At 42.0% G+C, this 1,153,433-nt stretch overlaps 4 protein-coding genes across 8 annotated transcripts; 3 read left to right on the top strand and 1 right to left on the bottom strand.

The window, feature by feature from the left end:
* Window positions 1–297,369: 297,369 nt before the first annotated feature.
* On the top strand, window positions 297,370–859,036 carry DPP6 (dipeptidyl peptidase like 6). 4 transcript variants are annotated; one of them, XM_066551025.1, is made up of 26 exons: window positions 297,370–297,528; window positions 684,585–684,699; window positions 691,597–691,695; window positions 716,310–716,404; window positions 719,388–719,462; window positions 739,672–739,724; window positions 756,687–756,768; window positions 774,021–774,141; window positions 803,731–803,885; window positions 805,264–805,361; window positions 809,222–809,345; window positions 810,195–810,233; window positions 817,115–817,222; window positions 817,775–817,866; window positions 819,496–819,543; window positions 821,482–821,600; window positions 843,426–843,473; window positions 846,600–846,698; window positions 849,659–849,728; window positions 852,542–852,736; window positions 854,143–854,197; window positions 854,951–855,056; window positions 855,873–855,931; window positions 857,212–857,284; window positions 857,384–857,457; window positions 858,765–859,036. In XM_066551025.1, the coding sequence occupies exons 1-26, from the start codon at window positions 297,472–297,474 to the stop codon at window positions 858,909–858,911; spliced, it is 2,406 nt and encodes an 801-aa protein (XP_066407122.1). In that variant the 5' UTR covers window positions 297,370–297,471; the 3' UTR covers window positions 858,912–859,036. The 4 variants fall into 4 exon arrangements, with proteins under 4 accessions (XP_066407122.1, XP_066407131.1, XP_066407101.1 ...); XM_066551034.1 differs by lacking the exon at window positions 297,370–297,528 and adding an exon at window positions 358,054–360,594; XM_066551004.1 differs by lacking the exon at window positions 297,370–297,528 and adding an exon at window positions 443,779–444,432.
* Window positions 859,037–904,535: 45,499 nt separating this feature from the next.
* Window positions 904,536–935,651, bottom strand: PAXIP1 (PAX interacting protein 1). Its single transcript, XM_066551046.1, has 21 exons — window positions 935,561–935,651; window positions 930,525–930,659; window positions 928,535–928,578; window positions 925,895–925,958; window positions 925,445–925,558; window positions 922,938–923,582; window positions 919,463–920,183; window positions 918,547–918,641; window positions 917,500–917,595; window positions 917,039–917,176; window positions 915,601–915,722; window positions 914,464–914,648; window positions 914,294–914,337; window positions 911,849–911,916; window positions 911,373–911,475; window positions 909,058–909,226; window positions 907,810–907,910; window positions 906,527–906,661; window positions 906,372–906,447; window positions 905,792–905,856; window positions 904,536–905,310 (listed from the first exon to the last, which is right to left on the bottom strand). Exons 1-21 carry the CDS (start codon window positions 935,648–935,650, stop codon window positions 905,299–905,301), a joined length of 3,222 nt encoding a protein of 1,073 aa, XP_066407143.1. The 5' UTR covers window position 935,651; the 3' UTR covers window positions 904,536–905,298.
* Window positions 935,652–955,669: 20,018 nt separating this feature from the next.
* HTR5A (5-hydroxytryptamine receptor 5A) lies at window positions 955,670–959,748 on the top strand. Its single transcript, XM_066557610.1, has 2 exons — window positions 955,670–956,418; window positions 957,358–959,748. The coding sequence occupies exons 1-2, from the start codon at window positions 955,681–955,683 to the stop codon at window positions 957,685–957,687; spliced, it is 1,068 nt and encodes a 355-aa protein (XP_066413707.1). The 5' UTR covers window positions 955,670–955,680; the 3' UTR covers window positions 957,688–959,748.
* Window positions 959,749–1,095,826: 136,078 nt separating this feature from the next.
* INSIG1 (insulin induced gene 1) lies at window positions 1,095,827–1,106,278 on the top strand. 2 transcript variants are annotated; one of them, XM_066557783.1, is made up of 6 exons: window positions 1,095,827–1,095,890; window positions 1,096,278–1,096,690; window positions 1,099,322–1,099,446; window positions 1,100,547–1,100,713; window positions 1,101,178–1,101,277; window positions 1,104,018–1,106,278. In XM_066557783.1, the coding sequence occupies exons 2-6, from the start codon at window positions 1,096,294–1,096,296 to the stop codon at window positions 1,104,045–1,104,047; spliced, it is 819 nt and encodes a 272-aa protein (XP_066413880.1). In that variant the 5' UTR covers window positions 1,095,827–1,095,890; window positions 1,096,278–1,096,293; the 3' UTR covers window positions 1,104,048–1,106,278. The 2 variants fall into 2 exon arrangements, with proteins under 2 accessions (XP_066413880.1, XP_066413814.1); XM_066557717.1 differs by having other exon boundaries at window positions 1,095,855–1,096,018.
* The last annotated feature ends 47,155 nt before the right edge of the window (window positions 1,106,279–1,153,433 follow it).

A 1,153,433-nucleotide genomic window follows, 5' to 3' on the forward strand; every position in this document is an offset into this window, starting at 1 on the left:
AAATCACTGAAGGTTGATCTCCAGAAGTCACTGAAGGTTGCTGGGCTAAGAACCAGCTGGGGTGAATGGACCCAGCAATTGAGGACTGGGACAGATCTCTTTACACCTCCTTATTCTCAGTCATTGCACCCATAAGACCCAAGTTTCATCCCCCTAAAAGTTACCTACTTCCTTCTAGAAGGTGCTTTGACAAAGTGCAGAACTTCAGTTTTTGATGGGGAAGATTGAGGCAGAGGCCTCTCTAAGCCTGACACCTCACACAGCACTGGAGATCCTGGCCAGGCTTGTGTTGGGGCTCAAGCCATGCTGTCCAGCACTGATTCCACCCTCAATCTCCCCAGCACCAACCTAAGAGCCTCCCTGGCACCAAGTGGTGGAGGATTGGCACCTTGTATCTTTTTCTTGAGAACACCATGTGCCTGCAAAGGCTGGGAAATGGACTGGTGCAGCCAAAGTTCTGACCACAAGCCAGATCTTCCCCAGTAGCATTGAGCAGAGAAGAGGGAAGCCATGAAAATTATTAGTGGTGCTTTCCTGTTATAATTTCCATGCTTTAGCAGGAAGATTACTCTGTCTTTCCTTATGGTTTCACATGAAGGGAAGAGAAAAGCAGGTGAAATCCTGTGTTGAATGAAGTGCTGCTCATCAGCAGGGCATTAGCCACCAATAAGGGGAGAGTGTTTGGTGAGGGCTGTGACTGCCCAGCACTCCAGTCTGACTACAAGACAATAACACAGATGTTCCTCATTCCTCCTGCTTCTGATAGTGCTCTTCTCTCCTTCCCACTCTTCATTTTGCCCCCTCTTTGATACTCTTCTCAAACTTTAATTCTCTCAGCATTTTCCTCCCTGCACTGCCAGCACTCTCTCCTAATTTCTCCTTTCATGGTATTTCCCTCTTATCTACTTTTGAGCCCAAATTAATTTTGTTTTGTACCACCCCATTTTCTTTCACCAGCTCTATTCTTCCTCTTCACAACCCTAACTCTGTTTTCCCAGGAGGTCTGGCTTATCCCAGCTCTTTGAATTCAATTAATTGATCTTCATCAGCCAGATTGCCATTGGCAAAGAAAACCAGCACGCTGACTGTCTTTGTGCTTTAACTTCTGTTTTATCCTCATTTAATTTGTGCCCTTTGCAGCTTATTGAGCCCTAATTACCTCTGCTGCCACCTCACTGTATTCAATTATAGCCTCCATCTCACTGACCTGATGTCTCTGTCCTCATCAAATCTCACCTTTCTGACTTTGCCCATTATTTTTGTACAAAGTCAGTACCCTCAATGGGGAGCTCAGTTCTTCCAATCTTGCTTCATTTTCTTGACTCCTTCCAAGCACTTTTCCTGTATTTCCCTGCCTTCACTTCTCCAAGATATCATGGGATTCACCAGAGCACAGACAGACCAGGCACTCAGGCAGTGGTTTCAACCAGGGCATCTTGACCTGGCTTGAGGAAAATTGATCTATACACCAGCATCTCATAGTAAGTGTAAAAAAAATCTCCTACACCCACAGCACAAGCCCTCAGATGCCCATACAGGGCTATTTAATACATTTTGCTAACATTTTCTGGTGAAAATAATCCCTTTTGTGCCTGGCTACCTCCTCTCCTGCTCCTTTCATTCCTGTTCCTATTATCTCTTCTCCCATCATCCCATCCTATCTCTGTCAGGTTATGATCCTCAGATATGCCTCTTTCCAACAGTCTGAATTTCCCATATCCTTCACTCTCTGACCTACTTTTGTGCTTCTCCTGCTCTTTTCCTTTCTACAAATCTGGCCATAGTGTGGTGCTGACCACAGCAGTCACACCTTCACTCTCCCTCCACTCTCTTAATTCTTCTTTGTTTCTTTATGCCTGATTTTGTTAACTTCTCTGGAAAGGCTGATGCTTTCCTTGTAACTAACATCCTCTCCCTTTGCCTCATTCTAATTTTTACCTTTATTTTCATATTTGCTCTCTCCCATGATGGTGATTTCTGAGAGATTTATGGGCTGTTGTTTGGAAGTGGGGATGGTTCACCACTTGAAAAACTCTTAGCCACGACACAGAAATGCCCCTGAAAGTGCATTTCTCACTGAGTTGCTCCTTCAAAGTGCTGGGGTTTGACCTGTCCAGCCTTTTTTGCCTCTTGCTGTGAAGCCCCTTCACATGACTAAGTTGGGCTCTGGGTGATGTCTGTGATTCTGTCCTTGTCCACCAGCAGGTGTCTGGTGTGTGCTTGTATCCCTGGGGGTCACCTGCATCAAACTTCATCTACTGGTGGCAATATACCACGGTCCATGGTGCCTCTGATATCTCCTAATTGATTAACCTCACTAGTGCTTCTTTAAAACAAGAAATTCTGGCAACTGCTGCCATAGTGCCCATGTCAGGGGTGTCATGCAAAAAAATCCTGGGCATGCGGTCTTAAAAAAATGCTCATTCAGGTGATTTGTTTCTGGTTTTGTAATCCATCTCATAGGTGAGGGGGATCTGGACAATTGCCCTTTCCAGGCTGTGTGAGTCCCAAACTCATCAGTCAGAGCTCTGATTCCTCCCAGTGTTCTGATTCCCATTGCAGCTCTTTTCTCAGCTGGATGTTTGACCTCATCAATGATCCCAGAAGCTGCACTGCTCTGCTTTGGCTGAAATTTTCCCTGTTTCTCACAGTGCTGGTGCTGAGATGTGGCCTTGAGGAAACTTGCAGACCATGGACATTGAGTTGTACATTAAATACACCTGCCCCAATCCTTTGCTGTTCACAGGGAGCCAGGGTCCCCCATCCTGCAGCTGAGCCTCCAAAAATGTCTCCAAAAATGACCTTGATCTTTTCTCTCCCACAGTGATATCTATTGCTCTGGGTTGGGAGGGTGGCTCCTGAAATTATATGCAAATTCTCCAGTCATTTGTGCAGCCTCAGATGAATATTTCCCTGTGAGGAACAGGCTGGGAGACTTTCCCTGAGTTATTTTCTCACCTGGGGGCTTGCTCCAGAGGCCATGAGCAGAGTTACTGCTGGATCTCTCACTCACAAAGGAGTGAAGCATGACATGCCAGGTTCCTCCTCTGACCTTATGTTAGAAGAGAAAGTGATTTTTAGTACTTTTTCTTTTTGACATGACTGTACCCCTTTGTATTCTTCCTATTCTTCCTGAACATTAAAGTCCCTTCACAATCCCCTTGCTAACCACAAAATTCCTTTTTTTCCTTCCTCCCTGTTTTATTCTGCTGTGTTACTAGAGAGATAAATGAGAATAAAACAAAAGAAAGTGTAAATTTGGGAAACACAGGGCTATTTTGATTATCTGGTTGCATTTGTGCCATCATTGAAAATTCTATTTCTGTGTAAGAAATTCTTTTAAATCAGAGGAGAACTTTCTGCCTTCACTGCTCATTGAGATGTTTTGTGGCACACACTGGTACAATAATATGACAGCAGAGCTTCAGGTACGCTGAATGATTCCCATTTATCCCAAAGCTTTGCATGAAAGCAAATTATTATGAAATCATTGAACAAGTCTCTTTCTAAGGCTCCCAGAGCAGGCAGTCTGAACCCAATCCCTTCCCAGAGTACAATGAAATGAGATCTTCATCCCTATTGCAATATTTATCCCAAGGCATCACATGGAACTACAGAGCTTAATACTGCAAGGAATTTCAGTAGCATTTTTTATCATGTCCAGCTTACATCTCAGCCTTGCTTTCATTTACTTACCTTTAAATTCAGTCTATTTACTCTTCAAATGTACACTCTGGCTATTTCTACCTGGTAAAAAAATAGATAATGTGTGTGCCTACAGCTTGTTGTAAATGTGTACAGAAGCACATTATGGGGTCAGATTTCCAGGAAATACAAACCAACACTATTTCTTTAATGTGTTTGTAATATCAGCCAACTTTCACTGCTTAGAACTATTTACAGCTATTTTCCCCTTTACACAATACACAGGTTTCAAGGTCACAGTTACCAATAAAATAGAAGAATTGGGTCAGACCGGAGTTGTCTGCACCTACTGTAGGATGAATGAACTACTTAAAATTGGTGGTGGTGCCACAGGCCCCAGCTGACACATAAATTGGTGAGTGTTAAGTGTGTGGGCTTGGGAAGTTTGTATCTGGAAGGAGGAATTCAGAGTTTTACTGCCTTATGGGTGTGCTGTAAGTGAAGCAGAATGATGTGATGATGATGGCACTGGGTAGGTTACCCGAAGTGTTGTGTGATTTGGGCCACATCCTTCACCTGGACACATTCTCTCTGCTCACTGGGGTGAAATAAAGGTGCTGTTCCTCTCCTCTGTACTGAGAACCTTAGAGCAGAGCAGCTTTTATTCTCTAATATAAAGCCCTCATTGAGAAAGACAGGTTGGATCTGTAGGGATGCATTGCCCGTGGAGCTGGGCACTAGAGCTCCTCTGATTTGATGATGGATCATAAACAGTCCCATCATTTTTTGGGTTCCCAGGGCAAACAGGCAGAGGCAAATCTCTATGACTTCCAGGAATACTGGGCTTTTTGTGAAATCTGCTCCTTCCCTAGCCTGGCTAAGGGAGGCTCTTTTATGTGAAAGTGCCTTTTCCCTCCAAACTCCTGTCAGTTTTCTTTCAAAGCTATCTCAAAGTGGTAATTTGGGAAATCAAGCTTAAAGTTTCCAATTCCTCTGTTGACAGACCTCTTTCAGAGTGCAGGTCACTTCTTCAGTGGTGATTCACTTTTTGCACTCTGAGTAATAGGTTTCCTATTTCATTAACTCAAAAGTTGTCTCAGAATGAGACCTTGTGTCCTGATGTGGTGGTGGAGCTACAGCAGTGAACACAGCAGCAAACCCCAGCCTATCTCCTCTCATTTAGGGTCCCTGCCATCCTTTGGAGCAGGTGAAGGGATGTTCCTTAGTTTTTTGGGCACATCTTCTGCATTTTAGGCATCTGCCATGCCTTTGGACAGTTGCTGCATTTGCTGTCCTGTTTCCTTTTAGGGTGGATGCATGGCAGGCAGTGCAGGTGTGCTGAGCATGGGGTTTTACTGCTGGGATTGAGCTGGGAGCAGCAGCTGCTTATTTCTCTAGAGCTCAGGCTGGAGTGGAGACAAGATGGGGAAAGTGGATGTTTGGAGATGCTAAGGATAAAATGGTGAGGAAGGGAAGTGGTTGTTAATCAAGGAATGTGGTCCTCATGTAGAGATTCTCATGAAGAGCATTGTGCAGGGAAAGGGACTGTAAGAAATGTGAGAAAAATAGCTTTATTTTTGAATAGGAGACTAAAGGAGGGTATGAAAGCCACTGATGAGTGAGAAGAAAACACTTCAATCAATTTTTTGTTATTTGTATTCATTATCTGTGTCTGACTATGTCTTGGGATCAGGCAGGGATTCTGCCTTGCTTTTGTGCTTGGAGGGCTGCAAGGACCTGAGAGCCAAGACCTCATTACTCACGATCTCCTGTGGCTGGAGGACAGCTTCATCCAAGCAGGCAAGACCTGGACATTTTGGGTATCTCATGTTCTATGTCCAGCCGAGAGGAGTTTGGATGGCATCACCACATACAGGTGAGATCCAGGTGCCTGCTCTGGTGTCCCTCCCTGGCTTCTCCTTGCAGGTGGCTCAGAACAACGGGGTGAGTGAGTCAGTTTAGAGCTTGTTCATGCTTTTCCAGTGCTGTTACCAATAAGGATTGTAAAAATTTAAAGGCTAACATGCAATGGAAGAAGCTCTTCCTCAGAGCTTTGTTCCAGGACCAGAGGTAATTTCTCCGAGGCTGATAATGCTGAAAATTAATAATTCCCCATTTGAATTAATTAATGTATTTTGATTGTCTTAGTATTAGGAATGTAATGAAGAAAAAGTGGATGTGGGGGAGGTGAACCCAATTAAAATGTAATTGTTCAATTCACAATCTGTGAAAATAAGATTTTATAATTAAAAAGAAAAGTAGATTTGATGATCTCCACTACCACATTTGGAGTCCATCTATAGAACAACAAAAAAAAATTCAAAATGTTTGTGTCTGGAAAGAGCATCTGGTATGTACCCCTCCTTTCTGACTAGCTAAGAGTTTATTAATCACTTACATGAGAATAGAAAAAGCAATTCAAAAGAAGAAAATATGTAATGATCCTTTACTGCCACTTCTAAGACTGGAAATTTGTAATGTATCATAGTGGGGACCCTCCTCCAGCATGGTAAGGTTTATAAGCTTGATGAAATGACTACCTACTTACTAAATCCCATCTGTTCCAAGTACTCCAGGAAGCTCTGTGTTGCACTAGATTTTGGCAAACAGTTATATGAGGTTCAGCCCCATATTAGCATTTTAATTGCTGCCTGATTGCTTTTATGTTGCAAAACTCAGCTCGAAACAGTGTGTAAGTTGCAATTAGTTTTTACTGTGTGATTCATTAGCTCCTCTAAAGCATGTCGTGCTGCAACATTTGGAAGGTAATTTGCTAGAAACATTAGCCCTGGCATTCAGGGGTGGGGAGTGGCACTGGAAATGTGGCAGTCCTGCCTTTCACAAACAGAGCCCACGCTGGCTGGCAGGATGTCTTCTCTCCAATGAGACTGAGCTAACAGCTGTGGGTGGAATTGTCTCACAGTGGCAGGTTTGCCATATAAAGAAGCATCTTGGTCGTGCAGCCTGTTCTGTGTGGGTTTACATCTGCCTGGGATCTGGGGGGAGTTGGTAGAATGGACATAGGTGGGAGAATTCCCTTCCTGGGGGTTTGGCTGCCTGGTTGGTGATGTTCCTCTGGGGGATTTTCTGATGTCTTCTTCATGCCTCAAAATGTCACACTTCTTTTGGAGATGCTGTCATGCTCCCATTGCTTGTGATGGGGAGGGTGTGTGTGTTCAAGTGACATGAATCAGTTTTGCCTTGGGAAAGGGGAGGAAATTGAGCACCATTTTACAGCTCTGCTACCTCTATCATCCTATATTCCTCAGGCAAAAGCAGGTATTTTAACTGGGTTTAAAACCAGCCAAGACTTCTTATGCCCATTCTGTTAAGAACAGTGGTTCATTTTGCCTTCTTCCATCTCTTTTGGAAATTATTGTCTCTGACAGAAAAAAAATCTGCATGAGGACATGATCAGTGAATTTTCTACTGTTACATGGTGTGACAGGTTTTTTGAGTTTCCATGTCAGTCATGTTATTTTGTTTTCCATGACTGGATGAAACTACCCTGGAAAGGGTTGTTCTGCATGTGGCTGCTGGCAGTCCAGATTCTAAATCCTGGCTGTGAATGGCCTGTCTGGGATGCACCACACCACACCTCACACTTCAGCACTCACTGCTAGCACCTCTCTGAAGGTGTAAAGCTCAAGATGTGGCCTATGATTTTATGGAGGAATCTGAATTTTTCTTGACTGAATAAAAAATTTTCTTGACATGAATAAAAACTGGATGCAGAAAACAATAGCTAAAACATCTCCCCTCTGAGCAGTTTCCCACAGGATGTTCTATGTTTCCTTTCTTCTATTTTCACAAACTCTCTGAAGGTTTGAAGTCAAACTTTTGTGCATCTTGGCTGTCAGAAGTTTTGCATTGGGAGCATTTGCCAAGTGAAGAGAAACAATTCTCATTCCTGCAGAAATACACTTAAGTCAAATTAAACTGCCACATTTGTAATTATACAACAAACTAGGTGAAATAGAAAGTTTCAACACTTCATCTCAGACTGTAACAACTCACTCAATTTTCTAGCATATGCTTTACACCTGTAGGAGTCAAAAGAACCTGCAGCTGTTTAGTCTCCCCTGTTGGTTTGGTGTTAAGTGGCAGCTTCCTCCCAGCCTTGATTTTCATCTCTCATTTTCAGCATCTTGCTGCTCACACCAAATTGTAATGCAGAGCGTGGTCTGTGCTGGGAGATTTGAGATGTGTGCTCTAGTTGTCTGAATTATTCCATAATTCTGATTATGGAATAAGGGTTTTTTCACTTCTTTCAGCTCAAGCTGTACAGTGTGTTCTGTGTTGTGTTAGGATAGATTGGCTGCTGAGAGCATCAGTGCAGAGGTCAGCTGCCAGGTAAAGGTGTGGGACTCCAAAGATTTGATGTTGGGGGTGAGTCAGAAGTGCAGGATTTATGCCTCATTTTGTGTTTCTGCTGCCTGGAAAGTGAAAGCCATGGGAGGTGAACTGACAGCAGCAGAGGTAATGCCAAAGTGGGAAAGATGGAAATCTTTCTCCTGCTGCCTTTTCCTATTTCTATAGTTTCTAGTGCATGGAGCCCAACCAGCCAAAATCCCTCCTGAAGGTTTACTTGGTAGTCACTGTTGGGCTGCTGTACCAGCACTGCCTCTGAATAATTTCTCTGAATTTCTATGGAGTGGGAGCAGGTGGAATTTCCCAAACAGGAGTTTGCCTTGCTCAGGTTTGAGGGCTAAGTCCCACTGACAGGTGTAAAACAGCTGCTCTGACTGCAGTGAAATGTGACTTTGCTGTGTGTGTTTGAAGTCTTGCTCCAAATATAACAGTCCATGAAGAAAGGGCCAGGGAAATCAGAAGCACAAATTGCTCTGCTCACCCACTGCTGGCCCACACAGCTGGGCAGGCAGGGCATGCGGGGAAGAGCAAATGAGATTTAAATGGTGCAATTGCTTCTTTGGGGTCTGACAAGCAGGAAAGTGGGCACTGAGTCTGTTGAACTCTACTGGTCCTGTCTAATTGCCCTGGATTTAGTCCTGTAGTGTTACCCAGGCTCTCTTGGGGATGGGGATTATTCAGTTCCCAGCAGAGTTGGTCTCCAGGAGTGTGGCTGAGACTTGGGTATCATGATAATGTAACCATGAAAATATAACTCCTCTGTTGCAGTGGAAATATTTTTCTTCAGCCCAACTTAAACTGGTTAAAATGATAAACTAAGCTGGGAAAAAGTCCAAAAGTCTGTGTTACACTTGAGTAGGACTGTCTGTGTGGTGTGTCTGTGTGTAAGTAACTGAGAATTACATGGGGCATTGTAGTGATCAAAATTTACTGTAGAGGCAAATCCTTAAACCAGAGTCAATAACATCTTTTTTGGACAGCATGGCTGGAAAGAGTTTTTTTCCCACTTTTTTTTTTTTTTCTGTATAAGCTTTAAAAGAAAGTGGTGACTAGTATACATTTATATTCAAGAAATAAGCAAATAAATTAAGACTTTTCTCTAAATGCAAAATTACTGATTTCTTTTTTTTCCACCTTCCCCAAACATTTTTTAGTGATGAAGGGCAGGATGGGAGTGTTGTCAAAATTTTTTCATCCCAGCACTTTCAGTGGATGGTATTTAATTTCAGAGGTTTCTTCCTTCTCTGTCTGCTCTTAGAGCTGACCTCAGAGATTTCCTTTGCTCCTGCAAAAAAAAAAAAAGACTAAGACTTTTGGAGATAAGGCATTTGCTTTGTGCCACCAATGGGTAAAAAGGGGAATAAAAGCTGATGACAATACAGGTCTTGGTACATACTTAAAAAAAATATATGGCAGCCTAGTGCTGCTCAGATTTCCAGCTTTCTTCCTCTATTCATTTTTCTTTTACAAGTACAAGGTGCAGGTGGGGGAAGTTTGAATAAGTTGGCAGAGGAATATTGTGTGAGACTGTGCTGCTTTTAACACACCCCATGTACCACTGGCAGTGTTAGCCAGCACTGCTGCTTCTGTGAGACTTTTGATGGTGACATTGTGGTTTGCTGAAAAGGCTCTGAAAACCTGTGGAGAGACAGATTTTCTATTTCACTGTGTTTTATAGATTGTCTTTTGCAAATGTGTTTTACTCTGGTAGAGGAATGAAAAACTTCTTTGTGACTCAATATTTCAATCACATGGCATTGTGAGGGGTGAGGGCAAGAGTTCCTAGTCCAACTTTTCAAAAGGAAAATGGGTGCAATATGTACATGGGAGAAGAAGATTTCATCCTTGTTTGGATGGCTGTGGGCTGGAGGAGAGGAGATTAAGGCAAGCCTGGAGTCAGGCTGGCATGGGTGCAAGAGAGTGCCTGATGTCTGCTTTCCTCTGCCAGCTGCAAGGAGTGGAGATGTCTTCACTACTGCAGCATAATGGAAAAATTCAGTGTGACAGCCAGCCTGATGTTCACAGGGACCAGCAGGAATGTCCTGCTCTCCCAGAGGAAATGGGAGCAAAGGAAATTGTACCTTAAAGGAGAATTTTTCTGCAGGAGTGACAGATCAGAGATGGCACAAAGCAAATGTGTAAGAAACCCCCCACATGCATCTGGCTTTGGAGTGAGACCAGCCCTTTTCTCTGAGATGCCACACAAGTGCCTAGTGATGGCAAAAGCTGGTGGTAAGACAAAAATAAAAATATGGCAGTCACTTTCAAACTATCAAGCCAGCTGACATCAGTGGTGCAGAAGATCAATCAATGGTTGATTTATTTATCCCTGTATTTCTCTGGCACACCCAGCCCCTGTTTCTGGAAAAGGAAAACATTTGTGTGTTTGCATATTGTAGGAGCTGATTTGTCAGTGGAGCAGCTCAGGATGTTGGTTAAGTGAAAAATAATTTTGTGTGTTTTAGTAAATGCAATTCATCAGAAGCTGTGCAGATTAACTGGGTAGAGCTGCACTGAACACCATGGCATCTGCAGATAAAAAAAATGATAAATTATGATATTACTCTTGCTCTATGATTCATTGGGAAGAACTCAGAAGCCAAGCATTTTCTTCCAAGAAATTATTCAATGAAGACTGAGCAGTGACTATAAAACAACAAAACACCTCCTTTGCAATGGTTTTAAATATTGTTGTACATAAAATCTAATTTATATGGTATTAAAGGCTTTTCTTTGGACTACAAATCATCTTTGAAAAATGCATCCTGTAAACGGTTCATCAGATGCATCTCAAATACTTTTATGATTATTAGTAAATGGAATTAGAGCACCTTGTAGTAGTTTTATTACATTTTGCACAGCTGTAATGGATTACAGAGAGGCTCTCACTGCTGTAGCTCTGGCTGCATAGCAACTTCTGAGTCAATACACGTTTTTCATAGGTTCTTTGTTTTTTGGGTAGATACACCACTTTGCTCTGAAATGATCCATGCCTGATGCCAGCTGAGAGTGGGAACAGTCAAATGGAGCTGCCTCTGCTGGTTAAGAGAGCCCATGATGTGTGTAAATGAGTGGCCTTTGCCACCTGGTTTTGTTAATTGCTTTGTCTGGCAGGGGGAAGGAGACCTGCTGCACCCCAAGGAGGTGTGGGAGAGTGAGGGGATCACCTTAGGTCATGTTGGTGTTAATTGGGGTGTTGAGGGTGCCACCAAGCTCCCATGACACACAGTGGTGCTAAAGGAGCCACTCCAAACCTGTGTCATTCTGGGATGGCATTTGGGGGCCATCTGTGACAACACACAGTGCCCAAAGCAGTGCTTGGTCCTGACATTTATGGGGCTGGATGTTCATGGGGCTGCCCCCTCTCTGCAGCTGGGCTAGAGAGAAACGAGTGTGTTTAGGGCATGAATTATTTCAGCCAAGCTTGTGTCTAGTTAGTGTGCAACATCAATATCTTCATTGGTACCCAGAGGTAGCTTGGGCGGACATGAATTCGGTCAGATGAAACTCAGGTGTTTAATCTAAACTGATTGTGTGAGGCTTTCCAACAAAAACAACAGAGAAACAGAGCATGGTTCATCCTACCCTTATTGAAACCTCCAGATGGGATGGATTTATAGAACCAGTAAGGCTGGAAAAGACCCCTGCTAACCCAGCACCACCATATTCACCACTAAACCATCTCCAGGCGTCACATTGATGTGTTTTATGAACACTTCCAGTGATGATGATTCCAGCACGTCCCTGGGCAGCCTGGTCCAATGCTTGGCAACCCTTACAGTGCAGACATTTTTCCTAATATCCAATCCAAACCTCCTCTGGTTCGACTTGAGGCCATTTCCCCTCATCCCTGGCATCTATATGTGCTCTCCACTGACTGCAGAGAAATCCTGGGTGAGTTGTTTAGGCAGCAGAGCTTATCTGGGGTCAGCTCAGGTCACACAGGATAAATCTGAGCTTTACAGGCCTGTAAGAAGATTTCTGCTGCCTAAACTCTGCAAGTTTCATCCAACTGCATACCATGTAGTAAAGAATACTAATTCCTCCAGAACTTGTGTATTTTTGTCCTTAACTTGTCCTAGTTACAGCTCTGTGCCAAGGTCCATCCAGAAACTGGTCTTGGCTTCTGATTTATAGAGATACTTTGAAAATACAAGCCATTATCCAAAAAATAAAGTATCTTATCTCAGTAGTGCCTGGACCAATAGCACTGGTGAAGTTCTCACTGATTCCCATGATTTCTCACATTTCCCATGATTCCCATGATTCCCATTCTCACTGATTCTCACTGAAATCCCATGATTTCCTTGTTCACAAAAGGACCCCTGTGCTTGCTGGATGAGTGTTGAAGTAAAGCACCAGCACATAAGTGCTTTGCTGAACAGGGATTGATTAAAATACATACTTTGGGGCCTTACTTAATTATGTGTTGGGGACTGCATAATTGGCACAGTACTGAAGACATTTAATAGCTTTCTTCTGATAAATCTGTACATGCACAGCAGTCCTGAACTGTAATTTAGCATGATAATGCCAGCTTCATCAAGGCCTGTGGAAAAAAGCAGAAAGACGTTGGGCTCTCTGTGTCCTTGTGAGAGGACTGAATTAGTGATTGCAGCCTCTGATCTGATAAAAAGCATCTTCAGTGTATTTTTCCACTGAAATAGTTTCTTGGGCAGAATGAAGGAGGCCCTGCACAGCTGGCAGAGACTGAGCTCCCCAAGGTAGTCAGGTAGATTTTGACCCACTGGTCAGAGTCAGGCTAGCAAACAGTGACACAAGATAAATTCACTACAGGACTTGAACAGATTGTAATGCCCTCAGTAAGTTTTAAATAGTAGTTCAGTGTCTGATGGGAGACACTAAAGCTTGGTGTAGTAAGAGTCTGAGCCCTCTGGTCTGTATTTTCAGGGTTAATAGAAAGCTACATCAAGGGAAATAGAGGTTGGATATTAGGAATAAGTTTTTTACAGAAAGGGTGATAAAGTACTGGAATGGCTGCCTGGGGAGGTGGTGGAGTCACCATCCCTGGATATATTTGAGAAAAGCCTGGCTGTGGCACTGGGTGCCAGAGTTGAGTTGAGGTGTTGGGGCTGGGCTGGACTCAATGATCTTTAAGATCTTTTCCAACCCAGTCATGTGAATGCTACACTACCAGAAGCTCCACAAAATGTGCATATTTAACAAGTATCCTTCCTTGAGAACAAGTTGTGACTGTTTGCTTCTTCTCTTTGTTGCAATACAGAGGGAAAAAGACAAACTTGTGCTTTCAGACCCAAGCAGGAAGAGGCAGGAGAGACCCCTGATGAGGATGCAAGATGTGATCTAAAGGCTGCACAGGTCACTCTGGCTGCTGGCTTGTCTCTCCCAGCCACGGACAGGCTTTACAACTTCTCCTCCCTGCTGCTGCCTTTCTCCTCAGTCATCCTCCAGGGCAGCTCCCCTGTGTCTGTGCTGGTGGGATCAATGCTGAATAAAGCTTGTCAGATGTGTTGAGTTGGGAAGAAATGTGTTCTTCTTTGCAACTGAGAAGGCATTGACTTCTATGTTTGAGTTTTCCTGTGTGTTTCTGGAGCTCAGAGTGTGCTGTGCTGTGTCGTGCAGGGAAATAAGGCTGTGGAATACTGATACCCCTGTGTCCAGGGCATCTAAGGTGGGTGCAAGGTCCTCTCTACCTCAAAGAGTCTCCAAAAAGGAGACAGTTGAAGAAAAAGTCATGAGATGTTTAAATTTGTTAATGAAATTGGCAATTTGGCAAGCAAATCCAAACAAAGCCTTTGAACATGCATCATAAAACATGAAACATTTGCTCTGAAGGGTGAGTTTCTACCAGCCAGTGCTTCACAGCTCATGGGATGGAGGGTGTATGCTTGCCCTGAGGTCCAGCTGTGGATATTTGCCATGGGGTTCATCCCACCAGCCCATATCCAAGGCTTTTTTAAGAGTGATTTTTCCACAGGGGAGAGCTGATATCTTCAGCAGATATTTCTTTACTGTTCATTTACCAGAAATGTTAAAAAAGCCATGTTTCTGCCCCCCTAAAGATTACAGAAGTATGCAGTGGAGGTTTTTACTACAGGCATTTTATTATTCTGCAGCAGTCTTCCCACAAAATGGTCTCTTTCCTCACTCAAGCTTAAAGTGAAAATATTTGATTTATTTTCAATAAATCTGAAGGCCATCAAGCAGTGAGGCATTTGGTTTATTTTTTCTGGTGGCTTCTCCAGTGCTATTCTTGCATTGGGTTTGTACATTGGTAGGACCAATGCATTAGAAGAGGTTAAATAGCTTTTGTTTATAAACATGCTGCTGACATAAATATCTGGATATCATTAAGTGGCTGCTCCTCTTCACCAGAGTGCTAAATATCATGCAAAACTGAAATAAATGTCACACCAGGGGACTCTAGGGAGCAGTAAGAAAAATAGGAGAACTGTAATTTATGTTTTATATAATTCTGTTTCCCATGAAATTACCTGGTTTTATAGTCTAAAAAGAGTGATCTTGTCCAAAGGGGAGGCATATTTTACTAAATTTTGACTTACCTTAAATCAGGCCTTATTGTTCCTTGAGCAAGGTGGAACAGATGTTAGAACAGCCTAAAAGAAAAAAATCTCTGACAATCCCCTGAAGTTAAGCAAATGACAAGCTATTGTTCAATGGAATGTAAGAAATGGGAAATAATTTTCAAGGGTGGCTTCTTCAGGGGTAAACCCCCCCTAACAACAACCAAAAAAACCTGAAGAAATAATTTTCAAGGGTGGCTTCTTCAGGGGTAAACCCCCCCTAACAACAACCAAAAAAACCTGAAGAAGAATTTCAGAAGGTTTGGGAAGGGTGAAAGCTACAATCCAAAGAGCTGTAGTTGTTCTGTGACTCCTTCATAGCCAAGAGAAGCTCAGCAGTACAGACTCAATCACCATCAGAGTATCTACAACAAGAGAGACAGATTGTGTTTGTAAGGTCCTTCCATGGGGAGGAAAGGGATTTTGGGCTGATGGCTCAGCTCCAGCAAGTTCCATCTGTGGATAGAAGGGAAGTGTTTGGGCTCTTGAGAGAGTTCTTGGGTTCTTGAGTGAGTTCTTTGGCTCTTGAGACAACAGGAGTTGCATGAAGGTGTGTAGGGAGGGCACAGGGATGTCTCCATGTCCTTCTCATCCCACAAATTCCCTGGGTCCCAGCATTCCCCATCATTGCATCTCTCAGCAGGAGCACACAAGATGAATGGCAGGCATCTAAATTTAATGAAGGGTGTACTGCAAACAAAGTATGAGGCATATAAAGTTGTTGGGAGCTAAGGAGCTAATAAAGAATGACAAAACTTCTGGGAATAGACAGAGATGAGGATTAAAGAATTATGAATTATTAACTTATTGCCATGAGATGAGAGAGGCAGGATGCAATTGATCCTCTCCACTACTCCTTCCCTGCCACATGTGACTTACCCCCACCTCAGATTATAGAATCTGCCATAAAAATTAAATTGCACTGCTAGGAGCATCCCAAGGACAAAGAAAAAACATCAAAGGATGCTCCCACTCCTGCAGATGCTGGTGCTCTGCATATTGACTCAGCAGTTCAGATTTGCACCTGCTGCAGGTGGTTACAATCCCATTGTTCCTTTGGTCCCTGCATCTCCTTTGCAGAGTGCCCTTTTTGATACTTTTTCCAGGACAAAAAGTCTGTGTAAATGAGCACAGCTCCACCAGTCTGATGCATTCAGCTGCAGCCAGCCCATGTGTGATATTCACAGCTCTCACACAACCCTCTGGCTCTGTGCCCCCAGTTGTTCCCCACTGAAATTGTCCCTCTTCAAGTACCTGGATGATGCTTCCCTCTTGCCAGCCACATGGGATGGTTTTGCCCAGCTTGTCCATGAGAAGGGATCAGCTGCTGTTGAACAGATTCATCCCCTGCCTTAGCTGAAAGCATTTTAGGGTACAAGAGAGCAACCAGCCAGAGCTGTCTCTTCCCTGCATCCCACAGCACCTGCTGTGCTTGTCAGAAGGTGAATTGAATCCTTGAATGACATAGGACCCTTTCATTGCCAGCTGAATTTTCAGCTGTCTGTACATCCTGCTGTAGCCTGAACTGCTGCTCCCAGCCTGGCACTGACAGGTGCCCAGACAGGTGGTGCAACCCAGGGCTCATTTATGGGACATGAGTTTGAGCTTGCATGGCTTTGATTTTCCCCTGCCTCCTGTGCTATTCCTTCTCCATGCTGCTGTTACCAAAAAAGCAGAGCCAGGGGTTGGTCCTGCAGCAGATTTCAGGCTGAGAACAGCCCATTAACAAATGGTGCTAAGTCTCACAGAGCCGTTCTGAGTTCTGCTTTGCTCTATCAGCTACCAGTTGTTTCTGGTTTTGAAGAGGTGTACCCAATCATTCATTGCCTTTCTCACTTCTAATTTGGCATTGAGAGAATATCACTTCCTGATACAACATTTGGTGCCTGGCCAAACACTAAATTTATGTTTTTGTTGTCCCCTGTTTACCATTTGCATGAGGAGATAAATATTGCTCATTGAGTCATTGTTATTACCTTAGAAATAGCTCAGCTGCCCTAAAAGCTTGCCCCTTAATTGAAATGGGTAAAAGGTGTGTCAAGTACAGAAAGCAAAGCAGCTACCAGAGGGGCTGCCATGCCCTTTCCTTGCACACAACTTGGTTAATTGTTATTGTTTAATGCCTGCAGGAAACTGTTGCAGCTCACATCTAGGTAAATATTGTAGGGCATGACTTAATTTTTGATACTGGGGGCTATGACACTGCATTTCTTAGCTATTGCAATTTGTTTTTCCTGGCAGGCACAGATCCCAGGGTAGTTTATCTCACAAGAACATTGGCAATGGGGAAGTGCCTTCCTTGGAATAGGAACTTTGTGGGAAGATGAACAAAAGAGCTTCTCCTTAGCACTGTTCCCTTCCCTCACTGACTCTGATAAGCCAAAAGCAGGGACGGATCACAGCTTGTGCACAAGATTGTCTGCAAGGTTCCAGGGAATTGTGGGGCCAGTGGGAGCCTGTGGCTATGGGTACACCACAGTCAGTGCCTGGGGGTTGGACAGGAGAGACAGGAATATTTGTGTCTGGTGCTTCATTCTGCACTGATACAGATGTCCCCAGCTGGTGCTTTGTGACTGACCCTGCAGTATTTAAGCAATGAGTAAATCATGGATTGGCCCAAGTGTTGGTTTCTCGGGGTCTGGATTGAAGGCCCTTGAGATAGCAGTTCATGTTTGGACTCAGGTGTTTATCATTTCTTATCAGTAAAACAGTCTCACTACTGTGAGTTCATTAGAAGGCACAAAATGGCCAACAATCTCTTGTTCCAAGGTCTTTTAAGACTAAACTATCCAATGAAGAACTGACACCTGGATTATTTTCCCTTTTTACCCAATCACTGATCCCAGAGAGCTGCAATGTGGACTTTCCTGCCCAATTACAAAATGCCACCCAAACCCATGAAGAAGAAGCATGAGGAAGAAACCCAGGAGAACACCCTGTGCCCTCCATCTTGCTTCCATCCACAACGTACTAAAAATCCCAAAACCTCAATTTCTCACCAAGTGATACACCTACACTACTCTCTATAATCTATTTCACACTTTTGTGGATTCTGGTCTATATTGAAGTCTAGGAAACTTTCTCCATGAATGAGGGTCAAAGTCAGTGCTCCCCTGGGGGTCAGGGCACTCCAGAGGAGACAAGGAAATATTCCCAGTGCCCTGGGTTTCCACACCCAAGGAGTCAACCCAGCTGTGAGTGAGGCTCATGATGGGCAACCAGTGCCTGTCCTGCTGAATCACTTGGGCTCACTTCTGCCTCCTACTCCTGCATCCTTTTGTACCATTCCAGCTCCCCTTCCACACAATGCACCCTCCCCTTGGAATAGGCTCCTGTACCCCATCACAAGGGCTGTGGTTTGGTTCTCTCCTTGGTTTTCCTTCAACATTTTTGCCTCCTTCTGTGCCTCAGGCCAGCTGCTAGGCACACATTCCTCCAGCAAACAACATGTCACTTCTCACAGCACCTTTATTCACAATATGTACCTCCTGCTCAAAGTTTGGATTTGGTTTTTTTCCCTTTCTATTCCTCCCGTTATTCCTTGCTGTAAGGATGTCTTGGTTTGGAAAGCCAGGTGTCTGCTAAGGAAGGCAGGAGCCTCCTCTGAAATGTAAAATGTAAACCCTCCCCACCCCCTGAGTTGCTATAAATTTTAAATTAAGGGGCTCTCAGGCAAAAAACATGGGAGCAGGAAATAACAGTTCTTTATTAGGGAAGAAAAATAAAAGGATAAAATAAACAATGCAGTAAACTAAAACAACACTGACAGAGTCAGAACACAACCTGACACCCTGTGGGTCAGGGTGTTGGCAGCAGTCCCATTGGAATTGTGGCTCAGCCCTCCTGCAGTGTCAGGGGTGGTTCTGCTGGAGCAGGGATCCTGTAGAAAGGTGCAGTCTCTTCCTCTGAAGATCCAGTGGAAGAAGAGGCAGCTGCTGTTCCTCTGGGGAATCCAGTGGAGAAGCTGTGCTGGTGTTCCAGAATCTCCAGATTATATCCAGGTAGGAATGCTTGGCTCCTCCCTCTGGGCTCACATCTCCCAATGGGATGCTGTAGTTCTTATCAGTCATGCTGTGACATTCTATAGCTGTTATCAGCAGATGACCCCCAGAGGGAGGAGTGATTGTGGAAGAGATAAGGAAAACTGCAACTGCCCACTTGACAAAAGGCTACTGCCACACAGAGATGGGATAGAATGCATCTTGCCTTGCAGCCTGGAACAAAGGATTATCTTTGCTCTGTGTTTTTGCAGAGCCACGGACAAGGCAGGTTGGTTTGACAGTGGCTCTGGGTACTTCTGCATGTGGCTGAGCCACAAGTGGTCCCCCCTGGAGCAACAGGAGGTGTCAAAGCCATGAGCTGGTGTAAATGCACAGCTGAGGCTGTGGCTATATCCCTGCCATTTCTTTCCCTCGCTAATGTGCAGGAACTCTGCTAGGAAGATTATACAGCTTAGGGGGGGGTCAGTTTTTCAGTAGTTTGTACTACTCAGAGCTGCAAAGTGAATTTTGTTTGCAAACTGTGTGAACCTCTTGCTTGTTTTTCTGGCCGGTGCAGGGAAGACACGGGCCACTTGTTTGCTCCCTCGTTTCTATGCAAGAGCATGGTGACATCTGCTCTGCTTGACATTGTCTGTGCTGTGTGCAGGATGCTGAAACATGGATTTTATGACTGCTGCCTCTCTGGGAACTCCAAGAAAATTAGATATTTTTCTCATGAGGCTGATCTGGTGGGGAAAAAACATTTAAATAACTGCAGGAGGCTGCAGTGATGCTGTTCTTTAAAGTGTGAAAGCAGCTTGCTTTGCTTTTGTGCCTGGATTTTGTCTCATACCCAGGCTGATTCTTAGCACTGACTAAAAGAGGAGGGGTTGATTTCCACAGAGCTCTGGGCAGCATTTATTCCAGTGCATATGTACCAGTCTGAACACCCAATAAAAGCACTAGATGGAGATACTTATTTATATGAGCACCAGGGAGCTTTGGCTATGGCTCTTTCTGCACACACCTGTGCTGCTGCACATAGGCCTGGAAATTATTTGCCTGAATTTGACAGAATTGGCTGTGTTTGTGTCAGGAAAGACCCTTCAGAGGAACTGATGCTGAGTACCCCCTTTAGCTTCGTACTATGATAGATTTTATTTCAAACCAAACTTCACCTGTTGCTCTGGAGTGAGTTTTCTACTTTATAAGTAGCTTGAAGGTGTTCAAAGGAGCAGCCCTTGGTTTGTAATCCTACACCCTCTTTGGGAGGGGATTTGTACTGCTTTTGGTGAACACCTGTGGAAGAGCTTCTGTTGTAGTTTCCTCCAGAGGAGATTTATTTCACACATGCCAACATTATTTTTCTCTATGCTGCAGAGAAAAAAAATAATGGAGATAATAATAATAATAGTGGAGAACCTTCTTGTGGCTTTGAACCAAGCAGAATACCCTGATGTAAACCCAACCAGCATGAGTTAGACACCACTGTGAGTTTTTCCACATGTGCCCTGTCCATGCTAACCCGAACAAATCCACCTGCTCACACCTTCCCTGTTCTTGGCTGCCAATGGGAAAAAGCAAATTAAGAAAGTTGTGGCATTTAGGAGTTGTGCTGGAGGTGAGTTGTAAACATTTTCTTTGTGACTGGGCTGGGTGAGCTGTGTTTTTTGGGTGAGTCACCTCAAAGATGTAGGAGATGGGCAGCCAAGTCTGGGATCTGGCTCAAGTACCAGGACAGAAAAAAAAGCACCAAAATCTGCACTGGGAACTGCTGAACCACATTAGAAATGTATTTCTGGGCAGATTTTATAATATTTCTCTCTCTTTCTTTCTTCCCATCCCCCTTTTAATTCATAGTGGTTTAGGCTTTTCATTTAAAGTTTGAAATTATCCTAAGAGAATGCTTTGAATGAACACCATTTTCCAGCAGAAGGCCTTTATTAAACCTTTTTGATTAGCCTTTTTGATTGTTGAATTTTAAAAGATTTCCTCTTGGCATGGTAATTCAGGCCTTAAATAGGAAATTTCTTATGAAAGGACTCAGTGGTTGGTTATAAAAAAATGCAAACAGATGTGGTTAGCAATAAAATCACACCATGATGTTTTTTAATTCCATATTAATATGTAATTGAGTAATAAAATAGTGGCCTAATGTTTTGCATGCTGTAGTTTTACATACCCATAATTTATCCTGTAATGTTACCTGGCTTTCTTAATCTCATCACAGTATAAAATTGGAATTTCATTATTGGAATTAAATTCTATTTCTGCTGCACTTTATATCTGAGTCTGCCAGGCAGCACTGAAAATCTTCAGGACAATTTACTAGAAGCTAAAATTGCTGTTTTTCTTTCAGCATAAGACACAAATAAGACAAAACTACATCTTCCAGTAATGTGGATAATATACAGAAGCTGAGCTCTGTTAAAATAAAAAGGTTTTATTTATAATTAGAGTAGGATAACCACTAAGCCTATAAAGCCATCATCCAGAGTTGATAGTGGGATTAATATGTCACAGATATTCTGTGTTTTTTAGGAATCTGTAATCATTCAAAAGCTGTACAAAGCCCTGGAAGCTGTCTAGGAGAATTGCTTACCAACCTATTTTGAATGCTTTTGAAATGATTTAATTTACAGTGATCTTTCAGCAAAGCTTTTCTATAAATTCAGTTCCCTCTGGCTCGCTCTTATATCTAAATCTATCTTATAGAACAATCTTCCTGGTTTTAATGATACCCAAGATGAATATATAATTATGCTTCTTCCTGTAAGTCATGACTTTTTCCATAGGATGAAAAAATACACGTGGGATTTGTTTGAATTTGATGATAGCACAGTCACTGTTGCAGCTCCAATTGCTCTGCAGACAGAATGCTTTTGAGTTCAGCAAAAAAAATTAAATTAAGCCCACAAAATAGAGACCATCAGATGATTCCAAGGCTCTTTTGTTATCTCCAAGCAGGGCTTTTTTAGAGATGCCTCAGCAAGGCACAGGGTTTCTGAACTGTAGATTTTACTCATTTTCAACAGCACATTAAGAAAAAAACACAGAGCAAATGTAATATGGATACTTAATTTGTGGATCTAGCAAACCATAAATGTTGCATTTAAGAGCAGAGGTAGATTAGCATTTTAGCAGGAGCTGGTGTTATCTGAAATGTTTTACTGGAAAATGAGGTTTTCTTTTGAAAATGCTCCTTCAGCAGAGCTGTGTTGGCAGAGGCAAAGGCCTTGGGAAGCATTGTGGGCTCTCTGTGTAGCTCCAGGGGATGGATCCTGGTCTGATGTGTCCTCCAAAATGTAACCTGTGACCTTTGGGTCCTCACTGGCTTTTTGCCAACAGAGCATAATGAACAGGATCATGAGAAAAAGCCATATTTTAGACATTCTCCCAGGAAAACAGCATTTCCCTTGGTAAATCACATGTATTTTATCTCAAATATGTATTTCTGCTGCTTTGAAATGTACTGTCAGTCACCACAAGTCTCAATTTATTGGTGAAAATGCTGCATGTTATCAGTTCTTATATATTTTCAGTACATTTTGTTTTCGTAAACCTAGTCATAAAAATCCATACCTCTCCCACTGACAATTTTAATAGAAGTTCAGCTTTAGCAGAATCCCTATTCAGCAAGATGCTGCATCTGCCCAAATCCTATCACAGAGAAAAATATTCTTTCTGTAGCTGCATTAGAGATAGGAAAGGATGTAATAAATTCCACATGTTTTAAAAAAGTTGGGGGAAACTGATGTTGAAGGTTCTGGAAGATTGTGTGTGCTCACTGCACTGAGCCAGTAGGTACAATGCATTTCTAAAAAAATCCATGTTCAGATCCAACCTTGTATTATGGTTTGGTCTCTCTCAGTGTTGAGGACCTTAAAAGTTAACTTTTTTTTCTTCCCAGAGAAAAAGACTGATTCAGGATAAGTTTATCTAATTTGCTATGAAATTTGGTGTTCAGGAGCCAGCTCATGCCACAGAATAAAATAATTTTTGAGATTTTTTTTTTTTGGCCTGAGATGTTCTTAAATAAGTTGCACATTTGACTAAAGAATTTATTCTTTTTTTTTTTGTTATAATTTGCTCTCTACTGAATCTTTTGTGTCACAGACTTGAGCACATCCCGTATGAGACTATTCCACTCCTAAGGCAGCACTGAGAAATTTTTAGCATGCAATTTAGCACATAATTACTATTCAGTCAAAAGTGTCTTTCCACTATCTTCATCTTTGCCACTGTGAAGAAAATGTAACCCTCACCTTAACTCTATAGAAAGAGGTAACTTTTGGAAAATATTTGAGATCCTTTCTATATACATGTAATTATCTGTGTGGATGTGCCTGAACATTTTGCTGTGCTGAAGGCTGACAAATGGATTTCCTGTAATTTTGAAATTCCCCTGGCACATGACAAGTGACTGAAAAGTGAAGTTACATAAACTTCCAGATCAAAGGATGCTTGTCTCAGGGAGCTGTGCCATGTGGTGTTGTGTGAGAATGAAGCACATGACTGCAAGCAAATATTTATTCTTGTTTTCCTTTGAACATCAGACATATTAAAAATAGCAGCTCCAAATGAGGTTGAATTCTTGAAGTCTCAGCCATTTATTTGACCTCAGTAACCTTTTTGCACCTGCAATTATCCTAAATGAAGTTTCAGTGCTGCCTGGCAGATCACCAGACAATGGATTGTTCCTTTTTGAAGCCCAAAGAAACAAGCAGTTTTGGGAGTCATGTTTTGTATATCCATGATCTCAAGCATTAGTGGCAGCAGAGAAAGAAAAAGCTCTTTTCAGCCATTTCATGTTGTCTTGGTTTGGAAAGACAGGTGTCTGCTAAGGAAGGCAGGAGCCTCTCCTGAAATGGAGAATGTTAACCCTCCCCACCCCCTGAATTGCTATAAATTTTAAATTAAGGCGCTCTCAGGCAAAAAAATATGGGAGCAGGAATAACAGTTCTTTAATAGGGAAGAAAATAAAAATATGAAATAAACAATGCAGTAAATCAAAACAACACTGACAGAGTCAGAACCCAACCTGACACCCTGTGGGTCAGGGTGTTGGCAGCAGTCCCATTGGAATTGTGGCTCAGCCCTCCTGCAGTGTCAGGGGTGGCTCTGCTGGAGCAGGGATCCTGTAGAAAGCTGCAGTCTCTTCCTCTGAAAATCCAGTGGAAGAAGAGGCAGCTGCTGTTCCTCTGGGGAATCCAGTGGAGAAGCTGTGCTGGTGTTCCAGAATCTCCAGATTATATCCAGGTAGGAATGCTTGGCTCCTCCCTCTGGGCTCACATCTCCCAATGGGATGCTGTAGTTCTTATCAGTCATACAGTGATATTCAGTAGCTGTTATCAGCAGATGTCTCCCTGGAGGGAGGATTGGTTGTGATCACTCAGAGAGAGAGAGATAAGGCAAACTGCCCACCTGACAAAAGACAACTGCCATACAGATGGTGATAGAATGCATCTTGCCTTGCATTCTGGAACACATGTATTGGTTTTCTTTGGTTGGAAATGGTTTATATATGTGTGAGGTATATGGAGGTAGAGCTGACAGATTTTGGCACAAAACTGTGAAGATGCATCCTTTAGGTTGTGCTCTCCAAGGTTCACACTCCACCTTGGCTGCTGTTCTTGGGGTATCCATATGAGAGACTGTGGGTAATCTAAAGGACACTTCTATCCCTTCTGTAGCCTTTTCTATCTCCTGTAGTCATTTTCTGTAGTCATTTTCTATCTCCTCCAAGGACCCTGGCAACAAAGTGTTTCAACTGTTTTGCTGTCAAAAACTGCAGAAATTTTTAACATCTGCCCCATTTGCATGCTGCCTTTTGATGATCCTCCATGAGCAGCTGAGAAACTCTGCCTGCCTAAACTGCAATAAGCCTTAAGGCAATTATTGCTTCCCTCAGTGATCCATGGAAAATCATATCTCTGCTCATTTAAGAAAATGCAAAGCTTTTCCTTCTTTCAGGGCTTATGTCTTGCCTTGCTGATGGGATGGTAACACCTCTGGTGTTGGTCATAAGCCTTTTAAGGCTCTAATACAGCCAAGTGTAAATACATAAATAATCCATTCATCTGCCTGTGCTCTCTCTGTGTCAGCTTAGAGCTTCCCAGGCACTCTGGGATTGGTGCTCATGACCAGGCAGCCCATGGATGAAATAATTTTTGTAAAGTAAAAGAGTGTGTGCATATGGTAATATTTATGCACTAATCTTCTTTTCTGGCTAGGCTGAGGCTACTCTAAGAAATTGTCTCACAGTTGATTCTTTTATTTTTAACATGTCAGTAGTGGCTGAAATTTCATCAGTTTGAAGTTTCTAGTGAAGTTTATGATCCATTGTTCTTTAAAGTGTTGCATGAATAAATGATTTTGCCTGGAATCTAAAATGGTGAACTTGATGTTAAGCACTAAACTGTCTTAGGGGTATATTTCAGTCCAACTTTCTATATGTGATAAAATTGTCAGATGAGTAACTCCATCCTGATAGTCACCTATGCTGTAACCTTTGTTGTTTATGTGTCTTATATTTTTAGTTTTATTTGAAAAGTATCAGTAAGCTTGTTTTGCTGCCTACAATGTATTTAATAATTTTAGGTGAAATTCAGGTGTCATCTGAAGAGGTGGACACTGAAGAAGGAATCAACAGTGTTCCTTTCCTGGCAAGGCACAGTTTTTACTCCAGGAATATTAACTACAAATTGAATATCAGCAATGGATGCAATCTGATGGGATATTCTCCTGAGCTTCCCTGATCCACGGATGCTTCCATCTCCTGCTGCCACCATAGATTTGTTAAGAAGGAAAGGCCACAAGTGAAAAATTCTCTGAACTACTTAAGTTGTTTCTTGCTAAAAATACTTTTGAATGTAATAAAAAAACTGGGCATTAGGATTCTAATGAGGGAAACTTCATGGAAAAGGAGATGAACTGCAAGTTGGTCACCAGCAGGTAAGCAGCAGTACTTCTCTCAGAAATAAAATGTATACTCATAAAAATAAGCACTAATGGACTGTTGGGTAAGTGCAATAGATTAGATGGGGATGGAAAAACAGAGAATTACTTGGTGAAGTTGATGGGTGGAAGGATTGCTACTGTTGCCCGTATAAATACTGCAGAAATTTTCTGTCCCAGCAGTTATTAAAATTATATATCAAACCAAGAAAAATAAAACCAGAATGCTGTTAACATCAGCAATATATACTGCAATATATACTGCAACAGAAGATGTTGCATTCACCAGAAATGAGCCTTTTGCTGACATCTTCCTAACTCCAGATTTCCCAGAAGAGCGAGTTGAGAAAGGTGAGTAATGACATCTAAGTGCAAGAGATGATCTTGCTTTGGAACATATCACAATTATACCTTCTTTTGCTAAATTATCAAGAGAGACAAAAAAAAGTAGTTCATAATCATACCAGAAGTACTAATAAATTATTTGACTGATACCATAAGTAAGTGCAGGTGAAAATAAAAATCTACTGAAAGAACATTCTGCTTTTATTTGCTCTGGTCACTAGCATGGTTTTTCTAAATCCAGTGGTGCCATCATTCTCTTGGTAAATTAATGAATTAACTGCAGTGTTCCACAGGATTTAGCAACTGAAACTCAGGATTTGTTTCGTAACAAGATGTTGTGTTTACAAGAGATGTTAATCTTGTGTGTTTGCTACTCCAGCTCTGAGTAACTTCAGTAGAACAGAGAGGTGGGAGAGTGTGGATGTTTATTTTACACTGAGCTGGATACTCTGTTGGTTGACTTCTTTACCTGGCTGTTAATGCTGGAAAGAGTAAACAGAGAAAAGTCAACATCCCAGCACTGTATCTGCTGAACAGCATTCAGAGAAATATTTTTGCATTTCTGCTTTACAGATACCAGAAAAGATTGTAAAAGCTCAGAGGGAGAAAAGGATGTGCATGCTCACATATATTATTTGAAGTCATGTGTGTGTTTTGAGCATTTCTGGAGTACAGAGCAAACTCCAAGACTCTGGGGGTTTATTCCTGTCTCACTGGGGTCAGTGGGTGTTGTGCTATTGATCCCTCAGAGGGAAGGCTGAATTGTCCAGAACACAGCTCTGCTCTGCCTCCTTGCTCTTCTCCCAGTGCTGGCAGAGGGATGATGTGCATGAGAGCAGAGAGGGTGATTTGAAAGCACCAACTGAGACACTGATTTTAGTTTTAGGTCAAAAATTACTCCTCTCTAGGTACCTAATGAGAAATCCTTATATGATGGCAGGTACTTAGCTGGGGTTTAGCAGACCATCCTCACTGAGGAAAAAATACAGTGCACTTCATAAAGTGTATTTCCTGGGTGACTCCTGCTGAGCTAAATGGGACTAAAGCAAATAATTAAATTTTCTCTTTGTAGCATTTTGTGGTATTTTCAGGGTTCTCAGGATGAAGGAGGAATTGAGAATATGACTTCATGTTCTTACAAGGCTAATTTATTATGATATGATATGAGATTATAGAATGCTATATTAAACTATCCTAAAGAATAGAGAAAGGATACTTACAGAAGGCTTAACAAGATAATAATTAAAAACTCATGACTGACTCCTCAGAGTCTGACACAGCTGGATGGTGATTGGTCATTAAGTAAAAACAATTCACATGTTGGATAAACAATTCCCAACCACATTCTAAAGCAGCAAAACAGGAGAAGCAAATGAGATAATATCATTTTCATTTTTCTCTGAGGCTTTTCAGCTTCCCAGGAGAAAAAATTCTGGCCAAAGGGATTTTTCAAAAATATGACAGTAACAGAATTTTTTTCAACTTGACCAATGTATTTGGTGGCTACTGAAAGGATTCTTTTAGCATGGGATCCTAGCAGGTACAAACAAGCTTTCACCTCCTTGTACTTCTGATAGCAGCTTTTCCCCACTGTAATTCAGATGTGTCTGAGGAAAGCCTCTTTAATTTGGCAAGAGTAAATATCTGCAAAAGTATTTTAATTATTTGAAGATGAGTTGTCATAAAGGCTTTCTTCCACTCTCTTTAGGGTTTCTGTTTCGTTCTTATCACTGAGAGAACATTATTCTTTTACCTTGAGATGGAGAACAGACAGTTTAGGACAGAAATAATTAATTTTTATTTCTTTATAGTTTATTTTTTAAGTTTTAATATTACTGTAGTGGATGGTTTCCATGGCATTGATAATAACAATGTAAGATCAACCACAGATCATAGAATATTGTGATGTAATGGATAATGTATTGAATACATTCAATACTGCACTCTCTTTTATTCTGAGTCAAGTTTAAATTACATGTGACATTCAGATCAATGAGAGGATTTTGAATTAAATGTCTCTTTATCTCCTAATAGAACAATAAATACTAATGCAGGTGTTCCTAGGTAGTAACTCTCTTTGGAATATGGTTTGACTGCAGAATGCTTTAGTTCATAATAACATTTAATGTATTTCTATATTAACACCAGCAGAAACAAAGGTGGGGCAATCCACAGCTAATCCTGAGGTCTGTGTTAATCCTGGGTTTAGTCTAGTCTTAACTCTCTTAACTCAGTCTTAACTGGCTGAATGAGATGGAAGGAGTTGAGCTCTTGTCAATGCAGTTCAACCCCTTGGGTATGAAGGGTTTTGTCTGTGAGCATTGCATCATGACAACTTCAGTCAACTAAAAAGGAACATATTTTAAAAGGAACATCTAACAAACAAACCTTGTTTGTTACAGCAAGCCCAAGGCTGTCGTGTGAGTGTGTGCAGCCTCTGCTGGTGCCTGTTAAACCCCACTGAGCCAGTGGCCAATGTCACACCTCCTGCTCAAACTTTGCTCAGTTCATGTGCTCAGACCTTTGCTTCCCTTGCATATTAAACATGCCTGGACTGCTTTAAGCTCTTGCCACAGTTTGATTAATAACTGTATAAAACTCAGATCTTGTGAGACAGAAAGAACGTGTCACTGTCATATTTTCTGGAAAAATCCCTTCACCAGGATTTCTTCTCCTGGGAAGCTGAGAAGCCTCAGAGAAAAAGAAAAACAATAGTATTTTATTTGCTTCTCCTGTGTTTTGCTGCTTTGGAATGTGGTTGGAGATTGTTTATCCAACATGTGAATTGTTTTGACTTAATGACCAATCATGGTCAGGCTATGTCAGACTCTGAGGAGTCAGTCACAGGTTTTTCATTAGTATCTTGTTAAGCCTTCTGACTGTATCCTTTCTCTATTCTTTAGTTTAGTTTTAGTATAGCATTTTTTTGTATAATATAAGATCATAAAATAATAAATTAGCCTTCTAAGAACATGGAGTCAGATTCATAATTTCCTTCCAACGACGGGGACCCCAAAAATACCACAAGAACGAGTGAGTTTCTATCAAAATGTTTAAAGCAGAGCTAAAGAAAGTTTGTATCTGCCTTAAAGGTTTAAAAAATGTATGCACAACATCTGTTAAGAATCAGTGGGAAAAGCCTCAATTTCAGCTGCATGCATGGATCCAAAATTATTTCTCTTAATAAATTAAGGGCTTGGCTTTGCTAAATTGGTTCCAAATATAACAGGGTGAAGAACAGCATCTTGCCTAATTAAGATTTGTAAATGGCTGAAGAAAATTGTCACTGGGACTTTATTTAAAGAAGTGGAAGAAGAGTTTGACTGAAAAGCTAAGTACACACCAAGATATATAATTAGGAGAAGATGAGTTAATAGTGTTTATCTCTTCTTGCTTTAATTAGGATTTCTTGTAGCTGGGGAAAGAAGGGAAATGTGGTTTTTGAGAAAACTGCAATGTACCAACTGAAGCTTTTGATTCCACAGAAACAATTATTTTCCACTGGAGCTGGCATTTTGACTGTTTGCTCTGGCTGTCAGTTTGTGCTGCAACTCTGTATGTTTCCCTCAGTGCAAGATTGGTGTTTTGGTGGTCCTGTCTCATCACTCAGTAGCTGTGAGTGTGTCTGCACTGACTTTAATCCACTGTTGCTGAATCGATGGCCATCTTAATCCCCTTTGTGCTCAAATTGAGGCCAATGGATTTTGAAATGAAGAAATCAATGGGCAATTGATGTCTTGGAGGAGATGGAAAATGAAACTCGACTTGTGAAATAGTGTTACAAGATATACATAAATATGATGGTGAAAATGGCCTTAGGCAAAGCAGCTTCAATTTGCTGCACCTTTACCAGAAAACTGCTTGCATGTTTGCTAGAACAAGCAGAATTTGCTGATGGTTTTGCACCATTTCTTAGACAGGTTACAGTCTTTGCCAGTTTTTCTGTCCTCCTTTTCTTAGTTTGATGTGTTTTAGTAGGTTTTTCTATTTTTATAATTTGCCTGTTATTCTGAGACTGCACATTGTTCTGAGCCTGCCAACATCTCGTCCCATCTCACACCTTTCTCTTTTTATCTTTCTCTTGCTTCTGGCATCCTTCTGCCTTTTGTGCAGTACTCCACACTTTTTGAATCATTCTCTTGCGTGTTAATCCTTCTTAAAATCCTTATCCTTCTTAAAATCTCATATGTTTTTTAAGGCTCTAATAAAAATCCCTTAGGCATTAAGCAAACCTTTTAAGATTGGTTGATGCCTCTTGTATTGACAACAGCAGCTGCTGGATGAGTCTCAGCTGATTTCCCTGAATATTATAATTAATTACACTTGAAGATTTTGCTGGTGAATACCCTTCTTGTGCAACCCTAAATATTAGTAACCCCACTTAGGGTTTGCCTGCAAACTCTAAATATTAGTAAAATTGGCTTATGGGTTGGTGTGAGTTCATTGAGTGGTGCTGAGCCCACAAGCCTTGAGAAGAGCTGCAGAGGTGAGATCCAAGCAGGTATAAAAATACAGCAGTGTGCTCTGTGACTGAGGAAACTGAAATCTTGGTTTCCTGTGGCTTTATATTGTGTGGTTGGATTATCTTCCAGCAAATTATGTGCAGGCTCTGACTGAAACTTTCCCTGAATTTCTAACAGTGTTTGTAGCGCTGCACTCAGGGGGATTCTCTGATGTCTAACTCCATAATTAAAGTAGTGCTGATCTAATTTCTTTCCTCTGCATTGGAACCTCTTTTCACAAAACTTTCAGGATCTAAATGTGTCTAAACCTTCAGTTCCTCTCCTCAAATTTTCACTGAAATGCTTCTGATTCAATTATCACTGAGTGGTTCTGATGTTAAGGGAATGCACAAAGGCAGTGGGATTGCCCAAGCCCTTTTTGTCTCAAATCAACCTTACAAAAATGGTTGGAGCATGACCCATGGTTCAAATATTTGGAAAATTGATGGCTGTTTCTTATTTATGGGAGTGGATGGAGGACTGTCATAAAAAAATCTCTGCTTGTCTTTTGGTGTGAAGAGTCAGTAACTCTTGAGAGAACTTTCTGGTGGGCATTTGAAACCACCTTGGTGTGTCAGAAGGTGCAGAGAACAAGGCTTATTCTTGTTTCACATATTACATGTTAAGACAGTTTCATTCTAAGCAAAAAATGGGAAATAAAATTTTATAGCAAAATTAAAATATACCTACCCTTTCCACAGAGACTTATTTTGTAATTCCTATAGAATTATTCCTTACTGAATTAGAAAATCAAATTCATTTATAAATTATGTAAAAAAGCAAGAACATAATTTTGGAATTTATTGGAGAGAAATCCAGATTTTTAAGCAGCCAGAGGGCACTTGTACATTTGATTTGAAAGAGATTCTGCTTATGTGGGTAGAGTTCATATCTGGCTTTCACAGTTACTGGACAGCTCAAAGGAGCCTTCTCACTTTGGTTTAGGAACTTGCTCTGAATGGGGAAATCACAAAAGGGGTTTGGCAGAGTTTGGGTACCAGCAGAGAGTGGGAAGGAAAGGGTTGCTCTTGTGTGTAGGTAGGAAATAAAATACTCATGTCTGTCCATCTAAGAATGACAACTGTGGAAATATTTTTATACTCTCTGATGAACCCAGGTAAAGGTGCAAAGTTAAATTTTTCCCATTCCTGTGTATTGGGCTTGAATGGGCTTTGAAGCAAATCTTCCAGTGCTGATACCCCAGCTGATGGTTAATGCCACAGTGGCTGCTGTGAGGAACCACTTGGAAACCAATTTCTGAGGTATTTTCTGAACACAGCATTATTTTCCTCTGCAGAAACACAGAGAAAAGAGTGCCTGTAAATGTACATTGGGATGTGGGCAAACCTGTGTTGCATTGTCTCCCTGCATTAATGTTATTTTTCCCAGACACTGAATTTTAGGAAAATTTTTTTAATTGAAAGGGGTGGCTGAAGGCTTTTAGTCATTTGTAGGCATCCTATAGTGATTTGTTATTCTCTCCTAAAAATTTGCTTTCATTTCCTGCTGGAATTTGCTTCACTTTAACATTGGACCTTGTTATGTCTTTGTCTGCTGACCTTAAGATCCTGTTAAGTCAGAAAAATCTCTTTCTTAGAGTAGGTATTTATAGACTAATTCATCATTTAAGCCAAACTGAGCATTTTTAAAACTCTTGGTGGAAAGTTGATTTTACAGACCTTGAATCATTTTTTCCTTATCCTTTGTGAACCCTTGTGTGACCTCTGCACTCTGAGAATGATGACAGAAATGGAATGGATTGATGTCCAGTCAGAAAGTCTCCATGGTCTCAAAAGCCAGCAGTTGTACATTCCCATGGGATATTTCTATTTTTAGATTTCACAGTTCTACAACCATCCTAGATGTTGTTAACCTGAGTTATAGAGAGATGTATATTTATTTTCTTGGGCTTAATAATTCAATGCTTTGCTTCTTAAATTTCACTGGTACTTTAAGGTAAACGATAACATTTTCCTTTTCATCCTCTCCTCTTGTTTGTTTATCTGAAAATGTCACAGAAATTAACTTTTAAAGTGAGCAGTACATGCTTAGAGATAGAAAAACATCCCAAAAGGATTTGCTTTCCACTCTTTGTTGTACCCCAGCCATGTCCTAAAAAACCAGTGAAGGAGCAGTCTCAGACTCAGAAGAAGTCAGCAGACAACTATTCATTATTCCTCATTATTTTATTGTGTGTTCCTTATTCTGGTATTATCAGGCAGCAGAGTTAAAACAGTTTTTTAGTCTTCCTATTTTTTCAAAGCACTCCAGCCCAACACACTCCAAGGAAAGGATCTCAGTAACAGAGTTCAGGGAGCTATCCAGTTTTTCCTCTCTCAGGGCAATAAGGAAATGTATTTTCTCTTTTTTTTTTTTGTTTTTTTGTTTTTTTGTTGTTAGCACATTAATCTGAAACCAGAAAGAAAAGACCAACAAGTACTAAGGGTGATAAGGGATTTGCTGATGTTTCATGAAGGCAGCTAAATTGCAGCAATACAGCTGGGAAATAGGAATACTAAAGTCTACTCTAAACTCTATTTCACAATAATGACTCATAAAATATCAGTTCTTTGCTTTAAGACATTGTGGCTGTATAGTAACTATGCATTTCTGCAGAAAGCATCTGTAAGATGAGTACTAAGACTAACTTATCAAATTGAGAGGAAATGAGGGAAAGAGATTATTTTTGTAAGCTCAAATGTGATTTTTCTGGCCCCAGATTTTTTGAGTACAAATTGAAGATAAATCTTAAGGAAAGAAAAAAAAGTGGACTATAAATGTAATAACTTGCCAGAGCCTTTTACGAACCCTCAGTACAAACAATATTTCTTGTGATAGCTTTGAAGATGGAATTTGGGTCATATTTTATGTGCTGATGAACAGTGGCTGTAGTACATGACAAATATTTTTTTCTTTTTTTCTTAAAAAAAACCCACCTACATCCCATCAGTACAAAAACCTACAACCTAGAACTCCTATTGCACTTTTTCTTGTTCACTATAAATCTGCAAGTGTTTTGCTGAGGGGAAACAAAGAACAGCGGAAAAAAAAGGATTATAATCTTTCATTTTAATTGAGATCTTTGTTGTACTCATTGCACTCCAAATGGACTCTAGCAATGCTCTTTGTAATGAGTCCATGTCAAAGAGCCTGGTCTTCAATTCATAGGGGTAGTGATGCTCTGCAGTGCAGCTCCACAGAAGTCAGCAGAGCTGCTTCAGACAGCCCCAGAGGAGGGTCTGCTTTATCTGCTGGTGTCAGAACAACCCAGCACAGTTGGTATCATTCTCCCCAGGTTCAGTTTGCTGTGCAGTCATTAAGGTACTTATCTCTGGATGTCTGTGATCAAGCCATTTGCTGTGGGAATCTATAAAATCAGAGGGTTTTGGGAAAGCTGCAAAAGGCAGGCCTCAGAGACAGCAGAACTGTGATTGGAGCTAAGCAGCAGCCATGAGATTGGTCAGCAGAAAAATTATGTAAAATGTAGAAAAGTAAGGACAAATAGAACAATGTGTATTAACACTTGTCTAGAATAACTCCCTAACCTACAGAAAAGTTTATCTAGTGAGATATCAGGAAGTTCTAAGCTTGATAATGGAGCTCTGTGCATTGTGTTTGAAGGCTTACAAGCAGGTATTGTATTTGAAATAAGCAAGCATTGTTTTAACCAAAGGTACATGTGCCTATAGTGGTTGGACAGAACTACTGTCAATGTGCTTTTTCTTTGTGTGATTGGACAAAAAACTTTTAAAGTGAGTTGTAACATTAAGTTCTGGGTCTGCTGCCTGGGATGTGAGCTGCTGGCATCTTCCCATTGTCATAACCATGTAATGAGGCTGATGCTGGAAAATAAAACAGCTCAAGGCACGTTCCTCAGCAATCCTGTCCTGTTTGTGATTTGTACACAGCCCCTGGCTGGTGATATTTGCAGCCAAACCCAGACAACCCATGCTCCTTTTGGTCAATGGATCAGGTGAGTTGGACCCTAAAATGTTTGTTACATGGAGCTGGATGAAATAGGGCTCTAACCTTTGAAAAGTGGGCAGAATACAGATATGTCTAGTCTTTTCTAGATGGTTACCAGCTTGTTTTGATCTTGATCCTCATCTGAAAGAAGTGGACCCATGTTAGTGTGAATATATCCTGCTTTTGATCTGGGATATATCACCTGGTGCAATGTATGGACTGGTGTAATACATTGGCTATCACCAACCCCACCCCTGCATGGACCCACCATGAACCCATGGTGAACACAGTGGTGTTGGGGTCATTTTGGACTTTTTCAAAGAGGTCTTTTTCAATGATTCTATATTTTTTTCTTTATGTGATTGACATGTGCTGATAGAGCCAGCTGGGTGTGTGGCTGAGCCTGCACTGCCCCTGAGCTGTGCAAATCCCCAGTTAGGTGCTGTAGGCTATGAGAAAAGCTGCTGCAAAAGGGCATTCTGGCTATTTTGACCCTGCAGAGTGCTTCTGTGTTTTGACAAATGGCATTGGAGCCATTTGAAGCAGGTACCCAAAAGGGGGAAGGAGGATGCTCCACGCAGAACTTCCAGTCCCCAGGAAAATGACTGGGAGACAGCACACACACTTTTTTCATTTTTATTTACCCCCCCATCTTTTCCTTTCCCTTCTTTTGCTGCTATGGAAGTCCAGGTTAGGGAAGCTGCCTGTGCCTTATGTTGATGTTGAGCCTCCACCATCCAGACAGCAAAACTGGCTTGGGTCAGAAAAACAAGTTTTGGCCTCTTGTGATTTCTGCAGCCCAGTGAAAGTTAAACAAGCCTGGAATTTGTTGTAAATGTGAGGGGAATATGAGGGAGGCCTGCCAGCTATCTTATCACATCTCCTTGTCATTTGTGCTGTTTTATTTTGCTGCTCCTCCTAATCCACCTCACAGTGGCTGCCCAGTGAACACGTGAAAATACTGCACAGAGCTCTTGAGGAAGGGAAATAACACCAAGAGTGACCTTGCATGGCAACAAGGAAAACACTTCTGTGGGCCTTCCAGTTTGTGGTGGTGGGCAGCATCAATGTCATAAAATTTGATTTCTTTTTCAGGAGGAGATCCTGGGCAGAGGTGACTGCAGCAGGCTTTGAAGGGAATGGTCAGAGTGGCAAATACTTGGCTGGACAGTGATTTCTGCACAGAACACCCTGATCCTTTCTCTGTCTTTCCCAACACAGCTCAGGAAGGGTATGAAGGAGAAGAAACATCTGCATCATGGGAATCTGTGTCCTTGCCAGGGCTGTGACCTGGGACAGTGGTTCCATGGCTGAAGGAGCAAGCTGAGGATGCTTTTGTAGGGACAGCTTTCAACAAATTGTTGCTGGTCCTGCCTGTGCCCTGAGTCCCTTTGAAACTTGAAATCGGAAGTGCAGAGGTACCACAAACACAACCTATCCCCTCCTGACAGCTTCCACCCTATACAGATTATTTTTCCAAAATATGTCATTTGGAGAAGAAAACAATTCACTTAAAAAGTCCTTATGTATGTATCCAGAGATAGACTAACTAGAATTTCTTTTGCAATAGAATTTCTGCCTTAGGAACTGGGCAATAATCTAAATTGATCCAACATACAGCAGCAAAATAAGGAGGGGGAAAAATGTACATTTTTTTTCCTCAGCAAAGACTCCAGGACTCTGATAACATTTAACCTTCTCTCCTCTCCTGTAAATATCTGTCCCTGAGGACCCTGACAATGGCTAAAACCCAATTGTTCAGTCCAGCAGAGCTCTAGAGACATCCTGCTGTTCTAAAATTGTAACTGTGAAATAGGATGGCAGTGTCTCATTATGAAAATTCCCTGTGATACCATTCCTAAATCAAGTTAGTATGCAAGAAGAGTCTTGGAGCAGAAGAGAGGCTTTCCTGTTTTTCATTCCCCTCTGATATTTTCTGTGTGGGAGGCAGCTGTTGGAAGGCTTGCAGGAACTTGAGAATTTGACTGAAAGCCATAAAATTGTACAAATACATTCAAAAGCTTTGTACAGTTTCTGTTGGAATCTGGGTTGCAAGTTTATGGTGAAAACCGAAAGCTTCATCTGCCTATTATCTTTTTTGATATGAAAGTTTTTCTGTGAATATTTTGGAACATCGAATTTGAAATATTAAAATATATCTATAAGAAAGAGGTGTAAACACTTTCTTGGAATCAACTCCCATGCAAGAAATTAATTACAGTAAAGAATTCTCTTCAACATCTATGTCTGCATATGTCTGTTTCCATCTAGGGCTGCTGTTCATTGCTATTCAGAGGTGCTTTCCAACTGTTTTATCATATAGTGTTAATTAAGATGATGTTTTCATTAGTTTCAGTTCACATATTGTTGGAATCTAGATTTTTGAAGAGAGATTTCAGCAGATAATGGGAATGTGGGTAGCATAGTGGAGGCCACAGGGAGCTCATTACCCTTTCCTCAATTCATTATGGTTTCATCAGTCATTAATTCCACTCTAAGTTCCCTGTTGTTAGAATGTACATTGTGAGTGACTTTACTTTTCATATTCAACAATGTGCCACTTTCCATCCATAACACAAAGGTAGACAGTAATTATTGGCAGCATTAGAATACTTCAAAAGATTCAGAGACTTGGAAGAAGGCTCCCTGAGGAGGGTGTGTTTGAGAGCGTTTGAGACAACAACACAACCTTGTAAGGCTAGAGACAAAGGCAGTGAAGAAAAGGGCTGATGTTGAACTTGCTCTTCTATCACAAAGTGAGAATAAATTAGGCTGAAGACTCTCTGGTCTAAGGCCCTGCTTAAAGCAGCGCTGACTTCAGTGTTGGGTGCTATTGCTCAGGGCCTTTTCCAAGTGGGCTGTAAACGTTTTTGAGGGCGCTGATTTCAGGCTTGACTACCCTCAAGATGTTGAGCTTTTACTTCTATTCAATGGGATTTTTTTCTTGTAACTACCACTTCTTACCCCTTGTCCTGTTTCACTTCATCTCCCTGAACATTTTGTGTGTGTTCTGTCTATACCACTCCACTAAGTAGTTAAAGAGAGTAACAAAATCCTCCCTTGGACCCTCTTTCTTTTCCAGGCAGAACCAAACCAGCTTTTTCAGTCTCTTTTGGTACTCCATGTGCTCCAGGCTCTGAAACATCTGCTGTAGTCTCTCTTGTATGTCTGTCTCCCTCCTGTGTACAGGAGCCCCAACTGAGACACAGTACTCCATATGCTGTCTTGTGAGTGCCAAACAATGATGAAAAATTACTTCTCTTGACTAGTTCTCTATGCTTTTACCCAGTAATTGGTTGTTTATATCTGCTGCAGTGGTGCCCTCAATTTTCCCACCAGCACCCATGGATCCTTACCTGTGGAGCTGCTTTCCAGCTGCTTGGCCTCTAGCCTGTGCCAGCATGCAGATTATTCCTCCCTAGGTAGAAGAAATTTCCTGATCTCTGAGAAACTTCTGCCAGCTCATTTCTCCAGTCTGTTAATCCCCTGCTCCAGCTCCTTATTGCCATCCTTGAAGATGCATCTGATGTTTGTCTTGCTCAAGTCATCACAGGCCTCCCCAGCCACCATGACCTTTCCAAGACATCGAGAACACATCCTTAATGCATCAGCCATCACCCTTGGGTGCATCTTGCCTGCTCTCAGAGGCTTGTGCAGTCTTTACTTAGATCTTCTACCACAATCTTTCAGAACTCAGTGCATCCCTCCGAGTGTCCAGAGTTGCCAAGGACCTCGCCGGGGAGCTCGGAGACCTTGGCAGGCTGCTCAGAACACCTGGGGATTCGATTTTGACCCTTGGAGCAAGTTTCTAACTTTGTATGATGACCTGAAAGCCACACAGGTTTGAATAGTGTAATAACAAAATGATTACAGGGTGAAAATGTAGATTTTAGGATTTTTGGTATGGGGGTTATGGGGACAAGATGGAGGAAACTGGGCGTGTCTAACCTTTCTTCTTCTTGTTCTCCATTTTCTGCAGTGATGTTGGCACTTTGGGATTGGTTTAGAGTAGAAGCTCACTGTCTAACATAGGTGATAGGTATTGGGAATTAAGTGTAAATACGTTATATGTAGTTTGTAGTATAAAAGGACAACACCGCCTCGGGGGTGGTCAGAGTGCCTGTGACTGCCCTGCTGAGCAGACCTCCACTAGGCAGAAAGAAAATTTTATAGATAAGAATTAATAAACAACCTCAAGACCGAAAAGTGAAGAGTCCAGACTCGTTCTTCAGTTGCGTGGGCCAAAGCAGAGACATCCTGCACATCTCAGGGCAGCAAATATCAACAGCAGCCCCAGAACAATCAGTGCTTCACTGCCCTTGGCTTTGCCCTCAGCACAGGGGTGTGGGAAGAGACCTTTCAGTAAACACAAAGGCAATGAAATAAAATACCAAATACCAAAACAAACATGAAATACCTTGTGTATTTCTGTGTGGAAGCTCAATGGCCATACCCATTTCAATTTAGACACTCCTGTAGTTTATATCCATCACCCATCTGATTCAGACACACACAAAACCTTGTGCCTGACATCCCCTCTCCTTGTAAAACTGCAAATGGACCATGTGCATACTAAGGCTCACGCCTGGGAGCTGGAAGCAACCTCCCCAAAATGGATTGAGGAATCAGACTTGTGGCCGGGCTATTGTTCAATTAACAGATTTACCATCCTCTTTTGGTTGTTTGCTAGGTGCCAGAGCTTGGGCAGATCCAGAAGTGAAGGCTCTCCCTAGAAAAGGGAAGTGATGGCTGGCTATAAGTCAGCTCTCAAGCAGATGCATGCAGAGAAAGGTAGGACTGAGAACTACCAACTATCAGAAAAGCTGAGTATAATCCTGGCACAGTCCTATAACTCACAGAACATATTAGGTGCTGAAATTCTTATTCCTCATTTTCTTGACAAATGATGCAACAAGAGCAGAAAATGGCTAATATGAATCTTGTCTCAGGCCTGTGATTACAGTGGTAATAAGGAATGATGTAAACTTAACTTGTTCCTGTTAGAGACTGCTAAGGAGAGTGAATTGGACTTCAGGAGCAGTGTGCAGCCAGGACAGAAGCTGGCTATGAAATAGGAGTTTAATAATCCTTTTTCATGATTTTTGAATTCTGTTTAGCATGCAGGGTTCTTGTGTGATACTCAAAGCAACAGAAAACAAATGCTTCTTAGCTGTACCTCTTGACCATCAAAGACAATTTTATTTAAAGGAAGGGCATTTTGTAAGGATTTCAGGCCCACAGAATGGTTTGGGTTGGAAGAAACCTCTAAAGGTAATGTGGTTCAACCCCTCTGAAATGAGCAGGGACACCTTGAACTACATTAGATTGCTCAGAGCCCCTTTCAGTGTGGCCTCAAATGTTTCTAGGTATCATTCACCACGTCTCAGGACAGCCTGTTCCTGTGTTTCACTGAACAGTATTGTAAGAAATCAAATTAAAAAAAACTTCTTCCTTATATCTAGTCTGAATCTACCCCTGCAGGACATGAAATGCTTCTTCACAAATACCATCTTCTAACCAGATTCTGTGTGGGTTTGCTTTACTTGAACATGAAATCTTGCAGAAAACACAATATGATACAGAAATCATGGCAAAATGAGGCTTCAGTTCCTGGAAATCTCTATTTACTCTATTTTAATCCATTTCTATCCTTTCTAAATAAATGATCATTAAATTAGTAAGCTCTGATAGATCCAGTAACTGGTGTAGGCCTTTATTTTGCTTTCAGGCAAACTTTCAGTGTCTTAGGAGGGGGCACAATCTTTCCAAGCCACTGTTTTGCAGCCCTCTGGGGCAGCACTCTGCTGAGCTGTCAATACATGGATTATCAGGTGCCTGCCCCTTTCACTTCCTTCTGTCTAAAGGCTTCTCTCAAAAGCTTGATTTCTTTAAAAGTCTTCATCTCTTCTTAGTGACTGTGATTGAAATGATTCTTTCTGGAAACATAATAGCTTGGCTTAGAACTGTCCATTTTACCAAATTCTTGCTATTTTGAACTATGAAAACAATTTTCTTCATTTATCTTGTTTTTGACATCTCTGTTCTTTTGGTACTTTAGCGTTTCTTTAATGCTTCCATTTATCTGTGGCCAAATGAGAACTATCTCATTTTATTGGGATTTTCTGATTCTGGTATTCACTCTGACATTTTTCTTTCCACCGGTGTAGAAGTTGGTTTGTTCAGCCCTGAGAAGCATCCCAGACAACAGTGCTAGAATTTTGATATTAGAAACATGCACACAGACTGATTCTCTTCTATTTGCAGTATTTCTTCTTCAGTGATCTGCTTCTGGTTCATCTGCAGACTTGCAGATTCAATGCAAAGAGTTTTATCATGCTTGCATGCAGGTTTACTGCTGGTTTCAGATCATTAGCTGCTCTTGAAAGTGTTTGTGATATTACTAATGGGACCCAAGCTGAACCTTAGTTGTGATTAAGTACTTCCACATTTGCAAAATCCTCTTTGGTGGTATCTGTTAGTTTCTCTTTTGGGTCTTGCAGCCAGTGCTCATTGATTAGTTTCTGCTTTGAAACTGCAACTCCAGGGGAAGCTTGAAAATGTTATTCATAGGTACTTGCTTGGGTCAATATATCAAGTGCACCATCTATTTCACTTTGTGTACACATCTTCAAGTAGCTCCCAAACCTGTGGGTGTGTAAGGGGCTAATAAACATCCTGCTCTGTGATTCTGCAGCAGTTCTGCTCCCAGCTCTCCCTGTTGCTTCTGTAAAGATAGTTTGATTTATTCCAACAGGTCAAAAGTTGGTGTTTTCTGCTGATGCCAAAAGGTTTTTCTCTTTTGGGCTCCTCTTGTGCTGTAGCCCCCATGGCAGTTTGCTAATCTAGCACAGGTTCAGTGGGCTTTGCAGGGGGCTTACATTTTTTCTTCTGATTTTTGAACCATTTTATATTGGGGTCTTTGCACATGCAGTATGAGTTGAAAATGAGGTCATGGGGCAAGGCTTTTTTTCACTTTAATATAATATAGCTCTTATTTGACACTAAGGTCTGGTCTTTTATGGTTTAAGACCCTTTGCTTCAGTCATTCTTAGTGTTTGCTGCAGCTCATATCCCCAGGCCATCATCAAGCCCTTTCACTTTTTCAGATGAGTTGTCTGGCTTGCTGTCCAGTGAAATTTTTATACATATTCCTGTATAACATTTATATTCTACTTTACCATGGTGAGGTGGAAACAGATGTAAGGGTTTCAGCTCTGCTCATGAATTTAGCACCCTGCTTTACCAGTTTCCTCTGTCATGGCACAGAAGGTACAAATATGTCATTTTGGATCCTTTGCTACCTCCCATGGCATTGTCATAAGGAAGGTGAATGCTCAACTTCTCATGTCATTAAATTTGACACTTCTGTTTAATTTTGTCCTGCTGCATCTCAGAACCAAAAATTGTGCAATCCAAGAGAATGGCCCATTTTCTTCCAAGGTGAAGACAATGGTTCCTACTGCAATAGAAAATGCAGGGAAAATGTACAGAAGGCCTCCTCCCTCTGCTGGTATCATGCAGGTACACCCAGGCTATCCACATGTGACTGTTCTCCAGCCTACCTCCAAAAACTCCTGCTTGAGGAAGGTTCAGGACGTTCTCTAGGAGGTATGAAAAAGAATTTTGTAATTCTGATATAACATTACCTTTTCCCTGCTTTACTGGTAACCAAGGAGAAGTCAGATCCATTCATTGGGTTTTAATCTGAATGTTATTTCTTGATTTTGGATGGCAGATACCGCGCACTCTGTCTTTTCTGAACTCCTGTGGTTTTACTGGCACATGTTGTTTGGTCATATTTTTATTGTGGACTCTGTATAGGATACTCTTTTGGTGAAATTTAGGGGTTCCCACCCTGTTAATTTGGTCATTTTTTTAGCTACACTTGCTCCTCTGTGTCTATCTTGTGTTGTGTGTTTTACTAGAATGCTATTTAATGAACAAGATCTCTTAGGAACAATGATTAAAAATTCTTTACTGTGTTTAAAACACATCTCACTGACTTATTGGTACACTGGAACATAAGTTTTACACATCAACACAGCTTTGTTTTCCATTGCCTGTGCAGTTGCCTGAATGTTTTTTTCTCTGTAGTAATATTTTGGCCTGAACTTTTTTTCTGTAGTATTTTTCCCCTGTAGTTGTGTTGATTGCTGTGTTGTGGCATTGCTTCCTGCTTTCCACCATTTGCAAAATTAATCTCTGTTGCAGTTGCTTCCCAATTTTGCTTACAGATTATTTTAATGTATCGTGGCCTTTCTCTAGGATTCTGTGCTATTTCTTTTACTGTTTGATATATGCACGTCTGTATCTATCTTGACAACAGTCATGTGAAATCCACCCCTAGAGCTCACAGACTTGCTTTTTAATAGTTATAACCTGTCTGGTTTTTAATAAAAAAGCCTTTTATGACCCCATCTTCAGATGAAAGGGTCTTTAAATTTGCATCTTCATTTTGTCTTTTCAAGTTTTTTAATAAGTAATGGACAGTGCTCTAGACTTGCTGTGAATTTGTAAATGCATTTCCATCTTTGCTGAGTTTTTGTATTAATGTTCACATAATACACAGCATTTAGGATGAAAAAAAAATAATATGTGAGACTATCTTCAAACAACAGGCAGAAACCTCATGTTCACCTCAAAAACCCCTGAACCTCATGGTGAACTGAAGCCACCATGACATGTGCTGGAAAGGCCCAGCAGGACAGGCAATGCAGCAAGTTTCTGATGACAGAGCTGAGCAGAGCTCCTTGACACAGGTAACTGAGGAGCTGATGAGTGGGGAGACCCTGCTGAACCTCATGCTTGCAGTGCTGGGCTGTGTGAAGTTTGGCAGAACCTTGATGACACTGACTGCATGAGGCTAAAAGCCAGGATTGTGAAAGGAGGCCAAAAAGCAGGATCACAGCCCCAGACTTCAGTAGAACAGACTTTGAGTCTTCAGGGACCTGGGCCTTGTTCTGTCCAGCTTGAAAATCTCCAAAGCCAGTGATTCTCTTAGCATCATTTTCTCTGTGAATGTCTTTTCCCCTCTTCCATTGTCCTGACTTCTGCCTTTTTATGGTGCAACTGCTGGATCATCCTGTCTCTGTCCAGCTGCTAAACTCCTTTTGGTGAACTGTTGGGGTAGATTTATCTGCTATGGTCAGCCATGAACACACACCTTTCTGTTTCACTGGTTTCTGTCTTGTGGGGTCTTAATCTTTTCAGTGAACATTTCAGTGCTGCAGGTCAAAGGGATCATAAGGGGCTGAGAAGGGGCAAGGGTGAGAGAAACAAGGGCACAGCTGATGCTATTTTTCAGCCCTTTCACTCTAAGATCAGTACAAGGAGTGACAACACACATCTTGGAAGTAAATGCATGGCTATGTATAGTAGAGGTGGTCTTTGAGTCCTAGCAAAATGCATGTATTGTATTTAAATATCTGTATAGAGGCTTTGCCCCAGAGGTCCCGGTTGCCCTTGATGGGCTGCAGCTGCAATGTCCTTAATTGGTCTGCAGCCCTAACCAATGGAGATAACTGGGATAAAAGGGGGTGGGTTAGCCAGTGAGGGAGAGCTTTGAAGGAGCCCTGACCCGAGAGAGGACAGCATGAGAAGAAGGAGTCTGTGCTGTGAAGCTCTGCAGCCATGAGAACACACCAAGGACGTATGGACTTTAGAAATCTGATAACAGTATGGGACTATAAAACAGAACAACAACAATTGGTGATCCCGACATGATAGTTAGCAGAAGATAAGACAGCCAAGAGCTGTGAAAGAACATAGCCTTTGGGTCAAGGAGCTGTGAAAGAGTATGGCCTTTGAGCAAGGAGCTGTGTGTGTTGTACATGGCCTGTGAGTCATGGGGAAATATGTGTGTATTGTACTTGAATATCTGTATAACTGTTAACCCAAGTAAAAGAAAAGGGGGAAATCTAGTAGAGGTGGCCTTTGAGTCCTAGCAAAATGCATGTATTGTATTTGAATATCTGTATAGAGGCTTTGCCCCAGAGGTCCCAGTTGTCCTTGATGGGCTGCAGCTGTGATGCCCTTAATTGGGCTGCAGCTGTGACCAATGGAGATAACTGGGACAAAAGGGGGCGGGTTAGCCAATCAGGGAGAACCTTGGAGGAGCCCTGATCTGAGAGAGAACAACATGCAGAAGAAGGAGTCTGTGCTGTGAAGATCTGCAGCCATGAGAACACAGCAAGGAGGTATGGACTTTAGAAATCTGATAACAACAGTATGGGACTCTAAAATAGAACAACAGCTACATACCTAGAGGTCTTTGTTTTCCTCACCTAAGAATGACATTTGAGCAGAAATGGAGACCAATAAAGATCTGTGACTTGGAACTGATCTGTCCAGAAGTAGCATAAAAGATGGTGACTTGGGTGGACATAAAAACCAAGCTGGGTTGTTCCTCACAAAGTAGGAGTGGAGAGAACTCACTGTAATGAAGGAAGGATGATGAACAAGCAAAGGGAGCTGTAAATCTTAATGCAGGTTCTTAGTTACCCACATATCTGTTGCAAATTAAATCTATTTTAGAGAGAGCCTGTTCAGCAAGTGCTTTGAATGTGTTTCTCATGGACTTTGGTAAAATTAATTAAGATAAGAGCAATAGGGTGAACTTTGATTAAATACTGACCGATGAAAAAAACTGTTTGACAATATTTAGACAAAGATCATGTTAGTTGAGAATGATCATGAAATGATACATTTATGATTTACAGGATTTGAAGGAACATAAGCAACAAACAGTAACAATGGATTTCAAGTAAGAAGGCTTCAATACTCACAAAATTGGTAGGTGTTGCCTGGGAGGCAAGACTGATGGAACAGGGAATTTTAGAAAGCTGTCAGGTCCTTAAGAAGAATATCAATAAGGCTCTCTCCTTGTGGAGGAGAGATAAGAAGTCAGTAAAAGATCAACTTGGCTAAATTATGAGCCTTTCATTGACTTCAAACACAGGAGAAAAGGATACAGAAAGTAGAAACTAGGTCAGGTTACTAAGAAGGAGAATAAAGGCATTGTGAGAGATCTCAGTGACTTAATCAGAAAGGATAAGACTTGAAGTGAGATGAAATAGCAAGGCACATTACTTAGGAGAGGTCCAAATGTTGACACTTAATAGACAGAAGATTTGGAGAAGCCTAAACTGATGAGTGCTTTATTCTGTGCTGATCTTCACTTGCCAGCAGGTAGACAGTACTGTTAATACCTGTAGCAAAGGAGTGAAATGACAGCCAGAGTAGGAGAGCAAAACAGCAGAGGGAATTCTCAAACTGATAATGGGAACTTTTTCTGTCAAAGGAATTTTAGCAGCCCTTAGCGACTTTTATTTCCCATGGGAATGCCTGGAGATAAGTGAGGTACCCGGGGGTGTAAAAGGTGGATGGACAGTGGGGAAGTGTGATCTAGAGGAAATGACAGTAGACTGATGAGTTCTCTCAGAAAAACATAACACACAAGCATTTCACCTTGAAATGGAGGATTTAGTCAGTGAAGTCCTTCAAGGTTTCCTCAGGGTTTGGCTGTGACCAGAGTTTTTTTTTTTTTAGTGACCTGTACAATAGAGATGAGAATCCCCATCAGAGCAACACAGACCATAATTCAAAATGATTTTGACAGAATGGAGGTATGACCTGAAAAATGAGAACATTATTTAATAGGGAATGATTGCACTTATGTAGGAATAATCAAGTAGATGAGTATAGGATGAGAAGAAAACTCTCAGGACATTCTGAGATGGGTGAAGAGGCTATAGAGAACTGCAAAATAGACAGAGATGATTGATGGCAAGATTTGCAAAGTACTTAGTGTCACAGGGAATGTGTGAACAGGAGCACAGGCTGCCCAGTGATGTAATTACTTCTGTGTAGCAAAAGGGAGGCCTTAGACAGAGAATTGTGCCATTTTTAGTGCTGTCCTTCAACACAGAGATGATCTATTCTCTATCTGAGAACAGCTTGAAACATGACCTACACAAAAATATTGAAAGAATTTGGCTTATTCAAACTAAACAAAAGAATGCTGATAAAAACATACTATCTTCTTTATTTAATTTTCATATTACTTTTTACTTATTTTCCCCTATTTTCTCTAATTAAGAAAAAAAGAAGAGTATTTTCTCTGAATGCATTTTTAAAGTGGAAAAAGGAGAAGGCTTGACCTTCAGTAAGGAAGTTTCAATTTGAGCTGCAGAGACTCTCTTTGGGGCTGACTTCATTGACAAATTTTCGTAGGAATGCCTTGGACAGGGAGATGAGTGGACCAGGTGATACCATGGACTGGACTGGATTTCTTCCAGCCAGTGAGTGAATGAGGTTTTTATTTGCATTACTACTTGGAGGCAGGGACCCTTGTCCCTGCTGATGCCACCCTGGCTTGTGAATGACACGAGGATGAGGAATATGGCTGGCAGTAACCACTTGTTGTTTCCTTATCTTTACTTTCAGACTTCTAGTCACCAAAAAGAGGGATATTATCCCATGGCACAGCTGATTTTTCCTTTTCACAGGCAGAGAGTGAAATTCATATAAAGGCCTTTGATTGAAAACTGTTTCTGTGTGATGTGTAAATACCACATTATCACTTCACAATTGATGAGTGAGCAGAAAAGTAAACATCTTTGTGATCACTTGTTTGTAATACAGGCAAATCTGTTCACATTATGAAATGAAATAAATTTGCCAGCCTTTAAATATCTTTTTTTTGTCTTCATTGTTTGTCATGCTTCAGAATGGAATAAATCTGCAAGAAAGTTGTAGTAAGGCAAAATGTAATTGCTGAAGAGAGAAATTGGCAAGGAGTTAGGACTTGTCTATCATTTGTCATCTATCAGTTGCAGAGGAGGCATAAATGACTCTTGTTAGACTCTGAGATGTTTTGTATTAGGACAGAGTTTGTTGTGTATAATGGCATTTAAACCTTCCATAAGACAATATGTTTCAGCCTTGTGTATTCTCAGTTTTAGAAAACAGTTGTAGACAGAATTTCCTAGAAATAAATGATGCTGTGGGTTGATTGATACATATGAACCCAAAGCCCCCAAAGACTGTTTGGCAGCTAAAAAAACCACTGAGGAACCAAGGGCAAGAATTATAATTTTCTTCTTAATAAATCTGTTCTCATGGACCATAAATAATTCTGATATCTAGGACGATTTTTTCAGGACAGAGAGCATCATGTTTTGGTGTTTGATATGGTTCCACTTACATGTCATTTTTGCCTGTACATAAGAAATAGTTGTACTGTGTTGAGGTATTTGGTTTTTATACTGTCAGAAATCATAATCAATGGAGTTTTAAATATTCTTTTTTTTTTCTTTACTTGTGGGAAGTTATGCATAATGCAGCATGTGAGAATACCTTTAGCACCGCTGCTAATGAAAATTCATTTTTTAAAAATCTCAGGCTTTAATGACTGCAGGAATGTGTTATTCCTTGCAGACATTATTTTGAAGATTATCCCAGGTTATTAGATTTGATTAAAGGATTTTATGCTTGGCTTGCTTGAGAGCAGAGGATTAAGCAATAAGGAGCTTTCTCCTATGCTGTATCTTTGGGCTTATCATTTCAGTACCGCAGGGCTTTGATTACTTACTCAATTTTGTAAAACATACAGATTTTGTTAATTTACAGCTTTTCAGATCAGTCAGAGCTATTAAGCCTGCTGGGTGATATCCTGCCTGACAAGCCCTATTACAGGCTCAGTTTGCTTCTTCTGGCTTGACCAATATGTGCCCTTTGTCAATACAGAGCACTCAGCACTTGTGGGGTCCCAGTCCCTTCATACAGGGACTTCAGTACCCTTGGGGATTGAATTTGCCCACCTGTTAGCAAAGTTTTGGGCATCAGAAACTTGTGTGGAGGATGTGAGGTCCTTCAGCTTCCTTCAGAGACAAGGGCAGATGGTTCAGGGGGTGCCTGTCTGGATTGTTTGTCTACTTTACTGTAGAACTGTCCCTGATCTGCCTTTGCAGCACACCAGGCTTCATCTGGTGCTTTCTTCCAGAGTCTTTGGAGGGAAAAGTCAGGAATCCAGATGCTCACTTCACTGTCATAGTGGTTTACAGACAAGAGGACAAATGACTTTTCACTCCATGGATGCTGCAGACAGATGATGTAAGTGTCTGTGTCTGTATGTCCTCTTCTGAAGGCAGTGCAGAGGTGGTCAGAGGTCCATGAGCAGGCTCAGAGTATCACTGTCAATAACTCTCCCATTTTGCTCATGGTTCTGCCTCCCAGGTACCAGGAGTTAGGGCTATAAGAATTCTCCTCCTCCCCAATGGGTGTGCCTGGCTGTTGTGTTATGCCTGTGCTCACTGGGGATGTCCTGGTGGGAATGCTGTCACCCATCCTCCAGCCAAACTTGCAGCAGTTTCAGCAGATGATCTGCTGCAGGTGCCTGTGTAGCCCAGCCTTCCCATATACACTGGCAAAGAGCAGGTCAAATTCAAGGATGTGGGTTTGTGTTTTGGGTTGGTCCTTAATACCAGTAGATGCACTTCACATAAATATGGTCTTTGTTCATGGCAAAAGACTTTCCTTGTCCCTAAACAGCTGCCTGAAGGATACAGCTTGTGTTTCTAAAACACTCTGTTTTGCTGGTTCTTCAGCTCATTTCCAGTGTGGGATGAAGGATTGGAATTTAGAACAAACAAGACCTCTGCTTCTTCAGCCCAACTTCCTACAGACAGATTGCCAACAGAACGAGCCCAGCAGGCTCCCCAGGCTAATTCTTGATATTTCAAGATCCTACATGTGTATTGATTCCTCAGATGTTCTTTGAAATATGTGGGCTTGTGGTCACTTTAATGTTAAGCTTCAGTGTACAGCAGCAGATAAATACAGTAGCTGAGCTTTCACAACCTCTAATGCATTTAAGTGTTACTGCCCCATCTGACTTGATGTTCCCACTTTGGTCTATTATTTTGACATTCTTTTCCAGCCTTGACCTCTTTTCTATTATCAAAGAGCTGAAAAATAGAAACCATTCTTTTACTTTTTATTCCCTGGGGTCAGTTCATAACTTATTCAGTGTATTAATTGTGTGTTTCACCATGCTTGGCTTATCTTTCTTCAACTCATTTGCAGAGCTGCAGTTCCATCTGGTTCCAGTTCTCATTTGAAAGAAATTAAACTTGGATTGAGCAGAAATCAGTCTGTAGCTGTTAACCCTTGGGAGTCCAGGGAAAGCTCTGGACTGCACAGCTTTTGTCAACTTTTATATGTAAGGTGGTCTGGGTGGTGATGGGACATAGAATTCAGTTACAGCAATGCCAGAGGAGAGGTATGAAAGGGAGCCAAGACGTTTCTAATGCTGTTGATGATGTATATTCCTTTGCTTTCCTTACTTGCTGTTTCTTGGCAGGACCCTCCTCCTTTTTCACATACTGTCCTTGATGGAAGCATTTTGGCAGGTGGGCTGGTACAAGGGTGAATGTCTCAGAAAAGTTTGCTCAACTCATTTCCCTTTGCAAGTTTGGGAGGTGTGGACCTGGGCAAACTTAGGGAACAGTAAAAAAAAATTTCCAGTGACTTCCATTCAGAAACCCTTCCTGAATGAAATGCACCATTTTTGTTTCTGTTTTGGTGTTGTTTTAATCAATCAATTGAACTTACTAAAATGTGATCCATATTCAGACATTAAAAATCTTTCACCTAAATTAACTTTTGATAGAACCATTTTATTAGTGTTCTTAGACCTCCAATGAGGAGTAATGATGGTAAATCATTAATATATATTCTGCCATTTTAAAAATTAAATCTGTGCCCTGATGTGTTTTACTGTTTTATAGCTATTATATGAAGCCCCTTGGGATATTCTCATAAAAGGTGCCCCATAAATTTTATATAGCCTTGTATGGCATTATATTTTATTGCAATATTCCAGCTTTTCATAAAACCCCCAAGGAATCATTTTTTTTTCCTGAAGGCCTCCATGAGAGAAAGACATCAAAATTTGTGTTGGCAATTTCTAGAAAACACCTACAATTTGCAGTTGTCATCTCTGTTCTCAGTGACATATTGCCTTCTGTCATTTTCAATGGAAAAAGCTTAGGTGTAAAAGATACAAATGGAGATGGATCTGTAGGAATAAGAGGGATCTATTTTGTATGTACTTCTCCTGTCTCTGATTACACACCACTTGGTTTCTCTCTGCTTGTTTTACCCTCCTGCTGAGCTTTCACAGGCTCTCCTGCAGTTTAGCTGCTTCTGTAAAAAGAGCCATGGCCACATCCTGCAGGGGATGGCAGAGGCAGGTGCTGGGTGGGGTCCATATGCTCCCAACTCCTAATAATGGTCCCTGGGGATAAGTAAATGAACCCTGGGGCAGCATCCCAGCCTGGGGACATTGCTCTGTGATCCCCATTGGTAGGAACCAAGAGAGAAATGCTGATTTCTGGAGACTTGTAGCCCCTACAAAGGAGAAAACGAATAGTCCTGGATGGTAGCCTGAAATTTAGTACATGAGCTCAAATCCCATATATGCCACAACGCACTGTCAAAGCATTGGCACGTTATTAGAAGAGAGCTTGTTTTTAATGTTATTTTGAAGGCCTAAAGATGCAAATCCTCTTTGTGTGTGGGGATCTGAAATGTTCTGGGGTGCTTAAATTATTAAAAACTCAAGATGGGCTCCTTCTCAAGAGGAGAAGACTCTGGGACAGACAGATGTCATCTCACTCTCAGTGTGCAGTGCCCAAGGCTGTGGTGCCTGAAGGGAAGGAGTCCTTCAGGAAAGCCATACTGCTGTTCCAAAACCAGCAGCTGCTCCATCTCCAAACTCCAGTGAGGAGGGACTGCAGAAACCCAGCAGCTCAAAATAGACTGCTACAGACATTGGGGAATACAGAGGAACTTCCTCCATGCTGTGAATGTTCTTCAAAATCACATCAATTGTCTCTTAATGTAGAAATGACTTTGCTGCTACTGTTTTGCTCAAGGATTGAATTTAGTCCTTGCTTGAATTGCTTTGGGGCATGCAGAAAGGAGGTACTTTCCATGTCTTTCAATTTCTTCAAGGGCCATCAATGCTTTTTCTTCAAGCCTTACTTGCAATGTTTCTCAGTTATCAAATAAAGTGCTCTCCTAGATTCCAAGTTAAGATAAGAAATACTTAAATCAGAATGCTTAAAGCAAAAGATAATTTCAGAAAGGTCCCATGAGTTTTCAGGCTTGTGATGTTTCTGAGCATTTGTCATCCCCTTCAGTTATTTTGTGATGGGACCACTGATGTGCCAACAAATTCTGTCCATCAACATATCTGACAGTACAGGACATATCAGAGTCGCTGCCTCTGAGCAAATTACTTGAGATTTAATACCTCCTAACTTGTGCCTTTTGAATGATGCATATATTTTCTACCCCCTTTGACCCCGACTTCATCTGTGATCTAATTCAAAGAGTGAACTTGAGTGAGAAAAGGAAAGTCCAATGTAAATTCATCTATGTATCTGGGTTCTTGCCTTATCTAATGTATTTTTCCCTCTTCCTAACACTGAGCAACTTATTAAAAGTGTGAAATTTATAGTTAAGTTTGTCTGCCCTTTGACAGATTAAAAAAAAACCATGGTCACTTGTAATTTTGCCTTCTGAGTTTTCCTCTTGGGATCTGGTTTTGTTCTTGTATTAGATGTGCTGCTGGTCCTAATGCCTCTATAAACCCATTTACTTTCTCACTCCTTGCTGTTTGATTCTGTTCATCATTATTATCCAACCTTGTCAGCAATTTTAATCACAGTGATGAAACCAGATTAGAACTATTTAAATATGCTAATATGGTGACAGGCAATTGAAGGGCTTCTTATAAATGACTGAAAATCAAACACAACTTCCTGTGCTTTCCTGCACCTTATTAGCTGTGGTGTTTCTGCTTGTCAAATGTGTTACACTGCCACTTACTTTCTTTGTGGTCTGACCTACCCTTTTGATTGCTCTCAGTTTATTTCAAATCCTTCCCAAATTGCCTTTGTGCATTTCTCTCTTCACCAAGGTGGGTTTGTAAAACTGCAGTACAGATTGCTCCCAATTGCAACCAACCATAATCTACCAGAAAAGCAGGTGATCAGCCAGGAAGAGTTAAACAATCACTGGAGAACTTCAAAGACTGAATCAGGAATTCTTGTCATCTAGTTTGCAGCTGTGAAGGCAGGAGGTTTAAATGTAGGCTTTAGAAACCACTGACCAGCACAACATGGGAATACAAAGCTATCACAGAGCTGTCAAATCTCCTGGTGAGAGGCTTTCAGCACTATATCAAGACACTTTCTGCACGTCAGACAGTGATAGGACAAGGGGAAATAGTTTTAAACCAAAAAGAAGATATTTAGATTAGATGCTAGGAAGAAGTTCTTTATTCAGAAGGTCATGAGACATGGGCACAGGTTGCCCAGGGAAGCTGTGGACACCCTTACATGGAAAAGTTCAAGGCCAGGTTGGGCAGGGTTTTGAGGTACCTCCTCTAGTGGAAGGTGTTCCTGCCCATGCCAGGGGAGTTGGAATTAGATGATCTTTTGGGTTCCTTCCAGCTTATACCCTTCTGTGATTCTGTGGTTGTTACAGGACTGAGTTTATTGCCAAGCCTAATTTGGTCAGCTAGAAGTATAACTTCATTTCATGCTTCTGACTAATCTAATTATGGTAGCAAAACATTGAGATTAGCAGTCTCCAGTGTAACCCTAAATGAAAAAGACAGCCCAGATCCCAGCAGAGATCCTGGCCTGTGTTATAATTCTGGCAGAGTGGGAGGCAGTGGGAATAGAAAAGCAGTGTGTCTGTTTTGTGGTGGCAGCAGAAGTGCTTGTCCTACACAGACTTACATGGGAGATAAAGACTTTGCCAGAGGATGGTGTCTCTAGACAGCTTTCCTCAGGAACACGTGGGTTTTGTCCATGTTTACAAAATTAGTAAAGAAACTGTTTGCAAATTTGTAACAGAAAAATTGAATATATTGATTTTTTTTTGGACAGGTGTCTAAATTGTGTGTTAATGAAAGCTAATTTATGACATTCTGGAGGGAAAGTTTTTGCTGATATTAGCATTTCAGAAAAAGAAAGAAAACCTAATTTTATGCATTGTCTTTTTCTCAGATTTTCATGACCATTGATGTACATGATATAGTACACTTATATGTAGGGCTGGGATATGCATGTACAGGTGATTATTTGGGAGAGACTGGAGGTCCATGTACAGTGTAGCCAGCAGTGCTGAGATCTCAGCTGAGTGTTACAGACATGCATTAGTGAGACATTCAAAGCAAATCCAGAGCAGTTGTAGAGACCCTGAAAAATGAACTCCAGAAGGAGAGGACTAGAGAATGTGACCTACGTCTTCAATTTACTAAAAACAGAGAATATGAATGCCTTAGGACTTGGACAAGAAGTAGTGAGCTCAACCCCTAGAAAGGGAGGTTCAGGTAAGAATGATATTGAAGTTAGGAAAAGTCTTTTTTGGAAGATCTGTGGAGCTGTATGGGAGATGTACAATTTCCACCACTGGAGGTCTTTCAGGAGCTGTCAACTCAGCATTGCTTGGGATGATTAAGGCATGGCAAATCCTCAGCTAGGACACAGCTTACAGATCTGCTGGTGTCACTTTCTTTTTATTTACTGCATCAAAAAGAGTAATAAGGAAGTATAAACCCACAAAATGCCATGATAATTTATAATTTCAAATAAAATAATAAAAAGATAGAGTATCTAAAAGGCTAGAAACTCTTTTACCAAATGAATTCTCAGTTCTAGACTCTGGATAAATTAATGCTAGATGTATCCCAAGATAAATTTGGAAAGTGCTAGAGAGATTAAATCGCATACATGTCATTCTTTTCAAAGCAGGATGTCATTTGCATGTTTTACATCAAAACAAATTCTATAAAACTGCAGTGGTTTGCAAAGCCTGCCTTCACACAGACAAGAAAGTCTCTTTCTGTCATGTCTTCCCAAGTAAACTCCTTGAGAGTGAGCTGGGAGAGTGAGTGACCTTCAGCAGAAGGAGGAGGTCACATGCTGAGGATGCCTTGGGATGCCTTGTCCTGTTCCATCACCATTGCAGGGAACAAGGAAAGCTTTTCAAGAGGTAACAAAATCCAGTTCTTACAGGGATTTACAGTCTAACATGATAAATCACGTTTGCTACCCAGGCATGAGAATAGTCTTGATGCTATTTCTACTACTCATAAAATCAGAAGCTTGCTTTATGTGGGAGCAGGCATTAAAACTGGGCTAATAATTCTGCCCTGTTATGCATAAATATGGCAAAAATATCTATATGTCCAAGAATGCCAGATTTCCTTCTGAGTTTAAAAAGCTAATGGAAATAAATCAGTGTATAAAACCAAGAGAGAAATGTAATTACAGCCTCTCAGTGCAGTCTTCTCCACATAAGAATCCCCTGGCAAAAACTACACCTGTGATCATCTGGGTAATGTAAAGTGTCACTTACAGCCATCACTAATGGAGCTCTCAGTATGTGAAATGATGAGCTCCCAGCCACAGGGTTTATTGAAGATATTAAATAGTTCAGAGCACATAAACACTCAACTCTCAGCTCAGCTTTGCCAAGAGATCTGCAAAGGAAAGGTTGAAATGGGAGATGGCAGACATCTGCTGCCCTGGATCCTCTCACCCTCCCCAGCCAGGGCAAGGATCTTCTTTAGAGTCTGTTTTCTTGTGGTTGTCTATAATCTGTGATTGAGAGGGACAGATCTAAGTTAGTTACATGTTGTTGAGTGCTGAAATGTTGTTTTTCCTTTGTTGAATTATTGTTGTCATGCTGAGTTGGGGCAGCCAGAGGTTTATTTCTTTTTGTCACATAGATTTATTCTGCAGTTTTCTGTGATTAGAACATTTCAAAATCTGCCAGAAATTTTTATGTAAATGGACTTTAAAAACATCATCACCTTCTATCATCATTTTACTGAACTCCCCTGAAATTATCTTCAGCTTTGAATTCTTCTACTTCATTTTCACCTATTGATGTTCTAACTTGTAGCCTGAATAAAACAAACCAGTGATATTCTTTTTATTTTTTGTTCTCATTTTGTGTGTCCCAAAAATGTATTGCCAGGGCCCAGCTAGGAAATGTAGCCACTGATTTAAGTTCAGCTCCCTGAAAGACAGAAGGTGGTTGTGGTTTTAGAAGATCTGCTTCCCTGAGGTTTGGTTTCATATGTTGGAGGAAGCTCTTACATCTCTAGGACTGAACAGCAATAGCCACAACAGTCTTCAGGCTTTTAGTAAAAGTAAATAGTAATTAAAAATGCTAAGAAGAGTATAATTACAGAGCTAGTAATCAGCATCCACAATCAAGTACTTTCCCTGCCATCATTGTTAACAGTGTTCAGCTAATCCTTTGGAAGACTTTTTGCTTATACCCAATACAATTTATTTTCCATTTTCACTTCTATTTATCTGTTTTTATGATAATTAATGCTTAATCCACCATTCATCACTAGTCTTACTATGATCCATTTGTGAACATTTAAATCTGATTATACCAGTGATGTATCTCAGGGAATTAGCACAGCAAAGTGTGAACAGCAGGACATTATCTGGCTTTTTATTTTTGTGAGGGTAACATTTTTCAAGTGGTGTTTCTAAATTTTTGCAACAAAAATAAATGAAATGGCTGCTGAAGGGGAATGTAGGAGAAGGGAGGATTAGGCTTAAGGTTAAAATGGGTTAATAACAGCCAGGAAGAGTAGTTTTGTGAGAGCTTATCAGCATCACTCTCTCCATGGATGCAAGAAGAAGCCTGGAAGGAGACTGGATACTGCAAGAATTCAGCTGGGGATGGCTCCCCAGTGCTCTGGTGATTCATTTCTACTGGTTTATTCTGTTTAAAAACACAGAATTCAGAGAAACTTAAGAAAAGAAGATATGAGTAATTCTGTCAAAAGTGATAAGCAACAGAAGAGGCCAGACCTGGTTTTGATGCTACACCAACATTCCAAAGGCAATATCTTGTTGATTTCCAAGAGGAGTAAGACCTGAAGGTTGGTGGTTGTTGGCCAAGGTAGTGATGGGTATTTGCTGATATTGGGGAGGAGAGGTCTTTGCTGCCACAGCTTATTGCTGCCCCATAAACAGCACAGCAGAAGTGTCACATATGCAACACAACCACCCTGAAAAGCTTTTGTCAACACATTTGTTGGTCACAAATCACAGCTTACCTGCCTGCAACAAGAATTGTAGCAACAGCTGGTGACAAAGGTCTCTGCTCCAGGCCCCATCCCACAAAAAACCCTCCAGCTTTAGCAATTCTGGCAAGACAAGAAACCCAGACGTTTGCTTACACCAGTGTTGCTGCTCTTAAAAGTTTAATTGCAGAGCTATTTCATTGCAAAGTTACTTCATGAAGTTATACTGGGAACAAGTTTGCGAAGTTCTTTTGGACATAGTTGGGTCAGTTCCCACCAGAAGTTTTTAAACCTTGCCCAAGCCTTTCTTTGCTGTTCATTCTTGATAGTGATATGCTACTGAGGTGTCAAGCAATGCAGGTTTATGAGAACAGTATTGCAAAATACAAGAACAACACAGGTTATTTATTACCATGACAATACTAATGAGGTGAGAATAATTACTTGTTACACATGGAAATTAAAACAATGGCTATTTCCCTGTAAAGCACCGTAGTTTCCTGCTGCACAACCCAGTTCAAACACCTCAGGCCTTAAGGAGAAATCTGGGACAGGTTCAAGTTGTGTGGAGTGTAGGAGCATGAGAGAAATAGTAGGGAAAGAGATCACCTTGTAGGCAGATTTATGTAGGACATTTAAAGAAAAGGTGGAAGGTCTGGACTTGATCTATTAGAGAAGAATATCTGGATTCTACTCTTGGACAAACAGTAGGAGAGGAGATTTACAGACCTCTCTGGGCAATGTTCAAGACCGTGGCTTGTTGTATGTCACTCAACCACCCTGTTTCCCCTGCCCATTCCATACTGAAATATGGCCCTGCTGAGAAGGTAATGGAGAGTGGCCAGAGAGCCTACAGAGAAGGTGGAGGGCAGCTTGGGTAAGGCTGATGTGAGTGTGGGTAATGGAAGAGGCAATAAAAGAGGTGCTGAGATCTTGAGCCAGCTAATCAACACCTTTTTGTAAAGCTAAAAAATCTTAAAGAACAGTCTTCATTTTATAGGCAAAAGGAAAGAATCCTGCAAACTGATTAATCTTTCCAAAAGAGGACTAACAGCTCATACTAAGGCAGAATTATGTCCCTGCTCTTGTGCCACGAGCCATTGAACTTCTATTGAAATATGAAGGGGCCATTTTTTGGCCAGATTGGATTAGTAAAACAACCACATCTATTAGCAGAACTTAAGGCACTGTGAGATATAGTTATCCTATGGAAAAAAATGTGCTGCAATATAAAAGGTAGGTTCATTTGGCATTCTTGAGACGTAAAGTCATTGAAACTGCTTTTGTTAGAACAGCACAGGGGGAGGGAGCTTATGAATAGGAACAAAAATGCTTTTGTGCTTGTATTAAGTGTGAAGTGACTTAGGTATCATACAGAACACAGTTTTTCCTTCCTTTCCTTCCTGTTCTTTCTCTTCATTTTTTCCATCCTTCTGAACGAGCTTCTTCCTTCATTGTTATGTTGAGATAAATAGAATGAAAAATAAATGCTATATGAATGGACAACTTGTATTCCAGCTCTGTCTCATTTAGTTTTACAGTGACCATATACCCACCTGGGACAGAGGACACAAATACCTCAACTCAAATTTTCAGAGTAATTTGGTTAAAAATGAAAAAAGTTTTTTAAAAATAACACTATTACAATCTCATGTTTTTACATTAACAGGCAAAAAATCATTTTCATTCATACATTAGAGGTGGGTACCCAACTCTGACTGAGTTTACTACAGCAGGTGGCTTGCTGGGGTAGGGCAGGGAGAGCTGCCTTGGGCAGGAGGAGAGGCTGGGTCTGCCTGGAGAACTCCATGGGGAGCCCCAGTAACAGCATTCCATGTCAAGGCATCACAATGGATCCTCAGATCAATACTCCTTTGGTTTGCATACTTGTAAGGCTGAATGATTAATTGAGCAAACATATGTAACAGAATGACAATTCCCTACTGGAGACTGTTAGAGGAGCAGCATGATTCCCTTCCTCATAAATCTGGAGGCTTGTGTGTGTGGCAGCATCATTTTCACAGAATGCTGCTTAGGTCTCTGCTGAGCAAGAGCTGATAGGAGAGGCACTCATGGTGCTCACATGTGAGGGATTGTGTGACCTCTCCAGTCTTGTATTTCCAATGGATAAGAAAATGGGACAGGGCTTAGCTCTGCCTGCTGAACCCTCCTCTGAAAATGGCCCTGCTTAGAAATTCCTGAGCCATATTCTACTTTGGGCTGATTTTCTTTTTTTGCACAACTTTGGGCACATTAGTCATTGGTCAGCTGTCCCTTGAGATGGAGAGTCCAGAATTTTGTGAGTATTTTGCACTCCCCATTCTAAATGTGCTCCATATTTATAGTCTGAAATTCTCAGAATCATAGAACATTTTGGGTTGGAAGGGGCTTTTAAAGCTCATCTAGTTCAACCTCCTTGCAATGAGCAGGGTTGCTCTGAAAGAGGTGGGGACCTCCTCCAACCTGACCTTGAATGTTCCCAGGGATGGGGCATCCAGCACCTCTCTGGGCAACCTGTGCCAGTGTTTCACCATCCTCACTGTAAAAAAATCTCTTCCTTATTTCTAGCCCGAATCTACCTTCTTTTAATTTAAAACCATTATCCCTTGTCCCATCACAACAGGCCCTGCTAAAAAGTTTGTCTCTGTTTTTCATGTAGCCCCTTTAGGTACTGGAAGGTGCTCTAAGGTCTCCCCAGAGCCTTTTCTTCCCCAGGTAGATCAAACCCAACTCTCTCAGCTTTTCCTCACAGCAGAGGTGCCCCATTCCTCTGTTTGTCTTCATGGCCTCCTCCAGACTCACTCCAGCCTGTCCATGTCCTGCTTCCTTCTGCCTTAAACATCTCATTCTACTCTCAGAAGTCCCTTTTCTCTGTGGCACACCAGGTTGATACAGACATTCTCTATGAACCAAACCAAACCCACACCAGGATCCCTGAACAAAGTAATTTCAGCTGAACTCCTCACAAGCAGCCTTGTGCCTGCAGTTGACTTTGTGAACCTTGGGTCTCAGAGTTGGCAGCTTTGACTTCCTGTAGATTTCAGTGGGTGACAAGGTTGAGCCTTCCTGTAGAAACCAGTTTAGAGTCATTTTCCCTTTTCAGTCTTTTCCATGGGGAGTTGTCTCCCAGAACATCCCCTTTCTGGAGATGCTGTCCATCTGTCAGAAGCTGCTATCACTCCTTCCCACCACACCTTCCCCTGGGCTGCTCCTCAGAGTCTCTGCTGTCAAACCCAGCTGCCCTCAACCCTGCTGTGGATTTTGGAAGTACAGACTCAATACTATCACACAAGGGCTGTCTGACACTGAGTTGAATAATGAAGTGATGGCAGGGGATTTGCATTTGTTGTTGGTTTCATCCTCTGCTCAGGGTGATTGCAGCCCTTAGGAAATGTAATTCTTGGTGTAGAAATTGCAAATACTTCAGTGGCATTCAGTTTTCAAGAGGAGAAGGGAAGATGGTGGTATTGGAGGCACTTCTTATGCTAAGTTCTGCACGCTGCACAGAAATGAGGACACTGCAATGTGCATGTGTATTTATTATCTCTGGAGGCTGGGTGGAGCTTGTCAGCTTGTACTTTGGCAGAAATAGGTTCAAACCCCAGCTTTGCCTAGCTGATAACAGTGCTTCCCTGTCCTTGTCATCCTGGATCTGGGAGAATGAGAGCTGAATTTATCTCTTCAGGCATCCAACTCTACTAACATCTGTGTTTTCCACTCTCAGCCTCTGGTGTGAGCTGCAGGAAAGGCAGAACCTGTGGCAAAATTTCCTTCTGATCACTTCTGTACAGAGGAAATATTACAGAGAGTAATATTTCCAAGGCACTTGGAAAAGTGGAAATAGTACTTTCCAATTAAATATTAAATTGCCACTTAGGTAGTCAGACAGGCATTAAGCCACCTTCTGAGCTCAAGGAAATGGCTCCATGTCAGAAAGAAGGCATAAATCATCTGAGAACATGAACTTTAAGTGACTTGGTGGATTGATATATATAGACAACAGCTCTTCTAGCTCTATTTAGTTAAAAATCAACATGAATTACCGAAGGGATATAATTAAGACAAACACTATTCAGCTTGATGCAGGAGTATCTTCAATAAAGGCAGGAAAATCTGGTGACACAGGAGGTAATAAGAGCTGATGTTGTAACTGGTCTTGAGATGTCACTGCCAGGGAGTGGGAGAAGAATCTGAAATGAAATTTGTTTTGGGAGACACCAACCCGTGAATGTCAAAACTTAAGGCAAACTATCAAGAGTTAAATTCAAAACAGGAAAATATTTGCATTTGAAATATTGTTCCTTTCCATACTTCTTGTTCTCCAGTTAAATTCCATAACTTTATTGAAAGATTCAGAAATACTTACCACAGGTGGCTTCTCTCTCACTTTTCTAATAAAAAGACTATTTATTCCAGAAATGCTGCTATCATGAGTGACTGCCCCAGTGATCTGCTCTGTGGATAAGTTCCAGAGAAATCACAACACACCAATGGAAGAAAGTAGGAAGAGAAATGTTAATAAAATTGGTCTCAAATATCTGAGGATTGAAGTAGACTTCTAATCAGAGGGATTATATCACTCATGACCTTAACTCCCTCACCTTATCCTTGGTGGGTAGTGCCTCCTGTATGTGTCTCCCCAATGAAACCAAAGGTGGTTTGGTTTCTCTTTGTGTGTGTAGGCTGTGTGGAGGCCAATGGCATCTGGGGGTTGAAACAGCTCCTGGGCTCTCCCATGATCAGGCTGAGACAATAAGAGCCTATCTGTATTTTTTTTATGCCCTGTGGTAGAAAATACCTTCTTGCAAGCTGTCTAGAGCCATTAGTGTGTCAGTTGTATTAGTGTTTCCTTCATGCATGTAATCACAGCCATTGCCTCTGCTCCTCTTAGACTTGTGAGAGGAAATAATTATCAAAGGGAGAAAGGAGACCCCAAGGTCAGGATTATACCTGAGTGCTTTGTATTTCAGGCACCAGCAGTGTCACAAGCCCTGTGAGAGCCTCCCCTACCTAAAAATAAATGTTTATTGTTGGAGCATGACTACATGTGTCCTCCATATAAGCAGAGGAGGTTAAGACATCTGCCTTGTTCTTGTGATTTCCAGATAGTTCCATTGGGGTGGAACAAACCTTTGCTTCATTGAGTAAAAGGAATTTTCTCTGCTTTTCAAACAAACGTGTCTTTCAAGGAATTAGTGGGTTTTCTGCCAGTAGAGTTTCACTATGCCCAATACAGGTCAGCCAGACTAAAACCTTACTGTTTTACATGTATTTCTGTAATTTAAAAGAAATGATCAGGTATGACATTTGTCTTGATTTTCCTGTTTGGGGCTTTGCCCACTTTTTTGAATCTCTGGAAAGTGGAAAGAAACTTTGTTATTCTAAGAAGCACTTGGCTCTCGCTTGTCAAATGTAGAAAAATGAAGTATAGAGGAGGGGAAAATTTATACCCTTAAAATTAATATATGGTCATGAAATAGTCACCCTTCCTTATATGACTGCTGCACAAAAGGGTGTGACAGCCTGTTTTTCTATCACCATTAAAACCTCCTGCTTTTTCTATAATGCTTCAAGCTGGACCTTCCCTGGGTAGTTGCCTGTCAGCTGCTGTGCCCATTGCCTTTTAGTACATATTTTTCTTTTTTTATGTCAGTCAGAGGGGTGGGAATTTTCAGAAGAAGCAAATGCTGGAGGAATTTTTTGGTAACTTTTTGTGGACTTTTCCAAGCCAAAGTCATTCTTCTTTCCCTTCATCTGAGAATCAGTGAAGGTTGCCTTGAAGATCTGTTGTTGTTTGTGGTAACCCTGTGGAATAGCAAGGCTTGAAACTTGACTGGTTTTGCTATCACTGTGCTCCAGGAGACGTGCTGTGAGGATAGGGACTTGACATAACATTTCTTCTCCTGTCATCTCTGATGATGCAGATGCACAAACGAGGTTCTAGTTGTTTACTCAAATGTTAATTTTAGGCTTAATTAGTAACACAAGGGGTGCAGGGAATTAGTGTTTGACAAATAGAAGGAGACACATTTGGAAGGAGAACGAAGCAATGTTTGTTTTTAAGCTCCTAAGGGGCTGTTGGAAACTATGAAGAGAAAAGGAAAACAAAGTTGAACTACAGGAAAAGTACTTAAGAGTGTGTCCTTTCAAGTGTCCTTTCCTTCCTCTAATTTAAAAGGGCAATGACTGCAAATATAAAGAGCAGAGCAAAATTTGTCCTGTACTTAATTTTTTAGAGGAATAAGAGCCAGTATGAACCTGGCTGCTCATTCCCCAGGGAATTTAAGGAAGATTAAGTTACAAAGGAAACATCAGTTATAACCCATATAGTTTTTTCCACTGGCCCCTCTGTGATTTCTGCAGTCCTTTAATGGCTTTATTCTAGCCTTGTGTTGGTTAAACAACCAACAGAAGAGATTGTTTCCTCATCACTGTCTAGCCATTGCTGAGGGACAGGGAGAATGGCTTTAAGGACCCCTGCCAATTTGCTTTACCCCTAATATTTCCCATTCCCAGGTGAAAAGCAGCCTTTGTGGAAGATCTCACCTTCTGTATTTCTAAACCCTTTCTTCGACTGAAAAATGGCACAAAGGGTCACGTAAAAACTGATAGAGAGTCAAGACCAGGTTTGAGGGCTATGACCTGTGATACGAGCAGCAGCACCAGTTGTTCAGGAGGTAAGATTTACCCCTGGCTCATGGTGTGCTGTTTTTCCCAGAGTGTTTAGAGGCTGCATCTCCTCCTTTCCTGCTGTGCATGCCATCACTCACCTGGAAACACAGAGCAGCAAGATCAAAGCCCAGAAACAGCTACACTGCACTTGCAAAGTACTTTAAAGTCTTGTGCCTCTGTTCTTGGTGTCAGCTGAACAACCTCAGCAGAGCACAGGGGCCTGGCTCCACAGCTTTTGATTCTGAGAGTCTCTGGAGGGCAAGCACTCTATTTAGAATTGGAGGAAAATCAGTAAGAGCAGGTGAAGGGTGGGAATTACTGTGTAGCTCCTGAATGAGAGCTAAGAGGTCACGGTTCCTGCAGCCTATCAGCTTTGAATGGTTATCTCTCTGGAACAGTGCTTTGCACAAGCAGCTTGTCTCAGGTCCTCTGAGCAGCTGGAAACCCTTCTGGTTTTGTTTAGTTTAAAATGTCATTTCAGCAGTGCTGATGAGTAAGGGCATATGGAGAGGGCACAACGCTGTCACCCATGCTGCAGGTCACTGTTGGAACCCTGGATGCTGAGAATTTTAGACTTTCTGTGTTGAAAGGCACAGACCCTCAAGAGAACACTGCATTTGACCTGAGGCTGTGGAGAAGGCTTCCAAAATTGAATTATAGCACTGAGATTAAGAGTGTGTAGTTTGAATAGAAGTGTGTAATATCACATGGTGGAATACTTTAGAGTTTAAGGTTTTAGAATATAGTAATAGATATAAATCTAAAATGGAGGTTTTAGGGCAGTGGCTGGTCCTTCTTCTTCGCATTGTTCTTCATGAGTTTGGGTGGTATTTTGTAATTGGACAGAAAAGTCCATATTGTGTGACATGGGTGATTAGTTATTGGGTTAAAAGCAAAAGTAATTTAGGTGTCATTTCTTAATTGGATAGTTTTTCCTTAAAAGACCTTTTTGAGATAGATATGGGGCCATTTTGCAGCTTGTTAGTGAAATGCTGCAGAACTCATGCCTTGTAGGACTGTGATATAGATAAGAACTAACAAACATCTGACTCTGAACATGAAATCCCATCTCGAATACATTCAATCCTGACCTTGACCAAGGCAGAAAAAGAAGATAAAACTCAAAAGGTCATGAGAAACAGATCTGCACTTCTCATCCCCAGAAAGGGTCCATCCAGCCCTGTCCTCCAAGAGGTTCTCTCAGTGCATCTGTGCTGTGGTAGGGGCACCCCACAGAGTTGGTCTGATTTTCCTGTTTTGCTGTTTTACACTTGGTTTTCCCCTGTAACTGTGCCAGCTGTGCAGGGACAGGGATGTGCAGCACCTCCTGGTTTTGATAGTCCCATGGAGAATTCTTGTAGAGACATTGGGTCCTGCTTCCATTTCTCCGATTCCACATATCTGTCATCAAAATTTCAGTGACTGTTTATTTCCAATGTTGCCTAAAAATTTTGGCATTTGTCATGTTTCTGCTTGCATGTACAAAGAGTTGAAGGGTAAATTGAGTCTCTGCCAGGTATGTTTGGGTCTTGTAGTTGGTTTTTGTTGTTTTTGTTTTGCTTAATTTAGTTTGGTTTTGGGTTTTCCCCTAGAAAATTACAGCTCTGGCACTGGGATCTCTTCTGTTCCCTGCTAAACTGGTGAGCGTTTAGAGAAATTTCAGTGTGACTGGTAGTAAAGTGAATTTACTCTGGGGTTTCTGAGCAGAGCAGCTGGCCCTGCATAGATCTGTCTTCAATGCCCTGTGTGAGCTGGTCTATACAATTTAGATTGTGCTTTTTTACACCTCCTCTGAGAAACCATTTGCTTTTCCTTGAAATAATGAGTGCAATAGAAATTGGATTGGTTCCCAAATGCCATAAATCTTTTTCCTGGTTTTGGCCTGATTTTTCCAAAATCATTGACTAAACTACAAGCAGAATTAAATACCTATTACAGACTTACAAGAAATATACCTTTAATATTTACACTATGTCAGCTATCTTTATTTCTTTTTTTTTAAACAAAAAATCTATTACAAAATTTCTCAGAGTTTTGAGTTGTAAGTGCATTCTGTAGTTATTTATGGCTAAAGGTATTATATGGCAGATGTAGGGAAACAGCAACCTTCAACAGCCCTGTGCTCAGTTGCTTAAAAGGAAAAAGACCATTTCACATTTTAAATTTACCAGCTTTGATAAAAGTAAAAGGCATAGAGAGACTTCTTACTCCTTCAGACTGAGTTGAAGGCATATATTTTCTGTCTTCCACCAGGGACTAAGTGAAGGATGTTCAGATCTTCCTCAGCAAGGTTTCCTGAAATCACAGGAGAGGCTCTTCTTGTCAGGAATTCAATTCAAGGCATCAGCAAAAAACCCTGCTTCTTAAATCAGCCACAGTAATACTTTCCTTTTTGTAAAAAGTCAGCTTTCTCTAGATCAAAGAGGGGTTTTTCTAGAACTAAGAGGCATGTAAGGATACAGGTTCTGGTTATATTTTCTATGCACAGATTATCTGAAGTTTTTCCAAAATATTTCTGGACAACTGTTGCAATACTTTTATTGCAGTGTTTTTCTTTTTCTTAGCATTATCAATCAACCTGGTTTGTTCAACAAAATGTCAAGAAGAAAATTATAAACCATTTTTCTTCTTCCACCAAAAAAAAAAAAAGTGGGCTTTTATATTTAGTTCATTTATTATAAAAAAAATAGTATCAGGATATAGCTTCTATTTTGCTGCCAAAGTTTTGGTTTGTACTCGTGTTTTGAGTCCATGGCTATCAAAACTGAGTTGAACCTGACAACTTTTTGGCAGCCTTCTGCAGCTGAATGATAATTCCTTTGAGGTTCATGTAATAATTCAATCCTGCTTCACCTGTGTTTGCCAGTCACTCATGCTCAAATAAATCTTATTAATAGGCCATAATGCTCCAGACATGTGCTGACTTTGATCCTGTTCTTCCTTAAGGAAAGCTCCTGCCCCTTTCCTTGTGATAACAGTTTCCTGTTCTTTGTGCTGCTACAAATAATATACTTCATATTTTAAGTTTAGTCTTTTTGCTGTACTTTATGTGTTGTTTTTGTAAAATTGTTCTGCCCACATGATTGAAATTATTCTTGCAGAATTTCTCTGCTTGAGCCTCCTTGCATTTTTATGAGAGTTTGCATTGCTCCCCTCAAAGAGACTGTCTCCAATTTACACAATAATTTTCTTATGCACTTAAATTTTTCTCCTAGAAAAGGAATTAGTATCCTCTCTTGGCCTATATGTTAAGATTTTTGATTTTTTAAAATCTGTTTTAAATTGGAGAATGAAAAACCATCATTTAACTAGACCCAGATGGAAAAATACCAAGTATTTGAAATCCAGAAGACATTTCTGTGGAGTTGTTACCAAAACTCATCTTTATTAAAGATGTTCTAGTACTTGGGTACTCATTTAGGGACTGTTCTATGTACCCTTATTTTATAGCATATGTGGAAACAACTATTAATTCCCTCATTGGTGAATGCAGTGCTATATTCAATTTTGTGCATTCATGCCTATTCTTTAGCATATTTTAAAGTTATTTATGGAACAGGATTTCTACCTACTTATACAAAAGCAAAAGTGATATTTTCTTCTTTCTTTGACAGACTGCTTTGCTTCTTGATGGAAACCTAGCTGTTTGCACTACTTCTCATGAAGGAATTGTTTCCTTTCTCGGTTCTTATTTTAAGGGAGATTTGCTGGCTCTGTTGTCTAACCCAATAGTTCAGGTGCCTCTTGTTAGGCTGGTTGGCTGCACTCCTCTCTCCATATGTGATGCCATAGCAGGGCTTATCAAGATGAGAGATGAAAATCTTGGCCACGTGGGATTTAATCAAAAATAGTAATACATGGAAGGGAGGATGAATGAACTAAATTCAATCAAAGAAATAACTTCTAGAATAGTGATGTTTCCTGGTCTGCATTCTGTATGATATTCCCCTAATAGAGTAGGCATTATCCTCCCATATTTCATTTTTCTCTCCTGATATCCCTCCTTTTCCTCTTCTTACTGAGGTGCTCTGTGTCTTTTTTCCTGTGTGGCTCCAGACATCAAGGACCTGGGGCAGTGGATGTTTCAGACTATACAGAGTTTTGCCTTGCAGAAGGCTGTGGGTGGGCTGGATTTCTCTGACTTGTTGGAGAGGCTGTGTGTGTGTGAGAAAGGGCTGGCACCAGGGTGGGATAGCAGAGCCTTCCTTTGGGGGAGGCCTTGTGGGAGGCAATGACCAAAGAGAACAAAGCCATGGAGCTGGAATTTTAATTCCCTCAGGGTAGAAGATGATCAGAAAGAAGCAAGAGTGTGGTGTTAAACAGTCTATAGAACATAGAGCAGGTTGGTCTTTCTATTTACCCCAGCCCTGAGCCACTAGAACACACTCACCATCTTCTGGAGCTGCACATACTATAGGAAGTGATCCTGCTTTGTCCTTTGGCATCATGCCTTCCCTGGGGCAAAGTTAATTTGCATTCATTTTTGCTTTCCTGCACTGCTGTCTTTCCTGATCATGGAGGAGCTGTGGTACTTTTCCAGTGTCTCTCATCTGGGTGTGTTGAGGAGACCTAAACAACATCACCTCTGCCTAAATCTTCTGCTGTCACAGGTAGCGCTCCAGAGGCAGGCATAAATCAGGCCTGATGACTTTTCCTTCTCTGCTGTAATACACCTAGCTCCATTAACCTCAGAACATGAGGCCCCATCTTTCAGAAAACATTACGACTTTGATGTGTTCAGGGCCTGAAGTGAAGAGACTGATGCTGAGGAGGGAGGGGAGCCACATCCCACCCAACCTCCACCCTCTGTTTCCTTCCCTGAAAACACTTGTGTTTACTGATGTTGGTCATGAGCCCAGCAAGAGCTGGAAGAGAAGCAATTTCAAAAAAGAGACAATTTAGAGCAATCAGCCCTAACTTGTAACTCATGGAATAATCTCCTTTCCCATGCCATTGGCACCAGGGACAGCCATGATGACACAATGTCACTTTGCTTTCCAATCTCCCTCTGTGCATGAGGGCTCTTTCTTGCTTTTCCCCCTTTCATAGCCATGACCAGTCCCAAAAAGGCTGGGAAATGAACATAGACCTCCTGGTTCAAAAGTTGCTGCTGAAAAGGCTGCTACTGAAAGGACTGCTGTTCTTTGAGTGTCTTCCTCCAAACACTGGGTTTGATTTCTTTCTAGGAAATGCTGACTAACCATTAAAGAGTGAAAAATGCATAAATGTCTGGCTTTGTGGCATTAAAAAGAAATACCTTAGCACAGTGGTTCTTTCCCCTGCTGTCCCACCTCTGTTATCTGAGGATGTTGTCATAGGGCAGTTCAGAGACTGACACACACTTTGCAGATAAGGATTGTCTTTCCCTGCAGTGCTGCAGTAAAATGTGGTTTTGGGAGGAATCTCCTGGCTTCCCCTGTGATCTCTCATTTTAATCTTCTCACTCTTCAGCTCTTGTTAGCAACACCTCTGAGCTTCAGGGAGGACTGAATGGCCACCAGAGTCACCTGCTCACATACCCTAAAGTCTTTAGACAGATTTCAGAACTCATATTGAGCATTCCAACATAGAAACTCTTTGCATTTCTGTGCTTTCTCTCAATATTCTTTTGGTATTGGGACATGAAAAAAAGTTTTTAATCCATCTGAGGACTTCCAACTACCATAGCAGGCTAGCTCAGTCAGTAGGGCATGGGACTCTGTCACAGACATCTTTTATGAAAAAGCCTTTCCTTAGGATTTTTCCTCCTGAGAAGCTGAGAGGCCTCAGGAGCAAAATGTAAACAATGATTATCTGCTGCTGTGGAATGCAACAGGTGGATCTGTGATTGGCCCATGTTGGTTGTTTCTAATTAATGACCAATCACAGTCCAGCTGGCTCAGACAGAGAGCCCGAGCCACAAGCCTTTGTTATCATTCTTCCTTTTTCTATTCTTAGCTAGCCTTCTGATGAAATCCTTTCTTCTATTATTTTATTATAGTTTTAATGTAATATATATCATAAAATAATAAATCAAGCCTTCTGAAATGTGGAGTCAAATCCTTGTCTCTTCCCTCATCCTAAGACCCCTATGAACACTGTCACAGAACCCTTAATCCCAAGGTTGTGGGTTTGAGCCCTACGTTGGGTGCCAATTAAGAATGTGAGTGTTAGAATGGTAGGTGCTGCTGCCTAATTCTTGTCCCCAGCAAATCTCCCCTGTTGAAAGGCAAGATGTGTTAACATTCAGGCAACATGGTCAAACCTCCACTCAACACTCAGCGCAACTGGCTCAACAATAGAGGCAAGAAAGGCTCTTTTGCAAGGTTTTATTCCAGCAGAGTAACACAGTTCCTGAAAGGAAACCCAGCTAGAGAGAGGAGGAACCAGGTGGAGCAGGCAGCTTATAAAGGGTAAGGGGTGAGAGGCAGAGCTACAGAGCCAAGGGCTGGGCAGAGGGGACTGGGGGTGGCCACCAGGGATGCCAAGCCAGTGACAGGAGAAGGAGAAAACAGAGGAAGTTGTGACACCAAGTCCATGGGGGAGGCTGTTTTTCCCTTTGGGAGGACTAACTCTATGATAAATGGTTATTAATGTTTCCAGGGCTGAGGGCTTGGGATCAAGGGAGGAGAGTTCATGGGATGCTACACCAGGGCGCTTGTATCTGCACCATTTTCACTGTATTTCTGTGCTAGAGTTACAGCAGCTGAAATGAAAAGTGACACAGCATAGATGGAGCAGTGTGATCAGGAAGCACAGCTGTCCCATGGGGCTGATGTGATGTGATGCTGTGCAAGGACAAGAAACTGCCTGATAAACCCTCAAATACCTCTTGTGTACTGAAATGCCTCCAGTTTTTCAGCATCTCCAAGTCTTTCCAGACTCACTGATGACTGAATCACCTCATTAAAGGAGACTACTACAAGCACATCTCCAGAAGTACTCTCAGCACTTATGTCAGCAAAAGAGCAGCAGTTTTACAGTCTGAACAATTTGCTAACTGAAAAAAATTTACTACTAAAATGAGTGGTTAAAAATGACAGGTTAAAAAAGGGGATCTCATAAAAGTAAATTGAGTTTAGACAGATGAAATAGGATAGTCTTTTAGTTTTTGGCTTCCCCAAATCCTGTTAATTTTGGGTCCTGGTCAGTTAAATGTTTTACTTCATGAGATCACTAAAAATAATGAAGTACATGTTGCTGATGTAAAGGAAATTCCAGCAGTGGTTGTATAGAAACTGATAAGGATTTGCTGCAGGTGGAGTTCTTGGAAACAGGAGTTGAAAAGAGGATAATTATTGTGGAAATTTTATTGACTTTAGTCGGTGGTTACATAAAACTGTCCTGATCTGTTAAAGGCAAAGCTTTTTCCTCAGAAATAAGGCAATATTTTCCCAACAAGGGTATTGTTTGGCATTGCTGATGCCATCCATCTAAGAAAAAACACATTCCCTTCACAGAAGGAGAAATGTAACAGGCTTCCTCTGTAGATGTGGAGCTATAATTTGAATAGGACTCTGTGTCAGATAAGACAAAAGACACCTAAATAATCAAAATTGGGCTCATGGTTTTGTGCAAATTCTTCTATTTTCCTGCAGTTATCAATAATATGAAAAGTGCATCTCAATTCATGTCATTTGCAGTATTGTGAGGGGCTGGTGGTTTGTAGCTACCACTGAGGATTTGGGGATCTGGGGGCAGAGGCTGTGGATACAGGTGTCATTACAGAGGACTGTAGGGCCATGGTGTGTCTCTGGGACCAGACATCATCAGCACAGGACTTGGAGGACAAGGCAGATCCATGGGGAGCTGTAGGGTGTGACCCTGCATAGGCAGAAGTCCAATTCTCCATGGTGCTCAACTTGGGGGCACCAAGTCCAAAAAAACCCCAGAAGAAGATAGACTGGATTTCCCCTGCTAATGTTCTTTCAGACAGCTGTCCCAGAGGGTGATTTGCCACTAACCTGGACTTTTCTGGGGCCAAGGATGACCCAGGATCACCCTGCACAAAGGTTGGTGTCTGTCAGCTGAGCCCCTCCATTCCTCCTTGTGCTGATGTGTCAGGAGGGCAGCAGCCTCAGGTGTGTCCTGCCTGGATGCACAGGGAGCTGAGCAGTTTTCCCTGGATTTTGGGTGGATTTTCCAAGTAAAGCATTGCTGTTCTACCTCTGCTGAAGCTCTGGGCAGTAACAGCCCTGTGAGGGGGACACCTGGAGACTCCATGGGGCAGGAAAATCTTCCTGGCAGGTGTTGTCTCCATGGGAGAGTTCTTCCACTGCCCCTCTGCTCTTGGCTGCTGCCAACTGCTGATCTTGGTGTGACCCAGGGGGTTCTCAGCCCCCAGAGCTGGACAAAGGGCTTTCAGTCCTGCAGTCTGCTGCACAATAACAGTTTTCTTGTGCTGTCAGCTTTCACACAGACTGATAACTTCTTGCTGGTTTGAAAGATGGAATGCTTGATACTTTAGGAGGCTTAGGTTCACCTTGCAGCAGATAATTGAGTCTCAGTGTCATTGAACTCCAGATTCTCAGAATGATCCAGTTTGATTCAGTGTTCTTCCATGCATTCAGTACTATGCTTTTGTTTGTTTCACCTTTCCCCCAAAAGCTTGTACTCCTTCAGAAGCAAATTCCAGGTAAAATGCTCTAGTTGGAGTGGCAAAATGTTCTGTTCAGTGCAGGTGAACAAAAAAAAAAGATATTGCAAGCAATTTCACTAGCACTAATAAGGGTAATTGGAGTTTTTTACTTAGAAGAAGCATGGTGGGTTTAAAAGCCTAAAAGCTACAGAATTCTGTGAATAGAGAGATCCTCCTCAAAAGGGAATGATTTAATTTATTATAAAGATATAAACTCCTACTCTGGACAATAAGTGCTGAGAACAGCAGGGTTAGGAATGTTATGGCTTTTAGAATAACTGGCCCAATGATTTGAGTCATAGAAGAGACTGGACTTTTTGAATCCTGGTCTTCAGAAAAGATTTGTGCAAATCTTTGGAACAATTTCTGTTAAGTGTCCAGTTACACTAAGGTCATACTTAAAAGGAAAAGAGGAGCACGAATTGAAATCCCGATTTCAGCTAGTAATACTGTTATTTGCTTAAGTGAGAGAAATTGCTTCTAAGACTTGTCTTGGGAGAAGGGTGATGTGGTTTACAATTATTCTTGTATAAAATTAATACAAACTGTCAAAAATGTCTTCCTAAAAACAGGGAAAAGGCTGCTGGAAACTGGTCTAAATGTTAGTTCATAACTGTATCATAAAATATTCCTCTGTTTATCTGAAAAGATAAGAGAAGAATAGCAGAAATCACTGTATTGGGAGCACTCTAAGTCCTGGTAAATGTGAGATAATGAGCTCTTAAGCTTCTTCCACTGAGATTAAAATAAAGTGTGTTACACTGTACTTGCTGTGGGCAGCAGAGCCTGTGGATGGTTATCAAGGCTCAGTTAGCCCATGGTAGCTGTTTCTCAATCACCTGAATGTACAGGTTGAAAGAAAAAGGAAAAAAATCCAAAAAACCCCACAGGTCTGAACAGTTCATAAAGCACCAGAAGTAGTGGGACTGGGATTTTACTTTACCATTATCTGGAAGATCAAAGCTGCTGACTGTCGAGTTTGTCTTCCCCTCTCACACCATGGCAAGCAGCCCATTTACCCCATAGGTACCTAACAGCTGATGAAAAGATTTTTATGCTTTTTCCAACTACATCAGCTAGTCTAATAAAAAGAAAGCCATCTTTCCCCATATTTCTTTGGCTCCTTAAAAGCCTACAGCATCACCACCACCATATCCTTAACACATTCAGACTGGGGGGGGAACAGATGAGGAATGGGGAGTTAACCCTGTATTTTGTGTGTCTGATGATAACCCTGTACCATTCCTGCCCAAGCAGTTAGAACAGTCATCCAATAATAGTGTATTTAGGTGTCAATTGGGTGAAGTATTGCCTTTTTGATATCACTTCCTTTGCTCTGGTCTGATCCATGGAGGTCTGAAGCTGACTTTATCGAGCCCCAGCTGCTCAGAATTGTCTGCAGTTCAGGTAGGAGACACACGTCTGTAAATGTTGACTTTCTCCTTCAAACCCTGCTGTGGCTGACATATGCTGTTCTCTGTTCCCTCTTTAAGGCCTGATTAATAATACTGAGGAGCTCAACATAATCCTGACTCCTTTTGTATTACTGAGCCAGTCACTCCTTTTCTAATATTGAGCCAGTTAACCTCTGATCTATTAACATTAAACTATAAAATTCAATAAGTAAGGGCTGGGCTTTAAATAATTGAGAACAGGCTACAGGGTAATTAGATATTATGAACTGGGGTTGAAGATGATCTAATAATCTGAGGAGAGATGCAAATCCATAGTGAAAACTTCTCTGGAGGATTACTCCCTTTTCATTTAGGGGCTGGTAGGGAGGCTGGGCAATACATATGCCTGCAAAATAATCTGTCAATACTGAGTAGGTTCAGGAAGAAAATCAGTATAATGCTGACATGACCAATATGGAATAGGTGACAGAGTCTAAGTAAGTTGGATGAATATTTCTTAATTATGTAGGAAACATGTTGTAATTGAGATATATGAACACTCTTAAGCATCTTCATGGTTTATTCATGGCTATTCCTAGCTGCTATGGAAGCAAACCATGACGTACTGCAGACTTCTTCTGTTGATAATAAAACCAAATCCTCTATTAAATAACTCTGTAGAAAGTCCTGATGTGCCATAGGATTTTTTTCAGGCAGCACCATGGAAAAAGGTAACAAGGTTCAGATCCCAATGGATCTGATAGAGTTAGAAGACTTACTCAGATCTTATAGGATCACTGGAGACCCTAAAATTTAGGGCAGGGACATAAGGTCCCTTGATAGCCACCAAAGGGCTCCTTTGGACACAACTGTGTTTAAAACCAAGCTTTTGTGTTCATGAAAGCTACTGGTGTTTGAATCTGAACATTTTCATGGAAATCTTAAGAAATTTGGGAAGGAAATGCTTCTTGTTATTCTCTCCTGATGTTTGCAAGCCTTGCAAGAGCTGAGTCAGTTTGCCTGTGCTGTGGAAATTGCCTGTGATTATCCAGGACTAACTCAAAATGGGACAGAACAATATTTCAGTATGACTAAGTCAAAACAGATACTTAATGGGCTGAGCCATTTTGAACTCAAAATGACTGCTCACATGGTTAGAATTAAGTTACTGTTCCAAAATGAGTCTAGATTTCTATCTAAACTATGAGTTTATTCACCTCCATCTTAAGGGCAGGTGTACAAATTGCACATCTCAATAAGGGGCAATGAAGGGCACCCTCAAATAGTAGCTTTGAATCTTTGTCAGCACTTTATTAAAAAAAAAATTGATTGGAAAATGGGCTGTTTACTGCTCCTGAAAAGAGCAGTTCATCTTCCTGAATACACACTGTTCATAAAGTGTAGAGAAAATCCTCCAGACAGCTGAATTATTGACATCTATCACTAAACCAGTCATCCTGTGCTCCTACCACAGTGTCTGAGCTGAGGTGCACTGAATATCCCCATGATTCAGTCTACTTGATGTGTTTGAGGTGCTCCCAATACCCATTCCTGTAGCCAGCAGCATCCTGTGGAGTTGTGCTTGAGCTGTTTGCAAGGGAAAGCAAAGAATAATTCAAGCTGATGTAATTTCCTGCTTTCCTACAAACCTCTTTCTGTCCAGGGTTCCACAAAACAAATGGGCAACTCTTAATTTTCAGCAGGGAAAGCACAGCTTTAATGCCAATGTAGCAGCTGGTCTGGTTCAGCTGGGCCGTTTGGACAATGTTTGTTCACATTCAGAGTGTATTCATGGCTGCCTTGTGATCTCAACAGCAATCCTGAATCCCCTGGGCAGCAGACAGGGCAGAATCTCTTGTCTTAAATTAATTCTGTTCAAGGCTTCCTCTGGAGTCCCAAGTAAAATCAGAATGATGTCAATGTCCCTGGAAAGCATGAAGAGGCAGCTTTGGAGGTCAGCTCAGGATCTCAGCTCAGCTTTGGCATTTATTCATTATGTGGCAATTCCCAGTGAGGGTCCTCAAATGTTCTGCCGGAAATACTCACAAATGGAAATTCTCTGAAAGAGGGAACAGAGATGCTGTTTATAGATTAAAAGTAGGTTATCAGGAAATTAAATTATTTTAGTGAAAATTTGGCTGAAAATCATCAAAGTCTCTTGGGCTGAGATAAAAATTGAAAAAAAATTGCTCCAAGTTATTTCTCTCAGTAGTTTCTGATGACTTCAGTGGTCTGTAGAATTTTGTCCTCTCTGTCAGCAACATCATTATAGAGATCCAAATGAAAACATAGTCCTCACTTTTTGAAAAGCAGAAATAAATTCTATAAAAAAAGAAAGAGCACAAAACTAAAAAGAACATAAAAGAAATCACCCTCTTTAATCCACTTTATATCTATGCTGCAAGACTCTTCATTGTGATGAGTCTATACCCTCCTTTCACAGCTAAAACAGAAAAATGAATAAATGATTGCGATTTTAATTCCCCTTCAAATACAAAGCTCATCTGCTTGTTTGTGAATCCTTTTTTTGCTACCTCTTAATTGCATCCATGTGTATCAGCAATCACTAATGTCTCTAATAATGAGGGAAAACTTGCAAAGGCTGAATGCTGAGAGTGGCAATTCTGCAGTCTGAGTCTGCTTGTGCACTGTGTTCTTGGTTTTTGTTATGTGGGGGTAGGATTTTGTTTTTGCAATGTGCTGCAGAAGTAGTGTCCCTCAGGGATGAAGAAATTGCTTCTTGGAACCCTAGCCAAAAGAAGAATGAGGAATAAAAAGAGGTTTTTTCCTTTTTTTCTTTCTGTTAAAAAAAAATAAATTTCAAAGGTTGAATTTGTATTAAATAAGAAAACTTGCAGTATGTGTTTAATGTCATATTTAAATAGATAAATTTGACATTATTGTATTGCCAGGCCTTGCAGTTTGGGGTGATAATAGATGGCAATTTACTTACTTATTCATTCCAAATTTCTACATGCACATTAATGGAGCATCTCTTCCTGGATATAGGCAGCTTATCAGACACATAAAAATCCAACAAAATTAAGACAAGAAAGAGCACTGACAAACCAGGAGAAGCCTTTTTGGACACAAAAAAATAGCTGTCTGCAGAACTGACATCCTTCTGATCCATTCTTCTGTTTGATTCCTTCTTCCAGCATTTCCTTCAGATCATCTCAATCCTGATGTGCAAACACATCCCCTGAATCTCTGAAACCCTGCAAGGGCCATCCCCAGTGGGATTTTCATGTGCCCTCAAGAGCAGACCTGGGGTCCTCTGAAAGTCAAGATAATGAGGATTATGAGCTGCAGCATTCTCAGAAAGGATATTCCAGCAGTATTTTCCTTTCTTATGTTCAAAGCAGGGTTCAGCACTTTTGTTGTTCTTATTTGTAGGTACATGGGAAGAGAGAGTGCATTGGATCAGAAAAAGTTGTGAAGGAAAAGTACACTGCTACAGACATGTAGAAGTGGTGCCAAATCCTGAAAAAAAATACTTCAGACTATGTAGAATTATAAAAATGCACCCAGGCATCTTAAAAGGCTTACTGGACATGCTTCTTTTTTGTTTTTTTTTTTTTTTTAAATATGAAACCATGCAGAGCTCCCTCTTTACCTGTATGCACACACTTTTAAAGCTGCTCAATTTGCAAAATCCATGTCTCAAAAAATTAAGATATGCCAGTATAAAAGAATGACATTTAGTCTTCTTTTTATCACTTTGGGCATATGATGCTATGGTATGTACTTTATAATTTGTAGGCATAGTTGATATTCTAATTTCCACAGGAATTTTACTTCTGTGTTTCAAGACTAACAGCTTTCTCATTACCTTTTTTTGTGGTGGTGTTCACAGGGGTCCCAGAACAAGGGAAGAGATGAGAATCTTGACTCCATCTTTCAGAAGGCCGATTTATTATTTTATGATATATATTATATTAAAAGTAAATGATATATTAAAACTATACTAAAAGAATAGAAGAAAGGATTTCATCAGAAGGCTTGAAAAGAGAGGAAAGGAATGATAATAAAATCTTGTGACTGACTGCACAGTCTGAGACAGCAGGACTGTGATTGGCCATTAATTAGAAACAACCAACATGGGCCAATCCCAGATGCACCTGTTGCATTCCACAGCAGCAGATAACCATTGTTTACATTTTGTTCCTGAGGCCTCTCAGCTTCTCAGGAGAAAAAGATCCTAAGGAAAGGATTTTTCATAAAATGTGTCTGTGACATTTTTTCCCCATTAGGTGTCACCTGGCTGAAGAAAAAGTAATGAGAGGGAAAGTTTTGCTCAACTTGTGCAATCTTTAGGTCCTTCTCAGTAAAAGCAGTATATTCAGAAGTTAGATGCATGTGTATGGTTGCACACCAGCTTTTGTTTTAATCTTTAACCAGATTCAACCTCTAAATTCCCATGACCATCTGAGTTGGAGTGAAGTGAAAAGTGAGTTTTTCACTGACCATGAGGGGAGATTAGAGAAATACATGCCATAGCTGGATACCCTTGGCTGATGCCTGAATTTTTTCATGAGCCACGTGGTGTCCTGCATGGCTGCTTTCTGAAGCACAGAGCCACTTCCAGTTCAGGTGTTATTTACAGCCTGCTCTTGTTTTCTTCCTGGCCAATTGCATGAACTCTACAATAATTTGGGCTGGTGTGTTCTTCTATGGTGAAATAATCCCCTGTATTCTTCATTTCCCTTAAAGCAGGTGCATTTTCTGTGCAGCTCTTTAGTCACAGAGTGAGTGAGAAATAGGAAAGGGATGTGCAGACACATCTGGTGGCACCATCAGGGGCTGTGCTGGGTGTGGCTAGAGAGGGGTGTCCAGGTGTCAGGTGTACAAAGTGCAGCCCAAGTTTGCAGTCCTCTAATTAATGACAGCAGAGCCCTGTGATAAGAAAAGCCTAAAGTGGTCCATGAGGTACAAACCTGCAGCTCTCAGCTGATGGGTGGGCTGCTCCTGGTGCTATGTACAAAATTCCAGCACCCTGCAGGGGTTAAAACTGAATGTTTTTTGTTATGGACCTTTGATCCCTCTTTGATACCTGGTCACTGAAGATGATGATCTTTGTACAGGAATTAACAAGGAACGAGGGATTTAAGGAGAGCAAACCTACGTGAAGGTGTGGCAGATGGAAGTGGATATCAAGCAGAAGGTCTTACTGGTATTGTAAAAGTAGCTGGAAAATATGCTGTGGTGGTAGCAATGTCAATATGAAGAATGCAATGAGAAAATCATAAAAAGAAGAAGCAGAAATATGAATTCACAAATTATCTAATCTGAAATACTCTGAGGTATATGAATAGTGACTGTGAGAGTTACCGCTCCACACAAAAAAAAATCTTAAAGGACTACCTCTCCTTCAGCTGGACCAGAAACAATATGAAGTACAACATCCTAATCCAGTTAGGATTCACCTTGAACCTCTTGTTAAAAAGGTAATTTTATTTCTAATTCTCTGCCCTGCTACAACTCAACAATGTTCTTCCCTCTATGATCAACAATTGGATCATGCAGACTGTGACATCCAAGAGACAGAGACACCTCATGGGGAGGCTGCTGCTTCCTTTGTCCTGTAAGGACTTGGATTGGACAGAGCAGCTGGATGCTCATCATGCAAATGACATCCTTAACAAGTCTGTGCAACAGAAGAGATGATTTGTTTCTGTTAATTTCCCCTATTTAGCACCCCACAAAACTGCCCTGGATTTCCAGCACAACTCACAGGAGCAGAACCCAACCTACTATTTGGCTTTGTTCTCTTTTGCTTTTCTCTCTGTTCTGTCTGCTTTCCTCCATGCTCCAAGCCCACCTTCATATTTTAGAGCATCTTGAAGCATTTCCCAAATGCAGGTTAATTAGCAGTTTCAGACCAAACGACACAAATAGGCAGGAGCCTTTATCTAGCACAAGGCTGGGTTGGTTTGCTCTGTCTGCTTTGGCTCTGTGAGATGATGGACAAAATGGGCATGTGCTTATTGAAGCTGACACAAGGAATGATGGTTTTTCTCTGGTGCAGGGTGAAGTTTAGCTACCATTTTCTTAGAAATCTCTAATGGTGACAGCCCAAACCCCTCCTTACCATCTATTACAGCTTTTGAATATCTATCTCCTAGCTACAGCAGGCATGAAAAACACCTTATTACTGTCTTTCTTTTTGTGTATATCTTTTATGTTGTTGATGTTTGTGTTCTTGGTCTCCTTTTTCCAACTGAACTGAGCCCCAAGCCTTTCCCATGGGTCACATTTTCTAGAGCTGTTGTTGTTGTTTTTCTCTATTCTCTGATCCATGCATTCCTTGAACTTGATGCTCAAAGCAGAAGAGTGTTTTCTTAGTGATTCGGTCAACTTTGAGTTGCAAAGAAGAAATTCTGTTTGTATTTCAAGAGTTGTTTTATGTTTTGGGTTTTTTTTTTCTTTTTTCCCCCCTTTTTATCTTTTTAAAGCAGTATGACATTGGCTTCTCTTTACTTTGTGATCGTCTAAAAATCCCAAATCCCTTTTGTAGAAGAGCTGCATAATCAGTTGCTTCTTCTCTTTTATGCAGTTGATTATTCTCTGGAGTTTGTACTTGTGCTCTGCACCACATCCCTTACAGGCTGCTTCTGCAAGGGGACAGTCTTATCAATTCTTCCCACTGAAAGGCAGAACTTATTTAGTTTATAGATAGGTTAACCTGTAATTCTGGCTGGTTTATGTCCAGGGAGAGTGTGACTGTATCTGTAACAAAATTTGGAAAATACCATATAATTTTTCTTTTCCTTGAGCATCTTTTATCCCATTAATGGATAGGACATGTACCTGCTTCTGAGTACCATCACAGAACAACTTTGGAACAGAGCAAAGTTCAAATCTAAAAGGATAAGGGAGAATGTAGTTCATTGGAGAACTTTTTTCCTAGGAGAGTTTTATAAAAACATTCAGAATTTGATGTCCTGTTATTTCCTGAGGTTGAAGTCACAGACTGTAGTATTTCCCACCAGCTCTAAATCAGAGCTGAGTTCCAGCAGGGCTCCTTTCACATGCCAAGTTGTATAGGAGATTTAGGAACTTCATGCTGCCTCTTTGCATGAGCTCAAAGATGCTAAATACTGGTAATTAGTAACTAATGTAAATTAATATATGACTACTGTGAGGGAATAATTTAGGTCTTATGTTCATCTGTACTGAGCAGCACTTGCACTTTCATGGTTGCTATTATCACAGTGTGAGCTCTGACAGAATAAGAGAGCTGGGAGTATAGATCAATTTGCAATAATAATAAAAAAATTCAGTCTGGAGGAGAGCAGTTCAGTGATTGAATTAATGGAAATGCAGTGCTGTTCAGTCAGTGACTAAGCCAAGCTGATGCTGTAGAGTCAAATGTCACAGCTATCATTGCAACTTCTAGTAGGACAAAAAAACCTTCAAATAAATTGTCTTCTGCCATCTGTATGATCTCTTTCTGTCTGAATTTTGTTGTGGCCCCTTTCTTGGCTGTGGTTTTGTGCTCTGATGTACAGCCCTGCCCTGAGCTGGTGCTTTCAGCCAGTGCAAATCTCTTCTCTGAGCTCCCAGGGTGCTCTGTGCTGTCTGCTGGCAAAGAGCAGCACAAAATCCAGTTACTGCAGCTCTCACTCAGGCACCAATTAAGAGTGATCCTGGAATGGGCTGTGGTACACAGCCTGAGAAGCCTGACAGCTGTGTTATGGAAGGCAGGAAGATTAGCTTTTCCCTCCAAATCACTGAGAAACCCCCAGTGACACAGTGTTTGTGGACAAGGAATATAAATAATATATGCATTTTTTACACAAATGTTTTAAAATATACAAACAGTTTAGGAGCTGGAATTCCATCTCTAAAATCCCTGTGAACTTCGTTTTACTTCTTCCCTTCTCAGTAGAATAAATTTTGCCTTGGGGAAATATTTGCAAGCCCAAGCAGGGGATTTCAAGCCTGTGTGAGCACCCCCTGCCCATATCACAGTGGATCAATCAATACCACAGCAGTGTGATAATGCTCTGCATCAAAAATTCTGCAGAAGCCTTATCAAGACCTACCAGGGAATGAAAGCAGAGAGTGTTATTTTGCCTGCAAAGGCTGACCACACGTTTTGAGAGAGAGGTTGTTAATCTCAGCACTGTCAAAATGTGTGACACCTGGGGAAGAAATTAAAAAATAAACAATATTTACAGCTGAGCAATGCAGTATTTTCTTTTCTTATTCCTGCTTCTGCCTTCCTCAACAGAATTCCCACCACTGTGATGTAATTGGTCAAGTTAATAACCAATAATGCCACTTGGTTTGACAAGAAGTCGTAAATTTTTTTTTCCTTTATTTCTGTACACTTTTTCATGTCTGTCCATTTGTGGTATTTATCCTGCAGGACCTGGCTCCTGAGGCAGAAGAAGGACAACATTATTATGGAAAATTCATACCACCTATGCATGTTTGAAGCTGTCTCTCCAGAACCTTGTTGAAATGCAGCCACTTCTCCCCTGAAAACCAGCTGTGAAGTGCCTACTACAAATGCAAATAGCTATAAGAGCATGCAAGGCAATACATTATCTGGCACTGTAGCACTAAAATTTTGAGGGGGAGGAAGAAAAATTGTAATTTAACCCACAAAGCATGGCTTGCTCTTGCTTCTATTTGAGAAGATTTCATCATAATCTCTTCCAAAACCACTTGTATTAATCTCACAGCATTTATGTTAATCACAGCCATTCATGCAATTCATGTAGAAATCAAGAACCTACAATGTCTCTTATCACAGCATCAGTGTGATGGGTAATTAAAAGCTAATTAAGTGGTCTCCAGGAGTTCTGGGCCATCATTTACCACTGTAGCCAGCATGATGGATTAAAGCAGTAACTCAGCCTGAAAAGATAGAATCCATGTTATTTTTCCTCATTTTAATTCAAATGGTCTACCATTTGGTAAGATAGATGATGCCATTTCAAAATATTGTATGTTTGTGGGTGGATTTAGGAGGGGAGGATTTAATAATAAGGAAAAAGGAGGATAGAATAACAGGAAAAAAATACAGACAGCACAGCAAGGAGGACAAAATAACAATCCTGGAGCTCAATCCCTTTTGAACCCAAGCTTCAGATTGGTGCAGTTCAGGCTGTGGATCCTCATGGATGCTCTGAGAGCTTTGCTGAGCTTTTTCTGACAGAAGGATTCCAATATGCTTTCTTTCTCTTCACCTCCTAAATTCCTACTTCCTCTTTCCTGCTTTCTTTCCTCTGGGAAAATCTTGCTCATTTGAAAAGCAAAAGGCCAAAGCTCAGAAACTACAGGCTAGCTGGTGTAAATCATTAAAGCACCTCTGGAGACACTGTTAGCCATTAATGTGCTCTGGGATGTGTCTGTGAATTGTAAAACTCTCTGGGTTGATGGGGACACACATGAAGATTTGCACTAATTATTCTCTTGACTCAGTATTAATTTGGTACCCTGGGCTGTTCTCTATTAACACAATTGGAAAAATAGAGCTAAACCCTTGAGGCTCTCACGTTCAAGAATCTTCTGCATAAGGTAAAAACCCCACAGTGTAGATCAATCACAGGAAAAACAATTTTTTTAGAATTTTAGGCTCTTGAAGACTTTGTGAGGTGCAGTCTCTTGTGGGAACCCAGGAAATTCCTCTGGCTGCCCTGGAAGACTTGAGCCCCTGCCCAGGGGGCTCAGAGACCTTGGCACAGAGCCCAAGACCCCTCTACCTTGGATTTAGCCCTCAGAAAAAACAATTACTAACCTTATATGAAGAATTACAAGCCACAAAAGTTTAAGTAGAATGATAGTGAATTTATCACAAGGTGAAAAATAGATTTTTAGGGTTTTTAGAATGGGGGTTCAGAAAGCAAGATGGAAGAATCTAAATGTGTCCTGCCTTTCTCCTCCTTCTTCTTGGCCTCCATCTTCTGCTGTGATGTTGGCACTTTTAGATTGGTTTAGAATAGAAGCTCACTGTCTAACATAGGTGATAGGTATTGGAAAATTACTGTAAATATTGTTTTTAGTATAAGAAGATAACACCACCCCGGGGGCGGCCAAAGTGCCTCTGACTGTCCTGCTGAGCGGACCTCGGCAGGGCAGGAGAAAGAATTTTATAGATAAGATACAATAAACAACCTTGAGACCGAGAACTGAAGAGCTCTGACTCCTTGTTCGGTCGCTGGGCTGGGAAAAGAGACTTTCTAACTTATCTCAAGGTCACTCTGGCCAGCGAGAGATCCCAAAAGTCTCTGACAAGAACCTGTCTTTGCTGTCTCTCTTCAAAGCCCTGTCCTTGGGCTGGTTGTGTCAGTGAAGGAAAAACCATTCTCTTCTCCTCAGCGAACTGTCAGACTGTGCCAATAAAAATGATGCACAGCACTGACAAGTTCATGGTGGTATCAGTGCTTGTTTTCAGTAACTGGTGTGCCTTTACACTTGCTTCTATGACATTTGTCGTTAGTAATAATTAGGTGTGTTCTGCATCCTATAGCTTCCAACTTTCCTTTACCCAACTTTTTCTTCTTCATTCTTCTTCACTGCTTGATTTTCTGGAGCTCTTCTTGGAGCACCAGACACATTGCACCAGACACACCTGGTTATTTATACTCAAGCTTCTCCTTGTATTTGATGAAAAATATGAAGGGCATTTTTAGCTTAGGTTAGACTGAGAATGATCACCTATGAAACAGCTGTAGGCCAGAGCAGAGGTTCATCTTACTCTCTCTGAGAGTGGGCAATAGTAGAGGCAAGAAACACAGAGTGATATTTCCCAGCTCATTCTTCCAGCCTCTGATTTGTGACTCAGCAAATTCCTCAGCCAGAGGTGATAGATCTTTGCACTTAGCACCCCTTTCTTCATGAATTTGCATATTTGCTTTGAAATATGTTTGTCATGTACAATGATTTATAAAATTTCCAAAGGCTAAACAGCTCCAGGTAGTGTTGGGGGCTGACCCCTTGCCCTGCATTACTCCAGGAGGAAAGGCTGTCTCCCATGGACACTGACTATATTGGATTTTATGTTTGCAGTGAGGGATTTGAGGGTAGACTTCTCTCTTCTGCAGTGCTGCGCCAGCTCTGGGCAGCCTTGCACGGTGCTCCCCAAGGGATTGACTATTCTCAGGCTTTCACCTGTGTGAGAAAGAAGTTTTTATGGTAAAGCTCTGTGTGGCTTCAACAAACTGTGCACTGGTTTCCCAAATAATTTATTTTCATTTGGTTCAGTGCTGTACTGATTCTGCAGGATAGCTGATTTTATGCCCTTCTACAGCAGTGACCAGTCTCTTAACAGGAAACAATAAAACTTCACCTATAGCCCATTTTTCCCCCCAAATACTGATTATATTTTAATGTGGAAGGAAATATTCTCATGGAATACATTTCTCAAAAGGAGCAGTAATAAAAAAAATAAAACCAAAAAGGAGACAAGAAGGAATGGAAAGAAAATGAGGCTAACTCTGCTTATTTTCTCCCTGTGACCTGACAATAATTTATGTGCAGTATTATGTAAAAGAGAAGTTACCATAAAGTTTCATATTGCCTCTCTCTTGAGGGAATAATAATTGTAAAATGGCAAAATCCAGACCCTGTTTGGTGTTATAAATTGATTGTAAGTATCAATAGCTTGTGGAGGTAAGTGGTGAAACTGTAGCTTATGAAGGTGTTTATTTTACATTGCTTTTGTGTGCAGGGCAATCAGTCTCCACTTGTTTATGATTTTTATTAAATATGATTCCCTCTCATATTTTATGAGAAATGTTTATGCAAAGTAACCTATTTGATTTGTCATCTGAAATTTACCTAAGGAATATATATTGCATATGATTAATCTTATATTTCACTGTTCCAAGCATTTAAAAAAAGCAAATGTAACCAGAATGGGCAGCTCCATGCTATCCAATAAATTGCAAATGAATAGACATCTTTTAGCAAAGGTGTTTGAACTTGCAGCTCATGGCTGGCTGGCAGTGTTTTGCTTTCAGACAAAATGAGTTTTCTCAAAGAATCTTTTTCTTCTCCTTGTTCTCAACTAAATAGAACTGAAATGCTTGACTTGCAGTTTATAGGATTTAAGAATTTGAACTGTGTAATTGGATGGGGTCTGCAATTTGTTTCCATCCTTTGGTTGTATTTGTCTCTTCTTCTTTCATCAGATGCTGCAGAGGGAAAGAGGATCCCTCTTCACAGTGAAACAGAAAACACTGAAAATGTTTATGAATTTGGGCCTTTTTGTTCTCTAATATATTCTTATAAATTAAAACATCCCAGAAGCTGTTTTTTTCTGTCTGTTTTGCTAGGGAGAATGGTGGACTTCCTTTAACACACACTGGGATTGTCTCTTAATGACTCTGTCCCTGGAGGTTGAATTTTCATAAGCTCTACAGATAAAGAATGTGGCTTTCACATTCTCTGGAAAAATCCCTTTGCCCAGGATTTTTCTCCTGGGAAGCTGAGAAGCCTCAGAGAAAAAGGAAAACAAATATTATCTCACTTGGTTCTCCTCTGTTTTGCTCATGTGGAATGTGTTTGCAGATTGTTTATCCACAGGTGATTGTTTCGTGCATTCTGGTGTGAGTTGTTTTGACTCTTTGGCCAATCAGTGCCAAGTTGTGTCAAGACTCTGGAGAGAGTCACAAGTTTTTCTTTATTATCTTTTTAGCATTCTGTAAGTATCCTTTCTGTATTCTTTAGTATAGTTTAGTTTAGTATTCTTTAATATAATATAGTATCATAAAATAATAGATTAGCCTTCTGAGAACATGGAGTCAGATTCATCATTCCTTCCTTCATCGGGGCACCACGCAAATACAATAAAAGGATGATATGTGACACTTTTTTTGACCCTTGTGTCTTGGAAACAAAGTTGTGTAATGGAGCTTTTGGTCTGTTTGTTCTCCTTCTACAGCTTTTGGTGCAGGTGGCCATTTCCACTCAGTGATGGAGTGCCTCTGTCCCTGCCAGCACTGATGAAATCACACCTTGGCTCTTGTGGTCAGTTTTGTCCCCTCACTACCAGAATGACATTGAGGTGCTGGACAGTGTCCATAGAAGGTCAACAAAATGGTGAAGGAGATGGAGAACAAGTCCTGTGAAGAACAGATGAGGGAGCTGGGAGTGTCAGCCTGGAGAAAAAGAGCCTTAGATGGACCTTCTCACTCTTCTCTCTCACCTGAAAGGAGGCTGTAGCCAGGTGAGGGTCAGGCTCTTCTCCCAAGGAACAAATGACAGGACAAGAGGAAATGGCCTCTAGTTGTGCCAGGGGAGGATTAGGTTGGATATGAGGAAAACTCTTCATCAAAAGGGTTGTCAAGCACTGGACCAGGCTGCCCAGGGAAATGGTGGAGTCACCATCCCTGCAAGTATTTAAAAGATGTGTAAATTTGACTTTTAAGAACTTGGTTTAGTGGGGACTTGGCAGTGCTGAGTTAACATTTGGACTTGATCTTCAAGGTCTCACACAACCTAAATGGTTCTATGAGAATTAAAGACCTTAATGATTTCTTTAAAACTTAGGGAAGTAGAAGACAAAAGAAGGAACCAAAGGGGACACCAAAGAAGAAGGAGACCAAAGGGACAGCAAGGAAGGAGCAAGGGGACAACCACTTAACGGGGCATTTATGGGCTCATTCATCCTGGGCATAAGAGCCCAGCCACTGCCCACCAGCCATGGCACATGAAACCCAAATTGCTTTACTGGGAGGAACTGGAAATACTGATTTTGGTGGATGGGAAAGAAGGCAGAAAACTTGGCTTGTGAGAGAACTTCAAGAAAACTGTCTGGTTTTAGTTTTACCATTCAGCTTTTGTATTTTGGAGCTGGATGGGGTTTCTGAGATGGTTAAGGCCATGCTGTGAATCATTACTGACAAACAGGACATTTTTTGTTCATGACCTACAGTCCCTGTATTACCAGGCAAGCTGTCAGCTTGGAGCAATTGAGTCTGTGGCAAAGTCAGGGTGAGGGGGAAGCAGAGATGCTGATTAAGATATGGATATTATCCCAATGCATAGGAAAGTGAGGGAGATAATCCCTTTTTCCATAGGCTGGAAATTTGGAGCAGTATATCCCATTATTTCTGCACCTTCTCTAGTTTACATAGAAATGTATGGCAGTATGGTCTTGTAGTTTGTTTTTTTTTTCCCCAGAGTAGGTAAGAATATTGTTATTAAAAAAATAAGAATCCTGGGCTAGATTAAAAGCAGGTAGAGTCCAATCCTTTCTCTGTTTGTACTCAGTGACTCCCCCAGGTGAGGATTAACAGGTTGTAAGGGAAGCTATTTTTATCTGGTATATCCTACCAGCTCCTGGCAAGCAGCAGTTCTAGGAATTTCTGAGCCACCATTAATCTGCAATGACATATTCTCTATCAGTGAGATTAAGCTTTTTTATAAACCAGATTTTTTTCCTACAATTTCCTGTGGCAATGAGTTACGCAATTTAATTGTGAAGTGCATACAAAATAAGTTCTGTTGGTTTTGGGTTTTTTCATCTTCCCTCTGATCCTTGCATTTCACACTGGCTATTTCTTGGGCATAATGAATAATTCTTGGCAGTCTTTCTTGTCGGCACAGTTCCTATACAGACCTCTCTTTATTTTTTTCTTCCCTCTCTCTAATTCCTATAACCTATAATTTTGTATGTGCGGTTATGGTTTTTTTCTCCCCAAATGCATTACTTTATATTCATTACTATTGAAATTTAACTGCAATCTTATCACACTGTCATTCAGCATTGTGAGCTCCTTTTGTGAGTCTTTGAAATCAGCACAGAATTGACTGTTCTGAATAGGTTTTTATTATTTATTCCTTTCCTTAAACCATTTATGAATATGCCGAGCTGCACAAACGCTGGGACAGATCCTAGAGGGACTTCCCTGGTAATTTTACCTTTCTCTCTTTCTCTCTCTCTCCAGGTTTTTGTTATTCCTTTTGTTTGTTGTATTTTAATGTGTGCATTAATCTGCAGGGACATATTTGTTTTGTTGGTCTGTCCATGCTTGCGTTTCACTACATTATTTCCCATCTGCATTCGTAGTTCTCCTCCAGATGAGGTTTTTTCCCACAAAGGCAGACCTTCCCCATTGATTACACAGCACTGAGCTGGGAGCAAGGCCAGTGGAGTCAGGAGTAATGCAGCAAACCTAGAAATCCCACTGATAAGGGAGGCTGTGATGCCTTTTCCTTTCCTTTCCTTTCCTTCATCACCACTGGAAGAGAAGAACAACTCCAGGTACCACAGTAAATGCAGCCTGGGCTCAGTGCTGCATCAGGAGAAGGCAAAGGGAGAGCAGCAGACCTGGCTGGCCATTAATTGAACCTGACAAGTGTTTACATGAGGAATCAGACTGGCAGTGCCCTAAATGCTCTGATTTATAAGGCTATTGATTAGCACTGACCAGTCAGGAAAAGCAGTGGCAAACTGCTGCTTTAGCATTGCCCTTAAGAGCCAAGATGAGTGCCAAGAGCCCAACACCTGTGTATTTATAGCAATGTCCATGCACTCATTGCCATCCCAGGCTTCCATTTACATATTCATATATCACAACATCTGTGCATTCACCACACCCAGCCCATGCTCTGTTAGCCTTCATATTGATTGGGTTTTTACACACATATTGAGATAGATGTACTAGATGTGCTTGTTTTTAGCTGATACATATTTATAAAGGAAAACAGCTAAATATGTGCCTGTGGTCACCATTTATCTTTTGCTGCCTTGCTTTCTGAGGGATACAACACAGCCTTCTTCAAGATTACTTCCCTTTTTATTGGTATCTCATCTTCCATACTGAAACAGTCTCTTAAGTCCTTCAAATTATAAATATATCTTAATGCTCCCTGATGTAATGCATCATATTTATGCATCTCATAACCCAAGTATGAAATAGCCTCTTAGTCTACTTGGGTTGCTGTACATGGAATATTTTAACATAGTAAAAATCAGCCTTTCTCAGGCAAATATTTTTTCATTGCTTTAATATTGGGGTACTCTTTTCAGATGTGTGAATAAAATTTGGTGCCTTAAAATCCTCATTTACAGCAATGCTTTTGAACTTTAGATGCAAATACAATGCAAAATTAGGTTTATCATTTGACCTTTCTCTGATAGTACAGAGAAATATTATATATCAAGCCCAGTTTCAAGTCCAGTGAGCTTTCTCACTCAAATGTCTTCTGTTTTGCATCTCCTGAGAGGACAGAAGCCTCTAACCAGAAAATTCCCTACTTGTTCTCCTGACATGCTCTGTGACTGAAGCCCTGCAATTTCTTTTCTCCATCTGAGCTGCCTCTATCTATCTACCCACAAAATAATGAGAAATATCATGGTTGGAGGACCCAAATGCATTGGAGCCCCAGGGAGCTTTCTCAGTAATATCAACCCTCCTCATTTACACAGTTCATTCATATCACTTGTTATTAATATTTATTATTTTCATCCCTCTCTTTGCACAGCTTGGCAATGCTCCACAGCTCTGGGGCTGGTGGCTGTGGAACCTGGAGTAGCCAAGGGGAGGAGCAAGAGGTGTAATGCACTTCTGCACTTCCAGGTTACCCCTGACCATGCATCATGCAGGAACTGCTGCTTCCCATCACTAGGTGAAGGAGTTTTTTCTTTCTACTCTTCAGGTGAATCAGAGCTGACTTCAAGAGACCAGATTTTTATTGCCATTTTTTTTCTCAGTCTCTCTTGGAGAGATTTAGCTGCTGGTGGGTGTTTCTGGAGAGCTGGTGGCTGGAAGATGTCTGAAATCTCAGGATCTTCCTTTGAGCAGCAGCATTGTGGATCCTGCAGTCATGCAGAGGCAATACCCAGTGCAGCATGGGCGCACTTTGTTTCCTGGGCAGCTTTGGGAGTATCTGTAACTGCAAGCAACTCACCTGTCACCACACTGTCCTTTCAGGTTAGCTGCATCATCACAAAACTTTGCTTGAGACACTCAGAGGGAGCTGCTGGTTCAGTTTTTTATGACACCAGGGAACTTTTGGGATGGGTGCTGTGATATTGTATTTGGGTTGCCCCCAGATGAAGGAAGGAATGATGAATCTGACTCCATGTTCCCAGAAGGTTAATTTATTATTTTATGATACTATATTATATTAAAGAATACTAAACTAAACTATACTAAAGAATACAGAAAGGATACTTACAGAATGCTAAAAAGATAATAATGAAAACTTGTGACTCTCTCCAGAGCCCCGACACAGCTTGGCCAATAAGTCAAAACAATTCACATGAAACTAATGAAACAATCACCTGTGGGTAAACAATCTCCAAAGACATTCCAAATGTGAGCAAAACAGAGAAGAAGAAAATGAGATAAGAATTTGTTTTCCTTTTTCTCTGAGGCTTCTCAGCTTGCCAGAAAAAGATCCTGGGTGAAGGGATTTTTCAGAAAAATGAATGTGACACTGTGAAGTGCAAAATGAGCAATGTCCTTCAGCTAAGAGCTGAGAGTGCAAAGGAGGGCAGCCATGAATGCCATCTAGAAAAACCAGCCAAAGTTTAGGTCTCTCTGCTAAATAAATAAATAAATAAGTTAGAGCTTTTGGCTACCAAAGGTTTCATAAAGAAATTGTTTCTGGCCCTTAGCATGATGTTTGCCTCAGATGTTGCAAAAAGAGAACATTTAAAAGACTGAACTGTGCAAATGGGCTTTAGAAGCAATATTATCTGTATTTGTAGAGATCAATATTACAGCAATACTTGTAGCTATACTCTCACTGGGCTGGTCAGAGGCCCTGAAACAAACCCACTGCTGTCTTTGCCCTGTTTTGGTCTTTGTGGCAGCTCTCACGGCTCCAGATAAAAACATCCATTGGCTGGGTTAGTCCCCACTGTGACCAAGGTAAGACTGATCTGTGAGCTGTTCCTGGCTCCACATCCCTAATTCCCTTCCTCTGCAGAACTAAATGAGCTTTCTGGAGGTCTGGTAGGAGCCAGAGCTGCTCATCCATGATCACAAGGACCCTTTCTGCATTTCACGCTTCTACTACTTCTACAAGAATCTTCGTAGGAAGTTGTGAGTTCTGCAACTCTATAAATTGTCCTGGCAAGAAATCAATAAAGACTAAACCCTAATGAACTGGGTTTCCATGAATGATTTCATTAACAGACCCAAATCAGCCAGGTGCTTAGACTTGCCTTTAAGCATCTGATTGGTCTTATTTTAGTCAGCTCTCCTCTGTCTTAGCTGCAGGCATGCAAGCAGCTCAAGTAAAGACGTCTTGATGGAATAAATTCATGTGCATGATAAATCTCATTAATGAAATATGTGCTTTCTGCTTTCCTGAGCATAAAAAACCCAGAGAATGGCAATTTCTGGTTTGTTTTTGCTTTGAAAATCCTATGTATAATGATGTCTGTTATCAGCTTTAGGTGGTAGAATTCCCTGGGCTGTATGAATAGTAACTAGATGAATTTTCTAATCCAAATTATCTTTACTGCTGGGTGAGTTTTAGGGATTATGGCAGGGCTCTTCAAGCATCTGTTGTGAATGCTGTTTTGAAGAGTTATGAACAAGGCTTGGGTTTCACCTCTCTACCCCTCTGCTACCCCTCCAGCTTGAGAGGATGATGGACATAACTTCTGATCTTGGAGGTCATTTTACACTTACAATCCTTTCAACCTCCAGTAATCTCTAGGAACCAAAAATTATATTTCTTATTAATGCCCTCAGAGAGCCTCAGTTTCCTTGACTGAGACGGTGTTGCAAGGAGACAGGATTTAAATGAACAAGATGAACAGAGCTAGAATCCAGAAGCTTTCCTAGTTTGCAAAGTACATTCAGCTGTGACTGTTGTTTTGCATATGCCATTCTTGGTTTGCAGATAAACAGCAGCATGAAGGGATTCACATGTAAATTTGTCCCATGATGATGCTGTGTAGCAGAAAAGAACATGGTTCTCCAGGGCTTATCTGCTTCAGTTCAAAGGGTAGCCAGCTCCTCTGTAAAGCTGGCTGATATGCTCAGGAGTGAGACCAGGGGAAGGAGTGAGAAATCCTTTTTTGCTATCAACTTTGTGCAATTGCCAGCAGCAGACACAGCACACATGACTTTAAAATACACAGTTAAATGTGTAAAGGGGCATATTTCCGTTAAGGATTTCCATCAGAGCATCCTCACTTCAGAAGCAGCAGGTCCCCAGCACTGTTTAATTGCTGGGGCTCATCCACCAGGGTGCAGAGGGCAGGCACTGCATGACTAATGGGAGCAAAAAGCAACCCAGTGATTTCAAAACCACACTCAGCTCTCCTGGGCTGAGTGATGACACACTTCTGTCTGCAGGATCATTTAGTCAACTCCCCCTGAAACCCAACTGTTTGTAATGGAAATGTTGATATCTTATCTTCAGTGGCAATAATGGAGGAGCCATGAAATATGCCCAGGGAGCCCCTTTATTGGCTTTAAAGTGACAACAGAGGCACATTCACAACTGTAATCTGCTCAGGACAGAAATTTGCTCCTTGTTATCTGTGGGTCCAAATTTAATGTGTTTTTAATTGCCTATTCACTGCACCTACCAATTAAGGCAAAATGATATCTCTTCATTTGAAAAATGTATGAGCTTTACAATTAGAAGTAATTGTCCTCGTTAATTGAAAGTGCAGCTTTATTTTCTGTTGATTGTATTTTTTTTTTTATTAAAGGATTGTAAAGGCTCATGAAATCCAATTAAAGGGCAAATGTGCTTCCACTGCAGTCACAAAGGACAAACTTGGGGGTCAGCTCAGCACTTGGGGGCTCTTTAAGCTCTGTGAATATTCAACATAAAGTTAGTGATGTTTAAATATGCTAAACTGTGCCAGAGGGTAACTTTCACACTGGACATCTTTTTCTCACTGCTTTCAGTAGCACTCAGATTCTTGCCTCTTGGGACAATGGCCATCCCTATATCATGTATAATTGCTATTCCAAGGAAAATAGTGCCAAGCTCTGGTGTGCTGCTGTTTGATGAAGGAATGTTAAATATATCTGCACTGCATGCAGAAGAAGACTCTTGGGGAGCACCAAGAATTTGGAAAGTCTAGAATATTGGACACAGGGTCAGCAAATCCATGGGTGGATCAGGGAACCAGGGAAAACAGAGCACAGCACATGAACCGTAGCTGGTGTTCACATCAAAGTTGCAGAAGGTCTGATCAATCTGTGTTTCAAATTACTGTCTCATTCAGGAGACAAGGGAAATCTCCTATTCCCAATAGCTCTCATATCTCATGCTGAGAATGTTCAGAGTAAAGGAAAACAGTAAAATTGTGAGCTCACAGGAAAATGCTGAAGAAAATTTTGGAAATGGAAACACCAGGGCAGTCCTTTTACACTCTGAACATCTCATTCCATATGAAAAGTTATTTGGCTGCATCATGATTTTGATAATGGCATCACACCTTCAGTAGTGGAATTGGGACATCTTCAACATCCAGGCTGCCCTGCCTGTCAGTGGATGCCAGAATTAAACTTCAGTGCATGAAATCAAGCCTCACTGCTGTGCAAAGATCCTGCCCAGGAGCCTCAGAGTCCCTATTTCCCCTTCAGCAGAGAGCTGGAGCCTGCAGAGATGCACTGACTGACATGCAAAAGCATCTTTCATCTTTTCCTGTCCATGCTTTTGCAAATGGAAGCAAATGGACACAGCCAGCCTTTTTTTTTTTTTTTTTTTCTGAAAACTCTCTGCCTTATTCTTCACATGACCTTTAAATTATTGGATCCTGTGTTCCACAGAGCAGCTCAGAAGAAAGACACAAGGCAACTGCTTCATTTAACACTGCTTGACAAAATGATCTCTCCTGACCTCCCAGCAGCAACCTTCTCACTCAATTTAAGTACAGTGTAATTGCTGGGTGTCTGATTCACCTCACTGTTTTTCAAGTGCACATCTGTGGCTACATTTTTAGGCATGACTTTAAAATACACAGTTAAATGCTCTCTGTTCATGTTTCTGTATTGCTCTGGTGTTCTGGCTGGGATGTGTGTCAGTCACATGGATGTTTAACCTTCTCTTCAGAGAGAAGAAAATACTGTGGGATAATATTGATTGGTTTGTGTGAAATGAGCCCTTGAAAGCTGCATGGCTCTGTGTATTTGTTTGGGTGTAATCAGATTTAATGGGACAATGCTTGGATTGCTTCTCCCCAGACCTGGCACACAGCTCAACACATTGATTTGTGGGTTTTTCAGTCAGGGACCAGTTCACTTAGAGTGGTTCACTGCCTCAGCAAAGTACTGGAGATTCAGACCCACTGGCAAAAAGAAAGCTTGAACCCTGGTTGTATTCCACATTAAAGCACAAATATATTGGTTGGGCTGCATTCATGTTCAGAAGCTCTCAAAATGGTGGTCCTGCCTCCTGCTGGAGCTGGCAGGGAGTGAGAAGCATCCAGAGGCATCCAGAGGTTCCATCCTCTCTTGACAGCAGTGTCTGAGCAAGGGACACTCTCAAGGCCTGCCTCTCTTTGCTTTAACTGTTGTGGAAAGTCAGAACACCAGCAAAGCAAAATAGCTGGTATTAGCCAAAACCAACTCCCATCACACTGTCCATACATTCACTGTGTGATTAATATGTTGGAAATACCCCATGTAGAAGCCCACATTCGTTCTACAAAGGAAATTCATGCTGATTCTTCTGACATTTATCTTAAGATGGGCTAAAGAGCTCTGCAGAAGTGCCCCTGTCCCCATCCAATTCACGGAGCCCAAGAGTAGAATTCTGGATACCCAGAGTAATAAGAGCAATGCCAATGCAGCCTGGTGAGCCATACTTGGCCTTAGTTGTAGTCTTAGTTGTAGTCTGTTCCTTAGTTGTAGTCTTCATGTATATTTTATTTTTCAAGTTCTTATAAGAATACATCTAGAATATAGATATATTAGTGGAAAACTAGAATTTAACAAAATTTAAAAACACATGGATAATATTACTTTAAACTTACTTCAGGGCATTACAGCTTCTATTACAGCTAAATTGTATTTAAAATCCATTGTTACTTCTGGATTATGTTGAGGAAACTGTGGAATTAATTTGGACCTAAGGAACAAATTCTTGATAGGTGCAAATGGGTGCCTGATCCTGTTATCCAGTGTCTGTTGTTTTGTCTTAATCCTGAAATTAAAATGCTTTTCAACCCCTAGAACAAGTAGTTCAATGCACAGGGCATCCAGGAGAAGCCTTTTCTTCTTGTTTTCACTGGTCTGCTGAGGTTACTTGGGTGCTGTACTTTTCTCTTAAAGCTTTTCCAGGCAAAATATATCCATCAAAGGCTTTACCCCTTGGGGTCCAGAGGCTTGTGGGAGAAATTGAAACTAGACCCAGCTTCAGTGGTCCCCCACAAGCACTGGGAGTGCTGGGTGCCCTCCAGCAGGGAGCTTTTAAAGAGGGCTTGTCTCCTTCCACAAGTCCTTGTTGATCTTGATTTCCCCAGTGTTGCCTCCTCATATAAATAAGACCTGATCCTTAAAACCAGAAGAAAGTTTTGCAAGACAGTGATTATTACCCAAGGTCTTGTTTGCCTTCAAAATTGTTAAAGTATGATGAGAATTTGGAGTGAAACAGTTGTGCTACCTGCTAAGTCTTGAATGATGTCTTGGGTAAATTTATATCAGCTCATTCCTATATTCTATCATTCATGTGGATTTTAATTTAACCTTCAAGAAACATGCAGTGATGTGTGTTTTTATCTTATTTGTGTCTCCTGCCTTTCCCAAGCTGGGAAGTGGGGAGAAGGCATCTTTGATCCATTGGCTGGCAATTGCCATGTCCCTCTGGAATCCAGCCATGAGCAGTAGGATGTGTCTGACTCAGTGCACACACTCCAGCACAGAGGAACCACTTGACTGAAGCTGCCCAGGGTAATGGTATGTACTGGTTTAATTTTCTTCACAGTAGCAACATGGGGCTGTGCTTTGGCTTTTAGAGATTGGGATGGAAACATCCCTGTTCTTGAGCCTTTTCTGGTAGTGCTGTGAGGACTAGGGCCAGGTTCATTACTTTTTAAACTATTTTTAGAGAAAATTTTTTCTTGTCTCATTCTCATTATCTTTTACATGCTGAACTTCTCCTCTTACATTTCCTTTTTCTGCACTGCTTTTCCCTGTGCTACACATCTGTTACTCTGCCTCTTCCTATTTATTTCCTCTTCATACTTTCTAAAATCACTAAAATCCCCCCTCTTCCATCTTTTTTCTTTTCCAGAAACCCTCAGGCTTTCTGTCTATTGATCTGTTATCCTGAACTTTGTCTTGTTTTCTTGACTTAAGAGGGAAGCTTAGCTGTGCAGGGGACTTGTCATCCAGGAAAGCATTCCCAGTGCTTGGCACTGCAAAGCACAGGGCAGCTAAAATGGTATGAACATGTTTTGCAGTAATAATCACTTATAATGTTTATGTTTACATGGCAAAATATTAACTAGAGTCAAGTTAGAGGCATAAATCCTGAAAATTGCAGAGATCTCTAATTATGTGGCTACAGCAAAGACTTAAAAATATTGATGACAGTTCTGTTCCTCTTGTGTATGATGTAAGAAAAGAGGTAGCAGAGACCTGTTACAAGTTTTGCCTTTTACATTACTCTACCCTTAGAAGCAGAAGCATCACTGCTAGTTGTTTTTTTCACTAATTTCTGAGAACAGAGCTGTGCAGCATCATACAAAGCAGAAGCAGCTTTGTAGTCATAGTATCATGCAGCAGAATATCAATAAAAAGGGTGGAGGCAAGAATTCTTTTTGTATATTCACCATGTAGAAAACCTGAGCTCTAAAGGTTTGAAACCAGTATTTTCTTTTATAGCAGGTGCAGGTTGAGCAGCAATGGGCAGATCCCATTTTGTCACTGTGTAAATGGTGACACACATCACTAGTGAGGTTTTCAAATGTGCCTCAGGAATAAATCTTCATGAAAAGCAGACTCATGAACATTCAGGTTCTGCTAACATCAAGTCCAAATGAAGTTTGTGCTGGCACACATGAAAGGAAAAATCTTCATATTATAATAATGCGGTGTTTTTTTCTTGACACTTGAGTATCTAAACAAATCACTGAGGTATTTTTTCTTAACTGTCTCAGCTTAGAAAAAATAAGCACGAAAAATTCTGCTTGCATCCATGCATGAGTGATGCACGTGTGTCTGCCTGCCCTGCCATGAATACACACAGGAGGGAGGAAGAGGAGGGAGGGGATGGAGAGGGAGAGGATTCTTTTTGCACCATTACTCTCAAAGATGTTTTGGAGCAAATTCAGGCAGAAGTTAAGTTTTGTCTGCCACATTAAGTCAATGTGTATTAAAGGCACAATAAAGATGCAAAGATGTCAGTGAACACAAGAGCCATGCAGTCAGAACTGTCAGGCTGAGGGCTCTGGAATGTGTGATTTCTTCCCTTTAAAGGTGTTTTGGAAAGTAGCAGGGAGCATAATTAACTGTCCTAGCAAGATATAAATTGTTTTCTGAGAAAAACACTGAGCTTTTGCCAACATATTTCATACAGCTGTGGTTATAGAACAGGAGGTTTTAGGAGACTGGCCTCCTCTGATTGCGTCCTTATTATAGAAGTGTTGATTTCCATTTCTTTGTTTTGTTCCATTTGCAGAGGCATTTTGTGATTTAAAAAAAAATTAATTAATAATAATTTTTTAATCAAAACAAATATGTCATAAGAAAGTGATTTCTTTTAAAGAAGTTTCCTTACCCAAGTTTTAGTCTTTCAATTGTTAATTTTCTCTCTCACCAATGAATCTTGTCCTGATGCTCATGATGAGGGCAGACATGTCTGCAACATAGACCAAGTAGTAAGGGCCCTGAAATATGTTCAGATATGGCCACATAAGTCTGTCTGAAACCTTTGAGGTCTGCATGTACCTTTCTGAGGGTAAAATTAGGCCTTTGCTATGTTCTGCATGGAGCCAAGGCTGGAAGGGGTGTGAGTGGCAAGATGCACAGAGCTTCAGCAAATGAAACATATTTTCAGGTCACAGTGTCAAGGATCCCAAGTTTGCAGCTTACAGCCTGGATACACTAATTTTCTTCTATGGGCCATAAAACCATAAAACAGCAGCCATTACTACAAGAGAAGCAGCACTGTGAAAAATCCTGGCCACTCTTACATCTCTGGGTCAATAGGCATGTGAAGTTTTGCAATCCTGTGCATCCACAGCTGCTTCTTAGGCATGGCTAAAATCCTGCTCAAACCTTCTTTTTTAACGGATAGATGTGATGTTACTGTTTTCCTATATTCTTTATAATTATTGATATATTTTTTAGGATGTGATATGCAGTTTGTTGCTGATTCTGAAGTTGAAATGAAGACGCATGTTCTACTCAGTAACATTTTTATAACAGTGTCCTTAGATAAGTAATTTAGAGCTGAAAATATGCATAACTTTTCTGTCTTTTCCTAATGGGTTGGGTATTTAGTGACAGTAGAGATTCAGGAGTCTTTTATTTTGAGACAGCCAATGGGAAAGTCAAGGATATACTTTTCATTATCCCCAAACAATGGCAAATCTTGAAGCCTTGGAAATAAATTCTTGCTAAAAAAAAATCTGTGGCATAGAATCTAGATGCTTACTTAACGTGCATTCTTAGTAAAGTTAGTATAATGCCTCTATTGTGCAGGGAGATATTCAGAAAAAGCAAATCAAACTTTCACTCCAGACAATCAAAAAACAAGTCACAATTCACACTCTCTGGACAAATTGAGTCATAAAATAAATTCCCTGCTTGCAAGAGCTTCCCCAGAGGCAAGACATCATCTCAATAACAACGTGGCCAATATGGTCTTTCTTCAACACTTTTGCATTCAGAGAATTTATAAAAGCAGGTGTGACAGAAGGTTTTAGAGCCTCTCACAGTAAGAGCAAAACTAAGCTGTGTCCATGTCAGGTAGGTAGGCAAATAATTTACCATTGTTTGATACTAGGAAAATTAGAACAGACTCAACTTGGGGTTTTGGGGATGTTCTTAGCTACTTCTGGCTCTTTTCACTTGAGAAACAGATGTCTTTCAGCTCCTTGATGGGAAAAGACAACAAGTACTTTCTGGAAATGCTCCACATTCTGAAGAGATTTTTCTGGTTTTTCCTACATAATGAATGGCAGTGGGGAGATCTGTGCTGAGAAAAGAATGTCTGCTGAACTGTAGTAATTAAAGATGTTGTTCCCTTTTAAACTTTCTTTTAATCTGAAAATTTCATTCATCACAAATACAAAGAAAATGTTGTTAGAGGGTGTAAGCCTCTGTCACATATTTTAGTACACAGCCATACCATGGGGAAATATTGTAAAGAAGGTCCATTTATGCTCCACTTACTGGCTTTTACTCCTTGGAAAGATTCTTTAATGATAAATGTGTTTAAAAATCCATTACAACTGGTACATTGGGTTGTTTTCAGTTGGAAAGGGGGGAAAAGCAGCATAAACAATTTTATATTTCAAATGCATTTCGTGCTGAAACATTCTGCTGTGGCAGAATTTAAACTGCAGACAGATTGGAACAAATAATGCAGAACTGCTTTGTTTTAAAATATTGGTACAGACAAAAAATGTATTATTCAAGGGAGCTCTTTGGACTAGTTCTGAAATAGCAAAAAGTGAATGCAGATGGTCTTAAATACATATGTAAGAGAAATTTGAGGGAGACGTAGCACATGGGACCCAGCTGTGATCCCATCAGATGCTCTGCAGGGATGCTCTCTGGCTTGTAAAGTTTATTTTTTCCTTTTTCCTCCTTCAAAGGCTGTGGTAAATATTTTCTATCTTGTATCTTTTATTCTGCCCACCTTATTTAATCTTCCCTTGCCTCTTCCTTAGACATCCTTCATGAGGATATGGTAACTGGTCAGCTTGCTTATACTTTTATTTCTTCTCTTCAGTGTCACTTCTTTTGAGGTCTTCATCTGAAACCTGCCTTGAGTGGCCACATGGAAGATGTCTTCTCTGTACCCTGCTCTGGCCATCTCTGTGCTTCATTAGAGTGTTTTATAATTGCTTGGAAGGTACTTGAGACTGAGTCTGCTCTGAGGCCTCTGCAACACCCTCGTGCTGTTGGCTGATGAGAAAGGAGCCAGTCTCCCTCATAATTCCACATAATTCCTATAGTAGAGGAAATGTATTTAAATATCTGTATAGAGGCTTTGCCCCAGAGGTCCCCGTTATCCTTGATGGGCTGCAGCTGTGATGTCCTTAATTGGGCTGCAGCTGTGACCAATGGACATAACTGGGATAAAAGGGGGTGGGTTAGCCAGTCAGAGAGAGCCTTGGGGGAGCCCTGATCTGAGAGGGAAGAGCATACAGAATAAAGACTACAAAGATCTGCAGCCATGAGACTACAACAAAGAGGTATGGACTTGAGAAATCTAATAACAACAATATGGGACTCTAGAAATAATAGAAGAACAACAAATTCCAAGGTCTCCCTTTTAATACCATGGACATTGTTTCTATTTCTTGATAACCAGACTTCACAGAGAGGTGGCAGGAAGAGCTTTTGTTTAAGAAACAGCTTCAAGCATCTTGTCTTTGCTGCCAGTGGAAAGTCCATCAAGCAGGTGGAGTGTCTCCACTCACATTTTCAGAATGTGAGGATCACTCCTCCTGCTCTCTCACACTTCACAAGCAGTAGTGACATGTTGTAATTCTGCCATACAAGCAGCTGGACCTGTTACACCCTGTGATTTTTAAAGCAGGGATCAATAGTGTTTTATTTTGCAGCACAAACACTTCAGGGGGAAAGCAGCAGAGTGCAGGTCATACCTTGTGCCCACTTCCAATAAATATTTAGCCTAGGGCTCATGGAGGACAAGTGCAAGTTGTTGATGAGGAATGTGCTGGGGTCGATGCTGTGTGGTCAGAAAACAGAGACAGAGTGTCTGAAGGGCTCACGTCCCACTTCGGCCCCATCTGCTGCCCAAGAGGCTTCCTGGCATTGCTGGCTGCCAGGGGGAAGGGCAGTATTGGGGTCCAGACTGGTGAAATGTGGTGGTGACTGCAGCCTCCCTGCATGGCTCTGTGCCCTCCCTGCATGGCTCCATGCATTCCCTGCCTGGAGCCAGCTGCAGCTGAGCCCCTCCTCTGATGTCCCAGCACCTTCCCCTTCCCACTCCCAGGACAGACCCTGCACTGGGCGGGCAGCTGGGGTTTGATCTCCATCACAGGCATCAGAACCAGTGCTAACAAACTGGCAGGGCTGCCCTGCCTGTAAAGAAGCTGTGAGGGGCACCCAGGCTGGCAGGACAGATGAAGGGGAGTTGGAGACAACCTTGTGTGTCCATGGAGCAGGATGAGGTCAATGCTTCCACAAAAAGTGCTGTGGTTTTGCCTTCAGACTCCCTCTGGGAGAGATGGAAGGCATCTGCCATGTGGCTGGCAGATATCTTTTCAACTCTTTTCATGTCCAGCAGCTGTAGTTGGGCAAAAATAATCTCAAAACCTACAGGTTTCTCTGCCCCCAGCCAACACATTGATCTGTTTGTGAGTAAATCAGCAGGGGGATACCCTTCAGCAAGTGCCATAAATGCCCTCAGGCAAAAAATTATAGTGATCCTCCAAGGGAAGCATCAGTCATTGCCCTCTGTGGTAGTCTGAGTTTTAACTTTTCTATCTCCTGTCAGTCAAGGTTTTCTGACCACTTGAGATGCTCAGGACTGAATTAATCCACCTGCCATTACAAGCAATCCTGAGGCCAAAAATATAAGGCCAGTGCTTTAGCCAGAATAGGTGTGGAACACACTGCAGTTGTGACTCACCTGTTGCCACGTACTGACATGGGATGAGGCTTAATTTATTCTGGGTTTGTGAGAATGAGGGGCTTGGCATTTTCAAATGTGCCTAAAGGGAGCTGGAGCAAGGACCTGCCAACCTTGCAGGGGGGTGTCTCTGTCTCCACAGTCAATATTGTCATATTTGTAGCTGAGGATCTCTTGATTGTATTGGTGTGTGAAAAAGAGATGATGTGGCCTGAAGTACTGGTGATAAAAAAATCAGCAGGCAACAACACCACAGAAGGAAAAGAGTATAGTTAACTTCTGTGCTTGAGACAGCTGGGGATGGGAGGAACACTTCAAAGCAAAGGTTGAAAAAGGTGTTAAACTATTTTATCTCCCTGATGAGTTTTGCTGTACAATTTTCTTCCACCCTTTTAGCCAAGGAAGCTGTATGTCAGATAATATACATTTAATATAAAAACAGCTCTCAGTAAATAAGCAGATAAGATTGAGGGGTATCTTTAATATCAGCAATGTGCATAAGTACCTTTAATAAGCATGGCACTAGCTGTAGAAGTGAGTGCTCCTTATGAACACCTCAAATTGGCATATTCTCTGGGATCCTTTTGATGTGCAGATCTAATCTGTCTTTGAGCAGTAAGTGTGCAGCTCACACAAAGGTATTAGCATGTAGCCCATGCAGCTCCACTCTGTAAATGTGTTCTGCTGCAGCAGATGGAGTAGCAGCTTGTTTTTGAAATTGAGATAAAATATGAAAAAACTTGAAGCAATTTTTAAATTATTTTTTTCAAAGGGAGGGGTGTGTGTGCGCTGTAATTTTGGAAGATGCCAAGATAGCAAGATCAAACACCTGGACCCTCTTTAGCTCAAACTTTTATCACCATGAGTTACAAATGTTGATTTATTCTTTATAAATAAACATCAGCATTTTCATTTTCAAAAACAACCAGTTATTTCTGGTGTCCCAGTTTCTAGTTTCCTTTTTTTCCCCACTATACAGAGACCTATTTTTGCAAAGTGACACTTCAGAAATCAAGCCTCTTCAATGAGATTCAAATTGGACATGCAATCTCCTTAGTTATTTGGAAATAATTTGAACCCATATAGTTCTAGTGGAAATATCCACAATTTATCCATATGAGAATCAGTTACTATCAGCTGAAACTGATATAAATTCATTAATGTTTTCTGTGCATGTGAAAGGAAGGATTCTGTTCACACTGGGCAGAAAGTGATGGGATTAAAAACAAAGGTTTGCCTTAAATCAGAAGAGCAGCTGCCTACTAGCAAGACAGCCAGCACTTGAATAGTTTATTTGGGAGGTTGAGCAATCTCTGTTGTTTGAAGATTTTGTGAAAAGCTTAGGTACCTATCAAGAATGATCTGTTAGATATGGTCCAGCTTTGCAGAAAAATATTCACTAGGTGAGCTCACAAGGTCTTTTCCAGCCTCATTTTTGACAATGTATATAAAATTATATATATATATACATATATATATAAATGTATGTATTCAGAATTCACATATATGATTTAATAGATATAACTGATTCTGTCCCTACATATACAACACACTAGACCAAATATATATTGATAGTTTACAGACATGGCCTGATGATTTCTAGTCAGATTTCTAATTTTTCACACTGGAATGAAAAGCTAATCAGTCTAATGATAATGAAAGCTGGCAAGTGCAGAACAGATGCAGAGGTTTAGCTAAGGAGCTCATTCTTCCTTTTCAGCTCCAAGAAAACTCTGCCGATGGGCCACAAGGTGGCAGATGAGCTGCAAAGATTACAGATTATTAGCTACAAAATTAAAAATAAGATTGCAAATGACACGTTAAAAAAAAAAGGCAACAATTAGGGAGGGAGTCTTTGCTGTGCTTTTGGGTGCTTTCCTTGAAATTCAGCAATGCTTCTCATTTTCATCATATAACAAAGTAAAGGAAATATTCCCATCCCCACTGCAACAGGTTTGGGTTCTGATTATACTTGATGGTAACAAAATCAACCACAGTAGTTTTTTTGGGCAGGCTCCTTGCCTTGGGCAACGTTCCAGAAAAAATACTGATTTTGGCCTTTCATCAGTGTTTGGGCTGAAACAGCTCGAGCATGGATTATTTTGCATCTGATGGTTTGGAACCGTAGTGAATGCATTTCCTTGAGACTGGAGTGTACCAAATGCTCTGTGTGTTTGTGCTGGAGCCTCACCCTCTTGTTTAAATGCCTTGGTGCATCTGCTGAGTGTAGCAGGAGAGAGAGGAGTGATAAAACCTGGCAGCACCTGTTTGCTGCAGTTCAGAGCTGCTGAACAGGGGATCCTGGCTCAGATCTGTGGCTCAGCCACTGTCTGGAAGATCATTCTCTTTCTGCTGGCTCACCAGCTTATTGTTTTTTTCTGAACTACAGACAGTCTGCTCTACACAGTTACAACCAATGTTAAAAAAAAATCCTCCTGAACTGCTATAATTTTCCTTCTGGGATGGACTAAATTATAGTTGTCTGAATCACTGCCCACCTCAACCGACATGCAGCAGACAGGAAACAAGCTCTAATTAATTTCATTCTTCATTTCAAGAAGACTGAGTTCCCTTTCAGCTTTGTCTCTGAGGCTGATCTGAACCTGTTCTTGTAAGAGCCATTTGAAGCACAGATTTGCCCTCAGAGAGTGACAGCCTCTCACTAACAGTAAAAAACCTAATTGGAGCAAAGACATGCTGCTTCTTAATGGAAACATTAATAACAGTTCCATTGCTTTTGTAGTTTTAAATAATTTTACTGAATAATTAAACAGAAGTTTATTCATTTTGTTTTGAAAGCAGTCCTCTCATTTTTCAGCTTGTGTTTGTTATGTTGTTGTTGATTTTCCTGTGTTTGATCTTATGTTTGCTATAAGGATATATACTGGAGCACTTTTAAAAAGTAATAAATGAATTTGATGGCTGTGGCCTTACATAAGGCTTTGCAATTATATGAGTGAATGTTTTGTTATAAATAATTCAGCCAGCATTAATCAAAAATTCTTGTATAATAATCACTTGTTTCTATCTGTTTATTAGTTTTCTTCTTATTAAAATACTCTCTCATAAGTTATAGGAACTCTCTGAGTATTTCCCAGAGAGACCCAGTGACAATCAGAGTAAGGGGCTGAAAAAAGATTCCTGTCAATGTTTTTTCAAAAGCTTATTGTTGTTTCTGTTACTTTTCTTATCTCATTGTCCCGAGAGCAAGAATGGCCAGATTTTCAGAGTGCAGAAGAGAAATGCTTGCAATGTTTTTTTGCGTTATGGTTGGTTATGGTGGCATAATCAATCAATACTATTTAATGATTTAATTAAATGATAATTCTGCAAAATCAAGACTTTAAATTCTCTCTGTTTCAAAGAAAAAGTGTGAATTATCTTCTACTACAAATTCAGCTTCTAGTCAGAGAAGGAAAGAAAAAAGGTTTTATGAGATTGTCTTGGTTTTGGGTGGGATAGAGTTAATTTTCTTCCTAATGGCTGGTACAGTTCTGCACTTTGAATTTAGAATGAGAATAATGCTGATAGCACACTGATATTTTAGTGGCTGCTGAACAGTGCCTACTTTAAATCAAGGCCTTTTCAGCTTCTCACACCAGAGAGGAGCCTCAAGGGGCACAAGAGGCTGGGAGGGGACACTGCCAGGACAGCTGACTCCAACTCAAGGGGTCATCTCAAGCTGCACCAAGGGAAAAATAGGTTGGATATTAGGAAGAAGTTTTTACAGAAAGGGTGATAAAGATCTGGAATGGTCTGCCCGGGGAGGGGGTGGAGTCCCCATCCCTGGGTGTGTTTAACAAAGCCTGGATGTGGCACTGGGTGCCAGGGTTTAGTTGGGGTGTTGGGGCTGGGTTGGACTCGATGATCTTTAAGGTCTCTTCCAACCCATTCACAGTCATTCTGTGATTCTGTGAACTGGGCAAATACTGGCATCACAGTATTTAAAGTGTGGGGAAAGCTGCCAGAAGCTGCTGCCTGGGAGCTGGCTGGGCATGGGTTTGTGGGTGGAGAGCAGTTGCATTGTGCATTGCTTATGTATCATAATTATTATTGATCATTATTGTTCTTTATCCTTCATTTTCTGTCCTATAAAACTGTCTTCATCTCAACTCAAGAATTTTACTTTTTTTCCCCAATTCTGTCTCCCATCCCACTGTGTGAGGGAAGGAGGCAGTGCCTGTGTGGTGTTTAACCATGAGAGATAGATTTTCTGGAATCTCTAAGCTGAACCACATGATTGGTAAACAGCCAATCTCATGGTGATGTGAGCATCCATCAGTTTGGCTGGCTTTGGGGGAGCCAAAGGCATTCAGAGCCTCTCAGGTGTGGGCACAAGCCCTAGAAGAATTAGCAGAAGGGTGTAATGGCTCCTTGCTGGAACTGGCACAGCAGATTTTCTGATTTGGAAGCACTGATTTGCTCTCAGCTGTAGCACTTACACTTAATGAGAGTAAATAATTTGATTCAGGTAATATTGTTCACTCTTCTCCTTTGCATTTCCTGATTTGTCTTTATTAGTTATTTCTGTCCCTAAACAGTGGTTCCAAGAAAACCTCATTACTGCAAAGAAGTTGTTTTTTACAGTTATCACAAATCATATACAAACAAAGTGCTCTTTTTTAATCAGGTCTTCTGGTATTTCTCATCAAAAAACGAACCCTCTAGGGTTTGCCATTTAATAAACTCTTCTCTTAGGGGAGAAGCACATCTGTTTTTAGCTGTACTGAAAAAATTGAGTATTTAAAAGTTTAAGCAGGAGGAAATGGCAGTTAAGAAGTTATGAGGAAGGCATAGTTTGTTAAGCCAGCTGGACATTTTCAGTTTTTTAAATCATGTTTCAAGTTTTGTCTGATATCTTGAACAAAGTCAATATTCTTTTGGAAAAACTCAAGCAGCAAGATTTTTTTTCACAAGAGTTACTTGCATAGATGACTTCAGCTGAATTAATCTTCCTTGGCTTCCTTTACAGGCACCAGAGTCAAAACTTGGGACTCATGGGATGCTATTCTATTCATCCTAAAATAGTTTAAGTTAATCACATGCTTGAATCATTTAATTCTTCCTGATGACCATAAAGAGACACTCAGGCATTTGTTTAGCAGCTGACATCATTTCTGTGGATGTTTTAAGTGAGGTGAAATCCCACCCACAGAGACTTTGTGAGGTAAGGCAGGAAGATTTTGTATAACATGGCACTGAAAGAACTGAAATGGTGTAAAGCTGAATTCACTGCATGAGTCAGTGATGCTGTTGTTGAGATGTGTGGAACAGCTAAATCAATACAGTGATAACAGAATTGGACATTTTGCATATTTTTAGTTACAATACCATGATAATCTACACTATTATGCCATAGTTACAATAGTAATAATATCATTGGAAGTTTTTATGCTGCAATGTATTTCCTAGGCCAGGAAGAGGAGGAGAAGCTGTCTCTGGAAAACTGAACTGAAGTCATTATTAACTTAAAAGTCCGTGTCCTTTCTTTATGGATTAGGTTTAAACATAATGTTTTTAATTTCAAAGGGGCACTTTTGATTTTTTTGCTGAGTCCTATCTGTGGGATGTCAGTTATTTCATAGACTTTTTCTAAAGTGCTAATATGAGAACTTGAGAACTAAAGTAGAGAAGCTCTGGCTTTGTGATATCTGTGACTGAACATTATCCCCATTTTATAACCTACTTTATGTTAGTTCCACACCTGAGTAAATGGATATTGTACTTTGAAGGGAAGTTTTTTTTCTGCCATTATAGGCCTGAATGTATATGAAAACCTGTTTTGCTGATGGACAGTGGGATGGGGTGGAGAAAATACAGAAGATGGGATTGGAAATCATGGCTCTTGACAATCTTGGCAGAAGATATCTTGAAAATGAGGTTATTGCTAAATCAAGGTAGCATCTGTATTCCTACATCTGGTTACTTAGAAATGAAAGAGTGTAGGAATCTGTGAGAGGAGTGGAAAATGTTACAAGAGACACAGTAAAAGGCAAGGTGGAGGTGATGATGGGCTGGGAATATGCTCCCACTGATCCTGGCAACCTTTACCAGTCAGAATCTCTCATTAGAGAGAATTTCTTGCCTCAAACACCCATTTATCTTTCCTGTAAGGAGCCTGCAGGAAAATACTCATGGCATATTTCAGCAACTGCCAAAGTTGATTAGCTGGAGTTGGCCTTCTCCATATGCTTTTATTGGAGTTCTGAGATTAATTTTATGTCCTTTGGTATTGTTATTTCTGTCTCTTCCAGTGACAAAGAATACAAGGAAGGGTGTTTTCAGAGATGTAGGGTATGTATGCTTTTTTCTTTGCTATCTTCTTTCTGTGTAGTTCCTCCTTGCAGTCAATAATTTTTCACCCAGGTATGAGCTGGAAAAGCTCTACATGACTCATTGTTGTACCGTGCTGATAAGATGCTATCAAGAGCTGAAGCAGCAGCATATTGGTTTTTCTTCTCACATCCTACACTACAGATAGAAGATACATGTCAGTTGAAAACATGCCCATTTGGAAAAAATGTTCTTATAGAAATCTTTATTATCTGTTCTGGTTTTTTTTTTTTTAATTGTCATTGCAGCCAATCCTTTCACGAAAACCTCCTCTCTTTAGACTACTGTTTATAATGCAGGGAATATAGACCAGCAGTTGCAATATTCTCCACTCTAGTGCACCTGACCACTCTTCAAAATGCAGCAATGTTACTTGGAACTGACTTTAATAACCAGTTTACCTCTGGAAGGGATGAAGATGTGCTGGGAGACAGATTCAGATCCTTTGCCTCCAACTGTTTGGCACTGGCAGGATGTCCATGTGACACAAACCAGTCCATGTGCATATTGCCAGGTTCTCTTATGTTCCAAAGTAATCTACTGGGAATGATCAAATCTGCCCAGGAATCTTGTGGGATTCCAGAAGATATTGGTCAAATCTGCCCTTGGAAGCCCTCTGTCAGTGTACCAGGATGAAGAGCATTTCAGAGACTGGGGATATTGCCTGGCATCTTTCAGTTTAGTAGCAGAAATATGGCTTCTGCAATCATCAGAGTTACATATATTTTAATACCACAAATGCCAGTATTCAAAAAGCTGTCTCTATCATCAAACATAGAGTTATGTGCCATTTATATGTGCTGTCAATAAAAACCTGGGTTTATAGTCTCTGAAGTGGAGGTTTAGAGGAAGAATTAATGATTCAAGAATTCAGAAACTAAATTTTTCTATTAGATATTATTCCTTTTTGACAAATCCCTCTAAAAGCCAGAGTTCACATTGTTCATGTCTGTCTCCATGCACAGATACAGCTGCCTCCCATCCAAACATTCTGGCTATTGGTAGGAAGTGAATCCATGACTTTGTGACTATTTGTGGGAAGTGAATCCTTGACCCTGGGTACCAAAAGAGTAAGATGTGAGCCAAAAGAATAAACCTTTCAGCTGTAAGAAATCAGTGGATTATTGCAGACACTGAGGCTTGCTCTTAGGTGAAGACATGATTATACACTAAGCCAGGGTATTATTACACTTTCATTTTCTCTACTGAAAGGTCTATTACCCTTTCTGTAGCATGATCTAATATCTGTTGAATAGTGTGAGTTTTCCTTTGAGTTTAATCTGCTCTGATTCATGATCCAAATGTGTGAGCTTGTTCATACCAGCTAGAATTAAGCAGGATCTAAGAAGTGTGAAGAGGTAATCTTTAAAATCTATGTATTTATTTCTAGATCTGCCTCTGCATATACATCTGCTTTCCATGTAAACACCTAGACATAACAGAATATCTACCTTAAGATAACAAAATGTGTGAAGGAATCCAGTCTAAATTTAATCAAGTGGTTTTAAAGGTAAAGCTGATAGGAAGAAAAAGGAGATTTGTGGGTGAAAGAAAAAAAAAAAGAGGAGTTCTCAGGTTACTCTCTGAGTAACCTTCCCAAAGAAGGGAAACTGATATGCAGTTTCATGGTGGATGGTTTTTTCCTTCTACTGCTGTGAAAAACTCAGCTATCCTAGATCTGATAAACACATTACCTTAGAAAAGATTATTTATAATCAGGGTTTTTTATCATCAATGTACAGCTGTTTTGTTTGAAGCTCATTTCCTACTTTTTCTTACTCTGTGACTGCAATGAATATATTTTAGAGGTTTTTCTTATCTGAGAATTTTTCACAGATATTTTGGTCATTGTCACTGAAGGCTGGTTCTCTGAAGGCAGCATGAACCCAAATCCATCAGCAAGGAATCAGCCCTCTGAGACTGTGCAAATAATATGGAAAATATTCCCATATTTTTAATCTTGAACCACATGAAATATGCCCTAAAGTCTGAATTTTTAATTATTTGAAATATTTACCAGAGGGAAATGTCTGATAAGGATAAGACTGGGGCTTTAGGCCCAGGAAAGGCCTCTCAGTCATCTTCAAGTACATGACCTGGATCTGTTAATTTTCCTTTTTACTTCTGTGTACATGAGACACTGGTCAAACCAAAAGGTTGTTTAGAGTTCATTCTGTGGCTGATATTCAGTAGGTGCTGATATCCTGGAAACATTTAGGAGACCAACACAGGTTGTACACAGAGCTGTCCTGCAGCATGCAGCCCTCAGCTTTTCTGAGTCAGCACTCCCTGAGCTCCAAAGTATTGGTATGTTTTACAGCCAGTCTCAGTCCTCCCCTCTGGTGTTCCAGTAAATTTTCCAGCAGAATAGGGGATATAGGGGATTCTGTAATATATTTCTTTCTTGACAACCCCAGCTCATTTGCATATATTTTAATGGCAATTAATTCACCAGCAACTAAGTTAGACTCCAAAAGGGACTGTATGTGCTACAGTTCTGCCCACAGCTCACATCTCCCCACTTTCACTAACTGGTACAACTGCACAATGACAAATCTTCATTGTGACAACCAAAATTTCCACCAGTGGGAATAACCTCTGTTGGAAAGCAGGCAAGGGTATTGTCCTGCAAATTGTGCTTGATTGCCATAAGGAGTCCATCCAAATGGAGCTCCAGTTGTTCAGCTACAGGAGTAGATGGATCACTTTAAATCTATAGTATAGACAAGGGTAGACTATAAATCAACAAAAATTCTCAGTGGACAAGCTATTTCAGCCACATTTGTTGTGGTGGAAATTAACATACATTAGGTGTGTGCATATAGAAGGTGACAGGATACAACAACTGGGAGAGGATTACATGGGATATGGCTGTGGGCTGCAGACTGATGGGAGAAAATTCTTCTTTGCATCAAACTCAGGAAGAGACTAGCACCACTCAAATCTTCCACAGTTTGTCACTGCCAATAGAGAAATCACCTGGTATTATACTCTCTATAAGCAAAGGAAAACTTTGCTTATAGAGAAAACTTCATAAATCAGCCACTAACTTTCAAAATACAAAAAAATATATATTAGCAATAACACAGTGCTGACAACTTCAAGCCCTCTGAAGAGCTCACAGACACTTGCATAATCACTGCAGAGAGTAGAAATAACCCAAGGATTTGGGGCCAGGCTTACTGAATTTCCCTATCTCCCCCTTTATCTTCCAGTCAACAGGCATCAACATCAATTACTGTGCATTCTGTTGGAAGTGAGATTACTTTTCATATTGTATCATTGGTCTATAATTCATATTTTGGTTCACTGAACCTAGAAACTCAAAACAGAGGCTGAATCTTGTGTTAGGTAGCAAGAAGGCAGGTGTAGAATGGGGAACACTGTGGCTTGTGTCTCTATTTCCTCCTGCCAGAGGAAGGGAGTGGCCATGGCACAAACCCAGAAATCTTTCCCCTTGAGGGTCCCTGCCACTGCATGCCCTCAGCTGGGTAATAATTAGCAATGCTTCTCAGAAGGCTGATCAATAACTTTATAATCTTATACTTATTAAGAAACCCCTCACCCTTACAGACAGTCACAATACAAGCGGACCCAAATTGGTCCTTGGATCCAAACACCATCACCACTGGCTAATTAGGAAACCACCCTTTGGCAAACAAATCTCCATAACACATTCCACATGTTCACAACAACAGGTGCAGCAAGTGAAGATAAGAATTGTTAATCATTCTTTTCTCTGATCTTCTCACAGCCTTCCCCAGGACAATGCCAGGGAAAGTTATGCATTGCTCTCTGTGGCCTGAGGGCTGCCGCCACAGGTCTCCATGTTTGCACAGACCTGCCAGAAAACACTTTTGAGGATGTGACTCCATCCACAAATTCCCTCTTTGCCATCCTTCTTCTATCTCATGCCTCTTCACCACTTGGTGCAAAGAGGCAGAAGAACAGAAAGCAGTGGGAGGAAGCTGGCATACACATTGTCTGGAGGTCCAGGACATGTTTGTGTGACACAAACTTTGTGCCTTTTGGGCACTCTGAGCTGTTGGATGTGTTCATGCTCTGGACTTGTTGATCTTAGATGTCTTTTCCAACCTAAATGATTCTATGATTCTCTCTAGCATGTTCTGCTTGCCCCACAAACAGCCAGAATGACTTGGATTGTGACATGGCTAATGCCAAACCTGTGGATGAACATTGCCCTTTTGAGAGTAACAGGAAGTTTCTACTGTGGAGAACCAACTTATTAGTTAAACTTTCTCCCCTAACAACATGACATCCCTAGGGAGCTGGTTCAGACAGGAAATGAGGAGAAAAAGGAAGAAGATATAATTTAGGGCAACAGTAATTTTTTTTGACATTCCCATTTTGATGCACTTAGCAGGGGTGGGCAGGTTTTCTGATCAAATTTACATTTGACCTAATGACCTCAGTCTGCCTTAATATCAGTGGAGACAAGAAGGCCCTGCAAAGGTATGACTCACCTCCTGAAAACACACATCTGAGTCAAGAGAAGCCCCCAGAAGTGCCTATTTCTTTCCATTGATTACATAGGTCAGAAATAAGTGCTCACAGTACAGATGTATAAAGATGGGGGTTGTGAAGACACTGCAGAAAAGCGCTTTCTACCTGTCCATCCACCAAGTATAAAATAAGCCAATCAATAATATGATAAAATCTTTTGGGCAGGAAACATCTTACTGACATGCCAGTGCAGGTAAAAGTCTGGGAATAGCAGTAAAGGCTCACAGAAATATCAGAAGAGAAAAAAAATCATTTATGTGTCTAATTTCACAGGGTGGAAACTCAAGCACTGCACTGAGATCTGTCATGGGATCTATGAAATATGACTGACATTAAAAGAAAGTTTAAAAAAAAGGGTAATTTGGTAACCTCATAACTATTCTGGGTTAAATTAGTTTTTATCATTTTAGAGGAGTAGGTTTCCACATAAACTTTTATGGGCTACAACATCTTTATTGCTTGACTCAAACAGGGTCTAGTTTTCTGGATCTTATTTTGGTCTTGCAGAGATACTTAATTTTATTAGATTATTTGATCTTGTCTAAGTGCAGCTGTTAATCAATCCCTTTCTACATCCTCCTTTCTTCCTCTGCCTTTTCTGGTAAATTATTTTTGCTGTTAAGACCAAAATCTGCTTGTCTTAGTAAAATTCATTTTGCCCATTGCTATAGTAGGAAAACTTAACATCATTTCCAGATGCTTTTGAAAGGGCATCTATTGGGTATCTCAAGGAGGACCTTGGTTGTTTTGGGCAGCCTTTTTTCACTTGCCTCTGTGTATTTTTTAATATTCACTGGTCAATAGTCCCATATGTAATTTGCACATTTCTGAGGATTTAGATCTTCTAGCTTTGATTACAGATATAAAAATATCAAGCTATCACAAGTCTTTTAATACATTGTACTAAAATATATATATAAGTGCTATCAACAGGGAAAGTTGTGAGATATTTTGTATTTTGTGTTTTTTCTCATATACAGATTTTTTCTGAGTTAACCTATTCTCAATCTTGTTGAATCTCAAAGATTTTCTAAATGCTTTTTTTCTGTCTTTTTAATGCAAAAATAAAAATAAAAAAAAAAAGAAAATGAACAGGTATTTTTTCTCTATAAATAGAAAGAAATAGAAAGTTGTTTTTTGCTTTCCAGATTGCTAGCTATCCAACGCTATACAGCATAGAAAGATATTGCCAATTTATGCAGAAAATCAAGGAACAAAAATTAACAAGGAGAATGAAAAGAAAAAAATTGGTGTTGGACTGATCTTTTCTTTCGGTATCTACAGTCCAATCTTAGCAAAGTCCTAATTTATTTTTACACCACCCAGGGTATAAAAAGCTTAAAATGGAGTTAAATTAGCTATTCTATATTCTACAACCCACTATATGCATGTATAGTTTCTAAGAAAACCCCAATGTTCAGCATATGCACAAAGATTGAAAGGTACAGTTGAGAGTCTGCCTTCCCAAACTGGATTAGATTCAAAGGAGATAATGAGGTGATAGGAAGGATGCTCTAAAGCTGTTTATTTTATATTTATTGTGGACCTCTAAGGACCCCCACAGGGCATAGTTAGCGGATAGGAAGTCAAACCACATCATCATCTGGTTATAATTTTGTTCTTTGTATAAGTGAGCCCAAAAAGTGACTGAAAACATGTAATGGGTTCAAGAGCTGCTGGAGTTTGTGGTGGGGTTGTGTAGTGTTTGTTGTGGGAATCCACAAAATTAGAGGGCTTTGGAAAAGCTGCAAAAGGCAGGCCTCAGAGACAGCAGAATTGTGATTAGAGCTAAGCAGCAGCCATGAGCTTGGTCAGCAGAAAAATTATTTAAAAAGTAGAAAAGCAAGGACAAATAGAACAATGGTCTGTATATTAATGCTTGTCTAGAATAACTCTCTAAGCTACAGAAAAGTTTATCTAATGAGATATTAGGAAGTTTGAAGCTTAATAATGGAGCTCTGTGCATTGTGTTTGAAGGCTTACATGCAGGTATTGTATTTGAAATAAGCAAGCATTGTTTAACTAAAGGCACGTGTGCTTATAGTGGTTGGACAGAACTACTGTCAATGTGCTTTTGCTTTGTGTGATTGGTCAAAAAACTTATAAAGTAAGCTGTAACATTAAGTTCTTGGTCTGCTGCCTGGGATGTGAGCTGCTGGCATCTTCCCATTGTCATAACCATGTAATGAGGCTGATGCTGAAAAATAAAACAGCTCAAGGCACGTTCCTCAGCAGTCCTGTCCCATTTGTGATTTGTACACAGCCCCTGGCTGGTGATATTTGTTTTGTTTTTTCTTTTCCATTCACTTTTGTTTTTTTTTTTTGTTTATCTCATATGATGCAGTTTCAGCAGACAGGATGGAAATAGGCAGATTTTCTAGCTTACCCCTCAAATAAATCAGAGCTTTTCCCTATCACCTCTGTGTTGGCCTATATGGGATACTGAAATCCTCTTTGTATTCCTGGCCATTTCCATGCCTTGTTTGTGGAAGGTTGTGTTAAGCCAAGAAACATTAACTGGATTCACCAGCAGCACCCATCCTCTTAATGTGGTCCACTCACAGCTGTGCACACTTGGGCCCTCTGTGTGCCTGGGACAGCAGCTTTCCCCTCATCTTGGTTGTTTGCAGCATGTTGACTTCTAGGATGGAAGAAGCGATGCTCAGCAGCAGTGACCAGCAGTGTGTGCTCCTCTCTCAGCAAGTAAATCAACAGAGAGTGTTTCTCTCTTCCAGACTGTTCATCAGCCCCTGGGCTCTTGCAGCCCCTGTGTCATATGGCTTGTGCACATAAAACACTCTTTGCAGCTAAGAATTGGGCCTGAAAGGAGAAATTGCTGCAGCAGCTCAGTGACATTTCTTCAGTAGCTATATTTTTCTTGTCCTTACCAGTTCATTACCCTCCAGAAGTTTAACAGGCTGAGCAGGACTTTGAGTTAGAAAATCTCAGTTTTGCAAAATGCGGTTTAACAAACTCCCCACAGTACAGAAACAATATTAACAGTAGATGATAATTAGAGCTATTGGAGCCTGATTGTTAATTGGGTTGTTACAAATGGAACACATGGATCATTAAAAGGACATCAAACATGGTGGCTTGCAGTAGGGACATGAAGCTTTGGCAAAGACAAATTGTTCATTAAGGCCATATGATGACTGTAAGTAGCAGTTGTTAACACCAAATTTCACTCTGATGGGAAGCTCTTTGGTGCCTGGCTAATTTCCTTTCTTATCTTCTTGTGCTTCTTTAATGGGCTTTTTTATTGCTGTGTGTTGTCTTTGGCTTTGTCACTGTCAGCTGTGCTCACTGGCCCTGGCAGTCTCCTGGCAGGCTTTTTGTTTGCCTGTTTGTTTGTGCAGCCATTTCTTAGCTAAGTCACTGATGTACACCAGACACATCAGTCCTTTTTAGCTTGGTGGGAGCACTCCAGTGCACATGAGAGTCTCCTAATTTCTCTTTATTATCCTGGTTGTATCTCTTTTCTGTTCCACTGTGGTTACCAGCACAGCCAAAGAGCCAGATTTAGAAATACCTGTTGCTCTACACCCAAACTAAGTGAACAGAAGCAATCCCACCAAAAGGACAGATTATAATATCAGCATAAGCAAAATCAGGAGCAAGGCCTCAGTAAAAATATCCTCCACATGTACTGAGGTGATATCTTAGATATCTTAGTGCTCTAAGAGAAAGCTGGTTCTGGGAAAACCTTTCAGCTAGGATAACTTAGGTGTGTTTTACTATTATCAGTATAGACCTTTATTTTTCTAGTATTTAATTTCCAGGGGAGTTCTGCACTCAGCAGCATTTGGCATTAGTCCTCTAATGGACAACAGGCAGCCTGCTCATTAGTCCTGTATTTAATTGGTTTTTAGTCACACTCTCAAGCTTTCCATCCCTTTAGTTGTACAGATACCTTTATTGAATTCCACTTTTTTTTTTTTTTTTCAGACCTTTCCAGAATTTTTTAGCCCTTGCTTGGAGAGAGGAAGCCTAAATAAAATTTCTTAGGGCATGGGGCTGGCCAAGAAAAGGGTTAAGAGGTGAGGGATGCTCTGTTCCAGGTTTGTCCCAGATGAGTGAGAGTGTACCTGAAAGTGCCTACAAGAAAGTTGGAGAGTGACCTTTTGCAAGGACAGATAAAGATAGAATGATGAGGAATGTCTTTAAACAGACAGAGGGCAGGTTTAGATTGGATATTAAGAAGAAATTCTTTACTGTCAGGCATTGGAATAGGCTTTCCTGAGAAGTTTTGGATGTCCCATCCCTGGAAGTGTCCAAGGCCAGGCTGGATGGGGCTCTGAGCAGCCTGGGATAGTGGAAGGTGTCCCTGCATAGACAGGGAGGTTGAAGCTAGATGATCTTTAAGGTCTCTTCCAACCCAGATTGCTTTAGGATTCTATTCCATGACTTCTGGGGCTGATGGCAATGTGCTTTCAGTTGGATTCACCCTTGATCAGTATCTTATGCTGTATTTTCACATCCAGAGAGATCTGGCTGGGTGCAGCCCTGCCAGGTGATCACCTGCAGACCCAGTGCAGGTTGCTTTATGAACTGACCAAATGCTTATGTGCTTGTGCAATCCATATGAAGCAAAATAACCAGGTACTGCTCTGGGGAACGGGACTGCCAGTTTGGCATGCAATCTCTGCTTGAGAAATTAGGCTGAATAAATTCATGCAGATAGCCTGTCAATCAGCTGCTGTAGCTGCGGTTCTGAGCGGTCTGAGGGTCATTTGTGTCCTTCAGAGACAAGCCTGTAGCAGACACATGGTGTGATAATAGCATCCATCTCCACACAAGAGGCCTTGATTCTGCTGCTGATTTCATCAGCAGAAGGCTTTTCCTGTGAGGAAACCCTCTGGCATAAGGATTCCCCAGGCTGGGCAGGGCCATCTGCAGACAGGTATTTGTACCACAGTGACCTGTGCTCTATGGGGATAGAAATCACTTTGATAACAGACTTTCAATAAAGACAAAGTGACACTTCTCTCTTATTGGCAAGATTAATGCATCATATTCTAAACACTGTCTCCTAAACTGTGTGGCTTGAATTTTGGGTAATGCAAATGTTTTGTTTTTTTTTTTTTTCTTCCTGCTGCTTACAGTACCCTTTCAGTTGAAGAAATAGCTTTTCAAAGGAGAGATCACACTTTGCAATGCTTTAATCTTTGTAAATGTGGAAATCTGATCTTAATAATCACTTCCAATTATTTCTTATAGCAGACCTTTCTAACCCTAAGAAGTTATTGATGTAATTGTGTTTCCTTCTTGTTAGGCAAATGATATCCTATAAAGTGTCTTGAGCAAAATTAATGGCTCCATTTTTTATTGATCTGTTTGGCTCATGCAATTGATTTACCTTTCAGTACTGATTGGCTGATGATACTCACAGTCAGAGCTGATAAATAAATCCTTTTCTAGTGCAAAGCATCATGAAAGAAATTGCCCACTGAAATCTTTCTCTTTTCAGTAGGTCTTTAATTGATGCAGAAAGGAGATTTGTCACAATGAATAAAAACTAGGGGTTTTATTTTAATAATGAGAGAAGATAATTCCTGACAATAGAATCTGCTTTTTCTTGTCACAGGCAGACTATTCCCTATGGAAAATATCCTTCCTTTGTAATTTTAACTGATCATCAAGTTCACTAAACCAGTCAAAGATGAGAGATGGGCAATGCATGTGTAATGATACAGGATGTGAAGCTTCTCTTTTCTGTGGTGTTAGCAGCAATACCTTGGTGTCATCCAGCCAGGAGTCCAGTATTTCAGGGGACATTTCTAAATCAATCCTTATCCCCACTGAAAGGGATCTACCATCCTGGAAATGCAAAGGGAAAACTTCTTTAAGACACTGGAGAACCAATTGCTCTTTCTTTTTCCTCTCTAATCATCTTCAGGACTATCTTTCAAATGCTGAATATATCAAATGCATACAGATAAATACAAAGTTTTTCCAAAAGTGTCAAAGACTTAAAAACACAAAGGCAAGCCCAGGGTGTCTTTTTGCAGCATGGGTTCAGTTGTGAAATGTGCTTGGATCCCTGTCCTGTTTTGGGGGACAGAAAGGATCTGGAGAACATTGCCTTATGAATATTTTAACTCTCTGGTCTCAAGTAGCAGGCTTGGATAAGGTTTTGAAAATTTCTACCACCTCTGAACATGAACAAAAGGTGTTTGTGCTCAGTACTCAAGCTGTTGACAGTTTTCAACCTGTACACCATCACAGGGGGTCAGAATTACAGAGCTAAAAGAATTAGGTTCCATTCACATGTGATTTTTAGGGGTGTTATTGTAAATTGAGAGGGAGTTATGCTGTTCTTAGAAACATACCAGGACAATCAGCACCCCAAACCACCTTCCTCATGCTGAAGTTTTTAGAATGACACGTTTTTTGCAGGAGCAGGACATGAGAAATCTGCTTCCACAAGAGTTGCTGAAGGTCGGCAATGATGAGATAATCAGAACGAGGCCTTTTGACTTTTTCTGCTGTTCTGTTCTAACCTCCTAACCTGCTGCTTCTTTCCATCAGAAAATGCAGAGCAATATTAATTTCTCTCACAGAAACCACATGCTCTTGTTGAACAGACCCCTGCACCTCGCTCATGGCTCCTTTGCATATCCCACTCTCTAATTGCCAGCCAACACTGACCTTCAAGTACTTTGTGTAAAATGCTGGAGAATGACCAAGAGCAACGTTTTAATAACTTCACTAGCATGTTAAAATGTACGGGGGGAAAAAATCTACTTTATTGTGTGGAACAGCTGGTACTCATTTCAATAGGATTTACAGAAAAACTTTTTTGCTTCTGGGTTTAGGATGACTCATAATTGATCCCAAGAGGAGAGCTCAACTAATCTCTGAACAAAACATAATTATGATAAGTATTTTGGAAAATTTAATTATTCTGCCCTTGGGAACTTACAGCCTTTAGAAGACATCCGCTTCTTACCACATTTTCTTGGACTAGTGATTTGTTAAGGGACAAATAACATTTAACTCCCATCATAAAACAACCTTAATTTCGGCCTCATTAAAAAATTAATCAAGGCACGTATACTTTACTCCAAATGGCATTGGTGTGGCCAAGACCCAGGTCCTCAAAGGTATACAACTGTCCAGATAGGAATTAGCCATCTAATATTCAGTGATTTTGATGGAATTATTTACTTAACAGCCGTTGTGGGTCTGGGACTAAATCCTAGTGGGGAGCTGTGTACCAGCTGGCATATGTGATGCTGCATAAATGCTGATGCTGCACAGCAGTGACTGAGATACTGAGAGAGCAGCTCTGACACTGTTGGCTGATAAATAGGAGATTATGGTTTGGGCTGCAGAGGGGGAAAGTAATGTCAATGCCATCAGGCAGAGAAAGGAAGATTCAAAGAAGGGGAGCAAAGACCCCACTGTCTCAAGCAATGGAAGATATTTTCCATAATTCTCTATTGTTCTAATGCTCAATAGTATTTACAAACATCCTCTGATTGCTGCCATATTTTGTGAGTTCAGACATTCTCTGGAGCACCTGGCAAAAATATATTGAGGCAAAGATCAGAGCCAAGGAGTTACACAGTAAAGTAATAGCAAATTTTTCACAGTCAGGTCACATTTAGATTTTGGTTTCCACAACTCCTGTTAAAATTTCATTTTTCTAGCAAATGGTGGCTAGAACAGTATATTCCTGGTCGTTTTTAAGAGGGAGTTCTCAGAGTTAAATATGGTTTCTGCTCCTAGACTCCAGGAAAGAAATATGTTTTAAGTGAAATGTTATATGTTTTAATGTTTATATGTTTTAAGTGAAAAAAAAAAGATTACTTGATATAAGAAAAACCTTTAAAATGAAAAAAAACCAACGAACCAAAACCCAAAACTCAAATCCCACAACCAACCAAACCACAAAACAAAACAGAACAACAGCAAGGGGAAAATAAAGATATTTCCTTCTGACTTCAAATGAGCATTCATTCTTTCTGTCTGTGATAAACCAGTCAGAATAATTGAAATAATCTATCTTGGTGCCCCACAAAAACAATGTCTCCTGTATTTAAACAGTGTAAATACATTTTTTCTGGCAGGGAAAAATATATTACAAGTCTAGACTATTTTCTCAATTCCCTGAGATAGCCTTAACAGGACCCTGAAGCTAAACAAGTACTTACACATATCAAATTCATTTTCACTCCATACCTGGCACAATGATGCTTGAGAATGGAGACAGGCTGATGGGTATCAGTTTATGCAGTCTACTGAAAAGTGTGGATTTAAATGTTGTATCACAAATTTCTACCATACAAAGCTTCAGGGGCTTATATAAGTGATAACATTGCCATCAAAAAAGTTTAGAGTGGAACTTGGATCCTTGTGCATCACTGGTGCTGTAGGGATGGTGTGTGGGAGGCATCAGCTGCGCACTAAGGTCAGATCCAGCTTGGGGCTGCAGGTGTGGGAAGGGACAATGAGGAGCCAGATGTAGGAATCTGTCCTCACTCACAGACACAAACTGCACTGGTGCTCCTAGGACAGACTTGGACAGATCTGGAGGGGGGTGGTGGAAACACTCCAGAAAAAGAGGCAGAACTCCTGATTCCATAAAACATGGAGCCAACCCTCCTGGCTTCACTCGGCCCCAGGTTTGGGCAAAGCAAAGTCTGCATGTGAAAGGCCCTGCAGTACCCATCAGCTGTGGTGCTATTTGGGCAGCAGGTGTCCCAAGGAGTTTTCTCCATCAGTGCCACTGCTCAGAGCCTTTTAGAGATGGTTCACTAGAAAAGTGTGATGTATAATCTGCTTGTGTGACTTTTATTTTGTTTTGGTATGACTGTGCTTTACTGAGGAGGGCTAAACCTTCACTGCTTGCTGTGTTGTGGGCAATATTTGCATTATCAGCACTCTAGAGAACTGGAGAAATTGTCCTGAAAAATAGAAATCTATGGGTTGGTGTTCACAGGTCTCTCAGTCAATTTATTTGTCATGCAAGTAAAAGATTAATTTTATAATTTCTGCCAAATATCAAATGCAAAGTCAAACTCAAAACTGGAAGTCGTGTTGGAGAGACCTTCATCTTCATCATCATCAGTAATAGGAGTTTTTGGGTCAAGATGCTCCTCTACAAATCCATTGGCTTTTAGCTGGACTCTAGGATTTGTCAATGCTTTGTATGCAGACCATAGAGTTCTACAATAGTAAATGTACATTCATGTCTGTGACTTCTACTTTTGATCTGCAAGATGATCTTTATTGATGAGCTTTTTTCCTAATACTTATTTTATTCTTCATTGTTTATAAGCATCTTTTTCTTTTTCTTTTTCTTTTTCTTTTTCTTTTTCTTTTTCTTTTTCTTTTTCTTTTTCTTTTTCTTTTTCTTTTTCTTTTTCTTTTTCTTTTTCTTTTTCTTTTTCTTTCTTCCTTTCCCTTTTTCCCTTTCCCTTTTTCCCTTTCCCTTTTTCCCTTTCCCTTTTTCCCTTTCCCTTTTTCCCTTTCCCTTTTTCCCTTTTTTTTCTCCATCTTTTCTGGAGCTTTTTATTGACACTAATGCATGGCAATTGTTTAAATGAATAATTGAGTGGATTCAGGTTTAAATATTGATAAATTGTTAAGGAGTCCAGGTTCAAAGTGTGTAGCTGCACAAAGGGCTGGCACACATAAGAAGGGAAATACACGAGGAAGGAAAAGACCATATTTATTGTGTGGCTTTGTCATAAATGACTAAAAAGCTTTAAAAAATTACACTATAAGTTTTTCTGCTCCAGATATGATCTTGCTGTAAGAAGAGACTATAATTTTCCACATTATACTGCTATAAAGAAGGAATGTGTGACATGCCCACACCTACTGGCAGAGAGGCAAAGAAAATCCACCACACCAGACATTCCTGTAACACCATTGTAGTGCCTGATTGTACTTGAATGCTGGTTGCTGTTTGAAATCCAATCCATTTTGCAAACTGTACATTCCTCACCAGCCAGATTACAGTGCTCCCAAATGATCAAACCATGAATGATTCCTAATATCCACCCATATGAGAGTTTGGGGCATTTGAATTTATGGTGCAGTTATGTGGTCCTAATGGCAAATCCTCAGCTGGAACAAACTGTTCTGTTAAAATCAGGAGAGTCACAGTGGTTTAGAACAAAATTAAGGTAAATTTTCTTATCAGAAGCAGTTAATAGAAGACAGAAATATCCTGTAGGAGGCTGCATCCCAATGGATCACTTTTTTTTAGGAATCAGCAGAAACTCTCAATTGCAGATCTTCCCTGTTATCTCCTGTATCTCCATTTCTTGTATCAGCAGCTGACAAGGGCAGTTACACTTCTGAAATCAGGAAATTTGGGTTAGATTTACTATAGCAAAAGTGGGATCAGAATTTGGTTTCTCCTTTTTACACCTTAAACATATGTCAGTATTTGTTAGAGCTCTGCCTAGATGGAGACTGGCCAGGGAGAGCTGGCTTTAAGAAAGAGATAAAACCAATTCTATCAGTAAGCAGGAAGAAAAAGAATCTCTTCTACTTGCTGATCCACACAAAACCCCCCATTTTTCTTTCACAGAAAACCCCAAGGAAGTGATTTTTCATTCTGGGCAAAGCTGCACAAATGATGTGAAAAGTGCTTTTTCCAAGGATTTTTCTCAGAGGCAGATGCACCTTGCATCCCAATGATGGCAGAGGGCTGGTGAGCTGTGCAGTCCCCGTGCTCCACAGGAGGGTGGGGTGTATCAGTCCTGAATTGCAAGTGAACAAACCATATCCTCCTGCTACATTCAGATCAGGGTGATGTGTCTGTCCATCAGTCTCAGCAGTGCTGCTGCTGCCCATGGTCAGGATATGTCAGCACTTACATGCAAAATTCACTGGCAAAAGCAGTTTTTGACTGTTCCATTATAATTCACTATCAGGCTGCAAAACCCATGTGGCTGAGAGACTCAGAGAGAGAATTAAAGGAGCCTTTCTGTGTGAAATAAGCAGAAAATCTCTTAAGTAGTAATAGTAATCTGTTTTGGTGTATCTGGTGTGCAAGCCTGGACTTTCAGTTTCTGGTGGCATTAATTTATTATATCAAGAGCTATGGTGTTACTGTCAGAAGGTCCAGATGCTTCTGTGCCTGCATGAGGAAAGTCAAAGCAAGGAGGGGATTCTGGCTTTGATTATTTTTTGTTGCACATTTTTGTTGGAAATGGTGATCTGAGGCAAACATAAATTTTAAGAGGAAAAGTTTTAAGATTTTAAAAATTTAAGACTTTAAAATTTTTAAAATTTTAAGAGTCTCAAGTTGCAGAGACCTGTGCTGTAGAGAATTCTGCCTCTCAGCATTGGGTAATACATTTCCACAAGCCAGCACATTGGCTTCTAAGAGATGGGAACAAACAGGACTGTAAGGATTGTTTTTTCTTCCAGAGAGCAGTGTTTGCTGCTTTGTAGGCAGGTTTGTAACTCTGCACAAGAGTCTTTATTCCTCACTTGGCCAGTCCATGGCTGGTATCAATGCCTCCTTGCTGGAGCTCTGTGCTCTGTGCATTGGAGGATTGGCACTGCTGGGGTGAGGCACAGGCAGCAGGCTGGAGGAGACACAGCTCTGAGGAGGACAGCCACAAGGAGCATTTGGTCTTTTCAGCAACCAGAAAAAAGCCCTTTGTGTTTGTGCTTTCAGATGCTGACCCCATGTCCTGTGATTTGATAAATCAATATCTCCAGAAAGAATCTGGCCAGGCCTGGATTTCAAACACCCCCAAACAGTAAACTACTTCAGAGCTGGGCTGCATAACAGGGGTGAGTGGAGAGGTCATTTGTTTATGTTTCTGTGATCAAGAAGTTGTGCCCTAGAGCCCTACTGAAAGTCTTAGCACAAATAAGCTCTCTAATACCCAGCTGAGAACTAAAAAGCTGCAGTGAAACTTGACTAGTTTTAAAAGAAGCAAAATCAGACCAGCATTAACTGCTTCCTGAAACTTTGGCTTCCCTTGAGCTTTTTTGACAATTCAGATTCATTCTTTGATGTGCTACCAGCAGATATACTTATATCCAGTATTAATTTGAAGAAACAGCAATTTTGCTCTCATGAAAGAAGCACCAACATGATAGCTTGGACCTTTGCACCTTTGCAGCAGCCAGTGCAAGATATCACAGGAGTGTTAACAACATAAGAGTGACCATTCCAATTGGAATAAAAAAATCTATTAATCCTAGCAGTACATCCTGCTGCTGCTTATCAAGACTCAGTGCTCAGCTCCTGCAAATCCCTGGGGTGGAGGGAATGGCTCTGGAAAAGCTGTATTGGGAGCACTGAGTTTGAGGGGCTTAGCCAATTATGTCGTGTTATCCAACTCTTCCCTGCCACATGAACAGCACCACCTACAACTACTGACAACTCCATTATGATGGGAATAAAATCTGAAACAAATCACACAATCTAAGATTGATTTGTTTTTCTTGTACCTTTTACTAACTTGACTGGTGAAACAATCAGGCTTTCAGGCTTTTCCTATCCCAGGTTCCCCTGTGCTTCTTTCATTTTCCATCTGCTACATCCTTCTGATCCCTAGAGAGCTTTAAGGCAAAGGTTAAATGTTGCCATTGGTATTTTGGCTATTTCATCACTGGGCTCTGTTAGGAGTGTATGCCCTGGTCAGTGGCTGGCATTGGCTTTTACTGTTTGTTCCAGCACCTCTCCTGTGATTATTCAGTCTCAGACAGACCTACAGGCTATACAAGGCACTTTTTAGCTTCTTTTACAGTTAACACCTGTACAAAGAATTTATTATCTGCTTGGCAATGGCCTTGTCTTTCCTGAGTGATCCTTGTCCACTGGGATTATTAGTTGACCCTGCAGGCTCCCCAGGCTGGCAGTTTGCTCCTGGTGTACTGAAAGAAGAAATTACTATTTGTTTTAATCTTTTAGTAATTTGCTTCTCAAAAAGTTTTTTTTCTGTAAGCCTGATTTTATTTTGTGTTTATATAGTGGTTTTTGTTTGCCAATTTGAGATTTTCCCAATTTTAAGATTTCCCAGCCCAACACACCTCCATTGTCTATAAAGAATTTATAATACTTCACTAGTATTTTTATTACTATTAATTTGTTTTGGGTACAGTTTCAGTCTGTGGAATGAGGCCTTCTTAATTCTAATAACCTCTTTTTCTTTGCTGTGTCATCATGCTGTTTTCCTGTTATCCTTCCTCAAGATTTCCTTATTGGGTGATATTCACTGTGCTTCCAGTTTCACATCCTTCAGGGGTCTTCATACTGAAGCCTAAAAGGTTTTAATTCCCTCAGCTGGTTAACTTTTTAACAAGCTCCCTCATTTTTACCAAAGTTGTCTATTGGAGTTTAGCTCTACTACACTGGACTTTTGTTGTGGTGATAAGGATATTGAATCTCAGTTCATTTTAGTCTCTGTTAAAAGTAGGGCTTCCACTGTGCAGGTCTGAATCAGACCTAGAGTATTGCTCAGTGTGATGACAAGAGTTGCTTTTCATCTCACCATCTGCTCCAATGAACTATTGCAGATAACTGAAATCACTGGATGTATTAAAAAGATAATTCCTATTTCACTTAGGTCATGAAAAAAAACACTTTAGAGGATCCACTCAGGGAATTTGCCAGCATACAAAGCTGAAACCTGTGCTCCTGAAATGATCCAATCACAGCCAGCCCGTGTGGAGAACAACAGGGTAGAGAACAAATTGAAGAATGAATGGAAACTACCCTCAAAATTTGAACTATAATTTCCCCTTGAACACATTTCAGTTCATCAACAGCCAGTGCTTGGTCTTTGCTGGGAGTGGGAATGCTGATCCTTAATTCACTAATTCACCACTAATTTGCCAATCCTTTCCAGACAGACTGGACCTGCAGGTGGCTGCAAGGCAGGAGGGGAGGGGATCTTATCAGAGGCACAGAAGGAAAATCCCCTCCAAGTGCAAGCCAAGCCCGGTCTTTGGAGGTGTGTTTGTGCCATATGGCACCACACAGCTCTGAAAAACAAACCTGACAGAGCAGGCTCTGAACACACAACCTAATGCTGCATCTTGCTGTTATTTTACACTTCTTAGGTACAACTCTGGGAGGTCTTCAGCATATGCCAGCATAACCCAGATAGGTACTCCACTTTGTCTTTTTATACATATACATATGTGTGTATATATATATATTTGTATATATATATTTTTTTTTTTTTTTTGCTGGGGTTGATAGTATTAGGAAGAAGCTTTAGAGTGAAAAACTAGCTGCCAACAAATATACCTCATTCTGCCCTGAGATAATGTGATATCCTAAGAAGTCTTTTCCCTATTTTGTATGCATTGTATTCTCTATATTGTATGCATTTATGTCTGTAATGAATTTGCAGGGGTTTTTTGGAGGATTACTGAACAGGGCTGGTATAGTTTTCACAGGAGAGAAAATCATGTTTCTAAATCATGAATGCAGGGAGTTACCATCACAGATGGTGGCTTTTACTCTGTGCTATTAAACCCTGTTACAAAACTGGATTCAGATACAGCTGAGGTGGAAGTAGACTGGTGCCTGCTCAACTTCTGACTTTTTTGTTCTTGCACTATGAATATCCTTAGATGAGATGAAAACTTATCAGGAGCTAAAGACATGGTGATGCCATGCTGGCAAAATCCAGAGCAAGAGGAAAGTATGCTGATGAAAGAGGATAGCTGAGGGCAGACATTATTCTTCTCCTGAAAATTATTAGTTTTTTTGGGAACAAAAAAAAGGAAAAAGCTCCAAACTCCTGGTACAACACTAACAATGATGTATCACAAATGCTTACCTCTTCCTAAGATTGATTAAAGACAATTCCTATCACTGAGTTGTGCTCCTGGTGGTTTTGGACAGTTTGGCAATGCTGTCACACTACTGGCAAGAGCTCAAATGAACAGAAACCCATGAAGATACCTAATGACAACTGCAATTTCTGAATGTGTTTGTCTAGTATCTTGTGCATTCCTAATTATTTATCCTGCTGTCCAGCTCTCAGCACCAACAGCCTTTGTAGTCTTGCCTCTCAATGGAGCTTAAAGGAGTTCAGAGATCTCTGAAACACAGCTAAAACACAGATTGGAATTCCCACTGCATTTCCCTGGGCTGTCATATGACAAATATTTAATTGGCTGTAGATCAGTAAAGCACATATCCCACCTGCCAACATTATTTGGAAAGAAATCATTGAGAAGTTTGGCCACTGCAATGCAACTCTTGCACAGAGCAGGTAGGACTGGGACAACATTTTATGGCAGTCTTATTTGCAGGCTCTTGTAATTTCGTTAGGATTTGATTGTTTCTCCTGGACAATTTTATAGGGATTTTTTTTTTCTTTAAGTTGCTATAGATTGTTAGAGAAGATGCCACTGCTCCAGCAGGTCTTACAGCAAGCGCTCTTATGAACTCTGGATGCCACAGACACTACTGGGAGCTTTTCCCTTTTATGGTGAATTACAAAGCTGAAATGTGAAAAAACAAGTTTGCTCCCTTTATTGCTTCTTTATGATGCATAAGGGCAGTTTCAGCATCTATTCTGCCACTGGCCTTTCAACACAAATATCAGACTGAATACCTGGATTTTTCAGGAGCTCTGGGGAGAACAGGTTCAACAGGACAGAAATATCACAACAGACAAAGCAGAACCTGCATTTTATTCCGTATTCAGTGCCTAAACTGCTATGTGACTCCAAACTCTACTTTACTTTTTCTGTGTTGGGGTCTACCTCTTTGCCAAGATTGTTTTCACCCAAATTTAGGTGTCACCCTTCTAGTTAAAGGGAAAGAAATATATATTTAGGGAGTGACTCATCTGACCCATCTTAGATGTCATCTTTAGCTTGAGAAGAATCCCACCATTGATCAAGACATGCTTCACCTTGTCATACATAAGAGCCATGATGGGTCACATGAATCACTTAAACTTGGAAGAAAAATCACTGGAAGGAGAACCTGGAGAACCCCTTATCCTTGTTTGTACATAAACACTTCAACTACACAACAGAGAGAGTCACCAAGGCCACAGGGACCTTCATCTGTTTCCTGTGATCACACACTGAGCAGCACTATCTGATTCTGAGGGCACAGTTCTGCTTTATTTAAGAGTCTAGTTATTTTAAGGCAGAAAAGAAATCAGAGCTTCTGAAGAAATCCCCTAGCTTTTCATCCTAGAGTAGGATGCTGCTTGTAGGCAAAGAAAAAACATCTTGGGAGATGGGGTATGACAGTGCTTTCTGACTGTATTTAAGCATCAGAAAAGCAGTTCTGGGTGACATGTGGATGGAACTGGCTGACAGCACAAGTCATGGTGAGCTTTTAAGCCCTTACTTGAGTAGAGATCGTGAAAACATTCTAGAAATAAATGATGGTTCTCATATACCACTTGTGTTTCCGTCTATTTTGATTTCCACCAAATAGGCCCAAGGCTAAAAAAGAAGCAAACTTACTTATTCTTGGGACATAACAGGGAAAAACCCCATCCCCATTGTGATTAAAGGACTTGAAGGGACATGGTGACAGGCATGTGAAGAGACTGACCTAACACTTGATCAAACATTTCTAATATGTTAGAAAACATATTCCTTCTGAACACTGATGCTCATATGCCCTTGGGACACCTAGAGGGATCAGACTTGAATATAAATGTGTGCTGGAAAGTTTGATCACTGAACAGGGGGAACTTGTGCATTGTGAGTGCCTCCCATGCAGATCACAGCAGCTGCTGGGGGCAATCTGCTGAAGATAACATTAATATATCTCCATACCACCTCTTATACAGACCTGTATCTCCACCAGTATTTTACATTCCTCCACTTACACAGAGAAGAGGAAGAATTGTTGGAGGGTTGGGTCATCTTTGTCCAGCTTCCAGTGGCTGGTTATGCTCCCAGTGGGTATCTCTTGGGGATAATTGAGTCCACCCACAGATAGGTTATGTCTGAGTATGAAGAAAGCCATGAACAGTGTTTAAATTATACAGGTAGAGTGGGATCAGTCTGAGCACTTGAGCTCTTCCTCCCAGAGAGAGGAACCATTTTATCTTACTTTGTTTCCTTTTCCAGTCAATTAACAGAAAGGAGCAATTTAGAGGATGATGTATGTGATTACTTAGCCATCAGCTTTAGGGTGAGATAATTCATAATAAAAGATTCTCTTGACTGGGCATGGAGACAAAGGTTGAGTCATGTTTAAGTGAATGTAAGCCAGAACTTACTTAATAATTTCTGCCCCAACTCTTCCTGCTATGCATTTCTTCCTGCCATCCCAAGGGCAGTAGTTAATGCAGTACAGAACAGTGTCAGACTGGGAAAGCAAGCAGCAAACCCAGCAGTACTAAGGCATCACCTTCTAATATAAAATTGGCAGGCAAGTCAGAGGAACAGGGCTGTGTGAAAGATACCCATCATACTGAATTTTGGAGGCAGCACTGGAGCATAGCTACCTTGGAAAAATAAAATATATGTACTTCAGATTTTAGATTTGGGTTGAAAAGTCAACATATGTATCTGCCTGGAACTAGTGGCTTCAGTTTGCTATGTTCACCTCTGGAAAATTGTTGCTCATCCAACTGTGAATATGACAGAGAGCCAGGCTCCCCTGAGGGAGTTTCAGTGGATAAAGTATATCATTGGCACACACACACACTGTGCTGGGGAGACCCTGAGTGATGGCAAGTAAATCAGAAACAATACCCTAGGCCAAGGGACTGCAGCTCTGGAGGTTGTTGTGATATGGTTACATGGACAGAAGGTGAGAGTGGATGGCCTCCAGATGCAAGGACATTTAGGGTGGTCTCTGGGGTAAATGAGGTGACTCCTGAAATGGAGAGGCAGCACTCCAAAGACCCAAAGGGATACAAATAGCAGGTAGCACTAACAGGCACCATGGAAATGGGATAAATGTGGTTGGAGGGGGCTTAGACTAGAGTTTGTGGTTATTTGATGCTTTTGTGGCTGTTTCATGAGAAAAGTGTCTCTGGACATGGAAGAAGCCAGAAGTGAATGGCCTTCACCCAGGTGAGACAGCAAACAGATCAAGTGGAGGGTAACAGAACTAAAGACACACTTGCAGCATGAACCCTGACTGGCTGCAGCAGCTGACAATGGACCTGGCAGTGAGGTGTTACTGATGCAGAGGTGCCTGTGCCAGTCCAGGGAGAACCACCCATGTGCTTGCATAGAGAGGAGAAGAGCACAGCTGGGAGGGGACTGAGTCTCAGGCTGACCCAGCTGCCTGGATGGCCCATCCCTGGGGAGTGACAGCTCAGTCCAGTGAGGCATTTCCTTTTGTTCATGCTCATCTACCCCTTCAAAGGATGAAGGCTTGTCCCAGCAGGGAAGTCTGGAAAAGCCAGAGTATAAACACAAGATCTAGAACTTGCTTTCCCACAGTGATGAAATATTAGGTAAATGTTACTTGACCCAGCCCAGCTAGTGTGGCTGTTAGAGAGCCACAGGTGTGATACACTGCCCAGGGACCCTCACAGGACCAAGGAGAAATTGAATTAACCCTTTTGATATCCAGCTCAGACCACAGTTCCAGCCAGCACATCCCAGCATGGACATTATGTCCCATTCCAGTGGAGCCCATAAACAAGCCCCTCATCCCTCTCTGGTGCTGTTGGCTGCATGTTGGACACCTCAGGCTTCCCCAGTCTCCTTCACAGCAGAAGTCCAAGGATCCACAACTGATACCCCGTGTTGCTATAGGACATGAAATAAAATGATGCAAATGCTGGAACTTCCAAGGTAAAAAAGAAGGGAAGTTTATTTTCTGAATCTAACATTTATAGACTTTCAAAAGTGACAGTGGATTGGAGGATGAAAGTGCCCCCTCTCCAATGACGCTGGGCAAACCAACAGTCTATAAAGTTTCTCCTCCTCCATTAAAGAATGTAAAACAATAATTATTTACATAAAAATGAGTGAGAAACTTCATTACAAGAATGTAAACATCAGGAGGCTTAGAAGAACTTAGAAGAACTGGGCAACAGCCCTGCTTTTGTCACTCTTTGCAATACCTGAACAAACTAGAGAAAAAAACAACAAAAACAACCTGCATGTGAGGTGAATTCCAAAGATCACTGTGTGTTGGGAAGCACCATAGAAGGGCCTGAAATTGGAGGGGAGCAGGATACCTTCATACAGGACCCTCATCAGGTCCACAGCAGCCCTTTGTGCCCGCAAAGAGTTGTGTTCAGCACGCAAAACCAGATATCAAATTCATGTGAATCCAGTAGGCTAAGCTATAAAATTCTTAATATGATATTGAGGTGTTACTCTGATGTAATAGGCCATTTAGAAAAAAATGGATATAGATTTTCTGTCTTTTACTTGATCCATTTCCTTTCTCACAAAGGAGCAGCTAAGGAGGAAAGTGCTGTGCTCTTGTTTCATAACCATTCCTCTGATGCTTATGGTGGTGCTTTAATGGAGATGCTTTGAATCATTTGCTTTATATTGCTGTTACCTGTTATTTTCATATCCGCTTTCCATTACAGTTAAGCCAAGCACCCATTTAGTAATTCTTACCCAAGGCCACGAGCAAACAATAGCAAGATATTTAGTGTTACTAAAAAGCCTTGGGAACTTTGTGTGTCCATAAACTATACAAATATTTTTGTGAACAAAATGAATTTGCACACATGGCTGGGATTTGTGCTCAGAGCTGTAGATGTTGCAGTTGTGCAGGGTTCTTGGCATCTGTGCTCTGGGAGTGGGAAATTTCAGCAATTTGTCATAAAATGCTGCATTGCAAAAAGCTTGAGGGCTTTTTTTTTTATTCAAAAGATTGAGTGCATGTTGTATATCCTTTCCCACATCTTGTCTGCTTGGAGGTTGGGCTCACAACAACAACAACAAGAGGCAAATCCCTTGATGAAACAGTAAAACTCCTGGATTTGACTGTCAATCCTTAATATCAGTGTCAGAGGAGAAGAGTGATGGGGCTACTTAGAGAGTCAATTGCAATTTCCTATATTTTGATAGTCTGTAAAAAAATTGTGGGTTTGCCCAAATCTATACATATTAGAAGCAAGAACAACAGATATTTTTAATCTTCAAAAACATTTTGCTCAAAGCAAATAAAATTCTCTAAACCTCTCTGTCTCTCCCTATCACACATGGTCCCTCTCTGCCAACCTAAGGAAAGAGTTTGAAGGCAACCAAACATTCTACTTTTGACATTTTCTGAATAGATAATTTTTCATTGTGAAGTCATCTGATACCTTAGAATTTGCTAAACCTTTGACATATTATAAAAACCACAAACAACAGCAAACAAGAACAGCAGTAAAACAACATATACTTCCCTGAAACCTTTAAATAAAATTGTTTTTTTCCATTTTGTCTTACAGGTCCATTGAGTTGATTTGTTGTGCTTTGGTTGCTGTGTAATGCAGGGGGATTGGGAGAAGAAAGGGTTCTATTGGAGGTATTTAATTCAATCCTTCATTTTTTAGCTTCTGGCAGTGGTGCCATTAATAATTTAATTCTTCACACATGCCATTGTGGGTATATGTGTAACACATTGTCACTTACCTGCCTCTTGTAACCCAGGGGTGTCAGAAGTGGGAGCCTGAACAACAATGGGAAGCTATATTGTATTATTTTGTCCAGAACATTGTACAAAGCAAGGGACAAGTTCACTGTCAGCCACTCTGAGGGCAGAATCTATCACTTGGGTGCTGTGGATTAACAGGTCACATTCCAGGGTTTCTCTGAATGTACATGTTCTCTTACACTAAATTGGGTGTTGAATGCAGACCTCTTCCCAAAGTTAGAGAAGAGTAAGTTGGACCCAGCCAAATGCAACTTGAGCAAGGCAAGGGAACTAATGATTTCTAAAGTCTGTGTTTGTGGTATTTTCTGGGTCCCCTGTTGAAGGAAGGAAATTATGAATCTGACTCCATGTTCTTAGAAGGCTAATTTATTATTTTATGATCTATATTATATTAAAGAATGTTATGCTAAAACTATACTAATGAATAGAGAAACGATACAGACAGAAGGCAAAAAGATAATACTAAAAACTCATGATTCCTTCCAGAGTCCTGACACAGCCTGACTGTGAATGGTCATTAAGTGAAAAACAACTAACATGTTGGATAAACAATGTCCAACCACATTCCAAAGCAGCAAAACACAGGAGAAGCAAATCAGATAATTATTGTTTTCATTTTTTTTTTCCTTGGAGGCTTCTCAGCTTCCCAGGAGAAGAATCCTGGGCAAAGAGATTTTTCAGAAAATATGACAGTGACATGTGTTTAGTAAATAACAAAGCAAATATTAAGGAATCATCAAAAAGATTTGGTTCTAAAGATAAGTAAAAAGATTTGGTCCTAAAATCAAACCCTTTATGTTCTGCTAATCAATACTTAATCATGCTTAGTATTCATTGAGTATCCTGTGGTTTTGCCACTGCCCTCACTAACATAACTCTTAATTTAGTGAGACAAACCTAGTAGGTGACTGATTTGGTAGTGATGTCATTTAAACACCATAAATTATATTGACCCAGTGTTAAACAGCTTTTTGGTTTCAGTCCTTTTTGAAAACCTGAAGCAGTGGGACATGACACAGTGGAGATGAGGGATTAATCTTTCTTTAGTGCTCTTTCTTTAACAAGATTGTGTAAAAAGATAAATGAAAAAACCATTTGAATCACGTTAAAGTGCTAACACACACTCCACCCTCTTCCCAAATGTAAAAAAAAAAACCTCAAACAAGAAAAACACAAAACAAATTATTCTCATCATAATGGTTGGTGAAATTCTAGTGCCTGTAGCCACCCTGTTTCTTGTATAGTAGGAAAACTGTACTGGAGTCATGAGACACAAAATCCTAGCTCCCTTAGCTGTGCACAGTGAGGATCACAATGTACTTGCTCCCTAATCATTCCTAAAAAGAGTTTTTAGGTCTGATCCTTTAGATACTCCTGAATGGCACAGCCTGGATTTCAGAGTGTCCTCCAACAGTTCTGCTTCCACCAAAATTTCTCCCTGAATGGTGAAATGTGCCATTCTCCTGAGCAGGGTAAGGATTGTTCCATACCTCACTGATTCATGCCATGTTGAGAAAAGTTCTTTTCCTGAAAGAGTTTGGTGCCAGTGGCAGCTCTGGATTCCCCTGGGACACCCTTGCTCCTGTGGCCTGTGATGGAGAGGGTGCTTGGATGGGTGCCACTCCCTCAGCCTGAATGTTTCCCTTGTTGCAACTCCTAAGGAGTTAAAGGACTGTAAAAGAACAATGGGGGATAACTTACATTCAAGAACTTTAGGGGCAACAGCCAAAGTACCCTTAAGTTATTTAAAACTGGTGTTAGCAAGACCATGAAACTGCAGGAAAGTAAACACTGATGTTTTTAAAGGATAAATAGTATGACCAGAATTACAGTTCTTTCAGCATGACATTGATTCCAGAGAAAATAATGGAACAGTCAATCTGGGATTTGACTGATACAAGATTAAAAGACAGTAAAGTAATTAATGCTAATCTACCTAAGATTATTAGCAGTAGATCTTGTCAAACTAAAGTGCATAACTTTACTTGATAGCTTTACAAACTATGCTGATAAGGAGAATGATATCCCTTTGATGGACTTAGGCTTCGCTAAAAAATTACATTAGTCCCACACAAAAAAGTAGAAAATCAACATGGATGCATTGAATTGATTAAAAGCTGCTAATGGGAAGAACTTAAAACATTCCTGTAAATTAGAGATCATTACTGGACAGGTGACCTGCTAGTAAAGATTGCTATTTAACAGTTTTGTCAATGCTTTGAATAAAATCCTATCTGATAAAACAAGGTGATGACAATAATATTGGGGGAGTGATAAATAATGAGGGGAGGTGTGATGGAGATGGAATGATCTGCATTGATTGCCCAGCTGAGCTTGGCCAAGCAATGTGTCTTTTGCAACAGCAAATACAAAGTCATAAATTGAACAAAGAACAAAGGAATGGGCGCTGGACAGAGTCTGCTGCTCAAGAAACTGCTTGGCCAGAAACTGGCCAAGATGGATGAAACTGACCCACTGCAGACTCCTTCTTTGGGGGTCTCACCAGTGGAATTTTCTTGGAGGTTTCTTGGATTGTCAACTAAGAGACAAGTCAGTCAATTTTGTGAGGTTTGAACATCCTAAATTCAGTTGGTGGTTGATGTAGGCTGTTTTTGTTTTATCATATGTCTATACATAACCAAAGACTTAATCCAGCAAGTTACCCAGGACCATTTCTTCCATTAAGCATATGCTTAAATAGTTTGCTGAGCTGGGGACCTTTGCCACACGATACTCTTCCATTATCTTGTGGTTGTTTTTTTTCCTTGGTTTCATAAACTCATTTGGATGCAGTGGTTTTCTGTGGTTTAATTTACTTTCTCTGTGTTATTATTGTCTCCAAACTGTGTATATTTACAAAAGGAATTAAATGAGTACTATTTATTTTACAGCCTGTAATGGCCCTTTTGGAGGGAAGCCATTATGTAGCTACTTAGAACATACATCTTTTCACATTAGAGAGCTCTCATGACATAAATATAAGAAAACAAATATCAGGCTCAGTCCTGGGAACAGTTTATTGCAAAACAGGCTTTATTTCCAAGAACAGCTCTGTAAAAAAGCTGAACTATTCATTCAGCTGGCAGTGTCTCCTGATTTTTCCCCATTAAAGCAGGAGTTTTGTTATAGATGTCTGGGTAAAATTGTCGTTAGAAAATGAATGTACTTGTTTGCGAGTAATTGCATGTGCAGAAATCACAACCTGTTTCAGCAGGACTGAACTTAAATGAAGGAGATTTAAAAACCCTTTTGTGTTGCATAGTCAGTACAGAAAACTGAAGTAGAAGCTGAATCTGGACCAGTGTAATGAATGTTGGATTAGAAAGGGGAGAGGAGAGGAGAGGAGAGGAGAGGAGAGGAGAGGAGAGGAGAGGAGAGGAGAGGAGAGGAGAGGAGAGGAGAGGAGAGGAGAGGAGAGGAGAGGAGAGGAGAGGAGAGGAGAGGAGAGGAGAGAAAAGGGAAGGGAAAAAGGAAAAGGAAACCATAGGAAACAATTTAACAGAGGGAGAGAAATGCATGAACTTGCTGGTAGTGGGTGACTTTCTTCATTGCCTTGTGTCAGGGACATTGGTGATAGTTCCTTCAAATTTTCTTTTGTCCAACATTTGCCTGCTTCAGCCTGGATGAAATTGTTATTCAAAAAATGACTGTACTAGAGAAGTTTTGTGGGGTGAGTATTGTATCTTCTGCCTACAGTAAGTTTTGAAAACAAATGGTGTGTGTTTAAATGCAATTGGTCTACCATAGCTGAAGCCAAAGGGTCTTGTATTAAAGATAAAAATTGTCTGGATGTATTGACCTTAGCAGGGCAGCAGTGATTTATTCCAGCTGAGAATCTCTCTCTGCATGTTTATTTATTTCCTTTTTTTTTCCTTTTCTTCCTGACTGCTCCTATACTTTGATTCTCTCATCTCTTCCTGCTCCTTCTGCATACAGACAAATATATACATCTAGACTTGATCCTCATTCACTTTTTAAATTTTGCTATGAAGTTTAAAGCTGATTTCTGAACGGAGCCAGAAGCACTTTAGTTTTTAAGCTCAAGAAATTTTTTTCTCTCTTCATGCTAATCAAATCCAGCAATTTGTAAGGGATAAAGGAAAGCTGTGCCTAGCCAGGCTCAAAGATTATTTCTTGACAACATATTAATGCCAAAAATCTCAGTTGTTTTATTCTGGTCATTGCTGTTCTATGAACACAGGAAAATGGTTTTATTCTTTTTGTTTGTCCTAGACAATCAGCCCAATTTTCTTTGAAAGCATCTCTTGCCGGAATGTATCTCTCTGATGCAAAGCCTGATATGTTGATACTATGCCAAATCACAGTTTGGTATGAAAGACCTTGAATAAAAGACTTCAGAATTTATATTAAACATATTTATCACCTATTGAACTGATACTTCTTGGAGAGCAATTTAAAAAATAATTTTTTTTTCCTTTTCCAAGTCCAAATGAAAATAACCAGAGAATGAACCCATGAACCAGTGGATAAAAATGTCATGTTAGTCATGGAAATATTTCTTTGCAGTCATAGTGTTGGGAAGATGTAGCCTTCTGTATTTTGAGCTAAAGACTGAAGTCTACAGCTAAATGTTTGTGGGTCAGATCTGTGCTTTTGCCCTTCCTCTGAAAAAAACCTGTCAGCACAAAACAAAGTAATAATATTTGAAAAACTGAACTTTGTACCTGTTTCTCATTAGATTCAGAGACCCAAGGCCATGAGCAGCAGAGAGAGGAGTGGAACAAAGACCAAGGGTGATGAAGGAAAATGGGACAGGAGACACAAGGGGTCTGGGTTAAGAGGGATCCAGTGACGCATAACTGAGATGATTCTTTGTCAGGAAAAGCAGAAGGCAGAGCCATAATCAGTGCAGTGCATTTGTCATCTTGCAATCCACCTTGCAGAGAATCAATAATCTCAACAAACAATTGCCAAATCTAGTAGTGAAGTGGGACCCTAACTGCATTTGATGCTGATTCCACATCATAACTGTTCATAACTGTTCATTTGGGTAGTGCAAAGCTTGTCATCTGACCGGGTTCACTCACAGGGGAAGGTTTCAGGGGAGATTTTACCTGAGGTCCAAACACACTGTCCTTAGCAAGCAGAAAGGTAAAAAGGTAGCCAGGAGACTGATGATTTCAGAAAGCACAGCTCAGGGAAACTGTTCACTAAAACTGAAATAGAGGAAAAGATGTCATAGCAGGAGGCAGTAGAAAAAGAGTGAGTGAAAGGGAAGAGCCTTTCTGTCACAGTGACAGAAAGCCAGAAGTGAGACAGAAGCAATAATATTTTAATCACTGCTCTCTATTCCAAGGCTAGCAAGTATTTGATGATTGTTGACAGACCTGTAAAGTTTCCACATGTTATGTTGACCCAGATTATCCCTAAATTTTTCTTTTAATGGTGCTATTAATTCAAGACTTCTTTGCTTCCTGTCCTTCCAGAATGGGGACAGCAAGGAGATCCAAACTTTCCAAGCCAGGCAAGTCATAGGCAAGCTGTCATCTTGGAGACAGGAAACAGACCAGAAAATCTAAAGTCTTAAGGGTTTTGTCTTCTTCTACCTGTTTCAATTTCACTTAAATCCTTGTAGAAAATATATATAGTCCTCCATGCTTTTAGATTCATCTTCTGGGCTTCATCTTTCTGCCAGCAGCACTGATACCTCCATTTCTTTTGTGGCCAGAGATCTGGGTGATCAAGAAAATAACAAATGTAACAAACATTTGCTGTCACCCACAGCAAAGACTGGATGCTATTGTGTATCTCTCTCACAAACACTTAATTCCAGTAGCTGTTGATCATCTGCCTGGGAAAGGGTTTCAAGGCTCCCAAATTTGTCTCCTGCATACCTTTCACTCAGCTTTGAAGGGAAAGAAGGGGTGTTTGAGATGCAGGGATTGGGCTGTGGATTTAACAGGCAACCACAAGGAATGGCCAAATCTAAAGAGAAGGCTTAGCAAGAGCTTTGTGAAATTATCACCCCTTTTGTTTTGTTTGTGAAGTCCAAACTCAGCTTATGGCTGCTCTATTGTGCTTTATAGGTTAAAAAGGTACCTGACATTTATAAATGCCTGATGGAAAATCAATAGTTACTGTTTATGTTCAAGGTCATGGGCCTGGGATGCTGGAACCAACCTGCAGCCAGAAGAGTGGCCTCAGCTGAGGAATTATGGAAAGCTCTGAGAGAAAGGGTGGGGTGCCTTTTATAACAATTTCTGGGGGAGCACCTGATCTCTGAGCAATAGTGAGAAATGCTTCTCTTTTTGTTTTCTTTAATGCATGCACTGCAAATTAGCACAGCCTTCAGAATTTTAGGGAAAACAGTCATTAAGAGGTAACCATCCCACATTTGTAGGATGGCTCCCTGGCAGCATTTGCTCTAATTGATCCATTCAGGAGAGTTATGTTGGTGGTGTGAACATAATCGACCCAGAGCAGATTATTATTTCTGTCACAGTGCTTCTCTGCAGATGTGAGAGAAAGTAACTTGGGCAGGGGCTACAGGCTTCAGAGAATCTCATCAGCCTTCAGCAGTACAAATACTTGTATGCTACTGAGATAAACATGAAATACAACATTCATAAATACCAGGCCCTTGGGCTCAGAACACCCAATGAATGTGGAATGTGTTTCTTATATTATAGTAGATGTGAGGGAATGCTACATAGTAACTGAAAATAGAACACTCTTCGTGAAATATCCGTTGTAAAAATGTCTATTTATGTTTGTCTTTAATTAATAGATTGCAATAACATCTGTTCATATAAAATTAGGAAAATTATTGACTCAAATACAAGTTATTTGAGCAATTATAATTCTCTGACTGACAGCTTGCTGGAAACATTTGCATTTTATATCAATATCATGACAAGTCTGGCAAATTGTATCTTACTAGCCCATTAATATTTAGCAAAATGTCAAATAATGTCCTTGTTGGAAGAGTTTTTTTTTATTTTTGTTGTCTATTATACAGAAACCAAACCGAAAATTAAGTAAGGCTTCACACAGTTTGCCATGAAAACAGTCTACCTATAAAAAATGAACTGTAAATGAAATGTACTGGGGAGATTAATTAAATAATATCTCTTAGTCTTGGACTTAAGTCCTTTCTCAAATCATGGCATGCATATAATCCTGCATTTATGGTGATGGTGGGGAAATACCTTCAGTGTTCCACTGCTAACAGATTTTATAGAAGCTGTGTTTGGGCAACAGTTCCTCAAATCCTGATTGTATTCTTTTCCTATCCACCATTAATACATTGCCAGGAGTTTTTTGTATTTAAATTAAAAATTAAAATGCATCATAGGCAAACTGTAAAGTAAGCTGGCATATGAATCATTTAAACTGCAATATATACCACTGCAGAAACTGGCTTTGGATTAATTTCTGCAAAGAAAATAATTTAAAAAAATTACACCCTCTTATCCATAGAGTTGTGGCTTCCTATGTTTATTTCAAGAAGGTTGCCTGGTTTGGTGACTAATACACTTTTTTACTGTTGTAGCCAGGATAACTGTGCAGCAAGAAGAAATAAACTGTGCATTTGACTCTCTGTGTGCTAGCATCAAAGTCTTTTTACTCCAAGTATTTGTTCCCATGCAAAGATATTGAAACCAATGTTTGTTTTTTTAAATGCTCCTGAGAGCAGTTAAGGCTGAAAAACTTCTGTCATTTCTAGGAATTAGTTAAAATTCCCAGCTTTTACCTCAGACCTTGCACACACCAAATAATCTACAAAGTGGAATTTCATGGAAAATCCTGTCTTTATGGAGGTGCCATGGACACATCTGAAATTTTGTCATTGACAAAACCTTTAGGCACTGAGTTTTGATGTGAGATGTGAGCTATGACAACATCCAAGGAGGAGAGGATGAGGAAGAACAGGAAGGGAAAAAGGGAAGGGAGATAGAATGAAGGCAAGGCACATAATTTCGAGCAGCTGTACCTTTAGGCCTGGAAGGAAGAAACTGGAAGCCTTTGTTTTTGCCTGCATATGAGATAAACATGACACTGCACAGCCAGGCCTCCTGTCTCACCTCTTCTCAACCCTCCTCAGGCTCCAAGCAATCAATTAAAGCCATCCTGGGCCATGTATGTTGAGGCTGTTTTGGGATGAGGGATGTTTAGCGATGAGAAGTGAGCTCTTGGCAGAAGTACAGGGTATGATGAAGAGCCTGGTGAGTGCCAGACTTGCCCAGATGTAGCCCCTGGCACCTCTTGACCTGTGAGGGTCACCCAGGCTGTGATAAGCACCATCACCTTCAGCCCCAAACTGCATCCTAAGATAGAATGTGTGCTCCTGCTTGGGTGGCACTCTGCACACAAACAGCTGGCCTAGCCAAATCTGTGATGAGCAGGCATGCAACATGGAAAGGCAAGCAGAAACTCTGGGATGTTGGCCTTGGGGACTTCAAAAGCTCCAGCGTAATTTTTGAAGGATTCAGTTTCTTGGATTTTATTTGAATCTCCCATCAGACTGATACTTAAATTTTTCTGGACTCCAGAACATTGTACTTGCTCTTGGGAGGACTTTTTAAGCTCTGTGGAGTTTGAGACTCCTGCAGAAGGATCTATTGAGGTGTAAAGACTTCATTTAAGTCTGCAGAATGGCATGTGACTGCATCAGCAGTGACATGTGACACACGTTATTTTGCTTTGCTTTTGTCTCCTTCAGGAGAATGTGTTTAACTGGAGTAGTCCCATGTGAAAATTACTCAGTTCCTGAGTCCATTTCATTTACAAACCACTGAGAAGTGTTAAACACAGAATCTCTCATTGGCATTAATGCAAACCCACTTCTTAGGGCAGAAGTTGACATTACCAGGTGCCAACTGATGCCTTGTAAGAGCCACTGATAAATGCTATTTGTGGAGACAATTCAGCATATTAAAACTGTAGAGAGCAAGAAACAGGGTTTACTTGGTTTTATCAAGTTTTTTAGCATAAGTACATCACTTTTGCTTCTCAAATATTGACTTATTCCTCTTGTTACTGCTTAACGTGAACAGATTAGGGCAAATTTGTCTACGGTGCCATTTTGACTTGAATTAAGATAAAAGCCACTTTTAATCAAGTACCTCATGCTCTGTGGCTTCTCAGCCATTCCTCATCTCTTATTGAGCACATAATACACTCTGTCGTTTTGATTTTGTATCAGCAATTGTCAAGATTGGTTGTCACTCTCTTCCCTGACCAGCAGATACTTGATCAGAATAGATTTAGGATGGTCAGACTCTTTCAAAAGAAGAAAGCAAAGATTTAGAATGTTTTTCTTAGTGCTTAAACTGGTCCCTAAAGGGTTTTTTTTTGCATGTGAAGAGTTCTGGTTTTGTTACAAAAACTTCTAGTTTTCCAGTTCATTTTCTATTTCCATGTGAGTTCAACGTATTGGCTCATAAAGTGACAGAACTCTGGAAATGTTTCTCTAGACACAGTTTAGAACATTCACAGTCCATCTTTCAGAGGACACAACTGAAGACCCATTTTTTCAGAGTGAAACTGAGAAAGAATCAGTCCAGCACACAGCTTGAAAAAAAACCAAGAAAACCTAAAATCAAAACCAACAAAAAAAAAAAAATTCCAAATCAACAACAACAAAAGAAAAAAAAAAAAACACAAGAAAAGGAAGAAAAAGCATCTTAGCAGCTTCAAGCTATTAGATTCAACCAGTTCTTAATAAATGGAACATTTCTGTTATATTTCTGTTATTTCTTAAATACATACAGTATTTAAGCTCTATGATTCCAAAGATGTTACTTTAGGAGCCTGTTTTGTTCTTGACAGGTTTTAAATGCATTTGGACCAGGCTCTGAAAGTTGGAGGGCTTCATTTAGATAGAGAACTATGAAGAGTCTGGGCTGGAGATGTACAGAAATATGGGCAAAGTCTGATTTTCTGTCTTTGGTCACCTGGAGGGAAGATGAGGGCAGGAAGTTAAGAGGGAATGTGTTTACTTCTTAGGGATCTTGAAGGAGAAATAAGGAAAAAATGCCTAGCCTAACTTACTGTCCAGGGGTTCCTGCCTCTGTGGAAATGCCTGAAGGTCTGCCAATTAGATGGAAAAAAATAAAGAGCTGAAAGCTATTCAAATACACAAATGCTGGAACAGCACAGCATTTCCAGACCTTGCTATGAATTTGCTTGCTTCCAAGGGATGCTGAGTGAGCAATGTGTAACAAATAATTTATTTGACCTGTTTGTTTGGGTTTTTCTCTTCTTTTAATCCATCTGTAATCACAGTTTTCAAACTGCCTCTGGGTGTGTTTGTAAAATGGGGGCCCCAGTGCTCACCTACTACAGAAGGATCTTCTGAATGTGGCTGGGTGAATCTACTGTGTCTGATTGAGCAGCCCCAATGCTGCAGGCTCTTGGAAAATTGAGTGAACTTTGGTGTGGAAGAGGCCAGGTGGGATTTGCTTCACAGCCTCACTCCGGGTCTGAAGGGCTTTTGAGAATGTTGCAGTGGCTCTGTGAGTTTAGATCCAGCTTGTACAGACTCAAGGCTCTATGAAAATATTTAGAGCAGCCCTATTTGCTAGGCTTTGTTCATTCACTCTGTGAAGTCCTTTTGAAGGATTAAAGGTGTTACCAGAATGTGTGATGAATTCATAACAAATGTACCTAATTTCAAATACTTTTAATACTTTGTACATCAACCTCTTTATATAGCACCTCTTTATAAAAACAAACAAACAAACAAACAAACAAATCCAAAACAAAGACTCATGCTTTGTAGACAAGCACATGCACAATGACTGCATATTATTATCAAGTCATGTAGAAAGTGCCCCAAGATTTTATTTTGGATCTCATATAAATAGAACTCCTGGGCTTCTTTCATGGGGTAACAATTATCATGGACCATGTATTGTCTGCTTCCTTATAGACAGCTTGAGCATAAGTTTATTTGAATAAGCAGAGCTCTTCTTGATGGGAAACCTGTGGCAGGAGGTTTCAATTCTAGACCCTAGTGGTGGGTTAATCAGGATAGTCCCAGAGGTCTTTGTTCTGTGAGAGTTCATCAACCAATTAGGATGTTCTCTGTGGTATTTTTGGGGTCCCCCGTGGCAGGAAGGAAATTATGAATCTGACTCCATGTTCTTAGAAGGCTAATTTATTATTATATTATATTATGTTAAAGAATGCTATACTAAAACTATACTAAAGAATAGAGAAAGGATACAGACAGAAGGCTTAACAAGATACTAATGAAAAACTCCTTACTCTCCAGAGCCTTGACACAGCTGGACCATGATTGGTCATTAAGTAAAAACAATTCACATGCTGGATAAACAATGTCCAACCACATTCCAAAGCAGCAAAACACATGAGAAGCAAATCAGATAATTATTGTTTTCATTTTTCTTGGAGGCTTCTCAGCCTCTCAGGAGAAGAAATCCTGGTGAAGGGATTTTTCAGAAAATATGATAATGACAGTCCTCCACTGTGCATATGAGTGTAGTGGTGAAGAATCACAGAATCATAGAACTGTTTGGGTTTGAAGGAACCTCTGGAGACCATCCAGTCCAACCCCACTCCAAGACAGGGTAACGTGGAACAGGTGACTCAGGAACTCTTCCAGGTGGGTTTGGAGTGTCTCCAGAGGAACTTCATGACCTCCCTGGGTCACGTTCCAGTGCTCAGCCACCCTCAACATGAGGAAGTTTTTCACATTGAGGTGGATTTATTGTGTTTTAGTTTAGTGGCCATTGCTCCTCATCCTGTTGCTGGGCACCACTGAAAGGGGTCTTACACCGTCCTCTGACACCACCTTTGTGATTTTATTTGTATTGATGAGATCCTCTCTCAGCCTTCTCTTCTCTGCACCAACCAGGCCCAGCTCCCACAATGTTTCCTCATAGCAGAGATGCTCCAGACCCTTTATCATCTTTGTGACTCTCTGCTGGACCCTCTCCAAGCACCTCCTTGTCTCTCTTGTACTGAGGAACCCAGAACTGGACAGAGCACTGCAGATGTGGCCTCACCAGGACAGGGTAGAGGGGCAGGATCACCTCCCTTGACCTGCTGACCACACTCTTCCTGAAGTGTAGGAGCACTGGGAGGTAGGACGGTGGGGACAGACGGAGATGAGAGATCTCTGAAACCAGGTTGTGGAATTTGGGGTTTATTGTAAAGTGTGTGGATGTAGGGGCCCTGCTTGGAGCTGCCAGCCACAGCTCAGAGCAGGCTTGAGAGAAGAGAGTGGTAAAGAGGATGAGAGAGAGAGGGAGTAAAAGAGGGTAAGAGTGTAAGAGAGCGAGGTTCTCTTTACAATACAATAAATCTTCTTCTGTGTTGAATATTCTGATTCTCACTAACCAATCTAGTACAATATACAAATCCTATAGCATTTCCATACAGCCTATAAGAATCATTACATTACCACACTGTGTTACATTTTAAACCCTAAAAACTCCTCTTTGGACCCCTTCTGCCAAGCTGATAGGGTCTGCTCTGACTCTTGGACCTCCCTGCAAGCAGAGGGTATTGTTTCATCAAAAGGGGATTACCTTCAGCTGGCCACACCATTGTTTTCCAGTTGTTCAGTAACTGAGGGATCTCAAAGCTTGCTTTCATGTCAATCTCACTTATAGTTCCTACATTCTCAAAATCTTTTGCCAGGCAATCATATTTATAAGATTTTCCTGTTTCATCTTCCCCAACACTGAAGCACCCCAGGACACCATTGGCCCTCTGACCAGGGCACTGCTGGCAAACTTGTCACTCAACAGGACTCCCAGGTCCTTCTCAGCAGAGCTGCTCTCTGGCAGGTAGGAAGACACAGTCTCATAGATAATTTTAGTTACCTTTCAAAGGCTTCCTTCTGGAATAAAACCCTGAGCAAGAAATGTAAACTTTTCCACTTGTAACTAGTTTTATGCAAAAGAGACTTTTCTAAGATCAGCCCTCAAGAAACTTCACCAGAAATTTCAGAGAGTTTTGATAAACCTTGGGTCTGACTAAGCCGGCTACATCATGATAACAATCTCTCTGAGAGTACTTTTTATTCTAACCATAGACAAATCAAGGGCTATAATCTAAAAAATCATGCAAATCCCCATTATTTTTAAGTCTGGCTTTATTCCTCCTGCTGGATATAAGCTGTGTGCTTCTTGGCTCTTATCTGAGCTATTGACAGTTACCAGGCAAAGACTGCACTCAGCTGTTGGATTGATTTATTAACAGAAATGACAAGAGGTCTGCATTTTATCTTATATGTCTCAAGTTTAACTTCTCTTGACAATCACTCAACTTTGACCTTAAACAATTTGAAGCAATTTGCCCACAATTCCTCTCTGTGAGTCAGCTCTAGCCAATATGTCTATCTCTTTGAGGGAAAATGTTGCAGTTTGGTCTCTGTGGAGGAAATCCTGCCACTATTTTCACTGGGGGAAAGAAAGTCCTGCATAATATAACATGATTTATCTGGGAGAGATATGATGAGGATGCTATTTTTAATGATAGCTCAGCTAAAATATAATGTGCAATGACTCTAGGAGGTTATCATTTGAGAATCAGAATCTCACAAAGACAGAAAAAGGGCAGCATGAAAAATTGATCATAGGAATGCCTAATCTCCACAGAAGGCACTTTCAAAGGGGAGCACCTTTCATGCTTTCAAAGGGAGCCTTACCTCCTGAAAAGGCATTTATCAGAGACAGGAAACAAGGCTCCTGTGAAACTTGCAGTCCAGAACTGGGAACTGCAGTAACAGGTTCCATGTTTTGTTGCAAACTTGTTGTGGTTTTGGCAATATTGACTGAAAGCTCTGGGTAAATTTGTGCTATGAGTGGATCTGGGTGTGTTTACAGGTGTCACTGAAGGTTAGACAGTGGCAGTAAGAGAATATTTTTGTTTTCTGGATCTTGAAACATCCTCCCCAATTCACAAATCTTCTGAGAATTCCTGGTCTTAGCACTGATGCTTGAAAGAGTCCTTAAAAGATATTGGAAGTACTGCCCTTTCTCTTTTGGAGAATGTTGGAAGTACTAAAGTGGAATAATTTTTACACGAAAAGTATGCCCACCAAAATCCATACAAGCAGAAAGCACTTAAGAATCTCAGAAAAGAAATATTCTGTTATTCACATGTTATAAGTCTACTTTAATTTTTATGCAATAAACAAGTGAAGATAAAACATGGACCTCAGATTTCATCCAAAAGTCAGAGACACCCAAGTCTGTGTGTCTCAAATATTGTTCTGTTCCATTGACCCAAGTTGTCCAAGTCTTTTGGTTCAAGCTTGAATTTTTAATCTTTAAAACCCATTTAAACTCTCCTCTCTGAGCGCATTAGCAGTTGTGCCAGTCTGGGCCATAAAACTTCCCGGATTTTATAGCACTGCTGCTACATGTGCTGCAAGGTCTCCTGGAGATTCTCCCAGAGAGAGCACGTGGCTGTGTGGGATTTTAAAGGCTGTTATAAATAATGTTCTGGAGCTTGCTGTGAGCACAGTTGGCTTCTTATGCTTGTACACTCATTTTATTTTTTTCTGTTTATTTGGTTTGGACTGGTAGAACAATGTTTGCTTTTTTTGATTTTTTTTTTGTGGCAGGTGGAAGATGCTGGAATTTGGGTGTATTTCGTGAATATCTGAGCCTCTTTGGATTACAGACAGATCAAAACTACCCCAGCAAACACCCCAAGGATTCACATCTCTATGCAGAGGACAAGAGCTCTCTTGATCCAAGCTCACATTCTGACAAATAATAGAATTAATGTTTTTGCTTTGGAGCATAATTGATGCAGCACACAAGAGTGACCTATAACTTGTCCATTCATCAAAACCTGAACTGCACAATTTTGTGGTGTTTTCTATATGGCTGGATAAATGCCTTGATCCAAACACCACGGGAATCAGTGAGAAGATTGTCTTAATGTTGCTGGGATTTAGGCTGAACTCACAAAGGTTAGGGATTTTTGCAGGGAAGATTCTGGATGGCCTTTTGAAATCCATCCTTTTAGAGAGATATCCTAGAGTAAGTGCTAAAGGATTAGCAGTACAAATCATCACAACTCATTAGGACCATCATATAGACATTCATAAACTTCTGTAGGGTTTGCTCAGCAGACCTACTTATTTTATAGTTTCTACCACCTGTACTGGACACTTAAAAATCCTGTGAAGCTAAAAATCCACTCAGCTCCTGGCAGTCTGCACCCTGCTGAGAATACAAATGGTTTGCAGTTGTGCCTGTGCCTCCTGCTCGCTGCCATGTCAGGAAGTGAATGCAGATGGACTCATTTGTTGACAACCTACAACATGGGTTTGATATAAATTGCAGCTATGACATCAATTTCCTTTTGTATAGAACTCCAAAATCATTGAATATTTACAAAAGGCCAAATTCACCTCAAGGACAGTGCTGAATTAAATTTAGCAAAGGCACAGAGAAAACATGAGCAAGGATACACGACTCCTATTTCTCTATTTTTTTGTGTGAAGCCTGCAAACCAATTCAGATCTTCATACAAGATACAGAACCTTTGAGATCCCAGAAGTTCTCATTATAAAAGTTGGTGTCTTTTATTTCTGTGGTCCCATCCCATTACTAGAGTTGTTTAGAGGGAAAACATTCCCTCATTCTGAGTGACTGACTCATTCTGAGTCTGAGGGTGACTGCTTCTCTAGTCAGCAGTAGCACCCAAAAAGCCATGGAAACATGGAATGCTGAGAACCAGAGTCAGGAAAATCACTGAAGTTTCTCAAAATCAACCAGGCAGATGACCAAGGGGCTGAGGCAAAGTGACAGCATACTAGGAGTCCAAAGCTACAGAGCAGGCAGCAGTCAACCTTCAGGCTGTTGGAGCATCTGCAAAACTAATACATCCAGGAAGAACTTCTTCATTCCCACAAACTCATAAGGTCAAATATTTATTTATACATATGGCATTGATCTCTGACTGATCAGACATCAGTTTTCTTCTTCACCTGACTGTGTCTCAGAGTAAGGTTAATTTTGCATCTCAGTTTAGAGTCAGACTCATCCTTCTGGGAGCAAAGCTTCAGACTGAAGGAAATTTGTCTTGTTTCATAGATTCTCAAAGGATTATATTTTTATTCCACCATTGTTTAACTATTTATTCTTCCAGCCTCCTTTACTGCATCTAATTTTTCAACTTTATGTGCTTCATTCTAATCTATAGTGACTTCCTCATGTGCATCACTTGCAACAAGACTGATGTTTTATTATTTTAAACTGTAGGGAAATGTAAAGAGAAACATAGTGAGAAGAAGACAGAAGTGTCTGGCTCATCTCAGAAGCCTCTAAAAAATCTGAGATAATCCTGGTTCATTTTTGAAAGTGAGTGATGTAAACACTGGATAGCGATGCCAGCAAACAGGAGCCACCTCTCCAGGCTCCCATCAGATGTAAATCCCTGTGATACCAACTTGGAGAAAAGAAGGACCAGTCTTAATTCTTTCTAACAAGGTAGAGAAGAAAAATGTTTTGCACTTTTAATTTGTTGCTTTCAGGCTGTTTACTGAACAGAGACATATAGGGTTATTTAAGCAGCATTTTCATTTTACAAATGACTAGACTATGTGTTCATTTCCCCAGAAAGAAAAATGAGATGCTTTCTTCTCCCTTTTTTATTCTTTGGAGAAAAGATGCATGTGTATGTTGTGGGAAGCTTGCTGCCTGTGAGTGTAACCGAGGAGAAAGTAGAAGTGAGGAGAAAGGGCAGTTTCAGCCAAAGGTCAGAATTGGAACAACACAAAATTGCTATAAATTTTTCATGAATTAGTTTAGACTGGATTGCTCCAATCCACAAATCTACCTTTCAGGTAGTTGAGCAAGGGCAAAGCAACCTGTGAGCTCTGGAAGCAGATCTCAGTAAGCTGGCAGGATAAACATCACGACTTGGTGGCTGCAATGGGAGCTCTGCAGCAGGGCCTGCAGCTTGTGGCATCTGCAGAGATCCTGCTGGGAAGGACTTTCTGCCTGGCAGGGGACAGTCTGCAGCACGACCTGACTGCTGGGCACAGATGGCTCAACTCCTTTCCCTGGACACCTGTGGCACCAAGCTGCTGCTGCTGTCATTGCCACTGTGAAAGGTGGTGTGGAGCCATGGCTTGTCTGAAAATGTCATTAATTTCCTTTTCCTGAACATGGTATGGGTCAAACACACCTGAGGCCAGCTGAGTTGTCCAAGCATCTCCCACCCAAACAGTGTCACTGCAGGAGGCAAATTTCTGTAAGTCTTGTGTCTTATCTGCCAGATTCATGTCCCTGATGCTTAAAGGGCATTTTGCATAGGAAGTACACTTACATTTAGAAAACTGATTATGGCCCCACACAGAGGTTTGTCTGAATAGATCTGGATAGCTACAACACAGATATCTCTATGAGTTATTCAATATATCCATTGACAACACCCTGATTAAATCTATTAAGTCAGTGTAAGTCACTAGTATCTATGGTGCACTTTATTTCATTTTGAAGCAGACACCTAAAATTAGTCAAGTGGCTCTCACCCTAGATGTGCCAATTTCTCTCAATTGTCTGTAATGTGAGCCTGATGTGATATATTCTGATTTAAACCTTCATATTTTTTTAGCTGTTAAAGGTTAAGGGACCGCAATTTTTTTCTAGTTACACTGGTCATTTGTGAACCCTGATGAAGGCTCCCCAAATCCAAGAGTTTCTGGTTGGAAGGAGGAGAGGTACAGCTTTAGCAACTTATGATCGAGAGTTTTGTCTGAATTATAGAGTCAGCTCAATCAACCACAGGGATGGTTGGCAGTTCAGTGACCCAGTGCCTAGCTTAGCTCAACTGCAAATATGAACCCCAAAAATCTCCTGTCACTACCCACTTAAACCCCCATGGCTCAGGTGGCATTGTCCAGCTTGGAAACCAGAGTGAAAACAATTGTTTACTGAATTGTGCAGGTGCATTATTTTGTCTGTTATTAACATTGGTGGGATTTCCAGTATTTAAACACTCTGAAATTTTTTCCCCTTAGGCTGCCAGTACTTGCTTGCAGCCCAGAGAACAGCTCTGTGAACAGTGCTGTTGAAAGTTTTCACCAATATATCTGAAGACAGAATTAACTGATATAAGCAATTATGAGACTTACAAGATGCATAATTGACCTCCTTTGACTATATGAGATAAATGGATATGATCTCACTGAACTGCCCTCTGATTATCCTTTAAATCACAAACACTCTTGCAGGTAACACTTGGGATGTTATGTAGGAATATAAATATAGAATTCATTGATGGCAAATTGATTTCATACAGTGACTCAAAGCATTTATCTCAGCTATTCTTAATACTTAACTCCAAGAATGGCAGCAGATTCAGCTTCTCACTAATGGAAAACATTGTTTAGGTTTCTCTGAAGAGAGATACAAATTGTTTGGTAATTGTGTTTTGCATAATCACCTGTTTAAAAAATTACCAACATCCTCCTCCTGCTGATGTTCTATAATAAACCTAATGATTTCTGAAAACACTGTGTAGCCTTCTCTAACTGGTGCAATCATGTCAAGGTTTTCTGGTCTAGCAGTCAGCAAAAAGAAGGAGAAATTGTGCTGAGCATGTGTAGGACTTTTCCTCCAGTGCCAAAGCCAAATGTTCTGCCAAGCATCTTGCTCATGTGCAGTGTTTTCTGCACATACCCAGCTGTCACTGCCCTGTGTCACAGAGCATGTGCATTGCTGCTTAAATGAGGAAGACAGCAAAACATTTTGTCTTTGGGATAAGTTTAGTCATTAATCTCCTGAATTTTCTTTTTCTTTTTTTTTTTCCTAAGATAGAGTAAATATGGTTATTGATGCTGCTGTTTGAATTGATGATATTTATATAGTCTTTTCCTGTTGGGGAATTGGGAAATTGACTCCTCAATAGGGTTGAAAGTATGCTTAAGTAAACAGCTATGTGAAATGCAAAGCATCTTGTGATTTTATTTTGCCATTCCTTTCAAAATGAAAGAAATTTTGCAAAATACAAATCAGTGGAACACTTTTTTTTGCTTTATGGTAACATTTTACCCTGATGCAAGCCAGTAAATTTCTACAATGACACATTGAATGTTTATGGTAGACAAGGATGGTGGCAATGCCACCCCTTGGACTTCAACAGCATCAAGCCATGGCTCCAGATCTGACATCTTGTGGTGGCAGTGGCATTTCCCTTATTGGTTCTGCTTGCTTGTGCTCCACTTTACTGGTACTTGCACTTTAAATTGAACAAAGATAAGATGATTTAATTATCTGTCTCAGTTTAGTGGAAGTGAGGTCATTATTTAACTGTTTAATATTTCCCTGTGTCAGCATCATTATTTTTTCCAATAATTTCCTTGTCTTCTCTTGTGCATTCAAATTCCTGTGGAGATCATGGGTCCTTTGTGGAACAAACCTTTAAATATATTGACATTAAAGCCTACAGATAGGGATGAGCCAGGATTAATGCTTAAATCTCAAGGGCTTCCAAATGTCAATGACAACATGGGAGTTGTGCACAGAACTGAGATATACCTGTCGAAAAACACTGATTTTCACGTAGTCCAGACAGTTCACTTGAAATTCTCATTCTCCGAAATTAATATTTAAAAAGTTAGACATTACTTCAGTTTCTGGGAGGATTTGTTACACCACTGAGTGCAATTATCATTCCCAGCCTGTTGTGAAACAAAGTACTTAATGCTAAAAGCAGCAGGGATGCTGGGCATCAGGGGCTCCCCGTTAAAAGCACCTCGGTCTGCTCACACTGGAGTTAATGCAGCCTGCTTTCCTCCAGGTTATGTCTTGTGGTTGGCTGCCTGGTGTCTAATGAAGTATGTGTTCATGTTGCATCTTTTAGTACTTTACAAGCTCTCTTTGTCAGCCAGTTTTCATTAAACATCTCTGAGATTTCTGCTCATCTTGAATTCGGTTTTGTTATGGCAGGACTGTCCCACAGTTTCTCTGGCGTGCACACACACAAATAGAAAAGAGCTGCTTAACCTCTATAACCTTAGAAAAAGAGTTTAAGTTGTCTTGGCTAAAAATAATTAAGCTAATTCTGAATTTGCTAGTGGGTTTTGCTTGTGGGGAATGTTGTAATGGTCAGGTTCTGCTTTCACTGGTTGCTGCACAAGTCCATGCCTCAACCTTCCAGTGACCTTCCTGCAGAAGAAGGTTGCCCTGGGATTGTTTGCATCAGCAACCTGTTATGGCCATGAATGCTATTGAACAAAATGTACTGGTTTGGAGGCTTTTCTTTTGCCAAATGAATGCCAGTGGATAACACTTCATGGTTTGTAACCTAACCTGGTGCTTGCTGTGAAATTACAGCTCGTGGCAGAAACAGATGATGGCTGTGTCAGAACATTTGAGGTTTTAATGAGGCAGAATTTTGTTACCCAATCCCACATCCAGTAGCTTGTCATCTAGTTGTGAGCAGAATAATTACCAGTGATAAGGGCTCATTAAAAAGGTAATTCTCTTTTAGCAGGAGCTGCTGTCTGAAGCCCAGCCTTTGGGCTATCAAACCTCGGAGTGGCATATGGGGGATGGCAAGGAGATGGCAGTCAGTGTGCAGCTCAGGGGGCTGGGATGGAGCAGAATGCTTTGTAATGTTACCCTCCAGTTACAGAAAAAGCACATTGGATAGAAGTTAAAGGAATGCCCTTTTGTAAGAACTGCAATAGGACTTACGACTCCCAACCCTTTTAACAATAGAAAGTATGAGAAGATCAGCAATATCTGACTCCATAGATGAGCACAGACCTCATAGCAGGGACAAAGGCAGCAAATTGGATCTAAAATGAATCAGAGAAGAAAAACCTTTAAAACAACGACTCCAGGAATATCAGGGCTGAAGAAGATTTTGAGGAGATAGGAAGAAAAAGGAAATATTTTGTGCCTTTTAGGGACAGTGTCTTCACAGCTTTTGTGCCTTTGGGCTTGTGAAGGAGTGATTTGGCTGACTAGCAGAAGAGACAAGGCTGTGGAAATCTGCTGGCTTCAATGTGCCCAGGAGGAGCATGCACATCACTTTTTGCCCTCCCATTGAGCTACTTTGTGAGAGACTCCCAGCTAAATGCCCTGAGATGCAGTCAGATCAAGTATGGGAGTTTTTGAGGCTGGGAATTTACCTTCCTCCTTGGCTGGATGGGACTGATGGGAGGGAGAAGACTCATTTCAAGAGAGGGCAGCAAGTGGGTAACTCAGGACAGTGCTGACAGTCTCACAGTGTGGCTGGTTACTGCAATCGGACTGTTCATTTTGTGATGTATTTGCATGCACTAGTCAAAGCAGCAAGAGGAGAGGGTGTCAGTAGTGCTTTGATGCCTGGAACACGTGTAATCAAGTTTCTTCACCCCAGTATGGATGAAAGTTGGTGAAAAGACAGCAGTTTCTTATCCTTGGTATTCAGTTCAATGCTCCAGCACAGCTGCTCTCCTGACTTTGCAGCATCCAGACCTCAGAACATTGCAGGGGACATTACACTGACATTCTCCCAGCTCAGGTTTTGGGCATGGTTCCCCAACCTTGCTCAACCAAGAATCCTGTTGGTTCAGAGACCATTAGAAACTATCTGCTGTGGGACTTTTCTTGTTCTCATAATTCTTTCCCTTTGTAAATCTCAATTAAGGACTTGTTTTTACTCTGCCTGCCAGGATGTCTGTGGAAAGCATGGACGTTATATTGAGAAGATGAAGGAGGAAAAGCTTTGGGGTTTTTAGACACTTTTCTACAAAAATATCAAGTTTCTCAAGCCCACATTCACAATAGGCATGGAGAAAGAGCCAAAAATGTAATAGTATTATTATATTCTATGTATTTTTTGTATAATTTTACTATATTAGCAGTTTAAGTAAATGGCTTTTTAGTAATTCTATAGGAAAAATTCTCTTCTGAGCTCAGCACAGTTATGTTATTTCCTTCTCTCTTTATCTGGGAAGACTTTTGATGTAGCTCATTCAGGGAGGAAAAGGATGGAGCACCCCTGCACTCCCTTCTCTGGGGGCTTTCCTGCGCCTTGGAGTCACAGGGTCTCTTCTGCTCTGTTTACTGCTTTTACATCCCTTTTTGTACCCTTTCAGGGCTTGTGCAGCAAACTGGAGGTGCCCAGAAACAAGGATGACAGAACTTAATTTAAATTTCCTTCTGTGCTGGATTGTCCTACCTGAGACTGCTCAATGCATTTTATTTCTGTTATTGTAAGTATTTTGCAGTTAAGGTTGAGCAGTAAAGATGAAATCCCCCTCTTCCTCTCTCTCTCTATTTTTGTGGCACTGCAAAGAATATTTCAAGGCACTTTTTTTGTGCTCTGCCTTAAGAATACAGCACTGACCAGGGGCGAATGGTCCCTGTAGCTCTATTAATGTTAAATGAGGCTTTTCATAAATCATGACTGGATTTCCTGTGTTACATTATGCCAGAAATTCTTTTCTAAATGCTCAGTGAAATCAAAGTAGCATGCAAGGATTGACATTTAAGTTGCATATCTACCTAAAAGTATTTTACACACTCCATTAAAAAGTTGAAGATAATTTAACACAGTCATTCATATTGATGTCATTAAGTAGAAAGGAAGTATATTTTCAATGCCGAAATATGTTTATCTGGCAGCTTCATCAAGTATTAGAACAAATAGAAAAGTCTGAGGTCTAATTTCCAAATGTTGCACAGTCATATTTGGACAAGAGTAAATAACCCTGCATCTGTCTGCCTTTCCAAACAAAAAGGTTGCTAGCTACCAGGGATCAGCAGAAGATTTTATATCTCTTTTTGTCTTTCATCTGCCTAAAACAAATAAAATTCATGCTGCACCTATAATGATGGAAGTAATAAGGGAAATGGTAATCAAGCAGATTTAAACACTCTGAAATTGTCTAGCAATGAATTACTTTAAGTGAATGTTTAAACTGCATAATCATTTTACTGGAAGATTGGAAAATCTCATCAGGCACTGCAGATGGAGAGCTAAGGATTGTCTTTTCCCATGAGTTCAGTCCTTGCTGATGAAAATGCTCCTCCACTTGTTGCTGACTTGTAGCCCTCATTCTGCAAGGCTCAATCCTTGTTTAAATCTTTACACTTGAAGGCTCATCATGTTCATCCACTTTGGGACTGATTCCTGCACAGCTTTTCCTCTCACTTCAGTCACTGGGTTTAGAAAAATTTGTGCAACTCTCCTGGTGCTCTTGTCCTTCCCTGTCCCATGCCATGTGTAAATCCTGGTTCCCCTGAGAAGGGAAGGCAGCACAGAGGTGAGTGCTGGAGAGTTTACAGGTTTTATTTTCTTGGTCTCAGTTGAAAACATCTCCAAGGGGCAAGGCTGGAGGGTATCTGTAAGAGTGAGTGAGCCAGACCCATTGGACTGAACAGGAGAAAGCTGTGCCTTGACTTTCCTTAGTTCTTTACAGACCCATTGGATTGAACAGGAGAAAGCTGTGCCTAGACTTTCCTTAGCTCTTTACAGACCCATTGGACTGAACAGGAGAAAGCTGTGTCTTGACTTTCCTTAGCTCTTTACAGCCCCATTGGATTGAACAGGAGAAAGCTGTGCCTTGACTTTCCTTAGTTCTTTGCAGGCATTGGCACAATTATCAGTGAGTATGGGAGGACTCCACAACTGCTCAGCACGAGGTGCTGGAGAATCCCAGCTTGAGGCCCTTTTGTGTCTTCAGACTGCAAATAGGGCAGGAGAGTGTCTTACTCAAACCTCCCTGGGTCATTTTGCCTTCTGCCAGTTTGGTGCAGGACAAAGATTAGCACTGAGGTGTGAGATGAACAGAGAATTTCTGGTTGTCTCTGTCCTCCCTGCTGTGACTGCCACTGGAGGAAGTCATTTTACTGAAGGAGAGCAATGTGACCTCAGAAGAAAACCAATTATTAGTATGGCTGTCAGCAGAAGTGTTTTCAGTACTGAGTGCTGGTAATGTTCTCATCCAGTCCCAGCTGCCACCTGGCTGAAGCTTTTCTCCTCCCCGTTCTTTGTGCTGCCCTTTTCTGAGAGCACTGAAGAGCCTTTCCTGATAGAAAATTGCCCAGGAACACACAGCTGATTTTGACTGCCCTTCCTTCATGGTAGCCAAACATCTCTGAGGGAAAGACATGTCACGGACATATTTTATGAAAAATCCTTTTGTCAGTATCTTTTCTCCTGAGAAGCTGAGAGGCATCAGAAATGAAATGTAAACAATAATTATCTGCTTCTGTGGCATGCAACAGGTGCATCTTTGATTGATCTCATATGGTTGTTTTTAATTAATGGCCAATCACAGTCCAGCTGTCTCAGACTCTCTGGTCAGTCTAGATTTTATTCTCATTCCATTCTTTCCTTGCTAGCCTTCTGATGAAATCCTTTCTTCTATTCTTTTAGTATAATTTTAGTATATAATTTTCTTTTAATATAATATATATCATAAAATAATAAATCAGCCTTCTGAAACATGGAGTCAAGATTCTCATCTCTTCCCTCATCCTGGGACCCCTGCAAACACCACCACAAAGATGCTGATTGGAAATATCCAATTCCTGTTGTATCCATGTGGATCCACAAGACAAAACTTGCAGCAGAGGCAGGGCTGCTCTGAGTTGTGGCTGACCCTAAATTATGGCTGACCCAGAATTATGGCTGACCTGTTGTCATCTGAGACATCTTTGCTCATTTCAGCCGTTCACCTGAGGCTGCCAGACACCGAGTATGGCAGGAGCAGGACCTCGTTGTGCCAGACAACAGCATCCACATATGAACAGCCTCTAAAAAAACATGTGGCAATATTTTTTGCAGAGCATTGGCTCCAAAAGGGAGGTTCATACGTGTTGCAGAGTTTGCAGGCTGTGACAGTGCACCTGCTCCCATGGCAGCATCCCTGGCTGTGCACGGGGGGGTTTGTTTCTCTTTTCCAAGCAGTAGATTACTGTTTGAAAAAGCTCCATGGCCTTATAAAGAAATATTTCAATTGGATGAAATCTTTCTGACCCTCTATTATTTTTGTACTTGCCAGCTTCCCCTGTGTGGGTGAGTCTTTTCTCCCCTCATTCAGAAGCCTAACAAAAGTCATTAAATTTCTACAATGTTGTCTGTGAACAATTCCTGTGTGTGAAAGAAAAAAGACAAGAGAGTGTTGGAAGGATTGTTTAGTTTTTAAAAACACTTTTCATTTTTCTGATCTCCTCGTCCTATTCAATCATGTGAAGCAGAAGTAAGCATTTAAATAATATGACATTTGTGTAAAATTACTTTTTCCTTGCCCTTGTTTTATATTACATGAATCTATCCATTTTCCCCTGCATAAACAAACAAGATTAATTATTCTTGGATGTTTGAGAATATTTCTGCCTCTTATCATCAAGCCCACTCAAATGATTAAAAGGAATAATAAAACCAGCGTTTCATGTTGAATAAAACGTCTTTTATTTGGTCATTAATGCACTGTGGTCCTTATGTACTAACACCCTAAGCAATTAAATTCTCATGAGGTAGATTAGCCTTTGAAGGCTAATCAGAAACCAAACAGAGGCGCTTTTGAAGGGGTGCATATTTCAGGAGCTGGCTGAAGGATGGATGTTCAGAGGTAGTTTTGAACGCTGGCTGTTCATAGCAGAAAATGGTTTGTGTCATCAGAAGTGAGTGTGAATCCATTTTCCTGTCTTGTGAAAAATGTTGAAGCTTCAAGGAGTTCTTTGTGCCAAACCCATGTGCATTGAAGACCTATCAAAACAACTGTGTTTGCTTATTTATTTTTCCTGAGAAATGAGGAAGGGGAGGTCGAGGAACAGAGCAGTCTTGGGAGAACAAAGAGTTTGGTAGTCAAGTCCCTCTCCTGAACTCCCTGTGGGTGCTCTGCTCATTAGGAGGGAAAGGGCTCTTTCCATCTCCATTTTTCCATCTTTCCATCTCCCCTCACTGTCTGCTACCACTCTGAGTAGCAACTGCACATGAGCACAAGAGGGAAAAGAGTGGCTTGTGTCTCTCCCTCTACTCAGATCCTGATTGGAGATTTTGATTTTTCATCTACTCCAAGAAAAATGAAATGGTATTGAGGAAAAAAAATAAAAGACCAAAAGGTCTTGTTGATTGATCAGTCCTTTACAAGGAATATCTTGCCCAATACTTTCCAATCAATTAGTTCTCTTGTTTTATGTGTCCAGCTCAGCCCCTAACTTTTCTTCTCTGTGCCAGTAGTGAAGGGCCTGCTGCGGAACAAAGATAAAATTATTGCTTTGCTTTTTGAGATAAAGTGAGGAGAGACTGAGGCATGAGCAGCAGCACTTTGCTAAACTGGGATGAATCTTGAGGATCCCCTTGTCTTGAGACAGTGACCACACAGGAAGGCAGAGGACAGACCCTTCAAGTCTCCTGGGGCTGGGCCCAGTGAGCTTAGTCTGTATCAGCACCATTCCTGCCTATGTGAAATATTTTGCTGTACAAACAGGAGGACAACCAAGCTGCCAGTAACCTGAGGAAATCAAGACAAGGTGGAGTCTTCTCTCCCTCTCCAGACCACCCCCTGGCTCCACAGCTTGGAGGGTGGACCTTCTTGGCAGTGAAGCATCCTTTTGAGTTGGATTAGCTGTGAGAGAAGGTACAGGCAAGTTGATACATGGTTGAGCAATGACCTGCACTGAAGAGGACCACAGTGACCATTTGGAAAGTGTACCAGTAAATAGAGAAATTTCTACTATTGTGAGAACACTCATCCCAGTCAGGATGACATGAAAACATAATGTTGTTTTTTTTTTATTTCTACATTTTTTTTCTTCTGTCTTACCCTCCATGTTCAGTATTTTAATGCTCCTGGAAACCTGAACTGAACAACTCAACAGTGGGTGCTGCTGACTGCAGTGTCCCAATGGTATTCTACAGCTCACTTTGACACATTCAGAGCTCAAAACATCTTTGGCCTTTGTCATACTCCTACTGGACTTGGTCTAAGTAACAAAGTTGATGTCTTTATCTTCTTTTAATTTATTTCTGTCTCTCTCTTGTGGCTTATGGTTATGGGAAATATTTTATTTGAGTTAATCTTCAATCTTCATTGATAAACGCTACATGTGTCATAAATGTACCAGAGAAAACAGCAGAGGCATTCACTCAAGTCAGACCTGCTTGGACAGGTGGATGAGGGGAGTGCCATGTGACTGACTTCAGAAGGGTCATTCTGGCAAGTGCCACGGAATTGAATTTAAAATGTCAGACACTTGTTCCTGTTATAGCCCCTGCTGGGCACCAAAGCCTGTTGAAAAACCCTAAAAGACAGCTGGAAAAGGGAGTATTGTAGCAAATGTCACTGTGGTTTAATTGAGTGGTCTGAGCAAGGAAATCCACAAAATGCTGAGAGGCCAAGTCCTTGCCCTGGGGTAGTTGGCTTCAGGAGAACTTGCAGGTGCCTTCAAAGTGTATGTCATGCATCCCTGTTGTCTAAGAAGATAAGAGTCTAATGCAGCTGGTGAAGTTCAGCTTTGAGTTTGAGAGGTGCAGATCTGCGTTCAGTTCCACAGGTCAGGGGTTCAAACCTTGCTAACGACTTTTGAAGAGGCAAATCTCACACGTCTATGTCAGAAAGCAGCCCCAGAAGTTTAACACCGCCGAGTTCTCAGTAATCTATTGAAAAGCAATGATATGAAGGAGGGAAGCTTTTTTGCCTTTGAAAATGCAATCTCCACACCCTGCTGTACCTGAAAATGTGCTTTAGCAGTGGGAAAAATGTCACCGTGCCACCAATGTGCATTGGATAGATCTGCTCACAGCAGATAAGGCTCATTTGGCAAAATGTAGTAATGGTAGATATTCTGAGCATTCAAAAGACGTCAGCTGAGCTAGAGTTGAGCCAACCCATCAGGGAAGGCTGCTCTTATTTTCCTTAGTCATTGCTCTCCTCACACTTGTTCATGATTTTCTCCTAAGAAAAGTAGAGAGTGTGGGGAGGTGACTTTCTCTGCAGGAAGAAGACGGGGAATACATATCTCAGGAGTGAAAATGTGTTGTTAGGGAGTTAAAGCCGTAGGCATGGGCATGTGGAACAGGTCAAAACATCTTGACTTGCCTTTCAATCAGAGAACAGTGAAAGCTACTGGAAAAAAAATCCCTCAGGTATCACCTGAGCTAGTGTTACAATGCCTTTTATATATAGCTCAATAAAAACAAGGCCAGTGTGCAGTGATTACTTGTTGCTCTCATGCTGAGTGTTTGATCAATTCCACACATTGAAAAATGAAAAGTGCATTTGAGATTTAGTTCTAGTAATGATTTCAGGGACAACTTTCTAATATCTTACAGGGCACCAATAGCTGCAAGAGGAGGAGAATAATTAGCATAGATGCACCTTCCCAGGGCCTGGGCCATGTGTGGCGTGTTATGATGTTCATTTGTCACTGTGGAATAAGAAATGACACAGACTCACCAGAAGGCTGGTTAGTACAGTAGTGTTGCTTTACTTTGGATTCTCTCTTTTTTATGCATTGTTCTGATACAGATAGACTAGATTGGTCAATTAATTAATACATTTCACCTGATTGGTTGATTAACAAAAGGCCTTTCTTATAAACAATCTGAGAAAAACAGGAAAACAGAGAGTATGAAAACAACACCTGCAGGTTGTAGGTTGTTTATAATAATAAGTTATCATTTTTTATCTTCAACTCCCTAAAGTCTCACAAGCTGATTCTGGGAAAACTTATCTAGTTTTCTTGCTCTCTGACCAAGCTGTCAAATCCACATTCATTGGGAAAGACAGACAAAATGGGAAAGAGCAGCATTGGCCAAGGGATTTTGGTAGCATTTTAGAAAGAAGATATGAATACCTCTTTCTTGTGAGAGTGAGGAAAACCTACTCTACTGTAAATCCTCTGGCATGATGCTGAAAGAAGCAAGTGCTGTACCTCAAGGCATAGTCCTTGAAAGAATGAAAAACATGCTCCTGCTCTGCTGAGGTTTAGTTCAAATAAAGTTCCAGTTTGGGCTTGGGAAGGATCAGCCAGTTTGTTTCTTTGCCCTGCTCCCACCTGTGTCATACAGTCCCAGGTGTGCATCTGCTTGTGACAACACTCAGGACAGGAAGAGAACAGCTCAGGTTTCACGTGGTGGTGAAGGAGGATTAAGACAGAAACAGAACCTGAGGGGGTTGGTGTCACTATAGGACATAGCACGATGTGGACACACTGCTCTTTTCAAGGTAAAAAAGAGACTTTTTGATTTCTGACTCTAACATTTATAGATTTCCAAAAGTGACAGTGGATTGGAGGGTGACAGTGCCACCTCTCCAACGACACTGGACAAACCAACAGTCCATCAAATTTCTCCTCCTCCATAAAAGAATGCAAAACAATGAGTTATTTACAGAAAGTGCGTGAGGAAGTTCGTTGCAAGAATGTAAACATCAGAAGGCTTAGAAAAACTTAAAAAATCAGAGCGACAGGTTGGTATATTTTTTGTGTTCTGAGAAGCATCAGCCAACAAAAAGAAATGAAAGAAAAATCCACTTCTGTCCCTAGAGAAGACTAAAGAGACAAGGTATGTGAGGAAAGGGATGCCTGGAGAGGTAAAAGATTTGCTCAAGGCCACAGAGCCAGGGCGGGGTTTGCTGAGGAGTCAAAACTTTCCCAGATGCAGCCTATGGTTTGTCTATTTGTTGGATGTTCTTGACTTAAAATGTCATTTTCAAAGCTGAGTTAGCAGCTGTAATTGCACTCCAGTTATCTTTATTACATTCTGATGGTTTATTCAGGCAGCCTCTTAGGCACAGCACTTTATGGACCAGTGGAATGGCAGGTGTGTGCTGTGAGGAGCTCAGTTTAGGCTGCACTTAGCACTGCAAGGTAACGGCAGACAATAAAGTAAAGCAGACAGGGGGGAGGGCTGTAACACTGAATGTGCTGATATATCAAAGGAAAGGTAATGAAATCCTACGTGGGTAGATCATCCTTCATCTGCAAAACACAACAGTTCTCAGCAAAAGGGAATTACATTTAAATGTAACTTTGCCTTCTTAATGTTTTTTTGGACATTGTCCCTTCTCTCTGTGTTGTGATGACCACTAGACTTTCCCCTCAATCTCAAGTTTAGTCTGGACAAGAAAAGAAGAAGATTTCAGTAATATTTAAGGATAAAAAAAATACATAGATTAAAACCTAATTGTTTGCCTAGCATCAACTTTCAAAATGTGGATAAGGCTGGACCTGGAAGTAAAGGTGTGAGGATGCTTGGATGAAAATACAGCGCTAGTGAGAATGCATGGATGAAAATACAGTGCTAAATGTGAGGTAATAGTGAACATAAGGAGATTAATATGCTTGGACATTCTGGAGTATCACTGTCCTGCAATACCAAAAGTCAGAAGGGTGAAATTGCATTCACAGCACTAACTATATAAATGTGTGTTATTACTGTTGGAGAAAGTGCTGTCCTTGAGAGAAAAATAAAAAAAAAAAGGCCTGAAAAGTGATAGAGAAAATTAAACATTAATAATCTGATTGTAATTGTACCAAAAATCTTTGAATCACTATGAAAGCAAAGAAAAATCAAAGACATTGAGGTAAGCAAAAAGCAGACTAAAAAACAACACAGGTTTATCAAAGGGACAGCATGTTGTGCTGCTTGATACCTTTCTCTGATAAAGAGATTTTATCCATGGGATTTACCTTGTATATAAAAAACATTTGAGAAAGTGCTGTGTGGGAAACTGAAGTAAAAGCAGAAAACATGAGGACCAGTGCAAGAACTGTACAATGAAATGACAGAAAGGAAGCTCTAGTAGTTGACAGGAGCTATGTCACTCTCAGGGAAGTTACTGACAATCTTTTTCAATACTTCTTGAAAGATCACTTAATAGACAAATAAAGGGGAAATGGTGAGGAAAAATAAGTACCTTCCTTCACAAAGTGACTCAGAGACACTATGGCTATGAAAAGATAAATCCCTGGTAAGCTGCACTGGCACCAGCACAGTCAGTAGAGGTAGGTAAGAAATGCCATCAATGTAGGGCATTGGTCAGGTATCAGGAATTGTGAAATTTTTTCTATATAAGATGTAAATGTAAAATTCTGGCCATCTACATTCAAGTGAACTGAATAACAAGGAATCAGAAAAGTAGAGTGGGTAGAAGGAAAAAAATGTCCTTTATGAAAAGAGAAATGAAGACTAAAACTTCTACAGCATAGTAAAAGAAAAGATAAGCAGGTGTGTGTCAACCATCAATAAATCTGTGATTGATGAGAAAATGCACAGGATGGAGACTCAGCAGGAGAGGAGAGGAGAGGAGAGGAGAGGAGAGGAGAGGAGAGGAGAGGAGAGGAGAGGAGAGGAGAGGAGAGGAGAGGAGAGGAGAGGAGAGGAGAGAGAAGATTAATACGGGTGAAGGAACAGACATACACAGAGTAGCTGGGGAGTACTCTTTAGTTAGAGATTTCTAACCATCAGAGGAGCAAGGCTCTGGAGCAGTCAGGATACAAAACCAGACTATTTTGAAGATGGCACATACTTTGCCTGCAGCAGGAAGGGTGAAAACGCAATGACCTAGGAAATCCCTTCTTGCCCTGCACTCCTCTACATTAACGAGGAATGGATGAAGCCATGAGTGTATGTAGGGAGCTAACCTCCACACGAATTCTTATTTACTGTCCTCAGCTGAGGATTTTTTGGCTCTCTGTTCAAATGGCAGTTTGAACACTGTCTGACTGAGTTTTGGTTGTGATATCTTTTGAAGTAATCTGCAAACTTTCTCCCCAGCCCTGACAGCATGTCATCCATCAGGGAGTACATCCCTGAGCACCCTACCCTCCAAGGATGTGTCCCCAAGAGCTGAGTGTCAATGGGAGAAGACAATGAATCACTGAGGCATGAATGCAGGTATGCAGCTGTAAGAGATGCTCTGGTTTATGCGCCTGCTGTGGAGAGGAGGAGGTGTGCAAAGCAGAGAAAATAAACTGTGGCTCAAACACTGCTGTTATGGTTACTAAAAACCTTCACACTCCATCAATTCTAAGACCTCTGGTCTTTAATCCAATACCTGAGGCTTACAAACAACTTGCTACCATAACTCACTAAACCTTCATGACTCTCTGGGTCAGAAATGCAGCTCTGGCGATTAGGATTCAATAGATCTCCACCTCTTTACACCACACTTGGGTCTGGCCATGCAGCCATCCTGGTGGCCTTTGGCTTGCACTGTGTATTAATTTAGGTACAGCATTTATGTCTGCAGTTCAGCAAAGTTATCTGTGATCTGAATAATGTCATATGAAAAGGAAATACAATTTCATTTAGAGATCTACAGGGATAATTCAGTGTTCCAAATAGCCCCTTGGCAGATCTGTAAATTAAAGGTTACTTTCTTCCTCAGCTTAATAACAGAGCTCTCCTTGATTCATCTATCTTAGTAAGAAAATAAAAAATTTCAAAATCTAATTTAGCAACTGTCCACATAGTACTGGGATATTTATAAGCAAATGATATCTGAATTATTTTAGCCTTTAGTAAATCTATAACTGTCACTTACAGAAGGAGACACTGAGGGTTTTCTTCTGTGAGCTGGAATCAGAGGCCCATTCAAATGCTCCCCAAACACCCCTTCAGAGCTGGGCTTCAGAGATCTCACTGAACCCACTGCTAGAGTTGGAACAGAAGGCAACAGAGATTTCCATCTCAAATAAAAGTTTGTTCTTCTTGTAAGTTAACCATTGTGCTTAAAAAATAATTTGTGATTTTAATTCACAAGGGCTGTGGTCCGCCATAAAAATAAAAAAAAAAATATTCTGTGTTACTCAATTTCTTCAATTTTCATATTAGTTGTTGTGATACAGTTGCTTTTGTATGATTTAACACACCATTGATAGAAAAAGGAATCATTTGCTCTTAGTTCAGGAGAGAACAATGTGGTACTACAGAACAAACCCCTAAAGCTTCATTAGATGTTGCCTTTTTTTTCCTTTAAAACATGTTTCTGTGTGTCAGGCATAGTGTATATTTCTAACCACTTTGCCTAAAAGTTGGGATCAGTTAGACTGTCTCAAAACACCCTTATTTAAAGACATTTTCATTCTACTAAATTAATATCATGCTAATTTATTATGGGACACAGCTCTCTGCACTCAGGAAAATGAGGATGGAAACACAGTGCTGCTTCCTGCCTGTGGCTCTTCCTTTCCTCCCTGGGATGTGAACTCCTCTGGGCCACTATCAAACTACATTTCTGCAGTCTTTTGCTTCTCTGCTTAAAGCTGAGTTTCAAACCAGATCCCAGGAAACACTGAACATTTAAATTCCTCTTGAAAAGGACATGCTCAGTGAGAGTCTTAACACCTACTCAGGTCAGGTACTTTGATTCTGCTACAAAAGAGGGAAGCTGTGAGCTTCAGTTCCCACAGAGTGGTTCAGTGTTTATCTCCAAAGGGGTATGAGATTTGAAGTGCAGTAACAAGCATCTATCCTCCTAAGCAGACAAAGCTAAATGCAAATTTCACGGCAATGAAAACACAGAATTTCCATTTCATGCTTGGAAGAAGGGGCAGGCTTTGTATGACCTGATCCAATTTCAGAGACTTCCTGAACTGATAGATCTGATCTGATCCAAACTAGCTGCTGCTGCCCTTGAGCGCCTGCAGTCCTTGCTGTGTTTCTGTATTTCTTTCCTGAAATTTGATCCTCTGCCCTTCCCTGTCTGCCAGCACTGACTCCATTTTAGTGCTTTGCAAAGTTCTTGCTTTTGTCCCACGTGGATGCATTTAGAAGCCCACATTACTAGTTTAAAGTCCTATCTTTGACCACTCCAACCTCTCCAAATTCTCATGTCTTCCTATCTACAGCATCAACACCTCTATTGACTGTCCCATATCAAAGTACTTCCAAAGGGGAATAGTCCTGCTGGCTGGTAGGAATAATCTGGATAGTAGGCAGTAGGAAAGACAGCAGCCATTTAAACTGATTGATTTTTTGTTTTTTTTAATTGTGGGACCATTTCACTGTGCTCAGCACAAGCTGCTCCCCCCACTGATGCTGTTCTGTGACACCATCACAGGGCTGATATGTGCAGGGCCAGGGGGAGGTTGTGGGTTTGCCCCTTTGGTTTTGGTGGCTATTTTTTTTTTCCCCAGATAAAGTCTTATCTTCCCTTTCCCTTTCTCACATACAGGATCTGTTGGCTGGGGCAGGTCCCAGATGGAACAGGGCAGCTACCCAAGGGCACACAGGAATTCTATGGTAGACCAGGAAATCAACCCTCCACCAAAATAGCAAGATTTTTTTTCTTATTCTTTATACTGAGAGCCCAGGCAAAATGCCAGACCCTATGACTGCTGCTGAGGGGAAAAGAAGGGACTCTTTGCTGACTTTATATTGGTAGCTGTCCTTAGAGCAGAGAGAAAGGCTGGGGCTGTCACACAGGGATACAAGTGACCCTCCAAACCAGCACCTGTAAAACCTTGGGGCCCCTCCATCCTCCAGCAAGGACACAGAGCTGCTGTGTGGAGCAGTGGGGAGTCTGCTATCAGGGATGTGCACCAAAGTGTGGATTGAAGCTTTCCCAGCCCCCAGTTACCAGTCATGAAAATATGGCAGCTCCAATCTCAGTTTTCCCACATTTTCAGGAAAGGCTGTGGTGTGGAAACCTCCTCCAAGGCTGCACCAGATTCTCCAAACCATGGGTGTGGCATAAAGGAGTGGTGTGTTGTTGTGAGGGTCCCCAGGATGAGGTGAGAGATGAGAATCTGACTCCAAGTTCTCAGAAGGCTGATTTATTATTATACTGTAATATTATATTATATTATATTATATTATATTATATTATATTATATTATATTATATTATATTATATTATATTATATTATATTATATTATATTATATTATATTATATTATATTATATTATATTATATTATATTATAATTATATTATCTTTTTATAAGAAATTATATACTAAAACTCTACTAAAGAATGAGAAAGGATACACCAGAAGGCTAGACAAGAATGAATAATAAAAACTCGTGATATAGAATCAGAGAGTCTGACACAGCTGGCTGCGATTGGTCATTAATTAAAAACAATTCACATGTTTGGATAAACAATCTCCAGGCCACATTCCAGAGGAGCAACAAATGGAGAAGCTGAGGCTTCTCATCTTCTCAGGAGAAAAATCCTGGTGAAGGGATTTTTCATAAAATATCATTGTGACAAAGGAGAGTAGAGGAAGGGTCTGTCCTGCCCAGAGTGGCTCATGCAGAGCAGTGTGAAACTCTTCCCCCAGTGTTCTGAACCTCTGCCTTCCCTTCAGGCAGGACAATGCCACAGCCTTCAATCAAACACAAGCAGCCCTGAGTGCAGCTGGGTCCTCTCACTGCAGTGCATCTGTTCCCACTAAGTGTGAGGCGCTGTCTTGCAAAATACTCCTCTCTTAATAAATTATTGATGAAGCTTCTCCCTGACAGATTGCAAACCAGGGAGCCTTGGGCAATTCTGCTCCTCCCCCAAAATGTTCTAACACTTGTATTTATCTGAAGAACATATGCTTGTTGTTCCTGATGACTTTGCAGCTTTTTGAGTTGTTGTCTTCTTCAGGAATACAAATGCTTTGGCTTCCTGCAGACAGGAGAATCATTTTCTCCTCCTCTACACTCAACTTTTCATAGTGTTTTTGGAATTTAATAGGAAAATTCTCTACTGGGGATGTGACTGGACTGCTTGCTGATGGATTATGGAGTTTTAACTTTGGACTGACTGTTGATATTGGTATAAATGCTCAACAAAGCAAGTTAACACAAAACTCTGTTTTGTATTTTGTGAGTTTCTGTACAGCTTCACATCTGAGGAGCTTTGGATTGTTCAGGTTTTATAAACACAAGAGGTTCTCAGAACAGTAGGAAAACATGATTTCCATAGATTTTTTTTTTTTCAAAAATACAGACTCAAATTGACCACCTTAGAGTCAGCACGGCAGATATGAGCTTCTTGTCAGTGTGCCTAGGGGTTCTTGTCTGCCCTGAGTGATCCTTGTGTATCTTAGACCACTAAAAACATGAGGCAGAGCTATATCTCTGCTGGAAACTCATGCCTGAGTTCCCCAGGCATGCTCTGACTACAGCAAGTTGCCTTGGGGGTATGTTAGCAGCCAAAACCTGGCTTATCTCTACAAGCAGAGTAGCCCTCAAATGGCAACAGAAAATATTTTTTACTGTTGGTAAAGCCACATGGAGCCATTGCTGAGCCAACCACAACCAAGGCTGAGGGTACTCTTTGCAGTTCTTGAGCCACACAGGTGGGCTTGGGGCAGGCAGGTCTGCTGGGGTCATGCCCATGCACAGGTCAGGTCATGTTTGCAGGGCTGCACTGAGTGCTGCAAGTTGGGTTGCAGCTTTTACAAAGTGGGTTAACCATCAAACTTCACATTCTTCCCAGTTTCCCTCCAGTCATCTTTCTAAAACTTGGCACCCTTTTACTGTGCCAAAAATATTTAAAAAGATTCCCTTTTAAGTCAGCAGAATCTCCTGCTATTTCCATATTTAACTTCACCATTATTTTTATCTGCTCTATTTTGTGCTTCTAGAATCAAGTAGAACTTTTTTTTGTTCTCTTGGAAAGCTGCAAATGCTCACCTACCAGTCTGCTTTTGTGTTGGCTCCACTGGCTCAATGGAGAGGGCTCCTTTAAATTCCCCAAGGAAAGGAAAGGAATAGAAAGGAGGAGGGATGGTAAAAAGCAGGTGGGGTTTGGAGGCTGGTCAACAGTTTTCAGCACTATTTGTGAGTGGTTACATATGTTCTCCTTGGAAGCATTCAGATCTGTCTCTGTCAGTCCTTGCATGGTAAGAGCTTGAACCTTTAGGGTTTTCATTTTTTAAATTTGACATTATTTTACTTTCCTAAGCCATCAGTTATCATACCCCAATGGCCATTGTTTCCTTGCACTGGAGAAAAATACAAGCTAGTTCTCCTTTAGTACCTTTGTCCCAGTGTGCCAATCTTTGGTTTAGAACATGAAGTATCATAAAGTTTATGTAAGGCTGTTGTTTCCATTCTATTTTACACTATTATTAATACAGACTGTCAGGCAAAGGACATAAATGCTAAAAAAAATTTTCTGCTTCTTCTATCTGACCTGGTAGTCTGGCTAATTCTTGCTTTGTGAGTAAAATTTAGGGGTACACTCTATTAAACTAATTTTATTTTTGCATATCTCCTTTGCTGCCTGAGACCTGCATTTAAAACATTCATCCATTGTGAAAAGCAGATAGGAAAAACATTGAATGCTGGCTAAAATGGAAATTTCTAACCATTAGATAAAATGGATCTCTCTTTCTATGAGATTTCTACATCTTCATCAAAGCTAAACCCAGTTCACCCTCCTTAATCCTAAAGTGCAACCACTTTCTAAAAACTTGGGAAAAATGGATAATACTGTAAAGTAACTACCTGGAGTGTCCCAGGGCAACATCTGTGGCAGCAATTACCTGCCTGGTGAAATAATCCCACCTCTCATCTCTCAGAGGTTACAGTTTTTAGTGACAGGATTCTTTTAAACCCTTCTGTCAAGGTTAGGAGTTTCTAGAGGACTTTCACTCTACTTAGGATCTCTTTATGCAAGTTTCTTTTTACATTACCAGCAAATGCATTTTAACTCACTACTGAAATGATCATGTGAGGGGCAATGAGAGAGATGGGATCACAGATTCACCTGTTAGAGGTCTGGCAAAACACTGTAACTGTGAACATGGTTTCTGGGTCCTGATCTTGGGAACAAGAGGGTTCTTTCTGAAACTAATATTGTAAGATTAATCTGAAGTAAATTCACCAGCCCAAGCACCTCAAAAGAAATATTTTCTCATTTATTGGACAGAGTTTGGAAAAACGTTTCCAAACTTTCTGCACCACAGGAATGTCTCAGCCCCAGGTGTACCTCACTCATTCATGCCCCTGGTGAAAGGTTTGCAGGGATGTGGTGACCAGCTGTGTCCAGGACCTGTGGTACCCTACAAGCCATAACTGTGGGGTCACTGTGCCTGGGTCTCATGGACATGAGCTGCACAAACTGAGTACAAGCAAACCTTGAATGACAGTCATGGTCAAGTTTTTGCAGCCTGGAACACAGGTGCTTCATTCCAGGAACTTTTTCAAGACTGGAAGAGTGATTCACTGTTGGTTTTGTGTCTCAATATCCCCAAATTTGGCATGTTAAACTGTGAAATAGGATGGAAGACAAGGGCCAGCAGTGACCCATGCTGGCAGCACACACAGCACAGGGCAGCACTATGGGGAGATGCCAGCTGTGGTCTGGCAGCAGTAAAGCTGCTCAGTCTGAGGTCCAGCTGACCTACCTTGCATTCCCACAGGATTTATTATCTCAGGTCATAACAGAACTGCACCATTCCTTATTTCTGGTACTACCTTGGTTAAGCTCAGGGCTTGAGGGGCCACTTGGTGGGCAGCACTTTAGGAACTTTTGAGGATGATGCCCTTGAAGCTCATGCTCCTGTCTGGTAGGTAAGGAGTTCTATTTAGTAAAGATAACAAAAAAGACTTTTAGAAATTTCCTAATTCACACCAAAACAGTGCCACTCTGTGTTTCATTTCCAAACTGAGCTCTGGAGCAGCTAGTTACAAAAAAACCCATTTGGTTGGTTCTGGGTCATGAAGTCCAGACAGCTTTCACCTTTGTGAAGACTGTAAATCCTATTCATAATCTGGCAAACTCTATTTTGAGATCACCTAGATTGCCTTTCCTCCATTTCAGCAAGGCATTCAAAATCCTCACTCTTCTAACAGAAACTGCAATATGATTCTTAGCCCAAATTTACTGAGTCCTTGTTCCAGCATTTCTTTCAATAGTCCTCCCTCTAGGGTTGATACTCAATCCCTCATCTCACATTTTACAGAATGATCATCTCTCTTTCATTTTTTAAACCAAATGAGTTAAACAGAAGATAAATTACTTTAGAGTAAGAGGAGATCAAACATTGTCTCATAGAATTGAACAGAAGTCTTAAGCATCTCTTTCAAATCATCTTTTTTGTTCTGGAGTGCAGTGGTCCGAAGTTATGTAGTGAAGTATTAAAGGCAGGGATTTGTTTATTCCTGTGGGAAAATACCTGCCATTACTGGAAATATCACATCTGAAAAGTCCTGGCTCACAGTGATTATTTTCATGCTGAATTCCCTCTTCCCCCCCAGCCATGCTATTTTTTTTATGGGAGTATTCCCAATCCAGCAAGCTTTTTACAGTTCCTGCTGTCAGGGTTGGATTTGATGTGCTGGGATTTTTTTCCCAGCATTCTGGGCTAGGGATTTTTCCATACTTTGGGTATACTGAGATCCCTGGACTTGGCTTTTACCTGGAATGTGACTTTAATCTTTTACCTGTGCTCCATTACTCTGATTGTCTGGGCTTTACAAACAATCCTGCCTCTTTCTTCTTGTTAAAACAAGAAATGTAATGCTTATTTCATATTTTATCTAGAACTTTAATCCCTTCATAATCCATACTGGTTTTGTCCATTTTTTTTCTTCTTCCTTCTAGTAGGTAGACACCTTTCACCAGAAATAACTCAATTTGACTGCTGGAGTTTCTCATCCTGCTGACAGCATTAACAGATGTTTTCCTGATGGTTCTGAGGTGATGGTCTCAATATTTTTTTCTTGTACAGGTTGGGTTACAGGAGTCATTTGCTAAAAGTGAATAAACAAGAACTCTTTACCTATAAACAGAACTTAATTGGGAATGGAATAATTTAGAGATATCACAGTGCCCTTCTGGCATGGGATGCACCATCACTTTTATGCTCATTGATCAATGAGGCTGGAGAGGGGCTGGGAACACAAACCCTGTGAGGAAGCCCTGAGGGAGCTGGGGGTGCTCAGCCTGGAGAAAAGGAGGCTCAGGGCTGCCCCCATCACTCTCTGCAGCTCCTGAAAGGTGCCTGTGCTCAGCTGGGGCTGGGCTCTTTCTCCAGCAGCACTGACACAACCAGAGCACACAGCCTCAAGCTGCACCAAGAGAAATACAGGTTGGATATTAGAAAAAAGTTTTTTACAGGAAGAGTGATAAAGTTCTGGAATGGCTGCCTGGGGAGGAGGTGGAGTCCCCATCCCTGGGTGTGTTTAACAAAGCCTGGATGTGGCACTGGGGACCAGGGTTTAGTTGAGGTGCTGGGGCTGGGTTGGGCTCAATGATCTTTAAGGTCTCTTCCGACCCAGTGATTCTGTGAATTCTGTGAATCCTGTTTAATTCCCATGGCATGCACACTGCAGCTTCTATCAGACCTCTGGAGCCCACCATGGTCACTTTATCTGACACCTGCATCTCATTTAACATTTCTCACAAGTGGCTGTCCCTTGGTTTCTCATTTCCCTGACTCTCACCTTGTGTAACATGCAGGCAGAATTCAGTGGGTGGGCAGCATCCTGCCTAGGTGAGCACCTTCCACAGGGCTCTTCCATATCACCAGAGCAAAATTAAATGGTGCCACTTTGATCCAGTTTAATCAGGTGTCTCAATTTTGTGAGCATTCAAAGTATTTTCATGTAACTCTGACACCTTTTCCTTTTTTTTTTGGTGATTAATGAAAAGAAGTAGGGTGAAATTAAATACTTCTAAAATGTTTTGCCAGTTTTCCCCCAGTGTTCCAACTCTGCTTTGCTCTGACTGACAAATAAGACGCATATGAAGTTAAAATCACCAATGAATAACACATTTCTCCAAGAGAGCGTGTAAAGCCAGGAAGATTGTCTTTCCCATTTATGAATTTAAAGCATGAATAATTTAGCAATGTACTGGCACACTAAATATTTATTTGTGGTGCTGCTCTGAACAGAAAAGATTTAAAAAGGCACAGAAAACAAACTTGACTTTGACCATGAAGATATAAATAGGAGATTTACATGCTGACTTAAGAGGTTTAGGAACATGTACCTCAGTTGCAATAGGATTTATGCTACTAAATCCACATATTTCTTCCAGAAATGTTCTCTAACATCCTCTGTGGTTCCTAGATATTGCCTTGGTTTGTCTGGATGTGCCTTCTACTTCTGGCCCTTTTTGAACACAATATGTGGTAATACTCTAGAATCAGCACTTCAGCTGCACTGGTTTTAATTATAAATACACTTCATGCAATTAAAGATTAAATCCCCCATCCTTGACTAGCTTTTCTGAAACTGGGCTAACAATCAGAACACTTGTTTTGCTGTGCACGAGGCAAATCATGATTGGCCCTCCCTGGAATCAGCCTCTGGAGAGAATATGGGGGTGGAAAGAGAGGATAACTGAGTCTGTTTGCTGTAACCTGGGGATGTGTTTTCCACTGTCCAGTGTCCAAAGATGAAAAGCAAACAACACCTAAAACCCCTCAGGCAACTCAACGTCTCTGTTTTCTCTCTCTGTTCTCAGCTGTCACCATTTGAAATGGTTCTTAGGGTCCTACATCTCTGAGTTACTGAGGATGGAGTGGACAAAATGTGCAGACACAGACCCACTTTCAAGTACTTGGCTTTGTAGTTCATACACCATGGTTTTAAGAAGGAAGATGACTTCATGTATTTTTAGCTAGAGATAAACAGCACAGGTGAAGCTGGAAAGAGAGATGATATTTTAAATAGGGAAGCACAAGATGACTGAGCATCCCATTGTTTGCATTTTGAATTATATTAGAAGTATCTTTTCAAAATACTTTCTTCATATTTTTCATTTTTGCAGTTCCCTTTTTTTTAACAAGCTATTCATATTGCTTTCCTCTGCAGAGTGGTAAGATGAACACTGCATTTTCAAGCTGGGAAATGAGCTGAAATGCTGCATTTAAAACCACTTACTGCCAAGTCTCCCACACAGGAGAAGTACCTTGTGAGCTTAATAGTCTGCCCAGAGCAGAGTCTGGGCAACTCAGGCTTCAAATGCAGCTCCTTCCTAGGAGAGGCACAAAAAATGTGAAGTGTCAATGAGATGGCTTTCTGAAAGAAGACTCCCAGCTAAACTTGGGTTGTGCATGCAGAAGGCATTGTCTTGAATCCTCTGGTCTGTGGAACAGCAGATGGTTGGAGTTAGACTAGATAATAGCATTGGCCTGTTGAGGTTGCATAAGCCATAAGTGACATGAAGATAGGAATGTATGTTTGGGCTAACCCTGTAAAAACTCTTTGAAAACACCAGTAGCATTAGAAAATCAGGCAAACAGAGTCTAAGTAAGGCCAGAATTTGGGGAAGACTACCAATTTAAGCACAGCCACTGTGATTGCCTTTTCATGTGGTAATTAACGATGCACATTTCTTCGTGATGTGAGGGTTCAGGGGAAAAAAAAAAGAACTCTCTTCTGACCTGTCCTGACAGAGCCAGTGGGACACCTGTGTCATAGGAATGCTTGGAACCCCTGTCTTTGGGTTTGGGAACTCTGGGAGCATGGATTTGGATACAGGGCTTCCCTCTCACAGTGAGGTACAGAGCAGAACCTGCGCACCATCAGAGAAAACAGATTTAGGCTTTGTTCTTGAATTACTGTTCCAGCTGGTAATAAATAGTCAGAGCTCTACCCCTGCAGACAGGCTTGTGGTAACACTCAGCCCTGCAGTGCCCCAGCCCATCAGCAGACTAGACCTCAATCCTCAGGTCTCAGCTGGAAAACAGAGGCAGGAGCATTTCCTTGTTGTACAGGAATGCTGTGAGCCAGGCAAGGCCATTTCTGACAGATTGCAACTTGTTCAGACTGCAACAGTTAAATAAATGGAAAATGTCTCATATGAACCCATCAGCTCCTCCACTGATCTTCTCCAGAGCAGAGACTGGTAATTATAGCACTGTAGATTAAATTAAATGGTGAGTTTGTCCAGTAAAGCTTAAGTTAATTAATTTTTACTTATTCTCTATAAGATTTGCACTGAACTTGTGTTCAAAGGCCTAAGCCTTAAGTGTTTTCTAGACTCATTGTTTTGCTTTAGCTACAGCTAAACCCACCTCACTCTGAAGCTTGTATCATCCACTGGCTAAATGGGTAAAAGATGGGTTCTTTCCCCCACTTTTCCTAATGGTAGGTGGCCACATATCTGAAATAAGAATCATCGCCTTAGTTTACTATTCTGAGTATAATCTTTTTTCCTGCTTGAATTCCTGCTTTATTCTTGACAGGACTTCAAGCTCATTAATTATTTGACACAATGACTAATTTCATCTTCACTCCATAACTCTGTATATTTTAATTTCTTTCTCCCTTTTTAAAAAAAACCCAAATGATAATTTGTTTTGCCCATTTGGAACAAGAAGTTTCCTGGGAGCTTGAGACAATGCTCATCCTTCAGCTTCCACCTGTAGCTGGAAACAGGAGTCTGCCATGACCCCCTCCACAGCACAGGTTTTCCACCCCCTCCTCTGAAGCCTGGTTACTTCCTGCACAGTCATCTCTTCAGCTGGGTGAGCTAGAGGCACTTTCCTCAGCATAACATTGCAGTAGCTGGATGTTGGTCACATTTCACATTCTCTGAAAAATCCTTTTGCCCAGGATTTTCTCCTGGGAAGCTGAGAAACCTCAGAGAAAAGGGAAACAATTCTTATCTCATTTGCTTCTTCTGTGTAGTGCTCACATGTGGAATGTGTTTGGAGATTGTTTACCCACAGGTGATTGTTTCATTGGTTTTCTGTGAATTGTTTTGACTTATTGGCCAATCAGGATCAAGCTGTGTCAAGACTCTGGAGAGAGTAATGAGTTTTCATTATTATCTTTTTCGCATTCTGCGAGTATCTTTTCTGTATTCTTTAGTATAGTATAATTTAGTATTCTTTAATATAATATAGTGTCATAAAATAATAAATTAGCCTTCTGAGAACATGGAGTCAGATTCATCATTCCTTCCTGCCACAGGGATCCCTGCAAATACGATAGATGTTGTTTCTGGATCTCCTTGGCAGGGATGCTGTGGCACACGTCACTGTGGGAAGGTGGTCATGGTCACACACACCAGGGGTTTGGGCAGCCAGCTCCTGGAGGGGTGGGGTTATGCAGGGTCACAGTGACCTTTTGGGGGAAGAAATGTTGTCCACACCAGTCTCCCTAGGACCCACCTCCTCCCACTTCCAGCTGTGACCTTTCTGTGTCCCCTCCCCATGGCCAGCAGCAGCCTGGCCCAAGTGATCTCTGTAGGATTAGGGTAGAAAATGCGTCCAACTTTGTGCTCGTCCTCTGTGTTCTCAGCCTGGCACTGTTTCCTGTGGTATACACCGTGCTGAAATTTCCAGCCCCTAGCTGCTGCTGGTTTATTTACTTATCTGTGTTTTCCAAATTCCAGGTCTCACAGGTAGGCTCAGGAATGACCCCCTTGAGGTAGGAAATTCTATTTTTTCAGACTCTGGATCTGGGTCTCCAATACATGCCCAGTAACAAAGGAAAATTGGGATATTAATACCTAAATAAACATCTAGAATTCAGACTTTACAATGGTAAAGTCAGACTTTACAATGGCTCCTGGTAAAAATAATTTCCTTTGAGAAAAAAAGAGTCACCTTTCTCCATTTTGGATATATCAATCTTTCTTAAGATTGATACAACCTGGATTTTGTAGAATGGACGACTATAAACATATGGAAAATTAATATATGCAGTGTCGGGTGAATGTCCAGTCAAAGTGAATTCAAATGTGAACTTAAACAACAGAAAGTCAATTCCTGAGCCACAGCTCATACCTACTTAAACAAAATACAGAGTTACTCCTGCCTATATAGATAAATGTACTTTTCCCTTATTTTACACTGATAAAATTTTTATTGCAATGGTTTATCTACATCAGAGAGATTTTTTTTTTCCTGTGGAGGAAGAGAAGTGGTTTATATGCAGCTTTATATGGCTTTCTGGGATTAAAAGATGAGGAGAATGCTTTAAACTTTTTAGTGAAAGATGAACCAATGACAAAGATGTAACACAAACCCACAGCCCACAAATGCCTTTCATCAAATACTGCCCAATCAATAAAATGCTAAACAAAATTAGACAGCTGGGGTAAAAATAACCATAAAAGATCACTTTGGAAATTGAACTAAAAATAAAGATTAGGATTTGTTTTGGGATTAAATGGTTTAATCCTTCTTTGTGTTGGATTTAAAAAAATTGCAGGTGGTTTGTTTTTAATTGAATATTGTTTGTGGTCCTCTGTGGGAGTGACATGTTATAAAAAGCAGTGTCAATAGCAGGGGGACACAGAGGGACAAAGAGTTCCCAGCATTGCAACTTGCCCTAAACTTCCTTCTGCAAACCTTGCTTAAAGCAGGTTTAATTAAACAATAGTGTCATGATTTTGGAAAGAGCTGGAGACCTGAATCTCCCAGATGTAATATGATTTACATGTGTTGTAGAAGCTGAAACTTTTCAGAAGTGTCCAAAAAGCTAGAATTAATTTGGTGATTTAGTCACAAGCTAAAGCAGAAGCTGGGGAAGGCAGGTGGGAACAAGGGAGGGGATGAACTCAGCTCACCAATTCCTTGTCCATGAACGTGGAGGTTGTATCCTGCTGGGTTAGCTCATCTGAAGGATTTAGAGCAGTAAAAGTGCACTTTTCTGGCACTTTCTGGTTCTGGCACTTTCCAGTCACCCCTCTTTTGTTGCATCCCAAAATGGATGCATTAGCTAAATTTGATATTCTTGCAGTCCTGAGAGTTACTTTGTTTGGCTGTTTTAAAGAGAGAAGAATTTGATCCTCTGTTGTGGCTCACAACCCTTCTGTGGGTAAATGCTAAAGAAAGTCAACTCTTTTCCAAAAGATTCATGTCTTTCCAACCCACATCCACTAATTGATTGCTCTCTATAAATTGTAGTGGTGTTTGAGATAGTTTTACTACCTGCTGAGGTTTCTGATTCACTGCTTTATTTGAAGTGGCACTTTCTATTTCAGGGTACTCTGATTCAAGCACTTCTGAGCTTATATTTAAAAGGTTATTTTGATCATCATTGCCTTCATGCAAGTCACAACGCTGAGAAGATGCTGCACAGGTTGGGTTTGTGCTGCTGCTTTCATCACCTGAACCATTTTCAAGCATTCCTGCTTGACAAATGCCTCAGCAGTTCAGAGCATCCAGATGGCTTCTTGTTCTCTGCAGCTTCTGGAAGCAAATTATCTGGAGATGGAGAGAGGCTCTCAGCAGCTTCGGGTTTCTGCCTTTAGAATGGGGTGAAGGGCCTTGTGTAGAAATACAGACAAGTGTTCTGTGTGGGCAGTGCAGGATAATGGGCCAGCTGGGGGCTGAAATGACATTGCTCTGGTGAAAAGTAGGCATTGGTTAACCAAGGTGAGAATAGACACTGAAAGAGATAAGAAAGACAGTGAGAAGGTTTCTATCTGACGGGGAGAAAAATGCATAGAATGAAGAGAAAAACAAATGGTGGGCAAAACATATTGTTGAGATCTTGTGGGCATTATGACTGGGCAAAATTACATTTGCCAAGACCAGAGGAAAGGGTGTTGGGAGGACCATGTGGTGAGAAGCAGATATCTGTCACTCTCCTCTAAGAGCTCCTTGGTTCTGATTATTTTTTTAGTAACCTTCCAACCAAATGTTTCTTATGGTTGAAGTCCTCCTCTCTTCTGACAGAACTGAAGAGTTGTGGCCTAGATACAAAATGTGTTATTACTGAGGAGAAAAAGAGGAGGTTTATTGTTATTAGAATGGCATTAGGGTGGTGCTAAGGTTTCTCAGCAGTGGTGGTGTTTACTTGCACTGTGTGAGTTGTGTGCTGCAGTTTTACTGTGTCCACAGAGTGAAAGGAAGACAGATGAGTTACAATTTTCTGCAAGGAAATTGAGTGGTAAGCTCTGTCCTAAACTCCCAGGAGGAATCACTGGGAGAAGTCATTTGATTTCTCAGATTCATAGCATTGTGGTATTGGAAAAGACCTCCAAAGTCAGCCAGTACATTCACTGCCCAGGGCAGGACTACCTTTATCAATATTATTCCTGTCAAACTTGCTCTTGAAGATGTCCAATGCTAAACACTCATTTCCTCCCCAGACATCCCATTCTCTTGCTTATAAAGCATCTAGAAATATTTTTTTTTCCTGGTTTACACTTTGTTGGCTATTAGTAAAATATTTCAATTGCCTGTTTTGAAAGTCACTTTGTAGACTTGATGAGATGAATTCTTGTCAGGACTGCAAGGCACAGCTCTAACTCCTGTTGCAACACATTTACATCATGTGCTCTACTAATTTAGGGGCCAAGGTATAGCAGATGTGCCCATGGTGGAGTCCAACACCTGCATGTGGCATCATGCTGTTGTTTTACTGCAATCTGGGACCTCAGCAACAATATCTGTCCCCCAGCTCTCATACAAAGACCTGGAATTTTGATTTTTTTTTTTTGGAGGAAAACTGGAGGCTCTGCTCCTGCTTTTTTAATGCAGAAAATGGGGATTCAAATGTGATTTTACTTACTGCTGTTGGGTTCCCTGAACACACTGCACTCCTTAAATAGTCATTGAGAAAAAAACCCTGGAAGAAAGCTCTGTAACTTGAGTCACCTGAGCTGTGAGAATTGTTGTTTCAAATTTTTGCAGTATGTACTTGTGGGAGTAGAGCTGATCCAGTCTTCATGCTTCTCTCTTTTTATTTTATAAAACATTACTGTGAAATTTCTTAAATATTTCTTTATTTTGTTATTCATGCAGAAACAAGACATTAAGTTCAATAGATTCAATAGATCCTCTTGCCCCAAAACAGCATCCTCAGCATAGAAAGAAATTGGAGAAATAATCCTTTTAGATTTGTGCAGTTATAGGAAGAAATTACTTGTGTGCTTCAGGAAAAAGGGAAAACAACCCAGAGGACAGATATTGATCTTAAGTTTTCATGTGAGATGTGAGCTCCTTGCATCAAGAGCTCTGATTAACTGCTTGTCTCCACAGCACCTCATGCAGAGCAGCGCTGCTGAAAATGGATTCTCCTGACCATCATGTTAATAATGTCTAATAGGAACCATAAAATTACTTTTGTATCTCTCCTCCGTGATCCAGTACAGACACATGAAAGGCAAAATGCCAGCTCTAAATACATATTGCTCTAAATCCATAGACAGCCACTGCTTGTAACCACTGAAAAGTCCTTCTAAACCATGAAGAACTTAAGGGATGTTTCAAACACAACTAGTCCCCACATATTTATCTTGAAAATTTGACATCAGTGGGAAAGCTGGAATAGTAAGAACTCCAGGACTGCACTTTGGGTGAATTTTGAATAAAGAAATGGTACAAGGACCCAAGGGAACAGGTTAAGTATTGCCTATATGATGTCCATGGTTGGACATGCCTCATTTAACCCAAAAATAAGCAGAAATATCAATGCTTCACTTTCTTTTGGCAAATTGTGTTGTTTGCTGGTGAAAGAAGTAAAGAATATTAGTCCTTGTGATCATTATCAATGCTATTACTAAAAATTTCACGTGCATCTTAGGGAGCAGGAAAATAAATGTACACCCCCCAAAAATCCCAAAGCCTATCTTTAGGAGCTGGATTGCTGTGAACAGGAGGATGGGGAGTTATCTGAATTGGGTTGAATGGAGCTGTGTGTCTTGTGCTGTCCTCAGGCAGAAGACTTCTGTCTGCTGCCTGTGGCTGGGACAGAATCCTTCTTTCAAATGGACACTGAGCACTACCAGGATATTTCAGAAGTGTATTGAGACAGTTCATCCTGGAAAATGTGATTTCACAGCCAGTAAAACATTAGACATGGTAATAAAAAGGCTTAATATGCGTTGTTTGTCTTCCTGGCAACAGTGATTGTTTTTGGTTTTTTTTGAAGCTGAGCAGAATGAAGCCTCTACAGGATTTTTGGAGTAATTTGGTTCGGATTTTCATCTGTAAAACAATGAGAAAAAAAATCCCACAAACATAACTGCTTCTCTGTTTTTTTGACAACTACAAGCACAAACCCCAAACACCCCAGCCCTGGAGCTTGTCTAAAATACACCCCCCAGGGTAACATCCTTTTCAGGCAAAAAGTGCTGCCTTGGTGCTGGCCTGTAAAACTATCAGATAAAGACTGCAGTTTAATTGCTGGTTTAAGACAGCCTAAACCTGCCCTGCTCTCTGCCCCAGCTGCCTGCCCTGCCCCAGCAGCAGACCCAGAGGATGCAGCCAGATAAATGAGGCTCCTTGCAGAGTGGCTCCCATGGATTGCACAGCCCAGGGCAGTGGGAGGGATGGAACCAGCCCTTTCCACAGTGATATCAAACTGCATAACCATGATTTCAGGCTTGCAGGCAATTAAGTCACTGCTGAAGCCCAGGATGTTAATATAAACTGTAGCTGGTGGTGATTTACATTAATCTGGGGGCTGTGATTGTGGCAGTTCAGGGGTAGCTCTAAGCTCAGTTTGGAGATCTCTGTGAGAGCCTAAACATCAGCTACCCTTAAATGGACTGTGAAATGTGAGTCAGAACCTTGATTTAATTCTTTATTATGGTGGAGAGGTTCAAAGTGAAGCATTACATTTTACCTTGGAGCTCTCAGCAGTGAAGGCAACAGGCTGGCTACAGCAAAGGCCAAGCAAGGGGCAGTGGCATGAGAATGTGTGCCTCAAGTTTAAAATTAATCAGTTTTTCTCACCTGCAGAGTGCCAGTTATCTTCCATGATGTTTCTTATGTTTTCCAGTGTCTTGTTATTTTCCCTGAAAATAAGAGTCCAAAGCTAAGGAGAGTTTTATGCACTGAAACTGGGGCAGGGGAAGTGACTGCAGGCACAAGGGGCTCTCAGGAGCTGCAAATCCCCTTTGTTTTAATGTGTAACATTTGGGATCCAATCAATGCCATCTGAAACAGGATGGGCCAAAAATAAAAGCAGCAGGTGAGGAATGAGGTGGCCAGAGAAGTAAAACTGGGCTCACAACCTGCTTCTTTAAAAGCATCCCTGAACAGGTGGACAGCCTTCATGCAGCTCTAGTAAATGAGGAGGGAGCAAATTTCCTCAGACTCAGTGGGAACCAAAAATATCAGAGAAAAAACCTCAAAGATCCCTGGATCAAGGGCATCAAAGACAGAAGGAATGTCTGAAGGAATGGGAGCAGATGTGTGGCTGCAATCCATCACCAAGGAGATGCTGTGAGCTGTGGCTCTTGGAAATGCCATCATCTGGGAGCAAACCAAAGTCTCACCTGTCCAGCAAATTTTAGGAAAAAAGCAAGAGGCTCTGGAATCAAAAATGATTTAATCTTTTAATTTTAAACATATTTTAACCTTTGTATTTAATAGCTGCCAGTAGACCTGCCACCCATTAATACAGCTTATGACTAATCTGTTTTTTAATCCATTTATTCTCCTGGCTTCTATGATATATCACAGAAATGAGTTACAAAATTGAAGTGTGGTAAGGTGTTTGGCAGGCTGCTTATTCTTGTGGCCTATTTGTCATACTGTGAGAAATAGTCAACAGCTCACTCTTCTAAGTGCAATAAGCCTTCCTAGCTCTTCTTTTACTTGTCACCTCAGGGCTAAGAGAGCTTCTGTAGAGTAGGAATTGTGGGGCAGCTGGGACCTTTCACTTGTATTTCTATTCCTTTGAGTTCTTTTCTGTCCTTCACTGCACTATCATTTCTTTTGCTGCTATGCACAGCCTTCAGAATACAATAAATCACATTTCATTTATGTTTCTAGTGGGCTTAAACACATTTTAGTACTTCTGACTCTCCTATAGAGTTTTGGTTTTGTTCTCTTGTTGTTCATCAGCATTTCCAGCCACAGAGGCTCACAAAATGAATTTGGGTTGATCATTTTTTAACATGCTCTGTGTAAGCAGTTTCAGCTGGCTCAGCACACAGTCCTGAAAAGTCCTGAAGCCAGACACAGTTTTACATAGACATAAAAAAATGTGAATGATTTCACTATTTACCTGTTTGTAAGTTAGTTTCAGGTGACTTGCCAGTATATAACTTTGCTGCTTCATTTATCTTTCCCAGCTACTGCATATAGAGATTTCTCTTTGTGCCACCTGCAGAAGATCTTTATCTGCGCCTTTGCAGAAAATGTCTTTCTCTGGCATCTCCTTCTTCAAACCAAAGCAAACCAGTAAATTATTGATGCTCATGGGAAACAGGCCAACAACATACATTAGGTGGGTGTGGATGTATTGGAGTGAGCCCAGAGGAGGCCATGAAGATGCTCAGAGGGCTGGAACACCTCTGAGCATCTTCATCTTATCCTGAGACAGGATGAGAGAGCTGGGTTTGTTCATCTTGGAGAAGAGAAGGCTCTGGGGAGACCTCGGGTTTCTGTGGTTGAGATGACCCCCAAGGTGTTAGAAAGTCTTTTTTTTCCCAGCCCCGCGACCGAAGAAGAAGTCGAGGTTCCTCAGTTCTGCTTTTCAAGGTTGTTTATTTTCTCTTATCTATGACATTCTTTCTCTGACCTGCTGAGGTCTGTCTGGCAGGTCAGTTTGTGGCACACTGACCGCCCTTAAGGTGGTGTTAACTTTTAATACTAAGAATTATGTATACTTTATTTACAATAATTTTCCAATACCTATCACCTATGTTAGACAGTCTGTCTCTACTTTAAACCAATCCAGAAGTGCCACCATCACAGCAGAAGATGGAGGACAAGAAGAAGGAAAAGAAGTGCGGGACACGCCCAGATTCCTCCATCTTACCTCTTGAACCCCCATTCTAAAACCCCAAAATTCTACTTTTTCCCCCTGTGACAAATTCACTATCATTCTACTCAAACCCTTGTGGCTTGTAACTCTTCCCACAAAGTTGGTAATTGTTTCCATGGGCTAAAATCAAAGGCACAGGTGTTTTTGACTCTGTGCCAGGGTCTCTGACCCCCTTTGCCAGGGTCTCAAATGACCCAGGGCAGCCAGAGGAATGTCCTGGGTCCCGAGAGGGAGACTTTATAGTACCTTGTAGTACATAAAGGGGATACAAGAGAGCTGGAGAGGAACCTTTGACAAATGCATGTAGAGATGGGACAAGGGGAAATGGCTTTAAACTGAAATTCCAGCACTACCCAGATGAAGGTATCAGCTGTGGATGCAATAGACTGTCCCTCTTCTCTGAGTGATGGAAAACTCCCTCATTAGGGATTGATAGAAGAATTGAGAGATTATTTAGAAAGTGTACAATGAAAGAGTAGGTGGCTGTATGCTGAGCAAGGCTCAGGGGCATTTGTTTATGACAGTTGTAAAAATTGAAATGTTACTTACTCTTCACAATAATGCCTCTGAACAAGCAGCACTGTAAATTCTAAGAAATTGCACATCTCCTAATCAGATATACTTCTCATGTTTGCACTTCTTATGTAGCTTATGATTCTTATATGGCTCACTTACACTCCCTCTAGCCATCAAACAAAATGCATTAACTTTGAGCTGAAAAGAGCTATTATTTCTTCTGTCCTAGCTTGGGAAGGGATAGAAGGCAAATCAGAACTATGTAGTTCCTTGCATTTGTGTCCTCATTGTATGCATAGATGGCTAATCTGTTCATTGTATGCACAGAGGCAGATCTCTGACAGTGCTGCTGTGTGAACCATCATGGTGTCTGGCAGTACAACCTAGAGCTGCAGATCTGAATATATATTCCTTTAACTGACAGGTCTATCCTAAACAAGCCCTCTCTTAGCAGGGAAGTGGGGAAAATGAACCATAACATATTTATGAAGAAATCTTGGCTCAGTATCCATTGAAATAAATAGAAGTTTGATGCCTTAAGTTATTTTTTTAGTTGTTAGTGTGTAACTATGGAAACCTGAGATCAGTTGTTCAATCAGTGTTCTGTAGTCTTGCAGTCTTTTCAGTCCTAGTATCAAACAGGAGTTAAAAAATACCTCCCAACAGAAATTTGGTCCTTGTGAAAATGGTGATGATGACATTGCAGGCTTAGAATACCAGCTTAGAAAAGTGCTTTAAGTTATTACAGGGAAAAATAGTTGAGAGTGGCCCACTGGTGCATTATTTACAATGTGATAGCTCTGGTGTTCCTGTCCTTCCAAATGAGTGGCCATGGAAATGTTTGGACATGTGAATGCTTTACTGGGGAGCATGAAGTCACTCTGTGGCAGCTGCTTCATGACCATTTCCCAGGTACAGGCACTCCCCTTAAGGGATCTGACAGTAAATGAGGGACCTGGGGCTAACACACTTTTAAATTTCTGTTCATGGAGGCCTAAAAGCAAAAACACAAGTCAGTTGCTGAAAAGTAACAGTAAAGTGTTGATTTGTTAAACTAAGGAAATTACTCATATTTCTATATCAGTGTTTGCAAAACTATTTTCTAAAAATAGAGAGATGTGCTGTCTTTCTGAGAACAACAGTACTCTGCAGCATATAGTTATGCATATCTCAATTTTATGAAATTGATTTTTTTTTCCTTAATGACCAAAAGATGCATAATTTTGTCCCTGCTGAACTTTCAGAAGAAGAATTTTTACTCTTTGCCTCAAAGTGTTGATGGGTCTGCTCTGTGGCTGGTTTTATGGCTGCCATGACAAAGGTATTTGGTGATTGCTATTTTGATGCCCAACTGTAAAAGCTTCACAGGCTCCTCATCTGCATAGTTTCTTGAAAACCAGGCCAGTGAAAAATTTGGGGCAGTTTGCCAAAGCTGTTAGAAAATGGCAGTCTCTGTTTGTAGTGGACATAATTTTACAAAGTTGGTAATAAAAGAGTGGAAATGTCAGGGAACATTGTGACTAAATTAGACACTGAGCTGCCAGGTGTTTAAATGTCAATTTCTTGCCAGAATCAAGGGGATATCAGAGCAGAAGTTTTATATCCAGAGTGGAACTGTGGTGTGCATCTACCTCATGTCAGTCCTCTAGTTCCTGGGGAATTGGCATTGGTGGGGAAAAGGAGAAGGCAGCACTGTTGGCATAGCTCCTGCTGTCCAAACCCTGGTAGAAGGAGGTGTCTCAGGGGAAATGGCTGCAGTAAATTCGGTTTGTTCTGGGAATGGCAGGCAGTTAGTCATGTCTCCATTCACTAAATGTGTTCACTAGGATTTCCAAGAGAGAGGAGAAGGCTTTTAGTTCACTCTGTGCAAAATGCTCATCTCTGCCGCAGGATAAGGGAGGCACCAATTGGAGAAGCTGGTTCCTCTTTCTTCCCTCCATGTTACATCTGCACTCTCTTTCCTCAAAACTCCTTTTCTACCACTGGGCCTTTTGCTGCTTTTCACCATGCCCAGCCTGGTAGCTCTTTGGTTTACTTTAAATGTGAAAATCTCTAAGTACTAAAAAGTCACAAGCTGGATGCTAGATATGACTGCTCTGCCTATGTGTTGCTTTTTTTCTCCGTACCTTGAGGCTGAAATGTTCACATTAAGGCCATATTATCTGTTCTGTTTTGATGGGATAGGGATAGTACAAGGAGTAATGGATACAAATTAAAAGAGGGGAAATGTAGCTTAAATATCAGGAAGAAATTATTTCAAATTAATTAGCAACAACTGCAGTTTCAAGACTTAAATCACAAAGTCTTGATCCAAAGATCACACGGAAAATCTACCTCTTCTCTCTTTTTCTCTCTCAGTTATACTGCAAAAGGAACAAGGAAAATGCAAGGCAGATATGCTCAAATGGGATGACACTAAGAATGTGTTGAAACTTTTCCCCTTGGAGGCATGAATTCAGAGCATGGAAAGGCTTGAGCCCCTCTGAGCTGCTCAAAGGCCTCAGACACCCAGAAACATTTCTTTGGCTGCTTGTAATAGCTGTATTTTGAAAATATTGCCCCATTTAGAGTTTCTGAGCATTGAGCTCAGAGGAAATGAAGACAAAACATCCCACAGCTCAGTGCCTACCAGCAGACAAACTTCCAAGCAGATCCCATTGCCAGATGCTGCCTACTTTGCTTCTTTTATCTGCCATTACCTGCTCTCATACTCTCAGTGATTAATGTAGGCCATCCCCATTCCTCAGGCAGAAGTTGTTGCAACTAGATTAATATTAAATACTTTTGGCTTATTAAAATAATAATTTTGCTTTTGCATAATTAAGATCTTTAAAGATCTTTACTCTCTATGTGGCAGCCCTAAGAGCTCAGTAGTTATTGATCGCCACGAATCCTAATGGAACCACCAGAGTTTCTGATACAGCTCTGATCTGTCTCTGCATTGCTAATGAAGGCACTTTAAGCAAATGAGATTAGCTTCAGCTTTATGTAGCTCATATAGAAGCTTTGAAAATATATGAAATAAAAGTCATCCTGATAATTTTGACATTACTAGAGATGAAAGTCTTATCATGACCTGAGGTAGCATCCTAATTTTTTTTTTGAAAGCTGCAAGCGTAAACCTCTGTCTGTCACCCCAGTCAGCACTCAGGTTTGTTGTGTTCTGCAGCAAGGAGAGGTCAGCATGAGATAAGGACCATGATACCACCACAGGCTGTGGGGCAGTGGAAATAACAGCTAACGATGATCACAGAATCATAGAGTACTAAGGGGTTGAAATGGACCTTAAATATCATTTAGTCCCAACTCCCCCACTGTGGGCAGGGACACCTTCCACTAGATCAGGCTGCTCAGAACCTCAGCCAGCCTGGCTTGGATCACTGCCAGGGTTGGGGAATCCACCACCTTCCTGCTCCAATGTCTTACCATCTTCACAGTAAAAAAATTCTTTCCAATATCCAGCCTAAATTTCCCCTCTTTCAATTTGTATCCATCACTGTTTGTCCCATCCCTGTCCTATCAAAACACCCATGTCAAGCTCAGCCCTAGAACAGTCTGCATTGTGTGTTCCATTTCTTCCTCTGGGAAATAAAGCACTGTTCACTTCAAAAGTGGATTTTTACTTGGAAAAGTGATACACTTTGTTCTGTTCTGTGTGGAAGGGAAGATTAGAAATAGTGGCTGGACTTCTACTAACAGAAAAGAAAAGAGGGAAAGGGGGGGTTTTGCAACTTGTCTTTCTAAGTCACTTCAGGAGGCTCCCAGGAGTGCTAGGTACTCAAAAGGAGCCTTTAATTGCATTTCCTGTTTGGCTGTGGTGAGATCAAGCCCAACTGCTCTGCAGACAGGATCTGGGTGGCCCAACAAGCAAAGTTTGTCATTAGAAGGTACAACAAGACCTCTTGGGATTGACTTCTCTGAGAACTGAACCAAACTCCTCAGGCCCCAGATTGGAAATTGAAGTTGGATAAACATTTCTGACAATGAGGGCTGTGTGATGACCTCTAGTGTGGTGGCAGTTCAGAATCCTCTTGATACTGCCCATGATCTCAGAGCCTGTGCCAAGAGCTTGCAGAGTCCATGCACATTTTCTTCAACCATCACTGACTCAAATCTTTATATTTTTCACTACTACATCTCTAGGGTGATAAAAGGCCAAAAAATCCTTAATGATTATCAGGCCTTTGGATATTGTGGTAATAAAGCCATGTTAGTCACCAGAGAATCTGTCAGTAGTTGACTGAGGTGATGCAGCAGGAACTGGGCAATTATTTATTTTTAGGTAAGAAGTTTTTGTCCATTTTAGCAACATTTCACACTAGTTCTCTGAACCCTGAAACTCTAACAAGGACCATTTCAGAAATTAAAAATGTATGGCATGAGGCTATTTGATGCTACCATTAAGGCACTTCACTGCTGTATTCCTGGATCATCAGGGGAGGAGGAGGAGGGGTGCCCTTCAAATTAGCAGAAGCTGCACATTGCACTGCTCTTGGAGGGAGCCTGAGTGTGTTTTACTCAGGGAAAAGAGGCAGTGGTGGCCAGCAAGAATTGCCTTATGTAATGAAAATGGCAAACAGCCTTTGGGTGTGCAGTCAAAAGGGAGAGAAGCCTCTGAACATGACATGTCAAAGCACTTTGGAGATTTTGCCACTGGATCCAAGTCACTCAGAGAGCCCAGTGGCAGCAAAGATATCCCACCACATAAATTTAATTTTCTTTACATGTTTATCCATTCTTTGACTTTGTCTTTTCCTTCAAATCAGTTTGGCTGTGTCCTGGTACTGAGATAGCTTTTCCCTGACTTTTGTGTCGTACATGGAAAAGGCAAGGGTTGGGCTGAGAATACACTGCTGTGGTGTAGATGTGCTCAGCACTTCCTTTCAATTCCTGCTGGCTAAAGGGTTCAAAGCCAGCTGGCTGGAGCAAGGCTTACTAACTTTGCCTTTAAACACCTAAATGCAAATGGCCTGACTTCTGAGAAATGATGGGGACCCAAAGAAATTTCCTGTCTTTCTCTGGTCACATTTGGGGAGTTCTCATTAAAAAGCTACAGCACTAATCCCCACATCTTCCAGCTGGCCAACCCTGAGGGCTTGGCTAATTCCAAAGGACTGAGCTCTGTGACCTTTCTGTTGAGTACAATGTTTATCATGTGTGAGCTGGAACAGAGAGCAAGAGGGCATCAGGACAAAATTCATGCCCTGAATCTCAAACAGAACTGGAAAGACAGCACAGTTATAATAATTATTTTTTTGCTCTAACTCTCCTTGTGGCAAGGCATGGTTGATTATGGGTTTTTGGTGCTCCTTATTGCCATCATTTTACTCTACTTCTGCAAAAACTGCCACATTCATTCTTAGCATGGCTGTCTAAAGGAAGAGAGGTCAGAGAGCCAGTGTAAGACAAGGTAAAAAACTTTTATTTGTCTGCAGGTGCTGGAGCACCTTTTGCAGGAATGTGCAGCTCTGAGCCAATGTTCCACCTGATGGCAGTGGACTGGCTTCTCTCAGGGTTTTGTAAATGTTCCTGAAGACTGCACTCATGAAAATAAATCTTCTGCAAGTACTTCTTGCTGTTAAAATCACATTCTGTTATCAGGGGCATTCCCAAATTAGAGTTTTGACTGAAATGTTCTGAATGGCCATCCAAATCTATTCTTCGTTTCCAATAATAGATTTAGATGAAAGAAGATGAAGTTTGTTATGTTGAAGACAGACAAGAAAAGTATCTCTGCTGTAGACTTGAGTAGGAATATTCTGATTTCTAGAAGAGAAACAAAATATTTCACATATTAAGAACTGACTTAAATGCATGTTTAAGCTCACTGTGATATCACCCAAAGATCATCTCTTCCTCGTTCAGAGTTGGCCTGTGGTGCTTCATACAAAGCTCCTTAAAGATTCGTAATGATATCACCTGGTGTGCACATTTGCACCCTGGGCTTGGGCTGGCTTAAGCCCACAAGAAACTCTTCTGATGCTTTAATTTCTCCCTGAAATTTGAAGCTGAAACAGCTTTAGTTCTTTCTGCAATGAGCAAGACGCAGAAGCTGCATTTACCATGAAACTTGTGATTTGGTGCTTCTTGGTCCAGAGTATCCTAGAATGGTTTGGGTTGGAAGGGGCCTTAAAGATCATCTTCCTTCCAACCCACTTCAATGGGCAGGAACACCTCCCACTAGATCAGGGTGCTCAGAGCCCCATTCCAGCCTGGCCTTGAACATTTCCAAGGATGGGGCATCCACACCTCTGGGCAACCTCTGCCAGTGCCTCACCACCCTCACAGGAAAAGATTTCCTCTAATACCTAATTTAAGCCTGGCCTCTTTCAGTTTAAAACCATTGCCCCTTGTTCTAGCACCAGGTACCCTTGCAAAAAAGTGCCATGAAGGCCTGGAGGGTGGGAAGGCAGCAAGGGCTGTGCTGTGACTGCAGAGCTGTTAGCACTGCTGTGACAAGCAGGTCATACTTAGTTAAGCGACCTGTTCATTTCCACTCTGCCTGAACAAGAGGTCAAGAGCAGTTCAGTGTAATTAACAGAAGAGAGATACAGGGGATGCAAAAGTATGAGGTGGTGTTTATTTAAACAGCTATAAACTTGGTGAAAAAAAAAATTCCTACCAGAGAGGGAGCTATTAGAATCAGCTTTTGTCAGGAATATTTCTATAATAAAGAGTTGTGACTCCATAAAAGGGTGTAAAACTGTATGAATGAAACCCAAGGAACAGATTTCTAAAGCCCAGGAGCCACAAGGGGTAGGAGCATCAAGCTTTGTTCATAGCTCCCTTACCTGGAGCTCATGCATGTGAGGGAAGCTGCATTCCCACAGATGCCCCATTCATAATGATCCACTATTATCCAGTGGCTGAACTGGAAATTTAGGAGTCCCAGTGAGGAACTGCTGCTCCACAACTGCAGGGGTTGTGTTAGAAATGCTGGAGAGCTTTTACAGCTCAGGGAACACCTGAGCACACTGCCCTTCATCACTGTTCTGGCTGCAGCTGTACCCTGTGGTAATAATGTTAATAACTGTAATGCCATGGCTGATGATGGTCTTTGATGTGGGGTTGACTGACAATGGTCCTTGACATGGGCTTCCCAGGATTCAAATGATTTGTGTACAGTGAGGCTGTCCTGGGCTGTTCCTCCCCTCCTCTCCTGGGAGCAATCTGGCAGGAGGGGAATGAGAAGGGTCAGAGCCACAGAGCTCAGAGCAGCAGGGCTGGGCCAACACTGGAACCAAAATGGGCCAAAGTGGGGATGCACAGAGACTCAGGGATTGTGGGGGTATGGTCAGTGCTTCCCCCTGGATCTGTCAAATAGAGGAGCAAGCATGCAAGATAGGACAGCACCTAAAATATCTTTCCTGCTTTAAAGCACCAGAAACTAAAAACAGTAATTTAAAAAATGCTGAATTGAAATTATGATTGGAGTAATGTGATAAGTTTGTATGACAATGTTTTGGTAGCAGGGGACAACAGAGGTGGCTTGTGAGAGAAGCTGCCAGAAGCTCTCCTTTTGTCTGATAGAGCCAATGTCAACTGTCTCAAGTAGTGAAGAACTGCAGCCTGTGGAAAAGACCCACACTGGAGAAGTTTAGGGATGACTGTCTACCATGAGAGGGATCCCATGCTGGAACAGGTAAAGAGGTGAGAGCTTGCCCACAGGGAGGAAGGAGCAGAAGAGACAGAGTGTGATGAACAATCTCCCTTCCCTGTCCCCCTGTGTTGCTGTGGGGAGAAGGCAGAGAAAATTGGGAGTGAAGTAGAGGCCAGGAAGAAGGAGGTAATTATTTGTAAAAAGCTATTTGTATTAACTTATTACCAATCAGATGAGAGTAGGATAATAAGAAATAAAAATTAAAGCCACTCCTGTGGTTCTTTCACAACCAAAACCTTGCCATGCAAGCATAACACAAGTAATCCTATTTCAAATATAACACGAGTTTAAAAACGATCCACCATCATGTAAAGGTGGACATCAAATCCTACCCATGGATCAAAGGTTCTTTCTAGTTAAATAATTTGTTCTGCCTTTGCTCCTTTGAAAGTGCTTAGCACAAATTTTGTTTCTGTAAAAATAATAATTATAACCATTCCAATCAAAGGTCACCCAAATGTAGGAAGTAAAAGTTTTATCTGAAAAAGGACTTTTAAAGCTGTAGGTTTTGGCTCACTGTCAAGGAACATTTTCTATTTCACATCATTATAGGAGCTTTTGGATTTGCAGGGAAAGTACAGATTCTGAAATAAAACCCCTTCTCTCTAAATGCTTAGATTTCACACTCTGTTCTTTATCATTATTGCTCAGTGAGATAAATTTCTAGTTAAAGTTTACACAGCATTTTATAAACCTCATAAGATATTTTCTATGTCCCAAAGTTCCCTGATCTAAGGGAAAAAAGCAAATCATGCAGTTTGGGGAATATAGGGACCTTGTCACCTGAAAACAGACCTGAAACCCACCTTGCTTAGAATCCTGCCTCTGACACCAACACAGAAACAGTGTCAGAGGGAAGCCACAGAACCTGGCAGGATACAGGTGGATTTCCTTCCCCACTCTGGCTTCTAATCACAGGTAGCTGCCTTAAGTCATGATGGGTGAGGTTCTAAAATCCCTGAAGCTCCCTCAGGATGTTGGAGGTAGATGAAGGAGTAGGCTTGAAGATCACAGGAATCCTGTGTAGGGGAAGAGGAGTCCCCCACCTGAGCAAGCTGGTGGGGAGGTGGATGAGGTGCAGACACCAAGATTTTCTACTGGTTACACACAGACACTGCAGCAAAGACATGAATTTATCAGCTCAGGTAACACAGGGATTCTTTTGTAAACCTTGATCAGACCTTGTGTTGTCCACTGCATGGTACGTCCTCCATACAAGAATTCCAGTAATTCCTGGAAGTTTCGAATTTCCAGGGCAACAATTTCCCCCCAGACATGAAACCAAATGGAAGCCTTGCACTTGGTGCTGCTCTCAGAAACACTTCAGCCTGAGCCTCAGCTGTGGAATATAATTGCTGACATGTTTGAAGTAATGAGAATGCTCATGTACTTTGGCAGATGAGACTGACAGTGCTCAGCACAGCCAAAATTAAGTGCTTGCATGAGCTTACCCTTGTGACAGGGATTGCTTAAGCTTAAAACCCAAATTTCTCTCAGAGACAGATAATTACATATTTTTACCTTGTGAAAATACACAGGTTTGCCATGGCGAGCCAGTGTCCTGGGGTTTGCATGTTTTGTACCCTCTTAAAAAGAAAGAGAGTTTGATTTTGAAAACAACATTTCAGAATATTCACATCAAATTCTCATTGCTTTGAGGTGCTGCATGAATGGTTGCCAGGTAGGAGTGCAAAGGCTTTAATACAGGTATGTAAAGAGGAAATGTCAAGTAAACTTTTTTTTTGGAGAAAAATGTTTTCTTCTATTTTCTTCTTCTGATGGGTTTTAGCCTGGAAAGCAATGACAAGAAAAGAAAGCTTTCCATATCTGAGTTCACATTTCCATTTGTAGCTGCATGATCAGAGGAAGATGGAGCAGAAAAGTTTTAAACCAGAACCATATGGAGAATAGAATTTCTATACTAATGGATGTGTTAATTCCTCAATATTTGCTGGAACATCAGAATGAAACAAGCTTGTGTTTTAAAATTTCAGAAGCCCTGCAAAAAGCTGATTCAAAAATTTTGGAAAGGATTTTTTTTGTCATGATTTCTGTGAAAACAAACCTACTCTTTGGAAGTGTCAATATTGCAAAATATTGATTAATGTGGAAGTACCTGATTTTCAAAGTCTCCACCAGAAAATATAAATTATTGTATTCCCTAGCAAGAACTGTCCTCTTCTGTTGATTCCTCTGCCAGCCTCCTTTCTTCACAGTGTAATTGAAGGAATAAAGTTAATTGAAAATGAGTGGTCAGCTCCACTTATTACTGATCAGACACCAAATCACTGCAGCCCCAGAGGGCCTGGGGGATGTGTCCTTCTCCGGTGGTTCTGGACTCCACAGACAGCTTCCATCCCAGTGCTGATAGGACATCCTGGGTGATAAGTGTTTTAAACTTGGGCTCTTCTTTACCTTTTATTTTGCCTCCAATGAGTCAGTGGGAGTTTTACAATGATGTAAATGTGAGGAACCTCCTGCTTAACCAGGATTATATTACAGTAGCTCATTATTTTTTTCATTCTAAAATATATCAAAGGACATTTCCCCCACAATTAGGATATTGTTGTGTGATCCTCCAAACAGGCAGTAGCTTCTATGACTGTGTTTATGAACAGAATAATTGATTTTTATGTCGTTCTCGACAGACTGCGCAGTTGCTCCTCTGTGGCATAAAGGACTTTATATTGGTCATTATAAAGCACACTGGATTTGTGCTTTCTCTAGGAATCATAACTGTTGTAGAACATCTGAATCACTGTTGCAGAGGGTGTATCACTGGTGACAACTGGATGATTGATCCAAAACTAGTTCATTAAAAATTAATTTGATGTCTTTCGTAATGTTGGCTCCAGTGCTGCTTTCTCTGAAGTCCTGCTTCCTTTGAAGTTTTGTCACTGTCTTCTTCAATATCAAGATCAAAAACTTCTTCTGCATAAGTGTTACCATTCAGGGCAGCTCTGTGTGTGACCTGTTTCCTTGATCAAGATTTTCTGGTGACCTATGCAATCAATTTGTGTCTGTTGTGCTACTGAACATCCAGAGCTCAGCTGCACATCCTGGAAAACTTTCATGGGTTTTGGTATGGTTTTTAGTTTATTTTTTTCTTTCCATTTTCAGATTTTTGCATTTTTTATTCTTTTTTCACATCCTGAAATGGTTAGAGAAGTTGGAGTTGATAATCTGAATCCAGCTAGAATGGATTTTATGCTTTATTCTTATACTGTGCCATCATGACCTCCCAAGAAAATCCTCAAGTGTCTTGATTACAGTTGACAAAATATACATCACTTTTATTTCTCCTTGGACTCCAAAAGCAATAAGAATTAGCAGTCTGATTCTTTTCATAGCCTTTTCTCCTTGTCACAGAGATCAAGTTCACATTTATCAGACTCCCTCCAAGTCATCAGTGTTGCTCTGCTGTTTTGCAATTTCATCAATTTATGACAGAACACTTACATTAGTGTGATTGTTTCTTCAATTTTTCCTTTCTCTGAAATTATTCCTCTTTTGGATACTTCTTATTATTACTGCTATTATTCTGGAAGTCTCTGTTCAATCACCTTCTATGATGAAGGGAGCTCATCACCAGTAGATATGAAAAATACAGGAGATAGAGCTGTAGGTGGTAGTAGGAACAAGGAGAATAAATGTGCAACTCTGCAAGTTATGCAAGTCTAGCAACTTACATTCTCTAATTTTTGTTGGTGCATTTTTGAAAATAAAATCACAGATTTAAGGACTTTGAGGATCTGGATGTTGGAAAATTTCATCCCAGGCGCTTTGTCCAGGGTCTCGTGTAAAGAGCTTGTGAAGGAGCTGGAACCAAATATCTTGAGACCTGATTAGCTGCAGGATGATGAGCCTTTTGTTTATTCCCTCTCCTGTGGTCATTGCAGCATCACACACTCCCCTCAGTCACATTCAGCTAATGCAAAGGTTGTCATCTAATATGCTGAGGATATTGCTTTGTCTCTCATATTTCAAACATCCCAAACTACAAAGCTAAAGAAAAAAGATGTCCTCAGCTCCTCATTTATCATTTCTACTCTCACAGGAGCTGCTGCTGCAGAATTTGTTTCCAAAGTGAGTTGAGGGAAAAATCCCTCCTAATTGCTAAACTTTTCTGGTTTATCTCTTATTAGTTGCAATTAAACACATGAATTGCTTAGATGTCTGTTATTCATGAATAATTGTAATGAAGTGTCTTTTTAAAACACTTCAAATTTATTGATATTTTTCCCCTTTCAGGAATATTATAATGAAAACATAGGAGGAACTTGCCAAAAATGCTTTCTGGGTGGGGTAATAAATTGATGTAGCAAACATCACCTCAAATGATATTGAAGGCAAAAAGCTCTGTGGAGATTTGCCATAGGTAGGTGTGTTCTCCTCCTTGTGGGTGCTTTGTTTCCACAGCTTTCATATTTCACTGCCAGCATATTATACCCTGAATCATTTTGAGATAATAAACCCAACAGTCATACTCCAAATACTTCACAAATTACTTAATCCATTTTGCCATTTCCTTAGAAAATCAATTCCATGTCTCTATTTTAGCTCTGGTGAGCACAAAGACCACTGTTTGGAAAAGTGTTGCTGTGCCAGGATAATCTGTGGCCAAGTGGGATCAGCACCTGTCAAAACCAGAGTGTCTTTCCTGCCTTAAGTTTTATTTATGAGCACACCTGGCAAGGAAATGCGAGTATTTCTTGATCTTTGAGGCAAAAGATGTGAGGAAAACAAAATTTGGTAACTAGTTTGCAGATCTATGGTTAAAACAGACACTGAGAAATACACCTTCAAGGTGTGGGGGTTTTTGGTATTATTTTTGTTGTTGTTGCTGTTTATAATTTTGTTTTGCTCGGGTTTTTTAATAGCAAGAAGTAATTTCCTCTGGGTTAGCACATGGTGACTCATGCCAGTTCCTGCAGCAATGGCACACAATAAATTACACAACTAGCACTTGACATTTCTTGTCATCTGAAGAACCAGGTTACAGATTGCAAGATTTGCCAAGATAGTCTTGGCACAATTCTTTACAAATATGCATAGTCATAATTTTTTATCTTCCACCAGGCACTGAAATGATTTGTCATAGTTTTAAGACAAATAGAGAAGCTAAAAGGAGTTTTTGAGAAATGCTTTTTGCATCCTTGGGGTCCTCTAAAATGTTAGGCAGGTGTAAAGCTGTACATAACACCTCAAGTATGAATTCATTCTCATTAGGCTTGGGCAGCTCCTGTGCTTTTACACTGAAAACCTTCTCTGTCCAAGTGCAGATTCTGCCAGGAATTTCAGCTGAAGGAAGTTATTTTCTTTCCAACCAAATAAACTCTCATCAGTTCCCTTTTTATTTAATCTCTACAAAGCAAGGAGTATAAACCCCATACACCAGAGTGAAAATTCCAGCAAATAGCAACCAGTGACCCTCCTCTCCTTACCCTGAGGTGCAGCCAGAACTCAATACAGTAAACTATGACCCCCAGTTACATTCCAGCCACAACAGTAACAATATTTGCATTGTGGATTTAGGGCTGAAAAAGTGAACTATTTGGGCAGAGGACCTAGAGTTTTCCACCAGGCTGTCTACACTTGTGTCCAGGAGAGGACAGCAGCTCCCAATGCTGCATTACAAGGCTGTGTTGAGCAGCATGTAACAAGATCATGGGCACAGGCAGAGATTTAACAGAGCAAAAAGCAGAGATGGGCAAGAAAAATAGAAATAGAAGATGAACCATCTTCAGGTGCACCCTCATGGCTCCATTGTCCTGGCCATCCCCTCTAAAACACACAGTGAAGGCTGTCAGGCTTGGCAGAGCTCTTTCTCCAGCCCTTTCTTTGGTTGTGATGGAGCCTGTTTTTGTGGGGCATCTATTTACTCTGTAATCAAAACACTTTTATTTTGAAATGTTTGGTTTCATTTGGGTGGGCTGTAAAAGCCTCCTGTTTTTCCTCTGCTTCTGAATGGAAATTGAGGCTTCAAAGTGACAAATTCAAGAGCTTCATTTTGGAAGCTGTTAAACGAAATGTTCCATCATGTTAGAAAGTATTTATTTGTGAAACTTGAAAACAAAACTCCACTATTTCTAAAATCCTTCCATTTTTTTCAGCAGAAACAAAAAATCCCCAATCTGAAAGTAAACCCCAAATTAACAACAGTCCTGTTCTGGAAATTAGATATCAATCTACTGGAAGTTTCACTTGCATAAAGCTGCATGTTTCATTCCCACTGAAACTACTTTCTTCATTCAATTTGGTGGTTAAAAGGAAAAATAAAATATTCCTTTCCCTGTTTAAGGAGACAAGCAGAAGGGAATGACAGCAGTGTCACTTGCAGGCTGGGCCAGGGACTTAGGAAGTGCCAACACTACCAGTCTTTTTTCCATTTCTCATGGGGCTTTGCTAATGGGATTTTAGCCAGTGGGTTGAGGGTGCCAGAGATGTCTTTGAAATAAAAGCAGCCTGATTTTCAAAAATACCCAGTGCCTGTCTTTTACTGACTGCAGAGGAACTTCACTAAACTGGAAGAATGGAATGTTAGTGTAGGTGTTTAGCCTGCTGACACTCAGGTTACTTTGTTAATGAGACACAATTTCTGGTGCTAATATACAGTATTTCCCCTATAAACAGTGATGCAAGTGTGTTTTGGAAAAGTGGGTAGTCTCTCAGAAAATAATATATTTTCACATACATATGCAAAAAAAGAGTATTATTTACTGTGTCTGTACAGATCCTGTTGGACTCAGTACTACCCAAGCAAATTCTTCTAGAAACTTGTCACAGAGGCAGTTGTGTTATAATGTTCTTTTTACAGCCAGATTTAACAGTTATCTCTTGTTTTCCTTAATTTGTATTAGTTAATTGCTTTTCAAATCAAAATGAATAGAGGCAGAGCTCCTGTGAGACTCTGGGAGTGTGCTGGGAGCATGTTGTGCTACATCTGCTCACTTCACTTTGAATTGCATCAGATTTTGGAGTGTAACAGACTGTTAATGGGTGCTGCCACACACACTTTGATGCAACCATATCTCTACATTCTGAATTTTCAGCCCTAAACTTGACCCCACTAGACCCAGGGGAAGAGTTTTAGTTCCTTGTGAGGGGCCTCTTTTAAACCTACACCAATGCATTTTAAGTTCTCTCAGACCACACTGTTTCATCGATGTCACTGGACAAGAATTTATTGTCAGCATCATAGGCTTGTCCCAAAGATGCCAAAGTCAATGATATATGAATCCATTTATTTGCAACTGCAGATCCCTGAGTGCTAGTGAAAGTCCCAGTTTGCATCCCTGAATTCAAAGACAGTATCACTAATAAACAGCATAATCATGTGTGTGATCACAGGATGTAGGAACAGCCCAAAGACTTAATGAGACACAAGAGGCTTTAAAAGAAATCTCGGTGAAGGGAAAGGGTTAGAACAGTGAGTGTGGGATAAAACAGAGGGAGAAACAGGAAAAAAAATGGGCACATAGGGCTGGAGTGAAGATACAAGTGACATGAGGTGAAGTTCAGTCTGTTCCACAGGAAAAGAGAGAAAGCAGATGGTTCACAGCTACTGCAACTGTTCCTGCAAGCTGGAATCATGTCGGCAAATTTGCCTCCAAGATCTGGGGTGAGGAGTGATGACATGAGGAGGAAAGGAATGGATCACAGGAATTTTTAGTTCCCCAGGTAGGGAAAGGTCTACTGTGCCTTTAAGGCTGTTGGTCCTAGTAGGGCTGCAATGATACTGCACCCCTTTGCAGTGCCCTGAGAAATCTCTGCTCTCTGAAGATGTGCATGGATACAAGAGAATACAAGCTGAAAACTGAAACCCTAAATTGCATTTAAAAAGTGAATTATGTACTTTAGGGAAATGAAAACTATCCCTGGTCAATTCTGGAGAATTGACCTAGATGTGTAGATCTCCAGGGTGAGATATTTGGTTTTAGCAGAGACATGTTCATTCACTCTGAGTCCTGCTAGAGATTTGCAAAGTATTAAACTTGCCTCTGATACTTATGCAGTGAATCAAATTCTTGCCTTCAGCAACATTAATTTCATATTGGAGTTAGCCAGTGGAGTTGCTCAGAACTCCAGCTAATGGAAATGAGAGGCACATCTAATCTAGAATCTCATGTGGAAACCACCCATATAAATTGAGACATTATTTAAAAATATTTCACAGTCAATACTGTGACTTCAAAGCTCAATGTGATCTGAAGTCTCCTGGCATGGATACATGACATTTATTAGTAGAGGTGCTGAAGGACTGGCATCCAGTTGATGTCATCAGACAAATTACTTCTCCATTACCTATTGATTACTGTTCTGCCCAGCAAAAAGTACATGCTTACTTCTCATACCAGTGGGGAAGAGAAAAATTCAATAGCTGACCGCTTTAGGTAATTATCCCGTTCTTGAAATGCTTTACTATGGACAAATGGAAGCTGTGGCTTTTCCAGCACCCAGGAATCTGTTTTCTCAGCAGAATAATCCAAGAGAACGTATTGCTTTTGGTTTCCTCGCATTTCTCTGATTCTTTTCCACTAGATGATAGGTTTAATTCATGCTACAGTCCTTATTTTCCATAAGTGGGATACAGTTAGTAAAAGATGACTTTACTGTATTTGATTCCCAAGATAAGAGAGAATCATTAGAAGGTTTTATGAAAAAGTTTGGATCCAACAGGTTTCCACACAAAAGAAATCCCAGTTATTTAAATAGAAATGTGCATAAGAATGTGTCAGTTTTCACAAAACAGGATGAGAGAAAATCCAATTTTTTTTTCTCATTTTATTTTGATAGGAAAAAAATGCTTTCTTTTGACTCCATTGTCCAGACTCATTTTGTCTAGACTGCTCCATCCCATGCCAATACGTATTTTTACAGCATTGCAAAGGCATCACATAAATTCATATATTATTTCCTTATCTTTGCAAAACATTTTGGCACTGCTGAAATGAACTACTTCTGTAGTCTCAAAATCAAACAATAGATTCCTGTGTATGAAAAGACTTCTGGTTTAATTTTTTCCCCCCTCTTTTCATGAAACTACGTAATCCAACCACAGATTTTAAGATGTGTTCTGGTGACAGAATAGTAAGATCTATTTCCCAGTCACAGTTGAGATTATGGTTAGAAGATCCAGATTGGTTTGTGTTCTCAAAGTGCTGATTCTTTCACGTGGAGAAAACAACCCCACAACTCTCCTTCCTGTGAAATAAACCTGGTGTTGCTGCATCTCTGCAGAGGTGTTGTGGAGGTGACTCTTTATAGACTTTCTAATAGCATTTGAGATGGGATAGACATAGCACTGAGATTGGAGAGCTAAAGGGGAATTCATCAAGATGGGAATGTGATGGATAAGTTTTAAGAGTGAAGCCCATGGAAGAAAGGATGGAAAACAGCCAAGTGCCCTTAGAATGGTGATGAGGGAAAAGTTTCTCTCCTAGCACCAAGTAAAAAAGGGATTTGTCTCTTTCAGGTCTCCTCTCACTGCTAAAGAATCAAGAAAACTCTCCAGGCAATTGTGACTAAACTCAGACATTCCAATCCTGCTGTGAACCACAAGGAGGGTTATTTGGGATGAGCACTTGCACGGTGGTGGGAAAACTGAAATTCATGAGAAATGTGAGCACAGATAGCCTTTTGGTGGCAGATTTCATCTCAGGAGACCATTATTATTCACATTTTAGTCCTTCCAAATATCTCTTTAAGAGTAAGGATGTGAAGAGTCGTTGCTTTTGGAGCCAAGGAACAGCTCCCAAAGAGAAGACAGAAACTCCCCCATATCTCAGCAGTGCTGCCACCACCCCGGGAGTGCTCTACAGCTCTGTGCAAGAGCAGGCAGCTATTAAGATCTCTAAAAATTGCATGGAAAAGACTTTGACAAACCCTGTTCTGATTTACATCCCTCACAACTTCAAAGTCTCAGCCAGCTTGCACAGAGAGTAAATCAGAAGAGGGTTTGTCTCACTGGCTGTTTGATCTGTCTGTAGTTGTTTAGCAGCTCTCTAGATTGGCCAGGGAACTTCAGGAGCCACTGTGACTTCTTGCAGAACATGAGGTAATTAATAAAAAGTCTTTCTTTAATCTACATTCTCAAGGGCAAAATGGTCACCTACTGGAAAAATGGTGAATGAGATGGATTTCATCAGTAAACAAAAAAAAAAAAAAAAGAAGAGGTTCTGTTTTTTAGATTTCTGGTAACTACAGCTAGGAGAAGGTTGAAACCTTGCACTATGACATATCAAATAAATAAATAAATAAATAAACAAATAAATAAAATTATTAAAAACCCAACTACTCAAATCTATTGTTAAAATTTACTCCACAGAGAGGATCTCAGTGTCTCTGTTTGTCCTAGAGCATTCCCCTTTCTCAGACAACAGTGAATCCATGTCCAGCTCCTGTTTTGGTGTTTCCCAAAGCAAAGAGAAGAAACACCTCATCAGCCTGCAGGGAACATCTTGGTTATTTTGTAGTCTCTATGAAATCTTCACATGAATGTCTGAATGCTGTCATTATTTGTCAGGACTATGAATGGGAAAACAGGACCAACCATAAAAATCTGAATGAACCTTGAATAGGAGCCAATATGGAGAGCTGGAATTCATTACTAGTGGACAGCAGTGGTTTCTGTGGGGGGAGAGGGTGAAGGGGCAATTGCAGAGCTACAAAAGGTGTGTGTTTGACAGGGTTGTGCTTTCTCCATTTGTGAGTAGGATCAGGATGTTCTTGCCTCCAACCCTTTTGAATAGGGTGACTTTCCTCAGCTAAAAGGACTCAAGTCCTGGCTCTTTCTCATTGGCCCAGTGAGCCCTAAATGCCCCTTCTGCATTCATGTACAATGGTCAGTAATAAGGAATAATAGATGTATTTATTATCTGGCTTAGGAGTTACTCATACCTTCCAGTGCTGAGTGAGGCAGCACTCAGGCCATCTTTCAGAAGATAAATAAATGAACAGACATTAGCTTTTTATTACTTCTGTGATATATGTAAGTGCTTTGTGTAAGTGTCTGCTTCAGTTTTAACAGCTGAAAGTTAAGCAACCTTAAAAGAGAGTGCAGTTTTGTGTTCACTGAGGTAAAAAGGATAACTTTTCTGGCATGATGGAGGTTTTTGAATGTTATTACATGCCCTGTGAGCAAGTGAGGTTTTAAGATTACAGTTCCAGAACTGAAAGCTATTGAGTGATACATCAGGGACTTGAGAATGAAACATAAGCCATGGGTAGGTCTGTTATCAAGGATGAGGCATGTATGGCATATAATCAGTGTCCAAAACTGGGAGGGACATAGCTAGGGTACTGAACAGTATTCCACACCGTGTCCGGGATATGAACTAGGGAAATTACCTGGAAGCAGGGACTGGTGTGGGTTCAGGAAGGGGGATCTGGCATCAGTCATTTAATGGTGAGCAACTCTATAGTTGCATCACTTTTTTTTTAATGGGTTGTTTTCCCTTTTTGTTATCATCATTACTATTATTATTATTATTTACCATTGTTTTTGTACTTTGTTTTCAATTATTAAACTGTTCTTAATTCAACCCACAAGTTGTACTTTTGATTCTCCTCTGTATTCCATAGAGGGAGGGAGGGTGGAGAGGAGGGTTGAGTGAGTGACTTAATTTCTCTAATGGTGCTTAATTTCTCTAATTCCTGCTGGGTTTAAGCCATGGTGCTCGTCCATGACTTCCCAGTGCTGTTGGCTTTGTCAGTGTGATGACATCCACAGGCTGATGGTTCCCAGTTTTTGCTGTTCCTCTTTGGATAGGGTACATTGCACAGACATTCCTGCTCTTGTTAAACAGCACTTTCTGCAGATGGCTTCCTTGGATTAACATCATGCCTTTGTTCAGCTGTCAAAAATAATTCATGCAACAGTGCAAAACATATTTGAGGCAAATAATAGCACAATAAAGAATATCAACCATGTCGCAGAGCGATGCAGATGAAACAAATAGAGAAGGAGATGAAAGAATTAATAACTACAACTGCTGGAAACAGATTCTCTTTTTAAAGGTAAACACGGAGTGATAAATATCAGCCTAAAAAGTAAAAGTGTGTGCAGCCTGGAAACAAGGTGCAGACAAGCAGAACACAGTCTCCCCTTAAAGCAGCAGAAAAATAATCAGAAAATTTCTGGCAAGAGAAACTAAGTCATCTCTAAAGACTGCCAAAAAATAATGCATAATGCATTTGACTGCCTGCTTTGCTCTTTGCATACCCAAAGCTTTTGGTTTTTTTAGAGGGAGATCTGGCAAAGCCAATGAGGTGAAGCCCTGAACAGGAATCCAACACATATTTTGCTTCTCTTACATCCTTCCCTGCCCTACATAGGCTTATGTGATTTCATCCCCTTGTAAATGATCCCATTATCATCACTGTAACACCTGAAAGTTGATCTCAAATGAACTGATTTGCATAATGTTACATCTGAGCTTATTTATTTACAGCAGCACTTCAAGCTTGGTTGACTCTTTTGGGGATATTTTCTAGTTTGTTTGCTTTATTTTTTTACATAAATATAAAATATATATAGTGTTCACTTTGCAAAAAGAGCAAAGCTGAAGATTTGTGAAACTCCATGAAAAAGAATTTCACAAGATGAGGACCTGACTTAAGCACATTTATGCAAGTCCTTAAATCCCTCATTGTTTAAATCATCACTTAAGTTTGTGCACAATGCAAAGGATGTTTTTCCAGCCCATTGACCACAAGGTCTAGTAAATGTGTTTACCCAGGAATTTTTCCAGCTGGTACAAGAGTACATTTATTGTGCAAGGTTTCTACTTAAAATAATATTCATTATTTTTCTGAACAAGAAGTTAATACAAGTCAGAAGGAGGAGGAAATGTGGGAACATCAGAATTCATACAAAGGGGGGATCTCCCAGCCCTTGTGCCCATCCATCAGGGAAAGAGGGGAGATAGCTCAGACCCTGTTTCATTACTTTCTGGAAATTAGTAGGTTCCCTGGCCTCTGCAGTCACATTGGTGGTGGTGGTGAGGGCAAGCATGAGAAAAGCCAATCCCAACAGGCTGGTGAAAAACAAACACTTTTTCCCATAAAAGTTTAAGTAGCACAAAAGATTCTCCAAAGGAGGTGGTCCATTTTGCTTACAGAGGATTTTTAAATCATTGTATGTTAAATGAGTGGAAGTGGTTTTGATCCAAGAAATCATTTAGAAAAACAAAACAAAGCAAAATCTCTTTTTTCTTTTTTGTCCATGTCCATGGACATCATGTTTATGCCATATTAACCCCTTGATTTGGGACTCCTCCTGGCTATCTCAGGGAACAGGAAAGATTCATTTTTCCTATATTTAAGCCAAAATTGGGCTGCTAGGAGGCAAGAACAATGGTGAATTGTTAATTTTAGAGCTGTCATAAGGAAGATGTACTGGGTGTTCCTAGTAACATCAGGCTTTTTAGCCCCTATTATTGTGATTTTTCTGCATCGAGGTTCCAGAAGGGGTTTTCTTTTAGGTATGTTTGTGTAAGAGTAGGAAACTGGATCAGTTTTCTCTGTAGCATGAGCCGTATTTCCTTTTCTATGGAACACAGGATAAAGTGTATAGCAAAGGAGAAAAGGCACTTCACAAATCCTCTGCTAGGGGAGGTATCTAAAGCAGGGATGCAGCAGCCACACTCCTCTGCACATTTCTGATGTGGGACATTACTTGTGTGGGTTTGGGTTTCCCCTCTATGTCTTTGGTCAGCATAAGAGGGGAGGAAGGTCTGCAGGGTGAGGACAGATGTTCTCTGAGCCAGCCCAACAAAAAAATCAGAGTATGTAACATAGAAAAAGTGGTTTACCTCTTTTTGTCCCCCACATGTTGTCTTTTGTAAAATTGGACCTGAATCCACAGATTTGGGTGGGGAAAGGGAAGTGTTGTCCAGTAGTTCATTTGTATCCTCCTGACTCACAGAGCTGTTCAGGAACAAGAAGTTCTGGTTCTTTTTAGAAGCAGGTGAAAATAATTTTCCACTAAACCATGGGTTTCCCATTTAAAATACTTACATATATTTTGTCTCTGTCTAAGACAATATGCAGGCTTGGTATTAAAAAGCATTTTTGCATGTTGGTATTGAATAGGTTTTGTAAAGTACCTTCATGGCTATTTATCTTTCATTTCAATGCATGTCAGGTGATTTAGAAAATTGTGATAACTGCCTCTCTTATCTTTCTATAAATATCTTAAAAATCTCTGACCTGCATGACCCAGATAAAAGCAGATAACGCAGTTGCAATCTGTATCCTTCGTGGATGGTAAATGATCCACATGGATTGTCGGGCTCCTCTCCACACCAGAGCGTCTCCTTCCATTGTGGCCCTGAGAAGGACACGACTTTCTGAAGTTAATTCAAGTTATAAGCATGAGTAAGGAAGTGGAACTGCTCAAAGGGAGAGGACAGACTTGTCTGACAAGCAGGAGGAGCCTCCCAACATTGTAGAGGTAACTTTGGGAACAGTTCTTGACATCTTCTGGGTCACTTTTCTGGAAGAGAGAACACTGGGAGTGGCTACATTTATCCACATGTCCTGTTCTTGTCTCAGACACACTGCTAAAATTCAGGCCAGATTTATTTGCATGTGGATTTGCCAAGGTGTCAAACAGTCCCTAACACATCATTTGAGGATGCTCAGATAATCTAGAGGTTGTCACTGCAATGGGATTATATCCTGCTGCAGAGGGAAAGACTTTGCATGCTTCTTCCATGTCCAATTCCATTCTACTTTTTGAGACTATCTTGGAAAATAAAAGTTTGGGAGTTCTTGGACTTTGAGGAATTGTAGAATTTGAGAACTCAGATTACAAAATACTCCTTGAATTCTTTATGCCTGCTTTCCTTTGCTAGTAGATGTTTTTGTCAAGAGTGATAGAAAATATCCTTTGCTCTATCAAAAAATAGGAAATATCCTGGGGAGAACTGAAAGGGAAGTTACATTAAGAACACTTTTTTGAGAGGCATATCCAGTGAAGACGCTTTATTTAGTGTTGTTTGAAAAAAAAATCCATTTCTCTCAAACTCTTGTTCCTTTTTTCCAAAAAATCACACTTGGACACTGCCATCTAAGTCAGAAGGTTGCTGTCAGGGGTTATTAACATTCACATGCCCTTGAATGTTTCAGGGAGTGTTTCCTTGATATTATGGTGGTTTTTTCTTTTTTGATGTCCTACCTTGTAAAATTGGTGAAGCTTCCTAGAAGACGGTAAGTGCTTTTCTTTCTTTTTAATTTCTGTCTTCTGTTGGCATCAGAAGCCATATTGTTGCAAGCTGAATGCCTCAGTACAGCAGTGGAGATATTTTGCTTCTTCACACTCTTTTTATTCTTCTACACTGCCAGCTCATGAGTTGGTCTTTGATGATAGTTCCCTTCAGCACAACTTTTTACAGATCCTCTTGAGGCTAAAACTTTCCAAAGAATCTCACTGAACTTTCACTCAACATGCACCAAACTGTACACCAATATAAAAGTGTTCCTACCATTCTAGCTGGTTTGGAGAGAAAAACTGAAAAAGAGAATGAGGAAAACAGAAAATGGAAAATGAAAGAAAAAAAAAAGGAGGAAGAAAAAGACTGTTTATAACTCCTGAAAAGTCTTTCAGAGATCTGACTTTCTCTCCTTGGACATTCTTAAGTCCAAATAATGAGTCCTAATTGTGACTTTTACATATCAGTAAGGGAACAGTGGAGCAAAACAGAGGTAAATGAGGGAATTAAAGAGGCTGAGTAGAAAAATGTACAATAGGCATGTCTCAGGATGTCAGAAGTGTTCTATAAATCTTTATGAGATGGATAATAGGGAAATAGGATGGATTCAACAGGTACAGATGTGCTCCACAAGCCAGTTACAACCCCAGCTGTTAGACACCTGGCCCTCCCCACCAGATTATCCCCACAGGGATCTGTTTGCCCTAATAACCCTCAGTAGATTCTCTGCTGGGATACAGTGGCTGGAGCAGATATTGGGTAACACTTCTGCTTTGGGCCCAGAGTAATTCAAGCAGGTTTGTATCATTCTCCTGGAGCAGAAGGAAATGGGTCCAAGAGACTGTAGGGCATTAGGAACCCCTCTCAGCAAATTAATTCCTACTTGGAATTCTGCATACAGCCCTACAAAGTAGAGATTTTTATGGGTTTGAAGGGTGGGTACAAATGCCATCAGAGGAGCATCTTCCAGTTTCACAGAGGGGAAAATCAGTTCTGCATGCAACTTCATGGATGAGTCTGCACTGGCTGTGGTAGAGTGGGAGGGTGCAGCAGGGATTTTGTTTTGGTTCCATAATAAAATATCTACAATGAACTTTTATGTAATAATCCCTGTTTCCATCAGAAATGTTCAACATACCTGACTTCAAAAGACAAGATTCTTTACCAGGTAGACTAGGTCCGTTATGTCTTGCCAGTAAATATTGAATCTAATATCAAATCTATTTTTACTCAAGTTAAAACGATTATTTTAATGTATTATCAGTTGTTAATTTTCACCTGAATGTGTCACCTTAAAATAAAACATTTAGCAACCAAACAAAGATGTGAAGAAACACAATTTCACCTGCAAAAATGGGAACAACAGAACAGGGCCAGGCAGTTGCTGATGGGCTCACAGGCAATGACACAGCAAAGGGCCACATCCTGCCCTTGGTGCCACATCCCTGTTCTTGGTGCCACATCCCTGTCCTTGGTGCCAACACTGTAACTGCAACCTGAGCACTGTCTCTGAGCATTTCCATTATGTTCTGGTTATGAAGTAGGACAATGAATATGATAATCTGAAAAGAATTGCCATGTGCCCGAGTACAGGAAACCAGTTTATGGAAGTGAATGAATTGATGACAAATGTGGATGGCAAAGATAAATGTCATTTCTCAGATGGCTTAAAAAAAGGCTGCCATGGAGAGGGAGTATCCCTTCCCTTTCTGCTGCCCTTACTTGCATGGTTCTTTGTCACCATGATATTTTCTGAAAAATTCCTTCACCAGGATTTCTTCTCCTAAAAAGCTTCAGCTTGTCCCTGTTTTGTTGCTTTGGAATGTGATTTTGAGAATTGTTTACCCAGCATGTGAATTGTTTTAACTTAATGACCAATCCCAGTCCAGCTGTGTCGGGACTCTGGTCAGTCACGGGTTTTTACTATTCATTCTTTTCTAGCCTTCTGTCTGTATGCTTTCTATGTAGTTTCGTATAGTAATATAATATAATATAATATAATATAATATAATATAATATAATATAATATAATATAATATAATATAATATAATATAATATAATATAATATAATATAATATAATATAATATCAGCCTTCTGAGAACTTGGAGTCAAATTCTTATCTCTCACCTCGTCCTGGGGACCTCACAACACCACAGTTCTTCTCCTCCTCTTCACAGTTCAATAATTTCACTGAGTGAGTGAAATTTTCAACCAGCTCAGAGGAGATGGCTCGTGACACTAAATTTGACATTACCAACACAGCAGAACCAAGGCACATCTTCCAGGTCCACAACATGCCATCATTACATCATGGTGAAGGACCAGGAGAAGAGGCAGATACTCACTGGTCTCTTCTGCCTCACAGACACTGTGTGCCAGAAGGGGTTACAACACACTGTGGTAGATCCCTGTGGTGTTTGTGAGGGTCCCCAGGATGAGGTGAGAGATGAGAATTTGACTCCAAGTTCTCAGAAAGCTGATATGATATGATATGATATAATATGATATGATAGAATGGTATACTAAAACTATACTAAAGAAAGAGAAAGGATACATCAGAAGGTTTAATTTTATTATTCATGAGAATGAATAATAAAAACTGACTCAGAGAGTCCAACACAGCTGGCCATGATTGGCCATTAAGCTAAAACAATTCACATGGAACCAATCAAACATTCACCTCTTGGTAAACAATGTCCAAGCCACATTCCAAAGCAGCAAACACAGGAGCAGCAATCAGATAATTATTGTTTTCATTTCTCTCTGAGGCTTCTCAGCTTCCCAGGAGAAAAATCCTCTGGGCAAAGAGGATTTTTCAGAAAATATCAGGGTGACAGGTCCCCATCTGGATATCAGGGCTGCAGAACCCTGGTGGGATGGGTGGTCAGGGCCTTGACCTCTCAGCAGATGGAGAGGAAAAGAATGCCTGGGTTTGTAAAATCTGATACACAAACTCTGTGGCAGAGCTGGAGATAATTCTCTTCAATACCAGTCAAGAGGATAAATGACAGGGCCTCAAGATGTCTTTAGCTATTACCACTGAACTGAACTCTGTCTGAAGGGTTGATGGGGCTGTGATGACTTCTATGCCAGTGAGGCAGCTTGGCCAGAGATCAAGCTAGCCAACATAAAATCACTGTTGGTAAGTGATGGTTTCCAGAAGCCAATGTCTTTTAATATTCCTACCACAAGAGTGATACTAGGATGTGCTTTCTATTTTCTAATTGGGTGAAGCCCATCCTTATTTTACATTATTTTGAAGTTTTATATAGTTTGTCTTCTTTTTTAGCTCACAGGGCCCACAAATCAATATGTATTGAGTTGAAGAACCACAGTGAGATAGTTAATTCTCATCCACCATGCTTTGAGCACCACCTGCATCGACCAGAGAAGGCAGAACTGCCTCCTTACCCTGAAAAGCAAGGAAAAAACCCACTAATGACATTGCCAAGTACTAACCCTAAGGTTTTTAAGTTGGAATTTTTGCTGAATTAAACCAGCAGTTCTTCCACACTGAATAATGACTTTGCCAAGCAAGCTCATAGGCATGCATTTGAAGGCTCTATCTGCACTGTACGTTTTATACTCTATGGCCAATTTCAAACACATTAAAGGTAAAAATGCCAGAATATGACTTAAACTGACACCCAGGTTCTTTCTCTGATGTATAAACCACATTTTTTTTTTTTGCATTTCAGTAAGAAGCCTCCATATAAAACCTGGTACCACTGGTGAAATTAAATTTACTGCAGGGTATTTGGCAAATAGACAACACCATTATCCCATCTTTGGAGCTTATTTTTACACATGGACTTTAGCAGCTGGTGGCAAGTGGTTATCCTACTTGTAACAGTGTGAAAGGGTTTAGCTTTGTAGGTATGAAGCACGAGCTGTCAATGCCATTTTTTTTCCACAAAGCTCAAAATACTTAGAATATTTCTTCAGACCCTCTCTGTGATCACGCACAGCTCCTCTCTACCTCTGATTGAGTGTAAACACATTAATGGCTTTATGATTAATGAGAAAAGCCTGGAAATGTCATTATTCACAACTTAGAGCTCAGAAGATAAACAGTAATAATCCCGAAGCAATTGGCTTAAAATGAGTAGAGTTATATGTAAATAATTATAAGTTGAAAAAAAAAAAACAAACCACAAACAAAAGCAAATTTCATACTGGCAGTTATGAATTGCCTGGAAAGGCAATTTTATGGTTCACTAAGAGAGTGGGGGAATGTGTTTTTCTCAGGCCCACCATGGCAGGATCCTGAACCCAGGTGATGATTTCTTAACATTGCTACAACACACATGGATAATAAATTATTCTAAGAGCAGTGTTCAGAGCCTCAGCATTGTTTAGTAATGCTGAATAGCAGATGATACCTCAGGGAGCTTTCAGCCTCTTGGGGATTAAATGGAATATTGCCCAAAGCCCTGTGAAATTATTTATTTGAGGATACCTACCAGGCAATGAGAGAGTAGAAATAAATCATGTCCAGCCCTGGTGTGACATCCTGTGACATCCCAGGCAGAGCGGTGCCTGGTGTGACTTGTTTAGCAGTGAAGACACCCAAACCATGGCATGGTCAATCCTGACCTGGGACAGGTCCAGGGTTTGCTTTTCCTGCTTTTGGAACCTGCTCCCATGACCAGCACTGATGGAGACACCTGACAAAAAAGTGTGTGGGTTTTGTTTCAGCTATCTTAAAGCTCCATTCCTTCATTAATTCTCTACAATCCTTTTGATCCAAATTTTCTGTGTTCAGTTTTGCATTAAGTAATTCTGCTCTTTCAGAAAACAGAGATGAGGAATTAGCTCAGCCAGCTTCTGTGAGAGATCTCAATATTTTAAAGTAATGTCCTTTGCAATCTGATTTTTTTACTGTCTTTTTTTTTGCTTGTTTTGTTTTGTTTTTCTTTTGAAAGTTTACAACCAGACAAAGGCCATTTGCAAAAGTAAATGAACATTTGCCATTTTTCCAGATTTGATAAGTACATGTAGTGGGGTATTTCCCACCTCTCTTTTAGGTTTATAAACACAAAAGCAGTGAAAATCATGTTCATGTGACATGAGAGATCATAATATTCCTGGGAAACAGCATTTTTGATGGAATCAAACCAAAACTATTTCTAATTCTTTTTTTCCTCATAAGAGTGCTTGGTCAGGGAAGAATGTAATCTTGGTGCTAATTTTTCCAATATACCCATATGCCATTATGTTTCTGGCTTTCTCCATTATTATAGTAATTCCAAATAAATTTTCTGTGTCTCACATATGACTATAAACAGTTTTCTGGAAAAAAAATCTTTTCTCCGTCCTATCAAACTCTCTGAAGAAGAAGATGCTACACTCACATCTATTCCACCACCTCCCTAGACAGAGAAGCAGCAAATAAAGTCTGTCTAACTCTCTAAATAAATGCCTGTAGGCAGGAAATTATAAACAACCTGTTGATATTGGTAGTTGAGTTACAGTGACAGCATTAGCACCATGTGGCTATTGCAGTGTACTCTATTTTAGTTACTGTTTGTGCAGTAAAGGCTGTGCAAAGGCCTCTAACAGCCTTACCTCTCATTAAATATTCTTAATACACTACTTTATGTGGACTGTCAATATCTACAGAGACATCTTTTCAAACAGAAGTTTCTGAGTTGGTCAAAGCTGTTCTAGATGGTTGCTCCCTTCCCTTGGATCTGGTACGTCACTTAATACCCAGGTGTTACGGGTTTATTTTTTTGTTTGCCAATTTGCAAGGTTTTTTTTTGTTTGTTTCTGGTTTTTTCTGGTTTTTTTTTTTTTTAAGCTACAGTTAAATAAAATTTAAAAGAGCCAATGAAATCAAATATTTAATGTTTCATACATATGTCTTTTCCTCAATGTATTTTCCTCCCTCTCATAATCTTTGTATAATTTTGTAATTAAATCCACAAAGTCTGAAGGTCTGTCTAGCATTTCTCCTACTTTCAACAGAAAGGTGTTCTCTTTAATGCATCTGTTTCTTGTTTTGGTTGCAGAGAAGTTTGTGCATTTTCCTTAAAAAGTGTTGAAGACCCTTGCAGTGATTTTTATCACTCTGCATCTCCAATTTTTTGATGGGAATGAAGTCTTTGCTAATGGCTCTCTTTTATTATGCACTGTTCTCTTTGGTGTCAAATATGACTACACTCTTTAGGGACACTTAAAAAGGGATGGCCCACTCATTGTCCTAGTTCATAAAGAGCAACTGAAGTGGAAGAAAAATTATCACTAAAGAATTTTCCTGGAGATCTTCCAGGGAAATATTCAAGACTGAGCAAATGAGAAAGGCAATCTTCATCAGTTACACCTGATTGTTCAGAGAATTAAGCTTGTTATAGAAATCATAACAAATGCATTTTCTGTCATTGGGAGGTTTGCTGGCAAGGCTAGAGATGGAGGAAGAACCTTGGGCTGTGCCAAAATTATTCTACTTAGTGATGTTACAGTTCATACCTGCTGCAGCTTATTTTGAGCTGCCATTCCTGTTTCCTTTCTGCTGGCACCCACAGAAACAGGGAATGCTGTTTCCAAGGTCCAGGCTGATCCAAGCCCAGCCAGCAGTTCAGGTTATATCACTGATTAACTAAATAATGCAAACCAAGACCTGTCTAAAGGGGACAAAAGCCATTTAGAGACAGCCTTGTCACATCATGGAGAAGAGAGGGGCAGGTTGTGCAAGGGGCTAGAAAGAGAGGCAGAAAAGCAGATTTGTACCTGAATAGCACACAATGATTGCAACCTCTAGTGCTGCTGTAATACAGCTGAACCACAAAAGGATCTGAGCATAGCTAATCTTAACCTTCATGGCTGTTATATCTGGTTTGATAAACAGCCATAGCCAAAGACAGAGAGCAGCTTTTTATTCCTGTGTCCTGAGTCTGGATAAATCCTGCTGCATTTTGCATCCAAATCAGTTCAACTACTGCAGCTGCATTCTGGGATCAGCTGGCAGAGCTATGGTGCACCACAAGGTCCCCCTGCCCCAGGACTGGAGAGAGGCAGGGACAGGTTCACACTGTGGCCTGAGAGAATCAGAGTTTCCTCTGATAAAGCCCTAACTCTGGATGTTAGGGATGGCAGAGGAAGCCAAAAGACGGGAGGTTGACACTTGCTAGAACTTCTGATCTCACTACCTCTTCTACAGGGAAATCATCCAAACTCCAAATGGATGAAATCAGAACCAAGAGCACCAGAGATGGAATATTTTTTATCTCTCTCTCCCTTTTTTTTTTTTTAATTTTTTTTGGTGTTTTCCACCAGTCTCTGCAATACTGTTTATGTCTGCCTGCTATGTGGGTCACAGACAGACTTGTCTGCTCCTAAAAAGTTATCATGTTCTTTTATCTGCCATTGGGACCAGTCAGGCTGCTGCAGATCTACCTGCCCCAGATCATTCCTTGCTGTGGCTCACAACTGTGAATTCTTCCAGCTCCTAAGATGTGACAGAAATCCCATTTTCCTACAAAGCAGCATTGTTATAAAGGTATAAAATAACTAGAGGGTAGGCACTGGAAGCTGCACGTGGATGGGCAGAAGGAGGCTGGATCTCATTTTTCTGCCTCAGTAATTGCTCTGTTTCCTCTAAGGGCAGCTCTCCTAAGGCTGGAGCAGGGCTGGGCTCACCACTCCTGGGCAGCACCAGCCCAGGTCTGGTCCTCTGCTTTGCTCCCACTGAGAATATTGGTTAGGGTTTTTTTTTCCTAATCATCTGCTAGAATGGGAGAGAAAGTGTGGGAGCTGCATTTTTTAGGGGATGGACACAGGAAAGTGGTGCTTCCAAAGGGTGTGCAGACTACTGTAAGGACCAAGGCTACTAGAAATGCCTTTAATTCTGCTTATTCAATTATTAAATCAGTGCTTTCCACTTTTTAAAATACTTTTATGTGCTTGGAGGAGAAAGGTACTTAATTTGCAAATTAGCTAGAACAAAAGCTTTTGTTCTGAGTTGATGAAATCCCACATCTTTCTCCAGGCAAGCACCCAGAATTTATCTACTGAAAAAACATCAGCACTGGTGGTGACTGTGCACAAGAGGATGAGGATAGAGAGGATTTTGCTGCCTGTGTTCTTCTGCAAAAGCTCATTCCTGTCTTCAGTTTGCTTTCCTCCAAGCAGTGGAGAGCCCTGGTTGAAGACTTGGATGCCAGATTGACCTCCAGCTGCTCCAGGCCAGAACCCAGAGGAGTTTGCTGAGGAAGAGAGGAAATGATATTTCAGCCTTTCAAAAGTCATTTGTGCCCCTAGGGATGATCCAAATGTCTGAGAGGTCATTCTGGTGTGTCACTAACAAGCAGGCATCCAGTCAATCATGTTGCATTTGGGGTGCTTTGCCTGGACAGGGAGAAAGAGCTGAGGGAAAATGAGGAGGGAGCAGAACCCATCCCTGTGTGCCAGCTCAGCCATTCCTTGGGTCTGTCCTGTCTGCTGCAGGACAGAGCTGCAAATATTTACACTTGGCATGATCTGTTACATCAGGCAGCTGAAACCCTCATCACCAGTAACCGTTAGAAGCTGACATCTACAGGAACCATGGATTTGGCACTGATAGTCAAGGTGAGAGAAGAAAAGTCTTGGCTGATCCCTTCTGTGTCCAAAAATCTCCAAGCCAATGTGGGTTTAAGAGCATTTTCAGTGGCAACAGCGCATTTTACAAAATTCTCCTTGCTCCTCTTTTTACTCCAGCCATCTTTTGAACTAAGCTTGTCAACAGCCTCTGGAGCTGTTCAGAACCTTTTCTGTTGGATATCAAACTTCTTTTTATAGTGCTGCTCACTTCTTTCTTCCAGTTTGCACAGAGGCAGTAGACACATCTAAACCCGCAGGATATTTTTGGAAAATTAAAAAGAAAAATATTGTGTTTATCTCAAGAAAACAAAGAAGGCAGCCCACTTTTTGAACAGGGCCAAGGTGGCTGTTTAAAATATTGATGCTGTTATAAAAGGCCTGGTGACAGAATGGTATTTCATCTTTGTTGGTGTTTGTCTTTCCCTTTGTTCTCTCATGAGACAAGCCTGTTTATTTCTGCTGGGGGCAGCTTGCATGGTGCAGATGAGACAGTGAGAATGAGCAATGAACTCTCTGGACAGGAGAGGAGCTGTCATAGCCCTCCTCAGCCCAGGACTGCTGAATTTAATTCAGAAGAGTGCACAGGGAACACAACTGCTCAGGGTGGGAGGGAAGAGCTGGCTCTTGAGGCCTGCTGGCTTAATAAATCAGCTGGATTTATTCTCACATAGCTTTAGACATCTCTGGTACCATTCTGGGCTTCCTTTACACTCAGTGAGAGGAATGGGCACCTACAGCAGTGTTACAGATGTTGTTTCCAGAGGAGCTGCACCCCCAAGACTCTGCTCACTCTCCTGCTGAATATCCACTCACTCTGATGGGATCCTTGTGGGATCAGTGTGGGTTAGAATATTTAAGTGCAGGGAGCTACATTTAGCCATCTGAATGCATCTTTAGTGGGAAAAAAAAGCTTTTTGCTGCTATCTCCTAGAAGCTTTTTGTACTTTAAATGTATGTATTCCTACTTTTTATCTGCAACCACTCCCTGGTGGGAGGATGCATGTGTAGCAAATTTAAACCTACTGAAAATAAGCTTGTTTTTCTTATTTACCTTTCTCTGACTCTGTAGGAATAGTCCTCTCACTTGCCAGGCTCCATGGGTGACAGAGTAGAAACCACCAAGTTTTAGAAAGTGTTTTGTGAATAAAACTGTGAGAATAATCTGAGTGAAACTGCTGGTGGCTTATGGTTTATAAACAAATGAGGCACCTCCAGAGAAAGAAATAGCAAATAATGGAGGAATAATGAATAAAATTCTGCTCTCCTTACCCTGATAGAAATGTGGAAAGTATTTACCTGGCAACTCCCATGGTGAGTTTTGTCAAAGCAGTTGCTGCTGGCCTAATTCTGCTGAGTAAGCCAGGTTTTAACCTTTGTGACAGCAGAGTTCAGGCAGCCTAAGTGTGTACTGCTGTTCCCCAGCACCCAGATGAGGGCCTCTGGCACCAGAAGGGTTGCAGGAGTCCCAGTCCTCATGAGCAGTTTTGCTGCCCTTAGACCCAGTTCCACTCTGTATTTGGGAATTTTGTTGTCTCCAGGTGCAGCCTCTCATAGTGGAAAAGAGACAGCACAGGTGGTTTTCCCCAAATTTTATACCTGAAATATAAAAAAAATACTGCCTTGACTGAAAAGTTCACATTTTTTCTGGGATACTCTGAAATCCCTCCATGGCCTGCTGGAGGTGAGGAGCAGCTGCCCACCTGTTTTGCAGAGACAGAAGCATTCTGGTTTTGCCCTGTTGAAATAATGACTCACATAAAGGAAAGGTTTTGAAAAATCAAGCAGGAGGAGTGAGAGTGCATGTGACTGTGTGTGCATGATGCAAAAAAGTCTGAGTGAGGATTAATATTATATTAGAAATTTAACAACTCTGAATCACTGCAGTTTTCATTTAATGTTTTACCAAATGCCTGTAACCTTACAAGTCTAATACATGACAGATACACTTAATTACCTCACTGCAAGGAAAATAATGATCAGGACTGTTAAGCAGGAGAAATGAAACATGACTAAGCTGGCATTTGTTACAGTGCCTAGTTTTAGACTTTTCCAAGCCATTTGATGGCAAGGCAAGTCTGTAAGCAGTGAGTGGTTACTAATGACTTTTCATGGTGAAAGTAACACTTTCTGTGCCACTCTCCAAGCTGGGCTTGGGGTGGGCTGGGTCCTCCCCAGGATGTTCTGACAGAAGAAAGAGAGGACTGGGATGAATAGAGAGAAGTAGAGTCTGAGAGTTTCAATCTGTTTTCACTACTGACACCATTGGGACTGGGGGAATCATCTTCTCCAAACAAATTTCAATTATTTTAAATTTTAAAATTTTTTTATTATAGCAAAATGCAATAGCCAGTGCCTGGTTCAACATTCAATTTTCATAAATAAACATAACATGTAGTTTCAGAGAAGCAGACTTAGGTGTGGGCTTATTATGGAGTGCACCACCAGAAGGGATTTAATTAAAAAAAAAACAAAACAAACAAACAAAACAAACTTTATATTAATGGTAAATCCAGCTATAGTCTTCAAAATATACCTTGTGAACATGTTTGGGCATTAGTACACAGAGCCTCTGGAGCATCTTTTAATGTAGTATTTGTATTTCTCCTTCTTCTTCTTCTTTTCTCAGTTTTTGTCTCATTACAAAGTCAAAAACTGTTGAGCTGAAAAATGATCATGTTTAAATTTCTTTTATGTTAAACATGTCAGTGAATCAGCAAAGTGCTTTTTGTATTTCTCCATTGCTCGTTGCATTTCTTAAAGCCTTTTCTCATGATCTACTTCTACCCAAATGCCTGGGAAAAGAAAAAATTCTTCTGAATGAATTGATTTATGAACAAAGCTATTGGGTTTTAACACACTTTTTGGGTTTTTTTGTCTTTCTCTCCTGGAAGAAAGATGTTTAGTCTATGAATATTATTGGTTCTAAAAATTCTTTCTCATATTTCTCCTACAATCACAGAGATTAGAGAGAGACAGAGACGCCTTTCACATCCTTTAGTGCTTATTGCAGTAATCAATTAAGGAGACTATGGTGAGCATTTTTTTAACTCAAACTCCTAAACACATATCCAGGAACCAAAGAATGCACCTGGATTTATATGTGCCAATGCCCAGGAGATCACATGCACACAGGGCCTTGGTAAAAAAGGAAAAGAAAGCAAAAAGGAGAAAGAAAAGAAAATGATTAAGGAAAAACAGTGAAAAGAGGAGAAGGAGAAGGAGAAGGAGAGGGGGAAGGGGAAGGAAAAGGAAAAGGAAAAGGAAAAGGAAAAGGAAAAGGAAAAGGAAAAGGAAAAGGAAAAGGAAAAGGAAAAGGAAAAGGAAACTTCTACTTTATAAAGTTGATTCATTTAATGTAGGTAATTTCAGAAAAATTATGGCCTAGGGACATCAAAATTTACTTATACCCACTCAGGCAGACTTTTAAACTAGAGACACCTATAGCACTGAGCTGTATTGGGTATGTTCCATTCATTGTGGGGACAGCCAGGTCCCAGAAAATTTTCTCCTCAAAGGCAGATCCATGTGAAAGTGATGCTTCTTCACATCTGTCTTTCACCAAGGCATCACTGAACCTTGACCCAAACTCTTCATGACCATGTAGCAACAACTCCAATTTTTATTAATGTCATTAACAGCTCCTCACTGCCCTTGCTGCTCCCTCCATTGAAATTTTAGGGATATGTTCACACCACTTATTTAATTTTAGGCCTAGGAGACAGTGGGGGAGGGTAGGTCCCAGCACAAGCATTCAGTGGCTGACTGTGTTTTTGCCAAGCATTTTTAAAGTGACAACTGCCAGACCTTGCTGGATAAAGATATAGTTTGCTTTCATTTTTAAAGAACAGCCTGCAAGGTGCAACACCCACTCATCCTCCTCCCGCATATCATGCCTGCTTAGAGATAAGCAAATGTTTTAAATGATCAAATCGGTAGCCAAATTTATAAAAAAAAATTAACAAAGATTTATTAGATCGATAACCAAAAATAGAATTTTGAAAGACCACCACAGCCAAGACAGCCTCGGCCCTGGGTGAACCAGGATCCGACTGACAAAGCGACAGTGCTTCCCCAGTGGTTCACCCCAAATGCTTCAAGCAGCCAGCTTATATACAGTCTATTCTCCCTGAGGCAGGGGTGACCAAACGTTTCTTTGTGTCTCTTCACATGTAGAACTGGATCCATACATGTGCAGGAACAGACAAAGGTAGGATGGTCAGAATGTCTGAGCATCTAGGCAGTCTGCATTCATATGTAGCAGAGTGACGCCAGTTCTTGAGCACGGTAGATGCAATCTTCCCAGGTGCAGGTCTCATGAGTAGCTTAGACATTCCAGCAATCATGGCCCAGGAAGGTTTCATTAGATGCAATCTTCCCAGGTGCAGATGCATTCCAGGGAAGTCAGCAATCATGGCCCGGGAAGGTTCCATTGTACGTTAACAGACCCGACATTATCTTAACGCTGTTGGGGAACTGGATGAATAGAAATAGGACTCTGCTCCCAGCCAGAGTGGTCAAAGACATAACTTTGGACTTTTACAATATTTTATACATATATAGCATGAATTACCTCTACCATATACTACAGCAAATATCTGGAAAAAAGTTAATTGAAATCTACATTTCTTTCTGGCTTAACACCTGCACTGCTCTGCTACCTGGTAGCTGAAGTCATAAATCCAGTCTCCCCATGTGCTGAATGCTATGGGAGGAGAAGGAATTTTGGGGAATTGTTAATGTTTGCTCAGGTTTGCAGAGTCCCACATCCCTGTTCACCCACCTTTTAGATAATTGTAACACTTTCCCAAGCAATTGCTGCTATTTCTTTGGAGGATAGCCTTGGCTGCAATTCACTCTGGCTGTTTTAGCTATTAAATCAAAATATCATTATTAGTCTATCCAGGTCTATCAGTGAGTAGAGGCAGGGGATCCTTGGTATTTGCCCCAAAAATACTTTGTTCTTTGGCCAGCCCTCTCTAAATGAGGTTGGAACAGGAGGTCACCAAGTAAGAAATCCAAGGCTAAATCAGAAGTAAGCGAGATTAACTAAAAGGATGAACTGAATAACAGCTAAACAGCATAAAGCTGATCTGTTAAGGAGGATATTCAATACAGGTTTTTCTAGTAATCCTCATTTTTTCCTATGAATTTCCAAAGAGGCTGAGGGAGGAAGAAATATTGGTAAAAGCAGTGTTTTCAATTCTGTTTGAGGGACAACTTAAAATTCTACCCCCTCATGCAGCTGGTTGTCAGTAGGGCACAGAATTGCAAAACTATTTTTGTAATTCAGCCTTTTCAACTTGATTCCAAGCAGGGCTCTGACAATTGCAGACTACTTGGAGATATTCCCCTGTTCCCAGTTTAAGGTCTCTCTCAAAAACAGAAGCAACAATAAAATTGCATAGATTGTTACTTCAGACACAGTCAGAAGTCACTGGTCTGCTTTCCATTATGTTCCCTTGAAGCTCATTACCCTTTTTTGGGGAAGCACAGTGAAAGCCATCAGTAAGTGTTGTGGCACACATCTGTAGTGGCAAAGTTTTGAAGGGGGCTATGGGATGTGGATAGCAAAAAGAGACAGAGAATAGTGCTTTCTGTAGCTCTTTGTTGCTGTTGTGAATAGCATCACAATATCTCTTAATGAAGCAGATGTTCAGATAAATAATTTCAGGCTGCATGCACCAAAAAATAGAAGTTTCCACACAGCTTGAGTTCCAGCTCAGTTATCCTTGTTAACCAGTTGTCATGCTCTGCCTGGCAAACCATAATCTCCAAGGCACCTCTTTGATGGAAAGTAGATCAGAAATATTTCCATTCTTAAGCACATCTTGCTGTGCACTCTTTCATCATGTTGGATGGAACCTTTTCAGACTTGTAATCCCAATTCCTATTTCTCATCTCACTCTTGTGTGGGGCACCATGGCCCTAATGCACTGCTATTGAAAAATGGGAAATAAGTTTACATAAAACAGATGAGTTTTGATTTAATTGCTTTTTACCCTAATTATGTGTTAGAGCTTGCTAAGTGGAACTGTGTCAAACAATCTCCAAAGTCTCACAAGAGAATTGTAATGTTAACATTCACATTTGGTAATACTCTAATACCTTTGGGACTCTAGCTCATTTTTGGATATATAAATGAGAAAATTGTGAGGGGAAGGGGAGAAGATATTTTGGAGGAAAGGTCTGGTTTGCATGTTAAGTATGGGGTAAGAAAGTCACACCTCACTTTGGAGAAACCTGGATCACTTGAGGGTATCACCATTCCTAGAGTGAAAGAGATTTGGAGACCACTTTCAAGCACAAAGTAGCTGCTAAAATGGCTTGGTGAACCTAGAATTAGGTGCAGAGCAAAGACAATTAGACCACTGGGTGAAAATCAGCATTTGCACTGGGAACATCTGCTCTGTGTTTGTGTCCAGGCTCTCCCAACCTCCTGCAAACCAGAGGCTGGTGAGTATCTGCTAGAGAATGTCAGCCAGAGGCATGGACAAAGGAACAAACCCACCCATAACAGGATGTGCTTGTTTTTTAGCTGCCATGGTTGATGTTGAAGTGGCCTGCTTGGCTTGTTGACAAGGAGAGATTTGGCAAGTGGAAGCATAAAGCTGGCTAATGGGAAAGGTGCAGAAATCTCTGCAGAAACAATAGCTGGCTCTGTGCAATCTGGAGGCACAGCCAAAACCATCATGTGCACTGAGGTATAAAATGAACAAAATAAAAAGAAAAATAGGACCATAAAGGGCAACAGCAGTGACTACAGTGTAGTTGTGCTGCTTATGGCCTCCCACAGGCTGTGTTAGACAACACAGATGCTGTAATCACTCCTCTCATGCTTCTGACTGGGAGACAAGAATTCTCCTTGTGCTGTGGAAGAGCTTATGTGGTGGTGAAAACCATCTGCCAGGACCTGTGCTACTGCCTCCATCCAGCACACAGAGGAAGAGTGCCTGTCCTTGCTGAGACAGGGATTCAGAGGGACACAAGGCCCCTGGCCACCAAAACTCAACTCAGATTATGAAGTTATGAGGTCTTGAGCTACAAGAGCGCTGCAGTGAAACCTCTGTGGAGGCAGCTGGAAGCAGAGTAAGCTACAACAACAACAACAACAACAACAATGGGTGGGAGTTAAAGCTCCTGACCACACCTGTGCTCAACCCACCCTGAGCCCAGCTCTGCCTCTGATCGTGGGTTTGTGTCCATGGTGTGAGTCCTGAGGTGTGGGAATGGCATCTGCCCTACAGGACCTGGAGGAGGAAATGATGAGGGAAACAAAGCTCAATTTGTCACCCTGCAAAGGAGAAAGGAACCTGAATGCACAAGGTGGTACAGAGGGTGAAAATCATGTAGGTGATCCCAAAGTTTGAAGAGCTGGTGTGAGGTTTTCAGGTTTGCTAACACATATGGATACTTGGTGGTCCTGTGAAGACAGACTGATGCTGCTCTTGTGTTATGGACAGGATTCTTTCCTCAGCCTCAAGGGCAGAGTTGTCTGGAATTCCCAGATTCAGGAAAGGGAATTATCTGACCTGAAAGTAAATTTTTTTCCCTATGGCTTCTGCATCTTCAGACCTTTGGTTCTAAAGATCACATTCCAATCCTGGGCTATGCTAAGATGCCTTGGGAAGATGGCTTTCCTATGGGAGTCTCTATCAAGGACTGCAGCACCATATTCCCTTTGTTTATTTTAGTTAATGGCTTGAAATCACTCCAGAAAAAAGAGGGTATGTGAGTAAGAAGGAATTTGTCAGACCTAAGTATGATTACAGAGGAATCAAAATAGCTTTAACCCCTCAGATTTATCATGAAGATTCTGCCTCAATGGGACTCTTTGTTATCAGTGGAGATAAAAAGGTGGTTTGAGAGCAGCTCATCTGGCCTGTTTCAGATGTCTCTGTCAGTACAATGGTTTTCCCCCTCCTCTGCCCCTGTTCACTGGACCTCCCCTGACTTTAAAGGCAGCCTGCAGTGACTGGCTCAGCTACAGCCACCTCCATTTAGTCAGCTAAATCCACAAGCTGATGCACAGAATCTGGGTCAGAGATGTCAAGTGCAAAACCAGGAAAGCAATGAAGAGACACATTCATCAAACTCTCCTATTGGATGAAAAGCTGGTGCAGGAGCAGCAGTACACAGCTATTTCTTTTTCATTAAAATGTGCTTAACTTGGATTGCTATTCACTTAAAGATTCTCCTTCACATTTCACCTTTCCCCTTAGAATTAGCCTTGGAACTCAGAGCATTTTCTTTGAATATCACAGCCCCAGCCTCCAGGGTTAGATACTTTTTTAGCAAAATTGTTCTTGCCTAAGCAATGCTGTATACTAACCAGAGCTATGTCAAAACATTAATTCACTTTCCTAATTATTTGGTGAGGGGAAGGCATTTGGGATATTTAAATAATGTTGTAAATCTAATTAAGGAAATCTAAAAGACTCTGAGTTTTCCCAATTGACATTATTTTTTGAGTTTCTTCCACTGATGCTGATGTTTCTCCCTGTCACCTCTGGATTCATCAGGAGATGTCAGGCTTTGCAGAACAAGCTGTTTACCCAGGAAAATTAAAATTGCTCAGTGCCATGAAAGTCTTCTGATTGATAATATGCCCAAAGCAGAGATCTGGGCTTCTTTCTCTTCCTAGGCTGGGTTCTGTGTGCCAAGCACTGTCTGAAGTCTGCAGTGATTTATCTGTGCACCTCTCTGCAGCTGGGGGGGATGGAAGGATGTTGCCACAGTCTGAGTTGGAAGTGCAAGTGCGTTGCTTGGGCACTAATAGCAGACTGCTGTATTTCTGTCAGCCCAGGCTCTGTCTGGAAGTGCAAGTTAAGACCTCTTCCAGTAATTTATGAGATGAGTGAGGAGCCAGCAATGTGAAGGAAGCTGCCAGGGAAAATCCTTGATAGCATGAAATGAAGTGCTAAGACAACATGCAGCCCTGGAACAATATGACATGACTTCTGTTCTTCATTTTTCTCAAAGAACTGCAATTTCCTGAAGGTCATGAACAGCTTGAGCAGCCACAGTCCCAGTCCCAGCTAACTGTCCAGATTATAGTAGGCCACAATGGGACATTTTTTTTCTCTCCAGTGACACTTCCAAGAAAGTCAGCACTGACAGACCCCCAGATTTACCAAACTGTTTCTTCTCCTGCTTATCAGCTCTGGTTCCTCCTGATGGGTCATGAATCATAAAGTTGCCCTGAATATTTGTGCAGTGCATAGGACAGAGGGAGCTGTGACCCATGGCTGAGGTCATTGAGCTCCTATAAAGCCAGCAGTAATTACAATAATAACAAGAAACTTGAAGAAGCCTGTGCCTTCCTAGAGGTTCTGGGAAAGACATCTGCTGTAAGCAGTTCTTTCATACAAGACGCACAGAAGCACTGTGGAAACCATTCTTGTGATTTGTCACTGATTTCTGTGCCGTCACTACGCTTTCTCTAACCCAAATATTTGCATCTTCAGTTGTTCCCATATTGTTAATCCTTTTATTGTCATTGTTGTTTTCATGGATACAATTTCTCCTCATAAGTGACTTTTCATTGGTGCAAACATTGTTTCATTGCTGTATTGTGCTGTACAGCTGCTATTTCCCCTAGAATTGCATTCTTTGCCTGTAATTTCCTGCTTAGTACTTAGCACAAAAACCTGTTGTCCTTTCCTGTAATTTTTGCTTTTTTCCCTCCCTAGTTCAGTTTTGCTATTGTCTGTGATTCAGCCTCCACAGACTTCTTTACGGATTGTACTTTTCCCTCTCTATAATTTGCATATTTTGAAATATTGTGTATTCTTTTCTTGTTTCAAAGGAAAGTTGCAACACTGTTAATCAGATTCTCTTTTCCTATGTGCTGTTCTGCTTCAGGTCCAGCAATCCTTTCTTTTCCCCCTCATTTTCCACTATCACACTAATACAGAATTTCCACCACCTTCCAGAGCAGCCTGTTCCAATGTTTGAGCACGCTTTCAGTGATTAAATATTCCCCAGTATACAATCTAAACCTCCCTTTCCTTTCTCACAAGAATCTGATGACTGAGAAAGCATTGCCTCTCCACTACCCTCTTATTCCCCCCTCAACCTTTCTCTTTCTGTCTTTTCCTTCCCCACCTTTCCTGTTTTTTTTTTCTCTCTCACTGACCTACAATGTGTCTACCTAAGCACTCTGAATATTGGGATATAAATTATTATTTTGCTATCAAATAATTAATTATAATTACAATTAATTAATTATTATAATGATAAAGAATAATAGAAGAATATAATTATAATTATTATTAATTATAATAATTATAAATAATTATTTTGCTGTCAAATAATTACTGTTTCATTTTTGTTCCCTTCTCTGGACTATAATTCTTTATTGAGTGGTCACTGCATAGTTAATCTCAATTCATTACATGGCTGTCAGAAATCCAAGCCATAGCTTGATATATTCAATCAGTGCCCTTGGCTTCTGTGCAATAACGTGCAGTGGGCTTTAGATTAAATTGCTATTGTTTGTTAACAGCTTATGCTCCTTCCAGGGCAGTCCTTGCAGGGCCTTGGGTTGTTTGGATGGAGAAACAGCTGCTCCCAAGTGGGATTGGAGATGGAAGAGCAGCAGTGGCTGAACCAGGACTGCTGGCAGCACTCCACTGCCTGGGATTTGTCTCCTATATTGTGTGGACAGGCAAGGCTCAGGGATCTTGGTCCAGGCTGCAGCCAAAGCAGATGGCACTGCTTTGGAAAGTCATGGAAATACTTAGTAAGCTTTGAAGCTTGTTGAATTGAGGCTGTAAGTGAAGCAGGTTTTCTGGAGAGAGATGAAATAGATTTCTGGATTGATTTTCATCCCTGGCTAAAATATGGAAACTGTCGGGTAAACAATCCCATCTTCCAGGCCAAAGTAAAATCTCTCACCTTCAAAGTTAAATTAACTTGATGGTGCAACTCAAACTACCTTGCTGCTACCGCCTTAGTGATGAAGGATGTACACTGGTATTCCACCCTTGGTGGCAGCCCAGCATGTGCTGGTGCCTACAGCCTGCACTGAGGACCTGTCAGAATAAAACCTACCTGTGGGCCAGCCCAAATATCCTGCCAGCCCAAACACACTGCCAAGTTCATCTTTTAACAACCCTTGCCAACACAGTTCCTCCTGACTCTTTGAACAGAAGTGGGCATCAAGGTGTCTCCACACTACAAGAGTTTCATCAAGCATTGCTGAAGAGGATTAAAAACCCCCAATTTGAAGTCAGCTTCAGTCAGCCTTTTACCTGAGAAACACAGATGGTATCTATATTGTCTGGGCTGAAATTTTTGACTCCGTCATTTGTTTCTAAGACAAATTTAAGACACTTCAGTCTACCATCAAACTATCTCTTGAATTCTCTTCTAGCAGTATCAAAGTCTAGCAAACCATGGTCAGCATAAAAATGATATCCAAAAAACTGTGCTATATAAAAATGTGCAAGTCACAGCCCAGTGAACACAAACCCAGCAGTCATCCAAAACCTACTGAAAAAGGGACAATAGGCTGTCAGGTTTTCACCACCATCACATCTGTTCTAAGGGCACCCATACCCACCTCGACAGTCTGAAGAAGCTGCTTGGAAAGTAAATATTTTCCACACAAACAGTTCTTTTATATTTTCTCAGAAGCTTGCTTCAAACCCCTTAAGCTGCACCATATACCACCAAGCTCATAATTAAAAGGAAAATCCCAAAGAAGAATATGTACCAAATGGAATCATATAGTTCCTTGAATAAAATGTAGGAAAATTGCCAATATGTGCCCAGTCTTAAAAATATTCCTGAATCCTATGCCTAGGACTCCTCCCAAAGCATAATATATTTCACCTACATCCTCACAACATCCTCATGGAAATGTTATGGTTATAACAACCTCCATGAGACAGGAAAAATAACAGGCAAAGCTGAATGGCAAACCCACCCAGTTATTAGTAGACTAAAAACTTTTTCAACACAGACACTCAATTTCCTCTCTCTCAGTCTCTGTCCTCCAGGGGAAGCTCCAAAACACTTTCCAAGGGTGACAATCAAAAGACATTACTCACGATAAGAAAAAGTCACAGCCTCAACAGAGACAAACATTCATGGCATGTTATAATTCTCCCCTTTCAGCACCACTCCAAATTGCTTCCCAATGAAACTGCCCATGTGCAGTAAATTCTTACTCTCTCCTTTCTCTCTCTCTGTGTATCTCTTTCCAGTGGTAGTTACTCTCATGGCACCTTTTCCTTTGCAATACCTTTATCTCTAGTTTGATAGAGATATCTATCTACTACAGATATCAAACTTTTTCTCTTACGTTCCCCCCGCAACTGATTAAGAGAACATAATTAAATTCCATCCTTTGCTCTCAGCTCATGCTCACCTTTGAATTTTGGCCCATCTATTCCTGGCTCAGCAAAGAGCTTTTAAGCCTGACATCTGTCTGTTGTTTCAAAGTAAATCAGTTAATGTAACAAAAGGTGCTTTTTCCTCCATACAACTTGGCCAAGCTTAATACATAACTTAGATCAATGCTTAGAAAAACCACACCTCCAAATCTATTTTGTTGCATAAATATTATTCAGACTTGATTTCCATGGCTCAAAATGAATTTTTAAGGGATTTTTTTCCTTTTTTATTTTTAATAGAGTGTGTGGGAGTTCTAGTGGCCTGCTACTTTCTGACTTAACAGGAATTATATGAACTGAGTTAAACTTTAAAAAGTGTATCTAGATCTATGTGAATAAATTTGTCTCTCCATCAGCCAGGAGAGCTTGCTGCAGGAACACAGCTCTTCTGGTTCCTCTTGTAATGCATGTTTAACTGCCTCAGTACCTCCATGTGAAATATCCGGCTTTTAGAGCCATATGTCTGTGTTGAGCTGTAAGATGTGTGCTCGTGCATCACCTGCTGCAGTGAGACTCTGATGCATGGCTTGGTCCCTGAGCTTTTACTGCCCAGGCAGCTCCATGCAAGGCTTAATTCTGCCATTCCTGTGGAGTGGAGCCTGGAACTTAAAATTGAAGTGGTGCTAGGCACAATGCATGGTGTGGGGAGTGCAGGCAGAGCTGGGTTAAAGATCCTTCTGGAGCACAAGTCCATGGATCAGAGCAGCTCTGGACTCCCCACTGCAGCTGATCACAGAGGGAAAGCCCCCAGGTGATTTACATATCAAGTCTGGTACTGCATGGTGAGCAGCATCTTTGAAATTGGGAAGGTTTTGCCCTTTCTCCCACTGAGCCCAGCACGTGACGTGAGTGCAGAAACGCTCCTGCTGCTCTTTAGGGAAGTGGTTTGGCAGTAAAATAGCCAACAGACAGGAACACTTGAATTCAGGTACCTCATTTCTGTTGCCTTTGAAATTTAAACAGGCTAAGCGAGTCCTCTTGAATTACTCTTATCACTCCATATGAATCTATGATTGAATTTTACCTCTTTATTTTTTTTAAACTTGTCTTCTTTCTGTCAGTAAAAGCCCATCAGACTATTCTGTGCTCATTGTGCCCCTAATAATGACATATTATCTCCTAAACTCTGTGCACAGGAATGTACTAGGGAAACTCTCAGGGACTGAAATTCCAGGGAAATATTTCTCTAGGTGAAGTGAAAAAGGTGGGATGGCAGATTTTACTGAAATATTCACCATGAGTGACTTATAAGTTTGGGAAAATGCGTTCCCAGGCCTCTCTCTGGGTTGTGTGAAAGCAACCTGTATTGCAAACCTCCTAGTAACACATTCAGTACTGCTTCCTTCAATATTAAATTAATCCACCAAAGCCTTTATATGTATGACCCTGTGGCAGGGTGAATGACTATTCACCTGCTCCCAAACTGCTGGAAACACACGGGAAATTTAAATTCTCAAAAATTCACGGTGCTTTGATGTTGGTAAATTTTTTAATGTCATTTTAGCATGAAATGGCAACAAATAGAGAAAAATCCTTAAAGCTGTGAATGTCTTTGTCAGTTGTTTATGGCAGGATTTGTTCCTGTAAAAGCTAAAAAAGGGATGCTGTTGGGGATTATATATTTATAAAAATAGACCACATTCAGTAGCTCATTAAGGGCAAGTACCTGCTTCCAGTTTGGTGGAGGTGGTCACCTGCACACAACCACTGGCCAGGGAGTGCTGGGGTGGGTTGTGGTGCTGCATAAAAGACTTTGGATACATTTGCAGGAGCTATGGTAAATGGGTCAGTGGGGTCATGGAATTAGGCATGGGATGCTTAGAAATGGAGTCTTCCATTCCCTGCAGGAAAAATACAGGTTGAGCTCAACCACAGCATTCAGTCCAGAGCACAGCAGTAATAATGCAGACCACCTATGGGAGTTTGGAGGAGTTAATTGGAATTGTTCAGTAAAAGATGAGGGACATTAACAGCCTTCAGAGATGCAAAAAATGTTATAAACATCAAGGAATAAACTGCTCAGCCTGTTCCTTTGGGTAGGAGTAAAGAACCAGCATTAGTCAGCAACAATGCAGAGTTTTGTAAGGCATTAGGAAAAACCTTTTAAGGTTGCTGAAGCTCTAGGAGGGCCCAGCATTTCCACCTTTGAGGGTTGTTATGAAGAAGCTGTGCAGGCACCTGTCAGCAATATGTTAATGATTCTGAGCAGAGCTGACCTCTGAAGGTCTCATTCCTATGAATGGGAAGCCAGTGGATTGTGTATATCCCATACATAATTTAGGAAGCCCACAGCTGCTGCCTATAGGCTTCCAAACCCATTAATGCTCCAAAGTCCTTGGCAGAAGATGCTGTCTTTCTCAGTGGTACCCAGGGGTGTTTGTGGAGGTAATTTCTTTTTTCTGCCTGAGCATCAGAGTCCTCCATTTACTTATCCTTGGCAAACTCTATGCTATCATTAGTGAGGTAAAAGGCAATAGGTACATTTTAGGAAGCTACATCACTTGCTTTGCTTCAAACTCTGGCTTGGCTAAACTGAATTTTTTCTTCAAACATGACCAAATTTTATTTTTCAACAGGACCTTTTTTTTTTTATCCTGGTCATCCTAGCCATCCTGGCATTCCTTTTTTTTACCCCAAGTTCTGTATTTCAAAGTAAAATGCTTGAAGGACAAAAAAGAATTGTACAAAGTAATTTTTCCTATTGATCCACATCAGCTTTAGAAGTTGGCTGGATAGAGACAAGTCTAAGTATTCCACTTCAGCTACTTTAAGGTGCAAGCAAACATCTGAAAATCCCATTCAGAACCTTTTCTGAGAGCTAAAGTTTATGGCTGTCTTACAATGCTCATTTCTCATTGATTTTCCTATGCAGAATGTAACTAGGGAAGCAGGGTGCTCAGGCCAGGTCCTGCATCACTCTCCCTATGAGGAAATGATTAGATTTAGATTTGATTAGAGAAATGCTTTACTCTGCTTTACTACTGATTCGAGCACACTCATAACATCATAATCCATCTTTAAACTGATGCCACCAGAGACAGCTTGACCATACTTAGCAGAAAACAGCACTACAGAACAAGAGATGTGTCAGTTTTCTGTCTGGTGGAGGGCTCTGAAATAAACTGCTAAAAGACACCTCTAACAAAACTTATTCCTAGACCCAGCAGTGCTACCTGAAAAGCAAAGTGCCCTTGAAAAATTATATATTCCTTCCTTAGCCTAGTATCTGCAACATTTGCAAGCTCATTGAGTAGTTGCTAAATAATGTATTCAGCTCCTAATTATTCTTGCAGATGAGAACAGCTATAGCACAGCCATCACGTAGCCCAGCTCTGCTTTTTTTGTGAGCATTGATGTTTGCTTAGCAGGTTTGCCAGCTGTGGGTGCTACATTTTTCTTGTTTTACTTGCAATGAGCATGAACATGGAAGATCTTATGATACTTTTGCAAACCATGAGTTTCTGTGCATTCTGACTCATTTCTGGAGCAAGCAGGAGGATGGAGCACCTCACAGGGTCAGACTTGTGCACAAACAGAATAATTTAGCATTAAAAACCAGAAAAAATGCTGTTCTATTCAGCAAAATATTTCCCTCAAGGATTAGTGAATCTAAGAGGAAAGCAGAAGAAGTTAATGTTTGCCAGAAGGGAAATAAGGTCTCTCTTCCATTATGGGGCTCAACTGAGCAATCAATCTTGAACATGCAGCCCAGCATGCCCAGAGACAAACACCCAACTCCTTATCCCCTGCAGGAATGTATTAGTTTGAGAAGATTTCCACAGCTTGCTCTCTGTACTCTATTTTCATAGCTCACAAGTGCTCCTGGAGGGCAGGAAACCCAAAAGTGTGTTTTGAGTAATTGTTGCATTGCTCCTTGAGAGCAGGAAGGGAGAAGCCACAGACATCCCATTCTCCAGCCAGGGTGGCTGATGTTCAGTTCTGTGTTTTTTCAGCTGAAAAGGAATGCAGCACACATTTGGTGGGGGTGCCACCTTAGCTCTCAGCCTGCTGTCCCCTCAGTTTGGAGCTTTCCCCAGGGGCACTGCTGAGTGTGGTGAAGGGTTTGTGAGCTACAGGCAAGGAGAGCCTGAACCAGAACTGCTGTTTTAGACTCACTCCCCTCATCCCACTGGGCCTATTGCAGACCAGTCAGTAAATGTCTTAATCTTCCAGTACAGCACAGCAGAGATAAGAGATAGGAATTGTTGATAACTGTATTCACTACTTTCTTTTCACTTGTGAGCAAGGGAAATGGTGAACAGGAGACTGAGGGAAGGCCTCATTACAGATACAACTTCCTCATGAGCTGGAGAGGAGGGGAGGCACTGACCTCTGCTCTTCAATGGCCAGTGAATGGAACCTGAGGGAATGGCCTGAAGTTGTGCCAGAAGAGGCTTAGGTTGGATGTTAGGAAAAGGTTCTTCACCCAGAGGGTGGTTGGGCACTGAACAGGCTCTTCAGGTAAGTGGTCACAGCACCAGCCTGGCAGAGTTCAAGAAGTGTTTGGACAATGCTCTCAGGCACATGGTGGGATTCTTGGGCTTTTCCTATGCACAGCCCAGAGCTGGATTTTGGTGATCCTTGTGGGTCCTGGGATCCTTGTGCCACCTTGGGATGCCTGCAGTGAAATTCTGAACCTGTCACTCTCGTGGCCAGCATGGGTTGGTGGGCACATGGAAGGTGTAACTCACCTAGTCCACATTAGACCTTTTGTTTAGGTGACTCACTTGAAAAACCAATGTCTGCAATGGATGTCAGGGTCTCTCTGTGACTCCAGGCACCCGTGTTCAGTCAGAAGCAGCCCCACCTGTCTACTTGTACCATATGTGGGATATCTCTGGGGACAGGACACTGTTTCTCCCTGTTATGCAATGCTTAGCCCTGTGAGGAACCGTATTCCTTACCAAGACCACCGGTTCTGACATAAAAGCTCAATAATTAACATACTGTTTCTATAAACTTTTGGTCAATAATAAAGATGCTATTTCTATCATCTTGTTTTCCATTTGTTTTCCAAAGAACTATTCCCAAGGCAGTAGCAAACTGACTAGAAGTCAGATCAGAGACATTGTTGACCTCCATTTGCAGATGCCACCACTAAATCTTAAATTACAGATGAGACCATGAAATTGTTTCTAACAGCTACTGCTTGGTTTGAATGATGCTGTCATTTTTAAGTCTCACTTGCAATGAGTGTTCTCATCCTGACATATCTTTATTTTGTAGAGTTGGTTAAAGATTTTGGAGAACATTTTTCCGGAAGGGATTGTTTTGATGATATACTTAGCACATAATACTTGAACAATCCCCATCTGAGAGCTGTGTTAAGATATCATTTTACTCCTGGTGGAAGCAGGGAAGTGCTGATGGATTGTCTATAATGTGCATGAGCAGGAGAGGCAGATTAAACAACAGAGTCTGAAGGAATAATTATTCTGTGTGCTTATCAGAGGAAATTGATTATCAGACATTCCTGATCAATTCATTTTCCCTACATCTGCTTTTTCACAAGAATGAATACATTTCACTTTATTAAAATTTCATGGTCTAAGGGAGCTTTTATTTCTATAAACCAATCTACCAATAAGCTGCTAGTATGAACAGTTCAGCCTAGCAGTGATCTGCAAAAACTTCAAATATGGAAGCAAAACAGTTGGGAAAAAGAGCAAAACTAGGACCAGCTATATGAAATGAAAGAAATGTGTAGTGAGTGGTAAAATTATCTTCTGCCTCTTCCTCATTGTGTTATCTGTCATTAGAGTTTTCTGTCTGTATCCTGTCTGGAATGATCTCTTTTGTCTAAAATATAATGCTCATAAGGTAAGGAAATTATTTGGAATGTCACAATGTTATTTTTGAGACTGGTTTGCAAAATTAATGAAATCTCCCAGTGCTCTTACCAAAACTCTGGGCTTTGAAATTTCTTCCTCAGTGTTTGGAGCCCATGGAAAGCAGCCCATGGAAACACAAGCCAAGAATTCTCTGGGGAGGGCAGGGGACACACACCTTGGGCTGTTAAGTGCAGCCAGGAGCCATGAGTTCCTCCATCTTCACATGTGCTGTGGTTTGCTCCATCTGGAGTGCTGACACAACTCTGCATGAACCTGCAGGATTGACTTACCCTCGTATTTTCTTCCTGACCCTTCTTGCTTGCTTGTCAAGACCTAAAAATTCCTCACTTGGTCAGGAGCTCCCCAACTCCCCAGGAACGGAGCAGTGGTTGAAGTTCAAGCAGGGGACCAAGAAAACTGAAGCAAAGGGATTGACTTCACTTCTTGCCACATTTTCATACAAAATATTTAATTATTCAGGGTAACTGAATAGTAATTTCTAGGTAGGAAATTTGAACTGTCCTGAAGACTTCTCATGTGCTGTGCCTAGAAAAATATTTATGCTTCAGAGCAGTTTTTTCCATTTTGATGTGTTGATTATTGCCCTGGATGGAGAATCTGAAGTATCTTGGGTAGTTCTCACTGCAAAACCAATCCAATTGTATACAGATAACAAACATTAAAGAATTCTCTTGCAGATACAGAAAGGCTCAAAAAGGACATTTTTTTGTTATTTTGTTTTGTTGTACTCTTTTACTAAGATGGTAAATGTTTATCTATGGTTTAAGACAACCAAGAACAACCAGAATTGTGCATTTCCAATAGTGGTCATGTAAGAGCTGGATGTCAGAACTGCACTTTGGGGATTATCATGCAACCCATATGGGTCTCCAGATCGAGATGCTCTTGCACAGCTGCTTGCAAGTCAGGCTCTGGGCACCATCCAGGCAGCAACCAGACACTGCTCACAAATTTTGTTTTCTCATGGAAGCATTACCTTTTGCAAAAATGTCAAGTTTTTGTCAAATATTCTGTTGGTGCAATAGTTAAGTGATGGAAGGTAAGTGAAACTTTCCTATCTGAACAGAGAAAACCAGTTTCTACTGGAGTAAATCACCGAATCAAGAAGAGAGATATGCCATATAATATTTAGGAAAATTTATCAGGAGATTGCAAGACACAGTGCTCTGCTGCTGACAAACCCCTCCACCAGCTCAGAGTTCTGCTTGTAATATTATTTCCTCCTCTAGGAACACTTTCTGCATCAATCTCAAAAGTAGGAATGTTTTCTTCATGAGCTGTAGACCAGCTGGTCAAGAGGGAATAGCAGCAAGGACGAAAGTGATGTCCTTGAATCCTTCATACAAATAATTTAGATTCAATCTGCTAACAGAGGTTAGATGCCAGTACTTAATTCAGATCCCATTAGACTAGAACATCAGGGGTGAGATGATGTTTAGATGGATCCTACAAACACAAATCTCCTTTTCCTTAATGCAGTTAACCTAACACAAATCACCTTACAATGCAAAATAAGCACTCTGAAGAATCAGAAAGATGTGTAATTTAAAGAAAAATCCCAGTTTCTTTATTAATTTGAGAAACTGCATTGCTTTTTGCATTGTTACAACTGTATTGCATGATTACAACAGTCAGCACTCTGAATTTCCAGGTTAAAAAATCACAACAATAAAATGAAAGGAAATTCTTTCCATTACAGACTATGAAGGACAAAAGGGCAATCAAAACACTTAATTTGAAAATCCTTGTTGACTAGAATATTGACTCACTGTGATCATTACTGAGGAATTCATCTAACAGAACTTAGACACATAAAATGCAGGCTTCTGTGTAGGGGCTGCTAGTTATCCTGGGCTCCCTGTGTGGCCATTGGAAACTCAGCCAGGGAATTTTCAGAGAAGTTAAGATGCATTTCATCTCATCCTAAAGATGCCTACAGTCCTGACATGAAGGTGTTCCTCTCCACAGACTGAAGAAAACACCCTGGCAGGCTCATAGGCTGGAGGAGTGCAGTGTCAGCTTAGGTGGAACAAACACTGCCCATTTGTAAAGAAGCCACAGAAGCACTTGACACTCCTGGCTGTGAATACTAAACTGGCTGCTGTCTTGTTGGCCTGGTTCTGAACAGAGGGGTCACAGCACCATGAGCCCATGAAATTCCCAAAGAAACCCCTAGGAATGAGAGCAAGAACACATCCCTGTCTCAGGGAAGTCTTAGGAAACCTTGGTCCTGCCTCACAGTGTAGGGCTGTGGGGAGAGGAAATGTTGTGCTCATTTTCAGGATGCTAGAAACAGCAGAGCTGTAAAATGTTGTAGGAGGAATGGGAAAACATCTGAACCTCTGTTAACCAGTGGGAGCCAGGGGCCAGCCTGACCTTCTGGAAATGGCTCCTTTTGAGAACTGATGAGCTGTACCCATTTTTATGACAGACCTTGTTCAGCAAGTCCCTTTTGCTCAGTTCTAATTTCTGCTGGAGTCAGTAGCTAGATTACAATGTTATAGTGTACATATGGTCCTTACAGCCGGTGAATTAAAACTTCCCTGATTCCCCTCAGTCGCTGCTGCTGCCAAAATAAAGGTATTTTGCATTAAACATGAAATCTGTGACTTTAAATCTGCCTTGCTCCAGCAGACAGGCTCACTTAAAAAATGATGGTTCAGCCAATGACCAGCCTGTTAATTTGCTGAAGAGATTATTGAATCTTGCCAAAATGCAAAAAGGAGAAGAAGAGCTGGGCTTTTCCATCATCGCTGATAAAAAAAAAAAAGTGAAAATGATGAGACAAACGTGTGTGTACAGGAAATTAAATCTCTGGGACAAAACAACCTGGTAAGCTGGAAAGAGAGCCAAGCACCCAGGAGACAGTAACACTGCAATCATAAAATATCCACATTTTTGGCTGCCAGGTTCCTAATAAATGCCCCCTTTGCTTCAGTGTTTTGCTCTCTGCCTTCTGTCTATTCATCTTCTTCCCCTGGAATCGTCAGTTCTGCTTTTCAATTCTGAATTCGATCTTTCTCAGAATTAATCTGTATTGTTAAGTTCTGTCAGTAGGTGCCAAAGTCTCCAACTAAACTACTGCACAAATTTAGGAATTGCAACAACTTCCTCTACCAAGTGTTTTCAGCACAAAGGTCCATGTTAGAGTTCCCAGGTCCTGCAGCAGACAGGTCCTGTGTCTTCTCACAGCCAGCCTAATTTGCTACGAGATCTTGACTCTAACAGGGTAAGAACTTCCAAAGTTGATAGCTAAGATTAAAAGTGTAGGAACAAACTACCACTAATGAGAAAAAGCCATCTTAATCAGGAGGACAGAGCTCAATTTAGATTTTTTGGCTCAATGCTTGCTCTCCCTCCTTGAAGATCACCTTAGGAAAGAAGAAGAGCCCTTGAAGCTTAATTTCATGGAGTTTGGCTTAACACTGGCAAGCAGAGTTATGAGAAACTCTTCCAAAGTAGGATGGTGCAGGAATCCTTCAGTGGACGTGATTTCTGGGAAATCCTGTAGTACACAACACGCATGTATGTAAAAATGGACCAAAACCATCCAGGATCACTGCACAATGACCAGCATCATCTTCTGAGCATCCAGCTAGCACAGCAAGGCCTGTGACTCTCACAAGATGTGGTTTCTAAAACCCAAATATTCACAAATAGTTTGAAGACTGGTCGCTGCTGAATGCTCATTGTCATAGTTATTTTTAATTATAGAGCTTGTCATGGTGAAATGTTTATGAGGGTCCCAGCTTTCACTGGGTGTCAAAGGGAACTTAGTCCCTTCACACCACTGGAGAAACTGGCACATTATAAACCCATCAAGTGGAAACAAAGAATTAAATGTCAGTGGTTTGCCAGAGCTTTGGTGACAGCCTTCTCCTCCCCTCTTTTCAGTGCCGAGCCAACAGCTGAGAGATGCACAAGAAAAGGAAAAAGAAAAGAAGCCTTTCAACAGGAGACAAAAATGAATCACTTTAGAATAAACATAATTCCTCAGCCATGAAGGGCAATTAAACTTATTTTACTAGTGAAAAGGAGAGCTTAATAAAGTTATGAGTGTTTTAAAACTCATAAAAGCCATTTTTACGCTCCCCCTTCACGGATGAGCTCTCACAAGTCACAAGTTTGTGAGCTCATTATCAGCTGCCATTCAGGGAGCTGCAGGTTGTTAAAGTGCTTTGTCAACTCTCTCCATCTCCAAGCTTCACCATTAATTCAAGACTGGGGTTTTTTCATTCCATCCAAGAAATTAGAACCCAATAACAATTTTGATTAGAACAAGATAAACAATACATTCAATTGCCCATCTCTTCCCTTTGTGCCAGCTCTGTAAAATGATCAGCCAAATAATTGGTAAATTTTCTGGTTTTGTTTCTCCCCAGGTAGCTGTTGAAAACAGGTGGAAATATGAAAACATGATGGGAGGAGCAAAGCAAGGCACTGTGGTGGAGCAAAACCTGAAACACAGGAGTGATAAGCAAATAACCAAGTTTAAGGAAGGTATTTGAAAGCCTGGACAATTTAATTTAACCCTGGTTCATCTGTAAGCATAATTGTCACCTTCTGAGCAGATCCATATCACTTTGAATGTTTACATCCTCTCTGGGGTTTTCTGCATTATTTGGATTTTTCCTCCCCTACTCTGGATGAACTTGACTTGCCGTAGATTGACTTGTTTTAGTGATTCTGGCTTAAAATTGATTTGGATCTACAGACTGAAATTGCCTTCTCTTTCAGTGCTTATACAATGACACATACAACAGGGGAGAGGATGAGCTGGGAGGATTCTTGATTTGTTTCAGGTTCCTAAGAGCTGACATACAATAGACAGAAACCTTGGTTGTGATCTGCTGCTTTGAAAATTCCTGTATCTGCAAATGCTTCAAGAAGTTAAAGCAATTCCTAAAACAATGGTGACTGAAAGCTGTATGTAAAACTCTTGTTTTTTAACAGCAGCTACCTTGTGCCAAGAAAAATAAAATAAGTAGTTAGCTGAGATGTGGAGCTTCATTTACATTCTCCCCTTCTGTTGTAAACCAAACAAAATGTACCATCTCAGATGAAATTTCAGACACTTAAAATAATAGCACAAAGCAGTCACAACCCAGGTGGTGTTTTCAGAGGGGTCACCATATGAGCAGCTACAAGGAGTCTGCCCAAAAATCATCTTTCACTCAGGCACCTCTGTAAGTGGCTACCTCTTAAAAGTCAGCTGCTTTGTTCCTGTCCATAAAACATTAAAAATGTTGAAAAATTCAGATGTTATTTATCAAGGCAACAGCAGAGCAGGAAAATCACACTCCCTACAAAGCTCTTGACCTTTTGTTCAATCCCACTCTCCTGCACATTTTAATGCATGATTTTAAATGCTCTGCAATGAAAGGGAAATCAGACTGCTGTGATAGTAGTGGTGCAGTTATTTACAGTTGTTCCTGGAGGCTGATTCAGAAAGGCTTTTGCTGGACCATGCACCCTCAGGTTTCTTTGAATATCCTCATCATAACTCTCCAGGATCTGGGCATTGTTCAAGCACAAGAGTGATGCATGCACATGTATATTTTAGGAAGCTGCTCCTCTTTGAGCCCTCGGGTGTCAGGATTATGAGTAACATATTTGTTCTCTGGGACAACCACACCATGTACTTCCTAACACAGAAAACAATTTTTGAAGAAAGGTGAATAAAAAAGGAAAAATCTATCAATTATAAATTTTAACAACCTTAGCTGTAAGATCTAGACCTACCCACAACAATATTCTCTGTAACTGTTGGCAAGAGCATGTAGTGATAGGATAACGGGGAATGGCTGTAAACTGACAGAGGGCAGGTTTAGATTACATATCATGAAGAAATTCTTTACTATGATGGTGGCAAGGTGCTGAAACAGGTTACCCAGAGAAGCTGTGGATCCATCCCTGAAAGTGTTCAAACCCAGGTTGGATGGGGCTTTGAGCAACCTGCTATGGTGGAAGGTGTCCCCAGCCATGGCAGGGGTAGAAACTGGAAGATCTTTAAGGTCCCTCCAATACAAATAATTCCAGGTTTGTGAATATTCAGCCCTCTGACATGGTCATTGGTGAGTAATTTATGGAGCAGGATCACTTATAACACCAAAGTCAGAGAAGTTACTCTTGCACCAGCTGTGCGTTAGCAGAACAAACTTCTGAAAATGATACACACTTTTGCCACTTGCAGTGCTCAGGTTTTTAACCAATTTCCCATTCAGACACAAATTTAATAAGATCTTGGTATTCTATGTGGTGCCCAAATATAATATCATTATGTGATACAAACCATTTTACTGATTTCAAATGTAACAACTCTCCAGAGTGCAATACTGTTAATGACCAGCATAAAACAGTGATCATTTTAGTACAGGTGGTAAATCAAAATTTATCTTGTACCTTGCCTGCCATGAGGGTATGATTAACTTTTATAAAATGGGCAGGATTTGGGGAGCCATTTGATTGGTCAATATTAGTTCTAAGCCACAGGTATAAATCTTTATGACTAAACAGGTCGAAATTCATTAGGTCCCGTGCCCCTCCTTCAGTTCACATTGCTGTAAAGTGGCAAGGAAAAAACTACCAGTGAAAAGAAGTGTTTTTCTTTCATTTCCTGATCTATTTTCTGCCAGCAGAATGAAAGCATACTGTGGGCTTTAGGTGCAGCCTTACTGAATGATGATTTCTCCCAGTTACAGCCATAGGCTGGCATCTGTGGAGAGCTCTGTGGAGGCTGCACAGCTTGGAGGGGCTTGTGAGAGCCAAAATCCTGCAAAAGGTGCTCACCCCTCTCAGCCAAGTCCTGGAGCCATCCCTTACCCCTTCCTGTGTCCAAGGCCAGGGCTGAGAAGCACAAAGCCACCTGGTGCTGCTTGGAGAGCCAAAATGAGGAGGAAAATGTGGCATGGATTAAACAGAAGTCCCTGAAGTTATCACCTCTCAGCTAAGCCATTGCCTCCTCCATGGCCTGGAGCAACCCTCTGTGCCAATTCTATTCAAATGGAGACACTTAATTTCACACTGCTTATTCATTCTCTGTTTCCCTTCCTCTCCAGGACACAGACATCAAACTCCACAGGAAACAGGATTTCAGGACTGCAGCTTCTCGTGCAGGTGCTGCTTCCTGGAGCCAGCACCCCAGCAGGCTGTGCTGGAAGGGAAAAAGAGCCTGCTTCTTGATTACTGTGCTGTTTTCCACCTCTGTGCCCAGGCAGGTGTGGATGCTGAGCCACCTGGTGCATGGGGAGGAAAGAGCCCTGTGAACAGCTCAGCCCATCACTGGGATGGTGAGGCACATCCCGGTGCCAGCACTGCATTTCTCAGAGGTTCTCATGGAGCTGGAAAATAATTCACTTCTAAACCTCTTTCTGGGCAGGCAGAGGGAAAAATCTCCATGCCTTGACTGAGATATCTGATTTCCTCCATTAAAAAAATAAGGGAGAATCCAGAAGCCTTGCTATCAGGTGTGGGCACCTGAAGAGGTTTATTTCTGCTGGAGACCTGCTTTGCAGATGAGGAGGTCAGGAGGGGGCCACAGGAGGAGCTGTAGCACAGGAATATGTCCCCAGGAAGCAAATGGCCACACCTGCAGTGGTGTGCACTGCTTCAGAGCTGGGGGCACCTGGGGCCTCAGCACCCCCATAGAGCTCGTGGCCAAGTGGGGGTGACAAGGACACACAGACAGGCTGTGTGCCACAGCAGGAGCCCAGCCAGGACCTTTGTCACTCCTCTGCAGCACCTCTCTGGCAATAAATCTATGAAAACTCTCTCCAGACAGTTAATGAGGTGTTTATGTACCAGAGTTTCTAACACTTTATAAGCGATTCTTATCATCCCTTTAATCATCTTCCTTCAGCCATTCTAAACTGCTGTTCCCATGAGATCTATAAATGAATATTATTCATCAGTGAACAATGTTAGTGAAGGAATCCAAATAGAATCTGGTGCTTTATATGTGGGAATTAGGAGGCTTTATTATGAAAACTCTTCTGCAATTTTAATTACAGTGGCTGTAACTTTTGACTGTGCATATTAAAAAAAATTAGTTATCTCTGATAAATGCTAAAATAACAGCGCCAAAAATGACACCAAGAAAACAACAGAAAATACGTGGTGAAATATTTGTTATTTTGTGTCCTTAAAACAGTCAGGGCATGACTAGTGCAAAGCAAGATTTGGAAAATAGTAAAATTGCTATTAGATGGGAAAGGGCTTTCTTTGCATAAAGGAAACCTAAACAGATTTCCTCACTCTTAACAACAAATTGAAAAGAAATCTTGATCAAAACTGGAAGGACTGTGCAATACTTATTAAGCAAATTATTGTTCATTTCCCATCTGAATAGTCAGAGATTTATTGAGTCTGTGAAGCAAACATCCTCTGCAGCAGATTTTAGCACCTTCCTGACCTGATGGCCAAAAAGCACAGCCAAGCAGGCAAAAACTGGCTCTGCTCTTTCCAAATGCTCACTGCTTCTTGTCTAGATAAGAAATGAGTCATCTGCAAACTTAGCAGGCAGCACTGCTGGCCTCATTGCACAGACTTTTTTTACTTCAGAGGGTGCTTCCCTGTCTCAGGCTGTTCCTCCCAAGGCAGGATGCACTGCCCTGTGTCTGGAACAGCATCAAGCATGGCACAGCACTTGCCATGGTGCATGCAGGGCTCTTCAGAGCAATTGAGCCTGGTTTGGTTTAGTTGCTGTTGAAAGAAAACAAACAGATGAACATCTATGCTGAAATAAAAAGAGTTCCCCTAACAGAGGAATATTCTGGGGACAGAAGAGGCTCTTCTTTCTGAGGATGGGACACTTTTAGCTTCTGAGATCCAAGGAGCAGCCACTTAACTGGGACTCATAGAACCACACCAGTAAGAATTACTTAATCCCCAGTACGCCTTCCAAATGCTGTGTCTTCTCCTTTATAACTGGTGGCTGACTGCAAGCTAGGCAGACCTTTAAATGTTTTTATTTGACTTGTGCCCCCCACATCCAGGGTTGATTCACAGTCTTTAGTGCCTTGGTGCAGCCATCTGCTCCCCTGGCCAGCTGCCCAGGGACAAACCTGCTCCTGCCCTTCCCTGGACATATGGTGCCAGCACTGAGTTGGGGGCAGCCTGCCCTGCAGGGAAACTCGGGGAAATTCTCCTCTCTGCCTCTGCTCTGACAGGGAAAAATAGAAGCAAAAGGGTGAAAAAATACAGATAAGGAGCCTGAGGGTCTCCTGAGTTTCTCTGGTTGCTTGTGCTGCTCCCAGAAGAACCCACAGCCAGGCTGAGGGGAGGCAAGGTGGGCAACCACCCTGGAGCAGTTTACCCTGAGGTCTCTTGATAATCTGCAGAGCTTTTTGCATTGCCAGCCATCTGACTTGCTCCAGGCTGTGCTCAGATGAGCACACCAGCTCCAAGGGGAGCTGGGGAGGGCTGGCTCCCCTTAGACACCCTGCCTGCAGACATCTACCCGCCGGTGAGTCAAGTCCCTGCTTCCTCCAGGCTTCACAGCTCCCACAGGATGCTGCAGGGAAAGACATTCTTGGGAGGAGCAGAGTCCCAGGGCAGCCACCCTTTGAGGCTGGATTTGCATTTGGCACAGATGGGTGAATGTCATTTTAAGGTCTGGATGCCACAGCATCAAAAACACAACTACAGCTCTCCTGGGTGCAACTTGTGGAAAGCTGCAAACCTCAACAACAACAAACACCAACAAAACAAAACAAAAAGACAAAAACCAAACCAAAGCAAAAAACCACCAAATAAACAAAAAACCAAACAAAAAACAAAAAAAAAAAACCCAACCCAACAAAACAAAAACCCAAAAAACCCCAAATCCAGCCTGCCCTTAACAGCAATTGGCAAAAAACCATCTCACTGAGAGTTTCACAAGTTGTGTGCAGGCTGGCAGAAAGTGGCAGGTCACTCTCAGCACAGGACACACACTGGGATAATGAGCTCCAGGCGGAGCAGTTATCCATAGGGGGGTAGGAGGCAGCAGGTCTAAAGTGACAGGACATTAAGTCAGCACTCCTACAGAAGAAACTCAATTTGCCATGGTTTGTCATGTATGTAGAATTCAAAAATTAATGTGCAGTTCTGCTCCTTCAGTTGTGCCATCTAATGGGTTTTGGAAGGATTTATTTACTACTGCTTGTTGTGATATTTTATAAATTTTATTTCAACATTTTATTACCGACAACAAAAGCTGAGAAAATACTTTGAAATATTGCAACCTCTTATTATATTCATAAAGTACCTTTGCTGGAGAGGGAAGTACTTGCTATTTTATATAGGAGTGTAATGATATTCTTACTTCATGGTTCACTACAGGTTTAGAAGACTCCTACACCCAAACTCAGCTTTGCTGCTGCAGAGTTGAAAAAGGTGGCCTGAAATGAAGAGCTAATTGTAAAGCTGGATGTATTAACTCAAGCATTCAAATGGTTCTGAAATATGAAATTGAGGAATCACTAAGTACTGTTAAACTGAGGCTTCCTGTGTGAGCAATGCAGGGCAATAAGCACAATCTCAGTGGGAAATATATTATTACCCTTTAAAAAAGCTTTAGGAGTGGTGTGAGAATCCAGAGATTAGTGATTCTGTCTTTCACACCAGACCAAAAAAGTGTAAAATACAATTAAAAAAAAATTAGAAAATACAGATATGAAACCCTGACATATTATAAAGAAGTAAGAGGATTTTTGTTTAAAAAAAAAGGGAACAAATTATGCTTTTTGCATATCTCAGGATTTTTTGCAAGGTGCCAAAGAGCATGAAGATAATGGTTTTGTCATTGCAAAGGAGCTGAAGTTTAAAAAACTTGAATATCTCACCAAAGACTGTTAAGGAAACTAAGTTCTTCAGGGATAAGAAGGAAATTCTTACTCCAGATTAATCACTGAAAGCAATTAACCAGGAAGTGCTTAATTAATTAGATAAGAACAGTTTGTTCTCACACTGGAGAGCAAGGTCCTACAGAAAGGATCTCTGGTAAGGTTGGTGTTGTCTGTGTTCAGAAATGACCCAGGAATAGGGGAAGACACAACCAAATCAACCCCTGGCTGATGAGCTGTGCCAGAGTCTTGTGCTGTTCTGGAGCTTCAAGATAAAAAGATGTGTTTAAATAATTTCAGACCTCTGTCCCACCTCTCACCATGTGGAAAACTCAGATGTTTTCTCTCAGTGGTACCAGGGAGGTCTGATGTCTGTCCTGAAGGAGTGTTACATGGCACGTGGGTGTCTCCTGAAGCCATAGGAGACACGCCTTTGGAAAATCCTGAGCTTTGACCCTGGTCTCTGGCCAGTGTGTGATGTGTCTGCAAATGATGTAGAGCAATTTTCTTTCATGGCCAGTGCCAGAGTGATGCCAGAGGCAGTGGGAAAGAGGAGTAGAGGAAAACATTTGGGCTTATGACTGAGCCTCCCACATGCATCCCACATCAGCCGTAAAATAAGTCCAACGAGATGGAAAAGGTAAAGCAATGTCACTGTGGCAAAAGTGAAGCTCAATAAACCAAGAGAGAAGTGATATGCATATATCAGAAAGAATATTTGTCAAAGTTGATGCTGTAAGTCCTCTTAAATCTATCCCAGGTCTTTGTAAAATGGAAACCTGCCCTTTTTGTGGCTCACTGTCCTAGTGCCACAGATAAATGCTCCTGGGAAAGAATTGATTCTGAATTTTTCTTGGCTCTTTTTTTTTCCCTTTACTGTGTAACAAAAATAAGTGACTTCCTGTGCTCAATTTTTAAATGGTCAGTGTTGAGATTATGAGCTGAAAATTAGAGCACGTGACAGCACACACCATGAAAAGCCCAAACAGAGGAACTTTTACCCCAGAGGAAGGGGAGGAGGAGGCACCTTCAGTCCTTCATTGCCTCATGTTCAATCAATTCTCCCTCAATGCTGAACCAGTTCCTTTTACTGTTTCCTGTCTTTCCCTTATGCTGGGCAAATCAGTCCCATCCAGTATTTATAGCAGCCCTTATTTCATATTGATTATTTTTAGCTCTTGGTATTCAGCAGCAGCAGAATCCTCTATTGAAGTTCAATGTAAAGTCTAACTACAGCAGCACTCTTGCAATAATTATTTTATGAATTAATTACAGGTAAGTGGCTGTACATAAGGGCAATTGTAATTATCTGTATCACACAGTGAGCTGCAGTCACACTTTTGGGCTTGAACACTTTTCCTCGGCCTTTTAAGAATAAGTCCATGGAGTCTAAAAGAGCTCCTTGCACCAGAATTTGGCTGACAGGCTGTGTTGATTGAATGCAATATTTCTGTCTTAGGTTCGTGGGTTTTTCCCCTGAAGAATCTATTAACAACTTTTCTTTTCTATATCCTTGCTCAGTTGCTGTGTGATGTGAGTTCCAAGGTCAGGCAACGTCACCATGGGCCTTCATTCCACCACCCCTTATTTGGGCGGAAATCCCATAAAAAGGAATCAGGAAAAAGTGTGGAAGCACCTTTGTAATATTGCTCACTTTTCTGGGGGAATCTAGCTGAGCCCTGATTAGTTATGTGGAGTTATGTGGTATCTCATGCCTGCTGCTTCACTCCATCCGCTGAATCTTTCTAAGTATATTAAGACTGAAGCCAAACAATCATGAAATAATACAGATAATAAATTCAGGGCTTACACGTATCTCTCCTCACACATGCTCACTCACAGCAGCATGTCTCAGAAACCTTTATTGTTTGCAAAGGTCAGGAGCAGATGAGCTGGGTGTTGCTGGTCCATGCCAGCAGGAAGAGGTTCCTTCCCCAGATCTCCTTAGGGCCAGTGTTGGAACTCAACTGGGATAATCTGCAGGAAGCTTCCCTGGCAGGGCCTGAGCTGAAGGTGCCCCAGTCCAACCTCCTCCTCCTGTGGTCTCACACCAAGCTTAGACATTGTTTACAACTTGTGGAAACCCAGGGCACTGGGAATATTTCCCTGTCTGCTCTGGGGTGCCCTGACCCCCAGGGGAGCACTGACTTTGACCCTCATTCATGGAGAAAGTTTCCTATACTCCAGAATAGACCAGAATCACTAGGGTGTGAAGTAGATTGTAGAGAGTAGTGTAGGTGTATCACTTAGGTGGGAAATTTGGTTTTTGGGATTTTTAGTATGTTGTGGATGGAAGCAAGATGGAGGGCACAGGGTGTCATCCTGGGCTTCTTCTTCATGCTTCTTCTTCCTCCTTCTTCATGGGTTTGGGTGGCATTTTGTAATTGGGTGGAAAAGTCCCCATTGCAGCTCTGTGGGATCAGTGATTGGGTTAAAAGGGAAAATAATCCAGGTGTCAGTTCTTAATTGGATAGTTTAGCTTTAAAAGACCTTGGAACAAGAGATTGTTGGCCATTTTTGTGGTGCTTTTCCAGTGTGCTGAGTCTGGTGTGGACAGCGTGCAAAACTCTAGATAAGATCACAATAAACAAAGATCCAGTGTGTCTCTCTTTCCTGACACAAGACCACTCCAGGAGGTTCTCCCCCGACAGGGGAGCCCCCTGGGAGGGCCCCCAGCCAGAGTCCCAGAAGTCGGGGAATCAGCAACAGGTACCCCAACAATTATTTCTCATTCCCCCAGGTGCTCAGCACCCCTGGCCATCCCTCTTTGCTCTCCACATCCCTGGTCCTTTATCCATTATTCTTCTGGGCAGGACTCCAGATGCACAGGGGCATTTAAGCACTTAATTCCAGTGTGGAGCACAGGGATGCAGCCACCATTGCAGATTTTGGGTGAAGGAAACTCTTTCCCCTCACTGTGGAGATCTGTAGGAAAGACATCAGGGTTCAGTGAGTCACCTGTGGGTGTTCAGCAAACATCACTATCTTGCACACCTTGTCTGGAGTGTGTGCAGCTGATCAGAGGGGTTCTACCACAACCCTTGGGAGGTGGCCAAGAACATTACTCTGAGGGCTAAAGGGTCCTTTGCTCTCTCCTTTTCTCATGGGGATGTCTGCACACATTCTGTGTAGCCCACTAAGATCAGCACTGGTAGGAAAACGTGTTTGAAATCACAGAAGGTTCTTTCTGTGGGAAGAAGAGAAGATCAAAGACTAATTAACATCTTGAACCATGGCTCAAGCAAGAAAGAAACTAGGGAGATAGACAAGGGAGATCTCTTATCTATCAGAATTCAGATCTGGAGAGCTGCAGTACCCTGCACAGGCTGCAGTGAGACCAACAGGTCTGGAAGCATTTCAATATCAAAGGAAAGACACGGTTAAAATAGAAACACTTTTCTACAAAACTGCTTACAAAACAGTCAAGGAAAGCTAGCAAAAGCATACCTCTGCTAAGTTAACCTCTCTCAAATGTGATTTTTTTTCCAAAGTCAAAATATGAAATATGAGGAATCTAAACCATTGCCTCAAAAAGTAACTTTGAGAACATTTTGGTTACCACACTGGGAGGCACCACATATTAATTGCTCTTCAGCCCTTACTCAAGAAGTTCTGAACACCTTCAGAAGTTAGTAGATCTGTAGTTTCTAAACAACTCCAAATTTTCCATGTTTCCTTTTCCTGTCCACTGTAAATCATTTCCATAAAAATTTTGAACTTCCACAGGGGAAGTAGCTAGTGCACTTATCTTTATCAAGCAAAACCAGTTTGTTAGACTTTCTTTCTCCCCAGATTCTCTGAGCCGAGCTAAATAAGAGAATCTCAATTAGTGAAATGCACAAAAAAGGGTTAAAACTGAGAATGGTCTGAAACTTGTCCCTGGTGAATCACATTAAAAATTCCATTGACTTCCATCAGGCAGAAAAACACATCTGCTTTGGAGAGGATGGGTTTAATTTTATGGTAGGATTAATACAGCTGCTTTGGAGGAGGCTCACTCAGCCCTAAATGTTTCCAACTTTTTGACAGCTTTGCAGCCCTAATCTTTGATGTTGAAATGGCTCAGGGGGTCAGAAGTCCAGCTGTAGTTCAGATTCCAGCCTTGCTGAGATGAACCTTCTATAAGAGAACTATAAGAGATCTATAAGAGTAAAATTAGGAGCTGGATTTGATAGTGGGGCCCTGGAAAATGTTAAAGATAGACTCTGAAAATGTGTTTTGCCAGATCATGTGAAATTGCACCTGGGTAAGCAGTATGATAAATGATATAATTGTTAGCTGTGATGATTGTTTAGTAATTAAATATAATTATTGTATAATCGTAAGAAGAATCATGAGAAACTGTTAGAAGTTTGAGGGGGAGCCACGAGGAGCCCATGCTTGGCTGAAATCTATGTATACAATAGAACAATATAAGTTTAATAATTAATATGGAAGTGATATAACAATAGAATATAAAAACATGTTCATCCTGAACCCATGTTGAAGTCAGATTTGGGTTGGTACCCCTGACACCCAGAGCTCTTCAATAAAAGCACCTACATACATTCATTCTCGTGATTATGTGTTTCTGAATGCTAACAGATTTGCCAGGATGAGCAGACTCTGAGCAAAGAGCCTTTCCCATCCATTTTGCAAGAAGTCTTTCAACAGATGTCCCTGCCTGGATGTACCTACTGAGGAAGAAGTGTCCTGGAAGTGTCAAGGTGACATTTTGCATGAGCTCTCACAATCTCATGGTCTTGACAAGTCAAAGGGTTTGAGAAAGTTATGCCACAAACAGGCTAAACAGCAGCAATTTCCAAACACTTCAACAGGCCTCTGACATTTAAAAAAATTGGGTGTTCAGCTTCTCTGAAAATCAGGCAGAGAGGCTAAAATTCATCTGCAGTGTAGACATTCATATCTGAGCAAGGTGATGGGGGCTACACAGGGTAGGGAACAGCTCAGCAGTCTGAGACTGTGAAAACAGGCGATAAATTATGTCCCCAAAGTGCCTCTGTGTCCCAGTGACCACTTTGGCTCTTAAGGTGGGTGAGATGAATCACAGCACTAGTTAGCTAGAAAATGGTGCAATGGCTTTGCTGAGTTGGTCCTTACTAAAAATATAAATTTCACAGTTTGCCACCTGTGATTGGTGTAGATTCAGATTACTGAGTCCAGTATGGAGGTAGTTCTGCCCTCACCCTCTAAAGACCTGAACTACTCTAAAAGCACCAATGAATGGTGGTTTCCTGAAGAAGCTGAGACAGAAAATAAGAGGACATATCACTTGCCAGTGCCATCAGGAAATGTTGCAAGAGTCAGGGACTGAACTGTAGTTGCCCTTGCTCTTTATTTCTGTCTCATGTTTGCTCATGAAGCCATTCTTTCTACTGTCCAGAAGAAGTGGCAAGATGCAGACTCCAAAAATGTATTTCAGTCTGCTTGCTGATGATAAATCACCTTTTATTGTGAAGGGTGGAGGACTGGCAATCTGGTGTGCAGCCTTCTTAGTCATGTCCTTATAGAAGAAAATTGCCTCCATCTATTTTGAAATGTTTGTTTAAATAAGTTTAAAACAAGTGTCTGTGTCCTGGTTTAAGGCTGACATGGACACTCATACATCTCCTCCCAGTGGGATGGGAGAGACAATTGGAAGGGCAAAAATGAGAAAACTTGTGGGTTGGGACAAAAACAGTTTAAAGGGCAAAGCAAAAGCCACACACAAAAGCAGAGCAAAACAAGGAATTCATTCCTCACCTCCCATGGACAGGCAGGTGCTCAGCCATCCCCAGGAAAGCAGGGCTCCCTCAGGCATGAAGGTGACTTGAGAATTCAAAAATCATCACTCTGAACATCTTCCTTCTCCTTCCCCCAGCTTTATGTACTGGGCATGATGCCATAGAGTGTGGAAAATCTCTGTGGTCAGGCAGGGTCAGCCGTCCTGGCTGTGTCCCCTCACAATCCCTTGTCAGGTGAAGAGAAATGGCCTTGGCTCTGTGTAAGCCCTGCCCAGCAATAACTAAAACATCCCAAGCATAGCTCCTGTGAAGGAAATTAACTCTATCCTAGCTAAAACCAGCACAATAACAAAGATTTCTTTACAGGGAAATAAATTTCACTTTTGTCCCTAGACAAACCCATAATCTTGTCTTGTACTGTGGTTGAAGCAAAGTTCAAGAGTGATGTGTGGCCAAAGACAGGTTTATGATTATTTCCTTAGAATCAACTATTTTTTTATAAGCTACTTTAGCCTGTTTTAAGCAATATATCTGACAGCCTTAGTTCTTTTGTCAGGAATAAAAAATACCATGACTGTTTGAGAAGTTGATTCCTATTAATTCCCAACCCTTCCAAAAGTCAGTTTTACTGTGAGGAGACCTTTCAGGTCTTCCTCTCTAAGACCGGGTGCTGACTACATCTGGTGAATTTTCTACATCAAGAGTGTTGTTCTGTGAGTCACCCTGGGAGAAGGCACAATTAATAGTCAGACTGTCTCAGATGCTTGGAGATAGACAAACATCTCCCCCATTTCTTTATACTCTTGGGTTTGAGTGGCTCTCGTATCTCAGCTGAGGCCACCTCTTTACTCAGGAGAGGACAAGCAGCTCTGGCTGGTGTCCCCACATGATCTTGGGGAAGCATCTAGCCATTTATATCTGTAAAACACACTGCAAAACTGAATTCTGCAGGGACTAAGCAGTATGAGCTGGGCTATCAGCAGGATACATCTCAAATGTGAGTTTTTTATTTTCCCTTTTCCAGATTTTACACCCCCCTGTTAAGTAAATCACTTAACACTCCAGAGGTTCTTTACAGAGTTGTAAACTGAGATGTTGTTCCAAGTTGCCAATTTCCACTCTGTTATTTCACCCTTCCCTCTACACAGGTGAGCTCTAAAGAATCAATTCTCATCTTCAAAGATACTAAAGCAGTTGATTAGATTGATTGGGTTACCTTCCTCTCCAGATAAAACTGTCCAGCTTTTACTCATTGTTCTCTTTGTCAAAGATTATTACTCTTCCTTTGGAAAAAGAATGTCTAAATTTCATTCTTGACCCATATCATATAAACATTTTCAATCACAAAGGAAAGGACTGCTGACAGAACTAACTTTTCATTATTTTAATGTTTTTATGAAAAGGGCACCCAGAGTGATAACTTTTGAGGGATTTAAGGCTTCCATGTCTCTCACTTACAAGATGTGTTTATAGCAGCTAGAGATCTCTGCTGTCAATCTGTATTTCATATTTGACTTTCCAGTAATGGTCTTTTAATGACAGTTTTGTTTAATATTAAGGCTCCTTCATTCTGCTTTGGTTAAAAACCCAAACAGAACATTGTTACCACCAGGGTAAAATATTTTGTGTCCCACAACCAGCAGAGTGAAGGTGTGGCCTTTGGTGGTGGTCACTGGGATCAGTAAATTAGAGCAGGAGTTGGTTGCTGTTCCCAGTGCAGACTGGCACTGAAGAGCAGGGCAGTGGCTGGCCAGAGGGTTTCATGCTTTTGCATCAGTGGCAGGAGAGTCCAATGAGAATCTGAACCTCTTCCATTTACCATACTCAGAGGTTTTTCTGCCAGTGCACCAAGTGTCTCTCCCTTCCCTCCTTGACTGTTTGGTCCCAGCTTTATTTCCCTTTCCTTGGTCTCTCTTCTACCTCCCAGTGCTAATCTCTTTGTCCAAGCATTTTTTCTGACTTCCTTCCCTTATCTCTAATTTATTTACATTTTTAACTCTGTCTAGCCCTGAAATTCTCCTTTTCACCATCACATTAGCAGCAAAGAAGAAAAAGCTGTGGGAAGCACAGGACAGAAACTGGCCACTCTGATATTGAGAAGCTGAAATGTGTTACAAGAACATCTGGGTCTGCCTTGGAGCTGTAAAAAGCAAATTCAGTCACTGTCTCCATGCAAGCAGAGTTCAGGAGAAGCAAGAGCTGAAAGGCAGGAGAAACCTCAGTGAAAACCAAGCCTGGAAGATGTTGCTGTCAAGCTTTCAGAAGTCTCTACTGATCCAGGGGAAAACAAACTGACTTCCAAAAACAACAGCTTAGTAGGGTTTCTAGGCACTGGCACAGTCATCCTTGGCATAAAGGCAACTTTTCTGCCATGGTTTCACCTAGGGAAAGGGGTACTAAAGCTGCTCAGAAAAGTCTCAGGTGTTGCCTGGCACAAGCAGTGCAGTGATTGAAATGCCCTGGCAGAGTCCCTCTATCAAAAAGTCATGGAAAACTCAGAGCACACAAAGCCCACCTTGCTCTACAGGTCTCAAAGCTGGCTGAATAGGAATTGCTTCAAGGATTAATTCAGGTAGGCATTCTCCCTCAGCCAGGATACATGAGCCCTAGCTGATGGGATTCAGAAGACAGAGAGTAGAAAAGTGGTGGAAACAGGCTCATCTTGCAAATATTTGTTAGAAAAGCAGTGCCAGTGACCAGCCATGATTAAAAACACACAAAAAAAGAGGCAGCAGCAGCAGCCATTGTTAGGATTTTCATGCTCTGCTCAGGCAGCACATTTGATCTGTCACAAAACCCCCAAAGCCACCTGAATATGTCCTAGCTCCTGTGAAGGGTTCTGGTTTAAAGGAGGAATCTGTTTTTAAAGGACTCACAATGTGATATAGGCTCTACTTTGGAAAGCCCATGTGATTTGACAAACAAAGTGTTGTGCTTCACTGGCTTGTTAGAGCATGAGTTTTACTGTCAGTGTAAAGGCTTCTGTGATGAAACCAATCACTGCATTGGGTAGGAAATTCATAAAGCTTTTAACCCAATTCTTTGGTTCCTAATTAAAATAACGTCTAAGAAGCAGAGTTATACAGGCATGAGATATTAGCATTGTGCTTAAAATTGGGTTAATTCTAGAAATCATCTCTTTTAAAAGAAAATTTAACATCCATGAGAGACTCTGCAAAAGCCATCTGTGGGATGTGAGATTTGTTATTGTTTATATTAACACTGGATATAATGGCACTGAAATAAAGGTTTTCTGTTTTTTAGATAATGCTAAAGACCCACAAATGATAATGGGCTTTGAAATTGGACTCTGAAGTAATATCAAATAGTGAATGTGATTAAATATAGATAAACAGAGCACAATCAGTCACAGAACAAGAAACCAAAAAAGCAGTTGTGAAAATGGAAATACAGGGCTGCAAACTGCCAAGAAAAGATTTGTCAAAGAAACAGAAAATGGTTCAGAAAATGTCCTGAGTTTAGGCAGCAATTTTGGTAATGAATGCAAACAGGACTTTGGACTTCTGGGGAATATAACAATTTGTAAATCAAAAGGAGAGGTAGTACAGTGTTTCTGCACAAAGTACATAGTTAAAGACCACCTAGAGTAACTGACATTGTGCTTCTGAAAGAACCTAATTTCTCTTTATTGGGAAAAATAGAGATGAAGTCTAACATTATGCATCTCAAAGATTTGAGGGCTGCAGGGATTTAATAAAAAATTAGACTTTTCCTTCAGTGCCTGAGGAAAAGGCTGCTTTTGTAAACATTCTCATATCAGATTGGTAACATTGCCCAGAAGAAAAAAATGCACGTGGAGAGGTGCAAGAGAGAAGAAATATTTCCACTTCCAGCAATATTTATCCAAATCCCCTCCACCCCATGCTGTGCTGTTGTGGGTCGTTTTGGTATGTTCTGATCCCCCCATGTTATTATGTTAATGGTTCTGCTGGTAGTTCCCTCCTTTTCCTCGTTATTTGTCAATCTCCTGACTCCTCCCCGGTTTCCACAGTTACTATATGTATGCTTTTAATTCCCCGCCCCTAGCTGCCTGCCAGTCACTCGGCACTCCTGCCTCTTTTTCTAGAAGCTTCTAGCCAGGGTGTCGGGTGGTTGGTTCAGGGGCCGGGGCCCCTCCCTTACTTTTGTGTGATTGGTTTTCCCATTATGTCAGTTATCAATGTATCACCCCTTCCCTGTTTCTGATTTGTTCCTAAGTTGTTACCACCCCTACCTCTCACCTTCCTTAAAACCCGAGGTTTCCCCTTCTTCAGGGCTCTCCAGTTCTTGGCCTCCTTGGGTGTACTTGGTCCCTCTGGGGGCACAGTAAGACCCGATTGTGCCACCAACTAGAGTCGTCTCTTTATCCTGCAGATCGAAGTCCTGCTCGGCCACGTCCTTGAAGGCGGTTTATCACCTTAGGCACTGTACCCAGCGATGAAGTTGGGGGAGTGCCCACACTAGCTGAAGGCGGGCTGGCCAGCTAGCCAGGGTGTGTCTCCATTGGCCGGGTCACTTCACTGTGCCCCTGCCATACAAGGGGGGTCACTGCAATGGTGCACTCAGAAGGCCCCTCCTGAGGAAGGTTCAGCTCTCTGAGGGCTCCTTGGCGCAGCTGTGGAGGTGCCAGAGATGTCCTGGAGAACAACCCCTGTTTCACTCCAGTTACAAGGGGACATGCCCTGCTCTAGGGAGCTTTCAATGCCCACTGAGGAAACACAATCAAGGAAAAAGAGAGGTTTGCAATAATTTAAGTGGTAGGAGTAGAAACAGCATCTCCAGACCCCAGAATTTTATGGTTTAGCAATACACCACTGTCACAGACATCTTTTATGAAAAATCCTTTCCTTAGGATTTTTTCTCCTGAGAAGCTGAGAGGCCTCAGGAACAAAATGTAAACAATGTGGAATGCAACAGGTGCATCTGGGATTGGTCTCATGTGGTTGTTTCTCATTAATGGCCAATCACAGTCAGCTGGCTCAGAGTCTGTCCGAGCCACAAGCCTTTGTTATTCATTCTTCCTTTTTTTTTTCTATTCTTAGCTAGCCTTCAGATGAAATCCTTTTTTCTATTCTTTTAGTATATTTTTAATGTAGCATATATCATAAAATAATAAATCAATCCTTCTGAAACATGGAGTCAGATCCTCATCTCTTCCCTCATCCTCGGACCCCTGTGAACACAGTCACACACCACTGTGTGTCTGAGCTGTAAAACAGATTTGCAGTGAAGATTAATTCTGTCCAAAGTTTTGGGTTTTTTTTTGTTTCTGACCCTCAGTTCCCAGATCTGCCATGTGCCCCTTTCCTCTGTTGGTGCTGCTGTAAATCTGAGCTCTCTAATGCAGCTCCTACATCCACCCTGTACAGCACAAGCTGCTGTCAGAAACAGAAACAGTTCATGCCTCAACATCTGCTCAGCAGGAATGCATTGCTCCTTGCTTGCCTCTCTCCTGTTCCCATGACGCTGCTGTTGACAGGTTCTGAACACGTCACAGACACAAGGGAGGGGAACAATATAAGAATCAAGCTAAAATCCCCAGCAATAAGATTTCTTGCTTCTAAGACCTTGTTTTCCCCTGTGTTTGATAAGAAAGTTCATTTATTACCCTGGTTTTAAGTGAGTTGTATATTTTACCTTCAGGATCCTAATTGCTTTTCAGATTGTGAATATCATTAATACTGTATATCTTCATTTTCTAGCCTAGGTAATAATTGAGCATTCAGTCATTGTTATACTCACCATTCTGCCAAAATTTATTAAAATGAAGCAATTAACTATTGTCTTAAATGGAGTTTAGAGGTAAGGCTCATTAATTTTACACCCAATACAATTAACTGGGATGATAAATGTAAACTTTTTTATCACGGTTTTGTACAAAAACCTTTTTTTTATTATGCAGTGTCAGTGTTCCCTTTGTGCTGCACATTTCTTAGTTTGTTTGGCCTCCTTTTATGAAGACAGCAGTCATTACCGTGTTTGACATTGGAATTGTTGTGAATCACACCCGGAGCAATATTTGCACCCCCGTGGTAGGCAGAAGGCAGCACCCTCCTGGACAAGACTTTCAGATGCAGAAATTCACAGCTAAGGGCTGTCACACAGAGTGGCTTGATTTCAAAAGCTGATTTCTCCCCTGCCCTCAGCTCAGCTATGAACCTTTCAGATGAAGCCCTTTTCTAATTAAGGTCCTTAATGCAGATGAACCTAATGATGTAGCTACATGTTCATGAACAATGTCAGAGAGATGAGGACTCCTGATGAAGTCCAGAAGGAGCACTCAGGAGCATAATGTCAAGGCACATGATTAAGTGCCTTGCTGAATGAAAGCCTCAAGATCTAAATATACCCAACCGGGCTCCCCAGAGGCCCCACAGCACATCAACTCAGACCCAAAGATGATGCAAAAGTTTCATTCCATTAAATTTTCTTCTTTAACACACAACTTCCAGGGCAGTATTATCCATATTCCTCAGTTTGGTTTATTCCTTCTCTACTGAAACAAGGGGAAGAAATAAGAATAATAGCTAAGAGAGGAGAGTCTGAGGAAAAAAACTAAAATAATAGTTTTAAACTCTGTCATTTGGTCACAGCTCTGAACAGTACAGCTTTTCTGCACCTTTGTCTAGCAGCTGGACAGAGCACTTTGAAAGTGTTTTCAGTTCTTAGAGACTGGGTATTTTTGTCCAGATATCCAATTATAGTCACCTTGCAGGACATGTCTTCTGCTGTAGCTTTTGTGTCATTTGAGATGTAAATTACATCACCACTTTGCTTATGTTTATTTAAGAAGAGTGAGGAAAGCCATCAGGGTAGGGAAGGATCTGGATCTGGCTGTCTCCACACATTCCTACCTTCCTCCCCTACCTCCACAAGGAGATAAAAGGGGGACAGTTGGTAAATGGCTCTTTGAAACCTGCCAGACTTTCCTTTTGACTCATGACAGCTTTGAGAATCCCTGGGCTGGCTGCAAAAATGCTGCTTTTGTAACCTTCACTCTGATCTGCTCCTAGGGGTAAAGGTACACAGCTAAAATCAAGAGGAGTTTGGCTTCTACCTGCAGGTAGGTTTTCATCAAACACCCAAGAAATGCCTGACATCATCTATTCCAAACCCCTGGCAATGAGCAGCAGCATCTTCAACTGGGTTGGGTTTCTCAGAGCTCCATTCAATTCAAGATAAAAATGAAATCCAACAATTTCTGAGTAAACAGAACAACTTGATCTTCTCAAGAGAAAAATATTTCGGTAAGGACAAGTACCTTATATGAAACTATTTTGTGCTAAGGGAAGACAAAAATAACCACAAATAAACAACACTTTGTCTGAGTTTGTGTTTTCATTGTGGTACCAGATTAAATCTCAAATCTGAGAATGCTTCTTGGGTCACAAACTTTGGTTTTCAACTTATTCTCATTCCCTGGGAGAGTTGGTGAGGTAGCAAAGGAGACTCCAGAGAAGCCACAGATATGTCAAGACCTGTAAGTAATATTTCAGGAGAGGTCCTTTGTGATTTTGTCTGGGTGATAGCACTTCAATGCAATCAGCAAGAGGGTTTGTGCCTTGCTGGGGATCTTTCACAGAATCAGTTGTGGCCATTCTTCATTGTCAGATCCTCAGGAGCCAACAGATTCATACATTCAGCAAACAAATAAGATCAACAGTGAATTATTTGCTCTAGCAGTAACTTCCAGGTAGAAAGTCTCATTTCTCTGGTTTGGAAAGGGAATTTGAATTAATAAAATTCAAAACATCCAACTTAAAGTATTGCCCCACAAAAGGCCCATAACTGCTTAAAATCATCCTCGATTCCCACCTCATCAGAGAGTTTCTGCTCATGGTACACCCAGTCTGGTTTCATAAAGCTGCTGGCTGCAGAGCAGGAAGCCCAGGTCACCCCCAGGTCACACATGCCAGTGTTTACCCAGAGAACAATGGCACAGGGGCACTGATTTACCAGATTAGACGTGACCCCACTTCCTGAGCTGCGCAGAAGAGCCTGCCTGTGATTAGTAGCTATCTGTGAAATGTTCAAAGTGAATTGAGACTTAGCAGCCTCATCTGACTCCCTAAAGGTCTGTAATCCCTCTGCAGGGGGGTTCAGATGAGTTGATGTGACGTTATTTGTAATGAGGCAGCTTGAATAACAGAGAGCCTTTGGGGGGCTGGGTAAAGTCTGCTTTCTCCAGGGAGTGTGTTCTACACAGTGAAAGGGGGAAAAAAGCAGCAAAACAAACACACAGCTTCCTGTAAAGCCAAGAAGCAGCCACTCATGCTGCCCATGGCTTCTTTGCTTTCTCCTCCAAACAAGCTCTCTCCTAGGAGGTTCCCTGTGCTGGTTTGTTTCCAGAAACAGTGGCTGCTTTCCCTGTTGGTGATGTGAATATCCCAGTTGTGGCCCTAAAGAAAAGGAAAGCAACACTATAATCATTCAGAACCTCATTTCATGCCTATTTAGATCACCACTGACTCCAGTAACCCTGAAAGAATTCTATTCCTGTCTGTGGCAGATTTAATGGTTGGTTGTCACTTTATTTTAAACATTAATACCATGTTTTATTTCTATAAATAGAAGACCCAGGTGTTTTCTCAGGATTAAAAGGGCTGTTTTCTTCTCTTCTTTCCCTTTAATTTCCTGCTTCAGTTCAGAGAGAGATGGATTCTACAACTCCTGCCTCTAAATCCTTGCTAGGGTAAAAGGAGTCTGTGCCAGGCGTCCTGGCAAGGACAGTTTCATATTGCAAGTTCATCTTAAGTCACTTTATTGCATTTTCACTGTTCAGCCTCCAATCCAAGATTATCTTTGCCCATCTGTTATTTATCCTACTGGTTACATGACCTGTGGATTACCCAGCTTTTCTTTTAAAATCTCATTCTGCTTATGTCCATTCATTACTTGCTGCTTATTTGTCAATAAAGTTGCCAGCCTGCAATTTTACTTGAGGCAGTGGTGGGATGCACAATGTCCAGCTGAAGGGTTTGTGCACACATCTGCAGCTGTCTCTAACAGGGACAGCAGAATTTGGGAGAAGCACACAAGTATCCACTGCACCCCCTGAGGAAGTCCAGATGGCCACGAGGGGAGATTTTGCCTGAGTGATGCTTCTTGAGAAAACATGTACCCATCAGTGGGAGCTGAATGTTGTCATTTGATACTTCCACTGATTGTTTTTTCACTGACCTCTGTAATTTTCACTCACAATCACCCAGTGCTGCCTGTGCATGAGCACCAGCCTTGCAGAAGCAGCACCACTTGACTTTGGGAGCAGTTTTGCTGTTGTTCCTGAATTGCTGTACTTCTGCATTTTTGGGTTCCAGAAGGGTTTTGACTATGTCTGTTCTTGCTGAGACATAGTATGGGTGTTCTAGCACTAAGGATGCAACCTTTGACCAAAAAGAAATCCTTCTTTCCCCCAAAATAGTTCTAATCCAACTACAGCTACTGCACCTCAATCATGACTTAATACAAGTACCCTGTAAAAATGCAGAAAAAAAAAGCCCATGGACACAAGAATTGTTAGAAGAGAGTTGTTACTTTAGGGGACTGTAAGCCATAAATTAGCTACAAAGAGGTTTAACAAGTTGTGTGCATTAAGCCCCTTCTGATTTTAAAGGCATTCTTCCTATCTTTTTCATAATAAATAATTTTTCAAGAGGGAGACTGAAAATGTGATATTGCTGCTACTGCTGTATGTACTTTGCATCATCCTGCTTCTTTAAAGCTTCACTCAGGGCTGAGTTCTGTTATGCTGGGAGGTGGAAAAGCAGAGGGAAAGTCACTGCTCACCTTAGGGAAATCAGCTTTGAATTAATAGCATAAAACAAATAGCTGTGAAAACTTGGAGCTGGCAAGGCCTGGGAGCATGTTGTACAAACAGAGAGGAGAGACTAATGGGAATAGTTCAGACAGGAGGGGAATATGTAGGGAGTTAAACCTCGATTTTTTTCCCCCATCCTAACACCTCTCCATTGCAATCCCTTGGTGTGAAAGCAGAATTAGTCTCAGCTGCTTTGTTGCCATTTTCATGTGAAATATGATAAAATTATAGGTATAAAATGCTTGGAATTCTTTAAATTGTCTCTGTTTGTAGTTGTTGATATTACCTGGTGCAACCATCATCTTCTTGATCACAGTGTGGATGTACAAACCAGTGACACTGCTTGCAGTGGACTGTGTGAGCCAGGAGTTGGAACAAAGTCTCCTGAACCCAAACTCAGCATGGTTTACACCAGTTCTATTTCCTGTTGCTCCCTTTTATGTTTGTGTGCAAGTTTTTGTTACCTAAAAACAAGTAATAATAGCCCTAAGGAAGACACAGAGGTGCCTGGCAGCATCCTTGCCTTTGAGTGATTGTCCTGGTTTAGGGCAAATTTGGGAGGAAACTTCCAAATGTGTCCCTTTAGAAAGCAAATTCAAGCAGCCCAACTGGTTCGGGAAAAGATTTCCTTGGAGAAAAGTGGAAAAACTAAAAAATAAAGCTCTTTATTTAATAAGCAAAGTATTCACAAGCATAAAAAAATAATTATATTAAACAGTAAAACCTCTGTCTGTTCTGAAGAGATGACAAATTCAGAAAGCCCTTGTTGTGGGTGGTAGCTCTGCTCACTCAGTCCTTGGCTCCGGTGTGAGCTCCTGGTGTTTTATTGGGTTTTCTGTCCAGAGCAGGTTTGAACAGTTGTAAGAAAAAGAAAAACCATCATTCAGGGAACTTCACTGCCTCAGCTAGCTAAAAAAAAAAAAAGGAAAGGAGAGCTCTCTCTCTCTCCCGCTGTCCATCCGTGCTACAGACAACGCAGTCCAGGAGAGAAAAATGCTGAAGCTCTTTATCTCTGTGTTCTGAAAACAACCACCTCAGACATTCCACTACTTCTCTTTCTCCCCTCTCTTTACTCTCAGATCTAGTTTTAAAGGTGCAAAACTTATTTCTGGGCTAAACAGACAAATGGGGATACAATTCAGCCTCATAAAGTCACCCTGGGAGAGTGATAAAGGATAGATGGATAGGGAAAAAAAAGCTGGGAAATGGTGCTGTGAGCTGTTACTGATGTTACAAGTGGGTTCTGACTGCTGAGCTCATGGGCACATCTTTTTCTATTGCACATGAGGCCAGTTATCCTCTTTCAGGCTTGGGAGGGAAGCAGGAGGACAGGACAGGCTGCTGTATTTTCTCCAGGCATGGTTTCCTCCACACAATGAAAAATACTGTCTGAAATGGCTGAAAACTCTTAGTCTGTATAGGCTTTATTGGGCCACCATGGAAAAGGAAGTTGTGCTGGCTCTGCTTGTTACGTGGTGCAAAGAGAACGGAGATGTTTTTTATTCTGACAAAACTTAGGATACTACTGACAGAAAAGGAGGAGCTGTGATTTCAGTCTCACAGCCAGAGGAGGATCCAGAAAAAGTGACTGTCCTCATGTTCTCCAAAGCCTTATTTTCAAGGATGTGTCTTAAAACGCTGATTATTGCTTGTGGAAAGCAAAGGGAGCTCCCACATTCCCTTGCCCCAGTATTGCCCATGTCTGGGTTCTGGAAGCCAGGTGCAAAAGCATCTGAATGGAAGAAAAATAGATTTTCCATAATGCCAAACTAAAGGCAATTTCTATATTTTTCCTAAACAGAATTTACAAGCCATTACCTATCACATTCAAAATATTACCAGAGCTGTCAAGAGAAAGAAATCAGTGTGGAAACAGCATTCCACTGGGAAATGTGAAATGGCAACAAGTTGGTCCCTCTACAATATGTCCAACACTTAATATAAAATGATGTACAACTAACCTGCAATGAGTTCTGCACAGGAACTCTCTTCTGGGATGCTGGCTTGTGATTTACTTGCTTGCTCATAAAAATAACTCCTTATAAAAAAATATAATTCTTTGTTTCTCTTCTTTTTTTTCAGCACAGACTAATGAAGAAGCTAAGTGATTCAGCTGCTAAAGTGTTCATGAGGGGGATATGTTTCAGCATTTATGATGATTCTGTAGTGATTACAGCTCTCTCTCAGTAGCTTTCCTTGCCATGCTCTCTTCAATATGAGTAACAAGTGGTTTCAGGAACTTTTGTGGAGGAGTAAGTATTATGTCAGTGATGAAGTCTTCTCCTCTCTCATCTCCTCTCTGTTCTTAGTGCTTTGTGTAGATCTCTTCCATTTGCTTTCCCCTCACATGCTCAAGCTCTCCCCCAAAAGTTAATTTTGCATTTCAGCTTTGGTTAACCTGTGCCAGTGTATGGTTAACAGCCAAGTGAGGGCTCAGGGACACTGGAGGAATTTCCTGCAAGCCTGTGCTCCTTCAGTTATGATTTCAGCTCCCAGATAGAATCCCTAGACTGTCAAACTGTGACAAAGTGGCTCAAAGCTGCAGCCCCCTCCATCTTTCTTTCTTTCTTCATGATCTTGTCTTTTCTTCCTTTATTCTTCCTTGTTTTTCTCCCTCTCATGTCTCTGCTTGCTCTCTATTCCTAATTCTTTCCTCCATTGATCAATCCTGCATCCCCAGCTACTAGCTGCCTTTATTTCCTTCATAGCTTCCTTTCCTGAAGTGGTCCAGGCCTTCAATTGAACATTTCTGAGAGAAAAAGCACTAGCTAAGCTGATTTTACAAGTCATTACCCATCACACCCAGCACCTTGCCAGAGCTGTACTCACCTGCTTCCTGTTAATCTTATCACCTCCCTAATTTCCTTCTTCTCTCAACTAACTGGAAATGCTGATGAAAACCATTAATTCCATTTTATATTCCCCCAGCCATTTTTCTGGCTTGCTTTTCACCCAATTTTAGCTTCTCCCTGAACTCTCACTGACAACTCTTGTTTTGGCCATGGCTCCAGATCTCAGCTCTCTCCCCATCCTCCTCAATGCTTCTTCTAATGTTATTACTCACTCCTCTTCAACAGTTTATGGCTTGCAGTCCCCTTAAGAAACAACTCTCTTCTAACTATTCTTGTGTCCGTGGGGTTTTTTCTGCTTCTTTTTTACAGACCTTCTTCTTATTTCTTCTGTTCTGTAAGTGGTGCCAACCCCACTTCTCTCTTCCCAGTCCCAGCACTCACCCACATTTAGCCCTGCAATCAGCTTTCTCTGTTGCCACTCCATCATGTTTCTTGTCATTCTGGATGAATCATGGTCACCCTTGGTCTCCATATCAAAAAATCAAACAGGATAATGGCTGGAGAGCATCTTTCCATGGGAAGGCCTTGGTGTTGAGCAGCTTTCTGTGCATTTCACATTTCCATGTAAATTCAGATGAGTTATGTGTAAATAAATATTGCCCAAAAGGCATTTTATGGGTTATCCAAGCATTTGTAAAAGCTAGGTCATAAGAAAGTACACTTTTACACTGTGGGAGAAGGTTTACATCAGGAATATTCCAGGGCCTCCTAGACACTGTGTCCTATTAAGATGATCTGTTGTAACTGCTGTGCCTCCCTTAGGACACAGCAAAGAATCATTCCTTATACATTATTTACACACAGCTCCAGCCTAGGTAAATACACATGGTAATGCTGACTGTGTCATTTTGCACCTCACTGTACTCAAGCTCTTTTTCTTGCTGTGGTAAAATACACTTGTTTGCAGCAGCTGTTTCATCAGAATATCCTTCAGCAGGGTTAGTAGTGCCTCTCAGGCTGTGGTGCATACATTTGCTGGGGGATACAGAGAAAATTGAAATAGAGGAGATTATTTTTTAAACCCCAAGATGTTTGTCACTTAGGCTGTAAGTCAGCTGTGCATTATACAGATATGTTACTGCTTTTTAAAGTGTTTGTATTTAAAAATCCACTATGGTGGAAGCTGCAAATTCCCTCTGGACTGTCTGCCATTAGATTATTTTAATTATGCAGCAACTTCATCCTCATTTGAATACAAAGGGCCTGATTTTCATTGTGTGCACTTTCTAACTAGAGCAAAGGAATGTCAGCAGGAGCAGCTCAGACCTCTTCAGACTTGCTCCCACCAAGCTGCCAGCTTCCATATGGCTGGGGAGAAGGGGACATTTCTGGTGACCAGACATCCCCAGTGACAGATGCTGCACTTCAGGGAGGGTGCAGATCAAAGGAGTGGCTGGAAGCTCCTGGGAGCTCAGCCCTGAGGAGGGGCTCACACTCCCCAAGGGTGGAAGCATCCCATGGTGCCAGCCCTGCTGTGGGCACCTGCCAGGGCTCAGAGAGGGAGCTGGGCTGGGATGAGGGTTTGTCCCTGCAGGAGAAGGTGTCAGGGGCTGAGCCTCTGCTCTGGTTTTGCTAAGAGGTGCAATTTGTCTTTTCTACTGAGCTTTCTTAGCAAAACTGTCTCCCTGGACAGTAACTGTACAACCTTCCTCCATTTTGGGGTGATATGAAGAAAGGATTGTGCCTCAGCCAACGCCTTTTTTAGTCTCCAAGACTTGCAGAAAAATGTATTTAATGCATTTTTGAGTGCTGCACTCACACAGTAGAGAGGAGGGTGTGGACAGGCAGCTGCACTCACCCAGCCCTCCCTCTGCCTCGTCCGGGGAAGCCCAGGGAGTTGGCTGATCCCTCTGTCCACCAACCCTTTTTCTCCCCTGAACTTCTACAGTAATTTCTTTTAGTCTATGCAAACTTTTAGCATCTACAACATCTCCAAGTCTGACAAAACTATCACAGCTTAAATATTCATTGTGCAAAAAATTACCCACTCTTTTGGTTTTGATTTAAACTTGCCACCTCACATCATTTCTAATTATGACCTCTAATTCTTGTACAATGAGGGTGAAGTGCAATCACCACCTTGCCTCCTCCACTGTGACACTCACAACTTGTATCTTTGATGCTGGTTCTGTTCAGTCTAGTGGCTTATATGGAAATAATTTTGTACCTCTGATCACCTCTGCAACTTCCTCTGTGTATTAATCCAATTGTCTGTATCCTTTTCAAGAGGAAGGATAAAAATTGCATGCATTACTTCAAACGTGGGATTATTTAATGGGTTCATATAATGGCATAATGATGTTTTCTGTTCTATTCTCTATTCTTCTCCTTTTTATTTTATCATTTTTTGTCAGTGAGCATCCAGCTAATAGATGCACGAAAGTGACTTTTCTAACCTCAAGATGTTTTTCTTGAGTAGTAATAACTAGCTCACAGCCCATAATCATGTATGCAAAGTTAAGATTGTGCTTGGATTTTTTTGGCATTTTTAAAATGAAGTTCGTTACTTCACACTTTGGTGTTAAATTTCATCTGCTGTTTAATCATGAAGTCACATGGTACTGTAATTCTTCCACAATTCTTTTCAGTTCACTTTTACTAATCTGAATAATAAAAAATCAGCAAGTCTCCTCACTGACAAGGCTGTTCTCCACATCCTTTGTGTATAATTTGTGAAGTGCACATGCTGGAACCCTCTGTAGGGTGGCACTGGAACAACCCCTACACTTTCCTACCCTTTTATTCCCACCTCCCAGCCGTCTGCTTGTCCTTGCAAAGACTGTTCACAATCATATTCCAAAACAGCTAAATTTTTAAGAATAGCTGGTAAAACCATTTTTCAAAAGCCTTTAGGAAATGTGAGGACCTCATCAGACTACAGTCTTGTGCACAGACAAGTTTCCTTCAAAGTACTCCAATAGAATTGAGCAACATTATCTTTTTTTTCTCTGCAAAAGTCCCAGCTGTGGTATTTTTGGGGTCCCCCATTAAGGAGAGGAAAAGATGAATCTGACTCCATGTTCCTACAAGGCTAATTTATTATTTTATTATATTGTATTATAATAAAGAATACTATACTAAACTTTACTAAAGGATAAAGGATACAGACAGAAGGCTAAAAGATAATGAAAAACCTGTGACTCTCTCTAGAGCCTTGACACAGCTGGCTGTGGTTGGTCATTAAGTTAAAAAAATTCACATAAAACCAATGAACAATGACCAGATGGTAAACAATGTCCAAACCACATTCCAAAGCAGCAAAACACAGGAGAAGCAAATCAGATAATTATTGTTTTCATTTTTATATGGGGCTTCTCAGCTTCCCAGGAGAATAAATCCTGGGGAAGGGATTTTTCAGAAAATATGATGGTGACACTCAGCTTTTCCTAATATATCCCAGATTTGGTCAAGGTGCCTGTTAGTTTTTGATGTACTACAGCTTCTACCAATTTACCCAGTGTGACAACCATTTCCTACCCTGAAGCTTCACTTCCCTGATTCTTCTTCCACAATCCTTTAAACCAGCATCATAAGGCCATTTACTCCTTGATATTAAGACAGTTTTAAACAAAAGACCAGGTACTACCAGCAGCTCACCTATTTTATACCTCAGTACCTACATAAATGCATTCACCTAGCTTTTGGTGAGTACCATCTAGTCTATGCCTTTTGTTATTCTTCAATTTTTCAGCTGTCTCATCTGGACTTACTCTTTCTCTGAGCTCTTTTTACGCCTTGATCATCTTCTGGCACCAAAGCTTTTTGCAGATGGAGCACCTGGAAAGGATATTCAAAGATTTGAACAATAAAGGCCTTGGTTTGCATTCTGCTTGTGCATTTAGTCTGATAGGAAAAGTGCAATTTTTTTTTTTCTTTGATGGATAACATCAGCCAACCAAGAAGTGATTTTTTTCCCTTAACTGCTTCCTCTACGTTCTTTTAACCACAATTCTTAAAAAAAAAAAATAAAAAACCCACAAACCCATGCATTTTATCTGTATTTAAGCATGTTATTTTTTATCAATTTAAGCATTCTCTGATCTGCATGCCAGCTTTTTACCTTTTCAGATGAAACTAAAAGCTAAGGGAATAAAATGCTGTAGATAGATTAAGGATTGAGTATGCAGACAAGGGATTGATTTTCAAAGCATTAATTTTCTAGGTGACTTTATAAGGACTCTATGATCTGGACAGGTTATGTATACAGTATAACAGAATGTTCCAATTTTTCAACTAATTTTAAAGATCTCTGAGAGAAACTTTTAATCAGTGTGAAATTGCTGAGTAATCCACCTCTCTGCCTTTGAAGCCTGTGCTCAAATCTCTGTTCCATCCCAGCTGTTTTGTACAGAAGGTGAGCAATTGCAGCATATAAAAACTCTGCTCAGGTGAAATAGCAAAAAGATCCCTTCTCTCCCATATGTGGCCAGAAAAACAGGTTTTACTCCATGAAAAATAAAATTGATGAAAGATTTACATATGTGACAGATCCACGTATATGGGATCTACAGCTTGATTAGAGAGCACAAGAAAGGAACAGATGAACAGGTAAAGCCAAATGATGGTTCAGATAAAAAGTAATTTATCCTTCAGATGGATCCAGCTGAAACCTCTAAAACACTTGGAAGACAATTCTACAGCTTGAGTGCCAGAGGGCTTTAAAATAGGGGAACGGAGAACAGAAACAAAGGTGAGCAAGCTGAGGGTTTACCTGTCTTCTGTGGAGCAGATGCTCTCTCTTCAGGACTTGAGGCAGCAATGGATGCCCTAACACCTTGTGATTCCTCACAATGCCATTCAGCTGATTAAACCAATAATTAAACTTCTTAAATTGAATAGAGATCAGAGAGATGAAGGTGTGTATGAAATAATTATGCTGGTTTTACATTTGTAGCTTTCCTTATCTGCAAACCTTGTTTGCAATCTTACCTCTAAATTCACAGACTGTATGCTTCTTTTCTCTAAAAGTTAATGAAACAAGTGATGCAGTTTGACAGAGACTGCTCTAGCAGCTGAATTCTCTCTGCCCCACAAACATTTCACAACTAAGTCATTCTCTTGCCTTTTTTTTTTTTCTTTGTAGAAAGTCAAGGCTTGATATCTGTAGGAGTGATGATTTTTGATGATTTTGGGAGAACTAGGCAAATAATATTCTGTGACTCAGAACTTTCACCAGTTTGCTGGTCCATTTAGTAATTTTCCTTTGCATTGCTAAATCCATGCATTGGAAATGAGTAGAGCTAAACACTGTTGAACCACAAAATTCCTGAATGTCTCCTAAAGTAGTCATGCTCCACTAACATTAAAAGTTAAGTGCTTCACAACAAGTAAATTATCATCTGAAAAATATAGCCTTTGCTTAGTTAGCCTTTGGGAGGTGTGGAAGCTCTGTAGGTAATAGCTCAGAAAAATTAAGGAAAAACTGGAAAACTTTGCTGCCTGGTCTCATTGTATCAACATTGGGTGCTTAGCAGGACTTGGGAAATGAACTTTGGTAATGGAGCATAAGGATTACATCTAAAAGTCTCCACTGGTGCAGGGTCACACTGTGCTGAGAACTCTGAATATAAAACCTGTGTAACAATGGAGCAGCAGGAATTAATAAGATTATAAACTCAGTTATGAAGTACTTAACTTAAGGTACTTATTCTTTGAAGTCAGAAGGATTTTAAATACAACACTCCCTTGACTTGAAATTCAATCCTTTCAACCCTTATTATTTGCCTAAAGTTGCTACAGACTATTGGGTCAGGTGGTCTTCTTACATATTGGAGACAAAAGGCTTTGATTTAGCTGTTCACAGAGTCTATACAGGAGCCTAAATTGTAGATAATCCTTAAGGACCTATGCAGGAGCACTGTGTTTCTCCTCTGATGCCGTTGCTGAAGTTCTTACGAATAAAGCACTTGGAGGCAATAAACTTGCAGCATCAAGTTTCATTCTCTTCCTTCTCATTCAGCTCAGTAAAAGTCTTTCCACAGTGAAGAAACTGAGGGAATAAACTTCAAATTCCCAGAAATTTAGGACTGAAAATGGTGATTTTGACTTCTTTATAGTAACAAGAATGACTTTGATAACCTGACCTGCAGAGGGATGAGCCACGTTGACGTACAGGCATGACCATATAGCTTGCAGACCCCTCTACATCTGCTGAATTGCAGAGGGCTGAGCTGGCCCTAGCCAAAATGCAGAAGCAGGGATTCAGCTGCAGTTGGGGGCCCATATTTCCATCCAGGTGATGCTGAGCAAATTCACAGCTTGTTTCTGGTGCAGTAGATGCAACAATATCCCAAACACCCACCAGGGCCTCTGTACCTGTGCTACAGCACAGCTGATCTCTTAGAAAAGAGACATGTCAGAAAATACCCAAATGTTTTGAACAAATGTCTTTTGTCTTCCACTAAAGCAATATTTCCTGAAGAGGAAAAGAAAGTAAAAATATGATCATAGATACCAAATCAGAAAGCCAATTCCCCATCTACTGAATTTGTTCCTCATAGCTCCTAGTCCATATTTCACACTGCATTAATTTTAAAAGGTTTGCAAGTGAAAGGTGCATTTTTTTTTTAGTATTAAAGAAAGATGTCCCAAACCAGGACACTTTGGTTCACCCATCCAGCTAATGGAAGAGATTAGAATCCACTTGGACTGCTGCTGTGGGAGTAGTGAAGTACAGGAAATGTCCTACTTCTGAAAGGGCTTTTTAGCCTAAAAAAGGATAACAAGAACCAGTGTCTGGAAGTGAAGACAAAGCTAAATTTGAATGAAGGATGTGTTTTGTATTAGCATGACGATGTAACTGCTGGAAAAATTCCCAAAGGAAATGATAGGTTTTTCTACTTGTTTGTCCTTAAAGCCAGCACAGCTTTCTGAAATAAATGTTATGATCAAATACAAGTTTCTGGGCTAAACAACAATATCTGTTTGTGAATTGGAATAATGAAGGACACCTAAGAGGACAAAATAGGTGCTCAAATGTTCATTTAGCAGTTAAAGTCCTCCAGGTTTCTGAAGCTGCTCATATATCTGGTCTGAGTAGGGCTGTAGGGATGCAGGATTCACTCCAATATATTATTTATTATTTCTATATGTTTGCAATTCATTATTATTTATTTGCAATTAGAAAGATGATCATTTTCACTTTAATATTCAGCAGCATATTGCATTTTTAGGGAACAGGGCATTACCTTGGAGGGACAATTTATTCTCAGTGCAGTCATGTTTGACCTGGTAATGACAAGATCCCAAACAGGGACTTCAGCTTAAGCTTCCTAAAGAAAAAGGTATCAGAGAAGAATTTCATTCCACTTTGAACTGAGATTATTTGGGTGACTTTCAATATGATTCCTTTCTGTTTCAAAGGACATAAATCCTCTAACATTAGGACTGTCTTCTGCATTAAGAGTCAGGGTTAGTGTCAACACAACTTTGCCAAGACTTTGTTTTATCTTCATCTCCATTTACTTTAACAAGATGCCATGCTGAAATAAGATGAATGCTGGTAATGTAGGATTTTACTATCTACCCTTTGAATATTCTCCCTTCCTCAAAAAGCATCCTCTGATTTTCTGAAAGCAAAAGATATTTCTCCTAGAAATCAATAAACTTTAGAGGACATAAAAAGCACCATTGCCTTTTTCTTTTCTCAATTTAAATCCTACGAGAAAATCAAAGCTGAATTATTATGATCTGTTCTAAAGTTTATTAACAAAGATGTTGCCTAGCTTCTTTCCACTAGATTGTAGTAGAAAAAAAAATCACAACCTAGTATCAAGAGAGAAACTTGGCCCTAATTCAGCACTGTATAAACAACTGCTTATGATACATTTGCTGAAAAATTATATATACTTAAATGTGTAGCTGAATCAGGACTTTTCCATGTCCCATTATAGATTACATTCAGCTGCTTTTCTCAAGCACAACCAGAGTTTGAATCAAGGAGATGTTTCAGCTCATATTTAACCCTTCCCTACATTCAAGATAATTAACTAAGATGCCTAACAGTAATGAAAACACCTCTCTCCTCTTGGCTTGGGCAGAACAGGGACACAAATGTCCCCAGACTGCCCCCATCCCACTGTCCCCAGGTCCCTGGGAGTGTCACCCTCCTCTGTGTGCCAGCACTGCCAGGAAGGCATGAACCCCACTGGGATCAGCTTCCCAAGCCCCAGTGATCCACAAACACCAGCAAACATCCAGGGAGGATGAGAGGAGCTGCTGCTCTTCCTGGCACTCCCTGTGCCAGCCAGCACTGCAAACCCTGCCTCTTGCCAAAGTAGGAGTCCTTGGAAACCATTTATCCCAGTCCCATTCTGGGGGTACCAGTCTTTGGTTTTCCTGGGTCTGGATTGAAGGCACTTGAGACAGTAGTTCATGCTTGGACTGAGGTGTTTATTATTTCTTATCAGTAAAACAGTCTCATTGCTGTGAGTTTGGCAGCTTTTCATTAGAAGGCACAAAATGGCCAACAATCCCTTGTTACAAGGCCTTTTAAGACTAAACTATCCAATTAAGAACTGACACCTGGATTATTTTCCCTTTTAACCCAATAACTTATCCCACAGAGCTGCAATGGGGACTTTTCTGCCCAATTACAAAATGCCACCCAAACCCATGACGAAGAAGCATGAAGAAGAAACCCAGTACGACACTCTGTGCCCTCCATCTTGTTTCCATCCACAACATACTAAAAATCCCAAAACATAAATTTCTCACCATGTGATACACCTACACTACTCTCTATAATCTATTTCCCACTATTGTGGATTCTGGTCTATCTTGAAGTTTAGGAAACTTTCTCCATGAATGAGGGTCAAAGTCAGTGCTCCCCTGGGGGTCAGGGCACGCCAGAGCAGACAGAGAAATATTCCTGGTGCCCTGGGTTTCCACACCCCTTTCCACTTATCCCAGTCCCTTCCATCATCATCATCCCGTCTTGTTAAGGAATTTGCTATTTTGCCTGTCTTTTGTAAGGATATGTGGTGATAAAACGAAGGTTTCTGTGTTCTTATCTCTCCATCTATCTCTACTAGAATAACAAAGATTCAAAAGCTTAGTGCTGGGAGATGAAACTTATGAAAATGAATGACAACCAAACCCTCTCCAACTGATTTTATCTCATGTTCTCCTCCTTTTTTCCCTGCTTACTCTTGGAGTGGAGCTCTGCCAATTATCAGGCATCAACTAAATCAGAAAATAATCACTGAGATATGTCTATCTGCAGATTTCCTTGTATTGTTTTCTCTCTCTGTTCTCCGTGCAAACCATTGGCAATTATTTTTTGCTTCTCTTTTATGTCACTGTCTATTTCTTTTTCACCAGTTTCACAATTAGTGCACCTGAAAGTCATGCAGGACACTTCAGGTACCACACAGAGAGCACTGAGCTCTCAAAAGTCAGAGTAGCAAGCACACAGTGCAGGAAAAAAAAATGACAAAATATTTATTCTTCAGTGACAAGCTTTGCTCACACTGTGAAATGATTGAATTCCTTTCTTCATTTTAGATAAAGTATTTTATGCTTAGAACTTCCCCACAGCACTTCTCTTCCTGGTTCAGAATTTAGCTTATGGACATTTAATTTCTGTGACTTGTAGTCCCATTTAGAGCACAGAACTTCCCTTCTTTGATTGTATTTTGAGTTGGCCATAGTGGAGCTGTGCTGCTCCAACTCCATGAGACCAAGTGAGGGGATGAGCCACATACGAGGGGACATATTGCCAAGCTCTCCCTAATTTCATGGACTAAGAATAAACTTCCCATGGGAATTAAATGAAATCATTAATTTACTTCCCCTTACATCATAATCAAATTCACAGGAGTGAGGAGAAGTGATGGCATCATTTCCCCTTATTTCAGTTATCCTCCCATGAAGGTGTTTTTTGGTCCTGAAGAAAAGAAAATTTTTTTTCCTTGAAAGGCAGTCTCACTATTACTTTAAGATCTATGTGAGGGACAGTGCCCAAGAAACATTCCTTTAACTTCCTCCTCTAACCTTTACATGATAAGGGGAATAAAGTGTGAATAAAGACCAAGCTCCATGTAAGAGTATGGAGTAAATACATTTCCTCTGAGTAAGAAAGTCTGAGAGTAGATGTGTTCTGAAGAAGCTTGGCTAATATTGCTGCTATAACATGTAGATGTGTCATAAATCAAATTCATCACAGCTGTAGGAAAACTCCCAGGAAAAAATCGAATGCAACCTCACTGGCAAAATTGCATGAGAAACCTCAGGCAGCCCAGCTGTAACTTCATAAGAAAATAAAATGTCTGTGTTCCCTAGACCTGGCCTTTTGTCCAAATTAAAAGTTACTACTTAAATTGTTCCTTCAATATGACTTGCAAGCGTAAAAGCGGATGCACACATTTTGATAGTTCCTCAAGGAAAATTTACTTCTGTGCTGCTTGTAGGCAGATGAAGATTTGATATTGAAGGTGGTTTTAGTAGAAAATTAATTGATACAATGTATTTGCAATGAACTTGGCTTTGTGAGGTACTTTACTAACATGGCACTAGCAAAGTTTATTTAGAAAAATGCAGTAGGCAAAAATTCCACTGCAAATTTATGTTTTGAGACTCTTAAATGTATTATTAATTTCCCTTAAAAAATTAATCTAGAAGTTAGAAAGAGTAAAATGGGTGGTAGTTTTAACTGAAAAAGCACATTTGTAATCCACCAGCAGATTTTCATGTACTCTACTATGGTAGTACCTATCATGTGAATTGCTGAGTGGGAGGCCAAAGCAGAGTCTATCCATTATTCAGCTTATATTATAATTATCAGTGAAGATTTGTGTGGTTACAGCCATCACACCTCATTCACTGGAGTGTCACTATGGCACCACAGTCACCACTCCATCACCCAGGGTGTTGGCACATTGGAATGTGGAAAAGAGCAAATCCCTGGTAGCACCCTGGCATGGATGGTATCATTCCAGCTTATGTGTTCTGTAAATGCATGGCCACTGATGAAGGAAGGAATGATGAATCTGACTCCATCTTATCAGAAGGCTAATTTATTACTTTATAATACGACATTATATTAAAGAATATTATACTATACAGAAGAATACAGAAAAGACTATAAAGACTGTACTATAAAGAATACAGAAAAGATACTTGCTGAATGCTAAAAAGATAATACTGAAAACTTGTGACTCTTTCCAGAGTCTTGACACAGCTTGGCCCCAATTGGCCAATGAGTCAAAACAACTCACCCCAGAGTCCAATCAAGCAATTGTTTACCTTGGGTAAACAATCTCCAAACACATTCTACATGAGCACAACACAGGAGAAGCAAATGAGATAAGGATTGTTTTTCTTTTCTCTGAGGCCTCTCGCTGCCTTTCAGTTTCCCAGGAGAAAAACTCCGGGCAAAGGAATCATGTTCAGAGAATGTGAATGCCACATATGTGATGTTCCCTGCTGACCCCAGGCCATGGCAGGCTGCTGTGTAGGCACTGGCACTGTGCTCTCCATGCTTTGTGTTCCTGTGTTGCTGGCCGGGGGCTGCGTACAAATCACGAATGGGACGGGGTTGCTGTGGAACATGCTTTGAGCTGTTTTATTTTTCAGCATTACGTGATTATGGCAATGGGAAGATGCCAGCAGCTCACATCTCAGGCAGCAGACCAAGAACTTAATGTTACAACTTACTTTATAAGTTTTTTGACTAATCACACAAAGCAAAAGCACATTGACAGTAGTTCCATCCAATCACTATAAGCACACGTGCCTTTGGTTAAACAATGCTTGCTTATTTAGAATACAATACTTACTTGTAAGCTTTAAAACACAATGCACAGAGCTCCACTATTAAGCTTCAACCTTCTTAATATTTTGCGACATAAACTTTTCTGTAGCTTAGAGAGTTATTCTAGACAAGCATTAATATACAGACCATTGTTCTATTTGTCTTGGTTTTCTACTTTTTAAATAAATTTTCTGCTGACCAATCTCATGGCTGCTGCTTAGCTCTAATCACAGTTCTACTGTATCTGAGGCTTGCCTTTTCCAGCTTTCCCAAAACTCTCTGATTTTGTAGATTCCAACATTCCTGGACGAATCAATTCCAAGCCAAAGCACAGTGTAAATGTGCGGGACTCGTTCAAATCTGGCTTCCTAACCAAGCTAACAAGCCACAGCCTGTTTGGATTCAGGAGGACTTTTCTGATTCCAACCCAGAGGTTTGGGACCCAGGATCACTGCAGTAAAGATGCTCAGGTTATGCCTGTACCAAGGGACTCAGGAATACTTTCCCAGTCTTGGTCCCACATCCTGATTGCATGGCACTGCCTCAAAATAAACATCCTTCTCTCCTCTCCCTCAACCCCCATGGTCGTAGGAGTCAATGCAGTCCAACCACCTCCAGATGAGAGCTCAGATGTCTTGAGGCCACTCATAGCCTCAGTGTCCTGCACAGTTATCTTGGAGGTGATCCTGGCAGAGAACTTTGTTATCTTGATTGTGATCCTTAGCAGGAACCAGGTAGATGTGCCTTGATCTGTCGTGTCTGGAAATAATGATCCCAGCTCAACCAGAGCTGGATGAATGTGGAACTGTACAGGTTGTGGTTCAGATCTCAGCCCAACCAGTTCTCAGGAGGAGCACCTGTGTCAGCTCTAGATGTATAGATTGGCTTTTATTCTGAAGAGGTTTTTAATTCAAGTTGGCACAGCCCGAAAATGAATAGCCTTATTTCTGTCCCTGGAAACAATGGAGCTGTGTCTCCATGTGCTTCCTCAAAGAGCTCACTTAGAGCTGAGTCAGCTCTGAAGTTCTGGCATGGAAAACCCACAGCCCAGGTAGCCAAGAGCCAACTGCCCTCAGCAGTGCTTTATCTTACACATGCATTTTTCAGGAGGGCAGGAATTCTGTCAAGTGTTGGCACTGTGAACCTCAGGAGAAGAGCACCTTTGATGTCAGCTGAGTAAGTAACCAAATTATACCCTCTGGGAGAGCAGGCCAAGTAGTTGAAACACAGTTTGTAGTAGTTGAAACACAAGTTGAAACCCAGAACAGCAATTATTGCACTAGCAAGAGAGATGTTTTACAGGTACAAGTGTTCAGCTCTGCACACCTACAGCTCCCACCAACATCATGGTGAAAATATTTGCATAAGGGTGGTGGGATTATCTTTGTGATCATCTGAGATTCTGTAAGGGGGAGCTGACTGCTTTTTTTCAGAGGAAACAGAATAGTGCACACGTCAGCTGCTGTAATGAAAGTGTTCATCCTCACATCATACCAGGAAAAAAAAATCACTAGAAAATGGTTAGTCAAACCCATGTTCCCAGTACAGAAATGCTGACTCTTAAACAGAAGGTATAAAATATTTATCTGTTTGGAGAAGCCCATATCCCAATGGTCCAAGCTTCTTTGTACTCAGAGAAGAAACCAAGGGAGAATGGTACATTGACCCAAGTGGGAAAGTGGGTCACCAGCATCCCAGGTTTTGAACTATTCTGAGGTTTCTCTGTTGAATTTTCCTATGTAAGATCATTTTATTTTTTTTTAAATTCTGATACTGAATAGAACCTTCAAGTCCTCTTTTTGTGAGCATAAAATACACTGTTTTGTTTCTTTTCCAGCAAGGCTGTCAGCTCCTTTGAGGAGCAGAAATAGGGAACCCACACAGCATATGGTGATAGTTGTCTGCATTGCTGTTCCTAAAGAAAGCTGTCTGGCTATCCTAAAAAAAGAGAGACAAAACATGTGAGGAGAAATGCTGCAGATTAGCACCAAGGATTACCTCAGACACCACATATTTTTCTCAGAATATGTTATAAAGACTCAGCAGGAAAAGATATTTAAACATATACCTAAAATAGTGAATATTCCTGTGTGAATCACTGAAATTACTCAATCTGGTAACCTCTCAGATTCTATATGCTGAATAATGCAGTTATAGTAGGTATGCTGGTACATTCATATTCCCAAGATACCTGGGAACTTGTACCAGAGCCCTCAGTCTGAGTCCTGACCTGGTTAATGCTCATGACACCACCTTAAGCAGTGCCTCAACTACCCCTAACACTTTTTGCCTCTTTAGGATCATCATCAGATTTATGTGCAGTGTAAATGTACCTGAACAGGATTGCCCCAAGCAATCTCCTTCAAAGGCTGTGCTGTGCTGGGCTGTGTTGGTTCTGAATGCTCCCTGCCAAGAGTATTTGCCAGCAGAACTTGTTTCCAGCCTTGCTGGTGATCAAATTCCTGACAGGACACCAAGAAACAAGAGCTTTGCAGCTTTAAATCAAATGCTAGTGCAAATTGTCAGCAGCCTCCTTACCCCTGGTTATCAAAAGGCCTTGGGAATGAATAGTTTAGTGACAGCAGGAGCTGTCAGAAGAGCCTTGGTCCCTGCCCTTTCTCTTTGCAGTGGCTCACCTGGTGACCAGTGGCCCTCTGCTTTAAGTGTGGGAGTTGTTAATGTAGCAATTAGTGCAAGAGCTTAGAGCAGGGCAAGATCTCTGCCTAACAGCATGGATAGGGTACTTGATAATTCTGCTTATCATTTAAGTGGATTTCCTCTGTGCCTGGTTTTCGTGGTTCTCAGGAAACCTTAGCTACAAGTGCAGATTTAGATAAATTGTGGGGAACTACACATTTTCAGAGATGATTCATCTGATATACTTTAGATATCTATTCTACAGTGAGATTATCATGTCTTAGAGTCCATTGGGTGACAGATGAGCTCTGCATTGACAATAAAGTGAGGCTTTAGTGGTAACTCACAGGGAGAGAACTCCACTGTAGCTACCTCCTGCTAGGCAGACGAGTCCCATGCTAAATACCTGTCCCAGCAAAACAACTCAGTCTGAGTCCCAGGATTTTTGACTTAAACCACATGTGAAAGGTGAATGTGTCTTAAACAAACATTATGGGGTTCCTCTGCTTACATTTAAGTAATATTGCTGTCAATAGAAGGAGGGTTGTTTCATTTCATTAAGCAATCGAGTACCTGTTCTGCAGATCTTATATGGGGGGAGAAAAGCAGTTAGGTGTCCAAGAACTATAAATCAGTATAATCACTCCACTTATCTTGGCATATGGAGTGGCTACAACAAAAAATTTGGCTGATCATCTTTCTTCAGCTGTCAGCTGCTTTGGGGCAGTGGAAGATTTCTATCCTTTACAAAGAGCTCTGCAGCTGCCAAATGTCTCAAGCAATTCAGGAACCTGTCACGGGCTTTCCTGTGGCACCCATGAGTGAAGCCTCACTGCAGAGGAGAAGGAAATGAACTTGCTTTGCTCTTTTAGTATGGATGTAATCAGCATCATTACCCAAGAGAATTGAGCTGTAAATCTGATGTCAGCTTCAAGGTTAGGATCATCCAGAGGGCTTCCTAGGGAGGGATGGCTTTGCTGTGACGAGGTGTTTTGACTTACTACTGTTGTGTTACTTTTGACTGTGCAGCCCTGCAGCTACACAAGCTGTTACCTCAGTGGACATTTCCTGCCTGTGGTCCCTTAGGAAGGTGATTTGGAAGACCAGGACTGTGTGCACTGAAAATCCATATGCCAGAGGAGGGGCTGAAGTGCAGGGTTGGGGGTAAAGTGTTCAACTGCAGTTCTCCCTGGCCTTCATGGTCCCAAATCTGAATAAGAATGAGTGAGCCTGCTTTCCACATGCCCTTCTAATGAGATTTAACCTGCAGGGTCCAGAATGGTGACCAATGCCAGGTGACTGAGCCAGTGAATTCCTTCATTCTGTCTCCTTTGCTCTGCCAGTTCTTTTGAAGAATAATCTTCTTCACCTGGGGCTCCTTCAAGTTTCTCCAGGAAGTCTGAAGTCAGATGTGCCTTCCTCCCATCTCTAGATGCCTGTCTGGGAGTGGGTGTGTTTTCCTTGTGGTTTTGTTTCTGGTTTTCCTTTTCTGTTCCTGCAGTTCTTCAGGGAGAGCTGTGATCCCTTAGCAAGCCCAGGGCCACAACAGTCTGTCAGCATCACCACAGCCAAGCAGGGTTCACCAAAAAAGACCTCACCCCTACTGGGTACAATCTTCCCCACTTTAGAGAGTCTCCAGCACTCCCCTCCCTTCTCTGCTGCCTGCCAGCATGGTGGCCTGATGACAGATGCCTTGAGCTGACTCTTCCTCAAACAATCCTCAGGATGGGCTCAGGCACAGCTCCAAAGAAGGACCTGGGAGCTGTCATAACCTTTCAATACCAGCTTCATGGTTCAAAGACCTGTTAAAACTAAGTGCACCTTGCTGCTCCTTGTCATATGATGGCTGGCCATGGATTCTCCTGGAATGCTGGTGTTGCTGAAAGAAGCCAGAGAGGTTTCTCCAGAACTGCTACTCCCAAAAGCTGCATTACTTTTCTTATTCCCTTTCCTATGAGCCTGAAGCCACACCTTTTAAAATGCCTTTCTGGTGAAGGTAGGAATTTCAGCACTCAGAGATGTTATGGGCAGTGACCTCATATTTATCTCAGCAAACACTGAGGCACTCCACTGAGCACAGGCTGTGAGTGGCTGCAAACACAGAGAACACAGGACATGGTGACACTCTCCATGGAACATGGTTTTACATCACAGATCAAAACACAAGGCTGAACAATTTAATCACGGCATAACCAAAGGTGCTCTTAAGCAGCAAAGGCTCATGAAAGAGACATGAGGGGGTTTTGTTTCCTCTCCCAAGACTGCTGAGTGTGTTTCATCTTGAAGTATGAAATCTGGTTTATTTTACTAACAAATCTCAATCCCAAATTGGCAAAAAGGCTTCAAATTTTCTTTCCCCTTTTCCATGCACATTCCCTTCTCTTTGTTTTCTTTCCTCTCTGAATAACTTGAAAGTGAATACTCATGTTTAAACACCTGTGATTGAATATTTTTTGTCTAACTCAAACAAATCTATTCCCAGTGCATTATTTTGTAGTCTGCCTTCAAATCTGTATACTTGCTGATGTTGAGTGGACATTACAGAATCCTCTGTTGGAATTTCAGCACATTTTCAGCACATTTCTAAATTCTCAGAATAAATTATCACAGTAATTCCTTGTAATAATAATTATAATGATGATATTAATAATAAATTCCAAGAGGACAGATTTTGCTCTTGTTTTATTCCCATGTAAACCCATGGGCAAAATTTCAGTCACAATACTTCAAAGCAAGATGTGGATAACAAATTTTCAATTTTGCAGAGCTTGCAGGACCAGATTTCTCTAATCTGAAGCTGGGCCCTAAGGCATATTTATGCACATGGAGGTTCATCCTTGTGCAGTCAAATCATGTAAACTTCCATTTATAAATGACAGGATTTACACATGCAAGGGCTATAGTTGTCCTTGTAAATAAAATCTTGTGAAGGCACTTGCAATTATCTGCAGGAATAGCAGTCTCTTTTCTGGCCTGATGGTTTTTTTTACCATATTTAGGTGAGAAATAGATTTCAGCATGACTTTTGTATAACCCTTTTTATCATAACTGCATGACTCCTTCCACTGTCTTCAGCTGAGATGCTGACTGTGCACCTCAAGATCTTGGCCTATTAGCTCTGTTCTCTCTCTAAAGGAAGTTTAACATCCTACAGTTAGGCTGAAAAATGGGTAGCATGCATGTTTCACTGTACCTTCCTAAGTTCAATTTCTGCAATATAAATTCCATTTCTACTACATAATGCAAGCCAATAAGACTAGAAACTGCTTTTGTAGAAAACCAGATAATAGCTTCTCCCTAGATTGCTTCTTGGCATAATAACCTTATTTGGTGGCATCTCATCACAAGACTGATGGGGCCATGCCTCTTTGTGGAGAATGGGTAATGGAGCACTGCAACAAGGCCCTGACATAGTTTAATTGGGAATAAAATGCATTTTATGCTAAGTCATAACATACACGATTGGAAAGTGATTTTCAATGTAACTCAGTTCCCTCTTTCTTTCCTGTTACTGTTTTTAGCAGGCAAATTAATAATCTGTAACATAGAATTATAATAATTGAAATTCTAGTATAGAACAGGCATGAACATAATTCAAATGAAGCAGAGCTGCATGGTGACAGCAAGAAGTCTCAACTTTCATGGCCAAGTATAGCTATAACAGTCATCATGAACATGTTTGTGTGAGCTTCTGGAGTCAGCACTATCCTGATACGGTTCTGTATATCTGTATTAATTATTTATGGTATTGAGCTAAACAAATATTGATGTGTCTCTTATCAATATAATTGCCTTTGGAAAGTTTGTATTGCCTCTTGCACTGATTCCTTGAATGTCGCAGACATCTTTCATGAAAAAACTTTTCTTAAGATTTTTCCTTGTGAGAAGCTGCAGTTTCAGCAACCAAAAGTAAACAATGGTTATCTGCTGCTGTGGAATGCAACAGGTAGACCCGTGATTGGTCTCCTGTGGATGTTTGGATTTACTGACCACTCATGGCAGAGCTGGCTCTTGCTCTCTGTCTGAGACACAGATCTTTGTTATTCATTCTTTTCTATTCTTAGCTTAGCTAGCTTCTGAAGAAACCTTTTCCTTTCTATTGCTTTTTAGTATAGTCTTAATGTAACATATATCATAAAATAATAAATCAAGCCTTCTGATCATAGAGTCAACATTCTCATCTCTTCTTCATCCTGAAAACCCTTGTGACCACGGTCACACTTGAATAGTGAGGTTGAATAGTGACAGTGCTGGCCATGTCCAGTTTTTCCTTTGGAGAGGTTGTCTGGGGAGGTTGGAGCAGTCTAACAGCCTCCCAGGCCCACCTGGCCCATGGAGGATCTGAATACTTGGCCCTTGCACCGCTAAATGGCCTGGCATCATCTCAGTGTCCTTTGCAGTGCCTCAGAAGGGATTTCACAGCCCAAGGAGGAAGGTGTTTGCACCAGCTGGTAAGAGATCAGCAGATGTGTTCTGTAAATCTGTTCTGTAAATCCCACTCTCCCTATGCTCCAGTGATGCACTTAATGCATCCCTTTCCTCCATTCAGAATTAATCCCTAAGCTCTGTTCTTTCCATGGGAAATACAGCAGAGATCTGTACTGCCTTCCTAAGGAGACTGCAGTAGGGCCAGGCTTATGTATCACATGGATATTACATTTTTATCTACATGTGGATGATTCAGTACCCTGTGTTGGATAATTCAGTAACCATAAAGGACCCAAATCACTTTTGAGTGTTCACTGCAGATAGTGGGAACAGCTATCAGCAGCATCCTCCTGCCTCTCCTCAACCACTGCCAGAGTGCCTAAGCCAGCAGCTGCTTGAGCCTTGCTGTTGGATCTAGAGGATCTTTATCCAAATGCTCAGGAAAGCTGCACCAAGAGCAAATGAGAGTAACTCTCTTGGTTCCCAGCTCTCCCTCCCCTAAAGGAGCCCCATACACATCCCAGGTTCACCTTTGGCCTCAGGGTAGGAGAGGGACCCAGAACACCCACAGTAAAATAAAGCTGGACCAGGAGCAGCAGGTCCTGGTGGGGTGGGTTAAGGAGCAGGTTATTTCTGAAAGATGGAGATCATGTTCAGGCCAGGTTTCAAAGGAATGCCACAACCAAAGGTGGTTTTCTGCAGGACAGCCTCAGCTGTCCATCAGCCCAGGGTGTGAGGGGCAGATGGACAAACAGAACCTTCCCATGTTCCCCAGACACTTCTAACTCTCCCTCCACTGAGAACTGGGGTATCTGTGCACTTTAAGCATTCAAATTAAACATATTAATTTTTTACCTCCCTGATAAGTGAGAGGGCATCAGTGAGAGCAGAGGCATTTTTTGGATCTAGCCTTGTATGTCCCCCTCTGGAACTAGGGGAAAGAGCCTTTTTGAGAGTAAACACATTGAAAATTGCAAGAAACATAGCTAGATGTCATGGTAATTGGAACAATGACTCAGTTGGGCAGAATCAGATTCCAGGGAAATCTCCTTCCCAGAGAAAATCAATCTGAAGCAAAAATCAAATCAAAATCCTGAAGAAAACAGAATTACAGTGGAGAAAATTCTAGTCCTCCACTTCCCAGAACCTATAAAAAGAACATACCTATTTGACACTTCACTGAAATAGTATTACCTTCTTATCAAAAAAACTGAAAGAGAATGAAAAGCCAGTGGTTTTATTTATACAATATACATTTGTTCCTGCTTCATTTTTCTAGGTTTTTGTTTGGTTTTGTTTTTTTATAAAGAGTGCAAACCCAGCAAGAAAAATCTCTTGAATTTCAATTTTTCTGACTGAAATAAAAGACTGAATCCTTGTAATCTCTACCATTTTACTTTTATACTGTTTATAAATACTGTTTATTTTTCTATTCAGAGACACTTCTAAATCATAATTTCTGACTTCCTGAGTTGACCTAAATCAGGTTGCTACGTATGTTTTTTTCCTGTATCCTAAAAACCTTTGCAGCATAAAAAACTTCCTGTTTAGTCAACAGATTCTTCCCTATTCCATCAAGCTTACTGAGTTCACAGAAATGCTGGACATTGCACTCAAGCTGTCACAGATGACAGCTAAAAACTGCTTAGGTCTAAAACCTAAATTAAAAATAGTTTCAGTATGAAACTTGAAAAGTAGCCAAAGACAGATGGCAATTCACATTTTTTAACCCACCCCACAATTACAAAGGTATAACTCAGTAAGAATAAAAGCTTTGATTAGTCTCTGGAGATCAAAATGGGTTGGACTTTGTCATGCAGAGAACAAGTACCTCAGTAACAACTTAATAGGCTGAAATTAGGATCATCAAACTTGTAGAATCACAATAAATCTATATCATCATCATCATCCATCTGGAATTAGAGAAAATTAAATAGGTACTGGCAGACATGTGGTTGATCCTTCAACTCAATTTGCTAAATATGTAGACAAAAATATAAATATAGATATAGATAGACATGACTGTGCTGTGAATGTCTCTGTTGATGAGTATACATTGATCTGTTTGTCTCAAAAACTTTCTGCAGAAACTGGCATTGTTAAGGCATTTTTAAGCAGACTGGATGGAGAATTAAGAGTCTCAGAGTTATTGTGGGATTCCTGTAAATAGCTGGCCTGGGAGAACAAGGATCAGGACTGTAGCAATTCCGTATTGAGGAAAGGAATGCAGCATGAAGCCAAACTGCACTGGAGAATCTAAGTCAAGGACAACTGTTGCAAACATACCAGCAGCAGAAAATGCTTCAGCTGAGCCTGGTCCTATTCTGGAGACCAGAAAACTCCCTTCCTAAAAGTCCAGTTCCAAATTCCTTCATATTTGTGGTGTCTCTCACCTGAATTCCCCCATATTCTTTTTCCACTAATGAGTTTCTATCTTGGTTGTGCTGCATGGTATGAGGGAAATAAAAAAAAATAATTATAAACAAGGGAAAGAAAAAAGCATAATCTGCATGTACATACAACTTTGGGGAGCTTTTGTTTGGGTTTGGTTTTTTTTTGTTTATTTTTTTTTTCAGTGAGCATCCCTTTTTTTTTGTGTTTCAGCATTTTTATTTTGCATTGTGGCTTTTTTTTTTTTTTTTTTTGCCAATTTCTAATGCTTAGTTCAGGAAATCTGTTTCCCAGAACCTGGTGAGGCCCTCAGTGTCAAATGGGTGTTTCCATTAATTGCAGTCAACACCTTAGAACAAAAAGTAAGAGCAACAAAAACTTGTGTTGCTGATTGTAACACTAAAGGAATTTATGGTTGAGTCACTCTTAATAGTTTTTGTCCCTATAACTCAGATGAGCCGAGCATTCTGCTGATTCAGCTGAGCACTTTCAGCACCTGGATATTGTGAGATCCCATCTGCTCTGGACAAGGCATAGAAATCCTGACCCCTTCTCTGCCTTTTACCATCCCATAGACCCATCCTGAGATGGCCTTACCAGAACCTTTCCTGAGAGGAACCTGAAACCAGACCCAATTTAAAACAGCAACTGGAATCTAGTTCTTCTGCAATGAACAAATCTGTATTTGCAAAGATTGCCAGTGCTGGGTGTTGTTTCTGTCTAACTTTTAAGGAATAAAATAGGAGCTTTATATTTGTAATATCTTAATAACATACCCCCTAATCAGTCCTGCACTGATTAATTCTAAATGTAGCAGGTCAGCAAGAGCACTCCAGTGGCTTAATTTATTTGTCAGATGAAGGCTGTATGTGTGTTGTTATGGAAGCTCCCATGTGCAGTGCCAGGTCAATGTGTTGGCCTTGACTGTAATGCTTCAGTAGATTTTTTTGTGGTTTTTTTTTTATTTTATTTTGAATAACTCATCACTAAAAGGATCAACTTAACTTCCCCCTCCCCTCCCTAGACAGACTGTAATTAACACAGACCACAGCCCCTAAGAGGTTTTACAGCTTTAAGTACAAAAGCCACAATGTTTTTTTGGTTTAAAAATTTGGTTGGTATTCCTTCAATATTAGTTAGAATTAGGTAGTGCCTGATAGTATTGCAAGCTTTTTCATCTTAATGATGAATTCTTTAGGATGGGGTACCTATAAAGCATCAGTCCTGATTTCAACTAGGAAAGAGTTAAATTTTCTTTCTTCTAGCAGGTATAGTGTTGTGTTTGGATTGACTGACTGCTATATCAACATCATTGCAGTAAAATCACCCAAAAAATCACCAATGAATTCTGGTAATAGAACCAGACAAACACAGTGGTGATGGAACTATAACTGACTTCAACCCCCAACAATCCAACACTCTGTGTGTATATCAAAAGACAGGAAAGGTGATTGTGATTAATTGGGATGAACTAGAAAATGTTGGATCCAAGCAAGACATCACAGCATAGAATATGGGGTGGACACTGCTCTGGTTTTGGCTGGGATGGAGTTAATTTTCCTCCTAATGGCTGGCACACTGCTGTGTTTTGGATTCAGTGTGAGAATAATGCTGGGAACTGCACTGGGTTTGCATGGCAAGGGTTTGGTAGAGGGGACCAGAGACATTGTGTGCTGAACTGATCATAACCCACATTCCCACAGAGCCCCTTTGTGACACTGTGTGGGAGGAGGTAGAGAATTTGGGACTAAAGTTAAACCCAGGAAAAAGGGAGGGGTGGAGGGCAGGTGTTTAAAGATTTAATTTTTATTTCTCATTATCCTATTCTCTTTGATTGGTAACCAGTGAATTTCCCCAAGTGAAGTCTGTTCTGCCCATGATGGCAACTGGTGAGTGGTGATCTCACTTGTTTTGTATACTCTAACACTATTTTACTTTTATTATTATTATTACCCTTTCTTTTTCTGTTCTATTAAACTGTATTTTTCTCATCTCACAAATTTGCTCACTCTTCCAATTCTTTCTCCCATTATGCTGCTGGGGGACTGAAAAAGTGGCTGTGTGGTGTTGAGTTGCTGGCTGGGATTTGACTGTGTCATCACCATAGTGCAAATTATTCCTCATTGATCTCTTACATGGAGGTGGAGGGAGAGTCTAGACCCATTCTGTGTTTCAAAGTAACTGCTTGTTAAATATTGATTCATTTAAGTTAACAAGCACCTTCTTGCCAAGTTTTCTCTAAGCTCCTAAGTGATTTTCACTTTTATTTAGAAGTCCATATAGAAAAACTTATTTCTGTAAATGGTTTGATAAAGACATCAGAAACAGCATGCAGGAGGAAAAAAATAAGAAGAAAAGGCACTTACACCTGCACAGTAATGCATGACTAGTTTTTCTGGGAACTGCTATAGCAATGATTGCTTCATTTGCTGCCCTTGATGCAGGGAGAATCTGTCATCTCAAAGGTTTTCTCCTGCTGTCTATTAATTCTCCTGAATGTGTTTGCTGTGGGATATGCCATTTTGTCTTTCCTGGCAACTAAAATTTGTTCCCATGCAGCTCCACAATGAATGCCCCTAGAGAGATAATATTGCCTGCCTTAAAAACAAAAAAAAACCCAAAAAACCAAAACCCCAAAACCTAAAACAAGCAAAAAGTAAGCCATAGCTAAACCATAACAAATGTAGAGGCTGGAATGCCCTTTTAAATAGAATATGTTCTGATGTGTATTTTCAGGATTTGTACTACCAGGGTACTTTCAGATATAATAGGTTTTGTACAGGTCTGATATCCCTTGGCAGGAGGCTTTACAGGCACTATTAACCCAGGCTTAATTTGGGGGGCCTGAAAATGTCACCAGATTGTACTGATGGAAGGGCTGACCTAAGGCACCACCTAAGGTTCAATTGCAGCCACAGTTTTTAGGGGGCTCATAGACCTGACCCAACCATCAGGCCTTTACCTGAAGCTGGTTGGGTTGGATAACCAGGTGTAACCTTCTAACCAGTAGTAACCTTCTAACCTGTTGTAACCTTCTGACCTGTTGTAACTCTCTGCTGACAGGTGGGAAGCACTAGGGTGAGATGGGATTGCAGCTGAAGAGCAGAGGTGGGGAGGATCCAGGAAAACAGACTTAGGGGAGTCTGAACAAAGAGCTCTGAGGATGAGATGAGGGAGAGCATGTACAGAGCCCCATTTAATCTAAATTCAGGCTGTCACTAATATGCTGCTAAATCAGGCTTTAGTAGGAAACTGTGATCTAGAAGATACACAAAGTTGTTTTGTTCAGTGTATAAAAAGCTGTCTTGGTGCCAAAACCTGGGCTTGAACTCTTCTGTTGCCAGCCCTTCTGGAGCTGCAGAAGGTTTTGTGAGAAATGAACCTGAGAGTGCAAAAAAATTTTGTGGCTGATGTGAAATTGTTGTCTTCAGCTGCCTTTCAGAGTCAACCTTTGTGATGAAATTTGGCCTCACAATGCAGAGCAGGAGCTCTGGTCCTGTGTTAGAGGATTCCTGATCCCATCTTGTGCTGCAGAGCCATCAATCCTGCTCTGCTGGCTTCTTTGTCCAGGTGATAAACAAAACTTGCCCCAAACTGAGCATTCAAGGCTAAACCCTGCCCTCTGGTGCTCTGCTGCTGAAGGGGTAAAGAAAACTTGAAAAATCTTTGTGTACAAAATTAATGTACCCCATTTACTCCTTGTTTTTTGACATGTATCTCTGAGTACTTCCTGTGTTTGGGTTGCTTTTTGAAAGCAAGTTAAAATGCTTTCAAAGCATTTTAAGTTAAAATGCTTCAAATTCAAAGTATGAATTTGAAGAACTCAAATGCTTGAGAAGTGATAAATGCTTGAGAAGTGGTAGGATGGAAGTGAGGTGGATTCCTGGGCCATCATTCCAAACCTTGTGTGACAGTTTAGGAATTTCAGTGCTTTGTTACTTCATGTGTCTGCCACAGAGTTCTCCAGAAATGTGATTTTAGGCTCTTTGACCTCTTCAGAGCTGGTGGTGGCCATGATGGGAACAGGACTCCAATGTGGGGTCCCAGCCCAAGGCTTCAGCCAATGATTTAGGTTGTTCCTGAGTGTTGAAATGAGGGATAATGGATATTCCACCCCAGCTTGCCTCTCACCACCCACATGTGTATCAAACCTCCCCGATCAACCCACTAGAGATACCACAAAAAGGGAACACAGACTGATTGCTTCTGTGCAGCTCTTGCTATTTAATGTCACCTTCATTAGCTTATTTATGTATCTGTACACCTGACCGTGGTTTTCAAACACTGGAGTTTATTTCAACATCAAATTACTTTTTATTTTTTTGGCTTGTAAAAGATGGAGGTTTGAGCAGTGGGTCTTGGAAGACAACAGGGGGTTTGTGGTTGTCCCTGACAAATGAGCAGACAGCCAGCCATTAAATACATTGTACTGATGTAGTTAAAAGAAAATATTTTGTAGAAAATTGAATAGTCTTAAATTTTGGTGTTGAAAAGGTTTTTGAATCACTTAGGTTTTTTTTAACTTTCTCTTCCTTGTTGAGAACAGGAGGGTAAAGGGAGAGCAAAGACCCTTCAAGCCAGGAGGAGCTGCCCAGTCAGAGGTGTGGGGGACTGTGGCATAGGGCACTACATACTGGAGGGACACAGGTTCCTCATCCTGTACCTTGATTTCCACTCCAAACTGACCAAACAAACAGCTAGAAACACAATTCAGAGCTCAGAAGCTGCTACATGAGCTCTTCAGGAGCCTAATGCAAGTCTTAAAAGCACCTGATTTTAGAGAGTGAAAGCTTACAGCTCAGCACTTTGTGAAAATGAGGAATATCTTTTGGGCTTGTTGTCCAGTAACTGAAGCATTCAGAAGAACTGATCTGGTTTCAAGAATCTTGCCTTAAAACATCTTTTTACTGTTCCTTTTCCATCTAAGAAAATGCTTTAGTGGCCTTGGGGATACTGCGTGTCTGTGTTGCGCATCCTTCACGCTAAGAAGTAGTTCACACAGAACAAAAATGAGAACTAAGCCTGCCTGGGAATTTTCCATCAAAATTGACCATTGAGAAATCCTGTGCTTTCATCCCAGGAAGGGCAATGTGGATTCCATCACCTCCTCAAAGAAAAAAACCCAATGATTTTTCTAACTACTGGGGGAAGAGTTTAATGTTTCTGCTGAACAGTTTTAATGTTTTTTGCTGAACAGTTTTAATGTTTTGATTTCAAAATATTGTTATTCTTTATAAAAATTCTTATTTGGTGGATCCAAGTCTCCTTATCCTTCTCTGATGTCCATGATCCACTGAGGAACTGCAGACCCCATAAAAACCCCACTGGGTTTTTAGTTCTTCTCCAAGAGACAACTGTTCTGCAGCATGACAGGTGAAGAGCAACTGAGAAGTCCAGGGAAATGAACTTGGATTACTGCTCCTATGAGCAACTCTGAGACAACCATTCCACCTAAACCTCATTTTTTTTAATGAGATACTGTGGATCTTAAAATTTTAATTTTTTTAAATTTAATATTCTTCAATTTTTATTTTTGTTTTTCAAAGATATTCCAAAATAAAAGATTTCCCTTCAGTCTTCTCTAAAGAGAAACTTAAGTATTATCTAGTAAACTTTTTTCTTTGTAATTAGTATAGACTTTGTACTTTGTTGGGCAGCTGTCAGAGGTGACCTTAACTTTCAAAACATGTAAGTGGTAACCAGTGCAAGGGACAGAGATGCTCTTTGTGTCACCCAAGTCAGGCATGGTCAAAATGTGTCACTGCCTCATGGTCAGCAGGATTCTGGCATCACTGCCAAAACCCCTCTCATTCACCTGCAGGTGAGCTTCAGCTAGATAGATGCCTTTCATTTTCAGTGCAGATATAACAATCTTTCATCTGCTTCACACAGCTTGCTTCTTCTGCAAAGGTGAGATTTGAATGAAATTATTTCTCTTTTATTTATTATATTAAAAGGGCTCATGTAGCCTTAATCTAGCCTGAAGAACATTTGATGGCAGGGTTTATTGGATGATTTTTCTTATGTTTATAATCTATATAAATTATGCAATATTTTTGTAACATGTCATGTATCATGATGTGATTTAATATCCCATATATATTCTGGTGCCTGAAAGTAATGTGGAGAGATGTCTTTGAAAGGCCATTAAGTATAAATAAATTAGAGTGAGAGCTAGAGTGGTGCTGATGAATAACATTCCTCGATAAAGAGACCTCGTAGACTAAATGGAATGAGTAAATTATTACTTAATAATGCCATGCTTAAAACATTCCTAATAGTTACAGCATTCACCTGGGAGTGTTCATGCATCTGGCCAAAGAACTGCTTATCCAGCAGCTGCATAGCATAAAATAAAATGCAGTTCCAGAAGCAGGAAAAAACCCAGAAATACTAAAACCAAAAAATCCCAAAGAACCCAAACTGTAGATGTTCACCCTGGACATATGCTCTTTGGCCCTGTAAGCCTCAATTTCTGCACTGGGCAAGTTCAAAACTTTCAGGGGATGCAGGTTTAGTACCTCAGCTGGGGCTTTCTGGTGCTCAGTGAATTTAGAGCCTGTGTGACCTACAAAATATAAAGGTGAGGTTGGCTGTTTTCTAACTAACTTGGGTGTTTTGCTTCCACTAAATTCCTCTACCAAATCTAGCAGGTTGTCGGTGACCCAAGGTGTTAGAGAAGCTGCTTGGCTGACCTGCAGCTGGAAGAAAATGTGGATTTCAGCTCCAGGGAGCTGAAAGGACTCAGTGGATCAGCAGCTGAGCCAAAAGCAAAGCTTGGAACCCACATTCCAGGCTTGTGCTCAAGTGTTTGAGAAACCACTTGCTCATGAATTATGACAGTGGGTTGAGATAGGCAGGCAGGGAAAGGCAAGAGGAATATTGTGGGAGAGCAGAGGAGTCCAGCATTGTAGAATTAATTGGTTTTTGCTTTTTAAGCTCTCTTTTGCCATCACATCTTGGGGGAATAACAGGCCAGGTAAAAAAAAAACATTTGGAAAGTGTAACTGAGGAGACAGGATGAACTTGGTTGAGGTGAGAGCTGATGCGAGTACACTGAGAGAAACAAGACTAGAAAAGTGTGGAGTTTTTTGGTGCTCACACCTGTCTGAGATCCTCACTGGGTCAACTTGTTTCAGGGACAGTTTTGCCACCAGTCAGGACTGCAGGCTGCAGGGGCCTGTGGAGATGCCATGATCTGGTTTTGAATGCACAGAACTGAAATGGATCCTTCTTGAGGAGTGGATATTGGACCAAGCTGGGCTCTGAGCTGGCAGCAGCAGCCTGGGTATTCTCTCTCAAAGATATGCCATGATAGGGTCTGCTGAACAAAGATTTCTCTTCATGGTCAAGGTTTTGGGGCACTCAAAACACCTCTTATTCCATGCCTGTTGACAGATCTGGAAGTCTACAGAGATGTCTTTGTTCTGGGGAGGTTTAATGCTCCTATCAGTGTTACTCTACACTGGCATTTTCCCCATCATTACCTCATCTTTGATTAACCCCCACCATGGTAGCAATGAAAGGAAAGTGAGTGGAGCTGCCTCTTTGCAGTTCCACAGCAGAGCCACAGAGCACAGTGTGGGCAGAATATATCGAAGTGTTTCAGAGTTTTGCTGAGTCCACACCACTCCCAGAAGCAAGCTGCAGTAGGAGATGCTCTTGTCTGCAGGTATCACTTTGTCATTGTTAGAAGAAAATTTGAGAGAGCCCTGTGGGGCTTTTACCCATATTGCTGTAGGGAGACTGAAAGCTCCTGTGAGTTTGCTCGGTGTTGCTGTCATGAGAAGAACTGCAACAATCAAACCAAACCCTGCACTAACTCTGTCCACTTGAGTGGATTCAAAAAGCTCAGTCAGGCTCCTGGCTATGACTAAACCATCTAATTATAGCCTTCCTGTGCTGTGCTTTTTGCATTCATTCCTGATCCATCACTGCATTGATTTTTGGAATTGTGTTCTTTAGCACTCCATGGTCTCAATTTTCACATCCTCCTTGTCTCCCATGCTCTCCATTTCTCTGCCCTCAGTGCATGTTGACTGCTCATCTTTCTGTTTTCCTTAAACCAGCCTTGCAACCACATTTCTCTGCTGAGGAGGAGAGCAAGGTGAACCTTGGTGGTTTCTGCTGTACTTTGAACTCTGTACAAGTGCCAGTTCACATTTCAGTTTCTGTGTCCCTGTGCTGTGGCTTTGACCTGTTCAAAATGGATGTGCTTTTCTGGTTACATCACAAGTGATGTCCAAAATTACTGAGTGGTGAGGTGTTGGGCTAAACTCAGGCAGCTTTCTACTGAAAATATTGGAGAAGGAAATCAGCAGGGTTGTGTCCTTGCCATGTTATTGAGAAACCTCAAAACCCCTGGAGTTCAGAGAGCAGCGTTACCATGCCCCAGACAGCTCAAATTTAGATCAAAATAGGCTCCTGGGAAGAACTTAAAACATTAAGAAATATTTCAAAGGTCTTCATCTAAATCTAACCTGGAACTTGAAACTAGTTGCATGTAACAGTCTTGGCAGTCCTGTGTTTTTTCTTTGAGTTTTGTGACACTGGATATTTCTTCAAAAGACTCAGCTGTTGGAGTCAGGATAAATATGTAAAATTCTGGATTTCAGTTTTGATTTTCACTCAACTTTACAGAGTTCATCTGCAAAGTATGAATTTGAAGAACTCAAAAAGTCTTCCACACATTATTAAATTTTGTGGCATAACTCTGGCTTTAAAATTTTGTTTTAAGTCTTATGTCATGATCGCATGGATTTCCTTGCATTCATTTTGCATAGCTTTAGCTCAGCTCCAAAGACAGATTACTAAATGTTCCCAAAAAGTATGACTGAGATTCCTTTTTAATACTCTTTTCAGCCCAGCTTATGCATAATCCTTTTCAAAGTGTAAAATGCCAAGGGATGTTTATATGCCACAGCTTATATGACAGTATATTGTTGTTCCTTCACACTTCACTAAGCGGTCTACGAATACTAATCTATAAATCACTTACTTTTCTCACAGGCACTGGAAAACTGTGCTGTTTGTGGCATTGTCTGTTCTTTTCTAGATATATAAACCACTCCAGTTTAAAAAACTATAGGCTGTAATGATTTCACTGCCGGTTTTCTGCAGAAGTTAGGGGCCTTCACTGAAACAAGGGCCAAATGAGGGTGGACACTGTAGGCTTGCACAGGTATTTCCTGCCTTAAGGAAGTTGGAAGTAGGATAGGCAGAGGTGGGATGGGCAAAAAAGGATGGTGGTGATTTTTTTTCTCCCAGGATCATATAGAGAGACCTTTGCAGAGTTAGAAATTGAATCAATTTCTCCCAAATTTCAAAGGCTGCACTTCCACCACGCATTCAGTAGCTTCCTTTCAAGAGTTGGTAAACATCAACATGCTTGCTCACATATTTGAAAGCAAAACCCCTTTTCTGTGAACATTCCCTGATATCTCAGTTGGAAATTGCTCTTTCCTATAAAGAAGGCAGGTTCAGAGCCATAAGGTTTGTTTTGGTTTTAGGTGAGAATGGAGATGCCCATGATGGGACAGGCATTAAGTGGAAAAGTGAGAGAGACCGGGGGACTTTCCTTGTGTCTCTCTTGCCAGGGAATGAGACAAAATGTGCCCTATGGTGAAAATAGATTCCCTGCCTGCTCTGACTGGTTACAGAATGGAGAGAGGCCTTCTGCTCAGAAATGAGGAGTGGAGTGGTATCTTCTGCTTTGCTTCAAAAAAAACCTGATAAACCCAGTGGGACAACACTCCCGTGATCTATCTGTATAATGCAAAATATTTTTTGTGCAAGAAAGAGAGAGAAAAAAGTACATATTTTTCACCTGTTCCATATAGTGGCCAGAAGGGTTTGCTATGGATTTGAAATCTCTTTGGGCAGTTTTTCTTACCCATCTCTTTTTTTTTTTTTTCCCAAATTTCTTTTGCTCACTTGTACAATTGCAAATAATCCAGGGACTTCTGCATGTCTCTGTGCAACAAATCATGCTGAGAGAGTATAATCATGCCAGGCCCCATCAAATATACAACTCTAAGTGTTTAATTGGATTTATTAGCAGGCATTTTCCTTGGGAAGGTATGAAAAGCAAAGCACTTGAATGGAGCAGTCAGAGTAGGAAACTTCAAATCTCAATTAGAGTAAAAAAGTGAAAGCCATCATAGAGCTGTAGCAGGGAATGGTTATAATGTGGGGTTTGGGGCTGAGCATGCTTGATAGAGCAGCCAGGGTGCCAGCACTCACTGAGATTGGTGGGACACTTGTCCCTGAGGGAGACTCATTGGCAGCACTCTGAGCTAAGGAGGAGCTGACACTGCAGGATTCAGGAGCAGAGTGTGGCCATCACAACAGGGCAGCTGCCTGAGGAGGAAAGACTGACCCTGACAAGGTGGTTTGTGCCCAGAGGGACTTGTTTCTCTGATAAAGCCAGTCCTTAGATGGCCCCTCTCATCTCAAAAGCAATGTGCTCTCTGACAGGGAGGGATGTTTGACCACACAGGGTGGCACTGGGTCCTCTCTCCTGCCTCTGAGCTGAAACCAAGTGCCTCTAAATTTATTTACCTTTTAACTACACTATATTCTGCTGTCAACCTCCGTGATGGGCTCCTTACATCTCTTTTAGCCACATGGGCAGAATATGCAGCCAGTTAAAGGTGGGCTATTTGCCCTTCAGTAAAGAGGGAGCTGAGCTTCTCTAAAGCAGCATGGGCTCTGGGGCAGGACAAGCAAATGTTTCTGTTCTTTCTGCAGCATCCAGAAAGGGTTTTATTTATTTAAAGGTTTTAAAGTATGCTGTAGGAACTTAAAAATACTTGAAACAATTTATTTGGATAGATCGATTCCAAGACAAAAGAAACCCTGATTTGATAAGATGAAGTGTGGATCCTTTTAGCCTTGGCTATCCTGATCTTGTTACTCAAACATACACTATGTTGAGTTTTTTGTTTATTTGTTTGTTTCTTTTGCTAGTCTGAGAACTGAGTTTTGCCATATTTTTGTTGCAATAAAAGAGGAGGTGGTGTCTGACCTCATGGGCTGAAGTGGAGAGGTGGACCAGGGATAGGAAGAATATCCCAATAATTATATCCCATACATGGATATGTTATGTTTGGTTTTGGTTTTTTTTTTAAATCACACAAACTTAAAGCAGCAAAGCAGAGCTGCTTGTGCAGCTCTTATCTCACCAAAAAGAAAAACAACAAAAAAGCCAAACCCTAAACCCTGAACTCTAGCACACCTGGAAAAAGAATTGCTCAAAAAAAGTAAGACCCAAATCCTTCAGTTTGGTCGTAAGGAAACATCTGCCCAGCATTTCTTTCACTGTAAAGAGCCGGACTCACTACCCTGAACACCAGCGGGTCAAACCCCAGCTCTGCAGGAACCCGCGGCATCTTTAACACGATTTCCCGCTGCCCACGCCGGGGGTGGGGGATTAAATAAAACGATGCCGTAGGAGTGAGCGGTGCCGGGGGCGATGCCGGGACCCCAGGGCGCGGAGCGGAGCATCCCTCGGAGCGGAGCATCCCGCGGAGCGGAGCGGAGCCGAGCGCAGCCGGGCTCGCCCTCCCCGCTGCCGCGGCGGCCCCGGAGCGCGGGGGGCGGGCGGAGCCGGGCTCGCCTCGCCTCTGCTTTGGAGGGCGGGGGAGGGAAGCGGTGCCGGGGCCGGGGGGTGCTTCGGGTTTTGTATCGGAGCCGGCGAGCCGGGAGCGCCGCCAGCGCGCAGATCCCGCGGACGGGGCCAGAGTCGCGGTGCGGGGCGACAATCCCGGCACGGGGTGACAATCCCGCCACGGGGTGACAATCCCGGCACAGGGTGACAATCCCGGCGCGGGGTGACAATCCCGGCACGGCGTGACAATCCCGGCGCGGGGTGACAATCCCGGCACAGGGTGACAATCCCGGCACGGGGTGACAGTCCCGCTCCGGGCACAGCCCCTGCTGCCGTCCCCCTTCTGAAGCTCCTCGGAGAGTCGTGCCCGAAGCCCAACTTTGCAGCCCGCCCGCCGTTCCCAGCATGAATCAGACGGCCGGGGTGAGCAACCACGTCCGCTGCTCCGGCAAGGGCTCCAAGGTAAGAGCGGCCGGGGCTCGGCATCGCGGGCAGCGGGGCTCGCTGGGGCGGCGGGGATGCCCCGTTTTCGGCTCACGGTCCCCAAATCGACTGCTGAGAGCGTGTTCCCCTCCCCGGGAAGCATCCCTGCGCTCCCTGCTAGCCCCCCATCACTTGGCGAAGTTCAGCAGCTCTGCCCGGCTCCCGCCGCCTCCCTGCGGGGTGCTGGGGCAGGGATGGCTCCGGATGGCTCCGTCCCTCCGGACAGGGGTGACCCCTTCGGGCTGAGACCTGGGTGGGTGCTGGACCGGGCATTCAGGGTGCTGCGGCCTCTCAGCATCAAGTGCTGGAACGGTCGGAACTCGTGCACCTGCTCCAAACGGGATAAAATGCTTTGGAGGTAAGGGTTTGTGGAGTGAAACCAGGGGGGACCTGGTACTGCTTTAGCCACTGCTTTAACTTCTTGCCATGGTGTGTTTGCATAGCCAGCTTGAAAAATAAATAACTGAGATAAAATATGTCATTGGGCACTCTGCTGAATTCAGCAGAAATTCTGGGTGCTCGTACCTGACCCAGGTCAAATTTGTATTAATATTTTTTAGGTAGTGATGGACATGGTCCTTACATCTACACAACTACTTTATGTTGCAGAGTGAACATAAAGTACTGCTGTGAAGTCAGATGCATGTGCCCTCTTACAGACAATTCTGTTGATGTTGTTCTTCTGCAACTCTTTGAAGTGTTTCTCTGTGTTTATGTTTCTCTGTTAGGGTGGACACACCACCATCCCCAAGATTTCATGTTCTTTTTGGGGCTGGTATTTGGTAGAGAGATATGATTCTATAATACCTAATGGGATGCACCTTAAAGAAATTCAAAATTTACTTTTCACCACATATAGTGCTGTGCTAACTTTTTTTTTTTTTCATTTTATCTCTTAATACTGGTGTCCTGTTCCATCCTCTAGACTTGGTGTTGTGGTGTTGTTTGAGATGCTGGTGCTGCTGCTCACCTGGTTGTACACTTCATGTGTAGTTAGAGTAGACCTGACCCTACAAACTCTTAGGCACACAGGTTTACTTCATACCTCCCCTACTGTGAAGTGAATACAGTTGTTCCTCCTTTTTTCATATTGTACTTTAGGATTAAACTCACTAATCATAAAGGCTATGTGCATATTAAAAGATGCTACATGATGAGGGCTGTGGAAGTAAACAAACAGATTAGATGAGTCTGCTGAAATTATTTACTTAGCTCCATGACTAATCATATATTTGAAGTTGAACCCATACCTAAGCTCTTTGGATAATTCAAAGGCCCTAAATTAAATGTCCTCTGAATATTGCCTGAATTTTGAATGTTGGGCCTCCTTCCTTTGCACTTTCTGGTTTTCTTTGAGTTTTGGGTCGAACAGCTAAGGTTATTGCATATCAGTAATGATTTATTGTATCAAGCTGCTGACCTAATACTTTAATGCAGAAGAAAGAGATGGGGCTCAAATGAGTATATTCTTAGCACATGAAAATTGATACATTTTTATTTGCCTTGAAGGCATTTTCATCTCATTTTCAAATTCCAGATATTTTTTCCATTGGAAATAAATACTTTTTTTTTTCAAGTCAGAAGATTGAAATGATTGATGATTTCAGGATTTAATTAAAACACAGAAAGCTTCATGCATGACTGATTTAGTTTCAAGGAAACCTTGCAGAGTTCTGAAATGAGAGTTTATCAAATGGGGCTGAAAAATCAAGTAACTGATCATTAAGAGGTTTCTGATGGAGTAGACAGGAGGCAGAACAGCCAAGTTTTTTGTGACTCTGACTTCTAAAGCATAGAAATTAGAAATGCTGGTGAGAAGTTTCATATCTGTGCTTCATTTGTTTGAGTTTTTTTTCTGAACAAGTAACAAACAAACAAAACCTCAATGAAAAATAAAACAACAGAACCCCAAAGAGGATTTATCTGACTTTCCTGGTCTCCTAACTTTTGAACCTGCAGCCAGTTTTAACCAATATTGACAAAATAAGAGTAATCTTGTGTCAGTTTGCCACAAGTATCATGGAAATCAATTTTTAATACAGAAGGATTATTTAACAGCTGAATAAAGGAAGAAGCAGGGAGAAAATCTGTCCCAGCCTGTCCCACATGGCTTTTGCTACAAGAGCATCTGTCCTTTGCCCATCACAGGCTGTGCAAAGATTGGGAGGGAATGGGAGGAAGGAAGGAGGAGCACAGAAGGAACTTCCAGAAGAACTGGAAGTTTATGAAGGCAAAGCGGGAGCCGTGGGTGAGGGCTGAGGTCTTCCCAAGGGAGAGTGTGTTGAGCAAATAATTTGTCATAAATCACTTTGTTGTCACAGCTGATGAAACAACATGTTAGGGGTTTTTTCCTCCCCCCAAAAAATGGTTAATGTTGTGTTAGCTCTAATGCCAGCTCAATGAGGTAAGGTCACTCTTCTTCCTGGCTTCTCCTGAGCTTCCCTCTTGCTGGGCAATGGGCACTTAGACTTCACATTTCTTCTGCAAGATTTACAGCTGTGCTCAGTTGTGGTGAGCAAGAGAGGCAGCTTTTCAAAGGAGGGATACAATTAAAGCCCTTAAGTAGATGGGCTTGATTGTCATTCCAAACTCTAGTATGCATGCCCACTAAAAGGTGTATATATTTTTAACATTTCTATGTAATGTTTTTCAGCTGTTTCTAACCAAGAGCTAGAAGCTCTAAGCCACTTGTGAGTGCTATTGAAAGACTGATTTATTGTCTAGAGAGAACTATTTTTGAGAAATAGTTTGTGTACATACAGCTTCTAATGCTCTTTTTTCCTGCCTGTGACTAATCCCTTTGCCTTCCCTAAGATAATTTGTGGGAGGAAAGCAAGAGGATTCACCCCAATGCTGTAATGGAAAGCTGTGTCACAGGAAGATTTCTGATGTGTTGGGGAGGTTGGGGTGGTGAACAGCCCCAGTGTGTACAAAACCCACCCACCTCTCTTGTGTGGGCTGGGAGCAGCTTTTAACTCTGGTAAAGGAAGTGCACTTCACTGCAAAGTCACTCACATCCTGCCAGAGGAACTTGGGGGTCAGTTCCAAGCTGCCACATTTCGACAGATTTCTTGAAGCAATTAATGAGGGCTAAGTCCATATGGGGATTCAGGCTTTTTCAACACTACATGTTGCAGCTCCTGGCTTTTGGCTTTTATTCAGCAGTCCAAAGCCCCACACCAGCCAATACAGGACACAGAAATTGTGAATTTAGCTTCATTTCTTAATACCAAGGAAGGCACTATGAGAAGGCACTTGGTTTCCTGTTGGGGCTCCCAAATTCTTCAGGGAGGAAAATCTATAGAAATAATTTGGATACTTTCTTTAGAAACAACTATACTTGGGGTCCTTCATCTAAGGACCATCCCCATCCTCACCCAGTGAGAAAGGAGGTCTCCTGTGGAGCAGGATTTGTGGATCTGGTGTCCTTTTCAGTATTGAGGATTCAGAGATCCACCAGTTTCCATCCTTCTGGGGGCTGTTGTACCCATCAGGGGACAGCAGGAGCCCCATCCTGCTCCACAGCAGGAGCCCTCCCATCTCTCCTTTTGGGGAAGGGGCAGAGCAGAGTTCAGGGCTGTTCTTTGGAGTAGGTAAGATGGAAAATCACGGTGTCTCCTGGGGACAGGGGGATGCACTGTCTCTTTATTTTGGATGAAAATGCCTTTAGCCAAACCATTGGCTGACATGCACAATTTGGAGGGCACGGTCTAAACCCCCAGCTCTGTACAGCAACCTCAGTAGTACCTTAGGACATGTTTGGCACAACTCTGCTGCTATTCAGTCTCTTCTGACTTCCCCCTGCGTGTAGTTTTGAACAATTGCAGCTGTTTTAGCTGTTTTATGTGGAGCTCAGTGCATGTGTTCTGGATCAGGTCACCCAAACCCGATTCCTCTTGTCATATGAGATGTCAGTCCAGCTCCTTTGCCATCCTCATATGCAGCTTATGACACCATTGATGAATACCCAAACTGGTTATGTGCTTGGAGGGTTGATTATGTGTTTATTAGGCATTTATATCTTTATTTTGTGCAGCCAGGCTTTAACCTCTCTCTCATTCCAATCCTGATGTGTGGGTGGGAGTCAAGTGTTTTTTGCTGCCTCAACAGCAGTGATGAGAGTCCCTGTATGGTAAGAGGAAACAAATCTGCATTAAACCTGAGCAAATGGGGCTTGTTTCCATCATGGATTTTGTTGGTGTCAACACATGTCACATTTTGGAATGTAGCAAATACTAAAAGCCACCTTTCCTCTCTCAGCTTTAATTATGTAAGCATTAAAAAAAGCTTGGTGAAACAAAGTTAGAATATTCACCTGAATAACTGTAACCTCACTTTTAATCAGCAGTAACGAATGCTCAAGAATAGCAGCAAATCATTTGAGCAAATTATTTTTTTTCTTTCCTTTTAAAGGAGAAACAATTGTCCTAATTAGTAGTATTGGTATGTAAGAATGCAGTTATGAAAACAACTCAATGCAGTAATGTAAAGTGTTTGTTAAAGGAAAGCACACTCAATTAAGCTGAACTGAAAATGCAGTTATCATTGTACTCCTGGCTGCTCTCTCTCATTGTTTTGAAAGGAACAAATTTAACCTCTGAGAGAAACAAATTACAGATGTAGGGTGCTCTGGCTGCCCTGGTTTAAAGGGACAGGGCAACAATTGTACAGCTGTGGGCAAGAGGTCCATGATGTCCTTTTAACAGATTATGAGGGAATTTGATTTTATAGTTTATTCCTTAAACAATTAATAAGAGATTATTGCATCTACACTGGGTAAATCTAATTACCTTCTCTTTTACATGAACTATTCCCCTCACATGAATTCCACTGATTTCAATTGAATTACTGCTTATTTATGCTGGTTTAATTGCAGAGAGATTCAATACCTCCAAAGTTATGGAAGCAATAGAGGCACAGCATTTCTAGGACTCTTGGATGCAGAAAATTAAGATAAGGAAGCTGTGCTGGCTCCTCTGTATTATTGCTGAAGCAGAAACAGGTTCAGCTTTCCTTGCACATTGTGTTTTACTGTGAGTGGTAAGTTACCCTGCATGGGCACCGCTAAGCAGTGTATTTTTGAGTTTCCTAATTTTAATGCTCTAGTGGGAATTCAAGGCTGACTTCCACAACTAATAAGTATTAAAGTAGGACTGGATGTAGCTGCCAGGGCTTTAAAACATGATTGGTCAGCTATTTCCAAAATCCAGCCTTACTCAGAGGGCAGTCCCTTGGAAATTAACTTCCATCTCAAAACATCAACCCTTCAGAGTGGTCTAATACAGCATTGCATGAAAGAAACAGGCAAGATCAATGCCCCATCCTGCTGGATGCTGTGACCCCACACAGACAGAAATGCCTTGGCCTTCAGTGTATTTATGGTTTAAGTTAACAATAAGAAAGAAAAATCTGGGAGAATGAGAGAATTACTCTGGTTTTGCAGGCAGTGAAGTACCAGGAGTAAACCACCAAAAAATTTCAGACTAGATAGAGATGATAGACTAAAGTTGGGCTTTTCTGCCACAGAAAATAAGAAAATACTAATCATTGTCCATTTAAGAGCCAGCAGCTCATCAGCATGTGCTCCCCAGATCCCACCAGCATATCCCTCTCTGTGAAGCATGAAATCCCTTGCCCAGGACAGGTGTCAGCAGGAAAAGCCTGTGGGCAAAGAAGGGAGAGAAAACTGTACACTTGGGTCCTCTGTCCATTAGGGATCCAGATATTAGTTTGGCTCCTTAAGGAACAAGGTTTCATTTTGCACAAGCTGTGGAGCTTGTGTTGATTTAGCTCTTTCCCCTGTACCAATTTGTGAAAATCCTCTATCTTCTACATCCTTTGGGAGGAACTTTCACAATGCTGCAGAGGCAAAACCCATCAAAACTTCAAGTGGTGAACTCTAAATCAAGAAGACATGCCAAGGAACTTAAGGCAAAGTGTTTGAAACTGGTTTTTTATTACAGTCACTGACTTTCTTGGAAACTGTAATTTTCAGTGGACAGTGTCTGGTACAGGTACTGAATTTAGTGACAGAAGTTCTGCTTCTGCTGATGTAAATGGAAAGATGATTTTAGAAATTTTACTGCCTTAACCCATGCAGCCCTAAGGATTTTAGGAGTAACAGCTGTGGGAACTTCTTGAATTGATCTTCCTATTATTTCAGAGAGTGAAATCTGCTTTCTCTATAATTCCACCTGTAAACCTGATGGCTTTTGGCAGTTAATTCCAGCCATGTTCCCTAGAGCTCTTCCTGCAACTGTCTGAGTGTCAGCTGTCTCATAAAGGTTTCCTTAACAGGAAATTTGGCAAGAAGAATGATGCTGGGTCAGGACCAGAAGTTTCTGTGGAGGGCTCAAACACCCCTTTGAAGGATGGGAAGACAAAGGGAGATGGCCAGGCTGACACTGTAAATGTCCTGAATGATCAGAAAACCTCCTGCCAGGGCCTGTGCTTTCCCTGACTGGAGGGAATCAGGAATCAGGAATCAGGATGCACCCTGAGGAACAGCAGGCTCCTCTAGCCCTGGTGTTGATGGAGCATCCTGTCTGGGGTATTTTGGGTGATGGGGAGCAAAAGGAGCAGTGGTTTTTGTAGCCTTGAGCAAATATGAACCAGCAAGGGTGTACTTTGCTTACAACAGCTATTATTTTAGGGGTTGGAGAAAGAGTGTTCCTCCCCCATGAAATATTTGCCTGGAGCCTTATGGAAGAGCTGTGTGGAGCTCCAGGGGTTTCCAGCAGTGTGTGGGATGTTGTGCTCTGCATCCCTGCAGTGTCCTCAGGCACAGGAAGCCCTGAGACCTGAATCTGGATGAGTTCTGGGCATCAGCAGCGACAGAACCATCCCGGTTTGTTTGTGGGTGCTGCTCTGCTGCTGTTTTTCATCTTTAATGAGAGTTGAACACGCCATAAAGTTTTATTGGGTGTTTATGCTAACAAAATTAACTAACAGTTGGTGCTTTAAAAATGCAGCCAGAGCTCTGTGCACTATAACTGGGAATCTGCAATGGCTTTTTAACTGGTGTAGGACAGAGCAAATATGTGAGTGCCAATGTCATTTAACAGCAAACCACTTTATATTAACTTTTTATAGACCAGAACTGATTAATTGAAATTTCCAAAATAAATCTTAGCACGATATGTGCTTAAACAAAATCAGATTTTCAGACATTAGGTAGCTGGAAGCTCTGTCAAAATTGTGGGATGAATTTATAATACCAAGACTAAGGTGCTGATAATCAAAATAAATTAGCTTAGCCACTTCAATACTTCAATGCTTAAATCAAATAATAGGAAGAAGATTTATTTTAGCATTTTGATTATTGTGTTTCCCAATAAAATAGATATAATATCATGCTGTGAATGCTGTGTATGGATTACTTGGGGCCAGGATTTCAATGGGAGTACAAAGGACCTCTAGGCTACAGGAAAAAAAAGGGATTATCTTCAAACTCAATTTTTTGCTCAGTAGAATGTATTTGGCTTATTTCTATGTCAGCACTGTTAAGTAAACCTAGGAAAGTGATTTGGTTTCATTCATTTATTTATTTAGTGCTTTTCTTTATTTTCATGCTGTTTGTCTGTGTCTAGTCTGGAGAGTTTGATGTTTATGATCTTTGCATTATACTGGGGAGTTTTATGCTGGTTTTAAAATAAGCAGATTGACATGCTGGGATTTTGTTTTATTTTATTTTTTTATCAGTGAAATAGTTTGATAATCAGGTAGCACTGATTTATGAAGTATTAATCTAGGTACAGTCAAGGATGATTTGCATTTCATGGCATTTACATTAATAAAGTTTGGTTAAAACACTTGAGGGGAATGTTCTGATTCCTGCATTAAGCCCTGAGTTACATTGGGGTAATATCTGAGTCTTTTAGGGTTTGCATTTTCACACTGCTACGTTATCATAAGTGATAGCTGATTCTCAAGGTCAGACACTGCTGCCATCAAGAAAAACTTCTCTAACCTGTTTTTAACCTGCCAGTGTAGGATGGACTTGGCGATCTGATGTGAACTCACAAAAGTCAGCAGTAGTATTGTATTTGCAGGGAATGCCCCCCGAAGGCAGGAATGATGAATCTGACTCCATGTTCTCAGAAGGCTATTTTATTATTTTATAATACTATATTATATTAAAGAATGCTATACTAAACTATAATAAAGAATACAGATAGGATACTTACAGAATGCTAAAAAGATAATAATGAAAACTCGTGACTCTTTCCAGAGTCTCAACACAGCTTGGCCCTGATTGGCCAATGAGTGAAAACAACTCACAGCAGAATGAGAATGAAATTTCCAATGAAACAATCACCTGTGGGTAAACAATCTCCAAACACATTCCATATGTGAGCACAACACAGGAGAAGCAAATGAGATAAGAATTGTTTTTCCTTTTCTTTGAGGCTTCTCAGCTTCCCAGGAGAAAATTCCTGGGAAAAGGGATTTTTTTTCAGAGAATGTGAATGCCACACAGTAGTTCCACCTCACTGAGACTGGGACAAAGGTTCTGCCCATGCTTTAGTTCTTTAGTGAAAGTAAGGATGAGCACTTCCTTTGCATGGTCTGTGAGCTCTTTGGTGGAGGAGGATAACTTGGTATTCACTAAGTGGGGTTCCCATCTTTATTTTTGGCCTTGTCACTCTGCTTAACATCTGAGAATCTAACAAATTTTGGTGCCAATCATTCCTTGGAATGAAGGAAAAAAGGGAGAGGAGTGACAGAGATATGGTTGTTTTCACAGGCTGTGTTCCATGTCATCCAAGCCTTGCTCCAAAAGGCAACCTTGGAGGGAAGAGCACCCAAAAAACTTGATTTCTGTTGCAGGTGTGGAGTGCATGGAGGATAAGCAGGCACCACATCAATTTTTCAGCTCACTTGAAAGGAAGGCTGTTAAAATTATAAAACCTTGGGTAATTTAAAAAGAGAGCATGTACAGCTCTCCTTGGTATCATGTCTTCAACTAAGCAGAATAAAATACACTGCAGCAAAGTCAAGGCTTGTCCTTTGTCAGAGCTCTAGGGAGAAGCTTGGGGTCTGGCAAAGATGGTGGGCACTGGGCTCCTCTCAGCTCTGCTGGCAAATTAAAAAAGGGCAGGACATCAACATTTTGAAAGATGCAAATTTTCTTATTTGCAGATGGCATCCAAAATTGGAATGCTAGGAAGAAGCTGAAATTATGGCAGACAGATGTGTGCTGCTGGTAATTTACTGCTACTCAGGACAGCAAAGACACAATACAATTTCCTTTTTTATGTATCAATTTATGCTTCTAGGCTTTTGACTTTTCTTGGACCTTCCCTTCTCATCCAAGCCATCCTAGTGTTTGCAGATTTTTAGTGCAGTTTTATATTCAAGTCTGACTTTGCTAGATAATGACCTCACACAGAGCCTTTGCCACTGCTTTAACTGCTTCTCCTGAGTGGAGGATCAGAGAGTTTTTCATAGGTACAAGCCCAGAAAAGGGCCAGCAACAGGGACTAACATCAGTGTTATTTCTATTGCAGCACTCTATAGGAATGCTGGTTGCATATTGGGATTCAATTGAACAGCAAGAATACTGCAGAATACTGCTTCCTGCATCAAAGAACTTAGATTTGAAATTTGTTCACTGCTTTATGGTCATCCCTCAAGCTTAGAACTTTATTCTTCTCTTTATATTCTTGGTGCTCAGCTGTGATATCACACAGTGATATCTGTGTGAGCTCACTGAGGGTCATGGGGCTTCTTTTATCCTGGGAAACACCAGAGTTACACCTGCAACCCTCTGGGAGCAGCAGTGGAACACATTTCCCTTGCCACACTGTGCTGCCTCACTGCCACTCCTCTTGTCTGACCACCCACTGCACAGTTAATCTGCCAGCAGAGACTACTGAGGTTTTTCAGTCATTTACTCCAGTTTTAGCCACTTTTTACTGTTACAGATCTCTCCTCCAGCAGCTCAGGGCTATCCTTCAATTTCCCAGGTCCTGATCTCTGCATGCTCTGTACCATCACATTTTCTGACTTGTTCCAAATTTAATCACCTGAGTTATCTCAATATTGTTAGAATTCCCTAAGGCTGAAGCAATATGACAGAACATATCTGTGTCGTGTCTGTATCTTTCACTCTCTCATTTAGGGTTCATTCCTGCTTTCCTCCTATTCCTGCTCTGCTCCTACTGTTTTGGGTGGATTTTTTATGGCAGGGAAGGGCACTGAATAGTCTGTTTTACAAAGAAATTAATTTACTTTTGGTGAATAAAACCAGCTGGTTTTCCTTTACATTAATTGATAAGGGAAATTTCCCTGTATTTTTTTTTGTTGTTGTTTTTGCTGTTGTTGTTAATCTGTGTATATTTTGCCTGTACAGGGCATTGTAGCATAAAAAATAAACAGCCTTGCTGGTTTTTCCAGCTCAGGGGCACTGAAAGGCTGATGTGGACTGAAACACAGACATCTTTAATGGGCCACTGAAAAGGCAGTGGTGGCTCTTAGGAAGGTACTTCAAGCTGCCATTCAGAAGCTGCATTGAGAATTTCTACCCATGCATGATCACAGTGGATGTGACAAAGGTATTAGCCAAGGAAGAAGGGAGGAAAGAAGTTGTTTATGAACCCTTAAACTCTTTAGTTATGGCAGGAATTTGGTGGTGGGTTTTTTTCTCTTTTATCCTTTTTTATTCTTAGAAAACTTCAGTGATTTTTATGATTTTAATGGAAAGTGATCAATGCTGTGCACCATCACAGCATTATGATCAAAATGCTTCAACTCTCTTTGACAGCAGGGACCTCCAACAGTTAACCTTGCCCACACTCTTTCCTGCTGTAGCTTCATTATTTTACAACATATATTTTTCACCAGAGAAATTCTGATTGGCAGCTGATACGGACTAACTGCAAGAGAGGGACATTGTCCTGGTTTTCTTCAAGAACAAGAAATATATCCATGTCTAACTTCCAGTAATGCCAGCAAAAGTAACATCCCTAAATCTCTAGTGTGCTGATGGAAGAATTGCCCCTAAAGATTTTCCAGTGTAAAACATAAGGTTTATTGAAGATCAGTAATGAAGAATGACAGTTCCTGGTGCTTAAAGTTTTAGTGATTTTTACAAAAATGAGGACTATAGCACTTTAAATTTTCATTTGTAGAGACATTACCATAAATTATTCTTTCTTGAAAGATCATTTCGTATTTCTTTGTTAGCATTTGCTAGATTTGGATTTTCATATGGACATCATTCAGGAAAAAAAAATCAATATTTTATTCAATGGAAGTTGTCATTTTTGTACTCTCATGCTTTGGAAATAGAAATTAAAAAGAGTTAGGGAAAGGGAGCAAATGTCACTGTGGTCCTACCATTGTCGTTTCTAGACTTAGCAATTTAACCAAGACTGTAGAAACATTCATCTGAACACTGACTTTATTTATCTGAGAAGCAGCTGTACTTTGCTGAGGCTGAAGTGCACAGATGCACCCAAATACTGCAATAAAGTAATAAAATGTATGTGTTACCAGAGCAAAGGTATATGTTTACATTCTGTGGTAGAAAAGGTATCTTCTGTCCCATGAATCATTTGAAAGCCAGCATGCCTGATCTTCTTCAACAGCACCATGGGGTCCAGCTGATGGTTTTTGCCAAAAAAGAGGTATTTTTTGATGAGTCAGAAGGGTATTCTGGAACATCACTGGAGGGAAATTGCCTTTTTGATGTGTAAATATCAACAAATCTTCACATTTTGGCTCCGTGTCTCTGTGTGGTGTAACAGCACTCCTATGCACCCCTACAGCATTATAAATGAAATTTATTAATTTCATTTAATAAAACCAACAAACAAAAAAAAAAAAGGAAAAGAAAATAAAATGTTTAGAGCTAGTGTTGCTGCAGAGATGAAAAAATGCCAAAGTGCTGCAAGGGACTTGAATGAGTCTTCAGAAAGACTAAAATTCCCTCTCTGCACTAATTGGAAAACCAATGTAAGGTGATCCTTAAAGGATAGGACTCAGTTTAGGATTAAAGCACCAATATTTAGGCATTTATTTCTGCTCACATGTAACTCAGGAGCAGGATTTTCTGCACTAGTGATGTGTGACGCATGCCATGTATTCTTCCAGCTGCTGTTGCACGGGGACATGAACATCCCACAGCTCCTGAGTTGTGTCTGCTGGCACCAACAGAATGTCTTGGAGGTGCTGGGATGTCTCAAATGATGCTAGATATCTTCATTTAGTCAGTGGGATTGGACAGGCAGTACCTAAGCTCCCATTATAGTCAGTGGGACACGGTGGTGTCTAGGGAGTGATGAAACTCACTGCAAGGCTGCTGTGGGCTGGCTGCTCCCTGACTTGCTGCTTGTATTCCATTGATTTCCTTTGACTAGACCCCTGTTGGCTCTAATAGGAGTTTAGACACCTGGTACTCACATAAACACCCCAATGCAGACATCCTAATCTCAGATTGCATCCCTCTTGTAGCATCAGCCTGGTCTACTGTGTTACCAGTTTTCAGTGTGGGTAGAATCATGATATTAAATCCTTGCCTGCCATTTCCCAAGAGCCAGGACATTTCTTGTGTATCCAGATGGATGGCTGAATACCAGAGTGTAATCAACAAAGCTGAGAGTGATTTATCTATAAAAATACAAGGCACAGCAGTCAGAGCTTGGGAAATAAAGACTGGGTCTATATTCCTAAATTTCAGGTTTTAGCAAAGCTTTGTTTATTCTGAGCTGACTGAGATTGATGTCTGCATTTCAATCTTGATGAATCCTTGGAGAGGCAGCCTGTTGTCTGGACCAACAGAAAAAGGATGCTCACATGAATTTGAAGATACCAGTTCTCTTGAAATAGGCAAATAAGATTTCAAGAATGCTGATGTCAGTGCACAGAAGATTTATGAATCTCTGTGTAGAGCAGAAGGCAGATGTAGATAAAGCAGGCAAGGTTAAATCATGCTTTGCCAGAAATTGTGAGCATGATATCAATGTCAGTGTCTCTGGCTGCTGGTTCCTTTGGGAACCCTGATAAACATTAGCTCGTCACTTGTTGCTCAGGCCATGCCTTATTTTGTAGATTTTGCTCTAAATAAAATTAATTAATGATGAGATCTTGGGTTGAAAATACACTGCTTTCTCTGCCCTCTCCTTACTGCTCCAAGAACTAAAGATGGGGTATTTTCTTCAGTGCCCAAAGGCAAGGCTCATTCTCCACTCCCTTAAGGTGGGTTAAATACCAGCATGGTGACATTTCCCTCAGTCCTCTTGTCATAACCTCAGTGGGCTTAATTCAGCATGTGGCTGATGGTAAAGAAAATTCAGGCTGTCTCAGCACTGCCAACAGCTCTTGTTATACCCACTGTTAAATCTTAGCATTTGGTTCTACCCTGGTTCTTCAATATTTAGGAAAGAAGATATAAAATATTTAGACCTCCGAGAGAGGCAAATGTCAGAATGGTTATTTCAGGGGAAATAGAGTTGATTTAATCTTTTTTTTTTTTTTGGTGGGTAGCTCTGACTTGTTGTATTTAGAGGGTTATTTAATTTAGTTGTGCTTTTTAAAGAAGGTATATATTTCCATTAAAAAATAACTTTATGGCCAAGTGACAGAAAAAATTGTAAAATCTGTGGGGAAAACATCAATTCCTAAGGGGACACATGCACACATTAAAAAGTAATTTTCAAAACTCTACCAGAACTTAGTGAACTGTGGTTTAGGTGCATTATCCTCAAAAGGGAGGAGATAAGGACTATAAAAGAGACAGTAATCAGCTAGGATATGTCTGTGGGCTCCATTGCTGCAATGTTTTAGCTCCTCAAAGCCTCTATGGAGATTTGCTACAGATAATTACTGTTGCTGTAGATTGGATTGAATGAATTACATTAGATTAATATTACTGTTTTAGAGTGGATCTGAGAAACAGAGATAGCAGGGACTGGATTTTGAAAGATATTCTTCACTTTTGTGTTTAAACATGACATTCGGTAGTCCCTAGCAGTGTCTTCCACTACATGGGAGGTGGGAGCCCTTTGCAGGGTTTTTTATTTCCATCTTCCACCTCTCTGGGCAACCTGTTCCAGTGCCTCACCATGCTCACAGTAAAGAATTTCTTTCAAATATCTAACCTGAAGCTGCCCTCTTTCAGTTTAAAGACATTACCACTTATCCTATCACTGCATGCTCTTGTAAAAAGTTCCTCTACAATTTTTCTGTAGCCTCCCTTTAGGCACTGGGAGGTGCACAGAACTCCTGAGGGATAAATACAGAATATTCCTACTTGTTTATTATTTGTAAGGTCACAAGCCTGCAGAGGGGATTTTCCTGTTTCATCTGGTCAGTTCTGATGGCTTTCTGCATGACATGCCCATGATATGTATAAACACACAAATCCTTCACTTGGCTAGGAACAAAACTCCTCTATGATATTTAATTAGCCCTAATTTGCAAAGCCCTGAAGAGAAATCCCTGAGAATCTCCCTTCTTTGCTTTAATCAAGCCATGATTTTTGCTGAATGCTGCTTGGTACTTTTGCACACAAGGATCTGCATTCCCCAGCACAATTTGTGGGGAGGAAGCAGAAATGCCTCTCTAAAATGGAGCTCTGAGGTCTCCTCACTCAAACTCTGGTTTTTGTTCATTTGGACTCATACATGCTCTGCTAATCACTCAAAGGCTCTGCTGCTCTTTAAAATGCTTTGATCATGAGGTTTTGGCATTTTTTTTTCTCTTTGTGACATCCCTGCTTTCCCAATTCTTTCATTACATGAAGGAAAAAGGGCAGTGGAAGTTTTTTGAATACATTCATGCTTAATTTTCTCTAAGCTGACTTGTATCCTCCTTCTTTGCTGTGGCCTGAGGTGAATTTTAGATTTTTAGAGCAGTGATAGAAACCATTAAAAACTTTTGCTGTCTAACCAGGCACAGTGCTTCTACAAAGCTGCCTCTTCCATCAAATAAAGATGAGAAAAAGATCAGACTGAGAAAATCGCACTCTTTAGGAACGAGGAGCATGTTTTATTGATCCAGAACAAGGAGGCTGCGGTGCTGGGCTCTTGGTGTGCATCATCTTCACTTGAGCACAGGTTTGGCTCAAGGATTGATAGCCAGCAATAACTGGAAGCAATGGCTGCCAGTTTAAGGTCATAGTCATGGCCTGTGCTTGACAGCAAAGTTTCAGAAGAAAATTTGAGTGTTATATGAGCAATTAAAGCATATTTTGACATTGAATTTTGGGTACAGCCAAATTGTGGAAAGCACAGGAGGCACCCACAGAGGCGGCTGTAAGGCTGTTCAAGTAGGCAGGAGCTTCCAGCATCCCAAGAAAGTTCTGCAACAGGCAAAGAGCAGTGATGGGCCAGCTGGCCAACACTGTCACCATGCTGAAATGTCTGAGCTGCGCTGGAACACAGGGAACTGAACTCTGACATGCTCCTCCCAGCAGAAAGCAACTCCTTTTTATCCCCTCACATTTGAGTCAAACCTCGAGGCCAAAGAGGAGTTGCAGGGCTGTATTTTTGTGGCAGTACAGCTGCTTTCAGCAGGGCTCTTTTACTCTCTGGGTGGCTGCTGAACATTGCAAAGCCCTCATGGCACAGGGCACCATCCAGGGCACATCCACACCTTTCCAGCTGAATAAAATCCCTCAGCTCTTTCACTTTCACAGCATCCCAGTGATGGAGACCCCATTGTGGTGGTGTTCGCCGGGGTCCCAGGACGAGGGGAGAGATGAGAATCTTGACTCCATGTTTCAGAAGGCTGATTTATTTTATGACATATATTATATTAAAAGAAAATGATATACTAAAACTATACTAAAGAATAGAAGAAAGGATTTCATCAGAAGGCTTGAAAGGAAAGAAATGGAATGATAATAAAGTCTTGTGACTGACCAGAGAGTGTGAGACAGCTGGGCTGTGATTGGCCATTAGTTAAAAACAACCACATGAGACCAATCAAAGATGCACCTGTTGCATTCCACAGCAGCAGATAATCATTGTTTTTCTTTTCGTCTGAGTCTTCTCAGCTTCTCAGGAGAAAAAAAATCCTAGCAAATGATTTTTCAGAAAATGTGTCTGTGACACCCCATTTTCCAGGGAATCAAGCTAAGAGATCCTCACGTGCCAGTGGCAAGTAGAGGCTGCTTTCTGCCATGAATTATTTATCACTCTGTCCACCTTTGTGCTGCTTTAAAGGCTCCTTCTCTCTGCTCTGAACAGGTCTTAAGCCTGGCTAAGAATCAGGACTGTTCTGTGCAATTTGGTTTATCTTTTGGCAGCAGCATATTAATTATTTTGTAATGAACCTCAGATGTAATAATAGGCTGCATACTGAAATCTGTGCCATTCTCTTCTTTAAATTCTATAATAGTTGTTGTGTTATGGGGGAGTTACATAGTTTTTTTTCCTCTAGGGAAAATAAACATTGTTGGTCCTGACTGTTCCATTTTTGCCTGTCCCTTGATTTTTGGGCTGTGCTGTAGTTTAATTTCAGTTTGTGCTGATCTGTTTAGCACTTGTGGTGGGTTTCCAGGTTTTTAAGATGGGAACCAATGTCAAGCTATCATTTTTTTTATACTCTTCAGCTTTCAACTCAGATCTTGGCCTCTCTTTGGCTGGTTGAACAGCTAATATTTGCACCATTGGCTGCTGTCTTGGCATCTGAGGGGGTTTTTGTTTCAAACCTGAGATTCTTTGTGAGAGGACTGCTTTTAGAAAGCTTTAGCACCCAACAGAAGCATAATGAGGCCACTTATTTAGCAAAGTTAGATATCTACAAATTGCTTCTTAAAAATCCTAACCAAAAGATATATAATGATTTTTTTTAAGAGTAGAATTATCTAATTAGACTTTTTTTTAAATTTACTATGGCATCCATTTAATCTGCTCTTTCCCATCTGAAAATGCTCAAGTTGCAATCTCCTTGGTTTTCAGTTACTTCTGTAATTCTATTTAAAAGTTCCTTTCACAGTGCACTGCAGAAAGAAAAAGAAAAAAGATATGGAGAAACTTTATATGCTAAGGAGGCTACTTCAGACAGAGGCAATTAACTGGTGCTGTACAGTTCAGACAAGAAAATCAGGAGATGTGAACTGAAGATCAGTCTTTGAAAATGTGGCTAACAGGCAGAGCCTAAAGTCTCCCACTGCAGCAGACTGGGCTGAGGGCACCAGGGTCTGATCCTGGGTCCTAAGCAGCTTCCTGGCTGCAACCCAAGATGAGGAACTTGGTTCCTTCTACTCTCAGATCTGTAATTATTCTTAATTTCCTTTTTTTTTTCAGACCTCATATAAGGAATAATGTACTTCCCTCACAAGAGAGAAGCAGCAATATGTTTATTGCTATAAACTGAAAATTTAATGAAGTTTAATTGTATAAATTCAGTGGCAAGGTACACTTGATTATTTCCTGCAAGAGGGTAGAGTTAAACAAAACTGTCAGGGAGACCCTCCTGTGAAGCCATGAGATTCAGAAGAGAACCTCTTGAATTCTAAACTCCTCCTCAGAGTTGGGTTTAGGTGCAGCTAGATCCAGACTTAGTCTCAGGCTTGGTCAATGGTTTATGTCTAAGGGATTATTTGTGCACAGTCAAACCTTCACCTCACTTAGATCTAAGATTTCACAGATTCAGGGATCTGATTCCCAGTTCACTTCCAAGAGTAACCCTGACTGTGGTCCCAGTACGGATGGATGGATGGATGGATGGATGGATGGATGGATGGATGGATGGATGGATGGATGGATGGATGGATGGATGGATAATCAGAGGACAAGGCCCTCCTTGCATCATCTTAAAGAAATTTTGATCTCTGCTATTTGTCCTTTGTTATTTGTATTTTCTCCCTTGAAAATGTCTGATATTACAAAAACTCTGTCTTCTACTCACTTTACTAATTAGAATGTCTTTGTAGGTCAGTTACAGAGATTTGTGGTGGTTAATTATGAAGGTTACTTGCTCAGGAACTGTGGACCTGGAGACATTATTTCTTTGGCAAAATCTGAGCTCCTTCCTTCCTTCCTTCCTTCCTTCCTTCCTTCCTTCCTTCCTTCCTTCCTTCCTTCCTTCCTTCCTTCCTTCCTTCCTTCCTTCCTTCCTTCCTTCCTTCCTTCCTTCCTTCCTTCCTTCCTTCCTTCCTTCCTTCCTTCCTTCCTTCCTTCCTTCCTTCCTTCCCCTTCTCTTTTTTCTCTGAACCAAACCTGTTCTCTTTGTTTCCACAGATGGAATTTTTGGACCAAAGGCTGGGTATTCAGTCACCTTTTGCAGGAACTAGTTTCAAGCATGTTTTATTCATGGATTTAGGTAGATGTCATTCACAATAGAAACATTTCAGTACCTGCTTGAAAGCTGCAGGAAGAATCAGGAACTGCATCATTTGCACTTGTACCAGAGGCTGCCCATGCATGAATATGCCCAATGAAAGAACAGGACTCTGTGTCTCTGTAACAGTGCAGTGCCTCAGCCTGTGACTCAGGACTGGCTGAGCTGGCACAGTTTTGCTTCAAGTATTTGCAGGCAGAGCACTGACCATTCTCAAAGTTTTTCTTGCAGCATTTCCCTTGCTCTAAGCACGCTGGCACGTATAGAAGCCACCCATGCCCCACCATGCTCAGGAATTTAATGTAGTAGTAACACAGAGAGGGTTTTTTATTCTCACAACATTGAGAGAGAAGTCTCATACCACAGAATGCAGAAATCATTAATGGGGTCATTGGATACAGCTCTTATTTTGCTCATTCAAATTTTTACGTGAGGAGCCAGGATATGTGAAAATCTATAAAGAATGAGGTTTCAGTTCTGCATGGGTTTTGTGCCTGAATCAACTGCTGAGAGTGGAGCTGATAAAAAGTCAGAATTTATCTTTCCTCCAAAATTTTGTCAAAATTGGTATGATTGCATAAACAGAGCTGGTTTTCTCAATCAGACTTTTCCTGGTGGAAATCTATTTCAGTGGAAAACCTCTGCCAGATCTTGTGAGAGAACACAAGGATCCTAAAACTACTTTGACTGAGGAATGAGGCAATTGTCTGCTTTTGCATTGAAAGGAAAAAAAAAATCCACATCAACAACAGGAACTGCTGTTTTGAGACTTAACATTTATCCATCCATCCATCCATCCATCTATCCATCCATCCTTCCATCCTTCTTTCCATCCATCCTCAATCTCAGCTCTTGGTCTGAGCAGAATTCTTCTACATTCCTGATCTTCATTTCTGGCAATAGATTTTTAGCACAAATGTAGCCACATCTGTCTGGAGAAAACAAAATTGCACAAAACAAAATTCAAGACAAAAATGAGATAAATACATTTATTGCCTGTGATGGAAAGCTGTAGGAGTGTGGCAGAGGCATATTCAAACTCAAAATGCAAAGCCTGCTATCAGGGAGCTGAATGAGCTGTCAGATAAAACAAAAACACTGTAGAAGGCAGCACATTCATAGTAACATTCAGAAAGATAATATACTACAGATAAAAGTCAAGCATCCTAATACAGAGAGAATTATACTTCCTTACAATGAATATGTCTTTTCTAGCAGCAGTGCTGAATTTTTTTTCTAGGCTCAATTCCACTTTTTTCACTTGTTCATGTGAATACTACTTCTATCACAGTTAATTAAGCAGATTAGGGTTTGTGGGGTTTTGCCAGGCTCTTTATTGTTTCTCTCAGCAGAAGTGGTCACTGGCTACAAATTCTCCAGAGGGTGTCAAGAGTTGGCAGGAAAAAGTCACTGGGGCCTCAAGTTAAAATGGAAATGTCACTGATTTGCTACAGCAAAGAAGCAAAGATGCTTCTTCCCCAATACTGCCATCCCAGATGTGCTCCCACATTATTTGAAATTCATGGAAATTAGATATTTATAGCAGTGTGCTCATTAATTCAGATAGAAATGGGTCCCAAATAGTAAGCAAATGTTTTCAACTTTCATGTGTTAAGCAGCAAGAACGTATTCTTAGCTGATTCATTTCAGGTTGTGATCAAACTGGATTAAGATGTGTATTTATACATAGTTTGACACAGTGTTTGAAAGGTGGAAGGAGAGTTAAGTGATTTCCACAGTTATCAAAGTATTTGCTTGTAATTAGCAACCGGAAGCATGAAAGGATTTGTTGCAGCAGGGCTAAATCTTTAAATAATGCCAGAACATTTCCCAAACTTTATCTCATTCTGGCCTCTGTGGTTAAAGCAAATGAACAGGAATAGAGATAAACCAAAGGGAAAAAGATACTGGAGAGAAAGAGGCAAAAATTCAGCATCTTTTGAGGAGATGCCTCAGAGAATTGGTTTGTGTTTGAATCACAGTAGCCTTGTATTTGAGATGTGTGCTGGACATTCCTAGTGTTCATCATGCCCCAAAATAAACAACAGATAATGTGTGAAAAGTGGAATCAGAGATGCAAAGTGCAGATTAGTGGCAGAAGGTGGAGGAAAGGCTTATAGATCCTCAATTCCCAGTGCCTGGACAGCACTGGCTCTGCTCAGCAGCTCCTCCCTGGAGGGTGCAGGCACAGCCCCACCTGCCTTTCCCTGGGGGATTTTTATAGTGAGAGCTCTTGCCAGTGGATGGCTGGGAAGACCCAAGTCCCTCTAGCTGCTGCTGTTGGACTAAGAAATGGCAGGGAGATGCAGCTTGGAATATTCAGGAACATTTAGGAGATGTGCTTATGCTTGGTACCCTGAAATAGCTTGTTAGGGGAGGTCTTACACACCTGGCTGCTTCTTGTGGTGGGAGGTGTTCCTGTGCCAGGAGGGGATTCTTTCCAGCTGATCATAAACTGCAGAGGAAAAAGTCCCTCTGAGTGAGAAGAACAGATTTCTTCTGTGCTCTGGAGAGAAGCAGAAGCAATTGTGCACTCACACACACATTGTGGTCACATAACACCTCATTTTCCCTGAAAACCAGACTGGAGATCTTCCTCTCTGTACAGGCCATTGAGAAACAAACCACTTCCAAGAGAATGGAATTGTTCAACTGTAGCACAGAGGAAAGTTCTCAGCATGTACTCTTGAGGGGAGGTCTTATACACCTGAACTGCTTCTTGTGGTGGGAGGTTTTTCTGTGCCAGGAGGGAATTCTTTCCAGCTGATCATAAACTGCAGAGGAAAAAGTCCCTCTGAGTGTGCAGAACAGATTTCATCTGTGCTCCGGAGAAACATGGATGCTGCTACCTGGTCCAGCTGAGGGTTCTGGCATGAACCAGGGTGGCATGGCCCTGCCTCAAGACTCCAGTGTGCTAGACAAGATGGCCATCACCTTAAATGAGTTCTGATCCCTTCTGGCCCAAGCCTGTTAGCCCTGTGTCAACAGGAGACTGAATTATCTGCTGTGGCCCAAAGTCTGGGTGCCAGCAGCTGGCTGGAGTCCTGTGCCGCTGCAGCACAACTTGTTCCTCTCCTGGCTGCACTCCTCATGGGAGAGCCCTCTTCCAATACCCTCTAAACTTCCACAAAGCACCTTTGGAGCGAGTGTTAGAGGCTGACTTGAGTGTCCCTGGTACCCCCAGCACGGAGCTCCCTCAGTGGGGTCTCTCCTGCAGTGCCTGGGGCTCACAGGGAGGCAGCAGGAGGAGGGTATGTGATGTCCCCATGGTGTCCCCATGCAGAACAGGCTGCACACTGCTGCTCACTGAGACTGATGGGCTGCCCTGGCTCCAGCAGCTTCTGTGTGGCTGGGACAGCTCTGAGGCACTGAAGCCATCTGGAATATGCTGCCTGCATCTCCACTGCTGAGCTTTGGAGCCTCCTCAGAAAGGATGAAATCTGCTTTTTGGCAATGGCCAGCACCTGTGTTAATTCCCAATGCACCCAGCAGTTGCTTGGAGGAGCAGTGGCTGTCAAGGGTCAAAATCATGCAGGTGATTTTGTTAACAACATAAATCTGTAAAGGCCTCAGGGCCAGAGCCCAAAAGTGGCTCTTGACTCTGGTTAGTTTATTAACAGAGACATGTGGCCCTTTCCTTTTTTATCTCTCAGGGGACCAGTCTCAGCCATGCCCAGTGCTTCTGGCTGCACAGGGGGCAGGTAATGCCAGCATTTGAGAGGCCTTAGGAAAGAGAAGTATCTTTCTTAAAATCACACAGTTTCCAGATTTCTCTGTATAGCTCCAAGCTGGGACTAAAATCCAGAGGAAAACTTCTTCTGAAGTGTTTTAGTGACTCTCACAAGTCAGTAAGTAATTTCATGGGCTCTTTAGAGCATGGCAAAATGAAAAGACTGAAAATGAGTGCTCTCATCCCAAAGGCACCTTGGCTTATTCTCAGAGTCTTTTCAAGGTAACCATTCTGTTACTTAGATGTTGCAGGCAGTTGGGCAAAGCTTCTTCTTTAAAGACCCATGAATGGATAGACTGTGTGTCAAAATGCAATTTAAAAAGGCACATAATAAAAACAATATCATTCCATAACTCTCAGTACCATTAAGCCAGTCAGCAGGGGATGCAGAAGTCACCCAGGAAAGAAAAAGCATGATAATTTTTTCAGAAGAACATAGGCTGCTAAATTACTTTGCAGCTTCCAACCATCTGGGGAGAAAAATAAAGTACATTCATCCCTGCTTGAACTGATGAATAGAAACTGCAGAAAAGACTGGGTTTTTGTATTGCTGGTCTGCATGTTAATTCAGAGCCTGGAGCTGGTGGATTCTGCATCAACTGAGCATAGTTAGCAGAGAGTAAGTGCTGAGAACTTTCCTCTGTGGTACAGTGTGAACAATTCCATTCTCTTGGAAGTGGTTTCTCAATGGTCTGCACAGAGAGGAAGATCTCCAGTCTGGTTTTCAGGGAAAATGAGGTGTTATGTGACCACAATACGTGTGTGAGTGCACAATTGCTTCTGCTTCTCTCCAGCAGCTTTTTTGATTCAACCAACCAGTATCAGCCAGATGTGATGAAAGGTCTGACAAGCTTCATGAAAATCAATGGCTTCATAAAGGAGAGAGACTCTTTTTGTGTCTCCACCATATTAAAGCCTGCAGAATGGATTTACTCACTGAGGTACTGGAGGCACTGTACAAAGGAGACAATGGAATGCTCTAGCCAAGGAAGAAGCATCAGCAGGAGCTGATATCTTGTTAGACATCAGAGAATCTCTCCATGAGCCACAGAAGACAAGACTTCAGTAGTTTCATTTCCCAGGGAACCAATATTTTCCCCTCTTTCAGTTTCTCTCTGTTTTTCCAGAGAGCAATATAATGTTATTTTAAGGGCTATGAGTAACTAACAAATAAAGAAGTTATGGCATCCTGCTTAAGACTTCTGGAAAACAGCCCAGCAGGGAAATTTCTAGCAAAGAAACTGCCACCTAGACCGTGCTGCCTTCCTGAGGTAACAAAATTGTGGTGGAGCATCAGGGGTCTGCTTCTTTCTTTGAACTTGTGGGCATCCTTTCTGCAAGGAGAGGTTGGTTCCTTTTGGGGGTGAGGAGCAGATATTACTGTGAACATTGGCTGTGCCATGGCAGGGTTATGGACCCTTTGGAATACAGCCTGTCACTCATGCCCTTAAGACCAGAAAATTAAAGGGAAGTGTGTCGTTTTTAGCAGGTTTTGCTCATTTTAGGGTGAGCAGGTAATTAGTAATGCTTCATGAGTTGCTGTGAAGGGTAGGATTCCTTGGGGGAATGATCCCAGATGTGTGAGGATTGGGGTGACCCACAGGAGGCTGAGCTAATACCCATCCAGTGACAGCACAAGTGACAGTGGAATGAAAGCAATTTCAGTAGAAGAAGTTGGGCAGACCTGTATCTAGGTCCAGACTTAGCATCCTTCAGTGCCTTTCAGTATTATTGTTGTGTGTGCAAGAATTAAAAGAAAAAGGGCAATAAAAACAGCTAATGAGCAGTTTGAGCCATCATCACAAGATGTGATTGTACATGTGGGAGCCATTTACCCACATACATCTTCAAACAAGGACTCACTTTCTTCCTTTGCATGAGAAGAGCCCCATGTACACATTTATGAAACTATTTCACTATCATCCTTTATCATCCTTCAAATTATTTTTCTTTTTCCTCCTTATCATCCTTCATTCCTTCCCCTGTTCATCTCCTGTCTGTCTGTTCATGTCTGTGAGCTGTCTCCTCTCTGAAATATGGGATTTCTGGTGCACAGGCTCTTTCTGTTTTTTTACACAGCACATTGCACGATGTGAACCCATTCTTGATGAAAATATTGTATTACTTTTATAATAATCATACTTTACACACACAACACAGAGGTTTACTCCTTATTTATTTTTTAAATTCAAAAAGAAATATGAACTCTCTGACATTTTGATAAAGAATATCCTAGGTAGAATTGCATGTTTTTGTTTTATTTTGTAGTAATTTTGTTTTATTTTGTGGTAATTTTTTTCCCTAACTACAAGGCACTTTATCCAGAATTTTACAACTTTTTCATTTTCCTTGGGCCTGGTTCGTGTTTGGCTAGCACTTTATCAGGTCCTGAGTCCTGTTTCTGCCCTATTTCTTGAATATTTTCTAGCATTTGCATGATTTTTGGCAGTAACCCTTTCAATCCTATCCATGTGATAGAATCCTCTCCCACTTCCAACAGGCAGCTTGGTTAACAGCAGCAGCATTTTACTCTTGATGCAAAACCCTGGTTCTCTTTGCTACAGGGAGTTGTGTGCTTGGGTTCATCCAACCTTGCTGACAAATTTAAGTGAGAAGTCTGGTCCCCTCCAGGCTCTCTTTATAGTTGGTGGAGTTTGATGGACTTGCCCAAAAGCAATTCTCCCCACCCAATATATGAAACATTCTTCACAAGCCTGTCTCAGAGCTTCCAGCCTTGGCCTGAACAGTGTCAGTGTTTGGGGATTGATTTTTTTGTGCTGGAAAGTGTTGCAGAACACTCATGTCATTCCTAATGGAGGATGGACTGGTGACTTCACTGCAGTTTCAATTTCCAATACAATAAGAAACAAGGTAATGCATTTTTGGGATTTATAGCTTGTGGTTTATGACTGCATTGCTGCAGTTTAAATGGATAGCTGTATATTTAACAAATTTAAACATGAGGTTGATGGGTCAATAAATAGGTGGGCAATGGGGGTACAGGAGTTACAAATGAAGACACACAACCCATGGTCTTTGGAGTCACCTGAAGTGTGGAGGAAAAGGAAGTTGGAGAGAATTGAGAATCCGAGGCAGAGTCTGGCCAGCTGGAAGGAGGCACTGAGGATGGAGTGGAGTGGTTGCACTGTTGGACAGGAACTCTGCCTTGGCAGGAGGGCTGCAGTTTGATCTCTTTTGGAAAGGCCATAGCTGAACTGCTCAAGGCAGACCGTTCTGGGACATAGACTGTAGTCAGAGGCACCTGCATTCTCAACTTCGTGCCCTGAGTCAAGAGCCAAAATTCAGCTGGGATAACTCTGGAACTCTGGATAATTCTTTATCTTTTTGTACACACGAGAAAACTAAGAGCTGTGTCCCACGACTTTTGTATGAAGCATCCCTTCCACATTTTGCATCCAGTATTTCTAAAACCTGTCAGAGTATGTCTGGGGTGCAGGAGAGAGAGAATCTGCCAACATGTCTAGAGAACTAATATTTTATTGAAGTTATTCCATTGCTGTTTAATGCATTCTTTGTCATCTTACTCCTGGAAGGCAGGAAAGTCCTTTCACCTTTCTGTAACTGGAAACTGTGCCATGAAATTCTTTGTCCAAGGTATTTCAGGAATATCTTTCATTCTGCTGGAAGGATCAAGGTCCAACACTGACTTCTGAATCTGTGTAAGATGAGATCTCACTTGGGATCTTTGCTGATGGGTTGGGACTAGCTACAAAGGTAGGTTACTTTTGACCAGAACATGTTCAGGACTTTGAAAGGGCTTCTGTTCTACCCTCAGGGAAGTGGTGGACACAGGGATGGTTAGGAGGTGTTTGTACAGTTCACTGATTTCAGGAAGGGACAGGAATTTAATATCCAAACTTTGGGGCTGACAGACACAAGCAGAATTTTTTTTTGGTCAATAATATTCAATGTTCAGACTCAAATCTGTCAGGCTCTGTATTTTGCTGTTTGTCAGTTTCTCTTCCAAACTCTATCTGTAGTTAATAATTTAAATTTTGCAGGCTGGCTGCTCACTTTGTTTTGCTCTGCACTGCATTCTTTGAAAAGGCATGGGAGCTTTCCTTGGGATGATAACAAAGACTAGGTATAATATACCCAGAGAGGTCTTATCACTTTCTTACAGTGTATAGCAATTACAGTAGAGCTTTTGATGGATGTTATATCCTCCTAGCAACCACATATTTTGTTTGCTGCCTTCATTTCAGCTGCACATTGAACTAACTGATTTGGGATTCTTTTACTCACAGTGAAAGTCCTTAATCTCTTAAACAGCTCCAAACCATTTTCCTGATCTCTGTGCTAAAACTTCTCATTTTTATAATTTTTTAAATTATTATTACTTTTTTTTCCTTTTCTTTAGACCTATTATTTTCTTCACTTTTTGCATGAACTTTAAGCTTGACCACTTCATAGATTTAATACCCAACTGTACATTTTTTAGATTTGAGGCATTGATATAGGTACTCCGTGCCTACTCCAAGTTGGGATTTGCAAAATTACCCACCAAGTCTTCTGTGCAGGGTAAATGCTGGCACATGGAAAGTGTTTACTCCATCCACAACACTTCCACTCTTTGTGCTGCTATTGCATTTCTGCTCTGAATGTCTTCAAGGGAAAAGCATTTTCCCCTCCCATTATCCACTGGAAAGAGAAGGACCATTCAGAAGAGCTCATTTCTGTTGAGTGGGTGCTAATTTATTATGGTGTTCTAAATTTATATATAAACAAGTGTTAATTTGAGAGCAGGTGGCTTTTATAGTGACAGAGCCATCTGTAGGGGACTGATTCTAATTTCATTTCTTTATTTCAGTTTCTATTTCTAGAGCACGGCTATCACTCAGTCCATTGCCAGTGTGGAGGCAGGTGGGGACAGCCACAGGGAGGACACAGTGGCTGTTGAGATGCAGCTTGGCTGGGGGCTGATGTGGGAGGAGTTTCCTCACATGAATTGTTCCAAAGGGATTTCTCCCAGTCCTGTCCTTTCTGTGCCATAGTTAATTCCCATAGACTCAAACTTTAGGACTCCATCCCGACAAAGTGTGTCAGGGAAGGGCAACAAAGCTGGTGAAGGGTCTGGAGAACAAGTCTGATGGGGGAGTGACTGGTGCTGTGGGTGTTTAATCTGGAGAAAAGGAGACTCAGGGGGGACCTTATCAATCTTTACAACTCCCTGAGAGTGTAGCCAGGCATGGGTCAGACTCTCGTCCCAGGAAACAGGGAACAGGGCAAGGAGAAATGACCTCAAGTTGTACTAGATAGGTTTAGATTGTAGAGCTGGAAAAACTTCACTGAAAGGGCTGTCCAACATTGGAACAGGATCCCCAGGGAGGAGGTGGAGTCACCATCCCTGGTGGTATTTCAGAGATGTGTAGATGTGGCACTGAGGGATGTGGTTTAGTGGTGGACATGGCAGTGCTCAGTTGAACTCAATCATCTTCAAGGTCTTTTCAAACCTAAAAGTTTCTGTAGTTCTTAAATCAAGCAAACAAAAAATAAATGAAAGGTTGCAAGCAAATAGGAGATCAAGTCCTCTTGAAAATGCTTATTTAATTTGAAAAGTAGTGGAGAATTAAGCATTTGGGTACAACTGAGTGTTTTAACACATTTTACAATCCAGGAGTCTGCATCCCTCCCATGGCAGACTTTGAAAAGCTTTTTTTCTTATAGGTGTCTCTCATGGAGTAGGATTTATCCCTTTACAAGGCTATTTGTAGGGCATGCCCCTTGCCTTTTGTTTTTGAAAAACAGTAAAAAAATTCCTTGGTAAATTTAACACAGGACTTTGGAATATGTTCTCTTATTCTGCACATTTCAGAATGTATTTCCTTTTGCAAATGTTTTGGGTGGATTCTAATCCATGATGCAAGAAAATAATGAAGTCAACAGGTAAAATGTAGTGTTAAAACTGTAGTAGGAAAACACTGAAAAATGTCTGTGCTGAAAGAGAAAACAAATAGTTTCTGAACTGCAGCACCACATGTGCATGTGACATGAGGGCTATGAAAGGTCTATGCAGACTGATCCCCTGCCTTTGGGAATGAATAATTTCCTTTTCATACTGCTCATCTGAGTTTATAATTTTTTGCATTTACACTATCAGGAAGAAGAGAAGTTTTGAAGTAATTTTTCTGAATTTCAATTAAAATTGAACTTATGTTACACTAAATTCAAAAGAACAACCATTATCTTTATTGTTCATGGGGATGTATTTTCTCCTGTGACCTTGACACCTTGGATAGTGCCCCAGGACATTTTCTCTCATCATCTTGGTTTAAGCAAGATGATTATGAGGATAATTCTTTGATTTATATAAAAAGAAAGGAAAAAGAAACCTGTATAAAAGCTTTGAGCTTTTTCTGACCTAATGATTATTACTGCTAATATAAAATGTACTAACAGAGAAGATATTTCTGAGAGATGGGTATGTGAAAGATTCTACCAATTCCACCCCAGCCTTGATGCTCTGCATCCCAGCTCAAAAACTTACAGAAGGAATCTCAGACACATTGGAAATGTTTCCTCTGTTTCTGAACAGAATAAGCTATGAAACTGTGTTATAGGAAGATCAGATGCTGTGAATTTGAAGTAAACAGCAGTAGCACAGCCTTTAAAAGACTGAGCAAGAGGCTGGCAGAGTGAATGCTGCTGCAGAACTCCCAGCTTTAATTTGTGGATCATTTCCCTGGAGAGATACCCTTTCCAGTGGCATTTCTGTGTATTGTGGGAGCTCAAGCTTGACTTCTTCCTGCTGGCTGATGCTGGATTCATTCAGCCCTCACAGTTTCAGCATCATTGCAGACTAAGACCTAGCATTGCTTCAGTACCAGTGAACTCCTGAAGGAATATTTATCCCACTCTCTTTGTTGTTTCCTACTAACTACTGACCCTAAAATTCATAGCTCAGATTAGAGAGATTAAAGACCAGGATGAAGAGGAACATCAGGTGTACAGGTGAAAAGATTCTTTTCCATCTTTCACCCACCCAGCCATTTTTGCTGTCCTTTTTCTTCTATCAGCAGGAAAAAAAAGTACAGATTTGTAAAGCATTTAGTTGTATTCATCTTCAGGGAAATTTCATGTGTCTGAGGGCCCAGGAGCCCTCAGGGCTTTTTAACTCATGCTGTTTCTTGGTACAGTGGAAGGATGATAACTCAAGATGACATATTTGCAGGGCAGTGATTATTAATTAACTGAAATAAGTTTGCCTTTGGGAAAAGCCAGGTCACATCAATGGTACATTTGAAAATCCCACCCTCTGTGTGTACCAGCCAGAGCCTTCAGGTGTAACTGTCATAGGCAGATAAAAGTCCTGAAAGTTTTAAACCACTATGGTAGCATAACCTTTTCATTTTCATATTTATAATTTTGATGGTTTCATTACAGGTGGAGTGCTTGAGTTGTGACTGAAAATGCAGAGGTTCAAGCATATAATGATAAAAACTTGGATTTGGCCACAGTGGCTTCATAAATTTGCCAGTCTGACCTCCAGCTGGGAGGGGCACTGGAAGGAGCAGTGATGGAAGCTGCCCTGTTACCCCTCTGGAAAGGAACGGGCTCCTTCTGCTCAGCAGAGCTGCCGGTGCTGTTCTGCATCCTGCCAAAGGATGGTGGCAGCACTCCAGGAAAGCCTTTGTGCCCATCAATGCTTGGCTCTGAGCCCCCCAGCCCTCTCTGGGTTTCCACAGTGCTGTGGTCTCACCCTTCCCCTGTGAAGCTCAGCTCAGTTGTCCCATGGGGAAGCTGCCCTGCCCCAGTGACAGTGAAGATGTGACCTCTAATCTCTGTCCCTGCAGCTGGGGAGTGAGCTGAACCCAAATACCAGCTTGGTAAAAGTTTAATCTGGAGGAAACTTTCTCTTTTCCCAGAGGACTCTTCTATATTTCACTACTGATGAATTAACTGTCTTCCTCTCCATTTGCCATAGGAGAAACAACCTTTGTCACCCTGATCTCTGAAAAACATCCCCTTCTGCTTCATAGGTGCACTCTGCCTTTTCTCTAAGACAGTCTGATTCAGATAAATAGTAAATTCTGAAGAGCTGTTCTTAGCTTGCACCTTCTTTTGAAGATGGGTGTTAGTGCCAGATCTGGAGAAGTTCATTGTACATCCTCTCTCCACAAACAGAGAGGTGGACAGGTAAAATCTGCAGAAGGCTCTTTGATAGAATGTAGTGTTCTGCTCAGGGAATACTTCAACAGCCTGCAATTTTGAATTTTCCTTCCTAAACATTTCACTAACTCTGAATGACACATAGCAATCTCTGACACACACCAAAAAAAAGTAAAAAAATACACACTTTCCCACCTCTGGGGAGCTATGTGCCATCTTTTCCAGAAACAGTGCAGGCTTGATGGTTTAGTATACCAAATGTTTTCAGTACTTTCCACTTCTTCTATTGCAAAATACTTTATCTGACCTTGAAAAGAATTATACTTTTATGCTCCGACAAAAACAAAATCATCTAGTACAGAATGGAGCTGTAAGCCTCCTCAGCTGCATGGATTACTGAAATCACATCACCTCTGTGCTCTGTTCATTGCACCAACTGCCTACATAGAGCAACAAAAGGATTATGCAACTCTCTAATAGATTGGCTGTCATAACAAGACCCAAAATCAGGTGAGTTTGGTCTAAATTTGGGTTGTTATGAATGCTTTTCAGATAGCTCTGTGTATGACTCCAGGTGTCTCAGTCTGAGAAAAATAGGGATTCATTAAAACTCAACATCAAGCTTGCTGATCTGTCTTTAATAGTTATATTACACATAATTACATTTAGACTCAAAATCCCTAGAAGTCTCTTTTATAGTTTGTCTTAATTAGCATTGATCTGGACATGTTGAGCAAAAGCAAAAATTTTCGCTTTGCCTTATTCCATTCTTTCCTTTACTAGAGCAGTTTAAAAGATCCACTTGTCAAAAAGAATAAAAGACTCTCTCATATTGAGAGTTCTCATAAAAGGCCCTAAGAGCTTCTACAGCGCCATTACTGTCTATTGTGCACAGCAGATCTGTAAAATACTGGCATGGGGTTATATTTAATGCACTGAACGTGGTTAAAATCAGTGGGAATCAGCATGTTTTCCTGTGGAACTGGGCATCTTTTGCCCCTGTCTCCAAAGAAGCCCAGTGGTTTAGCACTTTCTATTAATTCCTTTATTTCTTTGAAACAGGGTGCTTTGTAGGGGAAGAAAAAGGAAAAAGGGAAAAATACAGGGGAAGGCAGAAATCACTGGCATTATAGGTATGAGTAAGCTGTGTGACTTGACAGTTTATGTATTAAAATGACAGCTGGAGGAAAATTCATTCCTATTAAGACTGAAAGAACTGAATGTGAATACACGTGAATGAGATGCACAGAATTGCTAGAGACAGAGTAAATAGTGGGTGTCACAAAGCTGCATCAGCCTGAAAAAAAAATGCAGAGAAGGCAGCACTGAAACTTTGAAGAAAGATTGATGTGGCAACAGCTGCAGGTAAATGCTGGGGGGGGGGAAGTAATTTCCACACAAAGTATGGCAACACTTCCCTTTTAAATCTGTTTATGATGGCAGCAATGCATCAGTATGCACAGGAGGAAAAGAAGAACACAGAGGATTTGTGTAAAGGTAATTAAGGTAATTAATCATGATCTTTTGGTAGCCTTATCACTGAAAACTTTGACATTATAGGAGAAATTATGCTTTGGTATTACTTTTGCAGTATTGTACGTACAGTCCGTGGGACCCTGACTAATTCAAGGAGGACATAATGAGGCCATCTCCTACAGTCTGAAACCTTGGCAGTTTTTGCAAACAGCTCCCCCAGAAATCTACCCCATAACTGCAAAAAAAAAAAAAAAAAAAGGAAATTGATGCCATTAAAAAAAAAAAAGAGAGAGAGAGAATTCCTGTATCAAAAAGACTTTTTGTCAGCAACAAGAAAAGTGGGTAAAAAGGCCACAGAGTCCATTAAGAATTTTGCTATTAATGCCAATACTTTAAGTCATGCTCCAACACTGTGAAACTAAGAAACACTAAAATATCTTAGTAGAACTAGAGGAGCTCAAAACAAAGATTAACTTTTCATGAGGCTAGTGGAAATACCCACTGTTAATATATGAAACACTACATGCTCCATCTTTCTTCAGTTTCTTTGCTTGCTTGGAGTGTAATTAATTTCTCCTAACTGAGAACTATGAGAGTTAATTTCTGTGGGTGACATACTCACTAAAGGGACAATATTCAGGAAGAAAGAGACACCTCCCAAGGACTGCTTTTCACTAGATGAGACATTTAGATGAAAACTGCTGAGAATGCACATTTCTCTCCATTGAAAACATCAAAAACACTGATGCCTGAGTGAGGTTGGGGTGTCAGAAGAAATGAGAGAAACACTAACATTGATGTTCATATTTAATCTTAATCATCACAATGTTACACTTGTGGAATTTATTGCAGGCTGTAGTTTGTGCTGCTTTCTGTGGATTTTATTGCAGCCAGGTTCATTTCTGTAAGGACGCTGGCTAAACTTGAGAAACTTGTCTAGAGCACAACGTTGGTGACAATCAGCTTCAGTGTTTGTTGGCAAAAACCAGGGCAAAGAGCAGGATTATGGTGGGAGTCTGTTATGAACCAGGATGAGAAGGCAGATGAAATATTCTATAGGATAAATCTGGGATAAGTCTTGCTATGGCTGGCTCTTGTTCTTTTGGTGGACATCAACTTACCAGATGTCAGCTGGAAATGCAGTGCAGCAGAGAGGAAAAATTCCAAGCCTAGCTGAGAGTCCTTTGGGAGACACTCCTGAAGAGCAAAGGGGTCCAGGAAGGTTGGACATTCTTCAAGAAGGAAATTCCCATGTGCTGTAGGACAAGCCAGCAGGGAAGAGAGCCTGACTGAACACAGGGCTTTGACAGGCACTCTGAGAAAAAAAGTAGTTTATGACCTTTGGAAGAAGGCTGAGGGAGTTAGGGATGTTGCACCTGTGGTGATTGAGTGGTTGAGGCACCAACCCTGGAGAAATTTAAAAGCTGTAGAGATGTGGCACTGAGGATCTGGTGTGGTGGTGGGCTTGGCAGTGTTGGGTTAACAGTTTGACTTGATCATACAGGTCTCTTCCTACCTAAACAATTTTATGATTCTAACTTAGTGAACCTTGCCATTCACCACTAAAACTTTTCTCACACCTTTCTGATTCTCTTGTCATTGCTTTGGATTCCTCTGTGCTGCTGGTGGAGGACCTCCCTTGGAACAGGAGTTTGCACTGTGGCAGTGACACAACACATTGCAGGTGATGTAAAAGATTCCTGCCTTGCAGCCAAGCTGGCCAAAAGGGGATCCTGATTTAGCAAGAGATGAAAAGGTGGAAGCAGTCAGGCAAAAAGACTAAATGAGATGCAGGAATCTGGGCCTAGCTGCTGGTTCAGTGCCTTCCCAGTGTCCAGAAGCAGGTGCAGAATAGGGGAAGAGACTACAGCATGGTCCTAATGAAAACAAAAGATTATTTCACATAGGTTTTTGCCAAAAACGGGAGATTCAGTATTGTTAGCAGAAACTCTTCCTTTGAATTCTATTTCAGGACATTGCCTTCAGATGATGTTCCAGGAAAAAAAAAAAAAAAAAGAAAAAGAAAAAAAGGATTGTGTGAAGTTGTTTTCAGTGAATAAGCAGAATAATATCAGGGAAATATCTGACTGTCAGCCACCAAAACAAAACATCAAAGGCTGAATCAGCACTTGGATCAAAAAGAACTTTTAATTTCTTTGAGTTTGACCTTAAAACTTCTATAATTGGTTTCTGATGCTTTTGCCTGCTCTTATCTAAATTTCCATCTCCATTTTTGTTGTCTTCATCTCCCAGCATTGTTGAACTTGTAAATCAGGTGTTGGCTCCTGTAACAGCTCAGCTTCACTCATTTCATGCACCAGTCACTGTGTTACTGGAAAGTACCTGGAAAAACAGCTTATGCTTTGCATTATCTAAACATAGCTGCTTCAGAATGCATGCACCTACAGCATGAAGAATTTGTTCCTTATACTTTTTTTTACTATTTCATCAATTTATATGCATACACTTGAGAGAGCTGGCTTCTCTGTTCAGAAAACTTGGTCTTTTTAGTTCACTTATCCACCTCAAAAGCTGTGCCCTCAGTTTGACTTGTCTTTACCTTGCACTGAGGAAAACTATCAGTATTTTTATATTCCAATAGCATATAGTCCATATCCATGAAGATTCATGAACTTCATCTATTTGCAGAACCTTTTACACACAGTGCTACCTCACTAATTTTTCCGAAGGTTAAACATAAAAATATTGGTCTGTTTTCATAGATAGTCTATTGGTAACCCTTGTCCCTGTGGAGCAATCCTATTTTATGAGTGCCCTTTCATGCTACAGGAATTCAAAATCATCCATGATTACTTTCAGATTTTTTGGCAGTGCTGCTGTCACAATGCTGTAGCCAAAGTAACCTAAATTAATTTAGGTCTACGGGCTTTAGGACCAATTTACAGTAATTGATGATCTGTCCTTTATGGTTAATGCTTTTTATATGTGCTTATCTTTACTTGCTGCAGTAGCTTGGCACCCAAATCAAAATAGACAAAGTTGCATAATTATGTCAAACTTGGCCTCCCTACATACTGGTCATGTAATAAACCACTAGATTTGATCTAATCAGCCTATCATTTGCCTTGTTTATATATAAATGCATTTTTTCAGTGCTTCCTAGCCTGACTACTGCTATTTCTCTTGCTTGAAAGTGTTGCCCCCAAAATCTACAAACTGAAATCTTGGTAAAAAACCTCTTCCTATCCTCAATATGTTGAAAAGTTCTATGTATTCTTTATGTTTTCCTTTTACCTAGGTCCTAATCTGTGGTGTTACTTTCTCTCCCAGCCTAGCAGAAGCCACTGAAGCTCTTGTGAATGTCTTTCTGTTGCGGTTAGAGGGCTTTGGATCAAACAGATTTTCCCCATAGTGTCTTCTGAGGGATTTTCTAAAAAAAAAAAGAAATTAAATTGTTATGATATCATTGCTAGTCTCCTTTGCTGTGGCACAAAAGCAAACTTCTGTATGACTACAGAGGTCTCCCTTCTCTCTGAAATGCCTGATGTACCGAACATTTCCATGCAATGAACTGCCCAGGGCCAGGGCAGCACCTGCCAGCTGCCTGTGTCCATGGTGCCAGTGTGTTTACAGAGCTACTGGCACAGTTTGCCTCAGCTGGTGCCCTCAGAAGTGTTTGGGCACAGCTCCAGCCACAGCAGAGGTTAAAGAACATTCCCAGTGGGCTGCCAACATATGCTCCCTGTTTTGGAGGAGCAAGGGACTGCAGCTGGATGGCTGGAGTTCTACTGCTTGGCCTCTGGACAGAAGATGCTCAGTGGGTTGTTTTGTCTTTTTACATAGACATGACTGCAAACTGGTAGCAAAACCAGCTGTTCTGAGCCATGGTTTTTGTGCATCACAATGGGTTGGTGCAGAAGACAACGCTGTGGTGGATGCACAAACTGGATGCTGGGAAATTGAGTGCCCCAGGAAAGGCTGGCAGGATTGCCACTGATTGTAAAGTGTGAGGAGGTGCAGAAGGAAATGAGAATGAATTTTGATGTCCTGTTTTTCAGTCTTTGTCCCTAGGCTGGCCTCCTACTTATAGGTCAGTAAGCACAAAGTGTCCTGGGCTGAGATCATGATGGGGTCGTTCCCCAAATGATCTGTGCAGGATGTTCAGTGATGTTTTAAAAACTGGGGGTCACCTGTTTGGTTAGTTGGACATTATGTGTAGGCAACTGGCTGCAAGAAGGTTATATCCTTTAATGTATCCTTTAATGATATACCTATTCCACCTCCTTCACAATTTAACTGGAAATATTGAAGTTCACTCATGAGTGGTTCACATGAATAAAAACCCCACAACCCCAAAAAATCCCATTATGTAAAAACTTCAAACTGAAAGCACAACATTGCAGCCAGTGTTCAATTGTACAATTTCACTTTGCAAAACCCAAAGTACCAGGATGACATTTAGACAATTGACTATCCTTGCCCCAGAATAACACTGTTTATGAAGTTCAATTCTCTTCTGCCCTTAAACACCGCATCTGTTGATTTTTTTGGTAGTACTGTAACTCACAAAGATGAATTTTCAACTCTCTCTGAAAGGGAATTACTTAAAAAAAAAAAAGCCAAACTAAGAAATGCCTAATAAAACAAAAGCCAACTAAAAAATAAACCCAAACAAAACAAAAAACCAAAACAACAACAACAACAAAACCAAAACCAAAACCCAACCCCCCAAAAAACCCCCAACCTCCTCCTCTCAAACCCTGAAAACAGTGAGAGGCTGCAACCCTAGGGGAAGGAATGTGCTGGGCAAAGATCACACAAAAGAGCATTATCCTCCTCTTCAAGGTTTCCCACCAAACCTGCCCACATCATAAAGTTTTTTTCTTTGGAAAGTGGTTTGGGAAATGGGAAATTTCAGTTGACCAGAATCATGTTTTGGTGAAGTAATCATTCAAGTAAACAAAGTGGGTGTCCATTCCTTATAATGAAAATTAAAAAACCTCAAATACCAAACACCTAAAAACAAACTAAACCCCCCAAATAATTAAAAGAAACTTTATTATTGTGTAGGATGAGAAATTCATGAAATCGGTGTAGCTGTACTCTTTTCTGTACATCTTCACAAAGACATGAACACTCATCAAGGCAAGGGCTGGTACAGCCAGGGAGTTTGACAGGGTACCAAGTCAAAAATGTCACCAAATGAGAGGCAGGAGGAAACCTGACTTCTCAGGTAGCTGGAAATGATTAACAGCCAGAAATGAGTAATCAGGAACTGCCCCTGTCCTCCAGAGGGCCACTTATCTCCATCTCCATCACTCAGAAATTTATAAACCACCTTAGTTCACAACTTTGCTTAAATCTGATCGAAACACTCAGCGCTTGGTGTATAAAGGATGAAACAAGATGGAAATGTTAAGATTAAGAATTGTAGGTCAGGTTTGTTTCCCTCAAAAGCATTTTTACAAGGATGCTGCTCTTGCCTTGGCTTACCTTTGTCTACCACCCCACCCCTTGTGCCCTAAACATCTGAACACCACTTTGCTTGTGCTTAATCTGGGGCATGTCTGAGAAAAAAAAAAACAAACAAAAACAAAACCTAAACCAGAATTCCTGCAAGCAGGGTCATTTTTTTGGTGTTTGGAAGGTAATGGGCATGTCAGTGGCGTTGCATAATGGAATCACTCAGGAAAAACAATAAATTTGGATTTAGAAACCATTATGAGATGCCATTCAATAAGGAACTGGATTAATACCTTAAATTACTTAGAAATGTGGGTCTGTAAAGGGCATATGGGGCTCAGGCCAGCCCCTTGCCATAGTCAGCCTCTGTCAGATAAACCCTTTCATAAACTAATTAGCTGATCCATCTTAGAACAAATTGGGTCATTTACCACCACTACTCCCACGGGGAAATTGTTCAAGAGCCTCACTTCCCTGTTGCTTTGAAACATTCTTCTAATTTTCAGCCTCAATTTATTCATGGCCAGCTTATATCCATTTGTTCTTGTGCCAATGTTGTCCTTTAGCTTAAATAGCTCTGTTTCCTCTCTTATTGTATTCCTTGATGTATTTATAGACAACATTCACATCCCCTCTGGGCTTCTGTTTCACTAGGCTGAACAAGACAAGCTTCTCTTTTCTCCTAGCACAGGCTCAGTGTTGGTGTCATCATTGTCCTCAGAACCTGATCTTGGATTTGTTTCACCTCTGTTTGTATGGTGACAAATACAAATAATTGAAAATAACAGCTGTCACCGTTATTCAAGGTCCAATAGTGAAGAAATAATCTGCATTAAAAACAGGAAATTTTACCTCCAGTAGAAGAAGTAACATCATTCCCTATTTTTGGTAGCATTTATATAATTCTGAGTTTATTTCAAATGCAAAAGAAAACCCATTTCATGCTCTAGAAAGTGTATGTGTTGCTTTCCTCCACATATCTAAAAGTATAGGGTTATTTGACACTTGTGTTTGATATTTTCTCCTCCCAAGCAGAGTTTTAGGCCATGTTCACTTTTTAGGGTCTGAGTTAAATTCAGATGGAATTTAATGGATGGAAATTTATCGGTGATATTTTGCCCGATGTCTGGGAGGAGGGATGAGGAGGACTCCATCTTATTAGAAGGCTAATTAATTACTTTATTATACTGTATTATTCTATACTATATTACACTATATTACCTTACATCTAAACTGAATCTGCCAAGCACTCAACTCACTCACCAAATCTCGTGACTGTCAGCCGACAGTCCTGACTCACACATGTGGATTCAATTGGCCAATGAATCAAAACACTCACACCAGAATCCAATCACCAATTCCCTTCAGGTAAACAATCTTCCACAATGCATTCCACTTTGGCACAACACAGGCACAGCAAATGAGATAAGAATTGTTTCGATCATTCTTTTCTCTGCTTCTCTCCCTGCTTCTCTCAGGTTCAGAGAATGTGAATCCCACAGGAAGTAGGGGAACTTTTGCATTGACGTGGCCACATTACTTCAGCAGAATTTGAAAGGATGTTTCCCCTTTCTGCCCCTACTCCACATGCAGTTGTGTGCCAGGGAAGGAGCTGTTCCACAGTTCTGCGCTGCACTGGGTCCCTGCAGCTGAGGCTCCCCCTGTCCCTGTGCAGAGGTTGGTGGCCAGAGCACTGCCCTTGCTCAGAAAGGCTTGGGCAGCTGTGAAAAGGATGTGCCACGTGCCTTGGGACATGTGGCACGCCAGGGCATGGAGGTCACTTTGGAGCCCTGAGTGAATCCAAGCTTGGGGAGGAAGGTTTGAAGGAGCTGGGGCTGTTGAGCCTGGAGAAGAGGAGGCTTAGAGGTGACCTTATTGCTCTCTACGCCTTCCTGAAGGGAGGCTGCAGACAGGTGGGGTTGGTCTCTTCCACCGGGCAGCACAGAGGACACAGTCTCCAGCTATGTCAGGGAAGGTATAGGTTGGATATTAGGAAGAAATTTTTCACCAAAAGAATAATAAAGTACTGGAATGCTCTTCCCAGGGAGGTGGTAGAATCACCATCTGTGGATGTGTTTAAAAAAAACTGGACATGGCACTTGGTGCTATAGTCTAGCTGGGGTGTTAGGGCATAGGTTGGACTTGATGACCTTGGAGGTCTCTTCCAACCTCATTATGCTGTGATTCTGTGATTGTGTGTGACTGGATTCATCTGTTGTCAAACAAAAGATACAGTTCTCTTTCATGCTTTCACACACTCCCAAAAGCACGTCCTGAAAACTTCATTATTTATTATTTTAGCTCTCACATTGTGTTTGATTTAGAGCAAGAACCAAAGATGCTGACAGCAGTGTGTGAGATACATATGAAGATTGTTTCAAGGAGTTTGTATTCTGGTGCTTCGGTGCTGCAGAGATTTGAGTATCTATTTCACTTCAAAAAAAAACAACCATATTTTAAAAATGAATGTATATTTCTATTATTTAGAAATACACATTCATCTGCTTCAGGTTAAGCAACCATGAAAGCCTTTGAAAAATCAGAGCCGAAAAGAAGCACATAGCTGAGGTTTTTTGAGAGATACAGAAAAGGTGTTAACACAGATTTATTGATTCGGTTACAAAACTCTCCACATCTCTTTATACTAAGAAATGGGACATTTATGGGCCTCACTGGTAAAGTAAGACTCAAGCAGAGCCCTAAAACCTGATGCTTCAGGTGTGGGAAATCATTCAAGTGAAGGAGTTAATGAGAAGGAATAAAAAATATTTCACAAACATTTCTGTAAATGTGTGTTATTCCTTTCTTTCTTCATATTCCTGGCACAGACTGTCATCAAATGGCCATTTGACATACCTATGGACATCTACTCACATCTTTCTTTCTCGTCTTTCTCTCTGCTTTGGGCAGTTTCTAGAGTTTTAGAGGTCTCTCAATTAGAGATGATCAAAAACATTTCAAATTTAACAACCATCAGGAAATACAGCTAAATCAAAGTAGGCACATTTTTCAGGAGCAAATTGGTTTCAGTTTTGATACAGGTTTAAATGGAGAATGAATGTAAATTAATTGTGTCAGGTTTCTTTTGTTTAAATATAGAAAATATTTTTGTTTTACTTTACCATTTTGATTAATATTTCAGCTGTCATAGTAAAAAATATATTTCTGTTAATCATGCATCTATTTATAATTCATATTTAATTAAAATGCTTTAGACTTGAAACTTTCTGTAACTTGATGGACTTTTTATTTCCCTTTAGAATTTTGTGTTAGTGAGGAATTAAATGGTGATTTTTTTTTTTTAAATGAAGAATTCCTTTCTTCCATCAGCAAAATTGGAGTGAACCTCTTCTCTGTATTTCATAGGTTGTGGGGAAAATTATCTTCTCCATATTTTGATTTTTTTTTTACCAAATGATCCACATCAGTTCTGCTCAGACAGCCTTTGGCACCAGAGGGTCCATCCAGATGTCACTGAGTACCAAAAACTGGCTTGGCAGTCAGAGATGTGCCTTTCTTGAGATGATTCCCTGTGTGAAGAACTGCAGAGGGTTTCGGACAGGGTGGTTCAAAAGCTGTCTCTAGGAAGTGAGGGTACAAAGCCTGGGGGAAGACAGGCTGGCAGAGCCCAGATGAGTCACAGACTATCAGACAGTTCATTTCATGATAAAAAGTGAATTATCGTGGTACACAAGTTTTGTAGTTGAGAACACAGCACAGAAGGCTGAAACCAGCATTACCCAGGTCTGGCTGCTTATAATATGGATTTAACTGTCTTTGACATTCAGTGCCCTGTGAGCAGTTTATTATCTGGAAAGTTTTAGAGCCCCGTGTTTCACTGATGGTTATTCATCAAGTGTTGTCTTCCTTCCCAGGCTGTGCTCAGACGTCTTTCAAAATTATGGTAAATATTGATTTAGTGCCCTGCTTAAACATGCATCTCTGGCACAGACTGTTCAGCAAGTGTGCCTGTGTCAAACAGGAGAATTAAATTCACAGCCAGAGTTCACTATAATAGCTGTCTTATTCATCTAGTGCTTGCCTTCTTGGAAAGCATCATGCTGTCATGTGTGTCTCTGAAGTACATAAATGAAATAAATCTATTAAAATGTTAAGATCTTTGACAGTGAAATACGCTCAGACCCTTAACGCTGGAAAAGTCAATTTTGAAAAGGCACTGCAAAAAATGGTGTGTTTGGGCTGAGTGTCTCAGCTCCTGCAGGAGAAACTCCCATCATTCCCTCTTCCGTTCTCAAGTTGTATTTAGTTTCTAGTGTTAGCATTTCCTCCTTGAGAAGTTGTGCTGTGGTGACCGGTTCACCTCACCCAGTGCCAGAATTGAAACAGACAGACATCCTTTGTAGAAACTGGTTTGTGGTTTGTGAGCCAGGTGAGCAGAGGAGATGAGAATGGGCAGATGGATGTTCTTTTGTGTGTGGTGCCTGGTGGAGCATCCTCACCAATGGCGGGCCAAATTTATTTCTGTGGGTAGAGGTTGACAGAGAACTCTGCAGGGATTCAATTGTCTGGTGATCCTTGTGGAGAACTTCCATGTGACCCACTGAGAATGCTCAAAATTGGGATCTTTGCCAACTCAGTCTAATATTACAATGATTCTCTTATTCCTCAGTATCAGCTTCCTTGACCACAGTGTTTGCAACAACAGAAATTGCTAATGGATGTAAAATTAATAGAGCAAAATAGAAGAGGGTTGAGATGTTTGTCAGATGCACAGGAAAGATTAAGTACACTCAAATTTAAAAAAAGAAATAGTGAATTTTTGCTTTATAAGAAACTATGTTAAGTTGTGCAAACCCCATCTAAGTTGGTTTTTTTCTCTTTAGTGAATGCATGAAACCACAAATATTATTCTTTTTGATGTTGCATAAAGCCACTAGCAGTATTTAATCATTGGCCTCTCTAGGAATTCAAGTTATGAGAGAAATTCAATTTTCTTCATCAGAAATGTACTGTTAGCTCTACTGGATGTGGTCCAGTTTCTGGCTATGAGGACTTTTGCTGGTGACCAATGTTGCCTCTGTTATTAACTGATCCAGTTCAGCCCCAAGCTGCAGGAATGGCACAGCTCTCAGCAGAGCCTGAGGATTTTTACCTGAAGTTTTCTGATGCTCTGCTTGCACAGGACCTTTCCTTGGTACTCTCCTTTTTCCATGCCACCTGTAATCTGCATTTACCTGTACCTTATTGCTCTTTCCTAGAACCACATCTTTTATAATCTACCTACTCACACTCAAATAAGTCAAGCCCTACTTTTTATTTTTCCTTCATTCTGCAGAAAACTCACCCATGAGGAAGGGATTGTGTAGCTCCTGCTCTGGTGCAGCGTTTTTCTGGGATAAAGAGTTTTGATTTCATTATACGCATTTTCCTGGAGAGCAGATGGGTAGATATTGGTCCATTTCTGTGTCTAGGAGGTTAACCTTGTCATTAGTCATTTCTTCTCATTTAGGTTTCAAAACTGAAAGGGCAGAAAAGAAAATTGGGCTGATACTGAGCGCTGCAACAGGCTTTATCTCCTATGGAAAAAGATTTAGATATTTGTGCTGATTACACTTCTTTGTCTTTTTTTTTTTCCCTTTGTGTTCCCTTTCTTATTTTTGATGTCTTTGTTAGGCATCTTCAGAGGAAATCATCTGTTTTGTGGGAGGCATGAGGCAAGGCAGCTGCTGCTAACTCTGGGGAAGGGAGAGGATGTAACTCTTAGTGGTGTCAGTTTAAGGTGCTGATGGATGGGATGGCAGATTCACACAGGCAGGTTGGTGTCCCTCAGAAGATTAATGATGTGAAAGGTTAATTAATGACACATGGCTCATTTAGATTCGGAAGGGCAGCATCTGGGCAGACCACGAGATGGATTTGCTGAAAGCATCACAACTGAAATGGGTTGTGTTGGGTTTGCTCTTGAGGGAATGAGCTGATTTCAGGTGGACATTCCTGGATTTGCTTGAGCATAAATGGTGTTTGTGCATGTTTGTATGGGTGCTTTACCATGTGTGCATCCCCTAAAGGTCCCAGAGAAGATAAGAGACTCCCAAGAGAGGACATCATTGATGGTTTCTGAAGAGCCAACAGAAATCTGGGTCCTACTGAGCATGCTGGCACCAGGCCAGGGGGGTGTTTAATAATATGCTGAAATTTTAGTGTGGGGATGGTCACTGAAGCTCAAAGTAAAAGCATAAATGGTTGGCTGGTCTGAGCCAGGCTGCTCAGCTTTCTGCAAGAGTGAGACTCCTCATAGAAATAGTGGCATTTCCCAAAATTCAGGCATGAATTCAGTGCTTTTCATCTCAGCACTTTATACAGACTGCCAGTTTACCTTATTGCAGTAACATAGTAAACCCTTTACTCAAAGGTTACCCATAAAGGCCAGTGGCAGCTTTGCAAGTAAAACTCAAGTGTCTTGAGCTGTGAGGCTGTTGGGGACTAAGTTCACCTGAGCCTCCCCAAAGAGTCCCTCTCACTATGGATGGCACTCACAGTACTGCAGTTCTGGTTCCTTTGGCTCTTCCACAAAAAAAGTCACCACTAGCAAGAAAAGTCACTTGGCCCCTAAATGTCACCTGTGTGAGCAGAACCCCTCCTTCCCTCAGTCCCTGTGAGTGATGATGTCCCCACACCTTTGCTCTGAGGTTAAATTTGTCGTGGCAGTCTCTGAGGGCTCCCAACAAGAACAGGCACCAGCTTTGCTGTTCATCCCTGGTGCTGAGGAGCTGAGCTTGAGCTCCTTGCACCTCCAGCTGCTGGCTGTGAGCCATGATTTCTGTGAGAGGAACAGGAGACAGACACACATGTGAAAAAGACTTTGAGAAACAAAAATGGACCATGCAGCTCATCTGGCCAGGGTGAGGTACTGCTGGGAAGGCTGTGGGCAAAGCCCATGGCCAATAACAGCAGCAGGATTTTGTATTAGGTGAAAGAAGTTCTTCAAGAAAATGTTCTCCAAACATGCTTGTGTTGCTTCATATAGCCCACAACCCCAGGTTTAAAGCAGATGTTACTCTTTTAGACAGCAGCTAACTCAAAACAAATCTGCTTGAAGCAGGTGTTCTGATATGTGTTATTAAGAGCAGGGAGGTGAATTCCTCATTTATCTGTTATGTATGTGGGCAAACTCCAGAAAATAGCTGTGTAAGTGCTGATTAATCAAATATTGGAATTAATGGGATGAAAAAGCATGTTAATGGAAAATATTCAGTGTATGTTGTTCCTTATCAGTTTGTTGATTTTGTAATAAACATTGATTTGTCTGAACAGTCACTGAATTATAGGTATGATTGAAGCAGCTTCATCTTATAAATTCTGGTGCTGCAGGTTGCTAAATATCTTTGTAGGTTATCAAATGAAAGATAAACATGTCTGAACATCAGCCATGCACTGTCTTAGGAGCACTTTGAGAATATATAGGCTAAGTTTGCCCTCTACTGGATTGCAAAATTACATCACTGGTTTTATTACTGGCCAGATATGTTCTGGTTATTCCCAAGGAAGTTCCCCATTGCATGATATAACACGTACACACCTCATGCTCAAGGCTTGTGTCATCTTTCCAATCAGTCATCTTTGCTGTGTGAACTGCTCCCTGAATTATTTTGTTAAGAACTGTTCTTTTTACAAATGTCTCCACCCAGGGCTACTTTCAAACAGGGTTATTTTGGTGCTCTTTTCTTTGGATGAAAAGTTTGTGCAGCAGGAGCAATTCTGAACATCAGGAATAAACTAAAAACTGATTGACAGGAGCCAGCTGCACAAACAGATCTGCTCTTTTCCCTCTGACAGCTTGTTTCTAGCACGGCCTGGGGTCTCCAGCAAGCTGCATTCACAGCCAGAAAACAGCCCCTGAGGGGCTGCAGCTCCTGCTCTTTCCCTGCCAGTCAGGCTCCTTGCCACACATTTACTGAGCACTTTTAGTGGGGATGCAGCTACTTGCAGTCAAGGCATGAAGCAATGCTGCATCTTAATTCTAAGTATGTACAGGGATTTCAAGCCTCATTTGGTGTGTGCTTGAAATAATAGCTACAAACATACACATCTGTGACAGACTGCATTTGACACCAGCTCTACATGAGAGATCCCAGAGTTAGGAGGTCATACCCATGAAAGTTAAATCTGCTGTGATGAATCATAAAGTATATGGGGCCAGGTGCTCATCTAATGTAAATCAGGATAAGTTCTCTGACCTGAACAGAATTGTGTTGACTTGTGCTGGCTGAAGCACAAATCAATGTAATATTTTTTTTGTTTTAATGTAATTTCTCATTTGTTGTTTTCCCCTGTTGGGTGTGCTGGTAAAGAAGATTTCTTGGCCTCATCAAGCCACTTCAAATTTCTGTCCTTGCTCATAATTTTTAGGTTTGCCAGGCTCTGTTTATAACCAGAAATGCTGTGTCAAAAATATGTTAGTTCCAAAAAGTAAATCAACATATGACTGGACACTGCTCAGCTGTTCTTTGTTCTGTCTCTGTGTTCAGATTTTATCTGTACTGAAAAAAGACCAGACAGCACAGTGGGGCACTATTGTCTGTCCCTCTGGCAGTGCCAAAAGCACATCAGGATCAGCTTATGGCATTTGTAAGGCTCCTGTTACAGGTCTCCTTTAGTCCCTGGATCCCCTGGCAGCAGTGTGAACCAGAAAGCTGCTGAGAGCTGTTGTACTGACAAGGTTCAGGGGTTTTTTTTGCTATGAAGTTGTATATCTGCACCCTGGTGTGCTAGAAGGTTGTGGTGAAAACCCCTGAAACTCAGGAAGCTCTTTCCAATAGCACTGTAGTTTTCCAGAGCCAGCAGGTTGCTGTTTTCATGCTGGTTTTATATACAGATAACCTGAAAGAGGAATGGAGACTGAATATTATCTGAGCTGCTCCACAGTCAAAACTAAATTTGGAGGTGAGGAGGAAACCAGCATATCTTAGAGCATTAGGTAATAGAGGGGGAGATATTTCTGTCTGGCTGATTTATTTGTCTATTTATTTCACCATCAATTTTGGAGTTAAAGTAAGTCCCTGGGAAAAATAGGGTAGGCAACAAATGATCAGTGGTGAAAAGTGTGTGATGAATTACTGTGCCCATGGCTCTACAGTTCATTTCAGGGGCAGCACCTCCAAAAGAGCCAGAGGAAAGTCAGATGCTTCAGACTGGGAAGAAATTATTAAAAATAAATGGATATTTGAATGGTGTGTAGGCAGAAAAGGAGGACTGCTGTAGCAGTGGAGAACCCACTGACTGCTCTGACCATGGAGATTCCTCTTGAAGTCTAGGGAAGTCTCCCTCATCAGCCTTTGATTTCAGAATGTCCTTAGGAAAAGTCAAATCCTGGCATTTGTCCTGGTGATTGATGTCTTGTAGTGTCCCAGGCACCCTCTCAATCTCTGTGGGAACTTTGTGCTGTGGTGTCAGGCTGGGCACAATCTGCTTGCTCTGGGAAATGTGTTTGAAGGCAGAGACTAGTGCACACTCCTTGAGTCAGGAGATACAATTGCACAGAGAACAGCTGTGGTGGTTTGACAGGAAATGTGTTTTTTGGGATGCTGTGTTTGGGCCAATGGATATTCAGGCTTTAATATTGGCATTTAACCTGGCCATTGGGACATGGACACGCCTCTGAGAACACGGGGTTAAAAGCAGAGCTCTCCCCTGGGAGGGTTCTCTTGGGTTTCCGGCGGGAAAGAGTTCGGGTCTCTGCCCCGGCCCAGCTGCTGGCTGGGCGGGCAGAGGGGAAAAGCCATGTGGCCGGGAGAGGTAGGCCTGAGCCCGGGGGTGGAAGGGTGGAAGAGAGAGAGAGAGAGACCGGGAGCCATCGGGCAGCCCCCCTGAGAGACACAGAGAGAGAGAGAGGGAGAGAGAGCCACTGCCTGGGACTGTAACCTTGAAGCTTGATAAACATGGGCCTGTGCCGGCAGCACGGCTGGGACGGAGATGGGGGGGGGGGGGGTGCAGCCGGCCGCTTGTAGGAGCTTTTAATCCCTTTTTGGAGAATGAGAACTTTACAGATCATTGACCTCTCCTAGAAGATAGAGTGGAAGATGAGGAAGGAAATGGGCAAGTGTGAGAGAGGTCTGGGCGAGTGAGAGATAGTAGAAGAATAGAGAAGAATCCTAGTGGGAAGAGATGATGGAGTGGCTTTAGCTGGACTCTTTTTGTATAGCCATGGACAGAACCATGTTCCTTGTGACACAGAGACTGCATTCTAGGGGAAGGCAATGGCCACAGAACCAAGAGGGTTCAGTGTTGGTGCCCCTCGGCCCCAGGGGGTGAAATATGGGGGGGACAGGTGTCCCAAAGGAGAGATTGTGGGGACAGGTGTCCCAAAGGAGAGACTGTGCCTTTTTTGGATCGGGACAGAGCATCCTTAAAAAAGACAACCCTAGAAGCAGCTCTGGTCCGTGTTCAGTGGTGAGAGCACTGGACATGAAAAGGAAGAGGTCACAACGGCAGATGTACTCCGGGCGGTGCCACGAGTGACACGGAAACACACGAGGCTTCAATGGTGTTTCCAGGGGAAGCCCATGGTACAAGGACTCCTCTCCTCTTGATGAACTGAGGATTGATAATCTGAAGGGTGGTTCTGGACCAAGAGTTGGTGATTTGGGGAATAGATGTGTTGTATTGGAAATTTGGTGGGGGGAGGAGGAAATTGTAAGGTTTTCATTTTCCCTGTGTGTGTTTCTTTTTATCTATAGTTGTAGTGTAGTTAATAAAGTTTTGTTTTCTTTCTTCCCTAAGTAGGAGCCTACTTTGCTTATTCCTGGTCACATCTCACAGCAGAAACCAGGGAGAAGGTATCCTCATGGGGGCACTGGCATTGTACCAGTGTCAAACCATGACAACAGCTCTGCTCTGTAAGGAGCTCCTGTGACTGCAGGGTTCAGGGTTCTTTAATCATTCCCAACCAGCCCCTCTGTGCTGAAGTAGAACTGCATGGAGGTCCCATCCTGAATCTTATGTATCCTGAAATCTCAGATTTCAGGATTTTTTGGATGGCACAGAACTCCTTCACAGAGAAGATGCTACAGCTGAGCTTTGAAAGGGTGAACAAGCCTGGGTGTGGGAGGCAGCTCACTGGACCCCACCCAATGCCTAGAGGAGCTGGGTGGGGGCTGCTGGGTGCAAGCAGACCAACAAATTCTCTTATTTGAGTGACAATTTTTTTCCTCATTTCGATAGTGAATATTCAAGAGCAGAGTGTGCAGGTTAAGACCTGAACAGTTGTAACATTGCTGGCAAAGCTCTTTCCCTGACTGTAATGACTTTTGGCTTCTAAGTGATATTCTTAGGACAAATCCTGAACATCACAACCTGTTTCCTAACAAGAAGCCTGGATAGAGCTAGAAGTGTCCTCATTTTTCCATGGACTGGTGCAGAGAGAAGCAAAGATCTGGGTCCTCATAAGTTATGAATACTTTACTTCAGTGTTGTGAGTGCATGAATTGCCTGACCAGCCTCATCTTGCTCCTGTGTCCACATCTCTGGCCATGTCCAGGAGCTCTGTTTAAGCTTGTGCTCAGGTGTCCAAGTCTGCAGGTGTCCCTGAGCCCAGCCCAGCCTCCTGCTGTCCTGGCACTGGCTGGACAGGCACTGCCCTCCCTGGATTCACCCTGTGGAAACCCTTGGGGGCATTCCCTGGTTTAGGGAGACACAAGAATCTTCCCTCAAAATGCTTTTAAGACACTACTGGCTCCTTACCTTGTTCCTATGTCCCTGAGCCACTCCCTCCCTATTCCCTGATTGACTTCATCTTTGTACTGCCCCAAGACCAGGGTCACCCCCTGGGAGAGAGACCTGGACCCTCCATGTGTGTGTGCCTTGCACCTGAACATCTTATTGGGCAGCTGAATTAAGCATCTGTGGACACCATGCAAAGGCCCTTTTTGCTTCCTTACCCTGGACTTTACTAGCATCAATTCCTAAACTTTCCTCAAGGGTAGCTTGTCCCAGGCTGCTCTCATGGTGGATCTTGCTGGATAGACCTGCATCTGACACCCCATTCATTTCACCTGGATGGATGCTCAGGCTCTTATCAGCACAGCCCTGCCCAGGTCTGTGGGGTGCTGCCCTGTGTCTCCCAGCTCCTTTTCCCTTGAGGAGCAGCCCTGCTTTTGCTGCTCCCTGGTACTCAGCCCTGTGGAAGACAGTAAGACCTTTATAGACATTTCAGGAACTGTGCCTGAGGTCACAGAAGAATATCAGCAGACATGACAAATCTTCACTGAACAATCTTTCCTTTGTGCTGCATCAATCCTCCGTAATTAATACGATTTACAAACTTACTTCCATCACTTAAGTGCTTCTGTATTCATAAAAATGTCACAGCATTTTAGTTCCTTTTACATTTATGGGCTAGAGCTGTGTGGGCTGTGGGGCAGTACACAGATTTCCACTTCATCATTACACAAATGGTAAATAAGTGCACAAATGGCTTTCTTGTTACCCCAGGCCTTAGAATTGAGCTCTAGACCACTGCAGAGCACAGGCTATTTTAAAGAAAAGATACATGGAATGTATCATGGAGGATGATAGAAAACATGGAGATAAGCCATGGAAAACAGTTTGGGAAAATGAAAGCAAATGTGAAGGGTAGGTTGATTGTCTTTGAAGACAAGCCATTTGAAAGGGTTTGGAAGTAGATGGGGAGAGAAAGAAGAAGGGGGGGCCTGAATTTTAAGCACATTGCACAAGACTGGCCAGGAGGTTGTGCAGCATCTCTCACAGAGCAGTAAGGCCAAGCCATTTTTCTGTAATGCACATGAAAGAAGAAGAAACACCCACATCCATTTTACCTGTGCAGGAGCCAGCCTGGATTCCGTTCTGTAAGTATTACAGAGATATTTTGTTAACTCAACTGGTAGTCTGCCATTTTTAATTTTAAAAACAATAGCTATGGCACTAGAACTAATCTGTGGGAGTTGTAAAGGAAAGAAAATAATTTCTCTTACATGCCTTCATCTCAGCTCACATCTAATTTATTCACTTCATAGACGCATAAATTCACACAGAGTTCAGACTCAGCTGAAACCAGAATAGATGGAGTATTTATTGCACAGGCAAGAGCAGCCTGAGGAACATCAGGAAAAAAAGAGAGCACCAGAAGACATATTCCTAGCTCTCGTCTCATGAGCACCCTTCATTTCAAATTCTCTTACAAAGGGGTAAATAGTACCAGAGCAACTGCTTTAACAGACTGCATGTTACAGCTGCTTAGGGACAAGTTGTATCTCTTGTACCAAAAACTGCCTACTTTTTATTTTTTTTTTAAATCAATTATTTCAAGAGGAAGTAAGGCATAAAAACTGTAATGGCCAAACTCATGCAGCATTTGGAGTTACATCAAATTGCTCCACTATGACTTTGGCCCAGACCTGTTTTGAGTTCATTTTCTTTGTATTCTACAAAAACACAGAACACTTGAATTTCAAGAAGGTAGCAAGGATTTGTGTGGAACTGAATGGGAGACAAAAGAAAATGAGTGGCTGCCTGGGGTTAGGATCTCAATCCACTTCTATCTACAGCAGCAGACACAGGAATATAAACTTTGTCTCTCAGTAAATTTTTGAGAAAATAATGTCATTTTTCTCCATAAAAACTGCTTCCAAGCTCTCCTCCTCAACTTCTAAGAGTGTCTGCATGTGTGTTGTAGCTCTTGGCCCTAGAGGTCTTGGGGATCCACCTTGGTCCTTATGGAAAGGGCTGAGGAGAGGACTCCTTGCCCCAAAGCTGTGGGGTGGGTGCTGGAGGTTGGTTTTCAGGCAGCCCAGGCACACAAATGAGCTGTGGAGCACTGTGGTTATTCAAGCTCAGGGCACTTGTTTGGGGCACCCAGGTAGGTCTGTGTGAACCCAGGACAACTGTGCGAGTCACAAACCTCAATGCCAGTGGAGCTGAAAAGGTACCAGAGTGAGGTGTGGGCTGAGCTGAAATTCTTATGATTTCATCTGTAGACCCAAATGTCAGAATTCCACTCACATCTTGCTTTAGTGCTCCAAGTCTTCCACTGGCTTTAATTCCTTTTGTTCCTCATATTTCCATTTCAGAGCCACTGTGGCAAAGTTATTCTAACATTTGGCTCTGTGCTTGATCTCTGTGTCCTTTTACAGTATGGATTGGTCAAAATGTGTTGTTTACATTTTGACTTTGCCACTATTTCATCCTTGGAATCAGTGATTCCTCTTGCTTGTTTTTTTCTTTTTAACTATATAAATGACAGTTGAGATGGGTTCAATTTGTAAAACATCTTGCATATAGATATTACAGAATTCAATAACTTTTCTTATAAATATGCAAGTTTTGGTTACAAAAAGTATATTTTAAAAGTATATTTTAGCTTAGTTTATGAGAAACAGTAGCCTGATTTTTTTTATTTTCAGCAGCCTGTAAAACTTCATTTGGTGGGGGACTTACAGGACTTAGCTTCAATGGAAATGAGTGACTTAGTAAATTCTTAATCATCTATTTTAAAACTAAACAGCTTTAGACACAATTAGCAGGTTTTGATAAACAAAAGTTTTCATTTTTTATTTTTGATAAATAAAAGGTTTTCAATTTCACCACAATTCCCACAGAAACTTCCACATTTTCTCCTTGCTTGTGTAGGGAGAAGGTTTTGCTGTCTTGTAACTAGGATTTGCCTTTTTATGCCCTTGTTGTTTCTGGTTAACTTTCCTTGTGTAGGGCACATTGTCCATATTCATGATGTGCATAAGACACCTGGTAAAAAATCCAGTAGTTGAAAGCCAAGATCAGTTAAACAAGGATCTATCCTGTAGAAAGAGTTAATGTCTTATGAACCCCCATGATGTAAAACAGCTGAATTTCAAAACGAAATCACTCATGAAGAATAGTTTTGCATTTTAAAATGTCAGCATAAAAATATATTCTTATCTGTAAGAGAAGATTGTAATCCTCAAAATGTTTCCTCATGTTGTATTCCAAACACTGAACTTTGTTGTTTCATTTGTATTGGTGTTTAATAAATTGGTTTTGTTTTTCAGCTGCAACAAGGCAAGATGAATTTTGTGGGAAAGGGCAGTCTAATGGAGATGTGGTGTGTAATTTGGATGATGAATTATCAGAGCAACACAGCAGTCTGTGTTGTGGTCATTTTATTGTTCAGTGCAGTAATAGAGTTAAGTTATATTTACATTTTCTAATTATATTTTGTTATGCAAAAGATTATACGCATGTAACCTCTTGCCAAACCAACCACTGAACTCTACTTCTCTCTCAGAGAAAAAAAGAAAGAGAATAACTGAGACTGAAATAGAAAACAAAATAGATAATGAAAGCCCACAGAAATTACAGAGAGGCTCCACACTGAATTCCAGACAAGCCTCCTGCATTTCATCATGGCCATGGCCTTCTCCTGTCCGCCAAGCCTGCAGCTCAAAGTCTCCTCCTGCCAGCAGCCTTGGCCAGGATCCCTTGCTCACTTCTGCTCTGAGAAACGCATCTTTAAAATCCTTGGGTTTGGGATCAGCTGGGGAATGTGCCTGCTGGAGGTGGTGGCACCCAAAACGCTGAAATTGTTCTCCCTGGAAAGGTGGCTCCCCATCAGAGGAGCTGCAATGGCAACCCAGTGATCAGCACGAGCAGATGCCATCTTCCCCAGACTCCAGGCACAAAGAGTATTTGTTCTAAGGGATGGCTCAAATTTTGGTTCCCCTTCCATGCAGGATGGTCACGCAGGAGCCACGTGAGTTGCCTGGGCAGTCACTTCACTGACAGAGAGAGAGGGAGGGGCCCCAAAGCTTTGGACCAGTTTTTTTTTCTCATACCTTCCTGTGCAGTATCTGTCTTGGTTTGGAAAGACATCTCTGATAAGGAAGGCAGGAGCCTCCCCTAAAATGGAGAATGTAAACCCTCCCCACCCCTCTGAATTGCTATGAATTTTAAATTAAGGGGCTCTCAGGCAAAAAAATATGGGAACAGGAAATAGCAGTTCTTTAATAGGGAAGAAAAATAAAAGGATAAAATAAACAATACACTAAACTAAAACAACATTGGCAGAGTCAGAACACAACCTGACACCCTGTGGGTCAGGGTGTTGGTAGCAGTCCCATTGGAATTGTGGCTGCAGCCCTCCTGCAGTGTCAGGGGTGGCTCTGCTGGAGCAGGGATCCTGGAGAAAGATGCAGTCTCTTCCTCTGAAGATCCAGTGGAAGAGGCAGCTGCTGTTCCTCTGGGGAATCCAGTGGAGAAGCTGTGCTGGTGTTCCAGAATCTCCAGATTATATCCAGGTAGGAATGCTTGGCTCCTCCCTCTGGGCTCACATCTCCCAGTGGGATGCTGTAGTTCTTATCAGCCATGCAGTAACATTCAATGGCTGTTATCAGCAGATGTCCCCTCCCGAGGGAGGATTGGTTGTGATCACTCAGAGAGAGATAAGGCAAACTGCCCACTTGACAAAAGACAACTGCCATAGAGATGGTAATAGAATGCATCTTGCCTTGCAATCTGGAACAGTATCCCAGTAAGCTGCCCTCTGCATCCCTGTACTGAAAAAAACCAAAGTGTTTATTAATCTACTCAGACACACTGGGTCTGCCTAAGTCAACTGAGAGTCTGCAGAGGTTCCTCTCACCTCCCCATCATGAGGCTCAATAGCTGAATTTCCTGAAACCTCATTTATGTGTTTTCATAAGTGAAGGATGGTAAAATCCTTTTTTTTTTTCTGATAGGATTTCTAAAGATTTTTGTTTGTTGCTTCCCATGTATTTGTTGCAATGAACACCATTTTTCTTACTTAACTGTTTCCTCACCTTTAAATAACTGTATCCAAATTAGACACAATAGGGTGCATTAGAAAGATATTGAGAGGATATATTAATTTATGATTCCAGGTAAAAGAGAACTTCCCCAAAATAAAGTCCAAAGTTTAAACTCTGGTTCTGCTACCCCAAGGCTGGCAATCTGAACTAATACCTAGGAAAATAACAACTTTTCCAAAGTTCCTTTTGATTCTGTTGGGAAAAGTTCTACCTCCACATTAGGCAGCACTATCTTTAACTGAGGGCAAAATGTTGATGTAAATTATCATTTGCATTCTATAGACCTTGATTTGGAGCTGAAAATGACAGAAGTAATTAGATACTTGACTATTCTTCCTAAATATTTTAGACATTCAGAGATAAACTCTTGGTCTCTACCCATCTTACTAACACTGGAAAAACAACAATTCTATGGTAAGATTTCATATTATTGGATAGATGTCAGGTCCCTGTTTGCTCCAATATTTTATAAATGTGATAAAGCGAAGGCCCTAATCTAGAGAGTTCACACTTTCATAAACTTAAATAATTAAAATTGAGTGATTGTCACAAGAGATTAACTAAATCCTTGACTTGGGAGAACTCCAGAACACCATCCTAGCAATTGATTCACACCAATAAACAGCAAGATTGCTTGTAAGCATGATATCAAGCTCTTCAAAAGGAAGGAAACTTAGGTACCTGGCCTCAAAATAATTAAGAAATTAGCTTACAAAACACATCTAAGAAGAGTAAACTCTTTGTTAAAATGCGTATACAGCAATATTTGGTCACCTAATTTGGTCACTAAAATTCCACTGAAATTCCACTACAAAGTGGAGAAAAAAAAAATTTTAATAATTTTCTCTACTTTCTGGTGTTGTAGGAACATAATCCAAGAGCAAGAAATGTTATCTTTGCCCTCATGGTGGAGAAGAACTCAAAGTGAATTGACAGGCTTATATCAACCTCTCATCATTAAGAAAAGGAGTAATGCAATTAAATGTAGTCTTATTTTGTTGAAATATTTTATGTCAGGCACAGGGTGTTCTGAGGCGATACAGATAATTAGCAGAGAAATTTAATCATCCATATAACAATGAAAGAAAAAAAATTGGTTCTTTAATCAAAAGATAGACCCACCTGATCTGAAATGAGAATGTTTCAGTATGTCTTCCAGGCTAGAAAGCCTAGTTAAAAATTAATGGAAGTTGGCAAGCATTAAATTATCTACCTAAAAGATCCTATACAGCTTCACAAATTAAATAGAAGTCCATTGATATTCACAAAATAAGTTATCTGCAGGACTAATGCATTGGGATAGTGAAATAACATATACCAAAGGCAGAATGCCTTCTGAGCAATGTGCCATCACTGGGGCTTGTGCTAAATACAAAGTTCATTTATGGCTCCAGGTTTTCTGCTTGGTTTAAGTGGGAACTGTGCTGTTTTATACCAGTAGAGCTTGACTTATGGTGGTGTTGAAGGTAAATTTATGGCTAGAGCTGGCTGCAGCTGTGGCTTCAGTGGCAGGACTTGTGTTGATTTCAGTGGGATGAGCCTCCTTGGCTCTGAGTGCTTGGCATTTTCTTGGCAATATATGAGATCCTTCTTGGTTCTGGGACTTGTGGTTTTGATATCTTTCCAACTTGGCTGGAATCACTGTCAGGAGTGAACATTTCAGTGAAGGAGATTTTGATGCTTTTTTGCATTCTCAACATAATAGTGATTAAAAAATGTAGACTGTCAGAACTGTATTGAAATAAAATTAAACTTGTTTCAGAGGATAAAATCTGTTGCATAACAAACTTTCAAATGTTTACCACAAGTCTGTCTGTATTTTCATTTCAGTGGTAATGAGAAAACCTTAGCACATATGCTGCTTTCAGCATACTTTATTCTAGTTAGGCTTTTGTGTGGATTTATGCATTTGTTTTTAAAGATCTCCTGAGTCTCCACTTGCACTGGGAGAAGCTTGGTGGCACAGGATACTCTTAATTTAGCAAACACATTTGCTAGGCACTGGAATTGGTGAAGTCCAGATGGAAATCCAAAGTACATGTAAGGATGAGGATACTTGCTAGAAGAGATTAATGAGGAGTTTATCATTCTACAGCAGGACATGTAGTTTTGGAAGTACAAAAAAACTTTAGCTCTGATTAACCAGAAGTAGTACTTGCCTGAAAAACAGGTCCCATAATGCTTCTTATTAGCATTTTCCTGTTACTGCTAGTAATCCTAATGATGTTGCTCAGATTTTCTAGCATCCCCATGCATTTAAATTTCATACGCCCAGACATGATGCAGAAATCATATTCTGAATGCTTTTCCTCCTACTCTGAATCCCTTAGCAACTTCAATTTCATTCATGGAGAAGTAATTATTTGAACTCTGTGTATTTTTAGCTTTTTTTAATGGAGTTTAAAAGTTGGAAATGTGAAAAAACAAAAAGCCTTAAGGCAGAATCTATACTTCTAGTAGAAATCCTCCAGATTTTGCCCTCCTACAGCTGTCCTACATCACTTCATGCTTGGGCTGTACTACAGAGTTTATCTGGTGCTTGTCTTAGGAGGAAACCTTGTGCACAATGTGGACAGGGACTCATGTATGAAATACTTCTACCTAAGCAAGTGAAAATACAGCACATTCATTATTGTTGTGGACGAGTCTGAGATCTCCCCATCCAATCTGCTTTTGGGAGAGCACAGAAGGTTCTGCCTGGGCCAGGTGAGGTATCAGCACAACAAAATAAAAGGCACTGCCCCACATGAGCCTGTGAGCTTTTGGGTTTATCATGGGCTACATGAAAGCAAGCTGGGGATCTCTGTACTGACCCCATGCTCTGTTTGCAGGCAATAATTCACTCAGGGCTGGTGGGGAGTTGACTGAGTTCCAAGTGATGTGTCTCAAGCCAAATCCTGGTGAATCTTAACAAATTACTGAGTTTTCTGAGAACTAAATGTCAGAGCACATATGTGAGTATTTAGTGTCTCAGTAGTGTCAGGAGACACCTGATGTGTTGAGCTCCCCACTGTTTCCCCTGGGAAATTGGTACAGGAAGAATAAACTCTCCAATTACACCCTTGGGAAAATACACTCCTGTTGGTGTAACAGGAACATATCTGTCTTCTCTCAAAGACAGCAGTGTTCAGCTGTTCCACTGCAAACTCCCTGAACATGTGAAGGTTTAAAGTCCAACATTAAACTGGAAGGGATATGAAGTGAATTAACATGCTGTCAGAAAAAATGAGGTGAAGAACAGGTTGGTAGTAACCCAAAAAAATGGAAGAATTAAAAAGAAATCAAAATATATATAATTCTAAAGTTCAGAGGTTTCTATCATATTCACTTTTCAGGAAAAAGAGGATGCTGTCTGAGATAATATAATCTCCTTTTTTTCAGACTCTTCCATTCATGTTAACAAAGATGGCTTAAGCACCCTCATGCAGTAAGAGCTAGCAAATATTAACTTTTCAACAGCAGCTGCTCTGTCATTATTCTAATCTCTTGAAGAATTAGTGATCCTCAGAAGTAAATTTTAAGTTTATTTAACTGTCTATTTACTTTATCTTTCCCTCCAGCTTCTTCTCTGGAAGACAAGCCAAGACTTCCTTAGAAGTCAAGACTAGAAGCTGTAAATACTTGGGCAAAGTTTTAGGATATTACGAGTGAAGACTTTTCAGAAAAGACATGTAGCTTGGCTTGAGCAATGAAATTCTCAAAATTGATCCACTTAGAAAGAAAAACTTATTCCTTGCTGTAATTCTCTGAGGATTTTTTGCAGTGTTGCATTACTAAATACTCTTATGGAATATGTTTACTATTACTAAAGCTGTTTCTGACTTATTTAGGATTGCACAGTGTAGCACTCAACCATTTCATTTGGGATCCCACCAATTCTGTTCCTCTTGAATATTATAATTTAATAACAAAGCAAATACTAGAGATAATCTTTGCCTCAGCTGTTGTCTCCTTTACTTGGCACTCATTTGACCACATCTGTGGTTCTGTTCTGAGGCCTCACTGCAAGACTGATATAAATTGGAGCAAGTTCAGCAGAAAGCCCCCAGGATGGTCAGGAACTGGAACATTTAACTCTTTCAGAGGAGCTGAAGGAGGTGGACTGATTCAGTCTGGAGTAGAGATGGGTTTGGGGAGACCTGGCAGCATCTTTCCAATTTTTTGGGGAGGTTTATGAGAAAAGGGAACCAAACTCTTCACAGTGAGGTGTGTCAGGAGGATGAGAAGCAACAGACACAAGCTGAAACAAGAAGAGTTCAGACTGAATATAGGGAAAATCTTTATCCCTGTGAGAGCAGTCAGCCTTTGGAACAGGTTGCCTGGTGAGACTCTGCAGTCCCAGTTCCTGCAGGATTTCAGGATATGGCAAAGCTCTGAGCAACCTGGTCTGACCTCAGAGCTGACTCTGCTTCAGCAGGAGGTTGGGGTGGAGACTTCCTGAGCTCCTTCCACTCAGAGTGATGTTTGATCTCAAGCCTTTGGGATGGGTTCCCCTCAGCCTTTCTACTGGAAGTCACCAGCTTTCAATGACACTTTACAGAAACTGCAGATCAGCCTCCCTCCCTGCTCAGCTCAGACTGTGGACTCAGTGAGGGTAATTAGATGTGAATCACGTGACAAAACAATGTGCTGGAGACCTGGGTCTGCTGGGATGCAGAGGATGGGGAGAACTCAGAGCAAAAAAGTAATATGGCTTAGCCCAATCTTAGAGAACACAGTCTTGAAATTGAGTTTGGACAGAAGCCTGGGCATAGGCTTGTGGCATCAAGCTGAGAGGTTGAAGACAGGATCCTCACAAAAGGATCTGACAGAAGAAAAAAAAATTTGTTGCATTTTGAAAACACAAATACTTTTATTGGAGACAGTAAAAAGTAACCTTAAATTAAGGAGAGGAAGTGAAATCCTGATGCTCTTAAAACTGCCTCTTAGTACAACAGCTGTTGCATTTTTCTGTGGTCTTACATCCTCAAAAGATTTTTCTTTCAAAATATTGAAAAAATGAATGTCTGTGCTCTGCAGCCAGCTAATACTTTGTGAAATTAATTATTTCCTTCTATTCAGAAGGACTGTTCCTAGGCTTGTTTGGAGAGTCAGGAGAGCCAGCATCAAATGCATTGAATGGGTTTTATTTGATAAAATAAATTCTCCCAGTCTCTTATCAATGTGGCTTTAAATAAAGTATTGTGAGTAGGATGTAAGCATTGTAGCCTGTGTTCCTTCTCAGATAAAGAAAGTCAGCCTCAGAGTACTGAAACCCACAAAGAATAGAATATCTATGAGGCTTTTTTTTTTTCCTAGATCTCATTCTGTGAGAGATGTAAGAAAAGCACATTTTCTCAAAATGGCCTATAAAAATGTTGGGGGATGAAGATGCCATGTTGGTGTTGTCATAGTACCTGAGGTACAGAGGCTATCTCTAGATCAGATTTAAAATGGAAACTTCCTCATTTCCCAGGGTTTTCCTCCTGTTATACACCTTAGATTCAAATGGACAGATTGCAAAAAAAGCCCCTTTTTGTAAAGGGGTTTCACTCCAGACCTTGCTGTTAAGATGCAGCTGAGTCTGGGCCAAACCTTCCCACATTCATATCAAACGTAAATGTACTGGCAAAGGAGGTGCACTGAGACTAAACCAAGGAATGCAAAAGTAATGAATTTTCACATTTTCCCTCTGAGAAAAAGCCTGATATGATGAAGGAATTTTTTCATGTTTTATTGAGGTTTCGTGGGCTAGATCTCTGGTCTTAAATACGGAGGCTTTTTAGCTACTTAAATCATACTACTTTATTGGGTCCCAGGGTGATTTTCTGTCCTTCCACATCATTCAAAGGAAGCAAAAAAATATGTTCCCTACAAAAATACAGAAGAAATATCAGATCATCTTTCTGCATTCACCATGTCACTTCCTAATCATAAAAAACTTGATTCCTTGTTGAGTGAGAGTATTTGTTGCAGCTCCAGCGAATTTCCATTAAAATGACATGGAGAATATCCATCAAGAAGAAAAGCTCAAAAGATGTCTGAATGGTGGATGATAAGGAGTCCAGTCAGATTAATGCACTTGAGGGAGTTATGTGGTGCTATCACTTGTAGCTGCCCTAAAAGTCCCAAATCTGAAGGAAAATGTCATTTACTGTTTGCCACAGAATCACCTGGCCACAGCCTGAGGTAGAAATCTGCAGCACAGCTTAGTCTCACACTTCTAGATCTGAGGCCAAGTCTTGGATGTTCCATCAGCCAAGCAAAAGTGGTTTAGGAGTGAAAATTACCAGCCAAGGTCGTGATCAGTATAACCTGAACTCTCTGGGAACACGAGGGATGCAGTTTTGGAATCATAGAGAGCAACAGGCAAGTTATTTGTTAAAGAGATATTTTGATCTGTAACTAAAAGGATTATTCTGTCTGGGGTGCTGTGGTCCTTCAGGCTGGAAGAGGCCTCAGAAAGTCTCCAGCCCAACCCCCTGCTCAGAACAAGGTGACCTCTCAGATCACACCAGGCTGATCAGGGCTTTACCCACTCAGCTTTGGAAACTTCCAAGGGTGGACTCTGGTCATAAAACTTATCAGAGTTTTCACTATGTATTTTCTCAAAGTGTCAAACGAGTCAGAAAATGAGAATTAAAAGCTGTAAAAAAGAATTCTCTCTCGTAAGGTGTTCGGTGTTTTTCTACGACATCATTAGTGTCATTTTGCACAACACCTAAAAACATTTTTGTTTCCTGCTTCTGGAAATCTCTGGATTATAGGGTCAGCCTTCAATGGCAGAAATGGGAACATAGTAATTTATAAATTCCAGACAAATGGACCCTGCTTGATGTTTAATAAAAGAAAAAGCCCTAGATATTGTCAGTGGTAAACTAAGCATTTTGCCAGTAATCTCAACCTTAAACAAAGCTGTCCTAATCAAGATAATTGCTACTTTTATGCCAATAGTGCATAAAATAAATATGAAATGAAAATAAGAGACAAACACTGCAACTGCATTATGACAAATCTGAGGTAAAAATATGCAAAACCCCACTACTGCCAGAGCTCAAAGTATAGTGAGTATTTCTATTGGTGTATGAAGTCATGCAGGAGGGAAATGAGACTATTAACAGTCAAGCACAGATATATTTTGCATTTCTTTGTAATTAAAACACCTAAGGGTAAAAACCGAGATGGAAGAGGATCTGCCTGATAAAACACCAAAATTAAAGAAATCAAGACCAGAGTTTGAGGAACAAAATGAAGAACTTCCTGCTCAAAATGCATCTTGTGTAAGGTATAAGCCATTCCCAATAAAGACAAGGGAGAGAGTAGTCAAGATCTTCAGGTGAGGAGTGGGATTTTTGTAAAACAAAAGCTCTCACAGGTAACCCTCAAAGGTATCAGCATCACCTGCCATTGGCACTTGCGACAAGTGTCCTGGAGTCTCACTTCTCCCATTACCACCAATTCTGAGATACTTGCTTAATGTCTTGGGTGAGATTTTGTATTTAAAAATCTTTCAACAGCTGGGTGGCTTGAAGAAAACTAGAGTGTGAACAACACTCTGAGATTGCACAGGTTGTGTCCTATTTCTAGTGAACACCCATTGCCTATGAAAATGCTGCAAACTGAGAAGGAGCAGAGTTCAAAGTGCTACAGATGGGCATAAAATAAGGATGCATGGACATGTCTGCAGTTCCCTCACAGGAAAAGAGAAAGAAAGAAAGAGCTTTTGGTTTAGCCATTGGCTTGGTTAAACCTTGAATTATAAGAAGAGTTCCTGCTTTTTCCTCTCAGATATTAAGCAAATCACTTCTCAGTTTCTTCTCTCCTTTTGAGTGATCAACACGCAAAGCATCCCCTTTCCTGTGAAATCATTGGGCACCTAATTCTCCTGAAATATAATTACTTCTGGTGCATCAATCAGGGAGAGACAAGAGACACCACACTTCACAAGCATTATTTTTCTGTGTGCAAGATGAGGTGTGAACCTCTGGGATGTGTGGCAAGGCTCTGTCCCTGGAAAGCTGCACCAAGGCGAGCAGGGACCACGTTCTCACAAGGGCAGCAGGATCACAGCAGGATCAGAGTCTTCCAGCGGCTGCTCCAGCCACCTGTGGGGCAGCAGGACTGCAGTGACAGCCAAGGGAAACCTCTCACAAGTGTGGGCACCTCTGGAAAGGCACAGAGGCCACGGCCGGGTCCATCTGCAGCCCGGCGCGGGCAATGCCCTTGGCTTTGCATTTTCCCGTGAGGGAACCGAGCTCCGGCATCCCCCTGCCCGCTCCTGCGGCGTGCGGAGGGTTCGCCTCGGATCCCAAACCCTGGCGTTGGGACAAGTGCCTGGCAGCTCCCCATGCCCCGAGAGCGCCCCGCGCTGTGTCCTGCGGGCTGGCAGCCGAGGGTCCGGGGGCTGCGGGGCCGGGATACGGGCGGGCCGGGGCGCAGCCATGGAAACGCGCCGAGCATCCCCCGTTCCCCGCGGCAGCGCCGTGCGATTCCCCACCCTCCCTGCACCAGCCGTGGCCTGGCCGGGGCCGCGGCGGCTCAGCCGGTGAACAGTTAACGCCGGAGAGGCGGCTCCTCTTCCCACACCCTCCCCGGTTCCTGTTGTAAAAAGCGTGTGTAACCCCCCCCGGGAGAGCGGCGAGCCGGGCACGGCCAGCGGAGGGGGCGACCGCCCCTCCGCCTACTCCAGCTCCCCTCTTTTTTATTTATTGCCTCCAAACCCTCCCTTTTTCTGCAACTGCTCTGCGGGGTGGGCTCGGCTCGGCGGGACCGCCCGGGCCCGGGGCGGCGGCCGGGCATGGCCGGGGCGGGGGGCGTGTGTGCGGCTCCCTCCTGCCCACCCCGCCCCGCCGGCTCCCGCAGGGCAAAGCCTGGATCCGGGTGGTGACAGAGCTGGGTGCCCCCGCTGCTCCCCGCCTCGCCTCTCCTCTGACAGGGGTGCTTTATTTTTATTGCCTTTTTTTTTTTTCCCTCGCCTTTCGGTCAAAAGGAAAAATATATATTGAAAAGGGTGGGGAAGGAAAATATAGCAAGCAGGCACCCTCCCCCCTCCGCTGCTCGTAGTCCCCTCCACTCCACACCAAAAAGAGCCATCGCAAGTGCACGCCAGTTCTTCACCAAAGTGATCCAGCCGCTGGATTAAGTAACTCTCGGGGAACAGCACACGCACGCACACACACGGCAACAATGAAGGAAAAGGCAATGTTTCAAACGGCTAAAATGCAAGGAAACATGCTGGTAAGTGGCTGCTGCTGGCGCCGCCAGTGACTGTGAGTGAGTGTCGGGGCTCCGCGCTCGGCTCGGCGCTGCCGGAGCCGCGGTCGGTGCGGAGCCCCCGCTGCTGGGGCTGGGCTGCCCGGGGACACAGGAGAGGGGGCTTTGCTCGCTGTCCCTGCCCCGCGTGGTGTCTGTGCCCCCGCTGAAGGGGTCGCGGGGGATTTGGGGCTGCTGGGGTGTCCCCCTTTGCCGGGGGAGTGGGGCGCAGCACGGCTCGCTGGGGCTCCGCGCCCCGGCACGGCCAACTTCGCCAAGTTGATGACCACGGTGTGTGTGCGTGAGCTGGGGGCTGTGCGGGCTGCATCGCCTTTTCCCCCGGTATTACTACTGGAAACATTTGTCTTCATGCCATTTAAAAAAAAAAAAAAAAAAAAAAAAAAAAAAAAAAAAAAAAGGGAAAAAAAATCCTACTCAGGATGCTTTTTCAATAATCCCCCTCCTCCCTTAAGGAAAAAAAAAAAAAAAGCATCCAGCTGCTCTGCCGGAAGAAGTGCTGGTTGCCATCTTGTGCTGATGGAAATATATTGGTGTGTTTTGCCTGCTGGCTTGACCCGCTGGGGGCGGCGGGGCCGGGGGTGCGCGGGCCCCGCATGCGGCGGCTCCGCAGCCGGGAGGAGCTCGCTGCGGTGGGGCGGGGGAGCACCGCAAGCTGGGAGAGGCTTCAGGGAGCTTCGCCTTCAAACCAACTCCTTTGAAATAACCTGAAGCTCGTAAAGGGTACCTGTTGGTCTCCTGTCCCCTCTCTGCTCAGGCAGAGCACTCCTGTCTGTGTTTTGCCTCCCCTGTGAGGGGAAATGCTAATATTTAATACAAAGGTGGTATCTGTTTCTCTCATGCCTTCTGCTGATGTGTTCAAGAAGCAGCCAAAGTATTCACCATCCTTTAATCAAGTTCTGTAGTAAAATGCTTTGCTGGCTTTTTAAGGAAGTGCCTCCTTTTTCAACTCCAGTAATATTGCTTTTTCCAGCAGTAGTGTTTAAGAGGAAGGTGCAATGCTATGTGACCTGTGAATTCAAGTAAGGGAACTGAACAGGAACTTCTACAAACATTTTTTTTTCCAAGAGAATTGCACAGCCTGTGTGATTGCAGTGTGTTCCTTTTATTGTGCTTTTTAAAAGCCTGGGGAATATCTAGTGCTGGAACTTGAAAAAATTTAGATTTTTATCTGCTTAAGCTACTCATCCTCGTGGTCATTATAGCCTTTGGTTAGGATGTTCTCTATCAGTGAGAAAAAATAATTAACCAGCTGAGATGACATTGTTTGATTCAAGTACAGGGTGAGCCTAATTCACATACACAGAACGTGTAAAATCACAGAATCAATAAAAACCTCTTGAACATTTTCCTTGCTGGTCTCTGAAGTCAGGGAATGAGGAGCAGGCAGGGATTCCCCCACTGCCACTCAGCACAGGGCTGGAGCTTCTGCTGGGATTTCTGCCTGGTGCTTCAGAGCATGGCAAAATGGATCCACACATCCACAGCTCTGCAGGATGAGCAAAGGCTGGGAGATGGATCTGCACTCAGGGCTGGGTAGCAGAGGCTGCCCACAACTCCAGCCTTCAGCCACAGACAACAGTTTTTGCTTCTGACTCAGACAGGAGCAGGATCTGGCCCCTCAGGCTGCTAAGTCACAGTTACTTCTGTCACTTGGGGCAGCCTCCCTGGATTTGAATGCAAGGTTTTTCTTTGGAGACCTCATTTTTGAGACACTGGGCATCAAATTTAAAAACAGACAAACTGCTACATTTGATTTTTGTGGGGGAGACAGGTGGTTTATTTAGATAATGTCTGTTTTTATGGGCCACCACAACCAAACACACAGCTGGTTTCTGAGTTAGTCTGTGGTTGCAGATGGATCTGTTGTTTATTTAAGCAAGAATTAAGTTTAGGTGAATATTTGAGCTCTAAAATACTTGAATAGATTTTATATTCCTTCAAGATCATATTTAGCAGACCTCATTCTGAAAACTGAGGTATGCTTTGGATGGAAGTTCCAACAAGTTAAGCCAAGTACTTTCTCCTTTTCCTTAAGCTGTTGTTTAAAAAAACAATATTTTTTCTTTTATATCACTTTTTTTACAATTAAAATGAGAATTCCTGAACTACACATGTCAAATCCTATGCTGTGGATGTCCTCCCTCACATATAGGCAGTGATGGAGGATACAGGGTTAGAGTGTGTGGAATCCCAGAAGGTGCACTACAGTGTGCCCTGCAGTAAGTGCCTCAGCAGAATTCAAAGAGTCATTGAAAATTCAAAGCCCACCATGACTTTTTTTTGTTTGTTTGTGTCCTGGCAGTTTTGCTGTTGCTTAGAATCCTGACAAGCTTCTAACTACGTATATATTTCTCTTCTCTTTAAAAATCTTTGTTAAATTGAGCTATTTCATTCCTAAAAGGATGTGACAGCAGGTGATAATACTGACACACTGGTCCCTGGCCATGCAGTGGACCCTTTTTAAGTGTGGTAATAGCTCATGGAGTCACTACACCTGTGATTTCTTTATTACCTAATTAGACCAGCAAAAAACAAAGCCATTCTTGTGACACTGAGATATATGTTTTTATCCCTGTGGCAGTATTTTGCCAGGGCTTTGTTTGGTTTTTTGGTTGTTTTTTTTTCCAAACAACAGCATTTACCTGGAAAGGTGCCTATTTTTATTTTACTGCTGTATTTCCCATTCATCATTTGAGCCAGGGGAATGCAACTTACAGAAATAGCTCAAGCTCTTACAATGGGATTTCTCTTAATTCTACATAAAAGCTGTAGGGAGTGATTAATACACAGTGGTTTCTCCTAGTAAGAACTGACATACCCTTGAGTTTTCCACAGTGTATTTGAAGTTAATGTGCAACAATATGGTATGGAGATAAATGTTTATCACTTTTGGAAGTAAATTTAATGCACTTGCATTTTATCCTAACTTTAGGTATGGCTATATAAATTACTTCATTAAAATATTCCAGATTTCTTCCTTACATGTCCAGTTGTCAGGTGAAGGACAATAATGCCAGCTACATGTTTTATTCTACACTTCCCTGTGCCTCCCCAGGGTCTGATCTATCATGTACACAGGCTTTTTGTTTGGTTTTATTTGATTGATTTGCAAAGAAATGTATCCAAAAGAGCTGTTTGGAAGAGGGCCTTGTCTGTAGTGCCAGATTGTTCTCTCACACGCACCCATGAAAATCCCAATTTGTTAGAGGTACAATTGCAACAAGGGTAAAAAGGAGCTACCACCTTTGGTTGTAGACAATTAGGTGAGAGAAAAATGGGCTTGGAGGGGTACAGAGGGGTTTTGAAGGCAAATTAATGTGGTGTGTGTGAGCAGGCTGTTACTTTGGCACACTTAGTGGTCCATGGAAGCAGTGAGCACCTTGCTCTATCTATGTGTGTTAGAAGGTTATTGCTGGGAAACTCATGTTCTGAATTTCAGTCCAACCTGCAGTTGCTCAATTGTTTGGAAACTGCCAAGAGGAGCCATGGTGGATGTGTCATGTTTCTGCTTGACTCTGATGAAAAAAAATCTATGAATAGTGCAAAAGAGACAGTGTGGGTTCAATGAGAGGAGTTGAAGGAGAGTCTGGAGATTTAGATTTTCAGTTTGACCATTTAAATTCCAACTCTGATAGCTGCAGTTTTGATGCACATATAAAAACCCAGCTAAAATAAGCCCAGTGGCAGCTGTTATCTCCTCAGAAGTCTGCTAGCACCTCTGAGGCCTCAGAGACCACAAGGGTACAATTGACATGAAGACTAAGCTACTCTGTCATCCCAGGAGTGCTCCTGCTCTTCCTTGAGAAACACGACTCTGGTGCCTCTCAGGAGCAATAAATTCTTACTGAAATAAATAAGACTTTGGTGTTCCACAGTGATTTCCCTTATTTGCCATAATTTAGGTACAGGTGTGTTTCTTGCAGTGTTCAATCACATGGCACTGAAACAGGGTGAAATTCTTCTCAGCCAAAAACACAGTTTTCCTAACAAGGGCTAAAAATCTGGGAAAAGATTAATTTGTTTTGAAACTCTCACACTGAAGTGGTGGAGTTTGTGATCCAGTGCAGCTCCCTGCTACTTTGGCCTTCCCTATGTCTTATATTCAGCTTGACTTAGGAGCCAGATGCAATCCAGATTTTGTGTACTATTCCTTAGTTGTCTGCTACCTCAGCTGAAACACAGGGAGCTCCTGAGCTGAAGGCAAGGGAGCTGTGGTAGCAGTTCCCAGCTGAGCTATCATGAGTTCAGCTGAAGTTTAAAGCCAGGCAGGAATTCAATTGCTGACACTACAGCAAGAATTGCAGCAAAAAAAAAAAAAAATCTTTGGGGCTGCAGCTGCTTAGTGAAGGCAAGTTATGTTTTGAGGACTGTGGCATTCTGGTATCATTTCTGGGTCAGGCACAAAGGGAAACAAGGGTTCCCCTTTGTTATGTGCATCAGGTGTACAATCCATAGGAGGTGCTGGAATTGCTGCATTGTGGGGAAGCTGTAAGATATGCTGAAACTGTTCTAATATCAGGCTGCTAGTTGGTGGAAATCAGGAGTCCTTTTATATTAAAGGTGGGATAGCAGAGAGCTCCACAAGATTTGTAGGGTCCTAATATTGTCCGTATAATGTAGTGTCCTTTTAGATATATCCTTATTTAGGGCATAGAGAAGTTCAAAGCCTGGAATTATAAGGGATCCACTAAAGTTGCTGGACCTATGAGAATTACAAGGTGCCAGACTGTCTCAGAATAACTTTGGGAGCTGTGGGAAGCACTACACATTGCTGGCTCTTTATTTAGCACCATGAGATTGAAGGAGGGCATGTGGTCCAACTAATTTTCACTGTCAGAAGGGTTCAAAATCTTGAATTTGATGGTGTTCCCCACCCCTGCATCTTTTTCTTCAGTGTTCCTCAGCAGCTTCTCTGGCTCCTCTTATGCAAGGAAGAAGGTGCACTTTGTGTTAATTTCTCCCTTCCTCCTCTGAGTTGTCTGACTTTTCACAGGATAGTCTATCTCCTCCCTCTCTTTATGAATCCTTTCACTGTTTTCCCAAATAGTAAAGGAGGAGAAGTTGAAGGGACTGTTATGATTTTAGTGAATGACAGCTGAGTAGGTGGCTGTAGAGCCCTGAGCAGCAACAGTCACAGAGCTGTCTGTGCAGCTGGGAAGGCAGCATTTGTATTTCAGAGGTTACATTTATTCATTAATGAAGTCTTCATTTGCTTGTTAAGATAAATACCTAAAATGTAAGTTTTGTAGATGTTGATGGCCTGAGGCTTTATTTGATGAGGAGAGCTTCCCTTTCTGCACTGTGGAATGAGTCTTTCAACTGCCAGCAGATACTACACAGCACGTTTCAAGTGTCACTCTTGCATATCTCAGAGGTCTCATTTCTTGGCAGAGCTTTGCACTCTCTGTATTGGCCTCACTGATTATGTAAAGGGGAAGGCTATAGAGCATCATACCCCAAGAACACCTCTGGTTTGTACACAGCTCTTAGTGCTAACAGGGTGTTTAATGCAGCTGACAAAGACAAAACAAGATTCAAAGCTGGAAGTTGGAGTTAAGAGTATTCCAAACTGGAAGATGAAGTGCCTGGTTTTTACAGTGAAGGTGATGAACTGCTGGAACAATCTCCATGGAAATCTGGTAATTCTTCATTAGAACAAGATGGGCATAGGATTCCTCTGACTAAACACTGGCTTCTACAGTATAGACATTTATATCTAAGTTAGTCAGCCTGGACTCTCTCTACAAATTAGTCAGTAGAGTCTGGGCCATGATTCATCCCATCTTCATGTAGATTGTGAAATGGGCCAGAGTACCTGCCCTCTGAAATGCCAACTTTTCTCCATTGACTCGAGGAATTATGGGGTACAAGCTGAACCATAAATATCTACCCTGCAGATATCTAAGTGATGAGTCTGTCTGTTGCTTAAACATAGTCATAGATATTCCAGAGCATCCTCAGTGAAACTAAGAACCCTTTCCAGCCTCCTCTGTTAAATCAGACAAAAACTACTCTGCATGTCTGCCCAGGGTTTGTCAACTACATCTGCAGTAGCATGTGAAGATAGATGAGCTCCACAATTGGAGCTTTTCTCTTCTGCAAGCTTGTGCAGAAGCAGATCCAGTCTCCCAGCAGCACAGCCCAGCTGCAGCAGGAGAGGAGCTCCATCACGACAAGATGCCATCCTGCAGCAGGAATCTCTTGGTCCGTAGTTTGTGTAAACTGAGCTGTACTAGAACATTATAATTCACCTTTGGCTTTAAAATGATATAATCCAAATGGTTTAATGCCATCACAAGTGCAATATGAGGATTTATTCTTCTAGGTCTGTGTTTGCATGTGTGCTGTCTGTACAGTATTGTACTACACAGTGACTCACGTGAGATTAACAAGCAAAGCCCATTTATTAAATTGTTTTATGTACTCTAAATCTCATGTAATCCACTAATGCATAATGCTGTCACTTAGTAAGCTTGGCATTCCTTCCCAATGGAGCATTGCATTTAGCAAGTTCCTATAGTACTCAGTCCTTTTGAAAAGGCTGCAGTTGAGAATGCAATTTTAAAAATAAATCTATTAGAGCCTGAATGCTTACAATACACAGAGAACTGGGACCCCGCTGTAGCGTGCATTCACCTGTAGATTGCATAGATTTTCTATCCTCTTAAGGAGGCTGTACAGACAGACCTTGCATTGTAGCATGCAAAGTTTGCTTTTGCAGTGTCCTCTTGCCCTTGGAGCAGGTTATCAAGATTATACCTAAACTCTGCTTTTGCAAAAACTGGCTTTGTGCATCTGTGGAGATATTGGTGAGGTCTTGGGAATTCCTGGAGCACCTGTGTTGTAATGCTTATGCTGTGCTCTGGGAAGGAGTGTGTGATTTCTGAGCACAACATTTTCCCTGTGGCTTCAGTATGCCCAGCAATATCCTCTTCATCACTACAGAGGTGAAGAGTGGGAGCAGAAGCAGTGGAATTGCCTGTCATATCTTGATCAGAGGGATAATTATTATCAGTGTAACTGGATCTGAGTCCAACCCTCAGTTGTAAATTGGTGGTTCCCAAGTTGCACACTTGCAAGGCACAGTAGAAGAGCTGCAAAGTCTCTGCATCTCCAGCAACTGGTTCAGGATTTTGTTTGTGAGAAGGCCTTTTTCACAGTGTGTCTATTTCTATGAAATATTCCCACCATCTCATCCCCAATTACTATGGAATGATGATTTAAGGGGTTATACTGAGATGCAAAGCAAGTCAGTAGAAAAGAACTCCAGTCAAAGCAAGTGTGAGGAAAGAAACAATTCAAGACAGTGGGATGAGCTGCAGTGGTGAACATTGCAAGCCCAGGTCAAGCACTGGATGGCAAACAGGCTGGTCAATGCTGGGGAAAATCCCTCTCAAATCACAGGGAATACTGGCCAGGAGTTTTTGTCAACTCAGGCATGTGTAGGCAGACTTGGCATGAATTCCAGTCACATATTGCATAGCCTCATTCTGTAGTCATTATTCAGCACTTACTCAAGCAAAACTTTTGCCAAACTTAATGGGTTTACTACTCCTGCTGAAATGAGTAAGACTTTTGTCTGAGGCTCAGGTGCTTTCAGATCTGAGTCTCAACACATAACCCAGCCATGTCCTGCATCACCAGAGATTTTCAGTAATTTTTAAAAGGTAACAACAGTGAAATAGATTCAGTCGACAAGAAAAAAATTAAATGGGTGAACTGCATGGTAAGAAAGCAAGCAGAAGAAAAGCAGGGTGAGATGCTCAAGACAGGCACTCTGTGCATTTTACTTCATCTCATTTTGTAAGTTGTCCCCCATGGAGGGCCCCATGAGCTGCTCCATCAGCTGCTCCCCAGAGCATGCTGTGTGCCTGCACTTCTGCTTATGTTTGTTTTCAGTGATGATGTTAAACTAGAAAACATGCTGAAAATGAAACATTTTTATTTGTTTATCATTTGGGACCGATGTTATTAAAAACATGGAGAAAAATTGAAAATATAGCTTGGCATGTTTTCTGTAAGTACTGAGTAGTCCTTCTGCAGCCCATGATATAACCAAAGTAACCTAGAAATAAGCTTGTATTGCTTTTTTCTAGTGCCTAATTATAAGGATATAAAAAATATGCTCATAATAATGCCTTCTCATCTGGCTGTGAGGGGGCTGAAAGTACCACTTAGGAAGATCTAGTCTGTAAAGCAAGTGATTGTAATGCAGGAGTATGACTATTCATGAGCTCTGAGTTTATTGACTCTGTTAAAAACTGGATCTGTGGTCTACATGAAGGATGTAAAAAATGCTGTGTGTATCAGAAATTAATTGTAGTTCATATCAGTATGACTGAGCTTTTCCTGATCTCACTATTTAGAGTTTTTCTCAGGGAAGAGAAGTTTATTTTATATATTCTATATTGATTTTGAGTTATTCTCTGTGCATTTTATTTCATTTGCATTAACCATGTACATCTACATTTTTAATAAGTTAAAAACATCATTAAGGATGGTCCATTTTGGTTGGATTTGGCCATTAGGAATCAAAATCTTTAAAAGGTTCTAGAAAGTTTAAAATTAAAGTTTTCTCCTATCTGTTCTAGTATCTTGGGTTTTATAGATATGCCTTGATTTGTTTTTTGGGTTTTTTGCATTTTTTATTTATAAAGAGAGTATTTCTCACTATTTTTCTACTCAAATTTTAACAGAATTGCAGTGTTGGTAGGGAAAGGAGACCGTTGTAAATATCTAAGGGTAGCAAATAAATCATATGCAACAGCAATTAAAGGAAAACTCATGTCCTCCAGAGGCGTGCTCCTTGTTATGTTCCCTGTTCAGAACGTACTTAAGCACCTGTTTAACATTAATGGTAAGCATATGCTTAAATGTTTCTGGTGACTTGGGAGTTATGAGAAGCCTGCCTTGCACACACAATAGTTGAACAGCCCATTTTCCATCTGTGTGCAAGCCCAGAGCGTGGTGCTAGCTGAGCATTTTCCAGGTTAATTAGATTGGCATAACAAGATCCCTGGTGGACTCCGTGCAGTCATCAGCTCTTCTGTGCTCTCTGGCTATTGGGAGCTCTGCTTTGAGTTGTGCATCTTGTGCTGGTAACTGAAACAGAATATTGCACTCTATTTCACCAGTGTGCTCAAATGGAAACAGAATTGAATGGATTGCAAGTACACCATAAATACAAATTTGGCTTTATATTGTTAGCATGAATATGGCGCATCCTTCAAATGCACAGTGTCTACCAAGGACTATTTATTCTACAGAGCTTCCAATAATGGTTATGCTTTCATGAATTATGCATGTGTTTGTCCTTAAGACTCACCTGGATGTGATATGGAGTGTTTAAGATTTGAAGCTGGCTGTATGTATAAATTACAGATATTTTTCATAAAATATAAAGTCCTTAAAGGTTTCTTTGTGATATTAGAATCTGTCGTGCATGTGTCTACAATAAAAAAAAAAATGGAATCAAAAGAATTCTAATTCAGTACCGGAGAAAAAAAAGAGAGCTTGATGCTCAACAGTCTCTCAAGAAAAGGCAAAATTATGTGAAGTCAAAGGTGATCTATTCATCTGTTCAATAAAGCAAGTAAGATGAGATGGAGGCAGAGAAATCCATCTATGGAAAAATAAGGGGTTATTGTAGGAATAAGGGAGTTATTATTTACCAAATGTGGGGGCATTCTGACCCCATAGAATGCCTAGAAGCAACTTGCCAAAGTGTAAAAATGTAGCACTGAACATCACATTATCTATTCTGGTCTTCTGATGGATTGAAATGAGGAAAAAAAGCACATGCTTTCAGGGAGATATTAAATAGATGTGGAGGAGTATGATCATTTCACCTCAACTCAGTGGCACAAAATTTAGCTTTTCAGTATTTTCAGAGAGAGGCTGCCTTGGTTTCCTCTAAAGTTTCTCCTGTTCTCACCATTTTTACTGTTCTATTGTGTTTGAATTTCTGGTTTCTAGAGAGTTCCCTAGTATTTAATTTTCACATTCAAGTTCATTGTTTGGTTGGTTTTAGCCTAATCCCTTATGTTTTTTAAGAGTTATATGCTAGTGAAACATTGCATATTAACAGTGTCATCACCAAAAACATGGAGACAAAGTGGACTAATCTGCAGAACGGTGACAAATGGCTGTAGTGCACTCCTGAGCTCTCTGCTTCCTGCTGTGCTGAAGAGAACACATTATGAATAGATGTGACTGCAGAAAGGCAGAACAATGGAAAGACTGGGAGGCTTTGGGCATTTTGCATTTGTGTAAGGGGAAGCTTTCAATCTTTGAATCCATCCTAAATGGATAGTTATTGATGGCTGCTAACATTCATTGCCTGCTTACTCATTTTTGGGTACTGTGGGAGGAACAGAGCCCCAGCTGAATGAGGAATTGCCTTGAACCACCTTGTGACCACTCAGGCATTCTCTGGAGGTGACTGATGCATCCACATTGCACATAACTTGGCAGGAACCTCCTTGTTCCCAAATGGCTTTGTTGTTACTGGAATTGAAATAAATTCCATGGGTTTTCTTCTGCTTGAAGAACAGGATTCAGTCCTGAAAGGTTATTTTGTTCTGTGAATGTGTGTTTGTTTCTTGCAGGGGTTGAGGCTACAAGGCAACCTGAGACAAGGCTAGATCAGAGGAGGAAAGAGATGAGATGTGTCCTAAGTGTGCACCATCTCTGTGGGGAAGGCTCTGGAATGGGCTGTCTTTGTGAACCGTGCCTTTTGCAGGGACCTAGCAGCATTTCTTGGAGGTGGAATTGCCACTTGGGAAACACAGATGCCCAAATCCTGGTTCCTGGAGTGAAATAAAGAGCAAGTTAAATTTGTAGTCAGGACACGTGCAGTCTCCACTTGTGGGCAGAGCCCCTATGCCAAGGAGTGTTGCAGTTGAAGCACATCAAGAACTTGTAGCTCATAGGGTTGGAGGATACAAAGTCTAGTTCCAAGCTATCTAAAGTAACTGTAGCACAACATCTTTTTTATTGGTGTATGCTGGAGAAAATCTGCTTGAGGCTAGGAGAGTCCATAGGATCACACAAGGTAAGCCCAGTAAACACATTTGCTATTTGAAAAGTGAATTCATTTATTTCTCTTGTGCCTTGTAAATGTGTCAGAACGGCACATCCATTCTGCTGGATTCTGTATGTTGTGCTTTCTCCTTTTGGAGATTCTCATAGTAAGCTGGTTTTCCTCCTACGTAAGTAAACATGTGGAGACTTGTAGCAGAAATACTAACATTGAATGAAATACAGATGCAAATATGTCTCTGTAAACATTGGAAAAAACCGTGAAATAAGTGTGAGAAGAATGACATATGCTGATAATAGAGAATATTGTTCCCAGCAATAAAGCTGAGCAATGTGCTGTACTGTCAAGCTCAAAAAAGTCACAGTACAGACATCTCTCCAGCACAAGACCTCACTTTCTAAGGACACTAAAAGGCCACAAGATACTAGCACATTGTGTGTGTGATTACAGTTCTTTCCCTGTTATGCCAATAAATGCTACACCTGCCAAACAAATGTTTATTTTTCAGAAAAACTCCATATAAACAAAATCAGTTACTGACCTGCAACCTCACTAAGACTTAGGAACGCCTAAATAGGCAAAATTTGGAAGGAAAGGATCAGCTGTTCTCAACTGCTGACTCATAAAAATGATAAAAGATATGCCAAAACCTAACTTGTCATTACCAGTCAAGAAAAAACTGAGTGTTGTGATGAGAACTTAATAGTTGATAACCTTGTCTTCCATGACATGTGCAAATCATCTCAGCCAGACTACCTGAACACACATCTCAGTGCACTTGACAGTGTGATGAATGAACTCTGAGAGAGACAGCGAATGAGTGAGTGGATAAAACCAGCATATTCAAATTTTGCTAATAAATACCACTTTCTTCCATATGGTATTGCACTGGAGCTTGTTACACTAATTTCACACATGCTCAGAAATAGATGTCAGTCATTTGCTAAATGCTAACAAGAAGGACCTGGGCTTTGTGGTGGGTCACATACAATATATGGGAATGGGGGAAGGTCACATCTCCTGATGTCCCCAGCCATATGATGGCACTCATGCCACTGAAAGATGTGACTGGAAAACATGAGAGCAGGCAGCTGGGGGGCTGTGAAAATCCAGTGATGGAATGTGTTCAAATAATGAAGCCAAGTGCATTTCCTAATGTCTGAGTCTGTCATGCCTACATCATTACCTTTATCAATCAAATCTGTAATTTCATCAAGAAATGAAATTGGATTTTTTGACAGGACCTATTTTGCAGAAATCTGTATGGAGTAACATTAATTATAATGCTATCCTTTAATTCTTTTTTAATTGACTTCCATTTCAGGTTTACTATTCTCCATTCTTAGGCAGAGTCCTTCTAAAGGGAGACTAACCAAGCCGTATCATTTCTGTGAGTAAATAGGGCATTAATTTTGGAAAGGCTGGTCGTAAATGCTGTAAATCATGAGAGTAAAACCAGCAAGGGTGAAGAGGAGATGCAGGGAAACATTTTATGATACGAGGTGAGACGACGCACCATCAGCAAGAAAGTCCATTTGAGAATCTGTGGCATCAGAAACGGAGTGCACGCATCTGTGAGAGGACAGGGGAGTGTGAGGCAGAGAGAATTGTTATCAGGGAAAGTCCTAAAGAATGGTATTGTTTGTTACACACTGTTTGCAAGCAGTCGAATGTGTGCTGAAGGTGTGAGGAGAGGCAAAAATGGTATTGGTGATTCCATAGAGAAACAAGTTCATGAAAAGAAAGGCATTAACAATTAACCACAGCAAAGACAGACTGGGGTGAGAAGCAAAAGAATATTGATGGAGTTCTGTGTGTGCTGTGCTGGAGTGGAAGTGTAAGTCATGCAATCTGACTGAAAAGCCTGTGCCACAGGCTCCATATCAAAACAACTCCTCAAGTTGTTTTGATGTGGAGTAACTTAAGGAGTTGTTAATGCAAATGTGTCCTGCCGTGGGGAGAAAAGTAAACCTAGAGATTTGACTGTAAACAAGAGTAAGGACTAACCTGTGGTAATGAAATGTAAAGTGTCTGATCAAAATTCAGCATGTTCATCTGAACAGTAAATCTTTTATGTGAATGGGTCACTTGAGCCCCATAGTCTATGTAGTTTTCTTCTCACAGTGTATGTTGACCTTGATGTCCATTGTGACTACAGAGTGTGGTAACAGTTCACTGTTCCCACTTTGTTTGCCTGACAAAGCTGCATGGGGTTTAATGGCTTTAAAAGTATCCTGACTACTGGAGGCTCCAGGATGTGCAAGACAACTGTGATTTGTTGAACTGTAGGGCCTTTGCATGGGGTTGAGGGGGTGAGATATTTAACTAGTGATTAGTACATATAAACCAGGCATAAAAAATGAAATTTAATGGAAACCTCGTGTTTAAACGCCAGCAGGTGCAATGCTCTGTGCTGAGCAGGGGCCACTGTGGTATCCTCCAGCTTATCTCCTTCATGTAGGCTCTGGGACTTCTCATGGTCTCTGAGGAGAAGCAGTATCCTGCAATGAATACACTTGGATTGGCACACAACAAATTTGAATTTAGAGGGAATATGATAGTGGTTTCCTGTGTGACCTTGGACAAATGTCATGCTGCTGCTATGCACAGGAGAGCTGTGTCCCTGCAGGGCAGCTCTACCACCTCCTTCTGTGGGAACCACATCCTGCCTAGAGCTTTTCACTGGGCTTTACCTTCCTTTCCATTTGTTGAGTAAGGTTGATAATTCCTTCCATTCCCTTTCTTTCCAAGTTTTGACTGTGGAATTTAAACTCCCATAATATCCATCTGTATTTGTTTAGTACATAAACTGTGTCTTATTGTGCTAAATATAAGTCGTTATCTATAATTAGAATTACATTAAAGGATTCAAATATCACTGATCTATTGAATATACAGTGTTCAATAAGGGATGATAGGAATCTGTAAATCCATGCAATACTGGTCAGGGTACACTTGTAAACCAGGTTTATACCCAATTACAAAGAAAATGGAGGATAATGTCTTCTATTCATGTCCATGCTTGGGGCTGTCAGGGTGTTAGTATGAACCAAAGCAGAATTTGTCACAGATAGTGCACAGAAGCTAACTTTTTTTACTGAATTAGACAATATCCTATGTATTAGTAATAAAAAAAATTGATGATATTTCAGTTGATAAGAGAATTCTGGCAGATAGTGGAGTCTAGTATAAAATTTCCAAATCAAATATTTTTTTCTGTATTTTTGCCATTAACCTCATTTAGGAACATTATGGTTTTGATAATGCGGTGCTTAGAAAAAGATAAATTAGAGTACTCTGTTGAAATCTGATATCTGAAAAAACCACTTTGAAATGTAATCCTTGATGGTTGTTTGCTTTTATGTTATATAAATAATATGTGGAAAATTAATTATTTCAGTTTTAATAAAATGAGAGTTTGATTGATGGGAACTGGTTTTGTTTATTGGGAAATTTCTTGTTTTCATCTTGCTTTGGAAGGAAAACAAATATTGAAATAATTTTTCTGCTAAATGGAGATTTAATTTCCTCTTCTCACCTCGGTTTTGCTTTTTAGCACATAATTTTCCCATCCATCTACAGCCTGCCAATACCATTAAAAATTTATTGTAAATTGAGCTGACTGAAAAAAACACTTTTAAACATAGGCTATTATTTTTTTCCTAATTCATCCTTTGCTTATGCAAGACCACAATCTGCATTTGCAACCACTTTAATATTCAACATGGTGTTTCTAGCCTGATTTGACTCCTTTCACATTGTTAGTAGGGATAAAGTGAGAAGAATTTAGACTAGAACTCCCTACAGGATGGAAAGTTTTTGAGAGGTGCCTGGTTTCTGTCTTCATCAGAAAGAGAGCTGCTGTTTGAGATCTGTAATGGGTGTGTGTAGCTTTCTTTGTGTTGAGGCCCCAGAGAGTCATTACAGCTTTTACAATAAGAATGTGATAGCTCCTTTGCAGTCATGAATATTCCTTTAAAAACTTGCTTTCAAAGTCACTCATTACCAAGAGTGCACTGCTGAGTGAGTACTGCAGGCATCCCTAAAGTCCTTGGTGTGCACCATGGATTGGTTTCAAGCAGAGCATTCTAAGACCTCCAAATGGACAAAACTTTCTAACATGCCTGGATGGATCCAAATCCCATCCAGGGTAATCATTCTGGTGCTGGTACCACCCATTTAGATCTTGGTTCTCCATGCATGTCATGTAGAGTTGTGCATTTTAAGATGAGCACAGAGAGGGAAATGATGCTCAAGGTGAAACCACAGTACATAAAGGCACTCTTTATCCTTTTTTCAAGTAATCACTGGCAGAGAATCTGGGTCAGGCAGCTGCTCTGAGCACCATGTTTGTATGACTAATCTAATATCATCCCAGACCTGCTTGGATAGATCTACCAGAGCTGCTGTCATGCCCTGACCACATTTAAACTTGACCTTCATCACAGTCCCTACTCTGTTCACTCTTTCTAAATGCAGTTTATTCTGTCCTTGTTTGCCTTGTTAAATCTGCTGAGATGTGTGTTTGGCTTTAGACAAACAGCTCCTAGAGAAATACTATCTCTTAGGGTAATCCTTATTCCATAGCAGATTTGCCGGGGTGGTGGGGTGTGGTGTGTGTTTGTGGTGAGAGATCCCAGTGTCCCAGGGCAGCCATCAGCAATCTACAAGAATGGGACCAACTGACCCAAAAATGACTTGAGCATGAAAGCTGGCCTGGAGATTTGCTGTCTTTTTATAAAGGACACCCTTCAAAGTTTATGCGAGCTTCCTCAGAAGGAAGTAAAAGAAAAAAGAAGAAAAACATAACTCTATGAAAGCATCAGTAACAAAGTTTTTAGCTGTAGTCCTAACCTTGTTTTTCTCCCCAGCATGGAAGATCTAGCTTCCAGACTCTCCTTTCTTCAGGCCTTTTCTGTGAAAATGTACTGTGGGATGAAAGTCATGCCTTCCTCATGGTTTATCTCTCTGTACCATTACAGTGCTATGGTATATGTAGGTCATAGGTTTATTTTGCTGGGAGAGGCAGACAGTCTTTTGAACTTCAACAGGACAGAATTTGGATGACTGTGGTGTTCCTATTTTTTGCCGTTTTTTGTTTTGTTTTCCACTCAGCAATGTGACCAGGAGCACTTCAGTACATATTTTTACAAAATGCAATTGATAAACATTGAATCCAAAGCAAAGCACTGGATTTAGCTGGTGGCAGTGTAGGTGCATATTTCTGTACACTCTATCATGAAATTTGGATGCCAACTGCTATTGAGACTGAGGTGATGGGGCTTTTTTAAAAATCAGAACTGATACTTCATTGCAAAGCTGCAATGCATAAGGACCTTGTATTTCTAGACATGCTGTCTGCAGTCTTCTCTATTGTAATGACAAGAACTCCTGGCTATTAGTGGACTGACCCAAATAGACTAAAGGATGGTTTTGTTGCAGAAAAGGTTTTTGTTTCTTTTAGATTTTTTTGTTTCTGCCTCAGCACTGCACAGCAGAGACTCATGGGGCTGTGAGTATGCTGGTGTGATCTATAAATGACCCCGATTATCACTTTCATAAATGACTCTGAATTTTCCAACCAAATTACCAATGAAGTGAAAGGCATTGAACAAGATTTTTAATTATAACAGATGAAATCTGTGCTCTCTAATCAGATTGTTTTACTGGTGGCTATTATTCATTGCTAAAAGTTAGAGCAATTAAACTTCAGACAGTCATTGGGCAGATTATATAAAAGAATCACTTCATTTGAAGGTTTGGGTATTGGTTTGTTGGGGGTTTTTTTGTTGGTTTTTTTTTGGTTTTTTTTTTTAAATTACCGTCTCTAGTGGAAGCTCACAGTATATTGATTTTTCAAACCTGCCTAAAGGTGAAGTATTAAAACTTGTGCCAAAACAGCTGCTACAGGCGTTACTGTTATAGACTTGCAAACTTGGACAAAATTAATGTTGTATCTTGATTTTGTGAGACAGTAAAAGTAGTAGCAGGCAATATGGGGGTTTCTATTATTTTTTCATCTTAGTGTGTCTTTCAGGATCTCAATTTTCTATCTACCTCTGAGATGACAATACCACGTCCTTTTTCCTTTTCATATATGTCAAGGCTGACTACTTGCTTGCCAGACAAGTATGGAGGGGGTATCTATTCTACCTCTTTTGGAGATGAGGGTATTCTGGACCAACACTGAGGGTAGATGTGCTCTCTTTGTTCAGTCTGCAGCTGGCTGTTGATGCAGTTTGATCCTGCTTTGAAGAGTAAGGTATATGGCTCCTTTGTAACATATTTGTGGCAGGGCTTTACAGCGACGTTGGCAGGAAAAAAAAATTTCTATTTCTGCAAATATTCTCTAATGGGCCTCATTGTATCTTTGTTCAGCCATTTGTAAAGTGGGCAAGTTAACATTTGTCTGTCACATGGGAGTATTGTTCAGCTTGCTGAGGGGTAATTTAAAAAGCATGTAGAGATCCTTGGATGACAGACCCTATAAAAATACTGATTCTTTGCACTCTTTCACTGCTCTTATTGTCCATTTTAAGTCCAGCTCAGCACTTAACACAAGATTTCAGCACTCTGCTCCCATAAAAAAGCAAGTTCCCTGCCTGTTTTTGTGGAGACATAGTATTTGTATTCACCATACATGCACAAACAATGCCTTTAGAAATTAAGAATAAAGCCACCAAATCCTGAGTATATCTAACTGACAGTAGCATGTACCAAGAAGGTGCTTCTACATCCAGGTTGATGAATATTACAATAATTCCTCTTCAGCTTTACATACAGAAACAAAGATGAAACCCAAGACTGTAGTGTAATTGTGGTTCCCTTCAGGCCTTGGATATTTGGAATCACAGAATCAACTCATTACTTAAGTGAGATTTGAGTGATGAGCTTTAAAGGCTGAGCATCCTTTTTAAAGGATAACAGTTGCTGCTTAGTCGAACGTTTTCCAAAAGCCTTGATGAGATTTGAATGCCTGGTTCTCTGGAAATAGAATAATCCTCCAAGTGGCCTGGAAAAGCCCAGCCTGAACACTGTGCTTTCAGAACAACCTGTTCTGTGCTACCTTCCCCGCTGAATCTGAATTCAAAGGCATTTCTTTGGACAGGCTTTTGGCAAGGCTTAAAATCCTGTAGGAGGGAGTGGATGGTGTGGGCACTGTCCTCAGTGCTGGGGCGCTGTCCTCAGTGCCGGGGCACTGTCCGTGGAGCTGAGCACTGCCCATGGAGCTGAGCACTGTCCGTGGTGCCGCGTGCTGTCCGTGGTGCTGGGTACTGTCCATGGTGCTGAGTGCTGTGTGTGGTACCAGGGTGCTGTCTGCAGTGCCGGGTGCTGCTCACAGCACTGAGGCACTGAGTGTGTCTGCGGTGCTGAGTGCTGTCCATGGTGCTGGGCCCTGTACTCGGTGCTCGGCTCTGTCTGCAGCGCCGGTACTGTCTGTGGTGCTGGGGCACTCTCTGTGGTGCTTGGGCATGGTTTGCAGTGCTAGGGACTGTCCCGGGTGCTGAGCGCTGTCCATGGTGTTGAGAGCTGTCCGCGGTGCTGGGCTCTGTCCGCGGTGCTGGGCACTGTCTGTGCTGCTGGGGCACTGTCCTCGGTGCTGGGCACTGTCCTCGGTGCTGGGCACTGTCCGCAGTGCTGGGTGCTGTCTGTGGTGCCAGACGCTGTCCGCTGTGCTGGAGCTCTGTCCTTGGTCCTGGGGTGCTGTCCGCAGTGCTGAACAATGTCCGCAGTGATAAGTGCTGTCCTCGGTGCTGGGGCACTGTCCATGGTGCCAGGTGCTGTCCTCGGTGCTGGGGCACTGTCCATGGTGCCAGGTGCTGTCCGTGGTGCTGTGTACTGTCCCTGGTCCTGGGGTACTGTCCTCGGTCCTGAGCACTGCCCGCCACCGGCAGCGAGGAAGGTTGAGCCTGTCCTCAGCACATCACTGGGCCAGTGCCTGCCCCACTCCCTGTTTTTTATCCCACAGACCTCTTCTTGAGAGTCAGCACACGGTGATTCATTTGGCACTGATTAATTTGTTTGTAGTGGCATCCTGTGTGCACAAAACTGTACAGAGGCTTGCTCTGAAAGTACCATGAGAATGGTGTCTTCTTAAAATGGGGCCACAATTAGGCATGCAGGAGCCAGGATGAAAACACAATACTACTATTCTCTGCCTTGTTCTTTATTAGTGTGTTGTAAAGAAGAAGGAACATCTATACAGGATCACCTGCCTCTTCTTATTTCTGTTTGGCCACTGTCAGAGACCATCTATATGGGGATCTTCAGCAAATTTCATCTGAGAAGTTGTGGATTCTCCATCCCTGGAACTGTTCAAGGGAAGATTGCATGGATGTCTGAGCAATCTGGTCTAGTGCAAAGTGTCCCTGCACATAGCAGGAAGGTTGGAATGAGATAATCTTTAAGGTCCCTTCCACCCCAAGACATTCTCTGAATTAACTAAAATGTTTCCAGTTGTCAATTCAAGCCACACAGAACTCTCATTCAGAATTAACGTAGCCTTCATTTCATTTTGTTTATTTTACTCATGAAGTGGATTAAGCTAAATTAAATTAAAAGCATTTAATTCCGTAGGGGCCATCTTTGCATATTCTTAATGTGGCATAACTTGTCCATCTACAAAGTAAATTTACACGTAGCATTCCAAGAATCTTAGGATAAACAGCTCTTTAGCCTTTATCAAGAAAACCTTTATTTGCTGTTTGATAATGTACTTTGAAAGTGTTTAAACTTACAGTGAACAAGGGCAGCAACTGTTCACCTGGGGAATTGACATGGAACAGCAAATGGACTGTGAATTTCTAGCTTAGTATGTTGTAGCTTTCCCTCCATATAGACAGAGCAGGTTCTGTTGAGGTCTATAAGTATTTTCTGTGGAATTTAAGACCTAAGTTCTCCTTAGCAGCATGATAGTCATGGATTCATAAAGTGAAGTGGGAATCTGAGGCCTGATTTAGCAGGAAATACTGCTCACATGCTTAGCTTTAAATACAGAGGTACTTTGATTGACTGGTTAAGAATTGCTCTGAATCAGAGCCAAAGTGCTGTGGCTTTTTGTGACATTTATATGGCTTCAGGATATGGATGTTCAATGAAAACTTCAATGACATTGTTCCTCAATAATTCAGAACTCCCAATTTTTCTTTAGAATTAATATCATTCTGGATGATACAATCATTCTGCAAATTTGAGTCCTGGCTCTATAAGGATTTGTTTGAAGGAAGTAGCTTAAAGATAGCAGTTTTATTACAGGCAGAAGAAGCAGGCTGTAAACTCTTTTTAATTTTTTTTTAATTGAAGTTGCTTGTCTTTCATTAAAGTCATTATAAAGCTATTTTTTTTAGTTTCCTGGGAAACAGTGGTGTGCTTTCCAGCAATCTGTATTTTGTAAGGCCTCACCTGGAGTACTGTGGTTTGATCAGATCTTCAGCACAAGAGAGATGTGCAGCTGCTGGAGTGAGTTCAGAGGAAGCCACAGATGCTCAGAGGGCTGGAACACCACTCCTGAGAAGACAGGCTGGGAGAGTTGGAATTGTTTGAATTGGAGAAGGGAAGGCCCTGGGCAGCCTTAGAGATCCTTCCAGTGCCAGGGCTGTGTGACATCTGGAGAGAGACTTTTGACAAAGGCATGTGGTGATGAGAAAAGGAGTCATGGATTTAAACTGGAAAAACTGGAAAAACACAGGTTTAGATTGGATATGGAAAGAGATTCTTTACTGTGAGGGTGGTGAGGCCCTGGAACTGGTTTCCCAGAGAATCTGTGGATGCCCCATCCCTGGGAGTGCTCAAGGACAGGTTGAATGGAGCTCTGAGCAACTTGGTCTAGTGAAAGGTGTCCCTGCCCATGGCAGGGGGGTTGGAATAAGATGATTTTTAGGGTCCTTCCAACACTTTGCCACTGTAAAGAAATCCTCCACTACTAATCCTCTTATTAGTTTAAAAATGTAAAATAACATTTTTGTACATTTAAAATAATGTTTTGAAACATGAAAAATAACTTAAGAACTGTAAGAACTTACCTAGACATTTGAAAATGTCTACGATGAATGACCATTTCTCTTGAGTGTCATTGAAATAGCACAGAAAAAAAATCTGGTTTTTTGTCCCAGAATTCCTGCAGAATAATGGAAAGCAGATGCAAAGACCACAGTTACCTGAGAAATGAGGGTTCTGCCAGCTTGGCCTTAGGAAACATGAAGTATACCGCAAGAAGGAAGAATTTTATTTAATGCATATATATTATTCACCACTGTTATATGCATTCATTTTGCCCAAGTGTGTGGACTGAGGCTACAGACATATTTGAATATGCTGAAAGAATCCAACAACGTGAAGTTAAAAACCTTCAATAAATTTACATCATTATCTCAATAAGCGGGGTGGGAGGAAAAGACAAAAACCTGTGTCTTCTTAAGTGCTTGAGAAGAATGAAATTCTCTCCATGTAAAAGGTTATCTCTTGGCTTTAATTGCCAGCTACACTGTGTGTTTCTACATAGATGTTTAAAGAAAAATTTAGAAATGAAAAAGGCATTATGTGCATATATTAAAAAAAATGGTCTATTCTGTAAGGAAAACTATGCTTGCTGGAAAGTCAAATGTGCAATTGAAACAGTTTGGCCTTGAGCAGTCATAATTTCCCTCATCTGAGGCCTAGGTGGAAGTCAAGGCCTGTAAAAGTTTAAGTGCATGAGCAACTTGCACCTGTGTTTTGTACTTGGAAGTCCCTGGGGACTCTGTCATGTGCAGGGATGCTCATGTGGGTGAGTGTTTTCTGGCCAGGTCTTACACAGCAGTGATGCAGTAAGTGCTGGGAGCTGCACTGGTCCAACCCTGCCCTTTCCCAGCTTCAGGGATTGTGGATCTTCCACAGCTTCTTGTATATGCCACAAAGATGTATCAAATAATTTTGGATTGCTTTTAGCCCTGTAAAAAATGAGCTATGGGCTTCACTTTTGTGTGTCTGGAATCCAGTCAATAGAGATCTGGTGAAACAGGACCTCAAGGTGAGGCTGAGACAAATTTGGGATAAATGCCAAGCTGTGCCTCCAGATCTTGCTTAAGGCCCTTTATTGTATAAGATAAACCTTACTCTACAACCTGTTCCAAACTTTCATTGTTAAGCAAATTGATGTAACATTCATGTTCTTTCTATAAAGAAAATTCTACCATGGGAACTATTAAAGCTTTTTCTTTTAACTGCTCTATTCTGTGTTTTAGTACAGGACTATTTTAAATTAATTATCCTCTAATTTGTAGTTGAGGCACTGAGTGGCTGTAAGTGATAACATCTCCACTGTGCAGTTAATGTTATGCTTCTTTGTGTATATAAATACTTCACAAATGCATTTTTCTGTGATGTAAATTGAAATATAATAGTCTAAACAGCATCATGCCTGTACAGTGCTTAGCAATGCATTCCAGGTACTTGAAAGCAATTTCAGAGAGAGTGAAAAGATTTCCACAAATTCTTCATATCTTAAAATTTCTGTCACTCTCTGCAGTAAACCTTATATCCTGTTAATTGGAAACATTGAAATATTTTTGAGCATGGGTTTAGCATGGGTGCAAAGATGGTGAAAAAATTTAGATTTTCTGGGTTTTTGTTTGAGCTTTTTAATGCAGGTTCAGTTGAGAAATTATAATGAAAAGTTCATTAAAGTGTTAAAAAAATGAGGCATAATTATTTTATATGTTCTAATATACAATCTTTTAAAATCTGATGGTGTGAAAGCAAGAATTACAAGAATGATTTCTCTAGGAAGTTTTCATTTTTTCAGTATTTGAGAAGACAAATTAAAGATTCTTGCTGAAGGATCTCTGCATTTTTGGGCAGTAAGGCCCTGTAAGGGGCAGGTTGCACTGGAGAAAAAATTGTGACCTGTCTTGAATGTCTTGGGTTTTGGAATTAGTCTTCCATTTAATAAATGGCAAAAGGTGTAGCATTTACTGGGATTCAAAAGCCTTGTCAGATCGATGAATAACACAGAATAAATGTCATCTCAGCGCTGTTAATACATTGCTTTTCCATCCACCAGTCAAAAAGAAAAAAAGACATGGTAACTAGAGGTGTTTTTGCTCTTTTAGATAAAGCCTTAAACTTTTAAAGTGCTCTCTGATACACTATTATGCATGTCTTGATTGTTATCTCTCCATCATTTATTTTATAATGCATTACTGGACGATCTGGAGTAAATTTAATTTCCTTACCAGCTGCAGTCTTTTTCTTTTGGCACAGAGTGATTGTGTTTGGCTGTGTTTAGGATGAGAATAGAAAGAACTTTCCACAGGACTTCTTAGACCTGTGGTGATGTAGAGAGAGCTGAAGTAGGAACTTGGTGCAGTAGAGACCCTGGAAGATGGGAAAAGAGCTTTTCAGCCACAGCAGCACAGTTCTTATTCACTCTGCAAGAACTCTGAAGGAAATCAATTCCTTTTGCCAATACTCCGAACATAAACCATATCAATACTGCAGGCAAGATCTCTGAAACTCCAACAGTGAGAGAACAATCTGGGATGTTTTTTTATCAATTCTTCATCCAGGGTGATGTAGTTAAAAGAGAGCAAAAAGCTTGATCAGCAGTTCAGCAACACAGATGTGATTACCAAAAGTGTCAAGCTTAGCAGAGCTCTTGTTGAAGTCAGCAGGCATTTCCTCAATGACATTATGGGTATGGGGAACTCATATGTTTTAAATAAGCAGTTTGCAAATGTATGTCCCATGGGCACATTTCAGAGCCTTAATGGATCATCTTGCTCTTCTCATAATTTCTTTTGATTATACCAAGCTGCTGATGGCTGTTCTGATGTGTGAGATAGGTACACCCCAGTGCTGCTCCTGAATCTGTTCCCTTACCAGTAAGCATTTATCCAAGTCCCCAGTGAGACTGCCTCTTCAGGAGTGGCTTTGCACTGAGAATGTCTGTCCCTCTGACCTTTATGCACTGTAAAAAAAACCCTTAGAAAACAGAGTAAAAGATAAACACAGCATGATAGCAGCAACAACTCAGCAAGCTTCAGTTTTTCCTAAATGCAAATCAGTGTAATTAAATTCTGCAGTTAATGACAGACTATACAAGCCTGATTTAGCAGATCCTCTAATGAAACCCTGGGGACTTGAAAAACAGAAGAGTGCTGCCCTCTGAGGTTATTAAGGCACAGCAGCATCCTCACCTAAGGTTCTGGAGCTGCTACTGTGAGTGGGAGGCCAGGGCCCTTGAGACAGCCAGGCCAGGTTCCCCAGAGCAAGTAAGAACTGAGAGAATGAGCAGAAGGGAAGCACAACACTCTGTCATTTCTCCCATAGTTATTGCCTGTTTACTCAAGGAACAACAGGCAAAGTGTTTTAGCCTCTTCCAGTGGGTTATGTAGCAAAAGATTCCTGGTTTTTTGCCTGTAATCAGAAGGCTCTCAATAAATGTGATTTCATGTGCATTTCTGAGCTTTGAACATTATTTGTGTCCTGTCCATAGAAAAATACTTTTGATTTATTTTATTTCACCAAGAAAATTTGGTGTGATTTGTCAGAGATCTGCAACCAGTGCCCAGTTTTGGCACTGTTTCAAAATGTGTAGCCAAAGAACTTAACTGTGGGGAAAGAACCAGTGCAATTCACTAAGGTACAGTCCCCTGCACTCTTAAGAAAAGGCCTTGAACTTTCACTTTGAAGTCAGGGTAGACACTAATATCTTCCAGACGTGAAATAGCAGTGACATGGAAAAGCATTGAAGGGATTAACATGCAAATAAAGGCACAAGTCTTGTGGTTTGTTTCCAAATTCCCACATTCAGTACTTTCACAATAGACTTCTGAAAGTAGAGCAGTTTTTGCCCACAGGACAGGTTTATAAGATCACTGCAGCTTATTCACTGGTGTTAGGTCTTATAACTGATGCACTGATTTGATTTCCACTCTAGGATGTAAATTCTCTTTCAGCCCACCTCCAGTTTTACAGGAAAGCAATGACAGAACTCTGTGGAGTGTGGGGTTTGGGGCAAAAAGGTGGCTGGTTTTGTTAGCTGTGTGTACTTAGAAAAAACAAAAACAAAAACCCCTCCTCCCCAGCTTAATAACTTGTTAATTTTCTTCTAAGCAAAGACCATCTGAACACACAGTAGGCCATGGTCTCATGTAATCCCTTCATGAATCAACACTGACAGCCTAAGAAGTTTGTTTTCTGCCAAGTTTCCATAGTCTGTATCTGTGAGGAGGTGAAATAGGTATGTGCTGTGATATTCCATTGCTTGACTAGTGCTAAGCATCCCCAAAGGGCCAAGGTAAGTGTTTGTTCATGTTGGCAATTTTTAGGAATTTGACAATAGTTTGTGGAACATCCAGCGTAGTAAAACACAGAACAAAGTGAGGTCCTCATGTGTCCCATCACAAGAGGTGCTGCCATCACCTTCTTCCTGTGACCTGCTGTCACATCTTCTGAGAGAGAAAGAAAGTCCCAGATGAATTTCACATTCATATATTCACAGTGTTTTAAAAATTATTATTTTTCAAAGAGTAACAAGTAAAAGAAAAAAACATTAATAAAGCAGATATTTCAAGGCTACTCAACATTATAAATTTTCACCAAGATTTTTACATTCAGAACTCTTCTTGATGAAAAGGATGTGAAGCTGGTTTAAATTTACATGTTGGAAGTTTCTCTTTGACTGAAGGCTTTTCCAGGGAGAGGAGTGAGAATAAGGAGAGCCACTCAACAGTGTTTAAGAATGAAGACTGGGAAAGGGTTCTTTGGGGGTGGAGAATTAATCTTGTCTTGTCTGACCCATCCCAAAAACCACATCCTACTTTTGTTAAAGCAAAAGCAAGCCTGGATCTAATTGTTTTGTGGGAAAATTGGATTGAGTGTTACAAAGTACTTTCTCATCTTCCCCAAGTCCAGTTCTTTGATGGCTACACACAAGAATTACTTCTATTTCCTCCAACCTGTCTCCAGTATTATGGATAAAGGTCTGGAGTCCATCTAATTCCCCACTTGCCCCTTTTGTGTTTTGATTGTGGGATTTGTTCCATTCTTTGACCTTACTCATTTCCACTGCTTTCTCTGTAGGGATTGATATGTTTTCCTGCATGATGGTAGAAGATATTCTTCACCACAAAGCACAAAGTGCCAGAGCTGCAAAATTTTAGGATCTGCCCATTGTGTTGCAACCTGCTGGGAGAGCTCTTGTTTGAGTGCAGGAAAATTCTTTTAACTGGTGAGCCTGACTGAACAGCTAAGGAAAAGATATTGTGAGATTTGGGACATGATATAATCCTTACCCTTAATTATGAATGACTGAGTCTGACTTTAATGCCTATGAGGCCTAAATTACAGAGCAGTCCCATGCTGCTCAGAGCAAAATGAAACTAACAGTAATTGCCAAAAAAAAAAACCCCATAAGTTAAGATTTCCAATCCAACTGATAGAAAAAATTGGTCTCCAAAATGTCAAGGGTGTGAGATAAAGAATTTAAAAGGACATGAGAAATCATCAGTATGATGGCAGATGAAGTGAGCAAATTTGTGTCTAAGAAGGTATGTACCAGCCTGAAGGTAGTCATCAGGATGTAAATTATTATTTTGAAGTGTGTTTCGTTAATACAGTGGTTGATTAAGTACTCCTCATGTCTGGTCCTAATTTGCTGAAATCATCCCTTCCCTTCCCTTCCCTTCCCTTCCCTTCCCTTCCCTTCCCTTCCCTTCCCTTCCCTTCCCTTCCCTTCCCTTCCCTTCCCTTCCCTTCCCTTATCAGGAAATCTTGAAAGCTCAAAAAATAATCATGTCATTCTGCCTATTACCAGACTGAGTAATAATTACTTGCATTTGGTGTGTTAGTACCAAGATCTGCTTTCATAAATGGAAAATATTGAGAATTACTTTCTTTTCTCTCAAAAAGTTTAAATATTGATTTCTAGGGCTGTGTGTACATGGATTCTTTTTTCTCCATTAAATTCATGCCCAAATAAAGCCATTTCAATGTTTCAAAACTAGTTTTTCATTTCTCAGCGAACTGACTGATGAGATTAACTTGTTTGATGTACAAACAATGCTAAAGAAATACATAATTTCTCTAACACAGCATTAATGTCTAATTTTTTCAGCATTTTCAAGTGACAGTTGAATTTTTTTTACAGTGCAATCTGTTTCACAAGGTTGAGCCTCCTGCTGAGGAGTAAAGTGCTATATCACTGAAGGTAGATGTCAAAGCAAAGTGCTTTCAGGTTTTTGGTTTTTTTGTTCCCCATCCTTCCTGATAAGGCACAAAGCAGCCTTAAGGGCCTATCCTCCACTGGGAAATCTAAAAGTGTCCCACTTGTTCATCTGCAAGTGATGAACTCTCAGCTGACACCAGTGTTTTAGTCCTCCATCCTGAGTAACCCTGCTGAGAGCAGGTCTAATAGGCACAGCTGTAATGGCCCTGAGGTGATGGAATTTCCCAGGTGCAGTCAAAACTAAAGGTTAAGTGGTGTTCTCTTATTGTGTTTTTTAGGACTAGCAGAAGTTTAGTTTTTCTTTCTTTGGGCTCAAGGGCTTTGTTTATAGTTCAGGTATTAAGTTATTCAGTGCTGCAGTCCTCTAAAGCTGAAAAAAGAAAGGAGTGAATGAGGATCTGATTTTTCCAGAAAAATAAATTCCAGTAAGCCAGCACTAGCTTTGAAGATGTCTCTTCTAACTGGGAAATGTCACTACTCTTGTTTCATAACTTCCTGAAAGTGTAAATTGAGGTAGGGCAACTTGTGAGGGAGGCTGGAATAGGGGAGACACCTGGAGCAAAGTCACCAATTCCAAAGTTCAGGATGGATTTCTTGGGCCCTGGGTTGCCACAGCTGCACAGGCAGTGCTGAGAACTGCCAGGGAAGGAGAAAACACAGAACTTGTTTGCAGAGAGGTCACTGCAGAGTTTCCACAGGGGCAAATGTAAACCTTACTCAATATTATGTAGTGATTTTCTGTGTGGCCAGACCTGTTCCATAATTGAAGTGAAATTGTGTGAATTTTTAGGAATTAGTGTCAAGGTCCTCTTGACCTAGGAGACACTGGGATGGATTTGAGTTAAAAATAACAAGCAAATTGCTAAGAATGTCGGAGAGAGGGTGTTTTGGAAGCAGGACACTCTGCTATTTCAACCTGAAATTATTTACTTAAACTGAGGGGAACTTAAAAAATGACTAAACAAGGTAAATAAACACAGAAATTTTTTTTACTACTGTCCTCTTTTGCTTTATATGTTTTTTTCCTTTTGGGCTGATTAAATAATGCTTTGTACTGAAGGTCTAGAGCCACTTTAATCAACTGGCTTTTCAGATATTCCTTGGAAGAGCTCAAAGATGTCAAATGCAGTTACTTTTGTTGAGTTAAGAATGCTGGAAGATGGAGGAGCACAGAGAGGCAGAGACTGATCCCAGTGCGGGTAAAGCAGGTGGTTCTGCTCAGGGTGGTGCAGAAATACCAGCCTGTCATCTCAAATATAAATTGAAGGAATATTCCTGGGGCTCTCTGGCAGAGGTCTCCTGGGGGTGTGACACTGTCTTTGTCTAATAAAAGCCTGTCCCCAGCAGGGTGAGTGACAACTTATTTCTGTTATCTTTATGAACTAGACTTCTCAAACCTGGTACCTTTTCATTACAAGCCTTTTTCATTACAAGCTGCAGAGTTTAGGGCAGAAGCATAAACCTGGATTTTCTTTTTACATTAGAAATGACTAAAAGGCTGTCAAACTTCCATTTGTGATTTCAGTAATTCAGACATGGCTTTGAACTTTGTTCCATTTCAACAGGAGTACTCATTTCTTACGCTATGGTGATTACATGTGAAAAACAACTTAAATGTGCTTAAATGGGCAAAGGGTCACCAGACTAACAATTTATGAACATAATTTAAAGCATTCCTGTGAGGAATTCAGTTTAGATTTCAATAAATTTATTTATTTTAACTAGATACAATAAATTTTAGCCCATTTGGTAAAACAGAAATGATAATTTCTTAAACGAATTTAACTTCTGTGGTATTTCTTGTCCACGGAGATAAAAATTGCTTTTCAAATGAGAATAAATAACTTCATTTCAGCTATTCAGGAGTGAAACTAAGCCACCAAAGAGGTGATACAACAAGACACATGCGAACAAGTCCTCTACAGTGTGGATTTCTGCTGCTTATTCTGCTGCTTATTCTGGACTTCCGTGATAGTGAGTTGAGAGCAAGTTGCTTGTTTAGGGTACAATTCCTGTGATCTATTCTAGATATATATATTAGGAGGAGAGGAATCCAGCCTTGCATGAGGGCTGTTGGCTATCAAACAAGATGAAGATGGTCAGTTCAGATGTCAGATAGTCAGAAGCATCTACATTTGATCAAATAATTCCCATCCTTAATAAACATTTCATTTTATGGAGTGATGCAGTGTCCTAGTTTTCCTTTGTGGACAGTGACCATGTAACCAAGGCCCTTAAGACTGAAATCTTATATGGAGGGAGGCTGAAAATAAAATGTGGTAAAAAGGAGAAGCTGCCAAACAAATGAGCAGTGTGGCTACCTTGGCACCAGCCAGGGTGAATGCTGACACACTCATCAATGGTTAATCAATCACTGTAGCAATGCAGAGTAATAATCAATGCTGCAAGAATTTTCATTTTCCACTATGAAAAGCAATATGACTAGAAAAAAATTAATTGTACTTCCATTGCTATGTAGGTCTTCATTTCATAGCAAATTTTATTCTTTCAGAATAAAAACTATTTTATTTAAGATTAGAGTGCATGTAATAGAATGCTATCAATTAATCCATAGCCATGTATTTTTTTCTGCTTTGTAGCCACAGCAGTTAATTTTCCTGTGCAGCTGAGTACTGAAATAGGTTGGCTTTGAAGCCCAAATGCAGCTGTAAGTGAGATGGGATACATTGTGAAAATTGATCAGAATGTCACAGCTTGTAATATAGAGGACAGCAGTTCCTGTTAGAACCTGTAATATCCTACTCCTCAGCCTCTGGCACGAACATTATCCAGAGGAGAGGGCCATCTCAGACAATTTGCTGAAAATCAGTTCCTGTGTAGGTGTCCCTGCTAAGCAAGTACCTCATTTAAGCTTCACACTGATTAAGGAGGTCTTTCTATTTACAAGGTTATTAAAATGAGGTTGTTCATTTTTTTCCCCTTGTAGATTTAACAGATATTTTTTCTCTGGGGAAGAACTTCATTATTATCTGTTTCATTTGTTAGTAAGTAATAAAGTTGTTTTTTATTGCCAAGTAACCAAGGAGAGCTCCCTGGTACCTCAGACACTGCAGAGACCCAGAATAGGCAGCTCTTACCCTAAAAGTGTGTGGTCTGTGTGAGGTAGCTTAGTGGGAAAAAGGTTGTGAATCCTCATTTCAGACTTCACACAAACACAGAGGCAGTCTTTGTGCACAGAGCAGGGCAGTGCCCTTTCGTAAGATCTTCTGGGACATTTTACAGTGCTTCTGCTTGTTCAGCTGGGACTCAGCTAAAAGCAAAGCAATGAAGCAGGTGTGAAGTGAAGCTTGGGGGCAGAAGATGAGAAGCAGAGGTGGAGAGAGCTGGAGTTCACAGACTATTAGTGTACAGTGGTGGAAATCCAGGCAGCACTGCAAGTGTTTCTGTGAATGGTCAAAGGCTCCTCATGTATTTGGTTCCACAATTGCTTTTATTTTCTGACGTGTCTGAAAGACTCTGCAGCTTTTCCTGGAGTGGAGACACTGGGAGGGCAGAGTTTATCAGCACAGCAGATAAACATTCCTCTGACCAGTTTATAGATCAGAGGGGAGAGAAGCTATCCTCATTGAATGTGTCATTACTTTCCCCATCTCTGTCTGATCCACCTCCCCATTTGGTAATGTGAATAAAATCTCAAGTAAAATTGCTACTGGTTTTCTGGTAATACAGGGGTTTTCTCTTTGTTCACTGTAGCAGTATTTATTTTATTTTATCTTTCACTATGTGTTGCTGGGGTTTCATGTTAAGATGCAAATATGTTGCTAATGTTGACAATAATATTAATGGCCTTTAATTTCATGGGGAGCATTCTCTCTATAGGGATAGCAGACAAAAGAAGGAAGCTGGAAAATAGACCTGTATGTGTTAAGTGAAATGAAGACAATCACTGAGGTGTCCCAATCAAAAATGACAGCATTCTGTTTTGATTCAGACTGTCATGACACTTTCTGCAGCCCTGCTGGCAGCACATGCTGTGAAATGTGCAGCAGGATCAGGGCTGATTCTAGGATGTGACTGCAAAGCAAGAACTGCTAAGCCTGATTCCCAGTCCTGACAGCTATTCCCAGTGACCTGGAGGGTAATTCCTGACCTGCCACACTTGCTCCTTCTAGGGCAGCTCGTGGCTCCCAATGGCTACACACTGCCCCATACCCCTGAGGGTATCACAGCACTTATTGCTGGCAGCTCTAAATAAGAATTTTTTTTACTGAAAGGGAGGGTGTGTTAGGTGTGGCATTTAGTCACCAGCCCAGAAAACATTGGTTCCTTCACTGCAGTTTAAATCATCACTACAGGAAAAAACCCAAGGCATTGTCATTAACCTCTATATCCCTGTTGCCACACAGTGGCAGAGAAATAAAAGTGGAGTTTTTTTAGACAGGTGTATTGCAGTGGTATTTATTGCCTCAGGACTCCACTTCAATGCAGACAATAAAATGCATATTGATATTGGCCCACGTACAGCTGTGCATAGGAAAACTCTGCTGTGGGAGAAGGGACAATTCCTCTTTCTTTTCTATAAAATATCAATGGAATCTTGAGGTTAGTGAGACCTCGTATGTATGGCTGCAGTAAAAATTATAAATGTTAACAATTAGGGCTGTATTTAATTGAGCAGGGTTCCTTTGGTATCTTAAGTGCAAAGCTGTTCCATGCCAGTGACTGTCACCACAAAGGATCCATCTCGTTTGGTGGTACTATTTCCAAATAATAGATCCCTGAGCAATAAAGAAAACTGCAAATATCACTTTAAATCTTTGAAATGGGAGGCAAACTTTAACTGATGGGAGCTTTAATTCTCCCTCCCTATTGCAACCCAGGGAACCAATAGATAATGCCACAACTTATGTGTCAGCTCTGTTAAAAGCAGCTTCTGACAGAAATCTAGCACAAGGGGTTTTTATTTTTTCTGGAGAATGGAAGAGATGTTCAGTGTTCCTCTGTACAGATGCCTTTCTAAAGTGCATTGTTCTGGGGTTGGATTTCAGCATTTTTATATGAGAAGGAGCATCTGAAAAAAAAGCATCACATATTCAATTTTTACTGCTTGGATCTCTCAGTGATAAACCTTATTTCTATTTTCAAGTCTCTCTTTTAGGAGAGTAGGTTGAGAAAGAAGCAAATATTTGATTAACACAGTTGAAACACTACCTTAAAATCTCTTACTGAAATATCTTATTTCTCTAGACAAACTCAGGGACAATTAGCACAGTATCTTATTTCTCTAGACAAACTCAGGGACAATGAACATATAAATTTATTGTTAATAATGGAGTTTTGGGTTTGGATAAACATTAATTGGTAATTTTAAGGGATTGTAACTGAGTATGTCACTTACTTTTACTTCTATCTTTTACTCCAAGAACATGCTTAGAAAGAGTCTGTGCTGAGGAGTCTGCTCAAAAAGTGATTTTTTATCTTTAATGGTGATTTTGTTTTTAATCAGTACATATTGTCTAAATTAGGATTGCATTTCTTTTACCACTACAACTATAAAATAATTGTGCCATGAAAAATTAGGGCAAACCCTGACTCCATGTATTTTCTTAAGCAAGTTGGGAAATGAAGCTATCTACACCCCCTACAATTAGAACTTTTTATAAAGAAATACTAATTTATCTCCTTCCTGATACAAGCAGATCATCAGAGTAAAATTGTGCAAATCTTCCTGTAGCAGAGTGCAAATATTATTAACACACAGACTCCTTGGTCTGGCACCCCTGTGATATTACAACAGAAATGATTTGAACTTGTAAAATTCAGCAATTCTACAACATTACCCTGTCCCCCAGAGTTACATGTGCTGAATGGAATAATTAGGTCAGTAATCCAGAGCTGAAACTTTGCTGCTGGATAATAATCCACTTTCTGGTAATGGTTGACTCCTGTGAAGAGTCAGCATGAGTTGCATTGATTAACAAGATGAGAGACTGCAGCTTGACAGGAACTTACACTGGTGACTGTAGAACAACAGACATATTGTAAATTGCACAGACTAACAAATTAGACAGCAGGAATAAATTGGTACCTGGGCATTTTGAGATCTCTTGACCAAAATCTCTCTAGCATGAGCAATAAGCTACTCCACTTCTGTCTCTAAGGGAAAAGGAAACAAACTAGTGTGGCAGAGAAAAAACAGGGCATGTTCAATAAAATGTTGATAGCACATTGGTACCTAAATTATGAGTCTACATAGAGAATTTATGGAGTGGTGACACAAGTCATAAAGAAAGGGCTTGGTAAAAAACTGACCTCCTAGAACAGATAAGAAATTCAATAACCTGTATCTGGTAAGATCATATATACATTTAATTTATTAAAAGTATATCCAGGAACTGCTTTGAGTAAGGCCTGAGAAGCTTCATGACAGACTCCATGCTTCCACTGTTCTCAGAGGAATTCGACATCTCTGATACTGTATATTGTAATATTGGAAATGAAGCTGTCAGGAAGTCTAGAACAGACTTAGAAAGTTGTGAGGTTGCTTCCTTGAAGCCTGGGTACCACTCAGCTTTTCTAGGCAGGACTGGGGTGACATCCCTGCATGGATTAAAGGTCATAGGGGATGAGATCACAATGCCTTGATAGCCTGTTCCAGCTTTTAGTTGATTGTAGGGTGGGTGCCTCATAGTTGTAATGATTTTGAGAAAAGAAAAAAAAAAGGTATAGTTGATGGAGTTTTTACAGGCTTCATTTCTAGTCTCTCAACATAAAGTAAATATCTGAGGCAAAAATAATTAAATATTGATTATGGAAAAAAAAATAAGAATCACCCGACTTTGAGCTGTTTTGTAACTGGGACAAACTAATTCGAGGAAGAAAAATTATAATATGAAAGCAAAACAAAATCAGCAATTACAGATGAAAGCAAATAGAAATAGGGAAAAAAAAGTCACCAAAAAATACTTAGCAAAGCAAAATGTTGGCATTCATGATAGGAATTTCCTGCTGACTTCATGGAAACAGGGTTAGGAGCAAAGGTGCAAAGTTTGACAGAAGACGTTACTTAAACTGTCAAGACAATTCTGATGAGCCTGTCAACACTGTGTGGATGCCTAATCTCACATGTGATGCCAGGACCATAAATCTGAGCTAATTTATTCATGGAGAATTAATCTACCAGCATCAAATGTTTATTCTAAGAGCTCCCTTACTGATATATGGCCTTACTACAAAACGAAATCTACTCAGTGAAAATATTTTTAACACATTTTGGCAGTAAATGCCTACATTCAATCATAACCATAAAGGTGTCCTCTTGGTGCTGTTGTGAATGTTTGTTATTGATCAGCAGTGCTTCTTCAAAGGTAAGAAATCCAAGTTCAGTAGGGGTGAACATTCTTGATGCTTTCCATGTCCTCTGTAAATCTGAAAGATTTACAAGAAAGGTTCTTGTAACTCTTGAACCTGAAAGGTTCTTGTAACTCTGTGATCCCCTGCACAGCAAGCTGCCACGGGCCCTTGGTGAGCATGAAGGACTTTGAAATTCCAAATCATGCTGTGTGTTATGCTGTGCTTTAGGTGGGAGGGCTGATTAATGAGGAGCTTGACATGGCCTGGCAACGTGCACTGGCAGCCCAGAAACTCATCTGTGTCCTGGGCTGCACCACAAGGGCTGCAGATCAAGGGAAGTGATTCTGCCTCTCTTTTCTACTCCTGTGGGACCCCACCTGCAGTGCTGCATCCAGCTCTGGGGCCTCCAATGTGGGAAGGACATGGAGCTGTTGGAGGAGTCCAGAAGGGGGGTCATGAAGATGATCCAGGCACTGGAGCACCTCTGCTGGGAAGCCAGGCTGGGAGAGCTGGGGTTATTCATCTTGGAGAGGAGAAGGCTCTGGGGAGGCCTTAGAGCACCTTGCAGTACCTGAAGGTGATGCCTTGTGAAGGCTGACGTAGAACAGAGGCTAGATGGAGCTAAAGAATAAAGTAGGTATTTATTGAGAGGCCTCAAATAGATCCACCTTGGGCAGCACAACCCAAAATGGACTACAGGTCTGGGGTCTCACACTTTTGTAAGTTTTGGTCCATTTGCATATTGGAGCTAACTGTCCAATTACAGCTTTAGCCCATGAAGTCCCATCCTTCTTATTTTCTCTCTTTGGTCCACATTGTTTATGCTCTTGGTCCTGAGATCTCAATTGGGTGTCCTTAGATTCCCAGCTAGAGAAGGAGTTTTGTCTCCCTGTCACCCCATTCTTCTAAGTTCTTCTAAGCCTTCTGATATTTACATTTTTGTAATGGAGTTTCTCATGTACTTTTCATGTAAATAATGATTGTTTTGCATTCCTTTCTAAAGGAAGAGAGAACTGATGGACTGTTGGTTTGACCAGTATGGCTGGAGAGGTGGCAATTTCATCCTCCAATTCATGGTCACTTTTGAAAGTCTATAAATATTAGAGTATTTGAAAATAAGCTACTCTCTTTTTACCTTGGACGTCTCAGCTTGTGTGTGTTCATTTCCTGTCCTATTGTGACATCTCCCTACTCTGTGAAGAGAGCTCACCATCCCCTAATCCGAAACCCAGACTTACACACTAAAGCAGAACAGAATCTGAAAAATATAAAAGCTAAAACCTGAGGCATCAAAAGGGCTACAAAAGAGCTGGAAAGGGACTTTGGGCAAGGACTTGCAGTGATAAAACAGCTTCAAATGGAAAAGGACAGGGTTGGATTGGATATTGGAGAGAAATATTTTACTGGGAGGGTGGTGAGGCACTGCAACAGGTTTGCCAGAGAAGCTGTGGATGTCTTACCCCTGGAAGTGTTCAAGGCCAGGCTGGATGGGGATTCAAGTAACCTGGTCTAGTGAAAGGTGTCCCTGCCCATGGCAGGGGGTTGGAGCTGGATGGTCTTTAATGTTGCTTCCAATCCAAATTCTTCTATGATAATTCTTTGAAAACTGGGAAATATCTTGTCCATTACTCCAAAGAAAGAGTGAAATTTGATCTGATACATCATAGCTCTCTTTTAAACTCTTCTACATCTCTTGGGTATATGGAGAAACAAGTTCCATTATCCAAACCATTGGCAATCAATAACTATCAATTTACTGCAAATTCTAGTAAATAATGTTAGATTTTGAAAATGGAGCAACTTAAATCAAGCTTTTATTCCCAAATCAAACAAGTAAATTCAAATTTGATCAAAAGTCATCTATGCCATCATTCTCTCCTACTCAATTAATTTTAACACACAGCAAAGATTAATTGAATCTGTAATAGTAATTGTTTCCCAGAGATAAGGATTATGGTGAATGTGTTCAGTTGAGTTTTACTCAGTCTCATGGGCATCTTTTCCTCCTGCTTCTCCAAATTTATGTTTTGGGAGCAAAGCTAGAGATATTTTTGGTTTCCCCTCCTCACACACATTCCCTATTGAGTATTGATTTGTTGTCCCATTAAAATAGAGCATTCAGCATTCAGGTGTTTAAGTGGGACATAAATAAAATGGCTTACTTGGCTAAGCCAAAGGAACTATTTTCCAGGGAGCTGCTGTAGATTATGGTAGGCTTGGCACCAGCATAAATTTCATAAATTCATTACCATAACCAAATGGTGAACCATTTTGGGCTCATGGCAGAAGGGTTGTCCCAAAGAATGGAGAGGAGAAGTAGGAATTGAGTGCTGCACTGGTAGGGATGAGGGTTTGAGGCAGCCGTGCCTTAACATGGCTGTGACTGGATCAGCTCTGCTCACTGCCACACACAGCAGGAGAAAGGAGGATGGTTTCCTAGAATGGGGATAATCACAGAATGTTCTGAGTTGAAAGGGACCCACAGAGATCATCAAAGTCCAGATCCTGGCCCTGCACAGGGCAGCCCCAAGAATAATGGTGGTTTTCATTTTGGTGATTGATTTGAGCCCTGAGGAAGGCAATGGGAGGCTGATGAGAAAACTGATGGGGGGACTCCAGGCTGCAGGGACAAGAGCCATCAGCACCTTCAGCTGTAGAGGGGGCCTGGAGCAGAGTGAGCCTTGACCTGACTGAGGAGGGGGATTTTACTTCCCTTTTTCACTGGCTTTGTGATGATTTCAGCTCAGTGGGTGACCACCACATCCTCCTCTATGGCCTCCACACCTCTCAGGGAGCTGGCAGATGCCCTGCCCTCACACCCCAGCCATGAACCTCCCTGGCTGCTCACCCTGGCTCTCTGCAGCTCTCCTGGGGCTGGGCATGCCCAACCTCCCACTGGTTTTACCTCTCATGAGAAAAACCTCCCAGGGCTTTGCCTATGGAACAGCTTTTTCCCCTTCAGATCCATCTCAGTGCCAGGGCAGCTGAGGCCACTCACTGTGAGGAGCCTCCTCGGGGAGCTGGGGAGGGGGTGAGTTATGTCAACCTTTTAAACACAGCAGCAAGAGTGCATGTTGTAAAGCAGAAGGATAAATTCATCTCCACGATGCAGTTTCAGTGTTTCAGCAGCCTACAAATTACTATGGAAATTGTATTTCTCAGTGGTGTCCCATCCCCCAGCTCCTGGCTCCCCTCAGGCAGGAAAGCAGAGCTGAGAAATCAGTGAGAAAAGAGTGGGAAGAGGAGAAGGGGGTGGGAAGAGGGAGGGAAAACCCCACTGATGAGGGAAAATCCCTTCTGGTGGTCGACAGAGCCTCCCTGTGTTTCCCACGCAGAGGGAGAGGGGCCAGTGCCTCTCATGGGCACAGCAGGGTGGGAAGCAGTGGTTCAGCTGAGACCTCCTGAGCCCCTCATCTTGCCCAGAAGGGCACCTCCTGTGCTTTTCACTGAGAGAAAAAAGGCTGAAATCTCATCCAGCACGCTCCTCTAAATCCCAGGGAGGAGGGGTAGTCAGTTTTATTTACAGAGAGTGATCTGGAGCTGTGCACAATGCCAAACACTCAGGGATGATGGGAGGTTGGCTGGTTATTTATTTGCTTTATGGATCCTTCTTGTGGATGCCACTCCCCTTCATCTTTCTGATGCTGCTGCCAGATTTTGTAATTTTTGTAATTACTGTATGTGAATGGTTTTTTATTATTAAACTATTACACTCCATCCCCCACATTTCTTGCTGATGCTTGTCCATGAGACATGTGAAGACAGTGGAACCCAGTCCTAAGATTTAATTTCTCACCTGCATACCTATATGACCAATCACCTGAATGTCTTTAAAGGAAAGGCAAATCTTTCTTAAGGATAAACCTAAAAGTAGCCTAAAAACCATTCCCCAGGAGAATGTCTCTGTACTGCTTCACTTGGGTTAAAATGCTGATGTTTTTCATCCCTTAAGCCCTTGGCTAATAGAAGGTAATAATTGGGTTGATTATAATGTTTAGTTTATTTTGTTTGTTTATTCTGTTTCCTACTGTGAGAAGCATATTTAAAATGGCTTTGAACTGTTTCATTTTGTGGCTGGAAATCAAAGTTAATCATAAGCCTCTTTTTTCTTCTTAATATAATGAAGTGTTTCAAGTTGTAAGATCCAGCCTGCATTTTGCGCTATCTCATATAAGCTTCATGCTTCATGGAGTTAAATAACAGAGTCCAGGCTTTTAATCATAAGTAACAGCAAAGACAGAAGCAAATTAAGAGCTGCAGGCAAAAGCAGAATGGTGTGTCCTGGTGAGTTTTGAGAATTGATGGATTATATGCTTATTTATTCTCCAGGAGCACCTGTGGTCTTTGCTCATGGAAGAAGGGCCAGGTGTGGTAGGCACAGGTTCTGCAGGATGTTCCTGATGGACAACAAGAAGCAAAAAAAGTGGCTTAAATAGAGATGGAGAAGGGGATGATGCAACAGAAATATGCCCAGTTATGTTTTTAGGAGAGTAAGAGAGAGTAAGTTATGTTTTTAGGTGTAAGAATAATGTAGCTCTGTGGAGGTTACAGGCATTTGGCAGCAGTCAGGAGTGCAAGAGGTCCAGTGATGGCTCCTGAGGGAGTTTGGATGGTGTGTGGAAACGTGAGGATATAGCAGTGTGTAAAAAGCAGTTCCAGAGCACAAGACCTGCAGAGGAAAAGGTTTAAACTCACAGTTTAAACTCACAGTGTCCAGGTGATATGAAGAGATGGGGAGTGATTTCATTCTAGGCAAGAAAAACTCATTTTGGATGTGACATCATACTCAAAGTCGAATTTTAAAATAATAAATAATACATAAATACATAAATAAGATTTCTGGCCATATTGTTGAAGATATCAGCTCTTACCCATGAGATGAGCACACAGTTACAAAGCCCTGAGAAGGGACTTGCCAGCTGAACCTTGCTGATAAAGCAGACCAGATTTTTTGTTTCCAATGGCTTTGTGCTCTTGGCTTCTTTGCTGCAGTAGGATGCCTCCCTGGTCTGAGCATCTTTCAGCTGTTTTCTTGGCTTGATGATCATTTTTCTCCTAGGCTGCAGTTGCCTGTTCTGAAGAGACCAAGCAGGATCCTGACTTTCTGTCTGCTGGAAGGAGAAAACTGCAGTGTTTCCATGTTTTGGAGCAAGGAACCCATGTTTTCCCCTCTTGCCTGTGCTGTTTAGTTTCTTGGTCACTTATTCACTTCTGGCTTCCTCCATGGATAAAAGGAGGGAACTGGCACCACAACACTTCTATGTTTCACCACATTCTGATTGTGTCTACTTTCTTTGTGTGTCTGAGCTCAACAGAGAAGATGTGCTGCTCATGATAAATTTTGCTCTTGTGTCAACAGTCCATGCTTGAACAACTCCAGACCTCTCAGCTCAGAGAAACGGAGCAGTACCTTTGAGCAGACACTTCCCCATGCAGTGCTGTAGAAAGTGGATTTAAGTGAATTTTTATAAGTTTCTTGTTTACCACTGATAGTCTTAATTCCATTATAGCTTTAAATGCCTCCCATGAATTCTGAATTTCACTCTCTTCCTGGGACATATGACATGTTATTTTCAATCCATTGCCTGAAAATACATTTTTTTTTAAATTTTAATGCAATGCAGCATAAACCCTATTGTGACACTTTTTATGCCTGCATCACTTTAAGTTTTCCTAATGTTTTACTGTGATTAAATCCACAGCCTGTGCTTCTCAGACCTGTTCAGTTCTGCATGCCAGCCAGTGTGAACTTTATGCAGTACTTGCTCTTGGTTTTTTGTGCCTCTCCTATTGACACCTCGCATTTGGCCTCAATGTGGCTTTATTGTCTGTGGGCAGATCTTGCTCACCAGTGTTATGGTCTGCTGTTAGTGCCTTGTCAGAGCTGCAGGGATAACATTGCAGCTGGCTGTTCAATCCTGCTGGAACAGAATTGGTCATTGACCTAACAGCATAACTGCCAACGTGGTGATTGAATTGTTGGCAGTTCTTTCCTGTAGTGTCTACACACTGATGGCCCTTGGATTTGCTGAAGTCACTTTGTGTAGCTCTGTTTAATTGGAAATCCCTGTCTTCAATAACTGCATACATTGCCTTTCTACCTTAGATGGTTGTGTTTTTCAAAATTACAAGACAGTGATTTTCAGCACATGACCTGCCTGTCTTTCTTTAGCCTCCTGCACCCCCACTCCCTCTGTGTATCCTGGACCCAAGTGCCTCTGTATTGGTTCTGTTTCTTGTTCTCCTTTGACCTTGGGCTTCAGTACTTGGTCTGACTCTTTCTGTTTCAGAATTTTTCCTGTCAGATCACTTACCTTTGCTGCTTGCAACCACTTGTCTAAGAGCAGGTGCAATTCAAGCCTGGTTCCTACATGATAAAATCAAATCTTCCAAACATTTCTCTGACTAGGAATCTCTGATGGCAGTAGAGTCACATGTTAATTGCAGAAAGGTCTCACTTACTGCAAGACCTGCCAGCCCCTCATTGCTCAGCAATAACCAACCACTGTGCTCCATTTCTTGGTTCTTGCTATAAGAGGAAAGGTATTTCTCTCTGGTTTTTTTTTCCATTCTTCTTTTTTTTCTCTTCCTTTTGAATGTTGGTACTTACTAAACACTCTCATTAGCTGTTACTGGATTTGAGGCATCATTCCTGGCAAGTCTGTCTCATATGCCTTTCATTTTTTTCTGCAAATGAATTGTAAAAGTTCTCATAATATTCCTGAGCACTGTTAATACAAATTGTTCTTCCTTTCATTGTCTCCAAGTTTTTGCAAAGGTTTTTTTTTTTTTTTGTAGATAATCACTTTCTTCCAGTTGCCAGCCAGAATCCCCATCTGGCTGCTTTAGTAGATGATATTCTATCCTATTACTCTCACTGCTCTTTGCTACATTTCTGTGTTATTTTTATCAATTGTTAGGTCATAAGAATTCCCATTTTTAAAACTGTACTTACTTTCTTTTCCAGGGAAATGCTTGCAAAAATGTATGTTATATGATAGCCATGTGAAAATGAATTATCTTACATCTTCACCAAACTCTTTTCAAGATCTGCTTTCTTCTCTTCTGCTTTCATGGTGTTTGGCTAATGTGCTAAACAAATGATTCAGTGATATATGAGGCAATGAAGAGCCTTATTCAATTTCTGGAGTGAAAATTAATTCATTAAGATTGTCATCCACCATTAAATATCTGTGTTTTCTGGCTACTCATCTTTCTAGTGTTTTGCAATTGATCATGTCATAATTTTTCACTTCTTTAATGGTTTGGTGTTTTTCCATACATGGATTGAGTAATAATTTTGTAGTATGTACCTCTGGTTCTCTTCAGTCCATACCAGTCTTAATTTTTATACAGACTAGGGGTAAAGTGATGTTACAGACACGTTTATTTTAGGGAATGAGACCTTAATCAAAAACCAGGATTCAGCTGATTAAAGCTGAAGCTGTCAAGAATTTAGCTGTATAAACTAAGAATTACAGTTCTGGAACTTTTGGATCAGCTCTAGCCTAAAACTCAGGATATATATGTGGGTTTAATATCTTCCTTTTTAATCTTAGTCTGCCAAGTGCCTGCACAGCCTGTTTTTGTGTGCTAAGATTTGTCTCTTTTTCACAATGGAACAACTTTCTGCCTGTGCCAGGTCAGGAGAAATTGTCCAGATCCCTGCAAGACTGTTCCAGTAGGTGCTGCTACCCTTAACAGGTATTCATCACCTCTTACTGAAAAAACCACAGCTGCTGCTTCAGAAAGAATGGTGGAGGTGCATAGAGCAGGGATAGTTTATATTTTTTTATGTCCCTTCCTGGATGTAAAAGAGCCTTTTCCCATTAGCTATTAAAATTTTAACTTGAATGCAATTTGGGATTTCATGGGGCACAGGATATCACAAGACCCACTGGGCAGCTGATTAAATTACTTATCTTTGACTGGGGAGCCTTGGGTTCTCCTTCTTGATCCTAGGGCCTATTTATGCATTTTGAATCAACCAGTTATTGTAATTCAGACTGTCACTGCTTGTTTCATTGTATTTTTAAATAGCATATCTCTCCTAGAGAGCTGGGTTATAAACTGTATCTGCCAGATCAAAAACTAAATAAATGTAAATATCCCTTAGGCCAGAGAAATTATCAGTTTACCTTGCTATTTTTGAAGTAATAAAAACACTTAGAAAAATCAGCACCTCTGTTTCAAGAGGAGTTTTATCCAGGAGAAAAATGAGCACTGGAGAAATGTGTACAGGAGACATTGTCTTGTCAGCGGCTCTCTAAAATTCCCCTTTATTTAACTTTTATCCACAATACACCTTTAAAAAGTATTCTCTTCACACCTGATTTAAGAATCCTTAATCAGATCTCTGTCACTTGAGTGTGTAGCAAACAGAAATTGGAGAGAAATCACAAATGCAGCGTTGTATGAACACAGCAAATAACCTCCAGTGAGGTGCTTTGATTTGACTGTGCTGGCACTGACCTCAGTGACCTTGGGCTGCTCCTGGACACTTTGTGTGTCTCTTGCCACCTGTAAAATAGAAAGAATAGATCTTGTAAAAGGTGTTGAGAGGTTGGAGCAACATAATGAGATACTTCACCCTCTGCAATTACTTGCTCTGTTACTAATGCTGGGGTAGGGTTTATACATAGATGTGCACATTCTGGATTAGGAAGTAATTAACATTTATTTCAATAAAAATGCATTTTCTGTTTATGCCATGGTCTTGTTATTACTTGTTATTATGTTCCTCTCCTATCTTGTTATATCTGGCTATTATAATCTCATGCACATCAAGGCAATAATAGCCTTTGTATTATCAGTTTTTATGTCTTTGAGAGTATGTCAGTATAGAGTGAACTGCCTCCCATCTTACAGACTTGCAGTCATGTGTTTAATGGAAAATCTAATATTCAATTACAGTATTTATAAAGGCAGTTGTTGTCCATGATGCTTATGAAGGAACTTGCAAATGGAAATCTCAGTCATTTGAAAAGCAAATGGCAAATAAAAGCACTAGGAGTAAATAATTATTGGATTTCATGATTTTTAGACTTGCATTATTTAAGGAAGTTCAGCACTGTAATTGATTCATTAAGTTCTCAAAACTTTCAGTCCTGACATTCTGATTTGTGGTTTTATCATGTATTCTGTGACACCTCTGGGTACTACTTGGAAATATAATCATAGAATGATTAAGGTTGGAAAAGACCTCCAAGATCAAGTCTAACCTTTGACTGAACACCAACACATCAACTAAACCAAAACACCTAGTGCCACATCCAGTCATTTCTTGGATATTTCCAGGGATGATGCCTCCACCAACTTACTGGACAGCCTGTTCCAAAGCTTGAGAACCATTTCAGTGAAGAAATTCTTCCTGATGTCCAATGTGAACCTTCTCTGGTGCAGCTTGAAGCCATTTCTTTTTGTCCTACCACTTGTTGCTGGTGAGAAGGGACCAACACTCTCCTTGCTACATCCTCTTCTGCAGACTAAACCACCCCAGCTCCCTCAGCTGCTCCTCACAGGACTCTCCAGACCCTTCACCACCTTCTCTACCCTTCTCTGGGCTTGCTCCAGCACCTCAAAGTCTTTTTTGTAGTGAGAGGCCCAGACCTGGACACAGCACTCCAGGTATGGCCTGACCAGTGTTGAGTACACAGGGACAGCCCTTTCCCTGCTGGTTGCACTATTTTTGGTGTAAGCCAGGATTCCATTGGCAGATCCCCTGTCCAGAGCCTTCCTGCCCTCCAGGATGGAGGGAAACACTCCCACACAACTTAGTGTCATCTGTAAAGTGACTGAGGGTCTACTTGATCCTCTCATCCAGATCATTGGTGAAGATATTAAGCAGAACTGGCCCAAATCCTGAGCCCTGGTGGACACCATTAGTGACCAGCTGCTCTCCCAGGAGCCCTTCTCTGTTTGTAAACATCAGATCTTAAAATATTATCTTGTATTTAGAAGGTAATTACTTAAATATTTATTTTGATGATTTAATGAACAATAATAGCTTGATAAATTGGGTGAACTATAAAAATATACAAGCATCCAAATGATAGGACAAGGAGTAATGAGTACAAATTGAAAGAGGGGAATTTAGACTCTAGGGAGGAGTTCTTTGCTGTGTGGGTGGTGAGACACTGGAACAGGCTGTCCAGGGAGATTCTGGATGCCCCATCCTTAGCAGTGTTCAAGGTCAGGTTGGACAAGGCCTTGAACAACCTGGTCAAATGAGAGTTGCTCCTTCCCTTGCCAGGGGAAGTTGGGATAAAAGAATTACAACTCCTTAACATCCTATGGTTGTATGATTCTATGCACACATAGATGGGAAAAAATACCGATATGTGATTTTTGGGTTTTTCTCCAGTCTCAAAATCCCTGTATGAAAACACACTTTGTGAAAACATAATAAATCTTCAGTGGAGTTCTGAAATTTGACTGCAGCAGGTGCTACCAAAAAGATAATAGATCCTCAAATATCTTCTCATTAATTTCAGGTTATTGCATACTGCACTAGACATATGGCACAGCATTAGCAGAATTTTAAAAAGTGCAGTTGGGCAGAGAGTGAAAGTTTATCTACTTTTTACCCATATTTACAAGGAAATGTTCGCCCAGCATAAAAAGATACTAATTCAGGTTGAGTAGTACCTATGAGCCCAATCCACAAACCAGAGCTGTGACTTTGGTGCTATCCAAAACCTCACAAAGTTCTAATCCAGGTGCTCTAGAATAGAAGCACATACAGTGTTGTCCTTCTCTGCTAGAATAACCACATGTCTGGGAAAATCCATGCATTGAAAGAGGCTCTTTTGTCCAGGAATGAGCCTTGATGGAGTTGCTGAAAATACTGAGGGATCTTCTTGTACATCAGGATCATTTTAAACAGGTGTTATTTTTCTCCCACATCTCCCTGCTTGTCAGATGCAAATTGATGTTTTATTTTAGCCTCTTAAAATACACTCTCAGTTGCAACTCATTTTAAGAGCTACCACTGTCATATGGAATAGTATTTCAAAAGTTCTTCATAATGGATGGAGTGCCTGGATGTCTGCTTGTGTTAGTGAGATGAGGTTTTGCACATAGGGCTGAGGATCAATTTTAGTTAACTGCCAAAGTTCAGATAGTGCAGACTGTCATTTCAGATATCTAAACCCTTTAAAACAGAGTAAAAAGCTACAAATGTTCCCTAGTCTCCTGCTTGTGAAAATACTGTAAGAAAAAAACACCATCCTGATAACAAATCATGTCAGGTTAAGGACATTTTTATTGCCACACAATGATGTAAATGTGACTGTTTTATAGGTTCTGTCTTTGTGACTTCTGCTGATGACTGAGTTATTAAATAGTTTATTATGCTTTTGTTTTAAATATTTTATTTCCCCTCAAAAAATGAGTGCAGCCAACCAACATTTAAGGCCATGCATCATTGACGAGGTTGAAATATTTGAACATTCTGATTTGCTTCAGACTGTGGAGAGCTCAGTTTCAGTCTGTATTGAACCCCAGTAGTTGTTTTTTTTTTAACTCTCTGTATTTCATGCATTCTCAGAGCACCTTGTAGGTGTAAACAGAAGTGGTGCAGCTGAGTGTCATTGCTGTCCTGGTAATGGAGAAATTCTGCTGGGCCTGCCCTCCAGGAGACACCTGATTTCAGACTGCATGCAGCCATACCCATCTTGCACCAGTATTTTCCCTATGTACTGCCAAGAAACAGTATGATTTTTTTCAATTGCATCATTCTCAAAAAGTTTGCATGTACAGAGAGAGAACAGGTTTTTTTACCTCACTGGAAAATGAAACTTTTTCACAGCTATTACCCTCACCAGAAACAGTTGGTTTTTGTCTGAACTTTTTAAACACTCAGGAACTCTGAAAACTAACCAAAATCTCAGTCACTCAAAAGCCTCTGAAGCAGGAGGATGGGTACTATTTCTACCTCTCCTCTTTTGGGTTGTATTTCTGAGTTTCTGTTAGAATTGAACTGCCCAGAATTGCTGAAGCCCTGTAAACAAAGCCATTTTTGCTATTCTGTGCTGTGGTCCAGACTTCCTCTTGCCCTGTACTGCTGTTGTTTGAGCTTTTCAAACCCAATTAAAGTTTGAGGCCAGTGGAGATCTGTGAGAATAGAGAGGTCTGTCTGTGTTCTCTGGAGAGACAGAAGCTGTGACTTCAGAATCATCTGTATTCATCTGCAGTGGACTACTGGACCATGCAGCAAGATGGGCTGGATCTAATCTGGGGTTTGGCATGTGCCCACATTTCTGTCAGCTCCTTTGGCTTCCAAGGAAGGCAAAACTATACCTGATTTCACAAAAAATCTGCTTTTTTACAACCCTAACTTGTCCATACTCTTGTAATGGATTTAGATCAGCAGAATGAGCTTCTATTGGACAGCCTGGTGTGTCATGTAGCTAGAACATTTTTGGTCTGGTGCTGTGAGCCTTACAGACAGGTTTTCTGCATTACTGAACTGTGGTCTGAGTGTAGAAATGGGAGATTTAGAATTTCTTTACTACTTAGCTCTGCTTGTAAATAGAGGGCAAGGACATATTTGTGCAGTTTTTTGTTGCAACAGGAATTCTAATAAAACAAGTTCTACTAAAGTTTCTGTCTAGAAAAACAATTTCTAAGTTTCTGTCTAGAAAACTTCAGATTTACATTAATAAGTCTGTCTTACAATTTTCATAAAATTAGTTACATAGAAGGTAAAAATGAGAAAAAAATAAAACAAATGTGTTTCCTAAAATAAAGAAGCAAGAGAAACAATACCAAAACATGTCCCTAACATTGTGCTTATCCATAGGGATTTTCCTTATCTTTTCCAAGTAAATCAGCTGATAACTTCTACCTGACTTGCTCTGGAGACTTCTCAGAGCTACGTCTTCTCCTTTTCTTTTGGTTTTAAAAATCAACCTGCTTTGTTTTGGACAGAAAATAGAATGGTTTGGCCTGGATTAGCCAGACTTTTAGAAGATCACATTTTTTTGCTACTTGTGATTTGACACTGGGACATCACACATACTATGACAGTGTAAAATTATATCTTTTCCCTGTCCTTCCTATAGTTGCTGAATTAAGATCTTTATGGCATATCTGGATTGGATTATATTCCTAGTTTTAGGCTTGAAGCAGTCTACCCCATACTATACCATTTTTAAGAGATGCTGATATGGCTTTAGAAAGTGCATTATGGGACATTTTAGCAGTGTGCAGTAATCTCAAATACTGTAGTATATAGGTCACCACAGGCTTTTCTCACGTATATATGTGTCTATGTATATATGCACAGGTAAAAATCTAATTTTCTAGCCTTATACACTCACTATATATTCAGTGAGTATATAAGGCTAGAAAACCAAAACTGAGTAATGCTTGACTTTCACTTTTACTTTGTTGGGTTTGAAGGGGTTTGGCAGAATTTCCTTTGCAGGAGTTTAGTGCTATGCTGTGTGTTCTGAGGCCTATTTTAGGAGCTACTGGGCTATTTTCTGACACAATACCTGACTTTAAATGCAGCAGCTGTGTGTCTGTTGCCTTCTGCTAGCTGTATCTCTCATACCAATTGCTATTGCTCAGCAGAGATGCAATTTTAAGCAGATATTCCTGGTTTGACTTCCAAGTCACCTTAAAACTGATGCCTGCATCAGATTGCTTCATAAACCTGTGTTCTGTAGCCAATCAATGAGAAAAATACAGGAAACCTAAATACATAATTCCTTAAAGAACACCATAAATTTTGGTCACTTTGCCTAGGAACAAAAGAAGTTTCATCTCTTTGGATACAATTGCACAATTCCAGATACTGGAAGGTTGTGATGATGTCTCAATGCAACTTTCCCTTCTCCGGGCTGAATAGCCCCAATTTTATGGTCTTGTTCTTTTCTATGGTAAAATCTCAAAAAAACCCCACCTCTTTGATGTTTTGGGTTGGAAAATTGGTGCGTATTCAAACATTTTAAATGCTGTAATTGTTTTGCAGAGTATTTTCCTCCAATATGCCCATCAGTGAGAGAGTTAATCACCTCTGCTGAGAAGAATCAGCCTAACAGTGAGGTGTTTACTGTGGTTGAGGAGCTGAAGATACCAGTTCAGAATTAAGAACTCATTTTGCACTAATCTTACATGTTTCAGGTAATTATGGGCAAGACAATCAGGAGAATTTCTGGATTTTTTTTAATCTTCCCCAGATAATTCAATTAGCCAGGAGTATCCAGAGCAACATGGGTTATTTTGGAAACTGACACTGGTTTAATGGCTTGTTTTAAAGCAGTTCTTTACTGCTCCTGTGTACTGATGAGAAGCAGCAAGGAGCTTAAGCTTATCCTTTTCCACTAGTATATGTTTTCTAGAAGGTGGCTCTTCTTTCCTGACTCTTTGATTGATGGATGCTGTGGCCAAAAAGCCAGAGCTGTGCAGGATGTGCCTCACCCCCACTTCACTTCCAAGCCTGATGTGATGGAGTGAGTCAAAAGAGATTATCTAAACTTGTTATCCATGGGAAGGGTCCTTCTAGATGAATGTGTACATTTAGGATCTCTAAGGATAAAACCCAGAGGAAGATTGAATTGCATCATTAAATTAGCTGATAACAGGAATGCATCAGGGAAAGCTGGTGTCTTGCCAGCTGGGAAGTTTACTGATTTGTTTCCAAAGCAGGCTTTCTGGTTCTTTGAAAAGCTGTCAGAAAATCTACTCCTGCACAGGAGGTGGTTAGGGAAGGTTAGTGCTGTCAATACATTCTGGAGTTTTTCCTTGGATTTATTACTAAAAGCAATAGGATTTTTAAGAGCAACTGTTAGCTAATGTCAGTTAGGCAAGAGAAACTTCACAGAAATTCAGGGAACTCCTGTTTGATCTAAACAAATAGACTTGATACTTGCCCTGAGTTCTGCAAATACTACAGTCTGTTACTGATGCACTGGATACACATAAGGACTCCAAGGAATTTATTTCAATGTTCCAAGCATTGATCGAATAGTAATCTGAGTTTCTCTAATGTTGACATCAGTTTACAAAATTATCTCTGATAATGTGCTGGTTCAGAATAATAGATTTTGTGGCCTAAATCAGATCATTATGATAATCTAATCAGAGCTTCTATGCAACACAAGTCCACAGGGGACCTGGTGGAGTTTCTGTGCTACTTTGGCTGGCAAATTTTACTTGCAGAGTGTATTGCCTCCTACCTTACATAAGACTGGAATGTTTCCTGAACATTTTTATGCTCTATGATTGTACTGGGCCCCAGCATACGACAGTGGCTCAAATAGTCTGCTGAGGAAGGAGAAATCTTGAGGGTTTTTTTCCTTTATTTTTGCAAAAGCTTGTTCCTGTTTGTTCATTATGCCAGAGAGTTATTTTGACCTTCTACAGGAAGTCAAGTCAATAATCCTAGAGAAACCTAGGATAGATAAACAATACAGATAAAGATCTTGAAATCATATCAAAGTGCTGATTGGATAAAACAAGGGCTTGAGGTTTGGACTGAGGTTCCTTGTTTAAGAAACTTTGATAAGTAATTTGGGAATGGTAGAAAGAACAATCTTGACAGAGAGAGGAAACAAAAACTAAATGGGAAACCTTGGGTTTTGTAATTGGGGAACTTTAGAAGAAGACATTGGGCTCTCTTAAAAACTCTTGGGAAGAGAGGGTACATGTGATCCATCTTGTGTGATAGCCCATAGTTCCCTTGCAGAAGCAGTTTGCTTTTACTTCAGAGAAGCTGTCTAGGGTCATTGTGTCTTTTTTGTGCCTCTCAAAGGAAAATTGCCCAGAACTGAATGCAATCAGGCCTGCTTGGGAAGCACAGGAAGTGCATAGAGTCATGGAATGGTTTGGGTTGGCAGGAACCTATGAAGATCATGTAGCCCAAACCCCATTCCACAGGCAGGGCCACCTTTCACAGGTTCAGGTTGCTCAAAGACCCATCCAACCAGCCAACCATCCAAGCATCCAACTTCTAGGCATGGGACATCCACAGCTTCTCTGGGCAATCTGTTTCAATGTCTCAACAATCACTGTAAAAATTTTCTTCCCAATGCCCAATCTAAACCTACCCTCTCTGAGTTTGAAACCACTGCCCATTGTTTTGTCACTACAGACTTTGGTGAAAACTCTCCCTTCTTAAGTCCCTTCTCTCTAAGTATTGAAAGGCTCCAGGAAAGTCTCCCTGGAGCTTTTTCCTCTCCAGGGTGAATAACTCCTTCAGCCTTTCTTTAGAGGAGAGTTGTTTCAGCCCTTTGACCTCTCCTCTGAACCTGCTTTAACCGCTCTGACCCCAGACTTTAACAGCTCTGACTCCACAGTGCTCCAGATGGGTCTCACCAGAGCAGAATAGAGGGGGAGAATCCCCTCCCTCAACCTCCTGACTCTGTTTCTTGTCATGCAGCCCAGGATATGGTTCTGGGCCATGAGCACACATTACTGGGTCATGTCCAACTTTTCATGTCACTCTCAATCCAGTCACAATTTATGTGCAGGACCTTGCACTTGCCCTTGTCAAACTTCATGAGGTCTGTACAGGCCTGCTCCTCAATCCTGTCAAGGTCCTTCTGGATGGCATCAGAGTTTCTAAAGGTTATGTCAGAGCAAGATCCAGATAAAAAGCTATGTGAATTGTGACCTTTCATCTTAAAGTAGAAGCAAACTCTAGGTGTGCTGTTTGGAAAATTTTGAGCATATGCTAGTTGCTGCACTCAGGACACAATTTCATTAGTGCTAATAGGTAGTGAATGCCCACCAAGGCAAAGAATGCAGTTGTGAAAAATGCATGTTTTACGATTGGCTTTTGGCAAATATTAAAATCAATATTATATGTGTTATGTTAGAAACTTATGCTGTATTAAATTTTTTAAGTAGTGTGTTAAATATAGTTTTAGGTTATAACATAAAGTTAAAATAGAAACTATTTATGTGGGATTTTTTTTTTTTAGAAAGGAATGAGGTACTTGCACCAGATAGCAGCCACAAGACACCTAAATCTTTCAGAAAAAAAGAATTTATTGCTCCATTATCAGAAGAAATGAACTTCTTCCTGTCTTGCTCAGTCCTGAAGATGTCCTCAGGATTAAGAGGAAGAAGTTGACACTGGCCAGACAGAATCCTGTGTTTGAATGGAATTTATGCATCATGAATGAGGTGTATGAATATGCAACAGGCTGTTGTTTTTAAGGGTTAATCGTCTGTTAACATGTGTCCTTTTTCAGACTTATTTTGCCCAGAAAATGGTACCCAGACGTCCATAACTCTTTGTTCTTATTGTCTCATATTGTCCTAATCCAAATTGTCCAAATTTTTATTACTCTAATTATATTGCTATTTTTATAACAATTTTATTACTATTAAATTTTGAAAATTTTGAAAACAAGTGATTGGCATTTTTCACACAGTGATACTGAGGGGAGCTCGAGTTGCCAGGTGTAGCCAGTGAGCAATTTTATTTTGTCCGTTGATTTCTCCATGGTTTTGCTCTCATAGTTTCAGTTCTGTGCAGGTTTTTTTCTGATTTCCCATGCAGTGCAAGGGTTATGAATTTCTGATTGATGTCACCAGACCTGCTTTTCACATTATTTCCTGAATAGCTTCTTGCAACTCTCAACTTTGAAATAGTTTCAGAGATGCAGTTTTGCCATACTCACAGATTCCCTTAAACTGCTTAAGGCAACACATCGTTCCTGCATTCCCAAACAGCTTCACTCAGCTCCCATTTGTCAACAGCACTTCTCTTCCTCCAGGCTATTTTGGGTAGGAAATGTCATTCAAAACCAGGACATTCTAGCAATGTGATTATGTGAATAGCTTTAGTCACCTATCACAGCACCTCCCTATTGATTAGGTACTTGTTCCTCCAGGGTGATTAACAAACTAATTTATTCTGCTAATTGCCAAAGGACTTGACCCTTGACCTGGAGAATTACCACAGATTTGAGACAGGACAATGCTCAGGATTTCTTCTGTGAGTGGCTTGCTAGAGATCCTGTGAGCTGTTGGCAGCCTGCACAATCAAGGAACAGTTCTCTGCTGAAATGTCTTCCAGCAATGGTGCTCTGCAGGAGCTCTTTCACAGGGAGCACAGGTGGAGCATTTCCTTTGGAGTGCTTGTCTTGATTGATGATCCACACAATGTTCAAGGCATCCTCAGCTAACCCCAGCTCTGGATTCAACACTGGTTTCCAGGTGCTGAGTTTTATGGGCTTACCTCCATCTTAGGCACTTTCTTTTTACTTCTTATTCAGGATTCTAGGGCCTTCTGCTTATAATATATGCAGAAATCAGAAACTGTCCTTTACAAAAGCCACCATAATTACTTCTCTTATGAGAAAGGTGTTAGTAGTGGGGTTAGGTAGGCAGAATTTCTTTGCTGTGAAAGTAATGAAATTTTTTTCCACCTGAAAAACCCTTCTACCTTACCTATTTTTACTTGCAAGGGAAGAAAATTTTGGTGATTATCAGCTCTGTGGATTTCCTCAGGTTCAACTTTCATGGAAGAGTTTAGCAAACAAAAAAGGGGTCATGACATAACTTTTTGTCACCTGCCTCCCTGAAATTGTCCTTTACAAAAGCCACCATAATGACTTATGAGAAAGGGGTGGTAGTGTGGTTAGGTAGGCAGAATTTCTTTGCTGTGAAAATAATTAAACTCTTTTCCACCTGAAAAACTCTTCTAACTTACCTTTTTTTACTGGTAAGGGAAGATAATTTTGGTGATTATCAGTTCTGTGGATTTCCTCAGCTTCAACTTTCATGTTTAGCAAACAAAAAATGGTCATGACATAACTTTATGCCTCCTGGCTCCCTAAAAACCTCCAGCTTGCCAGTTATCTTCCTGGGTAAGACAGAGTTTGGAAGGGGACTTAAGCTAGATTCTACTTGAATGAGAAAAGGACACTTCAGCCTTTTGATTCTGTAAAAGACAGGTGAATTTTGAGAATACAAAAATACAAACTAAGAGTTACCTGCTGTGACTTTCCCAGAGCCTTTAGAGGTTAAATATCTTCTTGGGTGTAAGCACTATTTACTCTTGGCATATCCTTTATCCATGAAGGACAGTCTCTCAAACTACCTTTGCCAGCCCAGTGTTCTTGATATTAAATAGGTATGCCCCTATTTTGGGTATATCCTCCTTCAGGGAGTCCTCCAAGATAAAAAGAGGCAAGTTCTCATTTATTAGATTGTTGTTCAGATCTCAAAAGTTCCAGTTTAACATTGTGAAGCCGCAGAAACTTTATGTCTGAAAAAAATGAAATTTGTGTTTGGAAGATGCCCAATGCTCCTGATATATTCAGGAGCAATGATGTGGCACTGCTGGAGATCAGCACAGCTTTGATATTGAATGCAATTTTAAAACACTTACTAAAATGGACTTTCAGAGTATTTCCAGTTAAGTTTAACTTGCAGGTCATTATAGTTATTGTTGTGGTAATAATGTGTTTCCTCAACTCCAGCCAATGTGTAAAATGTTGAACATTATTAGGGCTTTTCTCTACAGGTGGACTGAGATCTGAAAAGAGCACCAGATTCTCAATGTCCCTTACTTCATGCTGCTGAATTCATGAATTCAGGAGTGCAGCTTACCAGGGGCTGAAGTCACAGAAAGTGAGTGGAAAGCCCAGCCTTTTGAGGAAGCTTGTCTTATTCAGTGAGAATTTTGTTACAATGAGATGAATCTGCTCAGTCACTTCTTGAATTGTTTTTAAACAGACTGCTGCATTCAGCAGCTTGCTGGAGAGCTTTTCATGTTACCTGTATTTAAAAACTGCTGGACTGAGTTACAGATCAATCTCACCCCAGCTGCAGGGTTCTGCAGGGGTTCATCTGTCTTCCTGGGCTTATGGAAGCAAACACTGTCTTACACAAATACATCCCTGCCACTGCCATCAAAGAGACAATTTATAGGTATAAAGGAAACCTGGAGGACAGTAGTAAATGGCAAAAAATACCCAGAAGTTTGAAATTGTGTAATGATAAATCCATTTTACTCATTTAGGGCTGGGTCTACCCTCATTTAGAGTAGTGTGTGTGAAAACAGGAGGAATAATGCTGTTGAAGTCAGTAAAAGTGCTGCCTATTAAAGTGAGAATAGAACCAGACTATAATCAAGTGAGAAATATGGAGTATAATGAAAATCATCTTTAAAATACCTACTCTGAAGGCTCTGAAACTTTTTTGTGGAATTTTATCGTTTCAAGTGTGCAGTTTCCTCAGAATATAAATATTTTTTTCTTTGTGTTTACACCCTGCAATCTCATGTCAGGATCTGAAAGCCAGGCTGTGGAAATTCTGCCTTGCTCATCCACAGGATAAACAAAACAAGAAAGAAACAAAGCTCACCAACAAGAAAGAGGGAAATACAGAGCTAAAGGGAAAAATAAGGTTTTACTCAGTTCATTGCTCAGGTGCAATCCAGGATCATTCTGCCTTAGTCACCCTCGGGTTGTGCCTGTTTAGTGTTTCAAAAATTCTACTGGGGTAGGTTTCTCACTCTTCCTGGGCGATACTGCAGCATCCTTAGAAATCTTTTCCCTCTCTTATCTTCTTGTACTCTCTGTTGTCTGCTCTGTCCACCACAGACACAGCAATTTTTGCCTCTTCCCTTAGAACCAGCTGTTAAAAGCTGTTGGGGTTTTACTTTACCCCCTCAGTTACTTTTTCTTTTGCCTGTTCCTCCTTGTTTTTCTCCATACTTTCTCCAAACTGATCAGCATTTTGTGTCTCAAAATGGGCAGAGAACTCTAAATGCTAAATTTAGTAAAAATCTTACTGAAAGTGTATTTAAATCTGTTCTATCTTTCACTGACTCCATCATAGTTTTTGCACTTCCCATAAGTGTTGTGCTATTGTCTCATATCAAGTTTAAGAACTGTTTCATTAGAAAGTTCTTTTCCTCAGAACTTCCATCTATCTGTAAATTCCCTAACACTTATTTTTGTACCTTATTATTGTTGAAATGCAATTTCTTGTCCTTATTGTATTATTTTTTTTTAATTTCTCCACCTTAAAATCTGTCGGAATTGTGATATCCTGATGTTGACTAATGTGTTGGTCAGCTTTTTCCAAAATCAGACCCACCTGCTCACTGTAATGATCTGGAGGCATTTACAGGTGGTGCACCCACATTTGTTGACTTGGCAGCAGGTGGGGGGACTGCAGTTGTGCCCTTGACATGCCAAGAGTAGATGGTGATTGCATAATATGCGATATTATGATCCCCTTTCCAAGCCAAACCTTAGTGGTCCATTAATGTAAACTGCAGAGTTAAGGCAAGCAATCTGCTCAGCTCCTGATACAGAGGAATTCATCACTTTGCAGAATTATACCCAGTTATATTTTATAAATAAAGAGATACTACAGCATTTTCCAAACATCTATTAATATCCAGGAGATACAAGTGCTAGTGATAAAAACCACTGCAGCATTACCAGTTCCTTCACAGGGAGAATGCTGCTGTCATTCTCTGGCTGAAGGCAAAGCAGAAGAAATTTATTTTTTTCTGTAATGCTTTTACCCTCCAAAGAAATCAAGGTGAAATTAAACCCATCATAGCTGTGCTGAAAAGTAAAATTTACACGAGGAGAATACGAATGCAATTTGTGGGCAGACTCTGTTTTCTGCCCCTAGGAAATACAATGAAAATACAAACCAGCTGGCTGAAATTGGTTTGTGAGTGTTTTTCTAAGGCTGTAGGCAGGCCTGATGAGTCTCATGCATGAAGTATAAGAGCACACATTTGGCTTCTACCTCACACTCTCGAGTCCCTTGGTTTGAGCATCTCACATTTGAAACACACGTGGCTTCCCCCTGTGCTGTGACCCCACAGGATTGTGCTCTCCAGCTGCAGCCTGTCTGCATGGCCCTTCTCTTTCTCTGACCTCTGATGCATGGAGATACATCCACATCTGTCAGAAGAGAGACTCCACATCTGAGTATCTCTATAGATTTAATCTTGGCTTCTCCTTACACTCGATTCTGAGTATAGCAGACACTGCCAAACTGGTTTTTCAGTGGTCTGCCAGTGGGATTTTAAGTACTCTGATGCTTGTCTACAGATGGTGCAATTTTGGAATTGTTATGCAGACACTGTTCTTCTTTTTTTATTTTTTTTTTCATAGTAGCTTAATCCTCTGTGAAAGAGGATTTAACTAGAAAACAGTTCTCTTCCTGTGAAAGGAGTTGATCGTGGTATAACCCTGTCCTCTCCATCACCTTTGTGGCTGGGGCTGGCTCTGTTTGGTTTTCCTTTTGCATTCACTAATGAGTGACTTCACACACAAGTAAAGTCAGACTATTCTTTAGGGATCTTTGCAGTTTTCACCATCCTCAAGTTAATTGGCCTGCACATCCCAGTGTCACAAAAGAGTTAATGGTCGAAAATCAAAGGCATTTGTGCTCTCAAGTCAGATAAGGAATTGAGGCCAGGTATTCTAGGTAGCTTGAGGTTTTACAGACATTTAAAATGTGTATTTGTTCTTATTCTTATATGTTTTCAGTATCTTTATTTATGGAATTTACATAAATACTACAGAAGTGATCACACATGTAATTAAGAAACCATACTTGGTTTATTTTGATTTTGGCGCACTTGAAAATGATTTAATAAACATAGAAATGTTTCACAGAGAGTACTGGATAGATTTAATTTGGATCAGACCCCGGGCATATCCCTTGTGTAGTAGCTGTAGGGGTTTCTTTTGCTGTGTCTTAAGGCTGGAAATCTCCTTTTACTGAGGTAAATTCTCCCCAGGAAGGTGTCAGAACATGTGGTCATTGAGGGCCACTCAGTCTCAGCTCTGCCTCATCCTTCTCTGGCCTCTGCCTCAGTAGCCACATGGAACAGCCTCTAAAGGCTTTTTCTTTATGGTACTTTTCTGTGAGATCAGTGTTCCAGCCCACTCAGGAGACTGACACACACAGGGAAGGGCTGATTGAGGATTTCTGATGGAATGTAGACATGTGTAGGGTGGATATTCTGCATCTTAACTGGTTATCCCAGTTTCCTGCTGAAGTTTGTGGAGATCCAGTGAGTGCTCTTAGCAAGGCTTGCACAGAACTCATCTCTGGGAAATAGGTGCTGAAATAGATCGAATGACTCCTGACCTACAGTGGTTATTACTTATAAATGGAGCCTATGTAATGAGCTTAGCTATAAATATTTAAATTGTAGGAGGTTAAAGGTGTGAAATAATTCTCAGTTGGTACAGTGAGGGTACAGCATGGCCCAGAGCTTGATGATTAAGAAGCAATGAGTTAACTGTGGACTCCATGCTTTTTTTCTAAAGAAAGTCAGACAAAGTGTTGGCTTGAGATCCTTTTCTGTCACTGCTGGGTTCTATTTGTGTTGAGATCCTTTTCTGTCACTGCTGGGTTCTATTTGTGTGACCTTGCAGACATAATTGAGGATGCAGGTTGAAAATGGGCAATGCACTGGAGGTAATAGTGGTGTTCATCTAAATATCACAAAGGAGAACTTCCACTGTGCAGGAGCAAATCCAGAGAAGAGAATTCATGTCCAGGTAGCACACTTTACACTGGCCTATCTGTCCTGTTGCCACAGCAGAGGACAATCTAGAAGGGGGAAATTGATGCTGTTGTGTTGAAATGCAGGATTTTTTCCTTGCCTGCTGAATGGTTTACTGCATGCTGTTAGTGAAGTTATATGAAGAAGGAAGACTTACAGTGTTGCTATCTGGAAACTCTGAGGCTGGTGCTCAGTATTGATTTAGCCATTGTCCACAAGAACACTAAGAATTATGCCTGCTGTGCTTGTTATGCTTTCATCGTAAAGCCTTTATTGAGCAGCCTTGGCCAGTAATGCTAATGGATGGAGAGCTACCAAACCCACTGCTCCTGCAGGTCAAATGAAGTCTCAGAATTTAGTAGTTGCTTGGTGTTTCCTTTCTTAGTGATTCTGCTCACAGTTTTCCTGGAGCAAGTTGTAAAATCTAAGTGGTGTGAAAACTCTGCTTTTTCAAACATCGTGGCTGCAAAGGCTCTGCACACACGAGGGACCTGGACTGACGGTCACCAGAGGCATTAGGAGCTCTCATATACACTTTTCTCCTAATCCTCAGAAGAGATCTCTATTCCAGCCCTGGATACAGCTGGAAAAGGGATTGAGAAGATTTTCTGGTATCAGCACTGCGTTATCAGCTATTATGTATGTTATCAGCTATTTTATTGTAAATAGTGTTTTTCATCAAAGTTTTTAGAGTGTGGGAAAACTGCTTGTGAGTGATTGTAAACTGTAAAACAAGTGGACCAGAAAATTGCATAACTGTGTCATCTGGCATTATTAACAAGTTTTTTGAAGAGCTTAAATTTCCCTGTGAATACAATGAAAGCTCTAGGTCAGCAGACACTACATTAGTATAGTTGCCTTTGATTCCATTGGAATCAGATATCAGCATAGCTGGATACCTAATTCCTCTTGTGAACTTCATTGATTTATTTGCACACAGCAGCTTTCTTGCTTTGAACATTGTGTTCTCTGCTTTGTCAAAAGTAAGGAAGAACCATTGATAAAGGATGCCCAGAAAGAAGGGCTGCTTTTAGTTAAAAAATGTATCCACACGAAGGGAGTGGGTAGATGCAGAGGAATGTAGAGATGGTGTTTCAGGTAATGGCAAGGTCCACAGACTCGTGGTTAGCTCCTAAGAAAGGTATTGGATCTTAACAGGTGTTGGCCCTGAGGGAAGCTAGCAGGCTTTAAATATAAGTGAAAAATTGAGATTTTTTAGGAACTCCTTAAAAATTAGAGTTTCTTAGTGCACCCTTTTCTGTTTTAATCTTCTAAAGAGATTTTCCTATTCCACATAATTTTACTGCTTACATTACAAAAAGTATCTGCCTGTTACAGAGAAGCTTGGAATATGGGGTTATATCATTAATTTTTTAAGGACATATGTTATTAATCTATTGTCAGAAGCATCTTCCATAAGAGTGGAATGTCAGCATTTCCATGAGATTGGAAAGTGAGCATTTCAGTGTTTCTGTTTAAATGTCCACTGGTGAATCAAGGTCCTTCATGACTCTGTGTTAATGTGCACATGGGAGCTTGTGTGTGCTGTCTGCTACATTCATAAATATCTCTGGAATCATAGCATTGGCATCCACCTCTTAATAAAATAGCCACAAGCTTTTCCTTCACTACAGACAGCCTGAATGCAGGCTCTGCTCCACTCTGTGGGTTTCTTCAATCTTGCCTTATTTCATGTGGAGGTGTTTCCCAAGAACAAGCATCTGTTGTTGATGATTTTTTTGGTGGTGTGAACTGAGACCTCTAGAATCAGTGTAAACAGAAATCAGTTTAAAAAGATGCAAAATAAGAATACTGAGGGAAATAAAGAGGTGCTTGGTTTTATTCTATGAAAGCCTCACGTATTAGACAGGTCCAGGGTTTAAGTTGTTGGGGATTTTATTTTCTCAAGATCAACTTATTAAAATGTAATTAAGGATCATATGTGAAGAATCATTGTGACTGAGAGCCCTACAAGAGACTAGCAAAGGGCAGTCTATCATGATGCTTGTAAATCATAAATTTAATATAAATGTGTATCTAGGAACAGAGAGGTCTTGCACAGGGAGGTAAAAAAAAAACCCACATTAATTGCCTTATGTTAAGTCTAACAAATTAAAATTCTCAAATGAAATTATTCTCTGACCTTTTATCACCCTTGGACTGTGCTCAAATGTTTTAGAGAACAACTTAATGGCAAGAGTGCTTCTGCCTTCACTGAGGGTTTCATGCTGCCTGCGTTTGAGACATGCCACAGAAGCCTGACAAAGGCATTTGTCTATTCTTGGAGGTCGATGATGAACCTTGTAGTCATTCCCATACTTCTTTCAGCCGAGAAGATCATGCACACAAAGAGAAATAAATCTCCTTTATGTTTTCATAGTCTTACGGCTTCATACTTCAGGAGATGAGGTGACCTACTTAGGAAAAAAAAAGATGGTAAAAGAGAAATAAAGGACAAAGGAGCCATAACCTAGTGTAGATTCACAAAGATTTATAGCAGAATAAACTGATCATTTTTGTTTCTGGGGATGTGATTCAACCTGCTTTCTGCTTGGAGCTCCCCACAGCTTGGCTCACAGAGATGTTGTGGAAAGCAAACATATTAAAGATGTCAAACTTGTGTTAGCAGGCAGCATGACAGACTGGACAGAGGGGAGGCTTCAGAGCCTGTAAAGAGACACTTTTATTCCTAGCTCTGTGACTGGTTTTGATGTGTTTATATTAATTCTCTCTGTTTCTTTTCTCACCCCCCACCTCTCTTGCTTCTGAAGACTGTAATCTCTTTAGAGCTGGAATTGGCTTCCACTGTGTATTTATATGTTGCCTGGCACACTGAGAGTCAGATCCCACTTGTGGTTCCTGTGTGCTGCTGGAATATAAGTAATAAAACTCTATTTTCTTTCACTAATTCTAACTCTGCATCTCTTGATACTTCTTTAGTTATTTTATAAGATTGCTGAGACATTTCAGGGAGTACATACAGTCCTTGCCTACCAGTTATCCTACAGATGTCAGAACAGAACCCCAGTACCTGCAGCTGAGCTTGGGATGGAGCTCTACCAGAAATAAAATAGAAGTGATCCCAGATGGCTTTTCAGTAGCAACAGGTGCTGTAGTGGTGAAGGTTTTCTGTAAATGTTATGCAGTTTTTCAAGCTGAGCTGATAGGTGAAGGAGGCTCTTTAGCCAAATGCAGCATCTTTCTCTTGCTGAAACAGTGCTCACCTCACAACACATCTCAATATTCACAAATATCCCAGAGGATGTGCCACATTTATATCAAAAAGATCTGAATCTTTGCAGTTTTACCACTCTTTGCTTTTGTGCCAGCTGTGTTTCAGTATAAACAATGTGGTTGCTTCTCTTCCTAGAAATCCTTAGGAATGAGCTTCAACTCATGGAGGGGCTGCTCACAGACTGTCTCACATCCAGGGGTTATTCTGATTTGCCAAAGGAAACTCCCTGGCTTCACCAAGGGAATGTTTTTGGGGGATCCACAGAGCTTTTGGTCCTCAAAATTGACAAGTTGAGAGATTCATTTTCAGCATTCAGTTCAGATGTCTTAGAAAGGAAGTTTGTTCTCTAGAGCCAATGGAGAGTGAGGTGCCCTCTCAGAGAGGGATTTTAGAACTTGTAAGTTTTAAGTGTGCCTAATTTCATTGTCTGAAGACCCCAACTGGAGATGGTAATACTTTTCTAATGCTCCCTTGTGGAGGGATAGAGTATAAGAAAATAAAGATAGTGCAGAAGGTAATCTCACACCTGAGGAGCTGCAGCTGCACTGATCACCAAAGATTAGGAACAGGCCTGCCCTTAATAAGCCACAGCTGTGTCCAATAAGGAGAAGATTGCTAAAAAGAGTGGGTTAGCTGGTTGAGAGAGAGATGGAATTAGTTTGTTGGCTGTGATGATAAAGAGTCAGTACTACAAGGAACTGCCCATGAGAAATCACTGAGAAGGTATGGGATTTTGCAATAAGATGACAATACTCTCTCTTGTTTGCTTCTTTTCCAAAGAAGCTTCCAAAGGCGTTGAGGCACCCAGAGCTGTGTTTGGTGTGTTGCTATCTGATTTTGCCTCTTATAGAACTTTTGTAACCAGCTCTGGAAAAATGCTACAATTTTCTTTAAAATAGGTAGTTTAGTAAGAAAATACACAATTGAGAGGCCTTTAAAGGGAGAATGCTGTGTAATTTTTTTCTTATCAAGTACTTGAGGCCTTCTAAAGAAGAGCTGTTATAAAATGCATGCCTGCAGGATAAATTCTAGCTGGAGCTGATACCTCATTAGACACTAAAGGATTTAACCATTACCTTTGCCTAGCTAGAAAAGTTTGCTTCACTACTTCTGCTCCACAAAAATATGTGTTGGGGTTTTTTTATTGTCCTGGTTTTAGGCCAGTTTTGGTTTTGTTGTTTTATGGTTTTTTTATGAGTGGCAAATCCCAGTACTGCCATCTGCAAGCAGCAGCACAAAATACCATCTGCTGTGAATGACTCTCATTGCTCTGTACCCACTAGAACCCCACCAAAGATATTTGTTAAGATGCAGGGGAAGGCTTCAGGAGACAGAAATGCAACTGGAGCACTGGTTTGTGCTATACATGATCCCACTGATGCCAGGAGGATTATCTGAAGTTTAAATTAGCATATAACCTGACCTCAGCTGTTTAACATTAAGCAGTGGGGATAAATCTATTTCCATTAATCATGGCCATGGTGGATGTAAAATGCCTGCATTAAGTCATTGTGATGATTTAAGAAAGCAAAGATTGCTGGTCTGATTTGAGATGGAAAGAAATAGGAGGAAATCTGCAGTAGGGAAATTGCAAAAGTGAGTGGTATCAAAAATTGCTTTCATGCAATGCTTTTTGTTCTGCATTAGATTTTTGCATTGCTTTTCTAAATGGAAACCAGTGTTATTCCAGCTTGAAAAGAACATTGCCCACTTATATTAAATTTCTGGCCTGCATTGCAGAGCCTTTTGGCAATTATACAAATAGACCACTCAATTTAAGGATTCCTCTGCCTTTTTGACATGTATAGAAGGTTATTGCATTTCCTGTGCATATTTGCTGTTCAAATAGTAGAAAGAAATTTGGTTATTGCCGGTGGTCAGTTCATTCAGACTCATAACATTTCTCATCTTGTAATGTCAAAGTCTAGGCAGGGAAGATAAGCAGAGAAATAGTGTTTTGAACTTCTCCCTTTTATGGGTCATCAACAGAAACAGGTTTTGGAGAGATTAAATGTATTTTGTAGTTGCAATATGCCGTGTATTCTACCACATTGTGAAATGACTGGTGGTGCTTTGAAATGTCTGTGGTAGTCATTTCAGCCAGAGTCATGAAAGATGTGTATAGACAAAGGCATCACAGGTAAAATTCAGAGTGCAGGAGGAGAGTGAAATATTGCCCAATTGTATAAATAGAAAAGCTTACTTAGAGATCAAAATACTGCTCATTTAGACAGCCTGCTGTGGCTGTACTGTCTTTACAGATAAACAAGAAGCCTGGTTCTCTAGATATAAATAATCCCAGGGATGAACATAATATCTCATCGATGTTCTACTCCCCTAGCCATTTGCTACTCTTGGGAGAATTCAGTTCTTCTTTCAGTACATAGAGGGCTAACACCTGGAGCCTGTGAAAAGACTCTTAGTGGACTTTGGATCAGGCCAGAGTTCCAGCTTTAGACTGCTGAGAGTTTGGTAGTCCTGCGTGTTTCCAGTCTGGACCGAGGCTCCAAAATTTGCCAGTGCTTTGAGTCTGTATGTTTGTGTGCCCCACCATGTGTCTATACAAGCACTGAGGTACTTGTGGGAGCATTTTCAGAGTGAATCTGGAATGCTGGAAGTCAGCGTCTCTCTCCAGTCATGTCTTGGTGTGGATTAAAGCAAACTGCCTGAACTTCATCTACAGCAATATGGAGGTTTTGAGGCTAGGATGAGGAGGCAAGTCTTTTATGTGCCTTAGAAAGAAAGAATTGCATCTGATTTCATTTGGACAATGCCTGTTGACCTTCCTTTTCGGTTGACTTGTCCATGCCTGGTCATGAATTAACAGGCTACTGTTACACTGTCACAGACCAGACATGGAAATGCACATTTTCAGATGCAAGGCTCCTCCTTCTGAGGAAAACATTTTGCTTGGCATGGCCAGCCCAGGATCTCCACTGGTCATTTTAAAGTTATGAATTGTGCACAAGATGCCAGCTATGATTTGTTATGCTGGGAGCTTGTCCAGCACAAGGCTCAAACTTGCATCGTCAAGCTGAGATCAGAAAGGTGCCTGACTGTGGGGGGATAGAATGTAAGAAAATAAGGGTAGTGCAGAAGGTAATCTCACCCCTGGGGAGATGCAGCTGTACTAATTATCAAAGATTAGGAACAGGCCTGCCCTTAACAGGCCACAGCTGTGTCCAATAAGGATGAGTGCTATAAAAGAGTGGGTTAGCTGGGTGAGGGGGGGCTTGGAGTTTGTTACCTGTTCTGTGAGGAAAGAGTCAGTGCTGCAAGGAGATGCCCATGAGAAATCACCAAGAAGGTATGAAATTTTTGCAATAAGATGACAATACCTGACCTGTGTGTCCATTAATAGCTAAGGCAATTAGAAGAATGTTCTCCAGGACTCTGGAATGAGTTTCTGTTCAAAGAACTGAAATAATCCATATTTAAAGAATTGGAGTACACTGTAAAAGGCAGAGTGGGCTTCTTCAACCTGCACTGAAGCAAGTGATATCTTGAAGTGGTTTGCTGCCTGGGTTTCTGTGAACCTGATGACTTTAAAGCTGTTGAAATTCTATTGGGTAGTTAATGATGTTAGGGCACTGAGACCCATGGAGAGGCAGATCTGTGAATTCTTTTAAGTCTAGATAAACAAATGTTGTCATAACACATGAAGTATTTCCATTCTGGTTTTTACCAATCCTTCTTTTGCTCCAGAACTGCCTCTCCTCAGTGCTGCAGACAGAAAACATCTCAGTGATTTAGTCTCATGATTTTAAGAAATGGATGTAATTCTTTAGTCACTTCCTCAGCCCATCAGTAATCCCAGAAACAGAGGAAATGGGGGGGGGGAAACAGTGGACATGGAAACAGTGCTTCTATATTCCTGCCTTCCCAAGGTGTGCTGCCCTGCCCTGCACACACACCCTCTGTGTGTGCACACAGCCTGGGAGCAAGAGCAGCTCTGGTTCTTGTTCTGTGGTTCTCCTGGTACAAGGGAAGTGACAGAGGGGTGTTGCCTGCTGCCAGCTACAGAACTTGCTCACCTGCTGCCTAAAGAGGCAGAGGCCCAAGAGAGAGAAGGGGACTTTGACTGATACACAGCAAGTGAGAATTGCTGTAAGGGGTGGGTACAAGTGTCTTCCTCTGCTATGCCCTGAGGCTTGGCAGAGCTCTGGAAGGGATGCATAAATGGCAGACTGTGATGGGCACCATCAGTACATCATGGGAATCAGGCAACCACATATGCCAAACACCTGCAAAGCTCGACCTTGAAATTGTTTTTTGAAATGGATATTCTAGTGTAGACCATCTCCTTTCAAGAGCAAAGCTGTTTAGTGGTGGCTTGTCCCAGTACAGTGGGTGGTTTTCTCTCTCTGTGTTTCAGCTTGGAGGGAACAGGAGTGACACAATCTTAGGAACTGACAGTCTGGCAGAGTGTCTGGCCAGGGCTGTGCTTAGGAGAAGGGTATGTTTGTGCCATAAAGGAGTACAAGTGGTGTTGAGGCCTAGGAAGCAAAAATGTGGTGTGGTGATAAGCTTGGGGAAGAGCTGCCTGTGGCCTGGGAAGAGGATTATGTGGAAAATCCCTCTGAAGAGAAAAGTCTTCTAGAGGAAAATGTGGTGGGGGACTACCTGAGGTAGCATAAAATGTGGGATGAGTTAGTTACAGCTATTTTTTCTAGGATTCCTGAATTAAAACACAGAGTTGTTAAGTCTTAATTCTGCTTTGTATGTTATTTTCCCCAAGGAGCAAAAGAACTTATGAAATACTGAGAAGTGGCGAAGCTTTTTTCTTAAGAGGAAAGAGAATGATAGAGCTGGAGAAAGCAAGGAGTGCAAGAAGGATTATAACTCTTCATAGGCTATAGGTGAGGACAGTGGGTTATGAGATGACCATACCAGAAAGCTGTAGCCCTGATCCTGCAAAGACTTCCATGCAGACTTGTCACTGTGATATTTTATGAAAAATCCATTTGCCAGGATTTCTTCTTCTGGGAGGATGAGAAGCCTCAGTTTCTCCCTGTTTTGCTGCCTTGGAATGTGATTTGGAGAATTGTTTACCCAGCATGTGAATTGTTTTAACTTCATGACCAATCCCAGTCCAGCTGCACTGGGACTCTGGTCAGTCACAGGTTTTTATTATTCATTCTTGTCTAGCCTTCTGATGTCTCCTTTCTCTTTCTTTAGTACAGTTTAGTATATCATTTTAATAACAAAAAAAAAAAAAACCACCAAAAACCCCCCAAAAAAACCAAAAAATAACAACCAAAAAAACCCCCAAAAAATTTTAAAAGCTAAAAAAAGTAAAATAAAATGAAAGTAAAATACATAAAAATTTTTAAAATTAAAAATAATAAAATAAAAATTAAAAAATTTAAAAATAATAACATAAAAATAATATAATATATTTTAATAATCAGCCTTCTAAGAACTTGGAGTCAATTCTCATCTCTCACCTCATCCTGGGGGCCCTCACAACACTGCAACAATTGGTGACCACACAGACTGAACAACATTTCTTACAGAAGTTGATCAAATTATCACTTTATTAGGAACTGCCATTTCAAAGGATAAGTGTTTTCAACTTCAGGTGAAATTCTGCTATCACTGAACTCAGTGGGGAGTTGTGCAGGTGATTTGCTGGTGTGGGATAGATGTTTGAAGAAATGATAAAATGCACAAACATTCATGTTTTCCTGCAAAAATTGGGTAGCAGATGGGAATTCTGGAGTGTGTTCTAGCTTCTTGCTTTCCCTCCCCTCCAGCTGTTAATTATTCTTTCTGGTTTGGATCTTAAGGGAGGAATTATTTATCTTTTGCTATTTGTGTTTCAGTGAAACATTAACAATCTCTTATTAACTGCCTGTGCTAATTATCTCAACAGTAGCAGTGCTCCTGCTCATCAGTGAATCCTTGAAGGAAGAATCTGGAGCAGGAATAATGAAATCACTTTGTTGTCCCCTTTCTCTGCAAGCTGCACACAAAGGAGTGAAAGGATGGTAGATCCTAACCCTGCTAAGCACAAAATGCAGTGCTCATGATCTTCTTGTAGGAGGACAGAAGTTTTGAAATGGTTCTGTGGAGAAGTTTGGGGAGTTTTGCACTGTGCCATAATTCAGTGTTTGCACAGCTGGCTGTACCTCCTGTGTGTGTTGACACAAAACAGCCACATGCTCCTTTGAATGAAATATTTCAGCCCAAAGATTTCAATGTTTTAAAAACATTTGTGTGTAGGAAACTGAAGTGGTCTGATGTGAGTGTCAGCGCTCCTCATCTGTGATGAGTGCTCACAGGAGTCTGCTGTGACACCAGTTATTAACAGGAGGAAAATTGGAAATGTTACCCAGCATGTTACTGGTGTAATTAAACTGAACAAAACATAAAGTAGGAGTGTTTATTGTGCAATAAATAATAAAATTGTTTGTTGAAAAAGCTGAGGGCTCCTAACACTTAGGAAAGATTTTGCAATGGCAGACTCAATAAATATGCCTTTTCCACAGTGCTGTTTGCCACAAAACATAAATCCTTTTAGTTAAATGAGATGACTGAAAGAAAGCAGTTATGGAAATCCATGACTGATGAAGAGAAGGTGATATGAGTTATTCTAATGTGAAAGGCTGTCTCCTATCTAATGCTGACCTTTTCCCAGCAAAATACATTTACAGTGTTGCATGTTACTTGTTAATAGTTTCAACTATTCTGGTGTTTGAGTTCATAACTCACAGCTTGAATATGTGTTTTAAAGTAACCATGACAGTTTTCTGAGAAACAAGGAAGTTCTGATCATTTTTCATAGACAGACATAACTAGGATAAATGTCTGTCCTTGGGATGCAGGTGCTTTCCTGCCATTAATCTTCACAGCCCCCTCTGGGGTAGGTGGAGGTTGTTCTGCACACATTTTATTCCTGGGGAAGTGAAACAATCAGAGAGGCTTGCCCAAAATTTAATCCTGCTCTGAGTGAAGGGGATAGGAGAGAAATGCTTTGGTAAAAGTTGTTGGAGGCACAATTTCCTATGCAGTAAAGATGCAATTCAATAATCACAATTTTGTGTCTGTGCATCCAACAGCCAAATCACTCTGGCCTGTCTGCTGACACTTCCTGCAGGAAAAGGCCAAGCTGGAGCTCTCACCTGTGTGAGATGGAATTGCATTTTAAATGAGGCCAAGATGGTTTTCTACCTTCCTTTCTTATTTCTGTCTTTCAAAAAAAGTCCTCACTGCAGTCCTTTAACTTGTCAAAATTGTACATATCTTTTATTTTTTTCATTGGGAATATTTATCTGGTATTTGTGACCTTGGCATAGGGAAGCAGGTAGGTCTTGGGCTAATGTTAATCATGTGTAAAGGCATTTATAAAGGTATTTAAAAGGATGCCATTCTCAATGGAATAATCAGGGCACTTTGTGCAAAGTAATGAAAATTTAAAAATAACTGGTTGAACAATGCAATGTAGAAATGAATAGGCTGTAGGAAAACCCACATAGTGTCAAGATTGTCTGCCTATTTCTGACACACTTTTTATAAAGAGAGCGAATATTGGCATGCTGACTCTAACTTCAGATGCTTTATTAAAATAATGTCTTGCTACATAGCCTCAAAGATTCCTCCTGTCTCTGTAAAGTGCCTACAGTAGATTATTCTCTCTTTTTCTGTTGCTGAGTATTGCAATCTAGGGGCCAAATGGCTCTAGGCTATTAGAGTGCTAAGGCCAGGGAAGAAGCACAGTTTGCAGAATGAATTTCTGGCCCTTCACACCTTCCCACAGTCACCCTCATCTCATTGCTTTCCCTCTGTCATCTTTAGCTGGGAAGGAGAGGCTCAAGCATTCACTGGGCAGTGCACACACTCTGCAGAAAGATGTTCATCATGTTGAAATCAATCTTCTTCAAAAATTGGACCAGTTCCTTATTTCTGAGAGCAGAGCCCTGGGCAATGCAAGCTGTGGTTCAGGGGTGGCATCCACCTCAGCAGCAGCTGCTGTGGAGCAGTGCTCTGAGGGAAAGGATGTGGAAACGGGGGGAGATTCTTTCCCTGTCACTGTAAAGAATTATTCCTGGTGCTTTCTCAGGTTCTGAGTTGTTGAAATGGCTCCCAAGGTATTAAAAGTCTCTTTCCCAGCCCTGCGCTCTCGGAGAAGAAGTCGAGATTCTTCAGATCTGCTTTTCAAGGTTGTTTATTTTCTCTTACCTGTTCCATTCTTTCTCTGACCTGCTGAGATCTGTCCAGCAGGTTGGGTTGTGGCACAGTGACCACCCTTGGGGTGGTGTTAGCTTTTTATACTAAGAACTATGTGTACTTTATTTACAATAATTTTCCAATACCCATCACCTATGTTAGACAGTCTGTCTCTGCCCTAAACCAATCCAAAAGTGTCACCATCACAGCAGAAGATGGAGGATAAGAAGAAGAAAGACAGGACACGCCCAGATTCCTCCATCTTGCCTCTTGAACCCCCATTCTAAATCCCAAAATTCTACTTTTTCACCCTGTGATAAATTCACTATCATTCTACTCAAACCCTTGTGGCTTGTAACTCTTCACACAAAGTTGGTAATTGTTTCCATGGGCTAAAATCAAAGGCACAGGTGTCTTTGACCCTGTGCCAGGGTCTCTGAGCCCCCTGCCAGGGTCTGGAGTCCTCCAGGGAAGTCAGAGGAAGGTCCTGGGTTCTGACAGTGCTTACCAGTTTGCAGGTTGTGCTCAGCCCTGCACCAGGGCACTCTTACTCTTCCAGCTGATTTTTGCAGCACTTTGACTTCAAGGTCAAGGTCCAGGTAATCATCATCATTTCCAATAGTTTCAGAAAGAAAATTTCAGAACATCTAGTGGGTGAGGTCAGAGCTGAGAGAAACTAAGGCTTCAAGGCTTCAAAAACTTTTCTGCTGAGCTGGGATGGGTGATAAGTCTTGCAATTGTCTGCTCTGTGCCAAGCCAAGGAGTCAAATTAGTTTGGTTCAACTTAAGTGATTTCATTTTTTTTTTCCATTCTTCATTCAAATTTCAAAATCACTTTACTTAGGGATATAAATTGCTGTTATATTCAGGCTGAAAGTGGCTGATTTATATCTTCTTACCTTAAGTAATAAATCCCCCTCCACCAATGTCTTTGATCAGGGAATTTTCTTCTAAACTAGCTGTTTTACCACCGTCAGTTTAACTTGGATGGGTCAGCATTTCCCAAGAGTATCACGAAATAGCTCCTGACCAGCTCTCTTGAGTACCTGAGAAGAGTCAGATGAAAAAACTGAAATTGGACAAACTTTACAAATGAGATCTCATTTCAGTCACTCTGCTTTTACATACAAAATGATTTCATACATTTCAAAAGATACATCATTATCATTTTTTTCATGTTTTTATATCCTCACAAGCAAATAATGTTGTGGTTTTTTTTTTTTTGTTATTATAGAAAGGCATTTCTACATAATAGGAGAATCCTAGATTATGTTTGACACAGGCTCTTCATTTAGGTTGCTGTGGCTTTTTTGGAACATTTTCTACTGTATTTTGATATTGCTTTGTGTTTTACTGACTATTCAATATATTTCCCACAGAGACCAGTTCTGTGTGTTTCCTGTAGTGGAGACTATTCAAAGAGGCTATAATCCTGCAATAGTTTATAGCAAAATCAATTTGATATGCCTTGAAAAATACTCACTTGTATTACAGTCAAAGGAAATGTGTGTGCAGAGCTGAAAATTTATACTTGTAATGAATTTCTTGAAGCTGGAAATGCATGTGCTTGTGTAATTGAGAGTCCTCTTATGTTTGACATAATTTTTCCTTTTCCCAGCTCTTTTGAAGGAGAATCCTATTTTATCACTGCAGTTGGTTAGGAAGATTTTTAGGATTTTAAACCTCTATTTCAGAAGAGGCTCTCCTGTTCAGCAGTATTTTGTGCTAATTTAGCTCCAAATGCTCTGAGTGCCTCCAAGGAGGTAATTAGGTGAATTATTGTGGCGTAGCTCTGTGTACAGTACCTGCTTGGCAGCACATCTTTGAGTTGATACTTAAGAACTACTGCAGCACCCTCAAGTGGTGATGCTGATCTGTGTTTACAGTTGGTTTTTTTTCCCCAAATATTTATTTCTAGGCTTATGGATAATTTCAATGCTCAGGTATTGTCAGACCCTGCAGTCCTTACTCAGGTGAAGTACCCACTAAATACAATTAATCACACTGGGATCTGCACAACAGTCTCAGGGAAGTTTTCCTTGGATTGTCAAATGATTTTATGGAGGATATAAAGTGTTCTCTGTGCCTGCAGTAACTCTGGCTTTTGGCTAGAATAAATAACCTGAGAACCCTATAGAAAGAGAAACCAGCACTTAGGGTTTTCCTCAGACTGTGGTACAACATGGAACAACTGTGGCATAAGAAACACAATTTCTTGAGCACACACACCAACCCCAGTGACATCTATAGCAATGACTTAAGAAGAATGAATGCCAGTTCTTAAGGAATTTTTGCTATCCATGTGGTTTAGTTCTTTTTCCATTAGCTGCCTATTTTAAACAAGCAGCTGGGCACCAGATCAGATGAATAGCCCTGGTTTGGGGCCTTGTTGCTTCCAAAATTAGCAAATAGCACCTCTCCTGATGTTTCATCTCCTTCAAATTCTGCTGAGCCTTCCCAGTAACAAGAGTCATTACCCTGTAAAACAAAAGGCCAAAGGACAAAAAGCCTGTGCACCCTCCTGCCCCCAGGACAGACCTACATGAACAAATCCCTCAGCTCCACTGGCCTCTAAAACACTGACGAGAAATTTCATCTCAAAAATTTACTGTAAGTCTTAATGGGTGTTGTCTCTGCTTTAAGGGCTTTAAGTGAAAACAGGTATCACAGATACTCTCTTGCTGCTTAATTTGTACTGGACACAGTGCACAGGTGGGGGAGTGGAAGTGCTCCCTCACCCCCAAAGCTGCTTTGTGCCCTGTGTGCTAACGCTGTGGGTTAGCAGAATGGCACAGCTGCTGGTTTATCATCCCTTTCTTCCATGTCTGGTGTCTTTTCTGGATCAAACTCAGAGAACAGGCTTGAAAAACATGATAAAAAATTCAGTTTTATTTCTGGAGGGTAGAAGGCAGTCCAGACTCTTATTTATAAAATTGTATTGATCCAAATGAATTTTCTTCAGATTATTATTAATATTTAATTTAAATTTATTTTTTCTTTTTTGCCCTCTCTCAGCTATTTGAGAATTGATGTCTATAGAAAATAGACATCACTAGAATTGTAAACTTTGTCCTCCTGTCTTTTTTTTTAACCTCTCTTTTGAAAAAAAAGACTCATTTTAAATGTGCCATCTAGGTTGCCATCTCTATAAGAGACTGCATTGTGTTCAGAAGAGAAGCATGTCAGTAGAGGGCAGAGTCCAACAGCAGTGTGATTCCAAAGGGATCTGATAAAGAAATGACAACTATTTTCTAATATGAGCTATATAATAGACAAAAACTTTGTGTGATGGAATATATTTAATTTAACGTCTGTGCTCTGATCTTAAAGGCCTGCTGTCAGCTTAGAAATCACAGTGTGATCTTTTTTATTGTATTTTTTTCCTATAGAAAAGCACTACTGGTAGCAAAAGAGAGAGATTGCTTTGTAAACTTGCCTTAGGCTGCTCCTAAAATAAGCAGAAAGGTGCAGTCGGGCCTCTCCCACCATGGCTGCAGTACTAAGCTGGGATGTGCAGGCAGCCCACACTGCAGCTGACCCACAAACCTATTTTGTGACATTTTGGGGCACGTGTGGGGCTTGCAAGGTGGCAGGGCAGGCAGCTTCTGCTGCCTCTTAAACTAGGTGGCCTGGCTAGAGAATTGCCTGTGGTGGAGGGGGGAGCTAAGCTCAGCGTGAGAATCCCTGTCAAGGTTCAGTCATGGTCACAGGGAGTCCCTCATGCCTGGATCAGGAGCTCAGGAGCATTCCAGATAAAGCAGGGCTCCTCTGCAGCTCCCTGGCAAAAGCAGACCAAAGATTAAATGATTACCACTGTACTTATTTAGAAATAGGCCTCCACGAGTGTTCTGAAAAGCCACACTATTTCAGGTTTAAGAGTCTGGGAAATTCCAAAGATTTGAGCCCCTTTCAGGTGTTTTCTTTCCTTTTCCATAGGATCATGTAATCATAGAATTTATGATTAGTTTAGTTTGGAAAAGATCATTGATCCCGACTGCTGACCCACCTTTAAACCATGTCGCAAGTGCCACATCTACACTTATTAAATTCCTTCAGAGAATGACTCCATCACTGCTCTGGACAGCCTGGTCCAGTGCTAGATAGACATCCCTTTTCATGAGGAAATATTTTGTAATATCCAGTCTAAATCTCCCCTGCTCAACTTAAGACTGTTCCCTGTCATCCTGTTTCTTGGAAAAGAGACCAATCTCCACCTGGCTACAACTTGCTCCAAGGGAGCTGTAGAAAGCAATAAGATCTCCCCTGGGCCTCCTTTCCTCCAGAAGAACACCCTCAGCTCCCTCAAATATTCCTTATTGGACTTGAGCCCCGATACAAGCCAGTTTCCAAAACTTTCTTGCAAATTCTTTAACACGAAAGTGCTCTGCGTTTCAAGATACGACAGATGGTTTTTGTAGGAAAATCCCAGGTCATTTAAATTCCTGCATGTCCTATTCCAGCCAAAACATAGTTTTGCCCCATTTTGGGGTGGCTGTCCTACTTTCTGCTTATGTCATCTCTGTTTTCCAGCAAACATTTCCACCTCTGACAAGTTGTTGCCTCCATTTGTCATAATGCGCCGCAAGTGCCGGTACCACGTGTGCTCCATCTTCAAGGACCCGTATGTTTCTGGGTGACACAACTGGGCCATGCTCGTTGCTTTTGAAGCATCATCCACTTCCAAAAATACCAAGCAGTACCAATAGAAGGACAGACACCTTTGAATGGGGGTGCTCTTTTCTCAGTAAAGGAAATTTTCACTATAATTATCACCCCCAGAATCAGCAGCGCATTCTGTTTTGCCAAGTTACTGGATAGGCAAGGATATATTTAAATTGGTGAATAATGGCTAGAATAAACAATTTCCACAGAAAAATGGTAAAATTCTCTCAGCCTCATGAAGCTGACGAAGGTTACATTGTGGTTGTTTATATAAAATCATTGAAGACGTAGCATTGAGAAACAATTCAGTGATTTAAGAACCATAAATTCCTGATAAATGGTGATGCTGGTTCCCTCTGCCCATTGCTGATAAGGTTCCTGGAGGGCTGGCATCAACCAGTGTATCAAGTGATGTTTCATTAGAAGTTACTTCTTTAAGTCATGTGGCCTCAATTTTCAACAATCGGATTAAGGTGTTGGTGTTTTTACAAAATGCTGCTCTGGTTGTGCTGCTGAAGTTGTGTTGCAGAAACTATGATGGACTCAACAGCTGCATTTTGGACCCTCTTGTGGCATTTTTTAGCTCCCTGGTTGCTGTTTGCCTGCTTTTGTGGAGAGGAACAGGAGGATTTGAATGCTGCTGTGCTCTTGTATAATTTGGAGGGAATTAAATAATTCTTCTCTGGAAGAGCAAACCTTTTCTAGAGGTTTGAAATGATCAGTTGCATTCAGAATTTTCCAGGATTGCCTTTGTCACGCTCTTATTCAGATCATGATGAAGCAGTTTGTATTTTCTCAGTTAGTGGAGTCCTGAATTGCTTTTATCTGTGTGGTGAAATTATTGAACATCTCTAAATACTTTCTTCAGTTCACTTGACATGCTTTTGTGATTCCTTGGCATATGAAAATAATATAGATCTATCTATAGATCTATCTCTAAATCAGGAGTGACTAGGTGTGTGCCTGCCTTGTTTCACAAAGCATTGTGTTTATTTGTTTTTTAAAGATATTACTTAACAAGCCAATAAGATCTCTGTCAGTTTAACTAGAAACTAGAAATATAATGCCCCTAAATTTAGGTTCATGCAGTGAATACATCAAGGTTCATGTGAATATCCCCTGGAATTTTCCAAAGCAGCAGCAGCTCATATTGATTATATCATCACTGATCTGATTTTGATAATTCCAGTGTGTATTCCAGTACCTCACATTGCTGACTACCCTTGCAAAGTTTAGTGCCTCTGGCATATGTTGAAAGAGTGAAGTAAAATTAAAAAAAAAGCACATATGTTGGTGAGTTTAATCCAGGTACATCCTAAGAGATGTTTAAAATGAAAACCTCTCATTGGTTGGCTTGTTTATTGACCCTAAACATCTTTGGTCATAAAATTTTTTTAAACAGGTAAAGATGTAATCTATTAGTCTCCAATTCAGTATTCTTGTCCTTGTGTCTCCCACGTTTTAAAAAAATGAATGCACTGTTTGACAGCCATATATAATTCTGTATATTTGTTGTTACATAATGGCACTTGACCAGAAACATTTACAAACCTTTAAAATAACTTCCTCAGCCATTTTTGACTTTATGTTACTGAGACAGGTGAATTGGACAAACTGTGTAATTTGTGCTTTAAAAACAATGAGCAAGCCTGTAAGCTTTTTTCCTCAATCAATTTATGAAGGCGAAGAGGCAGGCAGGAAAGAACATGCACCAGCACTGAGAGTGAAGAAGCACCAATATCAACCAATTTAAATTAGTCCCAAATCCAAAATGACATTATTTACTTTAAGGTGATTTCAGGGGACTTCAGACAGTTAATCTAGAGCTGCGATCTATAAAACTGCTGTTCGCAGCCTACTTAGCTCCAGATGACTGGAACTCATCAGGTGCTTTCTGTTCAGCCTGAAAACCTCCTCAAGTAGCCCCAGTGTCAATTCTGCATATTCAGAACTGCCCATGAAGACATCCCACAACAGCTCCTCACCTGCCTGTAATCCTGCTGGGAGGCAGAAACTGGGATGAATTGTACCTACAGCCTTTAAATTTGCCTGATCTGGTATTTATTCCTAGAAAATATCCAACATGCTCCTCACAGGGAAGGGTTTTACAAACCTCCATTATTGCTCCTTTCTCTCTAAATGCTGCAAGAGAAGAACATTTGAATATGCTGAATCTGTGCCAAACTGGAGGAAGAAACATATGTCTGGCAGGGCCAGAAGGAGAACAAAGGAGTGGGAGGATATTTGGTTAGCCTAAGGTAGCCTTTTTGAGATGTCCATTTCTCCAAATATACTTTTTTCCTTGCATGTACATATTTCTCTCTAGGGTCTCCTTTCATCTGGGGGGTTCCAAAACCTAAAATTGTGTCATCACATCCCCTGAGTCTTTTAGTAAATCTAGGTTTTAGTTCTCTTCCAAGCAACAAAAAAAAAAAAAAAACCCTGTGAATTTAGTGACAGCTCGTCTAAGGAGTCAGTTCTGTTTAAAGAAATCTTTGTATTAGAAAAAAATAAAAAGTCTTCAAGTTAAATTATTTTGTCTTGTCTGCTCCCTTTGAATCTTGTGGCATGCATTTGAAATGCTAACTCATTAAATTCCTTCTGCTTCTCCAAGATTCTTCATGCACAAGTGCTTTTTGGGAAGTGGAAATTCAGAATTTCTCCAAGGTATTTTGCTTCTGTGTGCTGCCAATTTTACAGTGGTGAATTAGGCAGGAATTGCATCAGCTTCTCCCACCTTGGGCAATTAAGGATGTGCAGATGTGGCTCACGCACACAAATGGAGCAGGAACCTTTCACATCTAGGGCTGAGTGTATCTCTTGCCTTGGGTCAGTCTGTCTGAGGTGACAGAGGGATGCTTTTGCAAGATGGTTGCATTTCTGATAGACCTCCAACAGCCTGCTTTGCCTTTCTGAAGACAAATATGTTCCCTTTTCTTTCTGAAAACCCCCTTGAGAGGTCAGATTAATCAGGCAACCTGGTTGCTGTCATGGCATATCTGACTTGAGTACCAAACCCTGGCAGGTTACACAGCAGAGAGGAATGTGCCTGTTGGAGATCAGCTCAGGAATGTTGGCCAAGTCTCACATGGATGCCAGCAGCTCATGGCATCCAAAGAAAGACGTATTTATCTGTAATGCTCCACTTCCTGGCTTCTCTTGGAGACACAGAATTGGGATCTCATCCTAACTTCTCTCAGATAAAGCTCCCAAAGACAGAATGTTAATGTTAGACAAGAAAGACAGTCTGCAGTACAAATTCTATTGGTATGGATGTCAGTACCAGCTATGGGGCTAAGCCAGGACCCTGATGTGGTGTGCAGCTGTACAAACACAGGTACATCAGTAGTTTCTTTTCCTTAGGCTTGGCATAACCTTTTCTAGCACCTTTTTTAGCACTTGCACAACCATTGTTTCCAACTCCTCTCTTCTGTGTTGGTTTCTTTTTTTCCTGCCTTTCATCACCTCTGCACCAACTGCAAAATCATAAAAAAAAACATATGGGAAAGACCTTCTTGGTCATGTGATCTATACTTTTGCCAGTTGGCAGGATTATGCCTTACAGCACATTTTCTAATGCCTCATACTCAGGCTATTTATAAGTGCCCTCAGCATTAGGACTTTCACCCATTTCCTTTGGACACAGTCCTGCTCACACTACAGGGAAGAACCTGCTGATATTCAGCTACCTGCTTTTGATTTCATTTAATTAGGCCTTGGTGGGCACCAGGACTCTTACTTGTTAAAATCACCTGTCTTGCTGACCCCTGAGAGAATATTCATCCACCAGGTGTTGGAATTGCCCTCTGCAGCAGCTGATCTCCCTGGTTTGGACAAGGCACCGTTGTGTGGCTCAATTAACCCTGTACCAGCCCAGCCTGGCTCCCTGCTCCCCAGGCACATTGGTGCTTTCCATCTCTGACAGTTTTGGTCCATTTCTTCTCTGCCTCTTTGACCTCACTCATCTTCATCTCCTTTTTCTCTCAGCCCTCCTGGTACTTCACTGTGTCCCTGCCTCTTCTATATGCTTCTGATTTTTTTTTTTTCTTCTTGGCTCCCTCTGGCCCATTTCTTCTCCTGAAGAGCCTTTTCTTCCAGCCTACTTTCTTTTTCCCCCAAAATCTTGTATCTTGTGAAGCCACCATTGTCTATTATTCCCAGTACTTGAGTATCAGTGTTTTCTATTCCCCACAAGAGCCTTCATTCCACCACTTGTGGAAGACTGCATTATTCTTGTGGTGCCCAGAAAACTAATTTTACCAATGTTTCTCTTAGTCCAGCCTGCAGAGCTTCCTTGTTCATTTAGGAGCCTTAATTTGTTTTAATTATTTTTAATCATTATAAGGCCTGCATAGTTATTTTTCTGAATAGTGTGTGATTCCAGAGAGAAATATGCATCTCTATGTCCTCACTTGCTGTCCAATGCTGCATTTCTCTATCACTTGCTCTGAGATGCTGCTGGCACAAATGATGAGCTAAGAAAGTGAGCACTCAGCCTACCAACTCTACAATGTCCAGTGCCCCTCTGCAGCTCTACTGTCACATCTTGCCACAGTGCAGTGCTCCCCCCAGCACACTCATTAAATCAAAATGAATGATCAAGTGTGTCCTCAGGGACTGACACTGGAAAGGGAATTCTTGTTCTGGTTTGGTTGGGTTTCCAGTTGACACCAGGCAGCAGATGTATAGGAGGCATAAGCCTGGGGCCATTAGAGATTCATGAGCTGGATGATTTTATCTTGGCTGATCATGGTAATAGGAGTTAAAATATTGTATCTTTGTCTCTCTAGTGCCTAGACAGTTGCTATTATAAAAACCCCAGGTGTTTTATATTAATAAATACAGTCATTTAAAGAGAAAATATTAACTTGGCCTTTTTGGGAGTGATATTAAAAAAAATAATCAGGAAATTGTAAAATTCCTTTACAAGCTTGTTGGAAAATGAAACTATAATAGTTCAAATAATAAAAAGTGTACTTGAACTATTGAAAAAATCTTTTGTTGAAAAAATACACTAATCAGCTGCTTAATAGCTATCACCACTTGAAAACGAGAAACATGTTTAGCTCTGTCTGCAACAAACTATATTATTTAGATGGCAAGCTCATAAATTGCTTTGTCAGAAAGAGGAATGGAACATGAATAACAATGCATGAATTCTCTGACAGATAGAAGTTATATCTAAATAAAAAATGTCCAGGAGTAATATTGCAGGATTGTTTCTTTGCCAATGTTATTCTGAGCTGATTTGTCTGAAAACAAATATTTAATGTAAAGTTTTAAAGGCAGAAGGGCTTGGGTTTGACTTGCTTTTGATTGTGTTACATTAATAGTGCTGAAATATGGGCACACTGTTTATTTATACAAGATGGGGAGAAAAAGGTGTCATTTTTTTCTGAATGCTTTAAAAATGTCAGTAAAACATACTTTGGTGCTGCAGGGAAAATGTCTTAACTAACACACTTTATTTTGATGGAAATGTCACTAGTTAGGAATCAAACCTCCCTTCAAAACTTTGGATACTGAATTAAATATACAACTAAAAGACGCTTGAGGACACTGTTTGTTTTGAAATGCCTTGATTTTTATCTTGGGATCTATTGCAGGGTTTAGGGGAAGGATTTTCCTTACATGCAGGATGTGTGTTTAAAGACAAGAACCTTATGTTCGTACTTTTGAAATATTTTGCCTCTTTACACATGTTTCATAACACAAATTGCTCACTTCTCAAGTCTTGCCATGGGCGGGGAAGGTCTTTAGCTGTGATACATCCCCAGTTCCTGAAGTGGTGTTTGTTTAGTGCCATTTTGCTGCCATGTCTCCATGTTTCCTGCGTTTCTTGGTTTTGGCTCCATGTTTTCCATGCCCTGTCTTTGTGCAGCTTGTGTGCCACTCTCTGGTCACATAACCAGGACATTGTAGAGGACTTTGTGCTCCCAGTCATGCACAGATGAGCAGCACATTACCCAGGGCTTGCAGGTGGAGGGGAGACGTGCTTCCAGCCCTGAGCAGAGCCTCAGGAGCCCTGGGCTCCCTCCCTAGAGGCAGCCAGGGCTACCATAACGCATTTGCAGGGACATCCTGAGCTAACTTGTGCCCTGGCAGGCTGGAGTGCTCTCCAGAGTCTCTAATGCAATCATCTGGGTCCCTATGACTCAGAAAAATCCTCCTGCTTTCAGCAATGGCATTGACAGACTGATCCTGGTGCATCTTGTTGCAGGGGCTTATTTAAGATATTTCTGCCTCCAGCTGCCTGCAAAGCCCTTCCACACAAGGTCACTCTGGCTGGAACAGGGTGACAGAAATGTGTCTTGCAGTTCCCAACTGGTGCAAACATCCTTCACTCACCATGATAACAGAAAACAGCATTAAATTGTTTCTTCTGTCCCTGGTTTGTCATGGAGGGGAGAGCTGGAATCAGAAGTGCCTTTAAATAGCTGTAATTATGTATTTTTGGGTGAATGAATCACAGCCCAAAGCTACATGATCAGGATCTCTTGGTGGATGAGAACCATTTGGCTGTTTGTTTTTTACTGAGCTTTTCAAGTATTTGACATTGCAATTCTGTGTTCCCCTAATATAATTTTTCCAGGAATTGTGTACACACATACATGTCCAATATATGTGTGCATGACTAAGCAAACTCAATTATGTGAAATCTTGGTTCTTAACAATTAAGCTCACAATGTATTTAGATCTGAATTGGTCCTTAGAGGTTCTTTTGGTTTTGAACTGGGCTGTGATGCTGAATGTTTTCTTTTTTCTGTACTTTCTTTGAAACTTTTTAATTCAGGCATTTAGTCTTTGTTGTTCTTTCCTGCCTAGTGGTTTTGTCTTGCCTTTTTGTGGCTTTCTTTGATTATTCCTTTGTGTCCTAGTTTTTCCTTAGAAGTTAAAAATGTATTATTTCTTTTAATTTTATTCTCTTGTTCCTTTTTTTTTTCCAGTGCTATTTGTCACCAATTACAAATATCATATGGCCATAACTATTCCAAATATCATTAATGCAGTTTGAGGTGGAATTTATCTGAGCTATGTGTCCAGATTTTTGGTAATCAATTTGTGCCTGAAACAGAAGTTACAAGGGGCCCAAGTGGCTTTTGGAAAGTTACCTTTGTTATGATGGATGTCACTATGACTTAGAAGCCAGACCTTTGCTTCAGAGCATTGTGTGCTCATCTTGTTTTTTAATTAAATGTCAGCATCTCAGTTGTGAAGATCAAAATGATTCCTTCTTTGAAGTTCCATCAGGAAGGAGATAGAGCGCTTGTTTTTGTTTTCTCTCCTGATGAGATAAGGTTCCCTTTTCATCTAAATGTTAAGACATTTCATGCCTGACTTTGAAGGCACAAATAAAAAGGAGTGGATGAAACTATTCAGACACAAAGTGATTTTTGATCAGGCAGTTACTGAAATCATGGAGGGGGGAATCGTTGCACTCTAGAATATCGTATACATGATCTACTGAAGTGGGTTTTTTAAGACTGATGAAATGACATATATTAGAGATGGTATTATCCTAACAACTAAAACTTTAAGCAAGAATAGTGTTTAGAAACAGAATTTTAGCCCATAAAATCCACTAGTTAAATTATAATGAAGTTTGTGTGCTCTAAAGCAGCAAGTTTCTCAATGGGAATGAGCAAACACCGGTTTGTGCTTTGTGTGTTGTGATCCCAATAACTCTGGCAAATTTAGAGGTCAAAGGGGAGGATTCTGCAGAGCAGAAGAGGGGACACCACCTCTGCCACTTTCCTTTTAACCTAAGCATCTGTTGCTATGGAAACCCCTGTGCCTGGTGCTGGAGCAACAGGAACTGTCACCCTCTGTCCGGAGCAGCCGCGCTGGGCTGGCGGGGCAGGACCCCACTGGCAGCTCCGGTGTTCCCGCCCGGGCCGTGCCCCGCTGGCAGCTCCGGTGTCCGCGCCCGGGCCGTGCCCCGCTGGCAGCTCCGGTGTCCCCGCCCGGGCCGTGCGCGGTGTCACCGCTGGCAGCTCCGGTGTCCCCGCCCGGGCCGTGCCTCGCTGGCAGCTCCGGTGTCACCGCCCGGGCCGTGCGCGGTGTCACCGCCCGGAGCTCGGAGCGGCGCCCGCGGCTCCCGGGCTGGGCGAGCGGGACCCGGCGGCCCCGAGCAAAGGCCGTGCCGGGGGCTCCCGGCGTGTCCCGACCCCAACCCCGATCCCAGCCCCGGCCCCAGCCCAGCCCCGCTCCATCCCCGCCGCCGCGATCGCGGTTGTTTATCCCCGGCCGGAGCCGCCGGGAGCAGCTTTGGGCGGATTTCCACTGAGGGGCGCTGAAGCACGTTTTAATGCAGCAAAAATGAATTAATACAAAAATAGTAAGAGACGCGATTTACCGGATTATTTTAAAAAGCGACGACAACGACCACCTCCAAAAAAGCCGCAACCATCGCCTGCTCTCCCTCCTCTCCCCGGCCGTGGGGGGAAGGAGGACGGGCGGAGGGACGGGCCCCGGGCAGTGCCCGCTTGCCGGGCTGAGCCCGCTGGGGCAGGGCAGGGCAGGGGGAAGGCTTCGCCCTCCCTCCCCTCGCCCCTTCCTCGGGGCCGAGCCACTCCGCGCCCAGCGGCCTCCCAGAGCCCCTCCAGCCGCCGGTCCCGCCTCCCAGCCTCGCCTTCCCCCTCCCCACCTCTTTTTTCTCTTTCTCGGCTGGCGATCAGGTGTCTGTTGCCTTTTTTTTTTTTTTTTCCTCTTTTTTCTTTTTTGAGTTGTTTCCCCGGGAAAAAAAAAAATAGGCAGGAAAAAATCCCAGCCCCAGAAGGTACCGAAAAGGAGATGATCGTAGAAGAGCCCTCCTTCCCAAGAAGAGCAACGTGCTTTGAATGAGGCTTCCCAGCCTCTTCCACTCCGTCTCACACACTCTGTCACTCTGCCTCTCGCTTGTGCACACTGTTGGTATGCGACCTCGGAGGCGACTGCTCCGCCACCTCTGCCTGGGGAGCCGCTGACAGCCAGCGATTGAGCCAGCCCCCCTTCCTTTTTTTTTTTTTTTCCTCCCTCCTTTTGCAAACACACACGCACACCCCCAAAGCACATTTAATGCTGATCCACTCAGGCGCCATTATCGGGGGTACGTCTTCGTGGAGTGTTTTGGTTATTTTTTTTCTCTTCTATTTTTTTTTCCCTTCCCAACACTGGATGGTGCAGCATTCCCGGGGCCTGTGGTGTTACGGCTCGATTGCGTTTTATTATTTATTTATCTATCTTCTCTCTTCCTCCACTCATCACTCCCCCGTCTCTGCTCTCTTGAACCCCCCGGCTTCTCTCCGGGTGCCGGTGCAGAGGACCGGGGAGCAGCATCCCTCTCTCTCCCTCCCACTGATGTGGGACTGATCCTCACCCGCGTGTAGCATGCTGTAGCCAAAAAAGAAGAGAGGAGGGGAAGAAAAAAAAGAAGCGGCTCTCTTGCCCTCCCTCTCCCTCGCTTCCCGCGGATTGACTTCATGGCTTCACTGTACCAGCGGTTCAGCGGGAAGATCAACACCTCCCGCTCGTTCCCCGTTCCCCCCGAAGCGAGTCACCTCCTGGGCGCCCAGAGCAGCGAGGAGGACGGCGCTGCCGGCAAGACCCCGCGTCCATTGCAACAGGAAGGCAGCCGGCCCCGCTTCCAGTACCAGTCGCGAAGTGACTGCGAGGAGGAGGATGTAAGCGCCGCTGTGGTTCGCGTGGGGCTGGGTTGGGTTTTGGGTTGGGTTTTGGGTGCCCCCCCCTCCCCGCCCCCTGTCCTGCGGGATGGCTGTGTGCCCCTCTAAGCTGGCAGCGATTTCTTGCGGTTTGTCCGCTCGTCTTTCCAGGCGGGTGTTTGCGCTGCTCCTCTTGCCCTGGAGTGCCGGGGATGGTCCGGGACGGAGCCCGCTGGGAGCCGAGCGGAGCCGGGACCCGCCCGCCCCCGCGCTGGCCCCGCAGCTCTCCCCGGTACCGAGCACCTTGCGCGGCTCTGCGCTCCCGTGGAGCGGGGCTGGGGGGCGCGGGGTCAGCACCTTAGGAAACGCCAGGTGCCAGCTCCGTCCTGCTGCCTCCAAGCTACGCGACAAGGCTCCCCATCCCCTTTTTTTTTTTTTTTTTTTTTTTAAATTTTTATTCCGTGTTTTACCCTTTAACAGTCTCCCGGGGCAGAAGTCTTCACCTTGTCCCTCCCTCCTCGCCTTCCTGTCAGCCTCCTCCTAACCTGGCAGCAGGGAAACTTTTTAACCCCTGAGCAGCCGTTTCGGGGTCTCTCTGTCCCCCCTACCCGCTTCCCCCGGGCGGGCCCCCGTGGGGAAGCCGAAAACTTCGGCCGCGCACCTTCCGCTCCTTCAAAGGGTGCATCTACATATCGCCTTAGTAACGAGTGACTAATCCAGGCCGCTGGCTGCCTGCTGTGTCCGATGGAGTTAAACTAGTCTGGGTCGATTGCCCCTAGTTCCTCCGGGGTGTCGAGGAAGGGGACAGACGCAGAACAAGGGCCAGTGATAGATCAAAACGTGTGGCTCCACATGGCTGGCTGGTGTTAGGTTTGCAGAGGGATTTGAGTGTGTTTTTCCACTGTGGAAGCACACACAAGGGGAAGCAAATGGCTGCAGCTGGGAATAATGTTTGTGTCTGTTAAAAATACTTCTTGCCCGAGTGGGACGCGTTAGCTTTGCAGCAGGGTTTAGCTTTGGCTGTGGGAGCCTTCCCAAGCAAGGCACAGCTTCAAGCCACAACAGCAGGGCTGCTTCACTCCGAGGAGAGAGTTGTGTATGCAGGGAAATGCCCTCCGTTTATCTTTTTAAATCCCTGTCCATTCTCCCGTCCCTTTGTAAAGACTTTTATGGTCCACAGAGCAAGTGCACTTCTGTCAGTGATGGGGCCAATCGATTTAAACCTCTCCCCGAGGTGACTGAATGCTGACAGCCCCGGGGGACAGCAGTGACAGGGACCTGAACTGACTCTTCCTGTGACTCGCTCACCGGCAACGATCCTGGCACTGCTGTCCCTTGGCCCTGGCCAGGTGCAGGAGGACACGGGCCCATCCCCGGGTGCCCGCACCCCCTGGTGACTCTCTCTCGGTGTGGCTGGGGACACGGAGCCCTTCCCGGCCGTGTGCTGGGCTCTAGGTGTCGCTGCGAGCCAGCGGAGTGCCACCTCCAGGGCTGGGCTCAGGCACATTTTCCTCATTGTTTTAATTTCGCTTTCCTGCACTTGCAGACAGCAGATGTCTGGAGCCGCTTCTCTGGTCACCAGAAGCGCTGAGTCCGGAGGCAGAGGAAAGCCTGCAGTCTAGCATGTGCGAGGGATTTCTGCTGATAGGCTCCAGAATAGTAATAATAAGAATATCCTTAAACTTCTATAAGGAAAGTTTTTCTCTCTTTCTTTCTTTTATTTTTTTTTCCTTTCTTTTCTTCCCCACCTCCGATTCTCCCCCATCCCCTCAGAGTTGTGTGGGTGCCCAGTGACTGCTGGGCACTGTTGAGGGACGCTGCTATCTGTGCCTGCCTGGTGTCTTCTGCAACGAAGTGCAAAAAAATTGTGCCCAGAAGCAGGGATTTGGGGTGACTCTTTAAAGCACGTGGACAATTAGTGTGAATTGTTTCTAAAGGGGGCAACCTGTCCGAGAAAGTGGCTCGGCAGTTCACAGGGGTGTCCTTCAGCAGACACTGGGAAACCCGAGCTGGTGGTCTCTGGCAGAGGGTCCTTCAGGTCGGGAGGATGAAGTCGTGCCAAACCAGTGGAAATGGTCTTTAAATCGCGTGTTTCAGGGAGCGGGGTCCGGCCCGCGGGGCCAGGCGCCGGCAGGAGGGGACGGGAGGCTGGAGGTGTCCGCGGTGCTGAACCGGAGCGGGGCTGGGGCGGCCGTCCGGGGTGCCTGACCCGGGTCAGAAGGAGCTATCCGAGGTGCCGAACCCCTCTGTCCCTGGGTCAGAAGGAGCTGTCGGGGGTGCCGAATCGCTCCTGACCCGATCAGGACGAGCTGTCCAAGGTCCTGAACCCCTCCTGTCCCGGCTCAGAAGGATCTGTCCGAGGTGTCGAACCCCTCTTGTCCCGGGTCAGAAGGATCTGTCCGAGGTTCCAAACCCCTCCTGTCCCGGGTTAGGATGAGCAGTCCGGGGTGCCGAACCCCTCTGTCCCGGCTCAGAAGGAGCTGTCTGGGGTGCCGAACCCCTCCTGTCTCGGGTCAGAAGGAGCTGTCTGGGGTACTGAACCCTCCTGTCAGGAGGAGCTGTCCACGGTGCCGAACCCCTCTGTCCCGGGTCAGAAGGAACTGTGTGAGGCGCCAAACCCTCCTGTCCCGGGTCAGAAGGAGCTGTCTGGGGTGCCGAACCCCTCCTGTCCCGGGTCAGGAGGAGCTGTCCAGGGTACCAAACCCCTCCTGTCCCGGGTCAGGAGGAGCTGTTTGCTCTCCAAACACTCCCAGGACCATGCTGGGGCGAGCTGACAGTGACCTCCTGCCCTTGTCTGTGGCGACAGCAGCAGAGGCAGAGTGGCAGCCGTCAGGCTCGCTCAGGATGAGCAAATGCATCCCTGGGCCTGAGAGCCTTGAGGGAAGGGGGAAAGTAAGGCAGAGAGCTGGCAAAGACCATGGGACAGGTCCAAGGAGAGTGGTCTGATTGTGCAGGGTGCCAGGAGTACGTGCTATTGCTCATCATGGGGAAAGGCTTAAGGAGACAGCACTGGAAACTCTTTTCTAAGATTAGACTTCTGTTTTCTGTCTTGCACAACTGGGACATTCACCTTGTCTTTCATCTTTTCTTTCATCTTTTGACACCAATGTATTAGGAGAATCTAGAACTTAATCATATAGAAACAAAGGGTTTTCTCCCTTCCCACACTTGGAAATATCAAAACCAACCTGAGAATGAAACTGTTCTGTTCCTAACTTTGTCATGTGATTAATAAAGGGGAGAGAACTGAGTGTATTTTATGGGTTACTGATGATGACTTTTCCTGCTGAAATATGTGTGCTGTATTTTTAAGCACCAGCACAGACCTCAGTGCAGAACAAAATAGAGGGAAAGACAGGATGTTGCCTTTGAAGGTCACAGTATTGAAAGTAAGCATTCTGTCCACTGCAAGAACTACTGATGGAAAAATACTGCTTGAAATCTATAAAGAGTTAAAAGGAGGTAGTAACTCTCTAAGAAAATTCAAATCAAAACCAGTAATGATTTTATATGACAACTGCTGACCTACAGGCACCATTGAGACACACTTGAGAACATTATTTTAGTAACAGAAAAATACAGCAAAGTAGAGGTCACAGCATTCTTTTGAATGTTAATTTTTTACTATGATTTTTAGAATTTTAAAGTTTTTACTATGATTCAACTTGTGGCAGGTATATGAGAAAATATATATAGTAGACCTAACTACTGAACAAAACCTGGATTAAGTCTTGCAAAATGTTCATGTTAATTGTTCATCTAATTAGGTTCTATATAAATGACCCCTGAAAAACACTTCCTAGTTTGCTCAGTGGCATCATTGATATTAAAGTTATTGCAACGGCTTTAAACAAAATTCGGAATACAAATTTACCTTGTTATAAAATTAGTTTTTTACTGCATTTATTTAGATGAGGAAACGTCTCTGAGAACTCTTCATTAAGTTTAGTGTGGTGGTATAGCAGGTTATACAATTTTGTTAGCATAATTCTCTCTTTTAGATTGATGAGGTTACCTTTTAAATGGTAATTTTGATTGGTTTACCTTTTAGACTGATGAGAGAAATGGTTTGCATATTGTACAGTGGAAGGGATTTTCTCCTACATGTTGACTTGAGAACTGTTTTCCCATAAAGTAGAGCTTCTTCATCTTTTCCAGGCTTCTTTCTTGGCATCACAGTGATTAATGAGTTTAATTTTTGCAAGCAACTGCCAGGAGGTGCTGAGTAAGATGTATCATGCTGATTGTGTGTAATGCCGCTCCTTTTAATTACTGGGATGATAACAATGCATTAATCAGGTGCATAAAAAATTCAACACTTTCCTGTAATGTGGAATATTGATCCATTTTATAAGTCACTCACAGAAGTACTTTTTAAAGTTAATTGTTAAGTTATCTGTTAAAAATATTGAATCCTCCAGTGAAATATCATAACATTTTTTTATATGAAAAGACATATGCTGCATTCTTACAGGTTCATTACTCAGCCAAAACTCTTATTGGCTTTAATAGGAGACCTAAGCGTATAAAAAAAGCCAGTCCCAAAGTACAATCATTCCTCTGATATTCTTTCAATAACTGAATTCTGAATTTTTCTTTCTTTTCTACATTTGTCTAAAACTACATTTGGCCATATATTATACTTTATTAGTTCTGCAATTGATTATTCAGACTTATTTACCTTTTGAGAAGGTTTTCATTCAGATATAAATACAGATCATTTTGAGATGCCTCAGTAAAACTGTGTTTTGTGCTTAGATAAATTAAGGACTTAGTAAATTAAATATCCTTTGCTAACAGAGTGAGTGTGAGAAAGTGAGAATCAAAGCCATCAGTATAAAAAAGAAAAAAAGTAATTTGGTACAGCAGACTTGCTGTTGCATGTAATTGAAAGTGTTAATTTTCAGTTCATTATTGGTCTAACAGGAGGAGATATTGCCTCCTAGAAATGTGTGTCAGAACCCTCAGAAATGTTGAGGCCTGAGCTTCAGGCAACAGGCATTTCAAAAGTGGGCTGTTTTTCTCCTTAAGAGATGAATGGATTGATTGTATAGAGGAGTTTGTAGGACTGCAGAAACCCTGAATTTGTTGTAAGTTATAACAACTTGAATTGTACCAGAAGTCTATCTATAGATCTGTACTGCTGTGTGTATGGACAAAACCAACTGTTTAACTCTGTAGGAATCTCCTATTCTCAAGTCGGTAAGATTCTCCTAGAATCTTCTTGGTGAGTTCTTGGAGCTGAACTCAGTTATCCTCCAGCCATTAAGATGCAGAGAGTGGGAATGGATATTTCCATGGAAATATGTAGGCCCTGCTGACATTCTGTAAGCTCACCTTTTGAATGGAGCAAAAACTGCAGCTAACTTCCTTCAAAAGGAATAGCTACAAACCTCATAAAATCATGGGTTATATTTGCACAGAATCTCATCATGTATTTTGTGATTACTGAATACTGGACACTGATCTGCAAGTGATACAGTTTTTGCACTTTGCTTTATGGCTATATCTTAATTAAACAAACTTACGATATTTGCTGCCAGTTTAAAATCAGCCTCTGTTTCTGCAGTCTTCCCTAGCCTTGGTGATGATGCACACACTAAAAAGTCTACCAGAGCAAATGTATTTTTAAGTATTCAGAAATAACTGTGTGAAGAGGCTGAATCATCTCTCTAATAGTAGTGAACTGTGCCATAGGTTGGGGTGCTTCAGGTAGAGTACTCGGCTCATGTTATTTCTCTTTCTGAGCTGGGAGCTCCAGTGCAGAAAGCAGAGACTGAGCCCAGGGCTGGAGCAGCTCAAGGTGGTTTCCAAGGGGTTTTAAAGACATAGGAGGTGGGGAAAAAAATATAAATCTGTGAGTATGTGCTGTTCTCTGGCCATTTGTGTGTATTTTTGTTTTAGGAAAGGCCAGACTGAAGGCAGTCCTTAGGGTGGTATCCCAGCTTGGAAAATTCTCTTTGAGAGTCAGCAGATTTTGTCCTGTGAAATAAAAACCTATATATTATTTTGGGCTAATATATTTATGCTTGTGCTGGTGCAGCAAACCCTCCCATTACAGTTAATGAACTGCAGGTTGATTTTTGGGGGAGTTCTGCCTGGTGAGCAGGATGATTCCCAGCAGGGTGCCGTGAGGTGTGGACATTTTCATCCCGTGACCAAGGGGTGGCAGCGTGTGGTGATCACATCGTTCCTATGGAGCACTTGGCTTTTCCTGGATTTTGCAGGGAAACATCAACCACCCCCTTGTTTACACACTCACACCTACACGTGGGGGTTCTTCAATTCCTTCCTGCCTTCTCTAGGTCTGCTGGAACTGGTGGCAGTTTTGTAACTCTCCTTTTCACCTTCTGGTGGAAATATTTTCATAAGAAAGGGTTCAGCAATAGTTTAAGTACATGGAGGAAGAAATAAACCTTCCTTCTAAGGGAATGTTTTTTTCTTTTCTCTCAAAGGAAAGCAAAAAAAAAAGCCAATTTTTTTTTTCCAAAAGCCTCTTTCACGCACTGATTTTCACTCATTGGTTGTGATACAGTGTGTCTTTTCAAAAGTACACACAGAACATTTAGGTTTATCATTTCAAAGTGTTTCAAAAGATTTGTGGTCAAAGCAAAAACAGATACTGAAATATATTTCCTAGTTAGATGCACAAATACTCATTTTGGATTCGTTTTTTCTACTGATATATGCACTTTTGAAAATATTGTATGTATCCATTAAGTTGTGGGTGTTTGGTACTGGTAAGATTCAGTGTGGGTGAGTTAACTGAGTTAAAGCATATTTTGAGTGTGTGCATTCATCTATAGAAATAGATCACTGCATTCATCTATAGGAATAGATCACTGTGCCATAATCTTTACTGCCAGTATAGAACTATAAAAGAGAGTGGGAATGAGCAGTGGGCTCATGGATGTTTTGCAGCACAGAGCTGTGCAGGAGGGAACAGAGGGAGAGTGTGGTGGGACAATCCAGGAAAATGTTCTGAAGGGGGAATGGGCAGTGGTTTCTCTGTGCTGGAAAGAAAAGTCCTTCACAACATTTCCACCTGTAGAGTGTTTGGGAACTTAAATTTTCCACATGGAACCAGAGATTTAATTGCATTTTTTTTTTAAGCACTTTAATTTAGAGATATTTCGTTGTTTATTTTGTCAAAATAGCACTTGAAAGTCTTCCCGAAGATTACAGCAAAGATTAATACAGCTTTTAAGCCTCAGAGAACTTGCAATACGGAGGCAGGGAGTGAGACAGAGAGGGGTCTGGTCCTCATTCACTCTGAAAACATTTAAGTTTACACAGAGGTACTGAAGTGTATGAAGTAATTAGAAAAAGATCAATTTTGTGACTCTCTGCTCAGGAAAACTGAATATGTTTTAAATTGTTTATCACTTACGAGGTGTAAATTATTTTACTTTAAACAAGGTGCTTGTTAGTAGAGCTCAGCTATTACAGAGATTCTCCCAGGAATTGCAGTCTCTGGGCCTTTAAAAACTGCTATTATTATTATTATTGTTATTACTATTATTATGTTCATTTTGCAGATGGAAAATTGGGGGCTGAGGTGGCACATGGACAATTCATCTCAGCTCTATGGCAGCAATGGTCTGCTGTGGCACAGCCTTGTGAGCTATTGCAGTTTCGGGTTTTGGGCCCCAGGGGCTTTAAAACTAAAAATTGTTCGAGTTATCACCATGGATATTATTACAGATGTAAAGCTAATTGTGAAGTCTGGCACATTTAAGTCTTTGTTGTATCTAGCACTCATTTCTGACAGTTTTCCAGCTCTTCAAGGCTTTGGAGTTTGCTTTGAGCAAAAGGAGATTTAAAGTATCCAAAAGGAAGGGCAGGAGTATCTTAATGCTTTCATTATAGTATTTCAGGGAGGGGGTGGTTTGGGGCTTTTTATATTTCTTTTCTGTATTTGTCAATAGCATCTGCTCCAGCATTTCAAGCAGATTTCAGTCTAGGCAGAACTCAAAAGCAAATGCAAATTTCTCCCCAGGCTTTCTCTTTTGGATATACAGAGCTACATGAAATGGAAATGCAGCAGTGGGAAATGCTTGGTAACCTCAGCTCCAATTATACCACAGTCATTGATTTTAAAGTGTTTATGACAAAAGCATGTTTGTGTTCCTCATTTTCCATTAAAATAAGCTCAAACTCTCTATAAAAAAACGTAGCTGTGGCATTTTGGTCAGAGGAGAAATGAAACCCATGCAGACTGAGCAATTACAGATGTTGCTGCAGTCTCCCAGCCCTAGATCTGAAGGCACTTGGTGAGCAGACCCTGCAGGAGATTTGCACAGGGTTCCTGTGCCTGCTGCTTTCCTCCTGTTCTGGCAGGGCCAGAGGGAGAAGTCCAGCAGCAGGAGGCTTGGTTCTGGCTGCTGTCCCTTCTCAAGGGTATGAGCAGAGGTTTGCAGAGCCCTGTCTGTACAGTTTGTGTCTGCAAAGAAGAATTCAAGTGTCCTGCAGTGCCTCTGGCTAAGGGGGATTTAAAAAGACTTTTATTTATAAGGCCATCTTTTGGCAAAAGAAAAAGTATGACCTGCTAACAGTAGCAAAACAGACACTTATGCTTGTAGCAGTGTCACAGAAAAGGAATCTTGTGGCAGCTGCTGCTGCTGGCTGGTAGGGTGCTGTTGGAGGTGGCTCTGGGGTGGAGGGCTCTTCCAATTTGCTCCCAAAACTTCTGAATCCCTTATAAGCCATAGGGGCAGCAAGCACAGCTCATCCCTTCCTCTCTCCCATCCCTAGGCTCTGCCTCATGGAGAAGAATTCTGGGTTTTTTTGCACTGCTGGGAAGCCATGGCTCAATTCTTCCTCCCTGTGTAACAGGGGGCTGCTGGCAGCCTTATCTCCCTGCCCTGGCTCCTAGGGATGGTGCCCAGCAACACCCAGATGGCTCCACTGCAGCCACTTCCCAGGGATGCTCCCTCTGGCACTGCAAAGTTCAGCTCCTGACTGTGTCCCTGCCCTCCTCTCAGGACAGGCAGGTTGGGCTGTCTTGTGTTTCAGGGGAAAGCAGGAGCAGACTCGAGCAGAGAGCAAGGGGATGTTGGGATCTGCTTTAAATAGAGTTTGACCTCTTGCATAAGAGACTGATTGTCCCAAGATAAGTTTATTGCATACACAGCTCTGAGATTTGCACAGATTGCTTGTGGGATTATGTTTCATGTGACTGTAGAATCCTATCTTTGTTTGTAATTTATTGCTTAATCTTTCCTCATGTTTCTGTATAACCTGTATTAAATATGATTTGGTTTTGGTTTTGTTTTTCTATTTCATCTGGGTGCTAGAAAAGAAAAGCAATATTTAAAAGACTGAACTTCTATTACTTTGTTCTCAGGGAAGCTGTAGAAATCAACAACCTTGTTGCCATAGACACATAAATACTTTATAGTGAACCAAAGATTTTCACTTCTACTACTCTTACTGCTAGGCATATTGAATCTCTGCACTTTATTGATACTGTTCCTCTGCCTGCTCTATATTAACTTCTTTTTCATTTTTTTTTCTTTTCTTTTTCTTTTTAAATATTTTTTGGTGTAATGCCAGATACAAGAGGAGACACATGGAGAAAACACTGAAGGTATTATAGTGCTTCACAATGGTGTCTATGATAAAGTGGTGCAGCTTCTTTGTTCTGTTATGAACTGCAGCACAAACATTTGTCAGAACACATACAGTGAGTCATTGCAAACAAGAGTAATTAATTAAAACTGACAAACTGACAGAGCCAAGGTTTAGGATCACAGTAACCCCTTCTATTGTACTTGCCTTGTTTATACTCTCTGTGTTTGAGGATGGTGAGATTGAAACAGGCTTCTTCAAAGAGTGGGCAATTCTCAGTGATTTCTGGGCACATTTGGATGCCTTCTGTTTGAGGGGACATGGATCAGTGGTGGAGCACTGGAATAACCCTCAGGGAAGTCTTGCAGCTCCTGGGTGTGCCATGGACATGCTGCATGACCTTCAGCCAGTTATTTGCCTTTGTGAGGCAGGACCTGCATCTCTTGGGCACCAAAAAGGAACCAGGGCCTTCACTTCATTTGTGGCTTCCTTGTGAAGGGTGCAGAATTAAATAATTTTTGCTTTGGGCCTAAAGCTTCGGGCTAGAAAGAACCCATGGACAGAAACATGAGATTATTAATAATTAGTAGTGCTGTCATTAATTCTGACAGCAGCAACATTTGTAGGAGCATTGCTAATAACCAAAACAGGCCCTGATTGTGCTTGTTTATGGTGGGCTAAAGGTCTCTCTCATTACAATGTTTCACAGGCACTGCCAGGAACTGATAATCACTATAATGCACATTTTTTCTTTTAGCTAAGGAAAGCTAATAAGCATCTGTAGTTTTGAAAATGTCAGATTGAGCCAAAGTGCATGCAATTAGATAAGGATAATATAGCAGATAATAAGGAGATACATGATACTGGGTGAGCAGTTATCAGACTGTTGTGCTTTGGCTGCTAAAGTGGAAAAGGGAGCAGTGGTTGGTAGGGGGGAAACATGCCAAGAGCTGTCACAAAGGGAAACCTGGCTAATCTGGTAAAGTGACAAGGTTGGTCCTGGGGAAGCAGGAACATGGGTGTCAAGCTTTTGATAGATGGAAGGGGTGTCTGGGTTAAAAGTCAGGTACTTGGGAGGTGGGAAAGGCCACTGAGGAGAAAAATGGGAAGCAAATATGGAAAGGGAGATGGGCAGAATGGAGTAATTTGTGGTTGCTGTCCCCAAGGTTTCTTTTTTTCTTTTTTCAAAGACTCTCTGCCTTCTGTGTGTGCGAGGTGTCTGGGCTGTTCTGGCAGCTTTAGTGGACTAAAACCTTTCTGAGATTTCCTTTGCCCAAAAGGAGACACAGACACGATGCACTCATTAAGAGCCTGGGTGGGAATTTTCAATCAATGTCTTCAGTTTAATTTGCCTCTGGGGGAAAGAATGAGGCAGACTCTGGGAGCAAGATTAAAAACAAGAGGATGAGAAACAGACAAAGGACAAGAAAAAAGAAAGAAGAAAGAGGAAAGCCATGAGGCACAGCACTGGAAGCCAGCTCTGATATTGGAAGATAAGGAATTTTGCTTCTAAATTATTTTTTTCCCCTATGGGGCAAAATATTTTTTGTGGCTGAGACAGAATATTCCATATTTTCCTTTTCCTTCTACTTAGCCTAATCTAGCAGCTTATTCTTGACAGGAAGGCAGGCTATTTGTAATCTGGAAGACTGGACATTTTTGTCTGATGTTTTTTCCTGAAATGTCTCTTCTACTCTTATTCCACCTCTCATGAAATGTTCTGGTGCCTCCAGAGGGAAGAGATTGGAAACCATTTCTGCTGTATTTTGGTTCTATGATAACTTTTTCCATTTTCTTTCTCTTTAGAATTCAGCAAATAGTTGATATCTTTATAAAATACATGACAGAAAAGCTGTATAGTTCTCATTCTCTCCTCTTCTCTAAGAAGATGTTTTATAAATACTTAGCTTGTGACTAGCTATGTAGTGTCACACCTGAAGTCCTTAAGAAAAAGAAAATATCCTTATGATATGTTGAAAATGTGAATAACAAATTCAAGGTGTATTTTTGTCACTTAGAAAACACTTTACTTTTCACTTTACACCAGAATATACTCTTTTTTTTGGTATATTTCCAGCCTAGATTAACTGTTTGTATTACAGGGTTGTAAAGAAGTGTGTGTTTGATGTTTGGAGAAGTCTCTAGGAGAATCATGGAAATCACAGAATTGTTTGGATTGGAAGGTATCTTAAAAATCTTCTTTCCCTTGGGCAGGAGCACCTTCACTGTCTGCGACCATTTAAACTCAGGGGGGCTTGAAATTTTCTTCCCACAAATTTTCAGAGAAGATAACAGTACATTCACAGGATGTAAATTCAGACCACATATAAACATGGCCAAAATGGGTGTTTTTGTTATTGTTTTGTTCTATTTTACATTTCAGTCATTAGCAAGTTATTGGTTCCTCAGTAAGTTGCTCTCCAGGCAATGGGCAAACTTGATCTTAGAGGAGAGGCAGAAGAGAGGAAATCCTTTCTCTTCTCTCATGTTGGGTCAGAGGGAATATTTCCTTTCTCCCAGGGGTGCTCATAACAACTGCACAGCTCTGTAGTGGCTCTCATTTTTGGGTGAGCTGCAGAAAGTGCCTCATGGCACTGGGCAGAGAAGGTGAAGGTTAAGAGCAAGGTTAAAACCAGTTTAATCCCACTCAGTAAATCTGCATGTGAAATCCCTCAAATTATAACCATGTTCCTTCCCTGTCCCTCCCTATGTGTGCTAAGCTGGAGCTCTCCTGGAAATAGGAGATTTCCTATTTGGAAATAGCACAGATATTTCCAAATATGAAATGGCAGATGGCACCTGGTCCTTGGGCTGGAAGGATGCCTGAGAGTGCCACAGTCACCTCTGTAACTGTGCAACTCAGTGCAAAATGCAGGGAGCAGCAGTGTGAATCAGAGGGTTGAATTTGCTCTAAAAGTTCCACACAAGGCCCCTCTTTTGCTGAAGACAGATTGTGCCAGTCCAAGCTGAAAAACTGTAATTTAATTTGAAAGCACCGTTCTGCTTTCCTTTCAGCTGATCTCGATTGGTGACAAGCCATAAAATTTCTCTGTGGTCCGCTGCAGTTTAATAGATGAGGATTTCCTAACTTCATAAAATGATTAAAAGCACTCCAAAGGTATACCAGTAGCAAGGCTTCTGTGAGACAGCTCAATCAGCAGGCTCCAGGGCCCTTTGAGAAAGGTTTGGTGAGCCTAACTTCAAAGGCAGATTGCTGAGATAGGCCATAATTGAAGGAAAGACTCATAAACTGCAAGACTTAAAGTAACTTAAAGAAAAAATTATAAAGGATCTGTGTACCAGAGGTTTTTCCTATTTGCCACAATGCTGTGAAGATGAATTGCACGAGGATCAATGTCTCTAGCAGGGATAAGTGATAACTGTGGGGCTCATCTTGGCAGCAGCCCACTCCTGGGTTTTCTTTAACCCAGCACCTTGGACAGCACTGGCAAGCAGAAAGGAGCAGTTTGCTTTGTGTGTTCAGCCTGAGCCTCATCTAGAAAACTCATCTTCCTCCAGCATGTTGGATCATAAACCAAAAGCTGAATCCACTTTCATCAAATGTTTGTAAGTAATGAACCATTTCAGGACTGCTCTGTTCTTCTCAGGGCATTTCTACAAAGAGAAGGATGATTTAGGGACTGATTGTAAAATGCATGTTGGGCATTAGGGATTGCCTTTCCTCTCTCCTTTTCCCTCCTTTTGTATGGGCTGGCTGTGACTTTCCAAACAATCAAGAAAAATGTGACTGTTTTACTTTTCTATCCCATTTCTTTTCATGAATGTGAAGCAGAGGCTGGTTAAGGGGTAAATGGGCAACCAGGTATTTGGAAACTGAGCCTCTTAAACTCAGTTTAGATACCTCAAATTTCTAAGATTGGGTGAAGAAATCTGGTGGTGGCTTTTAATCAAATGAGTTATTTGAGAGTTTGTCTGCTGACATTGCTGAACTTTCTGATGAAAACTTAGAAAATATCTCATAGTTAGTGCTTACTTCTCTTTTCTACCTCTGGAGCTCAGGGAATTCCAGCCAGGTACAGCACCAAAATATTTTCTTTACATCACAGTGACATAATCTTCAGAGTTTCCAAATGTAAATTTGTGTGCTGACTAAAAGGCAAAGAGCTTTTTATACTTAATAAGTCTTATCTCTTATCAAAGCAGGAGATAAGAATTTTCCATCACTTAGGCTCTCCCTTCTGTTGATAATGGTGGAAATGAAGAATCTGTCCATCCTCAGGATATCTATCTAGGAGAAAGTTTCATTGTCAGACTGAGACATTTGCAGCATTTTTCTTGGTCAGCTTGAACAATCACTGATTCTCATTTATTCAGGTCAATGGGCCCTTCTCTGGAGACAGTAAAAAGTTTTTTTAAATGAAGGATATTGTTGGAATAAGAATTGATGGCTCTGATCTGGTCATAAATTGTTTCAGGCAGGAAATAACAAGATTTTCATGATCTTGAGCATTGAAGTATTGGAAGAGTCTTCTAGAAAGGCTGGGCAAAGATAAAAGATATATCTAGCTTTGGGCTAGATCTCAGAAATCCTACTTTTTGATATTGTATACCTGCCCTTGGTAGCAGAGAAAACATAAGGGCTACTTTTTAAACTAAACATATTGAAATTTTGCATGAGCCAGTAAAGAGGTCTCTGCCTCCAGCTAGGTAACAGGAACCCAGTTTTGATTATGCAGGCTAAACATCTTTTCAAAGAATCTCCAGATGAGGTAAAGGTTATTAGACTCTGTATTTTTAAAAAAAAATAATCACAGTCAAATGGGTTATACAAGGCTGAATCTGTCCTTTAAAGGTATTTTAAGATAGTTCAGTCAGGTTTACTTGAGAGTCCTTTGATTGCTGCATTTCAAACAACTTGTGTCAGATGTCTATGATATTTCTCTAAACATTTCCAGCTCCCTCCCCTGTAGGCCAAACACTTTTTCATTTCCAGAGGGAAAATGTCAAGAGGTCTGTAACTAGGAGGGCAGCAGCATCTACAGACATTTATGCAGCCAATACTCTGTGGGGGAAAATCTAATTCAGTGCAGTTCTTTTTCCCTTACTGCTGTAGAATTGTACATTCTTTTTTTTTTTTTTTGCTTCTACCCAAAATCCCAGAGTCCTTCATAAGCAGTAGCTTTGCCTATCTCCATAACAAAGGCAGTTTGCAAAGAAAAGCCTATGGATGAGAAACTCAGAATATCAGACAGCTTGTTTTCTGCTATAGAAAACACTATAGTGTATGAACATTGTCTCCAGACTACCTGAGTTGTAGATTTTAGTATCTGAAGAGAATTCGGTAGCTGAATACATTCAGATTGAGAAAACTGAGCTGAGTTTGAATGGCCTCACTGAGTATTTTCCTTTTTTAATAAAAATCTCCTCCAGGCTATAGGAGCAGTGCTGCTCATTGCTCATGTGACAGAATTTCCCAGCTCTAAGCACATAAGTTCATAAAGTTTCTCTGTGTTTCCTCTCACAAACAGGCAGAGCAAAAGTTCACTTCATGTAGGAACACACCTGGTGCCTTTCAAGGGCTCATTGCACTCATTTTATGGGTTCAGAGTGGGTTTAATGTGTGTTGGAATGTTTGAGTAATGAAGCACAAATTGTTTTAGAGGTCTCACCTGGAGGTGCAAAACTGCCCATTGCTGTGTGGTGAGAAGTCTGGAATTCATTCTCAGCCTTGTTCCAAACCCCATCTCCCAGGCTGAGCTCTTGGCGGCTGCTGCTGCAGAACCAGGAGGGGTCTCCTCTCTCCTGTCCTTTCTGAACACAGGAAACACAGGAGAATTGGAAAGAAAACTGAGGAAAAGTGAACATGGCTGGGTGTGGGGGTGGTGGTCAGAGTGCCAGGAGGAAGGGCTGTGCTCCTCAGCAGATGGTGAGTGCAAAAAGGACCCAAGAAGGGGTACCACAGGCAATGCCAGGCAATTCCTGTTAGCTTCTTCCCCTCAGTATCCCTAGTGCTGATTTTTCAAGCTCACAGTGGGCTCTAAATGTTGCCAGTGAGAGAATGGCTTGTGAGCAGCTGTGTCCTTTGCTGTGTGTGGCCCTGAGCACTTGTGAGAACTTGACCCCACAGCCCAGGCTGGTTTCATGCAGCCACTTCTCCAAATCAAATGATGACACGTGAGAAGAGGTTTAATGTAGCAGGATTGCTCTGAGGCAGCAAATTTCTTACCAATTATTCCAGCACTGAGAGAGGAGAAGGGAATTCTCTCTCCTTTTCTGAGCAGTGCAGGAGGGGAACAGCAGAAGTGGAGCTTTCAGGAATGGGTGCTGAGGGGAAGCAGTGACACTGGTGCTCTGGCAGTGTGGTTAGAGGCACAGGAGGCAGGTGACAGCTTTGCACAAGTGCACAGGAGTGGATTGGGTGCTCAGGACAGCAGTGCTGATGATGGGAAATTGCAAAAGTAACCTCCAGGTATCTCATCCCAGCAGCAGAGGGAAGGCAAGCTGCACGTGAGCAGTAAATCAGCCAGACCCATGGCTGTGGCACATGACTGGGAGTTAGAAAGCTGGCTTCTCTTCCTGTGTGGCATTTAATTTTTCAGGAACATTTAAATCCCTAGGTTGTATTGGGTAGATTTTTCAGAAGATTTTGGTTATGCAATAAAAGCCATCTGATATTGTTTCCACACTGCTGTTAAGATGAAGTGTTCTTGTTATATCCTATAATCTTACTTGAGCTTTCTGTTCCTGATGGTTTTTCTAAGCCCTGGGCTAAAAGGCATTGTGCTAGAAATTATTCAACCAACAAAATGTCCAAACTGTGTGGCACTAAAACTCTTTTTTTTTCTACTTCTCAAGACAGCAAAGATCAAGCAGCAGAGCTCATACTGCTTCAACGTGCTAATATGTGTTGAAGACTCAGGATTTTTATGGTTATTTGAGCTGGAATTTCACATGTCACCAAACACACAGTCAATCTAAATCAGTGCCTCCCCAGGGCTGTGTGTGCCCCAGGGATGAGGGTCCCTCTTGCCAGAGCTGGGCAAGGCTCAGTGCAAGGCTCTTGTGGGAGAGCTGAGGGTACCACAGGCTCTTTGTTGCACGGATGCAGTGCAAGCTTTCCGCTGCTGATCGTTCACATTAGTCAGAACTAATTGATCCACTGATTACTCACCCTGCTGTAAACTTTCAGTTTGCTGATAGAGGTTTTTCAGGGCTCCTGTAGATGCATCAGAGGAATCACCACTCAAAAAAAATATCAACAGTGCTGGACTTTTTGTTGCTCTAGTGAATCTCTTCATTATTTTTTTCTTGTATTTGTTACTCTAATTTCCTTGAGCGTTTTGTGCATCTTTATTAAATGATTTTATGTCACTGTGGTCGTGTTTGGGGTTTTTTGCACAGGACTTCTCTTCCTGTGCTCACAGTCCTTTAATGAAAACCTCTTCAATGTTTGATTTCCTGCCCATTGTTTAATGTATGGCCTTGGGCCTTAGTCTGTACTCCTTTCAGACACTGTTTAATTTTCTCTTGCACTCTTTTCTAGCGTTTTCTGCCACAATTTTTGAATGCTTCTCAAAACCTAGTGAATTTGTTTTCATGGGACAGCTGCTGAACATGAGGAGGGGTTTATTTCCCAGAGTAAGGAACAATTCCTAATGTATCCTAAATACTGAGAGGTAAAGGCTATTTTTGTGAGAGTCTAAAACACAGATCTGTGACCTCAGTGGCAGTGCTGACCCTCAGCATTTCTCAAATAGTACCAGAAGTCCCAGAGGTGAACATCTGTGAAGCAAGTAACACTGTAATGCTCACTTAGCAAAATTCAGCTTCAATGTTTTGCCCAGCATCACAGAATGTGGCTGCATGAGCAACAGGGAAATCATCTGTGTCTTCAGCACGTCCTGCTGAGTCATGGAATTGTTCCTCCTCCACCTTTCCAGCTCAGCACTTCATTTACTGCACGCTGCTGCTTTCCAGTCATGCATGTCACCATGACCCCAATGACTCCCTCAGGAGGGCTTTCATCAGAAATCCCTGAGTGCTTGAGGATGAGGCTCAATTTTAAGGTTTGCATTGCACTGTATCAGTTCCAGAGAGACCCCAAAAATGTGCTGTGCTTAGAGTTAAAGCAAGACTTGTAGGGAGAAGTAATTTCTTTTATTAGGGTAACTGGTCTTGTGGGTAGAAAAACTTTCAAGTGCATGAGCCCTTCAGTTTCCTCTCTCATGAGCTGACTCTTCCTAAAACAGAACCTTTTTTAGACCCCATCTGAGTCTACAGAAACAATCTCCTCTTGCAAAAGCCAGCAGGAAAACAAGAGGTGGCATTACATGTCAGCAAATGGAGTCCCCAGAGGTTCATTAGAGGATTAAATGCAGGAGAGTGACCACAGACCTTTGAGTTAATGGAGTAACTGAAAATTATTTTGTTCTCATCCTCTTTAAGGATCAGCTGTTGTGGGGAAAGAGGTTCCTTTTCTCTCCAGTGTCATAGCTGTCAGAATGCAGGAAATATGTAAGGAATTTGGAATGCTGCACTCTTTTCTGATAGCAAAGGGTGTGTTTTTAGTAAATTCTACCTGACTCGTTAGGAAATTAGATCAACAGCTCTGGCCCCTTTCCACCATCTATCTGTTCCTCTTTTGTGTGCATCTGAATATCTTCTGTAATAAGCATTAACAATAAATTATTTTGGTAGAACTTACCTTTCTGTTGGTATTGATATAGTTTCTGGCACAGAGGGGATGTGGTTTGTGCTGGGGTAATTAGGTAAACTTAGCTGAGCAGTTCTCCAAATAAACTGATTTCTTTCTAAACTCTCTAATTTCAGTTTACATTAAACTGACAAGGTTGTCCTGGCTTTAGGGACAGTTTTGGCAATGACAATTTAATTTAGACTAAATTAAAATAGAATAAGGAAGTTGTAGCAATCTGTCCAGATGGGTGAAATCATCTTTCAGAAACCTTCCTAGTCACAAATATATAGGATTTTATGAGTATGCCTTGTAGAAGTCCTACCACCTTGTATAGATAATTAAACCATCCTAGGAGCAGTTTTAAACCCAGGTATGTGAGTTTACTTCCAAGAGTGTGTTAGAACCCCATGGTTGGGAATTCTGTGACCTACATAATCATTTAAGCTGATCCATGGAAAGTAGATCAGTTCACATGGAAAAGAATTACAGTATCCCCTCCAAACATATTTCCAAAATCTTTAGCCTGGGACACACAAGAATAAAATTCCAGGAGGTCAACAGTGGAACAAAAAGAATTAAGTGAAAAGAAAAACTTTCCACAAAACCAAAATTATTCTAGTTCTATAATTCTAGTTGTTACCTCACCCAGTTTTCTTCTACCGAAGCTATTCAAAAGATGTTTATCTTTTTTGTAGTTTCAGTGTTTTTATTCCTGAGAAAGAATAATTGAAATATTGTCTCCCATTCAGCTTTCTGCTCTGTGTGTATCTGCACTGAGTTTAGGCAGAACTTCACAGCTGATGTAACATACCTCGAAATTTTTCCTACTTTTAATAAGACAGAGCATCCTCAGGGTTTTAGAAGGGTTCCTAGAGGAGGAACAGGAAGAAATGTTCATCATTGCTTAATGGAAAGCAGGAGTTCTCCTGCTAGGAGAGAAATAGAGCACCACAGGATGCTTTATTTTATTGCTCTATATTACAGAAGATCTGCTTCCAAATTCTGAGCCTGGAGAAACTTCAGGTACCTGGATGATAGAAATTTTCCTTGTCTTGAGTGGCTCAAAGGACTAAATTTGAGGAAGAAAATTAAAAGAAACAAATTTATGAATGAATGCAGAATAAATTATTCATGCATGTGCTCTGAGGACACAAATGTATTTTGGCAACAAAATTTGCATAGAATTGGCCACAAAGAGGAAAACAAAGTGTGGTCTGTTTGGAAGTAAGGTTAGTAAGGGTGAGATTCCTCAGACTGTTGAAAGTTCTTTCTCTAAAGAAAGGTAAATTTCAGGTTTTTGGTCTGCAAATATTTTAGTAGTTAGCATTCAGGAATAATAAATTATTTAATCTAAAATATATCAGTCTTTGGTGCTAAAAGGAGTAGTTCTAAACTACTTGGAGACATAGGGTAAATGTGTTCACTGTTTCCCATGATTATGTTCAGTTCATCTGATCCCCGGGCACAGGAATCTGCTGGATTAGAGCTGTGATTTCAGGTTTGGATAATAAACCAGTAAAGAGCTTGTAACTCTGAAAGCACCAGGAAATATTAAATATTCCCCAGTCACCCTGAGCTCCTGTGTTAGAAAGGAGTTTGCTGCATTGCTGGAAAAGTGCTGGCATATTTATTGCAACAAGGGCAGCTTGCACACCTGATGTTTGCAATGAGCCTGCATCTACCTGGTAAAGCAGAAATCACAAACTTTAGGCACAAGTGGCAGCTCTGAGGCAGTAAACCCTGTAAAGGCTAAGCTAATCCAAATTACCTCACATTTCCATGGGCTAAGAGTGTGCACAAAGTTGGTTGTTGCACATCAGCCGTCAAGTGATGATTTTATTGCTTGCTGCAGCTTGTCTGTTTGCACCTGAGCCCCAAGGAGCAATCCATCCTTTAGAGATCCTGAGCCCCAAGGAACAATCCATCCTTTAGCCTGTTTGTGCCTCTCCCAGTGCAGTCTTGATCTGTGAGTGGCACTATGAGGACACAGTGACAGACTGGTCACTGTGGGTGAGAGCAATCTGCTCTGCTGCCTCAAATCTCAGACTAAACTTGTGATTTTCACTTGCATTTTTAGTGCATAAGGCTTCAGCATCCCTGTCCTAGTCACCTTATTCTATATTTCCTGACTAATGATGACCTGTTGCTTTAACATTCCACTAAAAATAATGTAAATTTCTCTTCTTCCCTGAGACTGGTGGGAGGCTCTCATCTCCACTGCAGATGGACAGCTCATATGTCTAACCCATTCCCAGAACAAATGTCTGGGTATCCATGTGTTGATTGCATCTGCAAGACCCCCCCTTCATTCAGAATTTATAAGGACACATTCCTGGCATGGCATTTTCATCATGTCAGCCTAAACTGGACTGTAATAAACTAAGAAATGGTGACTTACTAGAGATGGTAAATTTAATTGCAATCATTCAATTGCTTCTGGTTGTTCTGGTATCTCACAGGTCAGATGTGATCCATGGAACACATCCATCCATCCATCCATCCATCCATCCATCCATCCATCCATCCATCCATCCATCCATCCATCCATCCATCCATCCATCCATCCTTTTAGCTTTAGTGGATAGGAACAGGAAAGTTCTTGCTCAGGATACGTTGCACTTCCTTTGCCTGTGGGATAAGGGGGGATCTGCTGCTGCTGCCAGGGTTGTGTGCAGATGCTGGGAGCCAGAGCTTTGCCTCATCCCACCCAGGCATGGCCCAGCAGTGCAGGGAGCATGACTGGAAGCATCTCCAAAACTGCAAAGTGCTCCTGAGGTGGAATGGTTCTGAAGCTGTGGGCCTGACACCTTCCTTCCACAGGTCATGACTTCCAGGAGTTGTGCTAGCTTTGAGCTGAGGAACTTTTTTGAGTCTAATTGTGACCTGACCATGCCCCACTGACACAGAGTACATCAAAGTGTTTAAGTCATGCAGCCATTAATGACTTTGCTCTCAACTCTGTGCCTCAATTTTCACCTGGCTTTTTCTGAATTTGTCTGGCTTCATATTTCAAGCATTGAACTCTTCTGGGAGGCTGAAAACATTGCTGTCACTCAATACATTTGTTAGGGGAAGAAACTAATGCTCTCTAAATGTGGGCCTGTGATAATGTCACTTTTTCTAACTTCTTTTTCTACATACAACATTTAATGCCATTAATAATACCTCTTCTATTGCTGCTGCAAATATTTGGAAAGGAACTGAGGAGGTAGAGCTGCAACTCCTGTAGGTGTAGCCATGTCTGATAAAAGATTATTTTGACTGGGTGCCATTAGGAAATTATTTCTGGCACCACAAATCTCACTGTGGACTCCTCATGGCTGCCAGAGACAGGAAGTTTGTGCTTGCATGGCCAACCTTGCTGAACTTGCTGCTGGGGCTTCACTGCTCCAGGGACCCGAACCTGCTAAAATAAGGAGTGTGGACTGCAGTCTCCTGCCACTGGGTATGGGGATATACAGTGTTTCTTAATTTATTTCTCCCCGATCCCTATCTCTTGTCATGAAATTCAAATTAGTTCTTAGCACTTAGGAGTCAGAAAACTTTCTGTTTATTGTCTATATGAGACTGATCAAAATGGAAATTCTGTGGAAGGATATTGCTGAATTTTGAGTGAACAAGTTCACTTCTAGTAGTGTTTGCCTGTTATACTTTTAACAGAAAATGAAAATTTAGAATGTACCACTTTTTAATTAAAAAAAAACATAATACAAATAATAATAATTAACTTGAATATTAGAATCTGGTCTGGGAAAGAACTGAACTTTGCTGGGCTTTGGCATTTAAGTATCTCTGTGGAGGTGGCCTAGAGTCTTCCACCAGTATGTCCCCTTGGACACATAAATGATGGATTTGTGGCTTCTGTATGCAACCCCAAATGAAATTCAAGGATAAAAAAAGAAAATGGAGGAGAAAAGCAAGTAAGGAGGGGAACAGCCAGTTGTCTTACAGAAAATCTACTATAGGTGTGTGATCAAACACAACAGCCTATTGAGAGAAAAAGCAGAAATAAAAAATAGTATAATGGTCACAAAAGGACCAAGAGAATAGTCTGGAAATATGTGCAGAAAAACATTTTGACAGAAGCCACTACTGATGCAGAGAGAAAGATTAATTTCTCTTTCCTGTTAAGAGGGCAAGGGGGTAGATGGTAAACTGACCCTGATAACTTTGGGTATTTTGAAATTGAAATTGAGGCTGCTGGAGAAGCTGATTTTCAGAGATCTGATGATTCACCAGGTACATTTCCAAGTCCTCAGCACTGCAGCTAAGGATGGTTTTCCTGATGTGCTTAGGTCTGATTTTTAAACAGGCACTTCACAGGATGGCCCTAATGTTACTCTACTGGGAAAAACAGTTTCCAGCTAAAGTTCTTAACACAGTTAAGAAGTGATGAGGAGAGAGATGAGACTAAGAAGGTTATCTCCTATCCTTCCAAAATGGGCTTTTCTGCATAATGCATTCTTGTGTTTGTCCAGTTTGACGTTAAATTATTCAAACTGTGGGCATCCCTGAAGTAACCTGTTTTGTAACTAGAATCTCAATGAGCCCCTCAGTTCACAGAGCAAACCCCTCTGCATACCTCTGGAGAGCTGCATGTGCTGATTTGGGGTGGGATATGGGCCATGGAATATAAATTGTTCATGGCCAGCCCCAGGGCTTGAGAATGACCCTGTGATCTGAGCTGGGGATCTCAGCTTAGAGCAAACCAGCTGACCATGTGTGCATTAACCTCTCTGTAGGAATTTTGAAGTGCTGTGAGGGCCATGAGGGCTGTGGGCTCCAGTGGAGCCTGGGTTATAGCTGCTCTGTTGGGACAGCATTAATGGTTTGAATTTGGGTTTATTCTGCCATTCTTCTTGACTGCCAGTCTCCAGATCAATGCACAGAACAGTGAACTCCTTATTTTTCAGAAGCAAAGTCAATGGAAATCCCCAGGGAAGCATTGGACTCCACATTGATCAGTTGGGCTAGCTTTTCATCTTCAGCTGAGCATGTCTGTTTTGCCACCTGGAACAGTCCTGGGTAGCTTTCTTTCCCTCCTGGGAGGGAACGTTATACTTTTCATAGAATTCACAGAATTCACAGAATCACTGGGTTGGAAGAGACCTTCAAGATCATCAAGCCCAGCCCAGGCCCAACACCACAACTAAACCCTGGCACCCAGTGCCACATCCAGGCTTTGTTAAACACACCCAGGGATGGTGACTCCACCTCCTCCCCAGGCAGACCATTCCAGATCTTTGTGACTCTTTCTGTGAAAACTTTTTTCTAATACCCAACCTGTATTTCCCCTGGTGCAGCTCGAGGCTGTGTGCTCTGGTTGTGTCAGTGCTGCCTGGAGAAAGAGCCCAGCCCCAGCTGAGCACAGGCACCTTTCAGGAGCTGCAGAGAGTGATGAGGGCAGCCCTGAGTCTCCTTTTCTCCAGGCTGAGCACCCCCAGCTCCCTCAGTGGTTCCTCACAGGGTTTGTGTTCCCAGCCCCTCTCCAGCCTTGTTGCCTTCTCTGGATGTGCTCCAGGCCCTCCATGTCCTTCCCAAACTGAGGGGCCAGAACTGGACACAGCTCTTGAGGTGTGGCCTCACCAGTGCCAAGTCCAGGGGCAGAATGACCTCCCTGCTCCTGCTGGCCACACCATTCCTGATAGAGGAATTTCCTGCTCCCTTGTTGCTTCTGAGATGGTGCAGAGGATGTGGAGGCTCTCCAAGGGTTCCCATCATGGCCCCTTTTCCATCACAGGACCAGGAGTGCTGCCTGTGGGTCTTGTGTGCCCCTGGCAGGGAATGCATGTGCTGTTCTCTTACACGTATCAGACAGGGACAGGAGCACCCAGAGCAATGCACAGCCTAACTCCTGCTGCCTCCCAGCTCCTTCCTGCCACAGGACACCAGGAGAAAATGATCTTTATTTGTTGATCAGTGCACTATCGAGGAGAAATAGAGGAGGCAAACATTGAAATGAAAGGTGTGTAGCATTAATATTGCAAATTCCCAGCAACTGTAAACTCAAATGTACACAATCTAAAAATTGATTAATTTAATCAGGAGATTAAACAATTCTAAGTCCCTTAAGGTCTTTTGTGATTTGCTTCTATAATTTCAGGTGTTGAGCTTCTAAAAGAGAGCTGAAGTCACCAAGTAAATTCCAGTACTGCAGCATAGCAGAGTGTAGACTGGATCACTACAAAGGTCAAAATAGTTTCTCTTTTCATCTCCTTGACAGTTGTCAGTAGCCTGAAGAAAGAATATTAGACAAGTGTAAACAGACTCTGTAGCTCCCCCAGCACATCCTCCCTGCAGCCTGTGGCTGAGGATGCTTCTGTGCCCAAGGCCATGTCACTGGATTTTTCATACAAACACATATAAACTTGTGACATACACAGAATCCTGGGGCACTGAGCTTCAAAGATTAACTCTCTGCTCTTGGAAAGGGAAAGGAAGGAAAGAAAGGTCTTCTGTAAGAAGAGGATAAATTGAAAGAAACATTGCTGTTCCTGTGCACCTGAACCCTCCTGTACCCTTCACTTCTTGCTCTGTCCCTGCAGTGAAGCCATCAGTTCTGTGTCTCCACACAGGACCTGGCCAGCCCCTATCCCCTTTTATTTCTAAGAATCAGTAAGGTAAACTATTTTTTTGGGACACAGTGGAATTGTTCCCCTTATGTCCTAGCTCAGTATATCAAGGAACAGGGCTCCCCTCTGCAGTCTAAATTACTGCCTAGAAAAGAGAGAAACTGGGACAGAGGCTGACCTTGTGTCTAGTCAGAGCAATCCCTGGATGCAATGCAATAAATTTGCCAAACCACTTTAAGCAAGAAATGTATTATTATTTACCAGTGAGGTGAAAAACCCCTTTGGTTTCCCTAAGTGAGGGTGACCAGTGAAGGTCTGGGTGTTCTGGAGGTCTCTGCATTACATCAGCAGTATGTTTGGAATACATGGTGTGGGGAGCAGAGATGGGGAGGGCACAAGAGATTCCTGTGAAGTTAACATGCTGAAGAAAACGTGTGGGAGCCCAGCCTTGCTGTGCTTTTGCCCTCGTGCTGTGAGTCTGAGCCAGAGTGGGGACAGAAGGCCCCAGTCTCTCCTAAGAGGTGTGACTCAGACTTCACTTTGATTTTCAGCGTCCAGGTGAGACTTGCGTAAAACTCACGAGCTTCAAACTGCTCTACAAGTTCTCCACATTTCCAGGGAAAGAGATGAAGATAAAAGGAAGGGAAGACAAACTGAGAAAGAGAGTAAGGGACAATGAACACAAAAAGGAGGAAAGAAGAGATTGCTTTTCATCTTAGGGGCTTTGCCGCCAGGCTGGCACACTCGTGCATTGTAATGCACTTTTCAAGTTACAGGGTGGTTTGAAGCTGTGACTGGTATCAGAGATGGGAGTGAAAGTATAAAGCTGTCTGCCTTCTGCCCTGAAATTCACTCCTTGCCTTGGCTGGAAGCCACTAAACCACAATTAAAATAGCATGAACAGGACGTGTCACTGAAATGAAGATCACAGTGTTCCCTCAAACCCTCTGGTGGTGCCCTCCCAAGGCCCTGTGACAGAAGGTGAGCTCAGTGTATGGCTTGCATCCCTTGGGCACTGAGGTACAGGAAAAAGGCTTTACAAGCACAGCCAGGAATTTATGGCAGGAGCAGATGAGGAGACAAAAACAAGAATATAAAGCAAGCGACAGAACTGGAGACAAGACAATTGCAAGTAAATTGCCTCTTCTCTCTCTCCTTTTCCAGCTATTTAGTACTAAGAACAGGCTCAACATTGTCAGCAATGAAGAAATGTTCTCTGTCTCCAAGCCATTCAGCATGTCTTGAGTAAATCAGCAATTTGACAACCATTGCAACAGCAGAAACCCTCCTTTGCATTGGCACTGCTGTGTGGGCTACATGAGCTGATGGAGCCACACAGTGCTGCAAATCCAGGGCCTGAGCCGCTGGCCCTTGCCCTGTGCAATTTCAGTCCTAGCTGGAACTGGTGCCACACATAAAAGATTTTGGAAGATGCTTGGCTTTTTTGAAACAATCCTTGAAACCTCATGATGTTTCATCAGCCTCAAGCCACCTGGGATTGGCAGAGCCCATCTTCCTGGCCATCCTGTTATGCAGTCTTTCTGTAGAAAACTGTGTTGAACTCAGTTGCCCAAGCTTGCAGTTAGATGGCTGGGTGCTCTGGCTTCTCCCACTGCTCCAAGTTCTAGTTGTGCCCCAGATTTTCTGGTTCTTTAGCACCTGTTGGCTCTTGACACCTCTTGAGCTCCACAGCAGTTCTGAGCTGCTTTAGTGTCACATTGGCTTGAGGTTGTGCCCATGTGTCCCTCAACCATGAGTCAGTGCCCTGAGCCCAGAGCCATACCTGAGCCTCCTGCTCTGTTTCAGCTGCTGAGGACAGCTTGCACAGCTGCCTCCCTGCCTTGATATCAGGAAATCAGGAACTCCTGTGGGGCTCCTGGCTCAGCACAAAACCCATACTGGGTTTTCTCACTCCATACATGGTGTTTTCACTCCATACTGGTTTAAGCATGAACTTAAACCCACTCACATGTAAAACCTTTGCTGAGTCAGGGTAAGTGACAGCAAACTCCTGTGCCATTAATAACAATGAAAGCCAGGAAAAAAAATTTAAGGGCACCATTAACTTGAAAATCCCACTCTGCCTGAAAATTGTATCTGTTCTAATTAGCGGTGGGGCTGTGACTGAGAGAAAGTAGCAAAGCATAAAATGTCTCTCCTCTTAGGCTGATAATTGTTCTCTTGATTGTGCTTTGAGCTCTGTTGTTCTTACTGCTTTATTTGTTTTCTTCATGCCTGCTTTGCCTTTGCCTCATGCATTAGCAAAAATCGTAGGACCCAAGAATCATTAAAGTTGGAAAAGACCTCCAAGATCATTGAATCCAGCTATTAATCCTGTTCACCACAAAACCAAGTCCTCAGGTGCCATTTCCTCCTTTCAGACATGGTGATTCTACCACTTCCCTGAGCAGCCTGTTGCAATGCTTAAAAACCCTTTCAGAGAAGAAATCTTTTCCTAGTATCCAATCTAAACCTCCCCTGGTGCAGCTTCAGGGCATTGGGTGGCTTTGCTCTTGCCAGGGGCACTCTCCTTGCCCTAGGTTGTGCAGAAGGACACTTTCCTGGAGCAGCAGCAGGAGCACCCACACTGCTTTTGCTGGGTTTGGTCTCTGCAGGTCTCCTGTTTTCCCAGTGGATCCTCTGGGCCAGGGGAGCAGCTTTGCTGACTTGCATGATAGGCTGGGGGAGCCAGCAGGCATCATCCACTGCTGCTCAGCAGCACCTTTCTCTCCCTTGCCTCTCCACTGCATGAGGGTTAGAAGAATTTCTCAATTTTTGGAACAAAATGACAGGAAATGGAAATTATTTAACTGCCTGCTCCAGTGCTGGGAGCCAAGGGTGAGGTCTGGGTAAAACTTGTCTTTCTTCCCTTTGCTGGGATGATTTCTGGCTTCCCCATGTGTGTCATCATGTGGTCCCACAGATGTTTGTGTTCCTGGCAGAGGATGGAGAGGGCAGGAAGTTTCTGGCTGTGGTGTCTGTTTAATACCTTCTCAAGCCTCCTTTGCAGGAGCTGTGGTGTTTAACACCACGGAGTGAGTGGGTCCTGCTGTAATGAGAGCAATAGAAATGCTCTCTCTTAACCAGTTTTCCCAGCTGTTTCCAGTCTTTCAGCTGTCCTCCAGTCCCAGCTAAGTGCTCTGGGGTCACTTGGAGCCTGTTTTCAAGGCTTCTCTGCAACTTGGCACCCAACCCTACCTCCACTGTGCAGCTCTCAGCCTGGGACCGGCAAAAAATGTAATATTTTGTGGTGTGCAGCCATTGGACAGGGAAGAAATTGTGATTTATGGGCCTCTCCTCTCCCTTTCTACCTGCCTGTCCAGGTGTGTCACAGCATGACAAGCTTTGTGCCAGACCTTGATGATGCCTAACAATTAGCAGGAGAGAAAAAAATCCACTGAAAATTCTGGTAACTCCTCAGTTTTGGAAGAGGAACACAATGTGTGCACCTGGCAGCTCTCAGCAGAGTTGCCAATGAATATATAAACTCTGGCAACTGCTCTAAAAATCCAGTGACCTGCTGATCTCTGCCCCTCAGCTGCTATTTTGGTTTTGATGCCTGCCTGGATTCTGGTTTAGAGCAATTGAAAAGGTGTCTATGCTATAACCACACCAGTTTTTGCATGATGGGAGGGGGGCAGACGCTGTTTATAATGCTCAGAAAGAAGCACAGTTGTGTGCTGAGCTGATAAATGTTTAGGAAAATAGTTTAGCAAATAACTTTAAATAAAACAGTTGAATAGGAATTCTGAAAAAAAGGTTTTTGTCAAAGATATGTACATACCTGCATTTTACAATTTTCTTATTGTCTGTGGAAGGCTTTGATTTCTGATTGCACAAATATGATGTTTTTCCATCCAAAGATGTTTATTATTTATGGAAAATAAATCTGTAACAATGTGTGATCAGACTGCTTGTTTCCAGAGAAGAGGGGTGAATATAATATGAAATATCTATATACATAATGAACAGGATAAGTAGCATGAAGTTTTCTCTGAAACAGAAGAAAAAGCACAGAATTTTTCATTAATATCTGAAGAAGGAAGTAAAATCCAAATAATGCAACTGAATGGATGTTTGCTTGCATTTTTTGTGGCAATGTGTGTGCAAAGAGGCAACCCCCCCAAATATTTATATATGCATGGCACTAATGGCATTTAGTCACCAGAGGGCAGGGTTTGCTGAGCAGAAATTCTTTCTGCTGAGAGAAATAAGGCTCAGGAAAGAGCTGCTGAGTCCCACTCTCAGTGCTTTAGTGCCCTTCCAGCACTCTGCTGCCTTCCCTCCAGTTAAATTCGTCTCAGTTTCAGCTTTCTTATTGAAACCTCTTTGAATAAAATTTATAAATCTCTGTGTGTCCACCCACAATGTACCCTTAACTCTTTGGTTCAGTTAAGCTGTTTAGGATATATTTATGAGCTTTGTAGGTTCAGGGACTATATAACTTTGAAAATCATTGTGGGTCATATTCTGTCTTTTGGGAAATGTTAAAAAATTGACAGAGTTCAACGAAGTAAAATTGCAATGCAAAAAGAGTCACGGGGAAATTTTTTCTGAGCTGAGGTCAGGAAAAAGCCAAAATCTCCTGCAGGAAGGAGTTTCAATTACAGTGAACAAGAATGAATTCTGGAGTTTCTTGTTCTAGGATGGTAATAACCAGGCAAAAAGGCTGGGGAGAATATTAAGTATGTTGGAAGTATTTTACCTGAATCAGTGGCAAAGGCATTTGAGGCTTTAAACCTTTCAGACTGTGAGTGGCAAATTATTGATCTATTTATTTTATCTGATATTGATATGGAGTACCTGTAAGCAGCCTGCTAGAGGGGAAGTTTCTTGAACTACATAAAAGCCCCAATGTGTTCATTCCTTTGTTAAAAATGAGATTAAATGGCACAGTGCAAGGACTGATAGGCAGTGAATGATGAGAAAGTTGATTCCTCTTAGAAATCCCATGAGGAAAAGCTGATTATGTGTAGGAAGACTTAAATCTAGACCTGTTAGCTTGAAAAGTTTCCTTTAGCTGCTCTCATCTGTGGCTGAATTTTAATCAGGTTTACTTGTTATTGCCCATATGAAATGTGTGCAAGGTTGTCTGAAGGAAAATGTAGAGGAAAAAAGAAGAGTCACAGCAACAAGCATGAAACTGATGTTTGTAATCTCTGAAATGCTTGAGACAGTTTAATTTTCTGTTAGCTTAATTCTGCTTTCAATAAATTTTGGAGTTCCTGTTGCTTGTTTAGTGTGTATTATTGGAGAAGTTTTGTCATTTGGTGGAGCAGTTAAATTCTGCAGTAATCTGAGGAACCTGCCTGATACAAGGGGGGTGAGAGAAATAGCTGCTGCAGCTTCTTTGGTTTTCTTTCTTGTTCTGATAAGAACTGTTCCACTGAACCACCACTGATCTACTTCAAATAAATCATAAGAAATGTGGGAATAGTCAGATCCTTGGCGATGAATAAATGTTTCAGAATAGTTACATCCTCAAGGGGGAATAAATATTTGGTCTAAGAGAGGAGTCTCTTTTAAACACTAGCAGAGGTTCTGAAATTAGGACCATTAACCAACAACATTCTCTTAACCCAGTGTAGAATATTAAAACCAATATAAAAGGATTTAGGTAGGAAAGAGTTAATTGATTAATCATTAATAGTTACTTGATTTGCTTCTTTGGAAAAAAGGTAAATGAATTGGAGGGGCAGTCTGATGTCTAAGCAGAGAAGTGGAAAGTTTGACCCAAGGTGAGAGCGTGGAGTCCCCACAGCTCCCACCCTCTGGCTGTCCTGGTGTGGTTTGTGGCCCCAGTGCCTGGTACAATCCCTGGTGAATTTGGCCTGTCAAACAGGGAGGGCTCTGATTTCCAAGCAGGAAATTTCCTTTTGGAAATTGGCTCCCATTTACTAAATAGACACCACCTATTTTACAGGTGGTGAATTGAGGAAAGGAGAGACCAAGAATGCTGCCTGTGCTGGCCAGGGAAGGCTGTGGCACCGAAAGGAATTAACTCCAATTCCAGACTATGGATCATGGTCCATCCCCCTTCCTGCACCTTTTACCATTTATTATAGAGAAAGGAATTTTATTTTGTTTTCTTCCATGTCTGACTCTTACACAAGGCCACTCTTGGCTTTGCTGTTCATACCTACAATCTTTCAGAAATATAAGCAGGTAAAAGACAAGCTAAAAAAAAAATTTTCAGAAAACCCAAACTTTTCTGGAAAGTTGGTTTCAGAAGTAAGTTGTGGATTTGTTGGACATGTTCAGATTAATGTGCACTGCAGTGCAGTGAATATTAAAGGAACTGTCAAGAAGGAAAGTCTGTGTATGGGATAAATTAGGACTCTCTAGGGATTAAAAAGATGTAGGATTTTTATTAAGTAGCTAGCCTACTATTGAAAAATAATGAGTAGTTTCCATAGCAACCTCACTTTCACATGGAGCAGACATACTGTAGCAACATAAAAAAGAACAGTATCAAAGAAGGAATAAAACTGAGCTACACTATTTGGATTTTTAAAAATATCCCTCTGTCCTGAACTCTCTGTTTACAATGCAAAGATCAGTATATCAGAGGATTTTTTTTTTCAGAGATTGTAATTGTTATAACTTTCATCCAAACACTCGGTAAAAGGAAGTGAAGTGATAAATATTGCTGAAAGGACAACAGGAAAGGATTATGGTTGTACTGTTGATTGAACAAAGGCAAGAGCAGTTCAGGTTATCAGCACCTTGTCTCAGCCCCACATCTCTGGGTGAGCTGGGTTTGGTTGGGAGGCTGCTGCTGGTATTTCCCTCGTGCAGGAAAGGTCTGTGACAGTTTGTGCTACACTCATGTTACTCAACATCTGACCGTGCAGAATATTTGTGAGAAAAGGCCAGAGAAATTCAAACTCTCACGGCTTTAAATTCAGGTTCCAGTTCCTCTGATGGTTGACTAAGGGTTCAGATTTCTTCAAGCAAGGCTGGGTTCCTTAGTAGTTTAATGGAGAAATCAAGTAGAAATGACACAATCTCAAAAGAGAAAGGCCAATCGACAGCTGACAACTTTGACAGAGGTTTGCTGTGGTTTTTTCATGTCAGTGTGAGTCCAGAATTCACAACAAGTACTGAAGGCCATGAACTTCCAGGAACTAAATATCAGGAAAATTTCTGATACACTAATTTTGGCAAGAGGGCCTCTCTCTGTGTTCTGCTCAGAAATAGTCCTCTAAGTGACCTGATCACTCAGAAAGAAAAATAACTATTTTTGTTTTCCAGCCTATCTTTTTGAGAAAAGCTGCAAAGGGATTTTTAAATACAGCTAGAGAGGGATTATAAATATAAAAATACTAAATCAGGATGCAAGTAAAGAAAAAGTCATTAGTAGTAAGAGGAAGAAGAGATAAAGATGCTGCAATCCCAAAGATGTCAACATCCTCAACATGTGTAGACAGGTTGGGCTGTTATCTGGCCAATAACTTTAGAACAGTGCAATTGTACATCAAGAACCATCACAGAGTAAATGTGCTCAGTCTTTCATGAGCTGGTTCTTGGTCCACCCTCCCAAAACTTGTGTAATTCACCCATAAGAATGCAAGAGGCAATGGCAGACCAACTTTTCTGATTATGTTACATTGACATTTATGTCAATGCTAAGGATAATGTGACAAATACACAATGGGTTGGATCTGTTGAAGGAACACAAACCCCATCTGTTTCAAGTCAGTCACATATGACACCAAAAAATATGGGTCATATTTGAAGGGTGAGGGAATATCTGTGAAAAAAAAAAAAAAGATTTGGTGTCATTGAGGGATATCAAGTGAAGAACAAGCTCCCTGTATATTGGTGTGTTCAAAAATGCTCACATGTATTTGACCCTTCAATAAGAAGGAAATTAGAAGGAAGTAGATGTTGGCTGATCCTGATAGGATTTTTAAATAAAAATACACATGTGACAAGTGCCCATGTTTCAGAAAGTGTTGAGCACAATGAAGAGGATCAAGAGTTTTCTGCTGTTGCATAAGAGAAGGAGAAACATGTCTCACTAAGTTGAGTGAGTTTGAAATATTTGTTTGTTGAAGTGAAAGTTCAGGTCTCTATTGCATTGTATCTCTCTCTGATCTGCTTGAAAGAGAGGTAAATAGAGCAGAGTAAAGAAAACTGAAGGTAGGGAAAAATTTCCAGAGGAGGCAGGAAGGTTTAGTCTGCTAGCTGAAAAAATTGCCAAGGATTTTGTAATGAACTCCAGTTTGGGATTTTCTTTAGTCAGGATTAATGGATTGTCTAATTCAAACAGATCTCAAATGCAGAGAAGACCTGCAACCATCAGCATTTCTGGATAAATGACTTTAAACATCCTTCACAGTTGATGAATGTATGAACTTTCCTGTTTTTGAAGCTTTGCCATGTGAACCTGTTGCTGCACTACGGGATTTGCCTCGGGGCAGCTGACTCAGAGTTGTTGATATGAGCCTGTCTTGCTCCACCATCAGCTCTGGGAGGCAGCTTGTTTCTTCCCTTTTGCTCCAGGTATCATTCAATCAGCCCAGGCTTGATTAACTCAGCTTACCTCACATTTACCTCTGAGTGCCAGGTCATAAAAGTGAAATTGTGCATATTTACCGCAGGGAAATTGATATCTAACAATTTCCTGTGCTTAGTCCTTTAGAAATGCCAACGGGTTTATGCTATAAACTGTATTCTTTTTTCTGGCCCCAGCTCACAGAAATAAAAAGAAACTGTTAAGTGCAAACAGGTGAAAATGCCATAAAGGTCATGAAATTTTTCTTTTGCAGCAAAAGTTTTTACATAGAGTAAAATGTTGTGAAGTCTGTCCTTTAAAATGTAGAGAGCAGATTAAATTTTGAAGCATCAAGTGTGGTTCCAAAAAGCTTGTATCCTTAAAATTAAGAATGTGCTTTATTAACTGGGCTATTTGTTAACACAGGAAAGGGCCATTTTCAAGTCAGAATGTTGCAAATAGTTGTTTTTTCTTGATGGTATTTTCCATCTTTCTTCTTCCTTGTACAGAACTTTTCATATGGCTTTAGTTTCATTAATATTAAAACAAAATTTTACTATAATGAAAAGGTTTTGATTTTAACTCTACAAAGGCAAATTAATAGATACAACCAACAGTCAACTTTTCATTAATACTCTCCAACATTTCTGCTTGGGTTACTTAGAACCACGGCAGCTTTCTTGATAAAATACTTCTTAATGCCAAATGCTAATTATTCATGGGAATATGGTTTTCTGTAGCCCCAGGCTGTTGCAGAAAATGACAGCTTTTGATATTACTAAATAAAATAATGTCTCCCCTGTGGCATTTATTGCGTACCACGTTTAATGAAATGTAGATTTTTAAGGTCATTTCATTAGCAATGAACCCAATAGTGTTTGCTTTTGGTGTCTGATTGCACTGCAGTAGTTTTTTTAAAAAAAATCTGAGTAATTTTATTTTTCTACACAGTTCCTTGGGGTTTCTTGAACTTTCAAAGTCTATTTTCTTGACTTGCATAAGAAAAAAAAAATGATTGCTAGGAAGAAAGCTGTAATGTGAAAAGCTGAGAGATTCCAACTCATTTTGTTTTTGTGAGGATCTGAAGTGCATTTACCCTTCATCAGTTAGATGACTCTCCATCCTATATCACTTACTTTTCAATTAATAACTTTCTTTCCAAATCCATGCCCTTTGGGGAACAGATTTTTATTATGTCAGGAATCCTCTGCTGCTTTTTACAACTGTTCAGACTATTTTAAATACTTTCCTTGTGAATTATGGAAACCTCTAGCTACTATGACAAGACTGGATGCTCACCTGAGAGTTGTTCTCTTCTCTGCCTGCAGGCCTGATCCTGACCCTTAGGAATCAGTAGGGAATTTTGCCAGTAATGCCATGGAGATGTTTCCCAGGCCCAGGGGTACAGCCTGCAGTGTTTCTGCAGGGGAAAAGGCAGTGCCTGAGCTGTTGTCCTTGCAGGAATTTCTTCCCTTTGGAGTCACCCTAATGACTTGACCCACGTGAAGCCATAACTGGTGGCCCTTCATCAGCCTTTGCAAAGCCTGTCCACCTTCAGGGTGCCTTGCAGGATGCTTCTGCCTCACTTTCCCCACCTGCCATTTGCTCCAGAGGGACATTTGCATTCCCAGTATCCCTTCTAAACCTCACTGTAGCACTGGCATGGTTAAATCACTGCCCCTTTTTAGATAGCACTAATGATAAAAAGCTCCTTCTGGTCTTGTTTCAGCTTCATGCCAAGGCATGCTGCTGGCTGCTGGTGGCGTGTCTTCTACAAAGGATGGCTGCCATCCTTGCTTATCTCTCTGCAGAGAGCAAAGAGACTTTGAAAGTACCTTCTGACTCGCTGGAAATTTTAAAAAACCCTCACCAACCCCAGAGCCAGCTCAGTTGTTCAAAGTTTCGCTGGGTTCTGTGTAATTAATTACGATTTTTTTAAGCCTTGGTGGCTCTGCCAGCCTGTGTATCTAGGTTGTGCCAGTTTCCAGGGTTCCCCTCCACCCCTGTCCCCGCCCCTCGCCCCGGTTCCTGCACAGCCCTGAGCAGCTGCAGCCATGGAAGAATTCTTTGTGGAGGAGGCAGCTCCAGTGAAACAGGTAGGAGGGCTGGGGTGGGCCCCCAGTGCCCTGAGTGTGCTGTGCTGGCTGGAAATATTTAAACCCAACAGGCTCCAGCCAGCTCACAAGCCCCTGCCACCTGCAAGGATGATAGGATGTCTCAGAGACACATCAGGTGTGGCCAAGAGCAGCCTTTAATTCTGGATGAAGGAGTCCTGGTGTGCATTGGGAGAAAGCTAAAAAGTTTCTTGTGCAACTGGAAATCTCTGTGTTTTGCTCATGGGGGTGGGTGTTGCTGTAATCAAACCTCTGTGTCCCAGGGAAGGGGGAATTCAGCAGGAATGATGTTGAGCAGAGAAGTTCTGAAGTTTTGTAGGAGCAAGGAAGGGGAGGAGAAGTCTGGAGGTTTCCTGTGCAGGCCTGGGTGTGACGAGGGTGTCACTGATCTGTCCTCAGATGGAACTGTTGGCACTGTTATTGCTTCTCTGGCTTTTCCATTGCAGGATGTATTGGATGCAGATAACTGAGGACACTCTTGCAGCACAGGTTACATCAGGGCTGGATTTGTCCTGTCTGCCTTGCATTGACATAGAATGTTTTCTTCCCATGTGATTCCTTTTATTTTGTTGTTGTTTTTATTCATTTGGTTGGTTGCTTCTGGTTTTGTGAGCTGGCTACTCTTTAACTTATTTTTTCCACCTCCGCCAACCCTCTTGTTGCTTCAGCCCTGCCCTAGACAGACAAATCTGTGCAAGCAGCACTCTCGGACAAAATTATTTACAGCAATAATGTGTGGGGCAGAAATGTGAAGCTGGTTAATGCTGTGGAGTTTGATCAAAAAGGATGCAGGACAGCAGGTGACTTGTTATTGTTGCAGGTTCTTTAGGCCAACCCTGATGTGGGGAGTGCTTTCTTCATTAGGAAAAATGACAGCTGCAGAATTGTCTGTACACTTCTCTCATTCCACCAGACTGATGCTGCAGTGTTTGAGGAGTTGTGCATTAGCATTGAGCTGGGATTTCTATGATGTAACTGTACAAACTGAGCTATTCAGGGTGGAAAATAATGTTAAATAAAAGCTAATGATTTGAACTGGCTTTTTAACCCGTGGGCATCTTTTGAAACGAGCTATTCTCTTTGGTCACACCAGGGATGTTTCTGCTGCTGAGTTTTGCTGCCCTTAGAGTAACTCCTGAAGACATCTGCAGCATTAGCAGCATCAGATCCTGCCACACTTTTCCAGTGACCCTAACCCAGATAACAGCTGAGAACACACAGTGCACTCACTGTGCTGACAGGTAAAGCTGTGAATACAGGAGAAATCCACAACCTGTGGGAGCCATGGATCCAATGTTGCTGGTGGCCACCACAGTGGTACAAAATCTGCTTGCCAAAGCAGAACTTTATGTTTGCATGATGGTTCACCCAAAAATACATTTCTCAGGGGATTCATAAGCAGACTCAGCTTGTACCAACTTTGGGAATCATTATGCTGAGCTCTACTATATGGATGGACAGCTATTCATCTATTGGGCTTGCAGTCCTTCACTGTTACAGTGGGATAATAGCATTCCTCACCTCCTGGGAATGTGGTGAAGATAAATACTGCATCAGCCTGCCAGATGCTGTGGGATTGTAGCTTCATAAGAGGGCCCTAAGTGGGTAGGCTCTGTTCACTTCATGCCTGAAATGTGTTTTGGACCTGTTAGGGAAGTAGAAGAAGCTTTCTAGCTTAGTGAATCTAAAGTGCTCAGGACATTCATCTTACAATAATTCTTGGAAATGAAGATTAACATGTGCAAATTCATGTAATGTTTCACAACTTTTTATAAATTGAAACCCCATTGTTTCCAAACCAATTTGGCAAATAGGTGTACATTGAACTTCAGAATTTTTTTTAGTGGATAGCTGACAGTACTTGTGAGAAGAGTGAGGAGTTATATTCCTGTGTTAAATAATGAAGTAGGCACTTCAGTAACAGGCTACAACTTCTTTAAGCAGATTTGAGTAATTTGGACATAAGCTTATAGTTCAGTCTGTATGGGCAATTTGCTTGTGCTGGATAACTTGTTTTTTTTGTGCAGTGATGCAGGTAGAACAGGACTCCAACTTAATGTTAGTGTCTATTTGGAATGTATGACTTTGCTCTGTTTAAATCCCAGTTTCCCTTGGGAGTGGTGTGTCAGCCTGTAAAAATCACTGTAGGATCCCTACAAAAGGTTGTGTTCAGCTGTTTCCTTTACAAGTACCCCTGGAAGCAGGAACTGGGGAAAAGTGGCTTTGAATTTCTGAAATTCTGAACTGAGGATTTTTTTTTTTTGGGTGTGTGTTTTTCTTTTAATACAATGATTATATCTTTCTACGGATTTCCACATGCTTGCAGTCATTTTTCAAAGGCCGATGCTTTAATATGAGTAGAAGAGTTTGTGCACAATATCTGCATATTTGTTCTGTAAGCATTTTGGATAATGGAAGAAGGAGTACAATTAAAGTTTTCAAAATTGTAATTGCAAGCACTCTCAAAGAGTACAGGCATAGAATTTCAGATGATCATGATAAATGTGAGTGACAGTGTGAAATCAATAAGATAAAAGACAAGAAAAACAAATGCTGAGTATTGTAGTTAGGAAGGAAACTCATTTGACACCAGGACAAAATGGGGAATAACTGCCTGAGCAGCTCCCTGCAGGAAATGGGGTTTGTGGCTTTCATAGGTGCTGACAAGTCAAATATAAATCCAAAATGTGTGCAACTGCAGAAATGGTGGTGCTCATTCCAGGGTATATTGATGGTTGTATTTAAGTTTTGGGAAGTAATTATTCAGTTCTATTTGGTACCAGAGAAGTCTGAAATTGAATGCTGGGCATAACGCTTGGAGGGAAATTAGGGAAGCTGGAAGGACTCCAGATGAACTCAGAAGGGTTGAGGGACATGAAAGAAATATGAAGAACTGTATTCATTTAATTGAATAAAAGAGAACCCTGAAGAGAAAAAAAATAAGTGTCTTAGCTATGAAAAGGCTTTTTTTGTAATAAAGTTTTCTACTGGGAAATTTTAATTTGCAACAATAATATATTGTTCAGATTTTAGAAGAAACTTTATAATTATACATGGCTTTAAGAAAGAATACAGAGTACTTTTTGTGAAGAGAACAATTCAGAATGGAGAATACAAACATCTCTCAGTTGTAGTTGGGAAACTTTGCTGTAAGGGACTGGAAATTCCCCTGGGCTGTCTTCAGCAGAGTCTTTCTGTACATTTCATTGCTATGGAAAGTGCAAGCTATGTGCTATGCTCAGAAATGATTTTTTTCCCATCAGAGAAATGTTGTGGTGGCTTAGAAGAGAGATGCAGAACCAAGAGCTATGTAGGTGCAATCAATAATGCCCAAGCAGTCAGGGAAAGGGTGTGGATGTCAGGGCTGCTTCTCACAAAGAAAGGAGTGCTGCTCTTGCTGTCCTTTGGGTTAAGTGCCGAGGAGGCATTCCTAAACACCTGGAGATGAATGGCTATCAACAAAACATCAAAATACCCATTTTTGGAAGAATTCTGCTTCTTTAAATGAAATGAGTGACCCTTCATTGCTCAACACCATGCTCTAACATCAGGTAACCACCTGTCCCTACCACAGAATTAGCTACCAACATATTTGGGATCTTTATTTAAGAGCTATTCTACCTTTTAACTAAAAAGATGATATTTCACTATATTATGTGTTGAGCTGGTGCACATGTAAATAAGAGAGAACTCTTATTTAAGTCAGACTTATTGAAGTCAGAGAGAACTTCAAGGGTTACTCCTATGATTACTTTCCTAAAAAAGGTCCCATTTTACTGCTTGGCTAGGAGGGAAAGAACTAAACTAAAAAATGTTTTCCCCCTGGGTTTCATTAAACAAAATCAGAGATCAAGACTTGTCATGTGCCCAGTTTTATAAAAAGAACTATAGCTCTTATGTAGCAGGCAAAGAGTTTTTGTTGTGAGTCACTATGTAGCAAACTCCTTAGGTGAAAACAAGCACAAACACAGGCCGGGTGGGGAATGTGTTAAAAGCAGCCCTGAGTGGAGGCACTTGGGGGTGTGGGTTGATGAGAGGCTCAATGTGACCAGGCAATGGGTGCCTGCAGCCCAGAAACCCAATTGTGCCCTGGGCCACATCAAAAGCAGAATGGTCAAGAGAGGAGATTGCAGGGGGATAGAATATAAGAAAATAAAGATAATGTACAAAGTAATCTTACCCCTAAGGAGCTGCAGCTGGGCCAATTGTCAAAGATTAGGAACAGGCCTGACTTTAACAGGCCACAGCTGTAACCAGTAAGAAGAAGAGTGCAATAACAGAGTGGGGTGGCTGGGTGAGAAGGGAACTGGAGCCAGCTGGTTGCTTTATGAAGAAGAAAGAGTCGGTGTTTGGAGGAGATACCCACGAGAAACATCAAGAAGGTATGAAACTTTTGTGATAAGGGGACAACAATATGGAACCCTTGTAATAAGATGGCAACAGGGGATTCTGCCCCTCTCTGCCTCTTCTACTCTGCTCTTAAGAGATCCCACCTGGGGCCCCCAACATGGGAAGGACAAGGACTTGTTACACCAAGCCCAGAGGAGGCCATAAAAATGCTCAGAGGGCTGGAGCACATCTGCTGTGAAAATAGGCTGAGAGAGTTGGGTTGTTCATCTTGGAGAGGAGAAGGCTCTGGGTGCCTAAAGGGGCTAAAAGAGAGCTGGAAAGGGACTTTTTGTAAGAGCATGGAGTGATTGTGCAAGGAGTAAAGGATTTAAAGTGAAAGATGTTATATTTAGATTAGATATTAGGAAGAAATTCTTTACTCAGAAGGTGGTGAGGCACAGGTTTCCCAGAGAAACTGTGGCTGCCTCATCCCTGGAAGTGTTCAAGGCTGGGTTGGATGGGGCTTGGAGCAGCCTGGGATGGTGTAAGGTGACCCTGCACGTGGCAGGAGGGGTTATGCTGAATGGTCTTTAAGGTCCCTTCCAACCAAGCCATTCTGTTTCTATGACATATAAATGAGGGTGCTGCTGGTAGCTTGATATTCTTGGATTTCTAAGCCTGGTGATATTTAGCAAGATCATAATGCAAAACATGAACGACTTTTAGAGTTTTCTGCTGAGAAGAGAAGTTGTCAGAGCTTAAAGATGATTTAGCAGAGCAAACTGACATTTTAAGAAGCACACTGCTATGTCATACATTTTGATCACTTTGATGGAGTTCTGGATTATTTGTTGGTGTGAAAATCCAGAACTCCAGTATAAAGCATGACAGGGGTTAAAGCCATTAGAATACAGCTAGCTAACTTCTTTTTCCTGAAGGAATAAAACAGCCCAACCAACAACTTATTCCCTTGATGATCATGACTCTACATCAGACTGCTAGAGTTTTCACAATACAGTAAGAGGAAATAAGAGAATGCTGTACTATGTTATCGCTAGAGTTGGATCAATGAGCAATTAAAATAAATTTATCCAATTAACTTGGCCTTCTCTTCTATTCTCAAGCTTTTTTCAGATCAGCCTTGTCTCCTGTGTATTTATCTTTGCCATTTAGTACAAAACACATTTCTGTATCTAGATCCTCTGTAAATTATAATTGCAGTGTTTTTCCTGTTTGGTGGCTGATTAATAAATTCTTAAAAGAATACTCTAAAAACAATAGTCTTTTCTGGTTTGGTTGTTTAGATATTAACCAAGTATCTTGAAATCCACAGATATTCAGATTTCCTGAAAGCGCTCTTAGTTATTTTCAAGTACATCTTTGTAGCCTCCAGAAATTTCATAAGCCAGACCTCTCCATCTTTTTAGCAGTCCTAAACTAGTTTTTCTTTTATGAATTTGTCCATTAGCTTTTGAATCCATGCCCCCTTTTTAGTGCAATAGATACAATGTTGCATAATTATCATATTGGATAGAATAAATAAGCATTCCCTGCTCACCTTTTGCATTCCACACTTGCTTGTTTAGACCCTTGTCCTGTATATTTTTTCTGGTCTGTTCCCTGTTTCTTGTCTAATGACTTGCATCCTTGACAGATCCTGATCACTAGCTGACATTTTCATAGATCTGTTTGTTTTAACTCTCTCCTCTGAGTGCTAATTACTCAAAACCCATCACTCTCTATGTAAACTTTAGGGTCATTTCTTCTTTGTGTACCACTTTGCCTGTGTTTAAACTGGGCTCTTGTGGGACATTTCATCATTCCCTCATCCTTGAGGGTTTAGTCTCAAGACACTTGAGAGCCACTTGAGCAAATCCCAGCTTCATTCTTTTTCTGTCCCCCAAACTCTCTGTGACATCTTGGCTCTTCTCTCTCCACTTGTTAGAGCTGGTTTCTGCCTTTAGTTTTAGCTCCACTGAAGTTGGTGACACATTCACTGGGATGGATGGATGTCCCTCACATGCCATGTTAAATTCCCTTTCCGGGTGGTCTCTAACCTGTTGGTTTGATTTAGTAATTGATGATGTTCATTTTCTACCTGCTGGCATGACCAAAGATGCAGTCCTTTAGTTCAGTAAGATAATAATTTTGCTACAAGTTAAATAATAAATCATAAAATAAACTGTCATTTTGGGGTCCTTTTTATGATTCCTACAGTTTTGCCACTAGACCTTGGGAAATTATGCCATCTGAAAAATTTAGTCCATCCATGGAGATACTTTGTCAGTGGTTTAAAAGTTGGAAATGTGAGATTTATGGCTCTGAAAAACTAATGATCTCTTTTTCTCAATGCTTTGTCAAACCCTGCTTGGCTTATGCTGCCCATAAACCAATCTAAGCCTTGGTCTCTATGAGGGACACCAAGGCTTAGACTGGTTTATGGGCAGCATAAGCCCATTTTGGTGATTAACAAGGGGTTGTTTTCATCATATATTTATTACACTGAAACTTGTCAGAACAATTCTGATCCAGGACACTTAGACTGTATCTCTTCATGCCACTGTGATAGTTTCTTCTGCCTGGTTGCAACCAAATTAAAAAAAAAAAAAAAAACTCAAGGAGCAATGTATATATTTGCATAGATTGCTGGAAAAGATGCTCAATAAAATACTGCTGTGTTTTTATGTTCTGAGAATGTCTTGAATTGCAGCCCTAAGCCAGATGATAAATTCCCTCAGTCAGGTATGGCTGAATAAGTTCTTCCCTTGATAAGTCAAAATAAAGATGTGTGAGTGAGAGAATTTGTAAGGTGAAAGAAATGCCAAAGTTAGTGGCTTTAGAGAATGCAGTGAAGGTGGGAGAGTGGGTACGCTTTCAAACCCTGGGACTGCCCTCACTCATTTAGTTTGCATTTGTGACGTGATTAGAATGTAGATTCATTCTGTGGTAAGAAGAAATCAAAAAACTCCCTTTCTTCCAACAATAAGCCAGTAACTTTGGGGAAAATCTGTGTCCCTTTTTCTATGTGTTTGATGGAAATTTCACCAACACTATCACTCACTTCATCTTGCAATTAATGAATAAAGTATCCCTGCAGAACCATAGAATCAGTGAAGTTGGAAAAGATCTCTACAATCACTAAGTCCAACCCAGCACTGCCAAGTCCACCCTAAACCATGTGGAGAGCCTGCACATCTGCACACCTCCAGGACATGTGCCCAGCACTTCCCTTGAGCCCATTCCAATGCCTGACAACCCTTTTGGTGAAGAAATGTTTCCTAAAATCCAACCTAAACCTCCCCTGGCACAACTTGAGGCCATTTCTCCATGCCCACTTGAATTTTATGTGGGAGAAGAGCCTCAACCTGACTTCCCCACTTCTTCCTTTCAGAGAGTTGTAGAGAGTGATAAGGCCCCCCTGAGTCTCCCTTTCTCCAGGTTAGACACCCCAGATCCCTCAGCTGCTCCTCATAGGAATGCCTTGCTATTCCTTAGAAATCCTTGAAGGAAGGGTTTTTCAGAAGCACAGCAGGCAGGTGTGCTGATGCTCTTTGAAACTCAGCAGAAACACTCATCTTTTTTGTCCCATGGAATTAAAAACTGACGGTGCAGTGCCTGTTTCTGGGTTTGCACCCCTGAACTTTGGGAGTTCAGCATCACTCTGCAATGAAACATGAAAAAAAGATTCATTTAAGATCCAAATGAAAGGCTCATTTCCTCCTTTGAGCTTTAGTGCCCCATAATGTGTTTTATCTGCCAGGATGTTGATGTGTAAGCATGTGAGCCTGCATCTTTCTACATTAGTAGGATAGAATTGCAGTTGGTATAAACCACAATTAAATAAAGCTATGGAAAGGGAAGGGAGAAAGCTAGTCATGGCCAGGATATGTTTGTTTTGTTTTATTTTATTTTGTTTTATTTTAGTTATTTTTGCTGTAGACCGGAGTTGGAGCTGCTAAAATTACTGGTAATTTTCTCCCCAAATTTAGTGCTTTGCAATTTATGTTTTAAATACTTTCCAAAGAACCTTTCCTCACATACATTCCACTGCATCTATAAATGTCAGTGAAACCAGTTTAAAAATCTAGCTAATGTCTGCATTTTGTATCATATCCTGATCAGGCTTTTCGCTAGGCATATTTTCTTGCCATTTTTCAGTGCATCTGATAAAAATGTTGCACATTTTTTTTTGTCCTTCCCTGTCTCCAGCTACTTTCAGAGTGCAGGTTTATTTAATAATTAAACAGTGTCGCAGCATCCACTTGTTAATAAGGGTATGAGAAACCTGGCAGTGATTTCCCGAGTCCTTATTAACAAAGAAGAACAGAGAAACATGGAGTGCATGAAAAGCATCTCTGAGAACACAAGGGCTGGAAGGACTCTGTAACAAAGGTCTCCTGGAAGAGCCCTCCAGAATAAGATGCAGCTTAAAATTCACCCAGAGCTTTTTGCCAGTGCAGTTATCTGACCCTCCTTTATCAGAGGACACAGAGAGCCCTTGCAGAAAGCACATCTGTTGTATTTGCAGGGAATGTCCCAACAAAGGCAGGAATGATGCATCTGACTCCATGTTCTCAGAAGGCTAATTTATTACTTTATAAATAATTTATTATAAATTATTTATATAATAATTTATTGGTTTATAATTTATTACTATATTATATTAAAGAATACTATACTAACTAAGCTAAAGAATACAGAAAAGATACTTAATGCTAAAAAGATAATAATGAGAACTCATGAGTCTTTCCAGAGTCCCAACACAGCTTGGCCCTGATTGGCCAATGAGTGAAAACAACTCACATGAAATCAATGAAACAATCATCTGTGGATAAACAATCTCCAAATACATTCCCCATGAGCAAAACAGAGGAGAAGCAAATGAGATAAAAATTGTTATCCTTTTCTCTGAGGCTTCTCAGCTTCCCAGGAGGAAAATCCTGGATGAAGGGATTTTTTTCAGAGAATGTGAATGCTACAGCCCATGGACCTGTTGGTGCAGGAATGTCAGCAGGAGGGGTGAGGGACTCGGTGTGGGGACAAAGATGCTGCTTCCCTCACCTCAGCTGGTTGTGCAAACAACCCTTTTCAGGGTGTGTCTTTGCCTTAGCGAGGGGTTGTGGTGTCCCCTCTGATGCACAGGGCACAAATGTGACTGTGCAGTCTGTTTAAAGCTTTCTTCCATGCTCATGGGTGCTGGTGGGAATGTTGGAAGCTCAGGGCAGACTCCTGCACTGTGGGAAGCTGCTGGAGGATGTCTCAACGAGGGCAGATGCACCTGCTGCAATCAAACTCAGGCACCAAATGCCAGCTGCTTTGTGCTGTCCCTGCTGTGACACCTCTTCCCTGTCAAGTGTCTGTGTAATCCTGAGAATGGGTCCTTATTACTATTTCTCAAGCCAAAAGCTTCTTTTAGAAAGACTTCTTCTTAAAGAATTGTGACAGCTAATGCAATCTTCAAGTCATTTTCCTGCAATCAGCTCCTCACCCATGACCTCTCCTGCCTGTTCTGTGGAGAGGTTTGTGTCCTCCATCAGCTTGCACAGACTCTGTGACATGTGGCCCAGCTGTGTCCCACATCCACTGAGTGCTGGGCTCCAGCTGGCTGTTGGGTGCCTGGAACTGAAACCAGGGAAAAGAACAGCAATGGCTTGGGAGGCATTTCAGGAGACAGCTCAGGGCAGCTTGAGGAGATGTGATCCAAGAGATCCAGCCCAGTATGTTTCTGCCATACTGGCTGTAGCAGCAGCATCCTCTCCAACCTCAGGTACAGAGTCACTCCTCAGCAGCCCTTCAGATTAATAAGAAGCATTAAAAGTCAGATTATCACAAGTCTGCCAAACAGCAGCTAATGTTAGCACACTGCTCTTCTGTCCCGGTGCACAAGAGCAACTGATGAGAGGACACCAAAGTCATGCTCACCAACTACAGGAAGGAAACCAAAGGCATTTTATATTTCATCCTGTCAAGCTGTATTAAAGCTCAATATAATGGCATTTGGGAATGAAGTAAACAGGGACTTTAGTGTTTGTACTCATGGTGTAGCATTCCAGGTAATGACTGCTCCCGATTAAACACCAGAGACCAAGCAAGACCTTGAGTTGAGTAGGTGTCAGTGTTTCTGCAGGATTCACTCCTGCTGCACGTTGAAGAGGCTCTGTGTTAGAGTAAGGACACATCTGGTGTCTGGGTTTGAAAGTGCAGCTACATCCATTCACTCAGACTTGCAAAACTGTAATGGAAATTTATCAGCTCAGCCACAAAGGCTAATCTTCCAGCTTTAGCAGAAAGGAAATACTAATGGCAATTTACTTGCCCATCAAAAATAATTACTCATCCCAGCTGAGCAGGCAAGTAAAATTTGCAAGACTCAATTAATTACCTGCACTGAGGAGAGTTTATATGATATTCTTGTTGCCAAGCACTTTGATTCTTACTGGAGCTGTATAAATTAACCACTTCAGTGCTTTCCAGGAAACCCCATGGGTCAGAACTCAGATTCCTTGACACCTTTTACACTGTTAAGAGTGGCTTACACTGAGGAGAAGTTAATAGAAAATGTCTACATTAGGTAATAGGAAATGTCTACAGTAGCAAAGTAATTGCTACCAGATGCACTGGTGGCAAATATATAATGCTAAATGATACATAGTAATAAATGAACTGACACAGTATAAAAATTAGCAGCATTTTTTTTTGCAAATCTTTTGAAGTTTTAGTCCTCACTTAGCCAGTTGGGAGCCACATGTGGAGCTGAGACCTGCTGAAGCAAAGCCCAGCTGTGAGGACTGGTGTGGAGCCAGTCCAGAGGTCCTTGTGATGAGGTTAATTCCGTGGAGAAACTATTCTCACATTTGCTACTGTGCCTCCAGAGTGCATGTCCTGCTTAATTCCATGGAGAATTCATTCTCACATTTGCTACTGTGCCTCCAGAGTGCATGTCCTGGTCCTCCCTGCTGCCCACCACAGGCCAGCCTTGGGGGACATGGTGACATTCCCTGTGATTTTGTTCTCCCTAGGAGAGCTGATGAGGAGATGCAATGCTGTCCTGAGTGCTGTGGGGAGGAGATGATGCAGATGGATTTCAGAATTTTAACAGTGTGGCCTTCTCATCATCAGGGTTGTGATGAGGAAAGTCACTGGATGACAAAAGGGAAAAGTTTCTGATAAATAAAGCACAAATGTGTCCACATGCCAAGGGCCTTCCTTATGGTTTCTGAGAGCCAGCTAGAGATGTTCCTGGGAAATGTGGGACCAGTGCTCATCACCTGTGGGAACACTGCATCAGATGCATTTGTGCCTGCCTTTGAGAGGGAGAAAGATTCCTTGAGCTGTTTTCTAGACCCTTCCAAATACCTCAGTAGGTTAAAATTTTGTTCCAAGTTGTTGCTTCCCACTGCTGTGAAGGTAAATATTCTCCAGATAGGCAGCTCAGGGCCTAATTTCTGACAAAGAGGAGTTTAGTTCAGGATTTATGTAATGAAGCCTTGGATGCAGGGTAGATTGAACAACTCCATTTGTTCAGACATAAATCACAAATCACCTGCAGCCTGAGTGGCTGTCCCCTAAATATCATGGGGACATGGGTCATTGTGGAAATATTGCAGGTCTGAGTCACACACTTAAATAGAAACATGAAAATCAGGAGACAAAGCAGGCTGTCAACTCATCAAGCTCATCACCTGGCTTGTACTGAACATGCCCTGAGACCCAGAGCAGTGTCTGCTCCACCATCAAATCAGCTCAGTGCAAATCTTGAAAGATACCAACTAAATATAAATGTGAAAGGCTCTGATGACATAAATGCATTCAAAAATCTTTTTTTTTTTTTTTTTTAAACCATGCCTGGAGAGGGATTTAGAGAGGATATTTCTGAGTAGTCTAAGAACAAAAAATGGCTATTACTGAAAAAGGCCAGGACAGGAAGACTTTGGTATGTTCTGACATTTTTTATAGTTAATACTGAGACAGTATGCAAAAAAAAGGACAAGTTAATAAAGCATTTGCTTCTTAAAACAAGAAAACTCCTTCAATCTATATTAAAACCAAAACCCATAGTCTACCCACCAGTTAATTAAGCCTACAGCAACATAATGACCATTCAGCATTGAGCACTCTGAATTAGGTAACAAATTTGCTAAGCCAGCCACAGGCATTAAATAACCATACATACATAACTTCCACTAGTCAATAAATCAAAGCTACACAAAGTCATGACTCACTTTTCTGCACATCTTTTCTTCTCTGAGATTTCTGCTTCCTTTCCAATAATTGTGCACATTAAAGGCTTTTCCAGAGTGTGTGTTGAAAGGGCATCGTTGAGATGAGCAAGGAGAGGGAGCAAGTGCCAAGACTCAAAGGAATGGTCTGCTCAGGTCCTGCAAGAAGGGGTGTAAAACCCCCATGCCTCTCTTTCTTGCAAATGGACAGAGGTGCTCCTGCAGGCCAGGCTAGTTGTGAGTAAACTAGTCCTTGTGCTCCATTTCAGTGTTTTTACATTGTAGATCAGTGTACTTATTTCTCAGTTCCTTATTTTTCACCCTTCAAAGAGTACATACCAGCTCCTGTAATTTTGGAGAGAATAAATATGTTACAGATGGTGGGGCAGTCAAACACCAGAGAACTGAAGCCAAAAAAAACCCTAAATTGTAGGACATATCAGACCATGGCCTGTGTGTTACAATCAACCCCAAGGGCTGTTCTCAGGGACCCTCAGCTCATCAGTCACCTTCTCCATGGAACACTTGATGCTCATTGCATCACCCATGAGCAGGTACAAGGTGAGGCTTCCTGGAGAATATTGAGTTTGCTGGGGTCTCCAGGATGAGGTGAGAGATGAGTGAATCTGACCCAATGTTCTCTAAAGGCTGATTTATTATTTTATATTATATTATATTAAAGAATGCTATACTAAAACTATACTAAAGAAAGAGAAAGGATACATCAGAAGGCTAAACAAGAATGATAATAAAAACTCGTGACTGACTCCTCAGAGCCCAACACAGCTGATGGTGATTGGTCATTAATTAAAAAGAATTCACATGTTTGGATAAACAATCTCCAGAGCAGAAAACACAGGAGAAGCTGAGGCTTCTCAGCTTCCCAGGAGAATAAATCCTGGCGAAGGGATTTTTCAGAAAATGTGACAGTGACAGGAGAGTGCCTCACACTGAGCTCACCTTACAGGTGCTTGGTCTTCTGTCTCGTGTCATACAATATCAGGCTCTCCTGTTTGATCATGGCTGGGTCCTCCCTTCAGACTGGCCAATGGAGTTTTACCACAGAAAAGTAGCTACTGGGAGGCAAGTTATGAGCTGGAGAATTGTCCTTGCCCCCAGGTTTTTCATTTTTCTTAAACCAGTCATGTATTCCTAAGATTCCCTTGAGCAGATGTTGCTGGATGTTGATTGTCAATATGTGAAGTGCAGGCAAAAATGTGTTAGAATTTGTAAATTGTAAAAAAAAAAAGTTTGAAAATTTCCAGATAGTTCTGTTGAAACTCCAAAATAAACTTCTGCTGCTTCTGCTGCTTTCTATGTCACTCTAGGAAGTTAAGAAATACAAAAATCTCAGTTTTAAAGATTAAATTTAAAGAGTTAAAGCAACAAAGAAATATAGGCAGGGTAGACATGCAGGTAGCAACCAACTCAGTGGCAAGAAGAAGGATGAAAGAGCTGTACAAAACAGGTAACAAAAATATCTATCTGTAGTAGGCAGAGAAATAAAATGAAATGTAGAAATATTTAGTGATAAACTCTTTATGAATATTTATCCATATTATTCATGCTTTCTAAAAATGTGCTGGGAAAAAGAAGAGTCCTGTCTTTGTGAAACCCAGTGTTCACAAGGGGAAATGCAGGATGGAAGAAAAATGTTTGTTGTACACGTGGTTCTGTTTCCTGTATTCTGTTATGGAATGTAGTATCAAATGATTTCTAGCCCTTAGTTTGTAATCACAGTGTCTTTTGGATTAGGGAAACAAGAGATTTCACCAAGAAGAATCCAAATGCAAAATCAGGTACCTGTAGAAACAGACTCCAGAAAGGCAGAATTTATGTTTCCAATAAGCTCTGTGTAGCAGCTCTTGCAAATTAGACAGAATGCAGCCATCCAAGACTGCCAGTTTATCAGGTCAATTGGAAAGTGCATCATTGCCCAAGCCCCATCCAGCACCAGCTGGATCTAAGGCTCTGCCAAATCTCTTCAGACAGTCGTGGTATGTGAGCAAAACCTCGGCTGATGGGGTTTGCAGCACAAACCCAAAATGAGTTTGTCACTCTTTTAAATTCCCACATACACTGGTGGAAAATTGCTGGAAAATGAAATAAAGAAATGACAGAAGTAGTTTAGTTTCCTGTCAGCTACGAGGTACAGGCAGCCTTACACAAATATGATTCACAGGCAAGCTCTTGTCAGTGTCCTGGTTTCAGCTGTGATGGAGTTCATTTTTTCTCAGTAGCTGGTGCAGAGCTTGTGCTTTGGATTCAGAATAATGTTGATAACACACTGATGTTCTGGGTTGCCAAGTAGTGCTTACCCTAAGCCAAGGAATTTTCAGTGTCTCATGCTTTGCCATGGAGGAAGTGCAAAAAAAGCTGGGAGGGAGCACGGCCAGAGGGATATTCCATACCAGAGAACCCCATGCCCAATGTATAAACTGAGTGAGTTACCCAGGAGAGGGGCTGATCATGGTTCAGGATGGGTTTAACATTGGCCAGCAGGTGGTGAGCAATTATATAATGCAACATTTGTTTCTTGTAGGTTTTACTTCTCTCTCTTCTTCTTCATATTAATACTATGACTACTACTATTATTATTACTATATATTAATATTATATTTTACTGAATTTCAGTTATTAAACTGATATAGTCTTATCTGAACCCATGGGTTTTATATTTTTCTGATTTGCCTTCCTCATCCCTCCACGTTGGGGCTAAATCACAGCATGGCACAATCAGGGATCAAAGAGAAGGTGCTCAGATAGGAACGGCCCAAGGCTGGTTCTGCTCCTGGGTCTCAGTAGTCTCCTCACTGCAGAGGTTTTCTCTACTGATTCACCTCCCTCTTGGCTTCTCAGGTAGGCTGATCTCAAGCTGCTCATCCTACAGCTGCTTATCCCCATATGGGAAGAGAGGGAATCTGCAGGCTCCTGGCAAGCCTTACAGTGCTGCAGCTCCAGGCTTCTTCTGCTATGTCTAATACTGTTTAAATGTGGGCCCAGCACATTGTGGCACTGGCTTCTTCTGGACTTCAGGGCATGGTCCAAGTTCTGTTTATGCACTAAAAATTAAAAAAAAAAAAGTCATCAGCAAAGTCTTTTTTCTGCTGGTTGTAGGGTTAGGTCTTGCTCACTTTTAATGTGGGTGGAAGAACACACAAGTGTGTCCTTGGTACAGGATACACAAATGCATTCTGTGTTGTCACACAAGTATGACCCACACAGGTGGGTCCTTGGAACACACTTTGTATATTTATATGTATAAGAATGTGCACATAGTGAGTTATTTGGAATTGCTTCTCTTGAACAGCCCTTTCTGGAGTAATTTCTGTTTTGAACAAGCCCTTGTTACTGGATAATTTTCATTCTGCCATGTTCATACCTGACTTTCTTTTAGCTTCTTTCCAGAAGCCACTTACAATTGGAGAGGGTGCAAAAAATGCAGAATCCAATGGATTAGCATTGCAAATACTCAATTTTAGTACTAAGCTGGGCTCCAGCAGCTCTCTCAGATCTCTGTCCAGGTTTTAGGCACAGAAGAGAAACAGGGGAGCAGAAGGTGTACTGTACCTGTTTTCACATCAGAGCATTACTACTGAGAAGTGCTGAGCATTTCATTATTTATTTCCAGGGGATATATTGAGAGGCAAAGATGCAAAGGTTCTCAGATGATGGGGGCCCAGTTTGTGGCACAAATGGAGCAGGGTGTGGGGTCACACCTCTCATACAGCAGCCAGTGACTTACTTAAGGAAACCAGGCTGATTACAAACAGGTGTCACATCACTTTTCCTATTAAAGTGATCAAATGGGTTGAAATCTCCAAAGATGAAGTTATTGAGGTTTGTGCTTGAGGCTACATAGCCCAATTGCCTACAATCTCAGGGGAGGGGGAGCTTTGCACAGGAAATGAACTCTGGCCATCTGAATTTTCTTTAATAATTGCCATAAAGTCTATTATGTGTGCACCACATCAAATAATTAAAGGTCTCCTTATTTTAGTTTAAACTTGTTACCTAGGACTATTTGCTTGGAAAATCAAGTTTAATTTCTTAGTCCTTGAACTGCTTCTTCCTCTACATCTACTGCATTTAGGGATTTATCACTGGTCAGAGTAAAACCCCATGAAGCAGTAGTAGTCTTAAAAGTACCATGATACGTGAATTGGATGAACAAAAGCATGAAGTCAGGCTGTTTCCTGTAGTGTGGATTAGTGGAATAAGCCAATTTTTGGTGGTCACAGGTTTTGAAAAATGTTTCTTTCAGCTGTTTTCAGGATCATCTTTCATTTTGTATAGAGTAAATGAACATAGGATGTTTATTGGAAGCAAAGCATTTTATTTCCCAGTGATGAATTATCAGTCAGTGAGTTATTCCTGTGAACCCAGTGGATTTTTTTGTAATCTCTTGGAACCCTTTTTCACTTCTTCTTGCTGCTCTCACTACTTCTCAATGAGCAGGCTTCCATCTCTCTGCACGTCAATGAAGGTTCAGGTTATGTGGTTAATTTCCCTTATTATTTTTCAAAACTGATGGAACCCAGGGGAAATTTTAAAGGCAGGAGATACCCTTCCCTCTGCCAGTGCCCTTGTCTGACCACCCTGGGTTGTTTGAGAGCCCAGTTTAAAAGCAAATACCTACCCTTGAAAGCAATCCCAGGCAAGAGCTCACATTAAGCAGCGGGTGGTAAATGAGGCTCTGATTCAGAGCCCTGCTGGGTGCTGCTGCTCTGATACCAAAGTGGGGGAAATAACACACAAGCACAGGATTTTCCCTTGCAATCAAACCCTTTCTGACTGGCTCTAATGGATCTGTGCAGGTGCACTGGAGCACGTGGATGCTTGGAGAGAGCTTTGGATTTCAGTGCCTGTTTCAGGCTGGGGTTTTTGGGTGCAGTGTTACAGTAAAATCCACCATCACATTAAGCATTCAGAGTGATTGCTTTGCATGCCAAGTAGCAGCACTCACCTTTTTGCACCAGGTAAAATCCCAGCTATCCAGGAATGCCCAATCCCAGTTCCCTTGAAATGAAGCTGTCCCTTTCAGCCATAAATCTGCTCTAATTGTGGTGTTTTGTAGCACTGCAGCCATCGGACTGCAGTCCTTCTGCAGGTGTGCTGCAGGAAGCCATGGAAATGCAGCTGCCACCAGAGTGTCTGGGAGAGCAGGGCCCAAATTACTCAGGCTGCATAGCAATCAGCTGAAATTGCTGCTGCTTTGATGGGAAGGACAAATAGGTTGACAATAACACACGGCTGTATTGACAGACAGCCCTTCCCCACAGCTGGAAAAGCTGAATAGGAAAAGGTACCACAGGACTCCAGTGCAGAGCCCAGCAGTCAGATTGCCAGCTTCTGTTTTATTTCACCACCAAATGCTATTACACTTGACATTTCTGCATGTTCACCACTATAATTTTACATTGAATTATCGAGATAAAGAATGGTATATGAAAGCCACAAATGATAGCTCATTTAGTTCTTTCCTTGTGGCTTTGGCTCATCATGTGTTTTTGACTTATGAAAGACTTGGCAATTACACAACTGGGCACAGTGAGGGGAAAAAAAACAAAAAACAAAACCACAATACATTTCTGGATCAGATTTTTAAATTAGTTGAATTTTCTTTGCGGAGGAATTGTTTGGTTTGGGAGGGTAGGTTCCCAGGTGAGATATTTCTGTAATCATAAAAATTTGTGCATCTGAACAGATAGCTTAGAACATGCTATGGGGGAAACTCTGTGGCATGATGGTTTTCTGGTATTTTCTACTATGGGCAAAAATCTACATAAGGTTCAGCTCTCAGAGATCAGATTGTTTCAAAAGGTAATGTGAAGGAATACAAAATAATTTGGAAAGCGAGGAGGTTGAGCTGAGGCACAGAATAACTTGCAGCAAGCAAGTCACCTAAAGCCACAACAAAAAAAATCCAGTATAAATACATTAGGAACATATGAAAGGACAAACAAAGAAGCTAATTACATAATGTGGATAGAAAAAACAAAATGGCTGAGAAAAGGCTAAAATTTTTATTCTTAATTTCAGTCTTCTATGAGAAATTTGTGACCTTTTAACTAAAGTGATTAAATTTAACAAGGAGACAGATGACCTGGAGAAAAGAGGGGAGGAGAAAGCACTATAAAATATGTAGATAAGTCAAACATATTTAGTTTAGGAGTGTCTGAGTAAAATTACCTGTGAGAATGAACCACCCTTGGGGAATGAACACGAGGAAGGAAGGAGAAACCTGAGAGAATGGTGCACCAGTCAAGCTGACTCCAATAGCCCAAAGGAGAATGGATCTATTAATTAATAACCCTGTGGAGCATAATAAGGAGATAAAAATAGATCCTGTGGGTTTGTCAGGTATAAATGGTGTCATCCCTGTAAAAGAATAGGATCTGCCAAGTGGATAAAAAGTGATAGGTGTGACATGTCTTGAATTTTAGCAAGGCTTTCGACACCATTCCAAATATGTTTTCCCAAAAGATGTAGAGGTACAATGGTCTCAAAATGGGTGTAGAGATGCCTGAAAAGCTGTAGTGTAACCTATTCATGGTTTTGTGTAAAGGTAGGAGAGCATTTCACTGGAATGTACCCAGGCATCAAACCTGGGCCTTGGTGTGCATATTTTCACTGGTTTTTATGATGGAGCAAAATCTTCCCTGCTGACATTTCCTGTTGATGCCAGCCTGGGATGGGTTACAGACACTGCAGAGTACAGGATAAGGATACAGTTTGATATGGAGCTCCTCATCAAATAGCCCTAAATCACTAAAATTAAGGTAAATATACAAAATACTGTCCACAGGGCTGAAGGGAATCAAATGCAGAGATATAAAATGGGGAATAATTCACTGGGCAGCACAGAAAGAACTGGTGTTAGATCATAAATTAAGTAGACATTATTAGTGCTGTTGTAAAGATGCAAGGAATTTCTTGAGGGAAGTTTTAAAAAGAGTAGCATTAATAGAATGTGGGAAATAGTTATTTTGCTATAAATATTTTTTTTTGAGTCCCAATTTCAGAATTAGAAGTACAAATCAATAGGAATCCAGAGAAAAGCAAGTGGCAAGGTTTAAAAACTAAACTAAGCTTATTTAAAGGCTGAGTTTGTTTGATTTAAAGTGAGAAGATTTCAAAGCATCTCCAGTGCACAAGAGCTTCTTAGAAAATGGGGAGTAGTGAGTCAGGAGCAGAACAAGAGTGAATGGACTTGATTTTGAGTAAGAAACAGGTAAGTTTATTAGCAGGAAAAAAAACTCCATAATTCTAAGAATAATTAAGCTTTTTGACAATCTTGAAAAAGATTGAAGTTGTTGATGCATGATGCTCAATGATTGCTTAGTGAGAGATAACTAACAAAATCAAAACACAATGCAAATACATATGTAATTTTGTAGTACTATTGCATAATAAAAATATTAAACCTAACATGCAACTTGAATAGAAATAATTTAACAAGGGCAATTTGCACCAAAATTGGTTTGAATCTAAAATATTTCAGTTGATCAGAAAATGCAAAAAACTCCAATAATTTCTGTCATTCTTTAAGTCCTAACTTCAGGCTGCAATATTGGCTAGACTTTGAGAAAGTGGTAGGGTTTATGACATTTTAAAGAAAGAAAACTAATTCCATTTGTAGACTGTCCCTTTCTTAACAAACCTGTTTATGAGTAAACATATGCATAACACAGCATAGATCTTTATATGGTGGAAATTCAGTTTGAAATTTAAATGTGTACCATTTCAGAAATGGTATGATATCCTAAAGTTTAAATGTGAGCTTGGAAATGTGGAAATAAATAAGGCCTTTCATTCTCTTACTAGTAAACTTTAAAAAAATAAAATTTAATAGCCTTGAAGGACAAATGATTCAGAGCACTGGAAGCAGAAAGTCTCTAAGGATTTGGGTCATGCCCTCAATCATTTCTTCTAAACTTAAGCATAGATTTGAGAAACACTCCTGGTTCTTTATACATTAAATCCTGGATCTAAACTCCATACTTTTGTCACAACTTGATATTGAGATATAAATCACCAAACAGAAATCTCTGTAAAGCCTCATTATAAGAAGGGACTTGTGTTGGTAGCATAGAGTGAGTTGCTGATTTACTGCATCCTCATCATTGAAGTTCTCAGTCTACTAAATGTATTCCACATGCATCAAGAGAAGCTGGTATTTATGAAATCAAATACACTGAAAGGCACACAGTTGCCTTTCCCAAAGGTTGTTTGAGCTTGATAAATCATGGAATTGTAACATGCATTTGTCATGAGTGAAGGGACTTGTGGCTGAAGATGGGCTCTTGTCCCTTTGAAATCCACAGTATTTAAGCTCATGCCTAATTCTGTTAATTTGTGCTTTAATTTACCTGTGTGGGAGCCATGGTTGAATAGCTGTGTTTTAGTATACAAAAAAAAGATGCTTGGTCCTGTTTTTTTTTGTTTATTATTATTATTATTATTATTATTATTATTATTATTATTATTATTATTATTATTATTATTATTATTATTATTATTATTATTATTATTGTTATTATTATTATTATTATTATTATTATTATTATTATTATTATTATTATTATTATTATTATTATTATGGGTTTTGTTGTTATTATGATTATTCTTTGGAGCCTGACAGATATTTAAACACACATGTGGTCTGAAATATCCAAAACAGGCTCTAAAATACAGAGGTTGCAATCTCCTTTGGTAGAATAAGCAATAAAGTGTGTTATTTCATAGCTTTGTCATAGAAGGAAATTGATTCCTCTTTTATTATATTTCCTTCATTCAAGGGCATGTTCAGATGAAAAAGGGATTTTATATGGTTTTTCAATGCTGTTGATCAAAATAAATGCAGGCGTGGGCATTTTTTTCCCTAGTTGCAAATAGTCAGAAAAACAAACACACATAAAATTGGAAGCACTTTGGCCATAGTGACGTTGGTGATATATAGATTTATTTCTATTCAGGTCTGACTGTTGTACCTCATACTTTCCATAGAAACAAAGTGGAGAAAGCTTAAGAAAAGGAAAATGAGTAAGAGTATTTTCTTGGTTCAGACTTGCAAGTCCTTACTTCCAACATGAAATTTTAATTATGGTCTATACAAGATGAGTACTTTGTGTCTTCTGTAAAATAGGAAGGAATTTCTATATTTCTATTTGCAATCTCTTTTATCACTTGAGGTCTGTCACTCTTACTGTGGAGAGCATTCTTAGACCCCTCTTGTATGACAGTGGTCAGGGTACAGAAATTCTTGCAGCACCATTAGAAACTCATGGATCTCACTTTTGATGTTTGCATTCAGAACATAAGCACAGTAAAAAATCAAAAGTAACTAAAGCACAGATTATGGCAGATACTTAATTTGGAGAGCCATACTTCATGCCTCATAGTTTGATGGTAAGGAAATATTTTTTTCTAAAAATTTCAGTGCAGTCTTATTCAATCAAGAATAAAGAATTCCTTCTGAAAGAAGGAAAACCACAAGGAAAACCACAACAAACCACAGCAGCTTCCACTTCAGTGAAACAGACATCTGAAAAGCTTCTGAAATTCATATAGCAGGCACTTATAGGGTAAAATGTGAGCAAGACACTGTGTCACAGGCTCATATTCATGCACTGCACACCTGTCAGTTCAGTTAACCTCTCTCTGATGAAATAATTACATCGAGAGCCTGATGATGTGCTGTTTTAAGTCTGCCATTGCTGTTGGCTTATTATTTTGTCTACTTCAACTTAAAAAGGTGCAAAGAATGTACAACCAAGTATGCACAAAGCTCTGGTCCCTCTGGAAGGAAGTCTGATGTACCAGATTTTCTCCAACAGCCTGACTGGAATATCTGAGGAGGAAGAACAAATGTATCTTGGAAGTAAAAATGCAGCCCAGATTTTGCCCTGTGCAGACTCCTCATTTGAGCTGTGAAATGCTTTTTTCTGTGTTTGCCAAAGGACAGCTGCTCAGAGGAGGATCTCACCCCTCTTGCTCCCCACCTGTTCTTGTGACAGATTTGCTGAATTTGGGACTTTTAAACATTTGTATCTGCTTCACCCAGGCAGCTCCTCTGCCTGTTGACCTAAGCTGGCTTTTTTACCCAATAGGATTTACTCCATTTGGATTAGCTGGCCCTATCTGTTCTACTTGTTTGCCCTAAAAAGCTATAAAGCATTTTAAAAAGTAACTTTCATGAGAGCACTTTGTATCTTTCAGCATAATTACTATGTCTAAAACAAGAATTGTGGTGAAACAAATTCACCCTTTTGTGTTCTATTAAAGATGTTTGTGACCCATGGTTTGTATTGGTAGTCAACACATTTTCCACTTTGTGACTTCCAAAGCCTTGAAGTTACTTGATCATCTTTAAAAAAAATATCAAAGATGCCAATTTACAACAGAAGGTGGAACTCTCCCTTGTTTGAGGATTTTAATTATTTTCCAACTCTACTTTAGTGCCCATTGTTTTTAATATCTTTGACTGGGTTAAGTGATGGTCAGCATCTGTCTTAATGGGAAGAGATTGAGATAAACCCTACAGCATTTCTGACAGCTGCCTGCTTCAGAAGAGCAAAATGGCTCATAAATCCAGACTGGGACAGTGGAAGGACTTTTCATTCCTTCCATCTCCCTCTGGTAATGAGCAGGGCCCTAGTGGGGACTGCACTCAGACAGTCTGCCTTGAGTGGAGGGGATGTTTGAGAAACAAAACCTTCAGCCCCAGTTCAGTGTAAATGCTCTGAGTAAACTCATCAAAGAAGCTGGCAGCTAGATAAAGGCATCTCACACTCTACAACACTTGAGTTTTTCTTCTCCGGTTTATAGATGTCAGATCTTGCTTCTTTGATATTTTTTCTTCTAGTTCTCTCCCTCTCTGGTAGTAACAGCTGAGAAGGGTGAAATCTGCAACTTTTTCATGGTCAAGCAAGACAGTGGTATTTAATTAGCATTAGACAAGACAATAACACCATTGGGCTTTGGCTTGTGTTCTTACAGAGCATTTTAATGCTAGTAAATGGCATGGCCTTGGTTAAATGCAAATGTTTCCAGAACAGGAAAATCTTGGCTGCCAGAACCTTGAGTCCATGGCCATGGTATCTTAATAGAGCAGTCAAGGTCATAGTTTACCCATCAGTGTTCCCAAAATGCAGCCTCTAAATTACATTCAGCTAAAAGCCAATAGAATTTTTAAACTTTTAACAAAGACCCCACTGGGCTTGGTTCTGTATGAGCACAGAGCAGACAGATGGTCCCTGCCCTGCAGAGCTGGACTCTGAGAGCTTGCATTTCTCCTGGTGACTTTCTGTGTTTTCTCTGATTAGGACATAAGCACTGGCAGGCCAGGAGACCTTGTCAGATCCTCTTCCCCCAGCTTCTTCCATATGTATGGAACATTCAGCAGAGGTTTGGACTTTTAATTTTTTTTGTCCTGTTCTTTCACAGCCCAGGACAACTTTTATAAACTCAGACTCTGAATGGGGCCAAGTCAATGCAATCCTTCCTTCTTATTGCATCCCATAAAAGCTCTATCCATTTTCTGGTGTGTTATTCTTCATCCTTGAACAAATGAACATTTTGGATGGAGGTAGAAACATTCAATACATAATTCACTATACAAAATTACTCTTTGATGTTCAGTAAATTGGAAGATCTGCAAGTGTACTGCTTCATGTTGATAAAACACATATTATATTAGCAGACTTGCTATCATTTATTAATAAATTAGGCCTTATTTTTGTCTCCAAATGAACTGGAGACAAAAATAAGGCCTAATTGTTTGTGTGGACTGGAAACACGTAAAAGAAATTACCTGCACTTTGTTGTGGAGAAGAAATTCCCTGTCATTCCCTCCCTTTCCCACACTTTTTACTTGAGTTTGCCATAAAGTTTTATACTTTTTCCAAATTGAACACAGTACTTTTGTTCCACTGTTCTGGTCTTCTTTCCTTTCTCTCTGCTCTCACCTCTCTGAAGCTGAGAAAAGGTTGGTTTGTGCCTTTTCCCCTTTTCTTGGAAAAGAGGGAAAGAGAGGAAGAAAGGCAGACAGAATAAAGGGGAAGATTAGGAAGAGGGTAGAAAAAAGAGAAACTTTCTGATTCACTATGATTTTTTCTAAAATTTTAACATAGAAACTATATTTTTAAAAAATCCCCACTACTTATATTGGAAATGTTTTATTGGATTATTTTTTAAGCTCTCTTGTGGATTTTCTTTCTGTGATTTTACTTTTTATTTTCTACCTTTTGAGGTGTTTCAAGTTCAGTATGTTATGCATCTTTCCAGCAGACACCACTCTGAATCCTAGTTCCTACTCACTCTTGGGTTGTAGAGCACCAAAGTGCAGAAGGTGCTTCCCATTTTATTGGGTCAGAGTCTGCATAATTTGCCTTCTGTTTCTACCATGCATAGTAGGATTTATTAAGGCTAGGATTGTGCCTCTCAGGCTTTTTAAAAATCTGTTTATTATTCATAATTTCTACATCTTCTCCAGCTTACCCTCTTTTCTGCCTGTTTCTCCAAAACTGTGCAGTTTTCTGAGTGCTTATTCTTCCTTGGTGGCTGCCATGATTTTTTGCTCTCCTGATATCCACTGCCTCCTCCCCAAAAGTGAGGTTCCTTCCCTTCTTCACCTTCCCATCTTCCCCTTCAGCCTCTCCAAGCCAGGACCCCCCTGCACTGTGGAGGTTTCCCCAGGGAGTTGTTGATGCCTGGCCATGGTGTGCAAGCCATCAGCAGTGGTGCACACTGATAATTAAAGGGTTGGTAAAATAATGCACTGCTGAGTGTAAAGGATGTCAGATTAAAGGTTATGCAATGAACTCAATTAAACTGACAGTGGAGAGCTGTGGAGGCAGGAGTTCAACTTCTTATCCCAACAGGCAGTTCTTTTACCTCCCTAGCTATTATTAAAGAGGAAAAAAAAAGCTAAACCCTGGAGATATCCCTAACTGCCAGTGCAAATATTCTCATGCAAGTACAATAAAATCCTTAGCACGTAGATAGGACTAAGCAGTGCACTTGACAGTCCTTAATCCTGTTGACTTAAGGCATTCTCTGAATATTCCTTTCACATTTCTGTAAGATAGTCTGAGAAGTGGGACAGGAGATTTTCTATCAAAAATGGTACATCAGCATCAAATCCATTTTGCAGCTTGCAGATGTAGATTGTACTGAAAGTAAACAGAGGGATTTGAAAAGATAAGAGGAAACACCTTAGATCCAATTACATATAAAAGAAGCAACCTCAAAGTCAAGAGATTTTGTAGGTCACAAACAGTATGCCAACTTTTGTCCTCTCCATGTTGTGGCTGACCATATGATTCACCATGAATATAATCACATTTACAGATGTTAGAGGTAGAAAGGATTTTACTATCTGAATTCCTGCATGCAAAGGTCATTAAACTTTCACTTGACATCCTTGTATTCACCCAGTGGCTTCCAATCCAGATTTTGAAACATATTGGGGAAAGCAAAACTAAAAGATGAAAATACAGATGCAGCATAGCTTCTTTGCAGCAGCTAAAGTGCTAGATTCTTGAAGAAGAAATGCTGATAGTAGATAATTCTGATTTTTAGTTGTAAATATAATAATGTATCCTTCCAATGTGGTGTCATGGATGGACAAAAAAATCTACTGTCCTTTTAAACACAAATGATTTTTTTCTATTTTCTGACAGAATTTTAAGAGGAGTTGGGAAATAGGGTCATTCTCTGGTCATTGCAGTCTTCCTGGATGGCTGCTCTGAAAGCCACTCCATGCCATATGTATCAGCTCATTTGGTAATAGCATTAGGTACTAGAGGGGGATTTAAATTCACAGATCAAGACACCTGAATATCAGTGTCCTCAGGAGTGTCTAAACTCCCATTACATCCTGTGCATATCTAGACAATACAGCCAATTGTTCCTAGAGAAATAAAGATGATTTTCAGGTTAATATAGGTCCTTAATTTTAAGTATTTGAATTTGCAAGTTGAATTCCGCCCTTGGTGTTCCACGACCTTCTGATGACAATCCCTAAAAACCAGGCACAGAATTCCTGGAGATGCTGTGGGATTTGTAGCCTTGTGGAAACCTGGTGGAAACCCCACATGTGGGTCTGGGCATTTGCCCTGTCTGTATCAGGTGCCACATTTAGGGAGCTGCAGGGAAGCTGTGACTCTGGGAACAGCAAACCAATCTCATCAGGGATGAGGAGGTGCAGAGCTCAAGTTTTCCCCTTTTGAAGCTCTGCCTTCATCAGCCATAGAGCTGTTTCTACCTCTGATATTCCAGATTATTAATTACCTCTGCCCTCACCAGTGAGTCTGGCCACCTCCTCCAGCCTGTTCCCTTTATGAGTGAACTGTGATCAACTCTGCTCCCCACCCCAGGAGAGGTGCAGCAGCACAAGTGGCATTGCCAGGACACCAAAGACAGCACCATATTAATAACACAACAACCTCCTCTTCACAGAGCAGATGAAAGAAAATGAAGAATCAAACTTTCCTTGCAGCAAATTCAATATTATTTCCTGGTTTCCCAGATCATGCCAGGAATTTCCTAGCTGTGGAATACTCAGTCTTCAGTTCCAGTGTCTTCCCATGCAGACCTAACTGAACACTGCCCACACAGTTTGTCAGATCAGAGAACATTTCCCTGGGGTTGGGGGCAGTAGCTGTTACTTCAGTTGCTTTCTCTAAAGAGTTACCACCTCAACTGAGAAAAAATAAGAAAAAATAATCCCTGATTAAGCTTTTTTTATTTGTATTTACTATATAGGATTGAGTTGGGTTTTTTTAGACTGACAGACCTTTTACTTTATTCTTTTCTCATGTGAATTGGATTTTCTTTAAAGAAAAGTGCCAACATTGTAGCAATACTATTTTAAAAGTGTCTTACATATCTGTAGGGTTCATTAAAATCAGTATTTTTAGCAATCACTCTTTCCAATATAAAAGCCAGCACATCTCACAAACCATCTGGAACTAAGCAGTGAATTCTTTCAATTTTTTAGGCATTTAATTAGACTGAATGGATATAATGGTTTTCCAAAATATTTTTCTGACAGTTATACTTTACTAAGCATAAAAATTTTATGAGAAAGTCAAAGTTATTTATCATACTTTCAACTGCTTTCAAGTGATGCCTCTTTTCTTGATGGGCTCTTGATGGGATTGTTTGTTAGGACATAGAAAATGCTGCTCTCAAAGAGATTTGCTCCTGTAGCACCTTCTTCTTGTTCCTTTTTCAAAATTATAGCTCTAACAAACCTAAAAGTGGGTTATACTCTTTGCACTGCTAGAATTAGAGTATATTTTGGTGGCATTTCTTTACAGTTTTTCTTTGGTGGCGTTTCTTTACACAGATACTGATTTATGAGTTCCCAATACTTTCCGTATTCCTAATGCAGTAGAATAATGTAGTACACACTGAAGCTATCCTGGCTCCTACCACCTACAAACAGTGTGAATTTGCAGCCTGCTTCCACTTAGATGGTAACTTCTGATCCTGGAAATCCCACAGAAGGAATTAGACACTGCTCAGGACAAAAAATAATGTACAGGCAGCAGCCCTCAACAGTAGATCTGTAAATAAAAGTCAACACAATAGTTGGGAAATTTGAATTTTATTCCTTTTTTTTTCCCCAGAAGTTTAATTTTTCTCCATGTGTTTTGTTAGAAAAAAAAAGTCTTTCCATTCCTTGTGTATTTGACCTCCACACATTAATTAAGCAAACAAATGAAAGCACAGGATTACTTGTTCTATGGTGAGACAACAACAAGTGGCTTTTAAAATGACCTCTAATTGTGAGGCCCAAGTAAAAAGTTCAAATAAAACCATGGGATACCAAGTAGAAAGTCCTTATTTTTCAGAATCATAGGCACTGACTCTGCTGTTTCTTTCAGGAGTCCTTAAAGTCTGCCTGTGCAGTTGTAAAGGATAAGCTTCATGACACTGGAGTTTATGTGACCATGCATCACTGCAAATGATGTAGTGACATTCCTCTGGCACAGCTCCAGACAAAGCAGAGAGATAAAGAACAACCATGTCATTGCAGGCAGATAAATGTGTTCTATCTGCAGATGCTTCAAGGAAAAGCAGACCAGATAATGGAAGAGCACTACCTAGATAATGCAGTTAAACCAGCAAAACTCAGAAAAACTCACCATTCTGTGGGTGTGTACAATTCCTGACAGTCATTCAACAGGTCTTTTGATGAACCTGTCTTTTATGGCATTCATAAACAGTGAGCTTTTATCCATGCATTTTCCTGGAACATTTGGGTTTACCATATCACCTAGGTCTTTCTTGATGTAAAGCAGTATTTGTAGAAATACAGATCTTTTAAAAAGCCCAATCATCTTCTTCAGTTGCTGGACAAATATAGCAAGAAGATTTTTTTTCTACGTTCTTTATTTTTGATTAGAATTAAGAAAGAGCAGCAGTTTCCAAACTTAGTGATCCCTGGCAAACCATACTTCTGTGACAGAAATCTATCAACAACCTTAAACCTGTCAGATTCAGAAATGTTATGGAAGCATGTAACAATACCTGTTGGAACATTTGCATGGTCCAGATGATAATTTAAGAGTCACTTACATAGATCTTCACACAATAAATTGCATTTCTGCTCATTGACCTGCCCTGGCATTGGCTTGTGCTTCAGAGATAAAAAAGACTGAATATTTGAGAGCAGAAATGTTGGGTTTATTCCACCAAATGGAGAACATTTGACTAGAGCTCCAAGAGTGATGAAAAAGGTTTTGTTTTTTTGGTTTTTTTAATTAAATAGCAGAGAGATGAGTTTGATAATAATGCACTAGGAAGGTCATAAGATATTTAAACAGTGCAATTGAATAGCAAAGTCCATCCTCCATAAAACAAGCCCTTCAGGAGCCAGCTGGAGCTCTGCCCTCCTTACAGTTTTTTGGATGGTGCCTTTACTTGCATTTAGGCAACTGAAGCAAACCCTGAGGAAGAAATCAGAGCTGTAGGCATCTCAATGTGGTCCAGCCCACTAAGTTCCCATGACAGTGGAGGTTGTTGATTAAATTAGTGGAATCAGAAGAATTCAGATCACCCTAACACAGAAATCTGTGCCTCATCAATTGAACTGTGCCTGGAACTTCATTACCTGCATTGTCTGGATCTGCACAGTCTGTAGTGGGAACTTGGAGATGGTTTGTGTGCTCGCACTCAGGTATCCCTCAGCAAGGCCCATCCCACCCCAAAAGCTGCTTAATCTTCTCTCCTTTTTTTGATTTTAGCATTGCATGAGACTCTGCAGATGGAGTTCATTACAGTCTTGTGGAGGTTTTCACAGTGGAAGTGGCAATAAATAGGGTATTTGGCCTGAAAAATGCCTGTAAGGGATCTGGGTACTGTATGATAATTATACTTGCCATGATTGTCAGGGTTTAAATTTCACAGCTGAGAATCTTTTGAGGAGACCAGAACAGATATTGATCTTCCTTTGACTCTGTTGTCTCACAGACATCTACACAGTGAGGATGAATTCAGTGGTTTTGCTCAGATGACATATTTTAGGGTTTTTTACGGCCCTTGCAGTTGCAAACAGCACCTCCAAACTAGAGCTGCAATTCTATTTCATGCTAATGAAATAAATGTGACAGCAACCTGAAAATGTCACTAATCACAGCTCTGCCTAGGGACGTGAACCAGGAAAGCATTATTTCTGCCTTGCTTGGTGGAGTATTAAATACTGCTTAGACTCCAGTGAAAGTAACAGGTACAACAGGGAAAAGGAGCCATCCCTGCTTCGAGCAGCGCCTGCTTTTGTTGCAGTGGGTGGTTTAACCTGTTTAAGGTGTATTTTTCTAGCTGTTAAAACTTGTGCAGATGATTGAGAGTTGCTGACCCCCAGCATGACTCCACACTTTTGGATCTCTTAGCCTCCATCAGTCACAGTTCTGCTTCTCCTCAGAAATCCTCTTTCTTTGCCCTTTTTTGCCCACTGCTGCAAGAGAGCGGGCAGTGCCATCCTGCTGCTCCCTGCCTGCATCACCGGGACTGCCTCTCAGGCTTGGTATTGAGAGATTTGGAAGGCTTTTGGAGAGAGTGGAAACTCCTGCTCATCCTTAAATTGCCCCGCTAAGTGGCCACTGGCTTTCTATTGTGTTCTCTGCCTCTCTTGCAAGCTCAGTTCAGCCTGAAGAGCGAGTGAATGAGGAACTAAGAGGTGGTGCAAGATGCTTTTCAAGTCATGTTTAATGAAAAAGTGTAAAACCAGGAAAGAATGAACCTTTCTGTCTTTCTCAGATCCTTTATAAAGGCCCTGATTTTAATTTAAGTTTAACCTCATTGAACCACGGTCCTTTCTCTCATTTTTACTGACACTTCCAGGCAATCCATTAAGACTACATCTAGTGATAATTAAGGAAAGTTCAGCAGGAACAGATTCTGCTCTGGGCTTCTCAACTGTTACCAATAATGATGTTAGAATGAAACAACTGCTCAAAATGCAGAGTCTGTATTTACATATGGTGAGAGGGATGGAACAGGGAAGATGAAGGTTTATGGTGCAGGCAGTGTGTGTTCTGCAGCTATCCTTGGGAAGTCACTTTTTTCCATGTCCCTTTGCTCTTCTTTAGTCTTCTGTCTGATTTTTTAATTTTATTTTAATGGTAGGACTTAATAGCAAGTAGTGCCTCCTGGTAGATATTTACATGACAACTAGTCCACAGGCTCCAATTTCAGAAAGGGCTGTGGGCAAGATTATAACCATCATTAATTATCCCTTCTGTAAGTAATTGCATTTTTTTGGATGAGTTGCTTGTTTGCAGAATTATCAGTCTACTATATAATAGCACATTTACATATTAAAAAATGTAAAGAACAAAAAAATTATCTGCCCTAGAGCATCAGAAGGATACAGTAGTTAATGCAGGACCCTACCAGCTCTGTATTGCTTTCTTTACTTTTCTTAGGCACTGTTGATTCAAGGGAAACTATTTCCTGATGTCAGTTCAGTATAAAACCAGCTATTTTTCTGATGCTGGATTTCTGGTGGACTGAAGCCCCTCATCCCATACTCATTGCAGCTCTGCAATGAAGTGGACAATGAGTCTTGTGAGATGTAAGGATTCAGGGACACTGAGGTGATGTTGAACACTTTTTTAGTATTTCTCTCTTATGGAACCTGAAGTTTGATCTCTACAATGCTTAAATGAATTTAAACACCACCATGAGTATCAAAGGCTTTTGATTTGCATGTGGCCATTATGAAAAAGAGTTTGATTTTATACTTTCGAGGTTCTTTGTTGTTCAGCTGTTTGGTCTGCTTTGAGGGCTGTGGTTGTTCTTTTCAGACTGTGAGTATTGAGGTCATTGAAGGGACCAAGCTGTTTCTGGTTGTCCTTGAAATGCAGGCAGGAGGAGGTTTTGTGATGTGACACTCACATGCTCCTTCCTCTGGCATCTGTAGTTTCCATTCAAAGGGGAAATAAAACTGAATGCTCAGTTTAAATACAATGTTTAAACCAGTGAGATTATTTTCTTTGAATGTGAGGTAGGCAGGTGAATTTCTAAAACCTCTGAGGTAGTTTTGAATGCAGGAAAAAAATTGTGAGTGGTTTTATGTCTCACTACCCCATGGTACTTAACATAAATGGCCATTTGAATTGGTAGGTGATTGGGAATTCTAGAAATGCACTTTGGAGATACAGAAGCTATTTTTATGCATTATTAGATAATTTCTGAATCCATCCTGAAGTGACTCATCCCTCATTTTAACCAGGAGGTGGCTGTTGGTCCTGTTAGAGGGGGTATGCTGGGGAGAAGCCAAAATGGGTTTGCTCAGCAAGGGAAAGTCGTCCAGGACTGCGGAGGCAGGGCAGAGCAAGGCAGGCAGAGCTGGCCCAGCCATGGCAGCCAGGCTCTGCCAACAGGGGAGGACTCCAGACATATCTGTAGGATAAACAAGTCCACAGTCAAGCCAGAATTCAGATCAGCACATTGGGACCAACAGGACCCATGGCCAGGCTCAGGCATGGGGTCAGCATCACTCAAGGCAAGGGCAAGGAAGGGCACAGGCGTCTCCCAAGTGAAGGGGTCAGCCCCTGATGGAGCCTCTCCCAGATGCTCTCACAGAGCCCCTTTCCCACAGCCTGGTCCCAGATTGAGCCAGGCCACATCTGAGCAGACCTGGCCCAGCCAAACCTCTAGACTACCAAACCTCCAGAGTGGGGATGAGGTTTTGCAGGGTCTGTTGGTGCACCCAGGCCTGGGACCACTGACATCTGAGGAGGGAAACCTGCATTTTCTTGCTGCATTCCCTCTGCATGAGCCAGTTATCTACAGGACTGCCTGTGCCTGGCAGCCCCACAGCACAGTTCTGGATTTTCTCCTGGGGCACTTGCAGTGAATGCCCCTTGCAGTGTCCTTTCTCAGCTGTGGTTTTTGGGTGCAGCTTAAAACTGATGTCTTGGTTTCTGACATCATCTCCAGCCTGTTAAATAAAAGTGGAGATGATCCCTACTCCCTCCTCAGTGTGCTTCAGTGTAAAGGACTTGGTTAGAGATACACGAGTCACCCCTGTACTTCCTATGCAGAAGGAAAACTTATTGGTGTCTGTTGCTGTAATGCACGAATCAGAGATGATAAGATGTCACCATTGTATTTTCTGAAAAGTCCTCTTTGCCCAGGATTTCTCTCTTGAGAAGCTGAGAAGCCTCAGAGAAAAAGGAAAACAGTACTATCTCATTTGCTTCTCCTGTGTTTTGCTGCTTTGGAATGTGGTGGGAGATTGTTTATCCAACATGTGAATTGTTTTGACTCAATGATCAATCATGGTCAGGCTGTGTCAGACTCTGAGGAGAGAGTCATGAGTTTTCATTAGTATCTTGTTAAACTTTCTGGCTATATCCTTTCTCTATTCTTTAGCATTCTATAATATAATAATATAATCTAATAACTATAATATAATAACTAATATAATATAATATAATATAATATAATATAATATAATATAATATAATAATATAGTATCACATAATATCATATCATCATATCATATCATATCATAATAAATTAGCCTCCTAAGAACATGGAGTCAGGTTCATAATTTCCTTCCTGCCACGGGGGACCTTGAAAATACCACAGATAAGGTGTCCTTCTCTGTGCTCCAGGAACACATATGAGTGTGTTGAAGGAAGCTTTCTTATGTGGAGGTCATGCATCAACTCCAGGGAAGGTTGAAATCTTAGCCTGGTGTTTGTGCTGTGCTTCTCTGGATACAGAACCTTCTGCTTCAAATGCAAACACTTGCTAAGAGAAGAAAGAAACCAACTATAAAATACAACTATAAGATAGAAAATATCCAATTTATTTGTATGAGACACTATACAATGCTGTTTTTATATGAGTCAAAAATACCCAGGAGAAGTCATTTTTACTCGCAGCTTCTGCAAAGTCACTGTGCAGTTTTGGAGGAAAGGTGACTGCTTTGCTGTGTCTTCATGAGACATGCAGAGAACAACCTAGGAGAGCAGATGGCTCAGAATGCCACATAGCATCCTCCTTCTGCAGAGTTACAGATCCTGGGTCTCCCTCCAGGCCACTCTGGTATCTCCTGAGAATGGATGGGCTCAGACTGAGACATGATGTGCTGTGATTTAGAGATATTCTGCAGTCTCTGTCAACACAGTCTGAGATTACTTCATGTTTCCTGATCTTTGGCACATCTGAAGAATCAGTTTCCTGCTTAGAATACAGAAAGCTCAAAAACTCCATCTCTCTTTGTTTTATCTGTTGAGAGCAATGTGTTGAAAGTATTTCTGTGGTATAGAGGACTCCAGAGTGTAAAGCTACTGGGGGCTCAGATATTTGGGGGTGAAAATGAGGGTGAAGATTTCTGTTGGTATGTTAAAGAGTGATGTCCCAGTGCATTTGCACCTCTGAGTGCAGAATGAATGCTCACAGCCATGGTGTGCATGGTGCAGACAATCAGTGCAATATCATGGCTGCAGCCAGCTCAGAAGGTTTGGCACATCAGATTTTCTCTATTTTCCAAGTAAAAAAACTTTAAGAAATAAAGGATATGCAGAACAAACCTATTCTAGAAGAGCAGACTCATTTTCTAATGAGCTTATCATAAAAACATAATCTGTTCACTGAAAAATGAAAATGTTTTCTTCTTTGCTTTGATAGAGAGAAATGGGAGGCAACATTAGATGAAAGTTATTCTTAAGAACATAAATAGGTACTTCTTCCTTGAAGTTTCCAGTGTTGCCTTTGGCTAAAGTGACTGAAGTTAAAATATAAGGCTCTTTTTTGAAAGACTTTTGAATTAATGAAGACTCTCTGCTGGGCTTTCTTGTTCAAAACAAAACACTGTGTCTGTGCAGGGAAGAAAGGGAAATGGAAGTGGTTAAACACTCAAGGAAAGCAATGACAAGGAATAGCAGCAGAAAGTATCTTCCTTGTAACACTGATAAGAAAGAGGAGAAACCTGGTGTGGCATTGTGTGTGGGACTGGTAAAACTCCCTTCTTCAGTCTGGAAAGAGCTTTAAAGAAGTTAAAAATGAACTTGAACGAGATATTAAACTTCTAGGAAGATGATACCTGCAAGAAGAAGCAGAGATTGTACAGGGAAAGGCCAAGAAAGCAGTGCACAAACTCTGCAGCAAATTCTAAATGGCAGGAAAGTCAAAATCATTGAGCTGTTTTTAATACATGAAGAGATCGTGCTGTGCTGAAGTTACAAAACAATCCAAATCCATAACTTTGCCCAATAATGTTAAGAATTTAAATTTGGGTTCAGACAGTGGGGTAGTGAGTAGCTTAATGAGCCAGCTACCAGACAAGATAAGCTGTCTGGCCAGGAGGTGTCACATTTGTGATCAAAGCCTGGGAGCCTTGTCACTGCATTTTCCACATCTCACTCTGGAATAAGCTTAGTAAACCTAATTAAAAAACACTGTCTTCCCTTGCAGGTTATTTGTGGTTCCTGTTTTTCACGTGGTTTGAACTGTAGTGCTTTACAAGTTCCTATTTTTTATAAGAGTAACATTGAGAAAAGACCACAGGATCATGCAAGTTTTTTCATCTTTTATTTCACCTGTCTCTGGGTCAAACCCTTCAATTCTTTCAATTTGTCATCCAAGAAAACATCCTGTCTTATCTGGAGGTATAAACACCAGAGAATCTTCCCCTTCCCTCAGCAGTGCTGTACACCTGGCTGGAAAATCAGAATCTCTGATATTTCTGATTTGACCTACCAGGCATTGTTTGGCTGAAGGGAAATATCTCAGTGCCCTTAAACAAGAATTTTTTATATGCTGGAGTGAAAGATGATGGGTGCATTCAAACATGTAATTGTACAGGCTCTGTGTGCTCCATCCCACACCCAGACACATCCCTGGGGCATCCAGGACACACATGGAGGTGCCAGCTGGGTGTTCTGTCACATCCACCTCAGACAAGGCTGAGACACCTGGGAACCAGGTCTGAAATGAACATGGGGACACCAGGCATCTGACCTGTGGCAGCTACACCCTGCTCTGTCCTCATCCTGATGGTTTAACTCATTTTTAACTAATTTAACTCATTTTGACAAACAAAAACATTCTCTTTCAATAGGGCTGTTATCAAAAACTGAAATATGTGAGTTGAAAGGCACAAGGAAAATGTTGATTTTCCTTGAAATTGTGTTTCCTACTGCAAAGAAAAAGTTATCTGAGTGGTGGTTTATTCCCAATTGACTCTAGCACAGATTCTGTCTGAATCTTAGTATTGCCATCTGGCACCCAGTTGGAGAACCACAACAGCATATGCTTCTTTTATGTTACTATTTGATATTTATGAGTAAGACAACTTAGTAATATATTTGGATAATTACTTTTTAAAATTCCATGTCCAGAAAATTCATTGGAAACGTGGTGCAAAACTTTGTCGAACACAAGTGAGCAGGAAACTGTTTTCAACCTGCAATAAAGAGGAAACATAAAGCAAAGACACAGCACACAATCACATTGTAATCTGCAGTGGTGATCATGCCAGGCTTCATTGCCCAGGTGGGAAGTGATGAGCAGTCAAATAAAATCTTGAGCTTCCAAATCTGAAACATTGACAATAATGATCTAGTTAAAAATCATTGATTTTAAATGTAATGGTGCTGTGTGTTGGCCCCCTCTCCTCCATGCCCCTGAAAAATAAGTGTGTTTTCTAGAGAAAATACAAAATATGGATTGAGGGGAAGACATATGAGGAGTGGCTGAGGGCACTTGGTCTGTTCAGCCTGGAGGAGACTGAGGGGAGACCCCACTGCAGTTACAACTTCCTTGTGAGGGGAAGAGGAGGGGCAGGCACTGATCTCTGCTCTGTGTGACAGCGGCAGAACCTGAGGGAATGGCCTGAAGTTGTGGTTTAGGTTGGATATTAGAAAGAGGTTTTGCACCCCCAGGGTGCAAAGACCACAGGATCATGCAAGTCTTTTCATCTTGGGCACTGAACAGGCTCCCCAGGGCAGTGGTCACAGCACCAAACCTGACAGAGCTCAAGAAGTGTTTGGACAATGCTCTCAGACACTTTTGTGACTCTTGGAGTGTCCTCTGCAGGGCAAGGAGTTGGACTGGATGAGCCTTGTGGGTTTCTTGTCTTCGTGTTGGAGAACAGCAATTTGGAACAGGGATGGACACTTTGGGCCTTTATGTTGTGCAAGGAGCTCTTCTGGGTGTTGAATGAGCTCCTCATGGTTTGAGAGCCAATGGTGTGGTTTGGGAAGTGAGTGCTCAGTGCATTTTGGAGGACTACACAGTCCACAGGTTTGAACCTGAGACTAGAATCCTGTTATCACAGCAGAACTAAGAGCTGTGGAGTGTGTCACAGTACCACGTGGAAACCCCCTGCTACTTTTACACGGAGGCACCAGCTGTGGGGTACTAGTTGTCAGTTTTTCTGGGTCTGGATTGAAGGCACTTGAGATGGTAGTTCGTGTTTGGACTCAGGTGTTTATTATTTCATATCAGTAAAACAGTCTCACAGCCATGAGTTTGGCGGCTCTTCATTAGCAAGGCACAAAATGGCCAACAATCTCTTGTCACAAGGTCTTTTGAGACTAAACTATCCAATTCAGAACTGACATCTGGATTATTTTCCTGTTTAACCCAATAACTGATCCCAAAGATCCTGAAATGTGGGCTTTTCTGCCCAATTACAAAATGCCACCCAAACCCATGAAGAAGAAGGAAGAAGAAGCATGAGGAAGAAACCCAGGACAGCACCCTGTGCCCTCCATCTTGCCTCCATCCACAACATACTAAAAATCCCAAAACCTCAATTTCTCACCAAGTGATGCACCAACACTGCTCTCTATAATCTATTTCACACTTTTGTAGATTCCAGTCTATCTTGAAGTCTAAATAACTTTCTCCATGAATTGGGCTGTAACAGGAATACTGCTCTAAGTTGTTATTAATTAATAAATGGAATAATTTTAAAACAATTATTATTGGTAGCAGTCTTGGATGCAAAAATATAAAACTCTGACTCTTTAGACCTTAAGCTGATTTAATATGTATTAACAAAAGGACAGCCACCAAATTTGCTGGAAGGTTGCTCAGATACTGAGAGACTGCATGAATCCATATATTACTTTAATAGAGCCACATTTCACAATGCAACACCATTTAACAGATTTAAATTGCAAAACAATGAGTGCACTATTTTCTAAGAGCAGTATAAAAAACTAAAGCTACCTTTGCTAGAGTCTGTGCAGAGGAAATGAGAAAGGAACAGATGGGAAAGCATTTACATAGGAGATGGCAGGCAATTTCATTTTTTTTCTATTGGCATGCTAATTAATGATCTTTCCAAAGCAGGAATGCTGTATAAATCTCCTAAAGGAAGGATAATAGCAAGGTCAGATGTATCTGCTAAACTATGCAGGAATTTGAATGCACAAGTATTGAAAAATCATGTGTCAGATTAATAACCTGTTATAAAGAAAAATTTGAAGCACTTGGTAAATACAATTTGAAATGCAGATAGGAGGTAGAAGGACAATGCACTGGAATTTCAAGTTGCAAAACTTGAACTCTTGAGCTGTCCTGGATCGTCCAACTTGTTTAAATCTATTGCACAGGGTGAATGCTGAAAAGCAGACATGGGGCTCAGATCTGTCATTTTCTTCTCTTTCCTGAGTGCACAGGTGCCTTTGAAAGCCTGCATGGTTTAGCTGAGAAATAGGGATTCAAAGACTTCAAAGCATTCTGTTTAGCTGAGATAAACATTTGAAATAGGGGAGGCTTTTCTATAGCTTAGAATAATAGTCATCATCTTTGCAGTTCTTGATGTAACTAAAAGCTGTGTAATGCTACTATTTCTGCTGTGCTGGGAATTGAACAATTCTCCTGGCTGGCCCAGAAGGAGCCCAGCTCACAGCTACCAGGAATTCCCAATTCCATGTCTGGAGTGCTGTTCAGCTGATGGCACAGTGCCTCACACACACCAAACCTGTGACAGAGTAGGATTTTTTCCTTTTTCATAAAATAAATAGAAAAATTGTCCAAGGTCACCCTGATAGCAGAACTGTAACCTGGGGCTCCATCCCAGCTTTGTCTGCCTGAGGCTGCACTGCCTGAGTGTGCTTGTGCCACCTCTCCAGCCTCATCTCTCTCCTCATCACCTTTGACATTTTTGGATCTCCTCCTCTATGATGACTTTCTGCCCCTGCAACCAAGCCCCTGAGGACCCAGTGTTTCAGTGTGCTCAATTGTGGTTTTTTAGATTATAAACCTAAAATCCACTGTGGCTGGAGACCACTTAGAAAACATTTTGAATAGGATGACTATAAGGAGAGTTAAAATATGTATTTTGTGGAAAAGACCACAGGGCCATGCTGTGCTGTAGAGAAGCCTGAAGACACTTTGGTTTTGGTTACAATGCATTATATACTTTTCTTTGCTGAGCATCTTAATACAGTAGAACCAATCTATACCTTAACTTTTACCTATAGCCTATCAAAACTACTGTAATTACCATATTCCTGTTACTATTCTCCAATCACTAAAAGTTAGTACATTACAGTTTAAGCTAGAAGTTGTTTTTCAGTTTTCTTGCAGTGGAAAATTCTGAGACCTTTTTTCTACTTGCAATATTGGCAGGCTTGTTTGCCTGTGCTGTCTTTCTGCTTGGTAAAAACATCTTCTTGTTTGAGGTGGGTTTATCCTTTGCTCTAAGTCACAAAAACCCCTTCTAACTAACACACCCTTTGCCTCCTTGGTTGTCCAGTAAAACTGGCTCAGCAATTCTTTTCTTCTATATCAAAACTTGCTTTCATTTCTATTCCTTCTTCATATTCTACATTTAAAAATCTTTCTGCCAAGCATACATATCTGTGAGACTTTCTTGTCAAACTTTCATCCTTCCCAACACTGTGCCTCACAGGTTGGCTCAGGACTGCAGTTCTGCGAAGAATTTGATCTGTAAGGCCTGTGGGAAATCCCTGTGCTCACTCAGCATCCAAACTGCTGGATATTGAACTGGGTGAGGAGCTGCTTGGTGATCCTCACTTTGGATCAGCTCTGCTTGCAGATAAGTCTGGGCTAAACTCACAAGGAAGGCTGAGCAAGCTCCCAGGTCCAATTGCAGGGCAGGAATAGCCCCATGAAAGCCTCCTTGGAGCCCTGCCTGAGCAGAGCCATGGGTGCCTTGGCAATGTGGAGCTCTGTGGTTTGTGTGTCTCACACTGTAGGACTCATGGCCTCCAGCCATTCCACTCCTTTCCTTCTTATTTTCCATGCTAGCTCAGCCTTTTCTACATAGGAAGCTTTTAATGTCTTTTCTCTCCATCAGCCTTTAATGGGAAGCTGAGGATGTGAATTTCATACCCAGAAATTACCTTTGGAGCAGTAGGGCAAAACTCCAGGTACACCTGCAAGTAAACCTTATGGAAACAAAGGATAAAGAAACCAATGTGGAGGTGGAAATCAAAATGCTGAAGAATAGTAGCACAAATGTGATTATCAGAAGTAGTATTTGACAAAATAATAAAGTCTGCTAGTGAGTATTCACACATCATCAGGTGGAAAATTGTCCCCATCCCAATTTTTAAAATGAAGGAATTTAAACAGGAGGAAATAGCATCATGATATTGTTCTGTACTTTCAGTAGTAGATGAGATGCATTAACAAAATGTGACTTAGAGAACTTGGCAAGCAAGTAGGATTCAGATGAGTAAGCCTACACTGAAAAAATGAATGAATACAGCTAAAAATACAACAAGGCAAGCATTAAAAATTAATTTTAACCTTGACATTGAAGAAAATGTTAAGTATTGCTACACTTGTATGAAAAGATGCCAATTCTAACCATTGCATGAACAAACGAGACTCAACTCTCCAGCAATAAATTTTCTCAAAGATTTTTAAAAAATATTTAGAAGTAAGTGTGGCTGTTAGCTTAACTGGGTTAGCATCTAACTTAATAGAAAATGAGGAACTGGCAATAAAATAAATAATGCTGTTTAATTACAGTCATGACCTTTAGTAATTGCTGCTTTATTGCTTGATATTGTAAGAGATTTATTGTATTTGCTGTAACAATTGGTTTTTTTTTTTCTTTTCCAAAACCATCAGGCATTGGAATTGGAAAATATCTATGAAATTACCCAGTTTGTGTATCCCCTGCTGTGCAATGTCTTGTCCAGTTCTGTTGCAAATATCTTGAAATATTGTATTGTGTGAAATGCACTGGAAGGTTATTTTACAGACTGAAATACAGATTATTCTTACCATGGAAATGTTTTCCCCTCTGGTGAGTTGAGGTCCAGGGTTACTTCCATCCCATTCTGCTGGTTGCTCCTTTTCTTGTGCTTCTCTTCATTTAAAATGGTTTTATTAACCCATTCTTCCTCAATTCACTCTTTTCCAAGACTGAAACCCATATTAAGAATGATTAGTTTTTAACAATTCACATGATTGCTTCTCTGATATTGATAAAAATAGGAGAATTTGCATTTTTTCATTGAATCTGTAGAACTCTTGTGCACATATTAGTGAAAAAAAGGCAAAAAATAAGCATAGTAGAGCCTTTGGAAAGTAAAACTCAAAGAGATTCCCTAGTCTCCCTAATTTAAGAGCATCCTGATGACAAGGGAATTCCTAGGGCAAAATTTAGTAAAAATTTAAAAGCAAAAAATCAAATGAAAAACCAGAATCCCCCTAGCCTCTTTTTTTTTTTTGTCCAGGCCTAGTGAATAATATTGGAAAGACTTTTAAAACACTTCTCTTCAAGAGATAAATATTATCACAAGGAACTTCAGCTAATATAAAAGAAGTGTCACCAACAGATTATAGCCTGGCACATGTAATGAGCTCTCATATTTTTCCCTCACATCAAACTTGAAAGAATCTTTCAAAATCTACAATGATCTGCATTGTGCCAACCAATTTATAGCATTTGGCTTTTGGGTGGCCAGGTGAACTATATAAGTAATTGGCAAAAAGGGACTCCTGGGCATAAATTAAAGGTTGACATGTGTGTATGTACCTCCAAAAGTAGATGACAAAAAAATTGCTTGCTAAATGTATTTAACTCATACATCAAGTATACACAGGAAATTAATACCTGGACATCAGGGGGGAAAAAAGGAAAATGTAAATCTAAAATTTGCAAAAAAACCCAAACCTATTTTTAGAAGAAATAAGAGTTCTTAAAGATTCAGCATTGAAAGTACATCAAATGGTTACTCTGCACTCTCTGCTGTCACCCTGTCTGCAGGCCCCTCTGCCTCAGTTTCCCTTCAGAGCTGCTTCTCACTGGCTTCTTCCTGAGGCTCATGTGGCTGAGTGAAGACAGGGGTCACCTGTATGGCAGAAAGGCAATCCCAGCCTTGCTGGGAGCTGAACACCATGAAGGGACTTGAAATTAGGTAATTTACCCCTATGAATAAAACACTGAGCACTATTTTTAGAAGCTTGACTGACTTCTGACAGACTCAGTGCTTTATTTCAGCTCATCTCACCACTCCTGAGCCCAGGGCTATCCTCTGCACTCCAGAATCCAGAAAGTAACATCATTAATGATTTTGATGGAATTTGCCACCTTTTAGCCAAGCACATTCCACTGGGGCCTGCAGCCTCATTTCAGAGGCAGTCTCCCATAGATAAGCTGCCTTGGCCAAACCTCCAAAAACTCACTCAGATTATTTAATTGAACCTCTCACTCTCAAAAGGAGGCATTGCTTACTCTCAAAGACTTAATAGGTCTCCTGGTCTAGACAGTTCCCTCTGATCATTACAAGAAGTAAAGTCATTAATATCAGCTCTTCAAGTTTTGCTGCTCTCTCATATTTCCCCTTTTAATTTTACTGAAAGTGTTACATTAATACGGTTCTTCTGAAGAAACATGAATATTTTTGGTCTGATTTTCCTCTTGACTGACCATATTTACAAAACAGGTAATTTTCTTCATCAGCCTGTTTTAGTTTTAAAAACTTTAATTTCCTTCTCAAAGGATGGGATGAACACTTCAGATCTGATGGCTGCACCAGGATCCAAATTGGATTCTGAGGGATGCAGACAGATTGAAAAAGCACATATTTGCCAATAGTTTGCACACATTATAAATTAGGGCCTTAAACACAGCACAGATATCCCACTTTTTTGAGCTATTCCAAAACTCATCACCTGTGGGAAGAGAGCAGTGTGGGAGAGAGTTTCCAATGACAAAACTCATCTCTCTTAGGATCTTTTTTCTCACTGGATTGTTGAGACCACTTCAATGTTCTCTCTGATAGACGCACAAGAGGCTCCCAAAATCTTGTACTAGTTCACCCAATTCCAGTATAACAAAAGAGAGGCATCTTCAAAGAAACAAACAGGCTTAGAAATCCAGCAGGGAATCTCTTTTTAATCATCCTACTTATTTATTGAATAAATTGCAAATTTAGACACCTGTAAAAATCAACAGAAGGGGAAAAATTGCGCAGCAATTCTTCTGATAGTAATTTTAAAGAAAAATGAAATGTATATCTTCTCAGAGAACTCAGCAGGATGCTGCCATTTCTTTCTTCCTCTCATTGTTTATTGTATTCAAGATGGAACGAATGATTTTCTCAAAGGCTTATTCCTTTCAGAAATCTGTTCAGAAAAATCTATCTTGACAAAAGAGCCAGAACTCTTCCAAAGCAGGCCTTGCTAACTAATATATTGCTCCTTGAACTCTGATGATCTTCACAAGCACTTCAGCTCAGAGGATAAATCTCATCTCACACCAGCCTCTCACAGCATTGTGCAGGTGAAGGCAATGTTACAAATGTGCTTTACCCCCCACACAAATGATGAATCTTCCATGTGAATATTAGAACTTGCTTAATGTGACTTCAGACACTTGTAGGTTTTGATGGAGGCAATGGGGGAAATAAAGGAAAAAAATGTGGAAGCTTTTCAAACATGTCTATAGATAGGAATTGTCATTTCCTACTCCGAAGAGGGGAGAAGATCATATTCTATTCTGGGAGCTCCTCTGCCCCAGATAACATTTCTTCTGTCTGTTCCCACTTTGTCAGGACCAGGTATCTTTCCTCTTGGCATCTTTCTTTTCCTTTCAGCAACCTCCTGCTCCTGTAACCTTCTCTTATTCACATCCTTTTCACCAGGCTGCATTATCACTGTTTCCTTGAGATTCTCTGTTTCTTTCTTCCCTGGCCTTCAATCTTTTCAGGTGTGCTCTAAGAGGATCTTCCTTATCCCATAGCTCTTAGCTCCAGGCTTGCCTTCCTATCCCTACTTATAAATTCCTTCTCTCTCAGCCTCCTCATCCTCCCAGCTATGTGGGGTGGCTCAGGTGGAGGCAGAAGGAGCCCAGCAGATCCCAGCCTGGACTTTGATGTCCCTGGAGCAGCACTCCTGGCAGGTTGGCTGCTGCCATCAGGCACTGCAGCCTTGTGCTGCTGCTCTGATTCTACTCCCCTGTGCTACACTGGCAGTGTTGGTGCTTCAGGGGTGGTTTTGGGGAGATACTGGGTGACATGCTGAGGCAACAAGCAAATTTGGGCCATATTTTAAAGGAAGTCCTCTTGTATTTGTGGGGTGCCCCGTGGCAGGAAGGAATGATGAATCTGACTCCATGTTCTCAGAAGGCTAATTTATTATTTTATGATACTATAGTATATTAAAGAATACTGAACTATACTAAAGAATACAGAAAGGATACTTACAGAAGGCTAAAAGATAATAATGAAAACTCCTGACTCTTTCCAGAGTCCCAACACAGCCTGACTGTGATTGATCACTGAGTCAAAACAATTCACATGAAACCAATGGAACAATCACCTGTGGGTAAACAATCTCCAAACACATTCCAAAGCAGCAAAACACAGGAGAAGCAAATGAGATAATTCTTGTTTTCCTTTTTCTCTGAGGCTTCTCAGCTTCCCAGGAGAAAAATCCTGGGCAAGGGGATTTTTCCAGAAAATATGACGGTGACAAAGTCCTAGAACTGCATTTCCCATGCCCCTTGATATGCAAAGAGCCCATTGGGGCAGGCTGCCCAGGGAAGCGGTGGAGTCACCATTCCTGGAAGTGTTCAGAACACAAAAAGATGTGGCACTTTGGCTCTGGTTTGGTCATCATGGTGGTATTTGGTTAAAGGTTGGACTTGATGGTACTGCAGATTTTTTCCCAGCCTTAACAATTCTATGATCCTGTGATTGTATGAAATACACGCTCTGAGTGCATTTGCATCCTCTGACCCTTCTGCATCCTCAGGTGCTTCCACTGCTGATGTGGGGGCTTGCTGTGGACTCTGTGATCGTACTGTAGGAGACTGTATTCATTCATTGATGTATTCACCCCTTTATCTCAAGCTGCTTTAATTCTTTATGTGAAAAAATGCAGTCAAATTATTTAATTTAGTGCAAATCAGACACTTGGCTGCTCAGGTAACAGGATAAAATTCTCCAAGTGACATTTTTGAGATGCACAGTCTCTCCCTGGCCATTCTCCCTCTCAAGACTGCTTGTGCAGATGCACTCTCACAGGACTGGGTTTAGCCCAACTGGTTTCTATTGTGAAGCAGAAGAACAATCCTGGCAAAGGCTCGTTATGGAAAGGAGGTCACACAGATGTGAAGGGTGAGCTGAAAAAGGGGCGTTTCAGCAGGAAATTTTGTTCTGTCTGAGCTCTCTGAGCTACAAGTCCCTCTTTCATAGGGTGATAGGAAATGGCAGGACCCTATTGTCCCTAAATCTTGGTTTTCTGAGCTCTGATGTAATGAACAAAGGGAGCATTTGCCTCAGCATCAGTTTCTCTGGTTCTGGACATAAGGCACTTGAGATGTTAGTTTCATATTCGGACTCAAGTGTTTATTATTTCATATCAGTAAAACAGTCTCACAACCATGAGTTTGGCAGCTTTTCATTAGAAGGCACAAAATGGCCAACAATCTCTTGTCACAAGGGCTTTTGAGACTAAACTATCCAATTCAGAACTGACACCTGGATTATTTTCCCTTTTATCCCAATAACTGATCCCACAGAGCTGCGGGATGTGGACTTTTCTGCCCAATTACAAAATGTGGACTTTTCTGCCCAATTACAAAATGCCACCCAAACCCATGAAGAAGAAGGAAGAAGAAGCATGAGGAAGAAACCCAGGACAACACCCTGTGCCCTCCATCTTGCTTCCATCCACAACATACTAAAAATCCCAAAACCCAAATTTCTCACCAAGTGATACACCTACACTACTCTCTATAATCTATTTCACACTTTTGTGGATTCTGGTCTATTCTGGAGTTTAGGAAACTTTCTCCATGAATGAGGGTCAAAGTCAGTGCTCCCCTGGGGGTCAGGGCACCCCAGAGCAGACAGAGAAATATTCCCAGTGCCCTGGGTTTCCACACCTCAGGTTGCCCAGGGTGCTCTGCTGTACCTCAGGCTGATGGCACCAGTGATGGTGCAGCTTTGTGTCCTCTCTAGTCCATGGAATGTCTTACTGGTACAAACCCACCCCAGAATAAGTTTATGCAGAAAACTCCATTTAAGCAGTGATGAGTGTGTGATTGCTCAGGGTGCAGCCCTGAGAAACTCATTGGATAAGTCACCACTTTGCCATTTTATCACTGTAACTTAAGGGAACAAAACCCTGACAAAAATGACATGAAAATTCCCATTAACTTTTAAGTGCAATCACAGTGTATATTTTAAATGGCCATACAGAGACAAGAAATCCTTCATGAACACAACTGCAAAACAACAGATCTGTTTTTACTGGATGTTTCCAGGCCTTATTCAGTACATGAAAATTAATGGGCAAAATTTTTCTGCATTCCTGTGCTATTAAAAAAGAAAAAATATCCAAACCACCTCATTCAATTTCTCATCTTGTTCTCAGCCTGTTCTAACAGGAACTGAGGCAGTTTGCCAAAGGCTAATGATTCCATTTTATATGATTAGTTTCTTTAGCCAGAACCAGATATTTAGAGGAACTAATAATTTGTTGCACTGCTAATCTCTAAAATGCCTGCAAGGACTCCCATCTACCCACACTGAAGTGTAGTCATGAATCTTTTTGTTCATATTTTTGCTCTATTTTTTTGGAATTAATACATTAATGTAAGAAAAGAACAGTGAAAAGATTATATGACCCATATAATTTTTCACAGCTTGGCATCACAAGGATGTATAAGCACAAACAACATAAGGGAGAAGTATCTAGATAGAAGCTGGAGGTTTAATTAGAGAAAATTATGTGGCTATAAAATTGTCAGTATTATTCATAGCTGACATTGATCAATCAAACTGTCTTCAAGTGGAGGCACAGCATAACCTGACTGTGTTTGTGCAGTTTAGGACAAACTTCTGTATCTCAGAGTGGCATTTTGATGGTGCCTGATAGCTTGGAATGCTTTATTCTTGAGTGTAGCATGGAAAGAACTCTGATATTCAGAAATGTGATGAAAATCAGTTCTCTTTAAGATCACTTGTGCTGAGTCTTTTGGACTCTGATATGCTCGGGGTTATTGATCATTTCTGAAAATGTAGCATGTTGTAATCACAGACTTTTTTCTGTATCCTTCTGAGCCAACATAACTGGGGTTCATAAGGGAACCTTCAGGCCTCTTTATGATGCTGACTCTAATACCACTAAATGCTGCATTTACTGGTGCATATCTCACCGTACTTAAGCTCCTAAATAGTTGAAAAGACATCTGCCAAATCTGCAGATAACAACTGCAAAAAATGTTCCCCTTTTCATTCTGTATCTGAGGCAGCAGTGGGAGCCCACCTCTTAACTCCTGGAATCTGCAATGCCTCTTTTTTTCTCCACTGTGAAAATTAACATTAAATAAAAAAAAAGGTTTTTCAATAGAAAAAGAAAAGGGGGAAAAAAGAATTTTCCTATAATAAATTGACTCAGATTTGTCCCTGTGGCCAATGCCCATCAAAATTGTCATAAAAATTAGCATAGGAATTACCAGATCAGAATGTCACAGAATAATGCTCCATCTGGTCCAACGTTCTGTTTCCAGAAGTGACTTACACCAGATGCTTCAAGGGAGGAATAAAATATTAAACATTTAGAGAATGCTATAAGTGCCCTAACCAGCCACTAACGTGGTCATTGGGCAGCTGCTTGCAAATCCAGTGGCAGAAGGAGCCTGCCAGCATTTCTGCTTTCCCAGTAAACAGAGCAAAGAAATGCACTTCCCTGTGGGACATTGGTATCTGCTGGTACCCAGCCCTGGGCACATTTATCATCCCTCCTGTCCTGGTGTGCTCACCTGCATCCAGATGCACACACCAATCCTGCTTGCTTGAGTGCAAAAAATGGGCAAGGGTTGAAGCATGAAGGATTTTATCAGAGGTAGGGGAAAGTTGCTCAGGAGGCTCACAGGGCAGGATTTGTTTTAATGAAGCAAAGTCATTTCCATCTGATCCAGTCACCTTAAAATCCCTTTATAATCCAAAGAGCAATAATGGCACTTCCAGGTGCTGCCTCTTCTCTCTGGATTTAGGTGCTTCCTTCAGGAACCCCTGACTTCACAGACTTGAGCTCCATTCACTTCCAGAGGTGTCCAGGATGGCCTTGCTCAGACCTCACATGTCTGTGTTTCACCAAACGAGTCCCTCCTTTGGAGGCAAAGCTAATATTTTTAGAATGATTAGGGGCTTTAAGGAATTAAGATCCAAAGCATTTAAGGCACTTGAGGACATTTTTCACTCTGTCCCTTTCCTTAGCCTCCCTTATTGCCCATCAGTAATTACATCCAACAGAGTCTGAATTATTATGGGAGGGGGATAAGAAGCTTTCTCCCTCTAACTAGCAGCTCAAAATGATCCATCTTCATAATGAGCCAAATGTGTTGGCAGTAGATGGCCATGAATGGGTTGATTGCATCGCTAATGGTTGATCACACAAAATGCCCTCTGGATTAGCATTAATTGGTCACCTTGGTGGAGACCTCAGTTGAAAAATCTGTCTGAACAGGGGCAGTGATTGGGTTTTACTTGCCCTGTAGAATTTGTCCTTTAAAGGAAGAAAAACCCTGAGGGAATGGTGGCACAATCACTGCATGTAGACAGTGACTTGTCCTCCCCATGCCTGGCACCTTTGAAAGTCACTACACCTGTGTCCTATTTGTTTTATATTTCATGTTGTTTATAATTCAATATTTGTTTATCTAAAATACAGGTAATGTTCTTAGGGGTAGAAAATTGCTTTCTGTGTATTTTCTTCAAGCCTAATTTATTGACCTTTCATGTACTGTTTTTTCTGCCTGCAGTGACTGGGGACAAGCTGACTTTGGGTGGCTGAGCAACTCTAGTGAAAATAATACCAGGGCTGGTGAACCATTACTATTCCTAACAAGCCAGGAATACACAGGATAGATAAACAAAAGCAGAAATCTTCAAGGCACAGTGTTGTATCACCAATCAATGTCAGAGAGCAACACAATTTAGAAAGACAAAACACAGAGTGCAATGCACCATTAAATACAATGTAGACAATTTTATCTGTACCTAATAAGGGAGAGAAGTAGAAACTGTCTCTATAAAATAACATCTATAAAGCCTGAGAATGAATCTATACCATATATGGAAAATTAATTTTTAAAGCATAAACCCAGGTACTGTTTAATGCCTGATGTCACAGGAACACACAGTGACAATTTTTATTTCTCTCTAGAGTGATGACAAAGAGGAAAACTATCCTTAGGTCTTGATGTAGACATGGCATAGAATAATGAGCTTGGAAATATAACTTTCCAGCTGTAGCTGCTGGGCTAGATTGCCTACAAAGGATGTCACATCTCCATCAGTGGAAGTTTCTAAACTAGGGATGGAAAAATATCTGACAGGAACTGCTTAGCTATTTACTCCTACTTTGCAAATTGGTTTGTTTGAATTTAATTCCAGAGAAGTGGGACTTTCTTACAACAAGGTGTAATTAATTTTCTGTAATTTGTTATATGTAGAAGAGATTTGCAGTGAGCTGTCAGACTCCCAAAACTCAGTGGAGGACAGCCCTGGAGCTGCTTGTCCTGCAAGTTTCTGCTTAGCTGGGCTGCCCCTGCTGCAGGGTGCCTGGAAAGAGGAGATGGTCAGAGAGATCTGGTAACTCTGACCAGTGCATCTTCCCATGGATCCCACATCTCTTGTCTACTCATATTTGACAATTTTAACAAATTTGGCCTTTCAGAAGGGTTGATTTGACTGGTTTTTGTGTTTATATCTGTCCACTTCTCTCTCCTACTCCTTTTCTTAGCCCTCTTGTTCCCAAGCAAAAACAGGGGTTTGTCCAAATGTCCCTAAAGAGGACAGGAGACCCCAAAGTCCTGAGTCTCTTTTGCTGCAGACCAAAGTCCAAGACTTTGGGCTCCTGAATGCACAGCATGTCATGGATCATCAGTGCTGCAGGAATCAGGACTTCACAGTCAACCCAGTGGTGCAAATCAGGAGTGGGTGTTGCTGTGAATCTGCCATGTGGGTGAGAATGGAAGTTTTCAGGGAGCTGATTTAGAAATCACAATTTAAATAAAAAACCTCTTTAATCCCTGTCTGGTTTTACCTTTAATATGAGTAAGAAGATTTTGACTTTTGGCAGTGAATTTCCATGAAGATGTTTGATATCTTGTATGCTGTGGTCTAATCATGCTGGCAGAAATGGGACAATGTTGCTTTTTCTTCTGTACAGCTTTTGTACAAACTGAGACAGAACACATGCAGTGGAGGGAAGGAGAACTTGTTAAACACCTCATACCGGGATCCTAAAATCTGCGTAACTGAGTTTGATGAAGACACTGCTTGCAAAAAGTATAAAATCTATAACAAATGGGGCCTTTTAGTGACAGCCAGTGGAGATGGCAGGTTGTCTCAGATTATCTTGTTCCACCAGGAGCCCATGCTGCTTTCAAGCTTTCTCTCTTCCATCTCCTGCAGACTGGAAATCAGCCACTGAGTGTGACTTGGAATAACTAAGCAGAAATAGGTGCTGCATTTTGCAAAGGCTCCATGCCTGCCAGTGTGCACTTACATATGAGAAAAGATATTTTTTTCCTCCTTCATATTTCTCTATCACAGTGCATGGATGTGGCCGAAGTATTCATTTGCGTTAATATATATGCAAATAGTAGAGACCATTAAATAGACATTATTTCCTGTTGCTAATGATCTTCAGTACTCTCACACTGCTGCACTGTGGCTTCTTCCCAGTGCTTTTTGCTTGCAAACAGCTGACTCCTTGCCCTGTGAGGGCTGGTGTTTCCATGAAGCACTGGGCAGGCTCAGGAGTTCAGTGAAATCCCAGCATGAGGGGCTGGAAGGCAGTGCCAGAGAAGGGCTTTGCTTGTCCTCAGCCTGCCAGCACAATGGTTTGTACACAATGGCCTGCTGTGAGCCTGATCACTGTGGGATAGGTGAACTGACCTGCCCTGAAGATAACCTGGTAAAAAAAGATGAATTTTCTGAGCCACCTCAGAATGTTTTGTTGCCACAATCGAGGTGGCCTCACACTGCAGTGTGCTACATACTCAAGGGAGGAACTTCATTAAAAGTGTCTCCTGGGTCTGTTATTGAAATAAAGTCAGCAGGAATTTGTGCTCAGACATCTGTGCGGCTCACATGGGCAGTGTGGGATAGCAATGGGCATGTTGTCCTTAGTCTCATGATGGTGGCAGGAGGAACAGGAAAATACTGTTTGGGGGTGACTTATGCCCCTGCTGAAAACAGGGAAAGATTGCCATCCAACTCCCTGCTCCTGAGCATGCAGCAGGATCAGTGCAGACTTAGGAGTACAGCCAGTCCTGGAGGCAAGGGAAGGACAGAACACGTCAGTTTTTCTGTATTTTGTCCAAAAGCTGCCAGCATCTTCAGAGGCTACAATGGGCAGCTCAGGCTGGAGAGACAGGGGAAATCTGGAGGTGTGAAAACTCTTCTCTCCAGGCTTCTATCCATGAGTCACAGCTATCTGTGGGCAGAGCTGGGCACAGCATCTTCCTGTCACTGTGACCTCATGTGTTTGCACCTGTTTTCATCACAGCTCAGCTGTACTAACACATGTCCAAGCCATTATAAGATCTTAATGAAATGAGATGGAGAGCTGGGTGTTCCAGTTCTGCTCCTTTTACTTCCAGCAGTTACTTCTCCTGCGATAATACAGGGGGTATTTTTGCTCTGCTTTTTTCTCCATGAAATCTCACATTGGAATCTCACATTCCCTGTTCATTGTTTTGGGCTGTGGCTCTGGGGTACCATATCCATTTCCAGAGTCAGTTAATGAACTGTGGTGGGAATCAGAGTGTGATTCTGCTTCTTTCACTTCTGAGGAAGTCATGATCAATCAGGACTGCAGATTGACATATTTTTTCTCTTTTGTAGCTTTTGTTTGTTAGCTTTTTGTTGTTTGTTTGTTTGTTTGGATTTTTGTATTTTCTTTACTTGTCAGAACATTCTGCACATGGTTGTTGTGACTGATCTCCAGTGCAGGGGTGTGATCAGATCATGTCCTGCTGAGCAGGTGCCAAATGGACCCAGGGGCTTACACAGGTAAATGGAGAAAGTTAGACCAGTCCTAAGACCAGTTTGTGGGGCTGTGGGTTCTCCCTGGGAGCAGAAAATGATCACAGCTGAAGCACACAGTGCAGCTGAGCATCAGGTCCAATTTGCAAAGATGTTTGCCTAATTCTGTCAGGAAAGCACTGTGAAGAGTAGGAAATTGGTAGCAGCTTTTCAGGATGTCATAATGCAGACACCCTGTCATCCTGTCCCCCTCTTAAACCACTCAACAATGATCTTAGATTCATGCAACATTTATTCTTTTCTGCTTGTATTAGGAAGATACTCCTATTTGGATGGTCACAAACCATTTTTTGATTTTTAGCTTGCATTTGTTCTTTCTGGTTTATACATAACTGCCCTGTGTCAGTGTTAAAGTTGGGGTTAAATAGTTTTCCCCCACTGCTGCTTCCTTTCCCAGTATATTTATAGATGGCAACCTTACTTTAATTAGGCTCCAGTATTTTCTGTCATGAGACAGTTTCTCCACTGCCCCAATAATTTACCAGCCATTATTTGCATCTGTTCTGGTTTTGTTTTCATTTCTTATAAATATGAGTGACCAAAATTGTACCCACTATCCAAATGAGGTGTCAGCAGTACTCTGTAATTTCCTACTAATATTTCTCAACCTTTACTGGAAAGCAAAGACTTCCCCAGTAACTCCTTGCAGTGCAGATTTTGTTTTCACTGCCTTCCACACCGGTGGTTTATAATCCTGTGATCGATTACTGCAATCAAATCTTCTTCCTCTTCTGTTAATTTGAGAGCTGCTATAGGAACCAAATTACACTTACAGGAACACACACAGTGTTATTGCACTCAGTAAATGCAGCTGAGGTGGGATTTTGAGCTTGCAGTAAATATTCTGGGATGATTTCACTCCCTTAACTAAATTACTGAGTAAAAGCTGAGCATCTCACCTTACTGGAAGCAAAGCAGCAAACCCCACAGCAGCAGCTAAATGGCACTGCTAAATGGCACAAATGTGGAACTCATCAAGGCAGCCAAATGGAGAAAGTTAATACTTAAGTGTCATCTGTAGGAACTTGTGAGAAATTTGACAGTTGCTGTTGCTTTTTTTTTGAAAACATCAATACAACTCTTTTTGTACCTGTGTTTGTCCTCATTTCTTCACCTGTTTCTTCCAAAGTGCAGGTCATGTAGGAGAAGTTTTATGGTTCAGTGAAGAGAGAACAGGAATTACACTTGCATCTTATATTTGCTGTAAGGAGGTTTATTTTAGAGGTCAGAGTTTGTGGAAAGAAGTTGAAGGACATGAGAGAGTGATTTGGTCATTAATAGCTGGGCTCTACTCCAACCTCCTCAAACCCCCTCACCTTGTCAGCAAGACCTGGGAAATTCCAGTGCTTTGACATTTGTGGGCTTCAGACTTCCTGAGTCCAGAGAGAAGCTGCTCTCCTAAAGTGTTTCTGTCAGAGTAATGAGTATAGTGAATGAACCACAGCAGTTTATTTCTGAATGAGGACTTTATCATGAAACCATGTTAAAAATGTGCTGAATATCACTTTTAGCACATTAAAATGTCAAAAGCCCTTAACTTGGTGAAAGCATTTTGAATGATTCTGCAGTGGCTTTAACTCAGAAGAAATATTTCCCCTCTCTCCTGACCATAACATTCAAATCACAAAGGAGAAATCCACAAGGTAAGGTCACATTTGGCTTGACCTTGGCCTGGATGTGCTATCAGCCCTGGTCACAGAAAACAAAAGGATTCTCCTGGACAATTTTGCTTCTTACAGCATGGAAAGCCAGAAGTCCATCCCCATCTTTTGAGGACAAAGGAATACAAAGCACATTCTTCTACTGGTTAGAGGAACCACTTCAGGGAGAGATTCCATTCCATTTTGGGTATCACTGGAGTCCAGGAAAGTGCGCTTTCAGCTGTGGGTATCTAGTGGTGCATAAACAAAGGCAATAAAGAGTAGAATAGCTCCCAGAGAGTGACCCAGCTCTTAGTGAGCAGGCACATATCTGCATAAAGCTGTCACTCTGGGTTTGCTCCATGCAGAAGTCACACAGCTGTGCCTGCAGGCAGAGCACGTGCTCCCAGAGCAGCACTTGTCTGCACTGAGCTTGACTGAAGTGCTTGGGGCCTCAATACTAATTGCATCACGTCAAGAAGGGTTTCTACATATTCTCTTACATCTAACTAATCATTAACTAATCTGACTAACAATAAATGCAAAGAAAATTGAAATATTATTACCCATCTCTTCAATGGCAGTCAGATTAAGGGTGTGTTGCCAGAATGACAGAAAATTAAGCCTGAAAAAGTTTCGAATGCTGTTAGATAATTGAGAGGCTGATTACTAAGGGAGTATGAAGAAATTTAATGAGGTATAGCTAGTCCTTTCAGATAAACATGAGATGAGTCACTTTTATTCTTAATTGAACAAAGGTCAGATTCCACTGCCATTAAAATAAGTGGGAATGCTCCTCATGGAAAAACATTAGGACTCTAATACTAAACGTGAGACTAAACTAATCAATTAGATGCACAGGACCAGTCTGTCATTTCCATAATTAGCACATAACAGATTTTGATGTAAACTAAATTTGGTATCCACATTTGAAATGGATCTTTACATTTAGTGAAACATCTCACAGCCATTAGGAAGAGTGGGTCAGGTCCCAAATTCTTTTCAATGCACATCCCCATGTGGGTTTGCTTGGCACCTTGCACAATCAGAACATCACGGGCTCAGACCCACAACTCTTCTGCCTTTCCATGCAGAGAAGGAGAGAAAAGGTCTCATAAGGGCTGTGGGTATTGAGTATAAGTATTGACCAGAATATCAAATGTGGTCTTGTAGGAGAATAAAATATAGGTAAATAAAGGTAGTATAGAAAGTAATCTTATCCCCTAAAGAGTTGCAGCTGAGTCAATTACTAAAGATTAGGAGCAGGCCTGATGTTAACAGGCTGCAGATGTAGCCAATAAGAAGAGTGTTATAAAAGAGTGGATTGGTGGGAGCTGCAGTCAGTTGGCTGCTGCTAGGACAAGGAAGAGTCAGTGTCTGGAGGAGCTGCCTACAAGAAACCTCAAGGAGGTATGAAACTGTAGCAATAACAAAACTCTAGTAATATGGAATCTTTGCAGTGTACTGATAGCGTGGTCTTACATTCAGTGTAATCTCATCAAGTGCTCTTATACTGTGTTGTAAGAAGGGAAGAGGAGTTGTGATGCTCCTTCTGAGCTGTTGTAGCACAAAGATGGAGATGTATGCTGTGGGGACCCACGTTGGGTGCCAAAAAGAAATGTGGGTGTTAGAATGGTAGGTGCTGCTGCCTAATTCTTGTCCCCAACAAACTCCCCCTGTTGAAAGGCAAGATGTGTTAACATTCAGGCAACTCAGTCAAACCTCTACTCAACACTCACTGCGACTGGCTCAACAATAGAGGCAAGAAAGGCTCTTTTGCAAGGTTTTATTGCAGCAGAGTAACACAGTTCCTGAAAGGAAACCTGGCTAGAAAGAGGGTGAACCATGTGGACAGGCAGCTTATAAAGGGGAAGGGGTGAGAGGCAGAGCTACAGAGCCAAGGGCTGGGCAGAGGCGACTGGGGGTGGCCACCAGGGATGCCAAGCCAGTGACAGGGGAAGGAGAAAACAGAGGGAGTTGTGACACCAAGTCCATGGGGGAGGCTGTGTCTACCCCCATGGGGGAGGGCTAACTCTGTGGTGAATAGTTCCAGGGCTGGGGACTTGGGGATTGACCAAGGGAAGAGACTTCATGGGATGCTACAGAGTGGTAGCAGAATGTGACAAAGAAAGTAGCATTAGTCACATAAAAATATGGTGGCCACCCTTTTTCTTATTGAGAGAGCCAGTCACAACACCAGATATTCAAAGCAAATCTCTTATATAACTCTACTGTTCCAGTACCTGGGTTACACCCCCAGGCTTTCAATCAGAGCTGACACTTCAAAAGGGTGTCCTCTGTGTAGAGGTGGCCTGCTATGCTCCCCCACACTGCAGAAGATCAGCTTTGGAGTTGTAACTGCCAGTAATAAATCAGTTTTTGCCAAAAAAATTTATTTTCTCATTCCAGAAATGGATTCAAGATATGGTAGGGGGGTTTATGTTTTACCAGAGAGGGATATTTCACACTCTTTCTGCTTTCTTTTCCATTTCCTGAAATTATAAAAAGGAACATAAGAAACCCAGATGTATGAACAATAAAACCAAATGGTCCTTCTCTATTATAGTGCTCTATGAGCTGGGTAGCATGAACTGTGATCAAAATTTTTATGGTTATGACTTTCTATGGGATCTCCTTCCTGGACAGATTCTCTCACTGATGTCTTTCCTTCCTAAAAGAATTGGTACAATTTCATGAGTAACTGATTGATTTTCAGGGAATTTAAAAATTAACATCTCTGCGTTTTCTGTTTTATGTGATACTTTATTTTTATTTACGGAGAGGCAGAGTTAAAAACAATTTAGGAGGAAGGGCAGGTCTGTAGATGGCCACCATCATACAGATCTCTCACCCTTAAGAAACCACAGAAATAAAGTAGAAAACACTACATAGGTATTTCTCAGCTTCCTTCCCTTGCAGTATATTTAAGACATTTTTGTAACATCATTTGATTTCCAAACTGCTTAACTAGCTTGGGTTTTTTTTTTCTTTTTCATTTTTTTTTTCCATAGGATTAAAACAATCCCTCTGTAAAGACTCATCATGACGGTGCTTTAAAGTGCCACGACTGTCAGCTCACAAGTCATCTTAAAGTTGGATGGCTGACATAATAGCATCTTTTTTTTTTTTTTCACTGACCTAAATCAAGCATTGGATGGATCAAGACTTTTTCCTATATCATCTCAAAGAAGGGATTTTGGCTTTCTTTTTTTTTTTTTTTATGCCTATGTTCAGCTATTGGTTACTTTATGCTGAGCTGGGAACTGTGTGGTTGTTGGAAGCAGCATTAAAAGCCAGGGAGTGCCTCTGTTTTCAGGAATATCCATCACTCTGCTGTTTTAGGCTCCTGACTGGTTGTAAAATATGTTTACAGCCACATAGGATATGTATTTGATCTGCAGACCTCAGAGATGAACAAAACCAATTTGTCCAGAATGAAGAGATTTAAAAAAATATGGAGGGTGAGTGAAAAATATGCATCACTCTATTAGAAATATTGCAATGATAGCAAATAAATTGCAAGCAGGTGATTCTGGTGTTTGTGGACAAGTTGTATGGCTGCATGCATGTTGCTTGATCAGACTTTTCTAGCAGGGTTTGATTGTAATTGTATGCTTTCTCTTTTTTTTTTTTTGGCATATTAGCTGCATCTTCACAAGTTTCTCGATACATTAAGCACTCAAGTTTATTTGACTTTTGAGAAAAGTTTCAGAGAATTTGCAACAACAACATTTATGCAGTAAGAGCTCTTGAGGAAACTAAGCTAAACTGATTTCCTCTGTGGCCTTTAAAAATGCCATTTAAGGTTGGATGAATATAAAAAAAGCATTAAAAAAAACAAGCCTCTTTTCCCCTCAGGCTGTATTTTAGAGCTGGTATATGCTGTAGAGCTGAACTAAGTGGGACATGGTTAAAGCCCTTGCAGCATTGGAATCTAGCATGGTGGTCAAATTAAATAATAATAGATTGTCATATTTACTTCATAAACAACTGAATGTCTCATAGGTTGGCAATAACAGAAATTAAACAGATGATTTTTTTTAAAAATGTGAAGTTACTGTGGTGCAACAAGTGGAACTGGCATCTCTGTCTCATGAACTGGGTTTCCTTGAAAAGTTTGGTGTTTGTTGTTCTCATTGGAAAATTTGCTGCAAAGAGTAGCTATTTCAAAAGGAATTTTAAAGTCTTTAAATGCAATTGTTAGGATGCTTTCAGCAGATGGGGCTCTGATATCAGTTAATTATGTAAATTATATTGCATTATTAGTTAAATAATGTGTATTTTCCCTGATCTGAAGCTCAGTTGACTTGCTTAGTGATAACATTGATTTGGCTACTTTAACTTAGCTTTGGTTTTATATTCATTCATTTTGTTTGATATTCAATGATGAGAAATGGTTAATTTCCATAATATACAGCAATTTATAGTCAGGGCATTGAGTACTAGAGGACATTCACATTTATAAGTCTGTCTTCAAATAGATGTAACATCTCTATTTATGGTTTTGTTTGTTGAAAAGTGTTATTGCCTGAGTGAAAATTATATTTTAATCATCATACAAGTTTCATTTGTGCAAACAGGCAGTTTCCTTAGAAATTAAAACAGATCCATTAAGCATAAGTAGATATTATATCATATTAAGTGACATGAGATAATTACTGTAGTCAAAGCATGGTGCTTAAATGGGCTCTGGGAGTGGTTTAGTTGTAAGAGACAAAATGTCCTTCTTGGATAGAAGTATTTTATTTGCATATAGCTGTGTCTGCTGTTGTGCAGCTGAACACTTTGTCCTTTACCTCCTATTTGTGAAAGCTATTTAACTGCAGGCTATTAGGCATCCTTTAATTGATGCATTTTCTGCTCTTCTCCCTGAAGCATTTGTCCCTGTTCCATCATTGTGGTACCTGGCATTTCAGGGTAATATAGCTCAAAATTAAATTTCTGCAGAATCAGATGTCAGTTTTAAATATTACTGTTTTCTTTTTTCCTATTCCAAACTATTCTGGATAGTTTGGAATAGGAAAAAAGATCAGGACATGAAAATCTCCAAGAGGGCTTTTATGGTTGGGATGGAACCAAAAGGTTTAGTCCTCATATTGTGCAGAGTGTGCTTTTATAATAAGCCATAATATATTTATGCAGGAGATTATATGTCTATGATATGGCACACAGTCCCTTCCTTCACTTAGCTCCCACCATTAACTTGCTCAGTATTTATGGATATATCAAAATTATGATTTACGCTGTACTTATCATTAACATCCCTTGCAAAAGCTCTCCGTAGTTCTTGCCATCCTTCAGAAGCCAGTCATAAAATGAAGAGATTAACAGATAATTAAATTAAATCCTTAATTATTTGGGGATGATGAATTCACTCTGTGATTCCAGAAAGGTATAGAGAGTCTTTTTCAGAAGCAGTATAAATTGAAACCAGTGGAGCTGTGATGATTTATGCCTTCTTGATGATCTGACTCACACTGTTAATTCTCTGCTCCTCTTTTAAAAACATATTAATAAAAAATGGATGTAGGAACTGTTTATTAAAATATGAAGCTTTCAAGATATTTTTGAAATATTATATACACTTCAAGATAGCACTGCTTGAAAAGTATCTGTCATTTTTCACACCAAATAGAATGTCCTTCAGAAAAAGGCAAGGAAACTTCACTTTTTTTTTTTCTTTAGAGGTTTCTGCCATCCATGGTAAGCCTCTCATTGTTTTCAACTAATTCTTGCTCTGTCCTGTGTTTCATGCTGATCTCCAAAGGGCTGAAATATATCATTGACAGTTAAATCTTCCAAAGTGTTCAGCAGGTACCCACTCCTGCTGGAGTAGTGGCTGGTTAATAAACACTCCTGAAGATACAGTCAATTCAACCCAATAAGGACATAAAGCCAGATTCACTGGAAAAACAACGCAGGGAAATGAATTATAGGGTCAAAAAGAGCAGAAACAAGAAGTAATCAATCTTTCTGTACTCAATTCTGAGTACATTTGCTCAAAAAATCTGCCTACAGTCATTATAAAGCAAATTACAGATTATGGGATTTGATGGGACTGCTGGGCTATGGTGAGGATTGAGGGTTATAATATTTATCTCAGGTACTGGGTTGTTTTGAGACCTTGTTAGTAATGGTTCTTCCTGATGCAGAGATATCTGGTTAACACTTGCTCCAAGCTCAGATGAAAACACTGTGCTGAGTTTTCTTAGCAATAAAAAGTAAAGCAATCATCATGGAAACATGGAAATTGTTATGAAAGTACATAATGGCTACTTGAAAGCCACTGATTCTCTTGTGTAAGCCTTTATTTAGAAAAGAGTTAAGAGCAGACATTATTTACTCAATAGGACGCTCTATTGTGATCCATCATACCTGTTAAGTGTTTAAGCTCTGGGTTTTTTAAATTTTTGACCCAATAGACTATGACAGCTATAAAACCTTATTATGGCCTTTCATGCTAAGTGTTTGAAGGGGTGTTTGGCACAAATATACCTTTTTGAAGAATCCCTATAATTTGTTCTGGGAAATGCTTAGTGTAGTGGGCTGGAGCAATTTGTTCTCTTCAGGAAGAGCTCCTGGAACTGTCACTGATTCCATCAGGCAGCTGTGCTTTCCTACTTCATAATTTTTGTATTTTAGTCTGTAAATTGGTATAAAAACAGTGATTCTGGAGCAGTTTTTAAGTCCCTCTGATTCTTAAATACACATCTTGATAAAGATTACTTTAAGAAGCTTGTGTTTGCATGTTTAGGATCTGAGATGCAAAAAGAATGCCTTGTAGCCTGAGCCCCAGCCTTAAAGGCAACAAAGCTGAAGGGTTTTAGCCTGTTAGCAGAATGTGTATCCTGACTTTTAGGGCTTTCCTTCTCCCTGGAGTGGCAGTGATCTGCCCTGTCATTGCTGAGCATGAGTGCAGGTTCCAGACTGTCCATCAGTATGGTGCAGCTTTAAATCTGGAAAATTCCATTTCCTCCTTGCAGGACACTGCTCCTGGGCTGTGCTGTGTCAGAGCATCCTGCAGCATCTCTGCCCAAGCCAGACCTGATGTAAGAGTTGATGGCCCCAGATTTGAATGAGCAAAGATGGATTTAAGAAGGGAACACAATCTCCGGAAATTTCTTGATGGTTTCTTTTTTCCTCTCCCTCTAGAAGCTTTTGACAGGAGGCTAATGGTTGCAGCAGCCCATCAATTAGCACTCTGCCCACTTTCCATTTTCAAGGATGCTGCTCCCATCCTCTGCAGCAGGCACTAATGGGGGAAGGATGACTGGGAAAGGAGAGGGAGGAGGGATCTGAAAGTCTGGGAACAACCCTCAGCACAGGCAGGTGGGGAACGGCTTGGGCTGAGCACATCCTGGAGGAAAGGTCCTGCAGCAGAGGATGAGCCTGCAGCACCCATGGGTGCAAGCCCAGGTGGAGGGGGAGCAGCCCTCAGGCAACTTGAGCAGCGGGGACCTGCCTGAGGATGATCTGGTTAGTGCTGGCAGGTAGGAATGGGGTCTGAGAGGTGACAGAGACTCCCCAAATCTGAGGTACAGGTGTGGGAGATATCATGGGGGAGCTACTTATTGTGTTGGCAGAGGGCAATGGAGGGGTCAGGATTTCTGCTTTTGTGGTTCTCCCTTTGCTCTCTCCTCTCCTCCCTTTGCTGGCTTTGTGATCAGGAAAGGAGGAGGAAAGAGGGATTTGGATGGAACAGCTCATACCAACACTCCTTCTGCTGGGACCAACTCCAGTCCCTCAGACTTCTTTGTCCCCATAAAGGAGCAACAGTGAAAGAAGGTTGACCAGTGTGGGTCAGCTCTTTTCTCACAGGTAACAAGCAATAGGACAAGAGAAAATGGACTAAAGTTATGCTAGGGGAGGTTAACATTAGATATTAGGAAAAATTTCTCCACCAGAGGAGTTGTCAGACTGCTCAGGGAAGAGGTGAAGTCACCATCCCTGAAAGTGTTCCAAAAATATGCAGATGTGGTTTTTAGACACACAGCTTAGTGGTGGACTTGGCAGTATCAGGTTAATGGCTGGACTCAATGATCTTCTCCAGTCCAAAGAGAACTTTTCCTGGCTTAAAGATTCAATGATTCTGTGTGGGTTTTAGTTCCTGTGATTGTGGAAAGGTTTGGCTGTGTCCACATCAAGTCCTCTGCTTTCAAGGACTTCTCATGGCTGAATCAGGAGGCTCCACCATTCTCCCCTCGGGAGATTCTTGTCCTGGCCCAGGACTCAGCCATGGACTCATGTGGAAAATGCTCAGACAAGTGAACCAAGAAAACTGTTCAAAACCAACCATTTCCATATAAATATGAATCAATCACTTATAACTTTGTTTATGAAACTGAAAAGGTCAGAGGTTCACCTTGAGGAGGCGTTTGGCTATTTGTTGCTCTCTGTGAAATGCATTTTGCTGGTGAGGATGGCAGAAAACAAACTGCTTTGATTTAAAATAATAAGGGAAAACATTTTTATATATTCTTGAACATAAAATTTTAATGTGTTCTTGGGCATAACAATTGGTGCTACAGAGGCCTTCCTTGCAAAGATGAGTTTGCACCAACTGGTCTTAGTTATTCAGGGCCTGTCCTTTGTGTCATGAAACTAGTGAGAAAAACCTTATAGATCAATAGAAATGTACATTACAGATTTTGCTGTATGTTGCTCCTTTTGTAACTCTTATAAGTTTTCTAATTATACTTAAATATTAGTATTTGGTATATTGGTTCAAAAGGGGAACTTCTTAATTCAGTTGATGTTTAAGGGGTAGATCTTTTACTGGTCAATCCCTGAGGTCAGTAGGGGGCTCTCAGCTGTGGTAAAGCTGTTAAGTGCAAACTGGATTAGAGAATAACTTACACATGCTTGTAAATTGCAGTGAGCAGGCTTTAAATGGCTTGATTTAAGGTTTTAAGTGGACTTGGTAAAGCAATCTACAAATACATCCCACTGCAGCATTAGATACAAATGTAGCACATGCTGTTTTAAAAAGCTGCTTTCTGCTCCCTATTTGAGTTTTGCAAACTCATATGAATAAAAAATAAAAATAACATTGAAATTTAACAGACTGATCCTGCAAACCCTTATTTTGATGAGTAATTCCATTAGTGACAGCAGCTCTTTTGATTTCTGTGGGAACTGCCTATGAAATTCAACATATCTATAAATGTTTACTGCCCTGTCAGAAAAAAAATCAGTGAATTGTTGAAAAATGAATGGCATTAGATGTTCACTGTCCTGGCAGTGCTGTGAGATTTTTGGATAGAGCTAATTGAGATGTAGCTGAGACATAGCTACACAGACTTAAGGGTGGTTCTCTGAACTTGGATTCACCTCCCTCTCCTGTGGGATGTAAAACTGTGGCAATAAACTGCAAGGAGACCCTCCCAGGGTGAAAAACCCTTTGCCCCCAGCATTTTGGCTGCCTTAGCAAGTTCCTTTCAGGTTATTTCATCTGAAGATATCAGAGAGGCTGCTTGTTTAACATCAGGGATGACATCAGGGTGTCTGTAGCACAGGGGCAGCATTCTACAATTGAAATTACAATCTCAGAATATCCCACTATTCTATTTGCTGGGTCCCCCATGGCAGGAAGAGAATGATGAATCTGACTCCATGTTCTCAGAGGGCTAATTTATTATTTTATGATACTACAGTATATTAAAGAATACAGAAAGGATACTTACAGAAGGCTAAAAATAATGAAAACTCGTGACTCTTTCCAGAGTCTTGACACAGCTTGGCCCTGATTGGCCAAAGAGTGAAAACAACTCACAGCAGAATCCAATTAAACAATCACCTGTGGGTAAACACTCTCCAAACACATTCCACATGAGCAAAACAGAGGAAGCAAATGAAATAATTATTGTTTCCCTTTCCTCTGAGGTGTCTCAGCTTCCCAGGAGAAAAATCCTGGGTGAAGGGATTTTTCAGAAAATGTGAGTGTGACACCACTGCAATTCAAACACTTCAGCAGCATAAAGTTAAAATGGAAAACTGAGTAAGCAAATGAAAATGAAAATCAGTATTTCCATCTTAACTCTTTTTTTCTAAATCACTTTTCACCTGATCCACTTTTCACAACAGACCATGCTAAGAAGCTGACTGCACATCTGTTTGTGGGACACTGGTGCTGTGCTGATGGCTGGCCATAATCACTGCTAGCAGTGACAGCAGGCTGCAAAAAATCACTTCAGCCTTTCTAGTCAGCATTTTCACTGTGAATGATGGGATCTGAGGTTTCTGGAGTGAAATCCTTGTAGTCATGAGCAGACCTCCAGTAAGTTACTGTAGCTCAAGTGCTGGGTGCTGAGGTTCCTCTGGATGAATGCATCTGATTTAACAAGCCATGTGGCATGGGGGCTTAGCTGCACTGCTTGCACAGAGAGACAGCTTCAGATTTTCTGTTCTTTTTTAAATGAGATTCAACATATTCATAATTGCTTTAATTTATTTTTAAATTATGAAGGGAAGGGAAAGGAGGAGGACAGCACAAGAATTCAGCCCTCCTGTTTGGGGATGACAGGAGCAGCTTCTCTGATTTTGTATTCATAGAATCATAAAATGATTTGGGATGGAAGGGACCTTAAAGATGATCATTATTTGTCTCCAGGGTGGAAGGGTCTCTTCACACCACAGCTCAGGCTCATATTGCTCTCTTCTCTACATCAGCATATCCTAAAAGGGATGGGGAGCTGGGACTTGGCCTTTGATTCATTTTCTATAGCCACAGTGGTCTTCTTGGCAGAGTCTTGGGGTTTTTGGAATAAAGGGTCTGTGTGCCGTGATTGGATATAGGAGTTTGACTCTAGTCTTGCTAATTAAGCTCCTAAATAGGACTTAGCCTCTTCCAAGCAGGGAAAAAAAACCCCAAAAAACTCCTTAAACAAACTGGTAAACAGATTTGTCTTCCAAAAAGTTAGGGTTAGACTTAGGTTCAATGGGGCAGAAGCTGAATGTAATGTATTTACATTTAGCAAAAATACCTATTTATGCAAAAAAATATGAGCTTTTTTACTACCTGTATTTAAAGGACTCACCAAAATACTGGTGTCAAAAGAAGTTCCCACCTCACACATGTTTAATACAACCAATGGACTCCTTGCTAGAGGGATGGGGTGATGTCTCTGTGTGAGAACAGAGTGACCCTTGATGGGCAGTTTCTGATCTCCTGAGGGCCTGCAGGGAGAGATGGGTTGTGCTGTTCATGCCTGGACCATGGCCCCAGCACAAGGCAGATCTTCCTTGGGGACACCTGCTGCCACCCCACCCCCAGAGCAGTGAGGGGTCCCTGTGCTCTGTGGGATCTGGGCTTGTTGTGACAGAGCTCACGGGCACAGCTGGACCCTCTCCAACACAAAAATCTGAGCAGGGAGCAGCCCTGCCCCCTTTTCCTGACATCTCCATTGAGAAAGGCCTTTCCTGCAGAGGCTTTCTTACCCATCTCAGTTTGAGTTTTCCTTTTCTGAGTGGAGGGCAAGTGTTTATTACCCAAGCTCCCAGAAATAGTTTACATGAGCAAGAAAACTCGTGAGCCTGGTCCAAGCTGGCACCTGAGGAACCCTGCTGCTTGTTAATTTGCACTACCATGCTAAATTGAATATTTAATCTAAAAATTTTATAGGTTATACTCATGGGAACTAATGTGCAGAATTTAATGGCAAATAACAGAGTCAGTAAAGGTCTACACACAATAATTTATTATAGGGTTCTCTGTATGTTGGTTTTTTTCTGTTTTAAAGAAAGTTCAAATTGTCCTGGGGCTTCTCTTGACCCTCTCTCCCTAGAGGATAATTGTGACTTGTCCTCCTTTGCCCAGCAACAGCACTGGAGGGTGGGAAGGTGAAAGTATCCTTGAAGCATGGCACAGAATAACTGTTTGGTAGATAATTGCTGCATTTAGAGAGGGTACAGAATTAATGGTATGGTGTCCTTCTGGCAAAAAAAATTGCATGTATTAGAGAAGCAATGCTAATAATTCAGGATGCCTCTGGAAACGGCAAATGCAGAAATCCTCATAATTGCACCAATTTGGTAAGTGTAAAAGCCATGTAAAAGTAATGATTTCTGATGGCAATAAATAAAATGGCACATCTTTTAGTTCCTAAAGAATTTGTTTATGCAAACTCTGGAGTCTACCAAAACCTAAGGGCTCACTCCCTTTGCCTTTTACTGGGTGCTGTGTGGCAAGGTGTTACCAGCTCCTGTCTTCAGGGAGGGTGACTGGCTGCTGCCCACACCTCATATCATATGGTCAAAATCCATAATCCTCCTTAATCTGGAGGGCTGGTCAGGAAGGTTGTTTCCTTCTCCTCCAGTGATTTTTGGGCAGTTTTTCCACAAGTTAATAACCAGAAGATTTTTCCTTTGCATTTACCTCCCAGATAACATTTATCTTCACTTCAGACATACCATTGTTGAGTTTCTGGCCATTTTTCTCCAGTGATGATTTCTTTTTGTTACCAGTGGCTTCCAAACAGCTCACATGTGAGGCAAACAGGAAAAATATTTCTGTGTGTTTACTCTGTTCTCTTCTAAGGGAAGAGGGAAGATGGGAGGTTTCTTGCATCCTTCTGAGGTCAGTCTTAATTTCATCATTCTTGCTCATTGACAAAAAGGAAATACTCTTTCCTTTTGCTGCACAAAGGAAAGGACAACATCTGGAGCTGAGTGGTGCCAGAAGAAACTTCCTGCTGGTAAGAAGGCCAAGAGGGCACAGATATTTAACCATGAGTTTGGATGGAGACCTTATGAGGGTACATTTGAGAGCTTAATTCTGTCAGCCTCAGAGACTGAGGAGGTCTGTTTTAATATATCTCAGTCCCCACCTTTTGGGAAAGCCATTTTTTGTTGTGGAAATCTCTCTATAATTGAAAGTCCCCATTTGTTTTGAACCTGTCTGTTGTGTTGGTGCATCCCACAGATGTTCTTGGAGGGTAAAGATGTGCAGTGACAAAGAGGGGGGATATTCTGGTGTACCCCACAATCATATTCCCATCTGGATTTTGGACTTGTACAGAGCTGAATCCTTGGAAGGAGGGAGGCCTTAATGTTGCCCTGGGAATATGGCCAGAGCCCTGGCTGAAGAGCCAATATTATGATAGAATTTAGGATCATTTACCTTGAAACAAGGATCTGACCTGTGCAGAGTTTGGAAAGGGTTCTAGTGAGCATTTCTAGGAAAAGGTTCTAGTGAGCCATTCCCTCTCTCGTCCTGTTGCTGCTCCCCATAAAGCTTGGAGCAAGCACTTGCTTGGCCACATGAAACAGGTTTATGGCTGCTTTCTGAATTTCACTGATTCTTTTGCCTTTGTTGGGCTGTTCCTGAGAACCAACCATCTCTCAAATACAAGCTTGATTGACAGTAAGGAGATGGGATATTGGTCTCCACAACATCTGCTACAGTTTCAGCAACTGTAGAGCAAAAAGTCCTCTTGCAGAAGGAGAAATCACTGCATTGTCTTTCTTTTGGTGAAGAGCAATCCCTTCTGGAGCACATGAACACTGATAGATGGCTGCAACTAAAAGACACAGTAGGGTGGACTGAAGTTTTTTGACATCAGTTCTTCACAGAGGTGCTTTAAATAGATATTACACACAGATTTCCAGCTCTCAGTTGTAGTGGTGTTCCCTGTCAAAACTGCCAGAATCATTTTTTTGCTCAGAAAATGAAGCAATAAGGGCATATATTGCTTAGGACAAATCCAGCTTATTTTAAAAGCAATAAAATAATAAAATGAAGCAAAGATTTTAGTTTATTAAACACACATGGATATTTTCCCACAGATCATAGGGTTTGTGGTGACACATAAATTCTCTATGGATTCTTCAATGAATTTTTCTCTTTTGAGTAGTTACTAGCATTTTTGTGGTTTTTCTTGGTTCAGCCCAGCTATTTGTTTCTATGGAAAATCCTCCTCCTGTTTCATAGCTCCCTGCTACTTCTAATGCTACAGTCAGAGAAAATTTTCCACATTTCTGCTCCTAAGCACTCAAAAACCACTGGGATGCTCCAGGGCCTGTGTCTGAGCAGCCAGACACACCTCATGAAGGTTTTGTAGAGAGTGTCAAATTCATTATTAAAAGTTCTCAGGCTCTTTCTTTGGCCTCTGGGAGCGCCCTGACTGTGAATCTGCTCCTGCTTCCCTCTCACTGGGGTCTCAGGGGCCTGTGGGACTCCCACCAGGAGTTTCCAGGGTGTGGGCTCAGCCTTGTGCCCAGGATTTCTGCTTTGCAGGGGATGCTGGGTGGGTGTGTTGCTGCTGGTACCCTTCAGGTATCTAAACTGCATCTATTTTCCTGCCTCACTCTCTCCTCACACAATTTCTTGTCTGTATCCTCACATAATTTCTTGGTGCTGTGCACCAGCACAAAGTAAAGAGGACTCTGCCTTTTGATTTGTGATAAAAGTGATTCTAAAAATGTCTTGAAGAGATCCCCTTGGCCTCTCTTCCTACCAAATCAAATCCAGAAATCATGCTTGCCTCTTTGTTTTGCTTTCTGCTATGAATTATTTTTGTCTCCTTCAGCACTCTTTTATAGGATTACACTCTGGGTGAAAGAAATGATCAAAGGATTGGAACAATTAGTGCAAAAAAGAACATTAAAATATGTATAAAGTTCTTTGATTTAATGGCAACTAATGTGGATGAGAGTTTATAACAGTTTACATATTTATGAAAGATGTAAACATGGGGAAAACAAGAAAATATTTGTCATAACAAGTTGGAGTTTAATTTACACTCATGGAATGAAATTTTAAATGGATTAATGTATGCTGAATATAAAGAAAATTGTACTGCTTATAACATCTCTTCAGCTATAAAATAGTTCACAGGAGATGCAGCTAAATCCCTTTGCTATTATATTAAAATTTTCAACTGACCTAGAGGAAGCACTAAAATATTGATTTAGGAAACCAATCTTGCATCACTAAAAAGGTGGTCTGAAAGAGGTTGGTGCTGTTTTCCATCCCCAATTCCCAATATCCAATAGTCTTTGAATTTGGTGAGATGTGCAGAGGGCAAACAACCTCAGAGATAGAGTTTGTTTTTTGTGCTATGCACTGAGCTAAACAGCAACTGCTGCAATGAATTCCAGCTTCCATGAGCCTGGGATGGAATTGCATCTAATTGTTTTGCAGACTGTGTTATATTTTAGCTTGATACCTTGTAGGAAAAAAAGAAGTTTCTTAATTCCTTTTTGCACCAGAAGTGCTTTGACAAAGAGGTGCTAATGTTGTTCTGGCAGAAACAGCGTCTGTGCAGAGTGGTTGGTATGGTCCAGAGACACCAATCTGTTAGACCACCTATGGCAAAATTTATTCCTCAGCCCCTCATTTAGGAATTTCTCAGGACAAAATAAGCCATAATTAATTCTGAGGGACTTCACTGAAGCAAGCAAACCTCATTTTCCAGGCTAGGATCCTTGGAAAAGATGGCACTGGTGAGGCCACACCTTGAGTGCTGCGTCCAGTTCTGGCCCCTCAGTTTGGGAAGGGCATTGAGACACTTCAGCACATCCAGAGGAGACAACAAGGCTGGAGAGGGGCTGGGAGCACAAACCCTGTGAGGAACCCCTGAGGGAGCTGGGGGTGCTCAGCCTGGAGAAAAGGAGACTCAGGGGTGCCCTCATCACTCTCACAGCTCCTGAAAGGTGCCTGTGCTCAGCTGGGGCTGGGCTCTTTCTCCGGGCAGCACTGACACAACCAGAGCACACAGCCTCGAGCTGCACCAGGGGAAATATCTGTTGGATATTAGGAAGAATTATTTTACAGAAAGGGTGATAAAGTTCTGGAATGGCTGCCCGGGGAGGTGGTGGAGTCCCCATTCCAGGGTGTGTTTAACAAAGCCTGGATGTGGCACTGGGTGCCAGGGTTTAGTTGAGGTGTTGGGGCTGGCTTGGACTCTATGATCTTGAGGTCTCTTCCAACCCAGTGATTCTGTGAATTCTGTAAAGCTCTCCCAGAGTTGTGAATATTCACTGCTGTATGCACTGGAGTTACTCAGCACCTTTCAAAACCAGCTTGTTTGTGAGTACCTACAAAAGGGCTTGCACACCTTGCATGAGCCTTCTAGATTAGATAACTGCACCTTTACACTCCAGCCTGAAAGAACTGCAGGCAAATTCAGCATTTAAACATAAATTCCAACCATATCACACCACTGGGGGCTGGCACAGCAGCTCCTGAGAGCCTCAGTGTGTCCCTGCCCAGAGGGCTGGCACTGAGAATAATCTGGGGGAGCATTTCAGCTGGTGGGGAGATGGAGGGATGGACCTGTGCAAGGCTCTCAGAACCTGCCCATGCTTTGCATTCTGAAAGTGCCTTTATCAGGCAAGAGAGCACACCAGGATGCAATTTGCTGTGTAGAGTCCAGATATGAGTTGGGAACCATGAGATACTGAGCACGTGGAGCTCTTGATCTAGTGAATACAAATAATTTTACTTTGAATTTTTCATACTTACTAGAAGGGCATACAGAGATGATGTGGCAGATATTTGCATTACAGTCACACGGAATATATGAATGTGTGATTATGTGGATAGGAAGTGATAAAGAAAATAAATGTAAAAAAGAGGAAAATTTGTTAAAATCAGAACAGAAAGAGAACAGTAACAAGCAGGTAACTTAATAGTGGAGAAAATCTTTCCTGACTTACCTCAGTCTGTGTTAAGATTCATGAGAGGTTTCAGGCCATCTGCTGATGTAAAGCAAGCTCAATGCTGAGGAACTCCATCTTGGTACAAACCAATCTGCCTTTTATTGGCTGAAACTTGTATGGCATTAGCTTAATTTCTCTAAGGCAACTAAATATAGCATTATTAAATTATCTTAATGCAACCACGGTAAACAAATAGCTGTACTGCTAATATGATTTTTCTCTCTGTAAGGTAATGAATATATTTATTCACTGATTTGTAACTAGCTGGATTTCTGACTTCTGCCTATAGAAAGCTCCAGGCCACTTCTTTCGAATCTCTTTGCTTCTAATCTTTTCTGGAAATCTTTATTTTCTATTAGCATAACTAAACAGAGCAAATGAAGCCTACAGCTATTACTTGCCTATGCTAAGCTCTTTCATGTATTGTTACATTATTCTGGATATCTGATTGTTGTTCCTTATATTATCTTTTGCTCTACAATACTACAGGAAGACTTAAGATTGAATGATAGAACTGCACTTAGCTCAGTCTTCTTGCTGTTGTATGGAATTATTTGGGATTTAGGTCAGTCATCTAAGGATTCATCTCCTAACTAGAAGATAGATTTTCTTTGAGTCATTAAGTCTCACAGGTCTGTTCTTCCCACATCTCTGAAGTGGTTCTTTCATTTATAAGCTCCTGGCATGCTCAGATAACTTTCCTACATGGCTTGACACAGTATCAAAGTCCATTACTCACTCACCAACCCTAATCCATCCTCTGGCCTCCCTGCAGTGGAAGGAGCTGAATCTCCATCCTCCCTGGGACTCAGCCAAGCCCTGGCTGAGGGATGGCTTGTGCAAAAAGCCTTCTCACAAACAGCAAAATCCCCTCACTTGAAAACCCAGACCTGGGAGCAAGGATTCTCTTATGCTCACAAACTCAATGCAGGGAGCAGGAGGAAGAATAGAAAAAAGGCAAAAAATTTACACATTTCAATACAATATGTCAAAATTGACACACTTCAATACGTCAAATAGCAGTTTGACATAGATCTGGAGTCCTTGGTGCCATATTTAATTCAGAGGACTATAACTGTGTTTCCTTACACACACAGATATGGAAAGCCCCCAGGCACACTGCCCATGGCTGTGGATGTGCAAGTGCAGCAGTGCTCCTCAGGGAGGAGAGGTGTGTTGCTTCATCAAAAGGTGTTTGGAGAGAACTTTGAACACTGTAGCAGCAAAGCCATTCCAGCAGTACAAACTTGGGGAAGATGAACCTCTCTTAACTGAAATGAACTCTGAGTAGGTTGAAAAACCCCTTTTCAACACTGCCAAATCTTTGAAGTGAAAATCTGCACGTTGTGAGGGAATGATTGAAGTGTGAAAACCACCTGTCCACCAGAAGCCCATAAAGGATCCCCAGCTACTCTGAGCAGTGTGGATGTGGAACACGAGCCATTGTTGTGTGCTGCTTTCTCTTTGTGCCGTGCATTTCTCCAGCCCCAGTGTCAGTGTTCAGCTCGTGCCACAGCACAGAGGAGCTGCTTGTCAAATGCAATGTCACAAAAAGGGCCACAGGACACAGAATTGGGGTGGGCCAGCTTGGCTGGTGGGCTGGCACAGGGTGGGAGAATAAAAATATTCATCACCCAGGGATGCAAAGAGAAGTTTTGCGGTGAGTGGAGATCAGATATGTGAGTGGTGCTGCTTGGGTTGCAGGAGCGTGGCAAAGTTCATGGGGAACTTGGAAAGAGAAGCTGACCCAGGTGAAGGTTTCCTCTGTTTCTCAGTCAAGGGAGAGAAACCCTCTTGTTCTGGGTCTGTGATCAAAATGAAAAGTAGTGGCAGGCAGCTAAAGTGAAGTGATGCCTGAGCAGGGAGTAAAATAACACTTGGGCAGAGCTATTTTAAAGGTACTCGTGAGCACTTGTGGCAACTTTTTTTTTTTTTCTACAGGGACAAAATAACCCCTTATGGTTTGGGGCTTTTTTTTCTTTTTTTGTTGCTGTCTTTTAGTGTGGTTTTTTTGTTGTTTTTTTTTTTTTTTGTTTTGCTTGTTTTTGTGGTTGTTAAGGGTTTTTTTCCAAGTATCCTTATTATCAATTGTTACCATAGAGCAACTGCTGTGTATTTCTAGAATAGAAGGCACCCTCCAATATCTGTTCAGAGATTTTTGACAACATGATTGGCTGAATGTCCTATAACTCGTGAATTGTGAATGTCTTATAAATATTTTAAAACAACTGTTCCAGCTACAGACTCGCTGAAATCCATACTGAGACTTCATTTTCCTGACAGATGCCTTTGTGTTTGCAATTCTGTCTGGTCCTGCTGCTGCAAAATCTAATCAAGAAAAACAGGTCACTGCTGGTTTGAGCTTACTCCCAGGTGTTTGGTTTGGGGTTGCAGTGTCACCAGCTTCTTGCACAGTCCTGCAATCTCAGACCATTTCCCCAGACCATGGGCTGCAGGTCCCTTTGTTGAAATTACACTTCCACACTGCACAAGCAAGCTGGGAAAATAATTTCCACTGAGGGGGGAGGAAGGTTTAGACACAGCAGTGATCAGGGTTAGATTTGTGCATAGATCAGTGACAGTGAAACACCCTTGAAAAATCTGTGCCTCAAAGCAAAATGTGACTTGCCTAATGCTCTCGTTTTGTCTTGGGTGAGGTTGTGATAAAAGGTTATGATAATCTCAAGGGAACTTGTAATTCCTCTGCTGAATCACTGTTTGCAATAGGGATACTTTGCTACATAAACATGAAAGAAATCAGAATTTCAGGACTCAGTGGCTGGAGGAATTTCCATAAAAATCTGGGGTATGAAATGAATACAGTGCCTGCCCCACTGTTATTTCCATTAGGATCACCAAGAGAGGGGTAAATTGGCCCCAGCCTATGTGTATCAAGTCAATAATAGCAGGACTAACAGAAAGAAGTGTAGATTACAAAAAAAAAAAAGTTTCCTCTAGGATTCTAGATTAATTATTTAGCATAATTTTATTATCAGCAAAATTAATTATTCTAGCATAATTTTATGTTTGGCTTACTCATAGTATTCATACCTACCAACATCTTCCAATTATTTACAAATACTCACTAGAAGGCTCCTACTATGACCAGATGTTTAACAATAGATTTTACTATTAATCTGTGTTATACACGTGCTTTTTACTTTGAGAGAGATCTAGAGCCTACCACAATCTTTCAAATCCTGCACTTTCCAAAAAGCCAAAAGCCCTCAGCTGATTATCTCACTGAAATATTTCAGAGTGACTCCAGTTGTGTTTTGTTTTCTGCACTCCATAATAAGCACCTAGCATTTACTCTCTGGTTATGTAATTTATAAAATTCATCTGCTAACTAAAAGTCAGATTCACTGACAAAGAAAAAAGTAAAGGCAAGTGAGATGTCTTCTGTAAAGGTTAAGTGCCTACTTTATTTGCAGCAGAGGCTTAAGGATCTTCCCCAAAAGTTTTGTATATCTGAGTAACCTTGTAAAAAATAATTTTCTTTCTTTATAAGCTGTAGTTCTGTAGTTAGAGAATTTTCTGAATTCTCTCTGCCACAGATGGTCTTTGGGGTGAATTCTCCAGTGACTCCTAACAGGATTGCTTTTGTCACCTCATTTCATTTTGTACTGATGTTTACTCTCATCTGTCTTCCCTACCAGGCTGCCCACTTGTGCAAAACTTGTGACAATTTTAATATATTTTTTGAACTTTATTTTGTCAATTTTTGAGTAGCCACAAGTCCAAAACTGAGCAGGGCTGACACACATGCAACACAGTCATATCAGAAAATCATTAGAAACCTGTGTAAAACAAATAGGATTAAAATAAGAAGCCAGTGAGGAGTTCTGTGAATCCTTTTTGCAGAGTGTTTGAGGACATGATGATGTTCTGCAGGGTCACAGCTGAGTTTGCAACCACAGTCAGAAGCAAGAGCAGTGAGAGGGGATGTCGCAGACATCTTTTCACTAAAAATCCTTTCTTTAGGATTTTTCCTTCTGAGAAGCTAAGAGGCCTCAGAGACAGAATGTAAACAATGGTTATCTGCTGCTGTGGAATGCAACAGGTCCAGCTGTGATTGGCTCATCTTGGATGTTTATAATTAATGGCCAATCAAGGACCGAGCTCTCTCGGACAGAGTCCAATAGAGCTGCCTTTGCTATCATTCTTTTCTTTTCTATTCTTAACTTAGCTTCTGAGAAAACCTGTCCTTCTTTTTCTTTTTAGTATAGTGATAATGTAATATATATATATATCATAAAATAATAAATCAAGCCTTCTAATCATAGAGTCAACATTCTCGTCTCTTCCCTCATCCAAGAACCCGTGTGAACACGGTCACAAGGGGATATAGGTAACAATTCATAAACTGTTCAGGATTGTCTGTGACAGATTCTGTGTATTGAAAGCTGGAGAGTGGCAGAGAAAAAGGTACAACAAAACTTTTCTGAGCAGAGAGCAACTGAAAGATGAGGTCAAGCTGGAGATGCACAAAATGTTCACTATTTCTCTCTGTGCCTTCTGCATTCTGGGGTCACATGAAGAGAGCAAACTTCTTCCCTATACTTGGCTTTACAGGCTCTGGTAACAGATCTGCTTCTCTAAATTACAAATGTGTTGTCTCCCAGGGCAGATAGGGCAGAATTAGTCCCTGTTGTGCTCCCCTCGATACAGCACAGCAAAATTTCATCCAGGAAAGAACCAGACTTGATTCCTTTGCATAGCAAATCTTTCTTGAATGTTCAATGTGAAAATCATTTGTGTAACTTCTATATGTGGCATTTTAGTTTTGCAGCTTGTTATACTCATTCTACAGGACAAATATCCATCCCAAGAGATCACAGGATGAAAGAAAGGCATAAATCTCTAATATTCCCAGTCAAAAGGCAATGAGGCTATATCATGTGACATTCTAACTAAACAGAGATTTGGATCCCATTTTCAGCAGTCTTCAACCCTTGAGTCTACCAAAGGCACTAAATTAAGCAGCACAAAACCCTTTCTAGAGCAAGATGAAATGATGTTTAAGCACCCTGCCAGTTAATGGGTGATTAGTGTGTGCCTTTGCTCATTACTCCATCAAGGAACTTTCTCTCAAACAACAAGCATTGAGAAATGCTTTGATTGTTCCTAAATTATTTTGTGGTAATTAGTCAGCTGCAATCCCAAAGAGGAAAGTGAGTTGAGGATGATGGCAATATTTCCTGATTACCTAAGAGCAAGTTAATGCCTGCAGTGCTGGATGTGTCTGAGGTGATGTGTGCCTATGCCAGAGCCCTCAGCCTTTGCTGTGTGCTGTCTCAGTGTACAGCTGAGCATAAATACCACATTTCTGACCCGTTTTACATCTTGACCCATGGTTCACACTCCTTCCAAGAGCTGAATCCTACAAATTAGGGGAATCTTAGTATTCTGTAGGCTGTGTGACTTCTGCTGTAAGGTTAAATCGTGTAACCACAATTGTCCATTTCATTTCCCTCCATTTGCATTGGTGACTTGATATTTCTGTCATCCTTTACTGTTGCAGCTTGGTGCTTGCTTGAAAGTTTCTTGGCAAAATTTGAAACCCACAGAAGCAATGCCATGAATTGTGGCTGTTGCATCTTAATTTATCCAATGGTAATGCAGGGGTGGGTTTCAGTGTGGAAGCAAAAAACACCTTGAAAATTGAATGTGCACAGCTGGTTCTGCAAACACACAAAACTCTGTGTATTTGCAGACTTGTAGATGTAGTTTGATGTTATTTTATTATTGATAATGAACCAAAAATTGTTTAGAATCAGAGCATTCCATAATTTCCTTTATAACTTTTATATTCCTGGGCACAAAACATGTAATTTCCTCTGTCATCATAGTTTTGAAATACTCCCCAAATCTTCCATGTTAATTTAATAAATGTGTGTTTTCTTTACCTACTGCTAAGTACTGTGTGAGTCAAAAGTAGGGGTTTTTTTTTTCTGCCTTAGCTACCAATAAAGCACTGTGTATTCTGGAGTATTCTGGACAGATAATTGAACAGCTGGCATTAGTCCTGTCAATGAGTACAAATGATACCACAAAAGGTAGCCCAGCAGCTTTTCTTGTGTTGTTGTAACTTGTACAGTGCATCCATTTTCCCCCTCTGTCTAAATCAGGCAACTGTACAGCAATTACTGTCAGCATAAATTGAGCAAGCTTGCAAATTGTCTTCAAAGTCATCCAAGAAAGCAACTTTATCCTTTAAGGTAACTGAAATATTATGTTGATATTATATGCATTATATATATACAGTTATTCATATAATTTATAGGTATTCACTGGGACAAGTTAAGTGCACTTTATGTGTTTTATCTGGATGACTCCTAATGCATGGAAATGGAAATTATTCATAAGCTGCCTTTTGGTTATAGGAGTCTTTATATAGCTTTTGTTTGCTAATGCATTTGATAGGCTATTTTGTGCACTAACACATTATATGGGGAATGCTGGCAGTAAAATAAATGCTAAATTATATATTGTGTAGTTCTGCATTAAGAGCTGGTAGAGTCTGCTTCATCATCTTTGCTTTGCTTCACAAATCTAAAGATAATTGATGCTGTGGAACCATCACTAAGCTCATCAAAAGCACACTGCCACTGAGCTGTGGCTGTGTATGTTGGTGCACAACTGGCAGGGCTGGCCAATTCCTTAGAGCAGTGAAAACGTAAATATGTGACATGGAAGCTGCAATATAGTACCTGGAGTCCATCTGGGGCTTCTTAAATGAGAACAAATAGAATTTATAATTATCATCCAAACAAGATAATAAGCAGAGGTTTTGAATCTTTGTGTGTCCAGGCAGACTGATGACCTAATTCCATGGGAAGGGAAGGGAAGATGGAGTGACTTCTATATTTTTTTCACCCAAAAGACTTGTTGTTCACGGTATGAATGAGCCAAGGTGATTTGAGGAGGACTCTGCAAACACAGAGGGTTCTATATGATGTGGAGGTGGGAGAATAGCTGGTTCCAGTTACCTCTTGCCAGATCCTTTGAGTTAGCAGCTCCCTCACACCTTTCCCCACCCAGCCGTTGCTATGATAATTAATGAGCAGCTTTAACATAGTCTGGAATTTTAAGTGTCTGTCATCAATTACTAATTGAGTTAATGGCATTCACTCAGGCTTTGGGACCATTTGCACTGTTGGAACTCCTCAGAGGTGCCAACACCATGGCTGTGAGGTAGGGCTAATCCCTTTGGATTGTTTACTTATATCCTTGGAAACAATGGGCACCGTGCTGGCATTAATCATGGTCATTTTTCATGAGCAGGGTCTTAATACGCTTTGTAAGTCTCTCAAAACCTTTAATAAGATTTATATCTCCTCTCTACTGGACATCTCGATGTAGGATGGCTGTGGAACTCCTGGTTTGCTCAGCCTGATTGGGTATATCTTTCCCCTCAAAGGTCAGCATTCAAAGGAGCTGTTGAATGACTTAAAGCCTACTGCAGTTTCCTCTAGACTCGTCTGTGCTGACTCTGCCCTGGGTATATCAAGTGGTCTTTTGTGGATTTGAACGCTTTGGGACCACAGCATCATTTGTCTTACTGAGAGTTCCTATTATCAAAATGTGCCTGCTGTAGCAGATCCTTGTCCCTCAGGTACACTGAGGAGATTTTTCACTGGAAATGGGTATTTCAGCCAAGAAAGCAATAAAAGAGTAACCCTAGAAGGCAAGTACCAGACACAAAGTACCTGAATTAACAACAGGGGCAGGAGCCATCTTCTAAATCAGCGAGATTACCTTTTATGTGGAAATTTTAATTATTGCTCTAGTCTGGTGTCTTGGACATTTTCACAGCCATTTGAATCCTCAGGTCACACACTTCCCCTACCACGTGTAACTTTTCCTCACTGGTTTTGGTGCAAGCCCTCCAGGCTACCTTTATATTATTGTTGAGGAGGACTGGTGTCACACTCACATTTTCTGGAAAAATCCCTTTGCCCAGGGTTCTTCTCCTGGAAAGCTGAGAAGATAAGCCAAAGACAATTCAGACCACCAGAATTCTTATTCTTTTGGAACCATTCAACTTCATTTGTTAATCTTTTACTTAAGTTTTCCCATTCCATTAGTGTATTCAAATACCTCCTATTCTGATGTAAACCAAAAGGCTCTCAATAATAGCATTACACCATTCTTAAGGATCCTGGTTACACTCACAGCTGAACTAAGCTTTCAAAAACAGGGAGTGTGCTAACATTTAGAGAGTTAAGATTAATGGTTATTACTTGAAAATAATCTTCCATTAATTATTTTTAATTTGCTAATGTTTTCTCAGTGATGGGCTGAAAATGTTCTCCTTTACCACTGCATTATCTTTTCTTTTGTTAGGGATTTTTAATGCATCTGATAGTTCAATTGATTTAAGCAGATTAATTCAGAAGAGTTGTATTTACCAGAAGAAAATTGCAAGAGATATTTCTATTTCTGATAATGTTATAAAGTGCTGTTTGCTTTTTTCTTTTTTTTTTTTTAAGGCAGTTTTATTTTTGTATTACCATTTCAGCACTTTTCTGAGGTTCCAGGGGAACTATTGGTTGAAAGTCATCAGAGTACAATTATTAAACTCTCTGGAATTGAGTGGAGGAATGAGCAACTCTGGAGGGAATCCAAATCTTTGTAAACTTTGTGAATTAGGATATAAGTATCTATTAAAATACATCATTATTCAATTAATTTGTAAGGTAATGGGAGCCTTATTTCCAAATTACTTAATTTTTGTGCTTGTGAGTCTAAAAAATATTTCCAAATGCAGTAGAATATATTAAGGATTACTGCCTAAAGTCTACCTTAGAAACCTTTTTCTCCCTTACCTCATGACTCAACTAGTCTTTTCACACTAGAGAAGATTAAGAGTTGAATACTCCTAAATAAGAATTTTCCTTTCACATCACTTTCAATCTGATGTTATCCCATAGATTTTTTCTTGGGGAAGGAGTTAAATGGCAAGAGCTGCAGGCTCAAATGTTGTATAACTTCCCCTTCCTGGGTTTGAAAGTAATTTCCTGGAAATTCCTGCCATTCCAAGACTTAAGGGTACTGTGTACTTGACCCTGGAATCCATCAGCAAAGCCTACTCACTGTCTTTTTTTTTGTGCTACAGACCTATTCACATTGATACCAACATGGATTTTTTGTTTGTTTTTTGGTGTTTGGTTTGTTGGGTTCCCCCCCTCTCCCCCCATTTGTTGCTCTTTTCTGCTGTCCTTGTTGGGAAATTATTGTTTTACAGAAAGCAAGAGTTTCAACTCCCCAGGCTATTTTAGACAGCAGCCAGACTTTTCAAAAAACACCAAATCTAACGTCTTTGGAAGTTCTTCCCTGTCAAGTTGCAAATTGCAGAATTTCCCAAATATAGTGTATAGGATCATTGCTAAGGGGATTAGGCCTTAATTTGTGCAGTTGTTTCTAGAACGCCCTAATTTAATAAAAACATGAAGTAAGTGTGGTCATCCTGAGGAAAAGAGAGAATATTAATGAGGTAATCATTACATTTGATCTCCAAAAATAATTTGATTAGTTTTTATTTTAACAGGGTAATTAGAAAAGATGACTCACATTTTACTGATTTCATTTCCTTTGCCCGTATAAGGACATAAAAATTAGAAATAAAACCTCTATGTGGAACACTGATTTAGGTATATCTTCTTATGCTCCCTACTTAAATTTTGTGTTTGCCATTATTCTTCATGTATTGCAGTGCTTTACAGCTGAGATTTCTGAGATATACTCTTTCCACTGACATTAATGGGAGCGGTACATCAAAATCCGCTAGGTGGCTTTGAAATTTTCAGATATATTTTCAGTCTGCTGTGGGAATACTGCTGAATTTATCCTTACACCACCCCTCAGAGACAGGTAAATACCCTTTAAATATATTTTATTGAAGTTGAACTGTGCAGAACGGAGATGTGAGAGACATAATGGGCCTAATCCTATTGACTTATCCTGGCATTGGAGGCGTAATCATGAGCCAAAACCATTAAGCATTCATCAGCAAAACTAGACTGATATTGTAGTGGCCTAATACTATTTAAAGACATGATTTAGAAAAAATCTGTGGCACTCTGAGTTCTTTTTCTGGTGCACAGAGGGCAGAGAGTGCATTTATATATTTTGAAGTGGAAATCAAAATATGTCTTTATAATTGGAATTATAATGCTTCATGGGAGGAATGCTCTTGAGCTTGATATTCTCCTCTTGGCAGAATCACATATGGTTTCTTTTTTGGATTCAAGAGCAAGTCAGGTCATGTCTACCACAAAATAAATTCCTGGCTGCTGTGGGTCATAAATAGATAAAATAGGCAACATTACCTTTACTTTCTGAACAATTTATCTCTGCTCTTTATGGCTGCTCTTTCCCCATTGTCCACCACCTCTGAGACTTCATCTGAGCTGCTGTGTCTAGTTTGAGGATTCCTAGAAAAAGAAAGACATCAACAAACTGGACAGAGGTGGTCACCAGGATGGTTAAGGGCTGGGTCAGGGACTGTGTGAGGAGAGACTGAGGGGCTTTATCCAGCCTGGAGGACAGCCAGACTCAACACCTCTTGCAGGTGCACAGCTGAAAGGATGACAGAACAGGCACACAGGTTACAGCAGCAGAAAATTAATGAGTTGCTGTAGAAGTTACCTTAAATCATTGTGCAGTATGTGAGAAAAAATGACATTGTAAGGAGGCCTCAATTAAAAATGTTGGAAAAAAGGGTCACAAATCATGTTTGCTGTGATTATGGCAAGAAATTACAGGCTTCAGGAATGGGTGATTCTCATCAGACATCAAGAAATAATGGCAATGTTAAGCAAAGGGGGAATAGAATAAATTTTCAATAGCGTGGGATCCCCACTACATAAGGTGTAATAGGACATCCTGGAGAAGTATCTTTCAGGAATGGCCTAGGGGAACTTTATTCAGTTCTTTGGAGGAGAGTCAGAAAAACCACCTCTCTCAGGCTCTTCCACACCTGTTTTATCTGGTTTTGTTGATAAAAGTCTAGAGCAAAGACTTGGGGCCAAAGCCTTGGCTCAGCTGCAGTCTTCTTGTGTGACCTTGGGTACATCCGTCAGCTTGGGCTGTGTTTCTACACTTCATCTCCCAAAAGAGATTATTATTATTAGTTTTTAGCATGAGAGGTGCAGTGAAGGTATAATCCATTAATGCTTTTAAAGCACTGGCATATTACATAAATGATAAAGAAATGTTATGTCCTTGCAGAATTTGTAATCTAAAAAGATGAAAAATTGTGAGAGGAAACATCTATATCCTTGCCTTAGGGACGAATGACACAGCCATGGGAGAAGTGATTTGTCAGATGTGGCAAAGCAGGACTGAGAGAAAACACCTAGATTTGTTATGTATTCCTTAAAGACAAGGCCATGTTTCCTCTCTTAGCATAAGTGATCATGAATATTGTGATTTTGTTTCTTTAAGCTCCCCCATTGGTGTTTCTTCACAGGAGTAATTTCTCCTGACAGCATCAGTGGGAGAAATACAACCCGCAGCCATTCAGTTTGACTTTATTTTCAGATGGCAGTGAGAATTACAAAATTAACAGGACTAACCCAGTGGTGAAGCACATCCTCCCACCTTCTGCCCAGCCACAACCTTGTTCACTGTCAGCTCTCTCAAAGGGTGGCTTGCTTTGCACAGTGCAGGCACTGCTATTAATAATCCATATGTTACTCATTTTTCATGGCTTCTATTGCCTGAAATCCCTTTGCTCTTTTTGGCTTCAGGATCTTCAGACCAGAAATTCTGCCAGTGGGTTTGACCCAAACCTCACTCATGCTCAGAGTAGTGTCCTTCACACTGCCATGAGTGTTGCACCAGTCCTGCTCTTGTTGCGTAAGTAAAGATGACCTCTAACACTTGGCTGGGTTTTGTAGAATTTACTGAAGTCTGTGCCAAACCACAGTAACTTACTTATTTTAAAAACAAGAATTAATCCAAGAAAAGGCATAAAAGGCCTGGGGAAGGCTTCACCCTTGGGTGAGAACTGTTTTCTCCACACTAAGTGGAGGCACAAAGACCTGTGACTCATAGGATTATTGTGCTGTTGGAACAGTTTGTCACAGGCTGATGAATGATGTCAAGGCAGGACACCATCTCCTAGCAACTCCTCTAACCCAGAGTTGTTGCCTTTACATTTAACCCTTCTACATTCCCACGCATGCCTGTCACCCTGATATTTTCCGAAAAATTCTCTTTGCCCAGGATTTTCCCCTGGGAAGCTGAGAAGTCTCAGAGAGGAATGAAAACAATAATTATCTGATTGCTGCTCCTGTGTATAATTTTAGTATAGCATGATATGATATGATATATAGTATAATATAGTATAGTATAATATAGTATAGTATAATAAGCCTTCTGAGAACATGGAGTCAGATACTCATCTCTCACCTTGTCCTGGGAACCCTCACAAACACCACACATGCCAGCATGCCACCAGGATGTGTTTGAACTCCAGTTCTGCCACAATTTTATCAATATTCTCTTCCCCTGCTCTTTGAACAGTGGGCAGGGCAGAGGGCTCCAGCACATCGACTCAGCTAAATGAAGTGGATCAATCTGTGATGCCAATGTGATTTTCCCCTTCTTTTGCCTCTCTTTTTTTCCTCCTGCCTTTTAGACATGGGATTGTTTCTGCTTTATCATGTGTTCAGTAATCCCTATGGTTTCATTGAAGTCTGCTTTAAAACATTCTTCTCTGCACGGCTCTGAGCTTGTGGTATCCAAAATAGTATTTTTAAATGATCAAATTATTTAAATAATGCAGGGAAAAATCCAGCAGCAATCTGAACTTTGAGACTTTCCCTTTGTTTTAGACTGGCGGATAGATGATGCCTCTTCAGGATGCAGCAGCTCTTCTTCAATTCTGAGGTCCTACCACGTGTGACACATGTGCCTGGTGGCCGCAGGAAAGATCTTTCCTTGCTGAGAGGAAAATTGGGAACAAAACTCTCTGCAAATCCTTTCACTACACTTTTCTAAAACAAAAATAGGATATAGGTGGTTTTGTGGAACTAATTCAATCTCAGCAAGCTGAGTAAAGGAAGTCATAGTGTCATTGATTCAGAGATATGTAAGAATTCCAAGGCAAAGGAAAGCATTTATCAGTTGTGTAAGGGATGCCTTGTGCCCAAGCCTCTGTGTTTGGTAAACTGACTTTTGTCTCAGATCACAGCAGAAAAGACCTTCAGTCTTGGCTTAACTCTTCCTGATGCCTGTGCATTGTGCTCAGAGCACTTACCTGAATAGAAAGAAAGCTCTTCGTATTTTGCTTCAGTTCTAATTTTTGAATCAATGAGGCATTTGTGTAAATGGGATTAGGGTAGTTGGCTCAGGCCAGTTGCTGCTGGAATTGTGCTGCTCACACCAGTTTGGTGTATGAACTGACATTATCCCCATGCTTTGCCCATAAGAGCTCACGTTCTTGTTGGTGCCTCATCTCAAACCATACACAGCATTTCGAATTTTCATACCCAAAGCCAGTGGGAGCTGAGCAGCTGGCACTTACTGAGCATGTGCCACTTGAAGAATTAGTTTTGAAATTTGAAAATTATGAACAAATGGAGTCCTCACCCCTCATGGCATTTCTCTGTTCCCAGAATGAGTTGAGAATAACCATATATATTGAGAATAACCAAGAGGAGTGCCAAGTTTGTGGAGAAAGGGTGCCCACACTGCCTGTCTTCCCAACATAACCTCACAAAGGTCCCTCAAGTGAAAGGTCCTTTATTTATCTGCGCTTACCTGCACTAAAATCTCTGCTACAAATCACTTCAGCAGTGGCTGCCAATTTGTGAATCACCTCATAGCAGCAGCCCAGCCTCTGAGCAGCAGTGCTTTGCTGTAGTGCAATCTGTGTTCATTACAGAAAAAAAGTTTGAGCCTCTTCACTAGTTTGGGTAATATTGCAAATCTTTCAGCATCTATTAGAGCTGGAGCTCGAGGCTGGAATGCTAATGACACTGAAACAGAACACGAGGTGATCTGACAAAGTCGCCTAAGGAGGTTTTCATAAACCTTTTGTACAATTTCTCTGCTTCTTTGCCAGTGAAAATTAACCTCTACTTGCAAAAAAATGAGACTTCACCTAACTCATTTAGAAATAGCAGAGGGAAAGAGAAAATCAATCCATAATGAACAGTATCACATTAAGAAAATCTAATTAGAAATGGCTTCTCTTTTATTGCACTGATAATGGTAACCTCTAAGAATGACATCACTACAAAATTCAGTAGCTTATAAGGGAGTGAATTTTTTAAAAAGTGTTTAAACTACCAGATCAATACCTTCACACACCACCTAATTAAATTATACAGAAATTCTCAATAAGCACTAATGTTAGAAATGTGGTGCTTTATTTTAAAATAAAGTATATATTATCTTGTGCTGCATGTACTTCTAAAAGTTGCCTAGATATTACTGAAGAGTGAAATTCTCTCTATGTGGCATTGAGGACAAAGTCTTCCCTACTTAGTCTTACTTATTTGTCTTCAGTTGGAGTTGGGTGGAATTTTTTTTGAGTCTATGTGTCAGCTTCTCCTAGAAATGTTATTAGAATATGGATGCAGGTTTTTAGGGCAGGGACTTGAACAAGTACAAAAATTTAAACCCTTCCAATGTAACATCCAATATTTTCTTTTCAAATTATTTTTCATTTCTTCAGAAAGAAACAAAACTAAGAATGCTCCTACTACCTGGAAACAGGCCTGAATTGTAAAATTTTTTCCAGGGTTCCCTCTGTTGCACAGCCTTTAACTTCAGTTAAATCTTTAAAACTTCAATTTTACAAAAGTAAAACACCATTAATGAGTTTTTAATCAGTTACTGCATGATTTGATATTTGATATAATTCATCAGGTTCTGGATACAGCTAAAATACAGTGATGTGCAGCACACACGTTGTATCCTATGGCCTAAGGAGTAATTTACTGGTGGTAAAATTATTGTTTTCTAAATGCAGTCAGATAATCTGCTCTCACACTGAGGGAGCAGCATATCTAATGTGTAATCTTTTTGTAATGAGCCTATTACTCTGCTTTCTAGGTAGAGTTCCACCAGGCATGTCTGTGGGCAGTTTTGTTCATACTCTCATTAAAAATGTCTCAGTAAGATGAGCTGCTGTTTGGCAGTTTACATGCCTGGATGTATTTGTTTTTAACAAGAGCAAGAGATAATTAATACACTTAATGCAGAAAGCTTCAGCCATTTAAATAAAGAGGAACAAGATAAAATCAGTTCTGCTTTCTTTTCAACCAGTCAAGGGTTGCAGGAGTTTCAAAAAGTTTAGGCAGAGGATTCAAGGTTACACAACAAAAGAATTTCTCTAGTGTGGACCTTGCAGATAAGAAACAATGTGCTGCACATAATACTTCTGAGATGTGATTAAAAGTGCCAGGGATATTGGCAGTGGAGAGGAGCACTGTAATGCACTGTTCTGCAGAAGGAGTTCATCACTGCTAACAGAATTTGAATTATGCTTTACTAGATTTCCTGCATATGTCAAAAATAAGTAATTGCCAATTATCCTGCTCAAAAGAGCTGGTGGGATACAATCATTTAACTTAAGCATAAGTGCAGAGCTGCAGAGCTCTGAGGAAAAGCTCTGCAGAGGGAAAGCTTCAAGAAGTAGTCGCTCATAAATCGAGATAACTTCAACTGAAGCAAAGGCCAATTTTAACTTCATCCTAGCATGCAGATTTTCTGCACTGCTTAATACTCTGCAGCAATGCACCAACTGAAGCAATGGGTTAATTCCAGCTGGCTCAATAAGGCAGGACTTTTATTCCTCAGGAAAGAAACAGCCACAGAGACTGTGGCCTGCTTGGAATAAATGTGCAAGATCAGGAATGAGCTTGGGTCTCCTAAGCTCACCACCCTCAGCACTGGAGGCTGCTTTCTCTGGATGACCAGCAGAGAACTAATGAGAAAATATGATTCCTTATATTGTAGGCTCTTTTTTGATTTTTCTTTTTTCTGCAAAGGTTATTGAATCCATGTAGGAGCCAGAATTTTTAATGATTAGATCAGGGATCAGAGCTAGAGCTCCAAATTTCTATTCCAGGTTCTGCTGCTACTTCAAGAGACCTAGGCAGGTCTTTTGCTAGGTTCCCCTGTGGATGAAATGGAAATAATTACATGGAGCTTATGGTGGTGCTTTGAGACATCCCCGTTGGTTTAGATTGCTTTGGGATCTTTGCAAGAGAGGTGATAGAGAAATGTGAAGTGTTAGAGCACTGAAAGCTTTCCAGTATCAGAAAAGGTACACTGAGAAACTGCACACAGTATTCAAAAAACTAATAATAATTCCAGAAAAAATATAACCATTATCATAACTGTAGAGGTTTGTCTACAAATATACTCACCTGATAAAATTCCTGGCATGACTAAACTCTGTGTGGCACAGGCAACACTGAGTTAGACTCCAAGCATCAAACAATTCTAGGTTTTTGCATATTCTTAGGTTTCTGCATAAATTTGTATGTTAGTGCATTAGATTAAGGAGAGCTTTTGTAAATAGATTTCTGTCAGTCAGGCTTCATGGCAGTTTAAAATTGTAAGGAAGTTTCTAAAATTTTTTGGTGCCTACACATAAGAACTGAGAACTGAGGATAGCAAATGGCACTGATAATATTTGTGTGGGAGACAGGCAGAGAATTCCCCAGGAGCAAAGCAAACAGCCCAATAGTTCCCTGCATTAGCAAAGCAAGTTTTTAGCTGCCTTGAATAGGAGAAATTACCACCTAAACCTCCCAAGCCCAGCCTGCTGGGGTGATATAATCAAATTATATGCAATTAAATACTGTGAGTAGCACACCTGCAGAGAGAATGGGCAGGTCTGTCCCAGGTGATCCTCTTGGACATTGCAGGGTCCTGGAGTTGCTCTTTCTCCCCATCAAGCTGGCAGCTCATGCTGGGGCCTGCAGGCTCACAAGGTGTTTTAGGGGGATCTTGTGGGAATCTGTCAGGTTCTGGACCTTCCAGGACCTGCCCAGCACAGGGTGTGACTGGAGCTGGCGGACCAAAAGAGCTGAGAGGTTTTTATTTAGGCTGCACATCCTGGAATCACAGCTGAGGGTTTGATCTCTGTGGTTCCCTGGTTCTGGGGCTGGGACCCGGAAATATTTGGGATCCTGACCAAATTTGCCAATGGCAGCACAGCAAGTGGTGAACTTCACCCCTAAAGTTACATGGGTCTTGGATTGCCATTTAAATTGATCTGTGATTTTTGGCCTGACCCCTTCAAGCTGTTTATTTGACCTGACAGATCTGGCAGCCAGAAATCAAGGGAGTGCAAAGATTTTTTTGCCTAGAAATTTAGGAGAGAAACTATATAAGGTAGCTGCCTCTGAGAAATAAAAGTCTTATTATCTTCTTAGTTAGAATCCTAAACACAGAGAATGAGAATTGAGGGGGAAGAGGCTGATAAATTGACACACCTGAAACTTCAGGAAGATCCGAAATGAATTCTGTGATTGTACCATCCTTTCTGGGCTTTTACAAGGTAGAATGTGAGCTGCAGGGTGAGCTGGTGGCTAAACCTGTCACTGGGGCACTGTGGTTTCTTCTGCCTGCCCCAAAGCCATGTAAAATAGCATCTTCAGATACAGTGAGGTCATTGAAATTATTCTTTTGATCAGATTTGTGCTCCCCTTAAGGTCAGAAAAAAGTGATCTTTCTGATGAAAGCAGGATTAAATAGGTAAAATCTTTTTGACAGGTTTTTAAAGTTTGTTTTCCTCTTTAAATAAAGAACATGCACAGAAATTGTTATACATCTTGCCTGTAAACTTGGTAACTCCTGAGACACACTGACCTATCTGAGTGAATTCAAACTCTTCCCCTTCTGTGGGAGATTGTGGCCTCAGCAAGATTCAATGTGGAATGAAAATCCAGCCATGTTCACAGCATTACCTTCCATGGGGAAACAGCTGCTGCATTTTAACGTTTGACTGGAGAAAAAAGTAGGTTAGAAGGTTTTGGTGTCCTCCCTGGAGCTTCATCCTTGGCTGAACAGATAATAACTCTCTAGGAAAACACTCCAGCAGTCTGGTGTTTTCATCCTCCTTCCCTGCAAAACCCACTTTTCACTAAGGAGGTGAGGAGGGTAAATGTCTGCAATTAGCAAAAGATGCTGCATTGAGGAGCTTGAAAGATTCAATTCACATTTTGGTACTTTTGAAAGGATTGGCCCCCAATTCTCACCTGTCATCCCTCACACTACGGAGAACTGATGTGCTGCAGGCAGGACCCTGCTTGGCTCTGGAGCTGGTCTGTAGTTTTGGCACGTTCCCTGCAGGTTTGATACACGTTTTCAAGGGGAAAAACAAAAATGGTGCCTTAAGGACATGGGGTAAGGCTGTACAGGATACATCTCTCTGAAGTACAAATGCCAGAAAAATTCATATCTGGGTATGTATTTGACCTGGTCACTCCAGGCTCTCTTTACAGCCGTGGGAGAAGAAAATGGCACATTAAGAGTATAATTTCTGACCTGTGGGATATGTTGATGGATAGCTCTTGACTAGGAAGAGCTTGTGGGGAGCTCAGGTGTGAACATATTCCTTTGGCCACATGAAGCTGGAGCCACTCTCTGTTGCAGTGTTGAGTGTGTCCCCAGGACGAGGTGAGAGATGAGAATTGACTCCAAGTTCTCAGAAAGCTGATTTATTATTTTATTTTATTATATTATATTAAAAGAAAATTATATACTAAAACTATACTAAAGAAAGAGAAAGGAGACATCAGAAGGCTAGACAAGAATGAATAATAAAAACCTATGACTGACCAGAGAGTCTGACACAGCTGGACTGGGATTGGCCATTAAGTAAAAACAATTCTCATGGAACCAATCAAAGATGCACCTGTTGGTAAGCAACCTCCAGACCACATTCCAAGCAATCAGATAATCACTGTTTACATTTCTATTCTGAGGCTTCTCACTTCTCAGGAGAAAAATCCTGGCAAAGGGATTTTTCAGAAAATATCATGGTGACAACTCTCCAGTTTTAGGACTCTTTGCCATCACCCTGCAGGGTGCCCAAGTAACTGCACATGTTAAATTATGCTGTCTTTCCTAAATTGTGGCAGAAATCCATTCCTCTCCATCCCTGGGTTATTACTCAAATACCACCCTGAGGACTCTGGAATGACGTTTTGGGAATCCACTGTTATTCTTCAGCTTTTTTTGTTCAGTCTCTCTGGAGAAGGACTAACACAATTAGTGGCCTGACCTCAGCTTCCCCTTCTCATCTCATTTGGCTCAATTGCTCTGGCAAATGCTGCAGTGGTTTGTGGGTTTGCCCAAATCTGCCCATTCTTTATGGTAAGCACTGAAGTGCTTTTACCCATTCTTTCTGCCCTCACTCAGTGTCCCCTCTGCCCTCCCCTGTCACTGAGGTAAGACAAGGTAGTGCAAAGCTCCCATCCCTATCTCACTCTCTGGCATCCTTTTTAATAAACAGACATTACAGCTGTGATTCAAATGGTTTAATACTAAAATATACATTTATGTTGTCACTCACCTTCATTTCTTCTCCACTCTTGGAGTGATACCAACCAGCCTGAGTGATATATTGCATTTTAATTTATTGAACTGTTCTTTCACCTCTTTTCTTGATACATCTGCCTTTGTGAGTACCTTGGCTTCATTACATGTAAAGCATCACCTTGAGATGGATATTTCCCATTCACCTTCTTAAGTGGCAGAGAAATGAAAAGAAATTCATTTATTTCCTTGCACTTGGACTGAATCATTTACCTTCTCATTCTCTTTGATTGCCACTTTTACACCACAGGATTGCTACTAACAAACTTAGCAGCAGGGTCCTGAGGCACTCTGCTGCTGAGGAACTGGGTTTATTTCTCACCTTCATAGTTGTGGTTAATTCATCTTCACCCCTGAACCAGCCCATTTCCAGCAGGAGGTTTGCAGGAGACCCAGAAAATAGAACTACACATGAGGAAGTGACTTTATTGCTTGTCTCTCTTTTGCCTGAAGGTTTTTCTGGCCTGACCTCATGCATCCTGCTGGTTAATAATATTTGGGGAAAGCTCTCTGGTAGTTTTGTGGACTGTCCTGGGTTCTTACAAACTATGCCTTGTAAGTTGATTTTGTAACATTTTTTTCCCCCCAACGATGCCCTGAGGGAAAAAAAAAGGATTGCTCATAATTTACTGTGACTTTCTAGGTTATTTAGAAACTCCCTGAAAGGAAAATTTAAGAGAATATCAAAAAGTATCTCAAATCAGCAGGGCAATAGGTAAGGATCACCTTGCTGTAGCTCCTGGAGGATTGTCAAGTCTGTAAGCAGGAGCAGATGTTGTGCACATGAAGAAAAAACCCATCCCCTGGAGTCTGAAAGCACTCAAAGAGCAAGGGAATTGCTGCTGGTGCTGCAGAGCTTTCCATCTCCTGGGCAATGAGTGAAGGGCTCTCAAATTCCACCTATCTGCCCTGGGGCTGGCTGGTTGTCCTCTGTTTACCTAGACAGAAGAGAGGGTTATATCAGGACAAATATTTCTGCTGCTCCTAGTAGAATTTAACTTCAAGATCAAGCTGTTCAAAATGTGTCTGCTTAAACTTGTTGACTCAGCACTAATTACAGAGGCAGTGATTGTGTGATGCTGGAATTATGTAATTCTCTCATTCTTCCTTCCCTGATTTTATTTATTCTCATTCTACATTCTATTCTTGGCATCAAAAGTCTTGTCTCTTTCTATATTTTTTTCTTTTCAATTCAACAGAAATGGAAATTTATAGACATGAACAAGTTTCTGATTGAAAACTGACATTTTTTCCCAAAATTTAGTATGGACTACATTGTATTTAGCAGCACTGGGGTTAATTCTTCTCTCAGGCTTTTTGTATTTGTTCTTGTTAGACTATTCATTATTAGCCCTGCCTGCCAACAACTAAAACACAGTTATCTGATCCTTATAAATACATAATTCTGTTCTTTGCAGGATTAATCACCTGATATGAATCTTCCAAAGCACCTTTTGACTTCCTTTCCTCATTTACCAAACCTCTTCTACCAGTTGATCAGATATTATTTATTTTCATTAACAATGGTGTTCATAATTTTTTTTTTGGTCTGGTGAGTAAAGCAAGCCTTCTTAATTGGCTCAAAAAATTTCCTGATGTGTTTAAGGTAATAGTTGACCACCATTCTTCCACTTCATCAGGGCCTTAACACACGGAGACAATGAAATTGTGAGTGGATTTTTGTTGGTTGGTTGGTTTTTGTTGTGTTTTTTTTTTTTCTGGATTTTTTTCTTGGTTTTTTTGTTTTTTTCTTTGGGGTTTTGTTTGTTTGTTTTTTAATTTAATGGATTTGGATTTGCACCTCTGTAAAACACAACAGTTGTTGGTTTATCCTTTCATTGGAGCAGCTGGAAGCTCTGGAAGCTCTGTGTCTTCAATTCCAGAATATGTTTGCAGCCTTGATTAAACATCACTTAAAAGACAAATTAAAACAGTCTGACTGGCTTTGCATTAAATGGAATTAGTTCTTTTTGACCAGTACCTCTTTGTATCCCTAGGGAAGGGTTACCTGGGGAAGCTCACCATTCTTTCCTTTTCTACCCCAATTTTTGAACAGAGATTCTGATATGATACATTTAGCAGCTCCAATGTGGAACTTTCCTCTTTTGTGACTATATGCTTTATACTGAACTTTATATTTCATTCTTGGGAGATTTTATATTTTATTAGATTCTCCTTCATTAGAAGCATCATTTAGATTACACTTTCATTAAAAATTCTGTATTCATTAGGACTAGACCCTTCTCCTTTATTAGTCCAGAGATTTCAATTCCTGACCCACATGAAAAGCAGCTCTTGTCCAGTTTTCAAGCCTTAAAAAACATCTTCTCTATTCAGTTCATCCTAGGAAAACAATCATCAGCAGCCATCCCCAAACTTTTGTGTCACTACCCAAACATGTCCAGCACTACTGAAGAAGCATGGAAACCCACAGAAGCACTTTTATGAAGAATCCAGCATTTGACTGAGTGGACTCACTGTAGAAAGAAATTTAGAGAAGTTTCCTGTAGATAGTAAATGAAATTGTCCTGTTGGTCAAGATGCTCACGTACTCAACCCACACAGGCACCTGGCAAAAGATAAACAGTTTCCAATAGGAAGGTTTGGGTTTTTTCTCACTCTGGAAATTCTTTATCCAGCCACTTCTCATTAATAATAAAGGTATTTCTGAATTACCTAGATGGCCAGAGTTCCTTGAGGATGAAAAGAACGTAATGAAAAGAAGATAATGAACAGAACTTGCTGGAGCAAAATTAGCAGTTTAAAAGAGCACAGGAAAAGAAAGGTCAGGTCCAGGTCTACACTGAAAATCTTCTGCAGAGCAGTAGTTAGTAAAAAAAATTCCAGATTCAGCATCCAATGCCTCCTCTTTGTCTAAGCATGAGTATCTAAATCAGCAGATAAATAAATAACTAAAGCAAAGCCAATTGTTGCAGCTCTGAGAAATTCACAACAGAGGATTAAACACTAGAGATGGGGATGAGGGGAGGTAATTAAAACAAATTGGAAATCTTAATAGGTAGAAATAAAAATGGAGAACTTTCTCTCAATGAGTAATCTTGATTGCAAAAGTTGTTGCAGATGGCTTTGAGCCTTAGAGGGTTTCAGCTGGGAGGTTCTTCAGCAGCACAATGAGCTCTGCGAGTGCTGACCCTTTGTAAGTACCTAAACTAATCTTCATTTGAAATTCCTGGGGAATTGGGAAACAACTGACACTTACCCGAGCTTTTCTCAGGTGTGTTTCACAAAAGGCTCCCAGCAGAGCCGAAGGAGCTGCTCACAAAGACATCAGTAATCTTCCCAACCTTATCTGTTCTTGTACTTGTGTTAAAAATGAAAATGCCCTGGTGAAATTAATGCAAAATACAGTCGGGAACATAATGAAAACCCTTTTCTGATAGTCTTTACACCGCTGCAAGCATCCCTCACTTCTCTTTTTCAAAAAGGATATAATAGTCCTTTTCACTGTTTTGTTATATTTGAAAGAGGAACATGTGTTTTCTACTTTTTTTTTTTAACCAATTTTTAGTAACCTAAAATGCAAATTGGATGAGGACAACATATAATCTCCTGGCTTATTATTTTTCTTTTTCCTGCAGAAAAGATATGCTCAGTATTTTAATAGCACCATCTGTCACGGCAGCAAGTGCCAAGCTGCAATATTGATCTTGTCACTTTGGGGAATGGTATGGTATTTAGGATTATAAATAACATTTTTCTTTGCTCTGTTCATGTGTTAGTTTTTATATAGAGTCCAAACTCAAGAAAACACTCTTGCCATCTAATAAGACAAGCACTTCCTTAGGATCCACAGCAGAGTGTCATTAGGACCTGGAGCAGTGTTTGTGTTATTACCTCTCACAGCTCAGTCGAGTGAATAACCCAACTGGTCTATGAGATTTACCTAGTGGCAAGCACAGCCACAACTAAGCAGAGATAATATCTTCTAGTGACCATAAGTCATCACTGGGCACTAGTTTCCTCTCTTTAAAAGAGAACATTATGCTGATGAGATTTTAAATTAAGAGCACTCAAGCTGAGGTTACAAAAAAAGCAAGTGCTGCATTGTTTGCAACTTATGTGTTGAACAACAAACTTGGATTTTTGTGTTTTTTTATTTTTTTAAGGCTCTGTCCCCTTCAGATCACTTGGGTTTTGGTTAAAATTTACACTTAGTTTGCCTTGGGAAAGAGAACATGCAGTATTGTTGCCAGTTTTTATCTCCAAACAGACTCTCTGGAGAGGCCAGAATGGTGGGGTCAGGTTTGAGGTTACCATGAGCCTGGAAAGGTCTCAGCGTGTTGAGCTGCCTGATTCAGAAAGAGACTTTTCCTGGCAAGGAGGAGACAATTATCCTTTTAATGTAAAATCTTTGGTGTTTCCTCCCCCATTTACATTTCTGGATGTAGATGTATTTTTCAGTTTTCACCAGGCAAAACTCTGATGCTTGTGAATGGTTGAAGAAAAAGATGCTGGACAGATGTAAGGGGTAAATTAAATTTTCTGAGAGGTAATGATGTTTTCCAGGATTCACAGGGCTGAGTACTTCTCTCTGTAATACTCTGTTAGACAATCAACATTTTGATAATATGCCAGCATTTTTTTCTGCTCCACAAGTTACTTTCCTTTGGGTTGGGTATTACTGAATTTTGTGCCTGATAAAGTAAGATTTCACTTGGAGCTTGAAGTGTTAAAGTGTTAGAATAGAAATATTTTAATGCTGTTTTTTTCTGTTGCTAGTTCTCCTGCTGCTGAACATATATTTATCCTCTGCATGCAATTTCACTCACAACTTCAAGGCAGCTCCATGGTGCTCCTAAGTACTGCATTTTATGGATTTTCAGCAGTTGTCATTAAACATCTCTCTTGAGGAACAAAAATACCAAAAACATTTACACAAAGCATCAAAAGCTTGTACTAAAATAATCCATTATAGTCCCATTCTTCATTTTTTCACAGTCTCTGCAAATTGATTTCATCTAAGATATTACCCAGCTATATTCAAGTTTGGGCCTGGTTTTTTCATCTGTTTCATTTCCTGTAACTCAAGTAATTTTATGAAATGCAGTATTTTTCCTGCAGAAAAATAAAATCTAGTAAACAGTCTGCTGTGTGTTGGGATCTGGATAATCTGTTCTGTACCTCATTACTTGCTTTTGCTGCCTGGTTGTTCAGACACTTGCTCAGCCTTTTCTGAGTACCAGCATTTAATTACATACCTGGTGTGGAGGACAGCCAGGCTGTAGCCATGGATGCAGCAGACATTTATACAGATGGCACATTGAGCTGTTGTACATAGATGTACAAACATTCTGTAGCATAAGTCTACAGAACTACAGAAAATTTCATGTATTGTGTGTATGTATGTATGTATATGTACATTTATAAATGTGTATACATATATTTATATGTATATGCATATGTAAATGTATAGCATTTATAGTTATAGTTATAGTTATATTTGGGATAAGGGCAATTGCCAAAATCTCCACAGTGGTCGTAGCCTTACCTTTGAATACCAAATGTGATTTCTTTCCTGGTGTTTCCCGTGGTGCAAAATGTGAGCCTTGGGTAGCTCCTCAGCATGGTGTGAGGCTCTGGCAGGGGTTGATCATCAGCTTTTGTGGCCATGGGAAGTCTGTTTGGGCGGTGTCCAGCCCATGATTTGTGGGAGCTCAGCCTGCTCCCCATGGACCTTAACATGATGGCAGGTCCAGGATCCTGCTTCTCCAGCAGGGAACAATGTTTTAGAATAGAATAGACATTATTTTGCATTTTATTGAGTAGGAAAAAAAACCAAAAAATACTCTTTTCCCTTCTATTTTTTATCTTATTTTTTTTCAAGCAAAAGGGAGTATCTGGCTCACCTTCTCCTTGCAAAATTGGCACAGGGTACTCCTCCACCCATTGCCTTATGTCTGTAATTATTCAATGCTAGTGTGTTTTCCTATATGTGGGTCGCTTCTCACATGGTAATTGCAAATGTAACCTCCTTTACTGACGCTCCACCAGCAATGCCTGGCTGCAGGTGGGAAAGCAGACAACAAGAAGCATTGCTCTGTTTGAGGCTTGACACACTCAGCTTTTCATGTGTACTCCTCTCCCGTGTCTCTTGGTGGTAGAGGGAGCAGTGCTGTCATTAGCAGCCAGCAGGGTGTTGTAAGTGATGTATTTTTGCAGAGAATTCAACTCCCCTGGTGCCTCATGAGCCTGTCTGCCTTCCCAGCTGCACAGAGTGGGGGAGGCTCAGGGCTGTCTGGGTCAGCAGGAGCCAAACTGCTGGGGAGAATGGAAAACTGGCAATAATCTCAGCTTTTCCTTTGAAATGTGGGGTGACTTGACTTGTCTGGCCTGGGAACACGGGGGGGGGGGATGAGGCTCTGCACAGAGCCAGGGCAGCAGGAGAGCTGCAGGGTGTGGGGTGAGAGCGTGTGCTGTAGGTAAATGTGCAGAGGGAATGGAGGGAAAATGTTTACATGAAGCTCTGTGATCAAAGAAAAGATTCTGTGTGTTTCACCAAGAATTTCATCTGCCCTCTGGGCTGTGTTACACAACCAGCTGTCAAACAGAGCTTTTTAAAAGAAAACGCAGGTAGCTTTTCCCTTTTGATGATCAAACCAGAGATGCACAAAGTTACCCAAAGTACCTGATTAAAACCAAATATCCCTCCTTCCAAATGCCTAAGCTGACAATTGTTTCTAAAAGGGAGAAGTTTTGTTCAGCTGTATGCAGGCTTTGCCTGAGAAAAAAGACCAATTAATAACCCCAGGGAAGCAGAGGAGGATGTGGTGAGTGCAGCACAAAGCAGAGCAGAAGCATTGGTCAGAGGGAAGGAGAGATGGGCACTCTGAGTGCAAATTAATTAAACTGCAGATTTAGTCTGCAGACTATGGGCATGAAAGGAAACATGTCAGCCTTAATACAGTTAAAGTTTTTATATTTGTAAATAGATTGTGCAAATTCACAAATGAAGGAGAGCTTAAAAAGCAGCTGTTTTGGAGATGGGGATGTATGTAGGAAGCTACATGTTCACTCACCAACATTTTGGTGTGGCTAAGAAGGGTTTGTGGAGACCAAGTGTGATGGTTAAGAAGTGATAAATGGGAAATGATTCATGTCCTTGTATTTTAAGGAAGAGAAAAATAGAGGGAAGATGTTTTTCTCTAAGCGTTATCAGAAATAAAAGCTAGAGACAAGTGCTTTGATGCAAGTGACCTCTTGTAATAAATTGTGCTGAGGATCTCTTCATTAGAAAGGCCAAGAGGGTGGCTAGAAGTGTGAAAAATGCCAGTAAGATGACTGCAGCAGGACTTGAGGGACACTCTGCTTCAGGGAAGGGCAGCCTGAGTGCTGCAACAGACAGCAGCACTGCCAGCAGCTGCCCAGACACATCCTCCCAAAGTGAGTTTCTGGCTGGTGGGTGACCCAGGGGAGGATCCAGAGCTCAGATCTTCTCTGATGCACCATGAGAGGCTTTCCCCATGACCTTGGTGTCCTGGTGTGCAGCAGTTCCAGTGTTTACCTCTCTTCCAGCCCTTGCTGAATTTCCAACCCTTGAAATGAAGATTTGGCAGGACACTGAGCACCCAATGCCTCAGCCAAGGGGTCTGAGGGGAGATGCAATCCTGGAGCAGCTGTGGGTGCATTTGGGGTGCAGAATGCAAGGCTCAGGGCTGCAGGGCTTCTGCCTGTGATGGCTGATGTCTGTGAGAGAAATTTGGGCAGACAACCTCCCCAATCAAGGCATCAGAGAAAATAGGAATGGAAAGGATCTCTAAAGGTCATCTAGTTCACCCTTGTGTCCAAAGGCGAGTTTAATTATACCCACACCATTCCTGAGAGATGTTACATCTCCTCAGCATCTGCCTCTCTAAATTAAACCATCTGAATGCTTTCAAGTTTTCCCTCAGATTTGATGTATTTTTGGAAAATTGTGAGCCTCTGCTGGGCTCCTTCCAATTGATGTGAGTTCTTCAGCAGCCCAGGGCTGTGGCTGCTGCCCTGCACACAGTGTCTCCAGCTGAAGAGAACCACACATTTCCAGTTTTGTTTCATGATTCCATTAATGTATTCAGCCTTCCATAAAGGTTTGGAGAGAGATTCCTCAGACATCAGTTTAAGGTCTTGAAGAGCTCTTGTTTGAGTTAAGGGCCTTTTTTTACTAACTTCTGTCAGGGTAAAATAATGATTCAAGTCTGAATTTGAAAACTTTTAGAAATTGCCTCAATATAAACAACTTTGTGTGGACTGAAAATTACTACAGAGTTTTTGATAAATGGGAAAGTCTCTGTTTACAAGGAAATGCTTAGTGCAGGTGTGTTAGGTCAGGTCTCATTTAGCATCTCCATGTAATGATCCTGAAGAGGGAGTAAACAGTCTGCTAATGAATTTGTGTGTGGTTTTGTATAGGGAGGAACTGTGAGTAATAGGCAGGAAAGAAAAAGACTACAAAGGGACATGGAGATTAGAAACACTCACAGATAATGAAGTTAACTTCATCTCTGCTAACACAAATGAATGTGTTAGGGTGGAGGGGAGGAAGGGAATATGCTTAAATAAACTTGGCCTACCTGAGGGCATTTTATGAGAAAAGCAGATTTGTATGCCAAGTACCCAAAGAGGGCCTGCAAGAGAGCTCTAGAGGGGCCTTTTAAAAGGGCAGAGGACAAGGGGGGGATGGCTCTGTGCTGAAGGAGGGTAGATTTAGATTAGATATGAAGAAGATATCACATCTCTGAAAGTGTTCAAGGCCAGATTGGGTGGGGCTTTGAGCAACCTGGTCTAGTGGAAGGTGTCCCTGCCCATGGCAGGGGATGGAACCTGATGATCTTTTTGGTCCTTTCCAACACAAGCCCTTGATTGTTGGAATCAGATTCTATGATTCTGTGTGATATTACTCCCAAAAAGCTGAATGCCTGTTTGGACTGTTCGAGGAACTGCTCAGACACATGTGGGACACAGGAATCTTGCTGCTGGTCTGTGTGCTTCACTACCAAGGAGATGTCGATGATTCACTACCAAGAATATACACAAAACCTGTGGTGAAGACGAAGGAGGAGTGGTTAATGAGCCTGAATTGAAATGTCTGCAGTGGCTGATTGCCCTAAGGGGCAGAGCAGCCTATGGGTGTAGGTTTCATCGGAGAAAACAAAGGTACCAGCACGGTAAAAGTGAAGATGTTTGAGAAAATGCATTTCAGAGTGGGGAGATTGTCACCAGCCATAAGGTGTTGGAGCTGATCCCACGTGGTGAATGGTTCAGCCTGGTGTTTAGAAAAATATATAGTATGTGGAGGAAAAATCCCAGGGAAAAGCTGAGTTTCTGGGAAAGACAGAAGATAAGGGTGTCACCCTCATTCTTATTTTAATTTATTTTACCTCCCCTTACGTTTTTCTGAGAAGAGTAGCAAGGGAGGAAGATCAGTGGGAATGAGAGTGTGGCCCTAAGGGTCTCTACTGAGAGCAGGTTCCCTCCAGTGTTTCAGCCCCTGAGTTCCTTCTGCAAACAGAGATGAATTCAAGGATCAGGTGTATCAAACCCACAAAGATTTGGATGTAAAAACATGAAGGGTTTTTTTGAAATTATTTCCTCTCTTCCTTTTGTGAGTGTCCCAATGTGCTGGAGGTTTAAATAAAGAAAGTTACTTATCTAAACTAGAATGCATCTTAAACCCATTCCCAAATGCATATTTGTGTGCATGTGTATAAAGAGATTGAGGGAATGTTTAATTATGACTTTCCTTAAAAAAAAACTGCATAGAAAATAGAAAAAGGCATTGAAAAATTAAACTGGGCCTGCTAGACAGTAACTGGCTTATGGGTAAACAGCAGCAACATCCTTAAATATTACAGAAAAAATGTAGGAATGCTGAGGTCAATGAGGGCATTCAGATATGTGAGTAAGGAATGACAGATGAGATTGTCATTGCAAAAAGCCTCCATGGGTTCTGTGCCATTAGTATTTAGAGAAAAAGCTGAAGGTCATATCAGAGACTAGAATACAATTTCCTGGGGGGAAGATGAAATGCTAAAAGGTTTTATGATTATGCCAGAGCAGATAGTTAGGCAATTAGAGCTCTTAAAAATTGTCAAGGCATGGGATCCAGATGAGTTACATCTGAGAACTGAGATGGGAGTAGCAAGTGGAATTGAAAGCTTTGGCAGATATTTTTTTGATCCCTCTCCAAGGATGGGGTGGCTGGAGAGGATTGGGCAGCATGGCTGATGTAGTTGCTAAATATAAGCAATGATCCTGAAAAATCCAGTGCCAAAGCAACACTTTGGTAAGAATATGACTGACAGAAGATATTTTGCTTGGACTTAGGGAGTTCTTGGCTTATCAATTCACTTGACTTTCTGAAACATGTTACTGTGCCAGAAGACAAATGTCAAACAAAGTCCATAATTTATCTGACTTTTCTGAAAGCATAGCATGCAAAATATTGATCTGCTTAAGGAATGCACATTATCTCCTGAAAATGACTAAAAATTAGCTCAGGGAGGAAAAATAGTGTCAGTAACATTGCAGAGGGATAACAGAGCAAACATACATTGTGCATGATCTACTTGCTTCAGGTTAGACGTCCTTGTGCAACATTATCCTTGTTTTGATCTTTAGACTTAAAATGTAGAAGAAAAAGGGGACAACCTTGTTCTTCCTTGTGCCAAAGTACAGGTACAGTGAGGAGCAGAACCACAACAAGCCATTCAAGGCTGTGCAAGTCTTTAGGCTGTACAAAACTTCCTGTCCATTGCTGACAGAGGCTGCCCTGCAGGCACCATTCTGATTGAAAGGAGCTCAGCTCTGTCAGGGGTGAGGATTGGCCTCATAAAGTATTAATGATGGCAAACTAGATTGTTTCCAGCACAGCTGAATGCCATGTCAGCAAATACTTATTAGAAAAGAATGAAGAATGCAGTGTGATATTTTTAACATTTCTCTCTGTGCTGGGTTCCTTCCCCACAGAGAATTCCTGCTCCTGGCTAGAGATGGGAGCTTGTTACATTGACATTTCCTGAAAACTCCCTTCACCCAGGATTCTTCTCCTGGGAAGCTGAGAAGCCTCAGAGAAAAATTAAACCAATAATTATCTCATTTGCTTCTCCTCTGTTTTGCTCATGTGGAATGTGTTTGGAGATTGTTTATCCACAGGTGATTGTTTCATTGGTTTCTGCTGGGAGTTGTTTTCACTCATTGGCCAATCAGGGCCAAGCTGTGTCGGGACTCTGGAAAGAGTCACAAGTTTTCATTATTATCTTTTTAGCCTTCTGTAAGTATCCTTTCTGTATTCTTTGGTAAAGTATAGTTTAGTATTCTTTAATATGATATAGTATAATAAAATAATAAATTAGCCTTCTGAGAACATGGAGTCAGATTCATCATTCCTTCCTTCCATTGTCTGGGAGCAGTGCAAATACAATAGGAGCTCCCAAAGCAACAGCAGTGGGCAGCTGTCCATCCCTTTCCTGTGTGTGATGTTTTCCTTGTCTCTTCACCTTCCAAAGTGATATAGGTCAGCATTAAATTGACACTGCATGTCCCTGTAAGGCAGTAGATATGCAAAGGGGCAACTTTTTTTTTCCCCTCCCCACTTTTCATTCTAGGGGTGCATTTATTTCTAGGGGTCTCCTATCTTCTTTTGCAGACTGAAAAAGCAGTAGCAGATGTCTTGCAGGTGAGATTTTTATTCCAAGAGGGATCTGTCCTGTGGTGCAAAGGGAGCACACCTCCCATACCTACCTGTGCTGCATCCTAACCTGCCAGACCCTTGCACTGATCCAACAGGACTTAAAATAGGAATTCTAAGTACTCAGCACCCTCAGGGATCCAGCATCGTGGTAATCTCCTCCTCCAGCACAATCTTCATAGCTGAACCACTGTTAATGTGTTTGCAATTCATCTGTTGTGGTATTTAAAATAGTAATTATTAGTGGCATATTCTTTTGGGTGATCAGCCCAAAACTGCAGTGCAAGAGTGTGACCTTGAGTTTTCCTACAGACAGTGGAAATTAGTTGATAATGGACAAGAGTAATTGCTTGGATGACAGTGCACCTCTGGAGTTATATCACCACAATACATCACAGAGGCCAGGAGCTTAGCAGGACTCAGGGAAAAAAAAAAAGGAATTAACAAAATGCATACAAGATGTTGAAATGCATTAAAAATGGGACAGGGGATAATACAGAGGGTAATTATAATGTAATTATATAATTGTATAAGTAAGCACTGTGGTTTCACTGGGAATCTTGCATGCAGGGCTGGGCTCAGAGGTGTCTGATGAGTATATTTAGAGGCTCAAGTAAATCTTACTGACTGGAGAATTCTTAAACAGTGATGTTTTTAGTTTTGGAAAGGAGACCATAAGGAGGGCATCAAAGGTGTCCTGCCAGGAATCCTCAATCTTGGAGCCCTTTTCTCTCACAGTAGAAGAGGATGAAGGAAGGGAATGGGACTAGTCAGATTATCAGTACATCTTTTCCCCTTCTTTGCATGCAAATGGTCATGGTCATTGATGAACAGATGCACAAGAAGTTACAGAGAGGAAGAAGCCAGGGTAGCAGAAACCAGAGCAATGAGATTCCCCACCCAGACTCCTGTTAAATAGCTGTCCTTACCTACCCCCCCCCCCAATATTTCTCTTTCTGTGTCTCTTGAAGTCCTGCTGCAAGGCATGGTCCAGGGAAGAGAAAATAAAAGCTTCTGAACAAAGAATAAGTCTCACATTTCTAATATTTGAGTTCAAATTGAACACACAGACGTTATTTTCTCACATGAAACTTGGTTGTCACAAAAAGAGATGAGAGATTAATTCTCACATGTTTGGGAAGAATATGGAAACATATCAAAATTAAGAGTACTGCTGTTTTGGTTAGCAGCAGCACCTTTTAGGATAGTCAAGCTCCACAATTAAAATTTAAGTATAGGGGATGAAGATAAAAGCTAAACTGGAAGCACAGAATCCTTCCTGGTTTTTACACTTCCTGGAATTAATTATGTTTTCTGCACATTGAATTCACTCATTTGTATTTCTAGTCAGGTCTTCTCTGTGCTCCTGTGTTTACATGAACAAAAAGCATTCACAATCATCAGCATAAAGATTAGAAATATATAAAAAGAGCTTTTGGGAGGAATACTAATAACAGAAAATTTGTGCCTTTGAGCAGGTTTGTGAAAGTATTTTTGTAGTTTAATCTGGCTGATTCTGGCTGTCATAATACAAGCTGTATTAAACTGATCATTAACTTGATCCAATGTAATGTGTTTTGTGCTTTTGATCTTGCTTGCTGCTGCAAATATGTCCTTCATTCAGAAATGGCCTCACATATAAGGTGGCTGCACTTGCAGGCTCCAGTTTTATTAGATTTGCCAGGCTGATGCACTCAGGCCATTTAATATCACTTTATCACAGATAACAACAGCACAACTAACTACAAAACCACAAAAAGCCTTTAAATTTTACATATTGGAAACTACTTAAAATTCACTTTTAACCAGGGGGTCTTCTTCAAGCTGAGAAGAAAATGTAAAATGTACAATTTCATTACCCTGCATTAAACTTCTATTTTTCCTTTAGAGTTTTACTAGCTAAATCAGCATGACCAAAATCCTCTTCACTTGCTCTTCTTGATTTTTTTTTTTCATGGAACTTGAAAATGGGTAATATTTCCATGATTTTTTCCATTCTGTGGTTTTACTGCTGGGACAATATTGTTTCTGTTATGCCTTGTGAGCTGTACTTTGTATCTGTTCTTAAACAGATCTGATGCATGAAATGATGATGTTCCTGTGCTTTCTCAGGCTCTAAAGTTATTAGAGCTAAATACTGTCAAGTTTGCTAAATGTTTAGGTGAATGAGCTGCTGTACTGTCAGACCTGAATGTGCAAGAAGTAATAATCCATACTAAAAAGAAAAGTTTATCAGCATTTAAAATAAAGAAAAAGAGTACTGGCATTTTAGAAGGAAATGTACTTTCAGGCCTCTTTTTCTCTCTACTGGGTTTTGCACTTTGTGTTAATGAAGTCAGTCTTTCCCCTTTCTTCAGGAAGGCCAGAAATTGATTTTTTTCTTCTTTTTTTAATGGAATTTGGGCTTCTCACATGCCTCACTGTGTGAGGACTCTAAAGAAATCTCCATACACGCGTCTTTCCTGAAAATTTAGTTGTACCTTCTGGCAGCCTCTCCAAACATACTTGTCTGCACTATCCTTTATCATAAATACTTCCCCTCTTTGCAGATGGATTTTAGTCCTGAGCAAGGGATCAATAGCTGAAGGGAATCCTGGAAAAATCAGGCTGGTGCTATTCCTTAGTGCCTGACTAAGGTATCATTAGGGTTTGCTGTGCCTCACATCACCCCAGCACTGATGGAGTTTCCATAGTGGGGAAAGCAATTATTGCCAGTTTGCCTTGTAAATGTTGAAAGGCATCTGCTGTTCCTCTGGGGTGCCTGGAGAAATGGAAATTGATGCTGATAATAAACATAATTATAAAGAAGGTTGCTGCAAAGACTCCTGATCTGTAAGGGAAAACTGACATTTTAAGGGCTGTGCTATGGATATAATGAGAATAGATATTGGCTTTTAAACCATTATACTGAGGCAGGGATGGATGTTTGATAAAGTCTCACTCATTATGAGACACTATATTGAAAAAAGTTTGTGTTGCATCAAAGTCCATGATGGCACAAGGGTTTAGATTGGAAATTCTTTATTCCTGTATGTCATTTGCAAACCTCTGGATCTGGGTTTTCATTGGGGTTTGTTGTTTTTTTTTAAATGCAGAAAGGAAAGGTGTCAAAGACCTTCCCTTTGCAGATTCTCCTAACTCCTGTAAGGTTCAAGCCTGGCCTGTCCAGACCATCATCAGGGATCTCCTGGGTTGCAAAAGACAAAGAAAAATGAGTGTCTGGGTTTGGTGCAAAGGCTCTGGCTTGATGTGCCTGCACAATCTAATCTTGAAAACAGCAATGTCAAAGAGGAACAGAATAAGAACACATTCCATAACATTTGTGCTATCTGGTAGTTTATGTGCCAGGTATTTAGACTGAGGTCACAAAATACCAGCTTTTAAATTAGAGACAGCTTGGTGCAAATGCCAGTGATAAAAGAGTCAAGCTGAAAATAATATTAAATAATTACTGTAAAATAAAAGTACTATTTTGAAGTTGTAATTGAGTTTGATGTGTCAGGATTATGTTATTGGTAGCAGTTCATGGCTCATCCAATGTAATTATTGCAGAATCAATGTTTTCATTTAATGTTTTCTGGATCGTTGTTGTCATCTGTGGTGCTTAATTGAATAAAAAACAAGATTCACTTGGAATAGATGCAGATACAAAGCACTAAATTTCTCAGAGGAAGAATGTTTTCACTTTGCTTAACCCAAAGCATTAGTTTATTTGCAAATATAATTGATACTGGCTTGAAGAGCATTCCTGGAGTACATTAAGCAGGACAGCCATAACAAGAGTATTAGATTTATGGCAGATGAGTGTAAATAGTGCAGTATTAACTGTAATGGATTCTGGGCTATAAATACACCACCACATCCCACTGGGTAGGATCAGGAGTCTTACTCATGAATGACCCTTTAGATGTGCATTGTGTGAAAGGAAATAAGCCCTGGACTTTGAATTTTAGCACAAAGTTGCACATTTTGGTAATTCTGAGCTATAGGGTAAATACCAGGTCTCAGCCCCCAGCAAGGTTGTGGTCTTGGTGTCCAAGCCCAGCACTGAAAGTGGAAACAGAATGCTGAGTTTGGTGGAGGTTCCATCAAATCTCACCTGCCAATGAGCTTCACCTGTGCAGGGAACTGCACATTTTAAATCCTTGCTCAACCCAAACTGAGGTGTAGTATCACCAAAAGCTGCTGAATGTGAACCATTCAGTCTTTGTGTATGCAGGAGGGGTACAGAGATGCAATGCTGCAAACACAGAAAGAGTCTTCTGCAGGGTGCCTCAGAAGTGAGGGCTGGAAAAAGAAATATCTGTCCTGTGTGGGGAGAGAAAGTCACTGGCAGTAAAGTAGTCTCTTCAGGGGCAGGCAGCAGTGTGCTGTGCAGGTGACAGGCAGAATGTTCTTGTTGGGACTGTAAGGTATTTTCTGCAGGGTCTGTCCTGTTGAAAACTCCTCTAGCCAAAAGCACAGGGAACCCCCAGCTGTGCAGCTCCTTGGTGCTGTTGTAATATAAATGCTGTATTAAAAGGAAAAAAATTTCTTTTTCATTGAGAAAATTTTCATTTTCATTACAATGATCTTATATGGTGGCTGTATTGATTGCACGCAACTTTACTACAGGACTATTCTATGAAGAGATGCTTTCTTTGGTTTTGACTTCAGCACACAAAAAATGGGTGTTCATTTTTACTGTTGGAATTGCACTTTCTCTGACTATGCAAGGAGGCTTCAAAATTGATGTGCCTTGCACTTACAGCCACTCTGAGCCTCTTCACAGAGGCAGAGTAACATCAAGGAGCTTCAGTGCCTGGGAGAAGAAGATGTACAGGATTTTACCAGGGTGGAAGCTCTATCAGACTTCTTTGCAATCAATTATCTCTGATTATAGAAATTTAAACCTCATTTACAGCACAAAATCTGATGAATATGCTTAAGTTTCTGTATCCCCAAAAAAGGATTCATCCCAAACAAATTAACTACCCCTTTTCCTCATGGGAGGAGAGTCAAAGTGATGTTCTGGTATCATGTTCCACAGTTCAGTGAGAGCTCTACTCTTTCAGCAAAGGCCTACCTGCATCACAAGGGCTCATTCTACCATCTGTGTTTGCATAAACTTCTGTTAACAAACCATATTGTTATTGGGGAGAAAATTAAATCTTTAGAACAGGTTTCTCCGAGGCAGCTGTCTGAACCCTCTGTGTTGCTGAAGAATGTCTCTGTATCAAGGAATGTGAGACTGCAGAGTTTATTTAACAGTGAGATAGAAAAGGGGTTCATTTTATTACAATTCATGCCATCCTAATGGACCACTTGATAAGAAAATATTAAAATGTAGTGCTGGGTGGGCTGTAAGTGAATATTTATTTGCCTTCTACCACTACCCCATAGCTGAACCAACAATCTCAGGCTGGCACTCAATGGTTAAGATGAACTGTTTAATCAGGTCTGTGGCATCCTGCTGTCAATATTATCTGAAGTGAAATCAGTTGAAAGAAAATGCCAATTGAAAGCATCCTTGCAAGACTTTACCTGCTATTTCTGTAGCTTTTAATCACATGCAGCCTGTCTCTGGCATCTATGAAGAGGGGAAAAGGTTGGAAATAGATTTATCTATTTTGGAAAGCTTGTCTCTTCATTTCTAGACATAATTAAAAGCTTGATATGTTGCTTAGAGTTTTCCCATGTACTTTGACTTTTCTTTGACTGCTGGAAGGTGTGAAGTGATCAGTGCAGGTACTTCTGAAGAATGATGTCTGTTAAAGCTTTGTACAACGGTTTCCCTTTCATGCTGAGCTCAGATACATTGCCCATCAATCTCTTCATTTTCTGCTCATATTAATCCTCTCAGAGTAGCTACTGCTTGTTCTGGTGTCACCAAACTGCAACTCAAGGTGAGAATTACTTAACTTGGTGCTCTGGATTGCCCATAAGGCAGATAGGATTTTATTTTATTTATTTATTTATTTATTTTAATGCTGGCCAACTTCTATTTCTATTATTTCAGGCTTTTGCAGATTAAGCTTCTAAACATCACATCCTGCAGTCACTTCCCACACCAGTCCAAGTCTTGATCTACAGAGATGAACAATAGAAATGAAAAGACTGCTGATTCCATGAATAAATATAAGCCCTTAGCTGCCTTATTATCCCTGGAAAATATGTCCAAAAAGATGTCTTTGGTAATATTTGCAATAAAAGGCTGATAGTGTTCTCAGGACTGATGAAATCTGCCCCTTCTTGTTTCTAAAATTCTGATTTGCTCAAGAGAGAATGCAGTGATGGGTGATGCAACTTTTTTCTAGCATAAGTTCATGCATGAATGTGAAACTTTGTGAGTTTTCCAAAGGTAACACATTGCAGCTACTCCACAGGTAGAGCTGGGCACTGACCCAGGGTTTTTCAGGATGCACTGTTTACAGCAAATCTGAGCACATGGCATTGATCTGCTGCTGCCCACCCTGGTGGGTGGGTTCTAAGTGCTCCTGCATCTCCTCTGGTAAACAGGGCAGGGTCACAGCAAGCTGGAAGAGGAGTGGGCTCAGTTTTTGTCTCTCTGTGGGCTTTGGTGTTGGATTACAGCATATACAAGCAGTCACATGCACCACCTGTAGCTGATTTTTAAGTGTGCACACATGATGGGGATATTTCATATGTGCAGTTACATGAAATTTGAGAGGTATGTAAATGAGACATGCATTAATTATCTGTGACAAGGAAATGGCTCACTGTGGTTTACTCTCTCACACTCTAGCTCACATTTCATACCTGTGTGATTTCCTAAGGGTTTTATATTCAGGGTGAAAAGTCTACATTCCTGCATAGCTTTGTGTAACCATATTATGGAACTTTCTGTAAGTCTCAAATATCTCAACTTCCCTTCTTTGTGCTGTTTTCTAAACTAAATGAAATCACAGTTTGGTTTTGTGGTTTTTTGGTTTTGTTTTTTTTGGGTTGTTTTTGTTTGTTTGATTTGGTTTTTTTGTGTGTGCAAGAATTCAGAGGCTCACAGCTGTAGGCTACTTTGAAATTTTTGTATCATTATTTCTACTTTGCTGTCTTCAAAATATGGTAAAATCAAAAGGTCAGAGATACCAAATCAAACAATAATGTAGGGAAAACTGTGTTGGAGACAAGCTTACAAGTGAGTGTTATAGAAAGGACACACTTCTTATTTGGGGTTGAGTGTGGGAAATTATGATTAAGTACATCAGAGTGTCACGGACATATTTTATGAAAAATCCTTTCCTTAGGATTTTTTCTCCTGAGAAGCCAAGAGGCCTCAGAAACGAAATGTAAACAATGATTATCTGCTGCTGTGGAATGCAACAGGTGCATCTGTGATTGGTCTCATGTGGTTGTTTCTAATTAATGGCCAATCACAGCCCAGCTGTCTCAGACTCTGGTCAGTCACAAGATTTTATTATCATTCCATTCCTTTCTTTGCTAACCTTCTGAGGAAATCCTTTCTTCTATTCTTTTAGTATAGTTTTAATATATAATTTTCTTTTAATATTATACATATCATAAAATAATAAATCAGCCTTCTGAAACATGGAGTCAAGATTCTCAATCTCCATGTCAGGATTGCCTGCAAATACAAAATTTGGTGAGCCCAAGTGAGGATCAATTCAACATCAGAGTACCTGTGCAATGTTTTGGGGAGGCTGTACCATATTTTTTATTCATACTCATTAAAAAGTGTGAAGCTCTGTAAAACTGGATTGGAGCAATCTCAAATCCTGAGTCCCAGTGAGTTAAACAGAGGTCCTCAGTCCCTCAGTGAGTGGTGCTCAGCACTCCTAGCACCCTTCAGCAACACTCAGACATCCAGAGCCATTCCCTGTGCCTCAGCCTGGCTGTCAGACCCCAAAGGAACAAACACCTTGGATGGGAAGGCACAGGGAGTAAGAGAGAGAGACTTTTGGCAAGAGGCATTTTATTCTCCCTGATTTTGGACATCCCATCTCTGCTGCTGCTGCTCTTGTGCCACTGACAGTCACAGCCTTTTAAAGACCACTCCTGTTTTCAGTAGGGTCAAGGCTGAGGCACCCTTTGTCATTTCAAGTGGCAATGTGAGGGTTTGCCCCCCTCTTCCTGCAGGACATCAGGGGCTGTGAATCTGCCCCTGCTCCAGCCCCACCTGAGTGCCCAAGGTGGCATTGCTGAATACATGCTAAATCTCTGTAATTAATGAACATTATCAAGGCTAAATAAATGATGTCTTTTCCCCTTTTGCTGTGCCCAGAGCCCTGCTGTTCTCCTGTAAGATGTATAGGATATATAGATGTTATGCATCTCTTCTGCATTAATTTTCTTGTGCTACAGGTAGATCAAATAAATACATGAGAACAGGGCTTCACCACCACACTACTTGAATTATTTATTCTATTTAGGTTTCTATTTGCGCAGTTATGTACTGCATGTGTTTGTACATCATGCTGTAAGGTTTCCACTTTCCTTACTGTGTCATCTGGCTACAAGTGAGCTGGGAATCTGGTTTGGTGCAGTATCCTCAGAGCTGAAGAGTTCCTCTCTGAGGCAGTAAAAACAGTGACACAGTACTAGCATGCCTGTGAAAATGAAAGCTCTTTAAGGTGGTAGAAATGGCACATCAAAACTCCTGGTCAGTTTAAAAAAAAAAAACATGGAGCAAGGCATTGTTCTGGTTTCTGTTTGCTTCATCACAACAGAACCAACTCCTGAGGTTACAGCAGTAACAAGGCAATTCTGTTCACCTCCTTTATTTATTTTAGTAAGCACACACTTTTACCTCTGCATTGGGGTTCTGAGTAGACCTTTCCAGTTGGCCCATTTTCCATAATTTGCATTTCCCCTAGAGGGCTTTCAACGTACCAGTAACATTTTTTGTGTATCCTCTGGGATAATTACATGTAGTGTGCAAGACCTGCAGTCCAGAAAGGTGAATGCAGGGAGGGTACTGAGGCACACAGGGGAAAATTGGGTGAGGTGACGGGAATCTGTGCATTACTTGTTTTTTCTGCTCAGTGGAGTTTTGCCCAAGTGTTGTTTTCTGCCTCTTCCTTCCACTTGAGAACAGAAATCTGAAAACATTGTGGGTTTGCCTTCTCCAAAAATAAAGACATGAAGCAGACAGGAAGGGCTTTGGGTCCCTTTGTGCCTCTTTTAGAGAAGACAAGTGTTGGCAGTGTTTTCATTGTTCAGACTCTTGAGGAGGTTATTTTAGGTTGGAGGAAAAGCTTATCTACCACAGAGCTAGCAGGAATGCAGCAACATATGCTTACTACAACAGACTGAATCCCAAGAAGTCTAGAAACACTTGATAAAAACCACACCAGCTTACAAATCCCCACAGCCATCATAGTCCCCACCAGAAACTGAGGGCAGTGGCCACCACAGCCCATCCAGCTCCTGTGAGCCTGCTGGGGAGGCACTGAACACCAGAGAAAACACCAGGGCAGGTGGCAGAGGTGACATCTTTGCACCTCTTGGCGTTGTTTGGCAATGGTTGAGAGAAGTTATGAGGCTAACATGGTGTTCAGTGGGTTACCAGTCCTCAGGGCAAGTGGTCACACCCTGTGCTACAGGTGATGGCAGTCCTGAGGAGATCCTCTCCAAATGGCCAAAGGTGGGCTCAGCCTGCCCAGCCTGCAGGATCCACATCTTTATGTTCAGAAACTGAGGTTGTTTGGTCTTTATGCCTCCATCACCTGTGAGACTTCAGAGGTTGTCTTGGTACAACTTTCAAGTATGAGACATCTTTAGGATGAATATGTGTTTTACTCAGCCATTTCACAGTGTCATTATTTTGCACAGCCTCACTATTAAAAGTGTGTGGTTCATATTGTGAGTTCAAGTATTTCTTTTTTTTTTTTTTTTGGTTAAAGCTGATATAAAAGTAAATGAAAAATAACAACCATTGTGATGAAAAGTGTACTTCATAAAACAAATACTTAAAAAGCCACTTGCTCCAGCTGCAGATTTTATGTACGAGGATCTCTCAGGCAATGTATGTGCTTACATAAGAAGTCTTTCACAACATTTACATTTAAACCAGTCATCATCTTATATGCAGATCATTTATTCATCCTATAAATCACTTTGGAGCTAAAAATGAAGATGAGGCTCTCTCTTTTCCAAGCAGTAGGCTGCTAAACAGCCTAATGTGTTTGCAGCTGTTGTGAACATGGGGATTCTCTGCTTGATTCTCAGTGATTTGGGAGGTATTTTCTCATCCCTGGTGATGTCTTTTACATTTTCTCACCTAGATATTTCAGTTCCAAAATATAAATTATGGCTATTCAGTAAAATGGGAAGGAAGGAAGGAAGGAAGGAAGGAAGGAAGGAAGGAAGGAAGGAAGGAAGGAAGGAAGGAAGGAAGGAAGGAAGGAAGGAAGGAAGGAAGGAAGGAAGGAAGGAAGGAAGGAAGGAGCTAAGAAATAAATTCTTCCATTCCTAAAACAACAGTTAAAAAAAGCACATACAGAGTCAATAAGGAAGGAATTCAGATACCTAGAAATAACCAGGAGCTATGGAGGGAAAGTGTCAGTGAATATTGATCCCTAAGAGCACAGGGAGCAGGAACACTGAGCCAGACTGTGAGGAAGCAAACTGCAAAGGCAATTTGGAGACCATTCACAGCTGGCACTGAAGTTGGGGCCTCAGAAGTCTCTCTCACACGGATAAACAAGTGAGAAAGAGGCATCTGTTGCATTGCAGCTGCCAAGGTTACACCAGCAGGAGCAGGCAGAGGGGCAGAGAAAAGCCAGCAGCAGGGTCTGTATTCCTTGCAGGGATAACAGAGTCAAACAATTGTGGCACTGCTCATCCCCTGCCTTTGAGACTGGGATGATGTATTAAAATATATACACTGACTCAAAAAATAACCCCACAGTGGATTCAAAGTAATGTTTTTGAACAGTAACTACTTCAATAGAAAAGTCTGACTGTCACACTTGATCTTTAGGGTAGGCAAACCAAAGTGGGTGCGGAATCCTGAAGTGAGAGGAGCACAAGTACCTGCCTGCTGTGTTCCCCAGAGACACACTCCAATTCAGGCAGGAAAGTGCTATGCAAAACAGCTCTAGCTGTGCATGAAAGAGCAGACTTCTTCACAGCTTACATGCCTGTGTTGTCTTATTTGTTTACCATGAACTGTGTGGTCCTGGAACTCAGAGAGGCAGCAAGAAATGGGAAGCAGCAGAATAGAGTGCTTCAAATCAACCCAGTATAATAATCTTAAACTACCTTCTCCTTGTCAAGATTTAAAAAGAAAAATTTAAAAAAGCAACTTAGTGAGGCTTTGGTAATGGACAAATAGTAAAACACCACAGGACTATTATGCAGACACACAGGTTGTTCTTGCAATTCCCATTGTCCCTGTGTCCCCTGCTGCCACACACCTGCTGTCTCAGATAGCAGGAGTTCTCATACTTGTGGGAACATTTTGAAGTGTATCCCCTGTAGGAACAGATATTCATGCAAATGACTAATTAATGGCATTGACTGAATAAACTGGATTTGATCTGCTAAATGAAAATAGCACACCAGATTGCTTTCTTAATGATTTTGGTCATGCTTTCTTAATGGCTTTGGTCATGTGTAATGGAACTGTGATGTATTTTTAGCTGTAACTATATTCATAATCTGTTACTGCCTCTAGTCCTTTCACAGAACCTCTGAAATCTGGAAAATCATCTGAGTGGATCCCCAAGACAGAGAGGTCCTCAGTGGAGCCTCTGACAGTTCCTCTGGCCAGAGACTCTCCCATGACTGACCCTTGGTAGAACCAACACGTTGGAGACAACCGGAGAGGGGCAACAGTAGCAGGGCTGATGCAAGATAGAGCTAATTAGTGCATCTCCTTAAAGGCCAAAGATTTTCCTTTCTTTTATAATAAAATTAGTTTTGGGATGTCCATTGACAAGCTGGGAAATCTTGCCAAAGTTAGGGATTAACTTGGAACAAGACTAAAGCGGTTTTTTGGTCTTCTAATAGGAACTATTGTGAGAAGCAGTGCTGGGGATGGTGTGTAGGCAATAGAGATGCTCTGCAGCCTTTGTAGGAGTAGGGCTGATGTCAGCTGATCTCCCACTAAGTGTTTCCAATTCCAAATTCCAACTGGGGATGTTGCTGTGCAATAATGTGATATTAGTGTTGTCACATTCTTGGAGAGGGGCAGGGCACAAATTGTGCTTTCTGAACAAAACAAAATTAAATTCTCCCTCTCCAAAGCTCATTCAGATGAGCACAGAACAGAAATCTCCAGAATGAACAGCCAGAATGTCTGCCTGCTTCTGAAGCATCTAAAGCACAAACTCCTGTAAAAAAAGCTTCTAACCATGCAGCCCTCATGGGTTTAAAGCTTCCTGTTCTTTGGTATCTTTTGTATGAGGAGCCCTTGACCTCCAGAGGGATCTGCAGAGGAGGCACAGCCCCCTCTGACTCACTGCATCTGAGCCATGCAGGTACAGAAGGAGAGGGGCTGTGCCATTGCTTTTTGTGTGGATAGATGTTGGCACTGGGACTGAGAAGGGGGAACTGGTCACCAGCAAGCCCTGGCACATCTTAGGACTATGAGCATCTTGATTTTTTTATGGACCCTTCCCTCTTGTTCCTCTTGGAATTTCTCTATGAAATTGGAATGGTGGTGCAATAGGGCACTAAAGGTATTTTATCATGCTTGGAGATTGAGTAGATTTACCTTTTCTGGAGTATGCTGCTGCTCTTAGAAGAGCACTGCTTAGGGAGACCTTCTGCCACCATTGCTGCAGGAGCTGCCAGCCTTGTGTCCCCACCCTGCTGCCTCCACACCTTGGACAGCAGCACCAACACACACTGAGCACTGCTCCCCTTGCATCCTTGGGCCAGTACTGACTTCCAATGACTGAATGCTAAAATCCATGGCTGTAACATTTCTAAAGGCTTTTCTCACCTTTCTCATAGTGGATGCCTGTGCTGGCAGAGTCTGTCCCTCTTCCTGAGTTGTCTTTAAAACATCTGCTACCTATAAAACTGTCCTAAAAACCTGTAGCCCTTACACCTTTTCCTTTGTAACATACCTCTGAGTGGGTTTTTCTCTTGCCATGAGCTTTCCTGGGCACTGTGTCCTTCCTCAACTGAGAGCAAATCAACCAAACCAGTGGGAGCTGTCAGCAAGTGTGAAGCTCAGAGGGGCTGGATGTACAAAACCACATTGTGTGGTGTGTTCTGCTGGAGGCAACACATTACTGCACCCCAAATACTAATGGTACTAATGGTTTAGACCCCCCCAAAATTTCAGATATGTAACCCTCCATGGGATCTGGTCATTATCTGGAGAAAGGAGTACATTAGCAGACTGATCAAATGTATGGTTAATCAAGTAGAATTAATTTCTACCCACTTTGCTCACTGGCTCCAACTTCCTTGCTGTGGCAATGAAAGGGGAATAAATAACCCAGTGTGGTACAGCTAAAACCCCAGGCTTCAATGGAGCAGAAGGGTTCTGCATCCAATAACTGTACCTGCTGCAGGCTTATCACTGCTCTTAGTCTGTGCTCCCTGGAACAGATGTGTGCAGCTGCAGGGCTCTCTGTGAGCTCAGGTGGCTGGTGAGTCTGGCCTTTGTAACTCACAGGGAGCAGGAATGCTCTGCACTGACTCCTGAGAGCCCATTGCTGCTTCCCATAAAGGAGCTGCTCTGTATCCAGACACCTCTACTGCCTGGGAAGGGCAGAATCAAGGATGGCCTTGCACCCTGATCTGCTAAAAAATGTTTGGCAGCAGCAACAAACTGCTTTTTTTTGCTATCACATGTTGCTGTGATGCTTCATCATTTGCTGTGCTTTAGCTCCTAGGAGTTCACAAGTCTTTGTGGTGGTGACAGTTTGAGCTTTTGTTCCACCTTATCCTCCAGAGCCACTGGAACATTAATTCCTCTTTGCAGTGTTCTAAGTTTTCAACCATCTTTGAGCAGGAAGAAGCTTTGTGGTGACTTTGTGAACTCCAAGGAGAATTTTAAGAATGATCCCAGACCACAATCTTGTTCCTGCCAGTCTCAGGAGAGTGAAGCACTTTCCTTCTAACAGAAAATGCTCCAGGACATGTGTGACTAATTTGTTACAAGGTAATTAAAAATTATCTGTATTACTGCAGTGCTGCATGATTTTGTTGAAACAAGCACTCTGAGTGAAGATGAGTGGAGAAGCTGGAACAGCTCCTTTCACCTGTTGCTGGTTCCTCTCCTGATGGGAGGGAGTTGGCTCTGTCCTGCTGTGGGGCCTGAGGAGGTAATTGCTGTCAAGCCTGGGGATGCATTCATGCCATTGTAGCTGGCATTTTGAATGAGCATCTTGGTTAATGAGGAGAGCTCTCTGTGCTCAGAGTGGGCTCCTGAGCTGTCCCAGTGGTGGCACAGCACAGACCACATGGATTGATGGAGGATGCTCATGATAAACATGCACTTTGTGTGGGCAGGGAGTGAGTCTGGAGACTGACACCCTCCCATGGCATGGGCAGGAACTGGAGACAATCATGTTTCAGGTGTGGTTGGTAGAGGTTGGACAGCCTGTTGTATACCTGACCCTGGCAGGGAGGAACAATTGTGATCAGCTGTATCCTTGTGATCAGCTGGGATGCTGTGGGGAGGGATGGATGGGAAGGTTGAACTCCCAGGGTCCTTGTCTGCCAGTGCCTCCTGCCATGCCCCACACGGGGCTGTCTGGGACCCATCCTTCTGCCTGCTGGCCTTGGCAGGTGCAGATTCTTGTCCTTTGACAGGGATGTGCTAATCCTTCATCAGTGATGACTCAGCCAAGCAATGGCATGGGTACCCTAACCCTGCTCAGAGGTCAGGAGGGACAGCCTCACCCTGCTGGTGTGTGAGGAGATCATTCTCTGACTAATAAACACTTCTGAATGGCAGTGGCCACTGCTGCTCATCCAGGAGGTGTTTGGCAACCTCAGAACCCCTTTGATGGAGGCAGGAGGGGGACAGAGAGCTTGAGGATGTCACTGCCCCTGCTGCCACATCCTCAGGCAGTGAGCAGCTGGCGGCCACCTGAGGGGATGGGACAGCCTGCCCTGGTCCGGGGTGACAAGGAGGTACAGCCAGGCAGGGAGATCAAGGCATTTCAGAAACACTGGGCTGGCTGTGCCAAGCCCTGGGAGATGCAGTCAGAGCAGCAGCCTCCTAATGCACCCCTGTAATGAGGCTCAGCCACATGCATTTGCATAGCTAACTGCTGGACTAATTAGCACAATTAACTTCTTGTGTGTCCAACAACAAGCTTAGTGGGGAAAAAAAATCTACATTGTAAGGGAGAGTGGCCATTTCCAGAACAGTTAAAACTGTGTCTTAAGTTGTTAACTGTGAAAGAATTGAATCTGCAGAGGGAGGGCATGCAGTGCAATTAAGTTTAGGGATTGCCAGTGTAGGTACTGAGGGGTCAGGGACACAGTGAATGGCCCATGTTTTAAAAAGGGATCTGTTTTGCAGAAATTTCCAGCATGTACAGTGGAGGAGTAAAATAAAACAACCAACTAAATAACAAAAATCCCACAACCAAAAAAAACCCAAAAAACCCCAAAACCAACACACCAATTCCAAATACAGTTTTGTTTTATTTGAATTCCTCTTGGAAAGAAAAATAGCAGAAGTGTGGAGTTAAGCAAGCCTTCATTACCACTCACAACAGGTAGAAAAGTAGACCAAGCCAATTGGAAAATTCAAACTGATCCACTTATATAAAACCTTGAAAACAATTTTGTTCTGATGGCTGGGGAAAAATGTATGAGCAACAACCTCAAGTAAACATTTAGAAAATACCGTGACTTAAACTATGGGGACTAAAGAGATGGAATTGCAATGTAAGCCAGGACTGTGTCAGAGTATAATTCAGCAAGAAATCAACACAGGCTGTTAGATTTGAATGCAAATTACTGTTTCTTGTTAGAGAGGTGCTATTCACTTATTTTTTAAATGAGCTTTTGCCTGGGTTGTGGCACCGGGGAAAAGGCAAGGTTGTCCAGTTTACTACCAGCACAATTCTGTGTTGCAGATCTTTTATGTTGTGGTTCCTATAAACTCCTGTGAATGTAATGGTGAAAATGCAGAAACAGTTAGGGAGTCTGAGTGGTGCCTTGTAGATATCTTTAGGGAACTTGGCCTGATGTTGGCCTGTTCCTGAAACAAGGATCAAAATTATCCCGGGTGTAAGGAGACATTGACTGCAGTGGTGTTGGTGAATGTGACCTTGTGTAATAAATCTGTGCTCTAAAATTGGGGACCAAATGAGGCATAATCACTTCCCTGTCAGACAAACACTGTGATGTTCCCTTTCCTTAGCAGGCTCAGCAGAGGTCCCGGTACCACGTGAGTGAGAGCGCATTTATCTTTACACAGCATCACAGGCTGCATCCCGGCTGTGCTGGGTAGGAGGTGAAGATGGGAGAGGCAGCAAACGTGGCATTTTCGTGTCACCAGGTGTTGGGTTGAGTGAGGGCTCCATCAGTCCCGAGCAAACACCGAACTACGCTGCTCTGAGTTTTGTCCACCCATGCGAGGGCTCCTTCCCGGAGCGTGGCTCTGCCTCGGCACAGCCCGTGTTACCCCGTGCCGACAGCCAGGTGGGCGAGCGGGCTCGGGAGCCTCCTTCGACAGCTCCGATGCGCCGGAGAGATCTCTGCTAAGGCAGAGAAGCTGCAGGGAGCGAGCTGCAGCAGGCAACGCGTGCCCGCGTGTCACCCTGCAACGTGACCTCCGTGGCAGCCACCACAGCAGACACGCACGGTGGCCCCCGGCACACCGGGGACATGGAGGGGGCTGGGGGAGGCTGGGGGCCACCTTCCACCCTTCGGCAGTGAAGGGGCAGCTCCCCGGAGCATCGGTCCCATTGCTGGGTACCCTGGCAGAGCGCTGCATCCCCGGGAGCCGCGCTGGCAGCTGGGCAGAGGCTGCCCTTGGCACGGCTCTGCTGGGCAGGGGCTGCCCTTGGCACGGCTCTGCTGGCAGGGGCTGCCCTTGGCACGGCTCTGCTGGGCAGGGGCTGCCCTTGGCAAGGCTCTGCTTCAGAGCTGAGCACTGACGGAGCCCCCGCAAGTTGCGAGAAGCCGGGAGCGCGCCTGCCAGAAACTCCGCGGGTGCGCGGCCCCGCGGGGATGCGGGATGGGGGATGCGGGACGGGGCAGCGGCCCCCGGGGGATGCGGGATGGGGCAGCGGCCCCGCAGGGATGCAGGATGGGGCAGCGGCCCCCAGGGGATGCGGGACGGGGGATGAAGGACGGGGGATGAAGGACGGCGGATGAAGGACGGGCCAGCGGCCCCGCTCTCCGCCGCCCCGGGAGGGGGATGGAGCAGGGCCGGCCGCGCACATCCCGGCGGCTGCACCGCCAGCCCCGGCAGCCCGGTGCATGCGCAAGGCGCGGGCGGCCGCCGTGGAGGTGGGGAGGGAGCGAGGACCACATCGCTGCCTCCGGCTCCGAGCTGCCAGTTGCTGGTTGCCAAGCAGTTATCATTGTTTCTGTGACGATTGCAGAGGCTGTTGCTAATTGAAGAAGCCCCCACAGCATCCTTCTCTCTGCTCCTGCTTCTGCTTTTATTTTAGAGGCTCAAGGGGGAAGACAGCCAGACTAGTGCTTTTTTACATTGCATTTTTATTTATTTCTTTTTGTGGGGGTGGGAAATTTCTCAGCTGGTGATTAAGTGATGGACTAGTTACTCATCCGTATCCCTTTAGTCTTTGTGTGTGTGTGTGTGTGTGTGCGTGTATGTCTGAACACACAGACAAGCTTACACACACACACACACACAGAGTAAAATCCTGTTTGCCACTGCAGTGGGCACAAATAGGTGAGCATGACTACAGCCAAGGAGCAAAATGCATCAGGGAAACAAGCCCAACAGCAAGACCAGGTAAATGCTTATTTTCCTCAATTTCAAACAGATACAGATTTGCAATGTGTAGCTTTGTGTTTCTCGTATGATTGTTATGATTTTTTAAAAAATCTTTTTGGTGTGTGTTCTTAAAATTGTCAACTGAGTCACCAGCCAGTGGCAGGAGGGAAGTGCTGTGTAGCTGGGTTCAAGGTCTGCTTTCTCAGTGTGTGTGGAGACTTGGGGGGAAGCCGAAATTGTGATAATTTTAACAGCCTGCACCTCTTGCTGAAGGCAATAGAGGTTTGTTCTGTAACTTGTTCCTTACATGTGTTCTGGGAGGGGGAGTATGTTGGGATGGAGGCCCTTTCTCTCTGGAAGAAGGGGGCAAGGGTATTTAAAAGCCCTTCTGCAGATAGATATAAAATTGTAAAAGTCGTGTGCAGCTTCTGACTTTGCCATGCACTTTCAGTGAATTTTTCTTGCCTGGCATTGTCTTGGAGGGGCATTTCAGGGTACAGCATGTGCCCAGGCTATGCACAAACAAGAGGGATGGCAGGGGGGGCAAAAAGCAGCTGCAAGTAGGTAAAACTCCTACTGGCTTTGGGGCAAATTTCTGTGCTCTTAGCATATCTGAACTCGGTTAATCTATTTCTCTTGGTAGGTGCTTTGTGTGTTTCTGGAGAGGTAGAAAGTTAAAGATTTCATTTTCTCTGTCAAGCCTGTATTTTGGAGGGTATTCCTCTCTGCCTACACTTACCAGGATGGAATGAAGTCAAAACTTTCCCTGTCTAAAAAGCAGCGGGTGGCAGAAAAAAAAAAGAGATATATCCTCAGCTGTAAAGGACGGGCAGAGTTATGAAGTGGTGGCATAAGGGAAAGTCTGGCTGCGATCTTGGAGCTCCAGCTGAGGCTGGTGAAGGTTCCTGAGCTCTGGGGGCACTTGGCAGATCAACATCTCCCTTCTCCTCATCCCCACCTTCCCCTCCCTGTGCTGGGGCACCGCGGTGGAGCCCAGACCCTCCAGTTCTGCAATTGTTCCTCATCTCCTTAAGACATTGGAAGTTCTCCACTTTAATCTTTGGTTAGGACAGCACAGGAGGATAATTTAAACAGATCTCTCAGGGCACAAATTAATTCTTAAAATAGCTCTTCCTGGAGTGATAGGCTGAGAGCCTCACATATTTTTTTTCTTTTTGGTACAGTGTTTTAGGGAAGAAAAGAGCATGGGAAGACACTAAGCACCACAAATAGCATGATATAATCTGCATTTATTTTCAGGGTGATATTATACCAATGACCAAAACAGGCAGGCACAATGGTTCAGAGGAAACAAGAAGAAAATAACTTTGATATTTGGGGTTAAGAAACTATGCCTTCATCTAACCCTGCAGGTGTTGGACTTTTCTTCTCTTTTCAATGCTTTTGGAATATATATTTTTGTCACTGTTTGCTGCAGGTTAAAATGAGTCTACCTGTGTTTCTGGGAGGCAGGGGTTTATAAGTGCCTTTTCTGAACAAAGAGGGCTATGGGGCTGTCCCTTCCTCCTCCTTAAAGCTGTGTAAAAGTGTTGAGTTTTGTAAGTCAAGAAGTATATGTTGCATTTTTATGAAGCAGAGGTGGTTTTGTTTCAAGCAGTGTTACCTGCCTAATGCCATTTTGCTGTTGGCACGCCACGTCTTTGCTACTTTGGTCTTCCTACATGAAGTACAAAATGCTCAGAATAGGTCCTTAGTATATGCAGAATCTTGATTGAGTATATTCCATAACTGGCTGAATTGCAATTATACCCATATGGTACACTTAAATATTCTGGGAGTACGTGCTCTCTTAGCTCTGCCCTAGTGTGAGCACGAAATAGAAATATCAAGAATATATAAATATCAATCATATTGATGAATATTAATGTCTGAGTCTGTGAGCAACTTTGCTCACTGCCATCATTTCTTTTATTGTTTTCACAATACATTATTAGTAAAATGGCTTGACAGCAGGGGGCTGAATCCAATCTCTGTCTATTGATTTGAGTGCACTTTTATCTTCCAACACCAAAAGCAGATCTAAACCCTTATTTTATCTAAAACTGTTCATAACTGAAAAAAGGCTCTATTCAAATTCTATTTCTAGCTGAAATTCTATTTCCAGGCTTATGCATATCAAGAATTACTGAGCTTTTTTTTTCCTTGCTTAAAAGTGATCAAGAAACTGAAAAATGTAGCTTGGAGAAAAATTGGAGGCAAAGTGCTGGTCTGGCTGTAGAGGATTGAGTCTCTTTCAGTAGCAGCTGCTGCTGTCGTAAGAGATTCTGTCCATCCCTTTTCTGTGCTCCCTGCTGTGACATTCCCTGGATCCAGAGGCAAGCAAGTGTCACAGTTGGCTTAAATCTCTGCTGTGTCCTACCATACTAACCCAAACAGAAGCTGGCCATTAAAAGACACTGCAGGAACAGGGTGGAGAAAGTTTGAAAATGTCTGCAGAAGCTTTGCAGGCATAAATTTAAAAATCTACTTTAGACTCGTGTGTCTATATGCAAATGAAGTCGTGTTCTGCCTTGAGATTTACAAAAATGATAATAATTAGAAAATGATTGGGATGTGGAGATAAGCAAAGCACTGCTTTAGCTGCTGAAGGCAGGCAATCCCTTTCTTCCTCAGGTAATTAAAAATGTTTCTATACAATTCCTTTCTGATAAGCAGTGCTGCTCACCTCCATGCCAGTTAAACTGCTCAGAATTCCAGTCATTTATCTCCTTGCTTATCTGTCTCATGGGTCTGAACTCCTAAGTCTTTTGGACATCATGTACAGAGAACATTCTGTAAGTGATAAGTAATGCTGTCTGTTACTGTCAAGTTGTGATTGCTTGATCAAGAAGTGAGCTGGACGTGGTTGTCTCCGTGCTCTTGGCTGCTCCTGGTGCAGCTGTGGTTTCTTGTTCCGAGGGCTGGAGTTGGACACAGAGCAGTGCACCATCAGCACAGCTGCTTCCTGCTCAACCCAGAGCTCGGGAGTGCGTGGCAAAGACACTGATAGACCCAGGATCTGGCTCAAGAGGACTAGAGAATCCTGTTCTCCCCCTTGGGGTTTGTTAGCTGGATGTGTGGATAGGCCATTAAAACACTTTTCCATTAAAAAAGGGAAAGAAAATAGCAACAGCAGGTCAAGTACTCTGACAACGCTTTAGCTATTTATACAGGCTGAAGACCTCTGTGTTTTAACATAAGCCTGTAAATTTGTTATCTTAGTTTAGCCCAATTCTTGCTACTTTTAATGGCCTTTGGGAATGCAAATAGCTCTGCAGTCATATATAAAGATAAGGAGGCTGATTTTTTACTGAAAATGTGGTAACAGGCGTAATGCTAAAATGAGTCTTTTAAATATTTTAAAAAGTGAGTCAGCATATCAAGTATAACAGGATCACAGATTCTCAAAGAACAATTTTTGTAAAACATATTTAAAGGGTTGATTGGTTAATTGGATATTTGAACACTGAGAATAAAGATTGTTCTCATTTCTTTTGCTGTGTAGAAAAGAACTGTCCAGGGCTTATAGGGAGCAAAATCCTGTTCTGCAATGTGCTCGTGTCCTAGACAAGGTTGTTAATGACTGCATGGAATCCATGTAAAAGACCAAAAAATAAGTGAGGAGACAAAATAGCTTGAGGGCTGCCTTATTGAAGTGGGCTCCGTGGAAGAGTGGAATCAGATCAATGGAATAGTTCTGCCTATTAGCTGTCATTAAGGTAATCAATTCTGAATTTTACAGAACAGCTGGAATTCCAAATCAGAGGTGTGGTGTCTTCAAGTGGAAAGAGAACACATTTACTTGTAAAACCTAGGCCAGACTCAGGAATAAAATGATGAAAAGATTAATATTTCATGCTGCTAATGTTCCCCTGCCTCTCTACTTCACAGAAATAGCCTGTAGTATCTTGAAGAGTGAGTACAGTTGCAGTATCTAATATACTATGCTGAAGTGTGCCTCTACTTGTGTAACTTTATCCAAATAAGAAGCTAAGTGTGCACTTCAGCTGCATTATGCAGACAGTCCCCCTGTGTTGTTTTAATTCAGGTAATTCTGGGATTCCTGTACCAGGGGATGCCAATCCCTGTGTGCCCTGCTGTCTTCCTGCAAGGTGGTAAATGTTCTCTGTCATTGTGAGCTGAGTCCTGTGCTGTTAATTCACTCCCAGAGTAGATTAAACTAAAAAATATGGGTGTGCTCACATTGGGAAGTGGTGTGTACCCACCCTGTGACAGTCAAAGAGATGATACTGAGATCCCAAACACATATTTTTGACTGGGGGATTATTTCAAACAAATTCCAGACTGGCATGCATGTTCTTTAGTAGCTGTTCAGCATCTTCTCTCTAAGCATCATCTGAAATGAAGCCAGTTTGTGTACTCTGAGTCTCCTTTAAAATGTGAGTGAGAGCATGGTAGCTGTGTAAAACTCAGAGATTTGGTCAGTAGTGCAGTTCTGAAAGGAGCAAAAGGACTAAAAGTCAAACAAATGTAACTTCATGTGAGCTACATACCTGTATCCAAAGATATCCCTATATATGTATATATATATTTTTTTTAACTCTGAGGTGTGACTTAAAATCATTCCAGATCTTCTCTGCTCACTTGGCTGCTGTCCAGAAAATCACTGCCCCTGGGTACCAAATGTCTTGGTTGGTTCTACATGCTTTGCATGAAAGAATGCAACAGTCCTGATTCTCTGTGACAGCAAAGCCTCCCTACAGCACATGAGCAATACAAATGATGTCCAAAGAGTGCAAGATCCCTTCCCATTGTAAACAGGCAGTGCTGTACAGTGGTGAATTATAAGTTGTGAATTTTATCTCTTTGAAGCAGGGAAGGGACTTTGCCCTTTTATTTGTCAATATATTTCTGTTGTATGCTAGATCACAAAGAGCCACTGCTGAGCCCTCTCTCTTTTTTAGCAAGGTTTGACGTTCCACATTTTAACTGAATGTTTGTAAGCAGATTGAGCTGTGAATTCACAAGAAAGCTCTGATTCACAGAGCCATTATCTGGCACAGTCAGACTCCCCAGTGCAGCATCCCAGTGGCACAGAATCCATGCAGAGGAATGGAACAGCACCATGGAATAGCTCTGAGGTGCCCAGATCCAGCACTGGGCTGAAAGGAGCCTGGCCTGGAGCTGTTGAACAGGTGGGAGGGAGTCTCCTGGGAGATGAGCTAATTTAGTGTGTTATCTCAGTGACTTGTGACAGCAGAGCTCCTACATTCCTGGCTGGAGCTGAGAACTGTCACATCCCAAAGGTGAGGCCCTGCTTGTGAGAATCCCTCATTCTCCTTGCAATATTCTGGCTCAGGTTGTTACAGCTGTGCAGAAATCAGGGGCAATGCCCACTTTGGAGAGGTGTCTGCCAAAGAAAAGGGAAAAAGGAGAAAGCTCTGATTTACATAGAAAACTATAAGTTTCTTTAGTTTTAATGGAATTGTTTAATATTTTCTGTTTGAGGGCATAATTTTTTTTAATATTTTTTTCATATAGAATACTTTTTATTATTAATATTTTAATATTATTTATTGTTAAAAATATTTTTTTCTTGATAATAACTCTTTAAATTACATGTCTTATTTTAGACCAACACAGGCTTTCTCCAGGAATCATAGAGAACATTTTTTCATTCTCTTAATGGTATCTGATCTATTCCTCAAGAGATTAAATTTCTGTAATAGCACTCCCTAGAACACTGTATTCAAGACCATGGAATTGCATCAAACTGGCAGTCTTTTCTACCTATTAGTTTTCCACAAGGAATACAGTCAGCTAAGTCATGGGGAGGGGGAGACAGAGGTGGAAAGGAGCTTGTTTGGTGTAAAATTGGAGTCTCAAAGCAAGAGACTGCACATAAGCCTTTTCAGTACCCAGTGCTGAAGTGGAAGTGTTTCTGGAAGGTCTCTGGAAGTCCACAGCCTCTAAAGTTTGTACTTTTCTATCAGTTGCTGCTTAAGATTGTGTAAATTTTACATGCTCTTCATACCTTGACCAAGTGGGATGTGCTGTGCCACTGTCCTTGGTACAGCTGCTCCCTCCATTCCTAGCACATGTGACTTGTGTTGCATTCTTCCCCATTAATTTTTTTTCTTTTTTCTTCTTTTTTTTTTTTTTTTTTTTTTTTTTTGCTGTTGGATAAGGGCAGAATAATCTGTCTCTGAAGTTCACTGTTAATCTGGGGTCGTGGGAGTGTGTTTGAATGCCACAAGACTCTCACAGAATTTGATGTGTCATTGCAGTTGTGGTCCATTAGCAGTGCTGTGCATTGCTACAGGTATTTCATGAACAGTGGTTGTACCTGCTTTCAGTTCTTTAATGATGCTTCATTGTGATCTTTATCAGGCATTAAATTCTGGTGAATCGTGGTCACTTTGAGTGATGTGAGAGAAGGCAGCACTTTTAAAATGATGTAGAGTACAGTAAGGTCTATTTTTTAACACAGTATATTCTCTATGTTTTACATTCACATTTTTTGATCCTTTGTCCATTTTTTCCCCTCTCATCTTTTCTTTCACCTTTCTGTTCTGCCCACTCTGATTCTTAAGTGGGATTTAAGTAAATGAAAAAGAATCAGAGAAAGGAGAGTGCCAGCAGCAATGGACAGGAAAGTTGTGCACACTCCTGCGAAGTGCAGATGTGAAGAACTAACTGTGAGAGGAGTGCATTCAGCAAGTTTGAAACCTTTGTTAAACATAAATTTGGAGAGGGACCTGTATTTGAAGTCAATGAAGGGGGTCAAGAATGGAAAGACAAGTTAATATGAATTTCTGATTTAATGACAAATTTTGTGTGGGATTATTCATTGGCTTTGAATGACAATTCAGTGGTGGAGTATGGAACTTAGTCCTTCCTGTGTGCAGACACCACTTGTGGCTTTGAGCAAGAGTGTTGGGTCCTTAGTGGCAGTCAGCAGTTTCTCTTCTGCTGAAATGGTCCATGTTGCCTAAAATTGGAGGGGGAGGAAATATCTGGGAGTCTCCTAAGGACAGCTATGTGAAATATGGAGTTCTGAGATACCGCAGTAACTCAGGCTGCACGAGTACCTGAGATAGCAGAGAGATGCACTTCTTGATGTTTGGAGAATGTAGGGAAAGGGTCACAGGAGAAAACCTAAAAGTTAAAACTCATTCTGAAGGTTTAGCTATGAATAAGGATTTCACCAGAAAAATATCAAGATAAAGGTAAATGCTGTCAGGACTTGAGACAGTTGTGAGCAAACTTGCAAATGAGAGAGAGATAATGCACAGAATCACAGAATTGCATGATTCTAAGATTTTGGGAACTTGAAGCAATTTTATACTTTAAGGAAAGATGCATCTTTCAGCTCTCCATTGCATCATACAGAGACCTTTTCCGAGAAGAAGTAATTAATATTTTTTTCAGAAGAAGTATTGCAGTATAATTGGGAGCCAGAGAGGTTAAATGGAAATGTAAATGGGGGAATGATGAGCCAAGGGTATGTGTGGTCATAGGTTAAACCAAAACCTTTCAGAAATGGAAGCCAGAAAGCTGAAGTTTGGTGCTGGGCAGGCTGATGGAGAGCATCTTCCTGAAAGTCAGGATGAGGGGATGAGCCAAGGCTGGAGCTCAGGGTCTGGTGGGTGTAAAAGAAAGCTCTGGAAAAAGTTGTGGAAGTTGCTGGAAGCTCTGAAGTGTGATGGTAGCAGAGAGGACATAGCTACTTCCCAGCTCCATTAGTGAAAGTCCTTCCCTATATAAAATCCTTTACTATATAGAATTTAGGATACTGCTGATCTTCAGAGGTCCCTTCCAACCCTAACTTTTCTGTGATCCATGAGAGATGAGATGGAGAGGGGGCTAGAGAGTGACTATTAACTCTCTGAACTAGTTATGGGAATTACAGAAACAGAAGTAGGATTGGATTTTGTGAAAAATGCATATTTTATGTTTGGCTTTTCACAAATATTAAAATAAATATTATATGTGTTGTGTAAGAAAGTAATGCTGTATTAATTCTCTTAAGTAGTGTATTAAATGTAGTTTTTGGTTATAAAAAATGTTAAAATAGAAACTATGCTATGTAGGATACTTTTTTAAAGAAAGGACTCCCACTGAGATAGCAGCCACAGGACACCTAAATCTACCAGAGAAAAAGAATTTATTGCCCTCTTTTCAGAAGAAAGGAACTTTTTCCCACCTCAAAGGTGCTGTTAGGATTCAGAAGAAGAAGCTGACACTGCCCAGACAGAATCCTGTGTTTGAATGGAATTTATGCATCATGTATGAGGTGTATGAATATGCAACGGGCTGTTGTTTTTAAGGGTTAATCCTCTGTTAATGGATGTCCTTTTTCGGGTTTGTGCTGCCCAGAAAAGGTACCCAGACATCTGTAACTCTTTGTTTCTATTGTCTCATATTGTCCTAATCCAAATTGTCCAAATTATTATTACTCTAATTGTATTACTATTTTTATAACCATTTTATTACTATTAAACTTTTAAAATTTTTGAAAACAAGTGATTGGCGTTTTTCACAGATTTGGTGGTGAAAGATGCTTGTGGAGGAAGGAGCTTCAGGCCCCTGTTCACCTGCCTGCCTTGAGCAAAGCAGAAAAGAGAGGTTTATTTTGGGCAGCTCTCAGATACCCTGAGAGAGACACCCTGCCTTCAAAACAAGTACTTAACACAGTAACCAGAGACATGGCCTGCTTTTCTGGATGAGGGGAATGGTGGGGAAAGGCAGCAGCTGTCTTTGCCAGCTGGGAAAAAGATTCCCAAAAAACAAGAGGGAGAAAATGACCAAGATCAACCCCCTTTTGCTCAGGGAAGGGGCTCTGCTTCTCTCATTTTCCCTTGTACTCCCCATCCCTGAGTGCCCTGCTTGCTTCTGCCCTTACTGCTGATGGATTGAAGCTTTTTGTTGAGAGACAACCTGTGTGCTGTCTGCATGATAAATGCTCAGTGGCAAGAAATGTAGGGCTATTACTATTATGAGATACAATTTTGTGAAAGAAATTGCAGGTGAAAAGTGCAGATAGACCATAATTTCTCAGAGAGGGTTTTGCCCTAGACTGCTGAACAACATCTGCTCACAGAGGCATAACAGAGGCTCTGCTTTGGGATCTTGTCTTGTCAAATGGCCCTGTGGTGCCAGCACCTGGGAATGTGCCTCTGGGCTAAAGGCCTTGGCAGAAGAGGCTGGTGAAAGGATGGGACAACCTCCTTGTTCTGCTGGTGAGGGAGGAGCATTTCCCTGTCTCAAGCAACACCTTAAAAAAGCTGAAATACAGATAATCATGGGCAGAGGATGGACAAGTTTTGTTAGTGCTGGTGAGTGCTGGCATGGAGAAGAGGCAGTGGTGGGATCCTGGTGAGTCACAAGGGAGCAGGAGCATCCAGACATCATCTTTCTGCTGCTCCCTCAAGCTTTGTGTGTCCCTTTCAGCCCTTTGGTGGGCACCCACCACCTACCCCAGGGTGCCAAAGCCTCGTGCCCTCATTGCATCTCCATAAATACACAAGTCTAAGCTGAGCAGGGAGCCAAGCCCTGAGCGTGTCTCATGGTGAAGGAGGGTGAGATACACTGAAGCAAACACTTTTGAAGAGTTAAACTGAGCTTACAAGTTAAAAGATGTAGGGGGATACAGTATGGTTAAATGAAGTGGTACAGAATGTAATCTTAGCCCCTAAAGAGTTGCAGCTGAACCAATTACTAAAGATTAGGAGCAGGCCTGATGCTAACAGGCCACACCTGTAGCCAATAAGAAGAGTGTTATAAAAGAGTGGATTGGGAGGAACTGGAGTCAGTTGGCTGCTGTTAGGACAAGGAAGAGTCAGTGCTTGGAGGAGCTGCCAACGAGAAACATCAAGGAGGTACAAAACTCTGGCAATATGGAACCCTTGCAATGTACCGACAATAGAACTCTTGCACTATAATGACAACAAAAATAACATTCAGAGAACCATTAGGAAGAGGATGAGCTTGAATAAAACAGCAAATCCAAGCAGATCTGGAGGCTGAATGGTTGTCTTTTTATTTTTTTTTTTTAGCCCCTCGCCCTAGCATCCTTTTTTGATCTGAAAACAAATGACTGTTCCTTTTATTGTTTATAACATCATAAGACATATAAAATAAAAGTAAATTTTATATAAGTTTCATAGTGCTTTGGCTAAAGTAGTTTCTATTGCTGCTTAATTGCTGCTGAGCTTGAAATTGGAGAGATAATAAGGCTTCATCTGCAGCAATTAGCCTGCAGTTTTTGACTCCATTACCTTCAGTTATGTCTGTGGCCAAAGAGTTACATGCAGATATTTAAGACTTAGTTGTAGTAAGATATTGTCAAAAGTGAAATCACAACTTAGACTTTAATTTATTGTTAATTTGGACTGTCAGAGATACTGTAATAAACATATAATAGCATATTATGTGGAATGCATTTTGGGTCATTAATTTAGCTTAATCACACACTGTGACCAACCTCTCAACTCTTCTTGTGTTGGGTTTAAAGGGGTCTGATACTTCATCTTAATGTGGTTGTTGGAATTAACAAATGGTATATTAAGTTGTAACTGTGCTTAAGTGTGGTGAGAGCCTCACACTTTGATTTTTCTGTTTCCATGGCCAGGAGCAAACAGGTTATTTTCAAATGCACTTGCAGCATTTTGTGCTTACTGATAGAAAGAAACTTAAGGATGCACAAGAAAAACATATTGGGACTTAGCCCATGTTAAAAGAGAGAGAGGAGGTTTGGGATACATGGAAAATCAGATGATATTGCTTGAAGGATGTAGTAAGGAAAAACTTCATGGTTGTTATTATCCTGAGATATGGTGGTGTTAGAAAAAAGGAGCAATTGCTCAAGGTGGGGAAACATCACGGAACTTCTTTTTTTTATTTATTACCTAAATTTGCGATTCTGCAGATGACATTGCAGTGAGTGTAATAAGCATTGAATAGTCCTCAAAGCAGGAAAATTGTTTTTCAACCTTGCTTCTTCATAAGAATCCCTGGCACATCACAGTTTAGTTGAATCTAATACACTAACAACCTTCCTCTTTCTAATTTTTATGTCCTAATACCTGTGATTTAAAAGTTAATTTACAAACATTGCTGAGAATGTTGATCCATTGACTCTAACAAGGATTTGAGATTAATCTTTGTAAGCTTAATCATTGGAGGGTGCAGTTGCATTAAATTGATTTATTTTCCATGGTGTTTACCTCATAAGGTACAACACATGGTTTTACATGGATTATATTGGTGGTTGACTTTGCCATCGCAAGTCCTGGTATAATTTGAAGATTTTTTATTCCAACCAGCTAAACAAGCCAGATAAAGAGCAGTTGTAAAAATATGGGACAGAAAAATCCAAGGAGAAATTGATTGAAACCGCCCTGGAAAGTACTTAGCACATAAAGTTTGTGCATTAGGGAGATTATATTGATTGGGAAATGCTTTGACTTTGGTTGCTGAGGGCTGTTCAGTGCTTGCTTTTCCAAATCAGTGTCTCTTGGCAGGACCAGCTAACCTCAGTTACTGCTCCTCTGCTTGAGAAATGTTGCCTTCCCACCTCTGAGAGTGATAATAAGTAAATAGATGATGTCTTCTTTTGGTTTTGTGCCTTATTTACAAGCTGGGCTTTCCAAAGCCCATCTGGGAGACTACAAGACTGAGTTGTTGTGTATGAGGCATCTTTCCCTCAAATGTGTTAAGGAATTCAGTGTTGGTACTGGGTTGTAGGATGACAGAGCATCCATGTGTAAAACAGAACTACAAGAAATTTTGGATAGTGTATGTATCTGAAATTTGAGATGGTTAGTGTCTACACCGAGAATAAATCTGCTGACTTCATCAAGCCATGAGCTGGTCCCTATATTAGTTTTACTATCTTGAAAACCCTTATGAAGAAATTTGAGGCTTTTAATCTACAAGAGCAACAAACCTGTAACTAACAGACTTATTTCAGCTGGCTCAATTTGTTTTCATGTGGCTTTTATTATAGAAATGGCTGATATTATAAACAGTTCTCTGTACTATTCTATCATGGTAGAGAGAAGTGCTTCTTCCAGAAATCAGATTTATCTTGGAAAGTCTGATGGAAATTTGATGGATTCTGTGTGGAAATTTGATGGATTCTGTGTGGAAATTTGATGGATTCTGTCTCATTCTCTCTGCGTGAGAATGGACTTCAGGATTAGGACCACAATATAAATTAGACCTTGCATACACATTGGAATAAGGTTGTGGGTCTGGTTTCCTCATTATTTGTTTCAGAAGATTTATTTTATCGCCTGTTGGCTCCCATCCTCTTGCTTGTGAGGAGACACTCTCTGCACTGGTGTTCTCCTGACCTTGAGATGCGAGGTAAATAGAATGAACTTGGGGACCATGTAGGTTCCCTGCCAAACCTCCATTCTAGGTAGTGTGCTTCCTATAAATTCCTGTATGTTCCTAAAATTCCTGCAATCTCCAATAAATCAATAAATTTTAGACCTTCTCCAGTCAGTTATAATGCTCTTAGCATCTGGGTAGTAAATCAGTGTTATCAGTAAATAAATTGTCATCTTGTTTGTCATGCCAAAAGGGAGCAATTTTTTTTTTTTTTTTTTTTTGTTCTTCAGCATCCTCCTGTGAATTCTGGAGAGACTCTGGTGATCAACAGCACACAGCCCCTGTCACAGGCTAAGCCCAGGTTTTAAGTCTTCAGTGATCTCTCTGCTGTAAATTACAGCTGTTTGAAACTATGATGCCTAGCTGTTTTTCTGTAGAATGCAGTTCATTTGTGCAAGGATATTCCCATTAAATCATCCAGCTCAAAATATATTGGGGAAACCTTTCAAATCTCCATGGAGCTCTGCCTGGGGATGGGTGGGGAGCTGGCTAAAAACTTCGATTGAAAGTAGGGGAGGAACAGGTGACTTTGAGAGCAGCCCTTAAGAAAAGAACCTGAGTGTGTTGGTGGATGAGAAGCTCAACATGAGCTGGTGTCACATTCACATTTTCTGAAAAATCCCTTTGCCCAGGATTTTTCTCATGGGAAGCTGAGAAGTCTCAGAGAAAAATGAAAACTATAATTATCTCATTTGCTTCTCCTGTGTTTTGCTCATGGGGAATGTGTTTGGAGATTGTTTACCCACAGGTGATTGTTTCATTGGATTCTGCTGTGAGTTGTTTTCACTCATTTGCCAATCAGGGCCAAGCTGTGTCGGGGCTCTGAAAAGAGTCACAAGTTTTCATTATTATCCTTGTAGCATTCTGTAAGTATCCTTTCTGTATTCTTTAGTATAGTTTAGTGTAGCATTCTTTAATATAATAATAAAATATTATAAAATAATATCTTAGCCTTCTGAGAACATGGAGTCAGATTCATCATTCCTGCCTTCGTCTGGGAGAAACACAGATACAACAAGCTGGCAGCCCAGAAACACAACCACATCCTGGGATCCATCACCAGAAATGTGGCCAACAAGTAGAGGGAGGTGATTGTCCCCTTCCACTCTGCTCTGGTGATGCCCATCTGGAGCACCGTGTTCAGCTCTGGGGTCCCTGATAGGAGAAGGACAGAGGAGGACACAAAGGTGGTTGGAGGCCTGGAGCACCTCTCGTCTGGCTGGGGGAGTTTGGGTTGTTAACCCTGGAGAAGAGAAGGCTCTGGAGAGAACTTAGAAAGCCTTCCAGTGCCTAAATGGGGCTATGAGAGAGCTAGAAAGGGGCTTGGTGCATGTAGTGATGGGACCAGAGATAATGGCTTTAAACTTGAAGAATATTGTTAGATTAAATATTAGAAATAAGTCTTTACTGTGAGCATGGTGAGGCCTTGACAGAGGCTGCTCAGAGAAGCTGTGGCTCTCCTATCCCTGGAAGTGTTCAAGGCCAGGTTGGATGAGGCTTGGAGCAATTTGGTCGAGGGGAAGGTGCCCCTGGCCATGGCAGGGGGTCAGAATGAGATGGTCTAGTCCTAAGTCCCTTCCAACCAAAACCATTCTATGGCTCTATGGTTCCATATCAAGTATGTTTGGACCATAAACCTAGTTTTACCTAAGAAAAAGGTAAATTCATTTGTGTGTGCCTACATTAAAATGTAAAACCAAAAAAAGACTGAAATCAGATTTCATGGGATGAGGAATTACCAAATCAAAAAAATTCTCATTGTTCTAAAAATGTTTCTGCTGCCCAAGTGTGCAATAAACTTCTGGGTTTATTCTATAAGGTTTGAGATATCTGAAAACTGAAATTTTTTTCCCACTTTGATAAAACTGGAGTTAATTACACCCCCCCACACACACACAATTAACATCATACATCTCTTTCCCATCTTTCTCTAGGAAAGTAAAGAGGGCTTGGCTGGTTGCTATTTCTGCAATAAAGCATTCTGGAAATACTGTTCTATGTACACAAAGATATGAAGTAATTGAGCTCAACAGGCCATGTAAAATACACATGAGAAATAAAGTATGTACTTGAGGCTAAAAATATAATCCTAAATGAATCCTATTGGGATGGTTTGTGCTCATGCTACTTCTAGTCCTCTTTCTGCAAGTAGAGCTTATTTGTCTTTGCTTTTGTTTCCCAAATAGCTTTTTTGTCATTTTTCTTTGGCCTCTATGAAAAAAGTTGGAGAAAGAATTGATTCTTTCTTCTTATAAGTTGCTACAGCAAGGTCTACCATAATACACAAATTGTGCATAGTCCCACAGAGCAGAAAAATAGATTTAGCAGAGGTTTGGGGAAGAAATTAACGAGAGATTCTAATGAATCTATATGAGTGTGCTCCTTCTCTTTGGAGTCACTGTTCAGGGAGACTGTGATCCACATTTTACAACCATCTCCCAGATTATTTTTCCTTCAGTTCTAACCTGGCACTTCCATTTTTGCTCACAAATGCCTCTGGGTTTCAAGAAACACAGCCTCCAACATCCACCGAGCCTTTGTTTTATTTTTCCTTGGCCCATTTCTTGAGCAATGGTTTATGTTGTTCAAAGAGAAAAAAATCAGGAATTCACTTGTTGCAAGCTACTCACCAAATACTGTTTGTACTTTTATGTGTGGTTTGCTGCTTGTCAGGTGTAATGCATAACTTTTATCTATTTTTATTGCTGAAACTGCTGTTAAAACAAGAGATGACAGTTTCTCCAAGGAGACTGAATTGAGGTGACACTCAGATGTTTATACTTCATTACTTTTCATTGCCTTGACAGTTTCTGTAGAGTTTCTTTCAATCATAGAAACCTTCAATTATGATTAGTGCTTGGCTCTCATGCCGAAAATCAATTGAACTGCATTTTGTGTAGTATTCATCAACACGGATAATACAACTAAATCAAGAATAGATCAACTTCAGTTAAGGGATTCTTCAAGACTTGTTGAGTTGGCAGTGCGCAAAAGTGAAGATCTGTCTGCAAAAGATGTGGCATTCACTTGTCCATTTGTGCTGATTGTCTTTGCAAATATGACCTATCATTATGTTACCCTTTTGCTTTCATATTCTGTAAGGGAGGAGAGGATACTAAAAAAAATTGTAGTAAGCCAGAGTATTAGCTCAAGACTGATAAATATCACTCCTGTCCATTTTGTGGAATTTCAGCGAATGAGAGAAGACTGGGAGCTTTCTTTAATATAAATAAATAGACAAATAAATAAAATCCACCTGTGACCCTTGCCTGCAGGAATTACAGATTTAAGGGAAGAGAGATTTTTGCAGAATCAGCTGCTGCTGTTGCTGGTCTCTCAGATCCCCTCTCAGTGCCTGGGAGGTGTTTGCAGAGGGCTCTGGAGGTTCTGTTGTTTCCCATTCCCTGGCTGCAGCATCCTGCTCAGGCACGGGCAGATGGCTCAGGGTGCCACAGAAGGCTCCTGTCCATTTTTAGCAGCAGATTTCACTGCCTGCTAGCCACTTAGTCTATTTGTAATTTGGGCACTGCTTCAAACTCTGGCCACATTATTTAGCTTTTAATAAGCTGGAGTAGCTCTTCTTCTTTTTTTTTTTTTTTAGAGCATTTGGGACAAACGTCCTCCTGAGTTTTGTCTTGGTCATGCTGCTGAATGATGTGATTCTTTTTGTTGTGAAATGCACTCTGCATGCATAAAACACAGCTAGAGCTACTCAACAAGCTTCAGGGACTTATTTAGCTAGCTGGGCTTTGGCAGGAGATGACCAGTGAACATGAAAACCCAGGAAGAACATCAAATAGTTGTGAGAGATGTTGAAAGTAACAGATGAAAAGAAATTGCTCACAGAATTTTAATTCCACACAATAAATTATTGCTGGCAAATTGAACTGCTGCTTGCTTTTCAGGGATATTAGAGAGCTGGAAATAATGCCTGTTTTAGCCAGGCAATCATCTACTGCCTTTTGTTGACCGACAACTAAAACCTGAGCAGGGAAAAAGACTAATTAATCATTACTTTATGTAACCTTTACCAGCGTGATACAGCATTTGCATTTGAGTCCTAGTGTGCAGTGCTCATTTAAATTAAGTCTGGTTTTCTTTCTGTTGTTTTTTTTTAATTTTATTATTGCCGTAAGATCCAGGGAGAAAATAAGTGGAATTGTTGTTTTCAGAGAGCCTAAGACAGTTAATTTTCCAAGTCCAACCAAAAATGTCAGTCTCAACTGTCTCCACTTTCTGTAGACCACATTGTTGGTAAATGATGCCCAGGGGAGAAATTGTTGAGTCGTGATAAATTGTTGAGCATCCAAAAGCTATTGTTGGTCTCACTGGGGACCACTGAAAGCTCAGTGCTCTTGAAAACCCAGCCAATTATGCAGGTGCTTATGCATGGGCTTTGAAGGCTCAGTTTTCTTGCTTATTAAAAAGGATGGTTTTTTAAAAGCTTTCTGTCATTACTGGTCATTTATTTTCCCCTCTGTTTTCTTTTGAAAACATCTTAAAAATAGCACACTTGAAACAAACACATTTGAACTCCTGTGTAGTCAAATGATGGCATTTAATTCAGGAATCTGAGGGTGGTCCTTTGGACAGCATTAAGAAGGAAAAGGCAGCATTTTCCCAGATTTTAGAACATTAGATAGCCCTGTTGAGTTTTTGCCTTTTCCTTTGCATCCAAGAATAAATAATGGAGCTGAAGTGTCATTTTAGTTATAGAATATGTGGGTTTTTTTCTTTCTTTAGTTGGAATATAACAGACTCTGAAAGATCTCAGACCTCAGGAGATGCTCTACAATAACTGTTTATATTATTAATGAAAATCAATTTTAATTATAGGATTATGTTATTTAAACATATCTTCCTTGCAGAAAGATGTGTGTTGCTAAAATGGCTCTTTCCACATATAACACTAATAATACCTAACACATCCTTCATGCTTTATGTCTTTGAATTGCTTTCAAAAATATTCCTTCTGACATCTCAGTGATGTAGGTAAACTGCATTCCCCACACTTGGCAGAAGGGGAAGATTAAAACAAGAATGAAGTGCCTTGCCCAGGGCTGTGTTACTCCTTCATTTCAGGCTCCGAACCCACGAATTGCAGTGATGATCAGTGCTGTGGGGACAAACACTTTGGGTCAGCACTGGCTTCAGGCAGTTTGTAGACATGTCCTACATTGCTTAAGCATTTTGAGAATGTTAACAATGATTTATTCATGCATTCATTCCACTACTCATGTTTGGATTCCTTTAAATGAGATCAGGCACACTTGGGTCTTTGGATCTTTATGGGCACTTCTAGAGATTTGATAGTCTTTGAAAGAATCTCCTCCTAAGCCAGACTGTAGTAAGCATCCATGGATATTAATAGTCCATCAGGAGAATACGTGCACACTGATTATATATGCTCATGTGTGCAAATACAGACATATAACCCACGATGAAAATCACCAAATGAATCCTCATGCCTGGCAGCATTCAATGAACTGTGAACCTGAAAGCAAGAAATCACTGTTGGAAATCTAAAATGCTTCCAGAAAGGTGTTAGGCACTGTCTCTTCCCTTGGAGATGCAGCATTTTCCAGCTTTCACTGGATATCTAGTGGCCTAAGTAATAACTGACCAGGGAAATAAAAGCAGACTGGTGCACCACTCTCAAAAAAGCGTAGAAAATAATGCCTTTTCCCTGCAGATGGTTCTAAATTTGAAGTGGTTGGTTATTTCTTCCTGAAGGAAGAAGAATTTCATGGTACCTGCTTCTTTGTGTCAAAAAAATATCCAAGTGCTGTGGGTCAGTGCTTTGCAGTGACAGGATAAAATGAGCCCCAGAAGTGCCTGTTGGGTGCACTGATATTGCCTCTGCCTGTGCTGAGTGCCTCACAGCTGTTAATGAATTTAATCTCAGTGGCTGGGATGCTGGCATAGCTCATGAAGCCTCAACAGACTCCTTTGGCTGCCTGCTCAGTCCTCCTGTGAAAGGCTGCACTCTTACCTTTAATTCCTGCTTCTCCTTCAGGGAGAGGACAGAGGCACAAATTGATGATCCAGCTCTGTCTCAGACCCTTGCCTCCCATGCCTTCAGTGCTTTCCTCAGTGAATCAGCCTTTCTCCCAGGAAATTCAGTGTCTCCTGTCACTGCCAGTGAAAAGAGTTATTTTATAATCTGCAAAGGTGTTTGCTTCCCTTGAGCAGCAGAGTATATGTCATTCCTTAGTGGGCAAATAGGAATGGCATGAGGGACAGGAGAACAGAGCTGCTTTTGGCTGTCCCCCCTAGACTGATGGTGCTGTGGCCATGAAAAAATATCATGAGGTTTTCAGGAAAATCCCTGGAATTTCTCTCTTTCTGCTTTTCATAGCATGGCAAAGTGACAGCATTTTCTGTAAGCTACAACTAATGAGAGCAAGAGGACCTAGAGAAAGTGTGGAGGCTGGAGGAGGGGGAGCTTTCCCTTGAAAATAGATGTCGTGTGTTAAAAATATATATGTGGGGATGAGGAGAAGTGACTAGTAAAATAAAACACCATCAGCCTCTGCTTCTTGTTCTTTCTGGAAATTCTGCATCTAAAGCTATAGATAGTTTCTGTCCTGAAATACTCCAAGTGGTCTTTCCCCTTCCCTTTGGCTCTAGCAATGTTAGTGGCATAGGGCTGGCTGTATTTGGCAAAATGAAAGGATTCTGGCCCTTGATTAACTCAAATAAATGCTGGTTTTAAGAAGCATTTTTCAAAGAAGTATGATAACCCTTTAATGAACTACTCAAGATACTACTTTTATTTTCATTATGTCCACATATTATCAAGCAATAAATGCAGACCTGTGCATCTAAGTGGAAATACACACTCAAAACTAACCTCTCCTATCCAAAGAAAAAAAGCAAATAAGTTTTGAACCAAATGTTGGGAATCTTGAAAGAAGCCAAAATGCCTTATTTAAGGACTTTCAAAAGAGCTATCTTTGATATTAATAGTGATTTTTTTGGAGCCTAACACTGATGTGTTACTATCTAGGACTTCAGGCTCAGTCATTGAAGCTGTCAGATGGAGTATAGGACCAAGAAAGATGTTCTGATAGCTGAGGAGGTTAAATGCTGTCATGGGGCCCCTCACACCTTTGTGCTGCAGTTTCTACATCATTCTGAGTGATACCCTTATACCCTTGGCCAAATTTTTCACAGGTTTAGGTCTTCCCCATTTGTCCCTTTTTTTTTTTTTGCCAATGCTCAGCTGGATATAGTTAAGTAAGAGTCTGGATTATAAACTTTCTTATTTCTGACTTTCAGAAGTGCCAGACATTTCTAACTACAATTGAACTAGATAGGAGCTACACTCAACTATATAAAGTTATGATAATTGCTCTGAATAAAATCAGATCTCAAGCATCTGAAATTAAACACCCTAAATTAGCAAAATGTTTGACCTTAATCATTCTCTGACTCAGCTCCCCATCTGTGTGATGGGACAACCTCTTCCCTTCCCCACGTAGAGGTGCTCTGGAAAGAAAGTGATGAATATTTGAAGCACTCATGTATTGTAATGATGAGCTCCATAGAAACCACTGTGAGAAAATTGGTAACTCTGCCTGTAGAGCAGGCTGGGATTGTGGGCTGCAAATGCAGTGGGGATCAAATGAGATATGGAAGAGACCTCATTACATGTGAGCACCAACCACTTGGTGCAGTGTCGGAGGTAGTTGAAAGGGTGTGGGATGTATAATTAGACTTCTGCACAATACATATGTACAGGGGGCTGAATTACAGCTCATGAGCCTTGAGGTTTGAGTTTGATATTGCACAATACATATGTACAGGGGGCTGAATTACAGCTCATGAACCTTGAGGTTTGAGTTTGATATTGCACAACTTACTGCCTAAGTTTGAACCTTAACCTTAAGGTAGATTTAGTCTCTTACTGTTGATTACAGGTGAGGTTTTCAAAAGCTCTTTCTCTGTTGCCAGTAGAGACAACAGGACTTTATGGATGGCTTTAGTGGGAGCACAGCTAGACCAGTGTTGAGCATTTTCAAGTCACAAGCAAGGATTTATGTTGCACACTGCCTGAAAAATAGACTGAGGGAAAAAAAAAAGCCATGTTTGATGCTTGAACTCAGTGAAGTTCTTGTCATTCCTAAGGGCTGTTAGCTGTTCCTATTAAGACCAACCTTGTAGGTGAGATGCTAAAATTAGGTATTGGCAGCGTTTGTTGTTGTCTGCCAGTGCATAACATGAGTAGGCACAATTTCTCTTATTAACCTTGAATGCAGAATTCCATTGACCTGGTTCTGAGCATCACAAACCTTGTGGTAACCTCCAAAGGTTTTTATCTGACATGCACTGAGTGGTATTTAAATGACCCAGAGTCGAGCTTTAGTGCTATTTATATTGCAGAAAGCATCAGAGATCAAAACCTCATTGTGTCAGGTTCTTATCAGACACTGCCATGAAGATCTGGCAGTATAAATTGACAAACTGAGTTTTCTTATTCCTGTTTTACACACAGAGGAGGCAGAATCTGGCCTGCAGAGAGCAGAATTTGTTTTATGCTCACTGAAGAAGAGGAGAGGCTTTCTCAAAGTCAGGAACAGAATCTTTAGTGAAGTCAGTAGCAGGATCCAGAGCTGTTGGGTCAGAACTGTAATTTTAGCAGCATTAATTCCTTTCTCATCTCCTTTGCAGACACAGTCTTCCAGCCTGCATGCTGAGATTTTGCTTTTTTCCCCTACCCATTTAAGACTTTTTCTGTCCCTTTTACATAAGCAATGTCTTATATTATTAGCAAGTAATTGTCTTCTTCTGCAAAAAGAAGATTTTTTTTTTATCCTAGCTGTTCCAATGGCACTTACCATGTCTCTTTTGAACTTTGGAAGGCAGACTGTACTGAACTGATGGTACAGTGCATTCCTCCCACCTCCAGTATAATTTTCTACCATACCCTTGGCATAGACTCCCTGATCCTGCACATTTTCTTAGCAGTAAGAAAAGAGCCATTTAAACTGCTACAATTTGTGATCTCACAGGGAAGAAAACATTATTTCCTTAGATGCAGCAAAAGCAAATCGAAGTGTTCTTCACTGCAGGAATAGGAATTGGATTGAAACACCTGTCTTAACCACAGGAAGCCTTCCACACTCACAAACCAATGGAATGTTTTGGAAAACATCTGTCAGCTCCCAAGGAAACCCACTGGGCCAGCACCATGTCTTTTTTCCATTGTTTCATGGCTTCCACCTACTGGGGTGAGCTGTGGTACCAAAGAGCAAAAATAATCTTTCAGTAACACAGATACACCCATGTACAAACTGAGATGCTCATCACAGGAGAATGTTTCTTTGCCATGCTGGAAAGGGCCTGTCATGCTGAATTCTGGAACAGAGATGACCACATCTAGAGGTGGCAAGAATAGATGAAGATACTGTCCTTTCTGTGAAATCATTGCTCAAATTTTCATTTAATTTTTCTAATTCAGTTGACTTTCCAACACCCTTCATCTTCTCTTAGTCACAAATCTAACTCCTATTTTTTGTTTATATTGTATTTATTCATATTATAATAATATCTGGTAGCTCTGGTCATTATTATGGTTTCTGTTTCCAAGGCAATGAAGAACTGAGTGTAGAGCAGGAGATTAGGTTGCTGATGAGCACCAACAGTGAAACAGAAAGAAATAAGATAATAAAAAGGCCACTTTCTTCCTAGGGTTTGCTAAGGATCCTAAAGCACAGGGTTATACATTACATTCCAATGATTAGGAATGAATAATGTGCTCATCCCAAAGGAATGGGACTTTTTGAAAATCAGTGCTTTCTTCAGTGGGACTCTGAAAAGGAGGAAAAGTGCACTTGCAAGTGGGTTCTCTTCTCTCATTGCTGTGTTCAGGAGGGAAGTTCAACATGCAGCTCAGCAAGCCTGACTGGATGGTGGCACAAAAGAGAGGCTCTGCATTGCTTTTTGTCTGCAGCGATTCTGGCAACACAGCTCTGAGGGGAATTTGAACCAAGTGATTTCATTGTTCCCTCTCTCCTAATATCTCATCTCTCTCTTAATGACTACCAAACTCAGTTTTAAATCCCATTTCTGTATTGTTTCATTTTTTATTGTCTTTATTATTAAAGAAAAATCTAACAATCCTAATAAAATAGCAGCAGTCTATGTGATTATGAGATTTTAAGTGTTAGATATAAAATAGTCTTAGGAATAACAAGGCTTTGTTCTCTTACCCAACAGGAATGTACCACAAAATCTCTAATATTACGTGTTAAATGCATTCTTAAGAGCAGTGGTGTGCCCTCAGGGATAAGAGATGGAAGCCTATGCTATTTCATAGCTTGAAATCTCACTCTATCCACCCCATTTCAGGATTTAATTTTACAAGGAGCAAGATCATTGCTGAGTGACCAAGACCAAACTTCATGTGCTAGGGCACATCCCCAGTGGTTTGGTGGGCATCTCTGAGGTTTCTGTCTCTACCTCTGAAGGAAAAAAAACATCAGTCTCCTGTTCCAGCTTAGCTGATTTAGCAGGAGAGGGACTAAGAACTTGGATCCCAGAAAATTTCTCTAAGATAAAGAAAACATTATGAACATGAGATTTCACCTACAATGGAATCATGGTGAACACTACAAAGCTGCATTTAATTTATTTTCATATAGAATTGCCTCCAAGACTTCAGCTGTTTTTGTAGAACTGGATGGTGAAGTTACTCTTCAGCTGGATGGGAACAGTATTCATCACTTCTGTGACAGGAAAATGCTTGGGAGGAGTTTATAGGAAATAATTTTGTGAGATGTAGGAAGGTTTCTGCAGCTCTTGAGCTGCTCTATTTCTGCAGGTTCTCCACTGCAGGACCTGGGCCACCCCAATCTTTGCAGAGCACCTGTTCACCTGCACAAGCCTTTGCAAATGGCTCCACTGTTGGGATAATTTTGTTAAAGTGAACAAGGTGTGGTCTGCCATATTTATAGAAAGCTGATTAAATATTCCAGTTTCAATCTTCTCTAAATCGTGTCAGAAAACACTAATGAAAAACAAAAGCATTTAAACCACAAACCCAAACCAAACTATTAATTCAGGTAACTGGTATTTATAAATAAGAGAATGCAGTGTAACCAGGAATTTCTCTCAAAAGGCTTCCTGAAGTGTCAGTATTATTTTAAAAGTACCTACAAAGCAAGTGTTATTTGGAGGCACAAAGCCCTACTACTAGAAACACTGTTTTCCTTTTAGTTCTATTGATTTCTTTTGTGACTCTTGGTTTCGTTCCCAGGAACTTACAATGCTTGCTAAAAGCTCATGTTATTTATCTTCCATGAACTCTTGCATATCTATGATTGCTCAGCAAAATTCTGTTTCTTAGCAATTTGCTCTAAATGACTTATATTTTCCAGAATTTAACCACAGGCTTGATTTCTTTTTTCACCTGATATCCAAATCATTCAGAATATGATGCTTAAGAAATATGATGGACAATTAAAAGGAAGGATAAAAGGGATTTTGGGTGCAAAGACAGTCAAAATCGGGACTTTTTTACTATTTCTCTGAGCCTTCTTTCAGCACAGCTCTGATTTAATATTATTCCCTGCTTTCATCCTCCTTGCTCCTCTCTTGAGTTCAGGATGTCAGTCATATCAATGTTGGAAAACGTCTTCAATCTGCTTATAGATGTGTATTTAGGAAGAATTATGGGCTCAGTTTTGCTGGAAGCATGCTTGGCTTGTAGGAGTTATTCAATAAATCTTAAATTGCACCTTTGCTACTGCTGCATCCCTGCTGTCTGATCTGTCAGTAGCAGCACTGCCTTTGGGTGGTTTCCTGCTCAAACACCTTCTGATGTTGAATTTGGGTGGGACATCCTCTCTGTGTCCCCTAGGACAATGTCTGCTCCTGGGAAAAAGCAAATGCAGTTATTGTACATATTTATCTATTGGCACATGGGCAGAAAAAATCCCTTTGGAAGCTTTTTCTCTGGTGTAACTCACCAGAATTTCCCTGTGTAGTTGTAAGAAAACACTTCTTGGTGTCCCTCTTTCAGCTTACATACATCAAAGATATAATAGGTATGTCTTGATAAGCAAGCTTCTAGTTATGCTTAGTGGCTGCCTTTTTTTCATAATATTTTTCAACTTTTTGTATGGTGTTATTAAAAGTAGTTCCATTGCATTCCATTGCAATATTTCAGTTTTATTACTGATATTAGGAAAATGTGTGATATTTAAAGCTTTCATTGGATCCATGTAAACAGGCAAATGGAAATGGCTGCTCAGCACTGCCTGAGCCTTGAGAGGAGTTTTCAGAGGAACATTATTGCATGGGAGAAGCCATTGTTACACAGAGCATGAATTTGCTTGAGTTAACAAGAGGATGTTGGAAGTTCCTTTAGGAATAGTCTGGCAGTGACTTGAGCACGTTCTTTGAAGTGCTGTGCTGGAAGTAATGCTTTATTTCTGATAAAGGTGTTCTATTTGAAATGGTATGACACAATCATTACTCACTTCAGTCCCTTTGACCAATGAACTTGAAAACAACCTCAGGCAGTGAACTTGCGTTTTTCTTAACAACCCTACTGTACCAGGGCAAGGATAATATTGAGAAATTTCATTGCTGCTTATAAGTGGGGATATCATTTGTCATCAGAGTCATTACTAAATTATATGATTTGTTTAATGGATCTACAGTATACTTGAATTGCTGAAAAAACAATTATATTTTTTTTCTAGGAATTATAGTAGAGGGCCTACAAGCACACATAAATAGGAATTTATGTGAGACTGTTCTAGTAGGAACCAGACTGAAGCCTGAATTGCTGTGATAACTGCTTAAGAAAAAGCCTTTCTTATTTCTGAGAGCTGGGAGTTGGTGCCATTGAAAGATTGAAGTTAGGCCAAAGGGACTTTACCCACAAGCAGTCATTACCTCAGGGCCATTCATTGTCTGCAAATGACTTCAGACAGGATTATGGGGGGGTTTTCCCTGGCATTAAGAATGGCATTAAAATATTTGAATGTAAATGTTTAGTTCCATTTCATGTCACAGACAGAGAACTAATGAGCTGCATCTTTCTGGAGTGGCCGGGGGAGCCAGGCAGGGTAGACCATGATATTTAAAATAGCACATGACATCTGTGATTAGGGATCAGAATCCTGCTGGTTTAGAAATATTAATTTTTTTACTGACTTTTAATTTCTTTCTGGTTTCCTGCAATACTCTCTAACAGCTAATGTTATTTGCCTTCCAAGCAATCCTGTAGGTCTACAATATTTAATTTTTTGAAAAAGTGTTCCAGCTAAAGCTCTGCTTAAAGATTATACATGAGTTGTCTTTTTCCCACTGGCTTTTGTATCCCATAACATTTTCATAGTAAGTTCTTTATACCTCATCTCGGATAACAATTATAGACATTTATGAATGACTAAAAGATAAATGTTTTTCACAAAACATATACAGACATTATTTCAACTTTCATTGACACGAAAGTAAGTTGCTTGGATTTTATAGACTATTTCTCCTCTACTTGAAAGAGTTACAGCTAGGATTACCTCCTCTAGATGAGTTTCTAGCATGCAAAAGTGATTCCCTCTTCTGTATTTATCACGGGATAAACTTCACATATATGAACCACAGAATCTGAACTCTATTTGTTCAAGAGAGTTATGGAAGAACAAATTGAATGATTATGAACTGATCTACTTGCTGTAATTCATACAGTAGAAATGTTTCAGTTGCTTACTCTGAAACCAGATCTGAGGCAGCATGCCTCCAGAGTGGATCATGAAGGTACTTCCAGTGTAATTTTAAACCCAAAAGATCTGAAATTACTCTTTATTTGGTAATCACCAGGAAATACAGAAAGTGATAGTGGCTGCTGAGGAATGAGAAAAAGGATGTCTGCATCACTCATATAGACAGCTTGCAATATGAAAAAAAGAATGTGGAATAAAGTGATTTGCAAGATTAGTTTATACCAAAAACTATACATTCTGGTAGGGTACAGTCCTTGCATATTGATGCAAACAACTTTTCCTTGAAGAAACACCTCTAGGCTTGATTTGGGAGGATATGTTCAACATACTCTGTCTGTGCCTTCACCTTTCTGTCCACCTCTGCCAATTACTCTAGAACCCAGCACTGATCTCAGTCAAATGTGGTGAAACAGGCAATGATTTCAAACTTATTAAATCCAAATGTGCAAATTAGTGGGTGAACAGGAATAAAGAAACTCAGATTAATGCCTCTGAAGGGGGAATGGGTGGAACACAAACCCAGCAGTGGCGTGGTCTGGGTGACCTGCCAGCTGGCTGAGCAGCTCATGGAGTAGCTTCCCTTTCCATGGGAATTTTCTGACTTGGGCTGTAACTCTGTCCAGATCACAGCTCTAAATCTTCCTGACCCTTTTTGTGTGTATTGGAAGAGATCTGAGACTCCCTTTTCATCAACACAAACTTCCAGGGGAAGAAGAGAACCAGAATTAATGAATTCTACACAGAGAAACATTGAGTTACTGTAGAAGAAGAGTCTGTGTAGAAAGTGAAGCTTGAGCTTCTGGGCAAAAAAGCATTGGGAATTGTTCCTTTTGGCTCCCACTTCTCAGGATTCCTTTAGTTTTTAGCACTTGTCCCACAAGTGTTCCTCAAGCAAAGAAATTCAAATTTCATAGTGGTTAGTGACAGGAATATTGCAGCTTGGGAGTGGGCTGTAAATCCTGGGTGGCTGTAGAATTCCCAAGGGAATTGCATATGTCACCACAAATGAAGTGTGAAGCTGATGGATTTTCTGTCTCAGATACATCAGAGGGAAAACTCATGTAGTAAAAACTCAACAGCTTTCTAAACCTCTACGTGAAAAAATGTAGTTTGCTTGGAGGAGTCCAGGCAGACTAATGGCTTCCAGCTGGAATTGCATGGATGTGTGGGGCTTGTGAGTTGGACAGTTATATTAGCATAAGTAATGGGTTTGTTTTCTGTGAAGGTCTGAATAGGGAGACAATTTTAGAGCTTTGAAATTTATTAATCCCCACACAGAGTATAACCACTGGAGATTTATAGCTGTAATGTTTGGCTTTCCTTAATTTCCATAATTTTCTGTTTCTTCTCCATCCATCTGCTCATCTCCCTGTATTCTTGTAATAGACATTCATTAGCTTTCTTAAGTTTTTGGATTTTTTCCTATCATAAACTCTTTGATGTTCTTTGATTCTGCTATTTTAATTTTTTTTAATAAATTACAGTCTTTTTTTGTTGTTATATTTTTCTATTTATACTAAAGTTTTGGTGAGATGTCAGCCTTGCTTGTACTATCCACACCATCAAGTTTCAACCTGTGTTGAAGATTTCCAGCCAAAAGGAAGTAGATTAACATGAGCCTTTAAATGAGTGTGAAGAAATCAGAGTGCCATTCCCTTTTCTCTTGAAAATTCAGCATTTCCCTGATGCCCAGGGCCAGCAACTTGATAACCACTCATCAGCAGAGTTCCTGGCCCCAGAGCTTTCTCTCTGTAGCAGAAAATTTGTGCCCACACAGCTCTGCAGGGAGGGACATGAGCCCCTGAGCAAAGGCTGCTGCAAATGGCAAATAATGGCAAATAATCCTCCTTCATGATTCAGGTGTACCCACAGGATGTAATAGTGGAGGAGAGGCTGCCAAACTGGAATTTGGACTCAGTTCAGGGGAGGCTCTGACATTGTGCTGATTTTTGCAAAGCACCCAGAATTCTCCCATGTCACAGATACATTTTATGAAAAATCCTTTTCACAGGATTTTTTCTCCTGAGAAGCTGAGAAGCCTCAGAGGAAAAGAAAAACAACAATTATCTGCTGCTGTGGAATGCATCTTTGATTGGTCTATGTGAGTTGTTTCAACATGATGACCAATCACAGGTCCAGCTGTGTTGGGACTCTGGTCAGTCACAAGATTTTATTATCCTTCCATTCTTTTCCTTTCTAGCCTTCTGATGAAATCCTTTTCTATTATTTTAGTATAGTTTTAATATGTAATTTTCTTTTAATAGAATATATATCATAAAATAATAAATCAGCCTTCTGAAACATGGAGTCAAGATTCTCATCTCTTCCCTCATCCTGGTACCCCTGTGAACACCATCTCACTCTCAGCCCACACAGATATTTTATTATTGTATATTAATATGCATTATTGAAATACCACTGGAAGGCCAGGAACAATTTAGGCTGTATTGTGCTGACATGAATAAAAATTACAGTAAGCAACAGATATGGCCCCCAAGGGACCTTTGTCAAAAAAAATAACATGGACCATTCAGGAAAGATGGGCAGAAATAAGAGGTGCTGAGGGGAAAGGGAAATAAGTGACTACTAATGAGATAAATGCAAGCTAGTATCAGGTGTGAAATAATTCCATTAAATGCAGAATTTATTCAATAACAGTTGTTATCTTGGTGAGCTGCTCTCTCCAAGAAGACAAGCATGGGAGTGAGGGGATCAGCATTCACAGGCATTATTGAGATTCTGCATGTGTGGCAATGCTTTTGATTTCCTCCAAATGCAATTGAGACAAAAAACTTCAGCTACTTTGGAGCCAGATGAAAATGTCACCAGGAAGCTTAATTTTTCAAGATGTGTTGCAAATATACATGATATAAGTTGTAGCCCAATGTGTTTATTAAATACCAGGCTCTTCTATGCCCCCCTTTTCACCCATATTTTTTGCACTCATTTCTTTTTCTAGTTACATGAGCATATTAGTTCTGTATCTGCAATGAATAAAGTATAAGTTGTTATTGCAGTTACTCCTTTCTCAAGCTTTTATATTACTGGTTGTGCCATATTTATGGGCAAATCCTGCACACATGACTCAGGCAAGCAGATCTATTAAATGTAGAGGAGATATCTTTTTTAAAAATTTTTTACTCATACAACAAAGACAGATCAAACAATGGCATTCAGCTGGGAATTTTTCTGTCAATGTTAATTTTAGAAGTACCCATGAAAATACATTTTGTTTTCTTTGATTTTCTTCCCTTTATGAAGAGCTGAAGAGAGAACCATAAAATTCACAGTGGTGGGGCTTTGAATCCTGCATCTCTCTTGGGCTATCACAGTTTGCATGATTTTGTACAAGGTTCTCCTGCTGTCTCCCACCCAAGGGAAGCAATCCACTGCAGGAAGCATTTTAAATGGTCATGTAAACACAGAATAAAATTAAATTTATTTTATATAGAGGTGTGTTTATACTTACATTTTAAAAACAAAAAAAAAATTGAAAATCAAGGATTCCAGCTTTTGATTTATTATTTTGAAGGACTACAAAAAGTCAGTTGTGCTGTCTCTTATTTTATTAAAAGGCATTCCAGGCTGCTTGATCTATTCCAAAGATCTTCCTTTACTGGAAATTTTAGGTGATCATTGAAAGATGCTATAATACAATTAATTAAATAAAGCTTAATATTTTCATGGGTTATTTATTGTAGCCACCATGCAGCAGAAGGACCTGTATCAAGTAGGAGAGATAGGATACTGGAATAGGAAGCAACCATTTTAAATCTTTGCTTTTCAGAAAGGGGCATAACTAAAATGTGGAGATAAAATTAAAGTGCTTTGGTGTGTGAAAGAGTTAAGGATAATGTATATGTCTATGTGTGGGCCTGTACATACGTTTATGTATGTGTTTTTAATGCAAATTATAGAAATAATAACTGTAATTTCCTGTTCCCTATATATTATACACAAGATTTCTGCATAGAGAATCCTAATTCTCAATAGTGTAGATCATTATTTAAATTTGTTTTCAGTTTTTTGCCATGTACTTGGGACATCTATTTTAAATACTCTGCTGGCTACTTACTGTTTGTTAATAGTTTTTTTTTTTAGGTGTAAGGTGACTTTACAAGATGTATTTTGATTCAAGAGGGAGGCTTTTTTGGTAGTGTGGATTTCAGAGGCAGCAGTTGTTGGCCTCAGGGCACTCATTGAGCTGGCAGCTCTGAGCCAGTTGTGATTAGGTGCATGTGAGAATGATATTTTGCATCTCTGTGTACAGAATTTTCTTGAAGATTATTTCTTCCCCCCAGCATATTTAGATAAGAGAGTTCTTTTTTTTTTCCTCATTCCATAGTGATGCTCTCAGTTTTAAGTGCTGGCATTTTATAGTTCCCTTCTGAAAAAAACTTATGACTTTTCTGTGCCAGCTCTCAGTAAAAAAGAATTTGATGTTACTATCTGTTGATGGATTATTTCTTGATCAAGCAAGTCAGCATTATGAAGGTTGAAATATTATCCTAGTTTACTAAGAGCAAACAAGGGGACACCTCTTAACCTTAAATAAAAGTACTCTTAACCTTAATACACAAAGATAAATACACATTGCCCCCCTTTTCTGGGAGGCAGATGAATAAATACACCTCTCTGAACCTAGTCCTTAAATTTCATCATAAAATCAGAACCGAAATTATGGACATTTCCCAAGAACATAAATATACTGAAATACTCCTTTGGTGAGCCTACAGTATCTAGTTTTTGTTGAAGTAAATAATGTTACTAAATCATTTGAAGTATCCATTCAATTTGGGAGTTTTAAGCTATCCCATACAAGGCCAGGTTTGCTGCTTATCTAATCCTGCCTGCTCTCTAAGGCACAGCTCTTTATTCTGAAATATGCTGCTGTCAAAGAGTCCTGCCTGGTCTGGGTTCCTCCTACTTGTCTGTGGAGCACAAATGCATCTCTCTGAGGTTAAAAGTGTTAATGTGAGTTGGAAATAGGGTACCCACTCAGCTAGAGCATTGTTCTGATCCTCAATATAGAAACTAAGGCTCACTTTGTTGTTTTGTTCAGTTTGATTTCACTTCACTGGAGTTTGAAAGTACTAGGGGAATTTTGTCAGTGCCCTATTTCAAGGAAATCTTATTAATCACTTTCAGTCATGCTGCATGGTCTCGTGCTGTGTACTGTTGCTGAGGAAGGAAATTCCAGACTGATCTTTTCATTAATGATTGCAGAAAGCTGGACTGGTACTACTTGCAAATATTGAATCAAGAAGGGTTGAATGAATCATTTTCATAATGTGAACCTGATTGTAAGAGAAAAGTTATTCCATGTCCATGTTCTGTCTGCACTAAGGGTTATGCCACATGAAAGCAGCAGCTCAGGAAGTTGCCTGCAGAGAATATTAGCCTTAAGAAAGCACTGTAGGTTTTTTTTTTTTTGCTGTTTCATAATATGTTGTAAACTTGCAAAATATAGGGAGTCAAGTTCTCAGCTGTTTCTTGTAAAATTTGACATTTTTGATGTGGTTAATGAATGAAAACCAAGGTGTACCCAGCACCATGAGAGCATCCCCTCTGAGAATAACCTCTGCATTTCCATCATTGCCTTCACCCTTTGACATCCACATCTGTCTTCACCCTTCCTTATTCACAGGCTATATATTCTTAAAAAAGAATTCTAAATCTTCTTGTGCAGAATAGCATAAGAAAATAGCTCAGTTAAAACTTTGACTTTTCATTCCAAGTGGGAATTGTGTTACCTTCTGAGGGGCTTTTTTGTGAACCAGTAGTGGCCCAAAGATTACAGCCTGAGGATCCACTTCCAGGCACCACAGCTGGGGAATCCATGAGCCAAGCTGTAATTTAATGAGTCAGACCTCATTAAAAGCTTCTTCCTCTAATATAACAGGATGAGACATCTCAAAATCTTCTGGAAAATATAGTTCAGACTTAGATGCCTGCCATCACTTAGGATAGCTAGCTTGCTCTCCTATTCATCTAAATGACATGAAGGATAGGGATTTTCTTTTAACTTATAGGTGGTTCTGTATTTGTAGCCTCCTGATTCACTGCTTATATTGATACATGGCACAAGTTGATAGTTGAAATGTATTTTAAATCCCATTTTATTTGCCATATATTCTAAGTATAGCACTTAATGCAGTGTTTCACAGTGATTCAGAACAGAGGCAAGTGACTCAGAATCAGGAAGAAATAACTAAATTTTTTTGACTGCTCTTGAAGTCATTTCTGTCATGAAGAGATACTAGGAAAGAATGAAAATATTACATCATAAGAACACAAATTAAGTCAGAGAAATAAAATGGAGTGCTGCAATAGAAAGTAATGATACTCTGGATTGGATAAAAGATAAGAAGCCTGTAGAAGAGATAAAAGCTGGTGTTGGCATGCTCCAACATGATGCTTGGATACATAGAAACTACAGCCTCAGGGATTTTAAAGTATAAAGAATTTAGAGAGCAGTAGTTACAGAACAGTATTGAAAATGAAAATAATTAAAAGTTTCTTAGTGAAGACAGATATAACCAATTTGTTCAAAATTCTTGCTGATTTAAACTTTATGTAGTACTTATTGAGAACTTTTTTGATGTAAATTGGGTGTTGTGTCCTTGCTTAGCATTTGAAATATTGGATAAACTACAGTACTTTTGAATATCTTATACAAGCACTGAAAGTTGTCTCAGTTTTTCAGTTCTTCTTGGAAGATGGTTTGCTTAGCTTGTTGAAGCAGGACTTTTTTATTGAAATCTCATGGAAGCTTCTAGAATTCTTACACATGAATGAAGTGTAAATTCTCACTTAATTTGTCTTGTGGTTTTTTTTTTCTCTGTCTACTGAGTTCACTTTGCTTTCTGACTGAGTTTAATGAGCTTGCTGTCCTTAGGGAACATTGATATTAATGCTGTGTACTGCTCAGGAGCCCCAGGCAGGACTGGTGCACAGTGCTGTGCAAACTCTCAGATATCATTGTGACCCCCAGTGTCATCTTGCCAGATTTATTACTTTGGTTTCACACATGCATGCAGCAACTTCAGCTAAAAAGTGTTTTCTTTGAAGCCTTGTTGTGGTAGCCTAATTACAGCTCAGCAGCAAGAAGGGCAGTTCTTTGAACCCCACAGAGCTGGGTTCAAGGAACTGAATAGCTGGGGCCGTTAGAAATATTTTATCCTGTCTATCCCTGTCCTTGAGTTATGCAGAATTGTGCAGGAATAAGAGCAACAGGTCCTCCTCTATCAGCCTTGACAGCTCAGATTTCTGGAGTGCAGGGGGTGGATTTAGTTTTTCTGGATCACCTGGTTCACTGCTGTATTACTGCAGGGATCACCACGCCGTGTGATGAAGGGGACAGAAAAAATATCCTCCTAATATCAAACAGATACCAAGGTCTTGCCAGAGCTGTCACTCTCCACTTTAATAAAATAGTGTGGAGCACAGAAGTGCTGGAAAGGAAAAGCCATTTCTCTACACACATCTGCTTCAGTGGGAGAAGAAGAATTTTACAGAGGGATGGATGTGACAGTGTTCACAGGGGTCTTAGGATGAGGGAAGAGACGAGGATCTGGCTCCATGTTTCAGAAGGCTTGATTTATTATTTTATGACATATATAACATTAAAGCTATACTAAAAGAATAGAAGAAAGGATTTCATCAGAAGGCTAGCTAAGAATAGAAAAAGAAAGAAATTGTAACAAAGGCTTGTGGCTTGTACTCTCTGTCTGAGCCAACTCACTGTGATTGGCCATTAATTAGAAACAACCAACATGGGTGTCATGGTTTGACACTGGCACAATGCCAGTGCCCCCATGAATATCCATTGGCCAAAAACACAGCATCCCAAAAAACACATTTCCTGTCAAACCACCACATTGGGCCAATCACAGATGCACCTGTTGCATTCCACAGCAGCTGATAACCATTGTTTACATTTTGTTCCTGAGGCCTCTCAGCTTCTCAGGAGGAAAAATCCTAAGGAAAAGGTTTTTCATAAGAAATGTCTGTGACAGATGGATGCAGAGCTGTGTAACCCCTGCCCTACACTCACAGCAGCCTGGCCCAGCCAAGTGGGACCCCACAGCCTGGCAAGGCACCACAGTGCTGGGACAGACTCACAGCTCTTGCAAAGGTCAGCCTGCAGCTGGACCACTGCTCTGGTGCTAGAGTGACAGTGACATTCTGCCTGTCATTCTCTAGATGGAGGATCGATAAACAAAAGAGCTTGAGGGCCCTAATTAGGAGAATACAAAGATGAATCTGATATGCAGGCAGAATTAATTTTCATTAATTTAAATTCATTCTTTAAATTTTAAATTAATTAATTTTGATGCTGTTGTTTCTATTAGGAGATCTGGCTGCTGCAGGCAATCATTGTGATCACCTCTGCAACACAGTTACAGAGGGAAAAGTAGTGTTCCAGGATTAATGCATGAAAATTGGACTGCCACTTTCTAGTCCTGTTTCCAATTATATGGCTGATTATTAGAGTAGCCTTGGTAAGATCACTTGTTCACCCTGAACATTTCACTTTTTCCTTTACAAAGATTCTATAAAGTAGCTTTTAGTTCCCAGAGGTGACGTAGGTTCAGCTTTACCAAGTAAATGTGTTTTGAAATCACTGGATTAAAACAGGTTGCCAGTGCAGGGTGTTGTTAAACTATTTCACTGCTAAATGGCTCATCTGAGAAGTTAAAAAAAGAGTGCCAATGGGTTTTTGTTGTGCAGGTGTACTGTGAGTCTGGAATTATCTAACCACTGTCGCATGGCCAACTCAAAGGCCATGTCTCCCTACTGTAAGAAAGACTTGACAAGCCTCCCCTGCTCTGAGGGTCTCCAGGCATTTGAGTTGTTCTTTTCTGGGGCAGATGTTCACAAGAGACTTTTCACTTGAGCAGGAGGGAATTGATGTAATGGAATAGTTTTTCATGCTGTTTTGAGGGAAAAATTTCCTCAAACTCTAGTCTTACACTCAGAAGTGTGTTTTGTGGTTTTGGTGACTGCAGATGGAAGGTTTGCAGTGAGCACACATTGAGTGTGTGTTTCTGCTTTCCTGCCTCAAGTGAGCTTGATTAAATACTCCCCATTATTCAGCTCTCAATCAGATTTATTTCCTCATTCAGGCTAAGCAGTGTTCAGTGTGCTCCACAGTCAGGTGTGGTGAACAGTCATGGTTCAGTATACATCCACTTTTTCAGTTTTGGCTCATATACTTCTGTATTTTTCTTGGTTTTGTTTCACTAAGGTCAACAAGCAGGCAATGGGAAAACAGAAGAGGAAAATGCCTGTGTGATTTTGCACAATGATTTCTGGCCATTTGTTTTTGTTTGTCTGAGCTCAGACTATGGCATTTAAGCCTTTTTTGGTTTAGAGAGCAGTATTAAAACCCATCAATGAGTGTTTTCTCACTTGACACCAGCACAAAGTCAGCACAAGCTGCATGTGAGAGGAGGAAAGATCAATTCAGCATTTCCCTGCCCTTACCTCCTCCATCTGAATATGGCACTGAGTCCCCAGATTCACAGAGTTTTGGTGTCACCCACATCCCAGAGTTTTCCATGCCTGTGGAGGTTTGGGACAGCAGAAAAGAAGGCCCAGGTGTGAGACCTGAGTGAGATCAAGCCTGTGTGAAACCAGGCCTGTGATGCTCCACAGAGGGATCTGCTCTTTCACAGAGATCACTCACCAGTGAGCTTTTCCACCCTTGGAAACCAGTTACTGATGCTTCCTGTCTTTCAACTACTGTCTTTTATTTTATAGACCTTTTCTCTGTTCTAAACAGATGAGCTATAGCCAAAATACCATTTTCAAATGTCCTGCCCCAGGAAGTAGATCTTTAAAGTGTAATACCTTCTGAGATGCTGGAGCCCATAATCTTCCCTAGAGTTTTGTGTGTGACCTTTACAGCTCACTTTCTGAGCAGGTCTTCAGAAGGTGTGGGTTTTTGTAGTCTCCAGTGTCAGTAACAGCTCTGATTGCTGATTATTGTGATGAGGCCTAAAATAATTTCTTTTGCTCTTCATTTTCACATTCCTGAACAATGACAGGTCAGGGGGTGCTTTGGTTCTCTAGAGAGTAACTTCTGTAATGTGAGCTCAATTATTGGACAGGGTACTTCACACATCCCTAGAAAGTGGCCTGGGAGGGGATAGAAAGGTGACTCCAATAATTTAGGAGTCAGTTTGGGGAATCAGGTTCATTCATCCAGGGAGGACCTACCCTTCAGGCAGTGAATCTGCTGCATGATACTCCTGAGTAGCTATAGCACGTGGATTGCAATAGGAGAGAGGAAAGCAAACCAGATTTATGGACTTATTGAAGTTGGGAGCATGGCAAGAGCGTCTTGGCATGGTTCAACCTGGTTCCAAGTCAAGAATATCAACCTTCTCAGGCTCTTGAATTTTTGCAAAGCAAAATTTTTATTACTACAAGCTTTCTATGAACTTTCCCAGAGCCAGATTTGGCCGTAAATCTACAGGCTGGATTTGGATTCTGGTGTTTCTAAGGTGTTTCAATGCCTCTTTCCTGGGACACATCCTTTTTCTGCGTGGTGTGAGGGGCTTTGGGTGCAGGGTGCAGCTTTACTGGAAGGACTGGAATGCTTGGATACAACTGCAGAGCCCACCAAGCAGCTGAGCTTCTCTGAACGTGTGGGACATGTTATCCTCACAGTGCAGCACAGCTCATCAGCAGCTGCAGGGCTGACCACACCTGCATCTGGAACTGGGATAGGGAGTGGGAGAGAGGCTGCAGAACTGCAGGGATCTGACTGCAAGGTGGGAGACAGGAGGGTGGTTCCATACTGAATGTCTTGAGCTCAGCAGTTCTGGTGACCCTTTTGGTTACATCTCAATGACGTGGCAGTCTGGCTGAGTGGAACACCTTGCAGCTTTACAGGATTTCTGGTGTGCCTGGGGTTCTTGTGTGCCTCTCTGGAGACCCACAGGGTATCTCTTGCAAAAGCATATTTTTAACACAACCACAGGTGTGCAGTGAGCTAAAAAAATGTTTGCATAACCTTGATATGTCTATGTAAGAATTAGCTTTTACATCTGGTAAATAAAATACTGTGTAAACTTTCTGTGACCAAAGGATGACATTAACACAAAATGAATTGTAATTAATCTTAGTTAACTGCTAATTACCTGTAAAATCTGATTAAAGGGAAAACTAAATTTGCCTGCAGCAATTAGTGTTTCAATATGAAGTCTATGTCCATGTAAATATGTCTAGTTCTCTGTGTTAATTTATCACCACTGTTATTTATGAGCTTTTTTTTTTCTTTCTGCAAAGGTTACAGAGAATGAAGGACAAAATTAGAATAATGAATCTTTGTTTATTAGCACAGCAACAGAACAATTATTGTATAGACATTTTATAAACTCCAACATTTTGGTATTGTCAGAGAAGCATAGTGTTTCAAACATATTAGCATAGAAATAGGCTTGTTTCTTATTATTTCAAATAGTTCTGCTTGCACTGGTTTGTCATTCAGCTGTCAGTAGAAAGGCAACACACATTCAGTGAGAACTGACCCCAAGAAAGGACTGGCCATTCTGCTATTCATTGACAAATGGATTTTGAAATATTCACATAATGAAATCCCCAGAACAAATGGCCTTGAAGAGCTGATGGGGTTTTGTAAAGTAACATCAAATCACAGATGGATGTCCAGAGTGAATTTTCAGTGGGAACAGCAGGGAAGTAAATACCCAGTTAGAATGTGATTGAAAGGAGTAGGACATGTAATTCTTCAGCCTGACAAGTAGCAAGTCTTTTCTCTGGTTTTTTTTAGCAGAAATACATTAACTACCTTGTCCTCCATCAAATTGTCTTAAGAATATTCCTGTGCCTGGAAAAGTTGGTAGGTATCATGTTCAACAGCAAAAAGAGCAACCTATAGAGTATTCCTTATAGAGAACTCACAAGCCTACACATTTCCACACAACAAGCTTTTATTGAAAACTGCCCCCATGCCTGTGATGGAGTCAGATTTTGCTGCATTTGCATCTACACTGAGGGAAAAATGCACACAGCCTGTCCCAGCCATCTCAGGGCAACTTCCATGCAGCAGGATGCTTTTCCATGGAAATAATTCCATCTTTGAATCAAGGATATGAACAACACTCTTAAGCACTCTTAAGAAAATGTCCAGGGGTTTGATGCTGCTATCCCATAGGGGATACAGAAAATCACTCTATGACTCCTGAATTGGAAAAATAACGCATGCTGACCCTCTCCTTTAAACAGCTCTCCTAAACCTTACCAAACTGATTATTAGAAGCTTGCTAGAATAAGGTGGTGTGAGAACAACAAATAGAAAAGCTGCCAAAATATCTCCAAAGCCATGAAAAAAAAAAAAAAAAAAGTTCTTGTCAACCAAATAACCAGTGAGCTCCACACATAGAAATGTTACAGTGTGATGTATTTTCTCTAGTGCTCCAAATACCCTCCTGGAATTATGTGAGTGAAACAGTGACTTTGCACGAAAATACTTCTCTGCTGATAATTGGAAAAAGACAGAAAACTGGTACTCAGAGAAGCAGCAAACAGCTACTTTATCTCTGTTTCGCTGGGTTCTCAGGGGAGATGTATAAAATACCTTTGAGAAAGGCAATTTGGGATAAAGTGCATAGCTTTGCTGGATATTAGAAATACAGACACAACAGCTTCATTTTTATTTTGAATTACAATTTTTTTTCTAAGCCTTTTTTCTTGATAAACCCTTTCTGCTCCACTTTCTGTCCAGCCGATAAGGAAATGAGCCTTATCACCTCTTCCCTTGATTACCCTTCATGAGCTTTTCTCTCAAGTTGTTCAGCTGATTAACACAACTAAATGAAATTCAGAACAGTGTGTCCTGCTTTGTACTGAGATTGAAGTTTGCTGCCTCTGTTTCAGCCAGAATGCTATCAATTTCTCCATGAAAGATATTAAAATCTTCAAATCTTGCCAGTCTTATACAGATAAAACATGGGATTTAGGTGCTTACTGCAAGGCTACTGGTAGCTCCCTCTTGAAATTGCTCTCCCATGAGAACAAGAGAACACAAGTTGAGATAGGTTTTGTCATTCAAGTAGGAGCTGGAAGGATATCAAAGCAACTCGCAGGATGTTTCTCTGTTTCTCCTTGGATTAAGGGCATATGGATGTTCTCATAGAAGATATGTACCATAATGCTCTACTTACACAAAATTTAGCAAGAAAACTGTAAAAGTTTTCAGCAAGATCTCCATTGAAAAACAGTTCTGAGTTAGGCCTTTAACACTGTCCTAACTTGCCCAAAGTTTATTGTGTCAATGGTTAATTCCTAAATGATCTCACGACACAAACTATTATATCACCTGTGTGAACCTCCTTGGAAATTTGTAGTGAGGCATAAATGAAGATTGAAGAGAATTTTTTCCCTTATGTAGAAATTGGCAAACCATTCATGTAATTTATTCATGATGATATCCTTGATTATTTTTGTGCAGTTTTGTAATTTTCAAGATCTAACCATTTGTTACAGAGAACCAAATTCCTTAGTAAGACAAATAGACAATATGCACACAAAACCTCCAAAGAAACAAAGGGAAAAAAAAACACAGGAAAAAATACTCTGGTAAATCCTGAGGCCTGTAACTTCTAGCAATCATTTTACTGGTATAAGATTAAGTGGACAATGCACAGAAATCTCACACATTGACCTCTCAGTGCTTTGAGTAATTCTTGACTGTGCCAATGTCCTCAAGGAAGCTTCACCTCTCTCTGAAGCAATTATAGAATCATGGAACCAATGAACCCTTAAGGTTGAGAAGATCTTTAAGATCATCAAGTCCAACTGTTAAGCCAGCACTGCCAAGTCCACCACTAAACCTTGTTCCCTTGTGCCACATCCAGACTTTTTTAACAATTCCAAGTATAGTGACTCTACAACTTCCCTGGGCAGCTTATTCCAATGTCTGACCACTCTTCCAGTGAAAAACTTTTTCCCAATATCTAATCTAGACCTCCCTGCTGCAACTTGCAGCCATTTCTGTTTTTCTGAACACTTTTTCTTTGGGGGAAAGTGTTTCACATGGCTACATCCTCCTTTCAGCGATTATAGGGAGTGATAAGGTCCCCCTGAGTCTCCTTTTGTCCAGGCTGAGCTCCTCCAGCTCCCTCAGCTGCTGCTGCTCTGTGCTTCAGACCCTTCCCCAGCTCTGTTTCCCTTCTCTGGACACAGGCCAGCATCTCAAAGCCTTTCCTGTAGTGAGGGGTCCTGTACTGAACAAATATAGCTAAATCCTTATCTTTTTCTTTCCATTAAGTTAAATTTAGCCAAAAAAGAAGAGACTTAATCTTACAAACCAATGACTTTATTCATTTCTGTAATAGTATTGACACTGAGTTTGAAGATGGTCAGGTTATGCATTAAATGGGACTGTGTTATTCTATTGGCTTTGTTCTTCATTTCTTTTCCATATTCAGTCATTCCATGAAATTCAAATAAAACTCTGCTTGTCTTTAAGCTGGGGTGATGCATCAATTGCATTGCCTGAAACTGTGAAAGCAATTTCAGCCAGAACCTTTTGCTATAGACACAATATTGCAGTGGAAACTGTTCTTACATGTACAAAACATTGCAAGGGCATTGTAACAGATCCTTTGTGGCAGATTTTCAGACTACTGTGCTTGTTCTCATTATGGGATGAGAAGGCATCTCATTCATTTTATTGAAGGGAGCAGGAGGTGAGCTCAATATCCTTTACAGAAATATTGTTTGTTTAGAGTTTTGGGGGTTTTTTCCCAGCTGTATTTTTCTGCAGTGATTTCCTCTGATATTTGATCATATTTAAAATTCACTCATTTGATTGTATTTTTCAGAAACTGCTGTATCAGTGGCTCATCTTCAGCAGATAGAAGCCCAAATTATTTTGATCATTAGGTACCAAAGAAACTTCTTCTACTCTTCCCTTGTGTCTTATACAGAAACAGTTGTAAAATTGCATTTCTGCTTTTTCTGGTCTATAGATAATAATTGGTAATTCTGAGAGGCTGAAACACTGATGCTTCCTTTGGCAGTGCAGCTCAAGAGAAAGGCCTACAGAGGTTTTTGGCTATTTAGAGGGCAGGGAGTGTGCCTGTATTTCATTCCTGTAGTGCAGCTCAGTTTTTCTCTAGAAATCCCTGAAGAATACATGAATTGATGCTTTCATGCCTGCTTGGTTTTGTTCCAGTACTGCTAATACAACCTCTATTCCCTGAAAATAGGAGTTATACAATAGTAGTTTACCACTTTCACAACTTTCAGCTACCAGAAATTGTTTATCACTGATTATTCTTGTTGTGTAATCTGTGTACCAGATCAAAACTTCCAGCCAAGATTGTCTAGAAACAGAGATTAAGAGGAAGGGTAAAATATCAAATTTTTGCATGACACTTTGTTCTTGCTCTGTCTTGCAGAGCTTTTAATAATTTTTTCTAAAACCCTCCAGTCTCCCAGGTGAGTTAATTTGGTAGGAAACAGTTATACCCTGAAGTAATAAATACTTATTTTCTCAGAAGATCTAATTCCAGCATCCTTGAGTAGATGGGAGATGTAGGAAACTGTTGAGCCAGAGTCCTGAACTGGACCCTGGCTTGCTGCAATCTTTCATGCCTGTCCTTGTATCCTTGTAGTTTGAATTCCAATCTGATTCTCCTGTTGTGACAATTTTATGTATTAAAAGCCCTTGAAATCCCCCCAGGACATGAGGAAACTTAGGTCATCTCCATGAATAGCAACAACTTGCCTGGCCAGGATCAACTGGGCATTTCACTTGTGGTAGGAAGTCCTGATCTCATTGTACTTTTGGCTAACACTGAGAGCTCCATCCACTAATTTTGAAGCAGTCTGCTTTAATTTCCCTTCTTTTCCTGAATACTCTGTGTAGCAATGATTTCAGAAATGATTGTCTCAAGTTTTAAAGAATAGGAGCCTTGACTAAAAAAACAACATCTCCAATGGTGTTTTCTCTCCAGCACTTGGCTAGATCTGTATCCTTTCCTATGCCCTGTTGCTGAACTTTAGGCATCAACACAGCAGGATAATACTTTGAAATGCATTTGAGAGATAAGATTTGTCAACCTGGCTTTCCTACAGAATATTTTGCACCAGGGTGATACACAGAAGTGGACAAATGTACCTGTCATGGGAAAATATGTCTTGTAATGCCAGTGTAATTGAAACACAGCAAAACTGTCATTTATAGGTAAAACTTTTAATCTGAAAATGGAAAAGTCTAGATTTGAGAAAAGGGCAAACCTGCAGGGTTTTTTTTTTAGCATCTCGCAATAATCAGAAAAGGTAATTTATAGGATCAAATGAAAAAATGTCTTTTTTCTCATGGGACAACATGTACTTGATCAATTTTAGATGGTAAAACATAAAAGATGAGAAATGACTGAAATTGTCAGGTGAATTTTCCAATGGAAAATTTAGGGGCAGTTCAATGGTAATTGAATAGGGTGAAGTGTGTTGGTTTTCTGATGATTATTATCAAAGAGCTGGTCAAATCTCTAACCAGATTAAAAGATCTTTGGTTAGTCAGCATTGGCTAAGGGGCTCTAACAGTGCTCCCTTTATGCAGTAAGCATGTGGGGCTTTTGGCACCGGGAAGTAGAGTCGGGTTTTTTTCCCTCCTAGCGTTTGGATTTAGCTCTGATTACTGAGGCTGATTCTTCTTTTATGTAAGAGACAAAAGCAGCCAACGACTCCATCCCTTAAAGCCAAACTGTATAGGAATGACTGGTGATTCTGTGTTGGAAATCGGCAATGGGCTACTGCTTGCTTTAGAACAACAAAAAAAATATCCTGATAACATCATTGATGGAAAGCTATTCCGTCTGCATCTTTAAAATTCACAAGAAAAACAAAGGCAGACTTAACTGCTGAATTAATCAACACAGGCTGAACTTCTCTCCAGCAAACAGCTTATCTTGAAAAGAAAAACAGGAAAGAAAAAATTTAAAAAAGAGAAAGGAAAAAAAGAAAAAAAAAGCAAGAAAGGTAAGGATGATGTATGACAGGAGTGTAAAATGGAAGTTACAGAAAGCAACAGACCCTTAGCAAGCTTAATACAATTCTGGTGCAAGAAAACAGAGAAGATTAAACCCCTCAGCTTCATAAAAAGGAGTAGAACTCTTAGGAGAGTAGAAAAGCGTGGAACTCACTGCAGTGGGCTATTGCAACACCAGAAGGATGTGTGAGGGTCTGAGACAAGGTTGAATATCTTTCAACGCTCATTTCCAAGTGCCTTTTTGGCTCCTAATTCCTCTAGGCTTCTAACTTGCCTGTTGCTTTGACTCAGCCTGAGGGCTAATTATGTGCTTGAAGAATCCATTAGGAGACAAAAGGCACAGAAAGGCAGCCCAGCAAGACGTGTTGAACGAATGCTGAAGGCAGAAATAACAAGTGTCCTCACAAAATCTGAGGAGGAGAAGGTGATAGCAAGTAGCCCCTGCAGCAGCAGCCTGCTTCAGTCTGTGCCAGCTGCTGCCCTTCCTCCTCCCACTCCCCTCGGGAGCCTGAGCCCTGAATGCACTGGGGCTGGTTTCCACTGCTGGAGGTTTCTGGAAGTTTATTCAGCATGAACTGTTCCTCTCAGCTGTTCCAAGTCTCTAAAGGAAGTGTGATCAAGGACAAGTCAGGGCGAGTGATAGAGCTCCTAATTCAGATCATGTTCTGCAGTGGGTGTTGTATTAACAGGTTAGTGCATGTAAACTGTGTGATCTGAGCTAGGTTTCCCTGTCCTTTAAGGCACATAGATAATGTAAAAAATGGGGCATATTTAAGTGAAGTTAATAATTTTGGGCCAGATTCTCGATGAGAGCCAAACAGCTCTGACTCTCTGTGGAGATGCTGAGCTATCAGAGCTGACAGACGCCCCCAGGAGGGACAGCAGTTTCTGTGTACTGTCTCACACTTCTGGTGGAGCCAGCATTATCATATTGCCTAAGGGAATTAGGCAACTTTGTTAGCTCCCTAATTTCTTTTTCGGTGTTTTGAAAATACCAGATTAATTAATTAGTAATTAGTGTGTTTTCTCCTAATGTGTACTGCATGCAGTTTTCTTTTCCCATGCTGCCCAGGTGAATCTCCAGGCCATGGGAATGCTGGAGGATCATGGATCTGCTCCTGCTCCTTCCCATTCCAAAGCCTGTCACACTCATGGTGCTGTGCAAACGATGACTTTTTCTCTCTACAGCAGTTCCAAAGCAAAAATGAAAAATGGATCTTTCCCAAGGGCTGGGAAGAAGTTAATAGCTTTGAACCAAATGGAAAAGGTTGTTGTCTGTCTTGGTTTGTGCTGAGTATACCTTTGAAAAGAGACAGAAGCAGACTCATTTTGAAAACATCACAAGGCAAAAAAATCAACTTTCTATTAATCAAATGCTTTGGCAGAAGCCTTTTGTCAGAATGGTTTTCATTGCTGCTCTTATTAATGTGGTGTTTTGTCTCTGATCTTTGGCTGGCTCAAGCTCTGCTGTGCCCCTGCCCTTTGGGACTGGAGTTCTGGCCCACCTAAGGCAATGTCAAAGCTGCTTTGCAGTCTCAGTCCTTCACTGGGAGGCCACAAGGGTTTGTCTGTGCCTTCACCAGTGCAGGAGGCTAGGAAAAGCTGCCTTATTTACTTTCCCACCACAGACTGCAATTAAAAGATATTTAGGCTCTTTGTCACTGGCAAAGGTGTCCTGCTGTTCTTCATGTCATTATTCCAGCTGCAGCTTCATAAACTGATGTTCTGGCTTAGGAAAAGAATTTATGTGCAGTCAGATATCTGAGATTAAAGCTAAAATGCTGTTTGACTGCTTTTGTGTGGTGTCATGAATATAGATCAACTGAAACACTCCATGTATCTGTCTGTCTAATCATATACCTACTTCTTGAATCAATAAAGTTAAGCACATGGACATCTATTTGAAATACAAATCCAGACAAAAGACACTTGCTTTCTTTAATCGTGGACCAATACTTGGCTATTTCATTAATATATTATCTCTGAAAGGTAGCTGGATTTGTCAGAGTTGAAATAAGATTAAATGAATCAGCTATTGTAGTTCATCTGTTAAATCACAGCACTTTGCTCTCAGTTTGTAAAACACTCTCCAGACTAATGAAGTAGGGTCAATCACATGCATTTTTGCTGGAACCAAATTGCCATTAATTGTGCCATCAATTGTATGGATAGGTCAATAAATGTTGCCACTGCACACTGACTGCTGCAGTGCCAGAAGATGAGCCATTTCCTCATGGTGTGGGGCAGATTTAGTCTCTGCACAGATCAGTGTCTGATTTCTGCAGTGTTAGGAGCTCCCAAACTACTTGTGGATTCCTGCAGGAACATCCCTGGCTGTGTCACCTGCATGTGCCCCATGGCTGGAATGGCTGACTTAGCCATGGCCATCTGGAATTTGGCACTGCCTTGGTTTGGAAAGACAGGAGTCTGCTAAGGAAGGCAGGAGCCTCCCCTGAATTGGAAAATGTAAACCCTCTCCCTCAGAATTGCTATAAATTTTGAATTTAAGGAGCTCTCAGGCAAAAATATGGGAACAGGAATAACAGTTCTTTAATAGAGAAGAAAATAAAAGGATAAAATAAACAATGCAGTAAACTAAAACAACACTGACAGAGTCAGAACCCAACCTGACACCCTGTGGGTCAGGGTGTTGGCAGCAGTCCCATTGGAATTGTGGCTGCAGCCCTCCTGCAGTGTCAGGGGTGGTTCTGCTGGAGCAGGGATCCTGTAGAAAGGTGCAGTCTCTTCCTCTGAAGATCCAGTGGAAGAAGAGGCAGCTGCTGTTCCTCTGGGGAATCCAGTGGAGAAGCTGTGCTGGTGTTCCAGAATCTCCAGATTATATCCAGGGAGGAATGCTTGGCTCCTCCCTCTGGGCCCACATCTCCCAATGGGATGCTGTAGTTCTTATCAGCCATGCAGTGACATTCAATGGCTGTTATCAGCAGATGTCCCCTCCAGAGGGAGGAGTGGTTGTGGAAGAGATAAGGAAAACTGCTCACTGAACAGAAGACAACTGCCATGCAGATGGCAAATAGAATACAATTTGCTTGGCAATCCAGGACAGGCACTCTGGGAGGTGTGGGAACCATTCAATTCCCAGGGATCCCTTTGTAATTTTGGTGTATTGAACAACTTGTGAAGAAACATTCATTGCTCACAGTTGTTCTGGTTCAGTTTGCAGTTTACTGGCAGAGGAGAAGGGCAGGAGAAACCTTTGTGATAAGTAATGCAAGCAATGTGTTGAGAGGCTGCTGCAGTGATTGCATCAGGGGACACATTGGGTGTTTAATTTGTGAATAAAAATCACCCAGGGGCAGGAGGGAGGGAGGGGCTGTGCTGGTTGGTGGTGTCACACATCCTGGTTGAAGTTTCCAGGGATGCAGAGCATCTGCTCTGACACACAACTCTGACACTGCAGAGGGGCTTTAACCAGGCTGAGAAGACAGACAGTGACCTTGGGAGCCTTTCCAAAAGGGCAGGTGAGAGAGGGGGAAAAGGAGAGAAGGAAAGACCTGCTCCCTCTCATAGGGGGTGGGGTAGAAGTGACCTGCATAAAAGGCTTGGGTAAACAAGAAATCACAGATTTTTTTTTTTCCCGTATTAAAGCTTTTTTACTTTTTTAATAATTTTTTTTATATTTGTTTATTTTGTTGAGATTTGATGATCTTTGGCCAATCTGATCACTTCTACTAACCTTGGCGTTCAGTTTTCAGAGAGAAAAGTGTCTCTGCCAAAACCAGCAGGGCTCTGGGTATAAGTGCAGAACCTGCTGTGAAATGTCTTCAAAAGAGGGGGAATAAGTGGATCTTTTGCTGAAAAGCAGAAGTGGGGAGAGTCTCAACAACTCTTAGAGTCCATAAGGGACCAAAGTTACACTGCACTGTGGATGTCTGTGGAAGAAATATTTCTGTCTAGCAAAGAGGCTCAAATTTGTGATTTGTTATAGTATTTTGGTTTGCTCTTGTGGGGGTTATTGGCTTTTTGGTTTTTGGTTTGTTTTTTTTTTTTTCAAATATGCTCTTTTTTCCTGTTTTGTGTGGGTGAAAACCCAAGAACTGAGCAAGTTCTTAGTAAAAAAAAAAATACAGCTTCTAAGCAAACAGCAAAGAGATGAGAGCATTTTCCATTCTCCCACTTCCCCAAGGAATGTGCTAACCATTCAGCACTTAGCTGCTCTGGGCTGGATTCCTCTCAACCTTTCTTGTTGCAGCTGCATAAACAATTAAATATTAATTGGACCAGGAAAACAGATTGGCCATGTGCAGAATAAAGACATTCACCTGGGACATGAGTGTCTAAGTTCAGCTCTCAACTCTGAAACTGGTAAAGTAAATTTTTCTGACCTACTTCTGAGTTAACTGGTCACAGCCACCTCAATAGATTTACCTCTCTTTGTTGCTCTTGCCCATGGTGTCTCTCATGTTCAGACCATTCTAAGCACAAAACACCTTTTCTAAAGATTTAAGCAAAATTAGCACATTCCCAGCAGAAGTGTTACTTTCTGGGACTGGATTGTGTCAGGTTCAACACTTCTGTTCCAAAAAATTTGACTAGCTCCAAAGTGTTAGAAATATTTATTTAAAAATACCTTCTGCCATAGTTTGGTTTTTTTCCCCCCCAGATGAATCTTGGAAGATGAAGGATGAAAAATATGTGCCTGTTAACTTTTTCTGTCCCTTCTCCTGGGAGGATAAATATTGTGTTGCCTTTTGCAAGCTGTGAGAGGTTTTCTTAGCACAAGGCATAGCATGTGCTATTTCTCTGCCCATATGGGGTAGTTTCTGGATATTCAAATACTGCATTTGTTCCCCCAAAAGTGCTCAAAATCCCCTGTATTTTATCAGCACGTGTAGTGCAAAAAAAGGGCCAAAGTGAGGAATTTAGTGTGATGAAAGTGTCATACTTAATTCAAAAAGCAAGCAAAGACCAGGTGTTAAAAAAAAGACCCCAGAGGTGGTTATACATTATGAATACATACAGGATGGAAAAAAGTTCTGGTTTTTGCACTTTGAGTATTTTTCATGTACAAAAACACTTTTATGACATAACTTTTGATGTATATTCAGTCTGTCCTGTACTTTGCATTCCCAATGGAGTGGAAACTACATTAAGAATATTGCTCAAAGAGGGCTCTTAGATAATATAATTATTTTTAGGTTGTTTTTTCAGCTTTGAATTTGATCTCATTTGGTCCCAGAAAGGTTGATTATCAAATGTCCCCTATTTGCTTCTCATAAGTCCCTCAAAATTTCTGTAACTAAGATTTTACCCTGGCTACTGGATGAAATTAAGTGGTGATGCTCTGTATTGAGTCAGAATGTTCTGAAACCAATCTTAATTGTTCTCTGTACCCTGTGAATCTCCTTTGAAGCTGGCAGGGCTGGTGTGGGAAGAAGATCATTTGACTACTGCTTTTGCTGCCTGCTGCAGCTCATCTTAACATTATAAACTGGGCAAGGCATAAGGGGATTTCTCTGGAGATCTCAGTTGTCAAAAGGGTAGAAATTTCCCAGTAATTCCCACAGAAGAGCTTGGTTTCCTGGTGTCATAATTGTTGCTCTCTATTTGTCAGTAGTGCAACAGCTTAGTGTGCTGCTAAATTCAGATGGGTAACAACACTTCTCAAAAATTGCTATCCAGTGAGACAAATAGATAAAATAGGGGGATTTTTTTGTTTTGCTGGTTTTTTCTTTCTTCTTAAATTAAATTATTAAAAGCCAAGTCATGCAGACCTTTCTCTGAGTTGATTTAATAAACCTGCTGTCGTTTTGTAAACCTGCAGTAGCACATGTATTACAGGGGAATGTTATGGGAGGATGAAAATTTTAAAAGGATTTGAGGCATGCAAGTAGGAATTTCAAGGAAATTTCAGGGGAAGGGAAAATGTATTTCTTAATTCAGTCTGGGTTCAAAGATGCTCCCCAAAGCCAGCTTCAGCTTTTGTCACTGCAGATACAGTAAAGGGCAAGGAGACAAACTGTATTAATCAGGGCTCTGTCCTGATTTTGTCATTTCTGATGGTCTTCTGCTGTAGCAGTGTGACTTTCCCACCAGCACAATTTTAAGGACAAAGCCTCCAAGATCTCATTCAACTGCACAATTGATTTTTCCCTTGTCCAACACGAGCTATGGGCAGTGCATTACAGCTCCTGGAGGGCTCCTGAGAAATGCAGCCTCTGGGGCAGTGACCAGAGCAGGGTCAGGGAAATGCCTGGAACAGGGAAATGCCTCATACTCAGAGCTGAGTGGAGCAATGTCCCTTGGGCCACACTCAGCACACTGGCAGATTGTGGCAGCACTGCAGGGAACTGAGATCTCTGCATGCAATGTTTCTTTTTTACGTATTTCTGCCCCTCCAAAGAAAGCCCAGCTGCCAGGACAGTGTTCACTGGTATTTATTTGAGATACCAACATGTGGTTACTGTGCTGCTCAGGTGAGGCATCAGGGAGGGTTTAACCATTGCAGAGATGTTGGCCTCTGGCATTTATAAACCACAGGCAGGGACACCTTCCAATAAACCAGGCTGCTCAGAGCTCCATCCAGCCTGGCCTTGGACACTTCCAGGGATTGGACATCCACAATTTCTCTGGGCAAGCTGTGCCAGTGCCTCCTGATTTGAGCTCTCAAGAAATCACTGTTTGCCCTAGAAATCTGGAAGTTTAAACAGTTTTGCTGTCTTGAATTACTGCTTGGCTTTCTGAATCTCTAAGGGATTACTCAAATCATATTAATAAACTCCCTGGACCATAAAAGCCCTTTTTTTTTTTCTTCCCGAAAAAGAAGCATTTTTTATTCATCACAAGGCTGAAGGAAGCAGAGTTTCCCAATACTGGTGAGTAACTCTGCATGCTCACAGCTCTTATTAAGCTAAACAAGAGTTGTGGGAATTGGAAGACTCTGGAAAGGAAGTTTTAAGTCATTAAATCATTCTGATATCTCTATGAGGGCCTGCATTCTCTAACAATTTTATTTACAGCTTTGATATCACACCAAACCAAGAGACCTGTGCTCCTGGCTGGGCACTGGACCCCTAAAACTGCTATTAAAAGTGAAAAGCAGACTATTCCAGGATATTCCAATTTCACTGCACACCTCCTGTGGGATGGGAAAATAATTTTACTAAGGGAGAGACAGATAAAATAAACACTTTTTCAGAAAGTGATTTATAAAATACACCTGTAGTGTGTTTGGATTGGACATCACGGAGAGCTGAAGGTCTGCAGAGCAGCTCTTCACTGCAGGGGAAAGGTTTAACCTCTGTAGCAGCTGGTCTCTGTGCAGTGTGGGCTGTGTTTGTGAGCTGGCTGACTGGTAATTGGGAAAACCTTTGAAGTGTGAGCAGGATTTCTGATGATCCTTCAGCTTTGGGGTCATTAACAGAGCAGAGGGTGGCAGGATTGGTGACAATCTGCTTTTCTAGGAGACGTGCTGCCCTGGCTGGCATGTAAAATGTGCACTGTGTAGTAAATCCAAGCGGTTTTCTTTCTCCACAAAGGGGAGGGAGGCTCTATCTGGTGGCTCTGACACTGACTGGGGACCTGGGTGCTGTGCTGGGAGGCACTGGAGGCGTTTGGCAGGGCAGACTCCCCCTTCACTGGACCCAGTGGGACTAGAAGTTTTTTCTTGTTAGTCTCTGTATCTTGAGAATTCTTCAAGCAAAGTAAGGCCAGGAGTACCTCAGCATTCCACAGGAACAAAGGGCAGGCAGTTCCTTATGGTTTGCCTGAAGTGAAGCTAGTGCAGTTTAGTCTGACTAGTGATTTAAAAATCAAATCAGACGCTAAATCAAAAAAATGAAGCTATGAAACTTTGTTTTCTTTTGTCATGAATTATCACTGAAGGGGTACTGGGGACAGGCAAAGGCGATACAGAGACTCCATCAGAAGGCATGAAAAGACACTTTATTATTAGAAATCTACAGTTCTTATGGAAACAGTGGTGGACCTAAGCCCTGATTGGCCTTTAGGAATCTTCTCTCACACTACTGGTGAACTATGAACAGCACACTCTGGAGAATCATATCTATAAACAATGGTTACAGAAATAGATATAATCATTTTTTTAATTCTTTCTTCTAAGTTTCCCAGGCTTGGCCTGGAAGAAATTATCTCTGTTCTTTCTTTGACTGAACTGAGAATATCCACAATGAATTCTGCTTCTATAAAGCATCCCTAGAAGCAAGGAATCCTTCCACTGGTCAGTCTTAGTTAGCAGGAGTAAGTAAGGATCCAACCCCAGCATTTCACACAATCCTACAGGGCTGAACTGACACAAACTGGTTTGTTCTACCACTTCAAAAGACAGATGAAGTAGAAAATTAATTATAATATTGATTCTAGATTAGCCAAGTTAAATTAAATGGTTTGTTCAATACCAGGTGATTTTTAAAATGTAGTATACAGTGCATTATTTACGATCTCCACTTAAAAAAAAAAGACCCAAATGTTTTATGCCATTAAAGAAATGGGTTCTGAGGTGTAGCTCTACAGGCTAAATGAGTAGGCTAAATGCACTATGGAGATATTTGCTCTACAAAGAACAGAGGAATGACCTTAGGAGAGCAGACAGAGGACCCCCGTGTATTTTAGTGCCTGGTCTCAGGCAGTGGTTACCCACAGATAGTTGTAGAAGAGTATAAAAAGGGCAAATGTGCAACTGTGTTTTCTCTAAATAAATTTTCCTGGTTTCCAGCTACAGGTGGAGAAGGGCTTGCACCATCACATACAACTTTCTCCATATGTAACTGTGGTATTTGTTGGGTCCCCAGGATGAAGGAGGAATTGAGAATCTGACTCCATGTTCTTAGAAGGCTAATTTATTATTTTATATACTTATATTGTATTAAAAGAATGCTATACTAAAAGTATACTAAAGACTAGAGAAAGGATACAGACAGAAGGCTACCAAGAATGATAATGAAAACTCATTACTCCTTCCAGAGTCCTGACACAGCTGGATGGTGATTGGTCATTAAATCAAAACAATTCACATGAAACTAATCAAACAACCACCTGCTGGATAAAAAAACTCCAACCACATTCCAAAGCAGCAAAACACAGGAGAAGCAAATCAGATTATTATTTTCTTTTTTCTCTGAGTCTTCTCATCATCCCAGGAGAAGAAATCCTGGCGAAGGGATTTTTCAGAAAATATGACAGTGACATGTAACCACATGTTCTGTCACTGAAATCAGTGGTATTGCAATCAAGAGATTTACACTGCTGAAACAAATATAAGATCTAGCTTCTAGCTTCCCACTTGGAGAATGTCATTGAGTCCCTCACTGACTCCAAAAAAAAAAAAAATAAACAGGAAAAAGTGATTTTATTGAGTTATCTCCCAGTAACACCAAATGCACACCTTTAACAGGAGTCAGACTCCAAGAGAGTCTCCAAGACTCCAAGAGCCAGGAGAGTAGTAATATGTCAGTGATAAGAATCACACACCGAGATTTATGAAGATGAATTATAGAGTGGGTTGCTGTTTCTTTGCCTCTGAGGATTTCTCTAGAGAATTTGATGTTTAGATATAAAATGTTTCTGGCTGATAGAGTTGCTCATATGGTTGCTGTATCTTGCTGATGTTTTCCCCTAAACTGATACATTTAAATGACATCTAAGGTTTGTGTCCTGCAGTCCTACCATCACTGACACTCCTTAAGCAGCAGAAAATGAAAGGAGATTTGTATCTCTGAGCTGAAGAGACTTGGTTTGGCATTACAATTTCCAGGGGTAGCCAGCCTCTCACGATTGTCACTATAACCATGTGGATCTCATGACCCAAAATTTTGCCTTTGGCACTGATGAGTCAATAGCACAGTGCTGAGATGTGTTCACAAGGCTGGAAAAGCAATAAAAAGTTGTGTTCTCAGTAGTCCCTGTGGGGCCCGTTTCTCAAAAATTCCCCAGTGCTCATGTTCCTGACTCATGGCACTAAAATCCTGATCACACACTGCTATTACAAAGGCTGCAGCCTTCTCTCCCTCTTTCAAGCATGTTCTGTAGCTGCCTAAATAAATTTCACAAGTTTCCCATAAGAACCAGAGTGAGGCAATTCTGGGGCTCATCTGTCTCCTTCTGGCAAAACATGAGTGGAGGAGGAGCCTTAGCTGGGTTGTGAGCCACAGTTTTTATCACAGTTCTTCACAGTATTGGGCATTTCTCCTCATGTCTCCACTCCAGGAGGTAAGTGGCTTCATGCAGACCTCAACTTCGAGCAATCAAACAGGTGAAGAAAAATAATCCCTTGAAATGAACGTGCTGGAAAGATCAAATCCAGAAAGCTAATGATAAATTTTAGGTTTCCTGTTTGAAAATATCTGTCTCTTTTGCTAGTAATATCATAATTTGGTTTGTGTTTGAGTCTGATTGAAGGTCTTTCATTATTGAAAAGTTGGCAGAGCTCAGTTAGCAAAAAAAGTTGAGAATGGTTTTTGTCTATCTCTGACATGATATTGACTTTTTAATTTCCTGTGCAGAGCAGAGGGGCCCAGTGTATGAGATGTGCAAGTCAGAGCCCTGGTTTGCAGCACATTTTCCTTTGATATGGTAGAACTTCCTAAGAGAAACATGGCAAAAGTCTGCTTAGAGAGGGTTTATGTGCAGCAAGGTGGGAAAAATATCTGCAGTCATACAAGTGACCCGTGCCATGGAAAGAAGGCAGAATCCTTCAGCATAGCAGAGCTTTCCCCTACCTGTATTTTTCTATTTTCTTAGCTGTTTTCTGGATGAAATCCCAGCCAAATCTCTGCTCTGTGGTGGTGAATCAGTGGGAATGCTCTGTGCATACTCATTAGACTTCAAAATCCTCATGCATAAAGAAGGGCTCACAGTCAGGGCAAGTGACAGTGTTCAACCAAATGCATTCCTACTGAACCTCTTTTATGTCCAGTGCTAAGAATTGCCGCACTTTAAGTTGTAGTTTGGTTGTGGGGTTGGGGATTTTTTTTCCCCCTCTTAGCATGTATTTTGCCACTTGGGATATACTGTGCTGTTTGGTGGTTGTTAAGCAATTAAATATACTGGCATATTTTGCATTCCATTATGTGGAAAGAGTGACAGAGCTCTTCTTGTGTGTGCAGATAAAGGCAGGAACATTTAATTCTCTCTGCACTGCTGAAACATGCCTGGTTTGTGCTAGACTTGCACTGTACTGCTGCTGCAGGATTGGGGGTTTTTAATGGCACATATATTAGAGTACCTTACATGCTGTGCTATTTTAAAGGATTTTTTTGTTTCATTATTCAAGGTTGTCAGGAAATGATTTTTACATAATTTATCTTATTCTTTTTTCTAATATTAGTAATTCTTTATGGTGAGTCAGGTTTGTCATTGGCTTGGGACACAAAAGATTTGATTTCATCCTCTGCTGCCAAATATTTCATATGACTTTGGGTGATGAGTGTTTGTAAGAGCTTTTTGCTGTAAGCAGATCACAGGCAGGTAAGGATTGCTCTAGCACCTTGATTACCATGCAAAATATGTGTTTGAAGTTTATGTGACATTTATTTAGAGAATTTTGGGGAAAAAACCCAAGCAAATAACCATAATCCTGTGGTTATTAATTTAGGGCCATGTATCCTTCACAGAACTCTCTACAAAACAATTTTCAAGTCTGGATTGAGACCTCTTGTATGGGTCTCAGTGCAGGTATGGCCAGATCCTCCTCTGGAATCATCTGTCCAGGACTTCTGCTGCACAGTTTACCAATAATCAGGGAACCATATGCTGTATTTCATAGTTAAATTGAAACAGCCTTCATTGCCACCAATAAGAGTAGTAGGAATAATTTTATATTCTGCATTTAATTAGGAAAAATGAGTAGAGAGTGTGTCATTTTCTTTTATATGACAATTAGAACTATGCCAAAAAATTCAGTCTGGAATTTATGTGCAGCTATCCTTTGCAATTAGTCATCGTATTTACTGCCAAATAAATGTGTTTTTAGCAGAATTTCTGTGAAACTGCAATTACAACGAGGGAATGAGTAGATTAATCCCATCTGCATGTTTTGTATGGATCTTCCCACAGACACTCTGCATTCCCTCCCCACATGGTCTATTCATGGCTGACTTACTGAATCCACTAAAACTGGGAGAAGGAAATTCTCTGCTCTCTTCAGATGAAAAACTGAATTAATATAACTTAACCTTATTTACAAAAAAAATAAAATTACATTTTCCTAAGCCACCTACTATCATGGCAATTTGAGCAGGTAGAATGCATCATTTTCCTCTGAGGACAATATTGGTTGGAGTTCAGGACCTAATCCTTCAGACCTTTCTCCCTTTGCTAAAAACAGGGTGATTTAGAAGAGAAAGGACTAAAGGATCAGACCATGACACAGAGAACAATTGCAGTATTGCATGAGGTGAAAGGGGTAATAAATCATGTCAGGATTAACTTCTTGCTTTTCTTTCTTTTTTTTTTGAGACAGTATTTGCTTCCAGAAACTCCTCTCCTTTAAAACAACTATGGTCCAGAGGTTTCTTTCTTGAGAAATAATTGGGATTATTTGTTGTAGGAGTTGTTGGGTGATAAATTCAGATGATGCTCTGTGGATGTCAAGAATCATGTTTTGCACTTGTATACAATACACAAAACCTTGCCAGAAATAAATAACACTGTGCACTGCTGAGGTCTTTGTGCAGCAGGAAAAATGTCTCCCAGGCATATTCATAGTCCTGCACTGCAGCACTGCATCAATAAATGAGTTGAAATCAGGGCTGGACAGAGAACTGAGCACTGCTCTTACTGTTCCCCTTGGCTCTCCTCAGCACTTTTTTGGCTCGTGGTAGTCAGTGCTTGCCCAGGAACACAAGAGGAACAGTTTGGGGCACACATGGGCTATGACCCTTCCAAAAATGACCATCATCTTTTGGCCTCTGAAATAGTGACTAAGTTCTGGCCTCTTTTATTGAACCAAATGTAGTTTTTCAACACCATTTACTGAGGCAACTTTTGGTCCTATGTTCTTCATAAGTAAAGACTTCTGAACTGTCTCAGAGTTGTTCCAAACTAAGGATCATGAAGTCAGCTTGACATATTCATTATTACTAAAGGTAAATCTGTTAATTGTGGTCATCTTTAAGTTCTTTGTTAAATTACCTTTTGAAAGCAAAAAATTTTCAAAGGAAATATCTGCTGAAATTTTACTAAAATGTTTCACTGAGCCTACCCAATCAGAAGGCTCTGTTCACATTTGCAGGTTGATATTTCTGCAAATATTGCTCTTTTAACATGTCTTAAGGAGTTAAACTGTACCCATATGATGATTACAGCCATTTGCTGGACCATCTGTCTTTCAGGACCATCAGAAAGTCTAGAGGGATGATACTATAATTTGGAATAAGGTATTTCATTCCCTTGAATTTACTAATGTCAGACAATATATAGCTCAGTTCTATTTCTGGAAATGATGATCTAATTGCCTCAGCCAGACTGTGTCACCTCACTGGGAGAATAGATTTCTGTGATGGCTGCTCAGTCATGGGGTGACCTAGAAGGGGTCATGCCTAAATAACCAATCATATGATTGTACAAATGGTATCTTCAAAATGAAGTGGGTCACAAGTGTGATCCATTTATTTCCCTTTCATCTGGGCAATGAGCAGGTCCACAGTACAGGAGGGACAATGTCCCCCACTATTCAGTACAAGCTGTTGGACAGGAAACAGGACAGTCACAGAAAACCTTAGGTTGCAGGTTCTGCTGCAGAAAGGTGGCCCAAACCTCCTCCAAGCAGGGCAGAATTGCAGCTCCATCATGTTTCTCAGGGCCTCATGCAGCTGTGAAACTCTTCAAGGGTGGGGATGAGAGCCTCTCCAGCCCTTGTTGCAAAGATTTACCACTCCTGTTATGATGATTTTTTTGTGTCTTATCAAAATTTCCCACGTTACAGCTCATGGCCTTTGCTCTTGCACTTTGTTGTCCATGAGAGGCCTACCAAGAAATCTTTCTCTGTTCAACAAAGGTTCATAAAAGCAAAGAAAAAAGTCTCAGGAGGGTGAGAGATGCTCACATTCGTTGGTAGTGTTCACTCAAAAGTTGCCTGTGCATTGATCAGCAGAATCAGGCTGCATGCAAGTGTGGGAACTCAGCACATCACTCTGGATGTCCAGGGTTACCGAGAGAACCCTTGGGGGGCTCGGAAATCCTGGAATGTTGCCAGGAGCGTCTGGTGGCTTGATTTTGATCCCTCTAGGGATGTGACACCTGTTTGAGGATGTGAGAGTCACTTGGGAGTGAATGGTGCAAGAAAGATATATTTACAGGGTGAAATAGAGATTTTAGGGTTTTTGGTACAGGGGGGTTATGGAGACAAGATGGAGGGATCAGGGCATGTCTTGTCCTTCTGCTTTCTTCTTCTTGTCATCCATTTCTGTGGTGATGTTGGCACTTGGGGATTGGTCCATGGCTAATATGGGTGAAAGGTATTGGGAAATCAAGGTAAATATCATGTACGTAGTTTTTAGTATAAAAAGACACGACCGCTTGTGGGTGGTCAGAGTGCCCTTGGCTGCCTTGCAGGTCAGATCTCTGCTGGGCAGAAAGAAAATTCTGTAGATAAGAAACAATAAACAATCTGAAGACAGAAAAACTGAAGAGTCCAGACTCGTCCTTTGAAGCACGGGCTGCCCCAGAACCACCCTACGCGTGTCTGGGCAGAGACAGACAGACGGCCGGACATGCAAGGATAAAGTGTTCCCTACATATGTCCCATAAAGTGTCCCTTATCCTTGCACAGTCTTTAATGCTCACCCCAGGTTTTTTTCACTCTATCCTCTATGCTATTCATTCCCCAAGCTTGATGACTTCAGAGATTAAGCAGAGCTTGCATTGTGAAGCTTTCTTCAAGATTGATTGCAGAAGGTGAGACTGACATAGTGAACTTTGGATCAGTCATCTAAATTAGAAGTAGATTTGGACATCCATCTGTCTAGCCTTAATTATACATTTGTACAACAAGGAAAATAATTCTTACTTCCTTAAAAACAGTTGTTAGGAAGAAAGATTCCATAAGAGACTGCAAGTCTCAGGAGAGGTGGTGTCCAGGCAGGCTGGTGACAGAGCCATGCCAGTCCTTTCAGGCAGGAATGGGAGCTTGAAGCAGTGCTGAAGGGCTGAGCTTTGTCCTGGAGCATGCTACAGAGGATGTGCAAATCTACCATGTGAACAGTGGGAGAGCCCAGACTTCACAGAGGGTTTAGAAATGCTAATGGGAAACTTTCAAGGGAGTTAATAACCTTTAAATGTAATGAGATTTGAATGGCGAGTTATGAAAAGATGAGATATACAAATAGAATAAAAATAATGAATTAAATAGTAGCATTGAGCATGCCCATAGTGTGAAACTAATTTTGTGAAATATAAGAGATACAGTTTTAGGCAAGGATATGCTAAACCCAGGACATGGTAGAGTATCCAAATGCTTACAGCCTGATGAGACACTGTAAGTCTTGGCTTTTGCTAATTCCTGAGACTTGACTTTGCAACCTGGGTCATTTAGTATGTTTTCTTTTAAACATTTAACAGTATTACAGCATCCAAACCTGGACAAGCATTTTTGCAGGCCAAATATATAAGCACTCATCTGTAACACACCTGCTGCAAATTCAGATTATTCATGTGGTGCTTTGGAGAATCAGCTGGTAATGGGTATTTTACTGGACATGTGGAGATGTGTGGTTTGTGGTGAAGGACAGACCAGCCATGGATCTGAGCAGATGGTGGTCATTACTTGTGCCAACATGCCACTGCATTTAATTACAGCAGGAGTGCTGAGGCAGATTGTTTTGCTGGGCTCTTCACATATATCTGCCTAGCAAAGTGAGTAAGTGCTCAAGGAATCATTGCATTTAAGGATCAGAGCTGAAACAGACTCACTGTAATCACTGCTATATGACACAGTGTCTAATATTCAGAAATTCCTATTCTCATACACATTTGCAGATTGTTCTGCCACTTGAAAGCAACAGAATATCTTCTTCTCAATGTGCAGCAGCCACTTAATGCAATTCAATTTGATGGAAGCTACATTTCTCCTTGAGTTCACAAAACAATAGAGTAAACTGGCTTCTCATAATAAATATGTCTGCACACCTTAAAACACAAATGCAGTTTGCCATTTTTGAACCACATTATATGGAATTATCTGTAATGCAATATGATTTCATCTTGGGAACCTCACTGTTTTATGTTTATATGCTCTCACTAAGACATATTTTCAATTTTTATGGGTTATTTTATTATTGTTTTGCTAATGACACTTAAACCTCTCTGTTTCTCCCTCATAATGCATCTTCAGTGACAGATAGTGTGGTCTCTTGGCTGTGAGTTTGCAGTTGTGGAATAATTTTTAGCAATTAAGCATGTTATTGATTAAACTGTGCCTTCTGTTCCGTGATTCATGTCACCAGACAGTGCACAGGGAGCAAAAAAACAGCTGCAAAGAGAACAAAGTGTAGAAAATGAGAGTTGTGTTGGATTCTTCCTCAGAAAGCCCAGCTTTCACAGCCTCAACAGCCTCTTGTAGCCAGCAGCCCGTGGTGAAATGCTCCAGTGGAAAACCACATTGTGGTGGTGTTTGAGGGTCCCCAGGACGAGGGAAGAGATGAGAATCTTGACTCCATGTTTCAGAAGGCTGATTTATTATTTTATTATATATATTATATTAAAAGAAAATTATATACTAAAACTATACCTAAAGAAATAGAGAGAAAGGATTTCATCAGAAAGCTAGAAAGGAATGATAATAAAATCTTGTGACTGACCTGAGAGTCTGACACAGCTGGACCATGATTGGACATCAAGTAAAAACAATCCACATGGAACCAATCAAAGATGCACCTGTTGGCAAACCATCTCCAGACCACATTCCACAGCAGCAGATGATCATTGTTTACATTTCTTTTCTGAGGCTTCTCAGGAGAAAAATCCTAGTGAAAGGTATTTTTCAGAAAATATGTCAGTGACACCACGTAGCACCTGCAGAATTAGCACATAAAGTGAGTGCTGCTGGAAGCAGTACTGGCATTTCCTATGTGCTTTGAGATGGGGACTGGAAAAGGGGCAAAAAGTTACAGCTTGGCAGTCTGTGACACTGCATGGCCTTGCCAGCCTCGTCGGCATGGGGAGCAGGCTTGCAGAAGCAGCCCTGTCTGGGATTTAGGGACTCTTTGTACTTAGAGAAGGTGCAGTCAGCATCCCTGCAGGTGCCCAAAAAATGAGTGCATGTGGTACTTCACCACAGGGCTTAGTGGGTATGGTTTGGTCAAATGTTGAACTTGATGGTCTTAAAGATATTTTCCAACCTTGATGATTCTATGATTCTAAAGGCCTTTCTAGCTATTTCAGAGACTCACCTGTCTGCCTTTATTCTAGGTCCCATGCTGTCTGCATTGTGTCCTGTAGCTTGGATTTCCATGGGCCAGCACACAATTTTAATGTTAAGGGAATCATGATTAAACCATCTGAAAGCATTTGCTCCTTTATGAATGTAAAAAAGCAGTGAAAATAAAGTCCTTTCTTTAGTAATAAAATCTTATGCTTGCAGCCATATGGCTGATTTTGCTGCCCACAGTTGCTGGATCATTTCCTAAACCTGGCTCCCTACCTTAGCCCAGGCTGGAGGCAGGCATGTTCTCCTGCTGAGGAGGAGATAGAGGCAACACAAAGTCTTGCAGTTTATTCTTTGAAGCTTTGCATGGAAATGACCTCCACTTAAGCATTTTGTACTATATAAATATTTCAAGTGAGCCATGAATCAAGATTAATGTGTTAGGTGACTACCAAATCATTAGCAGTGCAGGATGTAATGAAGTTGTTGCTGGGTTTCATTAAGCAGGGTGTGTTGGTCATTAAGGCAAAATAATGGTGTTGTGTAAATGTGAGACAAAAACCAAATTTCTTCTGAGTGTCTCATCTTAAACAGGCAGCAATGGTAGGAATGGCAAAGTAGCAAGGCAGGAAGTCAGGCATGGTTAAAATTGCTAAAGTGAGTGAATTCTGATTAACAGATTTCTGCATCTCTTCTCACAAGGAAGATGATGCCAAACCTCATTTTCTATTAGGTCCCAAACCCATAATTTGGTTAGTGATGGGAGAGCTGATTTGTCAGAATCAAAACCAAACATTGAAAAGAACACAGAGCTGGGGAGCAAGGCAAAACTCAGGGTTTGCAGCAAGTACACAAATTTCTAGTCTTCTCCTTTTTTTGTGCTAGTTTCAGAATAAGAGCAGGCAAAACATTTATGATTCATTGTCAAAATAGCCTTTCAGAGAACAAATAGGAAAAAAACCCAGAATCTACTAATTCTTTTTGTGCTTGGAATTTCCCTAGTTTATAATCATCACACACTTAATTTATTCTTTCTGTTTGTGCCTCCACATAGTCTGAGCCTATGCTATGAACTAGATTAAAAAAAAAAAAAAACCCACAACAAAACAGTCTTGCAAAGAATTTCTTGGCTAAGAGCTGAAAAGTTCTCTGTGCTGGCATTTTCCTTTTTGTACATTCCTGTGAATTCCAAGAATGAGAAAGAACATTAGCTGTTAAACCAATGCAGCCAGGATTTGTATTCAGGCAGGAATTCCTGCCCTTGACCCTGGGTCCTTACAGGGAGGGCTGGCACTGTGGTCCCAACTCAAACTTTCTGTGACTTTTAGGCCATTACTATTGATTTCATAACTATTTTGAGTTCCTGATTATATTTTTTTTTTTTACTTTTTGCAAATTAATGGCTTGAGATATTTGTGTTGATTGACTTGCTTATTTCCATTGTAGTCTTGTTCAATCTTGTTTTCATGCCTTGTGAAGGCTGACCTAGAACAGAGGCTGGACAGAGCTGAAGAATAAAGTAGGGATTTATTAGAAGGCCTTAATGGATCCACCTTGAACAGCACAAGAGCCCTGCCAGGGCTACACCCAAGATGAACCAAAATGGTCACAAAATTGTCACCCCAGTCATGAGGTCTCTCCCTTTTATAAATTCTGGTCCATTTGCATATTGGAGTTAATTGTCCAATTACTTAATAGCTTTAGATTATGAAATCCCATCCTTCTTGTTTCTCTGTCTTCATTCTGTCATTATTTATGCTCTTGGGCCCAAGATTTGGGTCATTTGTCCTTGGTCCCCAGCTGGAAAAGGAATTGTTTTGTCTCCCTACTCTGTGAAGGGAGCTCACCACCCCCTAATGTGAAGCTCAGACCCACACACTAAAGCAGCACAGAATCTGAAAATATAAAAGCTAAAACCTGATGCATCAGTTTGTTTGTATCTCAAATAGCAACTTTACCACCCCTACCACTCCTGTTTTCTCATGAAAGTACTGCTTTTATCATCTTTACATCCACTTTAGCCTTTAATTCATCACTGGCTTTTCTTACACCTTCATAAAAATGTATTTCAGGGATCCATTCAAATGATGGATCCAACACACCCCTGGCTGCAGTGATTCTCTAGCCAGGAAAGGAGATTTCTTTCTTTTATAATTTTTTCCCTTTTTCATTTAAAAACAAATTCTGAAGGTTTAAGATTTTTATCTGCTAGTTTCTAGGGGAAGCATTTTTTTTTCATCAGTTTCTCACCCTCAGCATTCTTCTTGAAATATCATCCACCCTCTTCTTCAGATTGTTTCCTTCTTTGCAGTCTGCAGCCTTTATAAATAATTACAGGTGAAATGCCAACATAACATTTTCCAATAGCTAAATTTTGCAAACCAGAATTATATAGGTTTTTCTTGGGAATTAAAAAAAAAAAAAAGTTCATGGTGACTTTAGAAACTGATAGTAAGGATTAAAGTGTTTTACTGGAGGATTTAACTTCATGCAAATGTGTGTTTTAGCTGATGGATTTGCCCTGTATTTTGTAATACATTATCCTTAGCTGAAGATAACCTATTTTTTGCATTTCTTATTTTTTGTGAGCAGTAACAAACTTATGATTTAAATGATCAATTTATAACTCTCTGAGGCTTCTACCTTATTTTATGGTGATTTATTTTTGTGTAGAATGTACTTTTACTGCAAGTGACATTTCAAGAGCGTATTGCAGTCTCTGGAGTCCTTGAACTATTTCCAAGCAGTGAGCCTGCTGAGGTTTAAGCCAGTTTGGAAATCTGTCTGTTGAGTTGATGGATTATAGTCCATGCAGTGAGCACTCAGCCTCCACAAGGTTCATGGCATCTTCACCTTTAAGTATCTAATTTATGTAGAAATGCCAATAAATTATTTAGAAGGGCATGCTTGCTGATATCAGCAGTTCTGGAGCAACTAAAAATGGTATGACTTTGAAAATCATTGGAATTTTGGCAGATCTTCAACAATTCTTTATAGGTTCCAGGTATTAAATATTTTAGAAGAAAAAAAACCAAAAAAGTAAAAAAAGGTGTTTTTTATTCTTTTCCCCAAGATTTTCTTGTCAGTTCTTTAGGAACTTATCAGATTGCTCTTGGAATAAAGTTCACAAGGAAAAGCATCCCAGAAACATGTGAGAGGAGAGCAAATGTTCAATAAAATAGAAATATAAAAGAGCTTCTTCCTTACTTCCTGGCTCATTAAGGATCTGTTCCTGAGTTTGCAGGAACCTCACATCTCCACCAACAAATTTCATTTAGGTACATTTACAGGGGCCAGGCAAGGACCCAGGTTAGCACATCCTGCAGAGCAGTTGAGGATGTACAATTTTGCCTGGGAGCCCAGGTAATCCTGCTGGAGAACTGAGAATATTGACTCTCCAGGTTAAATACCTAAATCTGCCTGAAGGTGTCTATTGAAACAGCAGTGTTTTTGCAAGTGCTGAACACCTAAGTTCTTTACTATATCAACAGGAATTTGAAAATCACCTTGCAGACAGACCTTGTAGACTGATAAAATTAACATTTATTAATGTACAGGCTTTAGAAGAGAGAGAAAAACCCAACTGTGCCTCCTCTACACTTGGGGTTTGTAAGATGCCACCAGTCAGAGAACCATTTGCAACTCTCTCCTTCCCCCAAAACTTCTTCTTTGCCCTCCACAATGAGATATCCCTGAAAGCAGAAAAAACAAACAAAGGAAATATAGAAAGTGAAGATGTAGCTTGGATCATTTTTATTTGATTGCAAATTGAAATTATCACTGGGCTTCTGTGTTAGACTAATAAAAGGCAGATGCTACTGGGCTGCCTCCCCTTTGGGTGGCTGTTCAGAACCAGGGCTCTGCCTCCTGTGTCACTCTAAAGGTCAGGGCATTACTTGGCCACCTGTTCTAAAAAGAAACATGAAGGTGTAGAAGGTGATTGTCCTTTTACTGTTTTATTTAATATTTATAGCAAATAAGCAGTCACTGAAAACTGGACTTAAATTTTAACTTCCTGCACAAATGAGAAAACAAGTGGTACTGCAGATAATATTTTACAGGAATATGACACAGTATATTGATTTTCTTTAATGCTGAAATTCACAGGAGTAGTGGTGCAGATTTGACCTTAGCTGAGATCTGTTTATCTAAAACTTTAATGACTAATCTTATTTTTTTTTTCTTGCAAAGTCTAATTGAATTTTGCAGACAGGATTAGATCTTTAAACTCTGAGGCATTGATGGGAATGATTATGGAAGACCAAACTAAACAATTGTCTGTTATTTGCAGTGACAGCACAGCAAGCTCCTTTCTAAGGGTGTCATGTGCAAACAGCTGTTAACTTAGCATGGATCTGGCTTTGGACTTCCCAGCAGTTTAGGAAGCTCGTGGGTTTTCACCTGAAAGAGCAGCTGTGGGACACAGAGCCCAGATTTTGTGTGTGAGCACTCCTTGCTAGGAAGGGGAGCAAAGGGAGGTTGTGCCACCTGCTTGGACTTGGGTGCTCACTACCAACTTCTGCCTCCCTGGGTTAACTCCTTGCCTGCTTCAAAGGAGATCACATCATATCACATGTGTGCCAGGATCTTATTTTAACCAGTTAACATATAGCTGCTTTTTGCTGTGGCCAGAAAACTGAATTTTCAGGTGTGAGTCTGCTGCAGGGCATTGCCTTGAGGCAGGATGTGGTAGCAAAAGACAAAGCTTCCTGAAATAGATCCTAATTCACATGAATTTGGTTCCTATTAACGAATTAACTCTTTGACATCATGGAAATGTGTAGAGGTAGAGGAAGACTCCAAAAGCCCTTTCTTATGCACAGGGTTGGTAGAATCACCTTAAAATTTTCAGAGAATGTCGTGGGTTTTGTCTGCTAGCTGTGTCAGTGGTGCACTAATGATGCTGAAACATTTCAGGTTGTCAGCAGGTACTTGCTTAACAGGGGCTTTAGGGTCAACATTGCCTCTTCTAATTAAGCCCTCACAAGTAATGTCAGGACAATTTCTAACACAGGGAGGTCATAGTTATGATGAAAACATTTACTGTCCACTGCCAAGACTGAAGAGAATTTAAAAATCTGGTTATTAAGCACAGCGATAGCCACAAGTGGTATTTTCTCTTTTATTTGTGGTGGGTATATGAGTATATCTAATATCTGCATCCCACTCTCTCAAGGCAATGCCAACCCAAGCATCCTCATCTTCTTTGGAAGCTGCAGCACATCCTGGTAATTGCTAATTCATCCAATCATCTCATTACCTCACTGGGAGGCTGGCTGAATTTAGAGGAATCTGTGAAGGAATGAATAGTCTGAGGAGGAATAATATCTGAGAAAGGAGCAAAGAAGTAATGTTAGTATAGGAAATATGCTTTTTGAATAGTTATGTTTCTGTTGTGGTCAATTGTGGTCAGTTTTGGTCATTACATTTGTTCCCACGTATGCTTCATGGCTGTCGCAGGAATATTTTTACTTTTGCATTTATTTTCAAGCATTTTTTAAAGTATTTGATGTGTGCTGGGCTTTCCCTTTTAGCTCTCTCTGAAAGCATTCCTCAAAGACAAGTAAACACCTCTCTGTCTATCTCAGGCACTATCTCTGATGGCTGCTTTGATGAAGGTGATGAGGAAGGAACAATCTGTCTGAGGGCAGCTGTTTTCAAGTAGGAGGGAAGACAATTTAGAGCTGCAAACCAAAATAAAACTAATGGTTGCATCCTACAGTGCTTTGCAGCATCATCCAGAAGAGCCTTGTTAGTCAAACTGAATGAGCTGCCTCTTGAAATGCTTGATCCTCTCTGAGCACTCCCAAACTAAGCAAGGCAATAGAGAAGGCAGCAATAGAGAATGTCACATGTTATTCTCCCTGAATACCTTTCAGGGTGTAGCTATGTGAAACTACAGTTATATAAATGGCTCTGGAACAAGAAAAATTCAGTATGAAAAATGGTGAAAAGGGTAGTAAGGATGAAGATGGAAGTACAAGATCTGTATTTCCAGATTAGTTTTTAATCACTATCAAGTCCATTGGAGAAGTGAAAACACAGGATGAGCAATTGATATAGAGGGGTTTTTTCAAATATATTAATGTTTTTATTATAAAGTAGCACCTGCTACTGCATTGGAAGTTATTAGATTGTGTGTGCATGAAGCAATACCCTTGGAAGAATTTAGATGAAAAACTCATAATAAATTATATATCACAAGTGCATGCAGTTAATATCAAGATTAATTATGCAGTGACTTGTAAGTCATTATATCATAGATATCAATGTGGAGGTTTAATTTTTCTCTAAAAACTGATGAATTCTGATATAACTGTTTAACTATTTATAAGCTCCCTTGAGATGCAGGCTAAAGCAAGGCAAGGAAACTGACATTGGTTTGCTTCTGTAATGGAATGGTTAAATCTACACCATCAATCATATAGAAATTTAATTGAAGTTTTTGTTTTCTGTCCCTTGTTTTCTGTCCCAAAATTTCTGTCCCAACCAACCTTGTGGGAGCACCCTGTTTTTCTCACTTTTATGCTGCTGATAATCTTCTCTTGTAATGGTATTTTGTGGTATCGTTTTTATCTGATTTATTAGAATTATTAAAAAGCAGGAAAACACAGGATATATTCTGCCATGGTGATGAAGTTTTATGAGCTCTTTAATATATTATGTCAAATATAATTTATATTCTCGAGCCATTAGTGTGTTGTGTTAGGTTTGAGAGGTTGGGTTTTGTTAGGGGGGGCTGCAGGCGTGGTTTCTGTGGGAAGCTGCTGGAAGCTTCCCCCACGTCCAGCCAATGCCAGGCAGCTCCAGGATGGATCCACCACTGGCCAAGCACCTCCCTGTGCTGCCTGCAGGGAGGAGGCAGAGCTCAAGAAGGAGAGAGGGGTGAGGGGAAGGTGATTTTAAGATTTAAAGATTTATTTTACTTGTTATTATCCTGCTCTGGTTTTATTGGTAATAAATTCAATTTATATCCCCCAGCTGAGTCTGTTTGCCCACAATGGTTTTTAGCGAGTGACCTCTCCCTATCTATAGCTAAACTCATTAACCCTTTGTTATAATTTCTCTCCCCTGTCCAGCTGTGGAGGGGAATGATTAGAGTGGCTTTGGTGGGTGCCTGGCATCCAGCCACGGTCAACCCACCACACATGTGAAACACCACAATATTTAATTTCCTCTCCTAATTAAGGGCCAGATCCACTTTGAGACAGACACCCAAGAGCTGGGCTCAGCTCCTCACGCTGTGCAGAGAGGGCTGGGTGCTGTAGGGAGCTGCAGCAGGAGTTTGTGCAAAGGGCAGGCATCCCCCTGCCAGGGAAAGGATATCCCTGTTTAGACACCTATGTTGGATCTTGGGTCTTTCTCTGCAGAGCTAATGTTTGTGTTGGGAAATCATACACCAAAAAGTCTAGGAAGTGCTGAAATACTCATATCTGCACCCCACTGAAGTAGGTGGGACTTGAACACAACTCTAAATGGTTACAGAAAAGCATAAGCATCCTGTTAAATGCTTTTCATGAACTCATCTACAGCTGAGCCTGTGAGCACATGGGACCAAAGGAAACCATTTGCATTTCTGGCAATATTTTCCCTGTAGATGTAGGAGAGAGTCCTATGAGAAAGGAGAGAGAAAAGCCATTGTGCAGGATCATGCATTAACTGACAACAGCATTTCTTTATTTGTACCAAAATGATTTAGTAAAGTAATAAATACAGTTAGTGATTTTAGAAGCAGCCCATAAGGTACAGTGTTAAATTTTTATTTGGGTGAAGAAATCAACAATACTCTGAGGCACATTTTACAGTTACTTAATGAAACTTTGACTGACAAGCAAATCCTAATTATGATAGAGTCACATTTTACTTTTTCTGCAAGTTGCCTATTTTCTATTCCTTTGCTTAATTGCCCATGTTTCCCTTAAAAAATTGTATATTTAATATATATAATTATTTAATTTATATATTAAGTATATCTATTTAATTTATATATATATAATATACATTTAATTTATATATTTTATATATATATAAATTAAAAATTGTGTACATTTACACGTGGCTGACACTTGCAGGTTGGAACTGCACACACCATCCTCATACACCACACATCATCCCTCAGAGCTCAACTGGTGTGTGGAATTCACATTCTCTGAACAGAGAGAAACATAATTCTCTCTCCTAGGATTTTTCCTGGGGAAAGCAGTGTGAAGCATAGAGGGAGAAGAGAAAACAATTCTTATCTCTACTTGCTGCTCCTGTTGTTTGGCACATGTGGACTGTGTTATGGAGATTGTTCACCCAGAGTGATTTGTTAATTGGGTTCTGGTGATGTTGTTCAGATTGATTGGCCAATTAGGTCAAAGCTGTGTCCTGACTGTCTGGAGACAACCATGGGTTTTTCTTTAGTATCTTTTTTGTATAGTATCTTTTTAATACTATATATTATTAGTGTAATATAACCTAGTTTAATAAAGCATTTGTTCAGCCTTCTGAAATCATGGAGTCAGAGCACATTATTCCCTACATTGGGGTCTCCCTGCATCAATACTGGTGCACAAAGGGTGATGAGAGCCATGTGGACTAAGGTAAATGTCATCCCTAATGGACATGGGAAGCATTTTTCCAGAGGCTGGTTCCAAGTGTGCTCCCCATCAACAGACAGACCAAGCATCCCCACCTCTTGCTGCTCCCATGCCTGCCCATGGCAGCATCCTCTGCCAAATCAGGCTCTGTGAAAGATGCTCAGGCAGTTTGTGAGGGAAAAGGGATTCTGCTTCCCTCTGCATCAAATGTTTTAATAATTTTAAGTGAAAGCAGCAAGCTGGAACTCTGTGTGGTGTCCATTCATGCAGCATAAGAGGAGTTAATAAAAAGCACAGGGATTACATCTCCCTGTGCAGAGCAGCAGGTAACAGGCAGCACAGCTGATGGTGCTCTCTAAGCCAGGTTCTAATGCTCCTGCCCTGACAAGGATGGAAACAGATGTTACCTCCCACTCCTCTTACTGAGAGTTCTGCCCTTACATCCTCCCTTGCTGGTCACAGCACGGCTGTGCTGCCCCTGGGCACTGATGTGAGACCAGCTGCAGCTCAGGATGTGTTTGGTGACCTGGCACAGCTTCAGAGAGGGTGCTGCTGCCAAGGGAGAGTTCTGGCCTGTCCTGCTGAGCAGAAATCAGGGGAGCTGCACCCTTCTCTGTGCCCCACATAGCAAACCCCTTGTGTGTTAGCCTCAACTTCAAGGCTGCTCCCCCACCTCAAAACTATTGTGGGGGATTGGGGCTTTTCTTGTGGTATGTGAGGATAGGAAGATGGTTTTTAAATGATACTCAAATGGAGAGGTGCTCAGGCACTGGGCATCAATCTTCACAGATGTTTGGGAGCCTTGCCTGCAGGGAAACTGAGAGCAGTCAAGAACCTAAATGACTTTTAACAAGGCAACCCTGCTTTCAATGCAATTGCCCAAATATCTTGCATAGATGACCTAGTAAACCCTCCATATTACCCAAAAACTCTTCTGAGTGAGGGTGTTTCATCTTCTCATACTGTGGAAGGGAAAATTGTTGGGGAAAGAGTGGCAGCAAAAGCCACAAACCAGTGAGGAAGAAGGAAGATGCAGATTTGGGGATCAGCATTGATACTGAGGGTGGTTAATGAGTAGTCCATTACTGGATCAAAAACTGGATCCACACCATGGGCTCCCCAACGTGTGGTTCACTTCTACCATGGAGTGACCAGCTGACAGGGAGAGGGATTATTTCAAAATCAGAAAAATGAACCAGTACAAGCATGAAGTATTCTGTAAAAATGATATTTTTTCCAATCATTTCTCTCATTTGGTCTTTCCACTTTTATTCTTTTTTTTAGGAGGTGCATTTTCTGATTTAAGAATTTTAATTCTTATTATAAGGCTTAATGCAAGTGAAAATGCAGTTGTCTTAAAATTAAAAGATATATAAATGTGGATGCTATAGAATATGAGAGGTTCTTGTGAAGTCCATGCTGAGCATAAATCCAAGCACAGAAGTTTCATTGGCCCATCTTTTGAGATTTTCTGAGTTCAGAATTTTTGTTAAAGGATCAGGATTATCTCAAGATGTCTTTCATTCCCATGGGAGAGAATGACTTCCTGTCTGGATGGCAAATGTTCTCATTTCCATTGAAAAGTTACAGGAAAAATTTTAATTACCTCCTGTAATTTCACAAAGAAATTTGATAGAAACCTCCAGCCATTTTTTTGTCTGTCTGTGCTGGGCATTTTTTGTTGTTCTAGAAGCTGATGCAAGGTACAGGCTGTAGCACAGGGGCTTGTTAGGGCCTTGGAAGATTGATTATTTTGCACTCCACGTCTTCAACCTGCAAAGGGGATGGGCTGTGCAGTGGTGGAACTCAGAGCACCTCCTCACGTGGCACTTGCAGCTGGACTTGGCATTGCTGGAATTGTGTCACCAGACCCCAGGGAAAAAAGAAATAGAACTGGGCTTATTCCCTGTAAAGGAATTTTTTTTAATGTATTTTTTTTATAGAAGCACAACAGAAACAAATAGCTTCCAACTCTTTGTCCTATTACCCAGGAGAGGTTATTCTCTCTCACAAGAGGGAAAAAAATGCACAAAATCACAAATAAATGGTGATGAAGCCATTAAACAAAATGGAAATTAAGGGAAAAGTGGGAATGAGATGCTGTTGATGTGAATTTTAAGAGTCCTTCACAAAGGGTTATGTAAGAGAATGAGCTAGATTCTGATTGTATTTTTGAATAAATTCCAGTAAAATGAGAAAAAAAGAGCAATCCTAGGTTTGTAGTGCCCCATTAGTTTGCTGTGAGATTTTCTGCGCATAAGATGATTTTTTCATTTTACATTATAAGACAATATTTTAAAAGGCAAAATACTGTAGACAAAAAAAAAAAAAAAACCAAGAAATCAGTGCTGCTTCTTTACTATTCCAATAACCCAGCTGGACACTAAGGCACAGTCTTAAGATATTTCTTTTTAAAAAGGACAGGTCATAAAGCATTTTTTTTTGTCCTCCATCCTACTACTAAAAAGTAAATGACAGTCACAAGTCATAGCTCTAAATTATCTTTTTGGGGTCCCAGGACCCTGTGGCTGCTCTGGCTGTCCCAGCCCCTCTCCCAGCTCTCAGACAGGTCCATGTTCCAAACACAGCTCAGCTGAAGGTGCCCTCCTGAGCTTTGGGAGGCTCAGGGCAGGTACCTGACCCCAACAGACACCATTCTGTCAGGAGCACAGATGGGCATGGGGGGAGCTTTCAGATTTAGGATATGGTTTGGGTTGGGAGGGACCTTAAAGGCCATCTTGTTCCAGCCCCATTTCCATGGGCAGGGACACCTTCCACTAGAGCAAGTTACTCAGAGCCCCTTCCAGCCTGGTCTTGAACACCTCCAGGAACTTGGGGAACACAATCACCAAGGGCCTTTTTATTCCCTATGAACCCAAAGAAGGCCATGGCAAATATAGAAAGAAAATAGGAAAGAAAAAAAAAGAAGCCACTGGCTTTTACTTCAATTCCTCTGATTCTTTTGAACTTCTGATCAGACATATTTTAATTAATTATTCACTAGTCATAGTCTCTGACCATATGGGGAAAGGATTAGGTGAGGAGGTGAAAATGCTGCTGTTCTCCACTGCTGCCTGATGGGGAGGAGGCTGCAACTATTGACTTGTGAGCTGCTCCCTCAGAGAAGCCAAAGCCCAGCTCCATTCAGCATAGGGAAGGACAGTGTATTTCACATTTAAAAGGAGATAAAAAATAGTAGGTGAAAAAGAAATGACTTCTCACACAAAGCTAAGGGTGTGTAAAGGGTGAGACTCTGCTTTCCCATGACAAGACATGGAGAGAAAAAGTTGTGTCTTTCCATCTATCTATCTATCTATCTATCTATCTATCTATCTATCTATCTATCTATCTATCTATCTATCTACCTCTACATATAGATATATACATCTACATATATATAGATAGATATATAAATCTACATATATATCTATATATACACACACATACATATATGCATATATACTTCATTGCTGTAGCAACACAAAGTAGTGAATGAATCTATGCAAACCAAGTTGGTTTTGGTTGGGTTTCTTTGACCCTCACTCCCTCACAACCCTTGTCCAAATTAATGTAATAAAAATTATTACAATTTTTTTTAGTACCATGGCTCACTTCCTTTCCTGTGTTCAATTTTCAGGTGAAATGGTTGCTTTAACTTTGTGTTTTTTCTTGGCAACCAAGACCACCACTTGATAGTCCCTTTATTGATAGGTCAAACCAGCTGTAAGAGTAGGGAATAAATGGTCGATAGCATCCTGACCAGACATAATAACTACAGTTATGTTTAGTCACATAGTCTTGCCATTATTTACCAACAGATGAAGAATTTCTGGAAGTAGAGGTGCAAAATCCCATGGTACTGGCAGGGAAATGCGCAGGGAAATGTGGAGTCTGATACTCAAGGTGGGGGACACTCCAGGGGTGAAAAATGCCAAGAGCAAAACAGCCATGGCCTCTGTTTCTCATTTGGCAATGAATGAAGATAAATAACTGAGATTCTTTACATTGGCCATTATCTGCTCTCTACAGGGGGAAGTTCCAGTGGTGGAAAGCTGTTGAGTACACAGGGGGAGTGAAGTAGGTATTTATGCCAGTGCCATGAAAGGAAAATAAATAATAATAATTTATCCTGAGCAGCTCACAGGTTCTGTCTGTTCCTTCATGTGCTGTGGTATCTTTTGGCAACCAGCACAGCAGCCCAGAGAAGAGCACAGATCAGTTGTGTCATGTCCTCTCTTCATTCTATTGACGCAGGACGTGCCATAAAATGTTGCAGTCCTTTCGATTCTTGAGCTTGGTGACAGCAAATGTCACTTGAGAAAAGCACAAGGGCTGTGATGGGTGATAATTTTGAGAAACACGGTGTGGGGCTGTGTCACTTCAAAGCCATGTTCTGACTGTGGCTTTGAGAGTGAATGTCACTGTCTTGCTCTGTGTCCTCTCCATGGAGAGAAGACACTCAGTGTAGGGAGAGGAATCCAGAGTTTGCAAGCCAGATAATGGGGAGAGGAGAGCCTGGGGCAGTGCCATGAAATTACAGGAACTGTTTTGGATCTCTTGAAAAAACAGGATTTCAGCTGATGTTTGCTCTTCTGCCAGTTGAAATTAGTGGAAACCTGAAAATTGTTTCAGGTCTTCTAGAGAGATGCCATGAGCCCAGTGAAGCTTCACACCTTCAGCTGTATCAAGGCCAAGGTCAGGTCCTGCTGAATGGGAAGCCTGGAGCTCAGAAGCCAAACCCTGCTTTTTCTGAGATTACAGAAGTGTGTGCAGGAGGAGGTACAGGGGTCACAGTCTGGTGATGTGAGGAGAGCTGACAAATGGATTTCCTAACCAAAATGACTTTATATTGCATTACAGAAAATGTTGTGCTTTGCAGGCTGGTAGGAGGGAGAGTCCTGCTTTTAATTATGGTTCAACATTATTTTTCACTTTTAATAGACTTTTTGTAATCAAAGGAGGTAAAAATGAAATGTATGTTGCTGCTTTTTTTGTGTGCACCAATGAGCAATACAATCATAATGTAGTTTTAGATTAAATTCTTTTGTTCCTTTTGTTAATTTGAGTTTGATGGCTTTCCCTGGTGCCAGAGCATAATTTACAGCAGACAAAATTCCCTTAAATTGATTTTTAAAAATGCTCTCACATACACTACATTAACCTTTTCATTCCCTTATGGTGTGTGTCAAAGAGAAATGATCCCTGTAACTCTGCTTATTGAAGAGATACATCTGTGAAGTGTATTAATTGGTAGAGTTCCCATTCTGCTCTACATAGATTTTTCACATGGTAAATGAATTCCTGGCTGTGCTAATGCCCATCTATCTTTAAAAGTACCAGTATTCCATTCCCTGTCATTTACTGTCTCTGCCCCATGCCTGACCACTTCTGAACTCTTTTATCATTTGTGAAAGAGTTTTATCTTTTAACTTGGATCAGGTGAAGAGAGACACCAAGGCAAAGGTCCTCAGGAGCATCCTTGTGCCTGAATCTTGGTGAAGCCACAGGGATTTCAGGACCTGAGCAGCTCTGAGGAGGTGCAGGGTGCAATGTGCTGCTTGTAGCACCCCATCAGAGGGCTCAGACTGGGTGCTGGGTAGGGAGGTCTGTGCTGGAAGGCTCATTCAGCATCACAAGTTCAGGATGTCTTTGAGTCTTGAAGAATGAGTGAGATGGACAGGGAGATGAAGACAGAGGGCCTTTATAATGTGTGTTTAGATCACAAATTGATCCAAAGCTCTGCTGATCTCTGCAGGGAAATGTGGCCATGGCTCTGCCTGCTGGGTTTGATAAACCCTTCAATTTCAGAACCCAAACCCTGCTTCCCATGAGACTAACAGGTTGGTGAGGTGTGGAGAAGAAACTTCTTTCTAGGACATTGTTTTCCTTACCATCTCTGGGGCGTTTTTCCATGGGATGCAAGGAAGCTGGCACACATAAGTCATCAAGTCTGTATGAGTGATTTTTCTCTTTTCAAATCCTCCACCCTGTTTATTACCATAATATCCCTGCATTTTTGAATAAACCACCTGCATGACTCAGGAGAAGAGGTGTTTTTGTCAGTGCTCCTGAGATGGTAACATGAATTGTTGAGGGAGATTAGAAATTATCATGAAAATGCAGTGGTTTTACTGCTGTTGGCCCTGGTGGCAGTGACCCTCATAAAATGATAGAAGACCATCAAGAGGGAAAAAAATGCAATTTGTGTCTTAATCAGTTCTGCTTGTTTTTATTTAATTTCTGTTTTGAGTGGGAATGTGGGTGTTTCCATTTCATTCTGTAATTTACTTATTGAATCTCAGAATTGTGTTGAATTAAGGATAACTCCTTCAAATGAAAAATGAGCAATAAAAATTTTCTTTCTATACAAGGAGTCACATTACAGTGGTGTTGTGCCACACTTAACACAACTCAGTGTGGGAAATTTGGCATCTTGCTTTCCTGAGGAAAAATGACTTCATGTTTGTTGTGTTTCCTGTCAACCAGAAAGTTTTGGAAATTAAAATAAACGACTTTGCAAAGCCTTGTAGTGTGCTGTGAGAGCCCTAGCAAAAACACAAATCAATTAAAACAGACCAAGCATAAGACTCACAAACCTTTGGAGACCTTGGAGTCGCTTTTCCTGACAGCAGCACCGGGGCTAGGCCAGCTGCTGCCATTTCATGCCAAGAGCCCAAGAACCCTTCAAAGAGCAGCAATTCTTCAAACCACAGTTGTCCTTAGATAGTGCTGGACAAGGGCCCGGGGAAATTTAAACTTTTTAAAAAAAAACAACTTCATGAACTTCAAATCAGGACATTCATGAAGTGGTTTCTGGTTCAAGAATATCTGAGAAATGCCCAAACAAATCTCATTGGGAGAAGTTAGGTGTCTCCCAGCTGCTTTGAGGGCATTTCACAGCCTGTGGACTCTGCCTCATTACCCAAGTGATGCCCATGGATGTCAGCACAGGTCACTGCTGGCCAGAAAGAAGTAGTCAGCATTATAAAATATATAAAAAACAATCTGTTCTTTTGCTGTTGTGTCCCTCTCTCTTTACTTCTGTGTGAGTAACAGTGTGGGCTCAAGCAAAAGATTTCCCTTAATTGTAAGAATTACACAACTGGGGGGACTTTGGGACTAATGGAAAGGTTTTGGGATACTGATGGAGTTCAGGCCTGCATTTCTGTGATGAGGTAACCCAGAAGGGTGGAGAGCACTGACCGCAGGGGATCACTGGTGTGGTTTGTCAGTGTGCTCCCAGGTGTCGCAATATGACACAAAATGAACGACACTCACATGCTGAGATGTTCAAGGCAAAAAAGGCACGTTTATTTATGGAACTCGATATTTATAGAATTCTAAAAGTGACCATGGATTGGAGGATGAAATTGCCACCTCTCTAACCACACTGGTCAAACCAACAGTCCATCAATTCTCTCCTCCTCCAGAAAGGAAAGCAAAACAATCATTATTTACATGAAAAGTGTGTGAGAAACTCCATTTCAAAAATGTAAACATCAGAAGGCTTAGAAGAAATTTAGAAGAACAGGGAGACACCCAGGTGTGGTTTTGGCCCATTATAGCAGGACTGTGCCAGGAATGCTGCAGAAGAAGCTGATGTACAGAGTGGGCCTGTTTTGCTAAAGTTGTGGTGGGGTTGTGCTGCACTCCAGTATTGAAGGGTTTGGTTTTTGGGTGAGAGGAGGGCACAGCCAATCACCCTTGGGACAAGAGAACAGATTTTGGGTGTCTTTATTTACTGGTTTGAATTTACTTGTGAAACCAGGGATGAAATTTTAAAGAGATGAGATGAAGGGGACAGAAACTAAGCAAACACTCTGGTCTGTGCAGACTGGGGAGAAGAGCCTCCATTCTCGATCCTGCTCTCATATCTTCTAATGTCTTTTCATCTAAAAGAATTGTGTAAAATGCAGGCACTCACACATTCTTTTTCCGTTGTTTGACTCGGTTAAAATTTATATCAAAGAATATTCTTTCCATAACTTTATTTAAAATCTTGGCTAAATGCAACATTAGAGACCTACATAGAAAAAATGACTTTACCCTAGAAACAACAGAAACAAAGTAATATTATCCCTTAAAGGTAAAATTATAAGTACCATTTTCATATAAATATTAGTACAATGATGAATTATGCAACTACATTGAAACATCCATGCATGAAACAATTTGTCTTTTTCAAAACTGTAAATGACTGGTACTTGAAAATAAGTTGTGTAAAATCCATTTTGTCCTCCACTCCCTGCTCTACATATGGATTTCATATTCCTCTTCCCACTGTCTCTGCAGCACACTGACCTCAAATCTTGGCTGTCTTCTTAGCTCTTCCTCACATTGCTCCCAAGCAAATTATTGAGTAATTAAACATTTTTTGCCTAATGTTTTCCTTCCTGTACCATTTAGAAACAAAATTATTTGTAAACTAAGTAATAAAAAAGCCTAGTAATTTATAAAATATAACACTGAACGAAATTTTTAATGCTGTCTTTCTATCCAGGGGAATTAAACACCTCACTATTTCCCTTATCACAAATTCTTTCTTGGTGTTCAGAGTGATAAATTGACGTTGAGACCAAATATCTTCAAACCCCCACTGCCACAATAAATTGAATTTTTTTTTTTTTTTACTGAAATACAGTTTCACTAAAAATTGCAATTGCCTTTTTACAAATGTAAGCAGAATGCCATTTTGTTAGGATTAGTGGGGACAAAAAAGCTGAGAGGTTGTCTTGCCAAGCTCTCAAAGCTCTCAAATCTTTCAGGAAAGCTTCTTTTCCTATTTCTTGAGATCATAATTCTTCAAGGAGAGAAGAATTATGGAAAGGAGAAAAGGAGTAGGGAGATGCCCTCCTGGCCTGCCTTGGCAGCAGTGCTCTTTGCAGATGCTTTCTGCACGGGTGGGAGCTGTCTCAGGGCTCCTGTGTGCTGTGGCTGGCTTTGCAGGGAGTCAGGCTGTGAGAGCATTGTGGTGGAAAACCTGGAGCTAGGCAAGTGCTGTGACATAGGGATGAGTGGTACAATCTATGGCATTTGGTCCTTTCATGGATTTGGGGAACACACATTTATTCCTCTGGAATAAAATCCTAAGCATCAAACCGAGTTTTGCTGGTGGCGTGGCAGATATTTCACTGCAGGAGATGATTTGCAGGTTAATGTGTGTGCTTATATCAAACACTGAAATAAAATCAAAGAAATGCTGTTGATTTTATGGGCTCTGTCAGTACTGGGAATAGGTCTTTAATTATGATTTGAATTACAGTAGTGGCTAAGGGCCCCTGAGAGGATTTACAGTCCCACTGTGCCAGGTGCTATAAAAACATCTGGGTTACAGCACCAGAATGAACCAAACTAATGGGGGGAAGTGAAGGACATTAATAAATGACATTAAATCAATGACAACACATTTCTTGGCTAAAAATATCTGTAGTCACATATGTCCTCTGCCATACACAGGTGCAGTATTTCCATCTCCTTCCTCCTGGCCATGGTCAGAGTGTGACTGTGCCTCTGGCTGGAACCACTCATAGTGCAACAGGTTCAGATGATGTTTGCAGCTTGAATTTTGTCACCTTGAGACCAGGCTTCTGGCAGGATTTCAGAGTCCACGTTCCAAGCTTCTCATTTATTTTGAAAGTTCCATGGAGTCACTCTGTCCTGAAGCACTAGGAATAATTTGGGAATGTTTCAAATGGCAGTGGTGCTTGTTTACATATGCTGGAAGGGCATAGGAAGGTGTTGTAGTGTGGTAATTCTACTTGGGTACAAAAGTCATGTGAAATGCCAGTTCAAAACACAGAGAATCTAAATTAACCTTTTAGTACTGCAGGGTCTGGAGGTGATCCAAAACCATTTCATCATAATGCCTATAAAAAAATGATGGGAAGTTATTAAATATCCATTTCTGCAATCCAAAACAGCTAGGAATTCCAGATATTACTGGATTTAAATCGTTTTACAGATTTATTTTTCTTTTAACTTAGCAACAGCACTGGGTTTCTTTTGTAGCTGAGAGACTGGCTGGGCTCCAGTGGAGCCAATGATCTGTGTCAGTCAATGCTAACTGAGGATCTGGTGCCTTCTGCTCCAAACTGTGGAAGACTTGTCATCTGTTAAAGCTACACTGAGGTGTGTGGGATGCAGATGGCATTCATTTTCTTCTACTGGCTTTGTAATAGAAACAGGCAGGACTGAAAGCTCTACCAAAGCAGAAAACATGCAAGGTTTAAATTCCTGGGGAGCTGAGTGGTTTGGGTACAGCCTTTTCCCCACTCACTTTCAAACTCACCATTGGTGCCCAGCCTCTGAACACTTGCCTGTGTGCACTTTGCAGATAATGGTGGGAGGAGATGGAAGCAAACAGAATGGCTTTAGGGCATTCATAAAAGAGCCTCCCAGAAATGCTGGGCAGGGGAATATGCTGCACTGTGTGCAGGGTAAAAGGTTTGTCTCACAGTGCTGGCGAGTAGGCAGCAAAGATGTTGCCTACTGTTGCTTAAATCATTGCTCCCTATTAGCAAAAGCATCAACAGAAGATGAAGAAAAACATAACATAGTTGTCTTTCATCACCACAACAGGCAGATGGTTTTATCCCTCTTATTTCTGTTGGGGTTTTGCAGGAAAGCCCACGTACATACCATGCCTCATTTGTAAAAACAGAGCAAGTTTTTATTCCTCTCGCTCTGAAGTGTCCCCTTTAGCACCTGAACAACTGAGTTTCTGTAGCCTGGGGCTCAGGCTCTGTGTCTGTCTGGAACCTGGTTGTTATTCTGCATCACACTCCAACCCATGGTGGTCAGCAGCAGCAGAGAGGAGGGAGGCAAGGAGGGAGGAGAAGGAAAGGAAAGAAAATAAATAAAATATCCCCAAGCAAGAGTAACTCAGCTTGACTTCAGAGGTGAGAAGGATGCAGTTACATACTTATTATTGTTTATCTGTGTTATGATACTTCCTAAATTCTGTAGTGACTGAGGTTCCCTCTGTGCCAAGCAGGATATCAAAAATGATTCCTGCCCATGAAGAACCTCCATCCTAGGTTTAAGGTAGGGGAGCAGAGGAGGATACAGGCAGGAGGATTGTGAGGAGACAGTAATGCAGTATCAATCAGCAGAATAACCAGGAGTCTCAGTGAACCTCCTGCTGTAACCACTGCAATTCATTCAGTTTACTGCCATTATCATTGCAATTAGTGTTTCATTTTTGCAACATAAGGTTAATAATCTAATAACTGTATGGGTTACCCACTCCTCAGCTCATTTGTTGTACTATTCAGCAGGTATAATTTGCTACAATTTTGTTTTATAAAGAACTAATTAACAACAAGATTATTTTTCCACTGAACTTCACAGGAGTTTTTTGTCTTGGACAAAATTTTATTTTTATTCTGTGCCATGTTCTGGGCTTGATAAGCTGAGTTGCTGACAACAACAGTCAGATTTCATCAGGCAGAAGTCCTAATTCAGAGTCAGGTGGCATGAGTGAAAGGTATAATACACATTTTTCAATTAACAGTGTTAACAAGCTTGTTAGAAGAATATTTCTTTCCTGTATTTATAAGTGTAATATTTAAGGTCAAAAATTAGAAATAAATCAAGAAGAAGAAAGAAACAGAGCTTGAAAGAGTAGGGAGTATGGAAATTACAAAATTACTATTAATTATTATAATTACAAAATTATAAATCCCCATTGTGCCACCTCTGAGGCCAACAAAACATCTTGCACCTGCTTTTATTTCATACCATTAATTTATTGGATTTTCTTTTGTCTTTTGCTTCAGATTTACACCAGTATAACTGAGTCCAGAGCTCAGTCTCCATGGCCCAGTGTCACCTGCTTCTTCATGGAACCTCTAAATCCAGCACCTGTGTCTGGAATGTATCAATTTCATATAACATTTCATATAACACACCTGGGATTTACTGTTATTGCACAAAAGTGGCAGCTCTGTGTTGAAAAAACCTAAGAGGACAACCATGACTATTTCACTGCTGACACTTCAAAGATTTTGGTCCAGGATGTATTATTTTTATTAAATAATACCTATACTTCACAAGTGATGTCTATATTGTCCTTCAGCCATACAGACATGGTTATTAAAAAAAGAAAAAAGAAGTTGTGCTTTATGAGTTGTTTTAAGAAGCCATTATATTATTGTAATATGACCACTGTGCTGGCAGGCTCTTGGCAGGTTTCAAATAAACATGCCAGGAATAATTTTGTTGACAGCATCTTGGGTTGGAGCACATCCAGCCTTCATCCATAACATGTCAACACAGTGATTCTTTCACAGGCAGGAAAATATGTCACCTTGGATCTGTATTTTAGAGTCTTAAAATACCGAAGATGTCTAGATTAATGGCTCCAAAATCAACTTCACAGGTGGCTAGTGAGGTTTTTCAATCACAAATGAATATGTAGGTGTGTAGCATTTGCAGGTTTTAATATGCAGCATCAATGAAGTGTGCTTATGTAAAAACCTGTGGAAACACCTGGTTCACTTTCCAAATCCAAAATCAATTTAGTTTTCATGTAATAGGAAGAAGGAGGTGAAAAACAAGCAGCAAAGGAGAAAAAGGAGAAAACCAGGCTGAAGGGCTTTAGCTTGCTTACAGAGGTCAGGAGGATGTGTTAGTGCTTCATGTGAGGCAGAGAGGAGGTGGTTCCTGCTGATGAGTGACTTCAATGTTTTCTTTCATGTTCTTTTCATCAGAGCAGAAACCATATGTGCTTGGTTTATTTCCCTTTGTGTCATATGCTCAGATTTCAGTATGAACCCCAAATTTGGTATCTTTAGGATTAACACAAAGGCATCTGCTTGCTGATCAGTTTAGATCTCATGTTTATCTGCAAGCTGAGTCTTTCAGAACCAGGCAAATTTCAGTTCTGAGCTCTGTGCTGGAAATGCACCCTTTGACCTGCCTTTCAAGAACATCATTTGTGTGCTTGAATCAGTACCCGCCCAGGGCTGAATTAAACACCTTCCTGGCTTCAGTCCCAAGTGCAGAGGCTCCCCTGAGCAGTGATGCCTGCTGGTGAGAAATCCCAGTGAAGGGTGAGGGTTTGCTCCCAAGGGCAGGGGGTATCACAGGCTGGTGGAGCTGTAATCCCCTGGAGGTAAAAGATGGTCACAGTGACACAGCAACACCCTCTGGAATCAACAGAAATCCAGACAGGAATAATCTGAGGTGCCCACCATGAATATGGTGTGATGTGTCTGCAGTTTTGCTGTAAGTGATTCTATCTAAAGAGACTTCAAATGACTGAGAACAAAAGAGCAGCTTTCCAAACCTGTGCTGAATGAAGCTGTTTGTCTTTCTTTGAAAAGTCATTTATCTCTCCTTGCTTTTTACCGAGGGAAATTTCCTGACAGAATTTTTAAAAGAAAGTGAAAATGTTCTTTTCTATTTCTTTGCAGTGTATTAAACCCCAATATTTTGCTTATGAATAGCTTTCCTCCTCTCGACACACTAGAAATTCACTGTATTTTTTTGGTTGAGATTTTGCTCAAATATTGATTGAATGCCTGGAGAATTAATGGGATTGACTTGATAATGGATTCAGTGCAAGTACAGCTGTCCTGAACGCTCAAGTATGTGTGTGGATTTCTATCACACTGGGACTCATGGATAGGAAAATCACACTTCATGCAAGGTGTTATTAAGCTCTTGAACTACATCTGGGTTTGTAGATGTTACTCAAGTCCATGAGCTAATTTTTTATTCATTTTTAAAATTTCTGACCATTTGTGGTGACAGTGTTAGATTATTTTCAGGACTGTTGCCATCAGTTCTTTTACACTGTCAGTGATTTACCTCTGTCCCAGGACACTCTGAGGGCTTGGCTGGGTTTCTCACCTGCTTCTCCACAGTTCTCCCATTTCTCTTTAGACCCTCCTGTACCCTGATGTGAAAGAAAGAATATTTCTGCCACTATCTGAGAAACCCTGCATTATTTCCCTTACTTATTTATAAATTTCCTTCCCTTGGTAAGCCACAGACTTTAGTGCCTCTTGTGCCTCTTGTGCCTTTTTGCATCACCTGAAAATTGGAGATCATAACAGTTTCCTAAAAATGGCATTAGAAGAATAAATTGATTAACATTTGTATTCATATTTAGGGTAAAGAATCTGTAGGAATGAAAGTATTTATTCTGCTTGCTTGATGCCAAAATTACATTTCTCAAAGCTCCTGACCTACTTTTCAAATTTTTCTCCAGTAACAATAGTAGCTACAAATTTGTTCCTTCTAATTATTTTTCAATTCAAATAGAAAGCCAAGTAAAAACAAGGGGGAGACAAGGAAGGGAGGCTGTTCTCACCTCTACCCCTCTTTGCCAGAAGGAAGAGAAGCCTCATGTCTTTTCCTGAATTAGAAAAGATGATGGAGTGCATCAAGTGTTTAATGCCTCAAACTTGGCTTTCCATTGCAGATTTATAGCTTCTGTAGTAGCTATATCCTCAAACATATAGAAAGTGATTCTAGACATTTTTTTTTCTGTAAAATGAATTCTAGGGAAGGGAAAAAAAAATATTTCCCAGAATTTTTCTGAAAACAAAACAGTGAGGTTTGCCTGACTTCTCTTTTCCAGTCTTGTTGCTGTGTATAAGAAACAGAAGTAAAGCAAACTCTGAATAACAGAAGAACTGAATCTACTAGAAAGCTTTTTGTTTTCATAAAAAATTTAAAATGGAAAGAAAATAGTCTTTTAAAGAAGTACCAGCAGCTCTGTTTTAGACACACCATCCCTCATAATAAAGGAAATGAGGCAAAAAAACTGAAATAGATGAGTTTCACAAGGAGGAGGAGCATCCAGAGTTGTTCTGGCTGTGACCAGATCCCCTGAGTGAATTCAGCCTCCCAGAAAAGCTGAGTGCACTAATATTTCATACAGTTCCTGTGGGTGCTTCAATGCATGCATGAAACCAAATATAGTGCCAAATGCTAAGAGGAATCCAGCAAAACACAGGAAAGTGGAATAAATTTTTAAGATCTTGTGAATGCGAACACAGCACTTCATAAAAACCTCAGTCCTGAGAGCAGGGCTGCTGTGTACATCAGAGGCAGAACATATGGTGCAACCACAGTGCAGTCAGAGCTAATCAGTGAGTGGTGATGGAGGTTTTATTCTGAAGTTTTAAGGATGTGATTAAATTTAATGCATATGCTAGACAAGAAGCCCGTCTTCAATTCCTCAGACCTACCAACCTAGGAGTGCATGCAGTATGCCCTGAGGAGATGTCATGTTTTCTGGGAAGGCAGGAAAGTTCACCAGGGGGATATCCTTATTGATTTTTATCTCTATGCATGCCCCTGTGAATTATTTATCTTCCTGTATGCTTCTCTGACATCTTATTATGAAAGTCTCTTGAAGGTTACTGTAAAGCTCCTCATTTCCCAGCCTTAATGAGGGTGGTAGGAAATCGGCGTTGATGAGTGAGTTTGGATGAGTGCTGGGATGGGGGCTGGTGCCTGTGTGCCAGGAGGTAATGGGGAGTGTGGGTTCCACTGCTGAGCCACCTGTGGGTACATTGCATTTATTTGCTGTATAATTATTCGGGATGAATTCAATTAATGGCACCATGAATTATAAGAGCCTGAACTGTATTTGGCTCAAGGGCGTCACCCACTGTGGTCACAGGGTGTAGATCTGCAGACGCTGCTGTCTGGATTCTGTGCTTGTTTCCTTGTCTAAGTGCCCTTTTCTAAATGTTCATCTTCTTTTGATGTTTCTAGGAGCTGGTGGGGAGTAATCCTCCTCAAAGGAACTGGAAAGGAATTGCAATTGCCTTACTTGTTATTCTCGTTATCTGCTCGCTGATTGTCACCTCTGTCATACTCCTGACACCAGGTATTTATAACCTTTAACTCACTTCCAGTCTGGTTTTCTTCTGTAATTTTACACTTCCAAGAGTAAAGGGATTGCAAACTAATTGCAAAGTCGACATCAAAGGAATTATCCTTCATCACTTTATCTCAGTGTGATGCTGAATTCAAGGCTATTCTTAGGGAGAATGTTTTAGAGTTTTACATTTCAGTTCAGAAATCAGGGCTGATGACCTGAGGGCACAAGCCTGGAACTTGATTGCCATAACATGGATGGGGAATGTCATTTTAGATGTGCAGGGTAGGAGAGGAACCCACATGGAGCAGTCAGTGAGGGCACAGGAACTCCTGAAATTCATGTCCACGTGGAGCAGTAGTTGCCTGTTGAGTGTCATATCCTGGACCATTGGAAATGGCATTGGGTGCCTTGGCACCTAAATCCCATCCCATTCAGTTGGATTGATTTTTAGTTCAGACCACAGTGTTTACAAGGCAATTTCAGATAATGATATACCAGATTGTACTTATCCACAGCAAATAATTAGTAACTTCCCAATAAGAAATTCTTTTAGTTAATCCCCTTACCAAGTTTCAGCAAAGTTCTGTGTGTGTAACCTCTGTAAATTACTTCTCTTACAGTAGTTGCTGACACTGTAGGCTTGAATTCTAATGTGGAGTCATTATGATTATTGATTATTATGCATTTATACAGCCCTGAAAATTTCCATGTCTACTTAGGGAGTAGAAATAAAGTGCTTTTGCAGCACTGACAAGATTGTGAACTGAATATGAAAAGACAAACAAAATGAGAGACAAGACATAGAAAAAAGAATTCAGTGTCAGAAAGGGTGAGGAGCTACAAAACCCAGGGGGAGGCAAAGGTCCCTTGCTTAGGGATGTAGAGGAGAAGAATAGGGACTCCTCCTTGGATGAGTGCATGTGAGTGGTAGAATCTAGGGAACAGCAGGAGAGAGAACACAGAGCTGAGGAACAGAGTGGAGGCAAGAGAGAAATGAAACCTCAGGAAGTGGAAGAGCACAGGGTAGTGAAGTGGAAAAAAGAGACAGAAGTTGTGGGGCAAAAAATTTCCAGCTCATTACATGCAAAATACGTGCAGTCCAGCAGGCCTAAGCCATCCCTGAAAAAATTCTTATCCCACAGTCCTCTGTGTGAGGAACTGGAGACAGGGACAAAACAAGAAATATAGGAGTGCATTGAGTTAATTTGAAAATGAGTGAAGCAATCAGTACATTATTTTTTCAGTTATTTATTGTCATGCCATATTCAGTTAATTTCATGTTATCCTGAAGTTTTCAATGAAAATTTAAGTTTCGTGTGGTCATGTGAAAATAATTATGTAATTAAATTAATTAAGGTTAAACTTAATAAAGATCATTTGCTAAATTAATTTTGCTGGTGTTCAGATTCAACATCTTTGGACAGTGCTGTTCATCTCTGAGATGTTTTGGGGTGTGGTGTGTGGACTACACTCACATCAGGCACAACTTGTTATGTATGCAAATGTTGCCTGCAGTTTTACAGAAGCACAGACTTTTCAAAGATGTACAGGAAAGCCTTGATTACACAGTCCATACCCATGAGCCTCAACAAGTTCTCTTGAAGCCAAAGCACTGCCTGGGTGGGACCAGGGGAGTCACTTCCATCAAAATCCAAAATCCTTAAATCCACTGGCTTCCCTTGATCAGCAATGTGGGAATCCCTTATCAATCCCTGTCATGATATGAAATCAGGTTTGATAAGCAGGACTCTGGCCTCATGAGGCTTTGCTGGCTGTGACCGAAGACTGAATTCTCTTTTAGGTGTTTTTCAATACCTCCCAGAATAATCTCCTCCATAACTTTTCCAGGCACTGAAATGTCCCTAACAGGCCTGTAATTTCCAGGGGCCTCCTTCTTCTTCTCCTTCTTGAAATATTCACATTCAGTTATAAATAAAATTCAGAAGTGTATTTATTTATATATGTATTTTATATACATACACAAAGACATTCTCCCTTTGGGGTGTGTGCACACACATGCACACATATTTTTATTATGTACCCAGCAACACCTCCAGATAACAGTGTTGAGAGGGTCTCTGTGCTTAAAACTGAGGAATATGCAAAGTCATTTCCTTTGCTGAAATTTCCATTCGTGTTTTTTGAGATTTCTCATTACCTGATGTGTTGGTAAGCTGGGCTTGGGTTGTTTTTTTTCCCCTGTTGATGTTTCAGAATTGTGTCTTACATGCACATACAAAAACTCTGAGTCAGTATTGCTTCTGTTTTTATTATGGATCCAAAGTGGTGGAAGTTTACATTTAATTACACTATAATTATATCTATATAAAAGGTGGAAGTTTACATTTAATTACACTATAGAACACCACACATACACCAATGCCTATGCTGAGCTTCTCCAGTTTCATGGTGTGTGAGTCCTGCCATTTCACCCACCTTTGAAAAACATAAAACCATTTATACAAATGATGCCAGTGCTGTCCTGAGGCTTTCCTAACTGGCAGCTCCTCACTTGTCACAGCACGTGGCACTCGTGCAGGTCCCATTCCATTGTTTGTGTATTTATATAAAGACATGCAGAACTTTCCAGAAGTCTGCCCATGCACACACACACACAGAGCAAAGCTGAAAAAAGGACCCAGCCCTACAGAAATTTTGAGTAAAATAAGGCCTTCCCAAATTCCATTAGATACTGTGCTCAGGAAGAGGCTGATTTCTCATACATCTGTTCCTGATATTTAAAGCTTTCTGGAGATATACATCACATTTGCTCCTTTCAAATCTGACCTTTTAGTTGAAAAAAAAAAGTACACCTTAATCCATATTAAAATTTTTGAAAAATCCATAAGAACTATTTCTCAGAAGTGTTACTGAGCTAGTCATTGCCTAGCATTAATTCACAACATTCTGTCTGATGGTTAAAGGCATTGTCTAAAAAGCTTTTTAGCTTTTGTGATACTCAGGGCAAGGCACTATCCTTTGACCAGCTGTGCAGGGGAGAAATTTGTTAACTGCAGTCATATAAAAATGTGCATTTTACACCACTACAAACAGGTGGGATTTTTCAGAAGGGAGAAAGACTGCCTGTTTGCCTTGTCTGACTGTGGCAGCAGCTCTCTCACCACAAACAGCAATGCACAACTTTCCCAAGCATCATCCTGGGAAAGGCTGTGAGAAGATCAAAGAAAAGAATGATAAAGAATTCTTATCTTCACTTGCTGCACCTGTTGTTGTGAACATGTGGAATGTGTTATGGAGATTTGTTTACCAAAGGGTGATTTCTTAATTAGCCAATGGTGGTGATATTTGGATCCAAGGACCAATTGGGTCCAGCTGTATCGTGACTGTCTGTGAGGGTGAGGGGTTTCTTAGTAAGTATAGTATAATAAAGTGATGGATCAGCCTTCTGGAATGATGGAGTCAGTGCTAATTATTACCCAGCTGGGGGCCTGCAACAACATCTGGCCACTGCCTTTTTGGTACAGAGAGGTCATCTGGGGATGAAGAGGGGTTGGGTCTGCCCAGGGATCAAGCAGGTATGCTGAGGTGGAGATGGAGTTCCTGGTGTGCTGGCCACAGAGGGATGGAGGCACTGTCCCTCTCATGCAATGCACAACAGCCCAGGAGGTGTGTGAGGAGAGCATCCAACGCCAACCTGTGGCTGAGTGCTGGGGTGATGGAAAGAAAGGTGGGCACCCAAAGGTGGCTGCAGCCTTCTCACCTATCAAGCAGCCTCTGAGCATGGCTGGAGTTGAGAAAAAGCTTGAAAGAGAAGAAGCAAAACAGGCAGTGAGGTCAGCTCCTTGCTCCTTTTTGTTGGGAGTTTTCTGGATTTGTGGAGGATCTTTGCTCTGGAGAGCCAGGGGACATCAGATCTGCCCAGGCTTGTTTGGGTGCAAGGATGAAAACTTTCATCCTTGTTTGTTTGGGTGCAAACATCCTTTGCATGTTTGGATGCAGGCAGATGAACACAAACACAGGGCTCCTGTCATGCCTCTAACATTGAATCCAAACCAATATGGAAACCAACATGGAAACCAACAGCAGGCAGATGAACCCAAACAAAGGGCTCCTGTCAGCCTCTAACATTGAAGCCAAATCAACATGGATGTGGTTTCTGCTTGGTTCTCTCAGCACATAGCTGTGGAGTTTGGATGCTGGCACAGAGGCACTGTCCCTCTCATGCAATGCACAACAGCCCAGGAGGTTTGTGAGGTTTTCCAACACCAACCTGTGGCTGAGCACCAGGGTGATGGAAAGAAAGGTGGGCACCCAAAGGTGGCTGCAGCCTTCTCACCTATCAAGCAGCCTCTGAGTGTGGCTAGAGCTCAGAAAAAGCTTGAATGAGAAGAAGCAAAACAGGCAGTGAGGTCAGCTCCTTGCTCCTTTTGGTTGGAGTTTTCTGGATTTGTGGAGGATCTTTGCTCTGGAGAGCTGCAGGATGTCAGATCAGCCCAGGCTCATTTGGGTGCAAGGATGAAGAGCAGGCAGATGAACCCAAACACAGGGCTCCTGTCAGCCTCTAACATTGAATCCAAACCAATATGGACATGGTTCCTGCTTGGTTCTCTCAGCACAAAGCTGTGGAGTTTGGATGCTGGGTTTGTGACTTGGCATGCAGATCCCAAGTGCTTGTGCCACTTGCAGGGCTGCCATCTGGATCTGCTGGGCTGGGGGATGTGAATGTAAAACGAAAACCGTGTCTCATGCTTAGTCCTGTCCTTCCATAAGCCCAAAGAGGCCTCCAGGTCCCTGCAGCTGGGTGTGGACAGCACAGCCTGTCCACCAGCTGGTTGAGACACCCTGAGGCACACTTAGAATCTGCTGCTCAGGGCAGAGTGGGGTGCCTGAGATCCCACAATTGCATTTCTTCCTCCATAAATATCTCCATTAAGGCCAGAGGAATGGAGCAGATGTTCTTAATAAGCCCTCTGACCTACCTGTCTGTAAGAGGAGAGGCAAGTGAATCTCTTTTATTTTTCTATCACTGAAATTCATTGATGGATTTATTATTTAGTTTCTTTGTTTTCTCCCCAGCTCTGTGGCTGAGATGAATGTAGCCCACGGTCCAGCAGAGGACCTCTTGCAGCTCTTACAGCCCAAGCAGGGGACAGGAAGGGAATCTCACCTCATCCCTTTGAGAGGCTCCTAAAGTGCAAAGTCCAGGTGTTGCCTCTCTCTTCCTGCTGTCCCTCACAGGGAGCTGAGTGCTGTGGAGGAACAGAGATGGTGCAGCTCACAAACTGGCTGTCCCCATCCTGCACAAAAAGGAGGAATAGGAAGGGCTTCCCACCCTGCTTCTTCCCAAATCTCCAGCAGAGAAGTTTGATTGTGCCTGTCCTTCTGCCTTCATGTGTTCCTCCAGAGGGCATTTGGGAAACATCTCCTGGACAGGCACAAACATAAGGCTGTGTTTGGGCTCTGGCCCACCTGACCTCCCTGGGTATCCAGCTCTGGGGGCTCTCACCACAGTGAAATTAATTGGAACGATTTCCTGGGTTCCTTGTCACCTATATTTTCCATTTTAATAAATAAACTTATGCAGAATAACTTGGCATGATGCTGTCGCACAGAGGGATTTGGCTGTGGAATTGTGTGAATGGGTTCTGGAATCTGGAAGCCACAGTGAACAGTGTGGTTGAAGTCTCAGCCAGACTAGGGGAAAATATGAACACTGAAGGATATAATTTAATTTGGTAAAAGTGAAAGTTTGTTCTGAAACACCTTTTAGTGGAACAAAACACTGTTCACAGGTATTTTTCTATAATCTCAGGTAGCTCAGGGGCTTCAATTTAGTACAGCAAAGATTTTTTTTTCCACAAATAAGTGCCTTCAGGGTCTGCTTCCATTTCTCTAATCATAAGTGTTCAGTGTAAGTTTAGTACTAAACAATATTAGAGATATCTAAGGCTGCCAATAAACCTCAGGCATGAGGATACTGTCTTGAGGAAAGATGCTGGAACACACATTCCTGCTGTGGAAATATTCAGAATGTGGCCTCCTCTTTTCTTTAAAAGAGCAAATGTATTTACAGCTGACTGAAAGGTTTCCATGAAAATATTATTTCAGCAAAAAATTGAATGTTGACAACAAATTATTCATAGAGGGTGACTGCTTGTCAAAACAAAAGATATTACAGTTGATGGGAGAAAAGGAAAGAGGAAACATATTAATCAAAATTGTTGGGTTTTCAAATTTGTTAGTTTTTCTCTAAAACTTTCAGCTTTGATATTTCCATGTTTACAAATGAAACTGTATATCCTTTCACTAAAAATTAAAATTAGTATGGGCAAGCTATGCAACACGTAAGGATTAAGGGTTTTATGTCTCATGGACTTTTCAAAAATATTTCTGAAACCAAATGTCTGATTCCCATGGAATATCTTTTGGGAATTCCTGAAGTAATCTGCATGAGCCCTTAGTTAGAAGGTTAAAAACCTTTCCAGCTATGGTTTTATGTTAAAAATTTAAGGAAATAAAAATATAAGCCCTAAAAAATGGGACATTTTAAATACTTTTTTAATTGTTTGTAGCTCATAATTTCAGAAATATTTTAGGGTTTAGCTGTTGAATAGTAAACATTATACATCATTATGACACCCATAGGTGTGTTTGCATGACTTAGATTCTTTTTTGATCATGTTATGTCTGAAAATGTGTGTTTTGGACAATTTCTTGGTCTTTTTGTAGCTGTTAAGACCAGGCATACATAGCAAGGAGGGTTCTGTTAGTGAGCCATTAGGTGCTCCTTCAATACCACTGACAGTGGGAAGGGATTTCTGTGTGACACAAAGCTTAATGTGGACTGTATCCAAATGAGATATGTCACTATTCACAGTTTCTGTGCTTTCAGATACATTTCAAACCTGAACTAATGGTAGTTTGTTTTTCAATGTTTAACAGTGGAAGATAACAGCTTGTCTCAGAAGAAGAAGATAACAGTGGAAGATCTCTTCAGTGATGATTTTAAGATTCATGACCCAGAGGCTAAATGGATAACTGGTGAGTTTTGAGCAGTTTTGTAGTATCTTTGCTTTGCTTCCTTGCTCCCTGGCCATTGGTTTTTTTGGGTTTTTTTTGGTTTTTTTTTATGTCCTTCTTAGTTCCTCCAATTCTTTGTGCTGCTCTTGAAATTACAGGATCAAGAACTGGTTGGGGTTGGAAGGGACCTCTGGAGATCATTTTGTCAAACTCCCAGCTCCAGCAGTGAGAGCTGTTTTCTCAGAATCATGTCCTCAAATTCCTCTTTTCAACCTTCAAATTCCTATTCCAGTTTTCCTTTGGTTAAACATGCAAACACCACAGTTCTAACTTATTATCTATGGATATCTACTGGATATCCCAGTGAGCTCATAGATAGGCATGGAAAACAGCAGCCTTTTTCTCCAAGATCATCCAGAACTTAATAATTGATGCGGCACATGGTTGGAAGAAGTGGTTGGAGCACCATCAGTGATTATTTTACCATAAACAAAACTGGAGGTTTATATTCCCCCATCAAAACTGTTTTTTTTCCTGGCAGGGAGGAGAAGCAATGCTAAACAAGAGGCAAACCGTGCTCCAGCAGCAGCTGGGCTCGGGCTTGCACACAAGCCATGTGCTCTTTTTATCCTCTGCTGCCTTACATTTTCCAGTCAGGGGGAAACCAAATAATACTTGAATTAATGCGTGTTGGATTTGCTGGAGTGGAGCTACTTTGGGGGATGTAGATTCCAGCTCTCCCCGGAAATTGCTGCAGTCAGAACAAGCTTTGTTGAGAATAAAATGATTTGTGCTGTGCTGCTCATGTGATTTCTAGTCCAGGTCTTATTATCATGGAAGTTATTAGCTTTTCTTTTGAATTTAATGGGGAACTGGATCAAATCCTTCCTCTGTTTAGCTTTCCTTATCTGCTGTGCCCATTGGGAACAATTCTAATACCTGTAATGAAAAGAGAGAGTGTTAAAGGGTAGTGCTGAATGAACACATTCCCCAGCTGCAAGTTCTGCCACCCACTCAAGCAGAGGGGAAGCTGTTGCAGACAATAAACACCTTCACAAACACACCTACAGAGTGCAGGAGCTCTTTTCCAGGCCGTGCTCTCCCTGGGAATGGTGCTCCCCACAGCCATTTTCTAGGAATGGTGATAATGGAAATATCACCATTGGATAATGGAAATGGTGATAATGGAAATATCACCAATGGAAAGCTGCATTGCAGCTCAGGGGTTTTTGTCTAGAATCCTTTTCCTTTTAGCACAGATATCCTGATGGCCCTAGTGAAGGAAAAGGTTTTACTGAGACCTTGCCTGCTATTTTCTTTATTTGCTAGAGTATAGCAAATAAAGCATAGTGAAGGGAATGATAATGAATTAACTAAACTTTTTCCAGGAACAGAGAATGAAGTATTGCCATAGAGCTGGTATAATATCCCCCCACTGATGAGTGATCACTTTGTGTGGACATCAGGCCTGTTTTCCACAATGGCAGTCTGCTGTTAAAAATCAGCATTTCCCTTGCTTTTTCACTTATGCTCAAATACTAAAGTCATATAAACTTTTATTAAGATAAAGATTCTGATTTTGAGTGTTTAAAATCCACCTCTCCCTTTTCATGTATCCTTAATTACTCCAGTGCTGTTTTGCTTCTGAAATTACTAAAATATTGTTACTGTAAGAGACAAAATAAAAAGAAATATTATTAAAACACACACAGAAATTTTATAATTACTTACTCTATTGTTTTGACATGAACAAACACTGACACTGATTTTAATGCATCTAAAGGAACTTTATGAAGCCAATAGATACCTTGCAGATTTACCCAAGCGTGACTTTGCATTTAAGAGCAAGATGCTGATCTACAATGTCATTCATCCAAGGACCCAGAGCCATTTTACAACATTAGTTGCTTTTCTGTATTAAAGTTGGATTTTTCATAGCTTTCTCTAGCTGGCTAAGTGGTGAAATTGTGATTAAGATGAAAGACCAGTAGCCAGATTCCTAAGCACATGTTGTTATTGGCCTCTTATTTTTCAGTATGCAAATGAAAGACTCCAAAAATGCCAAAGCCAAACTAATTAACTTAGTGTAACAAGATTGCTGGAATGCCCCAGCAAAAGAAAAAAAAAGCATATTTGAAAATAGCATATTAAAATTGGATGACTGCTTATAAACCTAGCTGATGCCTTGTGGGGATTCACAGAGTTAAAATAGAAGTATATGAATATAAAATACATGGGTAGCTGTTGTGTGTCCTTCTTCCCCTTTCTCTCCTGTTAATCATACAGCAAAATATCACAGTCATTCAGAGCTCTGCACAACTCAGTCCTCCCGGATCATCAAAGCTCTGTTTCCTTCCTTTCCTTCTACATCATTGCAGAAGAGAGGAGGTTGGTGGCCAGAGATGAAGCACACTGCATGTTTAAGAGTATTTTAAGGGATTTGCTCCCAAAATAATTCAGTCAGTAAAATATGTGTTCTTCCCAGTAAGCAAGGGGCTGGTTCAAACACTGAATGAGGAAGATCTTTCCTCCAGCTAGAATGAGTCTTAGATCATGTGTTTCAATAAATAAAATATTTTTATTCAGGGTCACACTTAAAAATATGCTGAAAGTTCCATGAAATTGATGCGTTGAGCTCATGTTTTAGTGTTTTCTTGATTCTCAGTGGGCATGTGGAAAAATAATATATTTCTAATCAATAGCTTTCTGTCATTCTATTCCATTGATTTTAAAGGATCTAGGAAAAAAGAAAAGAACCAGTGTCAAAGCTGACATAAATACACTTTCAGTGTAAAGATTACAGCTTCCAATCACAATTTGTGGCTCATTTGTGGATATAGCTGCATTTTTTTTAATGGAGTTGCAATTAAATTTACTTGCGCAAAGTGAGGAGTGGCAAAGTTGTAAAATTTTGTAAATTTGAACATTTTACAATTTTTGTGATGCCACTGTAATTTCAAATTTCAGTTTGCATTTTTATCCTCTGTTTTAGGGAAAGAACAATTTGCTTAATTAGCATCTGTCTTCTACTGTCCTGACCACTGCTGTCTTTGGCTCTGTTCAGGGCGATCCAGAGAGGAGCGGTGTATTCACGGAGCACACAGTGACAGGCCAAGGGGGAATGGCTTCAAACTGACTGAGAGCAGGTTTAGACTAGATATGGGGAATAAATTCTTTACTGCGGGGATGGTGAGGCACTGGAACAGGTTGCCCAGAGAAGCTGTGGATATCCCATCCCTGGAAGTGTCCAAGGCCAGGCTGGATGGGGGCTTGGAGCAACCTGGGATAGTGGAAGGTGTCCCTGACCATGGGAGGGGATTGGAACTGGATGATCTTTAGATCTTTTCTAACCTGGTCCATTCTGTGATTCTATGATTCTGTGACTAGAATGGCCCCAGAGTTTATTTCTAGATCCACTTCCAGGGACTGCTATCGGTTAGGTTTTCCCTGTAGTGTGAGTAAATGCTGACTTTACTGTGAAGGTTTCATTTTTTCAGGACAGCATAGCATTTGTGTTATACTACAGTAGGTGTAAAGCAGTGAAGTACAGGAAGTTTGGGGTTCTGCTGGTGATTAATTGGCACACCCCCTATCCATCTGAGCTGTGTTCCTGTTCCAGCCTCTTCTTCTCACCCCTCCTGCACTGTTCTCATCCCTCCATGCCTCACACTCTGCGGAACTTCCCTTTCCTGTACAACTACAATTACATTGTCCATATACTTAACAAGCATATGATCTCCAATCAGTGGCTTTTTTCACACTGTATATCTTAAATGCAGTATTTGAACATCTTGTTTTCATATCCCCTCCACAGCCCATCAGGAGTGTCCTGTGCCAGCCTTCCTTCAGCCCTCTCCCAGCTGACAGGTGGCCTGCTCGTTAGTCTGGTCCCTAATTGTTTAGCAGTTCTGCTCATGAGCACCACATTACCTTGTAATTAGGCTTTGCAATTACTGGGCTTTTCCTGTAATTTCTCTCACACAGCAGTTTAGCTCAGGTTTCTGCAAAGCTCAATGGGATGGTGCCATGTTCCTGTAATATTTGACAAAAAACAGGATAAAGAAATTTGTTGTAATTTTGCACTGAAGAGCAGCTTGGTTGTCTGATTTCTTCTATAAACAATAATTCACAGTCATTACTTAGACCTGGCTTGAGAAGGCAGTTGAAATTGAGTCGTGCTTTCTGGTTTTGTGGCCCCTTTGAGCTGCAGTGATTCCTGACAGCTGTGAGTCTGACCCACACATCCTGGGAGCACTCCTGCCTCATGGGGAGGGAGCATCATGTGAAAGAAAGCACTGGAGACTGAACTGTACGTGCCACTTGTGGAGACTTATGCTAATCTTCTGTCTTTGTACTTAAATGGCAAATAGATTTTTTCCTACTTTGAAAGTACTTGGATGCTGTTTTAGTTAGAGAAACATCAGAGCAGCGTTTGATATCCTGACAGAGTTCATTGCAATGGATTGGGTGCAACAAGTCAGTCCTTACTCTTTAGAGAGTGTTCTTCCAGCCTTGCTGTAGGCATCTTGCAAGACATTGTATCTAGCAGTGGCTCTTGTCAGGATTTTGGACTGTAGGTAAGTGACTGGAGGTTTTAATTAGGAGAGCATTTTCCTTGGCCAGACCTGGGGAGACAATCCTTGCAGAGTGGTTGTAGCCAAATGGGAAGGATAAAGGTTAAAATTAGGAGAGCACAATATATTCAAGAAGGGAGGAGCAGTGAGGTACAAGACAGAAAAGAACATGTTAGGGTCACAGGACCTTAAAAAATGTGAAAATCAAGCCCTTCTCTCTAAGGTCCCTGCCACTCATTTCACCTGTAATACTGGAAAAATAATATTTATTCTTGTGAGAAGAGGAATAATGAGTAAATTAGCAAGAGGCTTCAAATGACATTTTCAGAAATGTCTCAGTTATTTGGAAACCTGCCACTCAGTGAGAGCCAGGACCATGATGTGCCCAGCTTGCCTCTGAGAATGGCAGCTGGGCTTTTATCTCAAAAGTCCCTTTGAAAAATACATTAATAACTAATATCTAAATATAATAAAGTAATTATTTTATCTGTAATGCTGAAGCACATATGTTTTGTTGCATGTGTCTCTAATAACATCATAGAATTTCTAGGCTCTTTTAAAGCCTAATATTGAATTTAATGACCTAGAACTAATAGGTTTTATTTACCATGCTGAAAAAACCACAGTGTAGTGACTGAGGTAATTTATTTCAGTTTACCTTTAGTAATAATGCTCAGATCAACAATACTTAGATAGCCCAAATGCCCTCAAGCCTCTTTTCTGCAGTGTAAATCCATTGCACTGTATTGATAAAAGCACTGATGCATTTCAAATGATCCAGATGCTGTGGAGCAAATGAATTATTTATAAGTTGCTTTGCATAGATATTAAGAACTTTGTAAGCGCTAATATTTTTCATTATGAAAAAGGTTTTGTGCTAAGGTGCAGCTTTGACAGCTCTTTAGACTTAAACTGCCCTCTTAGAAGGTACTGCATGGTTGATTGGAGTGCAGGTTTCTCTGGGCTGCTTCTCCATGGGCCAAAATGATTCATGGAATCATTAAGGTTGGAAAAGACCTCTGAGTCCAACCATCAACCCAGCACTGCCAAGTCCACCACTAAACCATGTCCCTAAGCCCCACCTTGACACGTGTGTTGAGAACTTCCAAGGGTGGTGATTCCACCACTTCCCTGAGCAGTCAGTTCCAGTGTTTGACCAGTGAAGAAATTTTTCCTAATGTGCAGTCTAAATCTGGTATGACTCAAAGTCATTTCCTCTTGTATTATCACTGGTTACTGGGGAGAAGAAGCCAACTCCCACTTGAATACAACCTTTTGTCAGGTAGTTGCAGAGAGCAATTCTCAGCTTGCAAGTGACCATCCAAACTGTAAAGGCAGCAGGAGCCTTTCTCTTGGCAAGGCTGGGCTGTCAGCAGGAAAGGAAAACTCATTTTTTCTGTTTGGCATCCAAGGGACAAAGCTGCCTTCTTTGGGCACCTCACGTTGCAGTCTTGTGTCTGTGTTAGGAAGGTGAATTTCCTGTGCAGCCACCCCAATGCCATCCCAGTTCCTGTCTTATGTTAAATGAATTTAAGGCAGAAAATGCTCACAGGTGGTTTTGTTAGTGTAAATCTGGTGAAGGCATGAAGAAAACTGGGCTACTCTACCAGAATATTTGCCCATCTTTTTAATTAGAAATAGTAGCTCGTTATTTCAATGTGTTTTAAATGTATGTCAAAAAGACAGAAATGAATGGGTTTACTGGTCTTAATAGTTCAAAGAAAACTTTCTCCACTCTCAGTTCAAACCTCATATCCAAGCTCATGGCAGCTTCTCTCTGCAGTATTTTTATGTGTGTTTTGACTTTTACAATGTTTTTAAATATTTTCTGAAACAAAAAACAAGATACCTGATGCACAGCACATTGGATTGTGGTGTCTAAGGTTTAGTGAACTTCCAGGCCCCATTACAAAGAACCTCACAGCCTACAAGGATGAGAGTAAAGACATCCTCACTAAAGGAAAATGTGTATGGGCCAGAAGAAAATACAGGGGAAGGAGTAAGAAAGCTCTTTTTGTTCTAACATAGCATGGTTTTGCTGGGGATGGCCTTCAGAAACACTCTGTTATGATTCATAAAGATGTGGTTGTTTGTTAAATGAACTTTTGGGTAGTGTTGGTGCCAGTGGAAGTGTCCATGCACTTCAGAGCTGGTTGATCACTATTTTATTCTATTTTTATTCTAAATTCATGAAGTGACATGAAGTGAGTAGGTAAGAGATCTTGCTCTGTCATGACTGCCACACTGAGGAAGAAGTGAGGAATATGTTAAACCATTTGAACCATAATTTTGATTTTAGATCTCATCCTGGATCATCCTCTTCAGAGATTTCTGTGGCTCTGTGATCTGAGAGCACTGGAGAGAATTTGTCCCACTCCTGCCTTTCAGCCTCTGGGCAGCTGCCCGAGTTCAGCAGTGACAATAACCTGTTCACTAAAGACAGGAAACTTGGGAATTAATGGATTTTTAAGAGACTATAATAGGCCATGGGGGAGAGCATTCCTGCCATGTAGCTGTTTTGTTCATTACTGCTAGAGAGAATGAAATGGGAAATCAATTTGGCTCTTTCAAAAATTAATACAGTCTGCAGGAGCAAGCTGGGGAGGCGTGTGCTGCCAACAATTGGACAGTGCCTCAGTGCACTCTTCTCTGCAGTGCTGGAGTGCTGGTGGGACACATGGGCTGCTTTTGGACTGACAAAATAATTCTTTGGTGTTTACAGCAGCTTCTGACTTTAGAAGAAGAAATATGTTGCATAAAGTCATGTTTGGGAAAAATATTGCACCCTGGAAAAGCTGAAATAACACAGTAATGGTCAAATAGGGGTTTTGTGTGTGGTGCTTTTGAGCAGTTTTATGTCTTGAGGACACCAAGATTTCCATGAGAGCCTAACCTTTTATTTAGGAGCCTCCATAGGTAACCTAATTTCTCCAAAGCCTGCTGAACTCTAACCATTCTCCTGCTCATCATGATTGCTATTGAGTCTCTGAGTCAAATGTCCTCCTGAGGTATCAACACATGGCTTTAGTTAGAGAGCATCTAAAACCCCACATGCATTAAAAAGTGGCCTCAGGCATTCAGTGGCATGGCTTTCTGTATGCTATGTCTCTGAATCTTGCCAGGACGAGTGAAGAGTCTGGCCCAGGGACAGGGCTGGTGGCATGAAGGTCACCTGGGAGAACAGAGGCAAGGAATGAGTGATGAGGAGGGTATGGACAATGTGGCGATGCACAGTGACTCAGGAGAGAAGCCCAGGCAAGCAGGAAGGATCTTGGGGATGTCCCAGGTGGAGCAGGGGCTGGAGTGCTCTGAAGAGTGAAAATGAGTCTGGGAGTCAGCACGGCTGAGAAGTGGCTTAGTGGCCTATGATGAAGAGCTGGAAAATACATTCAGCTGCTGTGGCAGTATCAAAGAGAACATTTAATGAATCAAAGATGACTGGAAGAGGCAGGAGAATTCCTTGGACTTTGTTTCTTCTTGCCTAGGTTCTATTAACACCTACTGCCCATAACTGCCTAATTCTGTTCCCACCAATTTTTTTTTTAAACAAAAGGGGAAAAATAGACTTCCCCCTAACAGCCAACATCCCACTCTCACATGTTGGACCAGCAGGCTTTTGTAGACTTTCTATAGCCATTAACAAAAGCAGATTCCCCATTTCCATTTCAAGCCCTACTCCACTAAAATTAATGCTTTTCCTCAAAGTAGCTCAGAAGCAAGGCGATGCCTCCTGTTGTGGCTGTGTCTGCCAGCAAGAAGCAGCTTCAGGGAATAATTTAAAGTTGTGAAAGGTGTGTGAAAACTAGAACAGTTTGGGCTCCTTTGTGTGTTAAATTTGTCTGTATATTTGAGGAAGAAATCCCTGGGAATTATGTAGAAGCTGCCCTCTTTGCTCCTCCCCATCAGCTGCGTGTTGCTCTAAGGTGCACTGCAGCATTTCTAGGCTCATTTCCTGGTGGTGAATGCAAAGCTGATAAATTCAGTGCTGGGTCCTTTTACCTGCCAGGCAGGCAGGTACTGCAATGACACTGGATTCATAGTGGGGAGCCTTTTGATTAATAAATAAATAAATAAACAAAGGAGAACAGCAGGGATGGAAGTGGGAAGGAAACAATGCCACAGGGAGCAGTAGCATCTGGGGGGGACTTTGAAGAACATGGCTCACAACAGAGGTGATTCTGAACCACAGACACAGAACCACATGCACAGCCCTGCCTGTGTGCTGAACAGTTTAAATCCAGTCAGAAAAAAGATCAGGGTTTTTTTTCATCCTGTTCAAAGTGGCTTGAAATCAAAACTCTGCTGCTCTCAGAGTCGAAGGAAAGGCACTGGTTTTTCAGGAATTTAACTGGGAGAGCAATTTGGTGTTCTCTCAGTGGGTGTTAGTTATAAAATCCATGTGAATAGATACAAAAAGAGTGTGACACCAAGAGATGCTCTTCCCCAGCTGACACCTGTGAACCAGGTAAGGGTGAGCTCCAGCTGTCCCCACCCCTTGGGGAAGGGGACACTGCAGGGACAAAAATTGTCTGTGATAAGCCTTAAAAAGGATGGGCATAATTGCATTCCTGCTGGTTGAATTTGTACTAAAATAAAGTTGCTGGGTTTTTCTCTTTGACTCTTCAGAGGAGTGTAACACAGGCAAGAGGAGGGAGAGGAACAAGAGCTGTGCTCTACTCCTGGGTGTTGGGGCAAGCTGGGCACAGCAGAGGGTGATGGTCTCCCTTCCCCAGGAGCTTGGAGGATTGCTTCTGGAGAGAGGAAGAAATGTTATTTTGCTTGGATCCAGCACTGCTTAGAAGATGTGTGTAGATAGAAAGGAGACTCAGTTTTGAACTGTAGGAAAGGAAGGTCAAGAAAGAGGGTTTGCATGAATTTACTGAAGGTTTTCCTAACAGTCAGGCTGATTTAAGGATGGAAACATTTTAGGAAAGAGGCACTTAAGAGATAAGCACCCAGGAAAGCACAGATGGAACAAATGAGGTGCATAATTGCAGGATATGCTGAGCAAAAAGCACATTCAAGTGAGGACTGTAAAGGGGTGATGGAGAAAGGAGAATTCTTTGGGGTGTCCAGGCCTCTTGTTAAGCCATTGATCCAAAGTCCTACACACTGCTGATGCCTCCAGTAGTGATCTCCAGAAAGGTTTCTCTTTTGACACAGTCCATCCCTGGGAACCTTTTGTTCTCTAGGATGCAATTTGCTTACTTTTTAAAACTTTTTTTTTTAAATATTTTAATCAAGCCAATTTTCTGTTTTTCACGCTGCCCTGCCCAACTTTGATTGCTTCTTGGAGATTTTTACTTGGTGCAAAGAACATTTTCCTGACTCAGTAGCTTTCCCAGAGCTTGCTCCACTGCTCTTGGACACTTGTTATACATGGAAAGCTTACCAAGTATTAATTAGAGCAGTATGTATTCTACTTGTTCCTATTAATGAACATTAAATAAATATATGCTGAGATACCATAATTAAATAATTTGAAGACAGGAAATACTGTATTTCTGGTGATTAAGCCTCATATCAAGTCTTTGTAACAGAAAATTTAGCAGGCAAAGATTTACTTATCTAAAAAAAGTCCCCAGTGAGCTTGGATCTCCTGACTGGATTAAGATGTTGGATGTATGAAAAGCACTTTTTTTAAACAAGAAATAGTCCCAGACTTATATAATTCATTAAAAGAAATTTGTAATAATTATCATTGATCAAGGGAATGTAATTATACTTTAAAACCTCACATCAGTGGAAATTCAATTAAGAACACAGGAGACCAAAGGTTTGCCCAGCCCAAAATCCTGTTTCCATGGGAGACAAGATGTGTGTGCACAAGGATGAGTAAGAGGGCAATGAACCTCACTCACTTTTTAGCTCAGAACCCTCAGTTCCTCTTGTATATTTTCTGTTTAGTTGCCCAAAAATAGTTTTCTCTTCTAAGACACTTTCCAAGCACCCTCCAGAGCCTCTTGCATCCAGCATTTCTCTCATCAATGAGTTTCACTGACCCGAGACCTGTTGCAAGAGGAAGGGTTCTTGGGAGCTTGTTTCTATTTGCTTTGCTTGGTCAGCCTTAGATCAGGACTTTGGACAGCTGTTTTCCACCTCTAGGGTGTAATTTTAGAGAGGATGGGGTGGGAACTACACACAAGGACTGCACAGAAGAATCTGGGGTTAACTTCTCAAAAATGTTCAAATTATTTGAGTTTCATGACACTTGAAGACAAATGTATGGATGCAGTATAATTTGTTTGACCTTAAAGAAAAGCCAGATGATTTTGCTGTGTGTTACAGTTAAAATCTTTAGGTCCCTGTACCAAATCATACCACACCAAGTAATCATGAAGTCATGAAATAGTGTGAACCAGGTCCCCAGCAGAGCTTCATAGTTTCATGTGAAATTTGCACTGGGTCTGCTGGGTATGTTTTCCTTTTGCTACTTGACAAAGTTCCAGCCTCTGGGGACAGGTAGCATGCAAATATAATCTACTTTGATTCAAAAAATAAATGTAGTAAATAAAAACATTTTTAGTACTCAGAGATATTATCATAATTATTTCTAAATGGTCTTTCAAATGTTAAACTAATCTGGAGGTAAATGGAGACAAAACCATTTAATTGCATTTGAAAAGATGTTTTTAAAATATCAGGTTCTTTTGAAGGCTTATACCTGTCTTCCAATGTTTAGGTTTCATAATAATTGACAAAATTTGGGTTATCATCCTCAAAGCATTTTAGCTTCCAGGGAATGCAGAATTGCAGGAGTGAAAAAAATTTTGTGTAGACAAAGTCTAGTAAGAAGGCAGTGTTGAAACCAAGAAAAGTTAAAAAATTATCAGTTCAGAAGCATTTCCTCCATTGAGGGCAAAAATCTGGATCTATTAGATAAATTATTATTCTATTGGCATGCACTTGACTCCATAAAATTGACTCCACAGTGAATGGTGGTGAATCCAGCAGTTCAGAGAGACTGTGGTACTATTGCAGTTGTGTTCCATGTGGTCATGCATGCAGAGTAAACCATTCCAGGCTCTGCCTGGAAGTCTTGGCTTTGCCAAGTAACGTGGTGCCTTCAGGCAGACTGAGAGGAACCATCAAGACTTAGATAAACATCTAAAATCCACCAATTCTCCCCAGACAGGGTCCAGAAATTTTTTCCAATACTCTAATTTGTTACCAACCTAATAAACACTTATTCTGTGCTCAGCAGTCAATTTTCCCATTTCCTGGTGGACAGGAGCCCATGCCCAGGCCTGCTCCTGCAGCTGGCTCTGGATGCTCAGCCTCTGGCAGCACCAGCAGGGAGTGGAGCCAGGGGGCTGGGCTGGCCCATTGCCCCTCAGAGGGGTTAATGCACATATGCTGGGCCATGTGCAGCAGTTTCCACTGTCTGCTGCTGCTTCAGCTGATGGACTGACTCATTTTTACAAGACAAATTGCTTGGAACACCCATGCATAAGCCAAGATGCTTATTAATAATTTGGAGGTATCTTTTCCTTCCTTGTTCTCCTTCCCAGGAGGAGCAGACTGTGAACGGTGATGTAAAAAATATCTTAAAACACGTGCTTAAAACATGCCCAAGAGAATATATGTGTGTGTGTGTGTGTGTGTGTATATATATATGTCTATATGTCTATATATATGCCCAAGAATACATATACATATGTATATATGTGTTTATATATATATACACATATATATACATATATATGTGTGTGTGTGTATATCTATCTATCTATCTATCTATCTATTTATCTATCTATCTATCTATCTATCTATCTATCTATCTATCTATCTATCTATCTATCTATATATTCTCCCTGTATTCCATATTTTCCTTCTTCAGCTGTCAGTTTCAGGGGCAGCATTTGTAAGAGTTTGCCGTTACCTTTTGCCGTGAAGCTGATACCAAACCCAGCAGCAGGCATAAGATATGGCCCTAATGGCCTTAAACCAAATCAACCTTTAACATAAAAGCATGTTTGTTATGTATTTTCTAATTTTAATGCCTCACAAAGGAAGATATTTTAAAAAATATACACCAATAATTATAGTATTTCTGATTTTCTCCCTTATTGGCACAGAATGGCTAATATAGCTAACATATCAAGCCAGAAGACTATGAATGAGAAAATAAGGGAGAGAATATTAGAATTCCATAGTTTGTATTTGCTTTCCCTCTTCTAGGGCAGGAAACAGAGAGCATAATCAATTTTCTGTTGCAATCAATATTTTTAGGAGAAACAGTATTGAACTATAGTCTGCAGAGAAAAATACTGAAAACAGCCTGGTTTTATCCAGTTTGAGGGACATTATCACCTTGATCACTGCAGTGAGCATGGGTTGCTCCCTCCAAAAAAGATAGATTGTAATGGGAATAGAAATGGTCCAGAGAAAGATTAAGAGCATGACAGAAGCATGGAAATGCACAATAAAAAGAATCGCCCTGAGTTATTAAGAAGTTATGTAAGGATAGAAAATAAGGAAAAAATACGAAGAACTCAAGCTCTTTTCATTTAATAAGGGCATTCTTTGGATTTAATCTCATCTGCTGAAAGTTCTTTACCCACTGAGAAGGTAATTTTGGACAGAAGCTTGATGAGAATTGGAAGGAAGGAGCAGTCATTCTTTTGGTGTAACTATTTTTCACCCATTGCATTCAAACCAGGTGTTCATAACAGCCCTTTTGCTTTGCACATCAGCACAGCTGTCTTCTTAGCAACAGCTGGTGCTTCAAGACCAACAGGACAAAGGCAGTAACAGGTGCATGATGTTGGTTCTGTGGTAGAGAGAGGGAAAGGAGCAAGAAGAAGGGAAATAAGGAATTCAGGAATCTTTTCTGGGGTTTGGTGAGGACTCTGTGTAGCAGCTGACCCAGCAACTGCAGGCAAATCAAACCAATGGGCCATGCTAAGGAAAAGCTCCTCCCTCATCATGGAATCATAGAATGGTTTGGGTTGGAAGGGAAATGAAAGATCATCCATTTCCAACCCCCTGCCATGGGCAGGGACCTATTCACTAAACCAAGTTCCAGAGCTCCATCCAACCCAGCCTTTAACACTTCCAGGGATGGGGCAACCACAGCTTCTCTGGGCAGCTTTTCTATTGCCTCACCACTCTGCTTAGCTGACATGAATTTTTTTCATTCCATCATCAGTTGGTTTAAAAATGATGGGATTTTACCTATAATTGCAAAATGTTTCTCCATTAGTGTCTCCCTTGCAGCTGGGTGCAGGAAGACTGCTCTCACCCAGGTGCCATTTCCTTCCCTCAGTGCCATCTCACTCAGCACACCAGTCTCCTGCACTGAATCTAATTATTATTAATGGTTCTTTGCGTGTTGAAGTGTTGAAAGTGTTTCCATTGGCTCTGTAGCAGGGTGCCCTCTTGTGACCGCTCCAAAATCAGAAATCGTGCACTGGTAACCTGTTGTGTTGTGAGGGTCCCCAGGCTGAGGTGAGAGGTGAGAATTTGACTCCAAGTCCCCAGAAGGCTGATATATTATTTTATGATATGAAATTATATGCTAAAACTGTACTAAAGAAAGAGAAAGGATACAGACAGAAGGCTAGAAAAGAAAACAATAATGAAAACCCATGACTGACTCAGAGTCCGACACAGCTGGCTGTGGTTGGCCATTAATTAAAAAGAATTCACATGTTTGGATAAACAATCTCCAGACCACATTCCAGAGGAGCCAAACATGGAGAAGCTGAGGCTTCTCATCTTCCCAGGAGAAGAAATCCTGGCAAAGGGATTTTCATAAACTATCACAGTGATAGTAACCAAAACGTGTATTGGGGTCTTGGATTTCGTCTCTTGTCTGCCTTGATTTTCAAAAGCCTGAGGTCAGGGTGATGGCCACGACTCTGACAGATTCCTCACACATGAAGTTAGACTTCATCACAATCATTCCTCACCAGACACATCTGAAATAACAGGCTGACATAAGAGGGACTGTGAAATATTGCACACAAAGATAATTAAAACTTCACCCGCAGCTGCACACAAAGCATATCTGCTTGTTAACATACAGCAGTCTCCTTCAGTCTGCACTGAAATTTAAGTAATCTTCCCATGGTAATAATAATGAAAAGTAAGAAAAAACACTTTATGTGTTCTTCCTGCCCATCATGGCCATTAACAAGTGCAATTTGTTTAGGGGCAAAGAGAAGGAGGCAAGGGAATGCACAGAGAAATTAGGTAAGCGAGCCGTGGGTCACATTTTAATGAAAATTTATTCATGGATTCCTTTTTTTTCCTCACTGTCAAGTGGATTATTACATTTAGGTGCAACACTTTGGATCATGCACTCTCCTGTGTGAAGCCAAACCAAAAGGCAGGAAAGATCTGGCGTATCTGGCAGAGAACAGGGAGGTCACTGGGTGATGCTGCACTGGCCTGGGGCACAGCCAGGGAGGGCTTGGAGCAAGGTCCAATATTGGACCTTGCATGGAACAAGCCAAGCTGGGTGCCACCAGCAGGAGTGGTGACTTGGGCTCCCATCTGAGCTAGAATCTACAGTGGGAAAAGCCCTGGAATTTTTATATCCCAGTGAAATCTGTGCCATTGTGTATTTGGGGCTGTGCACCCACCCCAGTCACTCCATGGAGCTGGGATAAGCTGATTCCTGCTACCTGTTGGCTGCACTTTTTTTTCTCTCTTCAGTTGCATGATGAAACTGTGAAAAATATGTAGGGTGTGGATAAAAGCATTAAGGACCATTTTCTGGCAAAATAGTTGTCTGGGGTTAAATTGCTTCTGGCCTGTGTTGAATGTGAAATGTTTCCAGCAGGGAATCAAAGGGATGAGTGTAATCTGCTGTCTCCAGCTGTCCAGTAACCCAGGGGTCATCCCTTCTCCTCCTAGAACATCTAGCATTTGAAGAGCACATGGCACAAGTACAGCTGAACAGGAGAGTGAGATGGCAGAGAATTTTTAAGGGAGATTTCTCAGCTCTGGAATACAACAAAGATCATCTCAGTCTGGTGCATTCCACTCCTCCCCCCAGGCATTAGAAAGATAAATTGAGGTCACCAAGCAACAAGGTGTGAGGTTGCAGTGGTGTTGTTAAGGTTTTGCAGCAGTTTTGTAATCAAGATGGTTTGCTCTGGATGGAATAAAAATGGATTTAGACCAGAGAATGTCTCATTCAGTTTTTGCCTAATTGTAGTGTCTCTCTTTTTGCCCCTCTATGGGTTATGAAAGCAGATAGAAGTTGGGAAGGAGTAATTTGAAGTTGAAACAAGGTCTCAGTTTCTCACATGCATTTCAGCTCCTCATGCCTGTGCCACTGAGTCATGATCTGAGCCCACAGTATTGTATTTGTGTTTCTCCCAGAGGAAGGAAGTAGTGATGAATCTGACTCCATGTTCCCAGAAGGTTAATTTATTATTTTATGATACTATATTATATTAAAGAATACAATACTAAACTATACTAAAGAATACAGAAAGGATACTTACAGAAGGCTAAAAAGATAATAATGAAAACTTGTGACTCTTTCCAGAGTCCTGACACAGCTTGGCCCTGATTGGCCAGAGAGTCAAAACAACTCACACCAGAATCCAATGCAACAATCACCTGTGGGTAAACAATCTTCAAACATTCCACATGAACAAAACAGAAGAGAAGCAAATGAGATAATTGTTGTTTTCATTTTTCTCTGAGGCTTCTCAGCTTCCCAGGAGAAAAATCCTGGGCAAAGGGATTTTTCAAAAAATGTGAATATAACACCACAGGGTTCCCAGACTGGGGCTCTTTGAGGAGGAGTTCATCCTCACAAATGGGGCAGGAGCAGAATTTTACCTGGTTTCAAATTTAGGATCCGAATTTTAAAGGTGTGCTTTGCCTGTATTTCAGGCTTGCTGCTGAACTAGTTTTGTTTTTTTTCTTTTTTGGCTTGAATCTTGAAGGACTTGGGATTAGATAAAAAAGAGAAACACACCAGCATTGCTGATTTTTATAGTTTTAAGTTTTCCCAAGACTCAATCTCTTGGAGCTTTTGACAAGTTAATTTACAAGCCTGCTAGAGATGCACGTTGATGTGGGAATTTTCCTGAGCTATAATTGTGTTTTATTTTACTGGTAGTGCTGTAAAAGCACTATATTGGTGCACCAAGTGCAACTGCATTGAGATGATGAGCAATTAAAACCACTTCTTACATAATAAAGCACATTCTATCTTGTTGCACTTACTTAATATACCAATTCAATGTGTTATACAGTATTTAGCTAGATTACAGTAAATCACCTATTTAAAGAAGTTTTTCTTTCAGCCTTGCATGTGGGGAAAAAAGTGCTGGGAACAGTAAAAGGATAATGACCCATAATGGCAGAGAGCTAAAAATGGGATTCCAGTTGTCTCCTGGAATTAAAGGCTGTAGCAATGTTGTTAAAGACAAGCTGTTCTCTATCCCCTGTTGCTCCTTGTATCAGCATCACAGAGTGTAAGAAATTCTTGTTTATTTCTTCCAGGCAAAGTAGCAAAGAGGAAGAAAAAGGAGTTCCTGGTGGGGGTAGGTGGATTGAAAGAGGCAGGGGCTGTGAAAAATTATGAATGCCAAACTCTACAGGGTCCATCCCTAAGGAAAGCTCACTGAGGGCACAATGAAGCTGTGAGCATGGAAATGGGTTTTTGCTGCTCTTCCCTATTTGTGATCCTTGCCTCCCACTTTCTGTTATCCCAGCCTACTGCAGGCACCAGGGGACAGGGGCTGAGAAGCCTTCCCTGCATTTTCTCCCTGGGAAGCAGCACATATCAAAACAGTCTTTGCTTCTGCTGTGGGGAGGGAATTTCAGAGTCAGTTGTTTGTTGGGTACACGCTGTAAATATCAAATAGATGCACTGCAGCGTGTCTTGAAAGAGCAACACATCACAGCATTAAATGCATCATCCCAACAGCCTTCTTTCCACCTGAGCTTGGGATTGCATCTCTCTGGACACCTGAATTGGGGCTGATTGTGCTTTTCTTTTGCATTCTGATCTGTGTGGTGAAGTTTTGCAGCAGTCAGTGAGCAGGCACAGTCCTGGCATTTGTTCAGCCTCTGTTCTCAGTGCTTTTCTGAGGAGTAAATTCTGCCTGCCCCAAGGGGTGTAGGTCTTGGGGGGCCATTCTCCTACCTGACTCCTGATAGGCAGATACTGTCCTAAGTGAGTCAATAATTCTGCAGGCCTGGTAAAGAAGATGTGATTTTCCCTTTCATGAATGCAAAGAAAAATAAGTATTTCCATAAATCTGCCTGTGTCCATCCTTCTCCCTGCTCATGCCATCCTGCACCTTATTCCTCGTTTGGTGCTTTTTAATATTTGCTGGTTTGGGGTCTTTTCCTGACAGTTTCTATTTCCTCTGTGAATTTACCCTGTTCTGTTGTTTTCCACTCTGCTTCCAAAAGCCACTATATCCAAAAACCTCAGGTCCCCTCTCTCAAAACCAGTCCCTGAAGACAGCAGGCTCTCTGAAGATAGATGCTTCTGCTGCATCTGGCAGGATTAAAGGGTTTTTTTAGGGTTTTGGCCCCTCACACAACAACCTGTTAACCACAGCTTGTGCTATTTCCTCACCTGTGACACTCAGAAATACCATTTTTATAGGAATTTCAGAGTCCCCCCAGGTCTACTTTCCCTGTGAGCTGCTCACCTGCTCTGCGGGGATGGTGCTACTGAACCTCCATGCCTGGTGCAGCTGCTGAGCTGCTCCCTCCCCTCGGGCTCTGCTGTGTGCCTGGGTTGTGGCTGTGGATGTTGATGGTCACAGCTGAGCCCAGCCTGCCTGGGAAGCAGTTCAGGCATGAGCTGGGTTCATTCAGGGTTCTGCTCCCTCAGACACCACTGCAGTGTGAGCTGCCGGCCGCCCCCAGTCCTGGAAACAAGGCAACCACTGCAAGCCAGTGGGCTTTTCCTGTGTGCTGCAGGTCACCTATGGGTGGTCTGGGTTTGCTTTCTGCAGCTGGACCCTCCTCTTTGGCCCTGGTGAGCGTGTGCTGGCATGAGAGCTCATGCCCAAGCCCCAGGGCACAGCCACTTCTTTCCCCACTCTGGTCTCCATCCACAGTCCCCAGTGGAAGCCCCTTCAACACTGAGAACAGAGGCTGAACAAATGCCAGGACTGTGCCTGCTCACTGACTGCTGCAAAACTTCACCACACAGATCATAATGCAAAAGAAAAGCACAATCAGCCCCAATTCAGGTGTCCAGAGAGATGCAATCCCAAGCTCAGGTGGAAAGAAGGCTGTTGGGATGATGCATTTAATGCTGTGATGTGTTGCTCTTTCAAGACATGCTGCAGTGCATCTATTTGATATTTACAGCATGTACCCAACAAACAACAGCCTCTGAAATTCAGTTCTGGGGCTCACCTGACCCTTCAGAAAATTTGCTGATCTGCTAAACAAGCAGCAGATTTTTTTTTAAACTCCACTGTCTGATCCTCACTGTCTGATCTCTTTCCAAAAGAATACAACTGTAATACATCCTGTTGAAAATACCAATTGTCTGAAGAAACCTCTGTCCTACCATTGCAATCCTCCTGCCTGTTATCTTGTTAGATGGTGAATGTTGTCCAGGTGTGTCTGATCAATACCTGCCTGGGAGGACTACAAGAAGCCCTTGGCTGGTTCAGGAGCTGCTGTCACCTCAGTGAGGGTGGGCTCAGCCTGATAGGGGGGCCCTTGAAAATGTTAAAGATAGACTCTGAAAATGTTAGGCTTTGTGTTTTGCCAGATCATTGCACCTGGGTAAGCCGTATGATAAATGATATAATTGTTAGATGTGATGATTTTTTAATAATTAAGTATAATTATTGTATAATCATAAGAAGAATCATGAGAAACTGTGTTAGAAATTTATAGGGGGGCCATGAGGAGCCATGCTTGGTTGAAATCTATGTATACAATAGAACAATATAAGTTTAATAATTAACATGAAAGTTATATAACCATAGAATATAAAAACATGTTCATCCCAAATGCATATCAGCGTCAGATTTGGGTTGGAACCCCTGACACCCAGAGCTCTTCAATAAAGCACCTACATATAATAATTTTCGTGATTATGTGTTTCTGAACGCTAACAAACCTGGCCAAGGGCTGAGTGATGCTGAGCACCACGCTGGGCAGGGCTGCAGGGCTCCTGCAAGACTCCTTCAGATGTAAAACATCAAGGATCTGACTGCTTTGGGTCATTAAAAACCCAAAAACGTTCTTTTCTCCCCCATGAGGAATGACAGAAGGGTGCCAGGGGTCTCCTGGTGGCCCTGTGACATTTGCTGTGCCAGTGCAGAGCTCCATCCCAGCATCCCTGCACGTGGCCTGGGGCAAAGTGACCTCTGTCCCTCGGGAGGGGACGCAAAGGTCCCACAGGAGCTGCTGCTCTCTGCTCTCCTGACACAGGGTAACGTTTGCCAGCCCTGCTGCTATCTGGAGCCTCGTTTATCTGAAGTGCCTTAGAGCAACTTCAGGACTCAAATTTCCTTTATTCACCAATCTTCCTTAATCTTGGGGATTGAAAATGATAATTCCCTCGATGCTGGCTTTCATCATACTGAGACTCATTCAATTTTCTTTCGTGTCTGTTGATCAGGACTTAAGAAGATGCCTTTTCCTCAAATCTGTTGATCTAAAAGACTGGATTAGCCTTAACAATTCTGACTCTACCTTCTCTCTTTCACTGTCTCTTGCTGCTGACTTGATGCATCTGAATTTCATAACCTTTATCGTCGACTTTTCATTCATCAGTTATAAAAATTATAGAAAATTACAATTTCATTAAACTATTTTTAGAGCTGGATTTTTTTTTTTTGTTCTCATATTTTATTGCTCAGTTTTGCTTTCTGCTTCCCACAATCTCTGACAAATAATGAAAGTTTCCCTCATACACATGGTCCTGCTAGTATCTTATAAACCAGTCTCTCCTCTCTGGTAATGTGGACTTCAGAGGAGCTTTACTGCACTAAAGTTTTGGGCACTGATGCTGTGTTTTTGTCAATGGATGTAGTTCCTTCAAATTCTTTGCACTCAAACTTACTCCTTCTAGAAGTGAAGTTGTCCCAGACCTTCTTGTCCTCTGTGGTGAGCTGTTTTGTCTGGTGTTCTGTCTGTGCTGCTCCTGGTGAGGGCTCAGTGACTTCAAGGGACACGAGCTCCCTCTCCCTGGGTCTGTTTTCTCTGCCTGTGCATTTCCTGACTGAATTCAAGACACAGAAGCAGATGGGGTTTATGATTTCACCTGTTCTGCTTAGCAGGTTTTTAAAAGTTTCTCCCCAGGCCTCCCCACTCCTCAGCACAGGCTCTGTAGAGCCCCAAGGCTGATCCATTATTTCTGGTAATCATTGTTTTTTGCAATCAGTCACTTTTTTCCAAGTGTGACTACACACCTGTGCCTACATTCACAGTCAGAAAATGTGATATACCACTCAGACAATTCCTGGAAGATGAAAGAGGGATGAGGTGTTGGAAAAGTGAACTTTGTTATTCAACCATAGGATCAGAGAGAGGTTTGGGTTGAAGAAGCTTTAAAGACCACCCAGTTCCAACCCCATTAGACACCTTTCACTAGACCAGATTGCTCAAAGCTCCAACCATCCTGGCCTTGAACACTTCCAGGGATGGAATATCCATGACTTTGGTGAAGAACAGATGGAAAAAATCCAAAAAAGATTGAAGAAATTGAACAAATGGCTGCATGCCTGAAAATTATAATTTTCGGCATCATTTATACTGAACACCAGCCCCAAAGAAAGGCAGATATAAAAAATGAGATACAGTGATGACCTTTATCAGCTCTGGTGACAGCTATAAATCAGGCTGCAAATTCTCATCAGCTTGCTGGACAGAATCCATTACAGACAGAGGCCACTGCATTGCTTTCTGGCTTAGATTGAGGTATGTCCCATTTAAAAAAGTGCTCTTGCACTGGAATAAATCATACATTTCAAAACAGAAGTCCAGGAATATTATTCATCTTTTGAGGACTAAGACCCAGCTAAACTTCACAGTGTTTTGTTTGGAGTATAATGCAGATCAATTTGTTCTTCTCTTAAGCAGACCAATTTTCTGTTCATTAACTCAGACAGTGTGTTGATGGCTGGTATTGAATATAATGGCAAGATTTAGAGCCCTAACAAATCAGCACTGCTTCATTTATTCTTTTTTTTATGCATTCTAAAAGTACATGCGGCAGATTAGCACCTGATTTTAAACTTGTTACGGTTTAACAAATAATGGGAAAGTCTGTTATCTCCTACTTCCAACCATGGAACAACTTTTATGTAATCTTGAAGTTTCACCGTTTATTAAAATGTTATGGGGGTTTTTTGGAGCATAAGGAGCAATAAAATTTGGTAGCAATGTCATTATGGGCAGTAATGTGAATTCCATCAGTTCCTGCAATGTTCAAGAAACAGCTTCACAGACTCATTAGATTAATAGGCTACTTTACCTATGTTCTGAACTTGTAACTGAATTTCATTGCTCTTTTCTTTTCTGTAATTAGGAAACATCCTGAGAGCCTTACAATTATCCAAATGTTTTGCTGGCCATGCTTAAAACATGATTTTTTTTTCTGTCTGGAACTTAGTGCGGATTGGAAAACATTCTGTGTTGTTGACAGAGGGTGATTATTAAAGCAGTAATAATTTTCAATATGTCTGATAATTAGGTAATAGTCTGTGTCTCAGTTGAATTTTTCCTGTTTTTTTTTTTTTCTGGAATGCCTGAAATATTTCTGGAAAATAAAAATTTAGGCTGCATATTTTCCTTTTATAACAATGCTTCAGACTTTGTGGCCTGAGTATATAAAGACCAGGTTTGTAAAAAGCATTAAATCTTTTTTGCCTTACTTCCTAAATTGTTGGCATAAATATTTTCTTAAGGATCTGGACACAGAAGCTGGAAGTTGGAGTTATAAATAAGTTAGTGCTGGATCAGACCCCAGGGATTGTTTCTTCTGGCATATGGTCCAGGACAAGGGCAAATACTTAGGGAAGATTCTGAAAAGCAGGCAAATCTCTCAAGTTGAGGATTCAGGATATTCCTTTAGCCCCTCCCAATGGCTGGTTCATGAGCTTCCTGAAAAGGATTCCCCTTCAAGACATCTAATCTTTGAGGGATTTTTCTTCCATTTTTCTGATTCTAGTTTGAATCCACCTGCAGCCCTGGCACCTGCTCTCTTCTGGTACTGTGACTTCCACAGTTTGTTTGCCTTCAGCATGAAGAAATAATCCCTTTTATTTGTGTTGAACCTGACACTGACTGGTGTCATCTGCTGCCTTCCAGTATTTATTTTGGAAAAGGCAGGGAATAAGCATCCCTTATTTATCTTCTCCATACTACTTATGAATTTTTTGACTTCTGTCCTGGCTCTGTTCAATCAGTTCTTTCTCAAGTTCCTTAGTTTGTTCAGTCATAAATTGTATGAAGAAATACTTTAAAGATAAATGTAAGTCAATCTAATTCAAATCCTTGGGTTTTTTATTCAAGACAGAAGTTTCTGATAAAATTTATTCCATAATTTAAAATAAAGTTATGCTTTGAGAACTATGCCTATGAGTCTAAAAGGCTATTGCTCTGATTTGGACTCTGAGAATCTTAAAGTCTCTAAAACCTTGTGGTTTTGAGAGGATCAACTGTGTTGCAGCAACCATTTGCCCTTCCAGAATCTGACTCATCCCAATCTCAGAGCAGATTTCTTCCTCTTCCACTTATGTGTAAATCTGTGATATGGAGGAAGAAACTTCTTATATTGACAGCAATAAGTAGAGCATAGAAGATTTTCATCTGCATCTTCAGAGCATTTTATAAATCTGGTTAGTGACTGTGATGAGGATTACCATCACCAGGTTGGAAATAAAAGACTGGAACATGGATAAGGGCTATGCTAAGTCGGTACACCCAGGTTTTGAAAGAACCAAGTCTCCAAACCCAGCGCTGCCTTTAGCAGGTGACCCCAACTGGGCAGTGCACACCTCTGCAGTTACAGTGAGCGGGGTTTGTGCTTGTACCTGTCTTACAGGGCTTAAACTCAACTTTGACTCATCCCAGGACACCCCATGGGTAATGTTAAACCATCCACATGTCCTTAGCTCTTGCTGCATCATGGTGACATTCCTGGGGCAGCCACCATAATGGTAGGTGGTGAGGAATTGTTTCCCTGACTGGAGCTGCAAGCAGAGGTTTGGTAGGATCCATCAGTTCTCAGTTTAGCCAAGCTGCAAATAAACCATAACCCTAGTCCTGTGCCAAGAAAAACTACTGATTCCTTCAATGGCAGAGTGCTTGGGACTAAGGTTTTATGTTTTATCTGCAGGGCAGTGCATGTAAGCACTGATCAGACTTGAACTTCAGTTTATGACATCCCTTTATTGTTGTAATGTTTTTCATCCTGAACTTTTGCCCTGCTACCTAACCCTCATTTGGAGTCCCTTTCATATGTCTGCCCCAGCCTTTCTGTCAGGCAGGCTGTGTGCTTTGAGAGCTGGACACTGTCTCCAGTATTTTTGTTCTTGACCACCTGTCTTGAGAGCTGGAGTAGTCCCAAAATGCACAGAGACAAGGTGATTTGCCTTGTTTCATGTGCAAATGGTGACTTCTCTGCATGTTTCTCCTGCTGGTATAAGTCTGCAGCACAAATGTCAGAGTTGGAGCACAATATTAGGTTCCAGAATCTGCTTTGTTAGGGGATCATCTGCTTTTCACTTCCAGAGATTTTCCAGGCTTATTAAACTCCTACAGAGACTGCGGAACTGAGAAACCTTTAATCATAAAGAATGGGTTTTTTTGACCTTGTTTTCTACACTAACTATACAGCATGCTGTGTATGTGCATTCAAACCAGGTCAGTCTTGCATTCATCTAAGGGAAAGTGTGGCACCACAAACATATGTCAAACACCAACCACATTGTTTTATGGCTGTCCTCAAAGCCACTTTTAGCAATAGCTGTGTTAAAAAAATAATTTGAGTTCTTCAGAAAAAAAGTTCCCAGCAGTACTTTTGGTTTTAAGTCCATAATTAGGTTCCACACAAACACAATTTCAGATTTCCTTAATGACCTTTTGTTTTCCTCCTTGCAGATAATGAATTCATTTATAGAAACCAGAATGGCACAGTGATTCTGAGGAATGTCGAAACCAACAGTTCAACAATATTAATAGAAAACAAAAAAATTGTAAGTATTTTCTATGACAAGTAGCTGAATTTCACAGCTCTCTTGCAGTTGGATCAGTAAAGCAGAAAATGACTTGGGTTTCAACTCCATGTATTGTCAAGGAGAAGCAATTCCCTGGTGCTACAATGGGCTATGCAGTGATGGATAATGTGAGATTGAACTCCAGCTTTTGTTATTATTCTGCAAGCTCAGTTTCTCTCATACTTCTGGAAAGTATCATATAGAGATTTGTAGCTTGTCTTGCATATCATATATAATTGAAAGATGCATAATTCTTATCTCTGAATGCTTAATAAAAAGGACAGTCGATATAACTTACTGTCTATTGCCATTCTCTACATCCCTCCATGCAAATACTTACTTTTTATTTGTGCATTTGCTGATTTTTCTTGCCTAATAGTTGAAATGTGATTTCAGTGGTTTTTATGAGCAGTGTTAAGGAAAAGAAGTGGAGTTTTATTTGAGGGAAACCCTAATTGTGGGAAGAAGTTAGTAGGTGGCTATTAAAATGAATGTAAAGAAAACAAAGTCACATCTGATACAGAAGATTGCTTACAGTGATAGAAGTGTTTTGTAGCATTGTTTTGTGTAGTAGATGAAACCAGCATTGTGGCAGAGGTTAGTACATCAATTGTATTAATTATTTTTTAATGAGACAAAGAATTTATTACTGAATTATTATGTCAGGGCCCAAATTTAAACTTCACATGCTGCATTTAACCTTCAAACTTTACTGCATCACATAAGCAATCTTCTTTTACCAGAGTGTAACCCCTTTCTTTACAATTCTAAGGGAATGGGCTGTCTTCCTTTAATGTCAAGGTCTGCTGAAGTCAAATTACTTCCATTTGGCCTCTTGTTTATTCCACTGGTTTTTAATTATTGCCATTTGTAAGAAAAGCAGAGTGCTACAAGAAAATCCTACATTTTCATGCCATTTTCCACCCTACTGTCTGCTCTACCTCTGTTCCTCTGCCCTCTCAGTAAATGCATCTGCAGGTCACCTCCACATTAATGCACAAAGCCCCAGTGCAAGAGCCACCGTTACATTCACTCAGACACATCTTTTTCCTCTTCCTTCCCAGCCCTGGGGCAGAAAACTTCTCTAATTGGTCATGTTTTCCTTCCCCATGTTATTAACATAAAATTAAATAAAATCTGTCTTCTGTAAATAAAATCTGTCTTACTGCTGACCCTGCTGGTGCCCAGGGCCCCCCATCCCTCCCCATCCTGAGCTGCTCTGGGTCAGCAGCCTGTGAGATGTCCCAGAGAGCTGCTGGGTGCCTCTTCCCTGGAAATGCTCAGATCAGGTTGGATGGAACTCTGAGCAGCCTGGTCTGGCTGAAGTTGTCACTTGTCAGGACTCAAGACATCTTTTTGGCTGTCTTGAGCAGCTGAGACTCTTGTTAGGGGTCTCAGAGACTTTGACACAGAGCTTAAAATGCTTGTAGTTTTGATTATGACTTGTGGAGCAAGTTATTAACTTTAGATGAAAATCTGCAAGCTAAGATAAATTAAGTAGAATGATCGTGAATTTATCACAAGATGAAAAAATAGATTTTGGGGGTTTTTAGAATGAAGATTCAGAGAGCAAGATGGAGGGATCTGGACATGTCCAGCTTTTCTTCTTCTTCTTCTCCTTCTTCTTCTTCTTCTTCTTCTTCTTCTTCTTCTTCTTCTTCTTCTTCTTCTTCTTCTTGGCCTCCATCTTCTGCTGTGATGTTGGCATTTTTAGATTGGTTTAGAGTAGCAGCTCACTGTCTAACACAGGTGATAGGTATTGGAAAGTGATTGTAAACATTGTACACATAGTTTTTAGTATAAAGACATAACACCACCCCAGGGGCAGAGAGAATGCCGCAGACTGTCTTGCTGAGCAGATCTCAGCTAGACAAGAGAAAAAATTTTATAGATAAGATACAATAAACAACCTTGAGACCGAGAAATGAAGAGCCCTGACTCCTCCTTCAAGTGCCAGGCTGAGAAAAGAGACTTTCTAACATTTCTCAAAGTCAGTCTGACCAGCAAGAGACCCCAACAGTCCCTGCTCATTGCAGGGGGTTGGGCTGGACAGCCTTTAAAGGTCCCTTCCCACCCAAACCTTTCTGTGATGGTGCCACCTGTCCCCTCTGCTTCTGGCCATCCCCACAGCACATCCATCCTTGCTGGCCTTGGGGAGGACTTTCCCCAATTCCCCTTTCAGTTTTGCCCTGTGGGACTCTCTCAAGGACTTAGATGTAATTTGTTGGGTGAGAGGGTGAGATTTACAAGGCAGTGCATGAGTGATGTGTTAGTGGCACCTCTCTTTGACCTTGGTGCCATCTGTGCCAGCAATGCATTATATTGAAACATGCTGGGGAGGAGAAATGGCTTCACTACACAAATGAAAAGTGGAGCTGGAAAAAGGAGGTAATTCCTGGCAGGTCTGAGATAGCCTGGCACCTCTTCTTGTTAGCAGGATTTACAGTGCTGATTTTTGCAGAGCTCAGGTCAGGGTGCACTGGATCACTGCAGCATCCCAAAAACTTTTGACTGGGGAAAACAGAATAGTTTTCCTCTGGGTTATCTTAATTGAGGGAGGTAGTGGTGTCTTTATTATTAATTTGCTCCAGAAGCTATTTACATTTATCTTCTGCACTGGCCAGTGAATACAGATAATGAGAGGAAATTAATAAATTGCCATTTATCAGAGCTTTCTACTAACTACTCCCTACACCTGCCACCTCACCAGCCACTGTGCAGTAAGGAAAATTCTGGGTTTTTTAATATAGCTGCCTGCTCTGAGTCACAATGCATTCATTCTTTCTCTTACGAGTGCCCACATAACATTTCTGGGGTTTGAAAAAGAAGATTCTATATTTTTGAAGACACTTAATTCTGGCAGTATTCTTCATCCTTAGACAGATGACCATAACCATTAGTTCTAGGTGTCATTAGCTTGAAAACTGATGAATATTTGTTTCAAAACTGTGTTTATTTCCAGGTCTCCTTGAAGGCTATCCGGTACGAGGTGTCACCTGACAGGGAATATGCACTGTTTGCCTTTGATGTTGAACCTGTAAGTAAACAGATTTGATTTCAAAATACACAGCCAGTGGCAAACTTTTCTTTTTTTTTTATTTTTTTTTTTACTTTTATGCCAGCAAGATGATATTTGAAATTAATTGCTTCCTATGAAAGAAAGCAAGAAACCCCCTCACTTAGCAATTCTGAGAGCATGTCACACTGCCATCTAGTAGAGGAGAAAGGTATAAATTAGACTGAGGAAACACTGTCACTGCCAGGGTTTTATAGCCTCTGGGAGGGGGATTGTAAGGACATGTCTTTGCTACAAGGATTTCTATTCCTCTTCTGTGATTTTTTTTTCCATAGTGCCTTTTTCCATCACCCTATAAATTTCTTTCCCAGAACAAAAAGCTACTGTCAGTGTCTCCCACAACTGAAATAATACATTAATTATGGTGTCACCATTCCCAGTGCTGCAGTTAGGCTTGAGCTATCACTTTCATTATAAATCCTTTTCTTCTGAGGGCTAGGTATAAATCATTTGTAAAAAATCACCATTAGGTTGATACTAAGTTCTGGATTACAGCAAATTTTTTACCAGACTTCAAAAGGGAAAAATGTAATGAGTCATTTTTAAATGATAACCAAAGAATCAAACATGGGGGAAGCAATTCTTCTGCATGAATAATATTTTTGTCTTTCTCAATTCTGCTGGTATAAGGCCTGAAATGTTTGAGTGATAGCTATGCTGTACTACTTGGATGAACTATAAGCCCTATATATTTTGTTTCCATAGTCTAGAATTCTTCAAAATTAAAATAATTAATTTACTGACAGCTGTAATTGTTTTTTTCCATAATGTAAATAACATTTCAGCTGCTAACCAAAGGAAATTTGTGGATCCTTTAGGCATTCAAAGTTGCAACTCTGTTGCTTATCTGATTTCTCTGCTATCATCTTTGTGGTTATTCCTGGCTTGGTGCTATGAAAGTCAGAAAAAACATGTCTGGTTTTAAAAGAAGGGAAAATAAAACTATATCAGAAACTTAAGGAGTAATTCATAATGATTTTTCCTGGGAAATTACTGGTGGTGGTAGGACTTCACTTACCTGAAGCTTAGCTGAGTTTTAGACAAAGATGGATGGGGAAGTGTAAGTTAATTCTAAACATGGAAAAGACAGCCTAAGGGTCACTGAGCAAGCAAAGCCTTCTTTCAAATTTCCCTGCCTTGTAAGCCAGAGATGTTTTGCAAAATGCAGTTCTTTTAGTGGAAATCAGCCTTGGTCTGTGGAAGCCCTGTGCCAACTCTGCTCAGATGGACTGTGAGAGCTGAAAGAGCCCTGAGGAAGGAGGGCTTCCTCAGTTCCTCTCAGAATGACAGAAAAATGCCTTTAATGACAAAACAAAACAAAACAAAAACTTAAAAAAACCCCAACCAAAAAAAAAAAAAGAGAGAAAAAGTTAAATTTCTGAAAAACATTAATGAGAAAATAACTTTATTCTCAACTTTTATCCACTGAAAGGACTGCACACTCTGAAGCTCTGAAAGAAGCAGAGTTAGGGGGACTTTTACAGCCCAGACTTTGTGTTCAGTCTGTGGAGCAGTGCTTGATGTGGGCAGTGTGGCAGGAGAGCCATGGGAATAGAAGGGGATGGGCTGGGTGTGCTTCCTCTGCATCCTCCTCTCTGCATGTCAGTGATTGCAGACCTGTGAGTTTGAGGTACAGAAAAATACTGAGTCTGTGGTTCTTAAGATGCCTGTCTGCAGAAGAGAGAGCAGCAGACAGCCAGGTGCTCCCTGCATCACAGCACATCTTTTTCTAGAAAGGAAAACCCAGGATGGAGAGGTGAAAACATTTTTGGGAATGTTTCGGGATGTGGCATATGCTCACTGTAAGAGAACATTGCAAATTGTTCAGATATTCATATATAGCAAGAGTTTCTGAAGCAAAATAAAAGAAAACAAACCCTCTTTTATTCCTTTAAGATCCACATTTATGGAGAAAAGAAAATTTGTTGGGTTTGTTTTGTTTTGTTCTGTTTTGAAGCATGCTAATAGAGGGGTAGCTGGGTTCAGTCTTGGTTATTGCAGCCTTCAGCCATGATGGGTGGCTCTCTGTATTAAAATGGCAATAACTGCTAAATTATTTCTTCAGCTTTCTTCTCCCTTGGTATGCAGACTGTGGCTGCAAATAATTGCATGTTAGTTAGCTCTTCACATTTTCTGCATTTCAAACTGTATTCTTGGACAAAATTCAAATTACGCTGTTTTCTGCAACACAAGGAATTGATCAGCAAGGCCTTGGGCAGTTGTCCTTGTTGCAAAGTCAAAAGGAAATTTCAGGAGATGTATTGGCAGAGGACATGTCTTTAAAGTTTAATTCTACAATTTAATTGTAGAATTAATCCTTTTAATTTCAAAAAAGGAGCTTCTTGGAATTACTGCGTACTTATTTTTTAGCCATCAGAAATTGTTTCTTATTTTTTGGCATTTGGAAGTGTGATGTGCTGCCTTTTAATTGTTTGTGAGTATAGATATTTTCATCATTTTTTACACAGTACAGTTGTGCTGCTTTAATATGCATAGTATGAATTAATAATTTGTCTGAATGCTGAAATGAATGGATTCAGCCTCTATGTTTAATACCAGCCAGAAATAAACATCAAAGTAGAGGAGCACAATGTGTCACTCCAATGAAGCGGAATATTTTTAAGAAAAGTGCCACAAAGTCATTTCCTTCCAGTAATAGCTGCTTCTATATTTTTCTATTTATTTGCACAGAAGCATGTCTGCTCAGTGTTGGTCTGGGTGACAGCACTGACACCCACACTGGAATAACACAGCACTGAACTGCCAGACACCTATTTTGCAAAGACACTGAGGCAGCTAATGTGTGTTTTCCTGTTCCATCACTTCATCATTTTAAAGGATAATGAATTAAAGCACATTCCTTAAAAGATATTTCTCCCAGGAAGCTTGGCAGACAGCTGTGAAGCTGGTGTGGGTACATTGTGGCTAGTCTGGTTGTCAGATTTCATTGTAATGCTTTTTTTTTGCAGGGCTTATATTTACAGAAGTTTAATCTTTCAGGCAGCAATATTCTGGGTAAGCCTTGTGCTAATAGGGAGCTTTTCTAACCTTGAACACAGAAGATTTGTTCTTTTTCTGGAAAGGTCACAGGAAAGGCACCAAGCTCCTTTGTCTTGAAATACTCCCACAGTTTTTCTGCTGTTTATTTTTAGTTTCTTTACACCACAACAAGGTGCAACCTGACGCTCAAACAACAGAGTGATATTTTGGGAAAGCATTGGGGAATAAACACCTCCATGGAGAAACTTTGATTTGAAATCATCCTTCACCAAAACAAGTGTGTGGGGCTCTGATAGGAGGTTGAATAACCCCAAAACACGTGGGCAAATGGGGTTTGAACACAGCAGCTCAGCAGAAGGGGGGCAGAGGCTCAGGGCTGTCTCTGGTGGTGCCTGGCCAAGGACACTCTTGCCCAGCCCATGGCTCCAGCAGCACTGACAGGTGTGGCATTCACATCCTCTGAACAGGATCCCTTCACCCAGGGTTTTTCTCCTGCCTGAAAGGCAGTGAGAGGCCTCAGAGAAAAGGAAAACTGTAAGAGCCAAAATGAGAGACACAGGACTCCAGACAGCTCTTCAAAATGCATTTATTCCATCAAAGATGTTCCAGCAGTCCAGGGTCGTGGGTGACAGAGCCTGTCAGCTCCAGCTGCAGGCAGGCCTGGAGACTCTTTGGTTTTGGTTACAATGCATTCTATACTTTCCTTTGCTGAGCATCTTAATACAGCAGAACCAATCTATACCTTAACTTTTACCTATAGCCTATCATAACTACTGTAATTACCATATTCATGTTACTATTCTCCAATCACTAAAAGTTAGTACATTACAGTTTAAGCTAGAAGCTGGTTTTCAGTTTTCTTGCAGTGGAAAATTCTGAGACCTTTTTTCTACTTGCAACATTGGCAGGCTTGTTTGCCTGTGCTGTCTTTCTGCTTGGTAAAAACATCTTCTTGTTTGAGGTGGGTCTAAGTCATAAAAACCCCTTCTAACTAACACACCCTTTGCCTCCTTGGTTGTCCAGTAAGACTGGCTCAGCAATTCTTTTCTTCTATATCAAAACTTGCTTCCGCCTCTATTCCTTCATCTGACTCTACATTCAAAAATCTTTCTGCTAAGCATCCATATCTGTGAGACTTTCTTGTCAAACTTTCATCCTTCCCAACAGGAACCAATTCTCATCTCATTTGCTTCTCCTGTGTTTTGCTCATGTGGAATGTGTTTGGAGATTGTTTACCCACAGGTGATTGTTTCATTGGATTCTGGTGTTGTTTTGACTCATTGGCCAATCAGGGCCAAGCTGTGTCGAGACTCTGGAAAGAGTCACAAGTTTTCATTATTATCTTTTTAGCATTCAGTAAGTATCTTTTCTGTATTCTTTAGTACAGTATAGTATAGCATTCTTTAATATGATATAGTATAATAAAGTAATAAATTAGCCTTCTGATAAGATGCAGTCAGATGCATCATTCTCTGTCCTTGTTGGGTTGCCCGCTTTTACAACAGATGGGCAAGCTCTGTGTCCCCCATGTGCCTCCTGGGGACACACACAGGTCTTTGGGCTGGCACCACTTCTGTGGGTACCCCTGGTCTCCAAAAGGGGTCTCCCAAATAGCCAAGAGACAAAGCAACTTTTAAATCTCGAGGCATTTCTGTGACTGAGCTAAGAGTAAAGACGAGTAACTAAAGCTTGTGCAGCTTTGTGTGACAGTTACCAGTGGAGTTTGTGTAATGGAACAAAAGAAACAGAGGAAATATGTGAGAAGAAAGCCTTTTTACTGGAGTGATGTAGTGAGATGTTAAATAGTGAATATGTAGTTGCCTGTATTAGGAATCAGTGTTGTCATCATGCAAGAGAGGAATTAAAGCTGCCAAGATTCCTTGTAAAACTTTTTGCTCTTTGTCTCCAATTTTACCAGCCCATTGCTGTGTTTGTGCCAGTTAAGGGCAATTTCACTTAGAATGCTAGCTGATTAGCATGGACCAAACTGCAAAGGCTTCTGAACAAAGTTAGGGTTCGGAGGCTTTGGCAGATGATACAACAGATGCTGTTACCTATTTTGCATTAAAATAAATGTTTTTTTTATTCCAAATGACTGGAAAGAATTAATCATTGTTGTAATTAGAACACACTCAATAATTATTTTTTAGCCTAGTTCATGTGGTGAGTTCAATATTTCTGTTCTCCCTGCGTATATCTCTAAGACAAGTGGTGGGACCAAAGAGAGCTCAGAGAGACCCAGAGCAAACCTTAGACTTGGTATTTACAGTGTGAATAAAGTAAAAAAGCATCATTTATAGAAAGCAACATATTACTATTGTTGTTGTTAATATTTTTTACTATTTCTCCAAATCTGTTATGTGAAATGAAGGGGGTTTGTGCTTATGGTCCAATTACGACCTCATACTAATTTAATTAGTTGTGTGAAAACTAAAATAATGTAATGCTTGTTATTTCCAAAACACTAATGGATATAAATATTAATGAATCCTCACAACATCCTTTTGAGCTAGGTGATAAACATTATTATGATAAATATACCTCTAAAAATTGAACACTGTCATAACTATCATCAGTAATACTGCTCAGACTCTAGTCATGATATTTATTGCTTAATTGAAATGGATTTACCAGGCCTAGAAAAAGGCTTACATAAATCTATTTTCTTTATATGGCAATAAATATATTTCAAATTTATTTTTTTCATTCTCATCTAATGTTTTTTTCAGGAATGCTGAAAGTGTTTGGTAACTTCATGATAAAGTGAGCACAGATAGAATATTTCTGTCATAAAATAATGTTACCTGTTTTATTGATTTTTATTTAAGTGTTGGTGTTTGTTGTAAATTATTAGTTTTTGAAGGGGCCATTTTGAAGTGAAAAGCTTATGTTTATGGTTTTTCATATCCTCTTTTTAATGTGAATACAGTTTTGAATTGTTGCTCATAAATCAGAAGGACTCCACTATTGGAAATTGTACAATATAAGGACATTGTTCACTTATATCAAAGGCTGCTGGCTAAAATTATTTTTTCCAACATTTTCAAGCCTGAAGCACTGTAATTTCATATACTTGTGAGAAATAGTTACTGTTATTAGGATAAATAATGGATTAGGATAAAGCACTTACTAAACAGAAAGAAGAAAAGGACTCAATCCAAATGCTGTTTATATTAGTTAAAATATTTCTGTTACTACATCTGTGCATGTGTGTATCTTCAGGCAGAGTATCTTCTCCTTTCTCAATTCACCAACTGTATGAATGTAGTTGTGAATGAAGAATGAGTTGTATCACTGTAGTCATCCAGTGCTCTTTTAATGAGCAGAAATAAAGTTATTAATGAATTAGTGGAAACACATAGGCCAGCTACTCAACAAATCTGATCATTTGCTAAATTTTCAGGAAAGCAACAGCCTCAGTTACTTCCCATAGGATAAATATTATTAATACCATTCACCGATTCTTTAATATTCCAATAAAATGCTCACAGCTTCTGAAAATGGCAGCATTTTCATGTGTGTGCCTGTGTGGGCTGTCAGTGAGGTTGTTCTGGGGTGTCAGGGCTGAAGGTAGGGACCACCTTTCTTTCTCCTTCTTCTTACAGATCCTGTTTTGAGTGATACAATTTTAAAAGCCAAGATTAGCAGTGTGATAATCTTGTTTGATAAGCGCTGTTTAACCTCCTTGTGGTAGAACAGCAGTGCTCCAGCTGCATTTACATAACTAAAGCTAAGGCCTGTGTGTCCAAAAATGTTGCACAAGAATGTACTAATAGCATAGAAGAGGTTAATTTTGTGGGTGATAGTTTATTTTGGATTTTAAGCTGAAGCAGCAGCTATTGTTTGACAACACTTAAAGGCAATATTTTACTTTAATAGAGCTTTTTGTGGTAATTTTTAATTATGAATCTGGTCTCTGTGAAAGACAGCTTATCTTTTCCAATCAAAAACCCACCATGAGCAAATTCCCTCATCTGCTGTTTTCAACAAGACAGACAAAACAGAATTTTCAAAGGTATCAGACAAGGTTGATACAAAAACATTTCCACACTCCCATTTGCTTTTCTGTCTGACCTGGGGGAGTCTATCTAGGGCAGGAGATGAGCTCTTCATGGTCACCTTTCATTGAATAAACTAAAGCTGCTAACCCTCAGCAGCTGGGGGGTTTTTCCTACCAGTGGATCTCAGCACAGGCAGGAGCAGCAATATCTCTGTCAGAGGTACCAACGTGTGTCATGAGTTGGTATCAGTAATTGTTTCAGGCTAATTATAGATATTTGATATCTGCAGTGGCACAGAGAGAGAGGGAAGTTTGCCACACAGCTCTCAGGGGATTCTTGGGTTTTCAAAACTCTATTACAGACTTGTGCAAACACTGCCTTCTCAGGTGTCCTCAGCTGTGCCTACGGCAGCAGGGCCCTTTGGATGCCAAATCTTCTCTGCTCCCTGTGCTTACAGAATAAAAACTTCTTACTATAGGAGGGTGGATACCCACTCTAATTGAGCAAACATGTCATTTAATGGAGAGAATATTTGTTCTTCCACCAATTTCCGTCCCGTTGTTTGTTTAGAATAGAAATTTTTGGACACAGTTACAGGCCAGTGGAGCAATAATCAGTGACAAGTTTAATCCTAGAGTTTTCTTTTGAGGGAGAAACTAAAGAAATTAATTTAATATTGCTAAATTTCAGGGCAAATTTTTGGATTAACATAGGGGAAGAAAACAGGTCAAATCTGTTTTTTATTTGGTTTGGGGGGACCCTCATGGTTCATTTGAAATCCTGACAAAGTTCTAGCAGAAACTGTACTCCTTTATGTAGCATGAAGGGTTCTTTGCTTTTGAGAGCAATTCTCCTTTAGAACAGCTTGATTTAATGAGAAAAAAAAATAGTTTAAACAAGAAGTTAGAGGGGGTTTAGGAGTTTATACAAATATACTGTAGGGACATTTTAGTACTTAGGATCCTTGAGCCATGGGGCCTTGGGTTCTTATTTAAAATAGAAGTGTCTGCCATTGTAACTCAGTAGAAACTGGGGGGAAAAATGGAATGAAAAGACACATCCCAAATCTGCATGCTTTGTTTTCCATTCTTAATAAAAGGGAAAGGAGCACTGAGTGTCAGCAAGGAGGTGGCTGGTTGTGTCTGTTATCCATGGAAAATATGTTTGCACCCCTAAAATACAGAGAGTGGGTCCTCTCCTCATGCTCAGCAGGTATTCTTGGAGTGGGATCATCTCAACATTGAAGGAACCTGGTCTATAGAAGGTGTTGCTGCCCATAGCAGAGAGGTTGGAACTGGATGATCTTCCAACCCCACCCATTCCATGATTTATCATTGGTAGCCACTGTGGTGACTTAGGGTCTGCAGCTCTTCCATGGCCAACAATAAAACCACACTGGATACCAGATTTTTGGCTCTATTGCTCCCTGGTTTTGGGGATGTTTCCAGGGGGAAGTCTGTGCTTCTGAAATGATGGTCTGGGTGCATTCCTAAAGCACAACAAGATGTGTTTGCCTGAGCTGGGAAGCAAAGCTCAGCACAGCCTGCAGTCCTCCATCCCCACATTCCAGCTCTGCTGCTGCCTGCTCCCTACATAGCAATGGTTTTGGGAAAACTGCACCAAACCCCAATTTCAGTCTCCATTCTCTCCACTCCTGAGACTGTTTAGTCTGATTGTTGCAACAAAACTTGAAATGCAGAGCATTAAAAACAGAGTCTGCTGGTTTCAGCTGCTGTGGTTAAACTGCTTTCCTCTTAAAAACAATGGATTAAACCCTTTCTGTTCTCCTAATAATGCAGATAAATTGAATTAGAACTAAACCCAAAGCCTCCTGAATGGAGCTGGGAGACATCAACAGAAATTGCACAAACATGACTGAGTGCAAAATTGTTTTTAAGACTAAGTTGGACAGCCTTGCTTGTGTAGCAAAGGCCAATAAACTGTGTCCTGCATTTATTCACAGGCACAGATACACATCAGTAACCTGCAAAGGAAACACACAGTTCCAGGGGAGACTAGAGGAGCATCCAAACTCAGGAATAATTAGCCTGTCATGCAAAAGTACATAGGTGTATTATGTATCAGTATCAGCGATCAGCAGTCTTCCTCTGTAAATATTTTCTTTAGTAAATGAGATTTTCATCAAGCAGGGAAGGGGGAAAAAAAGCCTCAAGGCAAAACACTATGATACAGAAATAAACAATTTTTCTTAGCTTGCATAAGGCTGTATTTCTCATTCTGCTTCCTTTTCTAAGTGTATAGATGAGCTAACTTGAACAAAGTGGTAGAGGTTAATGTACTAATAAAATTCATAAAATGTCTTAAAAACATATTTCAATTTGTTTTTGATTAAAGCCTTCATAAGATAGTGTACAAGGTCTCCTAGACAGTCAAAATCAGATGGACAGCATTAGAATAATCACAGTTTTCTTTCTTGCACGTGTATGGGAATTTATCTCAGTGAAACATGGGGTAACTTTGCTTTAAGAGGAATGAAATTAATACCAGTATGAAAATTACTGAAAAAAAAAATCTAACAAATAATTAGATTCCTTGCAACATAGGGAGAATTCAGAATTACATTAGAGATGAGTTCCTGCTTTTTAGCATAAATTTGCTTCCTAAGTTTTTAGGGACAATGAACATCCTGGTTTGTGCTGGATTGTCATGAGTATAGGTGGTTATTTTAATATAGTATGGAAAGAAATATATTAGGAGTAGCATACTAAATGAGAAAACAAGAGAGATTTAAAAAGCTTCAGAAGGCAAAACTAGAATGAATTTTATTCTGGTGTCTCTACATATGAAGCAGTCTATAATCTAATTCCTCTGGATTCCAGTCCTTTTTGTTTTTTTTTTAATTTTTACTCACTGAAATAGTAAATATATATATATTTAGTGCCCTCTTCTGGAAAAACAGCTCTTGCTATGCAGGGCACCCCAATGAAGTTCCTGTACTCAGAAATGCAAATCTTCTGACGTAAATGTTCTCCTCTTTAGCTGAGTTACATCCCAAATCCAAGGAGTGAGTGGCTCTCCGTGTTTACCCTGAACAAGTGCCTTTTATCTCTTTAACTGCCTGCAGAACTCTGCTTTTACCAGCTTGATGTTAAAACCAATAATTAATGTTCCTCCTTGGGCAGCTAATGACCCAGATTTGAAAATGGAATCTTCTATTCTTCTTTCTTCTATTCTCTGCTCAAAAGAAGCTCTTTCTTGAAAAGGGAGAGGAATCACAGGGCTCTAGTCATGTCTTTAAATGCTTGAGTTCTCATATTTCTGTGTGCAGGAGAGATGCTGTTGGTGGCAGGGCTGTGGAGGGTTCTGCAGCAGGCAAGGAGCAGGGCAGGTTCTGTGCCCCCTCCTCTCGCTTTTGCTCTCCCCCTGCTTTCCAAAGATGCTTTTCATCACCACAGACCATTTACCCCATGGAAGTTGCCCACAGCATCACAAAGATAACACAGAAAATGTCTTTCCTGCCTTCTGTATGATTTGAGTTTGTTTTCTTCCTATCAGAATATAGAATTGTCTCTTCCAGTGAATTAGATCTGTGTGTACATTGAGGTACAGCTCTGAGTCTTCTGATCTCATATGGAACTGGAAAATGAATCTCTCACTGAAGGGGGAGAGGATTTTTGACCAAGGCTCCTAGCATACATCTGAATATTTTCATTTCTTTCACATCCACTTCACTGCTTTTAAACTGTTGCTCTCCAGTGCTTTCTGACAGACTCATATTTCTTGTCTCAGATTCTTTTCTGAGTCTTCTAAAAGTGCCCTGAGCCTAGGACCAACTATAAAAATTCCAATGCCAACGCTAACTTCTTTGTAGTATTCACATTCTCAGCTGCTACAGTTGAAAAAGCAATTTTTACATGTTAAGAGTAAATTTTAATAGAAGGAACATATGCTGTGGTTCTGTAGTTGTAAATTTCTGCCTCTAAAGCAAATTATTTAAAAATGAAGAAATTAATTAGATATACTAAGCATTCAGCACTTTTGATTCTTCCATAATTGCTCTAAAGCTTTACCATTTGCATTGTAAACTTCACAAAAAAGAGGCTTTTAGAATATTTCCAGAGTCAGTGTCCACACAGCTCAAGAAATGTTTGTTTGAAAGCAGGCATTATCTAATGTTTCATTAAAAGCTTCATTAAGCATTCATTTCTCATGCTGTCCTTCAGCCCCCAGACTCGCAGCTCCAAAGACAATGAAGGTGAGAGTGAATGTGGATGTGAACCCTGGAAACTCCCACCTCCACCAGCTAACCCAGGCTGCCTCTATAAAATGCATAATTCAGGGAGTAATTCTAAGGCTAAAATAAACATCAAAGACTGCTGAGAGGAATCATAACCCACACAAGCTTTTGGCACCATTGTCTGGGAAAAGGGAGCTGCTGCATGAGTTTGTAGGGGCAAAAAGGGGAAATGCTTGTAAAGAATGTCTGGAGAGGTCAGCAGCAGGGACATCCCTCAAGGCAGACAGCTGCAAAGAGAGACACTCCAGGTTGCAAAGTGCAAGAGCCTGGGAAGGTATTTTGGGAAAGGAAGTCTGTAAATCAGATAACTCTTGTCTTCTGTCTGAGCTGGCTTTGGGCCACTGAGCCAGGGAAGGGAGCTGGATGGACTTTGGGTCTGGCCCAATACAGGGATTATTGTGATCCCAAATATTCCTAAAGAACCATGGTTGTGTGTTTCTGTGGGTGTGATTGTACAGATCTGAAAGTGTTTTTTGTTTCCTGCATTTGGGGTAATTGCAATGTCCTTCTAAATATTTTATTTAGAAGGAGATATATATATATATATATATATACATAAGTACCTCCGGGTACTTTTGTACTCATAATACATAATAATGTTACTTTATCTTTTATTTCTGTTCCTTAGATATATTGTTTGGTGTGTTAGAATCACAACTATGTACTAGATAATTTCATTCTCATTTCCGAGTTCTGAATAGAGGGTGAGAGAGGAAACCTGGGAGTTCTTATCTGTGATGTGAGTGTTGATAAACATTTAAAAAGATAACGAAAGAATGAGCCCATTTTTGATAACGTTGATTCATAATTCCTTGTAACCTCATTGCAGCTACCTCCCAATAACCTGAGCATCAACAAGTGCACAAAGGCTGGTGCAGAAACCCCACAGAGTGCTTTGCAGCCCCCATCTCATTTGCCAGTTAAAAACATAGCTGTTGTCCTTTAATCCAGTGACTGCAGGGCTTTGTGGTGCCAGTGAAGTGCTGTGAGGGACAGGTGGCTCTGGAGCAAAAGGAGCCTTTTGTAATTGCTTGGCAGGGCAGAGCTGCATTAGAGAGCAGCAGCAGTTGGCAGATTGGATTAACACTCTCTGAGGGGTGAGAGCTGGCACACGAGCTGCCTGTTAATACCTGTGGCCTAACTTGCTTCTGGAGCTGCATTTGCAACCAAAAGAGCATCCACTCCACCCTGCTGCTGTCACAAAGTCATAAATCCTCAAGCTGGCCTCAAAATTCCCTTTTGGCGCTGGCAGCACTATAAGGCTCTCAAAAGTGTAATTTGAAAACTAATCTTTTAACAAAGAATTATTATCATGAAACAACTGAGATAGATAATCAGTCTGTGGGAGGTGAATTAGCAGCATTCTCTTACAGCATGGCAGTCCATCCATTGCTGTGCTGGATGTTGCCACCACTCTTTATTTATGGTTGATTTGCAAACTTGAGATTATTTGCAATAATTCCTTGGCTTTGATGTTTCAGAGACCTTTGGTTTGGTGCTTGGAAAGTCAGTTTCTAATCCCAGCCCAGGCTGTGGATGTTTGTGGCAGAGATTTGCATATTAACCAGGTGTGCTGCCTGTGGTGCATGACCCCGCCACAATCAGCTTCAGCTTGGTTATAAATGCTTCCAAAATCCAAGTCCCCACGGCAGGAATGTGCTGTCCCTCCCTGATGTCACCTTGATGTGAGATTGTTCTCCAAGGAAGCCTCTCTGGTGTGGGGGGCAGGGCATTCACAACTCTGCAGGGCTGGAGAGATGTCCTGGTTGCCCTTCAAACAACAAGGACAATGATTTAATTTTCAGTTGTAAGAGATTAAACAGTTAAAAGATTTGCAAAATAGAGACATGTCCTGGTGATCCACTACCTCTTGTATTACTGCCTTCTTCCTAATCACATGCTAAAGTTTCTTCCTGACTCTGGAGACACCCAGTTGCTGATTTCCTGTATGGAAATGAGTGGAATGATGCTCTCTGATGCTCACTGGTGTGCCTGAGGTAAGCACAGACCTGCTGGCTCTCTCTGAGGCACTGACAGGTTAGTGCTGGCTGTGCCACCCCACCCAGGCACAGCTGCACTGCTGGGTCAGGATCCTTCCCCCCTCTTTGCAAGAAAAAGCTTTACTTCCCTTAACAACTCTAATACATGCATTCCCCAAGTCCATATCTCCCTCCTTTTGCACAAATGTTAAATTAATTCCTCTGGAATACAGAGACTATTATAGCACAGGCAACCAGTTGCCAAATTCTCTGGATGTTGATTGATTCCGAGACCCCTTCTCATCACCTTTCCTGCTCAAACCCATTTCCCCCCATCTCTGCCCTCCCCTGAGCTCCCCAGACTATCCTGGAGTGTCCCAGCAGTGCCAGAGAGCCATCTCTGTGGCTGTGAGCACATCACACATGAGGCTGATCAGCTGCATACAGCACAGCAGGCAAGAGCATCCCAAATCAGGTGTTTGATGACAGCTGTGGGGTATTGGCTGCCAGCTGAAGCAATGCTCAGGAAATGCTCCTAGATAGCATTTCATTATGGGGTTTCTAATTTATTGGAAGCACGAAGAGAAATGGGCAGAGTTCCTTAGAGGGCTGTGCAAGCAGGTTGACACACAGCATGAGACTCTACTGGAGGAGTGATAAAGTATAAAGGGATAATTCAATGCAGGGACAAAAGAGAATATGCTGTCTCAGAAGAAAGCAAAATAGGTCAGTATCACAATGAATCTGAAAGGTGAGAATGTTGAAGACACCTCAAATTATACAGCTTTATTGATTTGTTTTGTTCTTGCAAGCAATCAAGATTCAGTGAGTGCAGGGTACAAAATACCAGTATGGATTTTGGTTGTTTTTTTTCTTTTTTTTTTATTGCAGTGACACAAAAAGAAAAGATAGCATGATGTTTCTGAGAGAATCTAATTCCAAGCTGGTTACTATGGAGTGCCTATTAGCAATAAAATAAAATCCTTTGCAAAAATAGTTGGGGTGAGGAGAGCACTGCTGACCATTCTGTCTCCACTGAGGGGAAAAATGAAAAGAGCATTAACCAGCCATGCCTCAGCCAGAGGTAACCCCTTGTGCTCTAAATCACAAACAGAGGGGAGAATAAAAGCACAAAAATTGAACAAAACATTATACAGAAGTTGGTGGTCAAGTGCAGGAATGGATTTTTCATCCTTTTGGAGGGCCAGTTCAACATGTCATGACTAAAGAATTTCTTCTCAACAGAACCGAAGGGTTCAGTGAAACCAATGGTATCATAAAGAATTTTGATCAAGGCAAATGATGTTGACACATAAGTGAAAATTCAGTTTTTAATATTGACTTTCATAAAAGATACAGAATATTCTGCAAACAAGTACAATGACCTGCTTTAATCCTCCACAGACTACCAAAACAGATTATGGCAGTGAGATATTTTTAGTCAAAAAATTATCCTTTCCTCTCCTGGAAGATCAGATCTGATGAACAACACAGTTACCCTGTGAAGTGAATGAACATCAGATTTGCTTATTGGTGGCTGACAGTAGAAGAATCCATGTAACAGTGTGGTATCCTTTACACACATGCTGTGTCCATGCAGGAGAAGGAAACTCAACCTCTGGCTAATGTTTGCTTGGTATTTTCCTCCTGAACTTGTTTTCCCCTCCCTTTCAGACCATTGTGAGAAAACAAGGTACAAAATACACGAGCTATTTGCCAATGCATAGCAGCAGACTTCCTGCATTCTACTTTATTCCTTTTCCTTGTTAATCTGTCAGCTTCAGAGCCTGGTTAAATATCACAGATTCTAAAGGCCAAATGGCAAATCATCTTTTACCTGCGTATTTTGCATCACACTGTTAGTTACTGTTTAAGGGCGCCAGGACCATTTTGAAAGGTGGAATATGTAATTATGTCAAATGCTTGGGATTATTCAATTGGCTTGACATTCATATGCGCATTTGGGGATTTGTCTGCTCATATAAGTAGGAAAATGGGCTGTGTAATCTATTTCCAGCAAAAGTCTTTTTAGAGACTCTTTGTGGGAAACCCTTTAAATGGATCTGGCAGTTCCTGTTTCACCAGCCACTTGTGATATATTTTTACTGTCTTACTGCACAGTGTAAAAGCAGATAGATTCTCGAGACAACCAGGGTCTGTTAAGAATCCTGAGGGGATCTATTATTTGTTGATATACTTTATTGCTACAGAATAAAAAATGAGTGATTTTACCCAGATAAATCCTGGGTGCTTTATGATTAATCACATTAAAATATATTCTTGCTATTTTCAGGCTCTAGCAAACTGTTGTACATTTTTCTTTCTGATGACTGTTTGGTATGTTCAGTTTTATTTGGGAGGGCTGAGATGGATTTTTGGATTAAATGTGTGGTTCCTGAAAAAGCAAGACACTAAACATTGAAAATTTTGTACTTAGCCTTGCAAGCTGCAAACAGCTTGCATTTCTGCTCTGCCCTGTACTGGTCCCTTGTGAGCTCTAAGTTTTATGGGATTTTTTTGTGAGTTTTCTGGGCAATTCTTTAATGTAAATAACACTACTGTACAAAGGGCCAGGGGCTCAATGGAGCCATTTAGAAAATGGATGCAAAGCATGTTTTATTTCTGTGTTTAACAAGTGAGTAACAATAATGAGCTCATGGCAGCCAGTCCCTGGGCTTAATCCCAGATCCATGAGCTGTTTTATACACTGGGTGGTAAGATCCTAAATCAGCTCTTTTGGTAGCAAAGCCTGCTGGAAGATGAATGGATTGGGCTGATTTGGGGAGCCTTCTTCCAAGAGCTTTCACCCCCCTTTCTTTGTTTGTAAACCTCCTTGAATTGAGGTGCCTCTTCTTTGTATTGATTCAGCACCTTGTCATGCAAACATTTAAGAAAGCCTTCTATAAATGCTGATTATTGCTGGTGCTGGCCTGGCATCAGCCCACAAAGTGAGACAGAAACCCACAGACAGGAGATGGAAGTGTAAACTAAACCCTTTCTTTCTTACTGATGCTTGGGATAAACCCTCAGCAGGTAGTGCAATCTTTCATACCAGCCATAAGGTGCTGAAAACCCATCTCACAAGTTTCTTGGATGTATGTCACATATTTCTGCAGTTATTCTGGGGCAAATACAAGGGCTATGGATTCTGATTTAAAGTATATGAAGAGTCACAATGAATAAATGAATCCAAATCTACTCTATGCTTAAATAACAGATAGTTTCTATTTCAGTGAGCCCTGCTGGACAAGGACCTGTGTCCTTAGAGCACTTAAACCAGTGTTTCCAAGGAGACATTGCCATTCACCACACTTTGCTCTGTAGTGACAGAGCACAGAAATTGCTTCTTCCATTTTGTTTCTGTACCTTATTGGAACCACAATTACCCTGTTTCTTTGGAATTTGGTGGCCTGAGAGAGGCACATGTCCTTCTCTGCTGCTCCATGTGCTGCAGTGTTTCCATTCCTGCTCTCATCTGACCAGGTCCAGGTTTCTCCTGTTGGTTGCATAAAATGAGGTCGGTGGCTACACAACAAGGTGTTGTCACATATAATTAGCCCTGAATTCTTCTGAATTTTAGAGAGAAAATTGCCTTTCCAAGACTTCAGTGGAACAGATAGATCTGTCTCTCAGTCCCTGTATGATTTCAGTGTAAACATGCACATGTTGCAGAGCATAATTTAGATTGAAAGTAAACAAGATCGGTGCTGTGACCTGGGATGAGAAGCCCAGCAGGAGAGTGTTTCTGGCCCAATGGCTTTGTCATAATGACTTTTACAGCACTTGTTGGTGACAGCTGGCATGGGAGCTTCTGTGACCTGATTGTGGTGATCCCAGAGCCCTTCAGAGCACTCCCAAACCTGCTCTGACTCATGTTGGTGGGATGGTTTTACACACAGAGTCTACAGAGCACAACAATTGCCAAAACCTCTGCTAGCCCCAGATATGCCTCTCTGCTGAGAAGAGCTGTAAGGCTCCTGGAATCCAGCTAAAAATCAGGGCTGAGAGCATCAAATCAGTCAATGGCTTTTAGCACACCCTTTGATAGAAAAGGAGAACATGGAGTTTATACAGCTATTTTTGTTGGCCAAGCCTCAGCAGCAGACAGGATTAATGAAGTGAATATTGACTTTTAAGTACTCTCCATTCTCTGAGGCTTAGTTTGGATTTGGGAAGGATGCTCATCTCTTCCCTATGCTTTTCCCTGCTGTGGGATTTCCCTACTGCTAAGTGAATAGCCAAATTCATCTTGACCCCAGCTTAGTAAAGATATTAAGCAAGCAGTCATTCTCTCAAAAAGTTCAGTTAACTTCATTTAGTTTGCATATCTAAGAGGAAATCTGCCATTTAATTTCTCAGAGAAACATAAAGTGATTTTTCTCTTGGATTCTTCTCTGCTTAGTGCCATTGCTGGCAGAGTATTTTCCAAATAGGTTTGAAATAGTTGGGCTGAGAGGGATTTTTGAGCTGCATGTGCTTGTGACCTTAACAATTGTAATGTTAATAATAAATGTCTGATCCTGAAATCTTTGCTCATACAAGTAGATCTTTTTTACATAAGCAAACCTACACATTGTAAGGATTTATCTGAGAAATTTTTTTCTCCTGTTAGTGAACTCTGCCAGCTGCAAGCCTTTGAAGTCTGTATACTATAGCACAGCTGATGTGAGATATTTTAGAGTCTGGCCAAAGACCCAAGATGATGACATTCAGAAAATAAAAGAGCTCTCTGAGTGTCCTGCAACTTTTGTTTTCCTCAGTCCTAAGCTCTCCCAGCAAAGAGAATGTTTTGCCTCAGTGTCTAAGACAGCTCTGAGCTTTCCAGCAGGGCTGTAGGACTCTGTACCACAAGCAAGGACATCAGCAGGTGTCCTGTTCAAAACTCCCCTGGCTGTTTCTTTTCCCTCCAGCCTGCCACATTTTTTGATTTTCTGCTGAAGGCATCTGTTCATACTCATTTTGGGGGGCTTGTTTCTCTGTTATCTGACAACACAGCATGGTCTGTAACCATGAACAAGCATCCCAGCCTCAGGTCAGAATTTATATATCTACATCATTTTCTCCAACCTACTGCCAGGATATTGGAAGACAAAGTGTCTCAGTATTCAGTGACAATGTATTACCAGGTTTTTCAGATCTGCAGGCAGATTCAGTCTTCCAGTGCTTTCTCTTTAAGGAATTGTATCAGTTTTAGGACTTCATCAAAGCTGGAATAAACTCTAAGGCTGCATGCATCAGCCAGGTCTCAGGTATCAACATCAGAAGATTCAAGAGCTCTTTGGTATGATTGGGTGAGGATGAGAAAATGGTAATTTATTTGACATCATCTGACACAGGTGGATCTAAAAAGGACACTTGTCCTAAAGTAAATGCTGGCTTGTGGGGAATTCACTTGTATTCCAAGACCTTCCCTGATACCAACCCACCAGAGAATCACATTGTGTGAAGAGTCCTTATGGATCTGAATGCTGAAAGTAGATAGGATTTAGGGATGTGCCCTATTGCAATGCAGGGAGTGAATTGCACAGGCAAGAGGGAAATCACATCAATCAGCATCAATTTCTGCATTTCATAGGTAGAAATCCAGTGCTGCCACTTCTGTGCCTGTTTTTCAGGGAGCTCATGCAGTAGTGTGAGGATTCAGTGCTCGGTTTCAAAGAGAGGAGTTTGATTTGATATTTGCAGGATGCTGTGCCTTGTGTGTATTGATGTGCCTCATGTTTATCTGCCTCTTCACTGAGAGCCCAGAAGCTGCAGGGCTGTTCTGGACACCACTCTGCAGGTTTGCCCTCCAGAGGGGCAGGGAGTGAGTGATGCTTGCTTGTGGTACTGATGATGTGCTTGGCATGGCCCCTGCTGGGGCTCCCAGCACCATCCAGGACATTTCATGGTTTTTTGGCATAAGTATTAAAAAAAAAAAAAAAAATGTAAAACCAGAGTAGCCTAGGAAAAAATAACTTTGATCAAACTTGCTTAGTGAAGCAAGTATTCAGGAAATTTCTCATTTGTTCTCTGGGACAGGATACTTTCTGAGAGCTGCTGGACAGCAAAAATGGTTCAAAGATTTGAGTAGAAACCAAATGAAATTTGGATTTCTAGGAGATTTATTTATTTAGTTGCATATAGTAACAGGACAGCATTTCAAAAAGTGATGCCCTGTATGAATCTGTATAAAATTATTCATATTTAAACCCTGATGTCCTGACTCCTGATCACTGTAAAGGACTGCTGTCACCGTTGCAAAATCACCACCACTTAAATCACTGGCATTGACTCTGCTGTTATTATTTACTACTTAGAAAATAAGTAATAAACTGTCCCCTGTGGGATGAGCTGCTGTGCAAGCTGCCCAGCTCCTCCTCAAGTCCACTGAGCACAGATTGTTATGAAGATGCAACTTAGCAGGTCATACAAACATGAGGTCAACTTTATGCCTTGACTGAATACAGTTTTATTTCCTGACTGACAGGGCCCTGACAACCCTCTCTGATATCACCCAGCACCACTCCCTGCTTTATTTATGTAGAAATAAAGCCACAAAACACCCCATGCCTTGTGGCTGGTTATAATGATGGAGAATGTCTCCAGCTGACCAAGGTGTCCTCATTAATGGCTGTTCTAAATTTAGCCCTGGCAGATCCTGTGTGCCCCCAGTCTAATCAAAGACCTGGTGGCCATGGCAACCACACCGAGCATCTGGGTGTGTGAGCTCTGCCAAGCACCATCACAAAGTGCAGGGAGGGAAACACAACAGCTCCAAGTGCATTCGTGCTTTGTTCTTTCCTACAGCACATTTTGAAGTGTTTAGGAGAGCTTCTCAGCCACAAATGTTAGACGGTTTTTTTGCAAAAAAAGAGCTCTATTAACACAGGTGGCAGTTACTAATCTCTTTTTTTGTTTTGTTTTGTCTTTTTCTTAATTTTGTTTTGCAGGTGTATCAGCATTCATATACAGCATATTATGTCCTCAGCAAAATACCTCATGGGTAAGCAATTTTTCAATGTCTTCATTTAAAAACTCAGCCATTAAGAATCCAGCAAAACAATGTGTGTGGTGACAAATGGCTGCCTGTGACAGCCCTCTGCAATGGCCTGGCTTTCAGCTGCAGCATCCACTGAGCTGTATGCTGTGCAAAAGGTGAGGAAGTCTGGAAACAGAAGCACTCAGCTTCCCCAGAGAGCCAGACTACATGAATTTCATATTCCAGATTTCAGGGTTTTTGTCTGGAATATGGATGTGGTGGTGTCTGGCTGAGAGCCATGGTTGGCCACTCACCAGAGCCCTGGAGAGGAGAAGGCTCTGAGGAGATCTTACTGCAGCCTCTCAGTGCCTGAAGGGGGCCTGGAGTGAGCTGGAGAGGGACTTAAAATAAGTGCAGTGTTAGGACAAGGCTCAAACTGAAAAAGGGCAGGTTTAGACTGAATATTGGGAATAATTTCTTTCCTCTGAATGTTGTGCAGCCTGGCCCAAAGGAATCGTGGCTGCCCCATCCCTGGGAGTGTTCAAAGTAAGGTTGGGTGGGGCTTTCAGCAACCTGGTGTGGTGGAAAGTGTCCCTGCCCAGGGCAGGGGGTTTGAAACTGGGTGATTTTAAGGTCCCTTCCAACCCAAACCATTCAATCATTGTAGGATTCTTTGATTCTTTAGCTTTTATTAGTTGCAGTTTGTTCCCAAGTATGGTTGGAACATGGAAATTAGGAGATTTCTCACCACCAACCCTGTTAAAGCTGTAGTGTCCATGTGACACACTCCAGACTTCTTCAGCCTCTTCCCTGCCACAATCTGCTCTTTGTTTTTTGCTTTCTTTTTTCTTTTCTTGGGAGAGGGTAGGTTTGTATGTGTATGTATGTGATTTTTTTGTTTTTGTTTTGGTTTGTTTCAGTTTGTTTTGTTTGGTTTTGTTTTGTTTTGTGTCAGTTGCTTGGTAGGTTGGTTGGTTGGTTGAGCTGGCTTTTTTTGTTGGAATTTACTCAATATGCTTAGTTTTTTGAAAACTCCATCTTTCTGCCAATATATCTGAGTAGTAGCTTGTGGGCTGAAAGTGTTCAGCAACAGGATGAAGCCACAGCAGGAGCACATAAGCTTTGTGTCTGCAGCAAACCTGGCTAAGAGCAAAAAAGGCTTGACTGACAGCACAGCTCTATTCCAGACAAAACAAAGGTGGAAAAAATAGAAGTATCATGCATAACATGTATTAGAAATGCTAAAAATAGCAATACAGTGGTCCAAGAAGTTTTCTGCTGCTGCATGATCCTTCTTTGTCCCTGACAAGCAGATCCTTGTTCCCCCCAGCTCCAACTCTGCTGTGCACCCACCTGTGGCTCCCCTTGCTCTCTGTGTTTGGTTGGGCAGTGGTGCAGGGAACTGAAGGGTTGGATATGTCAGAGGAGAAGTTTCCAGCATAAAGGGCAAATCTGGAAAGTGAGAGCACACCAGAGGGCACACAGGTGTATCAGGCATTGGTGTCCCCACAGCATGATGTGGTGGTGGTGGATCAGGAGGCCATGAGCTGAAGAAGGGCTGGAAGGTCTCCTGCTGGTAAAGGTGTGGTTTTCAGAGTTTAGGCTTTTAGGCATTGTAAACTACATTGTGCAGTGGATATTTCATTGACCTTCCAGGTGATGATGGTGCATGTGAGTGGTGGAAAGAGCAGCACTCTGCCATTTCCATGGGACATGGGCATTCATCCTTACCGTGGAGCTCTGGGTATATTTTAGGGTGGTGCATGAACAAAGAGGGTCCAATATGAATTTTCTTAGTCATTCACATCCTTCACTGAAATAAGGGAAAGAAAACTTAGTTACTTCAGGTCTAGGAGGTGATCAGTGAACGTGATGTAACAGGTGGTGAAATACATCAGCTGACAGAGGGTCCTCTGTTGGATGAAGGGATAAAAACCTCTTCATCACCTATTTAACATTTCACACAGGAATATTGCTCTGATGGATATCTGTGGATGAAGGTTGTTGAGGGCAGGGCACAGCACAAGGTTCAGTTCAGTTTGACATTCCAGCTTCTTTGGTGATGATGAATTTGCCATCCACAGGCAGCCATCCTTGTCCTCCACCTGTCAATAACAGGAGTGACAAAATTCAGCACTGAGCAACGACCCCTTTGCCATTTTCACAAAGTGTTTTCAGTTTTTCCTCCTCTGCAAGCAGGCACGGCTTTCACCCTGTTGGTGTGTGCCCGTGGCCCTCGGCATCTCTCCAGCTCAGCAGCCGAGGCAGTGACTGCTGGGGAGCAGCCCCAGTCCCCTGCACAGTGTCCCTCCTGCTCAGCAGACATCACTGCTGGAAACAGGCTGTGACAGTGTCCCTTTCCCTCTCTCTGTCCTGTTCCCCATGCTCAGCTATGATGTGGAAGGCCTGGCAATTTAGAATTTGCACCCCCTCATGCCCTTGCTACTCCCCTGCTGAGGCTAACTAATAAGGAAGCCAATTAACCTAATCTCTGGCATCACTTTTTAAATAACATGCCATTAATCTGCCAGCATAAATTGGTTTTTAAAGGGAATTTTCTAATTATTTTTGCCACGTTCTGCATGCTCTCCAGATTCAGGCTGTGCCTGAAGTCAAAAAGAGCTCATACCAATGTTTTCCAGATTTCATTTTGAGCTCTCAATAAGTTTGACAAACCAATTTGGGAATGTCCTCAGTACCTATGTTCCCAAATGGTATTTTACACAGCAGTGCAGCATTTTTCCACAAGAGCTGTTGCCAAAGTAAACTCCTCACACTGGCTCTGTATAGGACAACTAACAGATGCCACTGACACAGACTCAAAGGATCTGATTTAAATATTAAAACAAGCCCGAGGTAGCAGAAAGAGATCACACGGATTTAGTACCTCCCTTCTGTTCTTTCAGCTTTCTCACAGCCTCTTGGTAAATTGGGGGTAAAACCCTCCACTGCTTTTGATCTAAAATTTTCAACAGTCGATCTGAATTTTATTTCCATATCTTTTATTGTAAAGAAAGCAAGCAAGCAGCGCTGGGTGGCCTGGGAGTCACTGCCCCACTCAGGACACACACCACTTACAAGTTAGGCAAAGTATATATACTGGTTTTAAACGTACAAAGCATTTCCCAATGTGCTTGGTTAGTCCAAATCAGCAAATATCAATAAACTGGCATCAGCAAATTTCATAATCTTTCCAGCTCGCTGTTGGCTTCCTGTCCTGCTGGTGGTCGTCTGGAGGGAGGCCTTACACTGGTGTTTGCAGCATGATTTAGTCAAGTGCATCAAACTTTTTATTATACATAAGCATTTAGTTGCTTTGTTGTGATATCTCTTAGCTTTACCAAAACTTCCTCTATTTTTTTCTAAGCACCAGTCACTTTGCTACCTCATCTCTTTCACTCCACTGCATTTCTTTTATTTTAATGCTTTATTTGGTGTGGTGGTGTTCGCAGGACAAGGGAAGAGACGAGAATCTTGACTCCATGTTTCAGAAGGCTGATTTATTATTTTATGATATATATTATATTAAAAGACAATATATTAGAACTATACTAAAAGAATGGAAGAAAGGATTTCATCAGAAGGCTAGAAAAGGAAAGGAAAGGAATGATAAAACAATCTTGTGACTGCTCACAGCCTCGACACAGGTGGCTGTCATTGGTCATCAAGTAAAAACAATTTCACATGCTGGGTAAACAATTCTCCAAATCACATTCCAAAGCAGCAAAACCTGGGGAAGCTGAAGTTTCTCAGCTTCTCAGGAGAAAAGATCCTGGCAAAATGATTTTTCATAAAATATGCCTGTGACAATTTGGCTATTTGGTCAGAAAGTTTCAAAACCTTTCTTTGTCTCTATTTTCAACACAGCAGACACAAGCATTCGCTCATTCCATTGCCAGTTGACACGAATCACAAACACATTTTTCACACTTTGGCTCATTTGCCTTCTGCTTTCAGTGGCTCGTGGCTTGCACGGGGGCTGAGAGCCGCGGTTCCCGTTTTCCTGGGTGATGTGAGCAGGGTTTGTGTTCCATTCCTCTTTCCTCTCGTCCCCGGCTCTGCTCCTGCTGCTCTCCCAAAATCGCGCTGCTGGCTCCGGGTGCCACCTAGTGGAACCATCCCTGCGCTCCCTGGGCTGAGCATCTCCGTCCTGCCCCCCTGCTCCCCTCCGCTGCTTTTCAGACACAGCTCCTGAGAGCGGCCTCCAGCTGCCTCCGTTAGAAATGCTTCTGCAAGGCTCTTCTCGTAACCCCACAGCTGCACTCGCAGCATTGCAGTTGCCAACCGCTTGTAATTTATAGGTACTGAGATGCAGATGCAGGGCTAGACATGGAACAAGGAGCTCTCCTGCAAGGTGCTGGGGAAATGTGGAACTCCAGCTCCACATACAGTTATTTACTGATATTATTTTTAATTAGTTAATAATATTAACTTCATTAATTAGAGTTATTTATATTATATTAATTAGAGTTATTAATATTATATTATATTAATTAAAGTTATTCATATTTTATTAATAAAAATTATTTTATTTAGTAAAATTATTATTATTAATTTTAAAATATTAGTTATTTACCAATATTATTTTTATTTATTACTAATATTATCTTTCCTAATTTTGGAAAATAAAAAAAATCTAGCCATACAGGCAACAACCTACTTAGGAAAGCTAGGCACTGAAAACTGTTTTATTCTTTTTTGCCTCCAGTATGAATTATCTTAGTCATTCACATCCTTCACTCAAATAAAGGAAAAAAAACTTCGTTACTTCAGAGTTTTTATGGTCAGGCTGGGCCTGAGCAGGGTGTTTCCCTAACCCAGTTGCAGGATTTCCCTCACCAGTGTTAAGGTGTTTTCCCACCAGTGCATGCTGCTGGACCACTGGTGTGATCTGGCATTGCAGGTCCTAAGCAAGAGCTAATTTTGGATAGGATATCCAAGGGGATACTTCTGTATTTAACCTCTTGCTGTGGCCAGCAGAAATGTTACACTTTTTTACAGTTGTATTTGCATTCCACCAAATAAAGCCAAGCATAAAACATGTTTTTTTCAGACCTCCCAGCACCCACCAGTTCTGTATGAACCATTTCCCTGTGGACACAGGCCTGTGTCAGGGATTGGTGCTGACCCCCTTGTAGGGGCTCTTAGCACATCCAGCTGGGACTTGTCAGTGGGAGCTTCCAAATGTTCTTACCAGGATCAGGGAGAAAATCAGCAGTTTTTCCCACTCCTCACTGATTATGCATTTGAGAAAGAGGGAGTTGAGTTACTCCTAAGCAGAATCCATGTTTCTCACTGGATTTATGTGTTGGACTCAGAGGAGCATGGCAAGCACAAACAGGAGTGCTCTTGGAGCTGAGCTCAGCTCCTCCTGCCTGCACTGCCAGGGCTTTTACAGGTCTGGAAAATCCTGCACAAGTGCCCCATGCTGAGCCCCAGTAACTTCAAGAGAAGTCCCAGGAGTGGAGTGAGTGCACAAAACGTGCTGGAGATCCACAGAAGTGATAACAGGGAGAGGAACTGAGCCAGTGCTTCACCGGGAGTAAATTTTCAAAGTGATGTCTATAGATCTCTCTGCAGAGCTCCCACTGTTCTTCCTGCCTCCTTTTTTTTTAATTTTTTTCACCAGCCACTGGCAGGAAAGAAATGGGCTTTAAAGTTAATTAGAGAAAACTCAATCAGTTTTGTATGTATCCTATTGTATATTTCAAAAGACAAGAAGTTTACCCTTGCACATGTTCCCATTTCCACGTTCACAGTAAAAAGAAATTGTGATTCATTATTTAAAATCATAGATAAAAGAACTTCAGGGAACTGAATTTACTTCAGAAACCTGCCCATTGATCAAGTCTGCTCTATTTTATTTCCATCTGGCCTGTTAGTCTGTAGCACTAAAAAACCCTGTGCCTCAGTGTCCCCATCTGCAAAGCAAGAAGAGAAATTGTGGCTGACCAATGGGTGCAAAATGTGGTAATTGTTGTACAGACTGCTGCACAATTTCACTCTAACATTTATAAACTTGCACTAGTGCCCACATTTTATTTTAAGAGGAAAAAGTACAGAATTTCATAGAACCCGTTTTCAGCTAATTAAATTTTACTTAGAGCAGATGAATATTTTCCCCCAAGAATGATCTGTAGAGGTTGAAATAAAATCTTTATGAAAAGGTATGTAAAACCAAATGAAAATGTGAAATTTGTTGAATAAGTAAAAAAATATATTCTGTAGTTCATGAAGAACCTGCTATTTCTACTCCTCTCACCTCCTTCTCTAACAATTCTCATCTTATAGATTCTATCACATTTTGAGATAGTTTATATAGTTAATTAGGGCACTTCTGCACAGTGTGGTGGCTTTTATGCCAGACTATAAATAAGAACATCCTCATGATGTCAGATGCTTTTTCAGTTGCATTTTGACAGCAGAAAACTTGGAATGGTTACATTTGGTAGCTTGATGGTGGAGCTTGACCTTTCATCCTCTGATGTGGACAGGAATTTTTCATCTGAGTTTGCTGGCATTTGGCTCAAGCCCTGGTGGAGCTGTTTGGCTTCTTGCTTTTTATAATCCTCTGAATTAAACACTCTGTAAATCACTGGAATAGTGGTTAAATCACACAGCAGCTTTCTGCCTATGAACACATTTTGGGCCTCTTTGAAAAGAAAGAGCCAGCATTTCATTAAGCAAAGCTGCTATTTGAGCATCACTCAGCTCCAAGCTGTGGCAGGTTGAAAGCAGCTCAGCCTGGGAGGCAGCTCAGGAAGGACTCTTGGCTGTGCTGGTGGGAGGAAATCCACTTCAGCAGCTCAACACCACATCATTTCCCCAGGGGATTTGCTACTTGCTCACCCATGCAGGTCACTGCACAGCATTTTTTTTTTTTTAATTAATGTGAAATGTTCCTTTCTTGTGTAGGCAAAGCAATTCCTACCACACATTTCTTTCTTCCAGAATCAGTTGTGATGTGGGTGGACACCTTAGAAACCATGTATAGTGATAATAATAAGGAATGGTCCCCTGAGGGGAGGATTTGATATTAAGAATTAGAGTAATGACTTAAAAAAAAAAAAAAGGCAAAAAACTTGGGTAATTAATAGTTAGACACAAATGTTAGCACTTTAGCAGAGAAAAGCCCAGAAACCAACCTCCTTATGTTACAGAAAAGGTCAATAGCTTATGGCTCATCAAAAAAGAAAAAAAAAGGAAAAAAGGTTTGAAGAAACTCTCCCATTGTGATTTTCTGAGACAGCACCCTCTGAAAGGGAGGCAGGGTTCCTATTAAAGTCTAAATAGTGAATAAAATGTTCTTTACTGGTGAGAAACATGTCTGCAGATGGAAATGTTTTCATGCCTCAGGATGAATGAACCCCCTCTGGATCCCAGGCTGTGGTCAGCCCAAAGCACAGTCACTGCTGGGGGGCTCCAGCACCAAAAATCAGCACCAAAAATCAGCTCCTTGCCATGGGTAGTCCTCCTCTTTCATGCTCAGTAAGGTTGAGTTAGTACAGAATTTTGACAGAAAAAGGAAACAAAGGTGGATGAAAGGGAATTTATAAAATGATGGTGCATAGCACTGACTAACCACAGCCTGTACAGTTGCTGCTTCCATGAATCACCTTCCCAGGAATAAAATTGTGGGTGGATTTTCATAGTGGGAATCAGGAATTCTTGCTGGCATTTTTGCCCTGATGTTCAAGGTCCTGGATGGAGTTTCCACTGGGATACAAACAAGAAACACAGGTTTCCCCAGGGAGCTGTTAGTGCTCCACTGCTGCGGGACTGCAGAGCCACCCTGCAGGGTGAGCCTGGATTATTCCTTGCTGTGGTTGGGTGATAAACTTTCAGCCCATTAAACACTGGGCTGTTTGATTACACAGCACAAAGAGTATGATCCTACAAAAAGCAGACTTGATTTGTTTGTGGACATGCGAAAAAAAGTCGGTTTTGAGGACCCAAACCTGCAAGATTTTGGCCATTTCCTCCTGTTGTGGGGTTTAATTGGTCCTGGGCTCAGGTCACATGGTGAGGGCTATATAGGGACCTGTGCCAGCCACTGAGGACTGGACAGTGCCCAACCTCTGAGAATTGTGTAGCAATCCATGCCACACCTCTTGTGCACCCCACCACGTCCTGGGGCTCCCTGGTGTCCTTGCTGCTTGGTGCTGTGACCCCTCCTCAGGTAATCACTAGCCAAATTTAGCAAAAATGCCCTCTTATCTGAAAATGGGCATCCTGAACCCCTATGGAGCTCAAAACATATGGAGAACAAGGGTAAGGGGATATTTTGGAAAGCAAGAGAAGACCTCTGGGTGGAAAATGGATGCCAGAATTTTCCTTGGCACAGTGACCACTGAGAAAATCTCTTGGTGGCAAAGGTGTAAAATACTTGGCTGATAGCCCAGGCTGTGTCACTCCAGCCCTGATGCCTCTTCACCCCTTACCCTGACATTTACTGAATGCTCCACTAGAAATTTGAGGAGATAAGACTGGAATAGAAAAAGTTGCTTTCCTGTGTCACACACGAGGAGGAGATAAGAGGAATGAAGGGATCTTTATGCAGACACCTGAGAGCAGATATTATATGTTATGTATGTTATATGTTATACCCCCTCTCAAATGCAAGTATTTCCTCTTCTGTGGGTACTTCAGGTTTCTACATCTCTATTTTGGGGCAGAAATGCAGAGCTAGAGTGGTGCTTTTGTCCTCTGAAAAAGAGAGTATTTTACCACCACTTTCAAACCATACCCAAAAACCAGGCTAATTGTGGTGGGGTGGTGTGTGAAAGTGATCACATCACTGATGATAAGAAATGGAAATATTGGCACAAACAAATGTAGGCCTTGTTAATTTTAACTGATGATGACACAGTCTGTGTGGGGAGAGGCTGTTTAGAAAGGTGTCTTGTCACTCTAGGACACGAAACAGAAAGACACGGACACTGGATTTTCTAAGTCATAAAAAGAGAGCTTTTAATTTCTGACTCTAACATTTATAGATTTCCAAAAGTGGTCGTGGATTGGAGGGTGACAGTGCCACCTCTCCAATGACACTGGACAAACCAACAGTCCATCAAATTTCTCGTCTTCCATAAAAGAATGCAAAACAATAAGGTATTCAGGCAAAGTGTGTGAGAAAGTTCGTTACAAGAATTTAAACATCAGAAGGCTTTGAAAAACTTAAAAAAAACAGGGTGACAGTGTCTCAATACCCCTGAGAACCTACACACAAGCCTCCAGGACCTCCTGACATGAGTAGAAGTAAGATTTGCTCAAGGACTTAGTTTTCAAAAAGAAAACAGAGAATCCTGAGTCACTCTGGTTTGGTTTGAAACCAAGTAGCACAGGCTGTTGTATTATTATTATTTTAGAGCACAAGCCCAAGAATCAGTCTCTTGCCCAATTAGAAGTGTGACCCAGCAGCCAGTGAAGTCTCATGGTAACGAGGCCCTTCTGCTGTCTCTGGGGGTAGGAGATCATTTCTCTATCTCATTTTATGTACTAATAATCCCAGATTGCTCTCTGCAGGCATCTCATCACGGTGCCATATTTTTATTAGGGTTTGAAAGTCAGACAAGGTCAGCTGGATGGAAAATGCTCAGGTTTCATCACAAACATCCTTTCCTGTAGATTGGCAGAGCTGCTCAGAAGAACCACACTCAACCCAGGCTCATCCTTCCCACTTCATTCTTAAACATCTCAGTGCTTATCAAGCTATTTCTCTTCAACCTGCACTTCCCCCCCCCCCATATTTTGAATAGCTGATCTTTGGCTAGCTGCAATTCTGACTAGCTTTCTTTACAGCATTCATATATTTTGATTTTTATTTTTTATGTCTCTGCTGTAGAAAAATACTAATGAAACCCTGGTAAATCCAGTGCCTTACCTCATGCCTTGCACAGTGCTGAGGTCAGAGCTGACTGAGAAAGATCTACGGAGTAAAAGAAAATTACATGAGTAAGAGAAAATTGCTTTTAAGTGGTTGCATTTATCACCTGAGTGCTATCGCCTCTCATTGTCTCTTTAGGAGACAAAATATTACTCCACTAACAAAAGTTCCATTTAAAAATACTGTAAAAATTCACTCTGTCTTCTGTGATTTAGAGGGGTCACATGATAAACATGATAATGTCATCATTTTAAAAGTAATGTTACCAGTACCCAAGGTCCATTTCCACTGTTTGCTTACTCGGGGAAATGCAGAGGTTTTGATCAATGTTTTGCAGCCTGCATCACTGCAGCTCAGGGCTCTGTACCAGTCTCTGATGCACTTTTAAATCTCTTTTTCTTTCAGACTAGAAGGGCAGGTCCATGCCATCATTTTATACCATTACCAGTGGAAATTGGTGGCTCCTTTTCTGACAAGTGATTGGTTTTTGTGTCGTTGTCCATGGCAGGGGGGCTGGAAATAAATTATTTTTAAAGTCCCCCCAATCCAAACCATTCCATGATTCTATGATTTTAAGGTGCTATTAGTGAAGCGCAAGGTTTTGCAGGCTCAGTACCAAATATTGCATTGATGGGGGAGTTACAGACACAGGCAGACTACATTAAAAAAAGACCTCTGAGCTCATAATTGTTGGCCTGAATCCAAAAGAATTGCCAAGTTAGAGACAAATGTTTTAGATTCCCTTCTTTATAGCTTTTATAGGTTAAATCCATGGAATTAGTTCATCCTGGAAAAAATGGTTGGTGAGCACTGATGTTTTTAAGAGCAGCTGAATGAATTGATGTGAATCTGCAGTTTAAATTAATAACTTCAAATTACTTTCATCTCCTCCTTCTACATTTGTTCATTGAAAAGATTTTTTTCTTTTACATTGCTGTAAAGAAAATATGTGTGTGTGTGAGTGAGAATTAAATATTTAATAGTGGATGAGCCTAGATGAATGGAAGAGCCTTTCCCATCTAATTAAACACTTTTATTAGAATTCCAGGAGTGTTCTTTTAGTTGCATCTTCTAACAGTATGATTTCTTGATTATCTGTTCTGGCAAGTCTTTATTCCCATTTGTATGATATTTTATTTTATCTCACTGTGAGTCTCAGCAGGGCTCTGTATCTCCTGGGGAGAAATTTTCTTAATGGCACCTGTCTTCTCTTCTCCTTGGTGAATTTTGAAGTAAACAAGTCATTTAATAGTGTCAAGTCATTAAAAACAACTCATTAAAATGGTGTGTGTGCTACTCATGGAATTGCATTCCTGCCTCTTAGAAATCTTTCTCTCTTCCTCCATATCCTTATCTATGGTTCTTTGTAGATTTATTAATTAACCTGTATGTTTTACATCCTTTTATTTGGTTTTGCAAATTTCCTCCAGTTTGCTTTTCTTTCCTCATCATGCATCAAAAACTCTTAATATTAAGACGTTTCCAGTTGTTTATTGCTCTTCTGAATTTATTCTTTACTTTATTCTCCATTTTCTTTCCCTTTTTCTAAGGAAGAAGAAATCTGTCTTAGCTGCTGTCGGATTTTATGTTATTAGAGGTAGATGTGAAGACATTGAGTTCTGGTTCTGAGACAAATAGTTTAGATAGAGAGTTTTTTATACTTAACCATAAAAAATGCTTAAAAGACTGTGAGCTGATGTCCTTAGGACTGTTGTCTTTCAAAATATTCAGTGCTGGCTTGATGCAGATTACAAGAGGAGATATTTCTGCCGTCCCCACATGTTTTTGTAGCTGTCTTCATTTCTTCAACCTTTATAAACTACTGACATTTAACATACTAATTACACAGTAAATGTTTTCCAAAATTATGACCTAGTGAAGGAAGGAGGTTTCAAATTTTTCCCCAGTAAAACATATATACATAGTTTACATTATTTCTTTAAAGGATGGACATATCAGAGCAGCCTGTGGTGAAAATTGTTGCATTTTTTTTCACAGTGGCAGCATATTCAAAGAATTTCCATACCAATCCTCTTGTTCTGTATTTGAAATTAAAATGAAGTTATGAAAACAGACCTTAGAGCAGCAGCTTATACCATACCCCAGAATCTGACTGCTTTTATCAGTTTCAGACATTTTCAGTCTCACACTGTAAAATATTCTTCTTGAAGTAAAGTGAGCCACTCCCTCAATTACAGGGGAAAATTTATGGGTATTTTTAAGTTGCTTTTGAAGAACTTTATATAGAAGAGTTAATCATGTTTCTGCTCAGAAGGAGAACCAGTGCCACAATGTGTCTGAGGGAAATCTGCCTTCTTTAGGAGAAAATGTCAGAAGAGGGAACATACAGATATAAAAATTTCAGAAAAAAACCAGGACAAACTGTTTCAAACAAGTTCCTCATTAATCACTGTAATTTTTAAAGTCAAATGCAGGTAACACATGATTGATTCGTTTGTTTTATTCCACATCTTGTTCTGAGCTCAACTGCAAGCAAAGATGACTTGGCAGTCAGCACTCTGCCTGCACTCAGCAACTTTCCTTGTTTGGAAATTTTGAGGGGAGACTTTTTGAAAATAAAACTTCACTTAAATGAGAAAATTTCCCAATTTATTACCTCAGAAATGGTTTTTGAACATGGTGCTGAGGTCATGCCCGTGTCTGGAGCAATTTAACAGTCTCTGGTCCAGACAATGTCATTTTAATGTGGAAGAGTTTATGTAGAACCTGCTGCATCTTCTGTCTGGTCTAAAATTTATTATTTCCTTCTTTTTCAGCTATAAGATCAATCATTTTAAAAGTAGAAGGAATAATGGCAACAGTTTAATAAGGTCTTGCCAGTTCTTTGGCCAGAAATTAAGATTAAGGTTGTTTTTTGGGAGGAAATAGTGAAAATATTGTGAGGATGCAGCGAACTTGTTCCTTCATCCAAACCAGGAGCCAGAGATGTACAGACTGCCTTCAGAATTGCCCATTTCCAAACCAGCATCCTGCACAAATGAGCTCACAAGGGACAGGCTCAAATCCAAACAAGCCCTAATTATGAGGGTCTGTGAGGAGCACTGGCTCTTTGGAGAGGCTGAGATGACCCATAATATTGATTGATTCGGGGGAAAAAGTACAGAGGAATTTTAAGCAGGCTGTTTTGGAGGAGAAGGAAGGGTTTAGCTGTGGAGGACTATAGCTTAATAGGAATAACATACTTCCCAGAAGAAGCTGAGTGGCATGAGATGCCATTTATCTGTAAAATGGAAGAGTGCTCCTGGCACACAGGTGTGCATTTGGCCTGACTCCCCTACAGGAATTTAACAAAGGAGAGTTAAATTCCCAAGTAGCACGAGATAATTGGGAATGTGGTTGATAAATGCTCTCCAAAAGGGTTTTTCAGTTTGAGGATCCCAAAGAGCTTTCTCAAAGAGAGCATCACAGAGTTATGCCAGTCCTGCCCAGAGCATCTGTGTAGACTGTTCTCCCTCCCCATTCTCCCTCTGGCTGAAAAAATATCCCAGAGAAGTTAACTTATGGTTAGTTAGGACACAATTTGCCCAGAGAATGCCCTATCCCTGGAAGTGTTCAAGGCCAGGCTGGAGGGGGCTTGAAGAAACCTAGTAGAGTGGGAAGCATCCCTGCCCATGGCAGGGGGCTTGGAATGAGATGACCTTTAAGGTCCTTTCCAACCCAAAGCTACCTGTGAGTGAGTCTTTGATAATGGGTTTGCATCTGTGAGTCCTTGATAATGGGTTTGGAATGGGTTGCCTGGGGCTTCCAGAGCAGGAGTCCACGCATATTCCACCATGGAGCATGCATCAAATGGAGCCCAAATACATCTGTGGGAATTTGAGCTTTCACAGAGTGAGCGAGCTCCATTTTTATGCCACCTTTGGGCCTGCTGACAGCACAGGTTCCCCTGGCCACTGCTGGTGCAGCCCAGCTCCAGATAACTCCTGAGGTTTGTCTGAAGCCTGAGAGATCAGGCTTGGCCAGGAAAATCCTCTCAACCCCTTGCCCATGGCGCTGAACTTTGCTGCAGGTGGATGAGTGAGTGTGGCTGCTTCAGAGAAGATTCTTCTCAAAAGATGAGAAACAAGCCAAGATGAATATGTGCATCAGTCAGGAGCATTTGTGGGGGAAAAACTGGGATTTTGGTCCACTTTCATAGCCTGTGGTAGAAGGAAATATCTCACAGCATGAGGTTGGATGTACACAAGATTTTGCTACAAAAGAAGCTTCCCAGACATATGAAACAACTTAGAAAGAACTCAGGAGATGCAATTCTGGCTTTCCTTGGCTATACCAAAGAATGAGATGACTTTGCTTTTTGTTTTGTTTTGGATTTTTGGGGGGTTTTTTGGTTTCTTTTTTGTCTGCAGCACAGCTCTTTGCTTTTCCTTCTGCCTTATCAGCTACCAAAGCTGGTTTACGAAGCATTTTTCATGGTGTTAGAGTTTTCCTCTTCCAAAAGATGATGCAATGAACAGAACTGACAGGACTTGTGTGTGCTCTGGTATGAATTATTTGCTGTAATTGGCATGTCTGTCCCTTAGCTCCACCTGTGTTATGTGAAGCATTTCAGCTTTAAATTCTTACAATTTGTATAATCTGTTTATTTAGGGATGGTATTTCCCCCTCTATTTGTAATTTCTTGCTCTTCTTCTCACCATGGGTAAAATAACCCAAGAACTAGATAGTTCATTTGACAAATAGTGAAGTGCTATTTTTTCTCCCAAAAGAGGTTTTGATTTGATTCACTGTTTTTCTCTTTTCCTTCTACCCTCAGAGGTTACTCTCTGTTAAGATAATCAAGACAGCTAACCAGAGAGATTGATTCCTAACAGGCATAGCTGACTGGAAATTTAAGCAGCTAACACACACAATCCAGAACAAGTGGTGTGCCTCATCTCTCTACAGCAAAGGGAATTTTGTGGCTGCTCTCAGTATAAGCATTATGAGTTCTCTTATCCATACCTTACAGAAAACGACTTTAGGCTGCTCACAAAGACACCTTCTAGGTAAAAAGCATAATAAAAGACACAATTTTGCTCTACAGGCAGCAGCTGTGGATGACATTTTGCATGTAGAAATGAAAGCTGTCTGGGTCCCTTATGGTACACTGAGACTTTGAAGTGTCAGTGCCTCAACAAACACCTCTTGCCCTTCCACATCCTCTGTTCATCCCATCTCCATCAAACCTCCAGCTTTACTGTGAGGGTTCCACCTGCAGGAGTGATGGAAGGGGGAACCTGTGGCCATCAGGGTCCCCACCTTGGGTCTGCCCTGATTCTGGCTGGCCTTTGAACAGCTCAGAGGAAATGAGAGTGGGAAGATTGCACAAAGTCAGTTCTGAGCATCCCTCTTGCTGCTGAGCTGTCCTTGCTCCAAGAGCCCCAGTGCAGAGGAAGGAGCAGCCCAGGGACTGTAACTGGGAGGCTGCACCAGGCCCCCAAAAGGCAATAAAGATGTGAAAAATGCGTATTATATGATTGGCTTTTTGCAAATATTAAAATGAATATTGTATGTGCTGTGTTAGAAAGTTATACTGTATTAATTCACTTAAGTAGTGTATTAAATATAGTTTTAGGTTATAACAAAATGTTAAAATAGAAACTATGCTATGTAGGATACTTTTTTTTTTAAAGAAAGGACTCACACCAAGATAGCAGCCACAAGACACCTAAATCTTTCAGAGAAAGAAAATTTATTGCTCCATTATCAGGAGAAACGAACTTCTTCCTGCCTCACTCAGGACTGGAGACGCCATCAGGATTCAGAGGAAGAAGTTGACACTGCCCAGACAGAATCCTGTGTTTGAATGGAATTTATGCATCATGTATGAGGTGTATGAATATGCAACAGGCTGTTGCTTTTAAGGGTTAATCCTCTGTTAACGTGGGTCCTTTTTCGGGCTTGTGCTGCCCAGAGAAAGGTACCCAGACCATCCGTAACTCTTTGTTTCTATTGTCTCATATTGTCCTAATCCAAATTGTCCAAAATTTTTATTACTCTAATTTTATTGCTATTTCTATAACCATTTTATTACCATTAAACTTTAAAACTATTAAAATTTGAAAAACAAGTGATTGGTGTTTTTCACAAAGAGAATTCACTTTGTGCTGAATTACTGCATGCAGCTCTGTTCTGTTTTGAAAGCATGCTCTGCAAAACACTGTGCAAGGCCTTTTGCTTAAAGGCCAGGCAGGGTTTGGCTCTTTTCTCTGGTTTTTGGTGATGTTGGCCTCAAATTGCCTTGTTATTCCTGTCTGTAGACCAGTGATGATAATAGCCTCACTTTTTCAAGCAGTTTGAGATTTTCTAACGAGGCACATTTTATACAGGCTTTATTAGAGTTCCTGTTTGTAGGATATTACGATACACAGGGTTGTTGCAATGTGACTTCAGAATATATAATGTAATTATTTGTGCTGAGTATAAATACATTTAAGGCAATGCTATCTGTGCTGGGAGAAAATGACATTATGCTGCTTTGACATTTACCAAAAAAGCCTCCTTTTTCTATATTGCATTTGCTGTGTGTCACTTGTGTTCTGCTACCAAATGAGGGTAATGGATGAAAGAACAAGAAAAGCATTTTTATTTTCTAACAAATTAGAAATTTTGTGTTAACAGGAGCTTTTCCCTTTGAAGCCAGGCTATGTATCAGTTGTCATACAGTTGCTAATCTTTTCCATCATATTCAAAGGAAATTTATGAGGCAGAAGAGTCATTGGGTGCAGAAGACGAAACTTTATTTTTCTTGTGGCAGTAGGATTAAAATATAGAATTATTGTTTATCCTTTGTGGACATGATCAGAGTTGATAATTACAATTACATTGTTTGCCATCCCTGAACTAATTCTTAAGGCTTAGGCAAGTCAGTAGTGGAACTGATATGTTTAGCTTCTTATTAATAAGAAACAGAAATTGCCATTTAAATGCTTGATCTTACCAACACTTGCTGGTGTTTACCTTACTGTTAAAAAAGTCTGCTGAATCCTGGCTGAAAGGCATCTTACAAGTTTGTGGTGTATTTCCAAAGCACAGCTGTGCAGCAACTTAAACAAGGACATTTCTGAAGATGAAATCTTATTTTTCTCTTTTTGCAGGGATCCCCAGATTTTGTATCCCCCTGAGGTCAGCAATGCAAAGCTTCAGTATGCTGGTTGGGGTCCAAAAGGGCAACAGCTGGTAAGAGAAAAAACAAGTGTGCAAATGCATCTAGAGACCATGCTGCTATTGCTTGGAAGTAAAGAAAAATAATTCCTCTTTTGAACAGTTTCTTGAGGCCTGTGTGGTAGCTTCTAGCATTTTTTTATGATTGTTCTATCATGTAATTTATTTACAAAATTCCCAAATATATCCATTCACTGCAAAGTAATCGTGTCCAAAAATGCAGAGAAAGAACACTTCATGAAAGCTTTTTGAGAGGATGCACCTGCTTCTCCCACTGTTGGACACAGGACAGTTTATAGGGATAATAGTTTGATTTATTTAGCATCTCATTGCTTCACAAGGGCATCTTCAGACTTGCAAACTTGGCTCTGGGGATATGTTAATATTAGCAGCCCTGTTTGGAGAATGGATCTCTCTAGAACAGAGCTGCCCTGAGTTTGCCCTGTGGTTGTTTGCAAAACAGACAGAATTAGAAGAGGATCCTGGACAGTTTTCAGAGCTGCTTAAAAAAACAACCACACCACTTGTCAGGGATTCATTGTATTTCACAGAGTTTTCATACTGCAAAAAATCTTAAAATCCCCAGTATTTTACCCCTCAGCCACTGCCATCCTGGATGTGCCCATTTTTCAGAGCATTTATTTCCTGGCCAGATCCCCTGGCTTCATTCCCTGGTGCAAATCCAATATTAAGTTTCTCTATATTCCAAACATTCTCTTTCTACTATAACAAGAAATGAAAAAGTGGCAACTTATTTTTTGATATGGAAGATTTATACCAAGAAATGAGCTTTGAAAACTCATTATAAAAGAAAATCTGGCATGTATCTCCTGTTCCCAGTCCTCTCTTGGGGACTGTTTGTCTGTGTCCTTAACTAGATTGTTTTAAATTCTGTGATTAAAAAAAAATAAAAAATAAAAATATAGGAGTCATCATCATTGCAAGCCTGAAAATCAGATTGGAGAAAACATAAGAGATACAGGAACAGGAAAGTCTTTCCTCCATCAGGAGGCTTTCCTCCTCCTGCTCCATCAGGAAAATTGTGTTTGAGAGTCATTGACCCCAAATCTGATCAGAGAAGGGAGTCAGCAGCCTTTATCTCTGTGCAGAATGTCTCCTGAGGAGCTCTTTGCCTTCACTGCACACAGCTGGGGGACTTCACACTCCATTTTGCTCCAATCCCCACACCACGTGCAGGGAATACCTTTAGGACCTAGCAAAGAAAGCCAAAACATTTTTCCCATCACTGCTCACTAGCTCTATTTTAAGTCTAACAGAGTTCACAGTATGTAACAAAAACTACATTTTCTAATTAAAGTCTAATATTGAGTGGCATTAGTCACATTCTTCACCCCACAAGTGAATCTTCCTTCCTCAAATAGAGTTTTGTGTGAACTTGTGTGCCCTCAGCACCTGTGGTCCCAGCTCACTGCTCGCTCATGCTCATTTTACCAAGCTGAAGGGCTGCACCTGATTCCCACCTTGGAAAGAAAATCTAAGGAGATTTTCTACCAAAACAAAGAAAAATGTTCATACCAAAATAGACAAATTAAATGTATTTCCAACAGGAGAGTATGCACAATCCAGGAGAAGAAAAGTCTTCTTTACAATCAACTTTATAATTTAACGTTGCAGAGGGTGATACCAATTTCCACCATATTTTTTAAGCAATTTACAGTGAAAACTGTAATTTACAATGAAATTTACAGTGAAAGCCCTAGGAATTCCTGAAGACATCAAGTTTCATGCATGTTCCTTCTGTGGGGTACATGCTATATATACGTATATTTTTGGTACCTTTAAAAATCCCTATATTTGTTGAATTCCATATGAATCTTGGAAAAATCTTGCCACAGCAAAATTTTTCTGCATACTTATTTTTTCCTTTAGATTTTTTGTCTTTTCTTGTCTTTTTTTTGTCTTTTTTTTTTGTCTTTTTTTTTCGTCTTTTTTTTGTCTTTTTTTACTTCAAGATTTGAAAAATTATTGGCCTGTAATTGAGCTCTATTCCCTGTTCTTGCATTTGGAATCAGGGCAGGTGAGTAGCAACCCACTGGTAGTCTAAGCATTATTTTTTCATACTTCTAACATATGTGCCTTTTTGCCCTTTTCTTTGCCAGTCATTGACCTTGAAATAAAATTACAGCTGTAGTTTATAAAATAAACATGCTTTTACAGACATCAATATAATCTTTTTATATCTAATAATCAACAGAGAATAGCCAGAGGGAAAAAAGAAGCTTTTAAAATTTAAAAAAAAAAAAGTACAAGAAAAATAAATGAGATCTAGAAACACACCATGTTCATGTTCTGTATTTCAGGACTAATTGGGTTACTCAGAATATAATTGCCAGTGAAATTCATGTCACCTTCTTTGGAGATGCAAAGACAGAGGGGAAATTAAAGCCTATTAAAATTTGATAGTGGGAATGTGTTTGCTAAATGTGCACTGAGTGCTGTTGCAGGAGAAGGAGGGAAAATGTGTTGAGTGGGAGGGAAAGGAGTAGCTGGGAACCCCAGATCAGCTCCCCTGGTCCCAGGAGGCTCCTGGGGGTGTTTGAGGGGGGTCCTGCAGCAGCAGGAGGACCCCAATTTTGTGTCAGCCCTGGTGCTGCACCCTGGGCACAGGCTCCATCCTGCACCTCCCAGGAAAGCTGGGAGCCAAGGGCAGTGGGGCTTACATCACCTTGAAGATACCCCAATTTTCAGGAAATAAAAAAGCTTTCCCCTTGAAATCTCCTGGTTTGTTCTTTTTTGGCATCCTGAAGGAAAGGCAGGGCAGGAGAGTAAGAGGGCTTGGTTCCAGAATTTTTATTCTCTTTGTAGCTTCTCTTTCGTCCTTCCTAGGGGAACTTTGGGTTGCTGAGCCTGACCTCTTTCTCTCTTGCATGTCTATTCATTCAAAAAAGAAATAAATCTGAAAGAGAAGGAGCCTGAATGATCTGCATTCTCTGCAATTAAAAATACAGTGGAATATTCCCAGGAGCGATTTTCTATTTATCTTGCTATATTTTGTCCTTTCTCATTAAATTATATGCCAATTTTTGGATGATTAAGTCCTCAGAGCATGTTTCTTGACTTTTTACTAGCCTGCAGAATGCCACACATGCCAACTGAGCTGTTTAAATAATGGCAGATACTGGATCAGAGAAAATCTGTCAGAAGATCAGAATGCAAAAAAGCTCTCACTTCTGGCATCTCAGAAAAAATGCTTCAGCTTTACTCTGATCTCAGCCAAAGTCTTGACAAATTAAGTCTCACAAAGCTGTTGGAAGAATGGGGCCCCTCACCCTGGAGTGTGAGCTCCAGAGTCATTAGAAAGAGAGCCACTAATTTCAATGCAAGAGGGAGCACATTCCCTAATTTTGGCTGTTAATAAAGGGCTCATTCCTCTCATTTGTCCTACAGCATGAGTCATCATTTATGCCTTTCCAGAATAAGTGAAAAACACTGTTCACTTGGAATAGCTGTGTGATGTATTCACTATTTGTGGGTGTAAGTGACTATGCAAAATGCCTATGGGAAAAATCCATCCTTTCCATGGTGCACCTGACAGCCCAAAGCCACACTTAGTATTCCATTTCATCAGCCTACTGGCCTTCAGCATGGTGCTTGGTGGCTTTTTAGTGAACAGACTGTACTATCATCAGTTTGTGTGATATTTTCCAGCAATATGAGACTGTGGGTGGCATGACAGGACTGCAAAAAAGTGTTATTCTGTACCTTTGTCCTGTTCTGGGCATGCTTATCTGCACTCCCTGGATTTCTTCTCTTTCTCTGATCATGCCATCTATGACTCAACAGCTACCCACTTCTGATTTTGCCACCAAAAAATAAAAAACCTTCTGTTAATTGATCTTATTGGAATATTTTACCACTTTCATCATGTTCCATCTCATGTTCCAAGGCTCTGCCCACGTGCTGAGAGCTCAGCAATGTTCCTGTGGTACATTTGCCCCAACAGTATCTAAGAAAAGGTTAATGGTGTCTGAGATCCTGAGCTCAGCTTCATGAAACTTCTGTGGCTGATAGGCCTGGACCTGTCTATTTTTCAAGAAAAGTGAGTGTAGTGTGAAGAGGTTTTCTTTGCTGTTTTTCTTGGCAGCACAGACAAAATCAGAGAGTGTTTCAGGAGTACTTCAGTGCTTCAGGGACTGTCCAGTGCCTCTCTTGAACTGAGGTGCTCAAGGAATCCAATAAACCCAAAGCTTTCAGGAGGCTTTTATCTAAGTCATCCCAAAATGAGCACATCCAGGTTCAAAGTATTTGCATTAAGGACAAGCTAGGAATATCCAAGGGCCCTGCTGCCACAAGGGAGGAGGAGGAGGAAGCAGGAGGCCTGCTCTAACAAAATGCAGTGAATATTTGTCTGCATTGACAGCACTAAATACAGTTCACAGGAGCTGTTAAACTCCAATATCAAAAGCAGAAGCACTTCTGCTGTGCTGCTATTTTCTTTTTTTTTTTTTCAAAATCAGAATCTGTAACCATCCTGACAGATATTAATGGTAATGGTGACACATCAGATGCTGGGGGAAGCAGTTGTGCACAACTTCAGAGGCAGCAGTTATAATTCTAAAAAATCTCTCTCATAGATCATAGTATTTATTCTTCTACAAAGAGAAATATTTCTTTTAAAGTTCTCCTGACTAGTCAGTCTATTATTGTTTACACAGTTTCTTTAAGTACAAAAAACATCCAGAAAGCAGATAGGGGTTGCTGGAATTTTTGCATGTCCTTTTATTTACTGCAGCCCCACAGAAGGGTCAAAACAAGTTTTTCCTGCATTCATAGGCAATAAGCCTTTTTCAGTGTCAACTCTTTTTGGAGCAGGAACCATCTCTTTTTCTTGTAGATTGTGCTGCAATCAAGTTTATAATTGGTTCTAAGGTAACAGAAGTTAAGTTTCACAGCAGGTGCAGAAGATGCAATAAGAAATCTCTGTTTCAGGGAAATGCAAATGCCAGGGGAAAAATGGAGTGATTCTTTCAGCCTCTCCCATGTTAGGGGTTTGCAGGTGCCTTCAAACAGTGAATGCTGATGCTGGTAAACAGCTTAGTGTCATAAATATTAAAAAGTACAATACAATTAAATGAACCATTGGATTTTTTTAATATATAAAATACTTGAATGATAGATCCTGCTGCATGACCACAACCTACCCATTTTCCTTTATCATTTTTTTAATGCTGTAGTACAATGTTTTTCCAACTTGGCTATCTAGATGCAAAAAAAAAAGCTGGTTAAGTGATGACACCTGGAACTAAACTGGAGTGACTCCTCTAATTAGGAGTTTTTTCCCTGCCTGAATTTGTGCCTGTCATGCCAGCTTAGTTCCAGGCAGAAGGGCTGCACAGATATCAAGGGAAGAGGACCATTTCCACAGGAGGCACTGAATCATCTGCTGTTGTTCCTATTCCAGGAGGGCTTTTAAACTGCTCTGTGTATAATTGCTGTAGGTCTACTTGTCTCTACCATTCTTTCATAGATTTTTGCATCATTATTTTCAAGCTGTTGTTCCCTCACCTTTTCTTTTTTGCAATGACATATGAATCAATATTTAGCTCTGTTGTACTGTATGTAATTATTCTGACTTGCTTATCTTGCTAGTTGCAAAAAACACAAAGACTTCTGCCCTGTCTCCCTCTCCCCCCAACCCCAAAGTCTATTTAAGCCCTATTTAAGCATAGTGAGGGATATTCAGGCAGATTTTAACATGCTCCCTACATTCTGGAAAAGCAAGAATTTCAGAATAATAATGTGCCATCCATCTCCTCATCCCCTTCTCGAGCATCAGAATACGATTTTTTTTGGAAAATTTAATTTATATATATTACATATACACTGAGCACCTGGACAGGTTGCTCCTTTCCCCTCTCCCCTCACTTTATTCAAATAATTCCACTGGAAAGTCTTGTATTTAGGTTTTGTTTTGTTTTGTTTTGTTTGTTGGGGTTTTATTCCTTTGATGCTCTCTCTTTGTTTACAGTGGCAGCACTGTCCTATTTTTAACTTTTCACATCCTTGTCATTCCTTTGTCACCCCTGGGCTTGGTGTTGGGTCCTTGTGCCCTAAAGGGAGGCTTTGGCGCAGTCAGTGTTATGTTCTTTGCTGAGAAATGGTCACATCTCTTCTCCTCCCAGCATCCTTGCTACTGCATCTTCATCAGGTGGCAAAAGAACAGGATATTTAGAATAACTGCAGGTGCTGCAATAAAATGTTACTGAAGGAATATGTAGGTAATTTTATTTAAAATAGGATGTTGCTCTTTTTGTGGCCATGAAATATTTCAGGGGACAAAATGAAATTTGCTGTTTGCCATAGAATTTTGCCACTAAATCAGAAAGTAATTGCCCTTCCACCCAAGTGTGACACATAGGATGATGCAGGCATTTCCCCTGGGGCTGAGACACTGCCACAGGCTTCCTCTGTGATTTCTTATATGTCACTTTGTTTTCTGGTGAAGTTACAGCAATAGATTCCTACTTTTAAATGGATTTACAGAATTGATGCATTAAATGTCACTGACATTCACAGTCTGCATTAAGGAAACTGAGTGTGTTCTCACAAGAAATGCAAATATCCATGGATTTGCTAGCTTAGAGGAACTCACCATCCTGTTCCTCTACAAGGAAAGTGCTGAGTTCTCTTCCTTTATATGTTACCACATTTCCTCACCTGCTACTGTACAATATTCCTAGCAGGAAAACACTCCAGCACTGGGTCAGTACCACTGGAAGTTATTCCCTCCCTTTACAGAAATTTCTTGAATTTCAATGGAGATTTATGGATATTGAACCACTCTTTTTTATTAGGGGCAGTTTTCATTTCAGAGATCTGACTGCCAAAAGCATATTCTTGTCTGTACACAAGTGTTCCTGACACCTTACAAATCAGTGGTAGGTGGAGGATGTCCTTTGGAATACGTGCTTATGAAAAGTGCTGTTCTTGAAAACTGCAGTGAAAATATTGACCTTTTCTTTTAGATAGCTGCCATGAAAATGTTGACCTTGTCCTTTAGGCAGCAGCAGTCACTGCTGAGAGTGTGGGGAAGTCACAGACATTGGGATGCCACAGGCAGAACTGGACCCAAGTCCCAGCTTGGCTTGTGGCACTGGTCTCTCCTTCCCCAGGAGCTGCCATTTCCCAGAGAGATGAGGAAACTTCATGGAAAATTCTGTTAGCTGTCCTCCTCACCTGCTGGAATAGGTGTTGAGTGTTTCTACAACCAAGCTTCTAATTAAAGAGCAATATTGCAGCGGCCAGCTCACTGTCCAAGGTCAGATGTGCACCTGGAGGAATCCTAAATGCCAATTGCCAGTTTCTTTATGCTGACACAAATAATCTTTGTGCTCTTCTTCGTCAGGTGTTCTCTCTATAACACAATAAAGTATTTTAAATGGAACACTGTATCATCTCACATTAAATAATCTAATTTATAGTCATGCCCTACATAACCATCAGAGATATTAGGTTATAGAATACACGATAATCCATCAAGCAGAACTTAAAAGCAGAAGCAGAGTTCCATACTAAATGGTACATTTACTATTACATTCTTTTATATAACAAGGCAGTTATAAATTAAAATAACCCCATTAGAATACAGAGCAATGAAATACAAACAGACATGGCTCTTTCTCTTTGTTGAGGTGAAACAAACCCTCCTTTCTTCCCTGAAGAACAGAAAATAGGACAGCACATTTTTCTTGAAACAGACATTTTCATATCTCCAGAATTGTGATAGCTGTTTATTTGGCTGTACTTTGGCAGATTCTAGGTGTGATTAGAATCCATGCATGTTGTGGTCTAACCTGATCACAGAATACAAATGGAAATGCACAGCATCTGTAACAATGCAATGTCAAAAATAAAAAAAAAAATCTTGTAGAAAATGGAGAAGAATATTAATGCACTGAAGGACTTAAACTGAGAGAATCAAGAAGAAAAAAAAAAATCACTTCTGTACCCAGTTCAAAAGGAAAAATTTTGGGAACGTGTCTCCATATCATAGAAATCTGCCATTACTTCTATAGTCCATTAAGTGGGACTTTATCCTGAGTATTAATTTTGACAATTTGGGATTGTCTAAAGGCATTTAAACCCACAAGATCTTAAAAACTCTTCTGATTTCCTAAGAGAGAATGCAAGTGGGATACTTCCAAGCAAGTTTCTGAGTAGGCCAAAATCTGCTCTCCTAAATTCCAGGGCTTTATTCTTTTTTTTTGCCATATTTCCTCTTGTGGTCCTGAACTTCACCACCTCATGGTGTGTGCAGCATTAGCTACTCCCAGCTTTCACCTTGCCCTGAAATTTCTCAGGTTTGAAAGTGTGAGGTCCAGCAGAAGATCTCCACCAGCTCCTTCATCACCTGTGTCAGGACAAATGCCCTCCATGGACCTCCTAGGTTATTGTGCTTGTTTTTTTGACCCTTAACCAAAGGTTAAGGTTCCCCATGAGGATCAGGGTACTTGAATGTGAGCCTTCTACCATTTATATGAAGAAAGGCACATCTCCTTCCTCCTGACCAGAAAGCTGGGATCAGGTGCTCCCACTGCTCCTTTCCTTCCTCCACCCATACCCACGTCCCACAAGGAGATCACCTCCCCCAGCCCCAGCAGAAGTCACCTCCAGACCTGGAGAGCCACATCCTCTCTGGGGAACCCTTAAGACTCTGCTCTAGAGCTCTGGACACTGTTCACAGAGACAGGAAATGTTTCTTTATTTGAGGACATGAAAGAATGTTTTTTCCATTCTCTCTGACATTTCTGTCACGTTGTTGATCGCATGTGATGAAAGCAAAATTAAGTTCCTAATGTTTATTTTGCAAGTTATATTGGCAGTTTCCAAGCTATGTGCCTAAAATCAGGAGATTTTCATGATTTACTAGAGGTGACTCTTCTACACTTGCTTTTCCAAATATGCAGTCAAGGCCACTGAAGGCAGGAGATTTTTTATTTGACTTTTGCAGTGGCCCTGTTCGTTTCCCTTGCACAAACAGCTGCATTTTCTTTTCACTGCACTGATTTCTGTGCAGCCAAGCTCTTATACCACTGGAATCAGATGTTTTCAGGTCTTCCATCCCCAGTGATGAGTCATGAGTATTGATTTTGACGTGTTCATGCATCAGCATGATTCTTATATGCATCAATCTTCACTTCTGTATTCTCTGCCTGTAGTGATCCCCTGTTTTTTGAGCTTCTCTGTCCTGAAATCTTCCCTGCAGAATTATTTTAAACAGGTGTAGTCCTCCCCCTGATGTAAACATTACCTTTGCCTATGTCTGGGCAAGGTAAATTTGAATTAAACTAAGCTTTATCTCTTTGTGGCATACCTTCAGAAACTCCTATGTCTTCTAAATCCCTGATGTCTTAAGGAGTCAGCTTCTTACTTTGAATTAAAACAGATAAATGGTCTGGTATGAAAAACTGCAACTGTAGCCTTTTCTGTCAATTATTTATTAAGATGTGATTCTCTGCAATGTTCTGATTGTGTGGAAGAGTTTAATTGTGTAATCATTGGTCTTAATAATGACATTTTCATTTTGTGAAGAAAAAAAGTTGATTTAAAATTCTTTATCTCACTGCTCTGTCACAATTGTATTCTGTCTCTTTCCTAAGTTATGAACATGAACCAATTGAAGGAGAGAATGAAAATATTTTGAAGTTTTTTGTCTTGTATCTTTTTTATCACCTGCTATCAAACTGTTTTTAAATGGCAAGAAGAAAAACCTAATTAAAATACTAGATCTTATTATGCAAGCTCACTGGTGAGGAGCAGTTTATGGTTTTATTACCCTTTTTAAAGAACTGATAAGAGCTGGAGTAATCACATCATATGCATTAGGAAAAACACTAATGACAGAATATATTAATGACAGCTATTTGAACATCAAAGTTTGCATTTTATGAGGCTCAAAAGAAGAAATTGGCAGAGTATTCATTAAATAATGCCTAATCAATCAGCAACAAGCTTTAGAACTGATTTTTAATTGATCACACATTTTTCTGCTGAAGTTGATGTAAGAGCAGTAACTGCAACATGCCAAGACCTTTCTGGTACAATGCTTGTCACACTTCCTTGGGATCACAAAATGAAAACACAATTATTGTTTCTGCTTCAAGATGCTACATGGATGAGCACAGGCCCAGGCTGATTCTGGGTGGTACAGACAGGATTTAACTCAAACAAACAGCAGGGAATCTCTCTCTTTGCAGGTTTTCATCCCCACTGTCCTCAGCTTCCATATTTCCTATGGCAGCATAGAAACAAAACCAGCTAAGAAGGGATATCTCCAAAATATTTGGATGGAATTAGAGAGTACTAGAAATGGTGTAGAAAAGGGAAGGTCTTTCTGTTTGCGCATTTCCAGGAAGGGTTTGATCACAATCCAAACACCTTGTGTCCATGGTCTGACATTTCCAAACCACATTTACAAGCTGTAGCTCTGTTGCAGACCTCAGCCAGCTACTTAGCATATAAATAAAGACATAATACTTTTCCACTTCCTGAACATATTGGTAAGATAAATCTGTGTATTTTCCAGAGGCATTCTGATCAATGTGATGAATAACCCCATATAAATACGTAGACAGTTGATATACAGTTCAGCACAAAACATTCCTATCACCGAATCCCAAAAGAAAATGGACAGTAGTCAGACTGTTCTAGGGCAGTGTCTTATGATGAAAAGTTTTTTAAAAATTCCTTGATTAGAGGGACTTTAAATCCCCTTGTGGGATTATTGTGGTGGGCTGCCCACCAAGCTGCTCTATCGCTCCTCCTCCCCAGTGTCCCTGGGAGAGAAAATTCTGTGAAAATCTCACGGGTCGAGCTAAGGATGGGGGATCACTTCCAGCTGCAAAAACAGACTCCAGGGACAAAACAGACTCCATTTGGGGAAATCAATTTGATAATTTGCTATTAATTGTAAAAGAATTGTGAGAGTGAGACATAAAACAAAAATAAACACACCATCCCTTCCTACCCCTCTTCATCCACTGACCACGGTGTCTGCAAGGCTGTTTCTCTCACATTTTGTCACTCCTCTCACATACATACAAACCCAGCATTTTCACCCTTTTATAAATACATTTTTACAGATGCACTAGCAGTGCCCCTGATGGGCTCACGTTTAACCAGTGGCAGGTCTGTATTTTTTCATACATTTTTTTGTTTACTGATTCTGCAAAATAAATACAAGTGTTTCTGAGAGGTGCAAAAAGTCTTTAAATTATTCTGTTTCTTTTTTTTTATTATTCAGAATATGTTCTCAGGTAAACTGGTTTTCCAACAAAAGAGGAGAAAGAGAAAAAAATAAAGGTTTGACATTAAAAACAAGAAACAATGAAATACATCATGTTGGATGAGGAGAGAATAGTGTGTTTATCTGTAGTTCTATTTCCCCATTCACTGTGTCTTCTTTTTTGTGCCTGGTCTTTTTAAGGCTCAAAGGAAGATTGAACTGATTTTGAATTTAAAGCAGGGTTTTGTGGTTTAACCCCAGCCAGCAGCCAAGCCCCACACAGCTGATTGCTCCAGTGGGATCAGGGAGAGAACCAGAAGAGTAAAACCCAGAGCACTTGTGGGTGGAGATAAATGCAGTTTAATAGGGGAAGCAAAAGCTGTGCACACAAGCAAAGCAAAACAAGGAATGAATTCCTTGCTTCCCATGGCTGGGCAGGTGTTCAGCCACCTCCAGAGGAGCAAGGCACCATCACAGGTATCAGCGACTTGGGATGACAAACACCATCCCTCCAGAAGTTCCCCTCTTCCTTCTCCTTCCCCCACTTTACATATTCATGATGCTGTGTGGTCTGGGACAACCCTTGGGTCATTTTGGGTCCCCTGTCCTGGCTGTGTCCCCTCCCATCATCCCAGGCTCCCCCAGCCTCCTCGACAGCATGGCAGCACAAAAAGCACAAAATTCTGTGTAAGCCCTGCTCAGCAATAACAAAAATATCTCTGCATTATCAACACAGTGCTCAGCACAAATCCAGAACACAGCCACTGGGAAGAAAGTTAACTCTACCCCAGCCAAACCCAGCACAGTGCCAAGGAAATGTTTGTGCCTGTCTGTACATGAAAGCCAGTTCTTGTTGGTCAAACTCTCCATGTCAGAGTGCCAACCTTTCCATGTCATCCTTCTCTCACAGATAAATCCTGTGGGCTCACCTTGCAGTGTGGAAAGGTGCCTTTAAGGTGTAGGAAATATTTGCACTTCTCAATGTGCTAATAACATAAAGTAATAAGCATCCAGGCATTAACTTTATGAGAAATTTGAGTGATGCAGTTCATGGAGTTGACAAGTTATACATTAGAAATTTTGGGGTAAAGAGAACATAAACTTAGAATGCCACTCTACAGCTGGTAAAAAAATAGGAGCAGTAAAAAATGCAGATTAGTGCACATGAATTTATTTTCCTTTGATCTATGGAGAAGTAGGAATTTCACACACCTCTTTGGCTGGAAAGAAGGTAGGTTGACCAGCTGTAAAAGGAGGTGTTCACCTACTCAAAATAGTTGGTCACTGTGACTTTTTAAGTCTTAAGGAGATGATTTTCATTATATTCCTAAAAAAATCCATAAATTAATCCATTTAAAAGTACCAATATTTTAATTAATGCAGCATAATTGCTGAACACCACTCTGGGTCAGTTTGGTAGAGAGTATTATTTTAGAAGCCCTTAAGCAGTTGCAAAAGCATTTTAAATAAATCCTTTAATCAATCAGTGTCATTAAGGCTCTTGCATGTTTGAAGTGAATTAAGTTTAATTTGTTGTTAAATCAAATATTTACCCTACTGTATAAATTTATCTTACTGGATACTTAAGCTTTGACTTTTCTTCCTGTCTCAGGCTTGTGGTCCAATCACCCTCATATTTTTTTTTCCCTCCAATTTTAATTGTGTAGTGCAAGGATGTCAAATGGTTTGGGGTTATCAATTCTAGCACCAGTTGCATACAGGCAGAGATTTCTTCCCAGATCACAGGAGTTAGTGATGTGCTGATACCTGAGGATAAAGGGGTTACAGCTGAAAGTCACATACTGAGCCACAAAAAGCCAAGAGCAAAATCCATTGATTTTTATTATCCTGGGATTAAGTGAATGCATTTGAAAAACCCCAAACTTTATCTTAATCCCCTCAGATGTTGCAGTTATTTTTGTTAAGTGTTTAATCTTGGGGGCATCTGTTAAAACATCCAGCAGAAAGAGAGGTCTTCTGCTAGACCCAGTGGCAAGAAGTTCCATATGTTAATTCTGATTTCATTAGGAAAAATATTCTAGGTTTCATTGGTTTGCCTGCTGTTTTTGAGAAATAAAATGGTAAAAATACATTTTTCCTTTTATTGGAAGTCTGTCCATCATCTTGTAGAACTTACATCTTCCTTGTTTTTTTCTGTAGATTTAGCAATTTTTGTTTCTTCAATCCATGTATGGATGTTTCCATTCTTCTTGCTTCTTTCAGAATATCTTCTCTTGAATGTGTTGAATGTGTCATGATGCAAAAGGACATGGCACTCAGCACAGGGTTCTCCTGGCTTATCACAGCTTGGTTTTCCATGCCAGTAGTTGTGTTCAGTGTTGGATATTAAGGCACATGTGCTGCAAGAATGTCTGGGTTAAAGTCTTGCTCAAATATGCCCAGCAAAAGAGAAAACACCAGAAATCTGGGCTCTGCTCTTTATCTCCTGTACAGAGAGGCATAAGCCTGAACTTCATCCCTTCTGTCATCATTTTAAATTTGTCTAGGAGTGCTGTGCAAAGCTGGCATGAAGTAATGTAAAAGTGATGTCTGAACATATTTTTACTATTTTTCTTTACTGAAATTTCTTATCCCCTAATTAGCTGACAGAATTGATCATTTGATAGAAAGCACTGCTTTGATGCCATGAAGCCAAAACAATAAAAATTATTACACAGGTATTTCACAATAACTTCAAATCTGTTTCTAACATGGGATGTGAGGTAATCCAAAGGCATTTCTTTCTTGATGAATAACAGAAGTCCAAAAGCTTTTTCTTAATTTATAAGATACATTACACAGAAATCTTCCTTGTGCTGCTTCAGTTATCTTTTATCTTGATTATGGTTGACGTTTTTAGGGTACAAGGCACTGTAGTTAGGAGGATAATTTTCAAATCTCCATGAGGTGCTGCAGTTTGGCTCTGAGTTATATGGGAGGCAGTCTGAAGTCAGAGCACTTTATTATTTTTCTACTGCAGCGACCAGATACCTCACACAGCCTGATGAGTGCAATGAAGCTTTGAAAGATCAAACAGTGAAGATGGAAACATTGCAATACTTTAAAAAGGGAAGGGTGGGAACAGGTTGTCAATCCACCTTCTTTATTTTTCCTGCAAACTCATAAAACATTGAGTATAGTACAAAATATTGCAAACCTTATTCTGCTGGCAGAATGTGGGCAAGGGAAGGGTTGCATCACTTGAATAAATCCACTTGATTGTGTGCCTGTCATAGAAGAGCTCTTACCCAAGCATCCCTTAGCACATTTAGTACTCAGACACAGAGATTTGGATTTATTTGAACCCTGAGTATCTTATTCTGCTTAGTCTTCACAATTTTTATGCACATTTAAACTTCAACAACCTCCCCATATGCAGATTAGCTAATACATAAAATTCTTTACTTGGAATACCTTATCTGGCTGCTCTGTTTACTAAAATTCAAGGTAGGAAAGAGAATGTAATATCTTCCACAATGTTTTTGGTTTTTTTTACTTTTCAAAACTATTCATTGAATACAGCTCTTCCTAGTTTAAAAGGAAGAAGATCAAGCTACAGTTTCAGTAATAATTTTTACCTTTAGGCAAACCTGCTTTAACTCCTGCCAAAATTAAATTAGGATCTATGCTTTCTTCTGGAATCCTTCCAGCTCATCTTTGGGTGAAACATATACCATAATAGGATGTGAAACAGGAGATGAAAGCAAATATTTTTCCCAATTCTGCCTTTTCATAACGTGTGAAATTGCTTTCTAGTATCATGGTAAAAATACATAACATTTATCCCAATATCTTCAAGTGTAGAAAAACCCATCTATAAATGTATGCTAAATTATATTAACAGTTTTCATTTCAGTCTAAATAGCTTACTGATAACATTTTTTCAGTTTTAATAGAGTTTAGAAATGTTGAAATGTTTAGAAATGTGTTAAAGACAGGGATGGGGAGCAGAATACAGGTCCCATGAGGTGAAAGGGTCAGTGACCTGCCACACCTCTCAGACACACACAGTCCATGGGACTGCATGGGATCCATCCAAGGGAGCTGTGGGAGCTGGCAGAAGTGCTCACTGAGCCCCATCATTTACCAGCAGTCCTAACTGCTAACTGGGGAGGGCCCAGCTCACTGGAGGTCAGCAGGTGTGATACAAAAAGAGCCTACAGAAAAATGTCTACAAAAAAAGCCAATGGTGAGAGGTTCTACAGGGCCAAGTGCTGGGTCCTGCATTTGGGTCACAACAGCCCCAGGCAGTGCTACAGGCTAGGGACAGAGTGGATGCAAAGTGGCCCTGGGGAAAGGACCTGGGGGTGCTGGTTGACAGCAGCTGAACATGAGCCAGGTGTGCCCAGGTGGCCAAGAAAGCCAAAGGCATCCTGGCCTGTATCAGAAATGGTGCAGCCAGCAGAACCAGGGCACTGATTGTCCCCCTGTCCTGGGCACTGGTGAGGCTGCACCCCAAACCCTGTGCTCAGTTCCCACACAACAAGAAAGACTTTGAGGTGCTGGATCATGTCCAGACAAGGGAAATGGGGCTGGGGAAGGGTCTGGAGCTCCAAACTTATGAGGAGTGGCTGAGGGAGCTGGGATTGCTTAGCCTGGAGAAAAAGAGGCTTGCGGGGGTGATGCCTTGTGAGGGCTGACCTAGAATAGAGACTAGATGGAGTTAAAGAGTAAAGTAGGGATTTATTAGGAGGCCTCAATGGATCCACCTTGGGCAGGACAAGAGCCCAGCCAGGGCTGCACCCAAGATGAACAAAAATGGTCACAAAATGCATGGCCGGTCACGGGGTCTCTCACTTTTATAAGTTCTGGTCCATTTGCATCTTGGAGTTAATTGTCCAATTACAGCTCTAGCTTATGAAATCCCATCCTTCTTGTTTTTCTCTCTTCATTCCACCATTGTTTATGCTCTTGGGCCTGAAATTTGGATCTTTTGTCTTTGGTCCCCAGCTAGGGAAGGAATTGTTTTGTCTACCTACTCTGTGAAGAGAGCTTACCATTCCTTAATGTGACGATCAGAACTACAAGCTAAAGCAGTACAGAATGTAAAAATACAAAAGCCAAAACCTGAGCCATCAGGGGACCTCATCACTCCCCATAATTACATGAAAGGAGGGTGTAGCAAGGGGGGATCAGTCTCTTTTCCCGAGGAGCAAACGGTAAGATAGAGAGGAAATGGTCTCAAGCTGTGCCAGGGAGGTTTAGGTTGGATTCCAAGAGTAATTCCTTCACAGAAAGGGTTGTCAAGCATGGGAACAGGCTGCCCATGGCAGTGCTGGAGTCACCATCTCTGGGGGTGTTTAAAAGATGTGTAGATGTGGCACTGGGGGACTTGCTCTAGTGATGGGCTTGGCAGTGCTGGGTTAATGCTTGGACTCAGTGATCTTAGAATCAGAGAATGGTTTGGGTTAGAAGGAACCTTAAAGACTTTAAGGGTATTTTATAACCAAGTGATTCTGTGATTCTGTGACTCTACTTAGACCAAGGTGTGTTTCATTTTGGGATGAGGGAACAGGAATTGTGCTATCAGTGACAGAGGAACACAGAACAATTGAACCACATGACAAAGACAGATGCCATGGAACAATATTTTTATTATTGGCTGGCTAAAGCTTTACTTCCTGATCAGCATTTAAACACATGAATAAAGGCCTGATTCACAGGAGCATTTCACAGCAATAGCTCTAACAACTCTCAAAACCTAAGCAATGGAACTCTTCATCTCATGCCCTCTAACTGAACTGTTCAGTTTCTGAAATGAAGACAGGAGTGAGAGAAATAAAGCTTATATCAAAGCACCAAGGTTTCAGTTTGTTGTAAATTAGCATCTTTCTATTAGCTGATGGCATTGGAAGCAAGCTGTGGAAATCCTTTTTTTGGACAAAAGATGCCATAAAACTGTGATATGTGATTTCATACTGCCAATTATTGCAAAAGCAAAATGCAACATTTTATGCTGGAGCCACTGCTTAATGCTGTTCTCTTTTTCTTTTTCTTCTTTTTTTTTTTTCCTTCAAATCAGATATTTATCTTTGAGAATAACATCTATTACTGTGCCCATGTGGGGAAACAAGCCATCCGAGTGGTCTCCACAGGAAAGGAAGGTGTTATTTTCAATGGGCTCAGCGACTGGCTCTATGAAGGTAGGACACAACATTTAGGCCAGCAGTTAGTTATGAGTTTAAGTCACACTCCAAAATTACAGACCTTGCTGGAATCAGACATCCAGCATTGCGTTTCTGGGCACTGGTGGACCACAGAGCTTGAAAACCTGCTATTCTAAGAGCTGCCTGTTGTGCTAGAGTGGATATAATGTGAAATGGTGTAAGAATTATGTTTTCAGGCTGTTTTCTTTCCCTTAGTCCAAAGGTAATAAATCACTGGGCTTTAATGAACAGAACTGCTTCATTATTTAATGGCACCTGCAATCACTCATGGACGTGCCAGTTTTCAAATCACAGAAAAGGACAGAAATGGGGAGGGAAAGGGGTTTTATCTTAAAGGAGAAAGCGAGGAAACAATTTTACTTGATTAGCTGTTTTCCACAGAACTAGGTGGGCCTTAGAAGCTGCCCACATCTTGCCACCTAAAAAAATTTCTAAAAACAGACCCCAGTAATTGGCTTCTTTCCTGTGAAAATGGGCCTGACAGGGTGGAGGGTCATCTCTGGAGCACTGTTGTCTTTGATCCTTTCAGCTGGCAAATGGCCATTTTGGTGTGTGTCTTAGCAGCTGCTTGAAAAGTGATCTCAGCTGCTCGTTAGCTTGGGAGAGGATCCTCACCATCCCCAGTTCTTTAGGGCATGGTTTTTAAATTATTATATCAGAATAAAAAATTTAAAACACACACACACACACACACACACACACACACACATATATGTATATGTATATCTATATGTATATCTATATGTATATCTATATGTATATCTGTATCTATATATCTGTATCTATATATTTTTATCTCTATATATCTATATCTGTATCTATATATCTATATATCTATATATATCTATATATCTATATATCTATGTAACTATATCTATATCTGTATCTATATCTATATCTATCTATCTACCTGTATCTATATCTGTATCTATAATTATAACAGGTACATATTATGCATCTCTCTCTCTGCTGCTGACTAATGCTGCTGCCAGCAGCTCCTTCTCACAGGGATCCTGGTTTTTGGACCTGGCAGTGTCTCTTTCCTGTGGCACAGCTTCCCTCTAAAGTCACACTTTCTCCTACAGGTCCCAGCACAGTCTCAAGGTTTTCTTACTTCTACAAAGAGAAATTCCAGATACAGCTATGAACTGTGTCCTGTTGGTTGCTCCCAGTTCTCTTGAGGCTTAATGGAACAGAATAGGTTACAAAATGCCATTAACAGTTAATTGGTGAAAAAATAGGAATCACTACTTAAATTGGTCTGTATCACAGCCAGAACCAAGGCCCTGTGACTCAGAAATGAGGGAATTAAAATGAACGACTTTGTTTGCCCCTCCTAGAGATGCTGATCCCATAAATCAGTGTACAAACTCATCAAATACATCAGTGGAAAAATCTGATAGGTCTTTATTATTTTTTATATTTAAATATGTGTTTCTACTGCAATACAGCATAATTGCAAGTGTCCTCCTTGTGCTGTGAAAGCACTTTGTAACCAGTGAAGTGGCCAAGAAGTTACAAAATGCTAATTTTCCTTCACTTTATTAATTTGCTGGTGAAGTTGTGGGCAGGCTATTTGACACTGGAGGTCAAATGTGCCTACTCCTACTACCCATATTTGTCTGATAAACATCACTTAGTACATCAGGTCTCCTTGCAGAGTCTCACACACAGCACCACACTGAGAGGAGTTTGTCAAGCCCATGAACCCAGAGCACATCAGCAAGCCCAGGATGACACTTGTTTTGCTGACACCTATTTTTATTCAATTACAGGATTGCTCAGGCAATTTCTTGGCTGACATTGACTTTCAGGTTTGCCCTCTATAATGAATTTGCTTGTTAACTTTATGTTAATGTGCTCGGGTAAGAAATGAATGTGTGATCGAGTACAGTCTGCTTATGCCAAGCCAGGTTCTGTAACCTGTGAGACACAAGGCAGGTCCAACACCATTGGACCTGTTGTTCACTGGGGTTATGTTTGAAAGCAATTAGGACTTGGAAATGTCACTTTGTGTCCTAATACAGTTTATATTGAACTAAATAACTCTCTTTTTTCACAAGCAAGATATAGAAGGTCCCACAGGAAAACCCGATTAAACGTTCCCAGCTAACGGGAATCCAAAATCAAATCCAGAGCTGAGCTGTGTGAGCTGAGCTCCTTCTCTTGTCATCACTTGTGCAATCCTCATGGAGGTAAACCTGGGACTGGTGTCAGGACTGAGAACTTGTGCTTGAACAAGCTGTGGGTTCGTGGTGTCATTGGGTCTGCAGTGCTCAGACACCAGCTGTCTACCTGCATGGATGGATGGAGCAGGATCCAGAAGAAGCTGGATGTTCCATGGGGATAAATGGATAAGGACAACTGAGAAATGAGAGACACCTCCCCAGTGGGGTCCAAGAGAATCCAGTTGTGCTTGCCAGTGAGCTTTAACCTTGGATCCTCTGCCAACACATCATCACCTTTGTTTTTCCAAAGCCTTTCCTTTTCTTGGATGCCACCTCTTCAGTGGAAGGAACTTGGACCGCATTTTAAATCCAGACTTACCTGACTGGAAATGCTTGAAAACTTGGCAAAGACTGAGCTGTGCCACCTCAAGACTACTTTTGCTCTTCACCCATTCCTGCTGTGGTTTATAGCCCTGCCTTCCCCACCTCCCAGCCGAGCTGGGTGGGATGCTCAGGCCCATGTTTGTTTGCACTGCTGCCATCTCAGCGAGCTACCAGGATGAGTGCTGAGCATATGCAGAGCCCTCCCTCCATCTGTGCAGCCAGCCCCAGCAGGCATGCTGCAGAGGAGCTGTGAGAATCAGGATCACGGAGAGTTCAGCACACTCCTCTTCCCTTCCATGCTCTTTTTGTTACTGAAGTTCTGTGACCCCTGGCAGCGACAGCAGAGCCTCCTTGCAGCACCCACTGGGTTTCTGTGACAGCTCACAACCGGCTTCTCACTTTCCCTGAGTGCAGCATGGAAAAAAACCTCAGTGTTCTCTATTTGAGGAAGATGATTTTTAATGACTTTTAACAACTTTTATCTACGCAGCAAGAGCACCCCGACAGCAACCCCCCCTCATTTTGTGAGAGCTGTTTGCACCGCGAGCTCTGCAGATGGCAACCCAGCAGTGCCACCCTTTGGGGTGGCTCCTGGCACTTCACATGCATGGCAGACCCGGGGGGACACTTTTCTTCACAATGTCATCGCTCTTGTCACGACAGAAGAGATGCACTGCACTATTAATCACAGGTTTTTCCTGAGTCCACAAGTACAGCAGATCTAGAGTAAATTTGACAGGCTTTTTGCCCTGGAAAAATGCAGAAGTTCATTGCAATTCAAGTTAAGCTCTGCTTTTGTAAATCTGCCAAAGGAGAAAAAATTTCTTCGAGGTATTTATGCTGATCTGTAGACTTTTGATAATATAGTGAAAAACATTTCAAATCAATCAGAGCTTAATCTACTTAGTGCATTTAGCTGGGAGGTTATAGATTGATACATAGATTACTGTAACATGAAAGCATAGATTAAGCATGGGGTTTATTACTAAAATAAGCACTGACAATGTTTTCATAGTCTGACTTAACATTTTCAGAGCTGTGCCTGATAAATGCTTGTACTAAAATCGAGTGATATCCTATAAAACAGAGTTTAAAGTTCTGCCACTGAAATCAGCTACACATTTAAATGCATAGCAGCAGCAAGGAGTGGTTTTTATTTCTGTTTGCTGTATGATCGTTGTTAGTTTGAGAATATGTTTTAGCAATGATAAGTCTTACAGATAATTTTAAAGCAAGTGCTGGTGTAGCAAAAAAGACTTCCAAAGCAATAAGATAAGAATATTTATATGTTCTGTATATAAGGAGTAATATCTTAAAAATAACATGCATTTAAAAAGTGAACTGCAGGTAAAATTAATTTCATTTATATGCTTTTTTTAGAGCACTCTTCCAGAGAAGTTAATTCTGTCATGGTGTAATTAAAGTGTCTTAATTTGCTACCAAGCACTTGGAAAGGCTGTTGAGCTGTTATGAGGAGGGGTGGCAGCAGGGCACTCTGATGGAGGTCACCTCCATGATTCTGTTAAGTGACAAAAGAAGGCTGAGATGTCCCTGTGCTGCAGTTTGGAAATGTGTTGATTTTGGGATTATGTGATGCTGAATTCTGGGGAATGGGCCAGGAGAACTTCCCTCCATACTGGCATGTTGCTGCTAGACCAGGAGCAGCCCAGAAGGGTTAATCAGGGTCCCTTTAGCAGGACAGGGACCTCCTCTGGGCTGCAGAGCTACAAAGTCCTGGTGTGGTCTCCTTGAGCAAGTCACAGATAAAGCTGGATAACTTCTGGTGTTATGCTCTGAGTGCATGCTTGGAAATCGAGGATGTGACACAGTGGTGTGTGCTTCTGTCACTGCTGGGAGGGGAAGGAAGGATTTTCACCTGGAGAGGGTCCTCTGGCATGCATAAAGTGTGACATGAAGAGTTTGCTGCATGTGTCCTCAAATATTAGAGTAGAAACTGGGAAAACAAAGGAACAGTTCTGCAGCTTGTTCTGTGGGACACACCTGTGGCTATTAGGGACTTTGGTAGGAAAAGCATGTGAGTTAAAAAGTAAGAAGTGAGTTATAAAAGTAAGAATTGCATGTGAGTTATTCCCTTATCTTGTGTCACTGTCAGAGGATCAGAGGTAGTCTCTAAATTTGGAAGTCTCTAAATCTCAAGATCATCTCAAATTGAGAATCCCCATTCCAGACTGTCCTGACACCATGGTTGGGTCGTCTCATCTGGACATCTCCTCATCCTCAGATATCAAGAGGGAGCCACTCCTGGCAGCCCAGCCCCAGCCCCAGCCCCAGCTCCCACAACACACATTTAAATCTCTTGAGTAGTAGGAGCTTTACACAGTCATCCTTTAAAGCTGATACTCTGCTTTGTTGAGCTTACCACACAGTGGTGTTGCTGTGTTTCCTTTTTTGGCTAGGAACCAGGAGGAGGAGGGGGAAAAAGCCTCTTTTTCAGGGATGACTCCTCTGCCTTATTAATCTTCATTTTGTCTGCGTGATCACCAGCAGATCCTCTTGTGTGACTTCGCAGTGACACCTGGTGGGAGAGGCCAGGATGTCATCGTCATTAAGGCAATGAAACTGCAGATTTTTTTGCTGCAAGATCTAGGAAAGGCTCCCAATTTCCACTCACATACATTTCCCTGAAACTCTCTCTCAGCTTATGGGAACTACACATCCAAAGCCGCTGGCTGATTCATGCTAATAGTGCTTCTGTTCTTTTGTACACTTTATAAAGAGAGGAAAGAGAACACAGTAATAAAGAAAAATCTTTTCCATAATTTAATCAGCAGCTCACAAAAAATATCAGAGGGTAAATTTAGAACATGTATGACTGGTCTCGGAAGTGCAGCACCTGGCAGGAGCTGCCAAATCAAATATCAGTTATTTTGAGCAGTATCTTTTATGCCTATAGCATTTCTAGCAAGTGAAGTAGACATATTTCTTACATTTAGAAATATTAATTCTGAGACTCTGGAAGTGGTCTCAGTCCTGGGAAAGCAGTCAGCAAGTCTTCTGAAGCAGTGCCTTACCTAATTCGTCTGTGTGCTCAATTTTTCATTGTAAAACATGAGAATGCTGAACTTCTGCTAGCAAGGAACTTTGATGATCAAATTATGCCTGAATGTGAAAAGGAACATTCATAATTAGCCTGAAAGCAAGTATGTCCTAAAGTTCCTGTTTAGTGCCACCAGAGAAGGAGATGACATATCCTCATATTTCACAGGCAGGGCTAACCTTTCCCAGTAATTAGAAGCTCCAAAACCTGGTTGGGGAGAATGAGATGAAGAATTAGACTGACTCATCACTGCATTTTTTAAGATAGTCTGGATAAATAAATCTCCTGCCATACTAAAGTAATTTCTGCAGACAGTGAAAGAAACCAGCCTTAATGGGACTACAAATTATTCTATTTTGACAAGATATGTGAAGAATCATTGGGACAGAGAATCTAAATTATACTTTAGGAACTTTCCTCTTTTCAGCCACAAAGAAAATATTCCATGGACATGGGTAAATTTGCAGTTCTCCACAGCTGCTGTGGGGTAAAGGGAATTTGGAAAATATATGGAGCTGGGAAATGACACCAGATAGTGCCAGAAATGCAAATCAAAAATCCATTCGTTTGCTATCAAGTACATTCTGGTCTTTTTGAGGGGTTTTGGGGGAAGCTGCATGGAATTCATTCCCTCATTTGTGTGCTTGCTCAGGCGAGGTAGCAGAAGCAGAGTGGTGCTTTGGTGGCATTGTCCCCATAGTAAAATAGGAAGTTTTCCTCTGTTTTGCATTTGGACATCATTGAGTGCTGCCCATTGAGTTCATGCAGCTGTTGTGCAGCACTTGGAGCCATCCAAGTCTCAGTTAGCCATTATTTAGCTCATTGAAGATGACCAGATTTCTGTGAAGTGTTATGTGCACACTGATTTATACCAAATGTGCAGAAAACCTGCCCAGTTTAGTTGCATTCAAAGGATGAAGAGCAGCTCTTGACCTCAGCCATTTGTTTGAAGTGGATATTTCTACAATTCCATTGTAAGGAAAATGAACTAGATGCAACATTATGCATGTTCAAGCAGAGGAAAAGAGTCTTAAATTTCACCAGATGATGTCATGAAAGGTTCTATAGAAGTTCCATCACCTCCTGGCTTTGGTGGAGGTTCCCCTGTCCTAAGGAATCTCCCATTACAGATTGCATCACCAGGAGGAGCCTTCTGGCCCTTCTCAGCTGGCAAAGGTCAGGGAAAAATCAAACCAATTACAGTGCACATTGTGAATGCCTGCCTGGAAACCAGCAAGCTCCTGAAAACTTTAAAATGTGCTGTTACCTGGACTTTAAAATGTGCTTTAAAATGTGCTGTTACCTGGACTGGCTTCAAACTCCGGCACCGCACCGTGAGAAACCCTGCCAGCTCCAGCCCAGTCCTTAACCTTCCCTCTCTGCAGAAGGTTGTTTGGAAGGAGGATGCCAGCCAAAACCAACACCTGTCATCCTCTAATTTCTGGATCAGCATCCTTCAGGCTTCAGGATGGCTTTTGGAAGGAAAGGAGAACATTATTTACTGTGGTCAGTGATCTCCTTGGGGCAGTGGAAGGAAGCCAGCTGTTCATCCTGATGTCACAGCACAGCCAGCAGCTGCCAGTGCTTTAAAGGTGTTCAGTGAGTGAAGTTGTTTTTGTTTGCCCTGAAGCCCTGGTAGGTATTACAAAATAGGTGTTGTATCACTGGAGTCAAATATTTCCAAAAAAAAAAGGTGTATTGTGAGTTGTATAACAGAGCTACTGTGGTTTTCTGCTTGCACACAAGTTCTGTTTCTCTGCACCAATTTTATTACAGTGGCCTTGGGTTAAATTGCCTGTTGGAGAGCTGTGTCCTCATTTTCTGATTATGCTGGTATTTTTAATAACTAATTAGTAGACCAGCACTTTGGATATTGCAGAACAGATTTTGACCTATGCCACGCTAAGTTGAAGTTTGGAATAACTCCCTGGAGATAATTGTGATGCCCTGGATCTGCACCAGGATGCTGAATGAGAGGGTCTTGCTGTAATATTCATGCTTTATGTCCACTTTCAGGGTTTCAGAGGAAATATCTTAAAATACTATTATTCCCAGAAAATAAAGAGTGGCATGTTAGAGACCATATTCAAATACAGTCAAATTTAAAAGCCAAGATTTTCCTCCATAGAATAATTTCTGTGGTTTGACATTATAAAACATAAAAAATGTGTTTAGGTGATCAGGTTCACTGCATGTAAAACAAAAATGCATCATTTCTATGTTGGTAGAATTGAGCTGGAGGGCTGTGACACATGTAGGAGTCTTCCAGGCTGTAGAATGTTGTAAGAGATTAAAAGAATTTAATTAAATTGAACAAAAATGATGTACAGTATTATAGGGTGGAAATACAGCTGTTAGGGCATGTTTCCTAGGGATACTGCAGGGATGTCTCTCCTGAGGGATTTTTAAGAGTGAATTAAACAGATTTTTGTCATGGGTTGTTGAGATAAACATCAATCCTATTTCAGTGCAAGGAGGGGATTAAGAGTTCTTTGAGCTTCTTCTGGAACTACAGTTTTATGATCTTGTGTATAGTTTTGATTTCTTTTTCTCATATCTTTGCAGTTAGACATTTTGGCTCTGGGATTACAAATAATGCCTGTTTTTATATACAACGGTGTAAATACACATAAACTGCTTGTACATGATGGTTGTAGGGGATTGAGCTCTTTATCATGATAAATTTATATGTGCCTCATTATCTCCCTGAGGAAAATTGGTCATTTTCTTCTTCTGAGGGTATCCATTAACTTTTATTTGAAAAACATGTTAGAAAGAAAGAAAGAAAGAAATCTTAATGTTTTTAAAGTGTTGCAATCAAGAAATTATTACAGAAAGAACAAAGAAATTGAAAGATAGTCATAGAAATTTTATGTTAGTGTGTAATTCCATCAGTTTGAGTTAAAAAGTAATTTCCTGTAGGTTTTTTTCTTGGTACAGGCTTGCTTGTGGAAATTAAGGGGCCAGTGCAAAAGTTACAGGCTGTTTAAATAGCTTTCCTATTTGTCTCACTGCTCCCTAGCCTGAACAAAGAGTATCTGCCTTAAGAAAAAAAGCAAAAATGAATGTACTCTGTCCAAATTAGGATGAGAGAAAGCCAAATGAAAAGGATGAAAATTCTGCTGTCATTTGTGATTCTCACTAGAGAGCTGGCCTGTCCGTTGTTGCATAATAGCAGGGAAATCTAAACATCCAAAATTATGACACAAATCATATTATAATTTGTTTACATCAGCTTCCCTAATTTGAAGAAAAAAAAAAAGACAAAGAACCAAATTGAAATACAGTTTAAAATACACAACTCCAAACCCTAATGCCTTCTGGAAGCAGAGGTCAGAGTGGGTCTGGGACTGGAAGAGCAGAGGAGTAATGATGTGAGATGCAAGGGGTGCATCACTGCTAAGGGCTGGCTGGGCACCTGGGAGGGCCCCACCAAGCTCAGGTCCATGGTTTCCTCCAGCAGAGATTAAATCTTTGTATGTGAAATAAGCAAGAGGGCAAATCTTTGCATGTGAAAAACACCCTCCATAAGTCTGTGCTGCCTGTGCTTGGCCCTGTGGGAGGCAATGATGACAAATATGCTCAGATCCTGGTGCTGGGAGTACAAGACTGTTTTTCCAGCAGTGTTCCCAATACCAGCTCTCCACAGGACCTCAGCCCCTGAAGACAAGAGGGATGTGGGTGATACAGTGCAGGGAATTCTTCAGATTGTGCCAAAGAAGCCCAGTGGTGACTGCAGTGCTGGCACCAGCCAGGACATGGAGCTGACTCTGGCTGGGTTCTGCTCTGTGTCAGGAAGCTGAAGGGCTACAGAAGATCTTTAAGGCTATCAATTGACACTCCAGCAGTTCCTGAAAGATAAAACATCCTGGGATTGTTTCACCCTCAACACTCAATTAGTTTACATTGCTATAAGTAACAACCATATGGTGCAGCTTCTGCACCAGCTGCTTTCCAGTCTTCAAGTACAGGTCTAAGGGGAATCTGTGCCACAGAGTTAACAGCAATTATAAAAGTAGGGGGAAATGGCAGGTTTCAAAGGTGATCCTAAAGCTTTTGGATGGGTTAAGCAGTAAAATATAAGTGGGCAGGGATGCATTGGCTGCTGTGTGCCAGGCTGGGGACTCCAGGTGCCTGCAAACACCACACTCAGGTGCACAGCAGCCAGTGTGGGACAGGAGGGACACTCCAGAGGGGTGGCAGAAACCTTCAGTCCTCTCCTGGGACGAGGACTGCAGAGACCAAGCAAAGCAGTGACATGCAGGAGATGTTTTCCTTCAAATCCATGGCAAACAGCAGCAGGCCCTGCTCAGACCTGCTCTGGCTCCCTGCAGCCCTTGCCCACATCCCCCAGGATTTCTCAGAGGCTGGAGATGGGGGATACATGTTGAGCCAGGTTTCATGGCCACCAAGGCAGAATCAGACCCTGCAGGGGGGGAAAGACCAAATGAAACCCATTTCATTTTTTGAGATGTCTGCTCAGCTCTGCAGCCTCCAGCAAGAGCAGCCCCAACCAATCCTGTGTTGCCCAGCCTCTGTGCCTGCTTTCCTCTCTCTCCACTGAAAACAGAGTTTCTTACTTTCAGAGACATCTCCACAGCACAGATGAGCCTTGTAGAGCTGCATTTGCTGCCATTCTTCCCAGTTCTTTTCTTCTAAAGGGATTGTGGTCATTCCTGTGTTTGGCTGTGTCATTCTGGTGCTGAATGAACTCTTTCTCAGCCAGTTTGCATACCAGAAAATCATTATTAGAATACCTTGTTTATTTTATTTTTTTGTTTTATTTTATTTTTAATGACTAAAAAACTGCTATGCTGTATGAAGTTTTAAGACCATGAAAGTCTTTGCATGTCACTCTGCACTGGAAGAATTTATTCTATTGCTTTGAGTCACATCAAACAGCACAGGAACACAAAATGCTGCTAAGAGCTAAATACTGTGTTTTATTTATAGTTATTTAAAAAACTTCTTCTTAACAAGTTCCTTAAGTGTGGATTTTGAAGAGATGTCTTTTCACTTTTAAAGTTTTTTTTCAGATTTTAATGAGAGTGGAAGTATCATATAGTACCAAAGCAAACTATTAAGTGCTCTGTGGTTTTATTCATTAAATTTCCTGTGATGTAGTGAGGTGTCCTAGGTGGTTTTGCAGCTGTACTGGCCATATGGATATAAGCTACAGCAAGAAGTCATTTACTCTCCATCTCACCTGGAGCTGATTATACAGCAGAGGATGACCACTGCAAATACTCTGTTGGGCACATTATTCCAATTTCAAACTCTTAGCTGAGAAATATTTCCCATCGTTCAGACAAATTTGCCAGAAATTTAGATGTAAAATTCCCAATTACAATCTCATTCAGTATGCATAATGCCCTGATTCATTTACTAGATCCAGACCAGAATTGTACAGTTAAGCAGGAGCTGATACCTCTAACAAATGTATATATTCCCTTAAGTTCTCTGAGTTTTGCTTCAAGATTTTTTTGAGTGTTTTCACTGACTTATATAATGTTGTGCTCTTGACTATCATTGATTAAACCATAAATCTGTGTTGCCTGGCCTGTGAACCAGACAATAAAACCTTTATTCTGAGACCTGGTATAGTCATATATTATATTTATATATGAAAAGTATCCACACTTTTCAAAAGTGCAGACAGAAATGTTTACATTGCAGTTTAGATGTAGACTTCTGATGCATACTGATTTTAAAATTAGTAACAAATAGATCTTGTTTTTTCATTTTCTCAGTATCCCAGTCATTTAAAATGAAGACTACAAGTTCACTCCTTCATGTGATTTTAAAAGCATGTTTTCTCATGGATCACCCTTTCTTCTGCACCTGTAATTCCTTTCCAGGCTGAATATTTTACTGGTTTTTTGTTGCTGTTATTATTTTGTACATATTCCTCATTTTTCTTTTTTGTGTTTCATGCATTCTTTTTAAGCTCTTTTTAAATAATTTGAGACTGTTCTCAATTCCAATGAGGCAACAAAAGCAACACAGTCTAAAGAGAACTATTATCTTGAAAGAAAAGGGTTAATAGTGAAGGGCACATGAATGCCTGTTGGCAGAAGGGAACAGTTCCAGAGTGGTCCTCAAAACTTCATTAGAGATCAGAAAAACATGCAAATTGCATTAACTGGAAGAAAAACTCTTCTACTACAGGGTTAATGTCCTTAGAAATGTTGCAGAGTTTATTTGAAAAATAAACCCAACAAGCCTCTATTAAATTTATTGAGGAAATGGAAAGCAGAAACTCAGAAGTCTGTAATTGCCACCTACAAATATGATAATTAGAGTGAATAAGAAGTAATGAAGGAGGAAATCAGAGACAACTCTCCTCCTGAGCAGGAAGGTGGAGGTTACATTGCCACCATGTGGTAAAACTGTGGAGAGCTGGAGCAGCTCCTCTCTCCATCAGGATTCGAGAGGAGAGCTGCAAACAGCCAGAAATCTGCATGATTTGCTGGAAAAAAAATATAGTATGCAAATGGCATCCTGATTGGAAAGAAGCAATGTGAGATTAAATCCTCTTTTGCTTTTGATTAGCCTGTGCAGTTGGGTTTTTGGTGGTGTGTTTGTGGGGGTTTTGACTTGAATTTTAATACAAAATGCTGTTACATAAAATATTCAGTGGAAAAGTGAGCAGAGTGCAGAAAAGGATAGAAAAAGAAAGTTCTCTTTTTAAAATGATGTCATTTATAAGCTTTTTTGAGTACAAAAATCCATCATTCTGTTGCATGTCTTCTTGAAATCATCCCCAACGTTTCTGCATGAATTTTTATTTTTTCAGATTCTTCTGATAACTCTGGGATATTTCCCAGTTCTATAATATTTAGAAACATGAGCCTTTGTGTTTCACAAAGTACTTTTTAAAGCAGACTATATGAAATTATAATTTTTTATGGAAGTTCTGCCTACAGCAGGATTTGGGATTCACAAAAATGCGTCACCTTGCTCTACCCCCACCCCTCAACTCCAGCTCCTAATTCCTCATGGCATGACAACTGGTTGCTGCAGAAATTATTAGGATTCAAGAGCATGATTTCACAGCCTGAGTCGGATGAGCTTTTCACAATCCCCTTTTTGATCAGATTAGTGCTGACCCCTGAGCTGACCCTCAGCCAAGGGGAGCTGGCTCCTGCCAGGGCAGGGATTGCTGCTGCTCCCTCCAGACAGCTCTGTCCTGCTGCTGGCCCTGCTTCTTGTCTTCCCTGCAGCCTGAGCCTTTCCCTGGCCTGTGCACAACATCCCTTGGGTTCATAAAGGGCTTGAATTGATGCTAAATACAGTGGCTGCTTCTGTGTTTAAGAGCAGCCCCCCACCCCACCCCAGCACCCCCACCCTTGTGGCTAAAGTGCAAGAAAAAGATGAAATGACCATCACAGCTGATGCTCAGATGTAGCTCTTGGTACAAGTCTAATTATGACCTCCACTGAGGCAATTATTCTGTCTTGATCTTAATGCCTTTTACATCAATTAATAAAACTTCACATAATGTCCTGGTAGAACAGGAGTTATTACCATCTTTTTAGAAACAGGCAAACTGAGGCACAATTATTGACCTGGTTTTAGATGAGATGAGAGAAATTAGGACACAAAACTGAAGTCAGAGTTTCACCTTAGTCCCTAGAAGCCAAGTGAAGTGCAGAGTGTTGTGTGAAAACCCAGGTTTTGTGGCTGTTTTCAGCACATCCCTGGGCCCACCTGCAGCACAGACCCCCCTCAGCTGTGGTCACAGGACAGGAGGGATGCACAGCTGGAGAGATGTGTCTGTGCCAGTCACTCTGCAGGAAGGTTGGGCTAGTTCCTATTGATTTCCACAAGAATAAGAACCTTTCCAACCCACAGGGCACCCTGTGAGCAGAAGGCAAATGCCTGTTTTTAAAGCTGCCCCAGCTCTGTCAGACTGTTCTGCATCCTTATGGACTCTTATCCTAATGGACTCTTACCTGCCTTTCAAATCCCAGAAAAAAGGAGCAAATCACTTCCCTTTTTACACAAATGACTCACAAGAATTTGCCTCCTACATTAGTTTTGCTTTTGCTCAAAGTTGAGTCATTGTCTTGTATTTGATTTAACAACAATAGCAGGAGAAAAAAAATGGCCATCAGTAGCTATTGCATAAGAGTAGATCAAAAGCAATTCCTTAAAGGAGGCTTTCATGATTGCTTGATTAAACATTTGAGAAACTGGTAAGAAACAGAGCTGAAGAAAAACAGCTCCAAAAACCAAAGCATTATGTTTTCATGCTATTGTGCTTTTAAAATTGAAGGCAACAGTCTGAAAACAGGCATCAAAATAAATCTTACTTGAAGGGAATTATCTGGAGATCATTGTATTTATTGCATTTGTTTTGATTTTCCAGCCTTTGCCCCAGACTGTAGTCATGGACATGACTTAAAAGATTCAATACCTCATTAAAAAAATTAAGCTTCACTTGGTTATTGAACTGACCCATCCTTAAATTGTCATGCAGTTTGGAGTATCACCAGCAGGCTGGAAATGGTGAGGATAGGACAGGAGGCAAGAATTGTGTCCCCAGCAGCTGATGGATTTGAGATGCAATAGCTGAGGCTGTGCTGCCCCTTGGAGGCACAGCACAAAGTTGCATAAATCCATGAGGAGGGAAAGGATTAATTATGGTGCTTTGGTATGATCTTGTTTTTTAACTCTGCCTCCTCTCTACCTTCTCCCCCCCACGCCCAAAGGGCTGCATGTCTGAAGGCACTCCTTGCCCACACTGTATTGTGTGTGATGAAACACTGGATAAATCATTTTCCAGCTAAATGTTGGTCTTTTAGATTCCTTTTGTGCTCCTCATTTTACTTTTCCCATGTCTGCTACAGCTGTGGCTATCTCAGCAATTACAGAGGGGGAGCAGTGGTGGGAAGGGAGGGTCAGGAGGGGTAGGAATGTGATTATTGTCTGGCTCTGTGGAGCAGGGAGAGGATTTGGGCATTTCCTTCCCCGTGAATTTCCCCATTTCAGCAGAGCCAGTGGAGCTGTGGATCTGGCTTGTGAGCACTGCTGATAAAACCAGACCCTGAGCCATGGTGGGAGAAATTGTCACCCTGCTTGTATGGCCCCAGTGCCAACACACTGAGACAAAGGAGCAGCTCCCTTCTGCCCACTCAGGATCCTTTTAAAAACTCTCTGGGGAATGTCCCAGCTAAAATATTATGGTCTTTGAGAAACAGCAACACAAGGCTGCTCATGGGACACCTTCTTTAAGAGCTTGCCTGGGATTTTGGGCATCTGATGTTGACCTTGCGACAGAGTAATTTGAACTGGAGGCTGAGCTGGCAGGTAGTAGCCAGGAAAGCTGGGCATGCATCAGGAATATTTCAGTGCTTTTGTGAGATTTAAAATTACTCAAGACAGAATAATAAACCCCAAAAGGAGAATTGGTAGCTTTAGAAATAGTAACTTTTGGTGCAGTTTTTCTGGCTGTGTTAGCAGAGAGCCTGCAGCTCCAGGTGAGAGGTGGGAGTAGCAGGAGAGAAGTGCAGTCCTCAGAACAACTGAGCTGCCATTTGGAAGGGTTGTAGTGCAGCATCTCCCAGTTACTGAGGTCAAAGTTTATCCTTGATGAGGAGATCTCACAGCACAGCCCTGCAGAATGGCTCTGCAGCTGAAGGGAGTTGCAGGAAGAGTGGAGAAGCCAAGAGGTGTGCTTTCCTTCATCCCACTGAAACTTCAGAGTCCAGCCCTGGCTGAGCTTCTTCCCCTGGAAGAGGAAAAAGGCAGCAACATGATGGATCTAGCCACGTTGCTTGGAGCCCAGGCTTGTCCCTGACTGAGCAAATTAGGTTTAAAACAACTTCCAGAACCTTCCAGAACCAGAACCTTCTGTTCCCTCCCAGAACTGATGTTGACCTGCATGAATTACTTGCTTGGACTTCATAGAAATTGCAAATGCAAGTCCACTGAGTACAGTAAACACCAGATCACAAACAATTTGGCTTTGGTTCCAGCAAAATAAGTTTCCTAGGACATCCAGAGATGGTTCCTGACCTGGTCTTTCCTGTAGGAGAAAACACACATTTGACAGCACAGCTGAGAGAGGGTTTAGAGGGGAAACAGCTCTTTGCCTTCTACAGCTAAATTGTGCCTAGAGGTGGAGTGACTTCTCCAGTATGACTTAACTTCTTTCCAAAATTTTAGTTTAACTTACTGGAAAGACTGTGTGCTTTGCTGACCAGTTGAAAAAGGATAAAATCTTTGCTTGCTGCACAGTTTTCCTAAGTTTATTTTTAATTTCAAGAAAAAAACCAATAAACCATGAGTGTATTCACAGAAATTAAAGGAGTGGACTTGGCTTCTTCGAACACATGAATGGACAAACCTGACAGTTACATTCCTTTATACTTTTGATAAATAAATTACAAAATAAGAACTGGATCCTTAGTAAATATGTATTACTATTTATATCAGTTATGAATTTGGACTTAAAACCACATTAAACCATCTGTCAGAGTACAAGAGGCACAGAAAGGTAATTTACAGGCAATTAGTCAGCCAGGTGCTTGTGTTTGTAGCAGTGTATCATGGTCACATTTTCAGTCTGGAAACATAAATCAGCAAAAGAGAAACCAGATATCCTGTTAGCATCCCTTTAAGTTCTTCACACTAAAAAAAAAAAATGATAATGATAAAAATCTGTATAATCCTGGTGTAACCATGCTTTGAGTATTTTTATAACCTGGTGGAATCCTGCTAAGCCTGATGAAGATGAAACCTTCCACCCAACATGCCAACAACATAATTGGGATTTATAGCTGCAGGCTGGAGCACACAGTCTTTAGGGACTGGAGGGCACGACAGAGAAATATCACTTGGAAACAGCCTGAGGAGCAAGTCCCAGCCTCCCTCCCTGGCAAACACCCCCACACAGGAGCAGGGCTGAGCACCCACCTCAGGCACTGCCCGTGGCATCAGCAGGAGGGCGTTCGGCCAGCCCAGAGCCGCTGGGCTCTCCAGGAGGAAAGTTACCAAGAAAAGATGAAAGACAGCCAAGGAAGTCTTAGAAAGAAAGGAAAATATATGTATTAAAATTGGCACCTCTGAGTGTAACCCACATCCAAATGTTCCAGGAATAACCTGACTTTGAAAACTGGGTTTTAGTGATAAGTAATAAATGGCAAAGAGTACAAATCACCATTTCTGGTCTGCTCAGCAAGGACAACAGCATTTTTTTTTTTGCAATTTCATTATGTTTGCCATGAGAACATCTTAAGGCATTTCAAAACCTACATTTCATAGTCTGGCAGTGGGAAAGTTCTCACCAGCTTGTCCTGTGCCCTGACTGTGCCCAGTGCTCAACAAACACCCCACAAAACCAGAGCTGGTCCCCAGACCACTGCAGGGAATAGTGAAATATTGCTCAGCCATGGCCTCAACACAGCAGTCCTGCTAATGTCATGGATGTTGAGGTAAAAATATACTGGTGGAAAAGGAGCTGCTATAATCAGTCTTTCTTAAATGGTTTGGGTTTTTTTGTTTTGCTTGTTTTTGTTTTTTATGTGGGAATTGTCCTCAATACTAAATAGGAAGTTTTTTAAGGGTAGAGCAGGATACAGTGACCTTGGAAATTAAGATTATGCTATGTTAGGTATTGTGATCTGTTGGGTAGATAAAAATGGAGCCATCTCCATCCTGCCAATAAGTGCAACAGATAAAGAGGGGAAAGGAGGGTATTTCTTTCCAAAGCTACCCTTAATCAGCAAAAAACAGCAGACAAAATTATCTTTGGTAGATGGGGATTTGTGCAGTGTGGGTTACATTTATTATCTGGCAGGTTATAAGCTGTATTTTAATTTCCGGTATTTTCCTGCTACATCTGAAGGAACAATACAAGCTGGATCCACTGCATGGCATTTATAAGCCTGTGCATGTCATTTATATGGTAATGGAGGAGTTCACCCTCATCCCCAGTGATTTCTGCAAAATTCTGCATGCTGGTTCTCAGCATATTTAGCTTTCTCCAGTGCAAATTAAAATGCACATTCATGATCTTTGAACAAAGCGGGCAGGGATAATTGGTAATTTGAGCCTGTTCTGTACAATGCAATTCAAAGTAATACTTATAATTTGCAGTTAATTAATCAGGGCTTTATTTTTTTTCCTTAAAATTCTTAATTGCCTTTCTATGATATTGATTTTTAATAAGTTTTACTCCTACCAGTTTTAGTTCCAATTATACAGGCAATTTCTTGTCACTGTTTCTGCATGGCCCTGTGTGTGTTTATATGTACGTTTCCGTATATTTTGGGATATTTTTTCAGGATTTTTTTATGCTGGCTTATGGATAGAATTTTTGTTGGCTGAAATTAAAAAGTTGAAAATAATGGAATCAATGTACAGCCAAGAAAATCTAGGTAAAACAGGGAATAGAAAACTCAAACCAATAAAATGAAAATTTTAAACAATTTTAAATACCTGTAATTCCACTGCCACATTTAAATACCTAGAATTCCATGTCAAACTCATTTGGCATTCAATTCACTATCCAATTAAAACTCTTTGTAGGGGACTCTAATTGTTTTAGCTTTAAAGTAAAACCAGCCATCATTAGAGGTACAAACTTTGGGCTCTCTGAGGAAACTCAGATGGTCATAAATTCAAAAATAATAATATTAGTGAATATAGATGTACATGGGGGTGGTGCCTGTGATGGGAGATATGCCATGAGCACCCCATGGCTGACCAAGCCCAGCCCTGTCCAGCCTGACCTTGAATGACCAGAGTGATTCCACCACCTCTCTGGGCAACAACCTGTGCCAGAGCTTCACCACACTCATTGTAAAATCTTCTTTCATATGTCTAATCTACCCTTCTTCGATTTAAAATCATCACCCCTTTTCCTGTCACAACAGGTAATCTAAACAAGTACTGAAAGGCTGCAATAAATTCTGCCTGGAGCCTTTTTTCTTGAGGCTGAACAACCCCAGCTCTCAGCCTCCATAGCAGAGGTGCTCCAGCCCTCTGATCCTCTTCCTGGACTCCTCTGGACCCCCTGGAAATTCCCCACTGGGCATTCTGCACACCAACCCCACTGGGATTTATTTCCTGCCTCACTCATGGTATTTTCTAGGCTGTCACTGACAAGCAGAGCTGCACAGACCTGGTTGGTGCCCCTGCCCCAGGGACACAGCTTTCCTCTTATTTAATCAGGAGATTTAGGATTACTGCACTGGAATCTACAGATCAAAAATATTGATAAAAGAAAGCATTTCCTGGTAGCAGGGATAAAAGAGATTTTCATGCATGGACATTATCCTGCAGGGATGTTTGTCTTTTCTTTATTTTTACTTGGGTCCAGAGTGGATGACCTTCAAAACACACACCTAGGAAAGAGCAGAATTGTGCTCAACATGCAAATGCAACAACTCTGATAAACATAGTCATCAAACCCCACTGATCCATCAGTGGCATAACCTGATTACATACCATTACCTTCATCAATAATAAATGTTCCTCTTATTTGATAAGAACATTTTTTTTCTGAAATATTGCTGTAAGCTAATTTGAATTCTGGTTTTATCCAGCTCTCTTTTTTTTATTATTCCTTGGTGATTCTATTGATCTCAGTAGTTCCTCTGATTATTCAGTCCTGTAAAATCAGATTCACCCTCTGAGTCATTATTGAGCTAAATCTCTCAGTTAGCCAGGTCCTGAGTCACTGTTCAAGTTGAAACCTCTGGGAATATTGCCATAACAGGGCAATATATACCCTGAGTGGTTTTAATGGCTGTTCAATGAGTTCAGCTGTTTAAACTGGGTAAGGAATTAGGAGCTAGACTAAATTCAGTCAGTGTGCTCTGGTTCCCATTTCATAAAGCAGGGCTGTATTTTGCAATATTAACTGACATTTATTAGCACTCAGACTAGGTGACTAGCAGGTGCTGCTCAGGGTGAATAAATCATGCAAGCAATTCACATGAAAGACAGCTTGTGCAAGTGCTGATAAAAATCCATGGGGTTGATGAATCAAGTTCTTCAACAGCAATGTCAGGCTGTTCAGTCTTCTTATCTCTCATATTTCTTTATGAAACATTAAAAGAGATTGCTTTTGGGCACTTGTGTTCTTGAACTATTGCAATCGTCTAATGAATTTTTGATTCCGAGGGTTTTGTGATTACGAACTTTCTTGATACATGTGCAGCTATTGAAATGGATCCCCTGTGCCAAGGCTGGCTGTCCATCTTCCTCCTATCATAAACCCCACAGATTCGTTAGACAGAACCTGTAACTTTTAATTTAAAGGAAAGGTGAAGTTGAAGCTGCTTGAGCATGTCTGAATAGAGAAATATTCAGCATATAATGAAAGGCCTGATTTGTCTCACTGCATTGCACAGATAAGCAAATTGTATTTCCAGCCACAGCAACCTGTTCAGTGGCACCAGAGGGGTAAAGAAGAAAAGGATTTGTCTGTGAGGAACCCTGCTTCATTTGGGCCATGTGAATTCTCTCTGCTCTGGGTCTTTAGCAACTGAGAAGGTACAACAGGACCGTGCAGTGAGCGCTCACTCTCACATCAGTGACCTGCATTGCAAATTGCTCAGAAGACTTCTGCCAGGAAATGTTTCTGCAGATTTAGTGCCTTTACTAACAGGCTTTCATGAGGAGCTGACAACAGGCTGTGGGTTTAAGCTTTGTGCCAGGTGATGGAAAAACACATTCTTATTGTACATTAGTGGCAGATAGCAGTTTCCCACTGCAGATGGGCTTCCTAGATGCATTTGCTCTTTGGAGTGAGTGCAGGAAACAGGAATAGCTGAGGGTAGGATGGCTAATATTTCTCATTTCATAATTCAAACCCCATTTTCATTATTACATCTGAACATCCTGACAGATCACAGCCCTGCTGGAATCTGCACGTCAGTCTTGTCACCATGGTCCAAAGGTTGTCATTGACACTGAGAATGACTCACACAACCAAAGGACACTTACTAATTGTTAGGAGCAGTTGTGAGCATTAATCATCAATGCTTTTGAAAATTAAGGATTCCTGAAGATGGGGTACAGGTGACAAAAACCCAGAAACACAGAGAAAGAAACTTCTAGAAAGAGGAGAGGGAGGATGTGGAGGCAACTCAACATTTTTCTGGTGTGTTTATTTGAAAGAGGACAGCTTTTACTAAAAATCAGGCCCCAAAATACTGATGTGCCAATAGGATAGTATGGCTCTGTGTATGACACCTGGTAACCCTACCTGCCTGCTGTGATGCTCTGGAGAGGTGCCAAACCTCCTGAGGAGTTGCTCATTGATCCTGCTGGGCACCCAGGATCCATGTGAAACCTGGAGGACAGCTCCTCTCCACGGCTTTTTGCCCCTCAAGGGGGATTTGCAGAGCTGGGTGCACACTGGGTGCACTCAGTGCGTCACAGTGTGAAGGTGGCCTGGAGGAGACACTCTGACTATTTTCAAATAGCTGAATTCTTCTCTTATTTGTAAGAATCCACCTGTATGTCTCAGCTGACATCTCATACTTGTGTGTGTCTGTTTTGTTAGTTGGTTGATTGGGGCTTTTTCCAACAAATGCATTTGCATGATTGAGGGAGATTTTAAACATTCATGATTTCTTAGTTATTGCAGCCTGAGCTTGGCCTCCTGTGTGTATTCTGTAGGGGCTGTAGAGGTCTACCTGAAGATGGGATCAGGCAGGTGTTCAATAATCCAGTTTTTGAAGCCCCCAAGCAAATCAAACACTCAAGAAACTCTGGCAGCTATTTGCCAATAACCTTATAAACAACATTCCTAATGCCCTGACTCACATGGCAAGCACAGAATCCTTCAGTGTTGGAAACACAACAAATTAGAAGAATCAATGGGTCAGGGGGGACAAACAAACAAACAAAACCAAAACCAAAACAAGGAAACCACATTAAAATAACAGTTTTGAAATAGGGTGAATTTAATAGCCTCAGAAAACCTCTTCTGTTTGTCAGGAGCTTGGTCCCATGCTCTTGTCCGGCTTCTTGGAGATGGGTGTCCTAAATATGGTCCTAGAGAAACATCGGTGGTTACTGCTGGTAGCTGGGAGTGTGGATGAGGAGGCCAGGTTGGAGTGGTCAGGATTTGGCCAGGCTGCCTGGCAGATTTGCCTCTGGTTTTGCTGGACACTGCCCTTCATTCCTGTGTGTTCCCTCAGGGATCCTGGCCAGGTACCAGCGAGCATCCCACAGTGACTTGTCTGCCTCCAGAGCTTTGCAGCTTGTGGTGTTGTCACCCAGAGCCACCTCTGTAGCCATGATATTTTCTGAAAAAGCCTTTCCTTAGGATTTTTTCTCCTGAGAAGCTGAGAGGCCTCAGGAACAAAATGTAAACAATGGTTATCTGCTGCTGTGGAATGCAACAGGTGATCTGGGATTGGTCTCATGTGGTTGTTTCTAATTAATGGCCAATCACAGCCCAGCTGGCTTGGACAGAGAGTCTGGGACACAAGCTGTTGTTATTCATTCTTCCCTTTTCTATTCTTAGCTAGCCTTCTGATGAAATCCTTTCTTCTATTCTTTTAGTATAGTTTTAGTATAATATATATCATAAAATAATAAATCAGCCTTCTGAAACATGGAGTCAGATCCTCATCTCTTCCCTCATCCTCAGACCCCTGTGAACACGGTCACACACATCCCTCTCACAGCAGTGCAGGTGGACCACAGCCCATTTGTGTCCACATTGAGTGGGGTTTGCCTGTTTGCCTCTCGGAGTCTCTGTGGTCAGGATGACCCCAAGATGTGTTAGAGAGTCTCTTTTCCCAGCCTGGAAGCTGAAGGAGTCAGGACTCTTCTGTTCTGGTTTTCAAAGTTGTTTATTTGCTATTATAATATTCTTTCTCCGACCCGCTGAGGTCTGTCCAGCAGGTTGGGTTGAGGCACACTTTAGTTTTATACTAAAAACTACATGTAAATTATTTACAATAACTTTCCAATACATATTACCTATGTTAGACAGTGTGTTTCTACTCTAAACCAATCTAAAAGTGTCAACATCACCCAGAAGATGGAGGCTAAGAAGAAGAAAGAAGGACAAGGCACACCCAAATCCCTCCATCTTGGCTTCTGAACCCCCATTCTAAAAATTCAAAATGCTACTTTTCTATCTTGTAACAAACTAGCTATCATTCTACTTACACTTTTGTGGCTTGTGAGTCCTCATATAAAGTTGGAAATTGTTTTTTCCAAGGGCTAAAATTGAAGGCACAGGTGTTTTTGACTCTGTGCCAAGGTCTCCAAGCCACCTGTCAGCATCTCAAGTCCTCCAAGGCAGCCAGAGGAATTTCCTGGGTTCTGACATTTGCCAAGCCTGGGCTTGGCTCAGGCTGCACAGCAGCTCTGGGGTCCATCAGAGATGTGGAGACAAGATATGATCCTGCTGACCACACAGAAGAGTTGTTTTCCTCAGTGCCCAGCATGAACCACCCTGCTGAAATGAGCTTCTCTGCTGGCCCTCAGCATCTGGCAACCAGGGAGGCAAAAGCACTGGCCAAACCCTCTCCTGCTGTCTCAACACAACATTCTGAGCAGAAAACAACCTCTGTCCAAGCAATTAAACCAGGTGGCTAAGAGGAGCTAATGACACTTGCAGCTCTCACCTTCCCTGTGCTTGAGGAGATGCAGAACTCCTGGCTGGGCTCCTTTCCCTGAGATGAGGGGCTGCCACCCTCTCATGGCTGCCAAACACACAGGAGCTGCTCACCTTCCACCATGAGATTTTGGATCAAGGATTTGGTATTTCTAAAGTGCTCTCTAAAACACATCCTCAAGAAATAGTCTATTCTTTCTAAGCTTGTTGCCTGTCAGTGGCAGAGGAGACTCTGTGCTCTGGGTAGGAATAAAGGGTCACAGGGGTGAGCATTGCAGCTTGTTTTTCCTAAGGATCTCTGGCAGCATTGCAGCTCATTTTTCTTAAGGATCTCTTGGACAAGAGCATGAGCAGCTTGAAAGGGGTTGCTGTTTGCATACAGATTCACAGAATATTCTGAGTTGGAAGGGACCCACAAAGATCATTGAGTTCAAAGTGGCCTGCACAGGGATCAAACCCAGCCCTTGGTGTTATCAGCACCAGCGAAGCTAATCTCGGTGTCAGGAACTGTGGAATTGGGCTGAGCCCATAGCTTGACCTCAGCCACATAAATTTTTATATTTTCTACAAAAGGTTGTTGAATTGTTCAGCAACCCTGCAAAATTGCAATTTTTTTTTCCACCTGGCTCAATTAGACAACTGTGAAAGAGGATTAATTGCTCTGAAATCAATAGTGCAGCAGTGCAGCCGTGCTGACATCAGCACAAAATAATGTCAACACAGGAAAATGTAGATTGGGTATGGTAATCTAAAACAGTTTTATACTATTTGCATACACATAACTACTTTTTTGCACTCATTTTATATCTATTACAATGATGTAGTGGAAGTCAGTGTAGACCTACTCTACAGCAACTGAGAGAAAAATTTGGTTGCATAGAATAAAAGGTCATTTTCCACAGCCATCCCTGAAACACATGTCAGTAAAGGAGAATATGAACAATAAATTCTCCCTAACTGGCTAAAAATACTTGCGTTCCACTCTACAATAGTAATTGATTTGGACGTGTGGTTGGTGCTTTGAGATGATCTAGTAATTGATTTTAAAACAGATGGCAGCTGTCAAATAAGCATTTGTATTTATTTGATGTTTCTATGAGAACCCTTGGGCTTTCACTATCTCAGAAATCTTTGTTTTCTCCTTTCCTAGACCCTCTTGCTGTTCTCTGATCTCTCTTCCTCTCATGTTCTTTTGATGCATCCTACTGACAATTTCTTTTGAGCTTTCTTTCCCAATGTAAACCACAGGCTTTATGTCAGGCTTTAATTTCATTTTGCTTGAAATTCCTTTTTATTAACAGTTTTAATAAAACAGCAAAATGTCTTCAGCACACCAAATACTTCACAATCTCAGCATCAGCTACAATACATCACACAAACAGAACCATTGGTTATGCTCCCCAGAATTGCTGTAGTTTACCAAATCAGCAATAAATAACACTAGTCCTGAGAGCTTTTGAACCTTAAATTGCTGATATCTTCGATTTCTTAATTTATTTTATTTTTAGAGATAGAAAACAGTGGCAAAGGTACAGGTTAGACTGTCAGAGTATTGGCCTGGCCAAGCATCTTTGTCTTCTTGTGCAAGTCTCTCTTTTTGTTAACTCACACTTAAAAATTACAAGTTATTTGTGTCTTCTAACAAGAAGGCCCAGGAAAAGGTGTTTTGGTTTGTTTTTTTTTACTTGTAAGTTATCTTTTTTATCAGTTTTTTCTCCTGATATCATTGGAAGCAATCCCTAAGCTACCAATGGATTTTTCAGCCAGTCACTGGTGAAGGCTTCATCTTTTCCAAACAGCAAGCCAGAACTTTGCCACCCTCAGCAGAAAGGCAAAATTCACAAGTATGGCTCAGGATGGACAAAGGCTGCAGAACTATCTGGATTTTAGAAAAGCATGAAGAAACCTCCATGGCCATTTACATGTATGTGTTTATCAACAAAGAGGAACTCTGCCAGTCTAAGGCTCTGTGCAAGCCTGGGAAGTGGATTTGTCATGGAAATGTCTTTAGAAATGCCCCAGTGGCAGATTATGGTTCAGAACATTAAAACCATCTCAGTGGATTTACAAATGTGGTGCATACAACAGGGTTTTTTGTCCAGAACCTGCTGGTTGCCACAGAGGTGGCATAAGATAAAGGCCTGGTGCTTTTCCCTGCCTTGAGTCTACCAAGGAATTCAGAGGTCTGAATGCACTTCACTGGACTGTTCAATGCTTGGACAGAGGTGGACATGATAATTATAAATGTTTGAGTTCTATGGCTAAAGCTGCTATACAAGTATCAAAAGGAATAGCAAAATCCACTTGTGTTGATGTTTACAGGATTGGGGTGGATATTATCCATGGAGGAATGAGCCAGAGGATTTGTGGGGTCTCTTCCAGATTCATCTGCTGTGATTCCTTGAGAAGTTTGTTACCTGAAGTGAGATAAAAGTCTCCCATTTCACTGCTCTTACAAGTGCTGCTGGAATTAAATTGCAGTTTGAAACAATCTGGGTGCCTGCTTAATTTTACACATGCTGGGCTAATTTTTGATGACAGACCTACTAGAAATGTCCACCCAACTTCTGATCCACTGTTCATATTCTTTCCAGGGATTACCCACATGGTATCATAGCCAAATGCTACATCCAATCCCATATTAACCACAGCCTGTTACTTGGCAGCTGAGAACCACCACGAGGGACTTCTCCTTCTGCTCCCTGATGGTGCAGGAAACACATCCTTCAGAAGATACAGCACTCCCTCTTTGGGCAGCCTGGTTCACTCTGGGTATTGCCCAGGTCTTGATCCCAAAGACAGCCACCCACATAATGCACAAGTGCAGCAGCCTTGAATTCAGCTCAGGGAGTGTGGAAACCCAGGGCACTGGGAATATTTGTCTGCTCTGGGGTGCTCTGACCCTGAGGGTAGCACTGACTTTGACCCTCATTCATGGAGAAAGTTTCCTAAACTCTAGAATAGACCAGAATCCACTAGGGTGTGATGTAGATTGTACAGAGTAGTGTAGGTGTATCAGTAGTGTATCTATCACTTAGGTGGGAAATTTGGGTTTTAGGATTTTTAGTATGTTGTGGATGGCAGCAAGATGAAGGGCACAGGGTGTCATCCTGGGTTTCTTCCTCATGCTTCTTCTTCCTTCTTCAGGGGTTTGGGTGGCATTTTGTAATTGGGTGGAAAAGTCCACATTGCAGGCTTTTAGGGATCAGTTATTGGGTTAAAAAGGGAAATAATCCAGGTGTCAGTTCTTAATTGGATAATTTAGCTTTAAAAGACCATGGGACAAGAGATTGTTGGCCATTTTTGCGGTGCTTCTCCAGTGTGCTGAGCCTGGTGTGGACAGCGTGCAAAACTCCAGATAAGATCACAATAAACAAGAACCTGAAGACCAAAAAAATCCATTGTGTCTCTCTTTCCTGACACAAAACCACTCCAGAAGGGTCTCCCCCTGGGAGGGCCAGCCAGAGTCCCAGAAGCCAGGGAATCAGCAACAGGTACCCTGACAAGGGAGCATTCCTCTCATCACACCTCTGGTATTTCCTCCAGCTGCTGTTCTCCTCCAATGACATTGAAGTCCCTAAGAGGGATATATGCCCAGTTGTCACTGAACATACTCTGACCTAGGACTTCAAATTCTCTTCCTGAGGGTCTGGCAACTTAGAAGACTCTTGGTTTCACACATTTGAAATGATCATTCAATTGAGCCATACTCAACTAGAAAAAGAAGGATTAAATCACACATCCTGTAACATTCCCTGAGCACAAACACATCACTGGCCAATACATGTCCCCACTGAAGAGTCACCACTCAAGAGCAGGGTCATCCAGCTGTTTCAGAGTGATTCATTACTAAATGTGCTGAGATGGAACAACTTGTCTCAAACCCTGTGCTTGAAGCCAGCCAGCAATTCTGAGCAGCCTTTGTTCAGCTATGGCAGCCACACGCTTTATTCTCATTATTTTTCAAGTTTGCATGCTTTGTTGTGGCTGGCAGGCAAAACTGTGGAGAAAGAAAGAGACCAAGCCAGCAGGATCTGACTGTGAGGAATATCAGCAGCTCACTCACAGCATCCTGGCATCATGAGGCACTCAGTGACTGCAAACTCCGGGGAAGAGGGCAAAAGTTTTGATCAATTGTCGCCTCATGCTCTTAGTCAGGTCATGATCCAAATATGTTAGGGGGCTTTAGTGTATAAGGAGAATCTGTTTTTTCACACATGAGGCAGGATCTGAACTAACTTTAGAAAATCTCAGCCGTTTTGAATGAAACTGATTTTCAGAGCATGTGCTAGATGCAAACACAATGAATAAACTGTCTACAAGAGCAAATTGCAAATCATTTTTTCTTTCAGCTGAAAGAACTTTCTGGTACTAATCCATTCTGTAGTCCATGAGACTGTTCTCTGGTTTGCTAATACTAACTGATCTCTCTAATAACAGTAAGGTCCTGGCTTTGTTTCAAGGCAAAGGTTCACTCAATTAAATCTCATTAACAGAGGACCACAAAACCTGCACTAAAACCTTTCTGGGTATGTGACCTTCAGCAGAACTGCTTCATTAAGTCTGAGATCCCGGAGAAAATGTTTGCTGAATAAAGTCATTCCTAATTAATGTTAAAATGTCAATGATTCATGTGCCATCCATCTTTACTCCTTTTCCTTTATGCTCTTCATTATCTCTTTAATGGGAAACCAATATAAAAGTCAAAAGCAGAATCTTTTAAATGTACATATAACAGGTGGGACAATGCAGCAAAGCAAATTTGCCAGATGTGCTTTCCCATGAAACATTTGTAACTTCCTAAATATCTTTCGAAAACCCCACTTCTCTGCTGCCATTAAGAATTGATTAATTAATTTGTTATTTCTGAAAACCATATGTATAGAGGATGAGCTTTCCCTTGCACCCTTTCTGATGTTACCTTGAGTTTTATTCCAAGCCATATGCAAGTCTTGATTAACAAAGTGTTTATTTACCCTGTGATGGATATAATTGTCTGTTCTCCAAGGATTGCCCATCCAATTTTTTTTTTTTTTAATTAAACAGTGTCTGGTGAGTTTTTACTCTTCAGACTTGAGGGACATCCTGGTTGGACTGGGGGGTCATCAGAGGGTGCTGTACAAACCTGGTGGGTCTGAACTCAGAAAATCCTCACCCCTTTTTCCAATAACCAGTGATGGCAGCAGATATTGGGGCTGCTTGGACCTGTGCAGCAGGACTTCATGGTGAAGGCTTAGAAACACTCGGTAGCCTCTCTAATTTTTATTCTCACATGAAAGTAATGGGACCCATCTTCCTGCCCATCAATCTGTACAGCATATGCAAGCCCTTCTGGTGGTTTAAATAGGAATGACTCACATGATATTAAGCCTCTTAATGAAAATGTATTACATTATTGTCTTTCACAAAATGGGAGGTTTAAAAAGCCAAGTTAATGTCTTCCAAATGTCATTTACTGGAGACACTTTGGATCAAGAGTGAATTTTATAGCTTTTCTGCAGATCTGTAAGATGAACTCATCTTTACAATGAAGGACATTCAATTACATGAAAATTATTAGAAATAAGCAGCTATTTAAATTTGAATTTGAATTTAATAAGAACTAGGTTCTGGCAGTCTTAAAAATAATTTCACATGATGGCAATATTGTTTTCTCCTTACATGATTGAACTCTGACATGTTTGCATTTGCATTTTTCTGAGCACCTTTTCATTGGTAATTATATTACTGAAATCTCAAAAATCCCAAATTTCAGTGGTATAAAGGATCAGTCTCTAATCCTGGCTACTTATGGCAAATTGCCTTGCAAAAGTGATTTAAGAAATGAAACAGGGATAAAAGTCAAGATGGTATCCAAGGCACAGACTCTATGGCCTGGCATCTTGAAGTTCCAGCCTTTCATAAGTTACAGAAAATTTCTATATTTATTTATTCCCAACTGGCAACCAAACTTAGGAATATTTAAATTGTTGCTGAAGCACTTGTATAAACACTGTTTAAATTGATTGACATGTGTCTAGTCTGATGTTGTGAACCCTAATGATGTGCAGGACACATGGCAGGAGCAGCAGTGCCTTTTATGCTGCCATGAGTGTGTGTACTAATATGAATAATTGGGTGTTTCTTCAGCAAAGGTAATTAAGCCTAATAACCTATAAATACAGAGTAATTGTTATCAATTGTGCTCATTTGTGTATGTGGCATAATTTGATGAGTATTTTTGATTGACATTCCTGTGGCATCCTCCCTGTGCTGTGATTAGACTGGGATTTTCGTATCTGCACTCTTTCATTATTGCTAACTAGTAATTTACCTCTAATAGCCTTTTCTTTTCTGTTCTCTCTCTCTTTTTTTTTAATTAGAGGAGATCTTGAAGACTCACATTGCTCATTGGTGGTCTCCTGATGGCACCAGGTTGGCATATGCAACAATTAATGCCTCCAGAGTCCCCACCATGGAGATCCCAATATATACAGGCATCCTTTACCCTACTGTTAAAACATATCGTTATCCAAAGGTAAGGGAAAATAAAAATATAATTCCTGCTGCTCTATCAGAAAGAAATAATTGTTTATTTCCAGTAGGCTCAGACAGGAAACTAATAATGCACACTCAGAAGCAATGAAAATAAACAGATCAGCTGTTCCTCAGCAAATGTGCATTTAGCACATTCTTTAGCTGCATTTGTAAAATTGCACTTTCCTGGTTCTGTGAGAATTAGTAACTCTATATACAATGAAAATAAAATTTAAAAATCCTTGCTTTTTACACACAAAAAAAGCAATTGTGCTTCCATGTTGGAACAGGTGGAAGCTGAATGTTAGCTGTGGGTTTGTCTCCAGGATGGGTTTGTTGGTGTCTGAGGGCTTGGAATTTCTTTATTTCTGTGTTTGGATATGTTTCTATATTTAGACATGTTTCTATATTTAGATGCATTTCTCTATTTAGATTTTTTTTATTGATAGATTAGATGGATAGATAGATAGATAATAGATAGATAATGACAGATAGATATAGATGATTGATAGATAACAGATAGAGATAGACAGATAGATAGATATAGATAATAGATGGTAGACAGATAGATAGATAGACAGACACATATATACATATATTCTATATTTGCATACATTCACTTTTGTATAGAAGGAAAATGTAGTATTTGGACTTAGAATATCCAGGACAGCCTGATGTCAGAGGAGACAGTGGTTTTAGAGGTTTGCTGTGCCTGAAAGACAGAAAAAGACTTAAGAGCCAATCTGCCCTTGACTGCAGACCTGCAGGGAGTGCACAGCACTGGCACAGCTCTCCAGCAGCACAGACTCACTGCTGCTGGTATTGCTGCCATTTCCTGCTCTAAAAGCAGCACAGGGGGGTCTGCTGCACTCATTCCTTCTGGGTTTCTTGCTTTAAGCACTGGTTGCCTAAGACCTGACATGCTGGTTCAAATTGGAGCATACTTTAGCAGGAGAGATACCCACAAATATGCAGGTTTTGTGGAAATCAATGGTTCAGCAGGAGATGCCCTTTCCTACAGTACTAAATGGATCAGTATTTCACTATATCAACCATCATGCTATTAGACAATCTTTTGTCAAAAGGTGCAGGAAATAGCAAAATTTCTAGCTGCCATGAAAAGTAGGGTTTTTTACTAAGGTTAGAAGTGTCCTGAGTAAAATTGCCCCTTTTTTTGTGCCTGCCAGCCTCTCCACACCTCTGTACCACATCCCTAGATTTGCAAACTCCCTGTGAAAGATCACAGCAGTCCAATCCATATCCTGGTCAATGGGAATGCTTTTCATAACCCATGCAGATGCAATAAATCAAAACCATTCTGTGGTTGATGATAGGGTATGATGGTATGATATGGTAATTTATTCTTTTCTAAAATCCAGGCTGGAATGGAAAATCCAACTATTTCTTTGCACGTGATTGGTCTGAATGGACCCACTCATGACCTGGAAATGACTCCCCCAGATGATCAGAGAATGAGGTAGGTGCTTTCTCACCCTTCAATGCTGGCCTCAGTTCCCTTGGGGTTTTTTCAAGATAATTTTGCAGTTTTTAACCCTGGGCCTTTCTGTGCTGCTATCAAAAAGTTTCATTTTGTGTAAATCTGCTTTTTTTCCCCCATTTACTTGTCTATTTACATGTATTTTATAGAATGCTATATTATAACAGACTTACACTGAGTAACTTTGAAATAATCCAAACACATGTATGCAAAAGAAGATGTATGACCTGTGGCCAAATCAAATGGGTATTTGCCTTTCAAAAATACAAGTTCAGACCTGTGTACAGCCGGTGGGAATTCAGGATCACAGTATCCCCATCACAGTAACAGAATGGTGGCTCCTGAACAATATAATTTCTCTTTTGGTAGCATTCTCTGTAAACAGAGAGACTCAGAAAGGTTTTAATTACAGCAATAATTTCTGACTGCAGGATCCAAGTGTTGTTCATAAATTTGTTCTATATGGTTATGGGTGGCCATAATTTATTTAGTTGCAATCAATATTGCAAAATGATGCAAAATACATCATAATTAATTAGTGCCTGTATATTTCATCAAAACCATGGCAATTGCCATCTCTCATCTCTAGGGATGATAGAAGTAGTGCTGCCAGAGCAATAGGGGTGTATTTTCATTATGCATATGTTTTCTGAAATGAGAAGATTAGTGTGATAAAATGTTATTAAAATAGGCAAGAGGGATGTACTGTACATTCAGTTACAGAAGGGAGTCTCAAGAAAGCAGGGGAAGCTGGTGATAAGGATCTTCCAGCAGACACATCCTAGCTGAAGCATTTCAGTGTGCTCAGTGCAGATGATATAAGGACAGAGTGGTATTTCGTGTTCTTTTTATCTGGAGCAAAGTGATTTAGTGCAATTAATAAAGCTGAGAATAAGGTGGAGATATGCCACGGCCTTTTTTCTTTCAAAATTGAAAGAAGCCAGAAATTTTCCACAGAAATTGGATATTTTTCAGTTAAAACAAAAAATAAAATAAAATAAAATAAAATAAAATAAAATAAAATAAAATAAAATAACAAAGAAAAAAAAAACAAGCAAAGCTGATGATGGGAAAACATATTTGGTGGGGAAATGTACAATATTGATCACTTGTCCTTTTTAAATATCTTTCATTCTGAACATTTTTATCAAGTTTTCTCCAATGCTCTGCTCTTCTGTGAAAAAAAGAAAGTGAAGGGAAGGGGTTGAAATTGAAGGGTGAAAAGTAGTCAGTGCCTGACAGGCATTTTTTATTTTGGTGAAAACTACTGGACCTCAAGAGTTTCATCTGCAGATGGTCAAAATTTGATCATCACCCAGCTTATTTCTCATATTTGCATCTCAGGTGGCAAATTGAGGGATTATGTTATCTCCCTCAAGTGCAGAAATCCTCACTGGCCCTTGCATGGGCCAGAAACAAATAAATAATGGAAAAACTCAGACAATTCCAGTCTGGATGTGAGGCAGTGTCTGTGCCCAGGGACCATGGGCTGGGCTGCTGCCTGTCCCTTGGCCTGTAATAAATCCCTGTCTGTTCTTTGTGCTGTTTGTGACTTTGGCCATACTGTAGATATTCATATTGTAGAGTCACACCTCATGTTTGGGATTCCTGCCTCCAGGAAGCAGCCATGGAAAGCTGGGGCATGAACGAGTCTGCTGCACAATTATCTCAGTCTCAGATGATTCAAATCAAACCAAAAATGTCTTTACTGGGATGTGGAAGTCCATTGCAAAACTCAGGATGGCTTCACCCTTCCTGGCAGGGCTCAAGCAAGGTGTCCCTTCCATTTTGCTGTGCTGTGGATGTCTGTAAATGCAGTGCTCAAGGATAGATTTTGTTCTGTGGAAGAAACAGGATCTCCCCTAAATCAGCTCCACATAAAATGTGGGACAGGTCAGGCAGAGAGGGTTTGGGAATTGCACTGATTTCCCATTTCTCTCCACTGGTGCTCAACCAGTGCAACTGCAGGAGCAGCAGATGTTGAACATTAGCTGAAATGAATCACACATTCTTGTCTCATTTTCCTCTGCAAAATGAGAACCATAAAACTTGGGTGTCCGATAGAAGAGATGTGAAGGGAAGTAAATGAAATTAAAGACTCCCCACTACCCAAAAACTAGAATAATGACTATCCAGGTATCTGCAGTTACCTGTGGGCTGGGTTATCCATGGTCTTGATGACTGGAAGAGGGTTCAGAGGGGAATTGAGACTCCATACCCTTCTCTGGGGTGGTAGGGAAGACCATGATTCACCTAAAATAATAATCAAAAGTTCCTGAGAAAGAACTGTGACTCCTGTGTTCAAACAGTGAGAGGGATGTAAAAATTGAATATATGTCCTTGAAACTTTAAATTGGATTTATAGAAGAAATGCTCCAAGCCACAATAAGTACTACAATCACATTCCTTTTCTGGGGAGGCTGAATCTGCTCAGTTCATTTTGGAGAGAAAGAAGAGACAGTTATACAATTTAATTTTGCTGTGTTGTTTTTTTTTTTCCTCTTAGGGCCTACACTGTTGCTGATGAAGAGTAAAATTACAATTTTATTTCAGGCTCTAAATTTTCAGACTGCTGTTGTCTCACCTGGGCATATCCTTCCCCCCAGTGCAGTGGATGCAAGCATTGAGGCCTTTTGTTCCTTTTCCCTGCAGCCAATTTCAGGCACTAAATATTACTGGAAAGTACAAAATCAATTTCCAGCTTGTTATTTTTCTAGACAAACAGACCTTTGTGCTTTTGCCCTTTCTCTTCAGTACATGCAGGAGCTCTTGCCAGAACACAAAGGGCTCTCCAGTGACACAGAGCATTATTTCCAACGAGAGCAACAATTCCTTATACATATTTTATAGCAAACAAATGAACTAATAAATTTTTTATAGACTGTATGCTGTAAAAAGTCTTATTATACTTTAAGGATGTCTTGGCCTACATGGCCCAGCAGTATTTATTGTAACATCACAGCTTTGGCAGTTCAGCCAGAGTTGTGCCCAACAAATGAAGTGGTGGAGCCCTGAATTGCTGCAGAGGTGGACATCTGGTAGCACCATGCCCTGGCTCTGAGAAGGCAAGCATCAGTGAATTTATTCCTGTATTTTCCTGCCCAGCCCAGGTGGTTGCAGTCCTCACTATTGCATGGGACTTTTCCTGGAGATATCAATTACAGGACTGTGCAGCCCACACCCATGGTTTGCTCCAAGTATCATCACAACCTGAAAATGTCCAGCAATAAGATGGTGCAGGTAGTGTAGGAGGGTGGTTTTGCTCATGCAAACTATCTCTGCTGATGTCTTTATGGCAACCAGCTGCATCTGCTTTACAGAAACCCTGTGTCACTCCAAACTCTATTCTTCTTACTATTTGTCTTTTAATACAGCACTCCTGGACACTTTGGTGTGTAGCCAGCATGCTCAGAGGCCATCAGCTTTTCATAAGCGTCAAGAACCCAACCATTGATAGTGATGGGTCTGAGTCAGCTCAGTTTAGTGTGCTCAGAATGGAAATGGTTTGCAATTTCTTTTCCACCTGTGCATTAATTTGTAGCTCCAGGCAGTTCAATCCTTCTTGGAAGACAGAATAGCTTGAAAGATTCTTTATCTCTGCATTCGTCTCTTCTTTGAAAATAACTTCCAGAAGTGGCAGATAAAACACCTGCTCAGTCCTAAAAATGTCATTTTTAGGGGTTGAAATCCATACACAAAGCAGCCTGGATACACCAGGACATGATGTTCTTTAAAACCACAGCTCTCTCCTGGCCTGTTTGCCTGCAGCAGCTGCTCTGCCATGTGGCAATTCAGGAGGGCACCGTTGTGATCTGCTTTCTGTGTGTGTGTGTTTGCAGGGACTACTACATCACCATGGTGAAATGGGCCACCAGCACCAAGGTGGCAGTGAACTGGCTGAACAGAGCCCAGAATGTGTCCATCCTGACGCTCTGTGATGCCACCACGGGGGTCTGCACCAAGGTAGGAGAGGTTTGCAGAGCACTCACTTGCCATCAGTGTCCAAAACCCATGCAGGGAGAAACTATTTCACTTATTTTTCATGGTGAAAAGCCAGCTGGAACACATTAATTTAGGCAAACAGAACATAAACATTGTTTAATTTTTAATTTTTTTTAACACCCAGTAATCCAAGAACACTCTATGTGTGTTTGAGAGAGAGTAATTGCCTGTCTTGATTACCTTTACCCACATACAAGCAACAATTTGCAGCCTAAATACCTTTGCAACATTCTAGCTGCATTATATGTAGTTATTAGCATTAAAACCAGCTCATGCTTATCTTAACTGTAGTTAATTAATCCCTTCTATAAATGCACTAATACAAGTGATGTATTGATATAATGTATTGATATAATGTATATGATGTATTGATAGCAGATTCCATTAGCAGATTCCATCATTTAAACTGGCATGGGTTTCCACTATATAGACTTGTTCTAATACACCCATCCCTTGAAAAAGATCATGCAATTCTGTGCATAGAGCATGGTGAGAAGTTTTTTTTGCTTAATAACTTTCATTTCAGCCTTTATTTATTTATTAAGATTTATTTCTTTGGGGAATAATACATCTTGTGGATTTATGTGTTTTCTCTGTATGTGTAAAATGCTTTTTTGATCTAGTGAATGTCTGTCCATTAGGGAGGAAAGTCAAGAAAAGCAGCCACCGGATTCCACTCCAGAATCACATATTTAAACAGTTTCTCTGTATTTCTGACCAATTTTTCAGCTCCAATCCAACAGTTTCATGCATTGTTAGGCAAAATATAATATATGACAAGTAGGTATTAATGATCTTTTTGTCTTTTAGAAACATGAAGATGAGAGTGATGCCTGGCTGCACAGACAGGTAAGAGTGATCTTCCCCATGTAGTCAAGTTTTTGGTAAGATAATTGCTTCACTGAGTTTTTCCCCAAAGAGAAAAAAAAATATTTCCAGATTTGAGAGAGCTACTTGGAAGATGGCATGATGTGTATAACAGAAAAGAGCTTCTCAGTAACAAACAAGTTCTCAGTAAAGGTGCCATCCACTCTGGTAGGTCCCATAGTCCTTAGCCTGCAATTTAATTGTATTTAAAAGAGATGAAAAGCTGATGTGGGTGGGAGTATCTGTATAGGTACATATATATATATATATATATATATATATGTAATCACTGGCAGTATCTGTATAAGACTCATCAGCCTCAGAGGCAACCCTTCATTCCCTGCCCTGACTCTGTTGATGACAGTTTAAACACTATTGTGGTTGTTTTCTGGTCATTTTGTTGAGAGGATCTCTGTCCATCCAGAGACAAAACCAGATAGACTGTTGAGTCACTTAAATATCATATATAACACATGAACACATGCCCAGGAGTCAGTTTGTGAAGGGAGCTCAGATTAAATGAAGCTTTTTTTCAGAGAGAAGCTGTGATCTTGATTCAGCCACAACACCAAACTGTTTTTCAAGCCTTGTGTGAACACCAGACAGGGAGCAGCATGTCACAAAATACCTTGTTCAATATATTTTGCCAAGTCCAGATTTAAAGCATTTCAAATTTTTGTCACAGACTGTTCAGAGGAGCCAAGACCCTGTAGAAATGGCACTTCATCAGTTCACAGCAAGAACAATGTTCTCCTCTGTTCCAGTGGCTGTCCTGCAGCAATGGGCTGTGTGTGATGCACATGAAAATTGATTTTATGGGGAAATAGATTTTGTGCTCCAAGCATTTCAAATAATCTTTTGCTGATATAGAGTAAAAATGGTGCTGAAATATTCTTTACATTCATAAGGACTGTATTGGCTTAAGTAGGAAACAAAAGCTTAAAAGACAAGTCAAATCAAGGGGAAATTCAATTGTCCAGATATTGTATATAAAAAATAAAAATAAAACAAACAAACAAACAAAAAAACCCAACAAAAATATCATCCTTAACTGGCATTATTTATTTTATAAGTTTGAAGGCAATAGCAGTAAAATAATCCTTCCATTGCTATTTACTGCAGTATAGTAGAATCTGTGTTTTATATTATTAATACAGCATAGTAGAACTTGTGTTTTTACACTGCTGTGGTTATTTAGTCACCTACCATGTGGACAGGCATTAAAAGATAGTGCTTTATCCTCATATCTGAAGTAAATGATCTGTCAGTCTCTAATGGGCCTGCTCCAGGGAAATACATTTTGTTTTACTACATCTCCAAAAAGCATATACTTAGCTTGAGAGCACACTCTTAGTTTAATGTTAGAGAAGGATGTTCATTACAGCCAAATGAGTCAGATATCTCAGTGCTAAACCAAAATAACATTTTCTATGGACTTTGGAGACATTTGATAGCATCCTTCAAAAGCTATTGTAGCAGTCTGAAGAATCATATAGCTCTTTTGCCAGTATTTCTGACAACAAAATTACTTAAAATTCTAGTTTTGACTGAAAATGATTACTGGGGTAATTGTATTTTCTATATTTGCCTTTTATTCTATGACACGTTAATCTAGATAGCTGGAAAGGTATTTTCATGGCATGTGTGCCTGACTATGAGGATGATGTGAAAATGTTAAATGTTAGTCTGGGTCCACTAACCTCTTCAAGAAGGAGATGAATTGCACATCAACCTCTTCAAGAAGGAGATGAATTGCACAGAAGGAGCTCAGGAGTGTGGCTTGGCTCAGGATGAGACTCCTTGGTTGAGACATTTTAATATAAGTGTTTGCCAATGAGCCCTGTCCCCTCTGGTGACACCAGGGTGGTGGCAGTGGGGTCACACAGCCAAGGGACCCAGGGCTGGGTTCAGCCTCGTGAGCAGTGTCCCAATTTTAAATCAGCAGGACCAAGGAATCCAACCTTGTTCTTTAAAACATTCCTTCAAAATGTTCCATATGCCTGGTTTGAAAGGTTTTTTGCCCAGGTTTTACCTTTTTCCTGGGAATTTAATAGGGACAAACAGTCAGCTGGGAGCAGGAGACAAGACACTCACCAGGGACATGAGGTCATCTCCAAGGATGACAGGGTTGACTTTTTTCAGCTGTCTGAAATCCTGGGACTTCTGAGATAAAGCATACAAGCCATGAATTTGAATTTTGTTGTTTAGTAGTTTTTAGTAGACTCAGTGGCATTTGAAAGTCCCTGTATGGAAGGTCGTAGTAAACAATCTCATGCTTCCTTCTGGGCTCAAGTTCATGAATATATTTTATGCAAGTCCAAAATCTTTGGAGAGCCTCTCTCCAACACAGGCAAGGAGAAATAATGCAGCCACTCCCTGTGCAGCTAAAAAATAGAATAAACTACTCAAAGTATAATGAAGAATATTTTCACAGGATTTGTTAGAAAGTATCTGTCACTCTTTGTCAGATGAGGTGGCACATGTTCACTAAAACTGTCCAGGGACTCTGCAAGTTTACACTTCTTTTAAAGTTTATACTTCTTTTATTTATGTACTTGCTTGTGCACTTCTGAGCACAAGAGCCACACTGAACTTCACTCATACTTTTTCTTAAATGCACAAACTGTTTGAAACCCTAATTATGGCTGTAAGCAATTTTGTTTCAATTTCTGTGAAGAAGTTTTTTTCCAATAGTTCTGGGGATGGTCATGTACAGGCAATGATTCAGCAAGAGAGAAATCAGGCAATTTCTGAGCACCTGCTGATGATAAACTTTAGTGGCATTTTAATTGTTTTATTTATTTAATTGTGAATGTGGCCTGAAAAAAAGATTTAATTAGAAACCAGGGTGCAATTGCAACTCCTCCACCAAAGGCTGCAGTCTTTGGCATTGACATTGGCAGGACTAGGAGACCATAAAATTGTTTAGAGACCTATAACCTTAAAACCTGCCTGCATGGGCTGGCTGCCCTCCCCTGATAACAGCTTCTTTGGGTTGCATTTTTCTTTCCAGTCCTATTTGCCCATTGTTTTAGATGACCTCAGTCTGAAGCTAAAGACTCACTCTCTTAAAAGGTGGGGATGATGAAAACCTGGCACCATTTTTCTTTTACTACTCCCTTGCTTTAATCCTGCATGATAAGCCAGTAATGATTCTTACATGTAGTTAATAGGAGGTTTGAAAAGAGATTTTTATTTTAAAAACAGAGTTCAGAAGAACTTATAAACAGGACCCACTTCTTCACTCTGTAAAGCCCTTTTGCCATGCAATTATCCCATAATTAAACTAATTCTAGCCTAAAGACAGAGGATGCATCAGAAATTGGACCCAGAGTTCCATAACTCAAATACTCAAATTCATCTACCAGAGATAAAAAAGCAACTCTTGGCTACAAAGAATCTTTTTGGTGTTTAAATGAAGAGTTCCCATTTCACCCAGTGGAGGGGATCTGTACCCAGAGACATGGGATCCTCTCCAGTGGTTGACCCTGATTTTTGGTGCTTCAGAGATGGCCAAAGGTGTGGTGCACCCAGCCACAGAAGAGGATGAGGACAGGGATGAGGATGAAGATCAGCATTGCCCCAGGGGCTGAGTGTGTCAGGAGATGGAAGGAGATCTTCCCCCTGTGTCCTAAAGAGGAGGTGTCTGCATTGTCCCATTAGAGTCAATGCACATTGGGTGTTTTCTTTGTTGAACTTAAACAAAGTGTTTAGCAAGGGATTAAAAGAATTCATGTCACACCTATCTGTTTATCAGAGCTATGGGCCTGTGACACAGAAAGTATTGGGGCATTTCACTGAAAGAATAATTTGACAACACAGCAAAATCATTAATTCTGGGATCTGGGCAAAGGTGGGTCAGACACAGAGGGCAGGAGACTGCTGAGGAAGGGAAAATGCATCAGAGAATCAATTGGAAAGGATCCAGTTATTCAGATTAATTTGTTTCCTTTTTAAAACCTGAGGATGAACCAGAAAATCATAATTCTTACGGAAGTATAACTCTCAGTCAGAAATAAAACCAACATGCAAAGAATGTGCTTTGCCACTAATTTCTATGAGGAAATGTGTCCAAGAGCATGTGAGGCACTGCAGAAGAGCAGGAGGCTGGGAGTGTGTTGAGCACAGACAAAGCAGTGTGGAGCTGCAATGTATGGTGCTGAAATGTGATGATTGTTTGCCCCATGTTAATGTGTGGGTGGGTTTGGTGCAGCTGCACTTCTGTGCCCACTAATCTTTCATAAATTCCAGCTCACCCTAAATCAGATAATTTCTCTTTCAAACATTTGTCCTGGTGTGTGTTTGATCATGCAAATCCTCAAGGTCAGAGACACCTGTGCACTCCCCACCATCCTGCACACACCTTGTCTTCCCTTGTTTTGCCAGAGAAGTCTTAGGTGGCTGCAGATTCAGTGATTCTCAGGGATCCCTCTCCAAACACAACTGAATACACTCTACCTTTTTCTCTTTAATTGTTATTCTTTACACCAGGACTTTGTACTCCTCTCTAGGATCTACAGAAGCTCAGACTGCATTTAGCATTGTGCCCTCATCCATCCTGATTCTGCCAAACTCAGGATAAGCCCCTGAGGCACTCCTTTATTTCTCCTGACCATTTGCAGATGAGTTGAGTTGTGCAGCTCTGAGCTCCAGCACTGAACCCTCCAGGAGGTTCTGAGCCCTCCAGCAGCCTCCCATTACCTTCCCTTTTCCAATAAAGCTAAAGTATTTGGTGGCATAACTTCCTCACATTTCACTATCATCCACAACAAAAAGATTACCAACATTTGAGACGATACCCATATCCTTTAAAATGTATTAACAAAACATGAATTTGTTCAATACCTTTTTTCACCTACTGATTGCAGCTGTGTCTAGAATCCTCCTGTGGCAAAAACTTCCAAACATTCCATACCTGCTGCATAGTAAAAGTATTGTCTTTTACTAGCACTAAACTGATCTGTTATTTTCCAGGAGGGCTGTCCTGTTCTATTATTGTGGGATTCAATCAACAACAGTTGACAAAAGGTTTTGACAGTTCATATCACATGCAGAATACTTTAATTATGTGCCCAGTGTAGATCCCTAAATTATAAAATCCTGTTCCAAGAGAATTTCAGTCTGTCTCTCCATTTACCCCCTGGGTAAGTCACCATCTCTGTCACAAAGTTCTGCCTCATTCATTCATGTGTTGCCTTTCCAGCAATGGAACATGCAAGCAGACTGTCTTGTATCATCAGCCCAGTGCTCAGTCCTCACATCTGTCACCTGTGCCATGAACCTCTGTCCCCTGCAGCTCTGAATGAACCTCAAACTCTGCAGCACAATGCCTGCTCTCACTGGCAGAGACATATTGCTGGAATACATAATGCAGGAGGCACAGATATAGAAATGGAGGGTGAGCTCATTGCTACCTACCTCAGGAAAGGAAAACCTGTCCAGAAGAAGGTTTGCCTGAGCTATCACAGTCATTATTCAGTGAGGTTTCTGCTGTCATGAAAGACATTTGGAAATAACATAGAGTTTCGTGTTTCAGGCTCCAGAACAATGTCAGAAATAAATGAAACCATTATTTCATTGAGCTGCAACAAGCTGCAAATGGGCACATTTTAAAATACACTGAAAACATAAGCAGGGGAAAATAAAAGGCAAAAAGAACAGTTTGAACACCTAATAGAGCACTGACAAATCTGATAAATAGCAGAAAAGAATTAATCAGTAAAGAACAAAGGAGCAAAGGAACACAGAGTAAGAATAATGTGTTAGCTTATGGGAAATAAAAATGTTTATTCCTTTGCTGTGCCATAAGTCTCCATGTACAATCAGATTCCTGCTGGTTCAGTGTGGTTCAGTGCTTGGCATGTGCCAAGCAGAAAGTCAAGGGCTTTGATTAACACTGAACTGCAGAGGACCCAGAAAAGGCTGGCAATAATCTCCTTGTGGATTGCCCTGGATAAAGAAGGGTTAACAAAGCCCAGCCAAGGAAGGGCCCATCCAGGCACAGAAAATCCTGATATCACAGGACAGCTTCAGCAGAGGTTCAGCTTATTATTCAGTGCCAGCTAGCTGAGACTTGGAGTTAGCTTCATGTAGCCAGTCCTGTTGGTACAGTGCTCCTGTGTCCCACCACACGGACCACCTGAATCCCACCACATGGACCATCTTTCTGCCTTCCCTGGTAATCTTCTGTTCAACCTCTTCATGTAGTGGAGACTTCTCATGTGCCTCAGAGCTCTTGTTCACAAAAAGAATGCTCCCTTCCAGGAGATGCTTGCTTGCCACATGCGGTGTTTGATTTTCCTTCTGCTGAGTCTCTTCTATCTCTGGAGGGAAGTTCCAGTCACCCAATAAAAGTCAATCACCATGTTCACCTGGGAGCTCTGTGTCAAAGAGTTCTGCAGGAGATCCTCTCCTTCATAAATAATTCAGTGAGATAAGCATTTGTAAGGCAGCAGAAAAAGACAGCAGTTAGATGCTGTTCAGCAGTGTTTCCCCTGGAAGAACACAGAGGTTCTTCCAGCAGGACAAACAGGGTTTGTCACAGCAGTTCCAAAGGCTCCAAGTGCCTCAAGCAGCCAGCTGTATATGTGCATTTTGGCTTTGAAAATGGCAATTGACTTTATAGCCAAGGAATTCTCCTTGCTGCCTGTCCTCCCCCAGCTGAAAGGTGTCTGCTTTCCCAAGAGCAAGAAGCAAAGCTCAAAACTTCCTCCAGTTTTCAGTGGGCTCTTTGTTTGCCTCAGCTTGCTGTCAAAGAGCACTTTCTATTTGCTGTGAATTCATTTACAGGGTGTTGGAGGGCTGAGCAATTCTAAATACAACCAATTAACACTAATGCACCCCTAATTTTGCTGCTTTTGCAGAATGAAGAGCCCGTTTTTTCCAGGGACGGTCGGAAGTTTTTCTTCGTCCGGGCCATTCCCCAGGGAGGACGTGGCCATTTCTACCACATTGCCATGTCATCCTCACAGGTAACTCCCTGCTGCTGCTTTGGGTCTCACCTGAGGCAGACAGCAATAAAAAATAGTGGCTGTGCTTGTAGCAATGAGATGGGGAGGTGCAGATGTAAAAAATTCTTGGGCTTAGAAGAAAACCTCCGATGATGCTTCATTTGGGCATAAGATAACGTGAATTTCCAAAGAAAAAGGTCAGTGGACTGTCTCTTTCCAAACATTATTATTGTTTTGGTTTGGTTTTTGTGATTTTGTGATTACTTAGCTGTAGTTAAGTGAAGAAGTGACCCTGCCATAAAGGATTAAACAGAAGCATGTGGGCATCTGTATTAGAGGAAGGGGTTTGAAGTTGCTCTGGGTTGAATTCACTTCATTATCTTCAGTGGAGTCATGGTTAAGATGATTCAGACTCTCTGTTCTTTCTATGCCTGCAGATTCAGAGAAACGGCAGGTATAGTGGTGGAAATTGCAGATGTTTGGTTTATTTTTCATGGACAATGGAGCCAGAAGAGCTCCCTTTTTCACAAGTTTTAACAATAAAGAAATCTACTTCTCTTTTCTTTCTGGCAGGTCAATAGTAGCAATGATGATTTACAGGCTATTACATCTGGAGATTGGGATGTGACAAAGATACTGGCATATGATGAAAAGAGGCAGAAAATGTAAGTAGACTTTGGCCTGACAAATCAGACTTCCTTTGTTTAGCCCTGGGCTCTGGGTTGGTTACAAAGGTTCTGTGTATGCACTGAAACCTGTGAGCATGAGGAGCTGGGAACAAGAAGGCAGAAGCTGTCTCCATTTTGGCTTAACCTCTCACACCATTACACTTATCTTGTGTGATTTTGAATAATCTGCACAGTTCAAACCTCTCTTTCTATGACTGTTAAATATATTGTGCAGATGAATAATTTCTCCTGCTGTAACTTCTGATATTACCCACTGTAGGAAAGCAGCCTGTTTTCATCAACCACTTAGTCAGTTTTGGAAAGAATCTTTTGTTGACCTGCAAAAATACCAATGCAGTGGAAAAAAAATAGGTAGAATTAAGAAAAAAAAAAAGAAAAACAAGAAAAACGAGAAAAACAAGAAAAACAACCCCACCTTTCACACTTGCTCTTTATGCTTTTAAAATAAGTTCTGTAAACATTCACTTTTTCAAATACACTTCAAAAAATTACATAAGAAAATATTTAGACAGCTTCTGGAATCAAATAACAGATTCCTTTCCTGAAAAACTTTTGGGTGGATACAAGGTTCTCAGCTCTCAGTTACTTAAGGGCACTGAACAGTGGAGTAAACAGTCTCTGGAATATGATAAACTTTGAGTGATCATTAAGAGCACAGTGCTTCAGAACAATATAAAATCATAGAAATATAGAATGACAGAATGGCTTGGGCTGGAAGAGAATGAGCATCCAGTTCCAGCTCCCTGCCATGAGCAGGGACACTTTCCACTGGACCAGATTCCCTGTCAAACCTGGTCTTGAACACTTCCAGGGGTGGCCTAAGTAGCAAATTAGCACCAAAGTCTTATTAGCATTTTAACTGGCCAGTCAAGCAGAAAATGCCAGACACAATTTGTAGACTCAAGATGTGTGCCCAGGCAAGTGCAGATCAGCAGGGATGAAAACCCTTCCTGGCATTGTTCACCCCATGGATGCTACATTAGCTCCTGTGCTCTAGCATTATCCACACAAAATGCATCTGGGGGTTTAAATCAGATTTCACAGGTGGGACTGAGGTTGGCCTCCTCCTGCAGCATCACTCTTTTACCTCCAGAAACTGCTACTGCACAGCTGAGCTTGTGTTGATTATCCAGAGAGGAGCTCAGCACAGCACAAGGAGAACAAAGTGTTCTTCAGCTTCAGGCTCTGCTTCCCATCAAATGCTGAGTAGATGTCTAACTTTCTTTTCCAAAGAAAATAATGTGGGCAGAAAAGTAAAAACTTCCCCTAGATGAGAGAAGAAAGATCTTTAAAAGAAATTCTGAGCCATGAATCTTGAGCTAAAAAGGTGGATGTCTTCCATTTAATCACTTGATCCTTTTTTGATCCACTGACATGACGAGGGTAGGACCCAAAGTTTTCCATGTTTGTTTTAAGTGCAGTGCAGTATGCAATTACTTCCTTGAGCCTCTCAGTGATGTGTCCCTCTGTATCCTTTCCTAGTTCAGTTTAAACTTCCCTTGCTTTTACAAGATCATGAAAATGGCAGTATGAGTGAAGATGTTGCATGAGACACTTCTAAACACCCTTCTAAAGGTGCAATTCACTTTTATTTTCCCCCTCCAGCTATTTCCACAGCACAGAAGATTCACCAAGAAGAAGACATTTATACAGGTTTGTGCTTTACTAACTTCATATTCAGAATTTCCCATTTCTTCAGTTTTACACGAATCATAAGAAATTGCAGTAGGAGCAGTTTCTTAAGTTTTTTTTCTTTAATAGCATTGCAAGATCTGTCAGTGTGTCACTGGAAGAAACAGTGTAACCATAGCAATCAAAATGTTTGACACTTGGAAATGTTTTACATTTAGCAATTTTCTCATATCAATTCAAATTTTAAATTGTGTCAAGACTGACTACCACAAAAACATAGTTCACAATACAACTGCTTAGCACTTGAAGGAATTCAGAAATACATAAAATAATGGTATAGATTTTATACTTTATAGTCTTTATACTTTTCAAAAGAGGTTTTAAGAAATTTCATAGTAGCTCACCTCTTCATGAAACTGAAAAGAATTAACAACATTTTATGTTTACAAACCCTTTTTTGCAGTTCCAGAAGATTTTAGCATTGTCCCTAAGTATATGATGAGTAAAAAGCTGGTTTTACAGCAAGCTATTGGTAGTGTTGCCGTTGTGAAATATTGTGAAAGCAGATTACAGAGTGAAGGAAACACAAACTTTTAAACAAACATTTTGGAATCATTATTCCACTTGGCCTGTTTTTCTTCTCAGTCACGATGCTGCCATCACAATACCTGCAATGAAGGGCAGAGTTGGTGAAGGCATCAGTGGACAAGGGACAGTCAGTAAATTTTCCTTCTCTCACATATAGAGAGAAGGACATCACATCTTTTTGTTCCTCAGTGGGAAGGAAAGTAGAGCAAAGTAAATTACCTGTGATTGAATATTTTTTCCTTTAAAGACCTATATGTCTGTTCACTGCACTCCACAGTTTTTTGAGTGTTTATTTTCTTGAAAAAAATTCTAAAATTATATTAACCTTTCATTTCTTTTGAAATGAGAAGAAAGCCTCACTTGAGAAACAGAGTCCAGGCAGAGTTCAAGAGCTGCTGGCATGAGTGAAAGCACTCCCACTCTTCCTTGTCAGCATCCATCTCACCCTGGTGCCTCATCAGCCTCATCTCCCCACACAGACAACAGAGAAAGAGCAGATGAAGACCTGTTCAGGGGTTTTCCCCTTCCTTTTTTTGTGTTTGATTTAGTAGATTTCATTAGGATTGTAGTCAGAGATAAAATCTGAACCTAAACAAGAGCCCATGATTACTCATTTCAGTCTCTGTGATCCTAAAAAGGTTGCTCAGCCTCATCTCTTGAAATGGTAGCAAGAAACACTCCTCTCCTTTCCAGTAATACTAGAAAGATCTCTTGGTTAATATTCTAGAGGTTTAAAAATGCTATTGATTAATATTTGCTAGTAATCTGTAATTCTTCAACATTCAGTGGACTCTTAGCAGCAAACTTGTGAGCAAATGGACAGGCCACATTACCTTCTTCAACAACAGATCCCTAAACACAATCCTTTCTTTCTTCTTGGGGGTTTTAAGAGCAGAGGTTTTGTTTATTTAAACCTGTAAAAAGGGCTTTGGCCTCTGATGAAGCAGCTAGCAAATCAGACCAGTGGTGAAACCAATAAGAAACTTAGAGAAAGCAATTCCAGCTCTTAACTGTCCGTTATAATATAAATAAGTGTTGAAACGTTGCTCCTTTGTTTCATGCCTTCATCCACCAAATTATTACTTCCTCTTGTGAAATTGCAACCATCATTTTCTTTTAAAAACTGTGCCTTCCTTCATAACCACCTGACCTTGCAAAATGACATCAGTATCCATTTATATATTCTCTATTCAAGCAGGAGGGGAAAAATCCATCATTGCTATTTAAACTCAACCAAATGGAAATACTTTGTCTCTTACTAATGTTGGACACATTAGATTTATATTCTTGTTCTAAAGAAAGGTTCAAGTAATGTTGCTTTCAAATAACATTTGCTCAGTGACCTTCATGGAATTGTATTAACTTTTTCAGTGCAAGCACAAACGGGAACTTCAACAGGAGGTGCCTGTCCTGTGATCTGATTGAAAACTGCACTTATTTCAGTGCATCCTTCAGCCACAATCTGGAATACTTCCTGCTGACATGTGAAGGTATGTGCTGGGTTCTGTCACTGCAGTTGTTGTGCCTCAGGGGCAGGATTTAGAGCCAGCACTGTCATCTTCAGATATTCTGTGTACCTGAGGTCAGCTTTGAAAGACTTGCCATGAATATGTTGCATTTAAAGCTTTACTCTTGACATTTTTCTTTTCTTTTATATTTTTACTTGTAAAAATATATTTATTTGCTAGAAAGCAAATATTTACAACCTTTTTCTGTGTATACATGCACAGAAGGTAGAGGTAGATTTCCCCAGCCACCACCAGCATCCTTAAAGGAAACTAACAGCAAAACCTGTAGGATATAAAACATCAGAAAATTTATGAGAGAGAGGCCAGCAAGGTGGGGTTGACTGTGGGTGACTGGGTCTAAGTTCCAGATACATCAACCAATACTGTGAACAGAGGGATTTAAAGTAGGTTACAATGAGAAGACAATTTGCCAAAAGGCATCTTACAGAAATTTTCCTGATGGACAATGTGAGTACAGAATATCTGGTGTATCTTCCCTGCTCCTCCATCATAGATCTACTTTAACTTGGCATAATCTGCAGGTCCAACAGGGATTTCCTATTCTGAAAATGCCTGAGAGTATCCAAGAGGCTAAAGATGCATTTCAGGAGAAGAGTCATTGAAGTTTTCTCCAACTCCAGTCAAGACTAAATGCAGAACTCCACTAAAACTTAATCTATATAATTTAATTCTGCTTAATTAGCCAAAACTGCACACAAAATGCATGCACACCAGTCATCTGCTCCTGGGATTGAAGCTGCTCAAATGGCTGCATGTCCTCTGCAGAGAGACCTGGAATGGTTGGAAGGATGGGCAGAGTCTAACAAGATGAAGTTTAATAAATCCAAGTGCCCAGTCCTGCATTTTGGCCACAATAACCCCTGCAGTGTTATAGGCTGGGGATGGTGTGGCTGGACAGTGCCCAGGCACAAAGGGACCTGGGGGTGCTGGTTGACAGTGAACATGAGCCAGCAGTGTGCCCTGGTGGCCAAGGCCGGTGGCATCCTGGCCTGGATCAGGAATGGTGTGGCCAGCAGGAGCAGGGAGGTCATTCTGCCCCTGTACTTGGCACTGCTGAGGTCCCACCTCGAGTGCTGTGTCCAGTTCTGGCCCCTCAGTTTGGGAAGGATGTTGGGATGTTTGAGTGCATCCAGAGGAGGCAACAAGGCTGGAGAGGGGCTGGGAACACAAACCCTGTGAGGAACCCCTGAGGGAGCTGGGGGTGCTCAGCCTGGAGAAAAGGAGACTCAGGGGTGCCCTCATCACTCTCTGCATCTCCTGGAAGCTGCCTGTGCTCAGCTGGCCCTGGGCTCTTTCTCCAGCAGCACTGACACAACCAGAGCACACAGCCTCGAGCTGCACCAAGAGAAATACAGGTTGGATAGCAGGAAAAAGTTTTTCTCATGGAAACAGTGAGAAAGTTCTGGAATGGCTGCCTGGGGAGGTGGTGGAGTCACCATCCCTGGGTGTGTTTCACAAAGCCTGGATGTGGCACTGGGTGCCAGGGTTCAGTTGGGGTGTTGGGGCTGGGTTGTACTCGATGACCTTGAAGGTCTCTTCCGATCTTGTGATTCTGTGGATTCTGTGAAAAGGCATGAAAAGCAAACAAGAAATTTCTTATTTTCAACAGCTCAGGAGAGAAGTGAGTAGGTTTTGAAGGGATATTAGGAAGGAATTCTTTACTGTGAGCAAGATGATGGCCTGGCACAGGCTGCCCAGAAAAGTCATGGATGCCCCATCCCTGGAAGTGTTCAAGGCCAGGTTGGATGGAACTCTGATCAATTTGGGATGGTGGTGTCCCTCACAGGGGACAGCAGTGGGCTCTGTGGTGATGCAGGGGCTGCCCCTTCTCTGACTGCCAGGTAACCACTGCTGCCACTGTTTGTGGTGAGCACCAAGGGTAAGTAAGGAATATTTGAGATGGTAAAATGGGAAATGATCAAGATAAAGTGGAGAAGTAGAACCATTTGTATAAAGTAAAATACCTGGACTAGGACAATTGTAAAAACATGTTTTTTTCACCTGGAAGGGAATGATAGGTTGCATGTCAGAGGCATAACATAACACAGTACAGAAAAATAGCATTAACAGGGCAATACACTAATTGATTTAATGGACTAATTAATTTAATGCACTTACCTGTAAATCTGAATTTATAGTTATGGCAGACATATGCACAGAAGTGTCATTTGTCAATAAACATTCAGTTCTCTAGTAAATATTATGTTTACTAAGTTCTTCCCTTTAAAAGAAAAACCTTGTTTATTTTTCTTCTTGTTTTCATTTCAAGAACAGCTGTCAGGAGCTACCAGAGACAATGTCCATTTCCTTTGCACCAAGATAATTGTTTTACTGTAATTAGAAGCATTTGTGAATAACAAGATTAAAGTTTCTGAAGGGCCTTATCAACAATTATGAGGTGATTTGTTTTTGATTACATTATATCTCATCCACAAAAACCTGCAGTGATACCTGAAGAGATTAATTAGTTTTATTAGTGTGTACATTAATCCAGTACACAAGATAATGATTTTGCATAATAAACTATGGGTCTGATTCTCAGCTGCTGTAACCAATAACTCAATTATAAGGTCATTAGGATTGGATATATTTACATCTGCTGAATATATCTTTGTCTGAATTTTAGTTATTTGGGACTAAATTCTCAAATCTCACTGTAGCACAAATACAGCACAGATTCATCTGTGGAGCTCATCTCAGTGTCTCCATTCAGAAAACTTAAAAAAAAAATATGCATGCATGAGAAAGTACAGAAATCTTGGTAGAATTTCCATTTTCAGTGATTTTATAAAAATATCAGTCTATTGCATTTGGTGGAGTTATTCCTTATTTATATGACTGAAAGTGAGAGGTCTTTCAACCTATTTGCTTTCAAGCAGTTTGTGGGAACCACATTTCTTTTTGGCATTTTTCATGTAGGATCCATCTAATTCAGATGGGTGCTGTGGGTGCACTTGCAGCAGGGACAGCTCCCTCTGGTTCCTGTTGCAGCTGATGTGAGCCAGGTCAGTAGAAACCTCTGTTCTGGATGAAGCACAAATGTCTGGATAAAAACATCATCCTGTCAGACTTTGGTGATATAAATAGGTGCTGTGGTTTCTTGGAGAATCACCTGGATCCACTCAGAGAACAATTACTCCTGCACAGCTCCTCAGACTGCTTAGCCACAGCTTGGCCATGCCTCAGCTCCTTTGGATGTTGGGTCATTGCTCACAAACATTCATGCTCTGGTATGGTTTAGATTAACAGGAAATCTAATTTATTCATATGCACGTATAACACAAAAAAGGAAAAGCTGCTTTGTCGCAGACATCTTTTATGAAAAATCCTTTCCTTAGGATTTTTCCTCCTGAGAAGCTGAGAGGCCTCAGGAACAAAATGTAAACAATGGTTATCTGCTGCTGTGGAATGCAACAGGTGCATCTGGGATTGGTCTCATGTGGTTGTTTCTAATTAATGGCCAATCACAGCCCAGCTGGCTTGGACTTCCTGTCCAAGACACAAGCCTTTGTTATTATTCTGTCTTTTTCTATTCTTAGTTAGCCTTCTGAGGAAATCCTTTCTTCTATTCTTTTAGTATAGTTTTAATAGAATATATATCATAAAATAGTAAGTCAAGCCTTCTGAAACATGGAGTCAGATCCTCATCTCTTCCCTCATCCTTGGACCCCTGTGAGCACCGTCACATTCCTTGAACAAGGATCTCTCAAGGGACCCTGCAGATCCTGTAGCTGATCCAGCAGACAGAACAAGCCCACCAGGGTGAACAAGAGTTTGTCTTGTTCCCCAAGGGCTTCTGCCAGGAGTTCCCATGTCTCCTTCCCCCAAAAATCCCCCCAGTTGGAGCCAATGTTCAAGACCAGGCAGTGGCAGACAGTACCTGTGGCTGTTTAGTGCTTTCTTCTCCATAACATGTCTAACATGCATAAATTTGTATCTAGATAGGTATCAAATACATAAATCTCCATAATATGTATAAAATGCATCAATATGTATAAAAGCACCCAGAGCTCAGGTCTTGCTGTCTGCTCTGTGGCTGTGACATAAAAATGAGTGTCCATAGCAATCACTGGTGTACCCAATGTCAGCCTCATATGTATCTTTGGAGGTGGCTAAATTAAATTATTTTCCTGTGATCAAGCCTGTAATAGCTGAAAAATCTGTATTTTCTCAGCCACATGGGCAAACTTTTATGGCTTGAAAGCAATTTCTGTACTGACAGAGAATAACCACCACCACACCTCAGTTTCATTCTATCCTTCTTTTGTGACCTTTTGTTGCAAATTTCTTTGTGTCTAGAGCCACAGACATGACTGTGGCTCAGCTGAACTTCTTTACAATGGATGGCAAGGTTTTTAAGATTTAAGCAATCAATCAATGCTTATAAAATACTTTGTGATACTTAAATGAAAGGCAAGGTTAAGGGAAAATATCTTCCTCAAAAGGACCCCCAAAAAAAACAAGAAAGGTCTGGCATTGCTCATTTGATCCCAAAGGTCAAAGCTGGAAGTTTTCTACTCACTCTTTTGGTGCTTGAAAGGCAACATATAATTTCCTTAAAAGATTTTTTGCTGTCCTGCAGAATACATTTAACAGCCTTGCAAGCTGGCACAGGCTGAAATGAGAGCAGCTGCTGCAATAGGAGGTAACCTCTCTTGAAAGAGGGCAGTGTAATGCTTGCTGTCAGGAGGCAACATTTATTGCAATCAGTCAGTCCCAGAAGGCTAGTTACCTTATTTTTCATCTAATTTTATATGCTCGTGATTGAATTACTGTAGCAGGATTTAAGGAAACATGATGCTTTGCAGACTGCTGTTAGATTATCTCCTCTAGACATGGTTGAAAAAGCAGTATCTGCTTGACCAAGGTCACTCCTACTGTCATTTTCACCATAAAATATGGGTTTACACTTCTGCCTCTTCTCATAAACCAGCACAGGCATATCCACTGGTTCCCTCCAAGATAAACAGAAATAAAATCTGAATGGAAGTGGTTTGCTATTTTACACATAAATTTAACTGAGGTTGGATTTTTCTCATCTGAAATGGGATGTAAATTTTAATTTCATTGAGAAAAGGATAAGAAGCTGCAAATTTTGGCTATGGGAAGCAATTTATTCCTGTTTCTTGAGTGGGACTCAGACATGTAGGGTGCAAGCTTGAATGACACCAGCCAATAAAGCCCTAAAGCCCATTTTTAGGTGATAGCTCCTTCTCTGAAGGATGAAGCCCTAACAACTACTGCCCCTGTAGTGAACTGTGCAGTGTTTTAGTATTTCCACTGTAGATGGGGTCACTTTGTCTTCAGTGGCTCCTTCTGTCTCTCCCCAGAGTTACCAGCCAGCACTAATGAAACTCAACTCCCAATGAGGCTGCTCATGGGGAAAGCAGGGAAAGGGAAGCAGCTCCTCCTGGCACAGCTCAGTTGGTGCTCTGGCACTCAGCTGTTTTGGCTGCAGTGTCTTCACTGACCTAAAAAAACCTGTGAGATCACAGAGACTTTCAGGTGGACTCACAGAGCTGGCAAATGTCTCCTTGGAGCCTGGAGTTCATGTCCCTGACATTACAGACTGTGGCATCAAAGCATCCTTTACATCACTTGGTCCTCTTCCATCAGCTGACCTCATCCATAAGCTCATCCTGGCCCTAGGTTTCGTGTGGTTTTCCCCACAAAGGGTTAATGCCTTCTGAGGCAAGAGGACTAGAGAGGAAGACCCTGGCCTGTGCATGTATCTCTGCAATTAGTGACATTTAATACAATATAAAAATGAGTGGGGTAGAGGGCAGAGGCTTTCTTGGGATGCCTACCAGCCTGCTAATCAAAGATCTCCATAATCACGTGTCATCAAGGAGGGATTAATCATTTTTAGGGATGTCACAAAGAAAATTGGAGGGGAGAGGACTGTAACAAGGGCTAAGGGGAGGTTTGTCTCCTGCTTGGCATGGTTGCTGAGGATAGAGAAGTGCCTTGGCCACTACACTGTGTGTTATTCTTCAACCAGTGACCAATTAGGGAAGAAACAGCTTTCACTTTGAGGAGGGACAGCAGTGTAACTGAACAGGGAACTATCTTCTTCTATGATAGCTCCTCTTCCAGGTACAGTAAGATTGTTTTGTTCCAAAATGCCATAAAACCACTATTATTTATCCTGTCTCTTTGAATATTATCTCTGCTGGAAGCTGTGTCTGTGGCTCACTGGCGGCCTTTATTGTCAGTCTTGTGCAGGCCAAATGACTTTAAAGCTGTCTCTCTCTTTGGAGAGAAGAAAACAGATTCTTGTAAGAAAAAATGTTAAAATATTGTCACCTGATTTGGCTCCTCTCTGGCACAGTGGTTCTCAGCAGCTTAGCCTAGATGCTGTAGATCAGTAATGACAGGTAACAGAAATGAAGTCATTTCTGCCTTTCCTAGCAGGCAACTCTGCAGCTGTGGAGCAAAATGTTATGTTGTAACTGAGCTGTGCTTGATAAAATACCTAAAGAACAAGTACAAAAGGAATTTGTCTGGGTATATCTGCTTTTCCCCATTGTGACAACAACTCTGTCACTGCAGTGCTGGCCCTGAGGCACTGAGGGGTGCCTATAGGCCTGGGAAATCTTTAAAATCCTAAAAAGAGGATTTATTGTTCTTACATCTTGCCAGAAAAAAATCATGTTTCAATCCCATTCACAGATAAGAAGTGGCACAAAAGCACTGATTAGAAAAAACTCTGCAATTTAAGGATCTCCTCTGAGAGTGATTCATACTAATGAAGGAGCAGCACAACCAAATTAGCAAGGATCTGAGTCAAGTTTCTCATGCCATTGGACATTCATTCATTCTGTCTGTGCTTTTATGAGTTTTAAAGACAAGTGCTGCAAGATTTTTTTTCTTTATAGGCAGCAGGTAGCTATAAACTTCTCAGCTCCTTAAACTGTTTCTTGAGAATTTAATTATCTTCTTTCCTCCCTCTTAGTGAAACTTGGAAACACCATCTGGAGATGGGAACACTTAGGAGCATCACTTGCTCTTTTCACTTAATAGGTTTATGCTGAGCCTTGAAAAGTCCTTTTGTTGTTCCACATTGGTTTTATTTTCCAGAATTTTGCTGGGGTCAGGAAAGATTTTCACTACCAAGTTTCATGAAGTGATCTGGCTCTGCTTTGTGGCAGGTTGTCCTGACTTTGCTTTTAAACACATTTTAGCACCACAGAGCCCAGAGCGTGATTTAAGGTTCAGCCTTCCACTGTGGGGAGGTCTGAACCCCTGGTTTGGAATCCTCTTAGAATTTGGAATCCCAGGTTGTTCTACCCACTGATGTGGACACAACACAAGATGACAGAAGTCTGAAATGTTTGGTGCTTCTGGAGTTTACCGTAGACAGAAATTTTTAGTGTGGGTGAGTCTAAGTCATGAAGTCCTTCGAGTGAAATCAGTGTTTTCTGATGAGAAATATGTGTTTTCTGATGGGAAATCAGTGTTTTCTGATGAGGGCTGCTTTAGGAGAAGCATTTGTGGTGTTGGGGCGAGGATCCAAACCCAGGTTTGTGTCCTTGAGCGGTGCCATCTCTCCAAACCCAGTCAGGGATTGCTCACCAGCATTTCTCCTGCTTTCTTTTAATAGCATTGGAAGGTTTCTTACTAAAAATCACAGACCAGCACTCCTGGGCAAGGGAACTTTTAATGGAGGCTGGAGGTGGTCAGAAAAGTGGGAAAACTGGGTCATTAATGCTCCCTTGTGTACAGCATAACCCATGAACAGTGTGAGAGAAGCTCAGCCAGCAGCTGGGTGGGTGGGAAAACCTTTGAAGCACCAGCTTCAGTATCAGCATCACTGCATGACTCAGCTCAAGATTTAAACCCCAGGATTTTTATTTTTTTTTTTCTTAATGTCAGCAAACATAAAATTCTGAGCAATGTTTCTAGTATTGCGGCTATACTTCATGTCATTACTGCATAAAGATGTTGACCTTTTCTGAGGAGATTCATATTTTGGAAAACTTCCTAGTATTTTATTCTCTCATGGGATTACCAGCTGATTTAGACAGAAATGTATGTGTGCCATAGAAAAGATAAATTAAAATCAATAAATCACATGGATTTGTTGATGAATTTCACTAACAAAGTAACATTTTGTTTTGGTTTGCCCATTGACTTATGGATTCAGTCTGTTTCATCTGCACTTCTTGTAAGTGACTTTGGGGAATTTTTTTACATGAAAATTGCTTAAAATATCACTCTTGTGGAAATTTTGAATATAACATTCATCAAAAAAACAGGGTTTTCTACTCATAAAGACTTACTTTGTGAATAAAAGTGTCTGAATACTTTCTGCCTCAGGACAGAAGATCATGACATTTGTCTTTCACTGTGAATTAAACAAATCACATTTTTCTTCAGTTACTCCATCAAAATCAGGGGACCATGTCACAGAGACATTTTTGGCAGCAATTTTTACATTTATGGCTCCTTCAACAGAAAGAGCTTAATATTATTTAATATCTCAGGAAAATACTATACTGATATTTATCAGGATACAGAAAGGGGGAGTAGAAGTTTTATTGTTGGCAAAATAAATACTGCACTAAGTTTTTAATTTGAATTATGGAAAGGTGTGAGAATCCTTTCACAACCTTTCTCCAGATGATCATTTTCATGCTCTTACCAAGTGGGGAGCATAGGCACAGTGAGAACTGGGGGCTTGCCTATGGACACATCTGGAGTCAAGTATCATGACCCCCATTTCCATCTTCATATTGCAAGCCAGTACTCCAAGGAAAAGCAGCACAGACTCCTGGAACAGACCAGAAACACGACTCCTTCTGCAGCCTGTCTCCATTGTGGATGGTGGATAATTAACCCTCTTCAGGATTTTTGCAATAATGTACCCATCAGGGATGTGTCTGCCCAGCTCCTGCAATAAGAGGTTGGTTCATGCCTTCAGGCAGGAGAATAATGAACCTCTCTCTACATCTTCCTCAGTTCCTTCATTTAATCAGACCTTTTAACCTGTGCCATTTGGGCCAGACCTACCATCCCAGGAAAGCAATGGAAAATCTGGAGACAGCGATACTTTAACTAACCATGGACAAGCAAAATGTAAATCAACGATTCACAAAGCAGTTGTGCATAAAGCAGTGTTTTAAACCTCTCTGCATTGCCCATGTGTTGCCTTAAATATCACATAGAAATGTTGCATGTCACAGTCTCATCAATAACATCCCTGGAACCAGATTGTAATTAGCAGTTGTTATGCTCAGGTAAACATCAGTGCAAGCCATAATGGAAGCACACATTGGCTCTTCCCTGAATGCACTGGGCTATTTATGAACTGTAAAACAGCTCCATGTTTAGGCAAATTTATCTGCAAAAAGCAGGTGGATTGCTTCTTTGTTCCCCTTTCTGTTACAAAATAATCATGGTTTTTGGACAGTACTGTTGGATTCTCTCAATTTTGAATTGGATGTGGATGCCTATGATACATACACATACAAACAGGTGGTTTTTACAACAGTTGCTTTAATTTGTTGACCCACATCCAAACATGGAGAATTCAAAGACACATTTGCTAACAGTGCTCTGAGAAGTCCTAACCAGCTGCCAAATGCTGGTTAGGACACATGGATTTGGTTTTTTTCTGCTGTCACAAGCTCCTTTAGAGAACTCAAGCAGGTTTTGTAATTCCAGCTTCCTGTGGGTGCTGTGAAAATGAAGTCCATTACTGTCTGCCATGCTCAGGTGTGCAGTGACAATAAGGGGCACAGAGGCTCCTAGACAGATAAATTTCCAGAATGGTTTTGAAAGCTTCAGTGAATCTTCAGTCTATTCACTGCAGAGAAACCTTCCTAGCACAGCACCCCAGCCATCAGCATGCAGGAGAGCACTCCAGTGACAGGACCAGCATGTAAAAGTGATTAAATGGCCCTGGAGTGAGGAGCCAACAAGGCTCCTCAACAAGGCCGCAGACGTTCGCGCGGTGCCTCGTCTCAACAGCACCCCAAAAACGAGTCTGTAATTATACCACAGGCCTCAAAAAGTGCAGGGCCAGTCCTCCCAGGTGCTGCAGCATCAGAGGAGCCCTCTGTGTGCTGCAGGACAGGGCTCCAGCAAGCCCAGCCTCCCTTGCCCCCATTGCAGCACTCAGTGCCTTTAGAGACAGGCAGGGATCTCAAACCAGATTGGGGTTTGAGTTGTAGCAGCACTAAAAGCAGATATGGAAAATGTAACAACCCATTTTGGCTTAAAGCATGTCATTCTGTGTTTTCACAGCACTGGGAGTGCATCAGGATCTGGGAAATCCAGTGTAGCTGCAAGGGGGAATATTTTCCTGTGGCTTTTATTCACTTGGAGGGTGCTCAGTAATGCATGTGTGTGCTACCTGCTTCTTGTGGGTGATATGGAGCTACTGAACTTAGAAGAAGAATTCTTAGAAGAATTTGCTTCTCAAATGCTACTGGGGTAATATTTCATTAGGAGAGTTTTCTACCCATGATGCCCAAATTAAAATAACAGAAACTCTTTTTGTTGGTTTTGAGAGATGAAGAAGCTGCAGTCCTATTTAATCTCCCCAGGTAACAAGTCCATGATGACTTGGAGCATCTCTGGCAGATAACCAGGGAAAGCTTGTGGTTGTGTGTACAAATATCTCACTCCAGGGCCTGAAATCAATATTAAATGCACAGGGAGGAAATACCTTCATTTAATCCCTACTTAAATTTAGTTAGGTAGAAAGCCTGCTGCCTGGCAAGATTTATGGATTTATGTCAACTAAAAATGTCATAAAACTGCCCATGGTCAAGGCAAAGCATCTTTGCAAGGCTCACTTCCTGCTGGAATTCAAGCAAATGCTTTCCAAGTGCAGCTGGTCCTGCTAAGAGGGCCAGAGCTTGGCAGGTGACCTTTGGCAAATATGATAAATTAAGTTGTTGAGATCTAAAGTGACTTAATTGGATGCTGAAATAACTATTAGCACTGAAAATGGGTTTTATTAACCAAGTCAAGAGCCTATGGATATAAAAGTGCAGAAGGCACACCTAGGTTTAAACAAATGTGAAAAGCTGATACCTGGATTTTATTGCTGGAATATGCACCAGCTGGAAGCTGCACATACAGCTCCACATAGCCATGCCAGCAGCTCTGAAGACATCAGGCAAGGCTTTAAATATTTTCTTTACTGCTGACACCATAAGCAATAACTGCCAGGTGGTGACTGGGAGGAGGAAACCCAGGGGAAGGTTGTTTCTGCTGCTGTCCCAACAGGTTGTGCCTCCCAGGGCCCCACTTCACCCTTCTGGGAAATGCAATAACCCCCTAGTAAGCTCCTTATTGTACCTTTCCTCAGTACATCTCAGAGGAACACAGCACTGCCTGTCCACAAGGACCGGAAGGCAAAGTCAGTGCAGATCCATTCTCTGTCCACCTCAGGGGCTTTTTCACCAACCTGCTGCCTGTGCCATAAACAGGCTCACTCTGAGCTGGGCCTAGGAACTGAATTAAATGAAAATTAAATGGATTTTTATTTTTTTTCTGCTGGGATCAGAAGTTCCAGAGGCTGTTCTGCTGTTTTACTGGATGATTTTACAAACATTTCTGATCTTGCAGGGAGTGGGACATGCTGGCATGGGACCAAAGTGCTGAGGTGGGGATGAGAATGGACAATTCTAAACTCATCTTAGTATCTTAGGGAACCTCAGTGAGGATTTCATCATCATGGAAACATGGAATACCCTGAGTTGGAAGGGACCCACAAGGATCACCAAAGTCAACCCCTGTCCCTGCACAGAACCACCCCAAGCATCATTTGGAAATTTTTTTATGGGCCACCTGATATCTACAGCCTATTACTGCTGCACTCCAGAGTAGAGTGGTATCTATATTCTATATCATTCAAAAATAAAACATGGTTTTCATCAGTCGACCCAGATGTAATGTTTTTTTATAAATCCCACAAAGTGCTATAGTATTCTTCAATATAAATTTTTGCTACTTGGTTCTTGATGTGCAGGTCTTCAGGGTTTTTGTTTCCTGAACAGCCTGAGCTGTCCTTGGCTGGGTTCTGAGTCTCCAGCAAAGGACAGAAAGCCAATATTTGCCAGTGTGTGCTCTGGGGGTCTGAACACTGTAGGGTCAGTCTGGGAGAGCAGGGCACCCAAGATACCCAAGACCTATCTTGGGTTAGAACCCAGGTGGTTCTATCCTTGTGTGACCACACAAACCAGGTATCCTGGCTTCAGTTCTATCCCAAAACACCCAAAATACCTGTCTAAAAACGCCAGAAACACAGAGGCAATGCTCAAGCACAGCTGGATGTCCTGCAATGTGCTCAGGGCCCGCAGGAAGCGGGTGTGCCCCAGCCACGTGCCTGCAGGTTGCCACCCAGCAGGATGCTAAACAAACGGGCACAGCAGCGTGCTGGGGCCTGGGGGGCATTCCCAGGGCTTGCTCACAGCCCAGGTCACTGGGGGAGCGTTATCTGTTGTGACCAGAGTGGTTTCCCACACAAGGATGATTGCCACCACCCTGGGTTGTTGTATGCGCGGTGGCGGGCGGCTGTAATTAGCGCTTCCAGGCACACTGTGACCTTCTGGAACTTTTCCCGAGGCTTATGAAGCCTAAATTAGTTTCTGATGTTTGAAAGCATGCACAGGCTTAATCTCTGGGCCCTATTTATATTATAATTACTATATAATTCACATTTGCATTCACTTGACTCCTTTTCTTACTTAACAGCCGAGGTTGGCTCTGGCTCCTCAAGCCCTTTGTGTGCAGTTCATGGGTCACAGATCCTGTGGGTGAAGGCAGGGTGGGGGATGCTCATTCTCACTCCCTCACATGCTGGGAGTGAACAGCAGGCTGGCATGAACACCCTCTTTGGCACAAACAGAAGGTACCACCAGAGGTTTTTCTGCAGGAAAAGAGAGGATGGTATTCTTGGTTTGGGAGTTGGGTGAGAACTTTTCTATCTCCTGTTAACAGCACAGTTATGACTGTGGTTTGAGACTAATTAAAGTGATGGCTTCAGTTATTTTTATAGTCTGAGATTAATTAAAATGGTGACTTTTGTGGATATCCCAGAACATTTTTTCTTCCTTTAAGCAGATCTCTCATTTATGTTATAAACTTTTACACTCTAGTCTTATACATCTTTAATGTGTTGTAAACTCCCCATAAACACTCAGTGACATAAAAACAGGTAAAAAAGAACCCAAACTAATATGCATGAATATTTAACAAGAAAATGAATAGAAAATGTCTGTGAATTTCAATGCCTGAAAAAATAATGTGGAATTAAAGAGAAACTCCTCTCCTCTTTGAAATGTCCCCATTCTGCAAAGCACCATGTGTTCTTTGCTTTAACATGTTTTTACCCTGTTTTCATTTTGATTCTTGCTTGTAAATATGAGCTGCCTGGCATTGCCCAGAGGAAGGTGATCTATCATCTGCTTCCGGCCAGGGTTCTTGTCACTTGGTCATTCTGTACATATAAAATTTTATCTGAGCTCCACTGGCAGGAGATAAATGACCATGACAACAGGCTTCCTCTGATGCTTCAAATAATGAAGCCTCACAAATCAGGCAGAAGCCTCCTGCATGTCAAGACCAGGGTGCATGTGCGTTATTTCCAGCTATATGAGCAACCTTGGATGAACTCATTATTCTGCAGTGGGTAGTACAGATGTTACCATCCCACAAGATTTAATGCTTCCTCTGAGGAAAACTGCTTCTTTCACCTTGGTTGCCAGCTGGACCAGCTGTAAGGTTTATTGCTGGCTTTTGTTTTCTGTTTGCATGGTAGTTGCTAAGCCCTTTATTAATGCAGTCAGTACATTAAGGGTGTATTAAAACCTGAGAACTCATGAGAGGAAAACAGCTTAATAACCAGACAATGTGAAGCAATGGCATTGATGGGTTGTTGGTGGTGTTTTTTAAGTTAATATCCAGCACCAGTTATTACTTAATTAGCTAGGAAGCCATTATTTTGTTGCAAGAGAGTTTTACTTATGGAAAAGAATAAATTAGGATTATCTAAATCAATTTATACTAGGTTTTTAATAAAATAAACAGAAAATATTAAATGGGGTTTTATTCAGTCTGTTAATGAGGTATAAATGGCACTGAGACAGTATTTTCTTTCATATTTCAATTGTAAAGAATTATCTTTTTTTCCCTGAATATCATCAAATCATGGGATGGTTTGGATTGGAAGGGACGAGCATGTACTAATCCAATAAGAAACCTAGACTTTAAAAATAGGGACAAGTGTTAACTTTTGGTTTCATCTCTTTCCAGAGTTTGCAGAAAGGCTGGATTAAAACTGAATTGAAAGAGGCTAAATTGAGGTATTCAAATAGAACACAAACTGGAAAGAAGAGGGAGTTGGGGATTTTTCTGTTCAGATTCCATGGCTTGGACCAGCATATTAGAACAAAATAACCTGGGATTTTGGGAAGTCAGGTACCCCCATATGGATTGGAATTTTTCCCTCCTCCCTCCAGTACTTGCAGCTCCAGGGGGGCACTGTCAGGTTCATGAACTCTGCAAACAAATTCTCCTAACCTACCTCCTTTTCACAGCTGGTTTTGTCACTAGGGTGGTTATGTACCTGCTCCATGCCCTGGAGTTTGTATGTTTGCCACGTTCCTCTCTGGATCCATCCACATGCATTATTGCATTATGCTTCTTAAAACCTTAGCCAAAGCCTCAGGAAAGGGAGGAAATGCTCAGCCCACTCAGTGTGACACCTCATTGGCTGATATTAATTAAGAAGGAGAAGAGGGAGATTAGTGAAAGAGTTGTGAGCGAGGGTTAAGTGCCAGCAAAAGGAGCAGAAAGCAGATTATGATGAAAAAGAGTAAGAGGCTAATTAGAGATCAGCAGCAGGGCTCATTAGGAGCTGGTGTGGGAAATGACCTTACCCAGATTGTTCCCTGGCAGCCTGGGAACCCAAAGCTGGTTGAAGCTGGTGGAATTTATGACAAAAAGTTGATAAGCATCATCAGAAGGCAGAGACAAATACTAGAGAAAAGCTGGATGTCTTGCAGGGATGGATTGGGAAAAATTAATAGAAAAAAGAGAAAAATTAGGCACATGGTGACCCAGGGCAAGAAATTTTCATGTCTGTTTGAAGCTCAAAAGTTACAAATGTGTCAGCAAAGAAGATGGTGCCTGGGCATGCAACACTGATGTCTGCAAGCCGCCGACCTGCTGTGGAGTCATGGAAAAGGTGAATGCTCTTTTAGGATGGATCGGGCAAGGAATTTTCCATAGAATGGGCACGTAGCAGTTTCACTATAAAAAAAACAATTAGGACATCCTCAACAGCAGGGATGACCTGCAGTTCTGGTCATTTCTGTTCAGGAAGGAGTAACTGAATGTAAAACACCCTTGCATCGAAGACTAAGATGAAAAGCAACTTTGTCCTACAAAAGGGAGTTAAAAAAATCCAGTTTATCTGACACGATGAGAGCTCTTGGGGACACATGACTACTCTGACTAAAATGGAAATACTCATGATGAGTAGAAAATAGATTATTGGAACAACCCCAAAAAGGTGTAAACAGGAGACAGCCAGTACAGCTTCAAGTTGGAAGCAGCTTCTACCAGAAGAGCAAGACACCAGCAAGAATTACATCAGCAAACCCAATTATATTTAGAGGGTGTTTGTCAATATTTTGTAGCACAAAATTTCCTGAAGCAGCAAGGGAGGATCTTCTCGGACCCAAAGGCTCTGTGTCCTTACGTGTCCATAGGGCAGAGAGTGGGATGGACTGCTCAGTGCCAGCCCAGCTTCCCAGTGCTGTTTGCAGGCACCTCTCAAAATCCCATGGAATGGACCTGATCATGTTTATTCATTCCAGTAACCTTTTGGAGAACCCATCAGGTCTGTTCTGTGTAGTGGAATTAAGACCAAATCTCTTGTTCATTTTCCCTCTAGTCACTGCTAAGTGATGCTGCCTCAGAGCACCCAGATTTATTTCTGCTCCACATAAAGTAAGCATGAAATTTATTACCAGTATCACACAGGGCAGAGACAAGCAGCACCATCAGAGTGGTTGCCTGAGAACAAGCCAGGATTGATTATTTTACAAGACAAGTTACATTTGAGGAAGTGAAGATTTGATTAAAAAATTAAATGCCTTGGGGAGGGTGAATAGCAGCATAAATCTATTTGATGTTTGTGTCAACAGGGTTGCCAAAGCAAACAGCACAAACATCTGTCCATAGCATCAGCTGGAAAATGCTGCAAATTGGGGAAATCTTTTAATTGTGAGCAGTGGTTCACGGAACTCCCCATGTCTTTATTTATTAGGCTGATAACATCACCCCAACATATGAACTTTATGCAGCACATATAAATAATTCATGGATTAGCAAATAAAGAGATCTGGAATCTGTACACAGAGATGGCTGTTGCCAATTATCTCACTTGTGCAGAGCCAGACCCTTTCAGCCCCCATCCCTTGCAGCTGCTCTTTTAAATCATTCATCAGTGCTTAAGAGATATGCTGGTGGCACTAGCAGAGAGTATTTGAATTTTCATTGTTTACACACTGTGAATTTAGCTTCTGGTCTGAAATTATCTGCAACATTGAAGCCTTTGAGAATATAGATGAGAAGAATAAAACAATTCCTCTTTTTATCCTTTTTAAACACTTCTATAATTTTGATTAACTTCTCTTCAATTTTACTTCATATTCTTTTTATAATCACTACTTTCATTTTAAAGTTATATTAACTGATATAATTCCCTATGCTGTTTAGATCATGAAGATGTCAGGAATACTCTGGAATATAAAAAGTATTACAAAACAAATGTCTGGTAAATATTTTCTTCAAGGTTGTAAAATGATTTTCCATTTTTAATTTAGAAATCTATACCTTATCTTACATCTAGAGTTGCTTCTTTCCGTTCATGTTTAAGCAAAACCCTCTTAGAAATAATAATAAAAGATGCTTAAAAATTGATCAAAAACCATGGCCAGTGCTTTTTGTTATCAAATTACTGAGGCACTGAGTTTCTGTGCCCATTCAGATCATGATGGGCAGCACTTCCTGGATGATAAATTTGCCTGTTGTCATTACAGCAATATCGCTCAATTTACTTCTTGCATGGATAATTACAGTAATGGTTTTAAAGTCAAAGGCCTTATGATAAACCCAGACTTTCATCTGTATTAATTGAAAATCTAATTGATGTAACTAGAGACTTGTGCAGCATTATTAACCATGCAGCTATCTGTGATGTACAGAGTGTGATATACACAGAAGTTCTGTCAATAGTTTTGCTCCTTTCTCTTAAGCTATCAATAAAGAAACATCATTCCAACTTCTGTCAGGATGCTGGAGCTGGCTGGTACAATGCTGGAGGCAGGAGAGGGGAGTGGAGCCTGCAATGGCATTCAAGCACAGCCCATTCCACTCACACAGGGATGCAGAGAGGGATAACAGGAGCCTGTGTGGTGCCACCTCTAAAAATTTTGGTGGAGGTGGCAGGGAACATCAGTGCCAGGTCCCACACCTTGGGGAGTGTCACAGCCCTGCTTGTAGCCACCCCTCTGGGGCAAGAAATCCAGCAGCATCATCTTCACCATGTCATGCAGAAAGTGGCCTGCGCCTGATTTTGGGAACAGTCATGAGGTTACAAGGTGTGAGCTGGGTCTCTCTTACCTTTGCAAATAGGGCAAAGCAGCTCAGTGTCGGGATCTGTAGCTTGTCAGACTGACCCCAAGAAATGTTAGAAAGTCTCTTTTCTCAGCCTGGTGCTTGAAGGAGGAGTCAGGGCTCTTCATTTCTCGGTCTCAAGGTTGTTTATTGTATCTTATCTATAAAAAATTTTCTCCTGTCCTGCCGAGGTCCATCCAGCAGGACAGTTCCAGGCACTCTGCCTGCCCCTGGGGCAGTGTTATGTCTTTATGCTAAAAACTACAATGGTTACAGTTACTTTCCAATACCTATCACCTATGTTAGACAGTGAGCTTCTACTCTAAACCAATCTAAAAGTGCCAACATCACAGCAGAAGATGGAGGCCAAGAAGAAGAAGGAGAAAGGCTGGACACACCCAGATCCCTCCATCTTGCCCCCTGAACCTCCATACCAGAAACCCCAAAATCTACTTTTCCACCCCGTGATAACTTCACTATTATTCTACCTAAACTGTTGTGGCTTGCAGATCTTCATCTAAGGTTGGTCATTTGCTCCACGGGTCATATCAAAACCACAGGGGCATCTTGGGCTCTGTGCCAGGGTCCCTGAGCCCCCTGGCAGGGGTCCTGGCCATCCTGGGTCCTGACAGCTCAGTATCTGCTTTACTTTTTTTAAGTGGAGGGACAACTTTGTGTTTTATCCTTCAAGGAGCACAAGTGAGTTTTACCCTTCAAGGACCCCATCACTGCCATGCTCTCAGGATCTCTGTGAGCAAGAGGCAGAGCAGTCACAAGGTTCCTGAGGAGGGCAGGTGGACACAGGGGGATGGATCATCAGTGCAGGTTAAAGAGCAGAAGCAGCAGAATGTGCTGGGGCTCAGGAGTCCCCATCAAAGCCCCTTTGGATGGGCACTGGAGGAAGGAGACAGAGCAGGGGATGTCCCCACCCTGCTTCTGTCAGCTCCCAGCAGCTCAGTGAACAAATTAGGTTTCCCTCTCAGATCCACACATGACAGTGGATGGCATTTAGCAGATGGCATGTTGTAATGGGACTGTCACACCAACACAGGTTTAAAAATAAAGCTGTGGAGGCAGTTAATGAATGTACAATTCTCCTTTCAAGGAATTCTTTATGTCCCTGTCAGGCATTAGGCACTCAACTTGTGAGTCTTGAAAGACTTCTGATGTGTGTGCATTAAAAGACACAGTCTAGCATGTAACTGGGTTGTTTTACTTTAAAAACTGGCACTGAAATAAGCAATTTATGTCATTCCTAAAAAATTGACTTTTTCTTCTTGATGACTTTCAGCCTGCTCACAAGTGAAGTGCATTCTCTAGCTGGAGTGTTATCCCTGAGAATATTTAATATTAAGAGTAATCCTTTTCACAGAGATGATCCTACTCTGTAGTTGTCTGTCTTTATTATTTTTCCTTGTTTGTTAAAAAATAAAAATTAAGCAAGTAAAAAATCTACTTTTTCAAGGAGACTTGTTAATTTTTAATTACTTTTTTAAATTTCATATTACCTTAAACTGAATATCTTTATATAGGACTTTGTTTAAGAACATTGATTTGGGTAGATGGCACAGTAACAGTAGCAGTAGTTAGTAGAGAGACTAACACAATATATAATACATATAACTTCCTAAACTACACACTAGAATTTCTCTTTATTTAATAGTTTCTCACAGCTTTTTCAGTGCAAACACCAGAAAAGAATGGAAAAATATATAAGAAAATAAAAGGATTATATGCATTGTATTTCTTTCTTTACCCCTTTCTTTTTGTTGGCATTTTGGTGTTAATTAAAGGACTTCTCTAGCTCCAACTGAAGCCATTTGGGAGGATTCCTTTTCTTTTCAGTGATGATTTTATCACACCCATGTTTATTAGGTTTCACTGCTTTTCCAGCAGTCTGGCTTCTGGGACTGCAGGGAAAAAGCAGGGCAGATTGATAAATAAATATGGTCAGCATATCAATGTATATCAGTAGGAGAAAGGTAAATTCAGCTAAATCCTGGTGAGAAAAGCTGTTTTCCTTAGTGCATTATAATTCACCTTCCTGCATTCTAAAAATTGGTGCTAACAAAAGAATTGGATTGTCACAGGAGGAGATTCTTGATTCCAAGGAAATAAAATCAGGTTGTCATAGTAGTCAGCTTAATTATAAATAAAATAATTTTCTGCCTTTTCTCTGTATAGGTAAGGTCTGGTTATAACACTCTGCCTGCAATGGGATGTGGGTTCTTGGCACCACAGGGAAAACCACTGACACAATTACAGCACCTTAAAGCTTTTCTTGCTCTCAAGAACTTATTTCATGCACCAAACCAGTGTGAATGGCTCACAGGAACCTGCTTTTGTTGCCATTTCTGTGCACACTCCCAGTTAAAGCATTTCAGGGGATTGTTCTCAGCCAGCCCTACACACATTGCCATTGCACAGGTGATGATCCCACAGGATTTAGGATTTGTAGGTTGAATGGCTTCAGAAGGCAACTTAAAATCTCAGGGAATGTCAGTCTCTTAAAGCTGTCTTACTTTTGAAGCTTAAAGAACATTGGGTTTTTTGATATTCAGTGTTCAGCTTTGGGTCCCTCACAAGAAAAAACATTGAGGTGCTGGAACCTGTCCAGGGAAGGGCAGCAGAGGTGGGGAAGGGTCTGGAGCACAGGTCCTCTGTGAGGAGCAGCTGAGGGAGCTGGGGGTGTTTAGGAGAAGAAGAAACTCAGGGAGATCTTATCACTCTCTACAACCTCCCTAAAGGAGGGTGCAGCCAGGTGGGGTTGATCTCTCCTCCCAAAGAACAAGCGACAGGGCAAGAGGAAATGGCCTCAAGTTTCACCAGGGGAGGTTTAGATTGAATATTAGGAAAAATCTTTTCTCCAAAAGGTTTCCCAAGCATCAGAACAGGCTGGCCAGGGAAGTGATGCAGCCACCACTCCTGGAGGTATTTAAAAGACATGTAAATGTGGCACTGAGGGACATGGTTTAGTGGGCTTGGCAGTGCTGGGTTAATGGTTGGACTCAATCATCTTAGAGGTGTTTTCCAACCTAGATGATTCCATGGTTCTCTGGTTCTGGGATCTTCCCACACACACGACATGGGAGCCTCCTGGCCCCGCTGCTGGGATCTCTGCTGGGCACACACTTCCCCCCAGCTGCTCACACCTGCTGCTGTTGTACCACGTTACATTGTGGGGAAAGGGAAGGAAAGGAAGATATCCACTGTCTCTGAGGTGAAGAATTCACCGTTTCATCACTGCAAGGCTACTTTCACCATCCTGAGCAGTATTGTCAGGCTGAAGGAAAAATATGCAAACAGATATGGGAGCAACATGTGAGTGGCTGTCCTGGGTCTGCCCACCTTGCCCCAGTGTCCTGTCTCCAAGAGCAGTCACCGGATGGCAACTGAAAAAAAAAAAGACAAGCTGACAACCATAATATGAGTTTGATCTCATGTACCATCCCATTTTTCTATCAATCAGCCACTTGATGGCTTTCTGAACAAGAAGATGAGCCTAGATCACTGTGCTAAGGACTAAAGCACCCTGCAGCATTGGTTAAAATTGTGGCATCCTGAGTGCTGCAGCATCCTGTGGCAGTGAATTGTGTGGTTCACTCATGTACACTGCATAGTAATGATAATCCTCTTTGTACAACACTCTCTGGTTTCAATACCCAAATGCTGCATTTTAAGACAGAATATGTGGCCCTTTTTAGTGTGAGAGCCAAGCTGGTGTTTAATTCATTAAGAGAAAATATAATATGCAAAACAGCAATATTTATCCATAGCATACAAAATGTTAATGCTTTGTGCTGTGATGTTTGGGTGTCATTAGAATAATTTTAAAGGCAAGTGATTTAATTGTGTTTGTGCTAATTATAATGTTTACAAATTAGGGAAAGATGCATTTAGTGGTCTGTTGGGAAAGAGCTTTGAAACCTCATATGTCTTTGAGTCTACAGGACTGTCATCTAGTCATAAACTCTTTCTAACACCAGTGTGATTTGCTTTTTAGATTACTCTTGCATGAAAAGCGAGTCTCAAGAGCCTTGAGCTCCATGGAATTCAAACCCAGGTTCACGTGTGTGTGTGTGTGTGTGTGTGTGTGTGTGTGTTTTGACAGAAATTTAACCAAGTCCTTTTCTTCTCCTTTCCAAGGTCCCCGTGTCCCGATGGTGACTGTTCACAACACAACAGATGCACAGAGTAAGAATGGGCTTGAGCTTTGCAACTCTTCGGAGAAAAGCAGCCAGGCAGGACATTGAGATGTAGCTGCTTTTTGCTAAACTTACACTCCTGGGGACCCCACACTCTGCCTAAATGCAGGTTTTCTGCAAGGCAGAGGGACTTGCAGAGCTGTTGTACTGCCATCACAACAGCTGCTGTTTGGGGTGAAAAGACTGGTTGGAGCATGTTTGTTATCCTCTGTCTCAAAAAAATGCATAATTCAAATCTCTCTTTTTTGTTAGTCTTGATTTTGTTTTGCATCTCATATATAAGAAATAAGATGAGATAAATGTAAGAAATATTTAGCCTAATCTGTGGTTTTAATAAAATCACTCTGATATGAATTACCAGAGATAATGCAGAGGAGGGAGCCCCACAAGTGGTGCCTCTGCCTGGTTCCCAGATCTGTCCATGGAGATTGTAGCACTTATTGTTTGGTAAAGCTTTGTCATGCTAATGATTTGCATCTACATCAGTGCAAAGCTGGAATCATTCCAAAACCAGGTCTCTTCCCTCAAAACATTTGACATTCTCTGTAGTCATTATCAGACTGGCAATGTAGAGTCCAAAAAGCCATGGAGCTTCTGGGGTTCCACTCTGGCAGAGTGTGGTACTGAGTCTCACATGAAACCAAGATTTATCTGTTCCCATCATTTGGATGGGAAAACATCATCTTCATTTTAACAAAGAATTTAGCCCAGCCTTAACTGCAGTCAGGGACTTCAGGCCCTGATGTGACCCAAGTATTAAGCAACACCTTTATTCTATTTCTATCTGTTTTACACACAGTCAATACCAGTTTATCAAGTAAAAGTTTTACTTATCTGGATTTACAGCAACTCACTGCTCTTGTTTCGAAAAAAAAAAAGAGAGTGAGCAAACCAAGAAATTTGGTTTCATGTACTAAAGATTTACTGTGAAATGCTGACCTGCTTCATTTCCCACTGAAGGCAGGGAGTGTCACAGGAAAGGCTTTTGGCACAAGGTCAGGTCCTTCTTCATCTCAGCAGAGCCTGAGTTTGGCAGTGCCCTCCCCAAGGGTAACCCCAGAGCAGCCCAGCTGATTTCCACAAGGCCCTTCAGCCAGGAGAGCTTCTTCACCCTGACCTGCAGCTCCAAAGTCACTTTCTTTCTCCTCCACTTTAAATAAAACACCTGAATTTTAGCATAGACATGGAGGTGTCTGAGTGGCCATACCAGCATGGGATAGTGCTCTCATGAGTGGTGTTACACCCTCCTGTACAGTTTTATAAAATACTTTTAGGTGAATAAAATGACAGACAATATAAAACAGAAACTGTAAATGGAGGGCTTCAAAAACTAAAACAAAACACACCAGGACTAGTTTTACTTTGACAGATGCATATGGGTAGCATCTATTACACAGAGAACTCAGTCTACTCATGTGCAGAACACATCCTCTACTGAAATTCATGATTTTCTGCATACAATTACCATTCCCCCTGGTTCTTTTCTTTTTTCCCCCTTCACTCTTTTGCTTTTGAATAAAGGGCAACTGACAGTTGCATGTTACTGAATTTACTTATTTAATATGAGCCCATTACTCTATAAAAGGGAGTCTGCCTCTGTATTCTGCAATAATCTGATAATAGTGAGTTGCACTGAATATTAGAGAATGCTTACATTTAATTAAGCAATGACCATTTGTACTCCACAGACTCAAGCTCCCTGTGGTCCTAAAGCAAAAAGGAAAGTCCTTTAGGAGATATGCCAATCTTTTTATTTCCTCCACAGTCTTCCTGGCTTTCTGTGAAGGCAATTATATGAACAAATAAAAGGGCTTGACTAAATTCCCCTACGTGGCAAGCCCCTTTCTGCTGATAAAGCTACTTGTGTGTGCCATAATTAAATGAGAATCTTAATATTTAACTAAACGTAATAGGCTGTTGCTCTGCCACTTTTGTGGGAGCTGTGTCTTTGATAAAGGGCCAGGCTTTGCAGAAGCAGGGTGAATAGTCACTGAACCAATAACTACTGCTGAAAGATCTCTGAAATATATTAACTGGGAAGGGCAAGGTTTTGTCTGGCTGCCCAGCAGAGATGGGCAGTGAGAGCAGGATGATCAGGTACCAGAATTGTTATTTGAGGAGCTGGGGTTACATATGAATTCATCAGTGTGTCTCAAAAGGGAAGTTACAGTCAGTGACACACACAATGGGATGTGAAATCCCACACCCTCCTTGGGTTCATGTGGCAGAGATAATGCCCTGGATCCCCCTGGTTCACACCCAGACTGATGCCAGGGGAATGAGCACTCTCTAGACCAGGATTCCCTCAGCCCAGCCCTTGAATCCCCCCTCCATGGGCTCAGGAGCTTTGCCCACACATGGAGACATTTCCCACCATGTAAGACACCCAGCCTGAGGTGTCCCCTACAGAGGAGCCCTTTCCCTGCCACTGGGAAGGATTTATTCTTTCTGCTGCTGGAGGGGGCTGCTTTTTCTAGAAGAGGTTCAGCAGGTAGAGCACATGGCCAGGATGTGGGGATAGAAGTTAAATCTCAGGAAGGAAGAAGGAATCCTCTATTTGTGATCCAGACAGTCCTTGGGTCAGACACACAAGTAAAATTAATAATTATGAAACACTCCAAAAGTCAAGACTGCTGCAAAACCTGATATTACAGGTTTGTATGGGCTTTCTCCACTCTCCTGTCTCCATGGCTTTCCCTCCCATGGATTTTTTCTTGCACAGCAGCACAGCTTTGGCTGAAGCCCTCCATAGTCTCCTCCCCTTCCTATTTATTATCTATAATTGGGACAGAGCCTTGAGGACCTCTTCACTTGAGATCTATCTTGGCATGCTGGGTGGATGTCTGACTGGGACCCATGGTGGTGTCCCAGGTCACCTTCCCACCTCCTGCAAATCAGCTGAATGTCTCTGATTTCAGGACTGTAGCTTTTTGCCAATGCAGAACTTGGAAGGGGTTTCAAAGATTTAAGTGAATTAGACTTCTGTGAGGATTAGAAGGAAATCCATTTGTAAGGAAACTTGTTTTGTATATATCAAGGTGATTATAAAATGTTAAAATGCATTTTCACAAACTGTGCCAAAAGTTTTTGTGATCTTGTCCTGTTCTTCTTTCAGAAATTTTTGAGCTGGAGGTAAATGAAAATGTGCAGCTGGCTGTAAATGACAGGCAAATGCCTAAGGTAGAATACATGGAAATCAAGATAGATGATTACAGTAAGTAGCACCTTTCTTCTCACTTATTTTTCTCTTTCACTGCTGTAGCTGTGAAATGATACAGCCATCCTGACTAGACTGGCAGGAGGAAAAATGACTTTGACTCTCAATAAACGTACACAGTTTGCAAAGCACTCTCCTGGAATGTGCTACATAAGGAGGTTATTACAGAGGCAGAATTTGATGAGAACTCAGCTGAAGAAAGGCAAAATGATAGGGTTGGATTTTTTTTTTCCTCTTAAAACTTCCTCTGTGAAGAAAAAGCCACTCTAGGAAATGACATGGTGGGGTGCCTCATTGATGGAAGCTTTTGCCCTGGGCGTGTGTGTGTCATTTGAAATGGGTTTGGAGTGGGATAATGTGTGTGCTTGCTGCCTACAGCCATGGCTGCCTCTCAGTGCACAATCTGAGCTGCAGTGAATGAAGATGACTCTTGCATGACTGCCCTTTGGAGTCACCCAGGATTCTTCAAAAAAGCCATGACTTGGGAGGGTTAAAAAAAATAATAAAAAAAAAACCAACAAAGAAAAACAAAAAAAAAAAAAACTCTTTATGAGGAAAGACAAAGGAAATTTCACGTGGAGTAAAGAAAGCAAACACTTACAGCAGTTTGCACCTGCAGCTGGTGTGCTATTTCTACCACTTGTATAATCATTCCCCATATACATATATATATATATATATATGTATATATATATATATATATCCCAAAGAGGGATAGAAAAGCCTGGTGGCAAACAGCCAAAGGGTCAGCCTGTCTCTGTAGTTGTACCTGAAACAACCTAAAAAAACCATCTCTGTTGCAGTGCCTCGCCATTTCCTGTCTCACCTATCCCATCCCCCTCAAGGATGCCAACCTTTTCCCCTCCCCCTGTGCCCTCCTGCCTGGCACCTTCCAGCAAGGTGTTGAGTGATTGGCAGATGCCCCCCAGGCCTGAGCTCAATGGTTTGTCCCAGCGTCCACATCCCCTGACCCTTCCCCTGCTCACACCTGGTTGGCCCTCACCTGTCCCTCTGTCCCCCTGTCCTCGGGGCTAAAAAGAACACGAGACCGTGCGGTCGGGGTCTCTGCCGTGTCTCTGCCGTGGTTCGGTCTCTGCCTGTCTGGCTGGAGCTGATACCACATTCAGAGGTCTACCATGCTACAATAAACTCTGGATCTAAGCTACACGGCAGAACCCGCTCCTTTTCTCTTCACCGTCTGAACCTTTTCCACCAAAGGTAAACTGAGTTCCTATTCTGCCTGGACTTGTTCTGAGCGCCCAGCTGCAGCACCTAGCCAGCCAAAGGCATCTCTGGGGTGAAAAACACCACAGCTGCCGCCTTTGGTCCAGCAGCGAAGCCAGACGAAGCCAGGCAGGACACACCCCGAAACATTCGGGGCTTAATATTTAATACATCTCCCCTGGCTGTAAGCAGATACCTTATCCCCATATGGGGAAAATCCACATACTCAGAGATGCACAAAGACTCCCCCAAATCCCAGCCTGCATGTATGGTGGCAACTCTAGAACAAAACTCCAAAGACTCTGGGTTCAAAGTGTGGCCCATAATGTTTCCCATGCCAGGAAGGAGTGTATTTCTCAGGCCAGAGGAGTGAAGTGAAAGCAGCAAGCTGTGCTGGGGGCAGGTTACTGATTGCAGCCGTTTCCAGAAGTTATAAAATGTGAAACAAAGGCTGAGAGCTGGCTGCCATTTGAAAAGGGTAACAATGGCCCTAAAATGTTCTGTTTGCCACATGGGCATAAGGAACATAAACCAGTGCATAAAGTAACAGGAACAGACGTGCACTTCCAAGTTTTATGGACAGGAAAGGATGGATAAAGAACCCATATTTCCCCCATGAGCCAGCTCATGTGAGACTGGCAGTTTATTTGGGATAACTCAGCTTGATACTAATTTTTTTAAATACAGGCCTCATTGCAATTCTTCTCATTTAACCAAAAATATACTTGTGTGTATATATATAATAAATACAAACTGGCCATTTTGCTGTGACATCCCTGTGTTTCCAAAGCTTTGAGCTGAGCAGCCTGGGGAACACTACACATAGCACTTTGTAATATTTAAAGTCAATCCATGGCCTTTTTGGCTGTCCCTGGGCCATTGATCCAATTTGCAGCTATTAGCATTCAGATGGAATAACTAATTAGGCAGAGTGTCAGGCAACGATTGCAAAGCAAGCCACTTAAACCGTGCTGCTAATCTGTGTATTAATCTACTGAAAATGCTCCTAACACCGATTTAATTGCTGGGCTTTTGCTAATCTAGATTGTAGTTAACGTTTCAAAAATAAATGTGCCGCTGTTGATGCAGAGATTGTTTTTATGGAGGCAATTTTGGCTATTGATACAAAGCCACAGAAATGACATTCAGTTAAAAGAAGCTTTAGTGATCACAGCCCTCCTTTACATTGGTTCTGTACCAGTGTAACTTGAGCTTCAGCACCTTTGCCTCCCATTTATAACAAAATTTAACCCTTTGGAAGTTAGGATTCAAATACTTGTTTCTTCCTCTGTCCTCACACCATTATAGCAAAATAATTCTATTTCTCTCCCAGCCACCATACTTAATTGGGTTTTAAATTACCATTTTCATTGCCAATTTTCCTCCCTCTCTGCTGCCCTGAAATATTGATTTCTGTCTGCATCACTCATCCAGCTGCCAAAAAAGGAAAATTGTAGCTATTGACAGATGTTAATTGAACGCTGTAAAAGTGATGCATGACTGAGCAGCTTGCACTGTACTCCCCATTTACATTTCTTGTCACCTCAGCTATCACAATATGGGTCTTTTCTTTGGCAACATCTGTGTTTCTAAGGTGATATTCTCCACAGCCTCTGAAGAAATGCCATTTTGCTCCTACTTATCTGTTGCCAAAACACCAGAAAAATCTTTTGGAATCATGTCAGCATTGCCATATCGAAGATATCTTGTTAATTGTTCTTTTTTTTGCTTAGGATTGCCAATGCAGATCTTAAAGCCAGCAACCTTTGCAGACACCGCTCACTACCCCTTGCTTTTGGTTGTGTAAGTTCTCTCTTGTCCTTTCTTTCTGCTCACATTATCAGGGCAGCTTGGAAACCTTGGCCATGATCAGAAACCTTTAAGATATGTTTTGTACAAGGAACGCCAGAGTCCAGCACACTGATTCCTACCCCATCTCACTTCACAGCTGGGAGAGGCCAGATGTACATTCCTTCTTTCCCACGTTTGAGCCAAGGTTTTCAGCTCTCAGGAGGGCACCCTGTTGAAATCCTGCAGAGCAAATTTGGGATTTTGTGAGGGTGTTTCACACACACTTCAATCACTTGTGGGGCATCAATGGGAGGAGGAGGAATGCAAGATGAATTTTGGCTTGCTGTCCCAGTGCTTAGGGCACCCACCTTGTGATTAACAGGAAATTTTAGAGTAGAATTCAGTCAGCCTTACTAAAGCTTAAATTTTAGGTGCCCTCATGCAGAAATCATTCCCTTTTAAGTGCTGGTGTTCGCTGAAGTGACAGTAAAGAGAGAGCTGGAAACCTTTGAATATCTCCACAAAGTTAGCATTTATATTAAATAGGTAGGTTTTCCTCCTGGCAGGCAGAGCAGATGGGTATTTCATTATGCAACATTTAGAAACAATAATACACATTACTGAATGGGGTTTTTTTGGCAATTTGGAAAGAAACTGTGGGAGGGAATTCACTGACCTTGGAAGAACCCGTTTGGCCCTGGCTGCATCCCAGTGCATCATTTGCTGCCTGCCAGGGAACACCCCATGAGAGAAAAGCCTCATGCAGGAGGGATGAATGCCTGGTGAATGCCTGTGCCACCCTGAACAACTCTCCATGGAGGACAAAGCCACTCCAGAGAGCGTGTCATTACATCATGGAATTACTGCAGAGAAAACCTGCTTCATTTCCAAAGTGCTGGAGGAAGATTGGCTCTCATCAAGCACCCAGCACTTGATTGGGTTGCCCCTGGAGCTGGGTGGGCCAGGGTCTCACTTGGATAAATACAAATTACTGGAGACACATGTGCATTGAAGTCCTGCAGGGAAGTGCCTGATGTCTCTGAGAACTCCAAAAATGACCAAAAAAAATGGATAAAAATGCCAGTGGCTCTACAGTAATCTGAGCCTAAAATTATTGTTTAAAAGTCATCATCATCATCATCATCCCTTGTTTTTCTGAGCTGCCTGGCTGAAGTAGGGTCTGTATTTCTCAAGACAGTTCCCCTGTACAGGATCAGATCCTAAGCAGAAAGATGAAGAGGAGGCCTTGCCCACTCTTTTCCCCTTCTCAATTATGAGCCAAATTGGGCATTAAGCTGTTTTTTATAACTTCAGAAGAGTCCTTTCCCTCTGTAGTTGTGTGAGGCAGTGATGACAGAACCACTTCAGCCAAAATTAAAAAAGAGCTTTGGGGAATGTAGAATACAAATATACATTAGAGCAGGCATAAAAAAGGGAAAACTCAACTGATACCTGGTTACTCACAGGGGGAATCCTGACCAGCTAGAGATGTGCTTGCAGGTGTGGTTCAAACCTCAGCTTAGGGGCTGCTGTGCACAGAGGGAGGCAGAAACCAACCCACAGCTTCCACCCAGCCTCAAAACCCACCCCACACAATCATCCTCCTGCACACCATTGTGAGAGACAACTGCTCACTTTGAAAATTTAAAAAGGTTTATTAAACCTTAACAAAAATACAACAAAGGACTACATAAGGAAAAATCTGCAGTGCTGGGAACTGCCCTCTTGGATACCACGTGGCAGGTTCATCTTCAAGATGGATGCTCAGACTTTTATCCCCCTGGGGGTTGCATCAGCCAGCCTTGGCCCTCCCAAGGTCTGTCAGTCAGCTCTTCTTTGCCATTTATCAGTGGAAACTGCTTTCTTGTCACTGGATTGGAGGTCAGGTGTTGCCATGCCTCACCCTCTAAGCTCCAAGCTTTTCCATTCCCCACTGCCCCAGGTAAGGGACACATGTGCAGCCTTCTTTGTACCTGTCCTGGACAGCCAAGGCTGTCTGATGGCAACAATACAGGGGGAAAAGGGAACTACAGGGAGAACAGAGGACATCTAAACTACAATAACATAACTATGTTATAAATGGTGTTCAATTTGTGTTAAATTAGGGCTGAGGTGAGAATTGTTGTTTTGGGGTGGGTTGATGAATATTTGTTGTGGGTCCTGGGGAGGGGAGATCCAGGGTTTGGTGGGGGCGATGGTCGAAGGGGGCAGGTGGTGGTTGGACAGGGGACTTGACCAATCATTTGATGCCCCAAGAAAATGATTGATCCAGAAGGAATATTAATATTGAAGGAATATCCAATGAGAACGCCAGAAACCAACCAATCAATGCATAGATCCAAAACCCACCAATCCTGGACCTGAGAGGGATTACAAAAATGAGGGTTTTGGTTGAGTTTGGGGTTTTTCTCTTTCTGAGGAACTTACGTTTTGGGGGGGAGCCCAGCGTGTTTGGGACGCGTTGTTATTTTTGGCTTGTTGCGTGGGAGTTTGAGCTTATCTCAAACTCTCCGTGCCCTGTAGTTGGTTCTAATAAACAAGAGCCTTTTTCTTCTTGAAGTCTGGCCTCGTTTGATTTTATAACAACTATACATCACTAAAGCTTTTCTTAATATTCACAAAATAGTTATCTTCTAACTGCAAGAGCCAATCATCTCATTATCCATCTACAACACCATCCTTGAGGAGACTGGTGTCCCTTTCCAGAAACCTGTGTCACCTCACCCTGCCCCATGGGGCTGTGGGTGCCCACCCACGGCAATCCCACAGCCCTGGGGAGGGTGTTGGGTGCTGTTACCTTTCCTTGATGCCTGTTTCTGTTCCAGGGATGGCACACCTGGCAGCCAGATCGTCACAGAGAGGTTTGAGGTGACGTGGGAGAGCGTCATGGTCAGCTCCCACAGCGCCATCGTGCTCAAGTTTGACGGGCGCGGCAGCGGTTTCCAGGGCGCCAGGCTGCTGCACGAGGTCAGGAGGAGGCTCGGCCTTCTGGAAGAGAAGGATCAGCTGGAAGCTGTCAGGTGAATGGCACTGTTATTGAAGGAATTCATTGGGATAATTGTTACCGTTATATTTTCTGGAAAAATCTCCTTGCCCAGGATTCTTCTCCTGGGAAGCCTCAGAGATAAAGGAAAACAATATTATCTCTGAGAAGCCTCAGAGAAAAAGGAAAACAATATTATCTCATTTGTTCCTCCTGTGTTTTGCTGCTTTGGAATGTGGTTTAGACATTGTTTACCAACAATGTTTCTTTGGTTTCATGTGAATTGTTTTTACTTAATAACCAATCACCACCCAGCTGTGTTGGGGCTCTGGAGAGAGACACAAGTTTTTCATCATTATCTTTTAGCCTTCTCTCTTTATCCTTTCTCTATTCTTTAGCATAGTTTTAGTATAGCATTCTTTAATATAATATAGTAACATAAAATAATAAATTAGCCTTCTAAGAACATGGAGTCAGATTCTCAATTCCTCCTCCATCCGGGGAACCCCAAAAATACCATAGATGATTAATCCAAGACTCATTAGTCCTGGCTGCTTTAATGGTTTGTAGGGTAGAGCAGGGAGATGATGTTGTACAATCACAAGTGCATGTGAGAGGGAGCTCATGTCAACCAGAGCAGAGGGAGAAAAACAAGCCTTAAACAGAGCTAAATTAGAGCACACTTATCTGTATCACATGTTCAAAGCCTATTTATTTTTATCTCTGTAGAGTCATACAGCTACAAACAAGGAAGCTTGAATATCTGTTCCTACATTAATCTTTTGCTTGCCTGGTATTTGGAAAAAATCCGTCTTTAAATCCTTAAACTTTTTAAGCAGAATAACCAGGGCAAAACCCTAAATGTCAAGTCCTGTCATATTGTTAGATTTATTCTGCACATAATCACGTTAAAACCACTATCAGAGTATTGCAATAGCTGTGCAATAGCTTATTATGGCTTCCAGAGGTAGTGCAGGTTATTTGTTGCCATTGCTTGGTCAAATCCAACACAAGAGGTTGCAAGATTAAATCAGAGAGATCCATGTGAAAGCAGCTTGGTGTGATTTAGATTGTCTGTGTCAAGGGGAAAGGGCTTTAAACTGAAAAGGGGCAGGTTTAGATTAGATTTTGGGAAGAAATTCTTAAGTGAGAGGGTGTGAGAACTGGCACAGCCTGCCCAGAAAAGCTGTGAGTGCCCCATCCCTGGAAGTGTCCAAGGCCAGGATGGATGGGGCTTGGAGTAACCTGGGATAGTGGAAGGTGTCCTTGCCCATGGCAGAGAAGTTAGAACTGGATGAGCTTTAAGGTCCCTTTCAACTCAAACCATTCTATGATTTTTTTTTCTGGGGCCTGTTTAATTTAAAGCTGATTAAAATCACACTGGTTTTGCTCTTAAAGAGAAAAATATTTTTAACCCATTGCTTTTCCTCTCTCATGTTCTAGGACAATGCTGCAGGAGCATTTCATTGATAAAACGAGAGTCGGTGTGTTTGGGAAGGTAATGCTGTGACATTGCTCCTCTGTGCTGTCCCAGCTGCCTGATATGGCTAAACAGCTGAGTTAAACCCTGACTTACTGAATATATCAGTGGTGACTTTTTATTATTATTTATTTTTGGGATAGACTGCAGCTTGCCCAGTGCTGTTAAAGGTGGAGGCTTTCATTTCACCAATGAACTCATCAATAACTTCTTTTAAATTAGCTTCCAAGTGCAAAACATGACTATTCAGAAAACATCATCAGGCTGATTTGCCATGTGTGCCTGGCTGGGAAACAGCCACTGTAAAGTACAAACAGTTTGAGATGAGAGTGGAACTGTGAGTGGAAATTGTTTACTTGAGAGACAAGGGCTTGGAGTGGGTGAGGAGAGCTGCACATAGAGCAGCATCTCTGCAGGGAATTGTTAACAGGCTGGCAGCAGACACTGAAATTGTGATGCTCATTTTAAGTAGAGAAAGTCTGTAAGAGAAAGTAAACATTTTGGAGAGGTAACAGATCTGGTTAGAGCTACAGCTATAAAGTGAGATGAAAAAGGCCAGCTCTTGGGCACACAACCCTCCTGCCTCCAGGAGAGTGCCAGCCACGTGAGCAGGGAGACGTCCCTTGGTTTGTGTTTCTCCAGGGCAAGTTGTTAAAGGCTCTGTAATGGCCAAGTATTTGGTGCAAGGTCTCAGCTGCCCTGTTTCTGTACCCAAAAGCAGCAGTGCCTCCCAGCAGGATCAGTGACACCCTTGTCCTGTTTCTGTTCCAGGATTATGGTGGTTACCTCAGCACTTACATGCTTCCAGCTGGTGAAGACAACCAGGTGTTCACCTGTGGAGCTGCTCTTTCCCCAGTGACAGACTTCAGACTATATGGTAAATCCTCAGCCCACAGATCCCCCTTCTGACCACAAGGGATGTTTCTTCCCTATCCTTTCCCAATTGCCATTTTTCTTTCCCAAGATCATGCTTATTTTTTATTCTGTGTCTTTTTAGGAGTAGCCATACACCTTTTTTCCCCACTAAAGCAATTTAACTGCTCCAGTGGGACCAGCCATGTAGTTAGAGCAATCAAATCACTTTATTAGTCCTTTTAAATAAAGGAGAATTGTCTTTAAGCCCCTCCAGCCTTTGCCACCACCACCCCCAGTGCCTTGAACATGCTTCCTTCCTGCCTGAAGCACCCATCCATGCAAGCTGAGGTCCAGTCTGCCTGGCCCATCCTGCCTCTGACCACAGCACTACCCTGCACGTGGGGGTCCTTTCACTCAGGGATAGCAGTTCCCTTTGCACTTAGTGCCAGTGACAATCAGGGGGCTGCCAGGGAACTCAGTGGTGCTCAGCCAGACTTCAGGAGCTGTGCAGTTATCCCTGAGACCAAAGGGAGCTTGCTCCATGTGAAAGGAGAAAGGGACACACCCTGATAGAGCTCTTCTATCTCAGTTGCATTAACAAAGGAAAAAAGAAAAAAAGGTTTTTCTGTTTTATTTAGAGACCAGAAGTCTGTGGTGATGATAACAGACTGTGGTATCACACATATCCTTAGTGCATTTTCAAAAACTTTCAGAAATGCATTCTCTATAATTAAGGCCATGTTAGAAAATAAGGGGTTTTTTAGCATTTGCCATATTTGACTCAAAAGCACCAGTGTATTCCTGACTGAAAGTGATATTTTCATTTTTTCTCTTCAAGCTTCAGCCTTTTCTGAAAGATACCTGGGCTTGCACGGGGTTGATAACAGAGCATACGAGGTAACTGCATGCACACTGCATTTCCCTGATAAAATGTGAACTGGGTCTGAACTCTTCCTCCATGTGTTCTCCTTTGGGAAGGCAGCAAGGTTATGCAAGAGGGACTCACTAGTGAAGCTCTGAAGGTGTCCTTCAGCCTGCTTACTTCTTTTCTTGTCTTAATAGTAATCATGGATGAAGTTTTTATTGATTAGCCCTTGTGTCTGCCTCTCTAAATTGGGTAAATACAGTTTTAGAGATTGAAGGAGCTGAGTGGCTCAAATGTGCCCAAGAGGACACAGTGTCACGACCTCCTGGAAAGCTCTTGCCAATGATCTTGCCACTTTGATTCTCTCTGAAATAAACAAATTATAGTGAAACTCATCTTGACTTTCTCAAACTTTGTGATATTTCAGATAGGCAGAACCCTGTGCCAGAACTAAGCAGGACATGGGAAAGGAAGCACAGCACCAGTTAATAAAGATATTGTTTAATACACGTGATGGGATCAGTTGGATCCTGTGCTGAAATTACTTGGAGGCAAAACCTGATAAAGAATAATCACACAAACAAAATCAATTTTAGAGAAAATCTATTCAGCTTCCAAGCCTTGTCTCCAGCCAGAAGACATGAAGGTAGCAAAGGTCTGGCACAGTTCTCACAGAGAAAGCAGATTCCATCCTGTGCCCTCACAAGGGAAGATTTATCCTGGCTACCTGAACTCTGAGTTCATTGTCTCTCAAATTTTGCACTCATGTTCTCTACATTAGTGCAAATGCTTTTTTTGCTCTTTTAGAAATTGTTTGTATTTATATTCCCTTGTGCATCTGAAAGACAACGCTGAGAGCAAAGGTGTTCTCAACAGTGGACACTTGAATTTCATATCAGATCATCTCCCAGGCTGCCAGAACTCATTGAGGTTGGCTTCCAAAACACACCAAAGTCCCTCCAGATGCATGAAGTGTTCTTAGGCATAGGCACCCGGGCACACTTTTCATCAGAGTTTTTTATTCACTTTGATATTTTCCACGTATTCTACAGTTCAGGCTTTTATTGAACATTATCACAACAGAAGAGGGTCTCTGACATGTTCCTGCTGCTGACACTGCCCTGCCAGCACAGGGTGGGGGTTAATTTTACCTCTAGATTTTTATAAGTAGCCAGGAGAATATGCTGTGCTGGTGTCTGCTTGTTATCCTGGTGATAAAGTATTAAATGGAAATAAGCACTCCTATTGCCTCCATATAAATTGCTAATTCCTTACAAGTTTTTTAATCTTATTGCAACCTTTACCTTCACAGATCAGCAAATTATCACACAGAGTGTCATTACTAAAGGACCAGACATTTTTGATCATTCATCCTACTGCTGATGGTAAGTTAGCCCATCATTTGAGTTCATTATATGTTTGTGATAGCTTTGATTTTTGTTAATTAAATTTGTCTCTTTAATGCTTGCAATCTGTTTTTACAGAAAAAATCCATTTTCAGCATACTACAGACCTTATCACACACCTAATTAGGGCAAAGGCTAATTACAGCTTGCAGGTACAGTATATGTTTCTTTTTTTTCTCTTTGAACAGTTATTTCCCTATTTGAACTCAAGCTGCTGTAATGAAGCAAGGTTTGAAAAACCACTTGCAAACTCAGCCTAGCAGCAGAAGTAGCACCAGCATATCACATGTTTCTATTAGTCCCATGCTTATGTGACATCAGTATTTTGGTCTGGACAGTTGTAGAACAATTATTGAATTACAGTAAATTAGCTTGTGAGAGACATATCCCTAAGAAATTTCTGCATGTTGACTTTCTTTGGGAACAACAGAACAAATCCAGGATGAATTTTGGGGAAACAAGGTTTTAAATTAATCCAACCAGAAAAGTCACAAAGATATATGTCACGTAAATCTGACATCCCACTGGGAATGGCACAGCTCCACTTTCCACCAAATTATATTTCTATTTTGCTGAATGGTCCTTGTCTAAGCCATTAAATCTTTCAAAATGAACCCGCCCTAGCATCCCTGCCTAGACAACCCATCATGATCCTCTTGCATTTCTTCAAGTTACCTGCTCCATTTTATTGAAAAGTTGAGTTTAAACTATTTAATTTCTGGCTTCACAATTTTTTTTAAATTTATTTACTTCACCACCAATATTTATTAATTTTTAAACTTGATAACATTTTTGCTTTAAAGCCCTCATTTTAGTCAGTATTACCTAATGCCATTTCTCTCCAAAACTGCACGTTTTTGGGTTTTCACAAGGGAAGTGTGGGCTAGTTCTTCTTCTTAGACTGAACCTGTTCAGAACAGAATTAAATGGAAAGCCCTCCACCCCAGAAAGGTTCCTTGTGAAGGAAGATGCAGGTCTGCACTCAGAGCACTGTGGTGCCCAAATTAGTTGAGTTTAAACTATTTAATTTCTGGCTTCACAATTTTTTTTTCTATATAATTTCTTCTTCAGCAATATTTATTGATTTTTATACTTAATGACATTTTTGCTTTAGAGCGCTCATTTTGGTCAGTATTACTGAATGCCATTTCTCTCCAAAACTGCACGTTTTTGGGTTTTCACTAGGAAAGTGTAGGCTGGTTCTTCTTAGACTGAACCTGTTCAGAACAGAATTAAACAGAAAATCCTCCACCCCAGAAAGGTTCCTTGTGAAGGAAGATGCAAGTCTGCACTAAGAGCACTGTGGTACCCAAATTACCCTGGGCTCAGGAGCATCCATGGGAAGCCCTGGGATGCTGAGGAGATGCAGGGGGTTTGCAGCTCAAGCTGCAGGTGTGGTTGGTCACTCCTGAGCCTTTCACACACTCTAAAAGGTGTGTATTTACCTGTTTCTTTGCAGATTTACCCCGATCAAAGCCATTACTTCAGCAATGCAGCATTTGAGCAGCACTTGTACCAGTCCATTGTCAACTTCTTTGTGGAGTGTTTCCAGGTTCCAGACAAACTCCCACTGGCCCCACTGAAAGAGGAGGAGGAGGATGATTAACCCTACTTGTCCGTGCTAAGCACAAGGCAGATCTCTCTGACAATATGCAACTGGATCATTTTCCTGAAGAAAGAGATGTTGTTAGCATGTATTTAAAAAAAACAAAACAAAAAAAAAAAACCAAACTGAAAGCAGCTCCTCTGCTTTACTTGACAGCAACTCCTTCCTAAATGGAAGAACATTAAGCATGGTGAACTCAGCAGAAACTGCTGTCTGAAATAAATCCATCACAACCAACATCTTCTTTTTCTTTGGTTGGGTTTTTTTTTCTCTTTTTTCTTCCTTTTTTTTTTTTTTTTTTTGTTTGCCACAAAATGACTTCTAGGATGAAAATGGTAAGACATTGAACTTGAAGGAACACCCCAAGAAACCACTTTGAGGACTGGAAGATTTGATGTCTCTTCTTTGCAGTCAAGCAGTAGCAGTGAAATCCATCATCCACATCAAGGTTGCTATAGCTAGCATCGCACTGTGTCGGAACAAAAAATCTAATCTAATACATGGAGAAGATTATAGCACAATTATTTTGAAGGATACAGATTCATGCCTGCTCTTTTCCGTCTCCAGGAGGTTTGTCATTGCTACAGGATACACAAACCCAGTTGTGCAAAATATTACTACAGCTACACTGATCTTTACCTCCCCGTAATTATTTGTTAATTTTGTATGGTGTTTACTTCTGTTGTTCATTGGGTCTCATGCTTACCTTATTAGCTTCTCAGCTTGTTCTGGATGGGGAAAAAACATAAAATTAATTAACCAACTCACTTTAGACCTCAGGGGTCTAATGAGGCAATGGGACTTGAGCTACCCAGATATTACAAGATCTATTGGAATAAAGCAAAGAAAAACTCACTCTTGAATTCCCAAAATAGCTCTTGCCAGCAAGATTGAGTATTTTCTTTGGCAGCCTTGAAAAATATGCACATAAATAAGCTAAATCAGCTTACATTGAGATATTTTTTATTGCAATGTAGAAAAATATGCGACAGTCATGATTATTCTTTCTCTTTCTTTAGAGTTGGAACAAATGGTTGGTAACCTGCTAGGGAACAGCTAGGTGAGGCTGTGGTACAGGAATTTGTACCAGAGACTTCACACATCATCTTATAAAGCCATTTAAACAGAGACAATGTGCAGAGATTTACTGCACATGCAGTCTGTGGCTTAGTTTTATTCCAGGTCAATGATTAGCATATTCCAAACACATTTAATTGTCTCTTTTGTTCACACTAGTCTTGACAACCATAAAAGAAAAAAAAAGGATTTTTTTTGCTTTAAAAGGTCTTAACTGTTCATTTGAGCAGTGGAAAGCAACTTTTAAAACTCCTTGTGAAAACATTCAGCTTTCAGAAAGGAATCCAACCTCCATCCACTTCCACGTGTTGCATCATAAGAATTTTGACAGTGTCGCTCCTTGTAAAATATTCTGACCAAATGTACAGCCAGTATTAATACTGTATATTTCATTTTGTTGTATATAAAGGAATGTAAGTCAGCTCTTTGTCAGATCCCCAATCCAATATTAGTCTTGTGTTCGACATGCATGCGGGAACACTTCTTTGCTGGTCAGGACTCCTTAGAAGCACTAGCTTGGAAATATAACAATTAATGTCATTTCTTTTCTTGTTTTAACAGCTTGAATGTCAATGCCAGTTCCTACTTTTTACATAGTACTGTGGGTAAACTCACATCCTGACAGCAATGATGATGTTTCCATTGTGTTCTTTAGTGTGTCTTTTTTCTTACCTTTATTTTAAGCTTTGAATGTTGGTTGTACTTTGACCATCATGAAAAAATATATTGATAAACCACAGGAATTACCTAGTTTGGTTGGGATTATCTCCTTTAATTTACAGTGCATCAACATTGTGTGAACAAGAACTACAGTGTAAATCTGCTTTATCTGGCAAAAAGCCAAATAGACCATGAGAATGCTGCGTGTCCAGATTTTGCTACGCTGAACAGGCTCGAGAGCCTGAAATGAACTTGAACTGAGAAACATAAAAATCTGCTCTGTCCACAATCTTTTTGTAGAAAGAACTTTAGGATGTGGCATGGTAGTGTTTGTTCATTCATGGAATAAAACATTATTTTACCACCCTGGTTGCTACTGCTGTTATTTTGTGTTAAATTACTAAATAAGCATTAAGTTTCTGGAAGTGCTGTTTCCGGTTGAATTGAGCCCAAACTGACACGTGCTGATTTGCTGCACATCATCAGTGCCAGGGTGTTGTCCCATCAGCTGACACCCACTAGACCAAACCAGATTTAGAAGAAGAGAAATTTAATATTTCAAAGCAAAACCGAGAAATTATTGAGGACACTTACTCCAGTCTTTTTTCCCAGCAGATCAGTAAACAAGAAAATGGAGCACTGGGACAGGGAAGGACAGATTGCAACAGTACAAAATAGTTTTGCTGTTATTTTGTTTAATTATCTAAATGCAACTATTATATTTTATTGTCCAAACAAATCAAGCTTGTACTCTCAGCTCCCTGGCATATCTGGATGCCATAATGTTCAACTGTGGCATCCCAAAGAGGAAGAGAACTAATGTGCAGTGCCCTAATTCAGGAGGGAACCACAGAGGGAAAAATGAAGCATTGCTGGTAGCTAATTAACAAAGCCAGGCAGCCAGCCATGTTTGTAATTGTCTGTGGGTTCAGGCATAGAGCTCATAAACCCATCCAAGCTCTGCTCACAAGCTCAAGCGAAATAAACACCGCTTCTTTGAAGGGTGGGAAGGAAAAAAATTGAGTGAATGAGAAAGGGAATGTGGGATGTTCCCATGGGAAGAACAGTGGAGTCTGCTGTTTGCAATGGGGACAAATGACAATTTGTGGGGGAGACCAAAGGTACAAGGCCAGTTCTGGTACCTGGGACATGCTCCTGCATTTGCTGTCATGCCCATGTTTTCCCAAACCTCACCTGGGTTGGCAGTGACCAGGCTCTGGATGTTTTAACTTTGCTTGTTGGGTCTCAGGGCTCATCTGCCCTGCAGCCCTTGCTGGGGCAGGCACAGGACTGCCAGACCTGCCTGGCTGAGGGCTGGGCTGAGGACAACTTCTTCTTTAACCTGAGTAAATGCTGGCTCCCCGTAGTGCTCATTCCTCCCTGGACTTCCTGCCTGCTTTCCACTGGCAAATGAAGAGTAAATGGCAGAAATGGAAAAGATACCATAAAAAGCTCAAGATCTCAGTTGCCAATTCCTTAATCGTGTTGTTTTACTGAGCCCAATGTTTGCTTATTTTTATTCTGCCCTCTAAAGTAAAGCTCCCAGCTGGAGGCTCAGAGTGGAGCTTAGGGCACTTGCTGAGATTTGCCTCCTCTTCCCACTTCAACTTTGCATCCTTTCCCATTCACAAGGTTACAGTCTGAAAGCAAACCCAGCTTTGGAACCCCTTTGGAAACTAGGAAGAGACAAATATAAAACCAGCATGGTGAGCCCCCTCAATAAGCAATAACCAAAATAAATTCTTTATTCTAATAGCTAATGCATGATGAATTTTTATTTTTTTTTTTGCTTTGAGACATTCATTAGAAGTCTCAGATTAAATGATGCTACATTCTGCGTCCTCACTGGAAAAACAGCTTTAATCAAGATGTCCATTTCCATGACTGAGCAAAGAAGAGTAAAAAGCAAATACAGATGGAGGAAGGCCCCAGGAAAGCACAAAAGTAAACCATGCTCCAATATTCCTGTGGAATAGCAAAGTTCCCTCCAGGCTGTTTGGTTGGTTTTTTTTCCTTCCTTCGCTTTAAATCTATCTTTTGGGTCATTTTAAAGTAAGAAACAACTCTGTGAGCTGATGTAAATGCTCTCATCCTTGCTGGGAAAGGAATCCTAACAGTGGTAACAGCTGTTGTCAATGTCCTGAGCTGCAGTTTGTGCTGAGCTGTTCCAGTAACTCAAACTGACATGTAATATCCAGTGAGTATTTGGAACCTGCCTGCAGAAGATCCTGAGCACCTCCTCCCCACCACCTCGTTTGGGAGCACTCAATGTGAGTCCTTCACCCAAAAAACAAAACCCAGAGCAACACATGAACAAGGCAAATCCTCTGCTCCACGTTCTGCTCTGAAACACTACAGGAAAAGGGGGCAGACAGTCAGGAGCCCAGATTCTGGCTGTGCCAGCTCCTGGTTGACTTTTGTTCCCTGTAAATTCCCATTTGAATGTGCAGAAAGCAGGGGGTTCTCTTGCCTGTACTTGGCTCCTTTGTCATCAGAGCAATGCTGCCATCACGGGAGCCATGGCACAGACGGGGAAATGTGGCCACCACAGGAGGCTGGCATGTGATGCCAAAAGTTTGTCATCTGTTAAAAAGTGTTGCAGAGCAAAGGGGAAATAAGCCCAGAGGTGGGATAGCCCATCCTGAGACACAGTCCCTCCTCTGACAAGGTTAGATAAACAGAGAGACTCTCCAGACATTTTCATTCTGTGCACTGAGGCAGGTGCCAAAAGGCAGATGAGAAAAGCAAGACTAACACATTAAACATAAATTTCCTAGCTATCAAGCCTCTGTGGGATGTCTGTAGGAATCTAGAAATCAATGTGAGCTGAAGACAGCTGAGATCTGGCTCCCAGCTCTTCCTTGGAGCTGCTCATCACAGCCAGCACCCTCGGAGCTGCCAGGAGCAAGAAGCACATGTACCCATGATGATGCTGAGAGCTGCTGGGGGGTAACAGATATGGGCACATTCTCACCCAGAAACCACCAGCCATGCCTGCAATTTTATCCTGAATGTTAAGCTCTGGAAGTTAATGGTCACTGAGGAAATTAGCACTGGAATGTGAGCAGTAAGCAAACTCAGAGAGGGGCTGGAGCCATGGCAGGAGCAGAAATCACTGCTGCAGGACTATCAGCACAAGAGCTGGTGATAAGGTTTTTGTCAGATGATGGTGATGAAGGTGTTGTAAGGAACAGGAGCAAACAATGTCCCAGCTCTGAGCGGAAACAAAAGCCAGAGCAGTGGAATCATTTTTAATCCTTATCGTCTCTGCACAGTGGGCTGCAGTTCTTCTTGAAGAGGCATTTTTTGAAAGTAGAAGCCCCAGAAACATTAAATTCAAACCTCATGTCTCTGTGATCCAGTAGACTTTTGTTTTCACTGTGATGATTCTGATAATTACATCATTTACAAGGAAATTGGGATAGGAGAAACTTCTTCACTTGTCTCTAGAGACAGGCTGTAAACAATTTATCTGCAACACAGCAACAGCAGCCACAAACTCAGCCTAAGCTTCCTTAAAGTATCTGCAACTCTGCCTCAGCCAATAATAGTTGGAAAAGTACAGTCTTTACCTACATCAGGATTTTAAAGAGAAAATATCCTTCATCCCTTCACTCAGCATCATCAGAAAAGAAAGTGAAAAAAAAGGAATTAATGCCCACTTCATTGGATGCAAAGACTTTCTCTATCTGCAGTAGTTCTGGGTTACCTCTTCTGGGAACTCCTGTAGAAAGATGTTTTTAGGAAATACTCACAGTGCCACAGTTTCTTCAGTACCGGTATCAGCAAGTCTCATGGAGGGGTGTAGTAAAATGCAGATGTCATGGAACATCTACATGGAACATCTCTGCAGCTTGATGCCTCAGGTTTCAGCTTTTATATTTTTCAGATTTTGTGCTACTTTAATGTGTAGTTTTCATATCAGGGGATAGTAAGCTCTCTTCACAGAGTAGGGAGACAAAACAATTCCTTCTCTAGCTGGGGACCATGGACAACTGACCCAAATTTCAGGCCCAAGAGCACAAACAACGGCAGAATGAAGAGAGAAAAACATAAAGCTGTAATTGGACAATTAACTCCAATATGCAAATGGACCAGAATTTATAAAAGTGAGAGACCCCTTGAGCAGTCATCCATTTTGTGACCATTTTGGTTCATCTTGGGTGTAGCCCTGGCCGGGCTCTTGTGCTGTCCAAGGTAGGTCCATTGAGGCCTTCTAATAAATCCTTACTTTATTCTTTAACTCTGTCTAATCTCTGTTCTAGGTCAACCTTCACAAGGCATCAGCTGAGACAGCCAATCTAGACTTTATAACTTTTCATTCAGACTAAAAAGCACTTTATGGCACAATTTCATAGAATCATGGTTTGGATTGTGTCCTAGGGTGACTTTATGATGCTTGTAGCCCCAATGATCTGTCCTGTTTATGCTGGATATTGAGTTTTGCACCTTTAAGCCTGGTTCCAAGAGCAAAGGGGGAGAAGAAAAGCCCAGTTTGTTATCAGAAGCTGCACTTGCTCCCCCACATCCTGCTCATGGACTGTGCCGTCTGCAGCACAGACATGCAGGGGAGAGCTCTCCTTTCCTATTTAGATAGTTTATTTTTAGCTAGCTGAGGCAGAGAAGTTCCCTCGACTGTGGTTTTTCTTTTTCTTGCAACTATCCAGCCCTTCTCTGGACTGAAAACCCAATAAAACACCGGGAGCTCACACCTGTGGCCCACTGGGCCCAGGGACGCAGCATTTCCAGCACAGGAGGGACTGACAAGAGACTGAGTCAGCCAAGCTACCCCCCACAACAGGGACTTTCTGAATTTGCCATCTCTTCAGAACAGCAAGAGGTTTCATTGCTTAATATTATTCAAATTTTATGCTTGTGAACACTTTGCTTGTTAAACAAACAGGTTGTTTCCACTTTTCTGCAAGGAAATCTTTTCCCGAACCAGTTGGAGGAAGGGCCACTTGAATCTGCTTTCTAGAGGGACACATTTGGAGGTTTCCTCCCAAATTTGCCCTAAACCAGGACAGGTTGTAAGGGACCTTAAAGATCACCTAGCTCCAACACTCATTCCAACCCAAGTTTATCCAGCCAGCTCCCTGTGCCCACTTCCTGAGGGCTGCATGGGCCAGGCAGATCTGGGTGAGCAGACCAGCTGCAGATATCTCCTTTCATCCCAGAAAACAGGGACAAACAGAGGAAGTATTTGATTTGTAAAGGAATGCTTCCTAACCCCTCAGTTTTCTAGCAAGTTGCTGAGCAGAGCACAGGCACTTGCAATTCTGTATTTATTACACTTTCCAGTGCTGGGAAGCTTTGGAGGGGTAGGATGCCATCTGCTGCTCCAATGGGTTACTTGCTCCCTCCTCATCCCTTCACAGTGGGCAGCTCCCACTAATAGGGGAAATTTGAAATATATTCAGGACATTTGTGAACATTTTTTCATCCATAAAAAAAATACATTCTCAGATAACAGAAAATGGAATGAAGAGTTTAATCTCACAAGCACTGGCTCAGTTATGGAGAAAAGTTTGTGCAATGAACAAGGCGTCCTAGAGAAGACACACAATATTTACCCACAGACCAGCTTGCCAAGAAGATTGGATTTTGTATAATTTCCAGTTTAGTGCCAAGAATTGCTGCTAATTCTGCCAGCACCCATCCCCATTACCACAGAAACAATCACCTCCACATCTGTGATGGCCTGTGACCCTGAGATATGGCCCCAGCATGGCTTCCTAAAGCCTACAGAGTGAAGAACAAATTAAAACACCCCATCAGCTCTCAGGGACCGGAACTTAAACCTGCAAGCAAGCTCTATTAAGTCCAGTAATAGACACCAGTCATACTCAGCCACACAATGGAAGTAAAAGGGGATGAATAGCACTCCATCAGCTCCAGCACTCCAGAAGTAATAAGCATCATGCTGGGCTCACTGCACTGACTAATCCATAATTTATTGGCTTCATAAATATCAAAACATACCACAGCTGTTAGTACTTCAGTGCAAACCCTGCAAATATTGCTTCAATTATTCAAGAGCTCATTGCAGGAGCCAGTCGAGTGCTCCGAAGGTGCAATTACAGAAGGTATCTATTGCTTGGGAGCCTCAGCAGAGCTGTTGCCACCCAGGCCCCTGAGGCAGTTGGTACAGAGAGTGCTGGGAGCACCAACAATAAGAGGACAAAATTGCCTTTCCCTCAAAAACAGCCTAAAGCCTTGAGCCCCCCACAGGAAGGGATGCAGGAGCCTGGTGGCAGCGCTCAGAGGGGTTGTGTGTGGTCCCTCAGAGCCTTCAGAGACATATCTGCTTCAGCATCTCCCTCTGAGGGCTGCCCAAATGGTCATTCAACCAACAATCCCAAAGCTTGCACTCCCAAATCTACCCTTCATGCAGGACTGGCCCCTCCATGCAGACAGAGCCAGAATCGAATGAATAATCAAGCAGACCAAGTCACGTCTCCACCAAGGAACCCCCACCTGAAGCCACCCTAGGCTTTTCCTCCTGAAGATATCTCCCGCTCCCAATGGTGTTTGAGTGCCAGAGACAGGACCAGAGGCCGTGTCCAGCTGCTGGTGGGTTTGAGGTCAGGGTTACAGTGACCAAATCCGCTCCCACACACATCACTCCTGTCCATGTCCCCCCTCCACTTGGGTTCATACATCAAACCCCCTCTGTTTAAAGCCAGGTTTCCAGGCTGGACCATGTGGAAGTTGCTGGTTGTGTTTTGTGGAACAATACATTTCTCCTCTGAAAAGGAACAATAAACTGTTGGTTTAATTGTTTATTTCTTTTCTGTTCCTTCCTCCTGCAAAGAAATGGGGAAAGGGAAGTCCCAGGAGGGGCCAGAAGCCATCAGGGGCTCAGCCCAGCACACAGCCTGGATGCACCCATGGGTTTGGGATCCACACATCCTTCATGAAACAACACAAAGAATTTTATCTGGATTTGATATTAGATAGCTTGGGCAATACCTGCAATGCCTTCAGTTAAGCAAGCAGGACAAAGTCAAAATGCAAGTGTGACCAGACTTCAGAAAGTCCCATTTAAGGAAGCCTGGCTTCTAAAATAAACTCAAGTTTAATTTCAAGTCCAGATACTGAAGACCTGCTGACCCAGTTTGGTCCACCCCTTTGCTCCAGAAGCAGGAAACTGCTTTCCTGCATGCCCAAAGATTTTTAAAGGGGTTGTTTCTCTGATCTTTAGTTGGACCAGAGCAAACTTCTGATGTTTCAACACGGCCAGAGCTGTCAAAAAGCCATCCAGGACTGCAAAGCTCAACTTTGCTTTATTTTTTTAACAGACAACTTCCTGGTCCCATGACTTTTTCAAAACAACAACTACAGAAAAACCCCCTTTGAATTCAGTATTTCTATTAAAGGGTTTGCTGGAGCACAGCAGGACCTTTTCCTGCAGCGAGGGGAAGGGCAGCACAGCAGGGAAGGGCTCCTGCAAGTGAACAGCATGAAATTTTCATGCAAATTTCCCACCAGGGCCTCTGGAATAAAGCTCCAGATTTCCCTGCCCTTAATGAATAAATCACTCAGCTCATTAGTGGAGTCTCTGGCAAGAGGGCAGCAAGCATCACCTTTGTTGCTGAGCTGACCAAAGGATTGACATGACCAGGGATAAATATTGCTCTTAAATGGTGCTGATGAAGCCATGAAAACCGTGTTAGCTCATAATCTCACACACAGAGAAGCAATGTGCAGATAATTGAGATATAAGTGCTGCTCAGGCACCAACCTCGGAGATGGTTTTTCCTCCCTTAGTAGGCAAACAAGCCATTTCAAAAGCAGTGAAGCTCTTTAATGTATGTCTGGAGGGGCTTTTGTATAACAGCAGAAACAGAGGGGCTCTGAAAAGGGTCCCTTTATAGAAATATCTATCTGTCAATATGCATGAGCTGCTGGGGCAGATGTGCTGCAAGAGAGGTGCTTTGGTCAGTGTCCTGTGCACATATGTGTCCTGGGGAGTTGTGCAAGGCCAGTAGCTCAAGCATTTCCCATAAAACACATCCCAAGGATGCCACACAGCCCAGTCTGAGCTGGGGTCATGCTCCAGGAGGCTCCACAGACAGGGCCAGTGACGCTGCACAGAGCAGGAGCGCATCACAGAAAGGGGAATTCTGTCACCCCTCTGATGCCCATTAGGGTACCCAATCACATCTGGCTCTACCTTCTCCCTCCTTCCTCTTTAATAAAATAAAAAGTAAACTTTCTGGAGCTCTGTTGTCATCTTATTGCAAGGGTTCCATAGAGTTGTTGCCTTATCACAAAAGTTCCATACCTTCTTGGTGTTTCTCGTGGGCAGCTCCTCAGAGCACTGACTCTCCATCACAAAGCAGCCAACTGACTCCAGTTCCTTTCTCAACCAGCCACCCCACTCTGTTATTGCACTCTTCTTCTCACTGGTTACAGCTGTGGCCTGTTAAAGTCAAGCTTGTTCCTAATCTTTGATAATTGGCCCAGCTGCAGCTCCTTAGGGGTAAGATTACTTTCTACACTATCTTTATTTTCTTATATTCTATCCCCCTACAGAGCTCACCCACATTACAGAGCGTCTGGGTGTCTTATTCACCTAATCAGGCAATTTGGATGAGGCAGCAAGGGTTCCAGCTCCAAATCCAGCCTTGGCTCCACACAGGTCAAGTGAGCTCAGTCCTTGCATGGGTCTGTAAAGAGAGGAAGGAGCAGCATCAGTGGTGCTGGTTCAATGTCACCATCATATTCTCTGAAAAATCCCTTTGCCAGGATTTCTTCTCCTGGGAAGCTGAGAAACCTCAGAGAAAAATGAAAACAATAATTATCTGATTGCTTCTCCTGTGTTTTGCTGCTTTGGAATGTGGTTTGGACATTGTTTCCCAACTGGTCATTGTTTCATTGGTTTCATGGGAATTGAGGTGACTCAATGACCAATCACAGCCAGCTGTGACAAGGCTCTGGAAGCAGTCATGAGTTTTTGTTATCTTTTAGCCTTCTGTCTGTATTCTTTCTCTTTCTCCTTAACTATAGTTTTAGTATAATATAATATGATATGATATACCATAAAATAATAAAATAGCCTTCTAAGACCATGGAGTCGGATTCTCAATTCCTCCTTCTTCCTGGGGACCCAGAAAATACCACAGTTCAAGAGCAGAGCTCTGGTGCTCCTGGATATGAATGTACCTGGCTCTCCCAAAGAGTGGGCAGACATATGAAGTGTCCGAGAAACCATCCAGCATATTCCCAGGCAGCAAGGAAGTGCCAGTGTTGAAGCAAAAATCTTCTTGTGCAGCCTTCCCCTCCCCACACACCCCAGGGAAAGGCAGGTCAGTGCTCCAGAATTGCATTTGCACAGGAAACCAGCCTGCTTTAAGGATGGGTATTGCCAGAGAAATCCTAGCTGGAATTTCAAATCCTCCAAATGAACTCACTGTCACTCAAAGGACAGCTTTAAATTTTCTCATATTTTGTACACTGGGATTGGTGTCCACAGAAGCCACGAGGCAGAGCCTTGTTGTGTTTGTGCTGTGGGTCATTTCACTTACCAGTAATAATGTTCTTGGAAAACACAGGAAAACAAGCCCACCTGCCTTGTCCCCACCCTTGCTCACACTTGCAGAGGGACATCCTCTGGCACCTGCGACGCTGTCCCTGCCACACACTTTAAACCCCACAAATCTGAGCCAGAGGTTCTCAGCACCTTCTTTGCTGCACAAGCCTGGTAAATCCAATGCACATCCACGGTGTCCAGCTGCTGTTGAGGAAAACACAACTGTGGAAAGCAAATACAGACTGGCAGTTTGAGGCTTTCAGTCAGTATAGGAACATATGGCAGTTGTCTGCTGTTTAAACTTCATCACTTTCTCACTCTGCAGAGTGGCATAAACAGACACATGTCTGGGCACACCTCTGACAGCTCCAACTTCAACAGAGGGAAAGAGGCTGATCCCTGACTGCTGGATTGTAATTGTTTCAGAGTATCCCATGGATATCTGGGGATGTGTCCCCGTGCTGGGACAAGCCTTGCTCAGCATTCCACAGTGCTGCTGTAGTTTGTGCTGCTAACACCCAGCTTTCCAACGCCTCCCAACAATGCTTTCTTCAGGATAGGAACATTTGAAGTTTGTGACAGTGTTCACAGGGGCCCGAGGATGAGGGAAGAGACAAGAATGTTGACTCCATATTTCAGAAGGCTTGATTTATTATTTTATGATATATATTCTATTAAAACTACACTAAAAGAATAGAAGAAAGGATTTCATCAGAGGGCTGGCTAAGAATAGAAAAAGAAAGAATGAATAACAAACGTTTGTCTCTTGGACAGAGAGTCTGAGCCAGCTGGGCTGTGATTGGCCATTAATTAGAAACAACCACATGAGACCAATCACAGATGGACCTGTTGCATTCCACAGCAGCAGATAACCATTGTTTACATTTTGTTCCTGAGGCCTCTCAGCTTCTCAGGAGGAAAAATCCTAAGGAAAGGATTTTTCATAAAATGTGTCTGTGACAGTAGTTAGCAAAAAGTCCCCAAAACATAACAGATTCTGGCACTGTTACTGCTTTTGCAAAAGCACACACTGATTTATCTCACTGTGCTGTGGTGCAGAACTCGCGACTCAAACACTGGAAAAAATTGAGTTGTGTGAGTACAGTCTCTCAAACAGCTAATGGAGCCCTCAGGAGCTGCTGAAGAGGAACACTGGGTATTTAGATGGACACTGAGTTCATTCAAAAGGCAGGGGAAGGACAGATATCAGACATGCCTGCTTTCATGTCATTCACCTCTGGAATTACTCCCTCCAGGACCTCAAGCCCTGAGAAACCACAAGGAGTAGAACCCCAAAACATTGCACAGGGAGATCTGGCTCTGCCAGGGGAAAAAGGAATGCTGAAGTTGTCTCCTGCGTGTTGCACTTTCCCTGCTGCTCACTTCCACCAGCCTGCAGAGGTGGCACACAGAGATGTGGCCTGTGAGGTCCTGGGGACATCTGCATGGGGACAGAAACCAAATCCAGCTGGATTTGCAGTGGGAAATGGTGTTCTGGCTTCTGGGCATCCTCTCCTCCAAGCAAAACAACTTCACCTTGCTTTCCAAGAGAGGAACTGAATGAGATGTTCATCCAGAAGATAAAGAGCATTTTACAGCTGTGAATCACAATTGTGTGAGACAGATAATTAGGTAATTAGAACAATTAGGTGTGAAAAAGATGCTATGTCTAGAAATGAGGGTGAAGAAAAAGGAAAGACAGGAAAATTCTTGCTGGAAGTTTTTCAAATGATGCAGAGATGCTGGAGAGAAGAGAATGGAAGAAGGCAGAGGGCAAAGTAAGTTATCTTATCTTGGGTAAGGTATATAAAAATTAGTATTTTCTCCTGTGAATTTGTGGGATTTCTGAGGTGGTTGTATTTGCTTATCAGAATTAACAATCAAAAATCTACAGAGGACACCAATTATCCACTATTTGGGCTGTGGAACCATTAAAACTTTTGGCAATCTTTACATTTTGATGCTGTGGTAAGCCAGACCCACCACTTGGAGAACAGTCCTGCCCCCAGGCATCTCCCTGGAGAGCCACATTTCCTATCAGGCTGAAACAGCCTGTTCTTCTTCTGGGGATTACAATTTGCTTTGTCTGCCTGGGACTTTTGAGTCTCTCGTGTCTCATACAGGGCTGACCAGAATGTGCCAGAATTGGGTAAAACTGATTGCAGAGTCATTTCAGGTCTTTGCTTCTTTCCAGGCCGTCAACTTGGTCATTTGTTCAGGATATTCAAGGTGAAACCTTGGCCTGGAGCAAAGCTCAGAGCCCAGACTGTCCCCACCTCTGCCACTGTTTGTGTGGCTGTGTCTGAGGCCCCTTTGGAAACAGGAAAAATTCCCTTCTTCCTTAGGGAGAAGTCAATATCTTGGGTGCACCAGGCAAGAGAAAGGGCATTTGCAGGGCTAAAGAATTCATGAAGATGAACACAGCACACCCCACAGCTGTTGCCCTGTGCTGCCAGGAGCTGCTCTGCTTCTCACTGCCAGGAGCAGATCTGGAACCAGGGTGGAGAAGGGACCGTGGCTCTCCAGACTGGGACAGGTGCTCAAAGATTGCCCCATTTCTCTGCTTGGGAACAGGGTTTGTTTGCTGTCTGAAAAGCTCCAAAAACATGAAGCAAAATGTTGGGTTTGGTTTTTTTTTTTGGACTGTAATTCAGGTAACCAGGTGAAGCATACAGCTTTACTCCTGAATTCTTGGGGTTCCACTGTAGCTGCATTTCTCTTCACAGAGAAAAGCAAAGCACAACTTCCCAAGGATTTTCTGGGATTCACATTCCCTGAAACTCAGAGAAAGAAAAAGCAATTCTTATCTCATTTACTGCTCCTGTGTTTTAGAACAAGTGGAATGCATTTTGGAAGATTGTTTACCTGAAGGGAATTGATAATTGGATTCTGGTGTGAGTATTTTGATTCATTGACCAATTGAATCCATGTGTGTTTGTTGGGACTGTTGGCTGACAGTCACAAGATTCTGAGCAGTTGAGTGCTTGTGCAAATTCAGTGTAATATAGTACAGAATAATATAATATAATATTTAATTATCCTTCTAATATCAATGGAGTCAGATGCATCATTCCTCCCTTTGTCAGGGTTACCCTGCTTTTCCCATATCCCATGGCCACTTTCTGCTGCCCACAAATATGGAGAGCTGTTTCTCCTTGTCAAAGCCCACCTCATGAAACCACTTTGGCACAGGTAGACTTTCCTCTTCTCTTGTAGCAACAGCACAGGAAAGCTCAAATTGCTGAGTGTGACAGCCCAGGGTTTTTCAGCATTTATTCCTGCCTCACCCAGGGCTCTCCAGCCTCCCATCACCCAGCACAGGATCTGGGCAGCCCCTGCACCCCCACATCCCCACTGTGCCTGCTGAGGCTGCCATCCCTTCCTCCCCAGCCTCAGCTCACCTCTGCCCTGTCCCCTTTGCTTGTTGAACCCCACAGCTTTGTGCTGCTCTCCAAGGAAGGCAAAAAAAACCCACCACAATTTAAAGTGCAAAAGGCATTTTCTGTATTTCACAGGCTGTGCTTTCCCCTGATGTTTGGGAAGGGGCTGGGTACAGCACATCCCTGCTGAGGTGCAAGGAGCCGTGGCATTTTTCTGTCCTGCCATCACACCAGCCTATGTGCTCAGCTGAAACAATCCCTTCTTAACCCAACAAGCAGCTGGAAAACTAATATAAATATTTTCTTCTTACTTTCTACACATGCCAGCAGGGCAAAGGGTGCACACAGGGTGACTCCTGCTCCTCTCTCCCCCTGTGCCTGCCTCACAGCCACTCCTGTGACTGGCACTGTTTTGTATTTTATCCACCCTCTCTTGCATTTGTTTTATATTTCACCTTCACTCTCTTGCATTTATCCCAGCCAAAAATCACTTTTTGCTCTGATTTCCAAAAAATTCCTCAATGCCTTTTTGGGAGTGTTGCTTGCCAGCATTTCTGGGCTACAGCATCTTCCCAGGCACATCTGTTCATCCCTTTCTCTGCCTCACAGGATCCTGTCCAAATCTCACACACAGGATTAGGCACACACCCCTCTTCAACACATGCCCTTCTGCTGTTGTTGCTGTGCATGTGTCCAAGCTATGGCCAAGTTTTTTTGGCGGGGATTTGTTGCCACAATCAGGTTTCACAATAAAGTTTCACACTTCTCACAAGCCCACTGATGTTTTTCTCTAAGTGGCTGAGGTACCTGTGCTTTAAACACTTTAAAACACAGATTTATCTATTTAAAGGAAGCATGTCATGGCATTTAAAAAAAACTTATTGAAGCAAATGGGAGTTTTGTCCCTGATGTCAGCCAAGCTGGGGTTTCACTCAGAATCTGAGAGCACAGATGAGCAGACAATAGAAATGAGCCAGCTGTGAAAGCTGGATCTGCAGTCTCAGCCTGAACTCCCCTGCCCCATGTGAGGGTTACAGCAGGGCTCAGCCTCTAATTGCTGCAGGAACTGCCATGCTGTTGGATTTTCTGCTATTCCATCACTGAAACAAGGACACCTCTGACACAAATGACAGAGGGAAAAAATAGGGAAGGGAAAGGGGAAAGGAAAAGGGGAAAAGGACCAAACCCCATAGGTATTAGGCTGCCTTATGCACTTATAAAATGAGAAGGGTATTGCCACAGAGAGGAATTAAGCTACAATGCTGGTGCTGTGTCTCACTGAGGGTTTACAGAGTGGTAATTAGGAGAGGAACTTTCTCCATAAGAGAGCTCTTCTGCTGCAGAGAAAGAAGAAACATTTCTGCTCGTTTCAATCAGGCACTGATGGATGGTGTTAATCAGGATAAGGTGTCAATGTCCCCCTTGTCCTCTGCAGAGCTCCTGGAGCTGCTGGATAAGCCCAGCACGGGCCTTCCTGGCTGGAGCACAGCCCACAGGGCTGGGGAAGCACACAGAGGCCTGGTTTTATTAGAGCAAGGCAAACACCAACCCTGCTGTTTATTGTTTCAACATTTCCAGCATTGTTTTGGAGCACCTGCAGCTTCACAGACACCAAACCCCAAAATCCCTGTGCCTAAATGAATGAAAAACCCCTTTCTCCAGGTCAGGCTGCTCCTGCCCATGGGCAAAAATCACTGGCAATGAGTTCCAGAGCCAATGACACAGGATGGACACATCTCTGGGACAGAGGTGGACCCAAAGGACTTTCTGTGAGTGCCCCTTTCCTAGATGGTCCCCATGAACCTCCCTGAGCAGCCTGGTTTGGGAGGCTGCAGGAGGACACCGTGGGTCCTGTGGTGCTTTGAGGGTCTCTTTGCACACACATCCCACAGCACTGGGAGCTCCCATCCCTGGGAGGCTGGGGAATCCCCCTGTTAGGGGCAGGGAAGGAGCATGGCAAGGGTAAAGCATTCCTGTACTATGCTCAAAGGCAGGAACACCTAAGTTGTGAAATTTGGGGTGAGCTGGTCACAGCAGGAGCATGTTCAAACAGTCTCCAGTGCTACAGCCCATGATGGGCACAACCCAAAACCTGTTCAAGGTCATTGAATCCTTCAGAGCTTTCCATCTGCTTGGCAGCTTTTGAGACTGGGTGAAAAAAGAAGTGCAGAAGGCAGATAAATGTGGCTGATAGGAATGATCTCCACTGTCCTGGAGAGCAAGAGGTGAGAGAGGGGAAAGAAAAATACAGGAGCCTGAAATTCAGACATCCAATGTTGCTCCTCTGTTCATCCACTGTCCTTGCAAGGTTTGAGGGGTTTTGGTTCAAGGGAAGCTGTGAAGATGAGAGGAAGCTGAGCCTCCCTCCTCAGAAAATGCTTCTTTTGGATCTTTTTCTTCTGGAAAACTTGGAAACAATTTTTCATGTCCTCCTGCTTGCCCAAAATCAGCAGGGGAATTTCTCCAGCGTCTGTCTCTCTGGAACATCACAGGCAGTGTTTCTTTTATTTTCAAGCACATCTTTAAAGTGCAGGGGGAGAGAGCAGCCCCTGGATGTGCCTCAGCAGAGGGTCCAGCTCTGTGCCAGGGGCAGAGCATCAGGCTTGGTGCCAGTGGGTGCAAACACTCCTGCCCTGTGGTCCTGCTCTATCACCATGATATTTTTATGAAAAATCCCTTCACCAAGATTTTTCTCCTGAGCAGACTCAGAAAAGAAATGTAAACAATAATTATCTGATTGCTTGGAATGTAGTTTGGAGGTGTAGTTTGCTTACCAACAGGTGCATCTTTGATTGGTCTCATGTGAATTGTTTTTACTTAATGGCCAATCCCAGCCTAGCTATGTCAGGACTCTGGTCTGTCATGGGTTTTTTATTATTCATTCTTTGCTAGCCTTCTGATGTCTCCTTTCTCTTTCTTTAGAATAGTTTTAGTATATCAATATAATATAATATAATAATTAGCCTTTCTGAGAAGTTGGAGTCAATTCTCATCTCTCACCTCGTCCTGGGGACCCTCCCAACAACACAACACTGCTCAGTCCTGCAGCTGCCAGAGCTCAGAGCCACAGCTTTGGGGGAGCAAAGGAGGATAAAATGGTGTTTCTTTGAGTGAAAAGAGTCTTCCAAGGACACAGCTGTTATTTTGAAGAGTGGAGCAGGAAAAGCCATGGGGATCCTGCTTTAGGGTGCTGCTCATTGCCAAAGGCACTGTCTGAAGGAAGAGAAAAGACCATTGGAAGCACAGGTAGGGCAGCCCTGGCTCCAGGTGAGCACCACGAGCATCTCTGTGGTGTCTCCCTGTGCAAGACAAGGTTTTATCATGAGTTAAGGGAGTGCACAAATGCCTGGGCAGTTTGTAGAGCAGTCCATGAGCCTGTTCCTGCAGAGGCAGTGTCCAGCTGGCTGTCCATGGAGGAGCTGGGGCAGTTTCAGGAGCAAGGCTTGGAAGCAAAACCCTGGTACTGAACTCACCACAGGATCCCTGTCCCACTGGAGGAAGGGGAAGGTGACGGACAGAGACATCCCCCAAATCTCTCTGGACAGAAAGAGGTCTCTCCAGCACATGGTTACAGCCATGGCCTTGCCAGCACTGTGACTGTTACTGGGACTGGAAAAATGCAGATAAACAGCAGAGTTGCTGTCTCAAAGGGGTGGATTTTTGACTTCTTGGTTAAACTTTCAAAGCTGAAGTCAAGCAGAGAGACACAAGGGTAAGGAAAAATGCCAGTGCTCATGTAGGTTGGGTTTTGGTTGGTCCAGACCTGCCTTTGGTGGGATGGATTCTAGTTACCATGAAGGAAAGGTGTTGGGGAAGATGAAACAGGAAAGCCTTATAAATATGATTGCCTGGCAAAAGATTTTGAAAATATAGAAACTATAAGTGAGATTGACATGAAAGCAAGCTTTGAGATCCCTCAGTTACTGAACAACTGGAAAATAATGGTGTGGCTGGCTGAAGGTAATCCCCTTTTGATGAAACAACACCCTCTGCTTGCAGACAGGTCCAAGGGTGAGAGCAGACCCCACTAGCTTGGCAGAAGGGGTCCAAAGAGGAGTTTTTAGAGTTTAAAATGTAACACAGTATGGTAATGTTATGATTCTTATAGGCTGTATGTAAATGCTATAGGATTTGTATCTTGTACTAGATTGGTCAGTGAGAATTAGAATATTCAACACAGAAGAAGATTTATTGTATTGTAACAGGAACCTCGCTCTCTTACCCCTTTTTACTCTCTTACACTCTTACCCGTTTACTCTCTTACCCTCTCATCCTCTCTCCCCCTCTCTTCTCTCAAGCCTGCTCTGAGCTGTGCGTGGCAGCTCCCAGCAGGGCCCTGCACCCAGGCCCTTTGCAATAAACCCCAAATTCCACAGCTTCAGAAATCTCTCATCTCCGTCCATCCTGACCGTCCTACCCCACAACGCTCCTACAGAAAGGGGGAAAAAATTCACAAACACCATTGTGGATTTGGCTTTTAACCAGGCCTTAGTGCAGCCATGGGCCACACCTTCATGGTGTTGGCTTTTACAAGCCCACGAGGACTTGCAGATGGCTTCTCCCACTGGGCCTCAGGCAGGAAAGGCTGCAGCTCCTGTCTTTTTCCCCAGCCTGGGACAGGAGATCATCCAAAGCCCTGGGACAGAGAAGGCTGATGCCAAAAACATCCCCAAGGACTCTCTGTCCAGCCTCTGTTGTGTGACAAAGGAGCCAGCACTGTCCCCAGCCTGCAGCTGCAGAGCAGAATGCAGCTTGGTGGAGGAGAACTGAGCTGTCAATTCTTCTTCCCAGCGATAGGGATGAGAGGAAGAGGGACTCACCTTTACCAGATTTTTAATCATCTGCTGTAAATTGCACCAATGCAAGAGCTACAGAGACTACAGCCTTGGAGTATGGGAATTACTGAGAACAGCCTTTGCTGTAAAGTGTAAACAAACAAACAAACAAAAATGTCAAAAAAGCAACAGCAAACAAGTCCAAGGTCACTGGCCCATACATGTGATTTCAAAGGCTGAATTTCTTTTCTTAAAAGCAGGGTTGACTCTCTTAGAGTTATTGTTTGGATTACAGTCTTGCTCTGAAAGAGGATGAATCTGCCTCTCTGAGCCAGCAAGGAAAAATGTTGCTATTCACATCTCACTGGAGGTGCTAGACAAAAGTCAGCACTGCCTGTAAATAAGCTGCCTTAATAATTGATTGCCAGCACAGCACAATAGAAAAGCTCCAGAAATAAGTTATTGCAAGTACAATTTCAAGCTAACAGTGCATGAACAGTTTCTGAAAAGAAAACCCAAAAAGCAAACCCTGAGTGTCAGAGAGGGGTAAAACACCACCTATCAACCTGTCTTTGCTCTCTGAGTAAGAGGCTTCTTATTCCACTGAGGTGAGGCAGCACACAGCCCACAGGTGAGCCCCCATCAGCAGCCCCTGGCTACCAAACAGGAAAATAAAAAAGATTTCAAAGCAGCAGGGATGAGGAAGCAGTGGCGTGGTGGCAGGGAGCAGGGGAGAGGAGGGAGGAGGAAATGGAGAGGAAAATGGATGGATGGATATTGGATGGATGGATGGATGGATGGATGGATGGATGGATGGATGGATGGATGGATGGATGGATGATGGATGGATGTGGTCTGTGAATGTGTTCAATAAGAAATATCATGACATGGAGAGAGCAGCCATGTGACAACCACAGGCATCCTCAGGGATTGCATCCCCAGCAGCAATGGGAAGAAGAGGAGGGTGAGGAAGGCAGGACCTCTTTAGGCCCAGGGAGCACAGCCTTTACCTGTACCCTTCCCTGAAAAATGCAAGGTATGAGACACATGCAGAGGACAAGTTTTATCAGAACAAGGTACAAAAGGGAAGAATGTGAAGGGGTCCATGCCTGAAGACAGTCAGTTCTTTAGAGGGATAATGCCCTTAATATCATGCTTTAAGCTCTTCTCTTCTCTTCTCTTCTCTTTCTCTTTCTCTTCTCTTTCTCTCCTCTCTTCTTCTACCCTACCCTACCTTACCTTATTCTATCATATGATTTAGTACAATTCAAATCTTCCTTTAAGCTATCATTAGCAAGCAGGGGAGAGATGGCAGTCACAGGAAGAAGGAAGAAATTGTAAATAGAAAAAAAAAAAAAACAACAAAAAAACCCCACATGCAAGCAGAATTTTTAATTCCCATACAAAGGAAAGAAGTGTTAATGATGCACATCAAACCAAGCAAATTATCCTGCAGAGTGACTACTGGCTAATTAAATTTCTTACTTAGCATACATTAACAGAGCTGCAAGTGGCACCTCCCTGCACTGGCATTGGCCAAAGCTCTGTCCCTCAGCAGAGAGAGAAATGCCACAGGAGCAGAGCAAGGCAGCTTTATTTTACCCTGCACCCACCCAGAAGTGCAACCAGGGCCAGAGCATGGCTGAGACATGGGGGCAGCTCTGAGTGACCCCTGGGCAGGAGCACAGCCCTGGCACAGAGCTGCAGCACGTGCAGCCCTCAGCAAAGGCCACAGCCTGCCCATGACAGGGCAGGGGGGTCACTCTGGTGGCTTCTCAGTGGCTGTGGTCCAGGTGTGCTCTGACTGTGAACCAGCAGAGTGCTCTGAGCCAACAACCCTGCTCGTGAGAGCTGCACCACAGGGGCCAAATCAAATTTCTTCGGGTACAGGGTCTGGTTTGTGGCTGGAGAGTCATTATTTAGTGTGATGGTGTTCACAGGGGTCCAAGGATGAGAGAAGAGATGAGGATCTGACTCCACGTTTCAGAAGGCTTGATTTATTATTTTATGATATATAATATATTAAAACTATACTAAGAGAATAGAAGAAAGGATTTCATCAGAAGGCTGGCTAAGAATGAAAAAAGAAGGAATGAATAACAAAGGCTTGTGGCTCGTTTCTGTCCGAGCCAGCTGACTGTGATTGGCCATTAATTAGAAACAACCACATGAGACCAATCCCAGATGCACCTGTTGCATTCCAGAGCAGCAGATAACCATTGTTTACATTTTGTTCCTGAGGCCTCTCAGCTTCTCAGGAAAAAGAATCCTAAGGAAAGGGTTTTTCAGAAAACATGTCTGTGACAATTTAGCAGTTTTGCTGAGGACAGGAGGGCTGTACCTGGACACAGTGACTGTGTGCTGAGGACACAGCTCTGGGACAACAGATCAATACACCCACACACTCCCACACCCTGAAAGTCTGATGGGCTTTGGGTGAAAAGTTCAGCTATTTCAGGTTGGGGTTTTTTTTCTGGAAACACAGTGGCATCACCATCAGAGCCCACCAAAAACCCTCAAACAGCCTGAGCCAGGAACAGGGGAGCAGCCAACCACGCTGGGTAACCCAAAGATGAGATGGGAAAGCTGTCCTGGCACCCTTCCACATTTCCAACCTGCCAGTGCAGCCCTGATCCCCCATGCCACTGAGATGGGTCTAAAAACAAAAGTGCTGAGTGGAGACACATCTGTGTTTTCACCTTTCTAGGGCATTTCACAGCCTCTGTCACTCAGCATCTCCCTGGGCACACCTGAATAGCACCAGGCACAGCCTGCCAGCAGCAGATGGGCAGGAGGGCATTCCTGAGGCCCCAGAGAGCCACCCCCAGCTGGCAGCCACTGCTCTGGAAGGGATTAGTGGGAGATGGTGGGAAAATGCCCACAGGGGAGCTAACAGCTATTCTTATGGAAAAATCTCCCCCTAGGTTTGCTTCAGTTTGGTTTTAGGGAGCCTTTGGGAGCAGGATACTGTCATGATGCTGGAGTTCAGGCTCAGATAAGTGCTGAATCACAGCAAACATTTCACTTAAAAGTGAGCTTCATTCTAAATGTAACAGAGAGATAGGATTTTTTTTCTGAATTTTAGTCAGATAATATGCACATCTCCATATTAAACCATATAATTATTGATCAATATTAAATCTTTAAAGCATGTAAATTTATTATAATTTTTTTTGCTTTTTTTTTTTCATCCTTTGCAGCCAAATGACCAGAAAACTTGGCTGCAAAACTCTCTATCTTGCATTTTCACCCCCCTGCTTTAGGATTAAATGTGAAACACTCAGCAAAGTTCAGCTGGGTCTGCAGCCCAGTGACAGAGAGGGATCAGTCCACGAGGGTTCAGAGGATGTTCTTCTCCTCCAGAAGAGATGGCAGGAAAGATCCCACCATGAATGACAGGAAGGGTCAGCCCAGTATGCCAGGCATGTTCTTCCACCTGTCTGTCTGCACTGCCTGAAAGAGTCTTTCTTGCCAGAATGATCTCTTGTGTGCTACACAATCCTTGCTGAATAATTACCCCAAATCTACTGTGGTTTCTTGGTGGGTAAAACAATTCCCATCCCTAACATCCATGAAAGTTTCTGGGACAAGAAGGGCCATCAAACTGAAATCCAGGCCCTCGAGTGGAAGCTCTGTGATCATCAGCTGAAGCTTTTCAGGGGGAGAATCAGTTGCCATTTCCCACAGATCACTGTTCCTCCAGCCCCAAACTTCAAGGTCAGTTAAAGTTTTCAGAATGTGCCTGACAGAAGTTGTGCAGGGCTCCCGTGGAGAGCAGCCACATCCCCAGAGCCAGCTCAAATGGAGAGCATGTGGTGACCTTCAGCCTGCCTGGATGTCTGATTCCCTGCTTGGATCCTGTCCTCATCACTCACTGGGGACACCAGGTAGGCTTGAAGGAAGCCAAGGCTTCCAGCTTGTCACTTCTGACATGTGTTGCCTGAGGCTGCCCAGGCTGTGGTTATTCCTTATTCTGTCTGTGGGCAGAGGGTTCCTGCAGCTCTCACCCTCCTGCTGTGCAGATGGGTTTATCCTTGGGCTGCTGCAAAGAGGGGAGACTTGTCTGCAGCATCAGCCAGGAACAGCCTCTGCCCTTATGAAACACAACATTACCTGGAACTGCAAAAGAACAGAGGTTCCACTGCCCAGTGAAACCCATCAGTGAGGCCAGCCCAAGCTGGCTGCTGGTCTGCAGCTGGAAATGCCCCTCTAAATCCCCTGTGTGCTTCTCACCTTTTATAACTTGTGTACTTCTCCCCTTTTATCATCCATGTGCCACTCTCTGCCTGTTTCCTCCCACAGAGCATCATCTCCAAGGAAGGAGGGGTTGCCGTCAGATGGAAACACCCCCACCCAGATCCTCCCCCTGGGACAGCACCCACCCTCCTGGCAGCAGTCTGGGATTCAGCACCTCTACCCCAGCCCAGTTCCTGCAGGAACAGCCAGAACTGCAGCTCCTGGAGCATATGCCTGCACCACAGGATGCCTGGGAATGTGGACTTGGCAGGACTTCAGAGCACCATTCCAGGTCAGGAGATGCAGCCAGGTGTTCCCAGAGTGCAGCCAGCACAGAGCACCCTCCTCCAGAGCCACTGGAATTGGGCATCCTGTGGGAATCCACAAGATCAGAAGGTTTTGGGAAAGCTGCAAAAGGCAGGCCTCAGAGACAGCAGAACTGTGATTAGAGCTAAGCAGCAGCCATGAGATTGGTCAGCAGAAAAATTATGTAAGAAGTAGAAAAGTAAGGACAAATAGAACAATGGTCTGTGTATTACCACTTGTCTAGAATAACTCTCTAAGCTACAGAAAAGTTTATCTAATGAGATATTAGGAAGTTCTGAGCTTAATAATGGAGCTCTGTGCATTGTGTTTGAAGGCTTACAAGCAGGTATTGTATTTGAAATAAGCAAGCATTGTTTAACCAAAGGTATGTGTGCCTATAGTGGTTGGACAGAACTACTGTCAATGTTCTTTTGCTTTGTGTGATTGGTCAAAAAACTTTTAAAGTGAGTTGTAACATTAAGTTCTTTGTCTGCTGCCTGGGATGTGAGCTGCTGGCATCTTCCCATTGTCATAACCATGTAATGAGGCTGATGCTGGAAAATAAAACAGCTCAAGGCACGTTCCTCAGCAGTCCTGTCCCATTTGTGATTTGTACACAGCCCCTGGCTGGTGAAACACCCCAAAAAGGATAACAGGGGAGATGACAGACCCCAGCAGGGCCACATCCTGGTACCCTGCCCTGCACGTGGGGCCATGCAGGACAGAGCCAGAGGGGTCACTGCTCTCTCAGAGGCTGGGAAAGGAGGATGTGCCTGACCCAGGGGAGCAGCAACCCTGGGAGCATTTCTGCTTTCCTGTGTCCAGGTGCCCACCCTGGCTGTGGCCAGGAGCTTTGGGTGCTGCCACACTCTGCACACCAGTGTGGAGTCCAGGAGGAGCAGCATTTGAACACCTGAGGTCCAGGTTTCCTCACTTGGGCCCTGTGTGCCACATGGCCCAGGCTGCCTTGGGGTGCCAGAGGGTGAAATCCATTCCTGCTGCAATTTGGGGAACCCAGTCAAGCTGAAGCGAGCTCCCAGTTGGTGATGGGAGAACAGGTGAACATCCAGGTGCCAAAAGTGCAGCCAGGTCCAGGGAGATGCTGCATTGCTGTGAGGATGCTCACAGGAGAGATGCACAGGATGGGGGTCCTGCCATGGCAGGGGCAGAGAGAGGTACACTGGACAGGGGTCTCTGGACAGTGAGCAGGGCCAGGGACATGGCACAAGGGTGTCACAGTCTGTGACAGAGAAGCAGCAGTGCCAATGCTGCTCCTCCCTCAGCAGGAGCTGCCAGGAGGACACTTCAGCCCAGGATACAGGAAGAAAACTGAATTTCCACATGGTGAAGCAGAGCTCTTCCTCACATAGCTCTGTCACTCTTGTGCTGAGAATGACACAGGAACAGGAGGGAGGCAGTACTGCAGAAAGAGCACAGAAGGCTTTATTCAAGAGTGTAAGAGACATAATGAGGGATGCAGGACTCCAGGCAGCTCTTCCAAATGCAGTTTACTGGATCCAAGATGTTACAGCAGTCCAGGGTGATGGGTGACAGAGCCTGTGCCTACAGCTGTCAGCTCCAGCTGCAGGCAGGCCTGGAGACCCTTTGGTTTTGGTTACAATGCATTCTATACTTTCCTTTGCTGAGCACCTTAATACAGCAGAACCAATCTATACCTTAACTTTTACCTACAGCCTATCATAACTACTGTAATTACCATATTCATGTTACTGTTCTCCAATCACTAAAAGTTAGTACATTACAGTTTAAGCTAGAAGTTGTTTTTCAGTTTTCTTTGGAAAATTCTGAAACCTTTTTTCTACTTGCAACATTTGCTGACTTGTTTGCCTGTGCTGTCTTTACATCTTCTTGTTTGAGGTGGGCTGATCCTTTGCTCTAAGTCATAAAAACCCCTTCTAACTAACACACCCTTTGCCTCCTTGGTTATCCAGTAAGACTGGCTCAGCAATTCTTTTCTTGTATATCAAAACTTACTTCCATCTCTATTCCTTCATCAGACTCTACATTCAAAAATCTTTCTGCTAAACACATATCTGTGAGACTTTCTTGTCAAACTTTCATCCTTCCCCACAAAGCAAACAGTGTGGTTTTTATAGAGTGGTATGATAGATTCTATTTGATTGTCTAACTAACAAAACCACCTTCCTCATACACTGTCCTTGAGAAGAACAGAAGGATGAAGCAGAAAAACACCACCTGCAGATTGTTTATACTTAACAAGTTATCACATCCTTACAACTCCCTAAAAATTCTCACAAGCCACTGTGAGGAACATTTGCCGTTTCTCTCTCTCTGCCCCATGGCATCCACACACCTCAACTGGGAAACTTTACTACAGAAGTCTTAGGAAAAAAAAACCTTCTATGTTCAGCGGTTGTTTCCCCTGTGAAACCACTTCCAAGCCTTTCCACGGGTTTGCTGTGGCTCAGCCATCGCTCCCTCTAGTGGGAATCTGCTGCACAGAGCTGTGAGACACCGGGGGGGGACACAGGGAGGGCTCCGGGTCTGGCACCACAGCTGTGAAAAATGTGTATTTTATGATTGGCTTTTCACAAATATTAAAATGAATATTATATGTTTTATGTTAGAAAGTTATGCTGTATTAATTTTCTTAAGTAGTATGTTAAATATAGTTTTAGGTTATAACAAAATGTTGAAATAGAAACTATGCTGTGTAAGATATTCTTTTTGAAGAAAGGACTCCCACCAAGATAGCAGCCACAGGACACCTAAATCTTTCAGAGAAAAAGAATTTATTGCTCCATTATCAGAAGAAATGAACTTCTTCCCCTCTCACTCAGTTCTGAAGACACCGTGAGGATTCAGAGGAAGAAATTGTCACTGCCCAGACAGAATCCTGTGTTTGTATGGAATTTATGCATCATGTATGAGGTGTATGAATATGCAACAGGCTGTTGTTTTTAAGGGTTGATCCTCTGTTAACGTGGGTCCTTTTTCGGGCTTGTGCTGCCCAGAAAAAGGTACCCAGACTGTCCATAACTCTTTGTTTCCATTGTCTCATATTTGTCTTAGTCCAAATTGTCCAAATTATTATTACTCTAATTATATTACTCTTTTTATATCCATTTAATTACTATTAAACTTTTAAACTTTTAAAAACAAGTGATTGGTGTTTTTCACAGCAGCCAAGCTCCAAGCCCTGCCCTGCTTCGGTACCCACAGGGATCTGGGCAGGAGGGAGGATCAGCACCAGAGCTGGTTAGAGCAAAGGGAGGATTCAGATCTCAGGGTGATAGATGAGTAACCTGGTGATTGACACTCACAATTAACAGACAAATATCATGGATATAAGGTGAAGAAAAGTTTTATAGATTTATAGTTATGTTTTACCCCCTCGTGTGTTTATCAAGGACAGCTGGAGTTGGGACATCTGGGAGGGCTGGCTTGTCCCTGTGGTGACATCTGACCTCCAATCAGGATCTGAGGAAGAGATTTCCACCCCTGGACAGCAAAGAAGGAGTCGATGGACAGAACTTTGGGAGGGTTTAAAGGGTTAAAAAGGGAAAACCTCCATTGTGAGGGGGCTGAGCACATGGCACAGGAAATCTTTTGTTCCCAGTGCCGTAACCTTTTTTCTTTATTCAGTCTTCTGTTGTATTTTTGATAAGGTTTAATAAACCTTCCTAAACTATGAAAAGTGAGTAGCTATTTCTCACAGAAGACTGAATAAAGAGAAAGCTTACAGCAGCAGGAGCAAAGGATTTTCCCACCATGGGCTCACCCATACAATGGAGATTTCGCCTTTTAACCCTTTAACCCCTCCCAAAGTTCTGACCACCGGCCCCTTCTTAGCTGTCCAGAGGTGGAGATCTCTTCCTCAGATCCTGATTGGAGGTCAGATGTCACCACAGTGACAAGCCAGCCCTCCCAGATGTCTCAACCCCAGCTGTCCCTTGATAACCACATGAGGGGATAAAACATAACTATAAATCTATAAAACTTTTCTTCACCTGTATCCATGATATTTGTCTGTTAATTGTGAGAGTCAATCATCGTGTTACTCATCTATCACACTTCTGTTGTATTTTTGTTAAGGTTTAATAAACCTTTCTAAATTGTGAAAAGTGAGTAACCGTTTCTCACAAGGGGCACTGACTGTCTGCACAAACCCTGAACTCGAGGAGGGAGTGCTCCTGCTCCCCCCCAGTGCAGACAAACTGATAATCTCCATGGAGTTCAAGAGAGGATTTGAGGGGAAAGTTCTCCACCTTCCACTGCTCCATTCCACTCCTTCCCTCTCCTCCATTCGGGGGATGCACCTCCCTACTTAACTCCATCCCTTAATTTTCAAACTTCCTTGGATTCTTGTTTAAAAACATACTAGATTACGTCAAAAAGTCCATCTTTAAGCCCAGAATTACTGGCTTCTCTGTAAATCCCACCACCACACTAGTGGACAAACAGATTAAAGGTCAGTTCAGCCACAGAACCAGAAGAAAATGCCTAAAGATAAAAGAGAAAAAATGCCCCTGAAGATAAGAGAGAAAACTGGAAGGTGTCACATGAGAAGGAGAGGGACACTGGGATGGGATGTTACAATTTTAGCTAACTTTAGCTAGGCTAAGTCTTATGCAATGTTCTCTGCAGGTGCAGGTGCTGTTTTTCCTGCCTGTCCTCCCTCTTCAAGCCTTGAAAGCCCCTATCCACTGCTCAGTGTTAGCAGAGATAACAGGCCCAAAAATACTGAGCTCTGAGTGAGAACAGGTGCCTGCATTGAATGATAACCTTAAATATCCTCATGGAAAGTCAGTGACATTCCTGCAGATCTGCGAAGTTGCACAGGAAAAAGTCCCCTGAAAGCAAATGGTGTTTGTTCTGCTGTTCTGGAAAACATTTCTTTCTCCTGGAGTGTGGAGAGAGATGAGATAAGATGAGATGAGATGAGATGAGATAAGATGAGATGAGATCAGCTTTTTTTTACCTGGCTCAGTACCTCCACTGCAGTTTTAAATAGGAAGGGAAAAGTCAGAGGAGTAAATCAAATTCATGGACACGAATTCCCATTGGTGTGGGACTGACATTGCTGTTTGGTTCATAAACTCCTCACATGCCAGGGCCTGACACAGAATCTGCACAGTCAGGGTAAGCCCAGAATGAGCATTAAAGGCCCAAACTCGGTGATCACCATCAGGACACCTCCCAGAGAGGCAGGGACTGAGCTCTGAGCAGGGATGTGCAGAGGGATGGGGATGAGGTTGGATGCCCAGCCCCACACTCACATCCTCAGCAGCAGCTCAGCCACCTGAGCTCAAGGCTCAGGAGTTCAGTGGGGACCCTCTCCCCAAACCATCTGCTTCTCCAAGTGCTCCCCAGCCAAATTGTAACTGGGAACAACATCTGGAGGTGGAGGCATCAGCAGGAGGGTTTTTTTGCAGCCTTAAAAGTGGCCTGGGATGTGGTGGTTGATGACACAAAAACACCTCACGCTGCCTGTGAAAAACGCCAATCACTTGTTTTTAAAAGTTTAAAAGTTTAATAGTAATTAAATGGATATAAAAAGAGTAATATAATTAGAGTAATAATAATTTGGACAATTTGGACTAAGACAAATATGAGACAATGGAAACAAAGAGTTATGGATGTGCAGGTACCTTTTTCTGGGCAGCATAAACCCGAAAAAGGACCCACGTTAACAGAGGATTAACCCTTAAAAACAACAGCCTGTTGCATATTCATACACCTCATACATGATGCATAAATTCCATTTAAAACACAGGATTCTGTCTGGTCAGTGTCAGCTTCTTCCTCTGAGTCCTGATGGCATCTTCAGTGCTGAGAGAGGCAGGAAGAACTTGATAAGAGAGCAATAAATTCTTTTTCTCTGAAAGATTTAGGTGTCCTTTGGCTGCTATCTTGGTGCAAGTCCTCTCTTTAAAAAAGAAAGGGGCATTTTTTTCTTTAAAAAAGGTATCTTACATAGCATAGTTTCTATTTTAACATTATGTTATAACCTAATGCTGTATTTAACACACTACTTTAGAAAATTAATACAGCATAACTTTCTAACATAACATATCTAATATTCATTTTAATATTTGTGAAAAGCCAATCATAGAATATTCATTTTTCACACTGCCCAAGTTCCCTTGGGGTGAGCAAAGTGAGGACAAGGTGCCCAAGGGTGGGTGGGCAGAGGTGTCACTCCTGCATGCCAGTGGCACCTCCACATCTCAGTTCTCTCTTGGAAAGTAAATCCCTGGAAACAAACCCCTGAAAGCTGTCGCAGCATTGGGGCAGGGAAATAATACTTTTCCCCATATTTAAAAGAGGAAAAATCAAGCATCCTCATTTGTATCAATAACAGTGTGACCACAGGACCAGGGCAGTGATTATACCCGCTGTGTTCACCACTGGTGACACCACATGTCACAGCCTGTGTTCAGTTTTGGGCTGTCACTACAAGAAAACCATTGGTGAAGCACGAGTCATGGGGAGAGGCTGAGGGACCAGGCAGTGTCAGCCTGGAGGAAAGGAGCTCAGGGGGACGTTCTCTCTTTCTACAACACCTGAAAGGAGGTTGTAGCCAGGAAGGGATCAGTCTGTCCCCCCAAGCAGCAAGACATAGACACCACAAAACGGCCTCAAGCTGTGCCAAGGAAGTTCAGATTGTTTATGAGGAAATATCCTTCACCAAAAGGGCTGCCGAGCACTGGAGCACGGGACAGGGGTGGAGTCACCATCCCTGGAGGTGTTTTAAAGGGAAGATGTGGCCCTGAGGGACGTGGCTGAGCGGGGGGCAGAGGGGAAAGCGGCCCCGGGGGTGCCGGGGGTTCCGGGGCTTCTCCAGCGGAGCCTCCGGACACAGAGCAGTGAGGGCCGGGGGGTGCCGGGGCTTCTCCAGCGGAGCCTCCGGACACAGAGCGGTGAGGGCCGGGGGTCCCGGGGGTTCCAGGGCTTCTCCAGGAGCCTCCGGACACAGAGCGGTGAGGGCCGGGGGTCCCGGGGGTTCCAGGGCTTCTCCAGGAGCCTCCGGACACAGAGCGGTGAGGGCCGGGGGTTCCGGGGCTTCTCCAGCGGAGCCTCCGGACACAGAGCGGTGAGGGCCGGGGGTTCCGGGGCTTCTCCAGCGGAGCCTCCGGACACAGAGCGGGGCCTGCAGGGGCCCCGGACGGGCGGCAGAGGGAGCCAGAGGCCGCGCTGAGAGCGGGAGCGCGGCACGGACAGAGAGACGGACACGGACACGGACACGGACAGAGAGACGGACACGGACAGAGAGACAGAGAGACGGACACAGGGACACGGACAGAGAGACTGGCACGAACAGGGACAAAAGCACGGACAGAGAGATGGACATGGACAGAAACACGGACAGATACACGGACAGGGATATGGACACGGACACGGAGAGAGACAGATACATGGACAGGGACATGGACAGAGAAACGGATACGGACACAGACAAAGACACGAGAACGGACATGGGCAGAGACACGGACATGGACAGGGACAGAGACACGGACAAGGATAGGGACAGAGACACGGACACAGTCAGAAACATGGACAGGGACAGAGACACGGACAGGAACACAGACACGGGCACTGCCACTGCGAATGCCGCTGCCACGGATAGGACACGGAGAGGGACAGGGACATGAGCACGGCCACGGACGCAGACACCGTGGGATCTCCGGGATCCGCCGTGTCCCTCCCGGCACGAGGTATCCCTGGGACACACCAGCCAGCCTGCCAGGGCCTTGTCACCGCCTGCCCTTTCCCTGTCCCCCGGCACTGTTTCTGGAGCCGCTCTTGGGGATGGGCTCCCGGGAGGGTCCCGGGCTGCGGCCTCGGAGGGCAAGGGCTGGAGCACGGGGGGCCAGCGGGTGCAGGAGGCTTTGCTGGGACACATCCCGGCTTAGAGCTCCCTGCAGTGACATAAATCCTGCACTTTCACCCTTTCCTTTCCGTCAGATGCTGTGAGGTGTTACAGGATGTCCTAGGGTCACATTATGGTGCTTGTACCCCCAGTCGTGTGTTCTGTTTATGCTGGATATTATGTCCTGTGCCTTCCAGACTGGCTCGGAAGAGCAAAGCTTTGTTTTGTTTTGTTATCAGTTATCAGCCTGCTCACTCCCCCAGCTGTGACAGTGTTCACAGGGGTCCAAGGATGAGGGAAGAGACAAGGATCTGACTCCATGTTTCAGAAGGCTTGATTTATTATTTTATGATATATATTATACTAAAACTACACTAAAAAGAATAGAAGAAAGGATTTCATCAGAAGGCTGGCTAAGAATAGAAAAGAAGGCATGATAACAAAGGCTCTGTCTCGGACAGAGTGTCCCCAGCCAGCTGACTGTGATTGGCCATTAATTAGAAACAATCAACATGGGCCAATCCCAGATCCACCTGTTGCATTCCACAGCAGCAGATAACCATTGGTTACATTTTGTTCCTGAGGCCTCTCACCTTCTCAGGAGAGAAAATCCTAAGGAAAGGCCTTTTCATAAAAGATGTCTGTGACACCCAACAGCTGGCGGGACACAGATGGGGGCAGTACATAGTGCAGCTTTTGCCTTTGGCTCTTGCTTTCGCTTTGCTCTTGCTCCTACTTTGCTCCTGCTTATTAGTTAGTTTAGCTAAGCAGTCCAAATTTTCCCTGGACTGTTTGTTCTTTCCCTTTCTTGGAACCACTGGAGCCTGCTCCGGACTGGGACCTGGGAACACCGAGAGTTTGCACCTTGTGGCTGCAGCAGCTGCCCCAGCGCCGGAGGGACCGATAACAGAGTGACCACTCCCAGGAGAGACTTTCTGAATTTGCCATCCTTTTCAGAGCTGGGAAAGAGTGGTGTCATCTGCTATTGTTCATTTTGTGTGCTGGGGGCTGCTGTGCCTGTTAAATAAACAGGTTCTTTCCATTTCTCTCCAAGGAATCCTTCCCGAACTGGTTGGGGGGAGGAGCCGTGTGGGTTTGCTTTCTGGATGGGCCCCCTTTTGGAGGTTTTCTCCCAGATTTGCCCTAAACCAGGACACAGGAGCACTGCAGGGAATTCCAGGGCTCAGGCTCTGGCAGCTGTGTCCCCCCTGCCTCTGCAGAGACATTTGCCTTTAGTTCTTCCAGCCCAGGTCTGTCTTTGCTGAGGATCACCCTTGGGAAGGGGGCTCAGGATCTGGATCCAGGGATCAGCTCAGTGCTGTGATTTGCTGCCCCTACTGCACAACATTGTCTTTTTGAGACCTGATATCCAAACCAATTTCCTTTTTCTGTCAGCTTTCCAATCTCCTCTCATAAAACAAAAAGTAGAAAACCCATCTCAGTCAAGGGAGGGGCACAAAAAGAGAGACTTTCACAGGTGTCTGTGATTGAAACTCCAAAGCAGGGAGTGCTAAGCACAAATCCAGGTGTCTCCTCCAATGGCATTTTCATGGAGGTGATCACATACCTCAGTGACCATTGCAATGAAAAACAATTGGTTTAATAATTCCTTTTACTGTTACCTTTCTTCCCAAGAAGCAGGTTTGAGTTGGAGCCACTGTTAAACCCAGCTCCCTTTGCCTGATCAGTGCTGATTTTGGAGTGCCCCTCCAGCAGCTCTGTGCACTTCTGGCTCATCAGACTGATCCCTCCTGTGCCACACCCAGTATCACAGCCTGTACTTTGAGTACTAAACTACTTTAGTTAATAAAGAGCAATTCTGGATGACTCTGAAAACTGAAGGCTTCCTCTTCTCTACCAACAGGAGGACTAATAAGGGACAAGATACTTGCAGACAGTATTTTTCATTTTCTTTTTTAGGTTGAATGTGTGCAATCAGCTTTTTAATTTCTTTTCATATGAGGAAGTCAGGTGAGCCTGGATTCAGATAGCCAGAAGTTCCATGGAGCTCAGACTGTCTCTAAATCCCAAATAAATGAAAACCATTGCAGTGACCCCAGAGGCTGCTGCCCCTCAGAAGTGCAGGAATCACTTAGAGACCCCAGATGTGAAGTGATGCTCTGCAAAGATGCTTTTCATCCCAAGCAGGATGGATCCACAACTTTCTGAAGCCACAAGTGCCAGATATTTCCACCAGTTCTGTAATGATTGTGATGCTCATTCTTGGGAAAGTTGATCCTGTTGTTTGAGTTGCCCCAATTCATGCCATTAGCTATAAATTGCAACTCCCTTTTCATTTTCTTCCCTCCCATTTTCCCTTCATGGATATATTTTGTTAGGAGACACTGTTCCTGTGGCTCTCAGCATCCTCACAGCTACAAATCTGCTTCTTGAATCAGAGGTCCCTAAAGTTATGAAAACACAGTTTAAGGAAACCATGATGTGACCTGCAGCATCTTCATAAAAGACTGAGAGCACTCTGAGAAGCCCATGAGCAGTACATTTGTATGGGTAAAATTACATATGAATATGTTTTTAATGTTTTATTCATAGTTGCATCACACTGATAAATTATAGGGTATAAACTGTGTGACAAGACATAATTAGGAGCACTATTTATTTTAATTAAGGTGTATTATTAGATATAGTAGTCCAGCTCCCCAGAGGTGCAGCAATAGCTCTCTGAAGGGATGTATGCAAAACATCCTCTCATCATACAAGAAATCTGCTTCATGTGCTGTGATCCCTGTGCAAAACACAGAGGAAAACAACTCCTGTAAGGGCTTAGGAAATCCTGCTTTGCTGGTGAACATGAGAAATGGAGTGTCAAGGGGAAAACACTGCTGGTGCACATGAGAAATGGATTTTCAAGGGGAAAGTTCTGCTGCAAGTCAGGGACTGAGCAAGTGGCAGAAGAGATTCTCAGGTTCTGGCATGGTCCCTGTGGATGGTGAAAAGGTTTTGCTGCTTGGAGTTGTGGGGACATCCCTCACTGGGTGCAGATGTTTTGTCTGGGCTGGCATCACGCATCCCTTGGAATGCACATTCCCTGCAGGTGAACAGGGAGTTTTCCAGTTTCTTTTCCAGGTTTAGAGGGCACAGTTTTATCTGCTCATCTTTTATAGGTGTCAGACACAGGCTGAGCTCAGAGCTGTCCCCTGGGGAGGGCAGACACTCTAAGTGGTGCTTTTGTTTCCTGCTGTTGAAGAAGCAGATAAAAGAAAATCTTCACCCTCCAAAGGGTACCCAGGCACACACGTGTGGCTGTCTGCCCGCACTGGGTGCTGCTCCCTGCATCCTTGTCTGGATTGCACAGCATCCCTGGGGCTGGCAGCTGCAGCCCTGCCCTCACACCGTGCCCAGGCTGCTCCTGGGACAAGGAACCACCTAGCACAAGGAATTCCCTCAATCAACATCACTTTCATGTGAAATGATACCAGGCCAGCTTAGGTAAAATGTCATTTACAGGGAGAGGGAATAGCTAAAAATGGGGCAGTGACACCAAATGATGGACTGGGATGATCTTTCTCCCCTTGACACAGATTGCTAAATCCAAATTTAGAAATCCTAAGGCCACAGAATGGATCTTGGAAGCAGGGATTGAGAGGAGCCTGGCACTGGGCAAACAGGCTGAATCAGGACCCTGGCAGGCAGCACCCTCCTGCTGTTTCTGCACAAGAGCTGATCTCATCCTGGGTTCTGCCCATGACCAGTTGACTTTGAGATGTCACACTGGGATGATGAGACTTCTCCTGGAGTGGCCAAGGACTTCAGGGTTTTTAACAACATTTCAAACAGCCTGTCATCTGAAGCCACTTTGGGAAAGTTGAAAGAGTTAATCACCATTTCCATGAGTGGAAAAAAAGATGACAAGGACTATCTCCAGAGAAAGCTTCCATCCCTGAAGGCCAGAAGCACTGATTCCTCTCTCTTTGCAAGGAACATCAGAAGGAAGGAGATCTCTGAATTTTAATGCCTGTTTCTGTATGTGATTAAGCCCATGTGAGAAGATGGCAGCAGTGCCCGTATGGACCATTGAAAATTCGAGTTGGCAGGGGAAGGAGAGGGCAAAGGTCACAGCAACATCCAGGATGTCCTTTAACATCTCTGCTTTGCTCTCAGCACACACAGCAGCAGAATTGCCTGAGCTCCACTCTGGGTTATTCCACCAACACAGCCAGTGCAATCCCACCCCAGCAGAGCTGCTCCAGCCCCTTTGCCATGATTTTTGGGGCTGATTTATGAGTGGGGGAGAAGGAGCTGCCAAGAACAGCCATCAAGTTGTCACCTTTGTTCCACTTTGGTGTCTGTAATTGGTGTTTTCTGACAAATGTGGGTACTGAGGGGCCAGGCTGACCAGCCTAGCATGGAGGCTCCCCACACCAGACACATGATCTCACATTATCTTTGCTCCCTCATCTTTAACACTGCTCTGAATAACTAGACTCAAACCCCACAGGTATCTGCCAGGCAGGTGCTGGTACCTGGGAGGAAGCCTTGGCTGGATGGAGGTGGAGGCAATGTGATCTGTGGAGTCATTCTTGAGTGAAATAAACAGCAAAAAAGGGGTGGCTGGGCTGCACTCCAGGTGTGCAGCCACAGCCCAGCCTGGGCAGTGTCTGACTGTGTGACAGGCTGCAAAGGGTAGTGTTGGGGAAGATGAAACAGGAAAGCCTTATAAATATGATTGCTTGGCAAAAGATTTTGAGAATATGGAAACTATAAGCAAGATTGAAATGAAAGCAAGCTTTGAGATACCTCAGTTACTGAACAACTGGAAAACAATGGTGTGGCTGGCTGAAGGCAATCCCCTTTTGATGAAACAACACCCTCTGCTTGCAGGGAGGTCCAAGGGTGAGAGCAGACCCTACCAGCTTGGCAGAAGGGGTCCAAAGAGGAGTTTTTAGGGTTTAAAATGTAACACAGTATGGTAATGTAATGATTCTTATAGGCTATATGTAAATGCTGTAGGATTTGTGTATTTGTCCTGGTTCAGGGAAAATTTTGGAGAGAACACTCAAAGGAGCTCTCTCCCCACTTCACTCTCTGGAACAAGTCTTAAAGGTGCAAAACTTATTATTCAGCATAAACAAAACAAGACAACTGGGGACAAAAGCATCATACAGTCAACCTAGGACATTCTTGTACTAGATTGGGTTCATGAAAATTGGAATATTCAGCACAGAAGATTTATTGTATTGTAATGGGAACTTCACGCTCTTTTGTCCTCTCTTTCATCCTCTCTTTTCCTCTTGTTCTCTTTCTCTTGGGTTCCTCTTTTGGGCTCCTCGTTGGGGTCTGCTCTGAGCTGTGGCTGGCAGCTCCAAGCAGGGTCCCTGCACCCACACACTTTGCAATAAACCCCAAATTCCACAACCTGGCTTCAGAAATCTCTCATCTCCATCCGTCCCAGCCGTCCTATCCCCATGGCTCCTACAGGGTGGGCAACAAACAGCACCAGGGCACAGGCAGGTGGGAGCAGGGATTCATCCCTTGGATCATCTGAAGGTAGGAATTAGGCCTAAAGTGTTCTGGTAGACAGGAGTAATTTTCTGTGTTATGTTGACACCACATCTACTCCAACTTTCAGCTCATTTCACTTTTAATAACACTAAACCAGGGGTAAATATTTGCAAGTGGCTTCCACAAAGTGCCACCAAGAAGATTAAGATCAGAGCTGTGAAGTGGGAGCTTCTGTCCCTACTTTTCCCCTGAGGGTTCCTCTAGGGCAAGGGGAATCCCAGAGAGCCTGAGAGGAGGCTGCTCCTCACTCCCCATCTCCCACACCTCTGGTGGGAGCACGTGGCCTTCCCTGGCTCCATCCCCTCTAACAAAGGGACTAAAATCAATCCTATTGGAAAAGGGAAGTCAAATGAAGGCAGTCCATATTAATGTGCTGCTCATTAAACAGAGGGGAAAGGCTTTTCACAACCCCCTACACAGATGCACACATCTACAATTATCTTTATAAATTCTAAATCAAAGCAAATTAGCAGCTTAGCGCCGAGCAATAAACATGATTTGATTAGGTATTCCATACCCAGGGCACAACAGGATTTTTTGGTGTTTTAAGTACTCAATTACCATCATGATCCTGTGTTCTGTGTGTTATAAAGAGCTCAGTGCCCTGTGTGACAGCTCAGCACACAGGGGCAGCACTCACAGCTCTCCTTTGGCCCTGGAACTCTGAGCAGATCACAAGAGCTGGCAGCTCTGCAGCTCACTGGGCTTTGGGTGCCACTGCCAGCTCCAGCTCCCGGAGTCACCAAGGGCAAATCCTGCTCCTGAGCCAGGCAAAACCCCAGAACCAATACAGAACCAATGAAGGGACTGAGAGCAGCTCTGCCAAACAGGACCTGGGAGATGAAAACTTGGACATGACAATGGCAATGTGCACTGGCAGCCCAAAAAATCAACACATCCTGGGCTGCACCACAAGCAGCATGGGCAGCATGTGGAGGGAGGGCATTGTCCCTCTGTTGTGGTGTTTGTGAGGGTCTCCAGGATGAGGTGAGAGATGAGAATCGACTCCAAGTTATCAGAAGGCTGATATATTATGATATTATATTATATTATATTATATTATATTATATTATATTATATTATATTATATTATATTATATTATATTATATTATATTATATTATATTATATTATATTATATTATATTATATTATATATTCTAAAACTATACTAAAGAGAGAAAGGAGACATCAGAAGGCTGGAAAGGAATGAATAATAAAAACCTGTGACAGACTCAGAGAGTCTGACACAGCTGGCTGTGATTGGCCATTAATCAAAAACAATTCACATGTTGGGTAAACAGTTCTCCAAATCACATTCCAGAGGAGCAAAACAGGGAGAAGCTGAGGCTTCTCATCTTTTGCCAGGAGAAGAAATCCTGGCAAAGGGATTTTTCATAAAATATCTCAGTGACATCCCTCTCTGCTCTGTCCTCCTGAGGTCCCACCTGCAGTGCTGCATCCAGCTCTGGGGCTCCCAGCACAAAACCTGGACCTGGTGGGGCTCTCCTGTGACCCATCCTTGGGAGTGTTCAGGATCAGGTTGGATGAGGTTTGGAGCAACCTGGTCCCTTCCAACTCAAACCATTCTATGAGTCACAAAATCCTCTGCTCTCCTGGGAGCAGGTGGCTGTGGCTCTGCCTGGGTTGCTCATTTTCAGGCTGGGTCTGGTCTGGGTAACCCTAACTCTGGTGCTTTAGGGGTGAGTGTAAATTTGGTGAATTCGGTGAAATTTGGTGAATTTGTTATAAATCATGAGAGGTCAGTACAGCTACTCCCTTGCTTCATGTTAAACATGTGTTTCCATTCAGGGAAAATCCATTACCTGGATTTTATTCACTGGATTCAGCAGCTAAAGGGCAAAACCCAGAGAGAGCAACTCAGTTTTTGCTGATGTATTAAATTCTCTCCATAGGGCATGAAGGTGTAATATTGTTTTCCTAAAAGTCCAGGGAGCCATACTCACCACAGCAAAGCAAACCAGACTTGCTGCAGAAAAAGGTAAAGCAAAGAGGCACTGGCTGCAACAGCTCCTTCAACCTCCTTTGTCATTGCCAAATTTGAAAAGCAGAGAAGCCCAGAAATCATGTTTTTTCCACTATGAAATATAACCCAGTGCCAGCTGATGTTCGGCATGGCAGTTTCTCAAAGGAGAAGAAATTGATTTAAATCTTCATAGGTAAAAAAAGAGCTGTTTCTGCCTCTATATTTCCCATGCTGAGCTTAAAAATTTCATGAGATGTTGCTATCAAACCTGTAATTTTCCTGACAGTCTTTTGAAGGATGTACTTCTCCTTCCACTTCTACTCCTCCTTTTTTTCTTGCCCCTCAGAGGATGCTCAGGACAGAAACTTCACCTGGGCTCAGTAAGGGCTCCATGGCTGTTTGCAGCTCGTGTGTGGAGGGAGGGTGATGAAATCTGGAGGTCTGTGTAACTGAAGGTTAAACAATTAATAACATCAGCTAGATCAGCTAAATAAATGACTGAACCACGCTGAAGTGCTGCATGATGTGCTCCTGCTGTTGAGAGGTGCCACAAGGAGGAGGTGGTAAGTTAGCATTTATGCCTAGTGTGCTGCTTGAGGAAAAGTTCAAGAGTTTCTCTCCTTGTTTGTTCAGTTTGGATAAACTGCACTACTTTTTCAGCAGTTATGAAGTGTTTCTGCTGCAAAACTGGAAATGAGAATTCCTATTTCAGTTTCCCCACACTCAGCATGTTCGATTATAGTGGTTTTGTTTCTGTTTCATTTTCTCAATTAGTTTAATATCAGTTACTTTATTATTTGATACTTTAATAATTCATTTTGCCTTCCCAGTCAAGAAACCCCAAACTAGTTTCATTAAAATCAAGTTTCTTTCAATAACCATCAATTTAAATGGAATAATTTACTAATTTCTTAGCTCCCAGAGGCTCCTACCCTTAAAACATTCCACACACACACACCCACCCCATTTTTTGGGCAGGATACATTTTCTTTCATTGGTCAGAGGCACTACCATGAAGTTTTCACTCTTGCTTGCTGTTATCCCTGCATCTTTCAAAGCAAGCAAGACCACACCTGCATGGGATGCTCAGCATCTCCTGCATTCCCTTGCCATTGAGTTCAGGATTTCATTTAACTCTTACAACTTTCCTGGTTCTCAGAAAGCCCCTGTGTCTGACATCCATGTGAGAACAGGGTTTAAAATGGCTCTGTAAATAGTTCATCATCCAAAATGATCTGCAGAGAGAGGCACAGCAGCTCCAGCCCCCAGGCAGGGTTTGTTCTCTCCCTGTATTGCTGGTGAGTGACTGATGCTCCCAGGGCTTCCCACAGCCCCCAGCTCACCCTGTGCTGAGGGATGATGTCACTTAACCAGATGATGTCACCAAATAAAACAGATGAGTTTCCAATCACAAAACCTTTCCTCCAGGTGCACACATTACTCAGAGCTTGGCCATCTCTTCTAGGAATACATTCTCTTTCCTTGTAAAGCATTTTATAAACATTCTTTTCTTCTACCAAGATGAAGGGAGATACTTCTTTAATAACTGGACTTCATTATATTGTCTGTTCCATGGGAGTAGAAATGCAATTCACAGTACAAAACTGTACAAGTCAGTGGACCAAGAGGAAAATGCTCTATAAACCCAACATGTTGAGATACTCACTGCAAAGAAACTGGAGAATCTGCTTGTGACAAACTGCTCAGTTTCCCCTCCAAAGCCCTGCTGTGAGCCCATGTTCACATGAGGAACAGCCAAGTTGAAGAGCACAGATGGAAATGAGAGCTGCTGCTCATGCTGCAGACAGCAGCCTGGAGGGGTTACAGACTGTTCAGAGGCCAAGGACATAAAATAGATTGCTTTTAATGCCCTAAATAGCAGTTTTAATATGCTGGATAGTTTTCATACTGTGCTGGGCACTCTGTCAGAAAGATGGTGGAATTGGGGAGGCCAGGTAAAGTCTAGAGCCCAGCAGCAGCTAGAGAGTCTGGAAAGTTTAATTCATGGCTACTGCAGCCTTCTCTAGGCAAAGAGGGAAAAGGAACAAGGGCCAAAAGCAGTGTGAAATGTGAGAGTGGGAAGCACTGGACTGACCCACACTCACTGCATGAGAAGCAAGGTGCTGGTTTTGGCAGGGAGGTGGGAGTCCCTCTGTCCAGGTGGAGTTGCACAGGTTTGTTGTGTTTGAAACATTGCAGGAGAGGTGACTTCAATATGCCTTGGAGCACAGCTGAGTGATAATCAGGAGAGGTCAGTACAGTCTGAGCTCTCCCCTGAGGTGGTGTGAGCTGTAACTGGGCAGCCCCTCAGCTAAAGGATGCTGGAAAAAGAAGGACATGTCTGGTTTTGATCCCTCCTTTTTTCTTCCAGTGCATTCCAGTCACATCTGCAGAGTCTCTGCACAAACCTCCACCAGCCTGCAGGATCTGTGTAGCCACAGCCAGGTTTGAAGGCTGCTGAGTCACACCCAAGGGCTCAGTGCCACCTGCACTGGCCCAGGTGAGCAGCATAAACAAAGCTGGTTTGTGTCCCATCTGGCACAGCCTTGCAGCCTGGACAGAGCTCAATAACTTTTTAACCCCTCCTGACTTATCTGCAATTCTGATTTCTCCAGACTGGCCTGGTGGCTCCAGCCTGCCTCTCTGTATTGGGCTGGAAGCCACAATTGTCACATGAAAAATCACACTCTCCCTTCCTCCTTTGAAAATATTCTACTGCTTTAACAGAACATGGAGAATTCTGAGCTGCTTTGAAGTACATATTTTTCTTTTTTTCAGAGGGTTCCTCTGGCTGACTGACTTTGCCTGCTCTTATCAGTGAGCTCCTCTTCCTTCCCTCTGCTCCAGCCTGGCCTCTGCAAGGCTGGTGGGCTCCATTCTTGTGGGCCCCAGGGGTTAATGCAGCCTTCACAAACAGAGTTCAAATAGTTATTTTTTTTCTGACAAAGACATTTCTCTATCTTCCCTCACAAAGTCAGGAAGGGACTGTATGACATAGCTTTTGTCAATAAAAAGCTGTGAGTTTATCAAATTTAAGTATCAAATCACAAAAGCCATAAAAATGCTGAGGTTTTTTATTTGCTTATTGAGATGTTTCCAGTATCCGTAAGGAGAAAATTCCTGTCACCAGAAAGGGCTGTGTAATTACCCACAACACTCCAAGTTAAATAGAATTAAATGAGGATCTGTCCTATGAAGGCACAAAAAGCAGGGAGGGAAACTTCTGTTCCATCTCTTTCATAGAGCTGTCTCATTAAAAGTCTTTTGGGTGACAAACTAATAAAATTTGGCTTCTTGAGCTTAAAATACTCCTTTCTTTCTGGTGTAGCTTGCTGCAAGGACAAACTCACTCAAAGCTGTCTGATGTGAAGTGTTCCCTGTTACTGATGCTTCCTCCCTGGCAGACCCAGCCTGGTCTCTTTCTGACAAAATGCTGCTCAAGGATCAGAAAAATTTATCCTTTTGGTGAAGGTGGGAGCATTTTCCCAAGCATCCCTCACTCTTCACACTTGCCTGCATACATAGTCTGCAGGTTAAAATTCCCTTTGAAGAGCTCATCTCCTGAGGGCTCAGTTCTCCAGGGAAAGCTCCTCTATCCCACTGAGGAAGCCTCTCAACCATGCCTGTCCCTTGGGAGGAGCCTCTTGTGCTTCACAAAAAGAAGGTGAGAGCCAGACTCTGATGGAAGGGGTGTGGGGATGAAATGAGCATCACCAGCCTCTTGTGGAACAATGGATTTTCTGACTAAATACAGAGATTATTTATTTATTTATTTATTTTCCCGACAGTAGCAAAATGCAGAAACAAAATTATTGGAATTAAACACAAAATGCCCACAAAGGTTGTGGCACCTCCATTCTTTGAGATACTGGGCACTTAACCTCCAGAGCTCTACTCCAGATGTATTTCTGGAAATCAGTTCCACAATTCTACCTGATGACTCACAGCAAAGAAAGCTGCACAGTGACAAGTGGAGACCATATGTGCTTGACTTCCAACCTATCTCTAACTGATGGAATGTCTTTGCTATTAGCCATGCTCTAATTTAAATAACTACTTTATCAGAACAGGTTTTCTACACAAGTCAAGTTTTGCAGTTTTTATTATGGATCTTCTGCAACAACATGAAAAAGTACTTTTTTTTCCCCCTGATACAGAGGACAGGATCAAATGGACACTAAAGTATGTTCCCAACAGCAATGCTGTACCAGAATACTCCATCAAAACCCTTTCTCTATCACTAATCACACACATAGTAACATCTGTGCAAGCCAGTTGGCTCTGGACAGCTCCTGTGGTTCTTGAAAGACTATTTCTTGGCAGGTTGTGTTTTTCACTCTAATTGAAAGGTTAATCAAATCAGTCATACTTGTATGTTGGCTAAATAAACACACTGTCTTCACTGATCACGAAACAGATGCACTACCACTCATGTTTCCCATGGGGTTCATTTGTTCCATGATCACATTTGGTTTTCTTTAAGCTTCTCTATGCAGGATCTGACAGCATTTTGGATAGTTTTCATAAGGAAATTTACCTTTCAGATGCTACTGCATTCACATGTCTTAACTCTTAACAGCTTTTGGCAAAGGTATTACATATCCTCAACATTGCTTCATTGTAGAAAACGTGGAGGAAGCCAATCCTGCAAGAGGCTGAGAACTCCTCAGAGCATAAATACATCATGGAGTGGAGCAGTCTATGGTGCTGAGGCTGAAACTGCCCACAAACCAAACCTGTTTTCCCTCTGCCTCTCCCTCAGTGAGGCTCTCACCTGCACCCAGCTGTTGTAGCAGCTCTCTTTAGCTCCTAGGACCCAGTGAGGCAATGTCCTGTGCCTGGGGCCTGACTTTGTGCACAACTGAGCTGACTTTGACACTCTGAAAACACTCCTGTCTCTCTGAAAGCAGCATTTACTGTTTGCTGGATATATATAATAGGACAACACATCTCTGGGAAGGCAGACTTGCTGAATGCATGACAGGTACAAAATATGCATTCAAGTTAAGATCTGTGTACCACAAAACTGCCAAGCATTCAAAAGCTGCAACAGCTGATAATTGTTCTAAAGGAAAAGGCACTCAAATATCTTCCTGTCCCTTGGTAACAAGTACAATGAAGAAAATCTATTCATTCAAAGAGATGAACACAGATTTAGATAATTTCAGTATTACATTCTTAAATAGGAAAAAAGGTGCATTTATTTCTCTAGTAAAAATAGTATTGCAATGTATTATGCAATGTATTATGACGTTCTTTAGGGTGGGATTAACTTTATTTATTTTCTGTGTTCTGAAAGATTCAGATAACAAAACTACTTTGTTGAACTGTTGAGAGATATGTCTCTACAGGGCTCTTTAAGTCAGATGTCAGAGATGCTCCCTCCCTCCACTGACAGGGAGACCAGACTTGCCAGGTCCACATCTGAACAATTTAAGTAATTTGTACCACAACTCATCAACCAACAGTTACCTCCCACTGCAGTCCCTCCTTCTTTTTTAACTATTTTTAAAGTTAAAGCATGACATCATATCATCAGTTTCCAACCTTAGGTCTCCACACTACAGACTTTTCCTTCATCTGTCTCATAATGAAAAGGAAGCTGCACTTCAGAGAGCTGAACATCACACTAAGAATAAACTCATAACCCTCACATAAATAAATAGCATTTGTGAAAAATTACCATTTCCTCCCATCCTTACCACACCTTTTTAACCTTTCATTCACCTGAAACCATTGTAACCCAAGTGCAACATTCTCATTTATCCCATTTTGCCACATTACAATAGTCACACTGGTAGAAATGTTACCATTCCAGTGATCCTCACACAGCCCCTACTGCTCCCAAAAGAAAAGCCAAGCACAGGAGCAGGTCAGGACAAGGATACAGGAGAGGAACCAGAGCCAGCAATAAAAGGCAAGAGGCACACAGTGACCTCTGTGGGACATTTACTACCACTGTGTTCTTACAGCAGCAATTTGTCATTCACTTAAGCACTTTGTTCAACTAAGGCACTGGGAGAAAGGCAACAGAATCAGTAAATCCAAGCACCAGCTGGATTTAAGCCACAACACAAGAGATTTGAAATCAGTAATTTCCTTAGGGGGGAGTGCAGATACTCACTTGTCTATACAGCATCAGAGCTGAATTGCCTTGATGATCAGAAAGCAAAAAAATGCTTTTAGGATCACTTTTTCATCTACTAGAATCTAAACTGATAAAAATGGTCAAATCAGATTATTAGAACTGTGTGTGTTTTAGGAAATACCACTGAATATAGATTCGGGAGACTGGTTTTTTAATATTTATTTAGTAAAACTTACTATACAAACAAAAGGTTATCACAACAGTGGAATATGCAGGGTTATAGTTTCTCCTTCAAGCTGCTTCTCTGCTTCAGTAAAAACACATATATACATTTACAATTATTTCCCTTTAAACACTGGGATTCATATATTAAAACATACCTGGTAAAATAAGCTTAAAATAATTTCACATTGCTTGGAAAAAGATTTGAGTAATTTACTCTTACCAGAGTGCCATTGTTGCACAGTATTCAAAAAAATGAACGACCACTAAAATATAGAGTAAAACATTTAAAAGTACATTTATTTCAAATGTGGGCAAAATATCAATATAAAAGAAAATAGAGTATAAGAAATAAAAATAAAGTACAAAACATTTTCATCTTCGACATCCATAATTTAATAGATAACAAGCCCTTTTATTTTTACATCCAAATTACACTTTTGGCTGAAGTACCATAATTTATTTTAAAATGCTTAAAAATGGGCTCATCATGATACCTAAAGTGGGCTCTTTTAAAATGGTAATATAATACAAAACATAGTAAATTATGTTTCAGCATAATAAAATTACACATCCTAAAAAAGATGCAGTTTATTTTTGCTTTCCTGCTTTAAACTGCTCATCATCCCTAGGAAAACAGCTGGAAAACAGCATCCACAGGAAGTTCTAGTTGCTTTGTACAATGGCTGAACAGCTAGATATAATGCTCCAAGGATTCTGGAGCAGTAAGGCATTTTACTATCCATCAAGTAAATTTATATGTAAGCATGTTAAGGAAGAACAATTGTAAGAAATGGCAGCAAAATACAAATTCTATTTAAAAAATGCATAAAGACACAGAGGCCTTACTGGTCCCTCCACTGCATTTATCAAACAAGGTTTATAATCTTCAGAAAAAGCTGTTTTCCTCATCTGAAAGTACCTTGTACCAAATATTTCCCTTAGTGGCAAGTTCTTTTCCCATTGCCTAACATTCTACTATTTACTAATTAATTTTACTATTTACTAATACTTACTACTCCTTTGTGACTACCCTGCCTTCCTTCTCTTTTGAAGTATTCCCCATCAAAAAGTCAATTCCATGTTGAATTTAAGCTACTTTCCTGGGTGTTAAACTACCCTCCTACCAAGTAAGCATTACATATCCTAAAAAAACACAATTAATTAGTTCCTAAATAAGAAAAAACTTTTAGTAAACCATTCTCCCCTAAGCAGCAGAATGTCTTTAAACAAAAAGGATATGATTCATAATCCAGTGTTTGAGTAAGCACTCCAGTCAGGACAAACTCAGCATTATGGACATCTGGAAATATCAAAATTCATACAGTTCACACAGAAATTCTGCCTCATTCTGCAGGTGTCTCACACCTGACACTGCACCTGGCACTGTTACTAAATACAGCATTTCTTGGGGCTCTACACTAAAGTGAAAATAACTAAAGTGAAAACCCCTAACTCACTTGATGAATACTAAGATGGTGCCCTGGTTTCAGTTAATTTTCTTCTTAGTAGCTGGTACAGGGCTGTGCTTTGAATTAGGATAGAATAATGTTGCTAACACACTGATGTTTCAGTTGTTGCTAAATTCAAAAATATATGGTGATCTGCCTATAAGATAACTATTAGATATATCCAGCAAACAGCTGGCTTGGACTTCTCCATGGCTTGCAGGACAGTCCATGTATTCCTCTATTACTACCTGAAAGCTTCAAAAGATCTCTGTATCTGTATAACAAGAGTAATAATAACTGGGAAATAGAAAAAAAAAAATCCAAGTAACAGTTATACTGTTCAATCACAAAAAACACTTATACCTACCTATGCCTCGTGCGAAATATTCTCGACATAAATGAAGGTCATTTTCACAGGAAATCAAGATTATCTCTGGCAAACTCTAAAGGAAAGAAAGTAGTTAGGTCAGAAGAACATGTAAGTCATTATAAATAAATTTTAGAAAGCAACACTCAACACACTTTGTTCTGCTTATGCTCCATGAGTTTTCGAAAGGAAGGTTGTTTGGATAATACTTTTCCTCCTGCACACTCCACAATGGCTTTCATGGTGGAAAGACTGGGACAAATTCCAGGTGTAATGTAAAAATATTTTCCCTAAAGAGAGAAAAGAAAGAACAAGCATTATTATGCTATTTGATTTCTGTAACACATGAAGTTTTAATGTCATGTCAGACTTTTACACAACAGGGCAGGCTTTGTAAGCTGGGGTTGGGCTTATGGACACAGATTCATCAGTTGATGAGTTGTCCTTAATTACTGCTGATGTTTCCCCTGGAGGGGTAAATGTACAATTTTGATGAATTTGAATAGTTCAGGTGTGTCTATTTCCACACCTGCAAAGTAACAACTGCAGCTTGGTAAGACATATAAGAACAATGCTCCTCACTTCTTTGAGCACAGGGACATCTCAAGTGTTATAAAAGAACATTTACCTTTTAATTAACACCCAATTTATTACTTCCTGACAAAAATTATTCTACTACTTGACTGAGATAGGTGACCAAATCACAGAGTAGATTATCTCTGTTTATCAGCCAGGAATAAAAACCAGAAAACACCTTGCTATTTAATCTGCAAAACTGAGAGCAAAATGTAGCATTTAGACATACTAGAAGACATAAATTCCTCTTCATTACATGTAGAAAAAATACCTGTTTTAGGTGGTTCACCTCCACAAAGAGGTGTGATTCAGTTAGGCTGAAGAATCTTTAGCAACTCAGATCTCCAGATACCTCTCTGCATTGTAATGCAATTTTAACCAGAGGCACAAAAACATCTTCCACCATCCTAGCAAACAGCCTGGTGGAAATGCAGCCTCCAAGGAGATTCACACTAGAACTCCCTGAGGCTGAAGGGCAAACTCACTCTCACACTCCCATTTTTATGGGCAAGTGCTCTGGCTACAAGGCTGGTGTAAAAAAGAAAAGAGAAAACAAAGAAAACAAAGTCCCTTCCATAAATGGCTTTTTGCAAGTAACAGAGCAATGTTCTAAATTTTGGAAGGGAGCAAATATACTGAGAATGGTTAACTTCTACAGGATCCAGTCATTCAGAGGGTTTACATCCACCCCAATGCTTAGGCAAAAAACAGGCATAAGGTCAAAACCAAAAATTAAAACAAATGTTTCATGTTACATGCCAGCCTGCCCTGCTGCTTTCAGCTATAAAACCTGTGGTCCCAATGCTGAAAAAATCAGGTTGAAAAAGTCCCAAGTATTTAAATGCTGTGGTAAACTGCATACCTTGAACAGTGGAGCTACCTGTGCTCTCTTTAGAGACTCCTCTAAACTAAAGCAGAAAAGCACCTCAGCTTCAGCATCTCTGAGCACAAAGTTCTGCTCATCTGAAAAAGAAAGACTGATGATGTGGCACACAAAACACAGACATCCCCATGGCCCAGGATGGAATCTGAGCAGAACATCCTGGTGGCAAAGTGGCTCTGAATGGCAGACACCTACTAGAATTTAACATGATTAAAACATCCCTCTTCATTAGGCTTTTCACAAAGATGACACCCAAATACTTGGAGAATTAAACTGTGTTTTACACTTGCATACCTAACAACAACCACAGTGTTAATACTCTTTCTTCCAAGGGACAAAAGAAACAGGACAATTTTTGTAAACAATTGCCATATTTTCCATCATTACAGCAGGTACAAAACTGAAACCAGCCCATTAGCTATAAATCAACCTAATTTCAGTAAATAAGTAAAGTACTTCAAGTACTAGATCATAACAGTCATCCTACATCCCCTGATTTTCTTCATCTTCCAAGAGTTTTCAAATTAATCAGTTTCTCAGTTCACTGATGCTGAAATAAGCAAATTGCCTTCCTGAGATTTCTAAAAATGTTTGCTGGTTCATTAGTTAATGATCCATATATTCAAGTCTTTACAGTGATTAGCCAGCCATTTTCTTCTTACAATTATATATGCACAAAACAATCATAAACCAAATAATCACCCTTTCAGAAAGGGTGAATTAAAAAATAATGCAGCCATGAGTAAAAATCTACAAAACGTCTACCCAAGAAAGAAATACAATACTTAACAATATCCAGCCATTTAATCACCCCAACACTAACTTTTTAAGTGTGTTTTTCTTTCATTTAAGGGGAAAAAACTGTATTAAAACAAATGAAAACTAAATAAAACAATATTCTGCTGAAAGAGAACCTGACTAAAAAAAAAAAAAATCACATAACTCTTGTGACAGCTTTGCTTAACCATACTAAGACAACCTTCTAACTCGAGTGGAATACAAACTAGCTGCTAATATCATTATTTTAAAAACTTTGCAAATTATTCTTCAAGAGGTGTGAATGATGACAATCGGACTTCCTGTAAAATTAAAATTTCTCCTTTCAAAAGCTGAACTCCTTAGAAAAATGTAAAGAACACTGAAGTCAGAAGACAAAACAACAAAATGTATTTAAATATGTCAATCAACATTTATTTTACTGTAGGAATTGACACTAATTTAACTTACCAACAAATTTCTGGCATTTGAAACACTCCTCTAACCACTCTGGAGTTACTATGTGCTTGACTACAGAAATTGCTGTCAGGAACTTGACAGTTCGAGTCACTTTACTGGCAATGAGATGGGTACACTTCTGGGCAGAGTCTGCTACTTCACCTCCAAGGATATACAGTTTCTGAAAATTGTACAAAACACAAACCAGAATGGAATAGTTGTTAAAAAATAGAGGGAAAAAAGGAAACTAAATATTAGATCATCACATCAAACAAAACTAAGCTCCTAATGAAATTGTAAATGTAGATTATTTAGTGTTACAGTGATTCCTTTACTCAAGCTGATTAATTTAGACAGAATTTACAGCCACTGAATATCCAGGTATTTCCAGACATAAATATCACCTGTCAAGATTGAAAACAATTTCCCACTTCCGCAGTTTTTTGATTTTGAGTTGTGCTTTTTTAAAGCAAGGAACTAACTGTAAGACACAAATTAATTTTTTTTTCAGTGAAACAGGATATTAAATTTAAAGTAAGCAACAGTAAGAATATATAATAATTCTGCTCTCTTCTAGGGAAGGTGTAGTACACACTGTAGCTACAGCAAACTTAAATTTTGCTAGGCTTTTCTTTAAAGAGAAAAGCATCTCATGAAAAACACATATTCCACATGCATTTCTGATGATACTGAGCAACTATTCCCTTTTCCTTGGTTAAGCCACCAAACTCAAACTAGCTCCTCACAGTTGCTACCTTATCAATTAAGCCAGTCATTATCTGAAGGAATGAGTGACACAATGAATGAGCTGGTGAGGCACATCAGATTACCACAGGTGTTAGAGATAAAGAGTGCTCCCCTCATAAAAATTTCAAGGATGAAAAAATATTTGGACAGCTTTAGTAACCATGCACCCTGGATTTCTGATTAAGACAATCAGTTTGCACAAATAAATAAAACCCACACCAATATCTCTAAGTATAAATATTTAACAGACTAGGGTTTTTATTGCATGAATGCTTGGCAGTCCCACAGCAAGAAGGCTTGAGGGTTAGTTAGGTTAGGAGGCCTAAGAGGTCTCTGTGCACTCCACTGCTCTGATAATGATAAGCACATAGGATAGACAGGGACAGTGCTTTTAGCTCTATTTTACCATGCTCTGATGGGTTGCATAAAGATGACCCATGAAAGTATTATTTAATGACACTGAACCTCTCCAGTATTTACTTCCTTCCTGGTAATAAACACCCTGTAAACAGGACATTGCACTCTGAAAGGCAAAGGCTGCTTTTCTATGTTCACCTCAAGCACTCACATCCATGAATGTTGACCTTGCAGACCTGGCAAGATTTCCACTGTGATGTGGAAGGGACCCTTTGGCCATACAGGTACAAAGATTACTCCTCCATCTCAGTAAAATGAGCAGTACCCAGCCCCAGTTAGGTATACAGACTCTGCAGAGTTTTGACAGCATCAGTGCTGACAGGTTTACATTCAACTTCACAAGCTTTGAGGCTGAAGTTGATTTTTTTTAATTTGTGAGCCATAGCTGTTACCAAAACAGATTGTCTAATATAATTAACCTGGAACCAACAGGACAGAAACAAGAAGTTGATACTGGAACTTTATGGGAAGTTCTTCTTCTGAAAAACATTTTATGTCCTAAAATATTCAATATCAAGCTTCAAATGCACACACTGCAAGGGAAAAAAGACCTCTGAAGCTGAACCACTTTAAAAACAAGTATAGGTGTAATAAAGAAAATATTTTATATTTTTGAGGACATCAAAGTGTGTATTTCTAAGAAACGTAGTAACTCAAACTAGGCCTCAGTTACTTCTCATTATCTGAATGTTATAAATAATATACATTTAAGTTTTAGCAGAGCTTTATTAAGGAACAGAACAAAACCTCCACAGGAACATACCCCACACCTGCCATCAGCTTTGTCATCAGCTGTCTTTGAAGCATTTGGTACTACAGACAGCAACCCCACTAGAAGAATCCTGGGTCTTATCCAGTACAACTATCACTCTTTTTCTCACCTAAATTTGGTCATGAAATTTTCTATTTAAAAACAAATGTGGAAAGGGCTTTCTTGCCTTTTAAAGCAGTCCTACAGAAAGAAAAAGCAAGTAGCACAGTAGTGTAAAGTAGTTAACTAAAGGAGAACAGCTACCAAATAAAAATCATTTCACATAAACCTACCCTAACCTCGGCTGGTAAGTACTGGTTTTCATCCACTAGGTACATGCTTATCAAGTCTTAGCAAAAATTCAACATCCATTGTTTCAATGTAGTTCATAAGAGATAAGCCTGAAAGTCACCTTAATGTACTGTTGCACTTGCATAGGTTCAAATCCTGTGAAGAGCACCATTGGTGTCAGCTCAGGGGTGAGTTTCTTCGTAGGTGGTGGCAGGTCTTCAATCCTACAGAATATGGGAAATACAGCAGAATGTGGCATTTGGGCCCAAGGCTGCAGAACTGTCATTTTGAAATTAGACATGCACACTTTTGCAAGTTTCACCAATGGACTCACCCAGATGACTGAGAATTAGGCACAACTTTTTCTGAAAAAAAACCCCACTGTGCAGAAAACACAACATATTCTCCTCTTTCTGCACTCTCACAACTTCACTCTCCTAAATTATTGTTTTATTCCTGCCAGCTGAGGAACTGGCAAATCCAAAGGCCACTGAGAGTTATTTCACTGAGCAGGGCACAGGATGGTGCAGGCTGATGTGCAGCTGACCCTTCTGAGGAACAATCAATAAACGGGCATTGACTGCTCGCTGTTCTTACCTCGCTCTTTTGGAAGACGGCTGAAGACTGGCTTCATTCTGCTTTGGTTTCAAAGGCAACCTCACACCCTGAAATCACACCAGTTCCATGTTTAGATCTGCATTTAACAGGGAAAACAACTTCTATCCTGAATTAATCACAAATGAAAATTACACCATGCTGAATACGTGGGGCACCTACTACTGACACAATGAGCCCAACGGCAAAGCTGAGATTCAGCCAAAGCTTCTCCACAAACTTGGGCAACCCTGAAAGCGCACACCAAATAAAATATTGTGGAACTTTTTTCCTTTAAATAACACTGCTAATTATCAATGGAAAAGCCAATGATTTAAATGAGAAAGAGACTGAAAAGCCTGTCCATTTGTTAAGCACATGAAGACTACAATAGTCTTCCTGGTGCTAAATTTAATGGAATGGTAATATCCCAGAAAATAATTCTGTTTTAAACTCAAGTTTCCTAACTACATAAACAGAACTGGATAGAAAGTGCCACCTCTCCACCACCAGATCAGCCTCCAGAGCATGTGCCTAGGGGTGATCAAATGTAGCTTTTTAGGTTCTCCTTGGTCTGAGTAACTTGAAACCAGAGCTCCCAGGTGGAGGAGTGTGCGATATCTATTTCTTTTAACCTTCAATACCTGAAATTTCATGAAGAATGCTAAGAGACCCATGACCAGAAAGACAGGCAGCAATGTACCAGCCTTGCTGTGAGAATGTTCCTTTGGGAGGAACAAGCCACAGGGGTTTGTTCCCTGCTCTCAAGCCAGGCATTTTTATGCTAGTCAGCCCATAGCATGAGCAGCTGGAAAGAAAAGTGCACATATTCACATTTTGATAGACATTTCAACTATGAAAATGCAAGAGGTAGATGGCATCAACAGCATCTGACAAGACAGCTGTCCTCAGAAGAGGATCCCAAACCCCAAGACAAATAGAAATACCTCCTGTGAAGGAGTGAACTCCCTGACAATTCCACATGCCCAGCATTTTCTATTACCAAACCATACTCCTATGTGGGCACGCAGAGGGCAGCTGGATCAGACTGTCCCCAGAAGCCCTCTTCAATCTAAATCACAAAACTCCCACCTCACATGGGCCAGAAGGGTCCCCATATAAATACAGAAGGGAAGGTATTAAATTACCCATCCAATCTCTGAGGTCTCCATTTGCTACACAAGACAAAACTTGGACAAAAACCTGGTGTGACTAATGCACACAAAAAATAAATCCAGTTTTAAGATGAGCTCAACTGCTATGTGGATGCAAAGGGTGGTGGTGAGAAAACCAAAACTGAGTTAGTTAAAAGCTATTTTAAATCCTAATAATGCTCACTGAATCTTCTCAAGGACTTTTTTCTTTTGTAACAACAGAATGTTTTCCATCTTCAGGAAAGTATGAAGACCACGAATTTTTAAAAGCATTTAGTTTTATAAATGAGAGTTTCCTACAGGCCCATGAAACAAATCCACAAGGGTCTATAAGAAGAACGTTTCAAACTTTGGGTCAGGAAAACAGTAGTGCCTATTGCTAGAGCTGAAAGGTATTCAAGCCACAGTGCCCAGAATCCCCATTTAAAACATTGCTGCAAATTACATTTTGAGAGTTACTGAGCAGCTCTTTTCTGAAGAGTCTAAAAGTGACTGAGATACAAGTGATCCAAACACAAGAGGTGAGGCAAAACGTTTTTGTGCAATATAAAATGTTAACTGAGAATCACCTGTAGTACAAATTTACCTACATCAAGACATACTGTGAAAAATTATCAAGTATAAATCTGAAATGGGAAGAAAATTTACAATACAAAAACATGAGATAGGTGTAAGAGCTAACAGGGAAACTGCAGCTTAATATGCAGAAAACTTACATTTTGCATAGTTCACAGCAAATACCATTCATGACAAAAATTTAGTTCTCTTGTATGTTTTTCAATGTACAATTTTTCATTGTTCATTCCCATTGATGTTTCAGGGTTATCAACTACACTTTTTTGCATGTATGGTATATTTTTAAGTATTAAAATACATGGTATATATGCCCATGGTTTTAGTTCTTAGTATATATCAGAGAGATGATATGAAGTAGCAGCACCCTTAACTTACATTATGTATCAAACTAAAAATTCAGTCAATATTCTAACAAACTTCTTACTGATTTTGGGTGTTCTGTCTTAAAAACCCTTATGTGGTCTCATCTACATAGTGTTAGGCACTGATTTAAGAAGTACTGATGTAGAAACTGAAGAGTGAAATATCTAGCCTAAGGTGTGTCAACAGTAACTAAATTTTGTATATCCTGCTAAAATTCCTTAATTCTGCAAAAAGATTATTTCTCAGATTCCCCAAAATAAAATAGAACATTAGCAAGAAGTACAACCAGGAGCTTCAGCACAGGCAAGGAGTGTTCTTATCAAAACAGCTGTATTTATACAATAATTCAACATACCATTAGAAGTTCTGGTGACACCTTTAATGGGACTCTCCAAGCATCTAGGGAATGGAGAAGAGAACAAAAATGACACCAGTGCCAAGTTATTTATACCAGAGGAAACATGTTCCTGCTGGTGGAACAGGCACATAAAAATGCTGCAGAACAGAGGGTTTTGTGACTCTTACCCAGCAGGTTGAGCACCAGGTGCTGGCTGGGGGAGAGCGGGTCCTGGAGGTTGAAGACGGTGTAGCGGCTGTGCTGGATCTGCCGCAGCGCCTCGAAGTTGCCCAGCAGGATGTCACAGAGCCACTGCGCGTTCACGCACGGGATCCGCCACTCCTTGGCCTTCTCGTACTTCAGCCCGCTGGCCCTTGGTGGGCAGAGAAGGAGAAAGAGAATTTGCATTGCAAATACAAAATATAGCAATTTTTAATAATAAACCTAAAATATCAGTGGTTTTTATTGGTCTATTCTTTGTTTTAACTGTGATAGGAGATACTCCAAAAAATGCTTTTGTTTTACGTGTCAGAACAAGCCAGTCAGGAGAGAACTTCTGCTGCAAATGGAAACTTTAGACCTGGATTTAAATTTTCCCTCCTCCAATTATTAAAAAAAAGGTATTTTATTTATGGATGATCTAAGAGCATCACTTAGCAATATTATAAAACAGGAAAGTTAGAAATTACTTCTGTTTTGCCTGTGTTCAGAGGCCAAATTTATCACTTAATATGTGCTGTAATTTAGTTCAAGAAACAACACCACTAAGTTTATTGTTATGAAACTGCAGAACTGATTACAATTAACAATCTTATAACAAGCCACATGTAGCACCTCACTGTGGTGGTGTTTGAGGGTACCCAGGAGAAGAGAAGAGATGAGAATCTTGACTCCATGTTTCAGAAGGCTGATTTATTATTTTATGATATATATTATATATATTAAAAGAAAACGATATATTAAAACTGTACTAAAGAAAGGAGACATCAGAAAGCTAGAAAGGAATGAATAATAAAATCTCGTGACAGACTCAGAGTCCAACACAAATGGCTGTCATTGGCCATTAACTAAAAACAATTCACATGCAGCCAATCAAAGATGCACCTGCTGGTAAACCATCTCCAGACCACATTCCAGAGCCATCAGACAGTTATTGTTTACATTTCTTTTCTGAGGCTTCTCAGCTTCTCAGGAGAAAAATCCTAGTGAAAGGATTTTCATAAAATATGTCAGTGACACCTCACATGTTCAGAGAGGCACTACCTGGGAAGAGGCTGCTGAGAAGCAAGGACTGTAAAGCAAGGACTGTGGAGTGCAGCACTTACTCTTTACAGATGAGAACTGTATTGCTGCGACACAGGTAGCCCGTGTATTTGGCACCTGCTAGGTAGGCCATGAGCTTGAGGTCATCTCTGTCACTGTCAACAAATCCTGTCACAGAGATTATCTGCAGGCAGAAAGACAATTTGAAGGAACTGAACATTGATGGCACTAACAAAACACTCCCATGAAAAATATGTTTCCATGACTAACTTTTTATATTACAATGAAATAAATGCACAGTATGGTGTATAAAGCACTCAAAGCATGGTTTGTAGGATACAAACAGTACAATTTAAAAGTGATTTGTTTATACATAAAAACTCCAGGCTTCTGATTCAGGAAGAGTAATTTTCACTCTTCTGGTCAGCTTTTTCTTATTTACAGAGACCACAGCATGATTATGGAAGAGCTCAGAGCTAATTTGTTTCTTACATGTCTGCCATCTTCCTTCTACTGCTATTTACATAGAGGCACACACAAAAAAATGCTTACACTTCCTTGCTCTACTCTAAAAATTTGAAAATTGTGCTTTACTTTGCAATGAAGCCAAATAAACTGTGCCAGCTGATCATAGGTGGTGAACTGTAATTCAACATCTTCCATTATTATCTTTAATCCTGACAGGTTTTTGTTTTTGCCATTCTCATTCCCTTTTCATTAGGGAAAGGCAACAGTACTTCTGTTTAAAACTGTGTTTATTACATTGCATATTACATTTACTACTCACCACTGAGTAGACACACATGTTGTTATACTCTGATTTTCCCAAATGTGTATTTTTTTTTTATGTCAGTCAGGACAGGCTATTAGCAAGGCCATCATTCCATATGTCTGCATCCAGCACAAAGAAATCCAATGCCAAGACATACTTTGGCACCTTGGTTTATACTGCATAGTACATTCCAAGATGCCTCTCAATGAACTGGAGTTTTCCAATTCCATAAAATTCCACTTTCACACCTCCTCATTGCACAGGCAATGGAACTGTGACCTCCTATCCTCTGATTAGCAGCACAGGCTTCCTTTTTAGGTATTTGCTAAGCACAGACTAAGAAAAACCCTCAAAAATCCTCTCCAAATCCTGGGTTATGGTAAGGAAGCACATGCTGTTCGATGTGCTGCTGCTCTGCTGCTATAAACCGTGCAGCCTGGATTACTGCAACCTTGCTGTAAGTCAATCTTTGCCCCTCAGTGTCTGAGAGTAACTCACAAAGGCAGGTGTTACTCCTCACCACTCTGAACTCAGGGAGACTTGCAAAGCACTGACAAACACCTGGCAGCAGCACCACATCAACACAGCACCTTAGGATTAACAGAAGCTTTTATTCCAAGGCAAAAAAAAAATGTGTAAAGCACTTTCTAGCTCTGTTTTAATACTGCTCATGGAATGAAGCAAGCAATGAAGCAAGCATTCTTTCAAAGTAAGCTTTTCCTTCTTACATGTTGAGAGCATGGCTTTCCTCCTGGTGGAAATGCCACTGGAAAATGAAGGGCTCGATGAGGTGGGACCATCTTCTTCTTCTTCAAGATTGCATTCAGCCAGTGTGCTGTAATACATCTCTTCCTTTCTCTTAAAGCCTAAGAATACAGGCACAAACAGCTTTTAAAACCCAAAATACATGTTTATTTTTTTATACTTTTTCAACAAATCAAAACTTAGATTTTAATTGTTTTCTCTACATTTTAGACTCCTCTTTCTCATAGCATCTTCCTTAGTGCTCTCTGGAACAAGTCTACTACATGCACTATGAAAGTTTGTACCCCAAAAAAACCACAAATCATAACAAAAAACAATGAGAAACTTTAAATTTGCTGTCTAAGCCTGAAGCACACAGTGCAAAGGCCTGCCTTTCCAGTGATAAAATGAAAGCATGCACCCAGCAGGTTCCCAGCTGGCTCACCTGAGCATACATGTTACTGACTTGGCTTTCACAGAGAAGGTGAGTACATCTGCTCGTGAGGGTTGGGTCCACTGTCCCACCGTGTGCTTGGATGATCTGGTAAGAGAGCAAGTGCACAACTTCTAGGATATAACTATTTTTACATTACATTAAGAAACAAAAAGTCTGAAATGAAAGTCCACCCTTTAGGACACTGCCACCATTAGCACCACTTCACTGAAGAGTTACCCCCCAAAACTAGGTTTGTTATCTAGCTTTAGAACAATTTTGAAAACAAAAAAGAAAATTAAATATGCGGCTTTTCACTGAACAAAAAGTCTATTTTTTAGAAGAAATGGAAAAAAATAAACAAAATAAAGATATATAAACAAAAATAAACCTTCTCATGTTTTTTATTTTTTGTAGTATAACTATTAAACAATTTTTCATGAACTATTCAATTCTATCTCAGCAATAAACACAAGTGCTGTTAAAAATGTCAACAGCTTACTTGATTATGCAAAATTGTAGGGAAAATTCAACTATAAAATCCATCAGAGGTTTCTGAAGAACATCAAAGTCCTCTTATTTAGGAAAGGATACAATCAGATTTTTCTGAAAAATAGAAGTTGGCAAAAAAATAGAAACACTCTATTCTTCCATCTTATTCACTCAGGTGGATACCTCACAGGCTACTAAATGCCAAAATTATATGCAAAAAAGAATGGTTTTATACAATCAAGTTAAAGCTAGACAGTGATGCTATATTACATTTGCTGTACTACAGCTGCCTGATTAAAGCATAAATAAGTGGGAAATAATTAAGGCTGCAACTTATTTAGAGCATGTTCTGATTGAAGACTTAATTCAACCAGGCTGCACACCTAAAGTATCTTTATTACTTTTTCTGGTCAGCAGCAGTTGAATAATTCTTTTTCAGTTTGTAACAGAAGAATTACACAAAAGAATGCCTAAAGAAGAGTGAACAGTGCTGAAGTACTTCCAATGTTTTCTTTTAGAATTTAGGGAGTATGACATTATGTTATATTATATTATGCACAATCTTACCCGTTTCCAGGTCGCTAGCAGCTGTTTGTCAGACATCTGCTCTGGGTAATCAGCAATTGCAAAGACACAGCCCAGTAGGAAATACTCTTCTGGAACTGAAATAGTTTGGCACATAAAGAATAATTAAATACTTAAAAGTCTGAAGAGTTTATCTCAAAATACATACACTACACCGACCTCCTCCTATTACCAGGTTATAAACCTCTTTAGTGTACTTCCTTGGAAAAAGTAGGATTCAAAATGCCAAAGCTGAAAGCCTTTAAGGCTCAGCTCAATCCAGAGTTTGATTTTGTTAAGAGTAGGTTTTCTTTCCTGGATGAAGAGGGGCTAAAGGGTCACCAGAAAGAAAACATAAGAATACTTCCTCTTTTACAGAGATCAGCCATGAACAGCCACAACAATCAAAAAGCTTTCAGTTCTACTCTAATTCAAAGCAAGGTGTGACAACTTTCTGAAACCGAATCTTCAATAATTTACTGGTATTTCTGAAATTGTAGCTGTTGGAAGTTTCCCCCTCCCCCTGTTCCAAAGGAAAAAAAAGTTTTTAAACAACTGTGCTATGCATTTAAATAACACTTTTCTGAAAGTATAGGTTGTGTGCCTGTGGTATCAACTGTATACTTGGAAAGAGAATGTTCTCAGCACTCTCATGCTTTTCAGATTGCTGGATCATCATTAGCTATTATTTGAATGAAAGAATATTGTAAGTATTAGTATAATATTATAATAATATTATCATTATAGTATTATCATAAGTAATATAAGTATTTGCCTAAAAGTCAGAAAAACAGTTCTGAGCCAGGAGTGGCATTTCTTACAATCCCATCCTGTAAACACAGCATTACTTTTTGATATTCTACCCCACTTCATGTCATTAGCTACTTTTTCCCAGGATCAGAAGGCAACAATTACTAACTCTCCACTGCTGGATCGTGCCCAAAAAGCGGCTGCTGCTGCAGTTGCTGCTGTTGCTGCTGGTGGTGTTGTGGCTGCTGGGCTGCAACTGGAAGCTGTAGTGCTTGAGGTGTCTGAGCTAAGTGCTGCGCTGCCTGATTCTGCATTTGCTGCTGCTGGTGCTGCTGGTGCAGTCGCTGTAAGTGCTGCTGCTGCAGTTGCTGCTGCTGATGTTGCAGCTGTTGCTGTTGCAGCTGTTGCTGTTGCAGGTTCTGCTGCTGCAGCTGTTGCAGCTGTTGCTGTTGCAGCTGTTGCAGCTGCTGTTGCAGCACATGCTGCTGCTGGAACTGGAGCGGCTGCGGAGGGCGGTGCAGCTGCTGCTGCGCGTGGAGCGGCTGCTGCGGGAACTGGAGCTGCTGCTGGGAGAACTGGTGCTGCTGATGGACTTGCTGCTGCTGCTGCTGCTGCTGCTGGGGAAACTGGTGAGGCTGCTGCTGTTGGAAAGACTGCTGGGAGATCTGGGGTGGCTGCTGCTGCTGCTGCTGGAGCTGCATAAGTTGCTGAGGTTGAAGGTGTAAAAGAGGATGGTGCTGTTGCTGCTGTGCTTGATGTGACTGCTGCAATAAATGTGTCTCTGGTGTTAGTTTCACTTGACTAAACAGCACCACATTTGGATGTCCCTGTTGGCTATGATTTACTTGTTGTTCTAAACTTTTTGTAGGTGCTGAAAGTGATTGTAATATCTAGAAAACAAAGATTATTTTTGTGACCTTTTGGTTGTCATTCGGTTTTAAAAATATTTAAAGAACTACTGGGAAAATACAATTCCTAAAAGAAAAGAACCCTACACCTAAATACCTTGTGAGCTAAACAAAATCTTTAACTGCCTAATAGCAAAATGAAACTACAGGACTTACACAAAGAGAAGTGTGGAGCTGCATGGGACTCCTAATAAACAGCAATGCACATTTTAGTTAAATTTAAGATTAAAGCCCATCCCTGTATTATTAATAATTTTTCCAACAGCATTATGACCATTAACACAATATTAATAATTACATTGATCAACTGCAATATTAATTTTAAAATCCCGCTGGCCCATTAAATTCAGAGCTTAGTTCCATAGTCCTATTTTCACTTAAAAATTGCTAATGATACCTTCATTAATTAGTGCTGTTTGAAACATTCATTAATTAGTGCTGTTTTGAACCAATTCAGGAATAAATAGCTTGTTTTTTAATCTCAATACCAAAAAACAAAGAAACATGGATCTGCTGAGCACTAAGGGTTACTTGGGGAAAAAACTCAAAACAACCTAACTTCCCTACTTAAGAATACTAGATTTTAGGTTTATAGAGTGCTGAAGCAATCTACAATTTAATTTTATTTTTAAATGCATAACCCACTGTTAAGAGAAAAATCATTTCACACTAAGCAGAAACAAGTTAGGCGGTGAATTTTTATGCATCAGAAAAGGGAGAATTAAGCAAAGTTCTAATAGATTAGGATAAGTTTTACATATTTATCAAAATATTTTAATATAAACTACCTATTTCAAATGAGAAGGAGCAATAGGAAATTCTAGACTTGCCATTCATGAAGTCTTTTAAACATGAAATCAGCTTTGATGAATCCTGCAAAGCTTGTTTCCTTCACCCTCACTACTTCAACACACACGGTGTCACCTTCAGCGACGTGTGTGTGCAAGAGAGGAATCAAAGCCCATCACCAGAGCACAAAGCCAATTACTGCATCCTCTCAGCCATCCATCAACTCTCCATCAGAGGTGGCTCAAGTGTTTTCACAATGCACATCAAAACATCTCAGGTGTCATCTAAACAATGCTGATGTGGTTGGTATTGCACACATGTGCAGCCATGATTATCAATGCATCACCCATCGCTCATGTCTCGGCAGCACCACAGAAGAAACATTCAATAACTAAAAGTAACACACACAAAAATGTTTCCATGGCTCGGTGTGAGGAGCTTCTCTCCACAACAAGTAGCAAAAGCCAAGATTACAGAAGCTTCAAGACATGCATTTCAAAATAAATGGCTAAAACCTTCAAAAGCATTCTATGGCTATATTCAGAAAGTAACTATGTATCTGTAAACACCTGATTTATGACAGATTTTGCTACTTGGCAGAAATCTGAGATTCAAACCAAACACTAACTTTCCAATAATGTTCACTAAGACTTGCACTCATCATTCAGGGCAGAAATAAGAGAGAAGTTATAGGATGGAAAGGCAGAACAGGTATTCCTCCCTCCAGGAAGCAGATTCACAATTCTAAGATGCAGAGCCTTTCTGCACATGCTGGAGCTGGCCCAGCAGCCTCAGAGGGTGCTTGGTACAGCCCTTACACATCTCCAGCAGACTTTGGCTGAACAGAGACAAGCCAAAGCACACAAGCACCAGTGCCCTGTAGCTCTGCAAATATTGCTGACAGAGAAATACTTCCACAGGGACACCCCTGATGTGTATTTGATGACACAGTGTCTGGGCTGAGAGGACATGGTGGCTAAATTACCCATGCTGGCCAACTGAGCAAATGGTTGGCAGCTCTGCTCAGGCTTTGCCCAGAAGTCTCAGCTCTTAAACAATTCAAGGCACTGAGAAGAGGAATCTAATCGGATTTAAAATAAAGCCTGTATTTCCATTTCGTATTCAGATGTCATATAATCAGCACAGAATCAACACTTCTGAGTGACTCCACACTGTGTGTTTAAGTACTGGCTGGAAGCCTCTGTACTACTCTGGCACCTTTAAAAGTTTTACCATCAGATGAACATGAAGAAAGGCACCACTGCAATTACTCAAGTAAAAGAAATGTCTAACATTTACCAGTACCTACTTTACTCATGTTCCCTTCCCACAAACATCTAAGCATTTCAATGCTGCAGGTGCAGCACGCTCACTTGCTTTTTATTATCTTGTAGAAATACATTCAACACAAGAGCTGCAATTATTTCCACTACACAAGTGGCATAAGAAAGTGCAAGTTAGGACCTCTCCATCATAATATGCACACTATATAACAACCTAACGATGCCCAGCAGAACAATGCAGTATAGAACTGAACCTGGAAACAATCAATTCCACAATTTCATGTGTTTATGGCATAAATAATTCCTTGCACTGACTGAGAATCTAGAAGGATAGGAAACCAGGTTTCCTGAACTAGCAAAATAACTCTAAATTAAAGTTTTTCCCTCTCTTACCAAGAAGTCCTCCTTACTGAAAATCTAAACCATGCTGTAGTTATACATAGCTTTACTCTTCCATATGTTTTTTCCAAATGCATTCTGTGAACCTGCTAGAAATTAAGTTACTTATTACGGGGAAATTACGATTTTGGCTACAATTTTAACTAATAAGGGGAAGTATTACCTTTGGGTATTTCAAGAACAGCAAAAGAAAACTGAAGTTCTTGGACACTATAGCTCCTAAGAAAAAGTCCAATAGCTTATAAATTAAAAATCCAACACTTACATGTGCTACATTTGATGGTCTATTAATCTGCTGAATATCAGCACTATTAGTAATATTCCTTAACGTCCGCACGGCTGGACTCCACGTGGCCATCATTTCCTGGCGGTCAGAACTTTGGGCACCTTGCACTGAAGCCATGAGGTTGCCTCTCATATCAGGAGGCAAAATGTTACCTGGCACTGGTGGGACATTGGCACACAAATTAATCAACCCGGAGTCCTTGCCTTGAGGCAACCTACGCTTTGCTGCAGATGCCTGTGGGACTTCAGCTGGTGTCCAGTTCAAATTCCTTTCTTGCTTTTCTGGAGAGGAATCGGAAGAATCATCGAACATCAGTTCCCCTTTTGCCTTATCAGCAGTAGTAGATTTTGGTGAAAAAGCTTGATCACCCAAAGGTGATCCTTCTCGAGAAGATGCTGGGCTTGATAACTTTTCATCAGTACTAGCCTCATTCTGTGAATCTTGTTCTTCATTTTCTGCTTCTTCCTCCTCTTCCTCTTCCTCCTCCTCCTCCTCCTCATATATAATTAAACGAGGATGATAAGGAGTCTCTTCTTTTTTACTCTTATCAGCTATAGAATCCAGTACCCAGTCTGGGGTCACAATTTTAATGCTGTCCCGTTTATAAGCACATTCATATTTTTCCTGGGGGGGGAAAAACAGTTATTTAAAGACAAAAACAATCACAAGTAAGTTCTTTGAGATCAGGGCTAGAGGATGGAGAGGGAGATTATAAGGACGCTGTCCAATACCAGACAGTAATCTCACCCAGATCCAACAGGACTTACACTGTGCAGAACCACAAGTTCCAAGAGATTAAAATGAAAAAAAAAACAAATTCTCCACATTTACACTATAAAGGACTCAGAAGGCACAACTACAGAAGATCGATGTCTTCATTTGCAAAATTCTTCTCTAACCCAATCACCAAAATATTCCAACCAAGCAGTGAGGAACATCATGGTCAATACTAAAATGTATGTGATTTTAGGAGGACATTAAGGCAAGTCTGAATACAGTTTATGTTTTATCCACTATAAAAAAAAGTAAAAAACCCAGTCCCACTATGAAAGAGCATTTGGGGAAAAAGTCAGAATCTTATAATAAAGTAGAGACAAATATTTAAAAGTTGGCCACTGAAAAAAAAGCACTTCAGCAGGAATATATCTTAAATCTTAAAGCTTCACTGTTTCCTTTCCTAATAAATAGAATAGACACAGAATCAGTGTCCTATTTATTCAAATATCCTCTTTAATGGAAACCCCTCACATACATCAAAACAGTACAGAAAAAAAAAACTTTCTTTCAGAAATTTAAAACTTATTTCAGGATCTAGTATTTAGAAATGATTGAGCTTTTATGCCAAACAACATAAATTAACAACAAGCACATTCAGAGGAAATTAATATAGTGATTCTCTGAAGTTATTTCCTACAATGAAACTGTCATTCATGCACAATAAAGAGATTGGAGTTGTAATCAAGTTTATTTGCCAACACAAGATTTTATTCTTTCATTCTGCTGAGAATTATTAACAATCTTGTTTTATCATCCTGTATCTAGTCAGTGCAATCATGTAAGCTTTCCTAGTGACAGAACTGTTCTTGTTACAAACTGCTGCAGTTTCCCTTGTAGTGCATCAGAGCATCAGGACTGGAAGCATAAGTAATAATCCCATAAAATTGTTCCAATTCCATGACTGTGTGCATTAAAATATTTGTATCCTACAGACAGAAAATGCTAAAACCTCTTTAAGTTTCTTGTCTGGCAAGCTAAAGACAACATCCTTTGTCTAAAAAGCTTATAATTTAAGCTTTTAAGTAAGCTATTATGGTACGATTCTTAATGTATTTCATTGGTTCTTACAAACAAAATTTTAGGTAATAAAAGTTTTGCCTAAGTATTTTATTTTATTGTGATGAAATAGAATGGTGTTCAATACACCCTTCTTAACAGTCCACAGAAGAAATATCAAGCACTTAATTAAAAAAAAAAACCAAAGCCAAAAACCAACACACACACGTATTCAGCAAAAAGAACTCAGCCCTAAAAAGCTTCCTATATTTTAAAGAAGGAAAAGCATTCATTTCCCATAGCCACACTTTCTCTTCTCTCAGTGCCAGCCCGTGTTTTCTTCTACAATATTTCAATTTTGTCCTTTGTTTTTCTTCACTGATTTTATATCTGTGGATTTATGGCATAATCACAATCACTAATGACTGTGACATATCAAAATTAGGCTAAGACAAACAAGATAAAGAATAAAATTCTTTATTCAAACTGGAATTCAAATACCAGTGTGAAATTGGACATCTTTTAAATTAATCAGGCTTAAAGCCATGCAGAAAATAAGTGCAAACTGAATACTGCAGTGCCTAATTTTGCTGAATTTAGTTGTTAATCAACAGTGTTAAGAATTCTAACTTCAGGCAGATGGAAAATTTTTGACTATTTGAAAGCAAATGAGAGCTACAACAAGAGGAACTGTACATGTAATAAACTCTTACCCCCTTTGGCTCAGGCACAATCAAGTGAGTACATTTCTTATTGAGGCTCAGCTGGCAATTCCCTCCATAAAAAGTAATCAAAGCCCACAGCGTACTTCGGTCTTCAGATGAAACCTAAAAGGAAGGTGGAAAAGCCTTTTTAGCTCTGTGCACCCAGCTGGCTTCAGCTGCAAGAATTTTAGTAATCCACAGCACACCATTTACAAGGCTGGCTAATGTATTACCTATCACTTTTAAATACCAAATTAGCAAGACAGTAATAAAGGGTGACAAAGACACACAACAAGAAAAACCACTAAAGAGTCATTTTTAACCTGCAGAGACAGAGGAAACAAAGAAGGGGAAAAAAAGTCATAGTACAACAGAAAGACTGGTATCTGCCCTCAAAAAAAGCAAACATCCCACATATAATGCACATTGGAGTAGACTGAAATATGGTTCACTTCTTACCTGAGAGAGACAAGCAGTGACTCCAAAAAAGATCTGACATGATTCTGGAGAAAAGCCATTTACACTGGAAAGCAGGTGTCAAGGATACAAAATAATTAGGTAAGTTTCCTGAGGGACATTAGAAGGAAATGAAACAGTCTATGCAGTACTTCTCACATCATACCAAGTACCTGACCATTCAGAAACTTTCACCTTTGAAAGCACATTGTCTGTTTGCAATAGAAGCTTATGCATCAAGAAAAAAACCTGATGTACAAACTGAATCAGAACATTTGCAATATTATGATCAATTTGGGTAACACTCTAAACCAGAACTAACCTGGGAAAGACAGATGGACCATCAGACTTCTGCAACTTGCCCCTATTTTCCACACTTTCATAAGATCTTGTGTTTAAGATCCGTGCACATTTGTCACAAAAAATGACTACAGAAACAGGTGAACATTGTGTCACATGCAGACACTGAGATTTTTAAATGAAACAAAATTATTTTCCCTGTGATGCTGACAGATGCACCAGCAACACTCTCGTTTTGAGGCCCAGAAGAGACAGCACACAGTAAGCTGATGACAAAGCCAAGAGCACTTTAAAACTTCAGAATAAATTACTGCCATAACCCAGGATACCTGAAGAATTTCAAGCCTGATGAACATCCTAAATTGTTCTCCATTTCATCCAAGGCAGAAATTCAGTACTGGATCTTTCAAAAGTGTACATGTGTCTACTCCCTGCCTGAGTACCTACTGCTAGCACATAAAGCAGAGACAGTCAGTATTTAACTTTTAAGAGGTCCATCAGTTTGCCTGGAGCTTCCACTCTCTAAAGAACAGGAGTGAAAGAGACTCTTTTTTAAAAGTTACAAGTAGCATAACAATAAAACAAAACAGAGGGAATACAGAAAAACTCACTTTTCTTCCTGCCATCAACAAAAGCTTGAAAGTGCTCTGATTCTCTTTTATCTATACAAGACCATTGAAAAATACACCCTCCCCACTCTTGCTTTTGCTGCAAAAGAAATTGCCAGCCCTCTTTACAGCATTATAGCCATGGTTTTCAGACATGAAACTCTCTTTGCTTCTTCAGAGTCTCCTTCCAGCTTCATTTTTCTGCTACTTCCCTTCCACTGCAGATTACTCAGACTTTGCACACATCAGTGAGCAGAGCACAGGAGAACATTCTGCCATCTTAAGTTCCCTCTGGTGAAAACAACTTCTACTAAAAAACAGAAAAAAAATTACTGTGCTTTTACATTGTATTAAATCTTTCTATATTAAACTTTACCTTTAGCAACTGACAGGGAAATGCCCATCAAATAAGCAAAGGAATTGGTAAGGCAACATAAAATCCTTAAGGCTCTTATTAGATCCATATGTCTAACTGACACAAGATGTTTGTAGGACTTGGTTCTTCAGAAATTCAATGACCACTTTGAGTATTACCAAATTAAAACATAAACTAAAAACAAAAATGCAGAATCTCAAACTTCTGCCTAAACAGGGTCTAAAAGCAATCAGCTGGACAAACTAAGTTATTCCTATTAATGACTGTATTTTTTTCATTATGGCAGTACCTAAATCCCTAATGAAAGGCCAGATGTCACTGCACTAGAAGTCATAAAGAGACTGAAACAGGCTAAAACGAAGTAAAGACTTAACAACCCATTTTAGTGAGCACAATAAGGCTCAGAGTAAAACCTAAACCCACCATGTTCTAAGGACATGAAGTGCTAGAAAGTCAAAGGTCCAAGGACACATTTATTGCTCACAGGTGTAAAAAACTTCCTTCTTCCATGCAACTGAAGAACAAGTCACTACTGAGACCTGGTCTTTTCATTTGGCCATTCCAATGTTCCCACAATAAAGACTTCCTGAGCAATAGCCATTGAGAGCTACATTCCCACATTTATAGCTACAATTTAGTTATGGAGTGCATCATTCCATTGTTTCATCTGTTTATTTCTCTTCTGGGTATCTAATAACATCAGCTCTTAGAGTACTCTTAAAAAACCCTGGTTGCAGATTGAAGACAAATTTTTTTTAATAGTGCAACTTCTTCATGTGAAAGAACATCAATAAAGAAATGTTAGGTTACTTAAGCCTGAAAATGTAGCTAATTGTAAATGTAAGCTTTTTTTTTTTGGTGAACACTCCTCATGGACAGGAAAAGTTTAGAGACGTGTAACATAAGCAACTAAACCCTTATCCTGATGATAAAAGCACAATAAACACATTTATTACGTCCAGACACAAATGACCAAAATCACTAGCCTAGACCACATCACAGAAACACAGCAAGTTGCAAAGGCACACACCTTAAACTATTGGGTATAAAACAGGAATTCTGAATCTCTGAAGCACATTAAGGCCTGAATTCCTAGTATGAACATCTGGATACTTGCACCTACCAGCTCTTGTTTTCCATTTGATAACAGTTGTCCTATAAGTGCCTATGAAGCACAAAATAGGCAGAGGGACAGGGAAACTGAGGCCAAAGAAGCTCCAAGCACACTTCAACTCTGGCAGGTTAAGCAAAAGGGACCATTTTAGAAGTTTAAGCAGTAGCTATCTGAAATAGTCTTGAATCCTTCAATGGTATCCATTTTAACACGTTTTCTACAGAATTTTGAACTTAAAAGGATACGGCAGAAGAGCTCCACAGCGAACAGACAAGATCACCCAGGAAGGCTGGAAAGAACAAAAACCTGGTTTTAGACATTAAAATCCTTGCTCTACATGCACAAAACATGAATTACTCTTCAAGTTCATCCTATAGCTAGTTTTAATATATGTTTCCCAGCTTTGGAAGTCTAAGTGTTTCACAGACATTGCACTTAGTCTGCAAACAAAGGCCTACGTTGCATTTAGTCTGCAAAAAAAAGACTTTTCATTTATTTGAAAGAGTTCACAATAAGACAGCTCAAAGGTTGTGCAGCAACCCCCTTTCTCTTATGTCCTTTACAGTATTTATTCATCCTCTCCCTTTTTGCAGTTCTTGCTTTCAAGAAAAAAAATTCAGATAATCCCATCCTATACTTATCAGCAAGGAGTGAAGAACCATAGCCCTACACAGAATGAGTTTTCTGAAGACAGAACAATGCTGGCTGCTGAGCAGTGATGGCCCCTCTCTGACAGTATTCTGGGACAGAAGGGCTCAAAGGGACACAGGGAGGTGGCACTGAGTGGAGGAGATGTAGGACACCTGTCCCAGTGCAACAGGTAAGGAAGAATGACAAGAATGGCAAAGAATGACATCACATTCAGAATGGAATTACTTTTCCCCAAAAGACAAACAAAAGAATATACTGTGGCAACTGTGTTTATGGTGTGCCAGTTGTGGTTATTCTCCTTCCCCTATAAGGCATAATACAAAAAAGAGCTAAAAACACTTAAATTCTAACTCCTCAGTCCTCAGGAAAAAGAAAAAAAGGATCTTTTCTTCCCTTCAGGTTTTAATCTTCCTTTTTGCCTATAACCAGCTACTTTTGCCTCTGACTTCCAGTCCCTTTAATACTTAGTCTGATCTTCTTGATTACAGATCATGCTGTGATGTTTTCAGGTCAAGCCAAGTGACATTAGTGAAAGATTTGCTCTCCTCCAGCAAATGAGTTGGCAGTTATGAAGCAAATTAAATTATTGAAGTGGCATTAGAAAGCAGGAAGTGCTCTCTACGATGTTGATGTCCTTCCTTCTCATGAAAATGGAAGCAGTTTCCTTGCTTATGAAGTTAAAATTACACCAAAAACCACTTCAGAAAAAGGAACTACAAATTAACCAGCACACCCAGTATAACCATAAAGGTCCCTAGCCAAGCACCTTTCATTTTTTGGAGTTAATTCACAGTTCTACCCTGTCAGGTGAGCTCTCATGACAAAACCTTCCTTCTACTGCCACCTGTACCTATGTGGAAAAAATAATCCAAAATCATGTGCTCAAAGGTATCAGCAGTGAAATTCCAGTGTTATTTCTTCCAATCTCTCTCATGACTTCCAGAGTGACAAGTTCACATATTCAAAGATGAAGCCCATAATTTTTCACTGAAAAATATCCTGCTATTGGAAAATAGTAACAAAATACTGGTAATTCCAGTGTAAGAAAGAAAAAAAGACTAAAAAACCCATAAAAAACTAAATAAGGAGGAAAAAAACCCCTAACTTTCTACAAGTCCCTGTAGTCCATAATTAGCATAGTACATATATGCAGAATTAACAAAATCATTTTGCACTTTGCCAGTTTTATGTGTTTTAAAAAAACCCTCATCAATCTACTACTTATTCTAAATTGAAGCTTTCCACTGCCAGAAGCTCGTAAGAACCTTTTCTTCAGAAATACTTCTAAAGTAGAACTAACAGGACATCATCTCACAGATGACTGAAAGAAAAATCTGAAAAAAATCCAAAGCAGAACACTAAAAATTACCCACACCACTGATAGATACAGAGCAACAAGCAGAAGGAGAGAACAGAACTGTAACAGAATCTGCAAGTCAAGATAAAAGTTTTTTTACAAGAATGTAAGATTTTTAAAGAAATGTTTTATTCAGTCCTCATCCAAAGATGAATATTTTGTTGTAAGAATGAAGCATCTATGCTTCATAATACTAAATACTTTCACAATATGGATGAGTCACTCACCTTTACCACAGGGAGATCAAAAACTTCTCGAGATTCTCCAACTTCTGGATTGTCCCCATCTTCTGAGATAATATGTGAGGCCAGTGCATTGTAAGAAACTTCCTTTGCTTTCCCAGCTTTCAGAAGTTGGATAACCTAAACCCAAAAGAGGACAGGGAGAAGTCAGCAATTTTTAGCAACTTTTATTTGAGAAAAACATTATTGCAAGAAGACACTGGATGGATGAATGAATATGACCTTCTCTCTTGGCTGTCCTCCTGTAGGTGCCAGAACTTTTCCTGAAGTTGCCAAACACATTTAAAATCTGTCAAAAGCTTACACCTCTTCTATATTTTCATCATTGCATCTGAAGAGCTACTTTTCAAAATAATTGGTGATGGGGTAGGAATTGGGAAAATGTTAAGGTTTTTCCAAAACATGTATTCCTCAAAAAAGATATTAAAACAATTTTCCTTCATGCAGGGAAGGAAAGGTCTTCTCAGTGTTTGTTTTTGCACAGGGTAGCTCTGGAAGTGTTTGAATATACTTTAAAATAAGAAGTTGAATTCTAAGGACTAAATGATTTTGATGAAATACAGAAGAAAAAAACAACAAGTAGGACTCATGCTCCCTAAATTAGTACCTTCAGGAGCTGGAAATGCCTCACTCCACTGCTCTGCCCTGAGAAAGGAAAACACCTCCCAGCTACCAAAGCACAGCTCACTCCCAGTTTGCAAGAACCAAATAGCAGGTGCTGCTTCAAGAGTTCAGCATTCTCTCAGCTCTGCTCTAGAGATCTGTGTGATGAACCCAGCCCTGTGCCCCAAAAACCAGAACTTTCATTTAAACTAAGAAGGTAACAGAGAGGTAGTGGGGTGTAGAGGGGAGGAAGAGAAAAATGATTTAAAATATTACAGTCTAAAACAGTTCAAAAGTTAAAAATGCCATTTAAGATCATTGTTTCATTGCCCTTTGATTTAGAATAAATCTGGTGTGATGCTCATCTTCCAAAACCTGCTAGGGACAGATGCCTGTCCCTGCAAACCTGCTGGGGACATGCCCTTCAAAACAGACTGCTCTGCCCACAACAGTGAACAGCAGAGAGCAAGGCAATGCATTCATCAAACAAAGTATTAATTCATTAATCAGTCCTTAAGCAATTATTCCCCACCCTGTACACCCACCAGGACAAAGAAGCACTGAAAAAGAAACTCTCAAAACAGCATCAAGCTATTTTATAAAGCATTCCTGCCAAGCAGAAAAACAGCGATAGAAAAATCAACACTTAATGAGGAGGTAATTTTGGCACTTCCTGACAGAAGTATCTGACTTTAAAACTCCATTAAAGAAAATAAAAGTCAACTTTTTTTTCTGCAATGGATGAATATTACCAAAAGAAATACTCTAAAATAACCAAGCAAATTGATCATGAGCTTGCTGTTCTTCTCACCAGCGCCAGAAACAGGAGTGAATGTTTCCATTTTGCACACCAATCCCCTAAACCATGATACACCTTCCTTCATGAAATCCAGTTAACCATAAAGAAACACAGGATGCTATCACTCCAAAGGGAAAAGCTAAATCCAAATGAAGCACTTTTGAAAACAGAAGGTATTTAAGAACAGTCTCAGCACATGAGCTCCTTGTCTCACACAGCTCCCCCTGAGTTACAATCCCATTCAACTGCTCATTTAGGGGAAGGCTAAAAAAAGGAGTGAACGTCATGAAAACTGAGAACCCAAATCTGACAGCATCACAAAGCAGCTATGAATAATGTGCTAAAAGCATGATTTTTTTATATCAAAACAATATTGCATTACAATATTACAAAGCATCTGCTTATACAAAAAGTTACACTAATTTCATGTAGTCGAAACATTATAAATATGATAGATAATGCATTTGATTATTTTATGTGTCATGAAAAAAGACTCTTCCTAATTTAGCTCACATCAACTTCAAAATTCCTCTCAGAATACACAACTTCTTCAGATTAAGTAGTGCCTGGACTGAAAAGTTGCATTGGCACAACTAAAGAACTCATTTACATTGCTATCAACCATACACCTGTAACTAGAAAACATAATGCTGAAAAGCCTTAATATGAACACTGTAGAAATCCTGCATTTTAAGTATTGGTTTATACCCATTAAATTAATTTATTTTGGGGGGAGGGGAGAATTAAAATTTTATCTTGCTCTCTCCCACTAAAATCTGTGTTGGAAGAAACAAGAGGAATAGTTCAAAATTAAGAAGATGATGGGCATATAAAAATAAATTAAACAAGATAACCAAACCCCAAATATCCTGTTCAAAGACCTTGTGCTGCATTGCATTACTTTTTATCTCTTTCTGAAGGAAATATTGAATTTAACTGGTGTTTCCAAAACATGATGGTTTGGGATTTTATGTTTGAGGAAAGCAGGAAGAGCATTTATTAAAACAAAAAGAGGAGCTGACATCTACTGATCACCCTCAGTAAGGTGTGAGGAGCAAAATGCACCCAATGGAATGGAATGGATGTGAAGTTGAGAGCCAGCCTCACTCTCCTTCATTTGCCAGAGAACACCTCAGCACAATTCCAGACTTTTGCTTCCCTTCCAATTTATGCTGCACATGCTTTAATAGGCAGCAGGTATGCAGTTATTCACCTGAAAAAAATTTTTTTTTCCTCTTAGTCTTGGATTTGTTTTGATTAGCATACTCACTTGTGCTAGGTCTGTTTAATATTTATTACAGTAACTGGTTTTCTGTGAAACCATTTAGAAATTTAAGCTGATCAAAGTGTGCTCCTCCCGAGAAGATGAAGGAGGAAAAAATCAAGTTGGCATCCACTGGTATATGAAGCAGTAAAAAGTGCCAAAGATATTTGTATTTTTATATCAGTCATGGGACAAATTTCACTCTAAGAACTGTTTGAGTTTGATTTACAATTCCTGCACTGTGTCTTGGCTCAAAACACACCTGATAAATGCTCCTCACTCTCGGGTGCCCCAGGAGGACACCCACAGGAGGGTGTCCTGGTCTCAGCAAGGGTAAGAGTTAATTTGTTCTCAGTAGCTGCTACAGTTCTGTGTTTTGGATTCAGAGTGGGAATAATGTTGATAACACACTGATGTTTTGGTTTTTGCTAAGCAGTGTTTATCCTAAGTCAAGGACTATTTTTTTGTGTTATGCTCTACAAAAAAGGCTGGGAGGGAACACAGCCCAGACAGGCGACCCAAACTGGCCAAAGGGATACTCCACACCAAAGCATGTCATGCCCAGTATATAAACTGGGGGAATTACCCCTAAAAAGGACTGATCTGGAGTCAAGAATGAAGTCTGGCATCTGTCAGTGCACGCTGAGCAATTGCATTGCACATCACTTGCTTGGGGTTTTCTTTCTTTCCCTTTTTCTCACCATTATTATTTACCACTACCATTGCACCTTACCTGGTTTTCAACTACTAAACTGTTTTTATATCTCAACCTGTAAGTTTAATTTTTGAATCTCCTCCCCATTACACTGCACAGGGGTGGGGGTGAGAGAGCAGCTGTGTTGTCCCTAGTTGCCAGCTGGGCTTAAGCCTGTACAGAGGATTCTCCCAGGAGCTGACCCTGAGCTCAGCCCAGCCCAGCCCAGCTCAGCTCAGCTCACCTCTTCACACTGACACCTCTGTCTCCCAAGCCAGGCAGAAGAAAATTCAATGCACTGAATCAAAGCCCTATGACAATGACTGTGACTGCAAAGAAGAATAAAATTTAACATGAGAAAGAAAACCAGCTTAAGAGAATACTTGTCTACTTGCTCTATGGGAAATCTGCTCATTGTCCTCCCATGTCAACACACAACTAAGAACAGGCTTTTCAGGACACTACTCCTATGACAAACGATAGCAAGAGTGCTACAGGATTTTTGCACTCCTCCTCATACACAGACTAACGTTGCTGCTGTAGGGTTTTTCGGTAAGTACAGGAATCTGTTATTTGAGTGCTAAGCCACTATTAAAAATTTTATGTGTAAAGACTTAACGCCTAAAGAACTAATTTTTATATCTAGAGACCTGTCTAAAGAAGTTTGCACCCTGATCTTTAACTGTATTCTTCCTAGACTGTATTTCTTTTAGCACAATAGGAATGAAAACCATCTGAACAGGCCAGTGCCTATGCCTCCAGGTCACTTACAGGCATCCGAGGCTCACTGAGTGCCAGGACAGGATGCTAAAGGAACCCAGCGCTGAACTAAGACTTTATTGCAGCAAATACCAGAGAGGCAAAGGCTTTAACTTCAGCGTGAAGCATGCAGTAACCTGCTTGCAGGAAGCCGCTGTCCTAAAGCTCCGTAGGGCGCACTTCAAACACCTGTCTAATTGGACACGACACAAAAACTTAGTTTCAACCACCTCCGCCCACCACGAGTGTTACAGCCAGGCCACCTGCGTTACCCAGGGCGCTGCCAGAGGGGCGGGCGGCCCCCGGCCTGAACTACAGCAGCACTGCGCCGGGCGGCCCGGGGCGGTACCAGGGCCGTGCTCGGGGCCGCGCCAAGGCGGGAAGGTCTGGCTGGGAGGGAAGAGCCAGTCCGGCCCCCCGTGACGAGCCTTCCCCATGGCCTGTCCCCGTGTACCCGTACGGAACCGGGCACAGGGAGAGGCCGGGCCTGCGGAGCGCTCGAGTCGGGAGGAGCGGCGGCCACTGCCCCCGCTGCCCGCCCGGCCCGGCCCGGCACAGGAAGTCCCTCCGCCCGCTCCTCCTCCGTTCAGGCGGCTCCGGCGGGGCCTGCGCGGCGGGGCCGCGGCTCCCATGGCGGCGGCGGCGGGGCTTCCCGCGGGCTCAGCCGGGATCGGGGCCGGGATCGGGACAGCGATCTGGACCGGCCGCCTCCCCTCCCCCCCCGGCCATCCCTCACGGTCCCTCCGTGCACGTTCCCCCCACTCCCGCCCTTTCCCCGTGAGGCGGCGCGAGCCTCGAGCCCGCGCGCGGCAGCCGGACGATTCCACAGTGCCCCCCCCCGTCGGGATAGTGGGGGGAGACGGAGGGGAAGGCGGGAATGATCTGAAGGGATGACCCGGTACCTTGGGGTCGATGTCTCCCACCACGAAGAACTTGACGTCTTTGAACATCTCCTCCGGGACTTTCAGCTCCTCCTCGTCGTCCGCCAGCATGGTCCCGGGCGGCAGCAGCGGGCGCTCCCCCCCTGCCCGCTATTCCCCCGCGCTCACAGCAAAACCCGCCGGGGCCCGGGTCTCTCCCGTCCCCCTCCCCCCGCAGAGCCGCCGAACCGCGCGAGCAAGGCGCGCGCTGCGGGACACACCATCCCCCGCCGGGACGTAAGGGGGGGTGGAAGGGGGAGGGGAGAGCCGCCCCCACAAAGCGGCTCCCCCCGCCCGATCAGCCACCACGGCCGCTGCAAGGCCGCGCCCGCTTCTGATCCACAGGCGCTATCCCTGCTCCTCCCTCTTTCCCCGAACCGGACCGGCAGACAGCATCCGGGTCCGGAGCTCCCCCCGCGCGGGATGCAATGGACTCGCCCCGAACGACAGAGGCGGGCAGCGGGGATACCCGGCCCCGCCCATTGCCGGGGGAGGGAAGGCATCTGCCCCTGACCACGCCCATTGGGTCGCCCAAGCCACGCCCCTCGAGGCCCCGCCCCTCGGCCCCGCCGTGCTGGGATGCGGGCGATGGCGGCGGGGCCGCGCAGCCGGCAGCGGCAGCCGATGGCTGTGGTGTGTATTCCAACAGCCAGCTCTTCAGGGAGCGTACCGACTGCTCCCGAAATCATTGCATACAACCGCCAAAGTGGGGAAAGACCTATAAGGTCATCGAGCCCCACCGAAATAAATTATTTTCCCTCAGAAACTGCAAAGCATCCATCTACATTGATAGTGAAGTGTTCCCACCTAAAGGGGGATGTATCTTACCTAGATATTTTTAATAACAGAAAACAATAATTATCACTCTCTATAAGTTTGAGTCAACAGAAAGAAACAAGCACTTTCAGAGCCTGCTTCATGTTGTATATTTTAAACATCGCTGCATTGACAAGGATGTTTAAAATATAAATATTAGATAATATAATCGTATCTAACAGGCATTCTGCTTTCCAAAGTTTTGAACCTCCTCATAATACTTTGATGTGGACAATGATTCCCTCCCATACTTAGAGCAATGCTAAGAGATGGCATTGCAAGACTTAGTGAAATAAAAATACAGGGCACCTACTATTTCCCTCCTGCTTGCAAGGCCTGTCTCACTTTCTTTTCTTACCTATGTTATTCTTGAAACTATGGTAGAAACTATAAATTGGTTTACAAGTCATTTATTTACTTTTACTCGATAAAGGCTTCACCCAGGTCCCCTGGAACTCCACATGACATCGTCTCCTTTCTACTCCAACTATGGAAGAAATACCCAACCTGTCACCTGTTCTTTTTCCACCCCAGAAAGGATATTTAGTTGAAAGTTTTACTGTTTTGTCCACCCTCCCAATGAAATTTACTTTTTAAAGTGAAAATTAAACTAAAAAGCCCTTAACTTTTATATGGTGCACTTTTTTGTAGTGGGGCAGAAAAAAAGTAGAAATAACCATCTGCTTTTAAATCCACTTAGCCCTTTCTTTCAACAATTCATATTCTCATCTCACTTTCCATCTTTTCTAATAACCCTTGTTTAGGATAATTTTATTCTGTGCCATGTATATCCTAGACTGTCTTTGAAAAGAAGGATAGAAAGCTCCGCTTTCCTTTATAGCCACTCTCCAGGCTGCCGTGCCCAGCCTTTGCTTTCTTAGTTCCATAATTTTCGCTCTTTCCAACTCCATCTTTGATCCATTTTGACTTCTTCACACTAAACTGAACTACTTTGACCAAAATCTTCCTTCACCTGCAGCAAAATACGTTTTGTATTCTTCTTGATCTATCAGATTTCATTAACACCACTGCTTCCTGAGCTTCCTTTCCTCCGTTGGATTTCATTGCCTCTGTAATCATCTGCATCTTCCAGCACTGGTAATTTTCACTTCTTTTCTTTGATAAATATAGCTATCTCTCAGGTTTCTATTCCACATTCTTCTCTGAGTTCTTTCCTCTTCCTGATGCCATTCATTACTTAAATTCATCTTTCTCAGTGTGATCCCTGAGAAATTGCCCTTTCCCATAGGAATACTTTCCTTATATTTAAGTCCCTACACTATCACATATTCCAGCTCCACACAAAGAAAACCAAAGTTTTGTCCTCCAAGGGTTTCTCCTCTTGATTTCCCTTCTCTGCCTATTTTTTTTTTTAATTCTTTGAATTTTTTCCAGAGTCGCATAATTTTTGGTTCTTTGTACAACTCCAAGATTACAAGTATTTCAAAACAGGAAATGCTAACACTGGCAAAAAACATAATGCAAACAACGTGCACACATTGTTCATTTCATTGCCCTTTCCCAAACTTTCAGCTGAAGTTGCAGCTATTGCATCTTGGATCTCCCATTTGTTCATGTCAGAAAAATATGAGATGAATTTGCTGTTTTAAATCACAACAATTAGAAAATTCTATAGAAATATAAGGTCAGAATACTGTATCAAATCGTTGAAATTCACTATTAAATTAATTTTTTACAAATAAAAAGTACCCATTCATAAGAGTAATTGTAATTATCCTTAAGGGTAAATTGTTTTAACTAATTATGATAAAAATCCAAGAATAAAGTGTGGTTCCATCCACAGTATAGAACTGTAATGAAATATGAAAAAAGAGGAAGAATTAACTATAACAGGTTTACCAGAAGAAAACTGTTTTATAAATTCGGTCCTGTGTAGCAAAGAGAAAATTGTTGTTGCCCTGACCTGAGATGTGGGACATGGACTTTTGGGTCTGTCCTCCTCTTCCTGAATGGAGTAAAAGTAATTTGCTGAGGCACAAGGTAGGGGTGGCCACGGGATGCCTAAATCCTCTGGGTGTTCTTTAACCACAGAGCTTTCTATAGAAAAGGGAGGAACGAAACCATCCCACCCTCCCTCCCCCAAATGAAGCAGCTCCTGGCCAAAGCCCCAGGAAAAAGCAGAGGAGAGCAGGAGGACTTGGAAAATCCTGCCCAACTGGAGCAGATGCCAGGCAGGTGACCACCTGTGCAGCACAGTCAAAACACACAAAACAGAGTTACCATTATGTGCCATGAAACAATGCACAGCAACAACTCTACACAAAACCTGCCTTAAAGCAGTTTAAACACTTCTAAGGCCCCAGAAAGAAATTTTGTAGATCTCACTGCTGGATTGCACAGAGATGTTGTTGTATTATCAGCAGTGCTGCTAATCTTCTCACACAGAAATAGCTTTCTTTATTCAAAATTTTTCTGTCTTCAAAATGACCACTCCCAGAAGAAAAGACTGCTCCCATGAGTCACAAGTTTTTTCCCTTTAAGGACCTTCTAAATAAGCAGTGGAATTAGATTAATGAAAGTATTTTTTACTTCTTTATGGATTTCATGAGTCACCTGTCAAGAAATTATTTAAATCCTAGTAATTAGACTATTTCTAACAAAAATGAATAGTTCCAGTTTTGTATCATATGTTTGATCTTGTTTCCAGACCATCTGAGCAAAAAACGAGTTGGAAAAAGTGTGATTTTGAACATGAAAAATATGTTATTGAAGAAGAAAAATATCCCCTGAATTTGCCAGAAATAAATTCTGGCTTCTGCTCACATGTCAGCAGACAGAAATAAGTCAGATCAGTGGGCTGGTCTCAGGTGTAGAGCAAAGTGCTCGCCTGTATTTAGCCTCGATGCATTTGTCAGGCTGTGAGGTAAAGCTCATCTGCCAAGCTGAGTGACAAAGTGACAATGGAAGGAGGGGGAGCCCAGCTTGTCTGAAGCTGCTTCCAGCCCATCCCAGGGACCATCAGCCCACCTTAGGGTCCATCTCTGCAAGCCAGAGGAGCACAGGGCAGACGGGGCGATGGGAACCCAAACCAAGGTTCCACACAGAGCCTCCAAGTGTCCCCAGGCAGAGCAGGGTGAGGCCATTGGAGCTGTCCCTGCTGCTGGGAGTGCTCTGAGCTGATGTGACCCTGGCCATGTACAGTGTATGTCACCACCAGAGTCCACAATGATGTGAACAGCACATTATCTGTGCCAGAAACACTCCTCTGATCTCTTAACTACAAGAGCTCTGTACAGAGAATTTCATGCTTCCAGAAGAACTGTGATCTAAATTTTGTATTGGGTGCTGCTTGCATGAGTTGAAAGCCCACCAAGCTGACAAGATTTGTGCATGCTTACATAAATGCCTTATTTGTGTGCACAAATGATTATATGAAAAATTCATATGCACCTACAGTATCATATTTAGGTGTAATTTCTTGTGAAAAAACAACAGCTTGGGTTTTTATTTGTAGTTAATTAAATTTGAAGCTTAGATTAAATTGTATATTTGTTTTACTCCTGTGAGCAGAAGGCTTTCTGAGTCCTTTGTTAATAATACATACTTCTTTGGTAGCAGCTGGCTCTCTAGATGTTACTTTTCCAACAAAATATATCTTCACAAAGTACCCAGCATTTTACAGAAGCTGATGTTAGTTTCAGGGTGCGTGGAAAGTTGTTGAAAACCCCCAAAGACATGCTGCCTGCATTATCTCCATTCCCATTTCCTAACGTGAATAAGATCTGCTTTTTAATCAGAATCAAAATGTGCAAAACAGGTACACAGAGGGCTCTGTTTTGGCTTGAGCTGTCTGTGTATTTTTCCTCCTTCCTTCAGTGGGACTGCTTGCAATGGCAAATATGATTTATAATTAAAAACTTTCTTATTATCTGTACAGCAACACTGAATCCTAAAAGGCTCCCTTGGAACTGGTAGTTTCATTTTTGATTCTCTTCTAATTCCAGAACTGCATTGAGAATCCCTTGTCATTTGCTTGACAGTTTTCTTTTTTAATATAATAGTCACTTTTTTTTTTTTTTTTTTTTTTTTTTTGCAAATGCCAAGTAGCAAGTTCTACCTTTACTATAACTGAGCTATACTATAAAGGAGCTGGGGGGGAAATGTTTTGATTAGCACATCTTAATGTAAGGATGTTTTTTGTCAGAAGTGAGACATAATGGTAAAAGAGGGGATATACTTCTTTGTGTTACCTGCTAAGGAATGTGAAAGGTTCATTCACCTTTACAAATAAATTCTTTCTATCTTTCCCTCAGACTGCCAATAACCACCTCTATATATGAAATTACATACATATTTTATATATATATATATATATATATATATATATATATATATATACAGGTATATAAATACATATGTAAAATAATATAACACTTTCTTAATGAGTTTTGGATGTGATTGTATTGCACCAGGAAAGAAGAATGCAAGTCTTCCCAGTGATCTTGGAAAGAACAAATAATTTGCCACAAATAAAATGTGATACTATAATTTCTAGACTCCATTCTTTGCACCTCAAGAGAAGTACTTGCTTCTGCTCCAGCTAAGGTACCTACCAATTTCTGTGTATTTTCTGAGTTTGAGAAATATGGTGGGTAATTATCCCTGTAGCCCTTCTTTGTAGCTTGTCAAGATTAACATCATTTACAGGCCTTCCATTGGGATAAATTAGTATCAGCAAAACAACAGAGAATGCAAATTTTCCTTTGAGCCCGGGCTTTCATTCCTGAAGATTTGAAAAAAGCTAATGAAACACAAAGTAACCAAAATGAATTTTTCTAGAAATGAGCAAATTTGGCATTATTTGTGCCAAATCTTTTTTTGTTGTTGTTATTCAAATAACACTAACACTTGTATTTATTTTTACATTATTGATGCATAAATGCAGAAAAAGGCAACTAAAGTTGGTGGCATTGCAGAGCATATTACAGAACAGTGTGAAGAGTGAGCCTGGGTACTGCTCTGAGATGATCTCCAATATTCATTTATGGCTTTGTGCTTCTGAGTAGAGTGAAAACCCCAAATTTGTGCTGATAAAACATTGACATCCCATCTCTCTCTTTCTGTATGTTGTCCAGATAGTTAAATATTCCCTTTACCCATGCAGAAAGAGGAATGGCCAGAAGACCCTTGCCTGAGGATGCATCACTGTGCTCACACAGAAGCTCCAGTGTCTTGGGGGTGACCTGTGCTGATTTTTCTGGGAACAGCCCATTAAAAGTGGCTGTTTTCACACAGGTTCTCCTGACTCAGTTAACCCAGTGCTGGCTGGGGGCAAGCAGTGACTCAGGGTTCCCCTTCTGGAGCAGAGACAGGGCAGCAGCTCCACCAGCCCACCTGTGCCACCAGGGAAATCCATGTGCAGCCATGGGGTCTTAGTGCTAAAACCTATTGAAAAATATTTCATTGCTGATGCATTTTCACAGCAACTGCATCATCTTCAGAGCAGTTCCTCCAATTACTGAGTGTAAGGCCAGAAGGCCACTTAGATTAACCTTCCTCATGGAGCACTGGGAGCAGAATTGATCATCCCATGTTTTGTCCCTAAAAGCAGCCCCATCCTGGGAGTACATTTCTGTTTTATGGCCTTCCCAAATGCTGGAGCTTAGAGAAGCATTTTCAGCGTGGCTGAAAGACAGGTGCCTGCACATCTTTAAATGCAGACACAGGTAGGCAAATGATACAGTACAAACAGAGAAGCTGAATGTATTTGTCACATGTTTGTGGCTGCAGCTTTGGGAAGCTCTCAATGCTTAGACATGGATGTGACTGCACTATGCAGACAAGTAGTTATTGCTGCTGGATTGAAATCCCCCTTTCCTTTTCTGTAGAAGGAACCTGATTTCTATTTCTCATGTATTTTCAAATGAAATGAAGAACCTAAACTGGCATTCTTGAAAAATGTGTTCTGACAGCCTTATATTCTTATAACAGCCTCCAGGCCAGAAGAAAGCAGAACATCTTCCAGTCAGTTTTCCTTATAATTTGCCCTTAAATTTCACCCCAAATACTCCTGCTATGAGCTAAGGTAATATTGAGTTCTAATCTGAAGACATCAAGAGATTAATCCACTGCTGCTCTTAGCTGATCAATCTTAACAGGAACTTGGTTCCACCTTAATTAATTACAGATTGAGTATGACACACAGGAAACAGTATAAAATGAGATATTTTTTACTTAATTGTCTACCACTCTTGAGTGCAAAATTAAAATAATTATTGATTTTATATCTAGAATATGTCTAATATATTGATTTCAATTATTGAGTACAAAGCAGGAGTTGGGATTCAGACAAACAGGTGTCACTGTCAGGACTTTCTCATTAGAGCCTAAGCTGAGGACAAATGCAGGTAAATTGCTTGTACTCTTAGACCAGTTCTGGCTCTAATCCTCTTTTTTGGCTTACAGGAAGCTTTCAGGGGAGTAAAGGCTCTGCAAGCCTCCAAATGTTTTGGTTAGTTGAAAGATCTCTGCGATATGCTAGAGCTCCCTCAATAGGAGCAGACAGATCTCTGACCCAGGAAAGCCTGCAGTCCATTTATGCCTCCAGGTGTAACTCCTCTGGGCACTGCCTGAGGCCAAGGAAGGTGTAAGTTCACTCTGTGGCTCCTTCAGTGTCTGGTAAGGTCTTTCACCTCTGCCATATCCTTGATACCCCTTGGCCCAGCCAGATATGGTTATGGTTAAAATGATATGGTTAAATGCCCAGGAGTTGGGAAAGCAGGACAAGTGCCATACCACACACAAGAGACTGTGATCATGCTGAACCCCTTCAAGACACCATTCTACAAAGAAGTGTTTTCTTTTTATTTTGGTCTATTCCAGCCAAACTTCTTATTTTCCTTGTTTGCTTAAAGGACCATCTTCCTCCTCAAAGGACCATCCTCTTTCATCACTGAGGCTTCTGCCACATTCATATCAATGTTGGTCATTTTTAATCTTTGACATTGTGGCAGATACAGATATCTGCTTAAACTTTGAAAAAGCCACCAAAAGGTCTCTGGGTTTATTTAGAGCTGGCTCTATTCCCTACATAACCCCTCATGATCCCAGGACTTCCCCATTCTGAATTCTCAGTGCTACAAATGGAGGAAGAAATTGTGGCATGAGGCAGCAAGCACCAAAGCTGTAATGATCTTCCTTCAGGGAGTCAATTACATTTGCTGCTTGCCTTATGGCACACATAGGTGATTACTGTGTGAGGGCCAGGGTGCATTTGTTTAATGTATCCTTGAACTCTCATTACATTTTCCACTCATCTTGCTAGAGCCTTATCTTCAATTACACTCCCTTCCATATGCCCCAAGCTGTTATTTCTTATAAGACCAACCTGACCCTCTTGTATCCAAAATGTCACTGAATTAAATCAAATTTTTATACTTTTCAACTTGAACAGTTATCTCTCGATGCACATAACAAACAGATAATGAGATCTGCATTTTATTAGACACAGTGGAGCTCACTGATGTTTAACTATTAGGCAGAACCATTTTGCTGCTCACAATTACGTTATTTTTCTCAAAGTTACAATTACGTTATTTTTCTCTGTGGCTGGATAGGTGTCAGTTGATTTAATTCATTCTAAATGTGTAGTATAGTTGTTTCCTTAATGTTGTCTGCATTCAGAGAACTGAATACATTTCTACACTTTTTTCCTAAAAGGAAATGTATCCCCCTCCTAAAAGGGAGGGGACTTCACTGTAGTTACATTTCTCTACAGTCTAATCTTTTTGCCTCCAAATTTTGTGAAATTTTTCCCATGCTTTGCCGTTGAGTCAGGGATACTTCAAAATCCCATTCTTAGCTTTAAGCATATCCTCAAACTCTGCCCGTTGGGATAGGAATAAAGCACATACTTGAAATGAAACACTCATGAATCAGGATGGGCTCCTGAAATAAGTCCAGCTTAAAAAGGATCCACTGGCCACGTTCCAAAGGCTGACATGCCCACCTCAAGCTGTAGTGCCCTGCACATCCTGTGCTGTATAGTACATGCTCATAATTTATGAGTCACACAGTGCTCATAATGATGAACTAACAGCATCAAAGTGGGATCTAATCGATGCAAATATTTAGGTCCATCACAGGCCACAAGAAGATCTGCTCTCCCAGAAGGGCCCAGCTTCCACGTGACTCCCCTGCGTGCTGGGAGCCAACTCACGGAGTCATAAATAATCCAGTTGGTAAATATCAGAAGGTTACATTGCCTCTCTGGTTCTGTGTGCTGAGCCCTGCTCTGGCTCAGTGCAAAGAAAGGGAGAGAGACATGCAGAGAGCTGGGTCTAACCCTCTTTGCATTTTAAGCTGACAAGAACAGAAGGATGTATGTCATCTTTTACTGTATCTAAATTTGTGGAGGGTAGTTTTTCATAATAGGCTGCCTTGATTGCTTACTGAACATACCTTGGAGAGTGGTCTTGGTTTTGTAAAGCAAAAGCATGTCTCTCTTCACATGAAATGATAAAGGATATAAGAGATAGTAGAGGAGTATTATTGTTCAGCTAAAGAAAAGAAAGCTTGCTTCAGAGAGGGATGTCTTTCTGAGATTTACTAAGCAGTCCACAGGATTTAGATATCTACATTTTAGATATCTCAGTTTAATATAGAAAAAAATCTTATTACATTTCAGAATAATAATTCTCCTTGAAATGAATGGGAGAGATTCATCTAGAGCCATAGATTGCTTCAAAAAATCTATTTCCTCACCTATTTCACTGACATTCACAGAAAGCAGCTGCCATAAATTTTTATTATAAATGCTAGGCATATGGATGGCTAACTCTGTTTGCACAGCCCCAGCCTGTACAGTAAACCTCACTCTGCAGAGCAGTCCAGCTGGTTGTTTGTTGGTAATTGTTTGCAAGATACCCCCTTAGGAAGCTGCTGTGGCTCTCCATGGCCTGTGGTGCTCTTTTGTAACACTTGTCATTAATCTGAGGCTGTAATGTGGTGTTTAATGGGGCAGGTGTCTCACTGGGAAGGAGGGATTACCTGGGACAAGGACACCAGGATTCATGGTTCCTTACAGTCACAGCTGTCATAAAAACAGAAAACCTCCTTGGAATGAAGAACAGGCGCTGTGGAGAGACCATTTGTCTTTGTGCAACTCAAGCCCACGACTCCACTCGTAGTCTCCCATCAAGCTGCAGAAGGGAAGATGGCAGGAGAAGGACTGAGCACCCACAGCCAGACTGGCTTGAGTGACACCAGAACTGGAGGGATTGGAAGCACATGTCTGAGTGGGCAGCTCTGCAAGACTGGGAGTACAGCTAGGAGTCAAAGCAAGGGAACAGGAGATGTCATATGTGTGAATGTTGGATGGAAGGCTTTAAAACATGCAAATGTTGGCGGGGTTTGGGGTTTTATTCCATTGAATTCTTGGTTGTGGTTACATAGTAGCATTTATAACCCTAGCCAAGTCAGCTGCTAGTGGTGATGTAGTAAAAGCTGCCTATATTAACTACTCTAGTGCTCAGGAAAACAGAGAAGAATGGAGACACAGGAGCATACAATGAAGATGCTGAAATGTGGAGAGGAGGAAGGACACTGAGAGTCTGCCCAGAAAGTTCTGAAGTTGTATCAGGTCAGATGAGGAGTCCTTTTAAAAACCAGTGGCTTCTTTATTTCCAAAGTCAATTCAGATTTGTCCTGGATTGCCAGGCAAATTGTATTCTATTTGCCATCTGTATGGCAGTTGTCTTCTGTTCAGTGGGCAGTTTTCCTTATCTCTTCCACACCCAATCCTCCCTCTGGGAGTCATCTGCTGATAACAGCTATTGAATGTCACTGCATGGCTGATAAGAACTCCAGCATCCCACTGGGAGATGTGAGCCCAGAGGAGCCAAGCATTCCTCCCTGGATATAATCTGGAGATTCTGGAACACCAGCACAGCTTCTCCACTGGATTTCCCAGAGGAACAGCAGCTGCCTCTTCCACTGGATCTTCAGAGGAAGACTGCACCCTTTTCTACAGGATCCCTGCTCCAATAGAGCCACCCCTGACACTGCAGGAGGGCTGAGCCACAATTCCAATGGGACTGCTGCCAACAGCCTGACCCACAGGGTGTCAGGTTGGGTTCTGACTCTGTCAAGGTTGTTAGTTCACTGCATTCTTTATTTTATCTTTTTATTTTCTTCCCTATTAAAAAACTTTTATTCCTGCTCCCATATTTTTGCCTGAGACCCCCCTTAATTTCAAATGTATAACAATTTGGAGGGAGGGGGTTTACACTTTTTTCCATTTCAGAGGAGGCTCCTGCCTTCCTTAGCAGACACCTGTCTTTCCAAACTGAGAATGAACACATACCATTAAGTATGCTCCTACCAGACCCTGAATAATTCAGTAGTGTCAACATGGAAGATTTTTTTACTAAATTGACACTAAAATCCTGACAAAATCAGAAAAAAAGCTTCAGTCAAAATCTGAAAGCAGAAAATAATCAAAGACATGTAAAAATTAACTACAAAAGATGAGCTTACAGGAGCCAGCACCTGACCAAGTCCAAGCAGGTCCCTTGCCTCAGGTCAGTCTCTGCAGGGACAAGAATTACATCATCCATTGCATCTGCCTGGAGGCACCCAAAGAAAGGGAGGGGATGGCTCTGAAAGGAAAGGAGACACTCACTGGTGGCAGATGCCAGCAGCCTGGTGGCTTCAGTGTGTGACAAGGCACAGGAGGGCACACAGCTGTATCCCAGAGTGGCTCAGAGATGCTGGCCTCAGCCCCTCTTGCTGGATAAGTTTTCCCACCAGCAGCTCTTGTGTGACCATGTTCCCAGTGTCACACATGATGTCCCCAAAGTGGGAGCTGAGTGGAAGCACAGGGAGATGCTGCAGCTCACACACCACTGGGCCACCACCTCTGAGCCACAATCTACCAACCTTGACTCACAGATCAGCAGCCAGAAGAAAAATCTGCTGTTTTTAATAAAATGCGGTGCTAGACAATTAAGAAAGGTCTGGCAACATTTTACTGTTATAGCAGTGAATACTGGTTGTTAAAAATAATGATGCAACTAATAAAAAACCTTGTGAAAAACAGAGAGACATTTAGACACATTTTTACAGCCCCTTCTATCCCAAGGGTTCAGAAAATTTTATAGCAGTAGCAAGTAGATTGCTTGATCAGGTGCTTGCTGTGGTAGAAGGGACCAAAACAAGACATTTCTAACATGATACTGTCAAATTCTACAAGAGAAAGTATGTTTGGGGACCATTAAAATGATTGTGTTTGTTCAAATAGCTGGGAAGTTTGCTGTCATGCCCATGATCCAGGGGCAAGCTCTTTATCAGCCTGCAGAAGACATCTGCAAGTACTTTGCTTGCAAAGACATGGGAGCAGACTCATTTTAGCTGCAGACAGAACGTGTGTGGCCACAACCTGCCATTTGACTTTTTCAAACTTGTAAATAGTTCCTCTCATTTGTATGAACCTCTCACTCATCCAGCAACACAGATATGAAATACAAATAAGCAAAATTCCACAGCTTTGGTATTTTCTCTAATGACCTGCCATGTTGTATGGCTTTAAAATACTGGGAATTTACCTTCCTTAAATTAAGACCCATTCTGCTGACCTGGGCAGGCTGGGGCAGGGAAACATCCAGCTACACTAAATAATCAGGGGGAAAAAATATTCCAGAGCTGGAAGGAAGCATAATGTGACTATGAATCTGAGAGACTGAGATGGTACCCTAGCTGAGAAAGCTATACAACTGTGCCAGTGCTGCCTTTGGCAGGTAGGGATGTGGCTGTGGCTGTTCAGAGATCTCCAGGGAAGAGGACAGCAAGCAAAGGCCTATAAGAAATCAGGCTGTTGGAGTGGGAGAAAAGACATCCCTTGAGGATGGCATCAGTGGTTTAATTTTTGCACCTATTACCAACTAATTACAATAACAAAACTAGTCCTGCATGTTAAAGTGAGAGGAGGTTTGGGAATAAGGCACTCCAGCCAATGGAAGTGGGTTGCCCAGTGGGCATGGAAACACACTGACAGGGAGTCAAAGGGAATGTAATGGGGATGAAAGTAGGCATATGAAAAAAAGTTTAAGAACTTCTGGCTCAGAAACTGTTGTGAGTGATTTATATTCTTAATACGATAAAGAGACCCTAGAACTCTTTTTTTGCCTCTTTCTAGACTATGGATGGATTTATGTAAAGGTTCAGAAACCTGCCACCTGCAAGGCAGCAGAAAGGTAACCTGGAAAACACCAAACAGAAAAACTCATGTTCAGCCTCACACTATAACAGCCTTCCCTATAGCTTCACACCTATGCAAATTATCTGTCACAATGCATAAAGCTCAAGATAAACAAAGCTCTTCCACAACTTGGCATATGGAAAAAGGGTCTGAACTGAAATGGTAATTGAGTTTTAGAGACCCATCCATTTGCTGTCATCGTGCCATCTGTCTCCCTGGCAGAGTCCTGACAGCTTGCATTGGCAGCTTTGATTGCCAAAGCTCATGTATTAAGTTAGATTTACCTAGTCTTCCCACGCACAGTTTCTTATTTTTCTATGGCCCTGCTATTCTAGATGATTCACAGAACTGCAGGATACCCTGTACTCCCAGAAGCATAATATATTTTAGTATTTTAAAACCGTTTTTTTTTTTAATCAGAAATATGGATAATTTTCTGTTGTGGTTTGTAAGCCACCTGTAGACACCAAGTCCACCAGAGTCAAGAGAGACTTACTTCTCAGGGACTGACCATGGTAACAGAGATCACAGGTGCTGGTGTATGTATGTGGGAAGTATTTCTACCACCAGAGTAATAAATGAAAACTGCAGATGCCATATGAGGGCAAGACCCCCCAAGGCAGGCTCCAAGTTATTGCATTACTGTCATAACTGCTCACTGCAAAGCACCTTTGACTAAAAGCCAATATGATGCCTAGCATAACTCTGCTGACTCCCCTGAAATTACACAGGTGATTAATGTTGCCCCTTAAGGTATGAAAGAAGAGATAAGATTATTTACATTTAACTTCTTTACCCAGAATGGAACTTTCAACTGTGGCAGTGAATGATGTGGGAGTTGCCCTCAGACTTTATTGAGTCACATTCCAGCTGGCCCTGTGACCACGAACATGTTTCCTCACTATGCAAGAACAAAGGGTTTAATTCCAGCAGGAGTCAATTCATGCTGGGCAGAAGACAGATGAGCACTCCTGGCAGTCCATTTACTGAGACATACACAGCAGTGCAAGGTACCAGAGTCCATCCTGCCTGTAGGCCAAAGGAATTGTGGCCACAAGTAAAGGCACAAGCACTGAGACACCACTGACTTTACATAGAGAAGACCATGCTCTAGGCAAGGCAAGAGGCTGCTCTGTTGAACAGCTTTGGTTTTTGTTCTGCTTTGATCCTGTTGCAGAATTAAACAACATCTTAGTTATGTCACTGAAATCATTGTCCTGGTTTTGACTCGACACAGTAATTTTCTTTTTAGTAGCTGGTTTCAAACACAGGGCTGTGTTTTGAATTTAGGATGGGAATGTTGGTAACACACTGATGTTTTAGTTGTAGCTAAGCAGTGCTTACCCTAAGTCAGGGAGTTTTCAGCTCCCTGTGCTCTGCCATCAAACAAGTGCACAAGGAGCTGGGAGGGAGCACGGCCAGGACAGGTGACCCCAGCTGGCCAGAGGGACATTCCCCACCACAGAACATTGTCCCCAGTGTATAAACTGGGGGGAGTTGGCTGAGAGCACTGATTGCTGCTCAGGGATGGGCTGGGCATCCATCAGCAGGTGTTGAGCAATTGTGTTGTGCATCCAGTATGTCTCTTGGATTTCGTTCCCCTCTTCCTCTCTTTTTTCATTAGTACTAGCAGTAGTATCATTATTATTGTTGTTTCAATTATTAAACTGTTCTTATTTCAATCCATGAGGTCCACCTTTTTCCCCCAGTTCTCCTCCTCACTTGGGAGGGGAGCAAGTGGCTTCAAGGGAGGACAGTCATTCAGTTGGTGACTTCCTAAAAGAAAGCTTACATGCCCTAAACTGGATTAGACCTGCCTGAGGAATAATTTTCCAGTCATACAAATAAAAAGCCAACAGGATTCCAACTCATTGTTTTAATTTCTTTCCCAAGACAGAAAGACTTCTCAAAGTTCTTCACAAGCATCCAAACCAAGAGAACCCAAACAGGTAACAGGTTGGTAAACAGGTCACTCAGTGGGACACTGTGGGGCACTCAGGTCCCCCTTGTTCTTACTCCAAAGTCCTCCCACAATTCCACTGAGTCTCCTAGTAACACACAACAGGATTAATCTCTGCTTCTCAGTCAGAGAATTGTTCCACTTTGAAGTAAGTAGAGAGAAAGGGTGATTCCAACTGTGGCCCTTGGTTGGCATGTGAGAAAACCGCAAGTAAGTCCAAGCTCCAGTAAATATATGATTATTAACCAGCTACAGCACCAGAAACCTGAGGGAGAAGCCTACCCAGAAACCTATCCAGAGCAGCCAGCCACTTGGCTGTGGAAATGCTTACATGAGCTATGAAGCATCATGATGATCAATAGCCTGAGCTTTGATGCTTTGAACCTTGGTTGGAACTAGATGATCTTTAATGTCCCTTCTGACCCAAAGCATTCTATGATTCTGTGCTCTTGGTTTCAGAAGACTAGAGTGACATCAGAGCTGAGGATGGGCTCTGAGGGTGTGAGAGCAACCTCACAGTCTGTGCATTCTCACTGTGGTCATGTTTGACCATTTTGCAACAGGAGAGGAGTGGGTGGCCTGCAAGTGTGTTCAAAAAAGCATGGCTGGATGTGGTGTAAAGCAGGACTGAGGCTGGTTGAAAGTGAAATGAAATTCAAGTGATGAATACCTGAGGTTTAGAAATTGCTGTGACAGGATGCACACTTACTGAGCAGTCTGGCTGGCAACTGAGCACAGCTTTCAGTAGTGCTGTATACACACAGTGAGAATATGTGTTCCTTTAATCCTTGTATAACCTAGCAGCTCCGCCTACCCTGGAGACTGAAATTCTCTTTGATTCATTGAGCATGCCCAGCAAAAGCTCCTGAGCCTTCTCTTCTCCCTTTTCTGTCAGTTATAAGGGCAGAGGTTCAAAAGATCTCCATAGAGATTAACAACATAAATCCATTCACCCTTTGCTCAGGAGCAGCTAATACTTGGATGGGCATTTAGGCAGTGGCACAGATTACATTGTGAATTCCCTCCTAACCTCCAACCATCTGATACATATTTTGAATTGGAAGGTACCTCCAGTAAATGGCATTTAGCAGCAAGCATAATTTAATGTCTTTACTGGAGTGGATGCTGCTAAACCCAGGGAAATCCTGTCACTTTTAGTTCCTCTGGCTCCATCCGTGAAGATGTGAGATAATCCTGACTTTGTAACATAGATCTTTTTCTCAGAGACTTTCACAGATGTGATCATTCCTCATTCCACAATCATTATCCACTCACTAAAGATCTTGGCCTTCTGCTCGCTTAATATCAACAGTTCTGAGAAAATGAATGGTCTTACTAATCTGTGTAAAGTAAACAGCATTTTGTCCTTAAAAACAGGAATATTTAGTCACCTCCTGAATCTGGTGCATTCAGCCAATGCACCTAAAGAATGCAGGATCAGAATTGTGAATGATGCAGGTTGGAAAGCATCTCTGGAGACCCAACCTGGTCCAACCCCCACTGAAGACGGGAAACTCCAAAGTCAGATCAGGTCATTCACAGTGATGTCCACTGGAATATTGGACATTGCTACAGTTGGAGATTTCAGAGCCACTTTAACTGACTTCAGACCATTCTGCAAGTGAATATTTATTTCTTAATTCCTAACTGGAATGTAGAATCATAGAACGGTTTAGGCAGAAAGGAACCTGAGACATCCATCTAGTTCCAACCACTCTGCCATGAGCAGGGACACTTTCCACCAGACCAGAGCCCCATCCAACCTGACCCTGAACACTTTCCACAACTTCTCTGAGCAACCTGTTCCAGTGACTCACCACCCTCACAGGAATGAATTCCTTCCAATTTAATGCTAGCCTAATCCAATTTAAACCTACCCTCCATCATCCTCTTGTTCTATCATTCCATGCCCTTTCTAAAAGTCCCTCTGCAGCTCTCTTGTAGCCCCATTAGGTACTGCAAGGTGCCATAGGGGCCTCCCCAGAGCCTTCTCTTCTCTAGGCTGAACAACCCTAACTCTCTCAGCCTGCCTTCCCAGCAGAGGTGCTCCAGTGCCTGGATCATCTTCATGACCCTCCTCTGGACTGCTCCAACAGCTCCATGTCCTTCCCACACTGGGGGCCCCAGAGCTGGATGCAGCACTGCAGGTGGAGCAGAGAGGCAGAATTCCCTCCCTCCAGCTGCTGGTCATGCTGCCTGTGGTGCAGCCCAGGGCAAGGTGGCTTTCTGGGCTGCCTGTGCCCATTCCCAGCTCATGCTGAGTTCCTCATCAACCAACAGCTCCAAGTCAGCAGCAGCTCTTGTGACTCTCACTCGCTGCATCCCCTCCAAATGCTGTGTACCTCTAAGGAGAGTTTGCTTTTATGCCTTTTTATGCCCACCCCTGAGGTAACTGGAGGCAGCAGTAAGATTTTCCCCTTAAACTTCTCTTTTTAGGAGTGATAAACTCAGTTCTTTTTGTCTTTACACATCATACATGAGTCTGCTCATCACCTTGATTACCTACGACTGGACTTCTCCCAATGAGAAACCCCAAAGAGGACATAAAATTCCAAGGTTTGTTGAATAGAAGGAAATGGTTATAACCCCAAACCTTGATGGACACAAATATAGGCCAGGATGCTCCTGCTCCAGGATGTGTCCAAGAGACTTATCAGGTCCTCCTGTCAATAAAGTTGTCTGTCCAGTCAGTCCCCAACCTGGACTCTTGTATAGGTCTGTTCCATCCCAGGTGCAGACCTTTGCTTTTCCATATACATACTTATACATATATATACACACACATAAATATATATATACTTGTCTATATTCTGTATTTCCCTTCACGTCTCAACTGACCCATTCAGCTTCAGCTGAATTTTGGAATATATATAAAATATATATATATATAATATATATATATATATATTTAAAGTTTAGTAAGTAAAATAATGAAAGCATTAATGACTTTTCATGAGAACATAATCTAGTTTTACTTCTTTAGATTTAATACATTTTATTTTCATTTCCCTTTAAATGTAATTTTTGTCTATTTGTTCCTGAAACAAAAAATAATAATCTATTTTCAGGAGCACATATTTCATCATTTGTGGTTGATTCTATTAATTCTGGGTCATAGGTTTTTTTCTGGGAAGAGCCCACACAACAAAAAGCTCTCAGCCTTGGAGCTGCTTAGTGTTTTGATCAATATAATGACAATCAATGATGCTTTGCACCTTACAAACCAGGAATTTTAAATTAAGAGGCTTTATGAAAAGCTGCAAATCCTATTTGTCCTTTGAGTTGTATGTTAACAAAACCTACTCATTCCAAAATTGTCAGCATTCTTGTGTATAAAAGATAAAATAATAATTTCTCCCCCCAAAAGATGGCAGTTTATTTCCAAAAGGATGATATAGTCTCTAAGGCTGAATTTGTTCCAGTACTACAATAGGATCCCTGGTTCTGAGAATGGGTAGCACGGCACTGAATGAATTCATATGGGGAAGATTCTGTCCCGTCCCACCACCAAAACAAGGTCCTGGACCTGTTCTGGATATGCTGCTTTGCATTTCCCTTGGTAGCACAGAGGAACAAGCAGCAGCAATGGAAAACATCTTGTTCATTACCCTTTGTTATTGTTCCTTGCTGTTTTCATTAAAAATTCCAGAGAGATTCAGGAGAGGCAGAAGGAAGCACCAGTTTGGCTTTACCCTCCGTACACCACGAGTATGGAATGCATGGGGTACTCCCTGAACATCTCTGTTTGAGTCTTCTCCCTAACTCTCTCTCTCAAACTGCAGTTCACCAGCAAATGTCATTCTCACCTGATCTTAACACAGGTGCCCTTCCTTCCTTCCTTCCCTCTCCCCCAAGAGATGCAAGCTGTGAGCCCCACATTAGTGCCCGCCAGCTTCTCACCTCACGTGTCTGACCCAAAAGCTCTTTGGACCTGTTATCCCAGGACTGTCTGGAGAAGCAGAGTGCCAACACCAGCACTGCCCTGCCTGGATGCCATCCAAGGCTTGTGGGCTGGAGCTGGCATCCCTGCATGGAGCTGGAGCACAGGGAATCCTGCTCGGTGGGGTTAGAGTCTGACTTCTGCTAGGAAGCCCAGAATCCCACTACTCATCACAATTAGTGTACTAAAAACCAGGGGAAATGCTCATGCATTTCATTAATAGCTAATGTTATTAAATAGACAATTAATAAGAGCAGTCAAGTGAATTGTTATCTCCAATAAAAGCCCCGACAATTGCTAACAAGTTAGGAAATGCCAGCACAGAAGTTCTCAAAGAAATTGAGACATCGCTACATTGCCTGCTACATTGCCCCTACGCAGAATAACCAGGGTTACAAACAGCTTTCCTGGGCGCAGACTGTAGCCTGTCTGGGAGCAAGGAAATTCCCGCGGCGCCTCACTAACACATTTTTAGAGGAGCCCAGGGACAATCTCAAAGGGATGCTAACTTTCTGCGGCTGGCACGGAATACGCCCGGAGGGGGCGAAGCCGCCCCGAGACAAAGCCGGGGCTGATTCCCGCACGGTGCAGGGCAAGGACAGCGGGCAGCGGGCTGCAGTACCGGCAGGGGCGGCACGTACCGGGCAGGGACAGCCGGCCGGGGCAGCGACTGGCGGCTCTGCCCTCCCGCTCGGCCCGGAGCCGGTTCCGAGCCGCGCACGGACATGACTAAGCAGCAGCACCTCTCCCTCTCCCTCCGCGGCCGCTCCCGCACCCGCGCACGGCGCGGACTCACCTGCCCGCCCGGCCCCGGCCCCGGCCCCTCCGGCCCGCGGCGCGGCTCCTCCGCAGGGGCCGCCCGCGGCTCCTCCGCCCCGCTCCAGCCGCTCCGCCGCCAGCGCCGCCCCGCTCCAGCCGCTCCGCGCCGCCCCGCTCCGCTCCAGCCGCGCACCCCCCGCGCCCGCGGAGCCGCCGCCTCCCGCCGCGGGGCGGGCCGGGCCGGGGGCTGCCGTCAGCCGCGGCTGGCGCAGGGCTCTTCCTGCCGGGGATGAAGCCCCCGGCGGCCGCCAGCCGGGACCCCCCGCGCCCGCGGTAGGGCGGCGCTTCCCCTCTCCCAGCGCAGCGCCTCCCGCCGCCGCCGCAGCCCGGAGCAGCCCCGCAGCCCCGGCATGGAGCGCCCGCTCAACCTCAGCTGCCTCGCCGATACGACGCCGGACAGCGGCAACAGGAGCGGGTCCGAGGGCGGCCCCGAGGGCGGCCAGGCCCATCTGTCCGTCTTCAGCGTGTTGGTTCTCACCCTGTTGGCCATGCTGGTGGTGGCCACGTTCCTCTGGAACGGGCTGGTCCTGGCCACCATCCTCCGCGTGCGCAGCTTCCACCGGGTGCCCCACAACCTGGTGGCCTCCATGGCCGTCTCTGACGTGATGGTGGCAGCCCTCGTCATGCCCCTCAGCTTGGTGCACGAGTTGTCCGGGCGGCGGTGGCGGCTGGGCCGGTCGCTGTGCCAGGTGTGGATCTCCTTCGATGTGCTGTGTTGCACTGCCAGCATCTGGAATGTCACGGCCATCGCCCTCGACCGCTACTGGTCCATCACCCGCCACCTGGAGTACACGCTGCGCACCCGGCGCCGCATCTCCAACATCATGATTGCTCTCACCTGGCTGCTCTCCGCCTTCATCTCTCTGGCCCCGCTGCTCTTTGGCTGGGGAGAGACTTACTCAGAGGACAGTGAAGAGTGCCAAGTCAGCCGGGAGCCTTCCTACACCATCTTCTCCACCTTTGGGGCTTTCTACCTGCCCCTCTGCGTGGTGCTCTTTGTGTATTGGAAGATCTACAGGGCTGCCAAGTTTCGAATCGGATCTCGCAAGAGCAACTCCATCACCCCCATGACACGAGAAGCACTGGAGGTAGGTCAGCTTTGCTCGGGTCAAGCACTGGCAGCAGGCAAGCCTTTGTAGAAGTGGGGGAAACTTAAACCAAAAGTGTGCAAGTGAACAGTGATCCACCAAAGCCCTGTGGATCCTGGAGGCTTCCAAGGGAAGGCAGACTGCAAAGCTTGCAAACCCAGTCTGTTGGCTCCATCTGAGCCCCCAGCTGTGAGCACTCAAGGTGTAGCTGAAGCAACTTTGGGACGTACTGTGAGCCTGAGCTCCACGTGGGCGAGCGGTGACTCACAGATGTCCCCCCATGGAATGCTGAATCAGTGCTTGCCAGCATGAGTAAGGGGTCACCGTCCCTCCCCTGGGGAGGCAAGGGGACAGTGGATGGATGGGCAGCTGTGTCTGCTGGGGACGATACCCTGGCAACCAGCTGGGGCTTTGGGGACACTGTGAATTTACCCAGACAGAAAGCACTTGTGCAGAATGTCCTTGGAAATCTTTCCTAATCATGACTGCATCGTGTCTGTTCATCCCAGGCACGGTGACTCTGCACTGTAAAGATTTCTTGCAGGGAGGAAGCAAATGTGTGCTAATTTTCTTTCCTCTCCTACCAAGAACTCTTAAACTCAATGGGTTTAGAGGAAGTAAGCAGACTTCTGTGCATGGCATGTGGGTGTGTGCCTGTTCTGCTGATCAGATTGTAAGTGGAGAAGTAATCTTATTGTGCTGCACTATGAGTAACCCCATGTACCCTCAGCACTCTCTCTAGTTTCTAATCTCACTTAAATAGTCTCCATCACCCAGAAGAGGTTATACAGCCACCTTGCCCTCAGTTAGAGTGTGACCTGCATGGCTTGTGTTTCCCCTGGAGCCCTGGCCCTCGCTTGCACTGCTGGGCTCTGTACCTGCTGTGTGGGATCACCTGGCTGGGGTACATGTGGTGCAACTTGTGTTTGTGTTTGGCAGGTGAAAGAAGCTGCCCAGCAGCCACAGATGGTCTTCACTGTCCGTCACGCCACTGTGACGTTCCAGACGGACGGAGACACGTGGAGAGAGCAGAAGGAAAAGAAAGCTGCCCTCATGGTGGGCATCCTTATTGGGGTCTTCGTGCTCTGCTGGATCCCCTTCTTCATCACAGAGCTCATCAACCCACTCTGCTCATGTGACATCCCACCCGTTTGGAAGAGCATTTTTCTATGGCTGGGCTATTCAAATTCCTTTTTTAATCCACTCATCTACACTGCTTTCAACAAAAACTACAACAATGCCTTCAGGAACCTATTCTTTAGGCAGTAGTGAGCAGCAAAAGCTTTCCTGCTGCCCCAGGAAGCTGATTTTAAGTGTCAATGATTCTGACCAAATTCCTGAGGAAGTTCAAAGCCACAGACACTGAGGTGATGCTAAAAATGCAAAAATGCATCACCACGGGTCGTGTGTCCCAGACCCAGTCCCAGTCCCCAGGCAGGCTCTCCATCCCAGCCTCTTAGCTGCTGTTTTTCCTGCAAGTAGCATGTAAGGGCTTCTCCTGCCAGCAGCCTGGCATCCTTGCTCCAGTGCCCTGCTGTGTTCCTCCTGCCTCCCCAGTGATGCTCTGTTTGGTGGCACCAGAGGTACAGAGGCGTCCAGGAGCAAAGAAACCTTGGTTTGGCCACTGCTGGAATCTCCCAGCACTGATCACCTTTGTCCTGTGTGCAGAGCTGGGACCCTATAGCATCAGGAGGTTTTGTGATTACATGTGAGAGTACATATTTTATGGCTTGGCTGACAACATGGTTTGTCTTGTCTTTCACTGGTAAAGACTGCAAAGTGTTTGGTTTTTTGGGAAATAAAAACCTTGGTAAGGGTTAAGCGCAGACTACGAGTACCAAGCTTTTTCTCACATACTTTGGGAAGAACAAACTGTGTCTCTTTGCTTTTGGATTCTATGTAGCAGGGTTTTAAAAAAAAACAAAACAAACAAACTAATTGTGAAAGCTTAATGCATGGTGTACCCTGGAATGAGAGAGAATGCATGGGAAACTCACCTCTCATTCCCCAGCTGCTACGTGTGAGCATCTGCCTCAGACCTTTATGTTCAGAAATACCAGCTGTAAATGCTAACCTTCCTGCCTGTTGTTTCCCATTTTAAAACATGAATGTATTTTGAGCAGCTGTGGGCAGATTTCCTGTAGTTTCAGGGGATGCAAGGGGTGTATTTCAAGTTGCCTTTCAATGAGGAAAGTGTTTTACTATTTCTGAATGCAATCCAGAACTTGAAACCAAAGCAAAAACCCCACTTTGTTTCCATGAGCACTGGGTTGCAAGCAAAGGGCAGTTAATGGCAGGTGATATTTCTTTCTGGAAGCATAATCAAACCATGGAGCTTCTCTTCTACAAGGACCAGGCTTGAATATTCTTTTTTTTTGCCCACCTGTCCTTCTCTGCCTGCCCCTCTAAGGCTTCATCCCATGTGGTTGTTACTGCTCTGTTGCCTCCCTGCCTTTCCATGTTGCCAAATTAATTATAATAGTTGGCATTTCACTCCTAGAATTAGGGTTACACACTTTATACTGCCCTGCTGAAGGACTGACAGGTCTGCAGATAAAGGAAAGCTTTAGTTTTAACTTGGTTCTGGGACAGCCACTGAAATCAGACCACAACTAAAACAGTGGAAAAAAATAAAAGATGGAAGTCAGAACTCCCTGGTTCCATGTCAGATATCTCAAGAAGAGATAAAAGGAAATAATGTCAATAAATGATGGTAAAGCTCCCTGGGGTTGGGTAGTATGCATTTCTATCTGCAGTAGATCGTGAGACATCAGATGTTAAAATTGTCACTGGTCCTTTAAACCAGACAAAAATCTTGGCAGAGTTGGCAATAAAAGCCCTTTTTCTTTTGCTGTGTCTGGACAGGTGAAAATGGAAGCAGAGGTCCAGGTGCTATTTAAGTGTTGCAGCCCTTTCAGGACCAGTTAGACAAACATCCATCAGCACTGACATGGACATTGTTGATCCTGCCTTTTGGCAAGAAGAGAAATAGGATAGCCCTTGACATCTTCCTTAACACCATCTTGTAAAAGTCTGTTAGAAATATTGGGTAAAACCCTGCCCTCATTGAAAGCAAAGGAGAATTTTTTCAGTGAATCAGATTTTTATGTGGCATGTCTTGTCTTGTAAAAACATATTTTTAATGTTAATTAATTCAAGGAGAAGATGGGTGGGATGGGAGTAATCTTCTAACTCCCATGCACCCTAACTGTGGGCCAATCTTTCCAACTAGTAAAGAGCATTTTCTTTCTTTGTTAATATATTAAAATATTATTAGTGACATCTCTGATGTATCAAAAATTGTAATAAACTCTTAAACTGTTTTTTTTTACTGAATATATAAAGACTGTGCTGCTTTCTCTGGACAGTCCATCACTGATGCTGAGTTGTTCTGTTGGGAATTGCTGCTTTTGTTGTGACAAGGGTTGTCTAGCCAAAAATGACTTTGAAAAAATGCTTCCTTGTTCAAGCCTTCAAGAACTTCAGCTAAGCTTGGTGGTGCCTGACAGTAGACTACTTCTTAGGCTCCCAGAGTGATACTTTAAAGCATGGATTACCTGAGAAGTTGGACCTTAGATCCCCATTTTCACACCTAACATAATGTCTGCACAGCCTCATGTCAGTCCCAGCTGTGTCCATGCCATTTTAATTTGGTCTTTGATGAGTGTTCCAGATTCTCTTGTCTCTGTTGTGTGGGGTCCTTGTGCAGGGTGTGGATTCAGCTGTAAACTCAATGTCCACTGTGAGCAGACAGGAGTTAAACTGAAATCAGTGGGAAATTCCCTACTTCAGTTGCAGTTTGATGCTGGGGTGAAGCTCCCTTTCATTACACCCTTTGTTTATTCATGCTGTGTCTTAAACAGTGACAGGGAGACAGGAGATCATTTTGAAGTGACACTAGATAATTCCAATTTGCCTGTAGTCATGAGTATTCCACTATCCTGGTGTAAATTACTCTTACATTTATTTGGCAGGCCACATCTGATACAATCATTTTCTGGAAAGAAACAGCTTCCAGTTGGTGGTAAGATTTGTTCTTTTAAATCTTGACAAGATTAGCAGCTTTTGTATTGGCCAATTCCTGCAGCTCATATTTGAGACCTAACACCATGGGCTTTCCTTCTGAAGATCACCCTGCAATGCAATATGACCAGGCAGGGAAAATATCATTATTCTAGAGGTTGCATTGCAGAATCATACTGGAACATGCCACAATGATCTCAGCACAGGGAAGTGGCACAAAGAGACCTGGGCACCTGATCCAGGCTCTGAGGCTTTTTACAAAGCTCTCATTATTCAAACACAGATGCTGAGTGGGCTCCCAGAGATGCAAATCATGTTTGAAGACATAGGCAACCACAGCTTCAAAGGAGGCATCTTGTACCTCCTTGTTCCCATTTATACACAGAATCAGTGGTGTGAAGAGATCTGCCTCACCGAGGCTTTGTGAGGATTAATTACAAAATGTTGATCATGTACCAGGAAGGTGGAACACTCTGGTTTGAATGCTGAGCAGCATTATAAATTGAGCTTCTATTTAATTCCTAGGAAGAACGTTATTACCCATTATTATTGAGTTTTGTACGCAGTTTAATGGCTATATAATACTTCCAGAACAGATTTAACTAACCTGCTCCCACTTACAATTAATTTAGTTCCCTCTCAATGCCCTGACAACCCAATGAACATCTGTTTGGGAGCTCAGTAGTGAGGGCAGCATGTGCTGAATTCCAGCTGCTGCTGAGCATCTCCTCGTGGTGCTGTCAGGGTTCAAGAAGCAGCAGCTCTCTGGGCAGTCTGCTCTGGGTTCCTTTTACTTTTTAGGGAAGAAAGAAAAGGTCATTGAAGAATGCCCATGGATTACAGGACAGGTTGGCTAGCCACCTTCTTCCTTCACCCCCAGCCTGTTGGGCTCTCTTCTCATCACAGGCAGGTGATGCCAGGACATGCACCAGCCCTGCACAGCCAGAGGTGAGCCACACATGACTTCATCCCCTGGTGATGAATTTTTCATGGCTTTTCAAAAAAAATACTGCTAGGAGATGTGTCCTTTGGATTGTCAGCAGCAGCTGAAAGTGGGAGTTTCCTGGAAGTAGGTGATTAAAGAAATTTCACCTGACAAAGTTAATTAATGGCTATTCCTTCCAGTGATTGCAGTGGTGAGGTGCAACTGACAAAGTGTCAAAGGGATTTCTGCAAGGCAGTGGTTTGAGCTGCTTTGTTCATTGTGTTTTACTCTTGTACCCCTTGTTTTTCCATCACTGGTAGAGCATTCCCGTGGGGCTCCAGCAAAGTCATGGTGAACGTGATACAGACACCATGAATGCTCCATGTAAGAACAGTGGGGTGAAACAGCCATGACAAAACATCCCCACTGGGATACACCCTGGCATGAAAATAATGACATTGCCAGCATTTCATTGAATCTAGGACATGGCCAAAGAGCTCTTTAAGTCCTCATTATTTTCAGTTACACTGAGGTGTTGAGGAAGTTGCAGAATACTGGAAAAGAGCTGGAGTTGTGCCAGTATTTTAAAAAGGCAAATTTGGAGAGCCAAGTGTTTCTAAGACAAATGCTGCTACTGATTTACAGCTTGAAATTGATCCTTGGCAAAAGAAGTGGAGGAGATGATAAATAACTTGGTGAATAAAAATTACAGGAAATAAATATAATTAAAATAATTCACATTGATGTTTTTGATTGCAGCACATGGTTCATTGCTGATGGTGATATAAAGTATTCACTCAATAATGAATCCGACTTGACAACATTCAATGCCTCCATTAAAAATTGAAGAAGAAACCAATAAGAGGTTCAAACTGTCCAATAATTGCTTGTGACTTATGGACTGGGAAAGGTGTAAATACAGAAAATAAGGTCACTTCTACAGAGAAGTGAGGATAAAAAACTGGTTGGGAGCATTTCGACCTGGCATGAGGGAAAGCCACGTGTCCAGGAGCAGCAGGATGGGGCCCTGGTTGCAGGAGGAGAGACAAGGCTGTGATGGGGTGCATCAGGAGCTGAACATATGGGACTTTTCAGCATTTCAGGAACAAGCAGGCTTATTTCTTGCCTGTGCATGGGCTGTATCCAGCTGTGGGTTTTATTCTGGTCACTGGAGGAGAAGCTGCAATTTCAGTTCATCGTCTTTTTGCTCCTCCCTCCTCCTCACCACTGCCAGGCTGTCAGCCTCAGCATTGCCATTCTGTGTTATTTTCCATGCTGGCCAAGTCAAATACTGTCCCTAATCATCCTCAAAAGCAGGACAGATGGGCCCTTTCCCTGGGTCCCCCAGTGCATTGTTGTTGTTCTCTGTCTATCCATTTCAGCAGTGGGAACAGCAGCTCCTGCGATGCTGAAGCTCCACTGCTGCCCATGGATGGGACCAGACAGGGCTGGGTGCAGCTCCAGGGGTAATCCTTGGACCAGGCACTTCCCACCAATGCTCTCTGATAGGAACTGGGATGGGGAAAGATAAAACTGGAGCTATACCCTCCCCTTGGTTTTCTGCCAGAGCCATTCCCAACCAAACTGTTCCTAATCCAGCCTCTAGTCCCCTCCCTGCTTCTGGTGAGACAGGCAGCCACTATCACAGATCTGGTCATCTCTGCAGGAAGGAGAAAGAGAGGGGTAAAAAACCTTCCACTGCAGCTCTAATTGCAGGAAAAATGTTCCCCAGACCTGACTGCCCTCCTGGGAGAGGACACAAAGTCCATGTGGCTGAGATGTCCACTCTGCCCAGTTCAATCCCTTCCCCACTGGTGGCTGCAGAGAGTGGACACCTCTGTACCATTCCAAACTGCCTGCTGCTCACCAGGTCCTGAGTCTGTGCAAATGTTGGAAACACTGCATTTTTCATCAATTCAGGGCTGCAGCCTCAGGTCAGTGCTTCTTCCTTGTGCCTTTCCATCCCCAAATCCTGGTTAAGAACAGGTCCCAGCAGCCTCAGTTGCTGGTACAGAGGAGGGCAGCCTTTCAAAATTAGCATCTCTGTTGGTGAAGAAGACCTCCTTGCCTCTGGGCTCAAGATGCCAAACCAATAGCTGAGGTGCCACAGAGCCCCAAGATCTGCTGCTTCTTGCCCAAATCAATGTTTGGATCACCTGGTTCTTCACAAGACACTGGGCTGGGCAGTCCCATGCCCAGTCAGGTTCACCTTGCTAAAGTCCATTACATGTCCCACCTTTTCACTGCTCCCCTGTGGTGCTGTTCTGGAGCTCTGGCTATCAGGAAACTGTTCACACATTGCTCAGGGTGCTGCCTCTGCAGTATCTCACAGCTGGACCAAATAGGGCTGTTCCAACCCAAAAGAGTCTGTGTCACATAGACCGTGGTGAAAATGAATGTGATCACCTTCTAGATCTGCTAACAGCCTGATATCCTGCCCCACAGCTACCTGTGCTGCTGTCAGACAGACTTTAGAGGGGAAAAGCAGAGCCATGGTCACGTATTTTCACAGTTTGAGTGGAGACATGCCTTTGAGGAGGGGGGAGGAATCATTTTGGTGCATTGCCAAATGGCTCTTTCGGTGGGCACTGGAGCATATGGAGCCTCTCTCACAATTGCCTGGGAGCTGCAGTTCTGTGATGCTTTTTCTCTCCTCAGCTGCTCGCCTGATGCCAAAGTTTCCAGGTGCACTAAGGCAGGATGCTCCTGCTGCGTGCCTTGGACCTTCCACCTTCCCATCACAGTGCTGGGGTGAATATTAAACAGACAGCAGATGCAAAGTGCAAGCACACTTGCTGGCCCAAGGGGTTACTCAATATCTGGAATTTGAATGCAAAAAGAAACTGAGAACCCATGGTATTAAGTAATTAAGCTTTTCTGAGAGTTTTAAAAAGGAGGCAGGTAGATGCTGAGGAGAGGTGATGAAGCTCCTCTGCTTCCTGCAGCTTTGCAGCACAAACCTTGGCCTTACAGGGGGTTTCAGAGCACGTTACTCTGACTAAAGCCCCTGGGCTACTTTATAAGCTGTTAATAGCTGCCAACCAAAATGAGCGTCAGGGCTGTTTCTTATTAAAGTGAGCATTTAAGGCACCTGGAGAACACTGGAAGTAGCATAAACCCTATAAATTCTTTCTGAAAGTATCAAATTGGACAGTACTTGCATGCAGAGCATAGAAAATAACTTTCAAATTAAATTTATTTGACAGCAAATCTGCTGCTGCTCATCAGATCAGCTTGCCCACCACTGTTACCCACACAACTCCAAGACACCACATACCCACTACATCACCTTCCCACAGGTGACTCTTCTGCAGGGACTGTGTCCTGGATTCCCCAGCATGAGGTGCAAGGCAGCACCTCCTGCCTCTCCTCGGTCATCTGGCCTTCAGGGTACACTGATGTGTACATGGTGTGTCTGGGTGTGGAGCAGCTGGGCTGTTTTCAGACCCCTGCTCCTCATCCTTCTGTCTGGCAGCCCCAGCTGAGCAGCAGCTCCCACTCCACACCGCTTCTCCTGGCTCCCTTCTTGCTCTTGGAGATGCCCCGAGGAGTTCTTCCATAGCTGGGTGGAGCTTTGTAGAGCTGTGGTGGTGTTCCCAGAGTCAGGGCTGCTTCTCGAGGGCCCATGGAGAAGGTAAACTGAATAAACGTGATGAACTGAATGGGTCATGAAGCCCCAGATTAAATGGGGTGGTAAAACACTGCTGGGCTGCGCTGAAATTGCAGTGGGCTTGGGCACTTCAAAACCATAAAGTAGGTGTGATCCTCCTTTATGAAGAGGGAAGAGGGAATTATCTCAGGAATTATCTCAGCCCCCGTCTCTCCATCGCTGTTAAGGACAGGCATTGGTTTTTTTCTGGACCCCCCTTCTTCAGGATGGGCTCGTGTCACAGACATCTTTTATGAAAAATCCTTTCCTTAGGATTTTTTTTCTCCTGAGAAGCTGAGAGGCCTCAGGAACAAAATGTAAACAATGATTATCTGCTGCTGTGGAATGGAACAGGTGCATCTGTGATTGGTCTCATAGAGTTGTTTCTAATGAATGGCCAATCACAGTCAGATGGCTCAGTGATCACAGTGAGGTGATGCCCTGGCACAGTGAGGTGATACTCGTTGTGATCACAGCAAGGTGATGCTCATGGTGATCACGGCAAGGTGATGCTCGTGGTGATCATGGTGAGGTGATGCTCGTGGTGATCATGGTGAGGTGATGCTCGTGGTGATCACGGTGAGGTGATGCTCAGGGTGATCACGGTGAGGTGATGCTCTGGCACAGCGAGGTGATGCTCGTGGTGATCACAGCAAGGTGATGCTCGTGGTGATCACAGCGAGGTGATGCTCGTGGTGATCACAGCAAGGTGATGCTCGTGGTGATCACAGCGAGGTGATGCTCGTGGTGATCACAGCGAGGTGATGCTCGTGGTGATCACAGTGAGGTGATGCTCGTGGTGATCACGGTGAGGTGATGCTCGTGGTGATCACGGTGAGGTGATGCTCGTGGTGATCACAGTGAGGTGATGCTCGTGGTGATCACGGTGAGGTGATGCTCTGGCACAGCAAGGTGATGCTCGTGGTGAGCACAGCGAGGTGATGCTCGTGGTGATCACAGCGAGGTGATGCTCGTGGTGAGCACAGCAAGGTGATGCTCGTGGTGATCACGGTGAGGTGATGCTCTGGCACAGCGAGGTGATGCTCGTGGTGAGCACAGCGAGGTGATGCTCGTGGTGATCACAGCGAGGTGATGCTCGTGGTGATCACGGTGAGGTGATGCTCGTGGTGATCATGGTGAGGTGATGCTCGTGGTGATCACGGCGAGGTGATGCTCGTTGTGATCACGGTGAGGTGATGCTCTTGGCGATCACGGTGAGGTGATGCTCGTGGCGATCACGGTGAGGTGATGCTCGTGGTGATCACGGCGAGGGGATGCTCGTGGCGATCACGGTGAGGTGATGCTCGTGGCGATCACGGTGAGGTGATGCTCGTGGTGATCACGGCGAGGTGATGCTCCTCACAGCACGGAGAGCACTCAGAAACACCATCTGGCCCGCTCACTTTCCCGCTCCTCCATGGCAAGATCGGTGTGTTCGGCATGAGGTGAGCTGAGTGTGCTCGGATCTGCTCCAGGGTGGCAGCACAGGGCAGAGGGAGATGGATTGTGACTCGCTTCCTTCTGCCAGGTGCCATGCAGGGGGGAAACGGAGCACCAGCCTTTTTATTGTCCCCAGATGTAGTCCTGAGAGATGATAGGATGCTTAGAGATTTCTTTTTTTAGTTGTTATTTGAATGGGAATGAAGCACCTAAATAACCTGAATAATGCAAACCTTAGTGCTGACAGTAGAAGGAAAGGAAAAATGCACTATGTCACTGAGCAGGTCCCCTCCAGCTTTGTGAGATGTCTCAATACTATGTTAAATGAGCACTGTGTTCATGTTGTTCAGCATTTGGATACTCACCTTCACAGAGCCTCTTGTAAGTGGAAAACTTCTTTCTTGCTTACCATGTAGAGCTGCTGTAACAGCCCTCTGAACCACACCAAGCCTGACAGAGTTCAAGAAATGTTTGGACAATACTCCCAGGCATGTGTGTGACTCCTGGGGTTGGTTCTTTGCAAGGCCAGGAGCCGGACTTGATGATCCTTGTGGGACCCTTCCAACTCAGCATATTCTGTGATTCTGTAAAATCCACTCTTCTCCTTTCTCTGCCTCTTCTGATTGCCCTGAATTTTGAGATGCCTCATAGCAGAATTAGCACTGCACATTTCCAGATTCCTTTCTTTATCCAACTTTGCATCCTCTAACACTCCTACTCCTGGCAAAGGCACAGCTACCCAGCCTGGCTCTGGCTGCTGGAGCCCCAAGTGGGGTGTGTCTTCAGCAAAAAGACATGAAAACCAGAATTAACCACATTTTAGGGTGATGCTGTTTCTGAAGAATGACTGGTTTATTTTATGGGGCCAGGATGCAACTTTTTTATGCACAGATGTCCCTAGGAGACTTTATAGATACAGGTGAGTATGGGATCTTTTGCTCTCCAAGCAGAGCAGCACAGAAGACACGTGGGAACATACACACAGCAATTTCCCAGATTAATTGCTCTGAGTTTTTCCCACCAAGCATACAGCACTGCATATCAAAACATACCAGGAAAACATGTTCTCTTTGGGCACAACGATCAGCCCCCGCACACTGGGAAATATCAACACAAACAAACATTTTTCCTGCTAAACATAAACATACTAAACAAAATTTTCATACTAAACACCTACTAAACACAAAAAAGCACTCGTGCATTTCTTTTTAGAATCACAGAATCGTAGGATGGTTTGTGTTGGAAGAGACCTTAAGGATCATCTAATTCCAAGCCCCCTGCCACTGGCAGGGACAATTTCCACTATGCCCCATCCAGCCTGGCTTTGAAAACCTCCAGGGATGGGGAAATGGTCACACTGCATTCACCATTTTAGTTCATTTTTGGTTATTTTGCTCTTGACTAGAAATACTGAATGAAGATGCGAAGGACAAAAGCCTGTCTCAGCAAAATGTTAATTACTAAATCCTCTCTCTGATCAAGGATAAAAGGAAAGGTGAATGAAAGGTAAACTGATTTTCACCAAGGAAAATTCTGAGAGCTTGTTGAATTTTTCTATTGCATCAATTATTTGTGATTTGAGGAGATAAAACAATTCCTGAGCTCTTCCTGGATGAGATTAGCAGAACGTTTTGGTAATCCTTCTGATCCCTCAGGAATGAGTGCTATTTTATTAATCATTGTGCAGGAATGGTTGATGTTATAGACAGAGACCGCTACAGACACAGTTGAGAAATGGGACCAAGAGTTCACAGAGTGGCTGGGCTTGGGTAGAAGTCACTTGGTTCACTCCCTGCTCAAGCAGGACCACCTGGAGCTGGTTTCCCAGGACCATGTCCAGGTGGCTTTTGGGTGTCCCCAAGGATGGAGACTCCACACCTGCCCTGGGCAACTTGTGCAAGTGCTCAGGCACCCTCAGCAAAAACATTTCCTGATGTTCAGACGGAGCTACCTGTGTTTTCATTTGCCCCCATTGCCTCTGGCCCTGTCACTGGGCACCACTGGACCTTTTTGAGTGGTCTTTAGCTTTGGACTAACAGGAAAAGCTTGCAGGGGTTTCATTCATTTGGACTGCAATATGACAGATAGCTTTATCTTTTTACATTCACATCCTTGTCTGCAATTAAATGAAGTATATTGTTCCTGTGTCTGATTGCATGTGGGAGGCAGGGATGTAGTCTCTACTCTGACTTACAGTGTTCTAGGAATTAATGAAAAAATTTTCTATATTTCTTTTTAAATAGAGAAAAAAATGTTATTGTCTTCTTTTTCTTACTGCCTTGTGGGATCATCAGGAGAATTCTTGTACCTACATGTCTCACAAGTATTTAAAGCAGTAAAACATGTAATAGCCTCTTTTTTCCTTCTTCTTTTTCTTCCTTTAGGAAAAAAAAACCCTGTGTGAGTTGCGTGGAAGTTGTTTGGTGGTGTGTGGGTGTGTTATGTCTGTGTCTAACTCGCCAGGGGGAAGCTGAGGAAGAATGAGGAGTTGTGCCTACAACTTAAACACCTCTTCTCCAGTCACTCATTTGACTGGCATTTCTGGGGAAAAGACAGTGGTTTGAGGATTAAAGAGAAGTCAGGAGTGTGGAGGTGACAGACAGTGACGTTCAGCTGTGGCTGATGTGGCAGCACATCTCTGCAGTTTCTGCTCATCTGGCTGGGGAGGTGACAAGCTGCCAGTTTGCTGCTCTGTACTCAGACTCCTCTTCCTCCTCATGCCCTGTGGGGATCAAAAATGCCCAACCACTCCCGTGCAGTGCCAAGGAGGCAGCCCCATATGCCTGGCAGCTGTGGGGCACCTGCACTCACAGTTCTGTGGGTCTCATACTGGCTCCTGGAAGTGAAGGAAGAGCTCGTCACACAGGAAGAGTTTTTGGGAAGATCTGATCTGGTCGGACAGGAAGAGTTTTTGACAGCCCTGTGCTGTTCTTGTTGCTTGGTGCTTCTGCTTGAGACAGTTGAAATGGGCTTTGCAAAGAGGCAGAGCCCAGGTGTGGGAACAGGAGTTACCACCTGAGGATTATCCAGGTGTGAAAATCCCTCCACAGCCTGTTAGTGAGAGGGTCTGGGAAATAGAAGCATCTCTTCATTTAAGATGAGACTTAGATGCTAGAAACCACAGTTCTGATACAAGCCTAGGAATTAATTATGTGGGTTTCTTTTTATTTGGTGAAATGAGAGAGAGCACAGTGGGACTTTCTTCTTTAGCTCAATAACTTGTAACCCAAGTACCTCCTTGGAGCTGGTTCATGAAATCTGTGCACAATAGCAGATCTACTACAGCCACATTGCCAGAAAATGGGGAAATGTATGGGTTTTTAAACAGGTTTACAAAGAAGCACTGGTTTTTAACAGGTTTAAAAAGAAACACTGTTTCTTTGACTACTGGCCATAATACTGGCCAAATTTATTCTTTGTAAATAAGAACATAAATGTCCAAAGGCAAAAATATTGATGCTTTTTCAAGTGCTGGCTCATGTGATCTCCAAAGGAAATCACTCTCTTGCAGTTGGGTGTTACACACCAAAAGCTTTTCCTCTGACAACTGCAAGTGTTGCACTTATTTTCAATCCTGGAGACAAAGCATCAGGCTGAACTTCTAACCCACAGTTTCACCCCAAAAGCACCCACACTAAAAATGCCAGAGCCACTGCTTTTTAGCCCTTCAATATTCAGGGGAAATGGATGTTGGATTCACCAGCTGGATTTTTGAGAATGTGCTCAAGAAGTGAAACATGGGTGCACATGGCTCATGAACAGCACTTGAAAGCATAGCTCTTATTGGTGAGTTTTAAACAGGTCCCATCTGGTTCTTACTTGGTTTTTCAAAATCCTTCATGCAAACAGCAGGAAGTCACCACCCAGGTAAGTGTTGTTCTCTTGGCAGCACTATGCATTTCCTAATTATTGTCAGGTTATTCCCAAGCAATTCTGCACTGCAAGAAGGTAGAAGATGCCTGGCTTGAGCAAGGACTATCTTATTGCCCATGCTGTGCTCTGAAACCATGTCACTGTCCTTTGGGCTGGTGCTGTTCTCATGGTGCCACCCTGCCTCTGCCTGTCCAAAGGCTCTGTATGGACCCCCTGCCCTGCCTGGCCTTGGCTCATCCCTGTTCCCATTCCCACGGAGGTGCCCAACATCACTGAGCTGCTGCTGATGGCACTTGCTTGGGAATGCTGTTGAAAGAGGGCAGAGGTTGTTTCTCACTTTCCATGAGGGTAATACATAAAATATTTATAAGTAGCTCCAAATCCCAGGTTTCTGGCCAGGACTTGCTCCTCAGAAGGTTCCTGGAGGCTCTGCTGTTCCCCTCTGGCCATTGACATGAGCTGCTCCCCTGAGCTCCCTTCCACTGCTGCTGAACCAGACATGGATACCCCAGAAAATCCCAGGCACCAGCCCATGTTTAAACATTGCAGATAGATGCCCAAGGCACGCAGACAGGCAGTGTGGATGTTGCCTTTGATCTGTGCACACACACCCCATCCCCTTTATCTTTTACTACCTGTTGTAAAATCCTTCCCTCCAAAGGGCTGTGATACCAGCTCGGGTTTTTTGCTGCTCCCCAGCTGCAGATTCCAAAAGGATTTATGGGAGGTGCAAGATGAAAGAAAGGCTGAGAGGAAGAGCTCTCAGTGCAGACAATTTCTGGTGAGCAGGGTGGGACTGGCAGTGCTGGAGAACAAAACACTCCTGGCATTTGCAGCTCAGGTTTCCACAAAGTGAGAGCTGGGAGCTCCCCTGCCAACACTCACCAGGCTGTAACCTCCCCTGGGTGCTGCCTCTCACCTGTCCCTGAGTCAGACCAGCAGGAAAGGGGCACAGCAACACCACAGAGCAATGCAAGGGGTGAGTTCCTGCTGCCCAAAGCTCACAGTGGCACTCTGTGCCTCTCTGACACCCTGACATTAAGCAGTGACATCTCGGTGCAGAGCAGGGTCACTCTTGCAGGATGTTTTCTGTCCTGTGCTTTGGAAGTTGGAAGTGATGCTCCAGCAAGCTTTGCAGTCTTACAGAATATGAATTGTCCTCTTTTGACTCACTTATCATGAGTCAAAAGAGGACAATTCATATCATCATGAGATGACCTTTTGTATTTCTGAAGACAATTTTTGCACGTTAGCTGTCACGGACATATTTTATGAAAAATCTTTTCATTAGGATTTTTTCTCCTGAGAAGCTAAGAGGCCTCAGAAACGAAATGTAAACAATGACTATCTGCTGCTGTGGAATCTAACAGGTGCATCTTTGACTGGTCTCGTGTGGTTGTTTTTAATTAATGACCAATCACAGCCCAGCTGTCTCAGAGTCTCTGGTCAGTCACAAGATTTTATTATCATTCCATTCATTCCTTTCAAGCCTTCTGATGAAATCCTTTCTTCTATTCTTTTAGTATAGTTTTAATATAATATTTATATAATAAAATAATAAATCAGCCTTCTGAAAGATGGAGTCAAGATTCTCATCTCTTCCCTCATCCTGGGACCCCTGTGAACACCACCACAGTTTGCTATGTTGCTCATCTGCATGGGAAACACTGTTTGGCTGAACCAAACACCAAAACAAGAAGACCTCTGAGCATGGCTGGTCCCACACTCCTACTCCATGGGCTGCTCTGGGGTCATCACTCCACATTTTATTGTACATATTCTTTTGGAACCCACTCATCCCCAAAGCCTTTTAAAGTGAGGAAAAATGGCAAAAGTTGGCAGTGGGCAGAAGAAAGAGGGAAGCAGTAAGGGTTGACAAGATTTGCTGGGTTTCAGTGGGACACAAGCTGAAGGCTTGGTGTGAAGATAAATCACAGCATGTGTGCTATTGTGGTAGTGTTGAACTGTTTACATCTCCTCGAATTATACGAAGTGGAACCACTAAACTCACAATTTCATCCCAGCAAGCAATGCTCAGGTGTAGCACCATGGAGCAGCACATTCCCTGCCTCCTGAGCACCTGCATTGCCCTCCCTGGTGTGTCTCCCATGACTGTGTGCATGCCACAGGATCTGGGTTTGAATGGGTGATTCACTGCTGTGCTGTGGTTTGGAAGCTGTGTTCACATGTCAGGAGATGAAGTGGGTAGAGCAAAAAAAATCACCTCCCTGAGGAACTCACTGGAGCTTCATGAGGCTCTTGGCATCACTTTCCTGTAGGAAACCATGGATCAGAACTTCTCCCACTGCCTGCTTTCCATCCTCCTGTCCTCTCTCACTTTGACAATAGGGACCCTCCTCAGCAGGGACCAAAGTGAAATTCAGCCACGTACAAAGAAGCTAAATTTTTCCAAAGCTGTTAACTGTGGGAAGAGCTAACCAAACAGCTTACCATTACTTGGAAGCAAGAATCTGGGTTTTTTTCTGAAAGATTCTGTCCAGAGGTAGCAGAAGACCTAAAGCTGCTGAAAAAACAAGGGTAGAAACCTATAGAAATGATAATTAGAGGGCACCTTGTGGTATGGTGCCAACAGTCACTCAGAGATCTGGGATTATTTCTCCAGCTTCTGCCTGAGCTCTGAATTCAGCTGCCTCAAATACTTCGATCCTCCCTCTTCCTCATGTTTAAAAATTACTGCCCTGAAGCCAAAATCTGAGATGCTGACATTAACATTAATGCAGCATTAATGCAGCCTCGGACTCCCAGCCTGCTAATCCAAAAAAACCCAGAGTAAACCACTCTCTTGATCTAAATGGTCAATGATAGGCACTGAGAAAACTGCAGTGAGTACAAGAAGTGCCTGGAGGCATGTTAATGGCAGGAGGAAAAAAAAACACATTACACCACTATTTGGATTTGAGCACTGCTTGAGCCTGGTATTAAAGACCTGAAGACTTCCAGGATCTCACCCATCCTTGGAACATCACTTCAAGGCCTAGAACAAACCCTCCTTGGTCCTCAAACTGTTCTTCATCCTGGTAGGAAAGTTCCAGAAGCGATACTAATCTAAATCCAGATGTCAGAATGCAGATTGCTGCCAAAATTTAGCTGTGCTTAAGAAAATTAACAGAAAAAAAATATCCAACTCAAAGATTTGGGGATGCTCATTGCAGAGCAGGAGCCAAGGAAACTTGTTTACAGCTTGTTCTCCATTTAGAACAATTAATCACTGAGCCTTGGCTGCACTTCCCAAAAATTACCCAAAGGATGCCTCTCAGGTTGCATTAATCCAAACTGCCCTGATAGAGTCAGTAACTACCTGGGATATGGATGAAAACTGGCAGGTCAACTCGCTGATTTACCCAAAAAAAAAAAATTAATTAAAAAAAATAAAGATAGAAACTATCTATTGAGATAACAGGGACCATCTCTTTCTCCCCTTAACTGCTTCCTGGTACCAGGCTGAATTCATGACCAAGGGGGTGTAGCTGAGATGCTCCTGGACCTCCCCAGCTGAGGGGTCTTTCTGGCCATGAAGTTATAAAATTCACTAAGAAACGTGCTAAAGGTGAAACAAATGAGAGAGAAAAATGAAGGTTTGGAAAAAAATTACAATTCCTTTGGAAGATCTACTGTCCTGAGGAAGCAGCAGCAGGTGTGGCCTCAACAATACCTGGACACCACCAGGAAATATGAATTTTTGTGGGAGATATATCCCCAAGGTGAGTCTGCATTTGGAAACCCTCAGCTTTTCCCTAGTCAGGGGCTCAGTGAGGGACACAGAATCTACAGTTTTCTCTCCAGCCATGGCTATTATCCCAGGCTGACCCTCACCTTGCCATGCCTTGGTCATGGGCCTGCCTGGACACTGGGAATGTGCCTGGAGATCTGGATGGTGGCCACAACTGTAACTGCATGCAGGATCTGCGTGGCTGCTTCAGACTGCCAGAAGCTGTCACCAGTTAGAAAAGACACAAAAATTATAAATATTTCATTCATCAGATATTAGGTAAGTTATGAACACAGTAAAGGAACCAGAAGCTGAATTTTATGTGAAAGCAAGAAAATATCTTGATCTGAAATGGGTTTTTTTTTGTTTAAATTAGGGAAAAACTCAAGATGGATGTGTGCTGTGTTCCCAGACTGTCCCTGAAGAAGCATGAACTTCACAGAGTCATAGGCCTATCTGGAAATATTCAGCAGCATTCACTTAGGTCATTATCAGACCTAAATCAGACCAAGCGTAGAATTCTAATTACTTTTACTAATAATAAAGTATCTAGAACATAATTTCTTGGTATTTTCAATTGCATTTTTCCTCTATACTGCAGATACAAAGTGATCACTGATGACTAAAAAGCACCAATGGAAAGAGACATCAGATATTTGGAAGTCTCTTATTTATACACTATATCTACAAAAAGAATGCTTTTCTTTAACATTTCTTTAACAGCAACAGTGAGTTGCTGTTTTAGTCTGAGTCTCCAGGTCTCCTTTCCTGTTCCAATATGAAATCTTCATCAAAAAGAGTTTTCCATTTAGGAGGTCCTGTCTATACCATCTTTCTCAATACATTGGCAGTTATTTTGTCTCCAAGTGAACTCATTTGCATTTTGTAATCGGAGTTTTTCACAGTCCCTCCCTGGGCTGCAGTTCAGCTCACTCAGTCTCTGATCAGTCCCTCTGGTGCTGGAAATGCCACAGCCCAGGCCTGGCCCAGTGGGCCACAGGTGGAGCTGCCAGTGCTCTGCTGGTGTTCAGTCCAGAGCAGGTTCAAACAGGTCTGTGAAAAATGCCAGTCACTTGTTTTTCAAATTTTAAAAGTTTAATAATAATAAAAATGGTTATAAAAATAGTTATACAATTAGAGTAATAATAATTTGGACAATTTGAATTAGGACAATATGAGACAATAGAAACAAAGAGTTACAGATGTCTGGGTACCTTTTTCTGGGCAGCACAAGCCTGAAAAAGGACATCCATTAACAGAGGATTAACCCTTAAAAACAACAGCCTGTTGCATATTCATACACCTTATACATGATGCATAAATTCCATTCAAACACAGGATTCTGTCTGGGCAGTGTCAGCTTCTTCCGCTGAATCCTGACAGCATCTTCAGTCCTGAGTGAGGTGGGAAGAACTCAATAAGAGGGCAATAAATTCTTTTTCTCTGAAAGATTCAGGTGTCCTGTGGCTGCTATCTTGGTGGGAGTCCTTTCTTTAAAAAAAGTATCCTACATAGCATAGTTTCTATTTTAACATTTTGTTATAACCTAAAACTATATTTAACACACTACTTATGAGAATTAATACAGCTTTACTTTCTGACACAAGTCATACAGTATTAATTTTAATATTTGCAAAAAGCCAATCATAAAGTTTGTATTTTCCACAAGGTCCAAAGAAAAGGAAAAAAAAACACAGTCCAGGGAACTTTGCCTCAGCTAGCTAAACTAACCAAAAAAAAGGAGAGCTCTGTCCTGCTGTCTGTCCATCTGCAGACAACACAGCCCAGGAGCAGGAATGTGGAGGAGTGAGTGCAGTGTCTGAAAACAAACTGCTGCTTCTCCCCCTTCACTCTCTGGAACAAGTCTTAAAGGTGCAAAACTTATTATTCAGCATAAACAGAACAGACAATTGGGGATAAAAGCATCATATAGTCAACCCAGGACACTTGCTTGTGTATTTTCAGTCCACATACACAAGCTCGAGGCGAATGGAGCATTTTTTTTTTCCTTTTTCTCCTTTGAATCTCAGTGTTATTCCTGTTTGCAAATGGCACGTTGCACAGCAATATTGCTCCCACTCCTCTATCCCACATGGAGAATGAGAGGTTTCACTGCAGGAGGAGATGCTGAGACCACCTTGAAAGGGTGGGGGGCACATGAAACAGCCCCTCCACACCACAGCAGCCCTTTGACAGGTCCAGTCAGTCCCCACAAAGCGTTTTGGAGAGCCTGGATCAGTGTCACAAAGTGAGATCACTCCACACATTACACTCAACTTGTCCTGGTATCCCACTGCTTGCTTCAGGGCTGTGATTTCTTGTCCTGAACTGCTCATAGTAGTAGTTATCTTTTGACAGAAAAGGCATGAAATCCTCTGTAGTAAGGAATGTGTGGGTTTTCACATGCTGTCTCCACTTTGTTCACAGTTTGCAGGCAATTTAAAAGCAGCTACTGAAGATACCAAGGCAGGCTCTGCCTGTAATGTGAAAAGCTTTTATGAAAAAACCTTGGATAAGATTGACTGGGGGGTATTTCATAGTGCTGAACATCCATAATTTTAACCAACTATACTTTAAATAATGCCTTTTTTTAACCTGTCATATGAAGCAGAGAATATTCCCAGCACTTCAGAAACCCAGTGCAGCTTTTAACTCCTCTCTTCTGAATGGCTCTTTCAGAACATTTTTGTTGAAAGAACAACTTTGATTCCCCAAATCTGTTGGTTTTTGTTTTTTTGTTTTTTTTTTTACAGGAGGGCTGCCTTGAAAGCAGTGCAAAGTACATAAACCTCAGAACAAGATATATGGTAATGCCCATTACTGCTCCCATGCAGCACTGCCCAGCTGCCCTGGCAGCTCTTCACTTTGTGGTTTAGAAGTATTGACACTTGTAAATATTAGAAACCAGCTGTGTGTTTGCAGCCTGGTGATGTGCAGATGGGTTTTTGTCTGGGCCTTGGGGTTCCAAATTCAACTGTTTTCAAAGTGAAGGAGCCACTGAAAAGCAGCAAAGTTTAATTTGGGAAAACAAGATAAATTTCAACCTTGCAGCCAGTGAAGGGCTGGAGGATGCTTCTGGCTGTGAATGTTTGCATCTGTCCTGGTGCAAGAATCAAACTCACCCAGGAGAGCATGGACATGTGGCCTTTCAAGAACTGGGAGCACAATATATGGCTTGAGAAGGATTTTAAAAATGCTAATTGCAGATGAAAATGTGGAATCACAGAATGGCTTGGATTGGAAGGAACTTCATTTCCAACACCTCTGCTGTGGGCAGGGTCACCTTCCACTATCCCAGGGTGCTCAGAGCCCTGTCCAGCCTGGCCTTGAACACTGCCAGGGATGGGGCATCCACAGCTTTTCTGGGAAACCTGTCCCAGGGCCTGCCCACCCTCTGATCAAAGAATTTCTTCTGAACATCTCACCTAAATCTCTTCTCTTTTGTTTTAAAACCATCCCCCCCTTGTCCTATCACTCTCTGCCCATGTAAAATCAATGAAGGGAATAAAAGTCTCATTTGTTAAACCAAGCAGGCAGTGATCATTTAGAAAATACCCACCACTAGAGCTGAAATCTCCACTTTGGGGAATACTTTTGGATTATACCCATTGGATCTGTGACTGCCTTAGTGTCACTGTTATCTCTCTATCGAAATTGCTATTTGCATTGCCTCTCAGATGATCCTGTCAGGTAAATCTGTGCTGGTTTTGCATGCTGAGACACTTATTCAATCCCTTCCAAAGCACTCAAATCCTGCACATCAAAGCATCCAACAGGGAAATCCAGTTACTCCCAGCTAGTGTTTCTATAACCAGGTTTTGTAGAGGGTTCAATATGCAGAAAAGGTAGAAGATATTTTCAATGAATACATTGAGAAGGATTTAGGTGCTTTATATTTATTTGAAATTCAATAGGCATGCTTTGTTATGCTTTCTCCATGAGCTTCCCAAATGTGCCAGGAACAATGCACAGGCTCAGAGCCATCATTTCAAGGTGCTGCAGGCTTTGTTCTGCCCCAAAGGCAGTTTCCCCTCATCCTCTGCATTTACTTCTACTTGCAATGTTAAAAATTTAATACAGAAAAACCAAAACCCAGCCTGGTACAGTCTCCAAGGAGTTATGTGTCTATGCTAATGGATGAGAATCTTAGAAGTGACTTCATTTTGTTTGCTGTCATCTGCTTCCCCCCAGTATAATTTTTTTGGCTGAACCAGCACAGAACAACTTGTATTGGACAAAATTGTATCCGCATCCAAGAGCATCTCCCAAATTCTGATCAGAATGAGTCTTGGACCTGAGGATCCTTGGCAAGTGCTGGACAACATTTCAAGTGTTTGATGGTAACAGTGGGAGCTCAGCCTCATCCTCACCCCATTTCTTCTCCCACCAACCTGATTTCACCCACAATCAACACTGAGCTCATGATCCCTGCCCTGCCTCACATACACACAGATCCAAGCACATCCTCTCTTCCCAAAATGCAGCTCCAAGCTCTTGCATCTTCTTCTGCAAAAATCTTCCCTGCAGAGCAGCCAGGCCCCATCTCAAAATGCAGATGCCACAGACAAACCTTCAGGGCACTCTCAAACCTCCCATATTGGCCTGAAGGAAATCCCCAGAGAGGACTTTCCCAACCACTTTTCAGGGCCAGGGTTCTTGTTGAATCCCCAAATCTTTTGGAGTGGCAGACCTGTCCCTCATGTCACCTGTGGACACCACAGAGGTGGCTGTCCATGGGATCTGATCACTGACCTCACAGCTCATCTCATCTCAGAGATGGCTCAGCTGGGATCCTCCACACATCTGATTATGACAGGAACCAATTCCCTGTTGTTGTTAACCCACACAGATGGAATTGAGATGTGGAGACATTATATTTATCCCACCACCACCACCATCAGCTCCTTGAGTTCAGTGTCCATCTTTCAGAGAATTGAGGAGTAATTTCAGTTTTTAATTAATTTTTTAATTTTTCCTGGATGGTATTTCATTTGTGGTAGCCCTTTTTCCTGCCAGTTCTTCCACTGTGCCTGCAGTAAACAGAATTGCCTCCCTTCTTTTTTTTTTTTCATATTCACTTATTTCCCTGGTATTGCAGGTTGGATTTATGACTTTTACTCAGAATCCCATAATGTCACGAGGCAGCTGAGGATCAATTTTTTCCTCATGCATATTAAACTCAGCTGCACAGGGAGCTCATGCTCCACCAACCTCTTGCTTTCTAGCAAAGGTCAGAATAAGAAAATGGAAAGAAACCTCCTGCTGTGCTTCCTCCAAACTCTGGGAGATCCTGCTTTATCCAAATGGGAGTGGGGAGAAGTTGAAGGAAACCTGACCTGACTTCCAATTGCTGGAGGTCCTTTCTGTCACCACGGTATTTTCTGAAAAATCCCTTTACCAGGATTTCTTCTCCTGGGAAGATGAGGAGCCTCAGCTTCTCCATGTTTTGCTGCTCTGGAGATTGTTTATCCAAACATGTGAATTGTTTTTACTTAATGACCAATCACAGCCAGCTGTGTCAGACTCTGAGGAGTCAGTCATGAGCTTTCATGATCATTCTTGTTATGCCTTCTGTCTGTATCCTTCTTTTTCTTTAGTATAGATTGTAATGTAATGTAAATATAATATAATAAATCAGCCTTCTGAGGACATGGAGTCAGATTCTCATCCCTCACCTCATCCTGGGGACCCTTACAAACACCACACCTTTCCAACCCAAAGTTTTCTCCAGCCCCACAGAGCTGCTGTGAATGTCACACCTCTGCCAGTGACACCAACTGGCCCAACTGCATTGCCCAGCCCCTGGGTCACACTGAGTCTTTTTCTGCTGATGGATTTTTGCCTCCTGTGCTGCCCTGCATATCTGTGAGTCAGTCCCAGGCTAGTCAATATTTCCATGTGTAGCCCCATTTCTCTTCACAGTGAAAAGCAAGGCACAGTTCTTCCCAAGAATATTTCTGAGATTCACATTCTCTGAACCTCAGAGAAAGGAAAAGCAATTCTCATCATTTGCTGTGCCTGTGTTTGTGCTAAAGTAGAATGCAATATGGAGATTGTTTACCCAGAGTGATGGTGTTTGGTTTCCTTGGCCTACCAGGGCCAAGTGTGTGTGTGTGTGAGGACTGTTGGGTGACAGTCATGAGATTCTGGGCAGTTTTTTGCAGTTGAGTGCTTGGCAGATTCAGTTTAGATGTAATGTAACATAGTAAAATATAATATAGAATAATATAGTATAATAAAGTAATTAATTAGCCTTCTGATAAGATGGAGTCAAATGCATCATTTCTCTCCCCTCATCAGGGCTGCCCTGCAAATTTCAATATCCATGCTTGCCTCTGTTCCATGGGAAAAGCTCTATAGCAGGTTGTGTGTTATTTTTTTGAGCTGTTTCAAAAGGTGAGATTTGCTGGTGGGCTCCCAATGTGTGCAGATGTTCAGGATTTGCTGGTCATGGAAAGATGCTGCCCAGATGTTTTGTGTTTCAAGGAAAACTGACTCCTCTTGACAGAAACCTGATTTTATCTCTTTTGGCAAGTTCTCTGGGCTTTAAATCCTTTTTAACCACGCCCAAGTTTGTGACCTTTTCTATTTCATGCTCTGCCTTGCCTGGCTCACAATTCTCCTTAAAAAGCTGGGTACTTCTGCTGTCTTACCCATGAGCTCTCTTTATTTCAGAGCTCTACACCTGAGGAGTCCTGCATGGGGAGCAAGGCAGAAGCAGAGGCTCAGTCCCTGATGTCACCACCTTGATGCACAGAGACATCCAGAGCCCAGCTTTGCTGAGTGCAGGATGAACAGCAAGCACAAAGAACCTCACTGCTTCCTGTTCAGCCAGCACTGGGTCCCAAAGCCCAGTCTCAGAGGCACACAGGATGGCAGGAGACATAAAAGCTTTCTTTACTACCTGAATTGCTGCTTCTCATCACCCACTCATGCTCCCTCCTGTACCATGCTCTACAAATCTCCTCCCAGGCTGCTGGCACTCCTGAGTAATTTCACATTTGCTTTTATCAATACAAGCTCCTGCTTAAGCATCTGTGACATTACCTCACGTTAAAGGTGCTGATTAAACATCTCACTTCCAAAGAGGTTTCACCCACCTCAGAGAAAATCCTGTGCTGTACCACTGGGACTGTCAGGGCACAGTGCTGGCAGCCTTGGCTTTCCTCCCCAGAGAAGTCCATCATATCTGTAATATCCTGCCTGGGTTTGTTCCTTTATTGAGCAGCTTTCTTCCACTGAATCCCTTCAGCCACTCTGACACCAGGAGAAAAATGCCAGTGACGTGAGCAGAAATCAGCAAGGGACAGAACCGGGGTGAAGTTGCAGTGTTTTATGGTGTAACTTAGGTAACAGCTGCAGCAGCTCAAACTCCTCATGGTGATTCTTTTGATATTAGGAGTCCTACAAGGGAATATGTAGAAAAAAAAAAAACACCAAAAAACCCCAAAACAAACAATAAAACCCCACCAAAACCTTGGACAAAATCTGATTTGTTTTTTTCCCCTCACAAAAATCATGGACACAGCAGTGAAGTTCCCAACCCCCTCTGCAGTGGTTTTTCCCAGCACATCTCCAAGCAAAGGAGATCTGTTTGCCACCTTACGCTGCTCATGGGATGCCCAAAGTAACAAGTGACAGGGTGAGAGAAAATGGTCACGAGTTTAGGTTGGATGTTAGGAAAAATTTCTTCACCAAGGAGGTTGTCAAGCATTGGAACAGGCTGCTCAGGGCAGTGGTGGAGTCACCAGCCCTGCAAGTGTTCCAAAAACATGAACATGTGTCCCTTAGGGACATGGTTTGGTGGTGGACTTGGCAGTGCTGAGTTAGAGCTTGGACTTGATGATCTTAAAGGTCTTTTCCAACCGAAACAATTCTGTGATTCTAAGTTTGACTTCACTTTCTCCTGCAATCCAATTCACAATACAGAGATCACTTTTGCAAGGAGTTTTCTGTCCTGCCCTGACTGAGGCTGAAAGCCCTAAACTAAACACTAAATACAGAGTTTGGGAGTCTCAAATAATATCATTCCACTTTTCTGTCATGGTTACTCCCTCGCATCTCACTTCACTGCCAGAAATCTACAAGACAGAGGGTCAAAGGATAAAAAATTTAATTTCCTGCCCTGCACAAAACAACCTTCCTGCTTACTGTTGTGAAAAAATGACCAGATAGAACTGGTAAATCTTATTTCTCCCTCTGTCTGATCTTCCTGGTACCATCAACTCTTGTTGAAGTATTTGACCAGCTGACCTACCACAGTGCCATGATGACAAAGAGATCCCTTCCCTTCCCTTCCTGGCTGCCAGCCCAAGATGTGTTTTTTATGCCTGGGTTGCTTTTAAATAGTTTCCTTCTCTCTCTTTGATGCTGGAAGAGCAGCTCCACCACTTCCTGTGCTGATAAGGGAAACAGGGTCTGAACAGTCAACAGGCAAAATAAATTTCTAGAGGGAAGAGCTGGATTATTTGAGTGGCATTCTACCAGGCAGCCCCAGATGAGCCCTGAACTCCTAAATATTCCTTGTGAAGTGCCATGTGCTTCAGGGATGGCTGAGGGTGGCTCACCAGAATGGGCAGTGCCTCTGCTGTCATCACCTGAACCTGTCACCTCCTGCCCCTCTCTGCCTTTGCCCATGATGGGGTGAAGGGGGAGACCAGACAGTTGTGAGGTTTTGTGGCATTCACATTCTCTGAAAAAATCCCTTTGCCCAGGATTTTTCTCCTGGGAAGATGAGAAGCCTCAGAGAAAAGGAAAACAATTCTTATCTGATTTGCTTCTCCTGTGTTTTGCTCATGTGGAATGTGTTTGGAGATTGTTTACCCACAGGTGATTGTTTCATTGGATTCTGCTGTGAGCTGTTTTGACTCTTTGGCCAATCAGGGCCAAGCTGTGCCAGGACTCTGGAAGGAGTCAGGGGTTTTCATTATTATCTTTTTAAGTATTTAGTAAGTATCCCTTCTGTATTCTTTAGTATAGTATAGTATTTCTCAATATAATATAGTACCATAAAATAATAAATTAGCCTTCTGAGAACATGGAGTCAAATGCATCATTCCCTCCTTCATTGGGGGTGCCCAGCAAACAGGATGAGGTTTCTGTTCCACGTGGCCCCAGTGAGGATCCTCACCTCTGTGTGCAGGACTGTAAATCACCAGCACACCTCACAGCACCAGGGCTGGAGGGGGTGGCAATGCTTTCTGAACAGCTGATGAGGCTGGAGAGTGAATTGGAAGGCAAAAATCTCCACTTCATTTTCTAAAATAGAGAGAAACATTTCTTTGCTTTGCAGCGTTCAAAATGTCACCTTTGTATTTTGCAGTTCTAAATGGCATTTCTAAATTTTACTTCAGCTTCATTACAAAAACCCCAAGAAATTAATGGAGCTGGTATTTCTCTTCTCTCTGTAGACATTTCTCAGTGTTTCCATTCAACTTTAAATGATTTTTCCTTCAAACCCTTGGTGCATCTAATGAACTAGCACACTAAATAGAGGTTTGAAGCTGTTCACCACCTGGTCTCTGGGCTTTTGTCACGGCAGATCTCAGCATGAGACCACAGGATATCAAACTCAGGACTTTCAGGGGTCAGCAGCAGCCCAGTTCCACTCTGAGTACAAGTAGTGCCCTTCATAACTATCTCAAGAAGCCAGAAATCATAGCACCAACTTCAAATGAGTTTTAAAATAAAAACCAGTATATAAATACTTTGAGTCAAGGACCATCTTTATATTCTGCACATGGTTCATGATGGGAGACTTGAGCCCAGTGTAATGCAACACTCAGGCATTGCACTTCACTGAGCTGCCACAGGTGTTCACTAACTTCTATCAATTTTGGCTGTAGCTAGTTTCTCCTTTTTGAATTTCAGGCTGCATTTTGACCTATGAATCTTTCCTGGATGTCTATTAAGGGTAGATTTTTCCAGCTGGGAGAGAGTATACTGCCACTACTCCAAAATCTGGCACTTAAGACACACTAAATGTTATGGGAAAAGATGCCAGCTCTGGACACTGGCTAGGATCTCCTGCCACAGATTGCTAACACTGCATCTTGTCCAACCTTAATGATTCTGTGAGGTACTGACTGAGAGCCAAGCACTGCACAGCTCTGTCAGAAAGCACACAGTGTGTTCAGCTGTGCAGGAAACTCATTCAGCTGAAATATATCTGTGGCATTCACATTCTCTGGAAAATTCCCTTCGCCCAGGATTTTTCTCCTGGGAAGCTGAGAAGCCTCAGAGAAAAGGAAAACAATTCTGATCTCATTTGCTTCTCCTCTGTTTTGCTCATGTGGAATGTGTTTGAAGATTGTTTACCCACAGGTGATTGTTTCATTGATTTCATGTGAATTGTTTTCACTCATTGGCCAATCAGGGCCAAGCTGTGTTGGGACTCTGGAGAGAGAGTCATGAGTTTTCATTATTATCTTTTTAGCCTTCTGTAAGTATTCTTTAGTATAGTATAATATTCTTTAATATAATATAGTATTATAAAGTAATAAATTAGCCTTCTGATAAGATGGAGGCAGATACATAATTCCTGCCTTCATCAGGGCATTCCCTGCAAACACAATATATATCCAGCCACCAGTACAAATTTCATCAAGATGGGTTTTCTTAACCTCTTAAATCCCTTCTGATAAGTTTTAGGGAACTAAAAAGATACTGTGATAATGAGCTGTCTATATGGAGATGATGTCTGTATGCCTATATGGAGAACGTATAGGCATATAGAAAAAAAGGAACATAGAAAAAAGGGACACATCTCTACTATCCAGACAATCTGTGGAAGAACAAACACAAATATCCACTGAAACTCATCAGGAACTGTCATTCTTGAACTTACAGGTAGAGATCCAGCTCTCTACAATCTCAATGGGGAAATTCAGAAGAATAACCCAGGCCAGCCTCCCCCTCTATAAACCATGGAAACCAAACCATGTTTGTGACCACAATGTCCTAGGGATGCTCCATAACTACACACATCCCATAGGCTTGGTAATGTGAGCTGCAGCCCTGCAAAGCCCTGATGAAGCACAGACAATGCTGCAGAGTCAGCCTCTCCAAAAGCTTTCAGAGCTGAAGGAATTGCCTGAGTTACAGCTCAAAATCACACAAGTACAAAAAGAATGTCCAAAATGAATGTCATCGGGTCCAAAAGTTTACAGAATTGGGAAGAAAAGGGGATAAAATGCTAAAAGGATGAGGTAAAAAAACAGCGTTTCAGTTTCCTGCTGCAGAAACCAAGGAATGAGTGATGACTGAGGCAAAGCAGGCAGAGCACAGCCTTGCTCTGGCCAGGCAGCCCATGGCAAAGGAATGGAGACACCCAAATTCTGGTGCTCACAGATTCATGCCATGGCTGGGGAGGACAGTCCACACACACTCCTTCATTTTTCCAGCAACAGGGGCAGTAAGTGCAAGGCTCAGCATCCTGCATCCCCAGCTGTGGGACTCACTCAGCTGAGGGTGCTGCATTCAGCACTGACCCCTTCAGCTGCTGCTCCTTCCACCCAGCAAGGAAAGCCTCTCCCTGGGGGAGCTCCTGGCAGCTCAGGCTGCTCCATCCCAGCTCCTGAGGTTTTTGTGCAGCCACCGAGAGGAACGTGGGTCACAGTGGTCTGGGGGTTTCCTGCAGAGAGAGCTGCAGGATGGAAGGTGGAAAGACTGCACAAGCCTGGAAGAAATCAAAATTGAATTATCCTGTTAATCAACACCTGCTCTGCTACCAACACAAAAAATGCAACTGAAAATAACATGAGAGACGCTCCTCACAAAAACACCCCAAGCTGCCCACTGAGCCATGGCTCTGTGCTATGTTCTAAATGCCTAGGGGTGGGGAAAAAAAGACAATAAGCAAAACATAAAAAAAGCAGCAGTTTCCAAAGTAAATCCCCAAGACAAAGCCTTGTCAAAGACTACCATTGGTATGTGCATCTGTTTCCTACATCTCTGAGTTTCCAAACTATGAGTTCCCTTTTTCTTAATTCAGACAAGAACAAAGAAGAGACCTGAAAGGTTTTTTATGAGTGGACTTCAGGCCATAACATGTGATACCATGAACAAGACTCCCCTTGTTTTTTTTGGAGTTTAACTCTACACAATCCCCAAATACTCAGTAGCACTCCTTGCAGCTCCCATCCCAGCCTTGAGTTCAGGAATTCAGCTATGGACAGTGACAATCTTGTTGGAAAGAGCTCCTCTTCTGAGAGCTGCTTCTCAGTCTGGAGAAAACCTTTCTTGTTCTTCCTACCAGCCCTGTCTGGATGGTGAAGCTACAGCTGCAACCTCCAAAATATCAGATAAAAATGCATGCCATTGGGGGCCATACAGACCCAAGCATGTCATTATTAACTCTGCACAAGGAAAAGGCTGTGAAAAGCCTTGATGAAAAGCACTAAAATGGGGAAAATGAGGAATCTCACCACTGAGGAAATACTTTGCTGTTGTCTCATATACATAGAGTTCTATTATCATTATAGTGCAAGAAGTCCATATTGCCAGAGTTCTGTACCTCCTCAATGTTTCTCATAGGCACCTCTCCTAAACACTGACTCTTCCTGATCCTTGCAGTTGCTATCTGCCTCCAGTTCCTAGCAATCCACTCTTTTATACCACTGTTCTTATTGGCTACAGGTGTGGCCTGTTAACATCAGGCCTGCTCCTAATCTTTAGTAATTGGTTCAGCTGCAACTCTTTAGGGGCTAAGATTACATTCTATACCATCTTCATTTACCCATACTGTATCCCCCTACACTTTGGTCCTCTTCAGCATTCAGCAGGTGGTACTAGAACACTTCAAATGACGGCAGTGCTAAAGAAAAGGGAAAAGTCTCAGTCATCTGTCATCACATTATTCTGCTAATCCTCATCCACATTCTGCTGCAAACATGAAGGGGTACAAGGCCTGTGCTCAGAAACCCAGCTCCTGTTGCTGAATTTCTGCTGGTGCCCAGGGGGTGCCATAAATAATCGTGTCTGATAGCACCCAGCTGAGTTCAGGCTCAGGGCTGGGATTTGCATTACAGTTCTTACCAGTTGTTCCAAAGGCTGGTTCACTCATTAGCTGATGTTTTTTGCCTGATTATCACTGCACAGCTCTACCTGTTTAGCAGGGATGCTTTTTAGAAACCTCCCTCCTCAAAGAGCACAGGAGAGGTGCCGTGTTTATTAATGCCTGGTGGCTGCCACAGTAAATGCCTCTGCAGACAATACCCACATTTGCTCTGCAAGAATGTATAACTAATGCATTTCTGGAAGGGATCTCATGAAGCAGAAACCATGAAGCCAAGAACAGATGGGAACCAAACTTTCACTCACAGCTGCATTTTGAAATGAAGAATAATTTTTTTTAAAGAGCTCAAATGAACAAAGAGATGGCAGAAGTGGAAATGCACAGTTTGTGGTTCTCCTGTGGAAACGCACAGTTTGCGGTTCTCCTGGTCATTAGTTTGGAACATTCAAGACTTCCCAGCATGGCATTTCATTTCAGTGATTACCTGCCTTTTTTTTTCCTTAATGAAAAGTGTGTAATTGTGAGAAAATAATTACAGCAGAGTTAATGAGAAGTACTTGGTCAATCTTCTGTGTATCATTAAATAGTCTGAAGCAAAGTCTGGATCTTTATCAATCGCAAATGGGAGGGATTTAGCCACAGTGCACCAGTACAGACAGCTCAAGTAGCAAGAGGAAGAAGAGTTTTCTCCTGGAAAGCAGGGAACATCTTTTCCACATCCTGTTCAGTTCAACTAAAGAAAATGCTGAAAGGAAATTCATCACAGACAGGAGGGAAGGTAAAGGTGGATGGAAATGTTGACAAGAAAACAGGGGAATTGTTCTGGTGAAAATAATTAACAAAAAAATAAACACAGTGGGAGGACCAAGGGAACTAGTTGTGAGTCTGATGGATCTGTAGAAAGCAGACAGGCATTGTTTCATTTGCATTTTTTAACATCTGAGAGATAACTTTTGTGGTCAGATTAGTTCCTCTCCCTCTTTATAAACTTTTCCTGCTTGTAGAACAAGAAGTAAAATTTTAAAAATAAGGTTCAAGCCTTGAATTTCACTCTACAGGTGTGCCATGAGCACAATCAATGAGCAGTGGCTCACACAGCTGATATCCAAGCACAGATTTCAGGGAAGAGAGGGCAGCAGTCTCTCCCCAGTGTGCTGCTTGAGGAGCATGGAAACACCCTGGAAGAGAAATAAACAGCATGCCCAGGGCTGGAACAAGCTGGAAGGCTCATCCTGCTGACAAGAATTACATTTAAATTGCCATTTTGGATGGCTTAAGGAAAGAAAAGTGCTGGTTCTGCCCTGCATGAACAGAACCCTTGGGGCAGTTCTGTGTCACCTGCTCTGGGGGTAACCCTGACCTCAGGGGGGACCCTGTGGTCACTCTGCCTTCTGCAGGGCTGAGCTGCTGCCAAAACCACGAGCAGGGGACAGATAATGGGGAGTGGGAATGCTGGAGAATGGCACAGTGATGGAAAATCACTGCCTGAGAGAGCAGGAGTCTGATCCTCATGCAAACCTGGAGAGGAAAAGGCCATTTCGGTACATCTCATATGCACTACAGAGCAATAGAGCTGCCTGGGCTCTAAGAGGAGATAAGAGCTCATCTTCTGGCTTGTTATGGAATGATTGTGGGCTAATAGAGGGAAAATAACCAAAGAGAATGTGTGTTAAGTAACCAGGTAACACTTCTAATGGAGATAAAAATTATATGGACTAAAAGGGTTCATTAGCCAGGTTTTTTTTGTTTTTTTTTTTTAATTTTTGGGGGATGCATCCTCCCTTTTTATCCCAATTTCCCTGCCACATTTCCCTTCTCTCTTTCCCCATTAGCTGAGGTACTTGAGAGGTACAGACTTCCCAAAACACCTGATACCAAAGATTTCCCTCTAATGTATAACCCTCCCTTTTAATTTTTCATTCCTATGGAATTTAGGGGTTTTCCCCATTGTTTCTTTCATCTTTCAATGCCCAATTTCATTTATCAGCAAACCTAAAGTTTATTTGTAAAAGCAAATATCTTTTCCCATTCATCAATCAGTGGAACCCTTCCCGTTGTTTCTTTTATCTCCCAGTGCTGATTTTACCTACCAGCACACCCACAGCTTGTTTGGAATGGCAAATCCATCATTCCTCTCAACTTCATCTCCACTTCTCCCTCCTCCTCACTCCACCCCCCTGCTGTAGCACAGGGTCCCCCCATGGCAGTCACTCCTCTGTGAGCTCCAGTGTGAGTCTTCCCATGGGCTGCAGCTCTCCATGTCCTCCCTTGGGTCAGTCCCTCAGGCACAGCCTGCCCCAGCCAGCCTGGGTCACCCTCAGGGTCACAAACTCCTGCCAGCCAGCCTGGGTCACCCAGAGGGTCACAAACTCCTGCCAGCCAGCCTGGGTCACCCAGAGGGTCACAAACTCCTGCCAGCCAGCCTGGGTCACCCAGAGGGTCACAAACTCCTGCCAGCAAGCCTGGGTCACCCTCAGGGTCACAAACTCCTGCCAGCCAGCCTGGGTCACCCTCAGGGTCACCCTCAGGGTCACAAACTCCTGCCAGCCAGCCTGGGTCACCCTCAGCTCCTCTCTGCACAGGTCCTGCCAGGAGCCTGCCCCAGCCTGAGCTTCCCACAGGGTCCCAGCCTCCTTCCAGCATCCCCCTGCTCTGCTTTGGGGTTCTCCAGGGGTTCCAGGTGGATCTCTGCTCCCCCACACAATCCCAGCCTCCTTGCAGCATCCCCCTGCTCTGCTTTGGGGTTCTCCAGGGACTTTTGGAGGATTTCTGCTCCCCCCAGACCTCCCTGGGCTGCAGGGGCACAGCTGCCTCCCCACAGGCTGCTGAGGAATCTCCTGTCTGTCCTTCTGCACTGGCCCTGGGGTTTGCAGAGCTGCTCCTCTCACTTATTCTCACTCCTCTCTCCCAGCTGTTGTTGCACAGCAGTCTTTTTGCCCTTTTTAAATATGTTGTCACAGAGGAACAACCACCTCTGCTGATCGCCTCAGCCTGGCCAGTGGGGGTGGGAAGGGGCAGGTGTGAGAGAGGAGGGATGGAAAAGCAAAGGAAGATGAGAGGCACTGGCTCAATGCAAATGAGGAGGGGAAAACACCCTTGGTATAAAATAGCAATCACAATATGAGGGTAGACAAAACATTACCCGTTCCTGTAATACAATGTATTGTGACTGATGATGATTATCACAGTGTATTGTGATAACAATTGTAATTGTTACTGTAATACAGTTCCTGTAATAAAAATGTGGATTTGTTTGCTTTCTGCTTTGCATTGATTTTGGATTGTGTGAGTGCAGTGACTTTAATACAGTAACTATTGATTTGTTGTGGTGAAACAGAGCAGAGAATCTGACCACATCTGTCAGAAACAAACAAGGATCCTTTGGGGTTTACAGAAAAGATTTTGCTTCAGCCTAATTACAAACAAAGCTACAAGTTCCAATCCAGGTCTGGGAATGCAGAATTTCCTTTCAGGGGGTGACAAAAGCTGTTCAGCTACTGTACAGTAACATCAAGGAGACTGGAAAGTCACTTGCAAGATGCAGAGGAGTTGTTTCATGGAATCATTGAATAGTTTGGGTTGGAAGGGACTTTAGAGCACCCCTGGTCCAGCCCCCTACAATAAGCAGGGACATCTCCAATGGGATCAGGCTGCTCAGGATGTTTGACTGCAGCTCTGTTCCTTGTGGTGGTGGCAGTGATCAGAAGGTGACCTCCAAACAAAGCCCTTGAGCTCTGTTTTGCCCCTCAAACCCACAAACTCAGCCTGCAGCTCTCACACCCTGGTAGCTGCAATGGCTCAGCCTCCACTGTCCTGTCCCTACTGATCCTGGACCCTTTTCTGCCTCCTCAGTTCCCTCCACAGCTCCAGAAGCACCATGGCCATTCCTGAGGTGAGGAAAGGCAGGTGGGCACCCCAGCCAGGAGCCAGCTGCACTCTGCTCTGCCCAGACGCCCCCAGCATCCAGCATTTCCCTCCAGACACCTCATTAACCTTCTCCATCTAATCCCAGCTAAGAGGATTTACCCTGACTCGCTGCCAGTCAATCAGTATTGGATTTGTGGCCAGCCATAAAGGCAGAAATGCCCAACTCTGGGCTTCAGGCACCATGTCTGATCATTCCTTCCTCCTGGGTGTTTCTGGTTTTGGCTTTTCCTGATTTGGAAAAATTTGGAGCTAGTGAAGTATTCCCTAGGTAATAAGACCCAGGACTGTCACCATCAAACCCAAGCTGATGAATGCCCTCAGTCGGCAGGGGAATGTGATTTATTTGGAGATTTGGGGTTGTGAATCTGTCCTCAGCTGACATGACTCACTAAGCTTCTCACTGAAGCCCAGAGCAGCTCTTAGGAAGCCCTTTAGCTTTCCATGATCCTTGATTCACTCAAAAACAAGTGAGATGATTCTGGTGGAGCCTGGGAGTGTTTTGAGCATCTGTGAGGATCCCCAGCTGGAGCTGAGTTATCCTGAATAGCTGAAATACCCAAACTAATCCCCAGGAAAAGAGCAGGATGACAGCATGATTCTCGATTTTGGAGAGAAGTCCAAGCAACCAGCAGCTGCCGGGGGCTGCAGGCATCCCTCATTTAGGAATTGCTCCCATGGCAAGATGATTCTCCTGGAACTGAGCAGTGTGTGTCTGCCAGCCTGAGCTATGGAGCTGCACTGAGCTTTCAGGTGTGACACCAAAAATAAAAGCTGGCTGTGCCCCCATGCCAGTCCCTGCTGGCAGCTCTGGCAGCCCATGATTGAAGCTCTGTGGCCCTGTTGGCAGTGCTGGGCCAGGGAAGAGAGGGGGTGGTGGTGGATGCATTATCCTGGCAAAACTGTGCTCCTGGGATGAGACTTTGTGACCGTGCTCACAGGGGTCTCAGGCTGAGGGAAGAGATGAGGATCTGACTCCATGTTTCAGAAGGCTTGATTGATTATTTTATGATATATATTACATTAAAACTATACTAAAAGAATAGAAGAAAGGATTTCCTCAGAAGGCTAGCTAAGAATAGAATAAGAATGAATAATAACAAAGGCTCGTGGCTTGGACTCTCTGTCCAAGCCAGCTGGACTGTGATTGGCCATTAATTAGAAACAACCACGAGACCAATCCCAGATGCACCTGTTGCATTCCACAGCAGCAGATAATCAATGTTTACATTTTGTTCCTGAGGCCTCTCAGCTTCTCAGGGGGAAAAATCCTAAGGAAAGGGTTTTTCATAAAAGATGTCTGCAACAAGACTTCTCTGCCTGGTGAATGGAACTTTTCCTGTGCCTGCATAAAGCACAGCCCTGTGAATTGTTGTGTGCCCTTTGCAGGCACAAAGCTGCCCAAACCAGGTGAGGGAGGGTGTTTGGGCAGTGTAGCCCCAGTGCCAAGCAGCAGAGGGAGAGTTTTGTGTGGTGTGTGTAGCTGAGGTCATTTATCACATTGGAAGTGCCACACAAACAGGAGCAAATGAGGTGGTTTGTTCAGTCCCTCATGAAAAGGAGAAGCCACTTCCAAACTATAGTAGAGGAAATGTATTGCATTAGAATATCTGTATAGAGGCTTTGCCCCAGAGGTCCCAGTTGCCCCTGATGGGCTGCAGCTGTGATGTCCTTAATTGGGCTGCAGCTGTGACCAATGGAGATAACTGGGACAAAAGGGGGTGGATTGGCCAGTCAGGGAGGGCCTTGGAGGAGTCCTGAACTGAGAGAGAACAGCATGCAGCAGAAGGAGTCTGTGCTGTGAAGATCTGCAGCCATGAGACTACACAAAGGAGGTATGGGCATTAGAAATCTGATAACAATAGTATGGGACTCTAGAGGAATAATAGAACAACAACACCAAACAAAGCAGCTGTGAAGCTTTTTGGCCTCCGGAAAGCTCGTGGTGGGATGTAAATATCACTGTCAGTGTTTCTATGGCGTACAGGAGCTACAGTGGGGAGAACACAGAGTTCCTATAAAACAAGATCTCAGAACACAGAAGCTGAAGATGAGAAATGGTTTGGCCCTTCATAGCAAAGAAGAAATGATGGGATTTGTCTCTCACCTGCCTTCTCAGGTGGATGGTGCACAACAATGCCATTGCCTGCGCATCCTCAAAGCTCAGGCTGATGTTGTAGAGCAGAACTTTGCATGGCTGCCTGCGTGGGCTGCTTTGTTAAAGGGATGTTCCAGGGGAGAGAAGTGATTAAGGAAGAAGAAAATGGGTTTAATCTCAGTGTAGGATAGCTGAAATGTGCTTTAGGAAGACATTGACTCAGCTACATCTAGGAACACATCTGTCAGCCCAAAACACTGAGCACTTGTGCTGCTGACCTTCTGTACTGATGCCTGGAAAAACATTAGTCCACTTATGTCCCATGGTGCTGGAGGACTTCTGATTGATTGAGTAAATTAAAGCTGTCTGAATAATTCATTAAACAAATCATTTATTTGAAGAATTTCTCTCCTGTTTCATTTGCAGATTGGAGTGTGGCACAAACAGCATCACACTGATTTGACATTATTCCTCAGCTACTTCCTACCCATAATTGTAGCTCAGTCAGCAGTGCTGACAGCTCATTTCCCAAGCTCAATAGCTGCAGTGCTGTCAGCAGGGAGCTTTTCTGGCTGGTTCCTGACAGTCTCAGCCCCAATAGAAGAGGAATTGAGGTTTCACCCAAGCCAAGGTCAATATGATAACATAAGGGGAGGGATGAATGTAGGAGTGTCGGGGGGTGGGAGGGACGGAGACGAGAGATCTCTGAAGTCAGGTTGTGGAATTTGGGGTTTATTGTAAAGGGTGTGGATGCAGAGCCCTGCTGGGAGCTGCCAGCCACAGCTCAGAGCAGGCTTGAGAGAAGAGAGTGGTAGAGAGGATGAGAGAGGCAAGAGAGCAAAAGGGGTAAGAGAGTAAAAAGGGGTAAGCGAGCAAATTCCCCTTACAATACAATAAATCTTCTTCTGTGTTGAATACTCTGATTCTCACTAACCAATCTAGTACAATATACAAATCCTATAGCATTTACATGCAGCCTATAAGAATCATTACATTACCATACTGTGTTACATTTTAAACTCTAAAAACTCCTCTTTGGGCCCCTTCTGCCAAGCTAGCAGGGTCTGCTCTGACCCTTGGACCTCCCTGCAAGCAGAGGGTATTGTTTCATCAAAAGGGGATTGCCTTCAGCCGGCCACACCATTGTTTTCCAGTTGTTCAGTAACTGAGGTATCTCAAAGCTTGCTTTCATGTTAATCTTGATTATAGTTTCTACATTCTCAAAATCTTTTGCCAGGCAATCATATTTATAAGGCTTTCCTGTTTCATCTTCCCCAACAGATGAGGATAACAGCACCAGTTCCCCACTGTCTGTAGGGTAAAGAAACCCTGTGACAGCTCTGTCCTTTGAAGCAAGGTTTTCCAGGGTCCTGACTGCACTATGGAAATCCAACATGGGTATTTGAAGCCAAATAAGCTGTTCACAGGGAGAACATCCTGCAAAGCACTCATGAGCCCTCCTCCTATGTCTGCACAGACCAGGTTTATGGGTCACTGCCTGGAGAGCTGGGGGCTAAAGCCAGTCCTTGTCCCCTTCCCCTCCATCCTCCTTGTCATAACTCTTGAGGAGCAGTGAGCCACTCTTGTCATGGCCAAGGAGAAATTGGGTTTCCCATGGAAATCGTTGCACATATTCACTTAATTAACTATTTCCAAATATTTTCCTGTTTGTTCTTAAATACTCCTGGCTCCTGAGCCTTCCTGTGAGCTGTCACTGACTGAAATAGTCATGCAAAAGGTAACAACACAACTGCTTTATAACAATGCGCATTTGTTCAAGTCTTTGACTCTGAAGCATTTTTCTAGGGTTTTTCTATCTAGACTTAAGAAGGGAGGGGAACAAAGCAGGTGGCAATGGAAAAAAAAAACCATCCCCAAACACAGGATGTCTCCTGACTGTTGGTCCCTCCTATTGCTTTGCTCCTTTGTAAAAAGTCTAAAAAAGGAAATTAGGTGTCCACTAATTAACATTTCTTTGGCATTTCTACCTGAAAAGGACCATGAGTTTTACAGTAGGGGATACATGTTGAGTACATTTGCCATCATTTGTGTACCATCTCTTGGAGGTTTTATATCTTGGAGTATCCAAATTGCACTGAAATAAATGTCAGGATCCTTTCGGTTCAGTTCCCAATGGCACACGGCAAAGTCTTCAGCTCATCAGTGGTTTTATCTTGCTTTGTGTGCTTATTGTTATATCTTGTTATTTTAAAAGAAGAAAAAAATCCACTTTTAAAAGAATGTTTCAATATTGATAGAACCTCAGGCACAGCTTTGTTGAGGTGGCTTCTGCCTAAGAATACTCAGTGCATTTTTTTAAGAATTAGCTTGATGGATTTCTCCCTCCCCCCCCTTGGCTTAGCAGTCCTGAAATCAATGGGATCACAGAAGTGGAAGGCAGAACTTCAAGGTGATGCAGAATATTTGGTACCTTTGTGATGAACACAGACTTGCCAGCCACAAAAGACTCATTCTGAAATTCAAAGCATGTGGGTTTGCTGGCTAGGGGTGGAAGGAATATTGGAATATTGACTCTGTTTACTAATACATGAAGATCATCTGCACTGCAGGATAAAAGCACAGAAGATAGGATGGGAACTAGTCTCCAGAATTACCCAGATTATGTTTAAAATCCACTTAGACTCTCCCAATATGCAGTTTATATGGCTGGGACTGAACTTTAACTTGTGAAAGCACAAGAAAGGTAGAATAGAATCTTGTGGTTTGGGGAAAAAAAATCTTAGGTTGAGTGTAGATCTGTAGGAGTTGAAAGCCCATCCTAACAAAAGCTTCTTGGAATCCATATATTTTCTATCATCTCACCATAAAGTCATTTACACTTTTTTAGGAGCTGGGACATACTACTGATACATGGCTTTCCTCTCAACACACAAAGTGAATATTCCCAGAAATCTAGCTAAGCATTAATCAACCATTCAATGGGACAAATGTGTTTTCTAGTAATAATAGTAATTACCCCTAAAAGTCCTTGAAAATTTCTGGCATTGACATTCTCTAAAAAACCCCTTCACCCAGGATTTTTCCCCTGGGAAGCTGAGAAGCCTCAGAGAAAAGGAAAACAATTCTTATCTCATTTGCTTCTCCTGTGTTTTGCTCCTTTGGAATATGTTTGGAGATTGTTTACCCACAGGTGATTGTTTCATTGGTTTCTGGTGTTATTTTGACTCTTTGGCCAATCAGGGCCAAGCTGTGTCGAGACTCTGGAAAGAGTCACAAGTTTTCATTATTATCTTTTGAGCATTCAGTAAGTATCCTTTCTGTATTCTTCAGTATAGTTTAGTATAGTATTCTTTAATATAGTACAGTAATAAATTAGCCTTCTGAGAACATGGAGTCAGATGCATCATTCCTGCCTTTGTTGGGGCATTCCTTGCAAATACAATAAAAGTTGGACTAGTGCTTACCAGGAATAAATAGAAACAGGAGTTTTTTCAAGTTATAAAGCCAGGCTGCTTCTGTGCTCCTAGAACCAGCAAAGTTCTGCAAAGGTTCTTTTATTGGTCAGAGCTCCTAAAAATGTTACTTAACTGAGGATATCTCTACAAGACATAGGGAAGAAGGATGGCAGGTGTAGAAATATAAGCCTTTGAAAAGTGAATAAACTGATAATGAACCACTACTAAATAGCTCATGGCTATTTAGATTTTGTTACTTGGGTGGAGAAATAACTTAGACTCTGTCATCCCTGATATCCTTGGGAAATAAACTACCAAAGTATCCACAGATTAACCCCAGAATGAGTTATGTAGCAGCAGCAGAACCATATTTTACTCCTTGTCTGGCACAAACACGCAAATGTGGTCTGACACCTCCATTCTCTCCCCCACTAACCTGGTACATATAAATACAGAAAATGGGTGCTCCAAAGCGGGGTGCAAAGGCAATCTAAACCTTAATCATTACTAGAAATATGTACTAAGCTTTCTTTAATTGAAATGAAGTAAAGGAATGCTTCTAGGGGAGCTGCAGATACACCTTGACAGGGCTTTCCAATGCAAATCCCCAGTGTGGCTGAAACCTCAGCACAGCTCAGATTTATAGCCAAAAAGGGCTGCTTACACTCCAGGCTCAGGAAAAGTCTGTTGAAGAAAGCCAATCTCTGTTACATCTGAGCCATTTGGTTCCTCACTCTTTAGGATTTCAAGGGCAAAATAGAAACAAACTTCCTCAATCATCCTCAAACCCAGACCTGCTTCTATACAGGGTACACAGCCAAGATCCCTAAACCTTAAATCCCAAACTCACCCTTCCTTTTCTTCCTCATATTACCTGGTTTTAGTCAATCTGGTCCCTCCCAGAAGTACCATCACCCATCCCAGACTCCATCCTACCAAGTGCTTTATACACACTAACAGGAATGGAGGAAAGAAATGGAGGGGTCATCTTGGGTAAAAAAAAGATCAAACCCAGTAACAAAAGCAATTATTAAGAGCTACACAAATAAATTAACATGTGAATAGACAGTGTTAATTGTCTTAACAGTGTTAAGACCTACTATATAAAAATGTACAGTCCAATCCAGGTCACTTGAAACCAGTAGAATTTTTTTTTCATTGGATACAAAGGTTCTGTTTCTGATGTGGTTCTGCTGCCCTAGAGACAGTGGTAAAATTTTCATTAACCTTTTGGTGAGCTCGGTTGGGCTGCAGTCATTGCTGTGAATAATCTGTCATATAGATGTTAAAAAAAAAAAAGAAAAAAAGAGTCTTTTTTGTGGAAGTCTTTTGGACATCTGAAAGCTATAATCAATGTTTCTAATCTCTGGCAATGGGTGGCAGAGGTAAAATGTAAAATAAACACAAGTCTGAGTTACAGTGGAGCATCTGCCTTGGCTGCTCCACCACTGGCCTAAGCCTATTCCCAGAGAGAAGGGCAGGGGAGGGAAGTGAAAATGAGGGCTCCAGACTGGGGCTGTGCAGTCCCTGGAGCTCAGCTCTTCTGGAAAACTTGCCCCAGTTTGTTGTGCAACACCTCCTCCTGATCCCCAATTATTTCCCATTCCATTCCCAGCAACGCTCAAGTATGACAATCGGTTCTGTGAGGAGAAAAAGGAAAACAAAAGAATTTTAGAAATACAGCCCCTGTGCCTTTTCTTTGTCTGAAAACTCCTCTAACTGAGTGGCCCTTTGGTTTGGCAGTGCCACAGCTTTGTGCATTTCCTGCCAAGACAGCTCTGTTTGGGAAGCATGGTGATGTCAGGTCAGAGGATATTAAGCAGAGATTTGCACGTCACTGTGAATTTGCAGTTTTTGGGCCTTGCAGACACATTCAGGGGGCTGTGGGAGGAATTTTTTTCCAGTGAGAAGTAAACACAGAGGTGTTGGCCTCTTGGGAGGTGGAAAGCAGTTAACTTCAGAGCTAATTACGGGGAGGCAGAGGGATGCTGACAGATGCATTGTCCTGGAGAAGGGCCTGCTGCTGGCTCTGCATGAGACAGGGAGCAAAGCCTCTCTCCTCCTCTCAGCAGGCCCATGGCACCAGGGAGGAAAGAGACAAGGATGTCAGGACTTCTAATTATACACCAGGAACATGTGCAATTGGAGCATTAGAAGTGTTAGTTATGAATGATGCCCCGAGGTGCTGAAGTGGAGCAGCAGGAGGAGGAAGAGCAGGGTGGTGGGGATGAGGGGCTGGAGAGGAGATCTCCTGCTCATCCTTGTGTGATGGGGTCTGGAGGGGCTTTTTCCAGGGATGCACAAAACACATGTGCAGTTATATATCCACCAAAACCCTACCTGTACTGTAATTTGAGGTGTGTTTCCAAAAGCAGTTTTAAACTCAGTTTAAAGCCACTTCTGTTGAAAGCTTTGCCAGTGTGGTCTGTCAGTCAGTCATCCTCTAGCCTGGAGAAAGCTGCTTTCCTATTAAAAAATGGAATGGACATTTTCCCACTTCCCAGCTGTGCCACAGCTGAACAAGGCAAGAAGACGCCTCTTGAGTTAAATGTTGTTGCAGATTCATTTGAAATCTTCTGCATGAAAATGGAACTTCTTTATATTGAGCTTTAGCCTGAAAATGAGCTGGAATGTTAATAAAAGTCATTCACACCAGCTTGGAGGAGTGTTTCCTGAAAATCTCATGTGGTGTTTGTGAGGTCCCCAGGATGAGGTGAGAGATGAGAATTTGACTCCATGTTCTTAGAAGGCTGATATATTATATATTATATTATATTATATTATATTATATTATATTATATTATATTATATTATATTATATTATATTATATTATATTATATTATATTATATTATATTATATTACATTATATTACATTATATTATGCTAAAACTTTACTAAAGAAAGAGAAAGGATACATGAGAAGGTTTAATAAGAATGAATAATAAAAACTTGTGACTGACTCAGAGTCCAACACAGCTGGCTGTGATTGGCCATTAAGAAAAAACAATTCACATGGAACCAATCAAGCATTCACCTGTTGGTACACAATGTCCAAGCCACATTCCAAAGCAGCAAACACAGGAGCAGCAATCAGATAATTATCGTTTTCATTTCTCTCTGAGGCTTCTCAGCTTCCCAGGAGAAAATCCTGGGCAAAGAGGATGTTTCAGAAAATATCAGGTTGACACTCTTACTGAGGGAGGTGCAGCTATGACAGGCAATGGGATGCCCTTTGTCCCTGGAGCGGGACTGGGTAGTTCCATACCAGAGGGAAAGTCCTGTGAGAGTCTGTCTGAATTTTCCCTCATCTGCCTCACGATTGTCATCGGGGGATCACTGAAGAGAAGACCCTCCCCTGTCTGGAATCTCTGGCTCTGAAGGAGAAAGTCACACGCCAAAGGCCCTGAGGCCTGAAAGTACAGTGTTAAGTTATTGTTTCCACAGGTGTTGTTTGCTGTATGCTACGCTGAGAAGAAGAAGGGGCACTGTGCCCTTTTTGCAACAATGGCTTTGGAAGCTGTCCCACCTCTCAGCCTGGCTGACTTCTCCTGAGTTTTGGGTGGTCTCCCACACAAGACCCTCACCTGTTTTACAACCACTGTGACAGACAGACTGAGATGGAAGAAGCCTCTCCATCAAAGATCGAGACATGGAACCCCCATGTGAAAAGGCCCCTCTGCTCCTCCCAAGGACTGGGACTGAAACCCCAACCTGGGGGAGGTGTGTGGGGGAGGCAAGCTGACCAGAGCGAGATGTTTGCCTGCAGGTTGTGACTACTGGACCAAGAAAACAATGGCTCTCGTTTACTGCTGAGAACATGGACTACCTGTTACATCTATTCCTTATTGTATCTGTTTCCCCCCCCCTCACAATTTTCAATAATAAAAACCTCTGAGTTAGCTAGAGATTTTGAGATCTCCCCAGCATAACAGGTGGATCCTTGACTGGACTGGACCAAAGGACTTCATCTCTACGTTGGCAGCTATATCCCCCTCTCTCCCTCTTCTCTCTCTTTCTCTATCTTTTTCTCTCCCTTAATCCCTCTATCGCATTTTGCTGTGGTCATTCAATAAAGGTGCATTTGTTTTGATTATTACTGCAAATCCCCTGTGCCGTGTCGGTTCTTTTGCACCCTGAGATCACTCCTACGAACCATCACAACATCCCTTCACTAGGACGGATCATGACAGGATCCAGCTGTGGCTCAGAGCTGGGATGCTCTGAGGAGCTGGGGGACAGCAGATGTGGCTGCACTTTGTGGGTTCTCTCATTCATCTGCAGAGTCACGTTTTCATTGTTCTGGTGGCCTGTAAGGCACACTCTCTGTAAATTATTGTATATTAATTGGACAAGCAGAGTTGTTGTGCAGGGGGTGATTGTGGTGGTGCTCACAGGGGTCCCAGGATGAGGGAAATAATGAGAATCTTGACTCCATGTTTCAGAAGGCTGATTTATTATTTTATGATATATATTATATTAAAAGAAAATTATATATTAAAACTATACTAAAAGAAAAGAAAGGATTTCATCAGAAGCCCATAAAGGAATAGAAAGGAATGATAATAAAATCTTGTGACTGCTCACAGCCTCAACACAAGTGGCTGTCATTGGTCATCAAGTAAAAACAGTTTCACATGCTGGGTAAACAACTCTCCAAATCACATTCCAAAGCAGCAAAACATGGAGAAGCTGAAGCTTCTCAGCTTCTCAGGAGAAAAGATCCTAACGAAAGGATTTTCATAAAATATGTCTGTGACAGGCGATCTAACCATCAGACTCATTCTCCTGTCTGGTTCAAGGTACTGAAAGTATCTGGGGAGGACAGAGAAACTCTAAACCTACCAAAACGGGAGCCTGAGGCCACTGTCCATGTCTCAAGCAGCTCTGGGTCACACAGCACCTCTGTGCACACTGGACACCTTCCCTCATCACCAGCACCCCAGAGAGCTGATGTGAGGAAAAGTAACCAGTGGAGTTTCTGAACCCACTCAGACCAGCCCAAACTGGACAATTTTACAAACTTGTGGGGCCATTGCTTTCTGATCACCTTGCAAACTGGTGGCATCACAAAGGCATCACAAAGGCTTGCTGATCTGCCCATAGGAAAAGCACTTTTCTTAGAGCAGTAGATCCCAAAATGAAGAAGGGATGCTATCATATATCTAGCTCCTGGGTTTTTTATGTGTCCACAGCTCCCAACAAAAATAAAGTACTAGGAGGTAAAACACCTTCATTTATTTCTCATGGGCACTTAAGAAAAGAAAACAAATTTAGGGGGGATCACAGGAATTCCTCTCATGCTCTAGCATTGCTTGTCAATGTTAAACCAAATAAATAAGAGAGATGGGGATAAAAAGCCATTCAGAAGCAATCATTGGCCTCAGCACAGCTCTGCCTTGACTCTGCAGCTCATGGCTCCTTTCACCTTTGAAGCAGGGTGCCTGGTGGAAACACCAGCACAACTCACCTTGTCTGATGGATGCTGGGCATTTTGAAGAGAAAATAATAGAGAATTTCAATTTTTTTTTTCCTGAGGGATTTCACAGATTTTATCATCTTCCAAGGATGCAGCCCAAGGTGTGCAGACAAAATAATCTGACACCCCCTGAAGAAATGATGCATTATCAGTTACTGAAGTCTCATCATCTTTGGTTTCACTACATCAGCCTATTCATAGTCATCACTTGAAGGATCACAGAATTTGCCCCATGCATTTCCAGAGGCAGCTCTGAAAAGGCCAGCTGGCAGGGAAGGAGAAGAGACAATGATTTTGTTTGAATGTGAGCCCTTGGAGAGTGGGATCTCCTGGAAAAAGAAAATACCAGCCTGGAACAGTAAATGCTGCCTACTGTGCTGTGAAGTGACTCCAGATCCCTTGATCATGGTGTGCTTTGTGCCCATCCTTTTACAGGGAGCCATTGAAAAGCATTGGCTGGACAATGCTACAGAACTGAAAACCTGTGAAAAACCAGAAAAAAATTTCCAAGTAAAACCTGAAATGCCAAGTGAGGACAATAATGGGCTCTGTGTGTCCCTGGAAGAACTAGCAAATGGCAAGGGCAGCACTGAAGGGCAATCAGTGCCTGGAGGCAGTGGAGCCTTCCCCTGGACAGATTTAGGGACAGCTTCCAGGATTTTCTATATATATATTTATGATCCATTTCTATATATATTGATCCATATTCTAGATATATGATCCATTTTCTATATATATATTTTTATGATCCATTTTCAGGGCAGTGGGATTAATTCTGTGCTGTCTTGAAGAGCTTCCAAGCCCTGTGACCCACAGCTCAGCATCGCACACAGCCCTTGCATGGGTTATTACTCCTCCAGTGGCTCTGTTTCTGTGCTTTCCAGGGAGAGACAACTTTCCCCACAGCAGAAGGGCTTTGAGGATTCAAAATCAAGACCATTTTCAATAGACTCAGTTGTCACTGTCAAATTTTCTGGAAAAATCCCTTCGCCGGGATTTCTTTTCCTGGGAAGCTGAGAAGCCTCAGAGAAGAATGAAAACAATAATTATCTGATTTGCTTCTCCTGTGTTTTGCTGCTTTGGAATGTGGTTGGAGATTGTTTATCCAACACGTGAATTGTTTTTACTTAGTGACCAATCACCATCAGGCTGTGTCAGACTCTGAGGAGTCAGTCACGAGTTTTTCATTAGTATCTTGTTAAGCCTTCTGTCTGTATCCTTTCTCTATTCTTTAGTTTAATTTTAGTATAGCATTCTTTAATATAATATACGTACACAAAATAATAAATTAGCCTTCTAAGAACATGAAGTCAGATTCATTTCCTTCCTGCCATGGGAGACCCTGAAAAATGCCACACTCAGTCACTACTTTGTTGAGAGTTATTGATACCATTTCTGGGGTGGTGTGCATCTCCCACAGGACTTTTGGCACTTACAGTCATTTGTTTCCCAGCTCTGCACACACACAGCATCCACACACAGGCAAGGGCAATCTCCAGGGTGTGCCCAGCTTCAGGAAAATGAGGTTCAGCACATGCTCATGCTCTGACCATGGAGCAGAAGGACTTGTTCCTGCAATCTCAGAGCTGCAGGGTGAAATAGGGCCTGGTAATGAAATTGCCATTATGCATGAAAGGACAGAGGATGAGAAATCACAATAGAAATTGTCTGTTCTAATGAGAAAAGGGTTGTATGGTGATGGTCAAGGAAAGGCTTTTCAAAGGAAGGAAAACAATACCTTGTGCAAATTGCATGAGCTGCTGTTTGCTTAGAGGGAGCAGAGGCCAAGGCCTGACAGTTTCATCAGAAAAATTGGTTAGGAAATAACCAGAGGAACATAATTCATTGCTCAAATGTCAAGCTGCTCATATCTAGAGAGAGAAAAGTGTGCATTTATCAGCAGCAGTAGTACACACCTCAAAATAATATAAGATAAACCAAAAAATTCATCCCAGACCTGCCATGACTCAGATACCCCCAGTGCTCGGGCTGAGGATGCACAAGAGAGGAAGATTCAAATTCCATTTCCCAGGAAAGTGCTGAGATGGGCAAACACTGAGTGTGCTATAAGCCTGGCAGAGGAGAAAACAAAGCTTTTCCCAGCCATGGGCTGTGCATGCTCTCAGCACAGCAGAGATGCATCTGTAGTAACTGGAGATATTGAATTGGGGCACCACGAGCAGACAAGAGGATTCAGTGTAAGGGGTCAGGGAAACACTGCTAAAGTAGTTTATTTTGCAGGCAACAATAGATTAAGGCAAGTTTGCAGGGGAAAAAAATCATCTTTTCTTTAAAAGAACAAGTGCCAGCTTTTAAGTAGAAAACAAACACAGCTAAGGGAATAAAGGGAAAATTGGTGCTGTGTCAAAAATAAATGTGTTTGCTGTGATGTGTCTGCAGGAAAGCAGAAGAGGAGGGGGATGGCTGCAGGAGAATTGCACACAAGGTTTGTTGGAACAATTCTGAGTAAGAAAAAGACTTCTTGCATAGCATGCCTTTTGGTTCAAGCCTCTTGTTTTCATATTATTGTCTAAAAGCCACATGTTGAGCACAGGAATCTTGTTCACATGACAGGATGCTGATGTTGAAGCACAAAACTACAGTGTCAGAGGTGAGGTACCAATCTTAGATTTGGAGGCTTTTAATTTTTCCTTTGAATCAGTGTAAGTGGTGAGCAGACCCACCTTTGTTCTGCTTTATCAGAACTGCCACACCCAGACTAAACTGCTTTGAGTAGTTATCAATGGAACCTTAGAAAGTCAATCCAGGTCAATAACTAGGATGACAAATTCAGGCTAGTAGACATGAGTTAACAGAAAAATTGCAAAAGCACTGTGTGCCACTAGGTGTCCAAGCAATGAAATGGCACATGAAAGTCTGTGGAGATTAAAATTATGTACATGGAAAATAATCATAGTTTTGCTTGTGTAATAATGGGCTACTATCAACCAGGAGGAAAATCTTGGGGTTATAATATGAGGTTACATGAGAATATCAGCTTAGTACAAAGAGTACATTGATAAGAAAGGATTAGAAAAGGAGCAAAGAACACAAACAAGCTGTGCTAGTACATCAAAAGCAGATCTGATCCGGCAATTAGTATCACATAAATTTAATATTGTAGAAATTGAAGAATCAAAGAAAAGAGTAATGGGATGATCAAATATGTAGTGAGATTCCTGTAGAAATTTTGTTTCAATAGAAAAATCAGGGAGAGAAACGAATGAGAGGATCTATGACCATCATCTCAAAAACAATTAGCAATATTCATTAAGGTAATTGTCTCTGGCCCAGCAGTTCCATGAGGCACAAGTAACTGGAGCCAAGGACAGCATCCTGGAGGAGCCTTAGTGCAGTTCCTGAGGTGCTCACAATTGGCCTCTGTTGGAGGTAAATTTCTGGGCTGGGTGGTCTAACCTGACTTAGCTTCCCTCACATTTTTAGGATCCTTAGGCCATGAATGGATTATTTTATCTCACACATCATCAAACAGCATTAGCACTCATCTCCTCTAATGCCTTCTGCAGAAGCCACACAGCTCCTCTCCTTCCTCTTTGTTAGGATCAACAGCCTGAAGGGCTCCAAAACACCCTGATTTTTTGGTTATTTCCAGGTGGAAGTGCCCTGGGTGTGTCAATGTGAACAAACTCCAGCAAATGCCTGTGGCACAGCAGATCCCACGCCACCTGTCACCTGTCCCCTTGCTCCTTCTCATACACCACCCCCAGCTTTCTCTGGAGGGTTTGTCCACATTGGGAAAGAGTGACTGTGGTATTTTCTGGGACCCCCATCGATGGGAGGAATGATGAATCTGACTCCATGATCTCAGAAGGCTAATTTATTATTTTATGATCTGTATTATATTAAAGAATATTATATTAAGCTATACTAAAGAATGCAGAAAGGATACAGACAGAAGGCTAAAAAGATACTAAAGAAAACTCGTGACTCCTTCCAGAGTCATGACACAGCCTGACCATGATTGGTCAAGAAGTCAAAACAATTCACATGTTGGATAAACAATCTCCAACCACATTCCAAAGCAGCAAAACACAGGAGAAGCAAATGAGATAATATTGTTTTCCTTTTTTTTTTTCTGAGGCCTCTCAGCTTCCCAGGAGACGAATCCTGGGCAAAGGGATTTTTCCAGAAAATATGACAGTGACAACTGACATTCAAACCCACCTGGGTGTGTCCCTGTGTCACCTGCTCCAGGTGACCCTGCCTTGGCCTCTCCAGAGATCCCTTCCAGCCTCAAAAATTCTGTGATTCTGTGGCATAGCCCACCCAATTCTGTAATTCAGATATATACAGGGTACAGAAGAACTGGCTGGACCCAAACACCTCAGCACTGTGGTTTGGTTTGACCCAGAAGCTACAAAAATGAGAATTTCTCTAATTGCTGATGATAATTTTGATTGGATCCTGTGAACCACTGCACATGGAGCTCACAGCTCAGCCTGCAGTGAAAAGGCAGCAACTCTCCTCCTGCTACTCTCAGAATGTTCTTGCCTATTCTACGCACTGCTCTGATCAGCCTTTAATTCATGCACGCAAATATTCAATCATCTATTGGCCCTTCAAACTTTCAGGTCAATGGGGGGAAAAAGTCAAGAAGTGAACACGAATTAATTTAATTTATGCACCCTGCAGGTGAAGAATAAGAGGAGTGCAACGGGTTCAGAGCAGGAATGAAGGTTCAGAGAAGAAAATGACAGCAAAGCATTTGAGATGTGCACAGTTTTGTATTTATGGCCACCCAAGGTAGGAAAGTGCTGAATAGGAGCTGGGGAAAGCTGCTCCATGCAGCTGCTGGGGCTGATGATATGGTGACATGAGAAATATGTTTTCACATCAGAAAATATTTTATACATAAAACCCATGGAATTTTCACCTCCTTTGCCTCACGGGCACTGTTTCAATGCCCTCAGTGCCCTGCCTGAGCTCCCATGGAAGGGCACAGGACTGCTGTGCTCCACCTGCCATTCCTGCCTTGCACCCTTCCTTGGATGGGGATGCTCAGTCAGGGTGCAAGGACTCTGCAAACCTCTGCCTTTGGGTTCAAAGCAAACTGAATTTGTGTCCTGTTTGCTTGTAAGAGGATGATGTGCCCAAGAGTTCCTGTCTCCAACTGTAAACAAAATATTTCTCAAAGATTTGAGATAGTCATCAAAGGATGAGTGATTGTCACAAGCTGCAGCCTGGCTGCTTCCCAAATGTGTGTGGGGAAGCTCCTTGGCTGGGATGTGGCTGTGATTACAAATTATCATCTCTAAGGCTACAGATCCAAGAGGATTCCCAGGCATCCCTCTCTGAGGCAGCTGCACATTTCCATGCACAGGGTTTGGAGCTCTCTGTGACAGACACTGCACCTGGAGCTGTGCACAGGGGACACAGCAATGGTAAACAGTGTCTGGGTCCAGAGTGAAAGCAGGGTGTAGACAGACCTGTAAAACCAAACATGGCAGGAATGGGGAGCCTTTCCCACACCCTTTCTGCAGATCCCACTGGGTAAATGCAGGATTCCCCACTGAGAGAATGGATATAAAGTTTTCTTACGGAGGAAGGAGTTGTGGGGAGCAGCCAGCTCCAGAAGTTGTTCATTGGCAACAGCCAAGTTAACAAGAAAGTCCATTTTTAAAACCCTGGAAAAGTCCCCTGCTCTTTCTTAGATGGAATTTGTTGTGTCTTTCTTAAACAGAGTCTGCTTAGTGCAAGCTGATCCCTCAGCTCATTTGTAGGGAAAATCATGGTATAAATGGATAAAGCTCTCAAGATAGCTGCTAATAATCATGTTCCAAGCCAGTTTTCTGCTTCACTAATACTCTGAAGCTAATCAGCATTTTTCTAAATGATCTCTGCATACTTCTTGACTTCTCTGCCCCCAAAATATTTACTCAGAAACATTTACGCCGGTCACACATCTTGTCACTCACTTGTACTTACCAGTTAAAATAACATTTTGTAGAAGCAATTTCACCAGCTGCAGCCCCCAAAGATGAGTGACCCTCTCCCAGAGCAGGGGTTTCCCTGAGATCCAAAGCACAGAGCCAAAGAAGGGGTATGTGTGTGAGGTGAAGGATGGCAGCAGGGTGGAAGAGGGCAGCAGGTGGCCAAGAGCCGAGCAGGGGGAGCATCACCAAACCCTCATATTGCAGACAAACTGAGGGGCTTGAGCTTGTTTTTCCTGGAATCCAGAAGAGGATCTGCAGGTGGCTCTGAAAAGATGCACAGGTGATGGTCCTGCCCTCTGGGGCACATCAAGCATTGTGAGCTTGTTTTAAATTTCACCAGGATTTAAACTTCCTATTGCAGCGCCCTCCCCAGCCATTTTTATAGAAGTTGGTAGTAAATTCAGCACCTCTCTGTTTTCTGATAATGAGCCATATTTAAGGAGCAAAGTACACCACTGGTAATGGCTCAGCTGATTTTTCCTTGGCTTCACAATGATAAATAGCTCCCAGTCCTGAGTGTAACTCTTCATTTTCTAGACTTTTTTCCATAAGCTGTTCTACCAGCACCTCATTTTGGCATGAAGCTTCTTTTGAGTCCCAAGCAAAGATGTTCCCCAGGATACATTAAGATGAACATTGACCAAAAAAAATTCAATTTTTTCTCCTATGACCTCATCCCAGCTCTTCTATATCTCAGTCTTCTATGGGCTTTACCACTTTTGGTCAAGCCTTCTGTCCTGAAGTATTTTTTAAAATGTTATAATATATTGTTATTTTGGTGCATTTTGCAAGCTGTTCACCAAACTCTTTTTTAAGCAAACAGAGTTTCAACTGAGCACCACATGGAGAGAGCTGAGGCTTCCAGGTCCTTGTAAGATGCCCAGCAAAAGTCATCTCTAAACATGCATCTACTTGTCACTGTCACATTTTCTGAAAAATGCTTTCACCAGGATTTCTTCTTCTGGGAAGCTGAGAAGCCTCAGAGAAAAACAAAAATAATATTATCTCATTGCTTCTCCTGTGTTTTGCTGCTTTGGAATGTGGTCTGGAGATTGTTTATCCAACAGCTGGTTGTTTGATTGGTTCCATGTGAATTGTTTTGACTTAATGACCAATCACAGCCAGCTGTGTCAGGAGTCTGGAGTCAGTCACAAGTTTTTAGTATCTTTCTTTGTAACCTGTCTGTGTCCTTTCTCTATTCTTTAGTATAGTTTTAGTATAGCATTCTTTAATATAATGTCATTAAATAACAAATTAGCCTTCTAAGAACATGCAGTCAGATTCTCAATTCCTCCTTCATCCTGGGAGGAAAATGCCACATCTACTGTTGCTCCAAAAATGGTCTGTGATCTCAGGAGAGCAAGATTGAGCCATGAAGGCTACAGAAATAGTAGGTGGTTTCTGAAAAAAAAACCCCAAAAAACAGTGGGCCGTTTTTTTTTTGAGATGTTGATCATTTTTAGTTGATTTATAGTTTGAACAATATAATTTTTTCATACCTCCATGTGAAAAAAAAATTAATCAATTTCTGCATTCAGCACTGGTCTATTGCTTATCTGGAGTCTGTCTGAAGGCAATGACTCCATTAAACAGCAACTTTTGCTACTAAATGTTATTGAAATACTGAAAAGGGTCAGGGCAATTACTGCTGACTATTTTCTAAGAAACTTGCAAGGAGGAAAACCATGTGGGCTGTGATGATTCCATAGGAATCAAACAGGAATGGGTTCAAATAGCTCTATAATAGGCAAGACATGGAAATAATATTGAAATTTGCAGCTAGCTCAATTTAAGAGAAGTATTTGTGAATATAACTGAAGCATTTGCTATTTAAATCTTCCCATTGACAGCATAATTCATAATTTTCACAATCTGTTCAACCCCATTATTTCCTTTTTCTGTTCAGCTTCAATTCTATTCTCATCTGAATGAGATGCACTCCCACAAACTGAAATCAATGAAAGCCTGTACAACCCCCTGCAAATGACATCCATCAAAAGGTGCTTCCCACTGTGTTCACTCCAAGAAAATCCTTCCCAAGTATTTCTGTGACACCACAAAAGACTCACAAGTTCTATGAGCCACAAAAATAATTGATTTAATTTATGCATTTAGCTTGTTTTCATTAAACTTCTGTTTTACTCACTGGAGCAGAGAAGTAGATGTATAAGAACAAGTGAAACAATTGGTCACTTGTTTTTGTTTACAGCCTGAGAGAGTTAAATATTGGATTTCCTCCTGTATAAAAAAAAGTTGCAACTTTTGATTTTTTTTTTTGATTCATAAAGCAGATGAATTTTCAAATTTTCTATCTGGATAGGAAATACTAAAAAAATAAGTTAAAACAAACAATAACAACAAAAAAACCCCAGGAAATGTCAGATCATTTTCACCATTATGAAGCAGGGAAACGACTTTGACCTGTGGACTCTGTCTCCACAGGCTGCCCTGTGGAACACAGATCTTACAAGTCCTGTGTGTCCCACTTTGCAGAGGCAATTAAGAGCCTTCCTACACCATGAAGCTTTTTCACCCAGAGCCATGGCAACCTTGTCTCCAGATCAGTTTAGCAAACTCGTCTACCTCAGAAGCATTGGGTACTGTTCCACTGGGAATGCTGGGGGAGCATTACAGTCCTGACAATTAGAGACTTCCAATTAATTTGCAGGTTCAAATGTACTTGTGGTCATTTGATACCCATTTCTTCTCCTGCCAGCACTGCCTGCAGCTGAGAGCTGGGCACCCTGTGAGCCCCAGCATGCCAGGCAGCAGCTCTGGGATGGTTTTTTTTTCTCAGCTGCATTTCAAAGTGCACCAAAATCAACATGTGCCACAGAAAATGCCATGCTAGCTCCAGCTGCAAACATCTGCTGACCCACCACTGATGCAAACCAAGGGGCTTCACCTCTGGGAGATTTTGGGGGAGACTCAGCTGGACAAACACACAGAGGAAATTCAGTTGTGAATTTGTGAGCATCTGCTGCCACTTCAGGCTCCTGGGAGGTCTGGGTGGTGCAGGGAGAGTGGAACAGGATCTGAAAGGTTCTTGCTGCTCTCTGGAGGCCAGGCAGGGCAGGTTAGGACACCCCAAAACTGTGGTATTTTTGGAGTCCCCCATGGCAGGAAGGAAATGATGAATCTGACTCCATGTTCTTAGAAGGCATATTATTATATTATATTATATTATATTATATTATATTATATTATATTATATTATATTATATTATATTATATTATATTATATTATATTATATTATATTATATTACTAAAACTAAACTAAAGAATAGAGAAAGGATACAGACAGAAAGCTTAACAAGATACTAATGAAAAACCTGTGACTGACTCCTCAGAGACTGACACAGCCAGACAGTGATTGGTCATTAAGTAAAAACAATTCTCATGCTGGATAAACAATCTCCAAACACATTCCAAAGCAGCAAAACAGGGAGAAGCAGATCAGGTAATTTTCTCTGAGGCTTCTCAGCTTCCCAGGAGAAGAAATCCTGGCAGAGGGATTTTTCCAGAAAATTTGACAGTGACACCAAAACCTTTAGACAACTCTGTGAGAAACCTGAATCCCAGCTGAGTGCTCTGCACAGTGTGAGATGCTGGAGAGCTCTCTAGGGTCTGTTAATTCCATTTCCTGCCATGGGATCTCAGCTATGGTGCTCACAAAGGAATACAGGTGTGGAGACACCTGAGTATAGGTGCCTTGGCTTTTGACCTGAATCCCACTTGATCTTAAAATGTTATCTGGAGAAATTCTATTTTTCTGTACATAAATGTTATTGATGATTTTCTGGACTCCACATATGAAGGGCAGCATTAGAGAATACAATAACAATAACAATAACAATAATGTTATTATAATAATAACTTCTATATTAATATAACTTATTATTAATAGGCAAAGGGAAATAAAAAAATTAAGCATAGATACATGTTTTCCTCTTGCTTTCTTCAAAAGAGTCACAGTGGTACAAGAGAACCCCTAAATGTAGTGTGAATGTAGGGGAGCCTAGATTTTCAAAGTCAGACTTAGAGAATTCAACTTTTTATAGTTGGATTTCATGCTCTCCTAAGGTGAAAGAATAAAAATCACAAAGAGTCTAATAGAAAACCTGGCCTGACCTAATTTGATATATCCTTAGAAGGAGTTTGTTAGAAAAGATGACTCTGTAAGGAACACTTTGTACTCCAGAACTGAAATTTCTTAATACTGTTACCTGGTGTTCCTGGGCTGGAGTCAGAAGAGGGGAAGGAGAGGAGAGCACTGCAAGAGTTTGTGCTGGTTTTGGCTGAGGTAGAATTACTGCTCTTCCCAGTGGTTGGTGTAGGGCTGGGTTTGGGGTCATGCTGAGCACAGGATTGATAATATCACGATATTTTATTATTACACAGAGGGATAAAGCAGAAGAAGACTGAAGGTGAATTTCATTATTTTCAGAGAACATCTCTAAAAAGTTGGGTGTGGAAACCCAGGGCACTGGGAATATTTCTCTGTCTGCTCTGGGGTGCCCTGACCCCCAGGGAAGCACTGACTTTGACCCTCACTCATAGAGAAAGTTTCCCAGACTTCAAGATAGACCAGAATCCACAAAAGTGTGAAATAGATTATAGAGAGTAGCGTAGGTGCATCACTTGGTGAGAAATTGAGGTTTTGGGATTTTTAGTATGTTGAGGATGGAAGCAAGATGGAGGGCACAGGGGGTTGTCCTGGGTTTCTTCTTTATGCTTCTTCTTCCTTCTTCTTCATGGGTTTGGGTGGCATTTTGTAATTGGGTGGAAAAGTCCCCATTGCAGCTCTGTGGGATCAGTTATTGGGTTAAAAGGGAAAATAATCCAGGTGTCAGTTCTTCATTGGATAGTTTAGTCTTAAAAGACTTTGTAACAAGAGATTGTTGGCTATTTTGTGCTTTCTAATGAAAAGCTGCTGAACTCATGGTTGTTTTACTGATAATAAATAATAAACACCTGAGTCCAAACGTGAGCTACTGTCTCAAGTGCCTTCAGTCCAGACCCAGAGAAACCAAAGACTGGTACCCCCACAAGGATGGGTTGCTCAGAGAAGTGAAAGGAGCATCTGACACAACTTTAGTATGATGAAGAGGATGAACATGGAAACAAGGAGTCAGACTGACCCCAAGCTCCAGGATTTTTACATCCACCAGACTGAAGGATCAACTTCCCCTCCTGAATCCCATGTGACACCTCTGGGCAGCAGCAAGACTTTTAAGCTCATCTGTCTAGCCAAAAATGGCATCACATGGCTGAAGACAGCAAGTTTAAAGGAAAGAGAAGAAAGGAAAATAGTAAAATCAGTTTCAAGTCTGACCTCAAAAACATGCAAGATTTAAGATGAAATTGTTAAGAAAAGCATAATGAGGATAAATGATATAACTGATATATATGATATAATGATATAACAGTATGGACTTAGCAAAGTCAGCTCAGTAGGTAATGAAATAATCCCACAAAAGCTGTATGTCAGAGGAGGGAGCTTCTAGCTTCACATGTGGCTTTACAAGACATTTCTATCAGTCACAGGGAATGACTGGAGTTGCAATAGTACAATTTTAGAATGTTAATTGGCAATATGAAAGAATATTGATTTTTTTAAGGTGAACTTAGTGGCTCAGGAACATAATTTTTCATAAGGCTTTCCAGATGCAGAGAGTGCAGTAGAGCTCATCCAGAGTGTCTGGGAGAAAGCACTTGATTAAACAGCATCTGAGGCATTAGCTCAGATGGGAAGGTGGAAACCAAATGAACTGCAAATGTGCTGCAGCGTGAAGGGGAGATAGAAACATGCACTGCTGTAAAGGTAGGGATCAAGAGGGAGGGAAATTCTTCTGCTAAAATTCTTTAAGAGACAGTTATGACATCAATATTTTTGTTAATTACTTGGGCACAGAAAATGCCTGACAAAATCTACTATCTACTAGAGCAATGTCAGTATGTAAACAGAGAGAGAATAAAACAGGAGCTCATGATCCTGAGGTAAGCAGGGAGAGATAAAACTCACTGGTGTGAAATGCAAGGTAATGAATGTGAGAACCCAATAAAAATGGAGCTTTCTGATACCTGTGCACCTCCCCTCCTGGAAATGACTGAGGAGTACCAGCTGAACACCAGGAGAGGGATCAGCATGATCAAGTGATGAAAATGAGAAATGTGGTCACAGTCTCAGGAGGGACTGGGTTGAACACCCCTGTGTAGCCATGATATTTTCTGAAAAATCCTTTCCTTAGGATTTTTTCTCCTGAGAAGCTGAGAGGCCTCAGGAACAAAATGTAAACAATGGTTATCTGCTGCTGTGGAATGCAACAGGTGCATCTGGGATTGGTCTCATGTGGTTGTTTCTAATTAAGGCCAATCACAGTCCAGCTGTCTGGACTGTCTCAGTCAGTCACAAGCTTTTGTTATCATTCTTTCTTCCTTTGATATTCTTAGCTAGCCTTCTGATGAAATCTTTTCTTCTATTCTTTTAGTATAGTTTTAATGTAATATATATCATAAAATAATAAATCAAGCCTTCTGAAACATGGAGTCAGATCCTCGTCTCTTCCCTCATCCTCGGACCCCTGTGAACACGGTCACACCCCTGGGCTGGGCTGGGGATGGTGTCTGCAGCAGAGATGGGAAACAAAGCCTTGGCACACCCTCACCTGAGTGCTGCTCACATCTGTCACCACCCAGTTCAAGTGACAGGCAGGTACAGCCATGAGTGGGGGTGGGCAAGGGTCATTAAGAGCAACTGGGGGGCAATCACACAAAATCACACAAAAAGAGAGGATGCTCTGCTGGTGTTGGGGGTCCCAGAGAGGGGAATGTCCCCCAGTGTCCAAATAGACACGGTGGGCCCAGTGTCCCCAGCCTTGGCCCTTCTGTCAGCCCCTGCCCTGGTGAGCCTGGCCAGCCCTGCTCTGCCTCACCTCCTCCTGGTCCTTGGCAAGCAGCTCCATCTGCTGCTGGTGAGCCAAGAGATGCTCAGCAGAGTCCAAGTCAGAGCAACACCATCCCCAGTTTTCTCTCTGGACTGGGAAGGACAAGTGCAGGAATGGGACCCCTGTCGACAGAGTGACAAAACTCTCCTTTTTCCCCTTATAAAGGAAAAAAGCCCAGAAGTTGCTCTCCTCAATTAGGTGAAAAGATGTCTCATAGGACTGAGGTACTTCACCTCAAACTTAAGGATAGCCAATTGGACAGGAGCCAAAAGCCCCACCTAAGCAATTCACTAGAAAAAGAAGAGAACAAAGGAACTAATGGCTTTTGTGGGGTGTTTTACCAAGAGCAAGAACCTCTTGTACCTGGCTCAGGTTTTCTCTGTAAAGAGTTTTGTTATTTTCCTTTTATTAAAACTTTTTTGTTTCCAACACTACCACAGCAGCCATCCTGCTGATTTTATGCCTTCTAAGGTGGCTGAGCTGTCTGGGGTGTGAAATAGATCTCTAAGAGCTTAGGAGGCTTGAGGAGATTCATATTTCAAACAAGTTTCCCTCCTCTGGACAATGAGATCTGATTAAGACAGTGTCTTCCATGGGCACAGTTTCTCTTTGGGGGGATTTACCCTCCAGCACCAGCTGTGGGTCTCTCTTTTTCACCTCAGAGGGAAGAAGGAACCAAAATTATAAGAAAAATGTGGAGGAGCCAACCCAAGCTCTCAAGAGAAATAAATACCTCCTCTTCAAGACTGTCCTTCCTTGGGGGGGAAAAAACTCCAAAAAACCCCACAACCATTGTTCTATTGGTTTAAATGTGTTCTTATGACAGTTCACTTACTCCACTTCCTTCTACAAACAAGCTCACAGTAGCAAACAATACAACAATCAGCTCTAGCTTAAGCATCTAATAATCATTACCCTTTTATCCACCTATTTCCTGATCACTATGAATTGCTTCTAACCCTCAGCTGAAATCTTAACTTTTTGAAATCATGCCTCATCACAAGCATTTGTAAGTCATTATCCAGACTTTCTGAAAGCCACCGAAACTTATCAAAATTCTGGATCTCATGCCAAAAACTGGGCAGGGATGTACTAAGAAAGGGGAAAAACATCCACCCTCTGCTTGGATGTACAGCCACATACCTCTGTCACATTACACATTACCTCTGTCAGGTGGAATTTAGGCTCCCATTCTTCTTCTCTCCTACCACCATTTCTGTATATTAAGTTCCATTCTAATTTAATTATCCTTATCACAGCATTTCTTAATTGAAAACAAACAGCTCCTAGGAATGGTGCTTTCAGGGGAACACAGTGGGCTGGGGATTTTTTTTGGCACTGGCAATTGGCATTTGCAGTAAGCATGGAGAAATCCCAATTCCCAATGTCTTGGGGAAGATAACGAAGTTCTGAGACATTAGAAGGGAACTGGAGGTGTAAAACAGCTTTTACAAAAGAAACACAGAAAACATGTTAGTTTATGTTACAGGCAGCAAACAGGAGGCTCACAGACAAGTTAAACCCTTATAAAGTAATTAATTGCCCATCTTAATTTTATTTATGGGCCACACAGCAGCAGCAGAAGATCCATCCAAGCCTGGGACCCCTTGCTCTAGTACTGTACAGTAGGTTACATTAAATCATCCACACCACCCATAACCCACACAAGAGCTCCATTAAAATTGCCCCTAGGACCATATTTTTCTGATAGAAATTGAAACATCCATAAATGATCTGGTCTAACCCAGCTCTGATTATTTCAGATGAGGGATGAGCCCACACAGTTTGTGCCCTGTGCACACCTGCCCTCCAGCTGCTGGGCAGTGCCCTCTGGTTTGGATTTAAGGGCTCTGTGGATCTCCCTGGAGATTCTGAATGTGTTTGCTGGGCAAAGACAGAGTTTGATGCCTCTGAAACCTGTTGGACCTGCTGCAGCCTTCAAAGAATCTGTCCTCATACATCCAAAAACTCCTAGGTAGCACATGGAGAAAGACAATTTCTGCTAGGAAAAGCCAGTGTGGCACATCTTGGGGTACAACCCCTTCTCAAGCATTTTGCCAATGCTGAAATACAAAGCAAGTGAAGCAGGAGTTTCCAGAAGGGGCCTGAAGCACACCAGAAGGGATTAAATCAGGATTACAGAGATGACAGCAAAACCAAGAAACATCTAACTGAAAGCTCAGCTTTGTGTTTGATCTTCTATAAGAATAAAAATTGTTGCAGATTCTGTATATAACATAAATTTTTGATCTAAAGAAGTACCGGAAAATGTGAGCCAACTTGGAGAAAAAGGCTAAAGGACAGTGTTATTGGGATGCTCAAGCCAAGTACATTTTGTTCTCAATCCTAAAATTTAAAGCTACTCATAACTTTGGTGTTTCCCTTTTAGACATCCATGCAGATTATTAGTTGAAAATTTATGTTCGCCATCTCTCGTCAAAACGCTTCTTTTAACAGATTTTAGTTCAGCAGCCAAAGGTACACAGATCTCCAGTTGCTTCTGGAAACTGAGTGTTTTGCATAAAGACCAAAAACTTCCCACCATTCTCTCCTGTCTTGAAAAGCCAGGTGTCTGCTAAGGAAGGCAGGAGCTTCTCCTGAAATGGAAAATGTAAATTCCCCCCCCTTCCAAATTGTTATAAATTTGAAATTAAGGGGCTCTCAGGCAAAAAAAGATGGGAACAGGAAATAACAGTTCTTTAATAGAGAAGAAAATAAAAGGATAAAATAAACAATGCAGTAAACTAAAACAACACTGACAGAGTCAGAACCCAACCTGACACCCTGTGGGTCAGGGTGTTGGTAGCAGTCCCATTGGAATTGTGGCTCAGCCCTCCTGCAGTGTCAGGGGTGGCTCTGCTGGAGCAGGGATCCTGTAGAAAAGGGTGCAGTCTTCCTCTGAAGATCCAGTGGAAGAAGAGGCAGCTGCTGTTCCTCTGGGGAATCCAGTGGAGAAGCTGTGCTGGTGTTCCAGAATCTCCAGATTATATCCAGGTAGGAATGCTTGGCTCCTCCCTCTGGGCTCACATCTCCCAATGGGATGCTGTAGTTCTTATCAGCCATGCAGTGACATTCAATAGCTGTTATCAGCAGATGACCCCCAGAGGGAGGATTGGTGTGGAAGAGATAAGGAAAACTGCTCACTGAACAGAAGACAACTGCCATACAGATGGCAAATAGAATACAATTTGCTTGGCAATCCAGGACATCTCCACACCTTTTTTTTTTTCCAAAGCAGGTGTGATAAATTCTCTCTTAACACAACTTTTTTCAGTGTCTTTAATTCTTTATATTACCCCAGGGACTTGGATAAGCAGCTCATGCCACAGTGCTTTGTGCATGCACTTTCTGGGCTACTTGGATTTGAGGCTGCGTCACACCAACACCTTCCAGAGAGAGGGCTGGAATTCAGACCCCCAGTTCAGATGGTTTTACTGCTGAAATAACTGCAAAGAGTAGCAGCTATATTTTGTTATCCACACAAAGAACAGCAAAAAGTGGTTCCTGAATGTTGCTGGCATCACCCACCTATGAACTCCATCAGCACCCTGCTAAGAAACATTCCTGGCACGTGGAATACAGGAACACATCAGTTACTGCTATTTCCCCCATTATCCAGCCTCTTGACAAGGTAATCCATCAGGAGAGTGGAAGCAGATCACTTTTTGGGAGCATACTGCCTTCCTGTCTTTGGTTTCCTTTGTGGTTAAGCCCACTTGCTGCTCCCATTTGTATTGCTGCCTGTAATTTGATTTTTCCATCTTTAATCACATTGTGCACAACTAACACTTGCACAAAAGGCTTCAACAATAGCAATATACAAATGCACATAATTGCTTCTACAAAAGGAAAAGAAATCACACCAAGGAACATAAACCTCAGCTGCTGTGTACTGCAGTTTGAAATAGATTGTGCCCTATGGCTGATAATGTATTTCAGCTATAATCATTATGAGTCTACTAAATAAGAGAGCAATTATTGTTCTAATAAGGCCTTCATTAGCAATCTGGACATGATATAGATGGTATGTAATGGCTGGAGGTGGCAAAGGAAAGCAGGAGAGGGAAAGGATGGAGGCACAGGTATAATAAATACAGCTGCAGCCTTGGCCAGGACCTGCCTTTAATTAGGAAGAAGAGCAGCCTGCCATCAGCAATGCATGCTCCATCCTGCTGGCTTTCTGATGAGGGCTGCGCTTTCCCAAGCCTTTAATGTGGAAAGAAAACAAATATCAGAGCTCCAGAACAGCCACTGCTGTGGCCAGCATGACCTGGGCTCTGCCCTGCTCTGCCTCAGCTGATTGCTCTTGGCCAGGCGTGGGCTGTGCAAGGAAATGAGCTCTGTGTGAATGGGACAGGCCAAAATGAGCTCTGGGTGTATGGGACAGGCACCTGAGAGTCATTTCAGTGTGGATGCACCAGGGAGCTTGATGGAGGAAATTCCCTCATTAGGGAATTTTATTTGATTGCTTCTACTCAGGCCAGGAGCATAAAGTTTGGTACAAGGTAGGAAAAAAATCCTCTCTCTGTGTCAGGGCAGTGACAAAGCTCTCCAGCAAGCAGGAGTTGCTCTTGAGATGCCTTCAAGTTGAGAGGAATAGTGGATTTGTCTTTCCAAACAAGCTGTGGGTGTGCTGGTAGGTAAAATCAGCACTGGGAGATAAAAGAAACAATGGGAAGGGTTCCACTGATTGATGAATGGAAAAAGATATTTGCTTTTATAAATAAACTTCATTTATCAGGTTTGCTGATAAATTAAATTGGATATTGAAAGATGAAAGAAAAAATGGGGAAGAAAACCCCCTAAATTCCATAAGAATGAAAAATTAAAAGGGAGGGTTATACATTAGAGGGAAATCTTTGGTATCAGGTGTTTTGGGAAGTCTGTACCTCTCAAGTACCCCAGCCAATGGGGAAAGAGAGAAGGGAAATGTGGCAGGGAAATTGGGATAAAAAGGGAGGCTGAGTCCTCCAAAAATTAGAGAGATCCCAGGGGAATGCCCCATGGCATGTCCCTTTATTGGAATAAAGTAAAAGGACTCCTCTGTCTCCTTTTTGGACATAAACCTCTGATGTTTGTGGATTAATTTTCCTGACAAAATCAAGAGAAACCTCTGTGCCACTGGCATGTGGGCGACAGTGGCAATGACACCTGAGATTGCATGGGGGTCCTCATCAGGCACGTGGGTAAGGCTGAAAATGGACAGGAGAGCAGGTCCAGTGGGGATTTTGGGGATGGATGGATGGATGGATGGATGGATGGATGGATGGATGGATGGATGGATGGATGGATGGATGGATGGATGGGAAGCCCTCAGCCAGGCAGGAGGGATGGTCTTTGCCTCAGCTGCAGGTCCCAGCAGTGCCCTGAGGCCAGCACCTGGCACAGCATGGGCTCACAGTGACCATTCCAGGGCCAGAGGTGTGAAATACAAAGCTGTGTTTCGTGTCAGGTACACACAGGCAATGCGTGTATCTGTAATTGTGAGATGTGTAGAAACGGACCATAAGACAATTATAAAGAGGAATTCTAATAATAACTGAGGAAAGTAAAGCATGGAAGAAGGCCTTTGAACCTATCCTTTGTTCATAATTACCCTTAGTTGATTTAAGAATATTTGAATTAAAGCGTTAAGGATGTTGCTCTTTGCTTGTAGTTAAGCTTAAAAGAGTTTTGCAATAATAACCTTTTGAAGTATAATTTTAGAATATTGCTTGTATCCTTGAAACTATAGCTTTAGAATATATATAAAAGAAATGTGCTTATCTCACACCTTAACAAAACAGAGAAAAGCAGCTTGAGAAAGGAAGATGAACATCAACTCAAGGATTTATGGTTTCGACCAAGGGAAGCTGGACATCACTGTTATGAGATTTATAGTCCTTGTAATTAAAAGGTGGACCCACATCTGGAGAGCTGGAGCTCACCAAATAAGATTCATCTTTCTTCTTTCAGAAACCAGACCACCACCATCTGGGGATACTCCTTTTGGGATACATCCTGAGAAAAACTAAATCACAAGAGTGTATAGAATTGTGGCTTAAAAATTAAGAATAGAAACTGCTGATGAGTAAAAATTAAGAATACAAACTGCTGAGAAAGCTGATGAGTACCCCTGTAAATACCTGTAAGCCTCAACTATGGGTGTTCAGTTGGAGAGAAAACTTCCCCCACTGTACCCAGAGCTGTATTGCTCATACTTTACGATATAAATTAATAAATTGATTGCTGCTTGAATATTGGCCTAGTCAAGCTTCTTATTTATAACAGAGGGAGGATGGCAGTGACACAGCCAGACCTTGGCTGCCTCCACCAGGTGCAGGATGCCCATGTCAGGCCATCCCAAAGCTGTCCCAAGGCTTGGTCCTGCTTGTGCCACAGGCTCAGGTGAGACCCAGCTCCCCAGGCCTGGTGATTGTGGCTGAGATGAATGAAGGCTCCTTGGTGGAAACTGAGGACAGCAGAGGATGGACCACATGTGTTTCCTGAGCTCAGTGATGCCTCTCTGCTTGATGGTCCTGCCTCTCCCCCATTCCCAGGGCAGTGGCTCCTGTGCCAGTAGTGAAACCCAAGTCCTGAAGGCAGCTGCACCAAAGGGGACAGATCTCCTGCTCCCTGGGTAACAGCTGGCACACCAACACACCCATGCCAGTGTCAAACACTCCCCCTTTGGCCTTTCTTTCCAACATCACCACAGCAGCCATCCTGCTGATTTTATGCCTTCTAAGGTAGCTCAACTATCTGGGGTGTGAAATAGATCTCCAAGACCTTATGAGATCTGGCTCAAGGAGACTCATATTTCAAATAAGTTTCCCTCTTCTGGACAATGAGATCTGATTAGGAAAGTGTCTTCCATGGGCACAGTTTCTCTTTGGGGGATTTACCCTTCAGAACCAGCTGTGGGTCTCTTTTTTTCCACCTCAGAGGGTAGAAGGAACCAAAGTTAGAGGTTCTAACTTGCCTTCACACTGCTTGGGAAAGTGCAGAGGATAGAAGCCCAGAGATGCAGTGCAGAGGACACTGCAGAGCTTTGCTATGCCCTAAAGCCCTCCTGGGTCTCACTTTCCCCACAGAGAGACCCAGAGCTCAGCATCCCCCTTGCCAGTGACCTCAGTCCAGGTTTGCTCTTTGTGGAGCTGCTGGAGAGGAGATGAAGGGTTCCACATGAGTGCAGAGTAAACTGTTATTAAATGAGAGCTAATGAATGATCACATAAATCCCAAACTGGAGCAATTAGCCACTCTGCTGCTGCCAGAGGGTGTTATCCCTGCTGCCACAGCTGCCTCTAGGTGGCTGATGTTTAAATTACTCTTTCCTCATCGCTTCAAGACATTGTCTTGGGAGTCAGTCAAGTTTCTTTCTTTCCAAGTTTGCCTAAGTGCTCATTTACACCCAAGAGCTGCTCTCCTGCTACAGCTCAGGTGGGGCTGACCTCTCACCCTGGATGTATTTTGTTCCTGCTGAAAAAAATCTCATTTTCTTGCAGGGAGAATAAATTCTGAGTGGTAACAAAGCACCTTTGCACACACACAGCTGCATGAGGAACCACCAGAGCAGGGGCTACAGCACACACCAAGTCCAAGGTGCAACCACAGCTTTGTCTGTGCAGGAAAATCTGCTGCATTTCCTGCAGCAGAGCCCACACCAAACCAAAACAGTGACTGCCATGATTTCCACAGGTACCCTGGCCACGTGCTGTGACAGGACTCAGTATCTCTGACCTGGTTGCTATTGTTATCCCTTGGTGTGAGGAAGGAGGAAACTGAGGCAGGACAGGCAGAGAAGTCTCCAAAGTCCCTCAGGAGGCAGCATCAGGGTCCCTGGAGTTGTGCAATGAGTTGGAGTCACACAGCTGCCAGCAGTGGCTGCTTCAAAATACCAACAGCCACCAGGCAAGGGACCCAGCTTTGGCAGGAGATAGGCTTGGAGAAGTCCAAGCTTAAAAAAAAAAATTCTTCTGAGTCCTGAATTCTCCCATTTTCATCAGCTTTTTATCAGGTGTGGGTGTGGGGATTTCTACACCCAGACAAGTTTAGCCCCAAGGTCTGAGGTGGGGCAGAGACCCAGAGGCACAAATCACAGCCTCTGATGCTGGTAGCTCTGGACCTTTTGCCTGAATATTTGTATTTCACCCACTTTGGGTGTACAAGATCTCATGGGCCAGCTGGCAAGCGAGTGTGACAAAAGAGGTGCAGAAAACTGGGTTTTTTCATCACAAACCTGGTAAATGGCAGCTGCAGGACATAAAAATCTTCACTTCTGCATCCCTCCCAAAGGCTCATCTCATAAACAACTTTATGGCTCCTGTAATTATTTTACTTGCCTGTAATTAAAGCCCTTTTGCTCCCTGCAAGCTGGGTAGGATGGCTCTCACCACCCACAGCAATGTGGCTGTGGCTCCTATCTAAGGCTCTGCAGAGTCCCTCCCCTGGCTGGGATTTGGTCTTGGAGCAAACCCAGGAGGGCTGGTGGGATCTCAGCCATGAGCAAGTGGTAACAAGATCCCTTCAGCCAGTTATTACTTGATTGACTGCACCTTTTTAAGCACCTACCTCAGTCTGTCATCACTGGTGTGAGTGCTGGGACCTGGCCATGCTCAGAGACTTCTTTTTGGTTGGCTGGAGGGGGAGATGAGGCAGAATCTGGCAGAGAACTGCTGGAGCTGTAGCCAGCCCTGACATGTTTTCCCTTCCCTTACAGAGAGTTCAGCTGGGCACATCCAGCTTTTGTATTTCATCAACACCAAAAAAGTGACTTTGTCACCATGGAGACAGCGATGATTTGCATCTTAATTAAGCAATGACAGATGCCCTACTGATAAAGGTAATCTTTAGCTTTGGATATCCATCAACTTCCAGTTCCAGCATTCCCATTTATTAACAGCTGCTTCTGAAATCAAAATTTTATCAGGTGATAAATACTTTTGCTGTGCTGGTGTTCTGATGGGAACAAACATCTCCTGCTGGTGAGATGGTCAAATACTTTGGGATAAAGAAGAGTGAGATTGGCAGGACAGGGGCCTGTTCTGAACATCATAAACCCTGTTCTGAACATCACAAACCCTGTTCTGTACATCATAAACCTCCCTGCCCAAAGAAGGGATTCAGGGATGCCCAAAGTGATCAGCAAGAGAATAACCATGGAAATACGTATGACAGTATCAAGCTTCTCCAAAGGGCTTCAAAGGCTGCAGAATTGGGCACTCACAGGGCAGGCAATGCTCATAATGGATTTCCAGCTTTGGCAGCTTTCTTTCCTATTGCTGGATGCTGAAATTTCATTTCCACCTCCTCTGTGCTGAAGGGATGTTGCTGCTATGATGGAATAAAACAGTGCCAGGAGCTGATCAGGCCACTGGGCAGGGAGGAGCAGAGCAACCCCAGTGAGGGGGAGCTAAGCCAGGAACAGAGGTGTCCCAGGGATCTGGCACAGCCCATGGCTCTGCACAAACCCTGCTCTGACTGAAAACTGCTCCTGAGCTCAGGGCTGTGTCCACAACCCTCTCAGAACTTCACTGCCATTATTGTAGTCAACAACACAGCTCTTATCACCTTCAGCAGCTTTATCATCCTCCTCTTGTGCAGGGGGCACTGGGGCAGAGGGAGATTCTATAACTGCCAGCAGTACCCATGGATTTGGAGTGCCTGAGGAGCGAGGCTGGAAAATCCATTTCAGCTGGAAAAAACATGATCCCAAGCTGTTCTTGTTCAATGAGAAACCATAGAGTGGTTTCAGAGAGGACATGCTTCAGGGCCAAGCCAGGCAGATCAGATCCTTAGAAATGAGGCTGGTGGAACATCTCCTGGTGTGGAGCATCAGCCAAGCACTTAGGGACACACAAACCCTCACAACAGGAGGTAATTGAGTCACAGGGAGGGCAGAAGTGGGTTCCTGTCCTTTAGGTGAGAATTAACTTTTCCTTGAGAGGTATAAATGTGAGCACCAGAGCTTCCAGAGCCTCAAGCCCTTTGGATTTTACCCCATTGCTTGTTTGCACTTGTTTGCACTTCTTCTAGAGAAGAAGTGAGCTTAAATCCAAGCCCATCACACTTCAGTGGGGTTCATTCACATTTCATTCACAGATACAAGGGCTTTTTGCCATGTGAATTTGCTGGCACTTGGTATGGTCTCAGCACACATTGCCACTCACTCTTGGGTAAAGGTCTGCAGTGCATCTTTCTCCTCTCTCTTGCCACCCATTTTAACTTAGCCCAATTCAGACAAAATTACTTCTCTTTACAACTTCTTCTCACCTGCAGAAGCCTGACCAAAAAGCTTCAGGAGGAATGGTGAAAGTGAGGATAGGCAGGTGGAGACTGACAACTCTGCAGGTTATAGGAAACCCATACAGGTCAAAAATTGCTTCTGGAATTTCAATCCAAATGGTGATTCCTTTGCAGGCATATTTTGGGAATACTGAGTGCAGTGTTCTGTCCTACAAAAGATGGCACTCCTACACCAGAGGCATGGATTGGGCCAAGCAGGTAACAGAGCTGGGAAGGGATGGAAGTGCAGCTGATGACAGAAAATGGAGCTGTTTCACTGTGGTGATATCCCTGCAGAAAACAGTGAGGGCATTTCTCCTTCTGCCACGTAAAACCAGAGTTAGCAGTCAGGTCAGGTTCCTCCCAGGAGGATTGTTTAGCCTCCTGCTCTCCTTTGAGCTCTGTGGCATGCTGAGCATCTCCCACGCTTGAAGGGCAGGAGACCCCCGCCTGAGAGCACCAAAAAGTTAATTGGAAAGAGCAGCCATGAAAAAGGCCTGACCTTTTCCTGAATCACAGCCCAGTGCTGGCTAGCAGAGGTCATCCAATTAATGGGGAAAAGGATGCTGGAAGAAAACTTTCAGCCTTGAAGGAGTGATGTTGTTAGCAGGGCCCGTCATGGCGTGCTCGCTGTCCAGGCGAGATCCTTCACAACAGGAAATCAGAGGTTCCAGCCCTGAGATGTGGAGGGCTGTCACCAACAAGGACATGGTTCTGTTCTCCAGAAGCACTGCCAGAGGTTGGCCATGGTCCCAAAAGCCTGCTAAAATCATGCTCCTGGCTCCAGAGGTTTTTGCTGTTGGTAAAGCTGAACTCGGTTCCAAGGTAAGAGGAAGATTTCAGATTTGGCTATTCTCCATGCTGACAGGAAAGAGAGAAGGCTGCTTCTGTACCTCATGCTCTTAAACATCATAAACCCCCCCGCCCAAAGAAGGGATTCAGGGAGGCCCAAAGTGATCAGCAAGAGAATGGCCATGGAAATATGTATGACAGTGCACCACCAGGCTCCTCCAAAGGGCTTCAAAGGCTGCAGAGCTGGGCACTCACAGGGCAGGCAATGCCCATAATGGATTTCCAGCCCTGGCAGCTTTCTTTCCTAGCATGTCTAAACCTGTCACAGACATCTCTTATGAAAAATCCTTTCCTTAGGATTTTTCCTCCTGAGAAGCTGAGAGGCCTCAGGAACAAAATGTAATCAATGGTTATCTGCTGCTGTGGAATGCAACAGGTGCATCTGGGATTGGTCTCATGTGGTTGTTTCTAATTAATGGCCAATCACAGTCCAGCTGGCTTGGACAGAAACGAGCCACAAGCCTTTGTTATCATTCTTACTTTTTCTATTCTTATCAGCCTTCTGATGAAACCTTTTCTTCTATTCTTTTTGTATAATTTTAATGTAATATATATCATAAGATAATAAATCAAGCCTTCTGAAACAATCAGTCAAATCCTCGTCTCTTCCCTCATCCTAAGACCCCTGTGAACACTGTCACATAAACCCTAGCAGGTTTCCTGCTCTCCAGGAACTCCATTAAATTTAAAAAGAAACCCTTCCCTTGACACTTTTTGTGACATTCCCAAGGTTATTCTCCAAGGTTCCAGCAGACTGAATGCACAGGACTCCTTCAGGCCGGCCCAGTGTGTCACCAACTCACATCCACTGGGGTGTCTCTCGTTTCCCTGGCTAACAAGGGTGCTCCTCCTCTGCCTTCTGATGAAGGAAAGCAATCACTGCTCAGTGCCACAGGTTATTAGACAAAAGTGTCACTGCCTTATGCAGATAAACTCCACTCCTTTGGGCTTCAAAACACTGAGAAATCATGTCATTTGGAACAAGGTAGATTATTCCAGTGCATATTAAAAGCAGGTGAATTGGGACTCTGATCTTTCCTCCACAGTGATTTTCTGTATAGAACATAAACACTTAGAACCAGGCAGATTCCCAGGCCTGGGCTTGTCTGTCTGTGGCTGTGATGAGATTTCTGTACCCAGGTCATTCTCCACACTGTACTCATCAGACAGCCTTAAAAAGTCATGAGAAGTGCAAGGGAGAGAAACAGTTCAACTTTTTCACCTTCTACAACCCCATTAAAGTGTCATAGACAAGGCTAATACAAGGAAATCAGTCAGGATGGATCTAATTACCTGTTCTCTGGATCAGAACAGACTTTGGCTTAGTCAGAGGTTCAAAAGAAAGCCGCCAGAGAAAGCATAAACTCACAATAATGAAAAGATTTGTTAACTTTATAGTGATTTCCCCACCAGCCATTACCAGCCACTTCAGAAAATATGAAACCTGGTGTAAAAACCCTCCAAAACTCATTGGTGCTGACAGACTTAAGAGGAACACCAGGAAAAGTTTGTAAAAAGAAGTATTAGATGAACTAAGAGATGGAAGCAAATGAGGACAGGTAAATGGACAGGGGACAGCTGCTCAGGGGACTGTGGAAAAACCAAACAGCTGGAATTTCAGATCACAGTAAAATCACTGAAATAATATTTCTTGGAGTGCTTTCTCCAAAGAGGTCTGCTATTCTCTACCTATTTTATTTAATTTGGTCATAAAGAGTAAAACTAATACATGTAAAAGTAAAAAATCAAACAGGGATTACCAGAGCAGTACATCAGAGATGTGTCAGATTTACTACAGCACCTGCTTAGCAAGTTTAAAATCAATTTTTAAAAAATTTGTCATATATTTTAAATAAGCCATTGATTACAGCTATTTGCTTTCTGAAGAAATACAAGCAGGTGTTACCACCTAAAATTAGAGATTTACTCCCTTTGGCAAGGGTTTCACTTGTTTCTCTAACAGCAGCACATGAGCCCTGTGTGAGGAAGGCACAGTGGCTTCTCTCTTCCAGCTTAAAGCAGGAGAGATATAATAAATAAATATATAATAAATAAATAATAAATGTAAACAAAGGAATTAATAATAAATATAAATAAATGCTGTAATTAAAACTGACATCTTTTTGCTTGACTGCTAACAGTGACCACAAGGACAGAAATGACATCGGTGCCACCAGGGGCAGGGACAGCTCTCGTTGTAGGGAGAGCATTAAGGAGAGAGGAAGTGCCTTGTGAGGTCTTTCCCAGGGATGCCAGAGGGTCCCTGTGATCCACAGTGCCATTCCCAGCACGATGGCTGCCACTGGTGGAGAGGAGAGGGGCCAGCTTGCAGGAGAGCTGTTCTTTGCAAATATTCTCCATGCCTGAGGTGCAGAGGGAAAAACTCTCAGCAAAGGCAGAGAGGGGTGATGTGACAGTGAGAGGTGGTGAGGACAGCTGGGTGGTTTAAAGGGACAAGCAAACCAGCAGTTCAAATACTGGTGGCATAGAAACTCCACTGCCAAACACTCTGCACCCTCTGTGCTCATTGCAGACCTAGGGACAGGGCAAGCACAGAAAAGTCAGAGGCTGCAGTGGGGTGACACCACCCAGATTTTTCAGGAACACCTCACCTTCCACCCCAGCTTCCCAAGGGCTGCATAAACTTCAGCCAGGCCAGATTCCTGGGGCCAGGGGGCTGACAGGGCACAGGAGAGGAGTCCTGTGGACTCCTGGGGGGCTCTGGAGACGTGAGAACCCCAAAGAAGGTGACACCAAGATGTGATGGCTGCTCGGGGTGCCAGGGACATTCAGTTTTCTATCCACTCCTCCCTTTGGGAGGAGTTCTGCCAGGAGAGGCAAGGGGGGCCCTCAGCTGACCTTGTGTGTGGCCCTGGTGTCCAGGGGCATCCCCAGCATCCTGCTCAGAGCTCCTCTGCTTCTCCAAACAGGGAGCCCCAGCCTCTGCCCTTGGCAGCCACATTGCCACTCGTTTCTGGAGGAATTAAAACAAAAAAGATGTGGGGCAATTTTACAACTCTGTGACACAATCAGGACCCAAAAGCAGCTTCCTGAAACATCACACTTGGTAGCTATGCTGTGCCTTGCTGGTAATTAGATGCCAGTGATTAATAAAGTGTGGCTGATTCTGCTTTGTGGATTTTTATTTTTCTTCTGCTCTTGTTGCCTCTTGAAGTGGAAATTTAGCTAATTTATTCTGGCCAGCACAGCAGCATAAGAGCTTGGGTGTAACTGTTGCATTTTTTTCTGAAAGGAAACTCAGGTGGCTTGAATCCAACACCACCTATTAAACAACTAGGCACCTTTTCTTCCACTTCTGCTTGAAGTTGGGGAGTGCTACCTCTCACTCAGTATACAATTGTGTGCTCTTCCTTTTGTCTGAAATGAAACACAGGGTTTCATTTACAGCCCACAGCTTGTAAAAATCACATTTTATTATCTCTAAAAAATCAGCTAAAAGTGCCTTAAAATACACGCTCAGCAGAGGGCTGATCAAAACAACTTAATTAGAGACATGAGGCTATTTACACTGGCTTTTGCTTTTTTAAATTTAGCCTTAATTTTCATGCTTGAGAGTGACCAAACTAAACAAAACTCACGTGACTTCATGGAAACTCATGTCATGAACAAAAGCAGCTCTCACCCTGTGCAGGAAAACAGCAAAGGAGATGAGTAGGAAATGGCAATCCAGGCTGACCCAGCAATGCCTCAGGTGTGTGGGCACCACCAGGTGCCTGATTCTTGCTCCAGCACAGGGATCTCCTGCCCATGCCCCTCCTGGAGCTGCTCAGGGCAGGTCCCAGACCCCAGGGACATCCCATGGTGTCCCTGCTCTCTGTCCCCTCCCTGTGCCTGCAGCACCAAAGGCGCCACCAAGCACCCCCAAGAGGGGCCCAGCACCCCTGCCCAGCCCTCAGGTGAGATTCAAGTTTGGACTTGACCTAATTCCTTATGGAAGCACATTCTGCAACCTCCCAAAATGCCTGTGCTTTACTTCTGATGATGCTGGCTGAGAAAGGCTTTACACTGTTGTCACTGTGACATTTTCTGACAAATCCTTTCACCAGGATTTTTCTCCTGAGAAGCTGGGAAGCCTCAGCTTCTCCATGGTTTGGTGCTTTGGAATGTGATTTGGAGAATAGTTTACCCAGCATGTGAATTGTTTTTAATTAATGACCAATCACAGCCAGCTGTGCTGGACTCTGAGTCTGCCACGAGTTTTTATTATTCATTCTTGTCTAGCCTTCTGATGTCTCCCTTCTCTTTCTTTAGTATAGATATATAGATATAATATTATATAGATATATAATATTATATATCTATATATTAAATATATAGATATATAATATTATATATCTATATATACTATATATAATATATAGTATATTATATTATATACATATTATATAGTATATTATATTATATAGTATATTATATAATATATATAATATTATATATATAATTATATATAATTATATACAATTTATATATTATATAATTATAATATATATTTTATAATATTATATAATTAATAATAATTATATAATAGTATATATAATAGTATAATATTATATGTAATATTCTAATATATAATATATTATATATTATATGATATAGATATGATATGATATGATATGATATGATATGATATGATATGATATGATATAATATAATAATCAGCCTTCTGAGAACCTGGAGTCAATTCTCATCTCTCACCTCATCCTGGGGACCCTCACAACAACACCACAACACACTGTAGAAAAACCTTTCTATCCCTCTCAACCAAACTTCTCCTCCTCTACCAGCAGGTTCCTCAGTTGTTTGGAAAGGATGCAAAATACAGAAATACACATAGGAATATATCATCTGGAAAAGGAGAAAACACAGAATGAAGGGCCCAGAATGGTTTTAAAGTTCCAGACAGGTGCAAAACTTCCAGAATGGTTTTTAAATTTCACTGGTCAGTTTGGCACAGCCAGAGGCTCAGTCCACAGTGGAAGCTCCACTCAGCAGCAGCACACACCTGTGAGGTATCCCTCTGCTTTCATTGCCTGTATTACACCAGGCTGGCACCTCTGGGGATTACAGCCATAGAAATTTTCATTTAAAAAAAAAATAATGTTTTTTCTCTTCTGGCAGAGATATTAGACATTACAGCACTGGAGTGAGTGTCTGGGTAGCAAGGCAGGCATCACAGTCCAATGGGAGATGAATGGAGCAGAGTCTCCTGAGAACCTGGTTGAACCGACAGGCTGCATCCCAGCTGTCCTCACCATACAGCTCTGAGAGAACTTGGGATGCCAGAAGAAACTTGAAAACCCCAGAGGTTTTCTTCTCCCTGCAGAAAAAAAAAAAAAAAAGCAGAGGAAAAGATGGGTCAAGGACCATTCCCCTCAGTGATCAATTCTCTCCAGATAAATTAAATATGAACAAAATTATGGCGCTGGTTTGGAAAGAAGAAAGAGAAGGAAATGAGCTGGCCAGGATCCAGGAATCAGAGCAGAGACAGCAGGGTGTTCAGCAGTTCTAGACACTCAAACAAGATGGTCAGTCTGGTCCTGTTTGAATGCCACAGTTTTAAACTACTTGACTTATTTTAAAGAATGGCCAAAATACAAAAACTGAAACTGGATAAGGGCCAAACTCTCCCATTTCCTGGGGCAGTTAGTATTTTTTCCTAGCAAGACCAGCAGCCTTGACTTCCTTCCTTCCTTCCTTCCTTCCTTCCTTCCTTCCTTCCTTCCTTCCTTCCTTCCTTCCTTCCTTCCTTCCTTCCTTCCTTCCTTCCTTCCTTCCTTCCTTCCTTCCTTCCTTCCTTCCTTCCTTCCTTCCTTCCTTCCTTCCTTCCTTCCTTCCTTCCTTCCTTCCTTCCTTCCTCCCTCCCTCCCTCCCTCCCTCCCTCCCTCCCTCCCTCCCTCCCTCCCTGGATTTGAGCCTGGACGGCACACAGGAAAACCTGAATTTACAGTACACAATAAATATGACTGAGAGAATTTCAGGCTGATCTAAAGAAGGAAAGGAAGGCAGGAATGCAAAGCTACATCAGCACGAACATGGCGCAAGTGAGCAGAGAGGGACTAATAAAGTGGAGACTGGAAACAAAATCTTATTAGATGGGCAACTTGGAGCTAGAAAAAGTGTTTGTCAATGAAATAAACAGCCCTTGCTTCTTGTTCAAGTGTTACCTATAAAAGGTTGCACCTACACTGCCTCTGATTCTGTTAGCAAGTCTATGTGCTCTTTCATTTTTTATTCCTGCCTCCCCCATTCCATAATTTTCTTGCTTCTAAGGATGAAAAATATATGTAACCAATTTCTGAATTTCTCTTGCCTTTTACTCTCAACAGAATTTGTCAGAAATATGAAAGAAAGTAGCAAAAAGGAGGGCTTGAAGCAATTATTTTAAGAATTCCTTCTATTCAGGGTCTGATTAACACTTGGCAATCAAACCAGCAGGGATTGCAAAGACCTGACTGCATGACCTGCCACGAGAAGGAAAATGCAAGCACCATAAAGGTTTATTGGAAACACTTCCAGCTTTCCCAGGGTGGGCAGCTACCTCTCCCTGCCCCTTCCACCCCACATCCCATTCCCAGGAGGATGAGAAGGAGCTGGCCAGGGTGTGGAGGTGATCAGAGCCTGCTCCTGTGGGGCTCTCTGAAGTGACCCCATCTGGCCCATGAGGACATCTCCCCACCAGGGCTCCTTGGGCAGCCTGGCAAGAGGTGCCTGAGTCAAAATGCTCTTCCTGTTTCCTGCTCCTCCTTTATCCTTTCCCCTGGATTCCCCCTCCTGTGGAACAACTGCTGCTGCTGCTGAGTGCACCTGGATTGGCCCTTCACACCTGCCTTAGGTTGGAAATAGGGAAATTCTATTCCCATCTGTCAGAGCTGGGGCAGTTCTCTGCTGTCCATGGGGCAGTTTTTTCTTTATCTCTCCCACAGCCAATCCTCCCTCCAGGAGATCTCTGCTGTCCATGGCCAGGGAGTGTCCCTGCAGGGGCTGATCCAATCCCAGCATCCCACGGGGAGATGCTCCGCCCAGGGGAGGAGCCAAGCATTCCTACCTGGATCCAATCTGAGGTGCTGGGACAGCCCAGCAGCCTTTGCCCAGTGCATTGCCAGAGGAGCAGCTTTCTGCTGCCCTGCATTGCCAGAGGGAGCCCAGGCCCATCTCCAGCAGCCCTGGAGCTGCAGAGGAAAACTCCCCCCTTGTGCAGGATCCCTGCTCCAGCAGAGCCACAGCTGGCACTGCAGGAGGGCTGAGCCCCCATGGGATGGGGCTGTGCCACCCCCTGACACACAGGGGACAGGGCATGGTCTGACTCTGGCAGTGCTGTTTTGTATCGCTGCATTGGGTTGTTTTTTGTTTGGTTTTTTTTTTTTGTTTCGTTTGGTTTTGGATTTTGGGGGGGGGGGGGTTGGTTGGTTTGTTTTGTTTTTTTGTTTTGGGGGTTTTTTGGGTTTTTTGGGTTTTTTTAAATTTTCTTCCGTAGTACAGAACTGTTATTCCTGCTCCCATATCTTTGCCTGAGAGCCCCTTAATTTCAAAGTTATAACAATTCAGAGGGAGGGGGTTTACATTTTCCATTTCAGGGGAGGTTCCTGCCTTCCTTAGCAGACACCTGGCTTTCCAAACCAACACCAAGGGCAGGCTTGAGCTTCAGGCACACACCGTGAGCTGCTGTGCTCCCCTGTGCCTTTGGGGCTGTGCTGTAACACCTCATTGACCATCCAGGCCCAGAGATCTCCCAACTTCTTTTGCAAATGCCTCCTCCACACTTCCTTATCACTTTAATGGTGTCACAGTTATTTAATTTAGCTCCTTGGAGTTTCATTTTCATTTTAATTTCCCCATGGTTCTCTTACTTATTTCTTCTTTTTCACTGTCTATATTTCAATGTCTGCTCTCACCTCTAACTGAGGTTCTTTCTGGGCCAAGCCAAGATGTGTAGCTGGTCTAAAACTGCTTTTTTCATTCTGCAATTAAAGATACTGCATTATTTGAAGCAATTTTGTGGAGAATTCTTGATGGCAGAGGTTAAGGCATGAGCAGCTACACACGTGTTGCGTGGCCACCGACTCCAAGTTCATGACTGGTCACAGGCATGTCTGTGCAGCCATTTGTTTTAAGTTTTAAAAGACCCCATCTGCTCACCCTTGGCTGATTTTGCTGTGACAAAGCCTGGAGGAAAATGACCAAGGGGTTATGACCCAAAATATCTAGTCAATGACTCAGACAAGAAGTTTCTCCTCGGTACCACAGGGCAAACTCCAGAAAGCCTGGTGGATCTGAGACATTTTCTCCCTGGAAATTATTAAGCCCCAGAGAACCAAGATAATGCTAAAGCAAAATATGATCTGTTATCTTTGAAGCGTTGTTTCTAATTTAATTTTAATGATGCTTATGAGAAATATGACGCCTCTGTCTCTGCTTTATAATTGCTGCATATTCTATCTCCAAGGCTCCAATGTCATTTTACAGGGGTCTTGTTGATTTCCTGTTGTGTATATCACAACGCAGCTTCAGACTGTTTGGTAGATTTTCTGGAAATTGCAAATTATAACTTCCCTCCTCCGACATGGGTTATGTGGCAAACATGAGTTTATTAGCTCTGTCATAAAAGGCAACAGCATTTTCTGCTGTAGCTGAGGCTGAATTATGGATCTGAAAGTATTAGGTCTCTTATGAAAGTGTATAAAGAAATGTTATACCAATAAGATATCCAAAATTAATGGAAAAAATTGTGCTCTTGAGAGGTTCTGACTTTTTCGCATTCATTGTCCCAGCAGTCACGTTATCTGTACTTAATTTGAGATTGCTGGATTAATTCACCTTTTTTTTTTCCTGTGGGTTGCCAGGCAATCAGATCTCTCTCTTGCCATTTCAGCCTGTCTTGCTCTCTGAATGAACCAGGATCTAGCAGCACATTGTAAGAGATTATTCATTACACCCTTCAATGCCACAAGTGCCTCTTCCTGGACAAGAGGACATGCTGATTTTAGCCTTCATCTCTCCACCTCCTTGGGACTCACCAAGTATTCATTGCAACAGATTTTTCAAGCACCACAAGTGTTCATTGAAAACATTTGTCAATGTTTTTGGAGGCACTTCCAACAACTATTGCATTTCCTAATTTCAGGTGCTCTTCTCAGCCCTGACTGCTGATCTCTCTCCTTACCTGTGCAGGCAGTAAAGCTACAGAAGAAACCAAAGCAACATCTTAGAACCTGGCATTCAAGTTCAGATATGAGTTTTTTGCAGACAGGTGTTCATCTTGAAATGAAATGGGAGCAGGATCACAGAATCCCAGAATTGTTGGGGTCAGGAGGGACCTCTGGAGATCATCCAGTCCAAGCCCCTGCCAGGGCAGGGTCACCTGGAGCAGCTGACACAGAGACACGTCCAGGGGGAATGTCTCCAGAGAGGAACACTCCATGACCTCCCTGGGCATCCTGCTCCAGGTTTCCTGCATCATCTGAAATGGAATGTGGGAAATCTTGAGCAGATGTGAGGACAAAAAGGGTTCTCAGTGGAGGTGTCAAGGGGAATCTTGATGGCACAAAGCAAGCCACCTGATCCAGGTGTGTCCTGGAACTAGGGGACCTCCAGAGGTCCCTTCCAACTGTGATCCTACACCTTCCCTGTCTTCCCTGCCCAAACAAAAACCTGTATGACTGACAAAACAGCAAACACAAGGCAGCTGTTTGTCATTCCACAGGTACACCAGTATAATAGACACCTAACACCTCTTTGTCTGACAAGCAGTTCTATGTCCATCAAACACCAGAAAAAAAACCCTCATCAGCCCCATTTCTCACTGCTCTGTTCACACCAACATTTTCATCTATTAGGGCTGTAATACATAACTAAAGCTTTCTTATTTGGCAGCCTTATTAAACTCTGGAGACTGACTTAAGCTCCCAGTTTGTTACATTATTAAGGTTGTCATTCATTATTAGATCAGTCTGGCTTTATTGCAGCTCTGAGCTACAGACTATGAAATGCCAAAATCAGCATTTATGCAACATTAAGAGAGCAGAGGCCCACAGAAAGTTGGGGAGGGCAAAATTTTAAGCTGGCACCTCATCATTCATGTTGATCAGCGAGGAAGAAGCATTCCAGCAAGAATTCCAATGACGGAGCCTGGCTCTTCACAGCCTTCCTCCCATGAGGGAGGGCTGTACCACAGCCTTTGGGGTGATGGATGAGGTTGTGTTTGATGGCTGGGGTACTCCCCCACTGAGGGAGGTCATGGTCACAGAGCAGCTGGGGAGCTGGAGCAGTTTCTGTCTTCTTGGCAGGAGCAGCTTCATTCTGTTTCTCTTAGGGAGTTTCCTGTCTGCCTCCTGTCTGATGCTGTTTCAGGTCTTAACCTTGCAGTAGGAAGAAAGTTATGGCAACCAATCCAAATTACATTCTTTAAGGTGAAGTTTAACCAGTCCTTCAGTCTCATCATGGTGTTGGTATCTCCTGAAGGACAGGCAGAAGGTGTCCATACCAACACCCAGCATTTGTTCTGTGCTTGGCAGGGTCTGCTGTGTGGATAACGTGGGCACAGAGCACTCATGTCTCCCTGCTGGTGGACTTTACCTCATTTTAAGAGGTTACTTGGTTTGTGGGCAAATAATTGGTCAGGTTTTGAATTTTTCTTATGTAACTTCAAGTTTATAACAGGAAAAGCAGTTTTTGTCTCTCAGAATACTGATCTTGCATTTTTCATTTTGGATCTTACGAGTTTCTTTTCTCATCTCCTATAATTCTAAATTCTCTGATGCATTTCTCAAAAGGGCTCTGCAAAGACTGAAATCCCCATGTTTAAGTGAACAGATATTTATGTAATACAGGTGTTTTTTTTTCTGCAGAACACACATTTGATCTGTCATCCATATTTAATTTCCTTGCCACGACAAGGATTTCCTATTTGATGTTAATAAGGGGTACTTTTCCATTCTTTTCATAAACTGTTTTTCTTTTCAGTTTATCAGGATCAAAGAGCAAACATTATAGCTTGTGATTAAACATGCCCTTGGTTTATGGCTCTCATCTTCTCCTTTAATTATCTGGCCATTCAGAGAACATGTCTGATGTGCTTATGGTGGGGTTTTCAGTTGCTTCATCCCCCTGTTCAGTCCTTCTGGCCATCATCTTATTCTTTAATTCCTCTAATGATCTGAGAAAGAGAAAAGGTATCTGAATAAATCCATGTGAGGGAGACTTCCACATACCCTTTAGGAAGTCAAGGAGGCTCAGAAGTCTGGCAAGCCCATAGAGCAGTGATTCAGCCTCTAGATGAGCACATGAACATCAAAACCACCTTTTGTTCAGCCTCTCAGGACTCATTCACAGTCCTATCAGCTTTTCCTGGCAGACATCCCAACAGGACCATGCTGGCTGCTGATGGAAAGGTCAAGTCCCTGTTTGTGAGTACTGCTTCACCTTTTTCCCAGGGGATGGGACATGGGACTTTAGCCCCCCACTTTCCCCTACTGTGGAACAGACAGTTATGAAGTGTTGAGTGACCACATGGGGGGGTTTTCCTGTTATTTTATCAACAGGTGACATTGAAGCTTCCAGCATTTGTATTCAGAAATTCTCCCTTCAGCCCTTGTGCTCAGGTTAGAACTGAAGCAACCCCCCAGGGTTTTGTTGGGTCTCTTCCCAATCTTTATTTCCAGATTGCTCTGAAGTTGACAAGGCTGTACCAGATGAAGGAATGAGCCAGGCTCACATTTGCCTTTCACTAGGTACCAGGAGATTTGAACAGAGAACAAATCAATGACACAAAGCTGTGATACTTTCGAGACTCTAAATAAAAAATCAAAGCTGGGCCCGTGTGGAGCTTCTCAAAACCAAAGCTGTGTGAGGAAAAACAGCCTGTGCTTCAACAAGACAGTTGCTAGAGGGGTTTCTCAGGTTTAATACCACATCCCAAGGACACTGGACATTTTGCTAACACCCAGATGACCTGTGTTCAAATCCATCATGCATCTCAAGGTATACAATAGCAGTGTTGCCACAGCTGTCACCTGTGGAGGTTGCTGCTTTATTTCTTATTTGATGTACAGTCTGCACCTGAGAGCTTTTTGGTTTTCAACACCCTTTTCATTTGGTCTGAACCTAATGTGGCCTGTCATGAAGGGTTTTGAAAGGCCTTGGGTTCACCCTGACAGGGAACAGCTCGACCCTGTAGAGAAACATCACGCTCTCCTTTCAGCTCTGTCAAAAACAAGAGTCCTCAAAAACACCCCAGAGGAGTTTATTGGCATAACTGCAGCTAAAGCAGCTTGTTTGGTGTTGGAGACACCATCCTCTGTGTGATTCTCTGAAACACTTTCCCTGTTAATATTTCAGCCTATGGGGGAACCATCTCAACAAACAATTCTGGGTACTGAACAATCCCTTTGCACACCTTCTCTTCAGCAAAAAGGAGCCTTTCTTGAAAACATGCACCACATCACTAGGCAAAGAGAAGTGTTTCATAAACATGAGCTCCTTAAATATATCTTAAGTGTTATCCTGACCTGCAGTAACAATTTTTTTTTTAATGAGGAGTTTAAATCTGACTGTTTATGCATTGTTTCTCTCAGCGCCTTTAGCAATTCCTTGATTAAAAAATTTAGCACTTGAAGTCTATTTAGAACTATGCTTAGAGTTAGAATATTCAAAATCTCAATACATAAAAAATTAGGAGAATTACAGAATTGTTAACTTTCATGTACTCTCTCATTTGGCAGTCTGACTGTAAGAAAGACAGCAATAAAAAAACAGTGTTATTTTATGGTAAGTCAGCTCTGTGGCAGGAGAACAGCAGGTCCAACACACAAAAATGTCATTGTTTATTTTCTGCATTTTCCAAATAATACACTGTCTTGTAATTTTATGTCATTCTTCATATTTCTGGCTTGAAAATGTTTACATGCAAGATCATATCCACTTCATTTGAAGGTGGGAATCCAATTATATTTACCAAACTTAGTGATACTTTCCTACTAGGAAAATCTTTAGGCAAAAGCATTAAAACTTAAAAAGGGAAGGGAAAGGGAAAGGGAAAGGGAAAGGTTGAAAATATGTCTCATAAACAATGTTATTCATTTATTTTCCCAGCTGCCTCTCCCAGTCATGTTGACACAGTCCTCAGGTCATTTTTCCCTTGCTTGTTCCTCTTAAGTGCATGACTTTCAGAAACTTTCTCATTTTAATCACATCCTGCAGTGAAGTTCTGAATGGAAAATGAGAAGCTCTGCAAGAGACAATGTCACTGAGAAGTGACAGAACTGAAAGACCTTGCTGTGAAATCCAGGAGACAGAATTGTTGATGCCACCAAACCCACCGAGTCCTTGCTCATCCAGCTCATGGTTACCAACAAAATTGGCCCACAACACATGACTCAAGATGTTCATGTGCATCCTGAAGGGCTTCACAGAAGTAAATGTGCTCTGAGTTGCTTCATGACCAGAGATTTTGGGTACTCTGGGCTTCCCAGGCTGCACCATCTCACTTCCCCAGGACACAGGGACACTGTGTAAGTGGCTCCTACCTCAAGTCACTCCAGAACAGCTGCTTTGAGACTTCAGCTTCTCCAGCATTCCTCATCAGAGATGGATGCTCCTGCAGAGTACAAACACTGGTGGTTGGACATGTCCCCAAGGGCCACACGACTCATGGGCGTCATGCTTGTCTCTGCCTTTCCTGACGGGCACAGGGGGGCTGAGTGATGGGTGTCCTTCAGGAAATCCCTGCAGCAGAGAAAGGCAGAAGCTCATGTCTCTTGCTCCTGCACCATGCAGTAATCTGGATGTGAAATATCAGCACAGCTGCTGAGTGTCACTGTCCTATTTTCTGAAAAATCCCTTCCCCAGGATTTCTTCTCCTGGGAAGCTGAGAAGCCTCGGAGAAAAATGAAGACAATAATTATCTGATTTGCTTCTCCTGTGTTTTGCTGCTTTGGAATGTGGTTTGGACATTGTTTACCAACAGGTGGTTGTTTTATTGGTTTCATGGGAATTGTTTTGACTTAATGACCAATCAGTGCCAAGCTGTGTCAAGGCTCTGGAGAGAGTCACGAGTTTTTCATTATTATCTTTTAGCCTTCTGTCTGTATCCTTTCTCTTTAGTATATTTATTATATTGTATTTAATAATATATAATTATATATTTATTATATAATATTAAATATAATTATGATATTATATTCTTTAATTATATATTTTTCTATTGTATTATATATAATTCAATCAATATTATTATATTATATTATATTATATTATATTATATTATATTATATTATATTATATTATATTATATTATATTATATTATATTATATATTATATTTAATTCTTTGGTATAGATTAGTATAGCATTCTATAATATAATATAATGTAATATAATATAATATCATAAAATAATAAATCAGCCTTCTAAGAATATGGAGCCAGAGTCATCATTTCCTTCCAACTATGGGAAATAGTTGGAATATTATTATATTCTGGAATATACTATCCAGAAAATACCACAGTTGAGCAGAACATGTTCAGAGGTTCAGTGGTGAAGGTTATCCCATGAGCCAGGCACTGGGAATTCTGCACACCAGTGAGGAGTGGGAAGATGTAAGGAAGTATTTTTGTGAGGAGACCTTGGCTGGGTGAAGGGTTTGAGCATGAGGCCAGGGGTGGAGGTGAAGGATGGCAGGAGGAAGCTGGAGCTTGGTTTTCCATTGCTGTTGGTAGGTCCATCACTAGAGGGAGGCCAAGATCTACCCTATGGCTGGTGGCCTCCACCTCACCTCAGACTGCAATATAGCAAGGAAACTTTGACTTTCCATTCTCTTCTTTTCCCAGAAATGTCTGGGGTCCAGCTCAGGGAAATAGTTTGGTGTGATTGTTGCCATCAAACAGCACAGTCTGCATGGATGGTGCATTGTATCCTCAGGATTTCCTCCCATTTTAATGCCATGAGCCTGGTTCAAGCTTACCAAGCATTACCATTTGCCAAGCTTACCAAGCTTACCCCATTACCATTTGCCTGGTTTAATTATATTTAGAGAGGAGGATTTGGTCTGATGTCAGGTGAAAAAATATCTACATCAGAAGTACATATGAAGTTAGGCTTCAAACACTGTCTGGAGCTTTGCCACTGGGAAAACTCTTTTGTTGCTCAGCTTTAAACAAAGCACAATTCAAAATTTTACACGATAGGCTTGGAATTTCTCATGGTGGTCAAGAGGATATTTACTCTTGGAAGTTTATCTTTTGCTTTTGTGCCAGCAGTGAGCTGGAGAAGAGGCTCTGCTGAAACTTGCTGGAGGTGTGTGCCAGGGTGGGGAGCACAGCCAGGGCTCTGCCCCTCTGCACCCCCAGCCCTGGGGACACTGGAGAAGGTTTGGGTTGGGATTAGGTTAGGGTTAGGGTTAGGGTAAGGTTAGAGTTAGGTTTAGGTGTGCCAGGGTGGTGCCCCCTCTCAGCCCTCACCCACAGGTCTCACCCAAAGAAGGCATCCATGCCACTGCAGCCCAGTTCAACCAGAGCAGGATGACCAACCTGTGCAGCAGGTAACACAAGCTCTTTGCTTCCTGAGTAACAAGCCAGTGGGGAAGGACCTCAGACAGAATCTCATGCCAGCTGGTTGTTTCACTTTCCTAAGTGAGGAGAAACACTGCCTAGTTTGAAGCCTATATTATTCTAATTGCCAAGATATTCTGGCTGTAGAAGTTTCTTGCCAAAGCCTTTAAGCTTCTTCGTCTATTTCCTGACAAAATTCTGTTTTCTGGCTCCTTTGTGGAGCACGTGGGGGAACTGAAATTTGTTTGCAGCTTGTGTTAGCTGGGTGCTTATGGCCTCTCCTCCTTCTAGGAGCAGCTGATACAGAAACATTTGCATTGCAACCTGATGAGGCTCATCAAACCCTTTTAGTGTAAACACCATCAGATTTACAAAACAGCTCGTGTCCAACAGCAACTGGGGGCTGCTGCTGATGGGGACAGGGACAGTCCCCATCCATCATCTGGGGAAGGGCACAGCTCGTGTCTCAGCCCAGCCCTCATTCTCATGCAGCTGGTGGGATGTCTGTCCTGCTGGGATGCAGCCAAGGCTGGGCCTGCTGGAGGGATGCCAACCAGCTCTGCTGCTCTGCTGTGGGCAGGGGAGCAGCAGAGGATGGTGTGGGGCTGGGGGCAGGAAAGCTCTGCCTTGGCCCTGTCTTCACTCTGCCAGACACTGGGGGAGAAAAGGTATCCACTGAGTGGCTTTTGCATCAGGTTTCAGCGCTGCAGCTGGTCTCTGCTCCTGTGCTCCCTGAGGTCTGTCCTCCCGTGCACTCAGGGCTGCTGAAGGTTTGTGTCCCTCACTTTTTCACACTCTGGCTGTTTTGTCATTTTTTCCCTGGTGATGCAATGTGTTCCCTGTCAGATGGGATTCAGGGGCACACAGCTCTGCCTGACAGGTGGGGTGTGCCCAAAGACCTCTGCAAACACTGATGCTGTTTGCTCCTGCATAAAGTAACTGGGAACCTGTCACACACATCTTTTCTGAAAAATCCTTTCCTTAGTTTTTTTTCTCCTGAGAAGCTGAGAGGCCTCAGGAACAAAATGTAACCAATGGTTATCTGCTGCTGTGGAATGCACCAGGTGCATCTGGGATTGCTCTCATGTGGTTGCTTCTAATTAATGGCCAATCACAGTCCAGCTGGCTTGGACAGAAACGAGCCACAAGCCTTTGTTATCATTCTTTCTTTTTCTATTCTTAGCTAGACTTCTGATGAAATCCTTTCTTCTATTCTTTTAGTATAGTTTTAATGTAATATATATCATAAAATAATAAATCAAGCCTTCTGAAACATGGAGTCAGATCCTCGTCTCTTCCCTCATCCTAAGACCCCTGTGAACACCATCACAGGAACCCAACCCTGTGTCACCTTTTTTTGTCATCACCACATAAAGCTGAAGTGTTGGCCTATTAATCAATCCACTGTGCAGCTCTCAGGACATGTTTTCAAGGGAAAGAGTAGAGAATTAAGGGTTGAAAACAGTATCAGGATTCCTGCACATAGTTCCTTGCACAGTGGTTTTTAAATGCACCCTACAAATCACAGTCTGGCTCCCAGCAAAATCTAATCAGTTTGTTGTGTCACAAGGTGGCTTCATCAGCCAAGGAAACTTGTGATGGATTCATTTAGTCACAGCATTAATTAATCAAAACACAGCCTCACTGCACACCAGCCTGCTCCTGAGCCCCAAAAGGAGTCACAGAGGGAACACCCATCTGCTTTCAGCCTCAGTGGGGTTGTGGAAATACCTGCTTGTCCATGAAGGACTCAACATGACAGCAGCCAGTGCAGCCATCTACCCACCCCACCTGTGTGCCCTGGGCTGAACAGCCCCCTGGAGAAGAGCAGCTAATGCTGGGAAGGTTTATTTCAAATAGCTCCCTCATTTCATTTGTTTCTTTGGTGTGCAGAGGAAACTCTTCTGCAGTAGGTCATGGTTGGGTTCTGCCAAATGTGTTGGTCATCACTGCTGGCCTGGACTTCTTAACCTGGAGGAGCTCCTGGGGCATCACTTTGCCATCAGGCATGTGTCCCAGCAGTGCTGCTGCCTCTTTGGATGGTCCCTGAGGGATTTTATCTCCATGGTCCTCCTCACGAGCCATGTGGAAAGCCAAGGTCCCCCCATGATGCCCTGTCATGGTAAAAGCAGCCTGGCTGCTTTTAGGGCTGTGGGGACCTCTCAGGTCTCTCACTTCAGGCCAATTACACCAGAGCCACATTTATGGATCTGGATGAAGCCCAGGGTCTTCCTTTGAGCCAGCCTGGGACTCCTCTGCTGAACCAGGGAGGGATTTCCTTGCTCTGAAAAGCAAACACCCCCTAAACCAAAGCATTGTACATTGAATCAGGGAGGTATGGGAAAGCAGATCTGAAAAATATTTGTCAACAAATAGAAAGCCTTATGAAGGATGTGAGTGAAGAAAAACCACGTTGAGGAACCAGTCAGAGAGACAGGAGCCAGTCCAGGGCCAGCTCAGCTGCTGCACCCCACAGTGTGATAGCTCACCATGCAAAGTTTGTTTCTTGTCTACATCTGCTGTCAGGCCAGGTAACCCACATCACATCACATCACATCACATCACATCACATCACATCACATCTGCCTTCTCTGGATGTTTAAAGATGCCCAGGGAGGTTCATGCCACTCCTCTCAGAGGGATACCTGCTACATCCATCTAGTTCAAGTAGCTGGTATGTATGGACAAACTCCCTTGAAAATTAATTTATCACTTAAAATAAACAACAGTTTGTTTTATTGATGCTTAAAATAAATAAGAGGCAGAGGGTTGTCCAGAGATTTACCTAAGCAGTAATTTCCATGGAAGTCCAACTCCAAGCTTCAGTTCCTTTGCATTTTATCTGCATGTTGCTGCTGCAGCAAAATTGCAGGAGCTGGTGATGGAGCAGTGCTGTACTGCTGTCAACCAAAACAAGAGCTCTGAGCATGCCTCTTGCTGCCCTGTTTGTAACAATCAAGTTTATACATCAAAGCTACCTAAATACTGCTGTGATCTGCCTCAAAGAAGCGACCAAAAGGATAAACTTTCCTGCCTGCCTTGCAATAGAAATATAGCCCAGCAGCACTATTTGCTGTCAGTTTAAATCTACACAGACACTGCTGCTTTATCTAGTGGGCAGGTGAGGATGAAGAACAGCAGCCAGAACTAATATATCAGCTGTTTGCTTGTTCCCTGTGATGCTTGAGAAGAAGCTGTTGACATCAGCCAGTTGTGCCTGAAGAACTCCCAGAGAAATAAAATCCTTTAATGAAGCCTTGTTACCATAAAGCCATTCTGCAAGGCCTCCTTTGGAACATTTGCTCCTGCTCAGGGTCCATTTAAAGCTCATCTTTGGCCTGGTTAACCACAGATGCCACTCTGCCCTTCTCTCACAGCCTGGTGCTCACAGCAGGATCACCCAGCAGGGATGGGTATCCCAGGGCATGCCAAGAACAAACCCTCAAGGAATCACTTCTCTGTGGGCATTGGGGGGAGGATGGTAAATGCAGTTTATGTGCAGAATTTCCTTCACTCTTCACTGTCTCTCCTCAGCTCTGGAAGTGTCCAAGGCCAGGTTGTGTCACAGACACATTTTATGAAAAATCCTTTCCTTAGGTTTTTTTCTCCTGAGAAGCTGAGAGGCCTCAGGAACAAAACGTAAACAATGATTATCTGCTGCTGTGGAATGCACCAGATGCATCTGGGATTGGTCTCATGTGGTTGTTTCTAATTAATGGCCAATCACAGTCAGCTGGCTCAAACTCTCTGAGACAGAAGCTTTTATTGTCATTCTTTCTTTTTCTATTCTTAGCTAGCCTTCTGATGAAATCCTTTCTTCTATTCTTTTAGTATAGTTTTAATAGAATATATATCATAAAATAATAAATCAATCCTTCTGAAATATGGAGTCAGATCCTCATCTCTTCCCTCATCCTCAGACCCCTGTGAGCACCATCACAAGGTTGGATGGGGCTTTAAGCAGCCTGGTCTAATGGAAGGTGTCCCTGCCCATGGGATGAGCATTAAGTCATGTCTGAGGTTCCTTCTAACCCAAACAATGCTATGAAGTGATGAATCCCAGCACCAGGAGTGCAGAAGGCAGCGGGCAAGAGAGCAGGGACAGGTCTGTGAGCACACACAGAGCCAGGACAACTCCTCCCATGTGGGAGCTGTGACTGGTTGAACTCAGCAGCAGACAGCAGGCTGTTGTGTGGGGAGGTTGTTGTTTATGCAGAAATCATGAAGCTGTGCATGGCCACAGGATGTGGTAGTCACCAGAAGTTTCCAAGGGCAAGCAGACACAAGCATGGCAGAAAACCCTGTGCAGATTTTTTGACACAAGGACACTCTTGGCTTTGGGAAGGTCCCAAATCACAGATCACTGCAAGGCTGACAGGACTCTGGGGAAGTGTCACTGGAAGTGTCTCCTCTGGAGATGAGGTACAGGCCTGGGGGATGCTTTGCCTGCCACTTTTGATCTCCTATTGTCACGTTAGAACAGCTCTTGTCTTTAAGACAGAAAATAGAGAACTCCAGAAGTTCCTGAACTGTTGCTCAGATAAAGTGTGTGCTCCCTGCTGAGGAGGGCAGTCAGAGCTGCAGTTTCCTACTCAGAGACCCAAATTCTTTCTGTGTCAAACCTTACACTGCCTATTGATTCCCTGGAGACTTCACCTGCCCTCTTATGTTCATGGGATCCTGTCTTCTCCAGGATTGCCCCTCATTTTGATACCATGATATGCATTCCTCAATCCTAAATTTATGAGCTTACTTTTATTACCTTAAAATATCTTCTTAATTATGGTCAAGCTATTGAGTGATTAAGGTCATGCTGTGTAAATGATATGTCTGCTCCATCCTCATGCCAACAATCACTGCATCATCTGGATGTTTTTCACCACTCACTCATATTTTCCCCTCAATTTATGACAGACTTGTGATCCTACAGTAAATACATAGATATCTCTTGGGCAAATAAATAATTCCTGAAAGGAAAAACTGTCTAATAATTCCTAACTTAAAATGTTCATTTAAAAAATTAATAATATTAATTTACTTCTTTTTGAGATTAGCCAGTTTTTAATCCATTTAATGTGTTGTACCATTTTTTATGCAAAGTTTTAACAAAGTTAGATCACACCATAGGTTGTCAACCCTTCAAAAAGCATAACTTCAGTGCATTCAATTGACCTGTAGCAGCTAAATTTGTTAGCTCACTGAGGAAGTCTATCAAAATAATTTAAGAAAGAACTATTCTCTATGTAAGCATCTTGACTGTTGACAGCATCTTTCAGCTCTTAAATTCAAATGATCAGCTCATATTCAGGAGGGACATGAAGAGTGGCTGCTGCTGGGAAATCAGGGAGGAATGCAATAGCAGGAATGCAATTCCAATAGCATGTGGAGGTGTCAGGATTTATTGGCAAGGTGTATCTATTTATAAATAAACCACCTGCTTTATAGAAATACAAATAAATAAAATAAAAAATAAGTACATAAAGATTGGAGCGCAGCTATCAGCAAATTTAAAGACTAGGTGATTGTATCCTGTAAAATTGCAACTTGCCAGGAATAAATAGCTCAACATTACATTTTCTTAAGCAATGTGGAAAAATACTCACAAAAGGATGGGGAAACATTGTAATAAAACACCAGAGAGGTAATTCTTACCTGTATGAGTACACCACTGGTGAGATTAGGTAGGGAAACTAAAATAGTGAAATACTAAAATACTGAATGTAGTTCTAACTGGCAACATTTTAGAACAGATTTTTAATGATGGACTAGTGATAATAATGTAATAATAGTAATAATGGTGCCTAACAAACACAAAAACTGAGAAGTTCCATCTGCTTGCTTCATGAAAAAGTTTAAAAACTGGTTTGATCACAGAACATAAATACATTTAAAGGAAGGAATTCCTTAGAAGGCAGGAAACCAGAACCAGCAGCTGACAGGGTAGAGCCAAACCATTAACAATGAACCATAGAACACTTTTTTCTTTTTCATGTGAAAGGTGATGAGTCACCAAGGCACACGAAGTAAGGAAACCACCATGCCATGGTGGTTTCCTGAGGAGTGAGAACCATCACCACCACTTCCTGCAGCCAGTGTGATGTCACAGACATATTTTATGAAAAATCCTTTCGTTAGGATCTGTTCTTCTGAGAAGCTGAGAAGCTTCAGCTTCCCCATGTTTTGCTGCTTTGGAATGTGATTTGGAGAGTTGTTTACCCAGCATGTGAAATTGTTTTTACTTGATGACCAATGACAGCCACCTGTGTTGAGGCTGTGAGCAGTCACAAGATTTTATTATCATTCCTTTCCTTTCCTTTCCTTTCCTTTCCTTTCCTTTCCTTTCCTTTCCTTTCCTTTCCTTTCCTTTCCTTTCCTTGCCTTGCCTTGCCTTGCCTTGCCTTGCCTTGCCTTCTGATGAAATCCTTTCTTCTATTCTTTTAGTATAGTTTTAGTATATCATTTTTTTAAAATATATCATAAAATAGTACATCAGCCTTCTGAAACATGGAGGTGAGATTCTTGTCTCTTCCCATGCCTGGGTTGCCTGCAAATTCAACATCTGGTGAACCCCGAGCGAGGAACATTCCCACAGTGTGATGATTGTGTGGATTCCAGTCCAGAATCTCATTTCTTCTACCCTTTAAGCATTCTGAATCAAAGGCCCATCTGTGCCTCCTCTCTAAGAGCAATGGAAGAATGGTATCTCCACTTCCCAGGCACCACTGGCCCTGCTAAAGCAGTGCTGCCTCTTCTGGCAGCCTCCCACAAAGGAGCTGGAGTTTGCAGCCACCAACATCAGCAACATCAGCATCAATGGGTGCTGCAGGAGCTGAGCAAGGGGCTCAGCAGCAGGAGAGGCTCTGGGAGATCTCACCAGGAACCCAGGCAGGACTCTGCAGCCTGTGTTGGGATTCACCATCTCCACCGAGGAAAATGAAACTCCTCATGCTCAAAGAACCAGGGCTGCAGCTTGCAGTATTATTGGAGGCTTTGCCAAGCAGCCCTAGTGAGCAGCAGAGGGGATGGGTTACTGGAGCCATGCTCCACGTTGGAAAGGAGTGATGCACCTTCATGTGAGAGGCATGGCTGGTGGTTTTTTATTAGTTCCACTGAGACAGATTCCCCCAGGACACTCCTCCCCTGGTACCTAGGAATTCACATCTCATCCGGCCTTTTTTCCATAACAAATCCTATTATTTTTTGGTGTACAAAGCAAAATGTGTAGAGCTTTTGGAGATGCCTGCACTTTATCTTCACAGCTGCCAAGAAGCAGGTGTTATTTTAACCACATGCTTTCAAGGAAAAAGCTTCCCCAAGCAATGGTTTTCAAGAAAGCAGCCATAATATTTCAAATATGTGTACTATCATCATGACAAGTCTGTCAGTCAGTCTGTCTTGGGAGCAGCTTTATTTTTCCTGCAGTAGCTGTGCTGTAATCAGACCTGAGACCCTCAATGTGGCAGACACTGAGAAAAAAAAAAAAAAAAAAAAAAAAGCAGTGAAAACTCAATTCTTGCCAAGATTCCTTGCATTCATCACAGCTCCTTTGGGAAGAGGGGCTCTCACAAAAAAATAATCTGTTCTTGTGTTTAGAGAGGCTTCATTACCACAGTAGCCCTGCATAAGATCTTTTTCAGTGGATAGGTAAGGGAAGAAAAGGATTTTTGCATGGATAAGATGGGATGTGCATGCAGGGACAGGACACTTGTAAGGATAAAACATCAGCCTCCCTGGTGAAGTCCTGTGTGGCCATGCAAAGAAAACACAAGCTGCTCCTGAATGAAAGAATTTGTATTTTTCACCCATTTGTTCATTTTGCAATTCAAAGCCTGACACAGGGGACAGCAAGTCCCGTTGCACATTGGAGTGGAACCTGAGATCCTGCAGCAGCCACGACTCTCCTCCCCTCCATAATGCCACAAGCAGAAACATCCAGCCTGCAAATTGATGGAAAACTGGCAAGAAAATCTGCAGCCACCTTCCAGCCTGTCCCCCCATTAGTCAGGACCCCACATCACAGAGGAGGAGGGAAACCCTAGCAGAGATTAACAGATTCCTTTTCCATGCAGGCACTTTTAAAGAAAGATCCCTCCTGAAAACCCCTAAAAAACAGGTTGTGAATTGTTTCCATTTTGGGGAGATGGATACAGCCTCTGTTCAGGATCGAAAGGCACAACAAGCCTGCTGTTGTTCCCACTCTCCCCTGACATGTGCAAGGATGCAGTAATCATTAATTCTGCTCATCTCCAGCATTTGTATCCCAAATCAGCACTCCACACTGTTCTCTGCTGGTATCACCTTGGAATAACCCCAGGAGTGTCATTCATCATGGAACCAGCCAGGCAAGGATGCAGCACTGGTTCATAATATCACCGGCCAGGGGCTGTGTACAAATCACAGATGGGACAGGACTGCTGAGGAACGTGCCTTGAGATGTTTTATTTTCCAGTATCAGCCTCATTACATGGTTATGGCAATGGGAAGATGCCAGCAGCTCACATCCCAGGCAGCAGACCAAGAACTTCATGTTACAGCTTACTTTAAAAGTTTTTTGACCAATCACACAAAGCAAAAGCACATTGACAGTAGTTCTGTCCAACTACTATAGGCACATGTACCTTTGGTTAAACAATGCTTGCTTATTTCAAATACAATACCTGCTTGTAAGCCTTCAAACACAATGCACAGAGCTCCATTATTAAGCTTAGAACTCCCTAATATCTTGCTAGATAAACTTTTCTGTAGCTTAGGGAGTTATTCTAGACTGTGACAGTGTTCACAGGGGTTCTTGGATGAGGCAAGGGATGAGAATGTTGACTCCATGTTCAGAAGGCTTGATTTATTATTTTATGATATATATATATTGCATTATTACTATGCTAAAAAGAAATAGAAAGAAAGGTTTTGTCTCTCAGAAGGCTGGCTAAGAATAGCAAAGAAAAGAACGATAACAAAGGCAGCTGGCTCGGACAGAGAGTCCAAGCTATCTGGTCTGTGGTTGGCCATTAATTGTAAACATTCAAAATGGCCCAATCACAGACACACCTGATGCATTCCCCAGCAGCAGATAACCATTGTTTACATTTTGTTTCTGAGGCATCAGCTTCTTAGAAGAGAGAAAATCCTAAGAAAAGATTTTCACAAAAAGATGTCTGCGACACTAGACAAGCATTAATACACAGACCATTGTTCTATTTGTCCTTACTTTTCTACATTTTACATAATTTTTCTGCTGACCAATCTCATGGCTGCTGCTTAGCTCCAATCACAGTTCTGCTGTCTCTGAGGCCTGCCTTTTGCAGCTTTCCCAAAGCCCTCTGATTTTATGGATTCCCACACTAACACAAACACATTCCTGCTGACAGGAGGAAAAGCTCCACTCACACTGTCCAGTCTGCACGTGGGACTGGGGATGCTGAGAGTGCTCAGCTCTGGCTGAATGGGGAAGGACACTGCCCGTGGCTGATCCCACAGCTCTGACAGCACAGGGTTAGGGCAAAGCAGAACTCAATTAGGGGCTGCAGTAACCCTTGTCGTTCTCAGGAGAGCAAACCATAACTCTGATCCAGTGTACACAGGGACCTGGTGATGTGGACAGCTCACTGTGCTTGGCAATCACCTCAGTCGTGATGGAGGCTGTCAGGTGTGTCAGACACCTCCCTCTGCCTGCCAGGAGGCACAGAGGAGCTGGGTTGCCCCTACAGCAAACCACTTTTTATCATTAAACTCTCCCACAGAGACATGGGCTCACCACACCCAGCAGCTGTGCCAGAGAGCTCTCAGGAATGCAGAGTAACAAACACTGCACCTCCAAGCTCAGCTCAGATGTTGTCCTGGTCTTTTGGCTGGGATGAGTTAATTTTCTTCCTACTACCTCATACAAATTTATGTTTTGAATGTAATGTGGAAATAAGGTTGGTAACACACTGATGTTTTAGCTGATGCTAAGTAGTGCTTACCCCAAGTCAGGGAACTTTCAGTTTCCCATAGTCTGACAGGAGCTGGGAAGGAACAAAGCCAGGACAGCTGACCCCAACTGCTCAGGGGGATGTTCCATACCACACATCCTCATGCCCAGTTATATAAGCTGGGAGTGTTGGCTGGGAGCCACCAATTGCTGCTCAGGGGCAGGTGGACATCAGTCAGCAGGTGAGGAACTGTGCTGTGCATCTCTTGTTTGTCTTAGGGCTTACTCCTCTCTCTCTTTCACCTTTCCATTACAATTACTATTATTATTGTTGTTATTATTATAATATAGTAATTTATTTGGGTTCAATTATTAACCTGTTTTTATCTCAACCCAAGATTTTTACTTTGTTTTTCTTCCAAAAAAAGGTGCAAGAGGAGGGGAAGAATGTGAGCAAACAGAGTTGGGTTAAATCACAACAGATGTCTTAATGGAAAAAAACCATCTTTGGTCCTTGTATGTGGAGCACATGTTACACTACACCATGAGCAGCTGTTTTATTGTGAATAATCCCAATGAAGATGTTCATTGGTATCCACTGGCTGATAAAAAATATCCACATTGGCTGATAAAAATGGCTTCATCAAAGCCTGGTGCATCAAAAGGCAGAATGATGACCCAGCTCACCTTTTTATTTTCAGGACACAAAACTAAGCCAAAGACAGGGGCAAATGCCAAGCCACTCAATTTGGCTTCCACTGAATTAATTTCTCTTGGCTCCAAGTAGCTGAGCACAAAATCCAGATGTGAATGTTGCCACCATCACCTCAAACTAACATTTTTACCTGTGCAGAAGCAAAATTCAGTTTTGTGGTATGGTTTTGTGAAAGGGACTGAGTGATGAGCAGCAGAGGCAGGGAGCCCCTTCCAGTGCTTCTATGGGAGCTGAGCATTGAGGAAAGGCTTCACCCACCTGCCCACAGGTGGACAGGGCTGTCACTTCCCCACCACTTCTTGGCTAACATCTCCACTCAACCCTGTCCCTTTTTCTTAACCATGTTACACCCCCTTCCAGGATGAAAACACAACCAGTCCCTGCAGCAGGACTGTATTGCCATCCCATTATTCCACCCAACCCACAGATTGCCTTCCCTGCTTGCCCAGCTCTCCCCAGATGGTGCCAATGCTGCATCAGTCGGTGTTTTGGCACCAGGCAGGGCCGGCCACAGGGACCAAAAGGACACTAAACACAAAGCATGACCCCAGGCTGTAAAGGCACATCCAATCCCAGGCAAAGACCACTGAGCAGAGCATGACATGGAGATGGCAGAACTTCTCAGGTTTTGTGTTGCTGAAAAGGCTCCCAAGCTATTAAAAGTCTCTTTTTTCCCAGCCCTACCACCAGAGAAGAAGTCGAGATTCCTCAGTTCTGCTTTTCAAGGTTGTTTATTTTCTCTTATCTGTTCCATTCTTTCTCTGACCTGCTGAGGACTGTCCAGCAGGTTGAGTTGAGGCACACTGCCCACCCTTGGGGTGGTGTTAGATTTTTATACTAAGAACTACATGTACTTTATTTACAATAATTTTCCAATACCCATCACCTATGTTAGACAGTCTGTCTCTACCCTAAACCAATTCAGAAGTGCCACCATCACAGCAGAAGATGGAGGACAGGAAGTAGGAGAAGAAGGATAGGACATGCCCAGATCCCTCCATCTTGCCTCTTGAACCCCCATTCTAAATCCCCAAAATTCTACTTTTTCCCTCTGTGATAAATTCACTATCATTCTACTCAAACCCTTGTGGCTTGTAACTCTTCACACAAAGTTGGTAATTGTTTCCAAGGGCTACAATCAAAGGCACAGGTGTTTGTGACTCTGTGCCAGGGTCTCTGACCCCCTGCCAGGGTCTGGAGTCCTCCAGGGCAGCCAGAGGAGTGTCCTGGGTCCCGACAAGAACTGGAGACTGAGGTGCCCCTGCAGAGGGCAGGGGGGGAGCTCTCTGTGAACAATCCCAAGTTTTCATTCTCTCCCAGCAGATCCGGAGTGTCGCATTACAACCCAAGCAGGGGATGGCTGGCTTTATCTGCCTTGTGCAGCCGGCAGGCAGAGTGTGTGTGGCAACATTACCCCCTACAGTTCAACACGGGCTCCCACCTTCTCCAGCCTCTGCACAGCACCGGCCTTGCCTTATTTTAAACCACCAAGAAACTTCTTGCTTCAGTTTGCATCTATTAAACCTGTGCAGGTGTGGGAAGCTCCTGGAGGAGGCAAAAGGAGCAGGCAAGGCAGCAGTCTGCAAAGATTAATTTCTGCAAATAAATCCTGAAAAACATTGATAGCTGAAGTGACTTCCTGTTTGTGCTTTCTCCTTACTTGCAGATTTTTGTTCACACATTTTCTAGAAAAATTTTTGATTTGAATTATTTTTTTTCCACCTTGCCTAATGTTTTCATCTGCTCTTTGAGAAAGACATAATATATTTTATAAAAAGGAAAAATTACTTGAAATTTCAGATTTGGGAACTTTATTGGGAAAAAAATACATTCTTATACAGAAAGTTGGTTTGTTTTTTAAATTAAGCACAAATTTTAAAAGAGAAACTACAGTGTTTCTGGCTGATGGGGATGATGTCCCACACTTTCTACAGGTCTCAGGGGCTCCATTCCTGTGTCATTTGCAGGGCTTGAAGTATTCCTGAGTGGCTATTCCCATTCTGTTTTCCTTTTTTTACATTTTTTTAAACACGAGGAAACACATTAGAGAAAACACAATAGAGGCTTTTTTTTTTTTAATACCATAAACCTTGTGAAAACCAGAGCTTCTTTAAAATGGGATGGAACTACCTTTAAATGTACATGGGTATTAAATTTAAGGTAACACTTTAGGCAGTGGTGCCTTTTAACGTGGATGATGCAGACACCTGACTCTATAAAAGCTGAATTTGAGTATTTTGGGGGTCATTTGCACCCCTAGGTAGAATTACAGCCAAGCAATGACAGCCAGGGCACACACAGTTACCTTCCCACTCCTCACAGTTTATAATGTACTGCTGTAAAATGCTTGAGCTTATTTATTATCTATAAGATTGCTAGAGATTTTGAAAGGTTCAGCAGCCAGGCACCAGTCCTGGAGTGACACAAAGATGCAGAGGAGGAGGAGGAAGATGCTGAGTCTTCAACCCCTGTTCCCAAAAGCCTGCCCTGATGCCCCAGTGATGTGCAGGGGGTGCATCCCTGCCCCTCCCACATGGAGACTGCACTGGTGAAGTCGCTTTCCTTCCCAACCTGAGCAGGTAAGTGACTCCATCCTCTCCCCTGTGCTGATGGAGAAGGGAAGCAGCTCTGTATGAACACCCCTTGAGGGTTGTGGCAGCATCAGAGAGGAGCCAGTGTTGCATTTTGCAGTGCAGCACACACAAATCGCAGCTCACATGAACAGCAGGCGAGAGTTTTCCTCAGCCAAGAGTGACAACTTCACAAGTACCTCCTGCAAAAACAGAGGTCTGGAAGATTATTAAACAGAAACCATGAAATTTCAATCAGAAATCTGAATGCATGCTAGGTCAAGAGTAGTACATTTAGCTCTGATCACTCTGTTTTCCCTTTGCTGCTATTAAAAGTGTATTTAAGAATCCCAAAGAATTCAGTTTCTGGAATAATTTCTTGTGTCCTGCCCCCATAGCCATACTTAGGTTCAATCAGCATGAACCAGATGACACCTGTGAGCATTTTCTTGCTGGGAGTGGAAAGCTACAGGCAAAGCCAGTGCAGGCACAGCTTTTAATGGATCTTCTTAGATCACTGCAGCCCTCTGCTCGGGGCCATCTGATTTTTGGTTTAAAAGCACCTTATCTTGACTCAGCAGGGAGGAATCAATTTTGGCTGCAGGTTGCTTTCAGCCATGGCATCAGACTCTGCAGTATTTTGTCTGGAAGGAAGGACAAATTCTTTGTCCAAAATAGGAAGATAGTTTCTGCAAGGTGCTGCATTTGGAGGTTCAGGGGGCAGATAACAGCATTTGCTGTGCAAACAGCACTGCTTGAAGCAAGTACTCTGCTTCAAAAAAAATTTAAGGTAATAGATCAGAATTCAGAAAGTTTAAACTCATGTGGTTTTCTCTTCCATTGTGAATCCCTGGTAGCAATGCCCAGGTGCAATTAATCTGAACATATGCTTGCAAGGAACCCCACATTTCTCCATCATGCTTTTGACTTGCAGGGCAGAGCTTGAAGGAGGAGCACAGAGTTAAGGCCTGTATGGGCACATCTGTGCCTTCACAGATTAATCCTTTCAGAAAGGCTCAGGGCCAAGAGAGCCAAGCACTGTGTCTCAAACCAGGATTCCTGTCCCAGCCAAAGCTCTGCAGCTCAGGCTGCCACTGTCTCACTTCTTGGACTGGGGTAAGCATCAAGATATTCAGATCCCAGGAAGAGCAAAAAGAAACATTTGAAGATTTTTGATTTGAGCTTGAGGGACTTTTTCTTGGGTTTGTTGTTGTTACTGCTATTTAGATTTCCTTCTCCACCTTAACTGCCATAATTCTGATTATTACTGTGATGAGGTGAGCGTGGAAATGCCAGCATCCCCCAGGGCTGACACAGAGGCTTTCACACAGCTCTTGCAAGGTTGGTTACATGGACTGGGCTCTTCTGGCACAGCACTGAAGACCAGCACTCAAAAAAATTTGGATTGAACTCTGGGTGGGCTCATAATGTCCCAACAAGGAGAAAGTTGTTCCTCAGTGTTCAGCTGATCCTCAATATCCTCCACTTGCTTCCCTGTGCAGAGGGTGTGAGCACCAGCAATGGATTCTGAGCAGTGCTGGAGCATCCCAGACACCTCAGATTCATGTTAAACATCAGCACTAACTATTAATGCTAAAAATGAGGTCTTGGGGCAGCAATGATGGTAAGAAATGACTCTTGCTACAACCCTTACCAAAGAAACATTAAACTCTGTATTTTAAAGAAACCAAAGCTTCAAAGCTCTGAAGTCCTGCTCAGCTTCACTAGGCCTGCATAAAAAGAGCACAGAATCACAGATTCTGCCAAGATAGAAGGGACCCACAAGGATCATTGAAGTCCAACTCCTGGCCCTGCACAGGACACCCCAAGAATCACAAAAGTGCCTGTCAAACACTTCTTGAGCTCTGTCAGCCTTGGTGCTGTGACCACTGCCCTGGGGAGCCTGTGCAGTGCCCAGCCACCCTCTGGGTGAAGAACCTTTTTCTGATATCTGACCTAAATCTGCCCTGACACAGCCTCATGCCATTCCCTTCCAAACCAATTTCACGTGCTAAAGCCGTGCCAAGTCATTGTCACACGGTGGCACAGCTGCCTCCAGTTCCTGTGGGATCAGCACATCCCAAGGAGAGTTTTGCAGGGCTGTTCCTGGATGGTGCAGCCACAGGAGAGCCCTGGGGACGCACAGCACAGCTCCTGCCACAGCTGGGCTCCACCATCTCCTCCTCAGAGTGGGAGCCTCTTGCTTGCAGCAGCCTCTGGGATGGTTCAGGACCTGTTCCCTGCCTGTTCTCACTCCACCTTCCACCAAGAACCCCCCCCAGTGGCAGTTCTTCTGTAGAATATGGAAAATGGGGTCATGTTCTGCTTGTGTTTGTGCTGGGGAGGGCAGTTCCACCACGGAGCACCCAAACCAGTGCTGCAGCCACGTGGATCAAGCCCCTGGCTGTAACCAGCTCTGGTGGAGCCTGAGGGGTCTGCTCAGATGTGCACAACAGGAGGCAGCTGCCAAAGCACAGGGCAGTAGAGCCCTTTGAGAGACCTTAGGGTATCCAAGGCACTTTCTTACAGCTTTTTAATGAAAATCTGTAGGAGACCTGTAATTTGTTGGTCATCTGGAAGCTGGGCAAGGTACCTTAGGGCACCTAAAATACATGCCCAGGTTTAGGTGACCTAATCCTTCGTGAAGAATGAGATTCACCTTGAAGATCAAGAGCTGAGTCAAGGAATCTTCATGCAGGAGCTGAGGTTCCTGTGATCCCTCATTCTCACCAATGTCAGTGGACATCAGGGTGACTCCACTGCTCAAATTCAGGAGCCTGGTGTACTCTGAAATGCTGCAGGGTGTCCCTTCTGGAGCTCATGGCTCTCACATGGGTTAGATGTGGATGTCTCAGATGTCCTGGGATGCATTGGATGTTAATAGGTGCCTAAAAATGACACTGGATTGAGTGCCAGCAACTCAACATTTTCCTCATCAATGCCCCCACACAGACCCCAAGGTGAGTGAGCCCCGATGCATGAGCCAGGTCCCACCCTGAGGTTTTTAGCTGTTCTGCAGATCACAGGTAATGTTCCTTTGCTGCTCAGGTAGCTGCTTGTGCCATGATTTCCCTGCCCTGCACTTACAAGTGCACAGTGGGCTGCACCTTAGCCTGGTGGAGGTTTCACACTCATGATAACAGGAGCAGCAACATGGCCCGTGCAAATGGCAAGTATAAGCCTCTGACCTCTGCAGCCAGAGGCAAAACAGCATTAATCCCTTTAGAAATGCACATAAATTCTATACTGATGCAATGATGTCAAGTAGATCACACAGAAAAAAAATATAGTTTTGTTGCCTATTGTTTTGAATTTATAGAAGACATTACACAGATCACCATAAAACACTGATAATTAATTATGTCTAAAATATGTGCTTGGAGTTTTTCAGAACCGACCTAAACACGAGAACAAAAGGCTTTTCTTCCTCGAAACAAACATAAAATGCTATCTAGTGTTGACTCTTTGCTACTGCAGTCTCACATAACTATTTCTGAATTAAACAAAACGAGCTGTGAAGCATTAAGGGGCTCAGCAACACCTCATGCTCAGGATACAGGAGCTTTGTCCTGTTTCAACATCCACTCTGAATTTCAAAGGTCAAATAAAGATGGCAAATTGCTGGATTTCCTCCTCACAGAGAAAAACTGCAGAAAGGAAGACTGGGAAAAACAGATGCAGAAGGAAAGGTCCAACCAGCTGCTGAGCCAGGCACCAGTGCTGGCTTAGCTGCACTCTCTCCTTTGACTTAGCACAGGATCACCTCTAGCTAGAAAATAGCTATCATTTTTAATATATTCTAGCTGTGTGCATTGTAACATTGAATTTCATGAACTGTTTGTATTAAAGCACTGAAATACATATTTAACAATAAAGTTCTGCATTTAAATCAGAAGAGAGTGTCTGGTAGTGGACTGAAGAACTATGGGATTCAGATCAATACTTAATATTTATCTTATGTGTTAGTTGTTTTTTGGTTGTTTTTTTTTTTTAAATCATGTTGCAAGTATTTGTAGTTTCCATTCTGATATCTGAGTTAATTAAAGAGCAGATCCTGCCTCCACAGCCTCTCTCTTTCAGGAGAACTCCTATATGAGGCTGCTTTTCCACCAGCAGCTTTCCTGCCCATCAGCCCAGCATTCTGACATCTCAGCACGTACAAAACCACTTCCTTTAAATTGCCATCAGCCTTGCCTGGCATGGATCAAAACACCTCAGCTTCCCCTGTGTGCTGTGTCTCAGAAATGTCCCTTTTATCTTCAGCAGGTGACTCCCACACTAAGGATTTCCATGTCCTTCCAGAGGGAGGGAAGGGGGAGAGGAGATTCCAGCAGCCATGAACATGACTGCTCACGTGCTGAATTTGCTTTCTGAAGCCAAATTTTCCTTTGCTGACTGTGTGAGACATACCCTGTTTGTGTCACAAGTGCCTGTGAGCTCAGAAGGGCTCACAGGATTTGGGGTTCTTGGACTAGAGAGCATCAGCTCAAGCTTTGGCCAAAACACTTTTCTTAATGAATTTTTATTGTGCTTCATGGAAATGTATCTGTTTTCAGTCACACAACTGCAAGTAAAGGCTCAGAAACACTTTTCTTCCAAAGTTTTCTTCCTGAGGTAAAGGCAGAATGGACTGTGCACAACAGACCTGGCTCAGGTTTTTATTGTTATCCTGAAGACACAAATGTGTGGTGAGAAGTGTAAACACCTGTGGGTCCAAGACCCCTCTCCTATCCCAGAAATGGATCAGTGAAAGAGCCAGTGGATCCTAGCAGAGGAAATGTCCCATTCTACAGCTGCAGGGGGGAATATTCAAAGTTCTTGGTGAAGACCAAAGGGTTTGGGAAAAGCTGCTGGCCAAGAGGAGGGAATGCAGACAGGCAGCAGGAGCCTGCCAGGGCACACTCTGGCCAGCCCTGGCACGCCAGCAGCACACAGTGTCCAGCATCTCTCACTTCAGGGAATTAATTCTTCTGCAGAACTTGGTGTTCTGTAAGCTTTGGGCATGGATGGCACCCCACAGACAGAGGGCAAGGATAACCCACAGCCTGGGCTGGGGCTGTGCCACCAGCACAGGAGCATAAGGGGAGATGTGGTTTCACTTCTGGATTAACTGGGACAACCAGGACGTATTTTGTGTCAGAAAAGTGGCAGCAGCCAGTCCTCATAATGTGATTTCACTGCTACTTGTTCCAGATCCTGGGGTCATGCAGATCTGGACAAATGTCAGCTGCTGCTGAAAAATGAGCTCCAAGATCTAGCCCCTGCAGAAAACAGTCTTTAAAGGGTAACCCTGAAAGGAAAACCAAAAGGAAATAAAAACTGTTGTGCAAGCCATAGCACTCATCCTCTCTTTTTGGTCTTGGAGACCAAAGTTGATATTAATGATATTTTAACTCTGTGGCTTGGCACTATGAGACGAAAAAACCATTGGGGCTGTGAAGGCTGCCTGGGGAAGAATGTTACAAACCCTGGCTCTTGTTGGAGACATACTCCAGCATTAGATAAAATACACATTATAGTGAATGGTTAATAAAAATACTTGTGATAGTCATGAAAAGCCAGAGAGGTGCAGTAACATTTCAAGGGATCCTTCACTGCAATGGCACGTTCCAGGCTCTTGGATGCTGATGCAAAGACAACAAACTGTCCTGTCACAGGATGTGATCTCCCACTGAGGATCCCTGGGGTGAATATGGGAGAGGAAATGTCCTAAGTAATAATAATAATAATAATAATAATAATAATAATAATAATAATAATAATAATAATAATAATAATAATAATAATAATAAAGGCTTCCCAGCCCAGACACAGGCAGTGCCTCAATATATGTGAACTGATCCCCTGACCTGTGATTCTGAGCCTTTGCAGGACAGAAAGGCACCATGGAAAAAGTCTCTTTGAGCTGCAGACTTGCACATTTTCTGAGGGGAGGGAGGAGTGAAAAATGAAGGTCTGTGCCAAGGTCTCAGTCTTCCCCTCATCAGTGTGGTCCCAGTTTCTGGTAGGTCTGAGCAGTACCCAGACACTCATTCTGGTTCCCAGGGACAGAATCAAAGGATCAGAGCACTGCTAAGGTTGGAAAAGAGCTTTAGGATCAGTAAGTCCAACCATTAACCCAGCACTGTCACGTTACCACTAACTCATGAACCTGAGGGCCACTATCACATAATTCTGAATTATGCTTCAGGGCATGGTGCATCCACCACGTCCCTGAGGAGCTTATTCTAATTCCTGACCACCTTTTCAGTGAAGAAATATTGCCTAATATCTAATCTAAACCTCACCTGGTGCAACTTGAGGCCATTTGAGATGCTTTGCAAAGAAACAGCTCCAGGAGCATGCCCACCATGGGCAAACACTGACTTTTTTAATTCCTGAGCTTTTACTGAGTCCATACCACACACAGTGACTGCTGCTGGTGCAGATACAGGTCTCACCTGGTTGATGCAGTCTGATATTCCACCTACACCAGGAGTTTTCCAGCTTGGATAGGTTAATAAAATATAACACGTCCTTAATCAGTGAAGGTATGGTGGCAAACAAAGTGACCTTGGAAGGGGCTCTGAATTGCCCACTGACAAGATTAATCTCCCCAGCCAGCATCCTCCAGCTCTTTCCCTACTTTTGTGCTTTTTCTCCATTCATTTACTGTTCCCCTCCTCCTCTTTCATTTCTGAGAAATCCCAAAGGTCTGGCAGCAAACCTGCTGCTCCTGAGACCTTTGCTTTTCCTGCATTTCTGCCACCAGGGAAGCTCATCCCATTTGGGTAAAAACTGAAATGTTGACACATGAAATGCTCTAAAGGAACTGCCTCAAATGCCTGTGGGAAGTACCCTGAGCTCAAGAGCTTTATTCTGAGAGATATTTTCCAGCACTTTTAAACCCTCCCTTGCTAACAAAAAGGTCAAAAGCCAACCTGAAAATACTTTTACACAGGGATAACACAACCTGAGGGTGATTTATATCACCTTGGGACCAGAGCAGAGCTCCCAACCCCCTTCAGTAGGAATTAAGGTCTTTACCTGGGCCTTGGGTATCTCACTGACAGCATGTCAAAGACAAAGAGAAGACACTGGCTCTGAAACAGCTCTAACTCATCCCAGGCTGGCACTTATTGTATTTGCAGGGTGCCCCATGGCAGGAAGGAATGATGAGTCTGACTCCATGTTCTCAGAAGGCTAATCTATTATTTTATGATACTATATTATATTAAAGAATACTAAACTGTACTATACTAAAGAATACAGAGAGGATATTTACAGAAGGCTAAAAAGATAATAATGAAAACTCCTGACTCTCTCCAGAGTCCCAACACAGCTTGGCCCTGATTGGCCAAAGAGGGAAAACAACTCACATCAGAATCCAATGGAACAATCACCTGTAGGTAAACAATCTCCAAACACATTCCACATGTGAGCACAACACAGGAGAAGCCAATGAGATAAGAATTGTTTTCGTTTTTTCTCAGAGGCTTCTCAACTTCCAAGGACAAAGAGATTTTTCCAGAAAATGTAATGCCACAGACACTGCACAACAGTGCTGAACATCCTGACTCCTCAGCTCCCCAAGCCATTGGTTTTGTGCTAATTTTAGAGCATTTTAGCACCTTTCCCCCTTAGGAAGCCCTTTCTTCTGACTGCTTTTTTTGCCATGTAATTGGTTTTTTAAGCTTGTCACTGATACAGTGCATTGGAGGAGAACCAAAAAATGAAGCTCATTGTGGAAGGTTTAGGAGGAGGGAAGGATGACAAAGGTATGATTCTGCCCAGGAATTTTCATTCCTAATTGCCTACCTAATGTGCAGTGGCCTGGAGGCAGAAACCGGCTGCCCACAGCTCCCATCCCGCTGCTCTTTGGGTGCAGATTTTATAACGGAAAAAATCCTGCCAAAAAAACCAAAAAACAAAACCTTGGGAAGGCAGCTACTTACTCAAAGAGAATGAGTCACTGTGTTTACCCTGCAGACTGTGATGTGAAAGACAAGAAGCCACAAAAGGTCACAGAGGAGTTGTCTCCTTGCCACTTATTTTGTCTGTTCCCCCAACAAAGGCAAAGCCATCTGCGGTACAAGCAATGGAGCAGTGGTGACCAAAGGATTTCAAAAGGACACACGAAGAGTGCCAAACACTCTGGATAAAAAAATCCAGTGAACAAGGGGAGTCTCACAGCTCTTTGTGTAACCTTTACTCTGCTGTTAAGTGCACCAGTTTATAGCAATTATGGAAAAGCCACTGATTGTATTAGAAATGTAATGACATTAGCAGGACTGTCACTGTGTTCGCAGCAACAGTTGCGAAATTAATTTTTTTCTTCATTAAGGAGATCCTTATTTGCATGATTAAAATGTCAGCCCAGATAAATGCATGTGCTGGAGAATGAATCACTGAGCAAAAATGCCACCTGCCAAGCCCAGAGAATAGGACAAATAAACAAGCAGCGAGGAGCAGCTCAAAACTTGATCCAGCTCCCAGTGGGAGCCGTTCCATCATCCTCGGGAGCGGCACCAGGCTCGGAGCGAGCGCCAGGGCCAGGGGCTCAGCCAAGAAACAGCTCAAATGCTTGGGATTTTTGCTCTGGCCACACTCAGCTATTACAGAAGGCAAAACTAAAGCCTAATAAAACCAGACAGTCTCTGCTGTGGTTTAGATGGTGCAAAAATCTGCTCCCATGAAGAGGGTAAAATATGTGCTGTCCAAACTCACTCCTTTCCTGCTGTTTGCTAAATCAAAAAACCAGCCATGACCCCTCTAAAGTGGCTGAAACCCATCAACTCTACCTGCTACTGGAAATCAGCAATATTTCCTATTGACCTTCAAGCTCCACTCAAATACTTCTTAAATGAGATGAATCCACACCAAAATATGTGCCCTTGTAAGAAGTTCCAGGCTCAGAAACTGACTTACAGCTGTCCCCAAAAGTGCTGGATCCCAAAAGACAAAATTGAGAATAACTGTGTGAAGATCACTGTTGTTTGCCGTTTTTGCCTGAAGCTGGAAAGGGAAGCTGAAAAGATAACAAAGTGTCAAGGAGATAGAAGATTTTATCTGGTTTAAATAGCTCCTGATCCTGCAACAGTATTTTCACTGATAATTAATGCAATGAGAAAAAAAAGGGATAAGAAAAAGGTACCGCTTTAAACTGAGTTACTCCTTTTAAAGTTCATAGACAGTCTTGAAATCTGTTTTTTTCTGTTTCTCGTGGCAAATTGCATGATTTGGACTTTTGTCATTTTAGGAAATATAACAAAGAAAGTAAATTTGGTATTTCCTTAAAATTCCGAGGAAATGTGTTTGTTATTCAAAATTCTGGACTTTGAAAAAAATACAAATTGGCTTTATATTTTGTTTTATATCACTTGAAAACATCAAAAGCTGAAATGTAAAGTCATCTGGAAAAACAGAACACTTCACTCTGGAAAGGTAAGAACAAAAACCTTTGAAGGCAATGCAAGGCTGTGTCCTTGAGGTGCCATGGGCACCGCAGAAAGAAAATTTCTTCAACCAGTGCATTTCAGTGAAATTCTATTTGAAAGTTAATACCTCCTTCAAAATAATCTGTCAGACATCACCTGACCAGGCCATCACACCCATCCTGGGGAGCAGAACTGCCCTGCACAGTGACTCTGGTGGCAGGACAGGCAGCTGCAGATGAGCTGGCAGCTGATCACAGCTGAGCTGAGGAGCCACCAGTCCCCTGGAAATCTGTACTGTCCCCTCAGCCTCCTCGTTTTCCTGAGCAGATCAATACTGTCAGCATAAAATCCTTCTTCTGGTCTTCTTCAGAGCAGAATATTCTCATCAATACCAGTCTATATTGTGTTTGACTTAAAAAGAAGATGTTCCAAATGTACTTCAGCACAGAAGCTTTTTTGTTTTTAATTACTCCACAAATGAAGTCTTTGTGTGCTAGAAAAATGCTGAGGATATTTCCAATATACCTCAGTCTAGTATGAACCATGCAAATCATCTGAACCAGATATCTCTTAAGATTCCAGAAGAAAATTGGCTTATTTTTGAAAAAGTCGGGAAAGAGCTGGCAATTTCGAGTTCTGAATACTGATTTGCATGTACCAATTTATTTATAAAAAAGACAAACTTCAGTCCACCACCATGCAACACCACTGATGGGATGGAATAAAAATTAGGCAGAAGGGGACACAAACCACAGAATATAGCTCAGATCTCAGGTTTTCATGAGGATGAAATGAAATATATGGACTGTGAGAAGACAAGGGTTTTGCCAGTAGCTCAGTCTTGCAGAGAATAGATGATTCAGGGTCAGAGGCAAGATAATGGTTCCTCATTTCCAAGATAATGGAGAGATTCCTGTCAGCCTCATCAGGCTTTTGTGAACCTTGGTTGCAGAAAGAGTGGACAGGAAACTGGAAAAAAGTGGAAAAAAAGTGGAAAAAACAGGAAACAAAGTGGCTGTAAAATCAAGACATGGCTTTATCCAAGACCTTTATCCTGTTTAACTTCTGCTGCCACCCTTGCTTTCCATGAGGAATGGGTGGGGAAGGGTCAGCTTTCACAAACACAGCTCCCATTGACTTGCTGCTCAGGAGCTGTACAGGTCAAACATGGCCCATTTCAGCACATTTGTGGATCATGGACTCTTTCCTGTAATTTCATTAGAAGCCTTTAGATGAGACCCTGTGCATGGGCAGGTGTAGCAGAGCCAAAGCAAGGTGAGAATGTCATGGAAAAAGGAAAAATGGTAATTTTTTTTTGCCAGACTTTTGGTGTTTGATATTGAATTTCACATGCTGCCATCACTGCAGCAGAGCTCCAGCTGCTGCACCAAGAGCCTCTCCCATGGGACCCAGGGCATGGGGCTGGCACAGGGAGGGAGAGGAGGAAAGATGGAAGGTGAAAGTGTAGGAATGTTCCCCCTGTTGACAGAGTGACAAAACTCTCCTTTGTCTCCTTAAAAAGGAAAGAAGCCCAGAAGTTGCTCTCCTCAATTCGGTAAAAAAGACACCTCAGAGGACCTGGGGGACTTCACCTCAAACTTAAGGATAGCCAATTGGACAGGAGCCAAAAAGCCCCACCTAAGAAATTCACTAGAAAAAGAAGAGAACAAAGGAACTAATGGCTTTTGTGGGGTGTTTTACCAAGAGCAAGAACCTCTTGCTCCTGGCTTGGGTTTTCTCTGTAAAAAGTTTTGTTATTTTGCCTTTTATTAAAACTTTTCTGTTTCCAACACTTCCACAGAAGCCATCCTGCTGATTTTATGCCTTCTAAGGTAGCTGAGCTATCTTGGGTGTGATATAGATCTCCAAGAGCTTATGAGACCTGGCTAGAGGAGACCTATATATCATGCATGGTCACATTTCATCCCCTGATGGAGTCATCACATCACCAAGGAGCTGGGGAAAGCCTTTTTGGCCCAGATGTTCGATACAGAGAAAACCCTGCTTCACACAAGGCACAGCAGAGAGAATCAGTTTGTTTGCTCTGAATCAGCTCCTTACATATAGGAAAGGTCTTGCTGTGGAGCCAAACAGCCTTTCCACAAAAACTCAGGGATTGTGGGGAGCTGCTGCCTTTCCAGGTGCATTAACTCTGTGTTTCCTCTCTCTGAGGCTCTCACTGAGTTCCTGTGGGGTTTTGACTGAAGCTCTGCAATGGTGCTGCCAGGGCTGAATGGAATATGCAAGAACCTGCCCAGCTTGCCACCAGGCCTGAAGTGCTAAACAGGAGGGCTTTGCCAGCTTTTCCATCATCTCTGCAACATCATGGCTTTGCACTCTGACCTCCTGCTGGGTCCAGTTTTCAACCTCTGCTTCTTCCTCTGCTTCAAGCCCTGCTGCTGCTGCAGAACGCGCTGATGCTGCAGCCAGGATCTCTCTGTGTGATAAAGAGAAGCTTTTTGCCTCTGCAGGAAATGAGAGAGTTCCAGATGAGGGCTTCAGCAGTGTTAGATTTGGTGCTACCCAACATCAGCACAAAGCCTCTGAAGAGTCTACCCTTGACCTACCAAAGTGAACTTCCCTCAGCAAAATCTGATTGCAAAACTCACCACAGAGCACATGAGGAAAAATTCCTGAGTCCGAGGAAATGCTACTGACAACAGGAGCTCCACAAAAAGTTTGCTCTCTCATTCCTCTGCCCTTCCCAGCAGAATTTGATTCCTGGCTTTGGATCTTGACTTTGGTGCTTCCTGCCAAAGACAACGTCTGAATCCTGGTGTGCCCTGTGGCTCCTCTTGGCATCCTGGACCACAGGCTTGCCTGCTGGAGAGACATGAGCTCACCCTGCCCTCTGCCTTCACAATGGGATCCTGAGAGCTGCAGACCAGTTTGCATCATCTTACACTGAGATGACTCTGACACACATCCAAGAACTGCTCTGCACTGTCAGGGGCTCCAAGTGCATTTCCAGCTCTGCAGGATCCTGGATGGACCTTTAACCACTACCAGCCACTTTTGCCCTGAATGTTATTTTTAACAGAGTGTTTCAGGATGTGGGATTTGATGCTATCTTCTTCTGCTGTCATACAAAGTGGTAGGAAAGCCCACAAATCCTTATTACTTATTGGTTTTCAGCTAAGTTCAAATCAATTTGTATTACAGAATGCTGGACATGTGTTTAATTATTGCATCCTTCCTGACACCAGAGAGATGGAGGGATTTTTATTAGTGTTGTGGCATTTATGCTGAAAAGTTTTGCAGCAACTTTGCAAAGGAAGGAAGAATTATGGAGTGAGATATTGCAGGACTTCAGATGACACAAAAGAAAGCAACAGTGCAGAATAAAATACAATTGGTTGAACTGCATAATATAAGAAGGAAAAAAGGCATAAACACTCAATATGCAAGTTATTACCACTGGGTCTCTGTGAGGATAGGCTCAAGCTCTGAAGCTATTTGCAAAACCCCAGTGAAGTTAGTAAGAATTCATGAGGCAAAAGCAGCATCTCTCCAGGTGTAGCTCTGCTGCCTGGGCTCCTTGGGAAGCCCCTGTTTCATCCACACCTCCTATTTCTCCTGGTTCCCAGGAAGTGCCTTTTCTGCATTTTAAATTGTGCACTTTGCAGCCACAGAGTTTTTCCTCCACTGTTGCCACAATGTGAGGCCCATGAGCACACTCTCTAAAACTAGTTATGTTAGGGGAAAAAAACTGTAATAACATAAAAGCTTTCCTTGACCTTGCTGAATACTTGGATCGACATCTAATTGCTAAATGTTGCATGTTTCCCTTGAGACAAAACAAACAGGAAGAAAAGCCACTGGGTTGTGAAGGCTGGCAAAGCTATCTGCCATCTGCAGAAATTCAGCTGGGCCTCCAGCAGATAACAGCACAAGACAATACCTTGATTTTCCTTGTTTTTCCCTCCTCTAACACAATGGAATATCTTCTCCACTTTGAACTTGGGTCCCTGTTAGTCTGACTGAGCACATATTTTCCTGGGACCCTGCTATTGTGAAATGCTGAAACTGATCTCTTCTGTGTATTTGTGGTAAAAGTCAACACCATCTTGAAATTCCAGACCAGAATAATTGCCTCTGGCACTAAAAATGATCCTCCTGCTGCTTCAAGTGGAAAAAATGTTTGCAAAGCTTGTGCTGCAAACACACACAGTAGAGGTCAGGTTAAGTGTCTATTTTTTTGTAAAATCTCTTGATTTGGGACTCTTTAAATGCACAGATCCCAGAGTGCAATGCCAGGCCATCGCTCACTTGGTCCATGTGTGAGGGTTGCAAGGCACGGGATGAAGGAGATCTCCACAGGGATGACTTTGCTTTTGCATTTTAGGAACAAGCTCAGAGCACTTTCTGTGCCTCATGTTGGGATAGATTCAGGCAGTTCTGCTCTGGAAATAAATGTCACAGCAAGAAGCATGTGCATGTGCCCCAGGGAGCTCAGTGGGATTGTGTGACCGTGCTCACAGGGGTCTCAGGTTGAGGGAAGAGACGAGGATCCAACTCCATGTTTCAGAAGGCTTGATTTATTATTTTATTGTATATATTATATTAAAACTATACTAAAAGAATAGAAGAAAGGATTTCATCAGAAGGCTAGCTAAGAATAGAATAGGAAAGAATGATAACAAAGGCTTGTGGCTCGGACTCTCTGTCCAAGCCAGCTGGGCTGTGATTGGCCATTAATTAGAAACAACCAACATGGGCCAATCACAGATCCACCTGTTGCATTCCAAAATGTTTACATTTTGTTCCTGAGGCCTCTCAGCTTCTCAGGAGGAAAAATCCTAAGGAAAGGATTTTTCATAAAAGATGTCTGCAACAGGATTCAGCACTGTGTGCCTCCCACAGGCTCCTTCCCCCCATCAGGGGGTTTAGACCATTGCATTAGGTCAGAAGATGTGGCAGGGGGTGTGTGTTCTATTCCCATCTGTCAGAGCTGGGGCAGTTCTCTGCTGTCCATGGGGCAGTTTTTTCTTTATCTCTCCCACAGCCAATCCTCCCTTCAGGAGATCTCTGCTGTCCATGGCCACTGAGTGTCCCTGCAGGGCTGATCCAATCCCATCATCCCATGGGGAGATGCTCCGCCCAGGGGAGGAGCCAAGCATTCCTACCTGGATCCAATCTGAGGTGCTGGGACGGCCCAGCAGCCTTTGCCCAGTGCATTGCCAGAGGAGCAGCTTCTGCTGCCCTGCATTGCCAGAGGGAGCCCAGGCCCATCTCCAGCAGCCCTGGAGCTGCAGAGGAAAACTCCCCCCTTGTGCAGGATCCCTGCTCCAGGAGAGCCACAGCTGGCACTGCAGGAGGGCTGAGCCCCCATGGGATGGGGCTGTGCCACCACCCTGACACACAGGGGACAGGGCATGGTCTGACTCTGGCAGTGCTGTTTTGTATTGCTGCATTTTTATTTTCTTTTTATTTTCTTCCCTAGTACAGAACTGTTATTCCTGCTCCCATATCTTTGCTTGAGAGCCCCTTAATCTCAAAATTATAATAATTCAGAGAGGGTTTACATTTTCAACTTCAGGGGAGGCTCCTGCCCTCCTTAGCAGACACCTGCCTTTCCAAACCAAGACAACCACTTAGACCCTTCTGCTTTGCTACAAAGAAAACCCACTGCCAAAAGATTTCCCTGGCCCTTGGGTTCCCAGGTTGCTGCCTTCTCCAGAATGAATGAATGGCCTCAGCCCACCCACACAGGAGGTGCTGCTGTGGCAGGATGCTCATTCAGCTGCTGGCAGTACCCAGCACCCCTGGCCATGGAGCAGAGCTCCCTGATGTTCCCCACATGACACCATGAGTAGCTCCTTTCAAAGTGACTTGCTTTTCTTTTTTAATTTACACCTCTAATTTGCTATCTAAATTTAAGCTTGTCCCCTGTGTATTTCTTCTCTATAGTCAAAGGTCAATATTTAGGGGGGGCAATTGTTTCTAAAACAAGTGGCTGAAGTTAGGTTGATAATGGTATAATTGCATGGGTTTGTATTATGCAGACTTAATTCCCTTTGTGTCATCCTCTAGACTGTGGCAGATGATGGCAATGGAGAATATGCTGCTGTATTAAATCCTAAAATTTCAGTTTCCTGTTTTGGAATCTCACACGTCTCGTGCATTCCCTCCTGGTAAATCTCTGTGCTCTGGGGAGCTGCCCCCTGGCCCACGTGCTAATGAGTACTTGCTAACATCAGACCCTGCAATCATCACTGACTAATCAAAATGGGTTACAGAGCAATTAAGAGGGGAAAAAAGCTCTTAAGAAGAATGCTGATGGTGTTCAGAAGCAGGTCCCACTTTCCAGCTGCCACCTGACATGGGGCTTAGAGGGGAAAACGTGCAAATCCTGTCCTTCAGGGATGCCTGTTTCCCAGCCTGGATTGACCCACCCCACAGACACAGGATGGACAATGCACAGCCCAGGGCAGCACCAACCCCACAGCCCCTTACACCACAGGAGCTCAGCAGTGCAGGGAGGGATGCAATGGCTCAGCTTCCTCCAAAGCAGAGCCCAGATCTGGACAGCTGAGCCCAAAAGGGAGCCTGATGTGGGTGTCTCAGCTCTAGGTCTCTGTTGAAGTCAGCAAACTTTAGCTGAGATTTTATCCTCACTTTAAAGTTTTAAAGCTGTTTGGAGGATAATGACAGAACTGATTTTATTAAATTTTTGCTTCCTTGCTTTCCTAACTGAGGCAGTGTTTTAGTGGTAAAGCTGCCACTGCACCCAGGGAAAAAATATCAATAAATAAATTAGCTAAAACCCTCCATCCCAGAGCTAAAAGGAATGAAACACAATGTCTTACTGTACTATTGAGTGCTTTATATCAGCCATTCATTTATTCTTACAGAAATACCCTCTGAGTAGGGTGTTCTTCTAATTTATAGAGCACAAAGACAACCATAATGGGTGAGATATTTGGGTAAGAGTCCCAGTTCACTGCTAATCTACACCAGCATCCCTAAGAGCAGGCTATGGTTCTGTTCAGACCAGGAACAGTGCTTGGGTCTTCTCTGATCAGAAATGAACATATGTGGTTTAAGTACAGCCAGGAAAACAGGATTTCAAGTGACTTGCTCTAGGCCAGAAAAAAAAAAGAAAGAAATTATGGGAAAATTGGGACTGAAATCTTTGCATATACACCACCACCACCAAGCAATTGTCTTTCCTCTCCCTCAGCCAGGGTGAATGCATAAACCAGGACTGGATTCAAGCTGCCCTGTGGTTCAAGCAAGTTCTGTGCCTGTGGTGGAAACCAGCCCTGCCTGGGCCCCCACCCGGGCAGCCCTCACCAGGAACCTGCATGTGCCCTGAGACAAAGAACATGGGTTTAATAAGCACAGGACACATGGCATGATTCATCCTTCCACACTGACCTACATAGTCATTTGTGCCAGAGCAGGATGGAAACAAAGCCCTTTTGGTCCTAATTTGGGAGTAAGGGCCAGCTTCTTCCTTAGCTCTGATTGTGTGCAGGGGCAGGCTGGAGGCACATGGCATCCACACACAGCATCCTTCCCCTTGTCTGCTGGCCTAAACTGCAGAGAATTTCCCTGGTTTGGAAGTCAATACAGCAGAGATTTAAAGAGAAGAGCAGAGGAGCAGCTTAAAGCCATAAGAGCCCAGAAGAAGGCTGAGAGCAGAGGGCCCTGTGCTGGAAGGGCAGCAGGGCTAGGGCAGCACTGAAAACCACTGGCAGAGCTTTGTGGGATTCTGGCAGAAGCACTCACATCACACAGGACACTGTCAAGGCTTTCAGCCTCCTGTTTAATGAGGGTTATGTTTCTCCCATGGGCTACATGGACATGGAGGTATTGCAGACATCTTTTATGGAAAAGCCTTTCCTTAGGATTTTTCCTCCTGAGAAGCTGAGAGGCCTCAAGAACAAAATGTAAACAATGGTTATCTGCTGCTGTGGAATGCAACAGGTGGATCTGTGATTGGTCTCATGTGGTTGTTTCTAATTAATGGCCAATCACAGCCCAGCTGGCTCAGACAGAGAGCCAAACCACAAACCTTTGTTATCATTCCTTCTTTTTCTATTCTTAGCCAGCCTTCTGAGGAAATCCTTTCTTCTATTCTTTTAGTATAGTTTTAATGTAATATATATCATAAAATAATAAATCAAGCCTTCTGAAATGTGGAGTCAGATCCTTGTCTCTTCCCTCAACCTGAGACCCCTGTGAACACGGTCACATGGAGGATTTTCTGAAATCTCACTGAAGTGAAGCTCCACCAGCACCAGCAGCACTGGTGCTTTGTTACTAATCCTGCTTGAGCAAGGTTCTACAAAAATTAATATGGAGAGGAACCAAAGCATACTCTGTTTTATTAAACCAATGCTTTTTATTAGATATTCCTGGTAGGAAAAAGGATAAAAGCTGTAGGGGACAAAAAGTTGTCAATGAAATCTGTTAGACTAATGAATCCAAGTTTAACCTCTGTATAAACTGAAGAATGTCACTCCTGTCTACTCTAGGCAGCCAAGTAGAAGGAAAAGCCTTGGAAAGAGGTAAAAGCACACTTGTTGAAGGACTTTGTTGAAGAGAGCTGACTCCATACCAACAGAGGTAGTGTGGAGAGGCATTTTGAATGGAGAAGCTGCTCCCACAAGGTGCCAAACATCCCTCAAGTCCTGCTCTAAAGCATTAAGCCTGGTGTGTCAGAGCCACAACCTGGGGAAACAGTGGAAAGCTTCCTGATTTATTGGTGTGCTGGAAGACAGGGCAGAGGGCCAGCTGATGGAAAGCAGACAGTCCTGCAGCAAGATTCCAAATCCCAGGCAGAATCCAAATAGGGTTCACACATGGAGGAGAGATTCATCATTGCCAGTAGCTGGCAGGATGGATTATTGATCCTGTCCTCTGAGAGTGTCTGACACTGCCACATTGCACAGGGACAGCGCAGATGGAGCAACATGTCACCCCACTGTGCAGTGCTGCTGCTGCTGGAGGGGCGAGGCAGCTCTGCCCAGCCCTCTGTCACACCCTGCATGTGTCACAGGAAAGCCTCACCTCTGGCACCTTGCTCTGCTTGAAAGATGAAAGGGTGAGAGGCTTGATTCTGTGATTAATAGCTCATCTCTAAGGTGATAGTTTGACTCCCTGCCTTTTTAGCTGATTGCTGCTGGTGTGTTTTAAATGTGTGTGTGTGTGTTAAGAAAACACTCCCTGTTCAGGCTGCAGCTCTTTCCCAAGCTGAAAAAGCTCTCTCTAAATTCCTCTCGTGGAATCCTTGCTCGGAGTATGACTCAAACTGTTGTAGTTTTACCAGAGAAGGAGCAAAATTCCTGCAAGTAACAGCTTCTTGTCAGTGTTAAATGTGCCTCAGCACTGGCAGCACAGCTCTGCTAACAGCACCAGGCTCTGCAAATGACTGCACTGGAGCACAAGTTATCACCACCCTGAAATGAGAATTAAATGGGCTTGCTTTAGCCAATGTCAAGTTAATGTGATGTTGGGAAATATGCTCCAACTGATATGCCAAGCCTTCCCCTCCCCATGTGAAATCCTCTTCCTAATAAGTGTTTCACCTGGGCTGAGCAGAGCTCACACCTCCCTGTGGGTGAGCAGCAGCTGCCTCTCCCTGTGAGCCCTGTGCCACACTGCCAGACATGGGATTGCTTTCCCCCCTGTGTGATGCCAGGAGAAAGAGGTTTAGTGGAATTCTGCTGAGTATGTCATATTTTCCTCTCAAAAATCCACTTCCTCAGTGATTTTCACTTCCCCTCAACTTTTGCATAACTTGCTTTTTTCTAAAGTTAGCAAGGGAGCTTGGCCTGTGCTTAACCCTTTCCAGCCCCTTTCCACCTCCCAACCAAATGTGTGAGATAAAGGTTTATGGAGCTAAAGGAGTGGATCCCTGCTTCCCTGGAAGGGTCCAAAGCCAGGCTGGAGGGGGCTCACAACATTCTGGGCTACGGGAAGGGGTCCCTGCCCATGGCAGGGGGGTGGAACTGGAAGATCTTTAAGGTCCCTTCCAGCCCCCAACCATCCTGTGGTTCTGTGATTCTATGTTTTAACATCAGTACAAACACACATATTGTTTTGACAGCTGAGTTGCAATGGATTTTAACAAACCTAGGATACTTCTTCTAAGGGTTTCTTATATGCTTAAAAGCAGACTGCAAGAATTAAAATAATCTTAGAGCTAACAAATCAGTAAGAAGTAATTGAAACCACGTCAGCTCTCACGTTGCAGACACCAGAAGCTTTTGCCTGCATCCATGAAACTAAAAGATGTTTTGTCACTTATTTCAGGGTTTTCACTTCTAAATGCCCATGACAAATGGTGCCAGTGAAAAACAGGGCAAAGAACTGTGGTGAACTTTGGGATGTATCAGGAATACAGCTTGAGTCTTCTGACTGATTTAAAAAAATCTTAAGCAACACAGACAGCAATTACAGCTGTGCTCAAAACTTCATTCCAGTACCAGAAGAAATCTGCAGTACCAATAACATTTTTGAAAGCTTGTCAAATCATTTTCTTAGTTTTTAATTAGCTTCTGCAAGAGGTTGTGGCTTAGAGCTTGGAACAGAGAGCTGGGAGTAACAACATCCAGAGTCTATTCCCAGCTGTGGAAGTGACAGGAGAGGTGGCTCTGGGCCACTGGCTGCAGCCCCCTGGCCCAACTTCCACAACTGTAAAATGGGTAAAATCATCCTTACTGCTCAGGGACAGTGTGAGACCTAATTATAAGTTTGCAAGGAGCCCACTGCTCCTCCAATGAATTGTGTGGGGGAAATGAACAGTATTATCATATGGGTAATGAGCTCTCACAAGACAGGGACTCCTTTGTTCAAAGAAAGCAGCTTTTGCAGCAGCAGCCAAGATCCAGCAGAAGTTTATTAGAGAAAAATAAGTGTTGCTCATCTCTGTGTAACTGAGGATTTATTGCTTTATATTAGGAGGATTTATCTGCAACATATTGCATTCCTCAGAGTTTTTACCTTTAGGGAATGACCTAGGAATAACTCCTTAATGCCTAGTTTTGTAATGAAAATTAACTTTAGCTATCTTATGAATTGTTTATCTTAAGTCTGCACAATCAGTCTGATTATAAAAGTCTAGTGTTTTTCAAAAGACTGCAGAATCTCAGGTGAGTAGATGAATATTGAAAAGATATCAGGGACATTCTGCTTTTCTGATTCTGTTCCACTCATGTGCCCATTTCTCATATGAAGAAGAACAAGAGTGTAATTGTATTGCAACTTATTATTGTCTCACAGAAGAAGCAATTACTATATGTATACTAAAAGATCATTAAATATTTCCACTGGTAGCCATGAATCATGCCAGAAATATATTACTATCATACTGCATTTTCATCACATTCCCCACAAGAAACTTGGTCAACAATTAATTCCAGCAACAGCATAAGAATAGCAAATGGCAAACTATATAGTAAATAGCAAATAGAATATAATTTTTTTCAGTCATCCTAAATTGCAGACTGAAATGAAAAATGATGTGACAAGAAGCAGCTGAAAGATTGGAATTTCTTAGCAGAATAATCTATGCAGAGCTGAGTGACTACAGGGGTGCAGCCACCTGAGTGAAATGTGGGGCTGTGTTGGTGCAGCAATGAGTCCCTGCAGGCTGAGAAGGTGAAGCAATCAGTCCAACCCTCTGGTTTTCACTGCTGGGAAAAAAAAATAAACACTGGCATCCCTCCTCCCACCCACACAATGCCACCTGTACCAGCTGCTCAAGGCAAAAGCCCCAACAGCTCCAACACATTGGGGTAGAGCCCTGTGTGCTCACAGTCCTGTCCAGGACACAAATAACCCTGAAATATTTGGGGGTGGTGGTAAATGGTTCAGTCCCTCACTGTTTTCTCTCAGCTTAGACTGTATTTTCCCTATTTTTTGTGCCTTCACCAGTGATGACAGGAAATACCAACAGGTTTTCTGTGTAACAAGAGGCTACACGCAGCATTCCTACACCATCCCAGCCTCAAGAGCAAATTGCACAAACAGTGCCAGTGTATGACATTTATGAATTATGTATGAACTTTATGTTGCCACAGGGCCAGGGCAGCCACCAGCCCAGCAACATCAGCCTTGTGCCCTTCCTGCAGCACCTTGCATCACCTTGCTGGACTGGACTGCCCTGTCTGCCCACTCCCCTGCCCACACAGCCCCACCACTGGGACCACAGAGAGGAGGGAGCCTGGAAAGAAACCACTGTGGCCATGGAGAGGCTGGAGAGCAGCCACACTCTGCCCCAATTCCTTTCCCAGGCAGGCAGAGCATCTTGCCTTCCCAGAAAAGTGCTAGTTCAGAATGAAACGTCTGCGGGGTCAGTGGCTGCACCAGATGAGTGGGAGGCAAAGGGAGTCGTGAATTCCAAGGTGGTAGAGTAAAAGAAGAGAGAATGGCACCAAAGAAACCCCTGAGCCTCAGAAGGAGAGGAGGATCATGAACAGACCCATAACAATGTTTTGTGCCCCAGCATCCAAGGGGCAGCAAAGTCTCCAAGGCTCCAGCCTGCCAGAGAGGGCTGCTGTGGCTTGGGGGAGAGGCAAAGAGCAGGAGAGGCACTCAGGACATTCAGGAGAGAAGCTGCTGTAGTTTGTGAAAAATGCCAATCACTTGGTTTAGAATTTTAAAAGTTTAATAGTAATAAAATGGTTATTAAAATAGCAATATAATTAGAGTAATAATAATTTGGACAATCAGAATTTAGGACAACACGAGACAATAGAAACAAAGAGTTACTGACAGTCTGGGTACATTTTTCTGGGCAGCATAAGCCGGAAAAAAGACACCCATTAACAGAGGATTAACCCTTAAAAGCAACAGCCTGTTACATATTCATACACCTCATACATGATGCATAAATTCCATTCAAACACAGGATTCTGTCTGGGCAGTGTCAGCTTCTTCCTCTGCATCCTGATGGTGTCTTCAGGGCTGAGTGAGGTGGGAAGAACTCGATAAGAGAGCAATAAATTCTCATTCTCTGAAAGGTTTAGGTGTCCTGTGGCTGCTATCTTGGTGGAGTTCTGTCTTAAGAAAAGTATCTTATACAGCATAGTTTCTATTTTACCATTATGTTATAACCTAGAACTATATTTAACACACTACTGAAGAAAATGAATACAATATAACTTTCTAACACAACACATATAGTATTCATTTCAATGTTTGCAAAAATCCAATCATAAAACACGCATTTTTCACATAATTGATCAGTGCAGACTTTTAATTATCACACCCAGTGACAATGCCCACTTGTTTGCAAGATCTAAATCTCCACCACTTTTGTAGTAGAGAATGGGAAAACACTACATTTTTTTCCTCCTCTGAAATGTTAAGAGAAGCAGGACAGCTTGGTAACTCTCACAGCCAGATTACTTAACAAGAAACTGCAGGCAGTTATGAAATAGGTGTAACACAGTGTGCCAGGGCTCCCAGGGTTCCACGTGCGTTAATCAAAGACAAGTCAGAACTATGATAGCACCAGAGCCACCGAGGGAGCTTTGCCTGCAGTTGAAGACACACATGGCAACAAAGTCTTCCCACTGTTGATTTCCAGCTGTTTTGCAGTTTGCCATAACTATAAAGCTTGTGGCCTTTCTCTGCTCTTCCAGGCTATGTAACCACTCCAACAAAGCGATTAACACGAGGCCAGTTTTGCATTAGCATTTCAGCAGAGTTCAGCTGTGATCTTCCTTATTTTTGTGTGTGTATTTACAACTGAATTCAGCACCTGCAGTGCCTGCAGCTCTCTAGCAGTGTGTTTACCTTGTGTATGTCCATCTGTGCACATATGCACACCTGATAGAGGGAAAGCTTGCCTGGATTGCTCCTTTAGTCTCCTTCTGGAAGGAATCACAAGACAATCAGAGGGAAGTCAGCTTGATGCCACTGTGATGGCAAAATCTGCCACTTCAATGTGGATAACAAATGGAATACCTTCCTAAGTGAGTTGGGAAAACTGGAGGTGAAAAATTCTGAATCTACCTCCTATTTTTATCATTCATTCATGGAAAGTGTCCTTTTTGTCCCAAAATTAAGACAGTAATATCCACTCAGTGGAGCAGAGAATGCAGCACAACTCTCCTGTATGACCAATACTTAAATTTCATGTAATCCTGTTTAGATTCAGGTCAATGTAATGGGATCTATTCCAGATTAAGACAGACATAAACACAGAACTGGAGCTTAAGCTGAAGGCCTCAGGGTCCTTCTTTCTGGATCTTTACAGCTGTTCTACACCTCAGTCTGGAGGATGTGATGAAAGTCAGCTACAAAGCCAAAAAAAGTTTCCTCTTTGCGAGCAGTTACTGCAAACACTTCAGCAGGCAAGTATTGGGCAATCCCTATGACTCTGCTGCTGTTCTGGCACATCTCTGCTTGGAAAACAGACAAGTCAGCATCAGAATAATTTCTACTCTAACAAAAAAACCAAATCAAAACAAAACAAAACGCCCAAAAAACCCCAAAAACCCACCTGATTATTTGCAGAACAGTTCTAGTAACAAATGCTTTAAAGAAAAAATGAAAAATTAGCAGGTCAACAGATGAAAATGTGAGAACATTTCTTTTACAGCATTTGCTAGCCTTCCAGTTAGTCTGCTTTTGAAACTAAATGATATTCATCCCTGGAGATCTTTCTTACTACATTCTAGATCTTCAGAAATACATATTTTCTGTTACTAATAATTTTTGCCGTTCCTTGAACTTCCACCCTCTGTTCTTCTGACATTCATCACGTCCTCATGCAATGTTTACCTGGTGCCTTTTTTTTTTAATTACATATTTTTGGGACAGTCTGGGACACCCACTGCCTGTTCTTCTAATCTGATGCAACTGCTTGTGGTGTTCAAAGAACATGGAGAGTGCTGACGACAGCCACCCTAGATCAAATCAAAGCTCCTGCTACTCCAGGGTCTGACAACAGCCAATGGGTCAAGAACAGCACAAGCTTGCATGGTGTTCCCTCTAGAATATTTTTCCAGCTTCTAACAACATCTGGCTTAGGAATTTCATAAGCAGAAATGTTGTTTTCATATTTAGGGTGTACATTTCTTCTAGCTATTTGTTTTACCCTTTTCTCAGTCCTTATAAACAACACACTGAAATACGTTCCAGATTCTGGGGTAGAAAACTAAAACAAGTAATAGTTTTACTGTTATGTAAGTGAAGTCTCATAATCTGTGGTCATTTCAAGCCTAATGAAAAGAACAAAACTATGCTTAATTATATTCAGATTTAGAGAAAGCAGTTGGGCTCTTCAGGTTTGGATGCTGGTGATTCAGTAGACAGCTTCTTCCCCTGAGTCATTAAAAACATTGCCTCAGCAAGTGAATATTGCTGGCAGTATCAGCCTTAACACTGAATAAAAACAAAAAGTTCTCAGCACTTTGAGACTTCAAAAAATAACCAATCCAGCTGGAGTGTTGCTGGCTTCAATCTCCTTTGCCTGCACTGCTGAACTGATCTTACTGATGGTCACTTAAATGCTTGGGTTTTGTCCCCAGCTGCCACATGGACTTGCCCTGTTTGGGGACTGCACTGCTCCATCCAAGGGGAAACCATCCATGAGGAAGCTCCACAGAGCTGTACTTGCAGTACAGAGCTGTACTTGCAGACAAATTACTGTGTTCATTAAGACCGCACTCCATACTCAGTTTTATGACTTCAGCACCAGCTCTAATTACTGAATGGATTGAACAAGCTAAGCACTCTAGCAGCCTGTTATTAAGATTACCTGAAAACACAGCTGAGTCTGGCTATTAGAGGCGTGACCAACTTTGTTACAGAAAAAAAAATGTAAATGAGAGCAGCGCCTCCCCTTCCATCCAGTCTCACCTGACCTCTGCTGATCTGTCACACCCTTACAATTTTAGCTGAGGAAGATGAAACTACAGAGGAAACCATGAGTTATATGTGATTCAGTACCAGCTCAGTAGGACAAGAGGAGGATGTCCAGGTTCCTTTACTGGTGTGCTCTGCACAGAAACTCCTCATTTCTGTCACCACACTGGCCATGCTCACTGGCTAGCCTTGGAGTTGGTTCTGTCAAATGAAAACACGTCTTTATGAGCCCATCCTCTCCTGCTAGAAAGTGACTGACATAAAAGCTGCTGCAAAGCTGGCAGGAGATGAGTTTGCTCAGCCAGGACTTGCAGTGTCACTGACCAGGAGCACTCTCACTGCAGTGGTGCCAGCCCAGCAAGGGCCAATAAAATGCTGCTGCCACGGGCATTTCACTCTTGCAAAAACAGGTCATCCAGGAATGCAGCAGCACACACAGGCAAGTAAACAACTTGTGGATGTGCATGGCAGAGTGAGGAAATATCCTGAGAACCAGGGCCAGTAATTCAGTGGGACAAAGAACTCTGCTACCCCAGGATTGCAATTGCTGGACTGAGTTCAATGTGGAGGTGACCAATGACATCAATACTGGACTCGACTGCTGGGACTTAATTCTGCAAGGCATCAAGCCCTCACGTACACAGCTGAGAGTGCTGGCTTTCCTGAGAAAGCTCAGGAGTTCTGAAGAGTCTGAAATTAAAAAAAAAAAAAACCAAAAACCTGCTAGTGTAGAGGCTTACTGAAAATGAAAGGCCCACAAAGACAAGGATGCAATGCATGAGTTAATTACTTCTCATCTCCTTTCAAAAGAAACTTACTGGTTTGACGAATTGCAAGAGCACAGCTAAAGAGGAGATAACATCTCTATTCAGAATCTCTTTGCAATAATAAAAGATAGAGATAACAAGGCAAACACAAATCTGCATTTTTTTTTCCAATTAAACAAAACAAATTAGATCCTTTTTGTTGATATCACTTTAACGAGGAGTCTATTATTTAAGCACCTAAACATTTAAAATTTAACTGATGACCTGCATTAAGACCAAAACTCAGCACATTCTAATTATTTAAAGTAAACACAAGTTCAAGCAGTCCGTGTTTGCTGCTGAGGGTGAAAAGGAAAACCATTTTGCTGGGAAACACATGGAACAGGATCTTGCTGTAGCCATGACCAGGTTTCAGAAAGAGCAGCCTTGCCTACAAGCACAGTGTATCAATCTCCTCCAGTTCTGTACAAACTAAATTAAACAAACTGGTTTATTTAAAGTTGGAAATCTCCCCTCTGCTGGCAGTCTAAGGAGCAAAGAAGATTGTTTCCTCAGCTTCTGACAGCTGAGGAGCTGCCACCATGGGTCCAGGAGCATAAATAAACCCAGTTTATGCCATGTCAATGTGGAAGGAAGTGTTGTATCTCCCTGCTGCTGCAGGACTGGCCATGGCAGCAGCCTGCAGAGGCTGTGGAGGGGCCTCCACACAGCTGTGAGTGACAGAGATGATCTGCTGATGAGCTGGAGGGAGCCCTGGAACTGACAGATGTGCAGGCAGCACGGCTGGGATCAATAGAGTCTCCTGCTCCAAAGTCAACTTTGCCCGTGGTGAATGAACTGAGGTCAGTGCATCCCCAGCCTGGTTAATCCTCAAGCCAGACAAGCCAAGCGTAGATAACTGAGAATTGATTTCCCCATTGAAGGGACAGACAAATGGCTACAGGCTCTCCATTCAGTTTATGATCTACAAGGGAAAATACAGCTTTTAATTATTATCAGTGATAAAGAAATATTTATGTTTTTGTTAGGAAAAAAAAAACACCCCACAAAAATAATCAACACAAAAGATAATGAAGTGGCCTGGTTAGGACATGGCTTCTTGTTTGCTGATTTGAAAAGCAAAGCAGTGCTTCTGTGGCAGATAAAGAAGCCTGAGCTGTCTCTCAGAATAGCAGATCCAGAATAACTTGACACAGATTAATGGGTAAGCAGAGAGAAGTGAATTTACACTAGCTTTGAATCCTTCCCTTCTCAGTCTTCTCAGGAGATGAAATAATGTCTGCTGGCATTATCAGATGGACTCAATGAGGAAAGGAAATAGGAAATAAGTTTGGAAAAATTATGGTTCAGGCAGTTTGGGGGGAAAAAAACTGTGCTTACCAGCAGACTAGGTCACTAGTGACACTGATACTGATATTAGGGTTTGTTGTATTTGCCCTTGGTCTTTAGTTATATGTTGAAAACCTACCCCATGGAACTGTGGACCTAAGAAGAAGAGAAGTTTTATGTGTGCTAGTTTGGAATAAAATACCCAATTTTGGGTGTTGTCTTGAGCAGTTGAGTCAGTGGATCTGTCCCTAACAGCTGTCCAGAGAAGGAAAAAGCTTTGTTTGCCTTTCTTGAGGTGCTACACAACAAACTCTAAAGCAATTGCACAAGACAAATCAAACAGCATTTTGGCTACTGGGACCAAATCTTTGTAAAAAACCTAATCTACAAATTTTATATCTCAGTAAAAATTCAGGTTTTACCTAAAGAGAGGATTGATCAAATCTACAGCTGTGGGTTTGCACACAACAGAACCTAGGCACATCCCTGCAGGTCAGTATCAGTCTGGGCAGTGAAAAAGCTTTGCAGCTGCTTTGCCAAACATCATCACTTCAAGCCTAGGTCCAAATTATTTTATTAATGCTTGGTTTAGGCATAAGATCTCATCCAGCCATTTCTCTAGGGCAAAAGGCCAACCATGCTTCCACTGGTCATAAATACTCCCTGTTCTTGCACTGCTGCCAGTCTTTTTTCCATGCTGCAGAGCAGGCTTTCAAAAAGATTGAGTAAAGTTGTTTGATGGACAGTATTACAGAAAATTAAGTTTTTAATTATTTTTCAGCCAGTCTGTATCTGTTCCTGAGGAATGGTTTATTGCAAAAGCAATGACACGCTCCACTGCTTGGGAAGAGTTAAAGACAAGCTGCTGTGCAAGTTTGCACTCACGAGGAGTGTGTGTGCCAAACCTTCTCCCAAGCCTTGTTCTCTCTGTTCCCCTGGGAAAGACATTGATGGACACACTTCACCTTCAACATGAAATAACAGCAGGTTTTATTTCTGCAGAGAATCCTGATACGTTATGCAGGCAAGAACATTAAAGACATGCCACTAATTCCTACATTATTTATTATAGTGTTACATCAGTTGAATTAAAATTGAGCTGAATTATCTGTAAAATATACACCTAGCCTAGACTAAAACATTTATTCCAGATAGAGGAAGTCTTTAAAAAAAATTGTAGATTTCCTTTTTCATTCAGCAGAATTTTTCATGAATGAATATTTTGGAACAAACCCAAGTCTTTGCTTTTCCCATTGAAATTTATTGGTAAAGGGTATTTCCTAATAAAAGCTAAACGTTAATGACCTCCCTGAGTAAATCAAGATTCGGACTTTACATGTGATTGAAAATTTCAAGTGCAAATTTACCTTTTTCTTGTGGGGAAAGTCATTGGGCAGTTGGACATTTCTGACTGGCTGCCAGTCCTAACACCAGACATTCATGACACAATTTCTCTTGTGAATGGACAACACTTTGCTTTAGCAGATCCAGGCAGGTGAGCAGAAGCACAAAATGACAACATTCCTTCCCCAGCCTCATGAAAGCTTCTCTGCTACTTTAATGAGTCTGCAGTAACATCCCAAGACCAAACAACAGAACAAGTTCTTCCTGTCCAGCTCAGATAAGCATTTACAGGACAGTCAAGGAAATACATATATCTAATCCAGGTTAGAAAGCTTTATCCAAACTCCAAGCAAAACCAGATGGAAGCATTCAGAAAACATGGTGTTGGTGTGAAAAAGGTCTGATGGAGAGTCAGAAATGTCCTAGGATAGTCCCACAGAGATCACCGGTTTCACTAAATGCAGGACCCAGAGAAAAGGCAAGACTTGAAGGAGGAAGTAATTTCCAGGGGCGGCTGCCAGAAGATGAGGACTGGGTGTCAGGGTGCTATGATTACAGTTTGTTTACACACAAGGAACAGGAAAAACACTGCAGGGAAATAGGATTGGTGAGCACAACATCACAAGGAAGACTGTCCCTATGCCGGAGCCTCAGTCGACCTCGCACTCTTCTCCCTTCACCTAGCCAGTATCTCTTCAATCCTAGGAGCAATCAACTTCATTACAACAGCAATCAATATAAAACCTCCTGCCCTCTCACCAGTATCAAACTGGGGAAGGGAAGTGGTACTGGTTTTAGCCTGTTTTCTTAATGAAAGGAGCTTTATTTCAGCCTTGCTATCTTGACTAATATTCACTTTCCTACTTGTCCCATACCTTTCAAACCACTGGACAATTTTAAAAATTTGTACAGCTGGATAAAGGTCACTATGAAATAAAGTTCAAGATGTTTTCAGAATGAAGACAGAAAGAACAAACACAGAATCATTTGTATTTTTATGAACTCCAGTTATGCGTGACTGAGGGGAATACTCAACATGAGCTTACAAGAATCCACAACAGCAAGTGAAAAGATGCCAACAACATGAAAATTTATAGTCAGTTTGCCATCAGTTGACATGAAAACAGGGTGAGTGAGCTCATAGGAAACTACTGAGCACATCCCTGGTGGAAGAGCTGGGTGTTGAGCTGCACTGAGACACACAGGGAGGGCAAAACAGGCAGGGGCACCACTGACCTCAGCAGGTTCCACACCTCTACAGCTGCCCTGCCTCACTCTCCACACTGTTCAGGAGAGGATTAGACAAGGGAATGGATAGAGCCAAAACCTGCAAGGCAACCTGTGCTGCCTGGGTCACAGGATGGTGACATGGGGAGATCCATGCCGCAGGGACGGGCAGTGGGATTAACTCTGCAGGAGCAGAGATATGGCTGAGCACCTGGTCAATCAATGCTTGCTCAGAGGCAACCTGAGCCTCAATACCACGTCATAAAGGCAGACAAAAAGCTGTGACTTGCAGAAAAGGAGGGGGAGGAGTGGAGGAGGGGATGGCTGCACTGTGGTAATCACAGGCTTTGGCACCACAGCTGGTATCAGTGAACCCAGTGGAACTGATGACTAAACAAGATACCAGGTGGTGTAAGAGCATCAGAGCTTGGCCTTATGGAGGTGAAACTCTCAATTATCCTTATTTGTTTTTTGAAGACAGGAATAAATAGTTGAACCTCGAAAAAATATAGTGAGAAGTCCAAGCAAGACAAATAATTGTTAATTATATAAAACCCTCATGTACTAAAGTTTTTTCTTAGTTCTACAGACAGATTCTTGTTCTGTTCAGGTATGTGTGAAGCAATGGCTCTAGGAGACTGTGCAAGTCTTTCAAGACTAGCCAGAGTAAATCCATTCCAAATAAGGTCCAGGCTGTGACAGCAACAGATAAAAAGAAGCTGAACTAGGTCTACACAAAACCTCAGCTATGGAGTTCAAGTTCTCTTTCCTCATGCCACAACAATTTTTAGTAACCTTTGTTCAAAGAAAGGCTCAATTACTTATTAACAGCCTCTTCAATGATAAATCTTAAGAATCTGTTTCTATGTGTGTGGATATTTATAGTGTACTTTGGAGCTAATGATAACAAATGCAATAGTCACCCCATAAGGTTTATGCAAGGTATTTATTTTATATATACAAACACACCTTCCATGAGCACCACAAGCTTGCAATTTTCAAAACACCTTTAGGTATTTGGACCTACTAAAGTTCACTTAGGCAATTTCTACATCTGTGGAAAACTCACTCTTGATATCCAAAGGCACTCTGGTAAAAAAATACCATTTTATTAACAGGGCTAACTTCCACACAGTGGAAGTCCAACAGTTTTGAACTTGCAATCAGTGAATAAGGCAGAGTGAATAACCCCTTCATGGCTGTAATCATGTTGGAAAATATAGTCCATCTGTAATTAGAAATAAATATGGCCATGACAGTTAAATTAAATCCACTTTATATGGGCTAAACATTAGAAGTGGCTTTGTACTTATCAATTTTATTTAAGCCTTTACATTGCTGGGCTGGTGTAAAAGGCCCTTTATGTCAACAGGAGTCCAGCCCTCTTTGTCTTCTGTGCATGCAAGTATGGCATTGCAAATATTTACCCAATTAGACAGTTAGCTCCACCCGAGTAGGAACAAACAAAAACAACTGCTCACAGCATTCCAGAGAAACAACACAGCACAAGAACAGATTTCTGCATGCAAACACAGGCAACCAGATAACCATGGAACAGCAAAACCAGCAGATTCTTAAATGTTAAAAATTAGGGGCAAGTTCTTTTTGATAACCACAAATCTTCATGCTGCTGATTTAGGGGAAGTTGTCTGACTGATTTTTCAGTCATAGGGGAAGTTGTCTGGCTGATTTCTCCAGCTGAGATTCCTCCATTGCATGTGAGAAAATTAAATACATATTCAGTTGAATAGAGGCCTAGGCTGGCTGATGAGAAGACCAACAGCTTCTCAGATGGGATGCACAGATGGGACTTTCTGGCTTCTCAGACAGGACACAAAGCCATTCATCTTGAGATGTTTTGTATTGGTGTGGGGGTACCAGTCGTGGGTTTCTCTGGGTCTGGATTGAAGGCACTTGAGACAGTAGTTCATGTTCGGACTCAGGTGTTTATTATTTCATATCAGTAAAACAATCTCACTACTGGGAGTTCAGCAGCTTTTCATTAGAAGGCACAAAATGGCCAACAATCTCTTGTTCCAAGGTCTTATAAGATTAAACTATCCAATTCAGAACTGACATCTGGATTATTTTCCCTTTATCCCAATAACTGATCCCACAGAGCTGCAATGTGGACTTTTCTGCCCAATTACAAAATGCCACCCAAACCCAAGAAGAAGAAGGAAGAAGCAGCATGAAGAAGAAACCCAGGACAACCCCCTGTGCCCTCCATCTTGCTTCCATCCACAACATACTAAAAACCTCAATTTCTCACCAAGTGATGCACCTACACTACTCTCTATAATCTATTTCACACTTTTGTGGATCCTGGTCTATCTTGAAGTCCAGGAAACTTCCTCCATGAGTGAGGGTCAAAGTCAGTGCTCCCTGGGGTCAGGGCACTCCAGAGGAGACAGGGAAATATTCCCAGTGCCCTGGGTTTCCACATATTGGTTTCTTGTGTTTTCTCTGACAGGGTTATTGGATTTTATTCCTGGTGTTTTTTCTCTCTTGCCGGATGTGGGACATTATTAACCAGTAACACCCAAGAGGTTAATGCTTGTCTGCCCTGGGATCTTTCAGCAATCACAGTGTGCAGCCTCTGCAACATTCGTGAAGGCACCAACCTCATCTTTGCAAATGTCATGAGCACCTGACTTTGTGAGGCAATTCCCAAACAAACCTGGACAAACAGTGAAACCTGGTGAGTGCTACACCCACAGACCATCCTGTATGATAACAGGGCAGAAACATACAGCTGCCCTCTGACCTCACAGCTTGAATCTATCCTTCCTTCCCTCTAAATAAAGAAAGCAGAAGCTTTTGCTACAGTCAGAGGACAGAAATGGGCACTCCCAAGGCCAGCCCAGACAAACTGGGATCTCAGCAGCCTCTATTTCCCCCTGCTCTGTCCAAGGGCAACAGCTACTAACTTCAGCCCCATTACAGGCATTAATCAGAGCAGTGTGGGCACAGTACCTCATCCTGGACCAAGGATATTGCTACCCAATGTGTTCTGAACTTCTTCTTCAGCACTCTGCATAAGCAACATCCAAAAATATGCCTGAATAAGCATGAAGCTGGCAGCACCCAGCTCAGATCATTAATGAGGTTAAGTCTGCCTAGCATTTGATCTGATCTGTTATAGTACCTATAAAAACAGTAAAATTTACAGTGGCATATTTGAAGCTGCTGTGTAAGGTCCAATCCTGCAGTGCCATGATAGCAGGAGTTATATTAGTGTATAGCTAGAACAAACTTAGCACTTAATTAGTCCTTTGAGTTTGCATGCAAGTGGCCTGATCTCATTATTACGAGTGTGTCCTTTTATGAGTAAAAGCTGAAGGGTTTGGCTTTACATAAACACATTTTTCACCATAACCTAGCTTCAGCAGTTTCTAAAGTATCTCTCTAGGCAAAGTTGTAGGCTTCCCATATGCTGCACATTTTTAACTTAAAGTTCAGCTTGGCAATCTGAAACCATGTCTGACAGCAATTTTTCCCACCAAGGTACAGTGAGCTGCATTTAAGAGCACTGGTGTAATCACTGACATGGGAAACTTAAGATTTTGCCTGAAAAGCTGCAATATTTACAGTACTAATCATGGAGTAACATGTAAGCCACAATTCCACACCACTTTATGCACTAGCACATGTGCACATTCTCTCTGTGATGTTTTTCCTCTTCCTGCTTGTATGGGCAGCTTTACACTGGAAAGATTTTCCCATTATCCTGCTCAAACCCAAGCCAGCTCCCTGGATATAATTCTCAACAGAATTATGGGGGGGAGAAAGAAATCATAGGTAGGTTAGTTTCAATTTTCACATTTTCAGGATGGTAGCCTGGAGAGGCACTGGCAGTACTTGGGCACTGACCTCTTTCATGTAGTCATAATGTTGTCCTTTAAGATGAACTACAGATGTCTTAAAGGCCTTTTTTTTTTTTTCTTTTTTTTTTTTTTTTTTTTTTTAACAGTGTGAATTGGGCAGAATCATCCAATGTAAAAAGCTGTGGAAAAAAGCGTTTTCCATATGAGAGGAACAGCTCTAAAGCTCTTGGCCATTGTGCTCCTGAGTTGAAGGGACATGAGGATGTACAGACACAACCAGAGTGCGTGACACTGAGTCTATTCCTGCTCTGCTATTTGCAGTTAGTGCCATGGGAAGGATGGGAAAGGAACGGGCAGAGCCAAGGAGTTCTGATCTGATTTAGAGCTTGCCCATCCCATCAGACATTGAGGCTGCAGCCTCTGCGGTGGGAACAGTCCTTCTGCTCAAAAAAGTGAGTAGAGTTTGGAAAATGAGGATGCTGCCGAGCTCCTTCCTGTCCTCTGTGACCACTCATTCCAAGCTCATTATCTACAGTGCCATTGCATGCCTCCCCCAGTATGAAACACCATGAAATCTAAAACCTGAGGTAAGCTAGAGCACCACTTTTGGGGGATTTCATGTTTAACACGACAAACTGGAAAATATGAAGTCCAGAAGCATCTTCCTCAGGCATATATGACAAGAGTAACTGGGAGTGTTGCCTACCTTAGAGGAAAAGTGCTGGAATTAAGTGTCATAAGAAGAGGGATGTAAGAGGAAAACAGTTCACAATGCAATCCTTGAGGTGTGGGAACCCAGGAAATTCCTCTGGCTGCCCTGGAGGACTCGAAACCCTGCCCAGGGGGCCCAGAGACCTTAGCACAGAGCCCAAGACCCCTGTGCCTTTGATTTAGCCCTTGGAAAAAACAATTACCAACCTTGTATGAAGAATTACAAGCCACAAAAGTTTAAGTAGAATGACAGTGAATTTATCACAGGGTGAAAAATAGATTTTTTGGGGTTTTTAGAATGGGGGTTCAAGGGGCAAGATGGAGGAATTTGGGTGTGTCCTGCCTTTCTCCTTCTTCTTGGCCTCCATCTTCTGGGTGATGTTGGCACTTTTAGATTGGTTTAGAGTAGAAGCTCACTGTCTAACATAGGTGATAGGTATTGGAAAGTAATTGTAAATATTGTACAGGTAGTTTTTAGTATAAAAAGATAACACCACCCCAGGGGAGGCAGAGTGCCTCTGACTGTCCTGTTGAGTGGACCTCGGCAGGACAGGAGAAAGAATTTTATAGATAAGATACAATAAACAACCTTGAGACCGAGAAATGAAGAGCTCTGACTCCTTCTTTGAGCACCAGGCTGAAAAAAGAGACTTTCTAACATTTCTCGGGGTCACTCTGACCAGCGAGAGACCACGAGATTGAGGGAAGTTCCTTTTTATCCTATGTGGGAATGACTGAGTCCAAACAAATGAAAATCATTTAATCTTAAACCAACCATGGACATGCTTGCCTGAACACACACCTTAGAGGTGCCTTTTTGCAAAGGACTAATGTTATGCAAGGATTTGTGATAGAAACGTACCTAGTCTTCTTATTTATGCAAGCAATTTTTCCATCAAGAAATAAATGTATTTAAAATACAATATTCCGATTGTTTGGTGGTTTATCATGGTATTTCTGTTTATTTCATCCATTTATACTCTAGTCTGTCATGACTTGGATTACTATTATAAGACACAGGTCACCCCCTCAGATGACACTTGACTAGCTACTCCTTTAAAAAGTTATTACAGTCAATGATTTTACCCTCAAGGAAATCTGGTCCATAGTACCCTGCTTTTTATGTCACAGCTAATGCTTAAAAACAATATGGAAGCATCACTTCTAATCAATATCTTTAAAGGTCTGTACATATTATAAATAAATGTATAAATGGAAATACAGAAAGATTAGAATATCAACAATTTTAACCACACCTGGATAGAAGAGCTTGCCTCAGTAATGATGCTCATGCCAGCCTCAAAACCTACTGTCATCACCAAAGAAGTAACTTTTTCAGCAATATAACCAACAAAGAGCATTTTTTCATAATGAAATCTCGATTAAATCACCACTTTGAATACCAAGTATGAACTCACTGAACTCTCTGCTACATCAATATGCAGAACTGTGATGATGAATGAAGTCAAAAGCAAGGCAGAGGCACTGCCTTTGTGTCAGGACAGAGGTCCATTGACAGGGAGTCAGTGCCCACAGCTGCATGTGGGATGTTGGCTGGCTAATTATATGATAGTTGTTACATGGATTTATAGACATTTGAAGACAGCAGCCTGCATGGAATTGTTCTTTCTGTTTTGTTCTGGTAAAAGAAAAAGCAGCTAGACAAACATCGGCAACTAAACAAAAAACATTCAATTAACATTTGTCACATGCCCACTACAATATTATTAACTACACAAAGACAGGGCTTTGTTTGGATATCTTAGGGTTTAATTTCCATGTTCAAACTCCAACTATTGTTCCTCACCCTCAGATTATGTAAAAGCAGCCAAGTTTTTAAGCTCTGCTCACTGTGGATGACTCACGTTATTATACACTAACCACCAACACACTTTGTTTTTCCCCTTTGTTTTACAAGCCTGAAGTGTTCTGGCTGGAGTTTGCCTTGTTCAGAGCTTGTACGTTCTGCATCCTGCCTGTTGTACCCTGTAATCACTCCCTGTCCTTCTCCTTTCAGCTTTTAATGAGCTCCTGCCCTGGGGCTTGGGCAATCTCACAGAAACACCCTGCAGAACTCAGCCTACACCTTCTACCTCTCAGGTGTTCTGACCTCTGAGAAGGAACCAGGACATCAGTGACACGTGGTGTCCTCCAGGTTCCTCACTGGGACCAGCTTTATTTAATGTCTTCATTAATGTTATTTAATGAATTTAATGTCTTCATTAATGACCCAGACAAAGGGACTGGGGCAGCCTCACCAAGTTTACAGATGACACCAAGCTGAGTGGTGCAGTGGCCACGCCTGAAGGACCTGGATGAACTTGAGAAGTGGCCCACAGGAATCTCCTGTGGTCTAACAAAGCCAAGTGCAAGGTGTTGATCTGGGTTGGGGCCGTGCTGGTGATAATCCAGGCTGGAGGATGAACAGATCAAGAGGGATTTGGGGGTGCTGGTGGATGGGAAGCTATTCATGACCTGGCCATGTGCACTCACACCAACCTCCTGGGCTGCATCCAAAGCACCAAGGGCAGCAGGGAGAGGGAGGGGATTCTGTCTCTCTGTTCTGGTGAGACCCCACCTGGAGTGCTGCATCCAGATCTGGAGTCCCCAAATCAAGAAGGACATGGAGCAACTCTGGAGGAGGCCACCAAGATGATCAGAGGGATGGAGCACCTCTCTTACAAGGAAAGGCTGAGAGAATTGGGATTGCTCAGCCTGTGAAAGATGTGTCCTAACTGTGACCTTCCAGTACCTGAAGGGAGCCTACAAGAAAAATGGAGAGGGACTTTTCACAAGAGCCTGGACTGACAGGACAAGGGGGAATGGCTTCACCTTGGGAGCAGGTTTAGATTAGATAGCAGGAAGAAATTCTTTGTTGTGAGTGTGGTCAGACCCTGGCACAGGTTGTCAAGGGAATTTGTGGATGTCCCATGACTGGAAGTGTTCAAGGACAGGGTGGATGGAGCTCTGAGCAACCTGGAATAGTGGAAGGTGTCCCTGCCCGTGGCAGGGGGGTTGGAGCAGGATGATCTTCAAGGTCCCTTCCAGCCCACACAATTCTATGATTGTATGATCTGCAGGCTCTGCTGCAGGTTCCTGAGAACTCACACAACTACACTGGAGACCTCTGATAAAGCAAAGAACTCAGGATGACAGACTGCTGCTGATGTCAAAAGATTTTTTGAACTCTTGTACGTAGGGTTGGCATGGGGAATCAAACAATGAATGTCACTAAATCCTTTTATGGAGACACAGGAGATTAAGGCTCAGCATATGACTGGGAAGGTTTCTATTCTCTGTATCAATAGGAGAAAGTCTTGAAGGTGAAAAAAGTCAAAAAAATCACCAGTGAAGCAGAGGGAGAGCAGTTTTACACATAAAACAGGCCTTGCTCTGTGATTCTACACCACTGCCTTTTGAGCTTTTATCAGCAGACAGCTCATGTTTTGATCTAGTTTAAGTAGGGAGAAAAATAAATTGTCCAAGTATCCTAAGCTTCCCACACAAGAGGCCCATGAGACAGTGCTCATGAGGCAAGCACATTGTCAGATTCCAGAACATCACAGAGTTTAACACAGAAAGTGTGAAAGAACAGGTGAAATTATTTATTTATGTAATGAGCAGCAATGCTGAGAACTTAGAGATTCTGCTGCCTTTGCTAAGGGATGAGATAAAAATAACGATGTCATTAATCTTACAAAGACATGTGAGCGCTTCTTTCCAGAAATAACTGTTAAGCATAAAATTTCAGGCATTAATCAGAGCATGCTGAGGCCTAACCTTCCTTAGGATTCCAAAAAAGAAATGTAAAGCAACAGGACAGTAAAGCAACATGAACAAAAGGGGCATTTAACCTTTATTCTAGGTGGGTAACTTTGGGGAAAATATGCTCAGGGACAGGTTATTGAATAGTTTAGATCTGCACTGATTCAGCTGGTTTTAGAAAAGCTGCAGCAAGTTTTACCCTCTCAGAAGTTGGTCTCCGTTGTCTGAAAGAAACCAGGAAGAAAGAAGAGCACCACCACATGATATCATGAATATGAAAAAAATACATATAAAATATTCAAATAAAATATTCTGCAGGAAGTAGCAAAAGAGACATACCCATGAGGAAAGGAAAAACACAGGATAAAAAAAAATGCTTAAGAGGTTCTTTCAGGAAGGAAAACTAGCAGATGCAGCACAAGGGAATGTAAACTCTGCCCAAACACTGAAAATATGGGCAAGATTCAGGGGGAGAATTTAAATACAGAAAGATATTTTTTTTCAAATAAAGTAGAGATGCAGCACAAGCAAGGATGAATTATATTTGTTTCCCATAAGCCAACTCCAGGAAGAGATTTCCTATAAAGATGAATCATTTTATCTCAGATCCACAGTCCTGTTGATAAATCTCAAAGTGAGCGATTCACCAAGAAAGAATATTTCCCAGGGAATGAGTTCTAGCCCTTATGTAGAGCAGCCAAAGGTGTTCCTTAGTCGTCTGGGGATGCAGATAAATTGTCTGTGTCAATTCAAAGCTCATACACAGCTGCCATGAGGGGAAGTGTTAGGTCTGCATGTGATTTCCTGAAACAAATCAAACATTTCTCCAGAGGAACCCATCAAAAGCTGACAATATATCAAGGCTGTTTTCTCTCAAAATAGTTGACTGAAACTTTTTGAGCAGATCCAACTGGGTCAGGGAAAATCCAAAAACAAATGAAGAAAGAGAAATATACTGCGTCTTTTAAAAGTCTGACAGAAGAATCTAAACAATTTTAGCATTTTAAAGTAAAACCAAAAGCTGTTTCAGTACAATAAATAGCAGTAGAAACTGAGTATTTACAATTCCAAGTAGAGAGTACAGTACACATATATCTTGGTTCAGCAGTAAAGTCTGCAATACATTACTGGGGTGATCCCAGTTGGCATTAAGAGAAAAATTCTGGGCTCATCTGTCACTTTCAGCAGTGGCACTAACAATCTGTCCAGTACATTTTCCAAAGGCACTTTGCTCAGCAGGATCAGCTATGCTAACTCTTTCCATCCCAGCTAGAAGCAAGCAGAGATCAGAAGGAACAGCCATATCCCAGGTTAATTTTACTCTTGGTTATATGCAGAGAAGACCTGCCTCTTTCCCTATCTTCGACTGATTTCATGTATTTGATTTGCTACATTTAACACATCAGTGAAAGACAACTGGAACCACCACTGACCACTGATCCTGGACCATCATTGTGCCCATCACAGGCATGGCTGACAGCTATCCTTAAATCCTCAGTGCCATCACCTGGGAAGCCCTTGGGTCCTATACTCCTCCCAAGTGTAATGATGGCACACCTCATGTGAAAAGAATATCTGCTGCTCCATTGAGGCCAGCTAATAAACACAAAGCCCAGCATACACCAGCCTCCCATGTGTCCTGGAGAACCAGCATCTCAAAAAGGAACCCTGGGAGCTGAGTCCTGCTCTGTGTACTCATTTTTTGGTGCTGAACTCTACCATAATGTACAGCTCACACTTAACCATCCCTGACAGGCCTCTTCCCAAACCCTTGCAGAGTCCAGAGGGTGAACTTGTATGTAACTGGCTTTTTGTTATTTTAGTCTGGGAGGAGTGACCCGAGCTTTGCCAGTGTTGGCAGAGCAGCTGCTCAGGGTGTCAGGGACCAGTCAGGAGCCTCAGATCCTCCGCTCACCCCATGGCTGCTTGCTGACGCAGTGTCTGGCTTTGGCACCATCGTCTCACGGAGTCACAGGCTTGGCAGGATCCCCTTACACCATTTTAGAATTATGACAGAGATCACTGATCCCTTCGTCTTCAGGAGATGCCACAGCAGACGCCTTCAGCCTCCCCTGTTACCAAGTGCCATCTCCCAAAGGGACACGCAGCAGGCTGGGCAACCACACAAGGGTTTGGCTGCAAAGGCCACCGACACGTGGCCTTAAAATGACACTGTGGAGATTCAAATTAGATAGTCGGAAACAAAAAAAAATCACTTTTAGGGCAGTCAGGCATTGAGATAGATTGCCCAGGGAGGTGGTGGAGTCACCCTGGAGTGTCAGGACCCAGGACATGAGAAATGAAGAGCCCTAACTCTTTCTTCAAGCGCCGGGCTGGGAAAAGAGACTTTGGAAGTTTTCTCGAGGTCACTCTGACCAGCTAGAGATCCCGACACTGGAGGTGTATAAGAGGCGCCGGGAGCTGGCGCTGGGTGCTGTGGCTTAGCGGTTTAAGGGCTACAGCGGGGTCACTGGGTTCGCAGTTGGACACGATGACCTTAAAGGTCTCCTGGAACCTTGACCATTCTCTGATTCCCTGACAGCGTCACCACCTCCAGCATCTCCATCCCTCCACCGCCCTCCCCTTCCCGCCCGGGGGCGGCGCGCATCCCCGGCGCGCTCCCGCCGCGTCCGCACGGCTCCGCACGGTCCCGCCCGGTCCTTCCGCCGCCGCCGCCGCGCTGCGGGCGGAGCGGCGGGCCCGGGAGGCGGGTGGTGTGTCCGGCACGTCATATCAGCCGCCCGCCCGCCATTGGCTGCGCCGCCTCACCCGAGCGGGGCCGCGGCCGCCCGGGGCTGGCGCGGCGGCTCCCGCGCCCGGCGCTCGCCCCGCCCGGCGGGGAGGGGACGGCAGGGGACGGGCGGGGCGGCGGCGCGGAGCGGAGCGGCGGGCCCGGCGCTGCCTGCGGCCGCGGGTAGGTCGGCGGCGGGTAACGTGACATCCGCGGCTCGGGGTTTATAAACCTTCCCCGGGGCACGGGCCGGCGGCGCTCAGCCGGCAGGGAGGCGCAGGAGCGGCGCAGCTCTCCCAACCCATCCCGAGGTGAGCGGGCGGCGGGACCCGGGGGCAGACGGACGGGCCCGGGTAGGGGGTGAACCCCGTCCCCGCGGGGGTCCGTGTCCTCCCGTAGGGATGAGGCGGCGCAGCCCCGGGGCTGCTTGGCTGGGTCGGGTCACCCCGCATCCCCCGGCGCCCCGGAGCCCGGGCGGTGCTGGAGGATGCGGCGGTGTGTGTCAGCGCGGAGGGAGGCGCCGGCCTGACCCGTTGCTCGGGGCTTTATTAGCGTGTGCCTGTGTTTCAGGACTCCGGAGAAGCCAATGCCCAGGTTGGAGAGCTGCGCCTGGAGCTGTTCCTGCACTGCCAGAGGAAGGCACAGGAGCCAGCTGGGGGACACGGCGGCGGGGCTGGCCGCCAAGGTGGGCGAGATGCTGAGCTCCTCCGTGCCGAGCCCCTCGCTGGCGCTGGTGGGTCGCGGAGCTCGCAGCCCCAGCACCTCCAGCGCCAGCAGCACCGCCAGCAGCACCAGCAGCACCTTGAACTGGAGTCAGCACCTGGTGCAGAGGAGCGTGGTGCTCTTCGTCGTGGGTGCTTTCATGGCCCTGGTGCTGAACTTGCTGCAGATCCAGCGGAATGTGACTTTGTTCCCTGACGAAGTGATTTCTACTCTCTTCTCCTCCGCCTGGTGGGTGCCCCCGTGCTGCGGCACAGCAGCAGGTGAGTCGCTGACCTCTACGGGTGATTTTGGGTTTTTCCTCATCCTCTCGTGGAGGAGGAGAGGCGGTGGGGCTGAATGCGTGACCCGTGCGCGCGGGAGCCCCGCATTCCCATCCGCCAGCGAGTGATGCGAGCTCGGGCTTTTGGGAGGGTGCGCGCCCGGCTTTAGCCCCGCGTGTGCCAGGGCCGGTTTTGAGCCGGTGCGCTCTGAACGCGGGTGAAGCGGGGGGTGTCCCTGCCTGGAAGCGGGGTTCGGGCTCGGAGTGACCGCAGCGTTCCCGCCGCTCCCGGTGCCGCCCGCCGCGCGTGGGGCTCCCGCGCTGCCCCCGCCCCGCGCGGCCGCGTGTCGGCCCCGCCCCCCCGGCGCCCATTGGCTGCCGCCGAACTGGTGAGTGGCGGGCGGCGCTCCCCATTGGCTGCGTCCGCGACTGGCCACGGGCTGGGCCACAACAAGGAAGTCACGTGCGGCGGCGTGCGCGGCCCTGTCACCGGCCCGGGCCCCACAGAGCCCCAACCGAGCCCTTCACCGGCCCCAGCCGAGCCCTGTCACCGGCCCCGGGCCCCACAGAGCCCCAGCCGAGCCCTGTCACCGGCCCCACCGATCCCTGTCACCGGCCTCGGGCCCCACAGAGCCCCAGCCGAGCCCTGTCACCGGGCTGATCCCCACAGAGCCCCAACCGAGCCCTGTCACCGGTCCAGGCCCCATAGTGCCCCAACTGAGCCCTGTCACCGGCCCGGGCCCCAACCGAGCCCTGTCACCGGCCTGACCCCCACCCCTGTCACCTTCCCGAGTCCTGTCACTGGCCCTTCTACTGTAAATTCATTGCTAAGGCTCCCAATTTGTTCTCAAAGACAGGTGTACAAATGTGCTTGTGCTACTCCTACCAAAAAGTCTAGAAGTGAGATGCTTTTTTACCTATCATTCAGTGACTTCAAATAACATGATGGTGTTCTACCAGACAATATGTGGGGCATGATAATCAGTTTAAAAAGTCACCGGCCTGGCCCCCACCGACTCTTGTCACCGGCCCAGCCCCTGCCTGCTGCCCCGTGCCTTCTTGCTGTCCCTTGCCCCGGTCACCTGTCTGTCCCCTGTCACCTGCCTGCCCCTTGCCCGCTTCATCACCTGCCTGCTCTCAGCGCCTTGCTTGCTGCTCCTGTCACCTAACCGTGACCTGTCTCCTGTCCCTGTCACCTGCCTGGCCCCTGCCTGCTGTCCCTGCTTGTCCCTTGCCTGCTGCTGGGCTCATACCACAGAAGGCTCAGGCCACAATGTGATTGTCACACCAGCTGGCACATAGTTTGTGGTTTATCATTCATAACCCCCCCCCAGTCCATGTCTAGACAAAGTTTTGGTGAAGGATTGGAGGATTAAAAAGGAGTTAAATTTTGGGGAATAAACTCACTTTAATATTTTTAAATTTTGCATTGAAAATACTTCAAACAACTCCTGCATATTTTGGTTTGATGTCTATTTGTATCACACCATGAAGGGGGTATGAATGATGAACTGTAAACTCAAATGAATAATGAACTGTGTTCATTAATGGATGAACATTAAAGGATGGTTAAAGGATGAACATTAAAGATTCATTAAAGGCTGGCCTGGGATATTCTCCAGTGAGAGTTCTCATAGTCCTGTCTCAGTTGGATTAAACTTTGGAATTTAGCTGTTATCATAAGGCAAGAGTCCTGGTAGCTGGCATCAGAGTAATGAAGCTGTTTCAGAACACGTCTGTCTTGGAATAGTATGTTCTCTAGCTGTCTTAACATAGCATTTCTTACTCCTAGGAGTTTAAGGGATTAAAAAAAGAGCAGGAAAGGAAATTAATAAACATAGAAGTTGCACTCAGTAAAAGCAGCATGTCTAACCCTGGAGTTGGTGACAACTCAGGGAGTTGCAATCCCTAGAAGAATGAAACTCTGGTGTTCTTGCCAGCAACTGAGCTAACACTAGCCTATGTTTTTCTTCTGCAACCAACTTTCAGACTGATAAAGGCTGAAAAATGCCTTATGGAGATAAAAACTTTGTCTGGTTAATTGTGTGAGTATCTATTTTTCCCTGATATAAATAGACTGATGGCAGCTGCTTGTTTAAGTTCAGCTCTGCTTCTGTTTGGTATCAAAATTCATCTGACATGGACAGGAGCCCTGGGCTGACTTACAGCCCGGCAGAAGGAGAGAAAGCAGCTCTGCTAATAAACTTTTAAGTCCATGCAAATATTTAATTCAGGGCCTGATTCACAGCTGATGAATCATGTTCATAAAGCTGTCAGCCCTGCACGTGAGCAATGAACACAGATTCCACTCCTGGCAAAGCTTTTATTGTGCTTTGCTTTTATTGGTACAAGCCTTTGCTCAGGATGTCAAATGGCAAATCTCTTTAAACAAAAGGAGCATCAAGTCAGATACCTTAGCAATGCAATATATATTTAGAGGTTCAAAGAGCTGGGCTTTTACTTCTTTAAAGTAGAAAAGGCAGGTAATAATTGTGTTTTCTTCATCAGGCTTACAGCAGTGTCATGAGCACCTTGCTCATTTCTCAAGCACTTTTATGCCAAGCTAATATTTAGTAATATTGGAGTAATCCTTGCCTGGCAGCTGGTGCAAGTGTTGTTCCTTCTCTTGCAGCTGTGGTTGGCCTGCTGTACCCCTGCATCGACAGCCACCTCGGGGAGCCCCACAAGTTCAAGCGGGAATGGGCCAGCGTCATGCGCTGCATCGCCGTCTTCGTGGGCATCAACCACGCCAGTGCTGTATCCTTCAGCTAGTGTTTGCTCCCTGGGCTCAGCAAACTGGCTCTGCCACTGTCTGGGGTCTGGGGGAGGATTGCCAAGGTAAGGGTGGTGCTCCTGGCAGAGAAAGTCTGTGATGTAGGAATGGGCCCCCTGTTGATGGAGTGACAAAACTCTCCTTTGTCTGCTTAAAAAGGAAAAAAGCACAGAAGTCGCTCTCCTCAATTCGGTAAAAAAGACACCTCAGAGGACCTGGGGGACTTCACCTCAAACTTAAGGATAGCCAGTTGGACAGGAGCCAAAAAGCCCTGCCTAAGAAATTCACTAGAAAAAGAAGAGAACAAAGGAACTAATGGCTTTTGTGGGGTGTTTTACCAAGAGCAACTCTTGCTCCTCGCTTGGGTTTTCTCCGTAAAAAGTTTTGTTATTTTGTCTATTAATAAAACTTTTCTGTTTCCAACACTTCCACAGCAGCCATCCTGCTGATTTTATGCCTTCTAAGGTAACTGAGCTCTCTTGGGTGTGATATAAATCTCCAAGAGCTTATAAGACCTAGCTTGAAGAGACCATATATCGCTGTGACACCTGCTGTAGGCTGCAGTGGCTACTGTAAGATGTGTAACACAGCTCACTTAAAGTGTTAGGGGAGGGGAGAGGGATTGACATCGTGATATATCTTGTATAACTGCAAGCATGACAGTGTAAACTGTGTTGTTTTAATCTACATCTAAAAGTTAACACAACTAACTAGTGATTTGATAGTGAGGAGCACAAAATAAGTGTTCTTTATGTTAAAAATATGGTGGCTTGAGCAGAAAACCTGGATAATCCTGCTCACTTAGGTTACTTGAGACAAAAATCCATCTAAGTTAAATGTTTCAAAACTAGCCTATTCTCTAGATGCTCAGTGTGACAAAAATTGATGTTGACTTTGCAGTCATGCTCCAGTCAGAGTTAACAAAAGCTATGATTGTTTGGCAGGTATGAAAACCAAATCCTAAATGTATTGTGTTTAAAGACAGAGATTTGGGCTTACTTTCGGTTTGAATTCTCCCTTGTTCAGTTTCAGCAACAGGATGTCTACAGACTTAAAAAGCACTGTCCTTAACATCTTTTTCCAGAAACTAGACTTTGCAAACAACATCCAGCTGTCCCTGACTCTGGCAGCCTTATCACTGGGGCTTTGGTGGACATTTGATCGTTCAAGAAGTGGTCTTGGTCTTGGAATAACAATAGCCTTTGTAGCAACACTGATAACCCAGTTTCTTGTTTATAATGGCGTTTATCAGTAAGTTAGCTTCTAAAATACTATTTCAATTCTGTTGTCTTAACTAAAAGCATGGGTGCACATGAACTGGAATTTAGTTGTTAATATATTGGGCACATTCTTGCAAGAAGATGTTTTGTTTGTCTAAGGTAGTGGTCCAGTTGTTCCAAATGCCCAGACTGAGAACTGTGGGTGGAAGATGGGGAGCACTGGGATTAGGATGTGTGTTGAAATGGTAACACCTCAGAAAACTGGAATTCTGCTGGCTCTCAGCAGAGTGAATATCTAAACTTTACTGGCTAGGACGTGGGGGTTTAGAAGCTTGTGATTTTTACAGACTTCATTTTGGTCTCCCAGTTTTTGTTGGTTTTTTTTTTTTTTGTTTAAGTCCGGGGAGAGAATTCTGTAACATCTGGTTAAGAGCATGTAAGATGATGAAAGTTACTTGTCTCTAACTTTCTAACTTATTCCCTTTTCTTCACTAGGTATACATCCCCAGATTTCCTTTACATTCGTTCTTGGCTTCCGTGTATATTTTTCTCAGGAGGTGTGACTGTAGGAAACATAGGACGCCAGCTGGCTATGGTAATTACTGCATAATTACTAGTTTCCTTAACAATCCAAATGCCTTCCATTGTTGTCAGTCCAAGAATAAACTATGCCTTGAAGGGTATGACTCACAAACTGTCAGAGTTAAATAGATGTATTCCTAAGAGCTGAACTGTAAGCAGACAACCTGTGTTGCCAGTAGAGTGGGTATTGTCTTAGTAAGTGTTTGAATATCTTTTGTATTTAACTTTTTCCAGTGGCAGCATAAATAAGACTGGAATCAGTGCATTGCTCCTGCTCAATCAGTATTTATAATTAACATTTAGGGTAGCTGGAGAACTGAGACACTGCTGGGCTTTCTCTAATTATTCATGCACAAAAGTATATATAGGGAAATGTCCCTATATAGCATCAAATTCCACTGCTCCAAAATCAAATATTCTCTTGCTGGTTACTTCAGACATGATTCAAGTATCACTGCATATATAAAGGGATAATATAAATTGCTGTCTTGTTTGCCAGGTTCTTAAGGAATTATTTCCTTGTGGCACACTGAAGAGTAAACCTGGCTGTGTGTTTGCACATCAGGCTAAGGCTTGGTTGTGAAAGGTGTTCTGACACTGATGGATAATAATAATTAATGTTGTGTTGATTTAACTTCTGTCTTCCTTGTAAGTCCTGTGTCCTGGAAAACACCCTTCAAGTTAACTTTCCTAAGGCTGCTGTGGTTTAGGTGGCTTCAATTTTTACTGAAGGAAGGGCATTTGAGGTTTTTTAAAACACAAGTTCACCACTCCTCTTTCAAATCTCACTGATGCATACAATCAGCATTTGGGTTTATTTAGGACTACATGTATGGGGGGAAGAGGAAGGCTAATTTCTCTTTTTAAATTTGCCACTCACATTAAGTGGAAACCATTAACTGAATTGTGTTGAAGCTTTGATATTGCAGCAGAGTCTCGAAATAAAATTATAGTTGGTTTTATGCTACAGTTCTGTATTTCACACAGTCCTTTCCAGTTGCTCTGCTGTTCCTGTTAGAAAGCAAAGGAAGGCAGCCTTAAACTAGAAAGAACTAAAATGAATTTAGACACATAGAACTTTTTCCTTTGCTATTGTTTCACCTGGCATCTCACCTGAGTGTAGTGAAAATCAGCCTGGATCCTGCAGTTTGTCATCTTCCTTTAAAGAAAGGGGAAAGTAGGCAATGCAGAGCTTTTTATTCTAATTATTTAGAAGTGTCTTCTCATGTGTTTTACATTGCCATTACTTAGTCAGGAAAAGCTTGGGGAAGTGCAGCATTTTCATAGGAACACTTCTGCAAGTCATTGTGAAGCATTGTGTGCTGGAATTCCCAAGAAGTAGGGTCTGTAATTCAGTCAACCACAAGTTTCTTCTATAGAGGTAATTCAAAAGTCCCAGTCTGTTTTGTCAGCCATTGTGGTTGTGGCAGGAAGATGGAATGTAGCATTTTTTTAACCCATACTTGAATTAAACAGTTATTTCTCTGGCTATATGTGCTGATGCTCCTCTTAGAAAGCAAAGGAAGACAGCCTTAAACTAGAAAGAGCTAAAATGAATTTAGACACATAGGACTTTTTCCTTTGCTATTGTCTCACCTGGTATCTCACCCTGAGCTCTTGGCTGCATGTGACAGATATTTCCAGAGTAGAAGGTGGCACCCGTGGAAATGAGTGGAGTAAAGTTGCTTTGCTTCTTCCTCAGCCCCTGTCTAGATTTTCCAGTTAGAAATGAAAAGTGAAATGAAAAGTGTCCCTAAGATATCTCCTCCCATGCTGATAAATGTTAGCTGGGAGATCCTTGCTGCTTTCCAGTCACTTGATTTCAAAGGAGCTCCCAAAGTGCAGTGTGACCTTTCAGCAAGCCTGCTGTCAGCAGAGACCTTGGGGTTTTGTTTGGCTTGTTGGGATTTTTTTGCCACCACTTGAGGATGAAGTCCGGTGTTTTCTTTTAGTAGGTTTTATAGCAAAGGAAGAGGTGAAGGTGCTGCTGCTGCCATCAGTTCTTTCTGCTCATTCTGACACCTAGAGTTGCTCAGTCAGTGCTCATCAGCTGGGTTAAGTGGGTGGCAACACTTCATTTTTGAGTTGTAACCATCTTTCTCAGCATCTGACAAAGTAGTGTGGTATTCAGAACTTGGGCCTCACAAATATCTATTGTGTACTAGTGCTAGAGGCTGGAGAACTGAGAATGCATTCAGTACTTGAAAATATATTTGCATTTTGACCTTAGAAAGAGAACAAGTTACAAGCTTTGTTTCAAAGAAAAATGGGTTAAATATCTTATAGTGACATATTACTGCATTCCATACTAGAAAAGAGAGTTAGGAAGAAATGAGTAAGTCTCTGATACCAGGCTTTGACTGGAAAATAAAGTAGCTTGTGGTTAAAGGCAGTTTGAAAAAGGGCTGTTAAACTGAATTAATGGCTGTTAAGTGAAGCATTGAGTACCTTCTGCTAAGAAATAAACTGAGATAGAGAGGAAAGATAACAAAGTCTTATAAAAAGCCATGCAATTGGCAGATGGATTTTTCAGATGCACTGATTGAGGCAGCAAACACCCATAGTGATTTTTTTTTTTGTCCACAGTTAGGGAGCACGTCCTTGTTAAGCTTTTAAAAGAAGCCATGCTCTCCAGGTCATTGTCAGCCTAACTGGAGTTACTTTACTATTTAATAATTGAAAATACTGCATAATGTAGTCACTTATCAGATGACATTAAAACCTAACATGTGTTTGATGTTTTTTATCCATAGGGTATTCCAGAGAAACCACACAATGACTAAGCCTTTGAAGAAGAATACCCGGTGCCAGTGTGAAAGCAACTTTATGAAGATGTGTTCCTTTCTAAAACTGAAGATTATTTAGAAGAAATAATCTCTTTATGGGCTCACTGCACAAATGACTTGTGGGGAAAAAAAATTTATCCACTCTTAGAATAGCCAAGTGAAATTAACTGCTTGTCTTGAAATCTTACCCCGATTTACCACATAAGCATTTGCATATGGCTGTTCTCTGGAAGAGTTTAACACCAAGTGCATACAACTGTTCAGGCTAAGTGGCAGTTTTCCAAGTATTAGATTCCACTGTAAGTTATTGAATCAGCTGCCATGTTTTAAAGCCTTGAAACTGAAATTTAATTACAAGCTCTTGTATCAGTGCCCAAAGGAAGTAGATTGATGGTGCTTAACAATGATGAAGTATGGTTTAATAGGAATAGTATTTATCCAAATCTTTAAAAAATAGGGTTATTTAAAAATAAGAGTGATCAAAACAGATTAAAGGCATTGCACTAATGCTTTTAGGAGTCTTATGAAGGAATCATGCCCTTACTTGTAATGCTGCATTAAGTTTCTGTCTTTGACAGTGGAGAGGGTTTGAGGGATGAGAGGTTGGAAGCCTTAGCTTGGAATTTCTAAATTACTTCAGTATGAGAAGTGAGCACAGGAGACAATCTTGTTCAAACGTGAACCTTTATCAAGAGATTCCAACTGGAAATTTCATTACTCCTGAGGCTTGCAGTTAGATTTGCAAGAATCAAGCTCTGGCCACAATTCAGTAAGAAATCTCAGTGTGTGTGACTATGCCTGCTTAATATTAGACCCCTGCTTCAGTGTCTCACCAAAGGACATCTTAAATATCTCAAATGTCTGATGTCACTGAAAAACCATGCATTCCATGTCAGTGCTTGGCCATGGAGCACGTGCCCCCAAGTTCTTTGATTTGTCATTTCCTCCTAGAGCTGTCCTTTGAATCCGGGTTTGGACTGAAATGATTAGAAAAAGAATTGGGCCTCAAATGTGATTTAAACTGTATGTGAAGAACAGCAAACAGCTTGTTTTCTAAGTTCAGTTTCTGAAAGAGATCACTACTTGTTTTTACACAACCCTATAGAACTTGCAATCTGTGATTGCCTTCTTAAAAACAAAAAGTGCTTATGTCACTACATTAAACATTTGGTGTTTCTTAATACATAGTTCTGGTGAGCACAACGTATTCATTTGATAGCTTAGACCACAGGAGACCTAAATAGCAAGTATTAGGTCTTAAAAGTTGAAGTGCAATGTACAGTAAGTCTGAGCCTCAAGTTCTCTTCAATATCGATCATTTCTTATGAGAGATTAAAGAGAAAAGGGTTCTGAGTTCATTTCAATGCTGCATGGAGTCAAATGGAGCAATAATTTATTTAACTAGTACAGCTAGTTTTGTTGTATCTTACATTGAACCCAAATTTTTAGAAATACTCCAATTTTGTGGTTATGGTGTACTTGTAAACTTTTATGGATTTGCCTTTTTGTATTATGCAATTTTTTTTTTTGTTGTGTTCTTTTCCAATCTTACATGGCTTCAGTTATAGTTAGAGGCTTCAGTTAAAGGTTGAACCATCAAAACAGAAGTTGAGGCCAGGTCTCTGTTCTGGCTGTTTTCACTCTTCTAAGGGAATGCTAGCAACAAAAGTTTAGCACAAAGTCTATGCTACAGAGCAGACCCCAATTCTAACCTTACTTTGGTGTAAATCAAGAGTAATTTCATTGATATAAGATCCATCCTCAAATGTTCAAAACCTAAATAATCAAATTTTATAGAACTACTTGAAGAGACTGGAACAGGTTCAGCTCAGCTGTTTAAGGAGCTGCTGCCTTGCTGGAGATACAGCTTTGTAATCATCTTGAAACCCATTTCAAAGTGTTTTGAAACCAGATGTAAGTAAAGCTGGCAGTGATCTCTATGGATATTTGATAGAGAAGTATCTCAGATTTATTTGTAAAGACTGAAACTAAATCTGTACCTGTTAGAAATAATACAGCCAAAAACATAAGTCAAAAGTTCATTTTTTGCCAATACTTCTGAGTATCTTAACCAAAGTGATTTAAGTTTGGAAGAGGTGGGGAGGGGAGTGAAGAAAATTTGCACTATTCTGAATTTGAACACTTAAATTCTCATTCTTACTGGTAAGTTTTCAGCGGTGTGTTTGGTTTTACACTTTTTTTACTATTAAAGTTTTAAGATCAAACCATGTTTGCCTTGGACTCTCTGTGCTGGCATTATGCAGGAATCTTTCTTGAAAAGGACAGTTGTTATGGTTGCATAACAAATATTCAGTCATGCATATGCAGTGGTTTTAAAAAAAAAATCCTAAACTGAATTTGGCAAGATCAGCTTCAGCAGGGGTTGTACAGTTGAAGAAAAACAGCCTTGCTATTGTAGCAGGGAAGCAGAGTAAGTGTGTCGTGGTTTTGTGCTTTAAAGTACAGAATTTTCCTGCCATTGTCTTCCAAAATGCTGAAATTCATAATCTGAAACAAAATATGGAGGGGGCAGGGTAAGCATGCAAATTCCTGCTGTGGTTTGGTTGTGTGCAGCAGTGGTTACTAAAGTCTGAAGCATCTTGAAGAGTGCAAGCTAAGAATGAGCTGCTGAGGCTAAGCAACTCTAATTGCAGCTCACAATTAAGACCAAAATTCTTCAAGTTTAGTGCACTTAAGTGTCTATTTTAGACTTCTAGAAGTTGCTGCACTTTCAGTGGAAACAGTAGAATGACATTTTGGTCAATTTTCAGTTGGCATAGTTGAGGAAAGCTTCATTAGGAATTTCTTAAATATTTTAGCTTGAATAGCCTGGGTTTAACTTCAGTGTAGCAGCTGAGGAAGGAAGTGTTAACAGCTCCAATCTGATGGCCCAGGTTCTCCAGCTATATTGATTTCCCTGAAACTGCACTCAAATTTTGTGAAAAGGAATTAAATATATATTTTTATGTATGTGAATACATATATATATATAATATATATGCATACATATATAGATGTGTGTGTATATATATACACATGTATAATACGTATGTATGTGTGTATATATGTGTGTATATATATTTATATATATAAAGTGGTGAGATACAGCCTGGTCTTGGAGAACTAAAGCATGATGGTCTTTTGAGTCAGGAACAGGTGTACGAAGTTTATAAAGGAAAAGAAAACCTGCTCTTCCCAGCAAGTGGGATGATTTGACGTGTGCACATTCCTGCAGATCCATCCTGTGGCTTGTGCAGCCTTTGGCTTTAATCATGGGGATTTGCAGGTGCTAAATTAGCCACAGGAGGGCCCATGGTCTGTTCTCTGAATGCAGCAGGAACATATTGAGATGAATAATGAAATTAGGTCTCAATTGCCTTTACTGCACATCAGAGTAGCTCCAAAATTCATGAGAACAAAGCATTACATGCTGGATTAATTGAACAAAGCATACAGGTGAGAGCTTTTTGAGGGTTCTGTCTTGGAAACAGGTGAGAGCTGTGGGTGACAGTGGGTTCTTTCAGCTAAAAGGCCAAGAAGAGCTCCTATAGATGGATAATGATGATTTCTCTGGGCAGTGAAATACCACAGGAGCTGCCCCATGCATAGTTTGGAGGCCTCATGTGTTTAAATTCTTACATTGTGCAGTGATAATGTTGAGCCTTCATGGGCTGCAAATGGGGACAGATGAATTTCATGTTCCATAAAGCCTCATGTGAGGCTGGCTGTGTCACAGGAGAGTCTGTGGATTGTGATGATGCTTCTGGCCTGCTGCAGATAACTTTCAAACCCAGGATTCAAAGTACATATGATAATTCCTATAAATAATGTATTACTACCCAAAAACACATAAAAGGTCAGAGCTTTACTGAGTTTTAGTCAGTGAATTCTTTTCTTCAGCTGCAAATTATGCCTACTCTATTTCATTGTCTTCTTTGTGTGTTCAGTAGCTTGACTGCTATTAGATTTTTATTAAATACCAGAGAAGTGCTACAGAGGTTACATGAACTTGCTGTGTTTCCTAAGAATTAAAACATCAGCTACAAATCAGCAGAATTTAAATACAGCTGCAGCATTTTCTCTCAGCTCAGTAGCTGGCATGGGGCTCCCTCTGGCAGCCAGGTGAGTATTCCTTGGGTTGGGGCTGGGCAGGGGAGGCTGTGTGTCTCTCACTCCTATAAATGCACAAGGAGTTCATCCTTTTCAAGGTGTCTTAGATTAGAGGCCAGAAAATTAAAATAAGTTAACCTGGACTCAGAAGTGAGTCAAGATCACATCCAGTAAGGGCCTGTGAAAGAAAGGCTCACTGAGATGCTCCTGGGGAAATGTAAATTGTTCACATGTGACCATGGAGTTCAAGACAGGTCTTCTGGCTGTCCTGGCTGCATTTTGAGTTTCATGATGCTGTAGAGACCATAGAATCATAGAAATGTTTGGAGTGGGACCTTAAGGACCATCTGGTTCCAAACCCCCCTGCCATGGCAGAGATGTCCCAGGCTGCTCCAAGCCCCATCCAGCCTGGCCTTGAGCACTGCCAGGGATGGGGCATCCACAGCTTCTCTGAGCAACCTGTGCTAGATAAAATCACCAAGCACACAGTTTGGGTCAGCTGGAACACTTGTTACCACCTTGACATGCACTGGTTTGATTCTGACCTTTGAAAAGTGCTCCAAGTTGTCTGACAGTGCAATGCTTCACCTCTTCAAAAACCTAAACCATGCTTTTTTATAAAAATGAAATGAGAAATTTCAATTTCCAAACATTCTTCCTGGTAGTCTTAATGTTGCAGAAATGTATAAGAATGTGTTGGTTTAGGAATTATCTTTTGTTTTGACAAATCTGCATTTTTTGGCCCAAAATAAAGGTTTTTATAAAAATTTCTGATCACTTTAGGTATCACCTTGCTTATGCACCACCCTCATCAATCTTTTATTTTCTGGCCCAGGGTAATCACTTTCTTCTTCCTTCCTACCCTTTGTTGTTTAAACAGCTTCTCTAGGCTTTATACTTCATCACCTTTCAGGCCTCATCTTCCTCTCTGCCACCCCAATAGGGGCTTGAAAGGCAGCAGGTACCTGTGCTGGATCTGCAGTCTGCACGCTGCACTCTCTGCACCTTTTCATTCTCAGACATTACTCAGAACTTATTCAAGGATTTTTTTTTTTTCTGTTTTCTTGCCTGTTTCTGTCAGAAACTCCTTCTACAATAAAAAGTCAGACTGCTGGAAGGACCAGCATCCCCCATCTCAGCACCTGGGGGAGCAAGCAAGGAGCTGTGCTGTCCTGCAGAACCTCTGCCTTGTTCTGACAATTGCATTTGGGGAGACAAAGTTTTATGTTTAAAACCATCAAAACAACCCAAACAAACCCCAAGTTTTTCTCACCTGGCTCAGAAGAGCAGCCTTGCAGTGCCAGCTGTGTCACTGCCATGTGGTACTGGAGGCTGCTGGGGTTTTGAGCAGCAGCCCCTGCAGATGGGATAACTCTGGATCCTACAAGCCATCACTCAGGTTTTAATACCTGTGTTACAAAAAAAACCCAGCTGCTGGTGAGTTTAACACTGGGCATCACTTGAACAGATGTCATCCAAAAGCAAGAGAAGCTGTCTGTGATCCCTGATCACCCCTGGTGTGCAGCTGATGGCCCAGGCTGGAGGGGTCTGTGCTGCTGAGCTCTTGCACCAGGACCCTCTAGCACAGAGCCTGGGCACTGTGTGGGGCTGTGCTGCAGGGATGAGCAGCTGGATCTGGTTTCTCCAGGAAATCTGCTGCTCCTGGGCTGCTGGAAGAGGTGACACAAGCTGATGTAGGAGGAAGGTGCAACACATCCCTGCCAGCATCGATCAAGCCACTGCAAATTTTGCCCTGCAAGGATCAGACAGAATAGTCCAGAAATCTCAGGAGGTGCAGAGGAAATAATCTCCAGGAATACATACCCTTCTGACAAACCCAGCTCTAGCAAAATAAACAGGACAAAAATCAAAACTCCAGGGGCTCTTTTGGGCAGCAGAGACCTTGTCCAGACAAGCAGAGCTCTGTGCAGAGCTCTGCAGCAGGGAAATTCTTTGCAACATTTCTCCTTGCTTGGCTGAAGCACACAGACAGTGCAGTCAGTGACATCCTCACCCCAGAAAGGATCCAAACACAGCTGAGCTGAGGTGCAGCACAGGTGAAGTCAGTGGGGCTGGAGATGTGCTGAGCATCACGAGCAGCTCCAGGGCTGGAGCTCTGCTCCCAGCCATAGCAGGGCAGCAGAGACTGTCACTGCTGAGGGCTGGAGGTCAGACATGAATAATCCTGCTACCAAACCTCCCACAGGTCACCTTCCAAGCACCTTGCTGGAATAGTTAAGTAAGAGTGAATAAAAACATCAGCAAAAGAGCCACACTCAGTCGTAAGCACCTGAGTTATCAGCTCAGTGGAAGAAGATAGCAATGGTGTCTAACAGCATAACCAATCCTGATCAGTTTACTCAGAATTTTAGCAATTTTTTGGTCTTTTCATGCAGAGAAAACACCTGGTATCACCAGGGCACATCCTGCTGCCACTTGTCTAGGTTTAACTTCACCTTTACTCCCACAGGTTGTGGTGCTGGTGGGATGGGAGTCCTACCACAGCACAAATGAGTCTGTACTGAGCACAGATTGAAGGTACAACCTGGGGATTCATTATTCTCTTGGTGAAACTCAGCTGCAAAGGATAAACATTCCCATAATTGGAGACACCCCAGGGTATTCAAAGTAACCCCTATAGGATGGTGGGTTTGGCACAGGAGACACACAGCCTCCAAAACTGGCAGCTGAAGACCACAGAGAGGATGTGAGACATCTCAGGATCAGGGAATCACTTTCACTGGAATTACATTTAAGGTCATTGAGTCCTGCTGGTAACCCAGCACTGCCAAGCCCATCACTTAAATCCTGTCCCTAAGTGCCTCAGCTACATAGAGACCTCCAGGGATGGTGACTCCACCACTGCCCTGGGCAGCCTGTTCCACTGCTTGACAACCTTTAAGGAGAAGAAATTTTTCCTAATATCCAATCTAAACTTCCCCTGGCTCAACTTGAGGCAGTTTCCTCTCATCCCAAACCAAAACAGCAGGATGCTCAAGGTTTGAACCCCACCTTCAACCTTCACTAATATGGGAACCAAAGACATCCATCAGTGCTTATGATGAGAAAAAATGGGGTTTGGGGGTTTTTCCCAACAATCAAACATTGGAAGTAGACCATGAAGCCAGCAATGGTCTGGCCTCAGCATCATCACAGCCACAACTCATTGTCATGGGAAGGATCACTCTCCTGGAAGGTGCAGCCAGGTGATGGAAGTTTGAATGCAAAGTTCTGAGGTCAATAGAACAAGCAGCCTCACACAGGAGCTGGTGAATAATTCCCATCAGATCTGAAGTGGGATTTGGGGAAAGAACAGCTGCATTTGTCTGCCTGCTCCTTGGGCATGTTCCACCTGCTTAATTGAAGGCAGGTCCAAGTGAGCCATCTGTTGACCTGGTTGAGGAATCAGAGCTTCCCACTAATTTAAAGATAATTCTTACAGGTTATTAAAGGCCTAGAAGGAAAGGAGAGATGGATAAAAAACAACAGTAAGAAGCTTTGCCTCAGAGGCACAGGTAATATCTGTAACAGCTGCTCCACCCTATGCCTTAGCTAATTGTTAAATGAATCACCCTGGCAAAAGAAGCATTAATAAAGGGAAGCGAAGACTGAACATCTGGAAAATAATATGAAAGGGAAGAATTTTCATATTTTGGAACTCCTTGCTGGGTGGGAACTGCTTGGGGAGACAGCTCTAATTGCTTGTCTGAGAGAATGAAAAGTGAATCTATTCCCAGTCTGAAATCAGCACAGTCATTGTGAATTCCTCTCTGCTCTCCTGTCCCAGTGCCACAGCTCTAACAGGGGGCCCTGACCTGCAAATATCAAGACAAGCTCTTCATCTTCTGCTCCTTGGCCAGACAGCAATGTGCACCACAAAGGCAGGGGTGTGCCTCCTCAGGAGCTGGGTCCAAGCTCAGAAGCTGTTCCCAGCAGCCCAGTGCAGGATGCACTATCAATATAAGTTTATTCTGGGGGCACCATTCAGTCCTGGTGCTGCTGGGTGGTTACCATTTGATAAACCAGCTTTCTGCCTGAGGCTGTCAGGCTTTCCTGGCAATGGCTGTGGGGCAGGAGGGGAGAACACCAGGCCTGCTGCTGTTTGCTCCTGCTGTGCTTTGCAACTCTTTGCTGGATACAGGGAGCTAGAGGCATGGCAAATTTCTCTCCCTGCAGAAGAAGGACATGGCCAACACACAGCAGAGTCCTCTGTGCAAGCCCCCTTGTCCAGCACAGCAAGGAGCTCTGCAGAAGGAGCCCTCACCACAGTCTGAGTCAGACCCTTCATGATTTGACACTGGAAACTGGACTGGATGAAACTCTGGAACGTTCTTGGGTCTCATTCAGCTTCGGTAAGGAAACCAAACCAGGATACCACAAATCTCTCTGACAGTAGGATGCTGGGATTTTAGCACACACCTGGAAAACAGATTGCGCTGCAATACCTGTGCACTAATAGAGTCTGACTGGGTTTGGCTTTTCTGCTCACCATCTCCTGCTTACCATTTCCTCACAGAAGCAGCTCATAGTGATCATGATTCTTCTACATTCCCTCCATTTGGTCTTCTTGCTCTTCTGCCATTCTGCAAGTTCTCAGTCTCTTGTCTTGGAGAAGAATCTCCTTCATGCAACACCTCAGAGAGCACTGTGCAGCCAGGTCTCCAGCCAGCAGAGGCAGAGCTGGTGTCTGCACAAACCAGTCCTGGGCAGCCACTCCCCAGGGCACGTGTCCAGCAGGGCACAGTGGGTCTGCAGCAGGGCCATGGTGAGGGCAGGGGAGAGAAGCAGCCCTGAGCCAGGGCTCTGCAGCAGGACAGGCTCACAGCTCTCTCATTTCAGCAGGAGTGTAAAAGTCTGAGCCACTTTTCTAAATAGAGCCTAGAAGTAACTCAACTACCCTCCAAATGTAATGCTGCTCCCAGGCCAAGCTGCATGGCATTGCCAGTGGTGTGTCACTCCCTTCCAAGCCTTTCATTTCCACCTGCAAAAGGAATGGGAAAGGTTTTCAGTATTTTACCTTTTCATTGGTGTAGGTGAAATGCCAACCTGAGCACGGGCAGAGCTCTTAGGTGTCACCCCACTCCTAAGGTCCCCAGCACCACATGGTCCCAAATGTCACCACCCCTCTGAGGACCCTGTTCACTAGCTGAACACAACTCTTTCTGCAACTGGTTTCTCTTGTCTACTTCTCCCTGATGCTATTCTGGAATATCTCAGCATGTGAATCAAATTTGCAGGCAGGAGACCTGACACAGGGATGTGCCACCACCTCCATGGCACAGAATGTGCCACCAGCTCCCTGACACAGGGACGTGCCACCAGCTCCATGGCACAGGGATGTGTCACCAGCTCCCTGACACAGGGACGTGCCACCAGCTCCATGGCACGGGGATGTGCCACCAGCTCCCTGACACAGGGATGTGCCACCAGCTCCGTGACACCATGTGGCACTCAGGAGGGCTGTCCAGTGACATGGAGCAGGGAAGGGCTCTGCTCAGGGCTGGAGAGGGACACAGCACCCCGGGCACCCTTGGGTGCAGGGAGAGAGCAATGCCACTGCACCACAGACAGTGCTGAAGCAAAAGTGGGGGGGTTGGGGCTGGGCAGGAGCGTTCCCAAACATCCACACAAGGATCCTAAAGCATAATTATGAAATTTTAAAAAACAACTTGACGTTATAATTATCAGGGTTCCTGGAGGAGCGGCGTAATTGAATTCGAGGGTGTCTCGCTCTCATTGCAGGCACTAACGAGAGAGCGGCTCCGCTTCCCCCGCAGCCTTCCCGGAGCCCTGCAAAGCTCGGGAGACACCCAACAATTCAATTATTGTTTCCCTCTGGAAAGCAGATCATTTTAGACACGCGGCCAGCTCTAATTACAAAAGGAGAGGGGGAGAAAATATTCTTGTGTCCAAAATTATTTGACTCATTAAAAGGATTTCTTTTCTGCCAGGCCTGAGTTAGAACTCCGGTGGAAGGATGGGAAGCAGAGAGGAGCAGCGGCTCTGGCAGGAAGGAGCGGCGCCCCTGCCCTGCAGCAGTGTCCCCTGTGCTCGGGGGCAGCCCCTCCAGGTCCCCCTTGGCCAGGAAAAGCTGTTTTCCATGCAGAAGGAAGCCGGGGCTCCAGGCAGGGCTGCTCAGAGCTCACACAGACCATGGGTGTGTGAGGAGAGCCGGGGCTCGGCCGCAGCTGCGGGAATTTCCCTCCTCCCTGCCCTCCTCGGCAATGATGGCATGAGGTCTTTCACTCAAAAGCTTCATTATGGTGCTGTGGTTTTTCGGTTTTTTTGCCCCCTCAGATTATTTTTAAATGCTCTTTTGTAGTGAAAGACGATTTTGTGTAGGGGAGGTCCCTTTTCCAATTAGCAGTAATTAACTCATCTGTAATGGGTTTTTTCATAGCCCTCCATTTCCTGTGGCGGGGAGAAGGCAACGGGCAGAGCTGCTGCTCTGCCCCAGGATGGATCAGGGCACTCCAACCCTCCCAAGAAAACACTTTAGAAGGGATTTTCTTCCATTTGGACTTTTTAAAAAATATTATTTATAATTAAAATAATGCCTTCATAGGCTTTACAGGGGCAATGCTGCTGCCCAGCGTGGACAGCTTGGGCAAGAGAAGGAGATTCTGGGCAAAAGGCTCCCAAATCACTGCATGGCCTCATCCCCAAATCCACATCTTCCCTCCTCTCCAGTGCAATGAAATGAATTCCAGCGTAATGTTTATGGTTAATTTGAAATCTAGCACTTGTTAGCTAATCCTGTTAGTAGCTTGCAAAAACAAGGGATCCCTTGTATAATCAGTAATTATAACAGGCGTTTTATGTTAAATTATATCTAATAAGCAAGACAAAAAGAGAGATGAGTTCTCAGATGGAGCTTTCCTCATTAAAAAAAAAAAAAATAAAAAGAGGTAAAAAGTCTTCTCCATGATGAAATTACACACCTAGAGGGGAAATTACAAAAAAAAAAAAAAAAAAATTAACTGATGGATGTCACAGCAGTGTCACATCAATAAGTTTGGGATGGCAGAGCAGAGTGTCAGGGGGTGGGAATTCGGAGTGGTTTCTGTGCCCCCGGCCGCCTCCGAGGGCTGAGGAGCTGCGGATCCCGAGGGCAGGAGGAGGAGGAGGATGAGGAGGAGGAGGAGGAGGAAGAGTGTGTGTAGCCCAGGGCAGAGTGGTGCTGCCAGGGCCCCGTGCCCGGCTCTGCACGGACGGTGAGCCCCGCTCCGTGCCCCGCATCCTGCGCACCTTTTTGGGGCAGGAGTGCGAGAATCAGTGAGAAATGGTGCCCCCCCCCAAAAAAAATCAAAAAATTTAAAAATTAAAAATAAAATTTAAAAAAATTAGCATTAAAAATATACAGCCCCTCCTGCTGCACAGAAAAGGGGTTTGTGCCCTGAGGAGCAGCACCCACCCCCAGCCCGGGGGGCTCCCCCCGGCTCTCCCGCGCAAGCAGCCGCGGGTGCGCACCCTCAGCTCCGCGCTGGGGGCTCCTCTCCGCGGGGATCCCTTCACAAAGACCCTTTTGTCTGGCTGCAGGGCCACCGGGTTCCGCGGTTTATTGGTTGTAATGACTGATGGAAATAAAAAAAGGTAGGGGGAAAAAAAAAAAGTAAAATAATTTTTTTAAAGAATTAAAAATAAATGTAAAAATAAAAATAAAATAAAATAAAATAAAATAAAATAAAATAAAATAAAATAAAATAAAATAAAATAAAATAAAATAAATAAAATGTGAAATCCGAGCTCCGGGGCAGGCTGGAGCACGCCCTTCTCTGCAACTTTTTCCCCGTCTGAAAATCACACTTCCATTAAACCGTCCCCTAAAATGTGACATTGTTTAACTACCGGAGTTATTGTAAATACGTTTAATCAAATAGACTCTTGAGGAAATCTCCCTCCATAAACACGGAATCTTGTCCTTTAAACACGTGTATAATCAGGAAATCTAATTAAAAGCTGATCGGAGGGCCGCGGCGGGTTAATTCTGCGCGGGCGCGGGCGGGATGCGCGGGTGCCTCCGCTCGGCTCCTCCATCCTGGATGGCAGATCCTGCCCGGATCCCAAACACCGCGTGTCAGGGCGAGAAGCAAATGTTGTTTTAGCAGGAAAGTAGTAATAACAAAGCCATTTATGCAAGCACATTAGAGCGGCCGGAATCCTGCCTCTTAGTTAAAATTTTTGAGCCAGAAAATTAAAAACAAATATTTAAACTCGCAATTTTCACACACACACAGACACACAGACACACACACACACACGCACGCACGCACGGGAAACTTTCCGCATGCATATGGATGAAGCCGGGCCCGCGCTCGGGAGATGGTTTAATGCGCTTTGGGATAAATTCATGGGTTTTTGGGGCGATCCCGTGCGGGGACACCGCGGGAATGAGCGGGGGGACCGTGGAATTCCAGGGGGATGCGGGAATGAGGAAAGGGAAAGGGAAAGGGAAAGGGAAAGGGAAAGGGAAAGGGAAAGGGAAAGGGAAAGGGAAAGGGAAAGGGAAAGGGAAAGGGAAAGGAAGGAAGGAAGGAAGGAAGGAAGGAAGGAAGGAAGGAAGGAAGGAAGGAAGGAAGGAAGGAAGGAAGGAAGGAAGGAAGGAAGGAAGGAAGGAAGGAAGGAAGGAAGGAAGGAAGGAAGGAAGGAAGGAAGGAAGGAAGGAAGGAAGGAAGGAAGGAAGGAAGGAAGGAAGGAAGGAGAAAAATCAAAAAGAAAAAGCAAGAAAGTCAAAAGAGGGTTGGGAAGACAAACATCAGGCAGGTTGGCTGACTGGGTTTGGCCGAGCACGGCGGGTTTGGGTCAGAGGGGCCGGGATTGGCACCGGGACGGGCTGGGCACCCCCAGCTGGGCGCCCTCCCGAGCATCCCATTGCAGTGCCCGCATCCCTCTGTCACCACAGCTCTCCTGCCCTGACGCTTCTCCCCCCGCACACAAAATCTCTCACATTTATCCTCCTTTATTCCCCTCTTTTATTTCCCTACCGTCAATTTGCCAACCGAGCATCATTTCTCGGTAAAATTCAATTTAACGAGCGCAGGCTGCATCGAGCGGGTCCTGCCGCAGCGGGACGGGGCATTTGCCGGGGCCGCCGGTAATTGCAGCTTTTTGGGGGATTTGGGAGATCCTCAGCATCGACAGCCACTGAGTGTCATTTCCTTGGCTCGCTGGGGAAGTATGTGGAAGTTATTTTTATTGATGTGTTCCTGGTAGATTGTTTTGGCAGTTGCGATTTCCGTGTGACATATCCAGACTCTCCTCCGAAAATCGCAAAAAAAAAAAAAAAAAAAAAAAAAAGAAAAAGAAAAAGCGCCTTGACATTTATCCCCAGCTACTGCTGCTGCTCAGTAACGTTTAATTACAAAACTCGGCTGCGATGCCAGCCTGTATTGGTCATTAGGAACCTTTCTTAAAACCTTGTCAGCCCGCAATGAGAAACAGATTTAATGGAGGCAACCACACAGATCCCGGTCTGCCAGCTGAAACTGAGACTGAGCAAAAGAGGATAGAAATGCCAAAAAAGCCACCACGTTCCCTTCCTAGCAACCAACTCTTTAAATTTTTTACACTTTTTTTTTTTTACCCGTTCCTGCTCTTGAAGCTGCCTTTGAGGAACTGGGCAGGATCTTTATTTTCAGGAGGTATTTTGGGGAGAGAGAAATAAGTTTTGCCCGGGGGTGTCGCTCGCGTTGGTTTGGCTGGATTTGTTGGTCGGGGACATTGAGGACATTCTTTTGGGGAAAGAGGCGATGAGAGATAGAGACGGCCCGTGGCGACCTCCCCCGTGTCCCCGGTCCCCTCCCCGGTGTCCCCGGGATCCCCGGCTGTCCTTGCAGCGAGGGGACGCCAGGGGGCAAGAGGCGTTCACAAAGGCTGCCTCCCTTCATCCCTCCATCCTCCCATCCCTCCTTCTCCCCATCCCTCCATCCCTCCGCGTCTCCATCCTTTCAACCCTCCACCCTTCCGTCCTTCTCTCCCCTCTCTCCCACCAGGAGGTATCATCATCTCACAACGGCAAAAGTCAGGTTTCTTATTAAAAACAAAAGGGAAAATATCCCACAAAGTGGTCTAAATTCCCAATATGCCCCCCCAGCCTTATCTCCACGTGCACCTCGTGGGCACAGCGGCGCTGCCCGGCGCGCAGCACAGCCAGGCGGAAACAATATCCAGCAGCCTTGTAAGGAGCGGCAGAGTTTATTTAAGCCAGCTATTAATCCTACTTACCTTGCCGCTATTTGGACCTAATCCTATTTCCTCTGTGCATTATAAGGACAGTGAAACGGCACATTTTTGTTGTGCTGGCGGAGGGATGGAGCCTGGCTGGGAGGAGCACGCCGCCGGTGCCGGGGCTGCCGCCGGAGCCGGAGGAGCGGGATGCGCTCCGCGGGCAGCAGCAGCCTCCAAAGGAAATCACTCAAGGGAAACTTCGCCAGAGACAAAAAAAACCCCCTACATTCAATTTCCTGACTACTGCTTTCCTGCCCGAGTTATTTATTTTGGCAACCACACGTTCAATAAATGAAATATTCAATCAACTGACCTCCGTGCCAGCTCATATGATTCTTTCAGGAGTCCGCTTTTTTTTTTTAATTTTATTTTATTTCAGTCCTTAGATAAACTGCAGGGAGAGTTCCCATATCCCAGCTTTGCTTGGCAACTGATGCATTACGTGGCTTATGAATTTAGCAGACAATGAACCCCAGTGTGGCTGAAGCGGACCGAACACACATCTACGTGCCATTTCCCAGGCACGACAGACATTAGGGCAAAGTATCACTCACTCTTTCATCTTTTTTTCACACCTTTTCCTTTCCCAGACTTTGCCCCAAACGCTGAGTTGGGATGTGAGGCTAATGCCAGAGATTTTGCTGCAGAGAAGGAAACCACTTAAAATAATCAGATGGCAAAATACCAGGCTCACCCCCGAGAGCAGCATTTGTAATGCTCCTGCCTGGCATTTTATTCCTAGCTTTATCTCCCCGTATCACACAAATCCATACACTGTGTATCATTTCTCTTTGAAATGCCATGAACTTGGTGTTTTAAATCAAACCAGCCTTTTTTTTTCCTTCCTTTTTTTTCTTCTTTTTTTTTTTTTTTAGGCACAAAACAATGGGGATTGTCAAAGGGCCCCGGGTTGAGCTTTTCTGCGTGTTCACAAAGCGTTAAAGCTTTATCGAACAAACCGGCTCTGTCTGACCCCTGCCAGACAAAAGGCAAGTTCCATTTTCCTCTGCAGAGAGCAGGGGCAGAGAGGACACACAGGGGATGTACAGTAGGGCTGGGTGGGCCACGGGGTGCCCCGAGGCACTGGTGGGATGTTTGCTCACCCAGCCAGGACCCTGGTGCTGCCAGCCCTGCTCCTTCTGGAGGTGCTGATGTGCTTGGCCTCATGCATGGTGCCAGTGCAGCCAGGGAGCAGCCATCCAGAGAGCTGGCATGGGTTTTGCCACCTCAGCCATGGGTTTTTTGTGATGCTATGATGCTTTTAGTGCTGCTTTTAGTGCTGCAGCCACCTCAGCAGCCTCAACTGAATGGATGTCCACCCACCGTGGTCCTGGAGGGTTTGAATTTTTCCTTTGAGGCTTTGCACAGAGCAGAACCACTCCACTGCTCCTAAGGTTCATATGGATGATTTAACATTTATGTAGGGGTTTTTCACAAATTTTGAATAAGATGGGAATTTGTTGTTGCTCTGGAGCTGGGCACCACCAGGGAGGCTGGGAACAGTGGCCAGGCATTGTAGGGAGAAATGGTCAGAGAGGTCCATCACAAATTTCTGGTTTTTCTATAATCATCTTGAACTCCATCTTTCCTCAAGCATTTTCTCCTTTTTTAACCTGATGTCTTCCACCAGGAGACATTTCCTGCTCTCTCCATTGTATGTTCTTGCTGATATCTGCAGCCCAAATGGCCAGAACAGTCTTCTGAGGAGCACAGACAGGGGACAACTGGCAAATACTGGATCTGCAAATGCTGGTGTCTGGATGTGGCATCTGCATGAGCCTGGGCTCTGTGCTGCCCATATGAAGCCCTCCTCAACCTCCAGCTGCTGGTGCAGAAGAGCATTGGTGTGTTGTAGGCTCCTGGTGACATCTACCATCACCACAGGAGTATCCCAGACACCATTCCAGTGGTGGCACCAGTCTCTGCTAACCTCACCTCTGCTTCACTCACAGAGCCTAGCATGGAGACACTGGGCTAAATCCTGCCTAGCGTGTCTGCAGCTTTGACAAAAGTTTGAGCACTGTTTCTTCCAGCTGCAGCAGCAGCCAGGCAGCAGATGAATCAGTTTATTGACAGTCACCACGATTCCCATCAGCAGAGATGTGTCTGGAGCACTGTGATGTTGAGCAGTGTCAGGCATTTATTTCTGCATCTGCTTCTCCTGTGGGAGGATGAGCACAGAGACATCCTTTGTTGGCACCTGGAGCTGAAATGGGCTGCTCAGGGCTGGGTGGGAGAAACCCTCAGCTCCTCTGAGCTGTGCTTTGGGTGTTGCTGGTGAAGGCCCCACTATTTCTCCCTTGGGCTTGGTGATTTGCAGAGACCCTCCTGCCCTATGCCCACCTCTATCCCACAGGCAGCAGAGCAATGCCACAAGAGCAGAGACCACCTTTCTGCAGGTGCATCACGTTCTCACAGCACCAAAGCACCCACAGCTTTCCAATCCAGCTCATGAAATGTTAATTTCCAAGGAGAAGGCCATAACTGTGCTCGTTCTGGGGTTTTTTGAGCTTTGGGTAGCAGGCTTGGGCTGCTCTCCCCCCCAGCAGTGTTTTGCATTACTTGTTAAGGGAAGCTGGCACTCAGCTCGGCCGTCAGTGGAGATTTGTAAGCCTGATTATATTCCTAAGCATATGTTTGGAAATGAGCAGCAGCTCTCTGAAGTCAGAGGAATTGCTCTGATTGCAAATCTCAAGTCAAGAGGAGGGAAGCCTGGCTGAGGGTCTGAGCTCCCTCTTGGAAGAGCCACAGGCAGTGAGTAACAGCTCTGGGCTCTTCCCCACGCCAGAGGCAAAGTTGAACAGAAACCAGAACAAACATTTCTGTCATGAAAATCCCATAATATCACAGAAATGTTTGTGTTGGTGCTTTTTAAGTCCATAAATGATGAACCATACTGCCTGGCTGGGCAAGTAAAGCCTGGCACCATTTCCAGGGTATTTTAAGTGTTTTGGGGGACAATCCTAAGGAGAAAGGGAAGTTCATTGAATACAGGATGCACCAGATATTCCCCCCAGCAGATGGCTGACTCTGAGTGCTGGAACAAGTGGCCAGGGCTCTGCAGCAGCAGCAGCAGCAAAGGATTCACATCACTTTGCAGGGTTCAGCTCTTCGTGTCACGGGGCTCAGCTGCTGCAAAAGATGTCTCTCAATGGGAGCCACGGTTTCATCCCAGAACCAAACCATTCCTGAAAGAACACCATTTGTTTTGGGACAAGCACCACTGCCCTGGAATCAGCCAGGTTTGCCTGTCACAAAACTGCCACTACAGAGCAATGATTCCGGTCTGTGAACCCCAGAATAGTGAGATTTGACAGACTGGAAAGGCAAGTGGGTCCTTTGATTGCTCCACGTGAGGAGTGGCAGGAGGTGAGCACCATAAAACATGACCCATGCGGGGTCATGATTCTGCAACACTCATTCAAACACTTTCTGCATTCCCTGCCTCCAAACATGCTGGTACACAAAGCTAGGCCACAAAAATGCTTGAAAACATTAAATCTGAATTGCATCCATGTCGGTTTTCACATCAGAAGGAAAGTGCTGCTCACACAATGAGGACCTTTTTGCAAGGGCAGGTAGTGACAGGACAAGAGGGAATGGTTTAAACTGAAAGAGGACAGGTTTAGATTGGATATTATTAAGAAATTCTTCACTATCAGAGTGCAGGGACATTGAAACAGGTTGCCCAGAGAAGCTGTGCATGCCCCATCCCTGGAAGTGTTCCAGGACAGGTTGGATGGGGCTTTGAGCAGCCTGGTCTAGTGGAAGGTGTCTCTGCCCATGGCAGGGTCTTGGAACCAGGTGATCTTTAAGGTCCCAGCCTGAACCATCCTGTGAGTCTATGACCCAGCTCATCAGGACTGAGAGCTGCTGCCTGGAGCAGCTTTCATGTGATGCCTCCTGTGGTGTCTGTCCCTCCAGTGAGCTGTAAATCCCAGCCTCAGGACTGGAATTACTTCCACTTTACGCCAGCATAGGGAGTGGGACAATCAGGCTGACTTTGTGGAACTGGGACAAGAGAAAATTCTATTTAAATTCTGCACCCCGCCAGTGAATCTTGCAGCAGCCTAATTTTTCTATGAATAATGCCTTGGGCAAGGCTTGTGTGGCCCAGAAAAGGGAAAAAAAAAGGGTTGAATTTCCTCCATCCTGCTTGTTTGTAACCTCCTTCCTAATGGATGGTGAATCTGGGGAGGTTTGGCCCACTGGTTGCCAAGTCAGGGCTGTGCTGCTGGAGAGGGCACCCAGGTGGAGATCTCTGGCACCTGTTGAAGCAAGGAGGGGCAGATTCAGGGACTCAAACAGTTGTGTGACTAAGAAAGAGCAAAAATTAAAAAAAATATATAAAAAAAGAAAGAAAAATTAATTGAGTAACCTCAAATTACAAATCAATTTGAGGAAATCCCAATCTAGCTGCCGACACTCTGCGAGCAGCTGAAGCTAAACTCATTGAGCAGACAGCTCTAATTAGCACACCCTTGCTCCAGCAAGCTCCATGTGGCACTCTCCATGTCAGGTGTGCCTGGTCCTGAGCCATGCCACTCAGCAATTTGACCCAAAATCCATTGAAGGCAGGGTGTCACAGCACTGAGATCGTTCAGGGGCTGCACAAAGTCAAACTCCAAATTTCTCTGCTCCAACACCTCTGTGCCACCTTCTCCCAGCCACCCCGGGCTGGTTCCTGACCTCATTCATGCCAGTGCAAATCTGCAATAACTTCATGTTAGCCACAGGGTTTATTACAAATTGTCCTTGTGTAAAGAGACCAAAATCTGGTTTATGAAGTTGGTTTCTTTTCCCTCATTCCCAGGCAAGGAACCCTTCTGCAGTTGGAGTCAGTGGGACAGCTTTCACCTTTTAACTCAGGGAGAGCTGCTCCCAGCTCACACTGATGGAAGCAAGGGCCAAACCCATTTCCTCCATGACAGATGTAAGGTTTAGCCCTTTAGATTGAGTGAGAACTGGATTTTTTTTTTTTTGTAAGAAGCTCAAAATAAGATAAATACCAGGATACCACTGCAGTGAGGCATGTCAAGTTACTAGAAGGGGATGAAACACTACACACACACAAAAAAAATCCCTCTCTTTCAGCATTAGTGAAAGATGTGACCTCATTCTTTTCCTGGGGCTGTAGAGAGATATGTGGCATTTTCCTTGTAGAGAAGTGTATTTTTCCTTTGGGAAAGGCTGAAAGACTACTTGGGTAGTGTATTATTTTAGACATATTTTGCATTCCAGCTCTCCCTCAGAGGAGGAAGTGGTTCTCTCCTGCTTCTTCTTCCCCTGGACTGAGCCACGTTTGATCCAACACATGGGAACAGACCCCTGGCTGATGCAAACACCAGCATCCACCAGCTTCTGCTGATTTACACCTGGAGATTCACACCTCCACCACAAATTTCCAATTTTTCTATAATCATCTTAAACTCCATCCTTCCTCAAGCATTTTCTCTTTTTTTAACCTGTTGTCTTCCACCAGGAGACATTTTCTGATCTCTCCATTGTATGTTCTTGCTGATATCTGGAGCCCAAACCACATTTAGCTCTGTTTGCAAAGTGTGCAGCAATGTATTGGGAAAAGGCAGGTAACAATGTCATGGTCTCATACTTTTTGGGTTTCACTGCCCTCAGGAGAGTTTGAAATCTTCCCACTATGTTGAAGACACTGCTGTAGGGGCAGTTATTGCTCATCCTTAGTGAAGCATTTGAGTGAGGCCAGGTTTGTGGGGAGAAATAGCATTTTTCATTGGATTGCTTGGGGCAATTGCACACAGCAGTGAGCCTGTGGGCTCTGCACCTTTCAGATCTGAAGGAAAGCAAGGGTGCAATGCACCTCCTCTGCCTTTCCAGCTCTAACACCACCTCATCTGCCCTTCCAGCTGGGATAAAAGGCATTCCCTGACCTACAGCCACCATCCCTGGAAAGCCTTTTCCCACCTGGTTGAGCTGGGGCTGCAGACAGCTGGGAACCTTGCCCAGGTGTGGCCAGGGACACTGCAAATGTCACACCCAAGTGTGTCCCTCAGGCTGTCCTAACAGCCATGGAGAGGGCTGGATGCTTCTAGGGGGTGAAGCCCCTGCCCAAAAGCTCCTCAGGCGGGGGACTCCTCAGTTTTTGGGCAGCCACAGGTCAGAGTCTGCCCTGCAAAGTCCCCCTGGAGGGGTGAGCTCCATTCCCAGTCTCCCCTCAGCCTGGTGAAAATGCTGGGAAAGCACCCAGGGTCCAGGGTGTCCATGCCATTCCTGCAGCCCCCAGGGAGGTCACTGCACCCAGAGCTGCCCTTTACAAGACAGGTACAACTCCAGCACCTTCAGCATGGGGTCCAGGCAAGCACTGATGGCTTGCGGAGCCATCATTCACTCTTTTCTTACCCAGGCTTTCACTTCTTTCCCTTCTTTCCTACCTTTCTTTCACTTCTTACCCAGCCTTCTCCAGAGAACTGCATTTTTCTCTCGACCCTGTATCTGCCAGGGTATACTCTGTTTTTCCATTCCCCAAACGCTGTTGCAATCATTTCTGCCCAGATTTATCTCATTTTCAGTGATGTCTCTTGGGTTTCATCTCTATTAAATCGTTTGGACACTGGGAAGTGGGATTACCCCACTTAGCTGTGGCTGTCTCCAGTGTGTGTGACTCCATGTGTGCTCCTGTTCAGGGACAGGGGATGGAACAGGTCCTTTTGGGGTCAGCTTGGGTTCCTCCAGGGGAAGCTCTGCCAGCTCTGTACCCCCAAGCAGACAGCCTGGGGTGGCTGGTCCCCATCTATGATTCCAAATGATTGCACTCTGAGCACCCTGGTGCAGTGCAAGGCAGCCCTGACCATGGCAGGGGGTTGGAAATGAACAATCTTTGAGCTCTCTTCCAGCCCAGGGGACGGTGGAAGGGAAGGGTGAAGGGTGAGACAGCAGAGTGGAGGGTGGCAGAGGATGCTGAAGGAGGTTTGCTGTCCCAGCTGCTCCTGAGTGCATTATTCTATCAGCAGCAGGAAAACAGTCTTCACACCATGTTGTACAGCACCATTTTTTTAATGGATGTTAAGCCCAAAGCCACCAGAAGTTTCTCTCAAAAGGGCAGATTCTTACAGGGCTCAGTAATGAAGCTTCACTGATGAAAGTGTCTGGTGCTTTTCTAAGAAATCAGTGTAATGTAAAGAGCAACCAGGGCCGTATTGACTTTAAATACACTGACTTGGTTTGGTTTGAACTGGTATTTTGGATCAAGAATCTTGAAAGAAGGTTTGACACCAGCTTTTATGGTAATACTTCTCCCTGATGATACCACACCTTTCCCCCAGTCACCACTACAAGTAAAACTAAGAATAAAAGCATTTTTTTAATCTTTACACTTTATATTAAAAAATAACTCTCAATAAACACCTTCCAGGATCACTTTTGACATTAAACATTGATTTCTATGTCTGTTATAAACCTTGAAGAATTGCCTCAGGCACTTGTAATAATCTAAGCATTAGATAGAGGCATTTTCACTATCTAATTATTACCCAGTTTAATACAAGCTGCACTTCAAGAATATTTGAAAAAAGAAATTATCTTTAAAAAAAGGACCCATCCCCCAGCAACTTCACTGTTGCTGTTGGAGCCAAATGCAATACACATCAATGCAGGGAATACAAATCAGACCATCCAATAACACAACTTTTTTGAAAAGCCATCAGAACCTGTACAGAAATGTCATGTTCTTCTATCTAAACAGGTAAAAATCTCTCCCAATTTCTCTTATTTCCAGAGAGAATAACATCCAGTTCCATCCTTTCCCATTTCCAAACAGGGCTCCTTGCTGAGCACATTTCAGACACAAGGTTAATGCAGCAAAGGGATTTGTGCACTCCCACGTCCAGGGCTGATCCCTGCTTGTTTCTATTTGTGACACATCATTTGTTTTTTGCATTTTTCCCCCAAAACAGGGCTTTTAGGAAATTGAAGTTGTGAGAATTTGCCTGTAATTCAACTCATACGAGGTCGGTGAGTTACACCCAGGCACAGAACAGAAAATTTCTGTAATAGCCTGAATTTAGTGTCTCCTACAGCTGTTTCCATAATTTATGTGCACTTATTTAACTTGGCTTTGTAATTCTCACTCCAAAAAATTATAGAGGAATAAAATACCCAACAGAGAAAATGAAATACTTGAGCTGGGGTTAATCTCATAGAAACACAGAAGGGTTTGTTTTGGAAAGGACCTTAAAGATCATCTGGCTCCAGCCCCCTGCCATGGGCAGGGACACCTCCCACTATTCCAGGTTGCTCAGAGCCCTGTCCAGCCTGTCCTTTATCTCTTCCAGGGATGGAGCATCCACAGCTTCTCTTGGCAACCTGTGCTAGGGCCTCACTGCCCTGATGCTGAAGGATTTCCTCCCAAAATCTAATCTAAAACTGCCCTTTTCCAGTTCAAAGCCATTCCCCTTTGTCCTATCCATGCCCTGCAATATTAGTGGGGAAAGTGTGAGCACCAAATCTAATGCAATAATGACTTATTACAGAAGGAAAGCTATATTTTTTCCCTAAATTATGCCAGTGGAGTACTGAAACCCGTTTGTCTCTCGTGGTACTTTTGTCATAAATCCAAAAGGCAATTAGAGCATTTTAAATCTTGCCTGAAGTAACTCCTGATTTACAGATTTTCCTGCACAGCTGTGAACAGCCAAATTGGGCTTAAAATTCTCCAGTGAGACAGTGAGAAAGCTCATTTTTTGTTAGATATGTCGATCTCTTTCTGTAACCCTGTGAGGAGTTTGGATGCTCCACATCTCAGACAATCAGGCTACTCACTGTACCCTTAAGTGTGGGTTTGGGTGTCCAGCTGTGGACAGAGCTGCTGCTCTCATTTGCTTCTCAGCCAGACACATCTGCAATATTAATGGGGAAAGCTGTAGGGACAAAGACTGAGAAACAGCTTCAGAATTGGGCCCTCTCAAAGGCCTCCACTGAGAATGATGAGCAAGGGTCGCTACAAGGTGCCAGCCCAAGTTCTGTCCTTTTAGGGACCAGGGATGACATTTACCCTGTGGCAGGCAGAGTTTCCTTCCTTGTCTTTGTCCTCTGTGTTTCATTCCAGGAAAACTTTCTGGTGCTGCTGTGGTGCTCCCAAACAGGACTGGTACCACTGGAAATCCCTGCACAGACTTCCATCTACATCCCACTCCCAAGATTTGTCTGTGATGGACATGGTTTAGTCCAGAGTAGAACCTACCCATGTTCTGTATCTGCCTGGTACAGCATGCAGCCTCTCAGTATCAGCTGGGTGAAGGATGTGCTTGTTTTTACCCCTGTGTATGCACAGTGCCCATGGTTTCATCTGTTGAGTTTGTGAGGTCCCCAGGACGAGGTGAGAGATGAGAATCTGACTCCATGTTCTCAGAAGGCTGATTTATTATTATATTATATTATATTATATTATATTATATTATATTATATTATATTATATTATATTATATTATATTATATTATATTATATTATGCCATACTAAAACTATACTAAAGAAAGAGAAGGATACAGACAGAAGACTTAACAAGAATGAAAAATAAAAACTTCTCAGAGTCCAGACACAGCTGGACCATGATTGGTAATTAAGTTAAAACAATTCACATGAAACCAATGAACCAATGACCAGTTGGTAAACAATGTCCAAGCCACATTCCAAGGCAGCAAAACAGGGAGAAGCAATCAGATAATTATTGTTTTCATTTCTTTCTGAGGCTTCTCAGCTTCCCAGGAGAAGGATCCTGGGCAAAGAGAATTTTTCCGAAAATATGACTGTGACATTCATCTGTGCTGGTTCCTCCCATTTATTTAGGGAACAAAGTTTCACAGCATGATGATCTGTGTGTATCCTAAAGAAGCTGGGGTGGGAAATTTCAGCTACCCAGTGTAGACTGGGAGCCTTCTTACCTTACAGCTTCCACACTCCATCTCCTTCCTTCTGTGCTTGGATCCATCCCTGCAGTTTTATCCCTGTCACATATTTTTAAGGTGTTTTTCCCAGAAGTGTAAATGTTGAAACAGCGTTGGCATCAGTGTGATCATTTTGAATTTCTGTGAGTGCCTGGAAAAGCCCCAGGATATGAGATGATGATAGGCACTGAAAAACACCTTCCACTGAAGAGTCAGCCACGAGCATTGCCCGCAAGCTCTAGAAAAACTGGACAGAAGTAGGTGACAGGCTCCTACTTTTCCCCTGCCTGAGGGGCAGGAGAAGGAGGTGATCTCCTGAAGCACAACACCAAGAGAGTCACTGAAGGAAGAAAAAGTCCCTGCAGCTCTTGTTTGTGACAGTGTTCACAGGGGTCAGAGGATGAGGGAAGAGATGAGGATCTGACTCCATGTTTCAGAAGGCTTGATTTATTATTTTATGATATATATATTACATTAAAACTATGCTAAAAGAATAGAAGAAAGGATTTCATCAGAAGGCTGGCTAAGAATAGAAAAAGAAGGAATGATAACAAAAGCTTGTGTCTCGGACAGAGAGTCCAAACCAGCTGACTGTGATTGGCTATTAATTAGAAACAACCACATGAGACCAATCACAGATGCACCTGTTGCATTCCACAGCAGCAGATAACCATTGATTACATTTTGTTCTTGAGGCCTCTCAGCTTCTCAGGAGAAAAAAATCCTAAGGAAAGGATTTTTCATAAAAGATGTGTGTGACACTGGTTTGCGTTGACAGCAGAACCTCTGTGTGCCTTTCCTGCTGCATCCCCCTGTGCCAGGAAGGAGACACCCACACCCGGACACTGGGGGTGCCAAGCAAGAGGATGGAGCTCCAGACCCACCTCTGCTGGCTCCCCTTGCCCATGGCAAGGCTGCTGGTCCCATCCAGCCCAGGATGGCTGCTGCCTGCAGCCAGAGGTGCTTTTTGAAGGTGGCAGAAAACTGACGCATCAAAAGTTTAGCCCAGGGGCTGCTGTCAGTTTGCTCAAGCAAATAACTTCATACAGCTTTCAGAGCTTTTGGTGGGATCTCCCTGTGCAGGAGGGAAACATAAATAAATGGGAACATTTTCTGGAGAGAGAGAGACTAACTCCTGCTCCTGGGTGGAGATGGGGAAAAGAAAGGGTTGTGGCACTGAAATGGGGGAAGCAGTAGGGCCAGTGCTGGGCTGGGGCAGACAAGCAGGAGGGGACCCCAAAGGGCACAAGGAAGAGCAGGTCCTGTCACTGAGCATTGCAGAGCAAAGCCAGCCCCACGTAATTAAATCTAATATACATAAATTTACACAGCACACATCAATCCCTCCAGACAGATACACTCACAGAGGAACACAGGGGCATCTTATCTTGCTGTGCTGCACCACCCAGAAAAAGCCAGCCCAGAGCCTTAAGTGTCTGCTGAAGTGGCCAGAGGCATTTGCAAGGCACCTGGTACCAAGACACCAGAATCTGTGTTTGAACACTTTATCCTGGTGCTCAGTAATTCACTAAACCAGGACAAAGAGTTTTAAACCAACAGTTTGAAAATCAACTGTATTACAATTCAGACAGACACCTTTCCTCTGCCAGGCCAGGGGTTTAATAAACACACCAGGCTCATGCCTGAGCTCACGGAGGATAACCTGTAAGCACTGAGTGACAGATTTGACACTTTTTTTGAGACATACTAGAAATCCCAGTTCCTGGAATCGATGTCAAAATTTCTCTCCTTTAGGGTTTTATTTGTAACCTCTCAGCTCCTTGCCTTGGGAGTCAGGGGCAGGGGAGAGGGTGGGTGAGGGTAACTTCCCCAGGAATGTTGTTTTAATGATGCTCTGTTTGTGTGATGATTTGGAGCAATATGAAACCTTGACATGCTTGGTTTTTTTCCTTTCAATCTTATATTACAGGGGTTTGGTTTATTTCCTTTTTATCTCCATGTGCTTAACAAAATTCAGGTGTTGGCTGGGACTTAAGAACAGGGTCCTGACATTGAAAGGACATCACCTGAGAGCAGGTGACTTACACTTTGAAAGGTCAGACATGGCTATTTTAGTTCTGCTGTGCTTCGGATGGGCTGGGACTGCAGTGGTTTATCCTGGATTTTGGCAAGTGGGAGGATACAAATGGGATCAGACCCCAGTCCAGCCTCCCTCCCACACCCTCCTGAGCAAACAGACTCAGGTTCCTGGGCAAGCAGCAAGGGGGACTCAGTAGAAAGCACTGGCAACATGAAGCTCCTGTTTCCAACTCTCCTGGGCTGGCTCTGAAGTTGAGGTCTTGCAATGTGATGCCTTTCACAAGTGTGGGTGAAAATGCTGCAGGGCCACCAGGTGTCACAGACATCTTTTATGAAAAATCCTTTCCTTAGGATTTTTCCTCCTGAGAAGCTGAGAGGCCTCAGGAACAAAATGTAACCAATGGTTATCTGCTGCTGTGGAATGCACCAGGTGCATCTGGGATTGGTCTCATGTGGTTGTTTCTAATTAATGGCCAATCACACTCAGCTGGCTCAAACTCTCTGTCCGAGACACAAACCTTTGTTATCATTCCTTCTTTTTCTATTCTTAGCTAGCCTTCTGATGAAATCCTTTCTTCTATTCTTTTAGTATAGTTTTAATGTAATATATATCATAAAATAATAAATCAGCCTTCTGAAACATGGAGTCAGATCCTCATCTCTTCCCTCATCCTCAGACCCCTGTGAACACGGTCACAACCAGGTGAAGAACACGCTCCAGGTTTGCTTCCCTTGGTGATGGTGGGGAAGAGGAGAGGGCACGAGGTGATGCCCTCAGACCTTGTTTTGACCTCAGTGCTGGGCTTGGCACCATCCCAGGGCTGAGCCCCCTGGGCAGGGCTCCAGGGACAGCTCCTGGTCAGGGCTGCCAGGCAGGAGGGAGCTGTGGCTGATCTGGAGGTTGGCATCCTTCACTCAGCTCCAGGTTTGACCTGTGAGGACAAAGAGAGCACATGCTTGGCAGCGACTGTGCCCTGCCTCCGTGCCAGCCTGCCTGCAGGGGGCTTGTTCTTTTCTGCTTAGGGGTTTATTTTTAGGTAGAGCCCAGAGACGGGGAGGCACAGGCAGGGCTTCACCCTCTAGAGCACAGGCAGCATCTGAATGTGTGATTTCACAAGAATTTTGCTTGCCTGGAATTGCACACATTAAAGCTTTTGGAGCAAATGCTTCCTAATTACTCAGTTGTGTTATAAACAAGATTTTTCCTGGTCAGGATTGTTGTTGGGATTGTCATCATCATCATTATTCCTCTGCCTCATGCAGCCCTGGTGGATGCAGGGACCAACTCCCCTGGTGTTTTCTGTGCCAAAACCATAACATTCCTCATCCCAACAAGCTCTCAGTCCAGATCCAGATCCATGGGAGAAGGGAGCTGTTAGCTGCCTTTTGCAATTCAGCTACAAACAACAAACAAGGCCCCTGCTCTTTTCCAAGGTCACCTGCAAGGTCACTACAATATCAGTGCTCAACAAATCAGTGCAATACCTGGAAACTTTACTCTGGGTCCTGGAATGAGCTACCAATGAGCTACTTATCCTCCCAAGGAGCATAAGTGCTTCATTTTGTGCTGAAGTTCAGGGGACATCCATCTTTCAGAAATTGGATTTGTGTTGGTCTGGTCTCAGCCTGGGCAGGTGTCCCCTCGTGGTGTGGCCACTCACCAGCTGCTGTGAGCCAGCCCTTCCTGGACCACTCAAACCTGTTGATTTGCACTTCCCAGGCCCAGAGCAGTTCCATTTAGGAGGTGATTGACATCTTGAGGAAGATTTAATTGAACAGGCCCTCTCAGAGACAGCATTAGTGGGACTTAGATCCTTTTCACTCAGCTTCTGGAAGCACATGTCAAAAAGGTTATGAGCAAATTTGCCGCTTGGAAAAGCTGATGGGCGACCAACAGCAAGCAGTTCATCCTCATTACTGACAGGAAAACACCACGGGTGTCACCTGAATATTTCTGCTCTCTGCCTGCATAAGCAATGCCCAGTCTTATACTGAGCCCCTCTTTTCCAGAACAAGCAATTTGATTTTTTACCTGATAATTCATACAGTTCCTGCAGATCACAATTCACTAACCCAAGGAGGAGCTGGATAAATGTTACAGCCATAAATGCAGGACAGAGGAGGCTCCTCATGCAGGAGGTCTGGCTGGTCTGGTTTTTAAAATTCTTTTGCTGAATAGTAACAGCTGCTCTTGTGAACCTGCTGCCCAGTGACTCCCCTGCTGACCATGGGGAAGAGATGTCAATCTCTTGATGTTTTGACAAAATTTTGCATTTTGGATGTTGAAACATTTCAAAACTGTTGTGCTGTTTTGGTGTAATTACATCAGAAATAAACCCACAAAAACCTCATGAGGTCCAACAAGGCCAGGTGCAGGTGCTGCACCTGGGTGAGGGCAATCCCCTCTGCCAATACTCACTGAGAACAGCCCTGCAAAAAGGACCTGGGGACACTGATGGATGGAAAACTGAATGACCCAGCCATGTGCTGCAGCCCAGAAAGCCAACCACATCCTGGGCTGCATCACAAGCAGCATGGTCAATGGGTCTAGGGAGGAGATTGTCCCCTCTATCTGCTCCTGTGAGCCCCCTCTTGGGGTGCTGCATCCAGGCCTGGGGTCACCAGCACAACAGGACATTGTCACTTGTTGGAGTGAGTCCAGAGGAGGCCACAAAGATGCTCAGAGGGCTGGAGCAGCTCTCTTCTGAAAACAAACTGGGAGAGTTGAGGCTGCTCAGCCTGGAGAAAAGAAAGCTCCAGTAGTGAGACCTTACTGAGGTCTTAAAATACTTGAAGAAAGAGGATTTCTAAGATGAGGAGAGTGACAAGGACAAGAGGTAATGGCTTCAAACTGAAAAAGGGCAGGTACAGATGAGATATTTGGAAGAAATCTTTTACTGTGAGGGTGGTGAGGCCCTGGCACAGGTTACCCAGAGAAGCTGTGGATGTCCCATCCCTGGAAGTGTCAAAGGCAAGGCTGGACTGGGCTTGGAGCCACCTGGGATAATGGAAGGAGTCCCTGCCCATGGCAAGGAGCTTGGACTAGATGGTCTTAAAAGATCCCTTCCAGCCCAAACCATTCTATGATTCTATGAATTCAATAAGTTAACCAAATACATTTATTAGTCAGCTCCAAATTGCCTGGTGCCCAGGGGTGTGGCTGGGACTGAGGGCTCCCCTGGAGGAGCAGAGGGACCCTCAGTGCTGGTGGGCTCTTGAAACACTCCCTGACCCCCATTGCTTCATCTTTCCTCGAGAGTTAATCTCTTTTATGAAATTTGACATTGAAATGCCTCCCTTATACAGCAGCTTATGATTGTAATTAGCTACAGGATAAATAACAGTGTATTGAGTATTACACTAGATTTCTCCTTTATTCTGTCACTGAAGCATGTTTTTCCCCTATTGCTTCTCCCAAATCATCATGAGACTTTTGTGAAGAGAATATTTGCACAAAAAGCTGTGGGCAATTGCTCTTGAAAAGATTCTTGCAGTTACTTAATACTGTGAAAGGGCAAAATGAAATGCTATTTAAATGTATTTTCATGCTAAATTAGAATAATGAAACTTCCTCTCGATGCTCTGGCAATGAAATTGGAGACAACTCACTTTACCCAGGTAAACTGGGAGCAGCTCCTCATACAGGAGGAATGGAGATTCTCAGTAGATACTTTTAATATTTTAGATGGCTGTTTGCCATCCTTTAATGGCAAATCTTTTAATTTCTTTTAATATTTTAGATGGCTGCTTGCTTTTTAAAAAAATTAAATTGTTGTAGTCTGCTCCACTTGAAAACTAACTTTTAGTGTGGCACAAGATGGGGGAAAGAGGATTCTTGATGTGAATCAGGGAATCTCCCAGCTCCCAGTGAAAAACAAGGCTGGGCAGAGTTTTAGGGGTCCCAGCATGAGGAGCTGAGAGGGACTGTGCTCAGCAAAAGGAAGTGACAGTCTCTGAACATCATCAAGGAGACAGAAGACACCACAATTTCGGAGTACAGCATCCTCAGGTTCCTCTGGTGGCCCCTGCTGCATCTCCCATCCTCCCAGCTCCTCAAATCCCCCCAAACCCAAATCCTTTTGCCGTGAGCAGCTGCTGCAGGCACCACGCTCCTCTAAAACTGACATCATCCTCTTCCCTCTGGAGCAGGGTTTGTAAACAAACCCTCTCCTCTGCGACAAGCCATTCGCTCAGGCAGGGCTGTGCCTCTGAATAGCAACTCCCAGAGCCAGCCAAAGCCCAGGGCTGATATTTTCTCCGTGGCAGTGCCCTTGTGCTTCCGTATCTCGCGGCTCCGCAGCAGCGTGGCGCCAGGCTCGCCATATGTGCCGGGTTCCTGCCTGCCCCTCCTCACTGGAGCAGCATTCCAGCCTGGAGCTGGGGCTGGCCACTGAGAAAATGGGGGAAATGAGACCCCCTTTCCTTCCCTTCACCTTAGCAGTGCCCACAGTCCTCAAGGTTCCTTAGGTTTGTAGGCGTGAGGCGCTCGGGTTGGTGATGTTTCTCCTTCTATGAGTCACTCCCAAAACCTCCTGATCCTATTCCTGAAGCAAATAGGCTGGAGCTGCAGGAAGAGAAACAGGGTTAGGAAGCCCAGCTGTGCAAAGAATAAGGCAGGAGAGAAGTGGCAGCATTTGCCAGCTCTGGAAAATACAAATAACCATAGTGAGGGGCAGGGATGGTCTCAGCAGCCCCAGGACAGAGGTGCCCCCCAAGTATGCACACCCTGGTAGAAATGCTAACATTCACCTTCTGTGTGTGTCTATTATATGTGTGTGTGTTTGTATATAGAAATATATCTTTATAATATTAATATTTTTATATAATATTTATATTTATATACTATTTATACTTATATTTGTATATAAATATATTTATATTTATAGGTATATTTATATTTATATTGAATTGGGGTTGTATAAACATTTATATAAAAATTTATATAAAAACATTTATAAAAAAGCATTTATATAAAATACTGATGTTTTTAATATATATCTATGTGTATATGTACATATGTGTATATATGTGTACATTTATACAAATAAATGCATATATATATATATGTGTGTGTGTGTGTGTAAATGTTCCTGTATCTCTCCTCTCTCATTGATGATGTCTAAATAACATCATTTGTCCATGCTGGACACAGTCCATCCCCAGTGTTCCTCTTGCTGGGGCCCCTGTACATGAAACCAGCCTTATTTTTCTACAGAGAGCCAAGAGCTGCCCTAATTCCCATCAAGAAATCCTTTTTCCTCCATCTTGTGACACTTAAAAAGTTAATTTTTAATTGAAGCAGCCTATTTATAAAAAGAACCCTAAAGGAAAAAAAATATTATAAGAAATACATTTACTGATTTATTGCATCAGCATACCCACACACACATCCAGAAAAGCCCAGCCCAAACCACAGCCCTGCACCTCAGGACAGAACCTGCCTGACTCAGCAATAAGCAGCTCTCCTGATTATCATTTCACAATCCAGAGCACCTCACCTCCCATCAGATGTGTGTTTTCCTGTCGTACAGCTCACCTGAGGCTACGTCAACCCCTGTGAGCTGCTGCTGCCTGTCTCAGCCCTGGGAATACAACTTAATGATTCACTCCTCGCCTGGACCAGCATGTCAGCCCCTCCTGATCATACAACTTGTTTAACCTCTTAGGAATAGGAGCTACCCTGACACCTGATGTGTCACATCAGCTCTCAGGATGCAAGAGAGAGATCTGGCTGCCCCATCTCCATAAATCCTTGATCTCTGTAGCAGGGCTGTCACTTCTCCCTGCAGAGGCTGTAATTTCGGGTTTGCTTTGAGCTGGCTGCGCTACACCTTGGGTTTGATATCTTCATCACAACTCGAGCCTCTGTGCCAGCCCAGGATGGTGTTGCTATGACTGCTCTCAATGATGGTGCAAGATGTCCAGCAAGGACTTCAAAGCCTTTGCAGATGCTTTTTAATGAAGCCTCGTAGTGAGCTGTAAAGTGAAGAGGCATCATTAAATGTCTGCACAGACAGAGAGAGGAATTATTGCTGCTGAGACAGTCCCTTAAGGTCACACCACTGAGTGGGCTCAGCCAGGATGGGGCAGGCCCCCTGTCCTGCCCCACTCATTAGAAACACTTTTTTTTAACCAAATTGACACCTCCATAGCAGCAAAGTGGCCATAAATCACAACATTAAAGCCTGGAGACCAGTGCTGCTGCTCTGAATGCAGCTTGGGCAACCCACTGCTGCCCATCCATCTCCACATCAGGCCGTGCCCTTTCTTCTTCTCTCCTGGAAAAAACAAATCCTGGAAAAGAAGTGGTCCAGCCTGGGAAAAACCCTCTTTCCAAACTGGGAAATGCCACCTATTACAAGAACTTTTTTCCCCCTTTTTTTCACCCATCCAGTTTTTGTTTCCATGGAAACATGGCCAGTAAATCGGCTGGCCAGAGGCAGCCCGGGAGTGGGGAAACCCCTGGGGAGGTTTCCATACCTGAAAACTACAAGGGGCAATTTGCAAAACACGGGGTTTTTGTTCCTCGGGGGCTCCCAAGTCTCTCCAAATGTTTAAATGCAAATAAAAGATTAGTAAGTTTCCTGTACCTAAATATAAGCACAGAGTTTAACAGCAAAACATTCCCACCTGAACCTGGGTGGTGCTTTGGAGAGTCTCAGCTTCAGGTGGAGATTCTGGTGCATGACCTTGTCCCTTGCACTGGGGACAGATTCTGGGGCTTAGGGGTAAAGGTAAGACCAGAGTGATCCCTGAGGTCCATATAAGGGAAGATGTAGGGATGTGTCTAAGTATTTACACAAAAACAAAAAGAAGAAGAGATAAAAGGCTACAAATTTTAAATATTTTAAATGTTTTTGGTGACAGAAAGCTCTGGTAAGTGCAGCTATGGGTCAGCCCTGGAAACCAGAAATCACTTCCCATAAAGAAAGAGTGTCCAGCCTCACCCAGATGCACCATTCCATGCCATCCCACTGCAGGGAAACAGCCTGACACGATGCACATGGAAGCAATACCACCTTTTTGACATATCAGCAAAGAAATTCACAAAAACATTTGTTCAACACACCCTTTCCCCAGGATACATCATCTGGAATAGTCTCACGTTGGAGACCCAGGCTGAGGCTGAGCAAACCTGAGCCCATGGCTGCATCTTGTTGCTGACCTTCCCACTCACTGTGTTTAATTCAGAAATCCAATTATATCACTTTTAAATCCCCAAATCTTGTGCTCTTTCTCCTGTGCACATCTCTTCTCCAGCCCTGATCAATATTTCCAAGCCTCTTACCAGGGAGCAAACCTCAACTGCGCTGCAGGATTTGCTCTCACACCGCCAAAGCAAAGCCCTTCCCCGCTGCTACCCACGAGCCTGCCGTGCTGGTCAGGGAAAAATCACCGAGGGGGGGTGATGGACGGGTCTAGCCCACCTCTCTGTTGCTAGAAAATTACAATTAAAAGCCAGCTGTGTGTTCTGAAGCCGGCAGGGCCCGGCAGGCAGCGGCGGGTGCTCCCTCTGCCGTGCGGCCGCAGCCGCGATGGGCTCCGGGCAGGGATGCACAAAGCAGGGAGGGCAGGTCCAGCCAAAGATCTTGTTTTCCCATTAAAGTAGGAGTTTTAATAGCTGGTGAGGATGTTCTCTGCCTGGTCACATGTGTCAGGCTGCTCCTGGCAGGTAGAAAGGCAAGGTGGAGAAAAGAGTTGTGGGGACAAAGGTGTGATATGGTGATTGCTCTGGAGCCCCTTGGTCAGGTTAAATCTGTGTTTCAGAGCAATGTTCAGGGCTTCAAATAACAGATATTTGGAAGACTGCAGGATCAATGAGTGCCTGCAAAGGGGCAAGTTTTATTCCTGGAGGCTTTGTGCATGCTGACTTGTATCAGCATTGCTGCTTGTCTTAGAGAGGCTGTAGCATCACTAAGAAGTCAGCTGAAGGAAGGAGGTGATTTTTATCCCCCTTAACTCCCTTGCAGCATCAGCCCAGCTAGCCCTGAGGAGCCCTTCTCTCCCCTTGCAGAAGGTTTAACCCATAACCAAATATTGTGTGACTGGGGCAAACATGTCCCGAGCTCCAGGACATGTCTGGGATGGAGGCAGAAGCTCAGCCCTGCCCCTGTCAGTGTCTGCCAGGGCTCAGCTCAGAGACGTTCCAGTCCTGAAAGAAGACAGAGACTGAGCACTGCTTGTGCTCTTTCATGATGCAAGTAGGTGGCCAAACTTACTGTCTGAAACACAGGGCACTGGAAGGTGCTCTGAATTCTCTCCAGAACCCTTTTTTCTCAGTGTAAGCAACCCCAGCTCTCTCAGACTGTCTCCAGGAGCAGGTGCTCCAGCCCTCAGAGCATCTTCATGGAGTCCTCTGAACCTGCTCAAGCAGCTCCATGTCTTGGTTATACTTAGAACCCCCAAATAGTTTGTATCACTGTTTATCTCACCTTAAAAATATGTTCCAAATCCTTCCTGGGGGTTCCCCTGGGTCAGGATACCCAAAGTTACTGTGTGCAGCTCTAACTGTGACAGCACAGGAGAAATACCTCCAGTTACTACTCAGTTGAATGCACATAATTAACCATTTGCTGTATCTTTATTTCAAAATATCTTAACCAGGGATGTGCCTTGCACCCTATAGTGCTGGTGGCTGCCTCCACTTCCCCATCCAGGCTGTGGAAGTGACATTTCTCCTTGTGGATGGGGTAATGAGGAGGACACAAGTCCCTGCAAAGCCCCCCCCCCATGCCTTCAGCACCAATCCCATCAGAAAGGACCCGAGGACAGCGGCTGGGGACACTCATGCATGTTTTCTCTAAGTGGGGAGGATGGCAAAATTGGCAAGGGGCCAGCGGGAAGTATTTGTAAACACTTTGTAAATGATCCAATTTTCCTGAGCATCTGTTCACGACTCACTTGCCAGCTCATGGACCCAGTGCTGGTTGCTGAAGTGGCAAAGGCTGGAAAAACCCCAGACTCAAACCCCAGACTCTGCTGTGACTTCCATCCCATCACCGAAGAAATTAATTGGCAACAGCCTCGCTCCGACAGCGCAGGCTCCTTGAAATAATCAAACTCATGGTCAGGAAGGTGCCTCATCATTATTGCTTCTCAGAACAATGTGCTCCAGCCCACAGACACCTGCAGCTGGCCTCCCATCAGCATCCTTTGCCATGGTGAGGACATTGCCTGTGCTCCTCCTGGAAAGATGCTCACAGCCTTTGCCATGCTGGAGTTAGGGCTAACTATGACTAAAACCTAGTTTGGTCCTAGTTAAACCAGCAGCAGTGAGAGCAAGTATTTTCCATAGGGGGTTAAATATTACAGCAAGCTTGACACAGTTTTCTAGGTTTTTGGATAAAGACTGAGCTCAGGAATTGGCAGCAGCCTGTCAAGATGAAATGACCTCGTGTAATCTCTGATTTCTGTGTCCTGCTATGCCCTTTCCTACTGAAAGTGATCAACTCTTCAAAAAAATACCATATTTTGCAAAAGGGTCTCTTCTTAATAAAATACCTGGAAAGAATGCTTTCTGATTTATTGTACAAGCACACCCACACACACATCCAGAAAAGCCCAGCCCAAGGACACCAGGCTCCACAGACCTGAACAAGTAGTGATGACCCAGTAGATATTTAGTGCTGTGGTCCCAGCTACATCTTCATCTGCTTTATTTTTTCCCCTTTAAATTGGGTTGGAATCACAAGACCAAATTTGTATTCCCAGCATAGACTGTGACCCTCTCTGGGCAGCCTGGATCTGCAGGCAGGACAGTTTATCAAGGACTTGGAGCAGACTGAAGAGGCAGAAGGGATTCACTGGTTCTTAATCCCATATTAATTCACTCTCCCAACTCACCACAAGGTGTTTTCTGCTTCTTACCATTACCTGGGAATTTCACATGGAAAATTTCTCAATACTGAAGGATACAACGATTCTAGGGATGCTTTTCATCCCCACTCTTTTCTCTCTCCAGTAAATTAATGCTTATGTGGGAAATGAGCTCAGACATTGCCCCGGGGTCAGTGCATCTGCCAGCATTTGGCCAGTCAAGCTCTGCCATCAGTGCCCATCAAATCCTGCTTTCACACCCTGGCCTGGGGTTTTCAGAGGTGATATATTAATTTTTTTTTTCCCCAGGTGAAGATGACCCCATTCATGGCTCCTAATCCCTTTGTCCTCTTGCTAATAATTAGAGCAGTGAGAGGCCGGGAGCACGCCTGGCATGCCTGGGAAAGAAAAACTCTCCTGCCTCAGGGAGGGTTTCTTCAGCCAAAGGAGAAATTGCTAAAATAAGAAAAGGAGAAGGGAAAAAAAGCCAGCAGCCCTTAGATGGGTTGTGTCTGTTCAAGGACAAAATATACCTAGTACAGAAAGGGAAGGCAACATCTCCATCAGGAAGGAATCACAGAAAAGGCATGGAAGGGAGGAATCACAGCATGTTGGGTGAACAATACAGGATCTTTGTGGAAACCCAGGGCACTGGGAATATTTCTCTGTCTGCTCTGGCGTGCCCTGACCCCCAGGGGAGCACTGAATTTGACCCTCACTCATGGAGAAAGTTTCCCAGACTTCAAGATAGACTGGAATCCACAAAAGTGTGAAATAGATTATAGAGAATAGTGTAGGTGCATCACTTGGTGAGAAATTGAGGTTTTGGGATTTTTAGTATGTTGTGGATGGAAGCAAGATGGAGGGCACAGGGTGTTGTCCTGGGTTTCTTCTCCATGCTGCTTCTTCCTTCTTCTTCTTGGGTCTGGGTGGCATTTTGTAATTGGGCAGAAAAGTCCCCATTGCAGCTCTTTTGGATCAGTTATTGGGTTAAAAGGGAAAATAATCCAGGTGTCAGTTCTGAATTGGATAGTTTAGCTTTAAAAGACCTTGGAACAAGAGATTGTTGGCCATTTTGTGGTGCTTTTCCAGTGCTCTGAGCCTTGTGTGGACAGCGTGCAGAACTCTAGATAAGATCACAATAAACAAGAACCTGAAGACCAAAAAAGATCCAGTGGGTCTCTCTTTCCTGACACAAAACTGCTCCAGGAGGGTGTCCCCCAACAGGGGAGCCCCCCACCCTGAGGCCCAGAGGTCGAGAAACCAACAGATCTTGTGCTAAAAACTAAAGGTGGTGAAGGTTCAGACTCCACTCTCATACATCACATCACCATCATCTTTACCTGGATTTAACAGGATGATCTATTTGAACCAAGAGGGGAAATTCTGTTCCTTACTGTATTACTCAGAAATCCCTGTGGGTTTCTTGCCATGCAGGCTCATCTGTAAATGAATTCTGGAGTTGAAAACCCAAACAACCTTCAGACTGGCCTTGTTTCAGTGACTTTATGGTTTTGGGGGTTACTTTTGGGAGGCGTGGGCTCACCTAGGTGGGCTCCTTGCTGTGAGGATGCTCCATGGGAATTAGTCACAGCAATGCCATGGAGCACATTGCCACAGAACAGCAGTAGTGTGTCACCTCACCTGCCAAAATCCCCAGATCAAACTTTCTCATCCCCAAAAAAAGCCCATTTCAGGCATCTAACTCATTGCTGGCATCTCATGGGGTGGATGTAATGGGACAAAGTGGCTCAGAACAGGGATGGGCTCGCAGGACGGAGGATGATCATATCCTCAGACCTCTGCAGCTGGTGCCATGGCTCACACACTCCCACTGCAAAGCTTTTCCTTGAGGCTTTTCTTCAATGAAAAAGAAAAAAAGTAAAAAAACCCAACCAAACAAACAAACAAAAAACCACACAAACAAAAAAAAAAAAAAACAAACTAAAAAAACCAAGCAAACAAACAAACAAAAAAAACCAACAAAAAAAAAAAAAAACACCAAAAAAATAGTCTTGTGGTTAATGTATCTTGGAGACTTTCAGGCTCATCAGTGCAGTTTTTTTCTTCTAGTTGTCATTAACCTGCCTATAGTTGGTTGTGTGTTCTTGACTTAAAACCAATGAAGTCTGGAGTGGAAAGCCTGGATTATTTTTCTTGGAATTCCACAGACTCTACTCAAGTTCCCAGTAGAATATTCTAACACTGGGAATTAACTGGAGTGCTTTTTCTTGTGCCCAAACAAGTCAAATTCTGGTTTCAATGTGTAATAAAAGCAGAATAATACCTATGGGATAAAGGGCAACACACATCTTGAACTGGCATGGTGAAATTATCTGTAGGCATGTAGATTGAAAGGAAATGGCTCATACACATCCAATTAATAAAAATAATGATGTTCTGGTGTTGGGTTATGAAAACAGAGGCAGGAGAAGCCCTTGGCTGGGCAGGTTTGCATAGCAAAGAAATAAAAATATCCATTCTTTCCAGAATAAAGCTACTCAGATTATTCTGCTGGTTGCACACAGTATCGTCTGCCTCTGCAATGAGGTCTGGTTTTGCTCTGGTGTCTGAGGACTCCAACTCACCTGTAAAGGTCCAACCCCCTCACAGTGAGCAGGTGCAATTTCTGCTAGATCCCACTGCCCAGAGCCCTGCCCAAGCTGACCTTGAATGTTTCCCTGGGTGGGCATGATCAAGAAAGGCTCAGTTTGGCCTGGCCTCCTCTGGGCAGGAGGATCCAGGAGACAGGAGAGGTGATCCAGGGATCCAAGGATTTTTAATCCCTTGATAAAATCTCTAAAAGGGATTCAGCAGCAGCACCAGGACACCCGGCTGCAGAGAGGGGTCATGCTTGCTTCAGCAAGAGGCCCTCCCTCTGTCCTTCCCACAATCTCTGTGTCCTTCCTTCCTTCCTTCCTTCCTTCCTTCCTTCCTTCCTTCCTTCCTTCCTTCCTTCCTTCCTTCCTTCCTTCCTTCCTTCCTTCCTTCCTTCCTTCCTTCCTTCCTTCCTTCCTTCCTTCCTTCCTTCCTTCCTTCCTTCCTTCCTTCCTTCCTTCCTTCCTTCCTTCCTTCCTTCCTTCCTTCCTTCCTTCCTTCCTTCCTTCCTTCCTTCCTTCCCTCTCTCCCTCCCTCCCTCATGCCTCCATTCCTCCCTTTTTTCCCTCCTTTCATCCTTCCTCCCTCCTCCCATCCCTCCCTCCATCCTCCCTCCAGCCCTCCCAGCCTCCCTGGCTCTTTTCAAACAGGATCCCCCATTCAGAGGGGATTTCTCCACGCCAGGCCGATCAGGGGGATTAAAGAGCAATTAAACCTGATAAATTATCTGCCTGAAACATTTTTTCAAAGTGGCCACTGTGCTGGAGCAAAGTCCCTGTCGCTTCATTTCCCCTGTGAAGGGGGATCAGGGCAGATCAAGCCCCTCCGACCCGGTGACCTCCGCCTGTGCCGGGCGGGACCCGCGCGAGTGAGACCCGGCCCCGCCGCCCCTTGGGCAGGGCTGGAGCCTCGGGAAGCGCCGGGGATGCCTCCCAGGCTGAGGCAAGCAAAGCAGGAGCAGCCTGCTTCCTTTAGGGCTAAACAAACAAAGCTCGCAGAAATCCTTGTCCGAATTTCCCTCCAATCTGATTGTTCTGCATCCGCTTTCGTGAAGGCTTCAGCTGCCTCTCTCACTTCGGACCTTTTCCAGCTTCTGCTTGGCTGCAGGAGCCAGAATAGGGGGTTTTAGTGGCAATCTGGAGCATCCTCAGTCCGAAAAATCCCAGACCTACCTCCTTGGTCAGCTTACTACCCTCATGTAGACAGCGGGTCTTCTACAGACCTACACCAGTCCTCAGGAGCTTTTCTTCACTGAAAAAGAAAAAAAAAAGAGTCTTTGGCAAAAAAAACCAAAACCAAAAACAAAACCAAGCAAACAAACAAACAAACAAACAAAACAAAAGAAACCACCCCAGTCTTGTGGTTAATGCATCTTGGAGCCTTTCAGGCTCATCAGTGCCGTTTTTTCCTTCTATTTGTCATTAATCTGCCTATAGTTGGTTGTGTGTTCTTGACTTAAAACCAGTGAAGCTTGGAGTGGAAAGCCTGGGTTATTTTTCTTGGGATTCCATAGACTCTACTCAAGTTCCCAGTAGAATATTCTTCGACAGACCTACACCAGTCCTCAGGAGCACTCCAAAATGCACTGTGGTTTCTAACTGGGTTTTTTGAGCTACTGTACAATCTCAGGCTCTTTTATCCGTCCTTTCCCTCAGCCAAGGGTCCATAAAATTCCTGCTCTTATTTTCAGCCCTGTGCTGCCATCTGGATCCATCTCTTCCCAACTGATTGCCTGTTCTCAGCCACAGCAGAGCTGTGCCTGCTCCCATCATGGGTTTATCAGAGAAAGGGGTTCAGTCCCATGGGGTACTCCAGATTTTGGGTGCTGTAATAAGGAGCAGGATTCAGCCCCTTGATTTCTACAGGAAAGTTGAAGAACAGCATTTCTGGCCATTGCATTTTTCTGGTTTTCTTTCACACATCTTCATTCATTAGAATAGGAAAAGATGCCACAGAAAATCTAATGATGCCTAAGTGTCTTATATTAATGAATGTTAATGCAATATCACCCAAACACTCATGAAAACAACACAGCTCTGTGTGGGAACACAATTCTGAGTACAGCCCTGCAAAATGGGGGAAGGAGGGAAAGCAAGGACAAAAATAGTTTCTGATAGACTAGTTAATTGAAAATAACAGGGGGATCAAGGATTGGAGTGCTAGGGATATGCCTGTAAAGATGCTAATGCAGTGCTATGCAGCTGTGTCCAGATTTCATGTCCTTGCTGGAGCCCCCCATGTGGAAGTCCAGTTATTCAGAAAGCACTTTGGTCAAAACTGGGATGCTCAATTCTTCAAACAACAAATCACCGGTTTTCTCTGGCCTGTCTGCTCTACCAACAGCTTGAAAATCTTGGGTCAAATTACCCCTGAGCTTGTACACCCAGAATCAGCACATGGAGAAGTTCTGCAAAGGCCACATCTGGATAAAGATGTTCCTTGATGTTTGAGCTGATGGACACCTCAAAATATAGGCTGAAATTTTTAAAATACACTTTTATTTGTCCATATGCTAGCTCCTTCTGCTTTTACTTTCCCTACATGGTCCAACAGATTCATTACCTGGCTGAAACATGCTGGCAAAGGGAGAACTATAAGCTAGGAAAGATCTCCAGAAATGTGACCTGGTTCTGAGGGCACCATCCACCCCCTGAGGGCAGATCAGCACTAACAGTGACCTGTGTGTCCAGCAGTGTGTGTCAGCCCTGTGGACCATCCCACTGCTTGGAATAACCTGTGGGGGGCTGGTCTGGCCCTGGCACAGGCTGCCCAGAGGAGTGCTGGGGACACCATTCCTGCAGGGATTTCAGAGACAGGAAGATGTGGCACTCAGGGTCAAGGTTTGGGGTTGGCTTGGCAGGGCTGGGTTAACGGTGGTTCTGATTTCAGAGGTCATTTCCAACATGAAGGATTCTATGGTTCTATGATTCTGTGAGCTGAGAATGACTTCAGAAATATGTCCACAGGCAGTGAAAGAGGAAGATGAAGTCACTCACCCAAAGACGTGAGAAATTCTGATCTGAAATGGAGATTTCGTCCTGGAACTGTTCATCTCTTCCCTTTTCTGGCAGAGATGAAAAATGCAAGATATCCATGTCCTGGGAAGCTTTGGCAGTGTTGGCTGAGAGTGCAGATATTTAGGGGACAAAATCACTTGAAAATGAACATTTCTGCTTAGGGGCATTTGATACCAGAGGGGCCCAGGGCACACAACATCCATTCCCACACAAGCCCATCCATTTTAGATCATCCACCCCCTGCTCACCCCCCTCCCTACAAAGTCCTTCTGCCTAGAGAGCCTCCCCCTGCCCCAACACCCACTACCCCAGGTAACATCACAGCATCCTGATGTGCAGCAGCCAGGGACATTCAGCACTTTATTTCTCATTTCTATCACCTGCACCCACATCTCATCTTCATCTTCCTCTGCTGGGAAACGTCTCCCCTCCCCATGCCCATGCTCCCAGGCAGGGGCTTGCTGGATAACACAGCCATCATCACAATGCTCCTACCATTAGGCATAATAATGCTGCTGGGATTATTTCCCTCCTACTATAAGTGATTCATTAAATTGATTTCACAAGGAACGGCTATTCCTGCTCACAGCACCATCCGGAGCACACGAGGAGTGCATGGCGTTATTTACATTTGTTTGCCCGTACCAAGGCTGACTGTAACTCCATAAATATTTATGGAAGCAGTGCGTATCTACAATACCCAGTCAATTCTCAGTGAGTGGTGTGTGCTAGGCTTTCTGCTCTATCCTGTGGTTTTATATAAAACCGATGATGCAGAAAGGTAAGGGAAAAGGAAAAAGACAAATTCCTGGTCCACATGAGCCGCTGGTGTTTGCCTGAGTGAGGGGAATCCACACCTCTGGGAGAGCCCAGACAGTGCAGTTTGCAGATGCTTCATGGCGCATAAGTCCGTAAGTCAGGGGAGCTGTGACCCGGCTCAGACGGGCTCAGGAGCCGGCTCTGCACAAGCCAAGGCAGCGCCAATGCCTGCGAGCCAAGGAGGGATGGATTTACTGTCCTCCAGCACTTGTGGCAGGCACGGTGCCAAGCGGCATCTCCAGTGAGCACGGCTGGGCATTCGCTACCCAGGCTGCAGGGGGATATTTACTGAATGACACTAATAAAACCCAAAAAACAAAGCAGGCTAATGTCGCTAATTCCCTCGGACAATTTAAATGCACATATTTTAGGAGAGGAGCAGCCTCCCGCACATCCATTCTCACACATTCTCTCTAAATACCGAGAACAATGCGGCCGCTGCACTTCGGAGAAGAAAGTGAGAATAGATTTGGGGACTGGAAGTGCCAGGCAGAAGCCGCCGAGCCAAATGTCACAGAGCCCTGGGACTGCAGGGGAGAGCAGCAAAGACGGAGTGTGAGCATCCTCTCCGCAGGGGCACGGAGGGACAAAGCTGTCTGCTCAGGGTCACGGCAGCAAGTGGCCACCTCACCAGCACTTCCCTCAAATGCTGCACACAGCGAACATCCTGCGCACATCTTCGCGTGCAGCCCGAGCAGAATCGCCCCTGCATCCGCATCCTGGTTTCAACAATGAGCACACGGTGCTGCTCTTGCAGTGCTGAATCAGGCAGACCTGGTCCCCTCTCCACCCTCATGGCCACAGCTCTCCTTCCAAGTGTCCTTCCTGCAGGACATCTCTCCAGGGCTGCAGAGAAATGTCACGGCGGCTCCCCTGCGCTGGCAGCAGCCCAGGAGCAAGGGAGGTGTCACCACCGGCACCTTCCTGTGCCATCGTGGGCGTCACAAATTACTGGGGACGTCCTGAGCACGGGAGACGGACAGTCAGGACCCAAATTCCAAATAGTGCCAAGATCAACACTTGCATCACTCCTGGGGCCGTTTGCATCCCTCTCAGCGGTGGAAATGACATTTTCCATCCCTAATGAACCCAGGACTGTCTGTCCCTTTCCCTGCTGCCCTGCAGAAACGGCCCCAGGCTCCGCCGCAGGCCAGGGCTGGGTTTGAGAGGTGAGGGGAGCGTTTCGTGCCCACCCAGAGGGGTCGGGAAGGCAGAGGGCACGCAGGGAGGATGCAGCCACCTTTGTCGGTGCTGACCCCGGAGCCCCGGCCCCTGTCCGTGCCTGAGGCCAGGCAGGGTGCCGCCTTTGTGGGGAGGCGAAGGGAAGTGCCCTCGCATCCCTCACGCTGACTCGCCTTCACCAGGGACCTTAATTCAGCAAAAACCGCAGCCGTCACGGATGGATGCGGAGGAGGGGAAGGGAGGGTTGGGGGCGATTGCTCCGGCAGTCCTTTTCCTTTCCATCGCTGTGCCCAGCTTCCTACAAACAGACGGCGGCAGCAGCCCCGGGGAGGGGGCACAATCTCCTTCCCCAAGCCCCAGCACCCTGCATCCCACCGCCCTCTGTGTCCCACCGCCCTCCTGAGCCCTGGAGGGGCCGCTTCCCTCGCTGCGATGTTTCCTGTTGTATGACACAGGGAATGCGAGGGTTTAGGCATTGAAGAGAGGGATTTTACCTCTTTGCATCCACTCCTTTTGACAGCTGAAAGGTGCCTGTGTGGCACCAGGGACTGCCTGGAGCCCCGGCCCCCAGCATCGACCCCTTCACTCGCCCCCTCCACCTCCCTTGGGCAGCTCTTCTCTCTCCCAGGTTTGGGGAGGCTCCAGCGCCGCTTTCGCTGCGAGGTGGAAAGATAGCTCCTTTAATCTCACCCCTAACCCCATGACCTTCCTCCCTTAAGGAGCTTTTCCCCTTCATGTCACTGCTTTTTAAAGCCTCCTTTACAAATAAAAGCAATTTCCTTTTGGAACTGTAGCTATGACATGGGGAGATGCGCTTTTTTTTTTGGACAATAAAGGGGTAAGAATGGGGGGCCAGCTTCTTTTTGGTGTTTGTATTCGGCAGGGTCTGTTTGTTTTGATACTTTACATAAGACTGTAAACACCAGGCGAGTTAAAAGCTTTAATTAAAAAAAGGTGGTGAGCTGGGGAGGAGAAGAAAAAGGGGGGAAAAAGCCTTTCAATTGACGCAGTGACTTAGAGAAGCAGCCCCAGACAGACAAGATAAATATAGCCCGGGAATCCAAGAAAACTAGAGGACAAAAAAATAAAGAATATGAACGGCATCAACCCACAGAACGCAGCAGCTCAGGGATGTGGCACCGCGCACTCCCGCAGAGCGCACCGATGGGCTGAAAGCGGCCCTCGCCCCTTTTTAGCGCCCTGCGGCAAGGCAAGGGAGGTGACAGCCTTGTCACCGCCGCCCCACACCCTGGCTTTGAAGTTCCTGGGTGGGGTATTTGACTGTTCTCACGGGCAAGTCCTCGGTGGCCCCCGCGATGCACCCGAGCAGAGCCGGGCGCTGGGGTTCGGGAGCCGCTGCTCCCGTCGGGAAAACCCCTAAAACCTCTCGGGATGCCCGAGGCGGGCACGGCCACCACCCCCGGCAGCTGCCGGGCCCTTGGAGGGGCTCTCGGGGTGAGGGGAGATGGGGGGACAGGAGGCAGGTGAGGGACAGAACCTGCGGCGGGTCCGGGCACAGCGCCGGACACCGCCCGGTGTGACAGAACTGGGATCTGCAACAACCACGGGGAAAGGGAGGAAAGGAGGGAAAAATAGCGAAAGGAGAGAGGGAGGGAAGGAAAAAATAGGAAGAGGAAGGAAGGAAGGAAGGAAGGAAGGAAGGAAGGAAGGAAGGAAGGAAGGAAGGAAGGAAGGAAGGAAGGAAGGAAGGAAGGAAGGAAGGAAGGAAGGAAGGAAGGAAGGAAGGAAGGAAGGAAGGAAGGAAGGAAGGAAGGAAGGAAGGAAGGAAGGAAGGAAGGAAGGAAGGAAGGAAGGAAGGAAGGAAGGAAGGAAGGAAGGAAGGAAGGAAGGAAGGAAGGAAGGAAGGAAGGAAGGAAGGAAGGAAGGAAGGAAGGAAGGAAGGAAGGAAGGAAGGAAGGAAGGAAGGAAGGAAGGAAGGAAGGAAGGAAGGAAGGAAGGAAGGAAGGAAGGAAGGAAGGAAGGAAGGTTGGTTGCCCACCGCAGACCATGCCAGCCCTCCCCACCCCGTTCCCTGGCACAGAATGGGTTCTGTGGTACTGCGGGTGTGGGGCAGAGGCCCCTCACCCCCCCGGACCCCTGGCCCAGCCTCCCCCTGTCCAACTCCCGCTTTTCCAGGCCGGGCGGCCGCGGGAGGACACACGGGCGGTGTCGGGGTCCCCCAGCGGGGCGGGGAAGCTGCGAAGGACGAGGACGGACGGGCTCGGAACTTTCGCAGAGCAGGGAGAGAAGAGAACGAGCATCTCCCGTCCGTCCTGCAGCCAGCCCCGGCCCCGGTCCCGGCGGGCAGCGCTCCTGCCATGCTGACAGGGACACCCCACTGAGAACTGTACTTTTGTTTGTTGCTTGTTAACAGAAAAGGCAGGTTTTTGTTTGTGTTCCGTGTCCTGGGGTTGGGGTGGTTTTTTGGTTTTTTTGTTGGCTTGGTTTTGGGGGTTTTGTTTTGTTTTCCCGGAAGCCCTGAGGAAATGCAGGGTGTGTGCAGTGTGTCCGGGCCATGCCCCCGTCACTGCGTGCAGCCCCTCGCCCTTTTCTGTCCCTCGAGAGGAGGTAGGGGGCACCCAGGGCGGGGGCACAGCCCAGGGTAAGGGGCACCTTCACCGGGAGGAGCCGAACGCCCCCAGAGCCCGGCCCCAGCACAGCCCTGCCCGTCTCTGTCGGGGACCCCCACCCTCCTTTCCCCCACGATGGGGCCGACAGGAGCCCCCCAGCCCCGGATTGCCGGGAAGCCTCGGGCAGTGAAGCACGGGGAAGGTGCAGAGCCCGGTGCTGCTGAGGGGGGCAGGGATTCCCCCAAAGCTCTCCCGGAGCTTGCCCGACCCCGGAGCCTCGGCGGTGCGGTGTGAGCGCGGCTGGGCTCCCGCTCCGCAACAGCTGGAAAATAGCCTTCGAGAGACCATAAAAGTTGATTATCCGGTGAGGAGCTGGAGTGGAAATTACCTAGTTAATTAGAGCGGTGGCTTTATTCTGCCTGTGAGTAAATGCCGAGGTGTAAATCCAAGGGAATTTAGGGGAATTAGCTGCCTGTGTGGAAAGTGCAGGAGCAGCTCCAGCATCTCGCCCCAGCCCCTGCTAATGCTGGGGTCGGTGTAGAGTTGCTGAACTTTACCGTCACAACAGCTCCTGTTGTGTCTGCACGGATTAGCTCCTCCGAGTCACGGGAGAAGCGGGGAAACGTTCTTCAGTCGCGACATCCGCGATTGTGCACGCTTGTGTCGGCGCCGGTACAGAGCGGGTGCGTGTGAAACGGGCGGACGCATCCTCTTGCTAAGATTAAATAAAAATGGTTTCAGGGAAATAATTTTGTACTTCTTTGAAGCTTTTCTGCCTCCACAGCTACAGATGAGCGAGCGAACGGCGATCCCGGCCGTCGCCCCGCGGATCCGCTCCGGGAGAGGCGCCGGGTGCCCCTCGCAGGCGGGGACCGAGAGCCTTGCCCGGGACAGAACCACAGCCAGAGCCCGAGCATCCCCCGGCGGTTCCGAGCGACCGGGTCGGGCTGAACCGGCCGTGTCCCACCCAGCTGCGGGGCACAAACTGGGGCCGGATTTCTGGTTCTTTACAAAGGTGCTGTGGGTGTAAGCCAAAGACACAGGAGGAAGGTTTAGCTCACAGCTTTATTCTTTAATCTATTTTAATTTTATTTGTTTATTTTTTTTTAACAAGGAGTCACGAACTATTTCTTTGCACAGGCCAAAAACTTTCCCGCAGCGACAGATAGTTTCATCCCTGGTTATGCTTCGGGCTGGTGGGTTTTTAAAGAACGGCTCGGCAAAACAAAGTCCAGGCACTCCGGGGAGGGAACGCAAACCCAGTGTCACTCAGCGTCCTGGCGGGGCCTCGCTGGCCCGGGGAGCCGGACCAGAGCTCCGCAGCAGAGGGCTGAGGGGTCCAGCCAGGCAACAGAGAACATTGCTTCCACCCTGGGAAACCGACAGGGCTTTTCCCTTTTCCTTTTTCCTTTTATTTTCCTTTTCCCTTTTTCCTTTTATTTCCCTTTTCCTTTTTCCTTTTCCCTTTCCCTTTTTCCTTTTCCTCTTCCCTTTCCCTTTTTCCTTTTCCTCTTCCCTTTCCCGTTTTCCTTTTCTTCTCCTTTTACTTTTCCGCTTTTCTTTTTTCCTTTCCTTTCCTTTCCTTTCCTTTCCTTTCCTTTCCTTTCCTTTCCTTTCCTTTCCTTTCCTTTCCTTTCCTTTCCTTTCCTTTCCTTTCCTTTCCTTTCCTTTCCTTTCCTTTCCTTTCCTTTCCTTTCCTTTCCTTTCCTTTCCTTTCCCTCCCATTCTCTTCTCTTCTCTTCTCTTCTCTTCTCTTCTCTTCTCCTTCTCCTTCTCCTTCTCCTTCTCCTTCTCCTTCTCTTTCTCTTTCTCTTTCTCTTTCTCTTCTCTTCTCTTCTCTTCTCTTCTCTTCTCTTCTCTTCTCTTCTCTTCTCTTCTCTTCTCTTCTCTTCCTTTCGACGACCACCATATTATTATGCTCTGGGCAGTTGTTTACCCTTACTTTCTCCCTAACTTTAACAAAATTGGAGGCTTTTATCACTGTTGTCTGGCAGTTTTCGATGGGGCCCGGGAAGGCTGTCCCCAGTCCCAGCCGGCGGGCGGAGGGGAGGGGGCTGCTCCTCGTGGGCAGGGGCAGCGCAGGAAGAGGGGCCGGGGGAGGGCAGGGGAAGGACGGGGCAGCGAGAGGACAGGGCCAGGGGCAGGGCGAGCCAGGGGCAGGGCCGGGCCAGGGGCAGGGCGAGCCAGGGGCCGGCACTCCCACCCCACCCGCGCATCCTCCCTCCCGTGGGAAGGGGCGGCGGTGGGGGGCGGCTGCTCCCCGTCCCTCCTTGCTGCGAACGGCAGCCGTGACCGAGCGCTCCTTTCCTGAGCCAAGGCTCTGACATTCACCCTCACCCGTTCCCTCTCGAGCATCCTCCGTGCCCCGCGCCGCTGCCCTCGGTCGTTCCCCGCCTCGGGCCGGGCCGGGCGCTGCAGCCGCGGGCTCTGCCCTCGCCACGAGCAGCTCATGAAATTTTCATGATCTCGCAAGAAAGTGGAAGCCAGGGTTTCCAACCCGTCTCTTTGCCCCCGTTGATGGGAAAGTATTCCCGCTTGAAGGGGATGGATGGGCGATGCTGGTCCCACCGCGGGCTGCGGGGTGGGACCCGGGCGGCCGCAGAGCGCCCTTTATCCTGCCTGGCTTGGGGGGAATTGGGAAAATCCGGAGGTTCCACGGGTATCATTCTTGTGGTTGTCGGCGGAGCAGTGAGACCCCGGCGGCACTGGGGGAAATGCGGCCGTGCTGGCTGAGCTGTTCCGGCCCGCCGGCTCCAGGAAAGCCTGCACAGGGCTAGGCGGGGGTTGCTGTTGGTTTTCCCCTTCCAAAATTGATGCCAGAACCCAGGGAAGGCCGGGCAGCGCCGGGCACACCGCCTGCGGCACGGCCAGCCTGGCAAAGGAGCAGCGACCTCTCCCCTCTCCTCCATCCTCCGCCAGTAGCTCCAGCGCGCTGGCAAAGCTGCCTCAAAGGCTTCGCTTGGAAAAAAAAGTGCTGGGGGTGTGAGCGGGAGGCACATGGGGGCCGCCGAGGTGGTGGCGATGTGCCTAGGCTGTGCCCTCGGGGTAGCGGCGCTCCCCCGGCGGCACGGCCACGGACAGGCTGGAA

This window comes from Molothrus aeneus, chromosome 1 (genome assembly GCF_037042795.1).
Source record: "Molothrus aeneus isolate 106 chromosome 1, BPBGC_Maene_1.0, whole genome shotgun sequence".
NCBI lineage: Eukaryota > Metazoa > Chordata > Aves > Passeriformes > Icteridae > Molothrus > Molothrus aeneus.

Coding starts and splice junctions, on each gene's coding strand:
- DPP6 (XM_066551004.1), top strand. CDS start 444,232: ATGGCTTCACTGTACCAGCGGTTCAGCGGGAAGATCAACACCTCCCGC. Junction 774,142..803,730: donor CAGCGACTGGCTCTATGAAG/GTAGGACACAAC, acceptor TTTTTTAATTAG/AGGAGATCTTGAAGACTCAC. Junction 849,729..852,541: donor TACCCCTTGCTTTTGGTTGT/GTAAGTTCTCTC, acceptor TTTCTGTTCCAG/GGATGGCACACCTGGCAGCC.
- PAXIP1 (XM_066551046.1), bottom strand. CDS start 935,650: ATGCTGGCGGACGACGAGGAGGAGCTGAAAGTCCCGGAGGAGATGTTC. Junction 907,911..909,057: donor CAAATGCCAGAAATTTGTTG/GTAAGTTAAATT, acceptor TTTCTTTTTCAG/ATGAGCAGAACTTTGTGCTC. Junction 905,857..906,371: donor ATATTTCGCACGAGGCATAG/GTAGGTATAAGT, acceptor TGATATTTCCAG/ATGTCCATAATGCTGAGTTT.
- HTR5A (XM_066557610.1), top strand. CDS start 955,681: ATGGAGCGCCCGCTCAACCTCAGCTGCCTCGCCGATACGACGCCGGAC. Junction 956,419..957,357: donor TGACACGAGAAGCACTGGAG/GTAGGTCAGCTT, acceptor TGTGTTTGGCAG/GTGAAAGAAGCTGCCCAGCA.
- INSIG1 (XM_066557783.1), top strand. CDS start 1,096,294: ATGCCCAGGTTGGAGAGCTGCGCCTGGAGCTGTTCCTGCACTGCCAGA. Junction 1,099,447..1,100,546: donor GCATCAACCACGCCAGTGCT/GTATCCTTCAGC, acceptor ATCTTTTTCCAG/AAACTAGACTTTGCAAACAA. Junction 1,101,278..1,104,017: donor TAGGACGCCAGCTGGCTATG/GTAATTACTGCA, acceptor TTTTATCCATAG/GGTATTCCAGAGAAACCACA.